Consider the following 973,202-nt stretch of genomic DNA (forward strand, 5'->3'; position numbering starts at 1 on the left):
CTTCCATTAAATTTTTTTCAGATAATAGCAGGGAAGACATTTGGTAAAGTTGGTCTTACCTGGGAACCCCCTTTCCCTCTGTCCTTAGCCAAGGGCACCTTGTAATAGTCCATCTCTCCTCCTAGTTTTGTAAGTCATGCAGCTTTGGAATTCCAAGGTTTGATATTAATTTTTACATAAGCAATACAATGAATGATCTTTTCAGCTCCTTTATGATATTCACATGCAAATGTACAGACAAGATTCTGACCCAGGGTCAGCTGGATAAAAATTCTTGTTCTTTATAGAACTATGCTCAAACAGTTCTTAAAATCTTAGTAGCAAAACCAGGTAATAACTTTATGCTGATGTGAAGAAAAGCATCCTTGAAGAGTTTCTAATCAAAGCTCCTGTTCAAATGCAAGTTAATTCTTGAAGTTTCCTTGAGTTCAAGATGGTCACCAAGCTATCTGCTAAGTGTTGCTGTAGTTACTTGCTTACTGAGGAAATAGCAGAGAGGATTACACATGTCTGTGACCCCTTTCTTCCCTGTAAAATGCGCAGGGACTTTGGCATTAAGTACCCAGAGGGGACCCAATTTTTTTAGAAACAAGCTCCACTAGGGCTTCCCTGATAGTTCAGTTGGTAAAGTATCCACCTGCAGTGCAGGAGACCCCTGACCCCTGGGTCAGGAAGATCCACTGGAGAAGGAATAGGCTACCTGCTCCAGTATTCGTGGGCTTCCCTTGTGGCTCAGCTGGTAAAGAATCCGCCTGCAATGCAGGAGACCTGGGTTCAATCCCTGTGTTGAAAAGATCCACTGGAGAAGGGAAAGGCTATCCACTCCAGTATTCTGGCCTAAAGGCTACCTGCTCAAGTATTCTGGCCTGGAGAATTCCATGGAGAAGTCCATGGAAAAGTCCATGGAGTCACAAACAGTTGGACATGACTGAGCAACTTTTACTTTCGAAATTTCACTTTCAATATGACATTTGTTTACATTAAAGAGCTGAGTTTTCAGGGCTAGAGAGGACTTGTAATATCTTCCAAGAGAGCAATATTCACCACTGGAAGTTTCTACCTGATATTTAGGAAGGCCTTCAATCACCACCATTGTCATCACTAGTATTCCTTCTCACTACGGTGCACAAACTGTAGTAAGTTACTTCAGGCACAGATAAACCTCTTCTCTCACATTTTTAATAAGCTAAAACTTTATATTTTGTGAATAAAAAATGCAATGGTGTATTAAGACTGGCAATGGTAAACTTGAATGCCTGCAGAGACCTGGCACATAGTGTATGTAAGGAAGGCACGTATAAAGAACACACCGTCTAAGTCTGTCAGAGAATGAACAATGGCTTCTGCCCTTTTCTTGATCTTGAGTCTCTTTCAGCACTTCTCATTGGCTGAACGTGACTGGAATTCAGCTGGGAAGTGAGTGTTGGAATTGTAGTTAGCAGGTGTCTGGCCCACTGTGATTACAGAGCAGAACATAGATGGAGGCCATGGAGCTGAGAGTCAACAGGCAGACAACCAGCCAAATGTCCAGTCAGAAGAGGGTCATGACCTGAGGCCACCTATAGGTGGGAATGGGAAAAAAAAGTCACATTCCAAAGCAAGGACTGATGAAAGACTAGGTTTCTAAGAGTTGGGGCAGCCACTATCTTTTTCAACTGATCGTTGCCATGTTAAAATGAGATTCCAATTTTGCTAAATATTCTAACTTTTCAAGAGAAATTAAAAATCTTGATGTTTATGGAAATGTCATAATTTGCATTCAGCAACCAATTCAAACTTGTTTTTATGTGTAAGTTTTGCAAAATAAGGTTGTGGTCTTGACTCACTCCCGGGGTGTTAGTTTCAACCTCTAGTATCAACCAATGGCAATAGATTCTTTTTTCATTCATCAAGTCATAAACCATATCATACACTGTTCACCAACACTTGTAAGTAAAATGGACACAGTGTTCACCAACCTAAGCTCTCTCAGCTCCATGCCCTCTATCTATGTTCTGCTCTGTAAGTATCACAGTGGGCTAGACACCCTCAAACTATAATTCCCACACTCATTCCCAGCAGAATTCCAGTCTTGTTCAGCCAATGAGAAGCACTAAAAGAGTCTCAAGAGCAGGAAGAAGGCAGAAGTCATTATCCATTCTCTCTCTGTCTCTCTAACTTAGGTCTCCTGTCTCTGTCCTTTTCACTCTCCCACCTTACCCCTTTGAGTTGTCCATCCCAACAGTGGCCAAGCCTCAGTCTCCTCCCAGTTCCAGATCACTCTATTTCCCCTTTATTCCCTCAAAGCCCTGGAATGCTAGTGATTTCCTGAAGCTACTACTATTTGGATAACCTCACTTCCCTCTATTTTGTTTTTCCAGCCCTTCCAGCACCCTTATTACCAATTCCTAGATAAATTTTCTCATTTGAACTGCCTGTGTCAAACCTGACTATTTGAGTACTCACACATGTCTGCATATATGCAGTTGTATAAATAATGTTTGGTCATGAAAGTTGCTTTTATCTGCAAGGAGTACCTTGCATCCATGCCATTCTTACTAAAACTCCAGAGACCTTCCATTTCAAACTCAAGTTAGCTGCCACTCCATCAAAAGCTCCTGCAGTGGAGAGTAAGGCAGTGTTTCCTAGTTTTGTCTTATGATGCAAACTGCTTGGGACACTTGTTTGAGAACAGTTTCCCAACCCTTCCCTAAATCTAGTGACTCAGATCTCTTGGGGAGTAGCTTAGAAATCTGTACTTTTGACAAATACCCTATGTGATTGTAACTCTCAAGGAGCTTGGAAAATTCTTGTGAGCATCACCCATATCTGTGGGTGACTCCTGTGCCCATTAACAATTGAGGTCCAATGTTAACTAAGCTTATTGATAGAACCATTTCGCAATAAATGTCATAAGCTGTACATCTTAAATTTATATAGTTCTTTATGTCAATTATATCTCAAAACTGGGGTGAAAAGAGGCAATAGTTTCATTGAATGTGAGAGTCAATGGTAGATCAATAAAATAATTATCAGAAAGAAACATTTTAAACAAATGGATAAATAAAAGTTAATAATTGAGATCTTCTGCCCCAGAGAGTTATCTTGGCTTAAATGGGCAACCCGAGCCAAGTCTCCTTTTGGTATAGATGAAAAACTAACAGTCACTAGCAGCTTTTCTTTACTAAGACAAAATTCAGTTCAGTTCAGTCACTCAGTCGTGTCCAACTCTTTGCGACACCATAGGCTGCAGCACGCCAGGCTTCCCTGCCCATCCCAACTCCTGGAGCTTGCTCAAATTCAGATCTATCAAGTTGGTGATACCACCCAACCATCTCATCCTCTGTGATGGTTGTGGTGGTTGTGGTGATACCACCCAACGACCCGTCCTTTCTCCTCCTGCCTTCAATCTTTCCCAGCATCAGGGTCTTTTCCAGTGAGTCAGTTCTTTGCATCAGGTGGCCAAAGTATTCGAGCTTCAGCTTCAGCATCAGTTCTTCCAGTGAATATGCAGGACTGATTTCCAAAATGGTATAGATAGCAATGCAATTATCTCATCATTTTAAGCCTGGGACTATTTCATTGAGATGAATGGGTTTGGGAATTGGAAAGACTTAGATTTAAATACCAGTGATATCAGTTAGTAACTATATGACATGCAACAAGCAGTGCAATCTCTTAGAGATTCCATCTTTAATAAAATTAGAATAATGCCATTTACTTCACAGAGCTATCCTGAAGATTAAGTAAAAATATGTGTAAATTATCTAACATGGTCCCTGGCCCATAAAGGGTATCCAGTAAATATTGGTTTCTTTCCTAAACCATAAGAAGAATGCTGAATCTGCGGTAGATTTGTCTTGTGTCAACCTAACTTCACTAGAACTACATTTCCCAAAATTCCTTTTCCTGCATAATCCTGAGTTAGCAGAGAGCTCAAAAGACATTTTGCTGGAGATTCACAAGATGGTAACTCAGCTGGTAAAGAATCCACCTGCAATGCAAGAGACCCCAGTTGGATTCCTAGGTCAGGAAGATCCACTGGAGAAGGGAACAGCTACCCCCTCCAGTAGTCTGGCCTGGAGAATTCCACAGACTGTGAAGTCCATGGGGTCGCAAAGAGTCAGACACAACCAACCGACTTCCACTTTTCACTTTCACAAGGTGGAAGTATCAGCTATATTGCCTATACATAATAAATGAGTAAATATGAATAAACAAGCTGTAGTAAGTGAAAAGGGGTGATCTGATAGGAAATAAATGGAGGGTAGGGGAGCACTGATTTGCCATCTTACACAAGATGGTCTAAGAAGGCCCCTCTGAGGAAGTATTTGTCCCCTGATCCTAATGCCTCAAAGATAGCTGACAGTCAAGCTAAGAACTGGGAACAGAACAATCCAGGCAGATAGAACAGCAAATATAAAGGTTACAAGACAGGTCTGAGCTTGGCTATCTTGAGAAACAGAAACAGGCCCAGCATGTCCCTGGTATTTGAAGTAAAACAGAATGAATGCCACAAGGAGATGGTGGAGACCTGGGCAGAGGGCTTTGTGAAGCCACATATTTTTTTTAAGTGTGGATTTTTTTCTAAATGCAAGGACCCCACTGAAGAGTTGGGTAACATGATGTGACATCTCTTTTTTATGTTTGTTTTAAAGATCACTTCTTTCATGTTTTGTATATTGCCAAATATTCTCTATGTCAGAGGGTATCAAAGGTTGGAGAATATAGAAAAACAGGAACATTCAGAGTGCTGGTGGGAACGTACTGTCATGTTGAAGAGCAGTTTGACAGTTTCAGGTAAAATTGAAAATGCATTACTGTAGGATCTGGCACTTCTATTCATTGCTGGTATCTGCCAGAGAAATTCTTAGACAGTCTGTCTTTGGTACCTGCCACTCCCATTCTTCCCCAACTACCCATCACAGCAGCTAAAGAGACCTTGAGGCATATTAAATTTTTCAGAGATAGACACAATAATACTTCCCACCTCACATACTCTTTTGCAATGTGACCATGCCACTCCTCCACAGGAAGTGAAATCTAAAACACATCTTATGAATCTGGTCTGACCTCAAACACTAGCTTGAACAGTGAGGCAGAAGTAACATTCTGGGATTTCCATGACTAGTTTGTAAGGAGTCTTGCTGCTTTGGTCTCTTGGAAGTCTTCTCCTTTAGAATGCTCACCCTATGAACCTTCCTTCCATGCTTGAGAGGCTCAAGCCACGTGGAGAAGCCACTTGTGGGTGTTTCAGTCAATACCCAAGCTGAGGACCCAACCAACAGTGAAAATCAAATGCCATCTGACTGAGGGAACTCCAAGAAGAACTGCCCAACTGAGCCCAATCAATTCACAGAGCCATGAAAGATAATAGTAAATTATTTTAAGTCACTAAAAAGAAAGAAAATATATAAATATATACAATGGAATATTTTTCAGTCATAAAAAAAGAATAAATCTCACCATCTGTGACATGGATGAACCTTGAGGGCATTATGCTAAATGAAGTTAGTCAGATAAAGAATGATATTTAAGCATGTGCTTGTAGACTTGCAAGAATGACCCACTTGTAAGGGAAAGGCTGAAGAGATGGGGAGGAGGAAAAGAGATTGCAGGAACAGAGTTCTGAGTAAGGTGAGAGGAGAAAGGGGTTCAAGTACATACTGAAGAATGCTTCTTCCACTGTAACAAAAAACAGAGAATGTCAGTATAGGGGCAGAAAGTTTTGAACATTTGATTGTGGAGAAACAAAAATGTACCTGAAAGATGCAATAAGGTCACTAACCAAAAGAGAAGGAAGAAAGATGTTGCAGGAAATTTGGTAAGAAAAGAGAGTAAAAGTGAACCCACTATGAAAGAGGCTAGGATTTCAGACCTAGCACCCAAGTACTTATTTTAAATCTGTGATCACAAATTTAAGTGAGAATGTATTTTTTATGTTTAATGTTCTGCTGCTCTTGTGTAAGCAGATAATTGAGTTTAGCTAGGCTTGGAGTAGACAAACAATGGGAAAGAAGGGAGATAAAGGCAAAGGTGTTGAAAATTTTTGCAACCTAGAAAAAAACAAATCCTGGTGGACCTATGGGACATAACAAAGATCCAACATTCACATCATTGGTGGTACTGGAAGGAAAGAAGGAAGAGGGAAGGGTTGATAAAGTCCTCAAAGAAAGTATGACTGGAAACTTCTGAACTTTGGCAGAAGACAGAAAATGACAGATTTAAGAAGATACCCTAAACAGTATAAACCCAAATAAATCCATGTCAAGTCGCATCATAATTCAAATTCTGAAAACTAAAAACAAAATTGAAATATTGAAAGCAGCCAGGAAAAAAACAACATCTTACCTATAGGGGAAAATAATTCAAATAGCTCATCAGAAATCATGGAAACCACAAGAAAGTGGCAGAATACTTTTAAGTGTTAAAAAAAGAAACATCAACCTAGAATTCCACACTCAGCAAAAATATCTTTCAGGAATAAAGGGGAAATCAAGACATTCTCAGATTAAGGAAAGCTAAACAAAATACTCCTAAGAGAAATGATAAAAGTGGAAAGTTTGGAAAATCATAAAAGAAAAAAGGACATGATGGGTAAAAATATGGGCAAGTAAAATAGATTTATTCTCCTCTGGAGTTTTCTAAATTATGATTGATGGTTGAAGGAATAATTATAGAACCATATGGTTCTAAATGTACATAGAGGAAATATTTAAGATAATATATTGTAATGGTAAATAATAAAAGGAAAAAATATAGGTGTTTTCTGTACTCCACTTAAATTGGTAAAATAACAATACCAATAGACTGATAAGTTATGTATATATAATGTGATACCTAGAGCACCCACTAAAAAGAAAGCTATAAAAATTTACTCTCAAAAGCACTATACAAAAAATCAAAATGGAATTTTAAAGAATCTTCAAGCAAACCAAAGTAAAAAGAAAACAGAGGGAACAAAGAGAAAACACAAAATAAAATGGCAGACATAAGCATAAATACATCAATGATTAGATTAATGAAGTAAGTCAGAAAGACAAATACTGTATATTACCATATACATATGGAATTTAGAAAGATGGTACCAATGATCCTACATTCAGGGCAGCAAAGGAGATACAGATGTAAAGAATAGACTTTTGGACTCAGTGGGAGAAGGCGCGGGGGGGATGATTTGAGAGAATGTAATTGAAACGTGCCCATTACCATATGTAAAATAGATGACCAGTGCAAGTTCGATGCATGAAGCAGGGCATCCAAAGCCAGTGTTCTGGGGCAACCCAGAGGGATAGGCTAGAGAGGGAGGTGGTTGGGGGGTTCAGGATGGGGAAAACATGTATATACCTATGGCTGAATCAAGTTGATATATGGCAAAAAAAAAAAAAAACATCACAATATTGTAAAGTAATTATCCCCTAATTAAAATAAATAAATTAAAAGAAAAATATATATCAAATATTAGATTAGATGTAAATTATTTAAATACACCAATTAAAAGACCAAAATTGGTAGAATGGGTTTTAAAATCTGACCCAATTTTATGCCTTCTATAAGAAATTGCTTTAAAGGTAATGATAAAGGCATGTTGAAAGTAAAAGAATACAAACCTATACATCATGCAAACATAATCAAGGTAAACAGGAGTAGACCTCAAAGAAAGAAAATTACCAGAGATGGGGAAGGATATTCTGTAATGATAAAAGGATCAATCCAAAAAAAAAAAAGGGTCAATCCACCAAGAAGACATAGCAATCTTAAATCTGTATGTAATAAAAAACAGAACTGAATCATTTGTGAAGCAAAAACTGAAAGGAGAAATAGACAAATCCACAGTTATTGCTGGAGACTTTGAACACCCCTCACTCAACAATTTATAGTACTAGACATAAAATAAGCTATACAGAGAACTCAGAAACACATTCAACCGACAGGATCTAACCAATTTATAGAACTGCTACTACTGCTGTTTAGTCATTAAGTCATGTCTGACTTGCGACTCCATGGACTGTAGCCCACCAGCTTCCTCTATCCATGGGATTTCCCAAGTAAGAATACTGGAGTGGGTTGCCATTTCCTTCTCCAGGGAATTTTCCCAATCTAGGGTTTGAACCCACATCTCCTGCACTGGCAGACAGATTCTTTATTGAGCCACCAAAAAAACCCTTTATAGAACACTCCACCCAATAACAGCAAAATACACATGCTTTTTAAGTGCTCATGGAACATATAACAAGACAGGTTATTTCTTGGGCTATAAAACAAGTCTCAACAAACTTAAAAGAACTGATATTTTAACAGTGTATTCTGCAACCACAATGGAGTCAAACTAAAGTTCAGTGACAGAAAGATAAAGGGAAGGACTTTCCTGGTGGACCAGTGGTTAAGAATCCACCTGCCAACGCAAGGAACACAGGTTCAATTCCTGGTCTGAAAAGATCCCACGTGCCATGGAGCATCTAAGCTCCTGCACCACAACTACTGGGCATGCACTCTAGAGCCCACGTGCCACACATACTGAGCCCATAAGCTGCAACTGCTGAAGCTGGTGTGTTCTAGAGCCTATGCTCGGCAATAAGGGAAGCCGCTGCAGTAAGAAGCCCATGCACCACAACTAGAGAGCAGTCCTTGCTCACCCCAAGTAGAGAAAGCCTGTGTGTGGCAACAAAGACCCAGAGCAACCAAAAAGAAAATAAATAAGATAAATTTTTAAAACTTTTAAAGTAACCACATGAAATCATTTTTAAAAAGAAAGAAAAAGGAAGATAATGGGGAAATCTCCAAACACTTGGAAATTAAACACACTTACAAATATAGTAAAGTCAAAGTCACTCAGTCATGTCCAACTCTTTGCGACCCCATGGACTGCAGCCCACCAGGCTCCTCTGTCTATGGGATTCTCCAGGAAAGAATACTGAAGGAGTTGCCGTTCCCTTCTCCAGGAGATTTTCCTGACCCAGGGATCGAACCCAGGTCTCCTGCATTGCAGGCAGACTCTACTATCTGAGCTACCAGGGCATACATACAAATAAGTTCTGTTCTAAGAGTGTGTTTGTAAGTCCAATTTGTTCATAAGACCAACAAAGTCAGCCTAGGTACCCAACTAACACAATCAGCTATTTAAAACTGTATTTTAATAGGTTTATAATATTTTTCACATAAATAATACATATAAAACAACAAATAAAATATTTTTAATCTTCCAATACATTATCTTGAAAAGTACAGTACAATGCTAGCATACAGAGGCTGGCATCAAGTGAACAGATAAGAAGCGTTTCTATCTGGAGGAGGTAGAGGAGATGGGGGATAATAGAGATGAAAGATCATCAGCTATAGGAAGTGGAGGGCAAGCTGCAATTTAACTCACAGTCTGACATTGTTCTGGTTCCTTGCTGGGTTCAATTCCATCTATCTTTTTGAAAGAACAATCCAGTGATGTCTGGTAGTAGTTCCTGTTTTCTCATCATAGATGACACAGTAGCACTGGATTGCATTCTGAGTGGCTGCTGCACCATTCATGTGCCATTCTACATTCGGGTCCTCTGCCTTAAAAACTAACAGTGCCTCCGCAGATACAGACAATCCCCTTTCTATTTCCTGCATCATGAATCTCTTTGGTTTCTTCTTCCTCTTGTCTGTCTTCATCCTTTCTCTGGACCTCTAACTCCATTAGGTCTTCATTAGTAAGCTCCTTGTGTTGCACAGCAAGGAGTTCAGGAAGTTGTCCTCTTGCAGAACTAGCTGGAAATGAAGACACTGTACTGTTGTACTCTATACAGCACAATACAGGAAAAGTACACAAAAGCACGACCACCTGTGGAGGATGCATGTGACAATGTATGCTATGCATGTGAACTAACGTAGGTGATTGGACATGCAAATGCAAGTTAGCATCTTCGAAAGTTTGCAACTTGAAGGTTCTTATGTAGGAGAATTACTGTAATCCATGGATCAAATTAGGAGTCTCAAGGGAAATCAAAATACAAATTGAACTGAATGGAAATGAGAGCACAACCTATCAAAATGTGTGGGACACAGCTAGGGCAGTGCTTGGAGGAAATTTTATAGCATTAAATGTACACACTGGAAAAAAACTGTCTAAAATCATTTATCTAAGCTCTCCACTCAAGAACAAAAAAAGAAACTCAAAGCAAGCAGAAGGAAAGACTTAATAAAGAGCAGAAAACAATGACACTGAAAACAGAAGAACAATAGAGAAGTCAATGAAACAAACAAGTGGTTCTTGAAAAGATCAATAAAATTGACAAATCTCTAGCAAGACTGAGAAGGAAAAAAGGAGAATACACAAGTTACCAGTATCAGAAGTTAAATAGAGAATATCGCTAAAAATCCTTATACATCAAAAGAAAAATAAAGGAATACCATGAACAACTCTGTACATGTATAGATAAAATGACCCACTTTCTCAAGAGACAAAAACTACCACAACTCACTCAATCTGAAAAAAGTAATTTGAATGGCCTTATAGCTATTAAGACAACTTAATTCACAATTCTGAAAGTGAAAGTGTGAAAGTGAAAGTCACTCAGTCGTGTCTGACTCTTTGCAACCCCACAGACTATACAGGCCATGGAATTCTCCAGGCCAGAATACTGGAGTGGATAGCCTTTCCCTTCTCCAGGGGATCATCCCAACCCAGGGATCAAACCCAGGTTCCCCTCATTGCAGGCAGATTGTTTACCAGCTCAACCACAAGGGAAGCCCAAGAGTACTGGAGTGGGTAAACTATCCCTTCTCCAGCGATCTCCCCAACCCAGGAATTGAACCGGGATCTCCTGCATTGCAGGAGGATTCTTTACCAACTGAGCTATCAGGGAACTACCAAAAAGAAACCTCTAGGCCCAAGTAGTTTCACTGGAGATTTTTACCAAATGTTTAAGGAAGAATTAACACCAACTGTACACAATCTCTTCTAGAAAAAAGAAGAGAAGGGAACAGATACCAATGCACTTTATGAAGTTAATATTACCTTGATGCTAAATCCAGACAAAAATAATACAAAAAAGAAAATTATCAACCTATATCCCTCATGAGTACATAAAAGTCCTTAACATAATTTTAGCAAATAGAACTCAGCAGTATATAAACATAATTATAAGTGAGTGAATTTTGAATAACTAAGCTTTTTCCCTAGTGATGCAAGGCTAGTCCAATATTCAAAAATCAATCAATGCTATCCACCACATAAGCAGGCTAAAGGATCAGTCAAGGCAGAAAAAGCATTAGATAAAATCCAATATTCATTTTTTTTCATTATTTTTTTAACTCTCAGAAAAATAGGAATAGAGAAAAACTTCCTCAACTCAATAAAGATGATATACCAAAATATTTACAGCTAATATCATCATACTAATGGTGAGAAGCTGAATGCTTTTCCTCTGAGATCAGTAACAAGGAAAGGATGTCCACCTTCACCACTTTTATTCAGCATAATGCTGTACATTCTATCCAGTACAATAAGGCAAGAAAGGCATACAGATCAAAAAGAAAGAAATAAAACTCCCTATTTGCAGATGACATGATCATCTACATAGAAAATCCCAAGGATTCTAAAAAATATTTAAAAAGCCTCCAAGTACTTATAAGTAAATTCCAAAATGTCATAGGATTCAACATAAACATGAAAATTTCTCTTGTATTTTGTATACTAGCAATCAACACATGGACATCTAATTTAAAAATACAATAACATTCACAATCTCTCAAAAAAATTAAATACTTAGATATAAATCTTATAAACATGTACAGGACTTGCTTACTGAAAAATATACAATGCTGATGAAAGTAATCAGAGATGTAAATAAATGGAGAGACATACCATATTCATGAATTGAAAGACTCAACATGGTAAAGATGTCATGGTAAATATTGTCAGTCTCCCCAAACTGATTTTATCATAATTCTTACCAGAATCTCAGCAAAAATTTTTGCAGATATAGACAAGAGTATTCTAAAACTTACATAGAAAGGCAAAGGCACTAAAATAATTAAAACTATTTTGAAATAAGAATAAATTTGAAAGAATTAGTCTACCCAATTTCAAGACATTATATAGCTATGACAAAGCTGTGCTTTTATACAGAGATGGTGTAAGTGGCACTGCCTTAGACAGGGTAGACCAAAAAAGACAGACGCATATGATATTCTACTTGACCTAGACCAAAAGTTTGAAATGCTATAAATGAAGAATCCTCAAAAATGTTTCAGCTGTGGATTGTATATTGGGTGAGTCTATATAAATGATACACCTGAATAAAAATCAAATCTCTCAACTGTCTTCAAAACTGAAAGACAATTATTTAGATTTGTCGTGTTACTGTTACTAAACTTATTCATTAAGTTTACTTTAAGAAAAAAATAGAAAGCATGAAATTCCCCAGAAAGGGAAAAACCAGTTGTTCTGCAAAACCCAGATGAATGAGTGTACTGATAGAGAAGACAAATATAAGTATATATTATGGGAAATTAGAAATTTTGTTAGATTTAGTGGATGTAAATTAAATATCTAAACTCAAATAAGATAGTAAGGCACATATTAAGGAAGAAACTGAGAAGAAATTATCTAGTTATATTTTTAGGGGCTTTTTCCCTGGCAATATTAACAAAGATTTGAAGTTGAAGGAAATGCAAAAGTGCACTCATGCTAGATCACTGCAAGTCAGCAAGTGAAAAAAACCGAAAGAATGTGTCTCTCAAATACAGCCATCGACTTCCTAAAAACAAGTGAAGGTTGAATAGAGCTGTTGACAGACAGCTCTCGTCTCTCTATTCCAGTGTTATACAAAAATCATAGGCATGAGGAGGGCCAAGAAATAGTCTGTATTTGCAGATTGCTGAGGGCAAGAAGGCAATGGCAAGCCACTCCAGTACTCTTGCCTGGAGAATCCCATAGACGGAGGAGCCTGGTAGGTTGCAGTCCATGGGTCCGCAAAGAGTCGGAAACAACTGAATGATTTAACTTTCACATTTCACTTTCAAGCATTGGAGAAGGAAATGGCAACCCACTCCAGTGTTCTTACCTGGAGAATCCCAGGGACGGGGGAGCCTGGTGGGCTGCCGTCTATGGGGTCGCAGGGTTGGACACAACTATTGTGACTTCGCAGCGGCAGCAGCAGCGGACAAGCTAAACGAGGCAGGCAGGTATCAACGTAGTCAGGAGCACCTGGCCCCTCTTTTAAACACGACATTGAAAACAGTGGCTCTTAAATTTTTCTGCATCCATCAGAAACACTTCCTGGGCTCGTTAAACCTCAGACTGCTGGGCCTCATCCCTCAGAGTATCTGACTTGTAGGTATGGTATGGAGCCTGAGAATCTGCTTCAAAAGTTCCATATGATGGCCCATGGCCTGTTGCCAAAATCTTTGGTTCTCTGTGCACTAATGCTGAATAAAAATACGGAGACAGAGTTTTGGAGGAGAGAGAAAGAATAGGTTTATTATTTCGCCAGGCAAAGAGGGAACAGAGTAGGCTACCACCTCAAGAACTGTGCCCCCTACTGGAAAGGGTAGTGAGGAGTTTTATAATGTTCAAGGAGCAAGACATCATCAGCTCAGGGACAACTTTCAGATTGGTTGGCATCAAGGTGAAGTTTCAAACACCGTCAACTATCTGGTTTCAACCAATCTAGGGTCTATGTTTTTGTGGTCAACAGATCTCATCTGGTGGGAGTCTGCTTCCTGAAGAAACAATTTTGGAATTCATGTCATGTCAGGCCTTTATATCTCTCAGGGAACTGGGAGTTCTGTGATTCTGCTGTGTGGCAGATTTATAGTCTAAATTGTTACCAGTTCTCCAGTCCAATAGCTATTCTTTGTTTCTACATCTTCACATTTCCCAACTGTTAACCCATGAGTCAGCATTTTACTTCAAAAGACACAGGGCTTTGTGTATGATTTCAGGACCACACTCAGACAGCCACAAATTTAGAGGAACTTACATGCTTGTTTAGTGCTTACCTAAGGAAATTATCACAAGAAAAAATTTTTCTCCAGATGGGCTTGTATGCCTCCCTTTACCAGATGCAATGTGTTTCCCTTTCTTCTAGAAAGCTCAAAACTCTTATTTTTATCATCAATTATATTAAAATGTCAACTGAAGTTGGAGGTGCTTCTATAGACCTGGTCCTCGGTGGCTTCTCCTTTAATTGAAAAATGCTTCTGTTTAAGAAGAAGATAGGGTGAAATGAACAAATGAATGAATGAACAACTAAACTCTCATTGCACTTTATTGCTAGCCTAGAAATGTCAGACTTGGAAGCTAGCAGCCCTAACTATAAGCCCTATAGTTTAATATTTTAACCTTTATAAAACTCTAGCTGCCTCACCATTCCCCTCTAATAAACTGAAGAAAGGGTCAGTGAAAGATGATGTCCATGTAGGCTTTGACTTAGAACTGGTTCACTGTGTCAATACTTGGAGCCATTCACTGTGTCAATACCACACCTGGCTTGCAAGGACAAGGCAGGAGGTGCCTGGCTGCTTAGATGGCACAGTACTTAGCTCATGAGCCATAGAGCCAGCTTCCCTCTGTCTCTTACGACGCTGGCTGCTGCAAGGTTCTATTCAAAACCATCTTTTGGATTCTCCCTTTAGATGTTTTCTCTGGGTCTTCTCTCTACAGCCTCAAGTGGGACCCAAACGCCTCAGCCATTTCCAGATTCTAGTCACAGGTTTGGCAAGGGTCCTATCACCTGCCAGGAGCCTCATTGGCTTCTATTCCCAAACCGATGGCCCCTCAACAATGCCACTATTCTTCTTACTCACACAAAACACACGTGCTCACAAATATATACAGACAACCTGCATGAACACCCTTTGGGGGACTGCTTTATCAATTCCTGGGTACAAGGTTTTAGGATACCATTTATAATAGGAATCTTTCCCAAACAAACTAGTTCAGGAAATAAAAAGATTGAATTCTATTTGACATACATTTTCTCTACTCATTATCAGGCTATTCTGGAACCAGCTAGTTATTAACTTGCTATCAGCTGCATTCCACCTATAGTTTTCAAAGTGCTCATTGCCAACTGATTTCTACCAGAGTTTTTCTTTACAGGGGTCAACTGAGTCCTGACCCTAGTGGCTCAGACAGTAAAGAATCTGCCTGCAATGTGGGAGACCCAGGTTTAATCCCTGGGTCAGGAAGATCCCCTGGATAAGGGAATGGCAATCCACTCCAGTTATTCTTGCCTAGAGAGTTCCATGAACAGAGCAGCCTGGTGGGCTACAGTTTGTGCAGTTGCAAAGAGTCAGCCACGACTGAGCCACTAACACACACACATACACACAGCTGAGTGTCGGCTCAGGTAGAGCAACCCGACAGGAAGTCTGCAATGATGTTTGTTGTGTGTGTTGCCTGAAGATGGAAGGATCTTGCAGGCTTATCTATGTAGCCCTGAAACAAGCTCCCGATAACAATAGCTACCATTAGTCAGCACCTCCCATGTGCCAGACATCTTATCTTGCATTTAACCCTCAACAACAACATAAGATGTCTATCACCATCTCCAATTACAAATTCTGATGCCCAAAGGGTTGAATAACTCAAGCCAGTAGGTGACAGAATCAGATTCCACCCTTTCAACTCCAGGACCTACCTTCCTGCTCCATGTCCTGGTTTGCTTCTAGGGTCATAGAGAACCTCATTTTCTGATGATTCTATGACCCTCTAATCATGGTTTGCCACCATCTATATGAAATTCCAAAGTTATTTGGGAATATGAAAAAACAGTAGTAAAAACATTAAATGTGTATTGGCTTTTGAAGTAATTTTTATTTAAATAATTATGCATTTGTATCCAGATAGTGGCTATATCTTGTTTTTTCCTTCTTGTCTAAGCTCCTCATTTCCTGGAGGCTGGAACTAATGAATACATTTAAAAATTCATACACACACACATATAAGCACACCCTGATAGATGGCCAAATGTATTTGTCTAGCATTTGCCATTAATTTAATTCATGAAGTTGAGCAGGACTGGTCCCACCAATCCACCAAGTTCTGACAGCCACAGAGATTTGTTCAGGCACAGATATCTAATTCAAGTTGGTCCAGTCCTCATTCCCAGGATTTTTGCCAGCTCAACCAGGAAGAAGACCCTCCATGCCCATAGGATATACACCTAGAGAGAGCCTGCCTGAAGAAAAGAACGGAGCAAAGACATATGGAGAGAGTCCTGAGGACAATGTCTGAAGCCCCCAACCTAGCATACTTGAGCTAACCACTGGGCTTTTCAGTTATGTGAGACAATGCAATGCTATTTGGTCTTGAACCAAACTGGGTTGGGTTTTCTATCACATACAATAGAATAAGCTCTGATGGAGCATCTATAAACTGACACCTGGGTCTATAAGATAGACACCTGGTCTAGTCCCTGCTTCCCTCAACTTCTTTTAGCTGCAAAAAACTCAAATAAGTTGCGGGAGGGAGTGAAGATTTTTAAGGACATATGGGATGCAATAAGGGAGAGGAAAGAACCTAAATTCCAGGAATAGGGGACTTCCTGGTCACATTAGCCCCTACCAGCAGAAAAAGGAAACCCTTGAGATCAGCAGACTCCCACTCTCCCGGACTGATAGGATTCAACTGTCATCAGGTAGATTGTCTCCCTGGGGCTTGTCTGCTTCAGTCCCCTCACTGCTCGTCCTTTTGAACTGCAGTTTCTCTGCCTTCCTCATAATTTGGACTCCCCAGCATCCTCTGGCCCCCACTCTTCCTCAAAACCCCTCTTCACACAACCCTTAAGCTTCAACTCTGGCTCCTCACAGCCTCTTTCTCTCAGCATCTTCCAGTTCATGGTCCTGAAAGAGAGAAAATCTGATTGGCCCAACTCTTCTTCATGTGCAGGGCAACTTCTTAGGTTGCTACCCAGCCTGCAAAATGGCCGCCCCTTGGGTCCACTTCTGATCCCATCAGCTGTAGACAGGGGTGGAATCTCTTGCTTTTATTTAGAAGGGACTCTGAGCAAAGCAAGCACCATGACTGGCTTCTCTTAAGTGCACGTCCACTCTCCCCCAGCTCAGCCAATGAGTGCTTTTCCTTCTGCCTACAGTTCTCTTTTCTCCCCTCTTCCTGTTTTGGTGAAAAAGGCATCCCAAAGTTCACTTCTTCCAGGAAGAGGCTGTGTTAGGTTTCCCCCTTTAGGGGGCTCCCTCTGTCTTGTAATGCCATTGTGCAGATAATGAAATGATGTTTTAACATTGTAATTGATGTCATTTTCTCCAAGATTTCCTGATGTCTGAAAGTTCTTCTTTCTTTGAGAAGCTAGACTTTGGGAACCTAGGAAAATATAAGTGATGTATTCTTGGCTTATAGTGCTTCAAAATCATTTAGGGAACATAAACCTTGAGTTTATTCTGAGAAAGAATAGAGTCAGTCTGGCCTTGGTTTTGCTAGGAACTGGTCTGGCACCTTAAGATAGGCCTGGGCTAAGGCAAAGAGAGGAGAAGACACACAGAGACACTCACATACACACTGGCATTTGCTACTGAAAAATAAGTACATTCTGGGAATAATGGACATCAAAAAACAGTATGGCAATCACTACATAGGAAGGAAGGAACCTGGATCCAGGTGAGTTCCTGAGAGGGGTACCCAAGCCATTTACTCTCCCACCTCTTCCCACCTACACCCACCAACCCACACTCACCAAGTCAAGCCTTTCGGAGGCAGTGTACACAACGGAATTCCCAGACAGATTTTGGAATCCAAGAATAAGGAGGATCTGTGCTTTCCAGGTGGAGCTCAGTACTTGCTAAAAGTCATGGAACTTCCCAAAACCCAGCATCAGGACTCTGAATCCAGCCACTTAGGAATTTTTATGAAGGTTTACCCACATAGGTAAGATTTTTTGAACCATTAGCCTTGGTGATTGAAATCAATCTCCAACTTGGAGATTGGGATAAAAGGTGGGCCTAAAAATTCTAAGAAAAATCACGATTTGGTCTTTCTGGTGACCAGTCCCATTCTAAATCTATCCATGAGCCCACCAAGAGTCACTTCATTAGCTTAAACTCAAGTATGGTTGAGATGGTTTGCTATTATTAACAAAAGATGTTCCTATCATCTTTATCACTCAGGAAATTCCAACGATCTTTGGAGTTCTGTGCCCGGAACCAGGGACAAAAACTAGGTATATATGTTTTCTTATGCCAGCATAGTGCATGAAACATCCAACTCTCTGGGAACAAGCAGAGGGTTGTGAGAGCAGCTAAGACCCAGACCTGAAAAGCCTTGTGGTTGGGATAGAGAGACAGCTGTAATCTACATGGACCAGTCCTTATGGACCAGATGGAAATAAGATGTTCAGGAGATGCCAGTGTTGAAGGTGATATTAGCATCCCCCATGCCCCAATGTCTTGGTGTTCTGATACACTCAGAACTCCTTTCAACCCCATGAAAGAGGCAGAAAATCCTGAACTGACCAAGATACTTACATCAATGGAAATTAAGTGTCCATTTGTTGGAATTCCCTGTTGGTCCAGTGGTTAGGATTTTGTGCTTCTGCTGCAGGGGGCCTGGGCTCCATCCCTGGTCAAGAACTTAATTCCCACAAGCATCAAGGTGTGGCCAAAAAAAAAGTGTCTATTCATTGTCAGAATAAAAGTTTAAAGTGGAAATTAGGTTCTGTTCTGGGAGGAAAAAGCAGTTTTATACTGGGGGCACTTGAGTTTGTTTAATGAGATCAAGCCTCTACTTTCGTTGTCCTGACCCAGGATGCGGGTGTACTGATTGTGGAAATCCTGTTCACAAGACTTGTCCGTCCATCTCACTAATCTCTAAATTCCTAAAACACTGGAAACTCGTATTATTTGTCACTAACCCACCAGTGCCTAACTTATTGCAGGTTTTGTATTGTCCTAGATTAGCTATTAACCAGCTATATATCCTTAGGGAAATTGCTTAATTGCTTTGAGATTCCATTTTCTCACCTTAAAATTAGGTAATCTACCAGCAAAAATAAACCATGTGGTTTCACCGATTGTAGCAAAGACTAGTATCACATTGGTAATAAGTATGAATTGCAAAATATATTAAGAAAATGTGTTCTCCTATTTTATAGCTATATACTAATCAGAACTAGGTTAACTAGATTCAACCACTCCTTTAATCCAAGGGGGGGAGGTGTTCAGATTAGTCCTTAGGGAACCTATTTAATGACTAGATAAGGCAAGTTTGTAATTAGCGTATCAATAGCTTGTATGGAATTAAGTCTTTCCAAAGTGCTTGAAGGTACTTGAAACAGTTTATCTCAAGTAGACCAACTGTTCCCAAACCTGACTCATCATCAGAATCATATAAGGAACTTTTTAATCACAGAGATCCCTGGGCCTGCCATGGAGATTCCAATTCCATGGGTCCTAGTGGGCTCTGAAATCTACATGTTTAAAAAGTTTCCCAGAAAATTTCAGTGATCAGCCAGGTATGAGAATCACTGCTCTAGAAAACTAGACAATGGAAACTCCAACCTTGTTTAAATAATTATAGACACCAAATTAATTTCTCGTTTATATTAGAACATGCTTTTTAAAGTCAATACGTTATAGTAAAAGCTATGCTGTCTGGGATTTCCTTCAAAATAAGCTGAGGAGTTGAGGAATGGGCTGGGGGAACGGGATAAAATGAAACAAGATTGGCCATGAGTTGATCATTGTTGAACCTGGGAAGAGTAAAGTATTCTATTTTGTTTTACTATTTTATTCTCTCTACTTTCATATATGTTTGAAAGTTCCCACGACAAAAAGTTTTTAAAAATAAAACTGAGGTATGTGAATAATGAGTAAAGCCTCCTGCTTCTCCCTTCTCATAATCTCATTCCCCAGAAGTGCTGTTAACTAGAGTTGATTCTATATTCTCTCAGATATTTTTCTGTGTATTTTAAATGAATGTCCATTTTTTTTATCCCACTTATGTGCCAACCTAGCGCCAAATCCTGTGACGAAACTGATTTCGGAGATGTGCCTGAAAATTTTCCACAGAGAAAATCTTTGTAATCCCCTCATCAACCTTCTTCCTGCTTCCTCACTCCCAGCATCTCCCATGTCACTCCCATGGCAAACAGGAGGGGGCGCCTTAATTCCTAATTGACCTGCTGTGAGACATAACTACATTTTCCTCACAGCCCAATATTCCCTTCCTTGGGTGCATCAAAGCTTTTTAAAGCAACCTTGAAAGGTAAGTCTGAGTTCAGATCACAGCTCCATCACTTTCTGGCTGGATACTTAATCTCCCTGTGCCTCAATGTTGCCATCGATTCATGATACTAACAGTAAAATTAACTGTTCAGGGTTATTATTAAACTTTACACCTGTAAAGCTCAATTTCTGCTCCCTCCACCCTCAATCCTCTACTTACCATATGTTCTTGCCTCACTGTGAGTTCTTGCCAAACTCATGGCCAATCCTCAACTCGAACCTTACACACACACCCACACACTCACCACAAATATGTTAATATTTCAGGTTTCATTGCATTAAAATATAAGACAGTCAAACAAATCAAAGCATTAGTTGTTTTCTTCAACCCCTCTCAACAAAAAGATGTCTTTCCATTAGAGGAATAACATGGGATGACACGTGTTCATACAGATATATATGTGTCCCAAACATTATATCTAAAATCCCAAGTACCTAGCTGGTCACCTTTCAGGTTTTGTCTTGGTTTGGTTTTAAATCTCATTTTATCTCTTTCTTTTGCAACTCTTTCATGTAAGATGATCCAGTATCTCCAACCGTAGATTTCCAAGATGGTCTTAACCTATCAAAACTCTTGCAAATAATACCTGTTTGGTTTGGTGTTTCCTAACACTAAATTCCATTTTATCTGCAGATCTATTTGCACAGAAAGAGAGAGAAAGAGGGAGAGAGAGAGAGAATGCTTCCAAATACCTGGGTCATCTCCTGAATTTCATATTTATAATGTAAGTATATTTAGGTCCATGTACTCACAGGCAGAACATACACTTCTTGTGCACATTCTAGCATGAGTGCACACACACACAAACACACATATAAATCTCTTTTGACCCTATCATGTACATACTTTGAAAAGTTTGTTAGAAGAACCAGACTGGTAATAATTCACTGCACCTCATGTATAATAAGCAGCAATGCACCGGCCTTATGATGAATTGCCAGGGTAACACAGGGACATCTTGTTTGCATTTCAATGCACCAAGTGTCAGATTCTTATTTCATTACTCGCTGGCACATTAGTGGACGGTTTTTAATTTCTTTTTTTTTCCCTTTAGCAAAGCTCCACGGAGACCTCTCGCTTTTGCCACTTGCATCAAGAGCAAGGTTGCATTATTTTTAAATGTTATAGTGTTTGGGTCTCTCTCGAAATGTTGCTGAATTCACAAAATAAATGATAGCATACTACCAGCAGTTCTACAGGGCTTTAAAAAATTTCCCTTGCTTTTATTGAACTCATTCTCTAAGAAGTGGTTTGGAGGATTTGTGCTATCTTCTTTGTATTTTATGTGGTAAGATGTTCTTTGTTTTTGGTTATGTTAGGGGTTTTTTAAAATCCAGATTCATATTTTTTCTTATGCACAGTGACATGAGAAGCTACAAGAAGCTGTGCTCAAGGAAAATATAGTTCTGAATTACCTTGTAATCTGCTGGGAGCTGCGGGATGCTTGGACCTACCATGAAGCCCCCTGGCCTGCCCCACACTTGAGGGTGGTGGACTAAATGTGTATGCCATGTGGACTGAGGGCAGGTTTTTTTCCCAAAGTTCTCCAGAAATTTGAGATGAACTTGCTCCCTAATGTTTTCCCAGGAATATAATTAGATATAATGGAACATTCTTTATAGCAGTCATTCTCAAACTTAGCAGGTATCAGATCAACTGGGGAGCTTGTTAAAATATGATGTCTAGGTCCCACTCACCCCCAGAGTTTCTGATTTAGTAGATCTTGGATGAGGCCTGAAAATTTGCATTTCTAACAAGATCCCAGGTGATGCTGATGCCACTGATTGGGATGCACTTTGAGAACCATTCCAGAGTGGATTATAAGCCTGGCTCTGTCATTTACCTTCCAAGTGACCTTGGGAAAGTTGTCTCACCTCTCTGAGTTTTAGAGCCCTTATCAAAAAAATTGAGATAATAAAAGCACTTTCCCACTAAAGTGATTGTTAGGAAAAATGAGCTAATAATATAAAGCATCAACCACAACACAGGATACAAAATCAGTGCTCAAGAAATATTAGGTTTTTTTCCCCTTTCTCATCTCCTTCTCACAGAATGGAGATAAGAGATCCAATACTCCACACAGTGCAGGAGTCCCTCCTCCATATTCCTGCTTTGGTCACTCAACTCCTGTCTGGTCACTTCCAGATGTGGGAAGCTCACGTCCTCTGGGAATCCATTGCTTTGTGGCCAGCTCTCACTGGCTGAAACCCATCTCCCTGAAATTACATGCTACTGCCCTCCTGAGACACAAAGACTAAACTTTGCCCCTAATTTTGAAACTTTTGATTCAGGACATCTTATAGGCTTAACAGCATGATAAGTGGGCTTCTTCAGGGGCAGATCTTGAACCGTTTGGTACACCTTGCTTATTAGTGACTTCAATGATGGATTCATTCACTTATTCATCCTTTTACAAAGCAATGAGGTGAGCAGGCACAAGAAGGGCAGACTGACAGGTCTAGGCTTTATTCCTGGATGGTGGGAAGCCTTTGATTAGTTTTAAGCCAGAGAGTGAAATGGTTAAACTTGTATTTCATAAAGATCACACTGACAAGAATTTGAAGAATACTTTTTGTATGGTGAGACTGGAGCCAAGGAGACTAATTATAAGATTAGGGAATGAGGAGGAAATGAACAAGAGAGATGTCAATAGGGTAGAAAGAACAAGACTTGATCATTAGTTTCATGTGAAGGATGAAGGTGGAGGCATGTCTAGGATGATACCCAAGGCCCTGACTTCTGAATAAAAGGTTACATTTACTGATAAAAGTAATAGGTGAACAATATCAGGTTTTCTAGAAAATAATCAATCCAATTAGGGGCATGTTAAGTTTGAAATACTTCTGGAATAATCCTGGGGGCAGTTGAATACATAGACCTGAGATCTCAAGAGTAAGGGGGGGTCGATGACCTACATAGTTGAGTTGTTATAGAAGTAAATATAAGAATTATAATTATGGAATAATAATTGCATAATTATAGAAAGGAAAAATACACAGTGAGAGAGGAAAGAGAGAGAACAGGACACAACTCTGTAGAACAGCAACCTCTGAAGAGCAAATGAACCAGAAGGAATGAGCCAGGGATAGCCAGAGAGATAGGAGAAGATAATGAAATAATAACAAAGAAATAATAACACAGAAGCCCAAGAAGAATGCCAATGCTCATAGCAGCACTATTTATAATAACCAAGATGTGGAAGCAACCTAAGTTCTCATCAACAGATGGGATAAAGAAAATGTGGTTTGTAGACTGATAGGTAGAGAATAGGAAAAAAAAGAGAGAGAGAGAGAATAGAATACTATTCAGCCATAAACAGAACAAAATTTTCCCATTTGCAAACACATGGATGGACTTGGAGGACATTATGCTAAGGGAAATAAAGAAACAAAGAAAGACAAATACAGTATGATATGGAATCTAAAAAATGCACCAAACTAAAAAAAAAATGCAACAAACTAGTGAATATAACAAAAAAGAAGCAGACTCACAGATATAGAGAACAAACTTAGTGGTAACCAGTGGGAATGAGGAAGAGGGGTAGTAAAAGGGTGGATGAGTGAAAGGTGTAAATTAATGAGTGTAAGATAGGCTAAAGGATGTAGAACATGAGGAATATAGCCAACATTTTGTAATAATTGTCCATTGAAAGTAACCTTTAAAATTGTACAAAAAAGTGAGGGGACTTCCCTAGTGGTCCAGTGGTTAAGAATCCACCTTGCAATGCAGGGGACGCAGGTTTGACCCCTGGTCAGAGATCCCATATGCTGCCGAGTAACTAAGCCTGGGCACCACACTAGAGAGTCCACGAAAGAGCCCACGTGACAGGACAAAGATCCCAAGTGCCACAACTAAGGCCTAATGCAGCCAAATAATTAATACAATTAACAATATATTTTAATTTATACAATTAAAAATAAATAAAATTTTAATTGTATAAAAATTTTAAATAAGAGAGACTTAAGAAAAAGAAGCCCATGAAGAAAATAAAAAAGAGGGATGTGAAAATAAATAAATAAATTAAAATTAAAATTTTTTAAAAAAGAGGGATGTGGTCCAAAGTAGATGCCACAGAGTGAGGACTTCAGGTAAACACTACAAGAGACCCATTGGCTGTGGCAATCCAGGGGGATCTTAGTGAGAAAGTATCTATGGGGTGAATGTGGTGAAAACTAGGTGATTGGGCTTATGTGAAGAAAAGCAGGACATGAGAAAGTAGAGGTGAAGTGTACTAGCTTCATAGGAATGAAGATATGTGGACAGAATGGGTCAAAGAAGAGTATTTTTAATATCCAAGAAAAATAGACACAACTTATTGTGGGGTGAGGAGCTTTCCTGGTGGCTCAGCAAGAAAGAATCCACCTGCAATGCAAGAGACATGGGTTCTATCCCTGGGTTGAGAAGGTCCCTTGGAGAAGGGCATAGCAACCCACTCCAGTATTCTTGCCTGGAGAATCCCATGGACAGAGGAGCCTGGTGGGCTACAGTCCATGGGGTTGCAGAGAGTCGGACACGATGAGTGACCGAGCATGGATGCACGCGTTGTGGGGTGGGGACCAGCAGCCCTGGCCAACATTTCTCCTAAGTGAGCTCATATACGTGTTTATTGCTGACACTTTGTGACTGACAGAGCTCAGTGACAGCAAAGTCAAGAATAATAAGATGATTTGTGGCAATGGGGACAGAGACTTAAAGCTCAGACTTAGGGTGGCCTGTAAAAAAATGAAAATAATTCTCAGGGTGCTGTCTCTAAACTCAGGGTTTCTCTCTCTCTCCAGAAAATGTAGTCCTGCCTCATCAAGAACACTCAAGCCTGGAGAAGAAGTAGGAAGATGACTCCCAAGTTGGGTGAGAGGCATCTGCCACATTGCTTTGTCAGAAGCCATGCCATGAAGCTAAAACTAGCTCCAGATAACAGCTTCTTTCCCAAGTATCCAACCACAACTCTATCTATTCTCTTGATCCATCTCCCACCCTCATCTACCACAATCTCTCTCCCTGTCTCCAGTATCCACCTCTCACCTTCCTCACTTTCGTTGACTCATTCAGATCCCATTCTTAAGTTCACCTCTCCACTCCTACCTCCACTGAACCTCCAGTTTTGAAAATATCCATAAGTTCAGCAGACAAAATATCTCCAGGTAAGTGACAAACTCCTTGGCCTGCCACCTGCACGGAACACACCACCAGCCAGACCAGGCCCAGCCCCTATCAGGACATGCGGTGAGCGAGAGCTTGTTCCTGGTTAGTTGCTAAGGCATGCCCAACTCTTTGCCACCCTATGGACTGTAGCCTGCTAGGCTCCTCTGTCCATGGACTTTTCCAGGCAAGAATACTGGATTGGGTTGCCATGCCCTCCTCCAGGGGATCTTCCCAAATCAGGGATCAAACCCGTGTCTCCTGTCTGACAGGCAGATTCTTTACCACTGAGCCACCAAGTAAGAAAAAATTTGTCTTAAGGTCAGCTGATTAACAGTGTTAAGTTCTATCCACAACTTAATTCCTTCTTGCCATGTAAAAACATACCCCCAGATTCCTGGGATTTAGGACACGGACATCTTTGGAAGGGCTTCCCAGGTGGCACTAGTGGTAAAGAACCCACCTGCCAATGCAGGAAACATAAGAGATGAGGGTCTGATCCCTGGGTCGGGAAGATCCCCTGGAGGAGGAAATGGCAACCCATTCCAGTATCCTTGCCTGGAGAATCCCCATGGACAGAGGAACCTGGGGGGCTACAAGCCATGGAGTCGCAGAGAGTTGGACACGACTAAAGAGACTTAACATGCACACACGCTGTATAATTCTGAAATTTCCTCTTGTGAACTACAAGGCCTGCAGGGAAATGTTCCTCTATTTATTCCATTCCCATATAGGTGGAATCAAGGTGATAAATTCCCTAGAGAAAGCAATATCAAAGATAGACATTTGCTTCATGGCATCACAGAAGCTATGAGGCCAGATGAAAACAAAACTATATTAAGGGACAGAAACTCTAGGTTCTGGGTTGGGCTTGGAGACAAACTGCTGCCTTGGATAAGCTGTGAAACCTTCTTAGGAAAAGCGTCCTTGCTCAGAGAGTGGGCAGAGCAGGTCAGGCATGTCCTAAATCAGTGTTTTAGGATGGGTGAAATGAATTCTGCAGCCCATGGCTTCCTGAATTTCTGCAGCCACATTCTAATCAGCAAAACGAGATGAATGATGAATTGTAGTGTTTGGAACAGAACCACAACGGGCCACACCACAGTAAGAAATTGTTTTGAAGCCCATCTTCATGTTTTCACATTTTAGACTGATTTTTAATTTTTCTCCATAGTAATTCTGTTTCTTTAATGTAACAGTTATATTTTTATCATGTTTTATGTTGTTTGTGCTTTGCTGCAGAATTTCAAGGTGGGAAGAAATGTGGAGTTATTACCCTATATAGAAATGGGGAAAGCAAACTTGAAAGCAGCTAGCACAATCACACAGGCAACCAAACAGGAACTTACATCCATGTCGTTATCTTAAACCTATGCAGTTTCTGAACAATTCTCATCACACTGATACAGTCAGACTAAAGTTTGAGTCGTACCACTTTTCACACATACCCAAGGCCACACATTCCAAGATCTGCAGTCACTATAAAACACTTACTAAGCCCTCTTCACCCAGTATCGCACCACCTCGCCGAATCCCATTCCCCACCCACACACAGGCAGGTGTATCCACCCACCTGCCTCTCTGCACCCACAGTCACTGGAACCATCATAGGCCCAACCTTCCCAAGTCACGCAGACCCACAGCCTCACCTCTGTCACACACAGTCTGCCCCACACCTCATATCTGGAGAGTTTAAGGGTGTATATTACCCTAACTACACCTCCATCCTGATGTCCCCACCAGCTCAGCACAGTGTCTTATACATACAGGTCCTTGATTACTATGTTAAATTGAAATTCACTTGGTGGTCCTCTCCTTTGCTATATTTTCCTCCAGTTTCCCAAGACAGAAGTGATTCTCACTTTCCTAGGATTCCCAGGGCACCTACCTTTTGAGTAAGGTCCATAACTTTAGACTTCAGTGAAGCAGATTCCTCTCCCAACAAATTGGCATGCTTTGCCCACCACTCTCCAACAGATGGATTCTCATGTAGGTGTCCAAGCCCATCTGATCCCAAAGCCTGTCCTATTTAAGACTTAGGGACTGTCAGAAAGAGTAAGACAACTACCCTATGATATCACTTATATGTAGAGTCTAAAATATGACACAAATGAACATACCTACAAAACAGAAACAGACTCGCACCAAAAGAGAACAGGCTCATTGTTGCCAAAGGGGAGTGGGTGAAGGAGGAAGGGGCTGGGAGTTTGGGGTTAATGGGTACAAACTATTATATATAGAATGGATAAACAAAGCCCTGCCATGTAGCACAGAGAACTATATTCAATATCCTATGAAACCATAAAGGAAAGAATTTTTTTTTAAGTATGTATATGTGTGTGTGTGTGTGTGTACGTATGGGGCTTCCCTGGCAGCTCAGCTGGTAAAGAATCTGCCTGCAATGCAGGAGACCCCGTTTTGATCCCTGGATCAGGAGCCTAGCAGCCTACAGTCCATGGGGTCACAAAGAATCCAACACGACAGAACAGCTTTCATTTTCAATTGTTCTGTGTGTGTGTGTGTATATAACTGAATTACTTTGCTGTACAACAGAAATTAACACAACATTGTAAATCAACTATACATCAAATTTTAAAATAAATAAATAAAAAGACTTAGAGACTGTGCTGTCTTCACTTATCCAAAGCTGATACAAAGAGGGCAAAATTCTGCCCCTAAAGGCTTTCCCTATTCAGCAGGCATTATGCCCTGTCCCTAGACAAGCTTTCAGACTTTAGTCATCAAGAGACCCTACTGATTTGCCTAGGCCTGGGACTAGGATAAGGCAAGAGGCTGACCTTGCATGCACATGACCCTAAGAGTGAAGGTCTCCTTAAATTTTGCACCATAGGAGTCTCAATCATCTCACCCTAGTCCTAGGCATAGATTCTCTTAGGGATCTTCTTTGATATCCTAAAAAATATATATACTATTTGAAGATATATAAAATTATCTCATTTTGGGAGTGATGTCACCAACATGACCAAGACACTCCTCATTGATCTTATACATGCTTCAGTGACAATCTGGCATCCATCCACATATAAAGGGTCTGTGGGGTCCAGCACTATTCACCAAGCGACCTGAGGGTCATGGCCACCCATGTGACAGATAATAGGCATAGAGACCTCTGTCCCAGCTCTGTTCCTGCAATGGTGGCCCATGAACCTTCTCCAGCCCGTTTCAGCCATGGTCTGGGATTCCCTGGAAAATGCTGTCTTAGACAATTGCCCATGGACAAAGAGCTTTTTTGGAAGTTCAGGTTTCCAGTGGAGAAGTCCCAGCATGCCACTGCAGGAAAAAAAAATGCAAATCTGAATGCACTGGATGGAGGGATAAGAGGAACAATTTGATTTTACCTGCATCACCCCTTCCCAAAGCAGCACACCTCAGGGTCAAGAGACACTGTCTCTTCGTGGCCTGTGATTTGTCCCACAGGGGAAACAGAGTGTTTGGGTGGGCACCTGACTTCCCTATATGCAGGATGCTGCCAAGAAGGCCCATTTCTCTTACTCCATCCAGAGTCATTAATTCAAGAACTATGTGACTGGAAGGCAGGAAGAGAGTGGAAGAGCAGCATATAAGAATCTTGGAGAACATTAAAAGGATGCAGACCAATTGCTATATCAAGAACTCCATCCAGCCCACACATACCTGCTAGGGACACCTGGCCCACAGATCCCCCTAACTGGTCCACAGGCAGCCGCAATGTTCCGTGCACCTCACCCACACATGACCCCACCCAGCAGTCAACTCTCAAGGTGAACTACCAATAACAGGTCAAGAAGCAACAGTTAGAATTGGATATAGAACAACGGACTGGTTCAAAATTGGGAAAGGAGTATGTTGAGTTGTATATTGTCACCCTGCTTATTTAACTTGTATGCAGAGTACATCATGCGAAATGCCAGGCTAGATGAAGCACAAGGTGGAATCAAGACTGCCAGGAGAAATATCAATAACCTCAGATATGCAGATGACACCACCCTTATGGCAGAAAGTGAAGAGGAACTAAAAAGCCTCTTGATGAAAGTGAAAGAGGAAAAGTGAAAAGCTTGGCTTAAAACTCAATATTCAAAAAGCTAAGATCATAGCATCCAGTCCCATTCACTTCATGGAAAATAGATGGGGAAACAGTGGAAACAGTGACAAACTATTTTCCTTGGCTCCAAAATCACTGCAGGTGGTGACTGCAGCCATGAAATTAAAAGACGCATGCTCCTTGGAAGAAAAGCTACAACAAACCTAAACAGCATATTAAAAAACAGAGATATTACTTTGCTGACAAAGATCCATCTAGTCAAAGCTATGGTTTTTCCAGTAGTCATGTATGGGTGTGAGAGTTGGACTATAAAGAAAAATGAGCGCCGAAGAATTGATGCTTTTGAACTGTAGTGTTGGAGAAGACTCTTGAAAGTCCCTTGAACTACAAGGAGATCCAACCAGTCCATCCTAAAGGAGATCAGTCCTGGGTGTTCATTGGAAGGACTGATGTTGAAGCTGAAACTCCAACACTTTGGCCATCTGATGCAAAGAGCCGACTTATTAGAAAAGACCCTGATGCTAGGAAAGATAAAAGGCAGGAGGCGAGGGGGACAACAGAGGACAAGATGGTTGGATGGCACCACCGACTTGATGGGCATGAGTTTGAGCAAGCTCCAGGAGATGGTGAAGGACAGGGAAGCCTTGTGTGCTGCAGTCCATGTAATCGCAAAGAGTCGAACACAAATGAGCAACTGAACAACAACAAATCTATTAATACATTTGTAGTACATGAATATTATTTGACCATGAGAAAGTAGGATATCCATGCCATTTATTACAACATGGATGGACCTTGAGGACATTATGCTAAGTGAAATAAGTCAGAGAGACAATGACAAATACCACATGACATCACTTCTATGTAGAATCTGAAAAAGCCAAACTCACAGAAACAGAATAGAATGGTGGTTACCAGTGGCTGGAGGATGGGGAAAATAGTGAGACTAGTCAAAGGGCACAAATTTCCAGTTATAAAATAAGTAAGTTCTGAGGATCTAGTGTGCAGCATGGTGACCATGGCCTGTTAATACAGTTAACAGTATTGTACAATATACTTAAAATCTGCTAATAGAGTAAATATTCTCTATTCTCACCACACATGCACAAAAAAGGTAATTATGTGAGGTGGTGGAGGTGTTAAATAACCCTACTGTGGTCATCACTTCACAATACACAAGTTCATCAAATCATTGTGTTATAAACCTTAAACTTACATAATGTTATATGTCAACTATACCTAAGTAAAGCTGGAAGCCATTATCTTATTTCTATAAACTTGTTTCTAATTTCTTATGTACACAGAGATATTCTAGAATGGATTTGCATTGAGAATGACTATGCCAGGGTTGAGTGTTTGGAGGTATATCTTAGCCTAAATTCCCAGAGAAAAGAATGATGAGCAGATGGTTTGTTTGGGAAGTGATTTCTAGCGACCAAGGACAGTGAAGCAGGCAAGGAGGAACTGCTAATATAAGGATGCTGTCAAATTGAGCACCACCATGGGCAATTGATGATCCATCTGGCCAGGTTTTCTTGAGGAAATATACAAAAGGTATCTCAGAACTGTGCCCCTCAAAGATCAACATGGAGAAGTATTTATCCACTGGTTTCCATCCCTGTCAATTGAGGGTTGTCACACTTCAAGGCTGTGCAAGGCTGAATGTCCAGCACTGACATCCCCTGCCATGGTGTCAGAGACGCCCCAGAGTAAGTGCAAGAGACACTCATGTAGGAGCCAAGGTGCTATCAGAGGAAGGAAGTTAAGCCCGCACGAAACCATTGCCATAGCCGATCCTGCAATAAAGGACTAAGACTAGGAGAAGATGAAGCACAACAACCAAAGATGAGGGGATGTTTTCTCATTTTCCATCATCATAGCTTTTAATGGTAGTTATACCTGTTATCTCCTTGGAAGGAAAGTTATGACCAACCTAGATAGCATATTAAAAAGCAGAGACATTACTTTGCCAACAAAGGTCGGTCCAGTCAAGGCTATGGTTTTTCCAGTGGTCATGTATGGACGTGAGAGTTGGACTCTCACGTCTCAGGCTGAGCGCCGAAGAATTGATGCTTTTGAACTGTGGTGTTGGAGAAGACTCTTGAGAGTCCCTTGGACTGCAAGGAGATCCAACCAGTCCACCCTGAAGGAGATCAGTCCTGGGTGTTCATTGGAAGGACTGATGTTGAAGCTGAAACTCCAATACTTTGGCCACCTCATGTGAAGAATTGACTCATTGGAAAAGACCCTGATGCTTGGAGGGATTGTGGGCAGGAGGAGAAGGGGACGACAGAGGATGAGATGATTGGATGGCATCACCGACTCGATGGGCATGAGTTTGAGTAAACTCTGGGAGTTTGTGATGGACAGGGAGGCCTGGCGTGCTGCGATTCATGGGGTCGCAAAGAGTTGGACACGACTGAGCGACTGAAGTGAACTGAACTGAACTGGTACCTGTTATCTCCATTTTATAAATGAAGAGATGGGACTTCCCTGTTGGTCCAGTGGCTAAGATTCTGGGCTCCCAGTGGAGGGCGGGAGGTGGGTTCTATACCTCGTCAGGGAACTAGATCCCACATGCCACAGCTAAAGATCCTGTGTCCCGCAACTAAGACCCAATGCAGTCAACATAATAAATAAATAAATAAATATTTTTAAAAATAGATAAATAAACATGTGTTATGTTTATAGTGATGGTATAATTAGGATTCTTTTTTAAAATTAGCCTCTATTTGCAATGGAAAAGTCCCAGGTACTCCAAAGTACTCCACATTTCTTTCAAGCTAATTTCTACATTGAACTTGGCCTGATGACGGCTGGTAAAGAATCCGCCTGCAATGTGGGAGACCTGGGTTTGATCCCTGGGTTGGGAAGATCCCCTCGAGAAGGAAATGGCTACCCACTCCAGTTTTCTGGCCTGGAGAATTCTATGGACTGTATAGTCCATAGGGTCACAAGAGTCAGACACAACTGAAAGTTTCACTTTCACTTTTCACTTTCTACATTGAACTTGGCCTTGAGAACTGACTTGTGGCAGGCCTGAAGTCATGGGCCATAGCCTTGTAGGAGGAAGAACTTCTGTGAATCCATGGGATTCAACTCGGACTCTTTGTTCCTTGTATGTCACAGAACATACAAGTGCCCTTGCTCCCTACAACAGAGCCACTTCCCATTGCTTTCAATAAAATTTAGATTTGCCAATAATTCCTAAATTTGTATCTTCAGCTCAGACCTCACCTCAGAACCCCAGATCCTATATATACAACTACTTTCCTGATATTTTCACTTGTATTTATGATAGACCTCTCAAAATTAATACATTCAATAGTAAATTATTTAAATTCTTCATAAAATTATTCCTCCCCATTGTTGGACTGAACTATGCTCCCCTCAAAATTCTAAGCCCCTGAACTATATCTCCCCCCACCAAAATCCTAACTCCTTGTACTTCCACAAATGACTATATTTGGAAGTAAGGGGTCTTTAAAGAGATAACTAAGTTAAAGTGAGGTTATTGGAGTGGGCACTAATCCAATGTGACTGGTATCATTTAGACACCAACACATAATAGGAAAAACAACATGAAGATATAGGAAGAATACCACCATCCATCAATACAAAGCAAAGAAAGGCTTAGAACAAATTCATCCCTCAGTAGAAAGCAACTAGGCCAACACCTTGATCTTGGACATGCAGACTCTAGACCTGTGAGAAAGTAAATTTCTATTGTGTAAGCCATCCAGTCTGTGGTATTTGGTCACAGCAGCCCTAGCAACTGAACACACCACATAAACAGTTGTTACCACCAACCTCTAGTGGCTAAAAGCCAGAAATTTGGGAGTCAGTCTTGAAATGCTTTCTTCCTCACCCCTAAATCCAACCTATAAACAAGTCTTGCTGCATCACCCTACAAAATACATCTCAATCAGCACATTTCTCTCTACCTCCAGGGCCACCACCTGGCCCAAGCCACCACAGCTATTGACAGGCACCATATCAGCAGTCTGATGACTAGGTCTGGTTCTGATCTATCACCTCCAGCACTGAAATTAACTCTTGGGTGGAAATTTGTGATAACGTAAAGCCAACTCAGCAGGGTTGGGGTGGAGAAGAGGTAGGGATCACAACTCTGACCCGTCCTGTGTCAGCAGCTGGGTGGGCCTCAGTCTTCTGCAGGAGGCCTAGTTTGATCTGTTCAGGCTTATTCTGACCCTTAGTATTGACCTCACAGTGCAGACTTCAGATCCCGGCCTTCAAGGCCAGTGCACCCATCAATTCTCCCTCGCCTGTCTATGCACCCGGCTGTCTCCAACTGTCCTGGTCCCGCTCAGACCCTCAGCACTTGAAGGTGTCCAGCACTGCTGCTGCCAGTCCTTCAGTTCTCCCTCTACCACCAGACTTTCCCCAGGGCTTCTGGGCCTGAGCCTCGCCCCCTGGGCTGCTCCTCAAACTCAGCCCCCCATCCATGCAAGACACACCCTTCTTTTGATGGCTCCCCAAGCCCTACAGGAGAAGGCCAGCCCCCTCCCCTGCAGCAAGGTACACAACTCCCAGGCCCTGCTTACCTCTCAGCCCTGTTTTATATATTCCCTCTCTTCCCTTGAATACACTAGCAATCTATTTCTCTCCCAAGTGGGCCTCTCGGTTTCGTGCTTCCATATTTTGTTCATGCTGTTCCCTCTGCCTCAAATGCTTTTCCCTCACACATACTCCTGACTGCTCCTGTTCATTCTTTGAGTACCAGATCAGATGAACACCTCCTTCCGCATTCCACCCCTCACCCTTCCACATCTACCAGTTCTCATGCCTGCTCCTGAATTTCCTTCCCGTTCTGCACTTTACCTTCTCTGTATTAATTGTTTGTTTTCCCATCACCATCACTGAACTGCGAGTTCTTTGAAGGCATGTGCTTTCCTGTGCTGTGCCCAGCCACTCAGCTGTGCCCAGCTCTCTGCAACCCCACGGACAGACGAGGCTCCTCTGTCCATGGGATTCTCTAGGCAAGAATACTGGAGCAGGTTGCCATTTCCTCCTCCAGCAGATCTTTCCGACCCAGGGATTCAACCCGCATCTCTTGAGTCGCCTGCAATGACAGGCCAGATGCTTACCACTGCACCGCCTCGGAAGCCCCTTCGAAGGCAGAGACCACCCCTTACTCACCTGTGTCCCCCAGACTTAGCACAGTGCTTACACACAGTAGGTGTCGAATAAGCGCTTGTTGAGCCAAACTGGCCTGACTCCGAGACCCCCCGTGCCCTGAGTCCCAGGCGCCAGCCCCCCGCGGGGTGACGCGCTTCGCTCTCACCACAGCGGGGACTCTGATGCTGCCTTTGCTGAACCAAGCCACGTGACAGTTGCTCTAAATGAAGTGCACAGGTAGTGAGGCCTAGATGGCTTTTTAAAGTTTCTCAAGGAAAAGGAAATTGTGAAATGCCCCACTGGGGCCGCAAAGCAATCTCTCCTAGTCCAGACTTGTGCCCAAAGCCAGCTGCTTGGGCCGGGAGATAAGGGGGCCCCATGCTGAGCCGCCACCAGCGGACTCAGAAAAGTAACAAATTGACAACATTCAGGAAGAAGATTCCTCATTTCCAATAGTATCATCTATACCCTGTGGCATAAAGCACCTCCTGCCTTATTAACGTCTTTTACATTTTTTAGTGCTGAATCCAAGGTGAAAGGGAGGAGGGGGAGAGAATACTTCTGTACCACAGTCCTTTAGGAACCAGGAAAATGCCGTGGCAGAGATGAATTGTAGACCCAGAAATAGCATTTTGGGGATGAAATTTATAATGTTCACTCTTTTTCAAAAAAAAAAAAATGTTTAATACAGCCCAAATGACATCATATCAGGTCAGACAGAGTGGAAGAAAGGAAGAAAAACACTGAACATGAGAAGAAATTAATCCAGACAGGCACTTTCTAAACTGAATTCCACACTGCACACACTGAAGACCAGGGAGAAACATCTTCATCAGAAAGGGTGTCTCCCCTTACTCACCACAACCGGATTCATTTAGGTTTGAAACTATCCACTGCACTTCAAAAACTAACACCAAAACTTGAAGGAAAATAATATTTAGCTAGTCTAGTCGGATGCTCTCTGAAGTGTGCCTGCGAAGCGGGGAGTTTCTTATCCTATTCACTAAGCCCAGTAAAATTCACTCACACAGAACCCCTCCTAGTCCCCATCCTCAATTCCCCACTGCCCAGGATCCACATTCCAGTTCTCCCCGTCCTCAAAAACATAAGCAATCCTGTATATCAATGAATTAGAGTTCTCGAAATTAACATGCCACCACTAGTATTTTGGTGGCAGATCACTGAATCTCACACAATCTAATTTCAACAAAGAAAGGGGGGACAATTTTGTTTAAGATCATTAAGCTGTCTTACAGAACCTGAGAAGAATGCAAGCTTTCTCAGGAAAGAACTAGAACTAGGAGTCATGCTGATTTCTATTCCACCTCTCATTTCTGATTCTCTCTGTTCATGTGCTTCACTGCCCTGTGTCTGCAGCCTGGCATTTCCTGATCCTCAGCTCACAGGACAAACTGCATAATCCATGGCTCCTGAGAGACCCACAGCTCCTGCCACTCCACAAAGAAGCAAAATATCTGGCTGTCTGTCCAATTCAAGTCCAAATTCTTGGAGAAGGGAATCTGATCAGGTAAATTATCATCTCTGTCCCATTCAGCTCTAAGGGGATATCCTACAGTGCATATGTGACTGATCAGGGTTTTTTACCTCCTTCATCCCATCACTTCATGGCAGATAGATGGGGAAACAGTGGAAACAGTGGCTGACTTTATTTTTCTGGGCTCCAAAATCACAGCAGATGGTGATTGCAGCAATGGAATTAAAAGATGCTTACTCCTTGGAAGGAAAGTTATGACCAACCTAGATAGCATATTAAAAAGCAGAGACATTACTTTGCCAACAAAGGTCCATCTAGTCAAGGCTATGGTTTTTCCAGTGGTCATGTATGGATGTGAGAGTTGGACTGTGAAGAAAGCTGAGCGCCGAAGAATTGATGCTTTTGAACTATGGTGTTAGAGAAGACTCTTGAGAGTCCCTTGGACTGCAAGGAGATCCAACCAGTCCATCCTAAAGGAGATCGGTCCTGGGTGTTCATTGGAAAGACTGATGCTGAAGCTGAAATTCCAATACTTCGGCAACCTGATGTAAAGAACTGATTCATTTGAAAAGACCCTGATGCTGGGAAAGATTGAGGGCAGGAGGAGAAGGGGACGACAGAGGATGAGATGATTGGATGGCATCATCGACTGGATGGACATGGGTCTGGGTGGACTCTGAGAGTTGGTGATGGACAGGGAGGCCTGGCGTGCTGCGGTTCTTGGGGTCACAAAGAGTCGGACATGACAGAGCGACTGAACTGAACTGAACATCAATAGAAACTGATCAGAGACCAGACAAGAAACTCAGGCAAGGCCTTACTGGGGCCCCTGCTGCCACAAGAGGGAGCAAAAACAAGTAACAGGTTCTCTTGCTTACTCCCTGAGGAGGTTGGTTCTTTACCTGGGGTGAGGGTAGGGCCTGAGGGATGGCCTAGGTAATCCGACCACCTCCAGGTAGTATTGTGTGCAGAAGGCGTACACATTTCCCTGCTTTTGCTCCAACCTCTTCAGAACTGGCACTTGGGTTTTTTGGTCTCTTTTGTCCAGAATTTGCCCTAACTGCCCATGTATGTTTTTATTTTTAGCCCCAAATAGTTTCTTTGTATTTTGTAGCTTAAGGAGAGCTGTGTTCAGGTGCAAGCACTGCAGCAGAGTCCCAGGTCCCAGGCCTGTCTCACATACAGAGCTCCTGGGAGCAGTTCCCAGGGTAGAGGTGTTGTGTTCTCTCCAGGGTCCAGAACCAGCACTGGACAAGGGGCCACTGTGTCTCTCCTGACCCTAGACAGTCTGAGGTCTGTCCAGTCTCTGCCAGGAAATCTGAACCACGTCAGGAAAGAGAAAGCTTTTGGAGAAAGGGATTAAAGAGAGAGTTACAGATACAGGAAAAGAGATTGGTACTTAGTTTAGGCATCAAGAGATGAACAAGAAATACAAATGTTTTGCCATGGCCTTCAAATAATCATTTATCAAGAAAGAAACCAGGGAGATGTAACACTGTCATGAAAACATAATTCATACACAGACATGAAGAACACTGGAAGGGCAGAGATGATATAATCGAAGTGTTATCTCATCCACTGAGTTATGCCAAAGTGCTCATAATTTGTTTTCCTTTTTCTATCTTGATGAAAAATTATTTTTATAATACTATAGAACTAATACATCTTGATGTGTATAACACTGTTTTAATGATTCTTTCACACTTATGCTATAATTTGATTTTTATTAAGTAGGACCATGTGAAACTACCATTTTTATAGGTCAAAAATGACAAATATCACCAATTTCAAAATAATATATATGCATCCTTTTAAACAGAACTACAGACTTAAATGAAAGCATTAGTCCTAAGGATAACTCCCACTACCTCCCTGATTCCTGCTACCCAGAGGCAACCATTTTTAGCTTTTTAAACTATTATTCTTGATTGCTTATTTCTAAATAATATTAATATATCTTTATCTCATGATCTTTTTATTTTATATTTATATGTCACTTCATCTTGTGGAAGATGTGGACAATCTCAATGCCAACAAACCCATCAGGTAACCTCCCAATTCCAGGGGATTTTTTTTTAATATTTATTTATTTGTCAGGTCTTAGTTACATGCGAGCTCTTCGTTGCAGTCCATGGGCTTCTTTCCAGTTGTGCATGGGGTCTAGAGTGTGGGTTCAGTAGTTGTGGGAGTGGAGGCTTAGTTGTCCCACACTGTGTGGGTTCCAGTTACCCAACCAGGGATTAAACCTGTGTTCCCTGCATTGGAAGGCAGATTCCTAATCACTGGATCAGGGAGGTCCCCCAAGGAATTTCTTGAGACCATTCTTTCTGGAGATTTCCATCCTTCTCAAATCTCACTGGGTGCTCTCTGGACCTAGACTAGCTGCAATACTGGAAATTATCCTCCCATCATCCTGAGGATTCCCTTTGCTGCTGTCCTGTGTTGGCTCTTCCTGCATTAAGTTAACATTCTCCTCTTTTTTGGTTTGCTATTTTGTTCTGTGGAACACACACCCAGTAGCTTTCTGAACATCTGAACAAAGGAGATGCATTTGTAAAAACTTGTATATCTGCAAATATTCTGCCTTCAATCTTGATTGATGGTTTGGCAGAATATGGAATTCTAGACTGAAATATATCTTTCCTAGAATTTTGAAAGCATGACTCATTGTCTCCCATCTTCCGGAGTTTCCATGATAAATCCCATACCATTCCATTCCTGATATGTGAGGCATAGATTGCTTTTTCTCCTTATAAGATTTTTTTTTTAGAAGATTTTAGACTTGTCTCTGTATCCCAGGTGTTCTGAAATTACATGACGATGTACCTCGTAGTCAAACTCTGGTCATTAATTTTGCTGAGACTTTAAATCCAGAAGTTCTTGTCTTAGAAATTATATTATTTCTATAAATTTAGCTTGCATTATTTCTTGGATAGTTTCTTCTCATCCACTTCCCTCGTTCTTTCTTTAGAGCTCTTTTTCATCAAATATTGACACCTTGACCTGATTCTCGAGCTTTATCTTTTCTTTTCTAGTTTCCATCTCTTTTATTTTGTCATTCTATTTCTGAGGATTACCTTCCACACTATCTTATTCAATTTATCTTCCAACTCAGTTAGTATATATATCACTTTTATCACATTTTAAATTCCCATGAATTCTTCCATATTACCTCACCTCATCTCTCTAAGGATACCTAATATTATATTACCTCCTATCACTCTGAGGATATTCAATTATAGGGAGCTTTTTTAAAGATTTTTCTTTCTTTCTCATCTGGGTTTCTTCAGTTACCTTTTCCTGTCTGCCTTTTTGGTCACATACAAGGCTTGGTACAAATGTCTGATGGTCAATGGTTGCCCATCTAAAAGTGAAGTCCTAAAAGGTTGACCAGAAGCTCTGTGTACTTTGGCAGAGCTTGTTGACTTCTAGACTTTGCAACAGGAGATCACGTGGTAACCCAGCCATTTGTGTGGGGGTTTCCAAATATCAGTGTCTGGAGATTCATTCTCGGTTGTATTCTTTGTTCTTGTGGGTTTATTCCTTTTTTTAAATTCCTCTGCCTTTTCAGTGAGATCTGAGCAGGGGAAAGAAATCATTGAGCTGAGAGTACTCTATTACATTTGTGACAGTCAATGTTTCTTTCTGGGGAATTGGGAGTTCACATACGTCCGGTGTGTCCTGAATCCTGTGTTCCTACCAGCTGATGAACCAGCTCTCAGAAATCAAGTGTATCCCCCTATCTTTTCCTCCTTTGTTTCTTCAGTCATCTCACTGGATAAAACCCACTTGGGGGTTCTCACTGGTTTCTCTGACCTCTTGAACACAGAGAACAGTCTTCATATGTGAGAATTTACTCACCCTCTCATCCTTTTTCCTGCTTTAACTGAAGCAACAGGGACCTGCTTGCCAGCATCTGTCTATTGTCTGTGCCCTTCGCATGGTTCTTACAACCCCACCTAGCATAGCCAGTCTTCCCATGAGGACTTTGGCTTCTGTTATACCTTAAGACCAACAACTCCCGCTTTGAAAGGGTTTTCTTTGTACCCACTCAGAAACTGGCAAAGAGCATGGGCTTCCTCTGGAAAGTAGCATGATTGGCGCAAGAGGTGAGTAGGGGGAACATCTGTTTTAAGACAACTCTGGGTTTTGTACCAGCCTAGTCAGATACTCAACATCTCTGAGACAATTTCCTCATTGTGAAATGGAGATAACATTAGTTATCTAATGCTAAGTCGCTTCAGTCATGTCCAACTCTTTGCAACACTGTGGACTATAGCCTACCAAGCTCCTCTGTCCATGGGATTCTCCAGGCAAGAATACTGGAATAGGTTTCCATTTCCTACTCCAGGGGATCTTCTGGACCCAGGGATCAAACCTGTGTCTCTTATGTCTCCTACATTGGCAGGCGGGTTCTTTACCACTAGCGCCACCTGGGAAGCCCTTCACTAACATAGTGAAATTGTATCTCAAAGCATTAGTTATGCTAGTGTATAGCCACTGTCCTACTCATACTCTGCAATTAAAGGGAAGGAAGGACATCCATCGAGTTAGCAACAGTCACCGTTGGGAACAAATGGCTGCATGCTTTATCTTTTGAGATCAAAAGAGGTCACTTTTTGGATGAGAAACATGCAGATTTTTTAAATGGGGATGCCAATAGAGAAAGTACATTTGTCTTGTACTCCACAGCTAACTGAAGAGCTCCAAGATGCAAGAGAAGGAAGAAAGTTTTGAGAGAAAGAGAAGGATACACCTTGTAAGAATCCAGATCCCTGCCTCTCATCCCGGGGCAGGCTCAGGCTGGGCAGAGGGCATCTGAGAGTGGACGGGGCTGTACCCTGCCCCTCTGAGAGCTCTAAGAGTCAGCCAGCAGCCTTGCAGAGCTGACAGTGAGAGGTGATGGGCTGGCTGCAGGAGCCCTAGGGTTGTCCGTGAGCACAAACGGAAAACAGAAATTAATTGAGCATGAACACCATGAGTCAGTCTAGAAGTAAGCACAGCTCAAGGCAAGTGGCCCCATCGCTGAGGCTGGAGAGGAGGGCCCAGACGGATCAGAGGAAGCTCTTTGCAGCTGAGCTCAGGGTGACGGCAGCAGCACAAGGGTAGAAGTGGGGCCAAGGAAACAGAGGAGGATACCCCTGTTCCTGGCCTAAGCACAAACCGAGATGGAAAGAGGCAAGGAGGCGCATCTGCAGCAGATGCCTCATCAATGAGGCAACACAGACCTGAAGTCCACCAAGAAAATGCCACTGGGTCCCGAAGGCTCCCCTAAACAAGACATATGAAATGTGAGTGGACTTGGGGGAGGTGGGGGCCACAGACCTTGAAATGGATATCTTTTCAACCAGAAGGGACAAAGAAATTAATATTTTGTGTTGAAAAGGCTTGAAATATTGCTAGGTTATGTATCCTCTATCAGTAGGATTTGCCTCTGAGTTCAATGTTAGAGAAATTTTTAAAATTTCATTTCTTCTCATCTGAGTCTTTGAGTCTATTGTGACTACAATAGCCCTGGTCATTGTACTTGCTTCATAGACTTTTTATTGTGATTAAATAAGGCCCTATCATAAAGTCCTGAACACTGGGCTCAGCACATAAGACACAGAACTGTCAGTAACATCCGTCTGCCTTCACCACTCCAGAGTTAACACCATTGGGCCTAAAGAAATAACACAAGGAGTGAACACTCTCCTCCCTGGAGCAGTATCTAACCCTGCTCACTATATCCTGCAGGCAGGAACTGCCTCCAAGACACTGACTGGTTCCCTGTCCCTGTGTCTTTTTTCTGCAGAGCAGGCTAAGCTAGGCTTCTGGCTCTGACCCCTATGGATTAATGTTTTCCCTTTGCCAACTCTGAGTTCTCTGACCAAAACACCACCATTAGGATGATTAACTCACCCTCTCTTTTCTCCATGTCAATGTGAAGCCAGAGGTATACCGACCATCACCCTGATAAGAATGTTAGATAAATAATGCATCTTGCCTATTATATACTGCATGTTCGATTCAACTGGCTTTATTTTTTTCTTATATTTATTTATTTGTTTATTTTTGACTGCTCTGGGTCTTCGTTGCTGCACTCAGGCTTTCTCTCGTTGTGGCAAGCAGGGGCTACTCTTCATTGTGATGTGCGGGCTTCTTATTGCTGTGGCTTCTCTTGCTACAGAGCATGGGCTCTAGGCACTTGGACTTCAGCAGCTGCAGTACACAGGCTTGGTAGTTGTGATGCACAGGGCTAGTTGCTCCGTGGCATGTAGGATCTTCCCAGACCAGGGATCGAACCTGTGTCCCCTGCGTTGGCAGGCAGATTCTCAACCACTGGAACAGCAAGGAGGTCCCTTTAAAGAGAAATGTTGTCAAAAGCCCCAACCAGAGTAGAGATCTTCAGATCAACTACAGAAAGACAAATGCAAAACATCTGTGGACAGAATGAGACAGTCCCGTGAAGTTCCTTCTGCCATCAGGAGGGCCTTCATTTCATACCCAGGTAACAGGTTGCTTTTCTCATTTTATAGACCTCCAGCTGGGTCTGCAATTTGATGTATCAATTTCTTTCTTCTAGTAAAAGATGAGCTATGAGGCAGCAGAAGATGAGATTTTCACGAGAAAGTTAAAGGAATTTTATGGCCTGTTTGTGTCGTCCATACCATCTGATGGCAGCCAGCCTCCATAAATACTTATTAAAATTAATATTGTTTGAGCAAGTCCAAAAAAGGAGAAAGCATTTCTGCAAGTCTTTGCATAAAATAACTCTGCCCTCACACAGCCTGGGACCATAGCAACCTCGTAACACAATGGGTCATAACGCCCTGTGATGGAAAGAACGTTGTGCAAGGAATGAATAAACTCTGTCCGAATGGCATTTTGGTTTTTTGATTTTGTTTTTTTGTGTTGCATTTGCTTGTTTGGTTGTTTTTTAAAGATTTTTTGATAGGAACTTTTTAATAAAGTCTTTATTAAATTTGTTACAATATTGCTCCTGCTTTATGTTTTGTTTTTTTGGCCACAAGGCATGGGGGATCTTAGCTCCCCAACCAAGGATCAAATCCACACCCTCTGCATTGAAAGGTGAAGTCTTAACCCCTGGACCACCAGGGCAGTCCCTCAAGTGCCATTTTAGAATCACACTTCCAGCTTAGGACTCTGACTGTTGATTCATTCCACATCTGTCATTTACCAGGAACATCCACACACCTAATATTATGCTCTGGTTATTGGACACTGATTTGGTAAAACCTCAAGACAAAGCAGACCTTCCCCAAGACACAGCTACAAGCTTGCAGCCAGCATCTGCTCTTACACATCTAACCAAAGGCTGCAATTCTCTCTCCAGAACAACAAAGAAACCGTATCACAATTGGGTGTTGCCTACATCAGAGAAGCCTCTTGTGCACTTGTGTGACTATACTGAGAAGGTACACATATATGGTACTTTATAGTTTACAAAGGAGGTTTTTTTTTTTCATTTATTTTTATTGGTTGGAGGCTAATTACTTCACAACATTGCAGTGGGTTTTGTCATACATTGACATGAATCAGCCATGGAGTTACATGTAATCCCCATCCCGATCCCCCGTCCCACCTCCCTCCATACCCGATTCCCCTGGGTCTTCCCAGTGCACCAGGCTTTACAAAGGAGTTTTTGCCAGCTTTATTCCAATTAATCCTAGGGGCTAATCCTATGATCTCATAGGGGAGGAAGCTGAGGCTCATAGAAAATAAGTGACTTGCCCAAGGTCACACATCTAGTAGGTGGCAGAGCCAGAGTTTGCAACCAAGGCCCTGACATTGTGTGGTTTTCACTCCTGTAGCTCCCACATGTGGGAGCAGGACACAGAGACAGGACTCCCTACCATTCACCCTTGCCCATCATTTTTCTGTACTTTTGAGGCAGCAGTTTGGGTAGTTTGGGTTTGTTACATTGAAAAGGAAGGGTATAAAAAACAAAAACAAAAGACATAAGTTTTCAGCTTTTGAGGGGGGTTGGGGGAGTTTTTTTTAATTGTGGTAAAAGTCACATATAAAACGTACTATTTTAACCATATTTAACTGTACAGTTCAGTGGCACTAAATACATTCACATTGTTGTGCAAATCTCACCATCACCCATCTCCTGAATTTTTCACCTTCCTAAACGGAAACTCTGTCCCCCTGAAACACTAACTCCTTACTCCACCACCCCCCATCCTCAGCCCCTGGCATCTACCAAGGTACTTTCTGACTCTATGAACTCAACTACTTTAGGTATCTCATATAAGCGGGATCAAGCAGTATCTGGCTGCACCTAATGTATGTTGGAATTTGGCTTTTTAGTTTAAAAGAGAATTTTGGAATTTCTGACTGCAAACTGCTTGAAACATCAAAATCCAGGCTTCTGAGCACACAAAGGCAGCATGCTGCAAAAGTAGAATTAAGAAGACATGCTTGAGTTGGGTCAGTTCCCCCACCCAAGACTCCACAGGCCAGCAGGAGACAGAGAGGTAGAGGGGGAGTCAGAGATGCATGCAGGAGTAGGGGCCCTGCGCCCCTAGTCGGATGTTCGAGACCCAGGAGCCAGACCCTGCAGGCAGCAGACTCTGAGCTGGCCCTCAGTGATGGATCTGCCTCTACCTCTGGGTACTCACGCTCCCGCTAATCGCCTCCCCTGCCCACGGTGTGGGCAGAACCTGTGACTGGCTTCCAACCAGCAGACGTGGCAAAGGTGACAGCATGTCCATGACTACAGGTACTTGATCACACTACACAGTTTCTGTGTCTGCCGTGAGGAGACACCCTCCTTCGCTGACTCTAAGAAGCCAGCTGCCATGCTAGGAGCGTCCCTGTGAGGACCACGTGACAAAGAACTGAGAGCGCCCTCCAACCAGCACCAGTGAGAAACCCAGGCCCGAGGCCCACAGCTGAGAAGCAGGCTGCTGCTGACCTCCATGCGACCCTGGAGCAGACCTTTCCCCAACTGAGCCTCAGGGAAGAACTCAGTCCTGGCAGCCCCTTGACTGCAAAGTGACCGCTAAGCCATGGCCAGACTCCCAACCCGCAGAAACCATGAGATGACATATGTGTCTTGTTTTAAATCTCAACATTATCAGATCTGGTTTCCTCAGTGTGTATGCCCAGGAGTGGGATTGCTGGGTCATATGGCAGTTCTATTTCCAGCTTTTTAAGGAATCTTCACACTGTTCTCCATAGTGGCTGTACTAGTTTGCATTCCCACCAACAGTGTAAGAGGGTTCCCTTTTCTCCACACCCTCTCCAGCATTTATTGCTTGTAGACTTTTGGATAGCAGCCATCCTGACTGGCGTGTAATGGTACCTCATTGTGGTTTTGATTTGCATTTCTCTGATAATGAGTGATGTTGAGCATCTTTCCATGTGTTTGTTAGCCATCTGTATGTCTTTTTTGGAGAAATGTCTGTTTAGTTCTTTGGCCCATTTTTTGATTGGGTCATTTATTTTTCTAGAAACCAGATCTGTAAGAGACACATGTACCCCAGTGTTCATCGCAGCACTGTTTATAATTGCCAGGACATGGAAGCAGCCTAGATGCCCATCAGTAGATGAATGGATAAGGAAGCTATGGTACATATACACAATAGAATATTACTCAGCCATTAAAAAGAATTCATTTGAATCAGTTCTAGATGAAACTGGAGCCCATTATACAGAGTGAAGTAAGCCAGAAAGATAAAGACCAATACAGTATACTAACGCATATATATGGAATTTAAAAAGATGGTAATGATAACCCTATATGCAAAACAGAAAAAGAGACACAGATGTACAGAACAGACTTTGGGACTCTGTGGGAGAAGGCTGAGGGTGGGATGTTCTGAGAGAACAGCATTGAAACAAGTATACTATCAAGGGTGAAACAGATCAGCAGCCCAGGTTGAATGCATGAGACAAGTGCTCAGGGCTGGTGCACTGGGAAGACCCAGAGGGATGGGATGGGGAGGGAGGTGGGAGGGGGATCGGGATGGGGAATACATGTAAATCCATGGCTGATTCATGTCAATGTATGGCAAAAACCACTACAATATTGTAAAGTAATTAGCCTCTAACCAATAAAAATAAATGAAAAAAAAATTAAAAGTTCTAGGTTAAAATAAATAAATAAATAAATCTCAACATTCGTGGTAATATTGTTTTGCAACAACAGAAAACTAGTCCAAGTTAGTTCAGGGATCTCTGGGAGAAGGGATGCGTGTCATTCCCAGGAAAGGGCCAGCCGGGTAAGTGAGGTCCTGCCAGAACCCATGAGAGTTCAGTAAAAATTCGGTGGGGTAGTTCGGTGGGGTAAAACAGTGGCAGGCGGGGCACGTCTGAGCAAACAGGACATGCCTTCCCTGAGCCTCCATCATACTGTAGAAGCTCCAGAGTTTCATTCAAGGGAATCAAGGATATGATTGAGGAGGGACTCAAGGGACAGCAGACAAGAAGGGGCGCTGTGGGCAAGACCAGGAAGACACAGACCCATGACACAGATACCTCAGGAGGTGTCCGTGGTTTGGGATGCCACAAACCAAGCCAGAGGGGTAAGTGACACATCCCAGGTGCCAGCATGGACTTTTGCCACAACCAAAGACCGGGAGCCCTCCACGAAGCCGAGGCCTTTCCAGCGACCTGGACTGGATGTCCCTCCAGAGAGAGGATGGGAGCTGGGGTGGGAATCCTGAACAGTTGTGTTCAAAAGTAGAAATGACTGAGTTTACTTGGAAATGATTAAGGGTTCATGTTCGGCCATCAGTGAAGGAGGGAGGGAGGTAAGCAGCATGATGCTACAGGCTGATGAGTACTGGGGTATCAGGACAAAGCAGGGATCTCGGGGGTATGGGGAAAGGATCAATCTGTAAAGCCTTCCTGGAGGAGATGACAGCTGAGTTGCATTTTAGAGAATGAATTAAAAAGAGATTCTATGAATATAAGATTCCAAACTTTAGGACTTCCCTGGTGGTCCAGTAGCTAAGACTCCACACTCCCAATGCAGGGGCCTGGGTTTGACCCCTAATCAGGGAACTAAGATCCCTCAGGCCACAACTAAGAGTTCTCGTGCCGTAACCACAAGAGCCCACATGCCCTAACGAAGATCAAAGATCCTGCATGCCCCAACTAAGACCCAATGCAGCCAATAAATAGATAAATAAAATATTAATTTTTAGAAAATAGTACATACTTTCATGGTTCCATGCATTTAAGTTTTCAAGGTTCTAAGATGCTTTTTTTCCCTCAAGTCTACAAATCAAAGGCTCCCACTAGCACTGCTATACACTGGGCCCCTACTCAGGGGCGGGGAAAACACAAACCATCTGAAATCTTTCTGGATCAGAATCCTATTCCTCATCATTTCCCACATCTCTATCATCTCTGCCCGGAGGCACGTCCTCCTTTTTTAATGTACTCTTTTACTTCTAATAAAAGTTTCTTGTGCACACAGTTTCAAGAGTCAAATTGTTTCATAAGCCTTGTAGGAAAAATGGCAATTGCACACACTGCTCCATTTCACCACCACTCAGAGGAAACCACTCTCAGTTTTTAGATGATTATTCTAAATGTTTCTTCCCTATCTCTAAGAAACATGCTGATACTGATACTTCTTGATTTTTCAGTTGCACTATTCACGGGCTTCCCAGTACAGAAGATAAGACTTTTTGTCACTGTCGCCAACCCCACCACATACCTTCTTCTTATCCTCCTTCTCCCAATGGAATTTCTTTATAATTTTAGTTAAATTCAATACCTTCACTGTTTACATTATTCTGATCATGTAAATGCTATTCACAACTGAGTCATGAAGCTTATGAACTAGTGTTAATTTCTACTACATTTTGTTTTCCCTGGAGTTTATGATTGTAGATGTTAACCACCAAACTGTCAGTTAAGGTGGTGTGATGGTTAGCTTTATGCACCAACTTGTTAGGCCATAGTATCCAATTACTTAAACATTAATCTAGATGTTGCTGTGAGAGGATTTTATAGATGTGGTTAACATCTAAAATCATTTAATTTTAAGTAAAAGGAGCTACCCTCAACAATGTGAGTGGCTCTTAACCAATCAGTTGAAAGAAATTAAGAGCAAAAACTGAGGCTTCCAGAAAAAGAAATTCAGCCTCAAGACAGCAACATTAATTCCTGCCTGCATCTCCAGCCTGTTCTACAGATTTCAGACTCACTAGTTTCCCCAGTTACATGAGCCAATTCCTTGAAAAATTCTTTATATATATATATTTATATAAATATATTCCATTAAACATTTATATAACCAATAGTATATATGTGACCTATTGCTTCTGTTCCTCTGGGGAATTCTGACTAATACCACTGAGCGTCAGAGTCACTCCATCTAATATTTTGATGGTGTTACTTTATCACCCTAAGCTAGTTCCCAGTGTTTAGAAATCCAAAACTACTTGATTCCTGGTCATCACTATATAGCCTGACTTTTCTTTCTGAAGGCTTTCAGAATCTACTTCAGCCCCAGTGTTCTGCAATTCTTGATATATCTTAGAGTCAGTTGATTTTTTCTCATTGTGTTTGACACTCAGGGATACCTGTCAATCTGAATACTCACATTTTTAATTTTTCAAAGTCCTTTTGAGCTGCTGCTTTGATGATGTATTCTTTTTTGTTATCTCTATTCTCTCTTTCAGGGATTTCCATTATTTGGATGTTGGTGAACATCATGGTCTTCTTTCTCACATTGTCCCTCCTATTTTCTTTTTTTAATTAATTTACTTTAATTGTGTCCCTCCTATTTTCTTCTACCTTTTGAGAGATGTCATACAGTTTTTTTAGCTCTTCTATTGTGTTTATCATTTTACCCTTTCATAATTTTAATTTCTAAAAGTTCTTGGCCCAATAGTAATTTTTCTTACTTTTCTAGTGAAATATATTCTTTAAGCTCTCTGAGGATATTAATTATAGTTGTTTTTCACTTTTTCCTATGGCAGACTCTTTACTTGAAAATGCTTATGACTATTTGTTTTTGTCTCTCTCTTACATGTAAGATTTCTTTGTAGTATCCTAACTATTTCTTCCTCATGGCTATCCTATCTGCTCCTAAGAATATGACTTTTTAAAGGTAACTACAGACTTTCCTGGCAGTCCAGTGGTTAAGACTTCGCCTTCCAGTGCAAGATATGTGGGTTCAATCCCTAGTTGGGAAGCTAAGATCCCACATGACTCTCAGCCAAAAATCCAGAACATAAAACAGAAACAATATTGCAACAAATTCAATAAAGACTTTAAAAAATGAAAAGTGACCAGAAGTCCCTAGTATGTGGTAGAGTTCATGAACCATCATCTTCACAATCAGGTGATCTGACTGAGCTGTTTGTCAGGGACTCCCATGTCAGTGTCTTTAAGTCTTTTCTAAGAGAAAAGACCTTACATTGTGAGGTTTGTGTATCCCTAACATGCACTGTACTATAGATCCCCTATTTCAGACAGCCCTAATTGAAGGCAAAGGGCTGGAAATAATGACCTGTGATACTCTCTCCCTCCTGTGTCTCTCTCTGTATGTGTCATCCAATCAATGAAAAGTGAAAGTGTTAGTCATTCAGTCGTGTCCAACTCTTTGCGACCCCGTGGACTGTAGCCCTCCAGGCTCCTCTGTCCATGGAATTCTCCAGGCAAGAATACTGGAGTGGGTTGCCTTTTCCTACTCCATGAGATCTTCTGACCAGGGATCAAACCCACATCTCCTGGGTCTCCTGTCTTGCAGGTGACTTCTTTACCACTAGGCAAGACTGCTTGACAAAGGTGAAAAGATTGCTAGACCGTGGACAGAGTCAGACCTCACCTACCCCTGCTGCTCTCACTCTGGTTAGATCCCTGGGACAGAGCATTACTTAATTCCTCCTCAAGTTTCAGAGGGTGTACTTTTTTCTAATCTATGATTTAATTTATAGAAATATAGAGAAAAGGCAAAGTTTATAAAGACAGAGAGCAGATTAGTGGTTGCCAGGATGAAGAGGAACATGGGGAGGGAAGAAGAACTGGGAGACTTCCCTGGAGGTCCAGTGGCCAAGACTCAGAGGATGTATTAACTTCAGGGACAAGTAAGAAGATGGTATCTGAAACGAGGAGGGAAGAGGGACTCCACCTCCTCCAAGCCACCCACAGCGTCCTTGTGATGGCTTTCGGCAAGCAGAAGGCTCAGGTGATCACCTAACTACAGTAGGAGTAACAGTACAGAAATAATGAGGTCAGTCCTCCAAAGGAAACTTAGAAATACCCTACACATTAGAAAATAATTGTCTGCATGGATTACACACCTAAGGAAGTTTTAACTACTATCTCATTGTTTTGTCAAATAGTAAATCTTTGACAAATATTTAAATAAATACTTTTATAGGGAAAATACAGGGGAATTGAACACTCCCAGCTATTTACATCTATCTACATTTTTTTCCCAGACTCATCAGAGCACAAACACCATTTATCTGAAGTTGTAAGAGTGGCTATTCTATTCTGCATTCTGCTTTGCTTGCACTTAGCTTTGTGATGTGTGCACATTTTCACAGTTCACATACTTCTCAGTTTTCATGGTCACGGGGAATTCTGAATCACCATAGTTCTTAGTCATTCCCACTCACTGAGCATTTAGGTCACTTTCTATTTTCCCCTATTATGAACATGCTGCCATAAATGTCTTTGTATAAATGGCTTTTTTCCATTTGGATTACTACCTTAGGGTATTTTTCCAAAAGTGGGATTACCAAGTCAAAGGATATGAATGCTCCATTGTTCTTATTATACATTTCCAGCATGCACTTGAAAAAAATAGGAACAAACTACAGAGTGGCCAACAACAGTGTCGGTTTTCCATGCAGAACCTAATTTAACTAGTTTTCTCAATCTGATTTATTTTTATTAATTTCATGTTGGCATTCCTTAGGTATTCAAACTTGTATTTCTTTAATTATTACTCAGGTTGAACATCTTTTCATGTTAGTTTACTATCCGTAAGAAACAAAAACAAGACATTTTTGTTAGAGAAAATCTATTCCCTGCAATGATGTGGCAACATTATAAATGGTAAAGGTGATATGAATGAAAGATGTTACCTGTCATTCTTTACATGTAAACAATATCTTCAAACCTTTTGATAAATCCTCAAGTAGAATATAGGTCTTCACCATAAAGTTGCATAATTCTGTATCTATTTTGGACCTTAAGCCTTATTTGTAATAATTTAAATAATCTTCTAAGTTTTCATTTCATTTAGTGTTTTTTTTCTAGACCAAAAGTTGAAATTATTTTGTAATTGATTCGATTAATCTTGTTTCTGATGGTATCTTCTATTGCTTTAAATATCACAAATATATTTCTCTTTCATTGTAGAAATAAATATGCTATTTCATTCCATTTTTATTTTTCTATGGCTTGTTTCATGGTTATTTGCAAGGAGGAAATGCGAGGTACATTTCATTATTGGCTCGACTTCTGACATATGTAGCTAAATTCTTCCCTTATAACATTAACAGAGGATAAGAATACACAGTTTTTTAGTTCTGTGTGTGGTAGGTTGGTACAGATCAACTCAGAGTTAAAGCTACCATATGCCTCACCCTCCTGCAGGATTCCTTTGTCACCAGACAGAGCAAGTAGAAGGATATCCATAAGCATCATGAGATGAAGGAAATGCATGCACACACACACACACACACACACACACACACACCTTTTAATTTTTATTGGCGTACAGTTGCTTTCCAGTGTTGTGTTAGTTTCTGCTGTATAGCAAAGTGAAACAGCTATATGTTTACATACATCCCCTCCTTTTTGGATTTCCTTCCCATTTAGGTCACCACAGAGCGTTGAGTAGAGTTCCCTGTGCTGTATGGTGGGTTCTCATTAGTTATCTATCTTATTCATGCTGCCACTACTAAGTCGCTTCTGTGTGCCACCAGGCTCCCCCCATCCCTGGGATTCTCCAGGCAAGAACACTGGAGTGGGTTGCCATTTCCTTCTCCAATGCATGAAAGTGAAAAGTGAAAGTGAAAGTTTTGCTATTCGCAAAACACATATTTTAATGCCTGTTTCTCTGTACTATTACTTACAACAGCATGCACATCTATAACTATCTCAAAACAAAACAAAAAAAATCTATTAATAATTGGAAAAAATACATTCAAAATGCATGGAAATTTAGTAAGATATTTTCTTTGAAGTATACAAATATCCATATTTACACCCTGACTCTCAACGGAAGTCCAGAAGTTCAGAGCGTGGCTATTCTTCAGAATCAGCAGTCTGCTAAAAGATGACATCTTCATCCTCAACCTCCCATTATTTGAGGAATCAGTTTTCAAAGGCAGGTTTAGAAATTTTGGTTTTTAACCAAATTACCAAATATTTATTAAGAGCCATAAGCAATCTTGCTTGAAAGTGGGGTACCATCTTTCTAAAGTCCATATATATGTGTTAGTATACTGTAATGGTCTTTATCTTTCTGGCTTACTTCGCTCTGTATAATGGGCTCCAGTTTCATCCATCTCATTAGAACTGATTCAAATGAATTCAGAAAAAGAGACTCAGATGTATAGAACAGACTTGTGGACTCTGGGAGAAGGCGAGGGTGGGATGTTTCAAGAGAACAGCATCGAAACATGTATATTATCTAGGGTGAAACAGATCACCAGCCCAGGTTGGGTACATGAGACAAGTGCTCGGGCCTGGTGGACTGGGAAGACCCAGAGGGATCGGGTGGAGAGGGAGGTGGGAGGGGGGACTGGGATGGGGAATACATGTAAATCCATGGCTAATTCATTTCAGTGTATGACAAAAACTACTGTAATGATGTAAAGTAATTAGCCTCCAACTAATAAAAATAAATGGAAAAAAAAAAAGAAAGTGGGGTACCAGCTGCCAAGTAAACAACCTGTAGTAGAGAAAATTAATATTTTTAAACTGCCAGCATCTTCTTCCCATTGCTACAGGTGAGGCTTAATTTTTGAAGGTGGGAAATTCATTTTGGTACTCGACTAAATTTTACATCCTAGAAATTAAGCTGGAACTTGTCCTCACATTGGCCTTCCTTCTCCTTTGGAAGGGCCTCTATGGTGACCTTTTTAGTCATGCAGACAAAAATAAAGCAATTTCTTATCCCCTTTTTTTTTTCATACAGCCCTGAACTAGTCAGGGCTTTGGATGTTAAGTATTCTGTTCACTAATGAAAATTTGGTTTATATTTTAGCAGGACTGTGCCTTGAAAATAAATTATTTTAAAATATGAATTTAAACTGTTCAGTCCCTGAAAATCATTGCTTGCTTAGCAGAGATATTTCTATTTTCTCTACCTTTTAGTGTTTATTCCCAGCAAATTGCCAGACCAGCCCATGCCAGGTTCTCTACCTTTTAGTGTTTATTCCCAGCAAATTGCCAGACCAGCCCATGCCAGGAGCAACATCAAGCCTGGTGGTCTTCTCACACTGAGGAAAAAGGGCTTGCACTGGGCTTGGCAGTTGCTCCCTGGCCTGGCCATTTGGGACCCCACACTTGGGCTTCTGCCCCTGCTGCCATCACTGCCTCTAGCCCAGTGGCCCAAATCTAGTTGCTAGGAGCATAAGTGCCAGTTTGAACCCCAATTTGACCACTCTATCCCTGTATGACCTTAAGCAACTGACTTTACCTCTTCTGATTCATTTACCTCTTCTGATTCATTTACCTCATTTGCAAAATGGGGAGAGATTTACTTACCAGAGGGATGCCAAGAAAATGTTAGTTTTGTTCCCAGCCCCCACCCTAGGTTGGGGGGGTGGGGGGGCTTTGCCACCCTGTATATACAAATTGACATCCAGTCGGCCAAAGGAGCTGATAAGCAAGAAAAACAACCCCTTTCCCCCCTCCTTCAGCCCACTGTATAGACCAGCAGAACCAGATCTCTGCAGCAACCTCCTGAGAGCTGCTAAGTATGTGGAGGGAGTAGGAATACTCCCAGGATCTCAGGTTATCTATCTTCTCACAGACAATGTGGCAGATTTTCCCTACGATCTGCCTCTGCCCCACATACACAGAGTTGCAACTGGCACCGAGGCTGACCTTGATCTTTTTCACATCCTGGCCAAGAATGCACAAAGACCCCTAGAGGGACAAATAGCCTCTGCCCATGGGCCGCCTCACGGAGCTACCTGATCCAGCCTCTGCTCAGGGGGCCTTCCTGGGTCAGGACCAATATCCACAGGCCTCACCCCTCCGCAGGCCCCCGGATCATCCTTCTGCTTCTTGAAAGAACACCCAGAGCCCCTGGAACGCCCCTCAATACACACACACACACACACACACACACACACACACACACACATACATGCACACACTGTACCCTGCCCAGAGACACTGAGACCCCGTGCACCAGTGCCAGGCACCCCCAGCTTCCTTGCTCCTGTGCTTTGCTTCCAAGAGCTCTCACTCTGCAGTCTTCAGGAGATGACCCCTGACTGGCTGGAACCTTCACCCAGACACCGCGACATACACAAGTGCCTGGGAGTTTACTGCCACTCGCCTCCACTAAGCTGCCTGAAGCCAGTGCATGGCTGACGGGTGCAAGAGGACAGCCAGATTCCTTGCCTTCTGAGAGACACCATGAGGGATGATTGGTCCTCCAGAGCACCACCGAGGATCAGGGCAACGTCTAACTTCACAAACAATCACTTCATCCACCCCTATCCTGCCTGCCTGACTCCCTTGTTGAACTCCCCCAGAGCACTTCCCTAATTAGTCTCTTGCACACTCCCTCTGATCTCAGGATCTGCTTCTAGGTAACTTGACCGAAGATAAACACTAGCTTGTCACACACTCTGAAGATTCGCAGGGCTACTGGTCTGAGCCTGCTTCCCCATCTATGTCCTCAGGGGTGTGTGTGTGTGTGCACACACACATGCATGTGGAAGGGAGCATGAGGACAGGCATGTTGGTGCATAACAGTGTAAGCATACAGGAGAATGAGCACATGTGTATTCTGGAGGACAAGTGTGTTTGCCTGTACATGTGTCCAGATATGTGTCTGTGTGTTTCTATTTGTAAATGTGGATATAAGTGAAAAATGTGTGCAAGCTAATATGTGAGTATACAAGAAGTGATGGGTGTGCGTACATGGGCACACATGCTTGTGTCTAGCTCTCCTACTGGGGGTATCAAGGGCAGAAGTAACTCAAAGCACTTGAACATCTCTACAGCCAGCAGAGCCCACCTCCTTCTGAAGTCCAGCAAACAGCTATATCCCCGGCTCTTGTGAAGTTCATGAACATAGCCTTATTTCTCTGTTAAGCAAACATCAGATCCACTTTCACACAAAGTCCACTGACTATAAACAAGACTTGGGGAAGAACAAAGTCCTGTTCAAAATGATGCCCGGGCCACCAAGAGCGAAGACACCCACCGCACTTGACCACTTTCAACACATCTGGGTGCCTGCGAAGCTAGAACCACCCCCTACTTCCTCTTAAAGGGCTTGGCCTAAAACCTTCCACATAGTTTTATGACATTTCCCAACATTTCTCTGCCTCAGCTTCCTCTTCTGAAAATGAAGATAAAAGACAATAATGAATGATATTAGACAACAATAGACAATGAAGATATTAGACAATAATAGAATACTTACTAGCGCGGACTCTCCATATCCACTGGTTCTGCATCCAAAAGCACTACCCCAGTTTACAAAGGGACATGAGAATCCAGCAGATTTTGGTGTTTGCTGGGGGTGCAGTGCAGATCCTGGACTCAGGACAATGCACCTCAAATTAGGTGGCTTACACAACAGAAACTTATTATCTCAGATTTCTGAAGACTGAAGTCTGAAATCAAGGTGCTGGCGATTCTAGTTCCTTTTGAGGCTTCTCTCCTTGACTTGTAGATGGCCATCTTCTCCCTGCGTCTCACATAGTCTTTCTATGTGATGTATGTCTCTGTGTCCAAATTTTCCTGCTTTATTAGGACACTAGTCAGAGTGGAATAGTGCCCACCCTAATGACCTCAACTGGGCTTCCCAAACAGTGCAGTGGTATAGAATCCGTCTACAGGAAATGCAAGATGGGTTCAATTCCTGGGTTGGGAAGAGCCCCTGGAGAAGGCAATGGCAACCTCCCCTACTACTCTCGCCTAGACAGAGGAGGCTGGCAGGCTACAGTCCATGGAGTCACAAAGAGTTGGAAACTACCGAGCACACACACACAATGGCCTCAATTAAGTTGATTATCTTCTGTGAAGACACTGTGTCCAAATAAGGGCACATTCTAGGCACTGGGATTGAATTGAGGATACAATATGACCCTGAACACTTACCTCATAGAGTTGTCAAGAGGATTAAAATGCTTAGATCACTGCCTGACATAAAGGAAGCCATATGTATTGATATATTATGCTATAATGATGTGTGCATGTGTGCTTAGTCGCTTCAGTCATGTCTAACTCTCTGCAACCCTATGGACCATGGCCTGCCAGGCTTCTCTGTCGACAGGATTCTCCAGGCAAGAATGATGATGATGAATTAAATCAACTTCAGAATTTCTGTACCGTGTAATAGTAAGACATAAAAGTGGTTGCAGAATGGTTGTAACACAAAATAGGAAAGGCTTTATAACTCCCAAAAGATGGAAGAAAAGGCAAATCCGTCCAAACATGTTTAGTCTCTGGTTGTTCAGAGACCAATTTCTACCAGCATGTGGAGTAGTTGAGCCTGGCTTGTGTGCCACAAAACTGAGCACACCAGTTGGGCAAAATGAACCCACTGGGAGCGAATTCTTATGACGAATGTTTGTGCTCTCTCAGCTTCAAGGTACACTTGACCACTGCTGCTCCCAATAAACAAGCAAAACTGACCTCAGACTGAAAATCAACAGTAAACGAACAGAAAATGAAGCCTTGCCTCAAGGAATTTTTTTTTTTTTTTCATTAACTCACTGCCCTGAGATCAGAGTACCCAGGAGAAAGAAGAGGAGATCTTTGCATACGTTGTTGAGTACCAGGCTCAGGGGAGTTTCCAGGATAAATACTATAGTTGTGTGTTTATATTATGTGGGCCAATCAGGAAGCCCTGAGTCTTTGCTGGCCAGGAGGAGGTGGAAAACACTTCCTCCAGCACTCCTAGCAAGCACACAGGTGGCTGGGCGTGTTGAATGAATCACACAATGGTGGTGTCCAGTGGGAGACCCTGGAACTGAATCCCAGCATGCTTCACCCCAGGCTCTGCTTCCATCACTGACCGGCACCCACAGTTTGCCACTGCAGGGCGTAGAGGGACACTGCACCCACAGGCCCGGGGTTCACTATGGCCTCAACCAGCCAACTGTTGCTTCGAAGGCTGATAAAATGTAACACACTTGTTAACATAAGTAGACTATTTCACATTGGAGACTATTACATCAGACATGTTTAGCTATAAGTAACAGAAAATCTAACAGATTCAAACAAATATAGGCCTTTATTATTTGCTAATGAAGAGGAAAATTTAAAAATTTATACCCAGCTAGAAATAACCTCATGCTCCTTCTGTTTCTGCAATTCAGCTAGCTCCTTGCAAAGTCACGTAAGTGACATAGTTTTGGGAAAACAGAAACTTGCAACAATTCCAGGAGTTGAAATTTACTTCACTCACCCTTGTCAATTACCCAGCCCCTGTAATCCTGCTTAACCATGTTTGTTTGTGTAAAGGTCAGGCATCCCCCCTGCTGCATCCTAACCACGGTTGGAGTGTGTGAGACCCCTAGTCTGAACTAGCCTATTCAGTCCCCACTGCCCACTAAAGTCTGGTGTCATGCACTGTCTATAAAAGCCCTGTAATTCCTTTGTTCAGGGCTCAGAGCTGGAAGTGTTAATTCCTCTGGGCCTGCCGGTGTAATAAACATGAGTTCTCCAACTCTCCCAGTCCGGAGTGCAGTGCTTGGTTTCTCGACAGATTGACTTCTGCAACACTAACAAGAAAATGGAAAAGGGTGATCCTAGGGATGGTTTGGCAGCCTAGTGATGCCACTGAGGAACCAAGAGTGAATGTCTGTCCGTGCTCCCGTCTTTGGCTTGTGGGCTTTTGAGCCTTATGCTTGCAGCCTCACTTGTAAACTGGCTGCCCCAGTAACACCACCACCTTGCTTTTCTCCTAGGGTGGGAGCAACTCCCTGCTACTGCTAATTTCTCAGTTGTTTTATCCATCCACTGTTTGTCTTCTCAGCAATTCTACCACCTGCTTAAACAATTTCCTGCATTAAAATCCTTCTGTTGTAATAACTAAAGTGACTTTGCTCTATCAATTACAACCTGAATGGCCACACAGCTTACTGTGTGTTAGCCATGTGAGCAATACTTCAAAATTGGATATTTGCCTAAGGAGAATAGGAAGATAATTTTTGGTAGAAATCAACAAAATTCACAGCCGGCAATAAAAAAATGATACTGAATATGAAGAGTGTGGTCACATGACAATGACAGCACCCTTGACAAGTGGAAAGGTAGGAGAGGCCAGACCTTGTAGCTTGTTCTATACAGGGCGCCTGGACAAGGAGGTGAGTAGGGCCTCAAACTCAGCCTGTGATTCAGTCACCACACTCTGCACCCTGCATAAGGCTAGTCTCCCGAGGAAAGGACACTTTTTTTAATAACTTGTGCAAAGTTTACGCAAAGGTTTTTCTAATTCTCATTGGCTGGCCTTGGCCCTGTCCAGAGTTGCCAAAACCCATGGCAGGTGAGAGAATGGGGAAGCAGGAAGAAATATCAACAGAGCATAAAATGAGACCCACCTGAGTGCTCAAGAGCTTTGTGTAAGGTTTTTGACATTCCGAGAACACAAGGGGAAGGGACTTTTAAGAAGGAGGCTCCCTGTCCAGAGGCAAGGCTGGGGTGTCAGTACCCCTGCTGGAAGACCTTGTTAGAAGGGGACCCATAATTTGATAAGTGACCTGCTCCCCATAGCATCAGCCTTTTCTTTTCTCTATCATTTGGGAAGGTGGCCCAAATTATAAAGTTAGGACTTAGAAAGTCAACTATGACCTCAGATGGGCTTAATAACTCCCCGTACAGAACAGTAGGACTTCAGAGCCCCCAGAGAGATCTAGAGCACACCCAACTATTCTGGAAGTCCTCAAAGGGGAGCCTGCCATGGACTTACCACTGGCCTATCAGCTGCCACCAGGCATCAGCCCTCCCTTCCCCTGAGCCCCACATTTTTTTTTTCATTTATTTTTATTAGTTGAAGGCTAATTACTTTACAATATTGTAGTAGTTTTTGCCATACATTGACATGAATCAGCCATGGATTTCTCCCACCTCCCTCCCCATCCCATCCCTCTGGGTCTTCCCAGTGCACCAGCCCTGAGCACTTGTCTCATGCATCCAACCTGGGCTGGTGATCTGTTTCACCCTTGATAATATACTTGTTTCAATGCTATTCTCTCAGAACATCCTACCCTCGTCTTCTCCCATAGAGTCCAAAAGTCTGTTCTGTACATCTGTGTCTCTTTTTCTGTATTGCATATAGGGTTATCATTACCATCTTTCTAAATTCCATATATATGCATTAGTATACTGTATTGGTCTTTATCTTTCTGGCTTACTTCACTCTGTATAATGGGCTCCAGTTTCATCATTCATTAGAACTGATTCAAATGAATCCTTTTTAATGGCTGAGTAATATTCCATTGTGTATATGTACCATAGCTTCCTTATCCATTCATCTGCTGATGGGCATCTAGGTTTCTTCCATGTCCTGGCTTTTATAAACAGTGATGCAATGAACATTGAGGTGCACGTGTCTCTTTCAGATCTAGTTTCCTCAGTGTGTATGCCCAGGAGTCGGATTGCTGGGTCATATGGCAGTTCTATTTCCAGTTTTTTAAGGAATCTCCATACTGTTCTCCATAGTGGCTGTACTAGTTTGCATTCCCACCAACAGTGTAAGAGGTGAACCCCACATTTTATTTGTCTTTATCCCCTGGGTCTCAGCTCCACCAGCCCATGGGGAAATGCCTCCAGCTGTGCAGTGGGTGCTGTGACAGACACTTGCAAAGCCACCGTCCTCAGGTGCCCTCACAGCGCTGGTCCCCATGCGGAAGGGGGAGATGGTCTCCTCAGCTCTATGCCTCTCCTCATCACCTGGGTCCCAAATTAGCACTGACAGCACCCAGAGTCTCATCAAAGGGCCCTGTCAACTCCTAGAACACCCCAAGCTCACCCCTGGGCCTGGGCGACCTGGTGAAACCTGGGAGCCAGCAGGGACCCCCATATCCTCCAGGGATTCAGCCCACAGGTCTGGTGCCCCGTCCACCGAGCTGAACCAGGAGCAGTCACCATACCACGCACCTGACTCCCTCCTCTTCCTTTTTACCCTCTCCTGCCACCAAAAAAATCCTCTGTGAAGCAGAAACTCAGAGATGCCGGTGTGCTTGAGAGAAATAGAGAGTACCACCTACATCAGTAGCCAAAAATAGACCCTCTGGCACACTTGGCAAAAGGGAGGGAGGTCTTTCCTCCACAGTAGAGGGCATTAAGTAGGGGCTGCACAGAGTTCGAAGGAATGTTGGCAGAGACCTTGCCTGCCTCTGTTCAACCTCCAGGCCTATAGGTGGCGCAGCAGCACTCTCCTGGAACCGTGGACGCTCCCTGGCAGGACCAAGAGAGGAGGCAGGCAGCCTCTATCCTCAGATTGGGGTTTAGGAGGCGGCCCTCCAGCTCACCCTCTGTTTTCATCTCTGGTCTCCCTCTTCTGTCCCTTTCTCTTCATTCTCCTTCTCACTTCCCTCCCTCCTTCTCCTTAGCCACTTGTCATTGTTCTTCCTCTGTCTCCTTCCTCATTCCACTTTCCCTCTAGCACCACTTTTCTACAGGCCCTTGGCCCCACTCTTAGAGGTCAGTGAGATAAAAAGATCAAATCATAGTCCTACCCGAAAGTGTAGTACAATTGGACCCTTTAAATGTTCTGCAGTCACCTGTTAAGGCAGCCTTGGGGAAAGACATGGCCAGAAAAAAAATAACCCAATGGGACCCTTCTGGATCAGTTCAGAAGACAAAGGGCTTCAGAACTCTTGCTGACATCTGCTCAGTGACACAACTGAATTTCTCTAATGAAAAATAAGAAAGCAAAGAATTTTCTATGAGGGATTCATCTATTTCTTTTTTAAAATAGTATAATGTTCTGTTTTAGCGTATAGCACAGGAAACTCTACTTAATACACGGTGATGGACTGAGTGGGAAGGAAGTCTTAAGGGAGGTGATAAACGTATATGTATGGCTGCTTCACTTTGCCATACAGTCGCAGCTAATGCAACGTTGTACAGCACCTATACTCCAGAGGTAACAGGAGATAGTACAACTCCTACCTAACCGAGGCATGGGGTGAGGGTTCAGGAAACAGCTACCTAACGGCACCAGTGACTTAGACAAAGCAAAGGGGGAGTGGATAAGAGTATACACATTCCTGTTGATGCCCCACAGCCCCTTCCACCCACACCTTTGGATTAAGCATGATGGATGGGAGAACTACCTTCTGCCAATTAATTCCAGAGTATAATTTGTAGCCTGGGCCCATCCTGGAAGATCCTGGGCTGCTAACAAACCATGACACTGCTTTAATTTCTCCTTTGCCCCCACACTTTATTAAAACCTGGACTGGGTTCTATCAAATATCCCTTCAAGGGAAAAACAGAGAGAGGGAGAGAAATGCAGCACCATTTGTCTCAATGCAATATGAAAGATTAGAGTCTGCTGGATCAAGAGGGAGATGGGGGGTGGAATTCTTGTGAAACACACGCACGCACAGGGACACACACACACACACACACAATTTCTCTTTTGCAATGACCTCCTTATGCCCCATCCATCAGCCTGGGGTTGGCTTATTCTAACTAGCAGATTCCTTTATTCTGTATAACAGGCCCATCAGACACAATCTGCATGCCAATTACTGGCACAGACCCCTTGATACCAAAAAATGGAAATTAGCTGTCAAGGAAAGGCTTCAACCAGCCAGGTCTCTTTCTTGCTCTCCATTTCCAGCTCATATACACACTTACTATGCTCAGCGCCTGGCTCTCACCAGGGAGTCCCCAGTGGAAAAAGTCATCTAAAAAATACAAACATATTTTATTGTTACTAGTATTAGTTGCTGACTTTCTCAGTACAATGTGAAATTCACCAGTGGGCAAAAGCTGCTTAGGGCAGAAATGGGTGAGAGAGGTTGATTTCTGATAATTGCATTTCTTTGGGAGCAGATCAAGGCGTCCCATGAAAGGACATTCAAAGAAGTGTGAGGATAAGGGCAAAAGAAAACAGACAAGGAATGGGATTCTGTAACCAAGATAACAATCAGAACTTTCACACTTAGGAATGGGCCAAGGCAGAGTTGAGGGGACAGAGGTGAGACACGCTCCAGGAACAACACTGCAAGATTGCTTTGCATCGTAATCAGTTCTCACAAAGCCAGGCTGCATCCAACCTAGAGGGCTTCCTATGGACACAGAAACACTCTAGTTGTTTTCAACCCAACCTAAGCATGCTACCCACAAGGTTTCTGTCCTGCTGCTCTCAGGATCTTCAAAAGAGCACATTTGATTATACAATTCCCCTTTTCTTTTTTCCAAAATGAGCCACAGAGGTAGGGAGTTTATTTTCTACTCTCAAAGGTCCAGGGTCCACACTGAATTTCTGTTGATGGGGCAAAGGACTCCATATGGGTCATTATGACTTCAGAGTGGTAACTGGCGTATTCAGGGTATCCCCTTCATTTGGGGCAAGTCCAACCCAATGTTGGGAAGGCCCTTATCCTTAAACTTTTTTAGTGAAGATTATCTCTGTATGAACAGTTTTAGTTGCATGGATCCATCCATGCAAACAACAAATTTCTTTTCATTAAATATTTTCTTTAGCACACAATTCAATACTTGCTCAAAATCTGGATTCCTGCCTTGACAAGTGGAAAATATCTTTAGTTCTAAACAAACTGTCTCTTCTTCCCATGCATTCTGGCAGCTAAAATTGTCAGCCAGGAAAGTCTGGAGTTTTTCAGATGCACAATTTTCAGAACATAATGTAAAAAGAGCTTAATTTGTCCAACTGAATGCCTACTATGTTCGTGATACCTAAAAATGTGACAGAGATTGTGGCAAGAATGAATGAATGCCAGGAGCTAAGCCAGGTATTGCAAATAGGTGTGTGAATAAGACACAAGCCTTGACCTTGAGGAGCTCAAGGTCAGATCTAGTTGCAATTCTTTTCACTCATTTCTCATCCCTGTATGTATTTTTCAGTTGACATTAATAAACAACTTGCCTTGGCTTCCACTGGAGAATGGCTTATGTGTTCCCTCGCCCAAATGCTCTTCCCCCAGCTCCCAGTTTTAAGATACTGGGTTTCCAAAAAGTTGTTTCCTTTTTCATAACCTATCAAAACAAAAATCAGTTGATTTAGGGTCTGATGACATTCAGTGCTTCTAAGCACTCGCTTCCATCACTTCAGGGATGCTTCAGGAAGCATTCCTAGTTTTCCTCCCATTTCTCCTTCTCTTCCCCTTTCGAAGATTCTTCTTCTGCTCCTCAATGTTGGTTCTTCTCAGGGTCTGACCCATGTTCTCCTCCTTCTCATGTATTCAGGCTCCGGGACAACAGAGAAGACAAGGAGAGTCAAAGGTGACATCCCAGGTTTCTGACTTGAGCAACTGGACAAACAGATCATTCTAATCTGAGAATCTTTGATCTTAAGGAACAGAAATCCATCTAAGTCAAAGAGGAGTGTCTCAGAGAAACATGGAAAACTCGCAGGCCTTGGCAAAGGTGAAATCAAAGTTGCTGCAAGACACAGATGCTGTCGCCTCCTCCCCCTTAGCGGTCCCCCAGTATCTCTACAGCTTCACCCCCTTCTCATCTTCCAATTAGTCACTTCTGAGTTTCTCCATTCTCTGAATTTCATCTAGTCCTTTATTGCCACACAAGACATAAATCTACCAGTCTTTCCGCTCCAGTACCTATCATGAACCAAAACTTGGTATCAGACAGATTTCCCAGAGTGGGCATCTGATTGGCCCAACTCCTCTTTTGCACCAGGCCAACTGACCAATGAGGTCCCCTTAGGTGAGGTGCACACGCCTGAGTCAATCAGCTATGACTGGGGTGGGTCAGGGATCTGAGGTCTACCCATCAAGGGCTGTGGGTGGAGGAAGATTCTCTAAGAAAGGAGGTATCCCCACATGTTCTAAATACAGTGGTATCATTTTAAACAGACTGACTACTTCTGCAAATATTCATTGTGAAAATGCTAAATGTATTTTTCCATTTTGGAAACAGGTTGAAAAAGACCAGAAGAAGTTTCCATCACTTTAGATGGGACAATCTAGAGAGAAGAGAGTTTTGAGAAGTGTATTTGTTTTTTATTGCTGCTGTAACAACTTACCGCAAACTCAGTGTCTTAAAGCAATGCAAATTTATTCTCTTACAGTCCCAGAGGGAAGAAATTAGAAATGGGTCTTATGGAGCTAAAATTAAGTATTGGCAGAGCTGTGTTACTTTTGAAGGCTCTATGGGATAATCCATTCCTTGCTTTTTCTAGCTACTAGAGGCTGCCAGCATTCCTTGGCTCCTGGCCCAGTATCAATCTGCTCTCTGCTTGGGTCATCACAGTTCCTCCCAAAGTAGACTCTCCTATCTCCCTCTTTTCCTTATAAGAACTCCTGTGATCATGTTGGGCCCATCCAGATAATCTAGGATAATCTCCCCAATGCAAGATCCTTAATTTAATCACATCTGCCAAGTCTTTTTTGGCGTATAAGGTAACATAATCACAGATTCCAGGGATTAGAATATGAATATCCTTGGAGGGTCATTATTTTGTCTACCAAAAGAGGGCTATGGTGGTCACACAAGACAAGCCCTGACACTAGCATAAGGAACAGCCACTGAGTCTCACACAGCCTCATCTGTATCCTTCAAAAATATCATTTTCACAAAATGGAAGGAATGGAAATAAAATATCAAAAGGTTACAAGGGACTTCCCTAGTGGGAAGCGATTAGAAGCATGCGGGTGGTAAAAACAGGAAGCAGAAATGCTGACCACTCCTAGGAAAAGTCCAGCAAACGATGATGAGGAGAGAACCACAGTCAGAGAGAGAATCAGACAGACCAAAGGAGTAAAGGAGCAACAGAGTCATCGAGGTATGAAAGTCAGAGGGGAAGACCCCACTGCCCTGAGATGGGACGAGGCAGAAGTGGTCCATGCCTTGAGGTCCCAGGCTTGAAGCCCCCTCTGGAGAAATGCCAAGGAGGAGTCCCAAGAGGAAGAGAAGTTCGACTCAGAGTCTCCAGCTGATGTTAGATGCTGACTCCACCTTCATGACTTTCCCAAGAGACCCGAGGCCTGGATAAAGAGCAAAAGGCAAAGGGTGGAGACGGCTGGGTTGGACGGTTTCATGGAGGCTCTGGGAAATAAGCAATACTGGGCTACTAGAGAGACCAACAGTAGAACAACTGAGAAGGCAGAGAAGCCAGGGAAGGCTGGGAGTGGAGAACTGAAGTGGGGGGGTGGGGGGGGACAGACAGCAGTCTGGGGAAAGGCTCCATCTGCACCAGGGAGTTGAAGGCATGCAGGTCAGAATGAACAGCCAATCTGCAGCCACATGGGTGTGAGTTAGGACCTGGGGCTGAGGGGTAGATGTTGCGATTGGATGGGGGAGGGGCTACAGATGAATAGCATCACATCCCTAAGCAGGCCACTCCCAAGGCTCCCAGAGCTGCACAGATGAGGGTGCCAGCTTTCTTGGATGGTTCATTTGGTCACCACAGTCTAAGGAGCCCCTGGCCACCCAGAAGCAAGGAATCAAGGTTATTCCATCAGCTTCCACCAAGAAGTTATTTAGCCCTATATCTTTTGAGGAGCTGCTGCTGCTGCTGCTAAGTCGCTTCAGTCGTGTCTGACTCTGTGCAACCCCATAGAAGGCAGCCCACCAGGCTCCCCCATCCCTTTGATTCTCCAGGCAAGAACACTGGAGTGGGTGGGGGACAGTTTTATACACAGCCTCCACCTGCCACGCAAATGTTTACCCAGGTTTGTCAGATGGACCCTGGCTGAAAGCACATTTCTCCCCAGAGAAAAGAAAGATGTCACTGAAATTATCTTGGGTTCCATAGATGACATTAGTACAGCCAGACTGAAAAGCATCAAGTGCCAATTTACATGGCAGCTTCTGTTGCACTAAATAGAAATCTTACCCTTGTTGTGTCAATTCTGTGGCTGAGAACACTCCCCAGTCACAGCCCTGGCACTGGGCTGCATGTGGGCCCAGGGGCCACTTATCTGCCATGTAGGTGGATTCTGCGCTGCTTGGCTCTAGAGAAAAATGCATCTTACATAAGGTGCTGCTCCACAGATAAGTCTGTTGTTAATATGCCTCAGACTGCCTTGGCCGCGGCTATTATCACGGATACATGCAACGTACATCTTTTTTATCGGTATGCATTGTACTTAAGGTAAAAAATAAAATAAAAATAAAAAAGGAAGAGAGACCACATGATGTCATTTGTTAGTTTTTTAAATAAGGAAAAAAATGTTTCCTACAGATTCCACCCATACCACATAGTACCCTCAATGAATAAATTGGAACACAATGCTGGCTTTGTACACCCAAATTGGAACAATACAGAGACCATTAGCCTGGCGCCCATGCAAGGATGACATACAAACTCAATACATGTGCCATGTTTTTTTTTTTTTAATAAAAATTTAAAAATTAACCTTTTAAAAAAGAGGGGGACCTCCCTGGCAGTCCAGTGGTTAAGATTCTATGTTTCCAATGCAGGGCATGCAGGTTCAATCCCTGGTTGGGGAACTAAGATCTCACATGCTACATGGTGTGGCCGAGAAATTAAAAACACATAAACAAAAATTTTTTTTAAAAAATGGAGCATCAAACATACATTAATCAAATGTGTGGGTTTTTCAGAATGGACTTTCCCACAGTTCACTGTGATTCAGTGGTCAGTGAGTGAGTGAGAGTCGCTCAGTTCTGTCCGACTCTTTGCAGCCCCACGGACTGAAAGACTCCTCTGTCCGTGGAATTCTCCAGGCAAGAATACTGGAGTGTCCATTTCCTTCTCCAGTGATTCAGTGGCATGTGTAGGCAACATGCCTGAGCTCAGTGCTCCTGCCATGACTCTGTCCCATCTTTCAGATGTATGGAGTACTTTCTCCAAAAAATGAAAGAAGAGGATTGGTGATGAATTCTTTTAGCTGAAGGAATGGAGGAGAAGTGGAAGTCCAGGATAAATCTGAGCCATGTCTACTTTAATACCTGGAACTGATCAACCCAGGGAATCTGAGGCAGCTCAACCTAACACTTGTTCCAACAGAAGCCGGCGTGCAGCAGACTGAGTCCCAACTGCACTGCTGGGGGAACTCCTGCCCCTCCTTGGAAGACCCTCACCTGCATGGGGTCTTTAAACAGGGCTGTTTGGGGGTATTCAGGTGATGACAGGACAATAATCTATTTCCCCATTTCCTGGACTCAGGAAGGCAGAAACTTGAATGATAACCAGTGATGAAACCACAGGCCAGGCCCAGGCCCAGGAGACCAAGGGCCAAATAAACCCCAGTGAGTTGATTGTATCCACATCTCTGGCCTAATGTCCCCATGTGTGAGACACCTGGAGGGGACTAAATGACCAATGATATCCCCCTTGCTGACCATGTGTGTACAGTTCCTCCTCTAGTCTGTCCTCCCCACAGATTTCTGGACTTGCTGTTCATCGGGGGCAGCTGGGGGTCTGGCTGGGGGTCCCATCTGAGCTCTGGCAGAGCTCCATCCCCAAGTCCAGACCCCAGACTAGAATTGGTACTGAGAGGAAGGGATGCCAAAAAGAGAGGATCTGGGCACATGGATGGAGACTGGAGGGTCAGCGCCAACAAAGTACAGGGGTCCTCTGACCAGGCTGTCCAAGAGCTTTGCGCATCACCTGTCCCAGGAGAGTGTGCTCATGGCTCCAACCCCAATGTGCACAAAGGCTGGAGGGGACTCCATGCTCCACCCAGACTCCCTGGGGTCCCTTTCACCATTTCTGCACATCTCCCTCTTGGCTCCATTATGCTTTTCCCTAATGGCCAGTGTCCCACTTCAGGGATTCAGACCGTTTAAACAGAGGTCTGTTCACCAGCCCTGGACAGAACTGAAATCTAGAAAAGAGTCTTAGATGTCTTCCAGAGCTTGATCCAGACCACCAGAATTCTCTCCAGCCCACAACTCACCTATTCGTAGCGCTCTCCAGCCCTCCTCACCTCTTGGCTGATCCCATGTCCCAACTGCCTGCCTGCCAACCACTGAACCATTTTTATGGTTGTCAGCTATGTGACACTAAGCACAAAATAGCTAAATTAGGGACCCCAGCACTCTTCTTCCTCACCCTCAGCTGCAAGAGCCTGGAAGCATATTTAACAGTGTCACACAGAAAGCCCCACAGTGGCTGCCTGCCCTTGGTCCCAGATCCAAGACTCTCCCACCCAGTGTGGTTTAAAATGCCCCTCCCACTCTAGATCGAAGCAGCAAAGGACACTGAAGAGGACAGAAACCCAACATCCAGACCCCAGAAATAGGCTGAGTGCCCAGGTTTAGGGAGGAGAGGCCAAGGAATGAAGGGCAGCGAGAGAGTAAGAGGAAAACGACAGTCACTTAGCACACACGGCCCCCACCTCCACTCCATCCCATCAGGCCGGCAAGCAGTCACTCCTCACGGGTTTGAAGCCAGAGCCCAGTGTTCACTCATTTGAAAACAGACAGTAATTGCCTATGTGCCCGTACGTAGATCAGCGAATAGTCAAAATGACAGAGTTACCTCGCATATCATATCATATCATGCAAAACTGAGGAGCTTTCTGTCAACAGTAAAAGTAACTCTGTCCAGAGTGAGTCCAGAATTGAACAAATTATACTATCTGCCTATTTGTCCGTTGGGTAAGGATGGTAAGTCACCTTGGAGCCATTGGGGGACCCTTCTTAGTTACGCACATTAAGGCCTTACATATATTTGGGGAGAGGATGCTAAGGCCCCGTGGGGATGCAGGTATATAAGTCCCTACTGCTGATGCCCTGTAGGAGTGTAGCAGGATTATGGGGTGCTGTGAAGCCCCTGCCTGACACCCCACGATTTGCAGAGCTCAGAGGAAAGGCAGACAGTCTGCAGCAGGAGCCAGGATCTTCTCAGAAACAAAGAGTCTAAGATACAGACTTGCAGCTAAGAAAGCTGTTGGGGGATTTCCCTGGGGGTCCAGTGGCTAAGACCCTGAGCTCCCAATGCAGGGAGCCTGGTTCAATCCCTGGTCAGGGAACTAGATCCCACATGCCACAAATAAAAAGAAGAAAAAAACAAAATACAAAATCCCACATGCCCCAACTAAAGATCCCGTGTGCCGCAATGAAGTCTAAGATCCCACATGCCACAACTAGACTCAGTGTAGCCACATAAATAGTAAACAAGAGAGGAGAAAACTAAAAAGAGAAAGAGAGAGAGAAAGAAAGCTGCTGTCAGGGTGGACAGGTCTATGGGAAATCTGAGGTGGGGACTCAGGCTCTAACCTGAGTCTGAGGCCTGGGGTCAGGGCTTGTGGGAGAGATGAGACCTGGCTGGGGCCTGAGCTGCACCCTGGGGGTAAGAGCCGAGCAGATGAGCAAAAACTGAGTAAAGACTTGGATGACAGCATGAGAATTCACTCTGCAGAGGACAAGCATCCATTCATCTACGGCCAGATGCCCAGTGGCAGTGATCACAGTTTGGGTCCCAAGGGGTAAAACGTCTGCGGTCCTGGAACTGCGTGGGGTGGGATATGGAGGCCTTAAGAGGAGGTTCTCATCACCCTTAGTCAGAGCCTGCAGGGACTCCTCCCCAGGGTAGGTAGAAACATCAAAGTAAGAGGATAGGATTCTTGTTTCAAGTTGGTGGTGTGGCTCAAACATAAGAATCTCAAAACAAAACAGAAAACAAGACTCCAGTCTAAATGGGTGGGCCAAGGAAAAGGTCTGCACAAGCTGAAAGAAGAGAAGACAGACTATTTTATTGGCAACCCTATCTAGGGGTCTACCGGCCCTGCCACCACTGTCCCTGGAGGTCAGCTGGGGATGAACCTCTACGGAGACCTCATTGCAGAGTGCCAGCCCACTCCTCTTTTACTCCCGTCACCTTCATAAAGGCCTGAATTGACGAGCTCCCTGCATTACTTTAATACTGATTCAGTCAACAGTTTAGATTCCAGAGTAGCAACCTCTTGGCAGCCCCTCTGGCCATCTCCCCAAGGAAATATGCCCTGTCCTCCATCACAGGCCCTGGGAGAGACACTCACCAGGCCTCGCTGCCCTCACATCCCACAGAAGAGATCTTGTCCTTTGCTGCTGAGAACAGAGAGTGCGCCAGCCCTTCATGGTCGTCCCTATCGCACCCCTCTCCCTCCACCCTGTGAAGTGACCATCTTGGCAGCGCCAGGATTCCCTATTCACACAGGAAGCCACCTGCACAGCCCACTATATAGCATTGGTCGGCCTGCATTACCTCTCCATAATAATCTCATACATCAAACCTGGGAGAGACCCCAGTTCTGCCTGTAAGCGACTCCGTTAGACATTGAATATCATTATCAGAAGCCCCTCGCTTCCTTAGCTTCGTATGCAAACTCCTGAACTCCCTGGAGTCCCTCCCGAAGAAAGTGCCCTGCACCACGTACATTTGTTATTTTGCAGGAGAGGACGCAGAGGCTCCGAATCAAATTAACAGCAGCCGGGAGTAGGCACCAACCAAGACCTACACTGACACCTAGTGGCCTCTCTCGGAACTGAGCTGGCTCTGGAGGGTTCCTTTAGAAGTGTGAGGCAAAGCCACTGAGCCAGGTATTTACAAATACCCGGGAGGAAGACAGAGTGGGAAACCAACCATTCACTTTCCAGAACCTCTTTGGTGATAGACAAACCCACACTTCATGTTAAATATCTTAAATTGGCAGGAGAGGAAGAACTGAAACCATTACTTTTTCATCTCATAGGATAAAGTCTATTGAGAAAGAAATGGAGGGATCGAGTAGAAATCGTAAGTGGAATTCAACTTCACACTGCACAGTCTTCTGATCTAAAAATCCGACCTACATATAGTCACAAAAGTGTCCAGAGACAGTCACTGCAGCTGTGTCTGGAATTTTTTTTAAAAAATGGAAACTTGGGACTTCCAGTGGTTAAGATTCCACACTCCCAAAGCAGGAGGAGCTTTGAGATCCCTGGTCAGGAAAATAGATCCCACTACTGTAACTAAGACCCCAGTAAAGCCAAATAAATTCTTTGTTTTTAAAAATGGAAACAATTTTAAAAGGCCAAATATTATATATAGAGAGACTATATATATTTTATATAAATATGGATATCATATCTATATACTATATATTAAAAATGTATAGATACATAATAAAAGCCATATATAGTGATATATATCACCTGGGTGCACGTGTCATGACTTGTGTCGTTACATAATTCAATTTTACCTTTATTTCTAGTCTCCATCCCTCCTGACTAACCATGGTCAGTCCTAGGTAAAGTCAGGTATTTTATATTTAGACTTAGTCAGTGCAAAAGTTTTCTTTCCTTACCTTGGCCCTTAGGTTTAGGGGCCTACTTAGTATCACATTTTAAGAGGAGAGGTATCTGCTCCCCAAAGCTCCAAATGGAAGCTTTATCACTGACCCCTCAGCCCCTGAGTCCGCACACTCTACCCCTAGTGTTCAATAACACCCGCACTGTTATATCTAACCCCAGCGGGAGGGCACAGGAGACCCTGTTTTTCTGTTACGCCCTCCTCACCTTCCTCATCCTCAGCTCTGAGTTTGGGAAGAGGGAAGAACTGGCAGGGCATCACCTGCTCAGTCTTTCTTATTTCATATCCGGGAACAGAATTTCTCAGACGAAAACTTAAGAATTGGCATATTTCACCTCTGACTCCACTGTGGCAGCTTCCCAAAGGGGATGCGGATTTACCTTCCCAAAGCAGGAGTGGAGGAGGGATCCTCTGGAGAAGAAGGTGAGAAGGGTGGGAGAACCAGAACTGGTGATATTATCCCACCACATATTATCCCACCTCTGGAGAAGGATCCGGAAAGGACACACACCCAGAAGTCCCCCTGTGCATATTTGGTGACTCGGTGGTAAAGAATCCGCCTGCCAGTGCAAGAGACTCAGGAATTTCGGGTTCGATCCCTGGACTGGGGAAGCTCCCACAAGCAGCGAAGCAGCTGAGCCCATGCTCCACAACTGCTGAGCCAGTGCTCGAGAGCCGGGGAACCAGACTGCTGAGCCCACGCGCTGCAGCGACTGGAGCCCACGCGCCCCAGAGCCCGCGCACTGCAACAAGGGAAGCCACTGCAATGAGAAGCCGGAACACCTTAACTAGAGGGTAGCCCCTGCTTGCCACGACCAGAGAAAGTCCACAAGCTGCAGTGAAGACCCACTGAAGCCAAAAGTAAATAAATAAAAATTATATATATATATATATATATATAAAATAATCATAGGGCTTCATCCTGGGTGAAGGAGGAAGGGGAGGAAGGGAGAAGGTTTTTGATTTATGCCCTTCCTTATCACTCAAACTTTTTTTTTTTTTTCACTCAAACTTTTTACAATAAGCAGATATTCCTTTTGGACATCGATTTAATTGGCCTTAAGGTTAAAAATAAAAAGACCAGACAAATCTTGTTAGTTCCCTTCCTCTTCTCTTCATCCTATGAAACCATTGCTTGCAACAGCTCTGCAATAGGAGAGCAATCAGAATACGTCATAAGAGATGGTATGGCTGCTTCCTGGCTTACCAACCCAGGCCCCACCACTGAATCAGCCAGGTCCTATTCATGAGCTGAGTGTTAACAACGAGAAAAAGGAGCTTCCTTGGTAGTCCAGTGACTAAGACTCCGAGCTCCCATTGCAGGGGGTGTGGTTTGACTCCTGGTAGGAAAACTAAGATTCCAAGTGCCACAACTGGCACACCCAAGTAAATATGTCTCAAACGGTAAAGAATCTGCCTGCAATGCAGGAGACCTGGGTTCAATCCCTGGATCGGGAAGATCCCCTGGAGAAGGGTATGGCTACCCACTCTAGTATTCTTGCCTGGAGAACTCCATTTACAGCGGAGCCTGGCAGCAAGTCCATGGGGTCACAAAGAGTCATGCGTGAATGATCAACTAACACTTTTACTTTTTAATCCCCTTAAAAAAAATAAACACTGAGAAAAAAGCACTGGAATAAGCTCCTACTGTGTTCCATGTGTCTGAGCCCTAAACAACAAGTGCCTTGAGCTCATCACAAGAAGCAGAAGAAAAGTCTTTTATCTTTAACAGATAAAAAAAAACCTGTTTGATCAATTTGTGGAGAGAGAAGGAAGTAGTAGAAAGTTGTGGAAATGCCAGTCACATGCTCCCTATTCTCCCATCCTGGATCAAGGAGGCAGGATACACTCCTGACCCAGATGTTTCCTGTGAAGAGAATGTGATCAGTGTGACGGTGGCCCCCTGTCTGTTCCCAGTGAGGCATGGTGGCCATGATGCTTAGGAGGAACTTTTTTTGTTTTTTATTACTTTACTCTCACTACAACCAGTACATTATCTAAGCTGGAATTTTTTCAGTTGTGGAAGTTTTTCATGCGTTCCCTCTCCTATGATCTCACCAGTCTTTTCATTCAGAACTCCTCTTGGATTAGAATTTCTCAGTCTTCCATGACTCTGAACTTCACATTTTCATTTCTCTATCTTTCAGTGCTTTTTATATGTAATTCTTTCTCTTCTTAGATGAACTCATCTATCAGCTCTTCTAGCCTCTTGTTTAGCCTACATATTGGAGTCTTTTTGTTACCAAGAGCAATATTCTTCATAACTGCCTGTTCACATTTAATCATCTCCTGATCTCCTTGCAGAGGTCCTTTTCTATCTTTACCTCTTCAGTACATAACATGACGTTAAACTCGAAAATAATATCCAGGGACTTCCCTGATGGTCCAGTGGTTAAGAATATGCCTTCCCTTGCAGGGGACGCAGGTTCGATCCCTGGTTAGGGAACATCTGGCTGTGCTGGTCTTAATTGCAGTGTGTGGGCTTCTAGCTGTGATGTGTGGGCTCAGTAGTTCCAGTTTGGGGGCTCCTCTCATGTTGCACAGGCTTAGTTTCCCTGTGGCATGCAGATCTTATGCAGACAGCTTGGATGCATGCGTGCTAAGTTGCTTCAGTTGTGTCTGACTCTGTGACCCCATGGACCATAGCCCGCCAGGCTCCTCTGTCCATGGGAATCTCCAGGCAAGAATAATGGAGTGGGTTGCCGTGCCCTCCTCCAGGGGATCTTCCCAACCCAGGGATCGAACCCGAATCTCCTGCATTGGCAGGCGGGCTCTTTACCACTAGCACCACCTGGGAAGCCCCAAATTAACATGGCTCACTGATGGGCAGCTTCCAGTCACCCTGCATGCCACAGGGAAACAGCCTGTGCACCACCACAGAAGCCCCCACGCTGGAACGACTGAGCCTACACATCACAACTAGAAGCTCACGTGCTGCAATGAAGACCCAGAACAGCCAAAAGAAAGCAATATCCAAATATTGTACCCAATGCCTATTGAGAGCATATAAAAAGGATTGAGTTGTTGGACATTTCAAGGATGTGTGAAGAGGGTACCTTTGGAGAGAGGGTTGGAGTGCTCCAAGTGTCACTGAACCCCGGCAAAGGGTGGATTGAAGGGCAGTTTATCTTTTAACCCCAACCTTGGGGGTCCCATGCACAGAGCCCAGCATGTATTCCCTGCTGTTGGAGACAAAAAGAGGCTGGGTGCCCGGCTCACTGGGAGGAGGCCAAGGGCCTGTGAACACAGAGGAGGCAGCAGTGTCTGGGGAAACCAGAGGCTAAGGAGGAAAGCTGAGTGGTGGACTAGTCTGGGTTCTCCAGAGAAACCCTGAGGGCCCAACTCATGCTTCACCTACCGGGGCCACCAAAGGTTTTAAGCAGCATCCCTGTCAGCCAGGACAGTCTAAGCCCCCTTGGACCTCCGGGGTCTTATGACCCAAAGGGCAGAGCAACTTGCATGGCAGCCTGGACCGATGCAGAGCCCTCTCTTGTTCTGAAAGTCACTCAGTTGTGTCAGACTCTTTGCGACCCCATGGACTGTAGCCTGCCAGGCTCCTTCATCCATGGAATTTTCCAGGCAAGGATACTGGAATGGGTTGCCATTTCCTTCTCCAGGGGATCTTCCTGACCCAGGGATAGAACCCGGGTCTCCCGCACTGCAGACTCTTTACTGTCTGAGCCACAAGTCCTCTCTTGTTCTGAGCCACACTCAAAACTAGCACCTTTTCAGACCACTCAGTACATGGGCAGGAGAAACACATCACATGAGGAATATGTGATCCCCAAAATGCAGGTAGACCCACTGGGTGTTGTGCCACAATTTTGGTTGTTAGAGGAGCAACAACTTATTCTTTACCTTAGATGCAATATTTTGACATGCCCACACCACTTGAGCCCTAGAAGTTTCACTAGGGTAGAAGGTCCCTGCATTTTTGTTAAGATTTATTTCCCATCCTTTAACATTCAAATACCAATAATTTGCTACTTCTTGCTCAGTAGGTTTAATCAACATAATGTCATCAATGTAATGGGCCAGTGTGATATCTTATAGAAGGGAAAAGTGATCAAGATCCCTGTGAACTAAATTATAACACAGGGGCTGGAGAGCTGATATACCCCTGAGGCAGGACAGGGAGGGTGTATTGCTGACTTTGTTAACTGAAAGAAAACTATTTCTGGTGACCTTTACCAACAGATAATGAGCAAAAGCAATTTCCAGGTCAATAACTGCATACCAGGGGATGTGTTGAGTTGCTTAAGCAATGAAATCATGTCTGGTACAGCAACTGCAATTAAAAACACCACCTGGGCACTTCCCTAGTGGTCCAGTGGTTGAGTCCACCTGCCGATGCAGGGGACACAGGTTAGATCCCTGGACCAGGAGGATCCCACATGCCACAGAGAGACTAAGCCCATGCACCACAACTACTAAGCTGACATGCTCTAGAGCCTGTGCTTAGCAACAAGTGAAGCCAACGCAATGAGAAGCCTGTGCACCGCAACTAGACTGTGGCCCCTACTCGCCACACCTAGAGAAACCCCGTGCACAGTAGTGAAGACCCAGTGCAGCCAAAACTAAATCATTTTTTTAATCTTAAAAAGAACACCACCTGGTTAAGCTTATAAATTTCCATGATGCACTGTCATTCTCCAGGATCCACCCTTCTTCAACAGAGGCCAAATAGGTGAGGTGAAGTGGGTGGGGTAGGAATCTACTCCTGTATCTTTCAAGTCCTTGATAGTGGCACTAATTTCTGCAGTACCCCCGGGAATGTAGTACTGCCTCTGAGTTACCAGTTTCCTAGGCAGCGGCAGCTTTAGCAGCTTCCACTCAGCCCTTCCCACCATGATAGCTCTCACTCCACAGGTCAGACAGCCAGTGTGGGAATTCTGCCACCCAGCGGGTGTATCTCTTCCATTTATGCTCTCCAGAACCAGGGAAATAGCCACAGAATGTGCTCAGGGACCCACTGGTCCACTCTGACACAGACCATAATTAAGCCCATTGATCATCTGATCTCCAAAACTCCCTGACTCCACCAAAGCCACTTTTGGCGGACCACAGTGACTTGCTCGGTCTACCAAAATCACTGTTAGTTCAGAGTCAGTGTCCAGTCATCCCCAGAATGCCTGATTATTTCCTTTCCCCAATGCAGTTACCCTGATAAAAGGCTGTAAGGCAGTCCCTTCAGGAAATATGAGAGGAAGATTAACAGTACCATGTTTGGTAATGTTCCAGCATCCTTCCTAAGGGCACCAGCCACCACCCTCTTTCATTCCGGGTCTATAAACTGGCTCAGGTCTGGGGATTTACTGGAAGGCCATAGTCTTCTGGTATTTTCTCCTTCTTCCTCTTCTTCTTTTTAATTTTATTGGGGTATAGTTGATTTACAATGTTGTATTAGTTTCAGGTTTACAGCAAAATGATTCAGGTATACATATATTCATTCTTATTCGGATTCTTTTCCCTTATAGGATATTACAAAATACGGAGTAGAGTCCCCTATGCTATACAGTAGGTCCTTTTTGATTATCTATTTTATATATGTGTATATGTTAATCCCAAGCTCCTAATTTGGTAACCATAAGTTTCCCCTTTGGTAACCATAAGTTTGTTTTCGAAATCGGTGAGTCTGTTTCTGTATTGTAAATAAGTTCATTTATATAATTTTCAATTAGATTACACACGAGTGATGAATTTGTCTTTCTCTGACTTACTTTACTTATGTGATAATTTCTAGTTCCATCCATATTGCTGCAAATGGCATTATCTCATTCTTTTTTATGCCTAATATTCCACTTATATGTAAGTGCCACATCTTCTTTATCCATTCATCTGTTGAAGAACATTTAGGTTGCTTCCATGTCTTGGCTAAATGGTGCTGCAACACATAGCTAGACTTTTTTTTCCCTTGATCTATAATGTTTCTGTTTCTACAGATTGAGTAAGGAGGCTTCCTATCTATTTCACTTCCAGGAGCATTGTCATCAACTAGCCAATGCCCTAGGTCTCTGTAAGTCAGACTATCATGATCGCTGCCCTGACTCTGCTGTCCATTACACTAACCACATCTGCCTTGCTTTGGAGGTTGATTGCCACCATTTGGCTCCTGCTACCCCTGGATGCGATTATTCCCGTTGCATTTAGGTCTCAGTTAGTGCAGCTCCCGCTCTGAGATCTGACCTGCAGAGAAGGGTGATCACATTGCTCTTCAAGGATGCCAGGGCTCCCCTCTCACACTTATTTCTCACAGTGGTGGTGAAAGACCTTTGCAGAGAAAAATACTGTATGTTTTCAAGTAAATGTGAAATCCAGAAACTAAAAAAAAGAATATAACAAAGCAGCAACAGACTCACAGATACAGAGTGGAGGTGGGGGAGGGGCAAGATAGACAATGGAGGTTAAAGGATACAAACTAGTAGGTATAAAATAAATGACACACAATTTAAAATGGATAACAACAAAGACCTACTGTATAGCACAGGGAACTCTGCTCGGTGTTATGTGGCAGCCAGGATGGAAGAGGAATTTGGGGGAGAATGGATACATGTATACGTATGGTTGAGTCCCTTTGCTGTTCACCTGAAATGATTATAACATTGTTAACTGGCTATACCCCAATACAAAATTAACAGTTTAAATAATAAATAAATGATTTACATGAAAACAAACATAAATAAATAATATACAAGGATACAATGTGCAGTACAGGGAATATAGCCAATATTTTATAACTTTAAATAGAGTATAATCTGTAAAAATACTGAACTGCAAAATATTGTATTGTACACCTGAAACTAATATAGTCAACTATAATTCAATTTTTAGAATGAAATAAAATAAAAATTAAGGTATGTCTTCTGGACCCACCCAGTGGGTGATAGACAGAGATTTATTATGTTGGCTCATGTGATTTGGCTGACAAGTCCCAAAATCTGCAGTTGGCCCAGTAGAGACCCAGGGGCGCCAGTGGTATAGTTGCTGCCGAGCCTGGAGGCCTGAAAACCACAAAAGCCGATGGTATAAATTCCAGTCCAAGTTTGAGTCTGACGGACAGAAATCTGATGTCCCCGCTTGAAAACAGTTGGACAGAGAAGAGAGAGTTCTTTTTAAGTGGTTTTTATTTGTTTATTTATTTGAGGTATAGTTGCTTTACACTGTGAGTCAGTTTCTGCATATGGTAAAGGGAATCAGGCATGTGCGTGCACGCTCACTTGCTCAGTCCTCTACGACTCTTTGTGAATCCATGGACTGTAGCCTGCCAGACTCCTCTGTCAATGGAATTTTCCAAGTGATAATACTGGAGTGAGTTGCCATTTCCTACCCCAGGGAATCTTCCCAATCCAGGAATTAAGCCCACATCTCCTGCACTGCAGGAAGAGTCTTTACCACTGAGCCACCTACATACACAAATGTCCCTTCTTTTTGGATTCCCTTCCCATTTAGGTCACCCCAGAGCGCCGAGTTGAGTTTTCTGTGCTGTATAGTCAGTTCTCATTAGTTGTCTATATATAGTATCAATAGTGTATATGTTCATCTCAGGCTCCCAATTCATCCCATCACCTCCCTTTCCCCCTTTGTATCTATACATTTGTTCTCTGTATCTGTGTCTCTATTTCTGCTGTGCAAATAAGATCATCTATAACATTTTTCTAAATTCCACATACATGCATTAATATACAATATTTGTTTTTCTTTCTGACTTACTTCGCTCACTATCAGTATCTAGATCCTTCCATGTCTCTGATTCCATGTCTCTGCAGATGACACAATTTTGTTCCTTTCTTACTCTGCCTTTTCATTCTACTCAGGCTGTCATTGGATTGGAGGAGACCCACCCACCATGGGAAGGGCAATGTGCTTTACCCAGTCTATCAACTCAAACATTAATCTCATCCAGAAACACCCCCACAGACACACCCAGAATCATGTTCATCCAAATTATCTGGGCACTCCATGGCCCAGCCAAGTTGACACATAAAGTTAACCATCACAAGTTGGAAAAACAAAATTCATTGTCTGTCTGGGGCTCAAGTTTGAGAGTTTCAGCAGAAAAACCTCACAAAGAACTGACAGAACTACTCACAGGAGAATCAGCTTTAAATTTCAGCTGATCTCAGGGATCCCAAATCCAGATTTTCACTGTTATGATGAAGTAAGACCCTTCCTGATCCCCCTTTACCATCCCCGCTTCTTGAAATCCAATCTCAGACAGGCGCAGTGGCAGCAGGTGAAGGAGAAGGAGGTTTAAGAGATAGAAACTGACCGCACCCTTCCCTGAAGTAAGGGAGCCACCTGCCAAAGACAAAAGAAGCTTTATATCTCCCGAGAAAGTTCAAAGTTTTTATTACTATCTGGGAAGAGGCAATTTTAATTATGAATGCAAACTCCTAGTTAAAATGAGTGTAGAGCTTTCAGTTGTCCAGAATTAAGCAAAATAGTCTCGATTGGCAGGGGGGGAAAATGCCACCACTAAATTTAAGGAAGGGTGGGAGAGATTCCATGAGTTTTAGATTTTCAAGTCATCTATTATCTCCATCCCTTCTGTTATGAATTCTTATTTGTTGAGCCTGTAAAGTGTGCCTTCCAATGTTCTCTGTCACTTTTGTTCGTCAGCTCGTTCTGCCAGGTTTTTTCCACGAACAAGTCTTTGCTTGGTAAGCACCTTTGCAGCTGACTTAGACCATTCTTCCTGGTTTGCACACTCAGGACTGGGTCTTAAGTTACGGACTTTCAGACGTTTGCTCTCAGCCAACACGATTCCAGGTGCTGCATCCCTTGCTCGACCAGCCCAGTTCCTCAATTTAACAAAGACGCCTCTTTTTCTTCCTGCAGCATGGGCAAGCAGCACATTGCTGGAGATTTTTCAGCCCCCATCCACTGGATAGGCAAGACAACCAGCCCTTCCTCAGTTTCATGCAGCGAGCAGAGGTCCACTCTCCTGCCAAGCGTGGGGCGCACTCATCTCTGTTCTCACATAATCTTGAGGCCCACCCTATGGACCCAGTACTTTCTACCCTTGGGCCACATTTCACCAGCCTACGATGTAGGCTTATTCTTCATTATTATTCCACAAAGACTGATTGATTCACTGATTCATTGTGTGTGTGTGTGTGTGTGTGTGTGTGTGTGTGTGTGTGTGTGTGTGAATTCCATCAATCACTCCTCTGTGGAGGTTACAGAGAGGATTTGATGTGTGCTCACTCCACCATTTTGATCAAGGTCTTCCAGGCATGTCTCAGACACTACTGAGCAGCATGCCCCAGGGACTCCCCTGGTGGTCCAGTGGTTAAGAGTCTGCCTTCCACTGCAGGGGACTCAGGTTTAATCCCTGGTCAGGGAACTGGGATCCCGCTTGCAATAGGGCAACTTGGGTCAGTGGGCAGCAACTGCTGAGCCCGGGCTCTAGAGCCTGTGTGCCACAACTAGAGAATCTGCATGCTGCAACTAAGACTTGACGCACTCACATAAATAAATAATTTTTAAAAAAAGAAGACACGTGTCCCAGACCCAATCATTGATGCCAAGCAGGGCCTTGTGGGACTGCTGGGCATGGAGGCCTTTTTGTTCCCCATTCTTTGTAGCCAAGACTCCAGACTCCATGCCCTTCTCTGAGTTCCAAAGGGCAGAACAGTTGCTAATCAAAGGGGAAGCAGCAATGAAACCACCTGAGGCAGAAACTCATCAATATTAGGAGAGGACTACCTAGGACCCTGCTGCTGCCGCTAAGTCACTTCAGTCGTGTCCGACTCTGTGCGACCCCATAGGTGACAGCCCACCAGGCTCCCCCATCCCTGGGATTCTCCAGGCAAGAACACTGGAGTGGGTTGCCATTTCCTTCTCCCATGCGTGAAAGTGAAAAGTGAAAGTGAAGTCGCTCAGTCGTGTCTGACTCTTAGCAACCCTATGGACTGCAGCCTACCAGGCTCCTCTGTCCATGGGATTTTCCAGGCAAGAATACTGGAGTGAGATGCCGTTGTCTTCTCCTAGGACCCTGCACATATCCTAATCTTGTCAGCAACCCACCCATTTGAAACTGCCAAAGAAAAAAGAATATACGTGCTAAGTCACTTCAGTCGTGCCCAACTCTTGGCACCCCCATGGACTATAGCCTGCCAGGCTCCTCTGTCCATGGGATTTTCCAGGCAAGAATACTGGAGTGGGTTGCCATACCCTCTCCAGAGGATCTTCCCAACCTGGGGATCGAACCCACATCTCTTAGGTCTCCTGCGTTGGCAGGCAGATTCTTTACCACTAGTGCCGCCAGGTACTGTCTTGATCCTTATCATAATCTCCCGCCTGACTATATAACCTTCCCTACTCACCAGGATGGGGCACACAGTTCTTGAGGCACTAGCTTCCTGTTTTTCCCCTTTACCTGGCCAAGTAATAAAGCCACTCTTTCTTGCTCTTCCATAACTCTGTCTCCATATTCTGTTTGGCATTGGTGTGCAGAGAGCCAAGTTTTTGGCAACAATCTCAGTTTTCACAGAGTGGTCAGGCCCATTTCCAAAGTGGGAACACTTTCCCTCAGTGATAGGAGGAGTTTTCTTACTAGTGACTAAAGCAGAACTCATCCTCTCCTGTCCTGTCCTACCGAGGAGAGTGGTCACTTCCTCATGGGAGCTGACTCAGGGCAGGCCAGAGCAATGTCCTGGAGAGCCACAGTTCCAGAGGCCTCCCCAGGCCCTCCTCCTCATGTAAGAAACTTGAGGGGGGCCTCAGGACATTCAGATAAAATCTCAGGTGCAAGCGCCGATAACATGGAGGTCAGACGGCTCCTCCTTCAGACTCAGTGAGCTCTCAGCCTCCAAGGTGCTGCTCACTGGGCTCCTGTTCCCTCCAGGGGCTGCACCTTCAGCCCAGCTTGGCCTTGGCTGACCCCACAAGTCTTGAAGCTCTAACAACCAAGTAGGGTAACAGCGGAAAGGAGAGGGGTGTGAGTGCTTCCCACTGGGGCAGGTGGGAAGTCCAGACCCATGCCCTGCATATACACGGCCACCTCCAACACCATACCCATCTCTGGGACCTGGGCTTTTGGTTTTTATGCAACACATTTAGAACCACACCTCAGACCCAAACTTCTTATCAATTCTTCAACCTGAAGGTTGTCTTTGCCAACCCCAAGTTAAAATTCTCCTTCAGAGTTTAAAACTTTGTTAGAAAAGGAAATACGAGAAAAAGGAAGGAAAGGGGGAGGGGGAAGGGAAGGAGGGAGAGAGGAAGTAGGTGTACAGGAAGGAAAGGCAGGAGGGAAAAAGAGGAAAGAAGGAGGCAGAAAGGACACAAATCCTTTTCTCAGACAAAGATATTATCTCATAAATTAAAACTGAGCTGCTTACAGTTACCCATATTAAAATTTTAGCATCTTCTTGCTGCCATCTGCTAAACTAAAACTCCTCATTTAAAATACAGTAATTCTTCCACCCCACTGGCCCTCCATAAACTAGGCTTAAGTGTGTTAGTCCCTCAGTCATGATTGACTCTTTGCAACCTCATGGACTGTAGCCCACCTGACTCCTCTGTCCATGGAATTCTCCAGGTAAGAATACTGGAATAGGTAGCCATTCCCTTCTCCAGGGATCTTCCCAACCCAGAGAGTGTACCTGGGTCTCGCACATTGCAGGCAGATTCTTTACCACCTGAGCTACCAGGGAAGCCCAACCTAGGCTTAACCTGAGGGCTATTTCATTTTGACCTGTTTGTAAGAGCAAGATCCCAAAGTCTTCAGTGAAACAGGCATCACCTGGGAAAGCCCTTCAGTGTGGGTAATGTTGGTGGGATGGCATCAGGGGGCCCCAGCTCTGAGGTGTGATCTCCTGAGGCTAGAAACCCATAGTAACATTAGTAGGCAGTTTGGCGGAAGACTTACCGGCATCTCCAGGAAATTTGGAAAAATGTGGCCACTTTGTAGATGGGTGATTTGAAAGCACAGGAGCAAATGTAGAAGTTACTTCGGTTTACGCAGGCACTTATTTTTTTCAACAGTCAGATTTCTTAAGGTTGTTTTTTAAAATTTCCCCAGTGGGGTCCAACGGAAGGACCAGGGACACGAACCTCCTCCCATAGGAGAGTTTGTCCTTTTGCTTTGGGGGCTTTTTGCAGGTACATGCCAAGGCCTCTCAGTTTTTGCTCCAAGGTCCTTCATGGGGTTTTATAGCTGCTCCTGCGCTGGAGGCCCCCCACTGAAGAAGGCGGAAGTGGATGTGTCTTCCCTCTTGCTCCCACCTGTGTGTGCTCCCACCTCCAGGGAAGTTGGATTTTCCGGGCTTTTTTGTTTGATCCTTGATGACCTGACAGCCAGCAAGAGAAAACTGTAATTTGGGGTCACCTCTTATGTGCTGGTTCCAAATGTCACACAGTCTGGGTGCCAAAATGGTTTCACATGACTCAAGTGTCATGGAAACAAACCCCCCTACCACCCAAAAGAGTCAGTTAAACTCTGGGATAGGCTATAGAACACAGGAGAAAATATTAAAAACTGTTTTTTAAAGAGGTAGGGAAGGGCAGCATAGAGGGAAGACTGGTAGACAGAGGCCAAGGTGCAGCAAAGAGGGAGAGCCCCAGGGGCGCTGAACAGAGCCCTTCACGGTGTGCAAGGGGCAGTGAGCACGAGGGAGGACATGGTGTCTGCTAAAGTCTAAATCCACTGATGACGGCGGAGGTTCGACCAAGCCCATGGAAGTTCTGCAGTTCTCATTCTAGAGTTCTCATTCTAGGGAATTTGCCTGAGTTTTCCTTTTCTCTCTCCAGGAAGCCCAGGGCACTTCCAGGCAAATGGGAACAAAAGAAGGAATTTCCAGCACTCAACACAAGGTGGCGCCAGACACCCGTGGACGTGATGAGGTCCCCACTCCAGGTGGGCTCAGAAGCTGGTCCCTAAAGGGACCCAGATTCCAAGGAAACTGAGAACTCTGAGCACCCACAGGATGTTAGCCAAAGGAAAAAACGGGGCACACAGAAAAATAAGAAAAATTATCTAAGAGATGGGGAAGGGTAGTACAGAAGCTAGACGGAGTCTACAGTTTGTAAAAGGAACTTAAAAAGTTTTGCCGGGGAATCCCTGGAAAGACAGGAGATAGGCGAGTGCAGAGAGGCAGGAAGGGGAAGCTGTTGCAGGCATTCAGCAGGTCATGGCCTGGGCCAGGGGAGGGTGGTGGAGAAGAAGGCCTTCTGACTGATGTAGCTACATTTACCAGTTTACGTTTACAGGTATGCTTCTTAGATACAGGGAGTCAGCAAGCCCAACAGGATTCAATAACACAACTAGGTAGAAATACATTTTATTCATCTTCTTTGAGAATTCATTGTATTAACATTTGCTCTTTTCATGTACAGTTATGGACCCATGACTTTGCAAATGTGTTGTGCCCATTGATACCAGCCAGTAGTCTCCTTTTGATGTTCACATTGTCCCAACTTTGGCTGAGGCAAATTTACCTCTTTTAGATTGATTCCTTGCATAATTTTGAATGAGCCAATTATTTAAAGCTTTTTGCTTCTGGCCCAACAAGGTGTAAGTGTCCTGGCATTATTACCTTGCTCACTTCTACCCCAAACCAGGTATGGAGTCAGACATTGCTATAAGAAACCCTGGCTCCTTTTGAGAGAAAAATAGCAAAAAAAAAAAAAAAAAAAGGCAAAATATGGGGTACATTGCAACTAGGCCACTTCGGTGGCAAAAAGCCCAAAAGGAAATATACTTCTAATGTAATGTTTTATAAAGGCATGACTTCATATTGATATATTCAATTCAGTTCCAGTAGTACACTGCTCCTACTCAAATAATTGAGTGTACCATTGACCTTCCCTTTCACTAATCCTGAAATCTAGTTTCCTATCCAAATAAACATAATCATTTACTTGCTGTGACAACTTAAGAGAATAGCTAAAAACAAACAAACAAAAACAAACAAAAGACTGTCAGTACAAACAGTAGAAATATTGAGTGAAGTTTCTGTTTTAGGCTACACACTCCTAAGGACTTGTTGCCAAACCATTTGCTCTAGAGTCACACTTAACCTGAGCTTTCCCAGTGGCTCAGCAGTAAAGATTCCACCCACAATGTGGGAAATATGGGTTCTAATTCCTGGGTTAGAAAGATCCCTTGGAGGAAGACGTGGCAACCCATTCCAGTATTCTTGCCTGGAGAATCCCATGGACAAAGGAGCCTGGGGGGGCTACAGTCCATAGGGTCCTGCACTTCAGGACATGACTGACGTGACTTGGCACACACACACGCTTAGGCCCCCACACTACGGAAGGACTTAACTAGCATTGTGGTTCTGCTGTTTCCATTTATTTTCATTCAGAAAAAGCTGCAATCTGCCCTCATCCCATCCCTCCATTTTCTGCTCCACCTTGTCATTTTCCCATAGGACTTACACACTCCCAATATTCTAGATAATTCACTTAATAATGACAAATACTGTTATTATTTTATTATTATTCCTCCCCCTGGCCCAACCATCCAAAGGTAAGCCTCATGGAACCAGGATTTTGTTCCTTGGCAGCATCTGAAGGCAGGATTAAGAAAAATGTGCTTGCTTCTGGGGTCAGGGGTGTCTGCTCGTTGAGCATCATCAAGGGCTGTGAGAGATGGTCAGTATTCCTGTTGTAGTTACTACTCACACCTCTTTCACTCGTTGAAGAGTCCGGGTAATAGGGGTAAATCAATCAGAGGAGAGGCCAGGGAGTCAGAATACCAGGACTCAGGACAGATGGAATGGCCAGCTATGGGATAGGGCGCCCCTCTACTCAAGGACCAGCTTAAAGTCTGGTACATGGTCAGACTTCCATAAATGATTCTGGGGACATGGAAGGACAACAGGATAATTGAGGGAAATGTCTGGATACCTGTATAAGCCTGCGAGCTGGATGGGCAAGGGAACTAGCTGTGAGAGGGATGCAAGCAGAGGGAAGTCAGGGATCATTTCTGAATTCTGGGTCTGGACAGGTGATAGGGCAACTGTAGACTGAGGGTGGAGGGCAGGGGAGAAGAAGGAGCGGGTCATGACTGGTAGAGTAGTAGGTCTTTATTCCTGCAAACTAAAAATATGATTCCAGTTTGGCCAAAGTAAAATGAACATATACTCTTCATAAAAGACTCGAACAATGCAGAAACATACAAAACAGTAAAAAAAAAGCTATCTCCAGTGATCTCATCTTAGAGAGAGCCCCTCCTCTGGTCCCTTGAAACCCCTGCCCAGGTGGAGAGAGGGCTGGGGGCCTCTGGCTTATAGGGGAAACACCTGGCTGAAGCAGTTAAGACTGTCTCCACCTCAAGGCTGGGTGGAAGGGGCCCAGGAAGTGAGGGTGGAAACAAACCAGCTCAGAGGCTCCAGAGCTGGGAAAGGTGGGGTCTATGAAGGGAGACCCAGGCTTTGCCCAACAATCACTTCAGCCCTCAAGAGACTCCCCCTCCATCCCTTCTCTGACCCTGACTCTTCCTCACCTGGTGGGCGAGAGGGTCAGGAAGAGACTTCAGTCATGGGTCCAGGATGAACATGCTGGGAGAATTAAGGACGCTCTGAGGGGCTATCTTAAAGAAGTTCCCCAAGGGATTTCCTATAGTGTGAGGCCCCCAGGAATACCCAGGAGCACCTTGCCTCAAGTAGAGCACCCATGCAGCTAGACGCTGTCCCCTACCTGGGCTTACCCCCAACATCTTAACCAAGGGTGGCCTTCATGCAGCCTGGACTCAAGGTTGATGATGTAACTCTAACCCTAAAGACTACTGTTTTGGAAGAAACCAAAATGATTACACAAGGTGACCTCTTTTTATTTTTCATGCTGTACTGTAACAACTCCACAGGAAAAAGGAATACAGAAAACATTACACTTGTGATCGACAGCCTTCTGCAGTCTTATCTCATCATGCACACTCATTTCAGCTGCTGTCCTCAGTGTACACACCCTCTTTACCCAGCACTGCATTTCACAGGTCAGCAGCATCCATGCGCAGCCCATTTTCAGTGGGGCTGTAGTCTCCCTCTAGGCCACAGATCTTATTGCTGGCTGAGCCATTCAGTCACCTCTGCACAGGCGGGCTACAGTCCGTAGAGTCACAGAGTCAGACACAACTGAAGTGACTTGGCCCACATGCATGCACAGGCATTTGGCTTGAAGTGAAATCAACCTCGTTATACCCAGCCTTCCTTGTGTCTTCAAAGTTTCCTCCAGGAAAGTGGCCATTGCTTGTGTAATCTCTGGTCATCCCTGTTACACATGAACCTGCTGCTCTTCAGAAAAGCAGAACCAATCACAATGTACAATGTTGCCAATTTCCCAACAGCTCTGCAAGTGGCAGAGAGATAATATGGATATATATATATACACATATGGTTTAATGGTCAAGTAGTTAACCATTGTACAGATGAGAAAACTGAGGGGCAGAGAGACTAAGTCATTTTCCCCCAGAGTCATCCTACTAGTAGATGGCAGAGATCCAGTATTGGAGGTCACATCCCCTGACCCCCTCTTAGCACTCCATCAGCCCTACCACCCTGCCTCTGACAGTTGCTTCTAGACGTGGACATAGCAGGCTCTTCTCTTGTCTTTTGTCCTTGAAGGAAAACAAGCGTGGCCTTTCCCCTCGTGGCTTTTGTGTCCTGCAGCCCAGATTTCTCGGCTTCATCTGCTAGATCCAGGCCTTGAGCAGCTCCTCAGAAGACAGCCCTGAAGTCACACAGGCTTCTACCTCTTCTTTTCTGCAGCTGATTAACTTCTGGGGTGAATTTGTTATTTTCTGAAAGACAATTTTCATTCATAATCATTAGGTTAATATTCATAGTCAGAGTTGAAGAGAATATCACCAAAAATCCCAACTATTTCACTCATTAACTTTCTAGCAACAAAAAAGCCTGAAGAGACGTCTCTAGTGGTCTAGTAGTTAAGAATCTGCCTTCCAATGCAGGGGACACAGGTTCAGTCCCTGATCAGGGAAGTAAGATTTCATGTGCCTCGGAGCCACTAACCCTATGCTTCTCAACTACTGAACCCACACATTCTGGAATGAGCCACAGTTAGTAAATCTCTGAGGCACAACAGATTTCCTACGTACTGCAACCAAGACCCAATGCAGCCATATAAATAAACTTTAAAGTCCCAAAGACAATTCTAACCCCTAGAGCATGGGCTTGCCATTTTACTGAGATCATCTCCCACATCACTGACCAGCGGATCTCTTAGGTTCTGCCTCCTCAGGGACCCTGCCCCACAAAAGCCCAGCATGTAGTGCTGGTTCCAAAACTCTAGCCTTCTTCCACCAGAGAGCTCTGAGAATAGTGACCTGGTCCAAGGCGCTCTACAAACAGTACTATCAGGGTGTCTGCTCCAGGGATGGTGCTCCATAAACAGAAGTCCCTTCCCACTCATATTTCACTTTCTTGCCATCTTCTCCCAGTGACCCCAATACATCATCATAACTGATGGTAAAAATGCAGGTATCTTCCTTTCAAGGTAACTCTCGCCACTATTGCTAACTCAGTTGCTTCCACCAGACTCACCTGACTCTTAAACAGCTTCTCCTGAAGCCCTGCCCATCATTACCATCATTACTCTGAACATGGGCACAGACAGGTGGGCACCATGGTTTCCTCCACCCCAGCCCCCAGGAGACAATAGATTTAAGTCAGTTGCTCTAGATCTTGTTTGTAAAGAAGTGGCTTCAGGGCTCACTCCTGCGTCCACAGGCAAATAATGGGCAAGGACAGTGTACAAGTGACTCCTGTTTGGGGCTCACCAAACAGGATGTCAGTGTGGAGGCTGCCATCAATTCACACTGATGGTCCACTCATTCCCAGGACGCTGGCTACCTATATCTGCAGTGCTTATACCTGATTGTTTCTTAAACTCTAGATCAGTGCTGTCCAACGGAAATGTACTGGGAACTACATGTGCAATTAAAAATCCTTTAGTAGCACATTTTATAAACTAAAAAGAAATAGGTAAAATTAATTTTAATAATATACTTTTTTAAATGTTATTTCAATATATAATCAGTATAAAATATTGATATAAATTAAATAAATATTGATATAAAATAAACTTTTTACACTCTCCTTGTATTGCCTTAAAAATCTATTGTATATTTTATAGTTACAGAATATCTCAGTTTGGACCAGTCACATTTCAAGTGCTTAATAAATCACATACACAAAAAATAAATAAATAAATCACATACGCTAGCAGCTACTGTTTTGGATGGTGTAGTTCTAGAATGTTAAAGTGAAACAGCATAATCTCAGAATTTCAGAAGGTACAAAATTGTCATCCATCCCATAGGTTAGAACAAACTTTCAAGCAAGGTTTAGCTAATATATATGTTAGCTTGAATTATATATATAAATACATATATATATATATATATATATATATATAAACTTGAATTATCCCTTAACATTCAAAAATCAGGAGATTTATCATAAAGTCTGGATTTCTGGTTTCTCATTTCAAACATGGAGCCCAGGGACCACCAGCTCATATCCCCTCTTGGTAGCAACCTGCTAGAACCGAGAAGCAGATGATTTCTTTAGCTGGGGCATGTGAGCCTTGGTCCCCATATCCATCTCTCCCTCTTAAGTCACATTTATTGTACTATACACTCTTTTTTTGTCTGGGCCCTTTTTTTCTTCTGTGCATGTCTGGGCCCCCGAGGCATCTGAGTTCACAAACTTCACTTTCTTTTTTTGTTTTTAACTTTTTATTTTGTACTGGGGTATAGTCAATTATTATTCATGCCTGGAGAATCCCATGGACACAGGAGCCTGGTGGGCTAAGGGTCACAAAGAGTCAGATGTGACTGAAGTGACTTAGCACAGCACATAGCCAGTTAACAATGTTGTGATAGCTTCTGGTGGACAGCAAAGGACCTCAGCCATACATATACATTTATCCATTCTCCCCCAAACCCCCCTCCTATTCAGGCTGCTACATTAACATTGAGTGGAGTTCCATGTGCTACACAGTAGGTCCTTGTCAGTTATCCATTTTAAATACAGCAGTGTGTACCTGTCCATCCCAAACTCCCTAAGTATCACATCCCCCTGGCAACCGTAAGTTCGTTCTCTAAGTCTCTTGAGTCTGTTTCTGTTCACAAACTCCACTTTCTATGAAGCACACAAAGTCAGACTTGGGATAGTCCATTGAAGCATATCTCAATTTGGAGATGACTAACTTGGGGCCATCTTGATGTTTGCTGCCCACATTACAGTGGAATGTGACAGCAAGAAGAGAAAGAATAAAGTGAGTCACAGAAGGAAAGTAAGACCTTTAGCACCAAAGCTTCCATCTCCATGAAGCAATTATGGATAAAAGACAAGGAAAACACATTATATTTTAAAATAGGGAACACACACCGAGCAGTCTTAATATAATTCTCCTTGCATATATATTTTTGCTTTAGACTGTTCCTTAGTGATATAAACTTGAATGGAAAGACATTCTTAATGGTATATTTCAGAGTGCAACCATCACCAACTGTAAAATTACAGATGTAGACATGAAATGTTTAATCCAAACAGATAAAACACTTACAAGCTCAATAGGACTTTTTGAAGCTTGTCAAGGATTTCCACTTGGTAATTTTCCATGGTTTAATTGGAAAGATGCATGGATTTTGCAAGGTTGGCTAGAAGCTGCTTTTTAATAGTTTGGAGGATTATCCATGACTAAGGCCAATGCTGAAGTGCAGCTAGGCTGTGCTAAACTCAAGGCTGAGGATGGGGGTGATGGAAGTGGAGGTGTGCAGCTCCAGCACTTGTTTGGGGTTTGATGGACACTAGTGATCTATTTCTCACACAGCACTGCAGGAAATGCATATACCCAAAGAAACTGTTCACGTTAAAATCTGGGGGAAAACAGAATAGAAACTAAAAGCCTTATGGAAAGGAATGCATGTAGGAAGACATTGGAACAATGTAGGAAGGATGGTAAGGGGAACAGAGAAGCAAAGGGGGGTCAAGTATCATGGCATTTATCTTCCATGGACCAAAGTGGACATTCTCTCACAGAATCTCTTGTCTCTGGTCTCATCTCAGTTGCTTGGATTTTCGCAGAAGCTTGAGAGTCCCTTGGACTGAAAGGAGATCAAATCAGTCAATCCTAAAGGAAATCAACCCTGAATATTCACTGGAAGGACTGATGCTGAAGCTAAAGCTCCAATACTTTGGCCACCTGATGTGAAGAGCCGACTCATTGGAAAAGACCCTGATGCTGGGAAAGATTGAAGGCAGAAGGCCAGGGGGTGGCAGAGGATGAGACAGTTAGATAGTATTACTGACTCAATGGACAGGAATTTGAGCAAACTCAGGGAGATAGTGGAGGACAGGGGAGCCTGGTGTGCTGCAGTCCATGGGGTGGCAAAGAGTCAGAAACGACTTAGTGACTGAACAACAAGAAGAACAGAATGCATTAGGATTCCTAGGAGCTCTTGTCATTTGAGGGCTTTCCTTGTGCTCCTGAAGTTCTGTACAGATGCAACATGGAGGACTGCTTTTGCATTTCCCCCACCCCTGCAAAGTCCACAGGGCCTGCCCTCACCGGGAGACTCAGATCGATGGCCCAGGGTTCTCCTGGCTTGCAAGCTGTGGGGACCCCTCACCTTGGGTAGTCACTGGGCAGGTCCAGATAGTTCCCCTGCCCCAGCCAAAGGCAAAGCACTGTCCACATGCCCCACACTCACACATGTGTGCCTCACCCCAAGAACCCAGGATGCTCTTGGTGTATGATTGTATGAATTGACTCTGTTGTGTTGGAACATGTGTCTGGATGTAGCTGCTGTTATAATGATTGCAGGAGGCCAAGAAGACCCGGCAGGCCGGTCCTTAGTGTAAGACTTCGCATGATTCCTGGAACGCCGAGCTCCTGGGCTAGGCTACACACCTGCTGCCTTGGCTGTGCCAGGCCCTAGGGGCAAGCAGCAGAGGCCTGATGGGAACCTGGGGGAGGCCACCCCCCACCCAGAAGGGCGGTCTCCCAGCCCCTCTGATTAGAAGGGAGGTCCTTCTCCCTTCTTGGTGCAAATGTTTGTAAACCCACGAAGCGGAGGTCCATGCCCCGCTCAGGCCCAGACAAAATCTGGACAGCGCATCACACTAAAAGGAAGAACAGCAGTTACCAAGGTGTCGGGGAGCATCACCACGGGGCAGCAGGAGTGCCGGAGCAGCCGGCCCATCTTCCAGAGGGAGAGCAGCGCCACCACCAGGATCAGCACGAAGCCCACGAAGGCAAACAGGGCCAGGGCCAGAGGCAGGGCCTCTCCTGGAAACAGAAAGACAGGAACTGGCTTAGGAGACAGCCTTGAAGACCTGCTTGCTCGCCAGTTCTGGGCCTCCCTGGCCTTCCTGGGGTTGGCTCTGCAGATGGATCAAGAGAGCAGACTCTGGCACCCTGAGATCTGACATATGCCCCAGGGACAAGAGTGACCACCATTCAACTGTTCTTCTAGAATCCAGACTGGTTTCCAGAAAGCCAAGGACGATGACAGCCTTTTTCTTGGGAAGGAAAAGGGGCGAGCCTCGTGCATTAAGCACTAGCTGTGTTTGAATGCACCTCGGCACCACTGCCAGAAGGAAGGCAGAGAGCCAGGCCCCCAGGCAGGATGAGGGGGTGGTGCCCAAGAGCACAGCCCAGAAGGAAGCTGGGCGGTAACTGAAAACAAAGTGTGTTTCACAATTTTCTTTTGGCATTGATCCGTATTATGGAGGAAAATACTGAATTCAGTACACAGTCACATAATAACTCTGATGTATCAAGTTCTGGCACTGGTTAAGTGACTTACCCCAGGTCACGCAGGGAGGGCTGTGCTCCAAATGCTACTAAGAAAGTGCCAAGTCTGAGCATCTGGAGATGTGGAAGTGGGGGGTGGGTTATTTTCCCATCTTTCTGTCCTATTCGCGTAGCCCCTCTGAGCTGGGCTGCTCACCCACAGTGTGAAGGGTGGCACAGCTGATGCGCTGCAGAGGAGCTGGGAGGTCTCCTCAATGCTTTTGGAAACTATTTTGGCAGTACACATCAAGCGATGGGGCTTCCCAGGAGGCTCAGTGGTAAAGATTCTGCCTGCCAATGCAGGAGACATGGGTTCAATCTGTGGGTCAGGAAGATCCCCTGGAGAAGGAAATGGCAGCCCACTCCAGTATTCTTGCCTAGAAAACCCCATGAAAAGAGGAGCCTGGTGGGGTACAATCCACGGGGTTGCAAAAGAGTCAAACACGACTGAGTGAGCACAGAGCATGCATCAGGAGATACACAAATGTTCAGACTCTTTCATCCGCTCCTGTGAGTAGATTCCAAAGAAGACAAAGCATAGACATAAAGCAGTTCACAGCAGCGTCTAGATTAGAGCCACAGCCTCGTAACCAGCTGTCCGCTGAGCCCAAAGCAGCACACCTGCACCTCCCTCCACCCCAGCATGCTCTGGTGTGTTCCCTCATAGCACGAACCACCAAGGGAAACCATCTCATCTGCTTACTTGTCTGTCTACTCAACTAGAAGGTAAGCTCAGTGAGGGCAGGGACTTGTCTGCTATATCCCAGTGTCAGTGCTCAGTAATTATTCACTGAATGAATGAATGAATCAGTGAAAATGAACATCATCTTCAAAAGCAGATGGAAATGGGTACTTCCAGGAGTAGTCCAGTGGTTAGGAATCCACCTGCCAATGCAGGGGACATGGGTTTGATCCCTGGTCTGGGAAGAGCCTATGACACTGAACCATTAAGCCCATGTGTCACAACCACTGAGCCTGCGCTCTAAAGCCCACGAGCTGCAACTACGGAAGCCCCGTGCCCTGCAACAAGAGAAGCCACTGCAACATGAAGCCTGAGCACTGCACGTAGAACATAGCCCCCGCCTGGCGCAACTGGAGAAATCCCACATGCAGCAAGGAAGACCCAGCAGACAAAACTAAATAATTTTTTTTAAAAAGCAGATGGAAATGACCTAAATATCCCCAAGTAGAGGATGATTTACTACATCATCAAATATCAGCATGTCAGGTCAGGAGGTCAGCTATTAAAATGAGAATTAGGATACATAATATACAGAAGCTTGTTCACTGCAGCACGCATGGTAGTCACAAAACACTGGAAAGCACAGAATATACCTAGTTACGGGGTGTTATTACATGTATTTTGACACATCCACACACTGGCTTGTTATGCATCTTTAAAAATGAGGTAGATCCATATGTACTGACATGAACAGGTGTTCACAATAGCAATACCAAGTGAAGGTGAGGGTGGTACAGAGCAGTAAGCACAGTACAGTCCCAACTGTGCTTGTGAGTTCTGGCCTCACACGATGATCGCAAAATTAACCACCACACTTGCCAAAGGAAACCTCCTCAATGGTGTGGGGAGAATGGAAAACTCGGATCAGGAGGATCCCCTGGAGGAGGAAATGGCAACCCACTCCAGGATTCTTGCCTGGAAAATTCCATGGACAGAGGAGCCTGGCGGACTATAGTCCATGGGCTCACAAAAGAGTCAGACACAACTGAGCAACTGAGCTCACACACACATACACACACTTCTTACTCCACATACCTCTCTGTTGTTTGGATTTTTTTTAACAAGCTTGACCTAAATGGTTTTAAAAAATAGTATAAAACGGTAATCAGAAAGTCTTCATGAAAAATGTTTTTGATATGATATTTGTGAAAAAACAGACACAAAACATATGTATAATACAACTGGAACATATGTCTACATGAAGGATAACACCCTTTTAGAGGATAATTTGGAAACAGCAGTCAAAATTCAAATGTGTATCCCTTCAACCCAGCAACTCTGCTGCCAGGAATTTATCCTTCACATACACCAGCAAATGATCTATGTACAAGGTAACTAATGAGAGCATTGGCTCTAATAGCAAAATATCATAAAAAAACCTAAATACCTCTCAATACCGTGCGCGTGTGCTCAGCTGCTTGTCATCTCCAGCTCTTTGTGACTCTATGGACTATAGTCTGGCAGGTTCCTCTTCATGGGATTCTCCAGGCAAGAATACTGGATTGGGTTGCCATGCCCTCCTCCAGGGGATCTTCCCAACCCAGGGATCAAATCCTTATCTCCTGTGTCTTCTGCCTTGCAGGCAGATTCTTTGCTGCCGAGCCGCCAGGGAAGCCCACCCCTCAATAGAGGGGTAGTTAAATTAGTTACAGGTACACAACACACAATGGAATACTAGGTAGCTAGTAAAAGAAGGATAAAGAAATTCTTTTTTAGATATGGAAAAATCTAGAATATGTATAAAGTGAAAAAGACTTTATAGATCTGGAAGATATAAAAAGATCCAGAACAGTGCATGGAATATGCTACCATTTGTGCTAAAAAGAAGAAAAATATATAATAATTTATTCCCATTTACTTGTAAATGCATTGGGAAGTTTTCAGAAAGACATACAAAGAGCTAACCCCTATGGGGGAGTGGGTAGGAATGACATGGATGAAGAAGAGGAGGAGGAAGCCAATTCCAAATTCTTATCATATTTTTTGAAATATATATATACCAAATATTCAAAATTATATTTTAAAAACTAAAAAGCTATACGCAAATGTCACTGGTGGTGTCTGTATGACAGAATCACCGGATGTGGGGTTTCATTTTGTTTCTTTTCATTGTAGGTTTTTAGGCCACAAAAAATTTAAGGGAAAAAATTAAAGAAGAGGATTCTACAGGCTTTCCATCAGGCCCCTCCCAGCTGACAGCAGCTGTGCTGCGCAGTGGGCACCCCCTCACAAGGTCTGACCTTCAGAGGCTCCAGCTGCCTCACCTGCACTGGCCCCTGATTCGCAGGCAGGGGCCACCTGGTCAATCAGCTTTGCAAAATCTGTCCTCAGGCCTCGGAAGCTGTCAGGGGAAAGTGTGCCAGACATCTGCCCCCACCCAGCCTGAGGGTGGACTTTCACCTCTGGGTTGGAGTGGGGCTTAGAACACGATGCACTTTCTCCGCCAGAACCCGTGCAGCCTGGGGGAGCAGGTCAGGGAAACCAAGGGGAGACTCAGAGCCAGAGGAAGCAGCAGGCGCCGTGCACACGCAGGAGGGGCAGACAGGCTGCCTTACCTTGCACCTTGACACATTCTGGCTGGCTGAAGGCACTGTGCCGCCCAATGGCCTTCACGAACGTCCGGGCCTTCACACAGTATGCCGCCCCGGGCTCCACCATCTCCAGGTACACGGGAAGGACCCCGGGCCTCACCACTTTGACATGTTCCTTTAGGAAACCAAAAAACAGTCACACCTTGAGTGAAGCGGGACAGGAAAAGGAGAGGAGGAGGGAAGGAACGCTGTCAATATTTCCTTTCTGCATACAGAATGTTCCTCTCATTCTTTCATTTGTTCATTCATTCATTTTTTAAAAATTACTCATTTATTTAGCACCTACTGTGTGCCAGGCACAGTTGTAGACACTGAACAAAACAGGGACACACAGCACTGAACAAAACAAAAAGTTCCTGCCCTCGTGGAGCTTATGTCATACATGAGGAAGCCGGACCATTGATAACACACATCAGGTGGTGATGAGGGTTACGAGGAATCATGGAGTAGTGATGAGGAGGCACCAGCAAAGTGGCTCGGGGAGGCCTCTCTGATACGCTCATACTTGGACAGAAAGCTGACTGGGTGCTTGGCCCGGCCACGACTTCCAGAGGGTCAGTGAAGAGGAGCACTGCAGCCAGTGGGCAGTGCCTCCTCACACATCCATCCATCCACTGTCTGTCCGTCCATCTGCACAGCCCTCCACCCCTGCCACCCCCTGAGGCCTGCGGAGGCTTGTCTGGGCCAAGCCCAGGTGACTCAGGGCAGGCACTCCTCTCCCAAAGCACCTGAGGAACCTGCCTGTTCCCTGCAGCTCAGGCCCTGATCTGCTCCCACACAACTGCATCCGCCCAGCTTGCAGCGCCAGGCCCTACCACTGGGCCCTGACCCAGCAGAAGTAAATACTAGAAACCACGGCCACTCCCTTTCCAGGGGAGTGTGGTGGGGCACATGTCCTGGCATTAGGTCAGGGGTACCCTTGGATGGAGAAGGGTCTATCAAAGGCCAGCCAGCATCTGGCAACCCCTACGCTTGGGCTGATAAAGTCAGCAGGACCAGTCAGATTTCTTGTCCTGGGAACTGGTATTGAGGAACTGAATACTTGCAGCCAGAAGCAGGGACCAAGGGGAGAGGACATGGTGAGGGGAGTCAGTCACAACCACAGGTACTCACAGGAAGGAGTGATGAGGGGTCAGGGCAAGCTGGGGCGAGGGCCATGGGCAGAGCACATAGAGAGGATCCCCCAAGGGGAAGTTAGGGCCCCCCAGGCAGACAGGGGCCTCTGGGTGAGTGAGGCTGTGCAGCAGCCTGGCTCTGGGCCTGCTCCAGTCACGGATTCTGTGAGAGCCCCCGACAGCACCGTGTTAATCCTTGTGACAGGGCTTCTCTGGTGACTCAGTGCCAATGCAGGAAACGCAAGTTCGATCCCTGGGTCAGAAAGATCCCCGGGAGAAGGAAATGACAACCCACTCCAGTATTCTTGCCTCGAAAATCCCATGGACAGAGGAACCTGACCTGATGGGCTATATTCCATGGCGTCTCAAAGAGTCAGACACAACTGAGTGACTAAACAATAACAATCCTTGTGACAGAGCCTACTTTTCCTTGCGCTGATTTGAGTGGGTTTTATCACCATTTCAGCTTGGACAGGGCTCCACAGGTGCACCCACGCTCCATGCTTCTGCTGCTGCAGCTCAGCCACTCCCTCTGAGAGAGCTGACCTCCCACCCAGCCTGGCCCGCAGCACCCACCCCACAGGGATGGGCCGCGCCCCATCTAGGCATTCCGGGTGGCCCATTGGCTCATAATTAGGGTTGTTTATAAGCTAGCTCCTGGCTCTCTGCCCCTAATTCTGCACCCAGCCCAGATGCACACCCTCAAGAAGCTGGGACCAGCCTCATATACTTATGAAATCACCCAATTGATTTGGAACAGCCCTGTCTGCTGCCCCCTAAACAGCGGGAAGAATGGCCGAGAAGACATGCGGATGGGGGAGAAATGCATTGCACAGGTATTGTGGATCCAACTATGACAGAGTTTAAGGCAAGGAGGTGGCTCCCCTACCTCAGCGAATGTGTCCTGAGACGGCTTCCAGCCAAAGTCTGGGTTGGAAAAAGGCAGTCCTTTGAGTTTGATGCTGCCAGCATTGTCAGCCTACACCCATCTCTGTGTTCCCTCATTTCACCCAGGCCTGCTCATCCTCTGGCCACCCCAGACAGTGGGCACTGCAGGAGCTGGCCTTCCTCATCCAGTTCTCAGAGCTTCTCCAAAGTCTAACTCAAAGGCCCAGGCTGCAAGTCTCACCTTGGCACCAGGCTCCTTTCTCCAGTAGGACACGAAGAACTCAAAATGGGGCCCCAGGTCTTCCAGCTTAATAAGCAGGTGGAAGCCGTCCATGGTGATCTCCATCCTAGGTGGGGTGAGGATAGCTGTTGGCAAGACAAGGGGAGAGTCAAAGCCAGTCCCAGACAGGACTGATTTCTGTCCAGGGAGACCATGACCAAACCATCAGTGGAAACACACCAGGCTCATGGGAGGGGAGGGGTTTTGATGTGGCTTCATAGCATGCAGAAGCAAGCACTGTACTCCGCAGGTGCTCAGTAAACTCTTTGTGAATGATGAGCAAATGAAAAAAACAAACAACCATTTAGTACAATTCACATAGATATATACCGTCTGCTGCTAACTTTCAAACATCAGCAGATTAGCAGCCTGTGGATGGGTTGGCCTTTCTATTCCCAGTCCAAGAAGTCTTCATCTCATAGCTTTATGGGAGATGTTGGAAAGTCAGAGGGTTTTACAAATTCCAAGAATCAGGTCTAGTAATTACAGCCTAAGCACAAACACCATCTTTCATGTTATTGGATCCAAAACAGAGAGACCTGCAGACCCCATGGATACTTTCCACTTAGCAGGCCAGGAACCAAAGGGCCCACACAGACAATCTTCAGTCCCTGCCTACTGATGATAGATCCAGAGCTTCCTCTCAGATCCAGACATTGCCAGACCAGAAGGGCCACCCCAATTGTGGGCTGTGGCTTGGGAGTATGTTCTGGCTAAATCCTCCTGCACTGGAGTCAGTGGACACTCAACAGAAAGGCAGTTCCTGCAGGGAGTTTTCAGAGAACAAAGTATTTCCTGGCATCTAAAGAGCTGCCCGGAAAGGGGACAGGAGGACTTGGGAAGTCAGGGGCCAACTGTGCAAAACATACCCGGATCAGAGGATTCATATGAGCATACAGCACTGCTAGAACTGCCTGTGAAATACCTCCAGTAAGAAAGGAGATGGTTGACTCCTCCACTTTTAAGTTAAACATGATTAGAATTGGATCCCCTGATCTCCCTCTACGTGGAGAATAGAATTAGACAAATTGACCGCGTGTCATTTCAGTTCAGATGATTTTTTGACAATGTTGGGGCAGAAACCTCTCTCCTATGTACTCTACGTCCTCATTTCATTTAATCCAACCAGGAAGCTTCAGAAAGTAAATACTGCTCCTATTTACAGATGACATAGCAGAGCCTCAGAGAGGTTAAGTGACATTCCCAGAGTCATCCAGTGAATGGCCAGACTTTGAGCTCATGTCTTTCCACGTTTCTAGACTCTGCTGTGTGGGGTGTTTTTTAACTCCCAAGGAACAGGATGCACTTAGATCACTTAAATCATACTCTAGGGATGGGTCCCAGAGATTAGGGGTTCTAAAACTCTTCTGTGACTTGAATTTGCATTGAGGTTAAGAACCTCTGCTCTCAACAGGGTTCCCTTTAAGAACCGGGGATCCAAAAAAAAAAAAAAAAAGAACTGGGGATCCTTTCCAAGACAGCCTTAACACCAGATTTTTCATTTCTGAAGAGAAGTCGGGGTGGGGTTTTTCAAAGGCCAAAAAGCAGACGTCATGCCCTGAGGAGTCTCAATTTCCTCCCAGCTCTGCAGCTGGGTCCACCTGCATGAGGACCCTCATCCTCTGCTTCTGGGGCAGGTACAGAGACACCTTTCCTCAGCTCCTCGGCAGCGAGCCCTTTTCCTGTTTATACTGGCCTTCTCAAGAACAAGTTGCTACTGCACACACCCACCCCCAGAGCTGTGTAGACACTTCCTTATCTCCAAGTGCCCCGTGCCTGCATTTCCAACAACAGCTGCCAGCCTCCAGCAATGATCTTGGCTGCAAGCCTGTGCTTCCAAGAGCCAGAGGGGGGTGGTGCTGGTGCTGCCTAGGCACTGTGGGTGGAGATAGAGCTGCAACAACTTCCGGTGCCCCTTCGGCTCCCCCAGGGCCTGGCACTGGGATCCCACTGCTTCCACCATGTCCTGCCAGTACCGTGGGAGACAGGGCAGGCAGCGGAGCCCACATCCTGCACCAAAATTCCTACTGGTATCCATTCCAGAAGGACTTTCCTGTAGCTCAAATGGTAAAGAATCTGCCTGTGATGTAGGAGACCAGGGTTTGATCCCTGGGTCGGGAAGATCCTCTGGAGAAGGGAATGACAATCCTCTCCAGTATTCTTGCCTGGAGAATTCTGTGGACGGAGAAGACTAGTGGGCTACAGTTCGTGGGGTTACAAAGAGTCAAACACGAATGAGCAACCAACACACAAACACATCCATCCCAGTGGTCCCACTCCCACTCCCCAGCTCTTCCTTTCTTCCTCTGCTCACTGGCTCTCAACTCTGGGCATATCCCTAGGGTAATAATATTCATACAAATAGCTGAGTGCTATTACAAGGCAGCACTGCCCCCAAGCACTTGCATTTTTCATCTCACCCCCAACCACCCATTGAAACAAGCCTCTCTCACTCAAGCGGCTGAGCCAGGATTTGAACCCCGTCTGTCTGACTCTGGAGGACCAAGTTCTCTCTCAGATCTACCTTCACTTTCCTCGACCTCCTCCAGCAGGGGCTCCCTCACCTTCTAACCCTCCTGGTTTCTCCCAACCCCCACACTCCTCAGGAAGCTCTGACTCATTCCATTAATTTAGAGGCTGCCCCGACTGCCCTGTGTCTTCATTCCCAGCAGAGGGTCACCTGTCACACAGAGATACAGGTCCCCGAAGACCTTTCATTTGCCTTTCCTGTGTGTCCCAGGGGGTCACATCATCGCCCACAGCTGTCTTTCCACCTCTACTCAATCCCCCAGTGGGCAGCCTGCCCAACCTCCCGCCTCCTCCTGCTCCATGAAACCACTTTCAAGAGGACCAAGTTGGGGCCCTCCCTCAGGCCAGGCAGCAGCTCGTCTGTTCTCCCCTCTGACTGTCTCCCTCTCCAGCACTACTGGTGCCCTCCCCTCCATTCTCTTTAAACCCTAAGTTTCCCAGAATCCTAGCCTGGTTCTATTTGTCCTCATATCTTGTCCCTGGACACCCTCACCTGCTCTCAAGCCATTAGCTATTAATTTCATTTTGTGTGTCTGTGACCTGTCTGAGTCCCAGGGCCTGATTCCCAACTGCCAATCAGACATCCATGGGATGATGTCTGATAGGAATCTCAACCTCAAAGAGCCCAAAGCCAGCAGCATCTCTTATTCCTCAGACCAGTCACTCCTGCTGGGTTCTCTTCCTTGGATGGCATTCCTAGTAAACCCATCTGGAAGCTGGGTGCCATCATCATCTCCCCCAACTCTGTCTCACGGGAACTGGCCACCAAGCTCTGTCCTTTCTAACTCAACCAAGTCTCTAGAATTTGTCCTCTTCTTCCCACCTCTCCCCTTCCTCTAGGATCACGATCCAACTTGGTTCAGCTGGGATGTTACGGCCCTCTCTTCACTCTTCCCATGGCCTGCAGGTCTGTCCTACTTCAGTTCACTTTCCACAGCACAGCCAGAGCGATTGTTCTGTAGACAGACCTGGCCCAGATCCCCGCCTCTTCCATGACTGTCCTCTGCTGATCTGATGAGACTTCATGTTGAAGCCGTTCACCATGTGACCAGCTGCTTCCTCACCCCCAGCCATCCTGACCCTGCTCCTGCTCTTTCCCCTCACACCCTTCTACACACTGGGCATTGTTTGCACTCTACCATTTTGGTCACCAATCCAGATTCTTCCCTTACGTCTTTCTCAATACATTTGCCAGGTTCCATTGCTATAGAAAAGTTATTTATTTAGGGCTGTTTTTGGTCACTCTGATCATGTAGAGACCTTATTGCCAAAGAAGATGCTCACACAGGCAACAAAGATGGGGACAGTGAGGCCTCAGGTGGGAGGCGGAGTGTTAAGAGTTAATGATGTATGATCACGCTAGGGAGAGGCCGTCCTAGCGCCTCTACCCACTTCCAGAGCACTTTTCCTTCCAGAGACAGCCAGGAATGACTTCCAAAGTCTCATTTCAAAATGAGAGAGAGGAAGCAGCTGGCAATGTTTTCAACAGACCAGTTAGAGTTGTTTATGTTTGCAGCATTCTGACTTTGTAAGACTCATTTGATGCTGAAAAGAATCCCAACAGTCTCAGTGAGCACTGCTGCTGAAGCAGAGGCTGCTGTGGGCGGGGGAGTAAGGAGAGAAGGGCCTTACTTGAGTTTTGGTTAAAGCGGTGCTTCAGGGTGCTCCAGGCCGAGGTCAGTGAGCCCAGGGTGGCCCTGACCCGGAGGCTGTATGACACAGTGGCGGTGATGTCCTCCGTGATGTCACACTCAGGCCTTTGGGTGGGTGAGCACCAGCTGCTGGGGATCCAGATGTGGCTCATGTACAGGCTCTCATACTCCCTGGCCAAAGAGAGGAGGGGACAGCGTCACACCAGGCCCTTCCACCCAGGCTCAATGATGGTTTCAAGTAACCATCTCCTCCGCTAACTTTCTATGGGCCAGGAAAACAAGCATTTGCTCTACGCTCCATTCCTCCCCTCTCCTCCGTCACCACCCAGCCTTTCTTCCTGACTCCTTCTCCAAAGACAAGGGAGAACCAGGCATCAACCCCGCTCTGTCCTGGTCTCTCCATCTGCACGGTCACCACCCTAGTCTCAGCTACTGTCACCCCTTGCCTTGCTGTGTCTCCAGGCAGACTTTCCTACTTCCCTTCCTGCCAGTCTTCTAACCCTCTGTCACTCAGCAGAGCGTTTCTCTCCTTACGGACTCCCAAAGAGCCTAGAATGGAACGCACACTCTCCCCGCCGACAAGACTCTCTGGCCTTCTGCCTCCGCCCCTAAATGCGATGCTCCCTCCACAGTCCTCCTCACCATTCCTCCAACTTAGCAAGTGTTTGCTGTGTCTCAGTGCCCTGCCCCCGCAGTCACACTGGTTGCCTGCTCCTGTCCTTCAGATATGGGCTTAAATATCACATCCTCAGACGGACCTTCCCTAACCATCAGATAAAAAGCTGCCACAGCGCCAACTCGCTGTTGCATTGGATTTTAGCTCCCTCCTAGAACTGATTTCTATCTGAACTTACCTACAGCAGTGCTGCCTGATAGAACTTCCTGTGACGGTGAAAACCTTCTGTATTCGTGTTGTTTTATACGGTAGCCAGTAGCCACAGATGGCCATTAAGAACTTGAAAAGTGGCTCATATGACTAGGAAACAGACTTCTGAATTTAATTTTTATTAATTTAAGTATAAATAACTGTCCATGGCTAGTGGCTACCACGTTGGACAGTGCAGACCTAGTGTACTTATTTCTTTAAGTTTTTACTGTCTCTGCCTCCAAATGTGATCTTCTGCCTGGAAACTTTGTGGTCTGTACCCCTGAGCCTAGGAGAATGTCTACTCATGCAGCTGCTTGGTTTGTATGAATTGTTAATGAGCTTTATTGAGTACCTTCTGTGTCCCTGTCAATCCTTGACAGCTCTGAGGGCCTGGACACCTAGAGAAGGACCAGCTGACCTATAGGGTCACAGTGTGTTTTGGCTCCTGGGGGCAAGCGTACAGTCAGGAAAACTGAGGTCTCCCCACCCCCTAAAAGATCTGAGTCTCCAAATAATTTCTGTTCCTCAAGTCAGAGGCAAACTCATTTCATCTTAAGATTTTCTTCAGCTTTAGACAACTGACTCACTGTTGGAAAGAAGCTTCACAAAAATGTGTTTATATATGCTTGTGTTCCCAGAGAATTCACTGTCAAATCCATGGGACAATTTCCCTTGTTGCTTCAATTCTCTCAGGGCCCATGAAGACAGAGGAGGCAGATGATAGGAAATTATCTTTCTCTGGGCTCACAAAGCCTTCTTGAGCTCTGGAATGAGGGCTGTGCTTCCAGGAATCAACTACTGTCTAAAGGAGAGAAACTAAAAAACAAAACAACAGCAACAACAATAATAAAAACTCACCCCTGGTACTCGACAGAGTAGTGTATTATTTCTTCAGGCACAATGACTGGGCTCCATGTCAAGACATGCTTCATATTGACTGACCGTACAGAGAGGTTCTGAGGGGCAGGTAGAACAGCCGCTCCATCTGGGACCAAGGGAGACAGACAAGCTGACAAGGTGAATTCACCTCAGGGAACGCCGCAGCTTCGGGTTAGTTTCTAATGAAAAGTCAAACATGCTTAGGAACTAGTCAGCCAGTCAGTTCAGTCGTTCAGTCGTGTCTGACTCTTTGCGACCCCATGAATCGCAGCACGCCAGGCCTCCCTGTCCATCGCCAACTCCTGGAATTTACCCAAACTCATGACCATTGAGTCGGTGATGCCATCCAACCATCTCATCCTCTGTCGTCCCCTTCTCCTCCTGCCTTCAATCTTTCCCACCATCAGGATCTTTTCAAATGAGTCAGCTCTTTGCATCAGGTGGCCAAAGTATTGGAGCTTCAGCTTCAACATCAGTCCTTCCAATGAACACCCAGGACTGATCTCCTTTAGAATGGACTGGTTGGAACTAGAAGCAACCCTAATTTTACCATATTTGTGTGCATGCTAAATATTGCTATCATCATTGTAATTCTCCCTTTGGTGATAGAACAGCATATTAACATTAAACAATAATATGCATGTGTATGGGTGCTTAGTCATGACCAACTCTTTGTGACCCTTTGGAATATAACCTGCCAGTCTCCTCTGTCCATGAGATTTTCCAGGCAAGAATACTGGAGTGGGTTACCATGCCCTCCTCCATGGGGATCTTCCTGACCCAAGGATCAAACCCACATCTCCTGCATTGCAGGCTGAATCTTTACCACTGAGCCATCTGTAAAACCCCGTTTATATTAATAATAATAGCTAATAATATTGACATTAATAATGGTTAGTATTTTTGGTCACCTGATGCAAACAGCCAACTCATTGGAAAAGTCCCTGATGCTGGGAAAGATTGAAGGCAGAAGGAGAAGAGGGCATCAAAAGATGAGATGGCTGGATGGCATCACCAATGCAATGGACATGAACTTGGGCAAACTTGGGGAGATGGTGAGGGACAGGGAGACCTGGTGTGCTGCAGTCCATGGGGTCACAAAGAGTCGGACATGACTGGGCAACTGAACAACAATATTACAGAGCACTTACAAAGCTCTATCTATGCCGTGTGCTCGGCTATCACATGATTATCTCATTTAATTCTCATGACCATACTGGGATGTTAGGACCATCAGTTTCTCTGTTGTACAAGTGAGAAAACTGAAGCACATTATACCAACCCTTGGGTCACATTAGCGGCAATGCAGGCCTGGACTTTGTTTGGACTTTGCCACTGACTTTGTGGCCGTAAACACATTGCGTAAACCTGAGCTCTCCACCTCTACATGGCAAACCCATGTCAGGTCCTGCCAGCTTCTCATCACCACCCTCTCTTGCTACTGCCATCCTCAGATATCAAAGCAATTCCTTTGTATCCCCAATACGGCCAAATGGGGCACAGCTGCTATTTGGGAAGTGCAGGCTCAGGCCGCCATGGAAGGAGTCCAGTACAGAAGGGCACCAAGCCAGTTCAGACTCTGCCCCAGACAGCCTTCAGGCCTCTGAGCCAGACGAGAGTCAAGCATCTGCTCACACAGCTGTGTGCCCAGAGTGTGCACACAGTGGGTCTACAGCTTGCACACAGAATCAGAGGCCTGTGAAGCTGATCCCTTATAAGAACTTCGCAGCCCCAGTACGGATCTTCTACTGCGGTCTTCCTGACTTTTACACACTCCTCTTTTAATGCCCAACACCTGCCTCCTCTTGCTGTTACAGTTGCAGTGATAACATCAACAGCACAGTGTGTATGAGGCTGGGACCCTCGCCTGGGACTTTTCATCTCTGTGTCTGTCTCCAAATTGGCACCTGCTGTTCGTTATCAAGTCCTGTAACCATGAGGGGATGGGGGCTGCTGGGAACATCCCACTTAGTGCCCTTGTGGGCCCTAATGTAGGACCCTGGTGATGCAGCCCAGTCTCACACTTGGCATCCACGGCCTGGCCTGTGCGGAAACACCTGGGGTGCCCTCAAGGGAGGCTTCCTGCCCTCCCCACCCTTATACTTGTCGTCACCCAAGGGAAGAAAGGGAAAAGAGCCAGCTGCAGTGAGACAGCACAGGAGGGCAGGGCGTAGTCCCCTCTGACATGCTTCCTCTGGTGAAGTAGACAAAACATTTCTCTAGTCAGATATGTGGGGATTTTAAAACTATAAACATAAAGCTTGAATTCACAATTCTAAAACTCTCAAAAATGAAATCTCCTGGCCCAGATAATTATACTGGAGAATATGAATGTGAGATGTGAGAGTTGGACCATAAAGAAAGCTGAGCACTGAAGAATTGATGGTTTCGAACTGTGGTGCTGGAGAAGACTCTTGAGAATCCCTTGGACTGCAAGGAGATCCAACCAGTCTATCCTAAAGGAAATCAGTTCTGAATATTCATTGGAAGGACTGATGCTGAAGTACTTTGGCCACCTGATGTGAGGAGCTGACTCAGTGGGAAAGTGTCTGATGCTGGGAAAGACTGAGGGCATGAGGAGAAAGGGGGAACAGAAGGTAAGATGGTTGGACGGCATCATCAGCTCAATGGACATGAGTTTGTGCAAACTCTGGGAGACAGTGAAGGACAGGGAAGCCTGGCATGCTGCAATCCATGTGGCCACAGAGTCGGATACTACTTATCAACTGAACAACAACAAAAACTATTAAATAGTTAAAAAGAAAGTAGTACCAATGTTATACAATATCTTCCAGAAATGAAAGAGGAAAAAACTTACTTTATGGGGTCAGTATTACCCTGATACCAAAATCAGACAAAGACTATGTATATTTTTTAAAAAGCAAAAGACTACAGATCAATATATCTCAGGCACTTAGATGCAAAAATCTTCGACAAATACAATCAAAATTTGGTGTTGTATAAAACTATACACCCTGATCAAGTGGGATTTATTCCAGGTATGCAAGGCTGCTTCAGTATTTGAAAATCAATTAATGTAATCCACCACATCAATAAGATAAAGAAGAAAAATCATATAATTGTTTCAACTGACACCAAGAAAGCATTTACAAAATTCAACACCCGTTCATAATTTTGAAACAAAACAAGAAGAAAAAAAGAAACCGTTTCTTTGAATTATGAACAATAGGAATTATCTCAATTTGACAATGGATTTTCCTGGTGGTGCAGTGGATAGAAATCTGCCTGCCAATGCAGGAGACACAGGTTTGAGCCTTGATCCGGGAAGATCCCACGTGCCGTGGAACAACTAAGCCCGTACAGTACAACTACTAAGCCCAAGTTCCAGAGCCTGCCAGCCGCAACTACTGAAATCTGTGCACCTAGAACCTGTGCTCCACAGTAAGAGAAGCCACGGAAGGGAGAAGCACGGCAATGAAGAGAGCAGCCGCTGCTCACTGCACCTAAAGAAAGCCCATGCAAATCAATGAACACCCAGCATAGCCAAAAATAAAAACTAAAAAAAACAACCTACAGCTAACATCCTGTTCAATGGTGAAAGACTGGATGCTTTTTTCCTATATCAAGAATGAGGCAAGGATGCCCACACTTATCACTTTTATTCAACCTTGTACTAAAAGTTCTAGCAACTGTAATAAGGCAAACAAAGAAAGTAAAAGACATTACAGCTTGGAAAAGAAGTGATAAATCTCCCTCTATTTCCAGGTGGCATGTTAGAGTATGTAGGAAATCCCACAGAATCTACCAAAAAAGCCTCCGAAAACTAATAGTGAGTTTGACAAGTTCATAGGATACAAGATAAACATTAAAAAAATTAGTTGTATCTCTAAATGCTAGCAATGAACACTTATATGCAGAAACTTAAAATATTATTTGCAATCATTGCCCCTCTCCAAAAGAAAAACTCAGGTGTAAATCTAATGAAACTTACCTAAGATTTCTATGGGAAAAACACCATAATGCCAGTGAAAAAATTTCAAAGAAAATCTAAATAGAAGGAGAGGCATACTGTGCTCATGGATTGGACAGCTCAACATAGCTAAAATGGTAATTCTTCCCAAATTGATATATACATTTAACAGGATTACTATCAAAAACCCAGCAAAGTTTTTTTGGGGAGATAGGCAAGCTTGTTCTAAAATTTATGAGAAAAGGCAAAGGAACAAGAATAAAACAATTTTGAAAAAGCAAAAGGTAAGAGAACTCAATCTACCCAGTTTTAAAACTTAAAATAATTAAGACTGTATGGTATTGACAAAGAAATAGACACATAGATTGATTAAACAATATAGACATCCCAGAAATAGACCCACACAAATATGCTCAGCTGATTTTTGGCAAAGGTACAAAAGCAATTCACTGAAGGAAGGAAAGCCTTTTCAACAAACAATATTAAAGCAATTGGATATTTGCAGGCAAACAAAAAACCTCAACCTACATCTCACATGTTTGCAAAAATTAACTCAAAGTAGACCGTGGACTTGATATAAAACGTGAAAGCATAAAACTTTTAGGAAATACATAGGAGAAAATCTTCAGGGCCAAAGATTTCTTACACTTGACACTCAAAGCATGATTCATAAAAGAAAAAATTTATAAACAGGCATCATCAAAATTAAAATCTCTTGTACTACAAAGACCCTGTTAAGAGGATGAGAAGACGGGATACAGACTAGGACAAACCATTTGCAAACAATATATCTCACAAAGGATTTATATCTAGAACATATATATAAAGAATACTCAAAACCCAACAGTAAAAAAGCAAGCAATTCAATTAGAAAATGAGTAAAAGACATGAAGAGTCATTTCACCAAAAAAGCACACACAGATGGCAAATAAGCACATGAAAATATGTTCAATATCATTAGCTATTAGGGAAATGCAAATTAAAACTTCCATGAGAGAATGCCACACAGCTATCAGAATAACTAAAAATTCTTAAAGTGACAAAACCAAACCCTGGTGAGGATACAGAGATGGATCCCTCATACATCACTGGGTGGGAACATAAAGTGGTACCACCACACTGGAAGATAGTTCAGCAGTTTCTTGCAGAACTAAACTTGTAAATTACTATACAACCCAATAAGGGCACTCTTGGGCATTTATCCCAAGGTAATGAAAATTTATATCACACAAAGTCTGCACAAAAAATGTCCATAAACAAAATGGAATCAGCCCAGATGCCCACAGGTGAATGGTTAAACAAATATGGTATATCCAATAAAAAGGAACAAACTACACAAAACAATCTGGATGAATCTCCAGGGAATTACACCAACTGAAAGAAATCAAACCCCCAGTTACATGCCGTATAATTCTATTTTTATAACATTTTCAAATGACAAAATTTTACATTTTGACAGATTAATGGTTTCCAGGAGTTAGGAAGAGTGGGGAAAGGCACAGTAGAGAGATGGGTGAGGTTATAAAAAGGTAACAAGACATACACCATTGTGATATTGGAAATGTTCAGTATCTTGACTGTGGTGATAAATATACAAACCTTCACACACACACACACACACACACACACACACACACATTCTCAAACAAATGCAAGTAAAGCTGGGGAAATCTGAAGAAGAAATGTGGATTTTGTCAATACCTAGGATTTCAATATCCTAGTTGTAGTATTATACTATTGTTTTACAAAATACCATTGGGGAAACTGGGTTTTCTGTATTATTTCCTTTTTTAAAATTTATTTGGCTACACCAAGTCTTAGTTGGGCATGAGGAATCTTTTTTAGTTGCAGCATGCAGGATTTTTTTTTTTTTTTTAGTTGTGGTATGTGAGATCTAGTTCCCTGACCAGGGATCAAACCCAGGGCCCCCTGCATTGTGGGGGTGGAGTCTTAGCCACTGGACCACCGAGGAAGTCCTTTTGTGTTATATTATGAAAAGTGTGAAAGTGTTAGTTGCTCAGTCATGTCCAATTCTTTGCGACCCCATGGCCTGTAGCCCACAGGCTCCTCTGTCCATGGAATTCTCCAGGCTAGAATACTGGATTGGGTTGTCATTTCCTACTCCAGGGGATCTTCCTGACCCAAGGATTGAACCAAGGTCCCCTGCATTGCAGGCAGAGTCTTCACCATCTGAGCCACCAGGAAAACCCAGTTATTTCTTATAACTGCATAAAAATCTAGAATTACAATGAAATTTCAGGTAAAAACTACAGTGTCATCACACCTAAAAAATTAATTCTGATTATCTGAATGACAGGAAACATTTTAAAAGACCATGATAGGATAAACTCAAACAGGATGAAATGCATCTAGGAAAAAAGTTGTGGAATTAAGTGCAGTCAATTAAATCAGCGAGGGAGACCTGTTTAGGGAGGGAGATCTAATGATTAGCTGTCCCAATGATTCGGGCACTCACCAAGGCTTTAAGGAAGACACTCTGAAGTTGAATTTCTGGGTATGTCTTTCTTCATGAAGGACACACAGGCAGGACAATAGCAAGAGACGTCCCAACTTTTAGGTCACTCCATTATGCTATGCAACAGTTTGCACTTGTGTAACTATCTTCACCTAGCTGTGAAGTTCCAAATCTAACTCCACTATGGGCAAAATACTGTCTCATTCCTATATTAAAATGAAAATTACTGCTGCTTTCTGAGCCCTATAAGCAACATCTTCAATATCTTCATGCCACTTGTATAGTATATTCCAAATTCTATCTTTGTTTCACTGTAGTTTATGTAGCACACACACACATTGGGAATGAGATGGAAAATCAGTAATGCCAGTGAACTACGGATGCCAGGGTATGTTTAATTGGGTTACATAGAAAGTATGGCAGAGGACTTCCCTGATGGTCCAGTGGTTAAGAATCTGCCTTCCAAGGCAGGGGGCACAGGTTCAGTCCCTGGTTTGGGCACTAAGATCCCACATGCTGTACAGCCAAAATTTAAAATTAAAAAAAAAAAAAGACTAAGACGGCACTACATGAGGAAGGGTCTGTTTTATGCTAGGACACTAAATGGGGAACTGTAGTTTCAGCTCGACTCTAAGCGACAGGGACTCCTTTCACCTATGAAAGGTTTTTAAATCACCTCCAATTGTTTGAGAAGGCACACGGTGGTCCTTAGAACGCAATTCAATGGAGAAAAAGAAAACTCTGTCATCCACCCAGCAATCTCACTAACAAGAAATGTCATCTAACAGCCAGGAGTAATGTGTATTGAAGTCAAGTCTCTGAAGAAACCAGTTAATAGACACTCTCCCTGATGTAAATAAGCAAATACAAAAACAAAGAATACAGTTAAGGGACTTCCCTGGTGATCCAGTGGTTAAAACTTCACTGTCCAAGGCAAAGGGTGCAGGTTCCATCCCTGGTCGGGGAGCTAACATCCCATAGTTCTCACAGACAAAAAATACAAAATGTAAGACAAAAGTAATATTGTAACAAATTGAATAAAGACTTTTTAAAAAGACTTAAAAAAAAATACAGTCAAGGGGGAAGGGGAGAGTAAGCCTGTAGTGTGAATGGGAAAGACACATTACCCATAGGAAAGAGGGTGCAAAATGGGGAAGAGTTTTTTCCTCAGCCACACTGGATGAGAATTCTCATCGGAGCTGGAGGGAGATGTCGGAATATCTTCTGAATGATCATTTGGTTCCTCTGAATAGCTATGCTCTTATCACTGTAGAAAACTACTCTCTTCCAGCCATCTGACTCAGTATCTCAAGAAGGCCCGTGGGGTGGAGTCTCTTGGATGGTGTTTCCAACAAAGACTGGAGATGGGTGATTGTGACCTGAGTATTAAGATTTTGGTGTTCAGTGTGGCAAAACTAGCTAAGCAACATTTTTTGCACACAGATACATTCACAAAGCTGATTCCTTTTTCTCGTGGCCTGTTCGTTTTCTCTTGCACTGTAATAAATTCCCGCAAAGGCAGTATCTTAAAACAACACAGATTTATTATTTTCCAGTTCCATAGGTCAGGAATCTGAATCAGGTCGAACTGAGCTAATATCAAGGCGTTGGCAGAAGAGCAGGCTCCAGGGAAGACTGTTTTCTTGCCATTTCCAGTTGCTGGGACAAGGCCCCGCCTTCTTGCACACGACCCCTCTTTCCTCCATCTTCAAAGCCAACAATGGCTGGTTAACTCCCTTTCATGTTTCAAATTTTTCCTGCCTCTTTTTCTGTCCTCCCATCCCTCTCTCCCTGGATCCAGGAAAGCTCAGCTTTGAAGGACTCATGTGATTAGATTGGGCCCATCCAATAATCCAAGATAATCTCCTAATCTCAAAATCCCATAACATCAATCACATCTTTAAAATCCATTTTTCCACAGGAGATAACATATCCACAGTTTCCAGGAATTAGAGTGCTGACATCTTGAATTCCCCTAGTGGTCCAATGGTTAAGACTCTGTGCTCCCATTCCAAGGGGTTCAATCCCTGGTCAGTGAACCAAGAACCCACAAGTCACAGAGTCAAATAAGTGTTATTTGAAAAAGAATGTGGACATCTTTGGGGGACCATCATTTTGACTACCACACAAGGGGCTTGCACTTTAGCGGATACTGGTACTACAAACTGACATGACATGTCTCTCAATTACAGTAGATTATTTCAAGAGAATCCCCTTGTATGTGACCTGAACAAAAGAGCAAGGTTGAGCTAGGACATGGCTGCTAAACAAGTTGCTGGCATTACTTGTTGCCTAGTAACTAGTGCCCACATCCCAGTTTCAAAAGGTATGCAAACCAGTTCATGCCTCAGGAAAGTGGTCTTTTGTTTCAGGATCTTGAAGTATGGTCTGGATCAGCAGCAGCACAAAACCCTGCAACCTATGCCCTACTGAACAAGAATCTGCATTTTAACAAGACCCCCCCAAGTAATTCATAAACATTAAAGTTTGAGAAGCACTGGTATATAGAGGTTAAACTAACCGTTCTCTTGGCTGCCCATTAGAATCACTGGGGAAGAGGCTTTTTTTTAAGTTTTATTTTGAAGTAATTTCAGACTTACAGAAGAGTTGCAAAATAGTACAGAGAGCTCCCACATACCCTCAGTCAGCCTCCCACATGTACATAACCAGAGAACAAATATGAAAAGGAAGATACTAACATTGGCCCAATATCCATAATGAAGCCTCAGTCTGAATTTCACCGAATTTTCCCCAAAATCTCTTTCTCTCTTCCTCCCTTCCTTCCTCTCTCCCCTCCTTTCTTTCATCCTTTTTTCTTTTTTCAGTAACCAATCCAGGATCCTACATTTAGTTGTCATATCTACTTAAGTCTTCTTCAGTCTGTCCTCAGTCTTTCCTTGACATTTTTGACAGGTACAGGTCAGTAGTTTTGTATGATATTCCTCAGCTTGGGTTTGTCTGACATTTTTTCATGATTTGATTAAGGTTGTACTCACAGGGAGTGTATGATGTTAATATATCTTATGACTGGTGGAGTTACCCTTGACCACTTGGTTAAGGCAGTGTCTTCACTATAAAATTACCATTTTCCCCTTTATAATTTAATAAATGATTTAGGGGAAATACTGTGAAACTGTACAAATATTCTTTTTCCTCAAACTTTCATCCATTAATTTTTGTATTTATTGGTGGATTTAACTTGCAACAATCATTGCTATGATATTCTAGTAGTGGTTTTGTATGTGTTAATTGGAATTTTGTAAGGAAGAGTTCTTCCTGCTCTACCATTTGTGGAGATTTGTGATATATCAGTGTGGACTCATAGAAATTTATTTTATTCTATCAATGTTGATTATGTTACTCAAATTGTTCCATCTTTGGTTATTGGGAGCTATTTTGGATTTTGTGTGCTTTTGACTTACTTTCATCTCTCATTCTCTTTTTTCATGTTATTTTCATCAATAGACTTTTAATTTTTAGGATAGTTTTAGATTTATAGGAAAAAGTACAGACAGTAAGTACAGGGTTCATGTAAACTCTTCACTCAGCTTCCCCTGATGTCACGATATACTTGTCAAAACTAAGAAACTAACATTGGTACATTACTTTTTAATTAAACTCCAAACTTTACTTGGATTTTGCCAAATTTTCCACTGGTACTCTTTTTCCACCCCAGGTTCCAACCCAGGATACTTGTGGCATCTTGGTCCCCATCCTTTTCTGAGCACTTCCTTTGTTACCACAAGATGCTCCAAACTTGTATTTTCTCTTCTCAGTTATGAGATAAACCCCTTCTCTAAGGAGTCTAACCCAGGAAGTTTTAAAAAATCCCAGAGCCAAGGCGGCACCCTAGATTAATTAAGTCAGATTTCTGACTGTGAAATCCTGGCATTTGTATTTTTAAAAGTGCTCCAGGTGATTCCAACGTGACTTGTGATTGAGAACCACTGACCTAGACCTTACTTCTGGGGCCTAAAAGATAGTTAAAACTATGAATGATATATGATATCACTTTTACATGAAATCTAAAATACAACACAGAAGAACCTGTCTACGAAACAGAAACAGAATCACGGACGTAGAACAGAATGGTGGTTGCAAGGAGGAGGGGATGGAGGGAGGGGTGGAGTAGGAGTCTGGGGTTAGCAGATGTGAGGCTTTATGGATAGAATAGATAAGCAACAAGGCCCTACTGTATAGCACAGTGAACTATATTTAATATACTGTGATAAACCACAATAGAAAAGAATATTTAAAAAGAATGTACATATATATGTATAACTGAATCACTGTGCTGCACAGGAGTAATTAACACAAAATTATAAACCAACTATATTTCAATTAAACAAAACTATGAATATAAATCCCTAAAGACTTGAGTGTATTTCCCAGTAGGCTCTTGTGTTCCCTGAAGACAGGAGACTCTGTTTTGTTCATCTTTAATCAGCACCTAATCCAGAAACTGGCACATAGTGGGTGTTCAGAAATTTAGAATGAATGAAAACAAAATATGTGAACCAAATCTTGGCTCAGTGAAATTGGCCTCAGCCTGAATTTTTTTCTCCTCTGATTTCTATCTAATTTAGATAACCATTATATCTACTACTGTGAGCAAGAATCCCTTAGAAGAAATGGAGTAGCCATCATAGTCAACAAAACAGTCCAAAATGCAGTACTTGGATGCAATCTCAAAAACGACAGAATGCTCTCGGTTCACTTCCAAGGCAAACCATTCAATATCACAGTAATCTAAGTCTATGTCCCAACCACTAATGCCGAAGAAGCTGAAGTTGAATGGTACCATGATGACCTACAAGACCTTCTAGAACTAACACCAAAAAAAGATGTCCTTTTCATCATAGGGGACTGGAATGCAAAAGTAGGAAGTCAAGAGATATCTGGAGTAACAGGCAAATTTGGCCTTGGAGTACAAAATGAAGCAGGGCAAAGGTTAACAGTTTTGCCAAGAGGATGCACTGGTCATGGCAATTACCCTCCTCCAAACAACACAAGAGATGACACTACACAGGAACATCACCAGGTGGTCAATACTGAAATCAGATTGATTATATTCTTTGCAGCCAAAGATAGAGAAGCTCTGTACAGTCAGTGGAAACAAGAGTGGGTAATAACTGCGGTTCAGATCATGAACTCCTTATTTCAAAATTTAGACTTCAATTGAAGAAAGTAGGGAAAACCACTAGACCATTCAGGTAGGACCTAAATCAAATCCTTTATGATTATACAGTGGAAGTGACAAGTAGATTCAAGGGATTAGATCTGATAGGCAGACTGCCTGAAGAACTATGTACAAAGGTTCATAACATTGTATAGGAGGCGGTGATCAAAATCATCCCCAAGAAAAAGAAATGCAAAAAAGGAAAATGGTTGTCTGAGGAGGGCTTACAAATAGCTGAGAAAAGAAGAGAAGAGAAAAGCATAGGAGAAAAGGAAAGATATACCCATCTGAATGCAGAGTTCCAAAGAATAGCAAGGAGAGATAAGAAAGACTTTTTAAAGTGAACAATGAAAAGAGACAGAAGAAAACAATAGAATGGGAAAGACTAGAGACCTCGTCAAGAAACTTAGAGATAACAAGGGAACATTTCATGCATAGATGGGCACAATAAAGGACAGAAATGGTATGGACATAACAGACGCAGAAGATATTAAGAAGAGGTGGCAAGAATACACAGAAGAACTAACCAAAAAGTTCTTAATGACCCAGATAACCACAATGGTGTAATCACTCACTTGGAGCCAGACATCCTGGAGTGTGAAGTTAAGGGGGTCTGGGAAAGCACCACTACGAACAAATCTAGTGGAGGTGATGGAATTCCAGTTGAGCTATTTCAAATCCTAAAAGATGATGCTGTGAAAGTGCTGCACTCAATATGCCAGCAAATTTGTAAAACTCAGCAGTGGCCACAGGACCGGAAAAGGTCAGTTTTCATTGCAATCCCAAAGAAAGGCAATGCCAAACAATGTTCAAACTACCACACAACTGTACTCATTTCACATGCTAGCAAGGTAATGCTTAAATCATTCAAGCTAGGCTTCAACAGTATGTGAACTGAGAACTTCCAGATGTAACAGCTGGATTTAGAAAAGGCAGAGGTACCAGAGATCAAGTTGCCAACATCTGTTGGATCATAGAAAAAGCAAGAGAATTCCACAAAAACATCTACTTCTGCTTCATTGACTACGCCAAAGCCTTTGACTGTGTGAATCACAACAAACTGTGGAAAATTCTGAAAGAGATGGGAATACCAGACCACCTATCTGCCTCCTGTGCAACCTGTATGCAGGTCAAGAAGCAGCAGTTAGAACTGGACATGGAACAATGGACTGGTTCCAAATTGGGAAATGAGTATGTCAAGGCTGTATATTGTCACCCTGCTTATTATTTATTTAACTTATAATTTAACTTATTTGCAGAGTACATCATGCAAAGTACTGGACTGGATGAAGCAGAAGCTGGGATCAGAATTGCTGGGAGAAATAGCAATAACCTCAAATAGGTAGATGATACTTCCCTAATGGCAGAAAGCAGAGAGGAACCAAAGAGCCTCTTGATGAAGGTGAAAGAGTAAAAAGGCTGGCTTAAAACTCAACATTTAAAAAACTAAGATCACGGCATCTAGTCCAATCACTTCATGGCAGATAGATGGGAAACAATGGAAACAGTGACAGACTTTATTTTTGGGGGCTCCAAAATCACTGCAGATGGTGACTGCAGCCGTGAAATTAAAAGATGCTTGCTCCTTGGAAGAAAAGCTATGACAAGCCTAGACAGCATATTAAAAAGCAGAGACATTACCTTGTGGATAAAAGTCCATATAGTCAAAGCTATGGTTTTTCCAGTGGTCATGAATGGATGTGAGAGTTGGACCATAAAGAAGGCTGAGTGCTGAAGCATTGATGCTGTTGAACTGTGGTGCTAGAGAAGACTCTTGAGGGTCCCTTGGACAGCAAGGAGATCAAACCAGTCTGCATATTCACTGGAAGGACTGATGCTGAAGTAGAAGCTCCAATACTTTGGCCATGTGGTGCAAAAAGCCAACTCACTGGAAAAGACCCTGATGCTAGGAAAGACTGAAGGCAGGAGGAGAAGGGTACAACAGAGGATGAGATGGTTGGATGGCATCACCGACTCAATGGACATGGGTTTGAGAAAACTCTGGGAAGTAGTGAAGGACACGGAAGCCTGATGTTCTGCAGTCCATGGGGTCATGAAGAGTCAGACATGACTGATCAACTGAACAACAACAGTTTCTATCTGACATTAGACCTTTGTACCCTTCTGAGGTTTATGCCCACCACAAAGTCCTCATGCAAATTTCCTCAGCAGAAAACCTTGCATCTTCTTCCTTGCATGACTCCATACTGGCTTTCTCCTCATGGGGCCCGCTGTCAATTCCCCTCATTTGGATCATCTTCTGTCACTTTTACCTCAATAGCCCTTCTGGCAAATGTGTCAGAAAAGGTAGAAACATCTTTATTACTTTCACTTTGTCCTTCCAACCTTTTCCTGTCCTGCTTATGTGCCAGCTTGTTCTGCAGAGAACTAAAAGGGCACAGGCTCTGTAGGCACCCAAACCAGGATCAAATCCCAGTTCTCCAACTTACTAGATGTAGACACTTCTGTAACTAACTGAACCTCTCTAAGTCTGTTACCTAGTGTATAAATGGGGATTATATCACCTCCTTTGTAGGACTGATGTGAGATGTCAAGAGAATGTTTTCACTAATCTAGCACACAGTGTGTGCTCACAAATGGCAGTCGTGATGGTCATTGTTGTTGCTATTTTTATTACTATTATTATTGGTAGTGGGAATCAGTTTCTTGAATCACATAAATTACTTGAAAGGGACAGGGCAAGGAAAAATAATTCTATAAAAGAAAGCAAGAACTCTACCCATCTGTCCCAAGGATCTAGAGTAAGTAATAGTTCATTTAGATGTTGCTGAAATCATTTCAGGCTTCTACACAATTCAGAGGAAATGATCAAAATCACATAAAAGTAACCTCAGCTAAAGCAAATATTTGCTGACACCACCACCAGTTTGCATAACCAACAGATGGTAAGTAACATGGGGTGGGCACCCTGACATCTTCAGAGTGCCTTTGTTTGCATAATCTCGTTTGACACCTCCCAACCACAAGGTAGCTATTTTGACCATTTTACAGACAAGGAAATTGAAGTTATGTGATACATTCACTGAACTAGCAAGTGATAAAAATCAAGACTCACCCATAGGTCCTTCTCACTCTGACATCCTTGTGGCTTCTACCACTGTTTTTTGGGGGGCGGGGCAGGGAGAGACAAGGATAGTGGTGGCTGTTTTTGTTTCTTTGTTTTTCTGTGCAAGTTTACAGGTACCAGAAGAGTACTCACCTCCAGGTCTGTTTAAAATAGGAGTTTTCCTTAAAAGGCTGGACTGCCTCATTGAAGAAAATGTCAAATTAATAAATGGGTCAAGGAGATTAAAAAAAAACATAAATTTCCTGTTTAAAAAAAATTAGGAAAAATATGCTGGCTTTTCCTCTTCTCATTCAGCCTCCCCATCTTCTCCCTTTGGCTTAGTGGAGGAGTATTTTCCTGGCAACTTGTTTGTCCCACCAACTAATCAATCGATCAACTAACTAACCAATCAATCAACATGCTTAGCCTATGCTAGGGGCCATGGGGACACCAGGAAAGATGCCTAGGCCCTGTCTTCAGGCAAGTGTAAGAAAAGAAATAACCCACTGAAATAGAGTACAGGGTGTCAAGGGTCAAAGGAGAGAGGTCTGGTAAGGATCTGCAGGAGCAGGGTCCCACCTGGAATGACGATGGGACGATAGGTTTGGGGTGGGGTAAGGAGCTAGAGATCGAGTTTCTGGTGGAGAAGAACAATAATAAAGTCCAGGAGGAGGAAATGAGGGCGTTACATGCCAACTGTGAAGACAACAGCTGCCTGTGGCCTATACTTGTTCACACGGAGCTGTGAGAAGGAGGACTGGGGACTGAATACAGTGGGTCCCGAAACAAAGAGCAAATTGACATATCATGTGCTGAGACAGAGCTGTGAAGGGCTGCGAGCTACACAGGCATAAATTTGATGTTTAAGTCAGCTCCAAACATCTGCTAATCACCTTGGCACTGATGTATTACCTGATTTAAACTGACTGGATGATTAGTTCTCAATGTTACCCAAAAATAGAAAAGAAAGTACGAAGAAGAAAGTATTCAATACACCCATCAACAGTGCAAACTGTCTAGTACCTTGATGTATTCAAATTAGAAATTTCTCTTAAATGCTGACAGGAAGAAACATCAAAAGCAAAAGAGCTGCAATTTCATAACAATAAAACATGTAGGTGCAAGCAGCCAGAAATGGAGCAGAGAAAATTATGTAATCTTAACCGGCAGGCAGAATGCTCCAAACCAAATACTTTAAAAAATGTTACAGAGTACCTGACCAGGAGAGGGGTCCAATTTTCATAAGTCTTGGACCCAATATTAAGGTTGCAAAGTATGTCTTCTTATTCATCTGTGTTTTGTTAGAATCTTTATTTTACTTAAACCTCTCCTTACAGAGAACATCTCTGAGGCACTCAGAGAAAGACTGAGATAATACTGTGTTGTGGCTTTTAAAACTTGATAATGAAATGAATGATAAAATGCATATGGATCTCTGTTCACCTTTAAACTATTTGTTCTGATGCTTTATCTTTCTAGATTGCTCTGTGGAATTTAAGAGAAGTTTCTTAATAGAATGTAGGCCTTTTCTTTGTGGGGATGGAGGAGTGAAAAACCTTTTTAAAAACAGACATAAGGTGATCTATGCATATACTACAACCCTGAAACCCTGGGAAAGTATTTTTCAGCTTCTTAACCTATAGTTGAATCCCAGACTATTGGCCGTATTCTAATTAATACTTACCCACAAACCAACAAGGAATCAAGGCGTAGGAAAACCACATGATAAGACTTGTCTTGATTTCTTCTAGAACCATTTTGAGGGTCGGTGTTTGGCAGACTCAGCTTGACCTGGAATATTGTTTCCTTCCAGAATGAAGCATGCTTTCCATCTCAGCCATCCTTGCTTCAGGACACAGATGTTGGAGCTCAGTCTGAGTCGCTGTAAAGCCTGAATTGTTCTGGAAAGAGGAGCCAGCTCACAAGAGGCGGACTGTGCAGCACCTTCCTTTCTGCCCAAACCTAGATGTTGCGTCAAGAGGGAGTGGCCTAGGAGAGTTCCAGAGAAAACTTACCTGGGAAGCTTAAGAATCAGCATGGTGAGGGGAATGCCCTGGTGTCCAGTGGTTAGGACTCTGTGCTTCCACAGCAGGAGGCACAGATTTGATCCCTAGTCAGGGAACTAAGATTCTGCATGTAAATAAAGTTATTATTATTGTTATCTTTTTTTAAAAACTAAAAAATCTGCCTGGATCACAGGCTCTAACCTGGGGGACCCTGGATAGACCTCTAGAGGTCTCCTTGGCAGTAGCAGGCAAGATTATTTGACCCTCTCAGCAAATAACTGTTCTCTTTCACAAGGCTCCCTCTTGTGAGTTCATTGGAGGTGGGTACTTTTGCTACATCTCCAATTCAGAAGAAGTAGAGATGTTTTAAAAAAATTATTTTTAAATATCTTTTTAAAAGTCAGGAGATGAAGAATATATAGCTTCATATTTGTTTGCATTTGCAAAAAGAAAACCTGGAAGGAGATGTTGTTATCTTGGGGTGAAGGGAGTGGGAATTGGGAAGATGGAGGAGAAAAATGGGAACCAGACTCTTTCCAGTAACTTTTGTTTGTTTGGGGAATTTTTAAAACTGTTTTTATTGTGGTAAAATACACATAAAATTTACCATCTTAGCCATTTTTCCATATACAGTCAGTGGTATTAAATACATCCAAATTGTTATACAACCATCACACCATCCGTCCCCATAATTCATCTTGTAAAACTGAAACTCTATACTCATTAAACAGTAACTCCCCCTCCCCCCCCCACGGAAATCACCATTATATTTCCTGTCTTCACGATTTTGACTACTCCAAGTACCTCGTGTAAGTGGAATCCTGCAATACTCGTCTTTCTGTGACTTGCTTATTTCAAATAACAGTATAACGTCCTCAAGATTCGCCCATTTTGTAGATTATAGAATCTCTTCCTTTTTAAGGCTGAATAATGTTCCATATACCACATTATGTTTATCCACTCATTGACACTTGAGTTGCTTCCACATCTTAGTTACTGTGAATATAATGTCGCTCTGAACACAGATGTACAAATATCCTGAGATTCTGCTTTCGACTCTTGTGGGTGCTATGTATCTTTTTATATTGTTTGATTACTGAACCATGTGAATGTATTATTGAACATTTTAACTTTTTTTAAATTGGAAGGAAATTTTATGATAAGGTTTGGCCCCCTAAAATGTTAGTTTTTTAAAGTCTCTAAACACTCCACATGTGCAAATGCATTAGTAAAAAGAATGTGAATTTTCGAGTGCAACATTTTAGTTAGTGTCAAATTATTTGCAATATAACCTTAGGAAAGTTATTTATTTATTCATTCAACTGCCATTCACTAAAGGCTTACTATATGCTAGATACTGGAAATTAATAGTTCCTGCCCTCAACCACAAACTGCCCAACTAGTGGAGAAAATGGACATCAGAATAATCACAAATCAATATTGGAAATGAAATGACAGAAATGTTATCAAAGGCATATAGGAGCATTAAACAGAAACACCTAACTCAGCCTAGGGGATCAGAGGAGACTTCCTGGAGGAGGTGACTTTAGGGCTGAGTATTAAATGCTAAAATAAATCAGCCAGCTATAGTGTGTTTAGGAAACCACAAGAAGCTTGGTGCAACTAGAGAACAAGGTTGAAGTAGCAAGAAATGGGGCTCAAAGGCAGACAAAAACAGAATTCAAGAGAGCTTGAATGCCTTATTGAGGAGCACTGAGTTTATCCTGAGGCAATGAGGGTTAAAGGAGCTCCAGTCTGACCACAGCACCCTTTGTATTTGAGTTTGAGAAAGTTTATGACTAGGGTGGAGAAAATAGTGGAAGCTGGAGGCTGGTAGGTGAGGAGGGAGGTATTTTAGTCAGTCAGGTGAGAGATGTTGGCTTCCACAAGGTTTTCCCATGTCTCAAGAGAGAGAAGCGAATAAATTCAAAACAGGGAGGTAGAATTGACAGCTCCTAGACATTGAGTGGATTGGAGGAGGAGGAGGCAAACATGATTTTCAGGTTCTAGGTTTGAGTAACTAGGTGGTGACAGCAGCTTAACCTAAATAATGTTAAGGAGGGTGGGGTGGCAGCAAGGTACTCAGAGATGGGGATGGTATAGAAAAAGTGTGCATGTGTTCAGTTTGATACACTTGAACTTGAGGAGCTCGTAAGGACTAGGGGGAGTCTTCAAAACGTAAATGATCTTTGTCTCAGTTTATGTGTGTCAGGGTATGGCACCATTTCCCCTACCTTCAGCATTTCAGTGGTAGCTGAGACTAGGAAGTAGTGAGAACATTCAGGGAGGGTATGTAGATTAAGGAGGTGGGTGGATATGCTCTTGGAGAAGACCAGCAGTTAAGAATGAACTGACAAAAGAAAAATGGCATAGAAAGATATGGGGGAATAAATAGGTCAGAGAGGTGGTTCTGGAACAAACTATGGTCATGGAAACAATGAGGGAAGGGATGGGCACCAAGGGGGAGTGCAGAAGAAAGCCACTTGATCATCAAAAAATGTCTCCAAGATTTATGTCACCTAGGTCATTTGTAATCTCAGTAAGAGGAGTCCCAGTGGGCAACTTCAATCAGAAGTTAGATCATTGTAGGCTGAGGAGTGGATTGGAAAAAGTAGTGCTCTCTTGATGCGAAGGGGAAGATAGCAACTCCATGAGCCTCATTTTTATAAAACAATGATGTCTTGCATAATAGTTGTGGGAATTAAAGAATGCAGACAAAGCACATTAGCACAGTGCCAGGAACACAATAGGTCTTCACAAATGGCTTATTAACCATTTGTTGTATTAATAATATTAACAATAAATACATTAGGGATTATTTGCTCTTACTGGCTGGGCCTTTGTAGGCTGCCCATCTTTCAGTTTGGACCCTGGATCAGCAAAGAAAGGCTTCCAGTTGGTGACACCTATTAAGAGGGTCGTCAAAAGCATGGGTTCTGGAGCCAGACTGTCTGAGTTGGCGTTTGGGCTTCGCCATTTACTATTTGTGTTTTTTTAGCCAGCTCTTTTAAGCAATCTGTTTTAATGTCCTCTGCAAATTGGAAAAAACTGTAATAGTACCTAATTCACAGGGCTGTTGTGAGGATTATATGAGACAGTACATTCAGTCAGGATCTGGCAAAGTAAGTACACAGTAAGCATTAGCTATATCTTTTAACTACATAATAGTCAAGAACACTTGCTGCACCGTCTCCTTGATCCCCACATTATATATATAGTACATATAGGACTTAAGTCTTTCAAGGTAAGATTTGATTCCCAACTTTTCAGATGAGGACACACCTGAAAATTTACTGTAGACCCCCAGAGCTAGACAGAGACAGGAAATTTTGACAGAGATCTGCCTAACTACAAGTTCTTTTCACTCACCTTACTGCCTCCCAATTAGCACCAAGAGGGCTCACAATGTGTATGAGGGACATAAAAGTGAACGATCTAGATTAGCAAGGGCTTTAGAGAACAGGTAGTCCTTAAAATGGCATTTCAAGGATGTACCTACTTAAGTTTGGACAGGAGATACACATTTGCAGTTAAGCATTCCAACTGAGAGGATGGCATGGGCAAGGCTCAGGGATGGAAAAGTTGAAGGAAAACAGACTGAGGATGAAAAGGTAAGAAAACAGAAAATGGGAGAAAGAACAAGACTTAGTTATGCTGTAGAGGAAGGAGAGTTGTTCCCCAGACTTTGAGGTCTTAAGATATTTAGCTCAATCTGGACATGAGTCCCTGCCAAGATCCTCTGCCCACCTCTGCTATGTTGACAAGGCAGTACTGCCTGCCACTCCTTCACAGTCCACTGCAAGGACTCTGAACTCTGCTCAGCAGACTTCTGGGGCACTGAAGCGTAATGCTACCTGGCTGTCACAAGCTTTTGAGTGACAGTTCATCTCAGGACTGGCCCATGAAATCAACGAGGAGCTTAGACCATCAACCTCTGCATGGGCCAAGCCACTGGTTGAGAATTTCTGGAGAGCTGTGCCTCACCTGCTAGCCGCTACCCTTGCCTGGACATGCCTGACTGACCATCCCTTTTTCTTCTGACTTTGAGGAATTTCCCTCTCTATACCTTCTCATCAGTTGGTTGTGATCTATTAGTTGGTTGGTTGGTCTATGCAACCTGCCAAGACTGAACTATCCTCTAAACTGCTGCCAGGACTTCTCAGATTAATTCCCACAGCATTCCAGTCATCTATGTCTGAAGATGAACCACTGGAAGAACAAAGCTATTTCCTATCATCTATGTCTGAAGATGAACCATTGGAAGAACAAAGCTATTTCCTATCATCTATGTCTGAAGATGAACCATTGGAAGAACAAAGCTATTTCCTATCATAAGCACAGTCTATAAGTAGGAATTAGTTTTCCTATTACACTATTTTCCATTTGAATGATTATGGAAGGAAAAGCAAGGAGATAGTTTTTTTACGGAAAGGCAAAAGAGTTGGGAGGGAAAAGGATATTGATGATCAAGGAAGAAACTCCTAAGCCCTCTGAACCCCATAAGGGTTGGGATTAAACTGAAGCAAGGGAGGCACCAGGGCACAAAATTTGAGGCACTAACTCTTATGGTTGTGCAAACCCAGGTAGGTCCTGGTGCTCTGGCACAGACCATCAGGTCAATTAACTGCAATAATGCTTCCCTGCTCTACTTAGCACAAAACAGTTCTCTTCCCTTTAATCAAAGGAATATGTTTATGTCCTGCATTCCAGCACATCTGACATTTCACTGTAACTCCGTCTCAATTCTTTTTTCTTCTGCAAGTAACAGTGGGTATTTAAACAGTAGAATTTGCCTTGTCTTAGATTTTTTTTACTCCTGCTTCCACTGAATCTCTTCCAGATATAACTTTGACACACTTTCCAGTTCTCGTTTTCAGGATTCTTGCAGCCCCTTTTCAACCTCCTCTGAACATACTTTACTTTTTCAATTTCCTGCCTAGTTTATTGTTTGGCCACAGTGCAGAACATCAGAATGTTAACCTCAATTCTTTCCTTCAGGTGTGAATTAAAACCTTCAAATCTGTCAACAAATTGTCCTCCTTCCTGTAGTTATAACTGATTCTTTTCTATATGATATTCCCCAACAACTCCTCTTCAGATGGAGAATCAGGCCTTATTCAAAATAGAACTTTGCAGTTAAAAGTTCCACATCTAAATAAAACATCATTTTATTCAATTTTACAATTTGAAAACCAGAAAAAATGCTCCGTAACAGTGAAGATCTTAATATAATTTTTCAAATGATTTTGACTGCTCTATTTTCACTCATGCACTGGTTTAAAGCTAGTCACCATCGATTAAGTGAAGCACACGGTACACTCAAGGTCAAATTTATGAGACCTCCTTTGACCATCCTACATAAATTAACACCCACTCTCTCTTCTTGCTCTGTTTTTTCTTCATAGAACTTTTCCACTAGGCTTTACATCATGAGAAATGTACAGCTTTTGGACAAACATATCCCTTTTCTTCACTTTCATATTGCTAGGTTAGAATGGTCTGGCACCTACACAACCAAATTATTTAAGGTGAGGTGGCTGGACGGCTGGTTGATGGATAAGTATCTCCAAAACCTAAGCAGACACAAAACTATACACATAGATATAACTGTCCAAAAAGTAATTTTCTCATCTTGACACCAAGTGATTAGCATATGCCCTGATGAAATTGTCTTCTACACCATCCCCCTTATCTATAGTCTAAAACATATCAAAACAAGTAAAAGTGTGTTTGCACTACTTGTTCCGAGAAAAGACATTTATTGAGGGATTACTAATTTCTTTTACAAATGCTCAAAAAACATCACTTTTAAAACCATTCCAGTATTTAACAGACTCTCTAGTCTCATTCTGGAATACACCTGTCTCCATAATTTCCCAAAAGCTATCTTCAAATGTTCTACAGAGTTTAATATATTTTCTGAGTCCAGAGACCTATTTAAAGCAATACCTAAACTACTTCAGATATCTATTCTTGTCTACTTGTAAGTTTGTTTTCCTGTTCAAAAGTCACAGTAATACAGGGAGAGAGGAAATAGAGTACTTTTTGTCTTCTGTAACTACAAATAAAATTTGCAACATTATTTCAAAATACTGAGACCAGCTTTCCCTGAAGCCTTAAAAGCAGGTTAAAAAGTAATTTGAGAGGAAACATTTAAAAAATCTGCTAGGTAAACTAAATGTTTGTGTGAATCCTTTGTAGGCATCAGGCCAATTCCGAAGTATCCAAGATAATGTAAGTGCTCAGACCAACATACATACTCTCAAGACATGGTGGTTTATCTCTGTAAACACGGCCAGTGATAACGAAAACTCATGCTCTTCAAAACCTAAGCCCAATTTATGTTCTCATTAAAGTCTCAGCAAACTATATTAGTACTTCCAAATCAAAGAACCCCTCACAGTAAACAAGAAAAATGTATTTCAGTTCTTTGGTCATTGGTTTTAGGTCATTTAACAGCAAGAAACTAGGGTGTGGAGTATGCATAGTGTGCTGGTCTGTTAAAGAGCTTAGAAGATGACAGTTAAAGTCATATTAACTTGTTAAAAGCCAACAGAACCAGTTTTTCAGAAGAAAGCTTTCCTACCTTGCCTTCCAATAGAATAAAACAGTGATTTTCCCCGGAAGTAGTAATGTGGCATTTTCAAAAAGTCCCTTGGATGCTGTTCAAAACGTAAAATGAGGATGTCATTTGTGCTGTATCAAATTTGCTTTATGTTAGAAGTGACTTCAGCTGTGAAACCATTCAAAAACATTTAAATAATCTAGATAAATAAGACTGCAAAGGATCTCCTTTTCTTCTAGCAAAATACTGAAAAGTTAAAGCATGCTGTAATATCATATTCCTTATTAATTTGGACATTGCAACTGAATGTTTCTGCAAAATGTTGTTTCCAGATTCCAAACCAAAAACTCCCGTTACAGGAAGAACACGGAGTAACAATAACTGCATTTTGAGACTTGAACTAGGAGCATAAAGGTTGGGAAACACTGTTTTAGTCGGTTAATCTTTAATGTATTGGTAAAAATAAGTGAAGCATCCATACTATCCAATGCTTTGTGACAATTCAAATCCAGTGTTATCAGCTTCTCATTTTTTCAGGGGAAACCAAAACTTTGTTTATGTAAACCCCTCCACCCCCCACCCCTCCATTTAAAAATGCTAACAATTATTTCTTTAAGCATTGCAGCTTGAACTATATTCCTGTTTGATTGTATCCTGAACTGGGTTATCTTGCAAGATGGGGGAAGGGTGGCAATGGTGAGTTTTAGACTTATCAACAGCAACAAAAGTGGCTGTCTTGCCAGGGGAAGATGTGCCTTTTTGCAATTCTCACAAATTACCTACACAAACAGTAGTGGCCCTGCTTCTTGCAAACTCTAGATTAGATGACAAAACTAAAGCACTAAAGCTGGAGACAACTTATGGGTCATTACTGTATCCACACATCCATGAAGACATCATTCTACCAACCAAAGCGAGGCGTTTTATTCTTACAGCAATTACAATGGATTGCACTAAAGCCTTCTGATTTTGTTAAGTGATGTATCTGTGACACACCATCTTTAAAAGTGCCAGGTGTTACTGTGTATAGTCAAAGGTGTGTAATAGGTGTGAATATGTATTCAGCTGAACTTAAAGACTTCTGACTAAATAACAGATACAGCACCAATAGCTTTCTGTCACTGAGCTTACACAAAGTTCTGAAAATCCTTCTTCCAAGAATTTGAAGTTATTTGTAGAAGTGGGTTGTGGGGCAGTTATGTGTGTTATATTTAAAATGAAAGCTAAGCATCTCCTCACAGATGAAAGAAAATTTCTGTAATATTTCTCTTTCCAGGACTTTCCTCCTAGTCTAAAAACAGGCACAATGAAGCCAATGTGTCACAAGACAAGTGTACAGGCTAGGAATGAGGAAACGTGGTTTCTAATACAAGTCCTGCTACTAGCTAGCTTATGTAGATGTTTTTGAAAATGGTTCCAGTTCTTAAGAAAATTCATGCTTTAAAAAAAAAGTCATTGACGTAAACACTGGTTTTAAGACTTTAAAAAAACTGATAAAACGTTGAAGTACAAAATTAAGTAGTTCCCAGTGAGGTCTCCATGATATAGTAAGAGCACACAATAGCTATTATTGGCACACGCGGATCTCCTAGGAATTCTCTAGTTAGTATAAATCTAATTACAGCACAGAAATATGCATTGTTTCCAGTGCTACTCCACTCCTAGCTACTTTCTCAAAATGCTTGACATTAGCTCAGCAGGGTTTGCTATAAATAGCTCATGTCAGTGATACAAAGTAGTAACTGAACCCATCCTCTCCTTTCTTTTTTTAAGCAAACATTCATTTTTTAAGTAAGGAAGACTGGATTGGGGGTGGGGGGACCACAAAGAGGTAGAGAATAAAAAGAAAGCATCATCAAATGTTTAAAATTAAAAAGTCATTTTATAACTACCTTAACACTATTTTCCTCAATTTATATTCGTGATTTTACAGCCAAAAAACAGAAGCATGTGACTTTTGTTTCCATTAAACTTGCCTACTCATAATTATCTTAAATAAATAAAGTGGGGCTGAGAAAAATAATGAAATACAAACTAAAAGGCTTTAAAAGCAGATGTAATGAAGATAAAAGAATTATAAAAAGTTTATATTTGTTAACTCCTGTTGCTTAGAGGGAGAAGTCAGGGCTGCCACCCAGTGGCAATCTAAGTCTTTAAATGATCTGAAGATTTAGAGAATTAAAAAACAAAATAAATCTAAAACCACCAAAATCAAGAAATTCATGAATTAGACTTCAATTTTAGAATCAGTAATTTTTTGTCTTAAATGTCTGTTTATAATAAAGAATAGAAACATTCATTTGCCTAGGCAGCACTGGTGAAATGTTTGAAAAATCTCATGACTTTCTCCTAATTACTAAATTGTTTTAGCAAGTATTTTCTATTAAAATATTGAAGGTACTTTCCTTAAATCTCCAGAATTTATAATGGGGGGGAGGGGGAGGAGTTGTGGCCATAAAATGTAACTAATTGGTTTTCTTCTGTGATGTACAGAAATAGATTAAATTCTCTACAGTAGCCTCAGCCTCTTACCCATACACCCAAACTTCTGTAGGATAAAAATATAATAGAAGCATCTGCAAAAAGAAGATTCTAAAAATTTTCTCAAAGCATTAGCACATCACATCTTTTCATCAAGTATATATCAATTTTAGTGTCCTGGTCAATAAAATTCAAAACTGAATGAAGGAAATAAAAATACTACAACTACTATGCTTGATTATTACTGATTTTTTGGGGGGGAAAGGTGGTAGGGGGAGAACCAAGTATCTATCTCACTGTCACCTACTTCTTCAAAATTTGGCCATAACTTTTTTTCACAGTGACAAGATATAACTTGGGGAAAAAAATAACACTAGAGCATCCATTTACAGTTAAAAGCTAAATATCTTGAGAATGCTTTTTTCTCTTGAATAACCAGATGAGAAGTGGGGGGGGGAGTCATAGGAATTTGCAAATTTTTGCTTCCAACAGCTGTAAATTTAAATTGTACAAGATATGTTTTCTAACCTATGTCCCATATGGTTTGCTTTAAACTGAAAACAAATGAATTCTGAAAAATGACAGACACAACATATTTGGTATTTACAACGGTTTGTGACAAATATAATAGTTGAAAATAATTTCTAATTTTCCATTTATTATTGCTAGTCACAGAAAAGATTAACTCTCCAAGAAATTTATTTTAGCATATGGTATATGTTGATATAATAGATATAATAATTTTATATGAATAGAAACCATTGCAGAAGTAACTAAGGTGGTGCCCTTAAAAGAAAATAAAGGAAAGGCAATAAATTCTTTCATATAAAGACTTTTGATTTGCATCATTTTTTCAAAATATAAAACCTTAATATTAGAAGCAAGAGAAGAACAAGAAAACAATAAAACAGAAGACCAAGGATAAGGAACTGCTCTATGCAGATGCTTGGTGTATGTAGTATATATATATATGGGCTGAGTTATAATAAAAATATTTTATGTATTATAGTCAATTCTCATATAGAGTTAGAAACAGCAATTTCCAATCAAACATGACTGGACTGACATTTTCTCAGTCTTCAATTACATGACAAATTACAACTGTACAGCAGTTCACTTCAGTCAGCAGTATCATGATAAATGCTTGATAAGATATAATTTTTCTCCTTGTTCACTTGTAAAAATTGGTGCCTTTTTGTAATGTTCTACAAGTTCTTCCATGGTGCTGAATTTACGCTGCCCAATGCAGTAGACAGTCTCTTTTAGTTGTACTTTAAAATGCTTGTTTTTCCCTTGTGCTTTTAGTGATACTGAGAAATCATTTGGCTAGAAGAGAGAAAAAACATTTTGAAAGACATCTATTAGCATTTTTATATAAACTAGTAACAGCTAAAATGTGAGCACTTTAAACACCAGGCACAATGCTAAATTATTTACATGAATTGTCTCCTTCATGCCTCAAAACAAACCCATTTTACAGATGAAAAAATAAAGGCTGAAGAGAAGCTGAGTTGCCCAAGATCATCTATCTAGTTAAAAAAGCCAGGATTCAATATTGAACCAGTTAGACACCAAAATCTCCCTAATGCCATGGCAAATCCTTTAGTTTAACATTTGATGTGTAAGATCTTCTCTTCATTCAAACTACTGGAGAAACACAGAAGAAAATCCAAGACATCCACCCCTTTTCAATTAGTAGCAAACAGTAGGTGTCTTACAGAATACTTATACATGCTGTGAATTTTCAAAGATGAAGGACACAAAAATGAGAACTAACATAAACTCTAAGAGGTCACAAAATCAAAATGCCTGTAAGGGGGAAGAAAGAAATATAAACAAGGGCCAGGGTGGTTATACAGGGGGAACAACAGTGCATGGCCACTTAGCTGCAACTGTTGCCCTGTAGGAATATAGCTCAACATTGACAGGTCTTCCAATTTTAAAAGGGAAGTCTGATGTCTAAATTCTTATTCGAAACCTCCCAATATTTAAATACTGACAATGAATTCAAATAATTAAAAAACACTGTGCAAGTCAAACAAAATATGCTTATTTGCACAGTGTTTTTAATCATTTGAATTCATTGTCAGTTGCAGCTAAGTGGCCATGCACTACTAAAAATAATGGTATATTTTGGCTAATATCTATGCTCAATTACCTACAAGGAAATACAAGGTATTCTGCAATCAAGCTAGTTTCTTAGGTTTTTTTTCTTTTTTTACATCTAACACTCTTTTGAATAGTCTAGATCATCCTCTTACGCAGTTACTGTCAAAGTTTCAAACAGTGGGTTTCTTGGAAACATCTTATGGTTATTTACCACCCACTCCAGGGTCACTCCTTTCCTAGCCCTTCTGCCCACTGCTTGTCCTGGGAACCAGGGACAGGCCAGGCATGTAACAGAAAACAAATCCCACTACTCTCCCCTATCATCAACCATCTGTTCTTCCTGCCGGGTTACAAACAAACCCGCATTTCCTGAACTTCACAGCAGGCAGTTCAATTAATTTCAGTCTTGCTCTCTCTTCCCCCACCCCTTACACACATGCACATACACACACACACACAAACACACCAGACAGGTTTTCTTCTTTCAACCTTTTGTACAATCACATGTAAACTTTTTGTACAAATATATACACACAAAGCCAATACTAATCATGGAAAACTAGTGATATCCTTTATCAAGGAAAAATAAAGGTCATTTTTAAGGGAAATGAGTATTGTCAAATTCTAAAATCCTATACAGTATGCAAAAGAGCCCACATAACTATTTTCTTATTCAATTTTTATGGTTTTACAATTTTATTGTTTTACTACCATGGGAACAGAATTTATGGTTATTGTAAATGCCCTCCAAATACGGTGCATGTTCAAATGGGTCTCTGAGGTACCTAAAAGTGTATTCCAACTTCCAAACAAGTAATTTACACAGAAACAAATATAGATTTTTTTCTAAATGCAGGGATTTCCTTTATTGTAAGGGTGACAGTGTACCCATTATGCAATTTAAGAAACGTTTTTCCAGTTTAATATACTGCGTTGTTCTCAGTGAAAAAGTCAGTGTTTAATTCTCTCCATTTTTCAGTTTAATGCAACAGAAATATTTCAAGGAGGCAAAACCAACAGAAATAGACAAGGCCAAATAATCCTGTTTAAGGCTATATTTTACTAAAAATAAATATACTTGGAAAGAATATTGACTTTACTCAGAAATTTCACATGTTAACAAACATACTACCTGGTTAATTTTACAGAAGCCACTAAACCTCTCTGGTCTTCCATTTATATATTTTTAATATCCAGGGCTCTATTTCCATTTACCTTAGAAAACCACTTACCGAAGATTCACTATCACGAATGAGGAAATCACCTTCATGCCCTCTTTCATTTAATGCCATTTCTGCTTGGTGCCTGGTGACTTTCCCATAATACCATGGATTGCCAGCAAACTTTCCAGTGAGTGAAGGCCTAATGTAATCACACTGTGGAGGCGATGGTTCCAAACCTGATGTTAACGGATTATTCTGCATAATGGTAACATAGTTTTTTGGCACCAGACCAACCATTCCATTGATCTTCCTGCATTTCCACCACTCAGGGTCATTTTCAGGTTTTTCAATAACATCCATTATATCTCCTTTCTCAAAATTAAGTTCTTCATCATTGGACGAGCTGAATGGGTAAAGAGCCTGAACCACATGTAACACTTGCCCAGTATTTAGGTTATTGACGACTGCTGCTAACTTCTCTGACAAAGAACCCACATGGTCACCCAAAGGACTGTCACCTTCCTCAGTCACATAGTTTGAAGGGAACCATCCAACTTGTCCATTGTAGCTACCCCGCCACCACCCATCACTGCATTTCTCCATAACGATCACCTTCGTCCCTTTTATCAATGATAATTCATCCTCTCTCTCTGCCATATAGTTAAATTTTACATAAGCAGGCATGTTGAGGTCATAGAGACGTTCCCCTGGGTCAACAAAGCTATCATCAGCAGGAGATGCAGAATCTGGCACACTAGGTTTTCTTTTCACTTTTCCAATGCCTGTTTAAATAAAAAAGGGTAATGAGAATATAAAGCAATGAAAAACAAAAAAACACCAATTCATTCATTACAAAAGGATCTTCAACTCAGTAACTAAGTTTTTTACCCTCCCTCCTCCTCTCCATGTCACTCTTCTTTCTTTACATCCTCATGAGTTATTTATTTTATATAACTGGAAGTTTGTTACTTTTGACCCCCCTCATAAATTCTCTTTTCTCATGTTAAAGGTCCTGAAGTAACTGCATAGCATCATTCTAAAGTTGCCCTAAAATTAATAAACTGTCTCTTAAATGTAAATATTAAATTATTTCCCACATATCTACAATCTAAATACATAAAGGCTCCAGCAAACCCAAGTTCTTCTTTATTAACTGAGAGTCTATAACGAGCTGTATAGAAATTAAATATTAACTTAAATTACAACTTGATATGTAATATAAAATTCTAGTTATGTCTGGGTAATCCTCCCATTTGCTTAGTTTCCAAGACTCAGGTTGCTCTATTTATTTACTTCAGGCTTATTTTACAATAATATACTATTTACTTGCTTATCTGTCTTCACCCAATTCACATATAAATAAGCTCCAAAACAGCAGAGATTTTTGCTGACTTTGTTCACAAATATAATCCCAAGGATCTCACACAGTGCCTTAGTACACAGGAGATGTTTAATATATATTTGTTAAAGGAATGAAAAAAATAACCAATGGTACTATCATCGTAAATATATGCTACAGCAACTTTAGTCAGGCATTTTCACCATTGCTCACTTCTTAGCATATGAGTTTGTGTTCTCCTTTTACTGAAAAAACTAAGGCATCCTTAGGTAAAATTTCTAAATACTTTCTATCTCAAAATTCTTTCTCATTACCCTTACTCTTTTTCTTCTGCCAAGTTCCCAACCTCTAATCCTTCTGGACTCTTAATAACATCTTTCCTGCCTCTTTTTGAGACTCTTGGCCATCCAGATCTGTTTTCCTCCCACTCACTCCCAAAGTATAGAAAAACACTTAGGTCACTTCTATCCCAAAATAAAGTTACACAACTCTGCTATTGTTTTTTAACTACATCATTCTTAAAAGGTAGTCTTCCCTTTTTCCTTCAACTCTTTTGCCACTCACTCACTCCTAACTCCTTATAATCTGGTCCTCCATCTCCACCAAAACTACTCAATTACAACTGTCATCTTTTCACTGCAAATCAGACCATTTTAGAGTCCTCAGTCTTTTCAAACTCTCTATACAGAACCAAGATCACAGATCACTCTCTACAACATTTTCTCCTTCTTTAATATCCCTGAGAGTATGTTGTTTTCCCCACTGACCTGCTTAAATATTCTTGTGTTCCTCTGTCTGGGCTCCTGTAAACCTTGTTATAAAAACTGCATTTTTACTTGCTTACTTGTCCATTTTAATAAAACAGTGAGTTTCCTGGGGCAGTAAACTGGATTTTACTACCTTGTCTCTCTAGCACTTAGCAGTAACTATACTAGTAGCAGCAGCAAAGGGAATGTCTGCTGAAAGAGTAAGTGAATGATTCCTGAGTTCAAAGTATTTCCCAAGATGCCATGCTTCAAGGAAATCACTTTCATTTTCTGTAGCTTCCAAAGAAAAGATTCTAAGGTCTCTTTGTAGCTCCAAGCTGGAATTTACACATTACAATTCTAATTGCCATTAGTCATCCACAGAAGGCACCATGAGCACCTCAAATACAACCGCCATGTCCAAATGAAAATAACCTCTCTTATATCCATAAATCAACTAATTCCCTCCCCTCCTAATTTCCTTCCTTCTGGCTAATGATATATTATGATTATGAAAAATTTGTACATCAGGGATTTCTGGCACTGTAGGGAATTCTAGGGTTCCATCGTTCCAAAAGAGCAATTAATGAGCTTGTGAATACTGTCAAAATCAACTTTTGTCGAACTCTAGAATCTAGTAATGAATTTACAATAACTAGGGCAAGGCTTAATGAAGAAAGAAGCTGCTGCTGTGTAGTGAGAGAGCATGCTAGCATTTTAAGTTGTCTGCCTAAGTATCTCTTAATTCCAAACCAGCAGTGACTGTGAGGACAGAAACCTAAACTAATAATGTCAGAGAGAGTAATACAGATCTTTCTCACAAAGAATTGTAATTATGGGTTTCAACCTCTTGGGCAGCTACCTGAAGGACTGACACAGTGGCTTGCCTTGCTTTCACCTGACTTGGAGCATTTTCAGGGTTAGGGTGTTTTCTGATGAAATTATTTAATTGATATAGCAGCCTGAGGAAAAAAATAAAAATCTTAAAAAAAAAGAAAAGAAAAAATTTTAGAAAGTTCCAAAAAGGAAAACTTGCCTGTGCCATCAGCAGCAGCTATTTACATAGAATTTACACTGTATTAGGTATTGCAAGTAACCTAGAGATGATTTAACATATGTGGGAGTGTATATGTACAGTATATGCAAATACTATGCTGTTTTGTGCAAGGATAATCCTTAAGTTTTTTGCAGGGGATACTGGAACCAAAACCCAGCAGATACCAAGGGAAGACTATACTATCCAAAGTGATGTACAGATTCAAAGCAATCCTTATCAAAGTAGCCCCCCCTTTTTTTTCAGAAATGGAAAAAGCTGACCCTAAAATTCATATGAAATTGTAAAAGATCCCAAAGAGCCAAAAGAAAATCTTAAAAATGGAAAACAGAGTTGGAAGACTCTTATTTCCCAATTTCAAAATTTACTACAAAGCCACAGTAATCAAAACAGTGTAGTACTGGCACAAAAGGAATGAAAAATAGACCAATAGAATAGAATTGAGAGTAGCGAAATAAAAACATACATCTATGGTCAATTGATTTTTGACTGACCACGAGAAGGGTGCCAAGACTATTTAATACAGGAAAGAATAGTCTCTTTAACAAATGATGCTGGGACAACTAGATATCCACACGCAGAAGAATGACACTGGATTCCTACTTCGTATCACATACAAGTATCAACTCAAAATAGATAGATGATGCAAATATAAGAGTTAAAACTTAAAAATTCTCAGACGAAAACTTAGGAAAAAGTCTTTCTGACCTTGGATTTAGCAAGAGATTCTCAGATTTGACACCAAATAATAATAGACTATACTCATTTAAAAAAAAAACCACTTGTGCAAAGGACACTATCAAGAAAGTAAAAAGACAACCTACAAAATTAGAAAAGAATACCTGCAAAAATAATTCTGATAAGAGTCTATATCCAGAACATATAATGCACTTGCAGAACCCAAAAAGAAAAACTTGTCTCAAAAATGGACAACGGACTTGAATAAGTAATTCTCCAAAGAAGGTATACAAATACCTCAAAAGCACTTGAAAAGATGCTCAGTATCATTAGTCATTACAGAAATGCCAATCAAAATAACAATGAAATACCATTTCACATCTTACTAGGATGGCTATTAATAAAACCAAATTAAACCAAACCAAAAAAAAGGAAAATAAGTGTTGATGAAGATATGTAGAAACTGGAACCCCTTTTACACCACTGGTCAAAATGTAAAATGGTGCAACTGCCAAGGGAAACAGGTGATGGTTTCTCAAATGTTAAACACAGAACTACCGTAATTCCACTCCTATGTATAAACTCAAAAGAACTGAAAATAGGAATTAAAACAAATACTTGTGTACAAATGTTCACAGCTTCCTAGTCACAATAATCAAAACATAGAAACAACCCACTGTACATCAACAGATGAATGGATAAACAAAAAATGTGGTATATAGCCATATAAGGCAATATTATTCAGCCATAAAAGGGATGAAGTAGTGATACATGCTACAACATGGATGAACCTCAAAAACAGTGTGCTAAGTGAAAAACTAGACACAAAAGATTAATATTGTATGGTTCCATATTACCTACTCTGGTTATGTCATATAATGATTACATGTTATACAACATAGCCAGAGTAGGTAACTCTGTATAGACAGAAAGCCAATTAGTGGTTGCCAGGGGCTGAAGGGAAGGAGTAATGGGAACAACTGCTGAATGGGAATAGGGTTTCCTTTTGGAGTGATGGAAACAGTTTGGAATTAGACAGATGTGATGGCTGCACAACACTGTTAATGGACTAAATAATGCTGAATTATACACTTTAAAATGGTTAATTAACTTCATGAACTTTACATCATAAAAATTACTTTCTTAAAAGATTCCCACATCAATTTCTTAAAGTCATCATATGTCCTTTCTGCCAAAACTTTCCACTTCTACTATTCATGTTCTAGTTCAGGCCCATGTTGTGCTTGAGCCATCACTACCCTCTAGTTTTCTTTTTCTTTTACTAATCCAGTCTATCTCACTTCAACCCATCACCCATATCATCCAGTCTAACTTTATATTACAGCTACAATTACATGACCTATTATAGCACAAGCTGGAATCAAGATTGCAGGGAGAAATATCAATAACCTCAGATACGCAGATGACAACACCCTTATGGCAGAAAGTGAAGAGGAACTAAAGAGCCTCTTGAAAGTGAAAGATAAGAGTGAAAAAGCTGGCTTAAAACTCAACATTCAAAAAACAAAGATCATGGCATCCAGTCCCATTACTTCATGGCAAATAGATGGGGAAACAATGGAAACAGTGACAGACTTTATTTTCCTGGCTCCAAAATCACTATGAACGATTACTGCAGCCATGAAATTAAAATATGCTTGCTCCCTGGAAGAAAAGCTATGACAAACCTAGAGAGTATATTAAAAAGAGACATTACTTTACCAACAAAGATCCATCTCGTCAAAGCTATGGTTTTTCCAGTAGTCATGTATGGATGTTAGAGTTGGACTATTAAGAAGGCTGAGCACTGAAGAATTGATGCTTTCAAACTGTGGTGCTGGAGAAGACTCTTGAGAGTCCCTTGGACTGCTAGGAGATCAAACCAGTCAATCCTAAAGGAAATCAGTCCTGAATATTCATTGGAAGGACTGATGCTGAAGCTGAAGCTCCAATACTTTGGCCACCTGATGTGAAAAACTGACTCACTGGAAAAGATCCTGATGCTGGGAAAGACTAAAGGCAGGAAGAGGAGGGAACAACAGAGGATTAGATGCATGGAGGCTGGATGGCATCGCCGAATTGATGGACATGAGTTTAAACAAGCTCCAGGAGTAGGTGGTGGACAGGGAAGCCTGGCGTGCTGCAGTCCATGGGATCGCAAAGAGTTGGACACCACTGAGCGACTGAACTGAACAGACTGCTCAAAAGCCAACAGTGACTCTTCTGCCTAACAAATTAAAAGAGACACTGTGTCCAGAGTCCACAGTCCTCTGCAGAATGTCCTCCAGCCTTCTTCTCCAGGCTTATGTTATAGACTATAGAAAACAGTAGAGGCCTTGAAACATTACAGGCCTTTGGGTTCAAATCCCCGGTATGCATCTTACCATGCCATCTTGAGCAAGCTATTTTCACTTTTCTGAGCTCAGAAGTGGAGTAAACAGCACTTACCATGAGTGTTACGAGAACTGAATAAAATAATGTAAAGTAATAGCACAGTACACAGGAGTAAATGTTACATAAAAGCATCTTTCTGTAATGCCCTGCATTGAAACTACTCTAAATTTTAATAAAAATGTGGAAATATCTAATTCATGACTTAGTTTACCTCGTTTGCTAGTTTTTTCCCAAAACCTTATTAAAAATTCTGTCTTTTAAAGAATCTACCCATTCAAGAAGTGTCATTTCAAATAACAACTTTATTATTTTATCTTCCTGCTTTGTGTTTTTCAACATCCTTCATTCTCCATCCTCACTGCCCATGATATATAAGCTCTCCTTTTTTTTTTTTTTAGTATTTTTATTTTAGTATTCTGTATTTCTGAGGTACTTGTATGCTAGCATTTCCTGTGTTTATCTTTTAATCCTATCTACTAGAATATAAGCTTTTAGAGAGGATCATTTTCCTATCTCACTGATCTTTTGCATTTTCTATATACTATTTATAAATGTACAGATGGAAGATGATCAATGGGTTTATTAAATTGATTAAATCGAATACTGATATAAGCAAATGCAAAATTTAAACCTGAAAATGAAGACTAGTTCTAAAATATTTTTTTTATCCTGAAAAAGATAATCGTCTAAGACTAATTATACCTTGTCCAAAAAAGAATGAAGAATTTCTAGACAGACCCAACAATTAAATCCCAAGTGGGAAATAATCAAAACAACTTATTTTAATCTTAGAGGCCAGAAATAGTTCACAGAAAATATAAACTTAGAATATCTGTTTTCTGTGAAACACAAAGTCCTGTTTATGATGTGGATGATAGACAAACGCATGCAAAATCGATGGTTTGCTTTTTCCCCTGCTTACAAATCTTTAGGAAGGGCTTGTTTATTTCTTTTGTTTCCACTGCTTAAAAACAGTCCTTCTAATCTCATGTTTTATCAATGAGTAGATGCAAATGCACTTTACAAAATTATACAAATGTAAAGTATTAGTATCTCAATTTCTCAAGTATGTTACAATCAACAACAATTACATCATTCCAACAACACAGGGCTTCCTGGATAGCTCAGTTGGTAAACAATCTGCCTGCAATGCAGGAGACCCCGGTTCAATTCCTGGGTCAAGAAGATCCACTGGAGAAGGGATAGGCTACCCACTCCAGTATTCCTGGGCTTCCCTTCTGGCTCAGTTGGTAAATAATCCGCCTGCAATGTGGGAGACCTAGGTTGGGAAGATCCCCTGGAGAAGCGAAAGGCTACCCACTCCAGTATCTTGGCCTGGAGAATTCCATGGACTGTATAGTCCAGGGGTTGCAAAGTGTCAGACACGACTGAGTGACTTTCACATCACATCACATCACATCACAACAAGCAGGCTACCTCAGATTAATGTATAATCTTTTCTAAATTTTTCTCAACTTTAGCTGGTTCACCACAATCCTAATTTTAATCAGACCCTTTTGCAGCAAATCCTGCCAATCCATTACTTATCTGACTCTAACACTATAGTCATAAATGTAATGTGTGCACTAGGAAAACTCTTTAACAAGAGACCCTAAGTTTAAATTTCAATGGTGCTGCTGCTGCTGCCAAGTCACTTCAGTCGTGTCCGACTCTGTGCAACCCCACAGACGTCAGCCCACCAGACTCCCCTGTACCTGGGATTCTCCAGGCAAGAACACTGGAGTGGGTTGCCATTTCCTTCTCCAATGCAGGAAAGTGAAAAGTGAAAGTGAAGTCGCTCAGTCGTGTCCAACTCTTAGCGACCTCAGCCTATCAGGCTCCTCCATCCATGGGATTTTCCAGGCAAGAGTCCTGGAGTGGGGTGCCATTGCCTTCTCCATTCAATGGTGCTACTTACAGATTAATCAGAGCTTGGTCAAGTTATTTAACCGTCTTTAAACTCCAGTTTCCTTGTTTGTGAAACGTGGTGTATAATAACTACCTATCTCAGAAAAATTTTGTAACAAATTTTTAAAAGTTTATATGGAAAGCACTCAGCACAGTACATAGCACACAGCAGGCACTCAATCGATGGTGATGATTATCGATATTTTCCTACCTCCTAACCAACCTAGACAGCATATTAAAAAGCAGAGACATTACTTTGCCAACAAAGGTCCACCTAGTCAAGACTGTGGTTTTTCCAGTGGTCATGTATGGATGTGAGAGTTGGATTGTGAAGAAATCTGAGCGTCGAAAAATTGATGCTTTTGAACTATGGTGTTGGAGAAGACTCTTGAGAGTCCTTTGGACTGCAAGGAGATCCAACCAGTCCATCCTAAAGGAGATCAGTCCTGGCTGTACATTGGTAGAACTGATGCTGAAGTTGAAACTCTAATACTTTGGCCACCTCATGTGAAGAGTTGACTCAATGGAAAAGACCCTGATGCTGGGAGGGATTGGGGGCAAGAGGAGAAGGGGACGACATAGGATGCGATGGCTGGATGGCATCATCGACTTGGTGGACATGAGTCTGAGTAAACTCCGGGAGTTGGTAGTGGACAGGGAGGCCTGGCGTGCTGTGATTCATGGGGTTGCAAAGAGTCGGACACGACTGAGCGAATGAACTGAACTGAATGCTTCTGGAATTTATTTATTCAAAAATAAGCATTTTTTTAATTATACTTTTTTTTTTTTTTTACTATTTTTACTATTTTATTTTGTTACTATACTTTTACTATAGCATGAAATAGTTGGACATGCCCAGGGTTCGGAGGGAAATACTCAGTTCTATGCACTCAGGACATGCATAACTCTGAGGTAGTCATTTTTATCATTAGCTTTGTTTAAAAAAACCAAAAGCATTAGTATAGCTTTCAATCTTCCCCTCACTCACACTCTTCCCCTTCCACTCCAATCCACTAGTCTTACTTCCTTCTTCCTATAGCATGATTTCTTGACCAAAACAATGTACTATTAACTCCTCAAAAGTTTTTAAGAATCTAGTCAAGCACTGTGAATACTCCATCTTTATAAAATAGTTGTCCTCTCCTATAGGATAGTTAAGGCAAATCTTTGTACCCATTAACTATTCATTATGTAACCTGGTTTCCAAATCCTTTGATAAACCTGATGCCAGTATTTGGAAGCACGTGAGTTTCTCAAAACCACTGTTAAAGTATAGCTCTCCGAAATGAATAGACTATGCCATGTTTTATTTGGCCAGCACACACTGCAGCCCTTACCTGAGCACCTCATAAATTTGAATCCATACCATCATATAAAATGCTGAGATTTTTTTTTAGCACCTACATTATCACAGCAGCTCCTGCTAAGTCTTTTACTCATGTAAACTGCTGCCAGGACAGATTCTCATCGATTTTTCAATCCCTTTTAAAAACTTAATGCAGACTTTTACATTAATATCTGTCTCTATTAATCTGTTTCTCAGTTTTTAGCTTTCAAATGTGTTTCTGAACTTAGTGTACTAGTTACACTTTCACCATTAGGTCTCTACTTTAAGAATGTCATTTTCCCTCCATCTAAATCACACAGTAAATAAATGTTCAACAGAATGAGTCTGACGGGCACTTCTGAGGTGGTCCAGTGGTTAAGAATCCCCCTTCCAATGCAGGGGAGGCAGGTCCAATTCCTGGTCAGTGAACGAAAATCCCGTATGCTGTGTGCAGTTAAGCCCACATGCCTCAACTACTGAGCCGCGCGTGCTGTGGACCCCGTGCTCTGAAACAAGAGAAGCCTGTGTGCCACAATGAAGACCCAGCACAGCAAAAATAAAAGAATAAAATTATTACTGACCCTTGCTAATTCTTTAGGGAACTATAATTCTGTTCTATGTTCCTATTTCTTCAAAACCAGTTTCCCCCTTATGGATTTTCCCCTGATTTCTATAACACATGTAAGGCTGATCAGCTGTGTACCAGGACTATAAGACTTTCAGAGTCAGTAGGGAATTTCCAAGATCATCTGGTCTTGCCCAGCTCTCTCCTTTACAAATAAGAAACAGGAAATCAGCAAAGTCATACACCCTTAGCCACATGGCTAATAAGTGGTATATCTGGGAAGAGAAGGAATTCTAAATATTATAAATGATGTTCTTTCCAATAGAGGCTTTTATTTAATTTTTTTTGTATTTTTATCAGTTCACCTGATTTACATGAAATAAGATAAATTACTACTTTTTATTATTCTCTGCTTTATCTGAAACAATGCCCTTTCTGTTCTCAAGGGTTCTAGTTGCCTACCACACAAGGAGCACAAATATTGTTTCCTCTATGTTTCAAGTCTGTTCAGGGAAACAGTGGGTGAACAACCTATTTCTATTCTAACAAGCTATAAAACTAAATTAGTAAAAATTTCAGCTTACTGTAAGCAGTGAGGAAACAAATATTTTGGTTATAAATCTCAAATCCTGACTCTAAGTCTACAAATGTATTTAAGAATAACTATCAACTTTCTAAGATTCAATAGAATGATAATTTTATATGAGCCTGGATAGCTCAAGCTATTCAGGCTATGACTTTTAACCTGAGGGTCCAGGGTTCATGTCCCTGTTCAGACGTGCAATTATATTGATGGTATACATTAAATCACTGTATCAGTTATACAGTCTCTTTAAGATCTTACAGATATAAAAAGATATCCTTTTTATATCACTTCTGCTGATTTACGATCAGTCTCACTTAAAATCAAACTTAAGAAATATTAACAAAAAATAACAACCGTCACCTACCGCTCCATCAGAACCTTAAGTTTTGTGACGATTAGTTTTTATCTGGCTTGCAGTAGGTAGGTTCTCAATAAAAATGTTGATGAGTGAATGAATGAATGAATAAACTCTAGCAAAACTAACTCCCAAAAATGGATCTAAAATTTTAACAACTCCCCAAAAAGTAAATAAGAGAGACATATTCCAGAAGGATTCATTTGGCCACCAAAGTTACCGAAAAAAATGAATGAGTCTTAATATTACAATCACAGCTTTTTTGCCAATGAAGTACCTGATGCCTTTCCATTTTGCTCTTTGCCCCAAAATCTCCTGACAGGTTACTCTGTTTCCTTAGACTCCTTACATAAGAGAGTTCTACAACAATTTCTCTGTTCATTTTTCTAGAACCACTGAGCAACTGTTCAAAGAGACCAAATCAAGTTCACTATCACAGGAGTATAAAGAGGCTATCAGCAGATCCACAGGTTAGGTTCTTTGTTAGTATCAGAATCACTTTAAAACCTCGACTCAAAACAATCCAAGAGTTCACTATTTTTTGTCAATGTTTTCAAATTCTTTGTATGCAGCTGCTCTCACAACTCATTTCAAACTGTCAAATCTCACATTAACCAAAATAGCAATTTCTAGCAATCTGACACTGATTAAATTAAAATACTCTCTATACTGGTGCTTTCATTAAGCATTATCTTCTACATCAGTCCTCTAAAGTCTAAGTAATAACAGTATCATGTTACTTCAAATGCTGAGGATGAAGGAACTTGCTCGCTTAAATCCTTTTTCTCCTCCTGATTTTAATATGTTTACAGTTTATTTAGTTCATTTCAAATGTCTATGCTAAGTTCAGAGAACTAACTACATCAAAGTCAAATCATTTATACTTTTTCTATTTGTTATTTAAATAATGATATTAAAAATTTTGAAGTTATTTTACTTAGCAAGTCAAAGCTATTAATATCAGATATATTACCAGTTAGCTTGATTCACAAACATAAAGCACCAGCGTATATAAACCCGCCATGTTCTCTCCTTATAGTTTTCCTTTAAATTCACAAACTGAAAACTCTAATTCAAACACAAGAAAGCTATAGATATAATAAACAGATTAACTTACTGAAAAAATCTTTAAACACCTTTAGCCAATCCATTTTGAAAAGAAGTCCCGTGTTCTCTTTCGTCAGTTTGTTAACACAGCTCAGGATAATTTTCAGTGAACTTCCTGGTTCTGCAACACTGAAACTCCCCACACCCCATCCATGTGACCTGGCCCACATCCAGGCAATAGAAAGTTTTCCTAAGGCTTTTCTCTTGCCAAAACATTTTTTCCCTGAATGCTAACAGAACTTATAAAACAAGGATATCGTGATGGCCACAAATATGACCTTACTATTCAAACTTATTCTGGAATAAGTTTTATAGCACAAATTTAAAGCATGTATTTTTTCAGTAGTTGAAAATATATTCATGTATTCATTCTTTTTTAATTGGAGTAGAATTACTTTACAATGTTGTGCTAGTTTCTGCTGTACCACAAAGTGAATCAGCATTATGTACATCTACATCCCCTCCCCCTTGGATCTCCCTTGCATCCTACACCCCAACCCCCCCATCGAGGTCATCAGAACTCTAAGCTGAGCTCCCTGTGCTGCACAGCAGGCTCCCACTAGCTATCTGTTTCACATGTGTTAGTGTATTTCTGTCAAACCTCATCTCCCAGTTCATCCCACCCTCCCCTTTCCTAACCCCTTCTCGCAGAGTTCTGTATGTCTGAGTCTCTACTCCCGCCCTGGAACTACATTCATCTGTACTATTTTTCTATTTTTCATCATGTATTCATTCTTTCCTTTGTTTCCTCCTTTTCTTTCTTAACCTTCAAACAATATCTCCATCAGCACAATCATTGTGAAACAAATCCATTAGTTATATGGAACATTTAAGTTACCAAAATGGGATTCAGAAACCTTGAGAAAGGGGAGAAGACTGTCTATCCAAGGCAAAAGCTGGATTTACATCATTATACAGGCTAACTGTAGGTCACTACCTTAAAACAGAATGTTTCCAAGTACTTTGGAATAGACAGCAATAATTTTAATAATACAATGATAGCCTAGAACTAGATAACAGTCTAGATAACAGTCTCAATAATACAGTCTCAAGGCAGTTAAAAAGATACAGTCTCAAGACACCTAAAACTGTCTCAATAATATCAGAAAATAGTATGAAAGGTTTCCCAGGAGTATTAATAACAAAAACTATATCTAATAAAGCTTTCAAAATTTATATGAAGTTTTATCTGAAACTGGGATTTTTTTCTCCTTGCTCTATATTAGTTTTTTCATTCTTTTGTCATTTACCGTCACATCTGCTATAGTCTCAGGATACCACTACCCTTTTTTAAAGGACATAAAAGTTTATCTCGGTGCGTCCCTAGTCCTGTCTGTGCTTTCATCATTACAAAGCATACTCTGACAGAAGCCACCTTAATTTTCCCAAAGACCCCTAATCAATATACTTTAAATAAATATCCAATTATTTACAAAATTGTAAGTATTCCTGGTTCTAACTTTGATCTCTTCAACCATTCAAGGACAATCTCTTTCTGACTGTCTTCCATTTAAAAACTAATATTAAATAATTAAATAATATTAACTTATAACTATGACCTCAAAAATCTCACACACACACAAAAAGGTAAGCCTAATTAAATTAAAGCATTTAAATGTATGGTTAATAACTTCATTTATTAAATTACCTTTAGCATAGAAGAACAATAATGCTGAGTAAGAAATAAAAATATAAAGCAGTCAATAATACTCCATGTTCAATCATGTCACATTATTCTCAAAAGTCACATTATTCTCAAACTATCTTTTTCAAGGAGAACTTATACTTTTTCTTCTACATATACACCAAGAATTGTTAAGTAACAGCATGCTTGCCTGAATACCTGAGGGAAACTGTCCCTCCCAATTCCTTCCTGTCAGCTAAGGAGAATTTTTTAAAAAGAGAGAGACAGACTGGTTCTCATCTGTGCATATTTCCTTCCTATCACAGCGTGGTCAAGCCCAACATGAAGTAGGTTCCCCTATTTATGGTCCTAAGCGAAGGTCAGTAGAAACAAAATTTACAGTTACAGGAAGAGAGAAAAGAAAAAAAGAGAAAATAAGAAAGATAAGCTTTGTAGATGCTAATATATGGTAATGATCCACAACTTAAAACTCTTTTATCAAATATAAGAACAAAATGAGTTTGTTTTTAAAAGCAAATATAAAAATGTAAGCCATTAGATATAAAATCCATCAATGTATCCTGTAAAATAAGTGACCTTAATGACAAGGAGGATATTCTGCATCTCATTCATTTATCCCCATAATTATATGGAGAAACTGTCTAAACTCCAATAGGTACCTACCGTTCAAGAAGCCCATGACAGAAAATCAGAGTCAGTTCCACTAGCTAGATTTACAGAAAATGACCTTCACTGGTCTCTTTGAACACACCTGATTTGAATACACTTGCTAGGAGCCAAACTTACCTTGCCTAGCTGAAATCCCAGCTTGGGATGTTCTAGTCAGTTCTGCCCACTGATGCCATAATTCTGTACAAAGAACGAATTTCTAGCATTCATTAAAAAGAAAGTATTGCTGTTTTTGTTTTAAAACAAAAATAACTTACCTAAGGTATCTTTTAGGTTTTTTACAATAGATGCTTTCCGGGCACTGTTTTTCCTTTCCACATAGTTAGAAGGCACAAAACCTGTTTTATTCATGGAATTTCGAACTCGCCACCAGGACTTAGAATCATCCAGAAGCCACAATCTCTCATTCTTCTTGATGTCCAGCTCTTGTTCTTGTTGGGCCACATAATCAAACTTGGCTACTACTACCACTTCCTCTGCCATTTTTCAGCACCTTCTGCACTGTAACCACACAGAAAATATTTCATATAAGATTGAGAAGTCATCTACACACTTGTCAAGAGAAACACACCTAAGAACCTAGGAGTAGTGAATGGTTAAAAAATAAAAATAGGGAAAAAAAACTAAAATACCAGGCAAATACTAATCAATACAAAACTGGTATAGATATATTAATAACACATAAAAGGACTTTAAGGCAAAGCTATTACTAGTGATAAGGAAAGTCACTATATCCTTATAAAAGGTTTTATTCAATATATATAATAGCTAAGCTTATGTGTACCTATTAATATAGGTCCAAACTATATTGACAAAATAAGAAAAAACTGATAAATCCATTGTCATAGAGGTTTAACTTTTAACATATTTATCTCAGTAGTAAATTAAGAAGACAAAAAATTAGAAAGGTTAAAGAACTGACATCATAACTATTAAGTTTGATGCAATAAACATATACAAATATAACTTCCAAACAGAAGAACACAAACAAGAGTATATACAAAATTCAAACAAATGCAATAAAAATCTCTACACATTTTTCGTGTATTTGGTATCCTAAATCATATTCTCTGACAATCATAACAAAAGATAGCTTTTAAAAAATCTTATAGGTTTAGAAACTTCTAAAAACTGATGTGGAGAAGGAAATGGCAACCCACTCCAGTATTCTTGCCTGGAGAAATCCCATGGACAGAGGAACCTGGTGGGCTATAGTCCATGGGGTCGCCAAGTCAGACACGACTGAGCAAAACAATAACAACAAACACTGATGAGTCAGAGAAGAAATCTTAACAGAATTTTGAAAATACTTATAAGTAAAATTAAAGACTATATAAATAACTTTGTGTGATGCAGCAAAAGGAGTATATAAGAGATCTGTAGTTATAAATAATTACATCAGAAAAATAAAAAAAGTTTAATGAACAGATCATCTGCCTTCAGTTAGAAAAGAACATAAAGAAAAGCAGATAAAAGGAAATAATACAAATAAATGCATAATTTAATGAAATAGAAAGCAAAGACATAGTTCTGACAAGACTAAAAAATGAAAAAAAGGAATAGAGAGCCCAGAGATAAACCCACACCTATGGTTAATCTTCAGCAAAGGAGGGAAGAATATACAGTGGAGAAAAGACAGTCTCATCAGCAAGTGGTGTTGGGAAAGCTGGACAGCTACCTGTAAATCAATGAAGTAGAACACACTCTCATAATATCATACATAAACTCAAAATGGCTTAAAGACTTAAATATAAGATATGACACCATAAAACTCTTAAGAGTATAAGCAAGATATTCTCTGACATAAATCATACCAATATTTTAAGTCAGTCTCCCAAGGCAATGGAAATAAAAGCAAATAGGACCTAATCAAACCTTCAAGCTTTTATACAGCAAAGGATACCACAAGCACAACAAAAAGATAACCTATGGAGTGGGAGAAAACATCTGCAAACGATGCGACTGACAAGGGCTTAATTTCCAAAATATACAAACAGCTCATACAACTCAGTAAAAAAAAAAAAAACACAATCAAAAAATGGGCAGAAGACCTACATGCATTTCTCCAAAGACGACATATAGATGGTCAACACGCACATGAAAAGATGCTCAACATCGCTAAACATCACTAATTATTAAAAAATGCAAATCAAAACCATAATGAAGCACTATCTCACCTTGGTCAGAATGGCAATCATTGAAAGGCCAACAAATAACAAATGCCAGAGAAGATGTGGAGAAAAGGGAATCACCCTATACTGTTGGTGGGAATGTAAACTGGTGGGGTCACCATGAAAAACAGGGTAAAGTTTCCTCAAAAAAAAAATAATAATAATAATTTAAAAAAAACAGAAAAAACTAAAAACAGAGCTGTTATATGAGGCTGCAATCCCACTCCCAGGCATATATCCAGACAAAACTAGCAATAAAAAGATATACACCCTTAGTATTCACTGCAGCACTACTGAAATAGCAAGACATGGAAACAGCCTAAATGTCCATGGAAACAGGAATGGATAAAGAACATGTGGTATATATACACAGGGGAATACTACTCAGCCATAAAAAGAATGAAATAATGTCATGTCCAGCAACATAATTAGACCTGTAGACTATTATACTAAGTGAAGTAAGTCAGAAAGAGAAAGACAAATACCATATGACATCACTTATTAAAATATGACACACTGAGACTTCCCTGGTGATCCAGTGGTTGGGAGTCCACTTGCCAGCACAGGAAACAAGGGTTTGAATCGGGGACTGGAAAATAAGATCCAACAGGTTGCAGGGCAACTGAGCCCGTGTACCAAAACTACTGAAGCCCATGTACCCATGACACAACAAGAGAAACCACAGCATTGAGAAACTCACACACCACAACTAGAGAACAGCCCCCACTCACTGCAACTAGAGAAAGCCCATGTGCCACAATAAAGAGCTTCATGCACTGCAATGAAGATCCAGCACAGCCAAAATAAAATTATTTGAAAATACAATGACATAAATGAAATTATCTATAAAAAAGACTGACAGACACAGGAAAAACTGTCGAGGCTGTCGAGGGCAGGAGCACATGTGTGAGGGAGTTTGGGATTAGCAAACTATTATGTATTGAATAAACAAGGACCTACTGTATAACACAGGGATCTATATTCAATATCCTGTGATAAACCATAATGGAAAAGAATATTAAAAAGAATATATGTAAAACTGAAGCACTTTGCTGTACAGCAGAAATTAACACAACCTGGTAAATCTACTATATTTCAATACATTTTTTAAAAATGAAAAAAAGGAAAAAGTACACCCAAATATAAATTAAAAGGGAGTCATAATCATAGATGCTAGACATTCAAAAGCCACAGCAATATTAAAATCTTTATCAATATATATGAGAAAAAAGTAAATGTACAAATTTATAGAAAAATTAAAGTAACAAAAGTAGTAAAATTGAATTAGTCATTAAGAAATCTTCCCATAAATGAAAACCCCAGGATCAGATAGTTTCACAGGCATATTCTATTAAAATTCAAAGAACAACAACAACAAAAAAAAAAGGAAAAAATAATTCCAACTTACACAAACTCTTTTAGAATAAAGAGGAAATGTTGCAAACTTAAGTCACTCCTGAACCTAGATTAGCTCTCTACTTTCTTCAGAGAAATTATTATACATAAACAGCTACCCCTGGTTTAGCAAGCAAATAAATTCAGCTTCTGCTTATTGAATAGCATTCTGTTTTCTCAACAAAGAAGTTAAGTTCTTCAGCATATTCAGAGAAATGCATTTTAATTTAGAATTCAACAACCCCTAGCATTCAACTGTATCTACAAGGAAGATACCTTTGGGGAGTTATTGCAAAGGCCTCAAAACCTACCAGTCTTCTAAAATAATGACTCAAGTATGGTCAATTCAGTTCAGTTGCTCAGTTGTGTCTGATTGTTTGTGACATCATGGACTGCAGCATGCCAGGCCTCCCTGTCCATCACCAACTCCCAGAGTTCACTCAAACTCATAGCCATTGAATCGGTGATGTCATTCAACCATCTCATCCTCTGTCATCCCCTCATCCCCCTGCCTTCACTCTTTCCCAGCATCACGGTCTTTTCAAATGAGTCGGTTCTTCGCATCAGGTGGCCAAAGTATTGGAGTTTCAGCTTCAGCATCAGTCTTTCCAATGAACAGCCAGGACTGATTTCCTTTAGGATGGACTGGTTGGATCTCCTTGCAGTCCAAGGGACTCTCAAGAGTGCTCTCCAACACCACATTTCAAAAGCATCCATTTTTCAGCGCTCGGCTTTGTTTATAGTCCAACTCTCACATCCATACATGACTACTGGAAAAACCATAGCTTTGACTAGATGGACCTTTGCTGACAAAGTAATGTCTCTGCTTTTTAATATGCTGTCTAGGTTGGTCACAGCTTTTCTTCCAAGGAGTAAGCATCTTTTAATTTCATGGCTGCAATCACCATCTGCAGTGGTTTTGGAGCCCAAAAAAATAAAGTCTCTCACTGTTTCCACTGTTTCCCCATCTATTTGCCAGGAAGTGATAGAACCAGATGCCATGATCTTAGTTTTCTGAATATTGAGTTTTAAGCCAACTTTTTCACTCTCCTCTTTCACTTTCTTCAAGAGGCTCTTCAGTTCTTCTTCACTTTCTGCCATAAGGGTGGTATCATCTGCATATCTGAGGTTATTGATATTTCTCCCAGCAATCTTGATTCCAGCTTGTGCTTCATCCAGCCCAGCATTTCTCATTTTGTACTCCGCATAAAAGTTAAATAAGCAGGGTGACAATATACAGCCTTGACGTACTCCGTTTCCTATTTCGAACCAGTCTGTTGTTCCATTGGAGAAGGCAATGGCAACCCACTCCAGTACTCTTACCTGGAAAATCCCATGGAGGGAGGAGCCTGGTAGGCTGCAGTCCATGGGGTCGCTAAGAGCCGGACATGACTGAGCAACTTCACTTTCACTTTTCACTTTCATGCATTGGAGGAAATGGCAACCCACTCCAGTGTTCTTGCCTGGAAAACCCCAGGGAGAGGGGAGCCTGGTGGGCTGCCGACTATAGGGTTGTACAGAGTCGGACATGACTTAAGCGACTTAGCAGCAGCAGCTGTTGTTCCGTGTCCAGTTCTAACTGCTGCTTCCTGACCTGCATACAGGTTTCTCAAGAGCCACGTCAGGCGGTCTGGTATTCCCATCTCTTTCAGAATTTTCCACAGTTTATTGTGATCCACACAGTCAAAGGCTTTGGCATAGTCAATAAAACAGAAATAGATGTTTTTCTGGAACTCTCTTGCTTTTTTGATGATCCAGCAGATGTTGGCAATTTGATCTCTGGTTCCTCTTCCTTTTCAAATCCAGCTTGAACACCTGGAAGTTCACAGTTCACATACTGTTGAAGCCTGATTTGGAGAATTTTGAGCAGTACTTTACTTGCATGTGAGATGAGTGCAATTGTGCAGTAGTTTGAACATTCTTTGGCATTGCCTTTCTTTGGGATTAGAATGAAAACTGACGTTTTTCAGTACTGTGGCCACTGCTGAGTTTTCCAAATTTGCTGGCATACTGAGTGCAGCCCTTTCACAACATCATCTTTTAGGATTTGAAACAGTTCAACTGAATTCCATCTCTTCCACTAGCTTTGTTTGTAGTGATGCTTCCTAGGGCCCACTTCCCTTCGCATTCCAGGATGTCTGGCTCTAGGTGAGTGATCACACCATCAAATTCAAAGCAATATGACTATGATATTTTGAAAAAAATCCTACTACATTAAAAGTTCAAGGGGGATACACATCAAACCGTACAGTGGTAGCCTCTGTGAGTGGTAAGACTTTCATTTCCCTCTCTACACTCCATATATATGTGTGGTTTGACTATTTTTCATTCATATTACTTGATTTTTTTAATGTACCAAAAAAAGAGAGAAAACCAACTGAAAGCTTGCTAATCAGAACAGGCATCCAAAACACAAAATACGGATGAGGAACATGGGGAAAGTAAGATAAAAAAGGAAATGTAAGAGTAGTTAAGTTGATATAAAATGAAATCTGCTTTACAGCAGAATTACATTCAAAATTTAAACAACTACATTCTAAAACAAAACAAAACCCACTTATAATTTAGCTTTCCTCTGATGACCATCTCTCAGTTAAGGACCAGATAAAAGAGCTAACTTTAGAGTTCAGATAGTGGGGAAAACTCTGCATCTTTGAAAACACGTCACAAAGTGATATGACATGACACCATGAGAGGGACAGCAACTGAGGCAAACTGAGAAAACACAAGTAAATGTCTCCCATCTCGTGCTTGCCCTGGGACAGATGCTCAGAGGAGAATTACAAGTAGGAACATTTGCACTATTTTAACAGCCATGTCTTTCTTGCTCTCTTTTATTCAAGCTTAGTTTAAATGACCTAAATTAAAAATGTAGTGACTCCACTGCACTCTCTTTGATCCAACCCAGAGGGCTGGTTGTAAAGACTGTCAGTTAATATTCCACACTCTCCCACAAAAGCTTCAGCTCCATATTTCCAACTACACTAACAATATTTGCATTGGGATGTTCTCTGCCCCCATTCTTGCTTTCAGGAATGAGATTCCTGTCCTTTTGTCTCTGTCCTTGAACCTAGCACCTAAACCGAAAAGCCTCACCAAACAGTGTCCAATTCCTCCCTGACATTGAGTGTTGGATTTCCATTATAAAGCTGTCCACTGATCTTCACTGACTGCCTGCCCTGCTCTCATCATATAAACATCATGGACCTCACACTTGACATCATTCTCACTTTATAGTACCCACATCCTGCTTGTCTTTTTTTCCTGGACTTATTTCCTCATCTTAGTTTGTGTTTCAAATTCACTTCCAATCTCATTTCCAAACTGGATCTTCACACACTCACTAATCTGGTTACTACAAGAACAGAACCAAGTTGGAATTAAAGAACTCAACCATTTTAATATGTCACTGAAGACAATATGAAATTTACTGTTCTAGGAATCTTCATAAATTATACCATTCATTCTAACTGGAAAGCGATCAACGGACTGAGCCAGAGAACACCTACTGGCTTAAAATGAAAGGTTTTTACACTCTCAAAAAGGCTGAGAGTTGTTAAAAATATGTAACTCTATACCAAGGAACATTTACTGAAGGTCTATGATTCAGGCATAACCTAGCATTTCCCTCACAACAAAGTATTATCCTCACTTTATAATATAGATATTAAGAAATTAAATGGTTTTTCAACCTGTGAAAATAAGCAATGGAAACTGGGAGTCAAATACATGTTCTTTTCACTCCCCCCCAGAGTTCATGTTTACTGCTGACTCTTAACGAACAAAAGAGGAATATACAAGTTATAAACACATGGAAACCAATTACCTACTAAATCAACAATTCTCAAACTATCTGGTATCAAAACCCTTTCACATACTTAAAACCTGAAGACTCAAAGAGCTTTTTTATGTTGGTTCTATCAATATTTACCACGGAAATTAAAGGTAAGAAAATGTTAGGACATTATTAGTTCAATTAAATATAATCACATTTAAGCCAATATGTTTTAACATATTTTAAGTGAAAATTATATTTGCTAAAACAAAACATTAGCGAAAAGAGTAGGATTATTTTAATTTTTGCATATCTTTTTAAAATGTCCGACTATTTAATAGAAGGTGGATTCTCATATCTGTTTCCGCATTTACTGTATTACAACATTGTTTTGGGCTTCCCTCATAGCTCAGTCAGTAAAGAGTCTGCCTGCAATGCGGGAGACCAGGGTTCGATTCCTGGGTCGGGAAGATCCCCTGGAGAAGGAAATGGCAATCCACTCCACTATTCTTGCCTGGAAAATCCCATGGACAGAGGAGGCTAGCGGGCTACAGTCCATGGGGTCGCAAGAGTCGGGCACGACTTAGCAACTAAACCACCACCACCATTGTTTTGGCTGAAAAGAAAACCTGGTTTCACATAAATGCATAGCTGGAAAAGGGAAAGAGTATTTTTAAAGTGTTTTCAGATAACTGTGGATTCTTTTTTGGTACTACACCAAAACATGACAAGCTGTAGAGTTTCTTAAAGACTAGTTTCTAATGTGGAATCTAATGTGGAATCTAAAACTAGTTTCTAATGTGGAATGAACTTTTCCATATTGCTTTAAATATTAAAAATCATTGGCCCAAGTATTTTTAATTTCAGGAATGATGAGTGTAAATAAGCCTGCTGCAAATCCTCTCTCCGACCGATCATAACTAAAATCTCCATGAAAAAAATGCAAAGAATCAGCTACCTAAGGATTCTGGGAAGTATACAATAGGTAGCTTGGAGAGGAAAATAAATTTGGAAAAAAGATCAATACATAAATTTCTCTTTGAATACATAAAGTTCCTTTGAAATTTGACTGAACAATAAATTTCCTTTTGGTCATCACCCCACCACACACACACTTTATTTTTTAGCTTTGACCTAAAACTAAGCAGAACAGGAAATTGTGTAGCAGGTACAATAAGGAAAAACTTCAGATGGAAGAGAAGCTACCCGGCCAAAGCACTGGGGGAAAAGGCTCTTGAAAGCCAGAGTGGGTAAGTTAAGTCCCTGAGGTTGTTTTCTTCTTTTCCTTCTCTCCCAGCCCTGTCCCAAGGCCAGCAACAGTGCATCTGCATTACTGCCACAATGGTGGAGATAGCATATACATTAAGACCCTGAGAGGGGACTTTCCTGGCAGCCCAGAGGTTAAGATTCTGTGCTCCCAATGCAGGGAATGTGGGTTTGAGTCCTGGTCATGGAACTAGCATCCCACATGCTGTGCAGCACAATCAAAAGAAAAATAATTTTTCTTAAAAAAGAACCTAAAGGGACACCTATGCTTTCTCGAACCACTTCACCCTGAAGGCAGGCACAGTTGTGCCCAAAACTGAGCAACAACACGGGAGAACTGAAACTGTACATGTTGTTGCTTCAGTCGCTAAGTCGTGTCCAGCTCTTTGAGACCCCGTGGACTGCAGCACACCAGGCTTCCCTGTCCCCATCTCTTTCTCCCCGAATTTGTTCAAACTCACGCCCACTGAGCCAGTGATGTCAACCAACCATCTTATCCTCTGTCATTCCTGTTTCCTCCTGCCTTCAATCTTTCACAGCATCAGGGTGTTTTCCAATGAGTCAGCTCCTCACATCTGGTGGCCAAAGTATTAGAGCTTCAGCATCAGTCCTTTCAATGAATATTCAGGGCTGATTTCCTTTAGGATTGAATGGCTTGATCTCCTTGCTGTCCAAAGGACTCTCAACAGTCTTCTCCAGCACCACAATTCGAAAGCATCAAATCTTCAGTGCTCAGACGTCTAGTAAGAGAACCCAACTTTTCTGGGTACAGGAACTGGAGAACATGGGGAAAACTCCCATGAAAGAAGAGCAGAAGGATGTAATCTATGACAAAGACTTCTTCTTGACCAAATTCTAGTCAGGCTCCTCTGAACTCTCTTCTTGACTAGGCCTCAAACTTTATAAAAACTGCAGACTCTCAGCATAAATGATTTGTCATAAATGACTTCTCACACTAACAGACTTGAACAAACACTAGGATAGTTTCCAACAACTTATGGCTCCATCCCTGAGATGACTCCTCCAGCCCCCTTAATTTCCTGCCTGAGAAAGTTCAATGTTGCCAGAAGAATTTACTGTTTGTAAATTGTCATCCAGCTAAAACTTGATGACAGGCCCCTGAAATCCCTCTTAAAGCAGTTACTTTAGAAAGCTTGCAATTATAAATATTTCCTCTGCCCCCTTGAGAGATAAATTGTCTACCACCTAAAACTGCCCTTTAAGGACCGCAGAGTGATCTGCTTAAAACGCAAACATTCAAGAAGATAATTCCAATTTCTGTTCCCAGACCCTGTAGGAAGATAGGGACTTAACTTTGGTGAGTGCCTTGCTCTAACTTGGGCTTCCCTGGTGGCCCACTCTAGTATTCTGGCCTGGAGAATTCCATGGACAGAGGAGGCTGGTGGGCTACAGTCCAAAGGGTCACAAAGAGTCGAACATGACTGAGACTTTCACTTAGCTCTAAAAGCTGCACCACTGCCTCTGTTATAAAGAGAAATTTATTTCTCCTCTGGATAAGTAACAATTACAAACTCAGGTTCCCCTAGGTATATGGACCAACTGCACTTCAACACCACTTGATGCCTTTCCCTTAGCACACTCCAGTTTTTAAAAAGTCTCTTGCCTTTTGTTTTGACAAAGTTGAATTCTCTCTTCCCTATTGTAATATTTATTGAATAAAAGCTATCTTTAACACTTCAACTAGTATTGTTGTGAATCTTTAATATCTATAATTCTAGTTATGGACCAACTTAAGTACTAAACCTCCACCAAGTTGGACATTCATGGAATTTCCAAAGAAGCATTACGAAAGCAATGAGAAATGAAATACAAAATAAATGCCGCCCAAGCCCAGTCCATCCCTGACTGGTGCATAGAGCAAACAGATGCAATCAGTACAGCAAAGGTTTAGAAACAAACTGATATTGGAACTACTGTCCATAAAAACCCAAGCAAAAACTGCTCTGAACCTAACCAGATTGATGCCTGCTTAAACAACAGCAACTTCTCCAAAGAATTTTAACAGGATCCATATTCTCACAACGTTAACACTCAAAATGTCCAGTATATAACCCCAAATTACCCAACATACCAAGAAGCAGGAAAATTTGGCCGAAAATTGGAAGAAAAGGACAACCAATAGATGCCAACCAATAAATAACCCAGATGTTGGACTTATCAAAAATCTTAAAGTAGCCAATATAACCGTGTTCCATTAGTAAAGGTAAAAACTCAAATGGAAAGATAAATCTGAGAAGCTGCTATTAAACAGAATCAAATGTAAATTTTAGAATTAACAAATCACAATATCTGAAATAAAAACTTCACTGGATAGAATGCAGAATCAAGATGGCAGGTGTACTCATTTTCTATGACTGCTATAACAAACTGGGTGGTTTAAAAATAACGGAAATTTATTCTGTCACAGATCTGAAGGTCTCAACCAAGGATACAATCAAGAAGTCTGAAATTAAGGTGCTGACAGAGCTGTACTATCTCTGAAGACTCTAGGGAACAACCTGTACTTTGCCTCTTTCAGCTTTTGGTGGCTGCAAACATTCCTTGTGACTGCATCATTCTACCCCTGCGGTTATACTGCCCCCTCCTCTTCTGTCTAGCAAACCTCCCTCTGCCTTGGTCTTATAAGCATACTTGTCATGGGATTTACAGTTTAACAGATAATCCAGGAATTTATCCTCCTCTCAAAATTCTCAAATTAATTCATCACACCATTTATCACATAAGGTAATATTCACAAATTCCAGAGATTAGGAAATGAACATATCTTTTTAAAGGGTTCCATTCACTAAAATACCACAAAGGGAAAACTATGTAAACCTGAGACAGATCAATAAAAATTATCCAATCTGAAGAACAGAGAGGGGAAAATATTTTTGAAAAAGAAAAAAACAGGGCTTCAGGGACCAATGGGACAATATCAAAAAAAGCTATTCATGTCTTTGGAAACCCTAAAGAAAAGCTACTGGTGCAGAAAAAAATACTTGGAAGAAACAGCAGTTGAAACTTTCCAAAAGTTAGCAAAAGTCATGAACTTATAGATTCAAGAAAATAAGCAAACCCAAACAGGATAAATTCAAATCACGTCCAAGCCCATTATAATCTAACTGCTAAAAAACAATAAATAAAAGAAAAATCTTGAAAGCAGCCAGAGAAAAACAACATATTACATACAAGTCAGTGGTTCTCAACTGGGGCTTATTTCACATCCCTGGGGATATGTTACAATGTCCAGAGTCATTTTTTATTATCATTGCTCGGGGCGGGGGTGGGGGGGGTGGAGGGGCGGGAGAGGCAGGGGTGCTAATGGGTATAGGCTAGAGATACTGCTAAACATCCTATGATGAACAGGATAGGACTCCACAACAAGAAATTATCCTGTCCAAAGTACTAAAGTTGAAAAATCCTGATATAGGGAGCAATTTGAATGAAATGACTTTTCATCAGAAACCATGAACCATATCTAAAAATGCTGGAAGAAAACAACTGAAATCCAGAATTCTATATTCAGTGAAAATATCCTTCAGGAATGAAATGAAATAAGATATTCCCAGATGAAGCAAAATCATGTCATTTTGTTGCCAACACTCCAGCTCTAAAAGAAACTTAAAGGAAAGTTTCTAGGCTAAAACTGGTTTAAAAAAAAAAAAAAAAACAGTATCAGAGCGAAATCAAACTTCAGGAATGATGGAGGAGCAATAAAAATGGGAAATATCTAGGTGAATATAAGAAGATTAATTTTCATCTCTTAAGATCTTCAAAATACACACAGCTCTTGAAAGGGAATATTAATAACATTTACATGGGGGGGCGCTTTCAACCTATATATGTACAATTCATATGACAATTATCATGTAAGTGGATAGGGCAATGGAGCTTAAACTGTTGTTAAGGCTTTATGTTCTACCTTAAGTTGTAAAATATAAACTTAAAAGATATACGGGGAGGTGGGGGGGTGGGGGTGGGGGAAGAAGGAGTAAAAGTGTTAGTCACTCAGTCGCATTCAACTCTGCAACCCCATGAACCGTACAGCCCACCAGGCTCCTCTGTCCACGGAATTCTCCAGTTAAGAATACTGAAGTGGGCTGCCATTTCCTTCTCCAGAGGGTCTTCCTGACCCACGTGGGTCTCTCACACTGCAGATAGATTCCTTATCAACTGAGTCACCAGGGAAGTATGTCTAATTTAATATACTATATTTAATAATATGGGTGAAATTAAATATTAAATATATGGTATATTAAATTAGACATAATCTTTAGAGCAACTATTAAAAAGAGGGACAAAGAGATATAGCCAAAAACATTAAAACAGATATTAAAAAAATACTCAATCGGGAAAATGGGAACAAAAAACACAAGAAACAAACAGTAACACACATTAAAACTCAAACATATCAATAATTATATAAATGACCTACATGATTAAATTAACAAATAAGACACAACTGTTACCAAAAATCCATTTCAAATATGATGCTGTACAGATTAAAAGTAAAAGGATCAAGCATATATTATTTCAGAAGAAAGCCATAGTGGCTATATTAATGTCTAACCATATTTCAGAATAAAAATTACCAGGGGCTTCCCAGGTAGCTCAGAGGCAAAGAACCCACCTGCCAATGCAGGAGATATGGGTTCGATCCCTGGGCCTGGAAGACACCCTGGAGAAAGAAATGGGAACTCACTCTAATATTCTGTAGATCTGGTAGACAGAGTGCCTGAAAAACTATGGACAGAGATTCGTTAACACTGTACAGGACTCAGGGACCAAAACCATTCCAAAGAAAAAGAAATGTATAAAGGCAAAAAATGGTTGTCTGAGGAGGCTTTACACACAGCTGGGGAAAGAAGAGAAACAAAAAGCAAGGGAGACAGGGAAAGATATACCCAACTGAATGCAGACTTTCAGAGAATAGCAAAGACAGATAAGAAAGCCTTCTTAAATGAACAGTACAAAGAAGTAGAGGAAACAATAGAATGGGAAAAACCAGAGATCTCTTCAAGAAAATTGGAAATATCAAGGGAAGGGAACATTTCATGCAAGGATGGGCATGATAAAGGACAGAAACAGTAAGGACCTAACAGAAGTAGAAGTGATTAAAAAGATGTGGCAAGAATACACAGAAGAACTATATTAAAAAGTTCTTAATGACCCAGATAACCACAATGATAAGGTCACTCACCTAAAGCCTGACATCCTGGTGTCTGAAGTCAAGTGGGCCTTAGGAAGCTGTATGACAAACCAGGCTAGTGGAGGTGATGGAATTCCAGCTAAGCCATTTCAAACCCTAAAAGATGATGATGTTAAAGTGCTGCACTCAACATGTCAGCAAATTTGGAAAACCCAACAGTAGCCACAGGACTGGAAAAGGTCAGTTTTCATTCCAATCCCAAAGAAGGGCAGTACCAAAGAATGTACAAACTACCATACAACTGTGCTTATTTCACATGCTAGTAAGGTTATGCTCAAACGCCTTCAAGCTAAGCTTCAACAGTACATGAACTGAGAAATTCCAGATGTACAAGCTAGATTTCAAAGAGACAGAGGAACCAGATATCAAACTGCCAACATTCATTGGCTCAGAGAAAGCAAGAGAATTCCAGAAAAATATCTACTTCTGCTTCACTGACTACTCTAAAGCCTTTGACTGTGTGGATCTCAACAAACTGCAGAAAATTCTTAAAGAGATGAGAATACAAGACCATCTTACCTTTCTCCTGAGAAGCCTGTATGAAGGTCAAGAAGCAAAGTCACAACTAGACACAGAACAACAGACTGGTTCAAAATTGGGATAGGAGTTAAGACATGGCTGTATACCGACACCCTACTTATTTAACTTACATGCAGAGTACATCACTTAAAATGCTGGGCTGGATGAATCACAAGCTGGAATCAAGATTGCTGGGAGAACCTCAGATACGTAGATAATACCACTCCAATGGCAGACAGCAAAAAGGAACTAAAGAGCCTCTTGATGGGAGTGAAAGAAAAGAGTGAAAAAGCTGGCTTAAAACTCAACATTCAAAAAACGAAGATCATGGCATCCAGTCCCATCATGCATGACAAAGAGATGGTGAAACAATGGAAACAGTGACAGAGTTTATTTTCTTGGGCTCCAAACAAATTCACTATGAACAGTGACTGCAGCCATGAAATTAAGATGCTTGCTCCTTGGAAAAAAAGCTATGACAAACTACACAGCATACTAAAAAGCAAAAACATCACTTTGCCAACAAGGTCTGTAGAGTCAAAGCTATGGTTTTTCCACTAGTCATGTATGGATGTGAGAGTTGGACCATAAAGAAAGCTGAGTGCCGAAGAACTGATTCGTTCTAACTGTGGTGCTGGGGAAGACTCTTGAGAGTCCCTTGGACTGACTGCAAGATTAAACCAGTCAATTCTAAAGGAAATCAACCCTGAATATTCATTGGAAGGACTGATGATGAATCTGAAGCTCCAATAGTTTAGCCACTTGATGTGAAGAACTGACTCAATGAAAAAGACCCTGATGCTGGGAAAAGACTGAAGGCAAAAGGAGAAGAGGGTGGCAGAGGATGAGTTGGTTAAATAGCATCACTGACTCAATGGACATAAATCTGAGCAAACTTCAGGAGGTGGTGAAGGACAGGGAAGCTGGGCATGCTATAGTCCATGGGGTCGTAAAGAGTTGGACACCACTTAGCAACTGAACAACAGCAAAACAAGAGTTCCAAAATATATGAAGCTAAAACTACTAAAACTGAAAGAAGTAAAGAAATTCACCATTTTCCTTGGGGACTGTAACACTATTCTTGATAATACAGAAAACAAGAAGACAGAAAAGCAGCAAAGATACAGAAGATCTAAACATCAGCCCTCTGAATCTAATTGAAAATTATACTCAACAACAGCAACATACATACACTTCAAGTACACCAAGACAGACCATATTCTGGACCATAAAACAAACAATAAATGTAAAATAACTGAAATCACAAAGCATATGTTCTCTGACCATGAAGGAATTAAACTGGAAATCAGGAATAGAAAGGTAACTGGAAAAATCTCTAAACATTTGGAAATTACACAACACAATTCTAAATAATTCATGCACCAAAGGGTCTTATCAAAAGAAACTAGAAAATATTTCTAACTGAATGAATATGAAAACACAACAAATGAAAATTTGCTGGATGAAGCTAAAGCACTGCTTGGAAGGAAATTTATAGCAGTAAAATGCTTGGAAGGAAATTTATAGCAGTAAAATGCTATTACAAGAGGTATGAAAAGAAGATCTCAAATCAATAATGTAAGCTTCTACCCTAAGAAACTAGAAAAAGAAGAACACACTAAACCCAAAGGAAACAGAACAACTTAATGATCAGAAATCAATGAAACTGAAACAAAATAAAAATGAATGTGGGAGACTTGGGTTCAATGCCTGTGTCGGGAAGATCCCCCTGGAGGAGGAAAATAGAAACCCACTCTAGTATTCTTACCTGGAGAATCCCATGGACAGAGGAGTCTGGCTGGCTACAGTCCATGAGGTTGCAAAGAGTCAGATACAACTGAGAGACTAACACTTACTTACTTACTCTGAAACCAAAAGGGTGTTCTTTGAAATGATCAAGAAAATTGCTAACTTTCTAGCAAGAATGACCAAGATGACAACTTGTTTGTGTTTTATTGTTCAGTGGAAGGTAGAACTTTTGAGGATGAAATTGAACTATTTGGCTGATGCTATTTCCAAACAATGTGCAGAACCAGCAGTATGGCTTCTCTTGAATGCTAATACTCAAATGCCAAGTAGAGAAATAAAGATGGAATTGTTATTCAAGTGGTAAACAGAAATGTAAATGTTAAGTTGAAAAACTCTCGGCCTATATATATTGGAAAAAATGAGAAAGCACTATGTTCAGAACAGAACACTAAGGTTGTGGCCAAGGACCCCCTGATAAAGAGATTAGTACGGGTGTGAAATCAGACTTAATTAGACACCCAAGCAGGAAACAGCCAATTTGAACTGAAAGAAGAAGAAAGATTGTCAGTTTTCTTAGAAGACTTTTACAGGATGGGACCACAACCTATTCAGTTGGGAACTTGGGACATTCTTCAAGACATGAGAACAAGGACACCAAAGGCGACTCTGAAATCATGAAGGCTGCCCCCCTAGTTTCCAAAGAGGAGGCTATTACCTGGGTTTCAGCAGGCCTGACAAAGACTCCCAGCCCAAAGCCATGGGGGCCAGGCCAGTAGAACCACTAGTATGTGAGATTTCATACACTAAATTATTATTTAATAATAAATGCTTTGCCACTGATTATCAAATTAATATATTTAATTAAATGTTAAATATTTAATATGTAAATGGAAAAATTTTTTTAATATTCTTTTTTCTTTCTGGCCACACTGTACAGTATGTGGGATCTTAGTTCCCAACCAGGGATTGAACCCGTGCCCCCAGCACTGGAACCATAGAATCTTAACCACTGGACCACCAGGAAGTTCCAGAATAGACAAAATATTTGAACAGATACTTCACCAAAGAAAACAGAGCATATAAACATATGAAAAGATCTTCAATATCATTAGTTATTACAGAAATGCAAATTAAACCCACAAAACGCTATCACCACACAGCTATTAAATGGCTTAAAAAGAGAAGAGAGGTAAAGAAGGAAGGAAGGAAGGAAAGAAAGGGAAAGAGGGAGCAAGGAAAGCAAGTGAAACAGAGAAAGAAGGGACACAAAAACTGACAAGAATAGGTGTGAACGAGGCTGCAGAGCAGCTGGAATCCCTACACTGCTTGTTGGAATGCAAAACAGCACAGCCACTATGGCAAACAGTCTGGCAGCTTCTCACAGAATTAAACATAACTTACCATAGGACACAGCGATCTCACCGAGTCAGACTCAAAAGGTTACATATGACATTCTGGAAAAGGCAAAACGAATGTGAACAAAGACTAGATCAGTGGCTGTCACAAGTTAATGATGGGAAGAGAGTATGACTACAAAGCAAGAAGGAAATTGTTTTTTCTTGAGCAGGTGAAGGAACTGTTCTGTACTAACACTCTGGTGTCACATCACTATGATTACATCACTCCAAGTATATGCCAAATCTCATTTATACCCCAAAGTGTGAATCCTACTGTATGCAAACTAAAATAAATATACAGCAGAAAACATTAATTGGTTCGCCTTAAATGTAACTATTTTTACTCACATATGGTATTGTATCATCACTCAATATACAGTCACCAAGTTTTGCAGATCTTCCAAATTCTGACATCTTTATAACACTGCATTTTAAGCAGTCTCTAGTAATTTCAGAGTGGAAATAGAAACTGAACATCTCAGTCTAATGAAAACAGTTTGGGCCTTATGAACTCCCTGCGGTCCACTCTAGGAACGCTGTTGCTGTTGTTACTGTTGTTCAGCCGCTAAGTCAGGTCTGACTCTTTGCGACCCCATGACTAGAGCCCACCAGGCTCCTCTGGGTTCTCTGCCACTGAGCCACCAGGGAAGCCCCTTTAGAGAACTGCTTATCTAAACGTGGGAACATCAAGCCAAACACCTAAAAATAAGCTCTTCCCAATCTACTTTTATAAATTCATTAGGTTTATCTATATATTAATGACACTAAGTCATGTTAACAATCTTCATATTGTGCAGGATATGTACACAGTGAGAAAGGGTAATGTTTGCTACATGTTTGAGTGCTCAGTCACTTCAGTCATATCCAATCCTTGCAACCCCATGTGACTGTGGCCCGCCAGGCTCCTCTGTCCATGAGATTCTACAGGCAAGAATACTGGAGTGGGTTGCCGTGCCTTCCTCCAGGGGATCTTCGGGACCCAGGAAATGAACCCGTATCTCCAGCATGTGCAGGCGGATTCTTTACCACTAGCGCCACCTGGGAAGCTCTTGCTATGTATATGTGAAGTGAAGTGAAGTTGCTAAGTTGTGTCCGACTCTTTGCGACCCCATGGACTGCAGCCTATCAGGCTCCTCTGTGCATGGGATTCTCCAGGCAACAGTACTGGAGTGGGTTGCCATTTCCTTCTCCACTATGCTACTGCTAAGTCACTTCAGTCATGTCCGACTCTGTGTGACCCCATCCCTGGGATTCTCCAGGCAAGAACACTGGAGTGGGTTGCCATTTCCTTCTCCAATGCATAAAAGTGAAAAGTGAAAGTGAAGTCGCTCAGTCATGTCTGACTCTTCGTAACCCCATGAACTGCAGCCTACCAGGCTCCTCCATCCATGGGATTTTCCAGACAAGAGTACTGGAGTGGGGTGCCATTGCCTTCTCCTGCTATGTATATAGATGATGATAAATATAGATCATGATAAATATGACCATTTGGGGGAAGCCAGTTATTATTTTCCAAGGAAAAAGTAAAGAACCAGATAGTGATTCTAAAGGGAAATCTCCCATGCTAATACAAATGCAACTTGAGAAATCTACTGTACTTTAGCACATAACTTGACAACTTCCTGTTTCTGATAAAAATCAGCAGAGTGACAATACCCAAGTGACTCGCTCCGGAAGTTAGGTTGGGCTAAAGATCTCTCAGTAAACAATGAATAAGGGGAAATCCCCAAATAACTAACTTCAATATGTTCATCCTGAAAGACTCCCAGTATGTCTAGGGGGGTTACTGGGATGATATCCTTTTCCCTACAGACTAAAACCTGAGAACATGTATACTCAGAGTAACCATCACCACGTGGAACCTGGCAATGAAGCTGAGAGGCAAATAAAGATTAGGTTTCATTCTTTGAGCCTCTAAACCTAATCATTCTTCTATCTAGAATGTATCTCTGAATTTTTCATTTCGCAAGCAAAAAAGTACCTTTCTGTTAAAAACAAACTAAAAGGATCAACATATAAGAATGATAGGCATCCGAACTGACTGGAAAAAAAAAAAGTATTAAATTTAAAGGAGAAAAGAATAGTATAAGAAAGAAGACTTCAGATGGAAGAAAAATGAACAAAAACAAGAATATAGAAAGCCAGACGAGGATTAAGGAAACTCTAACACTAGCAAGTATAGATACTTTCAGATTTAACAATTTTGTGTATATGTGTGCCTGGACATGTACATATAAACACTTTGCAATAGGTTAATGAAAGCTAACACTGAATACTATGTGGTGCTTATAAACAACCAAATCACTGATTTTACCAAGCTTTCACTTGTAAACATTTGCCAGGTTTTTTTTTTTTTTTTTGAGGTCCTACTGTGTGCCAAGCACAGTGTCAGTGAACCAGCTTATAAAACTAAAGCTGTCCTGGAAGAGCTTACAGACTAGTGGGAAAAGTTTTACTTCTTGTTACCATTATTTTACCTATAATGCTGACTTATCTTAAACACATTTCACTTCCAATCAGCATCACAAACTATGCCAACTGCATGCATAAATTAGGTCCAGTGTGTTGCTACCATTTATACATTTATCTGGGCTTCCATGGTGACTTAGCCTCTCTTTTCACTTTATGAACTCTGCGCTGCCAGAACACACCTATTTTAAAATGCAATATAAAAACATATGGCCTGTCTTGAATTCCAAAGTCCTAAAAAAACAAAAAATATAATGGTCCTAAGAAGGCAAGCTTGGTATCAGGTTAAAACAGGACAGATCCAGAGGAGCAGCGTAACAGGTTTATACTTACTAGTTCTAAGACAGAGGCTGTATATTCTGGCTTCATTTTCCTCACACAGGGTAATGCGAAAAAGGAAACTACTAATAGCTGGAGGAGAGCTTTTCTACTCCATGAGTCATCCATCCTGGAGGTGCTGGTAAATACAAACTATCTTCCTGAGACATGGAAGGAGGCATTTTACTCAGCCTTGTCTGACTCTAACCCCTAACTGCTGAGGGAAAGGACTCTCAAAAAGAAACATGTTCTTTTTCCAAAAAGAATGGAGCTGAACTAGCTGACTCCGCCCTCAAAAACAAAAAAGGAGTCAGAAAGAGACCAGTTTTACTTGACTATGACAGTAAAACACCTGATTTATCTCATGTCTTTTTTACAATTATCTCTCAACTTCCTCCACACTGGTATGTGTGCTGTAACACAGAAGAAATGAGGATTGTCTATAGATTCTCTAACTCTTCAGCCAAGATTGAGAGAATCCCAGGTGGTTGTGTAAGTGAACACAACTTTAGAAGCACAAAGGAAAATCTACACTCTCTGATTCAAGGGAAAAGAATTGGAAACAGTACAAGCCTGACATCAGTACACCCTACACTGTTCTCAGAAAGTGAAGCAATGCTCCACAAGTGCTCACAAACTGAGATAACTGCACACAGAGGGCTAGGTCTTAAGGGACAATTCTCTTCTACCATCACCCCACCTAGCTTCCTCAGGCTATCCCTCATTGTTGGGCTGGGAGGTACCTCTTAGTCTTATTTCACATTTTAAATCATGTTCATATATTATGCTGATAAATAAGGATCTTGCAAGTGCAAGGTCTGCACCTAAGAATGAGTACTTCCTTCAATTCTGTATCCTAGGCAACTTAGTTGCTTGTCTCACCATAGTTCCAGTCCTGCTTGACTGCTCCGTGAATAAAATATGCTTATAATACATTCAATTTCATTTTTAACCACACACTTGGGTTCTAAACATTGCTCAGTCATTAGCTATGACTCAGGGAATGTCACATCAACCTCCAGGAAACTCCATTTCCTTATCTGTAAAATAAGGGAACTGAATAAGATAAAATCAAAAAGTCTTTTTCTGAGCATCAAAATTATGATCTAAGTTTCCCCTTAAATGGCCTAAACAAGACCATATTTATCTTGTGTTTTTAACTTTTTTTCATTATATTAACCACCTCAATATTCCACTCCTTACTCTTTAGTATACTCTAATTATTGTACGTCTTAAAAGTGTCACCTGAAGTTGTACATATTTCCAAAAGAGTATGGAACACACAGCACATAGGAATGTACAGTATAAATAAGGTTTAGATTGCATCATCACTTTTACCATATTTATGGTAAAATTTACCAACCATATTCTCCTGACATACACCAAACTCGTGGTCACCTGAAATTCCAGCCTATTTAACATGCAATTAATCATAACATTTGGGCATCTTTCACATTAACTGCTGCACTTAATTCTACTTTCCCCTCAAGGCCTCCATGTGTAATTTTCATTCAAAAATAGATTTAGGACTTCACTCAGAGGTCACCTCACATTTGCCAGAATGGCTATTATCAAAAGGACAAATAAGTACTGGTGAAGATGTAGAGAAAATGGAAACCTTATGCACTTGTTGGTAGAAATGTAAATTGGTACAGCCACTACAGAAAACAGTATCAAGGTTCCTCAAAAACCTACAAATAGAACTACTATATGACCCAGCATTTTGACTACTGGGTATTTACCTAAAGTAAATCAAAACACTAACTTAGAAAGATATATACATCTCTATGTTGACTGCAGCATTGTTATCATTATTTTTTGCAGCATTATTTATAAGAGTCAAGATATGGAAACTAAGACCAACAGGTGAGGGGATAAAGAAGATGTGGTATATATGTATGTGTACACACACACACACACACACAAGAACATTACTCAGCCATATAAAAGATGAAATCTTGCATTTGCAACATGGATGGACCTAAGAGGGTATGATGCTAAGGGAAGTCAGTCAGACAGAGAAAGACAAATACTGAATGGTTTCACTTATGTGCAGACTCTAGAAAACAAACGAACCAACAGAACAACAGAAAAATATAGAAAGCAAACAGGTTGTTGCCAGAGGAGAGGGGTGGGGGGAACAGGAGAAGTGAGGGAGATTAAGAGGTATAAATTCTCAGTTACAAAATAAATGAGTCACAGATATGAAATATAGTATGGGAAATATGTCAAGAATTAATGTAATACCTTGGTATGGTGGCAGATGACAACGACTTAATCACGATCGTTTTGAAATATACAGAAATATGAATCACTATGCTGTGTATCAGAGACATATAGTGTTGTAGGTCAATTATACTTCAAAAACGAACTCAGAAAAAGAGACCAGTTTTGTGGCTACCAGAGGGGTTGGGGGAGAGGGAATTGGAGGAAGGCAGTCAAAAGGTACAAACTTTCAGTTACAAGATAAGTAAGTACTAGGACATAATGTAAAACATGATAATTAACACTGCTGCAAGTTATAGATGAACACTGTTAAGAGAGTAAATCTAAGAGCTCTCATCACAAGGAAAATTTTTTTTCTCTTTTTTAATGTTGCATCTATATGAGATGATGGATATTCACTAAACCTACTCTGCTAATCATCTCATTTATATGTCAAATCACTACACTGTACACCTTAAATTTACATAGCACTCAATTTCAATTATATCTCAATAAAACAGGGAGGAAAGTTTAAGATGGTAAATCTTGTATTATATGCATTTTACTACAATATTAAAAATTTGGGGGCAAAGTTATATATTGGGTTGGCCAGAAAGTTCATTCAGGTTTTTCTGTAAAATGCTGTGGAAAAACCAAACTTACTTTTTGGTCAACCCAATAGATTTAAACTTCCTAGGTCTAAATATTTCCCTTTTATCAGTTTCTGTTTAATTATTAAATTGTAAATGACCTACTCTCCGTGCTACAGCCACAGTAATCCGAGCTTTAAAGTCCCCTACTCAAAATCCTTCAATGCTTCCTCCTAGCCCTAAAAATAAAACCACCTTCATATAGACCTATCTTTCCATATTCTCACCTATGCTCCATCATAAAGATCCATGTTCTGCTCCCCCAATTTGGCATCCTTTAAAGATGTTTGTCTCTGCATTGCTCCTCCTTTGGAACCTAAATTCAAGAGTCATTTCTCTCATCATCAGATAAGGCGGATTTAGGTGCCTCTCCACTGTGCTCCCAGGTGGCACAGTGGGAATCTGCCTGTCAGTCAACGCAGGACACAGGTTCAGTCCTTGGGTCGGGAAGATTCCCTGGAGCAGGAAATGGCAACCTGCTCCAGTATTCTTGTCTGGAAAATTCCATGAACAGAGAAGCCTAGTGGGCTACAGTCTGATAGCTTACAGTGAACAGTGTCGGATTTGTGATCTCCGAAGATTTAACTTCAGGACCAGGGACCAGGCTTGATCACTCTGCTTTTTATGGCAGAGTTTTATTAAAGTATAAAAGGGGACAGAGAAAGCTTCTGACGTAAGACATCAGAAGGGGGATGGAAAGTGCTGCTTCTTGCTAATTTCAGCAAGCTGTTTCATGTCTGTTAGAAAGCCATTAATCAGATATGAGAGACACCTCAAGGCTGACGGAGTTTCACCAGGCCCCTCTCCCACAATATGCATTTTTGAGATAGGATGGCATGAGGTGTGTCATCCCCCAGCCATAAAACAATTGATATGAGTACTGGTTTGTTGAGCTATTATTAGACCAAGGTTTGAGAAAAGAAAAAGTTAGTCTTAGGTGGAACCATTTTGAAGAAAGGCAAATTCCAAAGCAAATACATAGTTTCATTAACATAGCTTAAGAAAAACATTTCCATAGAGAAACCTCCTTTTAATTTTGTATGGAGAAGGAAAAAAAAAATCTGACACTTGTAGTTTGTTTCCTCCTGCCGCTTAAGGGAGAGATAAAAAATGTCTGACACTTGCGGCCTATTTCCTCCATTTGGAGACCCCTGGGCCTTCCTGCCTGTTACCCTCTCAGGTCCACGGGGATTGCAAAAAGTTGGACACGACTGAGCATGCACACCAGGCAGGCCACTGTGCCCTTACACACTTTTTATTTATTAAGGCACTGAGTGTCCTGTCACTGAAACAGGCTGCTTAAATATTAAATAGAAGACCCAGAGGGATCGGGTGGAGAGGGAGGTGGGAGGGGGGACCGGGATGGGGAATACATGTAAATCCATGGCTAATTCATTTCAATGTATGACAAAAACTACTGTAGTGATGTAAAGTAATTAGCCTCCAACTAATAAAAATAAATGGAAAAAAAATATTAAATAGTATCTCCCCACCCAGCAAGTTCTTAGATGAACTAGCCAAAGTCTCATTTCACTTTGTATTCTTGGCACCTTAACAGAATACCATGTATGTGATAATTAAATTTACAGAATCAACATCATAAATTTAAGCTTCCTTCATATGGTATTCCATTCCTCAATACAAGTGCCCTTCCTCACTCAGCAAACTCCTGAATATCCTTTATGATCTCATTTATGTTTTTTTTTTTTCATTATTTCCCCATACATCTCTGAGCAGAGTTAGTCAATCCCTTCATTATGCATCTAACTTCTTCTCTTTATATACGTACGCTACAGAATCTGAAATCCTACTGTACACAGTTCTTACAATTTCTGTACCTCCATATGGCAGGAACCATTAGTTGTCTGCCTTTTTGTTTTCTTCTTCCTAAATAACAGAACTCCCCAACTGAGCTCAGCACATGGCAACCACAATAAAAAACATAATGTCAATTTGGACTTAGCTGTGACCATTTAAGTTTTACTCTCAAGTACCAGGCAGTTGGAGAAGACAATGGCAACCCTCTCCAGCTTTCGTCTGGAAAATCCCAGGGACGGTGGAGCCTGGTGGGCTGCCATCTATGGGGTCTCTAAGAGTCAGACACAACTGAGCGACTTCACTTTCACTTTTCAATTTCATACACTGGAGAAGGAAATGGCAACCCACTCCCGTGTTCTTGCTTGGAGAATCCTAGGGATGGCAGAGCCTGGTGGGCTGCCGTCTATGGGGTCACACAGAGTCGGACACGACTGAAGTGACTTAGCAGCAGTAGCAGCAGGCAGTTGTAGCGCGCCTCCCATAACAAGTAAGACACCCACCCCTATGTCTGGTTTTACTCGGTATCCTTAGCTCTGGTCTCCAGCATCAAGTGTGACTCTCAGGCTCTATGATCTTACAGGACATGAATTCAGGACCACCTCAACTATTTCCGTATCTAAATCCTGGTACAGCCAAGGCTTCAACCCCACTTTGCAAGTCTTACTTCTAATCTACTACTTACTCCCACATATAAATTCATCTCATTTTTTCAAACAAGGCTTTACCTTTTAAAATTCTTTCTCTTTTATCTATCATTGGTTTTATAGACCAAGTATATATTATCCATTCTAAAAACTTAATCCAACCAATTATTAAAACTATATGGGTCCCTGCAGATACTGGTGAAGAAATGTTAGTATGGTAAAGCCAAGAGGCTGTATAGGATATGCATGTACTTATTTTGTTGTTAAAAAGAAACACATGCTAAATACAAAAACCTTATCAACTGTTTTTCCTTCCTCCCTTCCCCCTTCCTTCCCTTCTTTTGCAGTTTTGAAGGGCAAAAGCTTCCAAATCTACTTTCAGAAACACCATCACTACTGAGACAGAAACAGTATTCATCACTGGATCACCCAGTTCTCTAGCATATTAGGTACCAAGGATCTAGTGACTGCGGCTGATGCCACATAAGGATTCGGTATCTGAAGCACTGAGGTCAATACGTAATTTTATATTTCCACTTTGTCATAAACTGGGTTATAAGTAGTATTCGATTATCAACTCATCCAAAAACAGAAAAAGAGAAGTAAAAGTGGTAAACAAATCAATGAAAAATTCAGTCTACTAGATATAAATGTGTTTAGCTCATTTGTAAGAAGTTATCAAATTTGATATAAAAATAAAATACAAAATTCAACTAAAAGCTGTTTATAGGAGAAACAGGCTGAAAATAAATTTTAAAATATTTTGGCAAACACCAACAGAAAAAAAATGATGCAGAAATCTTAATATCAGACAAAACAGTATTATGACAACATTAATAGGTATGGAGAGGTATGGTATGCAGTAAAAGAAGTATAAATAAACAGGAATTCCCTGGCTGTCCAGTGGTTAGGCTTCAGCACTTTCAGCACTATCAGGGCCTGGGTTCAATCCCTGGTCAGGGAACTAAGATTCACAAGCTGCACAGGGTGGCAAAAAATAAAAAAGCATAAATAAACTAATAAAATGCATCAAAACTTTATTCATACCTCACTCTTAAGTAAGGCAAAACTAATATAATTATAAGAAAAAAATCAATCTTCAACCACTGCATGAACTGATAATTTACTTGTATTAAAAACTGATAAATCAGAATAAGAATATAGAATAGATCCACAAAATTAACAAGTTTAATCTAACAGTTATATAGAAAACTTTCCACTAAACAAAAATACAACGATATAATTATTTTCAAGTACACATGGAACTAAAAAACTGATTACAGAGTCACAAAAAACACAAAATTTCAAAGAACTTATGTCTAAGATTACCTTCTCCGACCACAATATTGAAATCATCAATAAAACATCTTTTAAATCTTTTAAAACTTAAAAATGGGACTCCAAGGGACTTCCCTGGTGGCAGTGGCTAAGACTCTGTGCCCCCAATGCAGAGGGCCCAGGTTCAATACCTGGTCAGGGAACTAGATCCCACATGCCACAACTAAGAGTTTACATGCCATAACTGAAGACTCCATATGACACAACAAAGGTCGAACATCCTTTGTGTACCAACTAAGACCAGGTGCAGACAAATAAATAATTATTTTTTAAGAATGGATTCCTACACAAAAAATTTACAAGAAAATCATAATAGAAATGATACAATAAGACCAGGCAACAATAAAAGTATTATGCTATCCAAAGGTAGATCTCAGGTTATAGTTCTAATGCATTTATTACCCTATTAAGACAAAATATGCTTAATTAATACATTTTCAATTAAAAACTGTAAAAGAGAGCATAAACCTAAAGAAAGCATAGATGCATTAATCATGTTTTAAAATTGTCTGTATCTTTTAATGGGCTTCCCTGGTGGTTCAGTGGTAAAGAATCCCCTTCCAAAGTAGGAGATGCAAGTTTGATCCCTGGGCTGGGAAGATCCCCTGGAGAAGGAAATGGCAACCCAATCCAGTATTCCTGCCTGGGAAAACCCATGGACAAAGGATTCTGGCAGGCTACAGTCCGTGGGGTCAGGGTTGCAGAAGTCACTGGATACAACTCAGTGACTAAACAACAACGTATCTTTTAATGCTCGGATATGGCAGAGCCTTTAGGACCCAGGGAAGGACTGGCCCTCCAAGGATTACCTACCTAATCCCTAAGATAGCAAATAAACCCAGAAGCACATCTTTGATGTACAACACTGAACCCAGGGCCCATATCCCCAACCATTTCCATCAAAAAAACACTCTCATATACCAAGCCAGTATTCTCCCTGCCCTAAATCACTCCAGGGCCACTGCGAGAAACAACTGAAGACCACCCCTATCACCTGGAGTTATAAATTATTCAAACTATCCAGTTCCAAACTTGCTTAAGTTTGCCTACCCTGCTTCAACCATGCTTTCTCACAGAAACCACAATAAAGGCTCCATACAGCACTACCATCCAATGGCTTAACAATGTTTGCTTTACCAAAATGCGATCCCTCTTAACATCACCTCAAACCAAAAGACCTGCTTAATGGTGAAGAAAAAATAGTATTAATAATAAGCATCCACTGTTCTTAGCACATATCACATTAGGAAATTATCAGATTAACAAAACAATGGAACGGCATGTTACTCAGCTGAACAGTCACCCTGCTAGTCTTCCAGGATGCAGTATATGCACTGAACCAGTGACTAAGGTGTTGTATCTCTTACTATCCAGAATATGGATGTGTGCTCAGTCACTCATTCGTGTCCGACTCTTCACAACTCCATGGACTGTAGCCCACCAGGCTCCTTTGCCCATGGAATTTCCTAGGCAGGAATACTGGAGCAGGTTCCCATTTCCTACCCCAGGGGATCTTCCCAAGCCAGGGATCGAACCCACATCTCTTGCATCTATTGCACTGGCAGGCAGATTCTTAAAGAATGCACAAGTCCAGAAACCAAAAAGTAAAAGCTGGACTCTTTTTCACCATCAATCCCAGTAACTCACTTGTGGAATCTGGATTTCCCATACCCATAATTTAAAAGCTCTCTTGTACTAGAGGTTCTGAGGGTAATACTTTCACCAGAAGATACAATAAGGGTTCCACTGAGCCTAAAAGCTACAACCATGGAAATCAAAGAAAGAGAAGCTTCCAAAGGAGGATGGCAAGAAGCACCTTCTTGAGCAGGGCCTTTGTACACGTGTTATCGGTTGGAATGTTCTTCTCCACTTTACTTAATTTCAACTTATCCATCCAATTTCCAAGAAAGTGGAATTCCCTTAGAAAGACCATCCCCAACTCCTGAATGTCAGGCCTAGTCGCTCTCTCCTTTTATATGCGCTCATGGTCCTGAAAATTTTCTACATAACTGTTATCACAATCGTGTTGGCTGAAATGTGACTAATGCAAATATAACTGTACTAACTGAAATGTAATTAGATGAACTGGCATTTTAAAAAAAGCTACAACCACTACTTGGGCACTGTGGGCTCCTCAGGTTGATAGAATAGCAGACAAAGAAAGGAATAAAATATACTAGCTGTGACAACAGACTCTGAATATCATTAGGAGCTGCACACAATGGAGGTAGGAAGCAGTCTGTCTGAAACCTTTTTCCATGCTTGAGACTAACAAAGGAAACAGGAAATTGAAGCACTCATGGCCCAAAAAGAGTAAGACCACTAAGGGCTCAAGTCCCTCAGGTTTGGAAGGGAAGGGACTTGAGGTCACAAGCCACCTATAGCAGCTGAACTGCTGGCCAGCACAAGGAAAATCTAGAATGGGTGGTGGAAGAAGATAACGACTGAATATTAATCCTCGCTTCAGACCAGCTGCAGCAGCCAGTACCAACGGCATGCATCAACAACCCTTTGTAAATTTCTGTTGAGAGTTTAGTGACTCGGTGAAGGATCAGAATCAACGCTTGGTCCAAATAGATCTGCAGCCCTTCTTGGTAGCTCAGTGGTGTGAAGAATTCATTTGCCAGGAGACATGGGTTCGATACCTGGGGTCAGGAAGATCCCGAAGAAGAAAATGGCAACCCACTCCAGTACTCCTGGCCTGGGAATCCCATGAACAGAGGAGCCTGGCAGGCTGCAGTCTATCAGGTGACAAAGAGATGGACACGACTTAGCAACTGAACAACAACAATCAGATTTGAGCAGAGTAAGAGGGACATTTATGGTAATCTGTTACACAGCGAGAGCCTAAAACAGCTAGAATTGAAGGTGAGGCTGGAAGCAAGGTGTAGAGTCTATCAGAAAAATTTTCATCTTCATGCGGTCCAATTCTCCTTTGATTCTAACTGTATTAATTTTCCTAATGCCATGTTAACAAACTACCATATATTTAGTGGCTTAAAACAATACCAATTTATCTTAAAAGTTCTGGAGATAAGTTCAAAATAAGTTTTGCAAAGCTGAAATAAAAGTCTGTATTACTTCAAAAGGTTCAAGGGGAAAATCCATTCCTGTCCATTCCAACTTCTAGAAGCTTCCCATATTCCTTGGCTCCTAGCCAGATCATTGTGATGACCTCTGTCTCCACTGTCATACTTATTTTTTGAAATGAAACAGTCAAGTTTATTGAAATTCTTCAAAATGTATACTTAATATGTTGTTTCTAAAATGTTTCACCTTCATATAATTTTTATTTCACCTTTCTTTTTTATAGTTTTTCCATTTTTTTTCCTCTTTCTAAAACTGATACTCCTACTTCCTCTTATAAGGTTCCATGTGATTACACTGGGTTCACCCAGATAATCCAGAAAAATCAACCTATCTCCAGAGTTCCTTCTGCCATGCAATGTAACATACTCATAGGTTTAGAAGATTAGGATGTACATATCTTCGGGAGACCATTATTCTGCCTACCACACTAGGCATAAGCCAAGGCCAATAGTTACAGGTAGGTTCTGACTTACTTCCCCCACAATATTCACTGTGATTCATTTTCTTTGTGACCCGAGGCTTCTTTAAAGCCATGGAGACACCACTAAAATAGGGAGGCAGCCCTAAAATAGGGGAGGGAAGGAGAAAGAATCTACTCCCCACTGAGGCAACTGTCTACTGGTGGAGAACAAGGACAGAGGGTGTGATACAGTTCACTCCTGACCATCCCTGAATCGACAAACTGAGAAGCATCAAGATCCTCAGAAGCTCCCACTGGGATTGAGTCCTAATTGTCACAGCGCTTAGTAATTCAATAACACACACTTATATCACCTTTCCTTTTATTTCACCTTGGTCCTTTGCTCTTGTTCCCTAAGATCATCTGCCAAATACATGACCTACATGCAACTCTGCTTTTAGACTGTTCTAGCAGGGGGGCTGAGGAAGAGACCTGGTTAAGGCAGTCAGTCAGGTAGAGAGTTTTAGACACAGAAAAGGGAAACAAAAACTATGCATAAAGGACGGTGTCAAGTGTCGAGATTACCACTGTATAACGTGGACTCAAATTTCTTAATTTCTCTGTTTTATCACCTATAAATGAATGATTTGACTTCCCTGATTCTCTATAATTCCTTTCAGTTTGAAACTTTTATGATACAACAAACAACATTATGGATTGGTGAAAGGGGACAGTAGATAGGCAGAACTGAGAAATTATACTAAAGAGGCCAGACTAGAAAATATTGAAACAAGCCAGTCAGAAGGTAATGCAGTGCGAATTCAAGAAGCCATGGAGAAACTAGAACCCTTATACATTGCCACTTTGGAAAATAGTTTTGACAGCTCCTCCAAAAGCTAAACATAGTTAGCATATAACCCAAGAATTCCATTCCTAGTTACAAGCACCAATCTATATTCACATAAAATTTATACAATGAAGCTGAAGCCTTACCTTACACCATATACACAAAACAAAAGAACCCAAAATGGATCAAAGACCTAAATGGAAGAACTAAAACCATAAAGCCCTTAGAAGAAAACAGGATGAAAGCTTCAACAACATGGCAACAATTTCTTGGATCTAACACCTAAATCACAGGCAACACAAGAAAAAGTCGACAAACTGGACTTTAACAAAATTAAATTCTTTGAGCATCAAAGGAATCCATCCTGGCATGGGAGATAATATCTGGAAGTCACATATCTGATCAGGAATTGACATCCAGAATATACAAAGAACTCTTACAGGTGAATAACAAGAAATCCCAACCCAATTTAAAAATGTGCAAAGAATCTGAATAGAACCTTCTCTAAAGAATATATACAAATGCCAACAAGCACAAGAAAAGAAGCTCAACATCACTAATCATTAGGAAAATGCAAATCAAATAAAATATGCCACTGGCTTAAAACTCAACATTCAAAAAACTAAGATCATAGCATCAGGTCCCATCACTTGATGGCAAATAAATGGGGGAAAAAACAGTGGCAGATACTATTTTCTTCGGTTCGAAAACCACTGCAGACAGTGACTGCAGCCATGAAATTAAAAGATGCTTGCTCCTTGAAAGAAAAGCTATGACAAACCTAGACAGCATATTAAAAAGCACAGACATCACCTTGCCAACAAAGGTCCATATAGTAAAAGCTATGGTTTCCCAGCAGCATGTACGGATGTGAGAGTTGGACCATAAAGGCGGCTGAGTGCCGAAGAATTGATGCTTTTGAGCTGTGGGGCTGGAGGAGACTCTTCAGAATCACGTGGACAGCAAGGAAATCCAACCAATCAATCCTAAAGGAAGTCAACCCTGAATATTCACTGGGAGGTCTGATGCTGAAGCTGAAGCTCCAGTACTTTGGCCACCTGATGCGAAGAGCTGACTCTTTGGAAAAGCCCTTCAGCTGGGAAAGACCAAGGGCAGGAGGAGAAGGGGCAACAGACTCTGGGACATAGTGAAGGACAGGGAAGCCCAGTGTGCTGCAGTCCATTGGGTCACAAAGAGTCACATGTAACTTAGTGACCGAACGAGATACCACTACCTCACACTCATTAGGATGCTAATCCTATCAAAAAACAGAAAATAACAAGTACTGGTGAAGACATGGAGAATTCAGAACCCTTGTGCATTATTGGTGGGAAAGTGAAATGGTACAGCCACTGCAGAAAAGTTTGGGGTCCCTTAAAAACTGAAAATATAATCAAACAACTCTACTTCTTGGGATACACTCAAAAGAAATAACATCACAATCCTGAATAGATATTTGTACAAATATCTTCACATAGAACTATTCACAATAACCAAAAAGTGGAAGCTACCAGAGTCCATCAACAGATGAATGGGTAAATAAAATATGATATATACAATCAATGGAATATTACCAGCCTTAAAAAATGATGTGCTACACTGTTTATAATAGCCAGGACATGGACGCAACCTAGATGCCCATCAGCAGACAAATGGATGAGGAAGCTGTGGTACATATACACCATGGAATATTACTCAGCCATTAAAAAGAATTCATTTGAATCAGTTCTAATCAGATGGATGAAACTGGAGCCCATTATACAGAGCAAAGTAAGCCAGAAAGATAAAGACCATTACAGTATACTAACACATATATATGGAATTTAGAAAGATGGTAACGATAACCCTATATGCAAAACAGAAAAAGAGACTCAGATGTATAGAACAGACTTGTGGACTCTGGGAGAAGGCGAGGGTGGGATGTTTCAAGAGAACAGCATCGAAACATGTATATTATCTAGGGTGAAACAGATCACCAGCCCAGGTTGGATGCATGAGACAAGTGCTCGGGCCTGGTGCACTGGGAAGACCCAGAGGGATCGGGTGGAGAGGGAGGTGGGAGGGGGGACCGGGATGGGGAATACATGTAAATCCATGGCTAATTCATTTCAATGTATGACAAAAACTACTGTAGTGATGTAAAGTAATTAGCCTCCAACTAATTAAATGAAAAAAAAAAAAAAAATGATGTGCTACAATGTGAAGACATTATGTTAAGTGAAATAAGCCAATCACAAAAGGAAACTGTAAATAAGGTTCCGAGGTCAAATACAGAGAGACAAAGTATGGTGGTTACCAGGAGCAGGGGGAATGGGAGAATGAGAAGTTGAAGTTAAGTGTTTAATGGATACCAAGTTCCAATTGAGGAAGATGAAAACGTTCTAGAACTAACTGGTAGTGATGGTTGCACAACACTGTGAATATACTTAAAGCCAAAGAACAATACTTAAAAATGGTAAATTCTGTTATGTATATTTTAACCATAATAAAAAAAATTCATACATGAATGTTCCTAACAGTATTATCTAATAGTCAAAAGGGAGAAACAATCCAAATGTCCATCAATTGATGAAAAAGGATAAATCTGGTATATCCATACAATGGAATATTATTCAGTAATAAAAATAATAAAGTACTAACGAATTAACAAAGTACTAAATACATGTTATAACATGGATGAACCTTAAAAACATTATGAGAAGAAGCCAGCCACAAAAGACCACATACTATATGATTCCATTTATATGAAATGCCCAGAATGAACAAATCTAGAGACAGGAAGTAGATTAATGGAGAACTGGGGGTACGGTTGGTCAGACAGTGACAACAGGAATGGGGTTTCTTTTCAGGGGTGGTATAAATGTTCTATGTGGTACTGGCGGCAAAACTGTGACAGTACTAAAAGCTACTGAATTGGACACTTTATCTCAAGGTATTTTTTTTATTTCATTGGTGATCCACTGGTTTTTTAGTAGCATATTGTTAAGTCTCTATGTAATCATCTTTTTCTCATTTCTCTGTGATTGATTTCAGACTGGTACACTTTAAATAGGTGAACTGTATGTATAGGAACTATATCTCAGTAAGCTTTTTTTTAAAATGTCAACAGGGCCCAGGGACTGACTGAGACTGTAAAATGAAGCAAAGGGATGAATAAAAGATGAACTACAGGAAAACAGAGACATCACAGCTTGAATTCTAGCTCTGACACTTAAGTGTGTGACCATGTGCAAGTTACTTAAACTCTGTGCTTTGATAACATCTTACAGAGCCGTTGTGAAGATTAAACAAAGTAATATATAAAACAGTACAGTGCCTGCTACATAATCATCCTTTCCTGCCCTATTCCACCTAACTTAATGATAGTTATATCTGAATTTTATAAGGAAATTATGTCCATTCCAGGTAGCAAATGACCTAAAAGTCATCAATTATATGCTACTGGCAACACAATTTTCAACTACTAATTCACTGCAAGTTGAAACCTGAGGCAAAGCAAAAGATAACCTTTAGAAGCTCCATTCACCAATTACCTCTCAGCTACCTTTTCTCTTCCCCTCCTACACTTTATATACGTCTTTCCTTACCTCCCAGACTTTTTTCCTTACCCTTTATTCCAAACTACTACTCTTACTTACAGATTGCTATTGATCATGAAAAGGCAACAATAATTTACTTTTTTTCATAATAATACATGCGAAGATAAGAAAAGAAAAAAAGAGAAACTGGTCAGGCAAGCTATGGAGCAATCAAACTGTTGGCAGTTAACCTGCCAAAAAAAACCCTTAACAAAAAGACAATAATGAAAATGAATGCAGGAAAGCTCCCACACCTTTCCTCGTGGGGTCTCTTACTTGATTATCTGGAGACAGAATCTTGTGGCAGCTACATAAAAGGAACTGGAATTTCGTCACACTACCTCTAACTAAGTTCCACTACCAAAAGTCAAGTGCTCTTTGAAGTTAATAAAATCTGACATATTAAACTACGCTTCCATTTTAAATATACCTTCATTTAACTTCAATGTTAAATAAGAATTTAATCTCAACCCAGTTTAAAGGACAATGCCTTTCAAAGAAGCACCTGCATCATAAATGCATCTGAAGTAAGAGTCAGTAAAAGGATGTGGTTAAGAAGCATGAACAGATGAACTGTCATTGTACTGCTATGATTCTGCATACTTTCAGGTCAGAAAATTCCTACTAAAAACACTTCAAAATAAATTCATAAATGTTACCTACAACATTTAAAAAGAATGTACATCTAAAGAAAAGATTCTACAGTAAACGGAGAAGTCTTTTCTTCCTCTACAAACTACTTAATGTCTCCTTGATGCTTAACTGTATTGTCTTATTGAATTTCACTTCAAAACGTTTACTGGGCACTTAAGGAAAAGAGCAAGTACACTAAATGCTTTTAATATAATATGTTAATAATCCCCACCGTGACTTTGTGAAGCAGACATTAATATTGCCATCACAAGGAATAGCCACACTAGCAGCAGTCAAGTTAAACTTCCTTCTTTCCTGAAATGCCTTGGCTTCCTTAACCCTGTATTAAGTTGGTTCTCCTCCTCCCTCTCTACCTACTCCTGATTTCCATATCTGGCGTCTCTCTTTTTTTTTCTTTTTCCCTTGCTCTTTTTAGTATATACACTCTCAGTAGATCATCCATTTTCATGGCTTCATCTTACCACCTCAGTCAACTGATGCCCAGATCTAAAATTTCACAGGTGTGCTCTAATCCAAGCCACTGTTCCTCAGTATTTCTACATGAAAGTCTTGCTACCACGTCAAACTCAACATGTACCAATCCCAAACCATCATCAACTCCAAAATGCCAACTCTTCTATCCTCTCTGTGCTGAGTCATGTCCAACTTTTCGCCACCTCACGGGCTGTAGCCCCCCAGGCTCCTCTGTCCTCCTTACTCATCTATAAATTACAAACCATTATCATTCCCTTTACCGAGACTCCCCACTTTAGCCACACAGCAATTTGCATTCATTTTTCCTTTCTTGTCCATCCCTTTCTGTTCCATTGGCACTGCCACCACTAAAATCCAAGCCCTCAGCAATTCACCTAAACTACCATTAGAAGTGTTTGTCATAATTAATTCACTCCAACCTCTCCATTTCAGTCTGACGGAATGACGAGTGTGTGCTAAGCACTGGCTGGATATTGCAGGGGTATAAAAGTGAAAAAGACATCTCTTGCTTTACTTAAAGCAAACAATTTTTTTTTTTCAAATAAAATTAAGGATTGTGGTAAATGCTGTACAGATATAAACATAGTGCTGTCCTAAAAGATAAGAGAATAGGAGAGCTATTTTTGTTTGGGATTTTAGTTAGAAATGGATTTTAAGCTGATAATGAAGATGAAAATGAGGAAGTTATCTAAATATTTAGAGTGCAAGCAAAGGAAACTGCAAAACACACAGGTTCCAGCAAGAAAAATGTTTGGCATGTTATGGAGAATGACCTATTCTAATATAACGTGAGAATAATAAGGGGGAAGTGGTACAAAATAAGGTTGGAACAGATATAGGCTAATTTTATTCTGTGGGTAATAAGTTATTAAAGGGTTTTAATCAGGGGCTGGGCTGTGCTGTACTCAGTTATGTCTGACTCTGCAACCCCATGGACTGCAGCCTGCCAGGCTCCTCTGTCCATGGGATTTTCCAGGCAAGAATACTGGAGTGGGTTGCCATTTTCTACTCTAGGGGATCTTCCAGACTCAGGGATTGACCCTGCATTTCCTATACTGGCAGGCGGATCCTTTACCACTGAGCCACCTGGGAAGCCCTTAATCAGGGGAGTTTTAATCTAATACACACTGTGACAGAGACTGCTAGAGCTACTGCTCATGAATATCTATGTTTTCTCATTAGTACAACAGCTATACAACATTTCTCAGCGGCCTCGGTAGTTAGGCAGAGTCATGAGACTCAGTTCTGACCAATGAAATGTGGGTGAAAGTGATATATGCCACTTTCTGAGCAGATCCCAGAATCTTCCTCCATACTTGCTTCCCTTTTCAAGACCATCTCAAAAGCTACATTGTGATGTGACGGTGATAACTTAAAAAGATAGAGGAGCCTACGCCTCTGAATTAACTGCATAGAGGTAGCCCCACTCCTCCTCTATTCACACAGGGGCTGCCCTAGCAGCTCAGTGGTAGAGAATTCACCTGCCAATGCAGGAAATGTGGGTTTGCGTCTTTGGTTGGGAAGATCCCTTGGAGAAGGAAATGGCAACCCATTCCAGTATTCTTGCCTGGGAAATCCCATGGACAGAGGAGCCTGGCAGGCTACAGTCCATGGGGTCGCAAGAGAGTCAGGCATGATTTAGTAACAGCTCCTCCAAAACACATACACAGTAGACTGACATGAGAAAGTAATATAAACTTCCATCATGTTAAGCTACTTAAGATTTTTTGCTTAATAGAGCTGTTAGCATATCACAATTAATACAGAAATCTTAAAAACCATTCTTTGACTACCGGTAAAAAATTAGTTAAAGGAAAAAATAAAACAGTAGAAATATAAACTGGTCCATTAGACTAGTTAAGACTCACCAACAAAAATTTTAAATACAATACTTATACAGACATTTCTCTAAAGATAAAAGAAGGGAGAGACAGAGGATGAGATGGTTAAATAGCATCACTGACTCAATGGACATGAATATGAACAAACTCAGGGAGATAGTGAAGGACAGAGGAGCCTGGCATTCTGCAGAGCATGGGGTAGGGTCGCAAAGAGTCAGACAGGACTTAGTGAGTTAACAACAACAACTAAATATATACAGATGACCAACAAGCACATGAAAAGGTGCTCAACATCATGAATCATTAGGAAAACAACAATCAAAACCACAATGAGGTATCACCTCATATCCATTAGGATAGCTACTATCAAGAAAGGAGTGAAGGAAGGGAGGGAGGAATGATAGTTCCTCATAAGAAAGTACTGCAGTTTCTCAAAAAATCAGAGAATTATCATGTGGTCCAGCAATTTCTGAAGAGACTTGAACAGGCATTTGTACATTCATGTTCACAGCTTCATTATTTATAATAGCCGAAAGTGGAAGCAAACTAAGTGTCCATGAACAGATGGATAAACAATATGTGGTATATATATTCAATGGAGTATTATCAGCCTTAAAAAGGAAGAAAATTTTGCACATGAAGACCATGCTAAGTGAAATAATGCAGCCATTAAAAAAAAAAAAAAATGCCAGCAATTCCACTTACATGAGAGCAAACAAACAGAAAAAGAACCAGAAAGGAGAATGGTGGTGCCAGACATTGGGGGAATGAGTGAATGGCAAGTTGTTTAGTAAGTGCAGTGGTTTGTTTTTGCAATGCAGAAAAGTTCTGGAGATTGGCTGCACAACGTGAATTTACTTAACAATACTGAACTATATACACTTAAAACTGGTTAGAAAGGTAAATTTTGTTATGCACATTTTAGCACAATTTTTTTAAAAGACATGAATCATTACATGGCATACCTGAAACTAATAAAATGTTAATCATATCTCAAATAAATACTGACAGGAGTCCAAGTGAAATGATGATGGTGGCTTGGTAGCCTGGACTTTAATGTTCTGGTGACTGTGTAGATACAGAATAGAAGAATTCAAGATGTATTTGGAGTTCGAAGAGACAGGAGGGATTAGGAGTAAGGGAAGTACAGAAAGCAAGCTACTGGGTGAATGGCAATACCATTTAATGAAATGAGAAAGACAGGAATGGACTAATGGAGGAAAGAAGGGAAAGGGTGCAGTTTAAGAGTAAGAAATCTGTTTAAGAGTAAGAAATTTAAGTTTAAGTCTGCCATATGACCCAGCTATCCCACTCCTGGGCATACACACTGAGGAAACCAGATCTGAAAGAGACACGTGCACCCCAATATTCATCGCAGCACTGTTTATAATAGCCAGGACATGGAAGCAACCCAGATGCCCATCAGCAGACGAATGGATGAGGAAGCTGTGGTACATATACACCATGGAATATTACTCAGCCATTAAAAAGAATTCATTTGAATCAGTTCTAATGAGATGGATGAAACTGGAGCCCATTATACAGAGTGAAGTAAGCCAGAAAGATAAAGACCATTACAGTATACTAACACATATATATGGACTTTAGAAAGATGGTTAACGATAACCCTATATGCAAAACAGAAAAAGAGACTCAGATGTATAGAACAGACTTGTGGACTCTGGGAGAAGGCGAGGGTGGGATGTTTCAAGAGAACAGCATCGAAACATGTATATTATCTACGGTGAAACAGATCACCAGCCCAGGTTGGATGCATGAGACAAGTGCTCGGGCCTGGTGCACTGGGAAGACCCAGAGGGATCGGGTGGAGAGGGAGGTGGGAGGGGGGACCGGGATGGGGAATACATGTAAATCCATGGCTAATTCATTTCAATGTATGACAAAAACTACTGTAATGATGTAAAGTAATTAGCCTCCAACTAATAAAAATAAATGGAAAAAAAAAATAAGAGTAAGAAATCAAGAATTCATTTTAATTGTTTTAAGTTCAAAATCTCTAAGATATACAAGTGGCAATAGCAAGGAAACAGTTTGATATATGTGGCATACTGTATTTTCCAAAGATGGTTGAAACAGTATCTTCAATACTGCATGATTCTCTATGATTTAGACACTGCCTCTTAATGGGGGGGAGGGAGGAGGAGACAGTCACTTTCCCTAGCCTTGAACACTGGTACACTTATTACTATGCAGAAGTGAAGCTACATGACTTCCAAGGCTGTCATAATAAAAACTGTCAGAGCTTCTGCTGGACACTCTAAAAATGCCTGTTCCTGGAGCCCAGCCACCACGCTATGATGAAGCCAAAACAGCCCTAGGTAATAGGAGAGGAAACAAGGTCCCCAACCCATAGCCAGCCACAGAACTCCCAATCAACTATTATGAACTTGTCAGCAACATGAATAAGCCACCTTTAGATGATATCTCACGGAACAGAGACAAGCCATCTCTACCCAAGTCCTGCCTAAACATGGACCTATGAACAAAATAAAATGATCATTGTTTTAAACCACTCAGTTTTGGAGTGGCATTTACAAAGTAATAGATAATGGATATAATCTATGACTCTGGACCTTGGAGCAGAGGTCTTGCATAGACATAAATTTGTGAATCAACCACATACCAATACTATGTATAATCACACGACACGATTAAACTAAGGGTCAGTACAAGAAAAGTAATTTCAGAATGGAGCTCTAAACTCCAGCTCTTAAAATGAAGCTCTTAGGCTTCAACTAAGTAAGCAAAAGATATCACTAAATCAACTTCAAACTCTTTGCCGACTGCCTAAATTAAGAGATACAGACACAAGGTATTCTAACAGTTTCATCGTCATAAAACTACAAGGGCCTTCTCACCCATTCAAATCCAGACTCACTGCTCTTTCACTTAGCAATCAGTTAGCATTAAGGGAATTCTCTTTATCACCTTAAGGATCCCACGTGTCCCTTTAGAATTTTATTTCCTGCTTCTATATTGCTCACCTTCTTCTCTCATTGACGTTTACTCCTTCCTTTTGGTGGGTGGAGCAAATCATACAATTTCATTAGTGAGAGAAATATTTGGAAACCTTGCATGACTTAATACGTCTACATTCTATACTTGTGTGCAATAATTTGGCTGGGTAAAGAATTCTAGCTTGGAAATAATTTTCCTCCAGAATTTGAGGGCACTGCTCACTGTCTTCTGACTTGAGAGGTTGCAGTTGAGAATACTCAATCTCTGAAGTTGAGAGACCCATTTCTCCCCCCTCTGGAAGTTTACAGATATTCTTTGGCCCATGTATGCCAAACTTTCACAATAACATACTTCACTGTCTGTTGGTTAGTAAGCTATTGTCCCAGAGTTCAAACCTACTCTTCACTAGTCTGCTCTGTAGGGGCTGGAACCCTGCAAACCACATTTCTTCGCTAGCTGGCTTCCTGTTAAGACTCTGCCCAAGGGAACACTAGCAAGACACTGGAAGACTGAAGGAGGAAATAGGGAGATACTCCTTCAGCTCACTATCAACCGTCAACCTTAACTCTGGCAATAGCAATTATTCTGTTATCAGCAACTGGTTTCGGTTAACAAGTTTTATGTTTCTCCTGCCATTTCCAGATCAACCTCAAGTCTCCTAAAATATTTTTACTTCCTGATCACACAGCAATTTCTTAGAAGTTTGAGTTCCAGTGCCTCAGGGCCACTCTTCAATATTTCTTATAATTCCAATCTCTCTGTTCTCCCAAACCTAAGGGCAGGCTAGAAATTACTTCCTACAGTTAATTATCTTTGTGGTATCTGAAAGTTCCCTTATTGCCTTTTCAGCCCTCTTAATTACCTAGTCTATTAGTTTCTGAGGGCTGCTGTAACAAAGTAACACAAACTAGACTGGCTTCCAACAGAAATCCTTCTCACAGTTGTAGAGGCCACAAGTCTAAACTCAAAGTATTGGCCATGCTCTGTCTGAACGTACTAAGAATTATCTGTTTTAGGACTCTCTCCTAGCTTCTACAAGGCAGGCATTCCTTGGCTTGTAAGCCATCTTCCCTCTATGCATACCTGTGTCCAGATTTATGTCTAAATTTCCCAACTGTTTTTAAAGAACACCAGTTGGGACTTCCGTGGTAGTCCAGCGGTTGAGACTTTGCCTTTCTGTGTAGGGGTGCTGCTTCAATCCATGGTCAGGGAACCAAGATTCCACATGCTTTGCAGCCAAAAATCCAAAACACGAAACAGAAGCAATATTGTAACAAATCCAGTAAAAACTTTAAAAATAGTCTACATCCAAGAAAAAAAAAAAATCCAACACCAGTCATACTTGCTTAAAAGACACTCTATGACCTTACCTTCTTACTTGATTACCTCTGAAGCCTCTTTTCAAGTAAGGACACATTCTGAGGTACTGTAGGTTGGACTTCAAATATCATTTTGCAGGGATACAACTTAACCCATTATGTATGGCTAAACAATTCTTTGTATTATAAAATTCTGTTGTAAGTAGTATGGTCTTCATTTTCCTGACTAGACACTGATTCCAAGTACATTTATCTTTTTTCTTTTTTTTGAGGGTTCAGGAGCATTTTAATAGTGCTCTAATATTTAGATATATACCAATTTCTTTTACATCATCCTTGATTAATTTACTTATTGTTAACATGAATTCAAAGAAGACATACAGTTTCTTTTAATAGTAGAGCAAATTTGGAAATAGACACAATTTGCCATCAGCAAATCTTAATCTTCAGAAAACAACATCTCCACAAGGTTGGCCTGAAGACACTCAGATTCTACCAGTTTTTGAGGTGTTCCATACCTAAGTAGTGTAGGCACTGCAGTTAATTTCAGGTTTTTCCTGAAGTCATTATTTGGATCTTTCCAATAAGGTTTTTCTCCTACTTGGCAGTAGATGAACACACATCCTTCACCAACATGCTTCAGCCCCTCTCGTACGACTGGTTCAGCCTGCACGCAGTCGGGGCACTTTTTTCATTCATTTTCCTTGAGTACTCAGAGGATCTCTCACAATGCAAAATGATGTTCCTGAATGCTCTGGGTTTTTTTTTTTTTTTTTTTTTTAAATATTTCATGAATATTTCTTCTCTACACTGTTCTCTTACCAGCATTTTTGTTACTTGGAAGTTGATCTCCTGGGCCGATGTTTGAATTGTATTGCTGTTTTCTTTTCATCTGCTTTCCATCTTTTCCTCTACTTTATCCAAGGTCTACTCCAGGCTTCCCTGGTGGCTCAGACAGGAAAGAATCCACCTGCAATGCAGGAAAGTTGGCTTCAATCCCTGCGTCGGGAAGATCCCCTGGAAGAGGGCACACAAGCCACTCCAGTATTCTCGCCTGGAGAATGGCCATGGACAGAGGAGGTGGACAGTCCATGGGGTCGCAAAGAGTCAGACAGGACTGACTGACTTGCACTTGCTTCTACTTTAACTTCTATTCTTCTAGAGTGTTTTCTTCTTGCTACTACCCTCTAATTTTCAAGAACTTTTTTTTTTGCTCTCATTGCTCCAAATTCTTTTTTTCTATTTGTTTTGGTCTCCTGTATTAAAAAAGTTTTTCTCATTAACCTGGTAATCCTTGACTTGTTCATATTTAAAAGCTGGGCCCTAAAAACTGACTGTGTATAACTTAAAGAGTTTTTCTTCTTGGTTCTACCAAGAATCATCCTCTAAGTCAGCAGTCCCCAACCTTTTTAGCACCAGGGACTGATTGCATGGAAGACTATTTTTCCATGGATCAGGTATAGTTTCAGGATTATTTAAGTGCATTACATTTATTGTGCACTTTATTCCTATTATTATTACATCAGCTTCACCTCAAATCATCAAGCATTAGATCCTGGAGGCTTGGGACCCCTGCTCTAAGTTCCTACTTGACTGTCAAGATTCTGGGCCCCCAAGAGAAGAGACTTCAATAAGGTTCTAACATTGAGCACATTTACATAACCCAAGTGTGTTCTCTGTAGGATACCTGGTCTTCAATTATATCTAGTATCTATCCTTCTCTGAGACACTGCATTTTATCCACTGTAGAGGATAAACCTTCAGTCTTCTGCTGAGGTAGTAAAGAGGGCAGTCACTTAGCCGTACAAATATATCTAGGCTCATGCTACCTTTTTTTGTAAATAGCAGCTTACTGAGATATAACTCAAATACTATACAAGTGACCAATTTAAAGCATACAATGCAATGATTTTAGTATATTCAGTTGTGTAACCATCACAGTTTTAGAACATTTTCATTACACCAAAAAGAAATCTGTACCCTTGAGCAGTCATTTCCCATCTCCCTCTTATCTCCCCAATTCCCAGTCCTAGGCTACCACTAATTTACTCCGTATCTCTATAGATTTGTATTTTCAAGACATTTCATACAAAATAGAATCACATAATATGTGGTCTTTTGTGACTGGCTTCTCTCACATAAGCATATTGTTAAGGTTCATTCATGTTACAACATGTATGAGTCCCTCACTATTTTTATTATAATATGCATTTTACTTACCATTTATCAGGTGATGGACATTTGGGCTGTTTCTACTTTTTTGGCTATTAGAATTGACTGAGCTGGCTCCTTAAACAGGTTTTCAAATAATCCTATTTTTAGTACTACTCTTGCCTCCTTCTTCCACAAGAATACCTGATGATACGAATTCCTGAGCCTAAGGATTCTTTTCCATTTTCCCACTTCCAGTTTAGGACTGAACATTTTTAAGTCTACTAAGATGTTTCTTAACCCAACCTAGACAGCATGTTAAAAAGCAGAAACTACTTTGTCAACAAAGGTCCGACTAGTCAAGGCTATGGTTTCTCCAGTAGTCATGTACGGATGTGAGAGTTGGACTATAAAGAAAGCTGAGTGCCCAAGAATTGATGCTTTTGAACTGTGGTATTGGAGAAGACTCTTGAGAGTCCCTTGGACTGCAAGGAGATCCAACCAGTCCATCCTAAAGGAGATCAGTCCTGGGTGTTCATTGGAAGGACTGATGCTGAAGCTGAAACTCCAATACTTTGGCCACCTGATGCGAAGAGCTGACTCATCTGAAAAGACCCTGATGCTGGGAAAGATTGAGGGCAGGAGAAGACGGGGACGACAGAGGATGAGACGGTTGGATGGCATCACCAACTCGATGGGACATAAGTTTGGGTGGACTCCAGGAGTTGGTGATGGACAGGGAGGCCTGGCATGCTGTGGTTCATGGTGTCACAGAGTTAGACACAACTGAGCAACTGAACTGAAGATGTTTCTATCAGTCTGTTGCTTTCCAGCTTCCAAATTTCATTGCTTCTTCCATTTTCTTTACCTGTATAGTTCAAATCTATAAAAAATAATTCTATATGGTAATCTTGGTAGGCTTTGGAGGGGAGTAAAAGCCAATGCATCTTTCACTCATCCATCTTTACACAGAAGTCTTTTGTATAATAATCTAAGAGTATGTAGTTGTTCTACTATAAATAATAATTATGAATAGTATTCTATTAATAATTACTCAGTTATGCTAAAATATCCCAAATTATATTTGTAGATTTGTCTCCTTTTCAGTTCTGCCAGTTTTTAATCTACCACGTTGACAAAAATTAGAATAACAATGCAAAGACAAGGAACACTTTGTTGGTAAACAGATAAACTGGTATTTTTTTTCTGAATAATAGTTTGGCAACCGTTATCAACACTTAAAACCTCTTTATCTTTGAACCTTATTATTTTACACCTAGAAACTGACTGTAAAGCTCTTAATGTGCACCTAACATTGCTTAGCAGTTAAGAGGATTCATGAATTATCGTGTAAGTTCAGTTCAGTTCAATCGCTCAGTCATGTCCAACTCTTTGCAACCCCATGGACTGAAGCACGCCAGGCTTCCCTGATCATCACCAACTCCCAGAGTTTACTCAAACTCATGCCCGTTGAGTTTACTCAAACCCATGTCCACTGAGTTTACTCAAACCCATGTCCACTGAGTCAGTGGTGCCATCCAACCATCTCATCCTCTGTCGTCCCCTTCTCCTCCTGCCCTCAATCTTTCCCAGCATCAGGGTCTTTTCAGATGAGTCAGCTCTTTGTATCAGGTGGCCAAAGTATTGGAGTTTCAGCTTCAACATCAGTCCTTCCAATGAACACCCAGGACTGATCTCCTTTAGGATGGACTGGTTGGATCTCCTTTCAGTCCAAGGGACTCTCAAGAGTCTTCTCCAACACCACAGTTCAAAAGCATCAATTCTTTGGCGCTCAGCTTTCTTTATAGCCCAACTCTCATATCCAACATAACTACTAGAAAACCACAGCTTTGACTAGAAAGACCTTTGTTGGCAAAGTAATGTTTCTGCTTTTTAACATGCTGTCTAGGTTGGTCGTAACTGTTCTACCAAGAAGTAAAGGTCTTTTAACTTTACGGCTGCAGTCACGATCTGCAGTGATTTTGGAGCCCAAAAAAATGAAGTCTGTCACTGTTTCCAGTTTCCCCATCTATTTGCCATGAAGTGATGGGACCAGATGCCATGATCTTAGTTTTCTGAATGTTGAGTTTTAAGCTAACTTTATCATGTAAACTTATAATAATCTTCTGAAGAATAAGCTTAAAAAAGGCTTAAGCCCAAACAAATAGTGATGAAGTCTACCAAGTGATGAAGTCTACCTATACTGGAATTTAAGTTGCCTGACTCTAGAATCTTTATAAACTTAAGATATACTGACTCAGGGCTTCCTTGATAGCTTGGTAAAGAATCTGCCTGCAAGGCAGGAGACCCCGGTTCAATTCCTGGGTCAGGAAGATCTGCTAGAGAAGGGATAGGCTACCCACTCCAGTATTCTTCGGCTTCCCTTATGGCTCAGCTGGTAAAGAATCTGCCTGCAATGCAGGAGACCTGGGTTTGATCCATGGGTTGGGAAGATCCCCTGGAGAAGGGAAAGGCTACCCACTCCAGTAATCTGGTCTGGAGAATTCCATGGACTATATATAGTCCATGGGGTCGCAAAGAGTCAGACAGGAACGACTGAGTGACTTTCACTTTCACTTTCCACTTTCATACTGACTTAAAAGGATGTTTATAAAACACAAGTTAGAAAACAAGATGTAGCATGTGATCCTATTTTTAAGTTAGCATGAGTTTATATACTCATAGAAACAACTCTGGAATATACATATCAAAAAATAACAGAGATAGGGACTTCCCTAGCAGTCCAGTGGTTAAGATTCCATGCTCCCAGAGCCGGGGACATGGGTTTGATCCCTGATCAGGGAACTACTACCCTACATGCCACATGGTGCAGCCAAAAACAGAAAAACACATAAACACTAAAGCAGTTATCATTTAGAGGAAAGAAAAAGATCATTATACAGAAATCTGTGATGAGACTGCTCACACAATTAAGACTAAACTTAGTTTTTCAGCAGCTAGGACTTAATGGATAAGACATTTATTTCCTATAACAGTAATTCCTGTTTCTCCCATTCTGCCACATGGCTTACATTAATTCTATCATTTCTGACTGATATCAGGTGGAAAAATACAAGTGCTCACACACACACACATATATACATATACTACTGCCTGAAACAGCTTCCTGTCTAGAGTCCATTTATTCCGCCAGTTATGATTTACTGACTAGAGAGAGAGCAGTTGAAAGTGGCTCATTTAAAATATGACCTGGGCCTGTTCTATTAATACAACTGTCCCTCTGCCATTTTTCAAAGTATATGCACTCATGTTCTGCACTTAGGTGACAAGATAAAGAACAATGCACGCGTATAGTCATTATGTGTTGTGATTTATTTCTTCAATATTTTGTGTCTACTTTTTGAGATTTTAAATTAAAAACATCTCATATCTCTAAATAGAGTATATCCTACCAATTCTTAGTCATAACTTCCATGTTATGCACTAGACCAAATTAAAACAAAGAGCTTCAGGAAGTTCCAAGATTGTAAACTTAAGCCTGAGTAGGACTAAAAGTAGTTATAGTCTAGAAGCTTTATTAAAGGAACTCAGAACCATTACAGCAAGAACAAGGTACACACTTTTTCTGTAAAGGGCCAAACAGCAAACGTTTTAGTCTTTATGGGCCACACATAGTCTCTATTACATATTATCCTCTTTTTTACAACCCTTTAAAAATGTAGTATCATTCAGACTACTCTCACCAGAAATAATTAAAGACTGGCATACCCTACCAAAAGTAGGGGACTGAGAAATCCAGCCCATCACACAAAAAGAAATTGGCAGCCAAATTTTCAGCCCTCAAGCAGATTTGCGTTTTCCTTCACGAACCTGACCCAAGAGGAAAACATCCCCTGGACATCAATCAGGGTTTTCTTTAAAAATGGCTTCACTTAGGCCACCATGAAGTCTTTAAGTGCCCATCAATTCACTCTCTAGATAACATCCAAGGATTACTGACACTTAAGTAAGCCTCCAACAGAAAAGGTGGAGACCTTAGAAGGAAAGAGGCTGTAAAAAGAAAAAAAAAAAGGTTCTTGTCTTTAAAAATTATACTCAGAAATTAAAGATAAGGCATCCATGACACAAGCACAAGATGTGCTTTATAAAAGAGAAATTTTAAGAGAAAAAGAACTCTTGAAAAAGCAAAATCTTCACAACAAAAAAAGGAAAATTCAACACCAGGCTTAAGAAATAAAGTTAACAAAGACTCCCAGATAAAAAAGAGCAAAAAGACTAGGAGGTGAAAAGCAAAAGAAAAAGGAAGTATTAGAGGACTAGTCTAAGAGATCCAAACAAATAACAGAAGTTTCATAGCGAGAGGAGATACAAACAGGAGAAGAGGAAACCACTGTTAGGAACTGAATTGTGCCCTGTCAAAATTCATATCTTGAAGCCCTAGCCCCCAACGTGAATGTATTTGGAAATATGACCTTTAGGAGGTAGCTATGGTTAAAAGTGGTCATAAGGGTGGGGCCCTAATCCAACAGGATTGGTATCCTCCTAAGAGGAGGAAAGATACAGTTCTTTCCACAAAAGGCCCTGTAAGGACACAGTGAAAAGGCAGCTGTCTACAAACCAAGAAGCAAACTCATCAGAACCAATCCCAATGGCACCTTGATCTCGGACTTCCAGCCTCCAGAACTGTGAGAAAATGTAGTACCTGTTATTTAAAACACACAGTCTGTGGTATTTTGTTATGGCAGTCTTAGGTGATTAACCTAACCATCAATTAAGAAATTAAAGAGAAAAAAAAGAAATTAAAGAAAAATTATCAGAACTGATGAACATAATTTGGTAGATTTGGAGGGCATAATGAATAAACATCTAGGGAAATGCACAAAACTAGATGTATTTCATGAGAGTATGCCAAGTCAGAGTCTCCTGAAATTAAAAAAATTCCAAAATGGCCAAAAGCATTAGGATCAGGAATCAGAATGTTTTCAGAATTCCTAAAACAGTTACAAACTAGAAAACAATGGAGAGATGCCTTCAGAATTTCTAAAGGAAATTATTCCAACCTACAATACATTACTCAACCAACCAAATCAGTGGGAAGACCTACATAAATAAATAAAGGAGGGGTTATTAATGCAGATCTCAAGTTTTCACAAGAATCTACTGTGGGATATAACCTGTCAAAAAGAGGGGGGTCAAACCAATTTAAAAAAATTATGATTCACAGCAAATATGAAATTTAAGACAAAGGGAATAGTTTTATAGTAATGGGGGAAATCCCAGGAAACTACTGTAGACCAGCTAAAGAACTAGTTTGATCAAGTGCAAAAACTGGTAAACAAAACAGAGCAATTCTACTCCCACATATACTCAAAAGAAATAAGGGTGTACGTCCACTAAAAGAGTTGTAAGTAAACGTTCACAGCTGCTTTATTCACAACTGCTTTAAAAAAAAAAAGGAAATAAATATTCATTAATGGTGATTTTTTTTTTCATATCTATTCATCCAACAAAATACAGTCATCAGTGAATAAGACCAACTACTTCTGCACCCAACATCATGGGTGAATCCACAAACACAAAGTTAAGTAAAAGTAGCCACAAAAGAGTATATATAGTATGGTTCCACTTACATTAAGTTCAAGAACAGGTAAAAATAATCTATGGTAATACAGGTGAAAACGGTGATTACTCTGGGAGGCAAGAGGCACAGATTGGGAGGAAGCAGGAGAGAGCCTTCTGGAGCATTGAGAATGTTCTTCTATACTCTGACCTGGGTGATGGGTAATACGGTGCCTACAAATGGAAAAATTCATTATGGATACACTGAAATTTGGGCACCTTACAATTTAAAAAATATAACAATACTGTCTCTAAACAAGTTTTTAAAGAAATTAATGGACTTTTCAATTGGATCCCACAACAGGAACTAAGCAAAAGGAAAATTTTCTAAGGCCTTATACACAAAGATCTTTATTTCAAAGTTATTATAATAGGAAAAAAAACTAGGAATACCACTTAAAAAACGAGTGCCATGCAAACTCTGGATTTCTCTGGCATAGGAGAGAAATTATCATTTGATGTGTTTTTATTACTAGCAGCCAAACTTAATACTTATTACCCTAAGGAAGCCATCTGCCAGACGGGTTTACAGGCGACAAGGCAAAAAAGAGCTTGGTTATTCAAGGCCCAAAGAGCAGCCTAAAGGAAAAAAGATAATGACAAAAGATGCAGATAGAAGCTGGCAAAAGCTAAATCATGGAAAATTTCACAGGGCTTTCTAAGAACATGTTAAAAAAAAAAAGAAAAAAAAATTCAGGCAGCAAATTGAGAGGTGGTATAGGAGGTATTCTAAATGTACCTAAAAATAATGTTACTTAAAAACATACAGTATCTGGAAGTGATCAAGCATTTCCAAAAACTTTTCCAATGCATTGTTTAATTAATAAAATGTTTTCATAATATACCTGGAATAGGCATAAAGTACAAGGAATATTAAATTGTTATATTTATTATCTCAACTGATCTAAGTGCAACATGATTTTGAAGCATGTACTGAGACTTCTGGAATGCTGGTTCACACACACACGCACACAAAAACCTTTTTAGATGCATTCATTTTTTAAAAAGATTTCCCCAAGCCATACTCTCACTGCTTTATTCAACTGGTCTGTTTGAACAGAAATTACCCATAGCACACTTATCCAATTTAGCACTCCGTAAGTACAATTTCAGGAATAAAGAACAAGAGAATCAGTGTTTCAACAGTTTATTTTAGCAGATAATTTATTTAAACAAATAAAAATAAGCCATTTACAAACAACCAAAAAAATAAAACAAAAATAGCTTTTAATTTGTTTCAGGCCAAAAATGCCAAGCATACCCTCGAGATATTTCACCTAATTTTTCTGTGCTGTTTGTCTTGTTACATAAATATTAAGAAAAATACCAAGGAAACTCTATGCTGCTGGTTTTAACAGAAACTTTAGAGTTGGGGGTGCGGGGGGGGGGGGGGGGCGGGCAGAGTGTGAAGAATAAACATACAAAAGCTCTCCAACTTTCCAAGTGGAACAAATGATTTTCAGAATGTTCTGCTCAATAAACAGATTGCTCAATAATCTGGTTCTTGACAGAACAAAATGAAAAAATAGCAAAAGTGTTCCTGTTCTATCAAAAAGAGCATTTAGTTAGAACAATAAACTCAAGATGCCTTACAAGTAATACATTTGTTTACATTTACTTTCAAGGCTCCCAAAGAGTCTCTTTTTCAAGAGATTCAAACTAAAATCCAACAGTAAAATTTGTAAGAGATTGATTTTTAATGGGTCATAGGACTCAACAGTGGACACGCCAGTATTATTTTAGTTAATGCTGTTAATATACCCAACAAGCTAGAGAAAGACTTCGTACAGACTTTAAATCACTGTTTCAATGATTCTAACAATTCAGGTCATAAAGGTTCCCCTCCCCTCATACAGAAGTTCTGAATCTAATTAATACACAAAATGCAAAGTAATGTGATGCAAACAATACAAAATGACATTGCAAGAGATGAAAAGAAGTATAGTTTCATAAGAATACACACATAAATTTTTTTTTTAATATACAGAACTTGAGTTAGGAAATAGTAGGAAATTAAGGTTTAAGTGAGCTCTGCCAGGGTCACTAGGTGAATTTCAGTGAACTTAGTCTGTGTGGATTACATTTTCCCTATGTATAAAATGGAAAGATGGATTCCAACATTCCCACAATACTGTTCCATAGTATTATAATACAAGTACACATATTAAAAACCAAAGAAATGATGAAACAGTAAGGACTGTGGGTTCAAAGGAAAGTAACAACACAGGGAACAGAAGGATTTAGAAGGCTGTGAGGAAGGACCAAATATGAAATGTCAACAAAATCTGACTTTACTTGCCACTTAATTTAAGGAGGAAAATTTCTTTTAAAGAATACTAGCAATAAACAGGCAGTCAAAGTGTCAACAGACATGAAGGCAGAAAAATACACAATCTAGATGAGAACAAGAGATTGGTTTGTGTTAGGGTGGACAGCTCCTATAGAGAATTACTGCTATCATTTAAAAAAAAAAAAAACAGGTTTTGAGCAGACTGTTAGAAGGCTGGGAATTCTGAACTATACTCTAAATAACAGGGAACGAATGCTGGTTTAACAGTGAGGGCGGTGGAAGCATTATTTTAGAACAAGGCAGAAGCCAGGACATACTAAGCAGGGAGAAAAGAGGCAGAAAATCCAATTAAAAGCTACTGGGGGGAGAAAAGAAAACTAGTGGGAAGAATAGATATCTGAAAGAAATTTCAGAAAATGGCTGACAAAAATTGGGCAATGTTATGTGGTGAGAGGAAGTCTAAGATAAAACAAAGGCTTATGCCTGGGTAGTTGAAGGCATGATAAATATCACCAAAACAAAGTCAGTATATGGAATCAGTTTTGAAGGAAGACTATAAATTATATCTTTCAAAGAAAGTGAGGAACATCCAGACATAATTGTTGCCTTATTAAATAATCTTTAAATGTCATTTTTGGTCCTGTCAGTTGTCTTCCTAAAACAGCACAGCAAAGTATTGACAGAGGATTTGTTAAATGCTTAGTGATTTCAAGAGTTTCCTCCAATTCTACTTATTGACTAAATAAGTAAATCATTTAGTCTTCTGGTGTAGGCAGAAAAATATCTGGTATTCTTCCACATTACAAAGGTAAGTAAATTGTAAAAATTGTTAAACTATAAAAGAATAAAATAAACAGGATATGTATTAAGTCTTCTTGACAAGTGATTTATAACAACATTTGCATCAAATCTACCTTGAGTTTTGACAGGGAAGTTCTCAAAGGTGCAAAAATCCAGTGGTCCAAAACGTATTTCAATATCTAACAAAACGTACCATGTATGTTTCAAGTTTTATTTTCAAGGACCTGAAAGCACTAGTAAAATCTAGACTAAATATTTAGAAAAACAGAGAAAAAAAGTTTAAAATTTAACATATGAACAAGCACAGCTGAGAAATCTTGAACATTTTGCAAACTGTTCACAATTTTCCAAAGAAAATGGTAAAGTTTGCAATGAAAATGAAATAAAACTACTATTAATCAACCACTGCATAGTTATAGAGTTTCTATCAAACTATGAATGGGATACCTATTTAAGAACTGAACATTACTGACAATTACCAGACAAACAGAACCTTCCTCTTGGATAATTTCCCCATTTACTGTGTAAACTCCCTGAAGGTTGAGACACAGCTCTTTCCACTTGCTTAATAAACTGTATGGCTGGTCTTTCTTACAGCTACCAAAATAAGATTTTAAAAAATGAATACGTCTTGCAACACCTACTCGTCCTGACTGGACAGTGAGCTTTTTTTGCTCACCACCCAAAATGCGGATAGAAATTTCTCCTTCAACTCATCCTTTCCTAATTCCCATGGTTTCCTGCCAAAGTCAACGGGCAGAATTATTTTAAGTGACTAGTTCATTAATGTGACACTAAACTGGGCGTCTATAAAGGGTTCTCAGTCCCACACAAAATCCAGCTTCCCAAGCTTCTAACGGTAAACTTTTATGGACACATAAGAAAGGTTACAAAACCAACTATCAAGATACATTTTTTCTCCGGGATATATTACAACTCAAGTCAAAAGCTTACAGCCCAAGTAACTCACGTACGAAGCCATAAGATTAAAATAACCCAGGTTTCCCGACGAGGGAAACGGCTGGGGGCTGGGTGGGGGGAGGGGCGGGAGGCGCATCCCGAGGATGTCCATCCTCCGCACCCGGAACGGCTCCCTCCCGCTCCTAGAGGTGAGCGCCCCCACCACCACCTCCACCACCACGTCCCTACCTCCGCGGCCTCGGAATGCGCCTCCACAGCCGCCAGGACTTTTAGAGAGGACAAGAAAAGGAGAAGGGTGCACACCACACACTCGACCTCCCAGCCTCCGGGGGCGGCCGGCCGCAACGCTCACCCGGACCCGACGCTCCAGGGATAGACAGGAAGGTCGTAGGGCTGCGCCGCCCAGGGCAGTGGCCGGAGGGTCGCGCGGAGCCGCGAGGCAAAAAGCCCAGGCCCGACTAAGCGGCCTCCCCGCCCCCTCCGGCTTAGCTCCGGGCCGGCAGACGGCGCCCCGGGAGCTAACTTCAGCAGAGAAGAGGAAGCACCGCGGCAAGTAACGGGCTATGTGGGTTCCCCGGACGAGAAAAGACTGTCTATGTGTCTGCCTGCCGGCAGGACCGTCTCACCTCCCCTCTGCCGAGCCCGGGCGGCGCCAGCTCACTTGAGGAGGGCAGGGACGCCGCCACGGCCGCCGCGATGGCCGTTACGGCACGAGGCCTCCGCTCTGCCGCCGCGTAGCTCTGGGGAGAGGGGCGGGGCGCGCGCGGCGGGAGGGCGGGGCTGCAGCGCCGACTGGTCGCGAGGCCCTGGGCGGACCCACGCGGACAGGAAACCCCCTCCCTGCCCAATCTGATAGGTTCAGTCTTCCCCTTCCTTCCTATCACTGACGCGAGGGCGGTCTTCGCCACGCTGGGATTGGGCGAGCCTGCCTGTCAATTGCTGTGCTGGGCGAAGAGCTGGGGCTGCTTCGCGGAGAGGGAGTGAGAGAGACTGAAGCGCCCTGCCTGTCTCTGGGTTTTGATGCTTTTGTGTCTCTGGCTGATTATTCTGGGGGCCTTCCTCCTCAGCGCTACAGGAGAGTCCACAGCAAAACTGACTGCTTTCCGAGTTAAGCCCCGACTGCTCTGGGAGCTTCCTTCTGGTTTCTACACCTGAAGAAGGTCTTACCAGCGGAAAGTTGTTAGGGACGGGGAGCGAAAATGAAAAGCAAACAAAAAGGCCTGAACGTGGAGTCCTGAGAGAAAAATGTAAGACGTGTCCTTAATTTGAACCACAAATCAAAATAAGCTGAGTCTGAGGGCCTTCGAAGCGCCCTGGTGCGTGGATAGCTTTCATTCTTGGCTGCGGTAGCCTTGCTGAGAAGAATACAGTGTCTTTCGGTGCCAGGTCTGTCCTTAGCGGCCCAGCCCCCATCAGTAAGTTGGTTCTCCCTACACCGGCGCTTCAGACCCCATCACCTGCCTCTTCCTCCCCAGCCTTCTCTGCGGCTCTGCTTAGGCGTTTCCCGCCCAGGGGAGACTGCTGAGTGCACAGGTGTTTTCCGCATCCAGTTGCTGAAAGAGCCAGACTTTTTGCGACTCCATGAATCTGAAGCCCACCAGGCTCCTCTCTCCATAGAATTTGCCAGGCAAGAATACTGGAGCCTGTTGCCATTTCCTAGGGATCCAACCAGCGTCTCCTGCACTCGCCAGCGGATTCTTTACCACCTGGGAAGACCTCCCTACCCCTACCTGGATTGTAAACTCAAATCAGGAATCATGTCAGTACTCAGTTTTTCCCCAGTACCTAGCACATGGCAGTGTTAGGCACTTAGTCCTGTCTGACGCTTTGCCACCCCATGGACTGTAACACATGGAATTGTCCAGGCAAGAAAACTGGAGTGGGTTGCCATTTCCTTCTCCAGGGGATGTTCCCGACACAGGGATCGAACCCAGATCTCCCACTTTTCAGGCAGATTCTAGCACATGGTAGATCATCAGTATTGTTTAAGGCATTAGTAAGTACAGTTTCGATTTCCAATTTCATTCGTTTACGCTTTTCTGTATTTAACTTCAGAATTATTCATTTGGATCCTAGTAGAGGAATATGGTTCACTTGCAGTCAAGCATAAATCACCTGTGGCCCCTTCCTGGCCTCAAGTTGAGAGGGCAAGTGGACCAAGAAAATCTGGGCAGCAACTCCATCTATATCCTGTAATTAGGATCTGAAGTCAATAATGTAAGTGGATTTTGGATTTATTCTAAGGATCTAAGTACCTTTGTGTATTTTTATCATGGCTGCTATGGACTGAGTTGTGTTCCCCTCTCAAAATTCATATGTTGAAGCTCTAACCCCCCAGTGTGAGTGTATTTGGAGACAAGACCTTTCAGAGATAGTTTAGGTTAACTGAGGTGATAAGAGTGGGGCCCTAATCCTATAGAATTAGTGTCCTTTATAAGAAGTGACTGCAGAGACATAGACGCTGTCTTGCTGTCTGTCCTCACAACTAGAAGACACAGTGAGAAGGCAGCCATGTGCAAACCAGGAAGAGGGCGTTCACCAGAAACTAACCATGCTGGCATCCAGACATGGGACTTCCAATCTCCAAAACTGTGACAAGCTAAATTTTTGTTGTTTAAGCCACCCAGTCTATGGCATTTTGTTATAGCAGCCCACACTATTGTTATAGCTCTAACACAATAGTTTTATTTATTGATACATCTTATAAAGTTTATGGATTGAGATATTTCATTCATTTTTTGAAGCTGTATAAACCCATTGTCCAGAGGTTGAAACTATTTCTCCAAAATAGTTTCACACAACAAACTGTTAGGTACACTTGGCTCATAACAAACTTAGCTATACCTGGCTTGTTTCAACTTTAGTTTTTTAACATGTGATGGGATAAGGGGAATGTGAATACAAATATAACAGGTAAAATAGTCCTTGCTATCAGGTAGCTTAGACCACTTCCATAAATGGGGGAAATAAACCCAGAAAAAATATATGCTGAAGTCGTAACTTTAGATTTTATTTTGTAAGGGATTATGTATTTTGAATGGGTCAGTGATCTGAACAGACTGTGAGATTTTGATTCAGATCTCTTAACTACTGTGGGCCATCTGTTTAAGTAATAGAAGAAGTAAGGGGGAGAACTTTTTCATAAAAGGATTTTAGTTTCCTGTAAATACATATTTTCCTTTTAACTTTTCTTTAAATGTTCCCTAATCACCCTATTCTTACCAGGAACTCTTAAGAAAGAAAGAAAGAAAAACTCAAAAAATATAAGAGAAAGAGAAGGAATTGAGGAATAAAAATAAGGAAACAACAATGAGAGGAAAGCATTGGGGTAGATAGACAGGAAGTCATGTATGAAATTGCTCTATAGTGTACTTAGAATTATGGACCCCATGTTTGTAAGGGGTGGGTGTTGTCCCAGAGACCTTTCACACTGTCTCCCCAGCTTCCAAATAGAAACATGTGCTTGACTTCTTCTTCCTCTCTTTTAGCAGAACTCAAACCAAAAATGGGAATCAACCCTGCTAATTAGTTCTGAGTGGACTAGCCAGAATCAAGCAACAACATTTAGGTCAAAACTTATGACCTATGGACTAGAAATGGGGTTTCAGATACAGGTAGCTAATCAATCTAGGGTAAGAACACATAGGTAGTTCACTTCATTCATCCCAGAGGAAAGAATTTGGGAAGACAAGGAAAGGGAAAATGAGCCTCCGTGTGTCAAGACCTTTCCCAGGAAACTATTGAGGACTTGTAGTTAGAAATGATTAGAGAGAATGATCTGGTTTAATATCACTGTAAGGACTATGTAGGACAAAACAAACAGAAACAAAATCCTACCTACTAAATCAGTAAGAAGTCACTAATCACATGCTTGACTGTGAAGTGTAGAAATTAGTGAACTCTAATAACTAAATTGGAGAAGGCAATGGCACCCCACTCCATTACTCTTGCCTGGAAAATCCCATGGACGGAGGAGCCTGGTAGGCTGCCGTCCATGGGGTCGCGAAGAGTCAGACACGACTGAGCAACTTGACTCTCACTTTTCACTTTCCTGCATTGGAGAAGGAAATGGCAACCCACTCCAGTGTTCTTGCCTGGAGAATCCCAGGGATGGGGGAGCCTGGTGGTCTGCTGTCTATGGGGTCACACAGAGTCGGACACGACTGAAGTGACTTAGCAGCAGCAGCAGCAGTAACTAAATTCACTTTCTGGGTTGAGTAGTATTGGGCAATTAATTAAACAAAAATTTATTGAGTTCATTCTGTGTTAAGCACTACAATACATACCAGAGATCTAAAAATCAGTCTTAAAGGAGCTCCATCCAATGTCAGAGAATGAAATTTCAACTGATGCTTATTATTTGTATAGTAAATACAGCAATAGATGTCTACAGGGAGACATTAGGCCACAATGCGAGGGGAGGTGTGTGTGTGGTCAAGAGAGTCAAGGTAAACAAGTAGGCAACGAAGAGAAGGGCTTTTCATATAGAGGGGCCTCCATAAATTTTTTTTAATTTTTTAAAAAAGGAAGTACACAACAGTAGAATATTGCTAGAGCAAAAGATGACAAAGTGTAAGCAAGAGTGGGTTAAACAAGTTAAGGGCCTTTGTTTTTATACTATAGGCAATGAGAAGTCATCAAAGAGTTTTCTTAACAGCACTTTAAACTGTCATTCTGTTGCTTTCTGGCCTCCACTGTTTCTGATGAGAAGCTGGCTGTAATTCTTATTGTATTCTGTATTGTATTCTGTAGGTCAGGCTGCTTTTAAAGGTTTGTTTCTTTATCTTAGTTTATCAGCAGTTACAGTATGTTTCTAGGTGTGGTTTTCTTTGTATTTATGCTGCTGGGGGGTTCACTTATTTCCCTGGATGTGTGGCTTGCTGGTTATTGTATCTTTTTATTGAATTTGGAAGACTCTTGGCCAGCATTTCTTCAAGTATTTTTTTCTGCCCATTCTCTCTTTCTCTGTGACTATACTTAAATTTATGCTAGATTTCTTACTCCTTAGTACAGGTCATTCTAAGACCTCTTCATTTTTTTATAAATCTTTTTTGTTTCTTTGCTTCAATTTGCATAATTTCTATTGAGAGCCAGTAATTCCTGAAAAATCTGAATGTTAAAATTTTCCCAAATACACAAACACCCTACAAATGGCTGTGGGTTCCTTTGGGGTATATCCAAAGGCATGTTAATCAAGAGAACAGAAATAAAAAGATATTCCAACAGAGAACAGAACTTACTACTGGGTGTTGATGGACTGGAAAAGCAAAAACAGAACACTGAAATAGCCTAGATGTGGTAACTACAGAGAGCAGCTATCACCTCTAACCTAGCGAGACACCAGCTGGCATAGGAAAAATGTTGTTTGCAGGGTCTGAGCCATAGCATCACATAGGAAAGTTACAGATGAGTGTATCTGAAGTTAAGATAGCTCAATAACAATAACTTAATAACCAGTAGCATATTAACATTTGTTTGTGCTAAATTAGTAAAAACTTCCCAAATTGGATCCAAATTAATGCTACGTTATGCAGTTTTACAGACTTTTAGCTCTTTTGAAAAGAATCCAGTACACGAAGTTTTCAGTTTTCTGCTGTACTATGATTACTGTTAGTGCCTTTTCCAGGAGTAAGGAGTGCCTTTGCTGCAGCTCACACACATACTTGGTACAAAATCATAAACAAGGGCAGGTTTGGAAGAGATTGGCATAACTGAGGATGAGTAGACCCTCCTGCAGCATTCAGTCTCACACCATACAGCACAAAATGGCATAGACTAAGTAGAGCTGGCAGGAATCCATATTCTCCCTACCTCCATTTCCTATGCATTGCCTAATATGGCCAGAGCAAGGGGAAGACAGTTTCCTCTCCTAAGGCAGGACGACCACCATTGCCAGTAAAAAACCAACTCCTTTCCTTTGTTTCCTCTTTCTTGCCTCAACTCCAGCTACTTTACCCAGCCCAATCATCTGTAGGTCCCTAATGCAAACAGATGACAAAAACAGGGCTTGGTATTCAGCATTTCATCTTATAGAGTTCTGAATATTGAAGGATTTTTGTTGAACACTTATAGAACATTGGACAGGAACATTTTTTCTAACTTCTTAATCTCTAGGACTGCTGAATTTCCACTGGAAAGGAGTCATTTCTTCAAGTCTTATGTTCTTTAGTGCTAAAAGTTGACATTCTCTACCACCTTTTATTATTTATAATAATAATTTTATAATAAAAATTACCTTTTATTGTTAATAGCAAAGAGACCAGATTCATGATATTCCACATAATTTAATATTTAGAAGACTAGAATAAATTTTTCTACATCTGCATATATTAATTATATATAGCACTCTGTCAGTTATACAACACAAAAAAACATGTATAGGTGAACATTAAAATGGCAGTGTACCTATTAGTAACTGAACATTAACAAGATAATAATTAAGTAGTCATTTAATGGGAGAGTCTAGTATTTCCTGATAATCCTGCCTTCTTAAATCCCTCCAGTAAAGTTTATAGCCAGCAAGGACAAAAACACTAATCATAATGATTACCCCTCCAAAGACATCATAGACACTAGGAAATATATGTAGCACTAGAAGCTGCAACACCATTGCTACCACAATCTCCAGATGTTGTACTGTGCTGACCAAAGCTGGATGGAATTTGTCTAAAGCATAATAAACTCCCAAGAAGGCTGCAGTAGAACAAATGCATATAGCAATTAGATAACTCCAAGTTTCTCCATCTAATGGGATGATGGGTTCTTGAAGAACAAACATAGTAGATATTCCCCAGACTGTCCCAGTCCAACCAAATGTAAACAGTGCAGTCCACATGCTGATCTTCTCCTTAATGGATCTGTATACTATCATGGAAAGAGCAGTGGTCAGTCCAGCCATCACAGTCATAGTGTACCCAAAGGCTTCTTTCCAGGCATTTAACAAAGAATTATCTTCATCAACAATGTTGGGGATCATGACAAGACAAACACCTAAGATGCTGCAAACAACTGTAACCATGTCAACATAAGCCATTTTCTCATCTACAAGTAAAAAAGCCAAAATGGCACTGAAGACGGTGGTTGTGGCTCTCCACATAGTGGTCCCGTTGCTGGGAGGAACTATTGAAAATGATGTATAAGCACAGGTGATAGAAATGACATTGCATACACCGTAAAAGAAAAGTCGCAGTCTGTATCCACTTGGTCCAAAGGGGGCTTCCTGGTAGTAACACACAACTAACACAGATAAGACCTGCAAAACAGAACGGATAAAAATCAGTTCTAGAGATGGAACTTTGGAACGATCGGAAACAAGCCTAGTGATAAGAGCTACACATCCGTGAGCCAAAGCAGATCCAAACAGCACTATCCACATTTTTCTGGATTGAAAAATATTTTTTTCTGCAAAGCTTTGGAACTGTCCAATCTCATTGGTCACTGGGTCTTCTGTTGGAGGGCGGGTATCCATGGTTCCAAAGAAGGTTCTTCCTTTTCTTTTCATTTCACTCAGCAGGCCTTTCTTTGGATTTTCTTCCATAAAACTTCCATAGTCTTCATTGATTTCTTCATATCCACCATCCCCAGGCTGAGGATAATGAGACGTATATTTCACCATGACTGTGTTTGGATGTATTTTCACCCGTTTTTTAACTGGATATTTTTTGGAGGGAGAAGTATCCATTTCTCCAGGCAATCAATTCTATTTAAGAAGGAAAAAAAGACAAATGTACATGTTCATCAGTTGAATTATAGTTTTAAATTCCATTATAATCTCATGCATCAATTCAATAATAGAAAGCAGAGGTTGTAATAAGAGGTTTTTTCCTCTAATAGGAAGAGATGATCTAACAATATGCCTTATCAGTATACAAGCCCCAATGAAATTGTCTACCCTTTTTTCACTCTCATCCTAAGTCAGCCCCAATTTCTCATCATGATTATTATTTGTCTCATTAAACTGTATTTCTTTAAATAATAAATAACTGATTTTTTCCATTTTTTCATTCCTACCTCCCTATCAACCCAATAAGATAAACACAGAAAAATAAATAACAAGGTAGATTAAACCTTTCCTTCTGATTGTGTCCATTTGTCTATAAGTTATTAAGTCCAAATTCTCTTGTATAATCACTTCTGTATGATACCAAAACTAGTAGTATGAATTCATGATTTTTTAAACATTCATTCTGGATCCCCATACATCTTCAGATATATGGAATGCTGAATTTAGAAAATAAAATGGACTTTGTGACATTGATGCACTGTTGCTATATACAATTTTTCTGATGAGCAACTGGGCAATAGGTTTAAGATTCTAACTGAAACTACTACTAATTCAGCAATATCACATCTAAGATTTTACCCTAAAGAGATGAACACAAGATGCTTTTTACCTTATGTGTTTTTTAAGAAAGGTAAAAATAAGAGTATATATTTGTTTATTAATATAAAAAGTATAACAAAGGAATTATAGAAACATACAAAGGAAACTAATCATTGAGGTGGGACAGGAAATAAGAATAGAAAGAAAACATTTTGTATACTTTTTAATACATTATTTGAATCATGATAATTGTTTAAATTTTTTTTTAAAAGTTCATCTGGTATTGAGAAAAGAGAGCACATAAAAAGGTTGGGAAAATGTATGAACAGGAGACTTCACTGTAGCGCACCAGAATGACCCTCCGCACTACACTATGCATCCGTTTAAAATAATAATGCCAATCTTTACTGACGTAGAAAGATGTCCATGTTGTATGAAGGATTTGCCATGGTGCTGGCATATAGTAAAATCTCAAAGAATATTAATAAATTCAGCTTCCTTTCACCTATAATTAACTCTTTTGAAACACTGGGTGTCTTCTACAATGTTACTCTTTCTTTGAGACCAGTATTTGTTCATTCAGTTCTCTTTAGTTCTTTCCCTCTCCCCAAGAACAATTTGCTATTTTCTTCCCAGTGATTTCTTCCCCCCAAAACAAAAAAAAAATTAAAAAGGAAACCTTTTTATTTTTTGTCTTCATGACATATTTCCCTTGTTCATTGCCAAAAACTCATCAGTTCCAGGATCTTAAACCATGGTCCAGAAATCAAATTCCATTTTGTTCTTTAACACCATCTGGGTAAACCAACTGTTCCTATTTATTCGTTTCTCTTTTAAATAACATTACCTTCAGGTGGAAGGGTCATTTTAAAAAACACCACCTAGGCCTCCAAGTCCTTCAGTTCCTGGCCTGGATCTCCAACTTGTATGCATAATGGATGCATAATTGGATCTTCCAACTTCATGCATAATGGATGCATAATTGGATCTTCCAACTTCATGCATAATGCTATCAAACTAATCTGGATGTTCTCTTTTTTCCAACTTTTATCAGGATATTTCCACTTTGAATCATTACTTTAGCTTTAGTCACAAACTGAATTAACAGTCTTGGTCTCCCAAATGGACGTTCTGTCCCTAAATTCCTCATTTATGTTTGAAATACCACCATCTTTCTAGTTCCCCAAGCTAGAAACCAAGGCACACTCAATTATTCTTTCTGCCATCACACTTCATTTGGTCATCAATTTTATTGTTTTTGTCTCTGAAATATTTCTCAGACTTTTCCTTTCTCCTCCAATTTATTTTACCTTTTGAATCTGGATCAGATTTTTGTGAATTCCCATCTAGCATATTGCAACAGCATCATAACTAGTCCCCTTGAATCCTTGTCCTTCTCTTCTAAAATCCAACTATATTATACTACTGTCACGTTAATGCCTTTAAAAGACTCAAACAAAACAAAAAACTTCCCTCAAGCTTTCCCCATTCAAGAACATACAACATTTCCTACCAACTACCTCACCGAGTCTCAACTCCACTGCCTAGCTCTCAAGACCCTGCCTAGCCTTGCCCCTATCAATACTTAGCTCCTTGACAGAGACTTCACTCCAGTGTTCTCCCTGTCCTGATGCCCCACATTACATGTTTCTCTTAAGTCTTTATTCCTACTAGTTTCCCCTCTGCTCCTGCGTTATAAACACTGCTCATCTTTTAAGAAGGCCCAGTCCAAATCCTGCCTTTTAGAAACAAGCCTTCCCTGACCACTCTGTCACTTTTTTTTCTTCCTTATTTAACATCTGCAATAGTTCTTATAATTTTTGTAATCTCATCACTTTGTTATTTACTTGTCTCAACTCAGTGGAATTTTATCTGTAGTCATTGTACCCAAATTTGCTGTTAAATCGCCTTTCCTTGCTAGTCAGCAAGTATCTTTTTTTTTTTCAGCAAGTATCTTAATGACATCTCATAACTTCCTATTTGCTTAAAATTGTTAAAATTGTGGCTTATATCCTTCAAAGCTTTTCCCTTCCCACTGCAGCCAGATTTCTAGTCCCAGGAGCACGAATAGGGGAAGGACACGTCTGCTGTTTTGCTCCTTCTGAGAGAAAGGAGCTAGGCTCCAGCTTCCCTGGTGTATTGGCACAGGGAGGAAGGGAAAGGACACATGTCTCAGACGTTGGTTGCTGCTGTGTGATGGCTTTTGGATGTATAAACTTGGCTAGGCTGAACTACATTCCCGAGTTGTTTAATCTAACACTAATCTATGTGCTGCTATGAAGGTTTTTGCAGATGTGACAGACGTTCCTAATCAGCTGACTTTAAGTTAATAAAAGAAAGACTATCCTCGGTGAAGTGAAGTGAAAGTCACTCAGTTGTGTCTGACTCTTTTCAACCCCATGGACTGTAGCCCATCAGGCCTCTCTGTCCATAGGATTTCCCAGGCAAGAACACTGGAGTGGGTTAACCTCTGACCTAAACAAGTAAGCTCTTTCAAAAAGAGATTAGGCTTTCCATGAGCTCAGAAATTCCAAATAGTTCATGCCATTAGGGTTCCAGCCCTCTCATGACCTTCCTTCCTTGCTACCTGTGGACAAGAAGCTTTGGCCTGTTATGGTTTCCAACATGCTCCTGATCTTTTCTTTCTGATTGCCTGCCCAACAGACCACAGACTTTGTTATCCAGCCCTGACAATTACATTAGCCAATTCCTTATAATAAATATCCTCCTGGTTCTGTGTCTCAGGTTGAACCCAGACTCTAATACACGGTGAAATTCTGTCTTTGATTGTTGTCTTTGTTTCTGTACTAACTCTAAAAGGCCACTGATAGTCTCTAGGTTGTAGACATCCAAATGCAGGCTATCTTGCATCAATTATTTAGTCTCCCCAGTGCACAAACCCTTGATGTAGGCTACTGTGAGCCACAGATTTTTGCTGTTTGGGTTCTCTTGCCTGTTGGGAAGTTCTCTTAGTGAGGCGCCAACAGTATTTACTTGACCCCAGGAAAGTCATATATCCTTACTACTCCAGTGAGTATTATATCAGCTACTCACCACTGCCCCCTTCTCTCCAATCTCACTTCTCTTTGCTCGAGCAAGTAAAGAGCAAATTAAAATGTGCTGTCTAAGCAGACTTTCAGTTGGAGGAAGAAAGCACACCCAATCGTTGTAAATAATGATTTGGTTACCTTCACCCTCAGTCAATTTTAAAGGGGAATATCCCTCTCCCCTCCCCGTTAGGAAAAGCACAATACTCTTCTTGGACCAAGGACCCATAACAGATATGATCCCTTTGACAGATTGTGTTTTCCAAAGAGAGCCACCAATCTAGTATCTCCCATACTACATGTCTAGTTTTTTTAGATGTGAGTTTGACATTATTAAATAGAGAAGTAGGATCTATGCTCCTTCCCTTTAAAAGTAGCCCCACTTTTGTGACTGTTTCACCAGTAGAGTATGGCAGAAGTGACCTGTTAAAACTTCTGAGATTAAGTCATAAATATAACTATGCCTTCCTAGCTGCAACACTTGTGCTTGGAGCTCTGAGCTACCAGGTCAGTAGTCTGACTGCTCAGAAGCCATCATGCTGTGAATAAGCTCAAACAAGCCATGTAAGGAAACCACATGGAGAGGTCCTGAGACTGAACAGAGAGAAATTCCTGGTCAGCCCCAGGTGCTCCAGCCCCCTGCTGTTCCAAGACCAGCCACCCATCTGACTTTAAGTATATATGAGACCCTGAGTCAGAATTGCCCTTCCAAGGTACTTCCAAATTCCTGATCTTAGAAACCATGACAGATAGTAAGATGAGTGTTGTCATTTTAAGCTACTAAAGGTTTGGAGTGACTTGTTATCTGCAATGGATAACTGGAACACCCTATTTCCTTTCCCAGGATTTTAAGGAATGGGAAGGAGGAATGGTTTTCATGATAGTTTAAAGGCCTCTTATATTTGGACCAAATTGATTGGCTTTTGAAAGTCGGACATTTTGTCCCTTGTTGTGAGATCCTGGATTCTGATTCTGTGGTAAGAGGAAAGTTTTTTGTTTTGTTTTGTTTTCATTGAAGTATAGTTGATTTACAATGTGTTAGTTTCTGGTGTACAACAAAATAATTTTATTATATATATGTATATACATATATATACACGTGTATAACTGAATCACTTTAAGATATATATATGTATACATACATATATATGAATGAAGAAGAAAATTTTATTCAGCATCCTGTTAGGCACAGATTAGTATATTTAATCCTAGTCCAACTGCATATTTTAAAGTATTATTTGAACTGTGTCATCTTTTTCATTTCAACACCTTTAATATTATATTGTATCCCACTAATGCAGAAGTCAGTCTTATACTAAAGGGATACATAAAGATTTGGGTTTTTTTTTTTTTTTTTTTTTTTTTGGCTGCACCATTCAACATGTGAGATCTTCCCTTACCAGAGATCAAACCTGTGCCCCCTGCATTTGGAGCATGGAGCCTTAACAACTGGACCACCAGGGAAGTCTCAAGATCTTATTCATTCTCTATAGTTTTCATTTAATTTCAGGCTTTGTGAGTATAATTCTTGAAGAGAATCTGGAACCCTGACTAGTACTTATATTTGTGCACATTTAAGTCATTCAACCTGTGAACATTTCAGTAAATAATGAGGTACCATGTCCCCAGCACCAATCCAGGCTCGATAAATGGAAAGATAAATAAAACTTGTGGAAGAGACAGCAAGCAATTCAAATTTAATATTTTTAAAAGTCAATAGTGCAAGTAACTACTTGAATACAGGAAAGGGCACATATAAAAGGCATCTAAACCCAAACACGGAGGATCTTTGCATATTTCCAGGTAGAAAGGATGCCTGAATTGGGGCTTTAAGTATATGTAACCTATAAACAAAAAAAGAGGAGAAAGAGAAAAACCAATTTTTTTTCTAGAGATAAAAGATTTAGGAGTCAGAAATGTTGATTTTGAGTTCTAGCTCTGCCACCAAATACAGCAATAATTATGTCTATTTTAAGATAAAGAGTTTTAGATGATAATTGTTGGAATCTTTCGACTCAACTCTCTTCAAAATCAGTTTGTCAGTTTAATGATTTAACACATCTAGTGTTTTGCTATCCCTCCCATGAGGGATCACCATGCAATTCAATGATCACAACTTTCTACTACCTGCTCTAAGTTATTCTGACCAATGTGCCAACTCAACTTCTCCTCCTTCTTTACAGAGATAAGGAATCTGAACTAATTTCATGGCTCCAGGGCCCCTTGACTTTATATGGGGATGTCCCCCTCCCAGGCAGAAATGTCCATTTCAGCTGTGTAAAGCAACTCCCCTGAGCAGAAGGAATGTGAAACAACAGGACCAGAAGACTAGCCTCCCCAGCTACAAACGTATCAACTTGAAATACTGGGCATAAATGGATTAAAAGGATACATAGTTTGTGTCTCCTTGAACAATGGGCACAATTCAAGCCTGAAAGCAATATTTGTATCCAAGAGAGGTCCTTTCCTAAACTACATCCCACAACATAAGGCCCAAGATCACTTCTGTCCTAAAGTCGAAAATATTAACCCTGCATCCCTATCATTTTAGTGGGAATCCTTAGACATAACCCTTATGGTGCCTAAGGCAAATGGCACTTGGTAATAAGAACTGCTATCTTTAGTTACCAGACTAACCCCTAAAATAGTAAAAAGTCTTAGATATAAAGCTAGCTAGTGCAACTTGATTATAATATAGTGATTTAAATGTAGGCATTGATGTGATATTTGACACTCATGAGTCAGACTGGCTTTGAACTAAATATTTATCAGAAACTAATAGGTTACTACCTTATACCTGAGAAGCCAAGTCCTGAGAAACCTTATTACCCTGGTATCCTTGGACAGTCTTGCCTCTGAATGAAAATAAAAAGACCATACCTAACTGGTCACCCTTGTTGGCAAAGTAGTGTCTCTGCTTTTTAATATGCTATCCAGGTTGGTCATAACTTTCCTTCCAAGGAGTAAGCATCTTTTAATTTCATGGCTGCAATCACCATCCGAACTGTAGTGTTGGAGAAGACTTTTGAGAGTCCCTTGGACTGCAAGGAGATCCAACCAGTCCATCCTAAAAGAGATCAGTCCTGGGTGTTCATTGGAAGGACTGATGCTGAAGCTGAAACTCCAATACTTTGGCCACCTGATGCGAAGAGTTGACTCATTTGAAAAGACCCTGATGCTGGGAGGGATTGGGGGCAGGAGGAGAAGGGGACAACAGAGGATGAGATGGCTGGATGGCATCACCGACTCGATGGACATGAGTTTGAGTAAACTCCGGGAGTTGGTGATGGAGAGGGAGGCCTGGTGTGCTGCGATTCATGGGGTCACAAAGAGTTGGACACAACTGAGCAACTGAACTGAACTGAACTGACCTGGTCACCTGAAAGGGAAGACCTAACAACCATCTTTCCAGGATACTGTGAGACATCATGGTATGCATAGGATCTGTGCTATTAAACATACCTTCTGAGACCTACTGAGAGAAGCCATTCTCCCTCCAAACTGATGAAAAAGGGGACCATATTCTGATGCTCCAAAGACTGTGAGCATGAGTCTACCCATCCTTGTGCTGAACTCTGCCTAGCATAACCTTTAACACCCCTCTTTGAATTCTCTCTCTTCTCCACTGCAACCCATGAGGATCAGAAGAATTAGAGGCATCATTTAAGTCCACTTGTATTTTATTAATACTCTTTGAGTCTATATCTTTTTGTAAAGGCCTACTGTTTTAGTGGGAAAATAACCTCCTTTTAAGCTCCAACCTCTGGAACTAGAAAATTAGTTCTTAAATAAACTAACAAAGTAGAATTTGAAAGACAAGAATGATAAATAAGAAATAACAGAGTAGAAAGTAAACAACATGCCCTTTCTTAAATCTGTCACACTTAGGAAGCGAGGGATTCACCATGAAGAAGTAAATGTCTGCCCTTCTTAGAAGGTGTGATAATATTCACGTTGTGTATAAGCAGTAAACGATCAAAATGAAATGTCTATAAATAAATCATGAAACTGAACACTTTTATGAAGATGTAAATGGGGGGCTGCAAGAAATGTTAATTGTATAAGATTTCAAATACTCAGATTATAAAAGAACCAACATAAGCAAATTCAACTAAAGGAGGAAAAAAAAAGAGACATACAACCTAGGAGTCTCCTATGGTAAACCAACTGAATCTCTTGTTGTTGTGTCTAGTCACTAAGTCCCATTCAACTCTTTCAAACCCCACAGACTGCAGCAGACCAGGCTTTCCTGTCCTTCACTATCTCCTAGAGTTTGCTCAAACTCAAGTCCCTTGAGTCTGTGATGCCACCTTTATCCTCTGTTGCCCCCTTCTCCTCCTTCCCTCAATCTTTCCCAGCATCAGGGTCTTTTCCATTGAGTTGACTCTTCATGTCAAGTGGCCAAAGTATTGGAGTTTCAGCTCCTCATCAGTACTTCCAATGAATATTCAGGACTGATTTCCTTTAGGATTGACGGGTTAGTTCTCCTTGCTGTCCAAGGGACTCTCAAGAGCCTTCTGCAGCACCACAATTTGAAGACATCAATTCTTGGGCACTCAGCCTTCTTTATGGTCCAATTCTCACATCCACACATGACTACTGGAAAAACCATAACTTTGACTATACAGACCTTTGTTAGCAAAATAATGTCTCTGCTTTTGAATATGCTCTCTAGATTTGCATAATTTTTCTTCCAGGGATCAAGATGTTTTAATTTCATGGCTTGTAGTCATGTAGAAATTTTCTTGGAGCCCAAGAAAAAAAAATTCTGCCACTTTTTACACTTTTTCCCCATCTATTTGCCATGAAGCAATAGGTCTGGATGCCATGATCTTTGTTTTTTGAATGTTGAATTTTAAGCCAGCATTTTCACTCTCCTTTTTCAGTTTCATCAAGAGGATCTTTAGTTCCTTTTCACTTTCTGCTGTTAGGGAGGCATCATCTGCATATCTGGGGTTATTGATATTTCTCCCAGCAATCTTGATTCCAGCTTGTGATTCATCCAGCCTGACATTTAGCATGATGTACTCTGCCTATAAGTTAAACAAGCAGAGTGACAATATATGGCCTTGAAGTACTCCTTTCCAATTTTGAACCAGTTCATTATTCCATGTCTGGTTCTAACTGTTGCTACCTGCATACAGGTTTCTCCTCTCAGGAGGCAGGTAAGGTAGTCTGATATTTCCTTCTCTTTAAGAATTTTCCACAGTTTGTTGTGATCCACATAGTCAAAGGCTTTAGTGTTGACAGTGAAGCAGAAGTAGATGTTTTTCTGGAATTCCCTTGCTTTTTCTGTGATCCAACAGATGTTGACAATTTGATCTCTAGTTCCTCTGCCTTCTCTAAATCCAGCTTGTATATCTAGAATTTCTCAGTTCGTGTACTGTTAAAGCCTATCTTGAAGGATTTTGAACATTACTTTTCTAGCATGTGAAATGGGCGCACTGAATTTCTATAAAAATATAGAAAGAAATTTCAAAGAACCTGGACAGAACAATTCTAACTCAAATGTATTAGGACAGATCCCTGGGCCAGGAAGATCTCCTGGAAGAGGAAATAACATCCCATTCCAGTGTTCTTTGTTTTTTCTTTCAAACATTAAACTTTTTATTTTGTATCAGGGTATAGCTGATTAACAGTTGTGGCAGTTTCAGGTGAACAGTGAAGGGACTCAGCCATACATATACATGTATCCATTCTCTCCCAAACCCCCATCCCATCCAAGCTGACACATAACATTGGATAGAGTTCCATGTGCTATAAAATATATCCTTGTTGGTTATCTATTTTTAATATAGCAGTGTGTACGTGACCTTCCCAAACTCCCTAACTATCCCTTCCCCACTGGCAACCATAAGTTTGTTTTCTAAGTCTGTGAGTCTTTCTGTTTTTAAGTAAGTTCATTTGTATCATTTCTTTTTAGATTCCACATATAAGGGATGTCATACAATATTTCTCCTTCTTTATCTGACTTATTTCACTCAGTATGACACTCTCTAGGTCCGTCCATGTTACTGCAAATGACATTATTTCATTCTTTTTAATGGCTGAGTAATATTCCATTGTACATATGTACCACATTTTCTTTATCCATTCCTCTGTCAATGGACATTTAGTTTGCTTCCATGTCTTGGCTATTGTAAACAGTGCTGTCATGAATATCGGGGTGCTTGTATCCTTTCAGATCATGCTTTTTTTCTGGATATATGCTCAGGAGTAGGATTGCAAGGTCATATGGTAGCTCTATTTTTAGTTTTTTTAAGGAACCTCCATCCTATCCTCCATAATGGCTGTATTAATTTACATTCCCAACAACAGTGTAGGAGGGTTCCCTTCTCTCCACACCCTCTCCAGCATTTTTTTGTGGACTTTTTTATGATAGGCATTCTGACTGATGTGAGGTGTCTCACTGTAGTTTTGATTTACATTTATCTAATAACTAGCAATGTTGAACATCTTTTCATATGACTGTTGGTCATCTGTATATTCTCTTTGGAGAAATGTCTGTTTGGATCTTCTGCCCATTTTTTGAGTGGACTGCTTGTTTTGATGATGTTAAGCATCATTTAAGTGTTTGTAAATTTTAGAGACTAACCCCTTATCAGTCATATTATTTGCAAATATTTTCTCCCAATCTGTGGGTTGTCTTCTCATCTTGTTTATTGTTTCCTTTGCTGTGCAAAAGTTGCTGAGCTTAAGTAGGTCTCATTTGTTTATTTTTGTTCTTACCTCCATTATTCTGGGAGATGGATCAAAAAAGATGTTGATATGATTTGTCAGAGAGAGTTCTGCCTATGTTTTCCTCTAGAAGTTTTATAGTGCTGGTCTCACATTTAGCTATTTAATCCATTTTAAGCTTATTTTTGTGTCACCCCAATATTCTTGCCTGAAAAGTCCCATAGACAGAGGAGCCTGGCATGCTACAGTCCGTAGGGTCACAAAGAATCAGACACAACTAAGCAACTGAGCATTGAGTACTGACTACATATAATGGCTGAAACTGCAATTAGAATATTAATAGCACTCATATTGCATCAGATTATTGCCTGACAAACAACAGTGCGTCTACATCAACCTGAGAAAAGCAAAAAATAAGGCGTGTTATCAGTTTCTCCTTTGTAGCACTTAGATTAAAGCATACTTGCAATAGCCATCAGAAAGAGACTAAGAAGACAAGATCTTGATTTAGCCAGAGAACATGACAACTTTTTCGGTCTAATGGAAACAATCAGAATCAGCATAAAAGCAAGAATGGGAAAACATAGAAAAAAGAAAGGCACAAATGATGACTCTAAAATCCAATGAAAAGGAAATATGGAAGAAGTCAATAATAATACTGTCAGTAGACAGACATATTGATATTTACATTTGTACAGACAATGTGCTAAACACTAAACATGGGTCAACTTAGCTTTGAGAGAAAATGAAATCTTAGGAGATTGTGGAGTGGGACAGCATTGGGGAAGGGTGGAAAACAACCCCCCCCCCCAAAATGGAGAAAACTAATGGCCTACCTCACTGAACAGAAAGAACTTAAAAGAAAGGTACTCATTTTAGGAAACTAATCTGGCACATGTTGTTGAACACCCTCTATGTGAAGGGCACCAGGTAGTCCATGTGGAGCAGGTCAGTAGCTTCTACTGTTGAAGAGAATTTGTCCCAGAATTTTGTCTGGAACTTTGTCACATGTCACCCCAAATTAGTCTCTCCTCCCTACTCTTCTGTCACCCTTTCTTCTTCCCAATCTACTCACTCTTACCCCATCTTGCCTTCTCAGCTTTACTCCTGTCACCCACAGATACAACCTGGTCTGACGTTCTAGCCCAGAAGTAACTACCACTTGTTCATGCAAATGGTTTCAGGAAAAAAAATTATATTTATTTTATTGCCTAAAAGGACAAGCCATTATCACTTTCAGAGTCACATTCTGTTTTCATAACAGAATAAACTATTTTCATTTTCCTGAAATCAGAAGTCCTCTGACAGGATACAGGAGTGATGATGACAAAATATCTATGCAGAAAGTAGGATAAAAGCCTCAGTCATGTGAGCACCCCTGACACTAGAGCCCCACCCTAAAAACTAGCCTCTTACCATCCAAACCAAAATGTATACATCACTACTCTGGGTCTTTTTCCTGTTCTATCTGGTACTTAGACCCTGCCTCCTTTTGTCATTTTATTCTCTTTGTGTATGATATTGTTAAGTTTTAAAAAGCAGTGGATCCTCAGTATGTCTTTGCAGAAAGAGGGACAACCTAAGTGCCCCAACAGATGAATAGATAAAGAAAATATGGTATATCCATACAATTGAATACTACTCATCCATAAAAAGGAATGAAGTTCCAATACATGCTACATCATGGATGAACCTTGAAGACAGTAGGCTAACTGAAATAAGCCATACCCAAAAGGACAAATACTGCATAATTCCACTTATATGTGGTATTTAGAATAGGCACATTCATAAAAAGAGAAAATCTATTTGAGATTTCTGGGAGCTGGGAGAAGAGGGAATGGGAGTTATGGCTGCAAGATTTCTGTTTTGAGTAATCAAAAAATTTTGGAAATAGATAGTGGTGGTGATTGTACAATATTGCAAATGTAATTAATGTCATTGAATTGAATATTTTTAAAGTGTTAAAATGATAGATTTTGCTTTATTTATATCTTAACCCAATTTTTTAAATAGGAGAAAAAAGAAAAGAAAGGTGTGTGTGTGTTTAGGGGGGGTGTTGTGATTCCTCCAGTTGGGAGATAAAGGAAGGCAATGATAGGCATTGGTATTTTTAAAAACCTCCTCAGTGATCCTAATGTATAATTTTCTTGTGCAGGAACCACTCAACTAAATTATCTAGGGACCCTTCTGGCTTTAAGATTTAATGAATCTACGGCTACTGCATGATTGAGGAAGATAGGGATGGAGATTTTTTTTTAAGTGGTCATTGAAGCCAGACTGTCTAGACTTGAGTCTAAGTTATAGACTTAAGTTATAGACTAAGTTATAGACTTATATTAAATATGCAACCTTGTGTACTTACTTAACCTCTTCTGAAAATTTCAATAAGATTCTACTCATAGGGTAGAATAAAAATATTAAATCACTTAATACATACAAAATACCTAGTATATGGCACCTAGCAATTGCTCAATAAATTTTAGTTCTTCTTTCACATGATTCCATCTCCCTGGAATGACATGGTCCTCCCCCTTTCTGCTCTTGTCTACCTGCAGAGCTCACATTTGTGCTTCAGTGGTTTGCTCAAGTGTTACTTCTTCCTTTGCAGAGTCTTAACTGGTCTCTCCAATCTTTGTGCTCCATTATCTCTGGCACATACTGTTATGAAGTAAATGTCTGTTGGATGGAATGGAATGGATTTGAAAACCAAGAAGTGGAAGACATGGAAAAGAATGAGGAATGATGTTAACTCCTGACATCTCTATAGAATCTCATAGACCCACATATCCACTTCTGCTCTCTTACATCACTGTTGAATCAATGGTAGGTAACTGAAAATCTGAAGTTTCCCATGATCATTCAAACTAAAGACTGTTCAGAAGAATTCTCCCTGTCCTCTGCCTTTACCCTCTTTATTAGTCAGAGTTCTCCAGAGAAACAAAATTAATATGATGTGTATATATACAGTTATAAGAAAAGAATAATTTTAAGAAATTGGCTCATCCAATTATGCAGCCTGGCAAATCTAAAATCTTCAGAATACCCCAGCAGGCTGCAGATCCAGGAAACAGTTGCAGTTTAAGTCCAAAAGAGTCTGCTGGCAGAATTCCCTTCTCCTCAGGAGCTGTCAGGTTTTTTCTATTAAGGCCTGCAGCTGATTGGCCGAGGCCCACCCTTATTATGGAGAGCAATCTGCTTTACTCAAATCCACCATTTTAAATGTAACTCTTATCGAAAAACACCCTCACAGAAACATCAGCATCATCTTTTTTTAAAATTAATTTATTTCAATTGGAGGCTAATTACTTTATAATATTGTAGTGGTTTTTGCCATATATTGACATGAATCAGTCATGGGTGTACATGTGTCCCCCATCCTGAACCTCCCACCCACCTCCCTCCCCGTCCCATCCCTCAGGGTCATCCCAGTGCACCGGCCCTGAGTGCCCTGTCTCATGTATCAAACCTGGACTGGCAATCTATTTCACATACGGTAATATGTATGTTTAATGCTATTCTCTCAAATCATCCCACCCTTGTCTTCTCCCACAGAGTCCAAAAGTCTGTTCTTTATCTCTGTGTCTCTTTTGCTGTCTTGCATATAGGGTCATTATTACCATCTTTCTAAATTCCATATATATGCATTAATATACTGTATTGGTGTTTTTCTTTCTGACTTACTTCACTGTGTATAATATGCTCCAGTTTCATCCACCTCATTAGAACTGATTCAAATGCATTCTTTTTAATAGCTGAGTACTATTTCATTGTGTATATGTACCACAGCTTTCTTATCCATTCATCTGCCAATGGACATCTAGGTTGCTTCCATGTCCTAGTTATTGTAAACAGTATCAACATCATCTTTGACAAGCCAAGTTGACACATAAAATTAACTATCACAGTCTCAACCATTGCTTGTCCTTTATATGCACAAAAGTTCTGGCTATTGCAAACTACAGGAAATTCTCTGAATATGTCATGCTGTCTTATGATTCTGGATTTTTATATATGTTGTTCCTTCTTTATGGATTGCTCTTTTCCTGCTTTTTCACCTGGTAAATTCCTGCTTATTTTTTAAGGCCCATCTCTGGAGATCTTTGCTAGGCCCACTTCCCACCCCCAGTCTGAGTTAGATGCCCACCAAAGTGCTTCAATCATAGAATATATTGAATGCATTGAATTATAACTGTATTTTTGTCTTTCTCTTCTGCTAGACCGGTGAGGGTTTTAACCCTACAGGTATTAAAACTAGATAATACTGATTTTTATGCTTGCAGCACCTAGCTCAGTGCTTGGCATGAGATGGGTGTTTATTAAGTGTTTGTTGAATGAATGAATGAGTGAATGGACTATTTTTAATGAAGCAAATTTTGCTAAGTAGAAAATATAAGTAACATGCGTGCATGCATGCTAAGTCACTTCAGTTGTATCCATCTCTTTGTGACCCTATGGACTATAACCCGCCAGGCTCCTCTGTCCATGGGATTCTCCAGGCAAGAATACTGGAGTGGGTTGCCATGCCCTCCTCCAGGGGATCTTCTCAACCCAGGGTCAAACCTGTATATCCTATGACTCCTGACTTGCAGGTAGATTATTTACCACTGAGCCACCAGGGAAGCCCACAAGTAACGTAAACAAATGGATTTAAATGGCAAGTAACTCAAATAGAGGGCCTTATCATTAAAGTACTTTAAAATCCCTAATAACATTTTGAAAAGGATAAAACATTAAGGTGAGAAGTTTGGCTATTAAGAGAATGTGTGTATTTAGCTTCTTTGCCTCTGGTTCTATTTCTGCTGCTAGGTCTCCCATATTTTCTTTAGTATTAAATTCTCCAGGCATAACTAGAGCTGTTCCTTAAATAAGTGTATCTACTTTTCTTAATTAAACCATTATTAATCAGTTAGGAAGGGTGTAGAGATATACATCTTTTAGCACTACCAGATTGAACTTCAGTTGCTATTTTCCTGCTTTCCAGAACATGTCTCACAGTTTGGCCCAGTCAAGTGAATCCTACCAATGAGACCACAGCAGTTCCTTAACAGAGTTCCCTGGACTTGCTCAGGACAAGCTTCACTCAGAAGCTGTTCACCACCATCAAATCTTTAAGAAAAACACACACACACACACACACACATTTTGTTTATTCCTATTTCAAAAGCAACATATTTATTGTAGAAAATTGAGAAATGTGAGGAAGCAAAGAAAATGAAAACAACTCATAATCCTACCACCCACAGATAACTACTGACCCTCCCAGGCTTTTTTCTATTTGTGAACATTTTTTCCCCAATGTAATGCAATATAAATACTCACTCATACACATCCTACTCTGTGGCCCAATGGACTGTAGCCCACCAGGCTCCTCTGTCCATGGGCTTTCCCAGGCAAGAATACTGGAACAAGCTGCCATTTCCTACTCCAGGGGATTTTCCCAACCCAGGGATCAAACTCCAGTCTCCTGCATCTCCTATGTTTCCTGCATTCATAGGTGCGTTCTTTACCACTGGGCTTCCCTTGTGGCTTAGCTGGTAAAGAATCCACCTGCAATGTGGGAGACCTGGGTTCGATCCCTGGGTTGGGAAGATCCCCTGGAGAAGGGAAAAGCTACCCACTCCAGTATTCTGGCCTGGAGAATTCCATGGACAGTCCATGGGGTCACAAAGAGTTGGATACAACTGAGCAACTTTCACTCACTTCACTTTCACTTTACCGCTAGTGCCACCTGGGAACAAAAGTGGTATCAAACACTATATCCTATTTTATAACTTCCTCCTTACTTATCAATACATTGTAAACATTTTTCCATGTCATTAAATATCATTTTTAATGGCTAGTTACTATGTACCCAATATTGGGTTCTCAACACAACACATCAGTCATTAACTTCAGCTTTATTAAAGCTGAAAGGCAAATGAGATGACCAACTGCTGCTGATCTTTTATGCAGGGATAGATCTATGACCATCCCAGGAAAAGACACAAGATAACAATGTTGAAGTTTTCTCACTGAATGTAAATGAGGAAAGAGTTTTTGATGGCCAGGGGAAGATTGTGAAAGAATAAATACGAGATACGTCAAGAGGATTCATGTCGAGATACGTCAAGAGGATTCATGTTTCTCTCTTTGTTCCCTGTTCAAATGTCATCTATGAGAGAAACTGGCTGAGATGAGTAGTGAAATAAAGTGTGTCTTCATTCATTTTTTGTGTTTATTTAGGATCAGTACACTGGTTTTGAAAAACTTTGAGGTAACCATCCAATTAGAGTTAAAGGAAAAATGAAACCACAGGAAATATCAAGCACAGATGCTTCCAAGCATCTGGGAAGTACTCTTTTGGATTGCTTGTTCCTGAATATAGTTCTAGATGCTCTAATTATAAGGATATGTTTATTTAGCCTCTGTTCTGCGGCAGGCATATACTAAGAACTTTACCATTTAAAGGTCAAATGAATTCTGTGAAGTAGGTTATAATCTCTATTCTGTACATAAGGAAATAGGTTCTGAGAGATTGGATAATTTGCCAGTTAGTGGGTGACATAACTAGTTAATGCTAGAGACAAGATTCAGATCCAGGTCTGCCTTCCCAAGCTCTTTCTTCTATGTTACTCTATTAAGTAACCATTCATGGTAGGCAGAGTAATGCCCCCCACTTCATCCTAACTGCCAGAACATTACCTTATGTGACAAAGGGGAATTAAGGTTGCAGATAGAGTTAAAGTTGTTAATCAATTGACTTTAAAATAGGGAGACCATCCTAGATTATCTAGTTGGGCCCATTGTAATCACAAGTGTCCTTAAAAGTGGAAGACAGAGACAGAGAAGATGTGTGAACAGAGACAAAGTCAGAGTGATGCAATGTGAGGACTCAGCCTGCTGTTGCTAACATTGGAGATAGAAGGCCATCATGAACCAAGAGATGTGGGCAGCCTCTAGAAGATACAAAAGGCAAGGAAGTGAATCCTTCCCTAGAACATCCAGAAAGGGATATGCCCTGCCAATACCTGGGTTAAGCCCAGTGATACCTGAACTAGACCTCTGACTCACAGAACTGCCAGATAATAAATTCATGTTGTTTTAAGCCACCAAGTTTGTGGTACTTTGTTACAGCAGCAAACAGAAAACTCATATGCACCATCATTTTGTGAATATCTAAAGATCAGATTTGTAGTCTTAGAGACCCACACACTTAGTTGTTATTTGGTTGCTACTTCCTGCATGTAAATCCATGATTTTCCCCAGAAGAGACTTCTTAAGATCTAGAAAAGTGTTGGATGAAACTACAAATTTCTGGGTCAAGTGACATGGGCAATATTATTTTCACCTGAGATAGAAAAATATCTATCTATTTACTACTATGGCTTGCTTACTCCTGTGATACTGAGACATCTGCTTTTAAGAACCACATCCTCATGGATCATATAGAAAAAAAAGTGAATTATAAAACACCTCTAAAGGGCTGAGTAAACTGCCTTGTTGGATGTAGTCATTAAATACGGGGTCAGAACTTTGGTTGGCTACCACAGATAGGACTTTGGAGTAATAAACAATGCTGGGCAATAGGTCTACCAATTCTCGAGGCAGCAGATCTGAACCTGAATTCTACCTCTATCATTTTCTACCTGTGCATATATAGTGTCATCTTTCTAAACATCCATTTTTTCAAGAGGGGCTGATATTACCCGCTTGGAAAGGTTTTTAATAAGGACTTAATAAAAAGATAGATCTAAAGCATCTAGAAAAAGGAATTCCCTGGTGGTGCAGTGGATAGGAATCTGCCTACCAATGCAGAGACATGAGTTCAATCCCTGGTCCAGGAAGATTCCACGTGCCACAGAGCAACTGAGCCTGTGCGCCACAATTACTGAGCCTGTGAGCTAGAGCCAGTAAGCCACAAATACTGAGCCTGCGTGCTGCAACTAGTTAAGCCCATTTGCTTAGAGCCTGTGCTCTGGTGACAAGAAAAGCCACCACAGTGAGAAGCCCATGCACTGCAACTAGAGAAAGCTGGCACACAGCAACAAAGACCTGTCACAACCAAAAACAAACAAAAAAATAATAATAATAAAAATTTTAGAGCATCTAGAAAAATACCTGGCACATAGCAGCCAATAATTACTAGCTTACTTCCTTCACGTTGCTGAAATGCTGTGAAGGTTTTTTTTACCAGCAGAGAGCAAATGCTTATTTTCCTCTATTATCTATTTTTATTGCAAGAAGGCTTACATATAGTTTATAAATTGCTAGATTAGGAACTTTTTTTTTAAGGATATAAACATTCATTCTAGGAAATACGCCTGAAGGCCCAGATTGAAATCTGCTCCTCCAGCCCTTCCAATGATTTTAGAGGCTTCTGATCCCTTGTGTTATATCTCTTACTGATTCAAAGAGCTAGAGTGATTTTTGTTATCTGTAACTATACCCTGCCAGATACACAGATGCACTGTGTATTACACATGTATTACACCATGTGCTATGTAAAATTGAATCCCGTCAGTCAAGGAACCTCTTCTGCTTAATCTGCTTTTAACAACATAGATGCTAGTAAAGCATTAATATTTTGGAATTTATGGAAGAGTATTCACTCATACATAATGCCAATCTAATGAATGAAAGACTGAAGATAATGCTGGTGATCCCTTCCAATAATCTTAAATTGCCATTAACTCTTTACTTGATGAGACAGGGTGGTGAACAACAACAATTCATGGTAGACAATTGCCTAACATTTTGTTCCTCATGTAGTTATTTTTGGGGGAAAATGGCCTACAATTTATCACGAAAGCTAGGACAGATTTTTAAAGAATCAACTAGGATTGGTGTGGAGTAATAATAAGATAAGATTTTCATAAAGATAGGTAGACAGCACTTTGAGCTCCTACTGCAGAAATACATGTTAATTGTGGTAAATAAGAACTTAGGACTGCTAATTAGGACAGAATCCAAAAAATTCCTTCAATCTATCTTCTGCTGTTGTTAGAAAACTTTGAAGTTTAATGTGGACTACTTAATAATTCTCTGTAAATGCAATTATCAAAGTGAGTTTCTTACAACTTCCTTACACATTCTGTCTACTCTGTCAACCACTTCTCAAATCTTGTAGCCCCAGCTAGCAAATTTCAGGCAAGTATTAAATGTTACTCAATCCTCTGATTTTTTAAAAAGAGCTATTTCTGAGAGGACTCAGAGCCACAGAGAAGTCAGAAGTCATCACAGTATGACTCCATCTCCTCCCACATCCATGCTAGGCAGGACTTGTCAGTACATCTCAAGTTTTCTGGGTTGTTCACAGTCCAGTGTAACTCCTTTAATCTGCCATGTCCACTTTCTCAACAGATCCAGGCACTATTTAAAGGGAGCTTGCCAAGTCACAGTCTCCCTTGTGGCCTGTAAGTTCCATGAAAGCAACAGAGTTCTCATCCATATTTGTATTCATAGCACACAAAACACATTGAACAAATGCAGGTTGAACAAAAATACTCAGTTCTGAACTACACTCTACATCTGCTCCTTGAACTTTCTCCCAGTCTGCTATCAGTTTTCATAGGCTCTGATGTTTAGTCTCTCATTTCTCTCCTGGTTTCACCTTTGAGATTGTCCTCATACTGTTATCTTTGCCACTTGGCTACAGTTCTGACTTTCTGTGTTAGAGATATTGGTTCCAGATCCCTGAGGAACCCTTCTCCTGGTGCCCAAAAGGTTGGGGACCACTGGTCTCGGTGATCTAAGAAGTACTGCGCTCTGCTGGGCTATGAGAAAACTAGAGCAAGGCCTGAGGATGTTGCTGGGCTGTGTCAGTCTGGGTTATAGAGAGGAGACAATTATAGCTAAAGGGCTTGGAGATGAGGTGAGGTGGGGAGAGAGATCTAGCAGGGTGGATATGGGGTCAGGAGAGGTAGGAAGGAGAAGTGGAGAGATGCACTAAACAGAAAGTCTAGCACTAGTTTGAGCTGGAGATTCAGCTGACAGTTCTAGGGCAGAAAGTTAGGGAAGAGATAGCCAGGAGTTGTCAGCTGTGCAGGAGCTGCCAGGAGTCAACTCTGGGAGGGGAGAATACTGAAAAAAAAGAAATAATTAAATGTAGAGGTGCAAAATATGGAAAAGGGAAAGGAGTGAAAGAGGGAAGGTAAGGATGAGAGCTATCAGTCTGGTTATGTGTGTGCTAAGTCACTTCAGTCATGTCTGACTTTTGTGACCCCCATGGACTATAGCCCGCCAGGCTCATTTGTGAATGGATTTCCCAAGTAAGAATACTGGAGTGGGTTGCCATTTCCTCCTCCAGATCAGTCTGGATAGAGCTGGGCTAAACATTCTATTTTGCCATCAGCTTGGAACTTCTGGGCATTCAGTTGCTGTGTAGGAAAAACTGAAGTGAGAAGCCTGTCTCCTCTGTACTCAAATGACTTGGATAGATTCTAATGAACTGTGTATATCAGGAAAGGAAAAGGTTAACTGAGATTAACCTGAAAAACAGCCTTATGTGGCAGTTTTCAAACAAGCAGGTTGACTTGGCTTGTGTGAAGGTGATGATGCCTGATCTGGAAAAGAGCAATATATGTTGTACCGTTTTAAAATCCATTCTGGCATACTGTGATGAATGTGTCGGCTGGCAGCTAAGAACTTGCTGAAATGCAAAGTCTCTCACCATTTATAATCGACACTCCCCTTCTAGGAAAGAGCCTATCTCATCTCTGAAGCAGTGGACCTATCAATTTGCATAAAACCTGCCATTCTCAATGAACACATATTTATCATCTACCACTTACTTTCCTACTGCCTTAAAAAAAAATAACAAAAAACAAAACAGAATTAGTTTGCAGTGAATCAGCACCTTTAAATTCAGCCATGCTGGGTGAATCTGTCAAGAGTGGCAGGAAGCCATTGCTGGAAGGGGGAGGGAAAGGAATAACATGATCCTTTTCTGTTTCCATCATCTTTTTTTGTATGTATCTAAGTGGTTAAATCACCAAGTAGGTTAGATGTTAATTAAGTGTAAAATAGATTACTGTGCTGTTCTGATATCTTGTTAAAGTTGTACTTGTCGGTTATTTATTCTTTACCTAACTCTTATGAAAGATGATCAAATAGCCCAACTGAGTACAAAGAAAACTGCCAGCCCCCCAGGTCTTAATACCAGTCCCTGAATGAAAAAGGAACACCCAGGATCAACAGTCTACTTTCAAATCCCACAAACACTACATACACTACCTGCTCACATTTGCCCCGTTCTTGCTGCTGTTTACCCAGGAGAAAGCCAAGCCCAAATTTCTCTTGAAGCCAAGACTTATGGAAATGCCAAATGAATCAGTTCAAAATTTTACAGATTTGGTTTCATTTAACTGATTCTTCATGCCATAGGCACCACTTGATGACATTACAACTCAGTCACATCTCTCCATACATCTTATTAAACTGAAATAACATAAAGCAATAGAAAAAATGGTGACCAGATGACATCTTGTTTCAGACCAAACTATGTCAGATTTAGAATGAAACTTGACAACATCTGTTTGCTTAGATGGCATACATAGATTTATTAAAGTTATTTCAGGGGATTTCTCCGGTGGTCCAGTGGTTAGGGAATATGGCTTGCAATACAGGGGACTTGGGTTCTACCTCTAATACAGGAAATAAGATCCTACATGCAGCTAAGCCTGCACGCTGCAACTACTGAAGCCCACACACCACAACTGAAGGGTCTGTGTGCCACAATGAAAGATCCCACATGATGCAATGAAGATCCTGCATGCTACAACTAAGACCCAACACAGCTAAATAAATAAATATTTTCATAAATAAAGTTGTTTCACTCCTTTAATGTCATTTAGAGCATGCGCACAAAAATATGATGCCACTGCAAAGCTGAAAAGAGACTTTATAAAGTCCCATCATTGGCAGGGACACTGTACGTGAAAGAAAAGCATAGTATAATCCATCTCATCAAGAGTTAATTTTAACAGCAGCATGTACGAAAATTAAGAATATGTGAAGTCTTTGATCCAGCAGTCCTATTTCCAGGAATATATCCAAAGGAGATCACTAGTAAAGTACATAAAGATGGCAAGCAAGGATACTCATCATGGCTTTCTATACACAATGAAAAATAGAAAATAACTTTATGGTCCTTTAATGAGGGACCTGTTAAACAAAAACATAAATGCAATATTATGCAGTCATCAAAAAAGATAATGTATCTGTACACATATATTAACATAAAAAATCTTCATGTCACCTGCATGCGTGCTAAGTTGCTTCAGTCGTGTCCAACTCTTTGCTACCCTATGGACTGTAGCCCTCCAGACTCCTCTCCGTCCATGGGATTCTCCAGGCAAGAATAATGGAGTGGGTTGCCATGCCCTCCTCCAGGAAATCTTTCCAACCCAGGGATCAAACCTTGAACCCACATCTCCTGTGTTTCCTGCAATGGCAGGCAGGTTCTTTTATCACCAGCACCACTTGGGAAGCCCTAGTGCCACCTGGAAAGCCCCTTCATGTCACAATGCTAAGTAAAAAGAAAGGTATAAAAGATATAAAAAAGCATTCATCCTATTAATCTATATAAAACAATTTGTATCAAGACTTTGGATGGTGAAATTTCAATTATTCAACACTTTCTTCTACATACTTTTTAGTTTTATTTTCAATATAAGCCATGCATCTAGTTTAAAATCAGGAAAAAACAAAAACAAAAAACAAGCTACTTTCATCAGAGAGAAAATAATCATTATTCCGTGTTTCAGTCAGACCAGAAGTCACCCAGGAAACCAAATGTAGCTCTTACATTTCTGTGCCTTCTGTTACAAGGAAAACTGCATATAAACAGACCATATTACAAAGGGAAACTGGATAAGTGGTGTCTAGAACCCAAACCAAAACAAAGGTGAAATACTACATAAACTAAAGTGGATGCCTTTATTATACATAGTGTTCAAAAGAATTAATTCATTGTGCATGTGTACATGTATTACTATATTTTCATGACTAACAAAAAAAAATAATGTGGATTCCAAATAGCAGCAAAGAATATAATCATCATTGGTTTTTCTTACATAAGTTACCACTCTATAAATCTCCATGTTAATGTGGAAAAATCTGACCTGAACAGATGGATCGCACGCTGTTTTCTAAAACATGAACAGATTTCTGATCTTCTGGAGCAGGAAATGAAGTCAGCAACACAACAGCAGACACCATCATCCAGCTCCTAGCATTTTAATTTAAGGAACTGCTAATAAAAGCAATATTCCCTCAGAAATAACAGCACAGAGATATGTTTTTCTTAATGGAATGTGCTCTTGATACAGAAACAAAACATAGTGGAGACCTGTTGCAGTGGAGGTGCTGGCTGACTGATCACTGAACTGCACTAGTTTTGGAGAATCCCCTCACTGTGGTTCTTGGCAGGTAGCACCATTCAGCTGCCTCCATCCTTCATTCTCCAAGTTTCCCATGGAAGGCACAGTCCTGAAAGCTGCCACTCTGCCTGCTTAAATCTTCATCTCATTAGCCCAAGGGCCCCTTTTCCTTGAGTATATCTTCACAGCAGCAGCTTCACAATAGACACTCTTGGGTTGGAGAACTTGCAGTTAAGCAATTAAGCAACTTTGCACATTGTTTCCTGCTTTACCACTTTCTAGCTGTGTAACTTAAGGCTGTGAAGAGGCTGGTAGAGGCAGCAAGACTGAGCATGAGAAAGGATTGCGGCCAAGGAGATCACCCATGAGGTCAGGATATTGGTTATATAAAGGGAGAATAAACAATATTATAGTTAAATATATTGAGGATAACGGGAACCAGATTTCTTACCATTAGAGAAGGAAGATATAAATAGAAAAAAGGTGAAGACTAGAATTAACACTGTGGTATTGGAGTACAGTTTAAAATATTAAACTAATTTTAATATAAATAGATTAATAAATATAGATGTGTATATGTACTTATGAGTTCCCCAGTTCTGTCAGCTAAGATGGCCCTTGTTCTTGTTGTTGTTGTTTAGTTGATAAATCATGTCCAGCTCTGTGACCCCATGGACTGTAACCCACCAGGCTCCTCTGTCCATGGGATTTCCCAGGCAAGAATTCTGGAGTGCGTAGCCATCCCCTTCATCAGGGGATCTTTCCGACCCAGGGATTGAATCCTCATCTACTTCATTGGCAGGTGGGATTCTTTACCAGTGAGCCACCAGGGAAGCCCAGGATGGCCCTAAAGTAATGATACTCCAGTAGCAATGACCACACCGAGCACCCAGACCTTGCATTCTCTACTAAAAGAAAGCAGGGCTCTTCAGAAAAATATCTTTTGAAATGACTGAAATGATGGGCAGGAAAAGTACAAGATGAATCTGAAACATCTTACACTAGAAAAGTACTCTGATAATAATAGAGATTTCAAAGCAACACAAGGAACAACTTGAATGGGATTCAAATGACCAAATCTGTAACAATTTCAGCATCAAAGTCAATGATGAGAGTAATCCACTGAACACAATAGAAATCCACAAGCCAAACTGATGTAAATAAATGAATACATAAATAAAGAGAAAACTCCCTTACAATAGAATACCAACTAGTAAAAGTAAAATAAATGGGGGATTCCCTGGTGGTCATGTGGTTAGGACTCCACCTGGGGTTCAATCTCTGGTCTCAAGGAGTTAAGATCCCACAAGCCACATGGCATGGCCAAAGAAAACAAAAAAGGTAAAATGAATATTGGAATTGGAAAAATTGCCATTTGGCAATCATCATAGTAGTTATTTAAGCAAGAATCATCATAAGTGACTGAAAGTTTGTTGAAGAATAGGATGACATAGTCTCAAAGTATCTCCCCACAAAATCCTTATTAATTACAAAGGGAGGGCTTCCTTCATGGTTCAGTGGTAAAGAATTCGCCTGCCAATATAGGAGACACCGATTTGATCCCTGTTCGGGAAGATTCCACATGCCATAGAGCAACTAAGCCTGTGTTCTGGAACCAAGGGACCACAACTACTGAGCCCATTTGCCACAACTTCTGAAGCCTGTGCACCCTTGAGTCCATGGGTGCCATTGCAATGAGAAGCCTAAGCACCACAAATGAAGAGTAGCGCCCATTCTCCACAACTAGGGGAAAGCGCTTGCAGCAATGAAGACCCAGCATAACCAAAAATAAATACATAAAATTATCTTTTAAAAATTGAGAAAGGAAAAATAACAATTTGACAGTGGAGAAGTCATCCCCTTTACCAAGTCATCAAATTTCACATCAGCAGCAAAAAGACCAGTCACTGGGGGAAGGGGCAGCAAGCACCATATTGGGCAGCAAAGGTACAAGAAGAAGCCCCTGAAGCAGTCCAAGAAGCAAGACAAAAAGATGGATGAGGAAGATAAGGCCTTCAAGCAGAAAAAGAAGGAGGAGCAGAAGAAACTCGAGGAACTAAAAGTGAAGGCCATGGGGAAAGGCCCTGTGGACACAGATGGAATTAAGAAATCTGGCAAAAAGGAAGCTGTTCCTTGTGCCTGAGGCAATGATGATCCTTAATTCCATTCATGTTTACACACCTGGATTTCCTGCTGTAACATCTGTTGCCATCTACAGCTAGATTGAGGTGTTGTCTTAGAACCTAGTACATTTAAGAACAAACATTTGTATGAATGAACAAGTAATCATAGAGTAGCTCCTCTTTAGTTCTTCTTAGCCATTTCTACCTTAGCTATGAGATCTGCATAAACCCAACCCAGAATCCTGCCGAAATGTGTTCTTAAGTCTTTGTTCTATACTGAATTCTGTACTAACTGGAATTAAATGAATTCATTTGAAATGGCAAAAAAAAAAAAGACAAATCAATATTGTGTCTCTTAATAAGATCCACTGAAGACACACAATATCACGTCTTATCATTTTCCTGCCAAAAATGCATAACTTGTATCAGACAAACCTGAATAAACCTAAATGAAGAACATTCTACCAAATGAATGGTCTGAACTTCCAAAAACATCAAAGTCACTAACAACAAGAAAGAAATGAAGAACTATCACAAAGTAAAGATTAAAGGGACATAACTAAATACAATTACAACCCTGGATTTGATTCTAGACAAGAAATAAAAAATATTTCTCCAAAAAGGAAATTATTGGGACAAATACTGAATGAGATCTGTGGATTCAATGCAGAATTATGTGTTAAGTTCCTCATTTTGGTGATAATTCTATGGTTATACAGGAGAGTGTCTTATCTTTAAGGAAGACACTTAAGTAAGGTAACTAGGCATCACATTTGCAACTTACTTTCAGCTGGTTCAGAAAAAAAAAAAGAATATCTGAGTGAATGACAAAGCAAACTTTGAAAAATGTTTATCACTGGAGAACCTGGGGTGAAGTATAAATGAGAATTATCTTTCACCCCAAGAGTTCGTTGGACTATGCATGAAACTACTATAAGTTTGAAATTATTTCTAAATAAAATATGAAAAAATATACTGGGGATAATGTAAGAGTTTTTGGAAGAAGTACATGAGTTAATACATAGGAGGTGCTTAAAACATAGCTAGGTATACAGTACCTGTAAAGAAGGCTGAGTGTTGAAGAATTGATGCTTTCCAACTGTGGTACTGGAGAAGACTCTTGAGAGTCCAATGGACAGCAAGGAAATTAAATCAGTTAACCCTAAAGGAAATCAACTCTGAATATTCATTGCAGAGACTGACGCTGAAGCTAAAGTTCCAATATTTGGCTACCTGATGCGAAGAGCCAGCTCTTTGGAAAAGACCCTGATGCTGGGAAAGATTGAGGGCAAGAGAAGAAGGGAGAAACAGAGGAGATTTTTGGATGGCATCGCTGACTCAATGGACATGAGTTTGAGAGATAAAGAAGGACAAGGAAGCCTGGTGTGCTGCAGTTCATGGGTTGCAAAGAGTCAGACACGATTTAGCAACTAAACAACAACAACAAGTTACACAGTAAATGTTAAATAAATGTTAGCGATAAAGGTGGTAGTAGTAATGAATACCTGAACTTTACACAACAACTCATCTGAATCAGAACAAGTTGACTCTGGCTCACTTATTTGTTTTCTCTTTTCAGATTTAATTTTGAGATTGAGAGAACATTTATTTGCATTTGAGATGCTAACACCATCATTAAACTTTTTATTTAAGTTTAAGCACCCAGTGTACATGTAGGATAATATTTTATAAACTGTTGTCCTCAAGTAAAAAAAGATGTTAATAAAATATTTTAAATAATCAAGATCAAACTTTTGAAAAGTCATTTTCATCTTTCACTAATTTAGGCAATATGGTGATAATGAGATTATATGATCTGTACATACATAGATATATATGTCTTTATCCATATATAATATATACATTAACATGTATATATTTACTATAGGGTAGTCATGTACAACATTATAATAATACATATAGAATTAATGACCATGAGAGTTGAAAAAGTCTTTGGGGGTCATCTACTCCAATTCCTTTAATAGTAACTATAACCTCTATAGCATCTGCAACAAATAGTACAGTTTCTGTTTGAACCTACTTATTCCTTTTGAAGGCAGTCACCTGGGAATCATTCTGGTTGTTAGAAAATTGTTTTTTAATATTCAGTCAAAATCTATCTATAATTCCCAGAGTCTGTTCCTACATATTAGCTCTGGGGTCACTAATTATTTCTTTTCCACAGGAAATTTCAGTATCAGGAACTTTTCTACCCTCCCCATGCCAGGTCTCCCATCATGAGTTTTCTCTTCTCCAGACTGAAAATCTTCTCTTTTTTCAATTACTCCTCATATAATCATGGTTTTCATCTCACCACATTAACCACTCCAGTTTCTATGATCTCTCCTATTCAGGAGATTCTGTTTCTATGAGGGGAGCCTGAGATCACACTAGCTATTCTGGCATCCTCACACATTTATAGTTTTTCCTTCATTCAGTCAATATTTACTAAATGCCTATGGTGTGGAAGGCACTGTGCTAAGATACTGTGAGAGATAAAATTAAGAAAAACATATGCTTTCTCTTAAAGAACTTACACATCCATTGGGAGAAAAGAAATATGCTAATAAGTACCAAAAATAGACAAAAGTGCTGTGTATGTTAAAAGAAGGAAATTATACAATTAAATATGTATTTGTTGTAACACTGAGTACTAGAGAACAAAGAAAAACTAATGACAGTTTCAGACTAGACCTGTTTTGGTTTGGGATACTATAAGAATTGGTAAAAAGCAGTAAGCATGGGATTTAAAAACATTAAGAGAGGCAACATTAAGAGAGACAACATTAAGAGAAGAATTTCTAGATTGGGAGAATTATGCATTGATTCAGAAGACACAAAAGGTTTATATTTTTATCCTTTTGACCTGTGACAATGTGATCAATAAACACTTGTCCAGATTGATTTACATGCAACTTTATAAAGAGACAAGAAATATATTGACTAGACTACTATGCACCTAGTGCTTTACATGTATTATTTTACTAAATCCCACAACAACCCCAACAAGGTAGGCACTAATATTAGTCCCTCTTTAAAAACAAATCAAGTGAAGATCAACAAGCTTCAGTGACTTGCCCAAGGTTACAGAGCTGCTTATGGAAGCCAGTCTTCAAATTCAGACTGTCATCTTCCAGTCCAACTTGAAGTCATCAACTACTTACTGCCTGATGAAGCAGTATCTGGCAAACTCCTACCCACATTCCCACAACCTTCCTGGAGAACTACTTGGGAGAAATCTGTCACTGAACAACCTGTTCCTCCTCTGGGTTCAGGAACACTTTCTACAGAACTCTGTTACAATCCTTGGCATAAGGTATCACTGTGAATTGTGTATGTAACACTCACTCCTGATAAAGTGTTACTGCTCCAAGAACAGAGATTATGTCCTTCTCTTCTTCATGGTATCCCCATACCTTAAGGCATTGCCAGACTCAACAAATGCTGGGAGCATGGTATAGCTTGCCTGCTTTGAAGAAAGCCACCCGTTTAACTAGAGACCTCTAATTCTGGGTCTCATTTGTTGTGCAGAGCTTTGGTTGCCACAATTCTGCAATCTAACACTATCTTCTATCTCAGTTCTAAATTAAGGGAATCATCCAAGAAGTAATTGTGAATATCTGGCTTCAGTCCATCCCACCCTCAGCAGGCTCATTCATCTTTGGGATCCTCACTCCCATTTATTATTTTTTTAATTTTATTTATTTTTGGCTCCACTGGGTCTTTGTTGCAGCCTGTGGGCTTTCTGTAGTTGCGGCAGGCAGGGGCTACTATCCAGTTGTGGTGCGCTGCTTCTCATTGTGGTGGCTTCTCTTGTTGCAGAGCAACAGAGGCACAAGGCCTCAATAGTTGTGGCACATGGGATTAATTGCCCCAAGGCATGTGGGACCTTCATGGACCAGGGATGGAACCTGTGTTCCCTGCATTGGTAGGTGAATTCTGAACCACTGGACCACCAGGGAAGTCCCTCACCCCTATTTAGAACAATGGCTCAGCCAGAGTTACACAGAGCCCAGAGGCAAAATAAATGGGAAATTAGATTACCTAATAGCTTTACTTTACTTCAAGTTTTTAAAGTAAAAGTCAGGGCTCAATAAAGTTGCTGATACTCTGGGGGTTGCTTAATAAAAGGAAAGAGAAAAGTGATTTTGAGAAGTCAGGAGATGACTAAATGAACCTAAGTAATGATGACACACATGGATTGAATTAATATAAAATTCAATACATGAAATAGTGTTAAGTGCACACAAATTATTACATATGCCCACTGATCATATATAATCCAACTAAAGCAGTGACTATAAGAGAAATCAGAGTAGTAAGTATTTAACATGTATAATGTTATATAGTGAAAGTGAAAGTCACTCAGTCGTTTCTGACTCTCTGTCCCCATGGACTGTAGTCCATGGAATTCTCTAGGCCACAATACTGGAGTGGGTAGCCTTTCCCTTCTCCAGGGGATATTCCCAACCCAGGGATCGAACCCAGGTCTCCCACTTTGCAGGTGGATTCTTTACTAGCTGAGCCACAAGGGAAGCCCAAGAATACTGGAGTGGGTAGCCTATCCCTTCTCCAGCAGATCTTCCCAACCCAGGAATCAAACTGGGGTCTCCTGCATTGCAGGTGGAGTCTTTACCAACTGAGCTATCAGGGAAGCTCATAAAGGGCAAAAATGTTTAGGCTTTATATATATATATAAATATACATATAAACATTTATAGGGCAAAGTAGAGTTTTGGCCCACAGAAGGAAAAAACTCAATGATCTCAGCTCAGCTCTGACATTTCCCTAAGTAGATGGGGATTTCCTGTGTCTGGACTAGAAGGTAGATGGATGAAAAGTGAGAAGGGAGAGGCAATGGAGTGGGTGTCATTCTCCTTCTGACACCCAAGCCAGTGATCAGCACACATTGACTTTTAAACAATATTTTGGTTACTTAGAGAATCAACTGTTAAGGACAGAATGGCAAAAGAAAAACAAGTGTGGTGATAGAAAAGGTTACTGTGCTTGTTTTTATAATAAAAATAATGCCAGAGAAACATGGAATAAGGGAAAGCAGTGGCACATAACATCCTGGAACTGTGACCTACCAGAGTGTTTAAGAATATCATCCATATTTCCTTGCAGAGGCAAAGTGGCCTCCACAAGGAAAATGAGACGAGTCACTCATCACCAATGAAACATTCGAAAGTGCTCAAAAAAGAGAGTTTGGTTAGAATACGATTAATACCATCATCATTTTCCCCATCAACAAATTCCAACCTCAAACTGGAAAATTATATTGCTACTCAGTTCACCAGGAGGCAAAGACTCCTCAAGCACCTACTAATTGGGAATGATCTAGTCCTCATGAAGACCGGCACAGACTGTCAGATTGCTAGCTGCTGCTGCTGCTGCTAAGTCGCTTCAGTCAGATAGGCCAACGATTGCTATCATCAGCTAAAAGAACTGAAGTGTGGATAGCAGTCCTGTCCAACTTAAAAGTCACTAGGGATAAACACAAAAGTCCTAATGTATATCATGGAGATATACAATATTCAATATCCTGTGATAAACCATAGAGGAAAAGACTATTTTTAAACAGAATGTATGTCTGTGTATAACTGAGTCACTTTGCCGTACAGCAGAGACTGGCACAACCTTGTAAATCAACTATATTCAGTTTTAAAATGTTACTGGGGAATTCAGCCATCCATTTGAATTAAAATATTGTGAAAAATTTTATAAGCTCCAATTAAGCTTATATTTGATTATGGCACATTCAGTTCAGTTCAGTCACTCAGTCATTTCTAACTCTTTGCGACCCCATGAACTGCAGCACTCTAGGCTTCCCTGTCCATCACCAACTCCCAGAGCTTGCTCAAACTCATGTCCATTGAGTCAGTGATACCATCCAATCATCTCATCCTCTGTCACCCCTTCTCTTCCTGCCTTCAATCTTTCCCAGAATCAGGGGCTTTTCCAGTGAGTCAGTTCTTTGCATCAGGTAGCCAAATATTGGAGCTTCACCTTCAGCATCAGTCCTTCCAATGAATATTCAGGACTGATTTCCTTTAGGATTGACTGGTTTGATCCTCTTGCAGTCCAAGGGACTCCTAAGAGTCTTCTCCATACCACAGTTCAATTCTTCAGTGCTCAGCCTTCTTTATAGTCCAACTCTCACATCCATACATGACTTCTGGAAAAACCATAGCTTTGACTAGATGGACCTTTGTCAGCAAAGTAATGTCTCTGCTTTTTAATATGTCATCTAGATTGGTCATAACTTTTCTTCCAAGGAGTAAGCATCTTTTAATTTCATGGCTGCAGTCACCATCTGCAGTGATTTTGGAGCCCAAAAAAACAATATGTCACTGTTTCCATTGTTTCTCCATCTATTTGCCATGAAGTGATGGAACCAGATGCCATGATTTTAGTTTTCTGAATGCTGAGTTTTAAGCCAGCTTTTTCACTCTTCTCTTTCACTTTCATCAAGAGGCTGTTTAGTTCCTCTTTGCTTTCTGCCATAAGGGTGGTATAATCTGCATATCTGAGATTATTGATATTTCTCCTAGCAATCTTGATTCCAGCTTATGCTTTATCCAGCCTGGCATTTCTCGTGATGTATTCTGCATATAAATTAAGTAAGCAAGGTGACAATATACAGCCTTGATGTACTCCTTTCTCAATATTCCAGGTATATTTGTATTTATACATATTTTCTTCATTGTCATATTTTCTTTCATCTACAAAAAATACTCTAAATAATAGCTCCTTTTTAAAAAGATTGGATAATAACAGTTTAAAAATATGACAGACTAAATGGCATTTAAATAAAAACACTTTCATTAAGTATTTTTTAATTAATTTTTATTGGAGTATAGTTGCTTTACAATGTTGTTAGTTTCTGATGTTCAGCAAAGTGAATCAGTTATACATATACACATATTCCCTCTTTTTTGGATTTTCTTTCTATTTAGGCCACCACAGAGCACTGAGTATAGAGTTCCTTTTGCTATACAGTAGGTTCTCATTAGTTATCTGTTTTATACATAATTGTGTAGATATGTCAGTCCCAATCTTCCAATTCATTCCACCTCCTCGCCTCCTTGATATCCATACATTTGTTCTCTACATTGGTGCCTCTATTTCTGCTTTACAGATAAGTTCATCTGTACCATTATTCTAGATTCCACATATAAGTGACACTATATGACATTTGTTTTTCTCTTTCTAACTTACTTCACTCTGTATGACAGTCTCTAGGTCCATCCTCATCTCTGCAAATGGCACAATTTCATTCCTTTTTATGGCTGAGTAATATTCCATTGTGTACATATGCCATAACTTTTTTATCCATTCATCTGTTGACGGACATCTAGGTTACTTCCTTGTCCTGGCTATTGTAAATATTGTTGCAATGAACATGGGGGTGCATGTATCTTTTTGAACATTAAGTATTTAGAAACTGAATAAGTATTAAAAGGTTCAAACTGAGTAATGTGTTACTCCTCATAGAAGACAAGCCTATTTACATGTGGGTTAAAATAAGCAATTACTTCTCACAAAGCCATCCTCAATAGAATTTTACATCTAGTAATGAAATGAATTTAAAAAGGAAAATGGGAGTATAAACCTAGAATTTAAAATGTAATCTTCTTATAATATCATGAAACATAGTAGATTATCTTTATTATAGAAGGATGAACAACCAAATGTAAATGTCAGATATTATAAAGGGTAAAAAGATAGATTTGACTATATAAAATGTGAAATTTTCTATACAGCAGAAAATATCTTAAAGTTTAAAAATTTAAAATAAGTCAGGAAAAAAGTTGCGACATATGCAACCAAATCTTTATCATCTGAGGAATTTTCACAAATAAGAAAAAGCCTATAAGCATACCAACAGAAAAATAGAGCTATGAGCTGGAAACTCACAAAACAAAAATAAGTATAACCAGTAAGTATATTAAAAAATGCTCTCTACTGCCTATCCAATTGACAAAAAACCTTATTTTGGTAATAGTGTGGGGATTCTGACATTCTAATTCAGTTTTTATACTGGTATACATAGGTACATCTTTTCTGTAGCACAATCTAGAAATATCATTCTTGCAACAAATATTTCTTGAATACACATATATCTGACATTGTGTAGATGCTAAGAACATAGTAAAGAATAAAACAGACAAGGGACGAGATAAGAAATAAATAAATAAATAAATGTAGCAAAAATAAAACATACATATCCATTGAACCATCCATTTCACTTCTAGGAATTTTTTCCAAGGATATAATCAAGTGCACAAATATTTACTCAAAGATACTATTTGCTGAATGGTATAACAACAGCAAAAATCAGAAATAAGTAAATGTTCTTTATTATGAGATTATTTAAATAAATTGCCCTGCTTACATAGTACAATATTACACAACACTTAATAATGATGACCTAGTTTTATATGTATTGATTTGAAAGACATTACTGATAAATTATACAGTGAAAATGCAACCAACAGAATATTGGTTCATTTGAAATACGTGTGGATTTATTTAAAAGAAAATCTGTTTGAGTATAGAGGTGCCGTAAAAAACTAAAAATAGAATCACCATAAAGATCCAGGAATCTAACTCCTGGACATGCATCCAAAAAAGATGAAAGCTCTAATTCAAAAAGATACATGTACCCCACTGTTCATAGAGGCACCGTTTACAATACCCAACACACTGAAGCAACCGAAGTGTCTATCAACAGATGAATGCATAAAGAAGATGTGGTACATATATACAGTGGAATATTACTCAGCCATAAAAATAATGAAATTATGTCATTTGCAGCAATATGAATGGACTGACAAATTAACATACTAAGTGAAGTAAGTCAGAGAAAGACAAATACTACATCACTTATATGTGGAATCTAAAAAATAATACAAATGAACTTATTTACAAAACAGAAACAGATTCACAGACATAGGAAACAAACATGGTTACCAAAGGGAAAGTGTGGCCTAAGCTGGAATATGTGATTACCAGATGCACACTACCAAATATAAAATAGATAAATAACAAAGATTTACTGTATAGTACAGGGAACTGTACTCAATATCATATAATAAACTATAATGGAAAAGAATCAGAAAAAAAGAATTTAATGCATGTACGTATAACTGAATCACTTGCTGCACTCACACAATATTGTAAGTCAACTATAATTCAATTTTTTAAAAATCTATTTACAGTGTTTTTCTCTGGTTTTATGTATTGCCCTATTATCCAAATTTCTTAACAATGAGCCTACATTTTATTAGAGAAAAACCACAGCTATTCAACATTTTGAAGAGCATATATGTAGTCTTTACAGAGTTCACAAAGCGTGTCCCACCAGTATAATTGAGATTATGAGCATTATGATACATCTTAGTCATTATTTTCTTCAGGTTATAACTTTCCATAAGATTGTTGGCTAGCTATTGTTTCCTATTAAATTTGTCATTAATTCTTTTTGTTTAAACTTCGTTTAGGAACATCTTTTTTGTATTAATATCAATTTTACCTCTATAGACTATATTTGTTCTGTAATTAAAATATGTGTATTTTCTTATATTTTAAACTTTTTATCTTGTTTTGGGGTGTAATTGATTAACAATATAGTGATAGTTGCAGGAGAACAGCAAAGGGACGAAGCCATACATACACATGTATCCATTCTCCCCTAAATTCCTGTCCCATCCAGGCTGCCACATAACATTGAGCAGATTTCCATACGTGCTCAATGTGCTCATTCACTAAGTCATGTCCGACCCTTTGTGACCCCATGGACTGTAGCCTGCCAGGCTCCTCTGTCCATGGGATTCTCCAGGCAGGAATACTGGAGTGGGTTTCCATTTCCATCTCTAGGGCATCTTCCTGACCCAGGGACCAAACCTGCGTCTCTTGCATTGGAAGGTGGATTCTTTACCACTGAGCCACCAGGGAAGCACCATGCTATACAGTAGGTCCTTGTAAGAATAAATAAATAACTAATTTTTAAATATGTGTAAATACTTTCTTGCTCAGCCAAATACCAAACACTTTAATTCACAGGTTCTGTGACTTGGGAACAGATAATTATGAAAGTTAATGGTTCTGCAGAGTTCAGAAATACTAAAGGTGTCAAAAATAAAGATGGATTATAAAAAAGTTCTGGAAAACATGTGTAATTTGTAGTGTGTAATGGAGCTGAAAACCAGTGAGTGTATATACATGTGTGTAATGTTTGTGTGTATATATTCACACATGCATCCTACATATGCTATGTATTTGCATATGTGAGAGTTCTTGTTTATGCTCAACCTGTGCCCTCCCATGTAGGTAAATCAAGCCTGGTAGGCTTTATCTGCACCCCCAGGACAAGCCACATTTGCCTTCAGGTTATCGTCAGGAAACAAGCATCAACTCATCCGAAAAGGGTTTCACTGTCGAGCGGCGCCACTCTGGCCACCTGCCTTGGAAGCCGTCTATTTCTGGCAAAGGTGCAGGGTAGAGCCGCGAGGCAGGCCGCCTCCAGGGAACTAAGCGGACGAGGAAGGCGCTAGAGGTACTTCAGCACCACGGACACGGGCAACCCCAATCAGGTCCTTTAGAGCCTCAAGCCAGCAGACACCTCCCCTTCCCCAAGCGCTCCCAGCCTTCTCCGCCCAGTGCGTCACGGTCTCTGGGCCCTCAATCGTCACTCAGTCGCCAGCTCTTCATCCCGCTCCCCCGGCAAGCCGGCAAAAGCCTGGACAGAGATGCGAGTCTGCGCAGTCCCCCTACTCGTCCTTCCTGCTGGCCCGCGCGACCCCTGCATCCTCCTCTCTCCGAAGAGGCCACACGGGCGCACGTGGCGTACAAACCCAACGGCCCAAAGGCGGGTCAGGAACGGGTGGTACTCGTGGACTTGCCCTGCGCCTCTAGCCACCACACTCGGCCGCGGCCTGGCCCTTCCTCCACTACTCCTTGCCCCTGCCTTTCACTGGGGAAAGATCGCGCTATACCGTTTATTCTCCGCGAAAAATCTCAAACCATGCAGACAGGCGTCCAAGAGTCGGCAACAGAGTAAAGGAAAATACTCGTTCTTGGCCTTATTTCTGAAACCACCCAGCATTCTTAAAAAGTTTGAAATCGATGCCACGGCGCCACAGGGACTCACCCTGGTTTGGGTGGGCTCCTGGGCGTGAGGAAAGCAAGAGCCCCTGGCCTTTATCAGAGAAGTACACATACACGCCACGGTGGCAGGAAACGGGGGCGCAGAGGCCACAGCTGATGCTGACCCTACCGAACCCGTGCCCAGGTTTTCCAAGGGAGCAGTGCTGGGAAGTGGGGGCCCCGCGGACCCTCAGGCGTCGAGCAGAGCCCCCGAGAAAGGGTGTGAAGGGGGCGGGGCGCTTCACCCGGTCCGGCCCAAGCCCCAAGGAGGGAGTCGGCCTCCCAGGTGCCTCGGCTGAAAGTGAGTGTGTGGGCTTCGGGGTATGCCCTCACTCCTTATGGGTGGGGGCGGCCCGGCAGGCAGGGTCAAGTCCCCAGTCTGCTGTGCTGACCGGCGGCCGGGGCCGGGTTACCTGCGTGTCGCGGCGAGGAAGGCGCGAACAGGTGCTCCGGCCGGGGCTGCCCGCTGCCGCGCGCCTAGTCCAGGCTCTGAGCCCGCTGAGGCCACGAAAACCGCGGCCGGGGCGGCGGAGGCCGCGGGACTGGGTGGGGAGAGGGGCGTCGCCCGCGCGGACACTGCGCCTGCGCTCTCTGCGGCTCCCCTTGTCCCTCACCCGCAGGTGCCCCAGTGGAAGACGACTGGGGGCGCCGGGCATTCGTGCCGGGACTGAGAGACTTCCCCTACCCGCGCGGTGGGCGGGCCCAGGAGCCGGGAGACTGCCTTCCCGGACCGCTAGAGCCTACGCCCTCAGAAACACGCCCTTGGAGAGACCAGATTTGAAGCAATCGCCAGCCAGCCCGAGTGACTTGGTTTTCTGCAAGGGGGCAGGGAGGCAGCCTCAATCCATTTCGACCCTTCTGCTTGTGTTTAAAGTCGCAAGTCGATTCCTTGATGTTTAAAATATGTTCTAGTATCAGTAAATCATGGTCCGATAAGGTCTTCGGGCGTCCCGGACTCCACGGGAAGTTTTACCCATGAGGTTTCTGGGGGAGGGTCTTGACGCTCCAGAGCTGGCTCCTGAACTGAGGTCTTTACACCCCAACGGTGCTGAATGAACACAGCTTCTTGGAAACAGGCCTGATCATCAAAGCAATGGACTAGATGAGTCAAGAGGATGCGCAAGAAGGCCAGCATCAACAGGCCAGACAAGAAAGGGTGATGCCTGAACCAAGGTGTCAGCTGCGGGAAAAGATAGGAAGTGACTGCAGGTTTTCCCCGTGTCTTTCCAGACCCACGCAGCACCCTGCTCTTTGACTCAGGGCTGACTTTTACGGATGACATCAACTGTTCTCTGGCTTTTTGCCTGGTGTTGGCCAATGGAAAGCACCTGCAGGAGATGGATCACATTGCTTGCACACTAAGTGGCTTCAGTCGTGTCCCACTCTTTGTGACCCTATGGACTGTAGCCTGCCAGGCTCCTCTGACCATGCGGATTCTCCAGGAGAGAATACTTGAATGGGTTGCCATTTCTTCTCCAGGGGATCTTCCTGACCCAGGGATTGAACTCGGGTCTCCTGCGGCTCCTGCTCTGCAGACAGATTCTTTACTGCTGAGCCACCAATGGATCACAAGGCAGGATATTATTCAGGACCTCCCTCTTGCAGCATCAGAGGGCCACTCTGTTAGCTGTGGCTGCATTCTTTATCTGACCACCATTTCTCCAACGCTATGGCCTTCTCCTACAGTTCCCTCTTAGTCCTGTTTACCACCTGCTGCCTCTGCCCCTACAGACCTGGGGCTAGTTATGGTTCCCAGGACGTGCATGCTCAGTGGATCTGTGGTGTCTGACTCTTTGTGACACTATGGACCATAGCCCACCAGGCTTCTCTATCCATGGGATTCTCCAGGCAAGAATATTGGAATGGGTTGCAGTGCCCTCCTCCAGGGGAACTTCTCAACCCAGGGATGGAACCCAGGTCTCCTGCATTGGCAAGTGGATTCTTTACCATTGAGCCACCTGGGAAGCCTATGGTTCCCAGAGGTTTCCTTTAACCCTGCCCACATCTTTTTAAATAGTCCCTTCGTTAAATTCTCAACTATCCCCGGATGTGCCATGCCATCATTATCCTCCCACCTTTTTCCTACCATTCCAAGATACTATAACAGACTTTGACTTTACTGTGGCTGGGAAGATTCATTTAAAAAAAAAAAGTGTCAAAGAAAGATGGGACTTTTACAAGGTGAGATGTCTCCCAGACTCATCCTGATAGTTCTCAGGCTCTGGGCAGCCATCATGGTGGTCTCCCCACTGGGTACCCCAGCCTGAGGTCATCAAAGACAGTTTGAGTAGACCCAAGAATGTGGTTCAGACTACTCACAATCAATGTGTTCACAAAAGGGCGGGGGGTCATCTGAGTGTACAGCATAGCAGAACTTTTGGATGCCTCTTAATGTAGAGACAATCCAGACCTTTATGGAGCAAGAGCTGGTGCCCTTCCAACTGCAGCTGGGCTGCCTTTGAATGAGTCAAAATCCTTGGAACACTTAAAGAGTCTTGGGCACAGTGTCTGAAAAAATGTGTTTATGAAGGAGCTGCTGAGTGAGGCAATTGTCAATGAGAGTCTCCAGCTGTTTCTGTAGAAAACCCAAAGAATGTTCCCAAAGAGGGAGAAATGAAAGGCAATAGTGAGAAGCAATTGCCCATAGCACTCATGTTAGCTGGGTTTCCTGACCATTTCTCTGACTTGTAAGGACTATCAAACTGGTTTAACTAACTTAATTTTTCCTCATCCCACCCCACCCTCTTAAGCAAATCATACAGACAAAACACAACACTGAGGCACTATCTTGACAAAATTTACTGAAAGGTAACCCCAGGAGTAGCTGTTGGCAAACAGAATTAATGAACACTATTTGTACTGAATACAAATGAGGCCAGAACAGAAAATTTAACATGTATTTTTGGCCTTTCATCAATTTGAAGAGAAAGGATCCTTCGTTGTTCAGAAAGCAGCCTGGGCACTAACTGTGCTGATCTAGGTAAGAAGTAGAGGTATAGAAGCAAAAGGAGCCTCAGAAGGCTAGACTGATGCACAAAACTCAGCTACAGTTTATGTTTCTCTTGAAGGAAGTGGCGGAGGAAGAGAACCTGAAAGGTTTTGAGAATCAGAGTGAGAAAAATGAAGATAGAGAGTAATCTGAGTTTAAAAGAGGTTTCTGGGAGGTTTGAGACAGTAAAACTAGGAACTTAGCGCAGCTGCCATTCTGAATGATACTGAGAGATACAGAGAAACAGGGGAAAGGATTTTTAGATATTTTGTTATGTGTATTAAGTGGAATTCTTCTTTTGTGCTATAATATTGAGAACTTTTTCTGGCAGGTGTCAAAAATGCAAACTGATTTAACAGAAAAAAAATTATAAATAGATAGCTGCAGGTATGGCTGGATCCAGGGTGCAAACAGTGTTATCAAATATGGTCCTTCCCTCTCTGTTGCCTTCAAACTGTTTATTCCCACGCAGTGATTTTTCCTCACCTCCTCACCTTTCCCCAGTGTCAACCTATATCATCCTTATAGCTAATCATTCCAGTAGAAACAAAGTACATATTTCCTAGTGGTTCCAATAAAATCTTATTCTCATTAGTAAACTCTGGATTATATACTCAACCATATGCTTTAGTCCAGGGGACAAAGAATGGGGGATGAATCATTCTCCAAAGGAAAATCAAGGTTCTATTATCAGAAAAAAAACTGTGAAGTGATAGGCAGGTAGAAAATGGAACATGTCCTCTACAAGTTCTTCTCAAAAAAACTTCAGTTAAGATTTACATTTGCTTTTCAACTTTTTAGTATTAGAACTGCGTTTCTTTTGAAAATGACATCATGTTGACATGAGAAGCATGGCAGCTGAAATATTCTTTCAACTAAAAAAATAACAGTGAAATATCTTGCTGTTCCTACAGAAAGAGGTGCCAGAAAAGAATTTTTAAAATATACTTTTGTTCTGAGTTTCCATATACATATAGCCTTTATTTAAAGGCCTCTTTTCTGATCCCAGGAAATGGTTCAAATTCCTGAAAGTCTGAAAAAGTTGCTAGAGTTCCTGATTACCATTGTGAAAATACATGTTCCCCCCATCAGTGCCACCACAACTTCACTCTTGGGATTAGACACAAAGTCCAATACTTGTAGCACTCTGAGCTAAACAGCTAAGAATTGGTTTGTATATCCACACAGGGCGGTACACAGTAACAACCCATTTCAGGAGCATTCAGATTTTTCGTTAACTCAAATGCTCCTCTGTACGGGAATTCTCCAGGTAAGAATACTGGAATAGGTTGCCATTTCCTTCTCCAAGGGATCTTCCTGACCCAGGGATTCAACCCGGGCCTCCTGTATTGCAGGCAGATTCTTTACCAACTGAGCCACCAGGAAAGCCCCAAATACCTGGCGCACCTTCACAAACCTTGAAATATGTGAGACAACTTTCTATCTCAAAGGTAAAGCACTTGCTTTAGCCTTCAAATTGTGTACAAAACAAAGGGCACCAACAATATGCAGAGCTGTCTGTTTTCCCCTCAATCAATTCTGTCTTCATTATCATTTAGTGCCCTATTACCACATTTGCTTGTGGCTCATCTGGTAAAGAATCTACCTGCAATGCGGGAGACCTGGGTTCAATCCCTGGATTGGGGAGATCCTTTGGAGAAGGGAAAAGCTACCCAGTCTAGTATTCTGGCCTGGAGAATTCCATTGACTATATAGCCCGTGGGGTCACAAAGAGTCAGACATGACTGAGCGACTTTCACTTCACCACATTTGCTGACTACATCACTTACTAGCTCTGTACTTCAGATTCCTTATCAGAAAAAGGGACAATAATAATCTACTACACAGGGATGTTATGAGGATTAAACTAATTAATACATGTAAATATTGAGGAGGACAATATTGGGCACTCAGTAAGCACTAAATTAATGTTTGCTTTTATGATTACAGGGGCCCAAAAGTACATCACCCTCCATAAGTAAAACATGTGAAAAAAAAATCTGTGGAGATCATGTCTGAAGAGAATGCTGTATAGGGAGAATAGATGTTCATTCAGCTTCAGAGACCTTAAGGAAATTCAAATCCAGTGCTGAAAGATCCTCTATTTTTTAAAATATGAGGTAGAAATCTTGATTTAATTTCAGTTTTGCCACAAGGCTTGATGGATCTTAGTTTCCCCACCAGGGATGGAACCCTGGTCCGTAGCAGTGGAAGCATCAAATCCTAACCACTGGACCACCAGACAATTCCCAGAAATCTTGATATTTAAAAAAATTTATTGCTCTTCTTTTCTGCTCATGGATGCCGCAGAATAATCTTCGTTGAAGTGTACCCCATTCCACTGATGTCATGTCTAAATCTGAGTCTCCCAAAGAGCCCGAACAGCTGTGGAAGCTCTTCATCAGAGGACTGAGCTTTGAAACAACCAATGAGAGTCTGAGGAGCCATTTTGAACAACAGGGGATGCGCACAGACTGTGTAGGAATGAGGGATCCAAACCCCAAGTGCTCCAGAAGCTTCCAGTTTGTCAGGTAGGCCGCTGTGAAGGAGGTGGATGCAGCCATGAATGCAAGGCCACACAAGTTGGATGAAAGAGTTTTTGGAACCAAAGTAGGCCATGTCAAGAGAAGATTGTCAAAGACCTTGGTGCCCACTTAACTGGGAAAAAGATTTTTGTTGGTGGCATTAAAGAAGACACTGAAGAACATCACGTAAAAGATTATTTTAAATAGTATGGGAAAATTGAGACTATTGAAATCACAGCTGACCAAGGCAGTGGCAAAAAGAGAGACTTTGTAACCTTTGATGACCCTGACTCCATAGACAAGATTGTCATTCAGAAATACCATACTGTGAATGGCCACAACTGTGAAGTAAAAGAAGCCCTATCTTAGCAAGAGATGGCTAGTGCTTCATTTAGCCAAAGAGGTCAACGTGGTTCTGGAAACTTTGGTGGTGGTCATGGAGGTGGTTTTGATGGAAATGATGACCTTGGTTGTGGAGGAAACTTCAGTGGTCGAGGTGGCTTTGGTGGGAGCTGTGGTGGTGGCTGTGGATATGGTGGCAATGGGGATGGCTAAAATGGGCTTGGTAATGATGTAAGCAATTTTGGAGGTGGTGGAAGCTACAGTGATCTTGGCAATTATGACAACTGATCTTCAAATTTTGGACCCATGAAAGGAGGAAACTTTGGAGATAAAAGTCCTGGCCCCAATGGTGGTGGAGGCCAATATTTTGCCAAACCACGAGTAACTGTGGCAGTGACAAAAAGTTTTAATTACTCCCAGGAAACAAAGCTTAGCAGGAGAGGAAAGCCAGAGAAGTGAGAGGGAGGCTACAGGTTACAACTGATTTATGAACTTTTAGGCAAGTACAGTGGTGACAAGGCCTAGCTGCTATAAAGAAAACATGTTTTAGATAATACTCATGTGTATGGGCAAAAAACTCAAGGATTGTATTTGTAACTAATTGTATAACAGGTTGTTTTAGTTTCTGTTCTGTGCAAACTATAAAGCATTCCAACAAAGGATTTTAAGGTAGCTTTCTTTTCTTTTGCACCCATGTTGTCAATTGCTAAATGTAATAGTCTGATCATAATGCTGAATAAATGTGTCTTTTAAAAAATGTGCTGTGTAAGGTTAGCCTACTCTGAAGTCATTTTGGTGAACTACCCCAACAGTGTGGAGTTAGAATTCCTTCAGGGTGATGCTAGGTTCCATGGTACATATATACCATGGAATATTACTCAGCCATTAAAAAGAATTCATTTGAATCAGTTCTAATGAGATGGATGAAACTGGAGCCCATTATACAGAGTGAAGTAAGCCAGAAAGATAAAGACCATTACAGTATACTAACGCATATATATGGAATGTAGAAAGATGGTAATGATAACCCTATATGCAAAACAGAAAAAGAGACACAGATGTACAGAACAGAATTTTGGACCCTGTGGGAGAAGGCGAGGGTGGGATGTTTCGAGAGAACAGCATCGAAACATGTATATTATCTAGGGTGAAACAGATCACCAGCCCAGGCTGGATGCATGAGACAAGTGCTCGGGCCTGGTGCACTGGGAAGACCCAGAGGGTGGAGAGGGAGGAGGAAGGGGGGATCAGAATGGGGAATACATGTAAATCCATGGCTGATTCATGTCAATGTATGACAAAAACCACTACAATATTGTAAAGTAATTAGCCTCCAACTAATAAAAATACATGAAAAAAAATTTTATTTACAACCTGCTTTGGTGGAGAAGCTGTTGTCTTCAGAAACCCTGGTGTAGTTTGAACTGAGAGTTACTGTGTTGCGACCTGGAGTTCACTGTTAAGAGGGTCACCCATACAAAATATTCCATTGTATATATCTACCATATTTTCTTCATCCATCTGTCAATGGACATTTAGGTCTTTTCCATAACTTGGTTATTGTAAATAGTGTTGCTATGAACACAGGCGTACCTGTATGTTTAAAAAAAATTTATCGGAGTATAGTTGTTTTACAACATTGTGTTAGTTTCTACCATACAGCAATATGAATCAGCTATACATATGTATGTATGTACATATATACATACATACATATATCTCCTCTTGTTTGGTTTTCCTTCCCATTTAAGTCACTGCGGAGCATTCCTTGTGCTATACAGTAGTTTCTCATTCATTATCTATTTTATACATAGTATCAATAAATTATATTTATCAATCCCAATCTCCCAATTCATTTCACCACCACCCCTTTCCTCCTTGGTTCAGTTCAGTAGCTCAGTTATGTCCAACTCTTTGCGACACCTTGAACTGCAGCACGTCAGGCCTCCCTGTCCATCACCAACTCCCAAAGTTTACTCAAACCCATGTCCACTGAGTCAGTGATGCCATCCAACCATCTCATCCTCTGTTAAAGTCCCCTTCTCCTCCCGCCTTCAATCTTTCCCAGCATCAGGAGCTTTTCAAATGAGTCAGCTCTTCCAATCAGGTGGCCGAAATATTGGAGTTTCAGCTTCAACATCAGTCCTTCCAATGAATATTCAGGACTGATTTCCTTTAGGATGGACTAGTTGGATCTCCTTGCAGTCCAAGGGACTCAAGAGTCTTCTCCAACACCACAGTTCAAAAGCATCAATTTTTCAGTGCTCAGCTTTCTTTATAGTCCAACTCTCACATCTGTACATGACTACTGGAAAAACCATAGCCTTGACTAGGTGGACCTTTGTTGCCACAGTAATGTCTCCGCTTTTTAATATACTGTCTAGGTTGGTCATAACTTTTCTTCTAAGGAGCAAGCGTCTTTTAATTTCATGGCTGCAGTCACCATTGCAGTGATTTTGGTGCCACCCCCCCCCCCCAAAATAAAGTCTGTCAGTGTTTCCCTTGTTTCTCCATCTATTTGCCATGAAGTGATGGGACCAGATGCCATGATCTTAGTTTTCTGAATGTTGAACTTTAAGCCAACTTTTTCCACTCTCCTCTTTCACTTTCACCAAGAGGCTCTTTAGTTCTTTGCTTTCTGCCATATGGGTGGTGTCATCTGCATATCTGAGGTTATTGATATTTCTCCTAGAAATCTTGATTCCAGCTTGTGCTTCTTCCAGCCCAGCGTTTCTCATGATGTACTCTGCAGATAAGTTAAATAAGCGTGGTGACAATATACAGCCTTGACATACTCCTTTTCCTATTTGGAACCAGTCTGTTGTTCCATGTCCAGTTCTACCTGCTGCTTCCTGACCTGCATACAGATTTCTCAAGAAGCAGGTCAGGTGATCTGGTATTCCCATCTCTTGAAGAATTTTCCACAGTCATCCACACAGTCAAAGGCTTTGGCATAGTCAATAAAGCAGAAATAGATGTTTTTCTGGAACTCCCTTGCTTTTTCGATGATCCAGCGGATGTTGGCAATTTGATCTCTGGTTCCTCTGCCTTTTCTAAAACCAGTATGAACATCTGGAAGTTCACAGTTCACGTATTGTTGAAGCCAAGCTTAGAGAATTACCCCTTGGTATCCATACATTTATTCTCTATGTCTGTGTCTCTATTTCTGCTTCGTGAATAAGATTGTCTATACCAATTTTTTTCAGATTCCACATATGTACATTAATATACGATATCTGCTTTTCTCTTTCTGACTTATTTCAGTCTGTATGACCGTCTTTAGGTCCATCCGTGAAAGTGAAAGTGAAAGTCACTCAGTCGTGTCCAACTCTTTGCAACTCTATAGACTATACACTCCATGGAATTGTCCAGGCCAGAATACTGGAGTGTGCAACCTTTCCCTTTTCCAGGGGATCTTCCCAACCCAGGGATGGAACCCAGGTCTCCCACATTGCAGGTGGATTCTTTACCAGCTGAGCCACAAGGGAAGCCCTAGGTCCATCCATGTCTCTACAAATGACCCAATTTCACTCTTTTCTATGGCTGAGTAATAGTCCGTGGTATATATGTACCACATTTTCATTATTCATTCATCTGTCAGTGGACATTCAGGTTGTTTTCGTGTCTTGGCCATTGTGACTACTATGAACATAGTGGTGCATGTATCTTTTGGAATTACAGATTGCCTGGATATATGCCCAAGAGTGGGATTACTGGATCATATGGTAATTCTATTTATAGTTTTCTGAGGAACGTCCATACTGTTTTCCACCGTGGCTGCATCAACTTACATTCCCACCAACAGTGTAGAAGTGTTCCCTTTTCTCCACACCATCTCCAGCATTTGTTATTTGTAGACTTTTTGATGACCATTCTGACCAGCATGAGGTGATACTTTCAGGGAAACCACTGACTGGCCCACCTTGGCCAGGCAAGATTGAAGTTATCTTACAACAGGAGGTCCTGGTAAGGAACTCATAACTAGCAAGCTACCACCAACAGGAAGAATTCTGGAAAGGTCAAAAGAAGAGAGGGGCACCAGTTTCCATGTCCTACAAACCTCCCAGAGTTCTCCTTGCTGGAATCCATCTTTGCCGAATGATGCATGTGCCACGAGGAAGAACTCTGAGTCAGAAAGATTGGCCAGAGACAACCTGGAAACTAACCCCATCACCATAAAACCTGAGCCTGCAAGCTTTGTGGCAGAGCAGTTTTCTCGGGTTCTCTTAACCTGCTGCTCTCTACCCAGGCACCCCTTCCCGATAAAGCCTCTTGCTTTGTCAGTGTGTTTCTATTCACACAAGTCATTTCTGAGCATTAGAAAAGAGCCTACCCTTGGGCCCTGGAAGGGGTCTCCCTTCTTGTGACAGTACTTCATTGTAGTTTTGATTTGCAATTCTTTAATAATTAGCAATGAGTACATTTTCATGTGCCTATTGGGTATCTGCATTCCTTCTTTGGAGAAATTTCTCTTTAGGTCTTCTGCCCATGTTTTGATTGAGTTGTTTCTTTGTTTTTGAGTTTTATGATTGTTTGTATATTTTGGAAATTAAGCCCTTGTCAGTCACATCATTTGCAAATATTTTCTCCCATTCTGTATGTTGTCTTTTTTCATTTTTCTTTCTTATGGCTTCCTTTGCTGTGTAGAAGCTTGTACCTTTCATTAGGTCCCATTTGTTTATTTTCATTTTTATTTCTAATGCTTTGGGAGACTGACCTAAGAAAACAATGGTACAATTTATATCAGAGAATGTTTGCCAACATAGAATCATATGGTTTATTTTTTTAATTTTTAACTTATTTTATTTTGCTGCAATGAGTCTTAATTGCAGCACGTGGGATCTTTCATTGTGGCACTCAGGCTTTTCGTTAGTTGTGGTGTGGGCTCCAAAGCGCGTGGGCTCAGGAGTTGTGGCGCACAGGCTTAGTTGCTCTGTGGCATGTAGGATCTTAGTTCCCTGACTAGGAATAGATACGTACACTTTAAAATAGTTAAAATGGTAAATGCATGTTATGCATATTTGCCATAATTTTTTAAAAGTTAAGTTACAAAATGCAAATACAGAAGCACTCTGTCAAACACATCCAAAATCACAAGTCATAGAACTTGCAGAAAAAAAGATGTTAACAAACAAAAAGTTAAAAATCAAATGAGGAATCAGCAATAGGGAGAGTCAAGGAGATGCAGCAGGGAAGTCATCTCTGGTCTTGATTGCTTCCTACTAGCACTACGGATCCCCTTGACGTCTGGCTATGACTTCCAGAGGATTTCTAGCCCGAGAAATCTGCAAACATCTTTTGGCTACAAGGTCACTTTGCTGCCACCATGGTGACCATCTGGTCAGACGAACTTGCACGATCAGTTACTTCCCATATCCCTCACAGTGCAGACAGGAGCGTCTGGATCCCTTCCACACTCTACAAGAGTAAGCGAAGAGTCAGGAGTGTCACCCCAGCCCCACTTTACTGCCTTGCCTATGCCACATGCACTTTCCCTCTGCTTTGCCATCCTGTGTTGGTGCAAAGCCACCTGTGAGGCTTCCTCCTCCCTCATTCACATCAGGAGTGGAACTGAAGCTCTTTCTACTCTTGGCTTCCCCATAGCTTTGGAATTTCTGCTTGGAAGACTAAGGTCACAATGTAAGAGTCTATCTGTTCACTTTTACTCTCACTTTCTTCTCCTTTCTGCACTCAAGTAGTGAACTGAACTTTGACTCTATTTTTTTTCTCAATAAATTCCTTTTTCAGGAGTCCTAATCATCCCCACCCTCATGGTTAGTAGGTAACTTTGACAGACTAGAGAGAAGGTCATATACATGGAAATGCAAAAGAGAAGAACACATTGTATGTTATTTTACTCCTGTCCCTTCAGGCTGTCTTTTCACAGCCAACAGCTGTCCCCTCCCTGAGTCTGAGCTCCAGACCTCCACTTTTCAGCACCCAGCCCACCCTGCAATGAAACACACTACTCAGGCTGGGGTGGGCAGGGCTGGGGCATGGGCCATGTGCACAATTCTTACCCTGTCCTGCCTTCCACAGACCACCCACTATGTTCTCCCTCAATCCCCCAAATATCCCTTTCTGTCTCAGCTTATTTCCCCACCATGGCGGTGGTGGGGGGGTGGGTGGGGGGGTGGGGGTGGTTCTGATTGGGAAAATCTCTTCTCACCTTCAGCTTCCTGCCAGAGAAGCTGGTCCATTTTTTGATTCCTGTTTTCCTTTTTTCCTTTTCCTATCTAGTTGTGAAGAGATTTTTCTTGTCCTTTTAGGTGCCTGAAGTCTTCTACTAATGTTCAGCAGGCACTCTGGGAGAACTGTTCCATTTGTAGATGTACTCTTGATATGTGGTGGTCGGAACATTCTCTGACATTGCCTTTCTTTTGGAATGGGATGAAAACTGACCCTTTCCAGCCCTATGGCCACTGCTGGGTTTTCCAAATTTGCTGGCATGTTGAGTGCAGCACATTCACAGCATCATCTTTTAGGATTTGAAACAGCTCTACTGGAAATTCCATCACCTCTATTAGCTTTGTTTGTAGTGATGCTTCCTAAGGCCCACTTGACTTTGCATTCCAGGATATCTGGCTCTAGGTGAGTGATCACACCATCGTGGTTATCTGGGTCACGAAGAAAGATCTCTTTTTTTTATAGTTCTTCTGTGTATTCTTGCTACCTCTTCCTAATATCTTCTGCTTCTGTTAGGTCCACACCACTTCTGTCCTTTATTGTGCCCAACTTCGCATGAAATGTTCCCTTGGTATCTCTAATTTTCTTGAAGAGATCTCCAGTCTTTCCCATTCTATTGTTTTCCTCTATTTCTTTGCATTGATCGCTGAGGAAGGCTTTCTTATCTCTCCTTGCTATTCTTTGGAACTCTGCATTCAGATGGGAATAGCTTTCCTTTTCTCTTTTACCTTTAGCTTCTCTTCTCTTCTCAGCTATTTTTAAAGCCTCCTCAGGCAATCATTTAGCCTTTTTGCATTTCTTTTTCTTGGGGATGGTCTTGATCACTGCCTCCTGTACAATGTCATGAACCTCCACCCATAGTTCTTCAGGCACTCTATCAGATCTAATCCCTTGAATCTATTTGTCACTTCCACTGTATAATTGTAAGGGATTTGATTCAGGTCACACCTGAATGGTCTAGTGGTTTTCCCTACTTTCTTCAATCTAAGTCTGAATTTGGCAATAAGGAGTTCATGATCTGAGCCACAGTCTGCTCCCATTCTTGTTTTTGCTGACTATTTAGAGCTTCTCCATCTTTGGCTGCAAATAATATAATCAATCTGATTTTGGTGTTGACCATCTGGTGATGTCCATGTGTAGAGTCCTTGGAAGAAAAGCTATGACAAACCTAGACAGCATATTAAAAAGCAGAGACATTTTTTGCTGAAAGCTATGGTTTTTCCAGTAGACATACATGGATGTGAGAATTGAACCATAAAGAATGGACCACTGAAGAATTGGTGCTTTTGAACAGTGGTGTTGGAGAAGACTCTTGAGATTCCCTTGAACTGCAAGGAGATCAAGCAAGTTAATCCCAAAGGAGATCAATTCTGAATATTCATTGAAGGACTGATGCTGAAGCTGAAGCTCCAATACTTCGGCCACCTGATGCGAAAAACTCACTCACTAGAAAAGACCTTGATGCTGGTATAGAATGAAGGCAGGAGGAGAAGAGGACAGAGGATGACATGGTTGGATGGCATCACCGACTTGATGCACCTGAGTTAAAGCAAGCTCCGGGAGTTGGTGATGACATGGAAGGCTGGCATGCTGCAGCCCATGGGGTCACACAAAGAGTCGGACATGACTGAGTGACTGAACTGAACTCTTGATGTAGTTGTGAGGAGAAAGGAATTCTGGGTCTTCCTATTCCACCATCTTGACTTCTCCTCTGTGTGTTATTTTAAATTAAATAAAATGGACTGATTTAGGCAATAAAGAGATATAATTGCTCATATAACTGAACAGTCCAGAGTTTCAGGCCAGGCTTTAAGCAAATGTTGAAATGATGGAATTAGTACTCAGTTTCTCTCTGTTTCTCAAATCTACATGTTCATTGTTGGCTCCATTTTTGTCAGTTTTCTCCCCCTCATGGTTTCAAGAGGCTCCAGGAGACTGTCTGAGTCTCCAGGACCCACATGCTTTCTTGTTCACTTGCTGGAAAGAAGAGCACATTCCCTCGTCCACTTTTGAACCAAAATCTTGAGCTTAGCCAGGGTTGGATTTGTACTTCCCTGATCCAGTCATTGTGGTGATTGAGATGATACCTTTTAGCTTAAGTTAAACACCACATCCCATGTGAAATATTCCATCCCTAAAGCAGAAGATGAGTATCAAGTCCCCTGAAGCCCATGGATCATGGGAATAAGCATTAGATATCATTAACCAGGAAAAAGGGAAACATGTGTTGGGTGACATAGTGATGTAGGCTACCTCCAATGTCTACCAGATTTGATTTGACTTACTGCTCAACGAGCATTTATTAAACTAAACACTAAAAAAAAAAAAAATTGTAAAACAGAAACAACCTAATCTTAACAACTCTTCCTCATAGTACAGATCTTTTTGACTCCTGCTTCTTGCTCAGGGAAATTTCTTTTAAAATAATATCCTAGTGTCTGCACTTGATACACCAAAATTCACCTATTTCCTAGGTGTCCTAGACCACTTCTGTCCTCAGTCTCTGTCCTTGCCCTAGGACTTTGTTTGAACCGTTGGGGCTTTATGAGGAACAGGAGCCTGTGCCCAATACCCCTGGCTATGTGGGCAAGCTGCCAGTCTACACGTCCACATCTCCTTAAAGATCATTAAAATGGTTCATAAATCACCTCATGACTGAACAGAGTTTGCTCTAATTTTTATCACATTGCTTATTCTTGTGTATAATATTAATAATATCTGTAATATATGGGTCTCTCTGTTTCAATGTGACTGTGAAAATAAACAGAAAAAGAAGCGGTCTGTTGGGAGGGGGTCACTAGGAACCAAGCCCAACGGCAGTACTTGGGGTGGGGGGGGACTCACCCTGGGCTTCCTGCCTTTGCCCCCCGCCATTTCACTTTTTCTCCCCTCTGAGCCCTCTCTAAACACGGGTGAAAAACAATAACCAGCCTGTCACCAGATTTTCTATATGCAAAACAACCTCTCTCTTCTCGCTCCATTAATCCTCAAAGACTTTTTCACCTTAAAACTGGAGATATAACTGCTCACACAAGGTATTTAATATCATGTAATAATAACCAATGTGATAAAAATTAGAGCAAACTTAGCTTCAGCTGTGAGGTAGTTTATGAAACACTTTAATGATCTTTAAGGAGATGTGGACACGCAGGCTGGCAGTCTGCCCACACGGCAGGTGGCATTGGGCACGAGCTCCTGACTGGCGGGGGGAGGATGGCCTGAGCTCTATTGTTAGCTCTGCTGCCCTGCAACTGTGTGACCTTGAGCAAATCAATTAACCCCTCCGGACCTACCAGGTCCTTAGCTCTAAAGAGCACGATTAAACTTGATGTTCTCTAAGCTCTCTTCACCTGCAGCATTCTAAAATGTTCAAAGAAATTGATTTTGTTTTTAACAGGTCACAAATGAGAAGTTACCAATAAAGAGTTCTTATTTTTTCTACAACAGCAAAGATCACGAAGAAACACTCACTCAGGCTGAAGGGATTAAGGAAGAGGTGGGGTGTGGACAGGGTACCTCAGGGTGATGAAGATGGTGGAGGAAAAGCTCCCGTGCAGGTCCTGACCCTCCTGAGTCTCTAATGAGCCTCAGAGAACACCCTCATAGCCTCTGTGTGCATTTAACTCCCCATGCCCTTTGGCCTGGGGAGAGGTTGAGTATTCTAGATTCATAGGATTCCCTTTTTCTGAAGCTCCTCCAGAGACCCAGGGCTCTCTCCCGCCACCTCTATTTCCTAGAGGAGGGCCCTAACTAGGGGGGAAATATCCAAGGTATTGTCCCATGACACCTAAATTAGGATGACAATTGGAAAGCTTGAAGTAACCTCCACTTCCTCTCAAAAATCTCACTAAAACAAGTGGGAAAGAGTTTTTCTGTTTTGTTTGTTTGTTTTGTTTTTATTTATTTTGGGCTGTGCTGGGTCATTATTCCTGCTTACAGGCTTTGTCTAGCTGTAGTGAGTGGGCTACGCTCTAATTGCAGTGTTCAGGCTTCTTATTGCTGTTACTTTTCCTGTTGCTCAGTATGGCCTCTAGGTGCATGGGCTCAGTAGTTGTGAGGCTCAAACATGTGTCCCGCAGCATGTGGAATCCTCCTGGACTAGGGATCGAACCTGTGTCCTCTGCTTTGGCTGGCAAATACTTAACCACTGTACCACCAGGGAAGTTTAGGAAAGGTTTTTTGATTTTTTCTTTTTTTTTAAGATATGTATCTACAAGGACCAAGATAAAAGATGAGAAGACAACAACTGAATATTGCCTGAATTCAGGGAGTTAGAAAATGCCTGAATGTGCAATAACTGGCTTCAAAGACTCTAGTAAACCGAATCCTAAGTTAGTGATGGTGGAGAATAAGAAGCAGCCCAACTTACACTGCAAAACCCCAAAGTTCATGAACTGGCAGCACTAGGTGTCAGTAAAGTGGAGCTAAAGTAAGGGAAGGAGATAAAATGGATTGACTGAAGGTTCTTTTAAGATGTTGTCAGTTCCGCACATTCCCCTCTGAATTCACACAGCAAGGAAACTACCTCTGCCCCACCATAGTAGGAGACTAGAGGCCTTCCCTCTGAGAGCAAAGAGGAATGCTCTCTGGAGAAGGGAAATCTGAGGGTCCTTGAACTGGAGGACATCAAGCCTAACTGAGGGTAGGGAGAACCACATGGAAAGCAGGAAAGTGTGAATGTTCACATACTGAATGTTAAAACCACTGGCCCTCTTCTACATTTTAACTCCAAGAATAATGGCAGACAGGCCTGTACCATCCAAGAGCCTAGAGGAGCCTTCTCTGAGTATTCTGATGCTCAAGAGAGAGACTTCAAAATGCTGACATAGGGATTTGCTAGCCATTGTCCATGCTAGACCTCTGTACATTAAAATAAACAACTGACAGGCCACAATCTATGCTCTGAGAGCTTCCAATCAGCTTTTTATGCCCTATCCTTAAATATGAGCAGAGGTCAAAGATCGCCACACATCTGAGGAAAGCCTCAGAGAGACCAGAACAAACAAAGATAATTTTGAGGAAACAGAGTCTATCCAGGGAGAAAAAAAAAATTTTTTTAATAACCCAAATTCTCAGAGAGCAGGATATTATATCAATGAAAGAAAGAAAGTATATTTATAAAAAGGAATACTCAGAGAACACAAAGGGAGCCTTTGAAAACTTAAAACATAGTAGTAGAAAGTTTTTTTAAATTATTATTTATTTTTGGTTGTGCTGGGTCTTTATTGCTGTTCTAGGGTTTTCTCTAGTTGTGGCGCTTGGGGGCTACTCTCTAGGTGTGTGGGCTTGTCATTGAGGTGGCTTCTCCGGTTGCAGAGCACAGGCTCTAGAACTCAGGATCAGTAATTATGGCACACAGGTTTAGTTACTCTGAGGCTTGTAGGATCTTTCTGCACCAAGGATCAAACCCATGTACCTTGCATTAGCAGGTGGATTTTTATCAGAAATCCCGAAACCTTTTTTTTTCTTAAGTTAGTAAAAAGATGGAAAAGAATAGTGCCCCATGATATGAAACAAAAGGACAAGAGGATGGAATATTGGATAGAAAAAGTAAGACAATGGAAAGACCTATCCTGGAAGTACAACATCCAAATAAACAGTCCAGAAAGATAGAACAGAGAAAATAGAGGTGAGAAAATAATCCTTGAAATGATTCAGGATAATATCCTAGAGTTTGCAAGTTGAAAGAGCCTATATAGTACCCAACATGGCTCTCTAAAATAGGCCCATGTGAAGGCATATATTAGTGAAATTTCATAACCCTTGGGGGTTCCCATGTGGCACAGTTAGTAAAGAATCTGCCTGCCAAAACAGGAGACACAGGAGATGCAGGTTTGATCACTTGGTCGGGAAGATGACCTGGAGAAGGAAGTGGCAACCCACTCTAGTATTCTTGCCTGGAAGTTCCATGGACAGAAGAGGCAGGCTATAGTCCATGGAGTCACAAAGAGTCAGACATGACTGAACACGCACACACACAGGGACAAGCAGAACATCTTCAATCTTCTAGAAGGAAAATAAAAATGAAAAACATTTTGATAGAACATATAAAGACTTGAAAATGACACAAACAGAAGGATACCCCATGTTCTTGGATTAGAAGGATTAATATTGTTAAAATGACCACGGTACCCAAGGCAATCTACAGATTCACTGTAATCCCTATCAAAATACCAATGACATTTTTTACAAAAGTATAACAAATAATTTAAAAATCTACATGGAAACACAAAAGACCTCATATAGCCAAGACAATCTTGAAAAAGAAAAACAGAGCTAGAGGCATCATGCTCCTTGTCTTCAAACTATGCTACAAAGATACAGTTATCAGAATAATATGATACTGGCACAAAAGCAGAGACAGATCAATAGAACAGAATAGAGATCCCAGAAGCCAATTAACCTCTATGACAAAGGAGGCAAGCATATACAATAGAGAAAAGACAACCTCTTCATAAGTGGTGATGGGAAAACTGGACAGCCACATGTTTAAAAATTCAATTAGAACACTCTCTAACACCACATACAAAAACTCAAAATGGGTTAAAGACTAAATCTAAGACCAGAAACCATAGAAATCCTGGAGAAAAACATAGGCAGAACACTCTTTGATGTAAATCATAGCAATATTTTTTTGATTCATCTCCTAAAGCAAAGGAAATAAAAGCAAAAATAGACAAATAGGACCTAATTAAACTTAAAAGCTTTTGCACATCAAAGGAAACCACTGACAAATGAAAAGATAGCCTACTGAATGGGAGAAAATATTTGCAAATGATACGACCAGTAAAGAGTTAATATCTAACATGTACAAACAGCTCATACAACTCAACATCAAAAAAACAAACAACCCAATTCTAAAAGTGGGTAGAAGAACTAAAAAGACATTTTTTTCAAAGAGGAAATGCAGATGGCCAGCAAGCACATGAAAAGATGTTCAGTATCACTAAGTGTCAGGAAAATGCAAATCAAAACCACAACGAGATGTCACTTCACACCTGTCACAATGGCTATCATCAAAAAGAACACAAATAACAAATGTTGGCAAGGATATTGAGAAAAGGGAACGCTATTGTACACTGTTGGTGGGAATGTAAATTGGTGCAGCCACTGTGAAAAACCTCCATACTGTTTTTCACAGTGACTGCATGAATTTACATTCCCACCAACAGAATTACCATATGAGCCAGCAATTCTACTCCTGGGTGTACATTCAAAAAACAAAAGCACTAATTAAAAAAGACACATGCACCCCAATGTTCAGAGTGACATTATTTATAATAGTCAAGATATGGAAGCGATCTAAATGTCCATCAACAGATGAACGGATAAAGAAGATGTGGAATATTACTCAACCATAAAAAAGAATGGGATTTTTCCATTTGGGCAACATGAATGGACTTGGAGGGAATTATGCTAAGTGAAATAAGTCACGTAGAGAAATATCGTATGATATCACTTGTGTGTGGAATCTAAATAATACAGCAAACTAATGAATATAACAGAAAGAAGCAGACTGACAAGTATACAGGACAAACTAGCAGTTACCACTGGGGAGAGGGAAAGCGGGGGAGGAAATACAGGGGTAAGGGAATAAGAGATTCAAATTATTGTTTATAAAATAAGCTACAAGGATATATTGTACAACATGGGAAACATAAGCCAATATTTTATAATAACCATAAATGGAATATAACCTTTAAAAACTGTGAATCACTATTCTGTAACATATAATATTGCACATCAAATATACTTTAATAACTGATCAGTCAATCAAGAATTAGAATTCCCGGGGCTTCTTGAACAAAGCCCCTGCTGTGTGCTCAGCAGTTCCAGCCAAATTTTCAGTGCTTGACTCTTTTCCTTTTTTGGTCATGCCACAGGGCTTGCAGGATCTCAGCTCCCCAACTAGGAATTGAACCCAGGCCACAGCAGTGAATGTGCAGAGTCTTAAGTATTGGACCACCAGGGGATTCCCTTCAGTGCTCTACTCTTAAAAATAAGTCAAAGACTGAGGACAAAAGAAAATTATAAATGCTGATAGTAGAAGACTAAGTCCTGTTTAAAAGTCTAGAACTCATCCCCCTCTCCACTGCATCCTGAGCAGCTAGTGGGATGGATGGAGCCAGAGCTAAGGACCTGCCTGCTAGCCATTCTTTGCTTTCCCTCAGACTTCACCTCTGCCACCCAACCTTTCATTATTCACTGCTACCACCCTCTCTCCCCTCCTCTCTCTCACCCACACACAGACATACATACACTAGCTTAATTTGAGGACATGCATCATGCTGCTTTTCTTGATAGCAAAAATTGTTAATTGTGGTTCTGCCCAGGAAATAGGCAAAGATCCCAGGAGCACAGGCCTTGACAGTAGGGAGCTGCACTTCTCTTTGGACAGAGTCAGACTAGATTTAGTGACAAATTCTAAACTGGTGTGAGACTTTCCGATTTCCTTGAAGCATAATGCTCCATTGATTGCAAGCTGAGTCATATATTGAATCTGCTTCTCACACTGTCAGTGGGAAGTGTAATTCCTGTATGACTCCCAGCAGACATTTATAGATTTTTCAGTCTGTTAAGTTATAAAAGAAATTCAAAGTCTTTTTTTTTCCTGAAGACCTTTAAATAAATCTTGATCTCAACAGCAAAGCCATTGAACATAATTACATCCAACACACTGGGAATAATCTGCATAGAAGCAAGAGTTAAATTAATGAGGATAGAAAAATAATCCAGTAAGTGTGTAAAGGAAGAACAGAGGACTGAAGACTGGAGTTCCACCTTGCAGTGTGCTCTTATTTAAGAGGTAGAAGAAAGAAAACCAGCTATTTAAGGAGACAGCACAAAGATGGGAATTAGAACTTGCTTAGGGTACCAGGACAGAAATACAAGAAGAAAAAAAACCAAAAACTTCAACACCACTAGAGAATTACAAATAAAAACTACAATGAGATATCACCTCACACCGGTCAGAATGGCCATCATCAAAAAATCTACAAACAAGAGATGCTGGCAAGGGTGTGTAGAAAAGGGAATCCTCTTGCACTGTTGGTGGGACTGTAAAGTGATACAACCATTATGGAGAACAGTATGGAAATTCCTTAAAAATCTAGGAATAAAGCTACCACATGACCCAACAATCCTACCACTGTGCATATTCCCTGAGAAAATCATAACTGAAAATGACACATGCATTCCAGTGTTCAATGCAGCACTCTTTACAATCACTAAGACATGGAAGCAGCATAGATGCCCATTGACAGATAAAGAAGTTGTGGTACATGTATATGCTGGAATATTGCTGCTGCTGCTGCTGCTGCTAAATCACTTCAGTCGTGTCCAACTCTGTGCGACCCCATAGATGGCAGCCCACCAGGCTTCTCCGTTCCTGGGATTCTCCAGGCAAGAACACTGGAGTGGGTTGCCATTTCCTTCTCCAATGCATGAAAGTGAGAAGTGAAAGTGAAGTCGCTCAGTCGTGTCCGACTCTTTGCAATCCCATGAATCACAGCACACCAGGCCTCCCTGTCCATCACCAATTCCCGGAGTTTACTCTAACTCATGTCCATCGAGTTGGTGATGCCATCCAGCCATCTCATCCTTTGTTGTCCCCTTCTCCTCCTGCCCCCAATGCCTCCCAGCATCAGGGTCTTTTCCAATGAGTCAACTCTGCATGAGGTGGCCAAAGTATTGGAGTTTCAGCTTCAGCATCAGTCCTTCCAATGAACACCCAGGACTGATCTCCTTTAGGATGGAATATTACTCGGCCATAAAAAGAATGTATTTGAGTCAGTTCTAATGAAGTGGATGAACCTAGAGCCTATTATACAGAGTGAAAGAAGTCAGAAAGAGAAAAAAAATAGCATACTAATGCACATACATGGAATCTAGGAAGATGGTACTGATTAACCTATTTGCAGGGCAGCAATGGAGAAACAGACATAAAGACTTGTGGACACAGTGGGGGAAGGAGAGGGTGGGACGAGTTGAGAGAGTAGCATGGAAACATACATTACCATAGGTAAAATAGACAGCCAGTGGGAATTTGCTGTATGATGCAGGGAGCTCAAACCCAGTGCTCTGTGACAACCTAGAGGAGTTGGATGGGGTAGGAAATGAGAGGGAGGTTCAAGAAGGAGGACATATGTTTACCTATGGCTGATTCATGTTGATGTATGGCAGAAACCAACACTGTATTGCAAATCAATTACCCTCCAATTAAAAATAAGTATTTTTTTTAAAGAAAAGAAAGTGCTAGGAAATTAGTGCTTTCCTATCCTTGCTCCAGTGCAATAGCCCTTAATCAGTGACTAACTAGAGTTGGTGTATAAATACCCCAGATTCCACACCCCTTAGGGTAATTCTGAGCCCATGTTCTGCACTGACTCCCAGAGTTCCTGTGCAGAATTAAGTTATAGTCACAGTGGTAACTGACTTGATAGGATACCGTTTACTGCCTTTGTTCCTTTTTCTTTCTCACTTTCCCTACTGTTGCTTCCTGGCATCATCTACAAAAGGCTATGATGAGAAAAGTCCACTGATCAGATAGCCTGAAGATTCCTGAGAGATCAAGATCTGTCAAATGGAAAAGGCAGAAGTGACATGAGGAATTAGAGACAGAAATGGAAAATTCTTGTCAGAAGTTTAGCTTTTAGAGGAAGGAAAGAAACAAGGGATGGGGGCAGAGGCATTAATGGGCAATGTTGCTTAGTCACTCAGTTATGTCTGAATCTTTGCAACCCTATGGGCTGCAGCCCACCATCTTCCGCTGTCCAGGAGCCTCTGTTCCTGCCTCAGTTCAGGCCATTAGCATCTCTTGCATGAACTATAATGGTCTCCTAAGTCATTTCACTGCTTTTAGTCTTGACCCATTCAACACATTCTTCACAAGGACTCCTGCCAAATAGATTTCCTGCTGTTTAAAACATCTCCAGTCTTTGTCACATGCTTGTGTGTGTGTGTGTGTGTGTGTGTGTGTGTGTGTGTGTTTGGTAGGGGGTGTGGAGCAGATTATGAGAAAGAGAAAGACTCTAGAAAGACGTTCGTGGGGAAAATTGTGTCAAGGACCCCAGCTTTCTTGGTCCTTTCCCATCTCCTTTTCTGTAGGTTCAAAACAAGATAATGACTCCTCCAAAGATAATGACTCTTTTCCTGGGGTCAGCCCCTGTGAACCAGGATAAAGACAGGAAAGACATCCCCTGGTATTTTTCATCTATGGATGACGGCCACCAGTGGAGTACCCATAGTTAAGAAGCAGAACTGAAGGAGGGTATTGATACAGAGACAGAAAACTCAAGAAGCAGGAGCCCTCCTAAGGTAAGCATCTTCAAGGCAAAGGCCAACTTGGCAAGACCCAAGAAGGGGATCTCTTTTTTCTTAGAAAATTCTTGTTTCAAGAGTTGGTTATAGAATGAGGGAGGAGACATTCTCATCCTAGATCTCATATTGGCCAACAACAACATCTCCCAAGACAGTGGTCTTCGACCTGAGGCTTGTATAGCTCTAGAAGCACATGAAGATTTTATTTCTTTTCTTCTAAATGACTGATGTGGGTTTGCATCCTATCTTACCTACTATTTTACGGTTATCCTTCTCCTTTTTTACAAAAGAGAGTCACACCTGTCACTCATCCTGAATCTTACTACAGTGTACCAAAAAAGGATGTGAGTATATTGGGGTGAAGGAATTTGATAATTTTGTGTTGGTGCTGAGGTGAATCACTGGATTACAAAACTTTTTGTAAGCAAGGTGTTTCCTATTCTTTCTTCAACAAATTGAAGGAGGATCTAATCAAGTTATCAGCTGACAGCTCAAAGAAAATAAATTTTTATAATATATAATTCTATTATTTTGTGGCATATAACTTAAAGGAGTTTGAAGCCCTGAGTGACATTTATTTATAACAAGATGCCTTCCATCTCCATCATCCTATTCATATAAATAAGATTTCTCAGGGCTCACACATATATAAGCAAACAAAAAAGTAATATGGTTGCTACTGGATGCAATCTTATTCTAGCAATAAATAATTTTCATCCATGTATTCATGAACTAATTTTTTAAATAGCCTTCCACTTCATTAATAAGCTTACTCCAACTAATTTTAATCTTGATGTTTAGTATTACTTATCAAAACTTGGGATATATTTATATTGTTTTAATCAAATAAATACTTATATTAATTGTAATGATAACTCAATTCAGAAGAAATATTTAAATAATTAGTCTAATGTAGGCTAATGGCCATATCAAATGTTTTAAAATTTCATTTTAATTTATAGACACAATTTTTCACAAAGAAGTATGATAATGTGATCAATAAAAGACTGACAAGCCTAAAAATATAATTCTGTGAAGGAAGTGAAATGGAAGTATAAGCTCAAGGAGAAAAAAAGATGCAATGAAATTTTGCAATACAGAATTTTCTACTAAAAAAAGGCTGTTTGTGTATGTTTTAAATGGATATTGGTTGCAGGATGGTACTGCATTGCTTTGGTATTTAAATTCTACTGGATTCATTTAAAAGAGTGATATAACAATTTATTTTAAAATGCCAATATTTATAAAGCACCAGAAAGCATATCCTTTGCTGTGATTAACCTTATGATAAACATTTTAAAGTTCAACTTAAAAACATGCAAAAAATGCATAGGATATATAATTTTCAAATTATTTTAGGAAACATAAGAGCAAAAATGTTTGAAGCCCACAGAGTTAAGACTGTTTTATTTTGTTTTAAGTTAACCATCACCATAAAAGGGCTCCCAGTCCTGATAATGCTCCTTATCACTGAGGATAAACTTAGCATTGAGCCAGGCTCATAAAGTTCTATCTACTTCAGATTCCACCAACTTCCTATTTGGCCAACCCCCTCCTTTTGCCTCATTTTCCACTTGGCCCCCCTCTCTCGTGGGATCCTTACAACTCCTCTCCAAACCATCATCTCATTCTGTACCTCAGGCCTTTGCTCAAACTTCTCCTTCTGCCTGGGATGCTCCTCAGCTCTCCTCTCAGTTCCCCTTCTCCATCCAACAGGGAATTTCTCCCTCAAACTATTATTCATAACTGGTCGTTCATTAGCATGACCAACCATCCCAGTTTTCCCAGGACTGAAAGATTTCCTCAGAACGAGGAACTTTCAGCAACAAAACCAGAACAGTCCCAGGTCAACCAGGATAGTTGGTCACTTCACTATTCTGTGTTCAAGGAAATCACCATGTGGTTTGGGAAAAGCAACCCCAACTATAGGGTGTCAGGGTCTTTCTTCCTACTGACCACCTCTCACCTGTGGGAGATAATCACTTTTCTGTTTTCTTAGAGCCCTTTCTTAGGATAATAAAATTCAAATGCTGTAACCCTTTAAGCTACTGTATTCCCAGTTATCAACTCAAACTTCAAAGAGCAGTTCTTTTGTGATCTTAAAAGAAATACTCTCTTCTAATTAATTAAACTCATTAAGCTTGCATATTCAACTCCTGCCAGTGCATGCCTTAGATCACTTCAAAATAATTGATCTGCAAAGATTAAAGTTTGTAATCTCCTAAATATAATTTTGAGAAGGGCATTATAAATTTCCTGTGACTGTATGAATGTGTGTGGGAGGAGGTGGAAGATGGAAAGTTGAGTCCAAGTCATTGAAGTGTTCCCAGAATTTCTCAAGGTCAGAATGTGATCAGGAATGAAGAGGCCATAGAGACATGTTACCTGACTGAGCTTCAGTATCCAAACCAGTAAGCATGATAGCATCTGCTTTATTGAATTATTGAAAGTATTGAAAGAGGCAACATAGCAACTTGGTTAGGAACACAGATCCTGGAGTTAGGCTGTTCTTGGCTTGAAATTTGTCTCTCTAGCTTATGGCAACTGGAGAATCCTGTGGATGGAGGAGCCTGGTAGCCTACAGTCCACGGGGTCTCAAAGAGTCGGACACTACTGAGTGACTTCACTTCACTAGCTTCACTTCACTATGTGACCTTGGGCAAGTCACTAGAAAAAAACATCTCTGTATCTCAACTTCTTCATCTGTAAAATGGGGATGACAATAGAAGATGCCTCATAGGTTTCCCATGAGGATTAAATGAATTAATATGTGCAAAGTGCTTAGAGCAGTGCCTGACACACAGTAAGTGATATAAAAGTGTTTACAAAGAAATGCATGGAAAGTGCCAGGAGCATTAACAGAAGCCTGGGATATATACATATATATGAGCTAATATTGTTTTTATAGGCATTCTTTCTTAGCTAGAATCTCTAAACTTTCGGATAATAACTGGATTCAACTGAAGTTCAACAAATTACTGAACCATGAGAATAGATTTTCTAACTCTCTACTGAGAGTTCTTTGTTCAAATTATTTAGGGCTCACTGAGAAAAGATTTTGAGAGATTTTATTTTTGCATTGATAAGAAAATCTGACAATTGACAATAGAATTATTTTAAACAAGCTGTTTTATATTAGCAAGGGCATCCCTGAGGTTTTCATTCAAATGTTTCATTTCCATCATTGTTCTGCTTGCAGGGGAAGGGAGGCAGCATTTGCAGCATGGTTCACAGTCCAGGTCAGCAGGCAGCCTTCCTCAGCAGGGCTCCCCTTGGTACACAGGACTGTGAAACCAATTTTGGGTTACCATGGTAACTAAGGGAGGTTCTGGAAATTTTTCCAAATGAAACATTCATTCAGGGCATCAACAGGCATGGCCTGGGGGGAGGAGGGGGTGGGGAGAGGGACAAAAATGCACTGTCCCTGACCCCACCAAGTTCACAAGTCTATTGGATAGAAAGAGTATTTTAAAAAATCATTGTGTTAAAAAGATGCTTTTAAAAAACATTTTAAAGCTTCTGAAATCAGATGTGTCAATGGATGAGTTCATTTAACATATGGGTTCTCCCTATTAGTAATAAATAAAGACCCAGATATCTATTACTAAGTTAATAGATTAAAAGATGTCTTACAGTCTGTAACTTCTTGGAACTGAAGAAATTTGGTATACTGCTGTGCCCTGTGCTATGACTGAGGCCTGTACAAAGGACAGAAGGGACCAAGTGTTAGAGGGAGGGAGAAGCAGCAAAAATGTAGTTGAGCTCCCCAGGAAGCTTTCTGCAAATTTTTGCCTTGGTTCTGAATTATCTGGATAAAGAAAAAGATACAGGACTGTACCAGCAGGATGCAAATCAAATTCCCCCTACTGTCTCTCTCTCTCAACATGCCACACCAGCCTTACCTTATTACACAGAGATGACAGAAAGATGAAAGGAATAGAACTTGGGTGGCAAGGCTTGTGCCCACAGATGGCCATCTGTGAGCACTGATCCCTGGCTCTTGCAGCCCAGGCAGCAAGAAGCAGACCTGCTGAGGAGGCTCTGTCTGTTGCATCCACTTTCAGCATGGCTACTCTCAGGGGCACCTTCGGTCAGACTAATAAGAAACCCTACATACACTATAAAGTGCCAGCTCCACACTCTTCCTTGTGAACTGGAGGGAGAGTACTGTCCAAAAACCAAGAACAGCAAACCCTTACATAGACCTTTCTGTGTAAAAACTCTGACACTGTTCTAAGAAGCTTACACAGTGAATTCATATAATATACACAACAACTTTATAGATATGACTATCCCCACTGTGGATTTCCCAGGTAGCTCTGTGGGTAAAGAATCTGCCTGCAATGCAGGAGACTCGAATTCAGTCCCTGGGTTGGGAAGATCCCCTGGAGGAGGGCATGGCAACCCACTCCAGTATTCTGGCCTGGAGAAGCCCCATGGGCAGAGGAGCCTGGTGGGCAATAGTCCATAGGGTCATAAGAGTTGGACACAACTGAAGCGACTGAGCATGCATTCCCATCGTGGTCTTCCCTGGTGGCTCAGTGGTAAAGAATCTGCCTATGATGTAGGATACCTGGGTTTAGTCCCTGGGTTGGGAAGATCCTCTGGATGAGGGCAGGGCAACCCACTCCAGTATTCTGGCCTGGAGAATCTCCATGGATAGAGAAGCCTGGTGGGGTAGAGTCCATAGAGGGTTGCACAGAGTTGGACATGACCGAAGCAACTAGACAGCAGGAGCAGCAGCAGCGGCAGCATCTCCATTGTACGGATAAGACAACAAAGGCATAGAGGTGAAATAATCTGCTCTCAGCACCACATTCTACAAAGCGCTGAGATGTGAACTCAGTCTGAATTTAAAGTCCAAGTTCTCTACCTTCTGCTGCCTCTCAGGCTTGCTGTGAGTTAGGCAAGCACACATGGGGATCCAGGACCATACAGATAGCTCTTAACTTTGCCTTTCATGGTATATTCCCATCCTTAGAGAGTAGAGAGCAGGAAGAAGAAATAAAGGTGAGCAAGGCTTCTATTGAACTTGAATATCTAGGCACTGCTGCTGGTGTGGGATCAGGTGGGGTGAGGCTTCCTGACACTCAGGCCACCTCATGTGGCCAACTCCTCATAGATAAAAAAGAAACCTCTCCCTTTTGCATCCTTTCCAGCTCTTCATCCACAGGCCTTTCATTCATTTACCCAGAGGTCTTCAGGGACCAGTAATGTAACACAGAGAACTAAAGAGCAAATGCTCAAATTCAAAAACATGAAAGCCTATGACTGACAAAGAAAACACTTCTGGAGACAGAATATAGACTGGGAAGTTGCCAGCTTGCGATCACTAGTCTATTTCTTATTTATTTATTTTTTTGACTCTGCTGGGTCTTTGTTGCTTCGTGAGCTTTTCTCCAGTTGCAGTGAGCAGGCTACTCTCTAGCTGGGGTTCGCAGGCTTCTTGTTGAAGTGGCTTCTCTTGTTGCAGAGCAGGAACTCTAGGCATAGGGACTGTTGTTGCAGCTCCCGGGGCTCTAGAGCACAAGCTCAATTGTGGCTCAAGGGCTTCGCTGCTCCGTGGTGCATGGGATCTTCTCGGACCAGGGATCAAACTGGTGTCTCCTGCATTGGCAATCTGATTCTTTACATGTTGTCTATTTCTTTGTTCCCCGCTCATAGCCAGAGCCTCACTTGCAATGCAAGAGACCCAGATTTGATTCCTGGGTCGGGACATACCCTGGCAAAAGAAATGGCAATCCACTCCAGTATTCATGCCTGGAGAATTTCATGGACAGAAGAGCCTGGTGGGCTACAGTCCATGGAGTCACAAAGGGCTGGCCATGACTGAGCACAAGAAAGCACCCCTTTCTGGTGCTCAGCCTCTAAGGAACTGTCACCTTGGCATCCTGTTCGATCCTAATCCCTTGAGGGATAGCCCAGGGGAGGCTTTGTTGATCTGGGTCTTAAAGGGTGGGTATGAGTTTGCCAGGGAGGAGTCTGACAATGAAGAAAAATGTAGAAAGAAATAGCAAGAGCAGGGACCTCCCTGGTGGTTCAGTGGTTAGGAATCTGCTTTGCAATGCAGGGTACATGGGTTCCATCCCTGGTCAGGGAACTAAGATCCCACATGCCTCAGAGCAACTAAGCCCACACACCACAACTAGAGAGTCCTTGCCCCACAATGAAGAACAAGTACAGCCAAAATAATGATAATAATAACAAGAGCAAAGACTGAGAGGTAGAATACTTATGAGACTGCTTGAGGATTTGTGGGTGATTTTATGTGACTGGAGAGTATGGGCTTTGGAGGAGGCTAGAGAGGGAGGCAGGGCCAGGTGTCAGTAGGATTCCAGCATCTACTGAAGAAACTTAGCTTTTACCCTGGAGTTGTGAGAGAAATCCTCTGAGATTTTAAGCTAGAAAGTAGGATACTTTGATTTCTGTTTAGAATCCTCACCCTGACAGCTGCAAGGAGATGATCAGAGTCAGTAGGGAACTGCCAGGAGGACAGGCTACTTGAACCAAAGCAGAGACTCTCAGGAGAGAGTGCAGAGGTCCCAGGGATAATTAACTTGTAGGAACGATGGTGTTCAGTGATGTGGGAGGGAAGGGGAGAGAAAACTGCAGTATGGATAATGTTAGAGCTGGTTCAGGAAAACAGTCTAGAACATGACACTTGAATGTCTTTGTAGAATCTGTATCATTTTGACTTGAGTTTATCCTTGAATTGTCTCAAACTAATATGAGTAACTCCCTGTAGAACTGCTTTAAAAGTTCATTCTGTTCTAGTCCAGTTGTAACTGAGATTAACAGTTTCCTCTGTAATTGTAGCAGAGAGAAAGAAAAAAGCACAGAACCCATTTGTGAGGAAATGCGGAGGGAACACAGGCGGTAACATGGCAGTGATAGGTGGGCACGTAGCTGGTGTTAGCTCCGTAACTCTTGGTAGCTCCCATGTTCTCTTGGTTCCTGTCTCTCTAATTCTCTCAAAGCTTCCAACCAGCACTGTCCATCTTCAGCCCTCCAGCCTTTAATTGACTGACTCCTCAGAAGCAGGCACCTCTGGTCTATTTAGTCAATGCCCTGAAAAGGCAAAATGACACTCAGTCAGATGGATCCCAATATCTCCAGATTCAGGACAATTATCAGGGAGAGAAGGGGTCGGTAGGTAACAGGGAAAACTGCCCTTTGAATCAAGGTCCCCTTGGGCAGATGAGCTGTGGGTGGCTCAGTGCTCAGAGGTTTTGTTCAGAATGAACCACAAGGATTGGGAGGCATGAGAGTCAGCTTTGAGCTGACTCACAAGGGACAGCGCCAAGGCACTGGAGACATGAAATTCAGCAAATAAGGCCATGACCTTTACCTTCAAAGGTAGGAAATCCAACTGCCTACAGGGACCATGCAAGAATGAAGTGGGTTGGGGGAGCCCGTACCCAAGAGCAGGTGTGTCTCATCTAGAAGGGGCAACTCCCGTGCAGTTCCAGCCAAGACCATGTGGCAACATGGGCCCAAGAAAGGGAGAGCTGCCAACTTCTCAAGAGGAGGCATAAGTTCAGAGTTTTTAAGCCATCTCCTGGTCTGGGGATGTTGGTGATTAATTCAAAGTTTAAAGACAGTGAGCAGGCCAAACAAAGCTCACTTGTGGGGTGGATTTGGCCCAGCAGCTATCAAGTTGCAATCTCTGCTCAGAAGCTAGACATTAAGCTCTAAATTTAAACAGTCCAGAGCTAGAACAGGAAAGATGGTGGAGATATCAGGAGGCGAGAAAGAGGCAAATGGTTCATCGGACCTGAGGAGTCGTTAGTCCAATTCCTAATGGCATAGATGGGGAAACTGAGGCTTCAGAAGACAAGTATTGAAGGGCACAGACTTTCAGGGAACCCGTGGCATTTGTATCAAGAACAAGGAGCTCAGAGCAAGCTTGAGGAAAGCAGCTCTGAGCCGGCCTGACTGGCATTTGCTCCTCTCCCCTCAGTCTCCTGTTTGCTTATTTATTTAGTTCCCTAGTTTGCAGCTGTGACTGATACGAATGTCCTTTTCTGAACTCTGAGTTCTTCCCATTGGACTCCTGGAGGCTGTCTTGGGCTTCATCCAGAGCCCAGCCCAGACCTCTCATCCTGAAGCTGGGGCTATATCTGAGTCTGCTGGCACTGTTCCCCACCCCCGGGCTCCTCTCGGGCCCCGGCTGAGCCCCACCTGTGCTGGTGTGACAGGGCAAAAATAGCCCCTGGTCTCAGTCTGCCTGAGCCCTGTGTGCTGTCCACTCAGACACACTGCTTCCCAGGATTAATATCTCCTGCAGAGTGGAAATGCACGTTTGAATATTGGTTTTGAATGTGAACTATAAAGTGAGTTTGAGTACATTTCAGCTTTGGTCTTTCTCACCCTTTTGCCCTCTCATAGTCAGGGCCAACTTATCTGTTAGGCACAGCAAGACAGCAAGCACAGCATCAAGGATCTGTGACATTTGAAAGGGACCACCAACTTTTTTTTTTAAATCTGAATGTGGATTTCCCTAGTGGTCCAGTGGTTAAGACTTCATCTTCCAATGCAGGGGACGCAGGTTCAATCCCTGGTTGGGGAGCTAAGATCCCATATAACTCAGGGCCACAAAATTGAAACATTATTGTAACAAATTCAATAAAGACTTTAAAAATGGCCCACATTAAAAAAATATTTTAAAAAATCAGAATAAAAATAAATACAATGACTATGTAAAAATGAATCCAGTATACTTAATGCCAGTGAACTGTACACTTAAAATGGTAAATTTTCTGTGATTCATGCTGCTGCTGCTGCTGCTAAGTTGCTTCAGTCATGTACGACTCTATGCGACCCCATAGACGGCAGCCCACCAGGCTCCCTAGTCCCTGGGATTCTCCAGGCAAGAACACTGGAGTGGGGTGCCATTTCCTTCTCCAATGTGTATAATAACACACTAAAAAAAAAGTGAATGCAGCCTGGATTGTATTTATCTTTATACCAACAATCATAAAATACAATTTTTTAAAAAAATTAATGGAAAAAGAGGCCTACAAATTCAAAATGCCAAGGCTCATGAAAGTCATAATTCAGCCATACCAATAAGTAATAGTTGGTTAATTCATATCAATGATAAGGTTTGTATTTATGGGTCAGATCATATGGACTGCCACTTGTCCATGGCTAATCATGTCTATGGCCTAAGCATGAAGGCTACACACCAAGATCTAGGCTCCTAGCGCCTGTCACCTGGTGACAGCTACGAAGATTGTAGATGATTCAGATGAGATTCTGAAGACAGTGGCTGTGAGAACCTTGTTAGTTCCAGTTTCCACAGTACAGGTTCCCCCTTCACACAGTAAACCTAGACACTTGGAGGTGATCAATTTTATTCCAAAGTGCATTTCTGATATTTTTTTAAAAATTAACAAGTCTTTCTCTTGGCCTACCAAAACAGCCTTTTGGTGGCTCTCCCTGGCTGGACTTTTGCTCCCGTCCAACCCAGTATGATCTTTGTAAACTTCTTTTTCCCCGAAATAAGATTCTTCAGTGACTCCCAATATTTTCATTATTACAAAAACTCGATGGAGATCCCACTTTTACTCAAGCAAGTAAAACAAATAAACTCAAAAATATTTGAGTTTGGGCTAGAATTCATACCAGCATGCTTGGTTAATTAATAAATTTTGGGAAAACAAATGTATTTTTCTTCCAGGCCCATGTTGTGTTTTGCAAAGAGGTCTCTCACACAAGGGCCCTTGGGGAAAAGATCATGAAAGGGTCCCTGGAAGTGCCTTGGTAGACTGTTACTGTTACTATTACTCAGCTGTTACTCCAGCCACAGAGAAATTACTGACTAGCTGACTCTGGGACTCCAGGAGAGGGGGAGGGGACGATGAGGAATCATCACATTAAAATTCAATGCAAAGTGAAAGCTTGTCTTGAGCAAGGGTGAATGACTCAGCAAGAAACCTGTTTCCAGGATTTAGTTGCTGCTCTCCACAATTTCTATATTAAACAAAAAGCACATACTTATTATCTACTTGAAATAATTCCATAACTCACCAGATGGCAAGTAAGCAACAAACACATTTCCTGGAATGTCTTTTAAGTCCTAAAGTGAAAGGACTGCTTAGGGTCACGGCTACATGGTGTATCTGATCTCTGTGAGAAAATTGGCCTTTGGCAGCATGAAAGAAGCTTTGGTTTTTTAAGTCTAGTTCTCCTTGTTCATCTTTATAGTACATAGTTATCATCTCCCCCTCCCAATTTGGGGGGAAATCAATAAATACATACTCAGTTCACTCTTTTCTTTATTTTATTATTTTTAAATTTATCTTTATTTATTTTTATTATTTGGCTGCACTGGGTCTTAGTTGCAGCATGCAGGATCTTAGTTATAGCATGAGAACTCTTAGCTGAGGCATATTTGTTCTAGTTTTCTGACCAAGGATGGAACCCCGGAGTCTTAGCCACTGGACCACTAGGGAAGTCCCTTCTTAATTTATTTAAGTAGTACTTATTAGATGCTTTCACTGTGCTATTCTGGACCTAGGAGCCACAGCAGTGAACAATTCAAAGTCCTTAATGAAAGCTATTTGGGAATTCAGGTTTATGTGGTATATGTGGGCATGTGACCTTGGTTATTTCTTAGCATAATCTCTCCCCTTAACTACCTACCATTCAGTAACTGACTCAGAAATGTGCATGTGTCTTAGATGAGGTTCCCTAGATGAAGAACCTGAGGCAGGGATTCAGAGACAAGAAAGACAGGGTGTGCTCTTAGGAGAAACCTGTAACGGGGTGAGGGAAGAAAGATAAAGAAGAGGAAGGAAACACGCAGAGAGCTGGTGTAGAGGAATGTAGGGAAACAGAGTCCTGATGACACTGTCTCACAACCAGCTGTATAAACAGGCAGGTAGCCTTGGACATAGGTGATGCTGGGCAAAGTATAAAAGCTGAGTCCTGGGCGCACAAATATTTAAAGAGGGAACCAAAGAAGAAACACTCATGAGGATGCTAGGAGGTCAGAGAAACAAGAATCTAAACTGAAGAAGAGGTTTTGAGCCTGTGTCCGCAAGGCTTTGCATAAATTCCTTTAGGGAATTAATGTAGAGGAATATCTCTGGGTGGCACCTTCCCCCTTTTATACATCTCCTGCAACTGTGAAATGGATATGTTCATTTTTGCCTCTAAATCACCCCCCCACACACACCCACCCATGGACATGATTCCTTGCATAATTCCTACTCACTCTGGAGTCCTGTCTCCTCTGGCCACAGTTTATTAGAACCTACGGAAATCAATCCAAAGGCAACCAAATTCTCTGCTTAAGCTGAAAAGCCAAGTGATTGACGCTGATGGATATTTTAATAAAAAACCATAGAGTGTGAACCTAAATCAGCACAGGAACAAGTCAGCAACACAGCTAGCAGGGAACAAAAATAAAGAAAGAAAGGTCACCTTGAGAAGAAAGAATAAACTGGTCCTCACAGAGAAACAGGTTAACAAAGCGAATGCAAAAGAAGCAGAAACCAAGAGCCATGCCACTTTGTGAGAACTGCAGGGGTAGCTTTGCTACTGAGTCCGAGCCCACTCTGTTCACTGCACGACAGACCAATGAATCCCAGAGACAAAGTTGAGGCAAGGAAAAGGACTTTATTCCAAAAGCTGGCCGACTAAGAAGAAGGCAGACTAGTGTCTCAAAGTAACCATCTTGTCAGTGTCTGGATGCCAGTTTCTTTTGTAGGGTCAGAGAAGGAAGCAATGAGGAACTAAAGTCAAAAGGCAGAATAGAGAGGGAGAACAGGGTTGAGACGGGAGATAAAGTGAAAGGGTCTTCAGTGTCGCATAGCATCTCCAAGGGATTGACCAGCCTTCGGAAGTGGTATGTTCATCTCTTCCTTTCGTTATTGCTTTTCACAGGTGGGCAGGGTCAGATTATCTCTCTATGAGTTAAACAAAGGCATTGTAGTTTACTGTCAGGCAGAGGGACAGGGTCCTCTGAGGCAGGCCATTATATATGATTGTAATAACAAAAGCAATGAAAAGCAAGTCAAAGAAACAGTTTCAACGTGCAGTCAGGTTTGGCTTCCAGTTCCAACATGCAGTCAGGTTTGGCTTCTTCTTTGCAACAGCTTCTCATCCTGACTTTCTAGTTTGAGTCCCACGTCACCAGTGCAGCCTCATTTCCTGGCCTCAGATGCTTAAGACGTTGTTCATTGACCTCTTACAATAATATACCCTTCACATAAGCTAACTCAAATGACCTCTTGTTATATGACCAGTCCTCTCTGAATTGTGAGATAATATGCCTCTTATGTCTCTGTGGCCCATTAAACAGATGTGATTTACTTATAGACAGTATGGTAGATGGATTTATTGTCACCAGTTCTTCACCTTTGCCTGCAAACACACCGTCTGCCATGTGACTTCATTGTTCCTTTCATTAGAGGCAGAATATATTTCTCCTTATTGTGTAAAGCTTTGTGATTCTCTTTGACCAAGAGGATATTATTGGACACTATGCATGGGAAAGCTTGAAATCTGTTTGTGCAATTCAGCTTGCCCTCTTGCATCTCGGCTGTCACCATGAGAACTGTCCTAAGGAACAATTGCCCTCGCAGCCTGAGCCTTAGAGTGAACACATATGGAGCATATCTGAGCCCTACTTTCAATGAAGAGCCAGACACAGGTGAACCCACAACTTGAAGCAGAGCCAGCCAAACAAACCCAGTATAGATCAGTCAACTCTCTGATACACAAGCAAAAATAAATGACTTTGGGATCATTTGCTACACAGAATTATTGTGACTATAGCTCACTAACATGTCCACTAACAATTCCTGGAATATTCCAGTCAAGTAATGCTATTACCACCTTTCTACATGCATTGAAATTTCCTTGGCCTTCCCCTCAGTTCATAGGGGGACCTGTGTGGTGGGCTTAGCTTTGTGCATCAGGCCTCAGAGTATCCCAGCTGTCATCAGGCTCTGCTGGAAACATGAACTTCCATTCTCTTCAGGTCCATGCTAAAATCATCATTCTTCAAGTTCATGGCACAAGCCTAGCAAGGCTGATGGATCCTACCTAAAGCAGGTGCTGAGTTTTGGAGCCTAATGGCAAAGCAGTGCCAATTACCCTCTTTCTGCCACAACCAGACTATGAGATAGTTAAGAAGGCCCCCAGACACTGGTAGGTAATTCATTTACATAAATTCTTCTGTTTAATCCTCATAGTAAGTCTTGACATATTATTATAAAGTGACATATTATCTCCACTTTTCTTTGAAGATTGAGAGAATTTTAGTGTTATGGCCAAGGTCGCCAGCTGGTTAATACAAGAATGAAACAGAACTCCAGTCTCCTAAATCCTAGCTGGTGTTTTTTCCTCTGTATACCAATGTGTCCTCCACCCTGATGTGTCCAGTTCCCTTCAGCATGCATCAGCTTAACCCAGCTGTGAGGGGACTCAGTAGTCATGGAGTCCAATACTCTTACTTCAGAGGAGAGATTAAGTGAGTTTAAGGTGGTAAAAAATTGGGGATTGGAATCCAAACCTCTTGACTGAAATTGAGGGCATGTTCAGGGCACCAGGCTGTCCTAGCCCTTGGAAGGGACTAAAATTCTTTTGCCAAGGGAAGAGTATTTATTTTACAAAGTCGTACTGTTAAGAGAAACACAAAAAGAAACCCTGCCTGGTGATTGTTCAGTGTATTCCAATTTATGGAACATTTTCACATCTAAGATAATCCTTTGAGCCTTCCACCAGCCCTGGAAGTCACAAAGTTCTGTGCCCTGTGTCATATCTCCCTGGAGACTCAGAGTGATTGAGTGTTCCTCTCAAAAAAGAACTGGGACAGGAGGAGGGCTGGCTTCTGTGCTGACCTATCAGTTCTGCCTCCTGGTTACATGCAAGCTGGGAGAGGCTCTTCCTGGAGACTCCGCGGCACACTGCGAAGGCAGGCTGGGCCTCTGCTAGCCCTGCGTTTCTTGCATTTCAAGGAGCCAGCAGGCTGAGGGCCAGAAGAAGATCTCATTAAGGAATATGAAACACATGCTTCACCGCTCCTTTGTTGCTGTCAGACAAGAAGACTGAAGAATTAAGCGTTGATGAATTTCTGGAAGTGAACAAAGATAGTGCCAGAGTCAAGAAGGCAAGAGAAAACACCAACTTTTTAAAAACGATAAAATCCAAACTTAAAAAGACTGTAAGGTTTCAAGCAACTGACTAGTTGTTCAACCTCGGAGTGATTCCTCTACCCTTCTCCATGCTCGAAAGCTTGAAAATGTTATTTTGAAAATATATCCCCCAAGGATTAGCAATGCTTTTGTGGGACTAGTCAGTGATGAATCAGAAATTTTAAATGAACTTTTAAAATTTGAAGTTAGGATTCTCCAACTGTATTTTTACTTTTCTGAAATGCAATGTCGAAGACTACCCCCTTCCATCTGGGCAGCCGGGCCACTCAGCTGCCCTGAGTGTCTCCTTGGTGAATGTCTTAGACATGGTAACCTGCCATTCAGATCCCCTTCATTGCTGGATTGCTGTCCCAGCTACTGGGAGTCTGTTAGCAGACAGCCTTTGGCCTTCAGTTCCTTCAGAGGTTGTCTCGTCTGTAGAGATTTGCTTCATCTAAGGTCGGTCTTTCAGGGCAGGCCATATTCAATGAAGAAAGATGCAAGAAATAAAGACCTAGCCACCTCAATCCAACTTGGGAAAACTTTGAAGGGCCATTCTCACTCTTATACTCCGTTTGAGGGAGCCAAGGCTACTGTTGGCCTTGCACTGGAGTTTGCTTTCTCACTCTGGCAGCTCCTGCTTCTTTCCCCTTTGTTCAGCAAGGGTTGATTCTAAGGGCACTTCCCCATAAATAGCCAGCACACTAAACTCCATTTTCAATCTGCTTACTGGAGAATATAATTTGAGATAAATTGTTTCAATATGTTTTCAACCTTTAGATGATTTTTAGAGCAGGTTAAGGGTCACAGCAAAACTGAGCAGAAGGTAAAAAGATTTCTCACAGAACTCCCTGTCCATCACACACACAACCTCCCCCAATATCAAAATTCCACATCAGAGTTCTATGTGCTGTCCTAAGTCCTTATAACCCAAAGGATTGTAGCCCACCAGGCTCCTCTGTCCAGGGAATTTTCCAGACAAGAATACTGAAGCAAGTTGCCATTTCCTACTCCAAGGGATCTTCTCCACCTGGCGACCAAACCTGTGTCTCTTTTGTCTGCTACATTGGCTGGAGGATTCTTTACCACTGAGCCACGAGGGAAGCCCCATTAGAGTTCCATATGTATGTGTGTGTGTGTGTGTGTGTGTGTGTGTGTGTGTGTATTAGTCGCTCAGTTGTGTCCAACTCTTTGCAACCCTATAGACTGTAGCTCACTAGGCTCCTCTGTCCAGGGGATTCTCCAGGCAAGAATACTGGAGTGGACAGCCATTCCCTTCTCCAGGGGATCTTCCCAACCCAGGGATCGAACCTGGGTCTCCTGCCTTGCAGGCAGATTCTTTACCATCTGAGCCACCAGGGAAACCCATAGGGTTCTATAGGTTTTGACAAGTTCATCGTGGTATGTATCAACAATTATGGTGTCTTACAGAGTAGTTCCATTGCCCTAAAAACTCTGTGCTCTGCCTATTCATCCCTCCTCTCTTCCTTTTTAAAAAAATATTTTGTTTATTCATTTGGCTTCATCAGGTCTTAGTTATGCAAAACAACTCTTAAAAATGCAGGCAGGCAGGATCTTCATCATGTAGGATCTTTTGTTGCCAGGTACAGACTTTTTCTAGTTGTGGAGCACAGGGGCTCCAGAGTACACAGGCTCAGAATCTGCCACAAAGCAGGCTTAGTTGCTCTGTGGCATGTGGGATCTTAGCTCCTGCAATACCCGTGTCTCCTGCATTGCAAGGGTTAGGGTTAACATTGCATTGCCCTGCATTGCGAGGGACATTTGTATTGGGTCCTTTATGAATCACTCTGATATGGGATTTTGATACCAGAGGAGGCTGTGTGTGTGATGGGCAGGGAGTTATGTGAGAAACCTTTGTAACTTCTGCTCAATTTTGCTGCATTGCAAGGCAGATTCTTAACCAATGGATTCCCATTGGTTAAGGGAGTCCCCCTCCCACCTTCCTTTATTCCTGGAAACCAGTGATTTTTTTAATGCTTCCTTAGTTTTACCTTTTCCAAATTGTCATGTAGTTGAAGCCATACAGTAGGTAGCCTTTTCAGATTGGCTTCTCTCATTTAGTAATATACAAGTAAGTTTCCTCCATGTCTTTTCATGGCTTGGTGGCTCATTTCTTTTTAGGGCTGAATAATAATTCACTGTCCAGATGGACCACAGTTTATTTATCCATTCACCTACAGAGGAACATGTTGTTTGCTTCCAAGTTCTGGCAATCATGAATAAAGCTGCTGTAAACATTCCCATGCAGATCTTCGTGTGGACATACGTTTTCAACTCCTTTGAGTAAATACCAAGGAGTGTGATTGCTGGATCACATGGTAAGAGTAATTTTAGTTTTGTAAGACACTGCCAAACTCTCTTCCAAAGTGGCAAAACTACTTTGCATTCCCACCAGCAACGTAAGAGAGTTCCTGTTGCTCCATATCCTCATCAGCATTTGGTGCTGTTCCAGATTCTGGCCATTCTAATCCTTATGTTGTGATATCTCACTGTCGCTTTAATTGGCACTTCTCTGATGGCATGTGCTGTAGAGCGTCTTTCATACGCATATATTTGCCATTGTGTATCTTCTTTGGTGACAAGTCTGTTAAGGTCTATGGCCCATTTTTTAATTGTGTTGTTTTCTTAATGGTTGAGTTTTAAGAGTTCTTTTGGATAACGGTCCTTTATCAGATGAGTCTTTTGCGAATATTTTCTCCCAGTCTGTGGCTTGTCTTCTGTTTCTCTTCGCATTGTCTTTTGCAGAGAAGAAGTTTTTAATTTTACTGGAGTTCACTTTATCAATTATTTCTTTCATGGATTGTATCTTCATTGCTGTTTCTAGAAAGGTATCATCTTACCCAAAGTCATCTAGCTTTTCTCTTGTGTTATCACCTAGGAGTTTCATAATAAGCTTTGTATTTTACACTTAGGTCTATGATCCATTTTGAGTTAGTTTTTTTTGAAGAAAATAAGATCTGTGTCTAAATTTTTTTTCTGTGTGTGGATATCCAATTGTTCCACCACCATTTGTTGAAGATACTGTATTTTTTCCATTGTATCATCTTTGCTCCTTTGTCAAAGATGAACTGATTAGGACATGGGGAAAGAGGAGGAGAGGGTGAAGTGTATGAAGAGAGTAACATGGAAACTTACATTACCATATGTAAAATAGGTTGCCAACAGGAATTTGCTGTACGTCTCAGGAAACTCAAACAGGGGCTCTGTATCAACCTAGAGGGGTGGGGAGGGGAGGGAGATGGGGAGGAAGTTCAAGAGGGAGGGGATATATGTATACCTATGGCTGACTCATGCTGAGGTTTGACAGAAAGCAACAAAATTCTGTAAATCAATTATCTTTCAATTAAAAAATAAATAAATTTTAAATAAATAAATAAATTTTAAAAAATAGAAAAAAAAGATGAGTTGATTATATTTATGGGGGTCTATTTCTGAACTCTCAATTCTGTTCCATTGATCTATTTGTCTATTCTTTTGCCACTATTGCACCATCTTGATTACTGTGGCTTTATAGTTAAGTCTTGAATCTGAATAATGTCAATCCTCTACTTTGTTCTCCTCCTTCAATATTATATTGGTCACTCCGGATTTTTTGCCTTTCAATGTAAACTTTATTTATTATTTAAAATTCTTAATTTTATTTTCCTCTGCTTCATTGTGATGTAATTGATATAAAACATCATGTAACTGTAAGGTGAACAAGTAATGATTTGATATATGTATATATTGTGAAATGTTTGTCACAATAAGGTCATCTCACATAATTACCATTTTTGTTGTTCATCTTACAGTGAGAGCACTTAAGATTTACTCTCATAGCAACTTTCAAGCATACAGTGTCGTTAACTGTAGCCACCATGCTGTACATTAGATCCCTGGAACTTATTCACCTTATAATTGAAACTTCGCACCCTTTGGCAGACATTTTCCCTACCCCTTATTTCCTGATAGCCATCAATCTGCTCTTTATTTCTATCAATACTTTTAGATTCCATGTATAAGTGAGATCATACAATATTTGTCTTTCTCTGTCTTGTTTATTTCACTTAGCATAATGCCTTCTCGGAGAAGGCAAGGCAACCCACTCCAGTACTCTTGCCTGGAAAATTCCATGGGCAGAGGCGTCTAGTGGGCTGCGGTCCGTGGAGTCGCGAAGAGCTGGACACGACTGAACGACTTCACTTTGACTTTTCATTTTCACTTTTCACTTTCATGCATTGGAGAAGGAAATGGCAGCCCACTCCAGTGTTCTTGCCTGGAGAACCCCAGGGACGGCGGAGCCTGGTGGGCTGCCATCTATGGGGTCACAGAGTCGGACACAACTGGAGTGATTTAGCAGCAGCAGCAGCAACAATGCCTTCTAGATTCATTCATGTTGTTACAAATGAAAGATTTTTTTCTGACTGATTAATATTTCATGCAGTTTATACACACACACACACACACACACACACACACACATACACAGTAACACACAGTTTCTTTATCCCTTCATCCACTGATGGACACTTAGTTTGCTTTCTTGTCATGGCTACTGTGAATAATGCTGCAATGAACATGAGTATGCAGATATCTCTTCAAGATAATGATATCAGTTCCTTTGGCTATATACCAAGAAGTGGGAATGCCAGATCACATGCAGTTCTATTTTCAAGTTTTTGAGAAACTTCCATACTGTTTTACATAGTGGCTGCACCAATTTACATTCTCACCAACAAATCACCAAGGTTCCCTTTTCTCCACATTCTCACCAGTCTCTGTTATCTTTTTTTTTTTTTTTAATGATAGCCATTCTAACAGGTGTGAGGTGGTATCACATTGTGATTTTGATTTTCATTTCACTGATGATTAGTGATGTTGAGCCCCTTTTCATGTATTTGTTGACCATATGTATGTTTTCTTTGGGAAAATGTGTATTCAGACCCTTTACCCATTTTCTAATTGGATTATTTGTTTTTTCCCTATTAAGTAGTATAAGTTCCTTATGTATTTTGGATGTTAACCCCTTAACAGATATGTGGTTTATAAATATTTTCTCCCCTTCCTAGGTCACCTTTTCATTTTGTTGATTGATTCTTTTGGTGTGCTTTTTAGCTAATCGTAGTCCCACTCATTTATTTTTGTTTTTGTTGCTTATACTTTTAGAGTCACATTCAAAAAACCATAGCCACAACTGATGCCCGTGTGCTTTCCCTTGTTTTCTTCTAGAAATTTTATATTTTCAAGTCTTATGTTTAAGTCTTTAATACATTGTAGGTTAGTTTTTGTGAATGGTGTAAGACAGGAATCCAGTTTCATTCTTTTTGTATGAATATCTTATTTTCCCAACGTCATTTATTGAAGAGAATATCTTTTCCCCATTGCATATTAGTTGACCTACATATACGTGGGTTTATTTCTGTGATTTCAATTCTCTTCCATTTGTCTATGTGTATGTTTCTATGCCAGTACCATGTTGTTTTGATTACCATAGCTTAATAATATAAGGCAAAGTCAGGAAGCATGGTATCTCAAACTCTGTTACTTCTCAAAATGTCTTTGCCTATTTGGGGTCTTTGTGGTTACAAATGAATTTTTGGATTATTTTTTCTATTTCTGAAAAAAATGATATTGGAAATTTAATGGGGACTGCTTTGAATCTATAGATGGCTTAGAATAGTGTGGACACTAACAATGTTAACTCTTCTAATCCATTAGACATCTTTCCATTTGTTTATATCTTCTTCAGATTTTCCCTTCAATCAGCTCAGTTCAGTCACTCAGTCATGTCTGACTCTTTGCAACCCCATGGACTGCAGCTTGCCAGGCTTCCCTGTCCATCACCAACTCCCGGAGCAAGCAAACTCAAGCTTGCTCCCATTGAGTCCATGATGCCATCCGACCATGCCATCCTCTGTCATCCCCTTCTCCTCCTGCCTTCAATATTTTCCAGCATCAGGGTCTTTTCCAGTGAGCCAGTTCTTCACATCAGGTGGCCAAAGTATTGGAGCTTCAGATTCAGCATCAGTCCTTCCAATTAATATTCAGGACTGATTTCATTTAGGATGGACTGATTGGATCTCCTTGCAATCCAAGAAGTCTCAAGTCTTCTCCAACACCACAGTTCAAAAACATCAATTATTCAGCACTCAGCTTTCTTTATACTCCAACTTTCACACTACTGGAAAAACCATAGCTTTGACTAGACGGACCTTTGTCAGCAAAGTAATGTCTCTGCTTTTTAACATGCTGTCTAGGTAGGTCATATCTTTTTTTCCAAGGAGCAAGCATCTTTTGATTTCATGGATGCAGTAACCATCTGCAGTGATTTTGGAGCCCAAGAATATCTAATATCTAATAATTTTTGGTGTATAGACCTTTTACTTCCTTGGTTAAATTTATTCCTATGTAGTTTATTGTTTTTGATGCTATTGTAAATAGAATTGTTTATTTCTTTTTCATATAGTTCATTTGTCATTTAGTTCGTCCATATTCATCTGGGATATTGTCTTGTAGTTTTCTTTTCTTATAGTATCCTTATCTGGCTGTGGTGAAAAGGTAATGCTGGCCTTGTAAAATGCATTTAAGAGTGTTCCTTCCTCTTCAGTTTTTTGTAAGAGTTTAAGAAGGAATTGCATTCATTCTTTTAATATACTGTTGTATTCAGCCATGAAGCCACATGGATTTTTCTTGGTCGGTAGGATTTGATTACTGATCAAACTCCTTACTTGTTGATGGTTTTATTTTCTATTTCTTCATGATTCAGTTTTGGTAGGTTGAACGTTTCTAGGGATTTATCCATTTGTTCTAGGTTGCCCAGTTTGTTGACATATAACTGTTCTTAATAGTCTTTTATGATCCTTTTTATTTCTGTGATATCAATTGCAATGCCTCCTCTTTCATTTATAATTTTATTTATTTGAATTCTATCTCTCTTTTTCTTGGTAAATCTAGATAAAAATTTGTTTATTGATTATCTTTTCAAAAGTCAACTTTTAGTTTCATTGATCCTTTCTATTTTTTTTTCTATTCTCTGTTTCATTTACTTTTACTCTGATCTTTGTTATCTCCTTTCTGCTGATTTTTGGCTTAGTTTGCTTTTCTTTTTCTAATTGCTCGAGGTGTAAAACTAGGTGGCTTGCTTGAGATCTTTCTTTTTTTCCTTAATGTAGGCATGTATCACAATACACTTTCCTCTAACCACAAATTTGCTGCATTCTGTAAGTTTTAGTGTGTTGTATCTCCATTTTCACTTTTTAAATTTTAATAGTTATTTGTTTGGCTCTGTCAAGTCTTAGTTATGGCATACAAGATCTTCTTCATTGCACTATGCAAGATCTTTTGCCACGGCACACAAACTGTCTTGTTGTGCACAAGCTCAGCAACTGCGGCATATGGGCTTACTTGCTCTGTGGCATATGGGATCTTATTAGTTCCCTGACTAGGAATTAAACCTGTGTCTTCTGCATTGCAAGGTGGGTATTTAGCCACTGGACCACCAGGGAAGTCCCGCCGTTTTCATTTGTCTCAAGATATATTTTTATTTCATTTTTTACCTGTTAGTTGTTCGGGAGTGTGTTAATTTCCACGTATTTGTGAATTTTCCAGTTTTCCTCTTGTTTTCTATTTATAGTTTCATACCATTGTGGTCAAAAATGACAACCAGTGCATTTTTAGTCTTTTTAAACATGTTAAGATTTGTTTTGTGGCCTAATGTATGACTTGGCCTGGAAAATGTTCCATGTTCTTTTGAGAAGAATAATATTCTCTTGCTGTTGGATGGAATGTTCTCTTTGTTCCCCAACCAAGAATTGAACCAAGGCACAGAGCAGTGAAAGTGCTAAGTCCTAACCACTGAACTTCCACAGAATTGCCTTGAGTATTGTTTTCTGATGTACTGTATTTTTGTGTTATGAATTAGTATCCTTTTGTTTTAGTTTGATGGATTATTTTCATCATTTCTTTTAAGGGAGGACTAGTGATGATGAATTCTGAACTTTTGTTTGTTTGAAAAAGTCTCTATCTTACTTTCATTTCTGTCAGGTAAAATATTCTTGATGACAGTTTTTTGTTTTTTGTTTTTTTCTCTTTTCTTTCAGCACTTTAAATGTATCATGCCCCTCTCTCCTGGCCTGCATGGTTTCTGTTGAGAAATTCATGGATAATATGGAGATTCTTTTGTATGAGACAGACTTTTTTCTCTTGCTGCCTTAAAAATTCTCTTTGTCTTTGATTTTAAACTGTTCTACTATAATTTGTCTTGGGGAGGATTGTTTTGAATTGAAACATGAAATTAGCTTCACGGACTTGGATTTCCAAGTTTCTCCCCAGATTTGGGAAGTTTTCAGTCATTATTTCTTCAAATAAGCTTTCTACATCTTTCTCCCTCTCTTGTCCTACTGGAACTCCAGTGATGCATAGATTGTTTACCTTAATGAAGTCCCACAAATCCCATGGGATTTCCTCATTTCTTTCCATTCTTTTTTCTCTCTGAATATTTTCAAATGATCTGTCTTCAAGTGCACTAATTCTTTATTCTACTTGGTCCTGTCTACTGTGGAAACTCCCTATTGAACTCTTCATTTTAGTTCTTTAATTCATTAAAATTTTCGCTTGGCTCCTTTTTATTATCTATCTCTTTGTTAAACTTCCCATTTTATTCTTATGTTATTTTCCTGATCTCATTAAATTATCTGTTTTCTCTTGTAGCTGTTTCAGCATCTTTAAACCATTTATTTTTAATTCTTTGTCAGAAAATTCACATGCTTCCATTTCTATGTGGTCAGGTACTAGAAGTTTACTGTATTCCTTTAGTGGTGTCATGTTTCCTTGATTCTTTGTGATCCTTGTAGCATTTTACAGGGGTCTACACTTCTGAGAAAGATGTCACCTCTTCCAGATTTTATGAACTGACTTTGGTAAAGAAAGATATTCACCTGTAGGTGGGGTACACAAGAGCATGCTGTGACCCAAGGTCTAGTGGTGTAGGGTGTCATGTGAAAGGATATGTGGCAGCTCCAGATCCATGATGTGTGTGATGATAATGGCTCAGGCTGCTGGGGTCCACAGCATCGACAACTATGTGGTCTTTGGTGAGTATTGTGGGGAGTCCACAATGACTATAAGGGCTGGTGGGTGCTTCCGGGTTATGGAGATCATTGCAGGCACTGGTGGTGGCTGGAGCCAATTGTGTGCACACACTTGGCTGTGGGAGCCAGCTGCAGGTACCTCTTTAATGGTAGGGGATGGTTGCTGACACCTCAGTGGTGAGGGCTAGGGTCAGAACTAAGGACCAGGGCCAACTTCAGGGACAATGGCATCTAAGTATGCTGGCTATGCAAGCATACTCCTATGGCCACAGAATCTATGGGAATGCACACAGCAGTGGAGGCCAATGACAGGAGTTGTGTAAGGGTGTGCAAATTTCACAGATGGAAGGGCTGCAGGTGAGATCAGCAGTGCAAGCCAGTGACTAAAGAGGGGCTTTATATGTGCCAACAAGCAGCCATGGGGCCTCTGGCTGTTGGCCTGGACTTGTGCAACTGCAAAATCTTGCAACAAGTGCATGGCAGTAAAGGCTGGTGACAGTATGCAGGTCAGCAGGGTACAGGTGCACCACTCTAGGGGCTAGCTTCAGTTCACCAGTGCAGGCCAGTGATAGGAGACAGGGCTGGATTGGGATCCAGAAGCAACTCTGGGGGCTCTTGCTATTGGTGTGTGTTCTCGTGGCTACAGGATCTCACCACAGGCACATGCAATACTATGGAAGTTAACTCTTGGGGCTAAGTTGGCATTTTCACTTATGCAGGTGTAGAGGCAGGGGCTGGCTGCTTTTATGGATCTTGGGCTGGAGTGGTAGGAGGGAAAGACTAAAGAAGGCGCTGTGAGGGACGTAGACAGCTGGTGTCTTCCAATGTGAAAATTGGTGGGGTGAAAACCATTGAAATCTCTAGAGGGTCTTTGGTGGCTGTGCTGGCCTTTGGTTTCATCAGTGGTAAAATCTGCTGGGGTCCCCTACATAACTGATCACTGGAAAGTGCAGTGCCTCCTACTGCATGGCTGGTAATGGGAGAACTTCTTCCTGGCTTTCTCTCTATGTCTATATATCTCTGTTTATCTACGTACTTCTGTATATCTCAGCTTTGCTTGTCTCTGGGTGGGGTGAAACTGAACTGGGTCCCTTGAGTATTGCCCCTAAAGTCTGGTTATTCATCCTGCTCTCCCATTACTGATGAGGGGAATTCTTTCTAGCTGGAAAATTTTCTCTTGGAGCTGAGCAGTGCTGGTCTAGGGGATAGGATGATGCAGGCAAAATGGAACTGTTCGTTATTCCTTTTTGTGAGTTATTCTCAGGTGTTTTTTTTTTTTTTTTTTGCTACTGTATGGCTGAAATTTCTTAAATGGAATCCTGAGCTCTCCCAGAGCTGTTTTTATTTTGGATGCCCTTCTAATTGTCAACTGTTGTGGGAGGACAGAGACTGGAGCCTTCTACACTGTCATCTTGCTGACATCACCCCATACACAATAGGGAATCAGCTTATAAATATCCACAAAATAACTTTCTGGAAAGTGATTAGGATTGTATTGAAGCTATAGATGAAGTTGGGAAGAACTGGCATCTTGACAATATTCAGTGTTCCTATGCATGAACATGGAGTAGCTCTCCATTTATTTAGTTCTCTCTGTATTTCTTTCATCAGAGTGTTTTAGTTTTCCTCCTATAAATATTGTCCATATTTTATTAGATTTATACTTAATTAATTTGTTGAAAGTTAGTGTAAATAGTATTGTGTTTTTAATTTCAAATTTGGCTTGTTCATCATTCATATATAGGAAAGTGATTGATTTTTTTATTTAGAAGATACTAATCTAGTATCCTGCAAACTTTCTATAATTGCTTATTAGTTGATTATTTCATATTTTCTACATAGAAGACCATTTCCTCTGTGAACAAAGATGGATGTCTCTGTTAAAATGTATATAGCTTCCTTTCCAAGTTACATACATTCTATTTTCTTTTCTTATTGCACTAACCAGGAATTCCAGTATGATAAAAGACATATCCTTGCTTTGTTTCCAATCATAATAGGAATGTTTTGATTTTCTTACCATTAAGTATGATATCATGTGTAAGGTTTTTTTTTATAGACATTCTTTGTCAGATTAACAACATTTTCCTCTATTCTTAATTTGCTGAGAGTTTTTGTCATGATTGGCATTGGATTTTGTCAAATGCTTTTCCTCCATGTATGGCCATCTACAAACCAAGTTGAGAGACTTCAGAAGAAAAACTTTGCTGACACCTTGGTCTTGGACTGTTAGCCACCAGAACTGTTAGAAAATAAATTTCTGTTGAACACAAGGACTAATCTTAAACAGTTTTTGAACTGATGATGCTCACTCATTGGTACATTGTCAATGTTCGAATTGTAGTGCTACATTTTGAATTTTATATTGTCTTTGTCCATATCAATGCTGCTGTGCTATGTTTTGTTGCTCAGTCGTGTCCAACTCTTTGTGACCCCATGGACTGTAGCCCACCAGGCACCTCTGTCCTTGGGGCTTCTCCAGGCAAGAATACTGGGGTGGGTAGCCATTCCCTTCTCCAGAGGAACTTCCCAACCCAGAAATTGAACTGGGGTCTCCTGCATTGCAGGCAGATTCTTTGCCGGCTGAGCTACCAGAGAAGTCCGTCCATATCAATATGTGGTATTGATTAGCCATAAAGTTAAACACAGAAATCTTGACAAATTCTAGTTCATAGAAATTCCATCAAAAAATATTTAGGAATGTAGTAAGTATTTATAGTTATAAATGTAGTGTTACTAAGTATATTCTCAAAGGCATGAATGAGAATAGAATTACAAGCTTATAAGTGTTATGTATAGTGATTGCTAAAATATTCCACAGAGTAACATCTGGATCTATATATTTCAAACTATATTTCCACTCCCCATATACTTCAATTGTCGGGTTCTGTGGACAGCTTCATAAGGCAGTTCATCCTCTAACTCATACCTTAATGTCATGATCCCAGGTAAATCAGTATAATGGGCAATAGGAGTTCCCCTGGAAGACATTTCTAACCCAGGACAGTAAGCAATGAATTACTACATATAGAAATTACTGATGGACTGTAGCTCACCAGGCTCCTCTGTCCATGGAATTCTACAGGCAAGAATACTGGAGTAGGTAACCATTCCCTTCTCCAGGGGATCTTCCCAACCCAGGGATCAAACCCAGGTTTCCTGCATTGCAGGTGGATTCTTTACCACTGAGCCACCTGGGAATCTCTGCCCACTTCTAGTGCCTACCTAATTTGCTGGTCTCATACCCTGAAATCAATGTAAAATTCTGCCATAATAGTATCAAAAACAATAACTACTTCAAGAATTTCTGCCCTATGTTCCTATCCACGGTCCCATCACATTCAGGTTTATCATGGTCTTTTCCTTGAGTCTCTCTGGCTTGCATTCTAATCATCACTCAGTATTGTCACAATAGGAAGTGACATCTGTACCTATCACCTCAGACACTTGAGTAGACCCTGAAAGAGATAGGATCAAGGAGGCGGCAGAGTCTGGATGACCAGGAATGGGGAACCATGACCAGAAACATAACAGCTTAAGTCAGGAGGAAGAGCTGACTGGGTTTAAAATATAATCTCCTTTTTGTTTATTTTATTTTTATATTGCATGTGCTCCTTCTGAAGAGTAAATGTATCATTAACATGAAAAGGAGAACCTCCCCACTCTGAAGTCATCATCCCTTACCCCATAGTTAATCAGTTACTGTGGTTAATGATTTCCTCTGTGTGAATCTGAAGGATTAATTTCGAGAGAGAGATTATGACTCTGGCTTGAGACATATTAAGTGAAGGATTATGATGTTATATCTTGGTGGCAATGTTCCAAGAACAGCTGGTCGTTTTAAATAGGCAGTTGGAGAAGTGAGACCTAATGAGGTAGATCTGGATTTTTTTTCTGCATTGTTAATGGTGTGAGAGTGAAGGAGTTGTGAGGGAGAGAAATGAGAGGTAACCACAAAAAAAAAAAAAGAGAGAGAGAGAGAGAGCACAGTTCTTAATCCTAGATAATGTCCACATTTCAGAGGTGGCCAAGTAAAGTGAGCCCTTAAAGCTCAATGGTCAATGAGAAAAGCCAAGAAATGATTCTGTATTTTAATGACACATAAACTCAGCTTCCCTGTGAAAAATGCATTATAAATATGCCTGGCAGCCAATATTTATACTGACAAAAAATTTTTTATGTGGGCCCTTTATTGAATTTGTTACAGTATTGTTTTTGTTTTATGTTTTGGTTTTTCTGGCTGTGAGGCATATGGGCTCTTAGCTTCCTGACCAGGGATTGAACCCATAGCTCCTGCATTGAGAGCTGAAGTCTTAACCGCTGAACTACCAGAAAAGTCCCAAACATAACTTCATCTTGTGCTGTATTTTACTGTAGAACTTCCTGTTGCTCGTTGTTGTTCACCGGTGTTCTACTCTGAGTTTCTATTAATATATGCTGTAGTTGGGCCTCAAGCCCAACATAGATATGTGGGGACCACAGAGTCTCCCCATGCCTCAGCTTTCATTTCAGTTTTGCTCTCTGGCCATTGTAAAAACCTCCCTCCTGTCTCACTGTGGTAGGTAGACTTCTAAGGTGGCTTCTTATGATTCTCCAACTCCTACTATTCACACCCTTGCATAATTCCCTCCCCTTGAGTATGGGCTAGACCTATTGAGTTGATTTTATGGAATAAGTTATGGGATGTCATTTCCATGATAAAGTTATAAAATATTATAACTTCTGCCTTGCTAGCAGATGCTCTCTGTTGTCTCTGGACTTGAACATTTCGAGGAAGTCAGCAATTCATGTAGTAGAGGACTGTGAGGTGAAGAACTGAGGGCAGCTTCTAGCTCAGTGGTTGCCAGCCTTTTTGGCACCAAAGACTGGTTTTGTGGAAGACAATTTTTCCAAGGACCAGGGTAGGGAGGAATGGTTTCAGGGTGATTCTAGTGCATTATGTTTATTGTGCACTTTATTTTTTATTATTATTACACTGTGATAGATAATGAAATTATTATACAACTCACCATAATTCAGATCAGATCATCAGGCATTAGACTCTCAAGGAGCATGCAAACTAGATCCCTTACATGTGCAGTTCACAATAGGGTTCTCGGTCCTATCAGAATCTAATGCTGCTGCTGATCTGACAAGAGGTGGAGCTCAGGTGGTAATGCAAGTGATGGGGAGCAGCTGTAAACACAGATGAAGCTTTTTTCACTCGCCTACCACTCACCTCCTGCTGTGCCGCCCAGTCCCTGACAGGCCAAGGAGCACTACCTTTCTATGTCCCAGGGTTTGGGGACCTCTGTTTTAGCTAATAGGCAGCAAGGAACTGAAATCCTCTGTGCAACAGCCAGTGAGTTGTTGGCTTGGAAGCTGATTCTTTCCCAGTTGAACCTTCAGATGAGATCACAGACTCTGGGCTAAAACCATGATCCCAGCCTAGAGAAAGACTGTAAAGCAGAGAATCCAGCTCAGCTCTGCCCAGATTTGTGACCTACAGGAACTGTAATATGATATATGTGTATGGTTTGAAGCCACTAAATTTTGGGGTAATTTGTACACAGCAATAGATAAATAATAAGCACACTAAACTCTTAATGTTGGTTGTCTAAAAAGTGTCCCAAACCTCAAGTGTCAGGCTCCAGAAATGCAAAAGCCTGGACCAGGACCATGACAAGGGAACAGAGAGGAGTAGTATGCAGGAGGCAGGACCAGCTAGACTATCAACTGGACAGTGAAAGATTAAGAGGAGCCGAGCTGCGTTTCTAGTGGGGAGGGTGGGGCTATTCACTAAGGAGTAATATACAAAGAGTGAGGCAATGAGGAGATGGTTTTGCATAAAATGGCCTGTTCTCAAATTAGAAAAAAAAAATAGTTCAGGCTCAGACTTCTTTGATCTGCTTAAAAGCAGATCTGTTGGGAAACTATATAGGGGTATATATACTATATTTTTGAAGCTGGGGTCACGGATATACAAAAGTGTACTCTTCATTATACAATTCTTTAAAAATTTGTACATGTTTGAAATTTTCCATAGTAAAAAAAAAAACCTCAGGGGTAAAGAATCCACCTGCAAAGCAGGAGACCCTGGTTTGATGTCAGGGGAAGATCCCCTGGAGAAGGGATAGGCTACCCACTCCAGTATTCTTGGGCTTCCCTGGTAGTTCAGACAGTAAAGAATCCACCCACAATGTAAGAGACCTGAGTTCAATCACTGAGTTGGGAAGATCCCCTGGAGGAGGGCATGACAATCCACTCCAGTGTTCTTGCCTGGAGAAGAATCCCCATGGACAGAGGAACCTGGCTGGCTATAGTCCACGGGGTCACAAAGAGTTGGACATAACTGAGTGAATAAGCATAGTGCAAAAAAAAAGGAAAAGATTAATATCTAGGATAACCTAGGTTGTGCTAAAGGAAAAATGAAGAGAGTGTATATTAAAGGTAACAGGCAGAAGAAGAATTAAATAAAAACAGGACAGTTTAAAGCTGCCTTGTGGGAATTCCCTGGCAGTCCAGTGGTTAGGATTCTGCACTTTCACTGCCAAGGACATGGGTTTGTTCCCTGGTCAGGGAGCTAAGATTCCTTAGGGCGCACGGCATGGGAAAATTAAAAAAAAAAAAACAAACCAAAAACAAAGCAGCCTGAGAAGTTCCCTCAGCTGAAGAAGACAGTAGCTAAAACTTTTAAGGGGATGCTATGACCTTGACCACTGAAGGCCCTGAACCAACCTGAACCCCGAGCTACAAAAACAATCTCATCCTCTCCTCTGGTAAGATGCTTAGGACATTTCATAGGTGGAGACAGCAGTAGTATCATTCCAAGCAGTGTCATTGTGGAAAGCCATCTAAAAACCAGTCAGGGAAGAAAAGGCCAAAAGACAGCCCCCAGAAAATGGACCTGACTGGAGAAAGTATCCAAGTTGGTAGTGGTAGACTGCAGAGATACAGGAGTAACCTTCACGTTTGCATCACTGGTTGAGGAAAGGGGACTGGAAAGAAAGTGGTCAAGCGTACCTAAGTGACCTTCCAGAAGGAGATCTGGGAGGCAGCAGGCTTTCCTTCTGGTGAAAATTACAAGATACCTACAGAAGCTAAGAAGGAGCAGCCCAAGACTGTTACCAAGGCTATTGACTCCTGGGATAAGAGCCATCCAACTGCCTTCCACTGTTAGCCTTTTATAATTCCAAAGAATGGGTAAACAATTTGCAGGGAGCTGAAAGGTTGATTTGAACAACTGGGATGAAAGGGTAAAACAAAGGTTGACAATTATCTACAGACTTGGAGTCATGGTAGAAACGCTACAGGATCAAATCAAATGCAGTAGCAACCAGTGCATACCACGTGGGACAGATTATAGTTCTGAAGATCACTCTGTGAATGCATCCATCATGCATTATCCTGGGACAAAGTCAGTGCTTTCTTCTCAAAAAGCTGATGGACCTTACAAAGGTAAAATGAAAATCTCTTACTAAACTCAAAGCCATCCTCAGTTCCACCACTGCTAAGAAGCAGGTAACATCTGCTGCCATGAAACTGAGTCCTTACCTTGGCAGAATAAATTAGTAGCAGTGACATACTGGTAATGATTTTTTTTTTCATTCAGAGTTTTAAAAAATATTTATTTATTTGGCTGCATCAGGTCTTAATTGTGGCATGTGGGATCTTTAGTTGTGGTATGTTCCCTACATTGGAAGGTTGGAGTCTTAGCTACTGGGCCACCAGGGAAGTTCAGTAAATATTTAACAACTGGTTCTTAAGGGTTGAAGTCACTGGTTTTAGCATTTGTCAATATCCATGGTGTAAATCCCAATTTCAACTTGACATCACAGAACACAGTTGGGAAGACATGTGCACAAATAGCTCTTACAAGCAACCCATGCTCTACAGGTCTCAGTTAAAGCAACATTTCTTTGAAGTTGTCTTTTCAAGAATCCTCACATCAGACAGATGCCCCTGTATGTGGCATCTTAGAATCCTATACTTTTTCATAGCACTATGACAATTAGAATAGCTACTATTGGGCTTCTAGGGTAGCTCAGCTGATAAAGAATCTGCCTGCAATGCGAGAGACCTGGGTTCAACCCCTAGGTTGGGAAGATCCCCTGGAGAAGGGAACGGCTACCCACTCCAGCATTCTGGCCAGGGGAATTCCATGGACTATATAGTCCATGGGATCTCAAAGAGTCGGACATAACTGAGCGACTTTCACTTTCACTATTATAGAAAACACTTGAGAGCCCCTTGGATTGCAAGAAGATCAAAGATTGAAGTCAGGAGGAGAAAGGGACAGAGGGTGAGATGGTTGGATGACATCACCGACTTGATGGACATGAGTTTGAGAAGGCTCTGAGAGTTGGACAGGGAAGCCTAGTGTGCGGCAGTTCATGGGATTGCAGAGTCAGGCATGACTTAGTGACTGGACAATAATAACAACAACTATATACCTACTTGTTACATAGTAAGTTTCTTAATGCTTTTATCCTCCCCTAGAATGTTAATCTCTAAGAGGGTGAGGACTGTGTCTGTCTTGATCATCACTGTCTCCCCAACACCTAACATGGGGCTTTACATACTATAATAGGTATGCAAATATATATATATATATTTTTTTTTTGCAAATATTTTTAAATGAATGAGAACTGCTTCATTCTCAGATTCTCCCAGCCTTCTGTTAGAAGGGAAATCTCTTTTCTTTAAGACTCACAATACATCTTGGTTTCAGCCTCTGAGAGGCACATGCAGATACCGAGGCCTCTCTCTTTCTAATGGAAGGTCACCTGGACTTGGATTTTATGTTTCTTTCCAGTTCTAGATGCTTATGAGTACATGCCTATGATGCATGTACTCAGAAACCATTCATCCAGGAGTTATTCAGGGCTTTAGCCCTAAGTTAAAAGAATCTTTTCAGTAGTGAAAATTAGATACAATTATTTTAATGGTTCTTTCATTATTTAAATACTAATATGAGTGTTTAATAAGTCATTTTCCTTTGTGGTACGTTGCATACCATATTATTTTATAGCTTCAGAAGCAGCAAACAAAATGATGTTTGTAACCCTACTTAGTTTCTAGAAATGAATACATAAAAATGTATAATACACTTAACATTGTTTAACTTTAAAGACATCATTTTTCCCTGATTACTACAGTCTCTATTTACTATAGAAAATTTGGAACATTCACAAAAACAGAGAAGAAAACAAATATCACCTTTAATTCTAATACCTTAGAAATATACTGTTAACAATTTTGAGTAGTTTCTGATAGTGTTTTTGTTATTGATATCATATAGTTCAATTTTTTTGGAAAAATGAAATTATATGCATTTTTAGTTTTATGTCCTGCCTGTGTTTTTTGGTAGATTGTGGGTACAAATTGGTACTTTCTCTATGAAGGGAAATTAAAATTAATGATACAAATTTAAAATCTATATACCTTGACTTAGCAATTCTATTTATTTTCTAGGTACACTCCATGAGCATGAAAAGATAAAAATGTCTAAGAATGTTTCAACAGTAAATAATTCAAAGTAACCTAAATGTCCATATGGTACATATACACAGTGAAATACTCTCCAGTCATTAGAAAGAAAGTAGATGTCTTGCTTCTCATTCAGTTGTTAGAGAAAATAGATAATGTAGGACAACGTTAATAGTATGCATTCATTTGTGTAAAAAATTAAAAAATGTAAAAAGGGCAATATTGGCACAAAAATATTTCTTTTGATTTGTAAAACTGGTTCCTCTGGGGAGGAATATTGCCCTGAAGTGTTAGGAAGTTTTATTTTCCCTCGCATATACTTTTTTGCAAAATATAATTTTCTACTTTAATAGTCATGAGCATGTATATTATATTTTTTAATAAGAAAAATTAAAGATTTTTAAAAAGACTTGAAATTCCAGTTTTCAGAAATATTTGTTAACATTTTGATATATTTTCTCTCAGTCTTTTCCTTTGTGAGAGTATATGTATGCGTGTGGACACATATATATCCATGTGTATATGCTGGTAAGAAACAATCCCTAATCCCCAAGATAATGGGGATTATTCATTATCAATCTGTATCTATACTCTATATATTAATTTCTGCCATTTACTAGTATTATATTGTAATATTTTATGTTAATGAATATTCTTTGAAAACAAACAATATTTTGAGAAGCTATAAAATTTATAAACACACACATATATCATGTATGGGCTTCCCTTGTGGTTCAGCTGGTAAAGAATCCACCTGCAATGTGGGAGACCTGGGTTCGATCCCTGGGTTGGGAAGATCCCCTGGAGGAGGGAAAGGCTACCCACTCCAGTATTCTGGCCTAGAGAACATGGACTGTATAGTCCATGGGGTCGCAAAGAATTGGACACAACTGAGTGAATTTCACTTTCACTTTTCATACATCATGCATATATGTGAATCATTTATGTTGTTTATTTTTTTCTGACTAATTGAAGTAAGGCTGTGATAAATATCTTTGTGTATATTCAATTCCCCATTAATTTATTTAATCCGGTTTAAAATTATACTCAAAGAATAAACTCCTCAAAATAGAATTACTGGGAATTAAGGGTCTTTATATGTACATTTAAGTTAATTTACAGATTGTTTACACCAGTTTACTGCCTTAGGTGTGGAAGAGATTGTCTATTTATGACAAAGTTAATTTTCCAAAATTAAAATAGCTTTGTTGCACATTTTGATTGAAAATAAACATACAAATTCAGAAAATTCAGGAAAAAAGTAAAAAGAAAAAGAAAAATTACTATCCAGATATTGTTACCATTAACACCAAGGTATACATCCAGATTTTTTTGTTACTATATATTAACCTGATTTTATTTAACTTAATGTTTCTTTCCAAGCCAACACATCTTATGGAGGTACAGTATCTTTTTAATAAGTACACAGTAATCTATTAAGAGGTAATACTATAAAAGGCTGTCTCAGGCTGGGTCCCCTGGGAAGCAGACTCTGAGTTGAATTTTAATAGGCAGGATATTTATTAAGGAGTGACTTTGATATCAAAATGTATGGGAGGAAGGAGAAGGAAGCAGAATCAGAGAGAAGTTAAACTGGAATGCAACCCCAATGAGAGCCTCAGTTGACCTCACAAAGAATTCTGGTGCTGAAATGCCACCCCCCGCCCCCAAGAATTATCCCAAATTAGACTGATATGCCAGGCCTTTTATACCCTGGCAATGCCTGGTCATTGGATATGGGCCATTCTGGGAAGGGACACACCTCTTTGCAGAGAAGACCGTCTCTGAAGGAGCTAATAGCATTCCCAGAAGTCAGGGTAACAAATCCTTCACTGAATAGGAATCTGGGCAGCATATCACAGTGTCCACTGCAGCTGAAACCAAGCAGGACTCTGCAGAGCCTTTCTAGAGACAGCTTCCCCAATCCCCCACCTCTCATTCATAGAAATGCTTTAAACTCCTAGGCCTTCCCCAAGTTCCAAAGAGCAAGTTTAATGAGAGAAGTAAGAAAATGGAGAAACAAAGGAAAAGAGTCATTTATATATATATACATATATATATATATATACATATATGCTAAATATATTCAAGACAAAATAACAATAGTGTAGCCATAAAGCAAAGTTAGGACTTCCCTGGTGGCTCAGATGGTAAAGAATCCATCAGCAATGCAGGAGACCTGGGTTTGATCCCTGGGTTGGGAAGATCCACTGGAGAAGGGAATGACGACCCGCTGCAGTATTCTTGCCTGGAGAATTCCATGGACAGAGGAACCTGGTGGGCTACAGTTTATGGGGTTGCAAAGAGTTGGACACAACTGAGTGACTAACACTTTCAAAGCACTTTCAAAGTTAAGGACTTTTAGTTCCTCCTCAAGGGCTATAGACAATGTTCTGAGCCAGATCCTTTGAGCCGTTTTTCAGAAACTGATACCTGCTGGTCCCTGGAGTCAAAGAACCCAAAGAGGTTGGGTTAGCAGCCTAGCTTGTAGCTCAGTGGGAGTCTTGCTGTGTTCGCTGGTAACTTTGGGTTGCCTTTGGAGACCTGTACCTCCAACTCTGCAGAGCTGGGGGACAATTTTCCATGGATCTGTTTCGGCTCATCTTCCCTGAGGACACCAACAGCTTTTGTTCTGAGCTATCTTTTCAAGGATGTTTGTACCTTAGAAGATAGAGATGGTGTCTCTCTTCAGAACAAAAGACAAAGTTTTTTAGAAAGTTGAAATGTAGTTGATTTACAATGATGTGTTAGTTTCTGGTGTACAGCAAAGTGATTCAGTTATATATATGCTATGCAGGCTATATGTATGCTATATATGTGCTAAGTCACTTCAGTTGTGTCCGACTCTGAGACCCCATGACTGTAGCCCACCAGGCTTCTCTGTCCATTGGATTCTCCAGGCAAGAATACTGGAGTGGGTTGCCATGCCCTCTTCCTCGGGATCATCTCGACCCAGGGATCAAACTTGCATCCTTTATGTCTCCTGTATTGGCAGGCGGGATCTTTACCACCTGGGAAGCCCATATATGTTATATACATATATATAATATATATTATTTTCAGATTCTTTTCCATTATAGGTTATTACAAGATATTATAGTTCCCTGTGCTATATAGTAGATCCTTATTGTTTATCTATTTTATGTACAGTAGTGTGTATCCACTAATCCCAAACTCCTAATTTACCCCTCCCTCAACCTCCCCTTTTGGTAACCATAAGTATGTTTCCTATGTTTGTGAGTCTATTTCTGTTTTGTAAATAAGTTCATTTGTGTCATTTTTTTTTATTCCATGTATAAGTGATATCTTATGACATTTGCAGAAGACAGTTTTGTTTACTGGTCAACATAATAAAGATAATGCATCTAGGGAAAAGTTTGAACAAGTTGTTTGATAAAAGCTTCTCTAAACTCAGAGTATGTCAGCCATGAGACTGCTGTATCCATCCATGCACAGCTCTATCTAGAGCACTCCACTTCTTCCTCATGGTTCTTGGGGAAAAGGGAAACCAGCCGAACATAAGTCTCATGTTGCTGTGCTGTGAACAGTGCCGTCTACTGACTCTGACACAGGAGTCTCATGTCTTCTACCAGCATCTACAGTAGTGGCAGGCCAACTTGTCAGATTGCAAATTGGGTAAAATCTCAAAACCTTCACACTTCTTGACAACTGTGTTATTACTAAGGGTGACAGAATTACAGCCCTGGGGCAGAAATGTTAATGTATATTGTTTTCTAGCACAGGTAAATGAGAACTGCTTCTGATGCTTGTTTCTGAGAGAGATGGAAAAGAACCTGTGTCTATGTTATTCCACCCTAGCAAAGAATCATATTTTGTATCTTTTTCCATAATCAGTCTGGTGTTTGCAGGGACCAAAATGGTGAATAAAATGGAGGAATGATGGGGATCATCATCCTTACATCCTGTAGCTCTTTAGGTGTGGCGCTAATTTTCATCATTTTCCTCAGCTATACTTTTCAAAATGTATGTCTTAGCTGAGGGAGGGGGCAGTTTCAGAGGTTTCCAGTTGGCCTGACCCATTATGATACCTGTTACTTCATAGATCAAGGACTCAATGTGGGAGTTGTGCCCACTGTGAAATATATCTCTTTTGATATGTACATATGTGAGTACTGAAGACATGACTAACACGTGAATCTATAGGCCATTGGGGCCACTGTGACCTGACCTGGGACTTGGATAGGACTTCACTCATTATATGGCCCCCGTATGCACCTACTCTGAAAAGAAGGCCGTGATGATTCTCTGGGTCTCCAAGTATCAATGTCAATTCAGACTCTATAATCAATAGTCCTTGAAAAATTTATATATTCTCATTTCCCCAGTTGCACAGTTATCTGAGTAAATGGCCTTAGGCCCAAGGGCTCTGGACCAAACTATGGTGAAAAATTGAGGGAATCATTACTGAATACATCTGCAATGAGTTACAGATTCCTTCCTCCTGGGGACCTGATCCCTTCATAAGTTTTAGGACTCCAAGTCTAAACATAGATTCATGTTTTAAAACTTGGCAAGGAATCATGCTTTCAATTGGGACAATTGCCTTAGTCTCCTGACTATCAATTTTGAACTCCACTGATGATACAAACTGAGTGGCACCTTTATTGACTGCCCATCTATTTTTCCCCTAGGGACATCATATTCTAATAATGTCTCCATAATTCTGTGTAGGTCACTTCCCCCAACTGCTACTCTAACTTTATTGGCAACAATTGTCCAACTTGGGTTCTTACCATTAAACACCACAACCTGACCTCTATCATTTGGGGGTCTTGTTGTCTCTGTTGCTATCAATAAAATTAGCTTCTTAATGTCTTCTTTTACTATCAGTTCTGGCTGATAAAAAGTCACCATGGAGCCTCTTAATCATACTGTGTCCTTACAGTGCTACATTTCTTGTATCTTTACTATGATGTAGCTTCCTAGCCTTCTGTAATCTGATCATCTGGTGGGTTTTTCATCTGTGCATAGTATATGGTCTGCAGTATAATCAATTGATTCTTTAAATCTTTCTTCCACTGTCTGTCATTGCAGTTACGGATTTTAAACCAACTGTGTATGGATCATTGCTTTTTCCATGCTTCTAGAAATCACTCTAGTAGCAAATTCACACTTGTCTCCTGGAGGTTTAATTATGATGTTAAATCCTGACTACTAGGAGAATGCTCTCAAATCTAATTTCATCCTTATCCATCCTTATATTCCCTTGCTGTTCATCAAGCAGCCTCAAAATTCAATTCTACACATACTCTCTCAGTTTATGCTGACTAGATATTGAAGCTCCTTTGGAATATAATTCTTTTCCTACATTATTAGATCCAGCACATTGAGTCGTAACTTCAGTTAAGGCCTCTTGGACAGGATACAAACAGAACAAATGTCGAGAGGAAGGGCATTTGTCCTGATGGGAAGAAGTCTTTGTACCATCTCTGAATAGTGGGAAAGGAATAGGTCTTAGCAGAGGACAGTGGGCCACTACTGGGAATATCTTCATCTACTCTGTTAAGTCCCATTCTTTTCCAACCAGAGCCCTGACCTTGGCTTAATATATCTGTCTCGACTAAAAATTTAATTTTTGGAGCTTAGCCACTTTGAGCTTATTTTGGTCTCCCACTGTAGGAGATGACAGCTACTTTGTGCACTACCAAAGTACTATAGTCTTCATTTTAGCTTTTGGTTGGTGATTAATCACTTAGCTTCTCATTGTCTTTTTACAGTGCATCAATCTGGCTAAGAAATAGCCACTTGTTTTAGTCAGCTCAGACTACTATAACAAAATACCATAGGCTAAGTGACTTAAACACCTGAAATTTACTTCTCGGTATTCTAGGAAGAGATCAAGGTGCCTGCGAGCTGATTCAGTTCTCAATAAAACTTTTCTTCTTGGTATGCAGACAGCAGCCTTATGGCTATATCTTCATATGACCTTTCCTTCCCTGTATGTGGTGGGGAGAGTGGGAAGAGGAGGTAGAAGGGAGGGGAATGTGAAGGAGAGAGGGAGGAAGAGAGGGAGAGGAAAAGAGGTCTCTTCCTCTTAATTATAAGACCACCAATTCTATCAGATCAGGATTCTATTCATAAGACTTTGTGAGTGTGTGCTCAGCCACTTCAGTCATGTCCAACTATTTGCGACCCTATGGACTGTGGCCCACCAGGCTCCTCAGTCCATGGGATCCTCCAGGCAAGAATACTGGAGTGGGTTACCATGTCCTCCTCCAGGGGATCTTCCCTACCCAGGGATCGAACCTGCATCTGTGTCTCCCACATTGCAGGTGGATTCTTTACCGCGGAGCCATCAGGGAAGCCCTATAAAATTTCATTTAACCTTAATTACTACCTTCTAAAAACCCTATTTTCAAAGACAATCATATGGGGGTTAGGACTTTAACTGATGAATTTGAGGGAGCAGGACACAATTCAGTCCATGTTGTTGTTGTTCTGTCATTAAGTCATCTGACTCCTTGCAACCCCGTGGACTGTAACACACCAGGCTCCTCTGTTCTCTGCTATCTTCCAGAGTTTGCTAAAATTAATGTCAATTGAGTGGAAATGCTTTCTAACTATCTCATCCTCTGCTGCCCCCTCCTTCTTTTGCCTTCAATCTTTCTCAGCTTCAGGGTCTTTTCCAATGAGTAGGCTCTTCACATCAAGTGACCAAAGCACTAGCTTCAGCTTCAGCATCAATCCTTCCAATGATTATTCAGGATTGACTTTCTTTAGGATTGACTGGTTTGATCTCCTTGCAGTCCAAGAGACTCTGAAGAGTCTTCTCCAGCACAATTTGAAAGCATCAATTCTTCAGCACTCAGCCTTCTTTGTGGTTCAACTCTCACATCCATACATGACTACTGGAAAAATCGTAGCCTTTACTATGTGGACATTTGTCAGCAAAGTGATGTCCCTGTTTTTTAATACACTGTCTAGGTTTGACATAGCTTTTCTTTCAAGGAGCAAGCGTCTTTTAATTTCATGGCTGCAGTCAGACATAACTGAGTTACTGAAAACAAAATGAGCATAATTGTACAGTAGTTTTAATATTCCTTGGCATTGCCTTTCTTTGGGATTGGAATGAAAACTGACCATTTCCAATTGTGGCCACCACTCATTTTAGTTCAGGTGTCCAACTCTTTGTGACCCCATGGACTGCAGCATGCCAGGCTTCCCTATCCATCACCAACTCCTGGAGGTTTTACAAACTCATGTCCATTGAGTCGGTGATGCCATCCAACCATCTCATCCTCTGTCATCCCCTTCTCCTCCTGCCTTCAATCTTTCTCAGCATTAGGGTCTTTTCCAATGAGTCAGTTCTTTGCATCAGGTGGCCAAAGTCTGGAGTTTCAGTTTCAGCATCAGTCTTTCCAGTGAATATTCAGGACTGATTTCCTTTAGGATGGACTGGTTGGATCTCTTTGCAGACTAAAGAACTCCCAAGAGTCTTCTCCAACACCATAGTTCAAAAGCATCAATTCTTTGGTGCCCAGCTTTCTTTATAGTCCAACTCTCACATCCATACATGACTACTGGAAAAACCAAAGCTTTGACTAGACGGACCTTTGTCGGCAAAGTAATGTCTCTGCTTTTTAATATGCTGTCTGGGTTTGTCCTAGCTTTTCTTCCAAGGACCAAGTGTCTTTTAATTTCATGGCTACAGTCACCATCTGCAGTGATTTTGGAGCCCAAGAAAATAAAGTCTGTCACTGTTTTCATTGTTTCCCCATCTGTCTGCCATAAAGCGATGGGCCTGGATGCCACGATCTTAGTTTTTTGAATGTTGAGTTTTAAGCTAGCTTTTTCACTCTCCTCTTTCACTTCCATCAAGAGGCTCTTTAATTCTTCTTCACTTTCTGCCATAAAGGTGGTGTCATCTGCATACCTGAGATTATTGATATTTGTCCTGATATTCTTGATTCCAGCTTGTGCTTCATCTAGCCTGGCATTTCACATGATGTACTCTGCATATAAGTTAAATAAGCTGGGTGACAATATACAGCCTTGATGTATTCCTTTCCCAATTTGGAACCAGGCTGTTGTTCCATGTCCATTTTCGAACTGTTGCTTCTTGATCTGCACAGAGATTTCTCAGGAGGCAGGTCAGGTGGTCCGGTATTCCCATCCTTTGAAGAATTTCCCACAGTTTGTTGTGATCCACATAGTCAAAGGCTTTGGCATAGTCAAAAAAGCAGAAATAGATGTTTTTCTGGAATTCTCTCGAGTTTTTGATGATACAGCAGATGTTGGCAATTTGATCTCTGGTTCCTCTGCCTTTTCTAAACCCAGCTTGAACATCTGGAAGTTCACAGTTCATGTACTGTTGAAGCCTTGCTTTAAGAATTTTGAGCATTACTTTGCTAGTGTGTGAGATGAGCACAATTGTGTAGTAGTCTGAACATTCTTTGGCATTGTCTTTCTTTGAGATTGGAATGAAAACTGACCTTTTCCAGTCCTGTAGCCACTGCTGGGTTTTTCAAATTTGCTGGCATACTTTCACAGCATCATCTTTTTGTAGCACTTTCACAGCATCATCTTTTAGGATTTGGAATAGTTCAAATAGTCCATCACCTCCACTAGCTTTGTTCATAGTGATGCTTCCTAAGGCCCACTTGACTTTGCATTCCAGGATGTCTGGCTCTAGGTGAATGATCACACCATCATGGTTATTTGGGTGATGAAGAAAGATCTTTTTTGTATAGCTCTTCTGTGTATTTTTCCCACCTCTTAATATCTTCTGTTTCAGTTAGAGCCATACCATTTCTGTCCTTTATTGTGCCCATTTTTCCATGACATGTTCCCTTGGTATCTCTAATTTCCTTGAAGAGATCACTAGTCTTTCCCATTCTATTATTATCTTCTATTTCTTTGCATTGATCACTGAGGAAGGCTCTCTTGTCTCTCCTTGCTATTCTTTGGAACTCTGCATTCAGATTGGTATATCTTTCCTTTTCTCCTTTGCCTTTAGCTTCTCTTCTTTTCTCAGCTATTTGTAAGGCCTCCTCAGACAACCATTTTGCCTTTTTACATTTGTCTTTCTTGGGGATGGTTTTGATCACTGCCTCCTCTACAATGTCACAAACCTCCATCCATAGTTCTTCAGTCACTCTATCAGATCTAATCCCTTGAATCTATTTGTCACTTTCGCTGTATAATCTTAAAGGATTTGATTTAGGTCACACCTGAATGGTCTAGTGGTTTTCCCTACTTTCTGAGTTTTCCAAATTTGCTGAGTTTTCAGCTCAGGCTACCACTGAGTTCTCCAAATTTGCTGACATATTTAGTGCAGTGCTTTAACAGCATCATTTTCTAAGACTTGATATAGCACAGCTAGAGATTTGTCACCTACACTAGTTTTGTTAATCAAAATGCTTCCTAAAGCCCTTTTGACTCCACACTCCAGGATGTCTGGCAACTAAACCATCACAGTTATCCAGGTCATAACAACTTTTCATGTATAGTTCTGTGTATTCTTGCTACCTCTTCTTAATCTCTTCTGCTTCTGTTAGGTTCTCTCCACTTCTGACCTTTATTGTGCCCTTCCTTGTATGAAATATTCCCTTGATATCTCCAATTTTGTTGAAGAGATCTCTCTTTCTCATTCTATTGTTTTACTCTGTTTATTCTGTTGTTTTCCTCTATTTCTTTGCATTGTCCATTTAAGAAGGTCTTATCTCTCCTTGTCATCCTCTGGAAGTCTGCATTCACTTGGCTGTATCTTTCCCTTTCTTCCTCGCCTTTTGCTTCTCTTCTTTGCTCAGCTATCTGTGATTCATGATTTAGTCTACCTACTAAATACCAAATCCAGTGAAACATAATCAGTGTCTCAGTGTTCATAACAGCTTTAGTATAAGAAAAAAATTAAGTAAAAAATGTATATTGGCAGTTAAATGGACATACTGTAGTCTAATCATATAAGGGAACACTACAGCAGTGCTAAAGAAGAATGAATAATTTCTATACACAACAATGTGGATGAACCTCAAAATTCATCCAAGTAAAGAAATTTTTTAAAAGTACATATTATTCAGAGCTTCCCTGGTGGCTCAGATGGTAAAGAATCTGCTTGCAATGCAGGAGACTGGGTACAATCCCTGGGTCAGGAAGATCACCCAGAGAAGGGAATGACTACCCACTCCAGTATTCTTGCCTGGAGAAACCCATGGACAGGGTAGCCTGGCAGGATACAAATTCATAGGCTCTCAAAGAATCACACAAGACTGAGCAACTAACATTTTCCCTTTCAATGTATTATTCAGTTTATATAAAATTCTGGAAAATGCAATTAATCTATGGTGACAGAAAGTAGACCAGTATTTGCCTGAATGGATGAATAAAGGCAGAGACAGGAGAGAGGTGAAATCACTCAGTCATGGCCAACTTTTTGTGACCCCATGGACTGTAGCCTGCAAGTCTCATCTGTCCATGGGATTTACCAGGCAAGAGTACTGGAGTGGGTTGCCATTTCCTTCTCCAGAGGATCTTCCCAACCCAGGGATCAAACCTGGGTGTCCTGCATTTCAGGCAGACTCATTGGCTGAGTCAGGAAGGAAGTCCAAAAAAGTGAAAGTGACTCAGTCCTGTTTGACTCTCTACGACTCCATGGACAGTCCAGAGAGTTCTCCAGGCCAGCTTTTTCCCTTCTCCAGCGGACCTTCCCAACTCAAGAATCAAACTGGGGTCTCCTGCATTGAAGGCAGATTCTTTACCAACTGAGCTATCAGGGAAACCCCAATAAAGCCAGAGAGGGATGGATTACAAAGGGATATGAGGCAACTTTTAGAGATGATAGATATATTATCTTGATTATGGTGATGGTTCCATGGGTTTATATAGGTTACAGATTAGTAAATCATATACTTAAAATATGTGCAGCTTATTATATATCAATCACGCCTCAATATAATTGTAAAAAATAAAACTAAACCCACAAAACAAACAAAAAATACCAAGTATCTGCCATATATACTAGTAAATGCTCAATGCACATCTACCCAAACATCATTGAAAGAAGACGCTTATATTCATTGATTGTTTCCGTGGTTTCAGAAAAAACTGCAAGGTCCTGGGAACTTTTTATTAAAATTTGATCCCTAGAATGTCATAACACTAAGATTAAAGAAGAAGTCCAAAAGCTTCTGGTACTGAGTAATAGTGGCTGCTTCTTGAAAGAACTAAGAGGCTAGGGGGAAAAGATAGATAACTTTTAAAATTGGTCACATGCATGTAGTATTTATATTAAGAGGTCTTTCTTCTCAATGTAATAAAGGAGGGCAAATTATAGAGGAGAGAAGAGTGATCTAAGGAAACAGCCACGAGCCAAGGAATGTGGGCAACCTCTACAAGCTAGAGGCAAGGAAGTAGATTCTCACCTAGAGCCTCCAAAAGAACTCAGTCCTGTGGACACTATTTAGAGCTTCTAACTCTAGAACTGTAAGATAATAAACTTGTATTGCTGTAAAGCCACATGTTTTCAGCAAAGTGTTACAGTAGCAATAGAAAACTAATATTATATCCCAGTTCATCTCACAGTTGAGAAATCACTTATGTAAGTTTGATAAAATTAGTAGGAAACCAGCAAAAAAAGTTATTTTTAAGAAAAAATTTGATATTTAAAAAATGTTGTAAAAAAATCACAGGAATTGATTTCAGTGTGTTTCCATAAAATATTTTACACAGTGATGATTTATAGCAAATAAAGCAAATTAAACATGTGTAAGCTTCTGGTGATGATGATGAAATTAAGCAACTAGTCATTCATTAAGAGTAAGACCACACTTCCACCCAGTTTATCAGTATCACTGAATACTAGAATACACTAGACAATGCTTTAAGAGTTTTAAGGGAAAGTAAATTCATTTATATTGACAGCATTACCTCCTATTCTTTTATATATAGTTATTGAGGATATTCTTCTGAAAAACAAGAAGATTAACCAAGAACATGGACCAAGATTCTAGAAGAGTAACTCCAACTTTGGAGCAGAGTAAAGGGAGGCTCTTAGTACAACAGTTTAAGAACAGTTAGGCAAAGCAGGGGCAGAAGGCCAAAGGTCAATCAGGTGTCATCACCAGAGGACAAAAGAAAGAGATCATCTCTGTAAAAGGATAGAGAAAACAGAAAAACTTGATTAGATAAAATATTTAAAACACACAGGGAAAAAAGTATAATTTGAAGCTCTAGGAGCAATAAAGCCAAACGAGCAGCTTATGGTCCAAGTATGACGCACACATATTTGGGCAATGGATAATAAGGGGAGAGAATTTATTTGATCCTGATGCTCTGCATGTTTTGAGTGGCTTTCTAGCAGTTGTGACAGAGGTCTTAATGAGAAAGAGAAAGAGAAAGTGAAAGTCGCTCAGTTGGCTCCAAGTCCTTGCGACCCCATGGACTGTCCATGGAATTCTTCAGGCCAGAATACACAACTGAGTGACTGAACTGAACTGAAGTATCAGAAGACTGGTTGTTAACACAATCCTTATCTTCTATGAGCGTGTCCTTCAGTTCAGTTCAGTTCAGTCACTCAGTTGTGTCCGACTCTTTGCAACCCCATGAATTGCAGCATGCCAGGCCTCCCTGTCCATCACCAACTCCCGGAGTTTACTCAAACTCATGTCCATCCAGTCGGTGATGCCATCCAGCCATCTCATCCTCTATTGTCCCCTTCTCCTCCTGCCCCCAATCCCTCCCAGCATCAGGGTCTTTTCCAATGAGTCGACTCTTCGCATGAGGTGGCCAAAGTATTGGAGTTTCAGCTTCAGCATCAGTCCTTCCAATGAACACCCAGGACTGATCTCCTTTAGAATGGACTGGTTGGAGCGTGTCCTTAGATACTGTCTAAAACTGATATGGGCATATTTAGAAATACTGAAGTAATCACAAACAAAAAAATGTAAAATAGGTTGTCCCTGGTGAATAGGCCTAGAGGTAGAAAGGATTAGCATGAGATTTGTTGCTTTTCATCATAAATTCTTTTGTGTAGTTTGATTTGTTACAGTATAATTTGTTTCATTTGTTGCCATTTGTACACTTCTTTGATTGAAAAAAAACATTAGAGACTGGTTGCTCTGTTTATATGGAAACAATTTTAGACATCTACCTTTATCAAAGTTGACTCCCTGAAATATGTCAGGCCTCCTTCCAGAACTTTAAAAATGAAATTCCAAGGACACCAAGATACTTCAGACTAAGCAAATGGCTGTTCTACTGATAACTTTACTCCTTACCCTAAATGATGTTTACGTAGCTTCTCAGTTGTGTCTGACTCTTTGTGACCCCATGGATTTGTAGCCTGCCAGGCTACTCTGTCCATGGGATTCTCCAGGCAAGAATACTGGAGTGGATAGCCATTCCCTTCTCCAGAGGGTTGTCTCAACCCAAGGATCAAACCCAGGTCTCCTGCATTACAGGCAGATTCCTTACCATCTGTGATACCACGGAAGCCCAAGTGACATTTAAGAGTCCTTAATTCTACCATTACTAGCTCTAGCACTCTGCTTACGAGATTTCTTTTTTAAAGTGTCTGAGTAGTTCTTTTCCTCAGTTTTTTGGGGACAGAGTTTTTGCTGAACCCAGTTTTACTGATTCTGAAAGGGGAGGACTTCTGGTCTTGGGACAGAATTGATTTTTCCTGTTTAGAAGGAGTTGGGAAAAAAGAGGGGTGGGATGAGGTGGGAGGTGGGAGGGAGGTTCCAGAGGGAAGGGACATATGTATACCTGAGGCTGATTCATGCTGATGTATGGCAGAAACCAACACAATATTGTAAGGCAATTGTCCTTCAATTAAAAATAAATTAAAATGTTTTTAAAAATGGAATGGAAAAAGTCACAGTTTAATCTGATAGGTAGGCCACTATGGCACATTACTGCCACCAGTTGGCAGCATACCTTAATTGTAAGAGTAGAAAAGAAGGGAAAACCATTTATGATTTTTGCAAAAGTCTAGCTGATAAGCAACAGGAAATATCCTGTAGCCAAGTGAAAAATGCAAAGGAAGAATACTTGATTTGAGAAGAGTAAATTGAGACAGTGGTCATAGTCCCTAAAATACTATATTACAGATATCCATGTGGTTTGTGGAGGTAGTAAAAGTCAAGTATGATAAAGTATAATCAGAAGACTTTTCTTTAGTCTAAATATCAAGAGGTGTGTCTGGAACTCTGTTATAAGGTATGGGAAAGGGGAGAATCATGAATCAAATGTTACAGTTTTTCTTACAAGATCTATATGAGGAAAACTATAAAATTCTGATGAATGCAATCAGGAAAGAATGAAATAAATGAAGAAATGGCTAGGAAGACTCAATATCATCAAGACGTCAGTTCTTGCCAAATTGATCTTAGATTCAACGCAAGACAAATAAAAATCCCAGAAAGTTATTTTATGAATATCAACAAATTGATTCCGAAGTTTATATAGAGAGGCAAAAGACCCAGAATAGCCAGCATAATATTGAAGGAGAGGAACAAAGGTGGAGGACTAATGCTACCTGACTTACAGACTTAATATTAAGCTACAGCTTAATACTGTATCACAGCTGTGATACTCATGAAAGAATAGACAAATAGATCAATGGAAGAGAATAGAGAGCCCAGAAGTAGACTCCTATAAATATAATCAACTGATCTTTGACATAGGAGCAAAGGTAATACAGTGGAGTAAAGATAGTTTTTTCAATAAATGTTGCTGGAAGAACTGCATACCCAGATCCCCCAAAAAGAAGAATCTAGACACAGGTCTTAGATCCTTCATAAAAATTAACTCAAAATGGATCATAGACCTAAACGTAAAATGCAAAACTATGAAACTCCTAGATGATAACTTAGGAGAAAATCTAAATGACCATAGGTAGGGTGATACCTTTTCATGTATTACCCAACTCTAAAGACACAATCCATGAAAGAAATAATTGATAAGCTGGACTTTCATAAAATTAAAAACTTCTGCCCTGGAAAAGACAATGACAAGAGAATCAGAAGGCAAGCCACATACTGGGAAAAAATACTGCAAAAGATATTGCAATCAGATATTGCAAAAGACATATCTGATAAAAGACTGTTGTACAAAAATCTCTTAAAACTCAGCTATAAAAAAACAAGCAACCCAACTTAAAAATGAGCCAAAAGACCTTAACAGATATGTCACCAAAGAAGATACACAATGGCAAATATGCATACGAAAAGGTGTTCTACAGAATGTGCCATCAGAGAAGTGCAAATTAAAGCAACAATGAGATATCACAACATATTGATTAGAATGGCCAGAATCTGGAACGCTTTCAACACCAAATGCTGATGAGGATATGGAGCAACAGGAACTCTCTTACGTTGCTGGTGGGAATGCAAAATAGTTCTGCCACTTTGGAAGACAGTTTGGCAATGTCTTACAAAACTAAAGATACTCTTACCATGTGATCCAGCAATCACACTCCTTGGTATTTACTCAAAGGAGCTGAAAACTTATGTCTGCAGAAAGACCTATATAGAATGTTTGTTGTTGTTGTTTAGTGACTCAGTTGTGCCTGATTCTTTGTGACCCATGGACTGTAGCCCACCAGGCTCCTTTGTCCATGGGATTTCTCAGGCAAGAATACTGGAATGAGTTGTCATTTTCTTCTCCAGGGGATCTTTCTGACCCAGGAATTGAACCTGCATCTCCTGCATTGGCAGGTAGATTCTTTACCACTTAGCCACTGGAAGTGGCTTCCAGTGACTTCCTGTGGAAGTCCACAGGAACTTTATTCATAATTGCCAAAACATGGAAGCAAACAACAGGTCCCTCAGTACGTGTGTGTGAGTGAATGAATAAATAAGACTGTGGTATATCTGGACAATGAATTATTCTCTAAAAAGAAATGAGTCATTAGACCATCCAAAGACATAGAAGAGACATGGAAGTGGCTAAAATGCATATTACAAAGTGAGAGAAGCCACTGAAAAGGCAACCTATCCATTTGACAATAAATATTAGTGATTGCCAGGGATGAGGGAAGAGGAGGGATGAATAAACAGAGCGTGGAGGATTTTTAGGGCAATGAAAAAAAAACTATTATAATGATGGACATATGTCACTACACATTTGTCCAAACTCACAGAAAGTACAATACTAACAGTGAACCCTGGGGAATTGCCTGTGGACTTTGAGTGATTATAATGTGTCAATATAGGTTTATCCTCAGTAACAACTGTATCATTCTGGTGAATGATGTTGATTACAGGGGAGGCTATACATGTGTGCATGCTCAATTTTGTTGTGAACCTAACAGTGCTCTAAAAAAAAAGTCATTAAAAAAAAGGCTTCTGTGAAAGGAATGCAATCATTACTGTCATGAAGCAAGTCGGCTGAGTGTCTTTTACTTTAAGCAGGACTCTAAGGTCAATGGAATAACTTTGAAATATTCTTCATACTAAAATTATCCAGAAAGGAAAAAGATGTAAGTTCAGCCAAAATTTAAAAGGAGTTCTGCCATCTAAATAGCCACAAGTTAGCTTTTTATAAGGCAAAGTTCTTCACATTGTTGGTTAATAAATGTTAACGATATATTCTGTAAAGTATTTATATTACATTTACATGTAATTCTGTAATGCAATTAAAAATTTATAATAATAACTTTCAAATTTAGTATTTAGTATTTTATGTATTTATGTATTATATACTTTTGGACCAGATTGGCTAAGAGATTGAGTTGAAACAAAAGTCTAATAGGCATGAGCTGCTTCTTTAGACAACTAACCTATCAACCTGAATCTTCAAAGTGGGTCAGGTCTCATTTCAGGTCATTTGAAATTAACGATGAGGTAGAAATTCCAAAGGGCACCAAGAAACTTGGACTAAGCAAATGTTTGTTCTATTGATACTTTACTCCCTACCCCAAATAATACTGAAGAATCCTTAGCTCTATCCATACTAGTTCCAGGTATTCTTTTTGACATTTTTGTTCATACCTCTAACTTGAAGCTGTTAATGAAAATTGTGGTATTTGAAAACTGTTGCCGACATTTTTGGACTTTTGGTTAAGAATTCCATGAAAGCAGGGGCTCCTGGGAAACATATGGCTCTGCAACAAAGTCAACTTGTTATAGGACCTATAGACTTCTCTAGTGGCTCAGAGGTAAAACATCTGCCTAAATGTGGGAGAGCTGGGTTTGATCCCTGGGTTGGGGAGATCCTCTGGAGAAGGAAATGGCAACCCACTCCAGTACTCTTGCCTGGAAAATTCCATGGACAGAGGAGCCTAGTAGGCTACAGTTCATGGGGTCGCAAAGAGTCGGATATGACTAAGCGACTAAACTTAAACTTTCTACTTTATCTTGGGCTTCCCTGATAGCTCAGTTGGTGAAGAATCAGCCTGCAATGAAGGAGACCTCGGTTCGATTCCTGGGTTGGGAAGATTCGCTGGAGAAGGGATAAGCTACCCACTCCAGTATTCTTGGGCTTCCCTTGTGGCTCAGCTGGTAAAGAATCCACCTGCAATGCGGGAGACCTGGGTTCCATCCTCGGGTTGGGAAAATCCCTTGGAGAAGGGAAAGACTACCCACTCCAGTATTCTGGCCTGGAGAATTCCATGGACTACAGTCAATAGGGTTAGATGACTGAATGACTTTTACTTTATCTTATCAAATAGATAAAAGTTGAATGTATCTGATATTACAAAGCTACTAAGAGGAATCAGAAACTTGAATAAGAAAGATGCATTATTTTAAATGTTGACTTTTGCACTGGAGTTTCCTGGCAAGAAGGCTGAATATGAGGAATGCTAAGGGAAAATCAGGAACAGACCGTAATTTAAAGAGACTTTTGAAGGGCAATAATTGTAGGAGAGAACACCACAGAGAGCTAAGAGCTGACTTATGGGCTGGAAGAAAGAGGAGGCACTAGCAAAGGAGTACAAAGACCAGAAAACTAGGTAGGTTGTAGATTCCAGGAATTGTCTTAAAAAGGGGGGCACAGGGTTTCAAGAAGGGGATAAGGATTGGGTGTGCCAAAAAAAAAAGATGAGAAAATGGTTGGAAGTTGTGTGAATTTAAGGTGTAAATTCAGTTTGCCATTATGGGTTAGATTGATAAAAGGTCAGGAATAAGGTGGAAGTGAAAGCAGGAGACTACTTCTAAGAAATGTGACAGTGAAAAGGTTGATATAGTAACTGGAGGTAGTAGTAAAATTTTTAAAAAGCCCTTGGAAACTGTTGAAAAACAGAAAGAAGCCAATGGCTAAGATACTGAAGATATAAGATCCTAGGAAAGTAGTGGTGAAAGGAGGAAATAGGAATGGACGACATAGGTAGTCCTGGAAGAAGCACTAATTTTGGAGAGAAGGAGAGGGGCAGAATGGGTTAATTTGGTGAGAATTTGAAAGGTCATGAACATGGCATGTCAACAAGTATTTTAAGATGGAAAGACTATCAAACTGGAATTCCATGGCTCTGATCCTTGTTAACCAGATGATTTTATCTATTAGTATGGATTGGGACTGGCACCTTAACAAGGAAAATGAGAAACAGTCTGTAGAGAATATGATAGGAATTCACCCAAAGATGAGTTTATATATATATATATATATATATATATAGATATATAGATAGATAGATAAAGTGGGAGATATCTATATATATAAAGCGGGAGTGCAGCCACGACTTCATAGCCAACCAGGTAGAACTGGGGCTTCCTCCAGTGAAAAAACGACACAGTGTGACCTTTGAGAGAGAAATCAGAAATAGGGATAATTTATTGGAGACTGGCCCTTAAGACTATAAAAGAGTAGAGCGATTCTAAGGCAATACAGAAATAGAGCTGGCTGGCTACAGTAACAAGAGAATTCAGTCATAAATGGGGCTGATGACCTGGGAGATTAAGGATTCACTTTTGTATTCAAAGTTTTGAGTGGGTGAAAGGTAGGAGCCACGATCTGGCAGAGGCAGGGGGGTGGGGGTGGGGAAAGAGTAGGGAAAAGGCGACATTCAAAGGCATATTTTGGTCATGATCTCACGCTAGTCAATTGTTTCCCTTTTGGCAGCTAAACGGCTAGGATTCTCCCGTCCATTTCAGAGCTACTGAGAGTAGTCCTAGGCTGTGGAAGGAGAAATCTGATTCCAAAGCGGAGGCTATATTTTCTCAATCTACTTACATTCTTTTCTCACTAACTAGCCAATGCTGCCGCCTTATGCAAAGCCGGCACCACGGAAAGGATCTGCTTTAGAGGCAGTGACGACGCCAATCGGCCTGGGGCGCGGAGTGTTGCATCTAGATGCTCGGCGAGGGAGGTCCCAAACAGCTCTCAAAACCTTTTCACTCTCGCCCGGGAAAGCACCTCGTCAACATCACACAATAAATCGCTCGTACAATGCTAAGCTCCGAGGCCCTTGTTAACACCAGGAGTGGCGGGAGCGTGGTTTTGCGCTGCCACCCCTCCGCTTTTCTGCAGAGCGCTTTTCTGCAGAGGCGGCAGATGTGGGCAGCAAGGCCGGGCGGGGCTGCGGGGTGCGCTAGTCCCGCGACCTGGGGAGGGGCCGCGCTGAAGGGGCCAGGGGCGGGTTTCCCTCCCAAGTCTCGGAAAAGCTCCAAAAATGGCGGGCGGCAACTCAGCTAGCGGGGCGCGCAGGCGCCACCGCAGCCATCCTTCCGCCCGCCTCGGGCGGCCCACGAACGGTCCACAGCCCCCTCACGGGGAGGGATCCGCCGCTTGCGATTGGCTGAGCTGGGCCAGCGCTCCGTGCGGGGGCCGGGCCGCCACGCAGCGGCCACGTTTCCCGCCCCGCTGGTGCGCGTGCGCGCAATCCCCACAGGGAAGCGTTCGCGCGCGTCCCCGCCGCGGCCCCCAGCTCGCGCCTCAGCGCCCTCCCCTTTCCGGGCAGGCCCGTCCCGTCAGCGAGGCAGTAAGCACCGCGGCCAGCAGAGGGCGGTCCGGACCCAAGTCTGCAGCGGCGCCATTGGCGTGTGGAAAATGCCACCAGATGGCGGGTTAGGATTGCAGCTCCGTTGAAGGCGCGGCCCCCGCTCCCGAACCCCCGGCGACCACCCCGTAACAACCCCCCCACATCGGGAATAACACACCGGAGACTTTTGGGGGGAAACTAGGTCGACGGCCGGCGGTGCCCGGATGGGCAGCTGAGGTGAGCGCGGGCGGCGGCGACGGCGGCGGGGGGCGGGAAAGAGGGGGAATGCGGCGGCAGCGGCGCGGGGGCTGGAAGCGCCGATCCAAGATGGAGGCCGGGCGAGAGCGAGAGAGCGCGAGCGGAGAGCGGGCGGGCCGGGCGCGGGCCCCGCGCGGGGGAGGGAGGCCGCGCAGGCCTGTGCGGGGCGCGGCGGTCGCCGGCCGTCCGGGCGCCAGCGGGGACGGCTGTGGGCGCGGCGGGCACCCCGGAACCCTAGTCGCTCCGCACCCCTCCCGCGGGCCCCGAAAATTGTGCCCCCGCCCGCTCGGGCACTACGGCGACGGGCGCGGAAGCCTTTGTGGCGCGCTGGGGCCCGCCGCCAAGCCCGCCCTCCGCCCCCCCGCCCGGACTCTCGGGACTCGCCCGCGCCCGGCGGGACCGGGCCGAGGCGGGCTGGTGCGAATGCCATCCGCCGCCCTGCGTTTCTCCGGTCTTTTAGCGGCGGCGGCGTCGTCACATGACAACGAGCTCGCCTCGGCTGAGGGGCCTGGGGGTCGCTCGGCGAGGCGACCGGCCCAGGCCTCTTCGCAGTGGGGAGGAGCGGGGGGCTGGCGCCTGGGGCAGAGGGGACGTCAAAGCCGGGCTTTCCCGCTATCTGCCCTCCCCGCCCCCGACGGAGGCCTCCTTGTGAAACGTGTCCAGGCCGGAGCACTGCCCCGCTAGTTTTCCAGCCCCCCGGGAGACGAGGCCAATAAAAGTTGTTTTCCCTCCTTTCTCGGGGTGGGGGCGGGGTGAAGAGCTGGGAAACGGGAGTGCTTGGAGTTGAACCTGGGCCTCGATTGGAGAGTCCAGACTGGGTGCTTCTTGTGTGTTGTGGGGACTAAGAAATTTTCAGGTTTTAGGATTGTCACGTCACCTTGTCTACCTACATTTGAAATGTTACCGATTCTGTTCATATTGCAGAGAATCGTGCCCCGGGAGTGTAAAGCGGGGGATGGTTTTGGACACTTACAGATTCAAAACAACGCTGTTTGTATGCGACGATAGCGAATTATTTGCTGTTAGTCGATGTTAAGATGATGTGTATAGTTTATTCTCGTGGTTGTGACTAGAGTTTTTTTTTTCCACCTCCGCGAACGTGGTGTTTATGAAAGTATTTGACATGGCATAAAGAAACTTGTGTGATTTGTGACTTACGTGGTATTTGACTCCATCTTTTAGATTTTCATGTGTCTTTTTAAGAAAATTGCAAATTCTGATGGTGAAGCACTTAGAAAAATAAAGATTCAGAACAGTGACAATAAAAACAACTTGTGTATTGTATTGAGTAGTGTACCTTGTACTCATACTGTACGAAAAATTCAGGCTAAAAAAATTTGCACCAGGGAGGAAATAGCGAAAAGCTCGGGAAGGTTGTGTACTTGCTTTCAGTCTTTGAGAATAGTTGTAACACAAGTAGTTTGCTATCTAAATAAAGTACTGGAAAAACCGACAAAGAGTTTTGCTATAATTTTTTCTTTATATTTCAAAACGTACATTAAATTTACTCCGGTGGTCTGTCAATGGTCATTTTAACAACCAAGCTACTTTGATTGGAAATTCCTCAGTATCCACTTCAGTTTTGATATTCTGGCAAAACTTAGGGGTATTTAAATAGATGTGAAATATGGAAAATTGTTATTTTATTCCATATGGAAAATGTTGCTGGAATTGCTTCCTTTGAACACAGTATACAAGTACTGTTGATTTGAATGACTCTCTTAAAGTCTTAAGGGGGCTGTGGTAGGAAGAGAACCCGGGACTGAAGTTATTTTAAACTTTTCCTAGGTTTTTGATCTTTGGGGTGTCGCTCTTGCAGCCTTACTTTTCTCATCACTAAAATGAAAATTTTTGGGTTGTATTGCTGCTGCTGCTAAGTCGCTTCTATTGTGTCCGACTCTTCTGCGACCCCATAGACGGCAGCCCACCAGGCTCCCCGGTCCCTGGGATTCTCCAGGCAAGAATATTGGAGTGTGTTGCCGTTTCCTTCTCCAATGGGCGAAAGTGAAAAGTGAAATCGCTCAGTAGTGTCCGACTCATAGCAACCCATGGACCACAGCCTACCAGGCTCCTCCGTCCATGGGATTTTACAGGCAAGAGTACGGGAGTGGGTTGCCATTGCCTTCTCCATTGGATTGTATTACTTTTCTTTTTATGTATAGCGAGGTACCACAAATTTAGTAGCTTCAGTTCAGTCGCTCAGTCGTGTCCGACTCTTTGCCACCCCATGAACCGCAGCACACCAGGCCTCCCTGTCCATCGCCAGGCTTCCCTGCCCATCACCAGCTCCTGGAGTTCACACAAACTCATGTCCATCTAGTCGGTGATGCCATCCAACCATTTCATCCTCTGTCGTCCCCTTCTCCTCCTGCCCTCAATCTTTCCCAGAATCAGGGTCTTTTCCAGTGAGTCAGCTCTTCGCATCAGGTGGCCGAAGTATTGGAGTTTCAGCTTCAACATCAGTCCTTCCAATGAACACCCAGGACTGATCTCTTTTAAGATGGACTGGTTGGATCTCCTTGCAGTCGAAGGGACTCTCAAGAGTCTTCTCCAACACAATTAATGTCCACAAACTTCTTTAAAAATACACCAAAACTGACATAAGATGAAACAAAATCTATGTGCAATTAAAAACAAAAAAGAATTTGAACTACTAAAAGTCTCCCTACAAAAAAAGAAAAAAATTTAAGTCCAAACAGTATCACTGATTAATTCTACCAGTCAAGGAACACTGGACAAGGTTTTTCAACAAAGACAAAGACTTTACAACAAAAGAAAACTACAAAATAATATTGCTGATGAAAAAATATCCCCAAATTCTAGCAAAACATTAAATATAAAAGAGATAATACACTGTGACCAAGTGAGGTTATCCTACAAATCAAGATTATTTTATCATCTGAAAATCACCACTGGTATTTGAAAAACAGTGGTAGAATGATGAGCACTTTGTTGCTAAATTCTGGCTATTGCAAACATTTTTGTTCACATATCCCAGCATACAAGAATTTCTCTCATTGGGAATAAAAAGACAAAAACATAATTACTAGGTTACGGTACATGTATTCTACTACTACAAAAGTCACTTTCTTTTACAAAATGACTATGTCCCTCCAAAAGTGGTAGGCTAATTTCCCCACGTTCTCACAACACTCGCTATTATCAGAATTTTTAGTATTTGCCAATCTGATGGAAGTGAAATGATTTCTTATGGTTTGGTTTTACTTTGCACTCTTCCAATTACCAATGAGATTATAATTCAGCCAAGTGAAAGGGTTGCTGTAAATCACATAGGTGAGCTGCAATCAGCATTCTTAGTTTCAAATATATATATATAATATATCAGCATGTACTACTTAAAGGTTAAGTGTTATTTGTATTGTATGTGTGTTTGTATTGGATCACAACATAAAATGTTTTTGTAACTTTGGGCTTCTAGTAACTTAAAAGCCATCTGTAGAGCTGTTTAATTGCAGCAAAACTCTATAGAGAAATTTGGAGGACTAAGTAGTGTATCATTTAGGCTCATAGCACAAAGGAATGTGTATTTATAAAGAAGGTAGGACTGACTGTCCTTTAAGCACTAACTGGCAAGAACACAGAAAAGGAAGGGGAAGAAACTCGAAAGAAGCAATAAGGTGTGAATTAGTACACAGAGATAAGATTCTATAAAACCAACTGGCCTATGACCTATTTAAAGCTCAATTAAAACGAATCACATTTGTCAACAACAAGGTTTCTCTCAGCACTAAAACTCAGAAAGTTGGGATCCTGTCCTCTTGACTACCAAAATGACAGAAAACTGGTCCCTTCTTCTCTGTAGACACATCCTTATTCCCACCTCAAAAATCATCTCTTTCCTAGGCTTATGCAGGAGCATCCTCTTAGTTCTCTGCTTCCTTCTTTTCCCTGCAATGTCACAGTAGCAAGGATCATATAAATTCTAGAGACTTATATTTTAATTCAGCTAACAAAGATCTGCCAAGCCCTAACTTTATCACCTCTCTATTAAGAAATTTAGCTATATCTCCTGAACAATTTTAACTGCTGGTTATAGTCTCTAAATCTTATTCTTAACTAAAACTGTCCTAATTGCCTTGTTCTGAAGATATTTTGCTTCTTAGACTGTGAAACCTCCAATATACTATGACCAATTTTTGCTCCCCTGTTTGTCCACCAATTGACCTAGGTTCGATCCCTGGGTAGGGAAGATCCCCTGGAGAAGGAAATGGCAACCCACTCCAGTATTCAAGCCTGAAGAATTCTATGGACAGAGGAGCCTGGTGGGCTACAGTCCACAGGGTTGCAAAGAGTAGGTTTGCAACTAATCTACTCAACATGGTTGAGCAGCTAACACTTTTCACTATCTATACTCCATTTAAAATGGATTTGCAACTAACCTGCTCAACATGGTTGAGCAGCTAACACTTTTCAATATCCATACTCCATTTAAAATAATTATTCTTTTTCGTAATTCTCTCTTCATAAGCAGCTGGACCAATCATACCACAGCAACTGTCTGATGTAATAAGTTTATGAATCTACCTGCCACTTAAGGAGGGTGATCTTAGTCATTTAAATTTCTTAACTTCCATGAGATTCAATCTCATCCCTAAAACGAGTAAAACAATAGGTATTGAGCAATAATGAGAATTACATAATCTCCACTGCCCCCCTTTTTTTTGCCTTTCTATTTAACTTTTTAATTTTTATTTTTAATTTCCTCTATATGCAATAAAATCTTTTTGTAGAGGGAGGCACTTCAATAGAGGTACCAGGAAATATAAAGAGGAAAAAGCATGAAGACAAAACAAGTGTGAGTAAACTTATCAAGTGAGGTTACTGCTTTGCCTAAGTGGTCTTCTTGTACATAAAGATTCTAAATTGTAAAGATACTTCTGTCCCCATGGCAAGCAAAATTCTAACAAACCACAGTGATTCACCCTCATAAGCAACCCTCCAGTGTGGGAGAGACCTGTGATTATAATGGGATATCACTCCTGTGATTGTTATATGGCAAATAGATTTTTGCATATGTATTTAAGGTCCCTAATCAGTTGAGTTCATCAAAAAGAAGATCATCCTGAGTAGGTCTGATCTAATTAGATCAGCTTTTAAAAGGAGTCTCTTGAGGGAGTCCAGAGGACAAAGACAGAGGAAGCCAGAGCAACTTACACTTGCTTGCCTGGATGAAAGCAAAAAGCCATGATGTGAAAATGCCTATATGAACATGTGGTAAGGAACTGAGAAAGTCTTGCCAACAGCTAGAAAGAAGATGGTAACTCCAGTCATATAGCCACAAGGAAATTCTGCCAACAAGTAGTGAGCATGGAAGAAGGTCCTAAGTCTCAGATAAGAACTGAGCGAACACAGCCAACATCTTGATTTTTGCCAGGTGAGATGTTGAACAGAAAGCCTCGCTACAAAGTACCCAGATTTCTCACCTATATAAAGTGTGAGATAATAAATAAGTGTTGTTGAAGGTACTAAATGAACTCTGCATTTAACTTATATGCAGAGTACATCATGAGAAACATTGGGCTGGATGAAGCACAAGCTGGAATCAAGACTGCCAGAAGAAATATCAATAACCTCAGATATGCAGATGACACCACCCTTATGGCAGAAAGTGAAGAACTAAAGAGCTTCTTGATGAAAGTGAAAGAAGAGAGTGAAAAAGTTGGCTTAAAGCTCAACATTCAGAAAACTAAGATGGCATCTGGCCCCATCACTTCATGACAAAAAGATGGGGAGACAGTGGAAACAGTGGCTGATTTTATTTTTCTGGGCTCCAAAATCACTGCAGATGGTGACTGCAGCCATGTAATTGGAAGGAAAGTTATGACCAACCTAGACAGCATATTAAAAAGCAGAGACATTACTTTGCCAACAAAGGTCCGTCTAATCAAGGCTATGGTTTTTCCAGTGGTCATGTATGGATGTACGAGTTGGACTATAAAGAAAGCTGAGCGCCAAAGAATTGATGTTTTTGAACTGTGTTGTTGGAGAAGACTCTTGGGAGTCCGTTGGACTGCAAGGAGATCCAACCAGTCCCTCCTAAAGGAGACCAGTACTGGATGTTCATTGGAAGAACTGATGTTGAAGCTGAAACTCCAATACTTTGGCCACCTGATGCGAAGAGCTGACTCACTGGAAAAGATCCTGATTCTGGGAAAGATTGAGGGCAGGAGGAGAAGGGGATGACAGAGGATGAAATGGTTGGATGGCATCACCGACTCGATGGACATGGGTTTGGGTCAACTCTGGGAGTTGGTGATGGGCAGGGAGGCCTGGTGTGCTGCAGTTCATGGGGTGGCAAAGAGCCGGACAGGACTGAGTGACTGAACTGAACTTGACATCTTTAGGATGTTTGTAGGATTAGTGTCCATATCTCTTTAATTTCTGATGTTATTAATGTGTTCTTTTTTTTCTTGACCAGTCTAATTCTTGGTTTATCTGTATATCTTTTCAAAAATAACAATGCTCGTTTTCTGTTTATCATTTCTCTCTCATTTTTTTCCTGTTTATAATTTTCTTTTCCCCATGTATTTTGCTTTTCCTTTTGTAGCTTCTTAAAGTGGTCAGAGATTTCAGACATTTCTTGTTTTCTAATTTAAATATGCAAAGCTCTAGATTTTCTTCCAAGCACTGCAGTTGCCTACAGATTTTGATATTCTTATTATCATTTACTTTGGAATAGTTTCTAGCTTGCTTTGTGATTTCTTTGTTGACCCAGGGATTATTTAAAAAGGGTTTTGTTTAATTTTCAAATATTTGGTGTTGTTTTAGATATCTTTTTATTGATTTCTAACAGTTTCATTTTGAGGCTTGAGATATACGTTGCATAATTTTAATCTTTTCAAATGTATAGAACCTTGAGTTATGGTTCATTATGTGGTTTATCTTGATAAATATATTTTCACACTTGAAAAAAAAATACGTGTTCTGCAGTTGTATGGTGTACTATTCTGTAAATATCATTTAGATTCAGGTGTTTTGGTAGCATTTTTCAAATCATTTGAGTCTACTGTTTTTTTTCCCTTGTTGTTGTTGTTTTTTTTTTTGGTCTCGTTATATCATTTGCTGAGAGGGATGTTAAAATATCTAACTGTGACTGTGCAATTACCTATTTCTCCCTTAATTTTGTTGCTTTTTGCCTCCGTATTTTGAAGCTCTGTTACTACGCACATTCAGTTAACAGCCACTCTAATTTTCTTGAGCTTACTGTTTCTGTGTGTATTTTCTTCTATCCAGTTACTTTAAATTTTTCTTTGTGTTTAAAGTGTCTCTCTTGAAGGCAGCTTATAGTTGAGTTTTGCTTTTTTAAAAATCCATTCTGACAGTATGGAAATGGCATCTCTCAGTTTGATTGAACATTGATTGTGTACTAATGCGGGTCAAAAAATGTGGATGTTCTAAGATTTTACTGAGATTTAACTTGCTAACAAGTTAACCTACTACAGTTTAATGGAGTCATGAGACTCCTTGGTCAGAGATGAACAGTGCACTACAGCAATAACAGTAGCCACAGCATTAGCATTAGTTTCAGGTCTTGGAGCCCCACTTTGTACACGGTAGAGTGAAGATGTGACACCCACATGTGTATTGGGTTGTGTCTGAGAAGAGGAATCCCAAGCTTAGAGAAACTTGTATCTTTATAATGGATTATAAGCATACCTTTCCTTTTCTCTGAGGGAGATGGTATTTCTCTTTTCCAAGATAATTCACTCTACAAATATACTTGAAAACATTGGATCAAAGACAGTTGGTGTCTCTGTTTTCAAGATAGGCAGAAAAACAAGAGACCCATGGAAAACTCTTTCAAAACTGCCCAGTGAATTTTCTCAATTTCCCCTTTGTAGCTTATATTTTTCTTTTCTTTCTTAGATGGCTCCAGCCTACTTTCCAGCTCTGTCTCTGCATTGTACTTCCCTCTGGATTTTATGCTCTCACTAGATTGATTTCATACTTTATTCCACGTCCCTCATGTCTTTGTTCCGGAGTATAATGTATGTGTAAGGAACACTCATTGAGTATTTACTGTGTACCAATAAATATTTTGCAATAACCCTGTGAAGAAGTTATATTGCTATTGTCTGTTTTAAAGGTTAGGTTAAATTTATTTAATCTTCAATTAACTGGTTAAGTTTATTGGGTTTGATTAAGTCTCACGTTTGTGATGAGAGAGGCACACATTATAGAGAATCCTTTGATTCTTGATGTTAGTGGTAGTTACATGGAGTGCTCACTTTATAATTCTTTAAACTATTATTTAGATTTTATGTATTATGCTATATAATTGATACATCTCACAAAGAAAGGAAAAACAGAGAAAGGAAATAAACACTGATCTGTAGAATCTATTTCAGGTCTTCCTGATATCTTCACCCTCTTTGTATTTTCATTTATTGCAGATATATTATTGGCACAATAATGTTTGGTAAGTGGTGGGGTTCATAAGCCATGGTATTTTGTAGACTACTTGTTTCAAGGCCACACAACTAATAAATGAGAGAGTCAGGATTTAAACCCAGGCTTACTTTCAGAACCCACAATTTAAATATCTCAAAAGGGCATTTTTATCTCAGCCTTATTTATGCTGTTTGAAATCTTTTGCATTTTGAAGTTTATCTTACAGAGATTTGGTTTTCTTTCCTTTTTCATCACATAACAGTCAGGTAGTCTTGAGTAGAACATTTGATTTTTTGATTTCTAGAGGCCTCAGTTGTCTTATCTCTGTGATGGGAATCCAGTTAAGATTCTTTCAATAAATATTTATGAGCACCTACTCCATGACTAGTAGTGAGTATACAAAGTTGTTTAATACATAGACTTTGCTTTTAAACAGCTTCTGTTCTATTGAGAGAGATTTAAAAACCAAACCCCCCAAAGCAACAAACCAAGCTAATATGGATAATACATGGAAGTTGTGAGAGTATTAGGTTCAGGATACTTTGGAAGCATAAAGTACAGAGGTAAGAGGACATGCCCCTCTCCTTGTCACTTCTCCCCCAAAGTAGATCATTTTTAATGTATCAGGAAGAGTTAGAAGAGTTTTTCTGAGTAGTTTCTTGACTTTGGTAGTTAAGTATTACCTGTACTGGTTTTAGCCTCTGGCAAGATTTCTCTTCATAATTGTTGAGTTGGTCTGAAGGTTCAGGTAGAGGTTTGAGATGCCACTGCTTGTTTCCTCAGTTTTAGAGAAGCAAAAAAAAAAAAAAAAAGTGTTTTATACACAGTCAAGCATGAATATGACCTGATTGCCTCTTTTGAGGTAACTGATTCCCTGAAGCTATCCTGAAGTTATCTTCCCTGAAGTTATCCTGAAACTCTGTCAGTTCTACTATATTAGGTTATTATTATTTTTTTCCTATCTCATTTAGAATACTGAGAGGTAGGCTTTCTCTGTTCTCTAGTAGAGACAGTACAAAGTAGTATATGTGCAGAAATTCTTATGACAAAATGCAAGATATAGAAGCTAAAGAATGTCTTAAGCTATCTTCTGCTTAATTGTTAAAGCCTAAATTAATTTTCAGGAAGAAAATGCCCTAATGTATGCTTTGTACTGTGGGAATAGTTAAAAAGTTAATGCGTTCTCAGTTGAAGGAAGCACTGTCACAGAATGAAGGGGTAAGGAAGCCATTGTCTGTTGTCCAAGAGATTTCCTGGCCTGAGTTACACTCCTGATGTCAAATTCTAATTCATCTCTTTCCTGGATATGTACACATGGGCAGATTTTTAAACCTCTCTAAAGCTCAGTTTTCTCACCTGTGTAATGTCATAATGCCTCATGGATTAATGTATCAGTTAAAAAGTTAACTGTTTTTAACTGTTAGACTATGCTGTTTGTATGTAAATACATTAGTGTTAAATTTTAAAGGTGAATAAAGTTAAAATCAAGATAAATCATGAGATTATTTTCCAGAAGCAAGGACTATTAATTGGTTCTTACCAGCACATAGATCTAGCTGATTCTTCTTAGTACATAAAGCTAGTTCAACAATAAGCTCTGTTAATGAGAGTGGTCAGAGGGTGAGGTTCTCAGGTTAATAGAGAGATGAGGGTTATAGCCAGAGTTTTGTGCTGATTGTTAAATATATTTTAAAAAATCAGACTCTTTTTTTTTCTCTAGAAAGTAGTACATCTTGGAAATCCATTGTAATGCTTCCTTGGTAATTGAGAAGATTCGATGGCTGTATCAAGATTTTTATTCATAAAAAAAAATAGCTTTGCATGTATAATTTCATGAACAAAGAGACTAGGAGTGAATCTTTACCACGAGTAAAACATAATTTCGAAAGTTACTTCTTTGTATAAGTTCTTAAAGTAAGATGGTCAGATGGCTGCTTTTCCTTTTATAAAAATGGGGTACAGGAAGCAAAACCTGGGTTAATCTGAGCTTTAAAAAAAGTTTTGGATATTTAATAATTTATAAATGTGAAGAGAATGCGATATAAGAGAAAAATGAGTGTAGGGCTAGAGAGTTGAGTTTTAATTGCAGCTTTACCACTAAATAGCTGTGTGTCTTTAACTCACTACTTCTCTGAACCTCAGTTTCTTCATTGTAAAATTTGTGACTTAGACTTAGTTTCCAAGATTTCTGTAAATTTTTTAGTCTCTATTGGGGAAATCAACTCTGAATCAGGTAATGCAAAATTTTTTATTTTAAAGACTTTAGTTAAGTCTGAGTGTGTTATCAGCAGGCTCCTTAGTCTCGTCTTCTAACAGGTTATTAGAATGATTCATGCTTTCCTCTAGCTGATTAGTGTACAGACCAAATACGTTAATATTTAGGTAGTACTTAACAGTTTTTGGTTTTAGCTATGGGTGTTTACTTCTTTATTTGGTGTAAAAAAGATTAGCAAGTGTCTTCATATAATTTTAGTCATTTTGAGTTATTCAGACATTTATTGAACATCTGTAGTGTGCCTTACACTCTGTTTATGAAGACATAAAAGCACAGTTCTTGTCTTCCTGATGTGCAGAGAATTCAAGACTTAGAACTTAGGTGTGATAACCTCCAAAAATCCTTTTCCAATAGCCTTATTGCTCGTTCCTCCCACTATTTCTCCCTTTCTCAAATCGAGGATTTTTCAAAGTGCTATTCCTTTGTCTTCTAGTGGTGTGCTGTGCCGGGGTGCCATGATTGGTTATGGAGTTGGTGGTGCTGTGCCTAAAGGTGCTCCAGCCAAGGGGCTTGGTCATGGCTGAAATCCAGATTTCACTCTTTTTGACCAACTATCCATTTGCTTTTTTCATGATTTTCTTATCACCTGCCCAGAGGCCCTTTTCCCCAAGTCTTAGAAAAGAACTTGCATATAGTAGCAGATATCTACCCTGTGCCTAAGTGTACCATTAAGAACTTTCTGTAGTGTGTTTTTTTGGCAGATAAGTTTTATTGTAGGTAATACATGCCTTGAAGTGGTTTGTTGAAGGAGCACGTGCTTCCTGAACACAAATTCGTATGTAAGTTTTGAAAGAAGAGTAGAAGATAACCAGGCAAGAGTGGGGTGATGGAGATGGAATGGCTTTCCAGGTAAAATAGAGGGATAATGTAGTGATCTGGTCTAGAACTCAGTGGTTCTTAAATTGTGCTCCTTGCATCAGTAGTATTAACATTACCTGAGAACTTGTTCGAGATACAGGTTCTTGGCTCTCACCCCAATCCAACTCTATCAAGAAATTCTTGAGGTGGAGGCCAGCAGTTTGTGTTTTAACAGGTCTTTCTGGTGATTCTGATGTTGTCTGAAGTTTGAGGGCCACTGCTATAGCCCACTTATTGGGAAAGCATTAGTTTGAGTGTGCGTGAAGAGGCTTGGGGTTATCTATAGAGAGAGATTAAAATATAGAGCTGTAAGCAGTGACCAGAGTGCCTAGTGTGCCAAAGTAGAGGTTGAACTTTGTCCTTTGGCTAGTGACTGCACATTAGAATCACCTGGGAGCTTTAAACACAAGCTCAAGAATGGGACTTCCTAGTGGCTTAGTGGACGGGAGTCTGCCTGCCAACGCAGGGGACACTGATTTAATCCCTGGTCTGGGAAGAGTCCACTCGCCGTGGGGCAGCTATGCCTGTGAACCACAGCTTCTGAGCCTGTGCTCTCGAGCCCTCCAGCTGAAACTACTGAGCCCGTGTGCTGCAGCTGCTGAAGCCTGTGCACCTAGAGCCTGTGCACGCCGACGAGAGGAGGCCCTGCCGTGAGCAGCCTGTGCGCTGCAAGGAAGGGTAGCCCCCGGTAGCTGCAACGAGAGGAGGATTGCCCGCGGTGATGAAGACCCCGTACAACAGAAAAATTAAAGATAAATAAATAGAAGTTTAAAAAAATAGAAAATAAACTAAAGAATGGTTGTGATCTACCCCAGACCAACTGACATCCAGTCTCTGACTTTCTGATGCACCGAGGGTTCTGAAGTACATACCTGACAAAGCTTGGTTACTGATTATAATAGAATATGTGTTTATTGAGAATGTGTCAAATAGTTTGTCCAGTAGCATGATGATAAGTAACACCACAATATTACATAGGTATTACATTTCACAGATGAGGTAGAGAGCTTAAGTACTTTTCCCTAGCTAGGAAGTGGTAGGTTTGAGTCCCAAGTTTTTATAACTCTATAATAAAGTCTTAAGCAATAAACTCTATAATCTCTCAAGCAATTTTTTTAACCTGGGATTCATAAACTTAGAGGGGAAAATAATCATATTTTCATTTTCCCTAATCTCTAAGAGAGATTTCCATTTTCTTTAATTTTGAATGTAGCTAACAAATCACAGTTGTATGAGCAATATCGTATTTTTCTTACCAATAGAAATCAAAATATTTTCATATTACAGATGTTGCAGATATTACAAAATATCCTTTATCCTAAGCATTGCTTTAAAATTGGGCTGTTAGATCCACCTCTAGATCTTTTATTTATTGTGTTAAAGAAACATCACAAATTTGTTTTCTTAATATGTTGATAATTATATTTGAACATAATTAATAATGAATTCCTTTTCTAGATAATAGTCTTTGTTGAGAGAGTTTAGTAGGGTAAGGTGGACAGAAAATAAAAGAATCGCTTTTGTTATCTTATAGAATGGAAATCCTTATAAAAGACAGCCTCTCTTTCCTTCACCACTTCTCTTTTCTTGACTGTTAAATAGGACCAAAACCCAGATTCTTCTTGTCAAAGTTATTAAAGACTACTTGGGTTTGGAGTGCCTTTTTTAAAGCACTTTCTGAAAAATTAGAAGAGATATGTGCATTATCTCATTAGGCATTCTAACTATCTGGTAATCTGATACAATGCTATTTAATAGAACTTTCTGCAGTGATGGAAATGTTTTGTTTATGTGCTATCCAGTATGGCATCTACTAACCATAATAATGCAAAGAATCAATAACGATAACAGCAGTATAATAACATTAATAGTTAGCAGTACTACCTAAGCATTTTACATATGTTAACTTATGAGATCCATACAACAACCCCATGAGGTGGACACTATTTTTAAGTTTCAGTTTACAGATAAACTGAAACATGGAGAAGTTAAGTGATTTTCCAGAGTTCACATAGCTATTAATTAGCAGAACTGGGGATTCAGACCCTGGCAGTCTGGCTTCCTTTATGTTACCTTTTTAATATATTCCTTTAATCACTTTCCTCAGATTCTGCCCCCCCCCCGCCGCCCCCCATACATATACAGGATGCTGTCAGAAGCAGTATTTTAAAAAGGAATTTAAGATCACTCATTTTGCTCTATTAGCTAAAAGTTGTGCAGAGCTTACTGGTTTATTTCCTGTAAGTAAATTTGTCTTAGATGTATCAGATATTTTTAGTAACCAACACTGATATTGTTAAACGGTAATTTATACCTTTCCTGAGTTTAATTTAAAGCTGGGTTCAGAAACTGAATATTCATGTGGTTATTTTGTTTATTGAAACTAACTGAAATATAATTATGAAGCTGTTTTGTGATGAGTTGGCTTTGGTTAATAGATACTTGGCTTTCCTTAGTCAGTATACACATGTGACTGACTAACCTATGTTACACCTAGTATGGTATGTTGGGTTCCTGGAGGCCCAGAAGGGGAGAGGTATATCTCTGAGGTACAAAATTCCATTCCTGCTCTTCCAGGTGAGCTGGTGGTAGAGTGATACTAAAAGGGGCAAGAGAACAGTCATTTTTCAGTTATCTGTATAGGCATTGTGCTTGAGGCTTTACATATAAAGCCACCATATATTAAATATAGGCTGTTTTTCACACCCTTCCAGTGCTTTAGATTCATTACATATGTCATTTAATCTGCACCCAATGCCTCAGAGAACATGATGATGACAAGGATACTTTATGGATGAGGGCTTTGTTAGTCTCTTCCTCTCCTCTCAGCTTTCTCCTCTCCACTTCAAGGGAATGATCATAAATATAGGTGGGGAATGAGAGGGTGCTGAGGTTATTGATACCAGCTTATCTAGTACTTAAGGTTCTCAAGCTGTTAAGTTTATTCATTTCATTTTGCCTAGATGTTGGAAATAAGGCAGACAAGGTATTTGTCTTCGTGTGAGAGACAGTCAATAATCAGGTAAACAAAATAACCATACACTGTGTTAAAAGCTGTGAAGGGAATGATTGAGGTACCGTGATTGGTAATAATGAGATACATACAGTCAGGAAAGGCATCTTTGAGGATGTTAAATTAAAGCTGAGCTTGCACAAAACCTGAGGAGAATGGTCCAGGCACAAGGAAGAGCCGGTGCAAAATCTCTGTAGCAGAAATGGCTGTTGTATTTTAGGAACTGAGAGTTGATAATGGAGGGAGCAAGCATAATACCGGAAGAGTATAGTGGCTTCAGCTGAGGCCAGAGGGGTAGGCCGGAGTCTGGCTTATGTATGATATGTTTGGGTTAGCAGGGACTATAAGGAGTGTAGATTTTATTATATGTAAAATGAGAAACCATTGAGTTTTAAGCAGGGAAGCATTTAAACAACATCCTTCCCTCTAGTTCAGTGATTCTCAACTATGGGTTATATCTTGCTTTACAAAGGACATTTGGCAATCTGCAGACATTTTTTTATTGTCATGACTGGGGAGTGATGATGTATGCTACTGGCATTAGTGGGTAGAGACCAGGGATGCTGCTAAACATTCTTCAGTAAGCCCCCTCCAGCAAAAGATTGTTGGCCCAGAATGTCAGTAGTGCCAAAGTTGAGAACTTCTGCTCTACCTGCTCTGTGAATATTGGATTGTGCTGAGGGTTGGAATGGAAGAAGGAAAAGTTAGGTTGAGGCAATATCCAGGTGATGGTACCCGCACCATGGTTGCAATAGAGGTAATAATGAGAAATGTAATTGTTTTTATGTTTTGGGAGTGATGAGGCAAGAATGATCTCCAGGTTTCTGACTTTAGTAACTGAGTGAATGGTGGTGCCATCCTGGCACCACCTTAGGAAAGATGGTGTTCTAATTTTTTAAATCTTATTTCATGGAACCTGAGTTGCCTTTAAAAGATGACACAGGACTATTTTATGGGCAGTAAGAAAGAAAATGCTGTATGCTTGTGCAGTCTATATTTGGTCATACCAGCCACTCATTGCTTGGAAACCTTTTATCTATTTCCAGATTCGACAACTTCTTCTGCCTTCATTTCCATTGCTTGGCATGTGATAGGCTGTCCTTTAGCATGTATCTCAGTAGCAAAACATAATACAGTTTCCTCTACTTGTGGCTGTTATCATATCCCATAAGTCACTTTGTTGCTTTGCAAGAAAACATGAAATTGGGATTGTTATTAGCAGTAATGAAATTTTACTTACTAATCTCAATTTTTGTAACTTTGTGCATGGTAAGTTTTCATTTCAATATTAAATTGCAAAGTAATATTTTAAGACATCTAGCAGGTAGTTAAACTCAACATGGGTGAAACTGACAGTGCAGACAATTCAATTGATGACAAGGTCAGTCAACAATTATGTTTGAGTTCATGGATGAACAGTGGCAGCCATGTTTAATTACTGTCTGTTCAGCACATTTATAAAATGCCTTTAATTGTGAGATACATCTTTATCTCAGAAATGTTAAAATAGGGGGAAAAGGTGAAATACAGTAGGTGGTCAGGAACATCCCGTACCAGTCCATTGTTAAATGGATGATATGTTGAAACGGATTAAGAGCACTACTGATAGTACTTACATTAATAAAATAAATGGTTTCTATGTATGGAAACTCACTTTTTAAAGTTCACTGGCAGGTGAAAACTTGGATTTGCAATGAGCTGTTCAGACAGTGGTAGAATTTGTTGAAAGAGTGGATACAGAGGGTGACAACTAAGCAATCACTCTAAGGCAGTATTGTAGAAGCTAAATTATGAAATTAAAGCAATGAAACTCCATGTGTATGTGATTTTTGAGGCTGTGTGCCTATACTTGCAGCACAGTTTTACAAAGTGGATGTATAGGCAAATACATCTTAATTTTGGTCAGTTAGAAAACCTAGCTGGTTCTGTCCACACACATTGCATTATAATTTAATAGTTTAACTTACATAGGTTTGGAAAGCAGTTTGCTAATAGTTTTGGTGCATTATATTAAAAGGTAAAACAGATACTGAACGTTTTTTAACCAAAACAAAGTTCCTTTGTATATAAATGGTGTGTGCATATGTGTGTATGTTAGTTATGTTTCTTTGACATACAAAACCCAAATCTTTTACTGCTACCATTCTTCAGTGTGAACGCAGCTGTGGTTCTTTAGTCCAAACCATACCATAGCCAGGCCAGTCAGAAACATCAGATACTCCTGTGAGGTCTGATAGTGATCTTATTCCACCACCCCTGTAATAACTATATTGGTCAAGTTGCAAATACCCTGCTATGATTTTATCTTACTTGTTTGGCACTTAAAATATGGTTTCTATTGTGATAGACTGTAATAATTTACATACGGTTTTCTTTTCTATACTATAAAGTGTCTTTCAGGGTAGGGACATGTTTTTTGCGTGTGTGGCTTATAGCAGTGGAGCAAGCACATTGCTGGGCAAAATAATAGACAATAAGTACTGCTTAATTCAACCATATTGAGCAATTTAGATTCATGCTATATAGTAAGCTTAATTGTTATACTTTAAATCTTTTTATTAGAGATTGTTGCATTTAGCTTTAGATATGCTGAAAACATTATTCTTTGCTGAGATTAATTCCTTTATTATGCTATTTGTTCCTAAATCTTTTCAGCCACATTTTTCCTGTCTACTTATACTTCATTCATTCAAGGCATATTGTTCCTGACCAGTTTCACTTTTAAGGTCAAGCTGAACAGAGCTTGGAAATGGGAAATAATTCTTTTGTCATATGACTTTACTTTAAACAGATACCCACACAGTTAAAGAATGGTATATTGATGTATGCATTGACCTGTTTGCTTACATTAGATTTTTTGATAAAGATGGTAAAGATTCATTGATTCAGCAAGAAATCTGGATGCTTCTTTAGTTAATTCAAAATATTATTGGAAAAACTTTATCTTTGGATTTACGTAGAATGTTGAGAAAAATATAAATTTGTAATTATAATACATAAAGACATTTAACCTTTTCCATTTGTAACCTTTCTTAGCTCCCTTAAAAAAGGAAATTTTTTTAATTGTTAGGAGCATTTCACTTTCTAAAATAATGAGGAAAAAATGGCACTTTGTATAAAAGACCTATTCATGAATTTCTGTATATGTTGAATTTTTGGATTTTTTTTTTTTTTTTGAACACAGTCATTGACAGTTTCTTTTCAGTCCAGAGCCTTAGTCCTTTGGCACCTCTCTTGTCTCCCTTCTGCTTTAATTTTCTTATGTAGCTTGGAACCTTATTTAACTTTTGAAATATGTTGTGCTGCTTTCCTTTTTTGTCTCTTCATTGTATCTTTTCAATCAGTACTCAGCCACAGATCAGTTACTGATTTCTATGTACCTGGCTCTGACCTGCTGAGCACATCTGGAAAAAACCATAACTGCTGACTGGAGCTACTAAATTATTCATACTTACCAATCTTAATTGGACCATCACCATTACCCAGTAATTCTTTTTTGCCTAGTTGGTTCTTTTTCACTTCTCATAGCAGTTATTAAAAAATTTTTACTCTCTGTAACCCCCTTACTTAACTACTTACCCTCTTTCTCAGTAGATGATCATATCCATTGATAAACTTGGATTTAATTACTGTTTTATTTCCGGAATATGTTGAAATGAGGCTAGATAGAGATTACCCTGACATTTGCTATGCCCAACCCTTAGAGGCATACACCAAACTAAGATAGAAATTTTAGAACAAAATTGAAAATATTTATCTTTGTAATAGTTTTGGCTGAATCTACTGTGGGCTGATTTTAGTATAAAATCACTTCTTCAATTATAATTACACTCTTGGAGTAGTTTTATGTTTTGAAATTTAAGATTAAAACCATTCTTCTGTGTTGTGTTAAAGGTTCAAATAAATATCTTGTGCCATCTTTTAAAACTGCAGTATAACATGTTAATATATAAAGAACACTGCCCATAAGTTTGATGAATTTTTACCATGTAACCACTTTCCAGATCAAAGATCTAAAACAATTCTAGCACCCCCAAAGCTTCTCTTAGTTATTTATCCCTCTCTTCCCCCAAATTATTCCAACTTTTGTAGCTGTCATTTAACTGTACTTTGTCTGAGTTCTTTTGCTTTACATGATGTTTGTGAGATTTCATCCATATTGTGGCATGTACCCACAGTTCTTTTTTTATTGCCGTGTAGAATTCTACTGTATGAATATACCAAAATGTATACTGTTTTTTTGTGTGTGTGTAGATGGGCATTTGGGTTGTTTTCAGTTTTTTTCTATCAAAAGTTGCTGTGAACAGTCTTTTACAAGTTTCTTGGTGAACATATGCTCTTATCTTTTTTTGGATACATATACCTTGAGTGGAGTTGCTGGATTAATATACTTTTCAATGCCTCTTGGGCTTCCCAGGTAGCTCAGTCAATGCCTCTTTTGTAATGGAACCAAATCATTAACTTTCAGTTCAGTTCAGTTGCTCAGTTGTGCTGATTCTTTGCGACCCCATGGACTGCAGCGCACCAGGCTTCCCTGTTGATCACCAACTCCCAGAGCTTACTGAGACTCATGTCCATCTAGTCTGTGTTGCCATCCAACCATCTCATCCTCTGTTATCCCCTTCTCCTCCTGCCTTTAATCTTTCCCAGCATCAGGGGCTTTTCAGATGTGTCAGTTCTTCTCATCAGGTGGTGAAAGTACTGGGGTTTCAGCTTCAGCATCAGTCCTTCCAGTGAATATTCGGGACTGATTTCCTTTAGGATTGACGGGTTGGATCTCCTTGCAGTCCAAGGGACTCTCAAGAGTCTTCTCCAGCACCACAGTTCAAAAGCATCAGTTCTTCGGCACTCACCTTTCTTTATAGTCCACCTCTCACATCCATACATGACTACTAGAAAAACTGTTGCTTTCACTAGATGGACCTTTGTTGGCAAAGTAATGTTTCTGCTTTTTAATGTGCTGTCTAGGTTGGTCATAGCTTTTCTTTTAATTCATGGCTGTAGTCACCATCTGCAGTGATTTTGGAGCCCCAAAAAATAAAGTCTGTCAGTGTTTCCCTTGTTTCTCCATCTGTTTGCCATGAAGTGATAGGACCGGATGCCATGATCTTAGTTTTCTGAGGGTTTTTAGCCAACTTCTTCACTCTCGTCTTTCACTTTTAACGAGAGGCTCTTTAGTTTTTCTTCACTTTCTGCCATAAGTGTGGTGTCATCTGCATATCTGAGGTTATTGATATTTCTCCCAGCAATCTTGATTCCAGCTTGTGCTTCATCCAGTCCAGCATTTCGCATGATGTACTCTCCATATAAGTTAAATAAGCACGGTGGCAATATACCTGATGTTCTTGACATACTCCTTTCCTGATTTGGAACCAGTGTGTTTTTCCATGTCCAGTTTAACTGTTGCTTCCTGACCTGCATACAGATTTCTCAGGAGACAGGTCAGATGGTCTGGTATTCTCATCTCTTTAAGAATTTTCCACAGTTGTGATCCACACCACCAAAGGCTTTGGTGTAGTCAGTAAAGCAAAAGTAGATGTTTGTCTGGAACTCTCTTGCTTTTTTGATGATGCTTGGATGTTGGCTATTTGACCTCTAGTTCTTCTGCCTTTTCTAAGTCCAGTTTGAACATCTGGAAGTTCACAGTTCACATCCTGTTGAAGCCTGGCTTGGAGAAATTTGAACATTATTTTGGTAGCGTGTGAGATGAGTGCAGTTGTGCGGTAGTTTGAACCTTCTTTGGCATTGCCTTTCTTTGGGGTTGGGATGAAAACTTACCTTTTCAGTCCTGTGACCACTGCTGAGTTTTCCAGATTTGCTGGTGTATTGAGTGCAGCACTTTCACAGCATCATCTTTAAGGATTTGAAATAACTCAAATGGAATTCCATCCCCTCCACTAACTTTGTTCGTAGTGGTGCTTCCTAAGGCCCACTTGACTTCGCATTCCAGGACGCCTGGCTCTAGATGAGTGATTACACCATTGTGGTTATCTGGGTTGTGAAGATCTTTTTTGTATAGTTCCTCTGTGTATTCTTGCCATCTGTTCTGAATATCTTCTGCTTCTGTTAGGTCCATGCCATTCAGTCCTCTGTTGTGCCCATCTTTGTATGAAATGTTCCCTTGGTGTCTCTAATTTTGAAGAGATCTCTAGTTTTCCTGCTCTATTGTTTTCCTCTATTTCTTTGCATTGATTGCTGAGGAAGGCTTTCTTATCTCTCCTTGCTATTCTTTGGAACTCTGCATTCAGATAGCTTTTCTTTTCTCCTTTACCTTCTCTTTTCTCAGCTATTTGTAAGGCCTCCTCAGACAACCATTTTGCCTTTTTGCATTTTTTTCCTTGGGGATGGTCTTGATCTCTGCCTCCTGTACGATGTCACGAACCTCCACCCATAGTTCTTCAGGCACTCTGTCTATCAGATCTAATCCCTTGAATTTATTTGTCATTTCCACTGTATAATCGTGATTTGATTTAGGTCATACCTGAATGATCTAGTGGTCTTCCCTACTTTCTTCAACTTAAGTCTGAATTTGGCAATAAGGAGTTCATGATCTGAGCCACAGTCAGCTCCCGGTCTTGTTTTTGCTGAATGTGTAGAGCTTTTCCATCTTTGGCTGCAAAGAATATATTCAGTCTGATTTCAGTATTGACCATTTGATGATGTCCATGTGTATCCCTATCTATAATCAATGTCATTCCTTTTGGTAAAGAATAAAAAAAGAGCATTAGGCTTTCTAACAAGACTCTAGGAAAATTCACTTTTTTTGTTTTTCATTTGCATATAAGATTAAAATTCTTCATTTGGCTCCAAATGGAACTATTTTTGTTTCTGCTAGTACTTCCTTCAATGTTGTTTATAAGTTTTATTTATAAATTTCCTACCTTCATTCAAATTTTATCATTTCTTTCTATTATAGTTCATCTTGATCCCTGTGAGATGATCTTATTATTAAAAGATTTCTCTGACTGCTCCTAAGACTGCAGAAAATAATCATTGGTTTTTCTGGTAGAAGCATAGGCTTTCTTGGTCTTACTGGGTTTGATTTTAGACACTTGTATTGTCTAAAGTGGAAGGAACAACTGAATTTGGAGACCAGAGATCTGGATTCTAATCCAAGCTAGTTTGTTTATTAGTAGCATGTCTTTTTGTGAATAACTTTTAGGGATAAGCCTCACTGACGTTAGGGATGAGAATGTATGTCCTTGGTACCTCAGAGGATGTTAGTAAATGGGCTACTGTAACACTGCTCTATAAAATATGAAAAATGAATATGTACAGTTGTCTTTTGAGGGGACATTTTGTACATTTGCAGGTTTCTGAGCAGCATTCATCTAGTTTATAAAACAAACAGACTACAAGTTGCAGTTGTCAAAGGCATGCAGCAGGGCGGTAGAGTGTCTCCAGGGAAGGCTGACAGTCTGATGAGTCAGTTCTTAAGTGTGGCAGGAGCTGATGAACTATGTACCAGACTCTGGTTCTCAGAATTGATATGTTTAGAAGTTCAATTTATTAAGTAGGAGTGATTTAGGTTTCGGGTGAAGTCTGATGTGTAAGTCAGGGTGTCAGGCTATTGATGTTCATTGAGAAATGTAACTTTCAAATGAAATGGACTATCTGTGCTCATTAGTCATTTTATTCTGCTCCTGTCAGAAGACCTGTGTCAGACACAGATTATAATCTGAAGATTGACCAGTAAACCTAGAATGAACCCAAAGTAAGTTCAGTCATCTTAGTTGTCAGTATTATTGAACTGTGATAGCCTGATATATATGTCTGCATTGCAGCAGATCTGGGTCAGAGCACTATCCAGAGACAGTGTTGGAGACAAACTGCCAGATTTAATTTGTTTCAGCACTCTTCAGTATTCAGTTAATTTGGTGTCTGCTTTCATACAGTCATGGACAAGAGCTGGATCCTGCTTCCCATGATGCCTTATTTGTATTTTATGTATTTACTTTTTTTCATTCTACAGATGATTTATTTCTTATGTTTGATTCTCTAATTTAATTCTCATTCTGACTTTACCTGTTTTAAAGGAACACTTTTTCTTTGTGTCCCATATACTGCTTCATTAGTGGATTGAATTTATCCTTGCAAAGTTGAGTAATACTGCTTTGAGTATACCCTTACTTCTGGATGTAGGAAGAATAAGGATTTTGTAGTCAAGTTAGGATCTCAGTATTGGCTCTGACATCTCTTTAGCTGAGATTTTTGGTCAGGTTACTTAGATCAATCTGTCCATTCATTCATCATCTTAGAGACACTTTAGTCCTTCTGCTCTGTCTTCCCTTCCTTTCCCTTCTCCTTTACAATTATACTGAGGTATAATTCATGTAACATAAATTCTCTTAAAGAATATGATTCAGTGATTTTTAGTTAACTTACAAAGCTGTACAACAGTCACCACAGTCTAATTTTAGAATATTTCTGTCATCCCCAAAGAAATTCCATAACCATTTGCATTCACTTCACATTTTCACCCCTAAATCTAGGCAACTACTAATTTATTTTCTGTATTTATTCATTTGCCCTTTTTGGATAATTCGTATAAATGAAATTATAAAATATGTGGTCTTCTGTGTTTCCTTCTTTCATTTAAGTGGTTTTGAAAGATGACCTATATTATAGCATGCTTCAGTACTTACTTTTTTATTGTTGAAGAATATTGATTTTGTTGATACTGTGACCAGTTAATGATCATTTGGATTTCCATTTGTTGGCTATCATGAACAATGCTGTTAAAAGTTTGTGTACAAGTCTTGGTGAAGACATATTTTTATTTCTTTTCCATTGATACCTTGGAGTAGAATTGTTGTTAAATTTATATTTAACATTTTAAAAATTGCCAAACTGTTTTCCAAAATGACTGTACCACTTTAGGTTTCTGCTTCTCAGTGTGTGAGGGTTTCTGAATATTTTAGATTGATTAGATTTTAATATCACATATGATATTAGTTGCTATCAGCAAACAAGAATCATAGCATTACAGGATTTTACTTCTAAAGCGAGAAAAAAAAATTTTAATTACAAAATGTAACAATATAGTTCTACATATTTAAAAACCTAAATTTCAATTAGGTGAATGTAATTATTCAAAAAATTTCAATACACCAAGACAAAGCATTCTGTAGAACTGTGGGAAAACTTTGTTACTTTAATTAAAATTAACTCTTAATTACAGAAAAACCTAAAATATGTAGGTGATAACAGGTTAGTTCAGTGAATCCTCACATACTCATCACCCAGTTTCAAAATTGTTACCATGTCCAGTATTGTTTCATCTATAGCCATATCTGTTCCCTTCTCCCTGATATTATTTTGAAGCAAACTCTAGACATCTTAAAGATAAAGCTGTTATCATACCTGACGCTATTAGTAATAATCCTTTACTAAGAATTTATTGCTTTAGAAGAGTGAGATGCAGAAAGAAAATTTTAAATAGGTCTACTATTAAAAATGAAAATATTAATACTTACAAATAGATTTCTAACTCAGGAAGTGGCATATGTGTCTGTGATTTAAAGAAATGTCTGTATGCATTTTTTAGTTCTATATTTTCCTCTTCTCCCCACCTAGAAAAATATGACAAAAGTTTTGAGGGTGTAGAGAATGGGATTATGCTTTCTGTGGTCTATTTACATGAGGATAAGTATTTACTTCTACTTCATTGACTATGCTAAAGCCTTTGACTGTGTGGATCACAACAAACTGTGGAAAATTCTTAAAGAGATGGGAATACCAGACCACCTTACCTGCCTCCAGAGAAACCTATATGCGGGTCAAGAAGCAACAGTTAGAACCAGACATGGAACAATGAACTGGTTCAAAATTGGGAAAGGAATTTGTCAAGGTTGTCTGTTGTCACTCTGTTTATTTAACTTCTATGCAGAGACATTACTGACAAAGGTCCATCTAGTCAGAGGTATGGTTTTTCCAGTAGTCTTGTATGGATATGAGAGTTGGACTATAAAGAAAGCTGAGTGCCGAAGAACTGATGCTTTTGAACTGTGGTGTTGGAGAAGACTCTTGAGAGTCCCTTGGATAGCAAGGAGATCAAACTAGTCAATCATAAAGGAAACCAGTCCTGAATATTCATTGGAAGGACTGATGCTGAAGCTCCAGTGCTTTGGCCACCTGATGCAAAGAACTGACTTATTAGAAAAGACCCTAATGCTGGGAAAGATTGAAGGCAGGAGGAGAAGGGGATGACAGAGGATGAGATGGTTGGATGGCATCACAGACTCAATGGATATGAGTTTGAGCAGGCTCTGAAAGTTGATGTTGAACAGGGAAGCCTGCCTGGTGTGCTGCAATCCATGGGTCACAAAGAATCGGACACAACTGAGCGACTGAAGTATCTTTGAAACATGAGGTGAGGTTGGAAGGAATTTGCCATTTCTCATTGGAATTTACTTTATTTCAGCTTTAGGGAAATTTTTTAAATTTACATTCAAAATTGGCTTTCTGAGTTTTGGTCTTCCTTGGTAGCTCAGATGGTAAAGAATCCACCTGCAATGTGGAGACCTGGGTTCGATCCCTGGGTTGGGAAGATTCCCTGGAGGAGAGGGAATATTTTTGCCTGGAGAATCCCCATGGACAGAGGAACCTGGTGGGCCACAGTCCACGGGGTTCCAAAGAGTCGGACATGACTGAGCAATTAAGCATAGCACACAACTTTCTATAACATGATTTCTGATCAGCATTATAGATCCTCTGGATACTCCCAGATTCATGGTCTATTTTTTGTTTTGTTTTCTGAAAAGAGTACAGTTTTTCTTTTCCTGGTACACAGAATTGATTTCTTATTAATACCAAAATGCCTGTAATATCAAAGTCAGTGGTAACTTTATGGTACGTCTGGGCTTTCAGATTTACTAAAGAATAAAATGAGAAGGTTTAGTAGATGCAAGTGGAGTTTTTGGGAGTGTGGATGTTGGACAGGATTAACAATACCATATGGTGTTACACTTCGTGCATTTACAGAGGAGAGCAAGGAGAAATGGAAAAACAGAGGGCAGCTATTAAGTGCCTGTTAGATACAACTCATTGTGGTAATTTATTTATGTAAATTCCTGCTTGCTTGTTACAGCAATGCTGGAAAGATTATATGTATTGTTATCTTCATTCTAGACCAAAGCTCAGAAATGTTTGTTATCCTCACTTTATGAGTGAGGAATCTAAGGCTTGCAAAAGTGTGGTAATTTGCAAAAATGCTTACAACTAGCTAGTGTCAGAATTTCAGTCTAGGGCAGCTTTAATTTGAAAGTTTATGCTTCTTTCTCTTGTGGGCAGTTGTACACCAGGGAGATAATGCACATTTTTACTCTTTTTTTTTTTTTTTTTTTGTCTTAAACATTATAATGCTAAAAGCTATTTTGGCCAGTTAATTAAAATATTTGTAATATAACCATACTTGTTAGTAATATATTTAGACGACTTTACAGAAAAGTAAAACGAGTTATTTTCTGTTATTCACATGGCTGAATTGGGTTTATAGAATAAACATCCTGAAAGCACATGGTCAAAGCAATGGGTTATCAAAAGTGTTTTCAGAACTTCAGTTTTTCAGGTACAAATGTCAGCAGTTTTGCCGTTTTCCAGTTTGGGAACTCTTCCTTAGCCACTGGTGGTTTGCATAGCACTCACTGGAGAAAACTCAGATTTGGAAGATTTAACCCTAAGAGTTTTACTTATCTTTTTTCAAGGTAAAATAAGCTGATCGGGAAAAATTGAGCTAAAGAAGGTGCAGGCATTCATACTAAGCAAGAGCAAGACCAGAGTAGAAACCGTTTGTGACCAGTCCCAAAGTGACTTCTTTTTCTCTGATGTGAGCCATTAGAAATTATTTATGTCAGTTTATGTGTACCTTTTATATATTCCTTTTTTAGCTATAGTAATTGACCAAGATGTTTAGCAGACTTTATTTATTTGCCTTTCAAAAAGAACTTTCAACTGTGGAATAAAGCACATTAAGTGCATCAAACATAAGTGTACTGCTTAATTATTATAAAGTAAACATTGTGAAACTGATTTGGTCAAGAACCAGGACATTGTCTGCAATGGAAAATCTCCTCCGCTGCATGCCCATTTGCATTACAGCTCCATCCCTTTACCCTAAATGCATCATTATACTGATTTTTTTTGGTTAGAAGTTTTCTTGTTTTTATTTTATTTTATTTTTTTAAACGTTCACAACATTCAGACCTTTATTTTATTTTTTTCCAAAATATTTTATTTTTTTTTCCATTTGTGTTTATTAGTTGGAGGCTAATTACAATATTGTAGTGGTTTTTGCCATACATTGACATGAATCAGCCATGTATTTACATGTGTTCCCCATCCCGATCCCCCCTCCCGCCTCCCTTTTCTTGTTTTTAAAAAATATTTCTACCTCCTGTCTTTATTCCTAAATGCTATAGCTTGGCTTTGTCTATTTTATAGTTTCACATGGACAGAATCATGCTGTTTTTTTATGTCTTGCTTCTTTCAGTCAGTAGTATATTTGTGAAATTCATCCAGGTTGTGAAGACATAGTTCATTTTTAGTAAGTACTCAGTTGTGTGATTATGCCACAGTTTATCCATTCTACTGTTGATTCCCATTAGATTATTTTCAGGTCAGGGCCATTATGATAATGCTTCTAAGAACAATCCTGTGTATGTTTTTAATGCCATTTCTCTTGAATCTGTATCTTGGAGTCAGATCTTCTGGTCCTAATGTATGTCATCCAAAAATGCTAAGTTGTTTCCCAAAGTAGTTTTTGTTGTTCCATATTTTATTTCTACTAGCAGTATATGGTAATTCCCTTTCCTTTCTTTATATTTCTCCTCAGCACTTACTCCTAGTCTTTTTAAAGTTTTAGCCATTTTTGCTGGTTTAAGTTTGTATTTTCACTGGATACTAATGCTGTTAAGAATCTCACTTTTGGCTCTTTTTATAAGCTATTTTGTGAAGTGATTGTTATTATCACTTGTCCATTTTTCTGTTGGATTGTCTCTGTTTTGATTCATGAAGTTTCTTAATATTGAATCCTTTGTCAGTTTAAATAGATCCCCTACTATTTTCCATTCTGTAATTGCCTAAGGTGCCATTTAAAGTGGTATCTTTTGGTGCAGAGTTGTTTTTATATAGTTATATTTAGCAGTTTTTTCCTTTCTGCTTAGTGCTTTTTGCGTCCTGTTTAAAAAAAAATTCCTTACTTGGGTGTTATGAAGTTGCTATTTTAAATCATTTAGAAGCTTTATTTACTTTTCTTATTTAAGCATGTACTTTACCTGGAGATGACTTTTGTGTATGTATTAAGTCATATTTTAATATTTTTTGATATAGATATCCAGTTGTTCTGGCACCATTTAGAAACAATCAAACAAGACATCAGAAACCTTTCCTATTGCTCTGTAGTAATTCGTGTTCATATATGCATGCTTTGTCTCTGTGCCTCCATCTTGTTACATCAATCTGTTTATCTTTGCACTAATATCACTGCCTTATTTATTGAGTTTAATGTTGACTCAGACTATTCTACAAAGCAAGTCTTCCCACCTTATTTTTTCCATCAGGACTTTTTAGTCTAATTTTTGCATTTCATGTCTAATTTAGAACTATCCTCTCAGGTCTTCCCTCAACCACACCCCCATTTAAAAAAAAATGTTAGATTTATTATTAGATATTTGGTTTTTTAAAATGCTATTATAAGTACTCTTTAATTTTTTTTTGGGGGGAGGGGGAAGCTCACAGAAATTGGGATACTTTAATCAGGGTTTTTTTTTTTTTTTTAAATCAGGAGTTTTATAGCAAAATTTTTTGTGAACAGAATTTTATTCTAGTTCTAAGCCAAATTGTCCAAAGCATCTTTAGCATTTCTAAAGCCTGACAGGTTCTGGACACTACACAAAATAATTGCTTCTAATAATGGTATTTTCCTTTTGCTTTCAAAGAGGGTAGACAAAGTGATTTTTGTGTGTTGTGATAAAAATACATACACATGACCATTTCACTTTAACCCAGTATGGTTGAATAGACCTTTTTTTTTTTTTGCATTTTATCTTTATTTGCATTTACAGTTTTAAGCTAGTTACAGAAAGAGTTGCTTAAATAAAATGGTCTATTGACTGTTTTTTTTAGTTTTAGATTTTTCTTCTTGCCAAACTCTACTTTGCCTTAAATAATTTCTTCTGGTCCCTGGTTATAATGGGGTAGGACTATGACCTAAATAAACATTAAAGTGAAGTACATTATGCAAATTCCAACCTTGTTGCAATGGATATGAAGTATAAAAAGATATTTTGAAATTCTATGAATGTGGAAAGGAAACAAAATACAGTGTAGGCTTAATTCTGCATAGTGGTGTATGTGTGTGAGAGAAAAAATTAGACAGGAACTCTGGAACTTGAGCACTGGAGTAGAGTGTAAGAGAGAAAAGTGTCAAAGAATAATGGTAAAATAAAATACCCTAGAGAATGGAATGATAAAGTAATACTTGAACTGCTTATTTATTTTTCAAAAATTATTATGAATTCAGATTTCAATACTGTGGGAAGACTGATCTTCATTTAATGAAAACTTATGCATTGGAATTTTGTGTGGATGAACTTTCCTAGACCTTAAGAACAATATCCAGAAAGGAAGGAAAAAGAACAAAACCCACATATTTTTGGGGGTAGATAGGCCAGTTCAGTTCAGTTCAGAAGATGAAGCTCCAATACATTGGCCACCTGATGCGAAGAACCGACTCATTGGAAAAGACCCTGGTGCTGGGAAAGACCGAAGGCAGGAGGAGTCATGGATGACAGATTTTGAGTTGGTTGGATGATATCACCGACTCGATGGACGTGAGTTTGAGCAAGCTCTGGGAGTTGGTGATGGACAGGGAAGCCTTGCGTGCTGCGGTCCATGGGGTCACAAAGAGTCAGACATGACTGAGCAACTGAAATGAACCTCACTGAACTTTCCTAGCCCTAAAAGACAATATCCAGAAAGGAAGGAAAAAGAAAAAAAATCCCACCTATATCTGGGGGTAAGTAGACCAGAAAATGTATTGTTTTATGAGTAAATTCTGTGGGACTTATCTGGTGTTCTCAAATTCTTCCTTAATTAGGGTAAAGTTCATTTAAACTGACAAATAACCATAGATCATCTATGTAAATCATACGTAATCTGACTTTCCTACATCATAAATTCTACATCAGGGTTGGTTATAAAGTAGGTACTAATAAATGTATACATGCTTAAAATAATCGTAAGAATTTACCACACATTTCAAAGATTCTGTGACTTTTACCACACATTATATTTGGGGGCTTTGGAGGATTGAACTAGGCACCTAAATGGTATAAATACCACTATTAGTAAGCAATGAAACTGTTTATTTCAAGTTAGTATTTCATAATTCATATTGGTTTTCCATTAACCTTTTTTTCTTAAATTCGTATAGCATCCGGTTAACTATTTTAAAGTGACATTTAGTGCAGTCATAGTTTTGTGCAACCACACCTCTCCAGTTTCAAAACATTTTCATAACACCAGAACAACACACAGCATATCTATTAAGGAATCACTCCCCACTGCCCTCTACACTTGTTAGAAATCAACCCTCAGCAAATCTTTATGGATTTGTTTATTTATGGTATTTCATATAAATGGAATCATTTAATATATGGCTTTCACTTAGCACAATGGTTTCAAAGTTTATCCAAGTTGTAGTTTAATCCTTTTTATGACTGAATGATAATTTCATTGTATGTATGCCTTTTTATATAAAGGACTAAAGCATCTGTGGATTTTGGTATCTGTGATGGCGTCTTGGAACCAATCCCTTGGTAATACCAAGGGACAACTGTACCACAGCTTGTTCATTCATCGAATGCACATTTTGGCTAATTATTAATAATGCTGCTATAAATATTTGTGTACAAATTTCTGTGTGAACCTGTGTTTTCATTTCTTTTGGGTATGTACCTGGGAATGAAATTGCCAGATCACATGGTTATCATATCATGTGCCAGATCTGTGTTTAGCTTTTTGAGGGACTGCAAAACTTTTTTTGACTGTGGCTGCACTGTTGTACATTTTCACCAGCATTGTAGACGTCCTATTAGTCTACATTCTTGTTCAGTTCAGTCACTCAGTCGTGTCCAACTCTGTGACCCCGTGGACTGTAGCCTACCAGACTCCTCCATCCATGGAATTTTCCAGGAAAGAGTACTGAAGTGGGGTGCCATTTCGTTCTCCAGGGGATCTTCCTGGCCCAGGGATCGAACCCTGGTCTCCCACTTTGCAGGCAGACATTTCACTGTCTGAGCCACCAGGGCTTCCCTATCAGATGTATGATTCACACATATTTTCTTTAAGTCTGTGAACTGTCTTAGTGAACAATCACTAAGTTGTATCCACCTTTTTGCAGCCCCATGGACTGCAGCATGCCAGGCTTCCCTGTCCTTCACCATCTTCTGAAGTTTGGTCAAACTCATGTCCATTGTCGGTGATACCATCCAACCATCTCATCCTCTGTCGTCCCCTTCTCCTGCCGTCAATTTTCCCCAGCATTAGGGTCTTTTCTGGTGAGTTGGCTCTTTGGATCAGGTGGTCAGAATATTGGAGCTTCAGCTTCAGCTTCAGCATTATGGATGCCCTTTAATTTTTTCTTGCCTGAATCTTGCCTAATTTAACTTGCCAGTACAATGTTAAATAGCAGTGGGCTTCCTTATCTTGTTTTTGATCTTAGGGGAAACAGTGTTAACTATTGATTTTTCATAAAATTACTTTATCATGTTAGGGAAGCTTCCTTCTGTTCCTAGTTTTCTGAGTATTGTTTTTAGCACAAAAAGCTGTTGAACTTTGTCAGATGCTTTTTGTATGTATATCTATTAATACTATCATATGGTCTCCCTCCCGAAGTTCTATTAATATGATTTATTACACTGATGAAATTGTGTGAGCCATTCCAAGGTAATTCTTATATGGTCATGGTATATAATCCTTTTAATGTGCTGTTGTATGTAGTTTGCTGATATTCTGTGTAGGCTTTTGCATGTATATTCATAAAGAGTATTGTTGTGTAGTGTAGTGTTTTTGTTGTTTTTTTTTTTTTGCCATTGTACTTTTGTCTAGCTTTGGTGTCAGGGTAATACTGCCCTCATAGAACGTGTTAGGAAGTATTTCTTGTTGTAATTTTTGTAGGAGTTTGATAGTATTGGTGTTATTTCTTTTAAAATGTTTGGTAGAATTCACCAGTGAAGCTGGCTTTTCTTTGTCTGGAGGCTTTTGATGATTGATTCTCTTGTTAGAAATATATTGATTTTCTTCTTGAGTTAGTTTTGGTCTGTTTCATTTACATTATCTAATTTGTTGGTGTACAATTGTTCATAGTGTTCTCTTATAGTCCTTTTATTTTCTGTGTGATTGGTAGTAATAGCCTTACTTTCATTTCTGGTTTTAATTATTTGTGTTTTGATTTTTTGTTCTTAATCTAGGTAAAGATTTGTTAAGTTTGTTGATTTTTGTAAGTTGTTTTTCTGTTCTCTATATTTCATTCATCTCTGCTTTAGTCTTTCTTACATCCTTTTTGCTGGCTTTGGGTTTTGTTTGCTCTTCTTTTCCTATTTCATTAAGGTATAAAGTTAGGTTATTGATTTGAAATACTGTTTTTTTAATGTAGATGTTTATAGGTGCTATAAATTACTTTCTGAGCACTGCCTTTGCTATATACAGGTTTTGGTAACTTGTAATTTCATGTTCATTAGTCTCAGGTTATTTTCTGATTTTCTTGCTGATCTATTCTTTGACTTGTTTCTTGTTTAAAAGTGGGTTTATATCGCTAATTTTCCAGTTTTCCTTCTGATATTGATTTCTAGTTTCGTTCTATTTTGGTCCAAGAAGATATGTTGTATATTTCAGTCTGTTTAAATTAATCAAGGATTGTTTTGAAACCTCAACACGTGGTATATCCCAGAGAATAGTCCATGTGTACTTGAGGAGTATATGTTCTTCTGGTAGGTGGAATGTTCTATGTATGTCTGTTACATCTAGTTGACTTATAGTATTGTTTGTGTACTTAATTTTCTTATTGATCTTCTGTCTAGCTGTTCTAGCTGTTGTTTAAAGCAGAATTTTAGAGTCTTCACAACTATTATCATCTGTTTCTCCATTCAGTTCTCAATATTTGCATGTGTTTTTCTGGGCTTTTTTGCTTGCTTATAATCATTATCAATTTTTTTGACCTAAAATCAGTAAATGAACCTGAATAGTTGAGGTGAATTATAAGTTTAATTATAGGTGAATTTATAAAGTTACATTTGCTAATTTTAATAATTTAATTTAATGTTGGCCATTATTGGTTGGAAATAATTTTAATAAGTAGTGATTTTCATTTTAAAAATGTAAAAGAATAGTCAAATTAGGTTTGAATCAATAATTAAAATCTAATTTGTGTAGTAAAACCGTGGGGGCAAAGAAATAGCTCTTCGTATTATATGATGTTAATTAGCTGACTTCATTTGAAGTTTTCAGTGGATAGAAAGAATTGATTTGTTAAATGAGTTCCACAAAAGTAATAGTCACCTTTTATTGAGTGATTGCTATATTCCTAGGACACTGAAAGTTGCAGTATATGATCCATTTTAATCCTCAGAGCATCTTCACAAGACAGGTATTTATCTTTTCTTGGAGACAGTTGATGCTCAGAGAGGTTAGGTATATGTACACAGTGGGGTGGCCGATACCAGCTATTAAGTAGCAGAGGTTGGAGGCACGTTCAGGTCCTTCTGACTCTTTTACTGAGCTGCTTTTAATTATGGGGATACAGTGACTTCTAGGACTTACCTGAAAAAGTAGAAAGAATACGACTTACTCTGGAGAGATTTCCTATAATGAGGCATGGGGTATTGATGTTTTCATTGAAGAAGAGGGTCTTTTTTTTAGACCTTTTGTTTTGTATGGAGTGTAACCCATCAACAGTGTTGTGATAGTTTCAGGTGAACAGGAAGGGGATGCAGCCACTCGTATACTTGCACCCTTTCTCCCCCAGACTCCCCTCCCGTCCAGCCTGCCACATAATACTGAGTAGAGTTCCATGTGCTGTACCATAGGTCCTTGTTAATTATGCATTTTAAATATAGCAGTGTGTACATGTCCATTCCAGACTCCCTAACTCTCTTCCCACATCCTTCTGCCCTGGCAACCATAAATTCATTAAGAGATTCTTTCTTAATAAGGGTTTTATAGCTTTGTACATGTGTAGACATTTGTGGATAGACTAGTGGTGGTGGTGTGTCAGCTAGGGGTTAAAATTTAATCAGGAACCAAAATATTCAAGGATAGAAGTCAGGTTTTTATTTAAAAAGAAGCTTTTAATATATTTCAGACAAATTGGATATTTAAAAAATAAATATATTTAAGGGTTTTTGAAGATGCAATAATTCAAGATAGGGAATGTTACATTTACTTAAAATACTCGAGAAAGCATATCTATGTCCTTTTAAATTGTTTTTTGCAAGACCTTGTGTTGATTTCTTGCAATGCCATTATAAGTAACAGAATCATTAAATCATATATCCTGTAACCGGAAGGGATTTTTGAAGTAATCTGCTTCTGTTATGTCCATTTATCAGATGAGAAAACTGAGTTTGAAAGTTACTAAGGTGAGAAACTCTGTTTGTTTATATGTGCTTGCTGCTGCTGCTAAGTCGCGTCAGTCGTGTCTGACTCCGTGCGACCCCATAGATGGCAGCCCAGCAGGCTCCTCTGTCCCTGGGATTCTCCAGGCAAGAACACCAGATTGGGTTTCATGCGTTGGGTTCTCCAATGCATGAAAGTGAAAAGTGAAAGTGAAGTCACTCAATCATGTCCGACTCTTAGTGACCCCATGGACTGCAGCCTACCAGGCTCCTCCATCCATGGGATTCTCCAGGCAAAAGTACTGGAGTGGGCTGCCATTGCCTTCTCTGTGTATGTGCTTTGCTGTGTCCAGCTCTTTGTGATCCCATGGACTGTAGCCCACTAGGCTCCTCTGTCCATGGAATTTTCCAGGTAAGAACGCAGGTATGGGTTGCCATTTCCTACTCCAGAGAGAGACCCAGTTTTGTGATACATTTGCCTTAAGTTCCCTTGGTGCTTAGTTGCTCAAGATTAGGAATGGAAGATAGCATGAGTATCTAGAAATCATTTTCTGTAATTGCCAGTTCTAGACAAAGCTTTCTAGACAGGGAGGAAGAAAAAGTTTGGGAGGTATGCCAGTAAGGAGAGAAGGTGGAAGGACATTGTCACATTTTAATCATGTAGAAGAATATCAAAGAAAGGGAAGAATAAACTATTATTTTTCAACAATTAGGCTGTTTTGAATCTTCTAAAGTAAATTTATAGGTATTAGCAGACAAGAGGAAGAATTGGAGGCCTGTTGCATGGTAACAAGCATAGAATTTTGAAGGTGGTCATATGTAGACAAGATGTGGCTACTTAGTAGGTCCCTCCTTATTTCTTAGTATTGATCAAACCTATTGATTAATCTATTACTTTAACTATTCTTGTTCCTCTGAAAGTACTTTTCTTTAAGAGAATCACGGATGTGAATACTTAAAGATTATGAATCACAGCCTTGTATATTTTAATTCAGTGATTATCAGTGTAGTGTTTGGGGTTATATAACATTAGATGTGTCTAGGGAAGATTTTTGGAAAGTATATACCTATTTATAATTCTCTTTGGTAAATCAGAATGTACAAATGTAGGGTCAGAATAAAGAGGAAGATACTATTTATATTTTGGGAGAAGCTACCCGTGTGATTATTCTGCATCAGCCTCCTACCTTCTCTCTGAAAAGAGGGTTGAAAAAGTTAAAATCTTCTGTCAAAGACAGGAATTTGGAGAAATCTGAATTTGGAATTGATAGAGCTTTAAAATAAGGATGAGTTTTAAAATACGTCTATTTAACTGAATATGTTAATGCTGAAACTGAATTGATGTTTTGACTAGGAGATATGACACCAAATGATGTGTCACAGAGGAAGACTTCTTCAGTTATCTTTAGAAATACAATTAGAAGAGTTCAGTGGCAAATCGCAGACAAATGAAATTTGGGTCCCAAGTGAACTACATACATTAGCAGAATGAAGAATGACTTTTTAATTTACATTTTTAAAAAGCTTATTTATTGTTAATTGAAGGATAATTGCTCTACAATGTTGGTTTGATTTCGGCTATACATCAGCATGAATCAGCCACACATGTATGAATGTCGCCTTCCACCTCCCAGCATTTCCCACCCCTGTAGGTTGTTACTGAGCCCCAGTTCAAATTCCCTGAGTCATAGAGCAAAGTTTTGATGCCTGTCCAGTATACATATGGTAGTGTATATGCTTCCATATTACTCTCTCATTTATGTTTTTTTAGTTAAAAAATCAGTTTAGCAAATAAATCATGGAATTATCATGTGACAGGCTCTGTTCTAGATAAATCAGGAAACAAAGATTACAAAGATCCCTATCATAAAGAAAGTTACATTTCAATTTGAGGAGGAGGGCACAGTGTAGACAATAGCTGAACATAAGTAAATAGATTAAGTGGTAAGTACTCTTCTAAAAGAAAAAAGTAGAGCGGAGTAAGGAGATTGAGAGTGTTAAGAGGTGGAATGTTGAAATTTGTATTAGGATGGTAGGAGTAAAACTATTAAGAACCAGACCAGAAGACCTAAATTATCTGGTATAGATATTTAATGGTAGGGAAAGTTAACTTAGCAGATACTTGGTGGTGATGTCAGTGTTCAGTTAAGTCGCTCAGTTGTGTCCAACTCTTTGCCACTCCATGGACTGCAGCAGACAAGGTTTCCTTGTCCGTAACCAACTTCCAGAGCTTGCTCAAACTCATGTCCATCGAGTTGGTGATGCCATCCAACCGTCTCATCTTCTGTCATCCCCTTCTCCTCCTGCCTTCAATCTTTGCCAGTATCAGGGTCCTTTCCAGTGAGTCAGTTCTTTGCATCAGGGGGACAAAGGATTGGAGTTTCAGCTTCAGCCTTTCAATGAATACTCAGGGCTGATTTCCTTTAGGATGGACTGGTTAGATCTCCTTGCAGTCCAAAGGACTCTCAAGAGTCTTCTCCAGCACCACAGTTCAAAAGCATCAATTCTTTGATGCTCAGCTTTCTTTATAGTCCAACTCTCACATCCATACATGACTACTGAAAAAACCGTAGCTTTGATTAGATGGACCTTTGTTGGGAAAGTAATGTTTCTGCTTTTTAATATGCTGTCTAAGTTGGTCATAGCTTTTCTTCCAAGGAACAAACATCTTTTAATTTCATGACTGTAGTCACCATCTGTAGTGATTTTGGAGCCTGAGAAAATGAAGTCTGTCAGTGTTTTCCATGGTTCCCCATCTCTTTGCCATGAAGTGATGACTGGATGCCTTGGTCTTTGGTTTTTGAATGTTGAGTTTTAAGCCAGCTTTTTCACTCTCCTCTTTTACTTTCATCAAGAGGCTCTTTGTTTCCTCTTGGCTTTCTGCCATAAGGATGGTATTGTCTGCATGTCTGAGGTTATTTGTATTTCTCCTGGCAATCTTGATTCCAGCTTGTGCTTCGTCGAGTCCGACATTTCCCATGCTGTACTCTGCATAGACGTTAAATAAACTGGATAACAAAGTACAACCTTGATGTACTCCTTTCCCAATTTGCAACCAGCCCCTTGTTCCATGTCTGGTTCTAACTGTTGCTTCTTGATCTGCATACAGATTTCTCAGGAGGCAGGTAAGGTGGTCTGGTATTTCCATCTCTTTAAGAATTTTCCACAGTTTGTGGTGATCCACACAGTCAAAGTCTTTGGCATAGTCGATGAAGCTGAAGTAGATGTTTTTCTGGAACTCTCTTGCTTTTTTCTATGATCCCACAAATGTTGGCAATTTGATCTCTGGTTAGTCTGCCTTTTCTAAATCCAACTTGAACATCTGGGAGTTCTTGGTTCACATACTGTTGCAAGCCTCGCTTGGAGAAATTTGAGCATTACTTTGCTAGCTTGTGAGATGAGTGCAGTTGTGCAATCGTTTGAACTTTCTTTGGCATTGCTTTTCTTTGGAATTGGGATGAAAACTGACCTTCCAGTCCTGTAGCCACTGCTGAGTTTTCCAGGGTTGTTGGCATATTGAGTGAAACACTTTCACAGCATCACCTTTTAGAATTTGAAATAGCTCAACTGGAATTCCATTACCTCCACTAACTTCGTTCATAGTGATGCTTCCTAAGGTCCACTTGACTTTGCATTCCAGGATGTCTGGCTATAGGTAGTGATCCCACTCTTGTGGTTATCTGGGTCATGAAGATCCTTTTTGTATAGTTCTGTTATTCTTGTCACCTCTTAATATCTTCTGCTTTTGTTAGGTCCATCTGTTGTGCCTATCTTTGCATGAGATGTTCCCTTGGTGTCTCTAATTTTCTTGGAGAGCTCTCTAGTCTTTCCCATTTTATTGTCTTCCTCTATTTCTTTGCATTGACCACTGAGGAAGGCTTTCTTATCTCTCCTTGTTATTTGAACTCTGCATTTATGAACAGTATGAGAAGGCAAAAAGATATGACACTGAAAGATGAACTCCCTAGGTCGATAACCAAAGCGAACAAAAACGCCCCATTTTGGATGTGACTGGTGGTGAAAGTAAAGTCTGATGCTGTAAAGAATAATATTGTATAGGAACCTGGAATGTTGGGTCCATGAAACAAGGTAAATTGTAAGTGGTCAAACAGGAGATGGCAAGAGTGAGCATCAACATTTTAGGAATCAGTGAACTAAACTGTACTGGAATGGGCAACATACAATTCAGATGACCATTATATCTATTACTGTGGGCAAGAAATGAAGTAGCACTCAGAGTCAGCAAAAGAGCTCAAAATGCAGAACTTAGGTGCAGTCTCAAAAGTGACAGAATAGTCTCTGTTCGTTTCCAAGGCAAACCATTTGATACCATGGTTCCCAAGTCTGTGCCCCAACCACTAATGCTGAAGAAACTGAAGTTGAATGATTCTGTGATGACCAACAAGACCTTCTAGAACTAACACCAAAAAAAGATGACCTTTTCCTCATAGGGGACTGGAATACAAAAGTAGGAAGTCAAGAGATACCTGGAGCAACAGGCAAGTTTGGTCTTGGAGTACGAAATGAAACAGGGCAGAGACTAACAGAGTTTTGCCAAGAGAACACACTGGTCATACCAGACATCCTCTTCCAACAACACAAGAGGCAATTCTACACCTGGACATCACCGGATTGTCGATACCGAAATCGGATTGATTATATTCTTTGCAGCCGAAGATGAAGAATTTTTATACAGTCAGCAAAAATAAGACCTGGAGCTGACTGTGGCTCAGATCATGAACTCCTTATTGTAAAATTCAGACTTAAATTGAAGAAAGTAGGGAAAACCACTAGACCATTCAGGTATGACCTAGATCAAATCCCTTATGATTCTACAGTGGAAGGGACAAATAGATTCAAGGGATTAGATCTGATAGAGTGCCGGAAGAACTATGGACGGAGGTTTGTGACATTGTACAGGAGGCAGTGATCAAAACCATCCCCAAGAAAAAAAATGCAAAAAAGGATGTCTGAGGAGGCCTTACAAATGTAACTGAGAAAAGGGAAGCTAAAGGCAAAGGAGAAAAGGAAAGATGTCAGTGTAGGAAGTTGCATAAAACAAACCAGGAGTTTGGGAAAGATTTCTATACTAGAAATATAAAATTGAGATAGTTTAGGTCTTTAAATCTGTAAAATTACCTCGGCAGAGACTAGTCATAGGTAGGGAAGAGCCTTAGGGTGGTTTTGCACTGCGGTATGTACTCAACGGTTGGGGGGAGAGGTGTGTGTGCCTGCCCAGCAGTGTTTGATTCTTCGCGACTCTCTGGGCTAGCCCTCCAGGTTTCTCTGCTCATGGAATTTCCCAGGCAAAAATACTGAAGTCGGTTGCCCTTTCCTCTTCAAGGGAGCTTCCAGACCCAGGGATTGAACTGCGTCCTGTGTCTCCTGCATTGTCAGGCAGATTCTTTCACCATTGAGTCACTTGGGAACCCGGGGAAGGAGAGGAGGATCCAGTAAAGTTGTTACCAGCAAAGGAGAACAGCTAGAAAAGTAAGGTAATCCAGAAGTCAACAAACATTTTAAATTAAATTTTTGTGCTGCTGATAGGTCAAGTTAAGATGAAGACTGAATACTGACTGTTAGGTTTAGCAAAAAGGAGTTACTGGTGACTTTGGCTGACTCTTGATGGTGTAGTGGAGGAAAAGTCTTACAGAAAAGTGAGTTTAAAATACAAAAACCACTACAATATTGTAAAGTAATTAGCCTCCAACTAATAAAAAAAAAAAGAATGCACACTTAAAAAATAAAGAACTGAATGAGCAATGTTGGAAATAGCAAGTACAGATAATTAAAATGGGCTCCAGAGATTTTTATTATTTAATTAAAATTTTATTTTTGATGTGGACTCTTTTTAAGTCTTTCTTGAATTTGTTACAGAATTGTTTTTGTTTTATTTGATGTTATTTTTGACCCTGAGGTGTGTAGGATCTTAGCTCCATGACCAGGGAACCAACCCACATTCCCTGAATTAGAAGGAAAAATCTTAAACCACTGGACCACCTGGGAGATCCCTGGTGAAGGTGTTTAAAAGAAAATGCAAATTCGTTTCTGTGCTGAGGTGAATGATCAATTAGTATGTGAAAAATTGATGTTGGAAAAATTTTGAGAAATTGTGGGAATATATCCTTGACAAGTTCACTGGAGGGAGGCAAGTCTGTGGGCGTAGGTGCCAGTGAGTGGGTAAATGAAGGGTTTTTGGCTTGTGGAAGTTTTCTAATAATTTCAGTTGTTTTCTGTGAAAGGGGAAGCTGAGCAAAGATGGGAAACGGCATGTTGTAGGATTGAAGAGAGATTTAGTATGGGTGTGTGTAAAATGGTTGTCTAGGACAGTGGGAAATAAAGTGCTCATTATTTAATTTTTTTCAGAACTATATAGAGTATGAAAATTACCATTCACTTTTTTATCTGCCTCCCTTCCGTAACTGCTGTTAATAGTTTTCTCTGTATCCTTTCATACCTTTTTTCTAGCTATTTAAAAATATGTTCACACACACACACACACACTCTCTCTCTCTCTCTCTCTCTCTCTCTCTTAACAAAATGTAGCTGAGCTGAGTAATGTTGAATAGTACCAGTTATGTGTCCATGTCCTAACCTCTGGAACCTGTTGTGCATGTGACTTTGAAAGAAAGGGTCTTTGCAGATGCAATTAAGGATCCTGAGGCAAGATCATCTTGGATTAGGGTGGAACTTAAATCCCAATAGCAAATATCCTTAGAAGAGAAGAGAGGAGAAGACACAGAAGCAGACATGTGAAGTCAATAAGTATGGGGAGAAGGTGACAGGAAGATGGAAGCAGAGGGTTAGTCCACAAGCCAAGGAACACTAGGAGCCAGCAGAAACTGGAAGAGGCAGGGAAGAATTTTCCTCTAGAGCCTTTGTGTGAGCATATGGAAATATAATGCAATTGTTGTAAAAGAACAAAATCTATCCTTCTTCAGTAGCTGTATGTTTCTGTCAAATTTCTAGAAGATCTGCCAAATATGCCCTCCTGAAAGATTGTTTTAATATATATTCCCATCTTCAGTTTGAGCATTGCTTACACTAACACTGTATATTAAGAATCTAATTTCTCTTATCTAATGGGTAAAAATTAGTATATTGTTTTGCTTTCCTCTAATTGCTAGTGAATTAAATATTTTGTTATGCTCAGCCACTTGTAAGGCTGCCTAACAATACTTTTCTTTTGTTTAAAAGAAAATAGCTAAGTATAGTAAACTTCAAGTATATTTTTAAGAGACAAATGTATAATCTTCTTTTGTTTGAAGTTGACAGTTATCTTCCTTTATTAGTTTAATAAAAGGTAATAATAAGCCTAACATGACATAAAATGCTGAAAAAGAAGGGAGGGCAGAGTTGGGGGAGGCGGCTTTGAAACCTTTGAAGACAAAAGTAGAATCTTGTAAATGTAGTTTGGTATGTTGAAATCGTATAAAATACAGGTAAGCCTGCATATAATGAAATTGTTTTAACTCACAGAAATCTGGTAGTTTGTAAGTATTAGAAAACCACTTTTGTTATGAACTGTATGTAATTCTCACCACTTAAAATCATGAGTTCTTGGTACAACTTCTCACACCACTCTTCTTTGAGCCCTATTCCTAGATTTCATTTTTCTTTGTTTGTATTTCACGTAAAGCATGACATTGGTCTCTCATAATAAGAATCCTGTATGTTATGAAAATCAAATCATCATCATGATTTTAATTACTGAAATTAAATATATTCAGAGCATCTTAGGTTATTTAAATGAAGAGAATTAAAGGAGAAAGACTCCTGTTGTCATAAACAGAAAATATGACTAGTGAATTAGATTGCAGTTTGATCCCCATTCTGAAATTAAGAAATGAGTTACTTAATCAAGAAATTCCTATATTAATTACCTCTTCCAGCACTGAAGATTTGATTGCTCCTTTGGTTTTTCTCTTAACTAAGTCTTCTACTGTTATGATAGATTGATGTCTGTTGATTCATAGGTCTGTGAAAGGTGGCCCAGATTCAGTGTGCTCTGTCTTAAGTTACTGTTCTAATTTAGTTATTTAGTTCAGAATATAAATTTTGTGAATTTTGTTCAATTTTTGAAAAAATTTTAATTGTCAGTTTACCTTTTCTTACACTTGGTCAGAGGAAATAGGATGAAAAATGACAGATTGTCATAAAGTTAAGAAAAGCTCAACAAAACTTTGGAAATGGTGCATGATGAGGCAAGTCAACAACATTTAGGAATGAAAGAGTTCTTGGTGGTTTTTTTTTTTTTTTTTTGCTGTGATCATAGTTATGAAGGACCCTGGAAAACATTGAAGGCAGTGAAGAGCACCAAGCCGTATAATCAAGTGATGAGGAGAAAATGCAGTTGACTGATTTTCTAATTTGGAACAAATTTTGGTTATGTGGATGAAAAGAAAAACACTCTTGTATTTCTTCTCTTCTCTGCTACAATATTGAAGACTCGCTACCCAGATGTATTGGTTATCCAAACATCAAGCAATTCCATGTCACCAGCTGGGTATCCCAAAATTTTAGTCAATTCTGAAATTTTACCTGGGGTTAGCATCAGATCACACAAGTAAAAGACTTAATCCCATAGGACCAAAGCCCACCACCTCTCCTCCCACAGACATACGGATACACATGCACATATCTCAGATACCAGTAACTAACCCAAGTTGTTACTCATGCTTCTGACCAACTGGCTGTCAGTGGAGGTTCCTACACCTTCCTCCTCGGGGGTGATTAGTGTGCTCTAATGGCTTATGGAACTGAAGATAGTGGTCTATTTACTAGAGTATGGGTTTATTATAAAAGGATACAACTCAGGAACACCTGGTGGAAGAGGAGGTATAGAGCCAGGTGTGGGAGAAGAGGCATGGCACCCCCACCTCCATGGGTTCCCAACCCAGAAGCTCTCTGAGCTTCCTTTTGGCTTTCTATGGAGATTTCATTGCACAGGCATAATTGGTAACTCATTGATCATTGGTGATTAGTTAATCTCCATCCTTTCTTTTCTCACTTCCTTGGAGGCCAGGGGATAGGGTTTAAAAGTCTGACCTTCTTCTTACAAAGTACAGTACAACAGTGGATAAACAATCAGACACAGAGTGCCTTAAGTATATGAATAAATGGTTATCTCAGCAGAGACATTATCTCCCTATAAAATTAAGTAGGCTAGTGAGACATTAAAAGGAGACATTTTTAATAGGAGCAATGAAGATGGTTTGATCTTGCCAGTAAGACAGCTGGTTAGCAAATAGCACTAGTATCAAAGTATTTCCAGTGTGAGCAAAATAGGAAACTATTTTGATTCTTGACTGTGAAGCAAGTATGGTTGAATTGTTAGATACAGAATCCCAGGAATGGAAGATTTTTGCTTAAGAGTCTCCATGGGAACAACATTCTGCCAGCATTTATTCTCATACCTTCTAAAATGAATTTAGATTATAGAAGGTAAATCACAGAAGATTTTTACAAAGAATAACCCCAGTTTTATAGGAAACTCTACATTCCTTAAGCAATGATTGCCTGTCTTTTTATATAGATTAAAATAACATCAAAACAAAAAAAGTGTGTTCTCCACAAACTTGTTTACTGCTTTATGATATGAAACAGAATTCCAGGAAGACAAAATGACAGGTTCAGGAAGTAAGGGATCATCTTAAGGAGAATTACTTTGCAACTATTTGTTTCAGGAATCAGTGGGTCTTAAAGTGGGGTTCAATCACTGATCTTTAGCAATGAATAAAATAGCATTGAAAAGCAGGAGAATATAGATTTATGTCTTGACTTACTTGATTTTTTGGGATAAATACCTCCTTTAGTCACAGTTTGCTGTTCTATAAATTGATAATGCTTCTTTTTAATGGGACTGAGAGAATGTATCTCAAAGTGATTAGTAAACTGTTAGATATATCTATCTATATATATGTGTGTATATATATGTTTTGTTAAAGATTGTAAATGGAAAGCCAGGGGAAAGTGGGGAAAAAAGGAAAAGAAATGTCAAAAAGTTGAGTCTTATAATATTAAAACCCAATAAAATTTTATCTTTGTTTTTAAGTTTTACAAAGAGTATTTAGCGCTAAAATGAATTTTTAATAGCCAAAAGTTAATAGTGGGCTCACCTATCATTTGTGTTTCTTCATTATTTTTCTTCAAGTGTATAAAATTAATCTGAAACAGACAGAGCCTGTATTAGTGCTAAAGTTTGATAATCATCAGATCTTCTGTAGTTATAATGTGTATTTCATTGAAAAATGTGATTGTGGATATCTCACTTGTGCCAAATGTACCTCACATTTATTTGCTTAAATATTTTTTGTGTAGCCTAGCTTCTCTAAATATATGCTTTAACTCCTCTATTAAACAAGATACAGATCTTGGGGATGCAGTCAGGATGAGGAAATTTTGGTCTCTTCATTTTCTATTTCTCTTTGCTGCATAACTCTAGATTTTAAAATGTCTGGATTGTGTCTGATTTCAGAATGTTCAAGTAGATGAGTTTTAGCAGTAATAAAAAAGTACAGTATATTGTGGTAGTGTGTTGTAGTCATTATTTGTGATGAATGATTGTTTTTTTTAATTGTGGATCCTTAGGCTACTGACATTAGAAATGACTAGAGTGCTTGTTAAAAATCTGACCTCTGATTCCAACCCAAGACTTACTGAATCAAAATAAACCTTAGTTACACATGGAAATTACCTGGGAAGATTAAAAAAATTCGAGATGACTGGACCCCACCCTCAGAAAATCTGATTTAATGCATCTGGAGTCCTGGTTAGGGGTTCTTAATAACAGTGTTAGAATTACCTGTAGGGCTCTTCTGAGTTTGTTAGATCCCAAACTGAGAATTTGTGTTTCAGCTGGTTATGTTTGAGGTCTGATAGTTTGCAGTTCTAAGAAGTTCTCAGGTGGTACTGATGCCAGTCCAGGGACTACACTTTGAGAACTGTACTCTGAGGTTATGAACTACTTGTTTTGGAGGATATGCAATATTAAATGAGGAAGCTTAGTCCATAAGGAACATAGGAATTATAATAATTTCAAAGTAAAAAGTGTTATGTGGTAAACTCTGTATTTTAATTTGTAAATAAGAAAGATTATTACTGTATTCATTATATTCCTAAATCTGAAACCTTTAAAGTTTTTAGATGAAATGAAAAAATCCCAAATATTATTAATAACGTGTGTGTGCTCAGTTGTTCAGTCATGTCTGACTCTTTGCAACCCCAGACTTGTGGCCCACCAGGCTCCTCTGTTCATGAGATTTTCCTGGCAGGAATACTGGAGTGGGTTGCCATTTCCTCCTCAAAAAAAAATATCCTCTGATGTTGAAGAAAGCAAATTTTTCTCTCTCATGTCAGGTTTATTGAGGTGGAATTTACATAAAGTAGAAGTTACTCTTTCCTGAGTTTTGACAAATGCATTAACTGTGAAACTATCAGAATAAAAATATAGAAGAGTTGTAACTATTCTCTCATGCAACTGTGTAGTTGCCTGTTTTTCCAACCCCATACCTTGGCAACCACTGATCTCCTTTCTCATCTTATAGTTCTGCTGCTTTAAGAATGTCATGTAAATGAAATCACCTATTCTGGTTTCTTTCATTAAGCAGAATGCATTTGAGATTCATCCTTGTTGTTCCATTTATCAGTACTTCCATTTCTTTCTTTCTTTTTGTAAGAGCACTTTAGGTTTACAGCAAAATTAAGCTGAAAGCGTAGAGAATTCTTGTATAGCGACGACCCCCCTATTCTCAGCTGATCTGACAACAGAGTGGTTCACTAGTTACAATCAATGAACCTACATCGACATGTCATTATTACCCAAAGTCCATAGTTTACATTAGGGTTCATTTTATTGTTAATTTTTTGAGTTTGACAAAAATGTAATGACATGTATCGACCATTATAGTATTAAACAAAATAGTTTCATTGCCCTAAAAAAACGTGTTATGCCTGTTTATCCCTTCTATCCCCTTAATCCCTGGCAGCTACTTTTACTGTCCTCCATGATTTAGCCTTTTCCAGAATGCCATTTAGTTGAAATCATACAGCATGTAGTGTTTTCAGATTGGCTGCATCACTTAAAAATATGTATTTAAACTTTCTCCATGTCATTTCATGACTTGATAGCTCATTTTCTTTTTATCACTGAATAACGCCACAGTTTATTCATTTGCCTGCTGAAGGACATCTTAGTTGCTTCTAAGTTTTAGCAGTTAGGAATAAAACTGCTCTAAACATCTGTGTGTATATTTTTATGTGAGCACAAGTTGCTAATTCATTTACATAACCTTCAAGGAGTGGAGTTGCTGTATCGTATGGTAAAGGTATGTTAGTTTTGTAAGAAACTCCCCTACTGTCTTTCACGTTGTTATACCTGTCAGCAGTATAAGAGAGTTCCTGATGCTCTACATCCTCAACAGCATCTGATAGTCAGTGTTCCAAACTGACTATTTTGAGAGATGTGTGTTGTTGAGTATCTTTTTATATGCCATCTGAGTATCTTCTTTTTGGTGAGATATTTAGGTCTTTTGCCCATTTATAAATTGAATTGTTTATCTTACTGTTAAGTGCTAAGAGTCCTTTGTATATTTTAGGTAACGGTCATTATTAGATATATTGTTTATATACATTTTTTTCTCAGTCTGTGAATTTGCTGCTTCTCTTGGCAGTGTCTTTGGCAGTGGAAAAGTTTTTAATTTATTAAAGTCCAACCTAATTTTTTCCTTTTATAAATCATGCCTTTGATGTAGTATCTAAAAAGTTCTCTCCAGATCCAAGATCATCTGGATTTTTCTCCTATGTTATCTTCTAAGATTTTTATGCATTTTAGATACAGGCCTGTCATCTATTTTATATTCATTTTTGTGAAGAATGTAAAATCTTTGTCTAGCTTTTTTTTTTTTTTTGGCATGTGAGTGTCTCTTTGTTCCAGCACCCTTTGTTGAAAATGTTTATTTTCTTCTCCGTTGTATCACCCCTTGCTCCTTTGTCAAAGATAAGTCGACTAAATTGGTGTGGGTCTATTTCTGGGCTCTCTGTAATGTTTTCTTAATCTAGTTATCTGTTCTTTTGTCACCATCACACTGCTTTGATTACTGTAGATTCAAAGAAAGTTTTAAAGTTGAGTGGTTTTAGTCCCCCTGAATTTTTTTTAATATTGTGTTGGTTCATAATTGGAAAAGACACGTATACCCCAGTGTTCATTACAGCGCTGTTTAACAATAGCTAGGACATGGAAGCAGCCCAGATATCCATCAGCAGATGAATGGATAAAGAAGTTGTGATGTATAAATACACAATGGAATATTACTCAGCCATAAAAAGCAACAAGTTTGAGTCAGCTCTAGGGAGGTGGATGGACCTAGAGCCTGTTGTATAAAGTTAGTCAAAAAGGGAAAAACTCATATTGTACATTAATGTGTACATGTGGAATCCAGAAAAATGGTACTGATGAATGTATTTGCAGGGCAAGAATAGAGGCACCGACATAAAGAACACTCTTGTGGACACAGCAGGGGAAGGAGAGGGCGGTTCGTGTTGAGAGAGTAGCATGGAAGTATATACATGACCATGTTTAAACTGGATAGCGAGTGGGAGGTTGCTGTACAACACGGGGAGCTCAGTCCAGTGCTGTGACAGCTCAGAGGGCTGGGCTGGGGTCAGGGTGGAGAGGTTTAAGAGGGGGTCATACGTATACTCATGGCTGATTCATGTTGTTGTATGGCAGAAACCAACACAACATTGTAAAGCAGTTATCCTCCAATTAAAAGCTAAAAAATACTGTGTTGGTTTTTCTGTCTTTTGCCTACCTGTATAAGCTTTAGAACCAGTTTGTGATATACATAATGTAACTTGTTGATTTTGATTGGGATTGTGTTGAATCTATAGCTCCACTTTGGAGGAACTGACATTTTGGCAATGTTTTCTATTCATGAACATGGAATAGCTCTCCATTTACTTAATTCTTGGGTTTCTTTCATTAGTTTCATCATTATTAGTTTTCCTCGTATAGATCTTATATATAACTTTTTAGATTTAGCTGAAGTATTTCATTTTTTGGTGTTGATCCAAATGGTGTTATGTTTGCATTTTTTGATGTTGATACAAATTGCACTTGCTCATTGCTGAAATACAGGAAAGCAATTGACTTTTGTATGTTAACCTTGTATCCTGCAACCTTGCTATAATTGCTTATTATATAGGAATTTTTTTGTCTATTCATTTAGATTTTCTGCATAGACAATCATGTCATCTATGAATAAAGGCAGTTTTATTTCATCTTTTCCAATCCATATATCTTTTATTTCCTTTCCATGTTTAATTACATTAGCCACAGTGATCATGGGACATCTTTGACTTGTTCCTGATCTTAGTGGGAAAGCTTCTGTTTTCTCAACATTAAAGAATGAAATTAGCTGTAGGCTTTTTTTTTCTTTTATTATGTTCAAGTACATGTAAAATGTACCATCTTGATTTTTAAGTGCACATTTCAGTAGTGTTTAGTACTTCATATTGTTCAATCAATATCAGAATTCTTTCCATCTTGCAAAATGAAAACTCCATACTGGTTTAAACAACTTTGTATTTCTCACTCTTCATAGCCCTTGGCAGCCACCATTTTACTTTCTGTATCTATGAATTTGACTACTCCAGGTACCTCATATAAGTGGAATCACATACTATTTGTCTTTTTGTGACTAGTCTATTTCACTTAGCATAGTGACCTTGGTTCATTCATGTCATAACATGTGTCAGTCTTTTTTAAGGCTGAATTATTTGTATAATGTATAATTACATGTATATATAGTTTTTTTTTTTTTATCCATTCATCCATCAGTGTACACTTGCATTGCTTCCAGGTACTATTCTGAATAATTCTGTTCTGAATGTGGATATACATGTATCTCTTTGAAGTCCTGTTTTTAATTGTTTTTGGTATACACTCAGAAGTGGAATTACTGGATCATACATTTCTTCTTTAATTTCTTTAAACAACTTTTTGTAGTTTTTAGTATATAAGGCTTTTGCTTTCTTTGTTGTATTTGTTAAGTATTTTATTTTCAGTTTTTCAATTTTATTTTTTATTTTATTGACTTGTGGTTGATTTACAGCATTGTGTTAGTTTCTGGTATATAGCAAAGTGGTTCAGTTAAAATACACACACAAACACACACATAAATTTATATATTTATTTTTTACATTCTCTTCCACTATAGGTTATAACAAGATACTGAGTATAGTTCTCTATGTTTACATAGTAGGTCCCTGTTGATCATCTATTTTATATATAGAAGTTTGTATATTTTAATCCAGAACTCCTAATTTATCCCTCACTTTGGTAACCATAAGTTTGTTTTCTTTGTGAATCTAATTCTGTTTTGTAAATTCATTTGTATCATTTTTTTAGATTACACATATAGGCAATGTTACATGATATTTGTCTGGGTTACTTATAACAATCTCTGTGTTCATCCATGTTGCTGCAGATGGCGTTTCTTTCTTATGGCTGGGTAGTATTCCATTGTGTTTGTATGGGGGGGTGGGGATGTACGCACATCCGTTCACTTGTCAATGGACACGGAGGTTGTTTCCATGTCTCAGTTATTATAAATGGTGCTCTAGTGGATATTGCAGTGTGTGTTTCTTTTCAAATTATGTTTTCCTTTGGATATATGCCCAGAAGTGGGGTTGCAGGATCATACGTTAGCTGTTTGTAATTTTTTAAGGATTAAGTATTTTATTTTTGATGACATTATAAATGAAATTATTCATTTTCAGATTGTTCTTGTTTATTATATGGAAGCACAGCATATATTTGTTTATTTTTTAATCATACAGGTTTGCTAAATTTTTAAAATTAATGCTAAACTTTTTCTGTGTGTGTGTAATCTTTAGGATTTTCTGCATGTAATATTATATGATCTACACATAGTTTTATTTCTTTTCCTATTTGAATGCCGTTTCTTTCTTTTTCTTGCCTGATTGTTGCGGTTTCTAATACGGTGTTGAAAAGAAGTGGTGAAAGTAGGCATCCTTAGCTCCTTCCAGATTTTAGAGAAAAGCTTTCAGCCTTTCACTATTACTTAACTGTGAATTTTTCATATATTGCCTTTATCATTAAAAAGATGATTTCCTTCTATTTCTAGTTTGTTGTTTTTAATCTGAAATGGTGTCACATTTTGTAAAGTGCTTTTTCTGTATTGCTTGAGATGATTATGTAATTTTTTCCCCTTTGTTCATTAACGTGCTGTGTAGTATATTGATGGATTTCAATATGTTGATCCATCCTTGCTTTCTAGGAATAAATCCCATTTGGTTAAGGGGTATAATTCTTTCAGTATGCTATTGTTTAGTTCAATCTTGAAATATTTTAAAAAATAAAGTTATTTTTGTTTATATAATGATAGTCTTAGTAAATGACAATAGGCTATGTTTATTTTATACAGAGTTTGTATAGTATGGTATTTCAGTTCTTATTTTTGACCTCATGTTTATATACTGCCTTGCTTGGATTATACCTGATTTAAGGGAGTATATTGTTTTCCCTAAGGCTACAGACAGAATTTCACATATGAAAGCTGCTCATTTAAGTCATACAGTTAAATATTGGTGAGTTTGATACAGTTTTCAGTTCTAGTATAAAAGAGGCATATTTTGCAATTAGGGTATAGATATGTTGCTATTTTGTAATGTTCTGAACTGTAATTCTCAGATTAATGTATTTTAAGTCAAAGAGATACTATAATTTTTGTTCTTCAGTCACCAAGTCATGTCCGACTCTGCAACCCCATGGACTACAGCTTGCCAGGCTTCCCTGTCCTTTGCTATTTTCAGGAGTTTGAATGATTTTATTTTCCTCTGTATAATTCAGTTGATAGTTACGCATATTTATATATTTTTACCATGCAAAAAATCAAATTTTTGTGTGTGTTAAAACAGGCAATGCTTAGTTTAGTTTTCCTTATTATATATAATTCTTTAATCCTTATATTGGGCAAAATTTGCATCTTGATTATCTACTTAAAATTAAAAATATTCAATTCATATAGATTTTACATTAAGACATGAAAATTTATCCCCGTCACTATTCTTTTTGGCTTAGCTCTCAACTTTTCCTTCATTCTGTGTAAATACCATAGTATCTATTGCTCCATATTTATCTCTCTTCATATTATCTTATACAGATATTTGTATTCCCAGTTCAATGTCAGGTTTAAAAAGGTGGGATCATTATGTATACTTTCTGCATCCTTTCTGTTTTCATTAATAGTACCTTAGAGAAATCCCCCATCCAGAGGGTAACTTTGCTATCCATTTGAAGTGTAACTCTAATTCATTGTTTTTGTGACTTCAAAAGAGTGCTTAACTGTGTGTTGTATAAAATTTATTTAATCATTCCCACATTTATGGAAATATTGTCTTTCTAGTTCATTGTCATTTTAAACAGTATTGCATCTTTGAATATGTCCTTTCTTCCAGATGGTTTTATTTCTTTGGGATAGATTTCCAGAAGTAGAATTGCTGGGTTGAAGGGTTTTTATATTTTTTATTTAAGTAGATGTTGCCAAATTGCTTTTTACCAAAATTTTCCATGAGCATTGTGTGATAATACTCTTTCTCCTACACCTCTGCCAGGAGTTGGGGCTATAGCTTTTTAAACCTTTGCCAGTCAAGTAGGTGTAATGTTCATTTCATTGTTATTTCTAATTTGAATTTCCCTGAGTACTAATGAGTTTGGACATCTTTTTTTTTATCTGTGAGCATTTGATTTTCCTCTTTTGTGAATTGTTCTTTTGATACCCTTTTTGCCCAAATTCTGTTTGGGTTGTTTGTCTTTTTCATTTGGTAAGAGCTCACTGTGTCTTAATACATTAATATATTACCTCTGTTGCAGATGTTTTTATTTCTCCCCAGGTACAAAAAGCTTTTTATGCGAATCCCTTTATACTTTTTTAGTTTTGAATTGTGAATAAGATGTTTCCCAGATTTTTTTTTTGTGGAAGATTTTTACTTTTTTTACATTTCACCTGTCTTGAGTTTATTTTTGTATGTCTTACAACTTTAGAGTACCCACTTTTTCTTGAAGATTACCAACACTTAAAAAAAATTAATTAAACCATTGTGACATTGTACCAGAGGGACCAAGACCATCCCCAAGAAAAATAAATGTAAAATGGCAAAATGGTTGTCTGAGGAGACCTTTACAAATAGCTGTGAAAAGAAGAGAAGCGAAAAGCAAAGGAGAAAAGGAAGGATATATTCATTTGAATGCAGAGTTCCAGACAATAGCAAGGAGAGATAAGAAAGCCTCCCTCAGTGATAATTGCAAAGAAATAGAGGAAAAGAATACAATGGGAAAGATTAGAGATCTCTTAAAGAAAATTAGAGATACCAAGGGAATATTTCATGCAAAGATGGGCTCAATAAAGGATAGAAATGGTATGGACCTAACAGAAGCAGAAGATATTAAAAAGAGGTGGCAAGACTACAGAGAACCATACCAAAAAGATCTTCATGACCCAGATCATGATGATGGTGTGATCTGTCATTCACCTAGAGCCAAACATCCTGGAGTGCGAAGTCGAGTGAGCCTAAGGAAGCATCACTACAAGCAAAGCTAGTGGAGGTGATGGAATTCCAGTTGTCCTATTTCCAATCCTAAAAGATGATGCTGTGAAAGTGCTGCACTCAATGTGCCAGCAACTCTGTGGAAAACTCAGCAGTGGCGACAGGACTGGAAAAGGTCAGCTTTCATCCCAATCCCAAAGAAAGGCAATGCCAAAGAATTTTCAAACTACCACACAATTGCACTCGTCTCACATGCTAGTAAAGTAATGCTCAAAATTCTCCAAGCCAGGCTTCAACAGTATGGGAATTGAGAACTTTCAGATCTTCAAGGTGGATTCAGAAAAAAAACAGAGGTACCAGAGATCAAATTGCCAGCATCCGTTGGATCATCAAAAAAGCAAGAGAGTTCCAGAAAAACATCTACTTCTGCCTTATTGACTATGCCAAAGCCTTTGACTGTGTGAATCACAATAAACTGGAAAATTCTGAAAGAGGTGGGAATATCAGACCACCTGACCTGCCTCTTGAGAAACCTATATGCAGGTCAGGAAGCAACAGTTAGAACTGGACATGGAGCAACAGACTGGTTCCAAATTGGGAAAGGAATACATCAAGGCTGTATATTGTCACTACACTTATTTAACTTGTATGCAGAGTACAGCATGGGAAATGTTGGACTGGATGAAGCACAAGCTGGAATCAAGATTGCTGGAAGAAATATCAATAACCTCAGATAGGCAGATGACACCAACCTTATGGCAGAACGTGGAGAACTAAAGAGCCTCATGATGAAAGTGAAAGAGGAGAGTGAAAAAGTTGGCTTCAAGCTCAACATTCAGAAAACTAAGATCATGGCATCCAGTCTATCACTTCATGGCAAATAGATGGGGAAACAGTGGCTGATTTTATTTTTTTGGGCTCCAAAATCACTGCAGATGGTGACAGCAGCTGTGAAATTAAAAGATGCTTGGTCCTTGGAAGGAAAGTTATGACCAACCTAGACAGCATATTAAAAAGCAGAGACATTACTTTGCCAACAAAGGTCCGTCAAGTCAAGGTTATGGTTTCTCCAGTAGTCATATATGGATGTGAGAATTGGGCTATAAAGATAGCTGAGCACCTAAAAATAGATGCTTTTGAACTGTGGTGTTGGAGGAGACTATTGAGAGTCCCTTGGACTGCAAGGAAATCCAACCAGTCCATCCTAAAGGAAATCAGTCCTGAATATTCACTGGAAGGACTGATGCTGAAGCTGAAACTCCAGTACTTTGGCCACCTGAGGCGAAGAACTGACTCATTTGAAAAGCCCCTGATGCTGGGAAAGATTGAAGGCAGGAAGAAAAGAGGACGACAGAGGATGAGATGGTTGGATGGCATCACCAACTCAGTGGACATGAGTTTGGGTAAACTCTGGGAGTTGGTGATTGTCAGGGAGGCCTAGCGTGCTGCAGTCCATGGGGTTGCAAAGAGTCAGACACGATTGAGCGACTGGACTGAACTGAACTGAACTGAAACCATCAATTTTCCTCTAACTTGCGGGAATGTCCTTATTTATTAAAAATTTTCAGTTTTATGGCACTCTTTCTCCCAGTTTGTTATTTTATTGATACTATTCTGCTTCTGTATAAATACTGAGTAGTTTTCTCTAACTGTAATGTGTTTTCATATTAGATGCAGGTTCCAGCTTAACCTTTTTCATCTTTGGTTTGCAGCAATTGTTCTTATATATAAATATGATTGTTTTTTTCCTTAGAAATAGTTTGTAAAAGCCATTTGGATTCTAATTTGAATTACATGAAATTCGTTAGCATAGGGGATAACTGACATGTCTATGCTAGGGCTTTCTGAAATGATAATTATATTTTTTAAAAAATATTTTATAGGTCTTGATGCTTTTGTAATGAGAACATTTTGTTCTTACTTCTGTCTGTAAGGTTATTCTTCCTCCAGCACAAAAACTATTGATTTTTGTACATTGCTCTTTTCTCCAGCCATCAGCTGGTAAATGGATTAAAAACAATGTGGTATACAACAAAGCATTATTTAACCATAAAGAGGAACCAAGTGTTGATTTGTGCTTTAGATAAGATAGATGAACGTTGAAAGCATTATGCTAAATAAAGAGTCAAACCCAGAAGTTCATATAGTTTATGATTTCATTTATATGAAAATGTTCAAAATAGGCAAATGCAGTGATACAGAAAGTAAATTAGTATTTGTCAGGGGCTGTGGGTAGGAGAAATTACTGCCAGTGGGTGTAGGGTATCTTTTGGGGATGATGAAAATGTTCTGTAAGTAGATCGTGGTGATGGTTTTACAACCTTGTGAATAAACTGAAAACTACTAAATTGTGTGCTTAAAGTATATAAGGTTGAATTTTATGATGTGTGAATTATATCTCAGTGTTTAAAAAGAAACTGTGACTTTTTATTTGTATTACTTAGCATTGAATTTGGTGTTAGGAAACAGAAAACCAGACAACCTTGGCGTGATAAAATAGAACTTCATTTTTCTTACACAACTGTCTTGTATGGCTTCATTGATAGAGTGATAGCAGAACAGATAATTAATTCTTTCTCCATAATTTATTCTTGACTTCTTTTTCATGTTTGCATGTGGTTGAAATGGCTCCAAGCACAGAAAGATAGAGGAAGGGGAAGCAACAGTGATTTTATCAGTAACTCCAAAGTAGTCTTCAAATCTCAAGGCTGGACCTTGTTAAATGGTCACTCTTGGCTGGAAGTTGGTGGGGGAAAAGATGGATGGGAGTGAGATTTGTGTCAGAAAGTTGTGGCACATCAGCTTTCCCATCTAGATCCTTATTTAAACTAATGTCATTTGGCGTTTAACAGTTTAAAAAGACACTCATTAATTTTGTAGTCTCAGTTATATTCAAGTTTTTTTCCTAGTTCACTTAGTTTTTTTCTTTTAAAGTTCTCTACGTTTTCAGGGGTTGTTCATAGCATTTGTTTATTTACAGAATAGGGAATAGGGAACTAATTATTCAGGGCTCCCTTTAGCTTTGTTTTTAATAGCTTTATTGAATTAGAATTGACATACAATAAAGTGTACGTATTTAAATTGTGCACTTTTAATTGTACTATTAAGTTTTGACATAAGTATACACTTGTGAAAACATCCATCACTGCAGTTAAGAAACTTTTTTTTGTTTTATGTCTCTCTTTTTTATTGAGATGTAATTGATGTGTAATATTATAATAGTTTCAGGTATACAACATAATGATTTGATATTTGTATGTATTGCACAGTGGTCACCACAATAAATCTAGTAAATGTCCATCAATACACAGTTACAAATTTTTTTCTTGTGATAAGAACTTTTAATACTGTCAGTAACTTTAAAATATATAATATAACATTATTAATTGTAGTCACCATGCTGTACATTACACCCCTTGGACTTATTTTATAAATGGAAGTTTGTACCTTTTGGTTACCTTCATCCATTTTGCCCACCCTGACCTCCTGCCTATGAGAACTACCAGTGCCCTCTGTATTTATGAGTTGGTGTTCTGTTTTGTTTTAAATTTTTTAGATTCCACATTTAAGAGATCATGTAGTATTTCTCTTTCTCTGTCTCACTTATCATAATGCCCCCATGGCCCATCCATTTTTCACAAATAAGATTTTCTTTTTTATAGGTGAATAATATTTAATTGCATATGTATATATAGTTACATATATAGGTGTGTGTGCATGTGTGTGCACACACACGCACATGTATATATATGAAATGTTTTCTTTATGTAACATGCAGTCTAAATTGCTTCCTGCCATGTTTTGGCTATTGTAAACAATGCTGCAGTGAACATGAGAATGCGGATCTCTTCCAGATAAGGTTTTCATTTCCTTTGGACAAATGCTGAGAAGTGGAAGTGCTGGATCATGTAGTAGTTATATTTTTAATATTTGGGGAACTTTGATACTGTTTTCCATGGTGGTTACACCAATTTATATTTCCATCAACTGTATACAAGGGTCCCTTTTCTCCATATTCTCACCAAGACTTCTTTTTTTCTCTTTTTGATTATAGCCAAAGAGTTGGACATGACTTAGCAACTGAACAACAAAATTCTAATACATGTGAAGTGGTAACTCATTTTGGTTTGATTTGCCTTTTCCTGATGGTTAGTTGTATTGAGTGTCTTTTCATGTACTATTGGCCATATATATGCCTTTGAAAACAGTATCTGTTCAGGTTTTCTACTTGTTTTTAAATTGGATTTTTTTTTTTTGCTATTGAGTTGTATGAGTTATTTATGTATTTTTGATATTAACCCCTTATCAGGTATATGGCTTAGAAATATTTTCTCCCATACAGTAGGTTGCCTTTTTACTTTGTTAATGGTTTCCTTTGCTGTATAGAAAATTTTTAGTTTGATATTGTCCCACTTATTTGTTTTTTCTTTTTTTGCCTTTGCTTGTGGTATTAAATTCAAAAAATCATTAACAAGACTAATGTTAAGGGTCTCAGCACCTATAGTTTATTTTAGGAGTTTTATGGCTTGAGGTCTTACATTCAAATTTTTAATGATTTTGAGTAAATTTTTGTGCATGATGTAAGATGGTGGTCCGATTTATTTCTTTTTCACATGGCTGTCCAGTTTTCCCAACACTATTGAGATTGTTCTTTCCTTGTGTATTTTTGGCTCATTTGTCATAAATTAATTGACTGTATAGTCTTGATTTTATTTCTGGGCTCTGTATTCTGTTTCATTGATCTATGTGCCTATTTCGTTGCCAATATAATACTGTTTTGAAATTAGGAAGTGTGACGCCTACAGGTTTGTTATACTTTCTCAAGATTGCTTTGGCTATTCATGGTCTCCTGTGGCTCCATAAAAATTTTTGGATTGTTCTGTTTCTGTGAAAAATGTTGTTGCAATTTTTATAGGGATTTCATTGAATCTGTTGATTGTTTTAAGTAGTATGGGCATATTAGCAGCATTAATTTTTTAAATTCATGAGCATGGTATACCCATTTATTTCTGTCACTTTCAGTTTTTTTTTTCATAGGTGTCTTCTAATTTAAAATGTACTTCTTTCTTCTCCATTAAGTTTATTCCTAGGCATTTTATTCTTTTTGATACAATTGTGAATAGGATTTTTTTTGTTAGTTCTTAAAATCAACTTTTTTGGGGATAGTGTTTATGTTTGAATTTTAAGTATATGGTTTTAGTTTTGACAGATGCATGGGTTTTTGTAACCACTGCTACCATAATCAAGATGAAATCATTTTCAGCAGTCCAAGAGAGTTTCCTCATGTTTCCTTCAGTCATTATCTCAGGCAACTATAGTTACACTGTATGTGACAGATTTTTTCAACAGAACAGATAGAATCAGTAAATGTATATAGTTTTGCTTTTGGCTTCTTTTGGTGAGGCAGTGTCTTTTAAAACTCATACATGATGTTGTGTAGGGCTTCCCTCATAGCTCAGTTGGTAAAGAATCCACCTGTAATGCCAGAGAAGGCAATGGCACCCCACTCCGGTACTCTTGCCTGGAAAATCCCAAGGACGGAGGAGCCTGGTAGGCTGCAGTCCATGGGGTCACTAAGAGTCAGACACTACTGAGCGACTTCACTTTCACTTTTCATTTTAATGCACTGGAGAAGGAAATGGCAACCCACTCCATTCCCCATTCTTGCCTGGAGAATCCGAGGGATAGGGCAGCCTGGTGGGCTGCTGTCTGTGGGGTCGCATGAGAGTCGGACACGGCTGAAGCAACTTAGCAGCAACAGCAGCAACAGCCACCTGCAGTGCAGGAGACCCCAGTTCGATTCCTGAGTCAGGAAGATCCGCTGGAGAAGGGATAGGCTACCCACTGCAGTGTTCTTGGGCTTTCCTTGTGGCTCAGCTGGTAAAGAATCTGCCAGTAATGCGGGAGACCTGGGTTTGATCCCTGGGTTGGGAAGATCTCCTGGAGAAGGGAAAGGTGACCCACTCTAGTATTCTGGCCTGGAGAATTCTAGGACTGTATAGTCCATGGGGTTGCAAAGAGTCAGATACAACTCAGTGACTTTCACTTTCATGTTGTTGTATATATCAGTATTTTTATCTTTTTAATTGATGCAAAGCATTCTATTGTTTGAATTATTCAATTTGTCTAGTCCCTTGTTGACATTTTTGGCTGTTACTGGTGTGGCCAAAAAGTTTGTTCAATTTTTTCCAGTGGTGGCTCTGTAACACTTAGTTATCTTTAACTCAATTCGAAAGAATTTTGTTAGATTGTTTTGTGACAACTGTGATTTAAAAAAAAAACATCAGAATTGGCAAATTTTTGTGTAGACATAATATTGAAGATGGAAGAAAAAAAGCAACATTTTTGCCATATTACACTTTAGTATTTCAAAAAGGTAAAACCCAACTGAAATGCAAAAAAGTATTTGTACAGTGTATGGAGAAGGTGTGTGCTGTGACTGATAAAAGATGTCGAAAGTAATTTGCAAAGTTTCATGCTGGATATTTCTCACAGAATGATGCTCCATGGTTGGGTAGACCAGTTGAAATTGATAGCAATCAGATTGAGACCTTAATTGAAAACAGTCAGTGTTATACCACTTGAGAGATTGCCAACATACTCAAAATGTCTAAATTGGCCCTTGAGAATCATCGGCACCAGCTTGGTTTTGCTAATTACTTTGTTGTTTGGAATCCACCTAAGTTAAGTGGGGGAAAAAAACCTTCTTATCCCTATTTCTGCATGTGATTGTCTACTTAAATTTAACAATAATGTTCTGTTTTTAAAACATTGTGAGGAGTGATGAGAACTGGATAGTGTGAGTAATGTGGGACAGAAGAGATCATGGGACAAGTGAAATGAACCACCACCAACCACACCAAAGACCAGTGTTCATCCAAAGAAGGTGATGTTGTGTACATGCTGGGATTGGAAGGGGGTCCTCTCTTATGAGCTCATTCTGGAAAACCAAACGATTAATTCCAACAAGTGAAGCTCCCAGTTAGACCAACTGAAAGTAGCGCTTGATAAAAAGCATCTGAATTGGTCAACAGAAAATGCATGGTCTTATATCAGGATACTCCAAGACTGCCTGTTTCTTTGTTGACCAGTCAAAAACTGTTACAGCTTGGCTGGGAAGTTCTGATTCATCTGCTGTATTCACCAGAGATTATACCTTCAGATTTCCATTTATTTTGATCTTTACAAATTTCTTTTAAAGTAAAAAAGTTTTTATTCCCTGGAAGATTGTAAAAGGAACTTGGTACAGTTCTTTGCTCAAAAAGAGGAAAAGTTTTGGGAAGATGGAATTATGAAGTTGCCTGAAAAATTGAAAAGATAGTGAAACAAAATGCATGGTGAATACATTGTTCAGTAGAGTTCTTGGTGAAAATGACAAGTGTGTCTTTTATTTTTATTTTAAAACCAAAGGAATATTTTTGGCTAACCCAGTAGAAATAAATTCTTCTCAAACATTTGTGTAGAAATCTTTGTGTGGATGTAAGTTTTCATTTCCGTAGACAATGTCAGTCCACATTGTCTAAAAATGTCTTTTCTCTTATATGACTACTTTATCATTGTCATGTCTGAGAAAAATACCAGTGATTTGTTCTTTATTATAATGTCATGCTTTGTTCAAATTTACCTAGTTGATTTCAAAGGTCTTTCATAGTGTCTTTTCCTTCCCTTGTGTGTATGGGTAACCCACTGCATCAAGGCGTATGGTTATGTCTTTCTTCTCTTGTAATCAATCTAGAGTAACTCATGCCCTTTTCCTTGTGTGATACTGACTTTTTACTAGACAAGACTGCTTATTTTTAAAATGTCTCAACCGTCTTTTTTTCTTTGTTTCAGAAGTATTCTTTAACTTATTTCTTTGTCTTCTGTATTCCTTGTGAACTGAAAACACTGAAATGACTGTGTTTGCTGAAAGCTTTTTAGTTATAACTAGTTTTTACCATAAAGTCTCTTCACTCTCTGATAACGTTAAGTATGTTCTGAGCCCAGGATGAATATACATTTCATTTATTATTTCATTTTTGGAAGGAAAAATTGTACTAGTTATAATATATTATAATTATATAATTATTCAGAGAAGGCAGTGGCACCCCACTCCAGTACTCTTGCCTGGAAAATCCCATGGACGAAAGAGCCTGGCCAGCTGCAGTCCATGGGGTCACTTAGAGTCGGACACGACTGAGCAACTTCACTTTTACGCATTGGAGAAGGAAATGGCAACCTACTCCAGTGTTCTTGCCTGGAGAATCCCAGGGATGGGGGAGCCTGGTGGGCTGCCGTCTGTGGGGTCGCACAGAGTCAGACACGACTGAATTGACGCAGCAGCAGCAGCAGCATATAATAATTAGATAATAAATTATGTAATATATTAGAACACATGAGTTGTTAAATCTAAAAGGAGTAGCAGGTTTAACAAAGATGAATTTAGGTCATCAGAAATGACCACTTGATGTAGGGATTGGAAAACTGTAACATAACAATCCAACAACCTCTATTTCAAATTATATATATATGCTACAGTGTTACTACCTCAGTATGTTAATCTCTTTTTCATAACTAATATCTAAAGAGAAAGGGTTTCAACGCCTGCCCATTAGATGACACAGTCCTTGGTCTACAATTTTGTTTTCCCTGTGCATGAAAAAAACCTCACTGGCTAAATTTTGAACAATTTTAACATCAAAAAGAATAACTATAATTTATTATAGAAAATGTAAGAACTGTGAGTACACAAGGCTACTCAGTAAGACACAGTGAGAAACTGACTTGCTACCAGAGAAATGTACATTGGATAAAATCCTTATTCTGAAAATATGGTTAAGTAAAGGTAGAGAATTAAACATTTCTGTTGCATTTTTAGGTGAGCTATAGTTTACCCTCACTTGTAAGGAGAGTTTTTTTTTTTTTTTTTTTTTAATGGTAATAGAAAAATGCCAGTGAGTAAATGTGAAAGAAAAGAATTAGAAAATTACCATTTTGCAATCACCAGTGAAATAACTGATTCAGATAAAGATCATCAGTGAATTCTAATGCCATTACGTGAAAGATATTCTGGGCAACAATATCACTCCACTAATTGCAAAGGGAAAGATCTGGTAAATCTTACCATTTCATTAAATGATCAGATTCATCATCACTCACAGTGGGAAAAAATTGAATATATGTTCCCACTTCAGCAGGAACACAGAAGGTTCACGATGTTACTTTTAAACTATCTCTGCAAAAAAAAGTTTAACCATGAATTAATGAAGGATTTTAGACAATTTTCAGTTCACAGAACCTGAATATCTGTGTTGGTATGCTCTCTGCAGTCTCTCTTCTCTTATATCTGATTTACTAGTTTAGTCAGCCTCTTAATTGTGCCCTTTGTCTAGCAGTATTCTTACATTCAAAATCTTGTATTCAAAATCTGAAGCTGTACTAATTCTCTTTGTTTCTTCTTTTGACTTGAGTGTGTGTGTGTGTGTGTTTGGCATGGAGTGGAGTGGTTGGTACATTTACTCAATGATAACTTTATTCCAAGATCTCTGGTTGATTTTTACATCTTGATAAAAATCACTTTGTTAATTTCTGTGTTTTGTGGTAAAATTTTAATGAAAATATGTGGATGTCAAAAATACAAAAGAGCAAAACTTTGTCATAGTTTTTTTCTCTCTCTAAATTGGATTACTTAAAAAATGTACACATATATGCATATATGTTTAGGCATATAATACAGCTGAAAAGATACACAATTGGTTACAATGGTGGGTCTAGTTGTCTCTGGGATAAGGAGTTGTAGCAGTCTTACTTTTCATTATGTATCCTTACTTACTTATTAACTCCCTATCCCCAGATTTAAGATCTTCTGTTCTAATGACGCTCACATATCACTGTGTGTACATACATCCATTAAAAATGCTGTTTCCATATTAACTGACACATTTAGCAGGGACAGTAATTTTCAGTTTGTGGGCTTCATTTTTGTGGGCTAATCTGAATTCTGATGACCTTTCTATATTCTAGTTAGGCTCATATATGTTGGCTAGAATGCTCGCCCCATGTCAAGGAAATCTTTGCTTTGTTAAACAGTAACAACAGCTACAAAATAGAGAAGTGTTTCTGCATATTTATTTGAGTGAAATTGTTGAAATATGCTTTATTGTTGAATGGGTTATTTGACTTAGCTCATGTTTTAGCTGCTCAGCTTCCTACTACCTCATAAATCACTAAAGATAAGAATATTAATTTATTCCTTGTTGGTTCTGCACTTAGATTATATGTATCTGTTCATTTGTATCTGGTCATCATTTCAGTATATTGCATTTTTATTAAAATTCTTCTTCGAGTCATATTTTTCAAGTATTTCTTAAGTTTATATGAGGGTGAAAAATCTGGCTTAAAACTCAATGTTGAAAAACTCAGATCATGGAAACCTGTTTCATCACTTATGGCCAATAGATGGGGAAAAAGTAGGAAGCAGTGGCAGATTTTATTTTCTTGGGCTTCAAAATCACTGCAGACAGTGACTGCAGCCACAAAATTAAAAGACCCTTGCTCCTTGGAAGGAAAGCTATGACCAACTTAGACAGTGTATTAAAAAGCAGAGACATCACTTTGCCAACAAAGGTCCATCTAGAGAAAGCTGTGGTTTTTCTAGTAGTCATATAGGGATGTGAGGATTGGACCATAAAGAAGGCTGAGCGCCAAAGAATTGATGCTTTTGAACTGTGGTGCTGGAGAAGACCCCTGAGAGTCCCTTGGGCAGCAAGGAGATCAAATCAGTCTATCCTAAAGGAAATCGGTCCTGAATATTCATTGGAAAGACTGATGCCCAAGCTCCAATACTTTGGCCACCTGATAAAAAGAGCCAGCTTCTTGGCAAAGACTTTGGTGCTGGGAAAGATTGAGGACAGGAAGAGAAGGGGATGACAGAGGATGAGTTGGTTGGATAACCTCACTGACTCAATAGACACGAGTTTGAGCAGACTTTAGGAGATAGTGAAGGACAGGGAAGCCCAGCATGCTGCACTCACGCGGTCACAGAGTTGGACATGATGTAGGTGACTGAACACCTACAACAACATTTTTCTTTGTGCTGTCAAAGGAGTTATCTAGAGATATGTTGAATCCAGATGTTAGCTTTCTCCTTTGCTTCCTGTCAGTCTGCGTTTATGAAGATAATAGTAAGGCTGTATTGAGAACCAAAGAGTATGAGATATGTATCTGTTATAGGTTTATAAAGGATTTGGAAGAGAAAAAACATGAGCTGTAAGGTATATACACATTTTGGTCAATTTATTTTAAAGAGAATAAAAGCTCATTAAAAAATTGAGCCTCTTTGTTTTTGTGCTGTTTCTGGCATAGTCTTTATAGATGCAAAACAAAAACAGTTCACCATAAGCTGGAAAATTCATCCATTATTGAAACTCTTAGTGGTGTCAGTTAATATTTATCCCAACATGTACTGGGATACATTGTTTTTCTTCAGAGTACAAGTTGATTTAAAAAAAATCTGGAGTTCTAGCTCTTTTCTTTAAAGTGAATGTATTTTTATTCTGGTAAATAAGAGTTCTGAAAGAATGGGTGAGTTTTGCAAGAGTCTTACTAGTGTAGTCTAAAAATCAGTTATGGATTAGTGTTTTTCCCTGGCTTTGCCACTCACTTGCTTGGCGACTTTGGCCTCATACATCAAATTCTGCATTTATTAAATGGGAATACTGGAAGTTTTTTTGGCCACAGGGTCGGAAAAATCAGAAGAGTAATGTGAAATTATTTGCTTTTTACTACATACATTGCTGGTAATGTTGAAAGAGCCTGTGAAATTGAAATGGTAACTGAGTAATTTGACTGTAAGTTATTCCTGACACACATATTCAAATCATTGAAAATTTCCTGAAAATTATGTAATATGTGTTAGTTATTTGTCTGCTGCTATAAATAGTAAGTGCCATGATTTCATTAGTTGAATGTAAGTATGTTATTTAGAATAATTAAATCCACATCTTGTTCCTTAATGGGTAGAGTGCTCTTTGAAGTGAATGTTACAATTTGTAATGTGACTTTTTTGGGGGAGGCGGGTGGATAAGTATGTTGCTTTTTTCTTTTTTTTAATAAAAATATAGTTGATTTACAATGTGTGAGTTTTAGATATATAGCAGAGTGATTCAGTTATGCATATAAGTATATATCTGGTTTTTTCAGATTCTTTTTCCTTATAGGTTATTACAAAATACTGAATATAGTTCCCTGTGCTATATAGTTAGGTCTTTGTTGGTTATCTGTTTTAAATATGGTAGCGTGTTTATGTTAATTCCAAACTCCTAATTTATCTTCCTTATCTTCCCCTTTGGTAACCGTAAGTTTGTTTTCTAAGTCTGTGGGTCTGTGTTTTTTCTGTATATAAGTTTATTTGTACTTTTTTTTTTTTCTTTAGATTCCATATATAAAAGGATTTTGTCTTTGGCTTTGTAAATGTGATTTTTTTTTCTGTTATTAATAAGATGCCAAGTAATGTTTTGAAGTAATGCATAGATCTGAAGTTGTGGGAAGAGACAGTTTGTCAGTTCAGGGCTTTACATTTTAATAGAGTTTACTTTCCCTGATTGGCAAGATCTTGTAACGGGAATTGTAAAAAGTACAGAAAATACAAGTAAGCAAAAAAATAAAAAAGTTATAATCTCACCACTGAGTAGGTTACATAATTCTGATGTTTAAAAGATTGTAACATTTATCCTTATAGTCTTTTATGTTTCTGTTACAGGCTTACACACAAGCACAAGAATAATTCTAAACACAATTTGTTAATTTTTTCAATTAGAAGTTATTTTTTGTGGCAGAGATGTTTCTGAGTTCATTTTAGCATTGCAGCCATTGGTTCAAACTAATTTTAGGGAGAAATGTAGTAAAGAGATAACAGTGGACTGCTTTTGTTGAAAATAGGATGGAAATACACAACTTCAGTATTTGGCTTTTTTTCCCTAGCCTGAATAATCTGTCTTGGAGATACCTCTGAAGAACTCTAGGAAGTGTAATTGAAGATTAGGACTAACATACAGTTTTAATGGCTGCAGAATGTATTCCTTAATATGGCATCTGTAATAGCCCTATAGGTATTCTGCTTAGCTTTCCCTTGGAAGAAACCTACCTTAAGAAGTGTTAGATGACAGCCTCCAGGCAACAGAGCCTTTGGGATTTGCTGCAGCATTGAGGCATGGCCTTGTTCTTCCTGGTCAGCTGTCTGCCAGTAACTGAGTACAGCAGGATACTAACGTCTCTCCATTTCTTCCCAGCATGCATTCTTTTTAAGGCAGTTCTTTGGGGATCTGGAATTTCCCCTGGAGAAGGAAGTGGCAACCCACTACAGTATTCTTGCCTGGAGGATCCCATGGACAGAGGAGCCTGGCAGGCTACAGTTCATGGGATCACAAGAGTCAGACACGACCTAGCACTATCTTTATCTTTTGTACCTAAACTCCCTGTTGTGCTGGCAGACCAGAGCTGCACTGGTCTGAGGCTCATACAGTACTCAGACCTGCGTTGCAGCCTGAACAGTTTCTCTGCCTATCAGCTTCTGCTCCTCCTCCTCTCCTTCATTCTTTTTTTTTTTTTTTTCTTCTTCATTTTGGCTGCATGACATGTGGTATCTTATCTTAGTTCTTGGACCAGGGATAGAACCTGTGCCCCCTGCTTTGGAAGCCTGGAGTCTTAACCACTCAACTGTGAGGGAAGTCCCTCCCCTTCATTCTTCATAGGCATTTTTCATAATGAATTTCTTTAACTTCTGACTGCATGTTGGGTCTGATTCCCAGAGGAACTGACTTGACTCACATCCAGGTTTTTAGTGTTTACTAAATCTTTTCATTGTTATAGATGTAATACATGTGCTTGGTTCTAAAAAAGCAGAGAAATGCACAAAATGGAAAGTGTAAAATATCTATCCCTTCCCCAAAACCCTCAGAAAACAATCTTTACAAGTTAATTTTTATACCAGTGTCATACTGTAACTTATTATTTTTGGATTTGTCAACTTTATGTAGTATGTTATCTTACTGTTTTGAAAGACCAAGGAATTAGTGTATCTAACATTCCTTTTATAATTCCTCCTTCTCTTTTAATTTTTATTAACTTGTGATGTTATTATTTTTACCTCATCAAAGTTTTGTTTATACATAGTTATAAAATCTGTAATTTGTACTGTGTTTTGACTATCAGTTGACTTTGAAATTTAAACAGTAGCATCTGCTATTTTATAATTGTATAATTTAGTTGTGAACCAGGTGATTTGTTGAAACTTTAGGAGGAGTGTAATTCTATGTATTTTAGCTTCTGCCAGAGAAAGTCTTCAAGTTTAATTCTAGATGCCCAACTATCTCTGTTCCTTCTTGCTCATGTTGTCTTCTTCAGTGGTTAAGAACACATTCCACACTACTTATGGTTGAATCTGAATATCAGTAGTTATGGTAATGTGATATTGAGCAAGTTACTTCAGCTCTCAGCTTAAAAATTCTGATCTGCAAAGTTCATGTGTTGTTGTTCAGTTGCTACGTCAAATCTGAATCCTTGCAACCCCATGGAAGCAGCATGCCAGGCTTCCCTGTCCTTCACTGTCTCCTGGAGTCTGCATAAACTCATGACCATTGAGTCAATGATGCTATCCAGCCATCTTATGCTCTCTTGCTCGCTTCTTTTCCTGCTCTCAGTCTTTCCCAGTATCAGGGTTTTTTCCAGTGAGTTGGCTCTTCACATCAGGTGGCCCAAGTATTGTAACATCTACTTCAGCATCAGTCCTTCCAGTGAATATTCAGGTCTGATTTCCTTTAGGATGGGCTGGTTTGATCTCCTTGCAGTCCAAAGGACTCTCAAGAGTCTTCTCCGGTACCACAGTTCGAAAGCATCAATTCTGTGACACTCAGACTTCTTTATGGTACAACTCTCATATCCGTATATGACTGCTGGAAAACCATAGCTTGGACTAGACGGACCTTTGTTGGCAAAGTGATGTCTCTACTTCTTAATACACTCTCTAGGTTTGTCATAGCTTTTCTTCCACGGAGCAAGCGTTTTTTAATTTCATAGCTCCTGTCACCATCTACAGTGATCTCAGAGCCCAAGAAAATAAAGTCTGTGACTGTTTATATTGTGTCCCCATTTATTTGCCATGAGGTGATGGGACTGGATGTCATAATCTTAGTTTTTTGAATGTTTAGTTTTAAACCAGCTTTTTCACTCTTCTCCTTCACCTTCATCAAGGGGCTCTTTAGTTCCTGTTCACTTTCTGCCATTAGGCTGGTATCATCTGCATTTCTGAGGTTGTTGATATTTCTCCCGGTAAACTTGATTCCAGCTTGTGGATTCATCCAGCCTGGCATTTCGCATGATGAAATCTGCATATAAGTTAAATAAGCAGTGTGACAATATACAGCCTTGATGTACTCCTTTCCCAGTTTTGAACCAGTTGATTGTTTCATGTCTGTTCTAACTGTTGCTTCTTGATGTACATACAGGTTTCTCAGGAGGCAGGTAAGGTAGACTGATATTCCTATCTCTTTAAGAATTTACCACAGTTTGTTGTGATCCACACAAGCAAAGGCTTTAAACCTAGGCCAATAAGCAGAAATAGATTTTCTGGAATTCATTTGCTTTCTATGATCCAGTGTATGTCTGCAATTTGATATCTGGTTCCTCTGCCTTTCTCAATCCAGCTTGTGCATCTGGAAGTTCTCAGGTTATGTACTGTTGAAGCCTAGCTTGAAGAATTTTGAGTATTACCTTGCTAGCATGTGAAATGAGAACAATTGTGGTAGTTTGAACATTCTTTGGCATTGCCCTTCTTAGGGATTGGAATGAAAACTGACCTTTACCAGTCCTGTGGCCATTGCTGAGTTTTCCAAAGTTATTGGCGTATAGAGTGCAGTACTTTAATAGCATCATCTTTTAGGATTATAGCTCATCTCAAATTCTGTCACCTCCACTAGTTTTTCTTGTAGTAATGCTTCCTAAGGCCCACTTGACTTCACACTCCAGGATGTCTGGCTTAAAGTGAGTAACCACACCATCATGGTTATCTGAGTCATTAAGACTTTTTTTGTACAGTTCTGTGTATTCTTGAGACATCTTTTTACTATCTTCTGCTTTTGTCAGGTGTTTGCCTTTTTTGTGCCCATCTTTGCATGAAATGTTGTCTTCGTATCTTTGATTTTCTCGAAGAGATCTCCGGTCTTTCCCATTCTATTGTTTTCCTCTGTTTTTTTGCACTGTTCACTTTAGAAGGCTTTATTATCTCTTTTTGCTATCCTTTGGAACTCTGGATTCAGATGGGGATATCTTTCCCTTTCTCCTTTGCCTTTCACTTCGGTTCTCAGCTATTTATAAGACCTCAGGCAACCACTTTGCCTTCTTGCATTTCTTTTTCTTTGGGTTGGTTCTGAGCACTGTCTCCTGTACAGTGTTATGAACTTGAACTTTGTTCAGAGTTCTAAAGGCACCCTATCACATCTAACCCTTGAAACTGTTTGTCACTTCCACTGTATAATCATAAGGGGTTTGATTTAGGTCATACCTGAATGGCCTAGTGTTTTCTCTCCTTTCTTCAATTTCAGTCTGAATTTTGCAGTAAGGAGCTCATGATCTGAGTCACAGTCAGTTCCAGGTCTTGTGTTTGCTGACTGGATAGAGCTTTCCCATCTTCGACTGCAAAGGAAAGAATCCATCTGATATCAGTTATATTGACTTTAGATTAACAATTGAGAAATTACCACGGACTTCGCATCTTTCAGTTTCCATAGGTTAGATTCAGTGGGCTAGGCTGAACCTCTGTAGTTTCCCAAGGCCAAAATCTATTGGCAGGACTGGTTCCTTTCTGGAAGCTTCAGGAGAGAAACTCTTTCCTTGATCATGCAGATTGTTGGCAGGATTTATAGAAGTTGTTTTAGGGCTGAGGTCTCTTTTCCTCCTTACTGGCTTTGGGGAGAAGAGTCATTCTCAGCATTTAGAGGCCTGTCGCAATCTTTTTGTTATGGTCCCCTTCATATCAGACACAGCAATGGAGGGTTGAGTTCCTCTCAAGCTTTAAAACTCTCCTGCCTCTTCTGCTGATCCTTGATCTTCTCCCTTCCTCTTTGCTTGTGATTACATTTGAACCTACCTGTATCAGTTCAGTTTGGTTGCTCAGTTGTGCCCTACTCTCTGTGATGCATGGACTGCAGCACGCCAGGCCTCCCTGTCCATCACCAACTCCCGGAGCTTACTCAAACTCATGTCCATCGAGTTGGTGATGCCATCCAGCCATCTCATCCTCTGTTGTCCCCTTTTCCCGCCTTCAATTTTCCCAGCTTTGGGGACTTTTCAGATGAGTCAGGTCTTTGCATCAGGTGGCCAGCGTATTGGAGTTTCAGCTTCAGCATCAATCCTTCCAATGAATATTCAGGACTGATTTCCTTTAGGATGGACTGGGTTGAACTCCTTGGAGTCCAAGGGACTCTCAAGAGTCTTCTCCAACACCACAGTTCGAAGGCATCGATTCTTCGGTGCTCAACTTTCTTTACAGTCCAACTGTCACATCCATACATGACCACTGGAAGAACCATAACCTTGACTTGACGGACCTTTGTCGGCAAAGTAATGTCTTTGCTTTTTAATGTGCTGTCTAGGTTGGTCATAGCTTTTCTTCCAAGGAGCAAGCGCCTTTTAATATCATGGCTGCAGTCACCATCTGCAGTGATTTTGGAGCCCAGGAAAATAAAGTCTGCCACTGTGTCCACATCTATTTGCCATGAAGTGATGAGACCAGATGCCATGATCTTAGGGTTTTTTTTTTTTTTAATGATCTTAGTTTTTTGAATGTTGAGTTTTAAGCCAACTTTTTCACTCTCCTCTTTCACTTTCATCAAGAGACTCTTTAGTTCCTCTTCGTTTTCTGCCATAAGGGTGGTGTCATCTGCGTATCTTAGGTTATTGATATTTCTCCCGGAAATCTTGATTCCAGCTTGCGCTTCATCCAGCCTGGTATTTTGCATGTTGTACTCTGCATATAAGTTAAATGAGCAGGGTGACAATATACAGCCTTTATGTACCTGTTTCCTAATTTGGAACCAGTCTGTTGTTCCATGTCCAGTTCTAACTGTTGCTTCCTGACCTAATACAGATTTCTCAGGAGACAGGTACGGTAGTCTGGTATTACCATCTCTTGCAGAATTTTCCACAGTTTGTTGTGGTCTACATAGTTAAAGACTTTGGTGTAGTCAGTAAAGCAGGAGTAGAATTTTTTCTGGAACTCTCTTGCTTTTTTGATGATCCAAAAGATGTTGGCAATTTGATCTCTGGTTCCTCTGCCTTTTGTAAATCCTGTATAGTCTGTATAGTCTGCCTATATGGTGGTGGTGTAGTCCCTAAGTCGTGTCTGACTCTTCTCTGTGATAATCTCCTTGTTTAAAAGGTCATAACTAGTTTCTCATGTAGTGAGATGTATAAAGAAGTAACTACAGGGAATGGACATCATAGTGGCCAAAATCTTGGCCTAATACAGTCTTCCCTTTGGCCTCTGTGATCCGTGTCTGTGTCACATGTAAAAATGCGTTAACCCTGTCTGAAGATCCCCAAAGGCCTCATCCTTCTTAGAGTATCAATTCAGATTTCTAAGTATCATCAGCGTAGAAGTCTTAAATTTTGTGTCTAAATTATTTAATTCAAGTATGGGTGAAGCTCTGTGTCTGTGGACCTATGAGAATAACGAGGTAGTTGTCCATCCCCAAAATACAGTGGTGGGACAGCATTAAGATGATAGTTATTAGATTTTTCAGTTCAAAAGGGAGCAAATGGAAAGAAAAATTAGTCACAAGTACCAAGTAACTTTTAAAAGGGACCCATGTACACCCATGGCTGATTCATGTCAATGTGTGGCAAAATCCACAATACTTTACAATGTTGTAAAGTAACTAGCCTCCAATTAAAATAAATTAATTAATTTTAAAAAAACCAGTTGGGGAATTATCAGTAGATTTTTAAGGCCTGGGAGTGAGTAATCCAATCCTCTGCATTTGGGGCCTTTGCCCTCTGGGCTTGCATCTCTGCCCTCTTTGGGAATTTTTGATATTTGGATTTTCATCTTTTATCTTTCCTTACATTTGGTAATTCTTGGTTTTCTTTCATATTCATGGAAAGACTAAGTTGGTAAGTGAGTTTTTCTGCTACAGGTTTGTTTTATTAATAGATTCCTGCCTATACTATGGTAGGCTTCTTTATTTACTCTAAGGCATTAATTCTTAAAGGGGTAAAAATTGGTTATAGGGTTAAAAAAAAGTGGCTCTTTTTAAGTATAAACCACAGATATACATATATCAGTAGTACACAAACAAATTCACAGTATGTCTGTGGTACTACAATTTCATGGAAATGGTGATTAGGGTGAAGATGTTAAAAAAGCTCCTTAGGTGGTAAATATTGGAAAGAAATGTGGGAAAAGTGCTTTAAGGTATTTAGTTGAGGAGGAGGCAGACTATTGGGTAACCACAATTGCCAACCTCTCATAGCTTATGTGGAGAGTGTCTGAGCTGCTGCTTTCCTTTTTTTTTTCATGCTTCAACACCCACCCTGGGAGCCCTTCACAGACCTGCATACTTTATTTCAAGTAATAGTCTTCTGGTATTTTCATTGCAACTTAGTACGTACACACATACATAAGTTTATAGATCCATAACTGAGCAAAAGTTCCGTGAAATAGTGTATACTCTCACTTTGTATTTTCTGTACTATTCATTTTTGACTGTTAAAAATGGCTAGCTGGGATGGTGGAGGAATAGGACGGGGAGAGCACTTTCTCTCCTTCAAATTCATTGAAAGAACATTTGAATGCTGAGCAAATTTCACAAAATAATTTCTGATTGCTAGCAGAGGACATCAGGCACCCAGAAAAGCAGCCTATTGTCTTTGAAGGGAGGTAGGACAAAAAATAAAAGATAAAAAGGGAGTCAAAAGAGCTACGGACGGAGACCCGTCCCGGGAAGGGAGTCTTAATAGAGGAAATTTCCAATCACCAGGAAACCCTCTCACTGGCGGGACTGGGGGAAGTTTTCAGCATTCTAACTGGGAGGAAAAATTAAACAAGGCCCACAGATTACGTGCCTAAAAGCAACTCCCAGCAGAAAAGTACCCCAGACGCCCGTACCCGCCAGCAACAAGCGGGGCGGAACGGAGAGGAACCGGCGGCATTGCTTAGGGTGAGGACCGGCCCGAAGACCCTGAGAGCAATCGGAGGGAGCTTTTTTAAACTGAGGGATAGCAAGTGTCAAAATTAACTGGCCCGAACACACTGCCGGCGGTTCGCAAAACAAAGGGACTGAGAAACTCCAGAGAAGAGCCGGCCCATCCCCACTGGAGGTAAGAGGCAGGGGGTAGGGGAAAAGGGCAAACTCAGCCCCTGAGAAGCCACCTCCTCCCACACTGCAAACAGGCCTCCGGGTTCTATCTAAAGACTTCCTGAGACCCGACTGGCGGTGCGTGCTGGGGCCGTGGAGGGAAAAGGCACGCCGCATCCGGGGAGAGTGCGCCCAAGCCTCTGGCTGCCTGGGCCGCTCGCCGCGGAGGGAAAAGGCGCGCCGCACCCGGGAGAGTACGCCCAAGCCTCTGGCTGCCTGAACCGCTCAGGCCGGGGAAGGCACAAAACGCAGGCGCAACCGAATCTGCGCTTTTGTGGAGTACCCGAAAACTGGAACCGCACTCAACACAGGGCCCGCTCATATAGAGCAGCCGGGAGCCTGAGCAGTGTAGACGGGGAAAGCACTGACACCCGTGAGCGGGGCAAACCCAGTGTGGCCGGAACACGGTGAGTGCTCTCCAGACAGAGCGGTATCTGTCTGCAGTGCCCCGCCCTCCCCGTAGCAGGACTGAACTGAACTAGAGAACCTAAATAAGAGATCACTACCGCCCGCCTGTGTCAGGGCGGAAATTAGACACCAAAGAGACAGCAAACAGAAGCCAAATAAACAAAGGGAACCGCTTCAGAAAGGACCGGTGCAACAGATTAAAATCCCTGAAGGTAACACCAACTACACCAGAAGGGGCCTACAGATATCAAGAAGTGTAAGCTGGAAAGAGGAGCTATCTGAAATTGAACTGAGCCTACGCTGACTGCAACAACTCCAGAGAAATTCCTAGATATATATGTATATATATATTTTTAATTTAAAAAAAAAATTCTTTTTTCTTTCCTTTTTTTTATTTTTTATTTTTTCTCTTTTATTTTCTTTTAAAATTCCCTATTACTCCCCCATTACTCCTCAACTTTCATTTTCATATATTTTTACAATTTTTTTAATTAGGGAAAAAATTTTTTTTTCTTTTTTTTTCTTGTTTTTCTCTCCTATTTCCTTTTAAAGTCCTCTAATACTCCTCTATTATTCCTTAATTTTCATTTTCATTTCACTATAACCTTGCCAAAAAAAAAAAGAGAAACCCTATTTTTAAACTGAACTTCATATACAGTTCTAAATTTTTTGTGTGTGTTTTTGTTTTTAAATATTGTATTTCAAAGAGTCTAACCTCTACACTAGATTTTTAATCTTTGTTTTTCAGTAGTATGTGATATAAATTTTGGTCATTTAAGAATCCAATGTTCAGTTCCCATTTCTATTCAGGAGTGTGGTGATACTCTTCCACTTTAGTCTCTCTGTTTTCTACCTCAGAACACCTCTATTTCCTCCTTTCCCCTTTTCTTCCCAATCCAACTCTGTGAATCTTTGTGGGTGTCTGGGCTACAGAGAACACTTTGGGAACAGATAACTGCATAGATCTGTCTCCTCTTTTGAGTCCCCTTTTTCTCCTCCTGCTCACATCTATCTCCTTCCTCCCTCTCCTGTTCTTCATGTAACTCTGTGAACCTCTCTGGTTGTCTCTCACAGTGGAGAATCTTTTCACCATTAACCTAGAAGTTTTATTATCAGTGCTGTATAGATGGAGAAGTCTTGAGACTACTGGAAGAATAAAACTGAAATCCAGAGGCAGGAGACTTGAGCCCAAATCCTGAGAAAACCAGAAAACTCCTGACTACACGGAACATTAAGGAATAAGAGACCATCCAAAAGCTTCCATACCTACACCAAAACCAACCACCACCCAAGAGCCAGTAAGCTCCAGTACAAGACATACCACGCAAATTCTTTAGCAACGCAGGACATAGACCTGAGTGTCAACATACAGGCTCTCCAAAGTCACACCTAACACAGAGACCCATCGCAAAACTCATTACTGGACACTCCATTGCACTCCAGAGACAAGAAATCCAGTTCCACGCACCAGAACGCTAACACAAGCTTCCCTAACCAGGAAACCTTGACAAACCAATCATCCTACCCCACCCACTGGGTGAAACCTCCACAATAAAAAGGAACCTCAGACCACAAGAATACAGAAAGCCCACTCCAGACACAGCAATCTAAACAAGATGAAAAGGCAGAGAAATACCCAACAGCTAAAGGAACATGAAAAAAGCCCACCAAGTCAAACAAAAGAGGAGGAAATAGGGAATCTACCTGAAAAAGAATTTAGAATAATGATAATAAAAATGATTCAAAATCTTGAAAACAAAATGGAGTAACAAATAAATAGCCTGGAGACAAAGATTGAGAAGATGCAAGAAATGTTTAACAAGGACCTAGAAGAAATAAAAAACAATTAAAAATTAATAATGAAATAAATGAAATCAAAAACACTCTGGAGGGAACCATGAGTAGAATAACAGAGACAGAAGATAGGATAAGTGAGTTAGAAGATAAAATGGTGGAAATAAATGAAGCAGAGAGGAAAAAAGAAAAAAGAATCAAAAGAAATGAGGTCAACCTCAGGGACCTCTGAGACAATGTGAAACGCCCCAACATTCGAATCATAGGAGTCCCAGAAGAAGAAGACAAAAAGAAAGGCCATGAGAAGATACTCGAGGAGATAATTGCTGAAAACTTCCCTAAAATGGCGAAGGAAATAGCCACCCAAGTCCAAGAAACCCAGAGAGTCCCAAACAGGATAAACCCAAGGCGAAACACCCCAAGACACATATTAATCAAATTAACAAAGATCAAACACAAAGAACAAATATTAAAAGCAGCAAGGGAGAAACAACAAATAACACACAAAGGGATTCCCATAAGGATAACAGCTGATCTATCAATAGAAACCCTTCAGGCCAGAAGGGAATGGCAGGACATACTTAAAGTAATGAAAGAGAATAACCTACAACCTAGATTACTCTACCCAGCAAGGATCTCATTCAGATATGAAGGAGAACTCAAAAGCTTTACAGACAAGCAAAAGCTGAGAGAATTCAGCACCACCAAACCAGCTCTTCAACAAATACTAAAGGATCTTCTCTAGACAGGAAACACAGAAAGGTGGTATAAACGTGAACCCCAAACAACAAAATAAATGGCAACGGGACCATACCTATCAATAATTACCTTAAATGTAAATGGGTTGAATGCCCCAACCAAAAGACAAAGGCTGGCTGAATGGATAGAAAAGCAAGACCCCTATATATGCTGTCTACAAGAGACCCACCTCAAAGCAAGGGACACATACAGACTAAAAGTGAAGGGCTGGAAAGAAATATTCCACACAAACGGAGACCAAAAGAAAGCAGGAGTCGCAATACTCATATCAGATAAAATAGACTTTCAAATAAAGGCTGTGAAAAGAGACAAAGATGGACACTACATAATGATCAAAGGATCAATCGAAGAAGAAGATATAACAATTATAAATAAATACGCACCCAACATAGGAGCACTGCAATATGTAAGGCAAACGCTAACGAGTATGAAAGAGGAAATTAATAGTAACACAATAATAGTAGGAGACTTTAATAACCCACTCACAAATATGGATAGATCAACTAAACAGAAAATGAACAAGGAAACAAACTTTAACGGACACAATGGACCAGCTAGACCTAATTGACATCTATAGGATGTTTCACCCCAAAACAATCAACTTCACCTTTTTCTCAAGTGCGCACAGAACCTTCTCCAGAATAGATCACATCCTGGGCCATAAATCTAGTCTTGGTAAATTCAAAAAGATTGAAATCATTCCAGTCATCTTTTCTGACCACAGTGCAGTAAGATTAGATCTCAATTACAGGAAAAATATTATTAAAAATTCAGACACATGGAGGCTAAACAACACGCTTCTGAATAACCAACAAATCAAAGAAGAAATCAAAAAAGAAATCAAAATATGCATAGAAATGAATGAAAATGAAAACACAACAACCCAAAACCTATGGGACACTGTAAAAGCAGTGCTAAGGGGAAGATTCATAGCATTACAGGCCTACCTCAAGAAACAAGAAAAAAGTCAAATAAAAACCTAACTCTACACCTAAAGCAACTAGAGGAGGAAGAAATGAAGAACCCCAGGGTTAGTAGAAGGAAAGAAATCTTAAAAATTAGGGCAGAAATAAATTCAAAAGAAACTAAAGAGATCATAGCAAAAATTAACAAAGCTAAAAGCTGGTTTTTTGAAAAAATAAAATTGACAAACCATTAGCAAGACTCATTAAGAAACAAAGGGAGGAGAACCAAATTAACAAAATTAGAAATGAAAATGGAGAGATCACAACAGACAACACTGAAATACAAAGGATCATAAGAGACTACTACCAGCAGCTCTATGTCAATAAAATGGACAACTTGGAAGAAATGGACAAGTTCTTAGAGAAGTATAACTTTCCAAAACTGAACCAGGAAGAAATAGAAGATCTTAACAAAACGATCACAAGCAAGGAAATCGAAACTGTAATCAGAAATCTTCCAGCAAACAAAAGCCCAGGACCAGATGGCTTCACAGCTGAATTCTACCAAAAATTTAGAGAAGAGCTAACAGCTATCTTACTCAAACTCTTCCAGAAAATTGCAGAAAAAGGTAAACTTCCAAACTCATTCTATGAAGCCACCATCACCCTAATTCCAAAACCAGACAAAGATGCCACAAAAAAAGAAAACTACAGGCCAATATCACTGATGAACATAGATGCAAAAATCCTTAACAAAATTCTAGCAAACAGAATCCAACAACATATTAAAAAAAAATCATACATCATGACCAAGTGGGCTTTATTCCAGGAATGCAAGGATTCTTTAATATCCGCAAATCAATCAATGTAATACACCACATTAACAAATTGAAAGATAAAAACCATATGATTATCTCAGTAGATGCAGAAAAAGCCTTTGACAAAATTCAACATCTATTTATGATTAAAACTCTCCAGAAAGCAGGAATAGAAGGAACATACCTCAACATAATAAAAGCTATATATGACAAACCCACAGCAAGCATCACCCTCAATGGTGAAAAATTGAAAGCATTTCCCCTGAAATCAGGAACAAGACAAGGGTGCCCACTCTCACCACTCCTATTCAACATAGTTTTGGAAGTGTTGGCCACAGCAATCAGAAAAAGAAGTAAAAGAAGGGCAGAAAAAGAAGTAAAAGGAATCCAGATAGGAAAAGAAGAAGTGCAACTCTCGCTGTTTGCAGATGACATGATCCTCTACATAGAAAACCCTAAAGACTCTACCAGAAAATTACTAGAGCTAATCAATGAATACAGTAAAGTTGCAGGATATAAAATTAACACGCAGAAATCTCTTGCATTCCTATACACTAACAATGAGAAAACAGAAAGAGAAATTAAGGAAACGATACCATTCACCATTGCAACAAAAAGAATAAAATACTTAGGAGTATATCTACCTAAAGAAACAAAAGACCTATACATAGAAAACTATAAAACACTGATGAAAGAAATCAAAGAGGACACAAACAGATGGAGAAATATACCGTGTTCATGGATTGGAAGAATCAATATTGTCAAAATGGCTATACTACCCAAAGCAATCTATAGATTCAATGCAATCCCTATCAAACTACCAACAGTATTTTTCACAGAACTAGAACAAATAATTTCACAATTTGTATGGAAATACAAAAAACCTCGAATAGCCAAAGTAATCCTGAGAAAGAAGAATGGAACTGGAGGAATCAATCTGCCTGACTTCAGACTCTACTACAAAGCCACAGTCATCAAGACAGTATGGTACTGGCACAAAGACAGAAATATAAATCAATGGAACAGAATAGAAAGCCCAGAGATAAATCCACGAACCTATGGTCACCTTATCTTCGACAAAGGAGGCAAGGATATACAATGGAAAAAAGACAATCTCTTTAACAAGTGGTGCTGGGAAAACTGGTCAACCACCTGTAAAAGAATGAAACTAGAACACTTTCTAACACCATACACAAAAATAAACTCAAAATGGATTAAAGATCTAAATGTAAGACCAGAAACTATAAAACTCCTAGAGGAGAACATAGGCAAAACACTCTCTGACATAAATCACAGCAGGATCCTCTATGACCCACATCCCAGAATTTTAGAAATAAAAGCAAAAATAAACAAATGGGACCTAATGAAACTTAAAAGCTTTTGCACAACAAAGGAAACTATAAGCAAGGTGAAAAGACAGCCCTCAGATTGGGAGAAAATAATAGCAAATGAAGCAACAGACAAAGGATTAATCTCAAAAATATACAAGCAACTCCTGCAGCTCAATTCCAGAAAAATAAATGACCCAATCAAAAAATGGGCCAAAGAACTAAACAGACATTTCTCCAAAGAAGACATACAGATGGCTAACAAACACATGAAACGGTGCTCAACATCACTTATTATCAGAGAAATGCAAATCTAAACCACAATGAGGTACCATTATACGCCAGTCAGGATGGCTGCTATCCAAAAGTCGACAAGCAATAAATGCTGGAGAGGGTGTGGAGAAAAGGGAAGCCTCTTACACTGTTGGTCGGAATGCAAATTAGTACAGCCACTATGGAAAACAGTGTGAAGATTCCTTAAAAAGCTGGAAATAGAACTGCCATATGACCAGCAATCCCACTTCTGGGCATACACACCGAGGAAACCAGATCTGAAAGAGACACGTGCACCCCAATGTTCATCGCAGCACTGTTTATAATAGCCAGGACATGGAAGCAACCTAGATGCCCATCAGCAGACGAATGGATGAGGAAGCTGTGGTACATATACACCATGGAGTATTACTCAGCCATTAAAAAGAATTGATTTGAATCAGTTCTAATGAGATGGATGAAACTGGAGCCCATTATATAGAGTGAAGTAAGCCAGAAAGATAAAGACCATTACAGTATACTAACACGTATATATGGAATTTAGAAAGATGGTAACGATAACCCTATATGCAAAACAGAAAAAGAGACTCAGATGTATAGAACAGACTTGTGGACTCTGGGAGAAGGCGAGGGTGGGATGTTTCAAGAGAACGGTATCGAAACATGTATATTATCTAGGGTGAAACAAATCACCAGCCCAGGTTGGGTGCATGAGACAAGTGCTTGGGCCTGGTGCACTGGGAAGACCCAGAGGGATCGGGTGGAGAGGGAGGTGGGTAGGGAGGACCGGGATGGGGAATACATGTAAATCCATGGCTAATTCATTTCAATGTATAACAAAAACTACTGCAATGATGTAAAGTAATTAGCCTCCAACTAATAAAAATAAATGGAAAAAAAAAAAAAAAAGGCTAACTGTAACCCATCCAAACTCTTTCAGACCTGTGGTTTGAGTAGGGTCTTCCCATATGTTGCAGTGGTAAAGAGTCTGTGTGCCAGTGCAGGAGATGGAGGAGATGTGGGTTCAGTCCCTGGCTCAGGAAGATCCTCCCAAGTATGAAATGGCAACCCACTCCAGTATTCTTGCCTGGAGAATCCCAGGGACAGAGAAGCCTGGCGGGCTGCAGTCTGTGGGGTTGCACAGAGCTGGGCCGCTGGACAGCAGCTGAGCACAGCAGCATCGTTTGAAGAGGACTTTAGCGCCCGGGCTTAACTGTAAGACTAAGAACCACTGTTCTCAGCTTTTTCTTTAAGCAGGGAGAGTTGACTAATTATTTGGAATGCAGTTCTTTTATTACTGACACACTGATTTATATTCTGGATGACATCCCATCCTCACCTCCCGCTCTTTTTATTGGGATCTTACGGAAAATCCTGAGTGAGCTTTCTGGCCTACCCAGTCTTTTAAGCTTGCCACCTCTCTGACTTTGTTGGGAAGACCCAGTGTTTATCTTGGTTTCAGTTCCCTTTGTTCACTTCTTCTTAATCTGGATTTTCTTTTTCCAAGTATTATCCAAAATTTCTGATCTGATTATGGAATGCTTTTTCTTCCATATGTTTATGATGTATTTTCTGGAAGGCACCTTTGTGTGTTTAGTCTGCCATCTTGAATTGGACGTTCTTTAGTTTAACGTTGGGCTTCCCTGGTGGCTCAGACAGTAAAGAATCTGCCTCTAATGCAGGAGACTCAGGCCCAGGTTCAGTCTCTCGGTTGGTAAGGTCCCCTGGAGAAGGAAATGGTAACCCACTCTAGTATTCTTGCCTGGAGAATTCCATGGACAGAGAAGCCTGGTGGGCTACAGTCCGTGTGGTTCCAAGAGTCAGACACACTGTGCAACTAACACATTAACACTCAAATGTTGTATCTTGGTGTTTTCCAATTTTTCTGCAAATTTATGATGGTTAAATCTGCAGGCATAGCCGCGATTAGTTTTAGGAATGTTTATGTTGACTGACTGTGTGACATATCTACCTGTAAAATCTTTTGATTCCCCATTTCATCAGAGCTAAGTAGTTGGTTGGGTCATAATTAAGAGTTAAGCTGTCCATGGTGAAGCTGCCAGAGGTTTTTGAATTCCAGTTTTGCCACTTACTAGCTCTGTACCTTTGGGCAAATTACGTCATTTCTCTCTACCTGTTTGCTTATTCTAAAGTAAGGGTAGTAATGTGTACTTCTTAGGGTTGTTGTGATAATTAGAATTTAGAACATATTAAAAAAAAAAAACTTAGGACAGTGCTAGTGACATATTCAGCTCGTAAAGAATCTACCTGCAGTGCAGGAGACCTGGGTTCAATCCCTGGGTTGGAAAGATTCCCTGGAGAAGGGAAAGGCTACCCACTCCAGTATTCTGGCCTAGAGAATTCCATGGACTGTATCATCCATGGGGTTGCAAAGAGTTGGCATGACTTAACTTTGACTTTTAGGGCTTCCCTGATAGCGCAGATTGTAAAGAATCTGCCTGCAGTGCAGGAGACCCTGGTTCAATTCCTGAGTCAGGAAGATCTGCTGGAGAAGGGATAGGCTGCCCACTCCAGTATTCTTGGGCTTCCCTGGTGGCTCAGATGGTAAAGAATCTGCCTACAATGTGGGAGACCTGGGTTTGATCCCAGCATTGGGAAGATCCCCTGGAGAAGGGAAAGGCTTACCCACTCCAGTATTCTGGCCTGGAGAATTTCATGGATTGTATATAGTCCATGGGGTCACAAAGAGATATAACTGAGCAAGTTTCACTTCACTTTTGTGACATGTAGTAAGCATTTGATTGTTACTTGTCTTTGTCACTATCATAACCATATTCACCTATACATATGTGGTTTTTTTGCATAAGAGGAAGGAAATGGTATTTTGTTTTATCCTCTTGAACATTGTTTTTATCTAGGTTTCATATTTGAGCAAATTCCTCCTTTTGTGGGGGTTTTCAGCCTACTTGATTTTTATTTTAAAAAATCAAATTCATTTTTGCTTTGATGGAATTATTTAAGCTGGGAGATTGACATAGCTAAGGATGAGTTAACTAAATTAAGGATAGCAAGGGTAAGAGGTAACTGGAGAAACATCAGTTAGGCTGATAGGTTGAGGGTTGTAATCCACATTCACTTACTTTGGCACTGTGGATATAGATAAAGGTAAGGGATATCAAGTTGGATTGTCTGGCTTAACATTGATTGCATGACTTATTTACTGGCTGTGTGACTTGCTGTAAGTTACTTATCTGTACCTCAGTTTCGTCATCTGTAAAGTGGAGATAATAAGGATTATTGTGAAGATCCCATGAATTAACACATAAAAGTTGCTTGGAAGAGCTTAATTATTAGTAGTTTTGATATGTTGCTAGAGTTTTGAATTGTGTTTGGTGGTGTTCAGAGTTAAAGTCTAAGGAGTTCAATTCAGTTCAGTCGCTCAGTCATGTCCAACTCTTTGTGACCCCATGAATCGCAGCACGCCAGATCTCTCTGTCCATCACCAACTCCTGGAGTTTACCCAAACTCAAGTCCATCGAGTAGGTGATGCCATCCAGCCATCTCATCCTCCGTTGTCCCCTTCTCCTCCTGCCCCCAGTCCCTCCCAGCATCAGGGTCTTTTCCAATGAGTCAACTCTTCGCATGAGGTGGACAAAGTATTGGAGTTTCAGCTTCAGCATCAGTCCTTCCAATGAACGAACACTCAGGACTGATCTCCTTTAGGAGGGACTGGTTGGATCTCCTTGCAGTCCAAGGGACTCTCAAGAGTCTTCTCCAACACCACAGTTCAGAAGCATCAATTCTTCGGCGCTCAGCTTTCTTCACAGTCCAACTCTCATATCCATACATGACCACTGGAAAAAACATAGCCTTGACTAGACGAACCTTTGTTGACAAAGTAATGTCTCTGCTTTTTAATATGATATCTAGGTTGTATAGAGTTGTAAAAAGGATGAGGTTTTTGTAGTGAAAGGAGAAATGTACTGTTTTCTACCCTTTAGAGATGAGATAGCATTTGGAACAAAGGAATTAATCTAAATTAATGAATATTTTATTAACACAAATAATACTTCAGTCATTGGGCCTTCTAGGGTTGTTGCTGTGTGTTTGGAGCCACACCTAGTCATTGTTGCTAATTGTCTCATTTAATAGCCATTAACACATTTCTATTTCATCTTTGTTATGTCTTATTAAAAAAGTTTCTCCTTTAGTAGTTAATAGTAGTTAGCCCCTATTTATTTATTTATGTTTTATTGAGGTGTAGTTGATTTATGATGTTTTGTTAATTTCTTCTGTGGAGCAGAGTCACTCAGATATATATATATATATATATATATATATATATATATATATATCTGACCCCCATATTCTTTTCAATTATGGTTGTCATGAGATATTGGAATATAGTTCCTTGTGAACTCTATACAGTAAGACCTTTCTTTATCTGTTCTATATGTAATAGTTTGCCTCTCCTACTCTAAAACTCCTATTCCTTCCTCCCCTAGCTGCTATTAGAAATTTATTTTCCTTCAAGTTGTACAAAATTTAAAATTAAAATATGTATGACATACAGTCTTACATGAACTTATTGTTTCCTTTTAGAGTAGTTACTCAGAATATTTTTCTTTAGAGTTTTTGAGTATTACATACTCAAAAGTATTGGATTTTTAGTAATTTCAGTGTAGTTTACCTAGTTATCCTATTTGTAGCAAATTTTTCCTGTTTGAAAACACTTTGGGTAATACTTGTTATATGTTCTGTTTATTTATATGAATTATATGTTTCAGTATAGCTTTAGAAATAGATTTTTTAAGACTTCTAAGTTTTGTTTACTATTTTTTCCTTTAATCATGAAAATGCATTAAATAGACATTTGAAGTTATTTGCAGATACAGATTTGTTTTTGAAAGTTTTTAATTGCAGAATTGGATACTGTTCAAATGACTTCATTGGTTAACCCTGCTAGCTGTGTATCTCTTCATGAGAAGGAATTTCATCAGTATAGTCTTTGAAGAAAAGATGTCTTATCTCTGGTGAGTTGCCAGAAGAATAATTTTCTTAAAAATAGTGAAGTGTCTTTTGTATTGACTATTTGCCTGCACATCTTTTATCTGTGAAGTGTGTGTGACACACACATGTGCAAATGCCATATGTGCATTGAGAAACAGTTTAATCTACCACATTTAGGGCCAACTTTTTCATTAGTAAAATTGCATGAAAATTTGGCAGTTTTTATTATAGCATATTATGTTTATTACCTTTTATGGTCTATTGCTAAATGTAGTTCTGATTATTTTTATCTCCTTCCTGTATCAGTTTTGTGCGTTTATTAAAAAGCTCTGCATCTATTCTTTATATTCTCTGTTATTAATTACAAGCTCAATTTTGAAATTTATAAAACATGATAACATTTTGATTCAAGGGTATCAAATATCCCTTTTATTGCAAAGTAGTTGCCCTGTTAAAGGTAGTTGAGTTTCTCCTTTCATTGGGGTAATATGCTGTGTTGAGCTTAGGTTGTTAATTGATAGATTTGGTATGCTCTCTGCGAGAGCTTTTAAAATGCATAACACGTATTTCTGAAAGCAGCTGTTGCTATGGCAACTCTCGGGTCACTTGCAGCTCAGCTTACATGATTGGCTGTTAATGTAGTCTAATATGCTTGAGAAGAGAATTGAGCAAATGAAAGAGGGTTTGGAAGGGATCCTCTTAAACCTCTTGAAGTTTAACAGACTAGCACATAAAATTTTAACATTTATAACACTGTTTAAACAATTTACTAGTTTTATGAATAATGAAAGACAGGAAACATTTTTGGAAAAATAATTTTTGAACCCTTTTAAGAATGCTGGAAGCTTGTGTTGTCACTACTCCTCATTTTACTGTTGTTTAAAGAAACACAACTGTCAGTTACATTCCATATTCTGCTGTCTGTAGCACCTACCTCAGAGGGGTTAATTAGTTTGAGACATGGAAAGGTTACTAATTGTGCAGGCTCAGAAAGAATGGTAAAACTAGGAATGAAGTTTAAATCGACTCTAGTTACCTGAGTTAAGAGTCTGCCCTCACTTGGATTCTTAATGTAGCCCCATGAACTTGCCTGTCTTAGGGGTATAGGAATGGTGTGAAAAGGGAGGTGGTGGTGTATAGTTTGGATTTTGAGGCCTATGAAGTAAAATCAAGTCTAATTAGGAACTACCATAGTAAAAATAAATTGAGTCATGCAGATTGGCACAGTTATAAATATCTTCTTAAGTGATGGAATTTTTCTCAGTATCTACCTATACCACCTCTTTTGTAACTATGATGTTAGAATGAGGGCAATTATACTAATTTAAGTAATTGCTGTCTCTGCTTTATGTTAGGGTTGAAAAAAGTTGATTATGGTGGTGGTGCTGAAATTGATACACTAAGGAGTAGCTGTGTTGGTATGTATAGTTATATTAGATTTTCTTATTTTGCTAGCAAAACTAACTCATGATAAAACGTTAATTAGTACTTGATAACACCCTAAATTACCTTTGGTATTTCCCTTATTAAGGAAATCCTTTATGATATTAAAGTACTTTTCATAACAGACTGCATAGAAGTATGATGTAGCCCCATTAATTTTTTGACAAAACAGTTTGGAAGTTCAGTAAATGACTTCTAAACACTAAACCTGTATGCCCATCATCAGTATGATCTTTGGAAATATTTTAAAATATAATTTGTTTTTAAATGATAAAGACATGTGATCTGGGGGATCTGATGACCCTAGGTCCTGCTCTGCCTGGGCCATTCTGGTAGTACTGAATTATTATTATTATTATTCTGTTACCTAAATTTAATACTAGGAAATTAAAAGAAAAGTACTGGAAATTATGTACAGATTTGTATGTAGCTCATAGATAATCACCTGTTAACATTTTAGTGCATCTACTTTTCAGTCTTCTGTGTATGTAAACATGTATGCAAGTCACTCTTCATATATTTTCCTTCCATAAAGTTTCATTAACATTTCATGTTTAATATTTCACAGTCATTATTTTAATGGTATATGAAATATACTGCTGTCCATTTATAGGGCATTGTTTCCATTGTTTTTTTTTCTTTTATCATTGTTTCAAGACAATGTGTAAAAATTTGTATGTGTAAAATATTTACTTTTTAAAATTTAAGATAGATTCGGAGAATAACAGTGAGTCAAAGATTACTGATATTTTAAAGGTCTTAATATGTTAGTTGCTTTCTAGAAGAATTTTTTTTTTCATTTTTTTTCCTACTTTGAAGTTACTTTAAATTTACTTGTTGGACCCCAAGTGTGGAATGTAGAATTAATACTCTCCTCACTTCATGGCTCATGGTAATTACTGACTCACTTAAGGTCTTGCTCTTATTTTATTTATTTCCTTTTATCTGCATTATCTACTCCTCCATCTCTTCTCACAGGCATTTATATAATATGATTCATACACACACACACAAATCTATTTGTGTGCATTCTTGAGAAACATATATTGCTGTCTTGTGTGGAGTTTCTTCTTGTCAGATGTAGAGTAGAATTGGCATCATTTTGTCCTTTACTTTTTAGCATTGTGTTTTAAAGATCTATTCATGTTACTCTATGCCTGTCTTGTCCATTGACTCTAATAGCTTCTTAGTATTCCATGGTGTTGCACCTGCTATGTTTCACTTAACCATTGCCTTAGTGCAGTGATGTACACTATAATTCCTCCAGCTCTCTATTAGCACAAACAGTGTTGAAAAAAAGCATCCTTATTCTTATTCCAAAGAATAGCAAGGAGCAATAAGAAAGCCCTCCTCAGCAATCAATGCAAAGAAATAGAGGAAAACAATAGAATAGGAAAGACTAGAGATCTCTTCAAGAAAATTAGAGATACCAGGGAATATTTCATGGAAGGGTGGACTCAATAAAGGACAGAAATGGTTTGGATCTAACAGAAGCAGAAGATATTAGGAAGAGGTGGCAAGAATACACAGAAGAGCTGTACAAAAAAGATCTTCACGACCCAGATAATCTTGATGGTGTGATCACTCACCTAGAGCCAGACATCCTGGAATGTAAAGTTCGTGGGCCTTAGGAAGTATCACTATGAACAAAGAAGGTGGAGGTGATAAAACTCCGGTTGAGTTATTTTCAGTCCTAAAAAATGATGCTGTGAAAGTGTTGCACTCAATATGCCAGCAAATTTGGAAAACTCAGCAGTGGCCACAGGACTGGAAAAGGTCGGTTTTCATTCCAATCCCAAAGAAAGGAAATGCCAAAGAATGCTCAAACTACTGCACAGTTGCACTCATCTTACACACTAGTAAAGTAATGCTCAAAATTCTCCAGGCCAGGCTTCAGCAATACGTGAACCATGAACTTCCAGATGTTCACCTGGTTTTAGAGAAGGCAGAGGAACCGGAGATCAAATTGCTAACATCTGCTGAATCATCAAAAAAGCAAGAGAGTTCCAGAAAAACACCTATTTCTGCTTTATTGACTATGCCAAAGCCTTTGACTGTTTGGATCACAATAAACTGTGGAAAATTCTGAGAGATGGGAATACCAGACCACTTGACCTGCCTCTTGAGAAATCTGTATGCAGGTTAGGAAGCAACAGTGAAAACTGGATATGGAACAACAGACTGGTTCCAAATAGGAAAAGGAGGACATCAAGGTTGTATATTGTCACCCTGTTTATTTAACTTATATGCAGAATACGTCATGAGAAAGGCTGGGCTGGATGAAGCACAAAACTGGAATCAAGATTGCCAGGAGAAATATCAATAACCTCAGACATGCAATTGATACCACCTTTATGGCAGAAAGTGAAGAGAAACTAAAGAGCCTCTTGATGAAAGGAAAAGAGGAGAATGGAAAAGTTGGCTTAAAGCTCAACATTCAGAAAACTAAGATCATGGCATCTGGTCCCGTCACTTCATGGCAAATGGACGGGGAAACAGTGGCTGACTTTATTTTTTTCGGCTTGAAAATCACTGCAGATGGTGACTGCAGCCATGAAATTAAAAGATGCTTGCTCCTTGGAAGAAAAGTTACAACCAATCTAGACAGCATATTAAAAAGCAGAGGTATTACTTTGCCTACAAAGGTTGATCTAGTCAAAGCTATGGGTTTTCCAGTAGTCATGTATGAATGTGAGAGTTGGACTATAAAGAAACTGAGCTCTGAAGAATTGATGCTTTTGAACTGTGGTGTTGGAGAATCTTGAGAGTCCCTTGGACTGAAAGGAGATCCAACCAGTCCTTCCTGAAGGAGATCAGTCCTGGGTGTTCATTGGAAGGGACTGGTGTTGAAGCTGAAACTTCAATATTTTGGCTACCTGATGCGAAGAGCTGACTCATTTGAAAAGACCCTGATATTGGGAAAGATTGAAGGCAGGAGGAGAAGGGGACGGCAGAGGATGAGGTTGTTAGATGGCATCACTGACTAAATGGACATGAGTTTGTGTAAACTCCGGGAGTTGGTGATGGACAGGGATGCCTGGCATGCTGTAGTTCATTGCGTCACAAGAGTCGGGCATGACTGAGCGACTGAACTGATATACGTCCACTTATGCATATATTTTCAAGACTTGGATTCCTGGGTTATGTGTGTATATACTCAGTCTCACTAAAGCCAGATTACTCTTACGAATAATTGTATTAGTCTGTACTCCCACCACGAGTTCATGAGGATTCTGATTTTTCCACTATAGATAAATTCCTGATATGGTCAGTTTTTTTAAATATTAGTAGGAAAGAGCCAGTTTCTTCCAGGAAGAACTTCTTCTAGGAGTATACTTGTTTTCCAGGCATTTCATTTCAGTCTTTCTAGGGTGGTTTTTGTGTTGTTTTGCCAGGTAGGATAGTGAAGTGGTTAATAGTGTGTGTTTTGGACCCAGTCAGCTTGGGGTGAATCCTGGCTGTGTCAGGTAGTAATTCTGTGACCCTGGGCTTGCTCTACAACTGGCTGCTTCAGTTTTGTAATTTGTGAAATGAAGTTAAGAGAAATTTCCTGCCCTTTTGAGGATTAGATTTGTGAATATGTGTGTAGTGTTATGTTAGTGGCTGGCACAGACTAAATGCTACATTAAGTGGCTTACTGTTACCAAAGTAAGAAAATCCAGCTAGAACTTAGAAGGGAATTCCATTGAATTGGTATATTTGATACATCCAAGAGCATGGAGTGACTCTCCATTGATCAAAACTTTTCATGTATTTTACTGAAATTAGATTTTATTTTCTTTCTCCTTAGTACTCATTATTTTTGATTACTAATTTTTAATCAAGGTCATTTTGTGTCCCCCAGAAACCGTTTGCCTTGTCTGGAGACATTTTTGTTTATCTTTGAGATACAATGCACACATTAGCACCCACAACAATGGTTATCTAACTCTACATGTCAGGAAATGGTGAGTTAAGAAACTCAGAGTAGATAACATGTTTTTTTGTTGTTTCCATTGTAAATTGTATATTTTATTTTTTAATTGGAAATGGTATGGATTTTCTGTTACCTTGTATCTGGCAATACTGCCCAGTTCAGTTCAGTTGCTCAGTTGTGTCTGACTCTTTGTGACTCCATGGACTGCAGCACACCAGGCTTTCTTGTTCAAATTCATGTCCATAGAGTCAGTGATGCCATCCAACCATCTTATCCTCTGTTGTCCCCTTCTCCTCCTGCTTTCAGTCTTTCCCAGCATCAGTGTCTTTTCTAATCAGTTAGTTCTTTGCATCAGGTGGCCAAATATTGGAGCTTCAGCATCAGTCTTTCCAATGGATATTCAGAACTGATTTCCTTTAGGATGGACTGGTTGGATCTCCTTTCAGTCCAGGGGACTCTCAAGAGTCTTCTGCAACACCACAGTTCAAAAGCATCAATTCTTCAGAGCTCAGTTTTCTTTATAGTCCAACTCTCACATCCATACATGACTACTGGAAAACCCATAGCTTTGACTAGATCAACCTTTGTAGGCAAAGTAATACCTCTGCCTTTTTTTTTTTTTTCCCATTTATTTTTATTAGTTGGAGGCTAATTACTTTACATCATTACAGTAGTTTTTGTCATACATTGAAATGAATTAGCCATGGATTTACATGTATTCCCCATCTCAGTTCCCCCTCCCACCTCCCTCTCCACCCGATCCCTCTGGGTCTTCCCAGTGCACCAGGCCCAAGCACTTGTCTCATGCACCCAACCTGGGCTGGTGATCTGTTTCACCCTAGATAATATACATGTTTCAATGCTGTTCTCTTGAAACATCCCACCCTCGCCTTCTCCCAGAGTTCACAAGTCTGTTCTATACATCTGAGCAATCCCACTTTTGGGCATACACACCAAGGAAACCAGATCTGAAAGAGACACGTGCACCCCAATGTTCATCGCAGCACTGTTTATAATAGCCAGGACATGGAAGCAACCCAGATGCCCATCAGCAGACGAATGGATGAGGAAGCTGTGGTACATATACACCATGGAATATTACTCAGCCATTAAAAAGAATTCATTTGAATCAGTTCTAATGAGATGGATGAAACTGGAGCCCATTATACAGAGTGAAGTAAGCCAGAAAGATAAAGACCATTACAGTATACTACCACATATATATGGACTTTAGAAAGATGGTAACGATAACCCTATATGCAAAACAGAAAAAGAGACTCAGATGTATAGAACAGACTTGTGGACTCTGGGAGAAGGCGAGGGTGGGATGTTTCAAGAGAACAGCATCGGAACATGTATATTATCTAGGGTGAAACAGATAACCAGCCCAGGTTGGGTGCATGAGACAAGTGCTCGGGCCTGGTGCACTGGGAAGACCCAGAGGGATCGGGTGGAGAGGGAGGTGGGAGGGGGGACTGGGATGGGGAATACATGTAAATCCATGGCTAATTCATTTCAATGTATGACAAAAACTACTGTAATGATGTAAAGTAATTAGCCTCCAACTAATAAAAATTAAAAAAAATAAAAATAAAAAAATAAAAAAGAAATGATAATAGAATGTTTGAGGGAGGAAATAGCATGAACAAAATCATGAACGTGTAAAACAGAAAAGTATTTGCATTGAAACTGCAAGTAATTTAGTAGTATCAGAGTAGCATTATAAAATGTCAGGGAAAGATTGGAAGTGAATCTAGGAAGGAACCAGATCATTACAATTTTTGTTTGCTATGCTTAGGAACTTGAGTTTCACCCTAGAAGTGATAGGGATCTATTTGAAAGAGTTTAAACTGATCTGGTATGATTAATATTTAAACAAACCAGTCTGGCTCTAGGATGGTATATTGAAATGAAGGAAACATGAAGAGTAGGAAACTATTGAGATACTCATGGGGACAATGAGGGCCTTTATTAGGGCAATATGAGGAGGATTAGAGAGATTAAAGGTGAATTTAAGATACATTTTGTTGGTAAAATGGGCAAGATTTTAAGGAGGAATCAAGGATGATCTCAAGGATTCTGATTTTCAGCTTGGGTGACAGGATGAACTCTGTGAGATGAGATGAGTAATTGGAGGAAAAACAGAATTTTAAAATTTCATTTTATTGATTTATTTTTTTTTAAAAACAAGAAGTACTATTGAGAAGAGATGCTCAATTTATGGACTGTCACAGTAACTGAAAGTCACTATTTTTCAGTTAAAGAAATGTATACAGGAAGAAGTAGTTAAATCTGAAATAAGATTTTGGAGTCATCCAAAAATTGATATAAACAACATTTAAACCTTTCCAACACACCTAAAGGATATATCATATCCCATAGGTTAAAGTATTTTGTTGTCACATGATGACAACGATTGGGGGATTTTGGGGAGGTTGATAATTCAAGGATTCTGTGGTGGTTGAAATTTATGGTCTAGTTGAAAAGAATACTAAAATATATAGATCTGTGTTCTTTTTTATTATAAACTTTTTATTAAGGAAGATTTCACATACAGAAATAAGTAGAATTGTGTAGTGAACCCACATGTAATGAACCCAGCTCCAACTCATAACTAATAGTGTTTCATCTGTGCATCTCCAATCCTATATTCATTTGAGGCAAATCCGTGACATACCATTTCATCTGTAAATATTTTAGTATGTATTTATAAAAGGTAATGACCTAAAGAAACTTTTAAAATATTGATAACTTTATAATCTAAAAATATTTCCTAGTGATTGTTTTAAAAGTGTAATTCAGCAGAAAATTAAGGCTAAAATCAGATTTAAAAAACCTGCAAGGGGGAATGAGAAGCAAGGAGATGGAAGCAGTGAATATAACTTACTTTTCTAGGAAGAAAAACAGATACAGTTCCCTACCAAGGATAGGGAGCTGCAGTCTTTCTGTTTTAAGTGATAAGGGGACACTTGAGTTGTTTGTAGACTTCGAGAAAGAGAAGTAGAGAATGAAATAATGACATGAGTGGATAGAGCAAGAACAAGGGAAAAGAATTATGTTCTGAAATAATATTAAAGAAGAGACAGTGAATGAAGGAGAGGCTAAGAGTTGGGCAGATTTAATCACTGATTTTTTCTTTCTTTAAAAATAAACTTCAGGGAGGGTGGAGGTTGGCCAAGGATTGGCCAAAGGGAAAGGGAAACTTTGAAGTAGTTGTTAAAGAGAATAAGAAAGGGCACCTACCAGGGTTAAATAAAAATAGTGCTTTAGTGGAATTAAGATTCCACGTGAAATTATAGACCACAGTTTAGAGTGGTATTAATTTTCGTGTCTGATCCTTTTTCCAGCTGCTCAGTAGCTTAGATATTTAAGAGAAGATACCATGTGGGGTTGTCTTAGGCTTGGACTTTTGCATGACAGATTTTATAGAAGGACCAGTGGTAAAAGCGTGATGTTGAGGAAGTGGTTTAAGAGATTGTTCACATGTAGGGTTTCCCTCATAGCTCAGTAAAGAATCTACCTGCAGTGCAGGAGACCTGGGTTCAATTCCTGGATCAGGAAGATCCCCTGGAGAAGGAGATCGCAGCCCACTCCAGTATTCTTGCCTGGGAAATCCCATGGACAGAGGAGCCTGGCAGGCTACAGCCCTTGGGGTTGCAAGAGTCGGACCTGACTCAGCGACGAAACCACAACACACAAGGAAGAAGATGACAAAGAGACTAGGTAGACAGTGGTTAGTGCTAGGCTTTGTGTATAAAGTTGAGGAGCAGAGATAAGGATAGTGTGGGCATGATGGAGTTGTGAATGTTGGAAGATTGGGTCAGATTAGCAAAGTGTTCGATATAACATTGGCAGATGAAGTCAAAGACTGTGTGTGAAGGTCTTTGGAATTGAAAAGGTTCAGGAATCTTGAGAATTCAATTTTAGATAGCTGTTGCCCATGGTGGTGGAACGTACAAGGGCAAAATTCTGACCAAGATATAAACTTATTCAGTGAATATGAAGAGCAGTGGTAGGTGGTCAGGAAATGAGTAGATGAATGACGCTGTTGAGGAAGATTAGAGCCTATACATACTTGGAGGGCAGGAGTGGTAATGGTTTAGGAGAGGCTGTAGGTAATGGAGAAAGTTCAGTTTATATGAAAATATTTGTCCTACTTTTCAGCTGAGTTCTACATAGCTGAGATGTTTCAATATGAAGATGTCCAAGATCTTGGCCTTACCCATAAAACCCCAATATAGTCATTTATAAATATAAAATGAGGCAAGTTTTATAAATAGGTGCTATGAATGGTGTGGGCAATAATATTCTGTTGTTGTTCACTCACTCAGTCGTATCTGACTTTTTGCGACCCCATGGACTGCAGCATGCAAGGCTTCCCTGTCCTTCATCGTCTCCTGGAGTTTGCTCAAACTCATGTCCATCGAGTCAGTGATGCCATCCAACCATTTCATCCTCTGTTGTCCCCTTCTCCTCCTACCTTCAGTCTTTCCCAGCATCAAAGTCTTTTCCAACGAGTCAGCTTTTTGCATCTGGTGCCTAAGGTATGGACGCTTCAGCTTCAGCATCAGTCCTTCCAATGAATATTCAGGGTTGATTTCCTTTAGGATTGACTGGTTTGATCTCCTTGCAGTCCTAGGGACTCCCAAGAGTCTTCTCTGGCACCATAGTTCAAAGGCATCAGTTCTTTGGCTCTCAGCCTCCTTTATTCTCCACTTCTTAACATCCATACATGACTACTGAGAAAACTGTAACTTTGACTATACGGACCTTTGTAGGCAAAGTAATGTCTCTGCTTTTTAATATGCTATTTAGGTTTGTCATTGATTTTCTTCCAAAGAGCAAGCGTCCTTTAATTTCATGGCTGTCACCATCTGCAGTGATTTTGGAGTCCAAGAAAATAGTTTGTCACTGTTTCCATTGTTACCCCATCTATTTGCTTTGAAGTGTTGGGCCAGATGCCATGATCTTTGTTTTTTGAATGTTGAGATTTAAAGCTGCTTTTTCACGTTCTTCTTTCACATTCATCAAGAGGCTCTTTAATTCCTCTTTGCTTTCTTCCATAAGGGTGGTGTCATCTGCATATCTGAGGTTATTGATATTTTCCTGGCAATCTTGATTCCAGCTTGTGCTTCATCTAGCCGGGCATTTCCCATGATGTATTCTGCATAGAAGTTAAACAGGATGACAATATACAGCCTTGACATACTTCTTTCCCAGTTTTGAACCATTCCATTGTTTCATGTCTGGTTCTAACTGTTGCTTCTTGACCTGCATACAGGTTTCTCGGGAGGCTGGTAAGGTGGTCTGGTATTTCCATCTCTTTAAGAATTTTCCACAGTTTGTTGTGATCCACACAGTCAAAAGGCTTTAGCGTAGTCAACAAAGCAGAGGTAGATGTTTTTCTGGAACTCTTTTGCTTTATTGATGATCCCACGGATGTTGGCAGTGTGATCTCTGGTTCCTCTGCCTTTTCTAAATTCAGCTTGAACATCTGGAAGTTCTTGGTTCATGTACTGTTGAAGCCTCGCTTGGAGAATTTTGAGCATTACTTTGCTATCATGTGAAAAGAGTGCAATTATGTGATAGTTTGAACATTCTTTGGCATTGCCCCTTTTGGGGATTGGAATGAAAACTGACCGTTTCCAATCCTATGACCACTGCTGAGTTTTCCCAATTTGCTGACATATTGAGTATAGCCTCTAACAGCATAATCTTTTAGGATTTGAAATAGTTCAGCTGGAATTCTATCACCTCCACTAGCCTTGTTTCTAGGAGGCCCTAGCTTCCTAAGGCCTACTTGACTTGACTCTCCAGGATGTGTGGCTCTAGGTGAGTGATCACATCATTGTGGTCATCCGGGTCATTAAGATTTTTTCGTATAAGTCTGTGTATTCTTGCTACCTATTCTTAATATCTTCTGCTTGTATTAGGTCCATGCCACTTCTGTCCTTTATTGTGCATATCTTTGCATGAAATGTCCCTTGGTATCTCTAATTTTCTTGCAGAGATCTCTAGTCTTTCCCATTCTATTGTTTTCCTTTATTTCTTTGTATTGTTCATATAAAATGGATTTCTCATCTCTCCTTGCTATTTTCTGGAACTATGCATTCAGATGGATATATCTTTTCTTATCTCCTTTGCCTTTCATTTCTCTTCTTTTCTCAGCTATTTGTAGGGCCTCCCTAGGCAACCATTTTGCCTTTTTGCATTTCTGTTTCATGGCAATGATTTTGATCACCACCTCCTATACAATGTCAGGAACCTCCGTCCATAGTTCTTCAGGTACTTTGTCTATCAGACCTAATCCCTTGAATGTCTTTGTCATTTCCACTGTATTTATTTTAAGGGATTTGATTTAGGTCATAGCTGAATGGCTTTGTGGTTTTCCCCTACGTTCCTCAATTTAAGTCTGAATTTTGCAATAAGGAATTCATGATCTTAGCCACAGTCAGCTTCCGGTCTTGTTTTTGCAGATCGTATAAGGCTTGTCCATCTTTGGCTACAAATAATATAGTGAATCTGATTTTGGTATTGACCATCTGGTGGTGATGTTCATGTGTTGTTGTCTCTTGTGTTGTTGAGAGTGTTTGCTATGACCATTGCATTCTCTTGGCAAAACTCTGTTAGCCTTTGTCTTGCTTCATTTTGTACTCCAAGGCCAAACTTGCCTGTTATTCCAGGTGTCTTTTGATTTCCTACTTTTGCATTCCAGTCCCCTATAATAAATAGGACATCTTTTTTTGTGTGTTAGTTCTAGAAGGTCTTGTAGGTTTTCATAGAACTGTTCTACTTCAGCTTCTTTGGCATTAGTGGTTGGGGCCTGGACTTGTACTACTGTGATATTGAATGGTTTGCTGTGGAAATGAACAGAGATTATTCTGTCATTTTTCAGATTGCATCCATATACTGTGTTTTGCACTCTCTTGTTGATTATGAGGGATACTCCATTTCTTCTAAGGGATTCTTGCCCACGTTGTAGATATAGTGGTCATCTGAATTATATTCGTTCATTCTAGTCCATTTTAGTTCTCTGATTCCTAAAATGTCATTGTTCATGCTTGCCATCTCCTGTTTGACCACTTCCAATTTACCTTGATTCATGGACCTAACATTTGTATTCCTGTGCAGTATTGTTCTTTACAGCATTGGACTTTGCTTCCATCACCGGTCCCATCCATAACTGGGCGTTGTTTCTGTTTTAGCTTAGTCTCTTCATTCTTTCTGGAGCTATTTGTCTGCTTTTCTTTAGTGGACACCTGCAAGTCTTGAGGGTTCATATTTCAGTGCCATATCTTTGTGCCATTTCATACTGTTCATGGGGTTCTCAAGGCTAGAATACTGAAGTGGTTCACTATTCCATTCTTTAGTGGACCGCATTTTGTCAGAACTCTCCACCATGACCTTTTTATCTTGGGTGGTCCTACATGGCATGGCACATAGTTTTGTTGAGTTAGGCAAGGTTATAGTCCTTGTGATCAGTTTGGTTAATTATCTGATTGTGGTTTTCAGTCTGTCTGCCCTCTGATGGATGAGGATGAGAGGCTTGTGCAAGCTTCCTGATGGGAGGGACTGGCTCTGGGGAAAACTGGGTCTTGTTCTGGTGGGCAGTAATGATCAGTGGTAAATAATCCATCTGCCAATACAGGACACTCAGGTTTAATCTCTGGGTTGGGAAGATCCCCTGGAGAAGGAAATGGCAACCCACTCCAGTATTCTTGCCTGGGGAATCCCATGGACACAGGCCAAGCAGTCTATAGTACATGGAATTGAAAAGCGTTGGACATGACGTAGGGACTAAACAACAACAATATTTAGTAACTAAATTTATAACTGTGTAATCTAATTTTGTATTAAAACAACATGGTGTCTTGACTTAACATACAATTATCAAGTTAAATGTCTTTTGAAACCTGACTTTTGTGATCAGCAAACTCTCATGGTATGATTGGGGACTATACAGATATAAATGATTCAAAATTGAAATAACATAAAAAGTTAAGTGTCTTAATATTTTCATGTACAGGATTTGATAAAAGACTCTCTTAAAGTAAGAATCATAATTTTAAATTAGGTATGCCTAATAAACTGTAAACTGTCTGCACCATTGACACATGGCCATAACAGATAACTAAAGAAATGCTTTCCCTTCCTTCATTGTCAAGAATAGTCATTCTGCTTGGGCTTCCCTGGTGTCTCAGCTGGTAAAGAATCTGCCTGCAATGTAGGGGACCTGGGTTTGATCGCTGGGTTGGGACGATCCCCTAGAGAAGGGAACAGCTGCCCAGTCCATATTGTGGCCTGGAGAATTCCGTGGACTATTTCATGGGATCACAAACAGTTGGACAACCAGTCGGAAACGACTGACTTTCACTTTCCATCCTTTTACATTGACCATTACACTTGCACACTCCTCAAGTCTTTACTCAAATGTTAGCCTCTCAGAAAGTTTTAAACCACCCGTTTAAAGTAGTTTATCACCTCCTGTCACTGCACAATCTGAAGTAGTCATGTTTGTCTATTTATTGTCTGATTCTGTGAACTACAAATGTGCTCACTCGTGTCTGACAATTTTCAGCCCCATGGACTTTAGCCTGCCAGGCTGCTCTGACCATAAGATTCCCCAGGCAAGAATACTGGAGTGGGTTGCCATGTCCTACTCCAGGGGATCTTCTTGACCCTGGGATCAAATCTGCATCTCCTGAATTGTTAGGCAGATTCTTTATCACTACACCACCTGGGAAGTGAGCCATAATACAGTTTGACTGGTGTCCTTATAAGAAGAAAGAATGGAGACACAGGAAGGAAAATGCTGTATGTAGGCACAAAGACTCATGGATACGGGGAAGATAGCCATGTGAAGATGGAGACAGAGGTAGGAGTTAAATTGTAATACATCAAGGAATGCCTGGGATTCCCAGAAGCTGGAAGGCAAGGAAGAATCCTCACCTAGAGGCATTGGAGGGAGCATGGCCCTGTCAACATCTTGATTGTGGACTTCTTGCCTCTAGAACAGTGAGAGAATAAATTTCTGTTGCTTTACAGCCACCCAGTTTATGGCACATTGTTATAGCAGCTCTAGGAACCTTGGAAGTGTAAAATACAAGCATAAAAGGTGAAAGAACTTAATATTGTTGTTCTGGCTTCTGGCTTTTACAGTCTTTTGTTAGTAATTTTCTTAGTGGGATTGAACATTTATGGCATTTTGAGGCATGTAAAAATATTGTTTTTATCAGAAAAAAAAATCTTCCCCCTTTAAGGATTTGTTGAAATTCCATTTGTTGCATGGTACAGTCCCACGGTCAAAGAATGCTCAAACTACCACACAATTGCACTCATCTCAGACACTAGTAAAGTAATGCTCAAAATTCTTCAAGCCAGGCTTCAATAACACGTGAACCGTAAATTTCCAGATGTTCAAGCTGGTTTTAGAAAAGGCAGAGGAACCAGAGATCATATTGCCAACATCCGCTGAATCATCAAAAAAGCAAGAGAGTTCCAGAAAAATACCTATTTCTACTTTATTGACCATGCCAAAGCCTTTGACTGTTTGGATCACAATAAACTGTGGAAAATTCTGAAAGAGATGGGCATGCCAGACCACCTGACCTGCCTCTTGAGAAACCTATATGCAGGTCAGGAAGCAACAGTGAGAACTGGACATGGAACAACAGGCTGGTTCCAAATAGGAAACGGAATGTGTCAAAGCTGTATATTGTCACCCTGCTTCTTTAACGTATATGCAGAGTACATCATGAGAAAGGCTGGGCTGGATGAAGCACAAGCTGGAATCAAGAATGCTGGGAGAAATATCAATAACCTCAGAAATGAGGATGACACCACTCTTATGGTAGAAAGTGAAGAAGAACTGAAGAGTCTCTTGATGAAAGTGAAAGAGGAGAGTGAAAAAGTTGGCTTAAAGCTCAGCATTCCGAAAACTAAGATCATGGCATCCGGTCCCATCACTTCATGGCAAATAGACAGGTAAACAGTGGAAACAGTGCACACTTTATTGTTTTGGACTCCAGAATCACTGCAGATAGTGATTGCAGCCATGAAATTAAAAGATGTTTTCTCCTTGGACCAACCTAGACAGCATATTAAAAAACATATTACTTTGCCAACAAAGGTCCATCTAGTCAAGGCTATGGTTTTTCCAGTAGTTGTGTATGGATGTGAGAGTTGGACTGTGAAGAAAGCTGAGTGCTGAAGAGTTGATTATTTTGAACTTTGGTGTTGGAGAAGACTCTTGAGAGTCTTCTTGAGGAGATCCAACTAGTCCATTCTAAAGGAAATCAATCCTGAATGTTCACTGTAAGGACTGATGCTGAAGCTGAAACTCCAATACTTTGCCACTTGATGTGAAGAGCTGACTGATTTGAAAAGATGCTGGGAAAGATTGAAGGTGGAAGAAAAAGGTGAAGACAGAGGATGAGATAGTTGGATGGCATTACCGACTTAGTGGGCATGAATTTGAGAAAACTTCGGGAGTTGGTGATGGACAGGGAGGCCTGGTGTGCTGCAGTTCATGGGGTTGCAAAGAGTCGGACACAATTGAGTGACTGAACCGAACAGTTCCATGGAACTCCAGTATTCTTGCCTAGGAAATTCCATGGACAGAGGAGCCTAGTGGACTACAGTCTGTGGGGTTACAAAAGAGTTGGACGTGATTTAGTGACAAAATAGCAACAAGAATGAAGCAATGTTTTCATCCTTTGGGGGAAAGTTGGAAGATCAGTTGATAAAATCATCTGTTTCATTCTTCATGTTCTTGGATCTTATAATGAGGTGTATTTAGTGTACAGTTTGGGAGTTATTTTGGATTTTTCTCTTGACCTTCTAAAATAATTTCAGTTAAGTCCCCAAAGTAATATAGAGATTTATTCTCTGCATCCTTCACCTAGCTTCTCCAAATGCCAGTACCTTAATTATCACAGCACAATTATCAAAATCAGAAAATTAATATCATATTGTTAACTAATGCGCAGACCTTATTCAGATTTCATCAGTTGTCTCACTAACATTCGTTTTCTGATCTAGGATCTAATCTAGGATCACACATTGCATTTAATTGTTATGCCTGTTCTCGACTGTGGCAGTTTTTCAACTTTCAGTCTTTCATGACTTTGATGTTTCTGAAGAATACCAGGTTGTTATTTTCTAGAATGTCCTTCAGTTTCGGTTTATATGATTATGATTAAACTCAAGTTTTTCTTTTTTGGCAAGAATAGAATGGAACTGAAATTGTATCCTTTTTTGTTCCTCCTATCAGGAGTCTCCGGTTGGTATGTCCCATTATTAACAGTGTTAACTATGATTCCCTGGTTAAGGAGGGCTTGCAGGTTTCCCCATTGTAGTGTCACTGTTTTCCTCTTTGTCATTAGTTAGTATCTTGTACAAAGGAGATACTTTGAGACAATAATTTTTGTTATACTTTTGCTTACCAGTTTTGGTATCCGTTAATGATTCCTGCCTGAAAAAGTAATTATGATGTTTATTAAATGGTGATTTTTCTTCTTTTATCATTTCTTACACATTTATTCTACTGTGAGGAAAAGCTTTCCCTTCTCCGCCATTTACTTTTTCATTCAATTGTTATTTATATCTTTATGTACTGTTAGATGATTGCCTTATTTTGGGGATTGTAAGCCATTATAGTTCAGGTTTTTCTACTTATACTAGCCTTCAAGATTTAAAGAATTTTTCAGAGTTTAAGATAAAATGTTACTTGCTCTTGGAACAGTAGATTTGAGGAGAACTCACAGTAGCTCTCTGGATTTAAAGTAGCAAGACAAAATTAGATACTTTAATTATTGTTCAAATAAACAATGTTCAAATTTTCTAGTTGTAAAGGAACTTTTCCTGAACCTATGCACAAAGCAGTGAATCTGTAGAATTTCATATCTTTTATCTGGTTTGGACCTCATTATTATTATTTTTTTCACTTGAAGTATTAAATATTGTGGTAGTTTCAGATGTACAGCATAGTAATTGAGCATTTGTACAGATTATATGCCATTGTAGGTTATTATAAGATGATTGATATAATTCACTGTGCTATACTAGTATATCCTTGTTGCTTATTTATTTTATATATATGTAGTAGTTTGTGTTCCTTAATCCTGCACGCCTAATTTGACTCTCTCCCTTTCTGTCTCCCCTGTGGTGTACCCCTGTGGTAACCACAAGTTTTCTATATTTGTGAGTTTGCTTTATATATATATTCATCTGTATTAGTTTTTTAATTCCACATATAAGTTACATATAATATGTTTCTTTTTCTGACTAAATTCACTAAGCATAGTATTCTCTAAGTCCATTCTCATTGCTGCAAATAGCAGTAGTTTGTTCTTTTTATGTGACTGAGTGACAGGCTATTGTACCTACACAGCATATCTTCTTAACCCAGTGTCTGTTGATAGGCACTTGGGATGCTTCCATGTCTTGGCTGTTGTAAATAGTGCTGCTATGACCCCTGGGGTACATGTATCTCTTCAAGCTAAAGTTTACCTTCTTTTTTCCCAGAACATGCCCAGGAGTAGAATTATTGGATCACATGGTATTTCTATTTTTAGTTTCTTAAAGGGCCCTCCATGCTGTTTCCATGGGCTTTCCTGGTGGCTCAGTGGTAAAGAATCCACCTGCCAATGCAGGAGACCTGGGTTCAATTCCTGGGTCACGAAGATCCCCTGGAGGAAAAAGGGGCAATCCACTCCAGTATCCTTGCGTGGCAAATCCCATAGACCAAGGAGCTTGGTGGGCGCCGGTCCATGGGTCGCAAAAGAGTAGGACCTGACTTAGCAACTAAGCAGCAACAACTTAATGTTTCCATGGTCCTGTTATTAATTGCATTCCTATCAGTACTGTATGGACTCCTTTCTCTCTACATTCTCTTTAACATTTATTATTTATAAACTTTGATGATAGCCATTCTGACAGGTATAAGGTGATACCACATTGTGACTTTGATTTGCATTTCTCAAATAATTAGCAGATGTGCCTGTTAGCCATCTCTCTGTCATCTAACTTCAACCTCATTCTTTAAAGTTTGTTTAGTCATAAGGATTTATTAAGATCCCATTTCTTCCTGATCATGGCCCCATAGAATCTGTTTTTTCACGGCTTTTATCAAACTGAATAGGCACATATTCCTCCCTCAACAACTAAGAATCTATCATGGATTCTGTGTGTTTTTTCTGTCTTACTGAATTTTGAGTTCCTTAAGAGCAAACGGCATAATTTTTTTAATAATTAAACTTATTTTTAATTGTAGAATAATTGCTTTACAGTTTTGTGTTGGTTTCTGCCGAACATCAACATGAATCAGCCATAGGTATGCCTGTGTCCCCTGCCTCTTGACCCTGCCTCCCTCATCCCTCTCCATCCCTCCCCTCTAGGTTGTTACAGAGCCCAGGCTTGAGTTCCCTGAGTCACACAGCAAATTCCCCAGTGGCTGTCTGTGTTATATGTGGTAATATGTTTCCATGTTAACTTTCTTCATACATCGCCCCTTTCCTTTTTCCCCCACCCATGTCCATAATGAGACACTGTGTCTCCATTGCTGCCTTGCAAATAGGTCATCAGTACCATCTTTCTAGATTCCATATATATGCATTAGTTTATGGTATTTGTTTTTCTATTCCTGACTTACTTTGTTCTGTGTAATAGGCTCTAGGTTCATCCATCTCATTAGAACTGACTCAAATGCATTGCTTTTTATGTCTGAGTAATAGTCCATTGTGGATATGTACCACAGCTTTTTTATCTGTTCATCTGTCAGTGGACATCTAGGTTGCTTCCATATCCTAGCTGTTGTAAACAGTGCTGCAGTGAACATTGGAGTATAGGTGTCATTTTCAATTTTGGTTTCCTCAGGGCATATGGCTAGTAGTGCAATTGCTGGGTCATATGGGGGTTTTTTTTTGTTGTTTTTTTTAATCTTTTTTTTTCTTTCTTTTTTTTTCATTTATCTTTATTAATTGGAGGCTAATTAATTTACAGGATTGTAGTGGGTTTTGTCATACATTGACATAAATCAGCCATGGATTTACATGTATTCCCCATCCCGATCCCCCCTCCCACCTCCCTGTCTACCCAATCCCTCTGAGTCTTCCCAGTGCACCAGGCTCGAGCACTTGTCTCATGCATCCAACCTGGGCTGGTGATCTGTTTCACTGTAGATAATATACATGTTTCGATGCTGTTCTCTCGAAACATCCCACCCTCGCCTTCTCCCACAAAGTCCAAAAGTCTGTTCTGTACATCTGTGTCTCTTTTTCTGTTTTGCATATAGGGTTATCATTACCATCTTTCTAAATTCCATATATATGTGTTAGTATGCTGTAATGTTCTTTATCTTTCTGGTTTACTTCACTCTGTATAATGGGTTCCAGTTTCATCCATCTCATTAGAACTGATTCAAATGAATTCTTTTTAATGGCTGAGTAAATAATTTCTCAGTTGGTATGGAAATACAAAAAACCTCGAATAGCCAAAGTAATCTTGAGAAAGAAGAATGGAACTGGAAGAATCAACCTGCCTGACTTCAGACTATACTACAAAGCCACAGTCATCAAGACAGTATGGTACTGGCACAAAGACAGAAATATAGATCAATGGAACAGAATAGAAAGCCCAGAGATAAATCCACGAACCTATGGACACCTTATCTTCCACAAAGGAGGCAAGGATATACAATGGAAAAAAGACAATCTCTTTAACAAGTGGTGCTGGGAAAACTGGTCAACCACTTGTAAAAGAATGAAACTAGAACACTTTCTAACACCATACACAAAAACAAACTCAAAATAGATTAAAGATCTAAATGTACCAGAAACTATAAAACTCCTAGAGGAGAACATAGGCCAAACACTCTCCGACATAAATCACAGCAGGATCCTCTATGACCCACCTCCCAGAATATTGGAAATAAAAACAAAAATAAACAAATGGGACCTAATGAAACTTAAAAGCTTTTGCACAACAAAGGAAACTATAAACAAGGTGAAAAGACAGCCCTCAGATTGGGAGAAAATAATAGCAAACGAAGCAACAAAGGATTAACCTCAAAAATATACAAGCAACTCCTGCAGCTCAATTCCAGAAAAATAAATGACCCAATCAAAAAATGGGCCAAAGAACTAAACAGACATTTCTCCAAAGAAGACATACAGATGGCTAACAAACTCATGAAAAGGTGCTCAACGTCACTCATCATCAGAGAAATGCAAATCAAAACCACAATGAGGTACTATTGCACGCCAGTCAGGATGGCTGCTATCCAAAAGTCTACAAGAAATAAATGCTGGAGAGGGTGTGGAGAAAAGGGAAGCCTCTTACACTGTTGGTGGGAATGCAAATTAGTACAGCCATTATGGAGAACAGTGTGGAGATTTCTTAAAAAACTGGAAATAGAACTGCCATATGACCCAACAATCCCACTTCTGGGCATACACACTGAGGAAACCAGATCTGAAAGAGACACGTGCACCCCAGTGTTCATCGCAGCACTGTTTATAATAGCCAGGACATGGAAGCAACCTAGATGCCCATCGGCAGATGAATGGATAAGGAATCTGTGGTACATATACACCATGGAATATTACTCAGCCATTATAAAGAATTCATATGGTGATTTTATTCCTAGTTTTAAAAGAAACCTCTATACTGTTTTCCATAAAGGGTGTATCAATTTACATTTCTACCAACAGTGCAAGAGGGTTCCCTTTTCTCAACACCCTCTCCAGCACTTCCTGTTTGTAGATTTTATTGATGATGGCCATTCTGATTGGTGTGAGGTGATGCCTCATTGTGGTTTTGACTTGCATTTCTCTAATAATGAATGACGTTGAGCATTTTTTCATGTGTTTATCAGCCATTTCCTATGTCTTCTTTGGAGAAATGTCTATTTAGGTCTTTTGCCTAGTCGTTGAGTAGGTGGTTTGTTTTTCTCATATTGAGTTTTGTGAGCTTCTTAAATATTTTTGAAATTAATCCTTTGTCAGTTGTTTCAATTGCTATTGTTTTCTCCCATTCTAAGGGTTGTCTTTTCACCTTGGTTATAGTTCTTTTGCTATGCAAAAGCTTTTACGTTTTATTAGGTCCCACTTGTTTACTTTTGTTTTTATTTCCATTATTCTAGGAGGTGAGTCATAGAGGATCTTGCTGTGGTTTATGTTGCAGAGTGTTCTGCCCATGTTTTCCTCTAAGAGTTTTGTAGTTTCTGGTCTTACATTTATGTCTTTAATCCATTTTGAGTTTTTCTTTGTATATGGTGTTAGGAAGCATTCTAATTTCATTCTTCTACACGTATCTGTCCAGTTTTCCCAGCAGCACTTACTGAAGAGACTTATCTTTGCCCCATTGTTTATTCTTGCCTCCTTTGTCAAAAATAAGGTGTCCATAGTTGCTTGGGCTTATCTCTGGGCTTTCTATCTTGTTCCATTGGTGTGTATTTCTGTTTTTGCACCAGTAACATACTGTCTTGATGACTGTAGCTTTGTAGTATAGTCTGGAGTTAGGAAGGTTGATTCCTCCAGCTCCATTCTTCTTTCTCAAGATTGCTTTGATTATTCTGAATCCTTTTTGTTTCCATATGAATTTTGCTTTCATATGAGATTTTTTTGTTCTAGCTCTGTGAAAACTGCCATTGGTAATTTGATAGGGATTGCACTGAATCTGTAGATTGCATTTGGTAGTTTAGTCATTTTCACAATATTGATTCTTCTACGTCAGAAACATGGAGTATCTCTCCATCTGTTTATATCATCTTTTTGATTTCTTCTATCAGTGTCTTTTTCTGTATACAGCTCATTTGTCTCCTTATGTAGGTTTATTCCTAGATACTTTATTCTTCTTGTTTCAGTGGTGAATGGGATTGATTCCTTAATTTCTTTTTCTGATTTTTCATTGTTAGTGTATAGAAATACAAGTGATCTCTGTGTAATGATTTTTTTATCTTGCAATGTTGCTAAATTCACTGATTAGCTCTAGTAAATTTCTGATAGTATTTTTAGGGCTCCATGTATCATGTTATCTGCAAATAGTGAGAGTTTTACCTCTTTTCTAATCTGGATTCTATTTCCTTTTCTTCTCTGATTACCATAGGTAGGACTTCCAAAAAGTGATAGTGGTGAGAATGGGCACCTTTGTCTTGTTCCTGATCTTGGAGGTAATGCTTTCAGTTTTTCTGCTGAGAGTAATATTTACTCTGGGTTTATCATATATGGTCTTTATTATGTTGAGGTAGATTTCTTCTATGCCCATTTTTTGAAGTTTTTTTTTTTAATCATAAATGGGTACTGAATTTTGTCAAAGGCTTTCTCTACATCTATTGAGAATGCCATATGGTATTTATCTTTTATTTTGTTAATATTGTGTGTCACATTGATTGATTTGTGTATATTGAAGGATCCTTGCATCTGTGGGTTAAACCCTACTCGACTGTGGCAAGCACCGTAATTTAAACATTTTTTGATACCAACATTTTCTAACATTGCCTTGCATTTAGTAGATCAAATACCATTGGGGGCATTTAAATACACTGGGGATATGGAATGGAGGGCTCCAAAAGAATATGGTCTTGTCTTTTTAAGTTTGTGGGATTATTCCCCTGTGAAACTAAGCATATAGAAAAGTATTCCAGAATGTCTCCTGGAGACTGCACATTCATCCCTAAACCAGAGAACAGAAGTATGCATTCTGCAGTGAGAAAAGTTTATAATGTTGCTTTTATTTTGAAAATCAGAATTACTGTTAGAAAGTTAGTTTTGCAAATTAATATTGTACAAGCTGATAAAAGAGACAGTGAATTGGAAATAAAAGCATATTGTGGAAATTTTGGCAGACAGGTATGTCAGTTAAGTGTTTGCAATTGTATTCTCTCTTGTATACTTAGTACAGGATAATTCAATGTAAGGAACTTGATTTCCTTGGTGTTCATTTTTCTTATTAGCTATCTTAAAGGTTGATGGCATTTTTAATGCTATTTAAATTTAGAGCAGGCCAATCAATAGCATATTTGTAGTTGGTTAGCTGTATAATTTAATATTTTTAAAGATAATTTTAGAGGGCTATATATTTAAATTTATTTAAATTTAATTTTTTCTTAAAATGATAATGGATACATATTTATAATGCTTTCTTAAAATTTTTATTAAGTTAGATTAATAATAAAGATGAGCAAATGTCTTGACTCTGGCACAAATCCATGTATTATATTCATGCAGTCTTTGAAGTTTTTTTATTTGTTTCCAGTCTGCTCTGGTCTTGATACAATAATTTATGTAAGGTTCTTTTATCTTAGTTCTATTTTGTGTTTGTAATTTTACTCCTGTTTGTTAGATTTGTCATTTTGCATCTGACTTTGGATTCTGATCAAAACTCTAGTTTGGATCTGTTCAATTGATGCTTTTTTATTTTTCTACATTTTTCCCATAGTACACCTGCCTGTCAAACTCTTGAAACTTAACTCAGAAGGCCTCAACCTTCTCTAGAGAGGAACCAAGGGTGAAGCTTACTGTACTCTGATTTCCTTTTGTAGCTTTGTTGCTGTACAGATATCCAGAAATGAGAAATCTCAGTTAAACTAAAAGGCAGTTTTTATGACAGCTATGTAACTGGTTAGAAATTACAGTGAGAAAAAGATCCCATGCACAATAGTTTTAAAAACTTCCCTTATGGTCCAGTGGCTAAGACTGCACACTGCCAGTGCAAGGGGTCTGGGTTTGATCCTTGGTTAGGGAACTAGATCCCACCTGCTGACATTAAGAGTTCACCTACTATAGTTGTTGTTGTTGTTGTTTTAAAGATTTCACATGGTGCAACTAAAGCCACATAAATAAATATTTCTTTTTTTTTTTTAATAAATATTTCCAACAAACTTATAAATGAACTAGCAATTTACTTACCACTTCAGTGAGCTTCCCTTGTGGCTCAGTGGTAAAGAATCCACTTGCCAGTGCAAGAGAATGCAGTTTGATCCCTGGGTTGGGGAGATCTTCTGGAGAAGGGAATGACAATCCAATCTAGTGTTCTTTCCTAGAGAAGTCCATGGACGGACCATGGAGTTGCAAAGAGTTGGGGCACGAGTGAGTGACTCACACTTTCACTTACCACTTTATTAATGTTTTACATTTGCTAATAAGCCACCTTTCTGGGTGCCAGGTACTAGAAATTTCCTTAGGAACAAGATGAGAAGACATTTCTCCCTAGAAGATCATAAAGTCTCCTACAGAGCTAGAAATGCAAATGAATTACTTAAATCATGTGGTGAATTGCTGTGAACTTAAAACTGCCCTAGGAAACTCAGTCAGGGGCTGTGTATCAACCTAGAGGGGTGGGATGGGGAGGGAGATGGGGAGGAGGTTCACGAGGGAGGGGATATATGTACACCTATGGCTGATTCATGTTGAGGTTTGACAGAAAACAAAATTCTGTAAAGCAATTATCCTTTAATTAAAAAATAAAAAGAGTAACAGTGGAGTGACAGATGTAAGGAGATGAAAGAAATTTGTGGAACTATTACTGACAAAATAATACATGATCACACACAGACACAGACACATAGTATGCAGCGAAAGATACTCTCAGTGGTATGTACAACGTGGTATGAAAGCTTATTGTAAGTGTGATTCTTAACCCTGCCTAAATTTCAGGAAGTTTAGAGCTTTCAAATTTGCTTTAGGAGGAGTAGGGTTTTATTGGGGATGAGGTAGTATTTGCACATGCACAGAAGCAGAAGAGAATTGGTTTTGTCGTGAAATAACAAGCACTTTGGAATTAGGAGTAGAGTATTGGGAGAGGAGCAGTGAAAGTTGAGATTGTAGGAGAGTTTTAAGTTTCTTGCTGTTATCTCTTGGTTTTAGAGTTATAAGAAAATAAAGTAATGGGAATATAAAAAGTAAAGGGAAAATGTGACTAGATGTGAAGAAGATAAGCAGGAAGAATTTGGGAAATAGTTTGAGGATGTTTATTGTGGAACTGCATTTTCCAGGGCCAACATGTAAAGCTTTAGCACGGTTTGGTCAAAACAGAAAAAAATTGGAAGCTCTCTGGACATGACAGGAGTCTTATTTTGGCTTGTCATTTTCCCTTACTGCGAGGACATTTATCTGTGTGGTAGACTTGCATGTGTGTATAAGATCACTTGTGGGGGGCTTTTTCAAACAACTTTCTTCATTTCTCATATGCTCTGTTCCTCCATCTTATCCCCTAACCCCCTTGCTTGTCCTCCCACCTTCATCTGCCCAACATCTTAATGTCACTGCTAAATAAGTCAGTTACTGAGAATACTACTGTCAACTATTTTTGTGTTTGCTTTTAAAGAAAATGCTGCTGATTTTGGTTTGTTAACTATCTGAGAATTCTCATGTTCAGTTTTGCAACTACTGTTTTTAAAAATGTATTTACATAATACACATGCATGGACACATACTTTAATTGAACAAATTTTTACTAGGTTTCATTCATTAAGAGTATGCTTTCATGTGTGCTAATTCTCTTCAGTCATATCTGACTCTCTGCGACCCTGTGGACTATAGCCCTTCCAGGCTCCTCTTTGTCCATGGGGTTCTCCAGGCAAGAATAGAGTTGGTTGCTATGCCCTCCTGCAGGGGATCTTCCCAACCCAGAAATCAAACCTGCATCCCCTGCACTGACAGGTGTGTTCTTTACCATCAGTGCCACCTGGGAATCCCCATTAAGAGCGTGGCAGTGAGCAAAAAGAATAGATATTTGGGCCTGCAGAACTTTATGTTTTTATAAACATCTTTTTGTAGCTCGATCTTAATATTTTTTAAACAGCTACAGGCATTCTTCCAATTATTTCTCTCAGCAACCATATGAAGCCTTTTTTTTAGTTTATTATTACTGTTTGAGAGGTGGGAATACTGAGGCATAGTGAGTTACAGAGTTAGAAAGCTTAAGGCCCAGATGATCTGGATCCAGGGCCCAAATTTTTGAAGCCCTCTACTATATTTCCTTTTGATTTTAAGGCTTTGTTATCTGGAGATGGTAAAAGAAGGGGATACTTTTTTAGAATATTTGAAGAGGAAAAGAGGACTAATGATTGAGTCAGCTTGCTGTTACCAGTGAAATGTCCCATTGAGCACATAATTCAGTTTTGGTATAAGTTGTCTTGTCTCTTTAATATTTGAGATTTTGAGGATTGATGTTTTCTAAAGTTTATTACTTCTCCATTTCCTGTGTCATAATAGTGCCTTTTCCCTATTTGCATCATCTTGTAGTAGGAATTGCTGTGTAACTTGGACGTTTGTCTTCTATTTTGGCATTCTTTTTATTCACTAAAAGAACTAGAAAAATTTTATCATTTGTAGGTTTCTCTTTTCTTAGAAAAGAGATTGGTACTTTGTTTTCTTGATTGAAATCTACTTAAATTCTTTATAGTATGATGTATACATTTATGTATTGGAAACATTTTTTCTCTTAATATCTTTAATTTGCTGTCATTAACATGAGTAACAATCATAATTCTAGTTCAAAGAGTAAATGAGTATAACACTTCTATGTTGGTACAGAGTAGTACTTCAGATCCCACCTGCAACATGCAGGATCTTTGTTGCGAAAAACACATGAGCTCTCTAGTTGTGTGACGGCTCAGTTGCCCTATAGCATGTGGGATCCTAGTTTGCTAAGCAGGGATCGAATCCTTGTCCCCTGCATTGCAGGGTGGATTCTTAACCTCTGGATCATTGGGGAAGTCCACAGTTTCAGAAACACCATTTTAATCATTGTTTTGCTTTGCAAATCATGTGCCACCCACTACCACCTACCCACATGTGTATGTATATACACATTCACTGCTAAGAGATTCTCTAAGACAGCTCAGATAAAATTTTAGGAATGATAAAATAGGTACCTGAATTAATTAGATTGTATGTATGCCTGGTGAGTGAATTCCTCTGATTAAAGAGCTAGAACTTTGTACTCCACAGGTTACAATTACTGCCTGTAATTGGAAATAAGCTGTGTGTTAGATATGGCTTTTTAACCCTTGTTCTTGAATCAGTTAATGAGAATTTATAAAACTGGGTGTTATTTAGGCAAGATACAGGCTGGTCATTATATTCTGAATTTTATTTTTCTTCCTCTCATCATCCTTGGCACAGTGCCTGGCAAACAGATAGGGCACTGTGTATTTCAGTAGATGGGGCATTATGCCTCTGTATCTGTGTGTGTATATGTGCTTAAATCCATGTGAGATCAAATAATTGACTAAGGATATAAATTAACTTTGTGGAAAACTTTAATTGGCTAATAAGTTATTTACTGTTTCTAAGAACTTTATTTCTAAGAGCAATATAAGGATCACAGCAAAATTGGACGGAATATACAGAGACTATCCCATATATTCCTTGTCCCCATGTACATACAGTTTTTTCCACTATCAGCATCCTGTACCATAGCGGTACATACATGAGTTTAATTGATGAACCTACACTGACATGTCCTTATCACCTCAAGTCCATAGTGGAACATTACTGTTTACTTTTGGTGTTGTATAAACTATGGCTTTTTATAACTATATCTTGACATGTATCCATCATTATAGTATCATGCAAAAAGTTTTACCGCTGTAACAACCTTCTGTGCTCCACCTATTATCTCTTCTGCCCTGTAATCCCTGGCAGCCACTGGTATTTTTAACATCTCATAGTTTTGCCTTGTCAAGAATGCAGTGTAGTTGAAATCATGGAGTATGTAGCAGTTTCAGATTGACTTCTTTCAGTTACTAACATGCATATGACTTTCCTCTGTGTCTTTTCATGACTTGGTGTCTCGTTCCTTTTAGTACTGAGTAATATTCCAGATGTTCAAGCTGATTTTAGAAAAGGCAGAGGAAGGTTCAACCAAATTGCCATCATCCGCTGGATCATCGAAAAAGCAAGAGAGTTCCAGAAAAACATCTATTTCTGCTTTATTGACTGTGCCAAAGCCTTTGACTGTGTGGATCACAATAAACTGTGGAAAATTCTGAAAGAGATGGGAATACGAGACCACCTGAACTGCCTCTTGAGAAACCTATGTGCAGGTCAGGAAGGAACAGTTAGAACTGGACATGGAACAACAGATTGGTTCCAAATAGGAAAAGGAGTACATCAAGGATGTATATTGTCACCCTGCTTATTTAACTTACACGCAGAGTACATCATGAGAAACGCTGGGCTGGATGAAGCACAAGCTGTACTCAAGATTGCCGGGAGAAATATCAATAACCTCAGATATGCAGATGACACCACCCTTATGGCAGAAAGTGAAGAACTAAAGAGCCTCTTGATGAAAGTGAAAGAAGAGAGTGAAAAAGTTGGCTTAAAGTTCAACATTCAGAAAACTAAGATCATGGCATCTGGTCCCATCACTTCATGGGAAATAGATGGGGAAACAGTGTCAGACTTTATTTTTTTGGGCTCCAAAATCACTGCAGATGGTGACTGCAGCCATGAAATTAAAAGACGCTTACTCCTTGGAATGCAAGTTATGACCAACCTAGATAACATATTAAAAAGTAGAGATATTACTTTGCCAACAGAGGTCCGTCTAGTCAAGGCTATGGTTTTTCCAGTGGTCACGTATGGATGTGAGAGTTGGATTGTGAAGAAAACTGAGCACCGAAGAATTGATGCTTTTGAACTGTGGTGTTGGAGAAAACTCTTGAGAGTCCCTTGGACTGCAAGGAGATCCAACCAGTCCCTCCTAAAGATCAGTCCTGGATGTTCATTGGAAGGACTGATGCTGAAGCTGAAACTCCCAATACTTTGGCCACCTCATGTGAAGAGTTGACTCATTTGAAAAGACCCTGATGCTGGGAGGGATTGGGGGCAGGAGGAGAAGGGGATGACAGAGGATGAGATGGCTGATTGGCATCACCGACTCGATGGACATGAGTTTGAGTAAACTCTGGGAGTTGGTGATGGACAGGGAGGCCTGGCGTGTGCTGTGTTTCATGTAGTCGCAAAGAGTAGGACATGACTGAGCAACTGAACTGAACTGAACTGAATATTCCATTGTCTGCATGTACCACCGTTTATTTATCCATTCACCTCCTGAAGAACATCTTGGTTCCTTCCATGTTTTCACAATTTTGAATAAAACTACTGAACATCTTTATGTAGGTTTATGTGTGGAGATGAGTTTTTACTTCCTGTGGCTATGTACTTTGGAGTGTGATTGCTGGAACATATGGTAAGAATATATGGAGTTTGTTAGAAACTGCCAGACTGTCATCCAAAGATGCTGTACCATTTTGCTTTCCTGCCAGCAGTGTATTTCTGTTGTTCCATTTACTTGTCAGCATTTGGTTTTGTCAGTCTTTTGGCTTTTCATCATTCTGAGTGTAGAAGTATCTTACGGTTTTTTAATTTGCCGTTCTCTAATGACATAGAATGTTAGGTATCTTTTCTTAGGCTTATATACCAGCTGTGTAGTTTCTTTTGTGAGGTGTTGTTCAAGTCTTATGCCCATATTTTTAGCAGGTTATTTGTTTTCTTATTGAGTTTTAAGACTCCTTTGTATATTTTTGATACTTAAGCTCTTAGAAAGACTAAAAATATATTGAAAATATTAAACAGAAATGTCTAGAGAAATATTATTTCCCTGTCTGTGACTTGTCTTTTCATTTTCTTGACAGTCCTTTGCTCAGCAGAAGTTTTTAATTCTAGTAAGTCCAGTTTAACAATCATTTTTCCCTCATAGTTCGTGCCTTTGGTGTTTTATCTAAAAAGTCATCACCATGTGACTAAAAAGTCATCACCATACTCAAGGTCATCTGAATTTTCCTGTATGTTATCTTAAGAGTTTTACTTTTGAGTTTATATTTAGTTCTTTGATCCATGTTGAGTTGATTTTTTGAAGGGTATAAGATCTTTGTTTAGATTCTTCTTTTTCTTCCCACATGGATATCCAATTTTAGCATCACGTGTTGAAAAGGTGTTTTCTCCATTATATCACTTTTGTTCAGTTGTCAAAGATCAATTGACTATATTTGGGTGGGTGGACTTCTGGGCTGTCTGTATTATTTTATTAATCTAGTTATCTATTTTTTCGCCACTATCACAGTCTTGATTACTATAGACATATTAAAGCAAATCTTAAATTCAGATATTATAGTCTTCTAATTTTGTTCTTGTTTTTGAATATTGTTTTGGCTATTCTAGATCTTTTGCCCTCCAAATCAACTTTAGCACCAGTTTTCGATATATAGAAATTAACTTGTTATGCAATCAACAGAGAATATGTTGAATCTACGGACCAAGATGGGACTGACATCTTGACAGTGTTGCGTCTTCCTGTCTGAACCAGGAATAGCTATCTGCTTATTTAGTTCTTGGGCTTCTCAGGTGGTGCAGTGGTAAAGAATCCACTTGCTAGTGCAGGAGATTCAGAGGACACAAGTTCCATCCCTGGGTTGGGAAGATCCCCCTAGAGTAGGTAATGGTAACATGCTCCAATATTCTTGTCTGAAAAATTTCATGGACAGAGGAACCTGGCAGGCTATAGTCCATGGGATCACAAAGAATCAAGACGCGATTGAGCACATACTTAGTTCTTAGATTTTTTTCATTGGAATTTTGGAGTTTTCCTTGTCTAAATCTTGTCCATATTTTTTTTTATTTATATCCAAATGTTTCTCTTTTTTTCAGTGCTGATGTAAATGGATAGATGGATAAACAACATTCCTGAATCAATAGACATGAATTTGAGCAAACTCTGGTAGATAGTGGAGGACAGAGGAGCCTGGTGTGCTGCAGTCCTTGGGGTCTCAAAGACTCAGACATGACATAGCGACTGAACAATATAAATGGTGTATTAATTTCAAATTTCATTTGTTCATTTTATATATGAGAAATGGCTTTTCAGTTTTTTCAGGTTTTCTGTATAGCAAGTCATGTGATCTGCATACAAAGAAAGTTTGATTTCTTCCTTCCTGGGCTGTATACCTTTTATTTTCTTTTCTTATTGCTTTAGCTTGAATTTCTAGTACAGTGTTCAAAAGTAGTGGTAAAAGGTACCTTTGCTTTGTTCTTAAGAGGGCTAGTTCTTCCCATTATGTATGTGTTAGGTGTAAGTTCAGGAAGTTCGCATTTATTTTAGTTTAGTGAAAGTTCTTTTAAAAATTATGAATGTGTCTTGGATTTTATAAAATGTTTTTCCTGAATTTATTGATATGACTGTGTGGCTTTACTTCTTTGCTTCCTGTTGTAATGGGTTCCATTATTTGATTTTCAAATTTTAACTAGACATGTGTACCTGGGATAAAGGACTTTACTGGTGGCTCAGATGGTAAAGAATCTGCCTGCAATGAAGGAGACCAGGGTTCTATTCCTAGGTCACGAAGATTCCTTAGAGAAAAAATGGCAACCCACTCCAGTATTCTTGCCTGGAGAATCCCATGGACAGAGGAGCCTGGAAGACTACAGTTCATGGGGTTCGTTTCTAAGACAAACCATTCAGTATCACAGTAATCCAAGTCTATGCCCGAATCACTGATGCTGCAGAAGCTGAAGTTGAACGGTTCTATGATTACCTAAAAGACCTTCTAGAACTAACACCAAAAAAAAAAAAAAAAGTCATTTTCATCATAGGAGACTAGAATGCAAAAGTAGGAAGTCAAAAGATACCTGGAGTAATAGGCAAGTTTGGCCTTGGCGTAGAGTAAAGTAGGGCAAAGGCTAACAGAGTTTTGCCATGAGAATGCACTGGTTATAGAAACACCCTTTGCCAACAACACAAGAGACGACTCTGCACATGTGCAGCAGCAGATGGTCAGTACCGAAATCAGATTGATTATATTCTTTGCAGCCAAAGACAGAGAAATTCTATACAGTCAGCAACAGCAAGACTGGGAGCTGAATGTGGCTCAGATCATGAACACCTTATTGAAAAATTCAGACTTAAATTGAAGAAAGTAGGGAAAACCACTAGACCGTTCAGGTATGACCTAAGTCAAATCCCTTACAGTTATACAGTGGAAGTGACAAAGAGATTCATGGGATTAGCTCTGATAGAGTGCCTTAAGAACTATGAACAGAGTTTTGTGACATTGTTCAGGAGGCAGTGATCAAAACCATCCCCGAAACACGCAAACAGGCAAAATGGTTGCCTGAGGAGTCCTTACAAATACTGAGAAAAGAGGAGAAGCTAAAGGCAAAGGAGAAAAGCAAAGATATACCCATCTGAATGCAGAGTTAAACTAGCAAGGAGAGATTAGAAAGCCTTCCTTACTGATCAGTGCGAAGAAATAGAGGAAAACAATAGGATGGGAAAGACTAGAGAGCTCTTAAAGAAAATAATAGAGATACCAGAGCATTTCATCCAAATATGGACATAATAAAGGACAGAAATGGTATGGACCCAACAGAAGCAGAAGATACTAAAAAAAAGGTGACAAGAGTACAAAGAAGAACTATCAAAAAAGATCTTAATGATCAGATAACCACGATGATGTGATCACTCACCTTGAGCCAGACATCCTGGAGTGTGAAGTCAAGTGGGCCTTAGGAAGCATCATTACAAACAAAAGGTAGTGGTGTTGATGGAATTCCACATGAGCTATTTCAAATCTCGAAAGATGATGCTGTGAAAGTGCTGCACTCAGTATGCCAGCAAACTTGTAAAACTCAGCAGTGGCCACAGGAGTGGGAAAGATCAGTTTTTATTCTAATCCGAAAAAGGGGCAGTGCCAATGAGTGTTCAGACTACTGCACAGTTGCACTCTTTTCACATGATAGCAAAGCTCAAAATTCTCCAAGTGAGGCTTCAATGGTATGTGAACTGAGAACTTCAGATGTTCAAGCTGGATTTAGAAAATGCAGAGGAACCAGAGATCAAATTGACATTGGTTGGATCACTGCAAAAGAAGAGAGTTCCCGAGAAACATCTGGAACATCTGCTTTATTGACTACACCAAAGCCTTAGACTTTGTGGATCACAAGAAACTATGGAAAATTCTTAAAGAGATGGGAATACAAGATCACCTTGCCTGCCTCCTCAGAAACCTGTGTTCAGGTCAAGAATCAATAGTAAGTACTGGACATGGAACAACAGATTGGTTCCAGGTTGGAAAGGGAGTTATTTCAAGGCTGTATGTTGTCACCCTACTTACTTAACTTACATGCAGAGTATCATGTGAAATGCTGGATTGGGTGAAGCATGAACTGGAATCAAGATTGCCAGGATAGATATCAACAACCTGAGATATGCAGATGACACCACCCTTATGGCAGAAACTGAAGAAGAACTAAAGAGCCTCTTGATGAAAGTGAAAGAGGAGAGTGAAAAAGTTGGCTTAAAACTCAACATTCAGAAAACTAAAGTCATGCCATCCGGTCCCATCACTTCATGGCAAATAGTTGGGGAAACCATCTAAACAGTGGCTGCAGCCATGAAATTAAAAGACACTTGCCCCTTGGAAGAAAAGCTATGGCCAACTTAGACAGCATATTAAAAAGCAGAGACTTTACCAACAAAGGTCCTTCTAGTCAGAGCTGTGGTTTTTTCCAGTAGTCATGTGTAGTTGTGGGAGTTGGACCATAAAGAAAGCCGAGTGCCAAAGAATTAATGCTTTTGAACTGTGGTGTTGGAGAAGACTCTTGAGAGTCCCTGGGACTGCAGGGAGGTCAAACCAGTCCATCCTAACGGAAATCAGTCCTGAATATTCATTGGAAGGACTAATGCTGAAGCTGAAGCTTCAATATTTGCTACCTGATGTGAAGAACTGACTTATTGGAAAAGACTGTGATTCTGGGAAAGATTGAAGGCAGGAGGAGAAGGGCTGACAGAGGATGAGATGGTTGGATGGCATTACTGAATCAATGGGCATGAGTTTGAAGAAGCTCTGAGAGTTGGCAATGGACAGGGAAGCCTGGGTTACTGTAATTTGTGGCGTTGCTCATGACTGAGCAACTGAACTGAACTGTATCTGGGATAAATCTCATTTGCTTGTGGTGCCTAATTTTTTAAATACATTTAAAAGTTTTGATTTGCTATTATTTTGTTGAGGGTTTTACATCTGTGTTGACGAGAGATAGTGGTCTGTAATTTTCTTGCAGTGTGTTTGTCTAATTTTGATGTTAGGGCAATACTGTCTCATAAAATGAGGTAGGAAGTATCTCCTCTCCTTTCATCTTCTGGAAGATATGGTAGAAAATTGGTTATAGCTTCTTCCTTGAATGTTTGTTAGAATTTACCAGTAAACCTATCTGGGTTTGGTTCTTTATGTTGTGGCAGGTTTTAAAACATTGATGCAATTTCTTTTATAGATACAGGCCAGTTTATATTGCCTGTTTCTTGTGAGTTTTGGCATATTTTATCTTTCAAAGAATTGGGTCCATTTCATCTCAGTTTCACATCTTGTGAGTATACTCATAGTATTCTGTTGTTACCCTTTTAGTGTTGTCATTTTCTGTAATGATATTCCTTTTTTTATTTCTGATATTGTGTCCATTTTTCAAGGTGGATGTTTATTGATTTTTATTGATGTTTTCAAAGAGCCAGTAGTTGGTTTTAGTCACTTCCATCATGTTGTTGATTTACTCTTTTACAACTTCTTTGACTTTTGCTCTAGTTTTTATTATTTCTTTTCTAATGCTTAGTTTTTATTTACTCTGCCCCCCCCCCCCCCCCCCCCCCCCGCGCGCCCCAAGTTTCTTAGGTTGGAAGCTTAGACGATTGGTTTTAGATTTTCTTCTTTTCTGCTACATGCAGTCAGTGCTATAAATTCTCTCCAAGCTGCTTTGGCTGCATCCTAAAAATTTTGATGAGTTGTATTTTCATATTCATTCAGTTGAAATGTTTTTAAATTTCTGTTGAGGTTTCTCCTTTGACTTGTGCTATTTAGAAGCCTGTTGTTTAATTTCCAGGTGTTTTGTGATTTTTCCAACTACCTATTAATGATTTCTAATTCAATTCCATTTTAGCCTGAGAGCATGGATTGTATGATTTCTGCTTTTTCAGATTTGTTAAGAGATTTTTTATGGTCCAGAATGTTATCTGTTCTGATGAATGTTCCATGTGAGCTTGAGAGGAACGTGAATTCTGCTGTTGTTGAATGAAACAGTTTAAAGATGTCAGTTAAATCCAGTTGATTGTGTTGTAGAGTTCACTTGTGTCTTTATTGATTTTCTGCCTACTTTTTACTATTTTTGTTGCCATTCATTATCCCTCAGAAGTTTGACAAAATAAGAACAACTCTTTTACATTCTGAATGTGAGAACTAATAGGAGAAGTGAAAGAGTTAGGAGCCCTGAGAAGAAGTAATCAGCTCAGCTTAGAAGATAACCTTGGGAATGATGAGAAATGTACCTTTAGAGTGATATATATATGTATATATGAAATATATGGCATAATATATAAGAGCATATTATATATGCTCTTTCAGGTGTAGTATCTTTCCAGGTGGCTCAGTAGTAAAGGCTGCCTGCCAGTGCAGGAGATTCGCATTTGATCCCTAGGTCAGGAAGATCCTTGGAGGAGGGCAAGGCAGTTCATTCTAGTATTTTTCCCTGGAAAAAACCCCATGCACAGATGAGCCTCATGGGCTATAGTTGGGTTGCAAAAAGTTAGACACTACTGAGCATGCATGCATCTTTAAAACCAACATAATTCAGAAAGAATGGGGAATTTTCTTTATTGAAAGTGAAATTTAGCACAGTGTTTGGCATGTAGCTAGATGCTTTAATGAGTGTTGGATGTTATCAGTAAAGAGAAAAAACAATAGCAAGTTAGTTACAGAGTGATACCAATTTATGGGTGACTACCTATAAAAACGAAATAGAGGACTATATGACCAATGATAAATTTATAAGATTGCTGGAATGATTGAGAAATGTTTAGAATGGCTTATGAAAAATGTAGTAAGTACGAACAAGAGTTTTTTTGATTGCTTAACTGATTTTAATAACATGGCGTAAAGCCCCTACACTTGATATAATTGTTATGCAAAATACATTAGATGAATACTGTCTTCTTTTAAAAATATAAAATAAATAGCCAAGATGTGAAAATAGGCAAGATTCCATTAAATAAATGAAAAATTTTTTTAAAGTTTTGCTTTCCATTTCATTTGAAGAAGGGAAATTACCATTTTAAACAATATTCAGGTTTATTAAACAATTTTAAAAAATTTTTATAAAATGTTTAACTTTCATCAGCTTCAAGGCTTATGTTACTCTCAAATTTTGTATGTAACTTACAGAGGATGAGATGGTTGGATGGCATCACTGACTCAATGGACATGGTTTGGGTAGACTCCGGGAGTTGGTGATGGACAGGGAGGCCTGGCGTGCTGAGGTTCATGGAGTCGCAAAGAGTCGGACATGACTGAGCGACTGAACAGAACTGAACTTTCAAATCTGCTAACACCCACTGAATTGATTCCTCTCTGGACTCTAAGGCATCAATTTCTTCTTGCAAATTTTTTTTGGCTTCTTCTAACATCTCTTGTGTTTCTTCTTGAGAGTGACTAATGAAAACATTGCCAGTCTGATAAGGTATCATTAAGCAGTTGTCATCTGCAAGCATGATGTCCTCACAGGCATCTTCTAAATTTTGGAGTTGTTTCTTTTTTACTTCTATTTCTCCTTCAGCTCTGTGATTCTACTTGTATTCTGTGCAAATTTGTTTATCTTTTGTTGATCTTCAAAAGTGACATTGACATCTTCTGCAGCTGCCTTCTTCTTTGGTGGCCGCCATCTTGGCAAACAAGAGTTTTAAAGCTATGATTAGAACAGTAAGATTAAGGGATGGTAAAATGTAAGTGAAAAATTGGTATACATCATTTTTATGTACCTTCTCCATCAGGGGAAATTTTTTTAGAGCTGTAGAGAGCCAAATGTATAGGTTTCTAAGACAAAGTTGGTTGTGTTTAATAAAATGAGACTTAATTTAAAATGGGGAATAGAGAATAAGAGTGCACCAGATTATTTACTTAAGTAAAGTACTCATAAAATGAGGTCCTCAAAATTTTTCAGATGTCCTGAAACCATCACTAGACTTCTTGTTTTTTGATCCCAAAACCTGGTGTTCGTATGTGCTAAGTCACTTCAGTTGTGTCTGACTCTGCAGCTCAATGAACCATAGCCTATCAGGCTGCTCTGTCCAGTCAAGAATACTGGAGTGGGTTGCGTTTGCCCTCCTCCAGGAGATTTTCCTGACTCAAGGATTGAACTCATATCTCTTAGGTCTCCCGCATTGGCATGCGGGTTCTTTACTTCTAGTGCCACCTGGGAAGCCCCCAAGGAAAAAAAAAACCTAGCAGTGGGCTTTATTTTCTGAGCAAGAATATTAAGTGCAGGAAGGTAAGCTGAGTGTTCTGCCTTTTAAAGTTGTATTGCTGTAAAACTAAAACTATAGTAGGTTTAATGCTTGGCTGCTCAGTCGTGTCTGACTCTTGCAACCCCATGGACTGTAGCCCTCCAGGCTCCTCTGTCCACAGCATTTCCCAGAGAAGAACACTGAAATGGGTTGCCATTACGTTCTCCAGGGGATCTTCCCCACCCAGGGATTGAATGCAGGTCTCCTACATTGCATGCGGATTCTTTAATAGCTGAACTACCAGGGAAGCCCCATACTGTGTTTATGTAACTTTAAAGTATATATTAAAATGTTTGTCTGATTAAGGAAGACTACATGACAGCATTGTTTATAGTAGTCAGAAACTAGAGACAGGCTAAATTTAACCCAAGGAATGGGTTAAATACACTTCTGACACATAAGTATTAACAAATGGTGTAGAGTTTCCACAGTGCTTTTTCCAAGTAAAAAATGTAAATTGCATATAAACATGTAAAGCATTCCATATTTGTATTTCTTATTAAACTTGTGTAAGTTTGAATGCTTATAGGAATCATGCATTTTGTTTCTTCTCACTTTTTTCTTTTTCAAAATATTGTAGTTACTCATTTTAGTTCCTTTCTGTTTTGAGGATTATCTCAGTTATTTGAGATATTATTTGAGAATTAAATGAGTTTCTGCAGAAGATCCTGGTTGGATTTAAAAGTCAAGTTGTAATTTGGATATTACAAAATCCAGGTTGAACATCTGGAATTTCATGGTTCACGTATTGCTGAAGCCTGGCTTGGAGAATTTTGAGCGTCACTTTACTAGCATGTGAGATGAGTGCAGTTGTGCAGTAGTTTGCACATTCTTTGACATTGCCTTTCTTTGGGATTGGAATGAAAGCTGACCTTTTCCAGTCCTGTGGCCACTACTGAGTTTTCCAAATTTGCAGACATACTGAGTGCAGCACTTTCACAGCATCATCTTTTAGGATTGGAAAGAGCTCAACTGGAATTCCATCACCTCCACTAGCTTTGTTCATGGTGATGCTTCCTAAGGCCCACTTGACTTCACATTCTAGGATGTCTGGCTCTAGGTGAGTGATCACACCATTGTGATTATCTGGCTTGTGAAGATCTTTTTTGTACAGTTATTCTGTGTATTCTTGCCACCTCTTCTTAATATCTTCTGCTTCTGTTAGGTCCCTACCATTTATGTCCTTTATTGAGCCCATCTTTGCATGAAATGTTTCCTTAGTATCTCTAATTTTCTGTAGAGATCTCTAGTCTTCCCCATTCTATTTCTTTGCATTGATTACTGAGAAGGACTTTCTTATCTCTCCTTGCTATTCTTTGGAACTCTGCATTCAACTGGGTGTATCTTTTCTTTTCTCCTTTGCTTTTTGCTTCTCTTCTTTTCACAGCTCTTTGTAAGGCCTCCTCAGACAGCCATTTTGCTTTTTTTTTTCATTTCTTTTTCTTTGGGATGGTCTTGATTCCTGTCTCCTGTACAATGTCACAAACCTCCGTCCATAGTTCATCAGGCACTCTGTCTATCAGATCTAGTCCCTTAAATCTATTTCTCACTTCCTCTGTATAATCATAATGGATTTGATTGAGGTCATACCTGAATGGTCTAGTGGTTTTCCCCACTTTCTTCAATTTAAGTCTGAATTTGGCAATAAGGAGTTTATGATCTGAGCCACAGTCAGCTCCCGGTCTTGTTTTTGCTGACTGTATAGAGCTTCTCCATCTTTGGCTGCAAAGAATATAATCAGTCTGATTTTAGTGTCGAGCATCTGGTGATGTTCATGTGTAGAATCTTCTCTTATGCTGTTGGAAGAGGGTGTTTGCTATGACCAGTGTGTAAAACTCTATTAGCAAAATTTGGCAAAACTCTATTAGCCTTTGTCCTGCTTCATTCTTTACTCCCCAAGGCCGAATTTGCCTGTTACTCCAGGTGTTTCTTGACTTCCTGATTTTGCATAACATTCCAGTATAATGAAATGGACATCTTTTTTGGGTGTTCGTTCTGAAAGGTCTTGTACGTCTTCGTAGAACTGTTCAACTTTAGCTGCTTCAGTTCAGTTCAGTTCAGTTGCTCAGTCGTGTCTGACTCTTTGCAACCCCATGAATCGCAGCACGCCAGGCCTTCCTGTCCATCACCAACTCCCAGAGTTCACTCAAACTCATGTCCATCAATTCCGTGATGCCATCCAGCCATTTAGCTGCTTAGTCATATATTAATAGTGTCTGGTTACTGAACTGTTTTCAGAGGGATTGTGCTATTTTTGCATTCCTTCCAGCTATGTGTGAGTTTTCCAGTTGTTCTGACTTCTTACCAACACTTGAAATGGTCTTTTTAATTTTAGTCATGCTAATATGTATGTAGTAGTATCTCATTTCAATTCTAGTTTCCATTTCCCTAATGGGAAGATCACCTGGAGAAGGAAATGGCAACCCACTCCTGTATTCTTGCCTGGTAAATCCCATGAACAGAGGAGCCCGGCGGGCTAAAGGCCATGGGATCACAAAAGAGTTGATACAACTTAAGAGACTAAAACAACAAAACAGTGGTAAAGAGCCTCCTCCAGTGGCATATATGTCACCCTTTTATCTTCTTTGTTGAAGTTTCTGTTCAAATCCTTCACCTGTGGGGGGAAAAAAAGGAGCTGTTTTCTGTCACATTTGAGGTTTGAAAATTTTCTTCCTGTAAGTTCTTTTTCAATTACATGATTTGAAAGTTTTTTCTTTTAGTGTATGACTTTTAAAAATCTCTCAAATGTCTTTTATAGAGAAAAAAGATTAAGTTAATCTCTTTTTTGTTTCTTTTTATGAATGATACTTTTGGTGTCACCATGTAAGAACTCATTACCTAACTGGAGATGACAGAGACTTTCTCATATTTGTTATATTCCATTTTGTGATTATAGCCGTCCTCGAAACTGCAAAATGTTACTGCATTGTGGTTTTTTTTTTCTTTCATTTATTTTTATTAGTTGGAGGCTAATTACTTTACAATATTGTAGTGGTTTTTGTCATATATTGACATGAATCAGCCATGGATTTACATGCATTGTGGTTTTGATGTGCATTTCTCTAACAAGTTGAGCCTCAACTCTTGATGTGCTTATTGGCCAATTATATATCTTCTTCGGAGACGTGTCTGTTTGAGTCCTTTGACCATTTAAAAAATATATATATTATTTATTTTTGGTCACGGTGGGTCTTTGTTGCTGCAGGCAGCTTTCTCTAGTTGTGGTGAGCTGAAGCTCCTCTCTGTTGTGGTGCGTGGGCTTCTCATTATCCTGGCTTGTCTTGTTGTGGAGCATGGGCTTCAGATTCGCGGGTGTAGTAGTTGCAGCTCACAGGCTCTAGAGCACAGACTCAGTAATCGCGGTGCAGAGGCCTAGTTGCTCCAAGGCATGTGGGATCTTCCAGGGCCAGGGGATGAACCTAGGTCCCCTGCATTGGCAGGTGGACTGCCAACCACTGAACCTCCAGAGAAGTTCTGACAGTTTCTTCTTAATTGGTTTTTTTTTTTTTTTGGTCTTATTGGATGGTAAGAAATTACAGTGCCTGAACAGCATGAATTTGAATTATGTGAATCCACTTAAACATAAAATTTTTTCAATAAATGCATCCTGTAATACTAAACACAGTCTACAGTTGGTTGAATCTGTATCTGCATAACTGTGGATGTAGAGGGCCATCTGTGAAGTTATATGTGATTTTTCAACTGTGTGGGTGGTTGAACCTTGTAAGCTCTGTGTTGTTCAAGGGTCATCTTTGTATTCTGGATACTGGATTCTTATCAGATAAATGATTTGCAAATTTTTTTTTACTATCCCTTGGTTGCCTTCTGACTCTGTTGATAAAGTCCTTTGATGCAGAAAAGTTTTTTTATTTTGATGAAATCTATCTTATTTTTTCTTTTGTTGCCTGTGCCTTTGGTGTCACAGCCAAGAAATCATTTCCAAATCTACTGTCATGATACCTTTGCACTAGTTTTTCTTTAAGGAGTTTTATAATTTTTACACTTAGATGTTTGATCCATTTTCAGTTGATTTTTGTGTATGATGTAAGACCAGGGTTCAGTTTCTTTTTTTTTTCTTTTTCTGTATGTGAATATCTATTTTTCCCAGCACCATTTTTTTGAAAAGACAGTGTTTCCCTTATTTGCATGATCTTGGTTTGCTTGCCAGAATCCATTTGACCAAATATGTGAGGATTTATTTCTGGAAGCACTTTTCTTTTGGTTTGTATGTTTGTCTATATAGTTGTATCACAGTGTTTTGATTACTGTCACTTTGTGGTGAGTTTTGAACTCTAGAAGTGTGAGACTTCCAACTTTGGTCTCTCTTTCCAAGATCATTTTGGCTTTTAAAAGTCCTTTCCATGAGGTTCCGTAAGAATTTTGGATGAGATTTTCTGTATAAAAGAATTAAAATTTTGATAATTACAGTATTGAATCTGTAGATTGTTTTGAATACTCAGTGACATCCTTATAATATTATCGTCCCATCTGTGAACAAATCTTTTACCTTGGTTAAATTTCTCTTTAAAATGTTTCATAATGCAACTGTAAATGTAATTTTCTTCCCTTTCATTTTTTTTAATGGTCACTGTACAAAAACAGTGTTTTGTGGTTGATTTCTTTTATCTTCTAACATTGTTAAACTTATTAGTTCTAAGAAAGAAACAATTCATTTTTGTATGTTATCTTCCACCTACAAGTTTTTTCCAACTTGTTCTGTCGCTCAGTTGTGTCCAACTCTTTGCAACCCCATGGGCTGCAGCCCACCAGGCTTCCCTATCATTCACTGTCTCCAGGAGGTTGCTCAAACTCATGTCGATTGAGTCACTGATGGCATATTCAACTAGTATTTGGCTGTTGTTGATTCTTTAAGATTTTCTATATATAAAGGATTATGTCATCTCTGAATAAAGATAGTTTCACTTCTTTTCCTACTTGGATGTGATATATGTCTCTTTCTTGCGTAGTTGTTCTGCTTCAACATACACTAATTTGTTGAAGACCATCGTAAATATGGACATTGTTGACTGCTTGATTTTAGGGGGGATAGCTTTTATTTTAGTCGTTCAACAGAGTATGAACTTAGTTACGTGTTTTTCGTAAATGCCATTTAAGAAAGTTCCATTCAATTTCCTAGGTTTTTTAATGTTTTTTATCGTGAAGGAATGTTTTGGCTCTTCAGTGTCCCTTGAGATTTTGTCAAATGCTTTTTGTCTTAATTTGAGATGATTTTGTGGTTCTTTTTTTACTTTTTAATAATGGATCTTATTACATTGATTTTCTAATGTTGAACAACTTTGGCATTCTTGGGTAAACCTACCTTGCCCATGGTATATATTATGTTTAATATGTAGTTGTATGTTTGCTATTTGAAAATTTTTGCATTTATATTTATAGGAGAAATTGTTCTGTAGGTTTTATTTTGTATGGGGGGGTGCTGTCTTTGTCTTTTATATAGAAGAAATGCTGGCTTCATATATTGAATTAGGAAATCTTCCTCGTATATTTCTAGGAAGACTTTGAGAATGATCAGTGTTATTTCTTTAAATTGCTTGTAGAATTCACTAGTGTGACCATCTGATTCTGGACTTTTTTGTTGGGAGGTTTTGATAGCTGATTCTCTTTGATTATACAGGTTTGTTCTAATTTTTTACTTTTCCTTGAGCCATTTAATATAAATTGTACAGTTTATTGGCGTACAATTTTCCCCTATTATCTTATAATCTTTTTTATTTCTGTAAGGTTTTTAATTCTAGAAATTTAAGAAAGGAAAGGTGGAAATTTATAAATAAATATATAAATTTAAAATTCCTTTAATCAGATCCTGTTAGGAAACACTTGCAGGCTGTATAGAAGTAATTCTCAAAGTATGGTTCCCCACCAGCAATGTCAGTATCACCTGGGCACAGTTAGAAATGCGAATTCTTGGAAATTCCCTGGAAGTCCAGTGGTTAGGACTCTGTGTTCTTACTACGAAGGCACGGGTTCAATCCCTGGTCAGGGAACAGATGCGGCAAACTACATGGCGTTGCTAAAAAAAAAAAAAAGAAATGTAGATTCTTGAGCTATACCCCATACCTACTGAATCAGACCCTGGGGATGGGATCCAGCAGTTGTATTCCAACAAGACTTTCAGATAATTCTGATACACACCAAAGTTTGAAAAACCCCAGTGCACAACTTTCCTGAATGTTGCTGGTATTCCCTAAATGGAGACCTGATCCCCTCAGCCCTCAGGAGCAGAACCCCTAGGAGTATTCAAAACCTCCAAGCCACAGTCTCCAGCATCAGTGGCCTATCCAGAGTTGGGTCTTACTGGTCCCAACTTTTCCTCAGAGGCAGACAGAGAATGAGCATCATATCAGCGTGTCCTGTCCCTCAGATGTTGTACTATGTGCTTGTTTGCTTCAGTTGTCTGAACAAAGGCCATGTAACTGTGGCAGGAGCTCGTATCTCTTCACACAGGGCTTAGGAGCCAGGTGGCATGGGGCTTAGACCAGGATGGCAGGGTGGGGCTCCTGTAGGCTCAATGACAGGTAGAGGTCCTGATGTTGAGTCTTCATGTAGGTTGAATTCCTGGCTGAATTCAGTTCAGTTGAACCCTAAGTTCCATTTAGGGTTCTACACGCTGGCTGCATGATGACAACTTTGATAATGCACACACTTTCATGAAGTTAGAGCTTCATTAATTTGAAATACTTGATATGAAAGTGTTCCATTAGAGGGAATTCTCTGGTGATCCAGTGGTTAGAGTCCCACATTCCCACTGCCAGGGCCATGGGTTTGGTCCCTGGTGAGGGAACTGCAGGTGTTGGAGAGGCTGAAGGCGTGGATCAGCAGTGGCTTGCTGCGGGAACCTGCTTATCTTCCTGCTTTAATTGACCAGTGTGGTTATTTGCATCTTCTCTCTTTTTTACTTACTGAATTTGAAAGTTTGTCAGTAATGTCAATACGTTAAAAAAAAGTCAAATTTTAGCCTTATAAATTCTATTATTTCTCTACTCTTGTTTATTTCTTGTTATTTTTATTATTTCATAACTTTTGCTGCCTTTAGGTTTAATTTGGGCTTCCCAGGTGGCGCTAGAACCTGCCAGTCGGTGCAGGTGGCATGAGAGATGCAGGTTGGTGCCTGAGTCAGGAAGATCCTCTGGAGCGGGGCATGGCAACCCACTCCAGTATTCTTGCCTGTAAAATCTCATGGACAGAGGAGCCTGGCGGACTACAGTCCATTGGGTCACAAAGAGTCAGACATGACTGCAGCGACATAGCACACACATAGGTTTAATTTGCTCCTCATTAAGGTAGACTCATTGGAAAAGACCCTGATTCTGGAAGGGATTGGGGGCAGTAGGAGAAGGGGACGACAGAAGATGAGATGGCTGGATGGCATCACCGACTCGATGGACGTGGGTTTGAGTAAACTCTGGGAGTTGGTGATGAACAAGGAGGCTTGGTGTGCTGCGATTCATGGGGTTGCAAAGAGTCGGACACGACTGAGCAACTGAACTGAACTGAAGGTAGAAAGTTAGCTTACTGAATTGATGCACTTTTTTTTAAACGTGGGCGTTTACAGTTATATTTCCCTCTGAGCACTGCTTTTGGTGGGTCTCATAAATTTTGACATACAGTGTCTTTGTTTTCACTAGTCTCATAGTATTCTAATTTGTCATTTCTTCTTTAACTCAGTAATTTAAGAGTATGCTGTTTAGTTTCCACATATTTGCAGATTTTCCAGTTTCTCTTCTGTTACTGATTTCTACTTCCTTTTCTTTCTGTTCTAAGAATACAGTTTGTATGATTTCAAGCTTTTAAAATTTGCTGGGACTTTGTTGTGGCTTAATCAGCTATGCTGTAGAATGTTGTATGTGAACTTGAGAAAAGGTGTATTCTGCTTTTGGGTGGAGTGTTCCTTACACGTCTGTTAGGTCTGTTTGATTTATGGTGTCTGTTGTTCAAGTCCTCTATTTCCTTTTTAATCTTATGTCTCGATCTTGGTTTTTTTATTTTAAAAGTGGTGTATTGATGTCACCAACTATGGCTACAGTCGTCCATGGGGTTGCAAAGAGTCCGACATGACTGAGTGACTGAGCATGCATGCTTGATAAGTAAAGACTTTTGACACTTTGCTTTGTTTTTCTTTCCTGCTTGTCTTATATCTTCATTTTTCTTTAACTTTTTGTTGGGCTGTAGTTGATTAACAAACAATAGTGTGATATTTTCAGGTGAACAGCAAAGGGACTTAGCCATACATATACATGTTTCCATTCTCCCCCAAACCCTCCTCCCATCCAAGCTGGCACATAACATTAAGTAGAGTTCCATGTGCTATACAGTAGGTCCTTGTTGGTTATGCATTTTAAATATAGCAGTGTGTACATGTCCATCCCAAACTCCGTAATTATCCCTTTCTCCCATCTCCACCCTGGCAATGAGAAATTTGTTGTCTAAGTCTGTGAGTATCTGTTTTGTAAGTTAGTTCATTTGTATCATTTCTTTTTAGATTCCATATATAAGGGATGTTATATAATATTTCTTTGTGACTTCGTTCACTCAGTATGACACTTTGTAGGTCCATCCATGTTGTTGCAAATGGTGTTATTTTGTTTTTTTTAATGGCTTAGTAATACTACATTGTGTGTATATATATTTTATATATAAATATATATATATTATATATATATATATATATATATGGTGTGTGTGTGTATATATATACATACACACACTACATTTTCTTTATCCATTCCTCAGCCAGTGGACATTTCAGTTGCCTCTATGTATTGACTGGTTCAAAATGGGTCAGGGAGTACCTCAAGGCTGTATGTTGTCACCCTGCTTTTTTAACTTACATGCAGAGTAATCATGTGAAATTCAGGGCTAGAGGAATCACAAGCCAGAATCAACATTGCCAGGAAAAATACCAACAATCTTAGATATGCAGATGCTACTATTCTAATGGCAGAAAGCAGAGAAGAACTAAAGGGCCTTTTGATGAGGGTGAAAAAAGAGAGTGAAAAACCTGGCTTAAAACTCAGCATGCAAAAGACTAAGATCACGACATCTGGTCCCATCACTTCATTGCAAATAGGTGGAGAAAAAAGTGGAAACAGTACATTTTCCACTGGGCTCCAAAATCACTGTGGACAGTAACTGCAGCCACGAAATTAAAAAGTTCTTACTCCTTATAAAGAAAGCTATGACAAATTATCTAGACAGTGTATTAAAAAGCAGAGATACCACTTTGCTGACAAAGCTGTGGTTTTTCCAGTTCAGTTCAGTTGCTCAGTCGTGTCCACCTATTTGCAACCCCATGGACTGCAGCATGCCAGGCCACCCTGTCCATCACCAACTCCCAGAATTTACTCAAACTCATGTCCATTGAGTTAGTGATGCCATCCAACCATCTCATCCTCTGTTGTCCCCTTCTCCTCCTGCCTTCAATCGTTCCCAGCATCAGGGTCTTTTCCAGTGAGTCAGTTCTTCACATCAGGTGGCCAAAGTATTAGAGTTTCAGCCTCAGCACCAGTCCTTCCAATGAATATTCAGGACTGATTTCTTTCAGGATGGACTGGTTGGATCTCCTTGCAGTCCAAATGACTCTCAAGAGTCTTCTCCAACACCACAGTTCAAAATCATTAACTCTTCGGCACTCAGCTTTCTTTATAGTCTAACTCTTGCAAACATACATGACTGTTGGAAAAACCATAGCTTTGACTAGACGGACCTTTGTTGGCAAAGTAATTTCTCTGCTTTTTAATATGCTGTCTAGGTTGGTCATAACTTATTTTCCAAGGAGCAAGCATCTTTTAATTCATGGCTGCATTTGCCATCTGCAGTGATTTTGGAGGGGCCCCTCCCCCCCGCCAAAAAAAAAAAAACAAAAACCTAGACAGCATATTGAAAAGCAGAGACATCACTTTGCTGACAAAGGCCTGTATGGTCAAAGCTGTGGTTTTTCCAGTAGTCATGTATTGATGTGAAAGTTGGACCATAAGGAAGGCTGAATGCTGAAGAATTGATGGTTTAGAATTATGGCACTATAAAAGACTCTTGAGAGTCTTTTGGGCAGCAAGGAGTTCAAACCAATCTATCCTATAGGAAATCAAACCCAAATATGCATCGAAAGGACTAATGCTGAAGCTGTTGTTCCAATACTTTGGCCACGTGATGCAAAGAGCCAACTCATGGAAAAGACCCTGATGCTGGGAAAGATTGAGGACAGAAGGAGAAGGAGGGGCTACAGAGAATGAGATGTTTCGTGGCATCGTCGACTCAGTGGACATGAGTTTGAGCAAACTCCTGGAGATAGTGGAGGACAGGGAAGCCACGCATGCTGCAGTCCATGGGGTCACAAAGTTGGACACAACTTAGCAACTGAACAGCAGTGTTTTGGCTATTGTAAACACTACTGCAGTGACCTTTGTTGCTTAATTTCTCCATCACTGCCTTCCTTTGTGTTTGATCTTCTAGTGCACCTTTTTCATTTTAAAAAATTTCACTTTCAATTACACTGGTGATCACGATATGTTATGTTTATATCAATTTAGTTCGAAACGGTAGTAATTTGACTTTTTATTTATACATTTGGGTATACTTCAAATATATTGCGGGTTTGATTCTAGAGCACCACAGTAAAGCAAATAGCACAATAAAGTTACGTGAGTCACTTGAGTTTTTCAGTTTTCCAGTTATGTTTGGTCTAAACTATAGCTTGTTAAGTATTCAGTGTTACTATGTCTTAAATGATGTACATACCTTTATTTACATATATAAAAACACTTTATTGTGAAGGCATGCTAGCCATCATCTGAGCCTTCAGCTATTTGTAGTCTTTTTGCTGAAAGAGGGTCATGCCTCAGTGTTGATTGCTGCTGAATGATTAGGGTGGTTATTTCCAAAGGATAGAGTGACGGTGGCAGTTTCTTAAAATAAGGCAACAGTGAAGTTTGCCACATTGGTGGACTCTTCCATTCATGAATGATTTCTCTATAGCATGCAGTGCTGTTTGATAGTATTTTACCCACAATAGAACTTTTTTAAAAAATTGGAGTGAGCCCTACCAAACTTGCCACTGCTTTATCATTTAGGTTTTCATAATATTCTAAACTCTTTATTGTCATTTCAGCATCTGCTCAGCATCTTCAGCAGTTACAGTTTTCATCTCAAGAAAGTACTTTGTTTGCTCATACATAAGAAGCATCTCCTTTGTTAGTGTATATCATGAGATTTGTAGCAATGCAGTCACATATTCAGACTCCACTTCTAATTTGAGTTCATTGCTATTTCACTCACTATACCAGCAGTTCTTTCCCACACTAAAGACTTGAATCCCTCAAAGTCATCTCTGAGTGTTGAAAACAACTGTTTGCAAACTCTTGTTGATATTTTGACCTTTTCCATGAATCATGAACATCACTAATGGTGTCTAGTAAGTACCATTTTGAATGAATGAATCTTTTCCTGGTTTTCATCTGACTTCATCCAGGTTCATCAGAGAAATCACTGTCTATGGCAGCTACAATCTTATTATAGGTATTTCTTAACTAATAAAACTTGAAAAGTGAAATAACTCCTTGTGGGCTGCAGGATGGATTCTGTGTCAGGAGATGTGAAAATGGCATATGTCTCACTGTGCATCTTTAGCAGAACTCTTCGGTGATCAGGTGCATTGTCAATGAGCAGTAAGTAATATATGAATCTTTTCTTTTCTCTGAGCAGTAGATCTCAAGAGTAGGCTTAAAGCACTTACTAAACAGTGTTCCAAACTTGATGTACTGTCAACCAGGCTTTGTTTTTCCATTTCTATAGCACAGGCAGAATAGATAATAGTGTAATTCTTAAGGGCCCTGTGATTTTTGGAATAGTAAATGAACACTGGCTTCAATTTAAAGTCACTAGTTGCATTAGACCCTGTCAGGAAAGTGTGCTTGTTTTTTTTGAAACTTTGAAGCCAGGCACTGACTTCTCCTTATACCTGTGAAAGTTCTCAATGGCATCTTCTTCTGGTGTAGTAATATTTTGTCTACACTGAGAAACTTTTGTTTAGTTTTCTTGTTCAGTCACTCAGTCATGGCCGAGTCTTTGCAATCCCATGGACTGCAGTACACCAGGGTTCCCTGTCCTTCACCATCTCCCGGAGTTTGCTCAAACTGATGTCCATTGAATTCCAACCATCTCATCCTCTGTCGTCCCCTTCTCCTCCTGCCTTCAATATTTCCCAGCATCAGGGTCTTTTTCAATGAGTCTGCTCTTCCCGTAAGGTGACCAAAGTACTGGAGCATCAGCTTCAGCATCAGTCCTAGTGAATATTCAGATTCGATTTCCCTTAGGATTGACTGGTTGGATCTCCTTGCTGTTCAAGGGACTCTCAAGAGTCTTCTCTAGCACCACACTTCAAAAGTATCAATTCTTTGGTGCACAGCCTTCTTTATGGTCTAGCTTTCATATCCATACATGACTACTGGAAAAACTGTAGATTTGGCTAGATGTGCCTATGTCGACAGAGTGATGTCTCGGCTTTTTGATATATTGTCTAGGTTTGTCATAGCTTTTCTTCCAAGGAGCAAGCCTCTTTTAATTTCATGGCTGCAGTCACGGTCTGTAGTAATTTTGGAGCCCAGGAAAGTAAAGCCTGTCACTGTTTCCATTGTTTCCCCATCTATTTGCAATGAAGTGACAGGACCAGATGCCATGATCTTTGTTTTTTGAATGTTGAATTTTAAGTCAGTTTTATCACTCTTCCCTTTCACCCTCATCAAGAGGCTCTTTAGTTCCTCTTTGCTCTGTGCTATAAGGGTAGTGTCATCTGCATATCTGAGTTTATTGATATTTCTCCTGGCAATCTTGATTCCAGCTTGTGCATCATCCAGCCTGGCATTTCGCATAATGTACTTCGCATTAAGTTAAATAAGCAGGGTGACAGTAGACAACCTTGACATACTCCTTTCCCAATTTGGAACCAGTCCGTTGTTCTATATATTGACCTGCATACAGATTTCTCAGGAGGCAGGTAGTCTGGTATTCCCATCTCTTTCAGAATTTTCCACAATTTGTTGTGATCCACACAGTCAAAGGCTTTGGTGTAGTCAGTGAAGCACGAGCAGATGTTTTTTCTGGAAATCTCTTGCTTTTTCTATGATGCAGTGGATGTTTGCGATTCGATCTCTGGTTTCTCTGCCTTTTCTAAATCCTGCTTATACATCTGGGAGCTCTTGGTTCGAATACTGTTGAAGCCTAGTTTGAAGGATTTTGAGCATTAATTTGCTAGCATGTGAGAAGAATGCAGTTGTTTGGTAGTTTGAACATTCTTTTGCATTGCCTTCTTTTGGGTTTGGAATGAAAACTGTCCTTTTTAAGTCCTGTGGCCACTGCTTAGTTTTCCAGATTTGCTGGGACATTAAGTCCAGCACTTTGACAGCATAATCTTTTAGGATTTGCAGTAGCTCTTCTTGAGTTCTATCAGCTTCACTAGCTTTTTTTTCATAGTAATGCTTCCTAAGGCCCAGTTGACTTCACACTGCAGAATGTCGGGCTGCAGGTGAGTGATCAATCACACCATTGTGGTTATCTGGATCATTAAGAACTTTTTTTTTTGTATAGTTCTTCTGTGTATTCTTGCCACCATCTTCTTAATATCTTCTGTGTCTGTTACATCTGTACTGTTTCTTTCCTTTATTGTGCCTGTCTTTGCATGAAATATTCCCTTGGTATCTCTAATTTTCTTGAAGAGATCTTTAGTCTTTCCTATATTGTTTTCCTGTATTTCTTTGCATTGATCACTTAGGAAGGCTTTCTTATGTTTCGTTGCTGTTCTTTGGAACCCTGTATTCTGATGGATATATCTTTCCTTTTCTCCTTTGCTTTTTGTTTCTCTTTTCAGCTATTTGTAAGGCCTCCTCAGACAACCATTTTGCCTTTTTGCATTTCTTTTTCTTGGGGATGGTTTTGATCACTACCTCCTGTAGAACATCCGAGCCTCCATCCATAGTTCTTCAGGCACTCTGTTTATTAGCTGCTGAACAACCATCGACAGGAGAATGTTGGACTCCCCAGAAAAGATACCCCATGTACAAGGGCAAAGGATGTCACAACAAGATGGTAGGAGGGTGCAGTCACATTTAAAATCAAACCTCACGCCATCCAGAGACTCTCGGAGGGTGCAAACAAAACCCAGTGTGCCCCAGGGAAAGGGGCTGTGATTTCCACAAGAGGCTGAGCCAGACTTGCCTTTCTGTGTTTGAATGTCTTTTGCGGAGGCATGTGTCAGAAGTGGCCATCTGCTGGGATAATTCTGGGAGGTGTGGCAAGTGGCTTATAAGTCCTCTTGGAGCCATTATCCCCACTACAGAGCCACAGAGCAGGTGAGCCAGAAACTGGAGAACAATTATACCAAAGTAGTTCTTGCACTGTTGCGAATGTTCTAGGCCCCACAACAGATTTCTGCACCTGAGGATCTGGCAAAGGGACTGAAAACCCCCAGGGAGTTTGACTTTGAAATCCAGTTTATTGTAAATACCTTAATTGTTTTAACTAGATCTTCTAGTTAATTTGGTGCAACTTCTGCATCAGCATTTGCTGCTTTACCTTGCACTTTTATGTTAAGGAGACAGCTTCTTTCCTTAAGTGTCATGTACCAACCTCTGCTAGCTTCAGACTTTTTTTATTGCAGCTTCTTCAATTCTCTTAGCCTTTATAGAATTAAGAGAGTTAGGACGTTTTTTGAATTAGTCTTGGCTTAAGAGAAAGTTGTAACTGATGTGATCTTTTATTGAGATCACTAAGACTTTGTATCACCAGTAGGCTGTTTTGTTTCCTTATCAATCTTGTGTTTTCTAGGATAACATTTTTAATTTTCTTCAAGAACCTTTTCTTTGAATTCACAGTTTGATTGACTGCTTTGTGCAAGAGACCTTGCTTTTGATCACTCTGAGCTTTCAACATTCCTTCTTCATTAAGCTTAATACAACTAGGTTTTGATTGAAAGTGAGAGACACACAATTCTTCCTTTTGAGTTGAACACATAGTGGCTCTTGTAGGTTTATTAATTGGCCTAATTTCAGTATTATTACATATCAAGGAATAGGTCCACAGAGAGGGAGAGAGAGAGAGAGGAACGGCTGTTCAGTGGAGCAGTCATAATATAGACAATATTCGTTGACTATGTTATTTGGCTTATGTGGGTGTCATTCACAGCACCTGAAAACAATTATGAAAGTGACCTTGGTGATCACAGATCACCATAACACATGATGATAATAATCAAAAGTTTGAAGTATTGTTAGAATTACAAAAATGTGACTCAATAGACATAGCAACTGCTATTGGAAGAATAGCAGTGATAGACTCTCAGGGTTTCCACAAAACCTTAAATTAGTTAAAAAAAAAAAAAAGCAGTATCTTCAAAGTGCAATAAAATGAGGTATACCTATAATAACTTGTAAAATCTTGCTTCTGTCCCCATCCCTCACTTATATTATTGTTATATCTTTTCATTCAAAAAATTAGATCTTCCGTAATCTTGGAAGAATTTATATTGTTAAAATGTCCATACATTTTGGACAAAGCAGTCTACAGATTTAATGCAACTTGTATCAAAATATCCATGGCAGTTTTCATAAAACTAGAAAAAGTTGTCCTAAAATGTATGTGGAACTGCAGAAGACCCAGAATTGCTGAAGCAATCCTGAGGAAAAAGAACAAAGCATAGCTCTTTCAAAATTCAGACTCTACTACAAAGCTGTAATATCTTACCTATTACGGAAAATAATCTGGTAAAATGGTATAATTGAGTCACTTTGCTGTATACCAGAAACAAACATGGTATTGTAAATCAATCATACTTCAATTAGAAAGTCAACTGTATCTACTTTGTGTATTAACATAGATATATAAATACTATTTTATTATTTTTCTTTTAAATCATAAAGGAAACAAACATGGGAATTACAAACCAAAAATAAATGATGTTGGCTTCTGTATTTGCCTTTTAGTTCATTTTTCCAGTGTTTTCTGTTTGTTTGTGTGTGACTTCAAGTTACTGTTTATTGTTCTTTCATTTCTGCATAAGGGACTTCCTTTATTATTTCTTGTAAGGCATTGCAGGTCTAGCAACAAGCTTCTTCAGTTTTTATTTTTCTAGGAATGTCTTAATTTCTCTGTCATCCTTGAGTGATAGTTTGCTGGGTATAGAATTCTTGTTTTGACAGTTTTCTTTTAGCATTTTAGATATGTCATTCTAATGCTTTCTGGCTTCTATATTTAATGAGAAATTGAATGTTAGTCTTATTGTGGTTTCTGTGGATTACTTGTATGTGGTCAGCTCGTTTGTTTTTGTTCTTTGTTTAAGATTCTTTCATTAATCTGGCTCTTACAGTGTGACTGTACAATTGACTTCTGAATCAAGTAGGTTTGAACTGCACTTGTTCACTCTTAGTTAAACAGATATTTTTCAGTAAATACTAAAGTACTTCACAATCTGGTTGGTTGAGCACTGATACAGAATCATGGATATGGCCAGCCAACTGTGAAGTTATATATGAAGTTTTTGAATGTGCAGGAAGTCAGTTCCCCTAATCTTGTTCAAGAGCCAACTAGGGTTTGTATCTGTGTGACTTTAAAAAGATTACTTTCTATTTACAGTTATTATAAAATGTTAGCAATATTCCTCATGTTTTTTAATACATGTTTAAACGTATCTTACACCCAGTAGTTTGTTTCCCTCACTCCCCCATCCCTATATTACCACCCTTCACCCTTCCCCACTGGTAACTACTATTAATAGTTTATACTCTATATCTCTGTGTGACTCTCTTTTGAATTTCTTCTTCCTGGAGTTCATTTATCTTACTAATTGTGTAGATTTATGTATTTAAAATAGGTTAAGTTTTTGCCATGTATCTTCAGATATTCTTTCTTGTCTGTCTTTGTGTATCTACTTCTGGAAGTCTCAGTTCAATATCTGAGCTTAGATGGAGATGATTTCTGTGAATTTTTTTTTTCTGGTAATGGGCCATCATTTCATGTTTTTTGTATGCCTTTTGAATTTTTGATGTTATGAAAAACTGGACACTTTCAGTATGTCCAGTGTTGTAAAATTGGACACTGGGGTCTTCTCTCCTCATGGTTTACTGTTGTCTTTTCGAGGGCTACAGTCATCTCTTAGAATTTGCTTTGCTAACCTGTTTTTGCAAGGATTGTATTGTTTGTCATGTGTGGGTCCTAAAATTTTGTTGTCTTGTTCAGTGGTGATCTTCCAGGTTTCTTTTGCTAATGGAAACAAGTAATTTCTGGATTTTTTTGGGCAGATTGTCTGTTAGCTGAGGTACTTCTTCAAAAATTAGGCAGGCTGCCTACAGCTTTGTCTTAGTATTCACTTTGTGCTTGCATGGAGAGCAAAGATCACCTAGAAATGAAAGCCTGTACTCCTTAGTTCTTCTCTAAGAATCCATCTAGCCCTGGGCATTCATGTAGTACTCTCCATTTCCTTGCATACGTGATACCTCTTTAAAGTACTTATTCCCCAAATAGCTTTCTCCTCCCCCTTTTTTAATTTAAGGCTTTTTAGATTGTTTAATGCTTATGCAATCCACTCTCTTGCCCCAGACAGCTACTTGTATCACTGTGTGTTTAAATGCTTTTGAAAGATAATAGTTTCTCCAAAAAAAGAAAAAGGAAGCTCTTCCAAACACTCTGCTACAGTTTTAGAGAAGAGGTCCATGGTGTTCTCTTGGGCACTAGCAAGCCACACCAGTAAGTTGGTCTGTTGTCCTTGTGGGCTATGGAGTTGGCATATGAGTAAGCACAAATACTACTGTGCTCTCTTATCAAGTATAATAGACGTCTTTTAGGCACCCCTCTCTTTATCATAAACTTTTATTAGGTTCCAGATGTTCATAAGAGATGAGCTTTGTTGTTTTTTGGCCAAACTAAGAGTTGTTTCTGGCTTCCCTGGTGGTTCAGTGGTAAAGAATCCACCTGCCAACATAGAAGATGTGGGTTTGATCCCTGGGTCAGGAAAATTCCCCTGGAGAAGAAAGTGGCAAGCCACTCCAGTATTCTTGCTTGGGAAATCCCATGGACAGAGGAACTGGGTGGACTATAGTTCATGGGTTCCCCAAAAATCTGGACTTCATTTAATAACTAAAAAACAACCAAAGTTCCTTTACTGGAAGGGCTTAATTTTTGAGGTTTCCTAGTCCTCCATTTTCCATGACATCATTTCTTTCTTTTGTTCTTGAAAGATTGGTAATGATAATTCAATTTTCATGATTTTTTCCACTTCACTGTCTTTCAGCTTACGTTGTTGGAGTTGGTGATGGACAGGGAAACCTGGCATGCTGCAGTCCATGGGGTCGTAACGAGTCAGATACAACTGAGTGACTGATCCCATCACCCCAACACTCCAGGCTTCCCTGTCCTTCACCATCTCCTGGAGTTTGCTCAGACTCATGTCTATTGAGTCAGTGATGCCATCCAACCATCATCCTCTGTTATCCCCTTCTCCTGCCTTCTCTCTTTCTCAGCATCAGGGTCTTTTCCAGTGAGTTGGCTTTGCATCAGGTGGCCAAAGAATTGGAGCTTCAGCTTCAGCGTCAGTCCTTCCAATGAATATTCAGGATTGATTTCTTTTAGAATGGACCTATTTAACCAGCTTACATAGATAGTTTCTACCAAGAAGTCTGATCATAATTTTTTGTTTTTTCTCTGTGAGGAATTATGTTTCTTTTGTTTCCTTTCAAATTTTTTTCATATTTACCAATATTTATATTTTAGAATATTCGTGGGAATTCTCTGATCTTTCTTCTGTGTTTTAAATTCTCAAATTACTTTTGGAAAGCTCTTTGCTACCTCTTCAAATGTTTGTTCTTGCCTTGATGTTTCTCTCTCCTTCTGAATTCTAGTTATGTGTTATTCTGTTAGGTATTGTGTCATGGCCTGTCTTGGATGCCCTGTTTTGTCTCACTCTGCTACTTTTTTTTTTGTTTAATAAATTTTAGTTTTAAGATAAGTTTTAGGTTCACAGCAGAATTGAATAGAAGTTAGAGAGATCCCCCATAACTCTTGTTCACATATACAGATAACCTCTTCCGCTATTAACATCCCACATCACAGTGATCCATCTGTTACAATCAATGAACCTACGTTGAGATGTCATTATCACCCAGTGTTTGTTGTTTACATTAGGGTTCCCTCTTTGTGTTATATATTCTATGGGTTTTGTTTTAAATGTTCAGTTTCGATGTACCCATGATTCTAGTATCATACAAAATAGATTCTGTGCCCTAAAAATCTTTTGGTCTTACTTGTTCATCTTCCCTATCCAATAATGTTTGGCCATCCCTGATATTATTACTGTCCTCATAGTTTTACCTTTTCCAGAATGCCATGTCATTCAAATCATATAGGGTGTAGCTGTTTCACACTGGCTTCTTTTAGTTAGTAATAGGTATTTGAGCTTCCTCCATGTCCTTTCCTGGTTAGATAGCTCATTACTTTTACGTGTTAAGTAATATTCAGTGTTTTCTGTGTACCACAGTTTATTTGTTCATTCACCTCTTAAATTACACCTTTCTTCTGTTTTGGCAGTTTTGAATAAAACTGTTGTAAATACCTTTGTGCTGGCCTTTATGTAGACATAAATTTTTAGTTTATTTGGGTAAATACAAAGGAGTGTGATTATTGGTAGTACTGGTAGTTGGTAGTACTATTGATTGTAGTCTGTGTATTCTGGCATACTCATTTTTTTCTAAAGTAGTTTTCAGAGGACCTAAATAGACATTTTTCTGAAGAATATACACAGATAACCAAAATTTACATGAACAGATACTCAATATCACTAATCTTCAGGGAAATGAAAATCAGAGCCATAATGATGTATCCCTTCACATCTGTGTGAGGATGTCTTTGCTCAAAAAGCTAAGAGAGATATTCTGGTTGAGGATACAGACAGAACAGAAGCCTTGTTCACTGTTGGTGGAAATGTAATTTGGCATAATCTTTAGAAAACAAATAATTAAAAATAAGACTATTGTATTATATATTATATATAATATTATATAGCCATCCCACTTCTCACTATATATCCACAATAAATGAAATCATTATCCCAAACACAGATGTGTTTATCCCACACTTACAGCAGCATTTCAATTTGCCTTGATTCATGGACCTAACATTCCAAATTCCTATGCAATACTGCTCTTTACAGCATCAAACCTTGCTTCTATCCCCAGTCCCATCCACAGCTGGGTGTTGTTTTTGCTTTGGCTCTATCCCTTTATTCTTTCTGGAGTTATTTCTGTACTTATCTCCAGTATCATATTGGGCACCTACCGACCTGGGGAGTTCATCTTTCAGTGTCCTATCTTTTTGCCTTTTTGTACTGTTCTTGGGATTCTCAAGGCAAGAATACTGAAGTGGTTTTCCATTCCCTTCTCCAGTGGACCACATTCTGTCAGACCTCTTCACCATGACCTGTCTGTCTTGGGTGGCCCCACACCACATGGCTTAGTTTCATTGAGTTAGACAAGGCTGTGGTCCATGTGATCAGATTGGCTGGTTGTCTGTGATTCTGGTCTCAGTATGTCTGCCCTCTGATGCCCTCTCTCAGTGCCTACCATCTTACTTGGGTTTCTCTTACCTTGGATGTGGGGAATCTCTTCATGGCTGCTCCAGCAAAGCGCATCTGCTGCTCCTTACCTTGGATGTAGGGTAGCTCCTCTCGGCCCCTGCCCCTGACCTCGGACGTGGGATAGCTCCTCTCGGCTGTGCGTGTTAAAAAGCAGAGACACTACTTTGCCCACAAAGGTCCATCTAGTCAAGGCTATGGTTTTTCCAGTGGTCATGTGTGGATGTGAGAGTTGGACTATAAAGAAAGCTGAGCACCGAAGAATTGATGCTTTTGAACAGTCCTGGGTGTTCATTGGAAGGACTGTTGTTAAAGCTGATACTCCAATACTTTGGCCACTTGATGCGAAGAGCTGACTCATTGGAAAAGACCCTGATGCTGGGAGGGATTGGGGGCAGGAGGAGAAGGGGACAACAGAGGATGAGATGGCTGGATGGCATGGGACAACAGAGGATGAGATGGCTGGATGGCATCACTGACTCAATGGACATGGGTTTGGGTGGACTCTGGGAGTTTGTGATGAACAGGGAGGCCTGGCGTGCTGTGGTTCATGGGGTTGCAAAGAGGTGAACATGACTGAGCAACTGAACTGAACTACAGCAGCATTGTTTACCATAACCAAAATATGGAAACAGCTTTATGTGTCCATGGACTTAACAAATAGAGAAAACCTTGTTGTCTCTGTGTACACACAGTGGAATATTACTCAGTCTTCAAAAAAGTAACAAAACTGATCATTAGACAACTTGGATTAACCTGGAGGCCATTATACTAATGAAATTATCACCACAGAGAAAGGCAAATATCACATGAAATCACTTATATGTGATATCTATAGAGCGGGAAGGCTCATGGAAAAAGTAGTGGAAAAAGTAGTTGCCAAGGGTAAAGTGGTAGAAATAGGGAGCGATTGGTGAAAGGGCACAAACTTTGTTCTAAATGAATAGGGCCTGAAGAACTAATGTATAATAAAGTGACTGTAGTTGATAACACTTTCTTATATAATTGAAATTTGCTAAGAGAGTAGAATTTATTAAATGTTTGGGGCAAACAAAGAGAAAATATGTGAGATGATGGATGTATTAATTAACTCATTGAGGGAAGCCCTTCACTGTGTGTACATATATCAAATTATCTTGCTGTAACTGTCTTAGAGTTTGTCAACTCTACATCAGTAAACTGGAAAAATAATTTCTTTCTTTCTTTTTTAATTAACAGGATTACCTTTGAGGTTATTTTGAAAATTTTGAGTTGTACAGCACTTGATTCTTTTGCTGCCTTGTGGACAGATCTTTGCAGCAATGATTACTTCAGAGTTACCAGTGTTACAGTAAGTATTACAGCTTTTTATTTTTTTAAATGCATATAACACTTCTGTACCAAAATACTTTTATTACTGAGACATGAAATGTGTTCTTAGATAGTTGGGGAATATGTTTGAAGTAAAAGAACTATTAGAGGGTATAATTATTATATCCATCTATAGCCCTTGCATTGTAATGTCAGTATGTAATGTCCATGTTACTGAACAAAGAAGTTACTGTTTTAGTATTCAGCAGAAACGATGACTATGGGCTGGTTTGACATGGCAACTTCTTTTGTAAATGAAGTGTTAATGAAAGAAAATCACACTGACTCCTTTGCAGAATTGTTTATGTGCTAGAGAAAAAATTAACCTGCAAACAGAAATATTTCGTTTGGCTATTTATAGACAGGAGTTTGTAGACCTCTATCCCATATCACCCTCTCACCCTATGCCAGAATTTCTTTTCCCTGAGATTGAGATTGTAATTGATGAGTCCTTGGCATTTCTGGTGACATCTAATTAGATTTTGTTGGAGTTATGGGACACATCTAGAATTTGATTTCGATTCTCTGTAAAATGTGATCATGTAATGGCAAATACTTTTCCCTTTATATGTTTCATTAAGCTCCAGTGTAGGAATCTGTATACTCTGATTGTGTACGATAATAGCAGTTTAGATATAATGAAAGTGACCAACAGTTTACATAATTATTTATATATTTTTATAGTTTTAGATCATTTATATGTGTTTTTTCTAAGAAACTGTAGTCTCCTTCCAGTTGGTCTCCTGTCCTTCCGTTTTTCCTCCAGAGTTTTAAGACAGAATGCTATCCAAATTACTTTACATGCTAAAAGCCATCAATACCTACCCTGCTTCATTTGTCTAAATATGAAAGTGTTAATTGCTCAGTTCTCTGTAACCCTCCAGGCTCCTCTGTCTAGGGGATTCTGCAGGCAAGAATACTGGAGTGGCCAGCCATTCCCTTCTCCAGGGGATCTTCCTGACCCAGGGATCAAACCCTAGTCTCTTGCATTGCAGGGAGATTCTTTACTGTCTGAACCACCAGGCAAGCTTTGCTATTAATTAAACATTATTAAATATTGCCAATTACAACATATTATTTATTCCACCAAATGTTGTAGTAGAGCTATGCTGGGCTTTGAGGAGAATGAGCAAGTGGAAAAGACCCACTCTGTCCTTGCTGCCATGAAGCTTATATAGATATATATTAATCAGATAATCACCATCATATAGATTTAAACTGCCATTGGTGCTTTGAAGGTAAGCTAGAGGGTTTTATTAAAATTTTAATATGCCTTGAAGTAGTCTACTTTTCTAAGGAAGAAGTGTAGAGAGGTAGGAGGAATCGTGATAGGTGGAATCACATTGTGTTTGAGGGACTGAAATAAAGCTGTGATTTTTCTTTTTTCAGGATTAAAGATGGAGGATGGGGTGAGATATGGCTTGCAAGTAGAGTAGGGCTGTATTGTATAGGACCTGCTAAGTCTTAAATTAAGAATTTTTGAGGTTGTTTTCCCCTGGAAGTAGAAGGAAATCATCATAGAGTTTTAATCATGAGAAAGATAGAATAAGACATATATTCTGAATATCATTCTTAGCACACAATATAGTGATTTGATTGGAAAAGGCAACAGAAGAAACGAGGAGTCTTATTCGGAGAAAGGTGTTGTGGTGTCGAGGCCAGAGATAATAACAACTTGAGCTACAATGATTACAGTGGAAAATAGAAAGAGTAAAACAGAATTTAGAGAGTTTTCAGGGAATTAAAAAGAATGACTTTATAAGGTTGAATCTGATTTTTGTATTCTCCTTATTCATGTCCAGTATTCATTTGCAGGCTTTTTGGTAGAGCAATTTGGTTGAAGTTTGAATTTGCATAGCCCTTGATCCAGCTTTCTGTGTCTATTCTAGAGAGGTATTTGTTGATGTGTAATAAGAGTTAATGTGCAAGGACAGTTGTTTCACCTCTGTTTGTAGTGGTTAGAAACTGGAGACAGTCTAAGTACTCACAGATAAGGAACATATTATTGAGTAACATTTAGGAATCCTTTGTAGGAAAATTCATATTAATTTAAGTTTAAAAAATTATATAGTCTTTGCTTTGTATTTATGTATATTTATGCCAGAACATAAGTATTTATGACAGTATTGATAAAACTTAATAATCTTGTTCTGCAGATTGAAATTCAGTGTTAGGGTATAGTGGAGAGAAACTCTTCCTTGTATTCTTACATCTTGCTTGAAATTAAAAAACATATTTATATATCATGTATTCTAATAAAATACATATACTGATTGAAGTATGTTAGTTGTTTGTTGGTAATAGCTTTCATCTTTTAAGCTGGATGAAGTGTGAAGAATTGAAAAACAATTGTACTTTTTTCTGTTGTCAGTAAACTATTGCTGAAGGATAAATTAATTTCACTAATGGGACACATTTGGTATCCTTGGAACAAATTTGCTTTTGTAGTTGCCTGGAGAGTTCTATAAGCATCAAAAGTACTAGTGTATTCTGTCCACATAAGAGAAATACTAAACATAATATTTGCATTCTGCTATCCTACCTTAGAGATAGAGAATTCGCATTTACCTTGAGATCTAAGTGGACCCTACCACTTAATAGTTGTGTGAATATGAACAGGATTGTCAGGTTTTGAGATCTTTCATTTCCTCATCTGTAAAACTGAGACATCAGTATGTTGTCTTAATAAGATTTTGTGCATAGGTAATGTCTATAAACCAGCACACAGTATATACTAAATGGTCTGCTTGGATTGTAGTGAGGAGAAGTAGCAGTATGATTTATTATTCTTAATTAAATCAGTGATTGAAAGACTACTGATACTGTTTCAAAAACCTGTTTTTATAAATATTATTGGGCCACAGCAATATCCATTCACTTATGTATTATGAATGGCCATATTCATGCAAGTTGAGTATCAGATACAGAGAACTTCATACCATTCAGCCTAAAATATTTTCCTAAAATATTTACTGTATAGCCCTTAAAGAAAATGTTTCCTGACCCTTGGACTAGATCAGTATTTATAGTTTTAAATACCAAGTTGCCTTTGAGGGTTTGCAGACAAAGAAGGAATGTGATAATGAGAATATTAGTGACAGTAGTGTGTTGAGTGGCTTGGACAGGGAAATGTTAGAAGCAGAGAGATAAGTTGTGATTAATTCAAGAAGTTGTGATTATGGTAGTAATCATAAAAAGAATGAGAGACAGAATTAGTATATAGAGGATGACTCAGGAAGATTTTTAACTGATGGCCTAAGAGGAAGACTGATGTGGTTGTAGGTTTGAATAAGACAGAGTAATAGTGACAATAATAAGCTTATAAAACAGTGCAAATTTGGGTATCAATAAATTAGTTATTTAGTGATATTGCTGTGAGTAGAGAGCTAGAATTAAGTCATAATTGGACTTAATTTTATGTGTGTTATTTGGTGAATTTGCGATGGTATGCAAAGGAGTATGTTACACATGCAGTTGAAAATCTTGAATTACAGATAGGTCTAGTGATAATATACTGAAGTCATTTGCATAAAAGTTGCATAAAAGTTCCATATCAATTGGATGAGATCTCCAAGAGAGGTTAGTTTAAAGGGGGAAGAGCAGATACTAATGCGATGAGCTTCAAGGGATCAAAACAAAGAGAAAGGAACTAAGAGCCTTCAGTGGAGCAGTTTCAGAAATACTAAGTTGTGAGTTGAGTTTACCATTTGCTTTGTACCCTTCCTCTTACTTGCAGTTTTATATAGATACAGTGAGTAATATAGAATTCAGTGAAGATATTTTTGTTAATATCATCCATGTGTTTTTAATGCCATGCTAGGGCCAGTCTGTATTAGCCTGGAGAGCTGAATATTAAATTTCCAGGAATTTTGTGACCTTGTTAAATACAACATGCATGCACATGTGCGTGCTAAGTTGCTTCAGTTGTATCTGACTCTTTGCAACCCTATGGATCGCTTTAGCCTTCCAGACTCCTCAGTCCATGGGATTCTACAGGCCTGAAGACTGGAGTGGGTTGCCATGCCCTCCTCCAGGGTGTCCTCCCTACCCAGGGATAAAACCCGGGTCTCTTATGTCTCCTGCATTGCAGGTGGACTGTTTACCACTGGCGGCCCTGGGAAGCCATATATAACATAACGTTTATGGACAGTTAAATTATGCAAGCTTAAAATTAAATAAATCCTATTAAAAATAAAAGTAAATGCTCAAAACTCATCACTTCCCAATTATTTTACATCTTACCAGTTTCTATGCTCTCTAGATTTTTATTTACATCTATTCCATGTATGATGGAAATAACTTTGTAGTAGTGTACTACTATTATTAATTACTTCTCAACTCTGTATTTTGTGATGTCACTTTGATAGTTTGAATTTGGTTGTGGTAAGAGTATTCACTTTATGAAAATCAGCAAACACTACAAATGAGGACTCAATTTATTGGTTTGTTGTTTGTGGACTCAATAAAGTGATGGAGAAATTGCTAATAATGCAGATTAAACTTAAAGATAAATATCAGGTCTTTAGTCATTATATTATGATACCACAAAGATTTGAGGACATATCCTTCTAGTGTTCGAGAACTATTACATATGCAATTCAGTAAAGAAGATGCTCACAACGTGACCAATGAGTGACGTTCCAACAGATGGCTTTGTCATTTCTTTTGCCTTCTGTTCATTAAAGTGCACAAAGGTATCAACTGTCTTTCACGGCATAAGTCTGTTCATTCATCAGTTGAAACCATAGATTAGCTAGGGATACAAGAGTTTCACACAATTATCAAAATCATTTTATATGAATCTGTTAACTAGATGGATGCTCAAAATTCTCCATACCAGGCTTCAGCAATACATGAACCGCGAACTTACAGATGTTCAAGCTGGTTTTAGAAAAGGCAGAGGAGCCAGAGATCAAATTGCCAACATCTGCTGGATCATCGAAAAAGCAAGAGAGTTCCAGAAAAACATCTATTTCTGCTTTATTGAATATGCCAAAGCCTTTGACTGTGTGGATCACAATAAACTGTGGAAAATTCTGAAACAGATGGGAATACCAGACCACCTGACCTGCGTCTTGAGAAATCTGTATGCAGGTCAGGAAGCAACAGTTAGAAATGGACGTGGAACAACAGACTGCTTCCAAATAGGAAAAGGGTTACGTCAAGGCTGTATATTGTCAACCTGCTTATTTAACTTATACGCAGAGTACATCATGAGAAATGCTGGGCTGGATGAAGCACAAGCTGGAATCAAGAATGCTGGGAGAAATATCAATAACCTCAGATATGCAGATGACACCACCCTTACGGCAGAAATTTAAGAAGAACTAAAGAGCCTCTTGCTGAAAGTCAAAGAGGAGAGTGAAAAAGTTGGCTTAAAGCTCAACACTCATAAAACTAAGATCATGGTTCTGGTCCCATCATTTCATGGCAAATAGATGGAGAAAAAGTGGGAAAAGTGGCTGATTTTATTTTTCTGGGCCCCAGAATCACTGCAGATGGTGATTGCAGCCATGAAATTAAAAGACGCTTACTCCTTGGAAGGAAAGTTATGACCAGCCTAGACAGCATATTAAAAAAACAGAGACATTACTTTGCCAACACAGGTCTGTCTAGTCAAGTCTATGATTTTTCCATTGGTCATGTATGGATGTGAGAGCTGGACTATAAAGAAAGCTGAGCGCTGAAGAATTGATGATTTTGAACTGTGGTGTTGGAGAAGACTTGAGATTCCCTTGGACTGCAAGGAGGTCCAACCAGTCCATCCTAACAGAAATCAGTCCTGGGTGTTCATTGGAAGGACTGATATTGAAGCTGAAACTCGAACACATTGGCCACCTGATGCGAAGAGCTGAATCATTTGAAAAAACCCTGATGCTGGGAAAGATCGAAGGCCAGGGAAGAAGGGGACGACAGAGGATGAGATGGTTGGTGGCATCACTGACTCAATGGATGTGAGTTTCGGTGGATTCAGGGAGTTGGTGATGAGCAGGGAGGCCTGGCGTGCTGCGGCTCATGGGGTCACAAAGAGTCGGACACAACTGAGTGACTGAACTAGATAGAATTTACAATAAAAAATATTGTGCATTTTATTATTGTTTGTAAGTTGTATGCTCTACTTCCTTTATATTGGTACTGTTTCTAATGACTTATATGCATAGATTTTTGAAGTGCCATTGTTAAACATTTACTAACACACTTTCATTATTTTATGAAATGAGTAAAGTTCCTCCCAAGCCTTTATTTTTTTATATTGAAGAATTAGTCTTTTGCAGTTGTATTTTGCATTTATATTTTCTATAGCAGCTGCCATTTCCACAGTCATTTCTTTTCTGTATTTCTCTGTTTGGAAAATCATTTTATTCATTGTTATGTGATATTAACCAGGGAGGGTAATATTTTGAATTTGCTAAAGATTTTTTCTGAACATGAAAGTATAAACCACTTTTAATCAGCTATATGTGTACATACAGCAAACAGTAAGAAAGCTAGAGGAACAGAGCTGCATTGTATTATTAATAGGTATGCATATGTTAATTTTTTCACTAAAATAATGTATCATATTTTCTAGAGATTCAACTAATGAGACTACTGCCCATTCTGATGCTGGCAGCGAACTTGAAGAAACAGAGGTCAAAGGAAAAAGAAAAAGAGGTCGACCTGGCCGGCCTCCAGTATGTATATTACTTGTCATCTTTGTTTCTATAATGGTTATTGATAATGAGCTATTTGTTAATTATAATACTGTTAATACTTTTAAAAAGCTCACTGACACATTAGAATGTCTTGGAAACTTTGCTTCATAAATAGGCTTAGCAGTGGTTAGAAAAAGAAAATTAATTATAGTATCTTTTTTGCTTTCCCTGCCTCTCTTATAAATAAATGGTAGTCCATGTGAAGGGATTGGGAAGATGATTGACATGGAGTGACGTGTAGTTACGATTTCCTTGCTTTTTATTTTTAGATGCAGCTCTCATTTCTTGTGAGCTAAGTATATATTTTTGTAGTATTTGAGTTCAGTCTCAGAATATATTCTCATTTACACATGATCGAGAAGTTTAGAAAAGCTCTATGTATTCTTACTGTATGGTATCTTTATGTCATATGAGTACACAGTCATTTAATTTAAAGTAGTACTGTCAGAGACAGTAGTATCAATGGTATCAGTGGGTTAAGGCTTGTATTATTTTATACTCACCTTTATGAGTATAAAGGTGAGTTGACTTTGTTATTACAGTTTAAAAATTTTATTTTATAAGAGTTCTTATTATGGAAAAATTTAGCCTCCTCCTATGGAAGTCATAATAGTATAATAAACCCTCCATATAAATCTAAGGTACAGCAGTTATCAAGTCATTGCCAATCTCTTTTTCCTGTGTTATTTTGAAGGTCATTCTGCATAGCATTCCATTTTTTAATATTTCAGAATGCATCTAAAAGATAAGGGCTTCCCTTCTCTCTTTTTTAAACATCACTAGCAACTAAAGAACAACCAGTATCATTCTCATAATGCAAGATGACAATAGTTTAGTAAAGTCACTAAATAACACATTTAAAATTTATAATCATCTCATGAATATTATCTTTTAAAAATTAGTTTGTTGGTTTGACTCATGATCTACCTATCGCAATCAGTGGCTATGTTATTTAACCAGTTATTATATATATACGTCCTTTGTAGTGACTTAAAAATGTTTTTTTATATTAATTTTGTTCTATCAATATTTATCTGTTTGCCACAGTTTCTTATTCGATTCAGTGAAACTCCATAGCTTTTACTTTCAAAGACAGTCTAACAACAACAAAGAAAGGGGTAGAAGAATGACTTCTACAGTTTTCTTTACACTTGATTTTATCTTTTGCCTTTATGTAGAGTAAAAAAATAGTGGAGGAAAAGACATATATTATAAGCACTCTTTATAATCCTTAATTTTGTATAAGTATTTGATACTATGATATTCCTTTAAAAAACATTTTGGGCAAAGTGAGAGTCTTGTATGTAGAAGCAGTAGACTCTTAGTTTGTCTTACTACCATATGGTTTTTCTTTCTTTCTTTTTTTTTTTTCCCTCATTTATTTTTATTAGTTGGAGGCTAATTACTTTATAGCATTGTAGTGATTTTTGCCATACATTGACATGCATCAGCCATGGATTTACATGTGTTCCCCTTCCTGATCCCCCCTCCTGCCTCATACGGTTTTTCTAAGACTTTTGGCAAGTCATATTGCTTTCTCTAGGATTCATTGTTTATAAGTACACATTTTGAAATAAGACTAAAGTTTCTTGAAAATAGTAGAGTAAACTGCAAACATGATTGCTTTTTTGAATTTGTTCCCCTCCAATTAAAATTCTTTACTTAATGATTCAGGTTAAGTGCTATTTTCTTCAAGAACACCTTTATTTATTTATTTATTTATTTTCCTAAACAGAATTTATCACCCCTTCAGCAGTCTGCTGTGTTGTTTTTTATAACCTATTTAGTTTTGACTTGTCTATAGCTATATTCATGTAATGTTTTGCTTTCCTGATGAAAAGGAATCTGTGTATCCAAATGCTTAGCTCTTTTGTGGTTAGAAATAAGATTTTATTTTTAGTGAAATTGGCTTTCCTGGTGGCTCAGACTGTAAAGAATCTGTCTGCAATGCAGGAGACCGGGGCTGTGTCTGGGGGTAGGGAAGATCATCTGGATAAGGGAATGACTACCCCCTCCAGTATTTTTGCCTGGAGCATTCCATGGGCAGAGGAGCCTGGTGAGCTACAGTCCATGAGTTTGCTGAGTCTGACATGAGTGAAAGATTAGCACTGACTTTAGGGAAACTGCTACTACATAATCTAATATGTAAATAGTACATGTTCATCCCATGTTTCTAGAATGGAAAAACTGTCAACCATCATAGGATAGTAGCATTCTAGAGACATGTGTTAGACTCTAGTCCTTATATTCACACTCATTAGTCACATAGCTTTTTATATTTTTACCTGACTCAGACCCATTTCTTAACCTTGGAAACAAAAGAGCTGCCTGAGTTTCTCCTCTGGGGTTTGCACTGCACTGATGTTTTTTATGTCATTTAATCTTCACACCAGTATTGTTACATAGGTCTTGTATGCAGTTTGCAAAATAGAAAACAGAAAAAGAAAGTGGCTGAGATCACATTGTTGCATAAGAAACAAAGCTAGGATTTAAATTCATAACCTACCTCCCAAACTCTTTCCCTCAAGAATGCCAAAACACCAAGATGTTACTTAAAATTGAGAGGTATAATTGTCATAATGATCATATTTGAGTTAAGCCACAGTACCTGTTCTGAAGATGGCTTGGGCACTTTCCATCAACTGGCTCCATTTTGAACAGTTCTAAGTTTTGGTTGATAAACTCTTTGTTACTGCTCATTCTTGTTAAAAGGACTTCATGGATCTGTGATTTTACTAGTTTACTCAGTGAAATGAAAACAAATTGTATAAGGACTTCTGCTTTGAGAAGCATTATTTTCCTTATTTCTAAATTCTTAGTAGACATCTCGTTTTTGGTGTTTCTTTTCAGTATGTTATTTCAGAGACTTTTCTTACTGAACTGTTACTTTGCAGATGTCCTAATTCGTACTTGTTATTATTGTGGCTGTGAAAGGATGATGCTCTCCAAGAGTTGCACTCAATATGTCAGATGATCTGGAAGACCCAGCAGTGGCCACAGGACTAGAAAAGGTCAATCCTCATCCCAATTCCCAAGAAGGGTAGTGCTAAAGAATGTTCAAATCATAGGACAGTTTTAGTTATCTCCCTTGCTAGTAAGGTCATACTTAAAATCTTGCATGCTAGGCTTCAGCATTATGTGAACCAAGATCTTTCAGACGTACTCGCTGGGTTTAGAAAAGGCAGAGGAACCAGAGATCAAATTGCCAACATCTGTTGGATAGTAGAGAAAGCAAGGGAATACCAGAAAAAACATCTGTTTCGTTGACTGTGCTAAAGCCTTTGACTGTGTGGATCATAACAAACTGTGGAAAGCTCTTAAAGAGGTGGAAATACCAGACCATATTACCTGTCTCCTGAGAAACCTGTATGTGAGTCAAGAAGCACCAGTTCACACCCTGTATGGCACAACTGATTGGTTCAGGATCGAGAAAGGAGTATGACAGGGCTGTCTGCTGTCACCGTGTTTGTTTATACTCTGAGCACATTATGAGAAAAGCGGGACTGAACAATTTACAATCTGGAATCAAAATAGACAGTAGAAACATCAACAAACTCAGATATGCAGATGATACCACTCTAATGGTAGAAAACTAAGAGGAATCACAGAGCTTCTTGATGAGGGTGAAGGAGGAGAGGGAAAGAACTGGCTTAGAACTAAGTATTAAAAAACTAAGACCATGGCATCCAGCCCCATTACTTCATGGCAAATACAAGGGGAAAGGTGGAAGTAGTGACTGCAGATGGTGACTGTAGCCATGAAATCAGAAGATGTTTGCTTCTTGGCAGGAAAGTTATGACAAACCTAGACAGTGTATTGAAAAGCAGAGACATTACTCTGCTGACAAAGGTCCGTATATTCAAGGCTATGGTCTTCCTACTGGTCACATATGGTTGTTAGAGCAGGACATAAAGAAGGCAGAACACCAAAGAATTGATGCCTTCAATCTGTGGTTCTGGAGAAGACTCTTAAGAGTCTCTTGGACTGCAAGGAGATTAAACTAGTCAAGCTTAAGGGAAATCAAGCCTGCATATTCCTTGAAAGGACTGAAGCTGCAGCTTCAGTGTTTTGGTCATCTGATGTGAACAGCTGACTCATTGGAAAAGTCCTTGATGCTGGGAAAGATTGAGGGCAGAAGGAGAAGTCGTCATCAGAAGAAGAGATGGCTGGATGGCGTCACCGATGCAATGGACATGAACTTGGGTAAACTTTGGGAGATGGTGAGGGACAGGGAGGCCTGGTGTGCTGCATTCCATGGGGTTGCAAAGTATCGGACATGACTGGGCAATTGAACAACAACAATTCAAATAATTATTGATCTCCACAGTAACACTGTATAATATCAGGTTTATTCTACCTCTGTGATTGTATTAGGAATTAATGGACATCGTTTTGTCTGTCTACATCATCTCTAAGCTCATGTCACCCAGATTTATGTCTCCAGCTTGGACTTTACTCTAGATTCCAGACCATATCTAGCATGCATTGAGAATCATCATTTAGCTATTAATGGGCCCAAGATATTTTAAAAAACCAAACTTTCACAATTCCTGTCCCCTGCTCAGCCCTTTTCCATAATGGCAGCTTTGTGCTTCTAGTTGCTCAGCTGTAAACTGTGTAATCATTGAATCTTTCTTTTCCAGCCTGTATCTAAACCATCAACATATGTTGTCTAATTCATTTGCAAATTGCATCAGTCATTTTTTTTTTACTGTAATGCTGAGTTAAGCCACCATCATGTGCTTTGTTGAAACCTATCATGTGTGCTCCTTGCCTCAGAGTCCTGTGTCCTTTTTTCAGTGGGGTCTCCTTTATGGATGGTATCTAGAATTGCATATCTTCCCTCCTGCTGCAAGGAACTTTTTTTCCTCATTGTTTGTGTGTGTTCGTATTCTCCCCCTTTTGTCCTCATCTTTTATGTGTGTGTGTTCTCCCCTTTTTGTCCTCATCTTGTGTGTGTGTGTTCTCCCCTTTCTCTGTAGTACCTATTGCTCTCTAACATAGTATGTCCTTTAGTTATTTATTCATTGTCTGTCTCCCCCTGTTAGAAGGCAAGCTGCTTGAAGTGAGGGATTTTTTTTCTGGTTTGTTTACTGCTGTATACTAGTATTTGACTTCAATGACTGTTTATTGAGTTAATTTTGAGTTAATATTGAGTTTAATTTTGTTAAATCATCACTCTTTTTTTTTCCTTAGTGTGTAAATTTTTTTAAATTTTGAGATAATTTCACTCACAGATGAATTCCAAGAATTCTACAGAGATTTCCTGTGCAGATTCTTCATGCATATTGTCCAAATGTTAACATGTTACAACGTTTGCTTTATCATATTCTCTCTCTCTCTCTCTCTCTCTATATATATATATATATATATACACACACACAGATGCATAAATGTCAGTATACATTTATATGTACAAATCTGCTATATACCAGTTATTATTTTTTAACTCTTTGAGAGTAATTTGTTGACATGATGCCACTTTACTCCTAGTACTTTATTTAGTATAGATTTTCTTAAAATCAGATATATTCTTCTCAACCACAGTACATGTTTGAAAAATCAGGAAAGCAGTATTTGTATAATACTGACCTTATGTACATAAATTTCATTCAGATTTTGCCTGATATTCGAGTAATGCCCTAAATAAAAGAAAAAAAAGTTTTTTTTCCCTTGGCTTATGATCCAATCCAGGATTTCATGTTGCTTTTAGTTGTCATGTAAATCAGCATAACTGTAACCTCACCTGTCTTTAGTCTCTGGTTTAATGTTTTATTATGATTTTTGTTCTCCATTCGATTTAAGTGAGAACCAGTACTTATATTCTTAACATTGTTTAACTTTCATATTTGCGTAGGCTGAGTAGGAAAAGTAGAAAAAGAGATACAGTTTTTACTTTTCTGTCCATATGTTTATACACATAGAAGATTTAGCATAGCATATGCAACAAAATATTAACAATGAGTGTCAGAAGTAGAGGTTAACAGGTTAATATATTTTTGAAAATCAGATATTTTAAATTCCTTGGTACTTTTGTTTATAATGTTACAAATTTTATGATCTATATTTTATAAACTTAAATCACTGCATAGTATTCTGCATGTAATTATCTAATTTAATTGATCCCCTATTCTTGAACATATATGTTAAAATTTGCTTACTAATTTAAACCATGCAGACAGAAACTTATATCTCAAGAATAAATTTTGTTCTAGAGCCATAGATACTTTTTAGTCTAGATTCTTAAAAGTAGAATTTATTACTCAAAAGATATGCTATATATTTTGAAAGTTTTTCATGTATGTTACTGGGTTACTTTTCAGACAACAAAATATATGGCATTCCCTATCTTACTTTTGAGTATACTGTTTGTTAAATCTTCTCTGATTTTTAAGTACTGTAATGTTTCATCAATATGTTCTGCAGTAGTGAGTGGTCTATTGTGTTTTCTGAATTGCCTATTGGTCCTTTTCCATACGACTTTTTCTATTTTTAATTTTCTAAACAATTGAAATATCTTTTAAAAATAGTTTTTGTAGCTTAAGCCTGCATACTTTTATGATCAGTTTTGGAAATGTAATTATCAGTTGGATTTGTATCTATCTCCTCTTTGTCAAATCAGCTTTGTTGTTTTATTTTGAAAATGTTTTCATTTAACATTTCTTCCATAGACTAACATTTAGTTCTGGCTTCCTTAATTATGCTAAAAGATACCATAATTTTTCCAGGAATCTAGAATTAAAACAGTAGTCACCATTTAATTTCCTCATCCCAAATCCCTCCCCCTCCATCCTATATGTAATGAGATTCCAAGTCTCATGAATTTGTTTCATATCTTATACATCTGTCTCTTTTGTTACATTTCCAATGTTTCTTTCTTTAGGCTTCACTTTATAGGACTTTATACTGTTACCTTCTTGTTTTTAAACTTTTCCCTTTTCCATCATATTTTTTTAATTACTGCCAAGTTGACCCTTTTTTTCTTTTAAACTTGTTCAAATATTAAGAAGCACCATTTTATTGGGGGTCATGTTCTTCTAATTTATTTTATTGTGTTTTTAAACTCATAACTTTTTATTCAGTCAAATACATCTCTTTTGTCCTTCTGTATATGGCTTGTGGTTTTTCACTTATATACCTTAGCTCATGGTGTTTATTTTCTTTCTGAAATCTTTGTTTCCTAAATTCTATTCATGCTAATCTAACTAATTTTATTAATCTTATTTAATTGACCAAGTCTCAATTTTATGCTTATCTCTTGTGTGACTTTTTCCCTGATTATCAGTCAGTGAAAGTTATTTTTCCTTTCATAGAACCCTTCCAATACTTATCTTAAAGCAAGTTTCCATAAAAAGTCTTTTTTTTTTTTAAATATACTATAGTTTACAGTAGTTATTTGTGTTTCTGTTTCAGTTAGTTTCTGAAGATTTTATATTAAGCTACCCCACATATGTTGATATTCATTATTTGTGAAAGGATGGGGATTACTTTATATTCATACCTCATGAATAAGTTTAGGTTAGGCACAAGGAATGGAAAGAAAAGTCAGTTTATCTCTCTGTTTCTTAAAGTTTGTAGAAAAGTTATTGTACATATAGACTGCAATTTATCCTGTAGAGAACTTTTGGGATAGAGTAGTTTTGAACAATCTTCTTGTCCAACTATACCAACTTAAAATAGTTTATCAGAAGTGTGGATACACATTTAAATTAAGTAGTATAGAGTTGTAGTAAAGCATTTGTTCTAAAGGTTGGTCTGCTGCTGCTGCTAAGTTGCTTCAGTCGTGTCTGACTCTGTGTGACCCCCATAAGATGGCAGCCCACTAGGCTCCCACGTCCCTGGGATTCTCCAGGCAAGAACACTGGAGTGGGTTGTCATTTCCTTCTCCAATGCATGAAAGTGAAAAGTGAAAATGAAGTCATTCAGTTGTGTCTGACTCTCAGCGATCCCATGGACTGCAGCCTACCAGGCTCCTCCATCCATGGGATTCTCCAGGCAAGAGTACACTCTGACATTAAATTGCATCATTTTCACAAAGTGAAGGATGTATATAGCTTTTTGAATTCCTGAGTCTGTTTTCCAGAAAATTCATTACTTTATACATTGAGTCAGGGTTTGTTTTAGGAAGTTGTCCCCCACTCCCCCACAGATATTCATTCGTGTCTTTTTTCCCCACAGTGTCCCTTGAATTATCTATAGCAGTGAATATCTGAACCCTGTGTACCATAGATATCTCACTTGAACTATGGTTTATGGGATTTGAAGCTTCAGTGTCCCTCCTCCACCACCAAATGACAGAATTGTATTAGGATATTGAAAAATACATTTTAAACACTGTGAGTTTTTTGAAAGTTATATGTGCTGCTATATAGAAGGATCACCTATTTATTATTTTTGGCACATAGTAACTGGACAATGAATATAGAAAGAAAAGTTGTGTTGAATGAGTGAAAGAAATTGTCTAATATCTTATAGTCTGTAGATTGAATCAATTTGAGCATGTCTCTTTGCTCATGATTAAATTCACGTTAGGCATATTTGATAATATTACCACTTACTGTCACTTGGGCTATTAAGCATAAATTCTTAGAGGTAGAATAAATGAGCCTCTGTGAGAAGACATTAGAAGCTAGCCATGCATGCTCGGTTGAGGCACGTATTTGGAAGGAGGTCCACTTTCCATTAGTGGAAGGAAGATTTACTAGGCAGGTAATAGCTGGGATAAATGGAGTAACCTGACCATCTTCTACCAGGGAAACTGCATCTCTAGAATCATGAGCTACATCTGGGCTAGAACTAGCACCTGTGTTACCTGGCAGCCTGTTATGAGGGCCCCATTCAATAGCCTGGGATTCAGGGATAGGATTTCAGTCCCTGAGACAAACCGATAATGGATAGGACTCTAGCTCCAGGGAACTGGGTTACTGGCTAGGTTTCTAAGGCATTAGTAACCTCTCAATTAAGGCAAAGACTCAGGGTTTTTTTGTTTGTTTGTTTGTTTTTCTATTAACTTATTTAAATTGAAGCATAGTTGATCTGTAATATTGTTAGTTTCGGGTATGCAACAAAGTGATTCAGATTATATACTTCAGATTATTTTCCATTATAGGTTATTATAAGATTGAATATATTTTTTTGCTTACAGTAAATCCTTGTTGCTTATCTGTTTTAGTTGTTTGTATCTGTTAATTCCATATTCCTGATTTATCCTTTCCCCTTAGTAACCATGTTTTTTTCCTATGTCTGTATGTTTCTGTTTTGTATATAGATACATTTGGTTTTTTTTTTTTTTAGATTCCACATATGAGTGATATAATATTTGTTTTTCTCTGTCTTACTTTATTAAATATAATATTCTCTAGGTACATCTGAGTTGCTGCAAATGGTAATATTTTTTGTTGTGCCTGCATTATATATATGTGCCACATCTTCTTAAGCTAGTTGAATGTTGAGGGACACTTGGGTTGTTTCCATGTCTTGACTTTTGTATTTAGTGCTGCTGTGAACATTGGGATGGATGTATCTTTTTGAATTGGAGTTTTCATTTTTCTCCTGATTTATACCCAAGAGTGGAATTGCTGGATCATATGGTAGCTTCATTTTTAGTTTTTTTGTTTGTTTGTTTTTAAGGAACCTCCATACTGTACCATGTGACTGTATCAGTTTGTATTCCCATCAACAGTGTAGTTCAACAGTTCCCTTTTCTCCAGACCCTCTTCAGCATTTATATCTAGGCTTGTTGATAATATCTATTCTGACCAGTGCAAGGTGTTCTGTTGCATTTCTTCATAGTAAAATGAAATATCAGAAAGAGAAAGCTAAAGAAAAATCCCATTTAAAGTTGTGTCAAAAATTACCTAAGAATAAACTTAACCAAGTTGAAAGGCCCCTATGCTGAAAATGACAATACATTGATAAAGGAAAGTGAAAATGATTTAAAGAAATTGAAAGATATCCCATGTTCCTAAATTGGAAGAATTAATAGTTAAAATGTCCATAGTACCCAAAGGAGTCCACAGATTTAATGCAATCTATATGAAAATGCCCATACTATTTTCATAGAAGTAGATCAAATAGCCCTGAAATTTATATGGAACCCAGAATTGCCAAAGCAATACTGAGGGAACAGAACAAAGCTGGAGGGGTAACCCTTCCAGTCTTCAGACTATACTACAAGGGTATAGTAACCAAAACAATGTGATATTGGCATGAAAAACAGGCATATAGATAAATGGAACAGAATAGAGAGCCCAGAAATAAACCCATGTGTTCACGGTCAAGTAATCTATGACAAAGGAGGCAGGAATATACAATGGGAAAAGGAAAAGAAACACCTTCTTCAGTAAGTTGTGTTGGGAAAGCTGGAGAGCTGTATGTAAAGTAATGAAATTAGAACATTCTCATGTATTATGGACATGAATAAACTAAAAAATGCTTTAATGACCTAAAGACATGACACTGTATTATCTCCTTAAAGAGAAAATAGGCTAGACATTCTCTGACACAAGTTGGAGCAGTATTTTCTTCAAGTAGTTTCCCATTGCAAAAGAAATAAAAGACAAAGAAGTGGGGCTTCATTAAACTTAAAAGCTTTTGTACAGGTTTTGCACAAAGGAAACCATCAACAAAAGAAAAGACAACCTGGGAATGGGGGAAAATATTTTTAAATGATATGACTGACAAGGGGTTAATAACCAGAATATACAAACAGCTCATACAACTCACTATTATGAAAACAAACAGCTCAGTCAAAAAAGGGGGGGGGGGTGTTGCAGAAGACCAGAATACTTTTTCCAAAGAAGACATATAGATGGTCAATAGGCACATGAAAAGATGTTCATCGCTAATTGTTAGAGAAATGCAGATCAAAGCCACAGATGAGATATTATTTCACAGTGGTCAGTGTGACTCAGTTCTTAAGGTGACACCACTGGAAACTGGACCAGTCAAGCAAATTTGATACAGAACATCACCCATTTCTTTCCTTTGAGAGCACCATGATTTCTTGTCCAGGAATGAGACTACATTTACAGGTGTCCTAACCTTTATATCAAAAATATGTAGCCAAGGGAGTCTGAAAAGTCACAAGAAACTAAAAGGGTAATATATATATTATTACTCTTTGAAATATTAAGCTGTACAAAAGTAATTATAATGTCAGATCATGAATTTTAAATCATTATAGCTAGGCTCAAATACATCTTTATTAATAGGAACCATTGCAGTTAGCACATTTTTGCCAATGAGAAATAAGTTTGTTTTTTCCTGTAGTGTAAAAGTCAGTGCTTTGGGATTCAGTGAATTCTTGGAAAACAGTTTCTGTGTCTTGCTGGTCGTGGAAGCATTTTCCCTGCAAAAAGTTGTGAAGATGCTTGAAGAAGTGGTAACTGGTTGGCAAGAGGTCAGATGAATATGGCGGATAAAACAGAACTTTGTCACCCAGTTCATTCAACTTTTGAAGCTTTAGTTGTGTTACGTGCATTTGGGCATCTTTGTGGAGAAGAATTGGCTCATTCTGTTTACTAATGCTGACTGCAGGCACTGCACTTTTCAGTGCATCTCAATGGTTTGCTGAGCATAATTCTCAGATATAATAGTTTTGCCAAGATTCAGAAAGCTGTGATGGATCAGACTGGCAGCAGACGACCGAGCACTGATTGTTCCCTTTTTGGGTGCAAGTTTAGCTTTGGAAAGTGTTTCGAAGCTGCTTCTTGGTCCAGCCACTGAACTGGTTGTTTACCTGTTATTCCATACCATTTACTTTTTCACGCACATCACAATTCAATCGAGAAATGGTTTGTGGTGGTTGTGTAGAATAAAAGACAACACTTCAAAACGACAATTTTTTATGATCCACGGCCAGCTTTTGAGGCACCCACTTACCAAGCCTTTCTACCTTTCCAGTTTGCTTCAAATGCCTAATGACTGTAGAATGGTTGATATTCAGTTCTTTGACTACTTCATGAGTAGTTGTAAGAGGATCGGCTTCGATGATTCCTCTCAGTTAGTTATCTGTTTCTGACGGTTGGCCACTATGCTCCTCATCTTCAAGTCTCTTGTGTAGTTTGCAGAACTTCTTGAACCACCACTGCACTGTGTGTTCGTTAGCAGTTCTGGGCCAAATGCATTGTTGATGTTGTGAATTGTCTCTGCTGCTTTATGACCCATTTTGAACTCAAATTAAAAAAAAAAAATTGCTTGAATTTGCTTTCTGTCTAAAAGAAATATAAAGCAAAGAGCAAGTGTTAAGTCGTTAGGAAAAAAGTGAGAAATGTACATTCAAATGATGTGAATGAGAATCACGTGTATTTAACAGTGTATTCCAGTATCAAACAACAAAGTTCAACAATGCAAAACCACATCTACTTTTGCACCAGCCTAATAGCTATGTGAGGATAGAGGTTATGATGTTGGATTGTACAAGGTTGGAGAGTCTAATCAGGACACAAATCTTCACCAGTAATTCAAACAGAAAAATGTAATGTGAGGAATTATCATTTGTTGAAAATTCTTTAATCATTTATCATTGGAGGATTGTGAATTAAGACAACTAACTATCTCCCTGTTAGAGTGGCTGAAATCTAAGAACCTGGCAATACCAATTTTCTGGCACGAATGCGAAGCAACAGAAACTGGAGCTCATTGCTGGTTAGAATGTGAAATGGTGTTGCCACTTTGGAAAACTGTGGAAGTTTTGTACTTTGCTAAACATAGTTTTACCCTATGATCTGGTAATCCCAGGTGTTTGCACAATGGATTTGGAAGTTTTATTTATACAAAACTTTTCATGTAAATTCTTAAAGGAGTTTTATTCCTAACTGCCAAAAATGGTGGGCAGTATGTCCACTGTTAGGTAAACAGATGACAAAACATGGTACATGCATACAATGGAATATTGTTTACAGATAAACAGAAGTGAGCTATTCAGCCACTAAAAGACATGGATCAATCTTTAATTCCTTTTGTTAAAATGAAAAATACCAATATGAAAATGTATGCTGTGTGACTACAATTATATGACTGTTAAAAGACAAAACAGTAGTGGTGATTAAAAAATTGTTTTTGGAGTTTGCCAAGGGAAAGTGGGAGGGTTAAATGTGAAGCACAGGCATTTTTTAAGGTAGTGAAACTTTTTTCTGTTATACCATAATTGTGTATACATGACGCTATGTGTTTATTAAAAAAATCATTGAACTTTTCATAAAAAGTGAATTTTATTAATTCACATGTTTAAAAAATCATTTATAAGGTTGGGGGAATACCAGGATGAAATGTAGAGTGTATCAATATCATCTAACTCTGTTGCTGACTTTAGTAACTTTGGAAATGAGTCTGTAAGACTAAAGTCAAAGAAAACTGCTGTACAAAGTGTATAAAAGAACTGCAATCTAGTTCATAAAATTGTTTCCCATGGGGTAGGGCTTAAAATACTGGTAGGGCTTAAAATACTGCTATATAAGTACACTGATGAGAGCCAAATTTCTCACTGTTGGAGTGGGAGTTTGTAGATGAGTAAGGGGAAGAAACATCCATATGCTAATGGATTAGAGTTGGAGATACCAGTTACAAAAAAAATTTGCTTAACTTAATATAGATAACAGATCATTGCATACAGAAATATTTATAGTTATGTGTGTATATATGGAACATACATTTCATTGTTTTGCCCACTTAAGGGCCTAGAAGCAAGGGCACTCAGTGTCAAGGAGCAAAACCTAGTGCCCAGATCTTCATTCTTAATAAAATTCTCTAATAAAAGAAACCAGGACTATTACCTGATTCTAAAACTGGAGAACAGAATATACAGTATGAGCATGGAGAATGTTGTGTTGCCAGAAAGTAACCAAGTACTAAATAAAAAATACACACAATGGAGTATGTCTGTATTTATCACACAATAATATGTCAAAAGGACACAGGAGACAAAACTGAAAGATCTCTCAATGGCCAAAGCTGAAACAAGTTGAACAACAAAATAAAATAATTTTGAATTGTAATCCAAAATAAATGTTGATGGGTCTAACGTTAGTTTAAGTGATTGAATGAATGAGAGAGAATAGAGAAATCTTCCATGCTGAAAGAATATCAAATAGTATGTATAAATGCTCAACCTCCAAGGAGGTGGAGCATAGCTCTTCACCCCTTCAATGTGGAATGCACATAGTGACTTTCTTCTAAATGGTGAAATATGGAGAGGAGAGTAAAAGTAACTTGACAGTGGAAAACCTGACAAGTATCACCTCTGCCAACTGATTAACAGGTCAGCATTAAGAATGATAAGTCATGTGTTAGACTATACCCTTGATGTGAAGTGACAAAAATGACACTTTATCTCTCATATCTTCCTTTCCAAACCCATAATTCCAGTTTGGTCATGAGAAAAACATCAGACAAACCCAGTTGAGGAACATTATATGAAATACCTGTACAATATAAAATACTTGTCCAAAATTCCTTAAAAATCTCAAGGTCACCATAAACCAGGAAAGAATAAAAACTGTTGCAGCCCAGAGGAGCTTAGGGAGACATGATGTGAATATGTTGAAGAGCCCTTGGGTGGGCTTCTAGAGCAGATCATTAAACAAAAACTAGGAAAATCTGAATTAAATATGGACTTTTGTTAATGTGTCTATAGTGGTTCATTAATTGTAACAGATGTATCATACAAATAATAAGGTTAATAATTGATCTAATCATATATGATATATGCGGGGGTTCCTTTTACTATCTTCACAACTTTATTTTTTGTATAGCTAACACTGTTCTAAAATTGCTTTATTTAAAAATAAGCAGTAAATGTATTATGTATTAATCCACACACACAAATAGAGGTCAGGCTATTAACTATAATATCAAGAGGAGTGAGAGAGTACTTTGAAGAATACAAGAATAGAGAATGACGGGAGTGTGTCCTGTGAGCAGGAAGAGAAGCCTCAGTATGCTGTGCTTTGTAGTGTTCCTCCAGGGCATTTTAGTTACCACTGCAGCATAGGACAAGAGAAATGTTTACTGAATCCAGTTCCAGCGTCACAAAGTGGGGCAAAATAGAGTACATTTGGAGAACAGTAAATTGATAACCATAACAGACTGGTATGAGAAAGAACTAAACCACTCAAGAAAGCGTATAAAGATTGAGAAAATGCTTAGCAGAGACCTGACGGGTAAGGAATATAGGGAGGGAAGAGATATCTGAAACACATAGGGATAATGTGGCTTGCTGGGAGAGTTGCAAAAAAATGTCCATTTAGCAACATTAATTTTACTGGTGAGTTTGGTCAGGAACTCTAATGAGTTTATATATAAGTGAAATTTACGGGAATGATAACAAGAATGGTGACTGTAAGCTACTCTATCTTGACTCTAAAGGTGAGACATAGACAAGGTGATAGCAGGTGTTGACTTTTCTTTGTAAGTTGGGGGCATGGGATGGGTTGTTAATTGAAGAATGTGCCTTGTCTAACTCAATGAAACTATGAGCCATGCCCTGTAGGGCCACCCAAGTTGGACAGGTCATGGTGGAGAGTTGTGGCAAAATGTGGTCCACTACAGAACTGAATGATAAATCACTTCAGTATTCTTGCCTCGAGAAGCCCATGAACAGTATGAAAAGGCAAAAAGATAGGACACTGGAAGATGAACTCCCCAGGTCAGTAGGTGCCCAATATGCTACTGGAGAAGAGTAGAGCAATACTCCAGAAAGAATGAAGAGACAGAGCCAAAGCAGAGAAAAAACCCAGTTGTGGACCGACTGGTAATGGAAGTAAAGTATGATGCTGTAAAGAACAGTGTTGCACAGACACCTGGAATGTTAGGTCCGTGAATCAAAGTAAATTGGAAGTGATCAGACAGGAGATGGAAAGAGTGAACATTGACATTTTAGAAATCAGGGAACTTAAAATGGACCAGAATGGGCAAATTTAACTCAGATGACCATTATATCTACTACTATGGGCAAGAATCCCTTAGAAGAAATGGAGTAGCCATCATATAGTCAACAGAGGAGTCTGAAATGCAGTACTTAGGTGCAATCTCAAAAACAACAGAATGATCTTTGTTGGTTTCCATGGCAAACCATTCAGTGTCACAGTAACCCAAGTCTGTAGCCCAACCAGTAATGCTGAAGAAGCTGAGGTTGAATGGTTCTATGAAGTCCTACAAGATCTTCTAGAACTAACACCCAAAAAAGATGTCCTTTTCATCATAGCAGACTGGAATGCAAAAGTAGAAAGTCAAGAGATACCTGGAGTAACAGGCAAGTTTGGCCTTGGAGAACAAAATGAAGCAGGGCAAAAACTAACAAGAGTTTTGCCAAGAGAATGCACTGGTCATAGCAACCACCCTCTTGCAACAAGACAAGAGCTGAATCTACATGTGGACATCACCAAATGGTCAACACCCAAATCAGATTGATTATATTCTTTGCAGCGAAAGCTGGAGAAGCTCTATACAGTCAGCAAAAAGAAGACCAGGAGCTGACTGTGGTTCAGATCATGAACTCCTTATTGCCAAATTCAGACTTAAATTGAAGAAAGTAGGGAAAACCAGTAGGCCATTCAGGTATGACCTAAATCAAATCCCTTCAGATTATACAATGGAAGGGACAAATAAATTCAGGGGATTAGATCTGATAGACAGAGTGCCTGAAGAACTATGGACGATGGTTTGTGACATTATTCAGGAGGTATTTATCAAAACCATCCCCAAGAAAAAGAAATATAGAAAGGCAAGATGGTTGTCTGAGGAGGCCTTTGAAATAGCTGAGAAAAGAAGAGAAGCAAAAGGCAAAGGAGAAAAGGAAAGATACATCCATCTGAATGCAGAGTTCCAAAAACAGCAAGGAGATATAAGAAAGCCTTCCATAGTGATCAATGCAGAGAAATAGAGGAAGACAATAGAATGGGAAAGACTAGAGATCTCTTGAAGATTAGAGATACTGAGGGAACATTTCTTGCAAAGATGGGCACAATAAAGGAGAGAAATGGTATGGACCTAATAGAAGCAGACTATACTAAGATTTGGTGGCAAGAATACACAGAAGAACTATACAGAAAGATGTTAATGACCCAGATAACCATGATGATATGATCACTCACCTCGAGCCAGACATCCTGAAATGTGAAGCCAAGTGGGCCTTAAGAAGCATCACTAGGAACAATGTTAGTGGAGATGATGGAATTCCAGCTGAGCTATTTCAAATCCTAAAAGATGATGCTGTTAAAGTGCTGCACTCAATATGCCAGCAAATGTGGAAAATTCAGAATGGCCACGGAATGGAAAATGTCAGTTTTCATCCCAATCCCAGAGAAAAGTAATGCCGAAAAAGTTCAAACTACTGCACAATTGCGCTCATCTTACACTCTAGCAAAGTAATGCTCCAAATTCTCCAGGCTAGGGTTCAACAGTAAAAGAACAGTACAGATGTTCAAGCTGGATTTAGAAAAGGCAGAGGAACCAGAGATCAAATTGCCAACATACATTGGATCATTGAAAAAGCAAGAGAATTCCAGCAAAACTTTGCTTTATTGACTGTTCCAAATGGTGTGACTGTGTACATCACAGCAAACTGTGGAAAATTCTTAAAGAGATGGGAATACCAGACCACCTTACCTGCCTTCTGAGAAATCCATATGCAGGTCAAGAAGCAACAGTTAGAATCATATATGAAATCACGGACTGGTTCTAAATTGGGAAAGGAGTACGTCAGGGCTGTCTGTTGTCACCCTGCTTACTTAACTTCTCTGCAGAGTACATAATGAGAAATACCGGGCTGGATGAACTACAAGCTGGAATCAAGTTTCCTGGGAGAAGTATTATTAATCTCAGATATGCAGTTGATAACCACCCTTATGGCAGAAAGCGAAGAGGAACTAAAGAGCTTTCTGATGAAAGTGAAAGAGGAGAGTGAAAAAGCTGGATTAAAACTCAGCATTCAGTAAACTAAGATCATGGCATCTGGTCCCATCACTTCATGGCAAATACATGGGGAAACAATGGAAACAGTGAGCGGCTTTATTTTTTGGTCTCCAAAATCACTGCAAATGGTGACTGCATTATGAAATTAAAAGATGCTTGCCCCTTTGAAGGAAAGCTGTGACAAACCTAGATAACATATTAGAAAACAGAGACACTATTTTGCCAACAAAGGTCTGTCTAGTCAAAGCTATGGCTTTTCCTACAGTCATGTATGAATGTGCGAGTTGCACCATAAAGCTGAGTGCCAAAGAACTGATATTTTTGAACTGTGGGGTTGGAAAAGACTCTTGAGAGTCCCTTGGACAGCAGGGATATCAAACCAGTCAATCTTAAAGGAAATCAGTGCTAAATGTTCATTGGAAGGATTGATGTGAAGCTGAAACTCCAATACTTTGGCCATCTGATGAGAAGAAATGACTCACTGGAAAGACCCTAATGCTGGGAAAGATTGAAGGGGGGAGAAGAAGGTGACAACAGAGGATGAGATGGTTGGATGGCATCACTGACTCAATGGACGTGTTAGAGCAAGCTCCGGGAGTTGGTGATTGACAGGGAAACCTATCGTGCTGCAGTCCATGTGGTGGCAAAGAGTCGGACATGACTGAGAGACTGAACTGAACTGACTGAAAAAAAAACTTGAAGGCCAAAATATTTGCTGTATTTTTAGTACTTGGGATGGTTCCAAAAATTGTCAATATATATTTGTTGCATGACTGAATAAGAAATATTTTAGTACTTAAGTTGAAGGAGAAGTTGAACATGCCAAGTTGCCCAAGTAGCATTTTGTTGAACATGATTTCTGAGGAAGTCTAGTCTTGAGGTTGGTAATTAAGAACATGTCAAGATGGGGTCGTGTTTGGGGACAGGGTTACAGCATTGTCATTATTGTACAAAATAGTAAATCTTTTTCTTTTCATACCTTGTATAAATTAACTTGTACTTTGCTGTTTGCACTTTTTAAAAAATCATTACAAACATTGTAAAGCTTCTTTTGAAATTACCTCTTACCTATAACAGTGCTAACTTCCCTTTCACAGGCTCAAACATAATTTGAGATCACTCTCTGTAAGGCAAGTATACCTGCATTTAATTTTGCTTTTCCTCTTTTTTTTATTCAGTCTACAAATAAGAAACCTCGAAAATCACCAGGAGAGAAGAGTAGAATTGAAGCTGGGGTTAGAGGAACAGGCCGTGGAAGAGCTAATGGGCACCCTCAACAAAATGGTGAAGGGGAGCCTGTCACATTATTTGAAGTGGTGAAACTGGGGAAAAGTGCAATGCAGGTAAATTTTAAGTGTTTCTATCTTACTAATAAAGCAATATAGGGTCAATTAAATGTAAAACCTGTTAAGTGTGCATTTTGACATTTTTATACAATTGTTGATTGTGTAGTCAAGTTTAGTAAAGGTTTTTCTTTGCTTGTTTTGGAAAAGTGTAAGGAAAGGCATATTGTTTAATAGTAAGTTAACATTACAAATTTTAGATTGCATTATGTTTAATAAAATAATTTGCATATAGTAGGAACTGCTTGAGAATTTGTATTGCCTCAATCATGTGTGTATTTTTAGAATTTGACTTAATGTAACTAACATGTGTATTGAAGAATATTTGAAAGAAGAAAGGGTGTAAAAAAATGCTTAAGTAGTGAAATAGAAATAACCACAGTTAATATTTTATGGATATTTGTGTTTGTGTGATCTTTTATAACTTCTTATGCTGTTTTTTCTGCCCTCATTCACTCAACAGGTGTCATTAAATAGTCTCAAAGAGCACATCTTTATTGGCTTCTGACTAATTCATTTTAAGGATAAACTATAAGTATTATGATTCCTTTAGTCTGTGTTTACACTTTTAGAATATTTTCAACTTTATGCATCATTTGTATTTAGTTCCTTACATCTTCTTTTCATTTTAAAGGACTAGAGGTAAAGTTATTTTAAGAATATTTCTTAACTATGTAGTAATAAATACCATTTTATTCTCCAGAATTTGTACTAGTTTATCTTTCACCAGAAGTGTAGCTAGCAATTGGATATATTATATTTAATAATTACTTGGAAATATAGATAAAGCCTGTAATTCATTATTTTAATTTCCATTTTTTAATTACAAATGATTGTATGTTAAATCTTTCAATTTTGTATTTGCTCATTTTTGATACTTCATTTTCAATTTAAGTGTGAAAGTTGGGTACTTTATGAAACAGATTTACTTTTAGAACCAAAAGCAGGCAACTTTTCATTAGTATATTTTTTTATTTTTTATATGTATTTCTTTTTGAATTCCTTACAGGGCTTTAGTGTATATTACCAGATTGATTTGTTCAGGAATCTTGGAATTTGCATGGGAAGGGGACAGTGTTGGAATGGTGGGATGATGCTAAATGGTGAAAGAAATATTGAATTCTCAGTTATTCAAAGCAATGGACAACATTAAAGTATATAAGTATAATTTTGAAGTATATTAAGTGATTTTTAGCCATTAAGCTTGATAGTTTCCATTGCAGATACGAACTGCAATAGAAAAATTGTTAACAGGCTATAGAAATACTAATCGAAATCTATTTATTGCCTCTCATCCGTAGGTAGAGACACAAGCAGAAAATCAAGGAAATTAAATTTTAAAATTGCACTTCATTATTTTGCTTTCTTTTTTCATGCAAAAGTTTATTTTTCCAGCTTTTACTTAATATGAATAAAATCTTCAATATTTATTGTGAACAAAATGTAGTCATTTGATTTCGATATACACTGCTGCTGCTGCTAATTCGCTTCAGTCGTGTCCAACTCTGTGCGACCCCATAGATGGCAGCCCACCAGACTCCCCCATCCCTGGGATTCTCCAGGCAAGAACGCTGGAGTGGGTTGCCATTTCCTTCTCCAGTGTGTGAAAGTGATGTTGCTCAGTCCTGTCTGACTCTTAGTGACCCCATGGACTGCAGCCTACCAGGCTTCTGCGTCCATGGTATTTTCCAGGCAAGAGTACTGGAGTGGGTTGCCATTGCCTTCTCCATGATATACGGTAGTTATGAGTATAAGATTTTTTTCTTTTTCACCGACTATGTTCTGTATTCTTCATCTACAATACTCTTCCCTATTGTTGTTTTCATACTTTATTCTCTTTATTTTGGATTCATATTTTATAAAGGGTAAAGATTAGTAGTCAGAACCTTGGTACCTTCCAGAATTTGGTTTTAACTCATTTTTTCAACTTTTTCTCACTATTATTCTATTGAAAGTGACCCTATGCGTTTTTTACTTTGCTGTGATTTTTTTGTTATTCCTTTTATGTTTTTGTTTCCTAGCTGTATTCAAATTAATCTACAAACTGCTGTAATTTTTTCCATTTTATTCAGCGTTCTGTTGTGGGCATTTTTTTCAGTGGACTAACCTTACAATTTTTTTTTTTCCATTTATTTTTGTTAGTTGGAGGCTAATTACTTTACAGTATTGTAGTGGTTTTTGCCATACACTGACATGAATCAGCCGTGCATTTACATGTATTCCCCATCCCGATCCCCCCTCCCACCTCCCTCTCTAACTGATCCCTCTGGGTCTTTCCAGTGCACCAGGCCCGAGCACTTGTCTCATGCATCCAGCCTGGGCTGGTGATCTGTTTCACCCTAGATAATATACAGGTTTCGATGCTGATCTCTTGAAACATCCCACCCTCGCCTTCTCCCACAGAATCCAAAAGTCTGTTCTGTACATCTGTGTCTCTTTTTCTGTTTTGCATATAGGGTTATCGTTACCATCTTTCTAAATTCCATATATTTGTGTTAGTATACTGTATTGGTCTTTATCTTTCTGGCTTACTTCACTTGGTATAACGGGCTCCAGTTTCATCCGTCTCATTAGAACTGATTCAAATGAATTCTTTTTAATGGCTGAGTAATATTCCATACTGTGTATGACCATAGCTTCCTTATCCATTCGTCTGCTGATGGGCATCTAGGTTGCTTCCATGTCCTGGCTATTATAAACAGTGCTGCGATGAACACTGGGGTGCACGTGTCTCTTTCGGACCTGGTTTCCTCGGTGTGTATGCCCAGGAGTGGGGTTGCTGGGTCATATGGCAGTTCTATTTCCAGCTTTTTAAGGAATCTCCACACTGTTCTCCATAGCGGCTGGACTAGTTTGCATTCCCACCAACAGTGTAAGAGGCTTCCCTTTTCTCCACACCCTCTCCAGCATTTATTGCTTGTAGACTTTTGGATAGCAGCCATCCTGACTGGTGTGTAATGGTACCTCATTGTGGTTTTGATTTGCATTCTCTGATGATGAATGATGTTGAGCATCTTTTCATGTGTTTGTTAGCCATCTGTATGTCTTCTTTGGAGAAATGTCTGTTGAGTTCTTTGGCCCATTTTTTGATTGGGTCATTTATTTTCTGGAATTGAGCTTCAGGAGTTGCTTGTATATTTTTGAGATTAATCCTTTGTCTGTTGCTTCGTTTGCTATTATTTTCTCCCAATCTGAGGGCTGTCTTTTCACCTTGCTTATAGTTTCCTTTGTTGTGCAAAAGCTTTTAAGTTTCATTAGGTCCCATTTGTTTATTTTTGCTTTTATTTCCAATATTCTGGGATGTGGGTCATAGAGGATCCTGCTGTGATTTATGTCAGAGAGTGTTTGGCCTATGTTCTCCTCTAGGAGTTTTATAGCTTTTGGACTTACATTTAGATCTTTAAACTTACAGTTTTTAACGTTTGTATACTACAACATGTCCGAGCCATGATTTATCTAATTAGTTTTCTGTTGCACTGCTTTATTGTTTAAGAAGGATAAGTATATTTACGATACCTATTTAAAAGTAGTTTTATTCTGTTAAAAATAGTACTTCTTTGAAGATCTTTATATATCCCTTTGAAATATTGCCTGTAAGAATCCTTTGTAATGTCAATTCCTGAAAGTGGTGACTGAGCGGAAGGAATGCTTAAAAATTCATGTTTAAAAAGTGAATGCACATCTTTTAATGAAGCTGACACAGTCATTTCAGTGTTTATTACCCCTTCATTTCAAAGATAAAGTAACGATAACCCTATATGCAAAACAGAAAAGGAGACTCAGATGTATAGAACAGACTTGTAGACTCTGGGAGAAGGCGAGGGTGGGATGTTTCAAGAGAACAGCATTGAAACATGTATATTATCTAGGGTGAAACAGATCACCAGCCCAGGTTGGGTGCATGAGACAAGTGCTTGGGCCTTGTGCACTGGGAAGACCCAGAGGGATCGGGTCGAGAGGGAGGTGGGGGGGGCGGACCGGGATGGGGAATACATGTAAATCCATGGCTAATTCATTTCAATGTATGACAAAAACTACTGTAATGATGTAAAGTAATTAGCCTCCAACTAATAAAAATAAATGGAAAAAAAAAAGATAAAGAAATGAAAGACAAAGTACTGGAAAGAGGGTAGACATTAATGGGTTTAGAAACTAAATGTTTCTGTGGTTTATATAGAAAAAAAGTACTTAGTGGTCAGCATTAGGTTTAAGGTAGTAGAAGTAGATACTTGTAGCCACGAGTTTGGATCTTTTATGTTTAAAGGATGTAAGGTGCTTCATGAAGCATGTGTGAATAAAGTTAGGCTTAAAATACATGAAGCCAGGGCCTAATATGAGACCCCATACTTGGAAAGGAGATGGAAGAAAGCCACTGATAACTGATGCATAGGCTAAGGCTTGTGTTTAAGGGGATCATATTAATAAATATCTTAGGTTACCTGTGAGACTCTGCTTTATGCTTATCATCCATGTAGTTAACTAACAGAGATTTCTTTACTACTTAGGATGGCCCTAATTTGGATACTGGTTTATGCTAAAACCCCAGTTTTTGGAAATCGTGATGAAGGAAAGGAGAGGACCGACATAGTCCTTATAATCAGAACCTGAATTAAATTGATTACTTTCTTGGTTGGTGAGGGAGTCTTAAAAAATCTCCTGTATCATCTTACAGCAGGAAGTTCTTTTTAAGCCCACTGTACGATCTAATTCTCCATGTAGTGAATAGATGGAGCAGAGATAATCTCAAAAACATAGGAAGGGGTAAATAATAAAAGAAGTATGTTTAAGTTTCCATAGAGATGAAAGAAATTCTACCTAATACTAAAGAGGAAATAAACTTAGTAAGTAGATTTTTCTGAGGTTAAAAAGCCACATTTTATGCCATCAAAGGAAGAATTCAAGAATTGGCATTCATTAGGCATTCGTTCAGAATGTAGCCCAGAAATAAAAAAGTAAATATGAAAGAGCAGTTGAGTGACTTTGCTGTGGATTGAAAGGGTTCCAAAATATGCAGGGGAAGAATTCCAAGGGAATAGAAGAGACATAGGTTTTGAAGAGGTAGTCTTGTAGAAATTTTCAGTTAATATTTCCTCGGATCTAGAGTTTGTTGTTAGGAGTAAGTAAGATAAGTGAAAATCATTACACAGGCATTCCTTGTTGTTGTTGTTTTTTTTTCCTGTGCTTCACAGATACTGCATTTTTCATAAATTGAAGGCTTATGGCAACCCTTCATCGAACAGGTCTATAAGCACCATTTTTCCAAGAGCATTATCTTTTAATTAAGGTATCTACAATGATTTTTTAGACATAAATGTTTCTGCACACTTAACATAATATGATGTGAACATAACTTTTATATAAACTGAGAAAACAAAAATTCATGTGACTCACAGTATTTTAATATTTGCTGTGATGCAGTGGTCTGAAACCAAATCTTTAATAGGTCTAAGGTGTGCCTGTACAGTATAAGTGTAGGATATTGAGCCTTGAAAGAAAGTCTTGAAATATTTCATTAAGGATGGCCTGAACCTTTTGACTGACTGCAATGCAAGTAAGATTAAAATACACAAAATCACTTCCTTTTCTACATTACATCATAGTCACAAATCTGGAAAGGAACTTTTAATTATTTCATGTAGTAAAGAGTTTAACAAACAGTTGAAATGTGAATGTTAATAAAAGTAATATCAGCAAAAGCACTAATTAGCAAAAGTAGTATCAATTTAGAGAAAGAAAAATAGCAAACCTAAAGTAATTAGGAAGAAAGGAATAAAAAAAGTAGAAATGGAAATTAAGTAGGAAATAAATGATAGAAATGTCTACTGATTCAAAGTAATGGAAATTTGACTTCAGTACACTTAAAGCTTATGGATTTTATCTTAGAAATGCAAGAGTGGCTTATTGTTAGAAAGTCTTTTACTATTATATAGCAAATAATCATATCAAAGGGAAAAGTGATGTAGAATGTTTATAAAAATCATTTGATAAAATAATAGCCGATACTCCCAGTGAACGATAACACTTTCTGAGTCAACCATCAAAAGGTAAATTCTGTAGCTTGGTAAAGGTTATCACACAAAAACTTTGTAGCTCACGTCACACCATTTTTAACAGGGAAATTTAGATGTATTCCCAGGAATAAGCACTAGAGTATACTAGTTGAAAATATAAAATTATCCATATTTGCAGAATATACAATTGTCTATGTAGGAATTTCAACATAACCTAGATTATTGGACTAATGAGTATTCAATAAAACTCTTAGAAAGAAGATTAACACTATAAGAAAAATCAGCACTCTGTAAAGTAGTAATAAACAGAACATGTTAGAGGGAAGAGTAGGCCATTTAAGAAAATAGGAAGGAAGAATGAATAAAATTTGGCATGAAATACCATTAACCTAGAAGTTTTATTATCAGTGCTGTATGGATGGAGAAGTCTTCAGTCTACTGGAAGAATAAGACTGAAATCCAGGGGCAAGAGGCTTAAGCCCAAAACCTAGGAAACCAGAGAATTCCTGAATCCAGGGAACATTAACTAATAAGAGATCATCCAAAAGCCTCCATACTTACACTGAAACCAACCACCACCCAAGAGCCAATAAGTTCCGAAGCAAGACATACCACACAAATTCTCCAGCAATGCAGGAACATAGCCCTGAGTGTCAATATACAGGCTGCCCCAAATCACACCAAACCCATTGAGCCATCTCAAAACTCACTACTGGACACTCCATTCCACTCCAGAGAGAAGAAATCCAGCTCCACCCACCAGAACACCAACGCAAGCTTCCCTAACCAGCAAATCTCACAAGCCAAATGTCCAGCCCCACCCACTGGGAGAAACCTCCACAATTAAAAGGAACTACAGACTACCAGAATACAGAAAGGCCACTCCAAACACAGCAATCTAAATAAGATGAAAAGGTAGAGAAATATCTAGCAGGTAAAGGAACATGAAAAATGCCCACCAAGCCAAACAAAAGAGGAGGAAATAGGGAATCTACCTGAAAAAGAATTTAGAATAATGATAATAAAAATGATCCAAAATCTTGAAAACAAAATAGAGTTACATATCAATAGCCTGGAGACAAGGATTGAGAAGATGCAAGAAATGTTTAACAAGGACCTAGAAGAAATAAAAAAGAGTCAATTAAAGATTAATAATGCAATAAATAAGATCAAAAACACTCTGGAGGGAACCAACAGTAGAATAACGGAGGCAGAACATAGGATAAGTAAGGTAGAAGATAAAATGGTGGAAATAAATGAAGCAGAGAGAAAAAAAGAATTAAAAGAAATGAGGACAACCTCAGGGACCTCTGGGACAGTGTGAAACGTGCCAAAATTCGAATCATAGGAGTCCCAGAAGAAGAAGACAAAAAGAAAGGCCGTAAGAAAATACTCAAGGAGATAATAGCTGAAAACTTCCCCAAAATGGGGAAGGAAATAGTGACACAAGTCCGAGAAACCCAGAGTCCCAAACAGGATAAACCCAAGGTGAAACACCCCAAGACACATATTAATCAAATTAACAAAGATCAAACACAAAGAACAAATATTAAAAGCAGCAAGAGAGAAACAACAAATAACACACAAGGGAATTCCCATAAAGATAACAGCTGATCTTTCAATAGAAACTCCTCAGGCCAGAAGGGAATGACAGGACATACTTAAAGTAGTGAAAGAGAATAACCTACAGCCCGGGTTACTGTACCCAGCAAGGATCTCATTCAGATATGAAGGAGAATTCAAAAGCTTTACAGACAAGCAAAACTTGAGAGAATTCAGCACCACCAAACCAGCTCTTCAGCAAATGCTAGAGGATCTTCTCTAGACAGGAAACACAGAAACGTTGTCTGAACGCGAACCCAAAATGAAGCAAATGGCAACGGGACCATTCTTATCAATAATTACCTTAAATGTAAAGGGGTTGAATGCCCCAACCAAAAGATAAAGACTGGCTGAATGGATACAAAAGCAAGACCCCTATATATGCTGTGTACAAGAGACCCACCTCAAAACAAGGGACACACTCAGACTGAAAGCGAAGGGCTGGAAAAAAATATTTCACGCAAACGGAGACCAAAAGAAGGCAGGAGTCACAATACTCTTATTATCAGATAAAACAGACTTTAAAATAAAGGCTGTGAAAAGAGACAAGGACACTACATAATGATCAAAGTATCAATCCAAGAAAATATAACAAATATAAATATATGTGCACCCAACGTAGGAGCACCACAATATGTAAGGCAAATGCTAACAAGAATGAAGGCAAATTAAGAATAATGCAATAATATTGGGAGACTTTAATATCCCACTCACACCTATGGATAGATCAATTAAACAGAAAATTGACAAGGAAACACAAATTTTAAATGACACAATGGACCAGCTAGACCTAATTGATATCTGTAGGACATTTCACCCCAAAACAATCAATTTCACCTTTTTCTCAAGTGCACACGGAACCTTGTCCAGAATAGATCATATCCTGGGCCATAAATCTAGCCTTGGTAAATGCAAAAACATTGAAATCATTCCAGTCATCTTTTCTGACCACAATGCAGTAAGATTAGATCTCAATTACAGGGAAAAATCTATTAAAACATGGAGGTTAAATAACACGCTTCTGAATAACCAACAAATCATAGAAGAAATCAAAAAAGAAATCAAAATATGCATAGAAATGAATGAAAATGAAAGCACAACAACCCAAAACCTATGGGACACTGTAAAAGCAGTGCTAAGGGGAAGGTTCATAGCAATACAGGCCTACCTCAAGAAACAAGAAAAAAGTCAAATAAGCTAACGCTACACCTAAAGCAACTAGAGAAGGAAGAAGTGAAGAACCCCAGGGTTAGAAGAAGGAAAGAAATCTTAAAAATTAGGGCAGAAATAAATGCAAAAGAAACAAAAGAGACCATAGCAAAAATCAACAAAGGTAAAAGCTGGTTTCTTGAAAAGGTAAATAAAATTGACAAACTGTTAGCCAGACTCATCAAGAAACAAAGGGAGAAGAACCAAATCAACAAAATTAGAAATGAAAATGGAGAGATCACAACAGACAACACTGAAATACAAAGAATCATAAGAGACTACTACCAGAAGCTGTATGCCAATAAATGAACAACTTGGAAGAAATGGACAAGTTCTTAGAAAAGTATCACTTTCCAAAACTGAACCAGGAAGAAATAGAAGATCTTAACAGACTCATCACAAGCATGGAAATGGAAACTGTAATCAGAAATCTTCCAGGAAACAAAATCCCAGGACCAGATGGCTTCACAGCTGAATTCTACCAAAAATTTAGAGAAAAGCTAACACCTACCTTACTCAAACTCTTCCAGAAAATTGCAGAAGAAGGCAAACTTCCAAACTCATTCTATGAGGCCACCATCACCCTAATTCCAAAACCAGACAAAGATGCCACAAAAAAAGAAAACTACAGGCCAATATCACTGATGAACATAGATGCAAAAATCCTCAACAAAATTCTAGCAAACTGAATCCAACAACATATTAAAAAGATCATACACCATGACCAAGTGGGCTTTTTCCCAGGAATGCAAGGATTCTTTAACATGCGCAAATCAATCAATGTAATACACCACATTAACAAATTGAAAGATAAAAACCATATGATTATCACAATAGATGCAGAAAAGGCCTTTGACAAAATTCACCATCCATTTATGATTAAAACTCCCCCGAAAGCAGGCATAGAAGGAACATACCTCAACATAATAAAAGCTATGTATGACAAACCCACAGCAAACATTATCCTCAATGGTGGAAAATTGAAAGCATTTCCCTTAAAATCAGGAAGAAGAAAAGGGTGCCCACTCTCACCACTACTATTCAACATAGTTTTGGAAGTGTTGGCCACAGCAATCAGTGCAGAAAAAGAAATAAAAGGAATCCAGATAGGAAGAATAAGAAGTGAAACTCTCACTGTTTGCAGACAACATGATCCTCTGCATAGAAAACCCTAAAGACTCTACCAGAAAATTACTAGAGCTAATCAATGAATACAGTAATGTTGCAGGATATAAAATTAAGACACAGAAATCCCTTGCATTCCTATACACTAACGAGAAAACAGAAAGAAATTAAGGAAACAATACCATTCACTATTGCAACAAAAAGAATAAAATACTTATGAATATATCTACCTAAAGAAATGAAAGACCTATATATAGAAAACTATAAAACACTGATGAAAGAAATCAAAGAGGACACAAGCAGATGGAGAAATATACCATGTTCATGGATTGGAAGAATCAATATTGTGAAAATAACTATACTACCCAAAGGAATCTATAGATTCAGTGCAATCCCTAGCAAGATACCAACGGTATTCATCACAGAACTAGAACAAATAATTTCACAATTTGTATGGAAATAACAAAAAACTTCGAATAGCCAAAGCAATCTTAAGAAAGAAGAATGGAACAGGAGGAATCAATCTGCATGACTTCAGACTATACTACAAAGCCACAGTCATCAAGACAGTATGGTACTGGCACAAAGACAGAAATATAGATCAATGGGACAAAATAGAAAGCCCAGAGATAAATCCATGTACCTATGGACACCTTATCTTCGACAAAGGAGGTAAGAATATACAATAGAAGAAAGACAACCTCTTTAACAAGTGGTGCTGGGAAAACTGGTCAGCCCCTTGTAAAAGAATGAAAGTAGAACACTCTAACACCATACACAAAAATAAACACAAAATGGATTAAAGAGCTCAATATAAGACCAGAAACTATAAAATTCGTAGAGGAGAACATAGGCAAAACACTCTCCGACATAAATCACAGCAGGATCCTCTATGACCCACATCCCAGAATATTGGAAATAAAAGCAAAAATAAACAAATGAATAATAAACAAATAAAAAATAAACTAATGAAACTTAAAAACTTTTGCACAACAAAGGAAACTATAAGCAAGGTGAAAAGACAGCCCTCAGATTGGGAGAAAATAATAGCAAACGAAGCAACAGACAAAGGATTAATCTCAAAAATATACAAGCAACTCCTGTAGCTCAATTCCAGAAAAATAAATGACCCAATCAAAAAATGGGCCAAAGAACTAAACAGACATTTCTCCAAAGAAGACATACAGATGGCTAACAAACCCATGAAAAGATGTTCAACATCACTCATCATCAGAGAAATGCAAATCAAAACCACAATGAGGTACCATTACACGCCAGTCAGGATGGCTGCTATCCAAAGTCTACAAGCAATAAATGCTGGAGAGGGTGTGGAGAAAAGGGAAGCCTCTTACACTGTTGGTGGGAATGCAAACTAGTCCAGCCGCTATGGAGAACAGTGTGGAGATCCCTTAAAAAACTGGAAAGAGACCTGCCATATGACCGAGCAATGCCACTCCTGGGCATACACACCGAGGAAACCAGGTCTGAAAGAGACATGTGCACCCCAGTGTTCATCGCAGCACTGTTTATGATAGCCAGGACATGGAAGCACCCTAGATGCCCATCAGCAGACGAATGGATAAGGAAGCTATGGTCATACACAGTATGGAATATTACTCAGCCATTAAAAAGAATTCATTTGAATCAGTTCTAATGAGACGGATGAAACTGGAGCCCGTTATACCAAGTGAAGTAAGCCAGAAAGATAAAGACCAATACAGTATACTAACACAAATATATGGAATTTAGAAAGATGGTAACGATAACCCTATATGCAAAACAGAAAAAGAGACACAGATGTACAAAACAGACTTCTGGACTCTGTGGGAGAAGGTGAGGGTGGGATGTTTTGAGAGAACAGCATCAAAACACGTATACTATCAAGGGTGAAACAGATCACCAGCCCAGGCTGGATGCATGAGACAAGTGTTCAGGGCTGGTGCACTGGGAAGACCCAGAGGGATGGGATGGAGAGGGAGGCTGGAGGGAGGATCAGGATGGGGAACACATGTAAATCCATGGCTGATTCATGTCAGTGTATGGCAAAAACCACTACAATATTGTAAAATAATTAGCCTCCAGCTAATAAAAATAAATGAAAAGAAAAAAGGAAAGAAAATTTTGCGTGAAATAGATTAAAATTCTTTTTCACACTCTTCATTTGAGTAACATAAAAACATCTGGAAAGTACTAAAAGTCAGTAAGGATGCAGAATATCACCTAGTGAGAGTATAAATCTGTGTAACCCCTTTGGAGAACAATTTGACAGTATTAAGAAAAGTTAAATGATCTATTCATGTTTCCTTCATTTAGCAACTATTTAATGAATACCTACACTGTGGGCAACGTCTTTTTCTTTCTTATGTCTTCCTTTTTGTAACTGGGGTACTTTGAAGAAAGGGAATTTAATTCCTAGATATAACTTCTAGAGAAATTTTTATGTAGTTTTATAGATGAGGCTCATACAGTAATTTTTATTGTTAATTTGTAATGGTGAAAAGAAAGACGAAGTAAAAGTCTGTGAACAGAACAATTGATAAATAAAACGTGGTATATTCAGATAGTTAAATTTTCTATACCTGTTAAAACCAGTGTGAACTAGAGCTTTAGGTACCATTATGGACACATTTTAGAAATGCATATTAAGGGACAAAAGGAAGCTGCAAAATGGTACATAATGTATAGTGCTACTTATATAAACACATGCCTAAAGGGATCAGACAGGTGTATTTGGACTGCTATAGCAATAACTGAAAAAAGAAGCAGAAAGAAACAAATATGGCTGTAAAATATTAACTGTTGTTAAAACTGGATGGTCTATACCTTCTTATCTATCTTATTTTTTAAATAAAAATCATAGTATTTCTGAAATGCTTCCCAAAAGGAGGACTTATATTGCCAGTATATTTGAAAAATGATTGTATCCCTACCCCTTTGGAGAAGTGAGATGTGAAGGTTTTGGTAAGATTGGTTTTAAAAACCCTAGTTTTTTATTTATCCAGCATTCCATGAACCTTTGATTCCTACAACTATTTATGACTGTTTTGTATTTTAGTTTTTTCTCCTTATTGAAATTGTGAAAAATCAATTTTACTGACTTAATAGATATTTGTTACATGCCTACTGTAATTGGATGATAGTTCCTGAATGTATAGAAATAAAATCACAGTTTTTCTCTCATGGGAAACAGGTATTACAGAATACTTTTTTTTTTCATTTATTTTTATTAGTTGGAGGCTAGCTACTTTACATTATCTTAGTGGCTTTTGCCATACATTGACTGCAAATCAAAACCTTAATGAGGTACCATTACAGAATAATAAAACAAATATATAGAATAGGTTGAAAACACTAAAAATTCACTTGAGCCTGTCTGGAGAACAGGGTTATCATGGAAGTCTTGCCTGTATAACTGAAATTTGACCTGAGACTTGAAGGATGAGAAGGAGTTAGGTAAGCAGTAGCTGAGGGAACTGACAGCAGAGATGCAGCACACAAAGATAAAATCTCTACCCCTGCAATGGAAGCTGTAACATGTCCAGTAAACATAGAGCTAAAAGAGGCTAGATTCTAAACATTGACCTTTTTGTGAAATCGATGGCATTTTAGTAAGAAAATGACAGGATCATATTAGCATTTTTAGAAGTACCTTTCTGGAAACAGTTTAGTTGATGATTTGGGGTGTGTAAGGCTGGAAGCAGAGAGACTAATTAGGAGACTCTTTTTTTAAAAAATTGATCCAATTCGTAAGTAATGAAAGTTTGAATTTATAGTGTCAGTGAAGGGGAAGAGAAAGAGAAAGGGGTTGATTCTATCAATATTAAGGCTGCAAGGTGCTTCTGAAAGTTGAGAAGGAGGACGGAATCTCAGGTGGTTCCTATTTGTTTGACTTGTGGATATTCACTGAAAGGAACTTTGTAAAAATATAGGTGTTAGTGATGGGTGTGGGAATAGTTTGGTTTGAAAATTTTGCCATTTAGGTGCGTGACACTGACTACATACTGAATTTTGGAACATTCAAGCTATTATTCTGTTATTTGGTGCTTTAGTAGTTATGAAGTAGTATTTTAACGAATTTCTATAATCTATTGGCATTTGCATTTTGTACCCCCAGATTTCATCTAAAAAAGTTGTGCTACATTTCATTGAGAACTCTTGTTTAATGCATTGGGTTAGGTACAAGAGATATAGTATGAACTAAGCTTGTCTGACCCTTCCCTTCATAGACCATAGATGGGAGAGGAAATTCTGCTTAAAAGTCAAATGGTCTGTTAATATACTATTACAAACTGTTGATTAATGCTAGGAAAACTCCATTTGGTCTTAATGTACTGATATAATAAATTTTGTGAATAAGGAAGTGCATTAAGCCTGTAAATGAAGTATACTCAATGGCACAGACTGGTTTCCTATTTGCTTTTGACAGATGACTATGAAGATAAAACTGATATTTTTCTGTTGAGATTGGGAAAGACACAGGTATCTTAGGGCGTTAGTCTGTGATTAGTCATTCTCTTTCTTTTAGGGAGGAAACTGTTCTGATGCTAAATAAAAGTATAAACTTTTCCAGGGCATTTGTTTCTTCTAGTACCCAACTTAGAAATGGGTTAGATGCCAAATCTCAAGGTATCAATGCAGGGGAGTTCTCCCCCAAACTTTGGGTAGGTGAGTTTTACCTACTTTATGACGACACCAAGGATAGTGAAGAAGCACCTATGAGTTTATTAAAATCACACCTGTTAACTTGTGTTTGAACCGACAGGTAGTGACTGTATGAGAATTGAATACTTTTCTGAGCTGTTAATTGAATGGATAAACATGTCTATAATAGTTTTTTAATGTCTGAATGTTCATTAAAAGCTTAAAAGTTTTAAGAAGTATTAAAATAGCTGAAGAATGTCGTAAGAAGTGTAATTATAGAAGAATTGGTAATGAAACAAACCTTAGGAGACAAATACTATTAGGAGAACTTAGAACTGTTGCGTGAAATGAAGAGGAGAACTTAGAACTATTGCATGAAATGTGCTCGCTTTGGCAGCACATATACTAAAATTAAAACTATTGCGTGAAATGAAACTTTATAACAAACATGGTCAAGAAATATTGAGAGAAGGAAATACTACGATGATGATGAGTGAAACATTATAAAACTAAGCAAATACATACGTACTTGTCAATGTATGAGTATAATATAAGAAATACCTGCTTATAAGTACAAACACTACGGTGGCAGAATATTGGGTATAGGACTTAAAAATCATGAAAAAAAAGATTTCTTCTAATTTTTAACAGTATCATAATAAAACATCTAAACTCAACATAAAACATTTAGATTAAGTTTAGGTGATGGTAAATGTGGAAAACTAAAAATAGCCATTGTTTCAACAATAATTTCTCTTATATGTAAAATATCTTAGGTGATCTTTGCAATGGCAGTAGGTAGACTGACAGACCATCAAAACTGTTAATATATTTTAATACTTCAATAATCATTAAGAAATATGTAATCATAACTTTAACAGCTGTACATTTCGATACTTATAAAAGGGTATTACATAATAGAAAGTTACCACAGCAGCACAATTGTAGTCTTTACCCAAGGTAGCAGACATTGGGTCCTATTTTAAATCCAGTGATTATCTTTTCAATCCTATTTCTCATTCCTCTGTCTTGAAACCTTGTGGACCTAATATTTCTACTAATGATGACAGCTAGCCACATTAGATGTTACATATTCCATGAATAAGTTGATGTTTTAGGGATGTGGTGAGGGAGGAAGTCTTGCTGGTGCCAGGCACTGGAGTCTTGAGATAAACTGCTTCATTTTAAACCTCTTACTCCCTGTAGATAAACCATGCATGAATGGCCACAAGAATGGTCAAAGCCTGGTAAGTAAGGTCTAGCAAGCATACCTTTGTGGACATTGATTGCCTGCAGAGCCCCAAATATGACGGAAATTTTGTTTGAAGGCCTACCAGTGCAACTAGATGTAATCCTGTTGGTGAACCTGCGTGGCATCCATGAGTTGGAAAAAGAAGATCTGAGTCTTCTACAAAACACCCTATTGCAACAACATCACTGTTAGGATGCCTGTGGCTTTTAGACTCAGACTGGGAAATTGAGCTGCAGTGACTCTTTTGTGACTGCTGCTGGCTAAATTCCAACTGGCACTACAAGCTGGCACTGCACGCAGCGCACCATCTACATTAAGCAGCAACAGAGCACTTTTTAGAAGACCCTAGATGAGATGGACATTGTATGAAATGGAATTCCTAGCTCTGCCTATTTTGAGATGAGGGTAGGGTTGAATTACTCTTCTGGGTCTAGAAGTCTCACTGTGCACTTATTTGGAAGTCCCCTGCTGGTGATCTCTACATGTATAACAAATCCAACCCAACCCCCATGAAACTTTGACAGCTAGTTCCAGTCACTGTGATGGTCCTGCTGCCATGGTTGTTAGCATTGCAGTCCTGCTGATCAGCATCAGGAGGAAGTTGGGAAGTACAAGAAGGCAGGAATCTAGGACTGGGAAACTCAGTATACACCCCAGCATATGTTTATAGTGGGTAGAGTCAGAGAACAGTGTTCAGACCACTTCTAGGGTGAAATTTGAGTCTTGACTCAAGGCAGATAGGTACTTTCTTCACCACCATCCCGTTCTTCTCACCTACTTGTCTCCATCCTAACAGTTCTTTTCCTAGGACTTTCTTTCTTTCTGGCTTTGTATCCCAACCTCTTGAAGACCCATTTCTAATATTCCTTCTTATTCTTAGTCCTTGGATAAGAAATCTGATTCTGTAAAAGCAGACACAATAATGTCATCTTTGATTGTGCTTAAAATAAAAGGTTAAGATTGGATGCATGAGACAAGTGCTCGGGCCTGGTGCACTGGGAAGACCCAGAGGGATTGGGTGGAGAGGGAGGTGGGAAGGGGGACCGGGATGGGGAATACATGTAAATCCATGGCTAATTCATTTCAATGTATGACAAAAACCACTGCAATGTTGTAAAGTAATTAGCCTCCAACTAATAAAAATAAATGGAAAAAAAAGATTAATTAAGAAGAAATGCAAAAAGGCAAAATGGTTGTCTGAGGAGACCTTACAGGTAGCTGAGAAAAGAAAAGAAATGAAAGGCAAAGGAGGAAAAGATATATCTATATGAATGCAGAGTTCCAAAGAATAGCAAGAAGAGATAAGAAAGCCTTCATAAGTGAATCAGTGCAAAGAAATAGAGGAAAACAATAGAATGGGAAAGACTAGAGATGTTTTCAAGAAAATTAGAGATATCAAGGGAACATTTCATGCAAAGATAAGCACAATAAAGGTCAGAAACAGTATGGACCTAACAGAAGCAAAATATACTAAGAAAAGGTGGCAAGAATACACAGAAGAACTATACAAAAAGATCTTAATGACCCAGATAGCCATGATGATGTGATCACTCACCTCGAGCCAGACATCCTGGAGTGTGAAGTCAACTGGGCCTTAGGAGGCATCACTAGGAACAAAGCTTGTGGAGGTGATGGAATTCCAGCTGATTTATTTCAAATCCTGAAAGATGATGTGGTGAAAGTGCTGCACTCAATATGCCATCAAATTTGGAAAACTCAGCATGGCCACAGGAATAGAAAATGTCAGTTTTTATCCCAAGCCCAAAAAAAGACGATTCCAAAGAATGTTCAAGCTACCGCACAATGCACTTACCTTGCACTATAGGAAAGTAATGCTCAAAATTCTCCAAGCTAGGCTTCAACATTATGTGAATTGTGAACTTCCAGAGGTTCAAGCTGGATTTAGAAAAGGTAGAGGAACCAGATATCAAATTGCCAACATCCGTTAGATCATGGAAAATGCAACAGAATTCCAGAAAAACACCTACTTCTGCATCATTGACTATGCCAAAGACTGTGTGGATTGCAACAAAACTGTAGAAAACTCTTAAAGAGATGGGAATACCAGACCAGCCGACTGCCTCTTGAGAAATCTGTATTCAGGTCAGGAAGCAACAGAAATGGACATGAAACAACAGACTGGTTACAAATTGGAAAGGAGTAAGTCAAGGCTGTATATTGTCACCTTGCTTATTTAACTTACATGCACAGTGTACATTATGTGAAATGCTGGGCTGGATGAAGCACAAGCTGAAATCAAGATTGCAGGGAAAAATATCAGTAATCACAGATATGCAGATGACATCACCCTTATGGCATAAAGCAAAAAGAAACTAAGGAGCCTCTTGTTGAAAGCGAAAGAGGAGAATGAAAATGCTGACTTAAAACTTAACTCTGAGAAAATGAAGATCATGGCATCTAGTCCTATCACTTCATGACATATAGATGGGATAAGAGTGGAAATGATGACAGACTCTTCTTTTGGGCTCCAAAATCATTGCAGTTGGTGACTACAGCCTTTAAACTAAAAAAGATGCTTGCTCCTTGGAAGAAAAGCTATGACAAACCTAGACAGCATAAAAAAGCAGAGATACTACTTTGCTGACAAAGGTCCATCTAGTCATAGCTATGGTTTTTCTGGTAGTCATGTATGGATGTGAGAGTTGGACCATAAAGAAAGCTGAGCACCAAAGAATTGATGCTTTTGAACTGTGGTGTTGGAGAAGACTGTTGAGAGTCCCTGGGACACCAAGAAGATCAAACCAGTCAATCCTAAAGGAAATCAGTCCTGAATATTCATTGAAAGGACTGATGCTGATGCTTCAATACCATGGCAACCTGACTGATGTGAAATACTGACTCATTGGAAAAGACCCTTATTCTGGGAAAGATTGAAGGCAGGAGGAGAAGGAGTCGGCAGAGGACAAGATGGTCAGATGGCACCACTGACTCGAGGAACATGAGTTTGAGCAAGTTCCAGGAGGTGGTAATGGGCAGGGAATACTGGTGTGCTACAATCCATGGTGTTGCAAAGAGTCTAATATGATTGAGCGACTGAACTGAACTCTTTAGTCCAAGGATAAGAAATCTGATTCTCTAAAGGCAGACAAATTAATGTCATCTTTGATTATGTCTAAAATAAAAGGTTAGGATGACATTCTAGAATCATTTAAAGGTGATAGACTACCTTTTGAAGCCTTAGGTGAATTTTGGTGAGAAACAGGTGTTTCTCAATATATTACAAAGAAAGAAGTATCACCTTCATCCTGAATTATCTGTTAGTACTACTTATTAATGAGAAGAAAATTTGGCTTCATTTGGGCTTGCATAATGGCCATATCATTGTGGTCAAACTACCAACACGTATGCTTCTCACTTAAAAGGGAATATTAATTTAGTTGTCTAAACACATTTTAATTTTTTTACAAAAGACTGTCCACAAACTGTCAGGGTTTATTCTTCAGCTTACCTCTATTATAGCTGATAGTGATGTTTTTTATATTAAAATATCTGTATATACTTTATCACTAATATTTTTTGTGACTTTCTTAATATTACAAATGTAATGAAATTTAATAAAATGTGAAGAAAACATTTAACAAGAGTTTGAACTTGCATCAGAATTATGCCAATAAAAGAAACCTATATATATATTTTTTTTATCCTGTGTTAGGTTTTACATAGAACTTCAAATAGTAATTGAATAATTGAAATAGTTACTTTAGTCATGATATTAACATACCAGGGTACGCACCTTAGAATCATAGTAACTTAATTTTAATTTCAGAAATGTTCGATTTTATAACCCAAGTTTTCTCCCATAAATGATTAAATTTTTATACAGTAATCATCGATCCATTTTAGATATTTGACTGGGTTATTTTTCAACTCCTTTATTGTTTAAGATTCATGGTCCCATACCATTATTATTTGTGCATATCTTAAACTGACATTTGGAACTGTTCCAGACTATTTCATAATCAGTTTAGTGCCTTAAGATGCTTTGGTTATTTGACAACAGTTGTAACAAAGTTCCAAACATAAACTGTATACCTTGCAGTTTTTGTGTTGCATAGATTTTGAAGTATTAAGCATTGTTTACTGTTTCTCAAAGATACATCTACATTTACATTTATCTACTGTTTACCAACCACAGTGGAAAAATGAGCAAGTGAAGACAATCTTGTTCTGCTATTTGTCAATATTTCCTTGTTCTGCTTGTCAGTATTTTCAGGAGAAAAGATATTAACATTAAAGTAAGTTTCTGATTCTTCCCTCAATCAGTCTAATTCTTAGGGCTTCTCTGGTGGCTCAGAAGGTAAAGAATCTGCTTACAATGAAAGAGACCCGGATTTAATCCCTGGGTCAGGAAGATCCTCTGGAGAAGGGAATGTCAATCCACTCCAATATTCTTGCCTGGAGAATTCCATGGATTCTTTACCACCACAAAATTGTAAAGCAGTCGTCCATCAGATAAAAAATAAATAAAATTTAAAAACGAGAATACTTGAGTGGGTTGCCGTTTCCTTCTCCAGGGGATCTTCCCTACCCAGGCATCAAACTGGTGTTTCCTGCATTGGCAGGCAGATTCTTTAATGCTGTGCCCTTAGGGAAGCATAAATAAAGACGTATTGAGGTATAAATGAGATTTCTTAGCATTTCTTCTTTTGTCCACCTCAGTAAATTTGGATTATGTGCTCTTGTAGTTTCTTACTGTATATACTAACTAATCATGTATAAATAAGAACTTTTCAGAAAATATTTCCAGGATTTGTTTCTAAACTGTTTAAGAAAATTATATATATGTTGATAACATTCCTTATTATTTTCTGGGCTTTAGTCCTAAACCTTTGAAAAAGTGAAAGTCGCTTAGTCATGTCTGACTCTTTGTGACCCTGTCGCCTATATAGTCCATGGAACTCTCCAGGCCAGAATACTGGAGTGGATAGCCTTTCCCTTCTCCAGGAGATCTTCCCAACCCAGGGATTTAACCCAGGTTTCATGCATGACAAGTGGATTCTTTACTTGCTGAGCTGCAAGGGACACCCAAGCCTTTGAAAATGGAAGACAAGAACGATTTCCTCCTGTTCAGGACTTTTGATCTAGTACAGGATTTCTTAACCTGGAGTCAAAGCTAGAATTTTTAATAAGCATGAACAGAGATGAAGAGAGTAGTAACAAATTTGAAATTGGTTTTAAAAAAGTAAGTGCATGGAGAAGAAATAGTGGTGATCAGATCTTTCTGTGCTGCTCACAGAAGCTTCAGAACATCTGTTTCCTTCCAGTGGCTTCTCTTCCAGAAGAATATCAGGGGACATGGGCTCGATCCCTGGTTGGGGAACTAGCATCTTGTTACACAAAGTGACCAAAAAAACAAGAGACCAAGCTCCGAGCCTTTGGAGTTGGAGCACTAACTCCAAGACCCTAGACTACCAGAGAACTATAAACCCTAGGGAGTATCAAATAGTGTGAACTGACACAAAGGAAACCACTTGAATAGAAGACCCAGCATCTTCCAACCACCAGTAGCACCCTGTGCAGGATGCCTCATCTAAACAAGAAACAAAAGAAAAATACAAACCCAATCATCAGCAGACAGGATTACCATCTCACTTGCTCATAACTGGAAAAAGAAATAGCAACAAAAATCTCAGCACAAATCTCACCCTATATAAAGCTTACACAAACCACTGGTCCAGCCTTAGGAGGGCAAAAACCAAAGTGAAGAAAGAATTCAATCTTCAAGCCTGGGAAAAGGAGACCTCAAACACAATAAGTTAAAAATAATAATAAAAAGACAGAGAAATGCTAAACAAATGAAGGAACAAATTAGAAACGCAGAAGTCCAAATAAATGAAGAAGAAACAGGCAAACTACCTGTAAAAGAATTCGGAATAATGATAGTAAAGATGATCAAAAACCTTGAAAGAAAAATGAAGAAAATGCAAGAATCAATTAACAAAGATCTAGTAGAATTAAAGAATAAACTTACAAACAACACAATTATTGAAATTAAATATACTCTAGAAGGAATCAGTAGCAGAATATCTGAAGCAGAAGAGAGAATCAGTGAGCTGGAAGATAAAATGGTGGAAATAACTTATGAAGAGCAGAATAAACTAAAAAAAATGAAAAGATCTGAGGCTACTCTCAAGAGTCCTCACGGACGATATCAAACCCAATAACATTCGAATTAGAGGGGTCCCAGAAGAAGAGAAAACAAAAGGGTATGAGAAAAATTTTGAAGAGATTATAGTAGAAAATTTCCCCAACATGGAAAAGGAAATAGTCAGTGAAGTTCAAGAGATGCAAAGAGTCCCATACAAGATTAAACCATGGAGAAACATGCCAAGACGCATATTAATCAAACTAACAGACTAAACACAAAGAATATTAAAAGCAGCAAGGGAAAAGCAACAAGTAACATACAAGGGAAACCCCGTATGTTTAACAGCTGATCTTTCAGCAGAAACTCTGCAGGCCAGAAGGGAATGGCAGAATATATTTAAAATACTAAAAGGGAAAAATCTACAGCCAAGATTACTATACCTGATAAGGATCTCATTCAGAATTGATGGTGAAATCAAAAGCTTTTCAGACAAGTGAAAGTTAAGAAAATTCAGTACCACCAAATCAGCTTTACAACAAATGTTAAAGGGACTTATATAGTCACAAAATACAAGAGAGGAAAAATATCTACAAAAGCAAACCCCAAACAATTAAGAAAATGACAGTAGGAACATATATAATAATTTCTTTACATGTAAATGGATTAAATTCTCCAACCAAAAAATTCAGACTGGCTGAATGGATACACAAACAAGACCCATATGTATGCTGTGTACAAGAAACCCACCTCAGACCTAAAGACTCATATAGACTGAAAGTGAGAGGATGGAGAAATATATTCCATTTGATTTGTGCCAGTGACTCCTTTTCAATAGTTGTAGTCCTTTGAGGGTTCTGATTACTTGAAACAATGCAAACTAATCTGACATTAACAGTTTTAAAAAGTATGTATATATGTTGTGTTGTTTGCAGCATCTTTGTGCTCAAATATGAATGCTTTCTGACTACAGAAATTCTGTAGTGTATGAATACACATTTTCAAGAAAGTCACATATTTCATGTAATCTAGTAAAACTCCAACTTTCAGTCATCACTCAGAGATGCTTGCCTAGATATATTTCTTATTAGCTTTTCCTGGTGAACTTTGATGTCTTATGACATTAAACTTGGTTGTGCTTAGGTCTTTTCTTCCTGTCCATTTTAAGTAGGTCTGACAAATGTTAATCTGTATTTTTACTAAGATCCTATATTTTAACTGAGAAGAGTGTGATTAACAGGGTTTTTCTGGTAGATATGATAGGAAATCATTTGTGTATAATATCTATAGCCTAACTTTGGTTTTGAAATACCAGTACTTCATAATATAGTCATTTTGATTTCAAAAGGTACATTATAGACATATATTCAATACTTGGAAAATGTTATTGCCAACTTTATGACAACATCTCATGCATTAACTGCAAGGCAGGTGTATTTTCACTACAGTCATCAGTTTTAATTATCATGTCATCATATCCACACATATATCTTAGATTTTTCTGCTGTGATATCACTTCCTAGTCATTTGTAGCCAGCCATTTCACACCTGTTCCACATACTGATACAACAGTACGTTATTCTTCAGTGATAATAAGGACTGGGAAGATTGTTTTAAAAGGTGTTATTTAAAAAATCCTTTTAGAACTGTTTGGTTTATGAAATGATATTTACTCATTTAATAAATTGTAGAAGGACTTGATCGATCCCAGAGTAAAATGGAAGAGAAAAAAAATAGTTAGGGTGACTTTAACTCCACTTTTCTATTAACTTGAACATTTAATTCCAGAATAACCTTGTGTTACTGGTTGAAGCCAGCCTCAGCAGCATAAAGCAGTTGAAAATCCTGGTAAGAGAGTGAAAAGATTTAGGACAGACTTTTCTAGTATAATTAATAGTACCCCCTTTCACCCTTTAAGTTTTTCTAGTTTGTATGATAAATTGTAATGGCACTCCAATAATTGGTGAAGAAATTAACTGAAGATAAAGAAGTTACAAGACTGAAGTTTATTGATGAGGCTCAAAAGGTACAGCATGGGTATAAGACGTTATGTGTTTAATGAACAGAGATAATGCCAGGTAATATGGAAATTTAATGATTTCAAAGGAGAAGTAGTTCCTCAATGTCTTAGATGTATTTGGGGAATTTGAATTTAAAATATTGATGGCTTTTCAGATCATCAGAAGTAAAAATTATGTATCTTAAGATATTGGGTATATCTTTATTAACATTTTAGAATTGACTCAAGATGCTTTGATTGGGGTGGAAGGGAAGACCTTGACCAAGAAACAAAGGTTCAGTTACATAGGAGAGAGAGAGAGATGACCCAGGTGAAGTTGCTCAGTCGTGTCCAACTCTTTGTGACCCCATGGTCTGTAGCCCACCAGGCTCCTCTGTCCATGGGATTTTTCCAGGCAAGAGTACTGGAGTGGGTTGCCATTTCCTTCTCCAGGGGATCTTCCCAACCGAGGGATTGAACCTGGGTGTCCCGCATTGTAGGTAGACGCTTTTACCGTCTGAGCCACTAGGTAAGTCCTAGGGGAATAATTAGTGTATCGTAAAAAGGGTGGGTAGTAGGAAGGTAAGCCACCTGGCAAGGATCTTAAAGGCTGATGAGTTTGGAATGCTGATAGAAACAGGGTGGTTTGGTTTTGATATTAAAGCCAGTTATCATAAAGCACAAAAAAGGAAGTATGTAGTATTCTGAAGCCATTAGGCAGAACAGCCAAGTTTCAGATTGCATTAAGGATATAGAGGCATCGAATTATTTGAACGTGTAGAGGAATTTTACAGTGAACTGCTAGTTCTGGATGTTTTCAGAGAAAATAGTTGGAAGGAAAGTCAGTTGGAGAGTGAATTAAGAGAAATAAACCAAAAACTGTGTAGTATTCTAGAGCAGGAAAAAAGTGGGCTAAGTGGTTTTATTTATTTTTTCCATTTATTTTTATTAGTTGGAGGCTAATTAGTTTACAGTATTGTAGTGGTTTTTGCCATACACTAACATGAATCAGCCATGGATTTACATGTATTCCCCATCCCGATCCCCTCTCCCACCTCCCTCCCCACCCCATCCCCCTGGGTCTTCCCAGTGCACCAGCCCCGAGCACTTGTCTCATGCATCCAACCTGGGCTGGTGATCTGTTTCACCCTTGATAATATACGTGTTTTGATGCTGTTCTCTCAAAACATCCCACCCTCACCTTCTCCCACAGAGTCCAGAAGTCTGTTCTGTACATCTGTGTCTCTTTTTCTGTTTTGCATATAGGGTTATCGTTACCATCTTTCTAAATTCCGTATATATGCATTAGTATACTGTATTGGTCTTTGTCTTTCTGGCTTACTTCACTTCGTACAACGGGCTCCAGTTTCATCCATCTCATTAGAACTGATTCAAATGAATTCTTTTTAATGGCTGGGTAATATTCTATGGTGTATATGTACCACAGCTTCCTTATCCATTCATCTGCTGATGGGCATCTAGGTTGCTTCCATGTCCTGGCTATTATAAACAGTGCTGCAATGAACACTGGGGTGCACGTGTCTCTTTCGGACCTAGTTTCCTCGGTGTGTATGCCCAAGAGTGGGATTGCTGGGTCATATGGCAGTTCTATTTCCAGCTTTTTAAGAAATCTCCACACTGTTCTCCATAGTGGCTGGACTAGTTTGCATTCCCACCAACAGTGTAAGAGGCTTCCCTTTTCTCCACACCCTCTCCAGCATTTATTGCTTGTAGACTTTGGATAGCAGCCATTCTGACTGGCGTGTAATGGTACCTCATTGTGGTTTTGATTTGCATTTCTCTGATGATGAGTGATGAACATCTTTTCATGTGTTTGTTAGCCATCTGTATGTCTTCTTTGAGAAATGTCTGTTTAGTTCTTTGGCCCATTTTTTGATTGGGTCATTTATTTTTCTGAAATTGAGCTGCAGGAGTTGCTTGTATATTTTTGAGATTAATCCTTTGTCTGTTGCTTCGTTTGCTATTATTTTCTCCCAATCTGAGGGCTGTCTTTTCACCTTGCTTATAGTTTCCTTTGTTATGCAAAAAGTTTTAAGTTTCATTAGGTCCCATTTGTTTATTTTTGCTTTTATTTCCAATATTCTGGGAGGTGGGTCATAGAGGATCCTGCTGTGATTTATGTCGGAGAGTGTTTGCCTATGTTCTCCTCTAGGAGTTTTATAGTTTCTGGTCTTACATTTAGATCTTTAATCCATTTTGAGTTTATTTTTGTGTATGGTGTTAGAAAGTGTTCTAGTTTCATTCTTTTACAAGTGACTGACCAGTTTTCCCAGCACCACTTGTTAAAGAAGTTGTCTTTTTTCCATTGTATATGGCTAAGTAGTTTTAATTTTTATACAGGTTTAATGTTTATACAGGTTACATAGCCATTTTAAGAGATTTACCGACTTCGGTTTTCCGAGTAAATGTGGCTTAAGATAACTTGAAAATTCAGTGCATTCAATTCTCTAAGTATTTTTAGCTTTCATTGACCTAAAAATGAGCCTTATTAGACATCACTGGGGAAAATGCTGCACTATTAGAACACAAAATTTTCATTATTCAGCTGAGATGGCTTTGCGAGTCACTAAACATCTTTTACCTGTAGTTTTCTTATCCGTGAATGATATTGTGCACATTAGGCTCCTTGTGAGAATAAATAAGGCTAATTTATGGCAGTGTGTTGTGATACAAACTATTTTAGTCATACTTGGTGTATGATAAAATTCAAAGCTCACCTTTCAGTGAGACTTAATGTCGTTTTGATTCTGTTTTGGGCTTGTATTTGTAGATATTGTAGGGGAATTTTAGAATGCATCATGCTAAAATTTTGGTTAAAGCTGGAGAAAGTTATAAAGAAAAGTATTCTGAGAGGTCATGTTCTCAGCCAAGGCAGACCTTGCCAAGCATGTGTAATGTCAGTTACCACAAATAAATCATGTTCTTTGGAAATGTGCATTAGACAGTGTACCCTGATAAAATGCTGCTTGGAATAAAATGCTGAGGTTAATAAAAAAATAACTCATTTGGACATTTTTAGTTTTGATATCAGTATCTCTTCTAGTAAAGGACTGTTGTAAGTATGCAAAGAAACATAACAGTTCAGAATAGTTCCATTAATTCTTTGACAGTTATTCATGCAGAAGAGAAAAATAAAGGCAAGTATTGACTGTTTTTCTCGTATTTTGTTTTTCATTATTTTACTGTTAAGTTGTTTGCACCTCTTTGCTTCTCTCTCAAATCATATATTTAGACTTGCTGGTTCATGAAATAAAAATATCTTGAATCACTAGTTTAACTTAAAGTCTGACATCGGTAAGTATTGGGTTGGCCAAATAGTTCATTTGGGTTTTTCCATAAGATGATATAGAAAAACTTTAATGAACTTCTGGCCAACGGAATAGCCGGCTACATTTTCTCTTCAGTTTTCCATTATCAGCTCCTGCTGATGGCTTACTGAAAAACAGGTGGTCACAGTTAACTGTTATTTTAAAAACATCTGTTCAATGTGAGGCAAACTCCCTTAGCTCTCTTTAAAGTATATACAGCTTCTTCCAGTCAAGTTTAATGCATGTACTTCTCTCATACTAGATACTAGCTACACACTTAAGATACGTTTGTGTCCCTCCCTGCCCCCACGCCCCTGTCTCCAAAACCCTCAAGATTAAGTATTTTTTAGTATCAGCAACTATGACAAGCACTTTTTGTATCTACTATAACCACATTTGACTGTGCCAAAATCAAGTATTTTTTAGTATCAGCAACTATGACAAGCACTTTTTGTATCTACTATAACCACATTTGACTGTGCCAAAATCTTCGATTGTGTGGATCACAATAAACTGTGGAAAATTCTGAAACAGATGGGAATACCAGACCACCTCACTTGCCTCTTGAGAAACCTGTATGCAGGTGAGGAAGCAACAGTTAGAACTGGACATGGAACAACAGACTGGTTCCAAATAGGAAAAGGAGTACGTCAGGGCTGTATATTGTCACCCTTCTTATTTAACTTACATGCATAGTACATCATGAGAAACGCTGGGCTGGAAGAAGCACAAGCTGAAATCAAGATTGCTGGGAGAAATATCAATAACCTCAGATATGCAGATGACACCACCCTTATGGCAGAACGTGAAGAGGAACTAAAAAGCCTCTTGATGAAAGTGAAAGAGGAGAGTGAAAAAGTTGGCTTAAAGCCTAAGATTCAGAAAACTAAGATCATGGCATCTAGTCCCATCACCTCTTGGGAAATAGATGGGGAAATAGAGGAAACAATGGCTGACTTTTATTTTTTTGGGCTCCAAAATCACTGCAGATGGTGACCGCAGCCATGAAATTAGAAGACTCTTACTCCTTGGAAGGAAAGTTATGACCAACCTAGATAGCATATTAAAGATCAGTGACATTACTTTGCCAACAAAGATCTGTCTGGTCAAGGCTATGGTTTTTCCAGTGGTCATGTATGGATGTGAGAGTTGGACTGTGAAGAAAGTTGAGTGCCGAAAAATTGATGCTTTTGAACTGTGGTGTTGGAGAAGACTCTTGAGGGTCCCTTGGACTGCAAGGAGATCCAACCAGTCCATCCTAAAGGAGATGAGTCCTGGATGTTCATTGGAAGGACTGATGCTGAAGTTGAAACTCCAATACTTTGGCTGCCTCATGCGAAGAGTTGATTCATTGGAAAAGACCCTGATGCTGGGAGGGATTGGGGGCAGGAGGAGAAGGGGATGACAGAGGATGAGATGGCTGGATGGCATCACTGACTCGGTGGGCATGAGTTTGAGTAAACTCCAGGAGTTGGTGATGGACAGGGAGGCCTGGCATGCTGCAATTCATGGGGTCACAAAGAGTCGGACACGACTGAGCAACTGAACTGAACTTATACCACATTCCACAGTAAAATGCATATATTCAACATTTATTAAATAGTTGACAGTGACCTCACACCAGTCAAAATGGCTGTCCTCTGAAAGTCTACAAAGAGCAAGTGTTGGAGAGGATGTGAAGAAAAGGAAACCCTTGTACACCATTGTTGAGAATTTAAATTGGTACAGCCACTGTGAGAAATAGTGTGGAATTTCTTAAAAAACTAAAACTAAAAAAAAAAAAGAAAAAAAAACTAAAAATAGAACTACTATCTAATCCCAAAAAAGCCAGTCTCCACAATATATCTGAATAAAATGGAAATACGAACTTGAAAAGACACATGCCTCTCATTGTGCTCAGCAGCACTGTTTACAATAGCCAAGATGTGAAAGCAATGCAAATATCCAACTGTTGAATGGATGAAGAAAATGTCATATATATACACACAAGCCTTAAAAAGAGTGACATCTTGCCACTTGTAATAATGTGGATGGTTCTAGAGAATATTATGCTTATTGAAAGAAGTCAAAGAAAGATAATACTGTATGATATCACATGTGGAATATAAAAAATAATACAAATGAATGTATATGCAAAAAGAAGCAGACTCAGATATAGAAAACTAGTACTTATCCTGTGGGGAGGGTAATAGTGGGGCTATGGGATTCAGTTCAGTTCAATTGCTCAGTCGTGTCCAACTCTTTGTGACCCCATGGACTGCAGCACACCAGGCCTCCCTGTCCATCACCAACTCCCGAAGTCCACCCAAACCCATGTCCATCGAGTCGATGATGCCATCCAACCATCTCATCCTCTGTCGCCCCCTTCTCCTCCCACCTTCAATCTTTCCCAGCGTCAGGGTCTTTTCAAATGAGTCAGTTCTTCACATCAGGTGGCAAAGTTTTGGAATTTCAGCTTCAACATCAGTCCTTCCAGTGAATATTCAAGACTGATTTCCTTTCGGATGGACTGGTTTGATCTTGCAGTCTAGGGGACTCTCCAGAGTCTTCTCCAACACCACAGTTCAAAAGCATCGATTCTTCGGTGCTCAGCTTTCTTTATACTATATAGTTTTTCTTTATAAAGAAAAATAAAGTATATTTCTTTATACTTTACACTAAATCATACTTTATACTTTATTTTTCTTTATAAAGAAGTATAGTTTATATAAAGTGATAAATTATAAATTATTATTAAATTATAATTATAAAACTATAATTTAAAATTAAATTATAAATTAAATATAAATATAAATTATATTTATTTATACTTAACAACTATACATCAGTCAAAAAAGTGTTTTTAAATGGTGGAACTTTGAATCCCCTGGATTTTGTTTCTTTACTTAGAAGTAGATCAGTTTTTTCCTGAAATAGTATTGTTCATTAATATATCCTTTAAAAGTCTTTTAAAATTAATTTATTTATATAATGCAACACCATTCAGAATCTTATTCATTGATTTTTAAATTGCTGAAGTGATTGAGAAGAACAAATTACACTTAAGTGGCCAAGAAAGTTCTAAAAATAAAGAGTAACAAGGGAGTCTGTGTGCCATTTAGTAGACTATAAAACTACAGAGAATATTAATGTTGGTGATTCGTTTAACAGCTGGAAAATGGATCAGTTAAACACAAACAGACCTCAGCAAATATAATAATTTGTTAAAAATTGTGCCCTACCTATTTGTTTCTCTTCATAGTTGTCACTTTATTAACAACTTGAAAAAAAAATGCAGAGCTTTATCTCCTGTAATACACTGACGTCTAAATGAGTAGAGTGTATTTCTGGTGGTTCACTGGTCAGGAGTCTGTCTGCCAGTGCAGGGAACACTGGTTCCATCCCTAGTCTGGGAAGATTCCAAATGCTACTGAACTTGCATGCTCTAGAACCCATGTTCTGGAACTAGAGGACCCACCAGAACCAGAAGCCTGCACAGAGCAAGGAAGACCTGGCACAGCCAAAAATAAGTAAATAATTTTTAAAAAATGTAGTAGAGAAATATACACAGTAATGTCTTAAAACAATTAGAAAAAGGTTATATGAAAAATAATTGGATTGAGAATTCTAAAAGCAAACTTAAAGCAAACGTTGTACTTATTTAAATGTCTTTAGTATTTAGCCTTTTAGAATTATATAATATCTATTTTCTGTTTAGTGTTTCAAATTTTAAGTTTCAGTTTAATTTTAATATTTCCACTCAGCATATCTGTATTCACCTAGTATTTCTCATCCATATCTTTATTTTCTTCCTTTTGTAAGCCAATTCATTTATATGTATGTACATGATTTTTTAGAGAAATCAAAGAGTACAGGGACTGTAATTGCAAGTTGTCATGACTTTACTTACTCCCAGTCCTGCTTCTCAAAATAATATTTTCATTTCTTTCAAGATTCTCTTTTGATATTTATTCAACGTAATTACTCACTATTATTTTTGACAGCATTGTGCTGATTGGATATGATGAACAGAAGGTATTAACTGGTAGCAAACCTTAGATATACGCAAAATAGAAGGCAGTAACCTAAAATCATTAGGGGCCTCATGGCCATTTCAGTGAAGTATTTGGGCATTCTGTGGTTGGGGCATGTCATCAAAATAGTGAACTAATGTGATGTTTTGTGGAATGTAAAGATGATCAAGATACCTGTGGACTGCTTTGGCGGTAGACTGAAATGTTGCCCCCGATGGCTTCCTTATATTCATGCTGTTGACTCATCCCATTGACTGTGTTGAGACCTGTGACTTGCTTCTCACCATCAATTATAGCAAGGGTGATGGGAGTGCAGTTCTTAAATTACCCTTTGTTATACAAGATTCTGTCTTGCTAGGCGAATTGGTCTAAGGATTCTGGTTGTTGGCTTGACAAGTAATTGATCATGTTGGGGACGTCCATGTGGCAAGAAACTGTGGGCAACTTCTTGGATTTGGAACTTGCTCCCAGCAAATAGCCAGCAGGCGGTCAAGGTCCTCAGTTCTTTTTTTTTTGGTCCTCAGTTCTTTAACGAACCACAAGGAAATAAATGCTCCCAACAACATAAGTGAGCTTAGTAGTAGATTCTTTCTCATTTGTACCTACAAATGATAATGTAGGATAGCAAATACCTTGATTGCAGCCTTGTGAGACCCTATGAGAAAATTCAGCTGAGTTGTATCTAGATTCCTCACTGTCAAAGATTGGGAGATATAGGTAACCATGAAGCTGTTTATGACAGCAGGGAAATTAACATAGTGATGAGGCAACACTGTGAAAATAGTACTTTCTTATACATTCCAGATAAAAACAACTTACTTTGAGTGGTCCTTGTAAAAAAGGAAAAGAGACATTAGCCAGATTCTGTGTGTGCTCAGTCGTGTCCACCTCTTTTCAACCCCATCAGCTGTAATCCACCAAACTCCTCTGTTTATGGGATTTCCCAGCAAGAACACTGGAGTGGGTTGCCATTTCCTCCTCCAGAGGATCTTCCTGACCCAGGGATCAAACCCATGTCTCCGGCATCTGCATTAGCAGGCAGATTCTTTACCACTGAGCCCACCTGGGTAGCCCAACCAGGTTGGTAGCTGCGTATCAGTTGACAGGGTCTGCAGGTGCCATGAAAGTCACCACTTGATTAAGCTTACAGTGATCCATAGTTGTTCTCCAGTTTCCATCTGACTTTGGTGTTGGCCAACCTGCTGAGTTTAGTAGGGATAGGATAGATTTCTCTACCTCTCACTCTTTGAAGTCTTTGGTTAAATTCTGTAATTCCCCCAGGGATGTTGTATTGCTTCTAGTTTATTACCTTGGTAAGGAAAGGAAGTTCCATGAACTTTCTTTAGACATTGCTACCATAATGCCTCTTATTCCATAGATCAGAAAGTTAATGTGGGTTTCTTCCAGTTGCCAGGTATGTCTGTTCCAAGTATATATTCAGGAACCAAGGAAATAACCACAGGGTGAATTCCTGGACCATTTGACCTCATTCTTGGTCAAGCTGGAGTTAACAACTCCATACATATCACCTGAACCATGTATCATGTATCACCATCATCCTCTTTCTTCACTCTGAACCACAGTGCCAGGAATCAAGGGCTCTTCAGAGACAATGTTTTTTAATAGCTATTTCATTTTTACAGTATATAGTGCCACTCATTAGTGGCTGCAGGACTCTGGGGAAGGTTAAGAGGAAGGTATATGGTATGACTTAACTTCTTCTGCAAGGTCCTTTTGCAAGGGACCTGGTTTCCACTTTATTCGGCCGACTCTGCATCTGTGAGCTAACTCAGATTTGGCAAGTGAGAAGGCTTTAAGTTCTTGGTGGGAAGTTAACTTGATGAGAAGGCTTTAACTCTGCACTATGTGTTGGTGACAGACTTCTGGCTATAAGACCTAGCATTTTTCCTGTTATATTAAACACGGACTGCACACCTATTTTGTTCCTGGGGGCACTGTAACCATTTCGCTGCTGCCAAATTCTGATGATAAGTACATCCCTGATGCCCTGTACAGGTAATGTACCCACCTTGGTTTTGGTGCTTAAGTATATCCTCTTGGACTGTGTTACCTTGGCTCTCATCATCTCCATTGAAGCCTGGAAGCTCTTCTTGATGACCACTTTCCCTGCACTCTTACCAGGCTCACAAAGGAGAGTAATCACAGGCCTTTGTAAGGATGGTAGATGTCATTCCTCCCTGGGCTCTCTTACATAACATAGATGAGGAATGGCGGTATGACGTTCTCACATGATAGTAAGTCCAGTTCAGCTCCCTAAATCATTACATTCTTTCCTCCTTCCTTCCATAACAATACGAAGAAAGCTCTGGCATCTCAACCTTTAAATCCAGCTTTTGGTGCACCAATTAGAAAATAATGATTACCACTTTCAGCTATATGAAATAGTGTATTAAATCTGTTCTCTCTGCTGAGTGTACCCATGTGAAATAATTTGTCCTGATGTGGCATTATATTTTACCCTCTGTGGTCAAATACTTCAGGAAACCACTGTACACATGGTTCTCTAGTTTCTTCTGGGTATGTAAGCTATTTCCTCTTGGGTCATAGTGTGTACCTGTTCCACCTGAATCATGCTGAGTTTTGACTCTAGTTATGAATCTAATGGCCAAAGGAGTTGGCTGTGGCGGGTCTTTAGAAAAATGAACATAACCCTTCAATAATTTTTCCATGTGAGACTATCAGAAGATTTTTAAGCCAAAGAGGGCTAGTGTTCTTAGACACTGGAAAGCAAGCTGTTTCCACCTGTATAGTTCAGTTCAGTTCAGTTGCTCAGTCGTGTCTGACTCTTTGCGACGCCATGAGCTGCAGCACGCCAGGCCTTCCTGTCCATCACCAACTCTTGGAGTCCACCGAAACCTATGTCCATTGAGTCGGTGATGCCATCCAAACATCTCATCCTCTGTCATCCCCTTCTCCTCCTGCCCACAATCTTTCCCAGCATCAGGATCTTTTCAAAGGAGTGAGCTCTTCAAATCAGGTGGCCAAAGTATTGGCGTTTCAGCTTCAGCATCAGTCCTTCCAGTGAACACCCAGGACTGATCTCCTTTAGGATGGACTGGTTGCATGTCCTTGCAGTCCCAGGGACTTTCAAATCTTCTCCAACCCCACAGTTCAAAAGCATCAATTCTTCTGCGCTCTGCTTTCTTTATAGTCCAGTTCTCATATCTATACATGACCACTGGAGAAACCATAGCCTTGACTAGACGGACCTTTGTTGGCAAAGTAATGTCTCTGCTCTTTAATATGCTATCTAGGTTGGTCATGACTTTCCTTCCAAGGAGTAAGCGTCTTTTAATTTAGTGGCTACAGTCACCATCTACAGTGATTTTGGAGCCCAGAAAAATAAAGTCAGCCACTGTTCCCACTGTTTCCCCATCTGTTTGCCATGACGTGATGGGACCGGATGCCATGATCTTTGTTTTCTGAATGTTGAACTTTAAGCCAACTTTTTCACTCTCCTGTTTCACTTTCAGCAAGAGACTCTTTAGTTCGTCTTCACTTTCTGCCGTAAGGGTGGTGTCATCTGCATATATGAGGTTATTGGTATTTCTCCCAGCAATCTAGATTCCACCTTGTGCTTCTTCCAGACCAGCATTTCTCATGATGTACTCTGCATACAAGTTAAATATGCAGGGTGACAATATACAGCCTTGACGTACTCCTTTTCCTATTTGGAACCAGTCTGTTGTTCCATGTCTAGTTCTCACTGTTGCTTCCTGACCTGCATACAGGTTTCTTAAGAGGCAGGTCAGGTGGTCTGGTATTCCCATCTGTTTCAGAATTTTCCACAGTTTATTATGATCCACACAGTCAAAGGCTTGGCATAGTCAGTAAAGCAGAAATAGATTTTTTTTTTTCTGGAACTCTCTTGCTTTTTCGATGGTCCAGCGGATGTTGGCAGTTTCATCTCTGGTTCCTCTACCTTTTCTAAAACTAGCTTGAACATCTGGAAGTTCAGGGTTCACGTATTGCTGAAGCCTGGCTTGAAGAATTTTAAGCATTACTTTGCCAGCATGTGAGATGAGTGCAATTGTGGGGTAGTTTTAGCATTCTTTGGCATTGCCTTTCTTTGGCATTAGAATGAAAACTAATGTTTTCCAGCCCTGTGGCCACTGCTGAGTTTTCCAAATTTGCTGGCATATTGCGTGCAACACTTTCACAGCGTCATCTTTCAGGATTCGAAATAGCTCAACGGGAATTCTATCACCTCCACTAGCATTGTTCGTAGTGATGCTTCCTAAGGCCCACTTGACTTCACATTCCAAGATGTCTGGTTCTAGATGTGTGATCACACCATCCTGATTATCTGGGTTGTGAAAATCTTCTTTGTGTGGTTCTTCTGTGTGTCCTTGCCACGTCTTCTTGATACCTTCTGCTTCAGTTAGGTCCCTACCATTTGTGTCCTTTATTGAGCCCATCTTTGCATGAAATGTTTCCTTGGTATCTCTAATTTTCCAGAAGAGATCTCTATTTTTTCCCATTCTATTGTTTTTCTCTATTTCTTTGTATTGATTGCTAAGGACGCTTTCTTATATCTCCTTGCTATTCTTTGGAACTCTGCATTCAAATGGATATATCTTTCCTTTTCTCCTTTGCTTTTTGCTTCTCTTCTTTTCACAGCTATTTGTAAAGCCTTCTCAGACAACCATTTCGAATTTTTGCATTTCTTTTCCATGGGGATGGTCTTGATTCCTGTCTCCTGTACAATGTCACAAAGCTCTGTCCATAGTTCATCGAGCACTCTGTCTAATCAGATCTAGTCCCTTAAATCTATTTCTCACTTCTACTGAATAGTCATAAGGGATTTGATTTAGGTCATACCTGAATGGTCTAGTGGTGTCCCCCACTTTCTTCAATTTAAGTCTGAATTTGGCAATAAGGAGTTCATGATCTGAGCCACAGTCAGCTCCCATTCTTGTTTTTGCTGACTGTAGAACTTCTCCATCTTTGGCTGCAAAGAATATATTCAGTCTGATTTCAGTGTTGACCATCTGGTGATGTCCACGTGTAGAGTCTTCTGTTGTGTTGTTGGAAGAGGGTGTTTGCCATGACCAGTGCATTCTCTCGGCAGAACTCTATTAGCCTTTGCCCTCCTTCATTCTGTACTCTAAGGTCAAATTTGCCTGTTATTCCAGGTGTTTCTTCCTACCTTTGCATTCCAGTCCCCTATAATGAAAAGGACATCTTTTTTGGGTGTTAGTTCTAGAAGGTCTTGTAGGTCTTCATAGAACTGTTCAAGTTCAGCTTCTTCAGTGTTACTGGTCAGGGCATAGACTTGGATTACCATGATATTGAATGGTTTCCCTTGGAAACAAACAGAGATCATTCTGTCATTTATGAGATTGCATCCAAGCACTGCATTTCGGACTCTTGTTGACTATGATGGCTACTCCATTTTTTCTAAGGAATTCCTGCCCATAGTAGTAGATATAATGGTCATCTGAGTTAAATTCACCCATTTCAGTCCGTCTTAGTTCACTGATTCCTAGAATGTCGATGTTCACTCTTGTCATCTCCTGTTTGACCACTTCCAATTTGCCTTGATTCATGGACCTAACATTCCAGGTTCCTTTGCAATATTGCTCTTTACAGCATCGAACCCTGCTTCCATCACCAGTCCCATTCACAACTGGGTGTTGTTTTTGCTTTGGCTCTATCCCTTCATTCTTTCTGGAGTTATTTCTCCACTCATCTCCTGTAGCATATTGGTCACCTACCGACCTGCAGAGTTCATCTTTCAGTGTCCTATCTTTTTGCCTTTTCATACTGTTTATGGGGTTCTCAAGGCAGGAATACTGAAGTGGTTTGCCATTCCCTTCTCCAGTGGACCACATTCTGTGAGACTTCTCCACCCTGACCCGGCATTGCTTAGTTTGATTGAGTTAGGCAAGGCTGTGCTCCATGTGATCAGATTGGCTAGTTGTCTGTGATTTTAGTTTCAGTCTGTCTGCCCTTTGATCCCCTCTCTCCTCCAGTTGTATAGGAGGCTCCTAATTACTAGTGGAGGTTTAGGGAGTAGGGAAGGGGTCAAAATTGTTAGTTTCCTTTAAGACCAACTAGATGATCCATTTGAATTTCAGGATCATATTCTTTTCCTGTTAAGGTTTTAATTTTCAAATGAGAAACTTGAGACTGAATTTAGCTGATTTTTGTAATTCAGCAGTGTACACAATTGAATTTTTAGTTTGACTTTCAGCAGTGTCAGCTCTCTGGTTCTCCCAGTGTGACTGAAGCTGAGAGTTAATGGAATTGAGGTTTTCATATTCTAAGTGCTCAGTTGTCATCTTTAGTACCATAATGGGAGGTATCCTATGCTGTACTAGGTCATTCATTCATGTCAGACTCTTTGTGACCCTATGGACTGTAAGCTGCCAGACTCTTGTCTGTGGGATTCTCCAGGCAAGAATACTGGAATGGGCTGCCATGCCCTCCTCCAGGGGATCTTCCCGACCCAGATATTGAACTCAGGTCTGTTATGTCTCCTGCATTGGCAGGTGGATTCTTTACCATTATTACCACTTGGGAAACCCAGTGGCAAATATAATAGCCACTAAAGTTCCAAAGGCATGTGCTTGAGTTGACACTTATCACGATGAAACACAGCTGAAAGTTTCACTGGTTTCCTGAAACTGCTGCATGCCATATATTACTTGCATCCCATTTGCTTGGCCAGGATCTCAGCTCTGTGCTTAATCCCCAGGACATGACCAAACCAGTCCCCAAATCTCATCTTTACTGGGTTATCATTTGGAACCATTCCCAGGACTGTTTCTGTACTTATCTGGAATCAGTTGGGAATTGGAAACCACAGAGTAATTTGAATTGGTAAAATGTATTATACATAATTACTAAACTATGATAGAACAGGAACTATAAAGATATAAAGATAACACTAAATCTTTTAGGGCTGAAGACTTTTTAAGGAAAGACAGCCTTGGAAGAGAAGGTTCCCTAGGCAGGAGTTCAGACCTTATTGGAGCAAGTGGAGTTAGATACTATTAAATAACAGAGAAGTTCACTGGATCGCCTTAACTAACTGGTTCACAGTTACTGGGCAGCAGAAAACGGTACTGAACTGTAGCCATGTTAAGCATGGTAGACAGTTGTACATGAAAGATGGGGGCACTGCTGCCAGCATGAGACCTGAGGCATGCCAGTGTGTGTGTCAGTAGGCCTGCATTACAAGGGTGATCACTAATCCCAGGCTGGGGTATAAGGTTGCCAAAGGACTGCACACTCTTGTCATGCTGCTGCTGCTGCTAAGTCGTTTCAGTTGTGCCCGACTCAGTGCAACCCCGTAGACGGCAGCCCACCAGGCTCCCCCGTCCCTGGGATTCTCCAGGCAAGAACAGTGGGGTGGATTGCCATTGCCTTCTCCAATGCATGAAAGTGAAAAGTGAAAGTGAAGTCGTTTAGTCGTGTCCAACTCTTAGCAAACCCATGGACTGCAGCCTACCAGGCTGCTCCGTCCATGGGATTTTCCAGGCAAGAGTACTGGAGTGGGGTGCCATTGCCTTCTCCAACTCTTGTCATGAGCGTGGGATAAACACCACTGGATTTCCTTTTATATAATTGCTGCTATTGGACTGTGGCTTAACAGTAAGAATAACTAGACTGACATATGAAAAGGAAGAGAGGCCCCTTTCCTCCTGCAGTGTTCTTCCAGAGCTATATGCGAATACAGCTTAAATAGTGCTTACTCTGAAAGAGAAGTAATAGTGCTTACTGTGAGAGAAGTATCTGCTCATTAGTACAGAGGAGATAACTGAAGGGTAACTTTGGAGTTGAGGCACAGTACTCCGGAAGCTGGTGATGGACAGGGAGGCCTGGCGTGCTGTGATTCATCGGGTCGCAAAGAGTCGGACACGACTGAGCGACTGAACTGAACTGAACTGAAACTGGTAACTGATGATTTCCTTAAATGTCTGGTGTTGGCAGCTCTTTGCTTTCTTAAAAGAGAGGCAGGCTAGATGCTCTGTGTGTAGAGGTGGAGTTTGTATAGGCTTTCTGATAGATTTTATCTTGACTTTACTCTTTTCCTCATGAATTCCATTTTTATATTTTTGTGTTGAGATTTGTTTCCCCATTCACCTTGCAGGATTTTAAATTTATTCTTTATAGTGATTATTCTTAAATTGGCCCAATGAATATTTAAATTTGAAAGTCTTTTTTTTAACTTCCAAGAAGTCTTTTTATGCTTTAAATCTTCCATCTGTTTCATATATACACAATTTTCTTTTTTCCTTCTTGATTGCTGAGTCTTTTAGGCATATTATTTTGCTTTGACCTCTTAAGGCTCATTTTAATTTGGGTGGTCAAATCCAATTATTAGGATCCTTCCATTGCCAGAAATTCATGAATAATGGGTGTTGCCATGGCCTCCATTCCTGTGAATATCACACTAACCAATAGTTCTATTAACTGGATAGTGTTTTCCCAGCTTAAGGAGTAGGAGGCAACTCACTTTATAGTAATAGTCCCCTGTAGTTCCTCTGAGTTCAGGAATATAAAAACTTTACATTAAGAGAACTGATATTTAAAATATTATTTTAACGTATTTGTACCATTTTACTTAGATATCACTATTACAGTACTCAACTTCAGACCTAGTTAGGTTATCATGTTAAACTGAAAAGTATACTTGTTGAAAGTGCTTTCTATTTCAAAAGCTGAATAATACAAAAGAAAAACGGAAAAAGATTAGTGTCAAATAAAAGTATGAAAGTGGTTTATTTTTCTGAAAAATGACATTGAAATGATATTACAATATGTGATTCCATACCTAACTCCAGAATGAAATCTGCCCTGTCACATGATGGGTCACAGCATTTATCTGAGTTTAAAAACAAATTTCTCTAAGCAGTAATATAGTTGGGTAAAAGGACAGTGATAAGGTGATCAGATTGGCCGGAAACTGCAGTTAACACAAAAATCAACAACAAAGAGCAGCTGTTAGAGAACTCTGAAAAGAAGAATATTTTAACTTATATCTGAGGTTAAAATAACGGTCTAGTTTCATGGGATAATAAAAGCTCTTTTCCATCTACCTATGTCGTATTTATTTTTTTACTTGCATCCGGAGAAAACATGTATGTGGTATTAGTAAAAGCAATGTTGAAAAAATCATCTAAAATCTTTCTTTTAGGTTTACTTTATGACGCTTAGAGGCAAATCTAAAACTCATTTTAAACTATGATATTGACTATTCTGTTCCACATTTTTTCTTGTTTCCTGTTCTTATCCTTGACATTTATTCTCTCTTTAGTTTTTCTTTCTCAGTTTTTAAGCTATACTTCTAACTACTATAAATTTATTATACTGTCCTATATTTGTAGAATGATAAAACGTATAGCAAATGTCATGATTTTTGTCACTTCACTGTTATCTGTGATTCAGGTGCTGGCTTATGGTTTTCTCTTTGAGGATCTATAACTTCTCAGAGAATATCATTTTAGTAAAGTCTTACATGTAAACTTTTTGTAATGAATTGAGGACAAGGCTGTCAGTGTCACAGTTTGAATTTTTGCATATCTTTTTCTATGCTACTATAAATGCATGTGTGTGATATCATCTAAGAGTAGAATCATACGGTTCTCTTTTCACTTAACATGTCACAAATAACTTTATATCGTTAGTGCTAACATATTGATATAGCTCATTTGTATAGTTATATTTTATTCTGTATACATCTAAGGTAATTTTGTGAAATGTTCTTTTATAAGTATTTTAGATTGATATTTTTGCCCCAGTAAGCAGTACTTACAGTATCCAGGCAAGTGAGTATTTTTTCTATGTAGGAAGAAGAAATATAAATATTTATAGACAAGAGGGCAGATTTTGGCAGACATGACTGGCCACTTACCAAATTTATGTTTTCTTTTTCATAGTGGATAAAGTTCCAGGAGGGTACTGGCCAAAACAGACATCATGCTTCCCATTTATCTAGATGTGGCTAGTTTATATGTTCTTGCTAATAAAGTGTTAGAAAAAGTGTTAATATACTACTTCCAAAGCTGAATTATAAAAATCTGCCATGCTTTTCTGTGTTTTTTCTTCCATTAGCTGGCTTTGGACTTCTCATGATCAACCTTGGAAGCCTCTTATAGAGGATGACCTTATAGGACCTTATAAATTGATAGAGGATGGTAGAGCCTCTGTCACCTTAGCTCCCAGAATGATTGTGTGACTTGTATTTTATATGTTCTTCTCTCTGAGAGATTGTGGGTGTATTATTAGAAATGTTTTTTCTTGTAATCTTGGAGTAATATCTTTCTCTGCTCCTTACCTGAGGGCAACCAACATTTAAATGTAATGTGTGTTTCTTAAGGTGGAAGCTTAAATCATTGGTTTAGAATTTTCTTTTGTTATAAAGTATGTGAAGCTATAAATTTCCCTCTAAGCACTGTTATACCTGCATTCTACAAATTTTGATATCTTGTACTTTCATTATCATTCAGTTCAAAATATTTCCTAATTATCAAAACATTTGGGATATTTCAGATAACGTTTTTGTTGATGATGTCTTAACTTAAATCCATAATATTCTAACAATTTTTCCTGTATTTTTTTATCCTTAAAAACTCACAGAGGCTTGCTGTTCAGTCTTTTGGTGAATGTTCAGTGTGTAGCTAAAAGGAGTGTGTATTCTGTAATTGTTGGTGTTGTTATTGTATGTTGTTCGATCATGTTTATTAGTAGTGCTGTTCAAATCTTCTATATGTTTACTATTTTTTGTGTTTGTTTCTTCCCTCCGTTACCAATAGAAGGGTAGTAAAAATCTCACCTCTGGTTGTCTATTTGCATATTTTTACTTGTAGTTCACGTTTTGTTTTATGTATTTGGGGACTCATTATTTGGTATATAAAAATTTGTAATTATTTTATCTTCCTGATTATTTACCACTTTATCATTATATGTTTTTTTAAATCTTTGTAATATTCCTTGTTTTTTTGGTCTAATATAGCAATCATAACAGCATTTTATAGTTAAAGTTTGCATGGTATACATTTATTCTCCATTTTACTGTAACCTATATGTGCTGTTATATTCAAAGTATGTCTCTTGTAAATATCATGTGATTGATTTTTATTCAGTCTGGATTGTCTTGTTTTTCAGGAGTAGTCTTTATTAGTCTATTTGCTTGGTTTTGTTTTAGTTTTCTTTGTGAAATTTTTATTTTGCTTTTATTCTAAGGTATCTTTTTGCCATATTCACAATTCTAGATAGGCAGTTTTTTCTTTATTTTCTCCACCTTTATTGAGATATACTCTATGTGTGTGTTGGGGAGAAGGGAATACTAATTCATCCATGAGAGTAAGAAATCCTGCCATTTGCAACAACTTAGATAAACCTTGAGGCCTTTGTACTAGGTGAAGTACATCAGAGAAAGACAAACACTATGTAACACTTATATGTGGAATATTAAGAAAAGAAAAGATACTGAAGTTATTTCCATATTTTGACCATTGTGAATGCAGTGAACGTAAGAGTGCAGATATTTCAATAAAATCTTTATTTTACTTCCTTTATATATATACCCATAAATGGGATTTCTGGATTATGTGTTGGTTCTAGTTTTTAATTTTATGATGAACATCTGTACTGTTTTATGTAGTGGCTGTACTAGTTAACATTTGCACTAACAGTGCACACTCTCACCAACACTTGTTATGTGTTATCTTTTTGATGATAGCCATTCCAAACTGGTGTGACATTAATATCTCATTGTGGTTTTAATTTGCATTTTCTTGATGATTAAATGATGTTGAGTGTCTTTTCATGTATTTCTTAGCCATTTCTATGTCTTCTGTGTAAAACTATTCAAATTCTTTGCCAGCTTTTAATTGTATTGTTTTATATTAAAGTTAGTGATTTATTAATTTGATTTAATATAAAAATGCAATTTTACATTGTATAGAAATGCAGCTGTTTTCCGTATGTTGGTTTTGTATCCCGCAACTTACTTGTTGCATCCTGCAACTTGTTGACTTGCTTTTTCATGAAGTCTTGAAGATTTTCTATATGGAAGGTCATTATCTGCAAAAACATTTTTTTATTGCTTCCTTTTCTATTTGGATACCTTTTATGTACCTTTTAAAATACATTTTCTTTTTCTTGACTGATTGCTCTGGCTAGGAGAGTTGAATAGGAGTGATGATAAGAGTGCACTTTTAATCTTTTATTCTATTCATGTGGTGTATCACATTTATTTTTGCATCCTGCACCATCCTTGCATCACTGGAACAATCGTGCTTAGTCAAGATATATGATCCTTTTAATATATTGTTGAGTTTGATTTGCTAATATTCGTATAGGAGTTTTGCATCTGTGTTCATCAGGAATATTGGCGTTTTCTTGTGGTAGTTTTTTTGTCTGGCTTTGGTATCAGAGTAATATTGTCCTCATAAAATGTGTTTGGACGACTTCCACCATCTTCCTAGAATGTTTGTTAGAAGTCATCAGTGAAGCCTTCTGGTCCTGGACTTTATTGCGAGGTTTTTAATTACTGATTCTGTCTCCATGCTCGTAACTGGTTAATTCAGATTTTCTATTTCATCATGAGATAGCCTTACTAGGTTGTATGTTTATAGGAATTACTCATTTTTAAAAATCAGGTTTAATTATTTATTTAAATATTTGGTCCCACCCTTGCAGCATGTGGATTCGTAGTTCCCTGACCAGGGATTGAACCCACACCCCCTTTGTTGGAGGGTAGAACCTTAACCACTGTACCTCTGGGGAAGTCCTGAAATTTAGTAATTTTTTCCCCCAGGTTCTCTGATTTGTTGGCCTATGATTGTTCACAGTAGTCCTTCATCATCCTTGCATTTTTGTGGAATCAACTGTAATACCTCTTTTATTTCTGAGTTTGTTATTTCAGTCTTTTTTTCTTGGTGAGTCTTGATAAAGGTTTTGTCAGTTTTGCTTAGTTTTTCATAGAACCAGTTCTTAATTTCTGCTTGAATCTTTATTATTATATTTCTGTCTCTCCACTAATTTTGAGTTTAGTTCCTTCAAGTTTCTTGAAGTATAAACTTAGGTTGTTAACTTGAGATTTTTCTTGTCTCTTGAGATGAGTGTTTATCACAATGAACTTCCTTCTTAGAACTACTTTTGCTGTATCCCATAAATTTTGGTATGTTATATTTCCATTTTCATTTTTCCCAAGAGAAGGAGAAAGCAATAGAGAGGAACTAGAAAAGCAGCCTAAAAGCAATGAAAAAGGTGGCATTCACACATACATATCAATAATTACTTTAAATGTGAATGCAGTAAGGTCTGTAATCGAAAGATACAGTAATAGAAAACAAATTTCTATTTATTGATACCAATAAATGTGTATCTCTTTAATATATTCTGTATTGAATTCTTCAATATAGTCATTGTATTCTTCAGTTTCAAAATTTGTTTGGTTCTTTTGTCTTTTGTTTCTTTGTAGAACTCATTTTGTTGTTGTTGTTGTTTTTCCTGATACATTTGTTTTTTATTTGTGTTCTCTTATAGCTCTCTGACCATCTGCGGAGTAATTATTTTGAATCTCCTTGTCAGGCAAATATCTCCTGGATCAGCCAGTTATTGTAGGCTTACTATGTTCTTTGGTAGAGATATATTTCCCTAATTCTTCGTAATCCCAGTTTCTTTGTTTTCATGTCTGTTGATTTGAAGAAGCAGTTAACCTCTTCCAGAATTTATAGACTGAATTTGATAAGGATCAGCCTTTCGCCTGTGAGTGAGAGAACGCTGGAACTTGCTGTGACCCTGGGTCTAGTGATGCAGGGTGACAGTGTGGGGGGCATGTGGTAGTTTGGATCCCGCTGGTCATGATGTGTATTTAGTTCAGGCCCTTGGGCTACACACCACTGACAACTGTGTGGTTCTTCCTCAGCTCTGAGAGGAACCTTGTAGTAGTTCTAAGCCGTGCCTTCACTAGGGATTTATCAGCTAGGGACCAAGGCTGGCTGTTGTAGAGGCCAGTTGCAGGCATACATACAGTGATGAGGGCCATTGCACACAACAAGGATTGGTGCTAACTATGGTCTCATTGGCTAAACTGGAGTTCCTGGCCATCAGGGTCATCTCCTGTGGTTGCACACACTCTGCCCACATGTGCACACTGCTTTGAAGACTGGCAGAGGTGATTGGGCTGGGTTGTGCAGTGCACAGCTTGGAGTGGCTAAGTATAGGTGGACATGTCAGTACTGGCCCTTGATAGGAGGCAGGGCCTTATCTGGGCCCACAAGACGTTATGGGGTGCCTTCGTTGTAGGTGCTCTCACTGGTGGCTGCATATCCCTCCCATCCCTTCTGTGCATGCTCACTGCAGTGGAAGCCAGTGATGGATGTCAGTCTGGTAGTGCACAGTTGGAGGGACAATCCCTGAGCATGAACACAGTGGTCTGGTTCAGTGTGGGGAGGTGGTGTTAGGCTGGTATTTTGCATTTGTGCAGCTGCAGCAGCCCCAGTGGGCTGCAAGTGTGGCTGTCTGGCTCCTTAGTGGGTAGAGATTCAGGGGGCTGGCATCTTAAACTCTCACAGCTGTAGAGAGCTATAACATATTATAATCTTTCCTCCCCTCCCCCATTGTGTGTGTGTTTATTTCTTTATTTTATATATTTATAAAATATAAAATATCCTTATTTATAAAATAGCCACTGTAGTGGATACAATGTAGGTTCAGTATTGGCGGGAAAAGGGAACAGAGGGGGCCTCAGGAGGTTGGCATCAATGAACACAAACACAAATATCTGTGGGGGAAAGCTGGCAAGATCTGTAGGGGTCTACAGTGACTATGTTGGCCTTTGGCTTTCTCGGTGAAGTTTGCTGAGTTTGTCTGAAGAGCCGTTCCCTCTGAACTGTGATCCCTCTGGCTGCTTTTCTGTTAATAATATTACTTCTGCTTTTATTCCTTGTTCATAGCTGGGTCAATAACATCTCAGGTTGCTGGGCTTGGTGGGATGAAACCAAAGCAGAACCTCTGTACAATGCACTATGAAGCTGGGGAAGCTGGTCAGTCACCCTGCACTCCTTTTCTTGGCAAGAAGAGTTCTTTTTAGCTGTGAAAAATTTCTTCTTAGCATTGAAGTGTGCCAGTTTGGGGGATGGGATGATGCAGGCAAAATGAAGTTAACCTTCCTTTTCTTCTAATGTGAATGCTCTCAGTTTTGTTGTTCTTAAAACTTCATAAGTGAACTCTAGAGATCTCCTGGATGTTTTTTTGTTCTTAGATAGCTGTTCAGTCATTGGTTTTTTTGTTTGTTTTTTAAAAAAAGATTTAGTTATTTATATATGGCTGCACTAGGTCTTCCTTGCTGCTTGAGGACTTTCTCTAGGTGCAGCAAGCAGGGGCTGCTTTTCAGTGGGGTGCGTGTGCCTTCTCATCGTGGTAGCTTTTCTTGTTGTAGAGCATGGGCTCTGTAATCTCAGCATATGGGTTTAGTTGCTCCACAGCATATGGAATCTTTGTTCCTCAGCCTGGGATGGGATCCATGTCCCCTGCTTTGGCAGGAGAATTCTTAACCACTAGACCACCAGGGAAGCTCCAGACATTGATTTTTATGGGATGATGGAGAAGCTGGGTTTTCTCCCAACCAACAGGCAATTTTTCTTTCTTTCTTTAAATATATCATTCCATTATTCACTGGCTTTTATTATTTTATATGAGAAGTGTGCCATATATCTTATCCTTTTATCTCATGTATGTACCCTATGGGGTTTTTTTTCCCTCTTTATTAAATGTTCCCAGCTATTTCGTTTTGATGTACCTTATGAAGTTTTTTATTTTATCCTCCTCTTCACCTATCAGCCAAGGCCCTGTGAATTATGACAAGTTGTATCATCCACGTGCTTGTGTCCATACTTGGTAATGTCTCTAACAGTTAGCAGTCTGTCAGTCTAAGAAAGGCTTATCTTTTTGGAGTTAACTGTTTAGATTCTTTGGTCCCTACACTCTTAAAACTTTTAAAATTTATACCTTTGTTTCCTCCCAGATGAATAATCAGTTATATCAGCATCATTTATTAAATGAGCCACTCTTTTCCATCTGAAATTGAAATATTTCCTCTATTATAGCTTAAGTTTTAAATATACCTGTATCTGTTTCTGTGCTCTCTTGTCTTATATTACTTTTCTAGTCCTATGTTGCTTTCAATCTACATTGTTTTCAGTATTCTTGTATTTTTTTAATGTTCTAATGCAAGTCCCTCCTCACTAGTGTTACTTATTCAAATGTTTTGGGCTCTTCATATATAACTGGTGGGATCATAAATTTATATTTGTATTATACATTGGGAGCTAAAGAAATTTATTCACAGTATTGAGTGCATTCACAATGCCAGGTCCCATGTAAAAGTGGGGAAATGGTCTCCCTCTGTTCTTTGTGCCATACTTTGTTACCTGGGTCACAAAGCATTTCTGCTTTACTCCTGAGCTCAAAGTCACTGTTGACCTGCTTTATCCATTCTTAGGCCTCACCACCATGCTTAGCCAACAGACCCAGACACAATATGCAACAGAGCTGAACCTTGAATAGGTACTAAGAGCTGTTCATTCTTACTCGTTTTCTTTTTACCCTCTACTACCATCCAAGAAAAAGAAATGCAACAAGGCAAAATGGTTGTCTGAGGAGGCCTTAAAATGAGCTGAGAAAACAAGACCTAAGTGAAAGGCAAAGGAGAAAGGGAAAGATATACCTAACTGAATGCAGAGCTCCAGAGAATAGCAAGGAGAGATAAGAAAGCCTTCTTAAGTGAATGATGCAAAGAAATAGAGAAAAACATTAGAAAAACATTAAAAACATGAGAAAGACTAGAGATCTCTTAAAAAAAATTACAGATACCAAGAGAACATTTCATATAAAAATGGGCACAATAAAGGACAGAAGCAGTATGGACCTAACAGAAGCAGAAGTTGTTAAGAAGAGGTGGCAAGAATACACAGAAGAACTGTACAAAAAAGACTTCAATGACTCGGATAACCACGATAGTGTGATCACTCACCTAGACCAGACATTCTGGAGTGTGAAGTCATGTGGGCCTTAGGAGGAATTAGTACAAATAAAACTAGTAGAGGTGATGGAATTCTACCTGAACCATTTCAAATCCTAAAAGGTGATGTTGGCAAAGTGCTGTACTCAATATGCCATGAAATTAGGAAAACTCAGCAGTGGCCACAGGACTAAAAGAGGTCAGCTTTCATTCCAGTCATAAAGAGGGCAATGCCAAAGAATGTTCAAACTACCACACAGTTGTGCTCATTTCAAATGCTAACAAGGTAATACTCAGAATCAACGTGAACTGATAACTTCCAGATGTACAAACTGGATTTAGAAAAGGCAGAGGAATCAGAGATCAAATTTCCAATGTTCGTTGGATCATAGAAAAAGCAAGAGAATTCCAGAAAAAAATCTACTTCTGCTTCCTTGATTATGCTAAAGCCTCTGACTGTGTGGGTCACAACAAACTGTGGAAAATTCTTAAAGAGATGAGAATAGCAGACCACCTTAACCTGTCTCCTGAGAAACCTGTATGCAGGTTGAGAAACAGCCATTAGATCTGGACTTGAAACAATGGACTGGTTTAAAATAGGAATAAGAGTACTTCAAGGCTATCTGTTGTCAACCTGTTTATTTAACTTATACGCAGAGTACATCATGCAAAATGCTGGCTGGCTGAAGCACAAGCTGTAATCAAGATTGCTGGGAAAAATATCAATAACCTCAGATATGCAGATGACACCACCCTAATGGCAGAAAGCGAAGAGGAACTAAACAGGCTCTTGATGAAGGTTTTAACCTTCATCTCCTCTTTAGAGAGTGAAAAAGCTGGCTTAAAACTCAACTTTGAAAAAACTATCATAGCATCCGGTTTCATCACTTCGTGGCAAATAGGTGGGGAAAAAATGGAAACAGATTTTGTTTGTCTTAGTCTCTAAAATCACTGTAGATGGTGACTGCAGGCCATGAAATTAAAAGAGGTTTGTTCCTTGGAAGCAAAGCAGTGACCAACCTAACAGCTTATTAACAAGCGGAGACATCACTTTTCCAGCAAAGGTACATCTGGTCAAAGCTATGGTTTTTCTAGTAGTCATGTATGAATGAACTTTTGTTCTGTGGTATTGGAGAGGACTCTTGAGAGTCTCTTGGACTGCAAGGAGATCAAACCAGTCAATCCTAAAGGAAATCAACCCTGAATATTCATGGGAAGGACTGATGGTAAATCTGCAGCTCTAATACTTTGGCTACTTGATGCAAAGTGCTGCCTCATTAGAAAAGACCCTGGTGCTAGAAAAGATTGAAGGCAGATCAGAGGCCAGAAGATTTGTATTATTGTAATATAAATGAATTCTGAAGAGCTAGGGCAAAGTAGCTGCAGCGTTACTACCTTTTCGTGTGATAGGAGATGTGAAATTAGCCTGAAGCATCAAAGAGATGGTCCCTGGATCTGAACAGGAAAACAATGGCCCCTGGATATCATGAAGCCTCTTCACTTCCACTGGTGGGATGATAAACAAATACATAAGAACTTCAGCTGTAGTCCGAAATCTTCATCAATAAATCACTGTATCTCCCATGGGGGGAAAAAAAAGATTGAAGGCAGAGGAGAAGGGGACCACAGAGGACAAGATGGTTGGATGGCATCATGGACAACTCAATGGACATGAGTTTGAGCAAGCTCCAGGAGACCGTGAAGGACAGGGAAGCCTGGCATGCTGCAGTCCATGGGGTCACAAAGAGTTGGACATGACTGAGCGACTGAACAGAAATAAATGTACGAATGTGAGAGTTGAACCACAATGAAGGCTGAGCACAGAAGAATTGATGCTTTTGAATTGTGGTGTTGGAGAAGACTGTTGAGAGTCCCTTGAACAGCAGGGAGATCAAACCAATCAATCCTAAAGAAAATCAGCCCTGAATATTCATTGGAAAGACTGATGCTGAAGCTGAAGCTCAAATACTTTGGCCACTTGGTGGGAAGAGCCGACACACTGCTAAAGACCCTGATGCTGGGAAAGATTGAAGGCAGGAGGAGAAGGGGAGAAAAGAGGATGAGATGATTGGATGGCATCATCAACTCAATGGACATGAATAAGCTCTTGGAGATAGTGAAGAACAGGGAAGGCTGGTGTGCTGCATTCCATGGGGTTGCAGAAATTCAGACACAACTGAGCAACTACCACCACCCTTGTATTTTCTTTATACTTTAAAAACAAAATCTACCAGATGCTAATGTGTCGAGAGAGAGTTGTTATATACACCAACTTTTAATAAAGTGTCTTCCCCTTAAACATATAAGGAAATATGATTGCTCCTCAGATCACTAAACAAGAGAAATGTTCAATCAGAATGGGTTAAAATAAAAGGGCTAATGAGATCTAAAATTGGTGATATGTGGAGCACTGACTATCAATATCATATGTTGCTGGAGGAAGTATAATTTAATATACCTGTTTTGGAAAATAGTATGATATTGTGTACTAAACCTCAGTATATATGTACTGTTTGTTAATAAGTCTGCTACTAGGTATGTATGCAGCAGAAAAAATGTTTATGTGAGAAGATGTGTATAGTTGTGTTCATAGTAATTTTATTTGCAATAGCCCTAAAATGGAAACAACTCTTATGTACATCAATAGTAAATTGGGTTATAAGATAAAGTATGTTAAGTCAGTGAAACACTGTCCAGCAGTACAAACAAGGAATTACTAATAACACATAGTAACATGACTGAATCTCACTGATAAAACATTGAAAGAAATCAAACACAAAACATAATAGTATTTACATGAATTTCAAAAGCATATCTATTGTTAAGGAATAATAGTTATGTTATTTGCTTGCCGAATGGTTACTAACTGGACGGGAGCATGAGGCAACCTGTTTTAGTTCTGGAAGTGTTTTTTATATTTGCATTTTGGTTATGGTTATACAGGTGCATGTATATGTAAACCTTCATCAAGGAATACCTTAAGATTTCTGCATTAATCATCCATAGTTGTAGCTAATACAGAAATAAAAGTTTATTTAAAACTTTTTAAAAAGTAATTTTTATCTATTTCTTGTGCTTCCCCTTAACCCCCGGCAGAACTCTCAATAGTTATGCCTGGTAGTATGCTAAGTAGAATTACATTAAATTTATCTAACAATTTGGAAAGATTTTCTTGATGCAGCATGAAGCCTTTTTAATATGGAACTTATTTAAGTCATTTTCTGTAGCCTAAAGGTGTTTTTATAATGTTCTTCATTAAAATTTATATAGTCCTTCAATTTGTTTTTGGATGATTTTAGTTGTGAGCAGCCTTCTCAATCCATTTATATTTCATAATATTGCTAATGTTCAAATTTGATTTTGTACTTTTATCTTTTGTCAGTTATCAGATATTTTATGCATTAGCAGAGACTTGTAGAAAAGGACAATTGTCCTTGTTGATATTTTACTAATTTTTGCATAAACTAAAATCTTTAAAATATGTGTTAAATGCTTAGGGATGCATCCTTGCCTCATTCTTCTTAGAGCTGAAAAGTGTCAAGGTTTCCACAGGAAATATGTTTTGGCCTTTGTTTTTATGTTGTTTACCAACATTATCACATCATCCGTTTTCTAGACATGTTTTTATTAAGCATGGTTCCAGGATTTTTATCAGATACCTTTTGAGATCTGGTATTATAATCATTTACTTTTCTTCTTTGCATTGTTGATTAATTGAATTGAGTTCCTAATATTGAATCATCCTTGTATTTCTGGGAAAAAATGCATTTTATTATATATGGTCTTAATTTTATATTATATATATAATTTTATATAATATATGTGATTAAGTAGTTTTCTTGTTTAAATATCTACACATAGAAAACCAGTAATTTATCGAAAATTCATTTGCTATAATATCAATTAAAATTTTTTTTCTTTCCTCTTTTTTTTTCCCCCCACAGTCTGTGGTCGATGACTGGATTGAATCATATAAGCAAGACAGGGACATTGCACTTCTGGACTTAATCAACTTTTTTATCCAGTGTTCAGGATGTCGAGGTACAGAATGTTGGAATATATGATGTACTGTTAGTCCAGCAGTTTCAAATTTACTTTACCTTGTGTTAATCATTTTATAATTCATTCTGGAATTAATTGCTAGTCTTTTGTGGTAAAATTATTTTATTTAAAAATATTTCTCTTTATCCTAGTTCAATTTTGTTCATAACAGATTTCTGAAATTTTAATGTTTTGAATGAAATCTGAAATTAAGGAGTTTGTGAATTGACCTTTTAGATCACAAGATTTTATAATTAATATTTACTGATATTATTTGTATCTGTGCTCTATATTGTGAACTGTGCCAGTTGCTAACATTCATTACTTTGGATCCTCATCTTGTAGATGAAGTGCTTGAAGCTTAAATGTTTGAAGGTAACATAAATATGAAAATCAGGTTTAAGTTTACAATCATTTGGAATCCATAGACAATTTGTTAAAAAATGAAGTTATTCTTATCATATTAGTAGGTAACTGATACAGACCTTTTTTCTCTAGAATAAATATTAACAGGTTAAATTGTACTGTGTGGGATAACTCAGTTGGTTAACACCATTCTGTGCTTATCAATGCAGAAAGGTGATCTTTCATTGAGGTCACTGATCAAATTGATTTCTTGAAGGCTTTCTTATTTCTGATTAAGTTATCACTCACCATGTTAACATAAGAATTTTATCAATATTTACAAAGTACCTAGGTTATTGTTCCAAAGTATATATATATATGTATATGTATATATATAATACTATCAAGACAGTCTCTGCCCCAGTAACTATTAGAATATGTTTAATTTTTATTTTTTAACAATTTCTGCTTTAATTTTTTTTAATGTACTTTCTACTTTGAGTTTATTTGCTATTTATTTATTTGGCCATGCCATGCAGCGTGTGACATCTTAATTCTCCAGTTGGGAATCCAGTCTGTAGCCTACTGCAGTGGAAGTGTGAAATCTTGATCACTGGACCACCAAGAAAGTCCCTGTTGAGTTTTTAAAGAAGGATGTTTTGCAAAGAAAAGGAGGGAAATATACCAGTAATTCACTGAACTGTTTATTAATAGGAGAGTAATAAAATTGGATACAATTTAATGACTTTCAGCTTGGCAGTGTATGTGCCAAACTGTGTGCTTTACATGCATTAGCTCGTTTGATATTAGTTTGACACTTCTATCAGTCAGATATGATTTTTATTCTGTCATTCAAGAAACTAAGGATTCAGGGCTTAGGTTAGTTTTTGGACATCATCCAGTTTTAAAGTGCCGAATTCATGATTTAGATTCAGGCTTGTCGCTATCTGGAGTCTCCATGTCTAACCACAAGGTGTAGTGTAGCAATAACAAGGAGGAGCTTCTGATTCAACCTAGGCTGTGTGTTTCTGTGTATGTGTGAATATGGGGATATTTGTAAGAAAGTGCATCTCAAAGGAACAAACTTGATACTGGAACTGAGGTGTTGAGTAAGAGTAAATTAAGGTGGAAGAGAAAGGTCCAAGTTGACAGTTGGTGTAAAAATTCCAGAAAAAGAGAAAGTACAGCACACTCTAGTGCATAAAGAGAGTTTGTGGCAGCAACCTGGAGCATAGAGTTAGATGAGGATTGGCAAGAGATTAGTTTATTTGAAGGAAAGTGAGGTTGTTAATTTTACAGTCTTAAACTGAGAAAGGCAAGTACTGAGTGAAGTGCTTTACATATGTGGTCTTGTCTAATCTATGTAAGTGTCCCGTTAGAATGAGTTTCGATTTTAAAACAAATGGTAGTCTTTAAAATTTTTTGTTTTTGTAAATTGTTCATATGGTTCAAAAAAAAAATGCAACAAGAGAAATGTAAATCAAAAAACCTTTACTACTTCTTGCCTTCCCATCTATCTCCACAGAGTTACTTCTTAACTCCTTTATTGTATATCCATCTATCTGTCTGTATGAGTAGGAGATGTATGCTCTTTTCTTCCTCACCCCTTTCACACAAAAGATACTGGTGTATAGAGAACTTTCTTGGTTTCTTGCCTTCCCTTCCCTCTTTATTTCTTTTCCTTCATTCCCTCACATTTTTCCCCTTCCTCCCTTTCCCTTCCTTTTCTTCCCTTTCTTCCCTCCTCTCCATTTCCTCCCTTCCCTCTCCCTCTTTTCCAGCATCAAAGCATTCCTTTTTATGTATGTACAGCAATTTATTTAACTAGTTGTCTGTTAACAGTGCATTGACTACTATCTGTTGTCTTTTGTTCTTACAGTGAGTAATTTCATTTGTTCTTTGTGGCAGAATAAATGTCTGTAGGTTATTATATTTTTAATTATATTAGATATTTCCAAATTTCCTGTTACGGAAATTATGTCCATTTTACTCCTATCAGTAATATATGAAAATATATGTTTCTATTTGGTCTTTTCAACAAAGTATTTTTATCAAATTTTTTTATTGGTCTTATGAATGATTTAAAAATACATTATATGATTTTTTTTTAATTGAGGTGAAATACACTTAAACAGTTAATCATTTTAAAGTGGGTGGTTTAGTAGTTTTTGGCACATTAATAGTGTTGTATAACCACCTCTTTCTGGTATCAAAACTTTTTTGTTACCACCCCAGAAGAATACTTATCATTAATTAGTCACTCCACATTAGCCTCTTCCCTGCTGTCCTTGGCTACCTCTAATCTGCTTTCTGCTCCTATGTTCTACTCATTTTATGTAAAAGGAGATTGTACAGTATGTGATCTTTTGTGTCTGATCTCTTTAATTTAGCATATCTTTGCGATTTCTCTGAGGAGTAGCATATATTGATAAAATTCATTTCATTGTACGTATATATTACAATATGTTTATCCATTCATCCATTGATGAATGGACTTGTACTTTTTGGTTGTTGTGAATATTGCTACTATGAATATTTATGGCCAGGTATCTATTTGAGTACTTCTTTTTTAATTCTTTGGTGTAAATACCTAGGAGTGAAATTGCTGGATCATATGGTAATTCTATTTTAAGTTTTTGAGGAACTGCCAAACTGTTTTCACAGCAGCTGCACCATTTTAAATTCTATAAATATATGAAGACTCTTATTTCTCTACATCCTGTAAAACACTTTCACTTGCCAGTTTTAAAATTTTAATGTCCTGGGGGTATGAAATGGTATTTTTTTTAATGGTTTTGATTTGCATTTTCTTTATTACCAGTGATTTGGGCAACTTTTTGTGTTTTTGGCAATTGGTATGTCTTTTTTAAGTAATGTGTATTTGAGTCCTGTGGTTATTTTGAAATTAGATGGGTTTAATTTTATTTGTGAGTTATTGTATTAGAGTTCTTTGTATATTCTTGATATTAAATCTTTTATCAGATACATAATATGGAATTGCTTATAACTTGTAACTACTCCCACACTGTAGGTTGTGTTTTCCCTTTATTAAAGATGTCCTTGGATGGACAAAAGTTTTAAGTCTTTGTGAAGTCTAACTTTTCCTTCATTTCTTTTTCTCATGCTTATGGTATCAAATCTATGAATCCATTGCCAATTCTAAGAGCATGAAGATTTACCTCCATATTTTCTTCTAGTAGTTTTATAGTTTTAGATCTTATATGTAGGTCATTGATCCATGGTTAAATTTTGTATTTGGATGATTTTAATTTGTATTTCTCTTACGTGTGTGACTTGAGAGCCATTTTTATTTCTTTTTTTTCAGTTTTCTGTTCATATCCTTTGCTACTTTTCCTTTCAGCTATCTTCATAGTTCCTTATAAGGCATTTGACAGATTTTAAAACATTTTAGTATATCAGACTGAGATGCATCTTTTCTTAACATGTTTAAAAGAATGCTCACTGTCTCTCATATTAGTGCATTATAATAAAAATCTAAAATAGATTCAAGTACCTGTGAACCTGTAGTAAGCAGATACTGCTAGCACATATGAAGACAGCTGCAAGATACAACTATACAATATACCATTTTTCATCTCTCAGATTGATAGAAATTATAAGTTATAATCTCTGTTCTTTAGGATGTGAGGAAACAGACACTCTTAAATTACTTGTTGGAATAAAAGTGGATACCTATGTCTTAGATAGAAATTTGACGTTATCTACCAAAACTCCCTCATAGCTCAGTTGGTAAAGAATCAGCCTGCAATGCAGGAGATCCTGGTTCAATTCCTGTTTCGGGAAGATCTGCTGGTGAAGGCATAAGCTACCCACTCCAGTATTCTTGGGCTTTCCTTGTGCCTCAGCTGGTAAAGAATCTGCTTGCAATGCGGGATACCTGGGTTTGACCCCTGGGTTGGGAAGATTCCCTGGAGAAGGGAAAGGCTTACCCACTCCAGTATTCTGGCTTGGAGAATTCCATGGACTATACAGTCAACGGGGTCAAAAAAAGTTGAACCCGACTGAGCAACTTTCACTTTCACCAAAACTCCTTATGTTCTTTTCTTTTGACCTAGCCATGCTGTTTCTGGAATTTTGCCATGAAGATATATTTCCATCTTACAAAAATAAATGCACAAGGTTATTCAGTAACATATTTATAGTTGTGAAATATTGGAAACAACCTAAGTGCCAATGTGTAGGACAGTGATTGAGTAAACTGTGGCAAAGCTTATTCAGTGGAGCTTTTTGGCATGGCGAAAAACTGTGAGGAAAAACTGTGTGGGCTAATACAGGGAGATTTTCAGGACACATTTATTTTTTTAAGTGCAAAAGAGTGTCTAAAAGTATTCAACTTTTTTTAAAGGAAAGAAGAGAAATAATAGAATATACACATGTATCTGGTCACTTGACAATAAAGAAATAAAGGGAAGATAAGACACAGAATAATAATTTCCTACCTGTAGGGTATAGTGACGGAGAAGGCAATGGCACCCCGCTCCAGTACTCTTGACTGGAGAATCCCATGGACAGAGGAGCCTGGTGGGCTGCAGTCCATGGGGTCGCTAAGAGTCGGACACGACTGAGCAACTTCACTTTCATTTTCCACTTTCATGCATTGGAGAAGGAAATGGCAACCCACTCCAGTGTTCTTGCCTGGAGAATCCCAGGGACAGGGGAGCCTGGTGGGCTGCCGTCTATGGGGTCACACAGAGTCCGACACGACTGAAGTGACTTAGCAGTAGCAGTAGCAGCAGGGTATAGTGAAAGTGAAGTCGCTCAGTTGTGTCCAACTCTTTGTGACTCCATGGCCTGTAGCCTACCAGGCTCCTCCATCCATGGGATTTTCTAGGCAAGAATACTGGAGTGGGTTGCCATTTCCTTGTCTAGGAGATCTTCCCTATCCAGAGATTGTACTCGGGTCTCCTGCATTGTAGGCAGATACTTTACTGTCTGAGCCACCAGGGAAGTCCCTTGTAGGGTATGTGTGTATGTAAATGGAGTGGAAAACTTACAGGGAACTGGGGTGGAGGGATGATACTTACTGGAATATACTTTTTGAACAGTCTTGATTTTGGGAGTTATCTTCATATTCCATATACTCAGAAAAAAAGAAAAATCAGTGAAGATGGATGGAAAATCCAAGACTTGGATGCACTCAGAATAGATGAATCATGTATACATGTAATCATGAATACATGTATACATGTATTCATCATGTATTCAATCATGAATCAGCATGTATTATTTATGCTGAAGAGTATAAAAAGTACAAATTAAAATTTGAACTCAGTGCTTATACTCCAAAACTAGTGGGGGAAAGTGAAAAACATAATATTTACCTCCTCAGATTGTCTCCTTACAAGATATGTATTATGAATAAAATGGTACTTTACCTGTACAAACTTAATAGACACCACCTTAAACAAATGATGAAAGCAAAACAGTGCAGTTATAGAACCAGTTGATAGCATGTGCTTCATGGTAGGCACTTATAAGAACTCCACCTCATTTTTATATTATTCTAGTCTATAGTACAGAGTCTGAAACTACTCATGAGAAAACAGTGGGCAAGCTCAAGTTGAGGTATATTTTTCATAATACCTATCCTGTGTCCTGTAAGAGTGTCCATGACATGGAAGTAGAAATGACTAAGAAAACTGTTCCAGAACTTAATGCAATACACGATCTTAGATTTTTCTTTTGACACAAAGAACATTATTGAGACAAATACTAAATTCCAAAATCAGTTCTGTGAATTAGAACATATATATTATATTGTTAATTTCAGCATTCTGATCATTGTTCTGTAGTTGTATTAGATTTTAATTTGCTTTGGGGAAGTATATACAAGAGTATTGATGAATAAAGGGATATGTGAAGAGGGAAAGGATAAAAAAGGTAAAATGTTTACATCTGAAAATATGGTGATGGATATTCAGAATCCCGTGTACTTTTCTTACAACTTTTTTGTAAAGTCTGGAAAGTGAAAAATGGAAGGATGAAAAATCCTTTTAACCCCAAAGCCAACATCATGCTCAAGGGAATCTAGTAGAATAATTTTCATTGAAGTCAAACAAGACAGAGATGCCCATTTTTCACAACTGCCAGTTAATATTAGCCATATAAGCCAGCATGTTTGTGGTGAAGCCAGTAAAGTGAAGTATATATGATCACTATTTGAGAGTAATATTGAAAGTTGAGAATTTCAAGAGGAACAATTTGCAAAACTAGTAAAAACAGTATAATAATTCTGAAAGAGATCAAAATGGCAGAGTATGAGGATGCTGAGCTCCCTTCTCCCTGATGGACATCTAAAAATACAGTACATGTGTAGCTACTGTTACTGAAACAAGCTGTACACTGATAGAACAGCCTTTCTGTAACCAAGACTGCAAAGAAAGATTCACACAGAGTTGAGTAGGAAGAGAGGAGAAATGATCAGTCCTGGACTTGCACCCCTAGCAAGGAGAGCATATCACAAGCTCGAGGATCCTTCCTAGGTTGTGAGACATTTGAGCTACATATTTGGCAACCCAGATTTGGGGTCTGTTACCAGGAAGATGAGTCCCCTTAGCTGGTTTGAAATCCAGTAAGACTTACCATATGGTTATACAAAACCAAAATTCCACTTATGATGGTTGCATACAAACACTTGCTTCCCCTCGGGAAGAAGGTGGAGGAAGCACATTTAAAATGACCTGAGAGTCTGACTGATTTCCTGCAACTGTCCCATTGCACACGCTAGCTTGCACTGGGTACTTGGTCCGCCCCCCCTTGCTCTAACACCGTACTCTCCTGGGGTGAACGCTGCCATTGCCAAGTAGGGTGAGGACTTGGAGATTCGGAGCTAGCTCAGACTCAGTCTTCTGTCGGAACAGAGCAAGGGCAGTCCAAGACTGGATGGCTTCACAGGAGAATTCTACCAAACATATTAAGAATGTCTACTACCTGTCCTTGTCAAACTTTTCCAGTAAGTTGAAGAGGAGGAAAACATTCCTAAATTCATTCTTTAAGGCCACTAATGCACAAAGACTGCCCCCACCCCAAATACAAGCCAATATCTCTGATGAATATAGTTACAGAAATCTCAAGAAAATATTAGAAAACCAAATTCAGCATCATCAAAAGAATCATACACCAAGATCAGAATTCAATAATCAGAAGGATCATACACCATGATCAAAATTCAGCAATCAGAAGGATCACACACCATGATTAAATACAGGGATGCAGGGATGGTTCAGCATTCATAAATCAATACACCACATTCATAAAAAGAATAAAATTATGCAATCATTTCAGTAGACAGAATTCAGCATTCATTCATTCATGATAAAAGCTCTCATCAAATGTGAAAGTCGCTTAGTCGTGTCTGACTGTGAGACCCCATGGACTATGGAATTCTCTAGGCCAGAATACTGGAGTGGGTAGCCTTTCCCTTCTGCAGGGGATCTTCCCAACCCAGGGATTGAACCCAAGTCTCCCACACTGCAGGTGGATTCTTTACCAACTGAGTTATCAGGGAAACATCAAACTTGTTATGGAGGATATATGGCAGTATAATAAGGTGAAGTATGACAGACACACAGCTTTTAGGTTAGTGCAAAAGTAATAGCGGTTTCAGAACCTGAGTTTTAAATCATTATAACTAGGCACAGACACATCTTTATTAAACAAAAGAGGAACCATTACAGTCAACACATTTTTTTTGCCAGTGAAAAATAAGTTTATTTCTGTAGCATAAATATCCATGCTTTGGGATTCGATGAACTCTTGGAAAGTATTTTCTGTGTCCTGCTGGTTATGGAAACATTTTCCTTGCAAAAAGTTGGCAAGATGCTTGAAGAAGAGGTAGTTGGTACCGGTGAGAAGTCAGGTGAATATGGCTGATGAGGCAAAACTTTGTAGCCCAACTTATTCAACTTTTGAAATGTTGGTTGTGTGACCTGTGGTCAAGCACTGTTGTGGAGAAGAATTGGACTCTTTCTGTTGACTAGTGCTGGCTTCAGGCATTCCAGTTTTTGGTGCATCTTATCAATTTTGTGTACATGAGTAAAAAAGTCTTATATTTGTGTTTCCAAAATTTTTATTTCTGAACTCTAGGTATTAAAAGAAATCATTATAAGTAGAGTCTTCATTTTTTCTAAAGTAGACTTTATTTTTTCTAGGAGTTTGAGGTTTACAAAAAAATTAAGCGAAAATTACACAGTTCCCATATACCCCCTTCTCCCCTCAGTTTCACCTGTTAACATCTTGTACATTTGTTAAAATTGATGAAACAGTATTGATACATTATTAGCTAAAGTCCTTAGTTGACATTAGGGTTTGTCCACTGAAAAAAATGCACAATCTAGAAGTTGGGAATCATGTTTTATTTTGTGGACTTGCTGAGGACCTAAGCCTAAAACATAGCCTGTGAGATAGCTCAAAGGGACTACTCCAAAGAGGTAAGGGAGGAACCAGGATATGTAGAAGTTTTTGCACCAAAAAACAAATATTAGTATTTTATTTTGTCTTGTTTTTTAATTGGAGGATAATTGCTTTACAGTATTGTGTTGGTTTCTGTTGTACAAAAACTCATATCAGCCATAATTATATATAACCCCTCCATCTGGACCTCCCTCCTACCCCACTGCATCCCACCCCTTAGGTCATAACAGAACCTGACTGGCGTCCATGTGTTATATAACAGCTTCCCACTAGATATCTATTTTAAACATAGTAGTGTGTATATGTCAGTGCTACTCTGTCAGTTCGTCCCATCCTCTCCTTCTACCACAAGTTCATTCTCTACATCTGTGTTTCTGTTCTGCTCTGCAAAGAGGTTCATCGGTACTGTTTTATCTTGATTCCATATATATACATTAATATATAGTATTTATTTTTCTCTTTCTGACTTACTTCACTCTGTGTAACAGGCTTTAGTTTCATCCACTTCTGTTCATCTGACTCATGTTTGTTTATGGCTGAGTAATACTCCATTGTGTATACATACCACACCTTCTTTATTGTTAGTATGTCGATGGGCAGCTAGGTGGTTCCCATGTCCTGGCTAGTTAACATAGTCCTGCAATGAACATTGGGGTACATGTGTAAAAATTATGGTTTTCCCGGGTCTGTGCCCGATAGTGAGATTGCTGAGTCAGAGGGTGGTTTTAGTCCTAGTTTCTAAGGACTCTCCATACTGTTCTCCATAGTCACTGTATCAATTTACATTGCCACCAGCAGTGCAAGAAGGTTCCCTTTTCTCCCCATCCTCTACAGCATTTATTGTTTGTAGATTTTTTAATGATGGCCATTCTGACTGGTGTGAGGTAGTACCTCATTGTAGCTTTGATTTGCATCTCTAATAATGAACAGTGCTGAGCTTCTTTTCATGTGTTTATTGGCCATCTGTGTGTCTTCTTTGGAGAGATATCTGTTTAGGTCTTCTGCCCCTTATGGGATTGGGTTGTTTGTTTTTCTGATAATTAGCTTCATGAGTTGCTTGTCTATTTCCGAACTTTGTTGCTTCACTTGCAGTTATTTTCTCCCATTCTTAAGGTTGTCTTTTCACCTTGCTTATACTTTCCTTTGCTGTGCTAAAGCTTTTAAGTTCAATTAGATCCCATTGGTTTATTTTTTTAATTCCCTTTACTCTTAAGAGTTGGGTCAAACAGAATCTTGCTGTGATTTATGTCAAACAGTGTTCTGCCTATGTTTTATAATTTACGGTTTCTGAACTTATATGTCTGTCTTTAATCCATTTTGAGTTCATTTTTGTGTGTGGTGTTGTTAAATGTTATAATTTCATTCTTTTACTCATAGCTGTCCAGTTTTCCCAGCACCACTTACAGAAGAGACTATCTTTTCTCTATTGTATATTCTTCCCTACTTTGTCAAGGATAAGGTGCCCATCAGTGTGTGAAGTAATCTCTGGACTTTCTTGTTCCATTGATCTATATATATATTTTTGCCAGTATCACACTGATATTGATTGCTATTCCTTGGTAGTATAGTCTGAAGTCAGGAAGGTTGATTCCTCCAGCTCCATTTTCTCTCTCAAGATGGCTTTGGCTGTTTGGAGTCTTTGGCGTGATATTTTTTCTTCTAGTTCTGTGAAAAATGCCATTGGTAATGTGATAGGGAATGAATTGAAACTGTAGATTGCTTTAGGTAGTATATCATTCCCATCCAAAAACATGGTATATCTCTCCATCTGTTTGTGTCGTCTTTGATTTCTTTCATCAGTGTTCAAAGTTTTCTGTATACAGCAAGCCTTTTGTCTCTGTAGGTAGGCTTATTTGTATATCTTTTATTCTTTTTCTTGCAGTGATAAGTGGGATTGTTTTCTTAATTTCTCTTTCTGATTTTTCATTATGAGTTTACAGGATTACAAGAGATTTCTTTTTAATTTAGTATCCTGTGACTACTGAATTCACTGATTATCTCTAGTAATTTTCTGGTGGCATCTTTAGGGTTTTCTATGTATATAGTATTATGTCATCTGCAAAGAGAGACAGTTTTACTTTTTTTCCAATCTGGATTTTTGTGTTTGTTTCTTTCTCTTATCTGATTGCCTGGACCAGAACTTCTCAAAACTATACTGAATAATGTGGTAAGAGTGTGTACCCTTGTCTTGTTGCTAATCTTACAGGAAATGCTTTCAGTTTTTCACCATTAAGAATAATGTTTATTGTGGGTTTGTCATATATGGCCTTTATTATGTTGAGGTAGGTTCCCTATATGCTCACTTTCTGGAAAGTTCTTGTCATAAATTGGTATTTTGTTTTGTCAGAAGCTTTTTCTGCATCTATTGAGATGATCATATGGTTTTTATTGTTCAGTGTGTTTATATGGTATATCACATTGATTCATTTGTGTATATTGAAAAATCCTTTCATTCCTGGGATAAACCAACTTGATCATAGTATATGATCCTTTCAGTGTGTTGTTGGATTCTATTTGTTAGTATTTTGTTGAGGATATTTGCATGTATGTTCATCAGTGATACTGGCCTGTGATTTTCTTTTTTTGTGATGTCATTGTCTGGTTTTGGTATCAGGGTGATGGTGGGCTCGTAAAATGAGTTTGAAAGTGTTCCTCCGGCTCAATTTTTGGAAGAGTTTGAGCAGGATAGGTGGTTAGCTCTTCTCTAACCATTTGATAGAATTCTCCTGTGAAGCCATCTGGCCCTGGGCTTTTATGTTTTGGAATATTTTTGATCACAGTTTTCATTTCTGTATTTGTGATTAATCTGTTCATACTTTCTATTTCTTCCTGGTTCAGTCTTCAGAGGTTATACTTTTCTAACAATTTGCCCATTTCTTGCAGGTTGTCATTTTATTTGCAGATGGATGCTTACAGTAGTCTCTATGATCCTTTGTATTTCTGTGTTGTGTATTGTTAGTTCTCTTTTTTATTGCTAATTTTATAGATTTGATTCTTCACCCATTTTTCCTGATGAGTCTAGCTAATGGTTTATGAATATCATTTATCTTCTCAAAGAACTAGCTTTTAGTTTTATTGATCTTTGTTGTTGTTTTCTTCACCTCTTTCTACTGTAATTTTTGTGATTCTGTTCCTTCTACTGACTTTGGGGGCTTTTCGTTCTTTTTTAGTTCCTTTAGTTGTTAACCTTACTGGCATCCCTTTATATGTTATCTGTTGCTTTTCCCTTGCTGCTTTCAATAATTTTTCTTTGTGTTAATTTTTGTTAGTTTGATGGATATGTGTCTTGTTGTATTCCCTTGTAGCTCAGCTGGTAATGAATCCGCCTGCAATGCTGGAGACCTGGGTTCAATTCCTGAGTTGGGAAGATCCCCTGGAGAAAGTAAAGGCTACCCACTCCAGTATTCTGGCCTGGAGAATTCCAGGGACTATTCAGTCCATGGGGTCACAAAGAGTCAGACACGACTGAGCGACTTTCACTTCACTTCACTTGTTGTGTTTCTCATTTGGTTTATCCTGTTAGAGACTCTCTAGATATCTTGTACTTGGGTGGCTATTTCCTATGTTAGGTAAGTTTCTAATTATAATCTCCTCAAATATTCTCTCATACCCTTTCTTTTTTTCTTCTTCTTCTGAGGCCCCTGTAATTTATATGCTTGTGTATTAAATGTTGTCCCAGAGGTCTCTGCAACTGTCCTCATTTCTTTTCTTTATTCTGCTGTGCTTCAGTTATTTCCACCATTCTATCTTGCAGCTTAGTTACTTGTTCTTCTGCCTTAGTTATTTTGCTATTAGTTTCCTCTAGTGTAGTATTTATTTTAGTTTTTGAGTCATTCATCACTGATTGTCTGTTCTTTAGTGCTTCTAAGTTCCTGTTAAACATTTCTTGTATCTTCTCTATCAGATCTCCATTCTATGATCTGTGCCTTCCTTCTGTTTCCCAGATTTTAGATCATCTTTACTATCATTACTCTGAATTCTTTCTCAGATAGGCTTCCTATTTCCTCTTCATTTTTTTTGGTCTTGTTGGTTTTTACCTTTCTCCTTCATCTTCTGCATATTTCTCTGTCTTCTCATTTTGTTTAATTTACTGAATTTAGGGTCCCCTTTCCACAAGCTTCAGGGTCGTAGTTCATCATAACTTGTAGCGTCTCGGTCCAGTGGGTTGGGTTTGGACCAGTGCCTTGTGTAGTCTTCCTAGTGAGGGATCTGGTGCCTGTGTTCTGTTGGTAGATCTAGATCTTCTCTTTCTGATGGGCAGTGCTGCCTCCACAGTGTGTTTTGGGGAGTCTGTGAGTTTGGTATGTGTTTACACAGCTTGTCTGCTAATGGGTGGGGTTCTGTTCCAATTTTGCTAGTTGTTTGGCGTGATGCGTCCAGCACTGGAGCTTGCTGGCTGTTCAGTGGAACCAGGTTTTAGTGTTGTCAACTAAAATGATACGCAATGTGAGAGTTCCAGATTAAATTTTATTTAGGGCAAAATGAATATAGTGGCTTGGGAGATAGCACTTCAGACAGCTCTGATAGACTGTTCCAAAGAGGCTGTGGGGAAAGGTCAATGTAGAAGATTTTGGTGAAGTTAAGTGCAATCAAGTGCCTACTTTACGGAATGTTTTCTGCTAGTCACAAGGAGCTGATGTCATCGTGAAGGGATTTAGTAATTTTCTAGATGTGAAAAGAAACAAGCATTGGGATCTTGAAGTAGTTCCTGAAAATATATAACTATCTGAAGACCTGTTCCACCAGTTTCCCTGGAGCAAAGTGCCTCATTCTTCATCCTGAATTCCCCTCAGGAGGTATTGAAGGTCAGTAGCTGCAACAGCACAGACAGGGTGCAGTCACCATGAAGCAGATGACAAAAGCCCTTGTTGTTGTTCACTTGCTGCCAGATGCTTTTGGGAAGTACCAGTTTGTAGTTGACAGGCAAGTGCTGCTTTGTAGTTGACAGTGTTGAGATGGAGGCCTTTTGGAAAGCTCTTGAAGCCATTTATACTGGATTGGGACTTGAACCCATGTGCTGGGACTCAAATGCAGCCGAAACCCATCTTAGAATTTGAGCCCACGTGGTTGGACTGGAACCTGGCCAAAATTCTGTTTGGGACTTGAACCCATAAGACTGGAAATCTAACCCACCCAAATTCCATGGTACCTGATTTCAGGACCTAATGAAGCTCAGGTTCTTGATGTCTTGTCTCTGAAAGAATTCAGTGAGACAAACTGATGGGTAAGAAGTGGGTTTATTCAGATTCAGAGAGAAACATACTTCACAGATAGAGTGTGGGCCATTCCAGAGGGTGAGTGCGGCTATGAAATGGGGCCTGGTTAGTTATTATAGACTGGGTAATTTAATATGCTAATTACTGGGAGGATTATTCCAACTATATTGTGGAAGGGGTGGAGATTTCCAGAAATTGGGCCTACTCCTTGGTCTTTTGACAGTGCCTTAGGACTGTCTTTGGTATCTCTTATGTTCCTGAAGAGATCTGTAGTCTTTCCCGTTTCATTGTTTTCCTCTATTTCTGTGCATTGATCACTGAGGAAGCCTTTCTTATTTCTCCTTGCTTTTCCTTGAAACTCTGTATTCAAATGGGTATTAGTTCAGTTCAATCCAGTCATGTCCAGCTCTTTGCGACCCCATTGGAGCACGCCTGGCCTCCCTGTCCATCACCAACTCAGGAAGTTTACTCAAACTCATGTCCATTAAGTCAGTGATGCGATCCAGCCATCTGATTCTCTGTCATCCCCTTCCTCTGCCCCCTTCAGTCTTTCCCAGCATCAGGGTCTTTTCAAATGAGTCAGCTCTTGGCATTAGGTGGTAAACGTATTGGCGTTTCAGCTTCAACATCAGTCCTTCCAATGAACTTTTAGGACTCATCTCCTTTAGGATGGACTGGTTGGCTCTCCTTGCAGTCCAAGGGACTCTCAAGAGTCTTCTCCAACACCACAGTTCAAAAGCATCAATTATTCAGTGCTCAGCTTTCTCTATAGTCCAACTCTCACATCCATAGATGACTACTGGAAAAACCATAGCTTTGACTAGACGGACCATTGTTGGCAAAGTAACATCTCTGCTTTTTAATATGCTGTCTAGACTGGTCATAACTTTCCTTCCAAGGAGTAAGCATCTTCTGATTTCATGGCTGCAGTCACCATCTGCAGTGATTTTGGAGCCCCCCAAAATAAAGTCTGCCACTGTAGACTTTACTCTAGTAAAGGCTATTCTTCCTTTACTTCTTTGACTTCTACTTCTCTTCTTTTCACAGGTATTTGTAAGGCCTCCTCAGACAACCATTTTGTCTTTATGCCTTTCTTTTTCTTATGGATGGTCTTGATCCCCACCTCCTATGTAATGTCACGAATCTCAGTCCATCGTTTTTCAGACACTCCATCTATCAGATCTAATCCCTTGAATCTATTTGTCACTTCTACTGTATAATCGTAAGGGATTCAATTTAGGTCATACCTGAATGGCCTAGTGGTTTTCCCTACTTTCTACAATTTAAGTCTGAATTTTGCAGTAAGAAGTTGATGATCTGAGCCACAGTCAGCTCCTGGTCTTGTTTCTGTTGACTCTATAGAGCTTCGCCAGCTTTGGCTACAAAGAATATAATCAATCTGATTTTGGAATTGACCGTCTAGTGATGTCCATGTGTAGAGTCATCTCTTGTGTTTTGGAAGGGGATGTTTGCTATGACCAGGGCATTCTCTTGGCAAAACTCTACTACCCTTTGCCCTGGTTCATTCTGTATTACAAAGGTAGATTTGCCTGTTACTCCAGGTATTTCTTGACTTCCTACTTTTGTATTCCAGTCCCCTATAATGAAAAGGATATCTTTTTTGGGTGATAGTTCTAGAGGACCTTGTAGGTCTTAATAGAACCATGCAACTTCAGCTTTTTCAGCATTACTGCTCGGGGCATAGACTTGGATTACTGTTATATAAAATGGTTTTCTGTGGAAACCAACACAGACCATTCTGTCATTTTTGAGATTGCATCCAAGTACTGCATTTTGGACTCTTGTTGACTATGATGGCTAATCCCTTTCTTCGAAGGTATTCTTGCCCACAGTAGTAGATATAATAATCATCTGAGTTAAATTCACCCATTCCAGTCCATTTTAGTTCACTGATTCCTAACGTTTCAATGTTCACTCTTGCCATCTACTTTTTCACCACTCCCAATTTGCTTTGATTCATGGAACTAACATTCCAGGTTCCTATGCAGTATTGCTCTTTACACTATTGGACTTTACTTGCGTCACCAGTCAAATCCACATCTGGGTTGTTGCTTTTGCTTTGGCTCAATCTCTTTATTCTATTTGGTGTTATTTCTCCACTGATCTCCAGTAGCCTATTGGGCACTTGCCGACCTCAGAAGTTCATCATTCATTGTCCTATCTTTTTGCCTTTTCATACCGTTCATGGGGTTCTCAAGGCAAGAATACTGAAGTGGTTTGCCATTGCCTTCTCCAGTGGACCACATTTTGTCAGAACTCTCCACCATGACCCGTCCATTTTGGGTGGCCCTACAGGGCATGTCTTGTAATTTCATTGAGGCAGACAAGGCTGTGGTCCATGTAATCAGATTGGTTTGTTTTCTATGATTGTTTTCATGAAAACAATAGAGGAAAACAATAGAATGGGAAAGACTAGAGGTCTTTTCATGAAAGTTAGAGATACCAAGTGAACATTTCATGCAGAGATAGGAATAATAAAGTACAGAAATGGTATGTACCTAACAGGAGCAGAAGATATTAAGAAGAGGTGGCAAGAATACACAGAAGAACTATATAAAAAAGATCTTCATGACCCAGATAACCATGATGGCGTGATCACTCACCTAGACCCTGACATCCTGGAATGTGAAGTCAAGTGGGCCTTAGGAAGCATCACTATGAACAAATCTAGTGGAGGTGATGGATTTCCAGTTGAGCTATTTCAGATTCTAAAAGATGATGCTGTGAAAGTGCTGCACTCAGTATGCCAGCAAATTTGGAAAACTTAGCAGTGGCCACAGGACTGGGAAAGATCAATTTTCATTCTAATGCCAAAGAAAGGCAATGCCAAAGAATGAGCAAACTACCACACAATTGCACTTATCTCATATGCCAGGGAAGTAATGCTCAGAATTCTCCAAGCCAGGCTTCAACAGTACGTGAATCGTGAACTTCCAGATGTTCAAGCTTGATTTAGAAAAGGCAGAGGAACCAGAGATCAAATTGCCAACATCCGTTGGATCATCAAAAAAAGAAGAGTCCATAAAAACATCTACTACTTTATTGACTATGACAAAGCTTTTGACTGTGTGGATTACCACAGACTGTGGAAAATTCTTCAATAGATGGGAATACCAGACCAGCTTACAGGCCTGCTGAGAAATCTGTATTCAGGTCAAGAGGCAATACTTAGAACCAGACATGGAACAACAGACTACCTCCAAATTAGGAAAGGAGTCTGTCAAGGCTGTCACCCTGCTTATTTAACTTATATGCATAGTACATCATGCAAAACGGTGGGCTGGATGAATCACAAGCTGTAATCAAGATTGCTGGGAGAAATATCAGTAACCTCAGAAATGCAGATGACACCACCCTTATGGCAGAAAGCGAATAAAAACTAGAGAGTCTCATTATGAAAGTGAAAGAGGAGAGTGAAAAAGTTGGCTTAAAAAATCAATATTCAGAAAACTTAAGATCATAGCATCCGGTCCCATCACTTCATGGCAAATAGATGGGGGGAATCAACGGAAACAGTGAGAGACTTTATTTTTTGGGCTCCACAGTCACTGCAGATGGTGACTGCAGCCATGAAATTAAAAAGATGCTTACTCCTTGGCAGGAAAGTTATGACCAACGTAGACAGCATATTAAAAAGCAGAGATGTTACTTTGCCAACAAAGGTCCATCTAGTCAAGGATATGATTTTTCCAGTAGTCATCTATGGATGTGAGAGTTGGACTATAGAGAAAGCTGAGCACTGAATAATTGATGCTTTTGAACTGTGGTGTTGGAGAAGGCTCTTGAGAGTCCCTTGGACTACAAGGAGATCCAACCAGTCCATCCCAAAGGAGATCAGTCCTGAATATTTGTTGGAAGGACTGATGTTGACGCTGAAACTCCAATACTTTGGCCACGTGGGAAGAGCTGACTCATTTGCAACGAACCTGATGCTGGGATAGATTGAAGGCAGGAGGAGAAGGCCACGACAAAGGATGAAATGGTTGTATGACATCACCAACTCCATAGATAGGAGTTTGTATAGGTTCCCGGAGTTGCTGATGGACAGGGAAGCCTGGTGCGCTGCACTCCATGGGATTGCAACAAGTCAGACACGACTGAGCAACTGAACTGAACTGAGGTGAAATAAAAAAAGAATAATAACAAAGAACAACAGTAGAACAAAATGAACACACACATATGTGTGTGTGTGTGTGTATATATATATATATGTATATATATATATATATATATATATATATATATATATAAAAAGAGAGAGGGGACTAGTGTGACGAATATTTTCCTGTGGCCTCAGCTGTTAGGGTCTTGACCCGAATGTGAACTCCAGCCAGCCACTACCTAGGAGGTGCTCAAGTATTTCCAGGAAGCTCTCTGGACTCGTTATAGGCACCGTGGGCCCCAGCTCAAACTCTGATCTTGCCTTACTCCAGCTTGTACTTGCTTCCAAAGTCTTCAGTTGCCACCTAAGTCCACAGCCTCATATGGGAGAACACTTGTTTATTCCAATATTCTGCATTTGCAGGGTTTCCCAAGCCAATATTGGAGATTTAATCTGCTGCTTTTCCAACCTCATGAGAAAATTCTCTTCCTCTTTTTTGGCTACACAGGCCCTTGGGATCAGCTTTGGTTTTGGCCCCACTTCTTTTTTTATGCCACCCTCTGGTGTATGTTCCCTTCCCAGACATTGGAGAAAAAAGCACAGCCTGATTAAGGCTCATTAGCTCACTCAGGCCAGGTAGAATGTGTGATTCAGCCAACATAGTTGGGATGCCCGGGGAGTTTCTGGGGTGGCAGAGGCCTTCGTGAAGTTGCTCCAGCCTTAGCCATATCGTGAGTTTTCCCCTGGTAGTTGGTTCCAGAGTGTGGCATCTGTGGCTGTGTCAGGCTGCACAGGCCCTGGGGAAGGTGTGGGCCATTACCTAAGCTTGGTGGCCCCAGTGGCAGCCATCACATTCACTTACAGGGTCAGAGACAGCAGGATATGGCTTACATCACCTCTGCTTGGCACCGGTTTCTCTCCAGAATTCTCTCTGCTTTGCACTCCACACAGCTGTTACTGCACTATCCTCTGAGGCTCCAGAGTGCCCCTCTGTCCCTGCTGGCGTTTTCTAGCATGCAGAAGCTTTTCTCCTTCACAGCTTGCTACCAGAGGTGTAAGTCCCATCCTAATTCATTTGTCTCTCTTTCTCTGTCTTATTTCTTTTGCCGTATCTTGTTATGTGAAAATTAACTTGCCTTTTCAGAAATCTTAAATCCTCTGCCATTAGTCAACATTCTGTAGGAGTGGTTCTACATGCAGATATATTTTTGATGTATTTGTGTGGAGGAAGGTGATTTCCATGTCTTACCCTTCTGCCATCTTTAAACACTCAAATATTACTGTTAATTAAATAAATACCAGACATCTCCTGTTAATTAATTTAGCACTTTTTATGTATGAAAAGAACCAAGAGTCAGGGCTCCTTGAAATAATTTCTTTAACAAGCTACTTAACTATCTAGGGCGAATATCCTTCCCCCCACCACTTCTTAATTCCCCTCAGAATGCACAGTGTAGAGCCACTGAAGCACCTGGAGGCTTGATGCCCACAGCATCTTTGTTTAACAATATGGCAAACTTTCTTAGTCCACAGGTTCACTTTAAATTTCTATGAATTTTGACAAATGCATGAGGTATCTACCATTATTGAATCAAATAATAGTTTCAATATCCACATAATTCCTCCTATGACTTCTTGTAGGACGCAGCCATTAACCCAAACATAGAGCCACTGAGCAGATGACCCACAAGCTGCAGAACTATACCAAGTAAATTCTTGCACTTTTAAGAATTTTCTAGAACCCACAGCAGATTTCCAAGCTTGGGGAGCTGGCAAAGGGACTGAGAACCCCCAGGGAATTTTACTTTGGAGGACAGTGGGATTTGATTACACATCTTACCTGCGACTGGAGAAACCGACCCTTTGAGGGCACAAGCAGAAGCTTGCGTACCAGGACCCAGGAAAAAGAAGCAGTGACCCCACAAGAGACTGAGTCAGACTTGCCTGTGAGTGTCCATGAGTCTCTGGCAGAGGTTTGGGGTGGCGGTGGCCTGCTGCAGGGTAGGGGGCACTGAGTGCCGCAGTGCCTGCACAGGACCTTTTGAAGGAGATAGCCATTATGTTCATTACCCCATCACAGTTTGGTCTCAGGTTAAACAACAGGAAGGGAACACAGCCCTGCCTACCAACGGAAAATTGGATTAAAGATTTACTGAACATGGCCCCACTTATTTTCTGGATCAGAATAATACCCAGTTTCCATAAACCTTTTATCCTCATCCCTCAGAGGGCAGACAGAATGAATACCACAGTCCCAGAAAACTAATCAAACTGATCACATGGACCGCAGCCTTGTCTAACTCAATGAAACTGTGAGCCATGCCATGTAGGGCCTCCTAAGAAAGACAGGTTATGGTGGAGAGTTCTGACAACACGTGGTCCACTGAAGAAAGCAATGGCTAGCCACTTCAGTATTGTTTCCTTGAGAATCCCATGAACAGTATGAAAAGGCACAAAGATAGGACACTGAAAGATGAACTCCCCAGATTAGTAGGTGCCCAGTGTGCTACTGGAGAAGAGTAGAGAAATAACTCCAGAAAGATAAAGAGATGGAGTCACAGCGAAAACAACGCCCAGTTGTGCATGTGACTGGTGATAGAAGTAAAGTCTGATGCGTTAAAGTACAATACTGCGTAGGAACCTGTAATGTTAAGTCCATGAATCAAGGTAAATTGGAAGTGGTCAAACAGGAGATGGCAGGAGGCAACATCAACATTTTAGGACTCAACTAAAATGACTGAACTAATATGGACTGGAATGTGGGCAAATTTAATTCAGCTGACCATTATATCTACTACTGTGGGCAAGAATACCTTAAAAGAAATGGAGTAGCCATCATAGTCAACAAGAGTGTGAAATGCAGTACTTGGATGCAATCTCAAAATGACAGAATGATCTGTGTTGGTTCCCACAGCAAACCGTTCAGTATCACAATAATCTTAGTCTGTGCTCCAGCCACTAATGCTGAAGAAACTGAAATTGAACGGTTCTATGAAAGCCTACAAGATCTTCTAGAAGTAACACCCAAATAAAATGTCCTTTTCATCATAGGGGACTGGAATGCAAAAGTAGGGAGTCAAGAGTTACCTGGAAAAACAGGTAAATTTGACCTTGTAGTACATAATGAAGCAGGGCAAAGGCTAATAGAGTTTTGCCAAGAGAATGCATGGGTCATAGCAACCACCCTTTTCCAACAACACAAGAGATGACACTACACATGGACATCACTAGATGGTCAATACTGAAATCAGATGATTATATTCTTTGTAACCAAAGATGGAGTGACTCTTTACAGTCAGCAAAAACAAGACTGGGAGCTGACTGTGGCTCAGATCATGAACTCCTTATTGCCAAATTCAGAGTTAAATTGAAGAAAGTACAGAAAACCATTAGACCATTCAGGTATGACCTAAATCAAATCCCTTGTGATTATACAGTGAGAGTGAGAAACATATTCAAGGGATTAGATCTAATAGAGTGCCTAAAGAACTATAGACGGAGGTTTGTCTTTATATAGGAGGCAGTGATCAAAACCATCCCCAAGAAAAAAACACGCAAAAAGGTAAAGTGGTTGTCTGAGGAGACCTTGCAAATTTCTGAGAAAAGAGAAGCAAAGGAGAAAAGGAAATATATACCCATTTGAATGCAGAGTTCCAAGGAATAGCAAGGAGAGGTAAGAAAGCATTTTAAGTGAACAATGCAGAGAAATAGAGGAAAATATTAGAATGGGAAAGACTAAGGACCTCTTCAAGAAAATTCAAGATACCCAAGGAACATTTCATCCAAAGATGGGTACAATAAAAGACAGAAATGGTATGGACCTAACAGATGATATTATGAAGAGGTGGCAAGAATACAGAGAAGAACTATCCAAAAAAGGTCTTTATGACCCAGATAATCATGATGGTGTGATTGCTCACTTAGAGCCAGACATCTTAGAATGTCACGTTAAGTGGGCCTTAGGAAGCATCACTATGAACAAAGCTAGTGGAGGTGATGGAATTCCAGTTGAGTTATTTCACATCCTAAAAGGTGATGCTGTTAAGGTGCTGCACTCAATATGCCAACAAATTTTGAAAACTTAGCAGTGGCCACAGGACAAAAAAGGTCAGTTTTCATTCCAGTCCCAAAGAAAGGCAATGCCAAGGAATATTCAAACTATGCACAATTGCAGTCATCTCACATGCTTGCAAAATAGTGCTCGAAATTCTCCAAATTAGGCTTCATCAGTACGTGAACCAAGAGCTCCCGTATGTTCAAGCTGAATTTAGAAAAGTCAGGCAAACAAGGGATCAAATTGCCAACATTTGTTGGATCATAGGAAAAAGCAGGAGATTTCCAGAAAAACATCTACTTCTCCTTTATTGACTGTGCCAAAGCGCTTTACTGTGTGAATCAAACAAACTGTGGAAAATTCTTCAAGAGATGGGAATACCATGCCACCTGACCTACTTCCTGAAAAATCTATACAGGGTAAGAGGCAATGGTTAGAACCAGACATGGAACACCAGACTAGTTGCAAATTGGGAAAGGAGTATGTGAATGTTGTATATTGTCACCCTCTTATATAACTTATGTGTAGAGTACATAATGTGAAATGCTGAGCTGGATGAACCACAAGCTGGAATCAAGATTTTAGGGAGAAATATCAATAACTTCAGATACACAGGTCACACCGCTCTTATGGCAGAAAGCGAAGGAGAACTAAAGAGCCTTCTGAGGAAAGTGAAAAAGTTGACTTCAAACTCAACCTTGAAAAAACGAAGATCGTGGCATCCAGTCCCATCACTTCATGGCAAACAGATGGAGAAACAAGGGAAATACTGACAGACTTTATTTTCTTGGGCTCCAAAATCACTGCAGATGGTGACTGCACCATGATAGTAAAAGACGCTTGCTCCTTGGAAGGAAAGGTATGACCAACCTAGACAGCATATTAAAAAGCAGAGACATTACTTTGCTGACAAAGGTCCATATAGTCAAAGCTTGGTTTTTCCAGTAGTTATGTATGGAGTTGAGAGTTGGACTATAAAGAAAGCTCAGCGCTGAATAATTGATGATTGTGAGCTGTGGTGTTGGAGAAGACTGTTGAGAGTCCGTTGGACTTCAAGGAGATTCAACCAGTCCAATCTAAAGGAAATCAGTTGTAAATATTCATTCAAAGAAGTGATAGCTGAAGCTGAAACTCCAATACTTTGGCCACACGATGGGAAGAACTGCCTCATCGGAAAAGACCCTGATGCTGGGAAACATTAAGGCCAAGAGGAGAAGGGGACGATAGAGGATGAGACGGTTGGATGACATCACCGACTCAATGGACTTGAGTTTGAGCAAACTCTGGGAGTTGGTGATGAACAGTGAAGCCTGACATATTGCAGTCCATGGGGTTGCAGAGAGTTGGACATGACTGAGTGAATTGAACTGATATTCCTCCTGTTTATCCCATCAGGAACTCTCCATCCCTTAATCCTGGCTACCTCTGATCTTTTAATGTTATATGTAATATCTATTCTTGAAAGAAATTTTTCTTGATTGTGGTAAATTGTGTTTTTAAAATCATTTTTAGTTTCAGTTGGGTAATAGCTTGTTGATGTTTTTCGTTTTGCTTTTATTTTTCTCTGCGGTGAGTCTTCATTGTTGTGGGAAGTCTTTATCTAACTGCAGCCAAGTCGGGCTGCCCTTTGTTTTGGTGTGCTCACACCACATTATATTCCATTGGCTTCTCTTGTTTCGGAGGACAGGGTCTAGCTGCACAGGCTTCAGTAGTTGTGGCACTTAGGCTCAGTATGTGTGACTTTTGGGCTCTAGATTGCAGGCTCTGTAGTTACGGAATGCTGGCTTCATAGGTCTGTGGCTTGTGAAATCTTCCTGAACTAGGAATTGAATCGCTGGGCCATCAAGGAAATCCCTTGTGTAGGATTTTTTACATTTGTATTTATCAGTTGCATTTGCCTGAAATTATTCATTTTTATTCTTTCTGTCAGGTTTTATTATCAAGACTTTGCTAACTACGAAAAAGGAATAATGTAGAGTATCTTCTTTTTTCTGTAAAGCTTTCTGAAATTGGAATTAATCATTTATAGGAAACTTTATACAATTCACTATTGAAAACATAATGCCCTGAAGTTTTTTGTTATTATACAGCTTTGTAGACTGATTTAGCACTATTCAGGTGTTTTATTATTTTGACAGTTCATATTTGTAGCAGATTGTCCATTTCATCTAAATTTTCAAATTTATTTAATAAAGTGTTTTGTAATAAGCCCTTGTATTTTTAATGTTCATAACTTTTTGTGATGTTTCATTTTGTTTAATTCCATATGTATTTTAATTTTCTTTATGACTGTTGGAATACTTAAAGGTGTATTTCTTAATTTTCAAACATGAGATCTTCTGGTTAACTTTTGTCATTGATTTCTTCTTGGACTAATTGACTTGAGGCCAGAGGAAATGTTCTTTATGGTTTCCTTCTAATTTGTGTAAACTCTTGTTTAAAGTTTTATTTTCAGTTTTTGCAAATATTCCTTCCATGCATACTTGAAATGTGTATGTATTATTTAGGTGCCGTTGTGTCCTTTAAGTTAAGATTTTTCAATAATTGTGTTAAAATATTTTATATTATTTGTTTTTGTCATAATTTCTGAGAGAAGTTATTAAAATCCCATATTATGATTATAGATTTATATATTTCTTCTTGATTTCTCCTTGAAGGTCTCCCCACTCCCTCACTCCCCTCCAGATCTCCTTCCCCTACTGTTATTATGTTACTAGGCTAATACAAATGTTCAGATAATTCTTATAACTCAGTCTGTATTTACTTAATGCTCTTTTTTTTAAATCTCTGACAATGCTTTTATTCTAAAAGTATTGAAATATCAATGAAACACACCACCTATTGTGGTTTTCTGATGCAACCTTTTCTGTCTTTTTAAATTTATTATTTCTCTCTAACCATACATATTAGATACTGTTTGTATATAACAGAACTGAGTTGTTTTTTATTTACTCTAAAAATTGTCTTTGACTTTAATTGTATCATGTAATCTTGTTTTTATTTTTAGTATAATCACTGGACATGTAGCTTTACATTGAATCAGTGCTTGTTCTTTGTCCTATCTCCTCTATATTTTCCTTATTTTTCTCTCCTTTATTGCATTTAGATTTTTTTAATCTTAAAGAGTTTCCTTTTTTACCGTCTACTACTTTGGACATTTTTGTTCTCTTTACATTGATTTAATGGTTGCCATATTAATTTTAGAAGTCATGCTTCATATATTGAAATCTTAATTAGCAACCACTATACCATTCAGGTATGATCTAAGTCACATCTCTTATGATTATACAATGGAAGTGAGAAATAGATTCAAAGGATTAGATGTGATAGACACACAGAGTGCCTGAAAAACTGTGGCTGGAAGTTCCTAACATTGTACAGAAGGTGGTGATCAAAACCATCCGCAAGAAAAAGAAATGCATAAAGGGAAAATGGTTGTTTGAGGAGGCCTTACAAATAGCTGATCAAAGAAGAGATGCTAAAAGAAAGGAGAAAAGAAAAGACACACTCATGAATGCAGAGTTCAGAGAATAGCTAAGAGAAATAAGAAAGCATTTTTAAGTGAACAAGGCAAAGAAATAGAGGAAAACAATAGAATGGAAAAGGCTAGACATCTCTTCAAGAAAACTCGAGATACCAGGGGAACATTTCATGAAAAGATGGGCACAATGAAGGGACAGAAATTGGAAGGAGCTAACAAAAACAGAAGAGATTAATAAAAGGTGACAAGAATACAGAGAAGTGTATAAAAAAAGGGCTTAATGATTTGAATAGTTTAAATCTCTTTAGCTTTTCCATTGTCATTATTATTTTTTATTTTTCATTTTTTTATTACCAAAAACATCTTGTATTTGGGTATAGCCAGTTAACAGTGTTGTGATAGGTTCGGGTGAACAATGAAAAGACAGCCTTACATATACATGTTTCCATTCTCTCCCAAGCTGTCCTCCCATCCATGCTGGCACATAACATTGAGCAGAGTTCTATATGCTATACAATACATTTTTGTTAGTTATGCATTTTAAATATATGAGTGTGTCTGTCCGTGACCCTCCTCAAATCCCTAACTATCCCTTCCCTTCAGCAACGAAGACTTTGTTTTCTAAGTCTGTGAGTCTCTATTTGTTTTGTAAGTTAGTCCATTTCTATCCTTTCTGTTCAGATTTTACATATAAGTGATGTGATATGATCTCTCTGCTTCTCTGTCTGAATCACTTCACTCAGTATGACCCTCTTTATGTTGATTCATGTTGCTACAAATGGCTGTATTACATTCTTTTTAATAGTTGGGGAATAGTCCATCGTACGTGTGTACCACATCTTTATCCATTCCTCTGTCCATGGACATTTAGGTTGTTTCAATGTCTTCCTCACTGTAAAGAGTGTTGCAGGGAACATTGGAGTACATGTATCAACATTGGGGTACATGTATCTTTTGGGGCCATGTTTTTCTCTGGATGTATGTCCAGGAATGGGATTGCAAGTTCATTCAGTAGCTGTATTTTTAGTTTTTTAAGGAGCATCCATACTGTTCTCCATAGTGGCAGTACCATTTTACATCCCCAGCAATAGTGCAGGAGAGTTTCCTTCTCTCCACACCTTCTCTAGCATTTGTTGTTTGTGCATTTTTTTATGACAGCCATTCTGACCGGTGTGAGTTGATAGCTCATTTTAGTTTTGATTTGCATTTCTCTAATAATTAGCACTTTTGAACATCTTTTCATGTGCCTATTGCCCATCTGTATTTCCTCTTTGGAGAAATGTCTCTTCAGGTATTGTACCTATTTTTTGAGTGGGTTGTTTGTTTTGATGCTATTAAGTGTCACAAGCTGTTTGTAAATTTTTGAGACTAATCCTTTCTCAGTCACATCATTTATAAATATTTTCTGATAGTTTGTGGGTTGTCTTTTTGTTTTCTTTATTATTTCCTTTCCTGTGCAAGTTTTTGAGTTGAAGGAGGTCCCATTTGTTTATTTATGCTTTTATTTGCATTATTCTGGAAGGTAGATTAAAAAATATTTTGCTTTGTTTTATGTCAGAGAGTGTTCTGCCTATTTTCCTCCAAGAATTTTATAGTGTCCGGTCTAGCATTTATGTCTCTAATCCATTTTGAGCTTATTTTTGTGTATGGAATTAAGGAATGATGTAATTTCATTCTGTTACATGTGGCTGTCCAGTTTTCCCACACCATTTGTTGAAGAGACTGTCTTTCAAACATTGGTCTTGCCTCCTTTTTCATACATTAATTGCATATAGGTGCTTGGGCTTACGGAGAAGGCAGTGGCACCCCACTCCAGTACTTTTGCCTGGAAAATCCCATGGACGGAGCAGCCTGGTAGGCTGCAGTCCATGGGGTCGCTAAGAGTCGGACCCAACTAAGCGACTTCACTTTCACTTTTCACTTTCATGCATTGGAGAAGGGAATGGCAACCCACTCCAGTGTTCTTGCCTGGAGAATCCCAGGGACAGGGGAGCCTGGTGGGCTGCCGTCTATGGGGTCACACAGAGTCAGACATGACTGAAGTGACTTAGCAACAGCAGCAGCTTGGGCTTACATCTGAATTTTTATCCTGTTCCATTGGTCTGTATTTCTGCATTTGCATTTCTCCTTTGCATTACATTTTTTTAGGTTAGATGGGGAAGAAATGGTTAAATAGGGAAGAGGCAAAAGAGCTGGTTTTAATAATTCTAATATTTCCATGTAGTTTTTGGTTCTTTTCTTTTGTGCTTGTCCTTTTTCCTGTTGCTCTTCTTTTTGATATATGTAGTTACCTTTTATTTCAAGCTCCATATTTTCTCTCAAATTTAAGGCCTAGGATAAAGATATTAGTGAGGATTTATCATTTACCTGACAAATGCCCAGGGCTATTACCAATCTAGGAACACTTGCTACTAAGTACACTTTGAAGTTTTCTGGTTTGGGTTATATGAATTCAGGATACTTGTGAGAATACCAGTTTTTGATTACCACATTGGTAAATGTTCCAGGCACATTTACCTCCTTCTACTTAGTACCAAAAAAAAAAAAGAAAACCCACCAGAAAAGCCTTTTTTTGGGGCACTCCCCAAATTCTTAGATTCACTGTTTCTGCTGTTTTTCAGTCACCCAGTCATATCCGACTCTTTGCAACCCCATGGACTGCAGCATGCCAGGCCTCTCTGACCCTCACTGTCTCCCAAAGTTTGCCCAAGTTCATGTCCAGTGCATCGATGATGCCATCCAGCCACCTCATCCTCTCATGCCCTCTTCTTCTGAGATCAGTCTTTCCCAGCATCAGGGTCTTTTCCAGTGAGTCAGTGGTTCACATCATATAACCAAAACACTAGAGTTTCAGCTTCAGCATCAGTCTTTCGAGTGAGTACTCAGGGTTGATTTAACTTAAGATTGACTGGTTTAACCTTGCTATCCACGGGACTCCCAGGAGACTTCTCCAGCACCACGGTTCCCAGGCATCAATTTTTCAGCACTCTACCTTCTTTACAATTCAGCTCTCACTACTGTATGTGAGCACTGGTAAGACCATAGCCTTGACTATACAAACTTTTGTTGACAGAATAAGATCTCTGCTTCTGAACACACTGTCTAGGTTTGTGATAGCTTTACTGCTAAGAAGCAGTCATCTTTTGATTTCATGGCTGCAGTCATCATCCACAGTGACTTTAGAGCCCAAGAAGAGGAAATCTGTTACACTTACATGTTTTCCCTCTCTATTGCCATGAAGTAATGGGTGACATTCCACAGTCTTAGTTTTTTAAATATATACTTTTAGCTGGCTGTTTGACTCTCCTCCTTGCCGTCATCATGAGCCTCTTCAGTTCCTCTTTGCCTTCTGCCATTAGAGAGTGGTATCATCTGTATATCTGAGGTTGTTGGTGATTCTCCCACTGATCTTCATTCCAGCTTGTAACTCATCCAGCCCAGCATGTTTCACGATGTGCTCAGCCTATAGATTAAACAAACAGGGCGACAGCAGACAGCTGTGTCATACTCCTTTCTCAATCTTGAACCAATCAGTTGTTCCATACAGGCTGGTACACGTTGCTTCTTCACCCACATACAAGTTTCTCTGGTGACAGGTAAGATGGTCTGGTATTCCCATTTGTTTAAGAGGTTTCCACAGTTTATTATGATCCTCACAGTCATAAGTTCCTTTGGTTCTTATTCCTTTTCTAAAGCTAGCTGTGACATCTAGAAGTTCCACAAGATATGTTAGGGGAGTGTAATTTCCTCAGTTCTTTCTCTCCACAACAAAGATTTGAAACGGTGGTCCAATGTTACCGCTCCCTTACAGCTCAGAGTTACATTTGGCAAACAAAGGTTAATATACCCTTTGAGGCATGAGGGCAGGCCAACCCGAAAGGAGAGGCCTCAATCTGTCTCAGTTCAGTTGCTCAGTCATGTAGGACTCTATGTGATCCCATGGACCGCAGCACACCAGGCTTCCCTGTCCATCACCAGCTCCAGAGTTTACTCAAACTCATGTCCATTGAATCAGTGATGCCATCCATCCATCTCATCCTCTGTTGTCCCCTTAGTCTCATCCCTTTAATTTTTCCCAGCATCAGGGTCTTTTCAGATGAGTCAGTTCTTCATATCAGGTGGCCAAAGTATTGGAGTTTCAACTTCAACATCAGTTCTTCCAGTGAACATTCAGGACTAATTTCCTTTAAGATGGACTGGTTGGATCTCCTTGCAGTCCAATGGACTCTCAAGTGTCTTCTCCAACACCACAGTTCAAAAGCATCAATTCTTCGGTGCTCAGCTTTCTTTATAGTCCAACTTTTACATCCATACATGACTACTGGAAAAAACATAGCCTTGAATAGACGAACCTTGGTTGGCACTACTTTTTAATATGCTATCTAGGTTGGTCATAACTTTCCTTCCAAGGAGTAAGCGTCTTTTAATTTCATGGCTGCAGTCACTATCTGCACTGATTTTGGAGCCCCAAAATAAAGTCTGCCACTGTTTCCACAGTATCCTCATCTATTTACCATGAAGTGATGGGACTGGATGCCATGATCTTAGTTTTCTGAATGTTGAACTTTAAGCCAACTTTTTCACTCTCCTCCTTCACTTTCAAGAGGCACTTTAGTTCTTCACTTTCTGCCATAAGGGTGGTGTCATCTGCATACCTGAGGTTATTGATATTTCTCCCAGCAATCTTGATTCCAGCTTGTGCTTCTTCCAGCCCAGCATTTCTCATGATGTACTCTGCATGTAAGTTAAATAAGCAGGATGACAATATACAGCCTTGACGTACTCCTTTTCCTATTTGGAACCAGTCTGTTGTTCCATGTCCAGTTGTAACTGTTGCTTCCTATCCTGCATACAGGTTTCTTAACAGGCAGGTCAGGTGGTGTGATCCACACAGTCAAAGGCTTTGGCATAGTCAATAAAGCAGAAATAGATATTTTTCTGGAACTCTCTTGCTCTTTCAATGCTCCAGCGGATGTTGGCAATTTGATCTCTGGTTCCTCTACCCTATCTAAAACCAGCTTGAACATCTGGAAGTTCGCAGTTCACATATTATTGAAGCCTGACTTGGAGAATTTTGAACATTTATTAGCGTGTGATATGAGTGCAATTGTGTGGTATTCTTTTGTCATGGCCTTTCTTAGGGATTGGAATGAAAACATCTTTTCCAGTCCTGTGGCCACTGCTGAGTTTTCCAAATTTGCTGACATATTGAGTGCAGCACTTTCACAGCATCATCTTTTGGATTGAAATAGCTCAACTGGAATTCTGTCACCTCCACTAGCTTTGTTCCTAGTGATGCTTCCTACAGCCCACTGGACTTCATGTTCCAGGATGTCTGGCTTAAGATGAGCCATCACACCATCATGATTATCAGGGTTGTGGAGATCTTTTTTGCACAGTTCTTCTGGGTATCCTTGCGATCTCTTAACATCTTCTGCTTCTGTTAGGTCCATACCATTTCTGTCCTTTAGTGAGCCCATCTTTGCATGAAATGTTCCCTTGGTATCTCAGTTTCCTTGAAGAGATCTCTAGTCTTTCCCATTCTGTTGTTTTCCTCTATTTCTTTGCACTGATCACTGAGGAAGGCGTTCTTATCTCTCCTTTCTATTCTTTGGAACTCTGCATTCAAATGGAAATATCTTTCCTTTTCTCCTTTGCTTTTTGCTTCTCTTCTTTTCACAGCTATTTATAAGGCCTCCTCAGATAGCAATTTTGCTTTTTTGCATTTCTTTTTCTTGGGGATCGTCTTGCTCCCTTTCTCCCCTGAGCCTGCGCTATGCAAATTGGGAAGGAGTTGAGTTTGGTTCACCTCAGGTTTCAGTCTTGTCCTTGGATTGTCTTTTGTTCTGTTTTCACAGGCTTTTTCCTTTCTTTGTCTTGTAGCCACCACCATTTTGGACTCCCTTTTTCTATTCTTAGTGCCTAACGTTCCCCGCTCTCGAGATCGGAGGCCCAATTCTTTGGCAGTAGGAGCATTGAGGTCTCTCTGGCTACTTCCTGCTGATCCTGTACAACAAGGGATGTTGGGCCTCCCCCAAACCCCTGCTAGTCTCAAGCATCAGAGTCCTTATGAGAGTGCCCGTTTAAGGGTGAGTGATAGATACTTTACTCAGCGTCAAGTAGTTCTATATATCCTTGTTGAACTAGCAGTTCACTTTGTAGCTTGTTGACCTGGGAAGAGACAAAATGACTTAAAGAATTTACCTTGATTTGTGGACCTGTTTCCAGGTTCCTATGCATTTCTGTTGTTTGTAACATCAAATTTTACTCTATCACCAGACACATCCACAACTGAGCATCATTTCTGCTTTGGCCCACCTGCTTCATTCTTTTGGGGGCTATTAGTAGTTGTCCTTCACTGTTCCCCAGTAGCATATTGGATACCTTCAGACCCATGGAACTCATCTTTTGGGGTCATATATTGTTGTTTTATGCATTTCTTGAAGTTCTCAGGGCAAGTGACCCATTTGTCTTCGATGGCTATAAACTGCATGGCTCATGGCTTAAAGTTACCGGCAATTCCCTTTGCCATGAAGGAAGTGATCTGTGAAGGGGAGGTATACTGCTAGTTTAACCTTAATCTAGAGGTTAAATTCTTTGAGCCCTCACTTCATGAAAGAACTATTTCTTCTGACCTTTCACATTAGAATTCTGAATTCATGCATTGTAGGTTCAGCAAGTGTTATCAGAGAAAGATAATTTCGGTGTTTCTTCCTTATTTTGGTTTTCTACTTTTAGTTATTTATCATAGTAGTTTTTTTTTACAACTTTATAATGTTTCAGATGCTTTTCGAATATTTTACATATTTTTGGTAGCATTTCAAAGATTTCTGTTACTAATATTGTTTAAAATAGCACATAATCAGAATTTGTATATATCAATTAAATGTAACTTCTTTCCTTGAAGAATGATACGTGTGTGTATATATAAATATAACTGAAATTTTTAAAATTTTCACAGTTTGGACATATTTTACATATTCATCTTTTGTGGTAAATTAATTTCTACTTTTATGTACTTTAGAATCTCTTGGGACTAATTATAAATCTAAACTCATTATTATTCTCATGTTTTTGAAAGAGCTTTTGAATATAGACTTATACAGATAATATATTGGATAGAGTGCTGTTGAAATCACAGATAATTCTGAGAGATTTATTGTTGATGAGAAACTGTTGGATGTGAAGAGAAGAGGATGAACATTATTAAAATATGGATAGAATGGAACCTAAAATATTTTATATATTTGCCTTTCTTTCCGATTGACTTCCTGGATATGAGGTATCAAATTTTTATGCCTGTAATTATTCTTTTAAAATATTACAGAAATCACCCAAATGTATTCAGCTGAATTTTTTCAAAGATTTTTCAAAGATGCAAAGGGAGTTAAATGGAGAAATATCTTTTCAGTAAATGGTGCTAGAGCAGCTGATGTTTATATGTAAAAAGTGAATTTTAACACAGAGCTTATTCCTTTACACTAAAATTAACTCAAAATCGATCCCATAAAATACAAAACTATAAACTTGTAAAAGGAAACATAGAAGAAAGTCTCTATGACCTTTGGTTAAGGGATGACGTTTTTAGATATAACCATGAAGAATGTGATCCCTGGAACGAAAAATTTGGCAAGTTGGATTATATTAAAATTTTTTTCATTCTGTACAAGATAATGGTTAGAAAATCAAAAAGCAAGTCACAGGGCTTCTCTGGTAGTTCGTGGTAAAGAATCTGCTCACCAGTGCAGGGGACATGGGTTCAATCCCTGATCCTGGAATATTCCACATGGCATCACAGCTATTGTGCCAGTGCTCTAGAGCCCACAAGTCAGAACTACTGGGCCCATATCCCTGGAGCCTGTGTTCCATAAAAACAGAATCCACCACAATGGGAACCTCATCCATCACAACTGGAGAGAAGCCAGCGCAGCAATGAAGACCCAGCATAGTCAAAAATAAAATTAAAAAAAAATTTTTTTTAAAGAAGTGTCACAGAGTTAGAGGAAATATTTGCAAATCACATACATGATACATCATTTGTATCCAAAATATACAAATACCTCTTAAAACTCAATAATAGCAAATTAAACAATTGTATTAAAAAGTGGGTTAAAGATCTTAACAGACATCTCACCAAATAAAATATACAGATGGTGAATGAGCATGAGAAAAGACACTCAACGTCATTTGTCATTAAGGCAATGCAAATTAACATACCATTATATAAGCTCTTCCATTGACAGCTCAGTTGGTAAAGAATCCACCTATAATGCAGGAGAGCCTGGTTTGATATCTGGGTTGGGAAGATCCCTGGAGCAGGGATAGGCTACCCCCTCCAGTATTCGTGGGCTTCCCTTGTGGCTCAGCTGGTAAAAAATCCACCTGCAATGCAGTAGACCTGAGTTCGATCCCTGGGTTGGGAAGATCCCCTGGAGAAGGAAAAGGCTACCCACTCCAGTATTCTGGCCTGGAGAATTCCATGGACGGTACAGTCCTTGGGATCGCAAGGAGTCGGACACGACTGAGTGACTTTCACTATATAAGCCATTAGAAAGTCTAAATTCAAGAAAAGCCTATAAAATCAATTATTGCCAAGAATGTGAAGAAAAAGAATTCAGTACTGGTGGGAATACAAAGTGGCAAAGTCATTTTGGAAGACAGCTAAGCGTTTCTTTTAAAACCAAACACAGCCTTACTATAAATCCAGCAATCATGCTCTTAGATATTTACCTAACTGATTTGAAACTTAATGTGCATACAAACACCTGAATGTAGCAAATCTGGGTCTTGTGTCTCCTGCTTTGTCAGCTGTGTTCTTTACCAGCTAAGCCACTAGGGAAGCCCTTCATAATAATTATAATTGCTAAAACTGGAAACAACCAATATGTCTTTGAGAAGATGAAATGGATAAACTGTGGTGTATCCATACAATGAATCCTTCTTGATGAGAAGGAAGTGAGTTCCCATGACACGCAAAAACAGAGAAATCTTAATGGGTATTATTGAGTGAAAGACCAGTTTTAAAAGCCTTCATAATGTGTTAATTGTTTATGTGACATTCTGGAAAAGGCAAACTGTGAAGATGGTAAACATATCAGCATCAGGGTTTTGGGGAAGAATTATGGTTGAATAGGGGATGAAGCTATTCTGTATGATAATGTAGTAGTGGATATGTGGCTATTATGCATTTTTCAAAGCCCCTAGAACTTTATAGCACAAAGAATAAAAATCAGTGCATGACAATTAAAAATAATACATATCAGGTCATCCCAGGATGAATGCAGACTATTACAAAAGGATAAAGGATCTAACTGTATTTTTTAAAAAAATACATGAAATAAACTTACTGCTGGGTATTTCATGTATTTTTTTTTTCATGCATTTTTAAAAAAAAATTTTTTTTGGCTTCCCAGTTAGCTCTGTGGTAAAGAATCTGCCTGTAGTGCTGGAGACCTGGGTTTGATCCCTGGCTTGGGAAGATCCCCTGCAGAGGAGAATGGCAACCCATTCCATTCTTCTTCCCTGGAGAATTCCTTGGACAGAGGAGCCTTGCAGGCTACAGTCCCTCGGGTTGCAGAGAGTGGGAAATGACTGACTAATACTTTCACTTTCAGCCTTGCTGAATTGATGTGGGAAAACAGTGTTCTTAATAACTGAAGAAGTGAGTGAATGCTCATAACTAATGACAAAAGGAAACTCTATGTGATAAATAAGAGGTATCTACTATATAGCACAGAGAACTATATTTAGTATCTTGCAGTAAAATATAACAGAAAAGAATGCAGGCATTTCAGTAACTGAAATCACTTTGATGTACACCCAGAAGTAACACAATATCATAAATCAACTATACTTCAGTTTTTTAAATAAATGAACTGTATGTAAGCACTGTACTCTAAATAGCAAGTTGTTTCCCATGGGAGTGTCAGTTACCAATTCTGAGGTATGCTTGGGTTGGAAAATTAAGTAAATATATGATTAATGGTGGGAACTGGGTTTTTTGCCATTGAAGGAAGAGATTATGGATAAGCCAGGGGAGGACATTAGAATAATACATTTGGTAATTCTGTTGACAGTATCAGTATAACTTGTATAGCATTATATATATTTATGTTATTACATATGAAAATATTTATTGGTATGTTTGTAAGGTGGTGGTTTAGTCACTAAGCTGTATCTGACTTTTGTGACCCTGTGGACTGAGCTTCCCTGATGACTCAGTGGGTAAAGAATCTGCCTGCAATGCTGGAGACACAGGATACGCAGGTTCGATCCCTAGGTCGGGAATATCCGTTGGAGAAAGAAATGGCAGCTCACTCCAATACTCTTGCCTGGAAAACCCCATGGACAGACGAGCCTGACGGGCTAATTCCAAAGGGTCACAGAGTCAGATATGACTAAGCATGCAGGCAGGGACTGTAGCCCACCAGGCTCCTATGTCCATGGGATTTCCTAGGCAAGAACGCTGGAGTGGGTTGCCATTTCCTTCTGCAGGCCGTCTTCCAGAACGCAGGTCTCCTGTGCTGCAGGCGGTTTCCTGCATTGCAGGCAGATTCTTGAAGGGCTGAGCCACTAGGGAAGCCCCACGTAAGTGTTTCCTTGTTGTTTCAGCTGAGAGGGCTTAGGGGAAATGACATTCTACTAATAGTGAGCCAGTGCCAATGGACTTACCTAGACCAAATCTTGGGCTTCAGTTCTATTCTCCAGTAAGAAAGCTAAGCAGAAATCCGAAGTGTTCTCATCATAAGGAGGTTTTTCTTTTTATTGTAGCTATATGAGATGATGGATGTTAACTAAACCTATTGTAATCATTTCATTCTGTATATATGTCAAACCATCATGCTATATGTGATAAAATTACATGCAGTGATGTATGTTAATTATTTTTCAATAAAATAATGTTAGAAAATAGTAATGTTATCAATATTGGCTTGTTAAGTTGTTTCAGATATGTCATACTAATGTCACATTCTAGCAATAGAAGAAACTGATTGTGGTATGTATGACAACCTGTGTACTGTGTTCATAACTTTTCTGTCAACCTAAACTATCCTGAAATAAAATGTATATTTTAAGAAAATACTGGGGAATTCACTTTAAGAAAAACTTTTTGAGACTCTTAGTAAAACCAGTTAGTTTTTTTTCTCTTTGATCATATACCTAAGTTTGATAAAATAGAAAAAGGACCTTTTAGACAAAGATAAGTTGAGAAAGTTTTAATGGCCCATAAAAATTTTATAAGAGGGATTTCACAAAACTGTGCTTGAGAGTATTTAGGACTTTCTATTGATAAAGCTTTGAAACACAGGTTAAACAAACAGGACTTGGTTATTTACATGAAGTTTGATAAGAAACTGCCAGATAATCCTACATAATCTCAAATATTTGAATCTTAAATTATATTATGTAGTTGGAGTGAAATATGTAGCATTTTCTGTAAATTGGATAGTTGGTAAATAAAAATTTTCACCTTTTATGGATTAATCTAATGTGCAGATTCCCTTGTGTTTTTTCTTTGCCATTTAGACATGACAGGGGTTATCTTTAAACAATACAGTTTCACTCACAGCTTGATTTATTAGGATTAGAAAGAGTTCAGCCTTTTCTTTTCTCAATTTTAAAGTTCAGTCTTTGCTTTTCTGTACCACATTATGAAGGGTGAATCTTCTCTGGAGCTATTCTTTACTGTCACAATTTTATTTCTCTGTTTATTTTTCTAAGAAGAAAAATCTTTGGTATTTTTTCTGCAATGGATAATTTGGACTTTTTTGATTTCTCAAATTCCTATAATAACATCCTGAGAAGCTAGGACCTATCTCTACAGAAGTACATAGAGCCAAATTTTCATATAGTTTCAAAAGGTTCATAGATACTTAAGAATCCATGTGCTGCGGATCAAGGAAGCCTGTCTGTCTAGAATTACGTTAGCAATAGTAATAGAGCCTCAGGTAACAGACAGGCATTTTAAAAATGTTTATTTTCCTCACTTTTCTTTATTCTAATTCTTGTCTATATGAACAGCACTAGCACTGAAGATGAAGTTATTATAATATTGTTGAAGATTTGGTGAAAATAGTTTAAAATATTATAGCTCTGGGACGTTGCTTTGCTTTGGCCCTGTGCTATACTAGCATGGCTCAAACAAGCTCAAAAATTTCAAATTCTAGTATTTTAGTAAAATTATCTGTTCTCGATATGGATGAAATATGCTATATTCAGTTTTGAAAGACTTGGTTCTCATCATATCATATGCCAATATGTGATTTTTCTTTTTGAGCATTTATTTTGATGTTTCCCTTACCTTCTATATTTACAGAGGAAGAAGTATATTAACTTTTTTTTTTCTTAACAAAGAATGTTACAAAGTACAGCCTGCCATCTAGAGACAGAGTGTCACTGGAGACATCACAACAAGTTTTATTTTTATGCAATTTAAGATTTATGTTTCTGAAACTACGTATTTATTTATAATAACTTGTGAGTTAATTTTTTGCATGTTTTCATATATTACTTAGACCAAATACATCCTAAGATTTTTATAATTAAGTTTGAAATGCTTATTGAAAGGAAAGTAAAGTATCTATTTCTACCTTTTCCCCACTCCCTTCTCTTAAATCTTGAGGAAGACTTTTACATCAGGTCACTGGATTCCTAGGTTTCTGTTACATTCTACATTTTTGGTATGCAGATGTTCCTTTAGTGACTCCTTAGTTTTCATAGCCTCAGCATTATTTCCCCTCTTTGGACTCAGATTTTCTCTACTAAATTTAATCATGTTTATGTTCAATTTTTCTCATTTAATTAATTTATTTTTGGCTACACTGGTTCTTTGTTGCTGTGAACAGGCTTTCTCTAGTTGTGCGGAGTGGGGGCTACTTTCTATTTGCAGTGTGTGGGCTTCTTATAGTGGCTTCTCTTGTTGTGGAGCACAGGCTTCAGTAGTTCTCCAGCCCTAGAGTGTGTGCTCAGTAGTTGCAGCACACAGGTTTAGTTACCCTGAGACAGTGGAATTGTCCTGGACCAGGGATGGAACCTGTGTCCCCTGCATTGGCAGGCAGATTCTTAACTACTGGACTACCACAGAAGTTCTTTCTCCATTTTATTTTGATTTATAGTCTGCTGCACATTAGGTAAAATAAAATGAGACAAAAAATACAAGGCAACCAAACCATCCTGTTACATACTTGGATTCTCTGGTCCCTCATCAGATTAAATTTTATTTATTTAGACTCTGTAATACACTCTGCAAAGAAACAGTCTTAAAATTAAAAGTTTTAAAATACATAGACCAGTTACTTAGAAAACTTACGGGGTTGGAAGGCTCTCTGTTAAGTGCTCCCAGGCAATGTTAGCCTCCTACACCCATGAAATCCCAACTCCCAGGTTAATTTTGAGCTAACTGTAATGTTACTATGTCATAAATGTTACAAATATTTTGTTATTTTTAGATAGATTGTTTTTCATTCTTCATTTCTACCTGCTTCTGTATCTTGTTGGAACCAGACAGAGAACGCTAGTGTTCCTGTCTGTCTGGTATCATAAAATAAGTGGAGCGATAGAATTGAAAAGATTGAAGAAGATGAGATGAGATGTTCTTTAAGACATGAGCTCATACATATAAGAATAAGACAGTTTGCTGGTTCCTGCTTGACTTCTCTAAGAATGAATTCTTTATGGCCATAGCTTACCCCTGTGACAGGTTCTAGGCTTTTGGGGCACAGATGTTTACTGCTGTTGTATTTGATCAGCTCCACTCTGGACGTGGAAGCTAAAGGTCTGGGTGATGGGAAAGTTGCTGGGATGACTTTCCACAATTGTGGAATAAAAGAGGTGACTGATCTCATTTTCCAAAGATCATTAACCTGGCAACATGCACAAGTATGAATCTGGAGTCCAGTAGAAGTCAGGTAAGAAATTAGAGCTCTTAGCTTGCCTCCGAAATTGCAGAATAATCTATCCAGAAATGAATGCTTAAAGTAAGAGAGTATAATACTAACTGAATACCTTATATCCTGCAGATACTGTGCTAAGTACTTTACATTTATTGTCTCTTATATTTCCCGTCCTTAGTTTAACAATTCTTTTAAGTTCGTTTAATAGTCACAGGTTTTTGTTGGAATCTTTAGGATTTTCTCTATACATAAGATCATGTCATTTGCAAACAGTGATAGTTCTACTTCTCCCTTTTCAGTTTCCCTTTTCAGTTTGGATGCCTTTTGTGTGTTTATTTTTGATTAATTGTTCAGACTAGGATTTTCAGTACTATGTTAAATAAAAATGACAATAATGGGCCTTGTTGTCTGGTTCCTAATCTTAGAGAAAAGGCTTCAGCTGTGCACTATGAACTATTATGGTAGCTGTCATGCATTCATGCATGCTAAGTCGCTTCAGTCACCTCCGATTCTGTGCAACCCTACAGACTGTAGCCCGCCAGGCTTCTCTTTCTGTGGGGATTCTTTAGGCAAGGATACTGGAGTGGGTTGCCATGCCCTACCCCAGAGGATCTTACCCACCCAGGCACGGAACCTGCCTCTCTTATATCTCCTGTATTGGTAGGCAGATTCTTTACTACTAGTGCCACCTGGAAAGCCCATAGGCTTGTCATGTATGGCTTATACTGTGTTGCAATAAGCTCCCTCTATAACTGCTAAGTTGAAAATATTTATCATTTCAGTTCAGTTTCAGTTCAGTCGCTCAGTCGTGTCCGACTCTTTGTGACCCCATGAACTGCAGCACAGCCAGGCCTCCCTGCCCATCACCAACTCCCAGAGTTTACTCAAACTCATGTCCATCGAGTCGGTGATGCCATCCAGCCATCTCATCCTCTGTCATCCCCTTCGTCTCCTGCCCTTAATCCCTCCCAGCATCAGGGTCTTTTCCAATGAGTCAACTCTTCACATCAGGTGGCCAAAGTACCTGAGTTTCAGCTTCAGCATCAGTCCATCCAATGAACACCCAGGACTCATCTCCTTTAGGATGGACTGGTTGAATCTCCTTGCAATCCAACGGACTCTCAAGAGTCTTCTCCAACACCACAATTCAAAAGCATCAATTTTTCGGCACTCAGCTTTCTTCACAGCCCAACTCTCATATCCATACATGACCACTGGAAAAACCATAGCCTTGACTAGACGGACCTTTGTTGGCAAAGTAATGTCTCTGCTTTTTAATATGCTGTCTAGTTTGGTCATAACTTTCCTTCCAAAGAAATTTATCATTTATGGATCTTTAATTTTGTATGTATTTATTTATTCATTTATTTACCTGTGCCAGGTCTTAATTGCAGCATGCAGGGTCTCTGATTTTCCTTGTTGTTTGATGATTTTTACATCTGTGTTCATCAGGGATACTGCCCTGCAGTTTTCTCTTTGTGGCATCTTTGTCTGATTTTAGTATGAGGATAATGCTGATCTTGTAAAATGTGTTTGAAAGAGTTCCCTTCCCCCTGCCCCCAGTTCTGGTTTTTGGAAAAGTTTCAGGTTTGGCATTAATACTTCTTTGAATATTTGATAGAATTCACCAGTGAAGCATTAGGTTTTGGATTTTGTTTGTTGGGAGAGCTTTGATTACTTGTTTCTCTTTAGTAATCTATCTACTCAGATTTTCTATTTTGTCTTGATTGACTATTTAGATAGGTTATTTCTAGATATTTATCCATTTCTGCTAGGTTGTCCAGTTTGTTGGCATATCTTTGATTATAGTAGTTTCTTATGATCCTTGGTGTTTCTGTAAAATCAGATAGAACACCTTTTTCATTTCTTTTTTTAAGTTTGAGTCCTCTGTCTTTTTTCCCCTTTTTGGTGAGTCTAGCCAAAACACTTCTCAGTTTCATTTTTCAAAGATTCACCTCTTCATTTCATTAATCTTGCTTACTCTCCTTCTAGTTTCTGTTTATTACTGCCCCAATCTTTATTTCCTTCCATCTACTAACTTTTGGCTTCATTTCTTTCTACTCTTTCTAATTCATTTAGGTATAAAGTTAGATTGTTTTCTTGTTTCTTGAGGTAAGCATTTATCTCAGTAACCTTCCCACCTAAAACTGCTTTTGCTGTATCTCATAAATTTTGACATTTTGCATATCTATTTTCACTTGCCTCAAGGCATTTTTTATTTCTTTAAATTTCTTTGACCCAGTATTTATTTAATATCATATATGGTTTAATCTCTGCTAATTGTAAATTTTCCAATTTTCTACATGTAACTAATTTCTACTTTATACCACTGTGGTCATGAGGTATGCTTAATATAATTTCAATCCTCTTAAGTTTTCTTGTAATTTTATTTTATATTAGAGCATAGTTGTTAACAATATTGTATTAGTTTCAGGTATACATAAAAGTGATTAGGTTATGTATATTGTTCATGTAGCTATACTTTCTCATTGAATGTATGTGTTAGCTGCTCAATCATGTCTGACTCTTTGCGACTCCATGTAGCCCACCAGGCTCCTCTGTCCATGGCTTATGGCGTTTTCCTCCTTCTCCAGGGGATCTTCGTGATCCAGGGATCAAACCTGGGTCTCCTGCATTGCAGGCAGATTTTTTACTGTCTGAACCCCCAGGGAAGCACATACTTTTTCAAGTTCTTTCCCATTTAGATTTTTACAGAATATTGAGCAGTGTTCCCAGTGCTATGCAGTAGGTCTTTGTTAACTATCTGTTTTAAATATAGCAGTGTGTACATGTCAGTCCCAAACTCCCATTCTGTCCCTCTCCCACCCTTCCCTGCTGGGAGCCAGAAGGTCATTCTCTTAAGTCTGTGAGTCTGTTTCTGTTTTTTAGATAAGTTCATTTGTATCCTATTTTTTTAGATTCAGAATACAATATTATTTGATATTTGTCTTTCTCTGTCTGACTTCTCTTATCTGATAATCTCCACATCTGTCCATGTTGTGGCAAATGGTATTATTTCATTCTTGTTAATGACTGAATAATTCATGTTTTGGTACCACATCTTCTTTATCTCTTCATCTGGCAGTGGGCACTTAGGTTGTTTTATGTCTTGGCTATTGTTAACAGCACTGCTATGAATGTTGGCATGCCAGTATACTTTCAAACTATGTTTTTCTCCAGATACATGCCCAGGATTGGAATTTCTGGATCATATGGTAGGTCTTAAGGAACAAAGTCTTAAGGTAGGTCGTAAGGATCATCTGGTAGTCTTTAGTTTCTTAAGGAACCTCTGTACAGTTCTGCATAGTGGCTGTACCAATTTGCCTTCCCACCAATGCTGTAGGAGGGTTCCCTTTTTTCCACACCCTCTCTAACATTCACTGTAGGTTTTTGAGGATGGCAGTTCTCACTGGTATGAGGTGATTTCTCACTGTAGTTTTCATTTGCATTTTTCTAATAAGTAGAAATGTTGAACATCACTTCGTGTGCCTGTTGGTGAACTGTTTTTTGGACAAAGAAATGCCTGGTTAGGTCTTCTGCCCAGTCTTTGATTGGGTTCCTTGGTTTTGTTTTAATACTGAACCACAAGAGCTGTTTTGTGAATTTTGGAGACTAATCCATTGTTAGTTGAATCCTGTGCAAATATTTTCTTCCGTTCTCTTGTTTGACTTTCTGTTGTGTTTATGGTTTCCTTTGCTGTGCAAAAGCTTTTGAGTTTAATTAGGTCCCATTTGGTTTTTTGTTTGTTTATTTTCCATTACTCTAGGAAACGGATTGGAAAAGATACTGCTGTGATTTATGTCAAAGAGTGTTCTGCCTATGTTTCCTCTAGCAGTTTTATACTATTTGGTCTTACATTTAGATCTCTAATCAGTTTTGATTTTTTGTATGGTATTAAGAGAATGCTCTAATTTTATTCTTTTACGTGTAACTTTGTGATTTTCCCAGCTCCACTTATTGAAGAGACTGTCTTCTCTCCATTGTGCGTTCCTCTCTGTTTTGTCATAGATTATGTGACCGTAGGTGCATGAGTTTAGCCTTTCTATCCTGTTCCATTGGTTTCTATTTGTGTTTTTGTGCCTGTACCATACTGTTTTGATACTGACTTTAGCTTTATAGTATAGCCTTGAGGGAGGGCGCGTGATTCCTCCAGGTCCGTTTTTGTTTTTCAAGATTGATTAGGCTTCAGGATCTTTTGTGTCTTCATGCAAATTTAAGATTTTTTGTTCTTGTTGTTATATTAATAGTTCTGTGGAAAATGCCATTGGTAATTTGATAGGCATTGCATTAAATAGATTGGCTTTGGTCATTTTGACAATATTGAGTCTTACAGTCCAAGAATATTGTATATCTTTCCCATGTGTTTCTGTCATTTTTAATTTCTATCTTCAGTGTCTCATAGTTTTCTGCGTACATGTCTTTTGTTTCCTTAAGGGAGTTTTTTCCTACATATTTTATTTTTTTTGATGTGATGATAAATGGTATTGTTTATTATTTAAAATTTTTTGAAATCAAATTTTATTCCGTTATTGAAAATCATTTATTTTTGGCTGTGCTAGGTGTTCGTTTCAATGTGTGGGTTTTCTCTAGTTGCAATGAGTGGAGGCTGTTCTTTGTTGCAGTGTACAGCCTTCCCACTGCAGTGGCTTCTTGTTGCAGAGCATTCGTTCTAGGTGCGTAGGCTTCTGTGGCTGCAGTGCAGAGGTTCACTGGTTGTGACACACAGGCCCTAGAGTGGACGGGCTTCAGTAGTTGCTGTGCTTGGTCATAGTAGTTGTACCTTGCAGAATCAAGCGTGGTGCACGAACTTAGTTGCCCCTCAGTATACGGGGTCTTCCTGGACCAGAGATCAAATCCATATCCTCTGCGTTGGCCCATAGACTCCAACCACTGGACTACCAGAGTAGTCTGGGATTGTTTCTTTAATTTATCTTTTGTTGTTAGCATACGGAAATGCAACAAATTTCTGTGTATTGATTTTGTATGCTACAGCTTTACCAAATTCGTTGATGAACTCTAGTAGATTTCTGGTAGCATCTTTAGAATTTTCTATGTATAAGTTCAGTTCAGTTGCTCAGTCGTGTCTGACTCTTGGCGACCCCATGAATCGCAGCATACCAGGCCTCCCAGTCCATCACCAGCTCCCGGAGTTTACTCAAACTCATGTCCATCAAGTCAGCGATGCCATCCAGCCATCTCATCCTCTGTTGTCCCCTTCTCCTCCTGCCCCCAATCTCTCCCAGCATCAGGGTCTTTTCCAATGAGTCAACTCTTCACATCAGGTGGCCAAGTATTGGAGTTCAGCTTCAGCATCAGTCCTTCCAATGAACACCCAGGACTCATCTCCTTTAGGATGGACTGGTTGGATCTTGCAGTCCAAGGGACTCTCAAGAGTCTTTTCCAACACCACAGTTCAAAAGCATCAATTCAATGCTCAGATTTCTTCACAGTCCAACTTTCACATCCATACATGACCACTGGAAAAACCATAGCCTTGACTAGACGGACCTTTGTTGGCAAAGTAATGTCTCTGCTTTTAAATATGCTGTCTAAGTTGGTCATAACTTTCCTTCCAAGGAGTAAGCGTCTTTTAATTTCATGGCTGCAATCACCATCTGCAGTGATTTTAAAGCCCCGAAAAATAAAAGTCTGACACTGTTTCCAGTGTTTGCCCATCTATTTCCATGAAGTGATGGGACAGGATGCCATGATCTTAGTTTTCTGAATGTTGAGCTTTAAGCCAACTTTTTCACTCTCTTCTTTCCCTTTCAGCAAGAAGCTTTTTTTAGTTCCTCTTCACTTTCTGCCATAAGGGTGGTGTCATCGGCATATCTGAGGTTATTGATATTTCTCCTGGCAATCTTGATTCCAGCTTGTGATTCCTCTAGCCCAGCGTTTCTCATGATGTATTCTGCATATAAGTTAAATAAGCAGAGTGACAATATACAGCCTTGACGTACTCCTTTTACTATTTGGAAGCACTCTGTGGTTCTGTGTCTAGTTCTAACTGTTGCTTCCTGACCTGCATACAGATTTCTCAAGAGGCAGGTCAAGTGGTCTGGTATTCCCATCTCTTTCAGAATTTTCCAGTTTATTGTGATCCACACAGTCAAAGGTTTTGGCATAGTCAATAAAGCAGAAATAGATTTTTTTCTGGAACTCTCTTGCTTTTTCTATGTATAGTCAGTATCATTTCACTTGCAAACTTTTTTTTTTAATTTGTTTACTCGTTTATTTATTTTTGGCTACATTGGATCTTCACTGCTTCCCATAGGCTTTCTGTAGTTGGGATGAGCAGGTGCTCTTCCGGTTGTGGTGCACGGGCTTTTCATTGTGGTGGCTTCTCTAGTTGTGAAGCACAGGCTCTAGAGCATGCAGGCTTCAGTAGTTGTGCTACTTGGGCCCAGGAATTGTGCATGGGCTTAGTTGTCCCATGGCCTCGGTTGTCCTCAAACCGAAGATCATACCCTTGTTCCTTGCCTTGGCTGGTGAATTCTTAACCACTGGACCACCAGGGAAGTTCAGACAGAATTTTAAGTCTTCTTTTCCAATCTGGATTCTGTTTATTTATTTTTTTCTTCTCTGATTGCCCTGGCTAGGACTGCCAAAACTATCCTGAATTAAAATGGTGAGAGTGGACAGCCTTTCGCATTTCTGATCTTACATGAAATGCTCTCAGATTTTCACCATTGAGTATGATGTTATCTGTTGATTTATCATAGAAGGGCTTTTTATATTGATGTATGATCCCTCTTTGCCCATTTTGTGGAGAGGTTTTTTTTTTAATTATAAATGGGTGTTGAAGTTTGTCAGAAGCTTTTTTGAATCTATTGAGATAATCATGTGCTTTTTATTCAATTTGTTTATGTGTATCCCATTGATTGGTTTGTGGAGATACTGAAAATTCTTTGCATTCCTAAGGTAAATTGCAGTTGATCATTAGTGCATGATCCTTTTAATGTGGCATTTGTTGGATTTGGATTGCTAGCATTTTGTTGATGATTTTTGTGTCTACATTCATCACTGATACTGGCCTGTGGTTTTCTTTTTTGTGTGTGTGATATCTTTGTAATGTTTGGTATCAGGGTGATAATGGCTTCATAGAATGGTTTCAGCATATTCCTTCCTCTGCAGTTCTTTTTAAAGAATCATTTCAGAAGGAAAGGTGTTAACTATTCTCTAAGTGATAAGCTTTTCTTGTGAAGCTTCGTGTCTTGGGCTTTTGTTTCTTTGGAATTTTTTAAATCATAGCTTCAATTTCAGTGCTTGTGATTGCTCAGTTCACATTTTCTGTTTCTTCCTGATTCACTCTTGGGAGACAGTATGTATGCTTTTAGCATTTGCCCATTTCTGCCATTTTTTCCATTTTATTGGCATATAGTTGCTTGTAGTAGTCTCTTATGACCCTTTGTATTTCTGTAGTGTATATTGTAGCTTTTCCGTTTACATTTGCAATTTGATCCCTCTTTTTTTGATGAGTTTGCTAAAGTTTTATTGATTTTTTTAAAAAATCTTTTTAGAAAGCAGCTTTTAGCTTTATTGATATTTTCTATTGTTTTCTTTGTTTCTGTTTCATTTATTCTGCTTTGATCTTTATGATTTCTTTCCTTCTACTAACATTTTTTTTCTTTCTCTAGTTGCTTCAGGTGTAACATTAGGATGTTTATTTGTGGTTTTCATATTTCTTGTGGTAAGGTTGTTTTCCCTCTTAGAACAGCTTTTATGGTGCCCCATAGGTTTTAGATATTTGTGTTTTCATCATTTGTCCTCTAGATATTTTTTGACTTCTTTTTTTGATTTTTCACAGCTTCATGATTATTATGCTGTGTTCAGTTGCACAGTCATGTCCAACTCTTTTCAACCCCATGAACTGAAACCCAATAGACTACTCTGCCCAGGATATTTTCCAGGCAAGAATAGTTGAGTGGTTTGCCATTTCTTACTTCAGGGACTCTTCCTGACCCTGGGATTGAACCCATGTCTCTTGTGTCTCCTTCATTGGCGGGCGGATTCTTTAGCACTAGCGCCACCTAGGATCCATGTTTAGTAGCATATTTTGCCTCCATGTGTTTGTGTTTTTTATAGTTTTTGTTATCCTTGATTTCTAATCTCATGAGCATTGTGGTCAGAAAAAATACTGGATATAATGTCAATTTTCTTAAATTTACCAAGGATCATTTTGTGGCCCAGCATGTGATGAGTCCTAGAAAATATTCCATGAGCACTTGAGAAGACTGTTTTTCTGTGGCTTTTGTATTGTATGCTCCATAAATATCAGTGAAGACAGTCTGGTCTAACATGTCATTTAAGGCCTGTGTTTCCTTATTGATCTTCTGTCTGGATGATCTGTGCATTGATGAAAGTGGGGTCCTAACCCACTGTAATTGAGGTTTTTGATGCCAGTTTTTCCTTTCATGGCTCCTAATGGCTGTGTTATATGTTGGGGTGTCCTTGTGCTGGATGCGTGTGTATCTGTAGTTGTGATGTGTTCTTGTTGAGCTTATCCCTGATCATTATGTAGTGTTTGTCTCTTGTAATAGTCTTTACTTTAAGATGTGCTTTGTCTGATATGAGTGTTGCTATTCCAGCTTTCTTTTGATTTCCGTTTGCATGAAATACTTTTTTCCATCCCTCACTTTCAGACTGTATATGTCCCTAGATTTGAAGTGTGTCTTTTGTAGACAGTATATGTACAAGATTTGATTTTTTATCTATTCATCCAGTCTCTGTCTTTTTGTTGAAGCATTTAATCCATTTACATTTAAGGTAGTTATCTCAATGTATGTTACTATTGCCATTTTGTTGATTGTTTTGGATTTGTTTTTGTAGGTCTTTTTTTTTCCCTTCTTGTTTTGTTCTCTTCTTATTTGATGGTTAACTTTAGTGTTGTGTTTGGATATCTGCATGTGTGTGTGTGTGTGTGTGTGTTTATATATTGTAGAGTTTCTATTTGTCATTATTGTGAGGGTTTGTTTTAGGTTTTTCTTATTTGTAGCATTTTTAAAATTTTTATTGAATTTTGCATAGCATTCTTTCTGTTTTACGTTTTGATTTTTTTTTTGGCCATGAGAAGTGTATGATCTTAGCTCCTTGATCAGAGATCCAACATGCATCCCATGCATTGGAAGGCAGAGTCCTAATTACTGGACTTCTTGGGGAAGGCCCAAGGATGGAATGGGGGATATTTTTGTTTTTGCCCTGCTGCTCAACATGTGGGGATCCTAGCTCCATGACCAGGAATCAAATCCGTGTCCCCTGCTTTGGGTTCATGTTGTCTTAAACACTGGACCACCAGGGAAGTTCCTGTGAGGATTTGATATAGCAGTCTATAAGAAGAATATTCTAAGTTGCTGCTTTTTAAATTCAGTTGCGTTTCTGCATTTGTTGCTCTCCTCTTCTCACAGTTGCTGGTTTTGATATCCTATGTGTATACAGATGAATTCCTACCTTTATTTTATATTTGGCTTTACCAGTGAATTTTTCCATTCATAGTAGTGGTCTTGTTTCTAGTAGTGGTCTTTTATTTTTCACTTAGGAAAGTTCCCATCACTTTTGTTGCAGAGGTGGTTTCATGATGCTGAATTCTCTTAGTTTTTGCTTGTCTGTAAAGTTTTTTATTTTTATTTTTTGTTGAATCTGAATGAGAGCCTTGCAAGATGGGAAATTCTTGGTTGTAGGTTTTACCTATTCATCACTTTAAATGTATCATTCCACTCCCTTCTTGCCTGCAGAGTTTCTACTAAGAAATCAGCTGATACCCTTATGGGAGGGATATCCCTTATATGTTGCTTCTTGCTTTGCTTATGTTTTTTAAAAAATATTTTTTTCTGTCTTTAATTTTTGTCTGTTTGATTACTGTGTCTCAGTATATTCCTTTTTGGGTTTATCCTGCCTGGAACCTGCTGCACTTCCTGAACTCAGATGGCTGTTTATGTTCCCATGTTAAGGAAGTTTTCATGGATCTCTTCAAATATTCTCTTAGGTCCTCACTCTCTCTTCTTCTGGGACTCCTGTAATGAAAATTAGTGCATTTAATGTTGTCCCAGAGGTTCTGAGGCTGTTTTCATTCTTTTTTTTTTTATTTATTCTGTTCTGCAGATGTGATTTCCACCATCCTTTTCTTGCAGCTTATTTATCTGTTCTTCTGACTCAATTATTCTGCTATTGATTTCTTCTGTTGTCTTTTTTATTTCATTTATTGTATTGTTCCTCTCTTTTTGCTCTGTAGTTCTATTCATTTATTGTATTGTTCCTCTCTTTTTGCTCTGTAGTTCTATCAGGTTTTTGTTAAACATTTCTTGCATTTTGTTAATCTTTGCCTCCATTTTTTTCTCCCCCCCTGAAATCTTGCATCTTCTTCACTCTCTTTACTCTGTATTCTTTCTCCAGTAGATTGCCTATTTGGACTTCACTTCATTACTTTTCTGAGATTTTGTCATGTTCTTAGTCGGCAGTATATTCCTCTTCCATCTCGTTTTGTCTTACGTTATTTGATTACAGTTTCTGTTTCACAGGCTGCAGGACTGTAGTTTCTTTCCCTCTCGGTTTTCTCCCTTTCTGCTGGAGGAGGCTGTCTGAGAGGCTTGTGCAGGCTTCTTTGTGGGAGAGTGCACTCCTGCTCTCACTGGTGGATGGGGCTGGGTCTTGTTCTTCTCGTGGGCAGCACTGCGCTGCCTAAGCAGCCTGTCTTTTGTTGGGTGGGGCTCTGCTGGCTGTGTGGCCTGAGGCCTTCCAGCACTGGAACCTACAGGCTGTTGGGTTAGGCTGGGTCTTGGGGAGGAAATGATGGTTTCCAGGAGGGCTCATACATTGAAAATTCACCACAACTGCCAGTGTGTTTATCCCTGCACTCAGCAACAGCCACCCCACCATGCCACCTCTGCATAAGACCATCTAGTTCTAAAAGGTAGGTCCAGCCCAGACTCTTATGTGGTCACTGCTTTTTTTCCCTATGTGCCATTGTGTGTGGGACCTTGTGTGCACTCTCCAAGAGTGGAGTTTGTTTTCTACATTCCTGTGAAATTTCTGTGATCTAACCCCACTGACCTTCAAGGCCAGATTCTGCAGGGGCCCTTCCCCTTGTTGCCAGGCCCCAAACCTTGGAAGTTTGACCTGGGCCCAGGCCTTTCACTACCATGGGAAAACTTCTGTGGGTATCATTATTTGCCAGTTTGTGGCTCATCAATCTGGCAAGTATGGGATTTTATTTTGTTGTAACTCCACCCCTCCTACTGTGTCATTGTCATTTCTTCTTTTTATTTGAATCTAAGGTATGTTTTTTGGTAGCTTCCAGCATGCCCACCCCCTCCACCATGGTTATTCAGGATTTAGTTGTGATTATAGTGTTTTTGTCAGAGAGGGTGAGGTCATGTCCATCTACTATGCCAACTTTCCAGACAACATTGTGCTATGTACTTAGTCGCTCAGTCGTGTACAACTCTTTGTGACCCCATGGACTATAGTCAGCCAGGCTCCTCTGTCCATGGGGATTCTCCAGGCAAGAATACTGGAGAGGGTTGCCATGCCCTACTCCAGGGGATCTTCCCAACCCAGGTCTCCTGCATTTCAGGTGGATTCTTTACCATCTGAGCCAACAGGGAAGCCCATCTACTCTGCCAACTTTCCAGACAACATTAGTCATCTTGAATTTATTAGAACTTGTTTTATGGCCTAACATACGATCTAAGAATATGTTCCCTGTGCACTAAATAAATGTTAATTTTGGATGGAATGTTGCATGTATATCTGTTAAGTCCGTGTGTTCAAATTCTTCATTTAAGGCAATTATTTTCTTCTTAAGTTATGAAAGTCTTCTATTATACATCGCTTTCTCTTTCTCACTTTGTTTCTTTTATTAGTTGCTTTAATTCTTTCATGCATAAATATTTTCAGGTGTTATATTTGTTGTTGGATGACCCCTTTACCATTATTTTACACATTAAATTATTTTTTTATTATATTGTCTCCTACTTAATTGTCTCCATTAATTGTCTCCTACTTAAGTCTGTTTTGTGTGATGTGTGAATATCTATCCCAGCTTTATTTTAGATTTTATTTACATGGTATAGTGTTTCAGTACCTTTACTTCAGTCTGTGTGTCTTAACATCTAGTGTGTCTTATGTTGGCAGCACATGGAAGGAACTTGCTTTTTCATTTACTCACCTACTCTATGTCTTTTGGTTGGAGAATTTAGTCCACTTACATTGAAAGTAGTTACTGATAGACTTTTGCTCATTGCCTTTTTTTTGTTTCCTAGCTGCTCTTGTAGTTGTTCTCTGTTTCCTCCTTCTTCTCTGCCTCTCCTTTGTAGTTTGATAACTTTCTCTAGTGGTAGGTGTGTATTTCTTTATTTTCTGTGTATTTATAGTGTAGGTTTTTGCTTTGGATTACCATGAGATTTATAAGAGCATTTTAAGTTGATAATAACTTACATTTCATCCCATTTTAAGGCTCAACATGTCTACTGTGTCCCCACACTGGTTTTATATTTTTGATGTTATATTTAACATTTGAAAAGCTTATGTATTTCTTAACGAATTATACTATATATTTACTTTTCAGTCAGATTTATTATTTCATATGTGTTCTGATAACTAACTAGTGTTGTTTCCTTTAATCTTTAAGATGTCCATTAAACATTTCTTGTAGACTGGTTTAATGGTATAGATTCCTTTAGCTTTAGCTTACCTGGAAAATTTCCTCATCTTCAATTCTGAATGAGAACTCTTCCAGGTGGAGTTTGCTTGGTTCGAAGTTTGTTTTCTTTCTTTTTTTTCCTACCAATTTGAATATATCATGCATTCCCTTCTTGCCTGTACAGTTTTTACTGAAAAGTGTGTTCAAAGTCTCATGGGAGGTCTTTGTGTATAGCCAGTTGCTTTTCTCCTGTTGTTTTTAGCATTATTCTTTTGTCTTTAACTTTTAACATTTTATAATGTGCCTTCCTTTGAGCCGTTTTCAATTCATCTTATTTGGTATTCTGTGGACTTCTAGGACTTGAGTGTCTGATTTTTGCTCCTTTCTTGCCCTCTTCTCCTGGGAGACCTAAAATATGAATGTTAGGATATTTGGTACCATCCCATAATCAAGGTTGCCAGGAGAAATATCAATAACCTCAGATATGCAGATGACACCACCCTTACGGCAGAAAGCGAAGAACTAAGAGCCTCTTGATGAAAGTTAAAGAAGAGAGTGCAAAAGTTGGCTTAAAGCTCAACATTCAGAAAACTAAGATCATGGCATCCTGTCCCATCACTTCATGGAAATAGATGGGCAAACAGTGGAAACAGTGGCTAACTTTATTTTTCTGGGCTCCAAAATCACTGCAGATGGTGACTGCAGCCATGAAATTTAAAGACGCTTACTCCTTGGAAGGAAAGTTATGACCAACCTAGACAGTGTATTAAAAAGCAGAGACGTTACTTTGTCAACAAAGGTCTGTCTAATCAAGGCTATGGTTTTTCCAGTGGTCATGTATGGATGTGAAAGTTGGACTATAAAGAAAGCTGAGCACTGAAGAATTGATGCTTTTGAATTGTGGTGTTGGAGAAGACCTTTTAGAGTCCCTTGGACTGCAAGGAGATTCAACCAGTCCATCCTAAAGGAGATGAGTCCTGGGTGTTCATTGGAAGAACTGATGTTGAAGCTGAAACTCCAATACTTTGGCCACCTGATGTGAAGAGCTGACTCATTTGAAAAGACCTTGATGCTGGGAAAGATTGAGAGTAGGAGGAGAAGGGGACGACAGAGGATGAGATGGTTGGATGGCATCACCGACTCAATGGACATGGGTTTGGGTGGACTCCGGGAGTTGCTGATGGATAGGGAGGCCTGATGTGGTGCAGTTCATGGGGTCGCAAATAGTCGGACACGGCTGAGTGACTCAACGGAACTGAACATAAGTCACTTAAGCTGTTTTCATTGTTTTTTGTTTTTGCTGCTGTGATTAAGTTCCAGTGCATTGTTTAAGTTCGAGTTGATTGATCTTTCTTCAATTTAATTTGTCTTCTCTTAAACCAATCTAGTGTACTTATCAATTCTGTTGCTGTCTTCATCTCTGTGGTTGTATTGGTTACCTTTTCATGTTTTCTATCTCTTGCTGAAGTTCTCACTGTATTTATCCATTATTCTCCCCATTTCAGTGAATACCTTTATGAGTTTTACTTTATAAGGTAAATTGTAGTTCTTTCATTTGGAACATACTCCTCTGCTTCTTCCTTTTGCTCGACTCTGTGTTGGTTGCTATACAGTGGGTGAAACAACCACCCCTTCTAGTCTTGAGGGAGTAATCTCGTGTAGGAGATGAACCTTTTTGTTCAGACTTGCCCTAACTGTTTGTCATCTGTCAAACCTCTGTTTGTTGTCCAAGCAGCCTAATATATTTTTAATAGCTCTTAGTAGTTGAGGATGTGCCAATGCCTGTCACTGGCTCAAAGTGGAAGATTTCACCCCTCGATTCAGTGTGACTAGAAGCCAGGCCATCACCTAACAGCTTTTAAAAATATGTAGATATAATATATGCAGTCCTAAAAGCCTGCAAGCATAAGACCCACTGGTTACCAGAACCAGGCAATCTGAAAGTATATCTTGGAGAGCAATCACAAAAATCAGGGCTTCAGATGAGTGTATAACTTCTTTGTAGAAGATAATGGTAAATTGGAACAAGGCCAAAGAGAGCACCAAAATGACATCCACAGTCTGTATTCCTTGAGAGCTGCTCCATATATGCTGCTACATGTGTGTCAAACCTGAAGCCTTTTTGTCGATCCAAAGGTCCAAGAGAAGTAAAGTACCTCTTTCATAAACTGGAAATGTGTTTCAGGGAGCTATTTGTGCAGTGGTCTATGTGTGTTAACCTGCACAGAATCATCCCTCTAATTGCCACAGTCCATCACCTATGTATCCCAGCCTCTTCTACCAGAACAAGGTGATCAGATAGCCATGAGTTCCATTTGCAAAATCTCATGTGTTAAACACAAAAATCCAGGGCACCAGATACATGTAAAAGTTCGTACCAGTAGACTCTAGTGCTCTGGAACACTTCAGAGAATGAGGGTGAATATAGTGCCCACTCTCTGAAATCATTGAAAAAGGAATGCTCAGTCCCTAGATATTTGTTTAAGGAGAACCCTGCCCCTCCGGTCACAATCGCAATGACTAGGTAATAGGTCTCTTTCACAGAAAGATTGAACTCTTGGATCTGTTGCCTCTTCCTATTCCCTGGAAGTGGTAGCTGATTTAGAACTCTGTCTTCATTGGTTTAGGTGTTGCAAGATCTACAATTTTAAGCACTTTTACATGTATCTGGTGCCCTGGTTTTTTGTGATTAACACGTGAGATTTTACAAATGGAACTGGCCTCCAAAGTCAAGTGAAACAAAGGTGTCCCCCTGGCAGCAGTCACACAAATCAGGGCGCCAGGTGGATAAGAGCTCCATTCTGGTAACACTGATTATTACAGTTCCGTGTGATCAGGAATGCAAACTCCCCTGACCTCCAGAGCCAGGTGATCAAGAATTATACTCTCTGCAGCAGCCACAAAAATTAGGATATCAGGCACATGTAGGCCCCCTTATAGGAGATATTGGTGCTCCAGAGCATGGCAAAGGGAAAGTATAAAAATGGTGCCTGCTACTCTCTGTCCCCAGAGAGTGTTCCAGCAGGCTCATAGATGTGCATGTGTTAAATTAGGTGCCTGCCTCTTAGGCCATGGTTTTAATGTAAGCTTGTGATCCTTATTTGCTTTAAGTTTTAGTTGCCTTAACCTACCTCTGAGCTGAGCCCTGCATGGAAGAGTTCAAGTTGTTCAGCCCTTTTTGGAACTTTCTACTAGATTGATGCTGTTTTATGGGTCTCAAGATGCGATCCCTGTTGATTTTCAAAAGTAGATTTTTTGGGAGGCCAGTTCCATTTGTAAAATCTCAGGTGTTAAACACAAAAGAGATGGGGCTCATCTCTCAAGTGCATATCTTAAAATTTGGCATGCCTGTTGTGGGGTTTGAGCCCTTCACTCCTCAGGGAGAAGCTCTGGTTTTGAGTTCCCTACAAGTTGTAGTTCATTGCAGTGTAGATTGGTTTTATCTTGTGCCACATTTGATGATATTTTGTGCCAGCCCGTCTTGCTGCTTTGATGTGATTTTCTTCTCATTTGCCAGATATATAATCATCATTCAGCCAACCTTTAGGTTTTTTTAAAGAGGAAGTCTTTGCATATGTAATTGTTGACTCTCTCCGTGGGAGAAGGTGAGTTCAGGATCTTCCTATGTTGCCATCTTGAACTAGAACCTATACCTCCCCTCTTCATGTATGAATATATCCTACACATCTTTTTATATCAGTCATAGATAACTTTGTTTTATATCCATGGCTTCCGATGACTTTGAGAACCATTTAATAATAGTGGTTTCCATGGATCTATTGCCAGTCTGCCTACATATAGGCCATGGATCTGCTGCTGGAAAAGCCCTTTACAAGTTGCTAAATCTCTTAAGTGTCTCAAGTTTCTCATCTGTAAATGGGAGAAAAATTGTATTCTGAATAAGGTTGCTGTGAAATTTAAGCACTTTTTAGTACATTGCCTAGTTGGTAGTGAGCAACCAAATGTTGCCTGCCACCATTGTCATTATCATCACCATTTTTACTTAGATTATTATTTACAGAGAAATGGGGTGTTTACCTTTTTCATTGTTGCAAACTGTGCTTCACGGCATAACCTTGTGTGTTCATTATTTTGCACACGTGATTTTATGAATACTTTGCAACAAGTACAATGTCAAGGCAAAAAGGAATATAAATTTGTAATTTTTATAGACATTTTCAAATCACATCCCACAGGAATTATATCAGTTTTTGCTGTCATCAGAGTTTGACATAGTTTAAATGATCATGAATTTGCAGGTAGATTTCTGATGTTACTTCTGTTTCTAAATTATTCATAGTTTAAAATGACAATTTTTAAAGTTCTTCCTTTTTCTTTATTAAAACTACAATCCTGTCTGGAGAGCCTGCTGAAACAACCTTTCATAAAATATGTATATTGGTGGCTTATTCTTTTAGGATTCTCATAGGTAACTTGTTAGTATTTAAGGGCTTGGAAGATGATCTTTACTCTTTTATATTCTATATTTTCGTATAGTTTTGTTTCCATAAATCTGAATTGTTTCAGATTCATTTACTTTTACTCTCCATAATCTTAGGACAGTCTATTAGGAATATTCATATTTAAGAACCAAGAATCCAAAAATGAACTGAGGTTAGCTTTTTAATGTATTTTGAAAAAGTCTTTAATTAGGGCAATATTCTTCATTGTTATTATCAAAGAAAACTTAATGGGACAGAGGAACTTAAGATGTCAGAAAGTTTTCAAGGCTCATGGAGAAATTAAAAGATCAGTAAATAGTGGTCCCTGCTATACTTTTTTGTATTGGGTGAGCTAGATGTGGGCCGTTTCCAGGCTAGAAAATTTAAAAATGGACAAAGAATGCTTGAATGGAGCTTTAGAAAATACCTGTATTTACTCATGTTAAATGCCTAAAAGTAAGTGAAAGAAATCAACACAAATCAACAGAAAATATAGTACAAATATATAGTGTTATAGGAACCAATGAAATAAACAAATGCTTTAAATAGAATAGATATAGATTATTACTAAAATTGTTTGATGTGGCAGTTCAGAGATAACTGGTGTGAGGAAGCAGTTTCAGTAGGATTGTGGAACTCAGTTGGAGAAGAATGAATAGGAGGAAAATAAGTAAATAAGGTAATCTTTGGCACAGTCATTATGACAGCAAAAGGAATTTCTTTCTTAAAAATTATTAGTGCAAAGCTTCTGTTCATTTTAAAAAGTATGACTTTTAGACATCTGATTTTATTTTGTTAGTAATTGTTTTTTGTATATTATAGTCATCTTTAAAGTTTTTTATATTGCCTTTAATACTGGTTGCTGTTTTGTTGCCTTTCCTTTCACCACATTAACTGATGCCATGAAATAGTCCTCCCTTTATGAACTAACATACCTATTTTATTGAAAGTATATTTAAAACTCCACTCTATGTGATAACTGCCTTGTCAATTATGGAAATTGGGTAGTTGAGCATTATTTACATTGGAAATATTTTAACAGTGTTATGTGCAACTCATTACTGAAGAAGTAGGATTAGCTTTGTCCTTTTCCTTAAATTTTTAAAGAATCAACTTTACCAAGATCTAATTCCTGTGCATTAAAAGTCACCAGAGTATATAGATAGATAGCTTTTGACAAATGCATACGGCCTTATGATGACACTCTGTTCAAGATCTAAAATATTTCCACCCCCCTAAGAACAGTTGTTCTCATGTTTAATAATTTTGACATCTAATTTTATTTCTTTTGCTTTGTAAGTACAGATGAATGTAATTTTACTTATCAAATGTTGTTGTTGTTCAGTTGCTAAGTCATATCCCACTCTTTGTGACTCCATGAATTGCAGTACGCCAGACTTCTCTGTTCTTCACTACCTCCTTGAGTTTGCTCAAATTCATGTCCATTGAGTCGGTGATGCCATCCAGCCATCTCATCCTCTGTCGCTCCCTTCTTTTCCTGCCCTCAATCTTTCCCAGCATCAGGGTCTTTTCCAGTTAGTCAGCTCTTCGCATCAGGTGACCAAAGTATTAAAGCTTTAGCTTTAGCATAAGTCCTTCCACTTATCAAGAGTACCATAAATTAACTCCTGAAATGACTTGCCTTTTGTCTATGGAAATGTATTTCTGATTGATGCAATATTTCATGACCCATGCAAAGTTAAATATAAACAATTTTATTTAATTGAGTGATTTTTAAGAATATCTAACAAAGTTGTTTTTATTTGATCTCACTTATCAATTTAGCACATTTCTTGTTTATTTGATTTTAAAATCTTCTGAAAATACAGACTGTTCTATAGTACATAAACAGCCTATTTTCAACACTGTTGAATACTCTCTGCATTACTGTTTTTCTCATAAAATTTTAAATCACAGTATAAATTTTCTTATTTTTTTGTGGAAATTGCATATTTCCAAAAACTATTGGAAGTTTTAAAGAACTTTCAAGAGGAAGAACTATTTAAAAACATTTTTCCTTTTTATTCTCCTTCCAACCTGTTATCTCTACAGTTGAATATTTGGAATACCTATTGAAAATTAAGGAGAGCTATGTATCATTAAATAAAATGTGCTGTAAAATGGTTCTGATTTAAAGATAGGGTAAATATAATTTTTCTCATTTTAAGATTAGTAAAAATTAAGTTAAATAAGAGCTAGATATGCCTCTGTAGTTTTTTTAGGACTCTGATTCTAGATCATGCTTTGACTTTATGGCTATTCATTGCTCCATGCTGTTTCATACAGTACATCTCAAGAGACTCTTCCTGCCTCCATTCCTAATTGTGACTTCAGTTAGAGCTGATATTAATCACTTGCAAGGAGCCTGTCAGAAGTTATAACTTAATTATTTTCCTACTGTTTATTGAGTATTATTCGTGTGATTTTTAACTTGAATATTTTACATTTATGCAGTTGAAACTGAACCTCATTTAATTATTGAGCTTCCCAGGTGGCTCAGTAGTAAGGAATCCACTCCTGCCAATGCGGGAGATTCTGTTTGATCCCTGGGTCAGGAAGATCTCCTGGATCAGAAAATGGCAACCGACCCCAGTATTCTTGCCTGAGAAATCCCATGGGCAGAGAAGCCTGGTGGGCTACAGTCCATGGGGTAGCAAGAGCCAGACACAGCTTAGTGGCCAACACATTTATCCAACTAAAACAGAACCTCCTTTAATTATTATGTCAGAATTCTTTGTATCTAAGTAGATTTTGAACCTCGTTTCAATTTTCTTTAAATTGTTATTTTTAACATAGATTTTCAGTATAAACCACTCATTCTTCTAAGAGTGATATTTACATAGCCATATTTGAGATAAAAGTAAAGTAAGGTAGAAGTATGAAGGAATGAGATGAAAAAGGGGTTACAGCTTTTTCGTTATGTAGAAGTTCCTGGCATCTTCAAAGAAAACAGGTTTGACTGAAAGTATAGTTAAATTAAAGAACAGTTCGTTTTAAATAATAGGAGAATATTCTAATGATTTAAAAAAAAACAGAGGGGTACCTTGAAGGGATTTAACATTCTCTATACTTGGATGTTTTTTGGACTAAGGCAGCCAGCTGGGATCTTCTTGATCCAGGGATCAAACCCAGGTCTCCTGCTTTGCGGGCCAACTCTTCATCATCTGCCACCAGAGAAGCCTCATATATCTGGTTATCATAAGTCATCTTTAGGGCTCTCTGTACTATGTAAATTCATTGTTTTCTTTGTCTTTTCCTTCTTCAGTACTTCTCTCAACATTTTACCTTAGACTTATCTAATTCATAGGTTATTCAGGTGTTTGTTTTTTTTTAACATTTAAAGAATTTTTAAATTCTTAAACAAGGGATTTCTTTAAAATAGAAGTTTGCAGAAGAAAGAAAAATCCAATCACTTTCATATAAAACTTTTCAAATAGTAGTCAAATTTAACTTTTAGCATGGATAGGAAAAATTAACTATAGAATCTGTTGTTCCACAGGTACTGTGAGAATAGAGATGTTTCGAAATATGCAGAATGCAGAAATCATCAGAAAAATGACTGAAGAATTTGATGAGGTATAGCATTTCACTGTTTATACAAATTGCCTGCTTGTACTTGTAAATGGTGAATGCGCTGATTATTTTAAGTTTTGTTTTGACTTGGTACTTAGTATAAGAGAAGTTATAGTATTTTCTCATTTATGTGATAATCCATGCTGTTAATTCCAAAATGAATCATCTTTGGAAATTTTATTACATTGCATGGAGATAGTAGCACTGAATAATGACCGATGGCTGATAATGATTGGAAAATTAATGGTATGAGGTATGACTTGATTCTTGACATTCATTCTTGAAGACCATCTAAAATCCTGAATTTATAAATGCACCTCCAACAGCTTCATACTCTGTGGAATGCTAGTCCTCTTAAATATTTTAAAGAAAAAAGGGTTTGGAGGTCAAGGAAATGTCAGAAGGCTGGCTATTACACCTACCTTAGATCTTGTCAAAGCACATTATCTTATTTAAGGTTATTAGAAATCCTAACAATGAAAAACTTCCTAAATTTAATCTGGAATTCCCCAAATTATTTCATATGGATCCCTGCCACTGACATGTGTCCCCCTGCCCTCCCCCGCCCCATTTCCATTTTCTGTGTGTGTGTATAGTACTTCATTTGGAACACTCTACTTGAGATAATCTGATTTCTATTCAAAATACACGTTTTCTTTGCTAGTTTTCACGAGTTAATCATGCATGATTTTCCATTTTAAGACTTAAATATTCTCTCAAGTAGTTTTACACTGGTCATAAATGTTTATTTTTGAGACACTTTAACAATTTTATTTCTTTATTTATAGTGAACTCAATTCATGTCAAGCTTTAGGCCAGCATCAGTTCCTGTTTTAACATTCTGCCTTTGGTATTATTTTCTGTTTTCTTATAGGTGTTCCTTTGTTTTGACCTTCAACACTAACCACAAAGATTGGTTTTCTTATAAGTCCACTCTTTTAGTAAGATGGGTTTAGGTTTTTTATTAATAGTAGCAGTAGTATTTATTTTTAATTGAAACTAGTACTACAAATACATAGTAAAGTAAATATTCAAGCATAGGCTGTTCAATGTGTTTTTCTCATCAGGTGTTCACCTTTAGCAGCAGTATCAAAATGTTTTCATGTGCAGCTTTCTAGATAAACGTTCTGTCACTGGCTTTCAGACTGTGTAGTCACAATTTATGGGACATACGGAAGACCTTGAATTGTAACGTGTGGACATAATATTTCAGAATCACTTGCCTATATTTCTGTAATCTCAAAAAGCTCTGAGTTCATAATCCAAACTCTCAGGTTTGGCTCTAAGGCCACTTGGCCTCAACTAACATAAGGCTGCTGCTGCTGCTAAGTCACTTCAGTCGTGTCTGACTCTGTGCGACCACATAGATGGCAGCCCATCAGACTCCCCCATCCCTGGGATTCTCCAGGCAAGAACATGAGGCTATTTACAGTCAATTTTTATTTCTCACAGTTTGAATATATATATATATATATGCATTGCTGTTAAGTATTAATGTTCTTAACTACAGAGTGCTACACCAGATTTTATTGGGGTATGATGAAATATAAGGTTATGCACCAAGTTCACTTTTAAAATTTAAAAACCCTAGATTCTGAAACATTTCTGTGGGGCTGCTGTTCAGTAAAACATATTTTTTTGTTGTTGTTAATACATGAGTTTATATGTTAGAAATAGAAGCTAAAGCCAGGTAACATACAGTTAAGGTGCAAGTAGTAGATTTACTCACCAGCTACTATTCTACCATGTGTGGCCTGCAATACAGGTGATTCAGATTGTAGATTTAAAAGTGGTATATGTCTTGGACCTTCCCAGGACTAACACATGATGGAATGATTATTAAGTATTTTAAGACAGTAGTTCCCAAACTAAATTTAAGCTGCAAATTAATGTCTCACTGGGATAATGATGCCAGGCTCCCTTACGCATGCCCTAGACATTTGATTAATTTGTAAGGCATGTGACCTTGGCATAGGGATTTTTTTTAAAAAAGCTCACCAGGTGATTTTAACATAGAACAACTATTGTTTGAGAAATATTATTCTAAGGTAAGTAAAAAGAGGAATCCAAGATTTAAGTTAAAAGAACACTTCATATATGAAAACAGGCTGAGGGGAAAACAAAAATGAATACAGTGTAACAAATGAAATTATTCAGAATGCATGTTTCATATTCTTAAACATTTTGTCTGAATATTTGAGATTATTGACCTAATCAAAGACTTTTAAAAATCAGCATTCTGTTTGAATACAATTCTGTTCTAATATTATTTTGATTGTTATTAGAATATATTAACTTAAAGCAGAATTAGATATCTCCTAGGGCTATATAAAAGTAAATAAATATAATTGTGATGATTAGAAATTTTAATAAATATATTAAGTTTCAATTTTAAATATATAATACTTTTAATTAGGTGGCTTAAAACAGTGTCATTAAAAAAATAGGATGCTTACTCATGTGCTTGAGATTTTCTTGTATAACCAATTTGAAAAATAAAAATTTGAACTCAGAATAATGAATAAATAAATAAACACACAAACAAATATACAAAATTTCCAGAGATGATATTAGTGAACAAGATGTGCCAGACCTATTTGACAATGATAATTGTCTCCAAGTATGACAAGATTTAATGAAGCAAGAACAAGTGGAAATTCTGTTTAAAGGTGGTATTGTGTTTTGGAGGGACAGACTATGTATTTGCAAAAGCCATTGATGATGCAGAGTGGTAAGACTTATGAGCTCAGTCCATAATAAGCGTAAGTGGGAGTGAATCACACATTGTTCACTGTAATGAATTCAATGAAATTATAATTCAGATGCAGATAACAAAAATTTTTATCTTCAATTCTTTAGAAAGATATTAATCTTTTGCTGCTATGTATATACTTGAGAATGCATTTAAATGCTTGCATATTATTAAACAGGTTTTTGGTTTTTTTTTCTTAAATACTGAATAGGTCATTTAATTCCTTGGGAGTGGAAGTAGGTTAGTTTTTAAATTATGATTTGTGATAAAATTCTGCAATATCTGATGAAAGGAGTCATTAGATCCCAAGATCCTAGAAAAACACCTAGTTAGTAGAGAAAAGCCACTAAACTTCTGTTGAATGAATGACTGAATATGTTGCATTACAGTGAAGTGAAGTAAATTAAAGGTGAAATGAGGTAGAAGTCATTTCAGTTGAAACTGTTTAAATTGAAAAAAGTGGTCAAGAGTATGTTTTTGCCTGAAAAAATAATATGCTGTAGCTTCTATTCCTTATTACAAACTAGTCATACCCAGTTATTACATGACCTCTTTTGAAAGCCCTACAAATCTCTACCTGGCCAAAAGTCTTTTATAATTGTAATAACAACCTAATTTAGAAATATGTTGATTCCCAAAGCAGTCTATGACTCTTTAGGGTCAGTAGATATACTTGGTTCCTGGTGGAGTCAGTTGTCATGAGATAAAGCAAAATGTAATTGTATTTCTTACTGAGATTATTAGAATCAGATCTCCATATATAGATTCTTAGATATGGTTTCTCAAAGGTCAGTTTGTGTAGTTTTCAAATATTTAAGTAAGACTTCTATGTTGGGGAATCTTTGCAACAGAACACATTTCATGTTCAGCTGACCCTTGGACAGCGTGGGTATTGGTTACTGTAATGCCTCTGTAGCTGAAAATCATCAATATAACTTTTGACACTCCCAAAAGTTAACTACTAATACCTTATTGTTGACTGGAAACTTTACCAAATAATATTAAGTCAGTTAACATGTATTTTGTGTTTTATGTGTAGTATATGCTATATTCTTATAATAAAATAATCTAGAGAAAATAAAATGTTATTAAAATCATCAAAAGGGGAAAGTAAATTTAGTTTTGTGTACTACATTTATCATTACTGTAAGTTTGTCATCAGTTTACAAGGTTAATCATCCATTAGTACCTATATCAGTATTGTCTTATATGATACAAAACACCATAGTAGGTCTTACATATATAGCTAACACTAGATGTCAAAAATGAAAAGATAATGTGAATAATTCATATTGATTTATAATTATGATTTATGGGTGATGATGAAGAAGGCAGCAATATATAGTTGCTTTTATATTAGCCTAGTGTAACTGATAAAATTGTTTCACAGTAGCCTTGCCTTTACACTAATGAATGAATTGTAATAAAATTTTTACAGCATACAGTATTACTGTCATATTTATAATATGCTGTTGGAAACATTTTTTAAAATCACGCTAATACGTAGTTTCAGCTCATATATAGCTGATACAAGATATGCTGATACATAGTTTCTCCAGCTATATGAGAGATAGTGTGTCATACTATATAGTATTGTAACTCTTTGAAAGCAAAGTTCTAGAACACTGTGTAAAACATATCACTCACCTTATGCTTGTCTTGCACACAGAACATAATTGAACACTTAAGGAATGATGATGGCACAAGAACTCATACAGTTCTTGCCATAAAAAGATAAAGATAGTGCTCAGGTGTGTCTGACTCTTGAGATCCCGTGAACTGTAGCCTGCCAGGCTCCTCTGTCCATGGGATTCTCCAGGCAAGAATACTGGAGTGGGTTGCGATTTCCTTCTCCAGGGGAACTTCCCTATCCAGGAATTGAACCCAGGTCTCCCGCATTGCAGGTAGATGCTCTACCTACTGAGCTATGTGGGATATTTTCCGTTGGAGACACAGACATATACAACAGATAGATTTATTAAGTGTATGGCGTGGTGACTATTTGCTGTTCCTTAAGTGGAAGTGAATCATCATAAAAGTCTTTTTCCTCATTATCTTTACATTGAGTACACTGCAGAAGAGGAGAGTTTGGTCTTGCTGTTTCAGAGATGGCAGATGTGGAGGAGGTGGAACAGTAGGCAGGAAAACAGGCATATTCAGTGTAATTTTATGCAAATACATCATAATTTCTGTCTGTATTTTGCTTTTTCATCTGTATAAAAATGATTCTATATAATACCAAACCTTCTTCCACCCTTCGCTTTAGTTTCAGTGCCCTATAATAAAAGGGTCCTTGTAAAAGAAGTTAAAGGTAGTGTTTGAGTAAGATTGTCTAATGTTATTTGCTTTTTGGAATTGTTTCTTCTGTGTGTTCTTCCTCATATTGTACAGTACTGGTTTGGAAGTGCTCAACTCTATCAAGTCATCTTCTCATAATTCCTTTGGTGTAGTGTCTGTTAGCTCTTGATTTCTCCAAGATTCGTATCTTAAAACGTTTCGCCACACCCCACCTTTTATGCCATATTCATAGTCTCTTTCATGATTCCTTTGATAGGCTCTCTCCTAAGTCCTCTGAAGTCACGGAAAACATCTGGGCAGAATTTATCTCCAGTGAGAATTCATTATTTCATGCCTGATAGCTGTCATGACTTTTTCTGTAGCAACAGTGGCAACTTCCGTGGTGAAGTTCTTCCAGACTTTCATGATGTTCTATCTTCCATAGTACAGAGACAATCCTTTCCATCGAATACTGTGTGTCATGAGGCCCTCATGTGAACATTTTATTCAGTGATCAGGCACAGTAAAGGACAGAAACAGTAAGGACCTAAAAGAAGCAGAAGACATTAAGAAGAGATGGCAAGAATACACAGAACTATACACAAAAGGTCTTAATGATCCAGATAATCGCAATGATGTGGTCACTCTCTTGGAACCAGACATGTTGGAGTGTGAGGTCAAGTGGGCCTTAGGAAATAATTACTATGAACAAAGCTAGTGGAGGTGACAGGATTCCTCCTTAGCTATTTAAAATCCTGAGAGCTACACTCAGTGTGTCAGCAGACTTTGAAAATTCAGCTGCAGGACTCAAAAAGGTCAGTTTTCATTCCAGTCCCAAAGAAAGGCAATGCCAAACAGTGTTCAAACGACCATTCATTTGTTCTCATTCCACGTGCTAGCAAGGTAATGCTCAAAATTCTTCAACCTAGGCTTTAGCAGTATGTGAACTTCCAAATATACCAAGAACTTCCAAATGTATAAGCTGCGTTTCGAAGAGGCAGAGGAACCAGAAATCAGATTGCCAACATCCATTGGATCATAGAGAAAGCAAAGGAATTCCAGAAAAACTTCTGTTTCATTGACTAAGTGAAAGTCTTGGACTGTGTGGATCATAACAAATTTCGAAAATTTCTTCAAGAGATGGGAGTACTAGGCCACTTTACCTGCCTCCTGAGAAACCTGTATTCAAATCAAGAAGCAACAGTTAGAACTGGACATGGAACAACTGACTGGTTCAAAATTGGGAAAGGAGTACAACAGCAGCCCTATATATTGTCACCCTACTCATTTACAGTGTGTGTTCGCATGTTGAGTCACTTCAGTGGTGTCTGACTCTGTGCAACCCTGTCACTTTAATCCACCAGGCTTATCTCTCCATGGGATTCTCCAGGCAGTACTGGAGTAGGTTGCCAGTTTTTACTCCAGGGCATCTTCCCAACCCAGGGATCAAACCTGAGTCTCTTACATCTACCTGCATTGGCAGGCAAGTTGTTTCCCACTAGTGCCACCTGGGAAGCCCCTATATGCAGAATACATTATGTGAAATGCCAGGCTGGATGAATCACAAGTTAGAATCAGGGTTGCTGGGATAAATATCAATTTCAACCTCAAATATGCAGATAATGCCACTCCAATGACAGTAGTTGAAAAGGAACTATAGCACTTGACATATAGCATATGTCAAAGGAACATATAGCACTTGAAAGAGGAGAGTGAAAAAGCTGGCTTGAAACTCAACATTCAAAGACTAAGAAGACCATGGCATCGAGTCTCATCACTTTATGGCAAATAGAAGGGGGAGATGTGGAAATAGTGACAGATTTTATTTTCTTGGGATCCAAAATCACCGTGGACAGTGACTGCAACCATAAAATTAAAAGACCCTTCTCCTTGGAAGGAAAGCTTATGAAAAACCTCGACTGCATGTTAAAAAGCTGAGACATCACTTTGCCAACAAAGGTACATACAGTCAAAGCTATGGTTTTTCCAGTAGTCACGTATGGATGTGAGAGTTGGACTGTCAAGAAGGCTGAACACCGAAGAATTGATGCTTTTGAATTGTGCTTTTGGAGATTCTTGAGAGTCCCTTGGACTGCAGAGTCAACCCTAAAGGAAATAAACCCTGAATATTCATTCGAAGTACTGATGCTGAAGCTCCAATACTTTGGCCATCTGATGTGAAGAACCAACTCACTGGAAAAGACCCTGGTGCTCGGGAAGATTGAGGGCAAAAGGAGAAGAGGGTGGCAGAGGATGAGATAGTTAGATAGCATCATGGATTCAATGGAAATTAGTTTCAGCAGACTCCAGGAGATAGTGAAAGATAGGTGAGCCCGGCATGCTGTAGACCATGGGGCTGCAAAGGATCGCACATGACTTAGGAACTGAACAGCAACAACTGTGACTTCCTGATCTAAAGACTGAATTAGAGATGTTTTATTTGAGAACAGTTTGATTACTTTGACCCCTTCAGTGTTGAATTCATAGGGTTCTGGGTAATCAGGGGCATTGTTCATTATGAAAAGAATTTTAAAAGTCAGTCTCTTACTGGCAAGGTACTTCCTAACTTCAGCAACAAAGCATTAATGGAATCAGTCCAGAAAAAGGGTTCTCATTGTCCATGCATTCTTATTGTACAACCAAAAGTCTGGTAGCTAGTGTTTATCTTTTCCAATTCAAGGCTGAGGAGTTTGTAGTTTTTTAGTTAAGAGGAGTCTTGATCATAAACCTGACTTCCGTGTATACCAAAAGTAGAGTTAACCTATGCCTTCTTACGTTATGGCCTGGTGCTAACTTCTCTTGCTTACTAATAATGTTCTTTATGTTAATTTTTTTCCTGAAAAAATTTTTTTTCACAGAAGTGCACTTTTATCTGCATTAAAAACTTGTTCAGGCAGACTTGCATACCACTGAGCATGTGCAGTTGTAAATAAACTTTGTCTTTTCTCCACTTAGTCTGTTGGTTGTCAGTTAATCTTCAGGCCCTCTCTACAGGATCCAAGCTGGAAGGGAAAAAAGTTTTTCCTTTCAGAAGTTTTGTTGGCTAGGACAGGATGGCTGGAACTTTCTGCTCAGTCCAGAGACAGTAGCTGCAGTTGAGATCACTAGTCCAGCAAAGCTGAGCTACTCTCCTGCCACTGAGATGTGTAGGAACACACCCAGCTATGAACAGCGAGGTGTCTCATGCTGGAGAGCAGTTTCTAGCACTGTTGACACTACGCAAGGGTCTGTGGCTCTTGCCAGTTCCCGTCCTTAGCTGGCCAGGAGAGAAAACAGTATGGACGAGTAGAAGAATGTAAGCTCACTTCCTCCCATAAGAATATCAAAGTCACAACTAACTTATGTATAGCCATAAATAAAAAAGACTGAAACCTTCCAAAAAGGTACTCTACATCAAAAGACAGGAAATCACGAGGTGATAGGTGGAGCACATTTGTGATGTAATCAAATCCTGTACATCTTGAGTGACCCAGAAACTGGAAAATAATTCCATCACAGAAATTTTCCCATGGGAGTGAGAGCTCTGAGCCCCACATTAGGCTCCCTAGCCTGTGGGTCTGGCATCAGGATGAAGAGCCTCCAGAGCATTTATTTGGCTTTTGATCACAGGAGCTCCATAGGACTGGCGAAAACAGAGACTCCAGTCTTGGATGATGAACATGAGATTGTGTGAGTACCAGGACTCAGAGGGAAAGCAGTGACTTCATAGGAACCTGGGCTGGAACTAATCCTGCTCTTGGAGGGCTTCATGGGAGGGAGGATGTGGCTGTGGCTCTCTATTGGATCATAAAAGTTGGCAGTGAACATATCCGTAAGAAATCATCTGAAAGTTGACATCTTACTTGGGACATTAGCACGAAGACCTGGCACCATCCAACAGCCTGTAGGTTCCAGTCCTGGAATACCTCAGACCAAGTAAGCAACAGGACTGGAAAACAGTCCCATCTGTCAATAAAGAGGCTACCTAAAGACTTCCTGATGCCACAGCCACCTCTTGGCACACCTTTTGACAAAGCCCTGCCCACCAAAGAGCCAAAATCCAACTCTACCCACCATGCCCTCCCACCAGGAAAGTTCCACAAGCCTCTAGACCAGCCTCATCCACCAGGGAGAAGGCAGCTGAAGCAAAAAACATATAGTCTTACACCCTGTGGAGCTGAGTCCACAAACACGTCAGATCTTAAAATGGGACCAGCTGGTACCTGACCATTGTGTTATGAGAGGGAATTGTACTGCTGTAACACACAGGACATGCTCAACAGAGGGCTTCTGTTTCAAAGCCAAGAATAATAGCTTTACACATACATAAAGTAAAAATAGAACTTCAGACAAAACGAGATGACAGAAGAACATGTTCCAGATAAAGGAACAAAGTTAAATCCCAAAACAACTAATTGATGTGGAGATAGGTAACTACATGAGAAAGAGTGCAGAGCAATGATTGGAAATGTGATGCATTTAGGGAGAGAATGGATACACAGAGCAGTAAGTTAAAAGAAGTTTTTAACAAGGATTAGAAAAATAAAGAATTCAGTATCTGGGGGGTTCTTGGTGGTCCACTGGTGAAGAATCCTCCTGCCAGTGAACGGTACATGGGTTTGATCCCTGATCCAGGAAGATCCCACTTGAAGTAGGACAACTCGGCCCATGTGTCAGCTACTGAGCCTGTGTGCTGCAGCTACTGAAGCCCATGCACCCTAGAGATCATGCTTTGCAACAAGAGAAGCTACCACTGCAATGAGAAGCTTGCACACTGAAACCAGAAAGTAGCCCCTGCTTGCCATAAGTAGAGAAAGCCTGTACATAGCATTGAAGACCCAGTACAGCCAAAATTCAAATAAAGAAAAAATTTAGAAAGAGAATAGAAAAATTGATATGAAACATACAGTGGAAGGAAGCATTAAATGAATAAAGCAGAAGACCAAATAAGTGTACTGGTAAGCAGAATAGTGTATATCACCATTGTGATTTAGAATAAAGGAAAAAGAATGGAAAGAAACAATAGTATTTTTTTTTTTTTTTTGTTGAAGGATAATTACTTTATAGAATTTTCTTGTTTTCTGTCAAACTTCAAAATAAATCAGCCATTGGTGTACATATATCCCCTCTTTTCAATCTCCCTCCCCATCCCACCCCTCTAGGTTGATACAGAGCCCCTGTTTGAGTTTCCTGAGCCATACAGCAAATTCCTGTTGGCTATCTATTTTACATATTGTAATGTAAGTTTCCATGTTACTCTTTCCATACATCTCACCCTCTCCTGCCCTCTGCCCATGTCCATAAATGAATTCTCTATGTCTGTTTCTCCAGTGCTGCCCTGTAAATAAATTCTTCAGTACCAGTTTCCTAGATTCTATATATGTGCATTAGAATATGATATTTATCTTTCTCTTTCTGACTCACTTCACTCTGTATACTAGGTTCTAGGTTCATCCACCTCATGAGAACTAACTCAAATGTGTTCCTTTTTGTGGCTGAGTAATATTCCATTGGTTCTCTGTACCACAGTTCTTATCCATTCATCTCTTGATGGACATCTAGGTTGCTTCCATATTCAAGCTATTTTAAATAGTGCTGCAATGAACAGTGGGATTACATGTGCCTTTTCAATTTTGGTTTCCTCAGGCTATATGCCTAGGAGTGAGATTGCTGGGTCATATGGTGGTTTTATTCCTAGTTTCTTAAGGAATCTCCATACCATCTTCCATAGTGGCTGTATCACTTTCATTCCCATGAACAGTGCAGGAGCATTTCCTTTTCTCCACACCCTCTCCAGCACTTATTGTTTGTAGACTTTTTGATGAGGGCCATTCTGACTGGTGTAAGGTGATAATCTGATTGTGGTTTTGATTTGCATTTCTCTAACAGTGAGCTGTGTTGAGCATCTTTTCATGTATTTGTTAGCCATTGGTATATCTTCCTTGGAGAAACGCATGTTTAGGTCTTTTTTCCCACTTTTTGATTGGGTTGTTTGGTTTTCTGGCATTGAGTTGTATGAGCTGCTTGTATATTTTGGAAATTCATCCTTTGTCAGTTGTTTCATTTGCTATTATTTTCTGCCATTCTGAGGGTTGTCTTTTCATCTTCCTTATACTTTCCTTTGCTGTGTAAAAGCTTTTAAGTTCAATCAGGTCCCACTTGTTTACCTTTGTTTTTATTTCCGTTAACCTAAGAGGTGGGTCATAGAGGATCTTGCTTTGATTTATGTCATTAAGTGTTCTGCCTCTGTTTTCCTCTAAGAATTTTATAGTTTCTGGTCTTATATTTAGGTCTTTAATCCATTTTGAGTTTATCTTTCTGTATGGTGTTAGGAAGTGTTCTAATTTCATTCTTTTATATGTAGCTGTCCAGTTTTCCCAACACCATTTATTGAAGAGGCTGTCTTTGCTCCACTGTATATTCGTTTGTCAAAAATAAGGTACCCATAGGTGCATGGGTTTATTTCAGGGCTTTCTACCTTGTTCCATTGCTCTATATTTCTGTTTTTGTGCCAGGAGCATACTTTCTTGATGTTTGTAGCTTTGTAGTATAATCTGAAGTCAGGAAGGTTGATTCCTCCAGCTACACTCTTCTTTCTGAAGACTGCCTTGACTATTTGGGGTCTTTGTGTCTCCATATGAATTGTGAAATTTTTTGTTCTAGTTCTGTGAAAAATGCCGTTTGGTGGAGAGGGAGGTGGGAGGGGGGATCAGGATGGGGAATACATGTAAATCCATGGCTGATTCATGTCAATGTATGACAAAAACCACTACAATATTGTAAAGTAATTAGCCTCCAACTAATAAAAATAAATGGAAAAAAAATGCCATTGGTAATTTGATAAGGGGTCACATTGCATCTGTAGATTACATTTGGTAATATAGTCATTTTCACAATATTGACTCTTCCTACCACGGAACATGGAATATCTCTCCATCCGTTTATATCATCTTTGATTTCTTTCATCAGTGTTGTATAATTTTCTGTGTGCAGTTCTTTTGTATCCTTAAGTAAGTTTATTCCTAGATATTTAATTCTTTTTGTTTCAGTAGGAATGGGATTGATTCCAATTTGTCTTTCCTATTTTTTTATTATTAGTATATAGAAATGCAAGTGATTTCTGTGTATTGATTTTGTTTCCTGCAACTTTGCTAAATTCACTGATGAACTCTAGTAATTTTCTGATACTGTCCTTAGGGTTTTCTATGTACAGTTACATGTCATCTGCATACAGTGAGTGCCTTACTTATTCTTTTCCGATCTGGATTCCTTTAGATTTTCTTTTGGATTTCTTTTTCTTCTCTGATTGCTGTAGCTAGGACTTCCAGAAATATGTTGAATAATAGTAGCGAAAGTGGACACCCATGTCTTGTTCCTATTCTTAAGAGGAATGCTTCTTTCAGTTTTTCAACATTGAGAATAGTGTTGCTGTAGGCTTCTTATATATGGCCTTTACTATGTTGAGGTAGGTTCCTTTTATGCCCATTTTTTGAAAAGTTTTAATCATAAATGGCTGCTGAATTTTGTCAAAGATTTTTTCAGCATCTATTGAGATGATCATATTGTTTTCATTTTCAATTTGTTAATGTGCTGTATCTCATTGATTGATTTGCCTTTATTGAAGAATCCTTATATCCCCAGAATAAACCCGACTTGATCATTGTATATAAGCTTTTTGATGTGTTGCTGAATTCTGTTTGCTAAACTTTTGCTGAGGATTTTTGCATCTATGTTCATCAGTGATATTGGCCAGTAGTTTTCTTTTTTTGTGTTATCTTTGTCTGATTTTGGTATCAGGGTAATGGTGGCCTCATAGAATGAGATTGGAATTGTCCTTCCTTTGCAGTTTTTTGAAAGAGTTTTAGAAGGATAGACATTAGCTTTTCTCTAAATGTTTGATATAATTCTCCTGTGAAGCCATCTGGTCCTGGGCTTTTGTTTATTGGGAGATTTTTGATGAAAGCTGAAATTTCAGTGCTTGTAATAGTGTTGTTTATAATTTCTGTTTCTTCCTGGTTCAGTCTTGGAAGATTGCACTTTTCTAAGAATCTGCCCACTTCTTCCATATCATCCATTTTATTGCCATATATTGCTCATAACAGTCTCTTATAATCCTTTGTATTTTTACATTGTCTTTTGTAACCTCTCCTTTTTCATGTCTAATATTGTTGATTTGATTCTTCTTTTTTTCTTGATGAGTCTGGCTAAAGGTTTGTTAATTCTGTTTACTTTCTCAAAGAATCATCTTTTAGTTTTATTAATCTTTGCTATTGTTTCTTTCATTGCCTTTTTGTTTATTTCTGCTAGGATCTTTATGATTTCTTTCCTTCCACTAATTTTGGGAGTTTTTTGTTCTTCTTTCTCCAGTTGTTTTAGGTGTAAAGTTAGCTTGCCTATTCGATGTTTTTATTGTTTCTTGAGGAGCCCACCAGGCTCCTCTGTCCATGGGATTTTTCCAGGCAAGAGTACTGGAGTGGGTTGCCATTGCCTTCTCTGCCATTGGTGTGAGTGGGGTGTTAAATTCTCCTACTAATATTGTGCTACTGTTCATTTCTCCTTTTTTGTCTGTTAGTGTTTGTCTTATGTACTGAGGTGCTCCTATGTTGAGTGCATAGATATTTACCATTGTTATGTCTTCCTCTTAGGTTGATCCCTTGATCACTGTGTAGTGTCCTTCCTTATGTCTTGTAATATTCTTTTATTTTGCAGTCTAATTTGTCTGATATGAAGATTGCTACTCCAGCTTTCTTTTGCTTCCCATTTGCATGGAATATTTTTTTTCCATCTTCTCACTTTCAGTCTATATGTGTCTTTAGGCCTGAAGTGAGTTTTTGTAGACAGCATATATATGGGTCTTGTTTTTTTATCCATTCGCGCTATCTGTGTCTTTTGTTTGGAGCCTTTAATCCATTTATATTTAAAGTAATTATTGTATCTCCTATTGCCATTTTTTAAATTGTTTGGGGTTGATTTTGTAGATCTTTTCTCTTTTGTATTCTGTAACTATATAAATCCCTTTAATATTTGTTATAAAGGTGGCTTAGTGGTACTGAATTCTCTTAACTTTTGCTTCTCTGGAAAGCTTTTATTTCTCCATCAATTTCAAATGAAATCCTTGCCTGGTATAGTACTCTTGGTTATAGATTTTTCCCTTTCAGTACTTTAAATATATCCTGCCATTCCCTTCTGGCCTGCAGAGTCTGCTGAAAGATCAGCTGTTAGGCGCATGGGGTTTCCCTTGTATGTTACTGGTTGCTTCTCCTTTGCTTCTTTTCATATTGTTTCTCTGTGCTTAGTCTTGGTTAGTTTGTTTAGTATGTGTCTTGTTGTGTTTCTCCTTCTGTTTATCTTGTATGGGACTCTTTGTGCCTCCTGGACTTGATTGACTGTTTCCTTTTCCATGCTGTGGAAATTTTGAACTATAATCCCTTCAAAAATCTTCTCATACTATTTATTTTTCTCTCCTTCTTCTGGGACCCCTGCAGTTCGAATGTTGTGTGTTTGATATTGTCCTAGAGGTCTCTGAGATAATCCTCCATTCTTTTCTTTTTTTTTTACTTTATACTGCTCTTCAGAAGTTATTTCCACCATTTTATCTTCCAACTCACTGACTCGTTCTTCTGCTTCAGGTATTCTGCTGTGACTTTCTTCTAGAGTATTTTTAATTTCAGTAATTGTGTTGTTTGTCTCTGCATGTTTATTCTTTAATTCTTCTAGGTCTTTGTTAATTGATTCTTGCAATTTTCCCATTTAATTTCAACGTTTTTTTATTCTTTCCTATCATTATTCTGAATTCTTTTTCAGATAGCTTGCCTGTTTCCTCTTCATTTATTTCGACTTCTGTGTTCCTAGTTTGTTCCTTCATTTGTGTAGTATTTCTCTGCCATTTCATTATTTTTTTTAACTTACTGTGTTTGAGGTCTTCTTTTTTCATGCTTGAAGGTTGAATTCTTTCTTCCTTTTGGTTTCTGCCCTCCTAAGGCTGATCATTGATTCCTGTATGCTTTGTATAGAGCAAGATTTGTGCTGAGTTTTTGTTTGTTTCTTTTTCCTCTGATGGACACGGCTGAGTGAGATGGTAATCATCTCTGCTGATTATTCGGTTTGTATTTTTGTTTTCTTTGTTGTTTAGATGAGGCGTACCACACAGGGTGCTACGGGTGGTTGCATGATGCCCAGTCTTGTATTCAGGTTGTTTCCTTTGTATGTTCAGTTCAGTTCAGTTTACTCGCTCAGTCGTGTCCAGCTCTTTACAACTCCATGAACCAAGGCACGCCAGGCCTCCCTGTCCCTCACCAACGCCTGGAATTCAACCACAGTCATCTCCATTGAGTCGGTGATACCATCTAACCATCTCATCCTCTGTCATCCCCTTCTCCTCCTGCCCACAATCTTTCCCAGCATCACGGTCTTTTCAGATTAGTCAATTCTTTCCATCAGGTGGCCAGAGTATTGGAGTTTCAGCTTCAACATCAGTCCTTCCAATGAACACCCAAGACTCATCTCCTTTAGGATGGACTGGTTGGATCTCCTTGCAGTCCAAGGGACTCTCAAGAGTCTTCTCCAACACCACAGTTCAAAAGCATCAATTCTTATGAACTCAGCTTTCTTTATAGTCCACCTCTCACATCCATACATGACTACTGGAAAAACCATAGCCTTCACTAGACGGACCTTTGTTGGCAAAGTAATGTCTCTGCTTTTTAGTATGCTGTCTATGCTGGTCATAACTTTACTTCCAAGGAGTAAGTGTCTTTGAATTTCATGGCTACAGTCACCATCTGCAGTGATTTTGGAGCCCCCCCCAATATAAAGTCTGCCACTGTTTCTCCATCTATTTGCCATGAAGTGATGGGACTGGATGCCATGATCTTAGTTTTCTGGATGTTGAGCTTTAAGCCAAGTTTTTCACTCTCCTCTTTCACTTTGATCAGGAGGCTCTTTAGTTCTTCTTCACTTTCTGCCATAAGGGTGGTGTCATCTGCATATCTGAGGTTATTGATATTTCTCCCTAAAGTCTTGATTTCAGCTTGTGCTTCATTCAGCCTGGTATTTTGCATGATGTACTGTGCATATGTTAAGTAAGCAGAGTGACAGTATACAGCCTTGACGTACTCCTTTTCCTATTTGGAAGCACTCTGTTGTTCTCTGTCTAGTTCTAACTGTTGCTTCCTGACCTGCTTACAGGTTTCTCAAGAGGCAGGTCAGGTGGTCTGGTATGCCCATCTCTTTTAGAATTTTCCACAGTTTATTGTGATCCACACAATCAAAGACTTTGGCATAGTCAATAAAGCAGAAGTAGATGTTTTTCTGGAACTCTCTTGATTTTTTGATGATTCAGTGGATGTTGGCAATTTGATCCCTGGTTCCTCTACCTTTTCTAAAAGCAGTTTGAACATCTGGAAGTTCACACTTCATGTATTGTTGAAGCCTGGCTTGGAGAATTTTTAGCATTACTTTACTAGCGTGTGAGCTGAGTGCAATCGTTTAGTAGTCTGAGCATTCTTTGGCATGGCCTTTCTTTGGGATTGGAATGAAAGCTGACCCCTTCCATCCTGTGGCCACTGCTGAGTTTTCCAAATTTGCTGACATACTGAGTGCAGCACTTTCACAGCATTATCTTTTAGGATTAAATAGGTCAACTGGAATTCTATCACCTCCACTAGCTTTGTTTGTAGTGATGCTTCCTAATGTCCACTTGACTTCACATTCCTGGATGTCTGGCTCTAGGTGAGTGACTGATCACACCATCGTGATTATCTGGGTCGTGAAGATCTTTTTTGTACCCTTTCTGTGTTTTCTTGCCACCTCTTAATATCTTCTGCTTCTGTTCAGTCCATACTATTTCTGTCCTTTAATGAGCCCATCTGTGCATGAAATGTTCCCTTGGTATCTCTAATTTTCTTGAAGAGATCTCTAGTCTTTCCCATTGTATTGTTTTCCTCTATTTCTTTGCATTGATTGCTGAGGAAGGCTTTCTTATCTCTCCTTGCTGTTCTTTGGAACTCTGCATTCAAATGGGTATATCTTTCCTTTTCTCCTTTGCTTTTCACTACTCTTCTTTTCGCAGCTATTTGTAAGGCCTCCTCAGACAGCCATTTTGCTTTTTTTGCATTTCTTTTTCTTGGAGATGGTCTTGCTTCCCTTCTCCTGTACAATGTCATGAACCTCTGTCCATAGTTCATCAGGCACTCTGTCCATCAGATCTAGTCCCTTAAATCTATTTCTCACTTCCACTGTATAGTCATAAGGGATTTGATTTAGGTCATACCTGAATAGTCTAGTGGTTTTCCCCACTTTCTTCAATTTAAGTCTGAATTAGACAATAAGGAGTTCATAATTTGAGCCACGGTCAGCTCCCGGTCTTGTTTTTCCTGACTGTATCGAGCTTCTCCATCTTTGATACTCCGTATGGTTAGTTCTGTGGTAGTCTAGGATCTTGGAGTCAGTGCTCCGACTCCAAAGCTTCCGGTCTTGATCCCCACAACCCTCCTGTAAGGGTGAGAGAGACAGTGATCTCAAAGGGTACAGATTGTTGATCATGTTTGTCTTGCTGTCCCATAGATAGTTAGCAGTCTGCTTCAATCTCATTTCTCCATTGTCAGAAACAAAATCTGCGGGTGCTCATACCCATACGCCGCCCTCTCTCGAAACAAGAGTATTTTAAGTGACCTTTCAGACTGTGTCAAATGCACCAACATTTGCATTGTAGGAGTGTTAATAAGAGAAGGGAGAGAAAGAGCCTGAGAAGACATTTGATGAGGTCATAGCTTAACATATCTGCAGCATGGAAAAGTAAACAGTAACTAAGTTTACTAAGTACAGAAAGTAACATATGGGATGAAACCTAGGAGGAACATATCAAGACTCACAGTATCAAATTGAGAAAAAGATAAAGAGATAATATTTTTAAAAAAACAAGGGGAAAACCACGAATAACATACAAGGAAATCCCCATAGTGTTACCAGCTGAATTTTTAGCAGAAACTTTGTGACCGGAAACGGTTGGCATAGTACATTTAAAATGAGGAATGGGAAAAGCCTACAACCAAGAATTCAGTATCCAACAGGTCTCTTGTTTAGATTCATTGAAGAAATCAAAAGCTTTACAGACAAAGAAAAGCTATGAGAATCCAGCCCCACCGAAGCAGCTATACAGCAAATGCTAATGGAAATTCTATAGGTAGAGAGGCCCACTTTTAGAAGGAGCAAAATTACAAAGCAGGTAGGTTCACCGGGAAAGGCAAACATTCAATAAAGATAGGAAATTACACATGCACATAAATGGTATCTATACCAATAATTGTGAAAGGAGGAGTGTATAAATGCAGGATATTTCAAATGCATTTAAAATCTAGAGATCAACAACAGAAAACATTCATGTGTATGTACAGACTGCTAATGTCAAACACTCATGTGACCACAATGGAAAAAGCTATAATAGATATACACACAAATAAGACAATAGAATCCAAACACAGCACTAAAGAAAATCATCAGATCATAAGAGAAGTGAACAGAAGATGAACAAAGTAAAAAAGAGCTGTAAAAATAAGTCCAAAACTATTATCAAAATAGCAGTAAGAACATACATATTGAAAATTGCCTTAAATTTAAATGGATTAAATTCTTCAGCCAAAAGACATAGACTAGCTGAATGACTATAAATAAAGACCTGTATATATGCTGTCAACAAGAGACCCCGTTTAGATCTATAGTTATATACAGAATGAAAAGGAGAAGGTAGAAGAAGGTATTTCATGCAAATGGAAGTCAAAATGAAGCTGGAAATAACAATACTCATATCTGACAATATAAACTAAAAAAAAAAAAACCTACAAGAGGCTAACAAGGGTATTGTATAATGACTAATCCAAAATGATATCACAGCTGTAAATGAATGCACCCAACATAAAAGCATCTCAGTGTATAAGGCAAATGTTAATGGACATAAAATGAGAAATTCCCAATAACACAATATTAAGGCTTCCTTTAACATTTCACATACATCAATGAACAGATCATCTGGATAGAAAAGAAGGAAACACAGACTTGAAATGACGCATTAGACCAGATGGACTTAATTGATATTCATAGAGAATTCCATCCTGATGCTGCAGAGTGCAGATTCTTTTCAAGTATACATGCAACATTCACCAGGATAGATTACATGCTTGGGTATAATGCAAACCTCAGTAAATTTAAGAGTGTTGAAATTGTTTGAAGCACCCTTTCCAATCACAACACAAGGCTAGAAATTAACTCCAGGAAAAAAAAAAGTGTGCACATGGCACAAACACATGGAGACTTCACGTATTCTAGGAAACAACCAGTGGATCATTGAAGAAAATCAAAGAGGAAATCAATAAAGACCTAGCGACAAGTGAAAATGAAAAGATGAATACTCAAAATCAATGGGATGCAGCAAAAGCAATTCTGTGAGGAAAGTTTATAGCAATACATTCTTACTTTAGGAAAGAAGAACAGTCTCAAATAAACATCCTACCTATCCACAAAAACAGTGCGATTAAGAAGAACAAGGAAAACCCCAAGTTAATAGATGGAGAGAAAATACAAACTTCAAAGTAGAAATGAATGCAATAGAGACTAAAAAAGCAATAGAAAGGATCAGTGTAACTAAAAGTTAATTCCTTGGAAGATTGAAAGATTTAAAGAATGGTAAAACTTTAGCCAGATTCATCAAGAAAAAAAAAGGGAAAGGGCCCAAATCAATAAAATTAGAAATTATAAGGAAAAGTTAAAACTGACATCACAGAAATAGAAAGGACCTTAAGAGAGTACTTTGAACAGCTGTATGCCAATAAAATGGACAATCTGTAAGAAGTGGAAAAATTTTCAGAAATTTACAATCTCCTAAGCTGTATCTAGGAAGAAATAGAAAACAAGAATAGGACAGTTGTCAGTACTGAAATTGAATGTGAGACTAAAAAACTCCCAAAAACCAAAGTAACCAGATAATTTCACAGGTGAACTCTATCAGATATTTAGAAGACAGTTAAAGCACTTATTCTTTATAAAACTGTTTCTAAAAATTGCAGGGGAAAGAGCATGTCCAAAGTCATTCTGTGAGGCCAAATCAGTGTGATATCCATATGATATACAAAAAAGAAAAATTATGTATATATATATATATATATCACAGGCCAATTTCACTGATGCACATAGATACAAAGTTCTTCAAGAAAAAAGAAGCAAATTGAATATGGTATAAAGAGCATAAACTGATCAGGTGGGATTTATCTCAGAAATGTAAGGACTTTCATATATCTGCAAATCAGTAAATGTGATACATTGCATTAGCAAATTGGAGAATAAAAACCATATGGTCCTCTTAATTAATGCGGAAAAATGCTTTTAATAAAATTTAACATCCATTTATAGTTTAAAAATATTTTCAAGAAAGCAGACAGAGAACAGAGCTCAATATAATAGAGGCCATATGTGAACAAATGCATAGCTACCATCATACTCAGTGGTGAAAAGCTGAAAGGATTTCCTCTAAGATCAGTAACAAGATAAGGTTGTCTGCTGCGACACTTTAGGAAGTCCTAGTCAAGGTAGTAAGAGAAATAAAAAGAATCCGAATTGATAAAGAAATCATAATACTTTTATTGTTTGCAGATGACACTGCCTATAGAAAATCCTAAATATAGTACTAGAACTCTGCTGAAACTCATCAGTGAATTTTGTAAAGTTAAAGTGTGTGAAATTAATACACAGAAACCTGTTCTATTTCTGTACAATAACAATGGTAATTCAGAAAGTTAAATGAAAGAAAAATCCCATTTAGCGTTGTATCAGAGGGAAAAAATACCTAGGAGTGATCCTAGAAAAGGAGGTAAACGACCGATACTCCAAACACTATAAAATGCTGAAAGAAACTGAAGATGATGCAAATAGATGGGAAGATATACTATATTTTTGGATTGGCAGAATCAACATTGTCAAAACGACTATTCTGCTGAAGACAATCTACAGACTCAGTGCAGTTCCTGTCAAATTGCCAGTGGCACTTTTCACAGAACTAGACTTTTCACAGAGTTTGTGTAGTCAAAGCAATGTTAAGAAAGAAAACTGATGATGGAGAAAGCAGGCACCCCGTGTTCAGACTATATCACAAAGCTACAGTCATCAAAATGGTATGGTACTGGCACAAACAGACAGAACATGATACAAAACTCAGAAATAAAACCATGTACCTGTGGTCAATTAATCTACGACAAATGATGTAGGAATACACAATGGAGGGTAGAAAATCTCTTCAGTAAGTGGTGCCGGGAAATCTAAAAACTACATGTAAAAAAATAAGATTAGAACTTTCTTTCACACCATGCACAAAAACAAACTAAAAGTGGATTAGATCAAACATAAAGACTAGATAGTATAAAACTCCTGTATGGAAACATAGAACATTCTTTAACATATATCATGGGAATATCTTTTTGGATCCATCTCCTAGAGTCGTGGAAACATAAACAAATTTAAAAATGGGACATAATTAAAAAACAAAAAAATAACGTATACAATAGAATATATTTGCAAATGATGCAACTGGAATGGGAGTAATCTCTGAAATAATGCAAAGAGGTTATGCAACTCAACATCAAAAAAGCAAGCAAATAAAAAATGGGCAGAAGAGATAGAGAAGCATACAGATTACCAACAGGCACACAAAAAGATGTTCAACATTACTAGCTATTAGAGAAGTGCAAACCAAAACTATAATAAGATACCATCTCATACCAGTCAGAATGACCTACATCAAAAAGTCTATAAATAATAAATACTGGAGAAGGTATGGAGAAAAGAAAACCCTCCTATATTGTTGATAGTAATATATATTGGGACATCCACTTTGGAGAACATGATGGAGGTTCCTTAAAATAGTACAAATCGAGCTACCATATGATCCTGCTGTCCCACTCCTGGGCTTGTGAAAAAAAAGAAAAAAAAACATTCTGAAAACAAAGCGTAGTTGGAAAAGATACATACACCACAATGTGCACAGCAGCACTATTTATAACAGTCAGGAAGTGGAACCTATGTAAGTGTCCATTGACAGATGAATGGATAAAGAAGAGTGCTGTGTGTGTATGTGTGTTTGCAGTGAAGCATTACTTAGCCATTAAAAGAGAAAGAAGAAGAATGAAATCTCACAGCAGTGTGGTTGCACCTAGGAGATTATCATGCTAAGTGATATAAGTCAGAGAAAGACAAATATCATATATCATTTATAAGTGAAATTTAATAAAAGTGATACAAATGAACTTATGTAGAAAACAAATACACTTACAGATATAGAAAGCAAATTTTTTGTTTACTAAAGGGCACAAGGGGTTTGGTTCCAAAATACACACAGTACTATATATAAAATATATAAGCAGCAAGTACCTAAGAGTTATAGCACAGGAAGCTAGACTCAGTATCTTGTAATAATATATAATGGAAGAGAATGTAAAAAAAGAAATATATATACATACACATACATATGTACACACCTAAATAACTTTGGTGTACACTTGAAACGAATACAACACTGAAAATCAACTGCATTTCAATAAAAGTAAAAAAATTTTTTAGGCAGTTGTCCTTTCTCCTTAGTGATTGTCTTAATGAAGACTTGGAATTTCTCTGCTGCCTCTTGGTCAGCAGAATTTTCTTTGCCTGTTATCTTGATGTTTGTTAAAGCAAACACTTTTTCTAAAATTATCAAACAATCCTTTTCAAGCTTTAAATTCTCCAGCTTTAGATGTTTCACCTTTCTTTCGCTTTGTGTTTTCATATGACTACATTTTCTCCACTTACATTAGAAGTCATAGGTATGCCTTTCTGAAAGCAGTCCTATACCAATATAAGAGCTACATTCAATATGAAATAAAAAGATGATATGAAAAGTGCAAGGTTTTCATACCTGCTGGTGTAGCTACAGTGATCATTTCATGAATTTCCTTTTCTTTTTAAATGGTATTTATGCTGGATTTCATTTATTTTGAAATGGTGGGCAGCCACAGCTGCAGACCTCAGTCTTTCGTACATATCAAGCAACTTTTCTGTGCTTTAGAAGAGCACTTCCAGCATCACTAGTAGCACTTCCTGTGGGTCTCATGGTATTATTGAAGGTTTCTCATGGTATTGCACTAAATATGATGTTAAATATGAAAGAACAGCAAGAGATTCCATTTTACTGTAATTATGCAATTTACTAAGGAAACAAAGTGCTCACATGGAGATGATTAGTGTCACACAGCATATTAAGTCAGTACTCACTAAAATAGCAACAGGAAATAGATACAAAATTATGACAGTAATACAGTATGTACTATAGTTAATTTTATGCAGTTATGTTTTAATATTGCATCTTTACATTTGTTTACATTTCTCCCAACTGCAAATGGCGCCATGTGACAGTCTGTAAGTGTTTGTGTGGGTAAGTTTTGATATATTTTAACTTTTTATAGTATGATTTATGTATATTTTATGGTAGTGATAAAATAATATCACATTTTTAGCATTTATGATATTTCTATTTTTCTTAGCTTTTGGTTGACAAGCTATGTGGTTTGCCAGTTGATTTTCAAGTTTTTGCAAATCTATAAAAAAAAATTCCCAATTTATTTAAATTTGAAAAACTTTGTGTGGATTTGCATAGTTCAAACCCATGTTGTTCACGGATCAACTGTATTCACTTAGTGCCTTTCATTCATATGTGTGTTGTTTTGTATTGCTCTGCTCATAATTCTAAATGTTTATTGTGCTCTTTATAGTGATTATGACTTATCTTCTAGGTTTTTTTCTTCTCATTTCTAATCATATGTGCTTCTGTGAATTTGTTGATTTAAACTTAAGTATAGTACTTTTTGCTTATCCATTTGAGCAGTTATTAAACAAATGATTAAAAATATTATGAAATGTAAAAATGTTTAAATAGTACAAACTGAGAAAATGTGAGGAGATGCCAAAACGTCATAGAGGAAACCTGAATTTAAAGTCTCTAAATATTTTTGATTGTATATTCTATTAGTGAAGCATTTTTAACCTAAATTTCTAGTAATAAAAGCTTATGAAAAGACTAATTTTATATATGAAATTATTCTGCCTATGTCTTCCCCACACTTCTTCTCAAAAGACTATAGTTCTTATCTTGTAAGGAAATTGCTTAAAAAGTAACTGCCTGGTAATTGTTGCAGACTTTCTTAGTTCTGAACTAAGCTTATTTCCTAAACACCTAGTAAATAAAAATTGGAAGTTGTTTCCTTTTATCCTTATGTCAGTAGACTGTGTATTTATTGTTTATTATATTTAGTGTTTGTTAAAGCATATATTTATTTATAGAATTAAATGCTTGTACTACTATGTCAGTTTCTTTTTGTTATTAATTTATTTTTAACTGAAGGATAATTGCTGGCGAGTTTCTAATGATGGATGCCATTAGCTTGTCATCATGGCTTTAAGTGTCATAGTGGTCTAAGGGAGAGCTTGTGCAGGAAGTGTCAGTGCCTCCATGTTTCTTGTTATTCACTTGTGATTATAGATTTTTGTTTTTGTGTCTGTTTTCTCCAGAAATCTTTGCATTTCCATTTTGTGAAGAGTTAAACATAGTATAAATAATAAATCCATTGCAATGATAATGAGTAACTTATGAACAGCCTGTGAAGAGGTCCATTTTTCATGTCAATCCTTTAGAACACTGAACTATTTTTGTTCTCCTAGGGTACCTCAAATAGAATATCTCAAATACTATCTGTGACACAGAACAATCTGAAATATGGACCTAGTGAGGACATACCAATCTTATTCATTATCTTAAATATTTATAGTAAATTATTTATTTTTAGATAAAAGTAAAAAGTTGTATTTTGTTGCAGGACATTGTTCAGTTTGTGTTGTCTGTATTACTTTGGAGACTACTCCAAGTTGAGGAAGGTAAACAGAATATTAAAGAAAGGAAGCAAAGAAATGCCAAAACAAAGGAATGATCATGTAGGAAAGTAATACAGACTCAAGAAGTTGTACCCAATTTGAAATGTGGAAAGGTTTCAGACTGGAAAGAATATTACACCTATGAACCTTAAAGTATAATTGTTGAAGACATGATGAAACGTTGAAAAATAACAGTAGCAGATACAGATACCATACGTATTATGTACCATGCACCATTGTAAGTACTTTTCATAAAAATGTAATTCTTAACATTTTCATGAGGTAGGTTTTTTGTATCTCCTTTTCACAGATGATAATATTGAGGCCAAAAGGGTAGGGAAACTTCTCTGAGGTCACAAAACTAGTAAATGGCAAAGCCATTTAGATCATTTAGCTCCTTAGTTCATATTGGTAGCCACTACTGTATTCTGCCTTACATGTAACTATAAGTGTATAATCTGAAATAGCTGGAGATGGGTACAAGTAATAGTTACACTTTCAGTCAGGTAATAACTTTGTGGTGGGTTTTATTACATGTGTCTTAGGACTAACTGAATTAGTTGTGGAATTTAGCTAGTATTTTAAAGGATCAATTATATTCTATTGATTAATATTAAATCTTTAATTTGGATTGAGTTTTCTGAGACACTCATTGTGAGAAATGCTTAAATGAGATAATCATAAACCAGAGTATGACTCAACAATAGTACTTGTATTGCTGGGAACTGGATTAACTCCTTATCTGCATTTATCATAATCAGCTATATATTAAAGTTATTCCTTTGTGGTAATTTCAAGCATTATATCCTTCGGTTTTAAAATATACCTACAAAATCATGATGTAATTGATGTGTGACATAAATGATGCACGTTTATTTTAGGGGTAACTTTTTATTTTACCAAATGTTAAATGAACTGTTTGATCTTTCAAACATTTCTGTGGTATTAATGTAATTTTGTAATTGTTCAGTAATAACACTTAATGTATGTCCAACTTTTGGTTAGGAACTATAGGAATCAACAAGGTTATAGCTCTAGACAGTGAATTTCTGTTCTAAATGATGAAAGAACTTTGTAAACTAATAGCAGTAATACACTGACAACTTCAATAGTTAAAAAATATAAGACCATTGAGAACCCAAAGGATGAGGTCATTATCTGAGATGTGAATGCTTCATACCTCAGATAATGATTATTTAACCATTAAAATTAGATTTCCAAAGATAAATAGAAGTTCAGTCATAAAACCTAGAAGGAGCTTATAGAGAAGATGGTGTTTAGCCTGTAAAGGAGGAAATAGTGAGATACAAAGCTGGAAAGAGTGAATATAGCCTTGTAGATTAGACTAAGGAGATTGTATTTAGTACTAACAAGTAAGTCATGTCTAAAACATTGTTGCCTTCCTGAGCACATGAGACAGTGTCCTAGATAAATTCTAGAGATACAGAGAGGAGTAAGATTATAATAACATTTTTGTTGCATTGACTTGTAAAGTTGTTCTTTCCAAATGTATTTTTATATTGTTTCTTAATTAGTGTACATATATATCTATGGGCATATGAATTTACTGACACTTTAGAAGTCTGAGGGTTTGCCAAAATTGGAAGAGTTAGTTTCGGCTTAATTAGCAGAGGTCTGATAGTAAAGAGCAATTTCTCTTTTTGTGCATCATGGCAGACAGCCACAAAATCTCTCCTGTAAAAAATTTTTATAGTTATTTTTGTTTCTTTTTAATGTACAGTATAATTTAAAAACAAAAGTTCAAAGGACATATTTAATAATAAAATATTAATGATAAAATGTGAAATACTCTAGTTTTGTTTCGTAAATATGTTTTCTACTGATCTTTCCAAAGATAAGGAGTATATCCTTTTCTTTGTTGCCATGACACACAGTTTTTATACATTTTGACATTCTGAGGGAAAATTAAGATGAAGAACTCTACTGGTCACTGTGATACATAAATTCACAGATGTTAAACACAGACTGCGACATTGTGATAATTTAGATAATGATACCCCAGAATTTGGGATTTCTTCTAGTGATTTTAGGAACTCAAAGATGTTGATGTGGATAGTTTCAAATACTTTCTAATGCATCCACCTAAAGAAATTATATGTCACCTGATACATACCAAAGAATGTACTTAATGTGTAAGATATGTAAATCTCCCACCCTCAGCTTAAGAACTGAACTGTTAATATTACTTTTCTCATCAGAGGTAATCAATGTGTTGAAGTTTGTAAGCATTGTTTTTTCTTAAAAACCCATTAATCATTTACCATGCCTCATGAAATGTTTGTGAAGATGCATGGATAGGAGTAGAGGCCAGACGTTTGGTAGCACTTCACTTGAATAACTGATGGCAGGACATATTTAAAAGGAGCGGTATTGGTAGTCCCATTGCTGCTTTGACTTTATATATTTTCCTTATTTCTGTCTATGCCTAAAGAAACAAAAGTTATCAAAGATTGTGATTAAGGAAGATATTGATAGGGATCATTTAGATAACATTTACCATTATTTTAGGCCTATTTTGACAGTATCATTTTTGAGGTAATTCATTCATTCTACCAAGAAATATTTGACTGTCTATTAACCATGCCAAGCATGAAAGATATAGCACTGAATAAACCAAAATCCCAGTCTTCTTTGAAATTTTCATTTTATTCAGGGGAAAAAGCAAATGAATGGCTATATATTAGCCAAAAGAGTATGACAAATGATAATAAATGCTGTGCAGAATAATAAGTCAGAGAAGACCAAAGAAATTAGGAAGAGAAGGATTATTTTAAATAGGATGGTCAGAAAAACTCTGTAAGTATGTAACCTTAAATAAAGACTTGAAGGAGGTGATGGAACATCCAGGCATTTATCTGGGGGTAAAGAAAGCAGTAAGGGCAGATGGCCCCTTGATAGAAGCATAACTAGAATGTTAGACAACAGTGAAGTAAAGCCCACTGATTTAAATACTGCACTTGATTGTTATGTTCTCAGGACTTTTTAAATATGAAATAGTTCCTCCACTTTTTTTGTTATTTGCATTACATTAACTTTTAGATGACAACTTAGTTGTCATCTAAAAAAATACCTCACATTTTTATTTGTTTTCCCACCATGGTATCATTTAATTTATTCCTATAGTATAGCCTCCTAAAATATAGCCTCTATTTTGTAACTGAAAGTTAGGTCTAGTGACTTCATTAAATTATATTTACATTCTCTGGAAAGATAATTTCATAGGTGATGCTATATACATTTTGTCATAGTAGGTAGCTCATAATGTCAGGTTGCCCACTTATTATTCTGATTGAGCTCTTGTTTAATTTAAGGTAATAACTGTTGAATCTTTCTGTGAAACTACTTTTCCCTTTTCAAGCCTCAAATTATTTGGCACTTTATTAACATTCTGCTTATGTCAACTTGCCTCTGAATGGTTTTAGCATCCATTGACAGCATTTTCCAGAAATTTTGTATTTATTTTGACTGTAGATACCAGTGTGGTATGATGTCTAAAAATAGAATATTCTCTATCAACCACTTATGAATTAAAGGGTGTTCGTCTCTTCTTATGGGATATACTCATTAGGCATTCTTAAAAGTGTTATGCCTTCTGCAGGAGTCAGGGAGTAAAAGAATTCTTTGTTTCCTGTTGTAAGGAAACAGGTTCCACCCAGAAACAGAAAGTCATTTTTGTCCATTACTCACTTTACTTCAGTAGGTTTTATTTCTTTAATTTTTGAATATTCATCACATCCCTCCCATTTTGTCTGTCAATATTGTTACTATATTAAATGGCCTCTCCCCTCACATTTTTGTTTTTTGATTGACTGCAGTGGAGTCACCTTTGCTCCATTTCCTTCACCTTTTCCTCTATTTTTCACACTGAAACCAAAAATACATTTTTAAAGCTCATAGCTGTTGATGAACATCCTTCAGTTCAGTTCAGTTAAGTTGCTCAGTCGTGTCTGACTCTTTGCGACCCCATGGACTGCAGCACGCCAGTCCTCCCTGTCCATCACCAACTCCTGGAGTTTACTCACATCCATTGAGTCGGTGATGCCATCCAGCCATCTCATCCTCTGACACCCCCTTCTCCTCCTGCCTTCAGTCTTTCCCAGCATCAGGGTCTTTTCAAATGAGTCAGCTCTTCACATCAGGTGGCCAAAGTATTGGAGTTTCAGCCTCAGCATGAGTCCTTCCAATAAATATTCAGGACTGATTTCCTTTAGAATGGACTGGTTGGATCTCCTTGCAGTCCAAGGGACTGTCAAGAGTCTTCTCCAACACCATAGTTCAAAAGCATCAGTTCTTTGGCGCTCAGCTTTCTTTATAGTCTAACTCTCACATCCATACATGACCACTGGAAAAACCATAGCCTTGACTAGATGGACCTTTGTTGACAAAGTAATGTTTCTGCTTTTTAATTCAGTGACCACTTGTTTTCTCCAAATTAAGTTTGTCTTCCTTACCTTTCTTTGATCCAGCCCCATCTTTCTTCTTGGTTACAGAATCTGGTTTAGATTCCAAATGTAATACAGTTCTATACTCCCATTGTTGTACTTTTGTTATAGGCCTTTGCTGTTGTTATTGCCTTGAAAAGGTGTTGACCCTGTTTTCTCTGTCCAGTTGCTTCTGCAGAGAATTGACATTCCTTTCTAAGTACTACATTCCCTTGTCAAGTTCCTTTTATTGTATAAATTCTTTTACAGTTTTTTTAATGTGTTCATCTTATCAGTGAAATTAGTTTCTTTAGGGAATTGGAGAAATGGGGAGAAGTTGATAAAAGAGTTTAAATTTCTACTTACAAGATTAATAAGTTCTAATGATTTAATGTACAGCAGTAGTATGTGTTGCATACTTAAAACTTGCTAAGAGAGAAGATCTTAAATCTTTTGTCACACATACAAAAAGTAATGGGATGGAGGTGTTAACTAATTCAGTGGTGATAAGCTTTACAATATATGTGTATTAAATCAACATGTTGTATAACTTAAACACACACACTGTGTGTGTCATATATCAATTATATCTTAATAAAGCTGTAAAAATATATACAGTAGAAATTCTTAGAAGAAGATCCTTGTTTTGTTCATCTTCGTATGCCTGAGGACCTGGTATAGTGCCAGAGCTTATTTGTTGCTTAATAAATGGAATGAATGGATAAGTGAGTGGGTGGATGGATAGTTTCTCCAAACAGTTGTTTGCAAATCATTGATTTAAGCAATAGTGGTACATATCCTTGGGCAAAGTCTGTTGAAATTAGGTAACCAAAAGCCATGTTTTACCAAAAATAGGTAACTTTTTTATAACATTGTCCATCAGCTGGGTTAAAAATCAAATCTCTTGGGTTTATTCTTAGAAAATGTTTTGTCTCTTAAAATGTTTGTAATTTGTGACCACATTGAGTTCCCAAATACCAAACTCTTAGGAATTAGGCAGTTAGCCTTCCACCTCTGCTAGCTGCATGAGTTTAACCTTGCAGTGGACCTCTTATCTTTTAAGATTCTTATTTTAATCCCAGTTAGAACTTCACAATCTTATTAGTTCTTATTGTTGACTCTTTTGTCTCTGAAGCTTGGCACCCTTACCTACCCATACCCATCAGTGTTCCCAGAACTTCCAAAATAGATATTTTCATTAGTTTTTTGTCTCTCCGTTTGGCAGCAAAAAGAGTTTTTCTCCTTTGGAAGAGTATTCACTTGACAGCCTTTCTGTCCTCCAAGGCTACTGGAGTAAACCAGGTGAAGCTCCATTGTAGAATAGAGAATACATGGATTTTACAAACCCAGAACCAGAGGATACTTGTAGCTGTGTGATCTGGGACAGGTTCTTTAGAACTTATTTTTCTCATCTTTATATGTACTATAGGATTCTTTTTTCTACTCTTTTCCTAGCTATAGTGGGTTTTGCTGTGCTGTGATGGTGAATCCATTTACTGACCCTCCCCCACAAGATTAAGGTTTCTGGCTTTTCAGGGAGAAAGGTCTAGAGAAGTGAGCTGTAAGTCTTACCTTTCCCATAGCAATTGAGGATCATCCTCTGTAGGCCTGCATCAAAATAGGTTCTGTCTTTTCTGCTGTCTCAGGCTTTTAATACCTGGTTGAAACCTGTGGTCAACTGATAAAAAGAGATTTGGAGTGAGTGTAAATTCTTTGTCATTCCACACTGACAAGTTGGCGCACACTTGGTCTTTGACATTTGTTAGCATTTTGCCTGATTTGTTCTTACCTCTTTTTATCACGGAACCTTTTCTTCCTGGGTTCTGCTACAGGTGGTAGAGTTTGTGTGGCTCATCTTTTCTTGGAAAACTTATTCTTTGAAGTTCAAGTTACTTCAGCTCAAGGTGGGATTAAGAAAAACTAAATTTTTTATGTTGATTAAGTTATTTTCATTGTTTGTAGCATTTTATATTGTAAGTGGAGGCTAAACCCTGTTACTCTTTCGACTTTGCTTTTAGTGTTATGTTTTTTTAATGCAAAAAGTTACTTTTATGTTGATTGAATTTCTTAGTTCTTCTTTTTTTAAATTTGTTGATTCTTTATGATTTCTGACTTTTTAAATATTTTTGGAAAAAAGACCCACTCTGAGAATATTCTCCCATATTTTCTTCTATTTCTCTTTTTGTTGAGTATTTTTATTTCATAGGGAATTTAATTTGGTATAAGGTACAGCGATATCTAATGTTTTTTTTAATGAAAAGCCAGTTGTACCAAAATTATTTATTGAGTTATCTTTCCCCACTGCTCATAATTCTGCTGTAACAGAAATGAATTTATTTGTAGCAGAAAATCTGATTAGTAGTGGCTCAAATTCACAGGAGTTTGTCTCACACAAAATAAATCTACAAGTAGACAAAGCGTGGTTAGTATTAAACCTTAACAGAGCAAAACCTATACTTTTTCCATCTTTCTCCCTAGGAATCTTTATTTTTTTCTTTTTATTTTTTCAATATGAATTTTTTCATATTTTTTTTTCCATTTATTTTTATTCATTGGAGGCTCATTACTTTACAATATTGTAGTGGTTTTTGCCATACATTGACATGGGTCAGCCATGGATTTACATGTGTTCCCCATCCCTCTGGGTCTTCCCAGTGCAACAATCCTGAGCACCCGTCTCATGTGCCCTCATCGTTACAAAATGGCTGTTGAATATTAGTACAAAATCCAGTGAAAAGGGAAAGGGCAAAGGTTGAAGAGGTCATAGTAACCAACTTTGTCCATTTTAAAAGACTTTTTCCACAAGTCCCATCTACGGTATTATTTTCTAGGCTACTAGTGTAACTACTGTCATTGACCATCCTTTCCTTCAGTTCATCAGTTGAGTTCCTAAAGAAATAAAGTATTTTGGATATATGCAACCTAATGTTAATTGCAGCATTATTTACAGTAGCCAAATATGGATGAATGGGTAAAGGAAGTGTGGCATGTACACACATACAAGAAATAGTATTCAGTAGTTCTAAAAAGGAAATCTTGGAATTTGTGACAGCATGGGTGGTCCTTGAGGTCATTACACTAAGTGAAATAAGTCAGAGAAGGACAGATACCATATGATCCCATTTATACATGAAAAACACAGAAAAATGCTGGGCTCATAGATACAGAGAACATGTTAGTGTGGAGCAATGTACAAAATGGGTGAAGGGGGTATAAAGATATACATTTTCCAGTAATGAAATAAGTCCTGGGGATGTAAAGCATGGTGACAATAGTTATTAATACATTATTGCATACTGGAAAGTTGCTTAGAGAATAGATCTTAATAGTTCTTACCACAAGAAAAACAAAACGTTTTGTAACTGTTCATGGTAACAGATATTAACTACACTTATTGTGGTGATTTTTTTAAATATGTACAGATATTGAATCATATTTTATACCTGGAACTAATGTTATATATGAAGTATACTTCAAAATAATACAAATATATAGATATATATATAAGTTCTCTAGAGTTGTTTGTTTTCTGCTACATTTGAATCTTTGAAGTATACTTATTTTTTATTTAGATTTTCCTAAATGCTCATTTTTTGGGCTTCCTTTCTTCTTGCTGTTGGACCTGAACAGAAAGATTATTTTCTTTCTGTTTCCTTGGGGCCCAGGTCAGGTTATGAGCTCTAAGTGGTTGACTTTCACAGTTGGTACAAAGCAAAAGAAACTCTCCCCTGGTAGGCTTTTATGAAATAGAAGCACCAGGCAGCCTTCAGAGAAATACCTTGCCTTTCCATCCTGCTACCCTCTGCAATCTGTGTTTCCACATCCCCAGTCTAAAGAGCTGGGAAGATTGAGCCAGCCCCTTCAGTTCCTTTTTGGTCTCCTATAGAGATTAAGAGAGATTATATGGAGCTTATAGAGCATATATGGCTGTCTGAGGAGGCCTTAAAAATAGCTGTGAAAAGAAGCAGCCAAAGCAAAAGAGAAAAGGAAAGATACACCCATCTGAATGCAGAGTTCCAAAGAACAGCAAGGAGAGATAAGAAGGCCTTTCTCAAGGATCAGTGCAAAGAAATAGAGGAGAACAATAGAATGGGAAAGACTAGAGATCTCTTCAAGAATATTAGAGAAAGCAAAGGAACATTTCATGCAAAGATGGACTCAATAAAGGAAGAAATGGTAGGGACCTAACAGAAGCAGAAGATATTGAGAAGAGGTGACAAGAATACACAGAAAGTGTACAAAAAAGATCTTCATGACCCAGATAATCACGATAGTGTGATCATTCACCTAGAGTCAGACACCCTGGAATGTGAAGTCAAGTGGGCCTTAGGAAGCATCACTACAAACAAAGCTAGTGGAGGTGATGGAATTCCAGTTTACCTATTTCAAATCCTAAAAGATAATGCTGTGAAAGTGCTGCACTCAATATGTCAGCAAATTTGGAAAACTCAGCAGTGGCCACAGGATGGAAGGGGTCAGCTTTCATTCCAATCCCAAAGAAAGGCCATGCCAAAGAATGCTCAGACTACTAAACGATTGCACTCAGCTCACACGCTAGTAAAGTAATGCTAAAAATTCTCCAAGCCAGGCTTCAACAATACGTGAACCGTGAACTTCCAGATGTTCAAGCTGGTTTTAGAAAAGGTAGAGGAACCAGGGATCAAATTGCCAACATCCACTGAATCATCAAAAAATCAAGAGAGTTCCAGAAAAACATCTACTTCTGCTTTATTGACTATGCCAAAGCCTTTGATTGTGTGGATCACAATAAACTGTGGAAAATTCTGAAAGAGATGGGCATACCAGACCACCTGACCTGCCTCTTGAGAAACCTGTAAGCAGGTCAGGAAGCAACAGTTAGAACTAGACAGAGAACAACAGAGTGCTTCCAAATAGGAAAAGGAGTACATCAAGGCTGTATATTGTCAACCTGATTACTTAACATAATGTTAACACAGTGTACATCATGAGAAACGCTGGGATGGAAGAAGCACAAGCTGGAATCAAGATTGCTGTCAATTAACCTCAGGTATGCAGATGACACCACCCTTATGGCAGAAAATGAAGAAGAATTAAAGTCTCTTGATGAAAGTGAAAGAGGAGAGTGAAAAAGTTGGCTTAAAGCTCAGCATTCACAAAACTAAGATCATGGCTTCTGGTCCCATCCCTTCATGGCAAATAGATGGAGAAACAGTGGCAGACTTTATTTTGGGGGGGGGGGGGGCTCCAAAATCACTGCAGATGGTGACTGCAGCCATGAAATTCAAAAATGCTTACTCCTTGGAAGTAAAGTTATGACCAGCATAGACAGCATATTAAAAAGCAGAGACATTTCTTTGTCAACAAAGGTCTGTCTAGTCAAGGCTATGGTTTTTCCAGTTGTCATGTATGGAAGTGAGAGTTGGAGTATAAAGAAAACTGAGCGCTTAAAAATTGATGCTTCTGAACTGTGGTGTTGGAGAAGACTCTTGAGAGTCCCTTGGACTGCAAGGAGATCCAACCAGTCCATCCTAAAGGATATGAGTCCTGGATGTTCACTGGAAGGACTGATGCTGAAGCTGAAACTCCAATACTTTGGCCACCTGATGCTTAGAACTGACTCATTTGAAAGGACCCTGATGTTGGGCAAGATTGAAGGTGGGAGAAGAAGGGAATGACAGAGGGTGAGATGGTTGGATGGCATTACCAACTCAATGAACGTGAGTTTGAGTAAACTCCGGAAGTTGGTGATGGACAGAGAGGCCTTGCGTTCTGCAGTCCGTGGGATTGCAAAGAGTTGGAAACAACTGAGCGACTGAAGTGAACTAAACTGATAGAACATAGTATTCCAAGTAGCAATCATGTGATACCAAATTAACTTTTTTTGTGGGGTATGTAGCTAAGTGCCACGCTTTCCCCTTCTTTCTGTTCCAGGCTCTTGAGATTCTTTCAGATTCTTTGCTGTTGTAAGTATCTCAGTACTCTTTTGTGGGACACCAGCAGAGCTCAAGACCTCATTTGTATCCAATTTTCCTAGCCGCATTTTGGCCTGGAAAAAACAAATTAGCCACAAATTGAGAATAGTCAGATAACGAAGTTCACAGAAATTCTCACTCTTTGCCTTGTGAATTTCCATTTCCAAAATGTTTTAGGCTAGAGTGGGAAACCTCTGCTGGATTCAGCTGTCAGTTTTGTATTTTAAATAAGATGACACAATCTGGTGATACCAAGAGCCCATGGTAGGTTTTTTCTTTGAAAAGTTAATAAATTCAGTGCATCAACTATAGAGTTAAATGAAAGTTCATAGTAGAATTGGAAGAAACAGGGTTGAAATTTCAGATGTGGGAAGTTGGTTATACTCTTGAAATGCTTAACTCTTTAAGGTGTCTTATTTAAAATAATTGAAAACTGCTGTCACACATATCATGATTAGTTTGATCTGAATTCAGTAGCCAGTAATCCTTTCTAGTTAAACTTCTTTCTGTTTTTGTTTTCTTCTTTACTTTAAGTTATCTCAAAAGAATTGAAAAGTGCTGTCCCAAATATCATGATTAGTTTGATCTGAATTCAGTAGCAAGTAATCCTTTCTAGCTAAACTTCTTTCTGTTTTTGTTTTCTTCTTTATTTTAAATTACCTCAACTAGTTCCCAAGTACAACAAAACTTAAACTATTATTTGGAATGAATGGCTTAGAATAATGAATTAAATACTGGTTGTGAATAATAATTTTGAACACATTAACAATTATTTAGTTGGGGCGGATCAAAACAAGCAAAAAAGAGAAAGCCATCATGTACTTCTTGATATCTGTCCACATCTACTTTGAGAGAAAACGTTCTTTTTCCAGTAGGAGGAAAAAGAAATCGAACTGGATGTCATATATCATATTTAATATGTTCTTTTTTCTTTTTATCCCTTTTAGGACAGTGGTGATTATCCCCTTACCATGCCTGGACCTCAGTGGAAAAAATTCCGTTCAAACTTTTGTGAATTTATTGGAGTCCTGATTCGACAGTGTCAATATAGCATAATTTATGATGAGTATATGATGGACACAGTAATCTCACTTTTGACTGGTTTGTCAGACTCCCAGGTCAGAGCTTTTAGGCATACAAGTACTCTTGCTGGTAAGTAACTAACAGTTTGTTTCCTTTTCATTTAATTTTGTTAAATATATTCCATTCTAGTTGAGCTTTATTTAGATTAAATATTAATTTAAAATAATTACTTTACTCTTGGAAAACAGCTTTTCTCCAAAATTCACATGAATGGTTTGTATTCTCTTTTGGGCTAAAGCTTGTGCTTATTTTGATAACTGAGGTTTGATAGTCTTGAGAATGAAAATTGAAATTTTCTGACGAACGTTACCAAATCTCTTTCTGAATACATAGTTATTCTCTTGCATTTTTATTTTATAACCAAATAAGCTCTAGGAGTCCAGCGGGCCATATTCTTTGATAAAACCAAATAGTTGAAATTCCAAATTCACAGGTTTTTTCCTACTTAATTACATGGTTTCATTGTTACTATACATAAATGTGTAAATATTTGTTTATATATATATTTTTTAAACAGTTCCATCTAATTGTAATAGGTAATTGTGACGCAGCTAGGATTCTTTCTATTCCTAGTGGTATAATCACTTAAATGTAGTGTTTGTAAAATCGGTTCAAGTAGGTAGACTAAGTCCTGAAGAACTGATAGATTATCATTTTCCCTTTTGCTTCTGTTTTAGAATTATCTATATAACTTCTGAGTCAAGTATATTCATTTTCCCGTAACAAGATAAGTTTGTTAATTTAGCTGTTCTGAAGTTTTCAACGATTAGGTAACTGTGTTTACCTAAAATGACTAAATGACTTCTTTTTCTCTTATATATATGTGTATGTTTACAAAGAAACTGTGTGTTTGCATAAACATATATTTAAATATTCCCAAATTACATTCCTTTTAGTAGCAATAACTGACTATATTCAACTTATACACATTACCATGAAAAAATGAGATTTAATATAATTAATTGCATTTTATTTTGAATTTAAATTTCTCATTTATGTAAGTTATTAAATACATTGATTCTTAAATTTTAGCATTCACCAGAATCACCTCCAGGCCTTACTGAAACAGACTGTATGGCCTAGCCCCCAAGTTTAGCAGATTTCTAACTAATGCTGTTACTCTGGGCAGTGTGCATTACAAATCCTAGATTTAAAGTTTTATCATTTTCTTGTTTAACTTGTTGGCTAAAGCCAATGTGATAGTTTTATATAGCATCATCTGCATTTTTTCCATTTTTTTTCAATTATTTTCCTTCCCTATTCAATGTGATTAATCTATATCATTAGTGTCCCTTATTCCCTTAGTTGTAATTCTATATGGAACAAACATGGCACACAGTTATTCTTTTGAGAGTGTCCCTTTCCTATTTATTAGGTAAAGAGGAAGATCTTAATTTTATCTTCTTTATAAAGATAAAATCACAGTTTATTGTTGAGAAAACTTCCTGTATAGAACAAACATCAAGCACATTTTATTGTGTGTTTTAAGAGACTTTGTACCAAGTTATAGCTTTTTTGACAAGGTACTATAAATATACTACTTATTACTTAAAAGTTACCTGATAATATGTATTTTTTCTAATCCCATGACTTTCATTATTTTCTGCCCTTTATAGGTACTTTTTTCTTTTCTTTATATTTTCTATTTACTTTTCATCTATCATTCTTCTGTCTGTGTACAGCAACTCCCATTTATTTAGCTGTTGCTCAGATGCATTGTACCAAGAAAAATAGGAGATCAATGTTATGTTTATCCTTATTTTTCAAAAGCTAACCTATTTTTCAAGTTATTCTCAAATTTACTTCATAATACTATGTAATTTCTCTGTGTACATTAATGATCGTGTCTTCCAAAGTTCAGTTTCCTAAAAAGTGAGACACCAGTCTTGCCCTTCAGCAAAGTGGGAATCTTGCTGAGAATTTTAATTTCAGGCTGGATAATAATTTCATCTTTTCAAGGATTATTTTCTTTTCATCTTTGATCTCTTTATGGTTCTCCCCCCCCCTTTTTTTCTTTTATGGTATGTGTATGAGGGATAGATTTAAAGATAATCATTTTTATTCACTTTGCAGGACGAGTCTTGGGGACTAGATAAAATGGGCAGGAACATTTAATCCTCTGCTTCAAAGACTATGTGCATGGACAGTTACAAGGCAGTTATGGCCAGATATGATTATCGGCTTTGGAATAAAATGCTCCTTGACATTGCTTTTATCTTAGCTGAGAAGAGAGACAATCAGGTTAGTTGTTTTCTAGGGTACAGACAAGATAAGTTTTAGAGCTTCATAAGTCATCACAGTGGTCTTTTCAGTAGTACTTTTAATCTGTTTACCAATATCCCATTTTCTTGTTGTTAATTAATAGTGTGTCCCAATTTGTTAGTGTTTATGCATTGCATTTAATTGTATATTTTTGCCACATTTTTATTAAAAATTTTCACCATTTTGTAGTTTTTCAGGTTTGTCTATTCTTCAGGTAGAAGTACTTTCATTTTCTATTAGTGATAAACTGAACTTTCCCTTTTATTTTTGGAATTCTTTTTACCATTAAATTGAAACAAACTGTTAACAATTAGATTTTATATTACATTTTCCTTACTTTTTTTCTATTCTTTTAATTGTACTTGTAAAGCATACTCTCCTGTTTGTCTGATTTATCTTCAATAAAGAAGCTTTACTTTGTAGTAAACTTTTCATTAACAATCTTCATAGTTAAGTGCCTTTGCTGTGAAGCTACATAGATAAATAGATAGCTAAATAGTTAAGGCATATTAGAACATAATTTGTGGAATTAATATATATAAGTAATATTTTGGTGGATTTACAACTGAGATTGGCCATATTTTCTTTCTCCAATTTCATGAAATTTTCATGAAAAAATGTTTTTCTCCTCCAGATCAAAAATAAGTAGGATTCCCTTTGTTTTACCACTTTGTTCTTTGGTATTATAAAGATAATTCTACTCTCAAAGGATCTATTTTTCATATTTATAGTTATATTATGCTCAGTCATTTGCTGTTTTAATCTATGCCAGTACTTTAGAAATTAACTTTAAAATTTTGTTAGAGAGCAAGATGAATAATGTTGGCTTACTTTTTTTATTTTTTGCTTTTTTCTCACCTACATAATTTTCTACATTAGAAATAGATTAATAATGGCTATGTCTCGCTTCTAAGGTAAAAATGCCAATTTGTACAAAGGGGGATTAACAGTACAGATTTTTATTAATAACAACATGGAGATTGATTCTGTTCAATTTTTTTCTAACGTGAATTATGGAACAATTAGAAAATATGGTTAAAATCACCATATGATAGGTGACTTCATTATGCTGGAAGGTTATCACTATTTAACAATAATGGGTGCCTCTCAGACTCTTGGGGAAGTAAACATTTCTTTTATATCTCATTGTTTTACATCATTGTGTTGGTATATGGTTGATTTTTATATTGACGTATGATTTGTTATTGATTAGCACTTCTTACCAAGTCAGCATCTCTGGACTTTTACTGAGGCAAGACAAGCTATATGAAATTTCTTTGTTCTCCTGTCATAGACCAAAAATAACCTTGTCTCAGTAAATTGATGTCTTTTCTTTGGCTTTCAGTTGCTGAAACCATATAATATAGGGTTCATAGAATGGGTTCTGAACCAGATTGTCTGAATAAATATCCTTTTCTGCATTTTACTAATTAGGTAATTTTGACAAGTCCATAATTTATTTGGCCTCACTTTCTTCATATGCAAAATGGGAAAGATGTTGATAACTATCTCATTAAAAGAAATTAGGAAAGCCTGAATGGTGCCTGACATTTAGTAAACTAGTGCTATTATTCTGTAATTACAAAAGGAGCCAGTAGTATTTGCAGTGTTTCCCTTCATTCATGTCTTTTTCCTTCAGAATTTATTGAACATCTACTATTTTAGTAATAGAAGACATTAGAGATGGGGAAATCAGAAACAAACATGTAAATAAACAGATCTTGCCAAAACTATTATTAGGAAAACTAACAGTAGGCACTTTCATTTTATTTATCTTTTGGCTCTTCAATGCCAAATTCTGTTTATTAAATTCAGTAGCTATTTTATGACTCTTAACCAAATTGGATATGAATTTCTATATGGTAGACTTCTGATATTCTAGGATTAATGCCCAATAATTGACCAAATCTACAAGTGCCACTATATATAATTTTATACATAAAATATAGTAAAATTTTAAATGTAATTTGCTCTTTCGAATCTAAATATAGATAATTAGAGTAATGAAGAAGTATCATTTTCTTAGAATTATCTCTTATTTTCTGTCACCAGGTACAAAAGTTAGTTTTCTTTTGGGAGCTAGTTTTTGTAATGAAGTTACGATTTTTAAAATCATTTTATAAGCATGTCCTTTCTATGTCAACTTAGTGACCTTGGACAAGTTACATAACTTCAGTGCCTTACTTTCCTCATCTGTATAATGTTGATATGAATAGTTCCATTTTATTAGGAGTGTTTTGAGGCTTAAATGAAATAATTTGTGTTAAATGTTTCACGTATACAAGTCATTAAGTAAGTGTCTGATGTTATAATTATGATAGAATGACAAAGCTTCCTTGGTTTGAATCTAAAGAGGGCAGAGAAACTGAGAAAATCTTATAGATTTTCCATTAATGCTTTCATATTACACGTGTAAACATTTTCTGTACATACAAAATTACATATACAACTTAACGAATTCAGAAAAGGAAAAAAGTGCAAAAGTAAGAATCAGCCGTAATCATACCATTTCTGCCATAATCATACTGCTTCTTAATGTTGCCGTGACATGTTGATGTTTCCTTTTAGCTTTTTTCTTCACATATATGAGGATTTTTAATTTTTAAATAGATAATACGATATTATAATCAATTTTGTGGAATGCGTTTTCTGTGCTTTTAATTTTTTATAATTATGTTTAATATAGCAGCCTCATCTTCTAAAATCTAGCTGTCCTTTAACTAATGTAGCCTTTTCGCCATTATTTGGATCCTTTGTCTTCTGCTGGATCTCCTATCTTTTTGCCTTGGCTTTTTTTTTTTAATTCTCTTCTTTTTGGGTAGCATGGTTTTTGATAGCTTCTTGAGAAAAAGAACATTGGAAGAGTATATATTTTAGATTTCACATGCCTGAAAAATACATTATATTCTTATGTTTAGTTGGCCCAGTACAAAATTCATCATTGAAGATCTTCTGGAGAATTTTTTGTCTTTTTCCAGCATTGCTGTTGAGAATTCCAGTACATTTTCAAACTTTTGATTTTGATCCTGTTTCTGTCTGTAGAAGCTTTATTTTATGAAATATCATGGTGATATATCCTGATATATATAGATATATAATTTCCCATTCATTATTCTGGGCACTCTCTGCTGAATATATTTTACTTGGATGTTAATTTGTTGAATCAGTCCTAAGTTTCTTGTTATTTCTCTTTTAGTTTTCATTCCTTACTCTTTTTGTTCACTTTGCTTATATTTCTTCAACTTTATTGAGGTAATTTTCATTATTGTTTTAAATATTCTAAGAGTTCTCTTCCATTCTCCATGTCGTTTTTTAACATTATCATGGGTGAAACGTTTTCTCTTATCTCTTTAACAGCGTTATTACTCAGAAGTTTTGTTTTTGTTTTTTTTGGTGCCCCTTCTGACCTCTTTTTCAGTTCTCTTTTATCAGTGTCTTTCATGGGAAGCTTTCCTTCAGTGTCTGTTGGCTCTCTAGTTACTGCTGGCAATGAGACACTGAAGAACTGACTGCCTCTGTGTGTGTGTGTTGTGGTTGACAGGCAGTGGCAATGACTTTAAGCTTTTTGGTGACCATCACTGTAGGGTGGACCTGTGGTCACTTAGTGTTTCATTGTGAAGGTTGGTGTTGATAATTATTTTCCCTGGGGAAGTTCCGCTCCTTCACAGAAGGAACTTTCAGTCTCAGGTCTGGTTGCCTCTACCATTTGGGAGTTATATATAGGGTGAAGGAGCACCCAGGGCACTCTGCACTTCACATGTATCCCTCCTCTGTATCTGATTAATCGAAATCTCTTGCTTATGTTCTTTGGGGAATAAACTTTTTAACTTCCAAGATGAGTTTGTGTTGGAGGAATTACATGACTGCCTTGGCTCAAGTGGAGATTTAATTGCTTATTATACAGACTGTGAAATGCTCCTGTTTTTAGACCTTACTTCACTCCATCTTCTGTAAAAGCCAGTACTTCTCCAGTTCCTTAATGCTTCTGGGTTCTCCAGAGTAAAATTACTTTGTTTTTGTCTTTTTTCTTTAAATACAGTTGTCAAGCTTTTTTGACCATTTATTGTGATTTGCATACTTCATCCATCTGCTTTTTATGTACATATATTAACATATTATGGTTTGGCATTCCAAGTGTTTTTCTGAATTTATTGGGGATGAAAATTGTTTTCTCATTATTTTGGTTGGATTTTTAAGAGACAAAAGATTTGTTAAATATTCTTTGTAAAGTGGAAGCTTGTCACATTTTATTTTTTTTAAATAAGTTTTTTAAAACTAAAGAAGAAACATGATTACAATGGAATACTCTTCAGCCTTAAAAAATAATGAAGAAATGCCTTTTACAGCAACATGGGTAGCCCTAGTGGTCAGAAGGACATATGGTATGTGATACACATGAACTTATTTAGAAAACAGAAACAGACTCGCATACAGAAGAAATGTATGATTGGGAATGGAGGTGGGGGATAAATTAGGATTTGGGATTTGCAGATACAAGCTACTATATATAAAACAGATAAACAACAAGGTTGTACTGTATAGCATAGAGAATTATATATACTATTCTGTAAACATTATGTAAAATATGTATGTAAAAATACATAATATATTTTATATGTAAAAATAAAACATTATGGAAACGAATATGTATATATGTGCATAGCTGAATCACTTTCTTGTACACTAGAAACTAACATGGTAAATCAATGATACTTCAATTTTTAAAAAAGGAAGATAATCATATCTCTCTTTAAAATTTAGTTTTGTCCCACTATGAAAGTTTTAGAGTTTGCAATAATATTTTTCAAAAGTATAGTAGGTATCACTAAATATAAGGTAAGATTTTTAGTTTTCATTTTTATGTTTAAGAAAACATAATTGCAAATTGTTGAATAGTAATTAAATGGCCAGTGTCCATAATCTTAGTTTCAGCCATCCTATTTGCTGATACCTTTTTTCCCTGTTTTTGTTTTATATGTTCCCAGCTCCAGTATTGTTTTTCCTCTTCTAGGCCGTTAAATTCCTGATCGTCTTTGTTTAGTGCTCTTGATGTCGTTACTTCCTCCACTTTCCTAGCTTAGATTCTGTTACCCAGATTAATTTTAATCATGTCCTTCTCATGAAGGACCCTTAACATCCTTGCCTGTTTGCCCTCTATTATATCCCTTAGGAAAACCTCATATTATCGCCTGCTCCATAACTGAACCAGTGGAGTTGAAAATGAGTGTAGAAAAACACATAATGACTGGGCTTTTTACATTTTTCTCTCATTTCTACCTAGCAATCCTATTATAGTATTTTATGCTATGGATATTCCTTTCTTATAATATTATTTCATACCTTCTCCTCAAACCTGTAATGTCTGCTCTCCTCTTTTCTTAACACTTGGCTGATTATCTTGCTAGCTTTATAGGAACAGAATAGAATCCTTCAAGGATTAAATCTACTTATCTTAGCTGCACCTGTACACATATTCTCTGCCTTTTCTCTTATGAGGGTTCTGTCTACCTAAGATCAGTCCTTGCACTTGTGCAGTGGATCCCATCCCTGTTCACTACCTCAAGAAGTTCTCTGTCTCTGTCTCTCCTGCTTCAATTCCCCAACACCCTTTATCATTATTTTGTATGCTGTAGCAGCCCTTATCTTTTAGAAACACTTTGTATCAGTTAGGGCTCTTCAGAAACAGAACCATTGGAAAATAGTTTGTTACTTGCTTACTTATTTGCATAACACAACCATTAAGCTATATTGTGTGTGTGTGTGTATTTGGAGAGAGGAAGATTTATTTTAGTGAATGACACATACAGTTTTGGAGCTGGCTATTTTAAAATCTGTAGGGCAGACCTGCAGGCCAGAAACTTAGGGAGGAGTTTTACAGTCTTGAAGGAGAAATTGCTTCTATTGAACCACTCTGTTTTTGCTAAAAAGGCATTCAGCTGATTGGATGAGGCCACCGCATTATTGGGAGTAGCCTCCTTTACTTATAGCTGTTAATTTTATCTACAAAATAGCTTCACAGTAACACCTGGGTTAGTGTTTGTTTACATAACTGGATACCACAGCCTAGCCAGAAAACAGTCTGATTTTATTTTTTTGGGCTCCAAAATCACTGCAGATGGTGACTGCAGCCATGAAATTAAAAGACGCTTACTCCTTGGAAGGAAAGTTAATGATCAACTTAGACAGCATATTAAAAAGCAGAGACATTACTTTGCCAGCAAAGGTCCGTCTAGTCAAGCCTATGGTTTTTCCAGTATTCATGTATGGATGCGAGAGTTGGACTATAAGGAAAGCTGAGCACTGAAGAATTGATGCTTTTGAGCTGTGGTGTTGGAGAAGACTCTTGAGAGTCCTTTGGACTGCAAGGAGATCCAACCAGTCCATCCTAAAGTAGATGAGTCCTGGGTGTTCATTGGAAGGACTGATGTTGAAGCTGAAACTCCAATACTTTGGCCACCTGATACGAAGGGCTGACTAATTTGAAAAGACCCTGATGCTGAGAAAGATTGAGGGCAGGAGGAGAAGGGGACGACAGAGAGTGAGATCGTTGGATGGCATCACCAACACAATGAACACGGGTTTGGGTGGACTCTGGGAGTTGGTGATGGACAGGGAGGCCTGACGTGGTGCAGTTCATGGCGTCGCAAAGAGTCGGACACGACTGAGCAACTGAACTGAACTGATAGCCTAGCCAAGTTGATGCCTAAGACTGACCATCCTACCATCCCTTGTTTCCAAGGGATGGTAGCTATAGTCCTTAGCTACAGTCCTACTTTTCTCCTTTTCTTTATAGCAGATCTCAAAGAATTATTTCTGTTTACTGTCTTTACTCACTCTCCTCTTACTGTCTTCAAACCCACCCCAGTAGGGTTTTTATCTCTACCTCTTCGCTGCCTTTGCTCTTGTTGAGGTTGGCAGTTACCTTCTTAGTGTCCTAATCATTGTGCAGTTCCATTGTTACCTTTCTCTTTCTTGAAAGACATAGCTACTTCTTCCTTGTTAAAGTCTATTTTGATGGATCTTAGAAAGCTAAACTGTAAATACTTAATTATCTCAGGACTCATTCTAAAGATCTTTTGATTTTTTTATATCTTTAGTCACTCCTCAGTGAATAAAGTGAAAACAGATTCCAGGTTTTTATTGTTTCTACTAAAAAATAATTATGGTAAGAGAGTAATGCTGTCATTTGATTTAAAATTCCAGATTTAAAAATGTTATGTGATGAAATGTCACTCTTCTACCCATGGCTCTCAGGCAACAGATTCTCTTCTCTGAATGCATCCTGAGTTTCCTATTTCTAATGTATCTTTCCAATGATATTTTATGAATATGATAGCAAATGCATATTCAGTGAGAGGCAGTATGCTATAGTGGTTAAGAGCTTAGACTGTGGAGAATGATGGCTGCAATCAAATTATATCTCTGCCAGCTACTGGCTGTATAATTGCCAAATCTCTAATCTGTGCCTCAGATTTCTCTTATATAAAAAAGAAATAATTATAGTACTTGATAGAGTTGTGAGGTACAAATGAATAAGTGTGTTGAGCTTAGAAGACTGACTGCCACATAATAATAAAGAATGCATTCCTTCTTTATGCATAAATGATAATTTAATATACACACTGACAATCATCTTTTTTTTCCCCATTAACAAGTGTACCGGTAGACTTCTTTTCAGCATACAAATCATGCCTCATTTGTTTCCAATGACTAAATTGTAGTCCATTGAATCAATATGACATCCAGTTTCATGGCTTTAGAAACCAGTATTTTGATGAGGATGTATATCTGTTAACCATCTCCACTTGTTGTTTAGTTGCTAAGTCGTGTTCAACTCCTTTTGCAACCCCATGGACTGAGGCCAACCAGGCTCCTTTGTCCATGGGATTTCCAGGCAAGAATAGTAGAACATGTTGTTATTTCCTTCTCCAGGTGATCTTCCTGACCCAGGGATCAAATCTGCACCTTCTGTATTGGCAGGCAGGTTCTTTACCACTGAGCCACCTGGAAAGCTCCATTTCCACTTAAATACCTAATAAGCACAAGACTTTCTAATTTCCCTTGCATTTGCTGTTTCTCTAATTTCCTATATTATTGTATTCTTTCAGCTTTACCTTGGAAATATGTTTCAGATCTAATTTTCTCTCTACTTCTTGCTGCCACTCTAATCAAAGCCAGGATTGCTTTACTGAGTTGCTTAAGGCCAAAAACTTGAGAATCAACTTAATAAGGTTTTGACAAAATATGTGCAGCTGTTATTCAGTGTTCTTCTATTTGGTCTTCCTTCTTCCACTTTTACTCTTCTATAAATGTTCGCACAGCATTTTAAAATATAAATCAGTCTATTTCTCACCCACACCAAAATTTTCAGTGAGTCATATCTCATTTAGATTTCATTCTTGTGTTCTAACAGGTTCCTAGTAAAACTCTTGTAACCTGGCCTTTTCATTTCCTCCTCAGCCTTGTCTCTTGCCTGTTTCTATGCTTCGGCCACACTAATATGTTACTCTTTTTATGAATAGTTTACCTCATAACCTTTGCACTTTTTATTCCCTCTCCCTGGGACACAATTCTGTTATAGAATCATGTTCATCGCCTCAGTTTGTGCTTAATTGTGAGCTCTTCAGAGAGGCCTAACCAGCCTGTTTGCTCTCTCTCCTTTTTTGTTGTTGTTTTTCGGTTGCTTAGTCATGTCCAACTCTTTGTGACCCCGTGAACTGCAGCACACTAGGCTTCTCTGTCCTTTCCTGTCTCCTGGAATTTGCTCAAACTTATGTTCATTGAATTGATGATGCCATCCAACCATCTCATCCTCTGTTGCCCCTTTCTCCTCCTGCCGTCTGTCTTTCCCAGCACCAGGGTCTTTTCCAGTGAATCGGCTCTTCACATCAGGTGGCCAAAGTATTGGAGCTTCAGCAATCATCCTTCCAATGAACATTCAGGATTAATTTCCTTTAGGATTGGCTGGTTTGAACTCCTTGCTATCCAAGGGTCTCTCAAGAATCTTCTCTAGCATCACAGTTCAAAAGCATCAATTCTTTGGCACTCAGCCTTCTTTATGGTCCAGCTCTCACATCCATACGTGACTGCTGGAAAAACCATAGCTTTGATTACACATACCTTAGTCGGAAAAGTGATGTGTCTGCTTTTTAATACACTGTCTAGGTTTGTCATACCTTTTGTTCCAAGGGGCAAGTGTCTTTTAATTTCATGGCTGCAGTCACTGTCCACAGTGATTTTGGAGCCCAAGAAAATAGCCTGTCACTATTTTTCCATTCCATTTTTCCCCATCTATTTGCCATGAAGTGATGGGACCGGTTGCCATGATCTTCATTTTTTGAATGTTGAGTTTTAAGCCAGCCTTTTCACTCTCCTCCTTCAAATTCATCAAGAGGCTCTTTAGATCATCTTCATTTTCTGCCATTGGTATGGTGTCATCTACATATCTGAAGTTATTGATATTTCTCCTGGAAATCTTGATTCCAGCTTGTGCTTCATCCATTACAATGTTATCTAGCATTTTGCACGATATACTTTGCATAGAAGTTAAATAAGCAGGGTGATATTATATAGCCTTGACATATTCCTTTACCAGTTTTGAACTAGTCAGTCAAAATTGTTGGTTCTAATCTAATTAGTCTGGTTCTAACTGTTGCTTCTTGACCTGCATACAGGTTTCTCAGGATGCAAGTAAGGTGGTCTGGTATTCCCATTGCTTTAAGAATTTACCACAGTTTGCTGTGATCTACACAGTCAAAGGCTTTAGCATAGTCAGTGAAGTAGAAGATGTTTTTCTGAAATTCCCTTGCTTTTTCTATGATGCAACGAATGTTGGCAATTTGATCTCTGGTTCCTTTGAGTTTTCTAAATCCAGCTTTTTTTCTGTAATTTCTTGGTTTATGTACTGTTGAAGCTTCAGTTCAGTTGCTCAGTCATGTCCAACTCTTTGTTACCCCATGGATTGCAGCACACCAGGCCTCCCTGTCCATCACCAACTCCCGGAATTTATTCAAATTCAGGTCCATTGAGTCGATGATGCCATCCAACAATCTCATCCTCTGTCATCCCCTTCTCATGCCTTCAATCTTTCCCAGCATCAGAGTCTTTTCAAATGAGTCCGCTTTTCACATCAGGTGGCCAAAGTATTGGAGTTTCAGCTTCAATATCAATCCCTCCAGTGAACATTCAGGACTGATCTCTTTTAGGATGGACTGGTTGCATCTCCTTGCAGTCCAAGGGACTCTCAAGAGTCTTCTCCAACACCATAGTTGAAAAACATCAATTTATCGGCGCTCAGCTTTCTTTATAGTCCAGCTCACATCCATACATGACTACTGGAGAAACCATAGCTTTGACTAGACAGACCTCTGTCAACAAAGTAATGTCTCTGCTTTTTAATGTGCTGTCTGGGTTGGTCATAACTTTTCCTCCAAGGAGTAAGCGTCTTTTAATTTCATGGCTGCAGTCACCACCTGCAGTAATTTTGGAGCCCAATAAAATAAAAGTCAGCCACTGTTTCCACGGTTTCTCCATCTATTCGCCATGAAGAGATGGAACCAAATTCTACGATCTTTGTTTTCTGACTGTTGAGCTTTAAGGCAACTTTTTCACTCTCCTCTTTCACTTTCATCAAGAGGCTCTTTAGTTCTTCACTTTCTGCCATAAAGTTGGTGTCATCTGTATACCTGAGGTTATTGATATTTCTCCCGGCAGTCTTGATTCCAGCTCGTGCTTCATCCAGCCCAGCGTTTCTCATGATGTACTCTGCATGTAAGTTAAATCAGCACGGTGACAATATACAGCCAATGTACTCCTTTCTTTATTTGGAACCAGTCTGTTGTTCCATGTCCACTTCTAACTGTTGCTTCCTGACCTGCATACAGGTTTCTCAAGAAGCAGGTCATGTGGTCTGGTATTCCTCTCTTTCAGAATTTTCCACAGTTGATTGTGATCCACACAGTCAAAGGCTATGGCATAGTCAAAGGATTTTGCACATTACCTTGCTAGCATATGAAACTAGTGCAATTGTGTTCTGTCCTTTCTACCATACTTTATTTTTCTTAACCATATTTTATTTTTTTAACTGATAGATTTTTTTTTAATATTATCTATTGATACGTTGCCTTCTCCTCACGAGACAATAAGTTTATGGAAGCAGATACTGTCTCATTCACTTTTCAGCTTCTGATACTCAGAACAGTGCTTAGTCTGGATTGGCAGATGAATGGGAAGCACTAAATAAGTATTTTTTGTGGCGAAAGACTGGTTTTAACATTACATTCTTAGTGTCATTTTGTTAAGACTCAATATATATAAGATTATTCTGTCATATTGTTATAAAAATTTCTAAAAACTTACTTTCAAATTTATACTTTTTTTTTTCTTACAGCAAGAAACATTTATTTTTCTCACTAATAAGTTTATAGTTTTTCTTGGAAGTCTCTATGGACTAAATAGGGATTAGCTGGCTAGACTCTAGGCTGCAAGTGTGTTTTGACTCCAAGCTGCAATTTGGATTAGATGTGCTTAAAATTTCTCTCTTCTGGAATCAGCAGCTCCCTAGAGCATGTTCTTGTTATGATTTTAACAGAAGCACAAGAGGCCAAACCAAATCATTTAACAACAGATTTATACTTTACTGAACTGGTAACAAGCCATTTGTATCGTGTACATATCTGCATAGCACACTCTTAGTAGTACGGCAAGAGAACAAGTTTGTCATTCCATAGCTAACCTTTAGAATGTGAATGCTAAATGAAGTATTCCCTTTGGTAAACAAAGAGAAGACACTTTGAAAGTCCAATCATAGGCCAGGCTGAGTTCCTATAGGATTATTAATTTATAAAATTCTTTTAATAATACCAGTAAACCGTAATTCATGCTCACTTTATGCAGGAATGAGTCTTTTTTCAGGGGACTGTCATCCTTATCACAATCCCCATATTGTATCTATATTGTTAAGTTAGGAGTCTTCTTCACTAGCTGTATTTGCTTGTATGTTGATATTTAAGGTGAAAATAAAATTTCAGTGAAGTTTAAATTTTACATATTCATAAACATTAAATACTGCACTATCATATCTAATATATTTCTAAAAATATACTGATCATTTTACATTTCTTCTCTTTTAGTATGTTGATATATTTTGTTGTTGATATATACTAGAGTGTGAGAAGGGTCATTACACAACCAACAGTTGGGGAGTTTGGAATCTGGGGTCACAAGGCAATATAACAAAACAAAAAGCGGTTAAGTTCAAGAGCATTAATGTCTCAGCTTCCACTGATTTATTCCAGACAGTGTTGGTGTAAATTTAAATGCGTTCCAACTCCTTGATCTTCAAGTCATTTTATTTTAGAAGTCTAGAAGTATAAACGGAATTAAACTCCATTTGGGTAGGAGCTTATGACTTTGTATGCTTAGGGCAAACTCCCTTAAAATATTATCCCTAAAAGAAAAGTTATTCTTGACTTAGGCAGTTTGAATGCCCCTGATCAGTTGTGTCTTTGAGATATTCTTTATTATACAGGTTAATTTTAAAAGTACTTTTAGCTTTCAGCAGTATTCTACTGACAGTGTGTAAAATGCTGTCAAATCACTAGCCTATATTTTGAAACACAAGATTTCTCAATATATTATATTTAGATGTTGTATCTCAGGAAAAGATAAACATTTTAATTTAAATACATTTCTAACAGCTCACTAACTTAAATGCATTTTGTTTTTAGGATTTTTGTCTTATATTTTGGTTTGAGGGCAGTATCAACTGATAATATCCAAAACGTAGATAGAGTTTCAGAATAATGTGTGTATGTGTGTAGATGAATAGATAGATATAGATGCAGCATTATGTCTATGTGTTTATATGTAATTAAAGGAAATTTTGGAAGTTTTAAAAGAAATGCAGGCTCATTTAATTATGTATGTGTTTGTATTGGTTCTTCCAAAACACTCAGTAGTAACTGAGCATTCATATTGCAGATAAGTAAACTAAGGGAAAAAAGGGAAGATTATTTTTCCATCACAAGTTCTTCTGTTCCTTTTAACAGATTTTCCTATACTCTCATCATCTCAATGATGAAACTGAATAGGAATAGACAAAAGATTAAGTATTGTGTCATACCTGTTACTCAGAGGATTTGAAGCAGAAGTTTGAAAATATTTTAAAAGATTTGTAAATACAGGTGAATGTTTAAAAGTACATGAACACTTTGACTGAGGAAAATAGATCAATAAGAAATTCACAAAATATGTTTTTGATGAATTTAATGTGTTTCATAGGTTCAGTCCATTTTTCAGGAATCAAAAGTTATGTCATTCACTGAGGTGAGGAACACAGGGAAAGATCCATCTATGGGAATAAAAGTCATGAATTGACTGTACACAGCTGAGACACCTCTGAGGCCTCTAAGCACAGGTATTAAGGAAGCAATTGCATACACAGAACTGGTAGCCAGAAGTGAGGTCTAAAAGGCTTGGTTAGTGTTCTTGCCTGAAGAATCCCATGGACAGAGGAGCCTGGTGGGCTACAGTCCATAAGGTTGCAAAGAGCTGGATACGACTGAAGTGACAGAGCACACATGCACACACTTAGATTTGTGTATGTTTGAAAGTGAGGGAAAGGAGTTTTTGAAGATATTATTTAAGCTCTTCATGCTGATAATTAGAATGAGTCAGTTGCAGGGGTGAGGGTGGTGTTTGGGTTTGGGATTTTTTTTTTGTTATTGTTACTTGTTTGTGTCTGCATCATGCAGCTTTCAGGATCTTAGTTCCTCAACCAGGAATTGAACCCAAGGGCCATGGTAGTAAAGGTGCCAATTCCTAGCCACTGCACCACCAGAGAACTCCCAGGATGAGTCTGCTTTTCGTAGGAGCATTGTTAAGCCAAGCTTATAGGGACACTGAGACAGAGATAATTTTTGCAGACTAAAATGATGACTTTATTTCCATAATATAATTTTTCTTTTTATTTTAACTATGCCTAGATTATAAAACATAGAAGTTGACTAGTTTCCTTCCATCATCCATTTCTGTTACAAAATTGTAAACTTTTGAAGTTCTGATTCACAGATGAATACTATAATCTTCCTTTACTTCATAGCCATGAAGCTCATGACTGCTCTGGTGAATGTTGCCTTAAACCTCAGTATTCATCAGGATAATACACAGAGACAGTATGAAGCTGAGAGAAATAAAATGATTGGGAAGAGAGCCAATGAAAGGTTGGAGTTACTACTTCAAAAACGTAAAGAGGTAAGTTTCACAGTAACTGAGATTCTTCAGTTTGTTTTTTAAAGCTAGATTATTTGATCTCAAAGTTTTCAAATGAATATGGCATTTTATTCCAGCCAGTAGTTATCTGAGTGCGGTATGATGGCAGAAGAGTATCACAAAACAACCCTGTTTATAAAGAAGATAGTCTGAGAGTTAGATAACTCAGAAAGATTATCAAGCTATGAACCCAGAAAGCACAGTAAATACTAACATCAGAACTAGGGGCCAACAAAGTTGCATTCCACAGGAAAGCCAAAGACTGTATAGTTGTAGATGAATGAGACATTTCTGTGAATAATACGGTTGGCCCCAATTTTATAGTGAAAGTTTCGTATATGGGTTGAAAATGATTTTAAAATGGATTTTTATAGGCAACATTTTCTCATCCAATCAGAAATAAAATTTTAGATGTGCAGTATTAATCTCTGTTTTAACTTGAAAAAAGAATAAGATCTCAGTGCTATAAACACATCGCTGTCAACAAATACTGGGTTATAACTGGCAATAAGAAGGAACAAGCTTACGATTGATTCAATCATAGTCTATGATGTATTGGAGGGCTCAGGTATCTGTTATAGCAGATACCACAAACTGATTTTTCTTTAGGACAGAAATTTATTGTCTCACAGTTGTGTAGGCTGGAAAGTAGAAGTTAACTCTAATCTTCACATGGCCTTCTCACTGTGTCTAAGTTTCTCCTTATAAAAAGGAGACATCAGGCATATTAGATTTGAGGTCCATCCTACTCCATTATGACTCCAAGTTAACTAATTACCTCTGCTACAACCCTATTTCCAAATAAGGTTTGAGGTCTAGGAGTTAAGACTTCTCTATATGAAGTTTTGAGGAACACAATACAACTCATAGCACATTCCATACTAGAAATAATTGTAAATAAGTTATGGAATTGTTCTTTAGTAAGTCCTGCTAACCAAACTGCATACCTCTTATATAAATTATTAAGTTTTTATATAATAAAGGTAGAAAAAGTAAATTTAAAGTAAGTTTCAATAATTTGAATGATTCCCAAACTTAATTCAGTAAAACTGAAAATAAAGCGTATAGCAAAAGAGGAGGTCTGAAGGCATTTTATTGTCACAGTATTAAATATACTTTTTGTATAGCTGGTTTTATTCCTTTTGAGTAGTAATTGAACTCAGATTTTAACTCCAGTGAGTAGTAATGCCTGAAATTTCTTTATCTCTTTTCTATTGTATTTATTTTGTTGTTGCATTTCATCACTAATGGCTAAGATGCTTGCTGCCTTGTATTCATCCTATATTGGGAATTTAACCTACACTTACTTTGAGGCTAATCAGATGTAGACTAATATTTGGATACTTTAGGTAGAATAGGAACTTTCCCGTACAATGGCAAATATAATAATCAAGAATTATCTGTTACTGAGAGAAGTAAAACCAAGCAGGGGACCTGGTTTGCACAGGAGAGGTATAGAAATTGAGGCCTGTTCCCAAAGCAGATGTTATTTTGTGATAGTCATCTGGTCACACTTAAACCTACCACTCTTTTTTAGTCATTGTGTAATACATGTTGCTGCTGCTAAGTCACTTCACTGGTGTCCGACTCTGTGCGACCCCATAGACAGCAGCGCACCAGTCTCCCCTGTCCCTGGGATTCTCCAGGCAAGAACCCTGGAGTGTGTTGCCCTTTCCTTCTCCAGTAATACATGTTGAGAGAGACAGAAAGAGGTTCTAAGCCAACATAGTAAAGCTGTAGAACAAATGAAAGGATCTTGGTAATTTAAGACATCTGTTGCACAATACTTAAGAAAAAAGATTGAAAATTACACAGAATGAGAATAATCATGAATTTAAAATAATTGGAACTCTTTATTTCAAATAAAATTATTAGTATTTTAATTTATATTTATTTCTCATTTCAGCTACAAGAAAATCAGGATGAAATCGAAAATATGATGAACTCTATTTTTAAGGGTATATTTGTTCATAGATACCGGTAAGGGATTTCAAAAATCATTTAGATTTTTAGCTTAATTTGTTGCTTCTTTGTAGTCCTACTCAATTATAAAAACATAAACTCTTTAATTACTTGTTTCATTAGCTAGAAAGCACCTTTGTATATGAAAGCTGAATAAATGTCATGCTATTAACTGTGGTCAAAATTGTACCACAACTATCACTGACATGTTCTTCCAGATTCAGAATATATTCTGTTAGAGACTTCCTATGTACTTGCATTTGTACTAATTTCATTTTAATTAATAAGATATCAGTAAGTTAATGTGGCCTTAATATGGTTTCATTATCTTCATTTTTGAAAGAATTAAATTCCATGCTTAATGCCCCATTGTACACATCTTATTATATGATCAAATTAACCAGCAGTGTTTTAAAAATTGTCATGGGAGAGATGTGTACAGGAAAAGGCACCTCTGCAGTTAATGCAGCATCTCTGTAATATCATTCTTCTTTACCTTCAACTATATACATGAAAATAGGAGCAAAATATTCCTGAAGTATTTTTGTCATCTTCTATTGCAAGTGTCTCTCTGTAAAACCTGTGAACTTTAAAAATATAAACTACATGAGTGTATGTCATAGAGAATTAATGAATCAAATACATATGCTTGTTGCTTTCTGTTAGTCATGATGTTTACATAAATAAGACACAGATACAGATAATAGGACTGTTTTTTTTAGACACATTTGAAACTTGTGATGGGCCAGTTAATTTTAAAAGTTAATTAAAACAGAAAGTAGGGGGAATTTTTCTTTTTAAGGAAAAATTGTAACTTTGATAATTTACTTTAAATCATTTTGATGTCATTCAAAATATAAAACTCTTGAAATAGAACCAAGGCTTTTACTTTGAGGGTGGATTCTCTGAATGGAGAATCACATGCTCTTCCTTGCATATACTGGGCTTTCCTGGTGGCTCAGCTGGTAAGGAATCTGCCTGCAAAAAAAAGAAAAAATCTACCTACAATGCAGAAGGCCTGGGTTGGGAAGATCCCCTGGAGAAGGGAAAGGCTACCCACTTCAGTATTCTGGCCTGGAGAATTTCATGGACTGTATAGTCCATGAGGTCACAAAGAGTCGGACATGACTGAGCGACCTTCACTTCATAATAAATTATCATCAAATTAATTTTCAAAAATGCAAGAATTTCCCTATCCCTGCTGTGCAGTCTTTTTTGACTTCCCTGGTGGCTCAGTGGTTAAAGATTCTGTCTGCAATGCAAGAGACGCAGGAGACATGGGTTCGATCACTAAGGTAGAAACATCTCCAGGAGAAGGAATCAACATCCCCCTCCAGTGTTCTTGCCTGCAAAATCCTATGGACAGAGGAGCTTGGCAGGCTGCAGTTCAAAGGGTTGCAGAGAGTTGCACATGAGTGAGTGACTGAGCATGTACATACATACATAAATATAATTAACATAAAATAAATTGTACATTTAAATGCATAATTTAATGTTTTGGCACATACACACACACACACACACACACACACACACACACACACACACACCTGTAAAAGTCACAGGCAGGGTATGTCCATATCCTGAAAAGATTTCTCATAACACTTTGTAATTCCTCCCTTCCTACCACTCTTCACCTTCCCCATCCTTAAGCAATCATTAATCAGCTAACTGATTTGTTTACATTTTCTAAAATTTTATAGAAATAGAATTTACATATTGTACTCCTGATTCTCTTTCTTGTCTCCTTCTGATTTCTTTCACTAATAAAATTAAAGTCTTCCATTCTTAAGATTGAACTATAAGTTTTTCATAGATTAACTTTGTTGAGTTCAGGAAGTTTCGTGTCTTGTCCTGGTTTTCTGAGATTCATTAGGAGTAAATGCTGAATTTTGTCAAGTACTTTTCTCCATCTTTTGAGATCATTTTGTGGTTTTTCTTTTTTAATACTATTAATGTGGTGAGTTAATTTGGTTGATTTCTCATATGTTAACTCAACCTTAAGTTCTTGGGATAAAACCCACATAATCATGATGTATTATTTTTCTTCATTTGAATGTTTTTATCACTGTAAATTCAGATTTATATTTCAAAGTACAAATGATTTACAGTATCATATTTCTGGTACACAGCAAGTGACTTGGATACACACACACACACACACACACACACAAATTCACACACACATGCTTTAAGTTCCCTACATGAGCATGAGTTCTGTCCTGAGAGCAAATTTTTAAGTCCAGTGAGTTGATAAGTCCAACAAAGTTACCCTGAACCCCTAACTAACACAATTGGCTATATGGCTATATGGTACAGTACTGTACTTAGTCACTCAGTCATGTCCAACTCTTTGCAACCCCATGGACTGTAGCCACCAGATTCCTCTGTCCATGGGGATTCTCCAGGCAAGAATACTGGAATGGTTGCCATGCCCTCCTCCAGGGGGTCTTCCCAGCTCAGGGATCGAACCCAGGTCTCCTGCATTGCAGGTGAATTTACCAGCTGAGCTACCGGGGAAGCCCATATAGTACAGTACCATAGTGTAATAGTTTTGTAATACTTCTATACACGAGTAATACACAAAAACAAACAAACATTTTTAATGTTTACAGTATTGTAAAAAGTACAGTATTACAGCAGCTGACATACAGGAGTTGGCATCAAGTGAATAAGCAAGAAGAGGTGCTGACTATAGGAGGGAGGAAGGTCAGGAGATGGTAGAGCTGAAGGATTGTCAGCAATAAGAGAGAGCAAGGGTGCAATTTCACTCACACCTGATGATGATTGCACAGTTTCTGGTTTCTTGCGGGTCTCAGTTCTGTGTACTCTCTTGGGGAAAAAAAAAGATCCCGTGATATGTGGGTAGTAGCTCTCTTTTTCTTACCATAGATGACACAGTACCACTGGATTCCTTTCTGAACCGCTGCTGCAAGCTTCATGTACTGATCCACATTAAGGTCCTGTGCCTACAAACAAATAACACTTCCTCAAATAAAATCCCCTTGCCATTTCCCGCATTATGGATCTCTTCAGTCTTTGAGTTACTTCTTTCTTGTCTTTGTTTTTTCTCTGAGCTTCCAATTCCTGGCACTTCTTAGCATTACCACTTATATCACCGCTGCTCTTATGCTTACTTCCAGACATCCTGGACTGACTTAAAGATCCTATACTACTGTACTCTATACAGTATTGCACAGTGAGGTACAGAAAAGAACAACCAGTTGTAGAGGATGCACACACATGACAATGTATGCCAGACATGTGAACTAACTTACATAAATTGGACATGCAGACACATGTTCTCATCTTTGAAATTTCACAACTTGCATGTTTATGTGGAGGGCACTCACTGTACATGAATGTAGATCTATTTCTTTTTCCTGATTCTTTTGCCATGTTGTTCATTCGCTAAGTCATGTCCAGATCTTTGTAGCCCTATGAACTGCAGCATGCTAGGCTTCCCTGTCCTTCACTATCTCCCAGAGTTTACTCAGACTCATATCCATTGAGTCAGTTATGCTGTCCAACCATCTCATCCTCTGTTGCCCGCTTCTCCTCCTGCCCTCAATCTTTCCACACATCAGGATCTTTTCCACTGAGTCAGCTCGTCCCATCAGGTGGCCTAAGTATTGGAGCCTCAGCATCAGAACGTCCCATGAATATTCGCTGTTGATTTCCTTTAATACACTGTCTAGGTTTGTCTTAGCTTTACTTCCAAGGGGCAAGCATCTTTTAATTTTGTAGCTGCAGTCACTATCCGCAGTGATTACGGAGCCCAAGAAAATAAAATCTGTCACTGTTTTTACTTTCCCTCCAAATATTTGCCATGAGGTGATGGGACCAGATATCATGATTTTTGCGGGGAGCCAGCCTGACTGCTCAGGCTCCTTCTTGGCTCTGAGAGAGATCAAGAGGTCCCTCTCTGTCCCGCCACCCCTGATTTATTAAAGCACAGGTTGGCCTTTCTCACCTCCCTCAAGGAAATTGCTGTAGCGATCTTTCACCTGTTTTCCTGGTGCTGATAAACTCGTCATGATTGAAGCCTGTTATCTATCCAGTTAATGATCTATTGATCTCAGTCATGTTGGGCGCTAGGGTGATGCTTTACTGATCTTAAGTGGAGGAATTTAAAACATCTGTGCCTGTAGCTCTGCACATATGCAAACCTTTAATCTATTAGTAACTCCTGTTAGCATATATACAGGTGTGGTATTCTTCAATAAAGTTGGCAGAGTCAGATGCAAGCTGACTCTGTCCCTCTCAACCCCATCTTTCTAAGTCTTTCTAAGTCTGTCTAAGTCTTTCTGAGTCTTTCTAAGTCTGTCTGAGTCTTATTTTTCTTAGGTACTCTGGTAATTGCGTTCTCGACCAGTTCGTTTGCCGGCAGGCTCCGGCAGATTTTCACTTTTTAAATGTTGAGGTTTAAGCCAGCTTTTTCATTCTCCTCATTCACCCTCATCAAGAGACTCTTTAGTTCCTCTTCACTTTCTCCCATTAAAGTGGCAGAAGATTTGTGCACTGTGTAGAGAAGGTGCTGTGACTAATCAAAGATGTCAAAAGTGGTTTGCAAAGTTTCACGCTGGAGATTGCTTGCAGGAAATGCTCCAAGGTCAGATAGAGCAGTTGAGGTCGATGGCAGTCAAATCAAGACTTTAATTGAAAACAATCAATGTTATACCATTCAGGAGATAGCTGAGATACTCAAAATATCTAAATCAAGCATTGAAAATCATTTCCACCATCTTGGTGATGTGGAATGGAAGAGATCTTAGGACAAGTGAAATGAACCAACCCCAACCACACCAAAGGCCACTCTTCATCCAGGGAAGGTTATGTTGTGTATATGGTGGGATTGGAAAGGAATCCTACTAAGAGCTCCTTCCAGAGAACCAAGCAGTTCCAACAAATACTGTTCCTAGTTAAACCAACTGAAAGTAGCCCATGATGATATGCATACAGAATTAGTTGACAGAAAACGCATAATCTGTTTCATCATGATAACACAAGACTACATGTTTCCTTGATAACAGATAAAAACTCTTACAGCTTGACTGGGAAATTCTGATTTATCCACTGTATTCAGCAGACATTGTGCCTTCAGATTTCCATTTATTTTGGTGTTTCCACAGTTCTGTTAATGAAAAAATTCAATTCCCTGAAAGACTGGACCAGAAAATATACCTGGAACAGTTCTTTCCTCACAGTAATAATAATTTTAGGAAGAAGAAATTACGAAGGTGCCTGAAAAATCATAGAAGATAAGAGACTTTTTATTTTGCCTTTATCAGTGAGCTTTTCAATTTTGTCAGTTTTGTTTTGTTTCCAGTTGTGGCCTTTTCTTTTCAGCCTGGAGAACTTCTTTCAACATTTGTTGTAAAGCTTGTTTGCTGGTGCTGAATTATTTCATCTTTTGCATGTCTATAAAGCTTTTGATTTGTCCATCAGATCTGAGCAAGAGCTTTGCTGGTAGAGTATTCTTTGCTATATGCTTTTCTCTTTTGTCACTTTAGGTATATTGTGCCACTCCCTTCTGGCTTGCAGTTTCTGCTGGAAAATCAGCTGATAACCTTATGTGAATTAACTTGTATGTTGTTTGTTGCTTTTCCCTTGTTTTTAATGTGCTCTCTTTAACTTTAACTTTTGTTAATTGGTTACAGTGTGTCTAGGTGTGTTCCTGTGTGGAAATTTGGGTGACTGTTTTCTTTTCTTGGTTAGGAAAGTTTCTAGCTCTTCAAGTTCTTCCTCAACCTCTCCCCTCTCTTTATGGGACCCCTATAACGTAAATATTAATCTGCTTGATGACTTCCCAGAATTCTCCTAAACTTCCTCATTTTATATCATTTTTTTTTCTATTCTGTGGCAGTGATTTTCACTACTCTGTCTTCCAGCTGATACATTCTTCTACCTCGTGTCATCTACTGTTGATTCCTCCTGTTATATTTTTCATTTCAATTACTGTATTCTTCTGTTTTGCTTATTCTTTATATTTTCTAATTCTTTGTTAAAAATGCCTCATTTCTCGCTCCATGCATCCATTCTTCTCTCAGTACCTTTCGTCATCTTTACAATTATCACTCTGAACCCTTAGGTAGATTGCCTGTCTCCACATCTCTTGGTTGTTCTTCTGTGGCTGTATCTTGTTCTTTTGTCTGAAACATATTCCTCTGTCATATCATTTTGTCTGAATTGCCATTTGTATGTGTGTAATAGGTTGATTACATTTCTCAACCTTGTGGAAGTGTGGCCCTCTGTAGGATATGTCATATAGTTCCAAGCAGTGCACGCCTCTCTTCTAAGGACCAGGGTTCAGCTGGCCTGCATTTGGAGATTCAGTCTGCAAGTTGCCTGACTGTAGTTTTATTGCTTCTGTTGTCTGCCCTCTGGTGGGTGAGGCTGGTCTAGAGGTTTGTGCAGGATTCTTAGTGGGAGGAGTAGAGCTGAGTTTTGGCCCTCTGATGGGCAGAGCTGGGTCTTGACCCTCCAGTGATTAAGGCCATGTCTATGGGCCTGTATTTAGGTGAATGTGGGCTCAGGAAGTCTTAGGCAGCCTGTCTAGTGACACATCCCCACCCAGTTAGTTGTTTTGCCTGAGGCATTCCATTACTAGAGTCTACAGGCTGTTGGATGGGGCCAGCACTTTGTATTAATGAGCATTTATGCATTTATGCAGATGAATACTCTGATATGTCTGTCTAGTGTCTGCGTCCCCAGAGTGAGCCTTAGCCACCCTCCCCAACTCCCCAGGAAACCCTCTAATACAAGCAAGAAAGTCTGGCTCCTGTCAGATTACTACTTTTGCTCTTTGTCCCAGTGCACATCTGATTTTGTGTGCACCCTTTAAGAGTGAAATCTGTTTCCCCCAATCATGTAGAACTCCTGTAGTTAAGCCCTGCTGTCCTTCAAAGCAAGGTGCTCTGGGCACTCCTCTTCCCAAGTGTTGGACCCTCAGCCTAGAGAGCCTCCTACAGAGAACCTCTGTAGTATAATTATTCTCCAGCATGTGGATTGCCCACCTGGGGTATGGAATTTGATTATATTATGAGTCCGTCCCTCGTACCTGTCTTACTGTGTTACTTCTTTATGTCTTTTGTTTTACAAAATCTTTTTTGATGGATTATACTCTTCACAGGTAGTTGTTCTGTACATTGTTCTGATACTCATGTGCGCATGAGAGGAGGTGAGTTTCAGATCCTTCTACTCCACCATCTTGGCTGCTCCTCTCTCTGTTATTCCTTTTTTTTTTTTATTGTTGGATGTCATTTGCTGAAATTTTCCTAGGAATTTTTCCATCTGTATTTAAGAGGATATATATATATATATATATTATATATTATTATATATGTATATGTATATATATATTATTATATATGTATATATATTATATAAATGTGTATATATATATATATACACACACATACATATATAAGTTTTTAAATTTCATTCGGATACCTCTTGACTGCTTTTGGTACCAGGGAGATGCTGGCTTTGTAGAATGAGTTGTGATTATTCTTTCCTTTTTAATTTTCTGGAGCAGTTTAATAATTCAGTATTATTTCTTCTTTTGATAGGAATTAAACTATTGGGTCCTGGAGTTGTCTGTTTAGGAATGTTTTAAACTACAGATTAATTTTTTTTAGTAGTTTTAAGCCTGTTCAGTTTGTTTTACCAAAAAAATATATATATATATTCATCTAAGTTGTTGAAGTATATTCAGCAAGTATCAACATGTGTTTGGTGTTCAGTTGCTAAGTTGTGTCCAACTCCTTTGTAACCCAGTGGATTGCAGCCCTCCAGGCTCCTCTGTCCATGGGATTTCCCAGGGAAGCATACTGGAATGAGTTGCCATTTCCTTCTCCAGGGGATCTTCTTGACCCAGGGATCAAACTTGCATCTCCTGCTTAGTAGGTGGGTTCTTTACCACTGAGCCACCTGAGAAGCCCAAAGTATTAATATAAAGTTATTCATAATATTGGTGGTTGCATATGTCTCTCTCAGGTATCTTCTGTCTAGAGCTAATCAGTTATATAATCAGTTATTTTTTCTTAAGAGAATGATATTTTGGTTCTTCACTGTTCTTTTTTTTCTGTTTAACTTGAGGACTGCTCTTTGTATTATTATTTTCTTTCTTCTGCTTTCTTTAGATTTACTTCCTTTGTCCTTAGTTTCTCAAGGTGAAAACGGAGATTGTTGATTTAATCCTTGCTTTTCTTTCTGCTATAATTCTTTTGTTGTTCAGTCAGTTAGTTGTGTTCAACTGTTTGCGACCCCATGGACTGGAGCACACCAGGCTTGCTTGTCATTCAGTTTCTTGGAGTTTGCTCACACTCATGTCCATTGGGCTTCCCTGGTAGCTGAGATGGTAAAGAGACCTGGGTTCGATCCCTGCGTTGGGAAGATCCCCTAGAGAAGGAAATAGCAACCCACTCCAATAATCTTGCCTGAAAAATCCCATGGACAGAGGAACCTGGTGGCTTACAGTCCATGGGGTCACAGAGTCAGACAATGTCCGTTGAGTTGATGATGCCATCCAACCATCTCATCCTCTGTCAACCTCTTCTCCTCCTACCTTGAATCATTCCCAGCATCAAGGTCTTTTCCAATGACTCTCCTCTTAGTATCAGGTGGCCAAAGTATTGGAGCTTTTTTACTCCTATTATTTTCTTTTAGGCAGTGCTATACCTATTTTCCCTAGATTTGGATGTGTGGTGTTTCCATTTTCATTTAGTTCAAAATACTTTCTAATTTCCCTTTGGGCATATTTTTTTGAACCATGGATTATTTAGAAGTTTTGTGTGTATTTGCAAATATCTCAAAACTTTCTATTATTTTCTCCTAATTTAATTTTGTTTTAGTCAGAGAATATACTTTGTATGATTCAAGTGTTTTTAGGTTTAATAAGATTTCTTTTATGTACTACAGTATGCTCTGTTGTGATAAACTTTCCTTTTGAGTAGGAAAACAGTATGTATCATGCTTTTGTGTTTATGCCAGTTAGGTCAGAGTTGGTTGATGGTTGGTTAAGTCTTTTCTATCCTTACTCATCTTCTACTTTTTATTCTAACAATTATCAAGAGGGATATTATAAGAGTACTTTTTGTATTCTTAATTCTGGTGTGTTATCACATAAGTGATTTTCATAATTTTCCCCAGCCTATGACTTTATTTTCTTTCTTCATGGTACCTTTTGAAGAGCAAAAGTTTTCAAATTCAACACAATAATTTATCCATTTTTCTTCTTTGGTCATGCTTTTGATGTCATATCTGTGAACATTTTGCCTAACCCATTCTTATGCATTATATTCTAGAGGTTTAATCATTTAAATGAATTTATATAAACTATTTTAAGTTAATTTTTGTATATGGTGTATATAAGGGCATAAGTACATTTTTTGCATATAGGTGTTTATTTTCAGAAACACCATTGGTGGAAGGCTGTTCTTCAACTGAGTTCTTTAGCACTTTTCTTGGGAGTCATATTACTATAAATGCAAAGTTTTATTTTTGGATTTTTTAATCTTTTCTTATACGCATACCACCTGTATTGATCTCAGTATTTTGAATTTTTTTTTAAAAGTTTTATTGAGATCTAGTTGACGTATAAGATATGTACGTTTAAATGCAAAGTTTTATTTTTGGATTTTTTAATCTTTTCTTATACCCATACCACCTGTGTTGATCTCAGTACTTTTGAAATTTTTTTTAAAAGCTTTATTGAGATCTAGTTGACATATAAGATATGTACATGTAAGGTGTACAACAAAGTCCTTTGAAACACATATATTTTGAAATGATTAACCTCCAATAAGGTTAGTTAATACCTCCAGCACCTCACCTTTTTTAATTTATAGTTGTGGTAATATTTAAGAATTACTCACTTAGCAGTTTTCAACTGTATAATACAGTATGTTTAACTGTAGTCGCCATACTGTATATTAGGTCCCTGACCCCTTTTTATCATAAACCAGAAATTTGTTCTCTTTGATCAGTACCTCCCCACTTTACCCCACCCTTAGCATTTGGCAACCATCTTTGTACTCTGTATTTCTGCAAGTTCACTGTTTTAGATTCTACATAAAATTGAGAACATAAAATTTTATAATTAGATTGTCAGCCTACGTAGAAGCTTTCTGGAATTTTGATGGAGAATATACAATCAATACTTCAATATGGAGAGAATTGCCTTCCTCATTATATTGCATTTTCCATTCTGTGAGTATAGGTTGTATCTGCATTTACTTAGATATTCTTTAGTTTCTCTTACCAATTTTTATTATTTTCAGTGTATGTTTTTATTGCTTTTATTAAATTTCTTTTTTTTTTATTTTTATTTTGTTATAAATGGGAGTTGTTTCCTTAATTTTTGTTCTAGACTCCTTCTTATCAATATGTTAAAAATATAATTCCTTTATTCCTCAAAAATTGTAAAATATTTTCATCAATTCTGTAGTTTCAGTGTTCTGTTTTTTTAGATTCGGTAAGATTTTCTACATACAGGATCATGTCTTTTGTGAGCAAAGACACTTTTAATACTTACCTTGACTTTCCAGTATAATATTCAATAAAAATTGTGAGAGACAAGTTTACTAGATTCCCTCTTCCAAAAATATACTCTATGTGCATAGAAGAATATATTCTATTTTGTTACACCTTCCCATAGACCTTTTTATTATTATGAAATGTCCTTTTCTAATATGAAATGTCTTTTTCTTAAAGACTTCTTTGCCTGATAACAACATACCTAAAGCTCTTTCCTGTTTACTTGATGTATGACGTTTTTTTTCATCCTTTTACTTACAACTTGCTTGTGTCTTTGAACATGAAACATGTCTCTTATAGAGAGCCTAGAGATGGATATTGGGTTTTAATGATTAAACAGCCTCTTTATTTTCCTTATGGTTGCTACAGAAATTTCATCCCATTAGCATGACTAACTTCACATAAATACAGTTTCTTTGCTTCATTATATCTCCATTTTCTTGTTCTTCCTTTGTAGTATTATCGTCATGTATCTTTTATCTCTGTTTGCTATTGTCTTAACAGTGCCATCTTAACCATAATCCACTATCAAAATCTTATGCTATTCAATGAAATTAAACAAGTTAATGTTCACTCTGTCTTCTCTGTTTACCCTGTTGTTAGTATTTCTAACATTCTTCATTTTCTTCTGTGAATGCGAGCTATTATATAGAGTTATATTTCCTTACAGTTTGAAGGACTTTCTTTCCTGTTTCTTGTAAGGCAAGTGTGCTAGCAGTCTTTCTTTATCTGGATATGCATTATTTCATCATCATTTTTAGAAGATAGATTTGCTGGGTGTAGAATTCTTGGTGGACGATTTTATTTTCCTTGCAATAACTTGATGCCTTTCTGCCACTTACTGTACTTCTTATATTCTGAATAAAAACTCAGTTGTTAGTCTTGCTTTCCCCCTGTACATCATGAGTTACTTTTTTTGTATTGTTCATTTTTCTTTTCTTTCCCATTTTTGTTAGCTTTCCACAGTTTGTTTATCTGTTTAGATGTGGACCTCTTTGTGTTTATCATGAGATTTTGTTGACCTTGGATCTGTAGATTAATGATTTTTATCAGTTTCAGAAGCTTTTAGCCATGGATTCTTCTAATTTTTTTAATTTATTTATCTTGGTTTGGACACCTTTTTTACATATGTTGGTACACATGATACTGTGGCCAAAGTATTGGAGTTTCAGCTTCAACATCAGTCCTTCCAATGAACACCCAGGATTGAACTCCTTTAAGATGGACTGGTTGGATCTCCTTGCAGTCCAAGGGGCTCTCAAGAATCTTCTCCAACACCACAGTTCAAAAGCATCAATTCTTCAGCATGCATCTTTCTTTCTAGTCCAACTCTCACATCCATACATGACCACTGGAAAAACCATAGCCTTGACTAGACGGACCTTTGTTGGCAAAGTAATGTCTCTGCTTTTTAATAATGCTGTCTAGGTTGGTCATAAGTTTTCTTCTAAGGAGTAAGACGTTTTAAAATTTATAAGTAGTTTATGCCATTCTTTCATGCTAATCTTTGGGGAGAGATAAGAAGCCTTCCCCAGTGATCAATGCAAAGAAATAGAGGAAAACAGTAGAATGGGAAATACTAGAGGTGTCTTGAAGAAAATTCGAGATACCAAGGGAACATTTCATGCAAAGATGGGCTCAATAAAGGACAGAAAGTTCATTTTCTTCATGTTTCTTTTATTCTCTCCAGGCTTTCCTGTAGCCTCTTGAACACATGAATTTAGTTGTAACTCTTTTTTACTCTTTATTTTATTAGTTTCATCATCTGCATTATTTCTGGTTTTGTTTGTTTTGATTGATTTTTCTCATTCTTATGAGTCATTTTCTTGCTTCTTTGAATGCCTCACCATTTTTATTAGATGCCAGCCACTGTGGGTTTTGTTGAGTGCCAAACAAGACATTCTGAAAATTATCATCCACTTTTTCCTGGGACATAATTAATGTTTGGTCTTTTCAAGACATTTTTATCAAGGTTTGCAAAGTGGACCAATGCACCATTTTAAAGTTAACTTTACCCAGGTACTAGGGTAAAACATTTTTTGTACTTTTCTTGAATTACAAGGCTTTTCTGTTCTAATTCATTGGAACACAGAAGTATTCCAGGCCCTATATTTGCTCCAGATATTGCCCTATCTGCTCTTTCCATTCTTTCCTCAGCATTGCGTGGTTTCTTCACATGCACATGCTCTTGAGTACTCAGCTGAAGACTTGCTGGGGTCTTTCTGCAGACTTACGGAGCTCACTGTCATGTGCGTCTCAGGTACTATGCCATGTAATAATTTAGCTACCCTGCTGTCTATAGTCCCAGCTCCTTTTCCTCAACTAAGGGAGAGTCCCAGTCTCTGTCTGGGTTCCTATGCCTATACTACTGACCTTCTCAGCCTGACATTCCAACATCTAAAAACTATTATTTTATATATTTTATGCAGCTTTTTTTACTTTTTTTCTAGTAGAAGTATAAACCCTGCCCATCTTGGCTCAGCCATGCGATCTTCAGTGCAGAATCCATTTCATTTTTTTATGATTTTGATTTAGTCTTTAACCCCAAAGTAAGATAGCCTTTATTTTCTTTTAGTGACTCACCCTTTTTGAGTCTTGTGGAAAGTTTTCAGTCTGTTATTATCATAGAAACAACAATTCTTTAATTTCTTACTGTTACCTTTTTTGATTTTTAATTTAACAAGACTTTGCATACTAGCATTGAGTCTGCCATAGCTTAGTTTTCGATTTCAGTATCAGTTCAGTCACTCAGTTATGTCCGACTCTTTGTGACCCCATGGACTGCGGCATGCCAGGCCTCCCTGTCCATCACCAACTCCCAGAGTTTACTCACTAATTTCCATCAAGTCAGTGGTGCCATCCAACCATCTTATCCTCTGTTGTCGCCTTCTCCTTCCACCTTCAATCTTTCCCAGCATTAGGCTCTTTTCAAATGGGTCGGCTCTTCACATCAGATGGCCAAAGTATTTGAGTTTCAGCTTCAACATCAGTCCTTCCAATGAATATTCAGGACTGATTTCCTTTAGGATGGACTGGTTGGATCTCCTTGCAATCCACGGGACTCTCAAGAGTCTTCTCCAACACCACAGTTCAAAAGCATCAATTTTTCGGTGCTCAGCTTTCTTTATAGTCCAACTCTCACATCCATACATGAATACTGATTAAACCATAGGCCTGACTAGACGGACCTTTGTTGGCAAAGTAATGTCTCTGCTTTTTAATATGCTATCTAGGTTGGTCATAACTTTCCTTCCAAGGAGTTAGCGTCTTAAATTTCATGGCTACAATCACCATCTGCAGTGATTTTGGAGCCCCCAAAAATAAGGTCAGCCACTTTTTTTTTTTTTTTAAGTCAGCCACTTTTTCCATTGTTTCTCCATCTATTTGCCATGAAGTGATGGCACTGGATGCCATGATCTTAGTTTTCTGGATATTGAGCTTTAAGCCAACTTTTTCACTCTCCTCTTTCACTTTCATCAAGAGGCTCTTTAATTCTTCTTCACTTTCTGCCGTAAGGGTGGTGTCTTCTACATATCTGAGGTTATTGATATTTCTCCCAGCAATCTTGATTCCAGCCTGTGCTTCATCCAGCCCAGCGTTTCTCATGATGTACTCTGCATAGAAGTTAAATAATCATGGTGACTATATACTGCCTTGAGGTACTTCTTTTCCTATTTGGAACCAGTCTGTTGGTCCATGTCCAGTTCTGACTGTTGCTTCCTGACCTGTGTATAGGTTTCTCAGGAGGCAGGTCAGGTGGTCTGATATTCCCCTCTTTTTCAGAATTTTCCACAGTTTATTGTGATCCACACAGTCAAAGGCTTTGGCATAGTCAATAAAGCAGAAATAGATGTTTTTCTGGAACTCTCTTGGTTTTTCGATTTCTTTTTTCTTAGGGAAGTTCTTGATCCCAGCCTCCTATACAGTGTCACGAATTTCTATCCATAGTTCATCACGCACTCTGTCTAGGAACAGCTGTGAGGAAATATCCCACGCCCAAGGGCAAAGGAGAAGCCCAGTAAGATGGTAGGAGGGGCAAATTCGAGTTCAGAATCAAGTCCCATTCCTGCCAGAGACACTCAGAGGGCTCAAACAAACTTTGTCCACCAGGACCCAGGAACCCCACAGAGACGAGACAGAACTGTGTTGAGCATCTCCTGTGACAGTTCAGGTCAGGAGTGTACTGCCACAGGGACAGGAGCTCTGGGTGTAGCAGACTTGCATATGGCATAACCCCTCTTGGAGGAGGTCTGCGTTAACCTCACCATAGAGCTGCCAGAACTTACACAGGGCTGGGAAATAGACTCTTGGAGGGCACAAACAGAACCTTGTGTGCACTCGGACCCAGGAGAAAGGAGCAGTGATCCCACAAGAGACTGACCCAGACTTTCCTGTAAGTGTCCAGGAATGTCCAGTGAAGGCATGGGTTGGTGGTTGCCTGCTCCAGGGTTGGGGGCACTGAGTGTAGCAGTACATGCATGGGATTTTTTGAAGGAGGTCACTGTTACCTTCCTCACCTCCACCATAGTTTAGTGAAGTCGCTCAGTCATGTCCGACTCTTTGCAACCCCATGGACTGTAGCCCACCAGGCTCCTCCATCCATGGGATTCTCCAGGCAAGAATACTGGAGTGGGTTGCCATTTCATTCTCCAGGGGATCTTCCCAACCCAGGGATCGAACCCAGGTCTCCCGCATTGCAGGCAGACATTTTAACCTCTGAACCACCAGGGAAGCCCAAATAGCAGGGAGGGAACACAGTGCCACCCATCAACAGTAAATTGGATTAAAGATTTACTGAGCATGGCCCTGCTCATCAGAGCAAGACCCAGTTTTCCCCTCAGTCAGTCTCTCCCATCAGGAAGCTTCCATAAGCCTGTTAGCCTTCTCCATCAGAAGTCAGACAGACTGAAAACCACAATCACAGAAAACTAACCAGTCTAATCACATGGACCACAGCCTTGTCTCACACAATGAAACTATGAACCATGACATGTAGGGCCACCCAAGATGGACGGGTCATGGTAGAGAGTTCTGACAAAATGTGGTCCCCTGGAGAAGGGAATGGCAAACCACTTCTGTGTTCTTGCTTTGAGAACCCCATGAACAGTAGAAAAAGCAAAAAGATAAGACCCTGAAAGATGAACTCCCCAGGTCGGTAGGTGCCCAATATGCTACTGGAGATCAGTGATAAAATAACTTCAGAAAGAATGAAGAGATGGAGCCAAAGCAGAAATAACACCCAGTTGTGGATATGACTGGTGATGGACTCAAGGTCCGATGCTATAAAGAGTAGTATTGTGTCGGATCCTGGAATGTTAGTTCCATTAATCAAAGCATATTGGAAGTGGTCAAACAGGAGATGGCAAGAGTGAATGTTGACATTTTAGGAATCAGCAAACTGAAATATACTGTAATGGGTGAATTTAACTCAGATGACCATTGTATCTACTACTGTGGGCAAGAATCCCTTAGAAGAAATGGAGTAGACACCGTAGTCAACAAAAGAATCTGAAATGCAGTGCTTGGATGCAGTCTCAAAAACAACAGAATGATCTCTGTTCATTTCCACGGGAAACCATTCAATATCATGGTAATCCAAGTCTATGCCCCGGCCAGTAATGCTGAACAAGCTGAAGTTCAGTGGTTCTGTGAAGACCTACAAGACCTTCTAGAACTAATACCCAGAAAAGATGTCCTTTTCATTATAGGGGACTGGAATGCAAAAGTAGGAAGTTAAGAAACACCTGGAGTAACGGGCAAATTTGACCTTGGAGTACAGAATGAAGCAGGGCAAAGGCTAATAGAGTTTTGCCAAGAGAACCCACTGGTGACAGCAACCACCCTCTTCCAACAACACAAGAGAAGACTCTACACATGGACATTGTCAGATGGTCAACACCAAAATCAGACTGATTATATTCTTTGCAACCTAAGATGGAGAAGTCTTTATACAGTCAGCAAAAACAAGATTGGGAGCTGACTGTGGCTCAGATCATGAACTTCTTTGTTGCCAAATTCAGACTTAAATTGAAGAAAGTGGGGAAAACCACTAGACCATTCAGGTATTACCTAAATCAAATCCCTTATGATTATACAGTGGAAGTGACAAATAGATTCGAGGGACTAGATCTGATAGACAGAGTGCCTGATGAACTAGCTCATTTTTGATACAATGTAAAAGTATGATCTTCTTGCCAGAGTGATTAGCATGCCATGAATACCGGTTATTGATTTTTCCAGGAGTATCTCTTAATCTATTTTATTTGTTAAAGAAAGATGCTACTTCATGTACATAGAAACAGACGTTCCATGGAGAGATGCAAGTTTCAGTTGATGCTGTGTGTCTCGCCTGCCACCCCAACTTCAAACCAAAACTAAACATTAATGTATATGTCGCTAGATTTAACTCCTAGTTATAGGAAATACAGAAAATAGAAGATCATTCTGTGTGACTGAATCCTTATGGTATCATTTTAGTCCAGAATGTGGGAAATTCATATGCCAAATGACTCAGTTTATTCAACAATTAAATGGCATATAATACACACAAGTAGACTTAAAAATACAATTTTTAAATACCAGATATAAAAACTCTATTAATGGATATATATTTAGTGAAGAAAATATACTTTAGACAGTTGAAGAGACTGTTAGTGAATTAGAATATAATACTGAGGAATTTACCCAGACATAGAATGTAATAGAATGGCATTTCTGGAAAAAAAAAAGGGGGGGGGATAATTTGAGAGGCTTTGTAAGTCCTTTACATAATATTTCAAAAGAAGAGAGACATTTTGGAAAGTAGTAATAAAATTTACTGAAATTTCAAAAATTGGTTAGAAAAATTGATTGAAAAAATTAATGAATGTTAAGTAGGTTAAGAAAAATATTTCACATCTATGCATACCATAGTCAAAGTACGAAACATCAAAGACCAAGAAAAAGTCTTCATTAAAAGCAATCAGAAAAGAAAGACTGTTATTTTAGTGTTAGTAAAAGAATTTAAATGTTTTGGGGCTTCCCTGGTAGCTCAGTGCTAAACCCATTGTGAAAGACCTGTTGAGTCTTCCATTTTTTTTAATATAATAATGGAACATTTCAAATCATATTTTCAGAACTATTCTTATACTATACAATGATATGATTTATTATGAGTAAACCTGTCATTCTGTTGCTTTAATCTCCTTCCTGACATTTCATCCTTGACGTAAAAATGTGGGTCAAATTCATAGTTTCAATGTAAATATAAATTAAATATAGTTTTCTTTGAAAGTTAATGTCAAGTATCCTTGACATTCACTTTTTAATCTTATACATAAACTTCTGTTAATAGTAACGTATTAAGGGGTAATACAAGATAGCAGATAACTATGAAGCTGAAACTCCCAATACTTTGGCCACCTCATGTGAAGAGTTGACTCACTGGAAAAAACCCTGATGCTGGGAGGGATTGAGGGCAGGAGGAGAAGGGGACGACAGAGGATGAGATGGCTGGATGGCATCACCAACTCGATGGACATAATTTTGAGTAAACTCCGGGAGTTGGTTGTGGACAGGGATGCCTGGCGTGTTGTGATTCATGGGGTTGCAAACGGACACGACTGAGCAACTGAACTGAAGTGATGTCACCGGTTCTGTCGGAGACTTTTAGTGATATAATGCACTGTCATGTATTTCGCCAGTATTTTTTCTAATGGGTAATGCAGCAAAAGAAAGGAAATACATTTTTAATTTCTGTAAGCTTATTATGTTTCTGATGCACTTAAAATCAGTGGTCCCCAACCTTTTTGGTACCAGTGACTGGTTTCATCAAAGACAATTTTTTCATGCACCAGATGTGAAGGGGAATGGTTTTACAAGGATTCATATATTGTGCCCTTCATTTGTATTATTATTACTTCATCTCCACCTCATTTCATCAGGCATTAGATCCCAGAGATTAGGGACCCTGGCTTTAAATAACACTGGTTATTTAAACACTGAAATAGTTGAGTGGAAGATTTGGATTTAGTAAGCAAACCAGGAGAGTTTCAGCTGTTTGGGTCTATACAAACATTACTGCCTCTCACAAGCCTTCTTTGACTCTGTGTTTCCCTCCGTCATTTTACATGGTTCAGTGTTCCCTGTACTGCCCTTTATTAACGTTTAACACTCTCTAAGTGAATATTTTAATCATTTTCTGCAAGCTATGTTTCTCTAGTTCTTATTCACACTCCAGTGAATGATACAGTATGACTTTTTAGTGACTCTATTCTTTTCTCCCTTAGGCTTTTGTCCACCTTATAAGAGTTGTGTTGTGTTGAAAAATGTAAATTTTTTACCAAAACAGTAGTGACAAAATTGGTTGAGACATCAATTTACTGTGTTGTACAATTTAGATAGCAGACCTTCTCAGCTTTTGTAATTATACTTCCAACTCCAACTCTAGTACTCTCGTGAGATTTCTTGTATAAGAGAGATAACTGTGTCAAAACATGTATATTAACTAAGAATTTGTCTCTGAAACTTGTTTATTTGCCAATTTAGCATTCTTTCTTACTGGGAAAGCATCTATAAGGATAGTTTGCAAAACATTTAATTAAAATTAATAGAAAACAATTTAAATTTCATCTGGCAGGAAAGGAATTCAAAACAAAAACAAGTCCAGATATTAAATTAAAGGTACAGTAACTGTGAGGATCAATAAAGTGTGGAAGTTTTCCACAGAAATGAATATAATTATTCTTTTATACTGTGAAAAAAAAAAGAGGTACAGCAAAGGATTAATTGCCACAGAATTATTCTTTTCTAGTTTTTTTCTTTCTTTTAAGTTTGCAGGTAAAGGTGTTCTGGTCTTCCCAATTGGCTCAATGGTAAAGAATCCACCTCTAAGCAGGCAACATTGGTTTGACCCCTGGGTCAGGAAGATCCCTTGGAGAAGGAAATGGCAACCCACTCCAGTATTCTTGTCTGGGAAATCCCATGCACAGAGGAGCCTGGCAGACTGCAGCTCATTGGGTCACAATCAAGAGTCAGGCATGACTTATTGACTAAATATCAACAACAATGTGAATTCTGACTTCATTTTTAGTTGTTCATTTCAAGACCCCAGTACTAGAACTAATAGAAATTAGTCCCTCATATTATTGTCTTTATACCTTTCCTCTTGTCTTACTAAGTTTTTTGCTCCCCCAGTTTACTCTTTACTTTGGAAACGTCCACAAACACCTGCAGCTAAATGTTATCTTTCGAAATGGAGTGAGGCCTTTGGAAATAGATCAAGGTGTTAAAAATAAATTTAGTATGAAAATCAAGGACTGAAAGACTCTTACATGAGAATATATCTGTGTATCAAAAGATATACTGTAATCAAACCAGGGAATATTTAGAAGTATACTGAATTTTCATTTCCTACTTCATATACTTAAATAGAATGTTAGTTCCTGGAAAGCAAGAAAGCATTCTCTGATAATGAGAGAATATGCCATGGATCGTGAAAGAACTGAAACTTTACTGGAACTTGAAAGAATAATCATTGTACATAGTCAGAGTTGAATGAGGACACCACTGTATGTGTAGGAATGATCACAGACATGTAGTCTGTATAGTTGAGATATTTGGACCAAAGAACTCATTCACGGACTAAACTAGAAGAAAATTGGTTATGGCTTAATTGGTAAAGGCCTTTAATAATAATAAAACTAATAGTTGTGGTTGCACAATCACTATTTCCAACTCCTTGAGACCCCGTGGACTGCAGCACACCAGGCTTTCCTGCCCTTCTTTATCTCCTAGAGTTTGCTCAGACTAATTTCTATTGTGTCAATGATGCCATCCAGCCATCTCATCCTCTGTCCTCTCCTTGTCCTCCTGTCTTCAATCTTCCCCAGCACCAGGATCTTTTCTAGTGTGTCGGCTCTGTGTATCAGGTGGCCAAAGTATTGGAGCTTCAGCTTCAGCATTAGTCCTTCCAATGAATATTCAGGGTTGATTTCCTTTAGGATGGACTGGTTGGATCTCCTTGCAGTCCAAGGGACTCTCAAGAGTCTTCTCCAGCCCCACAGTTAGAAAGCATCATTTCTTTGGTGCTTAACCTTCTTTATGGTCCAACTCTCACATCCATACATGACTACTGGAAAAACCATACCTTTAACTATGCAGATCTTTTTTTGCAAAGAGGTGTCTCTTCTTTTTAATATGCTGTTTAGGTTTAGTCATAGCTTTTCTTCCAAGGAGCAAACATCTTTTAATTTCCTGGCTACAGTCACTGTCTGCAGTGATTTTGGTGCCCATGAAAATAAAATTTGTCACTGTCCACTTTTACCCCATCTAGTTCCCATGAAGTGATAGGACCAGCTACCATGATCTTAGTTTTTGAGTTTTGAGTTTTAAGCCAGCTTTTTCACTGTCATCTTTCACCCTCATCTTGAACAGTATGAAAACTAGTAATATTGGTTATCTTTTGCCATGTAACAAGAAGCAATAAAGACACCCATATTCAAGAAAAGAGGCATGTGCCTCCACTATAGGGAATAGTAACAAAATCTATGAAAATTTTAAGACCACCATCAAAAAATTCTACTCTGTAATCTATGATTACATAATATAATTACATGTAGAGAATGGTTAGTAGGGTGCTATCACCAAGCAAAGTAGGTTAGCACTCCAAAACCCAAATTGGAGAAAAATCACCAAGGGACTTTTATTAGTAGTAAAATGAGCTATCTTATCACACACATTTAAATTGAAGTTGAAGGGGTTAGATGAGCATCTGAAGTAGACAGGTACTGGGATTCCAAGAAGAAAAGCTGAATCAGAATGTTGGCAGTGCACACAGAGGAGAACTGTGTTCCAAAATCATGAGCTTTGGGGAGTCTAATAAGTGAGCCAAAATGGCGTTAGAATATGTATACATATAGCTGATTCAGTTTGCTATACAGCAGGAAAAGCACAACTTTGTAAAACAACTATACTCAAACAAAAAATACTTTTTTTAAAAGAAAACATTAAAGATTAGGGTTAGACATAGATATGGTTATAAAAAAAGATTTTGAACACTGTTTTCAGTTTTTCCTATTGAAATAAAGCTAAACCTTTATATTCTCTAGCCTTGGAAATCACCCATCCATAAGCTCAATTCCAATAGTAAGGATAATACCAATAGTAATGAGTAGAAGAATGATTGAGCTATATATTATGAATTACCATACTTAATAGTCACTAAAGTTTGTTTGTAATATTTATTTATTTATTCATTTATTTTTGTCTGCATCAGGTCTTAGTTGCTGCTTATGGGATCTTTCATTGTAGTGCATGGGCTTCTCTCCAGTTGAGGCTCACAGACTCAATAGTTGGGATGCATGGGTTTACTTGCTCCATGGCACGTGGGATCCAGCTCCCAGATTAGGGATCCAGTGCATGTCCCCTGCAATGGAAGGCAGATTCTTAACCACTGGATCATGAGAGAAGTCCCATAATTACTATAGTTTTAGTCACAATCCTCTACCTATTCATTTTCTCCTTTGCCTGCTTCCCTGAGATGGTGTAGTTAAAAAAAGAAAAAAAGAAAACTCAGCCCAGTTTGGGTTTGTTTTGGTTTTTATTTTTATTTTAGGATTAGTCTTTACAAAAGTAATTCAACAGGAAGTAAGTGTAATAGATCTCTGGGAGTGACTGCATGGTAGGACTGGGAGAGCTAAAATGGGTATTTTGTGTTTATGTTTTGTTTTTGGATGGGGAGCTATTTTGTTTGTTTGTTTATTTTGTTTTTGACTTACTCCAGTAGAACCAAAGTATATGAACTTGTAGTTCTTAGGGGTGGAAATTTATATGAAATAGTAGAAGACGATGTCAGGCAGGGATTTAAAGCACTGTATAGAGAAATCTGTTAATATCTAATTAAGGTGAAGATGTGTATTCATTCTCAGCCATTAAATTCTACTTCTAAGTATAACAACACTGTCTCACAGACTTCATTGACCATGATTTAGTCCCTAACTCGTGTCTGACTCTTGCAACCCCATGGACTGTAGCCCTCCAGAGGCTCCCCTGTCCATGGGATTTTCTAGGCAGGAATACTGGAGTGGGTTGCCATTTCCTTCCCCAGAGGATCTTCCAAACCCAGGAATTGAACCTGTGTCTCCTGCACTGTAGGCAGATTCCTGCATTGACCATGTCCTACATCAAGTACACAGATGTTCCAAGAAAAAATACTTACTTGCCTCACCCCAAGTGAAGCACTTTAGTGTTTTCTGTGCTGAACACTTTTGGTTGTCATTCATAATGTGCTGAAGAACACTGCCCTAGGGAAATCCTTACACATGTGCATGAGGAAACATGTAAGAAAATGCTTATGGCATTCATTGTTAATAAAACCAAAAACTGGGAAACAACCAGGGTTTGCTACTGAGATAATGTATAAGTAATTTGTAATTTATTTGTAGAAAAGATCACTGAACATCAGTTAAAGTTAATATATTGGAGTTGAAGCTATATGAATCAGTATGTATAAATTATAAAACCTGACTTGTGAAAATACCAAGTTGAAGACAATATCTACAAGATATAATGTATGTAAAGTTTCAAAATATGTAGTATGAAGTTAAAGTTTAATAGCTTTGTAATGTCTGAAATGTTTCATATTCAGAAAAAAATAAATGTTTCATATTTAGAAAATGCCCTTAATCTATTACATTCAGTATTTTACAGGTCAGGGAACATTCTTTTACAGCTCTTAAGCTGCTTTTTATATTATCTTGTCTAGATTGATGATAATTAAAAGATTATAGTAATGAACATTTATGGAAGGTTTTAGTAGATACAGAACACAGTTCTGGGCTTCTCAGGTGGCGCTAGTGGTAAAGAACCCACCTGCCAATGCATGAGACATAAGAGACATGGGTTCGATCCCTGGGTTGGAAAGATCCTCTGCAGGAGGGCATGGCAAGCCACTCCAGTATTTTTGCCTTGAGAATCCCCGTGGACAGAGGAGCCTGGCAGGCTGTAATCCCCAGGATCACAACGAGTCGTACACAATTGAAGTGACTGAGCACACATGCACGCAAACACATTTTTAAATATTTTATTTTACTCTCAGACCTTCTCACAGGTACACCTTCTCACAGTACATATGAGGTCTAGATTCCATTATTATTCTTGTTTTACCAATGAGGAAATTAAGAAAGAGGGAAGTAACTTGCAGCTAGTAAATAGCAGAGTTAGGATTTATACTCAAGATGTCTAGCTCCAAAGTCTGTATCATTCGCCTTCGTGCTATAGAGAAAAAGGTATTAACAACAGCAACAACAACAAAAATGTAGGAAGACCTTAACTCTGTAATTGGTAGTATACTTTTGAGAGAGAGTGTTTCATATTTTTATTTTTTAAACAATGACATGGACTTAGAAGGAACTAAAATTTTTTAGAGCAGAGAATTAAATATTAGAATACTAGCACTCATAGCAAAAGAGGAACCAAGAAAAGCACCTTGATAGATCATTGCCTTGTGTAAATTGGAGAATTAAAAGTTACCTGAAGTTTTAACTATGTATTCATGTATGGAAGCTCAGAAACCTTTAAGATTGATCTACAAAAGAAAGTTAGGATTTACCATATTGTATAATTTGGGAGTGTTTTTAGCCAGAATTATTAACCTGTTGAAAGATAAGGTAAAAAGTTAATGTCGTGTGTGTTTGTGGTGCACAGATTTTAGAGTAGAAGTAATCCCAAGGGGTTGTGGTGGATGCTGATGATGAGGTGAAAAGTTGTCTGGGCACAGAGCCAGAGACCTTGACTTTTGCAGTTTTTTCTCCTACAACTTCATAATGTAATCACCAGGATTGTTGTTTTGTGACTAAACATGAATTAAGATCCTGGGTTTTGTAAGGTCTTCCCGAGTGGCACAGTAATAAAAAATCTGCCTACCAATGCAGGAGACACAGGTTTGATTTCTGGGTCAGGAAGATGGCCTGTTGCAGGAAATAGAAACCCACTCCTATATTCTTGCCTGGAAAATTCCATGGACAGAGGAGTCTGGTGGGTTACAGTCCATAGGATCACAGAGTCAGATGCGACTGAACACAAATGCTCATACATTTTCAAAGAATACAGACTTCTAAAATTTTGCCTCATAAACACTAATTTATTGTTCATGAAAATTATTTTCATTTAATTCTTTAGATGTGTACTAGCTTATAACTCACAGTTATTTAGAGAAACAGTTTTTGAATTCTACTTTATTCTCTATTTGGATATTGATACTCTAGTTCCTTAGAGGTTTTAACATATTTAATGATCCCATAATTGTGTGGTTTTCAGAAAGCTGCAAATGCCATTTCCAAGTCTGCTGAAAATACAGCACTTGAGTCAAAATAAGATGATTTCCAGAAGCATTTTTTTTTTTCAGTTTGTTATTGGTAGTTTTTATAGAAGTCATATAAAGAATAGAAGATATTCCAGTTGGAGACCTTTGAGAGTGCATGTATAAATAACAGTATCTGCATTGTGCTAAGTTGCTTCAGTCGTGTCCAACTCTTTGTGACCCTATGGGTTATACCCCACCAGGCTTCTCTGCCCATGGGATTCTCCAGGCAAAAATACTGAAGTGGTTGCCATTTCCTTCTCCAATGGATCTTCCCAACTGAGCGATCGAACCTGCATCTCTTATGTCTCCTTCATTGGCAGGCGGGTTCTTTAACACTAGCACCACCTGGGAAGCCCAGTATTTGGATAATACTGTTTTTATTGTTTGCTGAAAATAAGTACGAAGTCCATTCTACCTTTGAATGTTAGTCAGATGTTTTTCTTTCTTTGTTTTTTCTTTTGTTTTTTCCTCCCTAGTGATGCTATTGCTGAAATTAGAGCCATTTGTATTGAAGAAATTGGAGTATGGATGAAAATGTATAGTGATGCCTTTTTGAATGACAGTTACCTAAAATATGTTGGCTGGACTCTTCATGACAGGGTAAGTTACTCTGTTCTCAGCTTTGGTAGACGATATGCTTTGTGCAATTATTAATGATAAAAAGCTTGAAATTAAGATGGCATTTGTTGGGGTTTTTTTTTTTTTTTTCAAAAAGTGTAATAATAATGAAATTTTAGATGATATATACTGTTTACTTGTGGCCATGATGAAACTTGAGACATTAGCATGTGTCTCAAAACTCTTGTCTTACTTAGTTGTAATGCTGTCTTAAACCACGGTTGACAGCCTGGCACATCTAAATTTAAGAGGATGTAGTATCTTAAGAAGCTAATTACAGTTACGATTACAATCTTTTTCCAGTTAATAATCAAAAGAGATTCCTTGTTTCTCTTAATACATAGAAACTAAATAAGCTTTCTTATTTTGATTCTCAAGGGTCATATCCATAGTAGAACTTTTATCAGAGGTGAATAGATCTGTTGGATTTTAGAATATTTGATCTTAAACTCTTTCTGTACTTCCACTCTCTTATAAAAAGCTCTGACATAAAAGGAATCCCACAGTATTGAATATTGGATATGTAATCCTTAAAATAACAAAGGATAGGAATGAGAAATCACTGGAATTTTTATATTGAATAACCTAGATTCCTATAACTTGAACTGCCAGATTTTCACAGAAAAAACTAAATCTCACAACAATTTGTTTTAAAAGTTGCTATATTCCATTATTTGAATTGTTGCAAGTATCATAGGTATTAGAAAACATTTTAAATTTCTGTTTATTTATTTATTTTTGGCTGTGCTTCGTCGTCATTGCTGTGCCAGCTTTCCTCTAGTTGTGGCAAGCTTGAGCACATTCTGGTTGTGGTATGTAGCTTTTCAATGTTGTGGCTTCTCTTTTTGCTGAGCACAGGCTCTAGGGAATGTGGGCTTCAGGAGTTGCACTTTCTGAGCTCTAGAGCACAGGCTCAGGAGTTGTGGCACATGGGCTTAGTTGTTCCATGGCATGGGGGATCTTCCCAGATCAGGGATTTGAACCCTTATTTCCTGCATTGGCAGATGGATTCCTTACCACTGGGCAACAAGGGAAGCCCAACATTTTATCTTTTTAAGTGCAATTTTATTTTTAGACTTCTAGGGTAATTTTTTAATATTCTTTGACTTTCTTTTTTATGCTATTTTAAAAATTTTGTTAATTGGAGGATAATGGCTTTACAATGTTGTGTTGGTTTCTGCCATATAACAATGTGAATCAGAAATAATTTTATACGTTTACCCTCCCTCTTGAGCCTCCTTCTCTGCTCACATCCAACCTCTCTAGGTCATCACAGACAGCCAGGCTGGGCTCCCTATGTTACATAGCAGCTTTCCACTAGTTATCCATTTTTACAGGATAGTATAGGCTTTCACATCAGGAAGCTTCCATAAGCCTCTTATCCTCATTCACCAGAGGGCAGACAGAATGAAATATACAATAACAGAAAACTAACCAATCTAATCGCATGGACCACAGCCTTGTCTTACTCAATGAAACTATGAGCCATTCTATGTAGGGCCACCCAAGACAGATGAGTCATGGTGGAGAGTTACGACAAAATGTGGTCGACTGAAGAAGGGAATGGCAAACCCCTTCAGTATTCTTGCCTTCAAAACCCCATAAACAGTATGAAAAGGCAAAAAGATAGGAACCTGAAAGATGAACTCCCCAGGTTGGTAGGTGCCCAGTATGCTACTGGAGATCAGTGGCAAAATAACTCCAGAAAGAATGAAGAGACGGAGTCAAAGCGAAAACAGCACCCAGTTCTGGGTGTGACTAGTGATGGAAGTAAAGTCCAATTCTGTAAAGAACAATGTTGCATAGGAACCTGGAATGTTAGGTCCATGAATCAACATAAATTGGACGTGGTCAAACAGGAGATGGCAAAAGTGAACATTGACATTTTAGGAATCAGTGAACTAAAATGGACTGGAATGGGCGCATTTAATTCAGATGACGATTATCTGTACTACTTTAGGCAAGAATCCCTTAGAAGAAATGGGGTAGTCCTCATAGTCAACAAAAGAGTCCAAACTGCGGTACTTGGGTACAATCTCAAAAACAACAGACTGATGTGTGTCAGTTTCCATGGCAAACCATTCAGTATCACAGTAATTCAAGTCTATGCCTGAACCAGTAATGCTGAAGCTGAAGTTGAATGGTTTCTGTGAAGACCTACAACACCTTCTAAAACTACCACCAAAAGAAGATTCCTTTTCATCATAGGGGACTGGAATGCAAAAATAGAAAGGCACAAGATACCTGAAGTTTGGCCTTGAAGTACAAAATGAAACAGGGCAAAGGCTTTCAGAATTTTGCCAAGATAACGCAAACACCCTCTTCCCGAACGACACAAGAGATGATTCTACACATGGATATCACCAGATGGTCAACATTGAAATCAGATTGATTATATTCTTTTTTTTTTTTCTGTTTATTTTTATTAGTTGGAGGCTAATTACTTTACATCATTGCAGTGGTTTCTGTCATACATTGAAATGAATTAGCCATGGATTTACATGTATTCCCCATCCCGGTCCCCCCTCCCACCTCCCTCTCCACCCGATCCCTCTGGGTCTTCCCAGTGCACCAGGCCCGAGCACTTGTCTCATGCACCCAACCTGGGCTGGTGATCTGTTTCACCCTAGATAATATACATGTTTCAATGCTGTTCTCTTGAAACATCCCACCCTCGCCTTCTCCCAGAGTCCACAAGTCTGTTCTATACATCTGAGTCTCTTTTTCTGTTTTGCATATAGGGTTATCGTTACCATCTTTCTAAATTCCATATATATGTGTTAGTATACTGTAATGGTCTTTATCTTTCTGGCTTACTTCGCTCTGTATAATGGGCTCCAGTTTCATGCATCTCATTAGAACTGATTCAAATGAATTCTTTTTAATGGCTGAGTAATATTCCATGGTGTATATGTACCACAGCTTCCTCATCCATTCGTCTGCTGATGGGGATCTAGGTTGCTTCCCTGTCCTGGCTATTATAAACAGTGCTGCGATGAACATTGGGGTGCACGTGTCTCTTTCAGATCTGGTTTCCTTGGTGTGTATGCCCAGAAGTGGGATTGCTGGGTCATATGGCAGTTCTATTTCCAGCTTTTTAAGAAATCTCCACACTGTTTTCCATAGTGGCTGTACTAATTTGCATTCCCACCAACAGTGTAAGAGGCTTCCCTTTTCTCCACACCCTCTCCAGCATTTATTGCTTGTAGACTTTTGGATAGCAGCCATCCTGACTGGCGTGTAATGGTACCTCATTGTGGTTTTGATTTGCATTTCTCTGATAATGAGTGATGTTGAGCATCTTTTCATGTGTTTGTTAGCCATCTGTATGTCTTCCTTGGAGAAATGTCTGTTGAGTTCTTTGGCCCATTTTTTGATTGGGTCATTTGTTTTTCTGGAGTTGAGCTGGAGGAGTTGCTTGTATATTTTTGAGATTAATCCTTTGTCTGTTGCTTCGTTTGCTATTATTTTCTCCCAATCTGAGGGTTGTCTTTTCACCTTGCTTATAGAATGAAACTAGAACACTTTCTAACACCATACACAAAAATAAACTCAAAATGGATTAAAGATCTAAATGTAAGACCAGAAACTATAAAACTCCTAGAGGAGAACATAGGCAAAACACTCTCCGACATAAATCACAGCAGGATCCTCTATGACCCACATCCCAGAATTTTAGAAATAAAAGCAAAAATAAACAAATGGGACCTAATGAAACTTAAAAGCTTTTGCACAACAAAGATTGATTATATTCTATGCAGCCAAAGATGGAGAAGCTCTATACAGTCAGCAAAAACAAGACCAGGAGCTGACTGTGGCTCAGATCATGAGCTCCTTATTGCAAAATTAAATTGAAGAAAGTAGGGAAAACCACTAGATCATTCAGGTATGACCTAAATCAAATCTTTTACAATTATACAGTGGAAAAGACAAACAGATTCAAGAGATCAGACCTGATAGAGTTCCAGAAGAACTATGGACGGAGGTTTGTGACATTGTACAAGAGGCAGTGATCAAGACCATCCCCAAGAGAAAGAAATGCAAAAGGGCAGAAAGGTTGTCTGAGGAGGTCTTACAAATAGCTGAGGAAAAAGAGAAGCGAAAGGCAAAGGAGAAAAGGAAAGATATACCCATTTGAATACACAGTTCCAAGGAATAGCATGGAGAGATAAGAAGCCTTCCTCAGTGATCAATGCAAAGAAATAGAGGATAACAGTAGAATGGGAAATACTAGAGGTGTCTTGAAGAAAATTAAGAGATACCAAGGGAACATTTCATGCAAAGATGGGCTCAATAAAGGACAGAAACAGCATGGACCTAACAGAAGCAGACTCTATTAGGAAAACGTGGCAAGAATACACAGGAGAATGAGATGAAAAAGATCTTCATGACCCAGATAACCACAATGATGTGATCACTCAACTAAGCCAAACATTCTAGAATGTGAAGTCAAGTGGGCCTTAGGAAGTATCATTAAGAAATAAAACTTGAGGAGGTAATGGAATTCCAGCTGAGCTATTTCAAATCCTAAAAGATGACGCTGTGAAAGTGCTGCACTCAATATGCCAGCAAATCTGGAAGACTGAGTAGTGACCACAGAACTGGAAGAGTTCAGTTTTCTTTCCAGTCCCAAAGAAAGGCAGTGCCAAAGAATATTCAAGGTACTACACAACTGCACTCATCTCACATGCTAGCAAAATAATGCTCAAATTTCTCCAATCAAGGCTTCAACAGTACCTGAACCAAGAACTTCCAGATATTCAAGCTGAAGTTAGAAAAGGCAGAGGAACCAGAGATCAAATTGCCAACATCCACTGGATCATTGAAAAAGCAAGAGAGTTCCACAAAAACATCTGGAACATCTGCTTTATTGACTACACCAAAGCCTTTGACTGTGTGAATCACAACAAACTGTGGAAAATTCTTAAAGAGATGGGAATATCAGGCCACCTTACCTGCCTCATGAAATCTGTATGCAGGTCAAGAAGCAACACTTAGAACCGGACATAGAACAACAGACTGGTTCCAAACTGGGAAAGGAGTATATCAAGGCTGTCTAATGTCACCCTGCTTATTTAACTTATATGCAGAGTACATCATGCAAAATGCCGGGCTGGATGAAGCACAAGCTGGCATCAAGATTGCTGGGAGAAATATCAGTAACCTCAGATATGCAGATGACACTACCCTTATGGCAGAAAGCAAGGAGGAACTGAAGAACCTCTTAATGAAAGTGGAAGAAGAGAGTGAAAAAGCTGGTTTAAAACTCAACATTCAAAAAACTAAGATCATGGCATACAATCCCATCACCTCACGGCAAGTAGTTGGGGAAACATTGGAAACAGTAAGGAACTTTATTCTTGGGTTCCAGAATCACTGGAAATATTGACTGCAGCCAGGAAATTAAAACTTGCTCTTTGGAAGAAAAGCTGTGACCAACCTAGACAGCATATTAAGCAGAGACATTACTTTGTCAACAGAGGTCCATCTAGTTAAAGCTATGGTTTTTCCAGTAGTCATGTATGGATGTGAGAGTTGAACCATAAAGAAAGTTGAGTACCAAAGAATTGATCCTTTTGAACTGTGGTGTTGGAGAAGACTCTTGAGAGTCCCATAGACTGCAAGGAGATCAAACCAGTCCATCCTAAAGGAAATCAGTCCTGAATATTCATTGAAAGGACTGAAGCTGAAGTTGAAGCTCCAGTTCTTGGGCCACGTGATGCAAAGAATTGACTCATTGGAGAAGACCCTGATGCTGGGCAAGATTGAAGGCAGGAGGAGAAGGGGATGATAGAGGATGACATGGTTGGGATGGCATCACCAAGTCGATGGACATGAGTTTGAGCAAGCTTCGGAACTTGGTGATGGACAGGGAAGCCTGAGGTGCTGCTGTCCATGGGGTCTCAAAGGATCAGACACAACTGAGCAACTGAACTGAATATGTATATATATATATATATATATGTATATATATATATATATGTCAATGCTACTTTCTCCCTTCATCCTACCCTCTCTTTTCTCCATTGTGTCCACAATTAAGACATTTTCTACATGTTACCATTATTAGGCTGTAGGTCATTTTTAGTTTTTTATTTTTAGAGAGCTCAGGGCAATTTATTTTTTTAATAGGTTGGCAAGTTTAAAATTTGTTTTAATTGAAGAATAGTTAATTTATATTATCCAATCTCTGTAGCAAAGTGACTCAGTTATACAGATACATATATTCCTTTTTAAATATTCCTTTCCAATATGATTTATCACTGGATATTTGGTATAGTTTCCTGTGCTATATATTAGGAGCTTGTTTTTTATCCATTCTGAATGTAATAGTTTGCATCTACCAACCCCAGCCTTCCAGTCCATCTCTCTCCCTCTCCCTCTTCCCCATGGCAACCACAAGTCTGTTCTATATGTCACTGAGTCTGTTTATATTTTGTAGGTAGGTTCATTTGTAGCATATTTTAGATTCCCCATATAAGTTCTCATGATATTTGTCTTGCTCTTTCTGACTTAACTTCACTTAGTATGATGCATCCATGTTACTGCAAGTGGCATTATTTCATTTTTTTTATGGCTGAGTACTGTTTCATTGTTTATATTTACCACATCTTCTTAATCCATTCATCTGTCAATGGACATTTATGTTGTTTCTATGTTTTGGCTATTGTGAACAGTGCTGCTATGACTATAGGAGTACACATACCTTTTTGACTTACAGTTTTGTCCAGGTGTATTCCCAGCAGTGGGACTACTGGATCCTGTAATAATTCTGTTTTTATCGTTTTCTAAGAAGCCTTTATTGTTTTCCATAGTGGCTGTACAAACTTTCCTTCCCCCGAACGGTATAGGAAAGTTCCCTTTTTGCCACATCCTCTCTAGCATTTATTACTTGTAGACTTTTTAAAGATGACCACTCTGACCGGTGTGAGGTGGTACCTCATTGTAGTTTTCATTGGCATTTCTCTAATAATTTAGTTATGTTGAGCATCTTTTCGTGTACCTAGTGGCCTTTTGTATGTCTTGTTTGTAGAAAGATCTATTAAGGTTGTCTACCCACATTTTGATTGGGTTATTTGGTTTTTTGTTGTTAAATTATATTGAGTTGTTTGTATATTTTTGAGATTAAGCCCTTGTCTGTCACATCATTTGCAGATGCTTTCTCACATTCCATAGGTTTTTTTCAGTGGTTTTTTTTTTCCTTTAATGGTTTCCTTTGCTGTGCAGAAGTATATACATTTGATTATGTCTCATTGGTTTATTTTTTATTTCTATTGTCTTGGGAGCATGATCTAAGAAAACATTGGTGTTTTGTCAGAGAGTGTTTTGCTTATGCTTTATGCTTATGCTTTTTTCTAGGAGTTTTATGGTGTCTTTTCTTATGTTTAGTCTTTAAGCTATTTCAAGTTTATTTTTGTGCATTGTGTGAGGATGTGTTCTAGCTTCATTGATTTATTGATACATGCAGGTCTCTAGCTTTCCTAGCACCACTAGCTTCAGAGACTTTCTTTTTCCCATTGTACATTCTTGTCTCATTTGTCTAAGATTAATTGGTCATGGTTGTGTGGGTGTATTACTGGGCCCTCTATTCCTTTAATTCATATGCATGTTTTTGTACCAATACCACACTGTTTGGATTACTGTAGCTTTGTAGTATTGTCTGAAGTCTGGGAGAGTTATGCCTCCTGCTTGCTTTTTTCTTTTTTTCTTTCCAGAATGCTCTGGCAATTCTGGGTCTTTTATGGTTCAATGTAAATTTGTTACAGTTCTGTGGAAAATGTCATGAGTATTTTGATGGTGATGGCATTAACTCTGTGAATTACTTTGGCTAGTATTGCCTCTTTAACAGTGTTAATTGTTCAAATTCAAAACCATGGATTATTTTTCCATTTTTTGAATTTTTTTATTCCATTTATTAATGTTTTATAGTTCTTAGCATATAAGTCTTTCACCTCCTTGGTCAGGTTTATACCTAGGTATTTTATTTTTGATGTAATTTTTAAAAATAGTATTTTTTTTTTTACATTCTCTTTCTGATATTTCATTGTTTGTGTAAAGGAATGCAACTGATTTCCGAATGTTAATCTTGTATTCTGTTACTTTCCTGAATTCACTTTGTCTATCGATTCGTTTTCGTGTGGAGTCCTTGGGATTTTTCTGTGTGAAGTATCTAGTCATCTATTTAATAGTTAAAATTTTGCCTTCCAGTTTGGATACCTTTTATTTCTTTTTCTTGTTTGATTGGTGTGGCTAGAACTTCTGAAACTGTATTAAGTAGAAGTGGTAACAGTGGGTATCCTTGTCTTATTCCAGCCTTTGCTGCAAAGGTACTCCATTTTACCTCAGTGAGTATTATATTGGCTGTGGGTTTCTTATAAATGGCTTTTAGTATGCTGAGCTTTGTTCCCTCTTTTCCGACTTTGGTAAGAATTTTTATCATGAATGGATGTTGACTTTTGTCAAATGCTGTTTCTGCATCTAATGAGATGATCATGTGGTTTTTACTTTTCTGTTGTTAATGTGATGTTATTACATTCTTTTATTTGCATATTTTGAACTATCCTTGTAAATCTGGGATATGATCTCACATAGTCATGGTATCTTGTCTTTTTTATGTGTTACTAGATTCGGTTTGTTAGTATTTTGTTGAGAATTTTTGCATCTACATTCACCAAAGATACATGTCATTTTCTTTTTTGGTAATATCTTAGTCTGATTTTGGTATTCGGGGTGATGGGGCTTCATAGAATGTCTTTGGGAGTGTTCCCTCTTCTTGAGTCTTTTTGAAGAATTTGACAAGAATCAGTATACATTCTTGTATGTATTTTTATAGAATTTGTCTGTGAAACCACCTGGTCCTGGACTGAATTTTTTTAGTACGTTTTTTAAATACAGGTTGTATTTTGCTTTTAGTGATCAGTCTTTTCGAATTATTTATTTCTTCTTGATTCACTTTTGATTGTCTCTATGTTTCTAAAAAGTTGTCCATTTCTTCTAAATTGTCAGATTTGTTGCTGTATAATTGTAATATTCTCTTACATTTTTTTTTTCCCCTTCACTATCAGTTGGAATTACTCCTTTTTCACTTCTTATTTTGTTTATTTGGGTGCCATCTCTTTTCTTCTTGGTGAGCCTGGCCAGAGGTTTGTCAATTTTGTTTGTCCTTTCAAAGAGCCAGCTCTTGGATTTGTTGATTTTGTTTTTTTAATCTTTATTTTCTTTCCACCCTGATCTTTATTATTTCACTCCTTTGACTTTAATTTTTTGTTACTGTTTTTGTTCTCCTTTTTCTAATTCTTTTAGGTGATAGCTTAAGGTGTTTACTTGAAATTTTTTGATTTTTGATCAAGGCCTGTGTCATTCTGAACATTCCTCTGAGAACTGCTTTTGCTGCATCCAGATTTTTTATTGTTTTCATTGTCATTTGTCTCAAGGTGTTTTTTAAATTCTTTTATTATGATTTCCTCATTGACCCATTTTTCAGTAGCATGTTATTTCGTCTCCAGGTCATCATTTTTTTCTCATTTCTTTTCCTGTGGTTGATTTCTAGTTTCATGCCACTGTGGTCAGAGAAGATACTTGAGACAGTTTCTGTATTATTAAATTTGTTAAGGTTAGTTTTGTGCCCCAGGACGTGGTCAGTCCTAGAGAACGTCCCATGTGCACTTGAAAAGAATGTTTATTTGGGGTTTTGTTTTTTATTTTGTTTTGTTTTCTTTTTTGGATGTAGTATCCTGAAAATACCAATTAAGCTACTCTGTTCTGTTGTATCATTAAGGACTTAGGTTGCCTTATTGATTCTCTGTATAGAAGATCTGTCTATTGGTGTAAGTAGGATGTTAGAGTCTACTGCTGTTAATGTATTCATATTGATTTCTCCCTTTATATCTGTTAGTATTGGGGTGCTCGTATATTAGGTGCATATATGTTGAAGTGGGTAAAATCCTCTTATTGTATTGATCCTTTTATCATTATTAATGCCGTTTATCTTTCAGCCTTTGCTTTAAAGTCTATGGATTTCTTGTATGTTTTTAATTTATGGTTGCCCTGTTTTTTCAAGTCTGTGAACCCCTTCTTAATCCACTTGATTTAGACTGATACTCATAAGGGCTCAAATACATTCTTAAAAAAAAGAAAAGAAAAAGAATCTGCATTTTCTTACTTTCCTTCCTTACATTTTATGATTTTGATGTCCCTTTTTATATCTTCATATTTATCCCTTTGATGTTCCTTGTGTTTATCATTGCTTGCACAAGTAGGGTTTTTTTTTTTTTCCTTTTCATCTGTATTCTGGCTAATTTAAGTGCTTTACTTTCCAGTTGTGATTTCCTCATTCCTATTTCTTCTTTCCTATTTAGCAATGACCTTTCAATATTTATTTTAGGATAGGTTTAGTATTGCTATGTTGTTTTAATTTCTGCTTCTCTGAAAAATTCTTTATTTCTCCTCCTATTCTAAATGATAATCTTGCTGGCTAGAATATTCTAGGTTGCAGATTTTTCTCTTTTAAGATTTTGAATATATTTCGTCACTCCCTTCTGGCCTGCAGTATTTCTGTAGAGAAATCAGCTGACTGCCGTATGGGAATTGCTTGTAAAAAAAAAAAACTTTTTCTCTTGCTGCCTTTAGAATCCTCTCCTTTTAACTTGTGCCTTTTTTATTATAATATGTGTTTGTGTAGATCTGATTGTGTTCATCCTGTTTGGGACCTTCTGTGCTTTCTGTATCTGGATATCTGTTTCCTTCTTTAAGTTTGGGAAATTTTCTGCCATAATTTCATCACATACATTTTTAATCCTCTGTCCTCCTTTTTCCTCTTTTGGAATTCCTATTATGCATAGATTAACCCACTTTACATTATCCCATAGGTCTCTTTATGTTGGTTTTTTGTTTTGTTTTGTTTTGTTTTGTTTGCATTCTGTCTGCTGCTTTGATTCCGTAGTTTTCTTATCAGTCTATTTTCCAGGTCACTTATTCTTTCTTCTGCATTCCTTCTTCTATTCATTGCCTTGAGCTCAGGTTTTGTCTCAGGAAAGGAATTTTCTGATTTTTCTTGGCACCTCCTTATAGCTTCTACTTCCTTTTTATAATAACCTGCATTTTCATCAACAGTCTTTATTAATTTCTTCAGTATTTTCAATACCTCATTTTTGAAGTCCGTATCTGTTAGACTGTAGAGGTCTGTTACATTGTTTATTCCTTCAGGGGCATTTTCTTGATCTTTTAACTGAAAGTGGTTCCTCTGCTTTTTCATTTTCTTATATTTCTCTTACTCTGAGTTTAGGAGGAACAGTTATCTACTGTTCCTTAGAAGGCTGTTTATCAGCAGGAGTGAAGAGAAGGAAAAGCAAAGGAGAAAAGGAATGATACACCCATCTGAATGCAGAGTTCCAAAGAATAGCAAGGAGAGATAAGAATGCCTTCTTAAGTGAACAATGCAAAGAAATAGAGGAAAACAATAAAATGGGAAAGGCTAGCAGTCTCTTCAAGAAAATTAGAGATACCAAGGAAACATTTCATGCAAAGATGAACACAATAAAGGACAGAAACAGTATGGACCTAACAGAAGCAGAAATATTAAGAAGAGGTAGCAAGAATACACAGAAGAACTATGCAAATAGGTCTTAATGACCCAGATAACCACAATTGTGTGATCACTCACCTAGAGCCAGATAGCCTGGAGTGCGAAGTGAAGAGGGTCTTAGGAAGCATCACTACAAACAATATGCCAGCAAATTTAGAAAACTCAGCAGTGGCCACAGGACTGGAAAAGGTCAGTTTTCATTCCAATTCCAGAGAAAGACAATGTTAAAGAATGTTCAGACTACTGCACAATTGCACTCATTTCACATGCTAACAGGTAATGCTCAAAATCCTTCAAGCTAGGCTTCAACAGTATATGAACAAAGAACTTCCATATGTACGAGCTGTATTTAGGAAGGGCAGAGAAGCTAGAAATCAAATTGCCAATGTCCATTATATCATAGAAAAAGCAAGGCAATTTCAGAAAAACATCTATTTCTGCTTCATTGACTCTTCTAAAGCCTTTAGCTGTGTGGATCACAACAAACTGGAAAATTCTTCAAGAGATGGGAATACTCGATGAACTTACCTGCTTCCTGAGAAATCTGTATGCAGGTCGAGAAGCAACAGTTCAAGCGTAACATAGAACAACAGTCTAGTTCAGAACTGGGGAAGGAGTACGTCAAGGCTGTATATTGTCACTCTGCTTATGGAACTTGAGTACATCATGAGAAATATCTGGCTGAATGAAGCTCAAGCTGAAGTCAAGATTGCCAACATAAATACCAATAACCTCAGTTATGCAGATGACACCTACCCTCATGGCAGAAAGTGAAGAGGAAGTAAAGAGCCTCTTGATGAAAGTAAAAGAGGAAAGTGATAAAGCTGGCCTAAAAAATCAACATTCAGTAAACTAAAATCATGGCATCTGGTCCCATCACTTCATGGCAAATAGATGGGAATAAAATGGAAACAGTGACAAACTTTATGTTCTTGGGCTTCAGAATCACTGCAGATGGTGACTACAGCTATGAGATTAAAAGACGCTTGCTCCTTGGAAGAAAAGCTTTGACAAACCTAAACAATGTATTAAAAAGCAGATATATCACTTTGCCAACAAAGGTCTGTCTAGTCAAAGCTATGGTTTTTCTAGTAGTTATGTACAGATGTGAGAGTTGTACAATAAAGAAGGGTGAGCATTGAAGATGCTTTTTAACTGTGGTGCCTTTTAACTGTGATGTTGGAGAAGACTCTTGAGAGTCCCTTGGACAGCCAGGAGATCAAACTAGTCCATCCTAAAGGAAATCAACCCTGAATAGTCATTGGAAAGACTAATGCTGAAGCTGAGGCTCCGATACTTTGGCCACCTGATGTGAAGAGCTGACTCATTGAGAAAACCGTGATACTAGGAAAGATTGAGAGCAGGAGGAGACGGTGATAACAGAGTATTAGATGGTTGGATGACTTCATTGACTCAATTGACATGAGTTTGACTAACTCCTTGAAATAGTGAAAGACAGGGAAGCCTGGCAGGCTGCAATCCATAGGGTTGCAAAGAGTCAAACACCAATTAGTGACTGAACAACAATGTGCCTGTGTAGCTTGTGTGAATTCAATTTTTGTTTTTGACTTGAGGGCTGTTTTCAGTTTAGATGCTTGCTGTTTCTTTCCTCAACCTATGCTGGCTGTTGTTCCTTTGATAGGAGGCTTGCAGGTGCTCACTCCCAGAGAGGTACGTCGGTGATTACCTCCCAATCGTGGGTCCCTAGCAGTGGCAGCAGCAAGTCACCAGTCTTTAGGAAAGTTGGCCACTGAGCCTGGGACCCTAGGTGGCGACAGTGTGTCCTGCACCCCTGGGAGGTGGGAGCAGTGATTGGTACCAGGTCACATGGTCCTCTTCAGCAGCAGTGGGCCATCCTCACTTCTGAGGATGTTGGTCCTGGATCACAGGACCCTCAGCAGTGACAGGCCATGCTGACTTCTGGGAAGGTGGGGCCAGTGACACCCACTCACAGATTTCTTGGCAAGGTGGCAGCAACAGCAGCGGTCTGTGTCTGCATCTGGAGTCCAAGATGGCAGCCATGGCTCACACCCTCCCCTGGAGCTCATGTGGGCAGAGCCCTGCTGCCTGCAGGTGCATGGAGAAAGGAGCATTGGCCCACCCCTCTCCTCACACACCTCCTAACATTGGTCCCATGGCTCTCTGGCAGGCCCAGGCTTCTTCCCAGACTCCTTCAGTTGTAGTGCACTGCACTCTAGCCCCTCAGGCTGTCTTCGTGCAGCCAACTCCAGTTCAGTCCCCAGGGTCATTGAAGCCTGAGCCTTAGTACCCAGCCCCCACCATCTCCACCTGGTGGGCAGACAGGTATCTCAGGCTGGAGAGTGCTGGTGGTCAGGACCTGACTCTGCTTTGCCCTCTGCACACCTATTGCTGGGCTCTCTGAGGCTCCAAAGCTCCACCTGTGTCCCTGCTAGTGAGAGGACTTGCTTGTGTGATGAAAGCATTGCTCTTTCACAGCTCCCTCCCAGAGGCATAGATCTTGTCTGTATTTCTTTTTCTTTATTTTGTTTTTTGGTTTTTTTGCCCTATCTACTTTTCATGCCCTTTTGGAAGTCTGAAGTCTTCTGCCAATGTTCAGTAGATGTTCTGTGAGAGTTGTTCCACACATAAATGTATTTTTGATGTATCTGTGGGAAGATGAGCTCCACATCCTACTCCTCTGCCATCTTGATCTAGTCCCCCAGACATGTTTTTTTAATAGTAGTGTGCTAAGTATTATAAAAGATATTTAGAAAATGACAAAATTACATAAATTATAATGAAAGTTCCCAATGGAATTTACTAATGCCATTTTTGCTATAAGAGAGATTTTAGAGCATCACAGATGGGTTGGTCAGTTTCACAATTATTGATTTTTATTTGATGATTAGAAAGTTATATGGAAAGAGATGGTTCTTATTTCCTACCTCGTGTGAGGGGAAATCCAGTTAGTATGTACATAGCAGATTTTTTCCTGAATATTTACTTTCCCTAGCAATTCAGATTCTTTTCACTAATAAACCCCATGCTCGATTTTGTTTTCGTTTTCCAGTCTTCATGTGGTTTTGGGAGCCTCATCTCAGGTGCATCCAGTTAAATTATACTACAGTGGGAGACATTACAGGATTTCACCCTATGCCATTATGCAGGCATCTCCACGCTATTAAATCCAAAAAGACCAACTTCTTAGTAGGAATAAGTTTAAAGTCTTTCATTTTTATTCCCCACTACTACCATACCAGTTTGCCTCCTTTCCTTATCTCCCTAGTAGAGTATTGTACTGAATTTCAGTAACAATAACCTTTACTAGTTTTAGCAGAACTTATGTATGTCCACAAATTCTGGGGAAAATACCAATTTGATGTTACATATCAAAAAATAACCACCCTTTTCAAATAAATTGCTAAACTGTGTTTGTAGAAATCTTCTGTCAAGATAAAGGAAGAGGTAGATTTCTCTTTTATATTGTTGATAAAATGATTTAAGGAGATTTCCATAGAACGATTTTAAAAACTTCTTGTGTGATCTCCAGTTGCTTTACTTAGAAAAGGGCATAAGTGTTAAATATTTGTTTCATTTTAAACTTTCTTTTTTGTCATTTCCTTTTCATCACCTTATATTTTTTTTTTCCCTCTGAGGACCAAATTAATTTCCTTTCTCTCCATTTAATCATCTGGTTGAATCTGCTCATTGTATAGGCTATGGCTTTTGTGTTCAGACCCAACCTGTGCCTTTTCTAATCAGCTGATAAAATCTTTCTCTTTTTTTAAGATAACATTTTAATTATCAATTGCATTTTCCCATTTTTATTGCAATATAATTGACTTTATCATTGTTTTGGTTTAAGGTGTACAGCAGAATAATTTGATATTCTGTTTTTATTTTAGAGTATTATAAATTATAACCTAGTTTACCCTCCTAAAAATAAGACACACTTTTGTATATTACTGCTGGTTTGTGTAAGTTTTAAAGTATAAGTTTTGGGCAATAGAAAGACAAACAATTTCTAGTTCGGCTGAAGAGTTGTTAGAAATTCAGTTTGTCTTTCTCTTCGCCAAAACGTATTTCCAAATTCCTGCTCATTCGTTTTAATTCTAACATTGAGACTGACAGAGAAGAGATCTCATTTAAATAGACCTTTAGTAATCTTGTGCTCTGGGCTAAATATCTTACTCTCTTTTTGTATTTATGCTCATGACTCTAGGTTGCCTTTCTCTGTCCTTTCCAGTTAGGAAATATGACTCTGTAGTGTTTTTACTTTTAGCTTATGTGTACAGTTCTCTTACTCTCTTGCATTATACTTGTTTTGCTTGAAGCAAAACACAAAGGTTTAACTTCAGTTGGCCAGTGTAAGAAGGACTGCACAAACTTCACATGCATGATAATATCACCCGCCTGATTGAAACGGTCAGCAGAATTCCAGCACTACTAGAAGGATCCTAGCTAATACCCTGGTACTGCTTGCTTGGTTTCATCTCCCACCTTTGTGGTATCCTATAGGAGGAAAGTGCCCATGGGAAGCATCACATCAAGACTAGAGTCATGGAGCCCTATTTGGGATACATTGGTACCCAGAACCTCAGACCACCCCAAAGTTGTACACTCCAAGGGGAATAAAGAAAAATAATGATTGACATGTTGAGATTGTGATTTTGCAGGCATAGCCTAATTCTGTGACTGCCTAGTTTACTTCTACCACGATCAAACTGAGTATTTCCCAACATATCTTGCAGAGCCTTGTTCCCTTGAACTGGAGTGTTTAGTTTCCATAGTCCATAGGAGTGTGCCCATTGTTGTCTTGTTTGGGCAGTGAAAGATTTTCCTTGGACAGAGTCCAGTCACATGGTGTCTCCAAAAACATGATGTATGTTTTATTTAAGGGCAGCTATGATATTTTTGGCATCCACATGCCAGACTGAATAGTACCGTAGCCTGACCAGGCCTTATGACAATGAGGCATCATCCTTGCCTATGGCTGTTGATCAGGGGTTCGATGTGAATAATCTGCCAGACCCAAGCAAGACCAAGTCCTTGGTTAATGTATCCCACTTCTCTCTGAATGATTTAAGTATGTCAGTGAGAATCACAAGATTGTATTACATCCTTAGACTTCTAGGTCACCTTTTGAGCCCTGGCGCATTTTTGCATCTCAAGTGGATTCCTTTTCCCGTAGATGGACCCAGGCATCTGTTGCAACCTACTGGGCACAAATTTGTTTGGCACATGAATTCCTTGTATGTATTTTAAAAGATCCTTTGCAAACTCAGGCATGTAGTTCTTTGCAAAAAAAGAAAAAAAATGCTGCTGTTAAAAAAAAGAAAATCAATGAGTCAGTGAAGAAATTAAAGAGGAAATCAGAAAATACCTGAAGACAAATGGACATAAAAATGCAACTTGCCAAAATCTATGGGCTATAGAAAAGCAGCTCTCAGAAGGAAGTTTGTAGCAATACAGGTCTATAAGAAAAATCTCAAACAAACAACCTAACCTGCCAATTGAAGGAGTTAGAACAAAGCCCAAAGTCAGCAGGAATAAAGAAATAATAAACATCAGAGAGGACATATATGAAATAGAGCCCCCCGTCCACCCCCCCAAAAAAAGATGCAATAGGAAAGATCAGTGAAGCTGAGCTGATTTTTTTGCAGACATAAGCAAAATGGAAAAGCCTTTAGCCATGCTTGTTAAAAAGAGAGAGAGAGAACCCAAATAAGCAAAATAAGAAATGAAAGAGGAGAAACTATAACCGATATCACAGACATACAAAAAACTCAAAAGAGAGTACTATGAGAAGTTATATGCAAACAGATTGGAAACCTAGAAAAAAATGGGTAAATTTCTAGAAACTTATAATCTTTTAAGACTGATTCTGGAAGAAATAATCTAAACTGAACAGTCACTAGTAGTAAAATTGAATTAGTAGTCAAAAAACTTCCAGCAAATTTAAGTCCAAGATCCAATGGCTACACAGAGGAATTCTACCAAACACATAAAGAAAAGGTACTGCCTATCCTTCTCAAACTATTCCCAAGAATTGAAAACTGCTTTCAAATTCATTCCATGAGGCCACCATTACCCAATACCAAAACCAGACAACGATACTTCAGAAAGTGAAAGTCACTCAGTCATGTCCAACTCTTTGTGACCCCATGTACCATACAGTCCATGGAATTCTCCAGGCCAGATTACTGGAGTGGGTAGCCTTTACCTTCTTCAGGGGATCTTCCCAACCCAGGGATCGAACCCAGGTCTCCTGCATTGCAGGCAGATTCTTTGCCCGCTTAGCCACAAGGGAAGCCTAAGAATACTGGAGTGGGTAGCCTATCACTTCTCCAGGGGATCCTCCAAACCCAGGAATCGAACCGGGGTCTCCTGCATTTCAGGCGGATTCTTTACCAACTGAGCTATCAAAAAAAGAAAACTAGAGACTAATATCTCTGATAAATAAAAATGCAGAAATTCTCAACAAAATATGAATGGAACTAATTCAGCAATATAGGAAAAGGATCATACACCATGATCAACTGGAATTTATTATACAGATGTAAGGATAATTTATTATCTGCAAATGAATCAGTAATACACCACTTTGGCACAGTGGCAAATATAACCACACCATTTCAGTAGACACAGAAAAAGCATTTGATGGAATTCAACCGCTTTTATCTAGGTTGGTATCAGGAAAGCATATGTCAAATAATAAGGCCTATTTATGACAACCTAAGAGGCCCTAGCGGTAAAGAACTTGCCCACCAGTGCAGGAGACATAAGAGACACGGGTTTGATCCCTGGATTGGGACAATTCCCTGGAGGAGGGCATGGCAACCCACTCCAGTATTCTTGCCTGGGGAATCCCATGGACAAAGGAGCCTGGCGTGCTATAGTCTATAGTGTCATAAAGAGTCAGACAAAACTGAAGTGACTTCGTGCGTGCGCGCACACACACACACACACACACACATGACAAACCCACAGCTGACATCATCCTCAGTGGTGGAAAGCTGCTAGAATCAGGAACAAGACTAGAATGCTCCACTCTTGCCAGTTCCATTTAACATGGTATTGAAAGTCCTTGCCACAAGAATCAGACAAGAAAAAGAAATGAACGACATCTAAATTGGAAAGGAAAAAATAAAACTGTCTATTTGCAGATAGCATGATACTGTGTTTGGAAAACCTTAAAATGTCCAATAATGTACTATTAGAATGAATAAATGTATTTAGTAAAGTTGCAAGACACAAGATTAATATACCAGAATCTGTTGCTTTTCTATATACTAGTAATGAACTATCAGAAAAAGAAGGCATGAAAGCAATCCCATTTAAAACTGCATTAAATGGACAGAATAGAAAGTCCAGAGATGAACCCATGCACCTATAGACACCCAGTCTATGACAGAAGGCAGGAATATAAACTGAAAGAAGGAAAGTCTTCAGTAAGTAGTACAGGGAAAACTGGAGAACTATGTTTATTTTTATTTTTTTTCATGTTTTTGTTATATGTTTATTTATTTATTTATTTATTTTTCCATTTATTTTTATTAGTTGGAGGCTAATTACTTTACATAATTACAGTAGTTTTTGTCATACATTGAAATGAATTAGCCATGGATTTACATGTATTCCCCATCCCGGTCCCCCCTCCCACCTCCCTCTCCACCCGATCCCTCTGGGTCTTCCCAGTGCACCAGGCCCGAGCACTTGTCTCATGCATCCAACCTGGGCTGGTGATCTGTTTCACCCTAGATAATATACATGTTTCAATGCTGTTCTCTTGAAACATCCCACCCTCGCCTTCTCCCACAGAGTCCACAAGTCTGTTCTATACATCTGAGTCTCTTTTTCTGTTTTGCATATAGGGTTATCGTTACCATCTTTCTAAATTCCATATATATGTGTTAGTATACTGTAATGGTCTTTATCTTTCTGGCTTACTTCGCTCTGTATAATGGGCTCCAGTTTCATCCATCTCATTAGAACTGATTCAAATGAATTCTTTTTAATGGCTGAGTAATATTCCATGGTGTATATGTACCACAGCTTCCTCATCCGTTCGTCTGCTGATGGGCATCTAGGTTGCTTCCATGTCCTGGCTATTATAAACAGTGCTGCGATGAACATTGGGGTGCACGTGTCTCTTTCAGATCTGGTTTCCTTGGTGTGTATGCCCAGAAGTGGGATTGCTGGGTCATGTGGTAGTTCTATTTCCAGCTTTTTAAGAAATCTCCACACTGTTTTCCATAGTGGCTGTACTAATTTGCATTCCCACCAACAGTGTAAGAGGCTTCCCTTTTCTCCACACCCTCTCCAGCATTTATTGCTTGTAGACTTTTGGATAGCAGCCATCCTGACTGGCGTGTAATGGTACCTCATTGTGGTTTTGATTTGCATTTCTCTGATAATGAGTGATGTTGAGCATCTTTTCATGTGTTTGTTAGCCATCTGTATGTCTTCCTTGGAGAAATGTCTGTTGAGTTCTTTGGCCCATTGTTTGATTGGGTCATTTATTTTTCTGGAGTTGAGCTGGAGGAGTTGCTTGTATATTTTTGAGATTAATCCTTTGTCTGTTGCTTCATTTGCTATTATTTTCTCCCAATCTCAGGGCTGTCTTTTCACCTTGCTTATAGTTTCCTTTGTTGTGCAAAAGCTTTTAAGTTTCATTAGGTCCCATTTGTTTATTTTTGCTTTTATTTCTAAAATTCTGGGATGTGGGTCATAGAGGATCCTGCTGTGATTTATGTCGGAGAGTGTTTTGCCTATGTTCTCCTCTAGGAGTTTTATAGTTTCTGGTCTTACATTTAGATCTTTAATCCATTTTGAGTTTATTTTTGTGTATGGTGTTAGAAAGTGGAGAACTATGTTTAAACGAATGGAATTAGAACTCTCTCTAACATCATACACAAAGATAAACTCAAAATGTGTTAAAGACCTTAACGTGAAGCTGGATTCTATAAAATTCAGCAAGATATTTTTCAATCTGTTCCTTGAGAGTAATATAAATAAAAACAAAAATAAACAAATGAATCCTAATTAATCTTAAAAACTTTGCACAGCAAAGGAAACATAAACAAAAAGACAACTGTCAGTATGGAAGAAAATATTTGTAAACAAAGCTACAGACAAAGGATAAATCTCCAAAACATGCAAACAGCTCATAAAGCTCAAAAAAAAAAAAAAAAAGAAAAAACAGTCAAAATATGGCACAATATCTAAATAGACATTTCTCTAAAGAAGACATACAGATGGCTAAAATATACATGAAAAGATGCTCAAAATTAGTAATTATTAGAGAAGAATTATTATTAATATTCTTCTCTAATAGATATTAGAGAAGAATCAAAACTACAGTGAGGTATCATTTCACACCAGTCAGAATGAAAGTCAAAGTCACTCAATCATGTCCAACTCTTTGGGACCCCATGGACGATACCGTCCATGGAATTCTCCAGGCCAGAATACTGGAGTGGGTAGCCTTTCCCTTCTCCAGGGAATCTTCACAACCCAGGGATCGAATCCAGGTCTCCCACACTGCAGGTGGATTCTTGACCAGCTGAGCCACAGGGGACGCCCAAGAATACTGGAGTGAGTAACCTATCCCTTCTCCAGCAGATCTTTCCAACCCCAGAATCAATTTGGGGTCTCCTGCATTGCAGGCAGATTCTTTACCAACTGAGCTATCAGGGAAGCCCCACTCAGAATGGCTGTCATCAAAAAATCAACAAACAGTAAATGCGGGAGAAAATGTGAAATAAAGGGAGCCCTCCTATACTGTTGGTGGGAATGTAAATTGGTACATGCACTGTGGAAAAACAGTCTGCATATCTATATATAGAGATATCTCTATATAGAGAGATTTATCTATTATATAGAGAGCTATATCTATATATAGAGATACCTTATAATCCTGCAGTCCAACTCCTGGGCATATATCCAGAAAAAAACATAATTTGAAAAGATACTTGCACCCCAGTGTTCATTGCAGCAGTGTTTACAATAGGCAGGATATGGGAAGCAAGCTATGTGTTCATCAACAGAGGAATGAATAAAGATGTGGTACATGTATACAATACAATATTACTAAGCCATAAAAAATAATGGAAAAATGCCATTTGCAGCAACATGGATGGACCTAGAGATTGTCATACAGAGTGAAGTAAATCAGAGGAAGACAAATATCATGTGGTACTGTTTATATGTGGAATCTAAAAGGGGAATACACCCATGTTAATTGCAGCACATTTACATTAGCTAGGACATGGAAGCAACCTAGATGTCCGTCAACAGGTGAATGGATAAGGAAGTAGTAGTCCATATACACAATGGAATACTGTTCAGCTGTGAAAAGGGAACACGTTTGAGTCAATGCTAATGAAGTGGATGAACCTGTAACCTATTATACAGAGTGAAATAAGACAGAAAGACCAATACTTTATATTAATGCATACATATGGAATCTAGGAAAATGGTAATGTTGATCCTATTTGCAGGGCAGTGAAGGAGATGCAGACATAAAGGACAGACTTTTAGACACTGGGGAAAGGAGAGAGTGGGATGATTTGAGAGAGTGGCATTGAAACATATATATTACCATATGTAAAATAGATAACCAGTGGGAATTTACTGTATAATGCAGGGAACCCAAAGTCAGGACTCTATGACAACCTAGAGGGGTCAAATGGGGAGGGACATAGGAGGGAGGTTCAAGAGGGAGGAGACATGTATACATATAACTGATCCATGTTGATGTATGGCAGAAACCATCACAGTATTGTAAAGTAATTATCTTTCAATTAATTTTAAAAATAAATTTTTGAAGAGTACAAGTGAACTTCTCCACAAAACAGAAGGCGAGGGTGGGATGTTTCGAGAGAACAGCATTGAAACATGTATATTATCTAGGGTGAAACAGATCACCAGCCCAGGTTGGATGCATGAGACAAGTGCTCGGGGCTGGTGCACTGGGAAGACCCAGAGGGATCGGGTAGAGAGGGAGGTGGGAGGGGGGATCGGGATGGGGAATACATGTAACTCCATGGCTGATTCATGTCATTGTATGACAAAAACCACTACAATATTGTAAAGTAATTAGTCTCCAACTAATAAAAATAAATGAAAAAAAAAAAACCAGAAATAATTGCAGGCATAGAAACCAAACATGATTACAAGGGGGTAAGGGAGAAGAAGAGTAAATTGGAGCATTGGGCTTGATGTATATACACTACTGTATATAAAACAGATAACTAATAACGATCTATACAGGAGCACAGAACTCTATAGTAGAGCATGTAGAATTCTACTCAATACTTTGTAATGGCCTATAATGAGGAAAAATCTGAAAAAGAGTGGGTGTATGTATATCTATAACTGATTAACTTTGTTCTACATCTGAAACTAACATAACACTATAAATCAATTATATCTTGTAATTACATTAAAAAAATAAGATACCTAGGAATAAACTTAAGCAAGGAGATGAAAGACCTGTTGCTGCTGTTGTTCATTCGCCCAGTCGTGTCCAACTCTTTGCGACCCCATGGACTGCTGCACACCAGGCCTCTCTGTCTCTCACCACCTCCTGAGGTTTGCCCAAGTTCATATCCATTGCATAGTGATGCCATCCAGCCATCTCCTCTGACACCTTCTTCTCTTCCTCTCAATCTTTCTCAGCATCAGGGACTTTTCCAGTGAGTCAGCTGTTCACATCAGGTGACCATAATACTGGAGTTTCAACTTCAGCCTCAGTCCTTCCAACAACTAGTCGGGGTTGATTTCCCTTCAGATTGACTGGTTTGTTCTTGTTGCTGTCCAGGGGAGTCTCAGGAGTCTTCTCCAGCACCATGGTTCAAAGGCAGCAATTCTTTGGTTGTCCATCTTCTTTACAGTCCAGCTCTCACAACCATATGTGACCACTGGGAAGACCATAGCCTTGACTATATGAACCTATGTCAGAGTAATGTCTCTGCTTTTCAACGCACTGTCTAGGTTTGTCATAGTTTTCCTACCAAGAAACAAGTGTCCTGATTTCATGACTGGAGTCACCATCTGCAGTGATTTTAAAGCCCAAGAAGAGGGCTACTTCCACCTTTTCCCTATTCGCTATGAAGTAATGGGCCCAAATGCCATGATCTTAGTTTAATATTTAGTTTTAAGCCAGGTCTTTCACTCTCCTCTTTCACCCTCATGAGTCTCTTTAATTCCTCTTCACTTTCTGCCATGAGAGTGGTATCATCTGCATATCTGAGGTTGTTGATGTTTCTCCCACTTATCTTGATTCCGGCTTGTAACTCATCCAGGCTAGCATTTCTCATGACGTTCTCAACGTATAGATTAAACAAACAGGGTGACGGCAGACAGCCCTGTCATACTTCTTTCTCAGTCTCGAACCAATCAGTTGTTCCACACATGCTGCTACATGTTGCTTCTTCGCCACATACAGATTTCTCTGGAGACAGGTAAGATGGTCTGGTATTCCCATTTCTTTAGGAAGTTTCCACAGTTTATTATGATCCTCACAGTCAAAGGCTCTGGCATAGTTGATGAAACAGGTAGATGTTTTTCTGGAATTCTCTAGCTTTCCCTGTGATCCAGCAAGTGTTGGCAATTTGATCTCTGGTGTCTCTTCCTTTTCTAAACCCAGCTTGGACATCTGAAAGTTCTTGGCTCTCATAATGCTGAAGCCTAACGTTTAAGATTTTAAGCATGACCTTACTAGCATGGGAAATGACTGCAATTGTCCAGTGGTCAGTACATTCTTTAGTTACTACCCTTCTTGGGAAATGGGGTGAGAATTGACTTTTTCCAGCCCTGTAGCCACTGCTGGGTCTTTCAGATTTGCTGACATATTGAATGCAACACCTTGATGGCATCATCCTTTAAGGTTGTGAATAGTTCTACTGGAATTCCATTGCATCCACTAGCTTTATTAACAGCAGTGCTTTTTAAGGTCCACTTGACTTCAGTCTTCAGAATGTCTGGCTCTGTGTGGCTGGCCACACCATCATAGTAATCAGGTTCATTGGATCTTTTTTGTACAGTTCTTCAATGTATTCTTTCCATCTCTTCTTGATCTCTTCAGCATCTACTAGGTATCTACCATTTATGACTTTTATTGTGCCCATCTTTGGGCAAAATGTTCCCTTGATAGCCACAATTTTCCTGAAGAGATATCTAGTCTTTCCCCTTCTGTTGTTTTATACACTATTAATTGAAGAAAGCCTTCTTGTCTCTCCTTGCTGTTCTTTGGAAATCTGCATTTAGTTGGATATTCCTTTCCCTTTTTCACATCTTTTCTTTTCTTTAGCTATTTGTAAGGCCTCCTCAAATAACCACTTTGCCTTCTTGGTTTTCTTTTTCTTTGGGATGGTTTTGTTCGCTACCTCCTGTACAATATTATAGACCTCCATCCATAGTTCTTCAGGTACACTGTTTACAATTTCTAATCCCTTGAATCTATTTGTTACCTCCACTGCATAGTCACAGGGGACTTGATTTAAGTCGTGGGCTTCCCTCATAGCTCAGTTGGTTAAGAGTCTGCATGTGATACAGGAGACCCCAGTTCAATTCCTGGGTTGGGAAGATCCCCTGGAGAAGGCATGGGCTACCCACTCCATTATTCTTGGGGTTCCCTTGTGGCTCAGCTGGTAAAGAATCTGCCCGCAATGTGGGAGACCTGGGTTCGATCCCTGGGTTGGGAACATCCCCTGAAGAAAGGAAAGGCTACCCACTCCAGTATTCTGGCCTGGAGAATTCCATGCACTAAGTCCATGGGGTCACAAAGAGTCGGACACGACTGAGCAACTTTCACTTTCTCTTTAAGTCGTACCTGGCCAGCCTAGTGGTTTTCCCCACTTTCTTTAGTTTAAGCCTAAATTTTGCTATGAGAAGTTGATGATCTAAGCCACAGTCAGCTCCAGGTCTTGTTTTTACTGACTGTATACAGTTTCTCCATCTTCAGCTACAGAGAATGTAACCAGTTTGATTTCAGTATTTGGCCATTTGGTAATGTCCATGTGTAAAGTCATCTCTTGTGTTGTTGAAAAAGGGTATTTGCTATGACCAGTGCATTCTCTTGGCAGAATTCTGTTAGCCTTTGCACTGATTCATTTTGTTCTCCAAGATCAAACTTGCCTGTTACTCCAGCTAAGACCTGTACTCTGAAAATTATAAAATATTGTTGAAGATCATAAATGATACAAAAAATGGAAAGATATTCCTTGTTCTCAGACTGAAAGAATACTAAGATGGTTATACTACTGAAAACAGTCTACACATTGCAGTCTGTATCAAAATACTCATGTCATTTATCACATAAGTAGAACAAATCATCCTAAGATGTGTGTGGCATTACAAAATACCCTGAATAATCAAAGCTGCCTTTACAAAAAAGAACAAAGCTGGAGATATCATGCTCCCTGACTTCAGACTACACTACAGTGCTACCATAATCAAAGTATGCTACTGACACTAAAACAGACACACAGATAAATAGAACAGAGTAGAGAACCCCAAAATAAAGTCAATTAATCTACAACAAAGTAGGCAAGACTACAATGGAGAAGATACAGTCTCTAAAATAAGTGGTGTAGGGAAAGGTGGACAGCTATATGCAAATAAAATTAGAACATTTTCCCACACCATATACAAAAATAAATTCAAAATAGATTAAAGACCTAAATGTAACCCAAAAGTACAAAACTTCTAGAAGAAAACAGGCAGGATACTCTTTGACATAAATTATAGCAATTTTTTTTGGCTCAATATCCTAAGGCCAAAGAAACAAATGTAAAAAATAATCAAATAGAAGCTAACTAATTCAAAAATTTTGGAAAGCTTTTGCCAAAGGAAACCATCTACAAAATGAAAAGACAACCTACTGAAAGGAAACCATCAACAAAATGAAGAGACAGCCTACTGAAAGAGAGAAAATACTTGCAAATGATATGATGGATAAGGAGTTAAAAACAGCTCATACAACTCAATATCAAAAAACCAAGCAACCTGATTTTTAAATGGGCAGAAGATCTGAATAGTCATTTTTCCAAAGACATACAGATGGCAGACAAGCACATAAAAAGATGCTCAACATTACTAATCACCATAGGAATGCAAATCAAAACCACAATGACATATCACCTCATACCTGTCAAAATGTCAGGTCATCAAAAATACCATAAGTAACCATAAGTAACAAGTGTTGTCAAGGATGTTGAGAAAATGAAACCTGCCTACAGTGTTCATGGGAATGGATGCCACTGTGAAAACTAGCATGACAGTTTCTAAAAAAACTGAAAATGTATGTGATATAGCAGTTCTACTCCTAGGTTTATGTCCAAAGAAAATGAAAACACTAATTTGAAAAGATGCATGCATTCCTGTGTTCATAATGGCATCATCTACAATAACTAAGATATGGAAGAAACCTGTGTTCATCCACATATGAATGGATAAAGAGGATGTGTTATATATACACACATACAATGGAATATTACTCAGCCATATAATAATATGAAATTTTGCCATTTGCAACAACATGGATGGATCTGGGGAGTACTATACTTAGTGAAAAGTCAGAGAAAAATACTGCATGTTAATACATACCTAAAAATGAAATGAATGAATATTACAAAATAAGCCAACTTACAGATATAGAGAACAAACTAGTGTTTACCTGTGAGGAGAGGGAAGTGAAGAGGGCCAAGAAGGAGTAGGAAATTAAGAGGCACAAACTACAAGGATATACTGTACAAAGCAGAAAATATAGCCAATATTTTATAACTTTAAATGGAGGATAAATCTATAAAATATTGACTCTGTCTGTTATACACCTGTGACTAATATAATATTGTAAATCCATTATACTTCAATAAATATAAAGAGAAGATCCTTTGCCATGAGTATCTACATAAGTGACATATGTGTTTTTCTTCTCAGGGAGCAAGCTGCTGCCATAGTTCTTTTTCCCATATGGGGGATCCATCCAGTCTTTTAGTTACCATTTGCCTGACCAGATGGCTAGGTCATTGGCAACAAACAGCTTGTTGGTGAAAAATGTTACAAAGAATGGTAGTAGGGGTGACCTGCACTGCTATTACCATAGTGCAGAGCTTGGCCTATTGAAGTGCTGACACCTGATAGTCAAAAGATAGCCATACACTGGTCCAGATGGTGGCTGCAACCTAGCAGGATTTATCTGCCTTTGTTTCACAGAACTGTCAGTAAACCATGCCACAATGTTGTTTTTGAGCCCTGAGCCTTAGAAATTGCACCTGCGATTTTTCTGTGCCTAGGGCCTAGATTTTATCTGGATTTATAGTCAAATTGGTACTAATCATTCAGTGTCAGTGGCCCCGTACAGCACTGTAGCCTTCATGTCATTAGGAGCACTGTAGCCATGTCATTAATTAAGGGATGGCTAAAATTTCTGTGGGCACTTGGGCTTATTGAAGATCAAGCCCTGCCCTCTGGTAGCATATTGCAGAATGATTCAGGTATCCCTGCAGGAGTGCAGTAGAAATATACTGTAGGCTGTTCAGTGTGAACGAAAATTGGTCATGACCTGATTCTGCAAAGGGATCAAGTAAAAAGCCTTAGCCAGATCAGTCACAACTTGCTTGTTTCACATATGGGTTGCACTGTCTCAGTGATGGTGATAATACCAGAAGCTGCTGGGGCAAAAGCTCAAACTTCCACGTTTATCCTTTGGTAATCTGTCAACCTCTAGTCTCTGGAGGCCTTCCTTATGGGCCAGATTGGACTGCTTGTAGTATCTTGAATTAACAGAATGATGTCCTTTTCCCCACCATAGATTTAGTATTTTTGTTGAACAGTGTACCATGATTTGGACAGCTCTGGAGTTGGTTAGGAGCGCACCCGTCCCATTGTGCTTGAATTTGTCCTTGTTGTAGATACCCTGTGAGGCAGTGGTGGTGGTCAGTACTATACACAGCCAAAATGTTAATGCCTATTACATACTCAGTGATAGGACCCACCCAGTGATAAGATTATCAGCACCTTAAATGGTCTAAAGGGCCTCATCCACAAAAACATGTGGATTGCCTTCTATGAGTAACTTCATTCTTCACAGAGCTACTATGTACATCAAGGATGTATAGTGTCACCCTGCTTATTTAACTTATATGTAGAGTACATCATGTGAAATGCTGGACTGGTTGAAGCTCAAGCTGGAATCAAGTTCCTGGGAGAAATGTCAATAACCTCAGATACACAGATGACACCACACTAATGGCAGGAAGCGAAGAACTAAAGAGCCTCTTGATGAAAGTGAAAAGGAAGAGTGAAAAAGCTGGATTAAAACCCAGCATTCAGAAAACTAAGATTATGCCTTCCAGTCCTATCACTTCATGGCAAATAGATGTGGAAACAATGAAAACAGTGACAGACTTTATTTTGGGGGGCTCCAAAATCACTGCAGATGGTGACTGCAGCCATGAAATTAAAAGACGCTTGCTCTTTGGAAGAAAAGCTATGACCAACCTAGACAGCATATTAAAAAGCAGAGACGTCACTTTGCCAACAAAAGTCCATCTAGTCAAGGCTTTGGTTTTTCAAGTAGTCGTACAGATGTGAGAGCTGGACTATAAAGAAAGCTGAGCGCTTTTGAACTGTGGCATTGAAGACTCTTGAGAGTCCCTTGGACTGCAAGGAGATCCAACCAGTCCATCCTAAAGGAAATCGGTCCTGAATATTCATTGAAAGGACTGATGCTGAAGCTCCAATATTTGGCTACCTGATGCAAAGAAGTGACTCATTAGAAAAGACCCTGATGGTGGGAAAGATTAAAGGCAGGAGGAGAAGGGGACGACAGAAAGATGAGATGGTTGGATGGCATTACTAACTCGATGGACATGAGTTTGAGCAAGGTTTGGGACTTGGTTATGGATAGGGAAGCCAGGCGTGCTGCAGTCCATAGGGTCGCAAAGAGTTGGACACCACTGTGTGTCTGAACTGAACTGAACTCTTTCACAGTATTCCCATTGGGGTGTTCATATTATATGTATGCATTTTAATAACAATCAACATTTTCTCCTATAAGTATGAAAACTGTCCCTTTAAATACAACCCATTATGAAATCATACCGTCTTTTTTATAATACTTGTAGCTCTTGACATTTTTCAAAAATAATTTAATTTAAATAATAATTTAATTTAATAATAATTTAATTGCAAAAACTTTAATATTTTTGTGTCTCTGACAAACAACGCATTCCCTCTCCCTTAACAAATTATTTTTCTGTGTTTCTTTTTTGTTTTCTCATTTTTATATCGTTAGTCATTCAAAAAATATTTATCAAGCAACACAGTGGGTTAGGCACTGTGTTAAATAGCACTCAGGTCTGAATAAGATTTTGTGTAATAGGAAAACAACAAAGCATTTAGGCTCTGTGATAGCAGCAGCTTCAGAGTATAATGGAGTCCCAAAAGAGAAAAATTACCAAAATTGCAGGTGGGTTTTTCGTTTAAGTTATTGTTAAAGTTATTTAGTTAAGTTCCTGTAATGAAAGCAGGCTATGTTATAGGTAAAGAAAAAGATTTGGTATGAGAGGTACTTGATTGGGAAGCATCACCAAACAAAGTGTGGATAAAACTTGTTTAATGTCTTTGTTCTATGTATAATTTGCTCTGTGAACTTGATTGGGTGAAAGTAATTTCATGTTTTTTGGCCTTATTTTGAAATTTAGATGTAAAGAAACTTCTTACTTGCTATCTTAAATCTGGAGTTATAATTTTACCTTGGGTCAGCTGTCTTTAATCTTTTTCTATCTGTTGTTGATCTCTTGTAATCAAGGATACATATTATGTGATACTTTTGTTGACTTTTCATATATCTTGCCTCCAGGAAAACCATGTCTTATGAGCCATATCCACAGACCCCATGGGCTGCTCTTCGACATTGCTCTGCCCGTTAAGAGTTATCATGTCCACCTTGCATCTGCTAGTGTGGTGATGCTACCTTGTTTCTGCTATTCTGTGATCTCATCATCATTTTTGTTATTGGAATGGAAACTGAATTCTATTTGAGTCTCTTCTGTTGCCAGCTCTAGACTTCAGAACAGAGCCATTTTGTGGTTTCTCAATAATGCCTGGGCCCCCAGTCCTCTTTATTGCCTTGATAAACAGTATCGTCCAGGCCCTCCTGAGGAACATACCCAACAAGTAGGTCTTCTGAGTTTATACAGTAGATCCTTTATATAGCTTACTTCACTGTGTTTTAATTGCCTTTCTTCACAGTCTGCCACAATGATTCTTGGATCTCTTATTTCTTTAATATGCTCCACTGCTTTTTCCAGAGGTCATCCAGCAGTGTTAGTCCATTTGCATGGGCCTTAAATTCTGAGGGAAGAAAGAGTGCCCCATATCCAAAAACTCTCATCTTGTTTGATATTCCCATTCCTAATCCAGTACCCTTAGCAACCACTCTCGGTTCTTATTTGTTCAAATTGGCCCATTCCTGTAGCACTTACAGAAGTATAATCTCCCTCTTCCTTTAACAGACCTATTACTTCCCCACTTGGGCCATACTGAAATTTGACCTTAGCTTGTGGCCATAAGGGAAGGTTGGTGTAGAACATGCAGAAAGCTACTAGCATTGTCCTTAAGGTAGTTGCTTCACTTGAGGTTTCCATATGTTCAAGGGGATAGTTAGGTGGAAGAAGCATGCTCTCTTCTACCAGGGGAACTTGAGACTTATTTGCAGACCCACATGTTCATGGAAAACTTCAAGTTCTTGGTTCTATCTACATCTGCCAGCTAGTCTTTGAACTCCTACTTCTTTCCTATATGACTGTGATTTTGGCATAGACTTGCCTGAGATGCAATGTCTCATAAATTCTGCCACCCTTAAAATTGAGTTCTCAGTCTAGTCTTCACTATAATGAACTCTTTATCTGCAGGAGATGAAAGTCTCTTAAATGTTGCCATTTGTTGATTTAAACTGGTGATTAATTAGCCTGTCATTTTCTCTCTTCAGCACTCTCAGTGACAGCCACCCACTTCCATAGTCCTTATAGTTATTGTTTACAACGTTATCCATCAAATGCTTGTCATGTTGTACAAGCTAAGTGCATATCTCCTTTCATGTATAAGTGAATTAGCAAATGGCTGCTCTTCTATGTCAGAGACTATCATTGACTTCACTTACAAACAGTAATTGGGTCCATCCTCATAGTAGCTCTTCCTTCAAGTGATCCATCTTCAGAATCCCATCAGAGAAGTCTGCTTGTAAGGACCACTCTTGCTACCAGCTGTTTAGGTCACATTCCCTAGAATCTCAGCCTTGGTCAAATATTTTTGTGCTAGAGATACATTGAAGTTTATATTCTCAGGAGAGACCTGTAAGTAAATGAGGATATAGGATAAAGTAGGAGACACTGACAGAAATGTGGCTTTAGGAGAAGTTTTGTCTGAGCATCACCTCAGAAGGAACTTTGAAGAATAAACTGCACCTCAGAGGTTATCCTGTCCTGAGACAAGGAGATTGGGCTCTTTTACCCTCCTGTATTATTCCCCAATGGCTATGAACTTCATCCTGAAGGAGGCAAAGGCAAAGTAGAGCATAGGAATCTCTGTACTAGGTGGTTCTTTCCAGCCATGGTCAGTTCTCGAGAGAGATGCAGATAACCTCCATTAGCTGTCAATACAGAAGGAAGTGGGAAGATTAGCCGTGTATATTAGGATTTGGACATCTGGGCAGGTCATCAACAGCAACTACCACGGATACCTTCTCTGTGCTAGAGACTTGACCAACAAGCATATCTCACAGTGGTGTGCTTGAGCTACCTTGAATCAGCTTTCAGTGCATATCTGTTCATTTATATCAGTTCAGGATTGGTATCTTGAAATTGGCTGTGGAGGGAGTAATCACATCACAGAAATCTGTAAATGGAACAGTTCAGGGCCCCATTCCCAGAGCTTGTTGTTAAAACTTTTACCAGCATACCTCTGCATTCAAATTTTGAAACAACTGTATGAACTCAGAAGCATATTTTATAACTGAGAAACCTAGTATCAGAATGATTAGTGTACTTCAGTTCAGTCTCTCACTTGCGTCCAACCCTTTGCAACCCCATGGACTGCAGCACCCCAGGCCTCCCTGTCCGTCATCACCAACTCTCAGAGCCTGTTCAAACTCATGTCAATCGAGTTGATGATGCCATCCAACCACCTCATCCTCTGTTGCCCCCTTCTCCTCCTGCCTTCAATCTTTCCCAGCATCAGGATCTTTTCCAACGAGTCAGTTCTTCACATCAGGTGGCTCAAGTATTGGAGCTTCAACCTCAGCTTCAGTCCTTCCAGTGAATATTCAGGACTGATTTCCTTCAGCATTGACTGGTTTGATCTCTTGCAGTCCAAGTGACTCTAAAGAGTCTGCTCCAACACCATAGTTGAAAAGTATCAGTTCTTTGGTGCTCTGTTTTCTTTATGATCCAACTCTCGCATCCATACATGACTACTGGAAAAACAATAGCTTTGACTAGAGGGACCTTTGTCGACAAAGTAATGTCTCTGCTTTTTAATATGCTGTCTAGGTTAGTCACAGCTTTTCTCCCAAGGAGAAAGCGTCTTTTAATTTCATGGCTGCAGTCACCATCTGCAGTAATTTTGGAGCCCAAGAAAATAAAGTCTGTCACTGTTTCCATTGTTTCCCCATCTATTTGACATGAAGTAATGGGACCGGATGCCGTCATCTTAGTTTTCTGAATATTGAGTTTTAAGTCAACTTTTTCACTCTCCTCTTTCACTTTCATCAAAAGACTCTTTAGTTCTTCTTCACTTTCTGCCATAAGGGTGGTGTCATCTGCATATCTGAGGTTATTGATATTTCTCTCAGCAGTGTTGATTCCAGCTTGTGCTTCATCCAGCCCAGCATTTCTCATGATGTACTCTGCATATAAGTTAAATAAGCAGGGTGACAGTATACAGCCTTGATATGCTCTTTTCCCAATTTGGAACTGGTCTGTTGTTCCATGTCCAGTTCTAACTGTTGCTTCTTGACCTGCATATAGATTTCTGAGCAGGCAGGTAAAGTTGTCTGGTATTCCCATCTCTTTAAGAATTTTCCACAGTTTGTTGTGATTCACACAGTCAAAGGCTTTAGCATAGTCAATGAAACAGAAGTAGATGTTTTTCTGGAATTCTCTTGCTTTTTCTATGATGCAATGAGTGTTGGCAATTTGATCTCTGGTTCCTCTGCCTTATATAAATCTAGCTTGAACATTTGGAAGTTTTTGATTCACATACTGTTGAAGCCTGGCTTGGAGAATTTTGAGTATTTCTTTACTAGCGTGTGAGATGAGTGCAATTGTGTGGTAGTTTGAACATTCTTGATATTGCCTTTCTTTGGGATTGGAATGAAAACTGACCTTTTCCAGTCCTGTGTCCGCTGCTGAGTTTCTAAATTTGCTGGCATATTGAGCGCAACACTTTAACAGCATCATTTTTTAGGGTTTGAAATAGCTTAGCTGAAATTCCGTCACCTCCACTAGCTTTGTTCATAGTGATGCTTCCTAAGGCCCACTTGACTTCACACTCCAGGATGTCTGACTCTTAGTTGAATGATTACACCATCGTGGTTATCTGGGTCATGATCTTTTTTGTATAGTTCTTCTGTGTATTCTTGGCACATCTTAATATCTTCTGCTTCCTGTTAGGTTCATACCATTTCTGTCCTTTACTATGCCTTTCTTCGCATGAAATGTTCCCTTGGTATCTCTAATTTTCTTGGAGACATCTCTAGTCTTTCCCATTCTACTGTTGTCCTCTATTTCTTTGCATTGATCCCTGAGGAAGGCTTTCTTACCTCCCCTTGCTATTCTTTGGAACTCTGCCTTCAGATAGATATAGCTTTCCATTTCTCTTTTGCCTTTCCCTTTTCTTTTCTCAGCTGTTTGTAAGGCCTCCTCAGACAATCATTTTGCCTTTTTGCATTTCTTTTTCTTGGGGATGGTTTTAGTGTACTTACCATCTCTCTAATGACACATAGAATTGGAAATCTAGCTTTGTCTGATTCCAAAATTTGGACGCCCACCGTGGAACATGTTGCTTTTTGAACATAGAAATTTCGTTCTCTTTTGAATCATTTGGATTGGCTAAGTTTCCATGTGATCCTGAATGCATTTTGATTACCAACATCTACTCCAAGTTAATGGTTTTATTATATTTCCCTAGTAAAGAGCAACCCCAGGACACATGACTATCATTTTGCCCTTGTTTTAAACATTCTTCCCTTTATCATGTTTTCCTAACTGCTGTTTCTGGAATATAAAAGACATTTAGTAAATGTTTGCTAATAAATGAGTGATAATACTTTATTATGAAGTTAGTTTTTTTTTTTTTTTTTTTGCAGAAAGGAGAAATTAGCATACCCTTCTTTTATTAAAATCATAAGCTAAAAATTATCTCACTGTGCTACAGTATGATTGTAGGAAATATTTCATGTTGAACCAGAATTGATACACATTTGAAAAAGGTGTAGGCGTACTCTCACCTAACTAAGGGGTTTTAGTGCATTTTTAGTTAAATGTAAGTACAATATAATTACTCGGTTCTGCCTTATGTCAAATTACAGTGTGAAATAAATTGAATGGTTAAGCTGAAAATCACTAGTCCTCATATAGACTTGAAAATCTAACTTTTGTGAAAATCTAACTTTTGTGACATGGAATTGACTGTTTTGGTTTTATTTGTATTTCTGAAGCAAGGCGAAGTCAGACTGAAGTGTTTGAAAGCTCTACAAAGTCTGTATACCAATAGAGAATTATTCCCCAAATTGGAGCTATTCACTAACCGGTTCAAGGTAAGAATGCTTAACTTCTTTTCTTTTTCGCTTTAAAAATGCTTGTTATAGCTAGCTTAGCAAATGGCATTACCATACCAGTGTAGCTCATATTCTTTACTACATATTCTTTAAACAGACCTGTATTAAATAGATGAATCTCTGCTCTATAAAAGATATTACCAACATGATTTCTTATTTATTACCTTCAATGGAAAGCTCTCCTGCTTAAAATAATATTTTTTTCCTGGACATCTCTTTATAGTTATATTGATTTTGCAAGGTAAGGTTTGTCTCTTTGTTAGAGAATGCTAGTTGATGAAAATTATAAACATTTACAACACCTCCTGTGTGTGCATAGGACCATGATGATAAGATTTAAAAAGGAAAACTTTCCATCTAATCTAATCATTATTAAACTAATCTATCATTAGTCTTCCATCATCTTCCCCCAAAACATTATCTCAGATCTGTCTCAGCTTCTTTTCTGTTCGTGGTTGGTTTGACTTATAATTTTTCTTCAGGATCGCATTGTATCAATGACACTTGATAAGGAATATGATGTTGCTGTTGAAGCTATTCGATTGGTTACACTAATACTTCAGTAAGTATAATATTTTAATTTAGTCTGTTAAAATATTAATGTTGTTTCCCAGCATTATTAGTGCCCTTCACATATATAATCCTAATGTATATTCTTATCACTTTCGGTTTTGCTTTCTTATTTTAAGATTAGGTTTGAAACAAAATGTTTTCTCTTTGTTTATTATTTTGAATATTTTATATTTCCTCTATGTAAAAGTTCTTTTATGCAATCCAGGAGAAGTATCAATAAAGTAACATTGTTATTGTTTAATCTCTAAGTCATGTCCAACTCTTTCGCAACTCCTTAGGCTGTAGCCCACCAGACTCCTCTGTCCCTGGGATTTCCCAGGCAAGAGTACTGGAGTGGGTTGCCATTTCCTTCTCCAAGGGCTCTTCCCAACCCAGGGATTGAACCCAATTTCCTGCATTGGCAGGTGGGTTCTTCTGTTTAAAGAGAGAGACAGATGCAGGAGGGAATGGCAAGCCACTCCAGTATTCTTGCCTGGAGAAAATCCCATGGACAGAGGAGCCTGGCAGGCTATAGTCCATGGGGTCACAAAGAGTCGGACACAACTTAGCAACTAAACAGGAAACCTTTCTTTACTCCTTCAACTCTATTACATCTTATTTGAAAATTTTATGAAAAATTATGAAAAAATTTAATTGAAGAATTATGAGGCTCCATACTAATGCCTCATAGCATGAACTCAAGTGAAGACACGGTGTTAGTATATAGTGTTGAGGGGAATACTGGGGCACCTTAAACCAGAGATATTTTAATATATTTTTTGCTTGAGGGAACACCCATGTGTATACACATGTATGTATGTGTCTGTATACTTCTGGGTAGGTATACAATATATATGGAGAAGGAAATGGCAATCCACTCCAGTATTCTTGCCTGGAGAATCCCAGGGACAGAGGAGCCTGGTGGGCTGCCGTCTATGGGGTCGCACAGAGTCAGACATGACTGAAGTGACTTAGCAGCAGCAGCAGCATACAATATATACATACATGTAAATACACACACACATACACAGACGCACACATATACACGTGGGTAGCTTGAGTATGAGTCGCTGCAGAAATTGTTTTCCCAAGTCACCAGTGGCGGATGCAACTCTAAAGATCATTGGAATAATCTGTTTTCCCCATCGGTATCAATTGTATGAGAAAACAGCGATTTCTCCAAATTAAACATTTTCACGGAAAAATAAATACATAAATAAAGAGAGAGACAGAGAAATTGAGAAAGAAAAGACTTCAAAGGGTTAGGTTTTTCAAATAGGCTTCTTTGGAATGGTACAGAAGTAAAAGAAAGGAAGCAAGGTGTTTAAATTATGTCATTAATATGATATAGATTTTAAAATAGGAATAGTTTCATATATAGAACTAACTAAAAACCAGGAAGAATCTGTTTGAGAGAATGCAAGACCTGAAAAAGTCATTACAAATCCTCCCCTCCCTATTTTGTGATGCTGTATCTGTCATACACCAAATACCGTGTATGCCAGGGTCTGTTGTTGTTTTGGTGTCTTTTTACCCCTTTTGGCTGTACTACCATATTCTTTATTATTGTGGCTTTATATTCTAGTAGGTGCTGTGTGTTTATAAATATGGCCTCTTACTGATCAGTTACCTTCTTTGCCTTTCCTTTCAAAATGCACTTAGCTACTTTTTTCTTTATGAATTTTTTAGGTACTTTTGTCTAATTCCTCAGAAACTTTGGTTGGGACTTTAAATATTAGAACTGCATTTAGGAACTTCCCTGGCAGTCCAGTGGTTAAGACTTTGCTCTTTCACTACAGGGACAGGGTTTTGATCCCTGGCTGGGAAACTAATATCTTATAGTGGCGTGGCCAAAGAAAAAAAGAACTGCATTTAATTTTATGATAAATTTAGGAGAGAATGGAGTTTTTATAATTATATATATCATTTGTACATGAAAATGGTATATTCCTTTATTCATATCTCATTAAGTCTTGTATAAGGTTTAAATTTCTTTTGTAGCAGTAGTGTACATTGTTTACTGGGTTAATTCTTAAATACTTTATGGTTTTTTTGTTATATGATTAATATTTAGTTTTAAAATATTTTCTACTGAATTATTGCTAAGAGAGAGAACCTTAATTTTCATGTTTGGCTTTTATGTGCAGCATATTAAAACTTTTATCCATGTTGATGGTTTGACTTTCTTGAGTTTACTATGTAGATTATTTTATGATGTGAAGACAGTTTTAGTTCTATCTTCTCCTCTTCTAATTTTAAAACTTTTGTTTCATTTTCTTGTCTAATTCCATTAGCTAGAATATTGAGCACTCTAAAAATATCCCTGATAGTGGATTTTTTTTGTTCTTTTTCTAGGAAGGCATCTAAAATTTTTTGTTTCTGCAGTTACTGAGATAGGTTTTTTATATGAAAAACGTTCTTTTGTATTCTCAGTTTCCTGGGATTTTCTTGTTTTACATAGATGAGTCTGAATGAAATTGATGGATTTGTCTAATGGTAAACCACATGTGCATTTCTTTTTTTTCTCTCTCTCTCTTTTTTTTTAAAATTTTTTATTTATTTTTTCCATTTTTTTTTATTAGTTGGAGGCTAATTACTTTACAGCATTGCAGTGGTTTTTGTCATACATTGAAATGAATTAGCCATGGATTTACATGTATTCCCCATCCCGGTCCCCCCTCCCACCTCCCTCTCCACCCGATCCCTCTGGGTCTTCCCAGTGCACCAGGCCCGAGCACATGTCTCATGCATCCAACCTGGGCTGGTGATCTGTTTCACCCTAGATAATATACATGTTTCGATGCTGTTCTCTTGAAACATCCCACCCTCGCCTTCTCCCACAGAGTCCACAAGTCTGTTCTATACATCTGAGTCTCTTTTTCTGTTTTGCATATAGGGTTATCGTTACCATCTTTCTAAATTCCATATATATGTGTTAGTATACTGTAATGGTCTTTATCTTTCTGGCTTACTTTGCTCTGTATAATGGGCTCCAGTTTCATGCATCTCATTAGAACAGATTCAAATGAATTCTTTTTAATGGCTGAGTAATACTCCATGGTGTATATGACCACAGCTTCTTCATCCATTCGTCTGCTGATGGGCATCTAGGTTGCTTCCATGTCCTGGCTATTATAAACAGTGCTGTGATGAACATTGGGGTGCACGTGTCTCTTTCAGATCTGGTTTCCTTGGTGTGTATGCCCAGAAGTGGGATTGCTGGGTCATATGGCAGTTCTAGTTCCAGGTTTTTAAGAAATCTCCACACTGTTTTCCATAGTGGCTGTACTAATTTGCATTCCCACCAACAGTGTAAGAGGGTTCCCTTTTCTCCACACCCTCTCCAGCATTTATTGCTTGTAGACTTTTGGATAGCAGCCATCCTGACTGGCGTGTAATGGTACCTCATTGTGGTTTTGATTTGCATTTCTCTGATAATGAGTGATGTTGAACATCTTTTCATGTGTTTTTTTGCCATCTGTATGTCTTCCGTGGAGAAATGTCTGTCTAGTTCTTTGGCCCATTTTTTGATTGGCTCATTTGTTTTTCTGGAGTTGAGCTGGAGGAGTTGCTTGTATATTTTTGAGATTAATCCTTTGTCTGATGCTTCATTTGCTATTATTTTCTCCCAATCTGAGGGCTCTCTTTTCACCTTGCTTATAGTTTCCTTTGTTGTGCAAAAGCTTTTAAGTTTCATTAGGTCCCATTAGTTTATTTTTGCTTTTATTTCTAAAATTCTGGGATGTGGGTCATAGAGGATCCTGCTGTGATTTATGTCGGAGAGTGTTTTGCCTATGTTCTCCTCTAGGAGTTTGATAGTTTCTGGTCTTACATTTAGATCTTTAATCCATTTTGAGTTTATTTTTGTGTATGGTGTTAGAAAGTATTCTAGTTTCATTCTTTTACAGGTGGTTGACCAGTTTTCCCAGCACCACTTGTTAAAGAGGTTATCTTTTTTCCATTGTATATCCTTGCCTCCTTTGTCGAAGATAAGGTGACCATAGGTTCGTGGACTTATCTCTGGGCTTTCTATTCTGTTCCATTGATCTATATTTCTGTGTTTGTGCCAGTACCATACTGTCTTGATGACTGTGGCTTTGTAGTAGAGTCTGAAGTCAGGCAGATTGATTCCTCCAGTTCCATTCTTCTTTCTCAGGATTACTTTGGCTATTCGAGGTTTTTTGTATTTCCATACAAATTGTGAAATTATTTGTTCTAGTTCTGTGAAAAATACTGTTGGTAGTTTGATAGGGATTGCATTGAATCTATAGATTACTTTGGGTAGTATAGCCATTTTGACAATATTGATTCTTCCAATCCATGAACACGGTATATTTCTCCATCTGCTTGTGTCCTCTTTGATTTCTTTCATCAGTGTTTTATAGTTTTCTATGTATAGGTCTTTTGTTTCTTTAGGTAGATATACTCCTAAGTATTTTATTCTTTTTGTTGCAATGGTGAATGGTATTGTTTCCTTAATTTCTCTTCTGTTTTCTCATTGTTAGTGTATAGGAATGCAAGAGATTTCTGTGTGTTAATTTTATATCCTGCAACTTGACTGTATTCGTTGATTAGCTCTAGTAATTTTCTGGTAGCGTCTTTAGGGTTTTCTATGTAGAGGATCATGTCATCTGCAAACAGCGAGAGTTTCACTTCTTCTTTTCCTATCTGGATTCCTTTTACTTCTTTTTCTGCCCTGATTGCTGTGGCCAACACTTCCAAAACTATGTTGAATAGTAGTGGTGAGAGTGGGCATCCTTGTCTTGTTCCTGATTTCAGGGGAAATGCTTTCAATTTTTCACCATTGAGGGTGATGCTTGCTGTGGGTTTGTCATATATAGCTTTTATTATGTTGAGGTATGTTCCTTCTATTCCTGCTTTCTGGAGAGTTTTAATCATAAATGGATGTTGAATTTTGTCAAAGGCTTTTTCTGCATCTATTGAGATAATCATATGGTTTTTATCTTTCAATTTGTTAATGTGGTGTATTACATTGATTGATTTGCAGATATTAAAGAATCCTTGCATTCCTGGGATAAAGCCCACTTGGTCATGATGAATGATTTTTTTAATATGTTGTTGGATTCTGTTTGCTAGAATTTTGTTAAGGATTTTTGCATCTATGTTCATCAGTGATATTGGCCTGTAGTTTTCTTTTTTTGTGGCATCTTTGTCTGGTTTTGGAATTAGGGTGATGGTGGCCTCATAGAATGAGTTTGGAAGTCTACCTTCTTCTGCAATTTTCTGGAAGAGTTTCAGTAAGATAGGTGTTAGCTCTTCCCTAAATTTTTGGTAGAATTCAGCTGTGAAGCCATCTGGTCCTGGGCTTTTGTTTGCTGGAAGATTTCTGATTACAGTTTCGATTTCCTTGCTTGTGATCGTTTTGTTAAGATCTTCTATTTCTTCCTGGTTCAGTTTTGGAAAGTTATACTTCTCTAAGAACTTGTCCATTTCTTCCAAGTTGTCCATTTTATTGGCATAGAGCTGCTGGTAGTAGTCTCTTATGATCCTTTGTATTTCAGTGTTGTCTGTTGTGATCTCTCCATTTTCATTTCTAATTTTGTTAATTTGGTTCTTCTCCCTTTGTTTCTTAATGAGTCTTGCTAATGGTTTGTCAATTTTGTTAATTTTTTCAAAAAACCAGCTTTTAGCTTTGTTAATTTTTGCTATTGTCTCTTTAGTTTCTTTTGCATTTATTTCTGCCCTAATTTTTAAGATTTCTTTCCTTCTACTAACCCTGGGGTTCTTCATTTCTTCTTCCTCTAGATGCTTTAGGTGTAGAGTTAGGTTATTTATTTGACTTTTTTCTTGTTTCTTGAGGTAGGCCTGTAATGCTATGAATCTTCCCCTTAGCACTGCTTTTACAGTGTCCCATAGGTTTTGGGTTGTTGTGTTATCATTTTCATTCATTTCTATGCATATTTTGATTTCTTTTTTGATTTCTTCTATGATTTGTTGGTTATTCAGAAGCGTGTTGTTTAGCCTCCATATGTTTGAATTTTTAATAATTTTTTTCCTGTAATTGAGATCTAATCTTACTGCACTGTGGTCAGAAAAGATGACTGGAATGATTTCAATCTTTTTGAATTTACCAAGACTAGATTTATGGCCCAGGATGTGATCTATTCTGGAGAAGGTTCCGTGTGCACTTGAGAAAAAGGTGAAGTTGATTGTTTTGGGGTGAAACGTCCTATAGATGTCAATTAGGTCTAGCTGGTCCATTGTGTCCGTTAAAGTTTGTGTTTCCTTGTTCATTTTCTGTTTAGTTGATCTATCCATAGTTGTGAGTGGGGTATTAAAGTCTCCTACTATTATTGTGTTACTATTAATTGCCTCTTTCATACTCGTTAGCGTTTGCCTTACATATTGCGGTGCTCCTATGTTGGGTGCATATATATTTATAATTGTTATATCTTCTTCTTGGATTGATCCTTTGATCATTATGTAGTGTCCATCTTTGTCTCTTTTCACAGACTTAATTTGAAAGTCTATTTTATCTGATATGAGTATTGCGACTCCTGCTTTCTTTTGGTCTCCGTTTGCGTGGAATATTTTTTTCCAGCCCTTCACTTTTAGTCTGTATGTGTCCCTTGCTTTGAGGTGGGTCTCTTGTAGACAGCATATATAGGGGTCTTGCTTTTGTATCCATTCAGCCAGCCTTTGTCTTTTGGTTGGGGCATTCAACCCATTTACATTTAAGGTAATTATTGATAGGTATGGTCCCGTTGCCATTTATTTTGTTGTCTGGGGTTCACTTTTATACCACCTTTCTGCGTTTCCTGTCTAGAGAAGATCCTTTAGTATTTGTTGAAGAGCTGGTTTGGTGGTGGTGAATTCTCTCAGCTTTTGCTTGTCTGTAAAGCTTTTGAGTTCTCCTTCATATCTGAATGAGATCCTTGCTGGGTAGAGTAATCTAGGTTGTAGGTTATTCTCTTTCATTACTTTAAGTATGTCCTGCCATTCCCTTCTGGCCTGAAGGGTTTCTATTGATAGATCAGCTGTTATCCTTATGGGAATCCCTTTGTGTGTTATTTGTTGTTTCTCCCTTGCTGCTTTTAATATTTGTTCTTTGTGTTTGATCTTTGTTAATTTGATTAATATGTGTCTTGGGGTGTTTCGCCTTGGGTTTATCCTGTTTGGGACTCTCTGGGTTTCTTGAACTTGGTTGGCTATTTCCTTCCCCATTTTAGGGAAGTTTTCAGCAATTATCTCCTCGAGTATCTTCTCATGGCCTTTCTTTTTGTCTTCTTCTTCTGGGACTCCTATGATTCGAATGTTGGGGCGTTTCACATAGTCCCAGAGGTCCCCTGAGGTTGTCCTCATTTTTTTTGATTCTTTTTTCTTTTTTCCTCTCTGCTTCATTTATTTCCACCATTTTATCTTCTAACTCACTTATCCTATCTTCTGTCTCTGTTATTCTACTCATGGTTCCCTCCAGAGTGTTTTTGATCTCATTTATTTCATTATTAATTTTTAATTGATTTTTTTTTTATTTCTTCTAGGTCCTTGTTAAACATTTCTTGCATCTTCTCAATCTTTGTCTCCAGGCTATTTATTTGTAACTCCATTTTGTTTTCAAGATTTTGGATCATTTTTATTATCATTATTCTAAATTCTTTTTCAGGTAGATTCCCTATTTCCTCCTCTTTTGTTTGACTTGGTGGGCTTTTTTCATGTTCCTTTAGCTGTTGGGTATTTCTCTGCCTTTTCATCATGTTTAGATTGCTGTGTCTGGAGTGGGCTTTCTGTATTCTTGTGGTTTCAGGTTCCTTTTTATTGTGGAGGTTTCACCCAGTGGGTGGGGTTGGACGATTGGTTTGTCAAAGTTTCCTGGTTAGGGAAGCTTGTGTCAGCGTTCTGGTGCGTGGAATTGGATTTCTTCTCTCTGGAGTGCAATGGAGTGTCCAGTAATGAGCTTTGCGATGGGTCTCTGTGTTAGGTGTGACTTTGGAGAGCCTGTATGTTGACACTCAGGTCTATGTTCCTGCGTTGCTAAAGAACTTGCGTGGTATATCTTGTACTGGAGCTTATTGGCTCTTGGGTGGTGGTTGGTTTTGGTGTAGGTATGGAAGCTTTTGGATGGTCTCTTATTCCTTAATGTTCCGTGTAGTCAGGAGTTTTCTGGTTTTCTCAGGATTTGGGCTCAAGTCTCCTGCCTCTGGATTTCAGTTTTATTATTCTAATAGTCTCAAGGCTTCTCCAACTATACAGTACTGATAATAAAACTTCTAGGTTAATGGTGAAAAAGATTCTCCACCGTGAGAGACAACCAGAGAGGTTCACAGAGTTACATGAAGAATAGGAGAGGGAGGAAGGAGATAGAGTTGAGCAGGAGGAGAAAAAGGGGACTCAAGAGGAGAGAGACAGATCTACGCAGTTATCTGTTCCCAAAGTGTTCTCCGTAGCCCAGACACCCACAAAGATTCACAGAGTTGGATTGGGAAGAGAAGGGGAATGGAGGAAATAGAGGTGTTCTGAGGGAGAATAACAAAGATGGAAAATCTAGTGTAGAGGTTAGGCTCTTTGAAATACAATATTTAAAAACAAAAACACACAAAAAAATTTAGAACTGTATGTGAAGTTCAGTTTAAAAAATAGGGTTTCTCTCTCTCTCTCTTTTTTTTTTGTGGCTATAGTGAAATGAAAATGAAAGTTAAGGAATAATAGAGGAGTATTAGAGGACTCTAAAAGGAAATAGGAGAGAAAAACAAGAAAAAGAAAAAAAAAATTTTTTTTTCCAAATAAAAAAAATCGTAAAAATATATGAAAATGAAAGTTGAGGAGTAATGTGGGAGTAATAGGGAATTATAAAAGAAAATGAAAGAGAAAAAATAAAAAATTTTTTTTAAAAAAGGGAAAGAAAAAAAAATTTTTTTTTAATTAAAAAAAAATGTACATATATATCTAGGAATTTCTCTGAGGTTGTTGCGGTCAGCGTAGGTTCAGTTCAATTTCAGATAGCTCCTCTTTCCAGCTTACACTTCTCGATATCTGTAGGCCCCTTCCCGTGTAGTCGGTGTTACCTTCAGGGATTTTAATCTGTTGCACCGGTCCTTTCTGAAGCGGTTCCCTTTGTTTATTTGGCTTCTGTTTGCCGTCTCTTTGGTGTCTAATTTCCGCCCTGACACAGGCGGGCGGAGGTGATCTCTTATTTAGGTTCACTAGTTCAGTTCAGTCCTGCTACGGGGAGGGCGGGGCGCTGCAGACAGATATCGCTCTGTGTGGATAGCGCTCACCGTGTTCCAGCCACACTGGGTTTGCCCCGCTCACGGGTGTCTGTGCTTTCGCCGTCTACACTGCTCAGGCTCCCGGCTGCTCTATATGGAGCGGGCCCTGCGTTGAGTGCGGTTCCAGTTTTCGGGTACTCCACAAAAGCACAGATTCGGTTGCGCCTGTGTTTTGTGTCTTCCCCGGCCTGAGCGGTTCAGGCAGCCAGAGGCTTGGGCGTACTCTCCCGGGTGCGGCGCGCCTTTTCCCTCCGCGGCGAGCGGCCCAGGCAGCAAGAGGCTTGGGCGCAATCTCCCTGGGAACGGCGCGCTTTTTCCCTCTGCGGCCCCAGCACGCACCGCCAGTCGGGTCTCAGGAAGTCTTTAGCTAGAACCCGGAGGCCTGTTTGCAGTGTGGGAGGGGGTGGCTTCTCAGGGGCTGAGTTTGCCCATTTCCCCTCCCCCCCTGCCTCCTACCTCCAGCGGGGATGGGCTGGCTCTTCTCTGGAGATTCTCAGTCCCTTTGTTTTGCGAACCGCCGGCAGTGTGTTCGGGCCGGTTAATTTTGTCCCATGCTATCCCACAGTTTAAAACTCCCTCCGATTGTTCTCAGGGTCTTCGGGCCGGACCTCACCCTAAGCAATGCCGCCCGCTCCTCTCCGTTCCGCCCCGCTTGTTGCTGGCGGGTACGGGCGTCTGGGGTACTTTTCTGCTGGGAGTTGCTTTTAGGCACGTAATCTGTGGGCCTTGTTTAATTTTTCCTCCCAGTTAGAATGCAGAAAACTTCCCCCAGTCCCGCCAGTGAGAGGGTTTCCTGGTGATTGGAAACTTCCTCTATTAAGACTCCCTTCCCGGGACGGGTCTCCTTCCGTAGCTCTTTTGACTCCCTTATTATCGTTTATATTTTTTGTCCTACCTCCCTTCGAAGACAATGGGCTGCTTTTCTGGGCGCCTGATGTCCTCTGCTAGCGATCAGAAGTTGTTTTGTGAAATTTGCTCAGCATTCAAATGTTCTTTCGATGAATTTGTAGGAGAGAAAGTGGTCTCTCTGTCCTATTCCTCCGCCATCTTGGCTCCTCCTCGCCACGTCAGTTTTAAGTTTCTTTTGAGGAGAGGTCTTTGATCATCATTCCTACTTCTTTAACTGTTATCTAAGTTAATCTTTATTTTCTCTTATATTAATTTTGGCTTTTTATAAGCTTTTGAAAATAAATTAGTCTTATCACAGTTCTCAACTTTGTTGTTTTATTGTTTATGATATGTTTATTCAGAACACTTTGCTATTTTTCTGTTGTTTCTCTTTTTCATCATTTATCTTATTTGTATCCCCTTTTTCTTGATCAGTCATGCCAGAGGTTTGTCCATCCTACTGTTCTTTTCAATGAAGTAGCTTCTTTAAGCTATTTGTTTATTGTTTCTGAATAATCATGTTTAAAGTAATGAATATACCTTTAAGTACTACTTTCAATTTCACTACTTTACTAGTCTCCTAAAAATTTGCACACGGAATATTTTCATAGATAATCAATGAAAAATATTTTGATTACTGTTATGATTTTCAGTTTAAACATGGATTATTCAGTAGTAATTTCTGTTTTCCCTAGATCAGATTGTTTAAAGCTATTCTTTCTATTTTATTGTATTATTTAAGAGTGTGTTCTGCTTAGTTTGGTCAATCTTCTGAATTTTCTAAATATGTGTAAAAACAATGCTTATCTGTGTTGCTTATATAGTTATGTATTTATATTCTTTACTTTGAATTTATTCAGTGTCATTCAAAGTATCTATGACTTTACTGTTTTTTGCCTGTTTTTTCAGAAAGATGTGTTAGAATCTTCCAACTATCTTATCTTTTCTTACACACTCTTGTTTGATATACTTCAGAATATATAGATCAGTACCTCTCTACTCATGATTTCTATATCTTCTGATAGTATTCACTTTATTGTTATATTTCTTTCTTCTTTGTCATTTATGAAGACTATGACTACTATGACAAGTAGATTATAATCTACGTGTGAATTTTACAAGCTTGTCAATGTCTTTCTCTTAAACATAAAATAACCTCATTCCACCCACGCATCTTTTTCATTGAAATTGTCTAGAGTTTAAAATCTGTTTTTAAGGATTACTTTTTTACCTTTTTTTTTGGTTTTAGTTTCAATACTTGCTCATCTAGGCAAGTGTTAACTGCTTTGATATTTTCAATACTTCTTCCCTTACCTTCAAGGAAGAGTAATTCTCTCATTTGTTGTTGTTGTTCAGTCGCCCAGTCATGTCCCTTTCTTTGTGACCCCATGGAGTGCAGCACGCTAGGCCTGCCTGTCTCTCACCATTTCCCAAAGTTTGCCCAGCTCATGTCCATTGGATTGGTGATGCCATCCAGTCATCTCATCCTCTAACGCCCTCTTCTGCTCTCAGTGTTTCCCTGCGTCAGGGACTTTTCCAGTGAGTTGGCTGTTCCCATCAGATGACCAAAATACTGGAGCTTCAACCTCAGCTTTCCTGATAGCTCAATTGGTAAAGAATCTGCTTACAATGCAGGAGACCCTGGTTTGATTCCTGGGTTGGCAAGATCTGCTGGCGAAGGGATAGGCTACTCACTTCGGTCTTTTTGGGCTTCCCTTATGGCTCAGCTGAGAAATAATCTGCCTGCAGTGTGGAGACCTAAGTTCTATCCCTGGGTTGGGAAGATTCCCAGGAGAAGGGAAAGGCTACCCGCTCCAGTTTTCTGGCCTGGAGAATTCCATGGACTGTATTACCCATGGGGTCCCAAAGAGTCAGACATGACTGAGCGACTTTCACTATGCTTAGCTTCAGCATCAGTCTTTCCAACAAGTATTCAGGGTTGATTTCCCTTAAGATTGACTGTTTTGATCTCCTTATTGTCCAAGGGACTTTCAGGAGTCTTCTCCAGCACCAGAGTTCGAAGGCATCAATTCTTTTGCGCTCTGCCTTATTTACGGCAGTCTCTCATAGGCTCCTCCAATATTATATTTTCCGGCTAGTTTACTTCCTTAAAGAGTGTTTTTCAAACTGTCTGGTACCTTGTTTGGCAAGAAAAAAAAAAAATCATACTTTCATCCTGAATTTAGAGAGTAGTTTGGCTAGTTTCAAAAGTCTATTTTTAAGATTCTTTTCTGTGTTTTCGTTAGAGGAAATAAGGGCAGAACATATCTTATGTAAAAAGTACAGTTATGTCCCTCCAACTGTGTCAGGTAATCTCGTTCATTAGATAACTTTGGTCCTTTTCTGGATTCCTCAGAGAGCTCTCCTTGTTGCAGGAGAGGGAGATGTCATCCTAAGACCCACAGAAGTCCTTAGGATGGACCTCCAAGTGAGGGTCGTTTGCAATCCACAGGAAGAATTCAGGAAGGAACCATAGTAAAGGGAAAGCAAGTTTTAGTGATACACTTTTCCATAGACAGAATGCGGTCTGTCTCAGAAGGCAAGAGCCACCCCAGGACACAGGGTCCTCTGGGAAAGTGAAATAGGCCCAGGGGCATGGGGACGTACTTTTTTTGGGTTAAGTGATTTCGTAGGCTAATGAGTAGGAGAAATATTCTTGCTATTTTGGCGAAGGGTGGGGATTTCCCAAGAATTGGGCCACTTCCTACTCTTTTTTGCCTTATATGGTCCTTTTCAGAACTGACATGGTGTGAAAGCAGTGCTTTTTAGTATTTCAGTGAAGGTATTATGAGGTAAAGTTCAATAACTGTACTATTCTCAAAGCCACCTTGGTTTCAGCTGGCTCCAGCCGGTCCAGCATGCCAGCAGGTGCTCCCCATCATCATTATCTAGCGTTTGTGTCCTGCCCTTTTCCCTCCTGTCTTATGCTCCCTTTGGGTGTTTATGACAGTGGTTCCCCACAGTGGATGATACTCTCTGTGGCTGTTTACTTTGTGATTCAGCACCTGGCTTTTGGTTTCCTCTCTTTGAGTCACTTGCCCTGTATATGGCCTAGTTGGATAAGATGTCTTTTAAAACTATCCAGACTGGCCTATTTTCATGTCTGGCCTAAAGGAAACTTGGAGGAAGTATGAACTTCTACTCATTATATTGCTCTGTCTCCTGATTTCTACTTACTTGGTGAGGTTCACAAACTAACTCTTCAGTCTCTTATAGCACTGCATGAAATAATCTGACCTTATTTTTCTTGGCTTGTGAGATGTCTACCAAAACTTCCTCAAAATAACAAGTTAAAGTCACCTTTAACATCCTGTTGTACTATCTTTAAATTCTTTTTCTGTCCATCTGTTTATTCTTCTTTTGGTGTAGATTATTTCCTTTCCCTTATGAACTTGGATTACTGAGAAATCTTGTTAATTTTTTTTTCCTATGAGTTTAACTTCATCCTGAGGGTATTAGTTTATTGAGCTGATTTATATACATATAATTAAGTGGTTAAAACTTGGGCCTTGTTGAGAGGGGAAAAGAGTGAACTTTAAAATTAAACTGCTTCTAATCTGTCTCCCATTATTGATATCCAGGTGTTTTCATTCAGAACTGAAGTGTCTCCCTTATACTATGATGCAACTACATTATTTTGCTGCAAAGGTCATTCTAATTTATATTCATTTGACAGTTCTCTCAATCTCCTAGTCTCTGAGGCATCTCCAGAATTGAATTCTGTGGAATGAGTTTATACTGCTACATCTTGTCAAGAACCTGTACAGCCCAAACACTCTGTACCCCATCTAGTCATTAATCTTTAATCCTTTCAAATGTTTTTAACCATGTTAATAGTCAGGAAATGGATATTCCCTCTTTGGGAAAAAAAATACTTAAAGATACATTCCAGCAAACCAATAAAAGGTTGAAACTTTAAAACTACATGAAAAGAAAGACGGCAAATTTGCATTAGTAAAGGAGTGATTATGACTAATAAATCCATTTTATATAGAAAGAAGACTAGTATTGTAAATATTGTGATAAACTATAAAATAGACAATTCTGGCGAGAGTGACATAGCACAGTAACAATTTAACTATGAAACAGGTGGATATATGACTAATGTCTGTTAACAAAAAAACTTATGAACATTTAAAGAAACTGAGCTGAATTGGGCTAATATATATCCCAAGGTATTAAGAGTCATTGTCTGTAAGTGTGTATGGGAAGAAATGTGGACCTTTTATTTTCTTGTTTTATCTGTATTTTCTGAATTTTATATAACAATTGTAGTGACCTTCATAGTTAAAGAAAAATATTATTTTCAAACTCAACTAAAAAGAGTGGAAAAATGAAATAAGTATACCTTGAGCTTTTATAAAGAACCATACAAAATTTTGATCAAGGTAGAACTGACAGTAAGCATTTGTTTTGGCTCAGTTTTACTTTTCTGAATTTTTCAGTGGAAGTGAAGAAGCTCTTTCCAATGAAGACTGTGAAAATGTTTACCATTTGGTGTACTCAGCACATCGCCCTGTTGCTGTGGCAGCTGGAGAATTCCTTCACAAAAAGTGAGTTAATTCTCTTTGAAACAAGTTCCACTTTTCTGTTTTTGTTTTGTTGTTGTTTTATAGTTAGTAAAAGAAAGAGTGATTGAAAATAGTGCTAGAAGTGGCCACTGCAAATTCTGTGGGCTGTAACATTCTTACAGCCTATATACACATCATGAATCATATCCCTGAGAAAGGTGTCCCTTGTGACGTATTCCTTTGATCTAAAATCTAAAAGGACAGTCCTCAGCTAGTCAGCTCCTTGTAAATGGAGATGGCAAAAGTGCTTGAAGTTTATAAAGACTCACATAAGTAAATGATACTTTATTTCATCGAATTGTTTTCCCTTTTAAAATTCTGTGTTCTCATCTTAACTTCCCAACACTGGTAATCTAAAATTATCTTCAAAATACCTCCCAAATTTTCAGGGCTCTTTCATCTTATTAGGAGGAGGATTATTTTAATCAGTAATCTGTAATGATAGTAAAAATATGTATGCAGCTACACTTTAATTTCAAAGCAAAATCTCATCCAATTTTTTGACAAAGCATAGAGCTAATGAGAATTTTTGATGTAATTAAACATCCTTATGAAATATGTTTTTGATCATGGTCTCTACTATATATATTCTATAATTTATTAATTCATTCTTAAAATATAAGCATATAAGCAGGGGGATGTTTTGCTGTGTTTTTGTTTTTGTTCATAGATTTAACTTAGTGACTTTGACAGGTTAACCCAGAGGTCTTTTACATATAGTGATTTGTAATTATTTGTGATTATGCTAAGCACAGGTATAAATCATGCACTGGGCAACTGTTGTACTGTGATTAACTTTGATAATGAGCAAGCGTGGCCCTCCATCTAGCATCAGCATCTTGGTGCTGCAATCACAAACTGCTCTTTACTCAGTGGTAAAGTGACTCTTGCTTATAACTATTATATATTTGTCTCACTGTCTTTTTTTAAACCTGTTTCTCTGTGGACAGCTGCAAAGTAGGCTAAGACTGAGGGTGCTCAGCTGTCATAGGAGTCAGCAAAGCACAAGGAAGCGCCGCCACACATCCAGTGTGCTTAGCCACTAGTCGTGTCCAGCTCTTTGCTGCAGCCTACCAAGTTCCTCTGTCCATGAAATTTTCCAGACAAGAACACTGGAGTGGTTTTCTGTTTCCTCCTCCAGGGGATCTTTCCAATCCAGGAATCGAACCTGATCTCCTGTGTCTACTGCATTGCAGGTGGATTCTTTCCTAGCTGAGCCATTGAGGAAGCCCCTCTTTACTCAGTGATACCTCTCAAAACAAGATAGAGCTATTTCTATGTAAAAAAATCTTTATTTAAGAAGGAAGCTGGCTAGTAGGCATGCTGCTAATGAAAGTGAAGAAGTCAGAATTTTCAGGCCTGGCTTTTATAGTAAGATGTGACTGACTCATTGGCTAATATAGAATAGTGCTATTTCCATACTTATCTTGAGGTGTTGTCTGTTGCGAATATCAAGGGTATATTGTAGTCTTAATTTCCCTTTCTTTTTTTTTTTATTATATTCTAGTTAGTCTCTATTTGACTTTTCAAAAGGAATTTTAGAAAGAATTTATTGCTTCTGTATTTTTAGAAAGAATGTATTGCTTCTGTAGTTTCAAAGAAAAGATAGATTTAAAAGGTTCATTATCTATAGAATGGAGGTCATTAATGCCAGCACTGGAATCAGAAAGAGCCCTTGGATATATGTAATTTTATCTGTATTGTATTTGTCTAAGTTTGGAACATTTGCTAAAATTTTTTAAGTTTAACATTTCATATAAATATCTACCAATGTAACCCTCCATTATTTTTTATTTCTTTGAGAAAATGGAGTCAATTCCTATGCAAAGAAAAGCTTCACTTCATAAGCATCTTTTATTCCCCTACCTTGGAAATACTCAGTTGGAGAACTTTTGAAAAAGCAAATGATCTTTTTTTAGCATTTTCCTACCATTTTAATATTGTGATCTTTTAAAATCTGTCAAGTAAACTGTAGAGTAGACTCAGAATTCCATGATCAAGTTTTTTTTGTTGTTGTTTGTTTTATATGAAATGTACGTGCACATACGCTTAGTCTGTTGTTTAAACACTGAAATTTCTATACTGAAGGAGAAGACTTAAATTCACATCCATGTAAATTTGTAATATTCTTGTTTTGTTACTTATTTACAGATTGTTTAGCAGACATGACCCACAAGCAGAAGAAGCATTAGCAAAGAGAAGGGGGAGAAACAGTCCGAATGGGAACCTTATTAGGATGCTTGTCCTTTTCTTTCTTGAAAGTGAGGTAAATTTTTAACATACCTCTTTATTTTGTTGTATTAGATTACATTTTAAGTAAAATTGTCATTTAATCATTGTAATTAGTGATATTTTTTAATAAAATGAAGACAAGACTGTTTCTTACAAAGTTGCCTCCATGGATATTTTGAATTTTTTGGCTGTGCTGTGCAACTTGTGGGATGTTAGTTCCCTGAGTGAAAGCCCATGTCCTAACCATTGGACCATCAGGAAATTCCTTACCTCCATAGATTTGATTCCATGATAAATGGGATCAGTACTCTACCTTTTTTGGGAATATGTATGCAGGTATGGATTAACACTGAATATAGGTTAGCAGTTTTTAAAGTTTTATAGTACTGCATTGCAATACAGCATACTTTTTTTTGGTGCTTTTTGTTTTTCTTGTAGCTTTTCTTTTTACCTGTAGCTTTTAAATTATATTATTTAGGGAATTCCCTAGTAATCCAGCAGTTCACTAGGGAATTACCTGCAGAGGGCCTGGGTTTGACCCCTAGTCAGAAAACTAAGATCCTACAAGCTGTGTGGTATGGCGAAAATAAAAAGAAATATTATTGAAACAGTATATGAACATTTTCAAGCTGTCAAAACCACTGGTTCTGTCTTGTTTGAAAGTTATTTAAGGATAAGGAAAAATATGAATTTGAATGTAAATTAGTAGTTGTGCAGGCTCATGCAACATTTCCATGTCAGTTTATCAAACAGCTAACATCCATAACATATTATCTATCAGAATCTGTTTGCACAAGTGAACTTTAGTTTGCCCATTTAAATGTTCTTTAATGTTAGAACTGTATTTCCTACTGCTGGTATAACATGGGGGGATGGCAGACTTACACCTAAAGCTCTGAATGAACAAACTTATTGGCTTAGAAATGAGTGGGAACAGAGTTACAAATAAAGGGAGCAAAAATCTAGAAATCTAGGACCCTGAACTTTACTTGGGTAAAGAGTATTTTTGGTTTGGATGGGAATGTCTAGGAATAAGAGAAACATAAGAGACTGTATGACTGCTCAAGTTTGAAAGTGCTGGAGCAACTGTAGAATGAGGAATTGAGAAACAAACAGGTAGTCTATAAGAAAATTAAGATCAGAGAGAGACGTAAGGGTTAGTGGAAAGAGTGGGGTTAGGGCAAAGCAGAGCCAGAAAAGTGAAGAAATTGCTGATATTTTTTAAGCGAGTTGGGAACAGATAGAGAAAGAATACAGTCAAAATGAAACCAACTGGAGAGTTGCATTTGTGTAAAGGATGTGTTTGAGAACAGTGTATTAAATATGTATACAAATTTTGTGGGGATCTTCTTAAAATGCCAGTTCTAATTCAGTTACTCTTGAGTTGGAATCTGAGATGCTACTTTTTGTTTATGCTTCTGGACCAGAAGTCCAGGAACCACTTGGATAGCAAGAGTCCAAAGCATTATTTTCTTAACAAAGCAAGTGTGGATATTATTATGGAGTAAAATACAGATGCTTGTGAATGTTTAAGGTAAAACACTAAATACTCAGTAAATATCACTCCTGTGATAGGCTATTCAAATTAAACGCTTAACCCTTTAGGTTTTAAAGAAGTGAGACTAAAAGTATTTTGCAACAATCAAGTCCTATTTAAAATTTTGACTTTAATAGTAACAGTAGTATCAAAAATTGATAGGGATGAGATACACATATACTATTAAACTGCTGAAAAGTTTGGGGAATATGATGATCAGATTAGTTGAACTTGATTATTAATTGAAAGAAAATGTTTTGGATCTCTGAAAGCCCAAGGACTTTACTTTTTTGATATATTAAAAGCCGTAAGTACTTAGTTTTACAGTTTTGTTTTCTATTCATAGCAGTAATTTGTGATGTGTATTACTGCTCTATTTTTGAAATGGTATTGCTGTTTTATGTGTTTGCTGCTCTTTACTAAAATGTTACAAGAACATTAAAATATATTTCCCAGTTGTCTTCTGTGACATTCTTGTCAGCTACAAAAACAACTGCAAATCGTATTTAAGGGTTTCTAGTTAATTCATGATCATAATATTGGTGTTTATGGTCTCCTGTTGCACAGGAAGCATTGTTTGTTAAAATCTCTCTTATTTTGTAATACTAGCATACACCTGGAGTTGAATGCTTATTAAACCTATATTCTTGTAATATGGTGGGATTCTAATTATACCTTACTCTGAATTCCTGTGGTTTTGCTATAATGTGTGTTTTAGTAATATTTTAGTCATAGGCTCATAAAAAGTTGAATTGAAAGAAACCTTAGAAATCATAAAAGTAGAATAAGTCTAGCTTATAGTTGAATTATCAATCAGTTACCTAGAATTGACTGAACTGATTATCTTTCCTCTTCCTTTGTTTTACTAGGATGATGTTGTTGTTCTTTACTTGCTAAGCCCTGTCCAACTCTTTGCAACCCTATGGACTGTAGCCCTCCAGGCTCCTCTGTCCCTGGAATTTCCTGGGATGTTAAGTAGTAACATTTTAGTAGTAGAATTGTAAAATATTGAATTGAAAGAGGTTTGCAGTCCATAGGGTCTTCCTCTTTTATATATGAATTATAGGTGAAATAATCAAGATTCAGAGATCTACCTAAATTAGTTTTTCTTTCTTTTTGTACCAAAAAGTGGCATTTTTAGGCCATCACAACTTTTTTTAGCAGTCATTGGTTTCAAGTGAAAAAATACCTAGTGTATTTGAGATTGTTGTTGTTTGAAGTACATGCCAAATTTTAGGATGAATGGTATTTGTGTATGGTAAGTCCAGATTTCCCTGTAGGTAGTGTGACCATGATATTTACTATACAAACTTTTGAAACTGATGCTTTTCAGAGTGACAAGGATGCTGTTAATAATTATTCCAAAGCAGTTAATCATAACCCAGAACATTTCCGGACAATCTAGAAGTATTGTAACTGTACTTCTAGGCAATTAAAATGATAAGGCCAATTATGGCAGTCATTTAAGACAGATGGTTAACAGATATATTATGAATATAACAACCAGGAAATCCCGCCCCCTCGCCAGAATAACTTTTTCTTGTGTTTTATTTTTTTTAATGTGTTCTTCACGATTACCAAAGCTGACTCTGTTTCAGCAGAGAATAAACCCAGTATAAGAGTATTTACAAATTTAGGCTTAATTATTTAGAATGGTTATTTGCACTGTAAATGATTTTTCATAAAAGGAATAAGTGTAAGATTCCATTATACTGTGAGCTCCTTTAGAGTATTAACTGTTTGGCAGAAGAGTTAATTATTTGACATGAGGTACAATATTTATGAATAACCTTGAAACCAATTAAAGACAAGTGGGAACAGACTGAGAAAATTTTAATTGAAGTCACCAGGAAAATGAAATTAGTTTGTTGTATACAAGATTAGAGGAAACTCTATAAAATAAATTATGCTTAGATATAGCAGGGTAAAATTCACCCCACAAAAATGTAATTTTAATTTATGTGTATAATATAATTCTGATTATTCTGCTGTACAATGACTCTTTATCTATTAATGAGCAACCTTTTTTGTTCATCAGTGTCAAAGGAATACAAAGAATGCTTGCACAACCTGATTTTCATGCTGTTTTTATAAAATTATGATACCAAAAACTGTTTTTAGAAAGTAAATTTTTGTTTCATTTAGGGTTCCAGATCCTTTTTAATTCCAGGGCTTCTTTATGGCCATTGAGAATACCTCAAGACCTTCCTTCTTAAGAGCTTCGTCTTTCACTTACAATAGAAGATCCTTGGTATGAATTGTCTGAAAGACTATTGTAAACTTTTACCCTATTGGCCACATAAAAAAATTTTTTTTCTCTCAAACATGGATCTGTCTACCTGGTATTCTTGTAGAGGTTTGAGAGTAGCAAGTTATGTGGCCATCACAGATGCCCCAAGACAGGAAGATGGTATCATGAATATTGTCAAGCCAGTTCCTGACAGACTCTGTTGTACTGATTCTTGTTGCTAATACTGGTGAACTTAAAATGTTTTATTAAAAAAATGCCCTTCTGGTGTACACATTGAGTTTGAAACAAGAGGTTATTGGTGTTAACAGAATGCATTTTACTAAGCCACCACCCTACAATCAGAAAGAGGAAATGGTCCAAGACATTAGCATCTATATTGAGAATATACACACAAAAAATTTCCAGAACAATGACAACATTCCTGAGTTAAATTTTAATATGCTGTCATTTAAAGCATAGAAAAATCATCCTTAAAAATGCCAATACTAGGGGAATCACAGTATTTAAAGCCTTGAATTGTGCCAAGAACTCATCCAACTGAAAACCTCCGGCTAAAAATGTCAAAATGAATGACACATTACCAGTTGACAGGACAATGCAAAGTAAATGATTATGAATTCATTCCAATAGAGTTAAGTAACCCATATCCTCACAGAAGACAAAAATAGAGAAAAAAAATTTCGAGACTTCTTAGTAGAAATCTGAAATACGTTAAAGACAAGAGAGAGCAGCAAAGGCTGGTGAAAGGAGTAAGCTATCAATAATAATTAAGTGACTGCCCTTTAGTGGAGCTTATTCCTCACTTCAGAAATGCTGGTCCAGGCATTGGGATATAGACATTAGGCTGAGAAGCAAAGTCATGAATAAATACCCCAATAATTTGTGGGTACCTGTAGGGACAGGGAACTTCTGCACTCAGAATACAAAGTGCATACCTATAATTAGCCTGCCTGACTATATATCCCCCTTTCCACTTTCTTTTCAACCAAGGAACCTAGGACCTTGTGATCAGACTCAAGGAAAGCATTCTAGCTACTAGTATTCTTCAGTCTGGGCTCATTAATGTATATATGTATGTATGCTGGTACCCAAGAAACTCTGAAACCTGAAAATAAAATACGATGAAAAAGAAGTGCAAGACCTGACATACGAAAATGTTTGACTAATGCTCCCAAATACAATAAGAAGTAATTATGAAAGAAGAAGAGAGTTCTTAGAAATTAACATGATTTTCAAAATGTGGGGAAAAGGTGAATCATTAAATGACCTGAATTGACATAACCAAGGATTGACTACAGATCAAGGGATTTTTTTTCCAGGAAGGAAAAATTTTTTTCCAAAGGAGGAAAGAAATTAAAAGTATGAGAGAAATTAAGAAATAGAGAGTACAGATTAAGGAGGTTTATTATGTTATCTAGTAGAAACTCGAAAGAAAACAGAATGAAGGGAGGGAACTAAGCAAAGGATATGTAGTTAAAATATTTACTACCTTTGTATCCTATATGCAGAGTATTACTTGAGAAAGTTTTTTAGCAAAATGAAAAATTGATGAAATAACAGGAAAATAAGGAACATAAGAAATATTGGTGAACAAATAAGTCTGTTAATCAAGCTAAACAATATGGCTGTTATGCTTAAGGCAAGTAAAATTTTAAAATTCTGGTGATCATGGTGATGGAAAAAAACAAGTTAGGAAAAAACTCTGCAGGAAGCACATATTTAAAAAAAACAACTGTCATTAGTAGAGCATGGGGGAAGCAGATGCCAGCATCTGTAATCTCAATAAATGTAAATGGACTAACATGCTTTATTTACAGGGCAGGTTATCATATAGGGTTGAAATAAAGAGATTAAATGTTTACAAATACACCTTAAATCAAAAATTTAACACAGAAAGTGAACTGGATAGATACTGGATGTAATTAACAAATGCTTATAAAAAGCTGAAGGGGCCATGTCATATATAAGTCCAGAATTCAGAACTATAAAAGGGACAGGGAGGATATGTATAGAAGGTATAATCTGCCAAAAATATAATTGTGAGCTTTTTATACTTATTCTATAGATATGGTTAAGTATGTTAACCATAAACTCAAGTTTACTCAGCATTTTTTAAAATTTTGGTGAAACAGTTTACCATTTTAGCTACTAGTAAGTGTACTTGTTCATCGGCATTAAGTACATTCACGTGGATGTCTAGGTGTCACTACCATCAATCTCTAGAACTTTTTCAAAATCTTCCCTATATTGAAACTGTATACCCACTAAATAGTAACTCCATTTCACTATAGGCTTAGTAGCCAATTAAACAACAACAAAAAAAAAAACCTATTGTTTTTTCTATTTTCTGCTGCTAATTTTCATTTTTGATACCAGGTTGTGCACTGTACTTGTGCCTGTCACTGTTGGAATGATGTTACTAATGGTCTAGGGATATTTTCCTAGGATATGTGATTTAGAAAGTTTGACTATATCTGGCTGCAAACCTTTGCCCATCTTCTTTCTGAACAGAGATGCTAATCAGTATTATCTACTCTGGCTTTGACAAAAAACTTAGAAAACTGTAGATGTTGAGTGTGCATGAGTGTGTACATAGTTTCCTGAGGCATTTCGGAAAACAGAATGTGAGATTTAAAATGCAGTGGAAATGAAGTATAGAATTCAAGAGTTAAAATGAGGCAGAGCTTTAAATAGGTCATCAAAATTTACATAGAAGTTAAGAATAATGATAGAATTAGGAATGAGGAAGAAAAGCAACTCACCTGCAAAATGTACCAAAATACCAGTAGATAACCAATAGGTCTACTAAGGTGACTTTCACATTTTCAGACCCCTCCTCATAATGTAAAACTATTTTCTCTCACAAATACAAGATTATATGACTGATATATAAAATAGTACTTAACATTCTATGTGCTATACACTCTTTTTTACTGTTTCCTTTTTTTTTCAACTTTGATCTCAACACATTAACTTATTTTAACTACCAGTGAATGGGTTGCAATCCTAAAGTTTGAGAAATGGGGATCTTGAAAGTGGTTGTCATGAGACTCAAAGGTAGTAGAACTTTCATACAAGGATCGAGAAGTTAATTTTAAGTAGCAGAAACTAGAACATGGCCAACACCTCTACTTACCTTTTCTAAAGAACTTTTCTAAAGAGATTAATATTCTTTACAGTTTAGTGACTGACAAGCAGAAAAGAGTTGAGCGTGAAATGTTTGATGAGGAACTTGAGAGCATTTGTCTACTGTGGGAACAAGGATTCCAGCGAATAGTCAAGTAATAAGCAGCAAAAAGTGAAGGTGTGGTGAAATGACAGATTCATTGAATTAAGTGGAAATTAGAGGGGAAAAGCAAAGATATGGAATAACTTACATTTTGACCTTTACCAAGAAAAGAGATAAAGTAAGACTGGTACCAATGTTTCAAATGAAATTATGGGAGAAAGTAATTGATTTTTTTTTTAAAGGTGGTTATAAAGAGAGACAAACCAAAAGTGATGAATAGTGTCATAAATCCAAGTGTAGCTTCAGGAATTCTGTTAACTAGTTGTCCTCTCAGTTTTCTTATTAAAGATCATGCCGTTGAACTAGGAGATCCTTAACCTTACTATTATTTTTAAAAATTGGTTGAGTCTATATATTGTATCCCCATTATCAGTAGTAGAAAGCAAGTGTGTGTATGTGTGTGTGTATCCTCTCAAGTGGCTCTTGAAAGCATTGTCAACAGTTTTAATTATAAACAAAATGACTGAATAACTCAATATATTAATAGTAGTTTCTTCATTAAGTGTTCTTCAGTCACATTTGATTTGTTTTTTTTTAGTTACATGAACATGCCGCCTACTTGGTGGACAGTTTGTGGGAGAGCTCTCAAGAACTGTTGAAAGACTGGGAATGTATGACAGAATTGCTATTAGAAGAACCTGTTCAAGGAGAGGAAGGTACAGTATTTTGATACGTTGATTTACATATTGTTTTGGGTTCATACTAATAATCATACCATCCTGTATAAATGACTTCTTAAAAATGAGTATATGCAAGTATACTGTGTATCTTTTTTGCAAAGAGAATAGTTTGCTTCCTGTAACAAGCAAAGGTGTCTTAATAGTATCTAACATCTGTCTATATTAGGACTACAACCATGCATGTCCCACAAGTTTTTAAAACCCTATTAACGTCATGGAACATCCAAGAAGGTTTTCTTTATGCTTATTTCAGATACAAAATACTGACATACTTAATGTAAAAAGAAAAAAAAATGGTTCATCCAGAGTCTTTTTGTTGTATATAAGTACTTGGCCTTTCACATACAAGGTTTAATTAGACCACAATCATCCCATCTTTCGCTATATATTTTTTTAACATTAAAATTAGGAAGCCAACAATAAAGTCACTTAGCTGTTCAAGAAATAGGGAGGGAACTTCCTTGGTGGTCCAGTGGCTAAGACTCCACACTCCCAGTGCAGGAGGCCTAGGTTTGATCCCTCATAGGGGAATAAGACCTCATATGCTGCACCTAAAAGTTCACATGCTGCAACTGAGACCCAGCACAGCCAAATAAATAAATATTAAGAAAAAGAAGAAATATGGAGAAATAATTGCTATACTGATAATTTCTGAAGTATACATCTTAATGTTACACTTTGTGTAATAACATGAATAGCAGACTGGATGTGTATACTTAATAAAACATTCATAGCAATGCCTCTTCTGTATAGCTTGTTTTTCAGTCTAGCCCAGAATATTGTTGTTCAGTCGATAAGTCATATCTGACTCTTTGCAACCTTCTGGACTACAGCACACCAGGCTTCCCTGTCCTTCATCTCCTGAAGTTTGCTCAAACTCATGTCATTGAGTTGGTGATGCTATATAACCATTTCATCTTCTGTCACCCTCTTCTCCTCCTGCCCTCAATCTTTCCCAGTCAGGGTCTTTTCCAATGAGTCCACTCATTGAATCAGGTGGCCAAAGCTTTGGAGCTTCAGTTTCAGCTTTAGTCCTTCCAATGAATATTCAGGAATGATTTCCTTTAGGATTGACTGGTTTGATCTCCCTGCTGTCCAAGGGACTCTCAAGAGTCTTCTCCAGCACCGCAATTCAATAGCATCAATTCTTCAGCACTCAGCCTTTATGGTCCAACTCTCACATCCTTACATGACTACCGGAAAAACCATAGCTTTGACTAGACAGACCTTTGTCAGCAAACTGATGTCTCTGCTTTTTAATACACTGTCTAGGTTTGTCATAGCTTTTCTTCCAAGAAGCAAGCGTCATGATTTCATGGCTGCAGCCGCAATCCACACTGATTTTGGAGCCCAAGAAAATAAAGTCTGTCACTGTTTCCATTGTTTCCCCATATCTTTGTCATGAAGTGATGGGACTGGTTGCCGTGATCTTAGTTTTTTGAATGTTGAGTTTTAAGTCAGCTTTTTCACTCTCCTCTTTCACTATTATTAAGAGGCTCTTTAGTTCCTCTTCACTTTCTACCATAAGGTTGGTGACATCTGGATATCTGAGGTTATTGATATTTCTCCTGGCTATCTTGATTCCAGCTTCTGTTTCATCCAGCCCAGCATTTCTCATGATGTACTCTGCATATAAGTTAAATAAGCAGGGTGTCAATAAACAGCCTTGATGTGCTCCTTTCCTAATTTGGAACCAGTCTGTTGTTCCATGTCCGATTCTAACTGTTGCTTCTTGGCCTGCAAACACGTTTCCAAGGAGGCAGGTAAGGTGGTCTGGTATCTCCATCTCTTTAAGAATTTTCCAGTTTGTTGTGATCCACATAGTCAAAGGATTTAGCATGGTCAGTGAAGCAGAAGTAAATGTTTTTCTGGAATTTCCTTGCTTTTTCTGTGATTCAGCAGATGTTGGATACTTCACCTTCTGGGATGGTTTTGGTCACTGCCTCCTGTACAGTGTTACAGACCTCTGTCCATAGTTCTTCAGGCACTCTGCCTACCAGATCTAATCATTTGACTCTATTTGTTAGCTATGCTATATAATAATAATAGATTTAAGTCTTACCTGAATGGCCTAGTGGTTTTCCCCATAATAGTAGTTTAAACAATAACTACTTCATGTAATCTATGTGAATTCCTAGAATGGACATAATAACTTGATGTAAGTGAGACTTGTAATGAACTTTAGAATTGAAAGAAACATTCAGCTATCTAACTATCCTTTGTTACTTATATCATCTTTTTTCTGTTCCTTAGATTACTTTTCTTTAAAACATAGATTCTTTTTCTTATTTTCTTAAATAACTGTTGTGAGGAGTAAATGAAATAGTTTACTGTTGATTCTCTATTTTTTTTCCTACTTTTCTGTGTGGCTCAGCTCTGGTATGTAAGAGCAGAATTAGCCATTACCTGCAATAGATTACCTATGCTTAATAGTGATCATCCCTTAGTGTTCTTTCCAAGCAGTAATGCTAATTCTTAACCACCAGACCACCAGGGAAGTCCTTGGTATTGTTAACTTTTTACTGTCATTTAAATGTATAAAACATGTCTTTCAAAAAATAATTACCATGACTTTTAGTCATCAAGGTATTCTAGATGGATCTGCCTTCTTAAAATAACTATGTATTAGATTTTCTTTGGTTTAAATGTAGTTGACATTGGATTTAACTTTCAGCCAGTTGGCTTAGTTTGGTTTGATTTGGTTTGATTTTAACTAGAAAAGCAGATTGTAAAATGGGGGGAAATTTTTAAATCAACCACAATTTTACGATATGGTTGAATCTGGAAAGGCAAGGCTGGAGAATTTATTCATAACAAGTGCAGAACTATTATGAAATCCTGATTGAACTTTTTTTCATACATTTGTCCATATGCATGCTGTACTACATATAAGCTTTGGTATGGAATGACATCCAAATCAATATTTTGAGCTACTGTTTTGCTGTATTTTATATAATAAAATGCCATAGTAACTTATTTCTTTCAGACTAATTAGAATTTGATTTGTACTTTAAGTGAAGTTTGATAGATATTCTAGTGGGTGAAAGTCTAGTTAGCAGTTGCAAATATAGGACTAAAATTTTTTCAAAACAGTTATCAAAGACTACCAATAGAAATTTAAATCATAACTGCTATATGTCCAAACAAAGTTGTCAGTCAAAAAGATAAATGCACCTCTGACTGCATAGCAACACTATTTACAGTAGCCAAAATGTGGAAACAACCTCGATGTTCATCAACAGATGAATGGATAAAAAACATGTGGTGCATATGTACAATGAAATACTACTCAGCCATAAAAAAGAATGAATGTCATTTGCAGCTACATGAACGGACCTAGAGATTATCATACTATACGAAGTAAGTCAGAAAAAGGAAAATAAATACCACATGATACCACTTATATGTGGAATCTAAAATATGACACACATGAACTTATCTATGAGATAGAAATGGACTCGCAGAGAACAGCCTTGTGGTTGCTGATTGGGCAAGGGGTTGAATCGGGCGTTTGGGACTAGCAGATGCAGACTACTGTATAAAGGTGGTGTCACTCAGTCGTGTCCAACTCCTTGTGATCCCATGGACTGTAGCCCACCAGGCTCCTCCCTCCATGGGATTTTCCAGGCAAGAATACAGGAGTGGGTTGCCGTTTCCTTCTCCAGGGGATCTTCCCGACCCAGGGATCAGGTCTTCTGCATTGCAGGCAGACTCTTTACCGCCTGAGCCACCAGGGAATCCCAACTGTATATAGAATGGATAAACAACAAGGTCGTATTGTATAGCAGAGGGAACTGTTAATGTATTCATTATCCTATAATAAACCATAATGGGAAAGAAAAATAATAAATAAATCACAACTTCTATAAGACTACTTTGCAGCATTTTTAAGAGATGGTTGTGGGGATATATGTGTATTCTACAGCAAAATCAAATTGCTGGTTAAATTTTTAGTGTAATATGAAGGTCTGGATAACAGGTAATCAGGCAAAAACAGGACCATAGCTATGTTATTTAACTTCTCTGGGTCTTAGCTTCTTCATTTATTAAAAAGTTTTGTTGATTAGATAAACTTCTGTGGTCATTTAAGGTTAGAATTCTGTGATCCAGTTGAGGCTGACATAACGTGGATAAGTGGAATTCTTCAGGTCGGGAGTCATTAATTCAGTTATAATGTGAACATATTTATTGACCAACTTTTATGTACTGTTATACTAAGCATTGCAAGTGTAGTCTTAAACAGGAACAGCTCACTGCCCATATGGAGCTTACATTTCAAGTGGGGATGGTAGACCAAAATGAAGTGGTCAGAATAATTTCAAAAGTTAGTAAATACCTGTGATAGGTGATAACAATAAGAAGGTGTCCATCCTTAGATTGAATCTCAAAAGGAGATTCTAAGGATGCCATCCATGAGTCAGGAATCTAGAGGATATGGGGACTAACCTTTAGAAGAAAACAGCTGTCTGGATAGAGGAAATGGTAATTGCAGAGTGTCTGTAGCATGAATGATATTGTTATATTCCAGAAGCCGCGATAGCTGGAGCACTGTGGGTCAGTGGCCCTAGATGAGGTAGAGGCAGAGGCCTGATGATGTAGAATATTTAAGTTCATAAGTGGATTTATCATTATTTATTTATTTTAGTTTACTGTAAGTGTAATAGGAAGCCACTGAAAGATTTTAAACAGGGAAGTGATGTGACCGCATTAGTATTTTAAGAAAAATGCTTTTTGTCAACCTTTTTGGAATAGGCAGAAGATAAGTTAGATAACTGTTGCAGTGGTCTCTATGGGAAGTGATAATAAAAATACAAAAGATGAAGATAAATTATAGAAATAAAAAGCCCATGTGAGTTTTTAAAATTGTGGATAGGAAGGGGACAAAGGCAGGAAGAGCAAGAGTGAGAGTAAGGCTATATAAAAAGGATGGTAAGAGATAACTGTACACTATAGAAGGCCCAGTAAAGAGGGTGTTCAAGAGAGCTGTGGTTAATAATATCAAATATTGCAGAGGAAGAGAAAAGGGACTGTGCAAAGACCATCAGCTTTAAGTGAAGATTTAGGTCATCAGTGACTTTTTAGTGTTTCTTTTCAGTGGTATAAAGGAGAAAAGCCAGAGTTTAAGGTGATAAGACTGAAATCAGTAATGAGGAAATTGAGATGATGTGTAAAGAGGTTTCTGAAAACTTAAAAAGTTGTGTAGTTATTTGATAATTCATAGAGCAAACAGCACCCTTTCCTTTCTGCCATTGTGGCTGTTTGGCTCTCAACTGTGTCTTAAGGCTTGCTTGTTTTCACTTTTAAATTTCAATTGTTTTGAGTTTGCCATATCAAAATGGGTGATTTCAAATTATACACTAATAAAGCTGATGGCGTTAGACACTGTATAAGGTTGAGTTATTCTTCAACACTAATCTATATATTTTAGTTTATAATAAAAGAGTATTTCTATATTTGATAAGGTTTTCTTTGTCCTCACTTTCCACAGAACTAGATTTTTTTTCATAAATAATAGAAAATGCATTTATTGGGTTAACCAGAGGGTTCATTCAAGTTTTTCTGTAACATCTTATAGAGAAACCCAAACAAACTTTTTGGCTGACCCAGTAGTTCATAGTCTAGTCATTCCTTTATCCCCAGCCTAATGTGAAAAAATAAGAAATTCTAGAATCATAAAGTAGAAACTTTGATTGTTTTATTGCATGGGAAGTTTTTTCATATTATTAAGCATTGAATCAGAGAGTATAAATGGAAAGCTGAAGCTGTTTCTGTGGTTTTACTAAGACAAGCTAAAGTTCATGTGTCTTTCCTATCAATTAAAGTGTTAAAAATGATTGAACTAAGATGTACATACATATTCCTGTTCAGGATGATTTTGGTATAGAATAAGGGATAAGATGTAACGTCTTTGCTTGCCTTTTCATTAGTGTTGCCCCAGTTTATTTTGAAATAATCAATATAGACATCTCTGCTTCCAAAACTTACTATTTTTTCTTTATGCCTAGTTCTGTCTCTATAATTCCCATATCTATTGGTTTTTTTTAAATTTGTCTTTAGCATAAATAAGTATACAGAGAAAAGAACACGAGGAAGGAGACAAAGATAAACTATTCAAATTAGTTTCAAAATGTTTTTAAATATATATAGGAATGAATTCAATAAGGAAAGTACAGAATCAATGTGAAGAAAATCATAATGTTTCATTAAATAATGTCAAATACGATCTTATAAATGGAGAGTTATATCACGTTCCTGACTGGAAAGATGATTAAAATGTCAGTTCTTCCCAACATAATGTATAATTTTCTTAAAAATACCAGTTCAAATTCCAGTGCATTTGAGAGAAGTCTGAAAGGTGAGGTGAGAAAATAAACTAAGCATAATGATTTTAAAACTTACATAGACTGAGTAAAGTTAAGTCCAACAAAGAAGACAAATATCATATGATATTAGGTATATGTGGGATATTTTTTTAAAAGGGTACAAATGAGCATTCTGCGAAACAGAAATAGAGTTACAGATGCAGAAAACAAACATGGTTACCAGAAAGTTGAGGCAAATAGACTGGAAGATTGGGATTGACATATACACACTGCTATATATAAAATAGATAACTAATAATGGCCTAGTGTATAGCACAGGAAACTACTTAGTACTCTTTAGTGGCCTATATGAGACAAGAATCTAAAAAAGAGTGGAGGTATATATATATATATATTTGGCTCACTTTGCTGTACACCTGAATTAACACAACACTGTAAATCAACTATACTCCAATAAAAATTAAAAATTAAAGTTTATGCAGAATTTCATGCATAAGTTATAAAGACAGTATAGCATAGTGCTTAAGAGCTTAGACCTTGAAGTCAGACTGCCTGGGTTCATATCTTGGGTCTACTACTGATTGAGTGCTTTGAAAAGTTATTTATAACTGTGCCCTGCATATAGAAAATACTTAATAAATTGTTTGCTACTAGCTTTATAGAAATTAGAATTTTTTTAGGAAAAGGATTAGATAAGGGAAATTTGTTCAACTAGATATTCAAATTAGTTGAATTAAATTACACATTAAGGTATATTATAACATTATAAAGTTGCTATAATCAAAACAGTATGGCTTTATAACACTGAAACTAAAGAATCCAGAAATATTAATAGATCAAAGTATATAGGAGCATCTGCTGCTAAGTCACTTCAGTCATGTCCGACTCTGTGCAACCCCATAGACGGCAGCCCACCAGGCTCCCCAGTCCCTGGGATTCTCCAGGCAAGAACACTGGAGTGGGTTGCCATTTCCTTCTCCAATGTGTGAAAGTGAAAAGTGAAAGTGAAGTCGCTCAGTCATGTCCGACTCTTCGCAACCCCATGGACTGTAGCCTACCAGGCTCTTCCATCCATGGGATTTTCCAGGCAAGAGTACTGGAGTGGGGTGCCATTGCCTTCTCCGATAGGAGCGTCTAAAACATGTTAAAAGGTGATGTTCCAAATAAACCAAGGAAAGCTGGTTTTCTTTATCAATGGTGGGGGCATCATTGAGTGAGTGCTCATCTGGTGGGAGTTAAACAGACCCTTACCTGATATTAATACTATCAGCAGAATAAATTTCAGATAGATAAGAGAGGTAAAAGCAAGCAACAGAGACAGAAAAGAAAATATACTTCTTTAATCTCTGGGAGAAAGGAGCTCTTTGAAAGCAATGCAAGAAACCCAAAAGACTTTTATTTTAATCTATATGAGATGATAGATATTAGCTAAACTTACTGTGGTAATCATTTCACAATGTAGGTAAATTAAATCATTGTGTGGTACAACTTAAACCTGTATGGTATTGTATGTCAGTTATCTCTCAAAAAAATAAATAAATAAATAAAAATCCTGGAAAGCAAAGAGAGAAATCTGAAAGTCATAAATCAGTATAGATATGACTCTGCAGAAGTTAACTATTTCTGACAGAAGATACCATGAGGAGTCTAAAACCAAAAGCACAAACTGTGAGAAAATATTTGCATCATTTAAGACAAAGTTAATGCTACTAATATATAAGAATCCAATAAAAGTGTATAACAATAGAAAAATTAGCAGAGAATAAACAGAAAAGTCTCCAAAAAAATTTTTTAACTAATAAACAAGAAAATGCACTCCACTAATTATGCAGGAGCAAAATAAGAAATACCACTTTCAGTGATTGGATTGGCAAAAATTAAAGGAACTTAAAGCATCCAGTGTTGGCAGGGATAAAAGGAATCAAACATTGTCATCATTGCAGTTGAAGGTGTGGATTGCAGTAAGTAACGTTATTGATTTGTCAGTACCAAGATTTTAACCTTTGACTCATTACTCCCTCTCTTGACATTTATTCTGCAGAAATAGAAGTGTTAGTTACATAAATTTGTGTATATTTATGATACTTGTTATTGAATTTTTTATAAATGTGACAAGAATTGGGGGAAAATTTGAGTGAATGTTAGTAGAGAAGGTTGAGTTGAATAAACTGTGGAACACAAATTATATAATAACTTGTAATTATTTAAGGTAATTGTTCATATGTGTCATGTGACTTGAAAAATACTCAAAATCTATTGTTAATTTTTTTTTTTTTTACTAAAAAAAGCAAAAGATATGTAAACTTTGAAATGATATAGAAGGAAAATTTTGGCATTGCCCAATTCAGAAGTATGATATTACAAGAAATTAGGTATTAGAAGAAACCAGAGGTTACCCTGTTTTTCTTTACTTTGTATACCTCTTTCTTATTTGACTTATGACAGATGCATATTATTGAAAAGATAAAAAGGACAAAGAATAGGACTTAACCTTAGTCTTTAAGTAATAGGTTGCAGGTTTTTTTTTTATAATTGTGTGCATTTTTGATATGTGGCTATTATAAAACTATCTACTTATGCTAGTGTGTTTTGTTTGACTTTAGCAATGTCCGACCGTCAGGAGAGTGCTCTTATAGAGCTAATGGTTTGTACAATTCGTCAAGCTGCTGAGGCACATCCTCCAGTGGGAAGGGGTACCGGCAAGAGAGTAAGTTATATTAGTGAGAAATCTAAAAAAAAAAAAAAAAAATTAATGACTTATCTTTTTCAAATATTTGAATATTTACTGACGTATGTATTCCTAAAAACATGAAATTTTTGTAAATGATACATGCTTGTGGTAGTTCATCTTATATCCTGTCTACTCATTTTCCAAAAGTAGGTTCTTTTCATCCATGCTGCTTGCTATAGCACCTGTGCCTGCTTCTAGTTCAGTATCCTAAGAATTTTCACATTCATATTTGTTTAAAGTACAGAAAGGCTCTGAAGGCTAACTATCTAGTTTTGTAAATTCTTCCATTTAGCATCTATATAATCTTTGGACAGTTGACCATTTTCTTTGTTAATGTGCTTACCCATAGTATGAGGCTAATAATACAGGTGTTATTGCTGATAGCTTACAGTGAACGATGAGGGATTCATGATCTCTGAGGAAGATTTAGCTTCAGGACCAGGGACCAGGCTTGATCACTCTAGCTTTTGTGTAGCAGAGTTTTATTAAAATGAAAAAGGACAGAGAAAGCTTATGACATAGACATCAGAAGGAGGATGGAGAGTGCCCCCCTCACTAATCTTATCAAGGCCTTATATACTTTTACCAGACCCCCTCCCACAACAGACATCTTAAATTAACAAGATTAGAACTAACAACTGAAAGGTCTCACCAGATCCATTCCTACAGCATACATCTTAAGATAACAAGATTAGTCAGAAGGTTCTTGTTAAGGAGAAACAAGATACATTGCTATATTGACTAAGACAAAGCAACGTAGAAAAAGTTTTTTTTCTCCTCCTTGAGAGCCCCAGACCCCTTCTTCCTCAAGGGCTCTGGACCCCTTCCTCCTTGAGGACCCCAGACTCCTTAACAACCTACCTAAGGATTAGATCTTTCATTGTTATTCCAGATGAATTGAGATGATCACAGATGGGAAGACTAGCTCTGGTAGTGTGAAGAAGTAGGCAATTTCCCTTCCTCCCGTTTTCCCCCCGCCCCCCAAAAAAAAAGGAATGAAACTGGAAAAATTATGAAAACTCATATCAGGGCTCTGGAAATTCACCACAGATTTTTTAAAAAATAAATAAATTGAGAAGTATTTCTAGGCATATCTTAGAGATATTGTAGGTTGAGTTCCAGACCACTACAGTAAAGCAAATATTGCAGTAAAGCCAGGCACATGAATTTTTTCTTTTCTCAATGCATACAAAAGTTATATTTACACTATACAATAGTCTATTAAGTGTACAATGCCTTAGGCCTATAAAAATGATGTACATACCCGTAATTTAAAAATACTTTATTGCTTAAAAAAAAACACAATCACCTGAGCCTTCAGAAAATTAGAGTCTTTTTGCTGATGGCAATTTCTTAAAGTTAGACAATGATGTTTACCTCATTGATGGACTTTTCCTTTTGAAAACTGGTTCTCAGTAGTATGTAATGCTGTCTGATAGCATTTGACCCACAGTAGAAGTCTTTCAAAATTGGAGTCGGTCCTCTCAAACCCTGCCACTGCTTTATCAACTAAGTATGTGTCATATTCTAAATACTTTATTGTCATTTCAACAATCATCACAGCATTTTCACCATGAGTAGATTACATCTCTGGGAACCACTTTCTTTGCTCACCCATAAGAAGTAACTCCTCATCTGTTAAAGTGTTTGTCATGAGGTTTATACATATTCAGACTCCACTTTGAATTCTTTCTCTTGTTATTTCCAGCACATCTGTAGTTCCTTGCTCCACAAAACCCCTTGTACTTCTCAAAGTCATTCATAAGAGTTGAAGTCAACTTCTTCAAAAATTCTGTTGTTGATATTTTGACCTCTGCTTGAATCATGAATATTTTTAGTGCCATCTAAAATCTGAATACTTTTCAGAAAGTTTCCAATGGACTTTGCTCAGATTCATCAGCGGATCACTCTCTATGGCAGCTATAGCCTTACAAAATTTTTCTTAACTAGTAAAACTTGAAAGTCAAAATTACTCTTTGATCCATGGGGCTGCAAAATGAATATTGTGTTAGGCGGCATGAAAACAACATTATTCTCTTTGTGCATCTCCGTCAGAGCTCTTCAGTGACCAGATGCATCGTCAGTGAGCAGTCATATTTTGAAAGGGATCTTTTTTTTTGAGCTGTAGATCTCAACAGTGGGCTTAAAATACTTGCCAAACCACCAGCTCCGGGAGTTGGTGATAGACAGGGAAGCCTGGCTTGCTGCAGCCGATGGAGCAAAGAGTCAGACATGACTGAGCAACAGAACTGAACTGAAACCACGTTGTAAACAGATGTGCTATCACCCACACTTTGTTGCCGCATTGATAGAGCATAGGCAGGGTAGATTTAGCATAATTCAAGGGGCCCTTGATCCATGGGGCTGCAAAATGAATATTGTGTTAGACAGCTCGTAGCTCAGTTGGTAAAGAATCTGCCTGCAGTGCAGAAGACCTGGGTTCAGTTCCTGGGTTGGGCAGGTCCCTTGGAGAAGGAAATGGCAACCCACTCCAGTATTCTTGCCTAGAGAATCCCATGGACAAAGGAGCCTGACAAACTACAGTCCATGGGGTCGAAAGAGTCAGACATGACTTAGCGACTAAACCACCACCACCAAGGGGCCCTAGGACTCTCAGAAAGGCAAATGAACATTGGCTTCAGCTTAAAGTCACCAGCTGTATAACTATGAAAATCCTAGGTGGCATCTTCTTTTAATATCATGCTATTTTATCTACACTGCAAATCTTTTTGTTTAGCATAGCCACCTTCATTACTTGTCTTAGCTAGATCTAGATAACTTGCTGCATCTTCTACATCAGTACTTGCTGCTTCACCTTGAGGTCTTATGTTATGGAGATGGCTTCTTTTCTTAAATCTCATGAACTAGATTCAGACTTTTCCCTTGGAGCTTCCTCACTTCTTTCAGCGTAGAATTTAAGAGAGGGCCTTGCTTTGAATTAGACTTTGACATAAGGGAATGTGGTCCCTACCCCCCAGCAAATCAGGTCTCAGAGAGGAGGAGTCTTATAAATTTGGAGCATTTGAACACAGTCTCTGCCAAATCATTGGCTAACCAGTGATATGTTGAAACACAGAGGAAACGTCCAGAAAGACAGGTTAAAAAAAAAAAAAAGAATAAAATTCCAAACAGAAACCGTCCATCGTGTGAGAGACAAGTTACACAGTTTCAATTAAAGATTAATTTGTTAAAAGGAAACTTAGGAAAATAATTTTGAAATACACAGCTGTTACAAGATACCCCAAAATGTCTGCTTTTCTAGAAAAATTGGAGCCATGCCAAAAAAATAAACGAACAGTAAAGTGTGACCATACTAAGGGGGGAAAGCAAACAATAGAAATGATTTCTCAAGGGCTTCCCTGGTGATCCAGTGATTAAGAATCCACTTGCCAGTGCTGGGGATACGAGTTTGACCCCTATTCAGGGAAGGTCCCACATGCCACAGAGCAGCTAAGCCCACATGCCCCAACTACTGAAGTCTGAACACCTGGAGCCAGTGCTCTGCAGAGAGAGACGCGCCACAGTGAGAAGCCCACGCTCCACGACGAAGAGCATCCTGACTTACTGCAGCCAGAGAAAGCCCGAGTGCAGCAATAGAGACCCAGAGCAGGCTAAAAACAATTAAAATTAATTAAAAATGTAAAAAAAGCTTAGAAACAAGAGATGGCTTCTCAGTGGGCCAAGTTGTTGGGTTTAACAGATACTTCAGAGCCCTTTTTGTAAATGTGTTCAAAGAGTTCTAGCAAAATATGTTTGGAGAATTATAAGAAAATATGGTAACAAGAAATAAAAAGTGAGTAATTTCAGTTTTTCAAATGCTAATTTATGAGTTGAAAATTACAATAACAGAAATTTATAACTTATTAATGAGCTCAACAGATTTTAAATGACAGAAGAAACATTGAACATGAAAGATTAATAGAAATTGTTTATTTTGAAAAAAACAGGGAAAAAGATAAAACGAAATGACAGAGCTTAAGAAATGTGTGAAACATCAAGTGCACCAGATTTGTGTAATAGAGTCCTAGAAAGAAAGGAATGAGAGAAGGAGACAAGAAGGAAAAACTTTTAAAGGAATATTAATAATAATTGCCATAGACTCCTCAAATTTGGTGAGAAATGTTAATCCACAGATCCAAGAAATTTTTAAAAAACCCAAATAGTGTAAACACAGGTCACGTTGTTGAAAAGACAAGGATGAAAAATCTTGAAAGCAGCAAGTAAAAAAGAACTAATGTGGAGGACGCAGCAATAGGTTTAATAATTTGACTTATCAGAAACAGTTAAGGCCAGAAGACAGTAAAATGACAGTCACCAAAAGACAACAAAATTGCCAACAAAGAATTCTAAATTTGTAAAATTATTTTACAAGTATGAAGGTGAAATGAAAACATTCCTATATAAACAAAGATTGAGAGACATATTGTTTTAAAAAACTGCCTTTGAAGAAATACTAAAAAAGAAAAATCCTTTAAGTTGTTAAGAATAGAAACTATAATCCACAGGAAGAAATAGAAAGTACTAGAAATGATATATATGTGGGTGGGTATAAAAGGCTGTGTATATTTTTTTTTAATTTTTAAAGGGACATGAGATTATTTAAAGCAATAGTACTAGCATTGTAGTGTTAAGATTGTAATATACATAGACGTGTGAAAATAGCACAAAGAAGGGTAAAGGAAATAGAACTCTCTTGGGAGAAAAATTGCTGTGTTTTGTTGTAATTAATTCATTATTAATTTGAAGTTGTAATAAGTTGAAGAGCTATTGATATATTGTAACCCCTAGAACAACTTCTCATACCTAAAAAAGGAGAACAAAATCAAGAGAAGTTACAATTGCATGCTGAAGAATGTTTAATTGCAAAGAAGACAATAAAGAATGAAAAGAGGGGAGGAAAAAAACGTACATGGATAACAAATAGCCCAGTGGCTGATATAAATTTAACCATATTAATAATTTCATTAAATATGAACATAGGTCTTCCCAGGTGGCGCTAGTGGTAAAGAACCCGCATGCCAGTACAGGAAACTTAAGAGACACAGGTTTGAACCTTGGGTCAAGAAGGCCCCCTGGAGGAGGTCATGGCAACCCACTCCAGTATCTTGCCTGGAGAATCCCATGGACAAGGAAATCTGGAGGGCTACAATCTATAGGGCTGCAAAGAGTCAGACACGACCTAGCACACCCACATAAATACAGGAAAGATTCCAAAAAGTAAATGATTGAGAAAAGTACTGACTGGGTATGTAATGATAATAAGGGATTGTTGTTTAATGTTGGAGATGTAAAGTCTGTTCTTGCATCTTCATCTGTTAAATACATACTTAAATATTAGGGGTGAAATGATATACCAAGAATTTGCCTCAAAATGCTACAGGTGGGGGGAAAAAAAAAACTCAGAGAAACTGATGAAGCAATCACAGAATGTAATTTTGACTGACAGCCCCTTTGGGCTAATTTCTTGTCATTTTGACATACTACCATTTTTTGAGTGCTTTCTCTTAGAGCAAAATGTTCAGGCTCACTTTCTACCTTTACTGCTTATATTAATAATCTATTGCTACATTTAAAAAAATTGCAGTAGTTGTCCCTTATCCATCATTTCTCTTCTCAAGCTTTAATTACTAGTCAACTATGGTCCAGAATATTAAATGGAAAATTCAAGAATAAACAGTTGATAAGTTTGAAGTTGCAAGCTGTACTGAGAAGCATGGTGAAAATTCTCACACATCCAGCTTTGTCTCTCTCCATCCTACCCAGAACATGAATCATACCATTGTCCAATGTACTCCACCAGTTAGACACTTCGTAGCTCTTGGAGGTTGTCAAATCTGCTATAATATTATTGCTGTGATTGTGTTCAAGTATCCCTTATTGTACTTAATATTGACCTGAATGCACAAGAGTAGTGATGCTGGCATTTTGGATATGTCAAAGAAAAGCCATAACTGCTTCCTATAAGTGAAAAGATGAAAGTTCTAGACTTAACAGGGAGAGAAAAAAATATGTACTGAATTTGCAAAGATGTTCGTTAAGAATAAATTTCTGTCTGTGACATTGTGAGAAAGGAAAAGGAAATTTCTGTTTGTTTTGCTGTCATACATCAAACTGCAAAAGTGATGGCCACAATACTTGATGAATTCTTAGTTAAGATGGAAAACAGCTTTGTCTAACTCAATGAAACTAAGCCATGCCGTATGGGGCCACCTAAAACGGATGGGTCATGGTGGAGAGGTCTGACAGAATGTGGTCCACTGGAGAAGGGAATGGCAAACCACTTCAGTATTCTTGCCTTGAGAACCCCATGAACAGTATGAAAAGGCAAAAAGATAGGACACTGAAAGATGAATTCCCCAGGTCAGTAGGTGCCCAATATGCTACTGGAGATCAGTGGAGAAATAACTCCAGAAAGAATGAAGGGATGGAGCCAAAGCAAAAACAACACCCAGTTGTGAATGGGACTGGTGATAGAAGCAAGATTCGATGCTATAAAGAGCAATATTGCATAGGAACCTGGAATGTTAGGTCCATGAATCAAGGCAAATTTGAAGTGGTCTAACAGGAGATGACAAAAGTGAATATCGACATTGTAGGAATCAGTGAACTAAGATAGACTGGAATGGGTGAATTTAACTCAGATGATCATTGTATCTGCTACTGTTGGCAGGAATCCCTTAGAAGAAACAGAGTAGCCGTTATGGTCAACAAAAGAGTCCGAAATGCAGTACTTGGATGCAATCTCAAAAAGGACAGAATGATCTCTGTTTGTTTCCCAGGCAAACCATTCAATATCACGGTAATTCAAGTCATACCCCAACCAGTAACGCCGAAGAAGCTGAAGTTGAACAGTTCCATGAAGACCTACAAGACCTAGAACTAACACCCAAAAAAGATGTCCTTTTCATTATAGGGGACTGGAATGCAAAAGTAGGAAGTCAATAAGGTGGAAAAGGCATTAAATTTACATAAAATATTTTGAAAGAGAGGCCACATTCACATTTTATTGCAGTATATTGTTATACTTTTTCTGTTACTGTTGTTAATCTCTCACTATGCCTAATTTATCAATTTAACTTTATCATAGGCATGTTCGTGTTGGTAAAAAACATACTATATCAAGGGTTCAGGACAATTAGCAATTTCAGACATCCACTGGGCATCTTGGAATGTATCCCACACAGTTAAGGGGGACAGCTGTACTCCAAACTTTGACGCTTAAAGGAATAAGTATTCATTGTCTCATATAGTTTCTGTAGGTCAGAAATTTGTTAATGACTTAGCTGTTTTTACTTTAGATTCTCTCACAGGGTTACAGTTAAGATATAGCCAGGGACTTAACCTCTGAAGTCTTGATAGTAAATTTGCTACTTCCGTAATGGTTCAGTCACATGATTGACAAGTTAGTGTTTATTGTGGATAGGAAGCCATAGATCCTTACCTCATAGGTAGTACTGTTGACCTCATAGTAGTACTGTTTCAAGGCTGCAAGTCTCCCCCAGAATTAATGATCCAAGAAAGAATAAAGTATACACTTCTATGTCTTTTATGACCTCAAAAGTCATATAGCATAATTCCCACAGTATTCTTTAGGTTACACATGTCAGCCTTATTCATTTTTGGAAGAGATTCTATTAAGGGCATGAATACTAGGAGATAATGGAGCCACACTGTAGGCTACATTACCCTAGAACAGGAATCTCCCACGAGCACTAGTTCCTTTTGATACAGAGTAATATGTAAAAATCAAAATCTTGTCACTAAGGATCAGTTCAGTTCAGTCATTCACTCATGTCCAACGCTCTGCAACCCCATGGACTGCAGCACGCCAGGCCTCCCTGTCCATCACCAACTCCCAGAGTTTACTCAAATTCATGTCCATTGAGTCGGTGATGCCATCCAACCATCTCATCCTCTGTCATCCCCTTCTCAATCTTTCCCAGCATCAGGGTCTTTTCAAATGAGTCAGTTCTTCGCATCAGGTGGCCAAAGTATTGGAGTTTCATCTTCAACATTAGTCCTTCCAATGAATATTCAGGATTGATTTCCTTTAGGATGGACTGATTGGATCTCCTTGCAGTCCAAAGGACTCTCAAGAGTCTTCAACACCACAGTTCAAAAGCATCAATTCTTCGGCACTCAGCCTTCTTTATAGTCCAACTCTCACATCCATACATGACTACTGGAAAAACCATAGCTTTGACTAGACGGACCTTTTTGGTAAAGTAGTGTGTCTGCTTTATTAATATGCTGTCTAGGTTGGTCTTAGCTTTTCTTCCAAGGAGCAAGTGTCTTTTAATTTCATGGCTGCAGTCACCATCTGCAGTGATTTTGGAGCCCAAAAACACAATGTCTGTCACTGTTTCCACTGTTTACCCATCTATTTGCCATGAAGGGATGGGGCCAGATGCCATGATCTTAGTTTTCTGAATGTTGAGCTTTAAGCCAACTTTTTCACTCTCCTCTTTCACTTTCATCAAGAGGCTCTTTAATTCTTCGCTTTCTGCCATAAGGGTGGTGTCATCTGCATATCTGAGGTTATTGATATTTCTCCTGGCAATCTTGATTTCAGCTTGTGCTTCATCCAGTCCAGCATTTCTTATGATATACTCTGCATATAAATTAAATAAGCAGGGTGACAATAATACAGCCTTGGTATATTCCTTTCCCGATTTGGAACCAGTCTGTTGTTCCATGTCCAGTTCAAACTGTTGCTTCTTGACCTGCATACAGATTTCTCAGGAGGCAGGTAAGGTGGTCTGGTATTCCCATCTGTTGTAGAATTTTCCACAGTTTGTTGTGATTCACTAAAATACTCATTGTCAACTGGTTATCATTTCTGCTAGGCACCATTAGTATACAGAGCTAAGAAATATATATATATATATACACACACACACACATTGTGCTTAAATCATGCATTCATATTAATATTTCTGACTTAAATTTAGCATAACAGAGTTTTTACCTCTTTGATTTTGTTTCTCATCTTTATTTTTTGAAATACATAAAAAATTTACTTAGTTAAAAAATCAGAATGTTTAGAGAAGTCTTTCTTAAATCCTTCCCTCTATACCCCTTTTCTACCTGTATCCAATTTTATTTGTTTTTTTATATCTCCTTCAGTGTTTCATTTTGCAAATATAGATAAATGCATGTACAAATACAGGTACATGTATTCTTATTCTCCATCCTCTTCCCTTTCAATATCCTATCTCCTACAAAAGATAGCATATTTTATGTGGTTTTCTGTACTTTATATTTTCATTTAACAGTATATCCTGGGTATTACTACATAAGTTTACTTGCAGGTTTTTTGTATTTTCTTATGTCTGAATAGGATTCGTTTTGCAGATACACTGTTGAGAGTCTTTTTGGTTGTTGCCAGTCTTTTGCTAGAAATAATGTGAAATGAATAGTCCTGTGTCATTTCATATTTGTACCAACTGTGTTGGTGGGGTAAATTGCTAAAGTAAGATAGCTGGAGCAAAGCAAAAAAGTATGTACAGTTTTGTTGGGTATTTTCAAGTTTCTCCTTCGTATTTATTATGCCCATTTTTGTTCTCCCATCGAAGATTCCGTGAGGATTAAATGAGTTCATGTACATAGAGTGCCTGACACAATGACCATTTAATTGATGATAGCTATTACCCTAAAATCAGTATCCTTAGACCTTTCATACATTGTATAATGAATTTCAAGACTTCTCAATATTCTAAAAGCATTTCTATATACATATGCATTTCATTTTATATGTAGCCCCTTTAATTATTTTGTCAAAACTAAGCTTGACACTTGGTGGTAGATTATTCCAAAATGTTTATTTTGTGTCTTAAGAGGTTGAAGAACAATTGTTGTTCAGTTGCTCAGTCGTGTTCAACTCTTTGCAACCCCATGGACTGTAGCATGCCAGGCTTCCCTGTCTTTCACCATCTCCCGGAGCTTGCTCAAACTCATGTCCATTGAGTCGTTGATGCCATCCAACTGCCTGATCCTCTTTTGTCCCCTTCTCCTGCCTTCCATCTTTCCCAGCATCAGTCTTTTCTAATGAGTCTGCTTTTCACATCAGGCGGCCAAAGTATTAGAGCTTCAGCACCAGTCTTCCATTGAATACACAGGGTTGATTTCCCTTAAGATTGACTGGTTTGATCTCCTTGCTGTCTGAGCAAGGGACTCTACAGAGTTCTCCAGCACCACAGTTCAAAAGCATCAGTTCTTGGATGCTCAGCCTTCTTTTTGGTCTAACTCTCACATCCATACATGACTACTGGATAAACCATACCTTTGACTATATGGACCTTTGTTGGCAAAAAAGAATGTCTCTGCTTTTTAATACACTGTTTAGGTTTGTCATAGCTTTTCTTCCAAGGAGCAAGTGTATTTTAATTTCATGGCTGCCTCGCCATCTGCAGTGATTTTGGAGCCCAAGAAAGTAAAGTTTGTCACTATTTACATTGTTTCCCCATCTAATTGCTGTGAAGTGATGGGACCAGATGCCTTGGTTTTATTGAAAAGCAATAAAGCCCCTGAAAGAACAATTAAATAGGACGTCCTGTTCTTTCATATGTTATCAGACATTGAGGTTTACATTTATAAAGTACCAGTTTATATTGGAATGTTTCTGTCCTGTAAAATCATTGAAAATTATGTTGGTAAATTCCTTCAAACTGCAGAATACTTTGGGGAAATAATTATCCTCACTGAGCCTGCATTTTAATATTTTATTTTTGGAACCACCTATGGTTCCCTATGGGGCTTCCCTGGTGGCTCAGAGGTTAAAGCATCTGCCTGCAATGCAGGAGACCCAGGTTCGATCCCTGGGTTTGGAAGATCCCCTAGAGAAGGAAATGGCAACCCACTCCAGTATTCTTGCCTGGAGAATCCCATGGACGGAGAAGCCTGGTAAGCTACCAGTCCACGGGGTCGCAAAGAGTCGGACTTGACTGAGCGACTTCACTTTCACTTTCACGGTTTAACTAGTTGAGTACAGGTTAAGGTGAAGGGCTCGAGTCTGCTCGTTGACCATAGGCTGTACCCTTCTGTCTCAAATATTGTAGGTGGTTTTTTAGAAATGTTTTTGTTCTGATTTAATCTAAACAAGTAGTAATTTATCTAAAATAAGTAGCTATTTAATAAAGGACGAGTACATGTTTATTATTAATTTGAATGAAACTAGATACATTTATTTTAGTAGTTTGTTAAGCTTTTCTGAAAATTCTGTTATATTATCTGCCATTGCTTCATCATCTTTGTAACATTCTAGATTTATAAATTAGTACATGACACTTACTCTTTACACATTTAAATTGATTTCTAGGTGCTAACTGCCAAAGAAAGGAAAACTCAAATTGATGATAGAAACAAATTGACTGAGCATTTTATTATCACACTGCCTATGTTGCTGTCAAAGGTACAGTTTCCATTTTCAGTTTTGTGATAGTATGCCACCAAATTTGCTTACTACACTGTACTATTAAAGTAGTTACATCTTTTTCTTTGCTTCTTCTAGTATTCTGCAGATGCAGAGAAGGTAGCAAACTTGCTACAAATCCCACAGTATTTTGATCTAGAAATTTATAGCACAGGTAGAATGGAAAAGGTAAGAAACTTTAAAATTGAAATTGTGCTATTATAGTCTGTTTTATTAACTGGATTATTTTATTTTCTTATAATATGTAGGTTTATTATGTGACAGATGCTGTTTTGTTTTTTGTTATTAATCTAAATATCATAGTTTTTTTTCCTCTGCAGCATCTAGATGCTTTATTAAAACAGATTAAATTTGTTGTGGAGAAACATGTAGAATCAGATGTTCTGGAAGCCTGCAGTAAAACCTATAGCATCTTATGCAGTGAAGAGTATACCATCCAGAACAGAGTTGACATAGCTCGAAGCCAACTGATTGATGAGTTTGTAGATCGATTCAATCATTCTGTGGAAGATCTATTGCAAGAGGTTGGTCTTAAAGTTAATGTGTACATAAAATAATTTTGGCTAATAATTATTCAAGGTAGCTGAGTTTGTAAATTTTTTCCATTTTAAAATAAAATTTAGTAGATTCTCTAATGTTTTCACAGCTTGGCAGCATAATTGCAGTTCATTTTATAAAGATAAGCCTTAGTTACACTTTATTTTTATTTTAAAGAACCTGTTTCATAAAGGGCAGATTTTTTTGTTTTTTTTTCTTTTCAGGAAAATCTTTTTAAGACCAGCTTTTTAAACTCATGTTTTTCATTTTCTATTCCTGGGATCTAATTTGCATTTTAATATTACTGAACTATTATGATGTACTAGTGAATAGAACATCAAAATAACCTGTGCTAATAAAGAATGGCTGCAGCAAGCACCTCCATCTGGTTACTTTTATGATTATTTCTGTGATTCCTGGGTCTTGCTGTCTTCCTTCAATCTATATAAGGCAACCTGGAATTCCCACAGCTTTGTATGTCCTGACAGCCAGGCTCATAGGACTTCTTTTTAATCCCTATAATCAATTTTCCCCTATTTTTAATTTTAACTTTTAATGTTTTCAACTATTTTAAAATTTCCATTGTGATTTTGCAGTTACACATGTAAGTGACAGTAAAGTCTTTGAAATAACCATTAAAATATTTAAAGTAAATATCCTTCCACTCAGCAGTTTCAAGGAATTTATCCTAAGGTATTAATCAGAAAAGGGTACAAAGTCATATTTATGACATTGTTTAAAATGCAAAAATGGTCATCTCTGGGTGTTGGACTTAAACACTTAAACAGGTGTTGTTTATTTTCTGGTATTTTGCTTATTTGTACTTTCTCATTTACCAACAGTGAATTTTTTTTTTGTATAATTTAAAAGAATTTTTCTTTATATGGTATGTATTAATAGATTTTCATGTGAATTTGAGAATGAGTAAATTTATGGTAGTGAGGTGCTTTCTGCTTTCTGTTTATAGGGAGAAGAAGCTGATGATGATGATATTTACAATGTTCTTTCTACATTAAAGCGGTTAACCTCTTTTCACAAGTATGTCGTTTTATTTAAAGTAGATTTAGTGAATATCCTATATTATTTAACATAAAACAAACTGATTGTAATGTTTAACATCTATGTAACAATGGGAAATTTTAGAGAAATATTAAGATGTAAATTTTTTATTATTCAGATTGTCTCAAGATAAATTGAGGTTTTTGTTATTATTTGATTACTTACGGAGTAAGATTTATCTTTCAGCATAGTGAATGTACACTCTACACTGTAAAAACTTGAAAATAATTAGTTTTAATAACAAACTTACGGAGTAAGATTTATCTTTCAGCATAGTGAATGTACACTCTACACTGTAAAAACTTGAAAATAATTAGTTTTAATAACAAATTAGATGGGCTTATTCTGTAAGCTAGTTTTGTAGGTGTAATTTTCAGTTCACATATCTTAGAAAGCTTGCTAAATAAGAATCACAATTTTGACAAAAGCTATAAAAGTTATTTCCATATGCTTTTTTCCCTGAATTGGTCTTGTTTGTTTATTCTTGTGTTCTTACTGTGTAAACAGAACAGTTGGATTTGAGTAAGGAAAAAAGGCTCAGAGCAGTGAAATAGGTATCATTTTCAAATTCTACTTTGCATATCCTTTGTAATGAGACATGCTTATTTTCTCCATAAAGGGAGGAAGTAAAGAACTTTGTTGTGAAAAAGAATGTTTAGGTATAGCTCTTACTTTAATGAATACTTCAGAGTCATTTCAAAAGCAGTGTCTAAAATCTAAGCCCTTTTCTATATACACAAGTACATTTTTGGAATTCCATGAAGAAACAGACTCATATCTGAAAAAATATTTTGACATCTGAAAATATAAGTTGACAATCAGTGTCAGAACTCCTTTTTAAGAAAATATTTTGACACTTGAAAATAGAAGTTGACAGCCAGTAATCATACTGTTTTTAGTAGCAGAGCTCATGAGAATTTACAGTGTCAGTCTTAACTCATTCAAAAGTCCTCAGCCCACATAGACAGCTACACTAAAGTTTTTGAACTGTGCCATATTTCCCTTACCCTGACTTTGTCTTTCGTGTCTTTTGTTATCTCCATATTGTGATGATTACAGATCTGTTTCAAAAATACACATGTATTTATACTTTGAAATTGTAAATGAATTAGTTTAAATATGCTTTAAAATATACTAGAAAGAATGGTAACCTTCACTTGAATATATAAAGTTTTATTATTATTGATTTCTCTTAATGAATTCCTAATATCAGCTTCTACTCTCTTTCTCTACCCACCTCTGTTCTCTTCTCTCCTCTCAGTCCCCTCTTCCATCTCTTTTTCTTTTCTCTCTCTCTCTGTCTTTGTCTCTCCCCCTTTTCTCTTTTTCCTTCTAAGTTTGGAGACTTGAACATTTCCTTATAGAACTTCTACACTTCTACTAGAAAATGAAATTATGTTATTTTTCCCCCAACTGAGCTCAACAAATTTAAACTTTCCTCCACTCTAGAATAAAGTTAATGCATCTTTGTTTATTTTAGCGCTCATGATCTCACAAAATGGGATCTATTTGGTAATTGCTACAGATTATTGAAGACTGGAATTGAACATGGAGCTATGCCAGAACAGGTAGGGGTTTATCATTATTCCTTCCATGCCGTTTTATTTATTTATTTACTTATTTATTTTGGCTGTGCTGGGTCTTAGTTGCAGCTTGCAACTCCATTGCAGGATGCATATGGGATTTAGTTCCCAACCAGGAATCGAACACAGCCCTCCAGCATTGGGAGCACAAAGTCTTACCCACTGGACCGCCAGCAAAGTCCTTCTGTGTCACTTTAGAAAGCTAAGATTTTTCTGAGATCATATAGGATTATCAAAAGCCTTTCATGGAAACATAGTTGACAGTTCTTAAATGCAGCCACCTCCTTTGAGAATTATCACCATAGTGATTGAGTGTTACAGATAGGTATATTTTACCTTCAGATTTGAACACAAAAAAATAGAAAAAATTTGCTATAATGTAGCAGAAGTTTAATATGAACATTTAATTTTGAAGTAAGTATTGTTACTCTTTTAGGAAAAACACCATTAATTACTCTAGAAGCAGTTTCAAAACTTGATCAATTTAATATAGTGAGAATTTCTGATCATGTGTGTTTCAGGCACTGTTCTAGGTATTGATAAGAGTAAGCCTTAGATATGGCTTAGTTTTTGTGGAAGAATCATAGTTAAATAAGTTTAGAGGCTTTTAGCAGATTTTAGACTTTTTTGTCTTCATATGTAAGTCGGAGTGAAAAAGTTTCTCTAGTCTGAAAGAGATTCTGTCAGCTATCATATAGAGAATTAAGAATATAATATTTCTATATGAGAATTAAATTGTTATTAATTAGCAATTATAATTATTGCTAATTAACAGTAACAATCTGTTGTTAAGAAGTAAGAGTTATTTTGTACATTGCAGACACTCATTCATACAGACCAAAATTTTAATGCTATCCCTGTGGTTAGGTACAGATGATGTTTAAGGGTGAGTTCATCCATTCCTGTTTTGGTAATATGGGATGCTTAGATGATACTTCATTATACTAAAGCAATAAGAATGTCAGTAGATGTAACAAAATTATTAATTCACATTAAAACTTAATTGCACAAACAATGCTTTATTATTGCTGTGATTAACTCTTAAGTTGCCTTAATTCATGTCTTTGATCTCTACTTTGTAGGCACTCTTAATAACAAATGTCCCTGATTGTATTAAATGTTTTATTACAGTTTGTGCAAAAATGTTGAATATTTGACCCCTTGTTTGTTCTTCATTTATTGTTGACTCTTCCAACTTTCATCCTTTTTTTATCTCAAACTTTTCAGTAGCCTAAATGCAATTCACTGTTGCTTTAAGCTGTGCTTCAGAGTTGAAGTGATAGAGTGAAGATAATCTTTTTTTGGTCTACTTATTTTCCTCAAGAAGAGAATAAGAATAGCACTTTGCTGTTTTATCTGGAGATTATAACTATATCTAAATTTATTTTTAATTTTCAATACCATCATTTCTTAGTGGTCTTTTTAAAATTTATTTATTTATAATTGAATGATAATTGCTTTATAGTCAGTATCATTTTTTGTTTTAGACCTTTGTTATAGTCTCACAATATTTTTTGGTGATGATGCCAGTTTTCTGTTGTTTATTTGTACTACCTATGCATTATTTACCCCATCTTATTTTAATTTCTTTGAGTAAAAGAACATATTTATGTGACATTTGCTTTAGCTTTGTTAACTTCTTAGACACATTCTTTAAACTTTAATCATGTGTATGCATGATTAAATTGAGTACATCATTACTAGATTATACTCTTATTCATTTTATTTAGCATTTAGCAGCTCTTAGAAACATCTCTTTAGATACCCAGTATTGAAAATCCAAAACATGAATTCAGTCATTTCTTCATAGGACCATGAAAAAGAAAAAGTAGAATTGTTAGTCGCTCAGTTGTGTCCAACTCTTTGCGACCCTGTAACTGTAGCTTGCCAGGCTCTTCTATCCATGAAATTCTGTCCATTCTGTCCATGAAATTCTCCAGGTGAGAATACTGGAGTGTGTAGCCATTGCCATGCAAGCTTACTTTTTTAGATTCCAATTCTGTACCTTTCATTTAGAATCCAAATATATATCAAAAAAAAATATATATATATATATCAAAATATATATCAAAAAACTACCACATTGTATACTATTATTAAGCCTCAGCTATGCTTAATATTTTGAAGATAGATTAAAATTTATTTACCAACTGTTTTGTGGAATGTATTGTCCTTTTATGTTTGACTGTTCATTTTCTATGGTAACCATTTCAATGAGAAGGTTTGCAGTCCCACTGTTTGGGATTAACTGAATTCTTTTTTTCCTTCCTCTTTCCATGATCTCATTTCAGTGCTATTTTAACTATTATAGTGTAATATGTAAAACCAAATTTTATAAAATCTATTTGTTCTTAAAATACACTTTTAACGTTGAATTATAAAAAGTTATAATAGAAACATTAACTTGTTTCCTTTAGTTCATCAGTTGTCTATTTCCCATAGTTGCACACTCACGTTTGCACTTGCTCTCTCCCTCTTTCTCTCTTCTTCCCCATATAATAATAGGCATGTGTAAAAATAAATATTAATACTCTAGAATTTTTCTCCAGCCCTGGATCCAAGTCATAATAATGCATTACATTTTTATAATATCTTTGGTGGTTTTTTTGGTCTCCTTTAAATCTGAGTGGTCATTCAGGCTTGTCTTTTATGACATTTGAAGAGTATGGACCAGTTATTTTATAGAATGTTCTCCATTTAGTTTTGTCTGATCTGCATGTTTAGATTTAGATTATGCATTCTTGGCAGGAATGCTACATAAATGATACTCTGTTTTCAGTGAATCACATCAGGAAACACATGATGGCAGTTTGTTCAATATTGGTAATAATTAATTTTGATCACTTTAGTAAGTGAGGTCTGCCAAGTAACTCCTGTGTAGAGTTGCCATGTTCTTTTTTAATGCGTAAGTAATCTGTGGGAAGATTCCTTAAGACTGTGTATATAATCCTATTTCCTGTCAAACTTTGACATCATAATTTGAGCGTTCATTTATGATTTTGCCTGACTCGTTTATTACTATGATAGTCACAAAATGGTAATTTAAGTGGTGATTTTCTGTCTTTTGTATTTATTTGTTGGCCCTCCACTGTAAGAAAGAGCTTTTCCTTACTCCCAATAGTTATTTACTTATGTATTTGTTCATTAATTTACCTTTTTAAATTTTAAACTTATTTTTAAAAAATTTAGTAACATAATGGACTTATGGTTTCCTGTTTCATTCCTATTCTGTTCATCTGGTTAAAACAGTACTATGGTTGTTTATTTTGGTGCTCAAGTTGTTGTAGATTTAGCCAGATGGAATTTCTTTCCAGCCTGCTCCTGTGTGCTTTAAATATCTTTTTGAGCATTTCCATAGTTTCTGGCTCAAGAATATGTTCCAAGGTCTGTTTAGGCCCTGCCCTATGCTAATGAATTCTTAACCTATGGAAAACATGAAACTTACTGCAACTCCTTGACACAGTAGTCATTAGCTTGTATAGAATGCACATTTCAGAATTTATTGTAATAGTCATACCCTTTTTTTTTTTTTAGTAGAAAAATGAAGGCAAAAAATTTTAAATATTTAAATTCTTCTTATCCTGTTTTGTATTTCTTGTTAGTATATCTGTAAGTTATCTAAAACTCCTCTTAGGCAATATCTAAGAAAAATTAAATATTAAAATTTTGCTTTAATCGTAGTTCCAAGAATTATCTTTCCATATTCTAAAAATTGAAAGCCAATAAAGAAAAATTCATAAATTATTTTGGTAAATATTTGCTATATAACAATAGTGTGATTAAACACATAAAAAAAGAAGTTAATCATGTCAGTAACTTTGGACCTGTCAAGCCATCAGTAATAGAAAATTTTAGTTTTGTGTTTATTATGTGCCATGTACTATTTTAAGTCTTTATATACATACATTTGTTGAAGCCTTCTGACAACCCTATGGAATATACATTGTTCTTCTCATTTTATTGATTATTAAACTGATGCAAATAGACATTAACTTGCCCAAAGTCTCATAACTGCTTCATACCTTCTTAAATCAAGCTTTTAAATTCTTTTCATTGTCTTTTCAAATTTTCTACTGCTAGTTTACTACTACTGTTTATGCCCATGCCTTCTGATGTTTGTCCCAGGTCAAACTCTTATTATTTTACATTTTTATATTTTTTCCAAATTTCTTTCGTATTGTTCTAGTGATAATTATGGGGAGAGATTAGATGCTGGTACCTTATCATTGTGAACTGAAAATCAACACCTTTCTTTCTTTCTTTCTTTTTTTAATTTTGGCTATGTTGAATCTTCATTGCTACACAGGCTTCTGTAGTTGCAGTGAGTGGGAGGGAGCTGCTGTCTAGTTGCCCTGCATGGGCTTTTCATTGCAGTGGATTCTCTTCTTGCAGAGCACAGGCTCTATGAGTTTCTGGAAGGTTTCAGTAGTTGCAGTTCCTGGACTCTTGAGCACAGACTCAATGGTTATGTGCATGGGCTTAGTTGCTCCTGCACAGTGGAATCTTCCTGAAACAGGGATCAAACTTGTCTCCTGCATTGGTGGGTGGATTCTTTACCTACCAGGGTTAGGGAGCCACCAGGGAAGCCCTCAACATATTTCTTTAGACATAACATACTATATAGGGTTAAGTTTAATTTTAGTCAAGTTTTTGCTTATGATTATAAGATGACTTATTATATAAATAATGGGACCTTGTTTTCTCTAGAAGTATATCAATGTGGTCATGCTTTCCTTGAAAGACTACATACTTATTTCATTGACTGGGTATAGAAATGTTTTCACTTACTGACTTCTGACTATTCTTTGGGCATGCCATATCAGAACCTTTTGGAACATCTTCACGACCCTTCCACACACATCTGCTTAATTCTCTGGTCCTTGTTGACCAAAAATGTGTTTGAGTGTCAGGTTCTGGAGGTATAAGGGTATCTTGGAAGCAGTGTTTAACCTCAAGAGACTTTTGATCTTTTTAAAAATTCTACCTCCTTAATATCTCTTCCTGTCATCATTCTTCTAACCCTACTGCCATTTCCTTAGTTTCATCCTTCATATCTTCTCTTGCAGATCATAGCAGTAGCTGCCTATTTTGTCTTAGCAACCTGAGTTTCATCCTCTGTTCAGTCTAGGTTCTATTCCAGTAATTTTCAACTATATGTGTGTGTCAGAAAACGTTATGGAGTTGTGTTTTGTTTAATACTGACATATTTTCAAATACCATTCTGAGAAAAAATTAGTGTGATCCTCTTGCAAGGTTATTTGTCAGTCTCTATCAAAATTTAAAATGGACATACCTTTCATTGAGCATTAGTAGTTTGAGGAATTTAGACTGCAGGTATCTACTTGGACATAGGTACAGAGATATTCATTGCAAAATTACTTATAAAAATTTAAAACTTAAAATAATTTTAAATGTCCAGCAACAGAAAACAAAACAGAAGGACTGTTTTGATTCTGTATAATACTGTGTAGTCATAATTAAAAGAGTGCGGTTGATATTATTTCTTCTATAATATTCTCTGGGAGAAGAAATTTTATGAAAAAGGCAAGGAACAGAACAATGTAAGTTTAAAAGGATGATAATATTTATATATACATGTACCTTTTGCTTGACAGACTATTTCTGGAATGATACATAAGAAATTAACAGTGACTTTAACAGTGGCTTTCTCAGTGGAAAACTAGAGATTTGTAGTGGTCAAAAAACTTAATTTTAAGCGGGTAGGTAATTTAGGAGTTTGAGATTAACATATACACAGTACTATGTGTAAAACAGATAACCAACAAGGACCTTCCGTGTAGCACAGGGAACTGTACTCAGTATTTCATAATAACCTATAGGGAAAAGAATCTGAAAAATCTGTGTGTACACACACACACACACACACACACACAGGTATGTATTACTGAATCACTTTGCTATATACCTGAAACTAACACAACTTTGTAAATCAACTATACTGCAATAAAAATAAAAACAAAATTATATTGTTGTAAATTTTGCCATTATACTTACTGCTTTTTAAGTTTAAAAACCAGGTGTTTAAGACTAGTAGGGTAAAGGCATGGGGAGGGGCAAGATAAGGGTATGGAACTGATACAAACTATAATGTATAAAAGCCAGTTGTTTAATAATAAACACTGGCAAATGAAACTTTAGAAATATGTGCCATTTGCAATAGCACCAAAAGACGTGAAATACTTAGGTATAAATCCAACAAAATATGTGCAGGATATGTATACTGAAAACTATAAAACACTAATGATAGAAATCAAAGATTTTAATGAATGAAGATATATCAAGTTTGTGAATTAGAAAGCTCTGTGTTGTTTAAATGTCAGTTTTCCCCAAACTGATCTTAGATTCCAATTCCAGTTAAAATCTCAGCAAAATTTTTTTGTAGAAAGTGACAACTTGATACTAAAATTTATATGGGAAGGAAATAAAATAACCAAAAGAATGTTTCAAAAATGAATGAAGAAGATTCACTCTACTTGATTTCAAGACTATAAAAGTGTTAGTGTGACACTGAAGAGAGGATGCTGCTGCTGCTAAGTCGCTTCCGTTGTGTCCAACTCTGCGCGACCCCATAGACATAAATAAATCAAAGGAACAGTATAGAGAATCCAGAGATAGACTCACACATATATGGTCAATTGATTTTTGAAAAAGGTGTCAAAGCAGTTCTTTGGAGAAAGGATGATCTTTTCAAAAGTGGTGCTGAAATGGCTGGATATCCATATGCCAAAAAAAAAAAAAAGAAGAACCTCAGTTCATTTACTTAATTCAAAATAGACCATAGACCTAGAACGTGCAAGCTTCAGTAGCTGTGGTTCCTGGGCTCTGGAGCTCTGGCTCAACAGTTAAGTGCAAGGGCTTAGTTACCCCTCTGCATGTGCAATCTTCCTGAAACAGGGATCAAACTTGTGTTTTCTGCATTGGCAGGCGGATTCTTTACTACTGAGCCATTTTATTGTTTGAATATTTCACTTGAGTTTTTCAGTCTTAAAATTAAAAATTTTATAACACTATAATTTGCTTCCATGTTTGTGCTTTTCTTGCATTTACTCAAAAATATTACTGTAAACTCTACTCTTTGCCACATTGATTCTTACTCATTGTTATACAGTAAAGCTGACTTGTCTTCCTTCCTATGTGAAGAATTTTAACATATGTATAGATTCATGTGGTTACTACCAAAATCAGGATGCAGAACAGTTTCATCATCCCCAAAACTTCATATTATCCCTTCATAGTCATATGTTTGCACCACCGACATACAGCTGCTGGAAATCACTCATCTGTTTTGCATCACTATAGTTTTGTCTTTCTGAGATTTCCAAATAAATGAAATTTTATAGTATAAACCCTGAGCATAATGCCTATGAGATTAATCCAGGGTATTGTGTGAGTCAGTAGTTGGGTTTTTTTACTGCTCATTGTTAGTCCATTGTGTTTATATTTATGTTGGTGAAAAAGTAATTGTGGTTTCAAGCCATAAATTTTAAATCGTTATAGGTAGGCTCAAACAAGTCTTTATTATTCAAAATAGAGACCACTACAGTCAACACATTTTTGCCAATGAGAAATAAATTTGTTTATTCCTGTAGCATAAAAAATCCATGCTTCACGGTTTCAAGAACTCTTGGAAAGCATTTTCTGCCTCCTGCTGGTTGTGGAAGCATTTTCCTTGGAAAATGTTTCAGAGATGCTTGAAGAAGTGGTAGTCCGTTACCTAGAGGTCAGGTGAATATGGAGAATGAGGCAAAACAGCATAGCCCAATTAGTTCAACTTTTGAAGCATTGATTGTGTGACATGTGGTCAGATATTGTCATGGAAAAGAATTGGGCCCATTCTGTTGACCAGTGCCAGTTGCAATTCTTGCAGTTTTCGGTGCATCTCATTGATTGACTGAGCATGCTTCTCAGATGTAATGGTATCGCTGGGATTCAGAGAACTGTAGTGGATCAGACTAGTAGCAGACCACCAAAGAGTGACCATGACCCCCTTTTGGTGCAAATTTGGCTTTGGGAAGTGCTTTGGGGCTTCTTCTTGGTCCAACCAATGAGCTGGCTATTGCCAGTTGTCATATAAAATCCACTTTTCGTCACACATCACAATCCAATAAAGAAATGGTTTATTGTTGTTGCATAAAATAAGAGAAGACAACACTTCAAAGCAACGATTTTTTTAATTTATAGTCAGCTTATAAGGCACCCATTTATGGAGCTTTTTAACCTTTCCAATTTGCTTCAGATGCCAAACGACCATAGAATGGTTGATGTTGAGTTCTTGGGCAACTTCTCATGTAGTTGTAAGAGGATCAGCTTCAGCGATCCTCTGAATTGGTCGTTGTCAACTTCCAATGGCCGGCCACTGCGCTTCTCATCCTCAAGGCTCTTCTCTCCTTTGCAAAACTTCTTGAACCACCACATGCTGTATGTTCATTAGCAGTTCCTCAGCCACATGCGTTGTAGGCGTTGCAAGTTGTCTTTGCTGCTTTACAACACATTTTGAACTCAAATAAAAAAATTGAATTTGCCTTTTGGGTAACATAATTTCCCTAGTCAAAAATAAACAGCAAGTAATGTCTTTAGCAAAAAAACAGAAAGCAATAAATGTGCATTAAAATGGTGTGCAACATAACTACATTTATTTAAGAATATATTCCAGTATCAAATGGCAAAGTTCAGCAGTGCAAAACTGCAGTTACTTTTGCACCAACCTATGTATCACTGTTTTTAGTTGTTCAGTTGAAAATATTTGGGTTGTTTTCAAGTTTTGGCTATCACAATAAAAAGCACTGTAAATATTTGTGTAGTCTTTTATTTGAACATAAATTTTCATTTCTCTAAAGTAAATTCGCAGGAGTGTAATTGCAGGGTCTTATGGTAAGTATATGTTTAACTTTATTAGAAACTGCCAAACCATTTTCCAGAGTAATTGTACCATTCTATATTTCTGCCAGTAATGTATGAAAGTTCCAGTTGTTCTAAATTCTCATCAGCACTTCATATCATCAGCAATTTTTACTCTAGCCATCTGAGTAGATATGTATTGGTGTTTCACTGTGTTTTTTAATGTATGTTTTCTTAATGCTAATGATGTTGAACGTGTTTACATGTACTTATTTGCCAGCCTTATATCCATTTTGATGAAACCATGTTGGTTATTAACTTTTACCTTAAAGGCTCTTTTTATTCATGTTAACCAAGTCTAAATATGATAAATAAAAAAGACCAGTTTGGGATATTAGAAGCAGACTAGTATTAAGTTCAGTTCATTCTTTTGTCATGAACTTGTCCACTAAAAAATATTTGATCATCCTTCCCCTTAAAATGTCTTACAAACAGAAAAAAAGTAAGAGTCTTAATTTATCCCAATGGATTTTCAGAATTTTATTACTTTGCCAGGCAAAGGGGGAACATAGTAGGCTAGCGCCTCAAGAACTGTGCCCCCAGGTTTTCAGGATTTTAAACATGTCCTGTATATGTAGATGATATATATCTACACATGCATATATATTACATAAACATTTTTCCCATTCTTAGTGTAATAATCATTTTTTCCTATTATTAGTCTCTTGTCAGATTTTATTTTCCAGGCAAATTCAGTTTTTTCAAAACTTTAAACTTTCTAATTTTTATGTTGGTTAGGGTAATACTAGCTGCTGTAATAGAGTAATCTTAGTATCTCAGTGGCTTAACACAATAGAAAGTAATTTCTCACTTACATAACCATAAAGCACAGTTACAGGAAGTAGGTGTTACTGTACAGCCAAGTCATTCAGAGACCCATGATCTCCAGGATTGTTGGTATCCTGCTGACAGATAAGGGAGGAAAGGATGAAGAAAGCAGTCCTGCTTCTTAACTAATTTTTGCCCGGAAATGTGCAGTATACATTACTGTGTCCTTTCGGGAACATCATTACCTTGTGCAAAAATAAGGTCAGAAGAGTAGGGTTGGAAGAAATTCTTAGTCATGAGACTAATACTTGGTATTACTCAGTTCATTTCAGTTCAGTTCAGTTGCTCAGTCATGTCTGACTCTTTGCAACCCCATGGACCGCAGAACACCAGGCCTCCCTTGATCACCAACTCCCGGAGTTTACCCAAACTCATGTCCATTGAGTTGGTGATGCCATCCAACCAACTCATCCTCTGTCGTCCCCTTCTCTTTCTGCCTTCAATTTTTCCCAGCATCAGGGTCTTTTCAAATGAGTCAGTTCTTCACATCAGGTGGCCAAAGTATTCGAGTTTCAGCTTCATCATCAGTCCTTTCAGTGAACACTCAGGACTGATCTCCTTTAGGATGGTTGGATCTCCTTGCAGTCCAAGGGACTCTCAAGAGTCTTCTCCAACACCACAGTTCTAAAGCATCAATTCTTCAGCGTTCAGCCTTCTTTATAGTCCAGCTCTCACATTCATACATGACTACTGGAAAAACCATAGCCTTGACTAAATGGACCTTTGTTGGCAAAGGTCTCTGCTTTTTAATATGCTGTCTAGGTTGGTCATAACTTTCCTTCCAAGGAGTAAGTGTCTTTTGATTTCATGGCTGCAGTCACCATATGCAGTGATTTTGGAGCCCAAAAAAATAAAGTCAGCCATTGTTTGCACTGTTTCCCCATCTATTTGGTGTTATTAAAAGATCCTTTCCAGAGTCAGAGCAGTGTTAGTCAAGAAAAGGCAGAAGGACTGTCCTGCTTCTAGGTTAGAATTATCTTGAAGCTTTTTCAGTTTTTAATTGCTTGTCTTTCTTGTTTTACCTGTACTACAAAAAGTTGAAGTTGCTAAATAAAAATGACTTTCAGATTTAGGATAACATTGCTAGTATGGGAGATAAAAATCAATATGATTGATGTAAAGCCTGGAAGAAAGTTCTGAATTTTCTTTTGAAGTGTAATCAACTATATTGTTACATAATTATAACTATGAGAAAGCAAAATATTTCCCAATCAATGAGCTTTTTATTTTAAAATAATACTGTGGAGCTCTTCTGAAGTAACCATATGATGAATACCATTGTATTGAAAATTAAAATGGGGATGCTGTATTGGGAATAGGTATTGAAGTGACCTGTTTCTCTCTTCTAAGAAACTTGTGCACAACTTTGAAATACATTTTGAGTAATTCCTAGTATCTAGGTCATAGAAATGTAGAATGAAAAGAAATGATATTTGTAATGATAGGATAGATATAACCAAAATTAAGCAGATCTTCAACAATACTTTTTTCCATATCTTAATTTCCCATTGATTAATGTTCTTTGTATATCACTTTTCTAGTAATCTAACAATACAGATAGTTTCAAATTCAAGAAAAAGCTTTAAATCACACAAACCACTTCAATACTTTTTTTATAAGGTAGAAATTATCAGAAGGTGTCTCAGGACCAGAAGTGTACCATATTGAGTATCTTCTAAGTGTAGTAAGAGGATTTCTTGAGCATTAATGTTCTTAAGTTGACGGTGTTTCAGTTAAGTCTTGTTTCTGACATTCTGACATAAATCAGGCATTTAATTATCATGTTTAATAAAACCTTGACATCTCATTAGTATTGTATGAAAAGCAGCACCACTCATCCTTCTAATTCTGATGAGTTATTTTCAGAGCTGAGAAGATGCACTAGATCTGAAACCTGAAATTTTTAAAGTAAAACCAATCAAATTTCTACTTCCTGAAGCATTCCACTTAATGATTTCTCTTTTGATTTATCTTATACATATATTCATTCTTATGATTTTTAGTCTATCTAGAGGGGAAAATAATAGAGACACTATAATAATGGAGCATCATGTCTGATAGGCTTTATTGCAGTAGAGATGTATCATGTATTGAAACAAAAATGTTAATAAAAGCCCTATCCAAAATGAAATTTTCTTTTTTATTATGATTCTTAATTCTTATTTTCCTAAATTCTACTGTTTCCCTTGGTGAAATATATGGATAAATATCTTACAGAATAGGGGTTTATTCCTAATAAAAAATGAAAAGGTGCTCATCTCCATTGATTATTAGAAAAATATAAATTAATATGACATTAAGATACTACTCATACATAAAATAAAGTCACCAAATGTAAAACATGTGATGATATCAAATGTAGATAAAAACATGGAGCCACAAGAACTGTCAAAGAATATTAGATATAGCCACTTTGTCAAAAATTTGGTACTGCAATCCTGTTCTCAGAGCAGAGATTCTCAAAATGTGGTCCAGGGAGCCTGGGAGATTTCCAAGGCAGTCTCATAAGGTCAAACTATTTTCATAAAAGAGAAAGATGTCATTTGCTTTCTCACACAAGTGCAAATTGAAGTATTTGGTGTTGTATCAAAGAATATCCACATTTATCTACAAACACTATAATCTGTGACAGTATTTTCTTCATATACTTCAGTCATTAAGTTTTATATATGTTTATGCACATTTCTGTGTGTTATATTTCATATTAAAAACTCTTTAAACACATTAAGTAATCATTAAGTGTAACATTTGGATAAAACAATTTCTTCAATCTCTTCTTAAAAATTTGACTGTGTAAAGTATTCATGACATTGCATTTTTGCTTAGAGCATAGTGTATTCGGGTTCATATTTGTTGAGATACATTATATCTATATTCTTTAGATTGATTGGTTTGTCTTTTTTAACTAAATATTATTTTGTGCATTCTTATTAATTCAACTATTTGCACTTGAAACTTTATTGTAAGATAAAAACTATGATAAATATTGTTCTCTTAATATTGTACAAACGTAAATTATGTCTCATTTGTTTGAATTTTTTATTTGATACAGATAGTCGTACAGGCACTGCAGTGTTCCCATTACTCGATTCTTTGGCAGTTGGTGAAAATTACTGATGGTTCTCCTTCCAAAGTAAGTAAGAGTTTCTGTAGGCAGAAGGATTATTACTAAAGCAAAATAATCTTGCTTAACTCATTATATTATTTTTATTATTATAATTTTAATAAAATATATAATTATTGTTATCAATTCTTGTTTTATCCTAAACATTTATTTATATATATTTTTTTACATCTTTGAAAGATAAAACAGTTTTTCAAGCAATAGCTTCAGAGTTGTATGTGTACATAAAGTTTAAATTCTTTTAAGAAATAACTGTACTTGAAACCACAAGAGCTTTGATAGGTGACATGCTGTAAGAAAGAGAATAATATTGAAAGACAATAGTGTGTAGGTTTCAGTTCTGGCATTATGGCACCTTGGGGCCCAAACTAAACAGCACTTTTGTTTCTGAACATTTTAAATCATTGGATAAAAATTTTTTAAAAATTTTAATTTACCCATGACCATGCAGAACAAAGGGAAAATACAAACCGAAAGTTAAGTGAAACTCAGATCCAAGAAAGTCAAGCAGAGTACTAACACCTACTTACCTTGAGGATATTTTCTAATCTAGACAATTCCCAAAGCCCTCCTGAAGAGGAATGTCTAATAGGTAGCGTGTCCCTTAATAAAGTTGGGATCTAAAGAGAGCTACTCCCAACATAAGGGTAAATTAGAAATAAACTCATACCAGTTCCATTCATGAGGGAATAAATAAGATTTGGATTTAAAATGTTCTATAATGGTAGTATCCCCAAGCACCTAAAAGAATCAAATATAAATCCTTTCTGAAGTAAGTTGCCTCAGAGAGTTTTCCAGAGTTTTAAGAAAAATTAGCTCATATTAAAAAACCAACTTTACTAAAAAGAAGACTAGAAACCATGAAGAGATTCAGACTAAAAATATTTTATACATTGAAATTATCTGACATAAATACAAAATGAATATATTTCAATTGTTTTATGAAATCAAAGGGGCTTGAACATAATGCACAAAGAGCAAACACTTGATAAAGAACCAAATAAAGAGACTATGATGTTTACATATCCTCAGCTTAACAAAACAGAAGCTATTCAACCAGTAACAGTGTTCATAATACATTTCCATATAGAACCAACTGCTTGATACAGAGTATTCCTTTCTTGGAGAAAGAATTTTTTTTCTTTTTGTCTTTTCCATTGAATGATTGGAGGATTTCTTTGCCTTTGGAAGTAATTGGGGATTTTGTTCATTTTTTGTTAGAAGGGGGTTGATATATTTGTAGTCTTCTTGGTTTTTTTCTATTTTATTAAAAGTTTTAGTCTTGAAAAGCAAAAATCAAGGTTAATCTTCTTTTATTGGAAACAAAAACCACTTTAAAACTATATAACATTTTCATGTTTTTTGAAATATTCTTAAAGATTAAAGGAGAGTGTATATATGTAAGTTAAAATTTGAAAGCAAGAGTTTATATGTTATGCATAATTAGTCTATTTGAATTTTTCACTTAATTTGACTTTTTTTTAAAATGCCTACTAGTTCAGTTTATTTTTTTTTTCATTTATTTTTATCAGTTGGAGGCTAATTACTTTACAATATTGTAGTGGTTTTTGTCATACATTGACATGAATCAGCCATGGATTTACATGTGTTCCCCATCCCGCCCCCCGCCTCCTGCCTCCCTCTCCATCCCATCCCTCTGGGTCTTCCCAGTGCACCAGCCCTGAGCACTTGTCTCATGCATCCAACCTGGACTGGTGATCTGTTTCACATCGCCCTAATTCCAAAACCAGACAAAGATGCCACAAAAAAAGGAAAACTACAGGCCAGTATCACTGATGAACATAGACGCAAAAATCCTTAACAAAATTCTAGCAAACAGAATCCAACAACATATTAAAAAGATCATACATATCATGACCAAGTGGACTTTATCCCAGGAATGCAAGGATTCTTTAATATCCACAAATCAATCAGTGTAATACACCACTTAGCAAATTGAAAGATAAAAACCATATGATTATCTCAATAGATGCAGAAAAAGCCTTTGACAAAATTCAACATCCATTTATGATAAAAACTCTCCAGAAAGCAGGAATAGAAGGAACATACCTCAACATAATAAAAGCTATATATGACAAAGCCACAGCAAACATTATCCTCAGTGGTGAATAATTGAAAGCATTTCCCCTGCGTTTGGAGGCTTCTTTGAGCTCGCAGAGTAGACATCATGAGCAAAGCACACCCTCCCGAGTTGAAGAAATTTATGGACAAGAAGTTATCATTGAAATTAAATGGTGGCAGGCATGTCCAAGGAATATTGCGGGGATTTGATCCCTTTATGAATCTTGTGATAGATGAATGTGTGGAGATGGCAACTAGTGGGCAACAGAACAATATTGGAATGGTGGTAATACGAGGAAATAGTATCATCATGCTAGAAGCCTTGTAACAAATATGAACAACATCTTTGTTCATCAGAGAAATCAACTGCTTCCGTGTGTCCCCTTCTCCACATTTTACTACCAGAAAAATTGGGTTGTGTACATTTTCTTATTTGAACTTTTTTGTTAAATAAACTTTTGTATGGCCAAAAAAAAAAAAAAAGAAAGCATTTCCCCTAAAGGGTGCCTACTCTCACCACTACTCTTCAACATAGTTTTGGAAGTTTTGGCCACAGCAGTCAGAGCAGGAACAGAAATAAAAGGAATCCAGATAGGAAAAGAAGAAGTGAAACTCTCACTGTTTGCAGATGACATCATCCTCTACATAGAAAACCCTAAAGACTCTACCAGAAAATTACTAGAGCTAATCAATGAATGTAGTAGAGTTACAGGATATAAAATTAACACACAGAAATCCTTTGCATTCATATACACTAAAAATGAGAAAACAGAAAGAGAAATTAAGGAAACAATACCATTCACCATTGCAACAAAAAGAATAAAATACTTAGGAGTATATCTACCTAAAGAAACAAAAGACCTATACATAGAAAACTATAAAACACTGATGAAAGAAATCAAAGAGGACACAAATAGATGGGGAAATATAACGTGTTCCTGGATTATCTGACTTTTATAATCTATTTTTCCACTGAGATCATTTTGATTGAGTTATTTTTATTTTAACTGAATGTTGATAACTGCATTTTAGTAAATTTGGAATATATGCTAGCCTAAAACTTTAGCATAATTAGTGCTTATTTACTTCATTTAATTTAAATTTTGTCCCTTTACAATTAAATTCCATAATTAGAGTAAGAATCTATTGTTGGACCTCTTTCTTTGAATATTTTGTTTTTTAACCCCAGCCAGAGATCAAACCCATGCCCCTCTGCATTGGAAGCACAGAATTTTAACCACTGGACCACCAGGGAAGTCCAGAATATTTTGTTTTTTTAAATCCTGTTGCAGCAGAGCTATTTTGAGATTCTTTGCTTTTCTGTTTAACTTTCATCTGATATATTCTCCTAATGAAAATAGCTTCCTTTTTGTCTTTAGTCATTATACTGATTTAGTTTTTGTCATTGCCACAATGGCAATGCAGATTTTGTAGCCAACACTGGTTTTCTTTATTCCAGAAACAGTGCCCTAGCATCTTTTAGATGCTTTAGTGTTCATTGATTTCCATTTTGATTTTGTGTGCATTTATATCACATGTGAAATTCTCCTTGCTTAGCTGTATCTCAGGAAGTTTCTTCTCACTTTGAAGTTGTTGGTAATTTTTGGAAACCAAAGTATATTTAGTAATCATGTATTGGTTGTGTCTGTAGTTTAAAAGTGATTCGCTCAAAGTGATAACCTTGTAAAACATGAATCTTTAGGATACACACAAACTTGAAAAATTAATCTTCCGTTGCTAATATTTTTTATTTTAAATAGTTATTTTAATGATTCTTATTTATAATAATTACAAGATCAGGAATTGTCAAACTTTCTAATTCACCATATGATATAGGATATCTTTGAAAATATATGAATCACATACATAAGCTTTGTATACATGAATCTATATTAGTAACATCCCACTTGATAACATATCAAATTCCTAAGTATAGACTCAGCCACATCATAAAGTAATGAAAATAACCTTAAGTCAAGTCACTTAAATAATTTTAAAATAAATAATTTATATCAAAGCATTTTATCAGTTGTAAAGGGCTTTCCATATTCTAGTAACAGCTGAAAAATCACTTATCTGTGTCTCAGGTTACTTTGTTATGAAGTTTATAGTTGTGTGTCGCCAATCTTTTTTAGCTCTAGAATTCTACAACCTACGCTAAAGTTAAAAACTGCTATACTAAAGATGTTTGGATAAATATACAAGAATGTTAACAGTGATTACCGCTGGGGAGTAGAAATTCTTTGGGGGCAGGCATAAGGAGAGAAATTTACTTTTCCATTTATACCTTTTGATACTTTTTGAGGGATTGTTTTTGTTGTTGATATTTAAAGTAAATATTAATGTCTTAAAAATTAATTTTTAAAAACTACTACTATGGAAATTTTTTGATTCTCCATCTTCTAATCTTAAGTTTTGGTTTATCACAAATAACTCACTGAGTTGTTGGACTTAGATGAATACTAAAAAAGTACATAGTATGTTCTGTGTCTTACTTGCTGTTACAGCATTCTTCTGTTGTTTATAAATATAATATTAAAGCTATAAAGGAATTTGAAAATAATTTGATGAAACCTATAAGGGGACATTGTTATTTTTACTTTGTTTATATTTTACATGTTATTAATCATTTTAATATAAATGTTCTAATTTAATTAAATCTGCTTAATAATCTTGTAGAGTGGATATTATAATCCCATTTTTACAGAAAAGGAACCTAATACTTAACAAAAATTGAGAGTTGTCTAAAATCACACTTACAGTACAAGTCTCTTTGAATTTCAACATACTGTCTTTCTGTTACTACTCCTTAAAATTTTGTATTATTAAGCTTTTAATACAACTACTTTTTATGGAGTTTTGTTGTAGTCGGTTTATTTAAAAACAAATTTTCTAAGGACACATTGGTTGATTCCACACTGAACAATATCAGTTGTCAGTTGTATATTGAAAAAGTATGACACATGGCAGTTTTCTGTGGTCATTCTGTATCCTTCAAGGTATTTAAATGAGAAGTTACCATGATTTTTAAATGGCTCAGTTTGTAATGTCAGTGGCTTAGCTAAAGTATTTGGAAAACTTTGCTAATGATGCACCTGAAATTCTCTGTCCATTTTTTCCCTTTTAATTTGTTTCCTGAAATTTAAACATAATACAGCAAACCCTTTGGGTCTATATATTTAACATTTGTAAAATTGATTTTGTAGAGGTAACATGAAAGTCTTACTACATGAATTAATTTTGGTTTTTTTATTGTTGAATAACTTAATATAGAATGAGCCATTTATTTAGTGAGGAACTGGCCGCCTGACTGCTGTTTTTCTCTGCTCATTTTTGTTATATTTGTAGAAATTCATTTAAACCTCTGAAAAGGTCACTCATATTTCTAATTAACAAATTATGCATGTTTGGTTTTGGTGTAAAAATACAAGGTAGAATGGTTTTCATAAATTTGAGCTTTCTTACTTATGTGTTCATTATAAAAACTATATACATAAAATGAAATTTCCAAATCTTACTACCTGTTAATATTTTGATGTATTTTCTTTCAGTACTTTTTCTTACATACTTTTCAGTCTTATTAAGATTATGATGTATTTATAATTTTTGTCTCTTCAATTAACATATTCTTCATGTATTGAATGTTTATAGATAATATTTTAACATTTGCATGATAGTACATAGTGTAGCTTATTTATTTTACTGCTTTCTTGGATATTTAGATTGTTTACACATTTTAAGTAATAAAATTAATTCTGTGATGGACATTCTGGTGCAAAAGCTTGTTCTGTGTTTTGCATTTTTTCATCTTACATTCTTGGAAATGGAATTGCTTGGTCAAAGATTGTACATACTTTTAAGGCTTAATTTCACATTGCCAAATTGCTCTTTAGAAAGTACTTTCTAAAATTTACTTTTCTTCTTTCTGTTGTCATGAACACTGTCATTTGAGGGATTATGAATGGTAGTTATATTTGAAGTTTAAATTCAAATTATAACTTTAACAGTGAACAGTATTCTATAACATGAAGTTATATGAGAAGATTGTGTCAAAAACAGGATTAGATCTTTATTTGAAGTGGAAGTCCACTGGGTTTCACCAATGGGTATTTCCTCTGTTCCCCTAATTTCCAGAGTTGAAGCTCTTTGGCAATCTCACAGGTCATGCTCAGTATACTTTGCTCCGGTGCCCCCTAGTGCTGGTCCTGTAGAAGCAGCCTTCAGTTTCTCTTCTCTGTAGCAGAAAACACACTTCTTCCTTCAGCTCCTTCTGGACATACACAGAGACATTTAAAGAGCCAGGTAAATAACAGTTAGGGCTGAACTAATGCCCCTATTTCCTTTTTTGACCTGGGGATCTAGAATTTATCCTCAATTTTTTTTTCCTCCCAAGAGGAGCTGTCCTACTCTCTATAGTCTTAAATTTGTAGTACTCTCTGCCTTAACCCTGCATGTTTCTATTCTAGACAGCAGTAGGAATGGCCTAGGGGAAACATCCATGTATTCTGGACCCAGGCTTTATCCTTAAGTCTTCAAATTAAGGAAAATCTACATCCCTCAGGGAGCTACAAGTCAAATTATTACTGAGAAGTATAGCATGTTTATTACAAAATTTGTTCTTCCATTACACTCTTGACTGAAGGTTCTCCTCTGCAAATTTCAACTTGTTTACCTCCAAACAGTTAGGGTAAAGATGGGACTGATGGTGGCCAAGCCCCCTGAGGAGAAATGTTTAACCTTGCTGTGTATAAAAATCCACAGTCTGCTTTCTAGACCTCTTCCTCTCCCCTTCCAAGTCCTATAGAGTATTAATGTCTGTGAACAAGAAAGAGATATCTCACTCAGGTCCTTGCCCCCATACTCTTATAACAAAATACAGATAATACACCTTAGTCTGCAGAGTTCCCTGCTTTGAAGGGGAAGGGAATGAGGCCAATAGCTGGCAACAGTAGCTATCCTTCTAGGAATAAAGTATACAACCATTTTGCTTCATTCTTTTCTAAATCTCCCCTCCCTTACCTTTTTATTTCTTGAGAAGTCTATCCTCAATAACTGTCTACTTGGTTTTAGTTTTAAGCCTTTCCTTTTGACTTGTCCATGACTTCAGAGTGATTTTTTGATAGATTTGTTTCTATTAATATTGTGTCCAGTCTCAAGTACCTGATTGGCTGGTCTAGGAAAGAAACAGGACTTGTTTTATATTCACTTCTTTTTCAGCTCCTGGAGGGTTTTTTTTTTTAATCTGGAATACATAAGTAGATGGCTGTTTATACTAAACTCTCAACTTGTCCAAAATTTTATCCAGCTCTAACATTCTAAAAATTTCTGGAAATCAGAAGTAAATATGTTCAACTTAGAGGGGAATGTACAATTCATGATTCCAACATCTTATTAAGAATTCCATGCTGTGTTTGCATCCCTGTTCCTGGGCCTCTGCTTTTTGGTGCTTGCTTTCTGGTAAGGAATGCCTTCTCACCCCTTGAAGGACAGCATAAGGCTTCTTCAACTTCACTAGCCTGTCCATTTGGATGCTGTTTTTACTTGCACAGGGACAGTGGTATTTAAAGTACCACTTTATAAATACCCTTAACTCCTAATTTATTTAATACCTCAGGATCTAAGCAGTGAGCCAGGACTGAGAAGATCTATTCTAAATAACCATTATTATAATGTAAAAATGTGTTTTAACTGAGTTTATTAGAGGCTGAAAGCAATGTTAACAATATTTAATGCTGTGTGGTTTGGCCAGATATTTTTTAAAAAGAATATTTAAACAAAATCATAACACTTCCCACTCTTCAGTACAGAAATTAGAGATCTTTCTCCACCAAAATTAATGATAAAGGAGGTTTACTTTCCTGTCAGGCCATTTATTTTAATAAAAGAATGTAAGTATTTTATATTATTTAATATTCCCTAGTGATAAAATAATCACTTTTCCTTTCTGCAGTAGGTTTTTTGTTTTGAAAATGTTTTTTCCAGTGGCCATTCTGTAATTTCTAGGTATTTGTTTAAATGATTTCTTCTTGCCGACCCAATTTATATATATATAAGAAACTTTCAGTTTATAAATAGGATATCTTTCCAGCATTTTTTGTGTTGAAACATGGCCTTTGGAGTTAAATCGAGTTTGAAGTTTGGCTCCATTTCTTACCACCTGTGACAAAGATATACAAATTACTTCGCATTTGAACTTTAGTTTCCTAATAAGTGATATTCAATCCTAGATAGGGTTGTTGGGAAGATTAAATTAAAAGAAATGATTTTCAGCAATAACTGTTGCTTTGATAGCATTAAATTGCAGTCCTAGCCTGTGCTTTCCTAATCTTCTCCCCTGCCAAAACCAAAAATTAATGCTAAATGAACTGTTATATAAAGTTATGGAAGTACGTAAACATGGTCAGTGTCTAGTGTAGGTCTGGAATATAGCATGGTAGATTTTGTCCTCCATCTGTATTTTGAATAATTTGAGAATTCACATCTCTCGCTTTGCTCCTAACAGTCACTGCTTTCCCCCTGTCCCTCTGACTCCTCCTTTAGCTTCCTGCATCTTTGTACACCACAGAAAAGAGAAATCAGAAGATGTTTTGGAACTACAGTAGGCAGCTTAAGGGTTCCTAGATCAAGTGGATTACCCTTGAGGCAATGGCAGGAGTCAGCAGGTGGGGATTCATATCACCAAGAAAAACAACACTGAAAACTAGGTATTACATTTGGGGTTTTAAAGTCTACTATTTCACTGTATATTCACAAAAGTGGCACACTCTCCTTACTCCAGAAGAGAAGCGAGTAGCAGTCACTTTTGCATGAGAGCAGGGTCAAAGAGATTCTGTAGGGTTTACCCTACAGCATGGTGAGGCTTTTTGCCTCTTGCCCACTGATGTGTCCCAAGTGAATGAATTACCTAGTTATTAAATATGTTTCTGTCATATTTACTATGGATATGAGTTAGTTGAGCTGAAAAATAATTTAATGAACCTTATGTTAGTAATTATGCTAAGTACATAAAAGTATAATGCAGTTTATATGTCCAAAGAGCTTTGTAGCCCAATACAAACCAGACAGACTTTAGCCCATGGGGCAAATCTGACTAGACACCTGTTTTTGTAAGGAATGTTTTAATGGAACGCAACAATGCTCATTCATTTATGTGCTGCTCTCTTGCTCCAAAGGCAAAGTTAAGTAGTTGTAACAGACATTATGACCTACAAACCCTAAAATATTTACTATCTGACCCTTTACCCAAAAGGTTTGCCAGTACCTGGCCTAGTTGAGTAACCCCTTGGTCTTGTTTTTAACTAGCTTAGTTTTGTGCCCCATTTTTTAATCACAAAAAATGTTTCACTAAATTCTTAAGAGGCTTTATTCTCATATTCTAAGATCTTTGGCCTGATCTAGGTCCTTATTTCACAACTTCTCATGTTTTACTTCTGTATACTCTGAAAATTTACAATTGTCAGATAATGTTGAACTAGTTTTAGATATTTATTGCTAGTTTTTCCATGGCTTCAGTTTCTATGATTATCTAAATGGTATTTCATAGTTGTGGATAAAAGGATAGCCAAATGTAGTCTTCCTCTAGACACATAAAATTATGATGCAAAAATGAAAGGAAATCACCCATTTAAGTCTGCCTATCTGGGTCTTCCAGGGAGTTCAGTGAATAAGACTTCGCCTCCCAATACAGGGGGTACAGGTTTGATCCATGGTCAGGGAATTAAGATCCCACATCCCCTGTGGTATGACCCCCCCAAAAAAATCTGTCAATATCTGCATGTTTTGTGTGTTTAAGAATTAAACCCTTATCTTTCCTCACTGACTATAATCATATTGAGATACTTGGCTCTTAAAGAACAATCTGCATTTTTTCTTCCCAAGATGTTAGAGTAAGTCAAGTTTGAGCCTTTGTACCTTTGAGAAAATTTATAATGTAGTTTGTATGATAAATTCACCATTTTAATTCTGCCAGCCTTATTTGGGGCTCTTCTTTGTTGAGATTTTGCTGAGTAGGGTATATTTTCAAAACATCATGTTAGTTCATTAAGAGAAATTTCTTTTATTTTGACAACAGATCACTGAAAAACTGAAGCTCTTTTAGCCCTTTCACATTTGAGCATATTGGGTTTCAGTCTTCTAATTCTTGGTTTCACTAAATCTACAGGGAAGGAAAAGCTTCTCTTAGTGAAGCAACTTGCAAAATGCATACAAAAGAACATAGCCAAGTTATTATAATTTAAATCTCAGTGTCATCTTCTCACTTGACCCGTCTGAATTCCTTTCCATAACTATTTTAGGAAAAATGCTCTGAACCCCAAGCTGCTTTCTGAAAATAAGAGAAAATACTGGTTTCATCTAGGGAAAAGCATTTAAAAGGAAGCATTCTGTTCTCAGTCTACATTCTCTTATATGGACTGAGAGAAGAGATTACTGTTCTAACTCTGCCTTCAGTTTTTATCACTGTAATGCAGGTACTCTGGCTAGAAAGAGTTTAAATAGAATTCCATTAAGTTCAGAGTGTTAGAGGCACTCCCTAAAAATTTTAATCACTTAAAATTACAGTCTGTTACAGATACGTTAGCTCATGTGTTGTTCTTTTTCAGTGTCTTTTGGGTTGACCTGCGTTTTTGTTTATATATAAGTGTATTTGAGTAATTTGAGTTTCATATTTCTTGTCTCCATAATGCTGCCTGTATATTCAGTATATTAATTTTCCTGCATTATAGAAAGTCACTATAGCAAAATGGTTAAGACTATAGACTCTGGAGGCAAACTGTTCTGGTTAATTTACTACCTCACTTACTAGCTTTGTCTTTGGGTCTGCGTTTAACGTTTCTGAGTCTGTTTCTTCATCTGTAGAATCAAAGTGATTATATCTATACCCATCACAGCTGAATTAATATGTGAGAAGCTTAGATTAGTGCCTAGTACACAGTAACTGCCAATAGATGTTAACTTTATGTAGTGTGAGATGCTAGCATAATGAAGTTTGTAGGAAAATTATAGGATGAATAAAGAAAGCATAGTGTTCTGAAATTCAAAAGAACTAAAATTTTGTTCTCAGCTGTTCAGAGGAATTTACTATTTGAGATTAGTTACCTCTGTTAAATGGCAACCTATTCCAGTACTCTTGCCTGAAAAATCCCATGGACGGAGGAGCCTGGTAGGCTACAGTCCATGGGGTCGCAGAGTCGGACACAACTGAGCGACTTCACTTCACTTCACCTCTGTTAAATATACAGTATCTGTGCCTGTTTACCTAAAATTGTTGGTACTTACACTTCTTTCAGTGGGTTCTAACTGATTACAATTAAGTTAACTTTCTTGAGCACTGAATATTGAAGTTCTATCCAAATCTATGCTAAACTTACTGCTAAAGAAGCTTCTATTTCCTTAGTTGCTTTCTGTTTCCACATTCTTAAAATGCTACTGCTGATTAGTAAACAATCAGTAGGTTGCTTACCTAGTTGTGATGTTAAATTGTAATCATTTTATATAAGGCACATCTGCTTTATGATTGACCTTTTAAAGGAATCTTTTGTCCCCAACTCCAGCAATAGCTGATTCCCTAGACTGCTTCAAACTGCACAGTAACCATGAAATTTAGGGGAATAAAGGAGCATTAATGCCTCCTAGCATCATTTTTAACTATATTTATTGTGTAGTAAAATGATCACATTTATTTGTCCCTCGGATTGTGCTATTATCTGTATTATGTGTACTTGGATATCAATCAGCAAGTATTTACTGAACATCTGCCCATGTGCCAAACACTGTTCTAGGTACCAGCAGGAACAGTGAACATTCATCCTTTGAATATTAGGTTTACCAGTTAGCACCTGTATGTTCTCATTTGAGTGCCTAGATTAATTCAGCAGAATCACAGAATGCCATAGAACCTCAGAGAATGTATATTTCAGCCCTTTTGTTTATAGATTGTTTAAATCTGTAATCCTGAGATACAGTTTCTGTAAGGTCTAAACTAGTTCATAGCATGGCCTGCATTTTGTTTTTCTTCCAGTTGTTTATTCAACAAACATTCTCAAATCTTTTCTATTGAAAAGGACAACGAAGACCCCCAAAGACCTCTCCAGTAGCTGTCCTATTTTTCTCTCACTCTTTACAGACTTTTTTGAAAGAATTGCTTTCTTTCTTATCCTTTGTACCATTGCAGTTTTAAGCCCTTTTAATTCCTTTGAATGAGTGTGTGTGCTCAGTCATGTCCAACTCTTTGTGAGTCCATAGACCGTAGCTCACCACGCTTCCTTATCCATGGGATTTTCAAAGCAAGATTACTGGAGTGGGTTACCATTTCCTACTCCAGGGGATCTTCCTGACCGAAGGAGAGAACCTGCATCTCTTGTGACTCCTGGATTGGCAGGCAAATTCTTTACTTCTTGTGCCACCTGTGAAGAATTGATGCCTTCAAATTGTAATGCTAGAGAAGACTCTTGACAGTCCCTTGGACTGCAAGGAGATCAAACCAGTCAGTCTTAAAGGAAATCAACTTTGAATATTCATTGGAAGGACTGATGCTGAAGCTGAAGCTCAAGAATTGATGGCTTCAAATTGTAATGCTAGAGAAAACTCTTGACAGTCCCTTGGACTGCAAGGAGATCAAACCAGTCAATCTTAAAGGAAACCAATTTTGGATATTCATTGGAAGAACTGATGCTGAAGCTGAAGCTCCAGTACTTTGGCCACCTGATGCAAAGAGCCTACTCAATGGAAAAGAACCTGATGCTGGAAAAGACTGAGGGCAGGAGGAGAAGGGGACAGATGATGCTTAGATAGCATCACCGACTCAATGGACATGAATTTGAGCAAACTCCAGGAGATAGTGAAGGACAGTAAAGCCTCGCGTGCTGCAGTCCATGGAGTCACAAAGAGTGAGACACCACTTAGCAAATGAACAACAACAACAAAATTCTTTTGAAGAGCTTTCCTGGTGGCTCAGTGGTAAATGCAGGAGAAACGGGTTTGATTCCTGGGTCAGAAGATCCCCTGGAAAAGGAAATGGCAACCCACTTCAGTATTCTTGCCTGGAAAATCCCATGGAGAGAGGAGTCTGGTGTGCTGCAGTCCACAGAGTCACAAAAGAGTTGAACACAACTTAGCAACTAAAGAACAATCCCTTTGAAAGTGTTCTCCCCATGGTCACTCAGAATGTTGTTGCTTTATTCTTACAACACTTTCAAGTCCTTTTCTTTTCTCTTGGTGGCATTTGTCATCATTAAGCTATTCCATTCATTATTGTTGTTTAATATTTTTGTTTATTTGTTTATTTTTTAGCTGTGTTGGATATTAGTTGCAGCAGGTGGGATCTTCACTGCAGTGTGGGGATCTTCAGTCCAGCACACAGGATCTTTTGTTGTGGTGCTCAGGCTTGTCTCTAGTTGTGGTACAAGGCTTAGTTTCCCTGCAGCCTATGGGATCCAAGCTCCCTGACCAGGGATCAAAGCCACATCCCCTGCAGTGGTTTATTTAAGGTACAGTGCTCAAGGTGCATTCTTAAGCACTGGACCACCAATGAAGTTTCAATTCTACTCATTTTTAAATGTTTCCTTTTCTTACCTCTGGGATGCCATATTCTGATTTTGTTCCTACTTCTCAGACTATTTCTTAGATTTCTTCATATGCTTTTCTTTCTTATCCATCTATTAAGTTTTGGTGTTCCCTCGGGTACTTTTGTCAGCCCTATTTACATATTCTCTTTTTAATGGTCTCATCTACTTCCATTCATTCTAAATGCCGAGGACTCCGAAATCTCTTTTTGCTCAGATTCTTTACTGTGGACTTTGAACTCATCCAGCTGCCTATTACACATCTTTAGTAGGGTATTGTAGGGGTAGTGTGCAATTTCCTGGGTTCTGTCTCACCACAACAAAAATTAGAAGCAGTGGGCGGACCAGTGTTACAGTTCAGTTCAGTTCAGTTCATTCGTGTCTGATTCTGTGTCCCCGTGAACCACAGCAGACCAGGCCTCCCTGTCCAACACCAACTCCCAGAGCCCACCTAAACCCGTGTCCATTGAGTCGGTGATGCCATCCGACTCAATGATTGCCATCCTGTCCTCAATCTTTCCCAGCATCAGGGTCTTTTCAAATGAGTCAGTTCTTCGCATCAGGTGGCCAAAGTATTGGAGTTTCAGCTTCAGCATCAGTCCTTCCAATGAATATTCAGGACTGATCTCCTTTAGGATGGACTGGTTAGATCTCCTTGCAGTCCAAGGGACTCTCAAGAGTCTTCTCCAACACCACAGTTCAAAAGCATCAATTCTTCTGCGCTCGGCTTTCTTTATAGTCCAACTCTCACATCCGTACATGACCACTGGAGAAACCATAGCCTTAACTAGACGGACCTTTCTTGGCAAAGTAATGTCTCTGCTTTTTAGTATGCTGTCTAGGTTGGTCATAACTTTCCTTTCAAAGAGTAAGTGTCTTTTCATGCCTGCAATCACCATCTGCAGTGATTTTGGAGCCCCGAAAAATAAAGTCAGCCATTGTTTCCTCTATTTCCCCATCTATTTGCCATGAAGTGATAGGACTGGATGCCATGATCCTAGTTTTATGAGTGTTGAGCTTTAAGCCAACTTTTTCACTCTCCTTTTTCACTTTCATCAAGAGGCTCTTTAGTTCTACTTCACTTTCTGCCATAAGGGTGGTGTCATCTGCATATCTGAGGTTATCGGTATTTCTCCTGGCAATCTTGATTCCATCTTTTGCTTCCTTCAACCCAGCGTTTCTCATTATGTAGTCTGCATATAAGTTAAATAAGCAGGGTGCTAACATACAGCCTTGATGTACCCCTTTTCCTATTTGGAAATAGGAAAATAAAATAAAAAGTCTGTTGTTCCATGTCCAGTTCTAACTGTTGCTTCCTGACCTGCATACAGGCTTCTCAAGAGGCAGGTCAGGTGGTCTGGTATCCCCATCTCTTTCAGAATTTTACACAATTTATTGTGATCCACACAGTCAAAGGCTTTGGCATATTCAATACAGCAGAAATAGATATATTTCTGGAACTCTCTTGCTTTTTCGATGATCCAGCAGATGTTGGCAATTTGATCTCTGGTTCCTCTGCCTTTTCTAAAAACCAGCTTGAACATCTGGAAGTTCACAGTTCACGTATTGCTGAAGCCTGGCTTGGAGAATTTTAAGCATTCCCCGTGTAATTTCCTCAGTCGCAGCAAAACTTTGAAGTGATGGATGGACCGGTGTTATAGCTCAGTTTTATTGGCAAGCAAAGGAAAATACATCCAACCCAAAAGACGAGGAAAGAAAAGCCCGAGGCTCGATTTTGGCTCCTCTCGTTATGTTTTTTCTCCTGTTCCTGAGCCTGCCCTATGTAAATTGGGCTGGCCAGGAGGGCTGTTTGTTTTACCTGAGGTCCTCACTCCTTCGTTAGTTCTATTTTCACAGGCTTTTCCCTTCCTTGTCTTTTAGCCACCACCATTTTGGACTCCTTTTTCCTATTGTCACTACCTAACGCTATCTTTCAGGGTTTGCAGATCAGCATCCCTAAAGCCAAACTTATTACCTTAGCATTTGTTCCTGTATTAACTATCTTGGTGACTTATACCATATGCCATCTAGTAGGCAACTACCTAGAAATTAGGTCACATCAACATCCTCTGTTCCTGTTAGCTCCTAAATGCTATCAACTCTGCTGCTTTAATTCCTCTATACTCTGTTGATATCTTTACTGACAACATTTTATTTTTAGGCCCAATATTTTATTTTCAGATTATTCCTATGGCACCTGTTAATATATGATGAACTGTAGGATGATGATTAGAAGCTTATGCTTTAGAGTCAGATAGCCCTAAGTATGGATCCTTACTCTATCACTTAGAATCTATAGATGCTCTGAACCTGTTTCCTCCTCTGTAATATAGGCATATTAATCACTTATTTCATAGGGTGATTATGAAACTTAAATTTATGCCCATTCATCGTCGTTCAGTTGCTCAGTTCGACTCTTTACAACTCCATGAACTGCAGCATGCCAGCTTCCCTGCTCTTCACCATGCCCCTTACAACACAGCATTTGGTACATAATAAACCCTCAAGAGAAGACTGTATTTATTATTAATACTATTAAGATTTTATTTACTATTTTACATCTTTCTCTCTTTTCCTTAGAATATGATTCCTTAGCATAACTTTTTAACAACTTCATGATAAAAATCCTTATTCATTAGCTCCTTATTGCTGACAGGATAATAGCCAAATAATTTAACATGGCATTTTAAATTGTATTCCATTTAAATGGAAATGGGTCTCTCTCTCTCTCTCTTTGGTTTTCTCTCACCACTCCTCTCATTTGCACCCCAACTGCAATAAATTAACAGTAGTCTCTCAAAAGCACCTCCAGGCTTTTGAACATTCTGTGCCCTCTGGAACACCTTTCCTTATAGGTAGATGATTTTTAGTTGTTCAGAACTCTTCTTTGGCAACCATGCTCTGACTGCTTTTGACTCTGGGTTAAGCTTTCCAGTGTAAGAACTCCTTATATTCTTTTGTGACTGCCTATTCTCTTGTCTCTTTCCCCTAATGCTTTATGAGTCTGAAATTAAAGAAGATCAAGAAATGTTGAAGTTTGATTTTTGGATGTTAATCTACAGGAACATTAAAGGTTCTGGAGACAGTGTCCTTTTTACTAGTCTGCACAAGAGGGTCTTATTTCTTCTAAATACTGCACTCATTTTAGCAAAAGAAAATATATGTAATTTTTGAAGTATCATTATTTGGGATGTGAAGATTCCAAAAAGGAATAAGTACTGTCAACTATGCAAAATAAAAAAGCTTAAAGAATCTTAGTTTCATAGAATACTTTTTAAAAGTGACTTCTATACCAGCCTATGCTCATTTAAGTACTCTTCATTACTATTTTAAATATCAGTATAACACTGAGTTATCTGCATGCATCTTGCTCATTAGTGAAAACAATGTGAGCTCTGATACCAGACAGTCCTGCTTTCAATCTTTGCTAGTAATAACTACTTCTTATAATCAATATAAATATTAAATTATACAACAGCCCTCTTACCAGTGCCTGGCACTTTATAGGGACTTGATAAATTTAAGTTTCCTTTTATAGTTCTCCAATGTTTCATATTGAATATTGTAATATGGCCATCTGATTAAATCCTATTCACCTGTCCAATCTTGGATTAAAGCTCATCTTTCTATGAAGCTGCCTCCAACTCAGCCATGTCTGTCTGCAACAGTTAGAGTTGATACCAAAAAATTAAACAATTAATTACTCTATGATTGGTCTGACTCCCTGCTAAAATATTAACTCTTTGAGGACATGGACACTATCTTAAAGTTATCTCTTCACCTTGACATTTTGCAGAGTGCTGAGAATATGGGAAAAATTCAGTACATGTTTATTGCTTAGTTGGTTTTTTTCCAGAATGCTGCTGCACTTCCTTATTTTACTACATCTAGTATTTGTTATAGGAATGACTATCAGTTTTAATACCAGCCCAAGTAAACCATATTTATAAAGGAAATATGTTGGAGGAAGTCATACTGAGCATTCCAAAGCGAAATTGAACAGAGTATTTGGGATTATCAGTTTTGCTGCCCCTTCCATTAGGATAACTGGGAAATTATGATTTGGTTCTCAGTGATAAATTTGGTTTTATGAATTTACTTAACAATAAGCTGGTTTGGCTATTTTCCATTTATTATTTCTTCAGTTTTCAAGAATACTGTAATTCATGCTTGCAAATTTGTGTCTTACAGGAGGATTTGTTGGTATTGAGGAAAACAGTGAAGTCCTTTCTGGCTGTTTGCCAGCAGTGCCTATCTAATGTTAATACTCCAGTGAAGGAACAGGTAAGAGATTGTCAGTTAAGAGCTCTCAATATAAATAACTCAAATGCATTGAAGAAGCATAAGAAGATGTAAATTTTTTTAAGATGTAATTTTTTACGGCAGTTCTTAGCATGTAGTTTATGTTATGGGACCTTGGATAGGAGTATAGATGTCTAAATATTTAAGTTATAAAGTAAGCTAATAAACTTGTTATACATCTTTGTACCTTGGCAAGTGAGGTCAGGTTTAAATTTAGAATTCTTGATTCTTATGAATTCTATACCAGAACCTGAGGATTCTGTACCAGAATGGGAGCTGGCTTAGGGTCCACTTTCTTCTCATCTTACCTTCAGTTCTTTCCCACACCAGGTAGAACTTTTCACATAGGCAGGTGAACAGTTTAGCCCACATATCCAAACTATCAGCATCACTTCCTTAAACAAGTTGTTCCTTAATTATCCTGGGGCCTAGGAGTACACACTGGGGATGCCGTGTGTCTCAGAAGGATGCCTATGCAGCCGCTCATAGCAGAATCCAGTCTGTGAGGGCAGGGAGTCCCTGAATCCCTGTCCCTGGACAGAGTTGTAAAGTTGGGGTGCTAATGGGCATATCCCATTGGTCCAACAGACTCCTCACCCCTTGGCAAGGGGTGTAGACCAAAGATGGTCAAAGTGAAGCCCAAGGCAATACCATTTTCACAAAGTGATTTTGTAAACTAAAACTGTTCTATTAGGAAGAGCTTCTATTTGAAAAAAAAAAAAAAAGATATATCTTTTCCATGCTGTTTTTTATTATGATGTTCAACTAGAAAGAGTCTATATCTAGTTAAAGAATACAATAGTACTTACCCTGTGGTATCTCATCTTACAAATAGGGTATCACGGGTCTCTTCTTTATTAAGTTATTAGCATCTAACTTAAAATGGGAACAGAGATTATCTTTCCTAAACGTTTATTCTCTAAATCTTCTGAACTTAACCAGTGCTATCTAAAAGTACCTAACTCAGGACATTTAAGCCAGAAATTCAGTGTTTCTGCTTCATCACTTTGGTGACATGCAAAAGTATGGCCTCGGTTAAAAATACACATTTCCCCAGATTCCTTTCATGCTGTCCTCTTTTCAGGTGACTTGTTTCTAAATTTATGTATTTCATGGTAGTGTACTTAGAGCATGAATTTCTATGATTCTTGCTGGAGGTAAACGATACAACCATCTCCAAATATATACCAAAATTGTGTTTTCCACATAAGTCAATTTTTAGAGGGGGGTGAATGGATTGTTTTAGGGTATAAGAACCCTCAGTTATTCCATAACAGTAAATTAATGACACAAGTTTATTTTGTACCATCCATTAAATAGGATAAATTTGGCAATATAACCATAATGTATTCTCTATGGGAAAATATATTGAAAGTTCTTTATGTGAATGCATTTGTTGGGAAGCTTTGCATCACTGTTTTTTATGTGAATGATCTTGAATCCAAGTTTAACCTATGGTTCAAAATTTTGTTTTACAGTAGATTATTAAAAGAAGAATCCAAAATGGTAGCTTACAGATTTAGTGTACTACATTGTAATTGATTGAATTATACAGTTTATCTTAACATTTGTGCTTATTTTTTGCTTATGCAGTATACAATTTATTTATAATCTGTCATTAATATAGTAATTCAATTTTGTGTTTCCAGAGTTGAATTCAGTTCATTTTTTATAAGTTCAAGTCAAAAATCTCTTAATTGTTTTGGGTTAGTACAGCCAAATAAAAAAATAGTTTATATTTAGGGGAAGTGAAGAGTCTTAAATATGACTAATATATAATGAGAAAAAGTAATTTTATTATGTTTGGAAATTAAAATTAAGTAGCTACTTAAAATTAAATAGCTGCAATTTGAATACTTAGCATTTCTATTATGGTACTGTTACTGAACTGCATTTAATTTAGTATATTGTCATTTGTAGTTATTATTGTACAATGTTTTACTGATGAATTTCCTTTTCATTCCAGGCTTTCATGCTACTCTGTGATCTTTTGATGATTTTTAGCCACCAATTAATGACAGGTGGCAGGGAGGGCCTTCAGCCTTTGGTGTTCAATCCAGATACTGGCCTTCAGTCTGAACTCCTCAGTTTTGTGATGGATCATGTTTTCATTGACCAAGATGAGGAGAACCAGAGCATGGGTATTTGCAGCTATCATCTTGTCACTATTGATCTTTTCTTAACAACCTCAAGAGATTGAAGAAAAAATTTCCAATTCAGTCCTAAAAAATACTGCCGTTTCTCTCTTTTAAACAAAAGTTAATACGTTCAAATAATTCAGAAATCAAGTATAATATACACAGTGAAGTGTCTCTCCTTTAACATAATACCTTAGAGATCTTTCCCCATCACTAAGTACAGAGAGGTCCTTATTCTTATTCTAATAGCTACACAGTGTTTTATTATTTAAATATAGCATAATTTATATTGTTCATCTCATATTGATTGATATTTGACTAGTTTCCAGTCTTCTGCTATCCTAAGCTACACTATAATGGCTAATTGTGTACATTTGTCATTTCCCACATGTTTGAAATATATGTTTAAGATAGATTTTTTTTAATAAAACTGCATCCAGGTTCAAAATTTTCTAAAGCAAAGCATCTGAATTCCTTTCTGTTCCTGAGTAGTGATCATATATTACTTAAATTAACAAAATGTGACTCTAAGATACTAAATGCTAAAAGAATATTATGAAACCTCACCAGTCAAAATTGTTCTGAGCCTCCAGAATGAAAACTTAGCAAAATAAGACTGGATATAAATAATTATAAATAAATACTATATAAAATAGGTTATTTGTGAAATAGATGATTTAAGCTCTCTTAAGTAAGATCTGTGGCATATCAAATCCACAGATCTACCTGGTGCTATTGGAATGTTCTTTATTTAACAGAATATTTTAGAAAATACTAGACTGCTAAAAAAGGATCTCTTGAGTTCATGTTAATCTCAGGAGACAATATTTTTTACCTGCTATTTGTCCTAAGCAAAAAGATTTCCAACTTCCAAAAGCATTGATGCTTCACAGCAGGACCAGGGAAGAGAGAAGGAGAGAATAGAAAGGGAAGAGAGAAGTTGAGAATAAGTTATTTTATGAATACACATGTGAGGAAGAGAAAAAGAACACTGGTCCCTAAATAAGGGCAGGCCAAGACATGAGAGGGTCAGTACAGAACCTGAAACAACTGTGTCAACTTTTATCGTCTGGAGACTTGTGGAGATATTTTTGGGGGGATTAGAAATGGATAAACCTGAGAATCTAAAAAATGAGGAATAAACAGTACTTGTTTGAAAGCATTTGATAATGATTTGTTTTAAAAAATGTGTATGTACATAACATGGTTTGCAAAATATACTTTCTCAGCTTATAATGTAGCCATGTTTAAGACAAGAACTGAAAACTAACTCCTTCATGTAATTTCCATTACTCCCCATACATGTTTCTAAAGGAAAACTTTTCCTTGTGTCTTAAATTTTTCTGGAAATTTCTTCTCTGTAGAAAGAGATTAGCACATAAGGAATATTCAGATAAAAGGCAGCATTTTAAAGGTAAAAGGACAACAGTATTGTTATGACAAAAGTATGAGAAAAAAATCTATATATAGTTTGCTGCTCTAACTAGTCTTTGCTATGATAATCTCCTAGAACCTTAGTGCCTAGTTTTTAATAAATATGTAACTAAGTATAGCACCCTAAGATAATCAGCATAGCTAATAATTTTTACCCTATCTAAAACTAAATTTTACCTATTTGTAAAGTTATAGCCTAGTTATTTGTTCTACAGTTTGTCTACAATGTTTTCCCTTGGATAAAGGGCCAAAGTTCATAACTAATTTATTTTCTGTGGTTAGAGGGTGATGAAGAAGATGAAGCTAATAAAATTGAGGCCTTACACAAGAGAAGGAATCTACTTGCTGCCTTCAGCAAACTTATCATCTATGATATTGTTGACATGCATGCAGCTGCAGACATCTTTAAACATTACATGAAGGTATAGTTTCATAGTCTTTTTTTTTAATGGATCAAGGACATTTATTGATTGATTGATTAAGATAGTAGCTACATATTCTTGTTTTTCTCATTCCACCTAAGTGCCTTAGAAGTTTGCAACTAAAAATGAAAGAGTAGTGAGCAAGCTAAAATTGACAGCTTTTGCCTAAATATTATTGATGGTTTTCTGACATATTTAAAATTTCTCTTTTGTATGAGCTTTTTATCACTCTATACCATTATATCAATTCCATGAAGTAGGAGTTCCTTACATTTATAAGAAAGAATGCTGTTTTATTTTCTTAAGGCCATGGACCCTTCTTACGGAAGAAAACTCTCTCTCTTCCCTATGACATCTCTCCAGATATGTTTATATGTGTGTCTACCATGCTACCTGCCAGGCACTAAAGTTAACAAAGATTTTTAAATTCCTACTCCAAAGTGATCTAAAGCTGGAGACAGTCATTAGACAATTGCATTTCTGCAGTGTAGAGAGATATGTTTAGGGGTTCCTGGAAATATATAAAATAGATACACTCTTAAGAAATATGAGGGTTAATGAAAACCATTAGACATGCCTTTTGAACTAAGTCTGAGATGAGAAGCATTCATTAGTCAAGGAAAGAACTAGTAAAAGGGCTTTCAGGCAGATTGGACTACTTGTACAAAGACAATGGAAATTGTTTGAGGAAAATGGAAGTAACTTGACATAGCAACAGAGATTGCTTGTGAGAATGGAGCTAGAAGTAAGATCTAAAGATATTAAATGAGGTTAGACCTTACATGCTCTGTGAAAATTTGGGATTTTTTCCTGCAAGAGGTAAGGAGATGTGAGGGTTTTACACCATTCTGATAAGTATGCAACTTCCTGGCTGTTCTTCTTCCCATAAGCCCCATTTTGTTTCTGGACACTCAAAAAAATCAGTCCTCAAAAATCTTTATGATAAAACCTAACAGGCATACTTATCAGTGTATGTATTTTTGCCTTGTTTTTATGTCAGAGACAGTATTTTATTTTGCCCATGTTCAGAATATTGTGTATGCCATTGATTCACTTGTGTCTTTGTCCATGTTTGGGTTCCATTCTAGTTATGACACAGTAAGTAAATATTTTGCCAGACAGCTCCAATGTGATGAGTACTGTGTTGGTAGCCAGAGGTTTAAATAAGACATAATTTCTGTACTAAGGCAGTTATAGATTACAGAGAACCTGAAATGTAAACATTATATAACATGCTAATAATGAATAGCTGCCTATGTTCTATGCCATTTATATTCGAGAGACTGCTCTAAGGCTTTTATATTATCTTTGTTGACTGCAGTAACTGTGATTTAGGAAATCATCATTTATAGAAAAGGAAATCAAGGCTCAGAGAGGCAAAGTAACTTTCAAAGATCACACAACTATTAAAGTAGCAAAAACTGACATTTGGTTTCTCTAACTTAAAGCTTAACTCTTTCTAGTAGATGTAAAACCTCAACATGATTATTGTGGTGATAGATGTATAAATTACAAAGCAAGCACAGATATATAGACACTTAAATGAGCAACCAGGGCAGGCTTCCAAAAGTAATATCTAAACAGGACTTGGTTGGATGAATATGAGCTTACCATGGTTTTCCTTGTCATCCCTCAGCAGTACTGTCTTGGGTTCAAGAAATAGGCTTTATCCAAACTTTTATCATCCTTAGCAGTTTTTACACACCTGTGTTCATTATAGGCTTTAATCTCTTATGAATATTTTAATCGCTGTTTACTATTCTTTATATATCCTTGTCTATTTGGCTTTTTGCCTCATTTCCTCTATGTGATTATTAAAAATCTGAATTTTTGTTGATCTACCTGTTGAACTACTTTAATGTTCTCATATATCTTTTTCTTTTTATCTGCACTGAGATAATTTTTAATTGCACTGAAAAGATGATTCTTTTGAGATATTTCCCCTTTTTTTGCTTTCCCTTTTTTTTTGCACCTCACATCATGGAAATATACCCATCTTCTTGAAGATAAAATGCAATTGTCAAGCTAATATACTCACTTCTTTACATAGGTTATAGGTTTTAGACTTTAGTTTGGAAATAACACCCAGATTTAATAGTCTTAGAGTTTCTCCTAATTATTTATTCACAAGGAAAACTCTTTAAATCCTGTGTCAAAAAATTGAATTATAAAATTAGTTGAATTTTTCCCAATCACTGTTGAAGAAATCACTGTTTTTATTTTTTATATTATGTATAATAGTAAAATACAGACATTGTGGGGGGAAATGGGTACACAAAAGTATTTAATGAAAAGTTAAATCTGTTATTGTAATCTACCCTTCCTTTGTTTAGGCCCTGTCCCCAGAAGTAAGCAATTTTGACTGTTTAGGTTTTAGTTCTTCAAGATGTTTCTATTAGAGTTCTGTTTCTTGATCTGGACAAGTGGTGTCTGTTGAATCCATGTTGTAAAGAATGAGTAATTTTGCTCACATGTATCACTTCTCCTCTTTGAATTTCCCAGTTTTCTAGTTTTATTATTTATTTCATAATTTTAAATGTCCAATGTGTATTTTTTTTAACATTAGACAATATCTTTTAACTCTCATTAGGTTTTTAACATGAAAAATTAAACATGTCTTGACTCACCTTTCCGTTTTTTTCACCAGCCTGTTCTTTATCTCATGAAATGTCAACGGTTTTAAAGCTGTGTTCCTCTCCTTACAGTATTACAACGACTATGGTGACATCATTAAGGAAACATTGAGTAAAACCAGGCAGATTGATAAAATTCAGTGTGCCAAGACCCTCATTCTCAGCTTACAGCAGGTAAGAAATTTGAAGGAAAAGAAATTAGTAGAATTAATATTGTTGAGCACCTGCGTGTGCTTATTATTATATGCTAGTTATCTCACTTCATTTAAATTAGATCATTATATTAATACATTACTATGGATACTTTCTGGTACAAAGATGTGTTATGTGCCTTTTCTTTAGGAAGACAGTCCTATAGTTTACATTTCAAATGGGTGAAATCCTAAGGTGATCTACTCTTAGACTAGATGAAATGCCAAATTGGATATTTAAAAAGTGATCATTTTTAAAGAACAAATATAAAAATACATTTTAAAAGTATTTAATAAGGGAAGGGGCAACAGTAGTATCCAAATCAGAAAATATGTCGCATGTATTTCCTAAAGACAATTCCTAGTAAATGCCTGGTATTAAAGTAGAGATGAGGGATAGTAGTGGCTATAGGTTTGTATGTATGTATATTTTTAGCCTTTGATAAAGGTCAGTGGGAAAAGGATCAGCTCCTTTTTAATAGGTAATGGGTCCATTGACTATGTATTTGGAGAAATGGCTATAAATAGCCCTACCTAACATGTAGACAAAATAACTACTATATATGTTAAAAATTAAGTTTAAAAGAATATAAAAGGATATTTTTATATACTGGAGTAGGGAAGTCCTCCAGGAGAGAAGCCACAATGTAAAATTTTGATTATATATATAAGCTTAAACAGATTTATACATCAACCAGCACTCTGAACAAAATTTAAAAACCAATGACAGATTATGAGAAAATATTTTTAATCATACATAGCAAATCCTACAAACCTGTAATAAAGGTAAACAAATCCCATACAAAAGCAAGCAAATGAAAAAAGCCACTTTTCAGAAGAGGCAACTTTTCCTTAAAAAGCAATAAACATGTGAAAAAACATAACTTCATTAATAATTAGTATAATACAAATTAAAACAAGGAGTTATTTATCACTGCCAAATAGACTGGCATGAATTAAAATGATAGATATACCAATGATTGTTAAAGATATGGAAAGAAAAAGGTCCCTTGTGAAAGCAATTGCTCCTACCTTCTTGGAATATAATTTTGCAGTATATTTCAAAGTTTAAGATATACATTCCTTTTGAACCAGTTTTTTCCTACTTAGGTATCTGCATAGATACATTCAGGTATACACAAAACCGTGTATATGAAAGATAGTTTTATTGCAACAGTCTGTGTAATATTGCATGATTCTAAATAGTCTAAATGTTCATCAACATAGGACTAGTAATATAAACTTATTCTGAAATAGCTAAAATAATTGTAAGACAAAATATTAAGTGAAAAACAGCAAGTTTCAGGACAAAATATAGTACAATACCATATAAACAAAAATTAAAACTTTATGTATGTGTAATATATTAATGTGTCTAAATTAGTCTAAAAAACTTTCAAACTTTAACCCTAACATTGATTACCTTTGGAGAGAAGAATGATATATAATGGGAAAGAGAAAAGATAATTTTACTTTGATATTCTTTGAATTTTATACAGTGAAATATATTCTTTGTATTTATTTTAAATGTAAATTTTAAGAGTTGAAGGCTATTGTGTACAACTATCTCTGAAAACAGTTTAAAGTTTAATAATTTATAAACAATTACCCATGAGTAAATTTGAAAATCTCTGGAAGAACTGCTGTTTCTAGTCATGGCAGAGTAAGTAGTTTAAGCCAGTCTATTGCTAAAGAAACCTAAAAAGGTAGACAACTTAACTAATAGAAGATAAGAGCTATTTCAATGACATGGTGTGCCTAGAGTGAATTGAGAGATTGGGAGGTGAGGAAGTAAAGAAAACAAATATAAACAGTATTTCTCAGGATCATTGTGTAAAGAGAATGTGACAGATGCATCTGTAATTGGCAGAGGAGATGGAATTAAGAAGTTAGGATTGTTTGTTTTTTAAGAGGCATGCATCTAACAGAGAGGGAGTAGTTAATGATTCAGAAAAAAGCTGTACACAGGACCAAACCATTAAGTAGGTAAAGGACGGTGAGATTCAGTACATAAGCAGGGAGTGGCTTTAGATCAGAGCTTGGACTGTTCATTCTCTCATAATAGAAGAGGCGGCAGATACATGTAAGTGTCTAACTTTGGTGGCAGAATGACGATGGCTTTTATATTCTTTAGTATTCCAGAGTTTTGATTCTATTATTTTGATGCAATACATGTAACGTGTATGTAATTATAAAACCCCATCACTCAGTTTTAGAACTTTTTTGTGTATTTTGTCATTGGATGGGAAAAAAACATTTCATATATCTTAATGATCTTCGTTTACATAATGTTCTTGTCTAAGATGTAATGAGTGAGAAACAAAGTTCTGAACCCTGCATTTTATATATTGCCATTCCTGTGAAAACAACAAAAAGAATACATAGTATATTTTTGTAAACATTTTCCCCAACCCAAAATATGTTCCTTTTGGTAGAAAAATAGATTCTGGTTTGCATGTAATCACACAACTAGCATGAAAATAAGCTCGAGAAATAGTAGATGACTTGGAGAAGGGGAAAGTGTGGCTACTGTTAATACAGGAAGGGAAATAACTTATTTTACCATATGGCTTTTAAATATTTTTTAAATTGTATTACCTATTCTAACAGTAAATAAATATTTCTTAGCTATGAACTTTTTCCTCTTTTTTTCTTTCTACCAGTTGTTTAATGAACTTGTTCAAGAGCAAGGGCCCAACCTAGATAGGACATCTGCCCATGTCAGTGGTATTAAAGAATTGGCACGTCGCTTTGCCCTCACATTCGGATTAGACCAGATCAAGACACGAGAAGCAGTTGCCACACTCCACAAGTGAGTGAGCTAAATAAACACTGTTATACACAATCTGGTTTACTGAAACTTACCAAAAACAACTATTATTTGACCGATTTTTTAAAGTAACAAATGTTAGACTTTTCAAGGAAAGTTTTAACAAAATATTCTTGTCACTCTGTCAGTGAGAAAATGTTGTGGGAGACATGTTTAAAAACACTGTGCATCCTCATTTCATAATTGAAAACCGAATAATAAAAAAATTTTCTTAAGTACCTTACAAAAACTTAAGTAAACCAAATTTTCTGACAATCTCTGTATTCTCCCAGGATATTCTGTTACCTCTAAAACCTACACAGAAATTTAGCTTTGTGGCTGCATAGCTGTTTTTTATTTTTTACAACGTAAGTTTGAAATATAACTTCACAACATAAATTGTTTTCCACTGTAAATACTAAAATGAAATATTATTATGCAACTGTCATGCAAATTATTACTTTACCATTTGAGTTTATTTTTACCTTCGGTGATAATTTTGCTGCCTTCCCAACTAGTTTTTTTAAATTCTAGCCTGTTGAAGAACTATACTAGCCATTTGGAAAAATAAGACAATATTTTCTTTTATTTCAGAGATGGCATAGAATTTGCCTTTAAATACCAAAATCAGAAAGGACAAGAATACCCACCTCCTAATCTGGCTTTCCTGGAAGTACTGAGTGAATTTTCATCTAAGCTTCTTCGGCAAGACAAAAAGACTGTGTAAGTTGCACATTGCAGGACAAGTGGTTTTTATCATGACACCATTATAATTCTTGGAGAAGGAAATGGCAACCCACTCCAGTACTCTTGCCTGGAAAATCCCATGGACAGAGGAGCCTGGCAGGCTACAATCCATGGGGTCGCAAAGAGTCGGACACGACTGAGCAACTTCACTCACATTATAATTCTAAGTGTTAAAATTTTTGAAGGAAATTAATCATGTAATTACAATGATAACTTAGGCTCTGATAGTTTAAAGGACTATAATTTTCTTTCAAACTTTTATATGGTTTTTCTTTGCTTACCTTTCAGTACCCTAGAATTTGCAAGTGGGAATGATTTCTTATTCTCTTATTCAAAGATCTGTGAACACTAGCTTAACCATTGTGGGACACTTTCTTCTTTTGTTTTATATTAGTTATAGTTTAATTTTATATTTGACCTGTTTCCATAAAATCAAAGTCCAGTTGGCTTATAGTTTTCTTCATAACATTCTCTTCTATTTTCTGTTAGTTCTGTCCATTACTACAAGTGGGGTATTGAAGTCTCCAACTATTTTTATTGAATTGTTATTTCTCCTTTCAGTTCTCAGTTCTCAGTTTTTACTTCATGTATATTTTGGGACTCTGTTGTTAGGTTATATATATAATTGTTATGTCTCCCTGGTGGATTGACTGACTCTTAACTCCACTGCCTTCTCTGTCCCTAGAAAATTTTTGTCTTAAAATCTATTTTTTCTGATAGTAGTGTGTAACCACCCCAGCTCTATTTTAGTTACTGTTTGCATAGTATAGCTTTCTTTCCCCATCCTTTCACTTTCTACCTTTTTTGCCTTTGAATCTAAAGTATGTTTCTTGTAGACAGCATATACAGGCATACCTCAGAGATATTACAGGTTCAGTTCCTCACCACCACAAGAAAATAAATACTGTGATAAATAAAGTCACATGAATTTTTTGGTTTGTCAGTGAGTGCATAGAAAAGTTGTATTTACACTCTACTGTAGTATATTAAGTGTATGATAGCATTATGTCTTATAAACAATGTCCATACCTTCATTTTAAAAACACATTATTGCTTAAAAATACTAACCATCATCTGACAATGCAGGCTTACTGCAAGCTTTCAATTTGTAAAAACTGAGGTATCTGCAAAATGCAGTAAAGCAAAGCGCAATAAAATGAGGTTATTTGTTATGTTATTTGTTATTAGATCATGTTATTTGTTTTAAAACAGTCTCTGCCATGATACTTTGTTTTCTATATGTCTGTCTTTGATTTTTCCCTCTTTTATTGCCTCCTTTTATATTAAACAGATATTTTCTACTATAACATTTTAATTTCTTCAGTCCTTAATTATATTTTTCAGTTCTTTCTTAGTTGTGGATGTGAAATACCATCTCTGTCTCATGTCATTTCCTTACTCCAATACATCTTTGCTGTCACCCACCTTTTTGTGTATGTTGTTAAATATACATTTCTGTTATTGGCCCAACAGCACAGTAGTGCATATTGTTTTATACAGTTGCTTTTAAAATCAATGAAAAGATAAGTAGGAAATTATATTGTTCTTTATGACTACCTGGTAATTACTCTTCCACACTCATAGTTTTTTCATGTAAATTCAGATTACTTTCTAATGTGATTTGTTTTTAGTCTGAAGAACTGTCTTTAGTATTTCTTATAAGGCAAGTCAGCCACAAACAAATTCTGTATACACTTTTGTTCATCTGAGAGTGTTTTTATTTCCTCTTTACCTTTGAACTATAGTTTCTTAGATACAAGATTCTTGTTTGATAGTGTTTTACTTCCAGCATATTGACTGTGTAATCCTGCTGCCTTCTGGCCTTTACTGTGTCTGATGAGAAGTCAGCTTTTAAATTTATTGGCGTTCCCTTGTTTGTAATCAATTACTATTCTCTAACTACTTTCTAGATTTTTTAATCTTTGGCGTTCAGTATTTTCATTGTGATGCGTCTCATGGATCTCTTTGTATTTATACTGCTTAGAATTTGTTGAGCTTTGAGGATGTGTTGATTGTTTTTCATCAAATTCTGAAGTTATTACCGTATTTCTTCAGATTTGCTTCTACACCTTTCTTCTGGTACTCCCATTACATGTCAGTGTGTTTAATGATATCCCACATTTCTCTCAGGCACTGTTCATTTTTCTTCAGTTTTTTTTTCTTTCTGCTCTTCAGATTACATAATCTCTATTGATATATGATCAAGATTATTGACTTCTCTTCTGCCAGCTCAAATCTGTTGAGCACCTTTAATGAATTTTTAATTTCCATTGTTGTACTCCAGAATTTCCATTTGATTCTTTATCATTTCTATCTTCTTATTCATGTTCTCTATTTAATGAGAAATAGTGTTCTTATGGGGCTTACTTTTAATTCTTTAGACATTGTTTTCTTTAGTTCTTTGAATACATGTATAATAATTGCTTTGCACTGTTTGGGGCCAAGTTTTCTGTTGCTTGCTTTTTTTTTTTTCCTATATATGGATTACATCTCCCTATTTCTTTGCATGTCTCATATTTTGTTGAAAAGTGATCATTTTAGATAACGTATTGCACATAGGATATACAATGAGATAATAATGTATCTGCTCATGATGTTCATGCTTCATCTCCCTAGAGATGGATGTTATTGGTTACTTGGTTGTTTATTTGTTTAGAGACTTGCATCAGCAAACTCTGTGAGGTCTGTTTCTCTCCGTTATGCAGACTCTACTGTCCCTACTCAGATCTTTGTTCTTTATTTTTTTATCATTTAACCTGTATTAGCCTCTCAAAGGTTGTGCTTAAACCTCCTAGTTAGATTTTTACCTTTTACTGTTGGATATGGGTGTGACTTTTAAAAGCTGCTATCACAGTTCAGGTTGTTTACTTTGCCCAGAGTCAGTCAGGAGACCAGCAGCTTAGAAGCTTCCTCCATGATTGCTCCTGAGAAGGGCAGCCTTGGGCCATGTACAGTCTTGTAGACCAAGAGGGAAACATGTGATATAAAGTATTTATTTCATTTAACTTTACTTTTTTAGAGCAGTTTTAGGTTGCTAGCCTAAAACTGCTCTAAAAAAGTAAAGTTAAATGAAATAAACACTGGGATGGCATAGAATTTGCCTTTAAATACCAAAATCAGAAAGGACAAGAATACCCACCTCCTAATCTGGCTTTCCTGGAAGTACTGAGTGAATTTTCATCTAAGCTTCTTCGGCAAGACAAAAAGATTGTGTGAGTTGCATGTTGTCAAGTGGTTTTTATCATGACACCATTATAATTCTTGGAGAAGGAAAATGGCAACCCACTCCAGTACTCTTGCCTGGAAAATCCCATGGACGGAGGAGCCTGGCAGGCTATAATCCATGGGGTCGCAAAGAGTCGGACACGACTGAGCGACTTCACTCACTCACTCACTCAGGTTCATAGCAAATGTGAGGGGAAGGTACAGACAGTTCCCATCCCATAGACCCCCTAGGGTCCCCCACTCTCAACATCTACCAGCAAAAACGTGGTTTTGTTGGGGACAGGGTATGTCACTCCCCACACTCCACCATTTTAGAAATCCTGCCCTGTCTGAACATTTTAAAAGAGAATCAGTATCCTTTTTGAGCCAAACTTCTGATTTGTTTTTTTTGAACACTGGTACTTAAAAACAAAAAAAAAGGAATAAAGGAAGAAACACACATACCCTTTAGTAATACATTGCTTATTCCAGAGATAATGTGAAGCAAAATCTTAAATTCTCAATCCCTGTATTTCTAAAGGTAACCACTGTGAACAGTTTAATGTGTTCTTTAAGGATTATTCAGAGAGAGAAGAGAGCTTCAAGTTATGAAAAAAATTAAATGAACTGCTTCCATAAAAATGACCGCTTCTGTTCTGTTTCTAGTCACTCATACCTAGAAAAATTCCTTACGGAGCAAATGATGGAAAGGAGGGAGGACGTATGGCTTCCACTCATCTCCTATAGAAATTCTCTAGTCACTGGCGGTGAAGATGATAGAATGTCCGTGAACAGTGGAAGTAGCAGCAGCAAAACCTCCTCAGTGAGGAATAAGAAAGGACGACCTCCACTTCACAAAAAACGAGTAGAAGGTAAGTGTGCCTTTATGGTGTGAGGCAAATAATGTGCCTGTCAGGATAAATAAAACGGTAAATACTCTGTTGAAGCAAGATAATACTGTTAAGCACATTATTTCCTTGTGTGTTTCAAACACATTGAGAGAGGTGTAGGCATGAAGGTTAGAATAGACAAAAGTCGAGCAGAAGAGGGTCAAGGAAAAAGAAGCTGAAAAAGCATTGAACACAGGAAGATGATAAGCACAGAGAAATAAAAGAGACAAGAAGGTTTATAAAATTGATTCCCTTACCATAGACCTCTAATACATTATAAAGTTTAAAATAAGACAGTCATAATGTTATTCTATCAACATGCATACTAATATAGGAGAGATTCTGGTAAGTTGAGGGTAGAACTCCGCAACACATTGAATATACCAAAGCAACTTTCCATTTCCACTGCTTGGTTGGAAAGTCTATTTTTGGATATTAAAATAGTGATGGTCTCTAGTTTTAGATCTAGACCTCATAGATCTAGATTACTTATAGGCTATGGGGAACAGGGAGTTGAATTGTTGTGAAAATGTGATCAAGAGTAGAAAATCCTATATCCCAAAAGACTAAAGATTGCTATTAAAACAAAAGTGTGAAAGTCACTCAGTTGTGTCCGATTCTTTGCAGCTCTATGGACTGTAGCCTGCCAGGCTCCTCTGTCCATGGCATTCTCCAGGCCATAATATACTAGAGTGGGTAACCCTTCCTTTCTCCAGGGGATCTTCCCAACCCAGGGATCAAACCCAGGTCTCCTGCATTGCAGGAGGATTCTTTACCTCTGAGCCACCAGGGAATCCCAAAGGATTATTCTTTTTTTTTTTTTTTTAAGGATTATTCTTAAACTAAGAGAAAAAGCAAAGTAAAAATGCTTGTTTCCTCAGATAATCTTCCATCTTGATGATTCTCCTAATAAAATTTCTCCAAAGCAAGACTGCAACATGCTTCTTTTTACAAATTTCTGTTTACTTCTGCTAACTTAAAAACAGTGACTCATCAAAGACTTTGCTGAAATCTGTAGCAGAATTAATAAGTCTAATGTTTCTTTCATCATTGAGGAGGTGGTATTAACTATTGATGAAGAGCACAAACTCTAAATTCAGAGTTCTAGATAGAATACAGACCTGGCTTTCTCATTTTTCAGCTGTATAACCTTTGAGCATGTTACTGAATTTCTATAAGCCTCAGTCACTGAGCAGATGAAGTACAATCCTAGTACTTGTCCTGTTGGCTGTTGTGAATATTAAATGAAATACTCTTAAGTAAAAAACTTGGTACACAGACAGTGATTACCTAGCACAGTGCTTGACACAAAGGCATCGTTTGATAAATGTTCGCTGCCATTGTTCAGATGTGGTCATCATATAGTATTCCCCTTCATCTAGCATTAGTCAGTGGATTAGGCTGAATGTATATTTCAAAGAGAATAAAAAGATTTGAAAATACAAAATGAATGTTAAAGTTTAAGATTCCTTTCAAGTTTCAACTTTAGGACTTAACATCTTTTTGGTCCAGAAAATGAAAATAACAGAACCCTATCTTTATAGTATAGGAGCCTCAACTTTTCTCTAAGAATGATTTCAGTCATTTCCTCTTGAAAATGTCTTTATCTGGGCACCTCACATCTATTCATCTATCTGGACTTTTTTTTCTGCTCACAGCTTTTCTTAGGTGTAGTATGCATTTATGAGCCAGCATTCATCACATCCTTGCTATGTACTTAATAGCAAGAAGTGTACTTCTATCACTTAATCATTTATTTGACCAATGTTTGTAAAGCACTTAGGTCAGTTCCTGGCACATAATGAATGCTGTATAGATGTCTCATAAATCAGTTCTGAGTTCAGCACTATTACCCAGATTTTACAGAGAAGAAACAAAGGGCTAGAGAATTTAGATACCCACTTATCTACACACTAATGGAGAGTTAGTCACTAGTGTGCTAAGGACAGAGAGGTCTATGTGGGCCAGATAATCCAGTTTGGTAACCATTTAATTGCAAAAAAAGAAAATCTTTCTCCGTATCAGTTTCAGATTTACCAAGTGACTAAGGTAGGTTAGGTGTCCAGAACCCTTAGGCAATAGGGTTTCATCAGTTTGGGATGAAGATGAGAGAGCTTTGCAAGAAATGTTTTCATTGAGGAATCTTGAGGGGTTGGGAGGATCTCTTCAAGAAGAATAAATTCTACCTGAAGTTATACTTTTATTCAGTAAGTTTTTACCAAGCACCATCACGTGAAGAGGAACTAAAAAGCCTCTTGATAAAAGTGAAAGAGGAGAGTGAAAATGTTGGCTTAAAGCTCAACATTCAGAAAACTAAGATCATGGCATCCGGTCCCATCACTTCATGGCAAATAGATGGGGAAACAGTGGAAACAAGAGTCAGACTATTTTTTGGGCTCCAAAATCACTGCAGATGGTGACTGCAGCCATGAATTTAAAAGACACTTGCTCCTTGGAAGAAAAGTTATGACCAACCTAGACAGCATATTAAAAAGCAGAGACATTACTTTGCCAACAAAGGTCCATCTAGTCAAGGCTATGGTTTTTCCAGTAGCCAAGTATGGATGTGAGAGTTGGACTAAAAAGAAAGCTGAGCACCAAAGAATTGATGCTTTTGAACTGTGATATTGGAGAAGTTGCTTGAGAGTCCCTTGGACAGCAAGGAGATCCAACCAGTCCATCCTAAAGGAGATCAGTCCTGGGTGTTCATTGGAAGGACTGATGCTGAAGCTGAAACTCCAATACTTTGGCCACCTCATGCGAAGAGTTGACTCATTGAAAAAGACCCTGATGCTGGGAGGGATTGGGGGCAGGAGGAGAAGGGGATGACAGAGGATGAGATGCCTGGATGGCATCACCGACTCAATGGACATGAGTTTGAGTAAACTCCGGGAGTTGGTGTTGGACAGGGAGGCCTGGTGTGCTGCGATTCATGGGGTCGCAAAGAGTCGGACACGACTGAGCGACTGAACTGAACTGAACTGACTGATCCTAAGAACTGTGCTAGATGCTGGGGATTTGGTATTAAAAAAGAGTTCATACTACAGAAAGGGAGACAGAAGCAGGCAGTTTCAGTTCAGAATGGTGAGTGCTCTGATGGGCCAAAAAGGTTCTCTGGAAACATACAGGGAGTGACCAAACTCTTAATGGATCCGGGAAGATGTTTTTGGAGATGACATGTAGTAGAAAGCTGAAAGATGGTTCAGTTCAGTCACTCAGTTGTGTCCGACTCTTTGCAACCCCATGAACCACAGCACACCAGTCCTCCCTGTCCATCACCAACTCCCGGAGTCCACCCAAACCCATGTCCACTGAGTCAGTGGTGCCATCCAACCATCTCATCCTCTGTCGTCCCCTTCTCCTCCTGCCCTCAATCTTTCCCAGCATCAGGGTCTTTCAAATGAGTCAGTTCGTCACATCAGGTGGCCAAAGTATTGGTTTCAGCTTCAGCATCAGTCCTTCCAATGAACACCCAGGACTGATCTCCTTTAGGATGGACTGGTTGGATCTTCTTGCAGTCCAAGGGACTCTCAAGAGTCTTCTCCAACACCACAGTTCAAAAGCATCAATTCTTCTGCACTCAGCTTTCTTTATAGTCCAACTTTTACATCCATACATGACCACTGGAAAAACCATAGCCTTGACTAGACGGACCTTTGTGGACTGAGTGATATCTCTGCTTTTTAATATGCTGTCTAGGTTGGTCATAACTTTTCTTCCAAGGAGTAAGCGTCTTTAAATCTCATGGCTGCAGTCACCATCTGCAGTGATTTTGGAGCCCAGAAAAACATAAGTCAGCTACTGTTTCCACTGTTTCCCATCTATTTGCCATGAAATGATGGGACCAGATGCCATGATCTTAGTTTTCTGAATGTTGAGCTTTAAGCCAACTTTTTCACTCTCCTCTTTCATTTTCATCATGAAGCTTTTTATTTAGTTCCTCTTCACTTTCTGCCATAAGGGTGGTGTCATCTGCATATCTGAGGTTATTGGTATTTCTCACAGCAATCTTGATTCCAGCTTGTGCTTCCTCCAGCCCAACGTTTCTCATGATGTACTCTGCATATAAGTTAAATAAGCAGAGTGACAATATACAGCCTTGATGTACTCCTTTTCCTATCTGGAACCAGTCTGTTGTTCCATGTCCAGTTCTAACTGTTGCTTCCTGACCTGCATACAGGTTTCTCAAGAGGCAGATCAGGAAAGATGGTTTACCAAGTTAAAAAACCTAAGTGAAACCATTCCTGTGGTCATCAAATTTTAAATTCTGCAGAGAATAACAGTTTTGAATTAAATGTTGAATGAAAGTGATATGAATAAAAGATGTAATCTTGGCTGACTTAGAAGAGATTTGGTAGTGAGCTTCAGATCAGTGGAATGACCTTCACCAGATAGTAGATAGATATTTCCAGGAACAGAAAAGCTTATCTAGAACATACATGCATCTGAGAAAATTTTAGAAAAGCTGAGGCCAATAGAATGCTTGATGGCTAAAGAGAAGCCTCACGTGCACATTGTCTCTGTGACTTAATGGGGTAGGAAAACTTCATAATATATCTTGTGATTAAAATTCTTCTGACACAAGAAAATGCAGTTTACTTTGAACCAATGGGATGAGGGGGAGCAACCACCTACATGGTTGAAAATCCATATCTAACTTTACAGGCCATATACATGATTCTGCATCCGTGGATTCAGCCAACCGTGAAGCACATAGCACTGGAATACATATTTATTTTTTGAAATCCATGTTTAAATGGACCCAACAGTTCAAACTATATAGTTCAAGGATCAACTGTAATTTAGAATTTTATAGGTAGAACTTTATAATTACATGGTATTTTATTAGAATTTAGATATGCAAATGATGCTATAAATAGTGATTTAATCTGTTCAAGTCTTTATAAATGATCTTTAGAAGAAGGAAAAAATAGTTCCTGGTCTCTTGAAGAAACTTAAATCTGATTACAGAGATAGTGAATGCACATTACAGATCACTGCCAGGACAGTATATAAAATTAAGCCCTAAGTGAGCAAGAATGATTCTGTTTCCTCTAGAAGCTAAAAAAAGAATGGTAAGTGGGGGCCAAGCAGGGTGACCAGGGAAGACTTCCCTAAAGAGGTCAAAGTTAAAGGTGTGAAAACAGATCCTCAATCCAGCCCTAGAAGTATAACTTGGCAGAGAGTTACTTGCCTGGTGACCAGAGCCTAATTGTGTAATAGGACTTGCTGATTTCTCAGTGAAGCCAGACTTTCAGTGCTACTGCCTGCGGTGCCTGTAAGACCCAACAAATAGGCCCTTTATTGCTTGAGCAAAGGAAGGTTAGAGGGGTCTCTGGCTGGCTACATTCTTCCTCTCTGTGGAGGTGGAGGGACTTGAAAGAGATGATAATGTAGGATAGCTAACATTTATTTGCTGATTATATACATCACCTCGTTTAATCCTTACAATTGGGAGGGCAGTTACTGATATTCCATTTTGCATATGAGGAGGTTGAATTTTGGAAATCTAATAGCTTATAGAAAGTCAACAAGTGAGTGGTATAACTGGTATTCAAACCTATGCAGTCTACTCCAGAGCCATGCTCTTTGCAAGTGTGCTGTAACTTCTACCAGAGTTCGTTCCACCCATTGACATTCTGTGACTCCGACTGGAATTTTACAGATGAAAGCCTGGATAATACGTGGCTGAACAGGACTGACACCATGATTCAGACTCCCGGCCCCCTGCCCGCACCGCAGCTCACTTCCACCGTCCTGCGAGAGAACAGCCGGCCCGTGGGGGAACAGCTCCAGGAGCCTGAGTCTGAACACGGCCCCGAGCCCGACTTCCTACACAAGTGAGTAGTAGAAAGTGGTTCTCTTGGCATAAACCTTCAACTGTTAAAGTCAGAAGAATTATTTCCTCCAAGCATATTCTTTTCTCAATTCATGAGAGAACAAAACCACCAAGAGATTAAATAACTTATATTATAAGATATATAATATCTTCTAAAGTGGTGATAAATTCTGAGAATAGTTGCTCTTTCTGTCAAAGAGAATCAAGCTCTTACCTTTTCCCACACCAGAGATTAAAGTGTTTTCTGGTACCATGGCTCTGCAAATCACAGAAAAGTCAGGGTGATGGCATGACTTTTGCTGTGAAAACCTTAACTTGTTCTTTGTTATTTTTCCATTCAAATTTGAGAGTCTCTAAGCTCCACTTGTGTTTCTATTCATTTAGAGTAATTCTGTGTTATTCTGATGGATAAAAGAATTCTCACTCGAACTCGACAAACTTAGCAGGTTGGAAAGAGGAAGGTTAGAAGTGTTAGAAGTATTCAGATCTTGGGTTTTCATAAGGAATCTTTTCTCTGAAGATCTGCCGTCTTCAAAGCTGAAAGGATAATTATTGTCAGCTCCTGCATAACTGAGCAGTCTTAGAGGGGAGTTTGCCTTTTGACCAACATTCCTACTTCACTTCCTTGGGCAGTGGGGAAGTCTTTTATTTGAGCAGCCCGCCTTGCCTTCCTGACTTTATACCATGTCAGGCCCTCCTGGCTGTGGCCTGTCTTCTTTTTCCTGCTATAGTTTTATAGGTTGAATCAAGGTGGTAGCTTCACATGATACAAAGACAGCTGCTTTGAGAGAACTTCATGTGGCAGATTATAGCAACTAAAAAGTCATCCCATCCAAGTTTGCATCCTATGAAATTCTCAAGAAGCATATGTATGCAAGTGTCCATGTTTCAGGAAGGATAGAGTGCAGGTGAAGATTTGGCCCAGCATGTACCTGACTCCAAACTTCCTCAGAAGGAATGAGAAAAAATGCAGTCTACCCTTCCTTGTTCGACTCTGGAGAGCTCTGAGCCACCAAGCCAGCATCATTCCTGTCCCTTAGGGCACTGAGTGTCCAGCTAGGAACACCTGTAAGTAGTGTAGCAGCTGGATACGGGAGTCTGAGAAGCATTCTTGTTTAGTAGGGATTTGGGGAATTAAGCTGATAATTTAGGCACCTAATAGGGGAGGAAAAAGTTTTCCTCAACCCGTGTAGAGCCCCTGTCTGGGTCTAAAAATTAAACTGACAAAGACAGATTAACAGGAGAAAAGTATACAAATGTTATTAAATTTTTACATGTACAGGGGAGCCTTCACAAGAGAAGGAAGACCTGAAGAAGTAACCAGAGTAGGAAGCTTTTAAGCCTTTTGGACAAAGAAACAATGCATTTGTAAAGAAATGACAAGACACATGAGTTTGGACTAGGAGTGGTCCCACCAGGGCTAGGTAGTCCTCGTCTTCCTTAACCAGGAAGAATGAGCATTTGTTTAGCGAGGTTTGTTTGCAGGTTCCTCTGGTTCCATCTCTGGGCTCATCAGAGTCTGTCTCCAGTAAAAGGATAATTTATTTCCTACCCTTTTAGGATGAAAAGGAGAACTTTTTTGTATTTTGCTGCTTAATTGCCTTCAGCTCAAAATAATTTGTCTCAAAGAGGCATATTTGGGGATGACATATTCCGATTGCCTTCACACCTAACAACTAGCTGCCACAGCCAACTGCTCTTGGGGACTTAGGGATCTCCAGCTTACTACCATTTCTGCCAAAACAGGTCCTTTGATGGTCTCAACCTTGACCCTGGAATATATCTAGCAAACTCCCCTTACATGGGGATGAGACCAACCAACTGTGCCTTCTTAGCATGGGACTGATTATCTAAACCCCTCTTGTGCTGCCACAAAATGAATAACACTACCCTCTCTTAGTCCTCAGATGCAGATCTCTTGGTTAGGCCAGCCGAAATTAGAAGACTTAAATCGGAAGGACAGAACAGGAATGAACTACATGAAAGTGAGAACTGGAGTAAGGCATGCCGTGTAAGTGTTCCGTCAAGTGCCATAAGAACAGGAGGACTGTGTGATGATGGTCATTTTGTGTCATGACTTGGGTTTCTCTGAAGTTTAGTCTTAGGAGTTAAAATCATAATTCAAATATGCTATGCAGCGTAGAATAAGAATGGAGGGCATGGGCTCTGAATGCATTCAGCATTTAAATCCTAGTGCTGTCCCTTATCAGCTGTGTGATCTTGGGTAAGCTCTAAAACCTCTGTGCCTCCAGTTCCTCATTTGTAAATTTGGGATAATGTACTAATCACTTAGAGTTCTGTGGGAATTTGTGTACATAGTTAGCTAGTAATATGGTTATTGCATTTAACTTCCTTCTGAGATGAGATCTTGAGTGAACCAAATGAATGATCCTTAATTACCTGAGTTCAATAGCATAATTTGTGCAATCTATTGGTTGCAACTGGAAGGTGCTTTAACTGGTTCGCAAACCCAATATAAGAGTCAGGATTCCAGGTTCTATGAGTCTGAACAGCTTTCTGACTGTATCTTTTCGTATCAGTCGGGGTCTCATGGAGGAAGATGCTGAGCCCATCTTTGAAGATGTGATGATGTCATCCCGGAGCCAGTTAGAAGATATGAACGAAGAATTTGAAGACACCATGGTTATTGACCTCGTAAGGAAGTTCAATACATTTTTTTCTGTTAAAATATGTGAAAGCGTTGGTGTAAGATGATGCTCTTGTTTTAAGAACCCTGTGAGGGACAAGAGGAGGTAACATTGACCATCAGTGGGTATGGCATTTGGATGAGCTTGTGTTTTTTAAACCTGCTTTCAAAGCAAGTCAGATTTTGAATTCTGGCAATAATAGGAACTGGCTCCTTATTACATTCATGAAAAATAGCTTTCCTAGATCTGTCTTTCAGTGCAGCATGTGCATCTGGCCTCTCGTACTTTAAACTGGAGTCTGACTACATAACATAGCAATCAATTGCAGAATATGGACCTTACTGTTCAGTACAGAGAGACATGTTTAAAATAAGGAAATCTGAATATGGATTTAATATAGGTATACTAAGAAATTATTAACTTTGTCAGAAATACATGGTGGTTATGTTCTTTTAAAAAGAGATCTGTTAAGAGACACACTGAAGTTGTCAGAAGTGAAATGACATGAGGGGAAAAAAAAACAGGCGATTCAATGAAACAAGATTGGCCAAGTGTTTGAAAATTGTTGAAGCTGGGTGATAGGTGCACAGGGCTTCATCATACTGCTTCCTCTGTGTATTAATTTGCTAGACTGCCATACAAATACACCACTGACTGGGTGGCTTGACAAATTTATTTTCTCACAGTTCTGGAGGCTAGAAGTCTGAGAGCAAGGTGTCAGCAACGTTGATTTCATTCTGAGACCTTTCTCCTTGACTTGTAGATGGGCATCTTCTCCTTTGGCTTCACATGATGTTTCCTCTGTGTGTCTCCTCTTATAAGAACATAGATCACATTGAATTAGAACCCACCCATCTGATCTCTGGGCTTCACTGGTAGTTCATTTGGTAAAGAATCTGCATGCCGTGCAAGAGACCAGGGTTTAATCCCCTGGAAAAGGAAATGGCAAACCACTCCAGTAGCTTTGCCTGGAAAATCCCATGGACAGAGACACCTGGTGGGCTGCAGACTGTGATGCAGAGGGTGAAGAGTCTGCCTGCAATGTGGGAGACCCAGGTTCAATCCCTGGGTCAGGAAGATCCCCTGGAGAAGGAAATGGCAATCCATTCCAGTATTCTTGCCTGGAGAATCCCCATGGACAGAGGAGACTGGCAGGCTACAGTCCACAGTGTCCCAAAGAGTCAGATGCAACTGAGCAATTTCATGTTCACGTTCATATGATCTCCTACCTTACTCACCTCTTTTTTTAAACACCCTATCTCCAAATACAGTCAAATCCTGTGGTCTAGGGGTTAGCAGTTAAATATATTAATTTGAGGGGCATAATTTAGCTCATAACAGTATGCTTTATGTGTTTTGAATTTTACATAATGAAAAGGTTTGGTAAGAAATATGAATGAGACATATCCGGTCTATAACCTCCTTCAACCCACGCATCAGTAGCTCTCCATCTACCTACTTTGGGTAGGGAATTTAATGAAGTTTTGTCACCTACTGTTTGATCAATATTATAATTATTCCATGATTGAAATTTGTGTTGTTTATAGGCCCCCAAATTACATGCTTTTATACATTCATTATAATTTGAAAGCATTTTTTAAAAAATTAAGTGATAAAAGCCAAAGTTAGATTTTTCTTTGATGTATGCTCCTGTAAGTCAGACTCTTTTCCTTTCAAAGTGACACTTAACAGTTATTTATATTAACGATACCATAGAAATATTAGCTGATTATCAGTGTTTGTCTTCATGTATCTCGGGGAAAAAATTAAGTATCCGTTTCTCTTTCCAGCCCCCGTCAAGAAATCGGCGAGAGAGAGCCGAGTTGAGGCCAGATTTCTTTGATTCTGCAGCTATCATAGAAGACGATTCAGTAAATGTTAAATTATTACTGTTCTTTCTTGTGTTTTCTGGGTCTTGTTTATGCATGAAGTTAATAATTGTGTTTCATTTTTTCTAGGGATTTGGAATGCCTATGTTCTGAAGTCTGAAGAAAATTTACAAATCTGGAACTCTATTATTTAGAGCTAGAGGCCTATATACTGTGATAGCTTGTATGGGGAAAAAAACACTTTTGATGTGATCTGATTTGTTTTTTAATCAAATGATTAAGGTCGATCCCTTTTTGCAGTGACAGAAGAGGAGCATGTAAATTACCCAAGGGAATGTTCGTGAATGTCACCTCAGAAAGACTGACCTGAAAAATCATTTGTGTCCTATTATTGGACTTATCCCAGTACAGATGTGTGTGTTTTTCTGGAGGGAGGAAGAAATTTTAAATTTTTAAAACAGCTGTCAAGATAAACACTGTAATACACCTGTTTTATGAAAACTCAGCATTGAGTAAAAAAAAATATTTTTAACTTTATTTTCCTGTTGTACAATTTAAAAACCGTTTTAACATTTTGCCTTTTTATGTTTTAAAAGCTAACCATTTTTATTAAACCTATGAGTAAGCAGCTCACCCTAATTGCCGAAGAGTGTTTTTGGAGCTCACTGGATTTGGTTGACCATGTGGAATACAGGAATATGGAGGAGCAGAATATTGACAAGCTATGATGAAATTCTGACAGTGCATCTCTGCCAAAATCCACACACCCTCTGTGGACATGGATGTGAATTCCCAGATTTTATATACTCTTGAATAAAAAGGTTTATTTTTATTTATAAGGGGGCATAAAATAAGAAATGTCCATGCAGCCATTTTTCCAACAGATGCTGTACACCATTCATTTTATATAGAATAGGGAGATTCAAATACAGTACATTTTCTATTGGTATTTGTTCTGTGCATTTTTAGCAACTTCTACCAGCAAATAAAGTATTCTCAGTAAAACAAAAATGGTTCTCAAGTTATCAGTTTGCTGTTTTTACCACTTATTTCATGCCCTGCCAAATTCAAGTTACATGGACTTCCATTTTCTTAAAAAGATAATCATGAACTCCTTTGCCATTCAAACGTAATTTTAAGTGTAACATAACCATGTCTACTTCCCATGCACTTAATACCCTTATGCACTAATTTTGTGAATTAAGTTTACCAATTATAGAAGTATGTGCTGCATAGAAGTCTGTGCTTAGAGGGTGAAGTTCTTAAGCTTACCTTGAAATACAGCTACATTTCAGTGTTAAATGTGCATATTAAGGATAATTCTTTGGGGGAAAGAAATTACAAATCTTCAGGACAGCCTTCGATGGTATAGAGTTACATACTGCTTAGAATTTTATGACTTGCTGCTACTATTATTTTTAAAAGCCCACTTAGTTTCTTCCTTTCTGATTTTAAAAGTAAGCCTCAGAATTTGCAAACCAATCCACCACAGCTGTTTCCCGGCTGGTTTTTAAAGTAGCTGCAGCAGAATGATGAGGCTTTGCTTTCCCTTTTTACCAAAAAAAAAAAAAAAGCGTTTTTTAAAAAACAAATCTGTGCAGCCAGTGACTATGTGGGAAAACAAAATGGGTTATTTTATTCATCCTTTTAGTAAACAAACTTCTCAACATTTGTACAGTTCTGAAAATAAACTTGGTCACCAAAAATGTTTTATCTGATAATTTAGCAATTCCTGGGCTCCATTTAGGGGGGCTAGGGTATTGCTTTCTTCCAGAAATATGGATTTCACTGGATGTGAAGGGGCAGGGATGACTGGACTGTCCACCATACCAGCCCTGCCCCTGTGGCTCTGGCTGGGGAGCAGGCTGGGAAGTGCCCTGGCACCTGCACAGATTGGTCCTTTGCTGGACAGTTTCATGTGGAAAAACCAATGCCGACGTAGAATCGTAGACAACCACATGACAGAAAAGGCTTAGTATCTACTCCAATGGGTTTCCAGTTTAGTTTGAAGTCAATCGAATTTTTGTATTTTCAGTGTCTCCTTGATTGGTTTTGCTAGTAATTCTGTAAATTGTACATTTGCAATATGAGGTTTTTTTCCTTTTGTACAATTTGAAACTGATGCTTCACCTTTCCTTTAATAAACTATTCAAAATCAGGCTTGTGGTAGTCATCCTATTGTTCCTATTAGGTAAAGCTTGAAAGAGGTGATTTCTCGTCCTGTTCAACAGAATGATGAAGCTTTCCTTTTTTTTTTTTTAACCAAGAACTGAGAATTTGTTCTTTAGGATAATTTGTTAAAACAACAGCAAATCACCCTATCAGTGAGGCTTTACTTTTTTAAGCAAGTAGAATTTTAGGACTAGCTCATCAGTTTTCCTTCATCCATTGAATTTCCTTGGAGAGAGGGAAAGACTGGTTAGACCAAGTGGGCATTCAAGAGGAAGTCTCTTGTGGGCTGAGTGTTGGAGGAGGCATTCATGGATTATCATCAACTGGTCTGAAGCCTAGTACCTTCCTCCACCTGAGATATAGACCCAGCACTTATGCACGATCATGCCCTTTAAAGACCACTTGTGCTCTACATGGCTGCCAAAGTGAAGGTTTTTCTTGACACTGCTGCCAGATGTCACTGCACAAAATCATGTCCTACAGTTTACAGGCCCCACCATGTTCTCCGAGCTGTGTTCATTAGATTAGATGGCCTGAGATGTTTATGAGAAGAAGCAGGAATGCAGGGGATAAATGGGCAGCGGGGACTCTTGGGCAGCCAAAGACGGATGGTGAGGCTCTAGCAGCTCATCTTGAAGGTTTGTGCTTATGAGCTTAGACCAGGGCTTTACCCAGGTGCAATTCTACCCTGGCTGTGACTGTTGGCCCTGCTCTCAGAAAAGAATCAATCAAACAAGGAGCAGGATCTTCATGGGAAGCAAAGGCTTAGTGCCTGTTCAGGTTCTTCATAGCAGACCAAACTCAGGTAAGGTTCCATCCCTGCCCTCCTAAGTGCCTTGCTCTGCAGAGATCAGGATAGCTTTCTACTCCCAAGGACACACAAATTATCACAAAGACAGTAGGGACATGGGAAGTACCTACCTACTAAATAGACTCAAGTCCTCTGGTGACAAGATTCAGCATTTTCCTCTTAAACAAGACCACAGTTGGGAAAGGCATGCCTAAACACCAGCCCATGAGAACTCAATGCCACTCTGTAACCCACAGAGGGGCTGGTGTACCGGACAAAGCTGCCAAGATCTTACAGCCTCGTGTCTCCTTCACCACCAGCTTGGTTTTCAAATGGGCCAAATCCCAGACTGGCAGACTCCAGAAACTGGACTGGCCAGGCAACTTCAAGCTATTGAGCCATGCACTAGCCAACCTGTATGATTCTTCCTTTGCCGGGAGGCCTCTAAAAACCCAGGAATCTGCCACCACTCCCTTCCCAGCTCCAATAGCTTAATCTTCCTGCTGGTGGATCCCTGGCCAAACATCTCTACCCACTAGAAACTTATCGCCTAGCCTGGAAGACAAAACTATGTTTTAGGTCTAAAAAGGGAAGGAGGGTGAGGAATGCACTATAAGCTGCTTAAAAAAATACATGTTATGAGCAGAATCATCTCAATACAAGTTGAGATGAACTAATGGGAAAGTCAGGTCCTTGAGCATGAGCAGATTGGAGCTACTTGAAGCAAGACAGTATTCTCAAAACTCGCTAGAGGCAGGACAGGGACATACCAGAACCTTCTGTGTGGGCTGCACTTGAAGAGCAGGGTGCTATCCATTAGAAGTGCTAAAAATGCAACAAGATCTGGACATGGAATGAGTCTTAGCTCAGAACAAGATTTCTGGCTTAGTGGGAGGCCACAGAGATGGGTAAGAGGTGGGGGAAGACTGTTGTAGAACTCAGAACCCAACCAGAGTGGGAGATTCCCATTCTCCAACAGAGGGAAGATGCTCAAGAAAAATAACTCTAGGGGCATAAACCTATCTATCCAGAATGGTGGGGTGACTGGCAGAAAAAGTGGATGATAGTCACATGTAGGTTAAATCGAGCTTTTTAAAATGATAGAATCAAGCAGGGCTTACAGACCTTTAGAACTAAGAGTCTGGAACAAAGAAAGTCATCGGGGATTGGAGGATTCAGAATTCTTGCCTTGGAGAAGCACACCCATGCTTTAACCTTCATGATGGAATCACTTAAAATCACCATTTCTGGTATAACTTAATAGTTTACATACTCAGAAAAACAGAGTCAACAAGGGTGGGGGGAAAAACTCTATAAAGTGATCTACAAACATAAAGGACTGATTCTTCAAAAATGATAGCCACCCAAGTTACTAATCCAAAGAACCATGTACCTTCTGTTTAGAAACAATTACAAAAAAAGTTTTGAACTTTACTTTAAAAGGTTTGATGTTGATAAAGCTGTAGTATCTCTGAAATTGGTGTTTATTGTAGGACTGAGCAAGTGAGTAAAATACCCTTAAACAACACAGGTTTCAATTGGGCAAGTCCACTTATACAGGTTTTTCAACAGTAACTACTACAGCACTACATGGCGCACAGTTGATTAAATCCTGGACGTGGAACCACAGATTGGTTCTGCATACAGGAAGAGCCAACTATGTTTTACATGGCTTCTTGACATCAGGAGGGCAGGCCCCCCTAACCCCCGCATTGTTCAAGGGTCAAGTATATACTGAGTAAGAGCCCATTTCATCCGTGTAGAAGACCTAATTATGGAATAAAAGGAAGGCAAATAACTTATATGTTAGATTAGAATTAAAAGTTTCAATATGAACTCAAAATTCAAAAACATACATAATAGATATTTTCATGTATATATGTTCCCCATATATATACACACACATACCAGGATAAATATTTCACAGTCCACTGAAAATACCTAGAAGCAATGACAACCCAGTATCAGTGTGAAAATCTAGTGTCAATGTTTGCATCTAAATTTCATCTACTAAAAGAACCATGGCTCTAAGGAAAACATAATTAACCTAATATATTGAACCTAATATAATGAACCTAATATATTATCCTATGTCAAAAAATAAGCAAGTGCACAAAAAATTACTCTAACATATCAAAAGGACTAGGAAACCAGCTTGAAAGAGCACCCCTCTGGTCGTATCAGGAAATTCTGAACATCAAAATGACTAACATTAAATCTTTAAAGAACCCATGATTGAATATATTCATTCACTAAAAACAAGCGTTTATGAAATTATGTACCAAGCACAGATTTCAGCTATGAATATATGATCCTCAATCTCAAGAAAACCTAGGGTAGGGCTTCCCTGGTAGCTCAGTGGTAAAGAATCCTCCTGCCAATGCAGGAGACACGGGTTCGATCCCTGGTCCCGTAAGATCCCACATGCCTCAGAGCGACTAAGCCTGTGCCCCCCAACTACTGAGGCTGTGCTGAGCCCGGGAGCCGCAACTACTGTGAAACCACACGCCCGAGAGCCCGTGCCCCACACGAGAAGCCTGAGCAACGCAACTACGGAGTAGCCCCAACCTGCCTTAGAGACAAGCCCACACACCAAAAAAGACCCAGCCCAGCCAAAAATCATAAATAAAAGAAAAAAAAAGAAACCCTGGGGTGGAGAAGGTATGGGACAGGGAGAAAAATGTAACAAACGAGTATAATGTGTGCCTGGAAAATCTGACAGGGTGATAGAGAGCATAGGCTTCCCTAGTGGTTCAGACAATAACAAGTCTGCCTGCAACTGCAGGACACCCGGGTTTGATCCCTGGACTGGGAGAATAGCAACCCACTCCAGAATTCTTGCCTGGAGAATTCCTAGACAAAGGAGCCTAGCGGGATAAAGTCCATGGGGTTGCAGAGTCAGACACAACTGAACACACACACACATAGTAAGAAAAATAAACTATTTCAGGAAAACTGCTTAAAAATGAAAAAATAATTTACATGTCTAAATTGATGCTAAAAAAATTTTTTGAAGAGAAGAAAACTCCTTCCTTCCTTATGGATAAAATGATAGGATCAGAAATACAGTATTTTATAACCAACACAGAACAGCTGATTGAGGCAAGAATCATACTACAAGTACTAGACAAAAGTGTGCTGATAGGCTTACAAAATGCCCTCGTTACTAATTACAAAGAGAAAATTACAAAGGCTGTCATCTTTGTAGCTGTCACCTTAACCAAGTGATCAGATTCAATTTCATCAATAATGGGAAAAAACTAACATGTGCTTCCTAATGTAATATAAGAAAAGAACACTCTTGTGTATTATTCTTACCTGAATCTAAATGTCTGTAAACAATCAGACAGACCCAAACTGAGCGACTGTCTACAAAATATTTGACAAACATGCTTCAAAAATGTCAATCTCATTAAAGACCATGTAAGACAATGAGCCTGTTTCATAGGAAATAAACACTGAAATCTGGAGAGACAAAGGGTTATGATTCTGCAACTTACTCTCAAATAGGTCAATAAAAACAGTAATTACACATTTATGTAGGAGATGAAGCAAATGTAGAAAGTGTGAAGAACTGGAGAAACTAGGTAAAGAGTATACACCTCTTGCCACATTTCCACAGGTTTGAAATTTTCCAAAAAACTTTTTTAAAATCTGAGAACACATTTCTGGAAAGAAGTTAATATAAGGTAAGCAATTACTATATAGTATATGCTTCCTAGGCATCTATTCTGATAGACACACACATGTATACAACACAATTATAAATACTTTTAATCCTAAACATTTCCTGAAGGAAACAGAAGGATAGTATACATCATTTAAATATCATTTATAAGTAAGAAAACTGAAGCCTAAGCAGATAAGTAGTTCACTCTAAAGGCTTATTATCTCACCTTCAGAGAAAAAAATAATTCTTAGGGAAAGAAAGGAAAACAATATACAGATAAGGGTCAGCTCAAAGTGATAATACTATAGTGTTTTCTTTCTAGTTTTCTTCATTTTTCAGATTTCTACCACAAAGAAAAAACAAGAAATTTAAGCTCAAAATATATCAGTTAAGATTTTTAATAAGATAATTTTACAGTAAGGCACAAATGAAATCGTTCTAGAATTTAATAAACTTAGCCATTTCAAGCAATTAATGGTATTTAGATTCCCAGATTTCATGACTGCAAAGGCAGGGGCATATACAAATGGCCAGGCAGTAATTAGCTCCTGGTTTATCTTTCCCTGATTCATTTACAATGGAATATTCGCATGTTTCCTCCAAGGGCGCTGTACCTTCTTGCTGGCCAGGACATCCAGGTCACAGCAGATTCGGGCACGTGTGGAGGAAGGCTGGATGATGTCATCCACAAACCCTGGGGAAGCACAGGAAAGGAAGCGGATCACCTGCTGCCCACCAAGCCCTCACGTGGCGCTCAGTGTGGGCACCACCTTCTGGGGCCGACAGTGTGTATGGGGCCCAGGCCGACACAAGAGGGGCTTGGTCCTGCGGACCTCCCCATGACCCCAGGAGCCCCCTGTTCCTCTGGCGGGTCCCAAACTGGCCCAGAAACACTCAGCAAGAAAAGGAAAATGTGACCCCTCTTCCACCCTGTCAAGATGGAATTTAGTAGGGAATAAAATGAAGAAAGTGCACTTTTATTTTTGAAAACTCACTACAGTCATTCGCCCCATCCTGTGCATAAGGCCGTCTTGCCACTTCACTTTGCCACTCTTCCCATTAGGAAGTGGACTGTACTTCTTCACCTGGCCTTGTAAATTGCCTTGGCCAACAAAATGTGGCAAGAGTAACATTGCAACTTCCACACCTGGGCCTCAAGGCACCTTCTTTCCCCTCTCACCTTCTTGCCGCCCTCAGGACACCCTGCAGGGCAGCGTGGACTCACCTCCCAAAGAATAAGCAACCCTGTGAAGGAGAGTCCAGCTGACAGCCAGCACCAGCCACGTGAGTGGGGCCACCACGGACTATCCAGCCCCAGTCAGGCGACTAGATGACATACTTCCATGACTGATCCAGCAGAACCACTACCCAGCTCAGCCCAGACCAAACGCTGACTCTCAAAACTATGAAGGGAAGGTGCAGGGAGGTTATTCTAGACCACTTTGTTTTGAGTAGATTTTTCACAGTACTGGGTAACTGGAACACCATGAAGAGAGATTTAGCCACTTCAGCAATGTTTTCTTGATCACAGTTACAAAGTGGCCCACACAGGCCCCTCTGCTCTTAAGTGATGACGGCTCATGGTCTAGCCAGCCCTCACCAGTCTCCAGACTCAACAGAAGGGCAAAGGTAGGCTTTTTGAAGCAAAATAAGCAGCAAGCGACCCAACAACTGAGCCAAACTGCTCTCCCCACCACAGGCCCACCTCTCACGGCTGCAGGAAAAGGGTTGGCAAACTTCTCGATGTACTCTGCCTGAGCAGCCTCCACGTTCTCGTGCCCTTTGAAGATGATCTCCACGGCACCCTGTCACGAGAGGAGTTGGTGATCGTCCTGGAGGCCCCTGGAGACCAGGGCAGGCCCCCCTCCTCTCAACATCACTGGGAGTGATTGCAAGCGTCTCGGTAAACAAAGTGTGCTGGAGAGGAGTGGCCACACCAGGTGCCTGGAGCAGCTGGCATAACCCCACGGCTGCAATGGATGCTCAGCCACGGCTCCAATGACTGGGTGGCCCAGACCAAGGCATCACTTGCCTCCCTAATTCTGTCCTAATCTCTCCAAGTGCATTTGTCCTTCTCCGAGGCCAAGATATTTGGCCCAGTTTCCACTGTTAAGAGTCAAGGTTCCCTTATCAAGGGAAGCAGAATGCTGTTACACTTTTTCATTATCCTGAGCCCTGAGCATACAACTTAATAGCCAGAGGCAGAGAAACTAAAATGCAAACATAGAAAAATGAGGACTGAGAGAGAAGCCTTCCTGTCAGCACCCCTAAAAGTCGGCTTGGGGAGGTTGGGCCTGGGAGATACCTAGTCCAACCCCGACAGCTATTTCAAAGCAGGAAAGGAGTGGTGGGTAGACGAAGCAACAGGAGGCACCCTGCCCAAAGTCAGCAGGGCCAGGACTACAGCGTGGCCTCCGTGGGCCGCAGGAGTGGCTCCGGGCCCGCTTGGCAGCTGGGGATGGGGTTGGGGAAACATCCAGTCCTCCAACAACTAGTTCAGCTGACTCAGCCCTTTCCTTTCTACTGAACCCCTGAACCCACTTGAGGCCCCTACTACCTGGGTCCATGCCGGAAGTGAAAGTGCCGGAGGGGGACTGCCAGGTCTAGACCCCTACTCCCCGGAGGCCTGGCGACCCCAGGGGCCCAGGCCTCTTCCCAACACTTCCCAGTGATGCGGGGTGAGTGGAGTCCCTGGAGCCAGAAGAAGGGAAAGCTGGAGGGTCTTACCTTTGCTCCCATGACAGCAATCTCCGCCGTGGGCCAGGCGTAGTTGGTGTCACCACAAAGGTGCTTGGAGCTCATGACATCATAGGCACCACCGTAGGCCTAGAACAGTCCCAAATGATGAATGTTAGAGCCGGAGTCAACCAGATCACATCCCTATAAGACCCCAGGAAGCCAAGTGAAATGAGGATGAAAAGCAAGAACTGGCCCTCCTGGGCTCCTGAAGGCCCAGGGGTGGGAGGCCCAGGAATACCAGGGCGCAGCCACAGGCCTTTCACAGTTCATAGTCATGGTCTTCCGGCCTTTTCCCACTGCTGCTCTCCGTTCCCAGATGAGCAGGGACTTCACTGCCAGGCGTTGTCTGCAGGACCATACACGCTGTTGCCATCCTTAAGAACTTGTTAAGGGGAGTGAGGCATAGACTCCTTCCAGCACTGCTGACCCTCTCGGCCAGACCCCCAACCCCCAGGCCCCGCCGCTGGGGGGGAGCGGGCTCCAGCCTCCAGCCTGAGCTCCTCACCTTCCTGGTGATGATCGTCACTTTGGGCACAGTGGCCTCCGCAAACGCATAGAGCAGCTTGGCGCCGTGGCGGATGATGCCCCCATACTCCTGTGCAGTGCCTGTGTCACGAGCAAGCTATTGGATCCCCACAGAATCTCCCCGGGGGCTTCCCCTCCCCACAGGGTCACCCCCAGCCAGTCCCGCCCCCAGGACACCCAGAAGATGGCACAAATCCTGGAGGGACTGTGCAAGAGGATCTCCAAATAAAGTGGGCATCTCACTGGGCAAAACCACCTCTCCTGACCCACCTCCGTCAGGGACTCACCAGGCAGGAAGCCAGGGACATCCACAAAAGTGATGAGGGGAATATTGAACGAGTCACAGAATCGGACGAAACGAGCCCCTTTCACGGAGGAATTAATGTCCAAGCATCCTAGAAAGAGAGAGACCACGTGCTGAGCTTCTAGGCCACTCCCAGTCCCACCCACACTGGGCAACCATTCAGAGCTGGTTTCTACAGGGGTACCAAAGTTTCATCATCAGAGAAACTAAAGGAGGACTTCATACTCCAAGAAAAACAGGGGAGACAGGAGAATCCACCTGGCCACTGATCAGAGGACGCAGCAGTGGCTCGGCCCTGAGGGCTGGCACCACACCCCAGCACAGATATCCAGTCTTTGTCTTGTGAACGAAGGGTAGCTGTCACCTGAGGCACAGCCTACCTCACCCCCTGGAGCCCACAGTGGGAGGCCTCATCCAAGGGCTGGTCTTATAGAGTCTTTGTAGTTGGAATTGGAATCTGCCTCCATCAACTACAGCCATGTGTTTGGGGAAACTACTTTCTGAGCCTGAGATTCCCCACCTGAAAAGGAGGGATGTTACTACCCTCTACTATGGAGGTGGTGGGTTAGTTGCTAAGTTGTGTCCAACTCTTGCGACCTCATGGACTATAGCTCGCCAGGCTCCTCTGTTCATGGAATTCTCCAGGCAAGAACCCTGGAGTGGGTTGCCATTTGCTTTTCCAGGGGATCCTTCCTGACCCAGGGATCGAACCAGGGTCTCCCACATTGCAGGCAGATTCTTTACCAACTGAGCCACCAGAGAAGCCCTACCATAGTTGTAAGGATTAAAGGAGATGGTATCAGTAAAACGGCGCAGAAGAGAATAAGAGCTCAATTACTAGTAAATCCCCTCACCCAGAACAGTCTGCAGAGTATTCTATGAGGCCAGCATTGTCCTGATACCAAAACTTCTTGTTCTGGGACAAGAAAATGCAGAGCAAAATCCCTCATGAACACAGATGCAGAAAGTCCTGAGATATTATAAAAACACTGTCGAGTGCAGTTTAACGCAAGAATCCAGAGTTGATCTAATGTGTGAAAAGCAGTTAAATTATTAAAGGAAAAAAACAATACGGTCATCACAACAGATATAAACATCTGAGAAAATTCAATATTCATAATTAAAAACTAGCAGTAAACTCTGAGTGCAATGGAACTTCTACAATCTGATAAAGAATGTCCATAAAAAACTTAAATACTCATGGATCAGAAAAATATATAAATCCCCAAGCTGAACTATGCCAGTGCTGTCCAAAAGAACTTTCTATGATGATGAAAATGTTCTCTGGCTCTGTTATTTGTTGGCATAGTATGTGCCAATGTGGCTACTGAACACCTGAAATATGACTAGGGAAAATAAGAGACTAAGCTCCTAATCGTGTTGAATCTTAATTACTTACACTATTTTATTATTTTAGACTTAAAGCTTAATAGCTAGGCTAGCATAGCTGGACAAATTTGCATTTTCAAGCAATTTCTATCAAAATCATAGGTAATTCCTTTGTAGAAACTGATAAGCAGATTCTAAAATTCATATGCTAATACAAAGGAGATAGACTAGTCAAATGGTATTTTTTTTTTTAAATAGCAGTATCAGAAGACTTCCACTAGCTGACCTGAAGACTCACAAAAGCAGGGTTTCTCCATCGTGGCACTACCAACACTTCAGACGGAATGAATCTTTGCTATGGGAGTTTGACTTCTGCATGTAGAATGTTTAGTCGCCATCTCTGAGTTAGACACACTAGATGTCAGGAACCCCCCTCCACCCCCTCACACCCACTGTGACAGTCAAAATTGTTTCCAATAATATCCACATGTTCCCAGTACATTGAAATGGTCCCTAGTTGAGAACCACCAAGAACTATAACGCTTCAGAAATCAGAGAAGATGGCAGAGGCATAAAGGTGGGCAAAACCAGCAACAGAACAGGACAGACAGGGAAGAAACAGACCCAGAGGCCTGATTTCAGACCAGGCGCCAAAGCAATGTGGAAAGCAAGTCGTCTTAACAAATGGTAATACTGTTTCACTCCATACTCTACACACGAAAATCAACCCGAAATGGATCATAGACCTTAACATAACCCACACAACAAAGCTCCGAGAAGGTGATTTGGACTATCTTCAAAACCTTGCAGTAGGCAAAGATTTCCTGGACAGGACACAAAAAGCTCTAATCAAAAGTAAAACACTGATAAAAAGGATTTTACCACTTTTTAAAAATAATATGAGTCAAAAGACACCATTAGTTAAATAAATAAACAAGTCACAGACCAGGAAAAAAATATTTAAAATACACATATCTGACAAAGGGTTCACATCAGAATATATAAAGACCCTTAGAAGTCAACAATAAAAAGACAACTCAAAAAATAACAACTATAGGCAAAACTTCCCTCTTGCTAAATGCATTTTCTGAGATGACAGAAATGTTCTATATCTTAGTTTGGATGGTGATTACAGGTCGGGAGTTTCCCCCTGGGTGGGGAAGATCTCTGGAGGCGGGCATGGCAACCCACTCTAGTTTTCTTGCCCGCAGAATCCCATGGAGCCTATGGTCCATAAGGTCACAAAGAGTCAGACATGACTGAAGTGATTTAGCACACATGAATTATCAACTTGCCAAAACCCATCCAAACGAGCATGTAAAAATCTGTGCATTTTATGGTCTATAAATTATAACTCAGTAAAAGAAAAATGTCCTCCCTCTCTATCCAAATCTATGCTAATAAAGAATGCGAATGATGAGTCCTGGGATGAAGACAACTCTAAACTAAGAAACTGCAAGATGGAAAGGAGGTTAGAATAAAAATCAAAAAGAAGAAAAATATGAGCAATGACAACCAAAACAAGATAAAATCACTGGGGAATTGAAAATAGTCAGAAATGGAAAACCTGTGACCCTGAGCTGCCAAAAGTGGGCCCTAGGTCCAAGAGCTTGGCTTCCTCATCTTAGTCCAGGCCTGTCAGAGCATCTGGCACCCAGGGAGTCCAATGAGCCCTGGCGAATTCTACAAGGAAGAAATAAGAACCAGTGCCAAGGGGGTGGAGAGGGAGGGGAGAGAAGGGGTGCAAGTTTGGGATTAGCAGATGCAAACCAGTATACATAAAATAGATAAACAACAAGGTCCTACTATATAGCATGGGGAACTATATTCAATACACCATGGTTTATCATGAATATGAAAAAGTATATATGTATTAATATATGCATAATGAATCACTTTTTTTTGTATAGCAGAAGTTAACACAACATTGTAAATCAACTACATCAATAAAAAAGAAACGGAAATGAGGAACCATGACAGAGGCCTCCTCTGTGAGCCTCTGACACTTTATGACATTCCATAAACATCACAAAGAAAACTACAAGGTCAGAAGGAGGGAAGCTGAAGAACCACAATGGAACCAAGTATTCAGACCCCAGTCAGGGCTCAGGAAGGCCCTGGGATAGAAGTCTAAGTATTTGAAGATAAAGTTTGCACAACAAGCCAGGCAGTTTCTTCAAAAGTGAGCTTGTGAGAATGTGCCTGTACTAGAGGGTGCCAGAACCTGCAAACATGGTCTCGGGACAAGAAATCTCTTTGTGCAGACACAGGAAATCATGTGAAGTCCACGCCAGGGACAGACACAGTGAGGAGGAGGAACTCAAGAATACATGAACAGATGAGAACGTACCACAGGAACAAAATGCACATTCAGTGTGTGTAAACATGATTTCTAAACAACAAAACGGTGGAACAGACAGCACCGAGCTCCTATCCTCAAAGAGAAACATCAAAAAACAAGCAGAAACAGTCAGAACTAACTTTGTCAAAATTCTGAAACAGGCAAGTTAACTAAGTAAAAGCTGAATGGGAAAAAGGCAATTTAGAAACTGCAGAAAAGTTTGTGGCATTTTGAATTACACTTGCCCCACATTCTCCCTGGTTCTAGAGGAAGCAAAGACGACCTCAGACACCAATCACCATGTAGGTCTGTTCTACCTGGTGTGAGGGGGCCCTGAAAGATGGTGCAAGCCTTTCATCTCTGTACCTAACTCGGAACTCACCCAGACCACAAAAGTAGCAGCCATTGCTCACTGTGAGAAAAAAGAACCAGCGACAGACATCGGGGGCAAAAGATTACAGCTGAGATCACCTAAGGCCAGGCAGGAAAAAAACAGGCAGAGTGGGGGTTTGGAGGGGGTGAGGCAGAATTTGGACATTCAAGAGCAACTGTATATACAAGGGACTTCAGAAAGAGGCAGATATGCCTAGAGCGAAATGTATGCTCAGAAAAGATCTGAGAAGGGAAATTAGAAAGTACCTTGAATAGATCAGTGAAACAAAACAGAGAGCCCAGAAATAAACCCACAGAGCTAAGGACAATTAATCTTCTACAAAGAAGGCAATAGTATACAATGGGAAAAAACAGTCTTTCAGCAAGTGGTGCTAAGAAAGCTGGGCAGCCACAGGTAAACCACCCTCTGAGCACACTCAAAAAGAAATTCAAAATGGCCAAAAGACTTAAATGTAAGACAAGACACCATAAAACTCCAAAAACAGTACACTGGCAAAACATTCTAACATAAATTGTACCAATGTTTTCATAAGTCAGTGTCTCATGGCAACAGAAGTAAAAGTAAAAATAAACAAATGAGATCAACCAAGCACATAAGCTTTTGAATACCAAAGGAATCCATAAACAAAATGAAAAAGACAAACTTCCAACTGAGAGAAGATATTTGCAAATGACGCAACCAGCAAAGACTTAATTTCCAAAATATATAAACAGCTTCTACAATTCAATAACAAAAAAGTAAATAACCAACCAAAAAATGGTCACAAGGACTAAACAGCCATTTCTCCAAAGAAGATATACTGATGGCCAATAGACACATAAAAACATGCTCATCACTGCTAATTATTAAATAAATGTAAATCAAAACTACAATGAGGTTCCACTTCACACCAGTCAGAATGACCACATTAAAGAGTTAGAAATAATAATTGCTGGAGAGAGAGTAGAAAAAAAGAGAATCTTCTTATACTGTTGGTGGGAATGTAAATTAGTGTAGCTCAATGTAAAACAGTATGGAGGTTCTTCAAAAAACTAAAAATAGAGGTGAAGTATGACACAGAAATCTCACTCCTAGGCATATACCCAGACAAAACTATAATTTGAAAAGATGCATGCATCCCTATTGTTCACAACAGCACTATTTACAACAGCCAAGACACGGAAAGAAGGAAAACGTCCAGTGACAGAATGTGTGTGGTGTATACACACACACATGGAGTATTACTTAGCCATTAAAAAGAACAAAATAATGCCATTTGCAGTTACATGGATAGACCAAGAGATTATCACATGAAGTGAAGTGAGTCAGAAACAGAAAAATACCCTATATCACTTATATGAGGAATACAGAATATGACACAAATGAACACATGGATGAAACAGACTCACAGACAGAGAACACACTACGGTGGCCAAGAGGGAGGGTGTATGGAGGAAGTAAAATGAGGAGTTTGGTTATTAGCAGGTGCAATCTATTATATATAAAGTGGATAACAACAAGGTCCTATTGTATAGCACAGGGAACAATATTCAACATCCTGTGATAAATCAGAATGCAACAGACTATGCAGTATAGCAGAAATTAACACAACACTGTAAATCAACTATCATTTCAGTCACTCAGTCGTGTCCAACTCTTTGCAACCCCATGAACTGCAGCACGCCAGGCCTCCCTGTCCATCACCAACTCCCGGAGTTTACCCAAACTCATGTCCATTGAGTCGGTGATGCCATCTAACTGTACTTGAACAAAATTTTTCTAAAAAAGAAAATACCTTGAGATGAATGAAAATGAAACTATAACATTACAAAACAAAAGACCTGAGAGGATCTTAAGCTTTAATCTTGGGCTGATCCCTAAATTCTGTTTAAGTCTGGCCAAGTGTTGAAAGAAATCCTCAACACAGAGCCAAATTGCAAAGACTAAAAGAGATATTTTCTTATCTATTTTGGCACCTCAGTCAAAAACAGTAGTTGGACACAAACTAAGGAAGAGAACAAGGAATATAGCCTCTGCAAAAACAGTTAGGAAAAGTCACTAGACAAATGGACTACTACAGCATTCAACAATTAAAAAAACAAACTCTGGAAAAGGGGGAGAATATGATTTCAGAGTTTAACACGTTATAATATTCAAATGTTCAGTTTTCAACAACAATTTTTTAAAAAGCATACAGAGAAACAGGAAAGTAGAATTATTCAAATGAACAAAATAAATATAAATAATCATCCTTAAGGAAGCCCAGACAATAAATTTAGTAAACAAAGATTTTAAAACAACTGTTTTAAATATGCTCATGGAGGTAAAGAAAAACATGAAGAACTAAACAGACAAACAACAACAACAAAAAAAAAAAAAAACAGGAAAAAAATGTATGGACAAAATGAGAATATCAATGGAGAAACAAATTATAGAAAGGAACCAAACAAATTCTACTACTAAAAACTACAATAACTGAAATAAAAACATCGCTACAGGGGTTCAACAGAATTGAGAAGACAGGATGAAGGATGAGGAATCCTGAAAATACAAAAACTTAAATTATCCAATCAAACGAACAGAAAGAAAAGAAAAACTGAAGTGATTAGAGACTAATGGACTATGAATATCATGAAGTAAACCAATATATACAGCATGTCAGTATCATAAGGAGGAGAGAGGAGAAACAGGCAGAGACATTGTCTGAAGAAATAATGTCCAAAAATTTCTCGAATTTGGCACAAAATATGAAGAAACAAAATCAAGAAACTGTAAGCCTAAGTAGAATAAACTCACACATATCCACACTGAGACACATTATAATCAAACTATTTAAAAAAAAAGAATCCTGAAAGTAGCAAAAGTAAGTGATTAATCAAATACAAAGAATCATCAATAAGATTACAAATTGATTTCTCAGCAGAAACTATGGAGGCCAGAAAACAATGGGAATCATATCTAAAGTGCTGAAAGTTCTATTTTTTATTTATTTTTTAATTGAAGGATAATTACTTTACAGAATTCTGTTGTTTTCTGTCAAACCTCAACATGAACCAGCCATAGGTATACCTATGTCCCTCCCTCTTAAACCTTCCTCCCATCCCAACCCTCTAGGTTGATACAGAGCCCCTGTTTGAGTTTCCTAAAACATACAGCAAATTCCCACTGGCTATCTATTTTACATATGGTAATGTAAGTTTCCATGTTACTGTCTCCATACATCTCACCCTCTCTTCCCCTCTCCCCATGTCTGTAAGTCTGTTCTCTATGTCTGTTTCTCCACTGCTGCCCTGTAAATAAGTTCTTCAGTACCGTTTTTCTAGATTCCGTATATATGTGTTAGAATACAATATTTATCTTTCTCTTTCTGACTCACTTCACTCTGTATAATAGGTTCTAGGTTCATCCACATCATCAGAACTGACTCAAATGCTTTCATTTTTATGGCTGAGTAATTTTCCATTGTGTACACATACCACAACTTCTTTATCCATTCATCTGTTGATGGGTATCTAGGTTGCTTCCATGTTCCAGCTATTGTAAATACTGCTGCAATGAACAATGGGATACATGTGTCTTTTTCAATTTTGGTTTCCTCGGGGTAGATGCCTAGGAGTGGGATTGCTGGGTCATATGGTGGTTTTATTCCTAGTTTTTTAAGGAATCTCCATACCGTTTTCCATAGTGGCTGTATCAATTTACATTCCCACCAACAGTGCAAGAGCATTTCCTTTTCTCCACACCCTCTCCAGCATTTATTGTTTGTAGACATTTTGATGATGGCCATTCTGACCGGTGTGAGGTGATATCTCACTGTAGTTTTGATTTGCATTTCTCTAATAATGAGTGATGTTGAGCATCTTCTCAGATGTTTGTTTGCCATCAGTATGTCTTCTTAGGAGAAATGTCTGTTTAGGTCTTTTTCCCACTTTTTGATTGGGTTGTTTGCCTTTCTGGCATTGAGTTGTACGAGCTGCTTGTATATTTTGGAAATCCATCCTCTGTCATTGTTTCACTTGCTATTATCTTCTCCCATTCTGAGGGTTGTCTTTTCACCTTTCTTAGAGTTTCCTCTGCTGTGCAAAAGCTTTTAAGTTTAATCAGGTCCCACTTGCTTACTTTTGTTTCTATTTCCATTACTATAGGAGGTGGGTGATAGAGGATCTTGTTTTGATTTATGTCATCATGTGTTCTGCTTATGTTTTCCTTTAAGAATTTTATAGTTTCTGGTCTTACATTTAAAGCTCTTTAATCCATTTTGAATTTATCTTTGTGTGTGGTGTTAGGAAGTGTTCTAATTTCATTCTTTTACACATAGCTGTCCAGTTTTCCCAGCACCATATATTGAAGAGGCTGTCTTTGCCCCGTTGTATATTCTTGCCTTCTTTGTCAAAAATAAGGTACCTATAGGTTCATCAGTTTATTTCTGGGCTTTCTATCTTGTTCCATGGGTCCATACTTCTGTTTTTGTGCCAGCAGCACACTGTCTTCATGATTGTAGCTTTGTAGTATAATCTGAAGTCAGAAAGGTTGATTTCTCCAGCTCCATTCTTCTTTTTCAAGACTGCTTTGGCAATTTGGGGGCTTTTGTGTTTCCATACGAACTGTGAAATTTTTTGTTCTACTTCTGTGAAAAATGCTATTGGTGATTTGATAGGGATCACATTGAATCTGTAGATGGCCTTTGGTAGTATAATCAATTTCACAACATTGGTTCTTCCTACCCAAGAACATGGAATATCTCCCCAGCTGTTTATGTCATCTTTGATTTCTTCCATCAGTGTCTTACAATTTTCTGTGGACAGTTCTTTTGTCTCCTTAGGTAAGTTTACTCCTAGATATTTAATTCTGTTTGCTGCAATAGTGAATAGGATTGATTCCTTAATTTCTCTTTCTGATTTTTCATTGTCAGTATACAGAAATACGAGTGATTTCTGTGTATTGATTTTGTATCCTGCACTTTGCTAAATTCACTGATTAGCTCTAGTAATTTTCTGACACTACCTTTAGGGTTTTCTATGTACAGTATCATGTCATCTGCATACTGTGAGCACGTTATTTCTTCTTTTCCAATCTGGATTCCTTTTACTTCTTTTTCTTCTCTGATTGCTGTAGCTAGGACTTCCAGAACTATGTTGAATAATAGTAGTGAAAGTCAACACCCTTGTCTTGTTCCTATTCTTAAGGGGACTGCTTTCAGTTTTTCAACTCTAAGAATGATGTTTGCTGTAGGCTTTGCATATATGGCCTTTACTATGTTGAGGTAGATGCCTTCTATGTCCATTTTTTGAAGAGTTTTAATCATAAATGGGTGCTGAATTTTGTCAAAGGTTTTTCTCCATTTATTGAGACTATCATATGGTTTTGATGTCTCAATTTGTTAATATGGTATATCAAATTGACTGACTGGCATATATTGAAGAATCCTTACATTCCTGGAATAAACCCAACTTGATCATGGTGTATGAGCTTTTCGATGTGTTGCTGAATTCTGTTTGCTAAAATTTTATTGAGGATTTTCGCATCTATGTTCTTCAGTGATATTGGCCTGTAGTTTTCTTTTCTGTGTTGTCTTTGTCTGTTTTTGGTATCACAGTGATGATGGCCTCATAGAGTGAGTTTGGAAGTGTTCCAGAGTTTTACAAGGATAGGCATTAGCTCTTCTCTAAATGTTCGACAGAATTGTCCTTCTAAGAAAGCCATCTGGTTCTGGGCTTTTGTTTTGGGGGAGATTTTTGATCACACCTTCAATTTCAGTGCTTGTATTTGGGTTGTTCATAATTTCTACTTCTTCCTGGTTCAGTCTTGGAAGATTGAACTTCTCTAAGAATCTGTCCATTTCTTCCAGATTATCCATTTTATTCCCATATAGTTGTTCAAAATAGTCTCTCATAATCCTTTGTATTTCTGCATTGTCTGTTGTAATCTCTCCTTTTTCTAATTTTGTTGATTTGATTCTTCTCTCTTTTTTTCTTGATGAGTCTGGCTAAAGGTTTGTGAGTTTTGTTTATCTTTTCAAAGAATGAGCTTTTAGTTTTATTAAGCTTTACTATTGTTTCTTTCATTGCTTTTTCACTTATTTCTGCTAGGATCTTTATGATTTCTTTCCTTCTACTAAATTTTGGGGTTTTTTGTTCTTCTTTTTCCAGTTGTTCTAGGTGTAAAGTTAGGTTGTCTATTTGATGTTTTTCTTGTTTCTTGAAGTAGAATTGTATTGCTATAAACTTCCCTCTAGGACTGCTTTTGGTATATCCCATAGGTTTTGAGTTGTCATGTTTTCATTGTCATTTGTTTCTATAAATTTTTTTATTTCCCTTTTGATTTCTTCAGTAACCTGTTGATTATTTACATACGAATTCTTAATCTCTCCATGTGCTTGTATTTCTTACAGTTTTTCTCTTGTTATTGACATCTAGTCTCATAGCATTGAGGTTGGAAAAGATGCTTGATACCATTTCAATTTCCTTAAATTTACTGAGGTTTGATTTGTGACTGAAGATGTGGTCTATCCTGGAGAATGTTCCATATGCACTTGAGAAGAAGGTGTACTCTTCTGCATTTGGATGGAATGTCCTGCAGATATCAATGGGATCCATCTCATCTAATGTATCATTTAAGACTTGTATTTCCTTATTAATTTTCGGTTTTGATGATCTGTCCATTGGTGTGAGTGGGGTGTTAAAGTCTCCTACTATTATTGTGTTACTGTCCATTTCTGCTTTTATGTCTGTTAGTGTTTGTCTTATGTATTGAGGTGCTCCTGTGTTGGGTGCATAAATATTTATAATTGTTATGTCTTCCTCTTGGATTGATCCCTTGGTCATAATGTAGTGTCCTTTCTTATCTCTTGTAATATTCTTTACTTTAAGGTCTATTTTGTTGGATGTGAAGATTGCTACTCCAGCTTTCTTTTCCTTCCTATTTGCATGGAATATATTTTTCCATCCTCTCATTTTCAGTTTATATGTGTCTTTAGGTCTAAAGTGGGTTTCTCGAAGACAGCATATATATGGGTCTTGTTTTTGTATCCATTTAGCCAGTCTATGTCTTTTGGTTGAAGCATTTAATCTATTTACATTTAACGTAACTATTGATATATATGTTCCTATTGCCACTTTCTGAATTGTTTGGGGTTGATTTTGTAGCTCTTTTTTCTTTTCTTGTATTTCTTGGCTATATAAGTCCCTTTAACATTTGTTGTAAAGCTGGTTTGGTCATAATGAATTCTCTTAACTTTTGCTTGTCTGAAAAGCTTTTGATTTCTCCATCAATTTTGAATCAGACTCTTGCAGGGTACAGTAATCTTGGTTGTAGATTTTTCCCTTTCAGTACTTTAAATATATGCTGTCATTCCCTTTGGAGAAGGCAATGGCAACCCAGTCTAGTACTCTTGCCTGGAAAATCCCATGGACGGAGGAGCCTGGTAGGCTGCAGTCCATGGGGTCGCTAAGAGTCAGACACAACTGAGCGACTTCACTTTCACTTTTCACTTTCATGCATTGGAGAAGGAAATGGCAACCCACTCCAGTGTTTTTGCCTGGAGAATCCCAGGGATGGCAAAGCCTGGTGGGCTGCCGTCTATGGAGTCGCACAGACTCAGACACGACTGAAGCGACTTAGCAGCAGCAGGAGCAGCCATTCCCTTCTGGCCGGCAGAGTTTCTGCTGAAAGATCAGCTGTTAAGTGTATGGGGTTTCCCTTTTACGTTATTTGCTGCTTCTCCCTTGCTGCTTTTAATATTCTTTCTTTGTGTTTAGTCTTTGTTAGCTTGATTAGCATGTGTCTTGGTGTGTTTTTCCTTGGGTTTATCCTGTATGGGACTCTTTGTGCCTCTTGGACTTGATTGACTATTTCCTTTTCCTTTTTGGGGAAATTTTCAATGATAATATCTTCAAAAATTTTCCCATACCCTTTCTTTTTCTCTCCTTCTTCTGGGGCTCCTATGATTTGAATGTTGGTGCATTTGATATTGTCCCAGAGGTCTTTGAGACAATCCTCAGTTCTTTTCATTTTTTCACTTTATTCTGCTTTACAGAAGTTATTTCCACCATTTTATCTTCCAGCTCACTGATTTGTTCTTCTGCTTCAGATATTCTGCTATTGATTCTTTCTAGAGTGTTTTTAATTTCAATAATTGTATTGTCTCTGTATATTTATTCTTTAATTCTTCTAGGTCATTATTAATTGATTCTTGCATTTTCTCCATTTTGTTTTCAAGGTTTTTGATCATCTTTACTATCATTATTCTGAATTATTTTTCAGGTGGTTTGCCTATATCCTCTTCATTTATTTGGACTTCTGCGTTTCTAGTTTTTTCCTTCATTTGTGTAGTACTTCTCTGTCTTTTCACTTTTTTTTTTACCTTATTGTGTTTGAGGTTTCCTTTTCCCAGGCTTCAAGGTTGAATTCTTTCTTTCTTTTGGTTTCTGCCCTCCTAAGGTTGGGCCCGTGGCTTGTGTAATCTTCACATAGGTGGGATTTGTGCTGAGCTTTTGATTGGTTGTTTGCTTTTCCTCTGATGGGCAAGGCTGAGTGAGGTGGTAATCCTATCTGCTAATGACTGGGTTTATATTTTTCTTTTGTTTGTTGTTTAGATGAGGTATCCTGCACAGGGTGCTACTGATGGTGGGGTGATGCTGGGTCTTGTATTGAAGTGGTTTCCTTGTGTGAGTTCTCACTATTTGATGCTGCCGAGGGTCAGTTCTCTGGTAGCCCATGACCTTAGAGTCAGTGTTCCCACTCCAAAGGCTCAGGGCTTGATCTTGTGCTGGAGGCTGAAAGTCTGAGATCGAGGTGCCTGCTGTGGTCAGGTGAAGACACTCTTACAAGCCACAGACTCATCACTGGATCCTCCCCTCTCTGAAGCAAGGTCCTGGAGGGATACCCCAGCATGTGCAGCAGACACATTGCTGGCAGAACATGGCGGCAGAGGCTTCCTTGGTGGCTCAGACAGTAAAGCGCCTGTCTCCAATACTGGAGACCCGGGTTCGATCCCTGGGTCAGGAAGATCCCCTGGAGAAGGAAATGGCAATCCACTCCAGTACTCTTGCCTGGAAAATCCCATGGACAGAGGAGCCTGGTAGGCTACAGTCCATGGGGTCGCAAAGAGTCAGACACAACTGAGTGACTTTACTTACTTATTTTTATTTAATGGTAGTTTTATTTTTTAGTTCTTTGAGAATCCTCCATACTGTTTTGTATAGTGGCTATACCAATTTACATTCGCACTAATTGTATACAAGGGCTCCTTATTCTCCACATCTTTGCCAACATTTATTTCTGTTCATCTTGATGATAGCTATTCCGACAGGTGTGAGGTGATATCTCATTGTGGGCTTGATTTTTCATTTCCCTGATGATTAGCGAGGTTGAGGATCTTTTCATATGCATGTTTTCCATTTGCATTTCTTCTCTGGAAAAATGTCTATTCAGTGCTTCTGCCCTAGTAATTTCCATTCCTGGGTATGTATCAAAAAAAACCCCAAAACACCCACCACTAATTCAAAAAGATATATGCACTCCAATGTTCATAGCAGCATTATTTATAATTGCCAAATCTGCAAGCAACCTCAGTGTCAATCAACAGATGAACAGATAGAGAAAAACGGTGTACACGTATAGTGCGCTTGCCCGGTGGTTCATACAAGTAAGGAACCTGCCTGCAATGTGGGAGACCCAGGTTCATCCTTGGGTCGGGAATATCACCAGGAAATGGGAATGACTACTCTTCCAGTATTCCTGCCTGGAGAATTACAAGGACAGAGGAGCCTGGCCAGCTACAGTCCACTGGGTCGCAAAGAGTCAGACATGACTGAGTGACTAACACTCATACATATAATGGAATACTACTCAGACATACAAAGAATGACATTTTGCCATTTGTGGCAACATGGATGGACTTGGAGGGCATTATACTAAGTGAAATAAGCCAGAGAAAGACAAATACTGTATGGTATCACTTATATATGGAATCTAAAAAATATAACAAACTAGTGTATACCACCAAAAAGAATCAGACACAGATGCAGACAACAAACGAGTGGTTGGCAATGGGGAGAAACAAGACAGGAGGGGCGATACAGGGGTAAGAGAGTAAGAGGCACATGGGATACACTGCATAACATGGTGAATACAGTCACTATTTTATAACTATAAACATATATACAACTATAAATATTTTTAAACTATAACCTTTAAAAATTGTGAATTACTATATTGTATGCTATATTATACAGCAAATATATATACTTCAATTAAAAAATTAAGAAACAAAGTGCTGAAAGAGTAAAATCTCAACCAAGAAGTCTACACTTGGCAAGCTGTCCTTCAAAAATGAGGGACAGATTAAGACGTTTCTAAATAAACAAGCTGAAGAGTTTGTTACCACTATGCCTGCCCTACAAAAAATGGTAAAGCAAGCCCACAGGTTGAAATAAAGATAGTAGATAGTATCACAAAACCATATAAAGAAATCAAGATCACCAGTAAAGATAACTACATGGGGAAATATGAAAGTCATTATTACTGTATTTCTGGTCAATATTTCTGACATTATTACTGTAATGCCACCTTTTATTTCTTACATGATTTAAAAAACAAATTCAGGGAATGCCCTGGCAGTCCAGTGGTTACAACTCCACACTTTCATTGCCAGGGCCTGTGTTCAACCCCTGGTCAGGGAACCTAAGACTGTGTAAGTCATGTGGTGTAGCCAAAAAACATACTCCAAAAAGGTTCATTGGTGGAGAATTCTACAAAACCTTTAAGAACGAAATTGCACCAGTTCTCTATGATCTCTTCTAGAAGATACAATCAGAGAGAATATTTTCTAACTCATTCTATGAGGCCATCATCACCCTAATACCGAAACATTACAAGAAAACTACAGACCAGTGTCTCTCACAAACATAAATGTAAGAATCCTCAACAAAATATTTAGCAAGTCAAACTCAGTAATAGACAAAAATAATTATACACTACTTCCAGGTGAGATTTAACCCAGGTATGCGAGGCTGATTCACCATCTGAAAAACAGACTTTCCTGGTGGTCCAATGGGTAAGACTCCATGCTCCCAATCCAGGGGGAATAGGTTTGATCCCTGGTCAGGGAACTAGATCCCACATGCCACAACTAAGAGTTCACATATTGCAACTAAGAGTTCTTATGCCGCAACTGAAGATCCCTCATGCTGCAACAAAGATCGAAGACCACATGTACCACAACAAAGACCCAGCACAGCCAAATAATTTCTTTTATCTGAAAAACAATTCACATATTCCACTACATCAACATCTAAAGAAGAAAAACTACATGACTGTATTAACAGATGAAGAAAAGCATTCAGAAAATCCAGCATCTCATGATTAAAAACTAACAACCAACTATAAATAGAAATAAAGGGGAACATTCTTAACTTGATAAACAACATCCACAAAAACCCACAGCTAACATCATATGTAATGGTGAAAACCTAGAAACTTTTCCACTAAGATCAGGTATAATGGCAAGAATATGTCCTCTCACCACTCCTTTTAAAAACTGTACTGGGGAAAAAAAAAAAAACTGTACTGGAAGTCCACGCTAATACAATAAACCAAGAAAAGAAAATGCTTAGAAGCCACACAGACTGGGAAGGAAGACCTAACTTTCTTTGTTTACACATGACATGATTGTCTATGAAGAAAATCCTATAGAACAAAAATACTGCTGAAACTAATAATTACAGCAAACTTGAGGATCCAAAGTGAATTTACTAAAGTAAATCACTTTTCTATATACCAGCAATGAATTTGAAACTATTAGTAACAACACAATACCATTTACATTAGCACACGCCCCTCCCCCAGAAAGAAATATATAGGCATAAATCTAACAAAACAAATACAATATCTATATGAGGAAGGTTACAAACTCTTATGAACAAAATGAAAAAGCTAAATAAGTGAAGAGATATTCCATGTTCATGGAATGAAAGACTCGATATCATCAAGAGGGATGGTATTGGTGAATGAGGTACGGTATTGGTGAAATAACTCAATGGAACAAAATAGAGTCCAGAAACAGACCTACATAATTATAAGAAACTAATCTTTGAGAGGAGCAACCCCTTGTCCAAGGAGCGGCGCTGCACAGTTGCAGGAGGGCTAAGAGGAGCTACTCCATGATCAAGGTCAGGAGGGGCGGCCATGAGGAGATATCCCTTGTCCAAGATAACGAGCAGCGGCTGCGCTTTGCTGGAGCAGCCGTGAAGAGATACCCCACGTCCAAGGTAAGAGAAACCCAAGTAAGAGGGTAGGTGTTGCGAGAGGGCATCAGAGGGCAGACAGACTGAAATCATAATCACAGACAACTAGCCAGTCTGATCACATGGACCACAGCCTAGCCTAACTCAATAAAACTAAGGCATGCCATGTGGGGCCACCCAAGATGGTCGGGTCATGGTGGAGAGGACTGACAGAATGTGGTCCACTGGAGAAGGGAATGGCAAACCACTTCAGTATTCTTGCCTTGAGAACCCAGAAACAGTATGAAAAGGCAAAATGACAGGATACTGAAACAGGAACTCCCCAGGTCGGTAGGTGCCCAATATGCTACTGGAGATCAGTGGAGAAATAACTCCAGAAAGAATGAAGGGATAGAGCCAAAGCAAAAGTAATACCCAGTTGTGGATGGGACTGGTGATGGAAGCAAGATCCAATGCTGTAAAGAGCAATATAGCATAGGAACCTGGAATGTTAGGTCCATGAATCAAGGCAAATTGGAAGTGGTCAAACAGGAGATGACAAGAGTGAACATCAACATTCAAGGAATCAGCAAACTAAGATGGACTAGAATGGGTGAATTTAACTCAGATGACCATATACCTACTACTGTGGCCATGAATCCCTTAGAAGAAACAGAGTGGCCATCATGGTCAACAAAAGAGTCCGAAATGCAGTACTTGGATGCAATCTCAAAAATGACAGAATGATCTATGTTCGTTTCCAAGGCAAACCATTCAATATCACGGTAATCCAAGTCTATGCCCCAACCAGTAATGCTGAACAAGCTGATGTTGAACGGTTCTATCAAGACCTACAAGACCTTTTAGAACTAACACCCAAAAAGGATGTCCTTTTCATTATAGGGGACTAGAATGCAAAAGTAGGAAGTCAAGAAACACCTGGTGTAAGAGGCAAATTTGGCCTTTGAGTACAGAATGAAGCAGGGCAAAAGCTAACAGAGTTTTGCCAAGAGAACGCATTGGTCATAGCAAACACCCTCTTCCAACAACATAAGAGAAGACTCTACACATGGACATCACCAGATGGTCAACACCAGAAATCAGACTGATTATATTCTTTGCAACCAAAGATGGAGAAGTTCTAAACAGTCAGCAAAAACAAGAACAGGAGCTTGTTTGATCTGTGGCTCAGATCATGAACTCCTTATTGCCAAATTCAGACCTCGATTGAAGAAAGTAGGGAAAACCACTAGACCATTCAGGTATTACCTAAATCAAATCCCTTATGATTATACAGTCGAAGTGAGAAATAGATTTAAGGGACTAGATCTGACAGACAGAGTGCTCGATGAACTATGGACGGAGGTTCATGACATTGTACAGGAGACAGGGATTAAGATCATCCCCATGGAAAAGAAATGCAAAAAAGCAAAATGGCTGTCTGAGGAGGCCTTACAGATAGCTGAGAAAAGAAGTGAAGTGAAAAGCAAAGGAGAAAAGGAAAGATATTTCCATTTGATTGCAGAGCCCCAAAGAATAGCAAGCAGAGATTAGAAAACCTTCCTCAGTGATCAATGCAAAGAAATAGAGGAAAACAACAGAATGGGAAAGACTAGAGATCTCTTCAAGAAAATTAGAGATAACAAGGGAACATTTCATGCACAGATGGGTTCGATAAAGGACAGAAATGGTATGGACCTAACAGAAACAGAAGATATTAAGAAGAGGTGGCAAGAATACACAGAAGAACTGTACAAAAAAGATCTTCACAACCCAGATAATCATGATGGTGTGATCACTCACCTAGAGCCAGACATCCTGGAATGTGAAGTCAAGTGGGCCTTAGAAAGCATCACTACGAACAAAGCTAGTAGGAGGTGATGGAATTCCAGTTGAGCTATTTCAAATCCTGAAAGATAATGCTGTGAAAGTGCTGCACTCAATATGCCAGCAAATTTGGAAAACTCAGCAGTGGCCACAGGACTGGAAAAGGTCAGTTTTCATTCCAATCCCAAAGAGAGGGAATCCCAAAGAACACTCAAACTACCTCAAAATTGCACTCATCTCACACGCTAGTAAAGTAATGCTCAAAATTCTCCAAGCCAGGCTTCAGCAATACGTAAACCGTGAACTTCCAAATGTTCAAGCTGGTTTTAGAAAAGGCAGAGGAACCAGAGATCAAATTGCCAACATCCGATGGATCATCGAAAAAGCAAGAGAGTTCCAGAAAAACATCTATTTCTGCTTTATTGACTATGTCAAAGCCTTTGACTGTGTGGATCACAACAAACTGTGGAAAATTCTGAAAGAGAAGGGCATACCAGACCACCTGACCTGCCTCTTGAGAAACCTGTATGCAGGTCGGGAAGTAACAGTTAGAACTGGACATGGAACAACAGACTGGTTCCTAATAGGAAAAGGAGTACATCAAGGCTGTATATTGTCACCCTGCTTATTTAACTTATATGCAGAGTACATCATGAGAAACGCAAGGCTGGAAGAAGCACAAGCTGGAATCAAGATTGCCAGGAGAAATATCAATAACCTCAGGTGTGTGACACCACCCTTATGGCAGAAAGTGAAGAGGAACTAAAAAGCCTCTTGATGAAAGTGAAAGAGGAGAGTGAAAAAGTTTGCTTAAAGCTCAACATTCGGAAAACTAAGATCATGGCATCCAGTCCCATCACTTCATGGCAAATAGATGGAGAAACAGTGGAAACAGTGGCTGACCTTATTTTTGGGGGCTCCAAAATCACTGCAGATGGTGATTGTAGCCATGAAATTTAAGATGCTAACTGCTTGGAAGGAAAGTCATGACCAACCTAGATAGCATATTAAAAAGCAGAGACATTACTTTGCCAACAAAGGTCCATCTGGTCAAGGCTATGGTTTTTCCAGTGGCCATGTATGGATTCTGAGAGTTGGACAGTGAAGAAAGCTGAGCGCCAAAGAATTGATGTTTTTGAACTGTGCTGTTGGAGAAGACTCTTGAGAGTCCCTTGGACTGCAAGGAGATCCAACCAGTCCATCCTAAAGGAGATCAGTCCTGAGTGTTCATTGGAAGGGCTGATGCTGAAGCTGAAACTCCAATACTTTGGCAAACTCATGCAAAGAGTTGACCCATTGGAAAAGACCTTGATGCTGGGAGGGATTGGGGGCAGGAGGAGAAGGGGAGGATGAGATGGTTGGATGGCATCACCAACTTGATGGACATGAGTTTGAGTAATCTCCGGGAGTTGGTGATGGAAAGGGAGGCCTGGCGTGCTGCAATTCATGGGGTCGCAAAGAGTTGGACACAACTGAGTGACTGAAATGAACTGAACTGAACTGAATCTTTGACAAAGGATCAAAGGTATGACAATGGAATAAAGATGGTCTTTTTTTTTTTAAAATTTTTATTAGTTGGAGGCTAATTACTTTACATCATTACAGTAGTTTTTGTTATACATTGATATGAATTAGCCATGGATTTACATGTACTCCCCATCCCAGGCCCCCTCCCACCTCCCTCTCCACCCGATCCCTCTGGGTCTTCCCAGTGCACCAGGCCCGAGCACTTGTCTCATGTACCCAACCTGAGCTGGTTATCCGTTTCACCCTAGATAATATACATGTTTCAATGCTGTTCTCCTGAAACATCCCACCCTCGCCTTCTCCCAGAGTCCACAAGTCTGTTCCATACATCTGAGTCTCTTTTTCTGTTTTGCATATAGGGTTATCGTTACCATCTTTCTAAAGTCCATATATATGTGTTAGTATACTGTAATGGTCCTTATCTTTCTGGCTTACTTCGCTCTGTATAATGGGCTCCAGTTTCATCCATCTCATTAGAACTGATTCAAATGAATTCTTTTTAATGGCTGAGTAATATTCCATGGTGTATATGTACCACAGCTTCCTCATCCATTCGTCTGCTGATGGGCATCTGGGTTGCTTCCATGTCCTGGCTATTATAAACAGTGCTGCGATGAACATTGGGGTGCATGTGTCTCTTTCAGATCTGGTTTCCTTGGTGTGTATGCCCAGAAGTGGGATTGCTGGGTCATATGGCAGCTCTATTTCCAGCTTTTTAAGGAATCTCCACACTGTTTTCCATAGTGGCTGTACTAATTTGCATTCCCACCAACAGTGTAAGAGGGTTCCCTTTTCTCCACACCCTCTCCAGCATTTATTGCTTGTAGACTTTTGGATAGCAGCCATCCTGACTGGCGTATAATGGTACCTCATTGTGGTTTTGATTTGCATTTCTCTGATAATGAGTGATGTTGAGCATCTTTTCATGTGTTTGTTAGCCATCTGTATGTCTTCCTTGGAGAAATGTCTGTTGAGTTCTTTGGCCCATTTTTTGATTGGGTCATTTATTTTTCCGGAGTTGAGCTGGAGGAGTTGCTTGTATATTTTTGAGATTAATCCTTTGTCTGTTGCTTCGTTTGCTATTATTTTCTCCCAATCTGAGGGCTGTCTTTTCACCTTGCTTATAGTTTCCTTTGTTGTGCAAAAGCTTTTAAGTTTCATTAGGTCCCATTTGTTTATTTTTGCTTTTATTTCTGAAATTCTGGGATGTGGGTCATAGAGGATCCTGCTGTGATTTATGTCGGAGAGTGTTTTGCCTATGTTCTCCTCTAGGAGTTTGATAGTTTCTGGTCTTACATTTAGATCTTTAATCCATTTTGAGTTTATTTTTGTGTATGGTGTTAGAAAGTGTTCTAGTTTCATTCTTTTACAGGTGGTTGACCAGTTTTCCCAGCACCACTTGTTAAAGAGGTTATCTTTTTTCCATTGTATATCCTTGCCTCCTTTGTCGAAGATAAGGTGACCATAGGTTCGTGGACTTATCTCTGGGCTTTCTATTCTGTTCCATTGATCTATATTTCTGTCTTTGTGCCAGTACCATACTGTCTTGATGACTGTGGCTTTGTAGTAGAGTCTGAAGTCAGGCAGATTGATTCCTCCAGTTCCATTCTTCTTTCTCAGGATTACTTTGGCTATTCGAGGTTTTTTGTATTTCCATACAAATTGTGAAATTATTTGTTCTAGTTCTGTGAAAAATACTGTTGGTAGTTTGATAGGGATTGCATTGAATCTATAGATTACTTTGGGTAGTATAGCCATTTTGACAATATTGATTCTTCCAATCCATGAACACAGTATATTTCTCCATCTGCTTGTGTCCTCTTTGATTTCTTTCGTCAGTGTTTTATAGTTTTCTATGTATAGGTCTTTTGTTTCTTTAGGTAGATATACTCCTAAGTATTTTATTCTTTTTGTTGCAATGGTGAATGGTATTGTTTCCTTAATTTCTCTTTCTGTTTTCTCATTGTTAGTGTATAGGAATGCAAGAGATTTCTGTGTGTTAATTTTATATCCTGCAACTTGACTGTATTCGTTGATTAGCTCTAGTAATTTTCTGGTAGCGTCTTTAGGGTTTTCTATGTAGAGGATCATGTCGTCTGCAAACAGCGAGAGTTTCACTTCTTCTTTTCCTATCTGGATTCCTTTTACTTCTTTTTCTGCCCTGATTGCTGTGGCCAACACTTCCAAAACTATGTTGAATAGTAGTGGTGAGAGTGGGCACCCTTGTCTTGTTCCTGATTTCAGGGGAAATGCTTTCAATTTTTCACCATTGAGGGTGATGCTTGCTGTGGGTTTGTCATATATAGCTTTTATTATGTTGAGGTATGTTCCTTCTATTCCTGCTTTCTGGAGAGTTTTAATCATAAATGGATGTTGAATTTTGTCAAAGGCTTTTTCTGCATCTATTGAGATAATCATATGGTTTTTATCTTTCAATTTGTTAATGTGGTATATTACATTGATTGATTTGCAGATATTAAAGAATCCTTGCATTCCTGGGATAAAGCCCACTTGGTCATGATGAATGATTTTTTTAATATGTTGTTGGATTCTGTTTGCTAGAATTTTGTTAAGGATTTTTGCATCTATGTTCATCAGTGATATTGGCCTGTAGTTTTCTTTTTTTGTGGCGTCTTTGTCTGGTTTTGGAATTAGGGTGATGGTGGCCTCATAGAATGAGTTTGGAAGTCTACCTTCTTCTGCAATTTTCTGGAAGAGTTTGAGTAAGATAGGTGTTAGCTCTTCTCTAAATTTTTGGTAGAATTCAGCTGTGAAGCCATCTGGTCCTGGGCTTTTGTTTGCTGGAAGATTTCTGATTACAGTTTCGATTTCCTTGCTTGTGATCGTTTTGTTAAGATCTTCTATTTCTTCCTGGTTCAGTTTTGGAAAGTTATACTTCTCCAAGAACTTGTCCATTTCTTCCAAGTTGTCCATTTTATTGGCATAGAGCTGCTGGTAGTAGTCTCTTATGATCCTTTGTATTTCAGTGTTGTCTGTTGTGATCTCTCCATTTTCATTTCTAATTTTGTTAATTTGGTTCTTCTCCCTTTGTTTCTTAATGAGTCTTGCTAATGGTTTGTCAATTTTGTTAATTTTTTCAAAAAACCAGCTTTTAGCTTTGTTAATTTTTGCTATGGTCTCTTTAGTTTCTTTTGCATTTATTTCTGCCCTAATTTTTAAGATTTCTTTCCTTCTACTAACCCTGGGGTTCTTCATTTCTTCTTCCTCTAGTTGCTTTAGGTGTAGAGTTAGGTTATTTATTTGACTTTTTTCTTGTTTCTTGAGGTAGGCCTGTAATGCTATGAATCTTCCCCTTAGCACTGCTTTTACAGTGTCCCATAGGTTTTGGGTTGTTGTGTTATCATTTTCATTCATTTCTATGCATATTTTGATTTCTTTTTTGATTTCTTCTATGATTTGTTGGTTATTCAGAAGCGTGTTGTTTAGCCTCCATATGTTTGAATTTTTAATAATTTTTTTCCTGTAATTGAGATCTAATCTTACTGCACTGTGGTCAGAAAAGATGACTGGAATGATTTCAATCTTTTTGAATTTACCAAGACTAGATTTATGGCCCAGGATGTGATCTATTCTGGAGAAGGTTCCGTGTGCACTTGAGAAAAAGGTGAAGTTGATTGTTTTTAAAGACGGTCTTTTTAACAAATGCTGCTGGAACAATCAGACATCCCTCTCCAAAAAAACTGATGTAGATCCAAACCTTATTCCTTTCACAAAAAATTACCTTTAAATGGATTCACAGTCCTAAATATAAAACACAAAACTATATAACTCCTAGAAGACAACAAGGGAGAATACTTAGGTGACCCTGGGTATGCTAATTAACTTTTTAGATATACTACTTTCAAAGGCATGATCCATGAAAGAAATAATTGGTATGCAGGACCTAAAACTAAAATTTCTCCTCTCTGAAAGACACTATCCAGAGTATGAGAAGACAATCACAGACTGGGAGAAAATACTTACAAAACACACAGTCTGACAAAAGCCTGTTATATAATATATACAAAGAACTCTTAAAACTTGTGAAAGAATATCAGTCTAAAATAGGATATAAAATGGAGAGGATATAAAATGGAGAATCTCATGCATTTGTCCTCAGGGAGACAAAACTTAAAGACTAAGAAAACTGATTTATCTAAAATGCCTGATTTATTGAACACCAATAGTGCCAAAATTTTCTCAGACGACATGGGGTTGATCAGGGGCTGTCTCAAATCAAACTTCAGAAAGTTTCAAAAACGGGAGATGATCCAGGTCGGGTTGGACTCAAAGAGGGGGCTGAACTGAGTTTTGTTTTCGTGGCTAAACTGATTTTTATCTGCTCAGGAAGTTTTCAAGGCTGGTCTCCATTTGTTGTTTATTTTAACTGACTCTAAATGAACTCTCCCCTCTTTACATTCCTTGTCCATAAATACAACCTGCCCCAAACCCTCAATGGACTCACCTGTAGCTTGCTACAGTTTGCTTGTCCTGAATTACAGTTCCTCTGCTATTCCTGAATAAACTCATTTTCTTGAGCTTGCTTCAGTTTACATCTATATTCAGGTCAAACAAACTCAACAATAAGAAAACAAACCAATTTAAAAAATGGGCAAAAGACCTGAACAGATCCCTTACCAAAGAAAACACAGACATGGCAAATAAGCATATGAAAATATGTTCTACATCATGTCACCAAGGAAATGCAAATTATAATGAGATACCACTACACATCTATCAGAACAGCCAAAATTCAGAACACAGACTCCAAATGCTGAAAAAAAGATGTGGAGCAAGAGAACTCTCCTTCCTACTGCTAGGGATGCAAATTAGTACAGCCACTCTAGAAGACACTTTGGCAAACTAACACTTACAAATTTACTTACAAGCTAAACACACTCTTACATTTTTGAGCCAGAAATCATGTTCTTCCATATTTACCCAATGAGGTGAAAACTTATGCATGTCCACATAAAAACTTGCATATGTATTTTTAGCAGCTTTATTATTCATAACTGCCAAAACTTAAAAGCAGCGAAGACATTCTTCAGTAGGTGAAGAGAAAAAGGAACTGTAATATAACCACACAGTGTAATATTAACACTAAAAAGAAATCAGATATTAAGCAATGACAAGACATGGAGGAAACTTGAATCACAGAGTAAACAGCCTTATCAGGCCAGCTTCTCCCATATAACTAGATGGAAGGGGCTGATCCAAAAAATCTACATACTGTGTGATTCTAACTACACAGTATTTTGCAAAATTATGGAAAACTATAGAAACAATAGACGCATGAGTGACTGCCAGTGGTTATCAGGGTTATGGCTAAGGGAGTGATAAATAGGCAGAGGATTTTTAGGGCAAGTGAAACCATTTAGTATGGTGCTGCAAATGGTAGATACATATCATTATACATTTATCAAAACCTACAGAAATGCAAAAGTGGTTCACTATACAAAAAAAAAATCCATCAGTATGATGGTTCACTATACAAAAAAAAAAATCCATCAGTATGATATACCACATTAATACAACAAAGGACAAAAGCTACATGATTATCTCAATTGACACAGAAAAGGCATTTGGCAAAATTTTTCACCTTTCATGAAAAACACTCAGAAAACTACAAACAGAAGGGAATTTCCCCAACATCATGACCATGTACAAACACCTACAGCTAACATCCTATTCAATAACGAAACACAAAATTCTCACCCTAGGATCAGGAACAAGACACTAGTACCACTGCTCTTCAACACTGTGCTGGAAGTTCCAGGAAGAACAGTTCATGATAAAAAGGCATCCAAGTTGGAGAGGAAGAAGTAAAACTATTTTTATTTGCATAAATATGTTCCTATATATAGAAAATTCCAGAGCATTTACAAGAAAGCTATTCAAGCTAATAATTTCAGCAAAGTTGCAGGCTACAAGATCAGCAAACCAAAAGCAGGTGCGTATATGCCAATAATGAACAATCTGAAACAGAAATTGAAAAAGGAATTCCATTTACATAGCATCTAAAAGAATAAAAGACTTAGGAGTAAATTTGACCAAGAGGTTACTTAAAGACTTATGCAGTAAAAACTACAAAATACTGTCGAAGAAATAAAAGAAGACCAAAATAAATAGAAAGACATCCTGTGTTCATGGTTCAGAAGACTTTACATAGTTTAAAAAAAAAAAGTCAATACTACATGAAGTGATCAATAGACTCACTGCAATCACCATCAAACTTCCAACAGCCTTTTTTGCGAAAGTAGAAAGGCCAATCAATAGTCAAATTCATAAGGAACTGCAAGGGGGCTACAAAATAATCTTGAAAAAGAAGAGTACAAGAAGACTCACACTTCCCAATATTAAAACTTACTACAAACCTACAGTAATCAGAACAATGTAATACCAGCATATAGACAGACATGTAGCTGAAAGAAACAGTATTGAGAAACAAGAAATAAATTTATACATCTCTAGACCATTGATTTCTGACAAAAATGCCAAGTCCATTCAATAGGAAAAGAATAGTCTATTCAGCAAATGATACTGGGATAACTAAGTTTTCATATGCAAAAGAATAAAGTGGGGGGGGGGGTCCTAAGATGGCAGAGGAATAGGATGGAGAGACCACCTTCTCCCCCACAGATTCATCAAAAGATCATTTGAACACTGAGCAAATTCCACAAAAAAACTTTTGAACGCTGGTGGAGGACACCAGGCACCCAGAAGGGCAGCCCACTGTCTTCAAAATGAGGTAGGACAAAATATAAAAGATAAAAAGAGAGACAAAAGAGTTAGGGATGGAGACCCATCCCAGGGAGGGAGTCGTGAAAGAGGAGAAGTTTCCAAACACCAGGAAACCCTCTCACTGGCAGGTCTATGGGGAGTTTTGGAATCTCAGAGGGCAACATAACCGGGAGGAAATAAAAATAAATGTTTTTATTTATAAAATAAATATTTTATTTATAAAATAAATTTAAAAAACTCACAGAGTACGCACCTAATCACAACTCCCAGTGGAGAAGGAGCCCAGATGCTCGTGTCTGCCACCAGCGAGTGGGGGTTAAACAGGGAGGCATGGGCTGCATTGCTTAGGGTAAGGACTAGGCCTGAATGCCCTGAAGACAATCTGAGGGAGCTAACCTGAGATAGCAACCCAAACTGTGGGAGAGCCAGAGAGGAAAAAAAAAGGGAGAGAAAGAGAGAACTTTCCCGTGAAAAGCTCTAACCTAAGGCACTGCTGGCCGCTTACAGAGCAAAGGACTGAGCGAATACCAGAGGAGAGCTAGCTGGCTGCAGACTGGCCCATCCCCCACCAGAGGCAGAGAGGCAGGTGGGCAACAGCCAGAGCCGGGGGGGAGAGGGGCAATCTCTGCCCCAGAGACGGCATCCTCCACCAAACTGTGAGTAGGCCCCCAGGTGCTAACCAAGTCTTTCCGGAATCATGGACGGTTGACATCCACCAGGAGGGTCACAGCCAGAGATTAGCTCCCCAGAGGAGACACACGGCACACATGAGATGACGCTGTTGCTGCGCACCCAGGAAACCAAGTGGCTGGGACCAGGGAGGTGATAAGATGTACTGCCCCACTAGGGAGAGTGCGCTCGCCAGGCACCTGGCTGCCTGAGCTGCTCGGACCTGGGAAGGAAGGGCACAAAATGTAGGCCCAACCAAGTCTGCACCTTTGTGGAGTACCCAAGAACCTGAACAGCTTAGACCTGGGAAGTGCACGCAACCCAGGGCCTGCCTCAGAGAGCTCCCCAGCAGAGCAACCTGGAGCCTGAGCAGTGTAGACCGGGAAAGCACACACACCGTGAGCGGGGGCAAACCTGGTGTGGCCCAGACACTACGAGCACTCCCCACACACGCCAGTGATATTTGCTTGCAGTGTTCCTCCCTCGCCACAGCACAACTGAACCAAGTGAGCCTAAAAAAGTGTCCACGACCGCCCCCTTGTGTCAGGGTGGAAATTAGACACTGAAGAGACTTGCAAACAGAAGAAGCCAAAATAACCAGAGGGAACAGCTTTGGATGTGACAGGTGCAATAGATTAAAACCCTGTAGTTGGGACCAACTACATTGGAAGGGGCCTATAGACCTCAAGAAGAAGTATAAGCTGGAACAAGGAACTATCTGAAACTGAATTGACCCCACACTGCCTGCAACAGCTCCAGAGGAATTCCTAGATATATTTTACTGTTATCATTTTTTATATTTTTAAAATTTTAATTCCTCTATTACTCCTTTAATTTTCATTTTTATAACCTACCCTTAAAAAAGACCCTATTTTTAAAGCAAATTTCATATATATTTTTTATAATTTTTGTGATTTTTTTTTCAATATTGTATTTTTGAGAGTCTAACCCCTACTCCAGATTTTTAATCCTTTCTTTTTGATGTCTGTTATCAATTTTGTACTTTTAAGAATCCATTCTTCACTACCCATTTTAAATCAGGAGTGTGATTACTGGCTTGACTGCCCTCTCCCCATTTTGACTCTCCTTTTTCTCCCCCAGGTCACCTCTATCTCCTCCCTACCTTTCTCTTCTCTACCCAACTCTGTGAATCTCTCTGGGTATTCTGGGCTGTGGAGAACACTTAGGGACCTGATAACTGGCTAGATCTGTCTCTCTCCTTTTGACTCCCCATCTTCTCCTCCTGGTCACCTCTATCTCCTTCCTCCCTCTTCTCTTCTCTACGTAGCTCTGTGAACCTCTCTGGGTGTTCCAGGTTGTGGAGAGCACATAAGGAACTGATAACTGGCTAGATTGCTCTCACCCCTTTTGATTCCCCCTCTTCTTCTCCTGGTCACCTCTATCTCCCTCCTCCCTCTTCTCTTGTCCATGTAATTCTGTGAACCTCTCTGGGTGTCCCTCACTATGGAGAAGCTTTTCTCCATTAACCTAGATGTCTTATCATCAGTGCAGCATGGATGGAGAAGTCTTGAGGCTACTGTAAGAATAAGACTGAAAACCAGAGGCAGGAGGCTTAAATCCAAAACTTGAGAACACCAGAAAACTCCTGACTCCAGAGACCATGACTTGACAAGAGCTCATCCAAAAGCCTCCATATCTACACTGAAACCAAGCTCCATCCAAGAGCCAACAAGTTCCAGAGCAAGACATATCACACTAATTCTCCAGCAACGCAGGTACATAGCCCTGAGCATTAATATACAGGTTGCCCAAAGTCACACCAAACCCACAGACACCTCAAAACTCACTACTGGACACTTCGTTAGACTCCAGAGAGAAGAGATCCAGCTCCACCCACCAGAACACCAACGCAAGCTTCCCTAATCAGGAAACCTTGACAAGACACTCATCCAACCCCACCCACAGGAAGGAACCTCCACAATAAAGAGAAACCACAAACTTCCAGCATACAGAAAGGCCACCCCAAACACAGCAATCTAAACAAAATGAAAAGGCAGAGAGATATTCAACAGGTAAAGGAACATGATAGTTCAGTTCAGTCGCTCAGTCGTGTTGGACTCTATTGTGACCCCATGAATCGCAGCACGCCAGGCCTCCCTGACCATCACCAACTCCCAGAGTCCACCCAAACCCATGTCCATTGAGTCAGTGATGCCATCCAGCCATCTCATCCTCTGATAAATGCCCACCAAACCAAACAAAAGAGGTAGAGATACGGAGTTCACCTGAAAAAGAATTCAGAAAAATGATAGTAAAAATGATCCAATATCTTGAAAACAAAATGGAGTTACAAATAAATAATCTGGAGACAAGGATTGAGAAGATGCAAGAAATGTTTAACAAGGACCTGGAAGAAATAAAAAAGAGCCAATCAATAATGAATAATGCAATAACTGGGATCAAAAACACTCTTGAGGGAACCAACAGTAGAATAACAGAGGCAGAAGATATGATAAGTGAGGTGGAAGATAGAATGGTGGAAATAAATGAAGCAGAGAGGAAAAAAGAAAAAAAAATTAAAAGAAATGAGGACAGCCTCAGAGACCTCTGGGACAATGTCAAACGCCCCAACATTCAAATCATAGGAGTCCCAGAAGAAGACAAAAAGAAAGGCCATGAGAAAATACTTGAGGAGCTAATAGTTGAAAACTTCCCTAAAACGGGGAAGGAAATAGCCACCCAAGTCCAAGAAACCCAGAGAGTCCCAAACAGGATAAACCCAAGGCAAAACACCCCAAGACACACATTAATCCAATTAATGAAGATCAAACACAAACAACAAATATTAAAAGCAGCAAAGGAAAAATAACACACAAGGGGATTCCCATAAGGATAACAGCTGATCTTTCAATAGAAACCCTCCAGGCCAGAAGGGAATGGCAGGACATACTTAAAGTGATGAAAGAGAAAAACATACAACCCAGATTACTGTACCCAGCAAGGATCTCATTCAAATATGAAGGAGAAATCAAAAGCTTTACAGACAAGCAAAACCTGAGAGAATTCAGCACCAGCAAACCAGCTCTTCAACAAATGCTAAAGGATCTTCTCTAGACAGGAAACACAGAAAAGGTTTATAAACTCAAACCCAAAACAACAAAGTAAATGGCAACGGGATCATACTTATCAATAATTACCTTAAATGTAAATGGGTTGAATACCCCAACAAAAGACAAAGACTGGCTGAATGGAAAAACAAGACCCCTATATATGCTGTCTATAAGAGACCCACCTCAAAACAAGGGACACATACAGACTGAAAGTGAAGCACTGGAAAAAGATACTTCATGCAAATGGAGACCAAAAGAAAGCAGGAGGAGCAACACTCATATCAGATAAAATAGACTTTGAAATAAAGGCCATGGAATGAGACAAAGAAGGACACTACATAATGATCAATGGGTCAATCCAAGAAGAAAATCTAACAATTATAAATATATATTCATCCAACATAGGAGCACCACAATATGTAAGGCAAATGCTAAGAAGTATGAAAGAGGAAATTAACAGTAACACAAGAATAGTGGGAGACTTTAATACCCCACTCACACATATGGATGGATCAACTAAACAGAAAATCAGCAAGGAAACACAAACTTTAAATGAAAGAATGAACCAGTTAGACATAATTGATATCTCTAGGCCATTTCACCTCAAAACAATGAATTTCCCCTTTTTCTCAAGTGTACAACGGAACCTTCTCCAGGATAGATCACATCCTGGGCCATAAAGCTAGCTTTGGTAAATTCAAACAAATTGAAATCATTCCAAACATCTTTTCTGATCACAATGAGGTAAGACTAGATGTCAACTACAGGAAAAAAAACTATTAAAAATACTAACACATGGAGGCTAAACAACATGCTTCTGAACAACCAGCAAATCACAGAAGAAATCAAAATATGCATAGAAATGAATGAAAATGAAAACACTACAACCCAAAACCTATGGGACTCAGTAAAAGCAGTGCTTAGGGGAAAGTTCATAGCAATACAAGCTTACCTCAAGAAACAAGAGAAAAGACAAATAAATAACCTAACTCTACCGGACACAACTGAGCGACTGAACTGAACTGAACTAAACACCTAAAGCAACTAGAAAAGGGAAGAAATGAAGAACCCCAGGGTTAGTAGAAGGAAAAAAATCATAAAAATTCGGGAAGAAATAAATGAAAAAGAAACAAAGGAGATCATAGCAAAAATCAACAAAGCTAAAAGCTGATTCTTTGAGAAGATAAATAAAATAGACAAACCATTAGCCAGACTCATCAAGAAAAAAAGGGAGAAGAATCAAATCAACAAAATTATAAATGAAAATGGAGAAATCACAACAGACAACACAGGTATACAAAGTCTCATAAGAGACTACTATCAGCAACTATATGCCAATAAAACGGACAACTTGGAAGAAATAGACAAATTCTTAGAAAAGTATAACTTTCCAAAAATGAACCAGGAAGAAATAGAAAATTTTAACAGACCCATCACAAGCATGGAAATCGAAACTGTAATCAGAAATCTTCCAGCAAACAAAAGCCCAGGACCAGATGGCTTCACAGCTGAATTCTATCAAAAATTTAAAGAAGAGCTAAAACCTATCCCACTCAAACTTTTCCAGAAAATTGCAGAGGAAGGTAAACTTTCAAACTCATTCTATGAGTCCACCATCAGTGCAACAGCAAAACCAGACAAAGATGTCATAAAAAAAGAAAACTACAGGCCAATATCACTGATGAACATAGACTCAAAAATCCTTAACAAAACTCTAGCAAACAGCATCCAACAACATATTAAAAAGATCATACATCATGACCAAGTGGGCTTTATCCCAGGAATGCAAGGATTCTTTAATATCCGCAAAACAATCAATGTGATACACCACACTAACAAACTGAAAGATAAAAACCATATGATTATCTCAACAGATGCAGAGAAAGCCTTTGACAAAATTCACCATCCATTTATGATAAAAACCCTCCAGAAAGCAGGAATAGAAGGAACATACCTCAGCATAATAAAAGCTATTTATGTTAAACCCACAGCAAACATTATCCTCAATGGTGAAAAATTGAAAGCATTTCCCCTGAAGTCAGCAACAAGACACTCTCACCACTATTATTCAACATAGTTTTGGAAGTTTTAGTCACAGCAATCAGAGAAGAAAAAGAAATAAAAGGAATCCAGATTGGAAAAGAAAAAGTAAAACTCTCACTGTTTGCAAATGACATGATCCTCTACATAGAACACCCTAAAAACTCCACCAGAAAATTACTAGAGCTAATCAATGAACATAGCAAAGTTGCAGGATATAAAATTAACACACAGAAATGCCTTGCATTCCTATATACTAACAATGAGAAAACAGAAAGAGAAATTAAGGAAACAATTCCATTCACCATTGCAACACAAAGAATAAAATACTTAGGAATATATCTACCTAAAGAAACAAAAGACCTATATATAGAAAACCATAAAACACTGATGAAAGAAATCAAAGATGATACAAATAGATGGAGAAATATAACATGTTCATGGATCAGAAGAATCAATATAGTGAAAATGAATATACTACCCAAAGCAATCTATAGATTCAATGCAATCCCTATCAAGCTACCAAGGGTATTTTTCAGAGAACTAGAACAAATAATTTCACAATTTGTATGGAAATATAAAACACCTCAAATAGCCAAAGCAATCCTGAGAAAGAAGAATGGAACTGGAGGAATCAACCTGCCTCACTTCAGGTTATACTACGAAGCTACAGTCATCAAGACAAGTATGGTGCTGGCACAAAGAGAGAAATATAGATCAACAGAACAAAATAGAAAGCCTGGAGATAAATCCACACACCTGTGGACACTTTATCTTTGATAAAGGAGGCAAGAATATACCATGGAGAAAAGACAAGTGGTGCTGGGAAAACTGGTCAACCACTTGTAAAGAATGAAACTAGAACACTTTCTAACACCATACACATAAATAAACTCAAAATGGATTAAAGATCTAAATGTAAGACCAGAAACCATAAAACTCCTAGAGGAAAACACAGGTAAAACACTCTCTGACATAAATCACAGCAGGATCCTCTATGACCCACCTCCCAGAACATTGGAAATAAAAGCAAAAATAAACAAATGGGATCTAATTAAACTTAAAAGCTTTTGCACAACAAAGGAAACTATAAACAAGGTGAAAAGACAGCCTTCACAATGGGAGAAAATAATAGCAAATGAAGAAGCTGACAAGGAATTAATCTCAAAAATATATAAGCAGCTCCTGCAGCTCAATTCCAGAAAAATAAACAACCCAATCAAAAAATGGGCCAAAGAACTAAACAGACATTTCTTCAAAGATGACATACAGATGACTAACAAACCCATGAAAAGATGCTCAACATCATTCATTATCAGAGAAATGCAAATCAAAACCACAATGAGGTACCATCTCATGCCAGTCAGAATGGCTGCTATCAAAAAGTCTACAAACAATAAATGCTGGAAAGGGTGTGGAGAAAAAGGAACCCTCTTACACTGTTCATAGGAATGCAAACTAGTACAGTCATTATGGAGAACAGTGTGGAGATTCCTTAAAAAACTGGAAATAGAATTCCCATACAACCCAGCAATCCCACTGCTGGGAATACACACTGAGGAATCCAGATCTGAAAGAGACACGTGCACCTCAATGTTCATGGCAGCACTGTTTACAATAGCCAGGACATGGAAGCAACCTAGATGTCCATCAGCAGACGAATGGATAAGAAAGCTGTGGTACATATACACAATGGAATATTACTCAGCCATTAAAAAGAATGAATTTGAATCAGTTCTAACGAGCTGGATGAAACTGGAGCCTATTACTAACGTATATATATGGAATTTAGAAAGATGGTAACAATGACCCTATATGCGAGACAGCAAAAGAGACACAGATGTAAACAACAGTCTTTTGGACTCTGTGGGAGAAGGCAAGGGTGGGATGATTTGAGAGGGTAGCACTGAAACATGTATATTATCATACGTGAAACAGATCGCCGGTCCAGGTTCAATGCATGAGACAGGGTGCTCAGGGCTGGTGCACTGGGATGACCCTGGGGGATGGGATGGGGAGGGAGGTGGGAGGGGGGTTCTGGATGGGGAACACATGTGCACTCCTGGCTGACTGATACTGACATTTGGCAAAAACCACTACAATATTGTAAAGTAATTAGCCTCCAATTAAAACCAATAAATTAATTTTAAAAAAAAGAATAAAGTGAACCCCTAACTCATAGTATTTGGAAAAATATAGGTATATATGCAAAGAACTGAAAATGGAGTTTCAAACAAATACTTAAACGCCAGGGCTCACTGTGACGTTATTCACAATACTGAAAAGGTAGAAGCAACCCAAGTGTCCATCAACAGAAGAATGATTAAATAAAATGTAGTATGAAGCTTTCCTGGTGGCTCAGTGGTAAAGACTCTGCCTGCCAATGCACAAGATGCAGGTTCAGTCCCTGGGTTGGGAAGATCCCCTGGAAAAGGAATTGGCAACCCACTCCAGTATTCTTACCTGGGAAATCCCATGGACAGAGAAGCCTGGAGGGCTATAGTCTAAAGGGTCACAAAAGGGACAGACACAATTTAGTGACTAAACAACAAGTATACATATGCACTATCATATATAAAATAGATAAACAACAAGGATTTACTGTATAGCACAGAGAACTATATTCAATATCTTATAATAACCTATAACCATCTGGACATCACTGGATGGTCAATACTGAAATCAGATTGATTATATTCTTTGCAGCCAAAGATGAAGCAGCTCTATACAGTCAGCAAAAACAAGACCAGGAGCTGACTGTGGCTCAGATCATGAACTCGTTATTGCCAAATTCAGACTTAAATTGAAGAAAGTAGGGAAAACCACTAGACCATTCAGGTATGACCTAAATCAAATCCTTTATGATTATACAGTGGAAGTGACAATAGATTCAAGGGATTAGATCTGATAGACAGAGTGCCTGAAGAACTATGGACGGAGGTTCGTGACAAGGTACAAGAGGCAGTGATCAAGACCATCCCCAAGAAAAAGAAATGCAAAAAGGTAAAATGGTTGTCTGAGGAGGCCTTACAAATAGCTGAGAAAAGAAGAGAAATGAAAGGCAAAGGAGAAAAGGAAAGATACACCCACTTGAATCCAGAGTTTCAAAGAATAGCAAGGAGAGATAAGAAAGCCTTCCTCAGCGATCAATGCAAAGAAATAGAGAAAAACAATAGAATGGGAAAGACTAGAGAGCTCTTCAAGAAAATCAGAGATAACAAGGGAACATTTCATGCAAAGATGGGCTCAATAAAGGACAGAAATGGTATGGACCTAACAGAAACAGAAGATATTAAGAAGAGGTGGCAAGAAGACACAGAAGAACTATACAAAAAAGATCTTCATGACCCAGATAAACACGATGGTGTGATCACTCACCTAGAACCAGACATCCTGGAATGCGAAGTCAAGAGGGCCTTAGGAAGCATTACTATGAACAAAGCTAGTGGAGGTGATGGAATTCCAGCTGAACTATTTCAAATCCTAACAGATGATGCTGTGAAAGTGCTACACTGATGATGCTGTGAAAGTGCTACACTCAATATACCACCAAATTTGGAAAGCTCAGCAGTGGCCACAGGACTGGAAAAGGTCAGTTTTCATTCCAATCCCAAAGAAAGGGAATGCCAAAGAATGTTCAAACTACCACACAATTGCACTCACCTCACACGCTAGCAAAGTAATGCTCAAAATTCTCCAACCCAGTCTTCAACAGTATGTGAACCAGGAACTTCCAAATGTTCAAGCTTTATTTAGAAAAGGCCGAGGAACCAGACATCAAATTGCCAATATCCGTTGCATCATGGAAAAAGCAAGAGAATTCCAGAAAAACATCTATTGCTGCCCCAAAGCCTTAGACTGTGTAGATCACAACAAACTGTGGAAAATTCTTAAAGAGATGGGAATACCAGGCCACCTGACCTGCCTCTTGAGAAAGCTATATGCAGATCAAGAAGCAACAGTGAGAACTGGACATGGAATAACAGACTGGTTCCAAACAGGGAAAAGAGTATGTCAAGGCTGTATGTCACCCTGCTTATTTAACTTATATGCAGAGGACATCATGCAAAATGCCAGGCTGGATGAGGCACAAACTGGATCAAGACTGCCAGAAGAAAAGTCAATAACCTCAGACATGCAGATGACACCACCCTGATGGCAGAAAGTGAAGAAGAACTAAAGAGCCTCTTGATAAAAGTGAAAGAGGAGAGTGAAAAAGTTAGCTTAAAGCTCAACACTCGGAAAACTAAGATCATGGCATCCAGTCCTATCACTTCATGGCAAGTAGATGGGAAAACAATGGAAGCAGTGACAGACTATTTTCTTGGGCTCCAAAATCATTGAAGATGGTGACTGCAGCCATGGAATTAAAAGACGTTTGCTCCTTGGGAAGAAAGCTATGACCAATCTAGAGAGCATATTAAAAAGCAGAGACATTACTTTGCCAAAAAAGATCTGTCTAGTCAAAGCTATGATTTTTCCAGTAGTCATGTATGGATGTGAGAGTTAAACTAAAAAGAAAGCTGAGGGTCGAAGAATTGATGGTTTTGAACTGTGGTGTTGGAGAAGACTCTTGAGAGTCCCTTGGACTGCAAGGAGATTCAACCAGTGCATCCTAAAGGAAATCAGTCCTGAATATTCACTGGAAGGATTGATGTTGAAGCTGAAACTCCAATACTTTGGCCACCTGATGCAAAGAACTGACTCACTGGAAAAGACACTGATGCTGAGAAAGATTGAAGGTGGGAGGAGAAGGGGACAACAGAGGATGAGATGGCTGGATGGCATCACCGACTCGATGGACATGAGTTTGAGTAAGCTCCGGGAGTTGGTGATGGAAGGGAAGCTTGGTGTGCTGCAGTCCATGGGGGTCACAAAGAGTCGGACATGACTGAACGACTGAACTGAACTGACATATATCACACACACACACATATAGGTGTATATAAATACTGAATCACTTTGGTGTACACCTGAAACTGACACAATATTGTAAATCAACCTTAGTTCACTAACACAAAAAAGGGTTAAAATAGCAAATTTTATGTTAATATATTTTACCACAATAAAAAGCATTTTTACAAACCCTTTTCTAAAGACAAGGAGAAATTGCCATGGCAGAAACAAAAGATGAGACTGGGTCAAAAAGGGAAGGTGTATGCATCCCACATAGGGATTCAAAGGAAACCTAAGAAGGAAGACAGTAAGGAGGGAAGTGGTAAGCAGCATCCCCAGTCCCACCCTGAGCATGAGCATGGAATAGTCCTCATCACCCGGCTGGGATTCAAGTGTGGCCATCTCACCAGAAAACTGTGCACAGCAGGATGCTGTTAATTTGTCACATATAACTCTGTACCTAGCACCCTTGAAGGCACAATAAAACTATGAATAAGACACCAACACCCCTGGCCTCATGGAGCTCACAGTTCAGGAGGTTAGTCATAGCATAACCAGATAGACAGAAGGCAGACCTCTGAAAAAGCGAAGAGCTTAAAAGTTAAAAAGTAATCCATAAACATTTAAAAAACTAGAGAAGCATGAAAGAAGCATTTTCAGATGCGTATGTTAATTTTGAGAAATTAAGAGAGAAAGGAGCTTTTGCAACATCTATTTGAGTTTCTCTGGCCACAGAAGGCCTTGACTGAGGAAAAGGTAGAAGACAGGCACTGTGGGCGCAGGCAGCCCTGGCCCCTCTCTGCTCCCCTACCCCGATTTAGGTCTGTAAGAGCATTTCCCTCCTACCTGAAGCCACCTTAGGTTGGTTGCCAACAATTCCAACAGTCCTCCCGTTCATTCTTGCAAAACCGACAATGATGTTCTTGGCATAATTGGGCATGATCTCAAAAAATTCTCGCTCATCAACAACCTGCAGGGATAAATTCACTCCTGAGCTCAAAATGATAAACAAGATAAAACCACATTACGAAATGACAGATATTTACAGATTTACAGGCAGGACAGCTGCTCCTCAGCACAGGTTCTCCCTATGAACAGGACAATGGGCAGAGATGGTACCTCTTCCTTATGCTTGCTTGGGGGAAAATAAATCAGTGGTCCCTTCTTTTTAAAGGTTCTATTTAACTTGCCATATTTAATACATTTTTTACCTTATTTTGAAATAATTTCAAACTTACATAAAAATTTCCAGAATAGTACACAAAATTTAAATATTCTTCACCCAGATTCCCCTTTATTAACATTTTACCATATAAGCGTTATCATTCCCTTACTACCTTACTCCTCTCTTAGTCTCTCAAGTATATAAGCGCGTATCTGTATTTACTACTATGTATGTATATACAAGCAATCTCTTTTTCTGAATTTTGAGAATTACAGACATGCTGCTCCTTTACCTCTAAGTACCTAAGTGTCCATCTCCTAAGAATAGGACAGTCTTCTATGTAACTTCAATGACATTCTCAAAATAAGGATGCCAATATTAGTAGATTATCACCTATTATAAAATCTTATTCACATTTCTTCAATGATTCCAATAACACCTCTTACAGCAACAAAAGTCTGGTCCTAGAACCTAACCCAAGATCACCTGGTACTTTTAGTGGTAATGTCTCTTTAGCCTCCCTTAAATTTTTCCCCTCCATCTTTGTCTTTCATGTTCATAACATCTTTGAAGACTACAGGTCGGTTATTTGGTTATTTGGGTTTTGTGTTTGTTTATGTTTAATTTCAGCCTAAGCATTTTTGGCAGAATATCACAGAAGTGACCCTCTCAAGTGCATCACATCAAAAGGCACACAAAGTCAATTTGCCCATTAATAGTGGTGAGATATGCCAGGTTTTCTCTCCTGTAAAATCACTATTTTTCCACTTGCAATTAGTATTTTGTGGGGAAGTATTTTGAACTTATGTAAAAGTCCTATTCTTCATCAAGTTTTTACTCAGGAGGTTTACTTGGCATTCATAGATGAGTGCTCAGTCACTTCAGTTGTGTCCGACTCTATGCAACCCTATGGACTGTAGCCCGCCAGGCTCTTCTGCCCATGGGATTTCCCAGGGGAGACTGCTGAAGTGGGTTACCATTCCCTTGTCCAGGGGATCTTCCCAACTCAGGGGTTAAACCCACATCTCCAGCACCGGCAAGCAGATTCTTTACCTCTGAGCCACCAGGGAACCCAAATTACTCCCACAGTAACTGTCAAATGGCTTCTCTAACTCATTTTCCTTCTCCACTTATTACTTGGCATTCGACTGTTAGAAATGTCTTTGCCTTTCCCATTTACTAATGGAAAATCCACAGTGTGAATTTACAGATTTATATTTTATCTGTGGATTACAATCTTTGCCAACATTACTTTATGTTCAAATTTTCCCATATTTGACAGTGAGAGTTCATTCAAGATAGATCCTATGCCCTTTTGATGTCTCTCCATCACTCTTGGAGCACTACCTTACATTCTGGAATTACCTTACTTTCAGGTTCATCTTATATTTTTTTCCTTCCCCAAATGTATAAACAGCCATTTTTCCAAGAAGCCCAGGTCCCTGGGGTGGAAAGGTGGGGTAAATAATTACTTCCAAGAAGCTATCCCAGAGCAAAGAGATAGGAAGTCCACAGACACACACATATACACATTTCTGTTAGTAATACGAAAATCAGGAGTTCACACTGACAACTTCATTCTAGTTCAACTACAGGGTTCATTCTAGTACCTCCGTTTCCATAGCTCTTTCTCCTACAGTGGAATCTAACTCCATTAACCTCAAAACATTTATTCAATCTGCAAATAAAAATGAAATAGTTTCAGAATTCATATGACCACCAAATACACACAAATTGAAGGAAATTTAACTTCAATTCAGTATTTCCTTATTTCTGCCATTACACTAAAGGTATAGAGTCAAAATACTGTGTTTAAGTCATTCACTTGAAACACAGTCATGTTCTTTTTTTATTTCAAAGGTTAACCACCCAGTACTGATTTTGTTTTTTAATATGTAAACATTAACATAGTTTAATAATGTCATTCCCAATCTCTTCCACTCACCATGTTATGAATGACAATACTTTCTGATTTATGATTTGTGTGTGTATTGCAGAAATGAGTAGATACATTTATAACATTTTGATTCCCCTTCCACCTTAGAGAAATACTCTCTCTTGCACTCTGGGTTTCTTCAATTAATATATGCTGGGAATCACTGCATGTGAGTTCAGAGGGCTCTAACTCACTCTTTTTCACTCCTGCATAGCACTGCATTGTGTGGATGTACCATAGTTTATTCAATCAATCTCCTGTGTGTTGTTTACATCACTGTGAAACTGACATTCAAGTTGCTTATTTTGTAATCATAAATAATGATGTAACAGTAGTAACCTTGTTCATCTATAATTTTGTATGGCGGGAAGTGTATCTTCAAGGTAAATCCCTAGAGGTGGGACTGCTAGGGCAAAATCTCAGATATTACCATAACCCTTACCAGCAATATATCAGAGTGTCTACTCCCCACACACACTTACCACAGAAAGTATTTCCAAGTTTTTAGTTTTTGGCCAATCTGACAGAGAAGAAACAACTCAGTGTAATTTTAAGTTGCATTTCTAGCATTATGAGTAAACTTGAACATCTTTCTAAGATGTTTAAGGTCCATTTCATATCTTTTGTGTGTGTGTGTCAGCTATCTATTCATGATTTTTTTCCTGCTTTTTATCAATTTTAGTCTTTGTCCTCTTAATTTTTTAAAAAGTTCTTTACATGTTAGAGTTATCGGTCCTTTATTTGTGACATATGTCAGAAATATTTTCTCCCAGGCTGTTGGTTGTCTTTTTCCTTCTCTTATGCCACACCTCGGGGCGTGTGGGATCTCAGTTCCCTGACCAGGGATTGAATTCCAGCCCTCTGCGGTGGAAGCAGAGTTCTAATCAATGGACGGCTAAGGGATTCCTGGTTGTCTTTTTTAATATTCATGTTTCTATTTGGCTGCACTGGCTCTTAGCTGCAGCACGTAGGATCTCTGATCTTTGCTGTGACATGCAGGATCTTTCCGTTGTAGCATGCAAACTCTTCACTTCCTGCATGTGGGATCTAGTTTGCTGACCAGGAATTGAACTTTGGTCCCCTGCACTGGGAGTGTGGAGTCTTTGCCACTGGACCACCAGGGAAGTTTCATTCCTGGCTGTCTTTTAACTGTATGTACTTTTTGCTATGCAGAGTGGAATTTTTAAATGTTTACACAGTCAAATTTATCAATTTTTTAACTGAAACTGCATTTTAAATCAGTTCAAAATCCTTTATCCTCTCCTAGAGAAATTGATCCATGATTTCTTTTAGTACTAATTCACTTATTATATTTAGTTCTCTGATCTATTTGTAGTTTATTTTTGTATATGGTATGAACTAAAAATATAACTTTATATTTTCCTAACCAGCTATCTGGGCTTGCCTGTGGTTCAGTGGTAAAGATTCCGCCTGCCAGTGCAGAGACGCAAGTTTGATCCCTGGATCAGGAAGAGCCCCTGGAGAAGGAAATGGAAACACACTCCAGTATTCTTGCCTGGGAAATCCCATGAACAGAGGAGTTTGGTGGGCTACAGTACACGGGGTTGCAAAGAGTCAAATACACCTTAGGGACTGAGCATACAACCAGCTATCCAGTCACCTAGCACCATTATTTTGGGGGGAGAGCCATTTTCTTCTTTTGAATGCAGACCCTCAGCAGTGAGAGAGTGGACACCTAACCACTGAACTGCCAGCAAATTCTTTAGCACCATTAAAAAGCTCATCTTGCCCCGATAATTTGACATAATACCTTTATCATATGTGCCTGAACTCTATATGTACTTAAATCAACTTCTAGCTTTTCTCTTCTATTCCACTATTTATGTGTCAAGACTATACTGCTTTAACTATAGCATGCTTTAATAAAGGATATGGCCATAGTTTTTCTTTTGACATTTTTATATTAACTCAATATCCAGGAACAAGGGATGTCTGCATTTGTTCGAGCTTATATTCATGTTTTTCAGAAGTTTTAAAATTTGCCCTATAAGTTTATTACTAAATATTTTATCTTTGTTGTTGTTCAGTTGCTAAGTCGTGTCCGACTCTTTGTGACTTCATGAACTGCAGCCTCCAGGCTTCCCTGTCCTTCACTATCTCCCGGAGTTTGCTCAAACTCATGCTCACTGAGTCAGTGATGCCATCCAACCATCTCATCCTCTGTGGCCCCCTTCTCCTCCTGCCCTCAATATTTTCCAGCATCAGGATCTTTTCCAATGAGTCTGCTCTTTGCATCAAGTAGCCAAAGAACTAGAGCTTCAGCTTTACTATCAGTCCTTCCAGTGAATATTCAGGGTTGATTTCCTTTAGGATTGATTGGCTTGATCTCCCTGCTGTCTAAGGGACTCTCAAGAGTCTTCTCCAACACCACAGTTTGAAAGCATTGATTCTTCCATGCTCAGCTTTCTTTGGGTCCAACTCTCACATCTGTACATGACTACTGGAAAGACCACAGCTTTGACTAGATGGACCTTTGTTCGCAAAGTGATGTCTCTGCTTTTTTAATACAGTCTAGGTTTGTCATTGCTTTTCTTCCAAGAAGCCAAGTGTCTTTTAATTTCATGGCTGCAGTCACTGTCCACATTGATTCTGGAGCCCAAGAAAATAAAGTCTGCAACTGTTTCCACTTTTTCACCATCTATTTGCCAATGAAGTGATGAGACCGGATGCCATGATCTTAGTTTTTAAAATGTTGAGTTTTAAGCCAGTTTTTTCACTCTCCTCTTCACCTTCATCAAGAGGCTCTTTAGTTCTTCTTCTCTTTCTGCCATTAAAGTGGTATCACTACATATCTAGATTGTTGATTTCTCTCTCAGCAATCTTGATTCCAGCTTGTGATTCATGCAGCCCAGCATTTCCCATGATGTACTCTGCATAAAAGTTAAATATTCAGGGTCACAATATATAGCCTTGACCTACACCTTTTTCAGTTTTGAAAATGAGTCCATTGTTCCATGTCCGGTCTATCTTTATTGCTATGTAAAAGGAGTTTTTACACTATCATATACAATTGGTTATTGTTTGTGTATATGAACACTATTCCAGGTTATATCCTGTTCCCTATTTATTCTATTTATCACACATTCTCTAACATCTTTAGCATATTATGTCCTCTACAAGCATAGGTTAAACTTTCCAAAGCTTTTTGCCTCTAGTTGATTTTCTTGCCAAATTGCATTGGTTGATACCTTCAGTACAATGTTAAATAAGAGTGAAGATGGACAGCATCCCAGATCTTAGTGTAAGTATTTCTATATAAAGTAAGATGCTTGGTTTTGAAGAAGTGTGTATTAAAGTCTATCATGTTAAATATTCATCAATTCCTAGTCTCATGAGTGTGTGTATTAGAAATGGGTGTTGAACTTTCTTAAAAGCTTTTCTCAGCATCTATGAAAACAACTACATGATCTTTCTTCCATCGTTTAACAGAGGACATTATAGATTTTCTATATAACCAAGCTTGCATTCCAATAAATCCTTTTTCCTTATGGTATATATTAACATAGTGTTGAAATCGTTAGTTAACATTTATTTGGTATTCTCGCCAAGTGAATGGTAAGTGATGCCAATCTGAAATATTTTTCTACTCTACATCAGGTTCAAGTATCAATGCCATACTTGCTTCATGAAAAGAATTTGTAAAGGGTATGTGTATGTGTGTGTTTAATGTCTAGTCTCTGAAACAATTTATGTAGCATTATCACACTTTGGTCTTTGAAAGTTTCATAGAATTCCCACAAGAAACTATCTAGGACTGCTGCTATTTTTGTGAAACAACTACTATGTAATTGGGTCCACTTAGGCTTTCTACCTCTAAGAGGGTCAGTTTTTGGTAAAACGTATTTTCCAAATAAAATGTCCAGTTCATCTAACCTCTTGTGATTTTGAAATTTCTTATATGTCTTTTCTTTTTTCTTTTTTTAAAAATTAATTTGTTTATTTTAATGGGAGGCTAATTACTTTACAATATTGTAGTGGTTTCTGCCATACATTGACATGAATCAGCCTTGGGTATCCATGTGTCTCCCATCCTGAACCCTCCTCTCACCTCCCTCCCCATCCTATCCCCCAGGGTCATCCCAGTGCACCAGCCCTCTGGCCCTGAGCATCCTGTCTCATGCCTCGAACCTGGACCAGTGATCTATTTCACATATGGTAATAAACATGTTTCAATGCTATTCTCTCAAACCATCCGCCCTCACCTTCTCCCACAGAGTCCAACAGTCTGTTTTTTACATCTGTGTCTCTTTTGCTGTCTCGCGCATAGGGTCATCATTACCATCTTTCTAAATTCTATATATATGCGTTAATATACTGTATTGGTGTTTTTCTTTCTGACTTACTTCACTCTGTATAATAGGCTCCAGTTTCATCCACCTCATTAGAACTGATTCAAATGCATTATTTTTAATGGCTGAGTAATATTCCATTGTGTATATGTAACGCAGATTTCTTATCCATTCATCTGCCAATGGACATCTAGGTTGCTTCCATGTCCTAGATATTGTAAATAGTGCTGCAATGAACATTGGGGTACACATGTCTCTTTCAATTCTGGTTTCCTCAGTGTGTATTCCCAGCAGTGGGATTGCTGGGTCGTATGGGAGTTCTATTTCCAGTCTTTTAAGGAATCTCCACACTTATGTTCTCCATAATGACTGTACTAGTTTGCATTCCTATGAACAGTGTAAGAGGGTTCCCTTTTCTCTGCACTCTCTCCAGCATTTATTGTTTGTAGACTTTACGGCAGCAGCTATTCTGCCTGGAGTGAGATGGTACCTCATTGTGATTTTAATTTGCATTTCTCTGATAATGAGTGATGTTGAGCATCTTTTCATGTGTTTGTTAGCCATCCGTATGTCTTCTTCGGAGAAATGTCTGTTTAGTTCTTTGGCCCATTTTTTGATTGGGTTGTTTATTTTCCTGGAACCGAGCTGCAGGAGCTGCTTGTATATTTTTTAGATTAATTCTTTGTCAGCTGCTTCATTTGCTATTTTTCTCCCATTGTGAAGGCTGTCTTTTCACCTTGCTTATAGTTTCCTTTGTTGTGCAAAAGCTTTTAAGTTTAATTAGATCCCATTTGTTTATTTTTGCTTTTATTTCCATTACTCTGGGAGGTGGGTCATAGAGGATCCTGCTGTGATTTATGTCAGAGTGTTTTACCTGTGTTTTCCTCTAGGAGTTTCATGGTTTCTGGTCTTACATTTAGATCTTTAATCCATTTTGAGTTTATTTATGTGTATGGTGTTAGAAAGTGTTCTAGTTTCATTCTATTACAAAAAGGTTGACCAGTTTTCCCAGAACCACTTGTTAAAGGATAGTCTTTTCTCCATTGTATATTCTTGCTTCCTTTGTCAAAGACAAAGTGTCCATAGGTGTGTGGATTTACCTCTGGGCTTTCTATTTTGTTCCACTGATCGATATTTCTACTTTTGAACTTTTTACTTGTCTTTTTAACTTGCCTAGTAGTTATTCTACTCCATTAGCTACAGTTGTTTTTCTATATCCTAAATCATAAAATTGCTGCTTTATTATTAAATTCCTTTAGAATATTTTCTTTTTCCCCAGCTTTTTGAGTACAAAATTTAGTTTCTTTTCCTTCTTTCATTTTTCACTAAGCATTGAAGGCTATAAATTTTCCTCCTCTCACAGAGAGCACTCTGTAGATATTGATAAGAAGTGTTTTTATTATCTAATTCTCTTATAATTCTGTCATGTGTGCAAGTTAAGTCATTTCAGTCATGTCCAACTCTTTGAGACCATGTGGACTATAGCCCACCAGGCTCCTCTGTCCATGGGGTTCTCCAGACAAGAACACTGGAGTGGGTTGCCATGCCCTCTTCCAGGGCATCTTCCTGACCCAGGGCTCAAACCCACATCTTCTACATCTACCTGCACTCGCAGGAGGGTTCTTTATCACTAGCACCACCTTATAATTCTGTCATTTTGGCTTATATTTTCTCCTTTCATCCAAGAATTGTTTAACAGAAAATTTATTTCCAAATGAGTATATTTATTGTTGTAGCTATAAATTTCTAGTTTTGATCAGTGTTGTTTATAATATTTTTGCTTTATGGGCTGCTAGGATGCTTTCTTTCTGACCAAATATGTGATCAACTTTTGTAAATATTCCACGTGCACTTGAGAATAAGATTCATTGCCTTTTGCTGCTGCTGCTGCTGCTAAGTCGCTTCAGTCGTGTCCGACCCTGTGCGACCCCATAGACGGCAGCCCACCAGGCTCCCCTGTCCCTGGGATTCTCCAGGCAAGAACACTGGAGTAGGTTGCCATTTCCTTCTCCAATGCGTGAAAGTGAAGTCGCTCAGTCATGTCCTACTCTTAGCGACCCCATGGACTGCAGCCTACCAGGCTCCTCAGTCCATGGGATTTTCCAGGCAAGAGTACTGGACTGGGGTGCCACTGGGTTACCTTCTCCTCATTGCCTTTTACCAGGCTGCAAAGTCTGAAATACATTCATAATATCTATCTATGATGTTACTGAGGTCTTCCATATATTACATTTTTTGTCCATTTCATGTACATTGTACTAATTATGGTGTGTTGTTTCTACCTATGTCTACTTGAATATCCTATAGTGTTTCCTTTTCAAAGATGGTAGTTGCATAATTTAGGGCAAAGATCTTTTTATCATTATTGTGGATTATGGCTTTTAACATTTGAAAATGTCTTTCCTTGTCGCAGTAAATATTTGAATTTTACATCATCCAATATCAGACTCACACATACTTGCTATTTCTGTTCTCCTGACATACCTTTGCCCATCCCTTATGTTTAACTTTTCAGAATCACTTTGTCTCCTGTATATTGCACATAGCTGGTTTTGCTTTATGAGGTATATTGAACATCTTTTTCTTTTAATAAATGAGATGAATTTAATAAGTTAAGCCATTCATATTTATTGGTATTTTAGATTTTTATTCTTATAATTATTCTGTGTATCATGTTGTATTTGCTGTTTTAAATGATACGTTTTATGTTGTTATTTAAAAAGATGTATATTTTTGATCTAGTGGTTGCCACTGTAATTATACCTTTCTAGTGCTCTTAGTCTGTTTCCCCACTTAATGTCTTTATTAACTGAGTTGTCTACTTTTAAAATCTGTTGAGCCACAACTATCAGTGAACTTACTGTTATACTCTTTCCCTCATCCTTCTCTTTCATCTTTCCCTGGCATTTTCTTCTCCAATTGAAACACTCATTCCCAACCCAGTTTTAGTCTTCTAATTAAATAAGTACCATCAATCCCTTTGCTAAATTTCCCCAGTCATCTCTTAGTTGGATGAAACTCATCCTCTGGTAGCTTCAAGAAACACCCGGGAACACAGAATTTCCCTCAGTTTTACCTAGTTAAAACTAGTATTCTTTAGTCTTCATACATGAACATCAGCTTGGCCAGACATAAAATCCTCAGTCCCATACTCTTTCCTGGAGTCTCCAGGAGTGTTTTTCTGTTGTTGCCTTGTTCTGTTGTTGCTTTTGAGAAATCTGCTGCTACTCTAGTCCTCCTAACCTTGTAAGTTTTCATTTTTTTGCCTCAAAGTCCTATTTGTATGTGCACTATGTGCTCAGTCATGACCGATCTGAGGATTTTTTTTAATCTAATGGTTATAAGTGGATATTAACTAGAGTGTCATCATTCTTGGTTAATTTTCCCATATACTCAGTGGCAGTGTAGCTCTGGGTTTTATTTCTGGAATGCTTTCTTAGATTACAGTTTTACACATCAATTCTATACCTGTTTGTCCTTCGTCAGACCCTCCAGTTATATGCATGTTCAGTCTTCTTTGCCACTTTAATCACCTGCTTTCTCATTTTTTTCTACCTTTTTCTTTATATTCTTGGTTGTCTTCCCCCTTTTTACAACATTCGTTATTAAATTTCATTCAAACTTTCTCCCTAGAGCACTCTATAATTGTCTTCATTTCTGATATGTGATTTTGTTCCCCACATTTTAATTCAGTCACCACTAACTTTTACTTCTTCCTATTTTATGTCTATTCTGTTATTTGTTTCTGAATTTTTTACAGTTCAAGTGATTTAGGCTACTGAACACAACTGCAGGGTGATCATCTGCTGAATCAACTCTTACTCTGAAAGGAGTTTTGCCAAGTGACGTTTTTCATTCTCATTTTTGGTTTTCTAATTTTAGTAGCTTTATATGGATAAACTACTTGTATCTGAATGAACAAGGTTGGCAGTTTGGATGGTGAACAAGATTCCCAGTTCAAGAGCACCCTCTTCTGTCAGTATAACAAAGTGCCATTTAGTTAATGCGTGTCTTGATATTAGAGTGGTAGGGAAAGGGGTATTACAACCTTCAAATTTTTGTTTTTATCTTACAAACACATAAATTTATCTCTCTCTTCATTCTTCCCTCATTTCATAATTCCCAAAGGTGCCTCAATAACCTCATATATGCAGATGACACCACCCTTATGGCAGAAAGTGAAGAAGAACTAAAGAGCCTCTTGATGAAAGTGAAAGAAGAGAGTGAAAAAATTGGCTTTAAAGCTCAACACTCAGAAAACTGAGATTATGGCATCCAGTCCCATCACTTCATGGCAAATAGATGGAGAAACAGTGGAAACAGTGGCTGATTTTATTTTTTGGGGCTCCAAAATCACTGTAGATGGTGATTGCAGCCATGAAATTAAAAGACTCTTACTCCTTGGAAGGAAAGTTATGACCAGCCTAGACAGCATATTAAAAAGCAGAGATATTACTTTGTCAACAAAGGTTCATCTAGTCAAGGCCATGGTTTTTCCAGTAGTCATGTATGGATGTGAGAGTTGGACTATAAAGAAAGCTGAGTGCCAAAGAACTGATTCTTTTGAACTGTGGTGTTGGAGAAGACTCTTGAGAGTCCCTTGGACTGCAAGGAGATCCAACCAGTCTATCCTAAAGGAGATCAGTCCTGGGTGTTCACTGGAAGGACTGATGTTGCAGCTGAAACTCCAATACTTTGGCCACCTGATGCAAAGAGCTGACTCATTTGAAAAGACCCTAAAAAAAAAAAAGAAAGAAAAGACCCTGATGCTGGGAGGGATTCGGGGAAGGAGGAGAAGGGGACGACAGAGGATGGGATGGCTGGATGGCATCACCGACTCAACGGACATGAGTTTGGGTTAACTCCAGGAGTTGGTGATGGACAGGGAGGCCTGGCGTGCTGCGGTTCATGGGGTCACAAAGAGTTGGACACGACTGAGCGACTGAACTGAACTGAAAGATGCCTCTCTCTTCCTTTAAATCTTTTCTTCCCAAGAAGGAATACCCTTCCATGACTGCCTTCTTGATTCTTGTGCATGTTTAAATCTCCCCTCTGAAGTAACTCTTCTGAACTAACAGGACTGTTTTCCAATATTTTCACTCTTACAGTGAACTTTCTCTCTGAGTGGTTTCTTCTAAATTCCCTTCTCTTTCTTCTGAGCAACATCTCGACACTTCTTCTAGCTCTCCACAGAGACTTATAGCCAAAACTCAAGAAACAGTCCAACTATTTATTGTTCCACTCATTTTTATATTAAGTTTATGGTTTCCTGTCTTCTGGTTACAATAAAGGCATGGAATTGGTAGGGTTTTTTCTTCTTATTGACCTACATACAGTTTTTCAAGGATGTGTAGAGTTTTGGATTTAGAAGACCATGACTACCCAGAAATACCACCTTCCCTACTGCCTTTTTTTAAAAAAAAAAAAAAACAATTTTAAGACTTTTGCTCTCTGGCCAAATTCCATTACTGGCCAAATATCCATTCTGATCCAATGGATATAGTCACAAAAACATGCTGATACACAGAGATGTCTTCTGCATCACTACTGTAAAAGCAAAAACTATAAAAGACTGAACAGTCCATCAGTACAGTGATGCTTAAACAGTGTTCCACCCATACAATGGAATAACATACAGCCATCACAATGAATAAGGTAAATTTGTATGTCATGATTGGGAAAGAAAGTGAAAAAAAGCAAGGTGTGCAAGTGTCTATAATAATTTTTTTCAGTTAAAAGTAAATATATTTGACACATATTTGACATATAATTTGTTTTCTGGAAAGATACACAAGAAACTTAATATTAGTTACCTCTGAGAAAGACTGATGAGGAAAGAGAAAAAATTTGCATTTCACCTTACATGTTTCTATACTATGTTTTCTCCTTTGTAAATATTATTTACTTTTATTTTAAAAGAATTAAGAGAGTGTAGCAGAAACTCCTAAGTATCCACCAAAAATCCAGCTTCCATTTCTACCACTGTAACGGAAACGATGGCCAAATGGCCCTCATATTTCCTAACCTCCCCTGCAGTGAGATGTGGCTATATCAAAATTAAAGAAAATATATTAAACTTCTGGTTCAAAAATCTGAGAAGGGGAAAAAAATGATTAAACGAAAGGAGAAAAGGAGTTAATACAAAAGCAAAAACCATATAGCCTTAAAAAAAGAAAAAACTTAAAATACCTCAATAAAATATTTCAACTACTAGGTAACTATCAAGAAAATACAGAATACAAAATGTGAGAGGAGAAAACCACTGAAACAGATTTTGCTGGTCTGAGACTATATCACCCTACATAACACTATGCAGGTAAAATTAAAAATCTGGATGAAATAGGTGAGTCACAGAGAAAATTTTATATACTTTGCCAAAACTGACCCCAGCAATAGTTTAGACAGTTTAGAGACATTAGCATTAAAGAGCAGAGGAAGTTATCAAAAAGCCACTCCTCCATCAAAAAAAAAATAACAATAAAGCACTAGGCGCTGACAATTGTACATGAGAATTTCTCCAAGATTTTTAAAAAGGAGAAAATCCCAATGCTATTTCAGTTGTTCAGTCCATAGAAAAAGAAAGAAAACTTGCACATTCTTATTATGGCACTTTATGAACTGAACTGTGTAACCCCCCTCCAAATTCACATGTTGAAACCTAACACCCAATGTAATTATACTTGGAGACGGGACCTTTAAGGAGACAAACAAGGTCATAAAGATTCAGGCCCTAGTCTGAAAGTACTGGTGTCCTTTTAAGAGGAAGAACACTTGGGCAGTGTCCACTCAAGCTCCGTGTGTGCACGACTGTGACGTGATGCTTCCACTCTCAGTATGGACTCAGAGACGGGAAAGTTTTCTTTACTTTTTTGCCAAAATCACATAACAGAATGATCATATCAGAACTATTTGTAATAGCCTCAAACCAGAATTATCCAAATGCCCACCAACAGTAGATAAACTGTGGTCTGTTCATATAAAAGATGAAGAACCATGGGAACAATACACAATGCAGACAAATTTCAATTGTCACGTTGAATCAAAGTAACCAGACAGGCAAGACCACACACTATATGACTCCATTCCTATAATATACAAAACCAAGAAAAACTAAACTATGCTGTTAAAAGTCAGGATGGTGGTTTCCCTTAAAGGTTTAGGGGGAAACAGTGCCTGGAAGAGAACAGCAGGGAGGCTTCTCTGTTTCTCTATGTGATGCATTTGAGCTACTCTACATAATTTTGCTTTGTTTTAGGAAGACTTGTAATTGTTAAGAATAATAATAATGGTTACCACTGTAACTATACCTGTTTAATGCTCTTGGTACCCTGGAGTTAGCAATTGGAGAAGTCATCAGGAGGGCTGTCATTCAACAGAGGGACAAAACCAGAAGCCAGGTTCCAGAGAGGAATAAAGGAAGAAGAGACACGAGGAGATGAAGGAAAAAGGGAGAAAAGACTGTGGACAGCAGTTAAGCAGAAATACAGGTAAAGAGGGGCATGTTTTAGCCAACAAGAAGTCCATACATGTTCAAACACATTGATTGCCCAAAGGAAGGAGTTACGAGAGGGAGAAGTTAAACCAGGTAAGAAAGCAAGAGGCCAGATAGACAGGGATGGAGCAAAAAAGCCCCAGTGAAGGCACCTCATTCCTTGAGCCTGGGGAGATTTGATATGGGAAGTTGGGAGGGTGATTGGGGGGGGGGGGGAGGGTAGAAATGGGCAACAATGGGCTCGAGGAACCTGATGCTCTTAATTTTCTCCATAAAGGAAATGCCAATGTCATGTGATCCGAGTGCGGAGTAGACAAGGAAGTTAGGGTTTGGATCAGGAAGAGTGAAGATAAGACCAGGGGCTGAGCAGAGGTTCACAACACATATTCAAGCCAGGGGCCAGAGAGGCACACCGAGGACCCAGCTAAGGCTGGAGCAAGGCTCCAGGGCTTCCCCCCAGCAGGCTAGCAACATGGGTGGATGGGCAGATGACTGCAGCCCTGAACCAGGGATGGCACTCCATAGGATCAAAGGAGAATTGGGGCACTGATGACAAAAGACACCATTTTACCTTATTCACTGTAATTCTGGACCTAAAATTACCCATGCTGGGTATGCTTTCGCTCTCTGAATCTCTCACCCAGAGGTGAGGTCGCCAAGGTAGGGTTTTGTCCATCACAGTGTCACTAAGAACAGGGCCCGGCTACTAACATCTGGCACAATGGCAGAGGTGTCAGTGAGAACAGTGCCAGGCTACCAAAATCTAGCACAATGGCAGAGTCCAAGCTGGGTCAGGAAGGAAGTGTCCAGAAGGCGCAGAGGGCTCCAGAAGAAAGGGAAGGACAGTGAAGAAGAAGACAGTGAGAGATGGGACAGGACAACTGCGAGGTGCAGAGTAGGGAAGGCCAAGGTCAGAGGAGGGCATGCTGGAGGAAGGGGGCTCACATGGTGCTCAGCAGGCAATGACACCAGCAACAAGGATCAGCTGCTGACTCACACTGGCTTCCCACAGCACAGGGGAGAAGGAACAGGTCCCTGGGGGAGCCAGGCCTCGGGAGAGGCTGTCCCCAAAGAGCTGCCTGGGCTGAATTAAGCAAGAAGAGCTGAGAGCTCAGAACACATAGGGAAGCAGGAGGGAGACAATAGCCATGGACAGGCGCCTCCAGTTCACTCCAACACTGTCCTCTTCACTTAACGAGCCAGGAACCCACTACACCAAGAAAGAGGTACAAAGGACTCCTATGCCCCTCAGACCTACACACATATCCTTCAACTCTGTCACAGGATGCCTCGTGAACTCTCCTTTCTCTAGAGAAACAAAATGCCCTCTGAGCATGAGACCCCAGACAGAAGTATGTAAAGAGTCAACCCACCTCAACTCCAGGCTCTGGACACACGGCCCCTTCTCCATGGGCCAGAGCCAGTAGTGTGGCCACAGTCACTGACTCTTCCCACAACACATTCCTCAGTGCCCTGGTTGTGTGCCACCCCACGCCCTGTCTGTGGTGCCTGCTGTGAGGGCGTGTGGGTCCTGCTCTTCCTCACTGAGCCAAAGCACAAGGACATGCACACTGCCAAGCCAGCAGACAGACAGACAGATGTGGGACTCACAGCGTGTATGATGTCCACCATGTTGTAGGCTTTGGTAGATTCCAAAGGGACAATTGTGTCAAGCTCAGGAACCAGACGGTCACTTTGGGTAGAAAAAGAAGTAGATTTAATCAACATGGAAGAGTCGGTTGCCTTCTGTGGGTGGTGGGGGATAGGAGAGGGAAATGTGGGAGACAAGAGTGTAGGGGCTGGACTGATTCTGTCCCTGCCGGGCTTGCAAAGCAATCCCCAAAGATACATTCCTATGTTACCACCACATTAAAATGAACCTGAGCTTGATATTAACCTAGAAGATCTTCCCATTTTCATTTAGAGGGAAAAAATGAGCTTATTCTCCTGAATGTGGTGATGCCTTCATTTATCCTCTGAACACTTCCCACATTCCAGGGACTGTACAGGGTACTAAAAGACATGTAGTGAACAAGACAATGCCCATCCAAGTCTGTCTTGTGGAAACAAGACAATTCCCACACTGGGGTTTTGGGCATCACCCCACCCAGTAACAAAGGCCTCCCTTACTGTTCATTCGCTGTTTACTCAGACACAAACAGCTTCCCTGGGACTGAATAGACAGCAGCTATGGCTGGGCCAAAGCAAGCTATTCAGACATGTGTAGGCCCTTGGTCCATAACACCTTCAAAGATGTCCTAAACTTTTCAAGCACCCCCACACAGTGCAGAGGCTTAGAAAAGGAGGCTGTGCTCATTGCTCTGGGCCTGGTGACCACCCTCCTTTTCATGACCACACACAGTGGGCCACTGGTTGGGTCCCCTGAGGAGTAAGGCAGGCAGACAGGAAGGGGTCCTGGGGACATGATTCTTCAGAGCAACCCTGGCCCATACACAGCCCAGAAGGTGGGAGCCCAGGTCCACCCACAAGAGAGGGTCTGAAAATGGCTTCTTCTCGAAGGACACAATTTCAAATCCTCCTGCAGAAGTCGTGTAGGCCGAGTGAGTGCTTCAAAATCAGAGAGGAAACAAAGTGGAGGAGAAAGCCGCCAGAGGTCTGGAGCAGTGGTTCCCCAGCTGGGCTTCTGGTTTACTCTGTGGAGTGCCCCCACATCAGACAGTGGCCCACAGAAGCAAGAAGGAAAGTGAAGAAGGTCTTCACAGGGTGGCCAGCAACACGGCCTTCCCCAGGGCTGCCCTAGCTTCTGGCCGCAAGCAAGTGTGCATAAGCACATTTCCTAAAGGGCATGCTATCTATATCAGTTCACACTGATTTACTTCATGTTAATACAAACAAACAAAATCTATCTCATTTCTGAACAAATTAAGCCAGAAATAATATTTTGGGGCCCCATTTTTTTTTTTATTCCCAAGCTACTTGTCAGGTATTACAGAAAGGAAAAAAGAAAATAAAAATAAAATCTTTCGGGACTTCTCTGGCAGTCCAGTGGTTAAGACGCCACACTTCCAGTGGAGGGAGCACAGGTTCGATCCCTGGCTGGGGAACTAACATCTCGCATGCTACACATCATGGCCAAAAATAAATTTAAAAAGAAAAAAAATTTTAATAAATAAATAATATCTTTCTTGGCTTCTGTACCCAGACATGCCACCACCATGCCTACACCTGACACCACTCCACAATCTGCTGCCAGCTGCCCACCAGGGCAGACCCTGGAGGTCCAGCCAGGGCAGGGGGACCAGAGGAGGACTCCAGCCTGCAACTCACCTGGGGTCATGGCACTCAAGGACAGGAGCTGGGTCCTGATTGCTGAGAGGCAGGTAGTTGAAGAACTCCCGGAGATTACACAAGGCATCAACGTCATTCTCAAAAGCCCGGTGGGCCACACCTGAGAAGACAGGGAGGACGTGATGAGCCAGGGCGCGTGTCAGCCCAGAGATGCAGCTTCATGTCCACCTGCCTCTTCTAGGGCAGGCCGGCTGACAGTCCTGTTGCTGCCCCCCTCCACTGAGGATGGCACCCCACCACACACCTTGAGGCTGATCCTCTGTCTATGCAGCCTGTTTCTTCTGCTCTGAATCTACACCCCTAGAGGGGTCACTCCTTATATTATACAAGTTTTTGCCCTAATATCACCTAGTCACTGGGGTTTCCCCTGGCCCCTCTCCCAAACACAGCCCACTATGTGAATTATATCTCAATAAAGCTATTACTAAAAAATAAATATATATGTGTGCATGTAGAGCATATTTTGGGTCTTACCCTAAGACTACAGAGCTAAGTACATCAGACACAGCCCAAGAGCCTAAGATTCAGGACACCAAATGATGCTTTTAAAGCTAAAATTATGTTATAAAAGAAAATATAATGTCACAGTCATTCATCACATTAAGCTGTCACATGAAAAAACAGGCCACAAATGAACATTATACACCTATGTTGTACATTCACATCCATCTGCACAAAAAGACTGCAGGGCATAACCAAAAAGTGAATAGTGTTTATCTTTGGGTAATAAAATTCCTAGTGATTTTTTTCCTATAGTTTCTAAATTATCTACCACAAACATGTAATATTATTGCAATCAGGAAAAAAATTGCATATTTCATCAAATCTGACTCCATCAAGACTCAACATTATTTAGGGTGGGATGGACTGTGAGATTGGAATTGCCGTATAGACACTACTATATATAAACTGATAACCAGTGAGAACCCACCGTACAGCACAGGGAACTCTACTCAGCGCTCCGTGGTGACTTAAATGGGAAGGAAATCCAAAATGGAGGGGATGTATGTAGACATGTAGCAGACTCACTTTGTTGTACAGCAGGAAGGAACACATTATAAACTATACTCTATTTATATAAATCTATACATTTTTTTAAATGCTATGGTTAATTTTCAATGATGGCATTAATTTAAGAACTTCTGCACTGTGATCTATAAAATCAGATCTATAAATCTACAATAAAGTCAAGACTACGAACAAAGGGAAAAAAAAGTTGCAACATTATTTTATATTCCAGTAAGAAAAAAACTGCTGCCAGTTGAGCCCTGAGATAGGAACGTGACAAACCGTGGATCAGCAGTGAGAAGTGTGCTGGCCAGAGAGCTGACAGGACCAGAGGGGTGAGAGAAAGGGGTGTGTCAAGGTGACCCCCACCCAAGATAGGGGAGGAACAACTTCTGTGGGGGGGGGGAATCAAGAGATCTGACTTTTATTTTTTAACCAAATTTCATCAAATGTTAAGACCCCATGGACATTAAGACATACCTTGACTATATGTACACTAAGAAAGAAACACTGACAATCAAATGATGACCCAATGCCTTAACCACAATACAGCGAGGTGCACAGATCATCCACCAGCCTCTCAATGCTCTGAAATCTCTCAAAGAGGCAGTTTCTCCTGTCTTCAGTTACACTGCTTCCTGTGTGGTACGCAATCCTTTCACAACTTGAGGTCTTTTGCCAAGGAATTATGGAATTCCAATCATTATTCCAACAACTGTCTTCTCTAATATCAGATTCATGCTCTGCTCCCAATTACATGCCTCAGTGTATAAACAGCATCTTTCAATGGTGAAAGCAAAGGATAATTTTCCAGCATATGTGACACTTGACCTTAAGGAGGTGAAAAGCTATGACCAAGCTCGTGAGCACACGAGTCTTGACCATGTGCTCACTGGCCGATGGTGACTGGTAACATGCCACTGACTCTTAAAACATACCCCAACTTTGGAGTAAAAAAAGTCCCACACCAAAGGGCTTCCCTGGTATGGTCCAGTGGCTAAGACTCCCCACTCCCAATGCAGAAGGCTTGGATTCAATCCCTGATCAGGGAACTAGATCCCACAGGCCACAACTAAAGATCTTGCTTGCCTCAACTAAGACTCAGCACAGCCAAATAACTATTTTCTTTTTAAAAAGTCACATCAAAATGCAATTTTTTACATGTAAATCCATGGCTAATTCATTTCAATGTATGACAAAAACCACTGCAATGATGTAAAGTAATTAGCCTCCAACTAATAAAAATAAATGGAAAAAAAAAGGAAAAAAAATGCAATTTTTTAAGTTCAACTATACTCACATGAATCATAATTCTTAGAGCCATCATTCTAGTTAGCTCAACATTTTCAAAGACTACAAAAGCATTAAAAGTACCCTGCTAGTTAACGAGTTTGAGATATAAATTCACATTTATTACTATCTGTAGACAATATGTCACACTACAGTCTATTCAAATAAACTCTGTCGATGAAGTGATATTTGTAACAGACTGTCAGCTATAGCAATGTCTCCTCTCAGTGTCTGACAACAGTGAGATGAGCCTCAAGGCCCCTCACCTGACATGGTGGTGTGGGTCCTGGCACCCCCGAGTTCCTCCTGAGTAACGTCCTCATTGGTGACAGACTTCACAACATCAGGGCCAGTGATGAATAAGTAGGAGGTGTCCTGAAACCAGAGAATTCCAGAAAGTTCAATCTCAGAGAAGGTGGTGACATGGTGGCAGAACCAGGTTAGGATACAGCTCACAGATGCCTAACCAAAGTAAAGACCCGTGTTTTCCCTGCCTTGCCATCAAAAAATCTTCATTGCCTGGTTCTCTCTCAGCAAAATGACCTGCAGTGTGGCTAACATTTCAGGGTCATCTGTAGGGCCACACCCTAACAGGTGGCCCTGATGCAGACCTTACTATGCACCAAGGACTTTTCTAAGCACTTCATCAGACTGTGTCATTAAAGCCTAGGTACTATTATCACCTTATTTATAGATGAAGAGAGGCACTGGTCTGCAGTTTGCCGAAAACTAACCAGTCACTTTGAGTGAAGCCATCTGGAGACAATGATAATAATCAATGTTTGGTGTTCTGAGAGACTGATCGGCTTTGAGTTCTAGTTTCTAACTTAAAGATAATAAAGACATATTATAAAATATTTAACCAGAATAGGGGATACAGTGGAATGTAAGTCTACATGCCAGCCCTTATTTCCAGGCCTCCATTTCCATCCCCAAAGGCAACTGCTGTCAGTTTCTCTGACATCCATGCATATGGGAGCATTTATATATTTTTAATATATATATAAGTATATTTATATATTATAAATTTATTTAAAGTATAAATTTATATATTTATACTTTAAGCAACTAAGACTCAGTGAAGTCAAATATAAAATAAAATAAAATTTTAGAAAACTGTGAATGAAAAAAAAAGTACATACTTTTTGTATATACTTGGTACATACAAAATGTTATTTTGTAGAATTTCATTTTGTATGATTCTGTTTATATCAACATAATATTCTAGAAAATGCAAATTTAATCTAGTGTGATAAAAAGCAGATGAACCTGAGGACAGGGCTGGGAGGTAGGAAAGAATGAATTACAATGATACATGAAGAAACTTTGAGAAGTAATGGCTACGTTCATTATCGTAATTGTGGTCATAGCTTCGTGGCTATAAACATGCATCAAAAAACTCTTAATTATACAACTTAAATGTGTGCAGTTCACCATACATCGATTACATCTCAAAGTTGTAAAATATGTGGAAATGCAAAGGGTCAAGAATATCCCATATCCATATGACTTAAAGAAAATAACGGGGAACAACTTGCTGTACCAGATATGAGCATTTGTTATAAAGCCATTGTCGTTGATAGTATGGTACTGACCGCCATAGAGATAAGCAAACGGATTGAGAAAGCACAATAAACACTCTTGATATATGGACACTTGATTCGTGACATAAATGACATTACAGAGCAGGAAACAATGTTCTTTTCAATATAAAGCTCTATGTTAACTAGGTACCTGTATTGGGGAAAAAAAATTTAAATAAATCAAACTAGCCTCCATGTGTAAAAGCCACTCTAATTTTAGATGAAAATATAAAACACAAAATAAAAAAGCCTTTAGAAAACAGAAAGTATCTTCATGACTTCGGGATTGGAAAAGGTTCAAGAACTTAAACACACTATCCATAAAGTATTCATTTGACACTGGTTCTCCTATCAAAAGGGCACAGAAGCCAGCTTACAGGGACTCCCACTGGCTAAGGGAAGGATGATTTGAGCATCAAAATAATGATAGTAGTGGATTATAAACCACTCAGTAAAATCTGAAATCCATGAACCTATATTAAGTCAATGAAATGAACAAACACCAAAGAAATGCAGGGCTCTTCCTTAAAGTAAAATGGCAATTAATATGAAGCAAGTGGTGGAGCTGGAAAATAACCATTTTGTAAAGATTGGTTTGGACAGGAATAATCAATAGATATTAATCAAGGAGCAAAAGTATAACATGGAACTGAGGCCAGTTACATGGCCTCAAAGCATCTTTCCAGTGAGGATCAGCTACAAAGGAAAAACAGCAACTACACAGTGGAGAAACCAGACAACACCTCAACAATGATCAAATTAATATCATCAATGAAGGGCAGATGGCCACCACTTGCCTCCAGACGTGATCATCTGTGAGGCAAGGATACAATATCATTAATGTAGTAAACAGACTGGGATATCTAATCTGAATCTGATTGTGAGGAAATTCCAGATAAACCCAAACTGAGCAACAACCTATGAAATAATTCATTCTGCAGCCTTCGATGTCATGACAAGGAATCTGAGGAATTGTCATAGGGTAAAGGAAGTTAATGCAATATAACAACTAAATGGAATATGTGATCCCGAAGTGGATCCTGTGCTAAAGAAAATGCTGTAAAGGAAATTTTGGGGACAACTGACTGAACTGGAATCTGCTTGGTAAACAAAAGTATTACATCAGATGGACTACATGTTAGTCATATACAAAACAAGCTTAAGAAATTTTTAAAAACTGAAGTCATACAAACTATCTTGTTTGACCACAATGGAATGAAACTGGAAACAGAAAGAAAACTGGAAACTTACAAACAGGTGAAAATTAAACATCACACTCTTTAAACAACTAATGGACTAAGATGAAATCAAGGGAAATTAAAAAATATGAAGAAATGAAAGCATACAAAAACTTATGAGCTACAGCAAAAACAGTGCTAAGAGGAGAAATTAAAGCTGTAAACACTTACACCAAGAAAGTCCTGAACCCAACTTTACACCTTAAGGAAATTAATAAGAAAAAAAGAACTAAACCTAAAGAGCAGAAGGAAGGAAATAAATATTAGAGCTGAGATAAGTGAAAAATAGAAAAAATAGGGGGAGAAAAAAAATCAGTAAAACCAGAAGTTGGTTTTTCAAAAAGATCAACAAAATTGACAAATATTTAGCAAGATGGACAAATAGTTAGCAATATTTAGCAAAGAGAGACTCAAATTACTAAAATCAGAAATGAAAGTGGGGGGACTTTCCCAGTGGTCCTGTGGTTAAGAATCCACCTGCCAATGCAGGGGACACAGGTTCGATCCCTGCCACAATTACAGAGCCCACACTCCAGAGCCCAGAAGCCACAACTACTGAAGCACGCACACCCTAAATCCTGTGCTCTTCAATACGAGAAGCCACTGCAATTAGAAGCCTACCCATCATAACGAGAGTAGCCCCCACTCACCTCACCACAACTAGAGAAAGCCCACATGTAGCAATGAACATGCAGCAATGAACATTCAGCACTGCCCAAGACAAAAAAAATTTTTTTATACAGAAATGAAAGTGGAAACATAACTACTAATTCTACAGAAATAAAAAGATTATAAGTCCTATGAACAATTCTATACCAACAAAATGGATAACCTAGATGATATGGACAAAATTCCTAGAAACATACAACCTACTACCTAGACTGAATCATGAAAAAGTAGAAAATCTGAATAGATCTGTAACTAGTAAGGAGACTCAGTCAGCAATCAAAAACCTCCCAAATAAAAGCTCAAGACCAAGTTGTTTCACCACTGAATTCTACCAAATATTAAGAAAGATTAAACACCAATCCCCTCAAACTCTTTCCAAAAAATTGAAGAGGAGGAAATATCTCCTAATTCATTCTATGAGACCCAGCACTACCTTAATACCAAAGCAGACAAAGACACTACCAGAAAAGTACAGATCAATATCCCATATAAATATTGACGTAAAAATACCCAACAAAATACCAACAGACCTAATCCAACAATATTTTATAAGGAATTATACACCAAAACGATTATTTTTTCCTGAAATATAAGGATGGTTAAACACACCAATATCAATGTAATATACCACATTAACAAAAAACAAAGAAAAAAATTATATGATCATCTCAATGCAAAAAAAGCATGACAGAATTCAACACTCTTTCATGACAAAAATACTCAGAAAACTAGAAAGAAACTACTTCAACATGATTAAGGTCATATACAGAAAACCTACAGCTAACATACTCAATGGTAAAAGATTAGAAGCTTTTCTCTAAAAACAGGTACAAGGTAAGGATGCCCATTTTCTCACTTCTGTTCAACATAGATCTAATCAAAGCAACCAAAAAAAAAAAAAGAAAAGAAAAGGCATCTAAATCAGAAAGAAAGAATAAAATTATCTGTTTGCAGACGACACAGATTTTACATGCAGAAAACCCTAAAGATTACACACAAAGTTAGAATGAACAAATTAAGTTGCAGGATACAAAATTAACAAAACAAAATCAGCTGCAAAATAGTTGTACACCAACATGAAAAATCTGAAAAGGAAGTTACAAAAACAAGTTCATTTACAATAGCTTCTAAAGTGCTTCTAAGTGCTTTATTCCTCTAAAAGAATAAAGCACTTAGGAATAAGGCAAAAAGGCAAAAGAAAAAAGAAAACTTGTACAATGAAAATTACAAAATATTTCTGAAAAAAATTAAAGAAGATATAACAGAAAAGACAGCTGTTTGTGGATTGAAAGACACAAATTCAATGTCATCCCTGTCAAAATCCCAATGACATTTTTGAAGAAAATCCATCCTAAATTTGATGTGGAGCCTCAAGAGACTCTGCATGCAGTCAAATAATATTTTTTTTAATTACAAATATCCTTATGAATATTGACATAGAAATCCTGGACAAAATACGTGCAAACCAAAGGAGAACATTAAAAGGTTTATACACTATAATCAAGTGGGATTTATTCCTGGAATTTGAGAATGGGTCAACAGACAAAAATTAATCAATATGATATGTCACCTTAATAGAATGAAGGGAAAAAAACCCAAAATCATCTCAATTGATGCAATAAAAGAAGGGCAGTCAAACAATTTTTTTAAAAAACTAAGTTGGAGATCTCACACTGACTTCAAAACCTACTACAAAGCTATAAAAATCAAAACAGTGTGGAACTGGCATTAAAGCAGACATACAGACGAATGGAACAGAATAATTAGCCCAGAAATAAACCCTTCCATATTTGGTCAAGTGGTTTTCAACAATGATCCTTAGACCATTCAATGGAGAAAGAACAGTCTTTCCAACAAATGGTGCTGGAATCCAACATTATGCTGGAATCCTGAGCATATATTCAGAGAAAACTCTTAATTCAGAAAAAATACATGCACTCCAGTATTTATAATAGCACTATTAACAACAGCCAAGACACAGGAGCAACCTAAATGTCCATCAAGAGATGACTGGATAAAGAAGATGTATTACATATATACAATAAAATACTACTCAGCCATAAAAAAGAATGAAAGACATCCCTGGCGATTCAGTGATTAAGACTCCATGCTTCCACTGCAAAAGGCACAGGTTCAATCCCTGATGGAGAACTAAGGTCCCACATGCCACTTAGTATGGCCAAAAATTTTTTTACTAAAAATAAATAAAAGAATAAAATAATTGCCATTTTCAGCAACATGGATGGATGCAGACATTATCATACTAAGTGAACTAAAGAAAATGAAAGTTAGTCACTCAGTCGTGTCTGACTCTTTGCACCCCCACGAACGGTAGCCTGCCAATCTCCTCTGTCATTAGAATTCTCCAGGCAAGAATACTGGAGTGGGTTGCCATTTCCTTTTCCAGGGGATCTTTCCAACCCAGGAATCAAACCTGGGTCTCCTACACTGCAGGCAGATTCTTTACCATCTGAGTCACCAGGACTCTTAAGAAAGACAAATATCATATGATATTACTTCTATGTGGAATCTAAAATATGATACAAATGAACTTATTTACAAAACAGAAACAGACTCCTAGATATTAAAAACAAGCCTATGGTTACCAAAGGGGAAGGAGTAGGGAGAAGAAAAAATTTGGAGTTTGGGACTGATGGATATATACTAGTATATATAAAATATGACAGCAATGACATGACATAAAATAGGACAGCAAGGACCTTCTGGAGAGCACAGGAAACTAAATTCAATATCCTATAATAAACTATAATGAAAAAAATATTGCTGGGAAAACTGGATATCCACATGCAAAAACATGAAGTTGGACCTTATGTTATATCATATACAAAAATTAACTCAAAATAGATCAAAGGACCAAACATAAGAGCTAAAACTATACAACTCAGAAAAGAAAAAGTGGAAACTCTTGCAACACTGGATTTGGCAAGACTTCTCAGGTATGATAACAAAAGTACATAGACTTCATCAAATTAAAATCTTTTGTGCAAAAAACACCAACAGAATAAAAAAGCAGCCCACAGAATGGAAGGAAATATTTTCAAAGATGTATCTGTTATGCGGTAATATCAGAATATGTAAAGAACTTCTACAACTCAACAACAACAAAAACAATCCAATCAAGAAGACTTGCATAGACATTTCCAAAAAGATATGTGAAAAAAGTATCAGTTGCTCAGTCATTCCCAACTCTTTGCAACCCCATGAACTGCAGTCCACCAGGCCCCTCTGTCCATGAGACTTTCCAGGCAAGGATACTGGAGTGGCTTGACATTTCCTTCTCCAGGGGATCTTCTCAACCCAGGGGTCAAACCCAGGTCTCCTGCACTGCAGGCATATTCTTCACCAAACGAGCTACCAGGGAAGCCCTTACCAATGGCAAATAATATGAAAAGAGGCTCAATATCACTAATTATATTAGGAAATATAAATGAAAACTACAATGAGATACCACTTCACACAAACTAATATAGCTATCATCAAAACAGAAAACAAGTGCTGGCAAGAATGTGGAGAAGATGGAACTTTTGTACATTATTGGTGGGAATGTAAAATGGTACAGACATTGTGCAAAAACAGTGTGATGTTCCCTCAAAATATTAAACAGAATTACCATTTTGTCAAAAAGTGTGAAAAGGCAAAAAGATAGGATACTGAAAGATGAACTGCCCAGGTTGGTAGGTGCCCAGTATACTACTGGAGATCAGTGGAGAAATAACTCCAGAAAGAATGAAGAGATGGAGCCAAAGCAAAAACAACACCCAGTTGTGGACGTGACTGATAGAAGCAAAGTCCAATGCTGTAAAGAGCAATATTGCATAGGAACCTGGAATGTTAGGTCTATGAATCAAGGAAAATTGGAATGGTCAAAGAGGAAATCGCAAGAGTGAACGTCGACATTTTAGGAATCAGCAAACTAAGACGGACTGGAATGGGTGAATTTAACTCAGATGACCATTATATCTACTACTGTGGGCAGGAATCCCTTAGAAGAAATGGGGTAGCCATCATAATCAACAAAAGAGTCCGAAATGCAGTACTTGGATGCAATCTCAAAAATGACAAAATGATCTCTGTTCGTTTTCAAGGTAAACCATTCAAAATCATGATAACCCAAATCAATGCCCTGACCAAATATGCTGAAGGAGCTGAAGTTGAACACTTCCATGAAGTGTTCTACAAGACTTTCTAGAACTAACACCCAAAAAAGATGTCCTTTTCATTATAGGGGACTGGAATGCAAAAGTAGAAAGTCAAAAAACACCTGGAGTAACAGGCACATTTGGCCTTGGAGTACAGAATGAAGCAGGGCAAAGGTTAACAGAGCTCTGCCGAGAGAATGTGCTGGTCATGGCAAACAGCCTCTTCCAACAAGACAAGAGAAGACTCTACATGTGGATGTCACCAGATGGTCAATACCGAAATCAGATTGATTATATTCTTTGCAGCCAAAAATGGAGAAGCTCTATACAGTCAGCAAAAACAAGACTGGGGAGATGACTGTGGCTCAGATCATGAACTTCTTATTGCCAAATTCAGACTTAGATTGAAGAAAGTAGGGAAAACCACTAGACCATTCAGGTACGACCTAAATCAAATCCCTTACGATTATACAGTGGAAGTGAGAAATAGAAGCAGGGATTAGATCTGATAGACAGACTGTCTGAAGAACTATGGACAGAAGTTCATGACATTGTACAGGAGACAGGGAGCAAGACCATCCCCAAGAAAAAGAAACACAAAAAAGCAAAATGGTTGTCTGAGGAGGCCTTACATACAGCTGAGAAAAAAGGTAAAGGCAAAGGAGAGAAGGAAAGATACACCCATTTGAATGCAGAGTTCCAAAGAAGAGCAAGGAGAGATAAGAAAGCCTTACTCAGTGATCAATGCAAAGAAATAGAGGAAAACAACAGAATGGGAAAGACTAGAGATCTCTTCAAGAAAATTAGAAATACCAAGGGAACATTTTATGCAAAGATGGGCTCAATAAAGGACAGAAATGGTACAGACCTAACAGAAGCAGAAGATATTAAGAAGAGGTGGCAAGAATACACAGAGGAGCTATATGAAAAAGATCTTCAATGACCCAGATAATTACGATGGTATGATCACTCACCTAGACATCCTGGAATGTGAAGTCAAGTGGACCTTAGGAAGCATCACTATGAACAAAGCTAGTGGAGGTGATGGAATTCCAGTTGAGCTATTTCAAATTCTGAAAGATGATGCTGTGAAAGTGCTGCACTAATATGCCAGCATATTTGGAAAACTCAGCAGTGGCCACAGGTCTAGAAAAGGTCAGTTTTCATTCCAATCTCAAAGAAAGGCAATGCCAAAGAATGCTCAAACTACTGCACAATTACACTCATCTCACGCTAGTAGAGCAATGCTCAAAATTCTTCAAGCCAGGCTGCAACAGTATGTGAACTGTGAACTTCCAGAAGTTCAAGCTGGTTTTAGAAAAGGCAGAGGAACCAGAGATCAAATTGCCAACATCCACTGGATCATTGAAAAAGCAAGAGGGTTCCAGAAAAACATCTATTTCTGCTTTGTTGACTATGCCAGAGCCTTTGCCTGTGTGGATCACAATAAATTGTGGAAAATTCTGAAACAAATGGGAATACCAGACCACCTGACCTGCCTCTTGAGAAATCTGTATGCAGGTCAAGAAGCAACAGTTAGAACAAGACATGGAACAACAGATTGGTACCAAATAGGGAAAGGAGTACATCAAGGCTGTATCCTGTCACCCTGCTTATTTAACTTATATGCAGAGTACATCATGAGAAATGCTGCGCTGGAGGAAGCACAAGCTGGAATCAAGATTGCTGGAAGAAATATCAATAACCTCAGATATGAAGATGACAGCACCCTTATGGCAGAAAGTGAAGAAGAACTAAAGAGCCTCTTGATGAAAGTGAAAGGGCAGAGTGAAAAAGTTGGCTTAAAACTCAACATTCAGAAAACTAAGATCATGGCATCTGGTTCCATCACTTTGTGGCAAATAGATGGGGAAACAGTGGAAACTGACAGACTTTATTTTGGGGGGCTCCAAAATCACTGCAGATGGTGACTGCAGCCATGAAATTAAAAGACACTTACTCCTTGGAAGGAAAGTTATGACCAACCTAGACAGTATATTAAAAAGCAGACATTACTATGCCAAAAAAGGTCTGTCTAATCAAAGCTATGGTTTTTCCAGCAGTCATGTACAGATCTGAGAGTTGGACTATAAAGCTGAGCACCCAAGAATTGATGCTTTTGAACTGTGGTGTTGAAGAAGACTCTTGAGAGTCCCTTGAACTGCAAGGAGATCCAACCAGTCCAACCTAAAGTAAATCAGTCCTGAATATTCACTGGAAGGACTGATGCTGAAGCTAAAACTCCAATACTTTGGCCACCTGATGCAAAGAACTGACTCATTTGAAAAGACCCTGATGCTGGGAGGGATTGGGGGCAGGAGGAGAAGGGGGCAACAGAGGATGAGATGGTTGGATGGCATCACCGACTCGATGGACATGTGTTTGAGTAAATTCCGTGAGTTGGTGATAGACAGGGAGGCCTGGCATGCTGCAGTCCATGGGGTCACAAAGAGTCAGACACAACTGAGCAACTGAACCTAAGTGAACTCAGGAACTCCACTCCTAAATATACATCCAAAAGAATTGAAAACAGGGATTCAAACAGATATATATACACCGACGTTTACTACAGAATTACAATAGCCAAAAGGTGGAAACAACTTACATGTTCACTGGCAGATGAATAAACAAAATATAGTAGTAGATACAAAGGAATATAATCACTCTGATAATGAAGGTTGACACATGCTAACATATGCATGAGCCGTGAAGACATACTAACCAAAATATGCCAGTCACAAAAAGACAAATTTTGTATGAGTCCAAAAATTCTGAGATAGAAAGGGACTGGGAGTGGGGAATGAGGAACTAACATTCAATGAGTACAGAGTTTCAACTGTAGTAGATATGAAAAATTTCTGGTGGTAATGGCTGCACAAGTATATAAATGTACCTAAGGCCACTCTGGCAACCTACTCCAGTGTTCTTGCCGGGAGAATCCCAGGGATGGGGGAGCCTGGTGGGCTGCCGTCTATGGGGTCGCACAGAGTCGGACACGACTGAAGCGACTTAGCAGCAGCAGCAGCAGCAGCAAGGCCACTGAAATGTAACAAATTTTTACCCCATTAACGGTTTCTTATGCATATTCTATAATTTTTTTTTAAGCATTATATCTGAACTTCCCTGATGGCTCAGTGGTGAAGAACCCACCTGCCAATGCAGGAGACATTAGTTGGATCCTGGGTCAGGGAAGATCCCACGTGCCTCGAAGCAAATAACCCCATGCACGATAACTATTGAGTCTGTGTCCTAGTGCCTGGGAGCGACAACTACTGAGCCATGTGCCGTGACTACTGAAGCCCGCACGCCTACAGCCCAGGCTTCACAACAAGAGAAGCCGCTGCAATGAGAAGCCCAAGCACCACAACAAGAAAGTAGCCTCTGCTCACTGCAACTCGAGAGCAGCATGTGCAGCAGAGACCCAGCACGGCCAAAAATAAGTAAACAATTTTTTAAAAGTATTATATCAGTGTTAAACTTCTAGAATTTAACAACTGGTTATATAAGTTCTTAAAAATTATACACTGAAACATTAAAAAGGTAAAGGGACATGATATATATATATAACCCACTCTCAGTTAAGAATTCTGCACGTTTGAAATTTCAAGATAAAAAGATTTTTTAATTCTGCCCAAAGGACAGCAAAACTTCACGTCACAGAGTTGGAGAAGACAGGTGCAACATACATAATTGATACTTATATCCAGACCATATAAAGAACTGCTAAAAACCAGTACGAAAAAAATTAAAACCTCAATTTTTAAAAATGGGCAAAATAGATGAACAGGCATGCCACAAAAGAAACATGCAAATGAATTCCCTGGCAGTCCAGTGGTTAGACTCCTTGTTTTTACTGCCAAGGGCCTGGGTTCAGTTCTTGGTCAGGGAACTAAGATCCCACAAGTCACACAGCATAGACAAAAATAAATGAAAGAAACACATGAAAAGAGTTCAACCTCATCAGTCATGTAAATGCAAATTAAGACAAGAAGAGATCACACCACATGTAAACTGGCATTAATTAAATTGCGTCAATAAAAGTGCTGGCAAAGACATTAGTTCAGTTTAGTCAAGTTCAGTTCAGCCACTCAGTCGTGTCTGACTTTTTGCGACCCCATGGACTGCAGCACACCAGGCTTCCCTGTCCATCACCAACTCCCGGAGCTTGCTCAAATTCATTTTCAACAAGGCAGTGATGCCATCGATGCAGTCGGCAAAGACATAGAACAAGTGAAATTCTCACACACTACTAGCAGAAGTGTAAATTGCTGCAACTTCTTGGTAACAAGTGTTACCTAGAAAAGCTGAAGATATGTATATCCTACGATTTTGAAAAACTGAAACATGTATGCAGCAAGATACATGTGTAAGAATGCTTACATCAGCATGATTTGTAATGGCTATACCACTATTAAAATGAAATACTTTTACGAAATACATGGATAAACCTTAAAAGCACGAGTCACAGTCACACACAAAAGAATGTATATTGTATTTACTTTAAAGGTAAAATAGGCAGCATTACCCCACTGTTGAGTGAGACATAAATAAAATTTTAAACCGAAAAGCAAAACAAATTTTTAAATTACAAAAAAAGTTGAAATAAATACTTCTAGGCAGGACAGATGGAGACAATAGTGACTAGGAGGGTAATGAGAGCAGGGCTCCTGGAGGGCCATTTCTTTCTTTCTTTAAATTTTTTGGCTGAGCTGAATGGCATATGGGATCATAGTTCCCTGACCAGGGGTCAAAACCACACCCCCTTGCAATGGCAGCACAGAGTCTTAACCACAGGACCACCAGGGAAGTCTCTGGAGGGCCATTTTTCGATCTGAGTGTTATTTACATGAATCTGTACTTAATAACAATTGCTTTACATACTTTATGTACTCCCATTAGTATGTATTTCATCAGAAAATTTAAAGTGTTCAAAATTTGGGGGACTTCCCCAGTGGTTCAGTGGTTAAGAATCTGCCTGTCAATTCTGCGGCCATGGATTCCTTCCATCCCTGCTCCAGGAAGATCCCACATGCTGAGCGGCAGCTAAGCCCGAGTGCCACAACTAATGAGCCTGTGTCCTAAACCCTGTATTCAAGAGAAGCCACCGCAATGAGAAGTCCTCATGCCTCAACTAGAGAGTAGTCCCTGCTTGCCCCAATTAGAGAAAGTCTCTGCACAGCAAGACCCAGTGCAGCCAAAAACAAAAATAAACAAGCAAGCAAATAAATAAAGTATTAAAATTTTTTAAAATTAACTGGGAGAGGGGGCTGAGACAGAAGCAGGAAAATCAGTTAGAAGGATTCTGCAATAACCCCAGATGAGGTGTTTGACTCAAAGTACTGGCATGCAAGTAATAAGACATACATGCCAATTTGATTATGCTTTAGATTATACCCTAAGGTACAGCAAATATGATTTCTGACTGATTGAACTTGGAATTTGACAGAAAAATATGAGTCAAAATTATGCTAATGTTTTTGACCTGAGCCAATGGAAGGCTGGTCTTGCCATTTATTGAGAGGAGGAAGGATACAAAAGAGCACTTTGGGAAAGGTTCATGAAAGATCTAAACCTATCCATTTTGAGATACCCAAAAGTCCAAATGGAAATGTTGATAGGAAACTGAATGTTTAGTCCTGAAGTTCAGGAGACCGTTTCATCCTGAACAAATAGGTCTGAGAGCTGTCAGCACATAGATATTTGAAGTCTTGAGACAGGATAAGATTACCAAGGGAATGAGAGACTCGACAGAAAAAAACCAAGAGAGTAGAGTGCCCTGATGTTTCAAAGAGGAAGAAGTGATGAGATGGGTCAAGTGCTGCTGGAAGATCAAGAAAGATGAGGACTGAGAAATGTCCACTGGATTTAGTGATACAGAAATCATGGTGTCTTTGATAAGAGAAACTGATATTATCAATGACCCTGAATAGAATAATATCCTTTTCATCCTAAATTAAATGTCTAAGTATATTTGGGCTTCCCTGTGGCTCAGATGGTAAGGAACATGCCTATAATGTGGGAGGCCGAGGTTTGATTCCTGTATTGGGACGATCCCCTGGAGAAGGAAATGACAACCCACTCCAGTATTCTTGCCTGGAGAATTCCATGGACAGAGGAGCCGGGCAAGCTACAGTCCATGGGGTCAAAAAGAATTAGACATGACTGAGCGACTAACACACACAAGTATATTTAGATTTATTTCTCAATTCTGTTCTGTTCCCTGGTCTACTTATTTACTACAGAGAAGGAAATGGCAACCCATTCCAGGACTCTTGCCTGGAAAACCCCATGGACAGAGGAGCCTGGGAGGCTGCAGTCCATGGGGTAGCTAAGAGTCAGACATGACTGAGCAACTTCACTTTCACTTTCATGCATTGGAGAAGGAAATGGCAACCCACTCCAGTGTTCTTGCCTGGAGAATCCCAGGGACGGGGGAGCCTGGTGGGCTGCCATCTATGGGGTCGCACAGAGTCAGACACGACTGAAGCAACTTAGCAGCAGCAGCTACTTATTTACAAACTGACCAAACAGTTTTAGTTGTTTTAGCTTTATAATGTATTTTCTCCCCTGGCAGCACTAGCCCTTCATTGTACTTCCTTCATGGTATGTCTATTTTTACACTGTAGTTTTCCCCCTAATAAGAACTTTATGGTTACCTTGTCTAGTCCTTTAAAAGAGAATCTGCTAGCATTTTTACTGTACTCTCATTAAACACATGGGAAATTTAAGATGCAGACTGGTTAAGCCTTAATGATTAGTTGTGGAGGATGAGAAAGAGGAGGTGGTGCCAATACGTAGGTATTAAAGTTCTACCAGTGAAGAATGGAATTACTTAGGATGAAAACACAGGATTAAAAGACAAAGCATACAAAGTTAACATAGAAATCAGCTGTACTTCTACATACTATATACAAAATATCTGAGAAAGAAATAAAACCAGCCTATTCACAATAGCATTGAACATTACAATACCTAGGGATTAATTTAACCAAGGAATTGAAAACTATAGGACTTTGATGAAAAACACCAAAGAAGACACAAATAAATGGGGGGGGGGGGGGTGGAAAAACCCATGATTACAGATTAAAATATTGTCAAAATGTTCATACTATCCAAAGCCATCTATAAATTCAATGCAACTCCTATCAAAACTGCAAGGGCATTTTTCAACAGAAGTTTGTCATGGCATAAAAAGAGAAACACAGACTAATGGACTAGAATCAAGAGCCCAGAAACAAGCACTCACATATACAGTCAATGAATACTTGACAAGTGAGTCAAGAATACTTAGTGAGGAAAAGATAGTCTCTTCAATAAATTTACAATGGGAAAACTTGATAACCACACGCAGAAGGTGAAATTGATCTTGGACCCATATCTTACACCTCTCACAAAAATTAACTTAAAATGAATTTACAACTTAAAAACCTGAAGCTGTAAACTTCTAGAAAAAAAAAAAAACAAACACACACAGGGGAAATACTACCTAACACTGGTCTTGGCAATAATTTTATGTATGACACCAAAAGGGGATGCAACAGAAGCAAAATAAGTGTGAGGCTTCCATAGTGGCTCAGTGATAAAGAAACCATCTGCCAATCAGGAGACACAGGTTTGCTCCTTGGTCTGGGAAGATCACACATGCCACCAAGAAACTAAGGCCATGCTCTACATCTACTGAGCCAGCACTCTAGAACCCACATGTTACAATTACAGAAGCCCTCGCACCTAGAACAACAATAAAGACCCAGCACAGCCATAAATAAATGAATTTTTAAAAACAAATTAGTAAGTGGGACTATATCAAACTAAAAAGCTTCTACAGAGCAAAAGAAACAATCAACAAAATAAAACAGCAACCTACTGAATGGGAGAAAGTATTTGCAAATCATATATCTAATAAGGAGTTAATATTCAAAACATATACAGAACTCAAGCAACAGCAAAATATTTTTGATTAAAAAATGGGCAAAGGATTTGAACAGGTATTTTTCCAAAGAGAATATAAAAATGGGTACGTGAAAAGATGCTCAATATCACTCATCATCAGGGAAATGCAAACCAAAACCACAATGAGGTTTTACCTTCACACCTGTTAGAATGGCAATTATGAAAAAGTCAAGAAATGACAAGTGTTACTGAGGATGTGGAAAAAAATGGAACACTTGTGCACACTGGTAGGAATGTAAATTGATACAGCCATTGTAGAAAAAAATATGGAAAGATTCCTCAAAAAACTAAAAATAGAACTATAAAATGATCCAGCAATCTCACTTCTGGGTATATATCCAAAGGAAATAAAATCAGGACCTCGAAGAGATATCTGCATTTCCATGTTCAATACAGGATTATTCACAATAACCAAGATACTGAAATAAACTAAGCGCCCACCAATGGATGAATGGATAAAAAAAAATGTCACACACACACACACACACACACACACACACACACACATATATACACAGCATCAACCATTGGATACGCATATCAATAAAGAAAATGTACACATACATACACACAACCACACCCAGAGAAATATTCAGCCATGATAAAAAAGGAAATCCTACCATTTGTGATATGAATGGACCCTTAGGGCACTCTGCTTAGCATATGCTAAGTAAAGTAAGTCAGAGAAAGTGAAATACTGTATGATCTCATTTTATGTGGACTCTAAAACAGCTGAACTAGTAGAAAAAGAAAGGAGGTTACCAAGTTGGGGGGGCATGTTAATCAAAATATATACAACCTTCCAATTATAAGATGAATAAGTTCTGGGGATTTACTGCACAACATGGTGATTAGTTATCAGTAAATATCATATCATATACTGGAAAATTGCTGAGAGAGTAGATCTTAAATGTTATCATCACAAAATAGGAATGGAATTTATGCGAGGACTATAGGGGTAATCATTTTGCAATATGTAAGTATCAAATCAACATGTACACCTTAAACTAGAACAGTGTTATATGTCAATTATATCTCAATAAAACAGGGGAAAATGTTTTAAAATCCCAGCATGTAAGTAGGGAGAGGAGGAAAGAAGCCTTTAGCTAGAGGAACTGATCCCACACCTCCATTCCTACCAGGTAGGAAGACAACTAGGTAGCACCAGGTAGGTATGGCATACACAGATTTAGTGGGCAAAGTTCAGGAAGTAAGGGATGTGGTCATCTTAATTTTTAAAGCCCAACCTAAACTGAACATTGAACTTTTAGGTTGTTTTTAATCCATCACTAAGAAAAAATAGTTTAGTCAAGGGGTAAGGACTCTGCTAAACCTTAATTCCTAATGCCAAAGAGAAAAGTGTTTCCTACGTATGTTCCCTGTGTTTACACTGTTTCATCTTGGATGATTCTCTTTCATTTTTTACACTAATTTGTCTTGACATTTATTGCTCATTATGTTTAAAAATATTTTAAGAGAAAAGACTTTTTTAAGTATCAGGGTAAGGGTAATTACACACATATGATTTCAAATAGTCTTCTTTTAAAAATCTTTTTTTTCAAAGGCTACATATTGTATGATTCCATTTATATGACTTTCTTTTTCTAATGTGGACCATTTTTAAAGTCTTTCCTGAATTTGTTACAATATTGCTTCTGTTGTTTATGTTTTGGTATTTTGGCCATGAGGACTATGGGATCTTAGCTCCCAGAAAAGTATGTTAGTTACTCAGTCGTGTCTGACTCTTTTTGACCTCATGGACTGTAGCCCACCAGGCTCTTCTGTCCATGGAATTCTCCAGGCAAGAATACTGGAGTGGGTTGTCATTCTCTTCTCCAGGGGATCTTCCTGACCCAGGGATCAAACCCAAACTCCCTGCATTGGAAGGCAAAGTCTTAACCACTAAACTGCCAGGGAAGTCCCCCAAAAATTGTTTTAAAATATCAAGTCATCTAAATCATGTAATAAAGATATGTACCTTGCACAATGAAGCTAGAAATCAGATCTAACATTACCATCATAGACAAAATATAATAAAATGGCAAAGAGCTGAAGAAATAAAGGCAGAACATAAGAAACAACTTCCCAATGGAACAGATTATAGAAAAGTTTTCCATGAGAAACCTTCTAAAAGAATCCATTAAATAATCACCTGTCTGGGCAGAGGATAGAATCCTTCGATTACCTAAAATCATCTGCAATTCATATCAGCAAGTAAAATCACCCACCAATGAAGTACATAAGCACATTTTGCCACTGAATCCATACAAGCTGCAGTTTTCATGCCAAAAGTTTCTCCCTACCAAGATTTTATCATCACTACATTGAAAGTCAATACAACTGTACAGATAACAACCCAGATCTGGGTCAGGAATGATTGCTATCGCAGGTGAGGTGCTGCATAACTCTCAAAGGGCAGGAGAACCAGGCACTTCTTTCTTACCTTCACCATGAACGTGAAGTCTGTTAAGGCTGGAGAGTAGACAGCCCCACCAGCACATGGGCCCATGATCAGAGAAATCTGAGGGATGACTCCGGATGCCGTGACATTCCTCTGCCAAAAGAGAAAGGCAAAGGTATCTGGTTACAGAGGTGTTCAAGGCATTATCTGCAGAAAGACAGAGGCAACGGTGAAAGTACATTTGGCTTTTATTCACAGAAATTCTAGCCGAGAGAGCTAATCTGTACAGTTTCTACCAAAATTGTATATGGGACCTTCTCCCCATAACTGGTGGGAGGGTTGACATATTACTTTCTGGACCAAATAACCTCTTCTTTCCTTGGCAGAGCATTCATTCCCCAAAATCTCCATCAGGACATGAACTCAGAGAGAACCCCACCACTCTCACCCCACCTCTAAACACACCTCAGGCCAGAGCCTGTGTCTGTACAAAACTGGCTGGGAGAATGAATGGAAACCTTAGGCATAATACAGAGGGCCAACACTTATCCTGGACCCTTGACCTCTACTTGGAGCCCCTTCCCACTCCACACAGAGGATACCCAATAGTTACAGGGTAAGGCTAAGAGGTTAAGTGCTACTTTACCCTGAGTATTCAATGTCTGCCCACCCATAGACAAGGCAGATGGGCCGTAAGGAGGCAGCAGGAGCCAGAAGGGCTCCACAGGGACAGTGGTGCTGTGAAGAGCCAACCCTCAGGCCATCTTTTGGGAAAAACAAGATTTCCCAGGGAGCTGGAGGACCCTGACAAGATATGAGCCCAATGACTCCTTGCCCAACCACCAGCTTCTATCCTTCCCTGAGCCATGTCCGCTTAAGAGAAATATGTCCATTTTTAGCCCTGCCCTGGGTCTGAGTCCAATTTCTGTAACTCATAGGACATAGCTCAGGACAGCACAAAAAGGATCTATAGAGAGGATTATGGGAAGATAGTAGAGTGGGAAGCACCAGGAATCTGACACTCCACCTGGACAAAAACTGCACTGGCAGAATCTGCCTCATGTAACTTTTTTGTAATGCCAGAGCCTACTGAAGGTTTTTAACTTCCAGAGGAAGATTAGGAAGGCAAATTGTGGTTCATTTCCATTTCAGCTCTTTGCACAGCATCACCCACCCCTACCCAGCCCCTAACCTGAGCCATGAGGCACATGCAGCTATGCATGTTTTCCTGGAACAGTTGACCCAGACAAAGGCAAAAAGGACTCTGTCCTCCAAATATTGGAAATCTATGCTCTGACGGTCAGTTGCTGATTCTAACCAGGGGTGCAGTTAGTAAGTTGGGCAGTCATTGTTGTTGCACCTCACCTCATTGTTGCGAGCCCCTCCCACTCCAGCTCAGAATCACGTGCATGAGAGCAAATCAAACCTCGAATGAGATGCTACATCACACGCATTAGGATGGCTACTATTAAAAAAATAGGAAACAAATAGTGTCGGTAAGGATGAGGAGAAATTGGGCCCCTTGTGCACTGCTGGTGGGAATGTAAAATGGTACAGCTGCTGCGAAAAATAGCATGGTGGTTCCTCAAAAACTTTTAAATAGAATTATCACACAATCCAGAAAGTCTACTGTGGAGCCCTATACCAAGGTCACAGGTGCAAGGCCTTGTACCAAGGCCACAGATGTGGAGCCCCACAACCAAGGTCATCTCTGGAACTGATTGAGCCCCATAACAACGGTTGCCAAGAGCCCCTCTGATCTAAACTGGCCTGTTCTCTGACAGCATATTAGAAAAAAATATCCACCTTGTTCACCATCTTATAGCATCCTCACAAATCACCTAATGCCACCCTTCCAGCAGGAATTTTCTTTGTTGTGAGGCTATAAATATTGGCTACTAGCCCACAAAAAGCGTGGGCTCTCGCTTGAGCCAGCCGCTGTTATAACAGCATCTCCCACTATAAAAAACTCAATCCTCCTCTCAGTCTGCCTCATGTCAGGAAATTCTTTTCCAACCCACAACATCTACTTCTGGGGATATACCGTATAGAATGCAAAACAGCATCTCAAGGAGATAATTTTACACCCACATTCATAGCAGTATTACTCACAATAGCTAAAATGTGGGATCAACCCAAATGCCCATCAACAGATGAATGGATAAACAAAATGTATGTGTATACAGTGGAATATTATTCAGCCAGTCACAAAAAACCAATGTACAATTTTCCTTAAATAAGCTATTTAGTCAAAATAATAGAGACAGAGTAGAATGGTGATTACCAGGGGTTGGGGGAGGAGATAACAGAGAGTAATTGTTTAATGGGTTTAGAGTTTCAGTTTTGCAAGACATAAAGTTATGGAGATGGACAACGGTGACAAGTGCATAAAATCATGAATGTATTCAAGACCACTGAACTGTACATTTAAGAATGTTTAAATTTAGTAAGTTTTCTAGTATGCATATCTTACCACAATTATTAAAACAAAAAGATGAAGAAAAGCTGTCCATATTCTGTTGAATTCAAGCTGGGTGAACAGGCTTCCAGCTATGACAGAGTGGAGAGTTCAGAAGACTCTCTCCCCAAAAACCAACTATAAAATATCACTAAGTTGTCAAAAACATTTCAGGGCTCTGAAACCGGACCAAATATTAACAGAAGCATGTTTACTAATAAAACACTGCTGACTGCACGATAAGAACAGTGGGAGTCTAAGGCATTCTTAACCAAGGCTTTATCATTGCCCACACAAGCTCAGGACGTCCTTCGGGGTGAAAGAAAACACCAACAGATGGTAATTCAAATCCACAAGAAGTAAGAACACTAAAACTGGTAAATTTGTGGTTAAATATACAATACTGTATAAACATAGTTCTCCCTCTTAATACTTTTAAAACAACAAGGGTGCACAAAGCAAAAATGGTAACATGTTGATGTTAGACATAACAATAACAGCACAAAGAAAGGATAAAAATGGAGCTCTGTTGGAACAAAGTTCTTATATTTTACCAGAATTAAGTCAGGATCAATTTGAAATAGATAAATCTACATATTATTACCCTTAGAGGTGAAACCATGTACAAGCCCCATGTCCTTGTCTTTTGAAGTAAAATGCTGACTCCAGAGTTAAAGAGTGGGAAATGGGAAGATGTAGAAACAAAGAATAGCTGTTGGGCTAAGGAAGTGGTAACAATTTAGACTATAATTCTGCCACATAACAGAATCACCAAACTCCCAGTTTCCTGAAAGATATAAAGGCCTGACACACATTCCTAAGTTGTTTTTACAGGAAGCAGACCCCTCCAGATGAAAACTGCAGGTCAGATGAAAACTGCTGACCACAGGAACACAGACCCTAGACTGGGTGAAACCAGAAGGTTGACTGTATTGCTGATCCTGTTCGTGATGCCAACTGCTTTGCTGCTCACACTGTTCGCTGAACCCAGGGTAGGCAAGCTAAGAGGCTGGAAGAAGACACAAGGGGCCATAAGAACTGCAAACGTGGTTATTCTCTCCTGACTGGCAGCAGCCATAACACATCTCTCTCCTAGCCGACACAGCAACTGTAGCCGCAGCCACAACATAGCCATAACCGAGTCATCGCTTTCTCTCTCATAACACAACTATGACGCCGCCCCAGTAGGCAGGGCTTTTCAGGTGAAGCTTATATAATAGAACAAAAGTAGCCAGTAGCCAAGCGAGGACCTCGGGGCGTGCATGCGCATTGCTATAACTGATCTCAGTTGTTACATAACCCTGCAAAGTCATTGTTTACAGAACACAGGGTGAGAGGGTGTGAGAGCGTGGAGCGAGAGAGCCTGACTGGAGCCATCTTGTTAATTTCCCCACAGTTGATGATGCTAGAAACTTCACCTTGATGCCAACCAATCCACAAGCCAATCACGCCCTGCTCCTTGAACAGTATAAAATTCCTCGCTACCCCTTCCATGGTGGGTCACACAGTCTTCAGGGCACTAGCCCACTTTACGCCCCTTTGCCTGGCAAAGCGATAAAAGCTAGTCTTTTCTACTTCACCGAAAACTCTGTCTCCGTGTTTCTATTTGGCACCTGTGAAGAGAGGCTGAGTCTCAACAAGAGTAACCATTTAAAAAACTCATAGAGTACTAAAAGTTCAGAGGAATTGGAAAGATTCATTTAAAAATATGTTTCACATAATATTTGAGTGACATCAAAGAAGATTATAGAAAAGGAATCCATCCCACCACCAAAATAACTATGGAGTTGGCAGGAACTGTCTGAAGCAACTATTTGAAATTCTGGAATCTAGGGGAACACTTGTAGCTTCCAGGAAAGACTTCCTAAAGTGGTAGGTAAATTTCAGTCAATTTTCACATTTAGCATAATAGTCTTACAACAGAGTTCTTGGCCTCCATAATTAGCAGAAATTGACTAGAGACCAGACAAGAAATTCAGGGGAGGCTTGGGGTGGGCAGGGGGAAGGGGAAACCCATGCTCAGCAGGAATGAGCAAGAACAAACAAGTTTCCTTTGGTTGCTGGTTCCCCAAACTGGGAGGCAGGACAGGTAGTGAGCTTGTTCATTATATTGGGTGAGGGTAGGGGTGTGCCCAGATGTCAGACCAGAGGGGTGGCTTAGGAGGTTTGCCCACCCCCTAGGTTCTGTACAGAGGGCATGCGCAGTACCCTGCTTTTCCTCCAGGCTCCTTAGAAGTTGCAGTTGCGTTTTCTGGTTTCTTTGCATCTTTTGTCCAGGATTTGTCATGACTGCCCATGCATGAAGTTATTTTTAGTCCCATATAGTTTCTCTGTATTCTGTTGCTCAAGGTGTGTCCAGGTACAAGCATTGCAGCAAAGAGTCCCAGATCTCAGTAGCTACCCTCCCACAGCCTACAACTCTGGCAGCCTGGGCTCCTAGGGTTGCTAGCTGGTGTCAGGGTGGGTAACAAGGGCTTTGTCCTCCAAAACTCAGATTTGTGGGTTTGGTTACTGATCAAGGGTTTTGACCACTAGGAGGCCAACACAGAGACTAGCCAGTGTTTTATGCCCAACAGGCTAAAGCCACTTCCCAGCTGAGATGGGATTTAAAGGGACTTCCCTGGTGGCTCAGACGGTAAGGCGTCTACCTACAATGCGGGAGACCTGGGTTCAATCCCTGGGTTGGGAAGATCTCCTGGAGAAGGAAATGGCAACCCACTCCAGTATTCTTGCCTGGAAAATGCCATGGACGGAGGAGCCTGGTGGGCTACAGTCCATGCGGTCGCAAAGAGTTGGACACGACTGAGCGACTTCACTCACTCTCATCTCCTAGGAGCCAGATATTTAAAGAAATCTTTGTCAGGTCACCAGGCGACCGTAGAGACAATGGAATTTTTAGGGGAAGCACACTGACTGAAACTGCCCACCCTGGCCAGGCACCATAGTAACCATTTGCATGAGTTATTTTATGAAGGAGGTCCTGGAAAGAACATGAAACTAATAAGCCACCATCAACCAAAAGAGTTCAGGAAAAGTCAAAAGGAGGTGCCAGCTGTCCTACCACCTCCCAGAATCCTTCTCACTGGCATTCATCTTGGCTGAGAAATGTGTGTGCCATCAGGAAACAGAACAATCGGCCAAAGACAACTCAAGAAACTAATCCCATCACCATAAAACCTGAGACTGCAAACCACATGGCAGAGAAGTTCTCCTGGGTTCCCTTGCTCTACTGCTCTCCACTCAGGCACCCCTTTCCCAATAAAACCTCTTATATTGTTAGCATGTGTGTCCCTCAGTGAATGAGTGACAAGAGCCCACCTTAAGGCCCTAGAAGGGGTTCCCCTTCCTGCAACAAAATTAAAACTTCAGTGGCCACAAAAATGGAAAACATTTTGCAAAAATAAGTTGGAAAAGTCACAAATGGAAGCCCCTGGTGGCTGATGGTAAAAAATCTGCCTGCAATGCAAGAGACCCAGGTTCAATCCCTGGGTCAGGAAGATCCCCTGGAGAAGTGAACGGCAACTCATTCTAGTGTTCTTGCCAGGAAAATCCCATGGACAGAGGAGCCTGGTGGGCTACAGTCCATGGGTTCACAAAGAGTCAGTCATGAATGAGCTAACACTTTCAGTTTTCAGCCCTCAGTAAGCAAAAATCAGCCATCTAAAAAGTGGGTGAATTAGATTTCCAACATTATCAAACATAATTCAATGTCTAGTACATAAAAAATTACCAAACACACAAATAAACAGCCTAGTATAGTCTATTTACGGGGGGAAAAAAAAAAAAACCTGACAAAAACTACTGCTGGGAAGCCCAGACAATGGAATTATAAGTCAAAGATGTTATATTAACTGTCTTAAATATGTTCAGTGAGCTATAGGGAATCAGGAAAACAATGTGTGAACAAAATGAGGACAGTAAAGAAATAGAAATTATAGAGAGAAACCAAGCATAAATTCTGGAGTTAAAAAGTACAATAACTGAAACAAAAAGATAACTAAAGGGGTTTTACAGATTTTAGCAAGCAGAAGAACCTGAGAGAACTTGAAGACAAGACAATTGAAACTATTCACTCTGAGGAACAGCGAAAAAGGGAGAAAAAAATAATAGAGACTGAGGGACCCATGGAAAAACATCAAATGAACCAACAAACACCATACACGAATACTAGGAGAGAGTGTATTTCTGATGGAAGATAAGCATACAGATCAATGGAAAAGAACTGAGTCCAGAAAGAAACCCTTACATTTACGTCAATTGATTTTCTTTCCACCAAAGTGCCAGGACAATTCAAGAGAGAAAGAATGATCATGTCAGTAAATGGTGGTGAGACAAGGATGAATTTGGACCCTGACCTCACACCTTACTGAAAAATTAACTCAAAAGGGATCACAGACCTAATATGAGAGCCAAGACCTATAAAACTACATTTAAAAAAACAAAACACTGGACAAAATCTTCATGACTTCATGACATATTGGGCAGGGTTCTTACATATGACAAATAAAGCATGATTCACAATAGAAAAAACTGATAAACTGGACTTTAAAATTTAAAATTTTGTACTTCAAAAGCACCACTAAGAAACAAAAAGCTACAGATTAGAAAAATACATTTGTAAATTGTATCTGATAGAGGACTTGTATCCAGAATAGATAAAGAACTCTCACAACTCAAGATCCAATTATAAAATCAGTGAAAGATCTGAATAAACACTTCAGCAAATAAAATATACAAATGACTACTATGTACATTAAAAAATACTCAACAGGATTCATTAAGAGGAAAATACAGATTAAAACCTTAGATACCACTACTTACCACTGAAATGGCTATAATGAAAAAGGATGACAATGCTAAGTGTCAACAAGGACAGTAAGAACCTGAAACCCTCAATTACAGCCACTTGGAAAAAAATCTGGCAGTTTCTTATAAAGTTACACATAAACTTATCACAGTGAAGTCGAGTAGGATCTTGTAAGACCTTCCCAAGTACAATAATCTTACTGTGTCCCTCAATTCTTGTTTGTAGGAAAAATGGTTCAGCCTCTGAGACCTTCCCTGAGTTCCAAAGGGCAGATTCAAAGAGTAACTAGTTAAGGGAGTGAATGGGGCCTGGGCCTGTTCCTCCTCAGGGGATGTGCCTAACAATTTGATACTTATCTCTGAGTTCTACAGAAGCTAAGGCCCTCCACCACCAAGGTGGGGGATGTTAACCAGGCTAAGCACAAGCACTGGACCCCAGCCTGGCTGGAACCAGAATGCTGATGAGTGAGATTCCTGGAACACCACCATGTTATCTCACCATCAACAAGACAGAGGGAGGTCACACACACTGCCACTCCTCTCCCTTACCTTCCCAAAAAATTCCCTGAAACCCATTGAGGAAGGAGTTCAGGTCTTTCCTTGGCCCTACAATAAACCTTTCTCCACTCCAAACTCCAACATTTTAGTTTTGTTTGGCCTCGCTGTGCATCTGGCACACAAACTTGGGTTCAACAATTTGATGCAATAATTCTACTCTTAGGAATATACTCAAGGGTTATGAAAACATATGTCCACACAATGAGTAATATCCAAATGTACATTGCAGCATTATTTATAATAGTCGAAGTAGAAATCCAAATGTCCATCAATTAGATAAACAAAATGTGGTATATCTATATAATATTATTCAGCAATAAACACAAACCACTGATAAACAGTACAATATGAATGAACTTCAAAAACATTATGCTAAGTGAAAAGAGTCAGATGAAAAAGGATCTTTTTGGAAGGAAAAATTTTAAACTGTAGATTGTGGTAATGGTTGCATAACTCTAAGTATATTTTAAAAATTGTTGAATTGTATGCAATGGATGGATTTTATGACTTGTAAATTATATCTCAACAAAGCTGTATTTAAGACTATCAGAAGTCATGGAAGACAAAGAAAATCTGGGGAAATGTTCCAGATTAAAGGAGATTAAAGAGATATGACAATTAAAGGCAGTACCTAATCCTAGATTGGATGGGGGGGGGGGGGTGCCCAGGGACTGGGGAGTAACTTGAAAGTCTTTATTAGGATCATTTGATGGAATATGAATAAAAACCATGAATAACATCGATGTGTCAATATTCAGTTTCCTAACTATGCTACTCTGTTTATACAAGAATGTCCTTGTTCTTAGAAAACAATGAAGGATTTAAGAGATAAAGGGTGCACAATCTCCAATCTATTCTCAAATATTTCAGAAAAATATAACATGCAAATATGCATATAGAGAGAGACAATGATAAGAGCAAACAGGCAAAATGTAAACTGGTGAATGAGGGTAAACAATATACAGGAATTCCTTTACTCCCTAGTGGGCTATCCCTAAGAGTTCAAATTTAAAGATTAAAAAGTAGGTTTAAGATCTACAAAGTGGCTTCTCAACACACCCAAGTGCCCCCACAGCTAACCAAGCATCATACACAAAGTAAACACACATTTTTCTGTCTGATCACAGAGGGCAGTGGCCAGGAATAAAAACCCTCATAAGCCTGCAGGCCAGAGAACAACAAGAACAGCTGGCCTGATTAGAAACAATGTCTGCCTGTCTCTGTCCTATCTCTCCTCCCTTCCCTGGAAATGCTGACCTGTCCCTTCTCTTAAGTTTCCATTTGGCAGGATCTCTCCCTCACCCTAGCCTCCCTTCCTATACTCTCACAATACACTTCCCACTTCAAATAACACATTTAATTTATTTTTGTCTTTCTTTTTCTTTCTTTCTCTTTAATTTCAGTCTGTAAGAAGGCAGAAAGACATCTGAAATGATGTTCACCAACTGTTCCTGAATGGTGAGGTCTGGGGGAGGGGAGATTTCTTTCTTCTTTGCACTACAGCTTGAACTTTGTACTGTGTAATGATCTTGCAATGACTTAACCAAAAAAAAAAAAAAAAAGCCCTGCTTTTTTAAAATTTCCAATCCTATAGATACATGTATACATATAACTGAATCACTACACTGTACATCTGAAGCTAACATAGCACTGTTAATCAACTATACTCCAATATAAAATAAAAAGTTAAAAAAATTATAATAAGAAAATTCCTAATTCCAGCAAGTCAATTCATTTTAACCTTTTAAAGTCCTTCCTCCTTGCTTTTGAAAAAAAAAAAATACTTAAGTGACTTTCGCTTCTGAATAATCTTTAATTTTGTTTTTCCCCAGTAAGTATGAGGCCTCTACGAGTAAAAAAGGAAGAAAATCCTCCCCACTGCACCGCTCTTGTTTTTCTTCCCCTTGTTGCAGCACTCTGCTTGGGAGATCTCAACCAGGGATTAAACCTGGGCAATGGCAGAGTCCTAACCACTAGGCCTCGAGGGAACTCCCATCTCTCTCACTTTTCATCCACCCCCAGTGACACAGGACACAAGGAGGTGAGATGGGGAAGATCCAACCAGCATACAGCTTAGAGAACTCAGCCCTGTACTCTTTGATTCTCTTTGAACAGTTTCTCACCAGAAAGATGTCTGCGTAGCCAGCCAAAGACTCCACTCCCTCTTGAATCCGTGCACCCCCAGAGTCATTCAGTCCAATCACTGGAGCCCCCACTGTGAGGGCTTGGTCCATGATCTGAGACAGCAGAGAAATCTTTTGTGAGACAACTGATCTTGCTATGAAAAACCATATTTACAAAGCACCACAGTAGTTTTCCAGAAAATGTTTTGAGTGTACTTTTCAAAACAAGAGTTGGTAACACTGGCTTCATTCCCCATGGTGACTGGGTACCTTCATGGAAGACAGAATCAGATATTTAAAGGGCTGATTAAAGACCCCCAAGCAGCCCAGAGTCAAAGAACTTCCCATTAGCAGAGGCTAAGACTATTCAAGGCAATTTCTAGAGCCAGAGGCCCAGGCTGTAATGTTTTTTTCAATAGTCAGTTTTGTTCCCGATTACTCTTTCGAAATAACTGATAGAAGACAGAATGGCTAAGCAATATTTTTCTTTTAGTGTTTATATATTTATTTGGCTGCACTGGGTCTTAGTTGTGCCATATGGGATCTAGTTCCCAAACTAGGGATCAATCCTAGGCCTCCTGAATCAAGAGCATGGAGTCTTAGCCCCTGGACCACCAGGGAAGTCCCCCAAAGCAGTATTTTGTGAAAGTAAATGTGGACCCATCTATTAAGCAGAGCCCAGGCTCAGGCCTTCTACTTCCAACAAGACAGATTTTTCTCACAGGTCAGTAATTGACAGCCTCATGAGCAGCATTTTTAACAGTGCTAGAGAATTTACAAAGTATTTTCACTTCCATTATCTCATTTAACCATCATAACAGAGGCAGTAAGAAAACAAAAATTAGGAAGGTTTAAAAGTGAAGTGGTTGGCCCAAGGTCTCAGGAATAACACATGACAGGACCACATCGAGAAGCCAGGCGTTCTGTTACACAGGGAAACCCACCCAGCTATTAAGTAATGTCTACCTTTAGATCAGCTGGTTAGAGCGTGGCGCTCATAACACCAAGGTTGCGGGTTCAATTCCCGTACGGGCCATAGTTCCCTTTGGGCTTCTCTAGTGGCTCAGACAGTAAAGAATCTGCATACAACGTGGGAGACTTGGGTTTGATACCTGGGTGGGGAAGATCGCCTGGAGGAGGACATGGCCACCCACTCCAGTATTCCTGCCTGGAGAATCCCATGGACAGAGGTGGCTGGCGGGCTACAGTCCATGGGGTCACAAAGAGTCAGACACAACTGAGCGACTAAGCACAGCACTTTTAATTCCAAAACTCTCCAAATGTGATCTACACTATTACTCACTTCCAGAGCATCTCATCTCTAGCAGAGGTTTTTAAATACCATCATGTAATCCCTGCACTGTTCTTTTAGCAACTGAACTCTCCACCTAGACCACGGGTTCTTTACCTGGAGTCCCAAGAACCCAAAGTGGCTTATGAACCTGGACCCTTAGAGCAAGGAGTCTGTGAACTTGGATGGGAAAATCTTACATCTTTATTAACCACATAAGTATTAGAAATACCTGTGATTTTATCATAAATAGAAGTCACAGATTTTTATGTCCCATTAAAGTTCCTGTAGATAATCTCAAAATACTGTTTTCATTCATACCTACTTTGAAATGAGAGTTTATCCATTGCTAAATCTTGTTATTTAACACATTAAATAAGGAAGCATATATATTACATGTAATTTTTAATATTTTTAATCCCTTCTAATCCTACATATTTTATTTTATGCATGTGTAAAAACGTGGGTCCAGGCTTCATAAGACTGCCAGAGATCCATGTTACAGAAAATGTTAAGAATTCCTGCCCTGGACTGAAGGAACCTTCAGGTCAGCACCACATCCTGCACACCTCTGACCCACCCCATGTAACTGATGAAAGTACTGAGTTTGTTTTGCAACATTAAATACTTACTTTGCAAATCTTTTGGGCATGTGCTCCGGACAGGCTACCTCCAAAAACTGTAAAATCCTAAAAAGAAAACAACTAAATAAAAAAATATGTAATGTAGGCAGAAATGAAGACCCACTAGGAGGAGGAAATGAAAAATTCACAGACTTTGAAGTTTTTAAAGCGTTTTCAAAAGTTTAAAAGACTGGGGGAAAAGTCTGACTTCTAAATTATTCCAGAGACTAAGTAGTAAATAAAATATCTTAAAAGGGGTTCATGGAATGTGAAGAGCAAAAGACCTAGCTCTCCTAAAAAACTAGACCTACAAAAAAGATTTGTAGCTCTGCGGAAAGGAAAAGTTTTCATACAGAATTAACCTCCAAAATCAGATTCTATGGAGGTCAAATAGGCATTTCTATTACTAGGATATATTTGCTGTTTTGACAAAAGAGGTGAAAGAAGTGAATGGCAGTCCTCACTGCTTCTTCTTGCCTCTAGATTTTCATTACCTTCTGATATAAAAAAGCTTTCTGTAGGAATGACCTCCTTCCTAAAATCCCCTCAAAAAGACAGTGGAGAATTCATAACAGATTCAGCCCATGAGGACAAAAAAGGAAGAGCAAACAACAGCAGACGAGAGCGTGAACAAATGAGCGAACACACAAGAACATCTAACTTGGAGCAAATGGAAGCCTCCACACCTGTGTGGGGAGTAACCTCAGGAGGGGACAACCCAGGAACCACAGAAAGTGTGGTGGGACGTGGGCTAACAGGAAGTCTGGATTGAGAGCAGTTAGACCCCACAGGGCCTCTTCTTTACCTGGAGAGGAGAAAGGACATTTGCTCCCTTAGAGTAACCTAACCAGAGGGCTGTTGTCACAACCCCTGCCACTACAGGCAGCAAAGATGAGGCTGAAAACAGGTGAGATTTCCAGTCTGTACAGTGAATGATGAGCCAATGTTGACCTCCCTCCCCCAGGAACACATCTACAGCCAATTATCGCACAAAAGACTGTGATTGCTTCTCTGGAAAAATGGACGCTCCTCCTAGAAAAAAGGCCTGCAGACACGAACATCTAGGGGATCACTACAAGTTGGCTCGTCATTCTTCCCCTCAGTATCCTTCAGGGCCTATTTCATATGCTCCATTTTCCCTAAAGCTTTCCTGGATTCAAATGTGATCTTTCCATGTCCTGAGAGCTAGCCCAGAACCTCACTGTAGATGTAGCCATTCCTGTTCTGCCCCATTCCATCAACAAAATGATTAGCTTCTTTAGGACAAGAACTGTCTCATCTTCTCCACCTCCACCACACTCCCACCAAACAGGGGCAGAAGAGACGCTCAAAGTATCAGTTCAATGAATTTTTGCATCTGCTTAAAGCTCAGAGAACATTGTGCCCAAAAAGCACAATAACCTTCTTTGTTCTAGCTATCTTACTAATGGTTCCTTCTGTACAATTTTTTGCCTAGCTCTCCTAAATGACAAAAAAAAAAAAATATGATTCTTACAGCCAGGCATTTGGTAGACTCATTTATAAAAAAGTTTTAAAATATTTCAAAAGTAATCCTATTCGCAAATTAGTATGGTTTAAATTTTAAAATAATCAAGTATAATTATTTTACTACCAAATTCAGAAAACATTCTAGGTTCCTAAACAAGCTCCCTACTTTTAAGATCTGTAAAAGAAACTGAATATTTAGAACTATATATATATTCCCATCTCTTAGTGGAGGGGAAAAAAAAAGTCAAACAAAAAAATAGTATACAACATGTTCTTTGCATTAGTTTTCATTGCTGTTGTAACAAATTACCACAAATTCAATGGCTAGAGACAATTCATATTCATTACCTGACAGTTCTGTAATTCAGAAGTCCTACATGGGTCTCATTGGGCCAAAATCATGGTTAGCAGGGTTATGCTCCTTTCTGGAGGCTCCAGGGGAGAATCTCTTGTCTTATCTTTTCCAACTTCTAAAGACCATCTATTTGCTTTCCTCCCCTCACGACCCCTGCCCTCCCTGTTCTGAAGCAGCAATGGCAGGCAGAGTCCTTCTCACATAGCCTTACTCCGACCTCCCCTTCTGCCTCTCTCTTCCACTTCTAAGGACACTTGTGCTTACACTGGGCCCACCTAAATAACCCAAGCTGCTCTATTTTAAAATCAACTGATTAGTAACATTTATTCCATCTGCAAGCTTAATTCTATTTTGCCAGGTAGAATTACATACTCACAGGTTTCAGAGATTAGGATTTTGTGTCACTATTCTTTCTACCACATTCTCCTATGGTCTCCATGTGAAGAAACTGTATCTGTCTTGATACAGCCTAACAAAACTTGCTTGAACACATTCATGAAAGCCAAAAGGACTTGTGGCTCTGAGAGTCAACTCCCCTCTGCCCAAATGCATCCACTGCCCAGACCACGGCAGCCCTCCCAGCACAGAACCAATCTGCCAAGGGGAATCTCACTCACTTGGATAAACTCCTGTCTCCCAAGACTGCTCTATGATCCTCCCCCAAACAAAGGACTCTTTCTCCCTAAGAAAAAAAAACACATAGTACAATACTCTGGACATATGTACTAAAAAAAAATAATAATAATAATAATAATTCCCTCACAAGCCCCAACTATAGGAAAGCATTCTTTCCCCAGAACTGTTTTCTTTTCAAAGAAAAGAACATTTTGCTCCTGGCTCTGACCTCAAGGAAAGCTCAGCCAATTAGAGTAGAAAATACCTGACTGAAGACATAAACCAGTCTTCCATTGATTCGTCCTCGTCCAGTGACCACACTGTCTCCAGGAAACTACCAGAAAAACAGAAAAATAAAGGTTAAAAAACCCAATTACTTCTCTCATGAATCTAGCAATTATGCCCCAATGAAAGATCCCACCCTAAAAAAAGACTCCACCCCAAATCCCTTAAAATTCAGTATAAATACAGAACATGAAGGAATCCCCTCCTCCCTGCCTCAGTTCTGCAACAGCAAGCGCTGGGCTACTGCTTCATCACCAGAAATGAAAAGCACTGTATCCTTCCTAGAAGTAGAATAATCATGAGACTCCCCTAGGGCTGTCACTACTGAGGGCTCAGAGGGAAAAAGAGGACATACAAAAAAACATGGCAATTTCTGCAAAGCCACATACCAACCCCCAAACCTTAAGAAGGCAAACCTAGCATTTTGCTTGGAATTCTGACAGTCACTGTATGGTTCATAATGAATCAAATGGAGCTGGCTAGTTTATTGCCAAGGTTACAAATCTTTGATCACAGACCTTTAGAAAATGGACCCAGTGAGTCCAAAGAACTCTGTGCATCTTGGAGAACACCCAGTTGAAAGAATAGGTGTAGGTGACTCTGACCTCCAAAACTCCAAAGCATAAACTTAAAGTATGTCAAAGAGGTGACTGGTTAGCCTTTAGGGGTCCCTGGTACCTAGGCAGAACAGAACCCAATCAAAAGACATTCTCAACTTTCCTTCTAAGTTTGTCATTCTATACCTTCGAGAACTGGGAAACCACACCAGAGCCCCGGGAGCTGGACCAGTCACCTTGCACAAGGCATGAGCAGTGCACCCACATTCCTTCAATTGCAGACAAAGGTGAGTGGGGAACCTGGAGGCCCCAACAGTGCTTCTCAAGAGGCACTTCTGCAATTCCAGAACCTGATACTTGAAATTTTTCAATGTATCCTGAGTTCCAGCAGGACTTCATTATCTAGTAGTAGACCAGCAGGGCCACAGCTGGTAAGTGCAACTTGGAGGCCTGCACCATTGTGAACAGATACCTTATTCTTATCAGCAGCCATTCCAAAATCTGCACATCGGTGTTCCACAAACATGTCGCTCTCAACAAAACTTCCAGGGTCCAGCAAGAGACTGATCCGCTCTCTGGCCGTCAGCTTTCCCTAAAATGCAACAAAAATCACTCAGCAATGTCATGACACACACAGTCAGTAGGCAAGGAGTGTTCACGGGAGGGCCAGGAGGACTGGGTTTGCCTTCACTCCACATGAAAGCCCTCTCTCTATTCCACCAGTCTGCCAAAGAGACAGGTGTTATCAGTAGAATTCAGCCAGTAAGGCAATCAGGGCAAACCAGCTGCTCCAGGAGCCACTAACTGTGAAAACAAAGAGTGGGAGGAAAAGGTGGAGAGGACAAATGGATGGTTAAGGAGAGCCTGACCCTGGAAAAAGATAACTAGTTCCACAAACATTTACTGGAGAGCCAAGGGTCAATAAAAAGAAGAATGGAGAAGCAGGAGGTAGAAAATGAAAGCATGCTTTGCAAAGCATCTGCGGCAACACTCCCAGGTTCACAGACTTCCTATAGGGAATCCCACCACCCTTGTTAAAAAAAGAAAACAAAACAAAAAACACCTCTACTAGCTATATTTCCCCTTAAGAAAGAGACCAAAGCTAGCGTTGCATATTAACACAAAAAGGCAATCCTCCACACTATTGTGTTAAATAAGTTTTCAGGAAAGCAATTGGGCAATATATATCAGTGTTGAAAAATATTCAGATCTTTTGACCTAGTAATTCCACTTCTGGAAATCTACCCTATGGAAGTAGTCCAAAAATTGTGTAAAAGGGGGTGGAGTGAGAGGTTTAAACTAAGTCAGCCTCCTGACTAAGTCAGCTTTGGCAAAAGAAAAACAGTTTCTGGGGGTTACATCTAAAGTAGGATCACTTGGAAATGGTTGGGGTGATGATCCAGGGAGGGGCTGAGCCATGGACCCCAACAGAGAGTGCACAGAGCACCGACAGGCCTTTGCAGAGGATGATTTGAAGTTCCCTCACAAACACAGCCACCTGGGGTCAGGGGGCACTCCTGGAACCACACACTATCAACCAAATTTACATCTCACAGAAAGGAACTGTCAGCTTCAGGCCCTTATCAAATGGGTATTTACAACATCTAAATCAACTTTCAATTTAAACTTAATAAAGGGCTGGTGCAAATCTCCTCACTGAAGACCCCACCTCCCCCTGCTTGTGAGTTTATGCCTCAGTCTCCTTCATCTCTAAGAATTTCACTTTTGTGCCTTCCAGGTTGGTTATTTAACTCTTCCAGCACACCAATCCAGACTCACACGTGTCCAGGACCCACTGGGCGAGCCTCGTTTCAAGGCCCAGGTCACTGATCTGGGCCTCAATTTTTTTTTTTTCTGCTACTAAAATGATCCACAGAAGCAACCCGGGCAGCGGGTGGCAGTGCTTGAGCTGTTCACTTCAACCAAACACCCAGACTGACCTCAGCAACCCCAGGGGGAAAAAAAAAAACCAAACACCTGCTTCCTAGGGGGCGCCTTTCCTACCCAGCAAGCAGGTCGATGGATGTACTCTGAGACCCATAAGAGGTTCAGCTGGCATTGGGGGGAGAGTTTCCACAAGTTCCCTACACAAACCACACGCCTACCCAGGTGAAGGAAAGTTTGCCCATGTAACTTCCCCTGCCAAATGTCTTGATTTTCCTGCTTCCATGATGGGCCAAAAAGCTCCTACCACTCTTAAACCGGGCATGAGAAGAGCAAGATTTTTTTTTTCCCCGTGCCTGTCGTTGTTTCATTATCTTATTCCACTAAGATTATGAGGGAAGAATTATTGCCATTTTCTGTTAAGAATAAACTGACTCCGGGGGAATAAGTAACTTGTCCAAAGTTAACTGGTGAGCCGCTGGAGCCCAGCCAGGCTCGTCTAAAATTCCAAAGAGAAAGCAGACAGTGACAAAGCACAATGGTGCTTGTCCTGGTTTTACCTGCCCAGTGAAAGGCGTCAGGTTCACAAGGTGAACATCATTGGCCCCGCCCCGCCCCTCAAGACATCGCGTCGATTGGCTGGGAGGCCTCTTACGCAGCAAGCCGCGCTCGCGGTGATAGATTGCGACCGCTGGGGGCGGGCCGGCTGGCCTGGACTCCCCTAAGACTCACTCGCTTATGCTGCGCGTCAATGCGACGCTGCCCTCCTCCCAGCAGTGCAGCTTGCCGCTTGTTCTCGATGCGTTCGTTAACCGATAGGGGCTGGGTGCACAAGCTGCGCGCGGCGCCCCGGAGACTTCTCACTACCACACTGAGCCTGGCTCCGGCCACCGCCATGCGCATTGCTGCAGCCATTTTTGGTCTAGCAGCGAGCCGGAGTGCGCATGTGCATCAAGTGGGCGCGCTGTGGTGTCTGCGCCTGCGCAGCATGGGCGGGCCGTAGGGAGCCTGTGAGCTGGAATACCGTAGGCTTTGGGGAGAAAGGCCTTGGAGTCCTGAGGCTGGGCGTCACCCTGAGAAGACATGTGGGACGGATCAATCTGTGTTGTGCTCTCTAGGTTGCAGAGAAAAGGGACTTAGCCTTTGCTAAGTGGCTATCTAGACCGCTAGTTGTGTCCTCCACGTAGCAACCAAGAACTTCTAGCTGTCCAAGCTGGATTTAGAAAAGGAAGAGGAACTAGAGATCAAATTGCCAGCATTCGCTGGATTATAGAGAAAGCAAGGGAATTTCAGAAAAACATCTATCTGTGTTTCAGTGACTACACTAAAACCTTTGTGTGGATCATGACAAACTGGGGAAAGCTCTTAGAGATACGGGAATACCAGACCTGAGAAACCTGTATGTGAGCCAAGAAGCAACAGTTAGAACCCTGTATGGAACAACTGATTGGTCCAAGATCGAGAAAAGAGTATGACAAGGCTGTCTGCTGTCAGCCTGTTTGTTTAACCTTTACGCTGAGCACATCATGCGAAATGCTGGGCTGGATGAGTTACAAGATGGAATCAAGACAGGTGGGAGAAACATCAACAACCTCAGATATGCAGATAATACCACTTCAATGGCAGAAAGTGAAGAGGAACTAAAGGGCTTCTTGACCAGGGTGAAGGAGGAGAGTGAAAGAGCTGGCTTAAGACTAAGTGTTAGAAAAACTCAGATCAAGGCATCCGGCCACATTACTTAATGGCAAATAGAAGGGGAAAAGGTGGAAGTAGTGACAGATTTCCTCTTCTTGGGCTGCAAAATCACTGCTGATGGTGACTGCAGCCATGAGATCAGAAGACGATTGCTTCTTGGCAGAAAATCGATGATAGACCTAGACTGTTGAAAAGCAGAGACATTACTCTGCCCACAAAAGTCCATATAGTCAAGGTTATGGCCTTGCCTGTGGTCACGTTTTGTGAGAGCTGGACCATAAAGAAGGCAGAAGGCCAAAAAATTGATGCCTTGGAACTGTGGTGCTGGAGAAAACTCCTGAAAGTGCCTTTGACAGAAAGGAGATCAAACCAGTCAATCTTAAGGGAGATCAACCCTGAGTATTAACTGGAAAGACTGATGCTGAATCTGAAGCTCCATTATTTTGGTCATCTAATGCAAACAGATGACTCATTGGAAAGGTCCCTGATGCTGGAAAAAATTGAGGGCAGAAGGAGAAGAGGGTGTCAGAGGATGAGATAGCTGGACAGCATCACCAATGCAATGAACATGAACTTCGGCAAACTCCAGGAGATGGCGAGGGACACAGAAGCCTGGTGTGCTGCAGTCCATGCAGTCACAAAAAGTTGGACACACAACTGAGTGGCTGAACAAAACAATAGTTAACTTTATGAAACACTGTACCAAGTGTCACTTTAAGCATTTTCCGTATTAGCTATTATCCGGATTTTACTGGTGAGGCAAATTAAGAGAGGTAAAGTGATTTGATCCAGCAAGGAGTACAGAAATGGAAACAGGATTCAAACACAGAGGTGTATTATGTATGACTTATTGAGCACCTGGCATCAGCCTCACCTGAAGGTCAGTAGGGAAATGGAAACTTTCAAATTCCCAGATTCCATCGCAGACCTACTCAATCAGGAATTCTGGGGGTTTGGCCAGCAATCTGTTTCAACAGATGGCCTCTAGGTGATTTCAGTACTTGCTCTGAGTTTGAGAACCACTGCTCTAGGGCTTTAGAACTGAACTGTAGGGAGCTTGTCTGTTTCCCCAGCTAACAGTCGGCTCTTCAAGGAAAAGAATAAGGTGTACATTTTATATTCTTCGCCACAGGAAACTGCTGAAGTTGATCATTAACCTCACTGAGCTCACAGCCAGGGCATTCATAAAGTTCAAACTCTGGCCTGAGACTTAAGTGTTAATACAGCTCAATTCAGCAAATGTTTTTGAGCAGTTGCCATCTGCCAAGAACAAACCACCAGTACTTACTACTTTCCTGGAGTACTAATTGTTCACCTAGATATTCAGGGAAACTGAGGACTTTAGGCCTGAAGTCATATGACTGGACAAAGCCCACTGCAGCTCTCTGACTCCATAGTATTAATAGATGCTCTTGGCCCTGCATTTGGGCCCCTCCTGGGTGGCACAGTGGTAAAGAATCCACTTGCCAATGCAGAGACACAAGAGACACAAATTCAATCCCTGGGTCAGAAAGATCCCCTGGAGTAGGTAATGGTAACCTGCTCCAGGACTGGAAAATTCCATGAAGAGAGGAACCTGGTGGGCTGCAGTCCTTGGGGGTTGAGAAGAGCTGGACATGACTGAGCACACAGCTGAGCGTGCATGCACAGCCAACCTAGAGAGGTAGACTAAGGACCGGCCTGGTAACACAGGGAAGAATTTGCACAAGGCTGAGTGTGTGTCAAGGAGAGTTATCTCTAAGAAGGTAACTGCATTCCAGGAGTAATGGCCTGTCCAGATTCATACACATGATTGTGTCCCCAGCTTTAGGGAGAATGGTGGTAAATTATAGTGTGAAGAATTTTGCCATATTCTGAAACTGGGACTTGATTTGGCTTGGGGCATTGGGACACCTTTGTCCTAAAGTGCTTTGCAGATCCCTCTCCTGTGGCTCATTTCACACTGTGTTAACATTTCACTCTGTGTTTAGCCCTCTTCCCAGTGAGATTCCCAAGCCAGAGAGCAGGGAGCATGGCAGCTTGCTCACCAGTGTAGCCCCTGCACATAAAACGAAGGAGGCCTTCAGAATGTATTTGTGGAATTGAGCTTTAGGCAATAGCATGTGGTTCAGGTGGTTTTCTGCTAGACCTCTACATCTTTCCAGGCTCTGCTCAGGTATCATCTCCTCAGGCAGTCTACCCTGATCCTCCCTCTACCTGAGTTAGGGAGACTATTGGTCCCTCTGGCAGCAAGGAAGTTTGTTTTTCTTATTTAACTTTGAGTAACCTGTGTTTCACAGAAAGCACGGCACAGGAGAGATCCATAAACAACTGTTAAAAGTTGTTAAGAGTCCTGTCCAGGTAATTCTCTTTCCCTCCCTTTCTTTCTCCTCCCAATCTTCCTCTTCACTGTTCTAGTAACCCACCCTGGCTACTCAATACTGTACAGAATTCTGAAGATCTATCATGTTATTTCTCCTACTTCAGATGTAAGCCTAGGGGGGTGGGAGAAGGAGGAGGAAGATTTAAGTACTCAACAGTTGCCCTTTGAAGTCCTCGCATGCTCTGGGCTATGTTTGAGTTATTTCTTACTTCAAGACAGGAGTCATCTTGATCTGGCCATTCTATGCTTGTCAGTGACCACTGTCAGGGTGGTGAAATGATGGGTGAAATGGAAGGAGTAAATTTGGAAGAGGTGACATAGTTGGGGGAGTGGGTTAGTCAGAATCTTCAGAAAAGCAGCTGCCAAAAGAGGAATTAAACATGTAAGAAATCAATTAGGGTAATGTCTATAAGAGAAAATGGGATAGCACCTGGGAAAGGCTGGAAGACCCTCAGTCAGATTGCAGTTCAGTCTGACCCCCAGTCAAAGAGCAAGAGAAGGAAGAAGGGCAACTAGGAGCTTTTTAGAGTAATGTGCCATTTTAAGGGACTGTGAGAGGTGTGGCCTCAGGGCAAGTTCAGCAGTTAATTAAGGAATGAAGCCAGGGGCTCTCTGTCAGTTAGGCTTAGTGTAATACTGGTATCTTCTCACCTTAGAGAAGGTAGGACAAAAGGGTGTTAGAGGAAATTTTGGAGAGCAGCTGCCATCCATGTGGGGAGAGAGGATTTTTTTTAAATGTTTCTTGTACATTATGAATGCACTTATCCCTCAGTGTTCTATTTTTTTAGGTGAAGGGGTAAAGTACTTTAAATTCACTTTTTGTTTTTTTTCTGAACCATGTTTCTTTGACTACTGAGATTGGGTCACAAGAGCCCTGGTTTAAATTCCAGTTAAAACTGTTATTAAGATGTGGAACCTGGTTTTCCCCAGTCCACACGTTTTTCAAGTCATCTTGGAAAATCTTCATCTTTTCTGACTCCTTGGACTCTGTGGGAAATGAACAGAACTGGCTTATCCTTTTTTCCAGAGGCACTTCCAGGCCTCTCTTCCATGTTTGATGAGCTGCTTTTCAAAAAGTTTTTGCTATCTGTTGATACCACCTTTCAGCATTCCCTGACCTCCACAGCATACCTCCTTTGCCTTCTCTTACAATGTCTATGTCAAGCTCACATTTTCCCTCTTCTCTACTATGCTAGTCAGGATTAGGGTTCTCCAAAGAAATAGAACTATTGAGCAATAGATAGAGACAGAGAAAGACACACAGGTTTTTTATAAGAATTGACTCAAAACAACAGTGAGCTACTACCTCACATCAGTCAGAATGGCCATCATTAAAAAGTCTACAAATAACAAATGCTGGAAAAGGTGTAGAGAAAAAGGAACCCTTTCACACTGTTGATGCAAATGTAAGTTAGTGCATTCACTATGGAGAACAGTTTGGAGGTTCCTCAAAACATTAAAAATAGAGTTGCCATATGACCCCACAATCCCACTCATACTCATATACCCAGACAAAACTATGAAAATATACATGTACCCCTATGTTCATAGCGGTACTATTTACAACAGCCAAGACATGGAAACAACCAAAAATAGTTAGTGACAGATGAAAAAGAAGATGTGGACGATGGACTTTTTGCTTAGTCATTAAAAAGAATGAAATAATAGTTACAAGGACAGACCTAGAAATTATTATAGTAAGTAAGTAGGAAAGAGAAAGACAAATACCATGTGATATCACTTATATGTGGAATCTAAACTATGGCACAAGGACTTCTCTGGTGCTGCAGTGGATAAGAATCCACCTATCAATGCAGGGGACACAAGTTCAGTCCCTGGTTTGGGAAGATTCCATGTGCCATGGCACAACTAAGCCCTTGTGCCACAACTACTGAGCCCACGCTCTGGGACCTGCAAGTCACAGCGACTGAGTTCCCAGGCAGCAACTTCTGAAGCCCACATGCCCTAGGCCTATGCTCCAAAACAAGAGAAGCAACCACAATGAGAAGCCTGTGCACTGCAGTGAAAAGTAGCCCCTGCTTGCTGCAACTAGAGGAAGCACATGCCCACCAACAAAGACCCAGCACAGCCAAAAATAAATAAATTAAAATTTTAAAATAAATAAAATAAGTTATGACCCAAATGAACATATCTACTAAACAAACCCACAAATATAGAAAACAGACTGTGGTTCCCAAAGGTGGGGGTGGGGTAGGGAAGGATTGAGAGTTTGAAATTAGCAGATGCAAACTGTTATATATAGGATGGATAAATAATAAGGTCCTACTGAATAGCACAGGGAATTATATTCACTATCCTGTGATAATTTATAATGGAAAATAATATATATAACTAAGTCACTTTGCTATATAGCACAAATTAAACACATTATAAACTAACTGTACTTCAACAATAAAATAATAATAATCTGATTTTAAAATGGACAGAGGATTTGAATAGACATTTTTTCAAAGAACACATACAAATGGCTAATGGGTACATGAAAAGATGCTTAATATCACTCATCATCAGGGAAATGCAAATCAAAACCACAATGAGGTTTAGTCTCACACCTGTTAAAATGGCTATTACCAAAAGTCAAGCAATAACAAGTGTTAGTGATGATGTGGGAAAAAAGGGAACACTTGTTCACTGTTGGTATGAATGTAATATGATACAGCCATTATGGAAAATATTATGGAGGTCCCTCAAAAAACTAAAAGCATAACTACCATATGATCTAGCAATTCCACTTCTGGGTGTTTGTCCAAAGAAAATGAGAACACTAATTTGAAAAGGTATATGTACCACCATGTTCACTGCAGCTTTATTTACAATAGCCAAGATGTGGAAACTGCCTGTGTTCACCAATGGATCAATGGGTAAATAATATAATATGAATATTATTCAGCCATGAGGAAAAATGATATCTTGCCATGTGTGACATCATGGGTGGAACTTGAGGGTGTTATGCTAAGTGAAATAAGTCAGGCAGAGGAAGACAAATACTGTATGATATCGCTTATATGTGGAATTTTTAAAAAGTGCCCAACTTAGTGGTTGTCAGAGCTGGTACAAACCTCCAGTACTAAATATGTCATGGGGAATGTAATGTACAGGTTAGTCACATTGACTATAGTTAATAATACTGTATTTCATATTTGAAAGTTGCTAAGAGAAGAGATCTTAAAAGTTCTCATCACAAGGAAAAACATGTGTAACTATGTATAGTGTCAGGTTAACTAGACTTGTTGTGGTGGCCATTCCACAATGTATACAAATATAGAATCATTACATTGTATACCTAAAACTAATGTTATATGTGAATTACACCTCAATTAAAAAAGAAAAAGCATTTTCAGCAACATGAATGGATCTAGAGACTGTCATACTGAGTGAAGTAAAGTCAGACAGAGAAGGAGAATTATCATATGACAGATATTACATGTGGAATCTAAAAGAAATGATACAAATGAACTTACAAACCAGAGAGACTTAAGAGAATGAACTAATATGGTTGATGAGGGGAAGGGATAGTTAGGGAACTAGGGGTGGACATGTACACACTGCTATATTTAGAATGGATAAACAACAAAGATCTACTGTATAGCACATGGAGCTCTGTTCAATGCTACGTGGCAGCCTGAATGGGAGGGGAGTTTGGGAGAGAATGGTTGCATACATATCTGTATATGGCTAAGTCCCTTTGCTGTTCACCTGAAACTATCACAACATTGTTAATCAGCTGTACCCCGATACAAAACAAACAGTTTAAAAAAGAAAGGGCTACAGTTAAAATTTTTTAATTAAAAAAGAAAGCACTCTGTAATATTCATAGTTTACTTCATATTTGCATATGTTATCAATGTTCCATCCAGTTCAATCGCTCAGTAGTGTCCGACTCTTTGGGACCCCATGAACCACAACACGCCAGGCCTCCCTGTCCATCACCAACTCCCGGAGTCCACCCAAATCCATGTCCATGGTGACAGTGAGCCATCCAACCATCTCATCCTCTGTCGACCCCTTCTCCTCCTGCCGTCAATCTTTCCCGGCATCAGGGTCTTTACAAATGAGTCAGTTCTTTGCATCAGGTGGCCAAAGTATTGGAGTTTCAGCTTCAACATCAGGGCCTCCAATGAACACCCAGGACTGATCTCCTAGGATGGACTGGTTGGATCTCCTTGCTGTTCAAGGGACTCTCAAGAGTCTTCTCCAACACCACAGTTCAAAAGCATCAATCCTTCCATGCTCAACCTTCCTTATAGTCCAACTCTCACATCCATACATGACTACTGGAAAAACCATAGCCCTGACTAGACGGACCTTTGTTGGCAAAGTAATGTCTCTGCTTTTTAATATGCTGTCTAGGTTGGTCATAACTTTTCTTCCAAGGAGCAAGCATCTTTTAAATTTATGCCTGCAATCACCATCCCCAGTGATTTTGGAGCCCCAAAATATAAAGTCAGCCACTGTTTCCACTGTTTCCCCATCAGTTTGCCATGAAGTGATGGGACCAGATGCCATGATCTTAGTTTTCTGAATGTTGAGCTTTAAGCCAACTTTTTCACTCCCCTCTTTCACTTTCAGCAAGAGGCTCTTTAGTTCTTCATCACTTTCTGCCATCAGGGTGGTGTCATCTGCATATCTGAGGTTATTGATATTTCTCCTGCCAATCTTGATTCCAGCTTGTGCTTTCTCCAACCCAGCACTTCTCATGATGTACTCTGCATATAAGTTAAATAAGCAGGGTGACAATATACAGCCTTGACATACCCCTTTTCCTATTAGGAACCAGTCTGTTGTTCCATGTCCAGTTCTCACTGTTGCTTCCTGACCTGCATACAGATTTCTCAAGAGGCAAGTGAGGTGGTCTGGTATTCCCATCTCTTGAAGAATTTTCCATAATTTATTGTGATCCACACAGTCAAAGGCTTTGGCATAGTCAGTAAAGCAGAAATAGATGTTTTTCTGGAACTCTCTTGCTTTTTCGATGATCCAACGGATGTTGGCAATTTGATCTCTGGTTCCTCTGCCTTTTCTAAAACCAGCTTGAACATATGGAAGTTCGCATTTCACATATTGCTGAAACCTGGCTTGGAGAAATTTGAGTATTACTTTACTAGCATGTGAGATAAGTGCAATTGTGTGGTAGTTTGAGTATTCTTGGGCATAACCTTTCTTTGGGAGTGGGATGAAACTGACCTTTTCCAGTCCTGTAGCCACTGCTGAGTTCTCCCAATTTGCTGACATATTGAGGGCAGCACTTTCACAGCATCATCTCTTAGGCTTTAAAATAGCTCAACTGGAATTCCATCACCTCCACTAGCTTTGTTTCTAGAGATGCTTCCTAAGGCCCACTTGACTTCTCATTCCAGGATGTCTGGCTCTAGGTGAGTGTGAGTGATCACACCTTCGTGATTATCTGGGTCGTGAAGATCTTTCTTGTACAGTTCTTCTGTGTATTCTTGCCACCTCTTCTTAATATCTTTTGCTTTTGTTAGGTCCATATCATTTCTGTCCTTTATTGAGCCCATCTTTGCGTGAAATGTTCCCTTGGTATCTTTAATTTTCCTGAAGAGATCTCTAGTCTTTCCCATTCTATTGTTTTCCTCCATTTCTTTGCATTGATTACTGAGGAAGGCTTTCTTATCTCTCCTTGATATTCTTTTGAACTCTGCATTCAAATGGGTATATCTTTCCTTTTCTCCTTTGCTTTTCACTTCTCTTCTGTTCATAGCTATCAGTAAGGCCTCCTCAGACAGACATTTTGCTTTTTTGCATTTCTTTTTCTTGGGGATAGTCTTGCTCCTTATCTCCTGTACAATGTCCTGAACCTCTGTCCATAGTTCATCAGGCACTATGTCTATCAGGTCTAATGCCTTGAATCTACTTCTCACTTCCACTGTATAATCATAAGGGATTTGATTTAGGTCATACCTGAATGGTCTAGTGGTTTTCCCCTATTTTCTTCAATTTAAGTCTGAATTTGGCAATAAGGAGTTCATGATCTGAACCACAGTCCGCTCCCAGTCTTGTTTTTGCTGACTGTATAGAGCTCCTCCATTTTTGGCTGCAAAGGATATAATTAATCTGATTTCAGTGTTGACAATCTGGTTATGTCCATGTGTAGTCTCTTGTGTTTTTGGAAGACAGTGTTTGCCATGACCAGTGCATTCTCTCGGCAGAGCTCTGTTAACCTTTGCCCTGCTTCATTCTGTACTCCAAGGCCAGATGTGCCTGTTACTCCAGGTGTTTCTTGACTTCCTACTTTTGCATTCCAGTCCCCTATAATGAAAAGGACATCTTTTTTGGGTGTTAGTTCTAGAAGGTCTTGTAGGTATTCATAGAACCGTTCAACGTCAGCTTCTTCAGCATTACTGGTTGGGGCATAGACTTGGATTACTGTGACACTGAATAGTTTGCCTCAGAAACAAACAGAAATCATTCTGTCATTTTTGAGATTGCATCCAAGTACTGTATTTCAGACTCTTTTGCTGATTGTGATGGCTATTCCATTTCTTCTAAGGGATTCCTGCCCAGAGTAGTAGATATATGGTCATCTGAGTTAAATTCACCCATTCCAGTCCATCTTAGTTCACTGATTCCTACAATGTTGATGTTCACTCTTGCCCTCTCCTCTTTGACCACTCCAATTTGCCTTGATTCATGGACCTAACATTCCAGGTTTCTATGCAATATTGCTCTTTACAGTTTGAACCTTGCTTCTATCACCAGTCCCATCCGCAACTGGGTGTTAATTTTGCTTTGGCTCCATCCCCTCATTCTTTCTGGAGTTATTTCTCCACTGATCTCCAGTAGCATATTCGGCACCTGCTGAACTGAGGAGTTCATCTTTCAGTGTCCTATCTTTTTGCCTTTTCATACTGTTCATGGGGTTCTTAAGGCAAGAATACTGAAGTGGTTTGCTATTCCCTTCTCCAGTGGACCACCTTCCGTCAGACCTCTCCACCATGACCCAACCATCTTGGGTGGCCCCACACGACATGGCTTAGTTTCACTGAGTTAGACAAGACTGTGGTCCGTGTGATCAGATTGGCTAGTTGCTGTGATTGTGGTTTCAGTCTGTCTGCCCTCTGATGCCCTCTCTTAGCGCCTACCGTCTTACTTGGGTTTCTCTTACCTTGGACATGGGGTATCTCTTCATGGCCACTCCAGCAAAGCACACGCAGTGGCTGCGATGCTAAAGATTATTTAATTACTTTTTTTTTTTTTTAAAGAAAGCCTGTTGTGCTATTCAGTCTGAGTCAAAAATTCTGAAAAAAAAAAAAAAAAGGCTGAAGAGTTAATGATGTTAATCTCCAACTGAGTCCAAAAGTCATCAGGAATGCACGTGTTCAAGTGCAGGAAATAAATGGATGTCTCAGCTCAAGGAGAGACATTTGTTCTTCCTCTGCCTTTTTGTCTTACTCAATTGGATGATGCCCATCAACATTTGTGATGCTGATCCTTTTTACCCAGTATGCTCAAATACAAATTTCTTCTAGAAACACCCTTACAGATACACTCAGAAATAATGTTCACCAGTTATTTGGACATCCCTTAGCCTAAACTTAGTTAGGCTGACACATCAAATTAATCTTCCTTCTACCACCATTGTCAAAGAGTTTATTCAATCTTTATACTGATACCCTCTGATTATCTGGCCTGAGAGTACCTCACCTTCCCTAACAAGAAGGGTCTTCAGCTGTCTTCCACTTCAGCCACCCACATGCTGGGCCTTCTAATCACCTAGAATTGCTCCACTTCCAGGACCTAGAATCCTACCACTCTTTGTTCTCCTGCCTTTCCCACACAGTTTCTTCATACTGAATCTGGTCCATGCCCTCAATATAATCCCCCACCACCCCCTCCTTTTTTTTAATGAAGATGACATAGCAGGAATATTTATTCATTTTTATTTTATTTTTGTCTGTGTGCGGTCTTTGTTGTTTTGCTCATGCTTTCTCTAGTTTTGACGAGTAGGGCTACTCTTCACTGAGTGCACAGGCTTCTCCTTGTGGTGACCTCTTTTGTTGCAGAGCACAGGCTCTAGAGCTCAGTAGTTGCGGTGCAGGGGCTTAGTTGCTCTGAAACATGTGGAATCTTCCTGGACCAGGGATTGAACCCATATCTCCTGCATTGGCAGGCAGATTCCTAGCCACTGTGCCACCAGGACAGTCCAGTAGTATTTATTTATTGGCTGAGTCAGGTCTTAGTTGCAGCAGGAGGGATCTTTCATTGTGGCACGTGGGCTCAGTTGCCCTGGAGAATCCCATGGACAGAGGAGCCTGGCAGGCTATAGTTCATAGGGTTGCAAAGAGTCAGACACAACTGAAGGGACTTAGCATGCATGCACGCTGTCTAAATCCAGAATGACCTCATCTTGAGATGATGCACAAGATTACATATGCAAGGGTCTATTTCCAAATAAGGTCACATTCACAGGTGCTAGGGGTTAGGGCTTGGATGTATCATTTGCGGGGACATCATTCCCAACACTGCCCTAGGTCACTGCAGATTCTTGCTGTTCCTTGCTGCTCTCTTCAACCCTATCTCTGCATGTCCAAATCTAATACATCCACTTTCAAACACCAAGCAACCTCTTCTTTTCCTAAATTCCCATTTGCTTTTTGTTCCTAATGTATGGCTTTTATCAATTTCTACCTGTTACTGGTGATATCTCTGGTTCCCTGGGTTGCAGAAAGTATCTTATTAGCAGTCTTTACTGTGGAATCTTAGCTCTGACTGGAATCATTTATGTTGTTCCTGCCACGAATGAACATCCTACCCTGGCCCCTCTACCTTAACAGTCCTTGTCTTTCTCAATTAAAAGAGGCTTATGATTCTTAGTCATTCTTCTTCCCTAACTAGTTTTCTGTCTTCCTTCCTCTTGCTTCCGCTTCCCCTCAGTACTCTGCTCAGCAACCTGTCCTTTTTCTACTTCCACTTCTCAATCAGGCCATTGGTTGCTTCCCTTTTCTCTCTTTGACCAGTTCAGTTCTTTGCTTAAGCTTTTCTTCTACCTCCTCAAGGCCCACTAGATAGCCCTTTTAAAAATCAGTTGATTAATTAATTTGGCTGCTCTGGGTCTTGGTTGAGGCACATGGGATCTTCAATCTTTGTTGCAGCATGCAAACTGTTAGATCTAGTTTCCCAGCCAGGGATTGAACCCAGGTCCGCTGCATTGGGAGTGCAAAGTCTTAGCCACTGGACCACAGGGGAAGTCCCCTTGATAACCTTAACTTTCTCCAAGAACACTCCCTTCAACTTCTTGCCTTTTCTGACAGACTTAGTCCCTTTTTTCTAATATCCAACATGTATCCATTTGTTTTTCATGTTTCCATTGTTTGTCCCTACTTCTGTGATGGCACCTTCTTGATAAATTGCATTAAAATTACTTGTTCAGGTTTTGCAAACTTGGCCCTTACCATCCACATTACACTCCAATTCTATCTGTATTTATACCTGGCAATGGGTTTGGGATGAATGTGTTCAGGACTGTGGTATATTGGGTACATACACCCAGCTGGAATGACAGAAGATAAGAAAAATGATGTAGATTCGAAGAAAGAGTCCTGAGCTTGCAAAAACAGTTCCAGTGTTAACTTCTGAGTATACTGATTCTACTACCCTTGAGAATAGCCTTTTCCACTTCAACTGAAAGTCTTAATGGTTCTCTCCATTTCTGGATACTGGGTGGCATTTAAATTAAAATCTAACCATCATACTAGAAATATTCTTTCGTTTTCCCTTATCTTCCTCCTTCCTAGCCCTCTTCCAACTGTTTAGAAAACCCCAAGACAAGAGTTATGGTACTGGATTAAGAAATGTTTCTTTTATTTAGGGGCTTCTCCTCCTTGCTTCTTTTCTAATTTCTGGTATAGAATTCCATGGACAGAGGAGCCTGGTGGGCTACAGTTCATGGGGTCTCAAAGAGTCAGACACAAGTCAAGTGAGCAACCTACACTTTACTTTCACACAGATGATCTATGCTACTTTCACAATTATTTCTATTATAATGTATGGTTTTAAGCATTTGGTATGAATTATGCTGTTCTAAATCAATTAAAGTTAACATCTAGAAACTGGAAAAATTGAGTATTAATATATGACTCTCTATTGGTTTATAAGGTTGTTTAGGATAAGGATTCTATAATCTTTATTTCTAAGTTTCTAGCAAACAATGGTTCCTAGTCTAGGGGAGGTATTCAATCACTGGATGAACTTCCCATCTCCTTACTCTAGTTTCTTTGGGAGAATGGAATTTTCCGACCCTCAGTTCCATTATTAGAAGCAACTTCAGAGAGAACAAAGTGGCAGAGAAGTATGTGGACGTGGAGTATATCTCTCTCCCCGGATACATCAGGAATACACTTCAGGCACAGAAATTCATACAGAACACCAGCTGAGAGTGAACAGGAGTACCTGGCCAGCAGAGAAGAATATATAGACCTACCCAAAACTCGGTAAGATGAATGAACTAGGGGGAAAAACAAGAGTGTTAGTAGGCCTAGACCTGCCCTCAACTGGTGGGGGAACTGAAGCAGGGGTCCAATCCCCACATTGGGGCAGTTGTCTGAGTCAGAGGAGAAACATTTAAGGCTGAGAGTGAAACAGATGATCTGTGGCAGTCACCCAAGATGGACGGGTCATAGTGGAGAGGTCTGACAAAACGTGGTCTACTGGAGAAGGAAATGGCAAACCACTTCAGTATTCTTTCCTTGAAAACCCCATGAACAGTATGAAAAGACAAAAAGATAGGACCCTGAAAGATAACTCCCCAGGTCAGTAGGTGCGCAGTATGCTAATGGAGATCAGTAGAGAAATAATTCCAGAAAGAATGAAGGGATGGAGCCAAAGCAAAAACAACACCCAGTTGTGGATGTGACTGGTGACAGAAGCAAAGTCTAATGCTGTAAAGAGCAATATTGCATAGGAACCTAGACTGTTAGGTCCATGAATCAAGGCAAATTGGAAGTGGTCAAAGAGGAGATGGCAAGAGTGAACATTGACATTTTAGAAATCAGTGAACTAAAATGGACTGGAATGGGTGAATTTAATTGAAACAACCATTACATCTACTACTGTGGGCAAGAATCCCTTAGAAGAAATGGAGTAGCCATCATAGTCAGCAAAAGAATATGAAATACAGTACTTGGGTGCATCTCAAAAATGACAGAATGATCTTTGTTTTTTTCCAAGGCAAACTATTCAATGTCACAGTAATCCAAGTCTATGCCCTGACCAGTAATGCTGAAGAAGCTGAAGTTGAATGGTTCTATGAAGACCTACAAGACCTTCTAGAACTAACACCCAAAAAAGATGTCCTTTTCATTATAGGGGACTGGAATGCAAAAGTAGGAAGTCAAGAAACACCTGGAGTAACAGGCACATTTGGCCTTGGAGTACAGAATGAAGCAGGGCAAAGGTTAACAGAGCTCTGCCGAGAGAATGCACTGATCATGGCAAACACTCTCTTCCAAAAACACAAGAGGAGACTCTACACATGGACATCACCAGATGGTCAATACCGAAATCAGATTGATTATATCCTTTGCAGCCAAAGATGGAGAAGCTCTATACAGTCAGCACAAAAACAAGACCAGGAGCAGACTCTGGTTCAGATCATGAACTCCTTATTGCCAAATTCAGACTTAAATTGAAGAAAGTGGGGGAAAACCACTAGACCATTCAGGTATGACCTAAATCAAATCCCTTATGATTATACAGTGGAAGTGAGAAGTAGATTCAAGGCATTAGATCTGATAGACAGAGTGCCTGATGAACTATGGATGAAGGTTTGAGACATTGTGTAGGAGACAGGGATCAAGACCATTTCCAAGAAAAAGAAATACAAAAAAGCAAAATGGCTGTCTGAGGAGGCCTTACTGATAGCTGTGAAAAGAAGAGAAGTGAAAAGCAAAGGAGAAAAGGAAAGATATACCCATTTGAATGGAGATTTCCAAAAAATATCAAGGAGAGATAAGAAAGCCTTCCTCAGTGACCAGTGCAAAGAAATAGTGGAAAACAATAGAATGAGAAAGACTAGAGAGCTCTTCAAGAAAATTAGAGATACTAAGGGAACATTTCATGCAAAGATGGGCTCAATAAAGGACATAAATGGTACAGACCTAACAGAGGCAGAAGATATTAAGAAGAGGTGGCAAAAATACACAGAAGAACTATACAAAAAACATCTTCATGACCCAGATAATCATGATGGTATGATCACTAACCTAGAGCCAGACATCCTGTAATGGGAAGTCAAGTGGGCCTAAGGAAGCATCACTAGGAACAAAGCTACAGAGTAGGACCCCACCCAGGGTGCACCTTTAAGTGCCTGACTTGCTGATCTACAGAGTAGGACTGGGGGGGGGGGGGGGTCCTCTACGTGCCTGATAAGCCGAACAACAGAGAAGGGCCCCAGGCAAGAACGCCCTCTAAGTGCCTGACCGTGTGGGCGGAGCTACGGAGAAGGACTAGCCAAAGAGGCCCTCTGATCACCAGCTACAAGAGGCTTGTAAAAAGACTCTGATAAGGCCAAAGCACCTGAGGCTAAGGCAGTCCGTGTCTCTGCACACTTGGTGCTGCCAGGGTCCCCACAAACCAAGCAGCTGAGCCACCTTCACGCTCAACTGTCACTGGGGCAGAGCTGTCACAGGCAAAAATAAGTCTTGTGTCTATGCGGGCAGGGGTGTTTCGGTAGTGTCTGACTCTTTGTGACCCTGTAGACTGTGCCTGCCAGGCTTCTCTGTCAGGGAGGGGGATTCTCCAGGCAAGAATACAGGAGCATATTGGCCAATGTTGGTTGCCATTCGCTTGTAGAGCGCTTTATTTCCTGCTGCCTTAGCTGCCAACTCCCCTGAGTACCTGGTGCTGCTAAAACCCCTGCAACCCAAGCAGCTGCACCACTTCCACACCTGACCCTCACAGTGGTAAACCCAAATCCTCCAGAGCAAACCCCAGTGGACCACCCACATGCAGAGGTGGAAATAAAACCACAATTGAAACCCAGGGGCAGTGTGACTAAGGAAGAAGACCCAAAACCCTCCCATGAGCTGTACAAGCTATAGATTAAATCCACACAATCAACTAAGCAGACCCTGTGTCTATGGAGTATATTAAAGGTCATTGAGATCTCCCACAAAGGAAAACATGCTGGTTCTGATAGCTGTGGACACTGGAGGTGAGAACACAGAGGAGTAGGACCAGATCAGAATCTGAGCTGCCCCCACAGCAGGTCCAGGGATCAGCACAGTGTTAGAGGGCATCCTAGGGAGGTGAGATGGACTGTGACTCCCAGCGAGGGAAAGGACTCTGACAGCAGTGACTCAAGAAAAACATTTATTATTCTTATGTTTTGACTTACACTTAACAGCTGATCTTTCAGCAGAAACTCTGGAGGTCAGAAGGGGATGGCAGATATATTTTAAGCACTGAAAAGGGGAAATCTACAACCAAGATTATTGTACTTGGCAAGGATCTCATTCAAAATTGATGGAGAAATCAAAAGCTTTTCAGACAAGCATAAGTTAAGAGAATTCAGTACCACCAAACCAGCTTTACAACAAATGTAAAAGGGACTTACATAGCCAAGAAATACAAGAGAAGAAAAAAAGATCTACAAAATCAACCCCAAACAAGAAAATGGCAATAGGAATATATATATTAATAATTACTTTAAATGTAAATTTACTAAATGCTGCAACCAAAAGACACAGACTGGCTAAGTGGATACAAAAACAAGACCCATATATATGCTGTCTACAAGAAACACACTTCAGACCTAAAGACACATATAAACTGAAAGTGAGAGGATGGAAAATTATATTCCATGCAAATGGGAAGCAAAATAAACCTGGAGTAGCAATCCTCATATCAGACAAAATAGACCATAAAATAAAGAATATTACAAGAGATAAGGAAGGACACTACATAAGATCAAAGGATCAATCCAAGAGGAAGACAACAATTGCAAATATCTATGCAACCCAACATAGGAGCACCTCAGTACATAAGAGAAACACTAACAGACATAGAAGGAGAAATTAACAGTAAGACAATAACAGTAGGAGACTTTAACACCCCACTCACACCAATGGAAAGATCATCAAAACAGAAAATTAATAAGGAAACACAAGTCTTAAATGATACATTCAATGAGATGAATCTCATTGATATCTTCAGAACATTCCATTCAAATGCAGAAGAATACACCTTCTTCTCAAGTGCACATGGAACATTCTCCAGGATAGACCACATCTTGGGTCACAAGTCAAACCTCAGTAAATTTAAGAAAATTAAAATGGTATCAAGCATCTTCTCCAACCATAGCACTATGAGACTAGATCAGGAAAAAAACTGTAAGAAACACAAACACATGGAGATTAAACAACATGCTTGTAAATAACCAACAGATTACTGAAGAAATAAAAAAGGAAATAAAAAATTTCTAGAAACAAATGATAAGGAAAACACAACAACTCAAAACCTATGGGATGCAGCAAAAGCAGTCCTAAGAGGGAAGTTTATAGCAATACAATCCTACTTCAAGAAACAAGAAAAACATCAAATAGACAACATAACTTTACACCTAAAACAACTGGAAAAAGAAGAACCAAACCTCCCCCCCTCCCCGCCAAATTTAGTAGAAAGAAAGAAATCATAAAGATCCTAGCAGAAATAAGTGAAAAAGCAATGAAAGAAACAATAGTAAAGCTTAATAAAACCAAAAGCTGGCTCTTTGAGAAGATAAACAAAACTGACAAACCTATAGCCAGGCTCATGAAGAAAAAAAGAGAGAAGAACCAAATCAACAAAATTAGAAATTAAAAAGGAGAGGTTACAACAGACAATGCAGAAATATAAAGGATTATAAGAGACTATTATAAACAACTATATGGCAGTAAAATGGATAACCTGGAAGGAATAGGCAGGATCTTAGAAAAGTTCAATCTTCCAAGACTGAACCAGGAAGAAATAGAAATTATGAACAACCCAATTACAAGCGCTGAAACTGAAGCTTTCATCAAAAATCTTCTGAAAAACAAAAGCCCAGGACCAGACGGCTTCACAGGAGAATGCTATCAAACATTTAGAGAACTAATGCCTATCCTTCTAAAACTCTTTCTAAAAATTGCAGAGGAAGGAACACTTCCAAACTCACTCTATGAGGCCACCATCACCCTGATACCAAAACCAGACAAAGACAACACCAAAAAAGAAAACTACAGGCCAATATCACTGATGAACATAGATGCAAAAATCCTCAACACAATTTTAGCAAACAGAATTCAGCAACACACCAAAAAGCTCATACACCATGATCAACTTGGGTTTATTCCAGGGATGCAAGGATTCTTCAATATACACAAATAAATCAATGTGATATACCATATTAACAAATTAAAAGATTAAAAAAATATCTCAATAGATGGAGAAAAAGACTTCGACAAAATTCAGCACCCATTTATGATTAGAAATCTTCAAAAAATGGGCATAGAAGTAACCTACCTCAACATATTAAAGGCCATATATGAGAAGCCTAAAGCAAACATTATTCTCAATGGTGAAAAATTGAAAGCATTCCCTCTAAAAATAGGAACAAGACAAGGGTGTCCACTTTCATTACTGTTATTGAACATAGTTCTGGAAGCCCTAGCTACATCAGTTAGAGGAGAAAAAGAAGTAAAAGGAATCCAGATCAGAAAAGAAGTAAAGTGCTCACTGTTTGCAGATGACATGATACTGTACATACAAAACCTTAAAGATAGCATCAGAAAATTGCTAGAGCTAATCAGTGAATTTAGTAAAGTTGCAGGATACAAAATTCAATACACAGAAATTACTTGCATTTCTATATACTAACAATGAAAAATCAGAAAGAAAAATTAAGGAATTTGTTGCATTCACCATTGCAACAAAAATAATTAAATATATAGGAATAAACTCACCTAAGGAGACAAAAGAACTGTACACAGAAAATTATAAAACACTGATGGAAGAAATCAAAGATGACATAAACAGATGGAGAGATATTCCATGTACCTGGCTAGGAACAATCAATATTGTGAAAATGACTATACTACCAAGCACAATCTACAGATTCAATGCAATCCCTATCAAATTACCAATGGCATTTTTCACAGAACTAGAATAAAAAATTTCACAATTCATATGGAAACACAAACACCCCCGAATAGCCAAAGAAGTCTTGAGAAAGAAGAACAAAGCTGGAGGAATCAACCTTCCTGACTTTAGGTTATACTACAAAGCTACAGTCATCAAGCAGTATGCTACTGGCACAAAACAGACATATAGACCTGTCGAACAAGATAGAAAGCCCAGAAATAAACCCATGCACCTATGGTACCTTATTTTTGACAAAGAAGGCAAGAATATACAATGGAGAAAAGACAGCTTCTTCAATAAATGGTGCTGGGAAAACTGGACAGCTACATGTGAAAGAATGAAATTAGAACACCTCCTAACACCACACACAAAGATAAACTCAAAATGGATTAAAGACCTAAATGTAAGATCAGAAACTATAAAACTCTTAGAGGAAAACATAGGCAGAACACGCGATGACATAAATCAAAGCAAGATCCTCTATGACCCACCTCCTAGAGTAATGGAAATAGAAACAAAAGTAAACAGGTGGGACCTGATTAAACTTAAAAGCTTTTGCACAGCAGAGGAAACTATAAGGAAGGTGAAAAGACAACCCTCAGAATGGGAGAAAATAATAGCAAATGAAACAACTGACAAAGGATTAAATATACACAAGCAGCTCATACAATTCAAAGTTAGAAAAACAAACAACGCAATCAAAAAGTGGGGAAAAGACCTAAACAGACATTTCTCCAAAGAAGACATACCAATATCTAACAAACACATGAAAAGATGCTCAACATCCCTCCTTATTAGAGAAATGCAAATCAAAATCACAATGAGACATCACCTCACACTGGTCAGAATGTCCCTCATCAAAAAGTCTACAAACAATAAATGCTGGAGAGGGTGTGGAGAAAAGGAAACACTCTTGCACTGTTGGTGGGAATGTAAATTTATACAGCCATTATGGAAGACGGTATGGAGATTCCTTAAAAAACTAGGAATAAAACCACCATATGACCCAGTAATCCCACTCCTAGGAATATACCCTGTGAAACCAAAATTGAAAGAGACACATGTATCCCATTGTTCATCACAGAACTATTTACAATAGCTAGAAGCAATTGGAATAGCAATGGCAATAGCAAATGGAAGCAATCTAGATGTCCATCTACAGATGAATGGATAAAGAAGTAGTGGTACGTATACACGATGGACTATTACTCAGCCATAAAAAGGAATGCATTTGAGTCAGTTCTGATGATGTGGATGAACCTAGAACCTATTATACAGAGTAAAGTGAGTCAGAGAAAGATAAATATCGTATTCTAACACACATATACGCAATCTAGAAAAATGGTACTGAAGAACTTATTTACAGGGCAGCAATGGAGAAACAGACATAGAGAATGGACTTCTGTACATGAGGAGAGGGGAGGAGAGGGTGAGATGTATGGAAAGAGTAACATGGAAACTTAAATTAACATATGTAAAATACATAGTCAACAGGAAATTGCTGTATGGCTCAGGAAACTCAAACAGGGGCTCTCTATCAATCTAGAGGGGTGGGATGGGAAGGGAGATGGGAGGGAGTTTCAAAAGGGAGGTGATACATATATACCTATGGCTGATTCATGTTGAAGTTTGACAGAAAACAGCACAATTCTGTAAAGCAATTATCCTCCAATTAAAAAAAATTAATTAAAAAAAAAAGAAGCAACTTCTTTCTCATGGAGCACGGGAAACCTATACAGTTTCCCAATGGTGTTTTTGATATTTGAGACATACTTCCTGGGGAATATAAAAAATAATAAAGATAGTCGCTTTCCTTTAGGGCATGGTTCATGCAATCTTATGACTGATGCAAATGTGAATGACCTTAAGTGAATGAGAGAAAGAAGGAAGGAGGAGGTTTGGGAAGAAGCAGTGCATTCTAAGGAAAGTCAGCAGGGGAGCTGAATGATGTGATGCCACAAAGTGCTATCTGCTGTCCCACATGATTTGTTATTTTGTTAAGGAAGGAAGGGAAAAATGAAAGAAGGAACAGAGGGAGCAAGGAAGGAGAAAGAAAGAAAATAAGGAAAGATGAAAGAGAAAGGAAGAAAAGGAAGAGCAGAGAAGGGCAAGAAAGGAAATGAAAAACACATATTGTTTGAAGGCTTAGAAAGCAGATACAATAGAAGAATTTTCTCTAGAACCTCTTTTATATGTAGGGAAGGAGCAAGTAAATATTGATGTATTTCATACTTCCAGAATCAGATGATCACGGGCTACAAGAGGCCCTAGAGAGCAACACTGCAGTAATTAGGAGTTAGTGAAGGGTTTCTGGCACAATGAAAAAACATGCTTTGATGACACAAAAATGGAATTTCAAGTAACACAGTACTGAAAAGAATCAGTTAATCGCTTTGAGCTGCAGTTTTCCCATTTATTAACAGCAGTATTAATATTGACCCTATAGAAGAGATGGAAGGATTAAGTTAAGTGTGGCAGCATATTTAAAAGTGCCTTTCATGGTTCTGGGTATGCACTAGGTGCTTAATAAACATTAATCTCATTGACTCTAGCTTGGGAGGAGAGGCCAGTTAGATAGGAAGGATAGTATAGATGAAACCAATTCTGTAGCTCTGAATAAGATAGCTAACTATTGCAAGGAAGGAATTGTCAAGAAGTCTGAAGAAAAGTCAAAAAGTAAGTGAATCTAGAAGTAGGAAAACAGAGCCAAGGTCAAGCCACAAGAATAGTCTGCTTAGAACATTGAGCTAAAAAACACTGTTGCCAGGCCATGCTGGCACTGCCCCTGGATTCTCAAGGCCATACCACTACTGTGAATGGTTTTGATACTGTTATGTATCTTCGTGTTACTCCCACCTTTGGAGTTTTGAGTGGGAATGTGTCAGATTGTCAGAGACTAAGTAAAATGCCCACACTCTAGCATGAGAACGATCTAATCCATTTGTCAAGAGTCCCATGAAAGGAGACTCCCTCTAAATAAAAGGGAGTTATAATGGTGAGTAGCCAAAAAAAGGACAAATGTTTTCTGTATTATTTAGAATAATGCTAGCAACTGTAACGAACCAACCCCCAAATTTCAGTGACCTAACACAATAGAAGCTTATTGTTCACTCATCCAACATTCCAGTGTAGGTGTTCCTCACATGGTGGGCAGCTTTCCTCCACATGGTGTTTCAGGGGCCGAGGTATCTTCTCTCTTGTGTCCTCACTATCCCTAGAGTCCTCTGTATTCAACTGGAGAAAAGGGAAGAGGACAAGTGGAAGAGGAGTCCTGCTTCTTAAAGACCCCAGCTATCCCTGGATACAGGAGCAAGCTTGGCCGTGTGATCCCTGACTGGCCAGCCACTTTCTAGCAACAACTCCACACTACAGAAAGGGAATTGCAAAAGTGTGGTTGCCAATATGCTGCCTGGGCCACATTCTCTACTGAATCAGCGTATGTGGTAAAGTGTGTGGGGTTTGGGATCAGGGAAGTAAAGATGAAAGGAACCTGAAAAGATGGGAAACTCTTTGAGTAGGGGATTGGAGAATGAGGAAAGAGATAGTATAGCAGGAAGTGGAAGTAAATGGGGAACATCAATTCCGGGGTGCAGGATAGTCTGAAAAATATGGCATCCTTGACAACCTCTTTCCTATGACTGATGCACTGAATTCCTTCTGTGTATAGGGCACTTGGTAAAGTGCAGAGGTTGACAAGGGTGACATAATGGTAGTTATCTCCATGAGACTTCTAAACTATTGGGAAGATATGAATGTATATAGAAAGATAAGTTTTGTTTTTTTTAGGTAAAACTTGGGAAGTATCAAGTGAGTGGTGCAGGCAAGTGCCATAAAAGTTCAAAATAGGAAGTTGTCACTGACTGCTAAGGGCTTAGAGCAGGTGTTTAGTCCAGGTCCTCCAAAAAACTGACACCCAGACATGACTGAATGTGTAAGAAATGTATTAAGGTAAATGCCTGTGAGAGAAAGGGCTTCCCTGGTGGCTCCGACGGTAAAGACACCGGCAATGTGGGAGACCTGGGTTTGATCCGTGGGTTGGGAAGATCCCCTGGAGGACGGTGTGGCAGCCCATTCCGGTATTCTTGCCTGGAGAATCCCTATGGACCAAGGACCCTGGTGAGCTATAGGCTCACCACATGGTCGCACTAGTCACATAGTCTCAAAGAGTTGGACACAACTGAGCGATTAAGCATAGCACAGCAGTGAGAGAAAATGCAGCAGGAGCCAGGGGAGTCTGGGAGAGACTCTAGACTATGAGCATAAGGTAAACCTGACCCTGAGTGAAGGAGAGCGTGAGAAGTGATCTGAGTGGAAGCATCTTTTTATTTTTGCCTGTGCTGCACATCATACAGGACTTTAGTTCCCTGACCAGGCACTGAAACTGCACCGTCTGCAGTGGACACTCAGAATCTTAACCAGTGGACCTCCAGAGAAGTCCTGCTGCTGCTGCTGCTAAGTCACTTCAGTCGTGTCCAACTCTGTGCGACCCCATAGACGGCAGCCCACCAGGCTCCCGTCCCTGGGATTCTCCAGGCAAGAACACTGGAGTGGGTTGCCATTTCCTTCTCCAATGCATGAAAGTGAAAAGTGAAAGTGAAGTCGCTCAGTCGGGTCCGACTCTTCACGACCCCATGGACTGCAGCCCACCAGGCTCCTCTGTCCATGGGATTCTCCAGGCAAGAGGACTGGAGTGGGGTGCCACTGCCTCCTCCGAGAGAAGTCCTAGGTGGAAGCATCTTAAACTGCAGAGTAGGTTAAGGAAAGTGGAGCCAGACCACCAGGAGTCCTTGAGCAAAGTCACTCACCTGATGAGCCCCGCGTCTCCCAAGAACTTCAGCTTCCCCGCCACACTCAGTCATTGACTGGGAGCAGCCTACAGGATGTGCAGCCTCGGAGAAAATCCAGCCGGGGAATTCGGAGAGCAGCACCGAGGCCCTTGGTCAGTTATATTCCTTGAAGTTGGAGACCTGAAATGTATATCTTCAGGGCCACCACAGTCTACCCTCCACCGCCACACAGATCTGCCTCTTCCCGTAGGTTAGGAATCAGTTCCTCCCTGTTCCTGTGGGCCTTTCTTTCTGAGAGGAAACAAAGAGGGCACTTAGTGGTACAAGCTCTAGCCTCTGTGGCTGCAGCTACTCTCAGAGCCACAGCTGGTGTTCATCCTCCATCCCTCACCACCCATTCTCAAATCCCCTCACCCTCAGCCATCACCTTAGCAGGTCTTGTTGACTTCACTGGTGATGTGACCCAAACTTTCATCCTGGAAGAGCCTGAACCTTTCTCAGGCCACATTGCATTTATGGCTACAACAGAGGGTACCAGGAGGCACCTAAGTGGATCACTTGGCTTCCACATGTTTCCTCCTTGTCCCCATTGTGTAAAAGCCATGTCCCCACCCCACCCCACCCCCACCCAGCTAAACAGAGTCAATCACCCTTGCTGGATAGTGATTCCTCTCACCTGAGGTCCTGGACGCACAGAACTCAAAGAGCCATGGCAGGAGCTGCAGCTTGTAGTTCAGAGGGATCCTCATTATCTCTTCTGGCAAAAGTGTGTCCTGTTTGGGTACTTGGATGTCTAACCTGCAGAGTTAAGAGTTGTTGGTCTAGGGACTTCCTGGTGATCCAGTGTTACGACTGTGCACTACCAATGCAAGGGGCCTTGGGTTCAATCCCTGGTCAGGGCACTAGATCCCACATGCTACAAATAAGAGCCCACATGCTAAAGATCCCATGTGCCACAACTAAGACCAGGCACAGCCAAGTAAATTTAAAAAAAGAAAAGTGTGGTGGGTCCAGGAAGTACAAAACTCCTTGGTGGGACATTGGGTGTGATAGCAAGCGAGGTCACTTCTGCTTCTGTCTTTTGGTTCCTAGACCCGTGCATGTATCCTTCCTAATGAGGACATAGCACCTTGTAGAGATCTCTGCTTTAACACATACACTGTGTCTTGTATGTGTTAAATCAGATGGGCACGCCATCCACCAAAATCTATGCTGTAACTTGCTGCCTCTATCAAGTACTTCAGTGCCCTTAGAGGCCACTGCAGACCTGCCTTAGCTGAGCATTCCAATGTCTTTGGAGCTCTGCTACTCTAACAATTGGGTCTTCATCCTGCAACTCAGCTGTGTATTCCCTTCCCCTGATGGACATAAAGGTCTCTTTGTAAGCTATCCCAAAGGCCTATGGCTTCTTGCTTAACCAAAAATTGCTTGTTGTTAATGGCCTTCCATCTCTCGTGATTTCTCTGCAGGCATCAATACAACTTGGTAGTAATCACTCAGTTTTACTTTGTAAGCATTATTTCTTCCCATGTTTTTATTTATTATTATTATTATTATTTTTTTGGCCACACCACATGGCATGCAGGATCTTAGTTCCCCAACCAGGGATCAAATCTGTGCACCGTGCATTGCAAGTGTGGTGTCTTAGTCACTGAGCTGCCAGGGAAGTGCCCCCCAGTCCTGCTCCCGTGTTTTAAAATGCTTGTGTCATCACATCTGCCACAGCATTCCCATCCATTGGGCCATTTCCCTGGGTTAACACTGGTAGAATCTTTAGCAGTTGAGCTACTACCTATGTTCTGCCTACAAACCAGCTTGGTGTGCCTTTGAATAGACAGTAGATAAGCCAGTCCAAATTCTTATCTTACCGCCTGTTCTTGGGCCACTTCTGGTACCACTTGTGTAAGTCCAGGCCACTGAGAAATGATGCAAGACAAGACTAATCATGCAAGAAAGGTATTAGAGGAAATGACTGTAGAGAAAATAGAGAGTAAAAAAAAAAAAGGATGCTGGAAGAGCCATCAGGTTACAAAGCAAGTCTGGCTCTGAGTGAAAGGATGAGGGAAGGAAGATTGAATGTAAGCATCTTACACCCCAGTGCAGTTCTAAGTACAGTTGGACAAGGATTTTCAGTATTTCTCAAAGTCGTCTATCAGAGGAGTCTGGCATCTCTTGAAAATAGGCCTGCCTTAGTGTCTGTGCCGTGTTCAGTCATCGTCTGGGAGCAGCCCATGGGAAGGAGAACCTTGGTGCAAACAGAGATGAATTTCAGATGTCAGTAGCTAGTGCCCTCAGTCAATTATGCTCACTGCAATCAGAGATCTGAGAAGTATATTCTAATGACTTCCACAGCAATCTTCATAGGAATGGTAAGATAGGGTCAGGGCCTAGAAAATAGGCAGTAATTAGATAAGTAGTGATGGGCAGAAGATATAGCCAATGGTGATTGTTAGAGTATATTTTCTGTTCTAGATTGAAAAGAAAATTGGACACCTTATCTGAAGGGCATCTTATCTAAAAGGCTCATTTTAGCACTGTCATGGGAAAAACAATGGAAAGGTAGGGAAAGATATAATTGTTGTGGGCCTTCTACCAGAGTAAGAAATTCAGGCTTTATCCCATCAGCATTTGGAAGTGATGGACATATTAAATCTACATTCTACTCTCAGTAGCTTCGAATACTAAGATCACTCTCTTCTTCTTTACTTCCCCCTTCTTGAAAAATTCTCTTGGCTTCTTTGACATCGCATACTCCTAATTTTCCTCCTGTATCATTGACCACTTGTTTTCAGTCTCCTTTGTGCAGTTACTTATGACTTGAAAGTGGGTGGTTTGCCCAGAGGAGAATGTAAATGGGGAAGAGCAGAAATCTAAAGGGATAATTAGTTATTGAGTTAATCCATCCTTAAGAAACTATTTCAGGATTATGCCATTCTCAAATCTAAACACTTCAATGGATTCTCAGTGTTCATATGATAAAGACAAGCATTCTTAACACTGCCTGTAAGACCTTGCATGGCATAGATCGTACCAACCTCTATGACTCAACTAGTACATCCTCCAATCTCTCTGCTCCAGCCAAACTGGTCTTCTACCAACTCTTCAACATCACCATGTTTCTCCTTCTGCAAGGTCTTTGCCTTCACTGGGTAAAGGTGCATCTCTTCTTTTTTCAGTGGTTGAAATCTACTCATCCCTACATTTAGTTTGACACTTCCTTAGAGAAGCCTTCCATGACTTCTTTAAGTCAAATTCTTCTGTTTTATCTCTTATGCCATTTATTTTTATTTGTAATTATCAAAGTGGTTATTGTATATTTATTTGAGTGTTTAATTTCTGTTTTGTCAGTCTCTCTAATTCTACTGTAGAGGCACATGAGGGTAAGGACTGTATCCATATTTTTATTTATCTTCTATCACTTAGGACAGTGACTGAAGTATATTTAACATAGTACCTTAATTAATTGGGCTTCCCAGGTAACTCAGTGGTAAAGAATCCTTTTGCCAATAGAGGAGACACAGGAAATTCCATTTTAATCCCTGGATCGGGGAGATCCCCTGGAGGAGGAAATGGCAACCCACTCCAAGTTGTGTGTTTATAGCAAGAGGCTTTTTGTTCTCCCACGGAAGCAATGCTTTTCCTCTATTCTCACCACCAAGTGAGTTTGGAGTCGTGGTATGTGGGAAAGGGAAGCTGACTTCCTGTTGAATGTATTTTTGAGCAGGAGACTTGATGGAAGCAAAAGGAAAGGAACTGAAGAGAGATGTCAAATGGGCATTGGAGGTAGGCTATGGGGGCTTCCCAGGTGGCGATAGTGGTGAAGAATCCTCCTGCCAATGCAGGAGACATGAGATGTAGTTTCGATCCCTCGGTTGGGAAGCTCCCCTGGAGTAGGAAATGGCAACCCCTTCCACAGTGTGACAAAGAGTCGGACCCTACTTTAGTGATTTAGCAGGCTATGGAGTAGTCTGAACTTCCAACATTTTTCATAACAAGGATGAGTGATTCCAAAGAAACAGAGGTAACCATAAGGGCAAGAACTGTGATCCTTCCCTGCTGAGCAGACATTTGCTGAGACCCACCCCAACCATTTGCAGAGCCCAGGACAAGTGTACAAATGGCAGCCTACATACCATAGGTCTAAATATTTACACGTTATAAATCAAACTAACAAACTTTTAAATGATACATATTTTACCCTCCTACTTTGATGAAAATATTTTCAAAACAACATGTAAGGCAGGGTTACAATTTAGAATTTTTGAAGTCTTTGGAGTTTCACATCAGAATGTGACAGCACAGGCAGAGTTGGTCTTCCAACTATGGCTCCTGGCCCACATCCCTTCTCTTCTTGCTCTGATTCTTCCACATTCTTCAAAGTTCCTAACCTTGAGGTTTTTCGCCTCAACACAAACATCCAACCTCTATTACAAACTGCTGTCCCTTGACCACTTCTTAGACTCTCGGGCAAATCTCTTTGGCTTTGTGGACCCGAAAGAAGGAGAGTCTTCCCCAGAGTGGCTCCTTCTAGTTTGGGTCGAAGTGTGCTACTGCCTTAGTTCCTCTTCCTCTCCTATTTGTAACAACACACCAAAAGAGCTACATCTTGAGTGAAGGGAAAAGGAGAGATGAGATTTTAAAATATTTTGAGATTATAATCTGTGGTTGAAACTACTAGTTGCCATCGAAAGTCTATTGTCTCCTTCTTCCTTGATGTTAGAACTTCCATTTTGCTTGGCAAGTCCATGCACGTACTAAAAGCCTGTTTTTCTAGGCTCTCTTCCCATTGGGCATGGTAAAGTGATTAAGTTATGGCCAAAGAAATGTAAAAGAAGTGTTATGTGGGCTGCTTAAAACTGGAAATTTCTTAGAAGGTGCTGACTCAGATGGAAGGTAGGCCCTTTTGTTTTCCCTTTCTCCTCACTGTCGTCTGAAATGCTGAAACTTCAGAAGCTGTCTTGTACTATAAGACAGTCTTGAAGATAAATGTTTTTGGATGGTAGAGTATAAAGATAAAGCCTGAGTCCCTGATGACAGTGGAACTACCATGCTAACTGTGCAAGTCCTACCTCTTGACTTTTTCTTTAAGAAACATGAAAGAAGTAGATACCTATGTTGTTTAAAAATTATTATTTTAGATTTTCTGTGATTTCATCCAAACCTACCCGTGATTCAAAGTTTTAAACTAGACTAGGCTTTATTAACCAGAAAGTTATGGACTCTACAGAACATATAATACAAGGACAAGAAAGGTCAGTTTAATATAGCATGGTTGAAAGTAGTGATTGGATAATAAATGAGTCAAACAGTAGGGGCCCTCTGTGGTTTTGAAGAATATAGCTTCAGTAAATGGTAGAGACAGAAATCTGATTTCAAGAAATGAAAAAATTGAAATAAGGTTGAATTCTACCAAAAGTTTTACAGATTAAAGGAAGAGAGAGCAGAAGAGGTCTGAAAGATGGTTTTGAAACATATGCCTCAGTTAGACAGAACTGAGGAACATAGCAATGAGGGATGGAAGGCTGAAGAAGTATTTAATAAGATTTGGGAAAACCATGGAACAAATTCCTGGAGGAAGCTAGAAACAGAAGGCAAAGATAAAAGATGGGGAATTATGGACTATTTTGATGCAGACAAGAAAAAGATCTCGAATTTCTCCTGAAAGTAGAGAGGTAAGGTCTGCTAAGAACTGCAAGGTGAGATGGGAGTTCAAAGACATGAGAATGTGGAAAAGATTTGCAACAGACAGCCCCATTCCACAGCTAAGAAAGAGCTGGCCCTTTCAAATAAGACTTCAGTAGTAAAAGGTGCTACCACTTGTGATGCCTACCGTATACTGATTAGTATGCTAGACACTTACACCACTTCACTAAAAATGAAAAAATTTTCCAGTTTGCTGCTTACCTTCGTAACTACTCCTTCTCAGCCTTTTTTGTGAGATGCTCTTCTCTGCTCTTTGTTTAAATATTGGTGGTCCTCAGGGTTTCATTCTTAGCCTTTTTCTCTTCTTATTTCCCCTGGGTAATTCCTGTCTCTCCCATGACTGCTCTTGCCAGCTGACTGCCAGGGTTATATCTACAATCCAGATCCCTCCCTCCCATACCTGGAGCACCAGACTCATCTAACTGCCTACTGGACATTTCATTTGGATGTTTCATAGCAATTGTAAATGTCCAAAATCTGCATTTATCATTTCCCTCTATACTCATTTTACCTACTGAGTTCCCTATTCTGAATTTATAGAATATTAAGAGTAGAGACTGTGGAACCAGACAACTGGGATTCAATTCTCACCTCACATTAATTGTGTGACCTTGAACAAATTACTGGACCTCTGTGCTTCAGCTTCCCCATAAGTGAAATGGGGATGATAAAAATAGCAATTACTTCATAAAGATGTTGAACAGGTTAACAAGCTAATATACTTAAATGACTTCGATCAGTGCCTGGCACATGGTAAGGCCATGTAAGTGTTTGTCATTATTGTTTTCAAAATAAGAGAACTTGGACATCACCTATGACTGTCCCTCATTCTCACATTCCATCTTTCATCAAGTTCTATTGATTTAGTCTCCTAATATCTCTCCTCCCTCATTGACACCTCCTTAGCTTGATGCCCAAGATCAAGGGTCAGCAAATTTGTTAATGTAAGAGGCCAGTTAGTAAATACTTCAGGCTTTGCAGGTCACAACTACTCAAATCTCCTGAAATAACTAAAAAAATTATATAAATTCATAAATGATTGAGTGTGGCTGTGTTCCAATAAGATTTATTTATGAACACTGAGATTTGAATTTAATGTGCCATGAAATATTATTATTTTAAAAAGTTTTAAATGTAAAAAATTCTTATTTTTTTTAACCATAAAAAAATAGGCCTTTGGCCTTTGGTCTGATTGCCAACTCCTGGGCAAGATCATTTTTTGATGAGATATTGCAATAACTTCTTAATCGGTCTCTCAGCTTCTGATCTTGTATCCCCTCCTTGCAAAATCTATTTTCTACAATGTCCCATTACTCTTAGGATGACCCTAATAGTGTCCATAAAGGCCTCTATACATCACTTTTTCTCTTGCACTATATATGTTTTAGCCCTACTCAGCTACATGAAGTCTCCCAAATATGCAAGCTTTTTCCTCTGGGCCTTAGTACAAGCTGTTTCTTCTGTCTAGAGACTCCTCCCACCTTTCCCACTTTCTCTTACTTCTCCTTCAGGTCACATTTTGTATACCACTTCCTTTATGCTTTGCTGAGCTTTGATGTCTGCTTAGGTGTCCCTTCTCATGTTTTTCAGTCAGTTGCAGTTCAGTTGAGTTGCTCAGTCATGTCTGACCTTTTGAGATCCCAAGAACTGTAGCATGCCAGGCTTCCCTGTCCATCACCAATTCCCAGAGCTCACTCAAATTCACATCCATCGAGTCGGTGATGCCATCCAACCATCTCATCCTCTGTCATCCCCTTCTCCTCCTGCCTACAATCTTTCCCAGAATCAGGGTCTTTTCAAATGAGTCAACCCTTCGCATCAGGTGGCCAAAGTATTGGAGTTTCAGCTTCAACATCAGTCCTTCCAATGAATATTCAGGACTGATTTCTTTTAGGATGGACTGGTTGAATCTCCTTGCAGACCAAGGGACTCTCAAGCATCTTCTCCAACACCACAGTTCAAAGGCATCAATTCTTTGGTGCTCAGCTTTCTTTATAATCCAACTCTCACATCCATACATGACTACGGGAAAAACCAGAGCTTTCACTATACGGACCTTTGTTGGCAAAGTAATTCTGCTTTTTAATACACTGTCTAGGTTTGTCACAGCTTTTCTTCCAATGAGCAAGTGTTTTTTAATTTCATGGCTGCAGTCATCATCTGCAGTGATTTTGGAGCCCAAGAAAATAAATTCTGTTGTTGTTTCCATTGTTTCCCCATCTATTTGCCATGAAGTGATGGGACCAGATGCCATGATCTTCATTTTTTGAATGTTGAGTTTTAAGTCAGCTTTTTCACTCTCCTTTTTCATTTCATCAAGAGGCTCTTTAGTTCCTCTTTGCTTTCTGCCATTAGGGTGGTGTTATCTTCACATCTGAGGCTATTGATATTTCTCCTGGTAATCTTGACTCCAGCTTGAGCTTCATCCAGCCCAGGATTTTGCTTGATACACGCTGCATATAAGTTAAATAAGCAGGGTGACAAATACAGCCTGGAAATACTCCTTTCCCAATTTGGAACCAGTCCATTGTTCCATGTCCAGTTTTAACTGTTGCTTCTTGACCTGCATACAGATTTCTCAGGAGGCAGTTAAGGTGGTCTGGTATTCCCATCTCTTTAAGAATTTTCCAGTTTGTTGTGATTCACACAGTCAAAGGCTTTGGAGTAGTCAACAAAGCAGAAAGTGAAAGTCGCTCAGACATGTCTGACTCTTTGCAACCTCATGGATGAAAGCACATGGAATTCTCCAGCGCAGAATACTGGAGTGGGTAGACTTCCCAGGGGATCTTCCCAGCCCAGGGATCGAGCCCAGGTCTCCTGCATTGCAGGTGGATTCTTTACTAGCTGAGCCACAAGGGAAGCTCCAATAAAGCAGAAGTAGATGTTTTCCTGGAACTCTCTTGCTTTTTCTATGATCCAAGAGATGTTGGCAATTTGATCTCTGGTTCCTCTTCCTTTTCTAAATCCAGCTTGAACATCTGGAAGTTCTCGGTCACGTACTGTTGAAGCCTCAGTTGGAGAATTTTGAGTGTTACTTTGCTAGCATGTGAGATGAGTTTTAGTTTTAACATTCTTTGGCATTGCCTTTCTTTGGGACGGAATGAAAACTGACCTTTTCCAGTCCTGTGGCCACTGCTGAGTTCTCCAGATTTGGTGGTATATTGAGTGCAGCACTTTCATAGCATCACCTTTTAGAATTTGAAATAGCTCAACTGGAATTCCATCACCTCCAATAGCTTTGTTCGTAGTAATGTTTTCTAAGGTCCACTTGACTTCGCATTCCAGGATGTATGGCTCCAGGTGAGTGATCATCCCACTGTGACTATCTGGGGCATGAAGATCTTTCTTGTATAGTTCTTCTGTGTATTCTTGCCACCTCTTCTTAATATCTTCTGCCTCTGTTAGGTCCATACCATTTATGTACTTTTTTTGTGCCCACCTTTACATGAAATATTCCCTTGGTATCTCTAATTTTCTTGAAGAGATCTCTAGTCTTTCCCATTCTGTTGTTTTCCTCTATTTCTTTGCACTGATCACTGAGGAAGGCTTTCTTATCTCTCCTTGGTATTCTTTGGAACTCTGCATTCAAATGGATATATCTTTCTTTTTCTGCTTTGCCTTACCCTTCTCTTCTTTTCTCAGCTATTTATAAGGCCTCTTCAGACAACCATTTTGCCTTTTGCATTTATTTTTCTTGGGGATGGTCTTGATCACTGCCTCCTGTACAGTGTTAGGAACCTCTGTCCATAGTTCTTCAGGCACTCTATCAAATCTAATCCCTTGAATCTTTGGCAGAACAGGAGGATATGCACTCATCTTCTCCTGTAAGAACTCCAAAATTGCAACTTACTGCTGAACTACCATCAACAGGAGAATGTTGGATCCCTTCAAAAAAAGATACCCCACATCCAAGGGCAAAGGAGAAGACAGTTGGAGGGTGAAATCACGTTTAGAATCAAACCCCATACCTGCCAGAGATGCTTGGAGGGCTCAAACAAGGCCTTGTGTGCACTAGGACCCAGGAACCCCACAGAGACTGAGTTAAACCTGCCTTTGAGTGTCTGTCTCCTGTGGAGGCTCAGGTCAGCACTGGCCTGCTGTGGGGACAGGGGCTCTGACTGCAGCAGACCTGGGACATGTAGTATGTAGCATAAGCCCTCGGATGAGGTTGCCATTAGCCCCACCATAACCTGCCAAGCAGACAACCCACAAATTGCAGAAAAATTATACCAAAGAAATTCTCACACTGTTAATTAAGAAAGTTCTAGGACCCACAACAGACTTTTCAACCTGGGGATCCAGCAAAGGGACTGAGAATCCCCAGGAAATTTGATTTTGGAGGCCAGTGGGATTTGATGATAGAACTTCCACAGGGCTGGGGAAACAGACTCTTGGAGGGCACAGATAAAACCTTGTGTGTACCAGGAGCCAGGAGAAAGGCGTAGTGTCCCCACAAGAGACTGAGCCAGACTTGCCTGTGAGTGTCCAGCAGTCTCCTGCAGAGGCCTGCTGAGGGGTCAGGGGCACTGAATACAACGGTGCGAACATAAGCCCTTTTGAAGGAGGTCACCCTCACTGTTATTACCCCTACCATGGTTTGGCCTCAGGCCAAACAACAAGGAGGGAACAGAGCCCCACCCATCAATAGAAAATTGGATTAAAGATTTACTGAGCATGGCCCCACCCGTCAGAACAAGACCCAGATTTCTCTCCCATCAGGAAGCTTCTACAAGCCTCTTATACTTATCCATCAAAGGGCAGACAGAATGAAAACCATGATCACAGAAAACTAACCAGACTGTTCACATGGATCACAGCCTTGTCTAATTCAGTGAAACTATGAGCCATGCCGTGTAGGGCCACCCAAGACACATGGGTCAAAAAAGAGAGTTCTGACAAAACGTGGTCCACTGGAGAAGGGAATGGCAAACCACTTCAGTATTCTTGCCTTGAGAACCCCATGAACACTATGAAAAAGCAAAAAGATATGACATTGAAAGAAGAACTCCCCAGGTTGGTAGGCACCCAATATGCTACCAGAGAAGATTGGAGAAATAACTCCAGAAAGAAAGAAGAGACAGAGCTAAAGTGAAAACAACACTCAGCTGTGGATGTGACTGATGATGGAAGTAAAGTCTGATGCTGTAAAGAGCAATATTGCATAGAAATCTGGAATATTAGGTTCATGAATCAAGGTAAATTGGAAGTGGTCAAACAGGAGGTGGCAAGAGTGAACATCGACATTTTAGGAATCAGTGAACTATAATGGACAGGACTGGGCAAATTTAATTCTGATGACCATTACATTTACCACTGTGGTCAAGAATCCCTTAGAAGAAATGGAATAGCCCTCATAGACAACAAAAGAATCAAAAATGCAGTACTTGGGTGCAGTCTCAAAAATAACAGAAAGATCTCCGTTCATCTCCAAGGCAAACCATTCAGTATCACAGTAATCCAAGTCTATGCCCCAACCACTAATGCCAAAGAAGCTGAAGTTGAATGGTTCTATGATGACCTACAAGATCTTCTAGAACTAACCCCCCAAAAAGATATTCTTTTCATTATAGTGGACTGGAATGCAAAAGTAGGAAGTCAAGAGATATTTGGAGTAATAGGCAAATTTGGCCTTGGAATAAAGGATGAAGCAGGGCAAAGGCTATCAGAGTTTTGCCAAGAGAATGCACTGGTCATAGCAAACACCCTCTTCCAACACAAGAGAGGACTCTACACATGGACATCACCATGTCAATACAGAAATCATATTGATTATATTCTTTGCAGCTGAAGATGGAGAAGCTCTACACAGTCAGCACAAACAAGACCAGGAGTTGACTGTAGCTCAGATCATGAACTCCTTATTGTCAAATTCGGACTTAAACTGAAGAAAGTAGGGAAAACGACTAGACCATTCAGGTATGACCTAAATCTCATGTTTTTACAGCAACATATTGAAGTACTTGTTTCACTGCCTTATAACTGTATATTCGTTTCTGTCTTAGCTGGTAGACTGGAACTCCTGAGACTGTCTTTATCACCTGTGTACTCATAGTGCCTATGTTAGAATTACATTTGATGACAATATGACTCTCCATGGTAGCCCTTCAAGGTAAGTATTTTTATCCCCATTTTACAGATGAGAACACTAAGGCTCAGAGAGTTTGGATATTTTCCCCAAATCTACACAGTAAATATTGGAATAAAGATTTGTTCATACTAATATCACTACCCAATGCCACCCCCCAAAAACTCAGGAATAATAAGAAGGTTTGGCTCAACTTCAGGTTAGAAATCTTTAAACTATTTTTTTTTAAAAATTGCAGTACAGTTAATTTACAATTTGTGTTAATTTAGTTTCAGATGTACAGCATACATACATACATATATAAAACAGGTTAGAAACCTTCATTCTTAGCCTGTGTTCTGTCTTTAAGTTGCAAATACCATGTTTTTCCAATTTTATTGAGAAATCATTGACACACATAACTGTGTAAGTTTAAAGTATATAGCAAGATGGTTTGATTTACATATGTTGTGAAATGATGACAATAGGTTCAGTTATCATTCATCTTCTCATATGGATATGATAAGAAAAAATAAATAAGAAAAAAGGAAAACATTTTCTCCCCATGATGAGAAATCTTAGGGTTTACTCTCTAAACAAATTTCCTATTTATTATATATCAGTGTTAGTTATAGTCATCATATTGTACATTACATCCTTAGAGCTTATTTATCTTGTAACAGAGAGTTTGTACCTTTTAACTACATTTCTCCAATACTCTCTCTTCCCACCCATCACCCCTAGTAACCACAAATCTGAATCTTTTTCTGAGTTTTTATTTTCAGATTCTACATATAAATGAGATCATACAGTATTTGTCTCTCTGTTTGACTTATTTCAGACAGAGAGCATAATGCCTTCAGCATAATGCCTTCAGGTTCTATCCATGTTGTCACAAATGTTAGGATTTTCTTGTTTGTTTTTTTTAATGGCTGAATAATTTTGCATTGTATATATGCCAGAACTTCTTTATCCATTTACCCATGGATGGACAGTTAGCTTGTTTTCATGTTGGATATTATAAATAATGCTGCAGTGAACATGGAAGTGCAGTTATCTTTTTGAGTTAGTGTTTTCATTTCCTTTGGATGTATTCCCAGAAGTGGGATTGCTGGATCATATGGTAGTTCTATTTTTTCTGTTTTAAGGATCCTCCATACTGTTTTCCACAGTGTCTGTACAAATTTAGAATCCCATCAACAGTGCACCTGGGTTCCCTTTTTTCCTTACATCCACACCAGCATTTGTTATTTATTGTCATTTTGATGGTGGCCACTCTAACAGATTTGAGGTGATATATCGTTGGAGTTTCAGTTTGCATTTTCTCTAATGACTAATGATATTGAGTATCTTTTCATGTATGTCTTGACTTTCTGTATATCTTATTTGGAGAAATATCTATTCAGGTCCTTTGCCCATTTTTATTTATTTATTTATTTTTGCCCATTTTTAGATTGGATTTTTTCTGTTGTGTTATATAAGTTCTTTTAATATTTTGGATAGTTAACCCCTTACCAGATAAATGGTTTGCAAATATTTTTTTTTCATCCCACAGGCTCTTTTCAGTTTGTCGATGGTTTCTTCTCCTGTGCAGAGCATTTTAGTTTGATATAGTCCCTTGTTTATTTTGCTTTTGTTGATTGTGACTTAGATGTCATATCCAAAAGATCATTGCGAGACCAATATGATGGAGCTTTATTCCTATGCCTACTTCTAGGAGTGTCACAGTTTCTGGTCTTACATTTAAGTCATTAATCCATTTTTAGTTAAGTGTTGTAAGAAATGAATTCAGTTTCATTCTTTCACATGTGAGTATCCAGTTATCTCAGCACCATTTATTATTATTTATTTATGTATTTATTTATCCAATTATTTTTATTAGTTGGAGGCTAATTTCTTTACAATATTGTAGTGGTTTTTGCCATACATTGACATGAATCAGCCATGGATTTACATGTGTTTCCCATCCTGAACCCCCCTCCCACCTCCCTCCCCACCCCATCCCTCTGGGTCATCCCAGTGCACCAGCCCCGAGCACTTGTCTCATGCATCCAACCTGGACTGGTGATCTCTTTCACACTTGATAATATACATGTTTCAATGCTGTTCTCTCAGATCATTCCACCCTCACCTTCTCCCATAGAGTCCAAAACTCTGTTCTATACATCTGTGTCTCTTTTTCTGTCTTGCATACAGGGTTATTGTTACCATCTTTCTAAATTCCATATATATGCGTTAGTATACTGTATTGGTGTTTTTCTTTCTGGCTTACTTCACTCTGTATAATAGGCTTCAGTTTCATCCACCTCATTAGAACTGATTCAAATGAATTCTTTTTAATGGCTGAGTAATATTTCATTGTGTATATGTACCACAGCATTCTTATCCACTTGTCTGCTGATGGGCATCTAAGTTGCTTTCATGTCCTGGCTATTATAAACAGTGCTGCGATGAACACTGCGGTACACATGTCTCTTTCAGATCTGGTTTCCTTGCTGTGTATGCCCAGGACTGGGATTGCTGGGTCATATGGCAGTTCTATTTCCAGTTTCTTAAGGAATCTCCACACTGTTCTCCACAGTGGCTGTACTAGTTTGCATTCCCACCAACAGTTTATTAAAAAGACTTGTCTTTTTTCCAGAGTATTCTTGGCCCCCTTTTCAAATATTATTTGACCATATATGCTTGGGTTTATTTCTTGGCTCTTGATTCTGTTCCACTGGTTTAGTTGTCTGTTTTTATGCCAGTACTATACTGTTTTGATGACTATAGCTTTATAGTATAGCTTGTAATCAAAAAGTGTGATGCCTCCTGCTTTGTTCTTTCTCAGTTCTTTCGCTCCTTAGGATCTTGTGTGGTTCAAAGACCACTCTTTAAGACTTATTGTTCAGGAGTGTCTCCTAAGATATCTTTACAGATCTTATTTTATCCAAGAGATATACCCTTTTAGAAACAATTTCTGCAATCCCTTTTTTCCTGTCCCTAAGCAGTTCCCTCTCTCATTTCACATAGCAGCAATTCCAAACTCTCATCACTCTCTCAATGAAATTTTCTTGCTACCTTCCCTAACACTAAAATTTTGAACAATCAAATTTAGGGCTAAGGCTCTTTTAGTCTTACCCTCTTGACTCAACCTGCTTGACTAGAAACCTGTCTCAATCATGTAATGCTAAACCCTGTACAGTAAGTTGGTGGCCCTGATACTAGCAAACTTCAGGTAGTACCATATGCCATATGGAACAGGTGGGAATTGTAAAGAGATATAAATTGTCCTAAGACAAACAGGGATCTTAGACAATGGCCACATGAAAGGCCCCAGGGACAAATGGGCTGTGTTCCAAAAATTCAATTTTAAATTGACTGTTTGGAATGCAGAACATGTTTTCCCTTAGAAACAATGCTATGAATAATTGCAACTATTCTCTCAGGGAAGTCTACAGAAGCTTGTTTAACTCATAGTGTAACAGAAATATCTGCTAAGATATTTTAGATTTGCAACAAGTGCATCCCTAAATCCTTACCACTCTGAATTATAAATTAGCTGTTTACATAGCTGCCTCCCCAACAAGACTATAAACTCTTTGAGGGCTGGAAACTGTTGAATTATTCATTTTTGTATTTTGAATGCCTGGCATATAACTGGCAATAAATGTTGGTTGCATAAATGAATGGACAAATTTAATAGGCATTTGAATAGTGTTAAAAGTGTCTTAAGGAATAAAAACAGTAACATTTAGTGGCTACCTTAATATGTGTCTGGCTCTGTGCTAGTCAGATGACCAATAAAGCAACTGCTTTGCTTAAGCTAGAGTTAGAGATGAAGAAACTGAAAGCAATTTTAATATTTGAGACATAAATAGGTGCTGGACTTGCTAAACAAAGGTTTTGGATGAAATGAATGGATATATGTAATGATTTGGAAAAAATTTCATTGAAAAATAACAAATTTATATGCAAAGGGATATGTTTCTTTTGAAAGTCTACTTTAAAAAAAAATTTTTATTTATTTGTTCATGCTGGGTCTTCAGCCGCACCACCCAGGATCTTTAGTTGTGGCATGTGGGATCTAGTTTCCTGACCAGTGACTGAACCCAGACTCCCTGCATTGGGAGCATGCATTCTTAGCCACTGGACCACTAGGGAAGTCTCACTGAGGGGCTACTTTTGAGGAGGAGATAGGTATGACCACAGCTAAAGAGAAGCAGATAGAAGATGAAGTTTGGTAACAGTCAGAAAGGAGTGGATGGAAAGAGAAGGACTGGTTTTGATTAAGCCCTGGGCTTAAGTTCATCTGGCTTACTGTTCCTCATAAAGCGATATTTGCTCTGGCCACTCTTCAAAGACTTCTTGTGAGTTATATTAAGCTATTATTACTTTCCATAGATGGAGGTTAATTGGATTGATTTCTTTCCACAACAGTAGATCAAGCACTTGTTAAAATTTGGTAGGGATGATGTCTCAGTGAGCCTAGGCTGCTATCACACAAAACCATAAACTGAAATTTAGTGGCTCAGACAATATTTACTTCTACAATTCTGGATGTTCAAAGTGTGAGAATAAGGTGCCAGCATGATCACCTGGCAAGGGCCCTCTTTTGGGTTGAAGATGTCTTATGTCCTTGTTGTAGTCTCACATGACAGAGTGAGAGAGTTCTTTGGGGTTCTTTTCATAAGGGCACTAATCCCATTCATAAGGGCTCTATCCTCATGACCTAATTATCTCCCAAAGCCCCACCTTCTAATACTATCACACTGGAGGTTAAGATTTATATATATAAATTTGAGTTGGGAACTTCTCTGGTGGTGCAGTGGATAAGAATCTGCCTGCCAATGGCAGGGGATACGGATTTGATTCCTGGTCCAGGAAGATTCCACATGCTTCAGGGCAAGGAAGCCCTGAGCCACAACTACTATGCTCCAATTATTGAAGCTCATGTGCCTAGAACCTGGGTTTCACCACAAGAGAAGACATCCCAATGAGAAGCTCCTGCACGGCAACAAACAGTAGCCCCCGCTTGCCACAACTAGAGAAGGCCCCGCACGCAGCAAAGACCCAGTGCAACCAAAAATAAAAATAAATAAAATTATAAAAAATTAAATAAATTTGGGTTGGGGAGGGGGACAGAGACAACCGATGGTTACAGGAGAGAAGGTACTAGAGCAGAGATACTAGGCAGTTAGGGAGAATGCATCCTGGGAAGGTGAGAGAGGGAATATCATCTCCAGATAGATGTTGGTTTTGGAAGGAGAAGGCAGAGGGAGGAGGGTGAAATAGGAAGAGGAAAGAAGGCAAAACTTTTTGACAATTTTGTAAAGGGCTTAACCCCTCAGAAAATCCCTTTGACTTATTGCCAGCCTGATCTTTGTTCACTGAAAGTATAACTACAACTACTTCTGCATTAATTTTATTGTCCTCAACTGCTAGACGACAATCAATAAATACTTGTTTGATTATTCCTAGTGTTTCAAATCAATCCACACTCTGGCTTTACTAAAGATCTTAGAACTGACATTGATTAAGCTGAAGTGAGAACTATCTTTAAATTTATAAGACATTTTAAGTTTTTCTCCAAGGAGAAGCAAACATTTGTCCATGCCTATTATTCACCACACACTGTACTGGGGTGTTTGCTTAGCTATCACATGTCTACTAATTCATCATTATTTTAACAATTACTGAGTAGCCATTGTATGTCGAACCCTGTGCTTGGCAATGATGATAAAGGCAGAGAGAGGAGAGGAGAAAACTGCTCTTCAAAAGGCTCTAGCATAATAGGGAGAAGATAGGGCTAAACCAAAACCTGTCACTTAGTGTGATAAATGCAGCCAAAGAGGTAAACACTTGGAAATCTTGAAAGACAGAAAAGGGGAGCTTTAATTCAAAATGGATAGGAAAAACGATAAGGAGAAGGAAACAAGTATTTGTTGTTTGTCTGAAATGAAAACTTAAGTGTCGAAAGGAGTCTAAGGAGCCATGACTAAATATGACGTGCTATCCTTCATGGCATCCCAGATCAAGAAAAGAACATTAGGGAAAAACTGAAGAAATATGAATAAAATATGGATTTTAATTAATGATAATGTATTACTATTGGTTCATTGATTGTGACAAATGTACAATACTGTTACTAACAGAGAAAATTGGATGTAGAATATAGGAGAACTGTCTGTATATCTGTGCAATAATTCTGTAAATTCAAAACTGTTTTCAAATAAAAAGTTAAGTAATTTTTAAAACCGACATTTTATATTTTTGTCAGAACCGGCAACCCTAACCGTTTTACTTCCAAATAATAATTAAACAAAATATGAAAAAAATTACCTTAAGTTGATAGTTTAAGATTTAAGTTATATATGAATTCTCCTAAATATCCGATCCAGGCACTTCTTTTAATATAAACAGTTCATTTGTTTTCTTTTCAGGCAAACCTCAAACAAGTAAATAGTTATTATACAAGCAATGTATTTCAGTGTGGAGATGCTTTGCCTCTGAGTGCCATAGCCTATCAGCATTTGCAACCAATTTCAAAAGCTAAAAAAGAACTGCCTCTTCTTTCTCTTTCATACCACTCACACATGAACCATTAATAGAATTATTCTTAATCTGATGTGAACATCTCAAGAGATTTTTAAAAATCCGTCTATGCGAAAATCAGCAAGGTTAAGGCCCTGCAAGTAATTACTTGTCTAGGGTGACCGCTAACTTGTACTGTCTGAATGGCAACAGTGCTGATTATTTTACTCTCCGTGTTGGTCCTCTGGGGAAGAACAGCCTGTGTGTTGTAGAAGAACTTGAGTCTGGAATAAAAATAGAACTGTATATTAAAACAGCTTCATTTGAAGGTGAGCTTAGAAAAGATTTATTTAAGAAAAAAGGAAGACCAGACTTTTAAAAGAGAGTGAATTTTATAAACTATTTGTCATTTTCTAGATAAGATGACCAAATACATTTTGCACAGCTTTGTTTCACAAAATTAGGAAAATAGGTTTTTTTTTTAACACCTCGTACTAATAGTATGCTAGTGCTTCCAGAGAAAATGTACCTGTCCTCAAATGGTAATACAATTTATCAGAGGTAATATGGGTTCTCTTGATATCTTAACTTTTCATTTCTACATTAAAGTGGCAAGCCTCTAAAACAAAAGTGTTTGTGTCAGAAAAGATTAACATACGTCATAAATCTTCGTTTGCAGACATGTTTAGAGCATTTACTAAGCGCAAAAAGTTATGCTGAAGAGCTCTGGTGTATCCAGAGATAATTCCTACGCTGTTTCTATTTTTAAAGACGGTTTTGTTCTTTTGTAGGGTAGGGGAGTCAGACATTAAATTAGCGTTTTGTTTTTATCTCAGTGACCTTGGTCTCCTGCAAAAACAGGTCGAAACTTACTTTAAAAAACAGGTAATACTTTCAAGGATTTGGGTTCTAAAGCAGAACCATGGGTTCTTTATCTGTTCATACAGAGGGTGAGGTCTGTTAAAGGACAGAAAAAGAAATTCGTTTTGTTGTTAAATTGGATTCCTGTGGAGAGCTCGGTGCCCTGGAAGGCTGGGCTGCTCACGTCCGTCGTTCTCCGAACACTAGGAAAAGAGCCCGCTCTGACGGGCAGGGAAGGAGGTGGGTGCAGGCACCACCGCTTCAGACGGCCTGCTCCGGCCTTGGAGGCCTCAGGGTGGCGTCGACGCGGGCCGCGGCCCCAAAAGAGCCCACGCCGCCCGAACGCCCGCTGGGCGCGCAGCCGCGTCGCTCGCCACCTCCCTTCTGAGCCGGGCGGGTGCAGGGGAGCGGCGGCAGCGCCCTTTCGGCCGTCTGGAAGCTCGGTTCCAGGAGAAAGGC

General features: G+C 38.8%; 6 protein-coding genes and 3 pseudogenes across 15 annotated transcripts; 3 read left to right on the top strand and 6 right to left on the bottom strand.

Annotated features, from left to right (window-relative positions):
- Positions 1-66,587: 66,587 nt before the first annotated feature.
- Positions 66,588-66,687, top strand: LOC139034905 (U6 spliceosomal RNA; annotated as a pseudogene).
- A 20,675-nt stretch (positions 66,688-87,362) lies between these two features.
- On the bottom strand, positions 87,363-121,630 carry IL20RB (interleukin 20 receptor subunit beta). Its single transcript, XM_020909609.2, has 7 exons — positions 121,252-121,630; positions 104,894-105,020; positions 103,148-103,338; positions 98,948-99,072; positions 96,668-96,818; positions 92,721-92,863; positions 87,363-88,349 (listed from the first exon to the last, which is right to left on the bottom strand). The coding sequence occupies exons 1-7, from the start codon at positions 121,322-121,324 to the stop codon at positions 88,242-88,244; spliced, it is 918 nt and encodes a 305-aa protein (XP_020765268.2). The 5' UTR covers positions 121,325-121,630; the 3' UTR covers positions 87,363-88,241.
- A 487-nt stretch (positions 121,631-122,117) lies between these two features.
- On the bottom strand, positions 122,118-202,866 carry NCK1 (NCK adaptor protein 1). Of its 5 annotated transcripts, XM_020909604.2 has the most exons (5): positions 202,742-202,866; positions 191,195-191,342; positions 148,522-148,765; positions 133,961-134,673; positions 122,118-131,945 (listed from the first exon to the last, which is right to left on the bottom strand). In XM_020909604.2, the coding sequence occupies exons 3-5, from the start codon at positions 148,745-148,747 to the stop codon at positions 131,751-131,753; spliced, it is 1,134 nt and encodes a 377-aa protein (XP_020765263.1). In that variant the 5' UTR covers positions 148,748-148,765; positions 191,195-191,342; positions 202,742-202,866; the 3' UTR covers positions 122,118-131,750. The 5 variants fall into 5 exon arrangements, with proteins under 5 accessions (XP_020765263.1, XP_070322800.1, XP_020765262.1 ...); XM_070466699.1 differs by lacking the exon at positions 191,195-191,342; XM_020909603.2 differs by lacking the exons at positions 191,195-191,342; positions 202,742-202,866 and adding an exon at positions 202,468-202,556.
- LOC110147842 (thioredoxin domain-containing protein 17) lies at positions 190,621-191,063 on the bottom strand (the record flags this gene model as incomplete). Its single annotated transcript, XM_070466700.1, has 1 exon — positions 190,621-191,063. A coding segment is annotated over one exon (252 nt), but the record flags the coding sequence as incomplete, so codon positions are not given.
- A 5,517-nt stretch (positions 202,867-208,383) lies between the features above and the next one.
- On the bottom strand, positions 208,384-247,469 carry SLC35G2 (solute carrier family 35 member G2). Of its 2 annotated transcripts, none has more exons than XM_020909597.2 (2): positions 247,209-247,469; positions 208,384-209,814 (listed from the first exon to the last, which is right to left on the bottom strand). In XM_020909597.2, the coding sequence occupies exon 2, from the start codon at positions 209,794-209,796 to the stop codon at positions 208,561-208,563; it is 1,236 nt and encodes a 411-aa protein (XP_020765256.1). In that variant the 5' UTR covers positions 209,797-209,814; positions 247,209-247,469; the 3' UTR covers positions 208,384-208,560. The 2 variants fall into 2 exon arrangements, with proteins under 2 accessions (XP_020765256.1, XP_070322799.1); XM_070466698.1 differs by lacking the exon at positions 247,209-247,469 and adding an exon at positions 246,800-247,058.
- Positions 247,470-322,745: 75,276 nt separating this feature from the next.
- Positions 322,746-827,987, top strand: STAG1 (STAG1 cohesin complex component). 5 transcript variants are annotated; one of them, XM_070466701.1, is made up of 35 exons: positions 322,746-322,976; positions 362,513-362,663; positions 466,916-467,027; positions 473,619-473,721; positions 492,834-492,998; positions 545,232-545,328; positions 605,451-605,527; positions 641,817-642,021; positions 658,316-658,467; positions 660,392-660,465; positions 685,804-685,927; positions 721,219-721,317; positions 721,821-721,900; positions 736,451-736,558; positions 738,728-738,842; positions 746,424-746,541; positions 755,492-755,595; positions 766,937-767,029; positions 767,129-767,218; positions 767,371-767,574; positions 768,555-768,625; positions 770,127-770,214; positions 783,029-783,109; positions 800,935-801,027; positions 803,012-803,186; positions 804,900-805,039; positions 807,745-807,846; positions 810,527-810,675; positions 811,267-811,395; positions 815,290-815,495; positions 821,179-821,353; positions 823,253-823,363; positions 823,893-824,007; positions 825,791-825,871; positions 825,959-827,987. In XM_070466701.1, exons 3-35 carry the CDS (start codon positions 466,999-467,001, stop codon positions 825,980-825,982), a joined length of 3,777 nt encoding a protein of 1,258 aa, XP_070322802.1. In that variant the 5' UTR covers positions 322,746-322,976; positions 362,513-362,663; positions 466,916-466,998; the 3' UTR covers positions 825,983-827,987. The 5 variants fall into 5 exon arrangements, with proteins under 5 accessions (XP_070322802.1, XP_070322803.1, XP_070322804.1 ...); XM_070466702.1 differs by having other exon boundaries at positions 362,513-362,658; XM_070466703.1 differs by lacking the exon at positions 362,513-362,663 and adding an exon at positions 429,850-429,913.
- Positions 443,896-459,097, bottom strand: LOC110147841 (prefoldin subunit 4 pseudogene; annotated as a pseudogene).
- LOC139034804 (small nuclear ribonucleoprotein G pseudogene) lies at positions 784,725-788,947 on the top strand (annotated as a pseudogene).
- A 4,856-nt stretch (positions 827,988-832,843) lies between the features above and the next one.
- Positions 832,844-929,573, bottom strand: PCCB (propionyl-CoA carboxylase subunit beta). The gene is made up of 15 exons (XM_020909592.2): positions 929,357-929,573; positions 927,213-927,332; positions 926,164-926,232; positions 923,450-923,506; positions 921,527-921,640; positions 911,624-911,734; positions 893,847-893,955; positions 891,262-891,382; positions 889,585-889,666; positions 873,917-874,040; positions 836,013-836,120; positions 835,706-835,806; positions 835,189-835,287; positions 834,167-834,266; positions 832,844-833,155 (listed from the first exon to the last, which is right to left on the bottom strand). Exons 1-15 carry the CDS (start codon positions 929,537-929,539, stop codon positions 833,034-833,036), a joined length of 1,620 nt encoding a protein of 539 aa, XP_020765251.1. The 5' UTR covers positions 929,540-929,573; the 3' UTR covers positions 832,844-833,033.
- Between the last annotated feature and the right edge of the window lie 43,629 nt (positions 929,574-973,202).

The sequence above is a fragment of the Odocoileus virginianus genome, chromosome 4 (genome assembly GCF_023699985.2).
Source record: "Odocoileus virginianus isolate 20LAN1187 ecotype Illinois chromosome 4, Ovbor_1.2, whole genome shotgun sequence".
Taxonomy (NCBI): domain Eukaryota; kingdom Metazoa; phylum Chordata; class Mammalia; order Artiodactyla; family Cervidae; genus Odocoileus; species Odocoileus virginianus.

Excerpts from the sequence above, each read along its gene's own strand:
- IL20RB (XM_020909609.2), bottom strand. The coding sequence starts at position 121,324 with ATGGTTCTAGAAGAAATCAAGACAAGTCTTATCATGTGGTTTTCCTAC. Across the intron at positions 103,339-104,893 it reads TACTCTGTCGAGTACCAGGG|GGAGTATGAGAGCCTGTACA; the intron begins GTGAGTTTTTAT and ends CTCTTTGGCCAG. Across the intron at positions 88,350-92,720 it reads TGATGCTCCCCGACACCTTG|AAAATAACAAATTCACCCCA; the intron begins GTAACTGCTGTT and ends ATTGTCTTTCAG.
- NCK1 (XM_070466699.1), bottom strand. The coding sequence starts at position 148,747 with ATGGCAGAGGAAGTGGTAGTAGTAGCCAAGTTTGATTATGTGGCCCAA. Across the intron at positions 134,674-148,521 it reads AAACCTAAAAGATACCTTAG|GCATTGGAAAAGTGAAAAGA; the intron begins GTAAGTTATTTT and ends TTATTTAAACAG. Across the intron at positions 131,946-133,960 it reads TTCGTGATAGTGAATCTTCG|CCAAATGATTTCTCAGTATC; the intron begins GTAAGTGGTTTT and ends TCTCTCTTCTAG.
- SLC35G2 (XM_020909597.2), bottom strand. The coding sequence starts at position 209,796 with ATGGATACTTCTCCCTCCAAAAAATATCCAGTTAAAAAACGGGTGAAA.
- STAG1 (XM_070466701.1), top strand. The coding sequence starts at position 466,999 with ATGATTACTTCAGAGTTACCAGTGTTACA. Across the intron at positions 473,722-492,833 it reads GTCGACCTGGCCGGCCTCCA|TCTACAAATAAGAAACCTCG; the intron begins GTATGTATATTA and ends TTTTTTATTCAG. Across the intron at positions 738,843-746,423 it reads TTTTCTTTCTTGAAAGTGAG|TTACATGAACATGCCGCCTA; the intron begins GTAAATTTTTAA and ends GTTTTTTTTTAG.
- PCCB (XM_020909592.2), bottom strand. The coding sequence starts at position 929,539 with ATGGCTGCAGCAATGCGCATGGCGGTGGCCGGAGCCAGGCTCAGTGTG. Across the intron at positions 927,333-929,356 it reads TTGACGCGCAGCATAAGCGA|GGAAAGCTGACGGCCAGAGA; the intron begins GTGAGTCTTAGG and ends GTTGCATTTTAG. Across the intron at positions 911,735-921,526 it reads GCTACGCAGACATCTTTCTG|AGGAATGTCACGGCATCCGG; the intron begins GTGAGAAACTGT and ends CTCTTTTGGCAG.